Source organism: Lepus europaeus, chromosome 16 (genome assembly GCF_033115175.1).
Source record: "Lepus europaeus isolate LE1 chromosome 16, mLepTim1.pri, whole genome shotgun sequence".
NCBI classification, from domain to species: domain Eukaryota; kingdom Metazoa; phylum Chordata; class Mammalia; order Lagomorpha; family Leporidae; genus Lepus; species Lepus europaeus.
This window is the reverse complement of record NC_084842.1, coordinates 46,883,257-47,857,550: the sequence shown is the minus strand read 5'-3', so window position 1 is coordinate 47,857,550 and position 974,294 is coordinate 46,883,257. Positions and strand designations below refer to the sequence as shown.

Below are 974,294 nucleotides of genomic sequence, written 5' to 3'. Positions count from 1 at the left end.
TCCTGGAGGAGGTAGAACAGCAGAGTTTGCAGAGCCTGCTCTCAGACTGCACACATGCCCAGTCAGGCTCTACCTACCACCCCTTTACAACACAGTTACTGGATACTAGGGGGAGAGAGCTCATTCTTCCTTGGAAGGCTAGAGGAGACCTCTGGGAGACTGTAAAGTTTCAGCTGAGTGTCAAAGAGTAGGCAAGAACACACAGGATAGATACAGGGGCAAGGCCACCCTATTTAATGGCAACAAGTACAAGTGCAAAGTACAAAAAAGCAAGGCCTATTTGGGGACCTGCAAGTAACTCAGGATAGCCAGAAAAGACTTCGCGAATGGCAAATGATGAAAGTTACAGCTGGAAAGGTAGGCAAGAACCTGCTCAAGGGATGCTCAAGGGATGGGCCTTCTAAGAGAGCAATGACATAATCATTCACCCTGGAAGCAGGATTGACATTAGGATGCACATTAGTCACCTTATCATCACTAGCAAACACCTGAGAGAATCCACTTAAGAAGGAGGCAAGATTTATTTCAGATTATGGTGGGTTTTTGAGGTATACAGTTCAAGATCAGATGGCCCCATTAGGCTGGTATCTGATGAGGGCAATGGATGGTGGAACAAGTGTACAGAAAGGATCCCATGGCAAGCCAGGAAGCAGAAAGAAACAAATGGAGTGAACTCAGCTTATATAACCAACCCTCTCCCAAGAACTACCTCCTCAGGCCACACCCTCAGTGATGTAAAGACCTCTAGGCCACCTCCCAGAGACTATAACTGCACTAAGCCTCCACCCTTAACCTATCAACTGTTAACATTAATCCATTAACTTTTTTTAAGATTTTTTTTTAATTTAACTTTTATTTAATGAATATAAATTTCCAAAGTACAGCTCATGGGTTACAATGGCTTCCCCCTCCCAAAACTTCCCTCCCACCCACAACCCTCCCCTTTCCCGCTCCCTCTCCCCTTCCAATCACATCATGATTCATTTTCAATTCTCTTTATATACAGAAGATCAGTTTAGTATATATTAGGTAACGATTTCAACAGTTTGCCCCCATATAGCAACACAAAGTGAAAAAAATACTGTTGGAGTACTAGTTATAGCATTAAATAAGAGTGTACAGCACATTAAAGACAGAGATCCTACATAATATTTTTTTAGTTAATTAATTTTCTATGCCATTTCCAATTTAACACCAGTTTTTTTTTTCATTTCCAGTTATCTTTATATACAGAAGATCTATATTTATCTTAAAGCAGCATTACAGAGAAAGGATGGGAGAGAAAGAAAAAGAAAAAGAGATCTTGTATCTGCTGGTTCACTCCCCAGATGGCTGCAATGGCCAGGGCTGAACCAGGCCGAAGTCAGGAGCCAGGAGCCTCTTCCATGTCTCCCACATGGGTGCAGGGACCCAAGAACTTGGGCTGTCCTCCAGTGTTTCCCAGGCACATTAGCAGGGAACTGGATCAGAAGATGAGCATCCAGGACTTGAATCAGCACCCATATGGGATGCTGGCTTCGCAGGCAGAGGCTCAACCTGCTGCACCACAGTGCCAGCTTCAATCCATTAACATTTTTTATTAAAGATTTATTTATTTATTTGAAAGTCAGAGTTACACAGAGAGATGAAAGAGAGAGAGAGAGAGAGAGAGAGAGAGAGAGAGAGAGAGATCTGCCATCTGCTGGTTCACGCCCCAATTGGCCTTTATGGCCGTAGCTGTGCCGATCCAAAGCCAGGAGCCAGGAGCTTCTTCCAGGTCTCCCATGTGGGTGCAGGGGCCAAAGGACTTGGGCCATCTTCTACTGCTTTCCCAGGCCACAACAGAGAGCTGGATAGGAATTGGAGCAGCCGAGACTCAAACTGGCGCCCATATGGGATGCTGGCACTTCAGGTCAGGGCGTTAACCCACTGCGCCATAGCACCGGCCCCTCAGTCCATTAACTTTTAACATAATATTTTGGGGTTTAAACATCTGTATGAATGGGAGAGCCAAATCATGTCCAAATCACAGCAACTGAAAGGTTCACAATGATAACTAGAAAGCCAGTTAAGCAGCCATGGGTAGATTCCAGGCAAGACATTATGAGGGTTTCTGGATGAAGCTAATGACAATAAAGATTCAGAAGTATGCTGAAGATTCGAGAAAGAGTGAGCAGGAACAATAAACAGGTCTTTATGACTTGAATATAAGAGTTCATATAGGGGCTGGTGCTGTGGCACAGCAGGTTAATGCCCTGGCCTGCAGTGCCGGCATCCCATATGGGTGCAGGTTCTAGTCCCGGTTACTCCTCTTCCAGTCCAGCTCTCTGCTATGGCCTAGGAAAGCAGTAGAAGATGACCCAAGTACTTGGGCCCCTGCACCCGCGTGGGAGACCCGGAAGAAGCTCCTGACTCCTTGCTTCAGATTGGTGCAGTTCCAGCCATTGCGGCCAAGTGGGGAGTGAACCATTGTATGGAAGACCTCTCTCTCTCTCTCTCTCTCTCTCTCTCTGCCTGTCCTCTCTGTGTAACTCTGACTTTCAAATAAACAAACAAATCTTTAAAAAAAAAAAAAAAGAGTTCAGGCCGGCGCCACGGCTCACTTGGCTAATCCTCCGCCCACGGCGCCGGCACCTCAGGTTCTAGTCCCAGTTGGGGCGCCGGATTCTGTCCCGGTTGCTCCTCTTCCAGTCCAGCTCTCTGCTGTGGCCTGGGAAGGCAGTGGAGGATGGCCCAGGTCCTTGGGCCCTGCACCCGCGTGGGAGACCAGGAGGAAGCACCTGGCCCCTGGCTTCGGATCGGTGCAGCGCGCCGGCCGTAGTGACCGCTGGAGGGGTGAACCAACGGAAGGAAGACCTTTCTCTGTCTCTCTCTTACTCTCACTGTCTAACTCTGCCTGTGAAAGAAAGAAAGAAAGAAAGAAAGAAAGAAAGAAAGAAAGAAAGAAAGAAAGAAAGAAAGAAAGAAAGAAAGAAAGAAAGAAAGGAAGGAAGGAAGAAAGGAAGAAAGGAAGAAAAGAGAAAGAGTTCATATAGAGGAGTTTAGGATGATTCTCAGATTTCTGCTTTATCAACCTGGATATAGAGAGGGTAGGATTTCACTAAGATTCAGTATCTTTCACTAAGGGAGACAAGAAAAAAGCAGGTTAGAAAGCAGCGAGCATAGTAAGTTTGGCTTGAGAAGTGTTTGTGTTAAGGTTCCTGTGGGATGACACTGATGTCCATAAGCAGTGCCTCTGAAATCTGGTGGGAGGTCAGGGCAGAAGATGTTAAATTGGAACTGATACAGGAAAGGAAGAGATCATTCCTAACCAAGATGTTACAATATCCATACTCAGAAAAGAAGAAGTGCTAAGTTAATCTCAAAGGAATAAATATGCATTCTTATATACCTAGGTATATACAGATAACCTGACAAAATGCATGGAAAGAACCCAAGCCCAGCATTTATTTTCTACAGAGTTTGGAAATGAGATTGAGGTGAGGTGGGTGGGAGGCATGCATAAACAGGGTGAAGATACGGTATCAAAAAGATATTATGGGTAGTTCTAAAAATAAGTATTTCCACCAAGTATGTGTCTTCCTGCATTAATATGCTATATCTGAAGTGAAAACGCTAGATCATCCTTGCCCAGGGCTGGCTGTCATTCCTTATATTCAGCCCTGATGGGTGCACTGAGCCCTGGACCCAACCAGTACTATGGGATGGAACATGAGGAAGGACAAGGGAACCTGCAGATGTGGAGCTATGAAAAATGGGCCTCTGTATTTTCTCAGCTATCTCAAGCTGGGTGGAAATTCCAATCAAAGTCACCTTGGGGAAACACCAACATTATTCATTGGCTGGAACTTTAAATTAAAAGGCCACCTAATTCTTTGGGGGGAGGATTGTTTCCCCTCCTATCAATAAGTCAATTTTTCCCCTCTCATCTTCCATCTTATTATATTTTAGAAGAAATTCATTCCTGTTAATATGAAAATGAGAAGCCAGAAATTATGAAGGATGCTTATGGAAACATGCCTAGTGATTTACTGAGTCTGTCTGTTATTCTAGTTATCAATAATACACTTATTTTGCTGTCATTTAAATGCTCTCAGTATCCATCTGCTCCTGGAACTAATCTTAACATTCTACCATTATAAGGAATGCACTAATGGAAAGACACTGAGCTCCCTTATTAATATTAAAAGTTCCATGTCACTTCAGAGAAGCAGTAAGGACCATCCTAAAGGATGATATGATGCCCGTACAAGAATAGTACTAGAGTGAACCTGACCCCTGGGGGGAAAGAAAAAAATCTCAGCCCAATCAGAAGTCAGCTATGGTCTACTTTTCCTTATTGAAATGTCAACAGTAAGAAACATATAACTATTGTATTACTTTGCTGCTCAAATGTTGAGTAATGTCTTTTTTTTCCATTTTATTTGAAAGGCAGACAGAGACCGACAGACATATGGACAGAGGTCTTCCATCTTTCATTCAGTTTACTTCCCAAATGTCTACAATAGCCAGGGCTGGGCCAGGCTGAAGCCAGGAACCTGGAACTCAATCAAGGTCTCCCTCATGAGTGGCAGGCACCCAAGTACTTGAGCCATCAGCTGCGACCTTCTAGGGTACACATTAGGAGAGAGCTGTGTCAGAAGCAGGGTAGCCAGGATTCAAACTGGACACTCTAGTATGGAATGCGGGCAACTCAAGTGACAGCTTAACATTTACACCAAATGCCCACCCCTTATTATTCTCCTTATCTAACCCAAGTTGTAGGATAAACAAAAAGAAAATACATTTCCCAAATGAGACTATTTAAAATGTTTTGACTCTTAATAAAAAGTAATAATTCCTTTGCTGATACTTTTTCAAAATTATTTTAGTTCTCTGGTCATTCTTGTTGATAGGTTTTGAGTGAATTTGTCAATTTCCCAAAATAATCCCTTGGGATGTGAATGGAATCATTTTGTGCTTATGTCATAAAGAGGAGAAAGCATATTTCGTCTCTGTGATATGTCTCCAACTTAAGGTTTTTTTCTGCCTCATTGAACTTTAGCATTTTTGTTATGTAGGTGTACATATTTCTTAAGTTCATTCATTGTTATTTTATAACAGCTTCCTACACTCAAAATATATATGCATGTGCAAGCCAGAGAGTCATATTTCCCAAGATACTTATGGAATAAAAATATTTCTATTATTGTATTTTAAGAAATCACTGAAAATGTAGGTGTTGTCTTTTGTTATTTAGAAATGGCTCGCTCATCTCATGAATTGTATTTTTGTTGCTTTATGGAAACACCTAGAAAATCACATTGTGACCATAGCAAACGTAACTTTTTTTTTTAAGAGCACAGCCTGTCAAATCAATCTAATTTCCTTTTAGAATAGGGTAGCTGGCTTTTAGATAAGGGCAATGAATTATATATGAAATACCTGGATTTCAGGAAGTCTTTCTTCTAATGAATGTGATTCTGCCACAAAGCATGTAGTAAAGACAAACTGGTACTGGCTGCACTGTTGGTGGAGAAGTTGTACTTGAAACGAGACGGTCTTTGCAACTCCATGTTTGTTTTTATCAAATTAAAAGAAAAGCAGCCTTTTATGGCAGACGTTCATCTTACATGAGAACTCAAATAGGTTGCTGTAAACATGCTACTTAAATTAAAAGTAATTTAATTCTCTTGGTCTATTAGCTTGGGAAACATTTGCCTAAATTCCCAACATACAGCTACAGATAGCAGACAAAATGATGCTGCTGCTTGAGAACAAAGACCACAACTGTGCGACTCCATGATTTTGTGAATGCAGGTATCCCTGTGCCAACAGTTTATTCAGTCTCTTATGAACACATGGAAGCCAAAATCTAAAGGAAGATGAGGAAGGGTGTGGGGGAGAGGGGCTGCTTACAGATAAGCAGTATGAGCCTGATAACAGACTCCTTCTTCCTCTAGTTTCAAAGGTTTGAGGAGATGGCCAGAGTAAAAAGCCACAGAAACTGATGAGGCTATAGAGCTACTGCCAACTCTTGAACATGACTGTTGTGGATGCAACATAACAGCAACTTTGGAAGAGTTTGCAAGTATAGTCATGCTTTGGTCGATAGCAGACTACTTGTACAATGTGGTCCCCTAAGATTATAATGGAGGTGAAAAATTCCTATTACCTCATGATATAAGAGCCATCGTGTTGTTATAACACAGTGCATTACTCAAGTATTTGTGGTGATGCTTATATAAACAAACCAGTGCATTGCCAAGCACATACAATTATGTATAGTATCTAATACTTGACAACGATAATAAATGACTGTAAGTGGTTCATGTATTTACTATGTAATCCTTTTCATCATTATTTTAGAGTGTACTCCTTTTACATATTAAAATTAAGTTTACTATATGGGACCAGCACTGTCAAGTAGTGGGTAAAGCCACCACCTCCAATGCGAGAATTCCATATGGGTGCAGGTTCGAGTTCCAGCTGCTTCATTTCTGATCAGACCCTATTGATGGTCTGGAAAACACAGCAGAAGAGGTCCAAGTGCTTGGGCCCCTGACACACACATGGGAGACCCAGAAGATCTTGAGTCTTGGCTTTGGATAGGCCCAGCTATGGCAGTTGCAACCATCTGGGGAGTGAACCAACAGATGGAAGATCTCTGTCTCTCCCTCTCTTACTGTAACTCTGACTTTCAAATAAATAAATAAATAAATCTTTTTTTTTTAAAAAAAGTAAGTTTACAATGAAACAGCATGCCCTGTTTTACAGTAAGCAGCAGCCTCATATGTCTCATGTTTCAATGTGTCTTGATAATATCAAGAAGCCATGTCAAGTACCTGGCCCATACCATCAACATACGTGTGGGCACTCTATGTTTGTTGCACAACAATGAAATCTCCTAAAGATACATTCCTCAGAACATATCCCTGTCATCAAGTGATATATGACTGTATAACAATAAACATACATTTAACAAGCAATCCAACAATTCCATTCCTAGGCATTTGACCAGGACTGGCCACATAATTTGTGTGCTCATGATAGTGTGCAAAACGAAAATGAGGACCCCTTATTTTAAAATTATGAAGAATCTCCAGACGGCAATATTAAATAAGGAGTAAGACTCTTTGGACTGCAGGAATTTGCACTACTGCAAACAGCACACTCATGAAGTGAGTCCAATATTCACCCAACAGAAGTGAAAATACCTGCTATACAAAGATGTACACAACATGAATATATGATATGGCCTAATGTTTGTGTCCTCCTGAACCTCAGATGTTGAAATCTTAACCCCCAAGATGATGATTTAGAAGAAGGAACTGTGGGAGGTGATTAGGTTGTGAGAGCAGAACCCTCATGATGAGATTAGTGCCTTTATAAAAGAGACTCAGAGTGCTGGCTTGCCCCCTTCCACCGAGAGAGGACACAGCAGGAAGTTGCCATCATGAACCATAAAGTGGCTCCTCATCAGACAACAACTCTGCCAGCACTTTGATCTTGGACTTCCCAGCCTCCAACTGTGAGAAATCAATCTCTGTGGTTTATAAGTCACCAGGCTATGGCATTTTGTTATAGCAACCTAAATGGACTATGACAGAAAATTGGTACTGAGAAATGAGAATGGTGCTGCAACAAGCACCCAAAATTCTGCAAGCAGCCTTGAAACTGGGTAGTGGATAGAGGCTAGGGCTGTTTGGGGGGACATGATAGGGAAAGCCTACGTTACCATGAATAGACTTTGGCAGCGATGCAAGTGAGGGCTCAGAGAGAAAAAGGGAGAGCTCTAGAGAAAGCATCCATCTTCTTAGAGAATACCCGAATGACCCCTGAACAGAATGTCATCAGAAATGTGGGCAGGAAAGGCTGTTCTGACTAGGGCTCAGTGGACATGAAGAACACGCTATTGGAAACTTGAGGGAAGGTAATCCTATCATCAGGTGCCAAAAAGCTTGGCTGAATTGTGTCTGTGGCCTGGTGTTTTATGGCAGACAGAACCGTCAAGTGATAGGATTGGCTATTTGACTCAGGAAATTTCTAATAAAAATTTTGAGCCAGCGCCGCGGATCACTAGGCTAATCCTCCACCTTGCGGCGCCGGCACACTGGGTTCTAGTCCCGGTCGGGGCACCGATCCTGTCCCGGTTACCCCTCTTCCAGGCCAGCTCTCTGCTGTGGCCAGGGAGTGCAGTGGAGGATGGCCCAAGTCCTTGGGCCCTGCACCCCATGGGAGACCAGGAGAAGCACCTGGCTCCTGCCATCGGATCAGCGCGGTGCGCCGGCCGCAGCACACTACCGGGGCGGCCATTGGAGGGTGAACCAACGGCAAAAGGAAGACCTTTCTCTCTGTCTCTCTCTCACTGTCCACTCTGCCTGTCAAAAAAAATTTTTTTTGAAAAGTCTTAAATGCTTATAGTAAAATGTGAGAACAGAGAAGCAAATTAAAGAATGAATTTTTAATGAAAAGAAAAGCCACACAAAATTTTGGAAAATTCTCACCCTATCTATATTGTAAGCAATGAAAAAGCATGTTCAGGAGAGAATAGAGATGTGGCTAACTGATTCTTTCTTTTTTTTTTTTTTAAGATTTATTTATTTTATTTGAGATCATTTGTTTTGATAAGGAGATTGGTAAGGACCTTCCATCTCCACAGAGCCCGCTATCTTCAAGACAATGGAAAAACAACTCTGAAGGCATTTTGGAAATTTGTGAGACTGTTCTTCCCATCACAGGCCCAGAAAGCAAAGGCCATCAATTTCACATCCCACATTCTGACACAGTGGACACTCCCTTGAAAGGTAGGCTGTCGTCAGTGCATTGCCATCCCTGCTGAGCACAGAGTGCACAAGCCACGTGGGTGCTGAGCCCCAAGAACCTAATCCATCTTCCACTGCTTTCCTAGCCCACAGCAGGGAGCTGAATTGGAAATGGAGCAGCCAGGACTCGAACCGATGCCCATATGGGATGCCGGCACTGCAGGCTGGGGCTTTACCCACCACACCACAGCGCTGGCTCCAGTACTCTTCTTAATAATTGTCTCCCCCTGCTTTTCTGCAACCACAGTTAGTATCAATGGTGAGAACTTTTCTCCTACTAGGAACAGGATTTGGCTCCTGCACAGAGTGCTCCCAAATTGCCCTAAACTGAAGTTCTTTCTGCCCCTCCCCTAGGCCTTGCTCCTACCTGAGATGTCCATAAGAAGCACTGCTCTCCATTTCCTGTCCGTGGTGTACACAGGCTTGGGACAGCAGACACGTGTATGGAAGCCCAAGTAACTGAGAAGCTGTGACAACGCCCTGCAGCTGGTTCCCAGGTGCGTGACCATTCAACGAATCTCAACCCTAACCAAGGAAATGTCAGGCATGGGCAAGGCAACATCTGCTGCCCCTTCTGAAGGAGTGAGCTTTACATCTGAGGGCCATTGTAGGAAGAGTGATTAGACCCCCTTGTTTGCCTCTCACTGTGTGTAGATACATCCCATGTGGGAATTTAATGTGACTCCTTAATCAATAATTAAGCCTGTTAGCTATTACCAGCTGTTCTTTGATTTTCAATCTGATTGATAATTACACATAATCCATTCAGTGTTAAGCCTGACTCAAAGCATGGCTCATCCTGTAAGAAAATTTTAAGATGGCAGTGTAGGGAGGGCGCTTACTGCCCTAGTCCAGGAAAAGATAGTTTCTTTAGAAAAGTGGAGAGATTGCAGTCTCAGGGAAGAGTTAGTGAGAAAACAGCAGAAGAAACTCTATGCAAATTAGAGGGACACAGTGGACCTATGTGGAGGGCATGGATGTCCACAACTCAGGACCCCAGCAACGGAGAGATTCTGCAGCAGAATCAGAGTGAGGTGAGACCAGACTGCAGCAGCCCAAGCCACTGGTGATAAAGCTACAGGAAGAGCCCAGAGGGAATCCAGCTTGGAGCCTCATGGGAGATAGTATACCTGCCAAACTAAAGGAGAAAAAAAAAGGAGACACACATTTCTCACTCCCCATCACATTACAATGGCACCCTGTAACAAGCCAATAGAGAGGGTGCCATTTTGGACATACATAATAGCTGTGCCAGCTCCTGTCCATGCCCAGCAACCAGCTGAGCAGAGACTCCTGGCTCTGGTGGGGAGAACTAACAGGTGGCTGGGTGCTAATGACTATGGAAGGCTTGTGTGCCAGGGCTGTGAAAAAAAACTGAGGCATGGGGCCGGTGCTGTGGCATAGAGGGCAAAGCTGCTGCCTGCAGTGCCGGCATCCCATATGGGCACCAGTTCAAGACCCAGCTACACCATTTCTGATCCAGCTCTCTGCTGTGGCCTGGGAAAGCACTGGAAAATGGCCCAAGTCCTTGGGCCCCTTCACCTGTGTGGGAGACCCAGAGGAAGCTCCTGGCTTTGGATCGGTACAGCTCCAGCCATTGCGGACAGTTGGGGAGTGAACCAGCAAATGGAAGATCTCTCTCTGCCTCTCCTTCCCTCTCTCCTAACTCCGACTTTCAAATAAATAAATCTTCAGAAGATTTATCTATCAATGCATCTCAAGGATCTAGAAAATCAATAGCAAACCAAATCCAAAACTAGTAGGAGAAAAGAAATAATTAAAGAAATCAAGAAAATTGAACCCCCCAAAAAAAAAAAAACAAAACAAAATATCAGCAAAACGAAGAGCTGGTTTTTTTAAAAAAAAAAAAATTGATACAACATTGGCCCAACTAACCAAAAAACGAAAAGGCCCAAATCAAATTAGAGATGAAAAAGGAAATGTAACAACAGACACCACAGAGATAAAAAGAATCATCAGAAATTACTACAAAGAGCTGTATGCCAACAAACTGGGAAACCTAGAAGAGATGGATAGATTCCTAGACACATACAACCTACCTAAATTGAGTCATGAAAACACAGAAAACCTAAGAGGACCCATAACCAAGACAGAAATTGTATCAGTAATAAAGACCTTCCAAACCAAAAAAAGGCATCACTCCTGAATTCTACCACATTTAAAGAACTACAATTTTCAAGTTATTCAAAACAATCTAAAAGGGAGGGAATCCTCCCAAATTCTTCCTATGAAGCTAGCATCACCTTAATTCCTTAACCTGAAAACGATGCAACAGAGAAAGAGAACTACAGACCAATTTCCCTGATGAACATAGACACAAAAATTCTCAACAAAATTCTGGCCAATCAAATCCAACAACACATCAGAAAGATCATTCACCTGGACCAAGTGGGAATTATCCCAGGTACGCATGGATGGTTCAACATTTTCAAATCAATCAATGTGATACATCACATTAACAAATTGAAGAAGAAAAACCATATTATTCTCTCAATAGATGCCAAGAAAGCATTTGATAAAATACAACACCCTTTCATGATGAAAACTCTAAGCAAATTGGGTACAGAAGGAACATTCCTCAACACAATCAAGGCAATTTGTGACAAACCCATTTCTACTGAATAGGGTAAAGCTGGAAGCATTCTCACTGAGATCCAGTACCAGACAAGGATGCCACTCCCACCATTGCTATTCAATATAGTACTGAAGTTTTAGCCAGAGCCACTGGGCAAGAAAAAGACATCAGATAAATATAAATTGGGAAGGAGGAAGTCAAACTATCCCTGTTTGCAGATGACATGATTCTATATATAGGGAATCCAAAAGACTCCAGCAAGAGACTATTGGAACTCATAGAACAGTATGGTAAAGTCACAAGATATAAAATCAATACATAAAAATCAACAGTCGTTATATACAACAGACAATACCAAGGCTGAGATTGAGCTTCAAAGATCTATACCATTCACAATAGCTATAAAAAATATCAAATACCTCAGAATAAATTTAACCAAGGATGTCAAAGATCTCTACTATGACAATTACAAAACATTAAAGAGAGAAACAGAAAAAGATACAAAAACAAATGGAAAATCTTCCATGTTCATGGATTGAAAGAATCAATATCATCAAAATGTCCATTCTTTCAAAAGCAATTTACAGATTAAATGCAATAATAAACAAAATACCAAAGACATTCTTCTAGATCTAGAAAAAAATGTGGCTGAAATTCATACAGATACACAGGAGACCTCAAATAGCTGAAGCAATCTTATACAACAAAAACAAAGCTGGAGACATCACAATACCAGATTTCAAGGCATACTACACGGGCCAGCACTGTGGCATAGCAAGTAAAGCCACTGCCTGCAGTTCTGGCATCCTATATGGATGCCGTTCCAGTCCCAGCTGCCCCACTTCTGATCCAGCTCTCTGCTATGGCCTGGGAAAGCAGTAGAAGATGGCAAAAGTCCTTGGGGCCCTGCACCCATGTAGGAGACCTGGAGGAAGCTCCTGGCTCCTGGCTTTGGATCGGCTCAGCTACGGCTGTTGTGTACAGTTGGGGAGTGAACCAGCGGATGGAAGATCTCTCTCTCTCTCTCTCTCTCTCTCTCTCTCTCTCTCTCTCTCTGGCTCTCCTTCTCTCTCTGTGTAACTGACTTTCCAATAGATAAATACATCTTTAAAAAAAAAAAAACATACTACTAGGGGTCAGTGCTGTGGTGTAGCGGGTAAAGCTGCCGCCTACAGTGCCGGCATCCCATATGTTCACCGGTTTGAGTCCCGGCTGCACCACTGCCAATGCAGCTCTCTGCTCTGGCCTGGGAAAGAAGTAGAGAATGGCCCAAGTCTTTGGGCCCCTTCAACTGCATGGGAAGCTCCTGGCTCCTGATGCCAGACTGGCGCAGCTCTACCCATTGCAGCCAATTGGGGAGTGAACCAGCAGATAGAAAACCTCTCTCTATATATGCCTCTCTCTGTGTGTGTAATTCTGACTTTCAAATAAATACTTTTAAAAATCTTAAAAAAATATATACTACAAGGCAGTTATAATAAAAACAGCCTAGTATTGGTACAAAAACAGATGGATAGACCAATGGAACAAAATAGAAATGCTAACAATCAATCTAAGCATCTACAATCGACTTATATTTGACCAAGGAGCTAAAACCAATCCCTGGAGCAAGGACAGCCTCTTCAACAAATGGTGCTGGGAAAACTGGATTTCCACATGCAGAAGCATGAAGCAGGACCCCTACCTTACACCTTACACAAAAATCCACTGAAAATGGTTAAAGATATAAATCCATGACCTGACATCATCAAATTATTAGAGAACATTGGGGAAACCCTGAAAGACATTGGCAAAGGCAAAGAGTTCTTGGAAAAGACCCCAGAGGCACAGGCAGTCAAAGCCAACATTAACAAATGGGATTACATTAAATTGAGAAGTTTCTGTACTGCAAAAGAAACACTCAGGAAAGTGAAGAGGCAACTGACAGAATGGGAAAAAATTATCTGCAAACTATGCAACTGATAAAGGATTAATACCAGAATATACAAAGACATCAAGAAACTCCACAACAACAAAACTAACAACCCAGTTAAAAGATGGGCAAAGGACTTCAACAGACATTTTTCAAAAGGGGACATCCAAATGGCCTACAGACACATGAAAAAATGTTCAGGATCAGTAGCCGGAACATCAGGGAAATGAAAATCAAAACTGCAATGAGTTTCCACATCACTTCAGTTAGAATGGCTTTCATACATGAATCAACAAACAACAAATGCTGTCAAGGATGTGTGAAAAAGGCATCCTAATCCACTGTTGGTGGGAATGTAAACTGGGCCAGCCGCTGTGCAAGACAGTATGGAGATACCTCAGAAATCTGAATACAGACTTATCATATGACCAAGCCATCCCACTCCTAAGAATTTATGCAAGGGAAATAAAATCAGCATATGAAAGAGTTATGTGTACCCCCACGTTCATTGCAGCATAATTCACAACAGCTAAGATATGGAATCAACCCAAATGCCCATCAGCTGAAAACTGGATAAAGAAATTAGGGGATATGTACAGCATGGAATACTACACAACAGTAAAATAAAATGAAATCCAGTCATTTGCAACAAAATGGATTCATCTGGAAAACATCATACTTAGTGAAATAAGCCAGTCCCAAATGGGCAAATATCATATGCTCTCTCTAATCTGTGAGAACTAATATAGCACCTAAAATAAAATATGTAGAAGTGAAATTGATACTTCAAGAAGGGATGACTTGAGCTGCCCTTGTGTTGACTGTCGAGGAATAGTTATGGTTTTTTGTATTGTTTTGTTTTGTTTTCTTCATGCTATTTGTTGAACTCTTTATTTAACACAGAATTAATCATATAAAGTCAATGAGCATGGATCTCAGTAAAAAATAAGAGTGGAAATAAGAGATGGAGGCAGAAATTTGTAACTGTAAAGCTGTATAGCTCTGAACACATTCCTCTGGACTTACTTTTTTTTTTTTTTTTGACAGAGTTAGACAGTGAGAGAAAGACAGAGATAAAGGTCTTCCTTATATTGGTTCACTCCCCAAATGGCTGCTATGGCCAGAGCTACGCCGATCCAAAGCCAGGAGCCAAGTGCCTCCTCCTGTTCTCCCATGCGGGTGCAGGGGCCCAAGCACTTGGGCCATTCTCCACTGCCTTCCCCAGGCCACAGCAGAGAGCTGGACTGGAAGAGGAGCAACCGGGACTAGAACCCAGCACCCATATGGGATGCCAGCACTGCAGGTGGAGGATTAACCAAGTGAGCCACCCACCGGCCCCCGGACTTACTTCTAAGGGTACAGTTTAAAAACTTGTCATGGGACCCCAAATCCTATTAAGCTGCTGGTAAAAATGCCATCTTAATTGTTAAAGTGATCATATTGAGTGTTAAAGTGAACTTATATATAGGATTAAGTGTTAAAGTCATCATATAAATATTGACAAATGTCCAGTGATAATAATAGATAGAATTAAAAAAGAGAGAATGTTCCAACATGGGAAGCAGTCCACACTGCAGACTCATAGAATGACAATCGCTTTAAGTAACACTCTGACCTCAGAATCAGCCCTTAAGTCTTCCTGGTTGGGCTGAAAAGCCCATGAGAGCATTTCAGGCATGGAAAGCCAAGACACTGTGGCAAAAAAATGTTCTACATGAAGGATCTCTGTGAATGAGACCTTGATGGAAAAAAGTGGCCATCAAAGAAGGATTTACTTTCTCTAAAGGGAGTAGAGAACTTCTACTTTGCTTATGGCCTTGTCCAAATACTGACAGAGTTTGTGGATTCAAAAGGCTTCCATATCCTAGGCAACTCATGTCAAGAGCCTCAGGTAGTCACTGATGTCATACACAAGAATGTTAATTGTTAAATTAACAACAGGAGTCACTGTGAACTAACTCCCCATGCAGGACCTTTGTCTTCAATGAGTTGTATTATGAGAGTTAACTGCAAAATTAGTTCTCAGGGTTTTTTTGTGTGTGTTATGTGTGCAAATTGTTGAAATCTTTAGTTAGTATAGAGTTGGTCTTCTGTGTACAAAGTTAATTTAAAATGAATCTTAATGGAGAATGGGACTGGGAAGGGGAGAGGGAGGAGAAGGATGGGTAAAAGTGTGGGTAGGAGAGTGAGTATGGTGGGAAGAATAAGTATATTCCTAAAGTTGTACTTAAGAAATTTGTATTCCCTAAAAAAAATTAATTAATTTTAAAAAAAGAAAATTTTAAAACCTATAACTAAACTTAGGCTTGAAAAACAGCCAACTCAGGTAACTGACTGGTTTCCAAGATTAAATCCTGAGTTTGACTAGCTGAATAAATTTTAACTTTGGTTTTTCAACCAGACTCTGATTTTTTTGGTTAACACTTGAGACCAACAGGCAGCATGGGTGGCCTCCCTAGACACCGCAGGCACCATTATCTAGCTTCCGTGGCACAGGAAAGGGGCAACATCACCAGAAAAGGTTCTGACTGCATTCCTGAAATTAGAGCACCTAAAGACATGGAAATAAAACATATCTTCACTTGAGCTCAGACAGGAACGGGCACTGGGACAAAAGTGACTTTGGAGGCAAAGGGCTGCCCAGGTACTCCAAGCCCAAGTAAGATGGGCTCTGGGCCAGAGAGCATAGCACTTGCTCCCCCACCAGCAGGTTTATTGGCTCCAGGTCATCAAAGACATAGGTTCCTATCCATAGGAATCAGAGTGGATAGAGAACACTTGCTATGGTTTGAATGTTTGCCCTACAATGAAGAGAGGAAAATCCCTATCAAGCCCCTTATAGCATTATCTTTGGATTCTCGTACTTGAGCCCTGGAACTGCACCAAGAGAGGTTACTGGAAATTCTCGGTGGCTGCTATGGTTTGGATGTGGTTCGTTCCCCCAAGGGTCCATGTGTTGGAGGTCCCCAGGGTGGTAATACTGGAAGTTATACGAACTTTAAGAGGTGGGGCTGAATGGGAAGCACTTAGGTCACTGGGGCATGCTGCCTTCAGAAGAGATGAGATATTTTCTTCATTCCTGATTAGTCCTCAAGAGAGGGTTATTTCAAAAGCCTGAGCATGGTCCCTCCCAGCTCTCTGGCTTCTAGTATCAAGATGTGATCATCTGGGGCCAGTGCTGTGGTATACAAGGTTAAGCCTCTGCCTGTGGTACTGACATCCCATATGGGTGCAGGTTCAAGCCCTGGCTGCTCCACTTACAATCCAGCTCTCTGCTTATGGCCTGGGAAAGCAGCAGAGGATGGCCTCTCTCTGTAACTCTGTCTTTCAAATAAATAAAGTAAATCTTAAAAAAAATTATTTATTTACTTATTTGAAAGGGAGTTACAGAGAGGCCAAGGCAGAGCTAGATGGAGAGAGAGAGAGGGGTAACTTGCTACACCACAGAGAAAGGGAGAGGTCTTCCATCCTCTGGCTCACTCAAGCTGCCACAATAGCTGGAGCTGAGTCAGTCCAAAGCCAGGAACCAGGAGCTTCTTCCGGGTCTCCCATGAGGATGCAGGGGCCCAAGGACTTGGGCCATCTTCTACTGCCTTTCCAGGCCACAGCAGAGAGTTGGATAAGAAGAGGAGCAGCCAGGACTAGAACCAGCGCCCACAGGGCTTTAACCCGTTACACCACAGTGCCGGCCCCATGAATAAATCTTTAAAAATAAATAAAATCTTCAAAAAATATATTTAAAAAGGGTGTGATCATTTGCTCCCAAGCATGCTCCCACCATGCCATCTGCCATGATGTGACACAGCTCTGAGGAATTCACCAAAACTGAGTCAATGAGGTGCCATGTCCTTGAACCTCAAAAATCATGAGCTAAATAAACATCTATTCATAAATTAGTCCACCTCAAGTATTTCATTATAGCAACAAGAAAATGACTAACATGGCAGCTCACCAAAACTCTAGGGCATAAGGATGTTGTGATAATCCTCTGCTGAAAACCCCACACCCCCCTCCTCCAACTACCAAAAGAAGGAGAAATGCAACCAGCATTTGTTGAGCACCTATCATGTGCCAGAGGTCTGTACACATGTTTTTCTCATCATGCCCACCCAGCAGCTGTCTCCCAATTCCTCCATTCAAATAAGTTCGTTCTCACCCTCCGCCAGAGCCCCTCTGCATGTTGTCTGGCCTTGCTCCTTTCTGCCTAGTATTCAGCATTTGTTCTCACAGGTCTGGTGCCCCAGAGGCAGCCCCCAAGATGAGGATTACAGGTGCAACTGGCTGGTGAAGAAAGAGAATGGGGGACAGGACGGGAAAGGTCGGAGTAAGGGTATAATTTCAGGCCAAGTGCCAACCTCAGCCCCGTTCCCAGGGGGCTTTGTAGTCTATACCTGAGTATGTTCCTCTTGGGGCAGAGACTTCCCGGCTGCTGCCGTTGGGGAATCAACTCCCAGGCAGGATGCTCTACAAAAGCTGGGAAGGAGGCACAGATTGTGGAGGTGATGGCCCTAGCGAAGACCTCCCATCTGTACGTGTGTCTGAGCTCCCTGTTAGGGCTTGGATTGTCTTCCAAAAGGATATATGGAATTCCTACCCTCCAGTGCCTTAGACTGTGACTTTGGTAATAGGGTTGTCACAGACACAACTTAGTTAAGATGAGATCATGCTGGAGTAGGATGGGCCTTTCAACTGCCATCCCCGGAGGCCTTGTAGGAAGCTGATGTGAACACATGAATGCCACATGGTGACAGAGGCAAAGACAAGATCATGCAGCTGCATGCCAAGGAGTGCTTAGGACTGCCAGCCACCAGCTGAAGTAGGAGAGGGGCAAGTAGGAGTCCAGTGAAGTCTCACAGGAAGTACAGCCCTCCTCAAACCATGACTTGGGACTCCCAGCCTCTAGAAGTCTGTAGAATCCATTTCTGTGATTTTTAAGAAGCATTTATATTTATTTATTTGAAAGGCAAAGTAACAGAGAGAGAGAGAGACAGAGAGAGAGAGATAAAGGAGAGACAGAGAGATATTTCATTCCCTGTATACTCCCCAAATGGACATAGGCTGAAGCCAGGAGCCAGGAGCCAGGAGCTTCATCCAGGTCTTCCATGTGGGTAGAAGGAGCCCAACTACTTGGGCCATCTTCCACTGCTTTCCCAGGCACATTAGCAAGGAGCTGGATCAGAAGTGGAGCAGGAAAGACGCGGACTGATGCTCACATGGAATGCTGGCATCTTAGGCAAGGGCTTAACCCTTGCACCACAATGCTGGCCCCCAGCTCTATGATTTTAAGTCACTCAACTTGAGGTGATGTTCACTCCTCTAGACGTAAGCATCCGGAAGACAGAGGCCACTCTTGCTCATTCTCCCTATGCATGACTGTCTCCCAGTGCACTGGGCTAGAGGAAGGTGGCATTGTGATAGCAGAGCAACCTCTCTGACACACAGAAGCGAGGAGTGGAAAACGGGGCCAACTCTCCAGGGAAGTGAGGAGCCTTCCGCTCCCCATGCTGACTGCATGATATGCTTGAAGCCCCCCTGGGAGCTTTGCTGTTGCTGTTGATATCCCCAGCGTCTGTCAGCTCTGCTCTTCTCTGTGGGAATCAGCCGAATAGCCCTAGTCTGGTCTCCTGCAGCACCCCGGGCACTCTACCCTGGCCCTGCCACAGACTATTAGAGTGAACTTCTTGTGCTTATGTCATCTCCCATGACCAAGAACTCAGACAAGGTGAGGGTGGGGAGCTTATTTGTGCCTTATTTATTTCTAAAGCCCCAGTGCCCTGTGCCTGGCACATGTGCAAGTGCAAAACTGCACAGCCCTGGCTATTATAAGGTTCAGCTCAAGAAAATTTCTGAAAAGTCCTTGACATTCCATTTCTCAGCCAGAGCAGCAGAGAGGCTCAAAGAAGATGCTACCAGTGCGTTATGCATTTTATAGGCACACAGCTCTAATAGAGAGGTTGGAAAGCTTGCCCCGCTCATTTCTTCATAGTTTATTATGCGGAAAAACATAAGCCTTCTGCTTCCCTGGGTTGTTAACCTGGCACCTCATTTCATGTATAGAACTTGCATTAAGAGACACTACCTCTGTGAGTTAATCAGCCATTTAAAGAGCAAAACTGCTTTCCAGTCTGAGGAACTCTTGGGGCTCATCCTCTGTGAAGAATGACTTGATGGGCCAGGTGAGGAGAGAGACAGGGGCTTAGCACCTGCTCAGTTCGTCTTCATGAGGACTTAGTGAAGCTGGTGTAAGATCTACCTCAGGGGGCTCGTGCTGTGGCGCAGCAGGTTAAGCCGCCACCCGCAGTGCCTGCAGGTTTGAGTCCCGGATGCTCCATTTCCAATTCAGCTCCCTAAAATGCACCTGGGAAAGCAGCAGAGGATGTCTCAAGTCCTTGGGTTCCTGCACCTAACTGGGCGATTAGGATGAGGCTCCTGGCTCCTGGCTTCAGCCTGACTCAGCCCCAGCCATTGCAGCCATCTGGGGAGTGAACCAGAGGACAGAAGTTCTCTCTCTCTCCCCTTCTCTTGGTAACTCTGCCTTTCAAATAAATAAGTAAAAATCTTTTATAAAACAAAAAGATCCGGGCTGGTGCTGTGGCGTAGTGGGTAAAGTTACCGCCTGCAGTGCCAGCATCCCACATGGGTGCTGGTTCAAGTCCCAGCTGCTCTACTTCCGATCCAGCTCTCTGCTATGGACTGGGAAAGCAGTAGGGGATGGCCCAAGTCTTTGGGCCCCTGCACTCACATGGGAGACCTGGAAGAAGCTCCTGGCTCCTGGCTTCAGATCAGCACAGCTCCGGCCATTGTGGCCAATTAGGGACCTCTCTCTCTCTCTCTCTCTCTCTCTCTGCCTATCCTTCCCTCTCTGAGTAACTCTGACTTCAAATAAATAAATAAATCTTAAAAAATAAAAAAAAAAGATCCAATTTAGAGAGGGCAAATTTGAGACTCAAAAAGATGAAGTGACAAGTTTAAGGTCACATAGTTAATAAGGGACAGATTCTAATATCCTTGATTCAAAGCAGGGAATTTTTTTTCTCCATAACTTATTTGACAAATAAAAGTCATTATATTTATCATGTGCAACATGTTTTGAAATATATATGTGTTGTATAATGCTAATGTCAAGCTAATTAACATATATGTTATTTCACACACATACTTTTTTTTTGCAGTGAGAAATCTTTAAAAAGCCAAGGATTTTTTTTTTCTTTTTTAACAGTTTTACTTTGTATTTATTTGAAGGCAGAGTTACAAAGCAAGGAACAGACACACAGAAGGAAAGAGAGAAAAGCTCTTCCATCTATTGGCTCACTCCCCCAATGCTCACAATAGGCAGGTGTAAACGAGGCTGAACCCAGGAGACAGGGAACCCCATCAGGATCTCCCACGTGAGCGACAAGAACACAAATACTTGGGCCATCAACTATTACCTCCCAGGTGCATTAGCAGGAAGCTGGACAGAAAGAAGAGGCGGGACTCAATTCTAGGCACTCCAGTATGGGAAGTGGAAGTCCCACGCAGCAGGGGCCTGACGCACCTCAATCCCCGCCCCAAGCAAGAAATATGTAAAGAATTTCATTCAGGGGGCCTGAGCCATGGTGTAGCTGGTAAAGGCGCTGCCTGCACCACCAGCATCCCATATAGGTGTGGGTTGGTGACCCAGCTACTCCACTTCTGATCCAGCTCTCTGCAAATGACCTGGGAAAGCAGAGGCCTCTGCACCCAGGTGGGAGATTTAGAAGAAGCTCCTGGCTCCTGGCTTTGGATCGGCCCAGCTCCGGCTATTGCAGCCATTTGGGGAGTGAACCAGCTGATGGAGGATCTCTCTCTCTCTCTCTCACTCTACCTCTCAAATAAACAAATAAATCTTAAAAAAAAAAAAAACTACATTCAGACCCTCAAAGTGATATAATCTTAAAACAAATAATGTATTTTTGTCCACAAAAAGACTTGGAATCACTTGTTCAAATGAGTGATGTTCTTCACAGCCATCCCTTGAAAGTTAAACAATGATTCTGATGAGGTCCTTCTGCTTGTTTCACTTTGGGACTGTTTCTTCAAAACTCAGGTCTTTAGAACCTGAAGAACATTCTCTGCAGTATTACCTCTGGTGGCAATTCTTCAACTCTGAATTCTTTCTGACCAAGTGTGAAGAGTAAAGCTGGTGATGAACCAGGCCCTAATGTGGTAGTTTAAAATCTATCCTGCTGTAAACATGCCAGACAGATTTTCGGCGTGGGTCTGGAGACAGCATGGCTGAGCTCCTGCGCTAGATTTAGAACCAGACAAAGGATCTAAAACCTGTTTTGTCACTTCTGGCTGACCTTGAGCAACTGGTTTGACCCCTCTGAGCCTATCTTCTTCTCTGTAAAATTAAACCATCACCTATCTCAGGGTGGTTATGAGGATTAAAATAAGACAACGCATGTAGAGAAGTCATATAGCCACACTAATTAACAAATGGCAGCCATATTATCAATAAATCATTCCCCAAGGTACTCTGGATGATAATATGATATCACTGATAGTGTAGCTTCAAGAACACTCATACAAATACTAAGCTCTGGTACCTGTGATACATATCCAATGATACAGCAGCAATTTAGAGTGGGTGTTTTGCTGCATTCCTTTGATTTGCAATTAGATTGGCTCTTAAAATAGTTGCAACAGGGCCAGGGTGCTGTGGCATAGCAGGTAAAGCTGCGGCCTATAGCGCTGGCATCCCATATGGGTGCCAGTTTGAGTTCCGGCTGCTCCACTTCTGAGCCAGCTCTCTGCTATGGCCTGGGAAAGCAGTAGAAGATGGCCCAAGTCCTTGGGCCCCTGAACCTGCATGGGAGAGCTGGAAGAAGCTCCAGGCTTCTGGCTTCAGATCGGCACAGCTCCGGTTGTTGCAGCCATCTGGAGAGTGAACTAGCGGATGGAAGTCTTCTCTCCCTCTCTCTACCTCTGCCTCTCAAATAAATAAATTTTTAAAAAAATTAGTTGCAACAATGAAATAATGTCATGTTCACGGTCTGATCATTTCTTATATGTTTATTACTGCTCTGTAGCACAAGTTACAAGAAAAAAGTAGCCTTCTATTAAAAAAGAAAAAAGCCTATCTTAAGAAAGATGGGCAAATAACTAAGTATGGCTTCCTTTCCCGAAGCCGAGCTGACTCTGTCTCGAATGATTGGTTAGATATTTATTGCAGACTGTTATGCTGGTTGGCTGGGATTCATATCCTAAGAGGATTTGTGTCTTACAACATATATTTCTTTTTCATTACATTAGAAATATATGTTCCTTGAAGAAAAACTAGAAATTGCTGACAAGCAGAAATATTTAAATCATACATAATTCCACCACCCAAAGATAAATACTGTTAATATTTTTGTTGAACATTCATCCAAATGTCACTGTATATTTATCTTCTTTTTCCCCAAATATGATCACATTATATGTGCAATATTATAACGTGGTTTATTAGCTACGCAATACCATGAACATCTCTCTATGTCAATAAATGTGCCCGTACAGTGCAGTTTTCATCAAATGACGCGTTGTATTCCATTTTTAAAATAATCCACACTTAAGAAATCCTGGATTGTGGAACCCTTAGGTTGTTTCATAATCACGTTTCTGCTAGTGGGAACAAAACCAGGACAAGGTCCCTCAGGAAGAATGGGTTTAGTGAGGACGAGCAGGAACACAGTGGCCCCAGGGACTAGGATAGGTCCCTTGGGATGAGAGGAAGCCCCAAGGAAGAAAGAGCAACAGGAGAACAGAAAGCAGAATGGTGGCTGCCAGGGGCTAGGGTCGGGGCAGCAGGGGATTGTTGTTCAATGGGCATAGAGTGTCAATCATGCAAGAGGACATGGTTCTAGAGACTCACTGCGCTAGACCCAACAACACTGGACTGTATGGTTAAAAACGGGTGAAGAGAGTAGAGCTCATGTTATGTGATTTTTGCCACAACAAAACATGCATAATCTCTGTTTGGGGTGGAGAAAAAGCAACCAGAGAAGAACTAAAACCAGGGAGGTAGGGAGTTAACAGAACTCAATGGAAAAAAGATTCACAAAGGAGGGAGGGGCTCCTGAATACCACAGCTCTGTTAGTCACCATGCCAGGAAGTAGTCATCCACGGGGTCAACAACATCCATAAATGGACTTCACAAAATTATTCCACAAAGCCCTTGGATTCACCCCCACCCACCCAAAATGCAGCCATCAGCGAGCCACTTTATCACCCCAGTGGAGTCAGTCCTCATGAGGTCAATTATACAGCCAGATGTTGCTTTCCGGACTCAGGCAATTACTGACCCCCTGGTCCATGTCAGCAAAAGCCGATGAGCAGCACTGTGCCTCTTAAGCAGCAGCATCCTCTTCTGGTGTTAGAGATGGGCTTGACTCCTAGAGACCTATGCCCTGCCCACCGCACACCTGCAAGGTCACCCAGCCTGACCAAAACCTTTACTGTCCCTTTTTTACTGGCTTCATTTTTTTCTCTAGGGAAGTTTTCATTTCTCCTGTGCTGTACTTTGTTACTCATTCAAAACCATTAAATGGTTTGGTTATATTGCCTATTAAATATTAGAAGATACAATCCAAAATTCCCTCCAAAATACACACACCTAATACTACCACTGTGAACTCAGGCTCCTTAAGCTAACGTACATCTTTAACACTGTCATTAATTCCATGTAAGATGGTGAAAAAGGTAAGAATCCATGCTCCAAAGGGTGAGGCTCTCTGGATTCCCCAGTTGGGACCCAGGACGGTGACTGTAAACATTTGGCTAGAGTCACCTGCTTACCCTTCAGTTTGCCCAGGGATCCCCTGGTTTTAGCACTGAAAGTCCTTCATTCTGGGGGCCCCTTCAGTCCTGAGCAACCAGGATGGTGGATCGGTCACCATGCATCAGACTTCTGTTAGTTCAAATAGTTCTATCTGCCAAACTCTACCTGGAGGCTTGCTTTTATTCTAGAGTTCAAAATTTGTTGATGGTACATGAATCCCCATCTCAGAAGGACTTACATGTAGTATGATAATTGTTAATATTTACAGAAATTATATAGATAATTTCTGTGGTAAAAAAACACATGAGATCCACCCACAACAAATGTTTGTACATTTATATATACATATATTACATACATATGTTATACATCAAATCATAAAGACGCATGTAACTCCCTGGGGTTCTGGCATGAGCCCCACTTCCCCTGAGTGATTGCTACAGTCCTTAATAGGAGTGACGGGGGGTTGTTTCTATTCTCAGTCCCACCCAAGTCTTCTCACTTCCACATGTTCGTGTCATGGCTGATCCCTATTCACTCATCCATTTAATGTATACACTAGTAGCTACTACATGCCTGGCAACATGTTGGGTCCTAGGATAGCAGAAAACAAGAGATACACCGTGCCTTTGTGGGATTTACACGATGGTGGAATGTACTGATGTTAATACAATAATCTCCCAGAGAATACCAACCGTGATGACTGCAAGGCAGAAGTCAGCCAACAAAATGGAGCATAGCTAGACAGAGTGGGAAACAGGTTCTCCAAGAAAGCATTTAAACCTAGCCATAAGGGATGAGACAAAATGCAAATTAAAACTACAATAAAATACCACTTAGGGGCCAGCGAAGTGGCACACTAGGTTAATCCTCTGCCTGCAGCGCTGGCATTCCATATGGGAGCCGGGTTCTAGTCCCGGTTGCTATTGTTCCAGTCCAGCTCTCTGCTGTGGCCCGGGAAGGCAGTGGAGGATGGCCCAAGTGCTTGGGCCCCTGCGCCTGCATGGGAGACCAGGAGGAAGCACCTGGCTCCTGGCTTCGGATCGGCACAGCGCGCTGGCCGTAGTGGCCATTTGGGGGGGTGGTGAACCAATGGAAGGAAGATGTTTCTCTCTGTCTCTCTCTCACACTGTCTGTAACTCTGTCAAATTAATTAATTAATTAATTTTAAAAATACCACTTAAATGCCACCAGATTCAAAAAGTTACAAGTCAGGGAGTGCGTGTTTAGCCTAGTGGGTAACATGTCCACCTTCCATCTTGAAATCAATTCTCAGCTCTAGCTCCTGAATCCATCTTCCAGCCCATGTAAACCCATGGAGGCAGCAGTGATGGTACAAGTAACGGGCTCCTGACACCCTTATTTGCATTCCCAGCTCCTGGCTCCACCCCAGCCCAGCCCTGGCCCTTGTGGATATGTGGGGAGTGAACCAGTAGATAGAAGTGTTTCTCTTTCTCTCTCTCCCTCCCTCCTCTCTCTCTCTCTCTCTCTCTCTCTCTCTCTCTCTCTCTCAGAGATGGATAAATAAAAGTTTCTTTAAGATTTTTTTAACTCAGACATACCAAGTGCTGGCAAAGATGGGTGCAGAGGGAAGTCCTGTTTACTGCTGGAGGGAGCGTGTGTTCATCGTCACATGATGTCTCTGAGTGCAACACCCTCCTTCCACACTCCACGCCTGCACTGCCAGGCTTTGAAGTCTGCAGAGCGCATGTCCCAGACACCCTTGCCGCTGGCTCCCTGTTAGGTTCTGCCAGTGGGAGGCAGTGGCAGAGATTAAAAGGCCGAGAGATGAGGGCAGCTATCTGCTTCTGCTTTGACCCTTGGTGGCAGTTACTGGTGGAGCTGGCAATTCAGCAGAGGGGAGCTGAGAGCCAGCAGCCCAGGCAGAGCAGCACCTCGTCCAGCAGTTCCTGCCCCTGCTAGAGGTGGAACGTCCTCAGTGGATCCACTGCAACAGTGTCTCACTGCAGCAAGCACATGCCTGCAGGCTGAGCTCAAGGGCGCTGACAACTTTTCATTTCTGGGGCGATTGCATCTTCCTCTCAGATCCTTCAGTCCAACTCCTTCCTTTTGCTCTTCTGCCCTTACCAATGCTTTTTTATTTTTATTTTTTATTTTTTGACAGGCAGAGTGGACAGTGAGAGAGAGAGACAGAGAGAAAGGTCTTCCTTTGCTATTGGTTCACCCTCCAATGGCCGCCGTGGCCGGCGCGCTGTGGCAGGCGCACTGTGGCAGGCGCACCGTGCTGATCTGAAGCCAGGAGCCAGGTGCCTCTCCTGGTCTCCCATGGGGTGCAGGGCCCAAGCACTTGGGCCATCCTCCATGGCACTCCCGGGCCACAGCAGAGAGCTGGCCTGGAAGAGGGGCAACCGGGACAGAATCCGGTGTGCCGGCGCCACAAGGCGGAGGACTAGCCTAGTGAGCCGCGGTGCCAGCCTTCCCAATGCTTTAAAACCAATTTCCTCTATTAAAATTCAACTGCATGAAATATCCAGAGTGGATTCCATTTCTCTAGCTAGTCCCTAAACTGGTGTGGCCACTTTTATACCTTGAAAATATTTTTGTCTTCTCTCTCTATCTCTCTCTATTCCTCTCTCCTCCAACCCAACCTGAAATATATACTATTTTGCTAAGCCACTTGAAAATTAACTGTAGAATCTTGGCATGTCATTCCTAAAAGTCTCAAGAAAGGATAAGAAAAGGAAATTTTCATACATAACTCCAATACCATTAATATTTTTTTAATTGTTAATAATTTCTTGGTATCAATCAACATTCATTCCATATTCAAATTTTCCCAATTGTTAAAAGTATGTCTTTTGTGGCCGGCACCACAGCTCACTAGGCTAATGCTCCACCTGCGGCACTGGCACCCCGGGTTCTAGTCCCGGTTGGGGCGCCAGATTCTATCGTGGTTGCTCCTCTTCCAGGCCAGCTCTCTGCTGTGGCCCGGGAAGGCAGTGGAGGATGGCCCAGGTCCTTGGGCCCTGCACCCACATGGGAGACCAGGAGGAAGCACCTGGCTCCTGGCTTTGGATCGGTGCAGCGCGCTGGCCGTAGCGCCATTTGGGGGGTGAACCAACGGAAGGAAGACCTTTCTCTCTGTCTCTTTTTCTCTAACTCTGCCTGTCAAAAAAAAAATGTCTTTAGTGAATTTCTATTTTCTAATTCAAGATTCATGCATTGTATCTGGTATTTTGATGGCTCAAACATTTTTTTAAAAAGATTTATGCATTTTGGGGTCGGCGCTATGGCACAGCGGGTTAACACCCTGGCCTGATGCACCGGCATCCCATATGGGTGCAGGATCTAGTCCCAGCTTCTCCTCTTCCAATCCGGCTCTCTGCGATGGCCTGGGATAGCAGTAGAGAATGGCCCAAGTCCTTGGGCCCCTGCACCTGTGTGGGAGACCCAGAGAAAGCTCCTGGCTCCTGGCTTTGGATTGGCACAGCTCCGGCCATTGCTGCCATCTGGGGAGTGAACCAACGGATAGAGGACCTCTCTCTCTCTCTCTGTCTCTGCCTCTCTTTGTAACTCCGTCTTTCAAATAAATAAAAATAAATCTTTTTAAAAATTTCATTCATTTTATTTGAAAGGCAGAGTTACAGAGAGGGAGAAGGAGGAGGGAGGAGGGAGAGAGTAGAGAGAGAGAAGAGAGGAGAGAAAGAGAGAGAGAGAGAGATCCTCCATGTGCCGGTTCATTCCCTAAATGGCCATGATGGCCAGAGCTGGGCCAGTCCAAAGCCAGGAACCAGGAGTTCCATCTGAGTCTCCCACATGGGTTCAGCAATCCAAGCACTTGGGCCATATTCCGTTGCTTTCCCAGGTGCATTATTAGCAGGAAGCTAGATCAGAAGTAGAGCACCTGGCTGGTGCTGCAGCTCAATAGGCTACTCCTCCGCCTGCGGCGCCAGCACACCGGGTTCTAGTCCCGGTAGGGGTGCCGAATTCTGTCCCGGTTGCTCCTCTTCCAGTCCAGCTCTCTGCTGTGGCCTAGGAGTGCAGTGGAGGATGGCCCAAGTCCTTGGGCCCCACACCCGCATGGGAGACCAGGAGAAGCACCTGGCTCCTAGCTTCAGATAAGCTCCTGGCTTCGGATAAGCACAGTGCACCAGCCACAGCGTGCCAGCCGCAGCGGCCATTGTGGGGTGAACCAACGAAAAAGGAAGACCTTTCTCTTTGTCTCTCTCTCTCACTGTCCACTCTGCCAGTTAAAAAAAAAAAAAAGAAGAAGTAGAGCACCTGGGAATTGAACCAGCAACTATATGGGATGCCAGTGTTGCAGATGGTGGCTTAACCTGCTATACTATAACACTGGCCCCTCAAACCCTGACAAAATGTTTTTACTCATTTATTTGAGATGCAGACAGAGAGCTCCCATCCACTAGTTCATTCCCCCCAATGCCCACAATAATCAGGGCTAGGCTGAGGCCAGAGTTGGGAACAGGGAACTCAAGCCAGTTCTCATTCACAGGTGGCAGGGACCCAACTACTCAAGCCATCCCCATGCCACTTCCCATGTCTGCATTGATGGGAAGATGGAATTGGGATCTGGAGCCAGAAATCAAATGCAGGAACTTTGATATGGGATGTAGGTGTCTTAACCATTAGCCCAAATGCTTTTATAGTAATCTGGCATTATCTCACAGAAAATCCTGTCTGTAGGCACCAGCAGAAATGTATAAAATGTCGATCACAGCTTCACTCTGAAGAGCAAAAACATGGAAACAGGCCATTTGGAGGGGAGGGAAGGAGATGGGAGGCATCGGGGACGGCCTCCCCCAGTCTGGCTTGGGCAGCTGCATGCACAGAGGCACTTTCACTGTGTAATTCCCCTGCATGGCCCGCCAGGGCCCATTTGCTTTCTGTTTAAAAGTGTTCCTGGGCACTCTCTGAAACTGCACAAAATTCACGCTGCTTTGTGCCTCAAAAACATTAAAAAAACATTTTTATTGCTCTGCTGATTTCTATCTCTGCGTTTTTGCAAAACCAAGAAATGTAGGGAAGACTGTGGAGGTAATTCCCTTGCAACACCAAAGGACTCCATTACTGGCCCTCATTCTGCACAGCCTCTGAGCGTCCTCAGATCGAGTAATGGCCTTTAATTCCCCCATCACACAGGAGCCATTTTTCCCTGATTATGTCCTGTCTCCCACTATGAAACTTCCCTCACTCCCCACCCCCACCCCTGCTGTACCGAGAGTTAAAAGCAGCCACCTGCTGCCCCATGGGGTTTGACTACTTTACTCCTTTGTGTCTTCTTACCTGTGTGGGTTACATATGCAGTGGTGAGGTATTTGCTCAGTACTTGGGTGTGTTGGCTTGTCAACAGCTACATGAGCCATCTACTATTGAATACTCCTGTTTATAATGTGTTACCTCCGCAGGTCATTTTGCTCTTCAGCTTGATGAAGCCCGAAGGACGAACAGGGAGGAAAAACATATTGAGGAATGCATCATGAGAAACTGCTTAAGGAAACTAAACCATACCCAAACCTTCCACATGGCTTCTCAGCCACTGCCTTGTAGGAGGTGATCTTACTGTCATTCTGGGAACAGTCCCCCATGATCCTGCTTGGGCTGTGTACTGCACATCTGGTAACAAATCTAATAAAGTCAGAAGCTGGCAGCTAAGCCAAGCACTCAGAAACTAACCCTTATAACTAAAATCGTACCAGTAGGACCCGGTAGACTGGTGTAATCTTTAACGAGCACTAACTGTTTCTTGAGGAGTTACACCAAAATCTTGGTCAAGACTGGTCCACAAGTTATTTTGCAGTCTTACTGTAAAAGTCTTTCAAGATTATCAGAGGGGCCGGCGCTGTGGCATAGAGGAAAAAGCCGCCGCCTGCAGTGCCGGCTGCTCCACTTCCAGTCCAGCTCTCTGCTATGGCCTGGGAAAGCAGTAGAAGATGGCCCAGGTCCTTGGGCCCCTGCACTCATGTGGGAGACCCGGAAGAAGCTCCTGGCTCCTGGCTTCAGGTTGGCACAGCTCCAGCCATTGTGGCCATTTGGGGAGTAAACCAGCAGATGAAAGACCTCTCTCTCTCTCTCTCTCTCTCTCTCTCTACCTCTTCTCTCTCTGTGTAACTCTGACTTTCAAGTAAATAAATAAATCTTTAGAAAAAAAGATTATCAGAGACTTTTTGCAGTGACTTAAAGTGCTGCTAGTCTCATCTCAAACCTTTGAAGGAAGCAGTCGACTCTTCTCTGGCCAGGAGAGAAGCACAGGTGGAGTCGTAAGCATTTCTGCAGATGTGATAGCATGGCGATGGCCTTCAAGTGCAAGCCCCTTGTTGATTCAAGTCTTCTCTTAGTAAAGAGGGAGGAAAGTCAAGGATCACCATCCTTTGAAAAGTGCAATTTTGTTTTCTTTAGTTTCCTGAGTTCCACATTGCTACGAAGTTACATCAACCTAAGGGTGATCAGTGACCACATTCACAAAAATATCCCTGCTTCTCTCTTACCCTCTACTATAAAACATCCAATACCTCTCAAAACTTCCTCAGTTTCTAGAAATGTCCAGAAAATGCCTCAGATATGCTAATGTATGAATTCTCCTTGCTGTGGTCTGAATGTTTGTGGACCCCTCTCCTCACTCCCCGCCAAATTCATATGTGAAAGATCTAACCCTCAATGGGATGGTATTAGCAGGTGAAGCTTTTAGAAGGATATTAGGGCCTGAGGGTAGTGCCCTCACAAATTGGGCTGCCCCCACTCCAATTCCATTTAAGAAAACTTCCCTTGGGCCAGCACTGTGGTATAGCAGGTAAAGCCGCCACCTGCAATGCCAGCATCCCATATGGGCACCAGTTCACGCCCTGTCTGTTCCACTTCCGATCTAGCTCCCTGCTAATGCGCCTGGGAAAGCAGTGGAAGATGGCCCAAGTGCTTGGGCCTCTGCATCCATGCGGGAGACCTGGAAGAAGGTCCTGGTTCCTGGCTTCGGCCTGGCACAACCCTGGATGTTGCGACCCTTTGGGGAGTGAACCAGCGGACAGAAGGTTTTGTGTGTGTGTGTGTTCCTCTCTCTCTGTAACTCTGACTTTTAAATAAATAAATATTTATAAACAAAATTTCCTGGATTTCTTGCTTCTTCTACCACATGGGTTCCAGTGAGAAGACAGTCATCTATAAGGAAGCAGGTCCTCACCAGATACCAAATCTGCAGGAGCCCTGATCTTTCTTCCCAGCATCCAAAACAGTAATAAATAAAATGCTTACATTTATAAGCCAGAGATCAAAGGCACTTTGTTAGAGCAGCTGAAACAGGCTAGGATACACCACCCATGGGATGCCTACCGTCTCTGATCCCAGAGGGCATCTGCTACTCACACATCCCCAGGAAATGAATGTCTCCCTACTGCCAGTCATCCCCAAGGCCTTCTAGGAAAGCATGAATGTTAATACTACGTGGACTGTCTCCTGATTCTCATAAAATGCCATCCTCACCTCTCCCATGGGTCCCACAGTTTTATAGAACTTCCTATGCCACAGGACTTCATGAGGACACTGCACTGGCATTCCTGCTCCAGGCCCTTCTCTCCCCAGATGGTGGAGACAGCAGGAGCTGCACAGAGGACCCCTCTGAAGAACAGGTTCACTCTGGACTCAGAAGCACCCAGCACTGTGCGTGCCCACACATGGTTCAAAGACCAATCCAAGGTGTCCTCCTTCCTTAGAAAGAGCTCCGTGGGGCAGGTATTTGGCACAGCAGTTACGATACTGCTTGGGATGCACACATCCCATATCGGAGTGCCTGAGTTTGAGTCCTGAATCTGCTCTCGCTTCCAGCTTCCTGCTAATGTGCGTCCTGGGAAACTGCACTTGATGGTTCAAGTATTGGGTTGCTGTCACCCACATGGGAGACCCACGTTGATTGCTGGGGTTCCTGGCTTCAGCCTGGCCCAGCCCTGGCTGTTGTGGGCATTTGGGGAGTGAGTCAGCAGAAGGAAGATATCTCTCTCTTTCTCTCTCTCTCTCTCTCTCTGTGAATACCTCTCTCTGTTACTCTCTTTCAAATAAATAAAATAAATCTTAAAAAATATATGTAATCTTTACTTACTTTAAAAAAAATATATATATATGGGGTCAGTGCTGTGGCACAGCAGTTTTAAAGCCCTAGCCTGCAGCACCGGCATCACATATGGTTCCTGGTTTAAGTCCCAGCTGCTCTACTTCCGATACAAATTGCAACCATTTGGGGAGTGAACCACTGGATGTAAGACCTCTCTCTCTGTCTCTACTTCTCTCTATAACTCTTTCAAATAAAAATAAAAGAAAAATATTTTTAAATATATTAAACTGACCTAAAATCTGATGGCAAAAAGTGATACTGACTTGAATAGCTTTTTTATTAATATAAAGAAAACAGATTTCATGTAGTTCATAGGTACAATTCTAAGAAGATAACCACACTTCCCTCCTTCCCTCAATCCCTCTCCTTCCTTTTTTCCTTTAATTTTTGAAAAAACATAATTTCAGCCCACTGTATAGTCACAGGTTTAATAGCAAAATCAAAGTCAGAAAAAGCAAATGAAAAAAATTGTATCATTTAAAATAGGAAATAAGGTCAAATGGACGAATCCTAGCATCGAACTTGGGCCATCGGCAGCTCCGTCCCAGGGACATTAGCAGGAAGCTGCATTGGAAGCACAAAGTAGCTGGACTTGAACAGGCAGGGTCCCAAGCTCAGCTTAACCCACTGCACCACACAGCCCTCTTTATTTGGTGCTAATAATCCTTTTTTTAGTATTTTCTGCGTCAAATATTTATATCAAATAAACATCACTTTTACACAACACTGAAATAATCTTCTCAAAATATATCAGTTAATACAAACAAGATATTTATTACTTGAGGCTGGCGCCGCGGCTCACTAGGCTAATCCTCTGCCTTGCAGCGCCGGCACACCGGGTTCTAGTCCCGGTTGGGGCACCGATCCTGTCCCGGTTGCCCCTCTTCCAGGCCAGCTCTCTGCTGTGGCCAGGGAGTGCAGTGGAGGATGGCCCAAGTGCTTGGGCCCTGCACCCCATGGGAGACCAGGAGAAGCACCTGGCTCCTGCCATCGGATCAGCGCGGTGCACCAGCCGCAGCGCGCCTACCGCGGCGGCCATTGGAGGGTGAACCAACGGCAAAAGGAAGACCTTTCTCTCTGTCTCTCTCTCACTGTCCACTCTGCCTGTCAAAAATTAAAAAAAAAAAAAGATATTTATTACTTGAGAGTTTTTTTCTGCACAGAAAACTTTTTTATAAGGCTATCACAGGTGTATTCACTATTTATTACTATGGTCATTCATCATTACTATAAATTCATAAAGTATGATACAACTACAGAATAAGTAAGGATTTAGGAAACTCCTAGGCATTCCCAGGGATGCTAATTTCTCACTCTTGAATCCTAAATATTAATATTGGCCAGGAATTTGGAAATACCATTTCCTGCCCATTTATTAATGCCACTCAATATAATAGAAATCTTGCAAAAAAGCCGAACTCATTAGCTCAATGAACTCCATTTGCATACCAGTAAATAAGTTGACCCTGGTCTTACTACGCACTGCATTTTGAAGAAATTCACTTAAATTGAGCAGTTATTTGCTGGAAACCAGAATTTGTAGACAATTCTTTCAAATAGCTAATTATTAGTGCCAATTAATAATTTTACAAAGTAATCAGACATTATATTTCAATATTTAATATTTTCAAAAAAGGTAATAGTTCCTAGTGAGTTTTTTTCTTAATAGTTCAAGGAGTTTTATTTATAGACATGCACCATTATGAGATGGTCTTACAAATAACAACATGGAATCTTCTAGAAGAATAGAACACATTCTTTGTGACAATTGTATGTGGTTTAGGAAGTAACCTTGGTTCTGACATTGTGGTGCAGTGAGTTAAAATGCTGCCTGTGACACCAGCATCCCATATTAGATGGGTTCAAGTTGCAGCTATTCCATTGCCAATCCAGCTCCCTGCTAATGTGCCTGAGAAAGCAGCAAAAGGTGGCCCAAGTGCTTGGGCCCTTTCTACCCATGTGAGAGATCCAGATGGAGTTCCAGGCTCCCGGCTTCAGCCTGGTCTAGCCCTGGCTGTTGTGACCATTTGGATAGTGAACCAACAGATGGAAGATCTCTTTCTCTCTCTCTCCCCCCATCTTACTCTAACTTCCAAATAAATAAATACATCTTTTATTTAAAAAAATAATAATCTTGTTCAACTCCCAAGCACATTTGCTTATAAAAAGTAAATTAAAACATCATTGAGGGGCCAGTGCTATGGCATAGTGGATAAAGCCACTGCCTGCAGTGCTGGCATCCCATATGGGCGTCGGTTCGAGTCCCAGCTGCTCCACTTCTGATCCAGCTGTCTGCTATGGCCTGGGAAAGCAGTAGAAGATGGCCCAGGTGTTTGGGCCCCTGCACCCACATGGGAGACCAGGAAGAAGCTCCTGGCTCCTGCCTTAGGATCGACAAAGCTCCAGCCACCACAGCCATCTGGAGAATGACCCAGCAGATGAAAGACTTCCCTCTCTCTCTGCCTATGCCTCTCTGTAGATCTACCTTTCAAATAAATAAGTAAATCTTTAAAAATAAATAAATAAAATAAAATAAATCATTGAACAATGCAGATGAGCCCGCGTGAGCCCGCATTAGTCCAGGGGTGCTACTAGGTCAATATCTGTCAGTGTTCACTGTAGCTTGTTGTAACTTTACTGTGCTCCTCCTCCTCGCTAGTAATAACTTGAGAAAATAAGTATTAAACAATAATGCTTATCTATGTGCTATTATTCAAATTTACTTCAACCTAATTAGGGCAAAGTTTCTTTTTTTTATTTTTATTTATTTTTTTTTATTTTTGACAGGCAGAGTGGACAGTGAGAGAGAGAGACAGAGAGAAAGGTCCTCCTTTTGCCGTTGGTTCACCCTCCAATGGCCGCCGCGGCTGGCGCACCGCACCAATCCAATGGCAGGAGCCAGGTGTTTATCCTGGTCTCCCACGTGGGTGCAGGGCCCAAGCACTTGGGCCATCCTCCACTGCACTCCCTGGCCACAGCAGAGAGCTGGCCTGGAAGAGAGGCAACCGCGATAGAATCCGGTGCCCCGACCGGGACTAGAACCCAGTATGCCGGCGCCGCAAGGCGGAGGATTAGCCTATTGAGCCGCGGCGCCGGCCAGGGCAAAGTTTCTAAAATGGATACAATACTGTCTTAGCCCATACTTCCCAGAAAGTACCATCGGAGGCAGAATTGAATCCTGACGCTTCCTGTGGCAGGTGCAGGCCCAGAACAGCTGGGAGTGAGAGGAAAGGGACATGAGGCCAGGAGGGGTGGGACTCTATGCCAGACACTGCATGCTATAGTGCTGACCATGCTTCACAACAAGCTCTGAAGACACAGGGCTGACTGTTCCTCAGAATCACCCGGGGCTACACATTGCTAGAAGGGTGGCTCTGAGACCAGCTGTCGGAGAAGGTAAGGAGTGGGAATTTATCTACCTGGTTCCTTCCTGTCTCCTATTGCCACACCTCAAAGTTTGCCCTGATAGAGACAAAACTCTGCATTTCTGGTTGCGTCCTCAGGCCCCTCTGGCTGCTGCTCTAGAAATGCGGTCTCACCCTGCACCATGCAGCTCCTTTTCCAAATCCTCAAGGAGGGGAAGAGCTGAAAGTGTGGGGCAGGAGCCTGAGTGCCTCCCAGCAGCAAGTGGAAGTGGAAGGCCAGAACAGAGAATTGTGGAAGGAGTGTGAGTTGTGCCCAATCCAAGTATGTCACGTCGGAGTGTTAAAAATTGCTTTGCCAGGGTGTTCTGGGCTGCACTGTGTGCCCTCTTGTTTATGTTGAAGCCCTAACCTCCAGTACCTCAGAGTATGACTGCATTGGGAGATGGAGCTTCTACAGAGCGAATTAAAGTTAGAAGAGGTTATTGGGATAGACCCTAATCCAGCATCACTGAGTCCCCTATAAGAAGATTTTAGGACCCACATCTAAACAGAGGGGGGACCATGTGAGGACACGGGGAGAAGATGGCATCTACAAGCCAAGGAGAGAGGCCTTGGGATAAAACAACCTGGTTGACAGCTTGTTCTGGGACTTTAAATCTCCAGAACTGTCAGAAAATAGTATCTATTGCTTAAACTAACCAAGCTGTGGCCCTTTGTTATGGCAGCCCTAGCAAAGTAATACACAGGGATAGACTGGAAATAAACCAAACCAAATCCTACCCACATTTCTTTCTCATTCTGTCATTCATCCACACTCCCTTGAGGTCAATTCCTAGAGCAGCCAAATTATTAACACTCTTAATCTACCAGAATGAATGAACCTTCTTAATTTTTTTAATCAAAATCAAAGTCTCCAATAAAGCACAAGATGCTTTTTGCTAGTAGAAAGCAATGATATATTCAAATAGGCACTATATGTTTTGATGAATAATTTATGTATTGCAATGGTATTAGCTCTGCAATTATCTTGGTACCACTTGCTGGGACCTAGCAACAATTATTAATATATTAGCACACTGATTATTGAGATTGCAGAGCAACTTCAATCAAGTCAATAAAAGAAATGAAAAAATAATAGAAGTTATAATGTATTCTACACAAAAAGCCAGAATACATAGAATCCAGAGTGAAGCCTGATATTAAAGAAACAGAAAGCAAAATTGGCTGAAATACCAAATATTTACATGGCTGTGATAAATGTCAACTTTATACAATCATTGGTTCATTTGGTTCAGTTGCTGCTTTGGGGATCAAAAATATCTTGCAAATTAAACAAAATATATTTACAATTACAAAGATGGGAACCAGAGGAAGTACCAAGTGAATAAGAAAAACAGCAAACCACAGCAAACCTGTTCTATGCACAGGTTTTATCAGACTTAATAGTGTCCTACAAATGCTATTTAGACTCATTTACATGATAGCAAGATAAATATTGTCTGTTATTTCTTCCCCCTTTCCCTGTCCTTTAGCCATCACTTCTACCTCTGCTTCATGTTTAGATCCTCTTCACTGCACTAGATTATTTCTCCACGTGAATAAGTGATTTTTGAATCAAATCAACATGCATTTGAGTGTCTTCAGTATGAGGTAGGAGTTGGTGGGGAGAGAGAGAGAATGAAAGCCAAGCCCTGGCCTCAAGATATTTCCTATCCAGAATGAACAATCTCTTAGAGGTTAGCGCCAAATCTGTTTTGCTTGCCTACGATTCCTGCTGAATTGTAGAACATTGGTGGGGGGTACAAAATGTGAAGTCATTTGACCACCTCCTCCCAGCGCCTTCTCCCTAGGCTCCTGCCAGGTCAAGCTGCCTTTCATGGTAAAATAGATAAATTGTAGGATATTCATAGAATACAAAATTCTAAAGAAATAAAAATGAAGAATCTGCAACTACACTCAATGACTCTCACACACACGATGTTGGAAGGAAAGAAGCAGGCATTAAAGGATGCAGCCTGTATAATTCATGTATGTAATGCACACAGTGAACAAAAGCAGGCAGAACTAAGCTTGCTGAACAGAAGTCAAAACAGTGATTACTTTGCAGGGTGAGGAGAGCAGTAACTGGTTAGGAGCATGAGATAGAAGGTCTTTGGGTACTGGCAACACTGTCCACTCAAGAACTGGTTTAAACAGGTATGGTCAATTTGTGAAAATGCACTGAACCATATGTTTACTCTATGTGCACTTTTCTCTTTACTTACACTTCAACATAGAGGTTTTTAGATGTTTTCAAAGTGTATCTAGCAATACAAAGTTCTTGTAACCTGGTTGATAATTGAGCTCTCTGTTTTCCTGATTTTCATAGAAACAGATAGAATAGTACTTCTTCATGACCAGTGTTGAAGAGGGGCATTACTCTGTTCAAAATGCTTAACAGGGTCTCCACAGCTAAGTCCCCTTCACATCTGGGATAAAAGAATCTGCATAATAAGTGATTTGTTTTTGTATCCCTCTTCCACTCCAAATGATAAGCTAAAGTCACCAGAAATTAGGTGAATACAACAACAAAAAAATAAGTTCATTTTTAAAGGTAGCTCACTAGCTCACAAGAACTCCGAATACGGTGAGTTGAATGAAGTAAATGTGTTTTTAAATTATTTCTGTTTGGTTGCGAAGAAAGATGCTCTTTCAAAAAAATCACTCACATCTATTCTTGTACCCATAAAACAAGAGCAATCTAATGGATGCACCACTAAGTAGCAAATGAACAACTTGCAAATCCAAAAAAAGGCAAGGAAGTGCCTCGTTAAACACAGTCCCACCAAAGAAATACACATGGAGTCAATTATGTCAAATGAGCATTTTTTTAAAAGTCCCTTTAAATAACAACACAACCAAAAGATAAATCAATTTAATTTTGCAAAATAGAAGAGCATGTTCTCTAGCTTAAGATCTATATTTAATTGGTAGCATTGCAAGTCTTTGCACTTTCCTTTCAAACATATACAGAGCATATTGTATTTAAAAATAATTCCAGGGGTTCAAGTTGCAAAACAGAAAAATGATAATAAGAATGATGTTGTATTATATTCACCAAAAGTAAGCATCTTAAAACCTGATTAGATATATACTAAATCACAAAATGACAGACATAAAATGAGTCCATGGTCTATCCCTGGTTTCAAATGAGGTCTTAGGAAAATGGTTCAGAATATAAAATTATGGAAAACATTACAGTACATCAAAGCAAAGCAAGTTTAATTAGGCTTAGTTTGATAATTGTGGAAAACAAAGAACCTGCCTCACAGCATGGCTGGTGTAAAAATCCCGCAGTAAGGCCAGTTGATCCAAATTAAAACCGCCCTATCTACCATCCCACATGAATCCTTTTATCTGAAGGCTACAGAGAACAAAGAATTACAATTCAGCCCAGAATTACAGTGCACTGGCCATTTTTTTCATCAGGGTTTGCTTTGGCTAACACCTGACTATGTATGTTCCATTTCTCTCTTCTAAAAATATTACATATAAAGACGTTAAGGTAAAATCCAAGAGAATAATCAATAGAAACAAAAACCAGCCATAGATCAGTGTGTCTTTGGCATATTTGGATTTATAGAATCCATCTTTACTTTTCTCCATAAAGGAAACACAGGGGAACAAAATTCAGTCTTGCAGCCGAATTCTTCCTTGGATTATTGATTTTTTTAGGAGGGAAATGGAGAAATTTAAATGGATTAGGACATCACCAGATTTATTGTGGCAAAGTGTTATTGCTATGCAAATTTAGGGAATCCGGAAGCCAGGAGGAAAGTCAGAGGAAATGCTGCCCCCTGCCCAGTGCAGGCTCTTATTATCTGTCACCAAGACTGGTGCCAAGGTCTCTTCTCTGGGGTTCCTAATATTTGTCCTTCCAGTAACCTGCTGTCAACATTCTTGCCTGAATTACAGTCCTAAAAAATAAATAAGATCATGTTGTCTTCCCACTTATAAAATTTCACTGAAAATTTTAAAATTCAATACTCATGTGAAAAACATTTAACATCACTTATAATAAAAATACTTACTAAAATGGCAATTAAGTATTATGTTTGCTTATCAAATGGACATAAATGTCAAACAAAAAATGATTAGTGATGAAAAGAGAGTTTTGAAAGAGGCACTTTGTAAATACTTTTAGCAAAAGCACTATTAGAATACCCTTGTTAAAAAGCAATCTGACCAGGCCCGCGCTGTGGCACATCGGGTTAAGCCACCAACTGCAGCACCACCAGCCCTTGTGGGCATTAGTTCCAGCGCTGGCTATTCCAATTCCAATCCAGCTCCCTGCTAATGTGCCAGGGAAAGCAGTAGAGGATGGTCCAAGTGCTTGGGCCCCTACACCCACATGGGAGACCCAGAAGAAGCTCCTGGCTTCAAGCTTTGGATCGGCCAAGCTCCAGCCCTTGCAGCTATTTGGGGAGTGAACCAGCGGATGGAAGACCTCTCTCTCTGACTCTTTCTCTCTCTCTAACTCTGCCTTTCAATTAAATAAAGAAATCTTTAAAAAAAGAAAATCAATCTGACCATATAAAATTAGGAGCATTAAGAAAAAGCTTAATACATTTTGATTTAAATACACTTTGACTTCACATCAAAGACTTTATCCTAAAAAACAATCGATGCTGTTAACAAAAATTTATGTAGAATTGTCATGGTCAGTTAAAACTGTCAACCTTAGCAGAATTGACATAAAAGCCCAACATTGAGAAAAAGTGGTCACAGTCCACCCAGAACAGAATGGACACCATACAGCAGGATCTCGAGCAATAACAAATTCTGTAGCTAGCACTGGCTGTGCATATACTGACTGACTAGTCTTCAGAGAAAGAAAGGACGTATAGCCGCCAGCGCCGCGGCTCACTAGGCTAATCCTCCGCCTGTGGCGCTGGCACACCGGGTTCTAGTCCTGGTCGGGGCACTGGATTCTGTCCCAGTTGCCCCTCTTCCAGGCCAGCTCTCTGCTGTGGCCCGGGAGTGCAGTGGAGGATGGCCCAAGTGCTTGGGCCCTGCACCCTGTTGGACCTCTCAGTTGCAGAGATGCCCACTTGCTCGGGAGGACGCCCAAAGATCCAGACTCCAGACCGGTTGATGCAAAAAGCACGAGGTTTTTATTGAACGTTTGCACAAACGGGCCCCCACCTCAGGCGGTGAGGAGCCCTGAGCGGCAGTTTCACACAGGTTATACAGGCAATGAATTAGCATATTCCTAATGCGTATGCGTAGGATTGGTCAGTTCAGAGGGACCATTAGCATATGGGAGAACGCTGGCGAAGAATGCTGGTGGAGAGTGCTGGTGGAGAATGCAGAGGTGGCACGGGATTGGCTAGTTCGGAGGGACAATTAGCATACCGGAAAATGCTGAGGGAGAGTGCTGAGGTGTTACAGGATTGGCCGGTCGCAGTGACATCGTAAGTGCGCGCCTAGAGACTCTCTGAAGGGGAGGGGCAGCTCTGCTCTGGGCGTGCCTAGAGATTCTCTGAAGGGGATTGACTTTTCCTTCCCAGAGAATGTCCTGCCTGCTGGACTCTGGGGAACATCTAACCTCTTAAGAAGCCCCTGATATTTGCCCAGGCCTAGTTTCTTGTCCCTCCCCTCATAAGGGTCCTTCACATCCCATGGGAGACCAAAAGCACCTGGCTCCTGGCTTCGGATCAGCATGGTGTACCAGCCACAGCGTGGCAGTCGCAGCGGCCATTGGAGGGTGAACCAACGGCAAAGGAAGACTTTTCTCTCTGTCTCTCTCTCTCTCTCTCTCACTGTCCACTCTGCCTGTCAAAAAAAAATTAAAAAAAAAAAAAAACAAGAAAGGACGTATAGCCAACAGCTAAGACCATGCCTACGAAAAGAGATGGGAAGGAGCAAGTTGTCCTGATTTGCAATATCCTGCAAAGTTGCTGACACCATATTCAAAATAATATATTGAGTTTTTAATACATATCCATAGTAAAGAAGTCAAGTAATATAGCAAACACAAAAGAAAGTTAAATTTTAGCCCCCATGCCACCACATGACATAAATCATTGTTAATTTTAAAGTTTATGTGATTTCAGGCAGTTTTTCATGCATACAGTCTAGAGAAATATTTTTATAAAAATTGAGTGAAGCTAAAGGAATTATTGAAGTCTAGATAAATATTTTTTCCACACTAGAGAGAATATTTTATAAAATATCCTTCTAAGGTTAAGGAAAAAAGAAGTTGGAATCATTTAGTCTCAGATCTATAAATCCTTTAACTTTAGATAATAATCTGTAATGAAAAATAAATAGTACTCCTATATTTCTTATTTTTATAAGCAATATAATTATTTTAATTGGAAATTTATATAATAATATTTATATTCTGTTTGGTACCCATAATTCTCACATTGTTCGGTCTTGGTTCTACATTTGATTCAGAGAAGTGTATATATGTGTTAAAACTTATTTTAAAGATTTACTTATTTATTTATTTGAAAGGCAGAATGACAGAGAGAGAGGGAGAGAGTGTGAGAGAGAATCTTCCATCCATTGGCTCAGTCCTCAAATGACTACAACTGCTAGGCTGGGCCAAGCCTAAGCCAGGAGCTAAGAACTCCATCTGGGTCTCCCATGTGGGTGGCAGGGTCCAAGCATTTGAACCATCTTCAGCTGCCTTCCCAGATGCATTAGCAGGAATACTGGATCAGAGGTAGAGCAGCCAAGACTTGAATCTGGGGTCCAGTATGGGATGGTAGCATTGCAAAAATCAGCTTAACCAACCATGCCACGAAGTTGGCCACATGATAAAAAAAATTTTTTAAACATTCATTTATTTACTTGAAAGTCAGAGTTATAGAGAGGCAGAGACAAAGAGAAAGAGAGAGATATCTTCCATCCAGGGGTTCACTCCCCAAATGGCCACAACGGCAGGAGCTGGACCAATCCAGAGCCAGGAACCAAGAGCTTCTTCCGGGTCTTCCATAGGGTGCAGGGGCCCAAGGACTTGGACCATCTTCTGCAGCCTTCCCAGGTGCATTAGCAGGGAGCTAGATCAGAAGTGGAGCAGCCAGGACTCAAACTGGCACCCAAATAGGATGCTGGCTCTACTGGCGGATGCTTAACCTGCCACAGCACCAGCCCCATGGTAAAATTTTTTTAAGAAGCAAGAGAATACTAAGCACAAGAGTCAAGAGAGTTGTGTCTTTTGAGGGTGCATGGTTACAAGACAGAGAAAGACAGATTACTCCAAGCGTGGTGCATGGTGTATTCACAATTATTCATGTGCTTTCTTCCAATCCGTGTTTATACACACATTTATCAAATGGGAATTGTGGCATACTCAGAGTGTGAGTCTACTGATGTCTTCAAAGTGCAGAGAAATAACTGTCAACTGAAAACAATATGCCCAGAAAAACTTTCAAGAATGAGAATGAAATAAAGCCATTATTAAACAAACAAAAAGGAAACATTTTATTGCATCAGTTCCCTACTAATGGAACTACTAAATTATATATTTTGGGGAGCAGGAAAATGACCTTTGAAGGAAGGTCTGAGATACAAGAAAATAAAGACTAAAGAACTGAGAAACACAGAGGTAAATCTAAACTCATAACTTATGTTGAAAATGAGAACACACCTCCCTGCTTATTCTTTTTTTTTTTTTTTTTGACAGGCAGAGTGGATAGTGAGAGAGAGAGACAGAGAGAAAGGTCTTCCTTTTCCCTTGGTTCACCCTCCAATGGCCGCCGCAGTAGCGCGCTGCGGCCGGCGCACTGCGCTGATCCGATGGCAGGAGCCAGGTGCTTCTCCTGGTCTCCCATGGGGTGCAGGGCCCAAGCACTTGGGCCATCCTCCACTGCACTCCCTGGCCACAGCAGAGAGCTGGCCTGGAAGAGGGGCAACCGGGACAGGATCGGTGCCCCGACCGGGACTAGAACCTGGTGTGCCGGCGCCGCAAGGCGGAGGATTAGCCTAGTGAGCCGCAGCGCCGGCCTCCCTGCTTATTCTACAAAAGCTGGTTTGACCTTGATATCTAGTGTCAGATGAGCAAAATATTGAAAAGAAAATTATATCCCTATCAAAAACCCAATGATATTTTTTGCAGAAACATTAAAACCCATTCTAAAAGTCATACAGAATCTCAATTGACCTCAAATAACCAAAACAATTTTGAAAAAATAAAGTTGGAGGTCTTACACTTCCTGATTTCAAGCATTACAAACTCCAGTAATCAAAACAACGTGACACTGGCATACAGACAGACATAGAGACCAAGGGAACAGCATAGAGCACCTGAAGTAAGTTCTCACATATATAGTTAAGTGATCTTTAACAGGTGTGCCAAGGCCATTCAGTGGGGGAAAAAATGTTTCTTCATTAAGTAATATTGAGAACACTGCATACCCACATGCATATACCTTACACCATGCACAAAATTAACTCAAGATAGACTAAAGACCTAAAAGTAAGACCTAAAATTACAAAACTCCTAGGGGAAATCCTCAGAACACTGGATTTGGCAATGATTTCCCGAATAGGATACCAAAAGCATAGGCAATAAAAAAAAATACAGACAAATAGGACTATCTCAAATTTTAAAACATCTGTGCATCGAAGGAAATAATTGATAGAGGGAATAGGCAATATCCAGAATGAGAGAAAATATTTTCATATCCATATCTGATAAGGAAATTTACAAATGAACAATAAAGAATTTTTAAAACCTACTTTAAATATGCAAAGGGGCCAGGCCTTTGTGACACTCACAGCCCATACTATAGTGTCTGGGTTTGAGTCCCGGCTCTGCTCCCAAATCCAGCTTCCTGCTAATGCTTACCCTGGGAGACAGCAGGTGATGGCCCAAGTAAGCCAATCCCTCCCATCCACGTAGGAGACCCAGATTTATTCCTAACTCCTGGCTGCAGCCTGGCTATTGTAGGCATTTTTTGAGGGGTGAATCAGCAAAAAGGAACTCTGTTTTTCTGTGGCTCTCTTTTAACTAATTTCTTAAAAAATTAAAATGTATGTGTGTATATGTACATAATAACAAAGGACTTGAATATAAATAAATAGTCAGTGAGCATATGGAAATATGCAAAACATCACCAGTCCATATGGGATGCCGTGTTGCAAACAGTGGCTTAACCCACTACACCACAACACCTGGCCCCATGAATCATCCTTTAATTTCACTTTTTCTGTGAGCTTTGTGAAGTGTCCTCATATAAAGAATTTCTACAAGTTTAGAAAAACACAAAGAATCCTATAGACAAACTGCCAAAATACAGAAACTAAAATTTCTTTTGTAGAAAAAAAATTTTTATTTCATTTGTTTTGTTTGAAAGGCAGAGTTAGAGAGAAAGACAGAGAGAGAACTGGTTTACTCCCCAAATGTCTACAACCAGGATACAGGAGTTTCTGCTGGGTCTCCCACATGGGTGCAGGAGCCCAAGTACTTGGACCATTTTCTGCTACTTTCCCAGGTGCATTAGCAGGGAGCTGTATTGGAAATAGAACAACCAGGACTTGAACTGGCGCTCAGATGGGATATGGTGACACAGGTGGTGGCTTAACCCGCTATGCCATAATGCCAGCCCCAGAAACTAAAATGTCATAGAAGTGGAAACAAAAGGCCAATAAACAATAAAAGATGTTCAGCTTAATTAGTAATCAGAGAAATGCACAGTAAGACCATAAGATACCACTTTCAGCTTTAGGAATGGCAAAGATTAAGAAACTCAGTGTTACCCAGTGCTGATGAAGACACATAACAAAAGCAACTGCTACATATTATCAACAGGAGTTATAAATTGGAACAACCATTTTGGAAAAAGATCAGCATTATCTTATACAGTTGAATATATTCATATCCTATGACCCAGCAACTTCACTCCTAGGCATATATCCTAGAAAAAACTCCTGTGTGTTTTTTCCCATCACTGTTTATAACAGCAAAAATCAGACCAGCTCAGATGCCGACCAACAAAGAATAGATAAATGAATTAGAGTGCAATCAGTGCCTTAATCCATTTTGTTCTACTTCAACAGAATACCACAGACTGGATACTTTATAATGAACATAAATGTATTGGCTCATAGCTCTGGAGACCAGGAAGTTAGGGACAAGGCACCAGGATCCAGCAAGGACCTTCCCGCCATGTCATCCTATATGATGGAGGGACAAGGAGAGGGTGAGGGAGAAAGAGGGAGGGCCCAAACGTACCCTTTTACAGGGAACAAGGAACACACCCACTTCCATGGTTGTAGAAGTGACCCCGTGACCCTGACACCTCCCATTCTGCCCTCCCCCCCACCCCCACTGCTGCCCTGGGAATCAAGTTTTTACACATGAACTTTGGAGGACATATTTGAACCAGTCATACAACAAAATAGTATTTCCTTCTAAAAATAAGGCCCCCAAATAGTTCAGATTCACTAACAGAGTTAAATTTTTCTTGCGTTATAGCTTTGAAGACTTTTTTTATTTGTTGCACTTGTGGAATCACCAATTATGCTTTCCAAAAGTGTCTTTGTCCTCTATTATCTTCTCTGTAATTGCCTTAACTTCCAACTTTTTCTATTGCCTGCATTGTTTACCTTAGTTATTTCAACTTTTAGCAAGCCTCTCCTGTGTGTTAGTTTTGCTTGTTATGATTCTTCCTTACTCATCACTTTGTGTTCTCAGTTCTTGTAATCTTCTTCCTCACCTCCTTCTTTTGTTCCCACCCTCCCTTGAGCTCTTCTTCTTTTTGAAGTCATGGTTTTAAATTCTTCTATGGTGGAAAGTATTCTGGAAAATTTTATTTCCATTCTTTGAGTTTTCTTAGTTATATTTTCTTCAACTATAATATTTTCTCACACTACATTCTTCTCCTCTTTAGTGTGTTTACATGGAGTCCATGGCATTTCTTTCTCATTAACAAAAACCTATCCAAACCTTCTATTTTCTCTAGATAGTATAGTTTTACCTGTATCTTTACCTGTAAATATTGGTATCTTCTATCACCCACAGTGCAAGGGCTATGTATTTGGCAATCCACTGACATTTCCACAGCCTGAGAGTGAGGTTGACAGAGAGGCAGGGCTCAGCTGAGCATCTCTATTCTAGGAAATCTTGAATGTATCCCTCCTCTGCCTATGTGGGGATAAATCCTCTGAACTTTGTCCTCCAAGCCTATGCAAAAGAGCCACTGAGGCTTCCTTCTAATAAAGTTAACTCCAGTTGCTCACTTCCTCCCTATCTCCTCCCTGATCCCAGCATAAGACAGGAAGTCTCAAGACATCCAATTAGATTTGTCTCCAGATTTAGACACATTTAAATTTATAGCAACTCCTTCAGATAGGTGTAATAGGGTCAGGGTTAAGTACTATACCAGAATCTTCTTTGTTAGCTGTAATGTTTTGACATTTATGGTATTCAGTGGTACCTTTTTCTGCTTAAATGCTGCCGGCAGCTTGAACATTTTTGTTGCCATTGCTTGATTTGTTTTTCCTTTTTAAATATTGTTCATTTCATTAGTTATCATGGGAGGGTGATTCTGTGATCTGATTTCACTGTGCTTTCTTTACCTAGCTGTCTCCCATTGCTGTAAGATTAAAATTTTAATGTTGGGTCACATAGCTCCAGACTGTGCTAATACTGATTAGTGTTTCTAACTCAAGAAACTCATTAAGGGTAAATTCAAGCACATTTGTCTGTCACTCTCTGAGAACAAAACAGGATCAGAGTGAGACCTACCCTTAACAATAACAATAATGTAGGCTTCTCAATATATAAAGCAGTAAATGTTGCCTGTGGAGCTTTCCTGGGTAGTCTACACAATCCTTTTTTTTTTTTTTTTTTTTTACAGGCAGAGTGGACAGTGAGAGAGAGAGACAGAGAGAAAGGTCTTCCGTTGCTGTTGGTTCACCCTCCAATGGCCACCATGGCCGGCGCGCTGTGGCTGGCGCACTGCGCTGATCCGAAGGCAGGAGCCAGGTGCTTCTCCTGGTCTCCCATGTGGGTGCAGGGCCCAAGCACTTGGGCCATCCTCCACTGCACTCCCGGGCCACAGCAGAGAGCTGGCCTGGAAGAGGGGCAACGGGGACAGAATCCGGCTCCCCGACCGGGACTAAAACCCGGTGTGCCGGTGCCACAGGCAGAGGATTAGCCTATTGAGCCACGGCGCCGGCCTACACTATCCATTTTATAATGACTTTTAAGGACCATGATTTAGAGTCCTCTGCAGATCTGACCCAACTTTAAGTGTCCTTGTATGGTAAGCATCTAGAGTTATAAGATCTTGAACTAATCAATCAAAATGTTTATTGAGTACCTACTATGTGCTCAATGCTGTACTTAGTGCTTTAGGCAACTAAGGAAAAGCATTAAACACTCTGACCTTACAGAACTCACCAGTCACAAAGATAAGATGCATTTATCCCAAACAGTGGCAAGATAGTCCAAAACAGGAGGTAAGTGTTCCTCTCTGGGCTCAGATTCAGTCTAAAGGTTTGATTAGGCTGATTAAATCCACATTGGGAAGGCCCTGAGAGGTCATTCTTACATTGGAGCACTCATCATAAATGCCTATTTGTTGAGCAGCCATTGCTGGCTGTTAACTGATAACTGTAACCAACACTTTAAAAATGGGAAATTACCGAGCTCTTTGTTGTAAAAGGTTTTTGAACTACCTATTACTCAACTCAGTTTTCCCTCAGAAGCACATAAAACTGTCATTTCTGAGCCACACGGAGTCAGCCGCAGCTCTTCCAATGCTACCTTAATGAGGTGGGGGCGGAGGGGGGCAGGGCGGGGAGGTCAAAAATTCATTTATGTTGAACAAGAGGCTGGGTGCATCCAGCTCCACTCCTGTTCTAGTCTCCCTGCAACTTAACGTGGACCTCCTATCCTTGAATCAAAGTCAGAGTTTTAAACATAAATGTAAGCTTGGCTGACAATCCAATATGAAAGAAATTATAGGGGCCGGCGTTGTGGCACAGTGGATGAAGCCACTGCCTGTGATGTCAGCATCTAATATGGGCACCAGTTCAAGGTCTGGCTGCTCCACTCTCTGATCCAAGTCCCTGCTAATGCACCTGGGAAGGCAGCAGAAGAAAGCTCAAGTGCTTGGGCTCACTCCCACCACCCAAGTAAGTGGGAGACCAGCGCTGAGTTCCTGATTCCTGCCTCAGCCGGGTGCAGACCTAGCTGTTGCAGCCATTTGGGGAGTAAACTAGCAGATGGAAGATCAGTCTCTCTCTCTCCCTCTCCCTCTTTTTGTTGCTCTGCATTTCAAATAAATAAATAGATCTTTAAAAAAAAAAAACTTTGCTTATATAATCAACTCTCTTTTGAGAACTACCTTCCAAAGGCACACCCCTGATGACCTAAAGGAACTCTCCCTAGGTCCACTTCCCAGATGTTGTCATTGGATCAAGTTCCACCCTTAATCCATCAACCATTAATGTTAATCTACTAACCACTAACATAAAACCCTGAGGTTTAAATGTCCATATGAGTTGGGGAGCTAAACAATGTTCAAACTATAGCAGAGAACATAGGACAATAGGCCATATTGGTTCTGTCACTCTGGAGAATCCTGACTGAAATATACAAACACTTAGTATATATATTAGAAAGAGAGAGATACCCAGAGAGAGATTTATTATAAGGAGTTGGCTCATGTGGTTATAGAGGGTGAGAAGCCCCACATTTACTGTCTGTAAGCTGGAGACCCAGGGAAGCCCATGGTGCAGTTTAAAGATCCAAGAGACAAAGAGTTGATGGTGCAGATTCCACTCTTAGTCTACGAACTGAAAACCAAGAATGCTAGTGGCAGGGAAAAATGAGTGTCAAAGGATCGGCACCAGTTCAAGGCCTGCAGCATCGGCATCCCATATGGACTCCAGTTCGTGTCCTGGCTGCTCCTCTTCCAATCCAGCTCCCTGCTAATGGCCTGGGAAAGCAGTAGAGTCCAAGTGCTTGGGCCCCTGCACCAACATGGGAGACCTGGAAGAAGCTCCTCGCTCCTGGATTTAGATTGGCCCAGCAGCTCTGGCCGCTGCGGCCATCTGTGGAGTGAACCAGCAGATGGAAGACCTCTCTGTCTCTCCCTCTTTCTGTAACTCTTCCTCAGAAATAAACAAATAAAATATATGTATATATATATATTTTTTAAATGGGCGGCATAGCTCAGGCAGGCAGGCAGAGAGTAAATTTCACCTTTCTCCACCTTGTTGTTGTTTTGTTCAGGCCTTCAACAGAGGATGTAGTTCACCCACATGGGAGAAGGCCATCTGCTTTACGCAGCCTGCCACCCTCACAGACACAACCAGACACAATGTTGAACCAGAGATCTAGGCATCCTCTTGTCAGGCAGGAAGTTAGAAATTGGCCTATGTGGGGGACAGGGGCCTTAGGACACCAAAGCAGCCTCTAGCAGCCTCAGAAGCACCTTGGGAGCAGGTCATGCCCATACCCCCAGTAACGTTACAGGTGGTCCCAGCCTTCTGCCAAGGCAGGCACCCTAGGAGAAGCCTCTCTGCCCAGTGCAAAGAGGGCTACCCAGTCAGATAAGACTGTGAAATAAAATCTGGGGAGGAACTTTATCTATGTCACACTCAGCAAGCCCTTTGTCCAGGATAAGAGGGAGGAGGGGAAGGAGAAACAGCAGAAGAACTGGACCCTGGTCACTTAGAGCACCAGTCTGAACACAGACCGCATGCTGAGTCTCTCCTGAGATGCTCGGGCAGCCGAGCAGTGTTTCTCTCAGCTCAGCTCTCAGCTGTTTTCTGAGATGCCCACCTGGCCTGTCAGGTGTATTCTCACCATTAAACCACCTAACTTTGCTTTCCCCAGTCTGAATGGCTGGGCGCTCTCTCTCTCTCTCAGATTCTGTCAGGAGCGGTGCTAATCCGTTCTGATAGAAACCCAACCGCATTAAACCTTGCTCCTTGCTTACCACTACTCTCCGTCTCACGTCTGAATTCTTTCTTGTGGAAAGACAAGAACCTCTATTCTTCCCATGTCCAACACTATGGCTCAGCCAAGTTAACACAGAAAACTAACCACATAAGGCATATTAGAAGGACTGGAAACCCAGACACGCAAGTCTTTAATTTTTGCTATCGACAATTAGAAGCCATTGAAAAGTCCAGGGAAATAGTAGTTGGCTATTCTGTCCTCTTAACAGAATTATAAATACACTGGCCAACCATGAGTTGGTATATCATTTATCAATGATTCGTCAGTCAATAGTAAGATATAGTTTCTGTTAACCCATTCACAGCAACTGAATGCAATAGCTAATTCCTACACTGCATCCAATATCAGTAGAAAAAAAGAAAAAGAAACGCTTTATAAAGGACATTGTTGAGTTGACTGAAAAAACTGGAATAAGGATGAAAATATTCTATCCATGTTAAATTTAAGCATCTTAGTTGCTTTCTGCTGCTATAACAGAACACTCGACAGATAATGTGTACAGAAAAGAGGCTTATCTCGGTTCACAGTTTTTAAGGCTAGAAAGTCCAACATCAGGCAGCCACATCTGGTGAGGGCCACATACTGCTTTAGTTCATAGTAGAAAACGGAAGGGAGGGCAAGCAGGTGCACAGGGAGGCTGGAGAGGAGACAAAGGCGGCCAGATACTTCACTACAGCCCACTCTCATGGCAACTGATCTAGCCTCCAAGAGTGAGAACTCAGTCCTTCCTCTGTTCAGAGGTCTCCACCCATTCCCACCAGTCCCCACCTCCCAACGCTGCTGCAGGGAAAAATTAACTCTTGAGAGCTTTGGTGAAGACAAATGCTGTTCAAACCAGAGGAAAATGGGAAGAGAAGATCCTTATTTTTAGGAAAGACTGAAATATGAAAGTATAAATCTGGGCTGTATGCCACTCACACTCAAATGGCTCAGAAAAAAATTTAAAATATGCAAATCCTGGAGTTGGGAAGAATCCAGTCTTTTAAAATATTAACTATATGTGAATCTAGACAACATATAATCAGTTTTTCTTTGTACTGGTCCTATACTTGTAATTTCTCTGCAGATTTCTCAGTTATTTAATATGTTTTAAAAAGAATTATATGGTATTTGTGGTCACTTTTTATTCTCAAGATTTGAAATTAGTGCTTTGATCAAATACTTAAAATGTACAGATAAAGTATTTCTGGAAATAAAAATCTAGTATAACACTTTTTCCTTTTAAAAATCAATATAAAGGCCGGCACTGTGGCTCACTTGGCTAATCCTCCGCCTGTGGTGCCAGCACCCCGGGTTCTAGTCCCAGTTGGGGCACCGGATTCTGTCCCGGTTGCTCCTCTTCCAGGCCAGCTCTCTGCTGTGGCCCACGAAGGCAGTGGAGGATGGCCCAAGTGCTTGGGCCCTGTACCTGTATGGAAGACCAGGAGGAAGCACCTGGCTCCTGGCTTCGGATCGGCACAGCGCGCCAGCCATAACAGCCATTTGGGGGGTGAACCAACGGAAAAAGGAAGACCTTTCTCTCTCTCTCACTGTCTAACTCTGCCTGTCCAAAAAACATATATATATATAAAATGCAGGAATAAAAAAGAGAATTTAATGAGCACCTAATGTGTTCCTAGGTCCTTTACAAATTTTCTCTTTTAGAGGAAGAGGGAGGAAGACTGGGAGCATGGGCAGGAAGGAGGATAGGACAGCAAGTGTCACTATGTTCCTAATCCTGTGTATATGAAATACATGACATTTGTATACCTTAAATAAAATTTTAAAAAGAAAAAATTTCCTCATTTAATTTTAAAATAAGCCTTCAAAATGGGTTTAATTCTCATTTTTCACATTATGAAACCAGCCTCAAAGAACTCAAAGTTTCTAAGTGAAAGGGGAGAAACAGGATTTGAATGCAGGTGTATTTAATAGTTATAGTATCCAACCAAACATAAGTATTTATAATATCATAATCATCTCATTATTTACATGTAAAATAAAAATGCATTCATATAAAACATATTACATTTGATTTTAGGAAATGTTGGCTAATGGCTACCCTTCTCCTGGATCATTCTAAAATTATAGTTATAATATCTGTCATGAAATGCACTGTCCTACACAAGTGTCTTAAGTGCTGAGGAGTGAAGTGAACCACCAACTAAAGAAACTCAAGACAAGACAAAAGGAACTGTAGTGGCGCCCACCACTGTGATGGCGTAGCAGGTAAAGCTGCTGCCTGAGACACTGGCATCCCAATGGGGCGTCCCAGCTGCTCCACTTTCAATCTAGCTCCCTGCTAGTGGGCTGAGAAAAAGCAGCAGAAGATGGCTCAAATGTTGGGGCCCCTACCCCCCATGTGGGAGATCTGGATGGAGCTCCTGGCTTTGGCCTGCCCCAGTCCTAGCCGTTAAGGCCAACTAGAGAGTGAACAAGCAGATGAAAGATCTCTCCCCCTCCTGCTCTATAATTCTGAATTTCAGATAAAATAAAAACAAATTTTTTTAAAAAAAATAAGAAAAAAAGAAGGATCTGTAGCAGAAACTTCTGAGCAGAATTTCACTTGACCTCAGCTGTGCACCTGAGCCATTATCACTCTGCATGTACACACCTATATATGTCTATAACACACATACATGCACACACGCATGTATGCCCATAAGCACACATGCACATACACACCACACAAGTAACTGCACGAAGTCCCTGCATCAGTCAGTTTCCACCAACGAAACAGAACCAGTAGACTCCACAGAAGGAGATGTGTTATGAGGGCCTGGCTCACATGGTTTGGAGGCCAAGTGCTCCCAGAGTTTTCTATCTGCTGCCGGAACCCCAAGAAACCAGTGATATAATTCCACTCTAAACCCAAAGGCTGAGAATCAAGGAAGCTGACAGTGAAAGTTGCATTTGGAATCCAAAGAAAGGAGACCCAGGAGCACTGATGTCCTAGGGCAGAGTAAGATGGATGCCCCAGCCGAAGGGCAGAGAACAAATGTGTCGTTCTTCTACCTTTTTTTTTTCCATTCAGGCCCTCTAGAAACTGGATGATGCCTTCCCCAACCCCCAGCTATTGATGATAGTGGATCTTCTTTACTCTATCAATTCCAGTGTTAATCTATCCCAGAAACACCCTGACAGCACATCCAGAAATAATGCGTTACCTGGGCATCCCTTGATCCAGCTAAATCGATATAAAATTAATCATCATACTCACTACCCACCCAAACCTACACACTCACGGTGTGGGACATATCCTTCCCACCCCCGTCAGCACCTGTTATCAGAGTCCCATCTCCACAGGTCATTTCATCCAACAATGCACTTCACTGATTCAATTTCTTTTGTCACATTCTCTATTGTGATTCCAAGCCGACTTAAATGATGTTAAACCAGGCTAAGAGTGTGTTTGGAGATCATATGGAATAGAATTGAATGTGAGAAGAGGTGTCAATTATCATAGACTTGAGTTCATCTTTTCCCTGCCACAGCAGCATTTGAAATTTTTCTGTTACTCATTTAGATTCCAATCTCTGAGCTCCTTCTCCTTTCTTCCAGCTTCTAAGTCAAACAGATTTTTCTCAGTAAAATAACCCTTCAGTTACTACCAGGGACAGACTGGTACGTGGGCTACAACAGATGTACAAGACAAGCTCTACAGGCATTTTAAAGGGTTCAATGTCAAGATAAAATTTATCTAATGCAGCATTTCCTCTCAAGTGCAATTTATCATCCCTTAGATGTTGAACCCCTTATAAATATTAGATTTCCTTTTTTCACAAACCCTGTTTGTTATTTTACCCTTGGCTCAAGACAGGCTTTGAAATTAGATTGACTCATTTCATTTCTACTTGTCAATTCACTTTCTTTACTCCCAATTCTGTTTTTTTTCCCCCTTTGCCTTGAAATTCAATGTATATTCTAACACTCTGGAAAACAACTACAATTTGACATTTTTGTGGAAACTGTTGTTCCTAAATGATTTTAGCACATTCACATTAATGAAGTACCTCTTGGTAGAACCAAAAAAAACTGATAGTGATTGGCCAGCACCGCAGCTCGCTAGGCTAATCCTCCGCCTGCGGCGCTGGCACCCCAGGTTCTAGTCCTGGTCGGGGCACCGGATTCTGTCCCGGTTGCCCCTCTTCCAGGCCAGCTCTCTGCTGTGGCCCGGGAGTGCAGTGGAGGATGGCCCAAGTCCTTGGGCCCTGCACCCACATGGGAGACCAGGAGAAACACCCGCCTCCTGGCTTCGGATCAGTGCAGTGCACTGGCCACAGCGCGCCGGCTGCAGTGGCCATTGGAGGGTGAACCAACGGCAAAGGAAGACCTTTCTCTCTGTCTCTCTCTCTCTCTCACTCTCTACTCTGCCTATTAAAAAAAAAAAAAAAACTGATGGTGACTACAAAGTCACCCGTGCATGACCCAGGTGTGACAGTGTCTCTGACGTCATGAGCACTTTGCTGTGACTGAGCAATGAGACCTCACTGCCTCTGAAGCCATGAAGCCTGATGACAATGGACTATTGGGACTCAAGGCTATCATCCGTGCCGGCTGATGCTGTGGTGGCAAGACTGGGGTGAAGAGCACATCCCAGGAAAGGTCCTGACTCACAGAAGACATCTGGTCACGTCACCGTAGCATCTCCAAACAGGATGACAAAGCCAAGGCCCCCTGAGTAAGAGTCAGGAATACCTAATTAATATTGAACATATGAGTAGATGTCAGAAGTCAGAGAAGATGCAGTGGATCAGAAGCGCAAGCTGGACACTGGATGAGATGAACGCTGTAAATGAACCAATGTCCTCTACTGGTGCCATTTCTCTTATCGGGCTTGGAAGGGGAAGAATCCAGAGACCTTCCAGGCCGATACCTGTGCTGAACAGGGCCCAGCAGCCAGCTCCTTGTGAGGCAGGTGGTGGTTTCCCCAACTGAAATTAAGCACTCATTCCCAACACTCCCACAGCACTTCGTTACACTTACTTACAGCCCTTGAACAATGGATGTGGAGGTGCTTTGTAAACTGAAAAGCACTGTACAAATATCAGATGTTGGGGGGTTGGCAGGGGAGCAATAGATAATGCATCTCTTCCGTTTTTGAGTCAGGAACCAATGGAGAGAGAGAGAGAGACAGGGGAGTCAGCCAGACAGAGAGCAACAAACCTACTGCAAAAACAGCTGGCTCAGCTGACGGCCACCATCAACTCCCTCCTACTTCGCCCCAGCTGGAGCTGGCTGACAAAGCAGCCCAAGCCATTGAGAGGAGTCATTCTTCCTCCTTTGGAAAGGACTGAATGAAGAGGCAGAGTGAGGCCAGAAGTGTTACTGTGAGGCCCTCCGTGTAGAAACACAAAGCGAGCGAAACTTTGAGGGAAACAGAAAGTCCGTTCTCACAGAGGACTCTCTATGCTTCATGATGCGGTCGGGTATAACACTTCGCAGGCTCGGGATTGGATGGTGGAAACACAGAGAGAGATGAGATCACAGTGAGCTTCTAATCTAGTAGGAACTATCACCATCCCAAATGTGATGAGCTCACAAGCATTGGGAAGGGTAGGGTTCACGGGGCCCAGATGAGCTAGGGAAGGATTCACACAGCAAGATAATTGAGCTGGCTCTTGCAGTAGGCATAGAAGCTCACCAGAGGGAGGGAAGAAAGGGGATTATTCCCTGTAAAGAAAGCAGCGGCACAAAGTCAGGAAATGCAAACCTTTTATGGAATGAAATGTGATACAAATAAACATACACACAAAGGCATTTAAGAATACAAAGCTGTATACTGTCATGTTTTACTTTTCTGTACACCAAGGTTGAAGGTCAAATTCAGATTAACAACCATGATTATCTAAAGATAAACAGTATCTGGGGCTGGCATTGTGGTGTAGCGGATAAAGCCACCACCTGGGCACTGGTTCTTGTCATGGCTCCCTCACTTCCAATCCAGTTCCCTGCTAAGGGCCTGGGAAAATCAGAAGATGGCCTGAGTGCTTGGGTCCCTGCTACCTAAGTGGGAGACCTGGAAGAAGCTCTTGGCTCCTGGTTTCTGCCTGTCCCAGCCCCATCCATTGCAGCCATCTAGGAAATGAACCAGCAAATGAAAGATCTGTTCTCTCTCTCTCTTTCTCCCTCCCTCCCTTCCTCTCTCTCTGTTTCTCCCTCTATCTCTGTAATTCTTTCAAATAAATAAAAGAAAAAAGAAAAAAACAATATTTTTCCTTTCTAATCCTATTTACCATACATAATGAAAACTTTTGGAGTTTGTTTCTCTTTCTTTTTTAAAAAAAATAAGACTAGTGGCCAGTGCTGTGGGGTAGTAGACTAAGCCTCCACCTGCAGCACTGGCATCCCATATGGGCACCGATTTGTGTCCTGGCTGCTCCTCTTCTGATACAGCTCTCTGCTGATGGCCTGGGAAAACAGCAAAAGATGGCCCAAGTGTTTGGGCCCCTGTACCCATGGCAAGGGACCCAGTTGAAGCTCCTGGTTCCTGGCTTCAGATCAGCTCAGCCATTTGCAGCCATTTGGGGAGTGAACCAGTGGATGGAATACCTTTCTGTCTCTCTCTCTCTCTCTCTCTCTCTCTCTCTCTCTGTAGCTTGCCTCTTAAATAAATAAAAATATTTAAAAAAATAAGTCCGGGGCCAGCACTGTGGCCTAACGGTTGGAGCTGCCACCTGTGGTGCTGTCATCCCTTATGGGCACCAGTTTGAGTCCTGGTTTCTCCACTTCTAATCCAGCTCTTGGCTGTGCCCTGGGAAAGCAGTGGAGGATGGCCCAAGTCCTTGGGCCCCTGCACCCATATGGGAGACCTGAAGGAGGCTCCTGGATCCTGGCTTCAGATCAGCCCAGCTGCGGCCATTGTGGCCATTTGGGGAGTGAACCGGTGGATGGAAGACCTCTCTCTCTCTCTCTCTCTCTCTCCGCCTCTGCCTCTGCCTCTCTGTAGCTCTGCCTTTCAAATGAATAAATAAATAAAAAATAATAAGTCTATAAAACTAACCTGAAATATATACAATCTTTTTAAACTCAGAGACATAAGGGTTTCAGTCTTGGAGTTCTGTAACACATAGACAACAGAAAACACAAAGGCCTATCATTACTTACTCATGTTTCTTGACACATTAAGGGAAATTTACAGTCTACAACAATCCTTAATAAAAATTCCACTTCTTATTCAATGCACTTCTCTCATATCCAAATATACACAGGACCCTTCCCCTCAACCACCCCCTCCAAAGAAAAGTAAAACCTTCTTCAGGTGGAAGAACTGAACACCCCCACCTTAATCACTTACAGCCCAACTTAGATATTTGCTATACACATGAGCCATGTGACGTATGTGAGCTATTTAGGTGAGAATATAAATTTGCAGGCCATATGTAGAGAATTTGATTCCTCAAGAACAAAACCTATATCCAAACACATTTCCCTCTGTTCCCCATACATTGAAAAGCAAAATACTCTGCTTCCTCCAAGTTTCAATCTTTAGGATCCTTTTACATGCATTGGCCAGAACTATGTTTTTGAGCCGCTTCCTCCATCCTAGGGGACGGAACTGCATCCATCTGTTATCTGAACTTTTTTCAAATAAGCTTTCCCAAAGTCTGAGGACAGTCCTTGTCTACAAACTGTAAGAAGTCAGAGTCACTTTCTCTAACAGTTCCCATCACATCCATTTCACCTGCCACTTTTCTCAATTCTAAAGAAGCCCCAAGGCTCATGCCCTTCACCAGCCTCTCTGTCCCCACCTGGCCTTGCTCACTGCTCATGGGTTATCTGTTAAACCTCATGACTCAGCGGGCTTCACACCAGCATCCTCAATAAACAAACACCAATTGGAACTCTTGACCAGAATATTTCTAAATGTCAGCTTGTCCTCACCCTCCACATGGCTACTGCTTCTGTTTCCAGGAGCCCATTGTTCTGGCATGATTATGACTCAGAGTGCTGAATTACTCAAGAAAAAAAATCTATCAGTAACAAAATAGCAGAGAGTTGATTTACTTAATATAGTAAACCATAATATCAAAAAAAAAAACCACGACAGACCCTCAATTGATAAGTGGAAAACAAGCCATTCACCAAAATTAAACATAAATGATTAACAAATTCTGGTGAATTTTTCATCCTCTCAAGTAATCAAAACAATACAAATGGAAACAATGATGAGATAAAATTTAATAACAAAGATATTTAAAAGATAATATCCAATGCTGTCAAGGTGTAGGAAAGCAGATATTCTCACACACTCGTGGTAAATTGGTCTAATCTTTGATGAAAGTAGTTTCAGAGTATATTCTTCCAACTTGAAGATTGTATCACATGGATAAAATGGGAACTAAAATATATAATAAGGGTACTCATTATTATTTGTGTTATTCATCCTTACTTGTGTTAGCACCAAAAAATAGTAGTAGGCTAATATCTACTTTTAGATAAATGGCCAAATAAATTCCATAATACTGATAAAGATTTTAATGCCTAAGAAAATATATTTTATATTCATGGATGTGTAGTATAATTAAGGAAATATAGGTCAGTATGTAGATATGCATAGGAATAAGGAATGAAAGGAAATACACTAAAACATTAACAAGATTGGGTGTTAAGTAGTAGAATTACATGGCTGATTATGTCACCTTAACTTTCTTATGTCATTCAAATTTTCTATATTTAATTGAAATGTAGAGTGCTAGAAACAGAGAGAAAGAGGGAGAGAGATCTATCCATTGGTTCACACCTTAAATGCCCACACCAACCTGGGCTGGGCCAGACAAAAGCCAGAAGCCAAGAACATCATCTAGCTCTCCCACATCGGTAGCAGGGATCCAAGCACTTGGGCTATCATCTGCCGCCTCTCAAGGTATACATTAGCAAGAAGCTGGAGCCAGAATGGAGCAGGGACTTGAACCCAGGTACTTAGATAAGGGATTCAGGTAACCCAAGAGGCAGCTTAATCTGCTGTGCCACAACACTTATCCTTCAAATTTTCTTTAATGAGAATGTGTCCCATCTATGGTAAGGAGGGAATGCTTGTAAACAATATTTGAATTGAGAATCAAGAGTCCTGGCTTCTGTTCCAAGTTCTGCCATTAAAAGAATTATCACAGGGCGAGCATTTTGCACCGTAGTGAAGCCACCACTTGGGATGCCACATCTTATATCATAATGCCTGGGTTCTAGTCCCTGCTTTTCTAATTCCAGCTTCCTGATAATGCACACCCTGAGAGGCAACAGTGATGGCTCAAGTACTTGGGTCCCTGCCACCCACATGGGAGACCTGGGTTGAATTCCAGGCTCCTAGCTTTGGACTGGCCCAGCCCTAGCCTGTTGCGGGTATCTGGGAGTGAATCATTGGATAAGAGCTAGCTCTCTTGCTCCATCTCTCATCTCTCTCCTTCTCTCTCTCTCTCTCTCTCTCTCTCTCTCTCTCTCTCTTCAAATAAAGTAAAACTAAGGTGTTAAAAATTATCAAAGGATGATCAAGCTCGGGTAACTTATGTCATCTCTATGAGCCTGTGGTATCTATTCTGAAAACTTTATCAGACAGAACTGGTTCCTAACATTCCTTTCCTGTAATACCAGCTGGGTCCCAGAACTGGGAGGGTAGAAATAAAGCTGCAATCATGTTGTTCTTATGCTCAGCGGGACTGTGCAGGGGACCAGGCAGCTCACGCCCATCGTCACTTACCTGCTGGTTCAGGGGGCTGCAGTGAGGCAGCGGTCAGGCCTGATGCTGCTCCACCTTCTCCTGGGATCTTTATTCCATCTCTCCAATCCTGCCTCAGGTGTAAACTCATCTCTGTGAGAAAGGGCACTGGCTTCTTCTGCAAGTTACCACACCATCAAGATCAAAAGCAACAAAAGCTGACACCAGCTCATGCTTCTGAGTTCCATCTTCTCCTAACTCTCCTGCTTGACAGTAGTTGTCCCTGCCCACTCTGCACAATCCAAACCCCAGAATCAAAGACAAGAGCCACAGAGACACATTTTAATAACTTCCCAGGATTGTGTATGGCCAAACCCCTATAGTAGATAAATACATGTATGCCTAATGGCTATGTGTTTCTGCTAACAAAAGAAAGAGATGAAATCTAGTTATAAAAGTCCACGTTTCTGGGGCTAGTGTTGTGGTGTCGCAGGCTGTTTCCACCTGCAGCAACTGCATCCCATATGGGCGCCAGTTCATGTCCCAACTTCTCCACTTCGAATTCAGCTCTCTGCTATGCCCTGGGAAATCAGTGGAGAACGGTCCAAGTGCTTGGACTCCTGAACCCACATGAGAGACCCAGAAGAAGCTTCTGGCTCCTAGCTTCAGATCGGCCCAGCTCCGACTGTTGTGGCCATTTGTCAAGTGAACCAGCAAATGAAAGACCTCTCTCTGTCTCTTCCTCTCTCTGTAAATCTTTCTCTGAAATAAATAAATAAAATCTAAAAAAAAAAAAAGTCCATGTTTCCATCCAGTCCTTAAACAAGATGTGAGTTTTATTTATTAAAGTCTACCTTTCCTTCCAGACCTAAACTAGAAGATTTCCAAGTAAACCAAAGTCTGTACATTCATACCCATGGGAAACCCAGTCATCTATTCTATCCAAAACAAACACCATTGCTGATTGGACAGTCCAAGGGAAGGTAGCAAGCATGCACAGATCTCCCCTCTTCCCCCAAGAGCTTATGAAAAAGATGATAGAACAAATTTAAAAGGTAAGCTCACAAGAGCCAACAGAATGGGAGGACAGGGGCCGGCACTGTGGCACAGCAGGTTAATGCCCTGGCCTGAAGTGCTGGCATCCCATATGGGCGCAGGTTCAAGACCTGGCTGCCCCACTTCCAATCCAGCTCTCTGCTATGGCCTGGGAAAGCAGTAGAAGATGGCCCAACTCCTTGGGCCCCTGTACCCCATGAGAGACCTGGAAGAAGCTCCTGGCTCCTGGCTTCTGATCAGCGCAGCTCTGGCCATTGTGGCCAATTGGGGGTAAACCAGCGGATGGAAGACCTCTCTCTCTCCCTCTCTCTCTGCCACTCCTCTCTCTGTGTAACTCTGACTTTCAAATAAGTCTTTAAAAAAAAAAGAATGGGAGGACAGCCAACAGTATCTAAAGAATTTTAGTAAATTGCCAAAAAGAGATGGGAGAAATGGAAGCTAGTGAAGGGAAACAAAGAATTTGCCTAGAGTAATGAAGAGATCTTCAGGACCTGAAAAAACTCTATCCTCTGAGATGGCAGGTGGCATGCGGCACAGGTGTGATATGGTGCCCAGAACATAAGGAGTGACTGAAGGCCTGTGTGTTGGACATACCGACGATCCAACCCCAGCTCTTCCATACCACTGTGAGCAGATGGGCCACAACCAGAAACTTCTTCCTGGCCGAGGACTAAGGAGAGGGGTTGAGTTCTAGTTTATGTTTTGTTTTGCTTTGTTTTCATATTTTCTTACTGTGGCAAAAAATGTACCATTTTAAGTGTACAATTTGATGTTTTTAAGTACATTTAGAGTATTGCTGCAATCATCACCAACATCCGTCTCTGTAACTTTTGCTGCCTTGTAAGACCTGCACACTGAACAATTACTCCCCATTCCTCCCTCCTCCCAGCCCCTGGCAAACCACCGGGAGAGTCTATGATTTTGACTGCTTTATAAGAGGAATCACACTGTATTTGTATTTTTGTGACTGGTTTCGTTCACTTAGCATAACACCCTCAAGGTTCACTCATGTAGCAAATCAGAATTTCCTTCCTCTTTAAGGCTGAATGATTATTACATAGTTGGCAATTTGTAACAGTTCAACTTGTGTCTGATCTTGCAGAAGTGATACACGATCAGAAGAAACTGTACTTGGAATTCTGAACATGGATCTTTTCCTGGGCTAGCAACACACAGTACAGTACTCTCAAAACATAGGAGAACAGCAGCATACCACAGTTCCCAGTCGGCAACGTCATCATAAGGGGCGCCAACAGATACTCTACAGCATGCTGCATTGCTAAACTACAACATAGGTTAGGGGTATTAAACCATTTCAATAATGAGAGTGTGTTTATTGGGATACAATCAAATGTAAGTCAAGGACATCAGTATATACCACATTTTATTATCGATTCATTCAACAGACACTTGGGTTGCTTCTACATTTTAGCTATTATGAATAATGCTGGTACAAACATAAGCACATAACTCTTCAAGATCCTGCTTTCAACTGGGTATATAGCCAGAAGTAGAGTGGCTGGATCATAAGGTAATTCTAGTTTTTGAAGAACCACCACATTAGGTTCCAGAGTGGCTATACCATTTCATATTCCCTCCAACAAGGATTCCAGTTTTTCCACATCCTCACCAACACTTATTATTTTTCTACTTTTCCAAGAACAGCCATCCTAATGAAAAGAGTTCTTCTTAGTAAAAAATCAAAATAAATATAAATTTTAAAAATAAAAAGAATCCTCAGCTTTAAAAGCCATGTGGGAAAAAGCAGAGCACCTAGTGGGCAGTATCACTACAGAGTTCAGTCCTCCACTTAATCTCATGTGGAGGTGCCCCAGCATGACAGCCTGTTCCTCACCTTCTCTATTTCAAAGTTTAACACCAACTCTAAGTCTACACACAGAGCTGCCAATTCAGATTTTGTATTCTTTTGGTATTAAGTATAAGCAAAGCACCTAATATTTGCATTCTAAATTTAAAGATGAAGTAGAATAATTAATCCCAGAAGAATAAACATGATTTAGAATACAGAACTATAAAACAGAAGCAAAACAAAATATATAAAACCAAGAACAAGGGTCAGTGCTGTGGTGTAGCTGGTAAAGCTGCCGCTTGCAGTGCCGGCATCCCATATGGGTGCTGGTTTGAGTCCCAGCTGTTCTACTTTTGATCCAGCTCTCTGCTATGGCCTGGGAAAGCAGTAGAAGATGGCCCAAGTGCTTGGGTCCCTGCATGGGAGACCCAGAAGAAGCTCCTGGCTCCTGGCTCCTGGCTTTGGACTTGCCCAGCTCCAGCCATTTGTGGCCATCTGGGGAGTAAACCTGCGGATGGAAGACCTCTCTCTCTTTCTCTATCTCTGCCTCTCTATAACTCTGTCTTTCAAACAAATAAATCTTTAAAAAATAAAAATAATTTTTATGAATAAATGAGTAATAAAAGAATGAGTTCTTAAAATTCAAAAATCTGACATATAATTGCATAAATTTGAAAAAGGTACAATGGAAGTATTGAAATACAAATTTGAGAGTATCTCTTAAGAGTATAAGAAAAAAATGGAAAACATGAGAGTAAAGTTAGAAGCAAGAGATCACTTCTTGAAGTCCAACATCAGATTAACCCATATTCTGGAAAGAGATAAAGAAAGTGGGTAGAAAGAAAATATCAAGGAAATAGCACAAGAAAATCTACCAGAGTTGAAGTGTTTTAGATTAAAAAGAAAATCCCCAAGGCCGGCGCCGTGGCTCACTAGGCTAATCCTCCGCCTTGCGGCGCTGGCACACCGGGTTCTAGTCCCGGTCGGGGCACCGATCCTGTCCCGGTTGCCCCTCTTCCAGGCCAGCTCTCTGCTGTGGCCAGGGAGTGCAGTGGAGGATGGCCCTGCACCCCATGGGAGACCAGGAGAAGCACCTGGCTCCTGCCATCGGATCAGTGCGGTGCGCCGGCCACAGCGTGCCTTCCGCGGCGGCCATTGGAGGGTGAACCAACGGCAAAAGGAAGACCTTTCTCTCTGTCTCTCTCTCACTGTCCACTCTGCCTGTCAAAAAAAAAAAAAAAGTCCCCAAATAAAGGGTCAAAGGATGAAGAAAGACCCATATCTAGAGATGGCATTGTGCAATTTCAGAAGACTGATGATAAAGAGACTATAAAGGTGTTAAATTAAAAAAAAAAAGTGACCTAAAAAGGAGCAGAAGTCATCTTGGCATCAGATTTACCAGCACCACTGACTCAGGGCTGCAGTAGAGCAAGCTCCAAAGGAAAATTAACCCTAAATCCAGGGTGAAAGCACAGTGGATCTCTAAAGTAGGCAAGGAGCCCAAAAGCTACCTTTTGTAATTTCTATCTTGGGAAGTGACTTGAAAATGGAACCCATAAAAAAAAAAAAAAAAGTAAGGGTATAAACTTAGAAATAGGCATGAATTCACAGTGTGTTTTGTGCTGTTATAACAAAATTTCTGAGACTGGGGAATTAACAAAGCATAGAGATTTATTTTGGCTCACTGTTATAGAGGCTGGAAAGTTCAAAGGCATCGTAGCCATATCTGGTGAGGGCCACATTCTGCTTCGCCTCATGATGGAGACGCAATAGAAAGGCATGCAGGGTGCATAAAGGAGCATAGGTGTGAGAGACTGAGCAGAGGCGCCAGGTTCATTTTATGACAACCCACCAAGATAACTAACTATTCTTTTTTAGGATTTATTTATTTATATTTATTTTTATTTATTTGAAAGACAGAGTTACAGAGAGAGGTAAAGACAGAGAGAGGTCTTCCATCCACTGGTTCACTCCCCAAATGGCTGCAATGGCCGGAGCTGAGCCAATCTGAAATCAGGAGCCAGGAGCTTCCTCTGAGTCTCCCATGCAGGTGCAGGGGCCCAAGAACTTGGGCCATCTTCTACTGCTTTCCCAGGCCACAGCAGAGAGCTGGATCAGAAGTAGAGCAGCCAGGACTCAAACCAGCGCCCATATGGGATGCCAGCACTTCAGGCCAGGGCTATAACCCGATGTGCCACAGTGCTGGCCCCAGCTAACCACTCTTACAGGAACTACATTAATCCCTTCATGAGGGTGGATACACAGGACCCAGCTACTTCTCAACACCACTGTATTTGGGACCAAGGCACCAACACACACATGTGGGGTGATAAACCATATTCAAACCATAGCACCAACCGGCTCTCCCAGGAAAGCAGGGAGTAGAAATCCAGGTTAGGGGGCCGATGACGAGGCTTATTAGGTTAATCCTCTGGCTGCGGCGCCGGCATCCCATATGGGCACTGGTCCTAGTCCCAGTTGCTCCTCTTCCAGTCCAGCTCTCTGCTGTGGCCTTGGAAAGCAGTGGAGAATGGCCCAAGTGCTTGGGCCCTGCACCCGCACAGGAGACTGGCTTCGGATGGGTGCAGCTCCAGCTGTTGCGGCCACTTGGGGAGTGAACCAACGGAAGGAAGACCTCTCTCTCTGTCTCTCTGTCTTTCTCTCTCACTCTCTCACACTCTCTGTAACTCTTCCTGCCAAATAAATAAATTTTATATATATATATATATATATATATATATATATATATATATATATAAAGAAATCGAGGTTAGGTAGAAGGAGGGAGTGTTCTAGAAATTAACAACAAGATGACAACAATATCGGGCCAGTGCCGAGGTGCAGCAGGTTAAGCTCCTGCTTGTGATGTGTGTCCCAAATCAGAGCACTGGTTCCAATCTCAACTTCTCCATTTCTGATCCAGCTCCCTGCCAATATGCACCCTGGAAAAGCAGCAGAAGATGGCCAAGGTCCTTGAGCTGCTGCCACACACATGGCAGACACTGACAGAGTTCTAGTCTCCTGGCTTCAGCCTGGCCCACCCTCCAGCCATTGTGGCCATCTAGGGAGTGGAACAGTGGATGGAAGTTCCCTTACTTGCTCTCTGTCAATCCCTCTCTCTGTAACTCTGTCCTCCAAATAAATAAAACCAAATAAGAGCAACAATAACAACAAATGAAGTATGATTTATAGTTTGCTAAAGTTGAGGATAGGATAAAGGCAAGTAAGTGGAGGCTGAAAGAAGATTCTATTTGAATTAAACATTAAGCACAATCTCCAGTGAATAGAAGTGAGGACATTGAATCCACAGAGTTTAAATTCAAGTGTGGTACCTTGCACATCAGTGAACAATATTTACATGAACATATTACTATACATGGCGCTTTTTCACTTTAAGCTTGTAGAATCATAATATAAAGAAATCATAGGAAAACCCCCAAAGAGCACAAAACAGAACTCTCAACCTTGAGGGGAAGAGAGAGAGGAGAGGCAAAAGGAAGGAGAGGAACAGGGGTTCCCTGTCTGACAAACTGGATCCTTAGGCTACAGTGGATGGGTAAGAAATGCAGTGTATGTGAGTTGTTTTAAGCTGCACACAGCAGGGCCAGTAAAGCTGCTGCCTGCAACAAAGGCATCCCATATAGGCGCTTGTTCATGTCCTGGCTGCTCCACTTCCCAACCAGCTCCCTGCTAATGTGCCTGGGAAAGCAGAGGAAGATGGCCCAAGTACTTGGGTCTATGCACCCACGTGGGAGACCCAGATGAAGCTCCTGGCTCCTGGCTTCAGCCTGACCTAGCACTGACTTCTGGGGAGGGAACCAGCAGATACAAGATCTCTGTCTCTCCCTCCCTAACTCTGACTTTTTTTTTTTTTTTTTTTTGACAGGCAGAGTGGATAGTGAGAGAGAGAGAGACAGAGAGAAAGGTCTTCCTTTTTGCAGTTGGTTCACCCTCCAATGGCCGCTGCGGCTGGCGCATCTCGCCGATCCGAAGCCAGGGGCCAGGTGCTTCCTCCTGGTCTCCCATGTGGGTGCAGAGCCCAAGGACCTGGGCCATCCTCCACTGCCTTCCCGGGCCATAGCAGAGAGCTGGCCTGGAAGAGGGACAACCGGGATAGAATCCGGCGCCCCGACCGGGACTAGAACCCGGTGTGCCGGCGCCACAAGGTGGAGGATTAGCCTGTTAAGCCACGGCGCCGGCCCCTAACTCTGACTTTCAAAATTAATAAATCTGAAAGAAAAGAAAAAAAAAAGCTGCACAAGGGACCAGACAAGAAGAAACAAAACATTGTGCTAGAACTCCACTGTGCTGGAGTGTGGAAGACCCACTCCTCCCCCATCGTGGAAAGAAATTGATACTGACAAGTCCGGAAGCAAGGCTAGAAGCTTGTTTCTATTATTATATCAGTATCCAGTTTAGAGACTGCGAAAGTGGAGCCAAAAAATCCAAAACAGCAATGACTGGAAAACAGTGGCTGCCTTTGGAGAGTGAGGACAGCCGCAGCCCAGCACTGCCCAGGGTACCTGAGAGGAGGGGCCAGCAGGGACACCAGGACCCAGAGACAGAGAATAAGACACCCGAAGATACTGTTAGAGACCCCTGGGAAAGCCGAGTGTGGACCTGAGTTTTTCACTATGTAAGCTGTTAAAACTGCCCAGTGTACACCAACACCTTCCCACCTCCACGTGTGGTCTTTGCCCTCCCATCTTTTTTTTTTTTTTTTTTTTTTTTTTTTTTTTTTTTTTTTGACAGGCAGAGTTAGACAGTGAGAGAGAGAGAGACAGAGAGAAAGGTTTTTCTTCCATTGGTTCACCCCCCCAAGCGGCCGCTATGGCTGGCGCATTGCGGCCAGCGCATCTCACCGATCCGAAACCAGGAGCCAGGTGCCTCCTCCTGGTCTCTATGCAAGTGCAAGGCCCAAGGACCTGGGCCATCCTCCACTGCACTCCCGGGCCACAGCAGAGAGCTGGACTGGAAGCAACTGGGACAGAATCCAGCGCCCCGACCGGGACTAGAACCCGGGGTGCTGGCGCCACAGGCGGAGGATTAGCCTAGTGAGCCACGACACTGGCCTTTGCCCTCCCATCTTGATGAGCCTGAACTGTCATGGAGAGCAGCTCCCCTCCCATCTGCAGAAGACACGTTCCAAGACCACAAATGGGTGCCTCAAACCTCAAATACTACCAAACCCTGCATATACTATGGTTTTTTTCCTACATATACATATCCATGATAAAGTTTAACTTATAAATGAGGCACAGTAAGAGAATAGCAATAACTAATAATAAAATAGAACTATAACAATATACTGTATTAAAAGTCATTTATATCATGGGGAAAAAAAAAAAGACCTAAATGAATGATCTCTGTGAGTGAGATCCCAGTGGAAAGAACGGGGCCATCAAAGAAGGAGGTACCCTTCTCCGAAGGGGGGAGAGAACCTCCACTTTGAGTATGACCCTATCGGAATAAGATCAAAGTCAGCGAACTCTAAAGGCTTCCATAGCCCTGGCAACTCATGACTAGAGCCTAGGGAGATTACTGACGCCATGAACAGGAGTGTCAAATTGTTAAGTCAGCAACAGGAGTCACTGTGTACTTACACCCCATGTGGGATCTGTCCCTAATGTGTCGTCTAAAGCCAAGTGATGTTATGACTGGTACTGAAACAGTATTTTTATACTTTGCATTTCTGTGAGGGCGCAGACTGATGAGGTCTTTGCTAATTATATACTGAAGTGATCTTTTGTATAGAAAGAGAATTGGAAATGAAAAAAAAAAAAAACAACCTGGTGTTAAAATGGAAATGGCATAGAAAATTAATTAATTTGAAAAAAAATTATGTAGGATCTCTGTCTTTAATGTGCTGTACATTGCTATTTAATGCTATAATTAGTAATCCAATGGTAGTTTTTTCACTTGATGTTGCTTTATGGGCAAAATGTTGAAATCTTTACCTAATATACACTAAACTGATCTTCTGTATACAAAGAGAATTGAAAATGAATCTTTACATGAATGGAAGGGGAAAGGGAGTGGGAAAGGGGAGAATTGTGGGCGGGAGGGAAGTTATGGGAGGGGGGAAGCCATTGTAACCCATAAGCTATATTTTGGAAATTTATATTCATTAAATAAAAGTTAAAAAAAAAGAAAGAAATTACAGAATGAGATGAATTTGCAATCACCAAAAAAAAAAAATCTTATGAATTGTTTACTGTGTTTCTAGAATTTTCCATTTGATATTTTCAGACTTTGGTTTGACTTTGGTAACTGATCTTGGAAAGTAGAACTGCAAACAAGAAATCTCTCTCTGTAATTCTGCCTTTCAAATAAATAAATAAATATTTTTTTAAAAAGTTTTTTAAACTTTTATTTAATGAACATAAATTTCCAAAGTACACCTTATGGATTACAATGGCTTCCCCCCCATAACTTCCCTCCCACCTGCAACCCTCCCCTCTCCTACTCCCTCTCCCATTCCATTCACATCAAGATTCATTTTCAATTATCTTTATATACAGAAGATCAATTTAGTATATATTAAGTAAAGATTTCAACAGTTTACACCCACACAGAAACACAAAGTGTAAAATACTGTTTGAGTACTAGTTACAGCATTAAATCACAATGTACAGCACATTAAGGACAGAGATCCTACATGAGGAGTAAGTGCACAGTGACTCCTGTTGTTGACTTAACAAATTGACACTCTTGTTTATGGCATCAGTAATCACCCTAGGCTCTTGTCATGAGTTGCCAAGGCTATGGAAGCCTTTTGAGTTCGCCGACTCTGATCTTATTTAGACAAGGTCATAGTCAAAGTGGAAGTTCTCTCCTCCCTTCAGAGAAAGGTACCTCCTTCTTTGATGACCTGTTCTAAAAAGAAAAGTTTTACAGACAAGAAGGAATGAGTGTATTTGCATAAAAAAGGTAAAAGTTCCTAGTCACGTGAATTAATAGAACAATTATTGAACTGACAAGTTTATCTATCAATACTTAAAAAATAAGGAAAGGGTCTGGTGTTTGGCACTGAAGTTAAGCCACTGCTTGCGATGACACTCACATCCCGGATCAGAGCACCTGGATTCCAGCTCCACCTTCCCTTCCGATTTCAGCTTCCTGCTAATGCGCACCTGAGAGGGAGGTGCTCGGGTGATGAGAGGGTGATGGCTCGATATTTGGGTCCCACCAGTCTCATGGGAGACTCAGAATGAGTTCCAGCCTTGCCCAGGCCCAGATGTTGCAGGCATTTGGAAAATGAACCAAATGGATACAAGAGTGCTCGCTCTCTCTCTCTCTCTCTCTCTCTCTCTCTCGGCAGACAGAGGGAGAGACAGAGAGGTCTTCCATCTGCCAGTTCACTCCCCAAATGGCTGCAACAGCCAGAGCTGGGCCAATCCAACACCAGGAGCCTGGAACTTCTTCCAGGTCTCCCACGTGGGTGCAGGGATCTGAGCACTTAGGCCATCCTCTACTGCTTTCCCAGGCCATAGCAAAGAGCTTGATTGGAAGTGGAGCAGCCGGGACTTGAACTGGCGATATGGGATGCTGGTACTGCAGGCAGCGACTTTACCTGCTATGCCGCAATGCCAGCTATATATATATATTTTTTAAATAAATTTTAATAAATAAAGTAAATGTTTTTAAAAAAAAAAAAAGATACTGCTGAAATCAGATTGGGCTCCTAAGTTGGGTTCCTAAGCTAAGTTTGGGGTCCTCCTGCTAGGCACAAACATTTTTTTAAAGTTTTTTGTTTACTTAGAAGGCAGAAAAACAGAAACAGACAAAGACCTTCTACTTCATGGCTCATTCTCCAAATGCCTTCAGAAGCCAGTTCTGGGCAGGGCCAAAACTGGGAGCCAGGAGCTCAATCCAAGTCTCCCACATGGGTAGCAAGGACACATCTAATTCATCCACCGCCTGCTGTCTTCCAGGAAGCTGTAACCAGGACTCAAACCAGGCGCTCTGACATGGGATGTGGGAGCCTCAGTCTTACATCTTAACTGCTGCGCAAACACCAGCCTCAAGATTCTTAGATTGAGCCCCAAAGCACTGCCCAATGGACAAAACGCATGGCCCTCTTTCTTCTTTCTTAGATCACAGAATCGTGGAGCACAAGAAATGAACAGGGCCCGAGAGAGCACCTGCTCCAACATCCCCGACTTGCTGTGTGAGAAGCAGATCCCAGGAGGGTGCACAGTCTGCTCAGGGGACACACAGAGGGTCAGTAGCAGAACTGAGACTGGTATCTGGGCTTTCCCAGGCTCACTGTCCCTTTCTCTTTGTGTTAAACCTCTGGGGAGAGAGAAGGGAGATGATAGCAAATGGCAACATAAAGACTGTAGAGTCAAATAGGGAGTATTAACAGGGATTCAAAGATATCTTGGATGCCAATGACTGGCTGAGAAACCTCCCAAGATTTTCCTAGTCTGGGTAGAGTCCTAGGGAGTTCTGGGCTCTTCTGAAGCTAAGGTTCTGGATCTGGGAGGCTGCAACACCTGCAGCTGGCAAATCCTTTCTACATCTCCTCAGCGTGTGGATCAAGTTCAAGGACACCCCTCAAGCCAACTGATCAAGGCCAGCAGCATCTTGACGTGGGCCAGAGATCTCTGGGTCATTCTGTGGTTTTTTTAAGCTCTTTTCAATCATAGGAACGCAATAGTTTTACAGACTTAATCTATGGTAGGGTATAGTCTTTTTTTTTTTTAAGATTTATTTTATTTATTTGAAAGACGGAGTTACAGAGAGAGGTAGAGTCAGACAGAGAGGTCTTCCATCCGCTGGTTCACTCCCCAGATGGCCACAATGGTCGGAGTTGTGCCAAACCAAAGCCAGGATCCAGGAGCCTCCTCCGGGTCTCCCACACAGGTGCAGGGGCCCCAGGACTTGGGCCATCTTCTACTGCTTTCCTGGGCCATAACAGAGAGCTGGATTGGAAGAGGAGCAGCCAATACTAGAATCGGCGACCATATGGGATGCCGGCACTCCAGGCCAGGGCCTCAACCCGCTGCACCACAGCACTGGCGCCAGGGTATAGTCTTGTAGAAGGTGAGATCATTGCATGAAAGGAACACCCAAAGGAGATAAAAGAACTACCCTCATTCTCACCGCACTCACACAGCCAACTTCCGCTCTGCTGCTTCTCTTCTGGCTTTTGTCCATGTGCACGCATAATTTTGCTTGGTTGTAATCAGAAGCAGCATACAATTTTGTATTAAAGCAATAAAGCTTTAATGATATATAGATGCACAAGGCAAATGGCTATAAAGCAAAATTTATGCAGGTTTGTAGGGGAAAGATCCATTTTAAAGGGGAGAGTGTGGGATTATAGCACATATTAGAGCAGTACATTGGGGATGGTGCTTATAAAGATTTTAATAAAATTCCCTCTCTTTTCTTTTTATATTATCCTTTAACCAAGTCATGATGAAATTAATGTTATATATGCTCAGCCTATATTTGTACCATTTGATTTTTTTAAACAACTACAGTGCTTACAGAGGCAAAAAATAGATCTTGGTGCTAGAAGAAATCTTAGAGATATACATTCAACACAATGAGGGGAAAACTGTCCCTAATGTTTGGAATTATTTCAATGAGGCTCCATTTTTGTGCCCCTCTTTTTTCTCATGCAAATTCAGGTGACCTTAGCAATAAGTCAATAAACATTCATCTACCATTTACCATGAGTCAAGTGCTAGATATTCTGAGGTTCACAAAATTAGGGCAAACCTGCATTAAACTGTCAGTGAGTTGACCTAACACATGCTATATATAATCTTCATTTTGTTTTCTGTCTATAATTCCCTTATATTATGAAAAACACTTCTGGAGGCTGGCAAGTTCAAGGTCAAGGTGCTGGAAGACCCACTGTCTGCTGAGGGCTGCTTCTTGGCTTTGAAGGCAGCTGCTTTCTCAGTGTGTCCCCACATGGGGGTGGGGGAGGAACAAGAAAATAGAAAGAAACTTGGCCTCTTCATCCTCATAAAGGCACCAATCCCATCATGGAGCTCCTAATGTTTCCATCTGCAACATCACATTGGGAATTGGTAACTAGGGTCTCAACACAGAAATCTGGGAAAAATATGATTCAATGCAAAGCCCCCTTCCACAGTGCCTCACCGTCATGGCTCTCAGCATGTCGGCCAACTCCTGTTTTCTACTGCAGTCACCCGACAGCCTTCTAGCAGCCTTCTTGGTGCCTCTCCCAGTTGAAGCTATAAGCTAACTGGCCTTGTCCTTCTCTGCCTTCAAATAACATGACTCAGATTTGATTGTTTGAGAAGGCAGCAGTATTTGTACCTCTTGCAACTCTTCCACGTGGGTACAGGGATGAGAGGGCTAACCGACACCCATGAACCATACTCCTCCTGGCTCCCCTAAAATCCAGGCATGAACAGCACCTGTCTCTGGGATGGTGTATTGTTCAGAGTAAGTCATAAAGAACACTATCCACTTTTGCTGATTTGAGCAGAGGACATTTACAACAAGGAATCCCAAGCATGGCTCATGATAGCAAAGACAGCCTGCGGGGGTGGGCGTTTGGCACAGTGGTTACGTCTCCCTTGGGAGGCCCATATCTTATATCAGTATCTGGTTGCAGTACCAGCTACTCTACTTCCTATCCAGCCTTCTGCTAATAAGCTTCCTGGGAGGCAATAGATGATAGCTCAAGTATTTGGGTCCCTACCACTCACATGGGAGATCTACTACTGAGTGAACTACTGGGTGGAACAGAGATTCTCTCTCTCTCTCTCTCTCTCTCTCTCTTTCACTCTCTACGTTTCAAATAAAATAAAAATAAATAAAGACAGACTCTGCATCGAGCTTCCAACAAGTTCCAAAGTCACATCACAGAATTGGACTGCCAAGTTTCCTGCCACTTTCAGGAAACTCCTGGTTGAATCAGGAAGCTGCCACTACATCCTATAAATCCAAAACCACACCACGTCTGCTGTGAGCCAGTCCTCTGCGCTCTTTAGCTCCAAATCCGAGGCTCCCTGCTGCAGCTGATTGATAGCAGCTAAATCACAGCTAGAAGCATGGCTGTGAGGGAGTCCGGGGAATATCATTCTCGACCTCCCAGCAGGGGCAATAATAGGCACCTGGAGGGACAGGGGTTGCAGTCGAGGCTGAGGGATCCCAGCCACACGATCTTCCACACTGAGCAACCGGGAAATGTGTTCTCGTTCTCCTCATTTTAGTTAGAGCAATGAATCCTCTTAGCCAGCACTTACTGAGCCTCTAACTATGAGCCAGGCTCTGTGCTTGGGACCCAGAACATCAAGATGACCGCAGCACTGGGCTGCCTCTAGGAGACAAGCGGTCTATAGAGGGAAAACCAGTGCTGACGGCACTCAAAGAGATCTGCACTGACGGCTGAGGGAGCCCACAGGAAGCCCTGCACGCTCCCAGTTCCTCTCCTTGGAGAATAAACCAGATTTCGACTGCTTCCTTTGATGGCTTGCCTGTTTTCCCAGAGTGCTTTCTCGGAATGAGCTCTGCTGGCAAAGTGGGGGCAGTCCAAGCCAGACATCTCTTGGAATCTGGCTGAGTGTCTCCAAGTGCATTTGTTGCTGCTGTTGTCTCAACAAAGCACTGAAATGAATCTCCTGAACCGAAACACCTTTATTAATTAATACAGCTTTTTGGATGCATATGTTGGTGCGTGTACTGATGTGGTTTTGCTTCTATCTAAATGAAAGCATCACATGAATACATCTGTAACCATGATTTATATACATCGGTACCCGAGAATGTTGTAAGGAGATATATATATGCACACGCTGTCACTCCACATAAGTACTTGTGTGTCGTTCATTAACTCATTTGTTGTTTGTAAAAACGCACATGGGTAGATGGTTTTGATGAAGGTCAAATATGAACAAATATATTCAAGGAGACATCAAGGAAGAGAAAATGGATGTGCGTAGAATCATCCGTAAGTGGTTCTCACGCTGGATGGTGTGAATGGCTTTGTTCCACTTCCAGACTGTTCTCTCGCATTATTTCCATGTAAAGGGGCCCTCAAGTACCCGATTAGTTTCCCAAAAGGACCCAGCCACTTGCCAACCTCTTCCCCTCCATACTGAGAGTTGCCAGAGGACATACACTGCACCCGTTTCCCCTCTGATCCACAGGGCACAATGTCTGACACAAGAGACATGCTCAGGAAACCAACAAGGAGCGAGGGAAGGAGGGAGGGACGGAGGGCTGACGAGCGGAGATCGGCCATATTCGTCTTGAGCAGCCAGTTAGCACAAATCACAGACCTGAGCTAACCAACTGCCAGACAAGACAGCAGATCTGATCATGGAGCAAAGGACTGCACTACCTCCGCTCTGCCCCCACCTTTGGGTCTGAGCAAGCTTCCCCCCGAGCCTGACCGTGGGCTCTCAGCCCTTGAGGAGAGAGGGGTGACCTTGACCGGGCCTCCACGGAGCCCTTTGTCAACACAGACTCTGGATCTGTGGAAACAAGAACACCAGCCCGTGAGCTGTGAGACCTGCGGGTTCTCCCGGAGGCTCTGTTTATCTGAAGGACTTTGGGAAAATCACTTAAACCCTCTGGCCTCCCCTGTAAACTGACACACTGTGTGATTTCTGAGCCTCCTTCCTGCCTGGAACCCCATGACGCCGCATGCCCTACTGTGCGGTGCCAGCAAGCCCCGCCCCCACTGTCATCCTGAGGCTCTGGGCTCTGACTCAGCCCTTGGGAAAGTGATCTTCCCCTCCCCTTTTAGGGCTGGTTCCCAGTTCTCAACCCGCACCCAGGCCAGCTTTCAGAAGAAAGCAGCAGCTACCTCACCATGCAGACAGGATCAATAGACAGGGTCAGATAATTCATTTCAAGTTCAGGCAAGCCTTGACTCCCAGACTGGAAGCAGAGGTCGGCTCTGGAGGCTGCTCTTGCAAGGCTTTGCACAATCTTATTAAATCCACCAACCCCAGGCCCAGTCCTTTCGTAGTCAAGGGTACGTCCAGCTCTGCAAATCCTTGCCCAGCTATCTGAGTACCCCAGGCACTGAAATGAATTTCCTAAATCAAAACACCTTTAGGCCAGTATTAATACAGCTTTTTTGATACAGCAATAGCATGTGTGTTGATGTGGTTCTGGGTATGTCTGAGTGTAAGTATCAATTAATGACATCTGTAGCCATGATGTATATACAGAGATACCCGAGAATGTTGTAGGGGGATAAAAACTGGCCCAGGGCTGTCACTGAGGCAGTCCTGTCCTCATCACAGCACTTTTCTCCACTCTGTCCTAGTTCTCCCAACCCTGGGCCCTGGTTTCCCCCATCCTGTTCCATAAACTAACAAGAGCATAAAGGCCCTGCTCCAGGGAGGCAAGGAACCCTCTTGTATTTATCCATCACCAGGACACATTATCTACCAGTGGCTATAGTAAGTTCTAGGTCCACTCACGTCTTCAACTCCCAAGAACCAAGGAGAATAGAAAAGAGAAGGTTTGCCACTTCATCTAAGAGCGGGAGAGGAGACAAGGTGAATATGGACAAGTATTTTCCATGGGGAAGGAGGAGGGCAGGAAATCAACTAATACTAATGTTCACAGGTGGATTCTGAGAGGGTCCCTGCAATGCATGTATCTCATCCCTCTGCTAGAGGACTTCTCTGTCTAGTGAGGGAGACAGGTGCATGAGATATAACTGGTAATTTGCATGAAGCCTCCTGGAAAAAAATGCCTAATGCAGCATTAGGCAAAGGAGTGCCAAGGAAATAGTCATTGATTCTGTCTGGGGAGAATCAAGATAGACATTCAAGAGGAGGTTACATTTGCAGGCTTTGGAGGCTTTTCAGCTTTATTAAACAGTGCTAATAATGCTTTAGGTCTCTGCTATGCATTATAGTTTGCAAAGTACCTTACAGCCATATTCCATTCAATTCTATTTGTTCATGTCTGTTCACCAATAGTGTGAGCCTACCATGTGCCAGGCACAGCCATGTTTCCAGAGATTTAAAAAAAAAAAAAAAGCATAGCCCCACCCTGCAAAGAGTTTTGTCCTTCTAAAAGGACAAAAAAGGCAGGCAGATTGATAGCTACAAGGCAAAGTGTGAATCCCAACGTGGAGCATGAAGCTGCTGGATGGTAGAGCTTAAGCTCCAGATCTTAAGCCAGGGTCAGGACAGGCAAAAAGTTCAGGAACATAATGAAGAATAGACTGCTCCAGTGAATGGAGGGTGACAGCAAGGCAAGATGAGAACTTTCCAGAACAAAAGAAACAAAGAGAATGAGCATAGTCCATAAAATGGGGGAGAGGGGACGTGAGCATTTGGTGCAGTGGGCATGATTCTTCTTGTGACACCTGCAGCCCACATTAGAGAGTCTGGGTTGGAGTCTCAGCACCACTTCTGACTTCAGCTTCCTGCTAGTGCTCATCCTGGGAGGCAGCAGGTGGAGGCTCAAGTGCTTGAGTTCCTGCCACCACTCAGGACATCTGAGTTCACAGCTCCTGGCTTCAGCCTGGCCCAGCCCTGGCTGTTGTAAGCATTTGAGGAGCGAACTAAAGGATGGAATATTTTTCTGTGTGTCTGTTTCTCTCTCTCTCTCTCTCGCTCTCGCTCTCTCTCTCTCATTCTTTTTCTTTTTCTCTCTGCCTTTCAAATAAAATGAAAACAAATAAATATAAATTTGAGGGCCTGGCACTGTGTAGTAGCGTAGGGTAAAGCTGCTGCCTGCAGTGCCAGCATCCCATATGGGCTCTGGTTCGAGTCCAGCTCCTCCACTTCCGATCCAGCTTGCTGCTACGGTCTAGGAAAGCAGTAGAAGATGACCCAGGTCCTTGGGCTCCTGCACCCACGTGGGAGACCCAGAAGAAGCTCCTGGCTCCTGACTTCGGATCAGCACAGCTCTGGACATTGCAGCCAACTGGTGAGTGAACCAGTGATGGAAGACCTCTGTCCCTGACTCTTTCTCTCTCTCTCTCTCAGCCTCTCTAAATAAATCTTACATATATATACATATATATACATATATATACATATATATACATATATATACATATATATATATATATATATAGGGAGGATGGAGAGCAGAAGTACAAGCAGATGTGGGTCACATCAGGATGACTGGAAGAGCTTCTTCAAAACACACATCCCCACAATCCCATCACCCTGGTCCCCAGATCCTAGTATTCCCAAGAGGGAGAATGCTTGCTTTTCAGTGGTCTCATAAACTCCTTTTGAAAACAAGAAAGGGCACCATGGCTCACTTGGCTAATCCTCCACCTGCAGCGCCGGTACCCTGGGTTCTAGTCCCGGTTGGGGCGCCAAATTCTGTCCAGTTGCTCCTCTTCTGGTCCAGCTCTCTGCTGTGGCCCGGGAAGGCAGTGGAGGATGGTCCAAGTCCTTGGGCCGTGCACCCGCTTAGGAGACCAGGAGGAAGCACCTGGCTCCTGGCTTCGGATCGGTGCAGCGCTGGCCGTGGCAGCCATTAGGGGGGTGAACCAACGGAAAAGGAAGACCTTTCTCTCTGTCTCTGTCTCTCTCTCTCTCTCTGTCTAACTCTGCCTGTCAAAAAAAAAAAGAAAAGAAAGAAAGAAAGAAAGAAAGAACATTTAACACTTGTCCTCCACGCAATTCTGAACCCTTCTGACATCTCTGCCACACTCCTCTTCACGCCAGGGTTATGAGGACTGCTGAAATGAACCTCAGCCTCTTTCCATCATTCACTAAATACAACGTAGGGTTCTCTCCCTGGCTCCTGGCTTAATTAAAAGTGCAGGACTCTTCACATGCAGACTAAAGCTTTGGGATCTGCCCTCCCTGTGTCTACCACTCAGCAGCACCATTAACCGGACCACTGTTGAGCCATCTCCCTAGACGCCAGTGGAGACCCTGACCCCCAGCCCATCTGGGTCTGTGATGTCACCCAAGCCTGTGTACACCTCCATCCATCAGTCTATGCCACCTGACTCTAGGACTGGAGCTGGCTTCTCCACATCCCGGGTTGTGGCCATGCTTGTGTATTGGGTCACCTGTCCCAGTATGTCAGATAGACTGCAGTCTCGGTTTCCAATGAGACCACAGGATAAGTGACAATCTTCCATTAGAAAAGGGAGGGACTTCGTCCCAAACATAAGAATTAGAATATACAAAGGCATAGTAAACACACCATTTCCTAAAAGGGTATGTGGAACTCAAGAAACTGTAAGAAGCATTCAGAGAGAAGTAGGGAGGGCAAGGTGGGGAAACTAGAGTGGCACAAACCATTAAAGGGCCTTATTCACATGGAATAGAAGATATTCCCCTCATTTGATCACACTGGGACTCATGAGCTTTCTTATCTCTGAATTCTTAGACCTCTGAATTCGTATAAAGTTTGCTCATTCTAAAAGTGTTGTAACTAAGATAGTGACTGTCCAGCGAACTATCAAGTAACACTTGGGAGAGTAGAAGGAGGCTGTATTTGAAACAGATTTAGAGGCCGGCACTGTGGCACAGCAGGTTAAAGCCCCAGCCTGCAGCGCCAGCATCCCATATGGGCACCGGTTCTAGTCCCGGCTGCTCCTCTTCCGATCCAGCTCTCTGCTATGGCCTGGCAAAGCGGTAGAAGACGGCCCAAGTCTTGGGTCCCTGCACCTATGTGGGAGACCTGGAGAAAGCTCTTGGCTCCTGGCTTTGGATCATCTCAGCTCTTGTCATCTCGGGAGTAAATCAGCAGATGGAAGACTCTCTGGCTCTATCTTTCTCTGTAACTCTTTGAAATAAATAAAATGAATCTTTTAAAATATTTTAAAAATTTTTTAAAAAGAAACATATTTAAAGCAACAAAATCCATAGGAAGCAGTGAATGGTTGGACGGGATATGTTGGCTCTAGATACTTTTGATTGCCAGACCTTCCACCCAAACTGGCATAAACAATAAAGGAAACTGGTTTGCTCATGTAATTTGAGGAGTCCAGCAGGAGTGTGGACTTCAGATGTGAGTCCCTGAGAGAGACCCTGGGATTTGACTCCCTTGCTCTATGATTTGCATGGCTGCGCTCTCCTGGCGATGGGATTGCCTTCAGGTGGCTTACTTCTTGGTAGTAAAATGAGCTCTGCTGGTCCAGACCTCATAATTTCAGTATTTTAGAAAGTTTTCTTGCTTCTAGTCATTCTCTCAGCCAATCTCTGTGACAAGAGAGATGGAATCATGCTAATAGTCTTTAATTAACCAGGGCCCACCACTTGGGGGTAGAGGTATGTTAAATTCTGTCCCCAGCCACATAACAAATATCTGGAAGGAAAGTAATTCCCTGGGGGCTGGCGCCGTGGCTCACTTGGTTAATCCTCCACCTGCGGTGCTGGCATCCTAGATGGACGTCGGGTTCTAGTCCCAGTTGCTCCTCTTCCAGGCCAGCTCTCTGCTGTGGCCCGGGAAGATAGTGGAGGATGGCCCAGTGCTTGGGTCCCTGAACCCGTGTGGGAGACTAGGAGAAAGCACCTGGTTCCTGGCTTCGGGTTGGCGAAGTGCGCTGGCCGTAACAGCCATTTGGGGGGTGAACCAACAGAAGGAAGGCCTTTATCTCTGTCTCTCTCTCTCACTGTCTAACCCTGCCTGTCAAAAAAAAAAAAAAAAAAAAAAAAAGGAAAGAAATTCCCCAAACTGAAATCTGCAATCTGTGAAGAACAGGAATGGATATCAGGTAAGCAACCAACTTTGTCCACACTAGAGGGTGAAGAAGAGAGACCAGCCCCCATGTTTGTGGCTCTGATGGCTTATAGCTGTCAACATCCTTAGCAATGACTGAAATACAAGACAGGAAGCACATCTGGAGGATGGGCAGAGAGGTGATGAGGACACAATGAACTGAGCTTGGAGGGACTAAAAGACATATAAGTAGAGATGCTTGGTGGTCAGTTCTGGATCTTTCCGGTAACCTAACACAAGGGAAACCACAACTAAGTGGTCCTCCTGTTTTTCACCATCCTGTGCTGGGTCTCTCAAGAGTGGTGAAATACCCCCACAGGTATTGATTAGCCATTAGTGATTCCCTCTGTCCCTGCATAAGTATTTCCTCTTCCTCTTTAGTACACCAGCCTACAAATAACTGGAAATGGGACTGAGCAGGTGCAGATCTGAAGACAAAACATTCCTCTTAATGTGAGAAATTAATCTGTGGCTCTAATTGCCTCAAACTACAAACGAAAAAAAAAAATCTCCATTCTCTCAGCATTCAAAATAGAACACAGGCTTTATCTGAATAAAGAAAATAATCTGTCGGGGGAAAAAAAGGACTTATGCTGCTAAAATGTCAATCTTACCACATTGTCAAGGAAAAACAAGTTTAATTACATTCAAATCTACATAGAATCATTTCTGAATGGTGCACGCAGGAGCCTACAGGTCTAAGATTTCAGACTGACAAGATCTGTTAAACAAAAGCAATGGGAAAGTGCAAAATATAATGTGGGATGAGGGGGGGTGGGGAGCGGGGCATGATCTGGACCAGAGTTCTGTCATACGTAATGGAAGGTACTGACATGGAAATGTTCTCCAGTTGCCTTTTGCCTCTATGAAAATGTCATAGAAAATCGAGTCCACACTGCTTCCCCAAATACTTATGTTATTTTATAGAACTCAACCTTATTTGGCTGTTCTATATCTCTGAACATGATACATGGGGAAAGGACCTGGAATTTTCCAATTCACAGATGTCAAAACAGAGGCTCAGGGAAAAGGTCCATCTGAAGTGATCCAAAAAACCAACAGTGACTCAGAACTTTCATGAACTACAGCCATATTGCATCCCAGAAGCCAGGCCCTTGAGCAATCAGCTAAAAATAAAAGGCAGTTAGCTCTAACTCCATGGAAAACAACCCTACCCTTATGTATACTCCCTCTCCCCAGTCCTTTCCTCTGCATGGGGAACAATAGAATTTGGGGAAAATTATCTGAAGTCTCTTCATATATCAAAGCCCCGGAGGCACCTGCCACCTTTATATGAGCAGATGCTGTGCAAACAGACATTAGGAGGGAAGATTGAGACAACCCTAAAAGCTATGTGCTTTAATAAGGGACGGATGGTTAGCCTGGTGGCTAAGATGCTGGTTAAGGAGCTCACGTACCATGTCAGAGCGCCTGAGTTTGATACCTGGCACCAGCTCCTGACTCCAGTTTCTTGCTGATGCAGACCCTGGGAGGCAACAGTGATGGTTCAAATAGTTGGGTTCCTGCCACTCATGGAAGAGACCTGGATTGACCCAGCACAGCCCCAGTCACTGTGGATATTTGAGCAATGAACCAGTAGAGGGTTCTCACTGTCTGTCTCTATCTCTCCTTCTCAAATAACTAAACTTTTTAAAAGAAATTCAATGTGTTAGTAAGCTTTAAGGGAGGTACCTGCTGACCTGTAGCTCACAGCAGAGTCCTTGGGCCCTGTGTCCAGGCTGCTCTGCATGATCATTGCCAACAGCCTCTACCTTGCTCCCAACAGTAGTCTGCTAATGACTAGCCCAGCTCCCTTTGCAAAGACCTGTTTGTCTTCTCTCGTTTTCCTTTCCTTCTCTTTCTACTCAAAGTGAAGCCACTTGATAGACTCAGTTCAGTGTAATGTCTGACATCTTTAAGAGCATCAAGAAGAGCTAGCAGAAGGAAAGAAAAAATGTGCTAGAACACAGAAATACAGTGAGGCAGTAAATGGAGGCAAAATCATCAACTCCATAAGCGACAACTGGATAATAAGCAGCACATGCAAACAGCAATACTCCAGGCTAGCACCAATTCTGTAAGTACAGCGTCGGGACCAGATTGTTGCCTACAGAGTGAAAAGGTTGCAGCTGGCTCACAAGGACCCCTGCAGAAGCTCTCTAACTCTCAGCATTATAAAGACAACATATAGACTGCTTACAAAGCAATAACGGCATTGTGGAATAACAACTACTTACCCCTCATTACAGCAGTCCTCCTCACTTACCCACAGTCAACCACACTCTGAAAAAATGAAATGGAGGGAGCCGGCGCTGTGGTGCAGTGGGTTAACTCCCTGGCCCGAAGCGCCAGCATCCCGTATGGGCGCTGGTTTGAATCCAGGCTGCTCCTCTTCCGATCCAGCTCTCTGCTATGGCCTGGGAAAGCAGTAGAAGATGGCCCAAGTCCTTGGGCCCCTGCACCCACGTGGGAGACCTGGAAGAAGCTCCTGGCTTCTGGCTTCAGATCGGCGCAGCTCTGGCCGTTGCGGCCATCTGGGGAGTGAACCAGCAGATGGAAGACCTCTCTCTCTCTGCCTCTCCTCTCTCAGTGGAACTCTGACTTTCAAATAAATAAAAAAATCTTTTAAAAAATGAAATGGAAAGTTCCAGAAATAAACAATTTTAACTTTTAAATTATGCATCATTCCAGGTGGCATGACGACATCCCATGGCCTCCTACTCCATCCCGTCCACTTTGTGAATCACCCTTTTGTCCACACACGGTGTGCGCGAACCTCTTGCTCGTCGCCTAGCAGCCATCTTGGTTGTCAGAACAACTGCAGAGTGTTGCAGCGCTTGGGTTCAAGTAACTTAAGTGACTTACTAAGGGCTCCAAAGCACAAGAGTAGTGACACTGGCAATTTTATTACTGTATATTGTTATACTTGTTCCATTTTATTAGTAGCTTGTTAATCTCTTAACAGCTATAGGTCTGTATATATAAGAAAAATCATAGCGTATGTACGGTTTACTACCATCCACGGTTTCAGGCATCTACTGGTGGTCTCTGCACAGAAGGGAGGGCTACTGTAGAAAGTTAAATTAATCACAATTATTCAAACAGCCACAATAAGAAATACACAGCACAGTGCTGATACTAACTTCCAGTCTTCCTTCATTAGGGGCCTGGTGAAAACCCTTAGTCCGATGTGACGAGGAGTTGCCTTTGTCTGGTCCTGTGGGGATTTATCTTCATCTCACATTATCCAGGCTCAGCTGATGTCTGCGTTGCAGGCTGTTCTTGTTCCATGCCATTCTGTGCCGGAATGGTTACTTCCCGATATCACAGTCATTACAATTAATTTCAGAAAATCTCTGTCTCTTGGCCTCCGAGCTGAAATAGAGTCTGCATTTCTTGCAGCTAAAGAAGAGCATATGCTTTCCTTACTAGTGCCCGGTCACCTATCATTTCTCACCTATAGACTTGCTGTTTCCCCCCACCCCCCACCCCGTGGCTGTAGCTTTCTGTGTCTCTCCCTATAAATCCCTCTGCCTGCAATCTCTATGTAAGGCCGGGAACATATCATCTTGCTCTTTTAGACAGAAATAGTAATTTGCAAATCCAAATAGAAATTGTTTCCCTTCCCCACCATGGCAAAAAATATTGACCTTGCTACCTCTGACCCCTGTTGCCCACCCACAGTGGCCCTGGGACTGCCTATGTGACCATTTCACATACTCTGTTGTGTTAGAACAAACTTGCCAAATTTGCCCCTGACCCAAGTGAGTTTTCCTTGCACTCTGACTCCAGTAAAACAGGGTAATTGTAACAAATTCTAAATTAAGACCATGAAAGTTTCAAGGCTACATGATCCTAGATCATGAATCTTGTTTTTGCTTTAATATACCTTTCACTTTCTAGGGATTTGTCAATGGTTGGGTACTTTAGGCAAAACTTATAATTGCCAATCTAATGTATCCACATGACAGAATCTACATTAACAGAATATTTTGCCCCTCATTTGGTTTAGATTTGGCCATGAAATCTAGATATGAAAAACCTGATTATGATCCTATAAGGAACAACTGGATCCAGGATCTACAAAGCAGCATTGTTATCAAAACATATATGATGGCCCCAAATGCAAACAGTTGTCTCCATTGAATCAACAATCAATATTTGTTCTTGGCTAAAACATTGTTTTAAAATCCATTTCCAGGTTTAGGCAACCCAAGTGTCCATCTAATTGGGTAATTATTGAATGAATAGATAACAGAATGTGGTATACAATGTAGTATTCTTCAGTCTTTAAAAGGTATGAAATTCTGACACATACTATAACAGTAGTGAGCCTGGAAGATGTATTATCGCAAGTGAAATAAGCCAGCCACAAAAGGACAAATGCTGTCTGATTCCTCTTATACAAGGTGCCTAGAAGAGCCAAATATGTAGAGACAAAAAGTAGATTGTGGGCTGCCAGGAGCTCAGGGGAGGGCGGGACGGCGAGTTGTTCAATGGGTGTAGTTTCAGTTTGGGAAGATGATAAAGAAGTGGAGATGAGTGGCAGTGATGGCTGTACAACAATGTGAAATGCACTTAATACCACTGAATGGCATGGTTAAAAATGGCACATTTTATGTGATCTCTCTTTTATCACAGTTTCTTTAAACATGATATAAAAATTTCATTTCCAAGTGAGGATTTTTTGTATCCCCCCTCCAAAAAAAAAAAAAAAAAATCTGACTCTGTGGTTGGAATGTTTCCAAATGACCCAATTAGTTGCCCTGTGATCCCCACAAGGCATTTGGAACACCTAAGCACCACAATTACAAGAAAGTGATGACATCCAGCTACAAGGATTTCAAAGTTCAGGGCAACAAATCATTGCAACTTTTTCTTGACTTTCTGTACCACCTTCCTAAAAGGCTTTTCTATTCTTCAAAATTCAAGAAGACACTTCTTGTAGCTCCACTTGTGAAGGGAAGACAGACTCACAGCAGGGAATCTCCGACAAATCACCAGGAGCACTACCCTTTACCTTGTCATTGCAGTCAATGACCCCAGCAGCTGTGCTGTTTGCCAGTCTGCTTCTCCTACCTCAGTCTGCCTGGCGCTCCCAGGACCCTGTCCACTGCTCTACCAGTCTGGGTAAGTCCCACTCACTGAACTAATTTGATGTAAACAAATCCTGTTCTATCAATGGTCAATCATTCAAAAAAATCATGTGTGTGTGTGTGTGTATCTCTAAGTATTTTCATTTTTAAAGAGCGCTCTACCCATTTTATGACAACTGTTGACCTCAAATAGTCACCAGCACAAGGAAGCTGAAATGAAAAATCCTAATTTGACTCCTCATGAGTCTTTAAAATAACACTTTTTTTCAGTAACTTTGAAGGTGACTCTGAGTAGAATCCCTATACTTCTGATTCTGTTTTGAGAAGAAATGTGATGTAGCAAAAAAAAGGAGAGGATGGGCTTTAAACCCAGAGAGATGGATCCCATTCTTGGCCCTGCAATGGACCAACTGTTTAGCTCTGGCTCTCTTTGGAACCCCAGCTGTCTGTCTTCAAAATAGGGATGATAATAATACAGGCAGCTATACTGCAAGTTTGTAGCAAGAAATTGAACTTACATATGAACAGCATTTGAAGCAGAATGTGGCACATAGTAGGTGCTCAGTAAGCTATATCAATGATCCTGTTGTCTGCATTCCAAACACAGAGGCATACAGCACACAGCAACACCCTCACATGGCTCCAATATCATCACACCTCTGTCCTCAGCAATATGGGTTCTGCTCAGAGTCACAGGGAAATAGCACCTTGAAGCTTGCCCAGATCCTTTCTCCACGCCCTGTCGCCAGTTTTATTAGTGTAGAATTTCTTCATCAATAAAATCTACATCAGAAATGTGAGCCTGAAATCTGACCTAATGTTATTTATCTTTCTTGGTCAAATTACCTGCTCATTCTCTAGAGCCAAGGCCCACGCCAGAGGGCTGCTTGATACTTTTTCCTCACTGCCACAGTTCCTCACTGTTGGGGTTCTATTTCTCCTACACAACTCCCACTATTCTTTTCTTTTCTGTGGAATATATCACCTGAAATATGAACATTAAAGATTTAGAACAGAAGTAAATTTTTTTAAGTACAAGTCATGCTTTGCCATAGGCAATGACTGTACCTATTCATAGGGCATCTAACATGTATGCTGTGCTTTGTTGTCCAACTTCGGCATCTTCATCTCTCAGCATTGGTATAGACAAGGGACCCTAATGCATGCTTCTAGCAAGTACCTTAGTCAATTTGTCTTCCAGCCTTGCCTTGCCCTTCCTCAAAGAATCTTGGCCCAATGTTCCTGCTGAATACCCAGTGATAAGTGACCTCATCCCCTCAGCCATAGCTGAATGGACCAGAGGCGATCATCTGACCCGTGCTGGGCCAACCAACTTTTCTCTTCCAAGAAGTAATCATTAAAAATAAAATTCCAGCTGGCCTCCTTTGAGTATCTAACTGAAACATAATCAAGACTGAACAGGAGACTGGCATTGTAGCATAACAAGTTAAGTAACATCATGCAACACCAGCATCCCATATGGGCACCAGTTCAAGTCTTAGCTGCTCCACTTCCAATCCAGTTCCATGCTAATGTGCCTGGGAAAGCAGCAGAAGATGGCCCAAGAGCTTGGGTCCCTGCACCCACCCGGGAGACCTGGATGAAGCACCTGGCTCCTGGTTTTGGCCTGCCCCAACACCAGCCTTTGCGCCATTTGGTGAATGAACTAGCAGATGGAAGATCAATCTCTTTCTTTCTCTTTATCTCTCTCTCCCTCTCTCTCTTTCTCTCCCTCGGTAACTCTGCCTTTCAAATAAATAAAATAGAAGACTAAGCAGGCAGTTGGCCTCTATGGAAGTAGAACTGAGAAACGTGAAAATCAGAGAGGAAAAAATGAAGCAGATAACCAGAGAAGCAGAATGAGAATATGCATAGGATAGAGAAGAGCGTGGCAAAGGATGGAGAGAGGAGAGAGGAGAGAGGAGGGCTTTCCAGCTGCTGGTTTCAGCCCCTTCTGTCCTCGGGTTCTTCGAGAGATACCTGTTTCCTTCTGATGACCTTCTTTTTGCTTAAGCCAACTTAAATGGGTTTCATCACTTGAAAGCAAAGGGTCTTCTCATCTTAGCCACTCACTCAACTGGGTGATGTCCATCACCACTGCCATCAGCAACCACAATGGAAATCACTCCCCATGAATGTAGGGAATTGGGGGCCAGCACCCCAAATGCCAAAAGCACATAACACCAGCTTGTAGTACCATCTGTCAGCTCAGCAGCGTGCTAAGTGTCTAATAACCAGCTCCCCAAGGTAGTGGAGGCAGTGGGCAGTAGGGGGAATTGGGGGCGGGGTTCTGAGTTTGAAGCATTTGCCAGTATCTGTGGTATAAACAGTCCCACCGTTGCTGCTTCCAAGTTAATATCGCTAAACACAGTTTGGAAAAGATATTCCCACTGACTCTAAGGAGTTGGGCCAAGCAGCTGGCTGGCCCACATATTCTGGTTCATGAATGCTGTCTGACTCCCTTTTATCACTTGGTTCTCCTAACTTTGCTGTTGGGTGCATGGCTTGGAGTGTTGTTGGCTCTATGTTTTTTGTTCTAAACCTCCTTTGGAGAAGGCATAGTAAAGTCATTTTGAAAACACAGACTACTCTTCTCTGAGATGCACAGTGTCATGCTTTCTCTCAAACACGAGAATTATCAATAGCACCTCAAATGGAAAATTCCAGTATCTCAGCTCAACGTCAGGCTCTACGGCAAGCATGGGCTTTGTCAACACAATGACCTGCCCTGAATCCTTGCATCAAGGGTGCATGTGGTCAGTGTTGGCTCTCCTCTCTTTCACATACGCTCATTTTTCCAAGAGTCCACACAGGCTGAGTGCTGGTCTTGCACACCACAACAAAAATCAGTAAAGACTTCCAGACAAAGGCACCACTTTCCTGAGGTTTATTTGTCTGTTTTTCAAAGGCGAGTATACCCCCCATCCAAGGCTGGCAGCAGTGCACCCTTGACCCCAGCTTTGGAAAACAGCACGTCCTCCATATCAGAGACGAGAGAGAAAGCTGGACAACAAAGGGCTCGTTTCTTGTGTTCTGTACGAGCTGAGCTTTCGTCATCATTGGTTTTACTTGTAAAACACAAATGAGACAAGAACTAATAAGAAATCATCTCCCTTTGTAGATCTGCAAACCAGCACATCAGTCTACCAACAGCAGAAGAAATGCCCTTCACTGTTGTGCACGGTGGTAGGGCGTGTCTCGAAATGATTTTCCTGTTAGTTTTCAGCCTCAAATTATTTCCATGAGGCCAGCACTGTGGCATAGCAGGTAAAGCCGCCGCCTACAGTGCCGGCATCCCACATGGGCACCGGTTCCAGTCCCAGCTGCTCCATTTCCAATCCAGCTCTCTTGTATGGCCTGGGAAATCAGTAGAAGATGGCCCACGTCCCTGAGCCCCTGCCCCCACATGGGAGACCTAGAGGAAGCTCCTGGCTCCTGGTTTCAGATCGGCTCAGCTCTGGTCCTTGCAGCCATTTGGGGAGTGAACCAGCGAATGAAAGACATTTCTCTCTGTGTCTCTACATCTCTCTGTAACTCTGTCTTTCAAATAAATAAAATTAATCTTTAAAAAGAAAAAATATAAGGAAATAATCAATTTGATTGGGGGCATGCCTACATTTTCTTTGCTATAGCTTAGCTTCTCATTTTGAAACATCCTGGGAGCACTTGCCCATCCCAGAGAGAGGAGGTGACTTCCCATAGATTCCCATAGTAAACTAAGAGCAAGCAATGACCCCCACTGCGTCTTTTGGACAAACATCAGAGACACAGCACAAAAATGTAGACTAGTTATAAGGAAAGAGTGGACCAGAGACCCTGAAGTCTCCTCACCCCGGTGTCATTGGTAAGTGGCCAAGATGATTCTTCCAAATAGAAAATGATGTCCTTCTCCAGGCTCAGCCCTTCTGAGGATGCAGGCGGGCAGCACTGCTGCAGGCTGGGATGCTGTCAGATCAGATAGCTGACGAATGTTTACTGAGGACCTACTATGGTGGAGCGAGCTGAGAGAGATGAAATGACTAACTCCCCTCAGGATTCAGCCAGCTCAAGCACACAGATGGGGCCACCCAGACCACTGTCTGTTCTCCAGAGTGAGTTCATTTGTTTGTCTCTGAGTGATCCACAAACGGTGGCTTCCTGCAGTTACGACCAGGACGCTCTGTGCTCCATGAACCCAGGTTGGATGCACTTGGCTGTCACAGTTAGAAAGCTGCCACAGAAAGATCTCCCAGTGCCAATCTTCTTTCTCCCTCTGTTTGCCACTGGATCACCCGAGAAGGCAGATGGTGCATGGCAAACACATCCCTAAACCAGGCAAATGTGAATCCTGTTGATAATAGCAATCCAACACTGAGCACGCCATCAGCAGGGACTGCCTACTGCAGGGGGACTGCTGGGGGGAAATGGGACACGAACTTCAGCTCAACTCAAGGAAGGAGGTCCTCAGCTGTTAAGAACACAGCCCTCAGAGTCCACTGGCCTGGTTCGGAGTCCCTCTTCCACCAGTTAGCAGTGTGAAATCCCTCTGGGCCTTAATTCCCACATCTTTAAGAGGGCATGATGAGTAATCCTTCCTAAGCTGCTATCAGATGGAGAGAGAGACGCCACAAGGAGACCTTAGCATCTACTGTCACATACCCAATAAATGCTGCTTTTAAATCCCATTTCATGAAGGAATGGTCACCCAGGGGTAAATGATGCCCTATCACATGATTTTTCACTCAGGATTTGAACCCCTTTGTCAACAATAACACAGAGGGGCTCCAGCATGGGTGGAGGGTGGATTCTGTTCTGCTGCCTCTAAAGCCACTGTCACTGCTGAGACACGGAAAAGAAATGCGGCTGCTCCATTTCTTCATGGGCATCTACATCACCCCATCCCCTCTGCCGACCTCCCCAGGACACCTGTCATTCCGAAATACCGGGCACCCAAGTACCAGCAGTGCAGAATTTTAGCCTCAAAGACCGCGCAAGCCTATACACACCTAGTCTCTGTGGCCGTGGCTTGAAAGACCCCAGGCAGGGGACACAGAGCAGGCTATGTGTACCAATGAAACGAGAATTCGCTTCTATTTCTGCCTTTCGGATTATGTACGGGATGGCAGCTGCTTGACCACTGCAGAGGCAGGAACTGCTCCAGAAAACACCCTGCCAAGCAGAATGCTGTGTTTCAAAAGAAGGGTTTTTAAAAAATCTTTTCTTCCAGTTTCCACTCTATTTCCTAATAGAGAAATGCATAATTTCAGGACAAAATCAGCTCTGATTTCTCTCCCCCATCTCTCTGTCTGTCTCCCTCCCTGTCTCCCTCTGCCTCCTTCTGTCTCCCTCAGTCTCCTTCTCTCCCTCCCCTCTTCCCCTGCCTCCCCACCCCCTCCAGCTTTTATCATTTTAAACTGTATGCAATGCCATTCTTCAGGGAATTAAAGTCAAATTTAGTCTTCTGCAATTGTTATTACCTACCCCGTGGCTTATGAGATGCATTTGCCTGCATTTGTAATGCATCAATAACTTCCACTCTCCTCCACTTGTAAACAATGCATTATATTAAATAGCCTGTGTCTAGCCTTGTATTGAAACAGACGATAAATTAGGACTTCCACTTCTTGGTTTTTACTGATTCCGAAACCTGCCAGTTACATGCCTGTCCGCCCCACTGAACATTCTCTCTGAAGCTAAGAAAGCACAAAGCCCTTGTTCACCGTTCCTCCTGTCTCCATCACTGCTGCCGGCTGTCAGTTTCACACCACCAAGCAGATTGTAATTGGCAGGATGAGGTGCAGAAATAGGGAATGGTTTGAATATGTGGTTCTCACCACACACACACACACACACACGCACACACACGCACACACACAGGAACAGTCTTTCTGGCTTACAACATTCTATACATTTAGGGACCTGGTACATGAAGCTTCTAATCAGAATCCACAAAGGCTGCCCACAGTTTCTAGCCCACAGAATGGAGTCAGAGCAAGGAAACACAATGCAATCAACACCCAGTACTGTCTTGATCCAGCCCAGGGCCTGCCAGTCCCCAGACGGGAACGGCTTTGGGAATGTGCACTGCTAAGAGCCAGCAATGGAGCTTTGTCAGGAGGCTTCCCTGGCTCTGAGAGCTGCAAGCTTCCCTTAAGAGTCACTGTCATCCGCTCAACCTTGAGTGAGCTCCAGGAGCCAGGAACAGAACCCCAGAAAGAGGAATGTAGCCCACAGAATCTCGGGCATTTTTAGGGACACTTCCCTTCAGAGAAACCAAACTTCCCCATCCATCTCACCACCTGTGTACCCCAACATCCACGATCCTTTCACAAATTCAAACCTTACTTAATTGGGTCACTCAGAGCACGGTTCTCAACCTGGGCACTTCTGACTTTTAAACCGGATCATTCTTCACTGTGAGGTCTGCCCTGTGCGTTGCAGGATGCTGAGGCACCCCTGGCTTCTCCCCACTAAATGCCAGCAGCACCTCCCCTCAAGTCACGACAATCAAAAGCATCTCTAGACATTGACAAATGGCCCCTGCAAGGCAAAATCATCCTGGTTGAGAACTGCAATAACAGTTATATTCAGCCTTGATGTCTGCCCACAGCAGCAGGATTTTGGGCCTAATAAGAACCTAGGCCTGTGGTTCTCAAAGTGTGGCCCCCAGCTCAAAAGCTCTAGCAGTGGCATCTTGGAACTTATTAACAATGCAGATTATGGAGTCTCCTTCCTCCCAGACTGAATCAGAAACTCTGGGGGGTGCAGCCTAGCAATCTATGCTTTAAGAAGCCGTCTAGATGATCTGCAGCAAGCTCAAGGTCAAAACCACTGAGCCATTCCAATCCTTTCCTTTTTACAGATAGAAAAACCCAAACCTAGAGAGGTGGTCACTGCCCGGATCAGGAGAATTCCGCTTGCCGCTGTTCTGACTTGCACCACTTTTTGTGCTTGCTGCCCTGATCTTTCACCCCTTTTGAGATTCCACCAATTAGGCTGAGATTGCATTCAACAGTCTCTCTGTGTACGCTCCCTTCTAGGTGGTAGCGAGGTGTGTGGCAGTGTATACAGCATGAGTGTGGGTCTGTGTGGGTGTTTTGCAGGTGATCTCTGTGTCTACGTATGTGTGTTTCTGTGATGGTAGCTCTATGTGTGCATCTAAGCATGTGTGCTAGGGCCACCATACAAAATGCCACAGCCTGCCTGTCCTGGAGGCTGAAGTCCAAAGTCAAAATGCTGACAAGTTTGGTTTCCTGGGGCCGCTCTTAGTTTGCAGAGGGCTCCCTCTTGTCTCTTCACATGTTTTTCCTCCTGTCCAGGTATGCCCTGGGCTCTCTTCTTACTTTTAAGACTTATTTATTTGAAATGCAGAATGACAGAGAGTTAGAGAGAGAGAGAGAGAGAGAGAGAGAGAGCGCTTCCACCCACTGCTACACTCTCTAAACACCTGCAACAGTCATGGAGGGGCAAGGCCAAAGCCAAGAGCCTGGAATTCCGTTCAAGCCTCCCACGTGGGTGGCAGGGACCAAGTACTTGGGCCATCATCTACTGCCTCCCAGGATGTGCATTAGCAGGGAGCTGGATCAGAAGCAGGTTAGCCAAGACTCAAAACGCACTCCAGTAACAGATGTGGGGGTCCCAGGTGGCAGCTTAACCTGCTGGGCCACACTTGTGAGGACACCAGTCACCCTGGATGAGGGCCTCACCCTAATGACCTCCTTTTAACTTAATCGCCTCTTTAAAGTCCTTATCTCCAAAGAGAGTCCCATTCCGAGTTACTGGGAGCTGGGAATTGAACAGGAGAATTTCAGGGGGACACAAGTCAGCCCCTCACAGAGCATATGAAGGAGACAGAGAAGAGAGAAGTACAAGTTATTCCCCTCGAGAGGCCACATCCTCCTCTCCGAGGCCCAAACCTCCACACGCAGGATCAGTCACCTGTGACAGCCTCTGGCAGCCTGTCGCTCAGTCTGAGGGCAGTGGCAGGCACAGATCTTGCAAGGCAGATTTCAGGCAGCTGGAACTGACATGTGCCTTCTTTCCAATGGAATGGCTATAAACACTCATCTCATGGGGTTTTCCAGAAAATACACTTTAAAATTTTTATTTATTTATGTGAAAGGCAGAGTTACAGAGAAGCAGAGGCAGAGAGAGACAGAGAGATCTTGCATCTGCTGGTTCACTCCCCAAATGGCCACAATGACCAGAGCTGGACCAATCCAAAGCCAGGAGCCAGGAGCTTCTTCTAGGTCTCCGACGGAGGTGCAGGGGCCCAAGCACTTGGGCCATCTTCTACTGCTTTGCCAGGCCATAGCAGAGAGCTGGATCAGAAGTGGAGCAGCCAGGACTCAAATTGGCACCAATATGGGATGCTGGCATTATGGGTGGCGACTTTACCCACTATGCCACTGCGCCGGCTCCACACTTTTTTTTTTAATTTGAAAGAGAGAGAGAAACAGAGATCGATCTTCCATCCACTGGCTCACTTACCAAATTGCCACAACAGCCAGGGATTGGTTGACCAGGACAAAGCCAGAAGCCTGGAACGCATTCCCAGTTTCTCACATAGGTAACAGACTAACTACTTGAGCCATCACCTGCCACTTCCCAGGGTGCATATTAGTGGGAAGCTGGAATCAGAAGCAGAGCGGAGACTGAAATCCAGGCACTCAAATATGGGTTGATAAGCAGCATCTTAACCACTGTACCAAAACCACACATTTTAATCCTGGGTCACTGGATTGACTATTTTTGACTAAAATTTAAGCAGAATTTGTGATTTTACCCCCACAGTTAAAATTAAAAATAGTAATTTTCCCACAACGTAGACAAAGTGTGAATTTCAGTCTTGTAAGAACATTAATGGCTTAAAAATAAAGAGTAAAGTGAACAGATTTCCAGCTCAAAAGACACTCTAAACTAATATCTGATTTAAATCTTGATTTTAGGGGCCAGCACTGTGGCATAGTAGGTTTAGCCTCCACTTGCGGAGCTAGCATCCCATATGGGTGCTGGTTCGAGTTCTGGCTACACCGCTTCCAATCAGGAGAACAGACTTCTAATTTTCTGAGTCTTGAGTTGGATTGTGAACTCTTTGAAGCTTTATGTCTCCTGCTCCCCCTTCTCTCTCTTACTGTGCTTTGGGTCTGGCAGACTTCAAAGGTGCTCACAAGATAACCATAGAGACATCAATGAAAGCTATGAGTTGAACCATACCAACTTGCCAACATTCTACCTATTTTTAAAAAAAGGCAATTTCACATAGTTCAGTCTACTATTTAGATTTCTGGGTTTGAGCCATTTTTTTTATCAGGTGCAGGGGCCCAAGTACTTGAGCCATCTTCCACTGCTTTTCCAGGCCATAGCAGAGAGCTGGATTAGAAGTGGAGCAGCCTGGACTCAAACAGGTGCCCATATGGGATGCTGGCACCGCAGGCGGAGGATTAACCTATTGTACCACAGTTAACCACATTTTATAAAATGATCAGTTCACAATGGATCAGGAATTTTTTAAAAGATTTATTTATTTGTTTGAAAGGCAGAGTTACAGAGAAGCAGAGAAAGAGAGAGAGAGAGAGAGAGAGAGAGAGAGATGAAATGAGAGATCTTCCACCTATTGGTTCACTCCTCAAATTGCCTAATCAGCCAGAGCTGAGCCAGTCCAAAGCCAGGAGCCAGGAGCTTCTTCCAGATCTCCTGAGTGGGTGCAAGGGTTCAAGGATTTGGGCCATCTTCTATTGATTTCCCAGGCCATAGCAGAGAGCTGGATAGGAAGTGGAGCAGCTGGGACTCGAACCAGCGCCCATAGGGGATGCCAGCACTGCAGGCGGCGGCTTTACCTGTTACGCCACAGCGCCAGCCCCAGCTTTGCTCTTGAATCCATGTTAGTAACATTTACCATGAGACTTCTACAATGAAATATGAAACAACACAGGAGAGCAGCCAGCAGCGACAAAATGGGGAGAGGGGGATTCAGCGCCCTCCAGCCTCTTACTCACTTCCAAAAGGGGAGTGGTTACCGATAGTCTGATTGACAGGTGGGTAGATACAGGTGAGATCACACAGGGATAAAGGGGTGTGGCCTCCAGCTCATGGGCCTAATCCTACCTCCCTGACTAGTTTCATATCAGAAGGTCTCTCTCTCTCTCCCTCTGTCTCTGTAACTCTGACTTTCAAGTAAATAAATAAATCTTCTTTTAAAAAAAAAAATCAAGGGATGGATGATTCACACCAAATCTCCACAAGGAAGCACCCATGGGAGGAAAGGAGCAGGATATGTAACATGGGAGATGCACACGCCCAGCTTCAAAGATCTGATTATTTTCTATGCCTTAGCCTGGTAACAAGTATTAACGGGTTTCCATCCTATTATTCTCCAGCTATGCACACACCACACACATTCTTCTATGTGTATGATACTTGTCATAGCTGAAACATTTTTCTGGAATGAATACCGAGCTTTCAAAACAATGGCACCCACTGTCCCTGGAGAGGGTGAGCGCCCCCTAATGGACCAGACAAATACAGCCATTCTCCTCCATCAGATGGAAGGACCTCCAAGTTTCCTTCTATTGTTTAGAGTCTCAGATTCTCCTTTAAATCACATTCCAGAACTCACAGAAAGGAAGAAACTCACATTACCTGAAATTTTGAACCAATACCTTTTTAAAGTAATGCACAATTAACATTTAAGATGGATAGAAACATCCAAGAGCTCAACTCAGTGCTAGACAGCATGGAGAAATTCCTTGGTATATTATGAGTGCTTTCACTGCGTGTGGCTGACACAGCAATACCCATGGCGGTGATACAGACCCACTCTGGGAAGCAAGTGAGGCCACTTCTTCAGAAGAAACTTCAGGGAAACCTGTGTTTGTGCTGTACATAAACTCTCTTTTTGATGTGCAGAGGGCTGATGGTGCTGAGACAAGTCTGGGCTGGGAAGATCTGAACCACTGTGGGGGTGTTTCAACAACAACTGTGGGAGATGAGGGCCTAGACAGCTACTGACCAAGAAAACTGGGCTAGTGTGTGAGGCATATTCCTGAGAAGCTGAAGATTCCAGGATCCCACACCAAACCAAGTGATTCACAATCTCTTGAGAACACAACCCAGAAATCTTCATTCTACAGTTGGCATCCTGCACCCTATGATTCTGAAGGAGGCTACTTGGGACCACATTAAGCCAACCAGGTGAAATAAGAACAAAGATTTGGGGGCTGGCACTATTGGAGTCCCGGCTACTCCACTTCCGGTCCAGCTCCCTAGCGATCTGGCCTGGGAAAGCAGTACAGCATGGCCCAAGTGCTGGGCCCCTGCTCCCCACGTGGGAAAGCCACATGAAGCTCCCGGTTCCTGGCTCTGGCCTGGCCCCGCCCCAGCCATTGTGGCCATCTGGGGAGTGAACCAGTGAATGAAAGATTTCTCTGTCTCTCCCTCTCTCTGTAACCCTGACTCTTAAATAAATCTTTTTAAAAAATTTTTAAAAGATTTTATAATCACACAAACCTGGTTTGAACCTCACTTCAGCACTTACTAGTTATATAAGAGTACTTCAGAAAGCTCATGGAACATGTATTTTAAAAGATGTTTATTTTGATGCAAAAAAATTGAAATCCATGTATATGAGAGGTCTTTAAAACGTCTGTAGAAAATGTTTATTATGAAAACAGTATTATGTTTTACATTTTTTGTAACAAAATACACTTACTTTTTAATTCCATTTTCCACAAACTTTTGAAGTACCTTTGTATGACCTTTAACAAGTTATTGAGCCCAGCATTCCTACCTATAAAACTGAACAATGATATTACTTATCTCTCAGAGTTGCTGGGGAGATTTAAAATCAGAGTGTATAGAAAGTCCTTGGCTATCCCAAGCATTCAAAATATTTAGCTATATTTGTGTACTATCATTTATGAGTATCCATAATATATAACACGACGTGGGGAAAAAGTACAAGGAAGAATACAAAATCTGGGGCCAGCATTGTGGCACAACAGGTTTAAGCCACCACCTGCGACTCCAGCATCCTACACTGGAGCACCAGTTTGAGTCTTCTGACTGCTCTTCTTCTTTTCCAGCTCCTTGCTAATGGGGGAAAGCCACAGATGACAGCCCAAGTACTTGGGCTCCTGCCACCTACAGGGAGACCCCGGGTGGAGTTCTTGGCTTCTGGCTTCAGCCTGGCCCAGCTCCAGCTGTTGCAGCCATTTAGGAAGTGAATCAGCAGATAGAAGCTCTCTCCCTCTCTGTCTCTCCCTTCTTCTCTGTCACTCTGCCTTTCAAATAAATAAATAAATCTTTTTAAGAAACACCAAAGTGAACAGAATAGTCCCTGCCTTCAGGAAAATTATATCCAGTGGAGCTGCTTTTAAAGCTTTCCTATAAACCTACCAGGAAAAAAAAAATTCTCAACTTTTTTCTAGGGTTATCAAAGCATTATTGGTCCGAGTCAAAACCACTTTAAAACTCTTGGTCTCTTTCAGGAGACGCTTCTTATAAGTTGCAGGTGGGGGATCTACCAGGAACGTTTATGAGCCAAAAAGCAACACTCTTTAGAACCAGACTAAGGATTATGAGTGATTTTAAATGATCCATTGACCAAAAGTTCACGTGCCTAAGCCCCATTGCTCCCACTGAGCCATTTGAACCAATGGCTTTGATGTTAGAAAGCATCGCAGCCCTAGGGGACACTGCACTATGCTGTTGGCCACCACTGATGACTCTCCTTCACATTCCCCTCTAGGAGATAGTGGCTCCCGGACCCTGTTGGCCTGTGTCTGCCCTGAGGAGGGAGCAGGAAGGGAACATTCCCAGTCTCCTGTGACATGGCAGCACCAAGTTCCTGCAAATCCCACCCTTTCTGGAGGGAAAACAGGCCCTCCATGAAAGCACCGTGGATTCTCTAAGGTTCTGTGTGGAAAGATTATGTGAGTACTATTGTCAGTTCTCTATGTCAAGGGAGGAATAGCCACAGAAACTTTATTTCACCATGATAGTGAATCCAGAAATCACATCCAGGACCTCTAAGACTGCACAACACTTCAAAGAAATTACTCCGTCAGAATTGACCCAGGGAAAGCTAAAAAGCTGTACACCTGCTCCAAGCTGAACTCCACCCACACCTGTATCCCTTTTGGAGCTAAGAAGCAAACAGCCCCAGGGTAAATGGAAAGCAATCCAAAGCTGATTCTCCCTCTCTCTGATTAGAATCTGGTTGGGGCTGATAAGAAAGGATTTTAATTCAAAAGAACTCTTAGTAAAATTATAGACTGCACAGAAGCATAACTGAAAATGAGAGTGAGTGAAGAAGTTGAAGTGAGAATTTTATCAAGAATTATGTTAATTATGTCAAGACATTTACATCAGATTTTCCAAGAAGGAACAATGGTTGGATAATCCATCATCAGAAAAGTGGCAACTGATTATTAGGAAAGAGTTATGACTGCTAGCTATGATGCTTACCTGGCTATGGTGCATCTCAATGGATTCTCTGGGTAGTTCTTTTAAAATATTGACACCAGGAATTGCTAAGGGTAGGGCCCAAGTGTCAGTATTTTGTAAAATATCTCCAAAATGGGCAGCATGGGTTGAAAACTGTTGCCCTAGTTAACAGAGCTCACTTACCTGAAGAAGTAAATGCCGCTTTGAAAGCAGGTTGATTTTTTTCCCTTGAGTACCAAAAAATCGTGTTGATTAATTAACATTTTCCAAACAACAGCAATGAATTAACTGCTGCTAATGCTCAGGCCATGGAATTAGACACGACTCCTGTACATCAGACTCATCTCCCTAGATAGAAGTTTGAGTGTGGATTTCTGAGAACGAGGGCTTGGCAAACAACAATCAGATTGTTGACCTCAGCTGAGCAAGCGCTGTGTTGGGAGCAAACAGACAAGACCTAGATCTCATTTCCACATTCACTCAAGTGTTTACTAAGTGTGCCAGGCACTGTGCTAGGAGCTGGCGATTCTGAGATTAAAAGAGTATGACTGATGCCCCCACAGCAACTAACCATCTAATGGGGAGAAGGGAATGTAAACAAAACGCACTAGTCTTGCAATGTATAATTGTAGTACAAAAGGTAGGTATTTCAGGAGCCTAGGGAGGAAGCACGGTGGCCTCAGGATAACAGGGGAGGATTCCTGAAGAAGCCAACACATGAGCTGAGTGTGGAAGGGGGAATGAGATTCTCTTGAGTCAGTGGGGACTGAAGCCTGGTAAAGGCAGGCAGAAGCACGGCCAGTTCTGGGTGGCACTGTAAAGGTGGACAGGAGGCTGAGCAGAAAGACTCTTGTCTGCCATCTACAGGATTTTGATTTAACCTTGGAGGTGATGGGGTTCACTGGTGGATTTCTAGGAGGCACGTGGCATGATCAGAGTCACATTTCAAGCGATCATTCTAACAGTAAGCAGGGCCTTGCTACTCAAAGTGTGGTACACTGCACTGTCAGCATCTTCCAGCAGCTTGTTGGAAATTCAAAAAAACCTCTGCATCCCAAGTGGACCAAATCAGAATCTACATTCCAGAAAGTTCCCCAGATAACCACACGCATAGTAAAGTTTGAGACATGCAATTAAAGAGGAGAGATTTTTGTGAGAAAGAGGTAGAAATTTAAGAAGACTATTCAGCAGAACATGGCAATAAACTGGTAAACCTTCCCTTAAAACAGTTCACTAACATCCGTTTATGGATAACTGACTCCATGCATGGACCCATCTCCAAAACTCTCAGTGGATCAGTGAAGGAATCAACAACAGCACTTGTACAGCTAAGGTGTGTTTTCTCCTAATCTTAACTCCATTTCCCACCAGAGTAGCCAGAATTCTGTAGGTGTCACCAGGGCATGAGAGCCACAGGTCATGTGCACTAGAATACGCAGTGATGAGTATTGTGGGCTTTCAGATACAGCGTCAGCCAGAAGGAAGAGAGGGCCCTTCATCTGGTTGGTGATGAGCACAGGTAACGAGACACAGTCTTTCCCCCTGTTCTCTCAAAGTCTCGAGTGACATGAGCACTGTCTTAAAAGTGGGAGCCAGAGACCCAGATAAGACCGGGTGTGAGCTTTATTATTGCTGATTGGGTATACTGAGAGAAAGAAAGAGGGAGGGAGGCAGAGAGAGAGAGATGAAAAGAGTCTTCGGTGGGCAAATTCCTCCCTTGACCTGAGCAGTAGCGATGAGAGGACCAAACTGGGGATACTCCAGGGGCAGAACTGGGGGCACTTGTTTTCATCAGAAAGCAAACAGCCTTCTCCCAGAAGTGAATCTTGAAGAACTTGAAAGAAGGAGTATGTTCTTCTAGGTAAGAAGTATGGGGTTTAAAGGGACAAACAAGCAATTAGTCTATAAATAAGCACAAGTGCACCTCATCTTTAACAATCACTGTGTTATTGAACAGGGTGTACAAATTGAACTGGGGTTAAATTAAAACTATTTTAAGCCCATTCTGGAAATTTGCTATTTAAAAGAATCCTTTGTAGGGTGGATAATCACCCACTAATGAAGCTTTTGTTAAACTTGTAGTTCTACAAAGCTGAAGTTCCCAAACCAACTGTGCTGGGAAGATCACCCCACAGATATCTGGCAGAGTGCAACTTGTCTGTGTGCCAGAGAACTGGGTTCAGTAAGAAAAGGCCAGTGGTTAGGGGATTAGGGAACCAGCCTTCAAAATAAAACAGATAGAGTCCTGCCCTTGGGGAAAGTGGAGAGAAAAAAGAACTTGAAGAGGAGAAAAGAATGGAAGGCCAGGGGTCAAGTATAGGAAGATCAGATAGATTTGTTACTAGCACCTAGGAGGTGGACAGAAGCAAGTGAGTGACCACAAAGGACAGGGATATTGTTCTTAAGTCATGACTGAAGTCTCTTTACTTGTCCCTAACCTCAGGATTACTAGTGCTAGTATCCAGAATGTTTCAAAATAGTTAATTCAATTACCAATGAGGCATCTGTGAGTTTTTAACTAACTAGAGAGATACTCTGGTTGGGAGCAATGTAATATACAAGTAATTTAGTGTTAATCAAGTGACCTTGCATATCTTGACTCTAAGTACTCCAAAAGGAGACAGCCTTCTGTGCTGGAATTCCTGGAATGCCTTCACAGGAAAAAATGGAGTTTAAATGGGAAATGGAAATAGGAACAAAGTGAGGTGATTTAGAAAGGAAGGAAGGAAAAGGCAATCAGAGTTCAACCCAGAGGTATGGGTATGGAAAACTTTCTTTCTTTAAATGACAAGCACAAGTCATGAACTCCCAAATAAAAAGACCTATGCAGCCATGAGCCTAGGGTGAGACTCCAAGAAAGGGCCTAGGGTGAGGAATGGAAGACCAAGCAAATCCCACGTGCCAGCAGCCATCAGCCTTCAAGGATCATCACACCTCTCAGCTACTCACCCCTGCCTATAGTGCAGTGGATGAGAAGGAACTTTTTCATTCATCCAACCAATACTTATTGTTGGAGTGGGAGATGTGAGGGTTACTCCTTTGCCTTTATAAAGTGTTTGCATGGAGTGGGAAGATAGAGAGAAATGCTAAAAATAGTTTAATGGGTCAAAAAGCATCTAAATGTGAGGAAGGAGGTCTCAATTTAACTAAGTTGGATGTTAGGGGGAAAAAAGCGATCTGATCCTAGGACTAGTAAACACTGCAATGGTTCCTTATGGGATGATGTGAGATTTGCAGGTACAGGAGAACCCTACTGGAGGCCTTTGTCTTAGCTGTCGGTTGCACAGCCCTACTGCTACATCCATCCCCATTCCTCTCTACCAGGTCCGATGGAAGAGAGGCCTGGAAGGTCTTAGAAAGGTGAGAGAGAGGGCCCGCACTGTGGTTCACTACTCGGTTAATCCTCTGCCGGCAGCACTGGCATCCCATGTGGGCGCCAGGTTCTGGTCCCAGTTGCTCCTCTTCCAGTCCAGCTCTATGCTGTGGCCCAGGAAGGCAGTGGAGGATGGCCCAAGTGCTGGGGCTCCTGCACCCACATGGAAGACCAGGAGGAAGCACCTGGCTCCTGGCTTTGGATCAGCACAGCTCTGGCCATAGCAGCCATTTGGGGGGTGAACGAACGGAAGGAAGACCTTTCTCTCTCTCTCTCACTGTCTAACTCTATCTGTCAAAATATATTTAAAAAAAAAGAAAGAAAGAAAGAAATGTGGGAGATACAGAAACACAAGCCCAGTAAATCCAATGAGAAATCAAGGAATGAAAGAAAATTCAATAGATGGACCCGTGAAAGGGTCAGAAAGAGGTTACATAGAGCCAAAAGGACTTCTATTGAGATTTCAGCCAAGATCAGCGCCAGCCATTTCTCAAAAGCTTTTAGGAGTTCATGTAACTTAGCAACTGATCTGTTTGTTTTCTGTTTTTGTTTTTACCCATGTCAGTTTCTCAGTAGTTGCAATCAAGAAAAAAAAAAAACCTTAGGATTGTGCATTTCCTGAGAGATGGAAAGCAAAGCACAAAATTATGTGCTATGTCCTATTTGACAAGATTGTAAGAAGGCAACACAGCCAAAAAGACAAGCAAAAGGTCCAACCTTCAGGGTCTTCAGGAGAAAAGTAAGGCCGCAGGCTGTCCTTGAGGTCCAGAAGCGCTCTCAGAAAAGTGTGTTCCAGAAGAAGGCCCCTGTAAGACATTTGAGATGGTTCAGGAAAAGAGCACTTGCAGATTTTATTCTTTGTTTCCCTGAACTATCAGTGCCAAACCAGGTCATTCATCTTCCTAGATCACCTTTTTGTAGCCAACATCTCCCTACTCAACCCTCACCCAGGACCAAAGAGCTGGAAAATCATTCAGACTCTTTCACAGATGTCTCTCCTCCCCCAACAAGAAGCCCCATCAGACGCCACTCTCACTTCTTAGTCACCTTTTTGTAGCCAACATCTCCCTACTCAACCCTCACCCAGGACCAAAGAGCTGGAAAATCATTCAGACTCTTTCACAGATGTCTCTCCTCCCCCAACAAGAAGCCCCATCAGACGCCACTCTCACTTCTTAGTCATACATGTGCACTTCCCCAGTTATCAGGGCTCACTCTCCCTGGATCGAAATAGTCACGCTCCATCCTGAGAATAACATACGTGTGTACACATGCACATAATCCCCTTGACTCCTTGCTGCTGTCAGGGAGTTAGGCAGCAGGAATTTGCTGTGACAGCTACAGGGACTGCTCCCAGATTTCTCCACAGCTAGGCAGCATCATGTGCATATCAGCACCACCCTGGTGGACAGCTCACAGCAGGGCCATCTGTAGACCTCCTTCCTAAAGATTTGTTCAAAACTAAGAATGCACACCCTGGGAGGCAGCAAGTGATGGCTCAAATACTTCAGGACCAAGTTTGAGAGTTAAACTAAGTTCCAGGCCCCTGCTTCAGTCTGGCCCAGCATGGCTGCTGCAGCAGGTGGGGAATGAACCAGGTGATGGAATGACGGAAGATTCTCTCTCTCTCTCTCTCTCTCTCTCTCTCTCTCTATCTCTCTCTCGTGTGTGTCTGTGTCTGTCTGTCTGTCTTCAAATAAAAAATGAAAATACAAATAAAAAAAAAACTTGAAGTCCTGTAAGGAAAGCAAACTTCCTAATTGTCAACCCAGTCTCCCCTTCCACTATGCTTTAAGACATAGCATAGAAGTCCTGTGACCCTCTTCTCCTCAGAAAATGCACATAGATTTTCATTTTAGAGAGCTAGGGGCCTGGAGGTAGGTGGTTATTCGTACTGATTTAGCCTTCAGTGATATTACCAGGAATTTCAAGGCTTTCTACATTTCAATTCTGCATTCTTAGCTCATTGGATTTTGTCGTCTATTGGTCTCAGGCTGGCTACTCCTGCTCTAGATATCATAGCCATGTTGAAAAACAGAAGGGAAAAGGGACCTGACTCCAACAGCAACTGTCCATTTTATCAGAAAAGCAAAGGCTTTCCCCAGAACACCCAGAGATTACCAATGAGGTCTCATTGGCCAGTATTGTTAGGCGACCACTTCTATCTGCAAAGGAGGCTGGGAAAGTATCTAGCTTTCCTAACTTTTGTAGTTAAAGGGGAAAGAGAAGGTTAGCAGAATCACCCAATGTGTCTGCCATAAACAAAAGACAAGTGCTGTGAGGTTACTCCCTTACATATAAAATGGAATGACTCTGGCACCTACTTCACAGGGAGAATGTGAAACTATATGGCATGGCTCCCATGGGACATGGGACACACAGGCACATCAGATCCCAAGGCAAGCACTATATTGTCCATAGTCACTACAGGAGACTTTGCCAAACAAAACTCTGGTTTGTAATGTAGTGGTAAACTCTACAAAGAATTTTTGAGGCTAGAAAGGTTCACATTAATATAAAAGTTATATTTTGAATATTCAGGCAAGAAGCAGGTCTGAGCAGGGCACCTTAGTGGAAAGAATGTTAGAATTTTGCTTATCCACTAGGTATTACAAAGTCTGTAAGTGGAATATGGGACCAATATGTGAGGGAGCTGATGGAGGTGGAAGATGGTGGGTGCAGGGAATTGCTATCAACACTATGTGAGAAACTCAGGAGGGGTTGGTTCACGCTGCATCTCCCAATGGGGGTGAAAATAGCAGGTCCTTGTTTTTCCAGACATGCAGACCAAATCACACATGTGGGGATTTGGGGGGCCACAGTGCCATTTCCTGGCAAAAAGTGCTCTTACCTGAGAATTATTTCCAAACAACCTGCTTGCTACTATGTCCAAAAGAATGAAGCTATATTATTAAGTTAACAGATTGAATCCACATCAACTTCATGTTAGGTCCTGTGGGAGATACAAAGAAGCCTTGCAGAAGAGATGTATATAGAAGTTCTTTAAAGATATATGTATTTATTTTAAAGGCAGAGTGACAGAGAAAGAGAAGGAGATAAAGAAAAGAGATCTTCTATCTGTTGATTCACATTCCAAATGGTCACAATGGCCAGGGCTGGGCCAGACTGAAAACAGGAGCCACAAACTCCATCCAGGTCTCCCACATGGGTGGCAGGAACCCAAGCACTTGGCCATCACCCACTGCCTCCCAAGTTCATTAGCAGGAAACTGAATCAGAAGCACAGGAGCCAAAACTCAAACATAAACTCTGATATGGGCTACCAGCATCCCAAGCACCAGCTTAATCTGCTACACCACAAGGCCTGCCCATAAATTTCCATTGAACAATAATTCCAGGCCAAGTCCACATTTTTTACCCCTTTAGATTTCAGAGGTTCCTATCACTAAGCAAAAAGCATTAATTGCCATGATAAATTCAGGTGATGCTGATGCTGATAAAAATCACAGCAGCTAACATATCTTGAGTGTTTGCTGTGTACCAGGTACTGCTGTAAGCATGTTTCCTGTATCATCTCCTCATGACAATGTGCTCTGGAGAGATCTCAGGTTTTCCCTCTTCCTTTCTTAGTTGTCCCCTGATCATCCCAGCTTCAATTTCCTGACTATGCTTCCTGCTGCTTGGGGCCTCTGAGCCTGTCTTTGGGCTCTCTGCATAAAGTGATTCTGGGAAAGCAAAGAGGTTGGTGGAACTTAAGCCAAGATCCCCCCAGGGTGGTGTGGGTCAGTGTCTTGACCCAAATGGAGTCATCTGCAGAGAAGAGGAGGGAAGAGCAGTTCCCTGGAGAATAGAGAACAGAGGCATTAAAGAAGGGGCATCCCCTAGGAAGTGATCCATCACTCAGGACATTTAAAATGCAGGTGGCAAGAGTCAAAAGTCAGAGACAGACAGGAAGGAGCTCCCTGACTAATGCTCAGAAAAATGAAATCGGATGAGCTCCTACAGTTCTCCTCTCTCCGACTCCTCATCTTCCACCCACATACTCAGAGGCTGCTCCCAGGAACTGGTGCTGAGCTCAGCCAAGTTCAAGGAAAGGATTCCAAGTTTTAAGCCCAATTAGACTCTCCATTTGTAGACTGACCCTTGATCTCTTAAGTAGTGTCTATACAATCCCCAAACTATCTTATCAGTTGAATCAGAAAATTCAGCCAGTCATTTACCTACAGGTCTGGGCTCCAGATCTTTGGGCCAGTTTGCAAGGATGCTTTTATGGGATTGATTAAATTGACCAGATGTTTTCCTTTCATTTTGGCATGGCCTCAGGTCCATATCTGGTTACAGCACCAGAGCCTGAGGGTAGGAACGAATGAGGAGTAAATAAGCATCTTATAAGCCCAGGGTTCTGCTCATTGCACTTTGCTTTCACAAATTAGAGTGAAGCCCACTGGGTTTCTGTGAACAAAATCTATGGAAACAGACTCCTTCCAACTGATGACTCTTCTTTAATTACAACTCATTTCATGGGCACTTGACAGTTTATAAGGCACTGCCACCTTCATTGCTTCATTGAAACTGAATACAAAATAAGCTATTTTCTCATTTTGCTATCAAGAATTATTGTCTTTTGCCCCTAAAGATCATCCCTCTCTGATATAATCTAAAGAAAAGATCAGCTTTTGTGTGTCTTCCTTAAGCTCAGCTCTTGGGATTGGAGGTTTGAGACAATTCACACTCAAAAGAAATCTGGCTCCATACAACACCTTCCAAAAACTTACTGTCAAAATGACACAGTACGTTCAGACTGCAGTGTGCCTCTCTGCTCCAACACACAGCAATGATTGACACGTCTTTAAGGAGGAAGGGATTGTGGCACAGCGGGTTAAGCCACCACTTGTGATGCCAGAGTGCTGGTTTGAGTTCCGGATACTCCACTTCTGATCTACTTCCCTGCTAATTCACCTGGTTAGGGAATGAAAGATGGCCTAAGTACTTGGTCCCCTGCCACCCATGTGAAAGACCTGGGTGGAGTTCCATGCTCATGGCTTTGGCTTGGCCTAGTCCCAACTGTTACAGCCATTTGGAGAATGAATCAATGGATAGAAGGTCCCTTGCTTGTTTGCTTGCTCCCTTGCTTTCTTCCTTCCTTTCTCTGTCTATCCTTTTCTCTTTGTCACTCTGCCTTTTGAATAAATGAACTAAATCTTAAAAGAGGAGGAGGGGTAGCAGGCAGTGTTGTGGCACAGTGGGTTAAACTGGTTCAAGTCCCAGCTGTTCCACTTCTGATCCACCTCCCTGTTAATGTGTCTGGAAAAGCAGTGGAAGATGGCCCAAATACCAAGTACAGTGGACGATGGGCCCCTGCACTCATGTGGGAGACCTAAATGAAAATCCAGGCTACTGACTTCAGCCTAGCCCAGCCTCAGCTACTACAGGTATTTGGGGAGTGAGCCAACGGATGGAAGATTCTCTCTCTCTCTCTCTCTCTCTTTCTTCCAAATAAATAAGCTTTTTAAAAGAGCATTTAAACATGGATAGCTTGACTCAAAGCCCAGATAAGCTTTCCATGTGCTATAAATGACACAGAAAAAACAAACTGACAAGAGTGAGCAGGGTTGAAGCCAGGCTGCTAGGTCCTGGGTGCACTGGCAGCTGGAACTCAGCTCCCACAGATGGTGGGCACTCCAAGGATTCTTGCTGAGAGTAAGGATCATGTCTAGGTTTTCCCCTAAAGCCACAAGCATGGTGCTGCCTCTCTACTTCACCAACCCCTCTGCTCTGCTCTTTGACAAAGTTTAAAAACTGCTGCTGAACAGAGGGTTTGGTGGAAGTGAGACTATGCTGTTAATATTATAATGGTAGATATGCCATTATACATGTGTCTGAATCTATAGAATGCAACACCAAGAGTGGACCCTAATGTAAACAATGGGCCCTGGGTGACAATGAGGTTCAGCGTAGGTTCAAATGCATTGTAACAAGTGCATGCCTCTGGTGGGCAATGCAAACAAAAGGGAAGGCTGTGCATGTGCAGGGCCAGGGGAATTATGGGAGAACTCTATCTTCCACTTAATTTTATTGTGAATCTAAAATTCCTCTAAAAAATAAGATTCTTTAAAAAAAAAATAAGTAACTGCTGCTGGCTACTCCCTGAGACTGTTTACTCTGAACTGGGGGCTTGGGGGCACTGAGACTGCAGGAGGACCCAGATGCAGTTTCACAACCAGGGTCTAACCCAGCCAATCACTGACCTGGCTGGATCAAACGTTGCCTAGCGACCAACATGATGAGGTGACCCTGACCCTGTCTTCTTTGCTGGCTCCTGCACCTCCTCCCAGTCACCGAATACTGGCAGCCCTTCAGCCCCTTTGGGCTCTACCTATATTCACTCTCCTATAATACTTCCATAGCTTGAGGCTTCACATATATGCTTGTAGTGTTGATGCCCTGAGCTATAGGCACATATAAATAGATGCTATGGGGGCAGGAACACTGTCTTAATTCTGTGTATACCCACGCCCCATACTGATCAGATCAATGCTTTACACGTGGCAGCGTCCAGTGAAAGATGCAGCGTTACACCTCTGCCCGCTCCTGATCACAGAGGCAGACTCCCATTCATCTCTCAGGCCCTTACTTTCACTCCCAGGGTGCTCCAGAGGGACCTGTCCTCCTGCCATTCCAGGAGAGCACATCTGCCTTGCTCCCACATAAATGCCACTCGGCTCCCAGCATTGAAAAAAATACCATCACTCACAACATTAGGAGGTTTGGGATTTTCATATTCGGAACAACTGAAAACAATTATTTAGCTGAATAATTTCTGGAGTAGATACAAGAGAACTATGGAATAAAACTCGAGAGGGATTTTTCCAAGACTAAGCAGCGACTGTTGGCATTAACTACAACTGGAACAATATTCCAATTGTGGTGGGCAGCCTCTAAAATAGCCTGGAATCATCCTGGCCTCCTGGTGTTCACACCCTTGTGTAATCCCCTCCCCTGGAGTGTGGGCTGGATTTATTGACTCACTTCTAAAGAATAGAACATGGCAGAAGAGATGGTATGTCACTTCCAAGACTTGGTTATAAAAAGACTGAGCGTTCCTTTTGGGGCTCGCTCCTGCTTTCTCTAGAGGAACGCAAGGGACCATGTCACAGGCATGCGGAGAGGCCCATGAGCCAACAGGCCCTGAGAGCAAGCATGAAGGCAGAGCCAGCCCCAGTTGGGTTTTGAGCCTCCACCCTCTGACTGACAACCTGAGGGACTTGGGAGCCAGTATCACAAGCTAAGCTGCTCTTGGATTCCTGATCCACTCAGAAACTGTGAGATAGGGACCGGCATTGTGGCAAAGGGGTGCTGAGCCACTCCCCGCAATACCCACATCCTGGCTGCTCCACTTCCCATCCAGCTGTCTGCTACCGGCCTGGGAAAGCAGCAGAAGATGGCCCAAGTGCTTGGGTCCCTGAACCCACGTGAGAGATGCAGAAGAAACTCCTAGCTCCTGGCTTCAGCCTGGGTTAGCCCCAGCTGTTGCAGCCATTTGGAGAGTGAACCAGCAGATGGAAGATCTCCCTCTGTCTCTCCCTCTCTGTCTGTAACTCTGCCTTTCAAATAAATAAATCTTTTTAAAAAAAGAAAGAAATTGTGAGGTCACAGGTTTTTATTTTTCAGCTGCTAAAGTCTGGGCTAATTTATAACGCAGCCATAGAGAAGTAATACACCCACTTCAACATGTATCAACCATACAGCCCTAATCATCAATTTGTACGTTTGCCACATTTGTTCAGATGTTAACACACATACATCCACACAGCAACAGAACTACATGTATATCAGCATTTCTTACATATTTGGATGCTAACACCGTACTCAACCATTAAATATCACTTAAGTGTACACAAAGGCTCTCGGATACTGTCTTACCCCCAGGTTCCTCAGAAACAGCCTAAAGAAAATCTTACATGCAGTGACACAACCTCAGGGCCACAACAGTGAGGAAGGAAGAGGAAGTGAGGCAGGGAAGGCCAGAAAGAGAAATACATGATGGTCTAACACTGAGCTGGCGGTAGCTTCCCCCAAAATACAACCAGCTGCTTGGTCACGCAGAAGTCTCCAGATGTACTTCACTATGGTGCAAATGTCTGTGTCCCCCTAAAATGCATGTGTTGGGGTGGTAACCTTTAAAATGATGGTGTTGGGAGGTGAGGCCTTTAGTCATGAGGGTGGAGCCCTCATGCATGTGGTTAGTGCCTCTGCAAAGGAAGTCCCTGAGAGCACATTCAGCTCTTCTGCCACATCAGGATGCAGGGAGAAGCCAGGAAGAGGGCCCTCACCGGATACTGACTTTGCTAAAGCCTTGACCTTGAATGTTCCAGGCTTCAGAACCATGAGAAATAAACTTTGGTCATTTGTGAACCATTCTGTCTATTTTATTTTGTTATTGCAGCTTGAACAGACTAAGACAGACCACATGGAGCCATTGTACCTTGGGTAGCTCATGAAGGAGAGGCAAACTGAGTCGCTGGTTTGTTGACTCCTTCCTGTCTCCTGTCTATTGTTGGTCAAAGCTTCCCACCCCCCTACCCAGGATGCTAGTACTCCCGATGCTTTCAGGTTATGTTGTCCAGCTCCTCCAGGCAGCCACTGGGGAGACCAAGTCCTGTGCCCCATGGCATGTGGTCAGGTCACCGACATGCACTGGAGCTGCTGTGGCTACCACCATAGCAGACTGTCCAGCAGGCCTGGCCAGTGTCTGACTCTCACTGAGGAGAAGCTGAAACAGATGGCAATGTTAGGAGGCGAGGTGGCAGAAGAAGCAGCCGGGGCCCTTCATGGACCAGACAGCCAAGAACCAGAGGGTAGGTGAGACTGAGCAAATTGGGGAGAGTAGAAAAAAATCTGAGAAAGATGAACACTTACTCTCTGGGATGCTACTTCGATATTTAACTGTGGATATATATGCATTTGGGTATGTCTCAGACTTTCTTGTCTGTCCCTTGAATTCAGGATGAAGCCACCTTGTGCAGGATGTTTAAGGAGGGGCTCTGTAGCTCTTAGTTGCTGTGTTTCATGGCGACACCCTTATTCCTTAGGGGAATTCTACTTTCCTGGAAACTTAATAATGCTTAATTCCATTGTCTGGTTTCATATCATGAGGTCACTAAGAAAACAGGAAGATGGGCGCTGACTCAGGATGCAGACAGAAAGGAGACCTGAGCCAATCCTACAGGAGCTCTAGGACTGGGATGCCCCTTCAGAGCTGTTCCAAAATTGTGCCTTTGTACTCCTGCATCAGTCTTTGGCATGCCACCCCAAGAGGGATGAGAGGGATGGAGCCTTGATGAAGCAGCTCCCTGCTGCCCAGAGCAAACACCAGCAGCTCCAGGCCATTCACAGCAAAATCCCTGCTAGCTGTGGGTTGGCTGCCTCCGCACAGGAAAGGGGACCCAGTGGGGCGCCACAGTATCCACTTCAGGCAGCCACCATCTTGACTAAACTCCTGTTGAGACTGCGTTTTAATCTAACTCTGGTTTCCCTGCAACACTAACCTCACTGATTCACTCTAGATTTATCCCCAAAGTCAAAAAAGGCTTCCAATCACACACCATGGAAGATTCCCAGGAGCACTTAGAATGATCACATGATGCTTCTTAGGGGCTCTGTGGATTTCCTGATTCACAAAAGTGACAGGGACAAGAGCCAGGCCACTGTTAACCCCAAATGCCAGAGGCCTTTTCCTTTGCAAATACTGCGAAATACAGGTTCAGCTTTCATAACCACCTTGCCAGGTCTGGATTGTCCCTCCCGAAGCAAACGGGAAAACCCAGTTGCTACAGGCCAAGAGAACTGTTCCTCATCCTTTCCTAGATTTAAAGAAACTATGCAAGGGGCCTGCGCTGTAGTGAAGCAGGTAAACCCATCGCCTGCAGTGCCAGCATCCCATTTTGGCACTGGTTCAAGTCCCTGCTGCTCAACTTCCTATCCAGCATCTCTACTGATGGCCTGGGAAAGCAGCAAAAGATGGCCCAAGTCGTTGGGGCCCTGCACTCGCATGGGAGACCTGGAAGAAGCTCCTGCTTTGGATCGGCCCAGCTCTAGCCATGCAGCCATTTGGGGAGCGAACCTGTAGATAGAAGGTATCTCTCCCCCCACCCACCTCTGCCTCTCTGTACAGAGAGTTCTCCACCTAATTGTGCGTAAGACCCAGAGATTCTAAGTCCCTGTGCTGGAGATGGGGCCCAGGGACATGCTTTCTTAGCAGGTACTTAGGCCTTATTTGTTCCTATGTTGACTGCCAGAATGGCGCCACCTAATGCACAGTGAGCATTCGATAAATGTTGGTAACGAGGCTATATTTCTCAGTAAGCACCTGTCAATCACCCTTGTTAGTTACCTTGAGAGACACCAACCTGCCATACAGGGACTTGCAGTCTAATTCAGGAGATGCAAGATGTACAAAAATAACTGTAGTTCCAGGAGAGACAGGAAAGGTCATAGGACTGTGCATAGAAACAATTACCATTTAGGGAACAACCAGGAATTCCCATCTGACAAATAATAGAACTAAGACATGGAATGGTTACCTCACTTACCCACAATCACATAGATGGATTTCCAAGACCAACTTCTCTAACTGCAAATCCTGAACTCTTAAACCAAACACCAAGGTATCTTTAAGAAGTTTGTGAAAAATACATATTTGGAGAAAACTGTGCATGGACTTCAACAACTTTTTTCACCAAAGTAAATCACTTTTATTTCCATTTTTTCCATGAACTGTTTGAAGTTCTCTGATACATAGAGTTCTAACTCCACCAATAGACCAACATTCCTCAGTATTAACCTCACCAAACCAAATCAGTCTTCATTGTATGTGCTAAATAGTCTCTAATTTAATTAATCATTTGGTTATCTGGCAGGTATACTAGTACATTTTTTTTTTTTTTGACAGGCAGAGTGGATAGTGAGAGACAGAGAGAAAGGTCTTCCTTTTGCCGTTGGTTCACCCTCCAATGGCCGCTGAGGCCAGCGCATCGTGCTGATCCGAAGCCAGGAGCCAGGCGCTTCTCCCGGTCTCCCATGCGGGTGCAGGGCCCAAGCACTTGAGCCATCCTCCACTGCCTTCCCGGGCCATAGCAGAGAGCTGGCCTGGAAGAGGGGCAACCGGGATAGAATCCGGCGCCCCAACCGGGACTAGAACCCGGTGTGCCGGCACCACAAGGCAGAGGATTAGCCTGTTAAGCCACGGCGCCGGCCTACTAGTACATTATTGAGCTACCACCTGAAGTGCTGGCATCCCATATGGGCATCAGTTTGAGTCCTGGCTGCTACACTCCTGATCCATCTCCCTGCAGATAGTCTGGGAAAGCAGCAGCAGATGGCCCAAGTGCTTGGGCTCCTGCACCCACATAGAAGAAGCTCCTGGCTCCTGGTTTCAGACTAGCCTAGCTCTAGCCAATGCAGCCATTTGGGGAGTGAACCAGCAGATGGATGATCACTCTCGCTGCCTCTGCCTTTCTCTCTCTCTCTCTCTCTCTCTAATTCCATCTTTCAAATAAATAAATCTTAAAAGGAAAGTAAGTTAAAGGGAGTCCCGTGGGATGGACTGAACCTCTGACTGGATTGTTCCCAGCACAGCTGGGGCATCCGATCACAGGGGCATGGCAAGGGGTGCTCAAGAGCAGACCCAGCTTCCTGCCAAAGAAGCACTGAGGGTGAGGCCTTCGCAAATGGCTATCTCGCTGGCTGCTTGTGGGGCAAGTAGACCCCAAGGGTCTGGTTGAGGGGCCAGCCCCTACCCCTGAGTCCCTGGGTTCCCTGCTGCCTGCTTGGGGCAAGGCCATGGGTGCGAATGTCGTGCTCTCCTGACCTCCTCCTTGCTACCCTCTATAGGCTTGGATTCAGGGTTTGTTCCTAGTGTCCAAGACATTGATAAAAAAGCTTACAGACTGATGTTTACCTGCAAATCTTGATAGAACAATTAAAGCTTATTGATGACAAGCTTCAAAGCTGCAAAGAAAACTGAAACTCTCAAAGAGACAACAAATAACATGGTGGAATCAATTAAACGCCTCACTGTGTTGCTGCAGATTGCTAAAAGTACTGTTAATCCTGTAGATACAATGTACCAGCCTAGTCCCTTGGAGCCATGATCAGCACAATGCCTTCCCAGACTGTCTTACCTCCATAATCTGCTCAGGTGTGTAAGTCAGAGCAGCATCCATCTCCCCCACCAGTTGGATCTGCATTAGCTACTTTGGGACATCGTCAGACTCCAGCACCAAATAGTACAGGCAATGGGCATTCAGCACCCAGTAGCTGTCAAACTTCTCCAAGCCATGTCAATTTGTCTCTAAATACAGTCCCAAACTTCTGTTATTCTAGCACTGAAGATGAATTTTATGATGCTGATGAAACTGGCTCATCCCCAAAGCTCTTCATAGATTCTTCTGGCTCTGCCTCCATCTTGACACAAGGCAGCTTGTGTCTGAAACATCCAGATACCACAGAATCACTTAATTCCTTCATGTCCAACGGGACAAGTGATGCTGACCTTTTAGAGTCACATGGAAACAGAGATGATGAGGGAGAGGCAGGGTCAGTGGAGGAGCACAGAGTATTATGTCACCGGTCAGGCTTGGAATGGATCTAACTAAGGTAGTCCTTCCAACTTCCAACACTAGTCTTGAAAGAAAACCTCTTCTCCGAACCTGTGTGTGAGCACTGGTGACCAGAAGGATCCCAGGGAGCCCATGGCTCAGGTTGTGAAATGGTACCTCTCAGCCTCTCGTGCAGGAAGGAAAGGATCGGTTGCCAAAAAGCCATACAACCTCGTCCTGGCCGAGATCTTTCAATGCCCCGGGACGCTACCAAATGATCCTGAAGAGAATGCAGAGTAGTTTTGGGAGGCCCAGTTCCCTAGGTTTCCAAAAACAGTGTAACGTTCATGGCTGAACAGTTTTCTCATCATCCACCCATTTCAGTTTCTATGCTGAGTGTTTGAACAAGAAGATACAGTTCAGTGCTCATACCTGGACTGAATCAACTCCTTAGGATGTCAATTGGCGTAGCCAACATAGGGCAGAGCTGTGTCTCATGTCTAGTCTATGATGAACATTACATTCTCACATTTCCCAATTGCTATGGAAGGTCTATCCTCACGGTATCTAGGGTGGAATTAATTAGGAGAATGCAATATCAATTGTTCCAAAATGGGCTAAAGCACAAATATCGTCTTCCACACTAAACCTTTCTATAGGAACAAGGAATAGAGAATTACTGCTGAGATTTTTTTCTCCAAATGACAAGACTTTTTGCTCCATTGAAGGGGAGTGGAATGGTGTAATGCATGCAAAACACACAAGGGAAGGGGGTGGGGAATACAATTTTTGTAGATACAAAGACGTTGCCTATAATCAAGAAGAAAGTGAGGAAGTCAGAAGATCATAATGAATATGAGTCTTGCTGTCTTTGGAAAGATGTCACTTTTCATTAAAAAAAAAATCAGACATTGACACAGCCACAGAAGCAAAGCACAGATTTGAAGAAAAAGAGTGGAAGCCCAAGCCAGGAAGGAGAAGGAAATTCAATGGGAGACAAAGTTATTTCATGAAGATGGAGCACATTGGGTTTATGATGAACCATTATTGAAACATCTTGGTGCCGCAAGCATTGGGTCAGGAAATCCAGAGCTTACCCCTGCTGACTCAAGCAGTGAGTGTTATCAGGCAACAGTCCTTCTATGGGAGAACCTCATCACTCCCTGCATGTCGCTGTGGCTCTTATCTCAAGGATACTGCACTTGCCAACACAGATGAGCAATTTCAGCAAGAAAAGCCCCCCTTTCTTCCTCTGTGGCATTACAATTTTGACTTCAGTCTTGAGAAAAACTTCAGGTTCTGAAAACAAGATGCCTGCCTGTTTTCTAAACCCCATGCTCTGAAAAGCATTTATAAAACCAGGTGTGAAGCTCTGCACTCTAGTATTGCTACTAAGATATACAAATCGCTTCCCAGTTCAGGTAATCTTGAATTCTATATAAATACACACACAAATATACTTGAGATTTTTTCATATATAAAAAAAGAAGTCAATAATACCTAATTAATACCTATTAATACCAACAACAGTAACATCAAGAGACTAAGTGGTATGGGCGCCGGGTTCTAGTCCTGGTTGCTCCTCTTCCAGTCCAGCTCTCTGCTGTGGCCCGAAATGGCAGTGGAGGATGGCCCAAGCCCTTGGGCCCTGCACCCATGTGGGAGACCAGCAGGAAGCACCTGGCTCCTGGCTTTGTATCGGAGCAGCATGCTGGCTGTGGTGGCCATTTGGGGGGTGAACCAACGGAAGGAAGACCTTTGTCTCTGTCTCTCTCTTTCTGACTCTTTCTCTTTCTAACTCTACCTGTCAAATAAAAAAAAAAAAAAGACTAAATGGTTCACAGGGTCAATCCAATTCCTTGATACCTACAACAATGCCTGAAATATAGTATGTTATTAATAAATATTTTTTGTTAATAAATATTTTTGAGTAAATAAACTTATCCCTGTTTTATACTCCATTTTCTTGCTTAATTTTCTTAAGATTATTTTATTAAAAAGCTGAGTTAGACAGAAAGAGAAGTGGAAAGAGATCTTCCATCTGCTAATGGCCTCAATCACCAGGACCAGGCCAGGCTGAAGCCAGGAACCAGGAACTCCATCCAGGTCTTCCACATGGGTACAGGGGCCCAAGCACTTGGACCATCTTCCTCTGTTTTCCCACATGCATTAGCAGGAAGCTGGATCTGCAATGGAGCATCCAGGACTCAAACTGGCACTCACATGGGATGCTGGTGTTGCAGGCAATGGCTTAACCCACTGTGCCACAATGCTGGCCTTTATACTCCATTTTCATGGTCAACTTTCTTTACCAATTGCATTATCAGTATTTTTGTGTCTTTAGGTGCTGGACCTCATAAGAACTACAAATTCTCTAATACTGAAGGGACATCTGCCCTTTGCTAACCCTCTCATCAGCTAAAGAAATCCAAGGATCACAAGAAGAGTTTTATTTGTTGTGCAACTCTACCAGAGGCCTCGGAAAACACCTATACCAAGGGGAATTATGGGAAGACCTTGGCTGGGTCAGGGTCAGGGGTGAGGAGTAAGCTGATGGACTCTGAAAAGAACAAAAATTCTACAACAAAGAACATTTCATCAGCCTAATTAAGAAAAGTGAACCGGGAATTAGAGATAGAGCCACCTGTCAAAAGATAAATTAGAACAAGCCAAAACCACTGACCCACTTTTCTTATGCTAAAATCAAAGTAGCCATAATGCAACTTATGTTCCTTTCAGCTGATACACAGCAGGGAGAAACCATAACAATCTGACTCTAAAATATGGCCTGGCTGCCCCTAACCTGTAGGAAGGGTCAAATCTACAAAACACAGCGGACTGGGGCCAGTATTGTGGCACAGTGGATTAAGCCACCACTGCTTATCCTCTTGGAACACTGCTTCTGATCCAGCTCCCTGCTAATGTGCCTGGGAAAGCAGAGGAAGACGGTCCAAGTACGAGGGACCCCTGACACCCATGTGGGAGACCCAGACAGGGGAGATTCAGTCTCCTGGTTGAGCAGTTAGAAGATTTTTCTTTCTCTCCCTTTCTTTCTGTTGCTCTTTCTCTACTACATAAGTAAATCTTTACAGGAAGCCTGGTAAGAGAGATGATAAGAGACTATTGATAAAGGCAGCAGCAGGCCTAAAAGAAACTGACAAGGGATGGTGGGGTGCCCCAGGGCTAGCAATATAGTGAGCACATGACCACTCCTGTATTGGCTGCCAGGACTTGGAGAAAGGAGCTGAGTGGGGGAGGGGGCTGCTCCTTAATAGGTGCTGTGGCCTTTGTTCTCTCCATACAGGCTGCAGCAAGGAGGGAGCAGGGAATAAACTCACTGCCCCTCCTCCTGGTTGTGCCTTCCACTGGTGAGCGCTAAGCAGAAGCCAGAGGGCAAGGGTGACCCTGAAGCACAAAGCAGGGTGAGGGAGGAAGAATGGATCAGGATGGGGATGGTGGCAATCTTCACCTCCCAGATGTCTTCTCGCCCTTCACTACCCTGCTTTCCACCGGTCTGATTCACATCCAGGGTCCCTATGGTCCCTGGTTTCTAGCTGGGTTTGGCCAGTGGCATTTGTTTTACTGATTATCTCTAGCTTGCTGTGCGCCTTAACCAAGGGAGCCTGACTCTACATAACTCTCCATTCAGGTCCCAGGAACCACTCCCTCCCTGAGTCCTTTCAGATTATCATACAATGACTTTTATAAGGTCCTATTTTTCTGCAGTAACATATCTCCAATTTTCAGTGAAAGTTAATGGGAAACTAGAATTTTCTTACCAGAAATTCATTTTGACATTTTCCAAATTATACTGAATATAGGCATTCCATTATATAGAAATGTCCCTAGGCAAGGGGCACTCGATGATAAGATATGCTTTTGATATTACACAAAGTGGGTGGGGAGAATGTGAGCCAGAGAGGAGCTGCCTTGTCCCAAGACCTTAGGACCTGCCACAGGCTGACTCCTAGCTTCAAGCTTAAGTACAGGTCTCACAGAGCAACCACAGGAGAGCAAACTGGTCCTGCAGTAAATACGGATGGGGAAGATGGTAACCTGAACAGCACTGGAATTCTTATTTTCTGCCTTAAGAAGAAAATTGTTCATGACTCCCCTTTGTGTATTGAGGAAAACAAAGTCCTAGCATAAACTCCGGAGCCTCCTGCGATCCAGCTTCAACCTTCTCTCTGTCCTCTTGCCCTCTAAGTGAATGCCCTATCCTCTACCCTCCTAGAATACAACGCTATTCCGTATCCATACCCAGGTCTTCACCTTGTCTGGCCATGGACTACCTCTGTCTGAAATATCCTTCCATCTCTTTGAAAATCCTACTTGACATCCAAAAACATAAACACAAAGATTCACAGCAGCTCATTACTTATTAGTCACAAACTGTAAACAAATCCAATGCCCTTTAACAAGTGAACAAATTGTGGAGTGTCCATACACTGAAATTCTAGTCAGCAACAAAGGACACACTGTTGACACAGGCAACCACATGGATGAAACTCAAAATCATCGTGCTGAATGGAAGAAGTCAGATAAGGAAAAGGGTACACACTGCATAATTTCGTTTATATAAAATTCTATTGGCTGGCATTATGACATAGCAGGTTAAAATCCACCTGCAATGCTGGCATTCCATATGGGCACTGATTCGAGAACTGGTTCCACTTGTGATCCAGTTCCCTGCTAACACGCCTGGGAAAGCAGCAGAAGATGGCCCAAGTGCTTGTCCCTCTGCACCCATGTGGGAGACCCAGGAGAAGCTCCAGGGTCCTGGCTTCAGCCTGATGCACCCCTAGTCACTGCAGCCATTTGGGAGTGAACCAGTGGACAGAGGTCAACATCTCTATCTCTCTCTGCCTCTCAAATAAAAAATAATAATAAATAAGTAAATAAAATTCTAGAAAATGGAAACTAACTCAGGGTGGCAGAAGGGCGATCTGAAGATAAAAATAGAGAAAGGGAGGGATCACCCAGAGGCTCAAACACCCTTGGGAGAAGATGAAAATGATGCTATTCTAATTGGGATGATGATTTCTCAGGTGTATACATAGTCCAAAACTCATAGAACTAAACACTTCCAGTATGTGTGTCTTATTGTACCCCAATAAAGTTGTAAAAAAATACTATACACAAAGTAAGACAAACCACAAACTAGAAAAACCAGCAGCACACCAATAAAAAGATATTACCCATAAGATAATTAGGGCCCCCAAGAAACCAATAAAAATACAAATAAAGCAATAGAAATGAGTATAAAACACATACCCCGCATCCCAGCCACACACCCCCACATCCTAGGTGCCATCAGGCATCTGAGACCACCAAGTTCTACATGTAATCCTAAGCCTCATCCAACGTGGACACATGTCCTCCAACCGTGTCTCTTCAGCCCAGTGGTTACGAGGATCGTTAGACCATCCCAGTCAGTTACAGGGAAGGGGCCGTGACTAATGCCCAGGCAGCAGAGTGCAGGGTGATGGTGTCCTGCCGACGTGAGTGGCACACGCTCCTGTCCCTCCCACCCTCCCCCCCACCACCACCACCAATTCGGGAACAAATTCCTGGAGGCCCAGGGGCCCATGTGTCCTTCCTTGAATATCCGGCCCGAATCACGCCTAGAACTCCCCGTCCTGCATCCAGAATAACATGCCTAATATTGTCGTGGCTCTTCCACCCTCACCAGGACGCTGGGCTAGCACCGTGGTTATGGCTCTCATCACTCTCCCTCCTCGCTGGAGGGAGCAGAGGCTTGCGGCTGGGCAGATGCTCGAGGTTAATGGTGGGGAATGTGAACCTCCGGCACCACCACGCCGCAAGGGCGGCTCACGGCTGCAGCAGAGGCCGGGATGGGCGACGCGGGATGCACCCGCCGAGCGCTCCGACCCACCGCGGCCGCGGTTTTCCCCACGTGTCCGCTCTGCCTGGCGGTTCCACGCCGCTGGCCCGCAGTCGACTGAAACTGACAGGCCGTCAGGGGAGCAGGGGCCGAGCGAGGTGCGGGAGGAGGCTGGCGGGGCCGGGCACAAATAAGGCGAGAAGAGGAAGCCGGGAGGCACAAAATGTGCATAAAGCCTTTATGAAAGGAGAAATTAAAGGACAGGCGATTGCTCATTTATTAATTACTGACAAACAAGAGGCACTAATGAATAGCATCATTAAGAGCATTAGGCAAATATTAATGCGTATTTCTATCCTAAACACGGACTCTGTTCTCCCTTTGACCATCTTTGATCAAACGCCCCTATGTTAATGGCAGCCCCCTCCCCTGCACTCCAGCAGCCCCACTGTCACCACCTTGCCTGTCTCTCCCCGTCCCTGTCGCCTCCTGACACTTCCAGGAGACACCAGGACTTCCCCCACTTCTTTTCTTGTCTGTCTGCCTGCACCAGAGGATGTACTTCACAAAGACATGGATCCTAGGGTGCGCTGATGGGGACAAGGACCTGACACACCATGGGTGGCAATGTTGAAAACATATGATAATCCTGCACACGGAAGAGCCAGGGGTTCCAGCCCACCCACCATCACCCACTTTCAGTCCCCTCTGCAGCCAGCACCTTTCTCACCAAGTTCTTGCAAGAAGAGCAAAGGGAACTTCAATGCAGCCACGAGCATCCCCCTGAGCAGGTCCCCACCACAGAGCTCCTGGCAGCTCCTGCCCCTGGCACTCGGCAACCCTGGCAGCAACCTCCCCCTTGGGCTCATAAAGCGTTTCAGAGTGGAAAGTTCAACGCTTGCATTTCACAGCTGCAGACTTTGGGACCCCATGAGAGGCAACAGCCTCCTCCACTGAGTATGCTGAGCTCCTGGGCCTCTCCCTCCCTCCCTCTCTGATGCACAGAGACTTTGGGGCTAGGTGGCCCATGGTGCGACCCCCGGCAGAATGCTGGAAGCTGGAGGCTGTATCGGGGTCCGCAGTCTTGGCTTTCCCTCCCCCCGCCGCACAGGCCTTTTCCTCTCACCTTCCCAGAGCCCTGACTGCTCAGCATTCAGGCCCTGCCTGCACTTGGCCCGGCAGATAATCAGGATTTGGATGACTCTGGGAGGAGGCACTGGCAGGAAGCTGGGTAGAAAGACATTTTCAAACGAGGATGACCTTGTCCAAACTCTAATACCTGCTTTTTCAGAAGAACTTTCAACCTTTTTAAAACCATAGGAGGGAGCAAAAACCCAAAGCCAATGGGAAGAAACAAATGGCTCGGGGTCTCTCTGCAGGAATCCAGGTTTTCTGGTTCCTGGCTCTCCACCTGCAAGTTTTTTCTTCCCTCCACTATATTACATCTTGAACACAGAAGAGCTACACAGTGAGGAAACTCTCAGACAGATTTCCCCTGGATCTTCCCAGATCTAAGTAAGTGCGACATCTGGGAATCTGTTCTCAGTCACTCTTACAAATACATCGGCATGGTTATCAGAGGCTGCCTATGACAAACATGGAGCAAGGCTGAAAACAAGTCACAGTGACTTCTGTTTGTTGAGCATCTAATATGTGCCAAACTTTTTCAGATATTCACCGTCTGATTCATGTGCACGACAACCTGCAATGGAGGCTCAGAGAGGTTATTACAGGAGCTTGCCAAGAATCACACAGCCAGGAAGTCTGGAGCCCTAATTCAGAAGGAGCAGTGCATGACACCAGAGCCCTGGTTCTGCTCCGTAAAACCCTTCAGGTGCGAGGACAGGAAAGGGAAAGGACTTTCAGGAGGATGGCTCTCTCGTCCCTCAGAAGCTGCCTGCTCCCTGGAGTCCTTTTCCCACCCTGTCTTTCAGGGTTAGGTTTTCCACAGCTCCTGTTGCCATGGCATTAGGGGCTCTTGTCACCATTTGAAAACTCAGAAGTGGAAAATAAGAGGATTCAGCTCTTTGATTCAAGAGCTAACCAGTTCTTTTGAAAGATAAACTCAATCTGGTCCTTGAGTCAGGATTAGAAATTGGAGACAGATAATGGCTCTTGTAGGCCTTGGAATAATTTAGCTTCTTGCTCTGAGAAGTTCAGTTCACTTTTCAGACATGATCTCATTCTTCTCCATGAGATGTGGACAGGACACCAGAGAAGAGACAGGGACAATTCTCCTCAGGGTCAGACCTGGAGTGAGACTCACAGCCCCCACCCCTGTGTCTGAATTCTCTCTCTCTTCTCTCTCCTCCTGCCTGGCATGACAAATAAGATGTCACACTACTGACACTATTACCTGCAACTGGGAATTTACTTGAGGGCCTTGGCTTGCCCTGTCCGGTTTAAAAGATCAGGAAATAAATGCTGCAAAGTCTACAGACTGTTAGAGCTGAGAGGGACATCACTGCTCCTGGTCCTATCCCCAGCACAGCTCATCCTCCAGAGAAGCAAACAGAAGCCTGGACACATCGCATGAACAGAAGAGCGGGTTTATTACCTTCTTTCAAAATAGCTTCTAGGTAATGGGGCCACCTCTCCTGCTGCCAGAAAGGAATCTTTTCATGCCCCTGTACGATAATCATTACTCACTGTCTTGGGTCTTTCATCCATGCTATGGTCTGAATGTTAGCGTACTTCCAAAAATCCATGTGTTAAAATCCTAACCCCTAGGGCAGGTGTTGTGGTACAGTGCGTTGAGCCACCACTTGGGATCTTGGGATGCCCACATCTCATATTAGAGAACCTGGGTTTGAGTCCCGCCTCTGATTCCAATCCAGCCTCTAGCTAATGCACACCCAGAGAGGCAACAGGTGATGGCTCACGTACCTGGGTCCCTGCCACCCATGTGGGAGACCTTGATGGAGCTCCTGGCTTCTGGCTTTGGCCTGGCCTAACCCTGGCTATTCTGAGCATCTGGGGAGTAAATTGGTAGTTGGAATCTGTCTCTCTCTCTCTCTCTCTCTCTCACACACACACACACACACATTTTTCTTTCACTCTGGTTCCCACTCTCCTTTTCAAAGAAATAAATGAACTTTTAGAAAACATATCTAATGCCAAAGTGATGGTATTAGGAGCTGGAGCTCTGGGAGCTGATTAGGCTCTCAGAATGGGATTAGTGTCCTAATAAGAGTGACCCCAGGCAGCTTGTTCACCCCTTCCACTGCATGAGGACACAACCAGAAGGCACCATCTATGCAGCAGGAAGTAGCTATAATAAGACACCCAGTCTACTGGCACTGGAAACTGAGACTTCCAGCCTCCAGACTGTAGGAAATAAGTCAGTATTGTTTTTGAGTCACCCAGAGTATGGTATTTTGTCATGACGTCCAAAATGGACCAGGACGCTCCAGGACTCCACTTGCTCTCCGACATGGTACAGTGGAAAGAATATGCCCTCTGAAACCAGGCAGACTTGTTCCCAAAGCTTAGCTCTTCCTCCACTAACTAGGTGTGGGATTTTAGGCAAGTTACTTGATATTCTCTCAATCTCGGGGCTTTTACAGAAAATAAGGTTCTGGAAGATTCCTAGTCCTTGCTTTATACTTCTATATTCTAGTGCTTGCATTTTGAACCTTATTAACATTCCACTTTGAATTGCACAGTCTCAAATTCACCAAGTTTCTATACTTAGTTGAAGTTTTGTTGACCAGCTCTCAATACAGAGGAATCTGTTGGGAGTTCTATAACTGGAACTCATACCAATTTCCAGCTTGGCTCAACCACTCAATGATGAAAAGAGAAAAGACAGCTCTCGCTTTTGTAGCATGCAATTTGGTAACCAACTTCCCAATTTGGAGGTGAGGCCAAGGATGTTAAGCAGTGTTTGTTTAGTCATCTGTGAATCAGCACTCCCCGCTCTCTGCCCAAACTGCACAGGAAATTTTATTCGAAATTGCCAACAGCCCCAGCCTTGGGCAGCATACAAACACAGAAGAGAGAAATGGCCTGGGAGAATACTTCCAGAACTACATAGCTCAGCCAATAAACCCAAAAAATGAGCACAATGGATAATATTGAATAAGAATGCATCCAGAAATTCTCCCACATCTTTAGACTGAACTATCTACTTACCTGTCTTGTCAGACTCAGTCACCAAGTCAGCAGGGCTCGTGGAGCTAAGTAATACTCCCATAAATCAGCTATAAATTTTACACTCAACAAATCCTTCAGTACCAAACAAGCTTCATAAAATCCCTAAGTAGAAGTCTTGGGGATTTGGGGAGAACTGGATTTGGAGAGAGGGGTGATGAAAATGTTCCAAATTAATAGTGGTAATGGTTGTTCAACTTGATTAATATGCCAAAAACCACTGGATTTTGTACTTTAAGTGGATGATTTGTATGATCTGTGAATTGTCTCAGTAAAGCTGTTATTAAAAGTCATAGCAATCTAATTCTCAGTTTCACTATTATAAAATGCGCATAATGCCTCACAATGCTACTATGGAGACTAAGCAACTGTAGTTCAGCACCCAGCACCAGTCTTACAGTGGACACTCAGTTAACGGACTCTGTTATTGTCAGGATAACAGTAATAACAACGGTGATGAGGACAGTGATGACAGTGAAATTAGCCCCGTATCCTCCATAAAGTTTCTTAGTTCTTATAGCCTCAAATTTCCATTCTTTCCTAGATTCATGTCTTGTAGAGTTAATTTAAAAGTTTGAAATTAATGAAATAGTATTTTGTGATAGCGCTTCTATTTTGTTCAAAACAATGACTCATAGATTCTATTTAACTATTTGTATAGTTTGTTTGTATCATCTTTCAACTAGGCTATGAACTCTTCCCACCCCAAGCACAGGGAAGCTATCTCAGTGCCTCTCCCACAAAAACTTGCTCTTGGAAAGTGCTCAATATGACTTCTTTTTAAAAAAATTAAAAACATTTATTTGTTTGGGGGGAAAAAGAGAGAGAGAGAGGTAGATCAGATCTTTCATCCACTGGTTCATTCCCCAAATGGTCACTAGGCCAAAGTCAGGAGCCTGTAACTCCTTCTCAGTCTGCTATATAGGCGACAGGAGCCTAAGTACTTGAGTTATCCTATGCTGCTTTGCCAGGTGCATTGGCAGGGAGCTGGATCAGAAGTGAAGCAGCCAGGACTCAAAGTGCTGCTGTGATATGGGATGCCAGCATTGCATGCGACCTGCTGCACCCCCACAGTGACCCCTCGATTTGATTTCTTAGCTGGATTTTATTATTATTTCAAACTCTGGGTAGTATGAAATTAATCTTCTTACAGCTTATTTTATTCGTCAGTTCTCCGATCTGTCCTTTCCTTTCTAATTTCCATCTAGTAGCTTATCAATCACATATCTACAAGTGTGAAGAATCGAGCAGTCTCAAAATATGGCTTCCTCCACGTTCCTCCACTCCTGTCAGGCAGACAACACACCAGAGCCAAGAGGTGGAAATTACTGTTCCAGTTGAGAGATTATCAGCTGCAGAGTCCTTCATAGAAGGGTTGACTTGACACCCTGTCAATATGTTCCTTAGCGGAAGATTAATAAATGCAGTTCCCAAATAACCAGAATCTTGGACTCCACAACTGGCTTCCACAGAGCAAAAGGGTCCTTCTACTTCAATGACCTCTTCCTTGCTAAGACCCCTGTTCTATGTTACTAAAGGGCATCCTTCCTTCCAAAACAAAGAAAAATCCACAAGTAAAGCAATTAAGATAACTTGCAAATGAGGCTTGGCACCTGGAGGAAATAGAACAAGCTATGATTAAAATGAATCTGAACACCTAACAAAATAGAATCTACAAACTGGCAGACTGTGTCTTCTAACTGTTGCCACCTAATGTCATCTGACATGTGTGGCTAAGAATAGCAAGTGGTGAAAGTGCTGTTGATTTAAGGAGCTCAGTAGATTATTTTGGGGGTAATACTTTTGGGACCCAATAGTAGGTCAGGTTTGCAGTTGTACTTTTGATAAATGTCCCAGACTTTTCTCTCTTGACCAGCAACTAAATGCATTTGAATGCTTTAGTTGCCAGTCAGAGTAAACTTCTATTTAATCAGTAACAAATTCTATTATGTCACATAATAGGAAGGCCAGGGGTAATGCACATCTGGGAAGGGATTAACTTAGTGACTTGGTAGTGTCAGCAAGGACCTAGATTCTTTTCATCTCTCAGTCCTGTCATCCTCAATGTTGGCTCTATATCAGACTGGCATCAACAATTCTCATCATCTTGTTCAGACCCTTCACCATCCTTATGATGAACAAAGCCTTTTCCAGAGACCTCACAGCAACCTCCAACAAAGGTGGAAGGATACCCTTCTCCCCAGTAGGAGACACTCTGGACCTGGGCATGAGGTCAGCTTTCCATGTAAGGTATGGAAGATGCTTGCACAAAACTGGGGTTCTATCAGGAAAGAAGAAGGGGAAAATGGATTTATTGTTACAGAAACCATGCTCAGACATAACAGGATGACTGGCAGGGGGTGAAATGCCTGAATGAGCATACTGACAGGCATCACATTGCCCGTAGACTGAACACTGATGGAGCTTACCCTCTCTTAGTGGTAATATAAAGCAATATTCGTAAGAACCTAAAGAAAGTTCAAATCATCCAAAAGATGTGGCCGTGGGTGAGTAGAAGTGACGTGAAGTTAGCTGGGGGATGGGTGGAAACAGAGGGCAATTACACAAACCCACAGGCTTCTGCAAGGTTCTGAGTTGTCTGGCTGTGAGGGGCGAATGCAGCCAAGGGATGTGTCACTAACTGTTCCCAGCAGCTCTGTGGCTGCCTGATAAACCAGGGGTGTCAGTGTGAGTGTCCCTGGCTTATTAAGTTAATGGAAGAAAAGGAACTTTTTTCAGATACAGAGGAACCAAAGTCAAGGTTCACAGGCAACAGGCAACTTAAAGCAGGATGACAAGTTTCCCGCTGAATTGGCCTGGCATCACTGTCCGCACACTATCTGTGATGGTCATGACTCGACATTTTCATAGCCTTCAGTGATTAGGAAACCAGAAATGCCAATTCCTTCCCATCACAGACTTTGTGGGGACTGTTATTAATAATTATTGTGTCTTACTCTACAGTTAACAAAATAATTTTCCATAAATAATTCCATTAGGCCTATATAGCATAGCAATTTGTTGCTGTCCCCTTTACAGCTGAAGAACCTGAAGCTCCAGTATGTTAAGTGATGTGCTCAAGATCACACAGGGGTAAAAATAGACTTTCATGTACATAGAACATCCATGTGTCTTTATTGCATAATCCTTAATTTCCCTGAGGCCCTGAAGAACCTTAGAGACTGTGTTCCACCTTGATCTCAAATCAAGCTTGAAATTCCTACCAGTGGACATATCGCATTGAGCTAAGGCATCATGTCTCAAAAGATCCCTGCGAGAAGATCTGTGTACTTCCTGGAAATGGAATATAAATTGCAATCCAATTCTCTGACAATTATCCTTCAGTGTCCATCCATGCTTTCCTCAAAATGCAGGGCTATTTAACCAGCTTTTGCATGGAAATCAAAGAGCCTGGAGTCCCTGGAAAAAAAGATCATACCTATACCCAAAGGAATGACACTAAATTCTGGAGAGGAGAAAAATGATGCCAAAGACTTTATTCTCTTTCTGGTCGAAAGGCCTAACAAGTGCCTCGGGCAGCCTGAAAAAGAAAAGGGAATCTTGAATCCCAAAGAATCGATTTATGGGGTCAGTGCTGTGGCTTAATAGGTTAAGCCTCCACCTAAACACTGGCATCCCATGTGGGCGCTGGTTCCAGTCCCAACTGCTCCACTTCTGAACCAACTACCTGCTAGTTGCCTGGGAAAGCAGTGGAAGATGGCCCAAATGCTTGAGCCCCTGCACCCATATGCACCACCTGGACCCTGGCTTTTTTTTTTTTTTTTTTTTTTACAGGCAGAGTGGACAGTGAGAGAGAGAGAGAGAAAGGTCTTCCTTTGCCGTTGGTTCACCTCCTAGTGGCCGCTGTGGCCAGCGCACCACGCTGATCCGAAGCCAGGAGCCAGGTGCTTCTCCTGGTCTCCCATGCGGGTGCAAGGCCCAAGCACTTGGGCCATCCTCCACTGCACTCCCGGGCCACAGCAGAGAGCTGGACAGGAAGAGGAGCGACCGGGACAGAATCCAGTGCCCCGACCGGGACTAAAACCTGGTGTGCCGGCGCCGCAGGCGGAGGATTAGCCTAGTGAGCCATGGCACCCTGGCTTTTGATCAGCCCACCTCCAATCACTGCAGCCATCTGGAGAGTGAACCAGCAGATGGAAGACCTCTCTCTCTCTCTCTCTCTCTCTCTCTCTCTCTCTCTGTCTCTCCCTCTGTCTGTAACTCTGCCTCTCAAATAAATAAACAAATAAATCTCTTTTTTTTTCTTTTTTCTTTTTTTTTTATAGCAGGCAGAGTGGATAGTGAGAGAGAGAAAGAGAGAGAGAGAGAAAGGTCTTCCTTTTTGCCGTTGGTTCACCCTCCAATGGCCGCTGCGGCCAGCGCATCTCGCTGATCCGAAGCCAAGAGCCAGGTGCTTCTTTTGGTCTCCCATGCGGGTGCAGGGCCCAAGGACTTGGGCCATCCTCCACTGCCTTCCCAGGCCACAGCAGAGAGCTGGCCTGGAAGAGGGGCAACTGGGATAGAATCCAGCGCCCCAACCGGGACTAGAACCCGGTGTGCCGGCGCCGCAAGGCAGAGGATTAGCCTGTTGAGCCACAGCGCCGGCCAAATAAATCTTTTTTTAAAAAAATAGACTTATAATGGAATTGGTACTGAAGCTGGAAGAAAAAGCCAAGGAATTTGAGTTAAACCCCTGGATGTTGAGCCTTCCTGAGATCCCAGTTTCCAACTTTAAGCACAGCTTTCCAAGTACACTGAATCAGAAATTCAGAACTCCCCAATGTAAACAGCGACAGGCAGAGGTCCCAGCTCAGTCTCTCAGGAGTCCTCCAGGCGCTGTCTTTGGTGCTGAAGTAGCACAGCCCGGGTGCCCAGCACACGCAGTGGCAGCAAAGACATTCTGTGCAGCTCCATGCTCCATTTCTGAGTGAGTCTTAAAGTCATGGCAGTCTGCAACCCTGGAATTCAGCTGCTTGTGTTTCAGAATTAGGAAAAAGTACCTAAAATAGCCACGTCTACCTTTTTGTTAACACTCACACCAGTTCCTTGAAGGCAAGGGATTTTTGAAGCATCAAAAACTACACCAAACTGCCAGTTCAGATCATTTACCAATAATAGCCCAAGAATTCACTTTAGTATCCCATTTCCCCTCTCAGTGGCTCCTCTTCCCCCATCTTAAGTGCAGCTCTCTCCTACTGATTCTCTCTCCACAACTCATTTCCCAAGCTCACTCTTGAATATGAATATGGTCTGGGAGAAGTCTTTTATAAACCAGAGGGAATTTAAGATAATGCAGTGTTCCATCTGAAACCTTACATGCCATGGAATGAAAAGTTATACCATCATTTGCGAAAGATATTTGGGAGGCAATAAAGAGGAAGAACGCTTATCATGGTGTATGACATCACACTCTTGGATGACTTCCTGTTGTCCCAGCATATGTATGGCCAGGGCTAGTTACTGTCTTCACACAAAATGAAAGATTTTAGTATTGTGGGGCAAAACATATTTAACACTGTTCTAAATCAGTAATATTTAGTCATTCAAGTGAAACACAAGGATGACCAACACCAGTGCTCTGTTCTCACAAGATTCCCAATCCAGCTGGGAGAGTGAATCGTGTACTACAAACTAACAATCTGTATACCAAGGCTTGAACCAAATTTCACAGGAGCCAAAGACCTGCCTAGAAAACATAGTCTGGGTTCCTGAAAAGGACTTTATTAATGTGGTGGCGCTGTGGTGCAGGTTAAGCTGGGAACACCTGTATCCCATATCAGAGTGCCTGCATCAAGTCCCCTCTTTCAATCTATATTCTTGCTTACGTACATCCTGGAAGGCAGCAGATGATGGTTCAAGTACTTGTCTCCCCGCCACCCACATGAGAGACCCAGATGGAGTTCCAGGATCCTGGCTTCAGCTTAGCACCATCCTTGGATGGTGTGGACATTTGGGGAGTGAACCAGCAGATGGAAGATTCTCTCTCTTTCTCTCTCTCAAATAAATAAAAATAAAATAAAGATTTAAAAAAATAAAAGCAATTTATTAGGTTAACAAAAGAGAAAGGAAAAAAACACAGGTTTTGAGGTTCCAAACCTAACTCTATCCACTATGGTACAAACATAGTACAATAATTTTCACTCCTCTTTGTTCACCTGTGAAATGAGAAAACTAGGAGCTGGTGTTGTGGCAGAGTGGGTAAAGCCACTGACTGCAACTCCAACATCCCATATGGTACCAGTTCAAGTCCTGGCTGCTCCACTTCCCCTTCAACTCCCTGCTAATGCTCCTAGGAAAGTAACAGAAGATGGCTCAAGTGCTTGAGCCCCTGCACCCATGTGGGAGACCCAGATGAAGCTCCTGGCTTTGGCTTGGCCCAGCCCCAACAGTTGCAGCCATTTCAGGAGTGAATTAGTAGATGGAAGACTTCTCTCTGTGTCTCTCTTTCTATCTCTCTGTAACTCTGCCTTTCAAATAAAATAAATATTTTTAAATGAGATAATAGTGCCAGACATAATGAGTTATTTTAGAGATAAATTGGGATAACATAGAAAATATTTTATTAACTGAAAAAGCATGATTAAATAAAAAGTTTATCACTTTCTGATTGCTCGAGTGATAATGTAAGTACCATGAAGGCAGGCTGGGTCCTTCCAGCTAGTTACAGTGCTGAACACAGCACCACGTGCCCAGAGACAGATATCAAGAGCATTCTGATTCCGAAAGAGCCTTGACTTGGGGAAGAAAAAGTACACTGTTTGTCCTCAGTGGCCAATTCTGCCCAAGCCATCCCTGGAGTGTGGGGCTGAGAGGTGCAACAGAAAAAGATGGCCTTCACAGGGGGAGTTGGCTCAAGGCATTAGCTCCAGATGGAACTTCAGCTGGAGGCACACAGCCACAGCTGAGCTCAAAGGAATGACCGAGGTTTTCTGGACCTATTCTCTGGCTGGTGGATGAGATGCATCAGAGACAAATGGAAGACAGGTGGTGCTGGCAGAAGGGAAAGGAGATGGGATGAACAGAAGCAAAGGAGAGGTCATGACGTAGAGTCACATTCCAAATCTTTTGCTTGGGTGGAAATTTTCAGCTAATCCAACTGCCGCTGGATATCAGTACATTTTCATGAAGAGATCCTTTTTAGAACAAAGATAAACAAGGATTAATAAAGTTGCAAGAGAATTTATTTTTTAAGATTTATTTATTTATTTGAAAGGCATAGTTATAGAGAGAGAGAGAAAGAGAGAGAGAGGCACAGAGAAAAAGAAAGAGGCGGGGAGAGTAGAGAGAGAGATCATCCATCTATTGGTTCACTCCCCAAATGGCCACAACAGCTGGAGATGGGCCGACTCAAAGCCAGGAGCCAGGAACTTCTTCCAGATCTCCCACGTGGGTGCAGAGGCCCAAGGACTTGGGCCATCTTCTGCTGCTTCCCCAGGCACATTAGCAGGGAGCTGGATAGGAAGCAGAGTAGCCAAGACTTGAACCAGCACCCATATGAGATGCCAGCATCGCAGGTGGAGGCTTTACCCACTACACCACAGTGCCGACCCCTGGATGAGAACTTTATAACAAGCTAATCTAACATCTTCACTTAATAAATACAATTAAGATCAAGAGAAATGAAGTTTAACATCAAAAAATAAATTTCTTCGGGGCCAGAATGGTGGCGCTGTGGGTGAAAGCCAGCGCCTTCAACATCAGCATCTGATATCAGAATGGCAGTTCAGGTCTCAGCTCCTCCACTTCTGATGCAGCTTCCCCTCCTCCCATATTCATTTAACAGTCACAGTGAAGAGTGGTCTGCTCGATTGGACTCTAGGAAATGGACTGATAAGAAAACCTGATGCCAAGGTCTTCTGAGGAGTACTTTCTAGAAGACTGGGCAGAAAGATTGCTACAGTTGCAACGGAAGTTTCAGTCAATAGCATAGGATGTTCCACTGTCCCTTTACATTTGTCCTAGATTGATGTATAGGAACCAGGCCTCCAGGCATAGCTCAGACCAATCACTGGATGTGGACTGTCCCTGAGGAAGGGGGTGGAACTTCAGATGAGGCCATTATCCATGGCCAAGTGCAATCCCTATGAAAGGACTCCAGTGTTAACCATCAGCAGCCAATGCTCCCAGAAGCTGAGAAAATGAGTGTCTCAGGACTAAAGCAGGAGACCTGGGCAGCTCCACAGCATCCAGTACAATGGTCTGGGTTTAGGGTCAGGGGTAGGACAGCCTTGCTTTGCCTGGTTGTTCAGGGATCTAGTCACTGTTCCACCATCCCATAAAGAATCATCATTGTCCACGTGTCCAAAGCTGGGTCATCATGATGTCCTGAGTTTATCTCACGAGAAAGAGAAGGAGAGCATGTTGGAAATATAGCAACACCTTAATAAACAGCATTGGAATTGACCAGAACTTAGTCATAAAGCAACACTTAACAGCAGGGGAACCTGGGAACTGTGATCTTTCTGTACAATGTGGAGCCAGTTTCAATCCTGCTCGTGTAAGAGAATATGTTAAGAAAGGAAACTCCAGGCTGGCGCCATGGCTCAACAGGCTAATCCTCTGCCTTGCGGCGCCGGCACACCGGGTTCTAGTCCTGGTCGGGGCGCTGGATTCTATCCCGGTTGCCCCTCTTCCAGGCCAGCTCTCTGCTATGGCCCGGGAAGGCAGTGGAGGATGGCCCAAGTCCTTGGGCCCTGCACCCACATGGGAGACCAGGAGAAGCACCTGGCTCCTGGCTTCGGATCAGTGAGATGCGCCGGCCACAGCAGCCATTGGAGGGTGAACCAACGGCAAAAAGGAAGACCTTTCTCTCTGTCTCTCTCTCTCTCTCACTATCCACTCTGCCTGTCAAAGAAAGAAAGAAACAAAGGAAACTCCAAAGTAGCATGTACCTTTTACTGCATATATACATTTAAAATGACCTCCTGGTATTTTATCCCTCCCTGCAGAGCTGGATAACACATGGTCTTTGAGCCTGTTCTACCTTATTATTCTTCTTGATGCCAAATTTGCTCAAAAGAGAATAACTCCCTTCTTTATTGGTTAAACCAGACAGCTCTAGGTCTTTCTCACCTGCATGAGGAGTAACCCAGAAAATTATCTAACAGACTTTCAGGGACTATCACTCTGTTCTAGAGAAAGCCCGAGTTCTAGACTTTTCCCATGCCCAGGGAAATCTGCATGGCACAATGACTCAGAGTCCCTGTGTGCCATCCCAGGATGAGCTATGGAGACCCGCCCCATGAACCTTGGTCTGAGATATAATGTGTGAATATTCTGTCTTTCCCCCAGTCGGCCTGGTCAGCAGCAGCATCTTTTCTGTCTCAACACCCAAAATGACCTGATGATATGTATTCCATATCAGAATGCTGTAACTTCAGTGCCACTGAAGAAAAAACTAAAGCTCTTATGACTCAGGGAGGGACTTCCAAGTATTGTGCTGCAGATCCTAGAACTGCTCTGACAGTTTTGGGTCTCTGCAGCTCAGATGCGAGCCACCAGCAGCCAAAGCCTTATAAAGCCACAATGCAAGAGCACTTTCACTCTTCCCATTTATTACCTGTAACCACAAATAAACCCACAGAAGGCATCCTTCCCTTGGGCCTCCAATCTGGAGAACAAGGAATCAGGGTCTATGCTTAAGGTATTCCTAACAGTCATGCAGGGGACATTACTCAGGTGAGAAAAACCTAGCAATGACCATGTGACCAGCCTACCTCACCCAGGATTCCAAACACAAACTGGGACTAGACAGGACTGCTCTTATGGTAAGCACCATTGAGATGGATCCCTCTTGGGAAAATGTTCAGAGCTCCTTGGGGCTTTAGTCGAGTGCAACTGTATACATGAAGAAGTTCTCTTAATCAGCATCCTCACTTTTGCTGAGTCAGTTGTTTGCAGCATACAAAGCACATTTACATCTATTAACTCTGTGTTTTCCAAAGCAGGGAGCAGGCAGCTGCACCAGGGGATAGGCAAAAATCATCCATGGAAGTACAGGAAATAAAATAGCATAGCCTCTACTTTATCTTAAATATCAGAAAAAATGAAGTTTTATCAATCTCTAATCCATGGGTTGGGGTTGTCACTAACGCCTTCATTTTTGTCCATATGTCAGAAGCAGAGATGCCACGTATAGGAAGCATATTATCCTAAGAGAAGAGCAAGTGTTCCACAAAGTGGAAGGGTTGAGTGGAGTTCCAGATTACGCGATTTAGTTTTAACTAAACTAATCCCCCATAAAGTGTGCATGGCTCAGAAAGACTCCTGTAAAGAAATCCCAAATGGAAGTGCTTACAACAGAAGAGAAGGAAGAGCTGACACATCCCCTCCTAGCAAGAGCTCTTGGTGACAACATTATAATGATGACTTATTCAGATCCAATACGAAGCTGGCCAAAAATCTTGGCAATTATCACCACTATTTTAAAAATGATGTAACATCCCCTATCATTAGCAATGAACCTTACCCTAAGTATAAATTACAACTTGAGAAAGTTGCTAATGGTGTGTGTTATATAATTTACAAATACATTAATATATGAACATTGGGAGTGAACACACGAATAAATTTTTACCAGTGAGGAACATACACAAAAAGATTTCAAGATCGTTGTCATAAGTCAGCTAAATGATTCTTTATGAACACCCTATGCGTGCCATTATTCCCCAGATTAGAAAATGGAAACTCACAGTGGCAAAAATGCCCAGGAACCATCAGCTGTAGGTTTTACGTGGAAGCCATAACTGACCACCAATAAAACTGTCACTCAAGAGCTGAGTGAGCAATCCAGGGAGACATCTGTGGAAATTAAAAAAGCAAACTCCACCCCCATAGCTAATGAGGCCTAGGCTCGGCTGCTATTCCCAGTAGGTTATTCCAGGAAAGCCAGGATCACAAAGAATAGCTCATCCCATCAGGCTGACTGATGTCGTCCGGGACACTGTTACGTCTGCAGCCACATCGTCCTTTAAGAAAGAAGTCAGGCATTTGCCTTGGGATGCTTTAAAGACCCTGGCACCACTGCCATCAACAAACACTTACAAATGTCACCTTTGTGTCTAGGTCTGCAGGAAGAAGCAAGATCACAACCCCAGATGAGTACATGTGACTGCACAAAGGGGGCCTGATCTTGGCAAAAGCCAAGGTTTCTCACATTCATTCCCTCGGGAGTTGCAATGTTTAAAAGTAAATTTGCCCTCACCACTAAGACTGGCTGGGTGTAACCAGTCATTAGAAGAATGGAGACCCAGTTCCGCCTGCAGCAATCCGGTCTGCCTCCCAAAGCTCAGAAATGTGCTGGACTCAGCATTTCTGTGCTGATGCAGCATCCATGGTAGAAAAGGCAGGGGCGGCCGCAGCAGCCGCAGCAGCAGTTGCTCTAGGGGGTGGGAATCAGATTGCACCATTTCTACCTCATTTGGCAGCAGGAGCACAGTCACAAGGAGGATGAGGTTGTAGTCCAGAAGCTGCTGGGCTATGTCATTCTCAAGGTGGTGAGTAAAATGCTATTCACTGGGATGTCAGGTGTGCATGCTATTTTCCTGAGTGAAAATTTTGGTCTGGCAGGGTGTGTGTGTGTGTGTGTGTTAGAGAGAGAGAGAGAGATCATACACATGCATGGGCACTTCAACGTTCACTGAGCAACAATGCTTGCAGAGCTGTGAGCACAATAAATAAATAGAACATAGTGTTTTCGAGTCAGTGGGGGAGGAGGTTAGATAAATCATGCATTTCAAAGAAGAGGATTCTGAGGTTCAGAGAGTTGAAGTCCTGAGCTCACAGAGCTGGTTAAATGGTCAGGTCTAGAACGCAGGGTCTTGATTCCTAGCGTGAGATTCTTCCCACTGCTCTCTCTACAGGGGCATGTGGTGTTTGCCTCTACACCAAGTGACCTGAGCCAGAAATCTGCAGCCACAGCATTAGTGTCGCTGAGGCGCATCTCGATGGTTCCAGTAAACCTGGGAGGCCATTTCTGCCTAACTGCAACCTGGGGCACAACAGCCAAACAGCAGCACATGTTTGCCATGAATCGCTGCAGCCCTAACGGCTACCTCCTCCCCTGATGCTGTTCCCTGGGTCACACTGCCAAGTACAGACAGCACCAGCAAGTCTTCCCAGCAGAGTCACGTGGGCCACAGATAGAGCCGAAGAGTTTGCTTCATCAGTGACATCCCTGTTTTTCTTAGAAAAATATTTGCTGAATGCTCTTGCTGAATGCTATTCAAATGCCAGGCATCATGCAAACCACCATCACATTTTTTAATCTCACTCAATGCTCACCACAGCTTCTTGCAGCATTAATAGTCACACCTGACAAGGAAAGAGACTGAGGCCAAGATTAAAAAGTACAAGTTATTCTGAGTCTTTTAAAAATTCCTAGCTTCCCCAAGAATCATAGCTTTAAAAAGAGTTATTTTCTATAATCCTCCATACTAGAATAATCATTGCTCCTAAAATGGAAGGAAATCTCTCTTCAATGAAGAGCATGCATCTGCAACACTCTGGACCAAATGCGAAATCCAAGCAAGTAAAATGCCTTTGAACATTCATAGACCTTGACTCTCAATTAGGCATTGCATGGGTCTTTGGAGTTTTTTCAAAATTTTCTCCTCTTTTCCTGGTTCTGTTTTATGTTAAGATCACACCTCTTCCACTGTGGCCTTTTATACCAGCTCCACCCCTAAGTGGGTGGTCTTGAATAAGTCACTCTATTTCTTTGGGTCTCAGTCCTTTCATTGAGAAACTGACGATCAGTATTCTTCCTGTGAGCAGTGAAATGTTTATGTATGTATCTGTTCCCTGCCTCAAGCATTTGCTGCATTCCCATGGCACGCTGGTGCTGCAGGGAATTTTAGAGATAACCTCATCTTTCTCTACACCTTGCAGACCTGGAGAGGTCATTTGCCAAGCCAGAGACGGTTGAGCATGCTTTCCAGGAACGAATCATGAATTCAAAACATTTAGAGCGAGGGGGCGTGGGGGGGGGGGCAGACACTTAGTCTGTGTTCCTCTCTGGCTGTAAATGATTTGAATTTTTTTCCTCTTTTCTGTAATTACATTTATTGAGTGCAATACTCAGTAAACCACAGTGCCAGGGATCATGCTAAGCAGTTTCCCTGCATTCCATTCACAATCTGGACAATAATCCTATTCAGTAAATAATATGATTAGCCCCAACATACAGACGAAGAAACTGGGAACTCGACTTTGTGATTCTGTTTGGGATGATTTAAAAAAAAAAAAAGTCTGGAAATGGATAGTGGTGGTGGTCACATAACACTGTGAACATATTTAATACCACTGAATGATACAATTTAATAAGATAAATTTTGTATTGTGTGTATCTTAACAAATAACAGTAAGAAAAGTAGTGGGAAACTTCAACCCAGGTAGGATCCAATTCCAAAACCACTTACCCTAACCATTTCTCCTTCAATGCAACCACAAACAGTGCTCAGAAACAGAGGAGGAGACTTTATAGAGGCCAGGCCTGAAGACTGTGGTCCCTCTCAACCTTTTTTTTTTTTAGGGTCTTAGCCACAAAATCATGGCCCACAGCTCGGGAAAGCTCCTCTTTGTATTGAAGGCCACCAGTGGACCATGTTGAACAATTACCAGATTCCCAAGGTTGGAAGAGTGGGAAATCACTTCCATCTTCCTTCTCCCTTTTCTCTCGCTGCCTCTAAGCAGAAGTTCTGTCCACAAATTCAATTCCACTTTACACATAGGTGGATTTCAGGTCCTGACTTACATGTTGTAGGGCACCAGAGACAAGAAAGACTACACTCTAGCAAAAAGGCAAAATACACAAATGACTATGGAAGAAGAAAATCTATTCAATAAAATCACTGGGGGCTTGGTTAGAAGAGAAGGTTTCAAGGATGAATGAATGAATGAATGAATGTCGCCTGCTGTGAGGATAACACGGATTCAGGGAGAGGGGCCTTCAGAGGAGACTGCTGAGAGGGACAGCTAGTGACAGTGGAGAGAGAGTCTCGTCATTGAAACGGCCGTGGTTCGTCCCAGGTCAACTGAGCATCTACATCTTGCGGTCCTTTTCTTTCCTGCTCCCTTTATATTTTTCCTTCTCCTTTCTTTCATCTTTCCCTGTTTTCCTCTTTTAACTTCTCTATTGGAAGCTGAGATTTTTAACCTTTCTTCTTCAAATAATGTAAACATTTTAAGGCTATTAGTTCTCCTCTAAGTATTACTATAGCTGCATGGCACAAAGTTTTGACAGGCAATATTTTGCTTAATTAACAATTTACAATGCAATTTGTTTTTTGGGGGGTAGAGCTAATGAGTTATTTATCACCCTCCAGATATATGAGAGAAATGTATGATCTTGTTGTTGTTGTTGCAGGTGGTTATTAACTAAATTATATTGTAGTCAAATAACACAGCCTGTATGGCATCATTAATATAGTATTTGTCGAGACTTCTTTTATGAGCTAAGGTATAAGATCAAGTTTCATAAATATCCCATGTATGCTCTAAAAGTGATTTTTCTCAGTAGTGATAAAAGACTTCCCAAATTTTCCAGTAGAGTGAGCTTAACTGTCCTGTTGTCCAATCTTCTATAGCCTTTTCAAAATCTTTAAGAATCACCAGGAGAGGGATATTAAAATTCTTACTAAATTTTGCATGTTCTTCCTAAAGCTGCTTCATTGTTTGCTTTTGTATTTTGAAGCTCTGTTTCTAGGGGCATACAAGTTTAGAATTGTTCTTCTATGCAGATGTTCCTTTTCCTTTGTTCAATAAGTTCAGATCATCTTTAAAACCACAAATGTGATTTGTCTTCCAGTCTCTTTTATCCAACATCAACAAACAACACTTTCTTTTTGTTAGTGTTCTCCTGCCCTTACTTTTTCCCATCCTTTTTGTTTCATGTTTTGGATGTTTCACTTGTGAACAGATTTTATGTCTGGTCCAGCTACATTTATTTCCTTCAATATCTACTATGTAATTAAAGGATTTATATATCTTACCTAAAATTTTTAGATATTAACTTCCAAGAAGCTTTCAGGTTTATTTTTGCCAGGAATGAAGATTCTTGGACTTTGTTATTTAAAAACTTTTATGAAGATGTTTTTCACATTCTCTCCCATAGGGTGTTAAAAAAATGGATCTTCCTTTCACTCAGTCTGTGTTGTTTTTATCACATCAAACAAATTCTTAATTTCATCTCATTTCTACCAGACATCTCCAAAGAATTTCACACCCACAGCTAATTTTTTTCAGTTTCTCTTCTTGAAATGATCCATGCTAATAGACTATATCAACAATGAAATGATGACCAAGGAGATACATTAGGGTGTCCTCCTTGCCAACAGACCTATCTTTAAGGCTCAGTTCTCCAGAAGGAAGAGAGCTCCTTTGATCCTTAGAAACTATCAGCCTCTTCTGCCAAACCACAAAACACTGGGACTTCTCTGGCTTTTGTCACAAGCAAAGCCTTTTCCTTTCCTTCTTCTTCTTTTTTCTTTCTTTCTTTTTTTTTTTTTTGTTTTGTTTTGTTTTTAGGTAAAAATGTCTTTAGGTAAGTTATTGAGCATTTACTATAACACATTAGTGATTTTTTAAAGCATTGTCTCATCTAATCCTGATAACACTTATAATAGATATAAAACTATAATAGGTCTAACTATTAGCCTTCTAAAAGAAACCCTTAAGAGTTTGGGGTCCTAGCAGGACTGGGCTGAGGCCTATCAAGAAAGCATGTCAACAAGTGCCCCCAACATAAAATTCTTCTACTTCTCACCTGGTCTCTTCTCTGGTTTCCCACGTGACTGTACAGCCCTGACTTTGTTTTCCAGCCATCTAAAGCATAACTCTGTGGCCTTGGGCAAGGAAGGGCCTCAATTTCCTTATCTCTCAGTTCTAACATTCCCTCTGTGACCACCCCACGCAATGGGACAAGACTGCAGTCAGCGAGGGAGGCAGTGTCTCTCCACCTGTTCAGCATGCATCCATCTCTGAAGAAGTTTCTAAAACCCTCAGGACTCAAAACCTTTCCCCCTGCCAAATTCAGGCAGAGTTGATAGCTCTATGTCTCCCATTATCCTTACGTGTTATTTTTACAGAGCTTGTTTGATCAGGCTGTAGGTCTTCTACACAATACATCATGGCATAATCCCTCTCTGGCTCTGGCTCTGCTCTCTGGAGCAACCTGGTTCACCCTTTTCCTGGAGCAGGAGAGGAGATGACAGGAACAACTGTCCTCAGGGTGCATTCTGCCCATCGTTAAGAGAGGAGACAGAAAGGTAGAGAAGCACAAAACTGGCATTCACGGGTTCTCTTTCAGTAAACAGCAGTCCTGTGACGTCAGCATGGTCATTGTCTCCCTGTGGCTCATGGGGAACTAGCCCAAAATCACCCCATAGGCAGACGATGGGATTGGAGACCTCTGTCTCTGCTCCAAGGACCACGCTTGTTCTCCTGGAGAATGCACCCTGTATGGGTAGAAGTCGATAAGGAGTGGGCAGGGGTGACCAGCACCATTTCACCAGGAATGCGTCCTCTGTCCCCCTCAACACCCATCAGTCACCTACTAGGGGGTTCCCAAGCTATAGCTCACTGATGTTAAGGCCTTCCTTAATGCCCCTTAAGAGAATAAACACAGTGAGGTGCCAGTGGCTTAGGTGAGAGCTTGCCCTGCATTCGGATTTGATGGGGAATCAGGAGGGAGCCGCATGAAGGGGGAGCAGAGAACAGAACAAAGAGAAAGGCTGCCTGCTCAGGAAAGGGAAAGAATCCTCTGCCCTCCGTGCCCTGGGAGGCAGGTGCTAGGAAGGTGACTTGTCCCAGGGCACTGCATTCAGCTAAAACTCGGGCCCCTGCCTCGCTCACCAGTAGTCTTTGACCACACAGCATTTTGCTGGCATTCGGGCTCTTTTATCCCACAGGGAACTCTCTGGGTCATACTGTAGTTGTTGATTCCTCGGGAATCTGAGATTAAATAATTTCCTGTCCTAGAGCAGCTCAGGAATTTTAAAATATTTGTGAAGCGGAGAAACAAATCGCGTAAAAACAAAATTCCCATCTACCTTTTTTTTTTTATCTCCTCCTACCTTTTCTGGTACTTGCTGCAGTACATCATCTCACTTCATGCCGTGTAGTATCAGCTTAGGATATTGACCATGCACTTCACACACACACACACACACACACAGAATGCACCTGCCAAGCAGGGGGCCTTGCCTTATCCATGCTGCCTTAGGATAGACAGGCGGCAAGAGATCACCCAGAAAGAAATGGAAATACATTCACCTTGATTTATGGCCTAGGACCCCCAGAATTTCCCTGGGCTTTCTGCCCCCAAATGGGCCACTAGTCCTCAATTTCCAGACAACCTCCCCTCCCCACCCCAGGTGGCCAAACGCAGTGACTGCTAAGATGCTGTTTAAATGCAGAATGTTATTATCACTATATATCATTCCAATCGGCTTTCTAGGTCGTACTGAGGATGGCAGAATGATGCAAGCCAACAGTTTTATTATTTAGGATACAGTATACTAAGTTTATGTTGATTACCCTGAGTATCATCTTTGAAAGATAACTAGCATTAAAGTGTTGATAATGTTCCACTCTTGCAATCATATTTGCATAGTGTACAACAGGGTTTAGCAGAAAAAATGATCTTAAGTGGCGTTTTTCATCTGCGCTGTCAGCCTCCCCCTGCTTGTTTCAATTGGGTGCATGACGCAGGACAAACACTTTCCCTTTTTTAATATCAGGTTTGCGTTATATAATGTTATTCCTTGTTTCTTCTGGAAGCCTGCAGCATGCAGTTATAACGGAAAAAACAGGGTCTTTGGGTCCAGCAATACCTGGATTCCAATTCTAGCTCATGCACTTGAGAAAGTAATTTCACCGCCCAACAAAGCAGTCACCTCTGTACCATGGGGTTAGCATGGCTGTAAGACCATAGATGATACAAGAAAAACAGCCAACTAGCGCTGTGCCTGGCATGGAGCTGCTATGCAGTGGCCTCCTTTGTTTTAAAAGGTTCGGTGTTTTGAAATGTCTACTCACCGCATTTTGAAATTAATGATGGAAAGGAAGCCACGGACCCCCAGCCTGCACTTCCAGCCCACGATCCTTGGCCTCCCAGCAGTGTTATATATGCAGATAATCTGTTTGATGCTGCTGAACACAGAAGGGACACTGATTTTATTTTATGAACAATAGTTAAATGTCTCCTGAGTGTCGGCTAGTGGGAAATAGATATTCTAGATTTCATCTATTCATTCACTCATCACAAACAAGCTATTCTCCGAACAGCCCCCTCCTTTTTCCTTTTCCCCTTTCCTTTTTTATTTTATTTTTTTTTATTTTTTACAATTGCCCAGGCCTTCTACAGTCTTTTTGCCCAACTGGATGCTATTTTTCATTTTCATCTTGTCACCACCTAATGTCCAAATTTATTTAAATCATTCTCAGACACAATCCTTCAAGATATGAATCACATTTGAGGTTTTTTTTTTTCCCCTTCCCTTCTGACTTGTCAGCTGTCTCCTTTATGATTGACAAGATTTCCATTTCGATCATTTTTACTAATTCTGCTTCAAATCTGTATATTTAATGAACATATCATTTGGCACCTCATTATCAGTCAGGGCCACTTGTTCAAATGCAGTGCACTTATTTTATCATTTACAGTACATGGGAGCTACATGGAATTCAAAGAAAGCCCTGTCCAGTTTGTATTAAAACATACGTGGCATCTGAATGCAAGCATTAGATCAGCTCTATAGTCTCTTTCTGTATAACATGAACACTGTTTTCACGTACCCGTCAGACTCTTACACACAAACAAGGCTTTTCTCTTTGTAAAGGTATGCTGAATTGTATTATCTCTGCACAAAGACGAAAAGAAAAACAGATACTTTGCCTGCACCAAAAAACAGTCCCAGTTCTCCAATGCAAACACAATCTGACACATGCTAAAAATTGCCTGAAGCACTGGTGAGTTACAGTTCTTCTCCCTGGGGCAGATCATTCATTAGGAAATAGCCTGATGCCCTGTGCAGCAATTGAACAAAAATATTTACTTGTGGCAATATCAGATGATAAGGGTAACAGGGTTTCTTTCTGAACAAGGGTGGGGGGAGCCTGCAGTAGATGCCCATCATAAGCATTGCAAATGAATCATTAGCCTTCATCCTGCAATCTAGGTCAGGATGGAGCTGAAGGGGAGGGCTTTGAAATCTGCCACGCCGCTCAGGTTGAATCTGCTTATGTGAAGGCGCTGGAGGCAGGCGGTTATACTGAGCTGGGACATTCTAAGGGGAATACGAAAATGCTTTCACCTGATATAGGGACCTTTCCCTGACCCAGAGAGTTAGCAAAATAAAGAGGGTTATACTTTCAGATGAATGCCATTGAAACACACACACACACACACACACTCACATACACACATACACACTACTTTCTTCTGCGCTTTCTGTATTCAACTTTCCCGGCTCTGAACAGTGCCTGCCAGCTAGATTTTAAAAGGGAGACAATGTCTTCCAGACTCAGGAACATGTGGATTCTTTCTTAAAAACAACAGCATCATCCACTTTTTGCGCTGAGAGGGACCTCAGAAAATCATCTACTGGTGTCGATGAAGAGGATAGGAAACAAGCAAGTGCCTTCGTTGCTCAAGGTCATGTAAGCGTCCTGCCACGATTTATTTTTCTTTTGATTTTTGTTGTTAAGACCCCTTTTTTGCGCCACATGAATAATTTATTAAATAACATCGAAACAAAACAAATTGACGTGGTGGCTGCCACCGATAAACCCAATTTGTATCAGAGACGCTTGTCACATCCTTCCCCCAAAATGCTGGTGAAAGGACACTGCTTCCCACAGCTCAGTGTTGGGGGAACAGAAGTCCTTCCTTAGGCCCTCTTGTCCTATCTTCCATGTGACGATTTTCCAGACCTGCTTCGATATGTAATTCACTCAGTCAAGGGCTCTGACACTTCCACGTAGCTCTTGCCCTAACACTCTCTGGCCACAGGAGGCTGGCTGAATGTGTTTGCTTAACTATCTGCTGAAACTAGAGAAATTTAAATAGGGAATTTTGAATTTCCAAATGCAACTCAAGCTATCTGGGTGCACTGGGGTAGGTGCCTTCTTTTATTTACCAAGATCACAAGGAAACCTTTACATTTTAAAAATGAGAAAAAATATACAGGCAAGAAATGAAGAGAACCAGGTTTTATTCTTAACTTTGTCACGGCATTTGTTGCAAAGCATTCGTGAGACATTGCAAAGCACTTCTTCCATCTCTCTGGGCCTTGCTTTCCTCTTTTACACAAAGAAGAGGGAGACCAAATGGCCTCCAAGCCTGCATCATCAGCTTTGCTGTCCAGATAATACCTCCAAAATGGCTTCGTTCTTTTTTTTTTTTTTTTTTGAAAGACACAGTAACTGCAGAACTATCTGTAGCTATTTTCAAAGAGTTGAACTAACATTAAAGGAACACAGGAACACTTCAGTACCATCTAAATCTATATAAAGCTTTCAAATGAGGTAGTTTCACTATGGAAATAATTTTCCAAAACAATGTTGACTGCCTTTGACTAAGAGCTTTTGTATCTAACAATATAACCAGCCTTCTTCCTTTACTTCACTTTCCAGATTGATTTGTGAGGGTCTTCTCTCTCTCTCGCTCTCTCTCTCTCGCTCTCGCTCTCTCCTATTTTTGAAGCATTTGTCAAGGCCTGATGAGCACTACCAGTGAGCATGCATATGCACAGACAGATAAATAAGAACAAGCTGGCACTTCTGTGCCTGAACATCTCACTAGAACAGACTTCCATACCCCCAATTTTCCATGCACCAAAACTAGAAGGTTACAGAATCTTCTATCTCAGGACACCTTTTTAAAACGAGGTGCCCGTTTAAAAGTACTAGAGGATGCTATTTTGATTTTTGCCACAGGATGAATCACTCCTCCCGAATGCAAACACCAGCAAAGAATGCGTTAGAGGATCCGCCATCATATTAAAAATTAAATCCGGCTGCATTTTATAATGGGCTTTCCTTTTTCAAGCACGGTTTCGTCTTCTCACCATGGCAATTGCGCTCCGATGCTGTTCTTTATGGTTAACACTAAGGCATCGGCTGAGGTCAGAAACCTGCTTCTCTGAACAGGGAACCACAAATGTCACTGACACATGGTATGCTTGGCAAATAATGTATTTCTTTCCCATCTCCCGTGTCTTCAGTTTGCCTAACATCATCTTCATGGCAAGCCGAAGAGAGTTTATTCCGTGGGTCTTCCTCCCTGCCGTTGGCGGGACCAGCAGGAGAGATGCAATTTGCAATGAATTCAAAAGTACACCTCTTTTGATTTTTGTTGTTGTCTTTATTTTAACCTCTAAGACGAGAGAGATTTAACTCAGTCTTCACCTCGGGCTAAGCTAATACTTAGGTCATGTCTGAGCTCTCTGGGGAACCCCTGCTTTATGCCATCCGAGGGGCAATGGTGTCTTTTCACGTGGAGCAGCACAGCTGTCCAGCCATATGGGCCCCAAACAGCCTAGTCAATCGGATTTGGGGAGGTTTTACAATGTAATTTCTTAACGTGTTAGTATTTGGGGTGAGTTTGATCGGGAGCACGGACAGCACTTAAGCCCAAGGGTTTAGGTTTTAAGAAGCCATCACAAATGTCCCAGCATCGGATCAGACTGGTTAAAAACAGATATGAAGTCTGTGACTGGGGGGAGGGAAAGGACCCGTGGCCCCTGGTTGGAGAAAGCCTCAGGGGCATGCTCTAACTATTAATTCAGCATCAGCTGCTTTCTCTCCCCTCCTGCTTTTTTTTTTTTTTTTTTTTTTTTTTTTGTAACCCGGGGCTCATCATTTCAGGCGTTCCCACTCAGGCCTGCAGAGCCTGTTACAAAACCATCGCTTTGCTCCCCTCCCCCCATGCCGCAAGATGAGAGAGCAAATATCCTGCATTGCAGCTACAGCGCAGGAGGGACTGCATTGAAACCGTCCCCGAGCCAAACAAAACCAGGCCTCGAAGAAACAGCCCGGGCCGGGCGGCCGCGGCCGAGCGGAACCCGCGCCGCAGCCCCAGCGCTCCCTTGTAGGTGGAGCTCGGCAGCTATTTCCTGAAGGAATTCCTGGTGAACAGAAAACAAATAGTCCTGAATCTAAAACCCTGATCAAAATGGTGTGAAGTCTGTAGCCCAGCTATGGCCAATATAGTTGTTCTGCCAGAAAAGTCTTTTAGCTCGAGGGGAATGGTCCCAGAATGGCACGTTTCCCCCCAGAAAGACAGCCTGGCTGATAGCTTTTTCCATCTAGCTACACGCCTCAGAAATGAAAGCTCTACTGGAGAGACGTGTTCTATCTCTTCCTCCTCCTTCTCTTTCTTCTCGCCTTTTCTCTCTCTTTCAACCCAAAGATTTCGGTTTCTAATAATTGATAAAAACTGCTTATTTGCTAAGAGCTGCTAGCGGGTACATTGTTGGAAGCAAAAAGCCAGCGCTGTGTGGTGTTGAGATCGGGCCTCCGTGGATGGGGGCAAACACCCAGTCACTGGCAGGGACCCGCATGGCCTCGGGGAGGGGAGGGCAGCGCCCTGGTCATCCCCCGCTGGGCCCATCCTCTCGGGGGACGCTTCGGCCGGGACGCACGCTGGAGCACTGGCGGCCACAGGGCTCGGCCTGTGCGATTTGGGGACGGGTTGTCTGCTTATAGCTGGCAGGGCTCGTTCTCCCTGTCTCTCGCTACCCTGAATCCGGGCTGCCCAAGAAACACTTGGATTTTTTTTTTTTTTTTTTTTTTTTTTTAATTCAAGTCGTCCAAGAAGAAAAGCCGGCGCTGGGGCAGCAGATGGGCCCTGCGTGCGCGCAGATCGCCCGGGTTGCGGCTGCTGCCCTGACCCTTCAGGAAGACGGAAGACGTCTCCTTGCAGGCTCCGGGCTTTGTGGAGGGGTCAGCCGCGGGGGAGGGGCGTTTTGGGGTTCCGCTCTATTGGGGGGTGGGGGGTTTTGAGTTTCATTATGAGTCCTTCCTTCAGGCCAACCTGACCCCGTGCTCTCGGAACAAACTAACATCACTGCAAGCCCCACAACAAAAGGCGCCTCCCCGAAGTGAGTCTCAACGTCCGCGGGACAGGGACGGCCTGACCAGAGCCGCACTTTTGTGCAGCTCTAATCTCGGGCGTCCATCTGGCCCGGCGGGCGCGGGCAGGCGGGAGGGCGCGCGGAGGGCGGGGCGCGCGCGCACCCGGGACACGCGAGCGCGCGCGCCCGCTCTCCTTCACGTTCACCTTGACTGCAGGGGGCGGGGGATGGGACCGTCGCCCCCTCCCCGGCGCTCTGCTCCTCTCCCCGTGCGCGGTCCTGCCCAGACGCGGCTTTGGGGCGGGTAGGGGAGGCTGCGCCCGCGCCCGCCCGGGTCTCCGCAGCGGCCTGGCCGCCGCGCTCTCTCCGCAATGATGTCAACTGCATCCGCCGCAGCACCCCCTCCACTCGGCCCGGCCTCCCCCCGCCGCGGGCCTCGGGATCCCCAGTTCCGCGCTTCCAGCCTGGGGCGAGGAACCGGGGCTGCGCCGCCGCCCTGGGCCCCCCACTGCGTCCGCCCCGAGCGAGAGAGACTTGGAGCGCAGGAGCGGCCGTGCGGCGGCCAAGGGGGCAGAGGAAGGGGATCCGGCGAGGGGAGGGCGCGGCACCGGCAGGTGTAGCCTTGACGCCCCTCCGCCGAGAACACAGTGCCCGGGACTGCTGGCGTTAAGGGGGCGCGGGGCGCGGACCGCTGCCGATGCGGCCCGTGTGGGCGCAGCGAACGCGCCCCCTGCTCCCGGGATAGAAGCGGATAAACGGAAGCGCGGCGGGGCGGTGCGAATCGCCACCTCCGGCCTTGGCTTTCCCGCTCTTCCGAGCGCTCCCACTTCTCACTTTCCCCAAATCCGCATTTTCCTTGGCACAGCTCTCCCCAGGCACGGAGGGGAGGGAGGTGCCGGGGGCAGTGAGGATGACGTGTGCTGGTGCAGAGCGGGAGGGGGCTGCGGGCCGGGAGCTGTGGACGGGCTCCTAATCCTCTTGTTTTCGGAACCGTCAGCAGATGTGGCTTCTTTTAGCTGAATAATCCGTTAAAGGAATAATAATTTTTCAAAAAGGAGAGCGACCTCACCGAAAGAGGACTGTGAACGGGATCAGGGCTTGGTAAGGATAAATTAAAAGGCTCCAAATTCTCGCTGTCCCTCTCTGCCTTCCTCTCCACCCCTCCCCCTCCTCCCCCGCGCCTCCCCTCCCCTCCCCCCTGCTTCCCCATCCCCTGCAATCCGCACTCGACGCGAGTTCACGCTAAGGGCTGGATTTCCAGGCTGCACCGCGACTTCGCTGCGCGTTATTATTATTCATCGGAGGTGCAGCCTTCACAACCTCTGCCTCCTGCGCTCCGCTCCTTCCCCGGGACGCCGCCGCCAGCAGCGCAGTCCCTCCTGCACGCACGCTCTGGTTCACCAAAGGGAGATTCTGAATTTTTTCTTTTTTAATATCATGTTCATGACCATCATCATGATGCTCCTTGTCACGGTTATCATTTCCTCCTGCCAGGTGGAGCGACCACCAGCGCCTTCTCACCGCCCGCCCCTTCCGTTCCCCGGCGAGGGAAGCAGCTCGGGCTTGGCCCCGGCGGCCGCTCCCCGGACTTCGCCTCTCCGCATCCCTCCCTCATCCATCTGCTTGTGCATTCTCTCGCTCCCTTTTATTCCAGTAGATCTACTGCGTCTGCTTGGGTTGGCTGGAATGCTGCGGACCACGACTAGTCCCCCTTTAAAAGGAGAAGCAAAAGCCGAAGACCTTGCGTGGACGTCAGGACAAAGCACCTGGCGCTCGGAGACAAGGGGAGTGCGAGAGCGCTGGCCCTGGGACGCCGACGGGCTCCGCCACCTAAGGGCTCCCGCCCGGCGCGACCACCTCTGAGGGTACTCGGATTCAATTCTGCCTGTCCTTTTGGCATGCTTTAACCGTGTGGTGCTGGGGAGCGGCTGGAGTGGGTTATTTTTGTTTCCCCCGGGAGGGGTGGCTGAATCGAGGGAAACCCTGCTGCGTTTCAGCGAGCTCCCTCGTTCCCTGGCCTCGCCTTGCCGAGATACGGATGTCGAGGAGACTGGGGACCAAGGCTTGGAGAAGCAGCCGATGCGGCTGGAGGGCTGAGGGAGTTAGAGGGCGAGGCGGAGGGGAGCGGGGCGAGCCAGCCGCTGGAGGAGTGCGGAGGAGAGGGGTCTCGCCCGCCGCGGGCCGCTGCTTGAGTTTGGTGGTGCCTGCGGATGGGAGCTCAGGGAAATTGACAGGTCCGTGTGCGCGCACTCGGCGGCGGCTGGATCTGTGTGTAAACAAAGTGGAGGAGGTCGGAGGGTCAGAGCTTAAAAGAATGTCTTATTGTCCCCCTTGGCTTCGGGGACCCGCGTCCTCTGTCTTCTCTCCCCATTTTTGACCCGGGGATGCAGCCGCATTATATACGGATGACCTTTAAAATCTACGCCCACCCATTACCTGGTGCAGCCCGTTGACAGTTGGGGGTGGGGTGGGGCGGGGAGTGGAGGGGTGTTTCTCTCTCTCTCTTCCTTTCTCTCTCCCTCTCCCCCACCAGCTCCCCCTCCTTCACCCCCTCCACTCCATCTCCTCCTCCCACCTCCCTTGCTCCCTCCCTCCCTGCTGCATTTTGCATGAGCTATCTAGGTCATTAGCATTTTAGCGTATGCAAGACTTGACAAAGCTGATGAGGGGCCAGATGGGCCTCGCTCTTATGGTTTTTTTTTTTTTTTCCTTTTTTTTTTTTTTTTTTTCCTCTTTTGCTTTTTCCCCTCCACCACTTGGGACCCGAGCGAGAGGACTGCAGCAGGCGAGTTCCGGAAGGCTGATTCCCCAGACCCTGGCCCCTACCGCGGTTGTTCGCCCCAGCGGCACGCCCGGCCCGGCTGCGCCCGCACTCGCCAAGCGAGGTAAAGGCGGCGGCCACGCGTCCTGCCCCGGCAGTCGCCGCCAAGTCCCGGCTGCCCACCCCCGTTCCTTGCCCTCGTCAGTTTCCTAGGCAAAGCAGAGAGCGAAGTGGGTGGGTTTGCAGCGCTGGGGCGAGGTGGGGTTGCTGCTGTGTTTTCATTGTCTGGAGCTGCAGGGGGAGCAAGGCGCGGGGAGCTGGGCTAAGGGAGCCGGGGTAATTAACACGGGGGAGGCACCCCTCGGGCTCCCGCTTCCACCCACACCCCCTCCGCTTTGCAGGAAAACGCCTGGATACGGAAGGATGGGGGACAACAAAGACCCTCTGGAAGCCGGCGCTGCTGCCTCATTGTCTGAGCCGGGAGAGCTGCGGTAGGGAGGACGCCGCGGCCCCTGCCTCCCGCGCTCCCCGCCCATCCCTCTCCCCGCGCCCGGCGCGCACGCACACGCGCCGCGCTTGCTTTCTTTCTCTTCGCTTTCTCGTCCCGTCACCCCCTCCCTTTCTTCCACCTTTCCTCCCTTCCGTCCTTCCGGCTTTCCTTCCTCAGGAGAAAGGCCTCTCTCTCCGTGTTCACAGCGGACCTTGATTTAAATGTCCATACAATTAAGGCACGCGGTGAATGCCAAGAATGGGGCTGGCTGAGCACCACGGGTCCGCGAGGGCCCGCCGAGAACCGAGCCTGGAGCCACCCAGCCGCGGCTTCGGGCGCAACGGGAGGGTCGCGGGCTCCTGCCTTGGAGGGTGCTCCGCACCGAAGCCCTTGGGGTGGGGAGGTGTGCGGCCGCTGACGGACTGGGGCGTGGAGCTGCGCACAGACCCCGGGAGCCAAGCTGAAGCTGATGCGTGGCGGCAACGTAGAGCCGCTCGAGCACGGATGGGTGGGGGCGCCTGTACCGCGGATGGCTTCTGTGGGCTTCTTTTTCTCTGGGCTTGGGATGCGTTGTACGTGGGTCGTCACCTTTCCCCGTGACTGTGTTTTTGTTCGGGGCTTAGGTTTGGGTTTGCCCTTTAAAAATCCTAAAATCTGACAATCGCAGGCTGGGCCGGCTGGGCCTGGGCTGCGGATAGATTGTGTTGTGCCTGAGGTGGGGGGAGGGGGAGGGGGCCGCCCTTTGCTGTGGAGCTGTGGGGGCTATGAGCACATGAAGGAAGGAGCCCCTTCAGGGGCACTCAGGAGCCCTTGGCCCTCCTGGCTGTTGCTATTGCAAATTCAGGCAGAGGGCCAGGAGCTGCGAGAGGGGGGGGTGGCGGGGGGGGGAGGTACAGCAACCTGCATAGACAGAGGAAAGGGGTGGGATCCTTTTAAAAATCTTGGAACAGGAGGAAGCCCTGTGTGGACAGGTGGGACGCTAAGGAAAGACTGTTGGGGACTGGAAAGGACTCAGCATCCCCCTCTTGAAGAACCAGCTTCCCAAAGCAGGCCTCCTCCCCATCACTGTACCCCAAGCAGCAGCTGCTCCTGCAGGGTCCTTCCCCCTACCCCCTCCCCAAATGCTAGGCTGTCAGCGCCCCATCCCATCTCCAGCTCTGTGTTAACCACGGAGCTGCAGGGACCGGTAGCAGGACCTAAACTCATTAACTTCCAAGTGGAGAAAATGGAGGAGGGACAGGTCACTGCAGTAGAGGGAGGAGCAGAAAAAGGAGGTCAAGGGCTGGGTCTCCCTCCTTAGGAAGCCTGCGGCATCCCTTCCTTCCCATGGCAAAGGTCTCGCCCTGCAAGGCCAGGGCCTGCAGGGCCGTAGGGATGCTTGGGAGAATAGCTGGATTCCTGACTCGATCATCAAGGCCTAGGAGAGTCAGCTGAAGCTTACTGAAGGCCACCTTAACCCATTAAATAAATAAATAAATTAGCCTATCTCGCCCATAAGGTATTTGAGTACCTGCAATGTGCCAGTTGTGCACTTAGGATACATTAGGTTCCCCCATTTGCCCTCCTAAGGGAGCATTTGGAGTAAGACAGGCTGAGATTCAATGTACCGCACCCCAGCTTGATGCTTCCAGAACCTTCTCTGGGTCTGCAGAATTGAGCCATCTCCTGCTCACCCTGCAGAGAGGAAGCTGCTGTGCACACCATGCAGACGGCGGGTGCTGTGCTGTCCTGCCAGTCTCAGAAGGAAAGCTGGAATACAGGACAGCTTCTCTGACTCCTGGGCCCCAGCAGGGGGCTGTCCTTAGAAGCATGCATAGCCATTGCTTTCAGAATATACCTCCCCTGAAACTAGTGCCCTCCTGATCCTGGTGTCCCCACTGCCCCCTTTTTGAATGGGTTGAATGGTCTTCCTCCTGTCTCTGCTCACTAAGAAGGCTGCTCTACATTTGCCCCACAAACATCCACATGAGCAAGTCCCTTCTCAGTGAGTGCTTCCCTGTAATTCCTGTAGATGTTTCCTTCCCTGCTGTGCCCTCTGCTGAAATCTGAAGATGCCCTGTGCCTCCCCAAGTAATGCCCTTTTAGGTGGAAACCTAACACGCATCTCCCTGAGAGCTTCAACCGCAGGCCCCGCGGACAAGCCTTCCAGGTTTCTGCTGCAGAGACTCTGTGATGGGAGGGCGTATTTTTCAGTTTCTGCCTTACGTAAACACCTGTTCCAGAAAGCTTTAATGTGTGTGGGAGTGTTCCAGACTGGTGTGGTCTGTGTGCATCCGTGTGGGTTTTTGCCTGTGTTCACCCAGGTCTCGTTACAAAGTGTGTTTTTCATGTGGGGCTCTGCTGGCTGAAAATGGCACAGGTAAAAGGAGCGCTCTGCCCCGTGTGTAATTGCAAGGCCCGCTGTGTGTTCACCAAACGAGGTAGCAGAGCAAAGGTCAACCTGAGCATCCTCTTGTCCTCTGAATTTGGGACCTATCTAAGGCATTTCTCTAAGGCTCAACATCATCTTCATCCCTACCTGTCTATTCGAACCCCTCTAATTGCATCCTGCGGCTTCAGCGAAGGAGAAAATATGTGATTGTTAAAATGTAGGACACAGTTGAGGCGGTCTGTCACCAATAGGCTAAGAAGGTGCCCTCGGTTCTGTCCGCCACCATCACAGAACCTCATCATGACGCCGGCTACCATATTTCTCAAGGTAACGATACCAAGATACTTGAAGAATGCCGTGAGAATGTTCCAATTGAGTATATGGCACTACTCTTTCCCCTAACAAAGACAGCCCAGGTCCCTGTTTGAACAGAAAAGAATCTGACCCTTTGAACAGAGGCAAAGGTAAACTCTGAATTACTTCTATTGGCAAAGGAGAGTGGGGGCAGCTTTTTAAAAACATAAGGAGCTCCAGCCAGATAAATATTCAGGGGAAGACTAGGCAGTAGGCAGATACTGATACACGCACACATACACTTTTTCCCATAACCATATTCCTTGCTAATGTTTGTAAGAAGTTATTTAACCATGGAAAAATCCATCCATCTATACCATCTCCGCAGGGAAAATGTCTGTTTCCCTCTCCTGAACTTACATAATATTCCCACTCCACCTCCCATTCCAGCCTTAGAATGGAATCCTCTGGGGGCAGCTGCCAAGTGTTCTCGCTAGGACAGATGGAGCCTCCCCTTCCTCATCTACTCTGTGGGTGGCTTGTGAGCCTCATGAGTCAACAGGGCCTGACTGAGCAGAGCTGTGCTGGTGGATGTGTTTGAGGCTTGCCTAGCTGATTCACACTGTCAATAATAACAACGGTGAAAATGATGGTACCTAATAAAAGATGTTTTTCCTTCCAAGTCCTATCTACAATTCTTTCATTGAGTGCTTTTGCTAAGTGTTGGATTTTTTTCTTAAGTAATACCTAACTGCATCTCAAATGTAGACAGAACAAGAAAAAAGACTTCAGATGGGATTTATAGGAGACAGTGTGCCCTGCTCTGCGGAATGTGGCTGTGAGGAGGCCTGCAATGAGAGCTGGGAGCTCCAAATTTAGATGGCCTCTGGGAACAGAAGAAAACACAGGCCTATTGAGAACAAGGAACGTTCTAGGTCAGGAAGAATCAGCAGTTCTCACCAGGGTCACCTTTTCGTGTTCCCATCCTTCCTTTTGTCTTAAAATAGAAAAGTTACCAAGAAAAAAGGTCAGGGTCATGGTTGCAGAAGCCCGGAAAATAAGCCCCCAGCATCACTAGGGGCCTTTGCTCCCAAAATTGAAGTGCAGGGGTCCATTATAAATTCGAATCCAGTCGACCTGCCGCTTACACGTATCCAGTACCACATACTGAGGCCGAGGCCACCCGGGTGACGTCACCGCGTTCTGCACCGCGAGCTCCCGCGCGCGTCCCGCCCAGAGGCCGCGTTCCACAGCGCGGTGCCGGCTCCAAGCCCGGGGCCTGCCCGTGACCGGCTTTCGAACGCACACGGACCTTTTTCTGACATTTACGTTGGGTAAGGCGAACGGAGGCTGGGGTCCCTTTTACGCGCCCGTTTTCCTGGTTATGTTTCTTTCCCGCGTGATGCCTACCTGCAAAGTGGGTCCTCCACGCCTTCCAGAGCTTTAGCGTGATCCCCGGTGCAGGGCGACACGGGCTCCAGGAGGCAGGCGTGCCGGGAGCGCCCGTATTTTCCACCCACCTCCATTCCCCCCATCTTCCCACTGGCGCCAGACGTGAGAGACGACTACGGAGGCGGTGGGCGGGTCAAAGCGGGGGTCAGCTCTGAAGACCGGGCGGTGCCAAACCCAAGGCCGAGGCCGGAAGAAAACCCCCGCGCCTCCCAGCCGCAGGCCTGGGCCTAACGCCGCGCACCCAGCGCCCGTCGGCCCCGCTCCCCTCGCCCTCCACCTGCGGGCTCCTAGACCCCATCCCGCACCCGGAAAACCCTCCCCGCAGAGGTTCAGACCGTGTGAGAACCTGGGGCCGGCGGGTGGAGCCTGAAGGTGGGGGCACGGAGACGCCAAGGTTGGGAGGGGCCGCCTCACAGAAAGTGACTTTGTCGCTTGCCCTGGAGCTCCGGGGTGGGAAGCGCCTTGCGGGCTCAAGGCCGGGCCAGGGGCCCCTAATGGGCTGCCACACTTAGTCCCCAGCCTCCGTCCCTGACACCCACGGGGACCAGGCCGAGGCGCCAGCGGCTCCCTCCAGGACTCGTCCTCACCATCCCCATAGAGGTCCCCAAGAAAGCTCCAACAACAAAAAGCCTAGACCTACAAGGAAAAAGAGCACGTTCGCCTGCAGCCTTGCAAATCCCAGGTCCTACACCAGAGGGGTTGAAGCCGACGCGGAAGTCGAAGAGGCTCCGAAGGCTCCTTCAGTCTTCCCGAACCGCTGGCAAAGGCACCCTGGGCAGGACGCGGCCTCTGCTTTTCTAAGAACTAAATTCCTGCCATGTCCCCGTCTGTGAGACTCACCGGGGTGCAGAGTCAGTGACACAAGGCTAGTCTGGGTTTACAGGACGGTGCCCTTGAGATAACCTTGTCTCAAGGTCAGGGGCAGGTTGGCTCTAGGGGCCACAGGAAGGTGCACTGGGCTACACAGGGGGCGTCCCTTCAGCACACACACACACGTACACACACACACACGTACACAGATTAACGTGGTAATATTTATTCCCATTTAATTGAGACACTGGTTTAATTTCAGATTGCTACAGCTTAAGGCCCAGTGGGGTTTTCTGCAACTCTCCCCCACCCCCACCCCGCTAGTGCCTCTACAGAAACTAATTGCTGTTAATATCCAATTTTGGCTTTATTATTCGGTAGCCAATTATGCATCCCATGGCCCAGGCCCCTGGTTGGGCCCTGCCTCTGCTGGAATCCACTGCCCTGCCTGGCTGTGCCTGTGCCTTGGCCCCGGTTCAAACTCTGCCCTCCCAAGATGACTTCCTCATCAGTCATTTTGTGTATTTGCCCCAACACACACTGTTGGGGGGTTTTCTTGCATTGTCCCCCCTTTGAGAGAAATTTCTTCTGTGCAGTTAGAGTAAAAATTTCCCATTTTTTCGAAAGGAAATTTTAAGTTTTTTCACATTGTCTACACTATTTCCCGGAGCCATTTTTGAAGTACCGGTTTTTCTATAAAGAGAAAGCAAGGTGCTCCACCTGGGAACGTGGGTCCTCCCTGCCGCCACCATCTTCCTCCCCCTACCCCCAACCTCCCAAAGTTGTCTTAAAGGGGCCACATGTGTACAATACCAGATTCAAACAGAAGGCTCAGAGCACAGGGGGAACTTGAACAAGCAGTTTGGGAAAGGCATTATTTTCAGAAATGAGGAAGGGAGCTTTGTCACCTCCTCCCTCTCAGAATCCTGGAAGCCGCCCCTGCCGCCCCTGACAGGATCCTGCCTTGTGGACCCGATACACCTGGGGGCAAGAGCCTCTCTTTTTCAAAGGGCTCTTTCCCTGGTGCCCCGAGCTCCTCGAAGCTCTTCCCACTGCTGGTGCTGTGGAAACTGGGGGGGGGAGGGGGGGATGAAAATCTTAAGGCAGCAGACCCTTCTTTGTCTGCCGCCCCCTTCTTCCCCCATTTGGAAATAAGCTTTCAATGCTATAATGTGCCTTTACATCTAAATTGCGCAGTTCTAAAGCAACCCGTGTAGTATCAGCATCAGAATGGGATCTAAAGAAAACAAAATGTCAGAGCAGCTGGCTTTGGCTGCAGCCTCTCTCCCTTGGCCACCTGGAGCCTCCGCTCCTTGCGCTGCAGCCAGCCGGAGACAGGAGGCTTCCCTCCTGGCCTGGAAATCCTCTGGTCAGATTTTTCGTAGGGGGGAAGTGGGTGGTGAGTGTTGTGGAGAGCCGGGACATTGTTAAGAAGGTGCCTTACACATAAGGCTCAATAAATACCACCCAAATTGGATGGAATTAAATTAGCAGCAGCTGTCCTTCTGCTTTTCCTGCAGAAAAGCTACAATTATGCAGCCTCCTGGGCACAGGCTAGATAGAGAGGCATCCTAGGAAAGGAAAAGCTAAAAAAATGCTTCGGGTTCAGCTCCTGCCCTCAGCCAGGCTTGACTTCTCAAGGTGTGTGGGGTTTGATCTTCAAATTGGGCAGGTGCGATAAAGAGGCTGCAGACCACGTCCAGCTCCAGACAATTTCTAAGAAAAAACTCTTTTTGGTTCTGTATGGATATGCAACAATTCACAATTTTTATTTTTTCTTCCTGTCTTTATTATTGTTACCCTCTTTAGAACTCTTACATATTTCTTTAGAGCAATGACCCTTATTTCCAAAGCTCTCTCTCATCACCATCCCTAATTCTTAGCTCACCCAGGGCCCTCCCCACTGTTTGTGCCTGCTACAAATGGAAGGAGGAGGATGAGGAGGAAAAGAGGGAGGTGGGGAGGAGGAGGAGGAGGCAGAGAAGAAGGTGAGGAGGAGGAGGGGCTTCTGTTTCCTTCTGCCCGCCTCTCCCCAGCACCCTGAGAGCATCTATATTCTCAGTGTTCCAGAGATGGCAGGAGAAAAGCAGCATGGTTGAGCCATTTCACACCAATATGTGAACTGCTTAAATAGTATCTTAACTTTCCCAGAGATATTTTGCATTTTAGAAGAGGCCCTTTCATAGCTAGTGAAATCTAATGGAAGGAGTTTCTCTCGAAGGCATCCAGAAGAGTAGGAAGACGGAGCTGGGATTCTGGAGGGCCGCATCCTCTCCCCTCTGCCCCAGACGCACCCATGCCTTTCCTTCCAAACACATGTGCTTGGCGTGCTTCATAAGAAAACACACTGGAAGAAAGGGAAGTGACTCTTCGTGGCTCGGTCTGCCCCCCTTCCCGGAGCTCTGCTATGCTAGTACTGCATCCTGGGCCTCTAACAGAGCACCTGCGACTTTGGCCTGCTAGATGCTATCAGGCTAGGTTATGGCTACTGTGTCTTAGTACATTTGAAGACGGCCCTTTCATGTTACTCTTTTTTGTAATTGGGAGCTCTGATTTTGCTCTTCCTGTGAATCCTGTTTAATTACCTATTTGATTAGTGACATAGTGAGCCCGCTTCACTCCACCTCCTGAAAGCAGCTCCAGGCAAGACAGGAGCTGGGTAAAATTTGACTGTGGCACTTTGCAGTGTTGTCTCTGTTCACTGTCCGCTCTTCAGTCAGCCCCTCCCCTTGTTTATTCAGAGATCCCTCCCTGACTCTCAGAGCAAGGCTGACCTGTCCTGTGTCCCATCCTCACAGTACATCTGTGTTTTAAACAGTGGCCAAAGCCAGCACTGGGGGACAAGTTCTTCAGATCAAGAAGTAGTTGTATTAGAACTCTTTTTTTGACAGGCAGAGTGAGAGTGAGACAGAGAGAGAGTTATAGATAGAGAGAGAGAGAGACGGAGAGAAAGGTATTCCGTTGGTTCACTCCCCTAATGGCCACCATGGCTGGTGCTGCGCCGATCCGAAGCAGGAGCCCGGTGCTCCCTCCCACGCAAGTGCAGGAACCCAAACACTTGGGCCATCCTCCACTGCCCTGCTGGGCCACAGCGGAGAGCTGGATTGGAAGAGGAGCAACCGGGATTAGTACCCGGCGCCCCAACTGGGACTAGAACCCAGGGTGCCGGCGCTGCAGGTAGAGGATTAGCCAAGTGAGCCACAGTGCCAGCCTAGAACTTTTTTAGTGATAGTGAGAGCCCAGCAAATAAATACAGCAACTGCCTTCCCAACTCCCCACCAGCCTCTTAGTAAACTTGGCCTTGGGAAATGTCAAATGTTTCTCCCCTCTTTCTACCTTCCCTTCTACCTCAGCATCTTGCCGCCTTCATGTGGACAATTAATCAATAGCAACAGCCTAGCATGAAGGGTGAGTACTATGGTCTCGCTGCCAGCCCATACTGAACCCCTATTGTGTTAAACCTGTCTTACCCAATTCCTGAATCACTCATCACGCTATTGATTAAAAATCATCCAAGACAGCATGTAGGGGCAGCTAGGAAAATTATTTAATGTGATCCCAGGGCCTCTCACAAGCCTAGAGGGACTTGGGCTCCATTCTTTGAGAGTCCCAGGATATTAAGAATTTTAAAAATGTCAAAGCAGTCCTGAAAAAATTGCTTTGCATTTTATAATCTCTTCCTTCAATTCTGTTAAGAAGCCTAGAATGTGTGTATAACATTTTCCAAAAATATCCCCAAAAGGTCTTTTAAAGGAGGCCCTTTGTCACTTTGACATCCTTTCTGATTCCAGCAAAAGCTGTGTGTTTGTGGTCTCAGCGCCTGGAGAGGACACAGCATGTTATGACTGCTAGCTCTGCCTCTGCTAGATCGTGGCTCTGCTGCTGGGGTACGTACCTTTGGGCAACTTACTAACCCTCGCTGAGCCTCCTCTGTCCAACAGTGATGATAATAATAGTGGCTATTTCATAGAATTGTCACCAGAAATGAAGTGAAATGAAATGCACGTGAAAGTGTTTAGCATGGCTCACAGTACTGGACAATAGAAATACAGTGTCAACCATATAAGGAATTTCAATTTTCTAGTAAGTCTTAGTCCATGCAGGCTGCTATTAACAAAATACCCTAGCTGGGTGGCTTATAAACAACAGGACTTTATGTCTCACAGTTCTGGAGACTGAGAAGCCCAAGATCAAGGTGCCAGCAGATTTGGGGTCTGATGAGGACAGCTTCTTACTGTGTTCTCACATGGTGGAAGGAGCCAGTGAGCTCCCTTGGGCCTCTTCTACAAGGGTGCTAATCACCTCTCAAATGCCTCACTGCATAGTACCATCATCTTGACGGTTAGGATTTCAATATACAAACTGGGTGAGAGACACAAACAGTCAGACCATAGCAGGATACAATTTCACTGAAACCAAAATGGCCATTTGCCAGGAACATCTTGACTTTCCTTGCTGTGGTTGTAGGAAGACTTCTGGAATCTCCAGGATTATCTTGCTATGTGTATGTGTGTGAGGTATGGGAAGAACAAGGCTTTGAGGAGGATTTTTCTTAGAAACAATAACTCAGTACATCTGTGCAGCAGGAGTGGCAAGACTAACACGGTCACACCAGTGACTGATGTTTGTTCCTCTTCACAGACCAAAATGTATATGGGAGAAAATAGACATGACTGTGGGACATGTTCCTAAATTTAATTCTGGGATCATTTCTCATACTGTAATAAAAGATCTTCTAGCCACCCCCTATTCATCTTTTTCAACCATTTTAATAGAAATTGTGCTGTGTATCAAACCCTGATGTGAGCTAGAAGGAAAGTGTGGATAAATAAGACTACTGCCATTCTTCCCTTGGTGAGCACGTGGTCCAGTGGAAAAGATAAAGACATAAGCAAGACAAAGCAAACAAGAGCAGGGTCATATGTAAGACACAGGAAAATGCCTGGAGAGTTCAAATGAAAGATGTTTTCCAACAAGTGGATCAGGGGATTCAGATTTGGAAAGAGCACCCTACATAGTAAGATTAGCATGAGTCATGTCCAAAAGGCGAGGAAGGTGTGAAGAACGAAGCATAGATAAGTATGATGACAATATATCCCACATTGCAGGTGGGAATCTCTGGATCATATGGTAATTCTCCATCTTTTTAAGTAAAGTTGCTTTTTTAAAATTTATTTAGGAAATAGAGCAAAACACACAGAGCTCCCATCATGCCCCAGATGACCATAATGGCCAGGACGGGGCCATTGGACAGGGCTGGGCTGAACAGGGAGAGGCCAGCAGCCCAACAGCTAATCCAGGTCTCCCACATGTATGGCAAGAACTGAATCACTTGAGCCATCACCACTGCTTCCTAAGGTCTGCATTGGCAGGAAGCTGGAGTTAGGAGCCAGAACCAGCAATCAAACCCAGGGGCTTGAATATAGGACACAGGCATCTTAACTGCTAGGCTAACTGCCCACTCTTTTTTTTTTTTTTAAATTTTTTTTTCCTTTTTGACAGGCAGAGTGGATAGTGAGAGAGAGAGAGACAGAGAGAAAGGTCTTCCTTTGCCGTTGGTTCACCCTCCAATGGCCGCCGCGGCCGGTGTGCTGTGGCCGGCACACCACGCTGATCCGAAGCCAGGAGCCAGGTGCTTCTCCTGGTCTCCCATGGGGTGCAGGGCCCAAGCACTTGGGCCATCCTCCACTGCCTTCCCGGGCCACAGCAGAGAGCTGGCCTGGAAGAGGGGCAACCGGGACAGAATCCAGTGCCCCGACCGAGACTAGAACCCAGAGTGCCGGCGCCACAAGGCGGAGGATTAGCCTGTTAAGCCATGGCTCTGGCTACTGCCCACTCTTATTAATTCTAATTTCCCTTTTTTGAAAAAGTGTCATTCAGTTTTCCACAGTAGCTGCACATTTTTCCACATCCTTGCCAAAACTCGTGTGTGTGTGTGCACACACACGCACATTTATAGTAGCCATACTGAAAGGGTGTGAAATGATCTGATTGTGGTTTTGATTTGCATTTTCCCAAAAGTTAGTGATATTGAGCAACTTTTTATGTGCTTATCAGCTATTTGTATATTTTCTTTGGAGAAATATCAATTCAAATTCTTTGCCCATTTTTAAAAAGTTATTTATTTGAAAAGCTGGATGATAAAGATAGAAAGACAGAGTTTTCATCCACTGGTTTACCCACCAGATGCCCACAACAGCCAGGGCTGGGCCAGACTGAAGCCAGGTACCAGGGACCCCATCCAGGTCTACCACATGGTAGCAGGAACCCAAATACTTGGGCCATCAAATGCTGCCTCCTATGTACATTAGCAAGAAGCTGGATTGGAAGTGGAGGTACAACTCAGTCCCAGACAGACCAACATGGGATGCAGGCATCCCAGGCAGTAGCTTAACCTTCTTGGGTGGATCTCTGGAACTCTTCCCGCCCCTTGCCTGCTTCCACTTCCTGAGAGCTACGTGTAACCTCTTGAAGGGACGATTGCTTTAAGGACTTCATGGGATTTGGCATAGAGCAAGAAGCAGGAAGAGTTTCAGAGATCCATCCAAGGAGGAACGTTTGGGAATTAGCAAATAAACCAGGTGACAGGGAGGCACGTGGTGATGACATGGGATGGCAAGAGTTCATTCAATGAGTAAGCAATTGATGACTCTACTCTGTTTGTCAAAACTGCCTAGGAATTTGCCGAAGAAATAATTGTTATAACAACAACAAAAATCCCAAATCTCAAACAATGGCCCAGCTTAAATACTAAGGGGGATTTATTGTCTCATGGACACTATTCAAGGATCCAGTTGTGCCTCAGCAACAGCAGGAAACATCAACCCAGACATCTTTCTCTGAGTCCCTTCATCTCAGCTCCTCTCTGCAGACACCTAATTGTTTTGTTGTTGTTGTTGTTGTTGTTTTGGGGGGAGGGGTCTTCCAACTGGCCTCTGCTTCCCAGGTCCACGGAGCAAGAAATAGGCCATTGGCACTTCCCAGACTTTGCATTTTAGAGACCAACTTAGGTCAGGTGCCCAGCCCTGGGCCAGTCAACCTGACTAAAGGGATAGAAGAATGCACATGATGAAGTTGGAGTTAGGTGTATGCCAGGCATACCCATAGCAACTGTCGATGGGATGAAATGGTAGCCACCTAGAAAAAGGTGCTGGCCAGGTAATATCACAGAGATTCACTACTACCACTGATGCCCTGGGAACAAAGCCTCCGAGCTGGTGCTGGACACCAACCCCCCAATGCTGGTCCTGAGGGAACATCCTCTTTCTGGACTCAAACCCATCCGATCAGCATCTGCCTCCTGCATCCGCCTTCCTCAAAAGACTTTAACACCCGAGTCCATCATACCCCCCAGAGACCTGTGGTTTGAAGTGCTGACCGTTTTTCCTAACCCTGGAGCCAAGTTCCCAGCATGCCTCAACATTGAAGTTTAATTGTATGGCAAAATCTGATTGCAGAGGCCACAAATTATTACTATTTTTTTAAACCAATTGCTTCTGTCTTCTTATGCTGCTTCTCTCCTCCCTGAACAAAGAGAGCAGCAGGTACTGCCTGGACCCTCCTGTCTGAGGGGTTCCTTGACAAAGGGCAGTTTGGGCACTGAAGAGAAGGTGCTGGGGAAGGCCTTGTCGGAACTAAAGGACTGGATTCTCCCCTGTGAGCCAGGCACTGAATTGCTGCCCCCACACCTTCCAGTTTCCATTGTCTCATCTAATAAAGGCTCTGGATCTGAAAGTTCGAGACCCTAACCCTAATCCAATTAAACCCTGCAAAAGCAACGATCCTGGGAAAGACAAAAGGTGAGGAGGTTAATAGCAGACAGAACCTCCTCTGACAGCTAAATTAGCCTGGCCCACCTCGGGAGAAATGTTAAAAGTATATTACCGAGGCTGCTACTGGTGATTAACATTTGCTCAAAATTCTAAGTAGCTGATTTTTTTTTTCTCTCCAAGTTAAATGTTAACCTGCGGAAAGAGGGACAGTTTGCTGTAGGGAGAGGAGCAGGAAGAAGGAAACAGGAGCACGAGCTGCCACGTGGAGGACCTGTTCTCACCGTCCTTGGACCAGGACTACTGAGGAGCACTGCTCCATCCAGCCACATTTGCTTTTCTTTCCAGGTGGGAAAGATGGAGAAGTTCAACTTTGCTGTTTCAGCGGGGAAGCTGGATTCCAGGTGAAGACAGAGGGAGGGAGGCAGAGGGCAGACCTGGGGGGCCTGGCTGGAAGCTACTGGAGGCCTTCTGGTTCGATATCCTTGGTGACTTTGTGGAGATCTGTTCTGGGGCCATCAGCAGCTAACACTGGAAAAGCACATGCACCCCACATTCTGGGTGCTTTGATACATTGGGGTGATATTTTTGGCACAGACTTCTGAATTTTCCTTGATGTCCTTTGGCAAGGGCTTTATTTACCATGATAAAGAGTAGAAAGTGTTTGTGAATGGTGTATGTGCTGGCTGGCGTGTGACTCTAAGTTGGATACTGTTAGGAAGATATCAGTGTGGAAAGCAATCCAGCCCTTCCACAACACTGGGCACACCTGAGTGCTCCGGTTTAAGTCCCGGCTTCTCTGCTTGTTAATGCACCTAGAAAAGCAACAGAGAATGGCCCAAGTACATGAGCCTCTACCCACCCATGTGGGATACCTACCACCCATGTGGGTTCCTGGCTTTGGCCTGGCCCAGGCCTGACCATTGCTACCATTCAAAGAGTGAACCATCAAAAAGAAGATAACTCTCTCTCATACCCATCCCCTGTCACTCTGCCTGTAAAATAAATAAGTGAATCTATACATTAAAAAAAAAAAAAAAGCAGCAGTGCACACAACATTAAAGCACAGGTCTAGACATCTGGGAGGAGACAAAAACACGACATGGATCTTGCCTTTTTGGAATTTGGCGTACATGGAAGAAGAGGCTAGAGCACACTGAGAAGTAGTAACTAACGCAGAGCGCTATTAAAAGGCCATGTGGTGGCCGGTGCAGTGGCTCAATAGGCTAATCCTCTGTGGCGCCAGCACAGCGGGTTCTAGTCCCGGTCCGGGCGCTGGATTCTGTCCCTGTTGCCCCTCTTCCAGGCCAGCTCTCTGCTGTGGCTCGGGAGGGCAGTGGAGGATGGCCCAAGTGCTTGGGCCCTGCACCCCATGGGAGACCAGGAGAAGCACCTGGCTCCTGCCATCGGATCAGCGCGGTGCGCCGGCCGCAGCGCGCCAGCCACGGCGGCCATTGGAGGGTGAACCAACGGCAAAAGGAAGACCTTTCTCTCTGTCTCTCTCTCACTGTCCACTCTGCCTGTCAAAAAAAAAAAAAAAAAACAACGGCCATGTGGTGTCAGGAATGTTAAATGGGGCAGCTGCAGTGGAAACAAGTATGGTAGCTCCTCAGAAATTTGAACATAGGGGTGGGCATTTGGCCTGGTGATTAAGACATCACTTGGGACACGTATCCCATATCAAAGTGCCTGAGTTCAAGTCCCAGCTCAGCTTCTAGTTACAGCTTCCTGCCAATGTGCATCCTCGGAGGCAGCCTCTCCTGTCTCTGTGTGACTCTGACTTTCAAATAAATGAATAAATCTTAAAAAAAAAAGCAACTTCTGACACATATGATATGGATGAACCTTGATGACATTATGCTAAGGGACATAAGCCAGTCACAGGAAGACAAATATTAGTAGGAGAAGCTGGGTGTGAGACACATGGAACTTCTTGTACTACTTCACAGTTTTTGTTTGACAAATTTAAGACCATTCTGTAGTTTGAGGTTTTTTTTTTTTTTAAAAAGATTTGTTTATTTATTTGATAGGCAAAGTTATAGAAAGGCAGAGGCAAGAAAGAGAGGTCTTATATCCGCCTGGTTCACGCTCCAAATGGCTGCAATGGCTGGAACTGAGCCAATCTGAAGGCAGGAGCCAGGAGCTTCTTCCGGGTCTCCCACATGGGTGCAGGGACCCAAGGACTTGGGCCATCTTCCATTGCTTTCCCAGGCCATAGCGGAGAGCTGGATCAGAAGTGGAGCAGCCAGGATTTGAACCAGCACCCATAGGGGATACTGGCACCACAGGCAGTGGCTTTACTCACAACACCACAGCACCGGCTCCTGAGGTTTATTTTTTTAAAAGACACATGCTACATGATTTTGCTCACTTCATGCACCTAGGATTCTCAAAGTCAAAGACAGAAAGAGTAATAGTAGTCACCAGTATCTGGGAGAAGACTATGGAGTTAGCATTTAATGGGTACAAAGCCTCAGTTTTGCAAAATGCGAAGAGTTTCTGCAGGTGGATGGTGGTGATGGTGGTGCAATGTCTGTGTCCTTGATGACTCCATACTGTACACTTAAAAATGGCTAAGAGGGTAAATTTTAACGTCACATGGTTTCAGAAGATATAGTCTTGAGCTGGGCCTAAAATGACAGATGAATTTCAGTGTTAAAAAGAAGGATATTAGGGGCCGGCATTGTGATACAGGGGGTTAACGCCCTGGCCTGAAGCGCCAGCATCCTATATGGGTGCCGGTTCGAGACCCAGCTGCTCCACTTCCAATCCAGCTCTCTGCTATGACCTGGGAAATCAGTGGAGGATGGCCTAAGTCCTTGGGCCCCTGCACCCTTGTGGGAGACCTGGAAGAAACTCCTGGCTCCTGACTTTGGATTGGTGCAGTTCCAGCCATTGCAGCCATCTGGAGAGTGAACCAGCAGATGGAAGACCTCTCTTTCTCTCTCTGCCTCTTCCTCTCTGTAACTCTGCCTTGCAAATAAATAAACAAATCCTTAAAAAAAAAAGAAGGAGAAGGAGAAGGAGAAGGAGAAGGAGAAGGATTTTAGACATGGAGAAGCCCATGGAAAGACCGAAAGCATTGAACCATCCAGCAGTAGGCTCTGTGAGTAGCTTAACAAAGAGTTTGGGGAGGAAAACAAGGGTAGACAGCTGTTGAGGCCAAGCCAAGGGTGGGCCTGGCACACTGGAGTAAGGAGTTAGGGTTTCATCTTCTAAGCCAGCACACCTAGCACATCCACAGCATTCCATAGAACACCATTTCCATGAGATGCTCTGGAAAAACAGGAGGAAGAAGCCATAGTCAAATAAGGTTGAGAAATGCTGCCTGGCCCCATGGGCAATTTGATGTGCACATGAGCTTATCAGTGCTAAGTACTGAGATTTAAAAACCTGCTCCATTTTGTTTTAATGTTGCCCAAACTTATCTAGTAATGCTAACCTTGGCTTCTTACAGATCTTTTAACATTCTCCAAAAGGGTTCCATGCATTCAAAGAAACATTCCCCTAGGATGAGAGAGTTGTTGGAGATTCTTTTTAAAAGATTTATGTACTTATTTGCTTACAGGCAGAAAGAGAGAGAGAGAGAGAGAGAGAGAGAGAGAGAGAGAGAAATAGATTGAGAGAGATCTTCTATCCACTGATTCACTCCCCCAAAAGGCCCCAACAGCCAGGGCTGGGCCAGGCTGAAGCCAGAAACCAGGGACTTCAACCATGCCTCCACAGGGGATCTACATACTTGGACCATCATCTGCTGTCTCCCAGGACATTAGCAGAAAACTAGATGAGAAATGGAAGCCGGACTTGATTCTAGACACTTTGATAAGGGATATAGACATCCTAAGCAGCAGCTTAACCCACGGTGCCACTACACCTTCCCCTGCTGGAGAGTCTTGAGCAGAGGTGTTTACAGTGGTCAGAGTTTTGCTTTAGGAAGGTTAATTAAACAAAAGGCTGATGAAATTACTGAAGGAGGTAGGGAGAAATTTCTAGAATTATGGATGCTATGTGCTATGGGGCACATATGAGATTTTTCTAGGTTCTTGTCATTGTCCAAAACATCAACGAGACACTTCAAGCACAGAGATGTCATCTTCCTGAGGTCACTGGTTTATAACCAGTGTATCCATCCCTGTCCTCCAAATCAGGATGTATCCCACCCTACCTTCCACAAATCCACCCACCTGTGTTGGTCCACAGGCCCTCAGCCCCCAGAGGCAGATGAAGTGGTATTGGGGTGGCTTGGACCATCTCCTGTGAGCTATTTAGGAATCTTGCAAGAAGCAGTGGTAGAGGCTGCCAATGCTATAAATGAGGGCTTCTGTTTTTGGAGATTCCATTTACCTGCCCATTGCTGAGCAGGTGCCAAGACAGGATTAAATGTGTTAGGGATTATGTCAGGGAAAACGTTTGTAGGAGGGAAAAGTTGGAAATGAGGTGAGGAAATGGGAGAGCAAATCAGACAGCAAAGCTGGGAAGGGAAGCGAGGGAAGGGGAGAGGGAAAGGAAGTTGGGTGGAAGCCTTGCAGACTGTGTACCATCTTGGGAAGTCTCAGTAAGACTGTTGGGTGTTCTTGAGCCAAAATCAGCTGTCAGGGGATATCGCCCAGAATCCTGCTGTCCTAGATCTCAGCAATGCTGTCACATACAGGGAGAGACCCCCAGGAGGTATAGCTGTAGCACAAATGCAGCAATGGATTTCCGGGCCCTTGGTCATTTATGCTCCCTCCCTGGAAGTGTTGGTCTATGAGGCACTTTCTTATTACTGCCATGGTCCACCCCTTGCAGCACCTAGAACTTCTTCTCCATGCAGGAAAATTCAACACATCCAAGGTTCCATGGGTCCTTCTTCCTGAGGGATAAATCATAGCTCTTTTCACTTCAGTTGAAATTGGAACTGCAGCTGGAGCGTCCTCATTCCTGCCCCATTCTTCATTGAAATCCCCCTCACCCTTAGCTATCAAGTCAGCAGGTGCTGGTGACTTATCTGTTGTATGACTCAGATTCCTGAAGAGTCCCTCCTCAGTTTGGAGTGGGTACCTATGTCTACCCACACCCCAGAGAAGCAAGGGAGTATCAGGAAACACCCAAGTGGATCCCCTGGGGTCTACACATTTTCTTCCCTGTCTCTGTTGGTTAAAAACACTCATATCTCTTCCTGCTGAATAAGATCAATGACCTCGTCAACATGATGACCCCTCTTTTTACCTGCTAATCCCTGGGTACAAGAAGTCCAAAGTGTCCAGGTGGCAACTTTACCTGGAAACTCAAGGGGACATTCACTGTGTCTCCTGGCACAGGAATGTCATCTTTTGGGTCCAGGACTTCCAACTCTGCAGAGCCCAGAGTTCCAGAGCAGGAGGCACAAAATCCCTCAGTGGGTCATTGAGAATTGCAGTGAGTGAAGTCACTTTTGCTTCTGTCCCTTGGTATCTCAACTCACGCATCCTTCCTTTTGAGGACACAGAGCTATATATAAGTCTTTGCGTACCGAAGGATAGCACCTCTTCCTTTCAAGATGTTTCCTCTGAGCTGGCACTTTAGTTGCTACTTTAGAAGTTGCCTCCAGGGTTCTGTGAGACCTCTGGGGGATGTGGTGTAAGACACAATTATGGAATCCGTGTCATGAGCTACGAGCTGTGTCCCTTAGTGGGATTCCATGCTCATCAACTGGCCATGCAATAAGCTTCCAGATAGCAATGCTGGCTGAAAGTAATGTGGTCGGGAAAGGCAGATCCATCCCCAGAATAAGTGTTTATGCTCGTGAAGATGAAGCCTCTCGGGCTAGTGTCCTTGAGGAGCAGCGCTCTATCAGGAGCAGCGTGTGTGACATTCAAGGGCAGCAGTAGCTAGACTGGCCTTGGTGGGAGGGAGTCCATGCTGTTGTACCCAAATAGAGCCTCCACACCTGCTGCTTCAGCCATTCTGTTCATGTGCTTATCCTGCCCATTCTAGGGTGGACAGTGACAGCCAACATCACGGGGCAATTCATCTTGTGTAATGGATTGTCCAGAGCATCTTCCATGGTCAGTGCCTCTGGGAAGACATTAAATTGTACAACAAAATCCTTCACATTTTGTACTCCCTCTCAGAGATTCCTCCACATTCTTGTAGCCCAGACTTCCTTAACCACATCCAGGATTTTCACAAATTCTCACCTAGAGCCACTTTTTTCATTCATACAAACTGGATGACCAGTTAGAGTTCACAGCTCTATGCACTGGGAAGATTTTCTCTCTATGCTGAATTTCAGGGCCCCCTCTGAATGTGACTGTCATCCATTTTTGGTTTGCTTCCACATATCAAGTCAACCATTTGTAAACCAACCTTGGGCTTCTGCTCCTGGGTCAGCAGGTTGTAGAAGATCCGACATACAGCCAGAGATCCAAGTCAGAGTGCACTGATGATGACAGCTGTGAGAGGCAACACGGAGTCTGGGCTCCTGCTCATGCGGCTGACTCATGCCCTCTGTTCCAGCTCAGACTCCATCTAGAAGGGGCCCTTTCAATGTGGCAATGGACTGCAGCTGTCCATTTACAATGTCCAACTTACCATTTTGTAGGTCAGACAGGACAAGTTCACCATAGGCAGTGTGGTCCCCATGGTCAAATGTCCCATCTCCACCAGTTACAGGCTGAAAAGCTGATTCTCAAAGAGCATCTCAGTCTCTGAATACAGTGGCCTGGCTCTCCTTCCACATCACAGGGGCTTATATTGTGATACTCCTACTGGTTCATAAGCCATAAGCTCTCCATTGCATCTTTTTGCCACTGCTAACACCTCCAGCCAGAATAGGATCTGCCAGAATGTATGGCCCAGACACCAGAGCCATTGCAGTGCAACCAGAATTTACTGCTTGGGGCCTCACTCAAAGCTGGCCACAGCAGTATTGGTAGGTATGGCATGTTTGCTTCTACAACCCAGAGATGCCCACTACGATCTGGGCTTCCTTCACTGGGGCAGAGGATGCAAGACATACAATACGTTTTCACTTTGGAGGCTCCTGACCACCAGACTCCATAAACTTCATTGTAATGGCCACTCCCGCATCTTCACAGGGCTTACTCACCAGCCCCTGGAGTGCGTGTCTCACCCAGGCCTCCAGCACACCAGCCACCTCTTCCTCCTCCTCCCCAGTCAGCAGGATGGCATCAAGATAACAAGGTTACTCACGCCTCTTTGGGTTATGTTATGATCAAGGACAAAAGAGCTAATACAGATTTGAGGTAAAACTGTAAATGAATATTGTTGTTGATCCCACAAGGATACAAACTCTTTCTGATCCTCTTTTCTAATTACGGGGTTGGGGGGTGGGGAAGAATGCATTCATTAAATCAATGGCCACTCACCATTTACCCGAGGCTTGGTTAATAATATCCTGAGAAGGATACTGTGTTTCATGAGTAACCTAAATCAAGACCACTACTTGGTGTAGGTCTGGAGTGGTTTGAGGTCATATTCCAGCATTTCAACCAGCTTCCACAGTGCCCAGCCTGGTAAATTAAATGAACATCATCACTATGTTCTGGAGTGTTTTTTTAAATAAAGATTTATTTATTTACTTGAAAGGCAGAGTTACGGGGTTGGGGGGCAGAGAGAGAGAGACAGAGAGAGAGAGAGAGATCTTCCATCTGTTGCTTCACTCCCCAGTGGTTACAATGGCCAGAACTGGTCCGGTCCAAAGCCAGGAGCCAGGAAATTCATCCAGATCTCCCACGTGGGTGCAGGGGTCCAAGCACTTGGCCATCTTCTGCTGCTTTCCCAAGTGCATTAGCAGGGAGCTGGATCAGAAGTGGAACAGCTGGGACTTGAACTCATGCCCATATGGAATGCTGGCATTGTAGGCAGCAGATTCACCCACTACCCCACAGCACCAGTCCCTGCTCTTGAGTTTTTTAACAGTAGATCTGATCTTCCTTCTCCCCTCCTCCTATCAGGAAATTATACTGGTTTTTATTTATTTTCTATGCCTTGTTGGGAGGAATACCACAGATGGGTAATTTCTGAACAACAGAGGTTTGCCTATCTCCAGCTCTGGAGACTGAGAAGTCCAAGGTGAAGTGGCCAGCATGGCGAGGGCCTTTGCATTGCATCATCCCACTGTGGAGGGGCAAAAAGGCAAGAGAGTTGTGTGCATGAGGAGCTGACTCACTTTATAAAAAAAAAAAAAAAAAAAAAAAAAACCACCATCTTTGGTGATCATTAACCTAGTCTCCAGATAGCAACATTAATCCATTCATGAGAGTCACTCTTATGACCAAACAGCTTCTTAGAGGGCCACCTCAAGTATCATCATTAATAACTTAATGGCAGTTAGGTTTCAACATGAGTTGGCAAGGAACATTTAAGCCATAGCAGTCAGTCTCTGAGATTTTACTCTTGTCTGGTCTCTCATTGAGGAAGCTTTAACCTGCAGACCAGAGCCTGTTGTGGAGGTTACTGCAACCGCCGACTGTATCCATTCCACTGTGCACTTCAGGCCGTGGAAATGACCCGGATGGGTCTGCAGACCCAGGGAGTCCACATGAGCTGGAATTTACTCAGAGCTCTGTTCACCTGGCCCTCCCAGGCCTCCACGCTTACAAGAGGATTTGAGAACACCTTAGGTCTCCAGGAATCAATGTCATCTCAGACCCTGGGTCCGCTCATCCTCAAATTGTCTGGTTATTTTTCCCATCCCTAGTGCACAGTCTCACCTAAGCAAATGAAAAAGGTCCCTTTGGGGAAGGATTTAGGGAATTATCACAATATCTACTTGTGATGATATTGTGGGTTCTCTCTCTTCGGCACAATCTCTTCAGTCAATGAGTTTCTTTTTAAAAATTTTATGTATTTATTTGAGAGGGAGAGGGAGAGAGAGAGGGAGAGGGCTTTCATCCACTGGTTCACTCCCCAAATGCTCAGCCTTTGGCCAGGACTAAGATGGGCAAAAGCCAGGAGTCAGGAACTCAACCCAAGTCTTTCACATGGAAGGCAAGAATCCAGTTATTGGAGTCATTGCTGCTGCCTCCATGGTCTGCATTAGCAGGAAGCTGGAGTCAAGAGCCAGAGTTGAGCATTAAACCCAGGTACTCGGATTTGGGGTGCAGGTGTCCTAACCACTAGGCCAAATGCCCACTGATTAATGGGTTTCTGATCTGAAAATTGGTATTCTTCTCGAGGAGAGGTTTCTACAGTACCCTGCAGCACAACAGAAGTGCTGGCTCTTACTAGGGAAGGGCAGAATACTTCTGCAAGAGGTCTGAGGTGGTTCTAGAGTCAACATCCATCTAGATGTTCCCATCTCTTTTTTTTTTTTTTGACAGGCAGAGTGGACAGTGAGAGAGAGAGACAGAGAGAAAGGTCTTCCTTTGCCATTGGTTCACCCTCCAATGGCCGCCGCTGCCAGCGCACTGCGGCCAGTGCACCACGCTGATCCAAAGCTGGGAGCCAGGCACCTGGTCTCCCATGGGGTGCAGGACCCAAGCACTTGGGCCATCCTCCACTGCATTCCCAGGCCACAGCAAAGAGCTGGCCTGGAAGAGGGGCAACCGGGACAGAATCTGGCGCCCAGACCAGGACTAGAACCCAGGGTGCCTGTGCCACAGGCAGAGGATTAGCCTATTGAGCCGTGGTGCCGGCTCATCTCTTCTTTCTTTCTTTCTTTTTTTTTTTTTGACAGGCAGAGTTAGACAATGAGAGGGATAGACAGAGAGAAAGGTCTTCCTTTTATGTTGGTTCACCCCCAAAATGGTTGCTACGGCCGGTGTGCTGTGCTGACCCAAAGCCAGGAGCCAGGTGCTTCCTCCTGGACTCCCATGCAGGTGCAGGGCCCAAGCACTTGGGCCATCCTCCACTGCTTTCCCAGGCCACAGCAGAGAGCTGGACTGGAAGAGGAGCAACCAGGACAGAATCCAGTGCCCCAGCCAGGATTAGCACCCAGAGTGCCGGCACCACAGGTGGAGGATTAGCCTAGTGAGCCACGGCGCCTGCCCCCATCTCTTATTTCAAGGTCTCAGGTTGTCTTAGCTCAGACTACTGTAACAAAACACTATAGACTGCATGGTTTGAATAACAGACATTCATTCCCTCATGGTTCTGGAGGCTAGGGAATCTAAGATCAAAGTGCTAGGCAATTCTGTTTCTGATAAGGGTTCTCTTCCTGGTTTGCGGGTGGCTGCCTTCTCATTGTGTCCTCACATGGCATGGAGAGAAAGAGAGAAACTGGCCCTTGGTGTAGAAGACCTGGTACAACTTGGCAGTAACCAACTAACTCTGTCTTTGCAGGCATTGCCCTCCCTATAATTTTTTTTCGAATTCCTGCATCATCACACCTGCCATGTTTTTTCCTTCCCTAAGGACATTATCCTCCCAGGTCACCACCAGTGTAATCTTCAGCACTTGAGCCACCCCTTTGTACAAGAGACTAACCATGTCCCACCTAACCAAGACTATAATCCTCTTCTTATCCTCATCAGCACAGAATAGTGGGAGATGCAAACTGAATTCCAGGTTGTTGGCTTCAGCTTGGCACAGCCCTGACTATTGTGGGCATTTGGGGAGTGAACCAAATGGATGGACTGAAGTCTCTCTCTCTCTCTCTCTCTCTCTCTCTCTCTCTCTCTCTCATTCTGCTTTTCAAGTAGATGGAAATAAGTAAACATTTAAGAAATAAATAACACTATTGCCAATAAATTGCACAGATCAACTTACTTGTCATTGCCTAGTAACAATCTTATATAAAGGCATTTGTTATATTTTTCCTTCAGATTAAAGGTAAAATGACAACTGATGGCAGTAAAAGAGGTGGAAGATGCTAAAGGCTTTCTTCACTTTTGGTACCACATCTCTTCAATAATTTTCTTGATGGGAAGCTCTCCACCAAGAAGTTTCCTTAATGCTTTACCATTCGTTAATGCTTTGCCATTACCACTGGATGTGTGTGTTTTTTATAAAGATGTATTGATTTTATATGAAAGGCAGAGTTACAGAGAGAGGGACACACACACACACACACACATGCAGAGAGAGAGAGAGAGAGAGAGAGAGAGAGAGAGAGTCCTCCATCCTCTGGTCTACTCCCCAAATGGCCACAACAGCCAAGGCTGGGCCAGGTCAAAGCTAGGAGCCTGGAACTCTATCCAAGTCTCCTATATGTGTGCAGGGGCCAAAGCACTCAGGCCATCTTCTGCTGATTTCCCAGACACATTAGCAGGAAGCTGGATCAGAAGTAGAGCAGCTGGGACTTGGACAGGTGCTCATATGGGATGCTGGCATCACAGCGGGTGGCTTACCCTGCTACACCACAACACCAGCCCCTTGATGGTTTTCAGTTAGGTTCCAAGGTTAGGCTGATGTTTGCCGTGAACGCTGAATGGCCAGTAAAGGTGCATCTTCACATTACTTCTGGAAGGAAAGGTTCACTCACTCACTCAGCAGAATCACATTCCTTTACTCAGGGAAGAAGCTCAAGTCCATGGTGAAGAGGCCACTTCCAGCCTGCGCTGCTCGTCAGTCCTGTGCCAATGGCTTTTTACATTGGTGCTGTTCTCTTTTCTTTCTTTTCTGTCCCATCCCAGCTCCTGCTGACCCTCGTCAAAATCAATTTCCAGTTATCAGCGGCAGAGCCCCATAAACTCCTTCTGGCCTAAACTTGTATGAAATAAGAGTATAGAGATCTTCCAGCTTGTCAGTTCAGCATTTGCTTATTGAGCTCCTGCTGCATACCAAGCACACCCTGTTAAGTCCTGGGATACAGAGATAATAAGATATCAGCCCTACTTTCTAAAATCTCCCAATCAGCTCTTTCACAGTCCTCACACTCTCACTGCATTCGGAGCGCTAGTGACTAAATTATTCACAGAGGATAAAATGGTCTATTTCGGGGTAATTCCTATCACACTTCATGGTGACTGCTTCCATTTTTAAAATAGCCTCAAGTGTGACTATTAATCAGGATATCATTAAAAATAATATCTGTCAGGATGGCATTCATTTCTAGTCCACAAATAATGTCACCAGCCCTGAATTCCTGAACAATGGCACGTTTACCAGCTTCAGAAGCACTCCAGGTAATGAGCTCGCAGAGGGCAGGATTGTGTCCCTTGCTTTTTTTTAAAAAAAAAATAAGGATTTTATTTATTTATTTGAAGGCAGAGTTACAGAGAGGAAGAGGCAGAGAGGGAAAGTTAAAGAGGTTTTCCATCCACTGGTTCACTCCCCAGATGGCTGCAACTCCCAGAGCTATGCCGATCTGAAGCCAGGAACCAGGCGCTTCCTCTGGGTCTCCCACATGGGTACAGAGGCCCAAGGATTTGGGCCATCTTCCTCTGCCTTCACAGGCAATAGCAGAAAGCTGGACAGGAAGTGGAGCAGCTGGGACTCGAACTGGTGCCCAAATGGGATGCCGGCACTGCAGGTGGCAGCTTTACTCACTATGTCACAGCGCCACCACCACTCCCTTACTTTCCTAACACTGAATGCCTAGGTAAGTGCCTGACACTTAGTAGAAATTCAGCAAATGTTCATGGAATTCATTTTAAACTATACACATTCCCATGTGTGCCCCTGTTGCGGGAGTATGTGGCTCCTTTTGTTTGCAGAACATCTTTTTTTTTTTTTAAAGATTTATTTATTTGAGAGGCAGAGTTACAGACAGAGATAGCGAGAGACACAGAGCAAGGTCTTCCATCCACTGGTTCACTCCCAAAATGGCTGCAATGGCCAGAGGTGGGCGAATCCAAAGCCAAGAGTCAGGGAGCTGGATTGGAAGTGGAGCAACTGGGACTCAAACTGGTGCTCATGTGGGATGCCGGTGTCCTAGACAGCAGCTTAGCTTGCTGCAGCACAACACCAGCCCCAGAAACATCTTAATCTGTGTTGGAAGGCTGGCGCCATGGCTCAATAGGCTAATCCTCCGCCTGCGGCGCCGGCACACTGGGGTCTAGTCCCAGTCGGGGCGCTGGATTCTGTCCCAGTTGCCCCTCTTCCAGTCCAGCTCTCTGCTATGGCCTGGGAAGGCAGTGGAGGATGGCGCAAGTGCTTGGGTCCTGCACCCCATGGGAGACCAGGAGAAGCACCTGGCTCCTGCCTTCGGATCAGCGCAGTGCGCCAGCTGCGGCGGCCATTGGAGGGTGAACCAATGGCAAAGGAAGACCTTTCTCTCTGTCTCTCTCTCTCTCTCTGTCCACTCTGCCCGTCAAAAAAAAAAAAAAAAAAAATCTGTGTTGGAGACTATTACTGCCTTTGAAAACTATTCCACATCTCCATATATGAAGTATTGACATCTTTATCCTGTTGCATTTCTTAAGCTAATACTTTTTAAGTTCATTACTGGAAGTGCAAAAAGGTACACAGTTTCCATTGGTTTTCTTTTTTTTTCCCCCATTGGTTTTCAATCTGCTTCTATTGAAGGTTAAAAGCTGCCCCTTTTGAATGGGCTAAAAATCAATGTCAGTGTTGCTGGTCCATTTTTACTTTTCTCTAGCATTTACAGTCTAGCTTACTTGATTTTTTAAATTAAATTTTGAGAAAATTATAAATCTACATTCAGAAATAATACAGAGTGGGGCCGGAGCTGTGACATAGTAGGTTAAGCCTCTGCCTGAAATGTCAGCATCCCATAAGGGCGTCTGTTAGAGACCCAGCTGCTCCACTTCCTATTCAGTTCCCTCTCTGCTAATGTACCTGGGAAAGCAGCAGAGGATGGCCAAAGGGCTTAGGCCCCTGGACCCACATGGGAGACCTGAAAGAAGTTCCTGGCTCCTGGCTTTGGTCTGACCCAGCCCTGGCCATTGCGTCCATTTGCGGAGTAAACCAGCAGATGGACAACCTGTCTGTCTGTCTGTCTCTCTCTCTCTCTCTGTAATTCTGTCTTCCAAATAAAAAAAAATAAATCTTTACAAAAGGACATTGGGTTGTTTCCAGTTTGAAGCTAGATCTATTTGATTTTATAAAAATAAAAACATCGGGCATGTCCTTCATCAGTTTTACAATATTAGAAAGCCCAAATACAGGTGAGTAGAGTGGGTTAAGCTGCCACCTGGGACACCCACATCCCATTTTGGAGTGCCTGGGTTCTAGTCCTGCCTCTGCTTCCAAGCCAGCTTCCTGCTAATGTGCATCCCGGGTGGCAGCAGGTGATGGCCCTAATACTTGGGTTCCTGCCACCCACATGGGAGATCATGCAGAGTTCCAGGCTCCTGGGTTTGGCCTGGTCCTGCCCCAGCTGTTGTGGCCATTTGGAGAATGAACCAACAGATAGAATATCAACTGATCTCCCTCCTCCTTTCTATCACTCTGCCTTTCAAATAAATGAAAAATTTTAAAATGTACTTTAAAATCTCAAATGCTTTTAGTTTCCTTCCTTATCCCCACCATTGCCTGTTCCTTTTACTTTTAAAGCACCCTTCTCCAGTCCTAGCAAAGGTTTTTGAGATTTGTTGACCAAAGCATCACATAGTATTCAGACTCAACAGTGCAATGCTTTTATATGGTGATCCAGTGCCATGGTATTTTCTCTAACACCTTTCTTGATAAGTCCCAATGTTTAGTCAACTTTTTTGGCTACTTGGAGCTGGTAAACTCACAACAGTCTAATAGTCTATATAAGCATATGTAGAGCCCCAGGAGCTATAAGTGTAGTCTAGATTATTTTTCTCAATATCTGTTCTTTCAACTACCTGTGCTGAAACCTGTCCGCCACTTCTCTGTAGCTCAGAGAATCTGCAAAGAACTTCATCCGTCTTAAGTCTTTTCTTGTGTCCTCACTAGTGACCAGTCCTGCGCTACCTACAAACTCAGAAATCACACCCTGCAATCACCCTTCTTACTCTTGTATTCAGGCCCAGAGCTTCAGGCCAGCTTTTCTCAATATCCTGTTTTTTCTATCTCTTGCAAATGAGAGCTTTATCTAAGACAGCGGCTTCCTGTTCATCAGAAGGAAGGGATTCATTGAGTTTCCAAAATCCCCGAACCAGTTTTCTGAGCTGTAAGAAACCTGCCTCATCCCTATTGTAGAACAAAGAAGAAACAGACTTGGTAAGAAGCAGCACTAGGGCATCCTGTGCCTGCCTGCATGTCATAGCCACGTCCCATCTCACACATCATACAAACGTAGGGTATGAGCATTTTTGAAAAGCCCCAGGATTCAAATGTCTGGCAGTAAATGCAGGCACTGAAATGCTGCATGACCATAGCAGTGACTGAGGAGGGGGTGTGCATTCGGTCTAGTGGTTAAGATGCCAGTTCTCCTGTTTCAGAGTACCTGGGTTACATGCCTGGCTCCAGCTCCTGATCCAACTTCCTACGAATATCGGCCCCAAAGGGCCCAAATTATTGGTTTTCTGCCACTAATGTAGGAGACCTGGATTGAGTTTCCAGATCGTAGGCTCAGCCCTGGTCTACTTCTGGCCATTGCAGGCCTCTGTCGGGTAAGCCAGCAGAGTGGAGCACTGACTGTCTCTCTATGTCTTTCTCTGCATATCTCTATCTCTCAAGTAAGTAAATACGTATACAAACATTTTAAAAGAAAAATAATTAGCAAAATTAAAACAAAAGTGATGCTTGTGTGCAATCAGGATTGAAAAACATTGTGCCTCCTGGTTACAACCCAATGAGGAAAACTACAAGGTCAATTACAAGTTTCTTGGGCTAGCTATTTATTTTGGAAAATGTTAAAAATTCTCTTCTAGAAGCCACTTTCCCTTTCTAAAATGAAGGTATAACGTAAATAGAAAAAATGTACAACGAGTACACATCTTGATAACTCCACACATATGTACACCTGCAAAATCACCTTTCAGAGCAATAAACAGTAATTTCTAGCATTCTAGAAAGCTCTGCACAGCCCCTGTCAATCATCAACCACCCTCCAGAGGTAACCACTCTTCTGACCAATTTCACAGAAATGGAATGCAGTGTATATTGTTTTGTGTCTGACTTCTTTCATTCAACTTGATACCTGAGAGAGAGACCCAGGCTGTTGCCTATGGGAGTGGGTCTTTGTTGTGGTTTTGCATGTGGTCTCACAATATATGAATGCCACAATTTATCCATTCTTCTATTGATGGACATTTGGGTTATTTGCAGTTTTTAGACATTAAACAGAACCATATGAGCATCCTTGTAGCTGCTTTTCACACACAGGTACTTATTTCTCTTGGGCATCCTCGTGTCTTCTTAACGTTCCTTAATTGTGTGAGTAATTACTCAACGTCAACATCCCTGAAGGATCCTAAGCTTTATGATGGTAGGGCAGGATCTGCGACTGGTCATTGAAGCATCTCTTGAATCAAAAGGAAAATGTCTATGACCTATCACCTTCCTCCTCTATTCTAGCCTGGAAGGAAAACCTGATGCCTGGAGATCTAGCAGCCATCTTCTGATAATGAGGGCAAAAGCAAAAGGAAGGCAGAGCGGCAAGCTCTGTGGGATTGGGGTTTGTCGCACCAGCCCTAGACTTCCAACCTTCAGAGTGGTCTGTAGGGAGAGAGAAGAAAACAGAAATAGATACACAGGGTAGGGCAGAGACGAAGGACAGGAAAGGCCCGGTGGGCTTGAATGCAAGCCCCAGCTCATTCCCGAGACCTAGCTGCCTCCTGCCCTCCTGCCTTGTCACACACCCTGTTTCCTGTGTGCTTCAGAAAGCATTGCTTGGTTCTGTGACTTCAACCAATGATCCCACCTAAGTCAGTACTTCTGAACTAGGTTAGCACTGAAGTTCATAATTCTGTCTCTAACTCATCAAGAAAAAGCTCAAAATGTACTTGCTAGTCTCTCATTTGTAGAAAGGAACATAGGCAGGGCTGGCATTGTGGCACAGTGAGCTAAGCTGCTGCCTGCAATGCCAGCATCCCATATTAGATTGCTGGTTGGAGTCCTGGCTGCTCCACTTCTGATCCCGCTCCTTGCTAATATGCCTGGAAAAGCAGCAGAGAATGGCCCAAATGCTTGGGCCTCTGCTAACCATGTGGGAGACCCAGATGGAATGAAACAATGGATGGAAGACCTCCCTGCTCTCTCTTCCCCATCACTCTCTCTTTCAAATAAATAAATCTTAGAAGGGGGTCGGGGAAGGAAGAGAGGCATCACAATGTGGTAGCAATGGCATGGGCTTTGGAGCCAGACAAGAATGGGTTCAAATTCTGGCAGCTGTCATGTGGCACAGTGGGTTAAGCTGTCGTCCGCAACACCAGCATCCCATATGAGTGCTGGTTCAACTCCCAACTGTTCCGCTCCTGACCCAGCTCCATGCAATGTTCCTGGAAAGCAGCAGAAGATGGCCCAAGTGCTGGGGCTCCTGCCACCCGTGTGAGAGACCTGGATAGAGTTCCAGGCTCACTTTCAGCTTGGCCCACCTCGGCTGCTATAGACATTTGGCAAGTTAAGCAGCAGATAAAATGTATCTTTCTCTCTGCCCCTCTCTTTGTCACTCTGCCTTTCAAAAGAAAAAATATATATATCTTTAAAAAATCCAACTGGCACTCTTCCAATGTGTGATTGTGGCCAAGTTGTGTAAGTTCCCTGGGCCACTATTTTCTTGACTGGCTACATAGTGACAGTTACACCTACTTGGCAGTGTTGCTAAGGGCTAAATACAATAATGTGTGCATAAGGCTAGCATATAATCAATATTAAAGATAGCAATTTATTTTATTTATTATTATTATTTTTTACTTATTTAAAAGGCAAAGAGAGAAAGCCAGAATGAGAGAGCATTCTTAGCCACTGTTCGCTCCCAAAAGGCCTACAACAGCTGGGGCTTGGCCAGGGCTGAATGCAGGAGCAAGGAACACAACCCACATTTTCCACATGGGAAGCAGGAACCCATCACTGCTTGAGCCATCACTGCTGCCTGCCACTATCCACATCAGCAGGAAGCTGGGGTTAGGAATCAAACACAAGTTTTCAGATGTGAGACACAAGCATCTTTTTTTTTTTCAAAGATTTATTCATTTATTTGAGAGACAGAGTTACAGACAGAGCAAGAGACAGAGAGAAAGGTCTCCCGTCCACTGGTTCACTCCCCAGAGAGCTGGAACCACTGGAGCTGGGCTGATCTGAAGCCAGGAGCCAGGAGTTTTTTTCTTGGCATCCCACATGGGTGCAGGGATCCAAGCACCTGGGCCATCCTCCACTGCTTTCCCAGGCCAAACAGGGAGCTGTATTGGAAGTGGAGCAGCCGGGACTCAAACCAGTGCTCATTTGGGATGCTGGCACTGCAGGCAGAGGCTTAACCACATCGCCAGTCCCAGGACACAAGCATCTTAACCACTAAGCTAAATGCTTGCTCCCAGGAATTTTTTGGAAAGGCAGAGAAGTATGTACTACACATATATTAGAAAGATGTACCTTGAAAGAATCTTTACAGAGTGAGAATTATCTTATTTCCTAATGGCGGCAGATGGTAGATTATCAACATACACTATCCAAACTTGGAGGATTAAATCATTATTTTTGAGTGTCAGTAAACTATCAGAAAAAAATTATATGTTAGCTACATGATATCCTCAAAGTAAGATTTTCCAAATTTATGAGCACTGTGTGAAGAGACTCGCAGCCCCAGGCTGCTCTGAGCTTTCCTTGCCAGAGCCTGGGGACACATAGGGTGTCTCAGAACACCAGATGACTCCACAGACCGCACGCCTCCTGTGTGTGTTTACACCCTAGGGGCCTTGTGCAATCTCTGGGCTAGAAAACCACATCCACAGGTCTGCTCTTGGTCACGGACGCCCATAACTTTAAACATAAGACAGCACTTTATGATCAAACACATCCAGATGGACAGCTCTCCCCAAGCCAAATCTATACCCAGGACACAGATTTCTAGAGGAAAATGCAGCCAAGGCAGATACAAAAACAACCCAGGGAACAAAGAGTCCCAGTCACTATCAAGCCATCCATCGCTTTGCTGCTTGGAGTTGAGCACCTCGTGAGCGGCATGATGGCAGGCACTGCGGGCCAGGGAGGACCACGCACCAGCCACCAAGGCCCAGGAAGTATGCAGGGTGGGTGGAGCTCAGCGGAAGACAGCAAGGACAGTGGCGAGGACATGGGCACCCCGAGTCACATACTGCATTCTTCCTCTCTTGTTTTTGCAAGTGCCAAGGCCTGGACTCACAGACAACAGGCATAGGGCGCTGTAGTAGAGATCACCCTTCCCTGATGTGATGCATCGAGGAGATGGACCTATCTTGGGCACTCACTCTGCCCCAAGACATGGCTGCAGCTTCTCTACTCACCACCAGCCTGTCAGTATGGAGACTCAGAGAGGAAATGATCCCAGGGCCACCCCCTCCAGCAGAGGCCAAAATCTATGCATGCTTAGTATTTGTATATAACCTCCACACATCCCCCCATATGCTGTAAATCATCTCTATACTACTGATGATACCTGATACAAAGTAAATGGATGCAAGTTGTTGCTGCCCTACATGGTTTAGGAAATAATAAGTTTAAAAGTATGTATATTTCAGCACACTGGAATTTTTTTCCAAAATATTTTCTATAACTAGGTCACTCCATAGATATAGAAACCAGAGATACACAGTGTGAAGAGAGTGACAGAGGAGCTGGCATTGTGGTGCAGCTGGTCAAGCTGCTTCCTGTAATGCCGGCAGCCCGTATCGGCATGCCACCTCGAGTCTCAGTAGCCCTGCTTCCAATCCAGGTCCCTGCTAATGCACCTGGGAGGAAGGACCAAGTACTTGGGGCCCTGCCACCCATCGTGGGAGACCTGGATAGTGCTCCAGGCTTCTGACTTCAGCCTGGCCCAGCGCAAGCCATCATGGTCATTTGGAGAGTAAACCAACAGATGGAAGATCTCTTCTCTCTCTGTCTCTCCCACTCTGTCACTCTACCTTTCAAATAAATACATCTTTTTTAAAAAGAGATAATGGAGTTATCTCTGTAGCATAACAGGTAAAACCACTGCCTGAGATGCCAGAATCCCTTTTGGGTGCCGGTTCATGTCCTGGCTGCTCCACTTTTGATCCGGCTCCCTGCTAATGGCCTGAGGAAAGGAACAGGAGATAGCCCATGTGTTTGGGCCCCTGCCACCCAAGTGGGAGACCCAGACGAAGCTCCTGGCTCCTGGTTTAGGCCTAGCTCAGCCCTGGCTGTTGCATCCATCTGAGGAGTGAAACCTGTGGGTAGATTTTACATACTCTCTCTCTGTGTCCCTCCCTCTCTCTCTTTGTAACTGACTTTCAAATAAAAAATCTTAAAACAGAGAGAGTAGTAGCCCAAAGATACCCTGTGTCCCCATCTCTGGCCCATTCTCTTCAAGTCAAGTCTTTGAGGCTGAACTATCAGATAAACTGTTCACGAATAATGCATGGTCAAGGACGGTCTGTTTCTTTCCTACTAGCAATAATAGTTACCCATATATTGGATCATTTTTATGTGTCAGCCATTTTTAAGTGTTTTACATATGTGATCTCATTTAATCCTCAACCCTATGCAAAGAGTATGGCATTTTTAAAATGTATTTATATTCATTTTATAGGAAAGGCAGAGACACAGAGAGAGAAAGATCTTACATCTGCTAGTTCACTCCCTAAATACCCAAAAGAGCCTTGGCTGGGCCAGGCCAAAGGCAGAAGCCTAGAACTGAATTCCAGTCTCCCATATGGGTGTCATCTGTCTCCCAAGGTGTGCATTAGCAGGAAGCTGGATCAGAAGTGGAATAGCTGGGATTCCAACCAGGCTACCCAGTCAGGATGAGGAGTCCCAAGTGGTGATTTACCGTCTGTGCCAGATACCCAGCCTGGGCATGGTATTATAGATTAAGGAACGGGGGCTCAGGGTGATCAGTAAGTACTAACTCTCCCAGGCTGGAGTTAGTGTGAAGCGTGTTTATTAGGATGACCCTGAGGAAGGGAGGAGAAAGGAGCAGAAGGGCACAGGGGAAGTAGAGCTGGGACACAACCCACCAGCAGCCTCCGCCAACTCACAAGGAGCGGAGCTAGAATGGCCCTTCAGGGCTGTCTCAAGGTGGGCTTGAATCGCCAGTGCTTTCTACTTCCTGTCAATGAGCCACTGGATGTGGAGCCCTTGGGAAGCGCATGACCGTGGGCGAGGCAGCTCTGCAGCCGAAACAGATGGTGGAGGGGCTGACCACTTCACTGTCATGAGAACTGGGCAATGCAGCGCCACATCTGGAGTGCTAAGAAGGACCCATATCCGGTAGGTGGCAGGGGCAGGCTTGGAATGGAAGCCGCTCTGATCCCAGCCCATTCTGCTGAACCACCTTACTCCAGTTCCTCCCACGGGCCTTCATACCATGCCTTTCTTTTCAAAAGGTGCTCTTCTTCTTGTATTTGCTTGCCCTGCAGATAGGTCTCATCATCCCAGGTGGTGGGCCCCTTGGGCACATTGATGATCCTTGCTCAGAGAAGGATGACCCTCTGCCCTGCTCCAGAAGAACGGTGACAGGTCAGCAGTGCCAGCATCCTGGGCCCTGAGCAAGGAGCAGCATGAAAACTCATTTGTCCTGCCCATAACATGCTCAGTGGTCAATTTGGAGCCTCAAGGCCAGACACATGCACCCACAGAATAAAACCCAGCAGCCCCACTTCATTCTACCACTGTAGAACAATGTCCATCCATTCCCTCTTTAAAAATTAACTCTTGGGGCCAGCTCTGTGGCATAGCAGGTAAAGCCACAGCCTGTGACACTGGCATCCCATATGGGTGCCGGTTTGTGTCCTGGTAGCTCCACTTTCAATCCAGCTGTCTGCTAATGTGCCTGGGAAAGCAGTGGTAGATAATCCAAAGTGCTTGGGACCTTACTACCCATGTGGGAGACCTAGAGGAGGCTCCTGGATCCTGGCTTCAGCCTGGCCCAGCCCCGGCCATTGCAGCCATCTGAGGAGTGCACCAGAGAATAGAAGATCTCTTTGTCTCTCCCTCTCTCTAACTCTGACTTTCAAATAAATAAATCTTTAAAAAAACAAAAAACCTCTTGAGAGCTTACTTAATTTGCCCTTTGCTATCAAAGCTCTTAAACAAAGAATGCATCAGTGTTACGAGTCACAGATCAATTTTATAAAATGATGCTTCAGCTCTCTGAAAACTTCAAACCACATATTCTTAAAATCACTTAAAATGATCATCACCCAAAGGTAAGCACTATTAATATTTTGAGTGCATCCTTCCAGAAACGTCTGTGCATGTGTACACATGAAAATTCCTGTCTTCAGTCTTACATATGTGAGAGTCTGTTGTACATGCTGTCCATGGAACCAGCTCCTTCCCTGCCTGGTGTGCCAGGGCACCTTTCCGTGCCCTCAGAAGCTCATGCTGGACCTCAGGAGGTGCTGCACTTGACCCCAGAGATACAGGTGGAATGGAGCAGAAGACACAGGCTGTGACAAAGCCTCTGGACCGGGGCCTTATCCAGTTACCAGAAGACATAGAAGGATTGCAAAATTCCATTTATTTGTTAGGAGGCATATTCTAACTACTGTTTGTGACAATGAGGGTTTGTTGCCATTGTTCAATCAAAGTCTAAATGATGTTTCAGTGGCATTCAGCCTCAGACAGAGAGGCAAATTCAGCAGGCTGCACTCAACCAAGGCTACACAGACGCTTCTTCGCCTCAGATTTATTAGTTATCAGGGACAGAGCCATCAATGTAAGGGGCTCCCCATCTTCATAAAACATATCAGCCTGCTTTCCAGAAATAATAAATGTTCATGGTTGAAAACACAGAGAATTTTTCATAGAAGAAAACAACACACTTGTAATTTCACCTCCCAGAGAGAACCACTGATTGTTACCATGTTAATTTCTACTCTGCCTGTCTTTTTTCTAGGAAAGCTTTTTTCCTTACAAATAAGAACATTCATATTGCAAAAACTCTTTTATATTTTGAACATTATCCTAAATCATTATTCTCCAATAATATCATTTTCAATAGCCACTTAGTACCCATCATGTGATATCATTTGTCAAAATGGTCCCAAGTGATGTCAGTTTGTTTCTAATTATTTGCTATAAACCACACTATGATGAACATCCTTGTAGGAAGATATTTGCACGAACTGCATTTTAAGATTTCATAGACACTCTGTTCTTACTTTGAGAACCTTTACCCTACTTCATATCAAGTATTGTAAAATGCACCTTCAGCTTACATTAAGTATAATTGTTTTTGCTATAAAAAATTAAAAGCATTTGGGGCAGTCATTTGACCTAGCACTAAAATACTGATGCAGATACCTGCGTCCTGCAGTGGAGTGCTGGGTTCCAGACCTGGCTCTGCTCCCAATCCAGCTTCCTGCCAATACATCTCCTGAGAGGTAGCAATGATGGCCCAAATGGTTGGGTTCCTGCCATCCACACAGGAGACCTAGAAAGCTCCCAGCTTACGGCTTTGGCCTCACTGGGGGCCCCTTGCAGTTGTTCAGGGAATCAGCCAGTGGACTGGAGATGTCTCTCCCAATAGCTGTCTCTCTGACTCTCAAATAAATACATTTTTAAATATTAAAAGGATTTTTATAATTTGGTTTTTGAAATTATTTGGTTCTCAGTAACACATTTAATTTTGAATTTGGCTGCGACTTCTCAGCAGTCATTTAGGTATATACCAGAATGCTCATGAACTGAGAAAATCAAACCTACAGTTTTCAGATATAATGAAATGTTATGAACACAAAATTGAATCATTCATAAAATTGATACAAAATTACATTTCATAAACATTTAGGGTAATATTCATAGATCTTTTTCTTCTATTTTTATTTTGGAGCCATACATTTTCTTTTTCTAGATCTCAAACACTTTTCTCAGGCTCCTTAAAAGCTAATAGATAGGTGGCATCACTATAGATAGTGATAAAATGACATTGCAAATATTCCTAGAAGGGCCCTGTAATAACCTGTTTTTCATTACCTTAAGATACCTGAGAAGTAATTCTTTGGAAGAGAGATTTATTTCAGCTTACAGGTGGAGGTCACAGGACGGGGCAGCCCTGTGGTCTAGTGGAGGCTGCTCATGACCAATGCCACGGTAGTGGTTACATCATGAGCCAGGAAGGAAGCAGAGAGCCTAGGCGATGGTTGAAACTGAAACACTCACACCTGTCGCCAGAACCACCCTCCTAGGGCACGCCCCCACTGACTCAAGGGCCTCCTAGAAGCTCCACCTCTCAGAAACCATCATTAGATCCAGTCTCCACCTTCCATCCATCAGACATCAACACTAAGACATCAGCGTTTAAACAGCTGCGTGAGTTTTGAGGAGACAAATCCTACCCAACCCATAATAGGGTCAATAATAATAGAAAGATTTTAAAATAAAGCGTGGTCACTTCCACTCTTTATAAAGTACTTCTGCCTCCCTGCCTCTCCTGCTGTCCCCCTCTGCGGGTGAGCCCAACACTGACTACCTGAAGGTCACGGGTGTCTCTGGGAGAGACAGGAGCTAGGAAGGCTTGCTTTTACATAACGACCTGCCTTCTAGTTTTGGTTCGGAGGTCATGTGGGTCAGCCCACACACTGGCTTACGGACTTATTCTTCACAAACGAGTCTGCTGTGATGGACGTGCCAATGTTTTTGCATGGATCCATGCCAATAGGGCTCTGAAGATAGGACAGCAGGGGAGGCACAAGTCAACCAGAAAAGCCATGCAATGGGGTCCCCATAGGCTCCACTCTAGCAGCCTTGACTTTCTTTTTTTTTTTTTTTTTGACAGGCAGAGTTAGAGAGAGAGAGAGAGTCAGGTCTTCCTTTCCCATTGGTTCACCCCCATTGGTTCACCCCCCAAGTGGCCGCAATGGCTAGTGTGTTGCGGCTGGCACGCTGCGTTGATCCGAAGCCAGGAGCCAGGTGCTTCCTCCTGGACTCCCATGCAGGTGCAGGGCCCAAGCACTTGGGCCATCCTCCACTGCCTTCCTGGGGCCACAACAGAGAGCTGGACTGGAAGAGGAGCAACTGGGACAGACTCCAACACTCCAACCAGGACTAGAACCCAGGGTGCCCGCACCGCAGGCAGAGGATTAGCCTAGTGAGCCGTGACGCCCGCCCAGCCTAGCCTTTCTACAGCCAATAAAGCTCATTTCCCTCTCGCATTCTTTTGAGACCAAAGGATCCTCATTTGAAAGCCCTTGTTAGGGCAGAAGACTAGAGGAAAGAATCCCAGCCCCTTGCCGCCATCTGGGAGCAGGCAGCGGCAGCAGCAGCCCCCACCTACACTACGGCAGGATTTCTCAAACCATCTCCAAATGTCAAGTGCAGGAATGAATTACTGCTCATCAATAGATGCTTTTTGTTTGGAGAGACATTCTAGGAAGAAGAAAAGGTCATGCCTGCCCCATCCTTAGCTTTTCACGCATTTTTTTTTTCCAATCCTTTCCTTCCTTCCTCTGGGTTTGTCTTTTAAAGCCCCCGAGCTCCTTCGTCCTCCAGAAACACCTCTCTTGATGTCACACTGAGTGTTACTTTGCCTTCAGCCCTCTTCACTGGCATGGAATCTCTGGCCTTCTTTGTAGGTCTTTACTGCAGCCTAATTTTTTTCTACAAAAAAAAAAAAATCCCCTCTTTATTCTCTTTATTAACAGTGCATTTTCTCCATATTGAATTGTATTGACTACTATAAACGTAGTAAAATGAACCGAGCATGTCTTGATATTCAGCTATTACCAAATCCTCCAACCACCATTACCCCACCCCACTGCCACCATCAATCATTCATCAATAAATACTTGCCAGATTCCTCACTATGTTCTAGGAACCATACTAGGAATCACATAACGTAAGAGGAATGGGTTTAAATTGGAGAATTTGTGTAATAACTACTTATGACTTAGCCAACTTTTTCACAAGGAGAATACATTTACTTCTAACTACAATGCTGGGAAGTGGACACAGGTGTTGTCCATCCTTAGGACCACAGAACTGGTTAGTAGATACCAAATATCTTGTTTGTCCCTGGAGTTCCAACCCCACCTTTCCCCATTCTTCCTTTCACAGAAACCTGGCCTTCATGAATGAACAGTGGGCTCCCACACCCTCTAACTTCTCTTGATTTTATTTATTGATATAGATCTGTGGAAATCTTAAAAATTCATGTGTTACAGGGCCGGTGTGACACTGGCAACCCCTATGGGCACTGGTTCAAGTCCCAGCTGCTCCAATTCTGATCCAGAAAGTGCTTGGGCCCCTGCATCTCTGTGGGAGACCTCGAAGAGGCTTCTGGATCCTGACTTTGTCCTGACACAGCCCTTGCCATTGCGGCCACCTGAGAAGTGAACCAGCAGATTAAAGATCAATCTCTCTTGCTGTGCCTCTTCCTCTCTCTGTGTAACTCTGACTTTCAAATAAATAAATAAATCTTTTAAAAATGTTCATGGAAAATGCATATTATGAAAAAATCATTTATAATTTTTTTGCACCAAAATAAACATCTTTTAATTCCATTTCAAAAAATTTTTTGCAAAAAAAGATTTATTTATTTATTTGAAAGAGTTACAGAGAGAGATGGAGAGACATACAGAGAGAGAGAGATCTCCCATCCACTGATTCACTCCCCAGATGGCCATAGTGCCCAAGGCTAGGCCAGGCTGATGCCAGGAGCTTATTCTGGGTCTCCCACATGGGTGCAGGGGCCCAAACACTTGGGGCATCTTCTGCTGCTTTTCCCAGGCTGTTACCAGAAAGCTGGATCAGGAACCAGTGCCCATATAGGATGCCCGTGTCGCAGGCAGCAGCTTTACCACTGTACCACAGTGCTGGCCCCTGTCTACAAGCTTTTTGAAGTACTCTCATATCTGAAAGAATTGAAAATAGCGTCTCAAAGAGATATTTGCATAGCAACGTTCATAGCAGCACCATTCAAAATAATTAAGAAGTAGAAGCAACTCAAATGTCTACTAACACCAATGAAAATGGTATATACACAATGGAATATTAGGCCTAAAAAGGGAAAAAATCCTGTCACATCCTACGACATGGACATTATGCTAGGTGAAATAAACCAGTCACAAAAAGACAAATACCATATGGTTCCCCTTGTGTGAGGTATCTAAAGCATTAAAATTCATAGAAACTGAAAGTAGGACAATCATCACCAGGACTGAAGGGAGAGAGGAAAGGGGAGTTATTTAACGGCTTGGATTTTAGTTTGCAAAATGAAAACATTCTGGAGATCTGTTTCACAATAGTCTAAATGCACTTGATTTTTTAAAAAAGATTTATTTATTTATTTGAAAGGCAGAGATACGGAGAGGCAGAGTGAAAGGAGAGAGAATCTTCCATCTGCTGGTTCACTCCCTAGATGGCCGCAATGGCCAGGGCTGAGCCAGGATGAAGCCAGGAGCCAGGAGCTTCTTGCAGATCTCACATGTGAGTGCAGGGGCCCAAGGACCTGGGCCATCTGCTGCTGCTTTTCTCAGGTGCTTTAGCAGGGAGTTGAGCTCGATGGGATGCCTTGCTGCAGGCCGTGGTTTTAACCCACTGTACCGCAGTGCCAGCCCCTAAATGCACTGAACCAAATGCTTATAATGGTTAAGATAGTATATGTAAGATTATATTTACCACAATAAAAACATCAATGTGCCTTTTATTTATTTATTTGCTTGAGAGACAGATACCAACTAAAAAAGGGAGAGTGCCCCTCTCTGCTGGTTCACTCCCCAGCTGTGAGCAGCAGCCGGGGCTTTATCCAAAGCTGAGAGCCAGGAGCTCCATCCAGGTCTTGCATATGAGCGGCAGGGATTCAGTCACTTGAGTCATCACCACTGTCTGCCCAAGGGTGCATTAGCAGGAAGCTGGCATCAGAGCAGCAGGAAATCAAACCCAGACACCCTGACATGGGGCGTGGGCATCTTACCATGAAGCTAAACGCCCACTTGCCCTTGCTATTTCTGATGCTCAAATTATCCCAAATGTGAGCAACAGGAGCCCCTTGAGGTTAGTCCCTGTGTTCTTTTCATCTTACCCTAACAGTCTCTAATCTCGTCCTTGCTTTCTAGCTACGATACCAAATTTAAGCCTCATGTTTGCCCTATGTATTGCATGGGCACATTATTCCCATGTCTCAGATGCAAAAACTGAGGCCAAGAGTTTGTGTATACTAGCATAGACACAGACAGTTTCTGGAAGACTGTTCAGGAAACTGATAGTAGTGTGTGTGTCTGCCAATGGGGTCTGCGGTTCAGATATCCAGTGGGACCCTAACTGGCAGGTTTCTCCAGCCTCAGAAACAGTGTCTTTGCCCAGGACAGCTTCAGGCCGGCCTTCAGTTACTCAGCCCTAACACCAGCCATGGCAAAGGATGAGCAGCATCTACCCCAATGTGAGGATGCCTGCACCATGGATTTGTCTTCTTTTTTTTCTCAATTTTTAAAAGAATTTTTTATTTGAAAGGAAGATTGACAAGAGAAAGATGCACTGATTCACTCCCCGAAATGCCTGCAATAGCCAGGGCTGGGCAAGGTCAAAGTCAGGTGCCAAGAACTCCACCTAGGCCACCCACGTGGGTGGCAGGCACCCAACAGATGTGGTATAACTAATTAAAGTTTAGGTGAGCTGAAATTCTTGTAAACCTGGAAAATAATGCTGTTTCTCTCTCTCTTTCCCTCTCCCTCTCCCTCTCTCTCTCAAGCTATTAAAACTTTATCTTGGGGCTGCACAGTGGGTGGGTGGGTATAGCCACCTCCTGCAGTGTTGGCATCCCATATGGCCGCCAGTTTGAGTTCTGGCTGCTCCACTTCCAATCCAGCTCTCTGCTATGGCCTGGGAAAGTGGTGGAGGATGGGCCAAGCCCTTGGACCCCTGCACCTGCGTGGGAGACCAGGAAGAAGCTCCTGGCTCCTGGCTTCCAATAAGCAGAGCTCTGGCCATTGAGACCATTTGGGGAATGAACCAGCAGATGGAAGACCTCTCTCTCTCTCTCTCTCTCTCTCTCTCTCTCTCTCTGCCTCGGCCTCACTGTAACCCTGCCTTTCAAATAAAATAAATAAATCTTAAAAAAAAAAAACCAACCCACTATCTTTTCTGTACCTAAAGCATAACTAACGAGTTAAAAAACTAAGTGCCAAGGGGTTGGCTCTGTGGCAAAGTAGGCTAAGCCTCTGCCTGAGAACACCAGCAACCCATTTGGGCACCAGTTCCTGCTCCTCTTCTCATCCAGATCTCTGCTAAGGCCTGGGAGGGTGGTGGAAGGCAGCGCAAGTGCTTGAGCCCCTACACCCATGTAGGAGATCTGGAAGAAGTTCCTGTGTCCTGGCTTTGGATCAGCATAGCTCCGGCCATTGTGGCCATTTGGGGAGTGAACCAGCAGTTTCTGCCTCTCTTTGTCTGTAACTCTCTCAAATAAAGAAATAAACATATGTTTTTTAAAAAAAAAAAAAACTGACAAAGAAAAGGCCAGAAAAGAATGAGGTGTGCAGGGCCAGTGCTGTTGCACAGCAGGTTAAAATCCCCACCTGAAGTGCTGGCATCCCATATGGGTGTCGGTTGGAGTCCTGGCTGCTCCACTTCTGATCCAGCTCCCTGCTAATGCATGTGGGAAAGCAGTGGAAGATGGCCCAAGTGTTTGGGCCCCTGCACCCACGTGGGAGACCTGGAAGAAACTCCTGGATTCTGGCTTCTGATCAGCTCTGCTCTGGCCATTGTGGTCATTTGGGGAGTGAACCAGCGGATGGAAGATCTTTCTGTCTCTACCTCTCTCTGTAACTCTTTCAAATAAATAAAATAAATCTTAAAAAAAAAAAAACAAAACAAAACAAGAAAGCAGTTAGCTTTTTAAAAAATGAGGTGTGTGAAACTCTACAAAACATATGATACATACATATTTTTCAGTGTACCCATCTTTGGATAAACAACTAATACCAATAAAAATTGGGGTATAATGAATTACAAAAAGGAAGAACAGTACAGTAAGAATTACCTTGCAGTTAAAGATACCTAAGGGTAAGGAAACATATAAAAGGATATTTAATTTCAATAGTTAAGACGGAAATGAAATTTAAAATTACAATGATGTGTCAGTAACGCTGTCTCTTTAACCATCGGCTTGATATCCCCACCTTCCCAGGATGCACTGTGACAGCCAGGATCAGGGCGCATGCTCACACCCCGGCCTGGCTGTGTGTCCGATTGGGCGACACTGCTTCCTTATGAAAGGGGATGGAAGGCGATGGAAGGAGAAAAGAACCCCTTATCCCCCGCAGAAAGCACTGGGTCTTCGTGTTCTCGTCCGAGCAGAGCGCACGTGTCTCAGACAGACGTCTCCCGCTCGCTTAGAGGTACCGTTTCCCGTTTTTTCTCTCCCTCGGTTACAGGCAACCCTTGGGCCTGCTCATGTTGGGCATTTCTCCGTATGGGGGCGGGGGCACACATGCGCGTCAATGTGTTTATTCCCTCACTGATAGAGAGATTCTCTTTCTTTCTTTGACAGGCAGAGTTAGTGAGAGAGAGACAGAGACAAAAGTCTTCCTTCCGTTGGTTCACCCCCCAAATGGCCGCTGTGGCCGGCGCACCGCACTGATCCGAAGCCAGGAGCCAGGTGCTTCTCCTGGTCTCCCATGGGGTGCAGGGCCCAAGCACTTGGGCCATCCTCCACTGCACTCCCTGGCCACAGCAGAGAGCTGGACTGGAAGAGGAGCAACCGGGACAGAATCTGGGCCCCAACCGGGACTAGAACCTGGGGTGCCGGCGCCGCAGGCGGAGGATTAGCCTATTGAGCCGTGGCGCCAACGGAGAGTCTGTTTCTATTTGTACACAGTGTAGGCCTCCATTTAGTGTGTCTGTCTCTGCGGGAGACAAGAGCCTGGATTGGAAATCATTTGTATTCACCTGGGCCATCACCTGCTGCCCCCCCCCCCCCCCCCAGGGTACACATTGGCAGGAAGCTGGGATCAGAAATCAAGGCAGGAGCCCAACCTAGGCTCCACAGGATGCCTCCAGGCCACGCTCCCACCCCAGCTTTTCTTCTTTCTCTTCCTCCATTGATCTAAGTTCTCCACTTCCACAGCTGACGCTAGAAGTGATCAGTTTGGCTAGGTTAAATAGTACTATTTTTTTTTTTCCTTTTTTTTTTTTGACAGGCAGAGTGGACAGTGAGAGAGAGAGACAGAGAGAAAGAACTTCCTTTGCCGTTGGTTCACCCTCCAATGGCCGCCGCGGTTGGCGCGCTGCGGCCAGCACACCGCGCTGATCCGATGGCAGGAGCCAGGTGTCTATCCTGGTCTCCCATGGGGTGCAGAGCCCAAGCACTTGGGCCATCCTCCACTGCACTCCCGGGCCACAGCAGAGAGCTGGCCTGGAAGAGGGGCAACCGGGACAGAATCCGGCGCCCCGACCGGGACTAGAACCCAGTGTGCCGGCGCCGCAAGGCGGAGGATTAGCCTAGTGAGCCACGGCGCTGGCCAAATAGTACTATTTTTAAAAACACTTATTTATTTATAAGGCAGAGAGAGGTGGAGAGACAGATCTTCCATGTGCTGGTTCCATCCGAAAATAAATGCAAAGGTGGGGAGGGTGAGGGAGGCTGGGCCAGGCGAAGCCAGGAGCCCAGAACTCCATCTGGGTCTCCTATGTTGGTGGCAGGGACCCAAATAGTTGGACCATCTTCCTGTGCTGTCCCAGGTGCATAAGCAGGGAGCTGGATCAGAAGTGGAGCACCCAGACTTCCACTCCAGCTCTCTGCTATGGCCTGGGAAAGCAGTAGAAGATGGCCCAAGTCCTTGTGCCCTGCACCATGTGGGAGACCCAGGAGAAGCTTCTGGCTCCTGGCTTTGGATTGGTGCAGCTCCGGCTGTTGAGGCCGTCTGGGGAGTGAACCAGTGGACGGAAGACCTCTCTCTCTGCCTCTGCCTTTGCCTTTCTGTAACTCTGCCTTTCAAAAAAAAAAAATATAAATCTTGGGAAAAAAAAAAAGAAAAAAGAAGCAGAAGAAGTAGAGCAGCCGGGACTGGAACTGGCCTTCTACTATGAGACGTTGGTGTTGCAAACAGCACCTCAGACCCCGGCGCCGCAATGCCAGCCCTAATAACACCATTTTTATTTCCTGGTTTGCTATTTGTGTCTACGCAATAGCACAATAACAAACACATTCTTCACTACTGTGGGTCTCATTACCTGGCCTGCATGGGTAACACAGCACAGCTGCCTACCCACACCTGCAACGCTTTGAAGGAGCTCTGTGTGTAAAAACTCGAGTTCCCGCTCCCACAGTGCTCACCAACATAATAACAGGCACCACAGATAGCACCTGCCGAGCAGTAGTCTCACCAGACGCCATGCTAAGCTGGCCACGCACTTCACATCCTTTATGTGTCATTAAAACCCAAGGACGTAGGCGTTAGGCTCACTCCCATTTTACACAGTAGCAACGTGAGACAGAACACTGGAGATTAGATGGCCTTTGAGTGGCAAAGCCAGGCAGTGCAACTCCAGAGGGGAGCCCTGGCCAGGGAAGGCATTTGATGGAGTCCTTTCACATCTGTTGTAGGGAGAGGTCAGGTCGCTGTCAGTAAGAGAGCATGGTTGCCTGAAATTGAAGGGGCAGCTTAGACCCACAACAGGTGGACATGAATATCATTTATCTCCTCACCAGATTGTAAGCTCTCTGGTGGCAGGGACCCTGTCATACATACCTTGTATCCCAGCACTGCCTAACAGTTACAGCTGCTCTGAAAATAATGCCAGATTCAATTGATGCCCCTAACTCAATCCCACGGACATGACCTTGTCCCTCACCCCATAACCCCATAACCCCACCCATCTATATTCTGACCACCCAATTTGGCTCAGTCCTACCACTGAACACTTCTCCAGCCCATCCCCAGTGCCCTGCCGATGCCCCAGCAGATCTGAATTGGCACTTGCCTGCCTTAGGGCATCACTCCCCTCTTGGCCTTGGAAACTGACAGCTTCTCCAGAACCCTTCCTTCCCGGCCCTGCACTGTTCCTCACACTTCTCTCAGTAGGGTCTGTCCGTTGCACTGTCATTACCTATACATACCATCACCGTCACAGCGAGACGGGGATTCTTCCAGCAAAGCTGCAATGTCTTTTTTTTTTTTTTCATTTTCATCCCTTCTGTCTACTGCAGAATCTTTGACACAACAAATGTCAGTAACTATTTGCTAAATTCATCTCCTTAAGACCTTTATAAAAATGTTTTTAAGGAGTGGGTTTTATGGCATGGTAGATGCAACCACCACTTGGGACACCCGCGTTTCGTATCTGCCTGCCTGATTCAAGACCCAGCTCTTTCATGCTCCCAATCCAGCTTTCTGGTAATATACTGGGGAAGAGCGGATGACAGTCCAAGTACTTGGGTTCTTTCCACCCACATGGGAGGCCTGGATAGAATTCCTGACTCCTGGTCCAGGCTGGCCTCATCCTGACTGTTGCAGGAATTTGGGGAATAAACCAACAAATGGAAGATTGATTATCTTTTTCTCTATATATAGCTTCCTTTTGTTGTACTCAGCTGGGAAATATTTCCTATGGAATTTGTCTCACTGTTTTAAACAGCTACATAGTATTCCATTATACGTACATTTGTGTAACTTGTCCCATTCCCTGGACATTTGGGTAATTTTAAGTTTTTTGCTATAATGATGTTCCAATAAACTTAACTTGGAGTCTCCTTTTTACATAAAAAAAAAAAACCACCGCATTTACATGATTCAATACTCAAATGTGGAGGGTGGGCAAGACATAAAATGTCTCACCCTCTTTCCAATCCCCAATCCATCTCTCCTGTGTTGCTCCCAGCCACCCATCTCCCCTCCAGGGAAGCAATTAATGTCACTAGTTTCCTCTCTATCTCGACACCAGCATACTTTTAAGTGAGTTTTCCTCTGAGAATGAAATTCAACTAGTTTTCAAATTGTATGTATTTTTTAGTTGATACTGCCCACTTGGTCTTCAAAAAGGTTGTACTAATGTAATTAGCAGTGCTAAATAGGAATTAATAAATGCTAGCTTACATTCCTACCAGCAGTGAGCCTTATTTATTTCTTCATACCCTCTGTAAATATTTGCCAACCTGATAGATGATAAGGAAAACCTTATTGCTTTGATCTACAATTCTTGCTTTGAAGTGAAGCTGAGCAGCTTTTCTTATGCTTATTGCTGTTTGAATTTCTTTTCCTGTGAACTACCTATTCAGGTCCTTTGTCCATTTTTCTGTTGTTTATATTTTCCTTTATTGCTTTGTAAATTTCCCTGGCATAATACCTGCCAATATTTTCTCTGCTAATACATTTAAACTTAACACCATAGAATCCAAAATGTAAATCATCTCGTCATGGATGTCACTTTTGTCTTCCCAATCAGATTGTAAATTCTTTGAAAGCAGGGATGGAGAATCTGCTCAAATGCTCAGAGGCAGGGTAAACACAGGTTGAACAGCCTTGTCCTCCGTCCTGAGCACCTGACATGGACTGCAGTCCTCTGGGGAAGAATTGTGTCTTCTGTAGTTACTGGAGAAGATGAGATTTGCCTTCCTAGGTCAGCCCCTCCATCGATCCAGTCCGGCTCTCTCTCTGACAGCAAGAACAAGAAGCATATTGAGGAGAATCCAATTACCCTCTTTGACATCCGCTTCAAAAGGTTAGGAATTTATCCTATGTAGCGCCATTTGAGATCTGTCCTCCATTAATTCCTGAACCTACTTGCATTTCAATGTATGTTCCCATTGCAAGGTACTACAGGTAATGAGTTCTTTTGTTTATAATACAATACATCAACTCCTGGGTCAGGAGAGCAGTATTACATGCGAGCCTATGGAATTCTTCCCATTTCACTCTTAATATTTGTGAATAATACATTTTAACTAGGTTTAAAATATTAACACAATGTTCCCTTTATTAACCCCAAGTCTTTTTTTCCAACTTTTCCTTAAGCTTTTTAAATGTATCTTATTATATATAAGAAAAGACAAAAATAAATAAATACACAGTTTAAGGAATCATTTTAAGGGAGGTAGCATTATACTCACACCAGGTCAAGGTCTTAAGAGCATTGCCAAGGTTCTAAAATCCCCTCTAGGCTGCTGCTTGGTGCAGTGGTTAAGGGCCAGGAACACCTGCAGCCCGTATCAGAGTGCCTGGGTTAAACCTCAGCTCTACTTCCTGGAGTTCATTTTCTTTCTCCATAGTCCTCTGTAATGTGACTGTACTGCAATTTACACATGATGCCAATGATAGACGTTTAGGTTGTCTGCATTTTGCAGTTATTTCAAGTAATGCTGCTATTTTTGAAAATGTATCTTTCTACACATGATTACAAGGTTCCCTAGAGGATATATTCAGGAGTGAAATTGCTGAGTCATAGGGCTGCGTATCTTCAACTACAAGATACTGCCAAACCTATTTCCAAAGTGGTTATGCTAATTTCCATTGCCACCAGCACCGCTTGAGAGTACCCGCTGTTCCATACTCTCCTTAATGGTGTACGTGTCAGGTGTTTTTTAAATTATTTATTTAAGAGATGGAGAGACAGAGAGAGGGAGAGAGAGGGAGATCTGCCTTCTACTGGTTCACTCCCAAAATGCCTGCAATGGCCAGGGCTGAGCCAGGACAAAGTTGGCAGCTGCAAGCCCAAATCAAGTCTACCACGTGGTTGGCAGGTGTTCTGGCCATTGCCTTCCAGATCCTGCATTAGCAGGAAGTTGTACTCGGAAGCTGGAGCCAAGCATCAAACCCAGGCACTCCAACATAGGATACAGTGTGTCCCAAGTGGTCAAACCCTATTGTTGCCATGGCTTCATTCTGAGAGGAGGAGTGTGGTGGGAGCAAGAGGCATGGAGTCACCACACAGACCCTGGGAGTCGGGTGAAAGCGGGTCAGAGGCGAGCAGCCTGCAGACTCATTCATTTCAGTTGGTACAGCAGCTTATATAGCCAAGGCAACCAATCCAGTCAAGGGGTGGTTTATGCCCTAACCAATCACAGCCTGTTGCCAGGCAGGCTCCGTTGCCAGGTGAGTTTCAAAGCCATTGCTGAGTAACTGAGGCTTGCTTGCCAGCACCATCTTGGCACGGCTTTCTCATTCCACCACACCCTATCCCAGACTTTTTATTTTTATTTTTTTAGCAGTTTTTTTGAGATATGCTATGGTTTGGATATGGTGTCCCCTGCAGTTCATGTGCTGTAGGCCATACTGAGAGGTGGTAGAACCTTTGGAGGTAGAGCTTCATAGAAGGTAGATTGGTCATCGAGGCCACTGCTCTTAGAAAAGATTAATGTAGTTTTTGAGGGACCCTAATTAATTCTTATGAAAGTGGCTGGGTTTGTTTTTTTAATCAGAAAAGCAATCTTTTCACTGCGCATACCTAGGTTTGAGGTAGGGAATGTCTACAGGAGAGAGGGTGTTGTAATGAAGGAGACCATCATGTGTACTTGGCCCCTTCCACACATGGATGGCTATTTCCCTTTTGCATCTCTGCCATGTTGTGATGCAGGCAAGGGGTCACGCAACAGAGACCAAATGATGCAGCAACGAGAGCCAGGATTTCCAGCTTCCAAAACTGATCTAGATAGACCTCTTTAAAATTTTTTATTTATTTGAAAGTCAGAGTTACAAAAGGGGGGTGGGGAGAGAAAGAGAAAGAAAACAGATGTTGGCCGGCGCTGTGGCTCAACAGGCTAATCCTCCGCCTTGCGGCGCTGGCACACCGGGTTCTAGTCCCGGTTGGGGCACCGATCCTGTCCCGGTTGCCCCTCTTCCAGGCCAGCTCTCTGCTGTGGCTAGGGAGTGCAGTGGAGGATGGCCCACGTGGTTGGGTCCTGCACCCCATGGGAGACCAGGAGAAGCACCTGGCTCCTGCCTTCAGATCAGCACGGTGTGCTGGCCGCAGCGCGCCAGCCACGGCGGCCATTGGAGGGTGAACCAACGGCAAACGGAAGACCTTTCTCTCTGTCTCTCTCTCTCACTGTCCACTCTGCCTGTCAAAAAAAAAAAAAAAAAAAAAGAAAGAAAGAAAACAGATGTTCCATCCACTGGTTCACTCCCCAAATGGCCATAAAGACCAGGGCTGGGCCAGGCCAAAGCCAGGAGTCAGGAGCTTATTTCAGGTCTCCCACGTGGATGGCAGAGGTCCAAACAGTTGGGCCATCTTCTGCTTTTCCAAGCCCATTTACAGGAAGCTGAATAGGGAATGGAACAGTTGGGACTCACTCAAACCTGCACCCACATGGGATGCCAGTGTCACGGAAGGTGGCTTTACTGCTATGCCAAAATGCCAGCCCCTTCTTTTCTTTATAAAGTACCCAGCCCTAGGTATTTTGTTACAGCAACAAGAAATAACTCACAGCATGCAATTCACCCATCAAAGTGTTCAAACCAATGGTTTTTATTTTTAAAATGTATTTATTTGAAAGACAGAGATCAACATAGAAAGAGAGGAAGAGACAGACAGAGATCTCCCATCTGCTGATTCATTTCCTAAATAGCCACAACAGCCAAGTTGGGCCAGGCTGCAGCCAGGAGCCAGGAACTCCAACCAGGTCTCCCACATTGATGGCTGGGGCCGAAGCACTTGGACTGTCATGCGCTGCCTCCTAGGATATATAAGCAGGGAGCTGGATTGGAAGCAGAGGAGCTGGGATTTGAACTGGCACTCCAGTATGGGAAGCTGGCATGGCAAATGGTAGCTTAACCCCCTGCACAGCAACACCTACCCCTCTTCTTTATTATCAGGTTGAAAGAGTTCTTTTTGTATTATAGATATAAGTCTCTTGTCAGTTACGATTTGTAAAAACTCTGCTCCCCTGCTGGGTTTGCCTTTTTTTCACTCCCTTGCCCATATTCATTGAAGCACAAAACTTCAACATTCTTGTGATGTTCAATTTATCTCTATTTTCTTCCGTTGTTTGTGCTTTTACTGTCATATCTAAGAAGCCGTTGTCTAAGCTAAGGTTACACAGATTAGCACCTATGTTTTCTTCTGAGTTTTATGGTTTTAGCTTTGTACTTTAGCTTTTGATTCACTTTTTAATTTTTTAAAATTGTGAGAGATGTGAATCCAACTTCATTCCATATAGTTTAAGATTTATTTTATGTATTTGAAAGAGTTACAGAGAGAGAGAGAGAGAGAGAGGAGAGGGAGAGGGAGGGAAAATCTTTCATATGTTGGTTAACCCCTCAAATGGCCACAGAAGTTGGGGCTAGGCCAGACTGAAGCCAGGATCCTGGAACTCCATTTGGTTCTCCCACAAGTGTGCAGGGGGCCAAGTACTTGGGTCATCTTCAGATGCTTTTCCAGGTTCATTAACAAGGAGCTGAATCAGAAGTGGAGCAATGGGATTTAATCCTGCACCCATATGGAATTCCAACATTGTAGGCAGAGACTTAACCTGTGGTACTGCAACAGCAGCCCCTCCACGTGGATTTCTATCTGTTAGGAAAATGGCACAGATTTATCTATGGCGCAATCTACACCCTGATTTACATCCTAGGCCCTAGCCCCCGCCGCCATTGCTGAAAGCCAGGTAGCCACATGGCCCAACCACCGGTGTCAAGCTCCACTCCCATCCTAATGGGATTCGCTACTCCTGCTTCCCTGCCCGCCCTCCAGCAAAGTTTTAAAAGGACCTGTTCCTGAACATGTGGCTCTCTAGCCTCCTCTTCTCTCACTCCCCTCTCTCCTCTCCTCTCTCCTCTTTCTCTTACTCTCCTTTTCCCTCTTTGCCCTTTCCCTCTGGTCTACTGGGTTTTCCACAATAAACCCTTTTCCTTACTCCAGTGTTTGGTGTTCTCCAAAAAAAACACTTCTATACTAGATTGTGAAGATGATGAGACTGAAGAAATGCCAGAAATGGAATTCAAAACATTGATCATAGGACTACTTAGAAGTAATCAGAAACTTCCAGTTGCCTTAGTTCCTCTGCAGATGGTCCCTACGTCTGCTGCTGCTGGTTCTGCTCCAGGTATTTCTCCTGAAGGAAAGGTATTAACTCATATGCTTCAAGAATGGCTCTTCCTATCATTGTAAAATGGAGTGTACAGGAATATTCCATGACTACACTTTCAGAAGATGATACTGTACTAGACCTCAAGCAGTTTCTCAAGACCCTTAGTGGGTGCTGCCAGAATGCCAGAAGTTGCTGGGACTAAAGTTAAAGGCAAACCTGCAGAAAATGATGTTAAGCTTGGAGCTTTCAAACTGAAACCAAATACTAAAATCATGATGATGGGAACTCGTGAGGAGAGCTTGGAAGATGTCTTGGGTTCACCCCCCTGACAATGATGATGATGTCAATGATTTTGATATTGAAGATGAAGTTGTTGAAGTAGAAAATAGGGAAGAAAACCTACTAAAAATTTCTCAGAGTGAAAAAGTACAAAGTGGAAATTCTGAATCCTCCTAGGGAAGGGAAAAAGCTTTTGGTACTAGATGTTGATTATACATTATTTGACCATAGGTCTTGTGCTGAGACTGGGATAGAATTAATGAGGCCATATCCTCATGAATTCCTCACATCTGCATATGAAGATTATGACATTGTTATTTGGTCTGCAACAAATATGAAGTGGATTGAAGCTAAAATGAAATAGCTAGAAGTGAGCACAAACACAAATTATAAGATTACCTTCATGTTAGACAGTGCTGCTATGATAACAGTGCATACTCCCAGGAGAGGATTGATAGATGTAAAGCCTCTAGGTATTATATGGGGAAAGTTTTCAGAATTTTACAGCAAGAAAAATACCATTATGTTTGATGACATAGGAAGGAATTTACTGATGAACCCACAGAATGGACTAAAGATAAGGCCCTTTATGAAAGCACACCTAAATCGAGATAAAGACAAAGAACTTTTAAAATTAACTCAGTACCTCAAGGAAATAGCAAAATTTAGATGACTTTTTGGAGTTAAATCACAAATATTGGGAAAAGTATCTCTCAAAGAAGCAAGAACAATAGTTAGAAGTTATGCTGATAGTTATTGAAGATACTGAGATCCATGAACTTTCTGCTTTTATGCTAGAAATCATTATAATAGTGCTTGTCACTGAAGCAAAGACCAGACTGCTTATACTTGGTCTTCCAGTTTTTTGTAAATTTAATTTTATATTTTTTGAAGATCATAGCAGTCTGCTCAAAAAATTCCTTTAACCCCATGTGAATATATTGCTACTCTTGAAAAAGATTTTCTCCAGCATTGATTACTCACTGTTTTTTTTTTTTTGTAGAAAGAAAGAAAAGTGGAGAAAAATGTATGCTCAAAGTCATTTTGTGACACAGATGTCATTTTTTGACACAAAAACCATTTTGTGATTTTGTCTCATTATCTAAGACCGAATCTATCTAGTGCTTTTCCCTTTAAAACCAAAAGAAAAAAATTTTTTGGATAAAGAACATAGTTTGTTTTGCTTAAAATTACCAAGAATTTTTTATTCCTTTGTCATGGACACACTTCTGTACCATATTGGTTGCATCTCTAAATCCTGAGCTGCATCACTTAGGTCTGTGTGTGCATCTGTGTACTTAAAGTAAAACTGGAAAGCATTAGTTGCAGTACAGCTGTGTTCTAGTATGAGAAATAGAAAACCTAAGGCTAAGGAATAAAACTAAAGCACCAGAATATGTGTCTCTTTGATAGCTAAGTACAAGCACTTCTACCTAAACCATTGCCATAAAAGCATTAAAAGGCAGTAAATTTTAAAATGGGACATACCACCAGTTCTAGAAAGCATGAACAAAAAGGTTTTGTTCTGTTGAGTTATATCTTGTCTGAGTGCCAATACAGTTCAGTGAAAATATCTAGCCATACTATTAAAAAATATATATTATTTGCAATGCTTAAGCCTGCAGATATGTAATGTGACCACTGTTTTGTGTTAATAGTATTGCTTTATACAATTCCTGTATTTAAAAGGAGTTGATTCTTTTAAATAATCATGGTGTATATTGTTCTTTTGGGACTATTTCAGTGGTGTAAATAATAAATATTATTTATTTAAAAAAATCAGAAGCAAATGCATGAACTAATGAAATCCACACGTGACATGAAAGAAAATTTCTCCCATAAAATTGACATCTTAAAGAGAAATCAAAATGAAATCTTGGAAATTAAGAATTCAATAGAACAAATTAAAAACACATTAGAAAGCCTTAACAACAGATTCAGTGAAGCAAAAGAAATAATATCTGACTTAGAAGACAAAGCACAGAAAATCATACAGTCAGACAAAACACAAGAAGAAGAAATTAGAAAACTGAAAAACGCTGTTGGAATCTACAGGATACTATCAAATGACCCAGCATATAGGTTCTAGGGGTTCCTGAAGGTGTGGAAAGAGAGAAAGGATTAGAAGGCCTTTTCAGTGAAATAATAACAGAAAATTCCCCCAATTTGGAGAAGGAAAGGGACATCCAAGTACAGGAAGCACACAGAACTCCTAATAGACATGACCAGAAAAGATCTTCACCATGACACATTGTAATCAAACTCTTTACAGTAAAACATAAAGAAAAGATTCTAAAATGTGTACAAGAGAAACAGCAGATTACTTTCAGATGATCTCCAATTAGACTCATAGTGGACTTCTCATTAGAAACTATAGGCTAGGAGAGAATGGCAAGATACAATCCAAGTATTAAGAGAAAAAAACTGTCAACCCAGAATACTATACCTTGTAAGCTCTCATTTATGAACAAAGGTGAAATAAAGACCTTCCATAGCAAACAGAAGTTGAAAGGATTTGTTACCATTTGTCCAGCCCTACAAAAGATGCTCAAGGATGTGCTAAACACAGAAACACAGAAACATGGTCATCACTACAAAAGAAGATAGAGAAAAAAAATCTCCCAGTAAAAGTTGAGAGGAAATGCAAAGGAAAAAATAGGAATATTTTTGCAAAAATAGCAGGGCACAGTCATTACTTATCAATAGTCACCTTGAATGTAAATGGCCTCAACTCTCCAGTTAAAAGACACGGACTGGCTGAATGGATTAAAAAACAAAACCCAAGTATTTGCTGCCTACAAGAAAAACATCTCACCAACAAAGATGCACATAGACTGAAAGTAAAAGGATGGAAAAAGATATTCCATGCCAACAGAAACCAAAAAAGAGCTGGTGCAGCCATCCTAATATCAGACAAAATAGATTTTAACACAAAAATGTTAAAATAGACAAAGACATTACATAATGATTAAGGGATCAATTTCAACAAGAAGGTGTAACTATTCTAAATGTATATGCACCTATTTACAGGGCACCTGGCTAGTAAAAAGAAATGTTAAGGGATCTAAAGGGAGACGTAGACTCCAGTACAATAGTAATAGGGGACTTCAGTACCCCACTTTCAGCAATGGACATATCAACCAGACAGAAAATCAGCAAGGAAACAGCAGAGTTGACACTATAGATCAAATAAACCTAACAGATACCTACAGAACTTTCCATCCTACAGCTACAGAATACACATTCTTCTCAGCAGTGCATGGAACCTTCTCTAAGATTGACCACATGTTAGGCCATAAAGCAAGTCTCAGCAAATTCAAAAAAATCCATGCATCTTTTTGGACCATAATGGAATGAAGCTAGAAATCAGCAACTCAGGAATCTCTAGAACATCTGCAAACACATGGAGATTGAACAACATGCTCCTGAATTAACAGTGGGTCATAGAAGAGATCAAAAAATTTCTGGAAACAACTGAAGACAATAATACAGCATATCAAAACTTATGGGATACAGCAAAAGCAGTGTTAAGAGGAAAGTTTATAGCAATTGGTGCCTACAGTAAGAAATTGGAAAAGCACCAAATAGAAGCTGTCAGTGCATCTCAAGGATCTAGAAAAACAACAGCAAACCAAAACCAAAACTAGTAAGAGAAAAGAAATAATTAAAATTAGAGAAGAAATCAACAAAATTGAAACAAAAAATACAAAAGATCAGCAAAATGAAGAGCTGGTTTTTTAAAAAAATAAAATTGACACACCATTGACCTAACTAACCAAAAAAAAGGGGGAGAGAAAACCCAAATCAATAAAATTAGAGATGAAAAGGGAAATGTAACAACAGACACCACAGAAATAAAAAGAATCATCAGAAATTACCACAAAGAGCTCTATGCCAACAAACTGGGAAACCTAGAAGAAATGGATAGGTTCTTTGACACATAACCTACCTAAATTGAGCCAGGAAGACGTAGAAAACCTAAATATACCCATAACCAAGATGGAAATTGAATCAGTAATAAAGGCCCTCCCCACAAAGAAAAGCTCAGGACTGGATGGCTTTACTGCTGAATTCTACAAGATATTTAAAGAACAACTAATTCCAATTCTTAAGTTATTCAAAAGGGAGGGAATATTCCAAATTTTTCTATGAAGTCAGCATCATCATAATTCCTAAACTAGGAAAAGATGCAACAGAGAAAGAGAACCACAGGCCAGTTTCCCTGATGAACACGGACACAACAATCCTCAACAAAAGTATGGTCAATTGAATCTAATAGCACATCAGAAATATTATTCACCGAGACCAAGTGGGATTTATCCTTGGTATGCAAGCATGGTTCAACATTTGCAATCAATCAATGTGATACATCACGTTAAGAAACTGAGGAACAAAAACCATATGATTATCTCAGTAGATGCACAGAAATCATTTGATAAAATACAACACCATTTCATGATGAAAACTCTAAGCAAATTGAGTATGGAAGGAATATTCCTCAACACAATCAAGGCAATTTATTGCAAACCCATGGCCAGCATCCTATTGAATGTGGAAAATTTGGAAGCATTCTCATTGAGATCTGGAACCAGACAAAGATGTCCACTCTCGCCATTGCTATTAAATATAGCCCTGGAAGTTTTAGCCAGAGCCATTAGGCAAGAAAAAGAAACCCAAGGGATTCAAATTGGGAAAGAGGAATTCAAACTATCCCTATTTGCAGATGACATGATTCTATATGTAGGGTATCCAAAAGACTCCAGCAAGAGACTATTGGAACTTATAGAAGAGTTTGGTGAAGTAGCAGAATATAAAATCCATACACAAAAATCAACAGCCTTTGTAAACATAGACAATGCCACAGCTGAGAATGAAATTATAAGACCAATCCAATTCACAATAGCTATCAAGAAAATGAAATACTTTGGAATAAATTTAACCAAGGATGTCAAAGATCTCTATGATAAGAATTACAAAACATTAAAGAAAGAGAAGATACAAAAAAATGGAAAAATCTTTCGTGTTCATGGACTGAAAGAATCAATATCATCAAAATGTCCATTCTTCCAAAAGAAATTTACAGATTCAATGTGATATCAATCAAAATACCAAATATATTCTTCTTAGATCTAAAAAAAATGATGCTGAAATTCATATGGAAATGCAGGAGACCTCGAATAGCTAAGGCAATCTTATACAATAAAAACAAAGCTGGTGGCTTTCAAGACATACTGTAAGGCAGTTATAATAAAAACAGATTGGTATTGGTACAAAAACAGATGCATAGACCAATGGAACACAGTAGAAATGCCAGAAATCAATCCAAGCATCTATAACCAACTTAAATTTGACAAAGGAGCTAAAACCAATCCCTGGATCAAGGGCAGTCTCTTCAACAAATGGTTCTGGGAAAAATGGATGTCCACATGCAGAAGTATGAAGCAGGACTCCTACCTTACACTTTACGTAAAAATCCATTTAAAATGGATTAAAGACCTAAATCTACAACCTGATACCATCAAATTACTAGAGAACATTGGGGGAATCCTGTAAGACATTGGCACAAACAAAGAGTTCTTGGAAAATACCCTAGAGGCACAGACAATCAAAGCCAAAATTAACAAATGGGATTACAACAAATTGATAAGCTTATATACTGCAAAAGAAACACTCAGGAAAGTAAAGAGGCAACTGACAGAATGGGAGAAGTTATTTGCAAACAATGCAACTGATAAAAGATTAATAACCAGAATATTTAAAGAGATCAAGAAACTTCATAACAACAAAACAAACAACCCAGTGAAGAAATGGGAAAAGGACTGAAACACATTTTTCAAAAGAGGAAATCCAAATGGCCAACAGAGACATGAAAAAATGTTCAGGATCACTAGCCATTAGGGTAATGCAAATCAAAACTACAGTGAGGTTCCACGTCACCCCAGTTAGAATGTCTTCCATACAGAAATCAACAAAAAGATACCCTAATCCACTGTTGGTGGGAATGTAAACTGGATCAGCCACTGTGGAAGACAGTATGGAGATACTTCAGAAATCTGAATATAGATCTACCATATGACCCAGCCATCCCACTCCTGGAAATTTATGCAAGGGAAATAAATCAGCAAATAAAAGAGTTATCTGTACACCCGTGTCTATTGCAGCTCAATTCACAATAGCTAAGACCTGGAATCAACCTGAATGCCCATCAGCTGAAGAGTGGATAAAGAAATTATGGGATATGTACACCATGAAATACTACACAGTGGTAAAAAAAAATGAAATCCAGTCATTTGCAACAACATGGATGAATCTGGAAAACATCACACTGAGTGAAATAAGCCAGTCCCAAGGGGACAAATACCATATGTTCTCCCTGATCTGTGATAACTAATAGAGCACCTAAAAGGAAATTTTAGAAGTGAAATTGACATTTTGAGAAGCGATGACTTAAACAGCCCTTGTCTTGACTGTTGAGGAACTTTTTTTTTAAAGGAGAATGGGACTGGGAATGGGAGAGGGAGGAGGAGATGAGATGGGAGTGAGGGTGGAAGGGCGGGTGTGGTAGGAAGAATCACTATATTCCTAAAGTTGTACTTAGGAAATTTTTGCTCATTAAATAAAAGGTTTCTTTGGGAAAAAAATAAAAAATAAAATTTATTTTATATGAATGAAATTAAAATCAACTGACTGTAAATATCAAAGCTTTTTTCTAGACTTTCAATTCTCTATCTGAAACGTCATATGTCTCTTCTTTTTTAAGATTATTTGTTTATTTGTTTGAAAGGAAGAGTTTCAGAGAGAGAGGCAGAGATAGTCTTCCATCCGCTGGTTCACTCTCCAAATGGCCAGAATGGCCAGAGCTGGGCCAGTCCAAAGTCAGAAGCCAAGAGTTTCTTCCAGGTCTCCCATATGGGTGTAGGGGCCCATGAATTTGGGCTGTCTTTCAGTGCTTTCCCAGACACATTGGCAGGGAGCTAGATTGGAAGTGGAGTAGCTGGGACTTGATCCAGCACCCATATGGGATGCCGGCACTGCAGGTAGTGGCTTTTCCTGCTATGCCACAGCACCGGCCCCGATCACATCTTGATTACCACAGTTTTGTTTTTTTTTTTTTTAAAGATTTATTTATTTTATTTGAAAGTCAGAGTTACAGAGAGGTTGAGGCACAGAGAGAGAGAGAGAAAGAGGTCTTCCATCCACTGGTTCACTCTCCAGATGGCTGCAAAGGCTGGAACTGCACCAATCAGGAGCCAGGAGCTTCTTCCAGGTCTCCACGTGGGTGCAGAGGCCCAAGAACTTGGGCCATCTTCCACTGCTTTCCCAGGCCATAGAAGAGAGCTGGATCAGAAGTGGAGCAGCCAGGTCTGGAACCTGTGCCCATATCGGGTGCTGACACTGCAGACAGTGGCTTTACCCACTACACCATAGCGCTGGCCCTGATTACCACAGTTTTTTAGTAAGTGTTGCATTCAGGAAATGCAAGTCCTCCAGCTTTTTTTTCTCAAAATTGTTTTGCCTCTTCTGAGTCCCTTGCATTTCCCCATGAATTTTCAGATCAGCTTGTCAATTTCTGCAAAGAAGTCAGCTGGGATTGTGATAGTGATTGCATTAAATATGTATATGAATTTGGCAAGTACTGCCATCTTAATGATATTAACTCAGTTCATTCATGAAAATAGCATGGCTTTCCATTTGTTTAGATCCACTTCAACTTCTTTCAATGATATTTCATAATTTTTCAGTTTATAAATCTAACATTGCTTTGTATTTTATTCCTACATTTTATTCCCTTTGTACTATTATAAAAAGAGCTATTTTTATAATTTCATTCTTAATGTGCTACCATATAGAAAGACAATTGATTTCTGGATATCAATCTTATATTCTACAACCTGGCAAAATGCATTTATCACTCCTAACAGATTTTTAGTGAGTTCCCTAGGATTTTTTTTTTTTTTAAATTTTTGACAGGCAGAGTGGACAGTGAGAGAGAGAGAGAGAGAGAAAGGTCTTCCTTTTTGCCGTTGGTTCACCCTCCAATGGCCGCCGCGGTTGGTGCGTTGCAGCCGGCGCACTGCGCTGATCGATGGCAGGAGCCAGGTGCTTCTCCTGGTCTCCCATGGGGTGCAGGGCCCAAGCACTTGGGCCATCCTCCACTGCACTCCCGGGCCACAGCAGAGAGCTGGCCTGGAAGAGGGGCATCCGGGACAGGATTGGTGCCCCGACCGGGACTAGAACCCAGTGTGCCGGCGCCGCAAGGCGGAGGATTAGCCTAGTGAGCCGCGGCGCCGGCCCCTAGGATTTTCTACATAGAAGATCACGTTGTCCGCATGAAGAGACAGTTTAATGTCACTTTCTTGCCTAAACACCCTGGCTGCAGCCTCTACTGCCATGCTAATGAAGTGAGGAGAGCAGGTATTCTCTTGTTCCTGATCTTATGGTGATAGTATTCCATCTCCCACCATCAAGTATGTTGGGGGGAGGGGGTATTTCATAGATACCTTTATCAGATTGAGGAAGTTCCCCCTCCTATTCCTAGTTTGTTTTTTGGGGAGGTGTTTATATTGTGGTGGGGATTGGATTTTGTCAAATACTTTTACAGCATCTACTAAAATTATCATGTGACTTTTGTCTTTTATTCTACAAATGTTTTACATTCATTGATTTAGGTTTGTTAAACCAATGTGCATCCCTGGGATGAATCCTAGCTGTTCATGATATATAATCTTTCTATATATCGCTGGGCTTTGGTTTGCTAGTACTTTGTTGAGGATTTTTACATCTATATTCATAAGTTTTCTTTCCTTGCAATGCATTTGTCTGGCTTGAGTATTGGGTAATACTGACCTCATAGGATCCCTGTCATCACACAGGAGACCTGGATGGAGTTCCTGGCTCCTGACTTCAGCCTGGCCCAGTCTTGGCTGTTGTGGGCATTGGGGAATTAACTAGCAGATATAAAATCTCTCCCTCTCTCTCTCTCTGCCTCTCCCTCTTTCTCTGTCACCCTGCCTTTCAAATAAACAAAATACTTTTTTTAAAAAAGCTCTCATTATCATAGGAATAATAAATAGTTCTGTGGAAGGAAATGTTAACTACCCTGATGTGATCATTAGACATTATAACATTAGGGCCGGCGCTGTGGCACGATAGGTTAATCATCCACCTGTGGCGCCGGCATCCCATATGGGTGCTGGTTCTAGTCCTGGCTGCTCCTCTTCCAATCCAGCTCTCTGCTGTGGTCTGGGGAAGCAGTGGAAGATGGCCCAAGTCCTTGGGCCCCTGCACCCACATGAAAGACCAGGAAGAAGCACCTGGCTCCTGGCTTTGGATCAACGCACTGGCTGTTGCGGCCATCTGGGGAATGAACCAGCAGATGGAAGACCTTTCTCTCTGTCTCTCCCTCTCATTGTCTGTAACTCTACCTCTCAAATAAATAAAATCTTTAAAAAAAAACATTATAACATTGCATATGTATATTGCACAGTACTCCATAAATACATATCCAGGCTTATGAAGGGCCTTCAAAAAGTTTATAGAAGATGCATATGATAAAAATAATATTTTTGGGCCGGCGCCGTGGCTCAACAGGCTAATCCTCCGCCTTGCGGCGCCAGCACACCGGGTTCTAGTCCCGGTCGGGGCACCGATCCTGTCCCGGTTGCCCCTCTTCCAGGCCAGCTCTCTGCTGTGGCCAGGGAGTGCAGTGGAGGATAGCCCAAGTGTTTGGGCTCTGCACCCCATGGGAGACCAGGAGAAGCACCTGGCTCCTGCCATCGGAACAGCGCGGTGCGCCGGCCGCAGCGCGCTACCGCGGCGGCCATTGGAGGGTGAACCAACGGCAAAAGGAAGACCTTTCTCTCTATCTCTCTCTCTCACTGTCCACTCTGCCTGTCAAAAAAAAAAAATATATTTTTGGATTTCAAAAATGTTTTACCAAAATAAACTTATTTTTAAATTCCATTTTACATGAACTTTTTGAAGTACCCTCATATATACAAGCATTATGTCAATTAAAAAGTAAATACAATGACAATTTATCAAAGAAAGTAAGGATTTAATTATTTATTTGAAAGGCAGAGTTACAGAGAGAGAGAGAGAGAGAGAGAGAGCGAGAGAGCGAGAGCGCTTCCATCTGCTAGTTTACTCCCCAGATGGCTGCAATGAAGTCAGGAGCCAGTAACTCCATCCAGGTCTCCCAAATGGGTGGCACAGGCAAAAGTACTTGCCCCATTATCTGCTGTTTTCCCAGGCACATTAGCAGGGAGCTGGATCAGAAGTGGAACAGCCAGGACTCAAACCAGCAGCCATAGGGGGTGCTGGTGTTGCAGGTGGTGGCTTAACCTACTATACCATAAAGGCCAACCCCTATGAAAGATAATAAAGAGCCCCTTCTATTCTTGTTTGTCTATGGGTTTTTATCATAGTGGACATTGGATTTAATCCAGTGTTCTTTCCCCATCATCTGAAAAGCCGATCTCATTTTATTCTCTTTTAATCTGTTACTGTGGTGATTGACATGACCTGTTTTTCTGATGTTAAACCAATCCTAGTTTCCCAGAATAAATCAATTTGGTAATGATGTATTATCTTTTTATATGTTGCTGGTTCTATTTGCTGGTATTTTGTTTAGAATTTTTGTATCTCTGTGAGACTGGCTTGTAATTTTTTTTCTTGTACTGTCCTTGTCTGATTTTGTTAGCAAGGTAGTGACAACCAGAAGTGAGCCCTTTTTCTATTTTCTGAAAAAGTCTGTACAAGCCTGGAATTATTTGTTCCTGGAATATTGGACTGGACTTTTCAGTGAACCTTCCTAGACCTAATTTATGGGAATATTTTTAATTAGTAATTTAATTTGTACAATGTTTATCACTTCTTTCTTAAGTCAGTTTTCATTTTAAACTTTATTGAGGTGTCACATAGCATGAAATTCATATATATATATAATTAGCACATTCACTGAGTTGTACAACCATAACCACATCCTGTTTCAGTGGCCACATTTGGTTTTATTAAGCTATTTTTTCCCCAGCAGTTTGTCCATCACTGCCTCCTGCCTTCCAGGGTCTGCATTAGCAGGAAGCTGGAGTCAGGAGCCAGAGCTGGGAATCGAGCCCAGCGCTCCCATGTGGGATGTGAGGATCTTCACCAGGAGGCTGACTACTCACCCCCACATTCTGAACTTTTTACCGCAGGGTGTTTTCCCATCTGTGGCCCCTCACAGATGTCCACACCCTAGTCCCCAGAACCTGTGAGTATCGCAGGATAATTGGCGACAGGGAATTCAAGTTGACTGAGTGATTAGGCTTGCGTTCTCCTGGGTTAACCAGGTGGGCTCAAGGTAACCAGAAGGGTCCTTCAAAGTTAGAGATAGTGCAAGAGGAGGTTAGGTCAGAGTGAGCGTGAGGAGGGTGGAGCCCACTCTTACTGGCATTGGAGATCGGGAAAGGGAACCATCAGTCAAGGAATTCAACTAGAAGCTTCTAAAAGCACAAAAAGGCCTAGGAAATGGATTAATGGATTCCTTTTTTTTTTTTTAAGATTTATTTATTTAATTTGAAAGAATTACAGAGAAGCAGAGGCAGAGAGAGAGAGAGAGAGAGAGAGAGAGAGAGAGAGAGAGGTCTTCAGTACTCTGGTTCACTTCCCAAATGGCTGCAATGGCCAGAGCTGGGCCGATCCAAAGCCAGGAGCCAGGAGCTTCCTCCAGGTCTACCATGGATGCAGGGGCCCAAGCACTTGGGCCGTCTTCCACTGCTTTCCCAGGCCATAGCAGAGAGCTGGATCAGAAGTGGAGCAGCCGGGACTCAAACTGGTGCTCATATGGGATGCTGGCACTGCCAGCGGTAGCTTTACCCGCTACACCACAGCGCCAACCCCAGGAAGTGGATTCTTATCAAAGATGCCAAAAAATTATAGACCTAGGGTAGGCATTTGGTATAGCAGTTAAGCCACTGCTTGGTATGCCACATCCCTTACTTGAGTGCCTGGGTCTGCATTCCATTTTCTGTTTCTTGCTAATGTGCACCATGGAGGCAGCTGATGGCCCAGGTTGTTGGGTCCTTGACATCCACACTGGCAACCCAGCCTCTGGCTTTGTTCTGGCGCAGCGCTGATTGTTGTGAGCATTTGGGGAGTGAACCAGCAAATGGGAGCTCTCTCTCTCTCTCTCACTCTCCCTGACAAATCATTAAAACTAAACCATTAAAAAAAAAAAAAAAGGAGGGACCATCATAGCACAGCAGATTAAGCTGCCATGTGCAATACCAGCATCCCATGTAAGCAGCAGTTCGAGTCCCCAGCACTCCCCTTACCATCCAGCTCCCTGCTATGGCCTGGGAAAGCAGCGGAAGATGGCCCAAGTGCTTGGGCTCCTGCACCCATGTAGGAGACCCAAATGGAGATCTAGACTCCTCACTTCAGCCTGGCCCAGCCAGCAAACCCTCAGTAACCACTAAATTTCTTTCCTGGTGGCTTAAATATTTTGTTATTTTGATTCGTATCTATAAGGATAAAATAAGTTGTCATGTTTCTGTTTGTGGCTATTCCTGTGAGGGCTCAAGGGGTCTTTGGGGGAGCAGCCTGGGTCAGTGTCTTCTCCAGTGGTCTTTACGGAAGGCCGTCCATGGGGAATGCACAGTGCCAGGGCAATCTGCCCTCATTCCTACCTCACACCTTGGGGAGGCAGAGTCATCCCCGTACGACAGTGGAAGGAACTGAGGCAGAAGGACATTCGCCACTTCTTTATTTATTTATTTATTTTAGATTTATGTATTTATTTGAAAGGCAGAGTACAGAGAGAGAGAGAGAGGCAGAGGCAGAAAGAGAGAGAGAGGTCTTCCATGTGGTGGTTCACTCCCCAAATGGCCACAATGGCTGGAGCTGGGCCAATCCGAAGTCAGGAGCCAGGAGCTTCTTCTGGGTCTCCCATGCAGATGAAGGGCCCAAGCACTTGGGCCATCTTACATTGGCTTCCCAGGTTCATTAGCAGGGAGCTGGATGAGAAGAGTAGCAGCTGGGACTCAAACCAGTGCCCATATGGGGTGCTAGCACCCTAGGCAGAGGCTTAACCTGGTATGCCACAGTGCTGGCCCCAGGACATTTGCTTCTAAAGGCTTCCACAGATCCCTGCCTCCTGCAGCTCCCACCACAGCCTTCCTAGGATAACCCGTCCACTAGGGCACCTGACAGCAGGTGCACCTCACATCTGTGCAACAGAATCCAGTGGAAGTGACGGGAGGTTCCCACACTGCAGACCCTGGAAGGCAGTAATGATGGCCCAGGTAGCTGGGTTTCTGCCACCCGCAGGAGAGACCTGGAATGAGCTCCTGGATCTTGGCTTCAGCTCCGGCTCATCACTTGCCATCGTGGGCGTGTGGGGAGTAAACCAGCAGGTTGGAGTCTCTTAGTCTGTCTTCTCAAGAAGCCAGGAGATCCAGCTAAGTCGTAGCCAGGTTCCTTACCCATAGCTGCTGTGAGATAGTAAGCGTTGCTGTTTTAAGTTAGGCTCTGTGTTACGCAACAACTGGTGGCTAATGTACACCTTGCGTGAGGCAGTCTGAGGTGTGACAGGTGTATCTGAGACCACACCGCCTGGCCACCGGCATTCACCAACAGATCGGTCACCAGCTCCTCAAGGGAGACACCTTTCTCGCTGGAAATTTCAAGAAGAACCCAGACAGTGCCAGTCACACGAAAGCAGAGCTAAACTTGTCCTCAAAGCTCATATAGTTCAACTCTCATTTGATAGGTGAGGAAACACAGGGATTGAGGGAGATCGCAGTGCCCTGTGGCCACGATAAGAGCCTTGTTTGTTACGCTGCCTCGTGCTGACGCCCCCCAGTGGTGTAAGACAGGAAAAATATCCTCTTGGGTTTTGCTCGCTGTGTTGTGCATACATGGTGCCCGTGTGCCATTTCACTTGCTGCGAGGGGTAGGGCACAGGGACCCTGCGTCCTGACTTTTCACAGTGAAGAATGGCTCGGGCCCCTCCGCTCCCTGTGACCTCCCCTCCAGCCCCTCCAGCCCGAGTGGAATCAGTAGGTGCCCTGGATGACGGACCCCCCAGGCTACCTCCTGGATGGGAAGCAGGGGTGCTGGGAGAGCCCGCATCAGGCCGGGGGGCACACAAGAATCCAGAAGCTAGTGTGAGAGCTAAATTGGGTAAGTTACCAGACGGAGAGTTGCAGACGTTTCGTGGCTCTTGGGATGGGGCGGGTAAGGCAGCCACTAAAGGAGAAATTTGCAGGCTCCAAGGGATCTTCAAAAGAAGCAAGCAGAGCATTCCAGGCAGAATGCAATCCGCAGCTGCTGCTGACCGAGCCACTGCTCCTCGGGGCGCAGGCTGCAGTGCTGCACACGTCCACAAGAGGGCAGACGTGCCTGTAGCTAACGAGGAGTTCCGCCGTTTTTTGTCTGAAGAACGCCGCTCCTGGGGATAATTTTGTCTGCCCAGCGAACAGAATGTATGAGGAAACAGTCAACTCGGGCTTCGGGTTTTTATTTATAGAAGACCAATACTAGCCAGCGTACGTTTTCGAGCACTCTGAGATAACCACTGTTAGGTAATGTCCATGTTCTGCACCCTACCTTTTGTAAGCTGGAGTTCTCTTGGGCAGATCTGTCTAAAAGGTCCACCAGTGTCTGGAAAGGCTGAGCTTTCAGAAAGAAGGGAAGCGGGGCTGGTGCTGCGGCGCAGTGGGTTAAGCCACCGCCTGGGAGTCAGCATCCCATGTGGGCACCAGTTCAGGTCCCGGCTGCTCCACTTCTGATCCAGCGCCCTGCTGATGTGTCTGAGAATGCAGCAGCGGTGGCCCCAGTGTTTGGGCCCCTGCACCCTGATGGAAAACCCACAGGAAGCTCCCGGCTTCCGACTGGCCCAGCCTGCGCCATTGCAGCCTTTTGGGGAGTGAACCAGTGGATGGAAGGCTTCTCCCTGTCCCTCCCTCCCTCTCTGTTTCCTTCCGCCTTTCTAATAAATAAATCCTTTAAAAAAAAAAAAAAAGGAAGAAAGGAGGGAAAGGTCTGTCTCCTTAGGGACGAGTGGCTCTGCTCTCCCCCTCGGAGTAGGCAGTGCTGTGGCACTGGACCGGGCGCTGCACCTGCTCGCGGCCGCAGGGTCGCGCATGCGTTGCAGAAGCGTCCGCGGTGGGGACAGCCGCTCTGGGGTTTAACGTTCACCCGAGAGTCGGCGTCCGCCCACACGGGGGCGCTGCAAGCGTCTGGGGGAGGCGATGCGGTGCCAGCGGGGAGCAGGGTGACAGCGACTCGATCCGATCGCCTGGACAAGGTCGCGAACTGTTCGAAGTCAGGGACCACGTGGCGTGCGTCATTTCCTCCCTCTGGTGTCACTACAGCACGTGGCAAGCCGGGCACACGAGTTGGTGACGATGGGTTACAAACCACGAGGGTGACCAGCCCGCTGAGGACGAGAGGGTGCAGGGCCCCCAGAGCCGTGCAGGGACGGGCCCGTGTGCTGCGTGTCCGCTGCGTGTCCGCTGCGTGGCTACACGGTCCGCATCGAACCCACACGCCGAGATTGCTCGAAATGTATTTATTTGCGGGGGCAAGAGAGAGAAGAGAGACTACACACTCCCCCATCTGTTCACTCCCGAATCCCAGCAACAGCCAGGGCTGGGCCGCAGCTGAAGACAGGAGCCAGGAGCCCAGCCCAGGTCTCTCACGTGTGGGTGGCAGGAGCCCAATCTCTTAGGCCATCCCTGCTCCCTCCCAGGGTCCCCATTAGCCGGAAGCTGGAGTCAGGAGTCAGAGCTGGAAACCGAGCCCAGACACTTTGCAGTGGGACACAGGTGTCTTAACCATATACTAGATGCTCACTCCTCTGGTTCAGATTGCATCAGCTCACGGAACTCGGAGGATTTGAGAGAAAGGACTGTGTAGACTCCATGCATGGCCTTTGAAAAGGGCCCGTGCGGGCGCACGCTGGTTGCAGTAAATATGTTGGTCACAAGGTGGCGCTGTTGGCCTAGAGTCAGAATTTCCATTCGGCCTGAGTCCGAGAGGTGAGGCTGAGCCATCCGCTGACCTGCTGTAGGTAATAAATCTGTACAGTGAACACAAAACAAAACAAAATGATGGCAGAAAAATCACGGCACAGCCAGCCTCACCCCCTTTAGGTGTATGGGATACTCACTTGGATGCTAACAGAGGAGAAAGAGAGACAGAAGCGAACTGCAGAGCTGGTCCCTGCTTTCTGACAGCACAGCCCACTGGAAGGTTAGGTGTACTGCGCCTGGGAGCTGTCCCCTGCCATCAGCGAGACACAGACAAGCTCTTACTCTGTGGGGAGACGAGATCAGGAAGAGGGCTGAGTACTGGTACTTTAGCAAGTTCCTGGGGAAATGGAATTGAAAGATAAGCTTGTTTTGGTGCAAAAAAAATTCAATATCCATGCAAGACTTCTGCATAACACACATAATTCCCTGAGCTTGTTGAAGAGTGGGGAGAGAGCTGTCACCAGGGAGGGTTCCAGAGGTGAAAGACTGCCTCACTTGCCCCTTCTCATGTTGTCAAATAGCACGCCGCCGAGGAGGTTATCAGACACTTTCACCAGGATTCCACTCGACCAAACAAGCAGCAGTAGCTGGCTGAATGCAGCGAGAGAGGTCAGCTGCAGTGCGGTGGGGTGCTGCGGGGCAGTGGTTAGCACTCAGCGCGGCTCGCCTGCACGCCCATCCCAGCACCTGGCTCTGCATCCTGCCTCTGCTTCTGGTCCAGCGGATTCCTGCTGATGCACCCGGGAGACAGCAGGCAATGCTGCAAGTGTGCCTCACACCCAGGAGACCTGGATGGAGTTCCAGGCTCCTGGCTTCAGTCTGGCCCAGCTGGGGCTTTGGGGGCATTTGGGGAGTGAACCAGCTCATAGAAAATCTCTCTCATTCTGTCTCTCTCTTTCAAATTAAAAAAAAAAAGCTGCAATAAGTGTAAAATGTCAAACCAGTTCCCCATAAATGTCCGTGCTCACTTTGGCTGAGTGGCTGGGACCACCACCCTCTGAACACACAGCCATGCTGTGATGACATCAGCCCAATTGCGACTCTGCTGGCTCCAGGATGCTTGCTTGGCATCTCTGTTCCGGTACTTCCAAGCTATGCAAACTGGAGTGAGTTTCTCAGCCACTCTGTGCCTCAGTGTCCCCATCTGCCAGGCAGAATCATGGGAGTGGCTGTCGTAGGGCCATTGTGAGTCTTACGTGAATGGTACACCCGTAAAGCACCTTGCATTGCCCTGAGCACATTGTGAAAGCTGCTGAAGCTTAGCCATTATTGGCAAAAATAAAAAACTGCATGGCTTGCAATTATTCCTTCTTTTATTTTTTTGTTTGCAATTGTAAGCAGATGGATGGCAGTAGCCAAATTCTTTGCAAAAATAAAGTCAGAGAAAACTGTAAAGCAGCCAGACCTTTTTTAAATACTAGCACTACTTCAATGTCTACTCTTTTTTTTTAAAAAAAAAAAGATTTTATTTATTCACTTGAGAGTAGAGTTACAGACACAGAGAGGGAGAGACAGAGAGAGAGAGGTCTTCCATCTGCTGGTTCAGTCCCCAAATAGCTGCAGTGGCCAGAAATGGGCTGATCCAAAGCCAGGAGCCAAGTGCCAGGAGCTTCTTCCAGGTCTCCCATGTGGGTGCAGGGGCCCAAGGACGTGGGCCATCTTCCATTGCTTTCCCAGGCCACAGCAGGGAGCTGGGTCAGAAGAGGAGCAGCCAGGACTCAAACCAGTGCCCATATGGGATGCTGGTGCTGCAGGCAGAGGCTCAGCCTACTATGACACACCACTGGCCCCTCCCCTCAGGCAAACTTAAAAAAATTTAATCGAGGCCGGTGCCATGGCTCACTTGGTTAATCCTCCGCCTGCGGCGCCAGCATCCCATATGGGCGCTGGGTTCTAGTCCTGGTTGCTCCTCTTCCAGGCCAGCTCTCTGCTGTGGCCCGGGAGGGCAGTGGAGGATGGCCCAAGTACTTGGGCCCTGCACCCACGTGGGAGATCGGGAGGAGGCACCTGGCTCCTGGCTTCAGATCAGCGTAGCTTCGGCCATAGTGGCCATTTGGGGCAGGGGGGTGTGAACCAATGGAAGGAAGACCTTTCTCTCAGTCTCTCTCTCTCTCTCTCTCTCACTGTCTAACTCTATCTGTTAAATAAGTTTAAAAAAAAAATAATCTCCTTTTCTTTGCATGAATCGGGATGAATCTATCCAATGAAACAGTTGACCCAGACTTTGATGTGATTTTTAAAAGTTTTTATTCCTTTGTTTTTATTTGAAAGGCAGAGAGACAGACATCTTCCATCCACTGATTCTCTCCCCCAGATGCCCATGACAGCCACGGTTGGGCCCGGGACCCAAGTACTTGAGCCATCTCTGCAGGATTCCAGGGTGCACGTTAGCAGGGAGCTGAAATTAGAAACAGAACCGGGACTGAAACCCAGGCGGCAGTACTGGGGATGAGGGGATCCCAAGCTGTGGCTGAATGCCTGCACCCAGTGCCCACCCCCCTGATGTGGCTTTAACAAAGGCTGTTTCATTGGGCCTGGGAGATAGCGGGTATCTTGAGTGCCTCCCTCCTGCACCCCGCTCTGCTCAGCTATAGCAAGAGTGACCTAGCTGTCCACACCACACACACACACACACACACACACACCCCAGCCCTGCAGGTTACAAACGGGAAGGCAGCTTGCAGGGTGAGGCGGGGAGAGTGCTTAATTCTGTCCAAAACTGCCAGGGAAGGCTTTCCGGAGGAGGGGACATTTCAGTGAGATCCTGGGTAGATAGGAAAGGGAAGAGAACGCAAACCAGAGAGAACTCAGTGAGGAAGGGAGAGCAGGCAGGCATGACTGCAGGGGAGGCTGTGACGGTGAGTGGCTGGGGGTGCGGTGGGGGGTGGCTCCCAGGGTGTCTGGCGCTGCTGGTGTGGACTGCAGTATGCAGGGCTGGCAAGCAGACCCTGCGGAGGACAGGAGCTAAGCATTTAGGGCTCTGCACAGCCGTGGTCTCGGATGAGCGAGCGTGGCTACGCCCCATTTAAACTTTATTTACAGAAACATGTAGTGAGCAGAGGGGGCCAGTGTGGCACAGCGGGTTAAGCTGCAGCCTGCAAGAACTGCATCCCATGTGAGCATCAGTTTGAATCCCGGCTGCTCCACTTCTGTTCCAGCTCCCTGCTAATGCACCTGGGAAAGCAGCAGAGGATGGCCCAAGTGCTTGGGCCCCTTCATACACATGGGAGGCCTGGATTGAATTCCAGGCTCCTGGCTTTTGCCTGGGCCATCCCTGGCCATTGTAGCCTTTTAGGGTAGAAGATTCTCTCTCTCTCTCTCTCTCTCTCTCTCTCTCTCTCTCTCTCTCTCTCTCTCTCTCTCTCCTTTCTTCCCTCTCCTCTCTTCTCTCTTCTCTCTTCTCTCCTCTCTCTCTCCCTTCTCTCTCCTCTCTCTGTGTCTCTGTATCTCCCTCTCTGTCACTCTGCCTTTCAAATAACTAAATTACAACTTTAAAAAAAAGAAAAACACATGCAGGGCGAATGTGGCTGAGCCCTGTGCAGCACCACGGTCACTTCGGGATGGTGACTCAGGCTGCCAGGAGGAGGACGTGAGGGGAGCAAGGGCACTCGGGTGTCCGGAGCAGGAGAGATCCGCCATCGTCTCACAGGGTGGCAGTGGCCAGAGAGACTGCAGCCGGCCTCGCCACACCCATGACCAGGTCACGTGTCAGTTGCCAGCAGTGATGGGTCCTGAGAAGTGGGGCACCACGCAGTTCATCACGGGGAGTAAGCTGAGGGTGACAGCCACCCACCCCCAGCCTCAGCACCTCAAACAAACCACAGCAGCACCCTCTGAACTGTAGTCAGCACAGGGTAGGGTCGGGGCAGGTGAGGGTTCCCAGGAAGACCTGTGGTGGCACAGGTCGGGGGAGGGGGCCCATGGGAGGAGGTAAGGGTGTGTATGCAGCTCGCCACCCTGGTAACAGGCCTTTGATTAAAGAAGGGCATTTTTATAGAAGTCCTTTCTAGACTCGAGTAATTTAATTAAGAATCCAGTAGGGTGAGTACCACTGCCATCCACAGACACAGTCCGCTGGCCACGGCTGGTAGGTGGAACTGTGGGAAAGCGAGGGGTGAGTGACATCAGAGCGGAAGACAGTTCCGGAGGTGTGTGCTGGGCCACACTGCGCCTCATGTTGGTGAACTCAGACTCCTCGGAGGGGCGAGCATTTGGTGCTGCGGTTAAGACACTGCTTGGGACATCACCATCCCTCACCAGACAGGGCACCTGGGTTCGCGTCTCAGCTCTGCTTCCTCCCAGCGTGCATCTGGGGAAGCAGCAGGCGATGGCCCAAGTACTTGAGTCCCTGCCACCCACATGGGAGACCAGGGTTCTCAACTCCTGGGTTCAGCCGCGGCATCTGGGGAATGGACCAGCAGATGAGCTATGTCTGTCTCTGTCTTTCTCCCCGCCTCCTCCTCCTCCCTCCTTCTCTCTGCCTTTCAAATGAACACACATTTTATATATATATATATGTTTGAAATATATATTTATATATATTTATACATATAAATATATATTTATATATATATATAAAGTTGAAATATATATGATTGTTTTTCTCTGCCAAATTCTTTCTAGTATGTCTTTCTAGAAAACAGCATCCACACATTCCATTTTTAACTTTCTTTTGTATAGAAAAAGTATACATTCTGTCCCATGTCCCCTTAAAAAGAGTTGTTTGTTTCTGTTTTTTGCTTTGTTTTCTGACCCAGAAGAGGAAAGAAGGCAGCAAGGAAAGGGCACGAGCAGTGACTGACACGGCCAGGCCACCTGGTTCCACTGGGTTTATCCTAACCCAGTCCCCTCCCTACACCCCTCGAGCAGTTAACAATGTCAGCATGCTCACACGAAAGCAACACCAGCAACCTCGAGGCTCGTCCACCCCCCAGGGAAGGGAAAGCTCCTGGCAGATTGCGTTTAAATGGCCGCTGGCTGTTGCCCCCCCCCCCCCCCGGCCTCATTGGTGACCCCCTGAGAGAAGGAAGCACCTTGGATCCCATTGTTCACATCTGCATGGCCAAAGTTTCCAGAAGACATTTTCAGGTGTGCTTTGGGCTTGAACATCCTGCCAGCCTTCATCACGCTCTCCGCATCATCCCGTCTTTCTGAGAGTAACTTTACTGGCATGAAAGTCCTCCACCGTCTGCTGGTTCACTCCCCAAATTGCCACAACAGCCAGGGCTGGGCCTCAAAGAAGCCAAGAGCCTGGAATTCCATCCAGGTCCCCCAGTGGGGGCAGGGGCCCAAGCATCTTCCGCTGCCTTTCCAGGCACAATAGCCGGGAGCTGGATCAGAGTGGAGCAACCGGGACCGGAACCTGCACTCCCACAGGAGGCCGGCACCGCAGGCGGACGCTTAACCTGCTGCACCACAGCGCTGGCCCCTGGCTGAGTCTTCTCAAGGTTGGAGGACCTTCATTCCCCAAAAGGCTAAGCCAGGATCCTGACACCTCACTTCCTCCTTAGGTACTTTGTGCCTTGAACTTAACCCTTGGCCTTCTCAGGGATTGGTTTCTTCTAAACAGAATCACTTTAAAAAAAAAAAAAAAAAAACTGATGTTTCTCACTGACCAGGTGTGATTCTGCCAGTGAACAGTGCCAGGCTCAGAGCTGATGCTCAGAAAATGCTTGCTTCTTCCTTCCATGGAGTCCATATGCAGCTCAGAAAATCAGGTGACTTGCAAAGTCCTTAAGCTACTTCTGTATCCTGAACTTGGTTAGATTGCGGGAGCAATTAAGAAATGATTTATAATTATGAGCTAATTATAGGAAACACTCAGTGGCATTACAACAGGATGCTGAACAATTTGTGCTCCATTTTCCAGGACTCACTTTTAAGCTGTGGAGAAACACTGTGTGCACAACCGCCTGTCTTTTGAGGATGCATGTATGATGCTGTTTCTCTTGGGGCAGAACCTGGCACTTCTGCTCTTGCCCCTGAGTAATCTGTGGGTGCACGGCATGTGTTCTTGTGATTCCCAAGTCAACACCACAGCCTTGATTACAGTCCTGAGGTCTGCTTGGGTTCCGCATGCACATGGCGTGTTTCCACTTTGACGTCCTGCTATTATCTCACTCTGGTGACCTAAGAACAAATAGCTCATCTCACAACAACCTACCCCTGCTTCGACTTCCTCCAGAGGCCAGTGTTATCCTCTGGGGAACCTAAGCCTGACATCTCAGAGTATCTTGGATCTCGAGCATCTCCTTCTAGCATTGCCCTCTCCAGGTATCACGAGGACCAGGACCAGGTGCTGAGTGAGGCACCAAGGATGTGGGGCGTCCCCTGAGAGGGGCTGTCTCCTTGCATTCTGCAGCCCCCAGACCTTCCTGGCCTCACCTTGCTCCTACCTTTTGATCCTTTCCATTCCCGGAGCCACAGTGCAGGCTCCCGAGCTAACTACGATGACCTTTCCACTCTTGTTTGCTCCTCCAAGTCCAAGGTCAGCTCCAAGTCCAAGTCCCAGCATCATCCTCCCCGGCAGCATCACGCCTCTGTGTTCCCAGAGCACCACAAAGGTGCCTCACACCCAGGATTGTGGCTATTTCTGGAGACATTTGTCCCTCTCTTGAAGGAAGGGCTGTGACCATCCGTCGTTGTGTCCCCGTGGGTTACTCAGGAGGGAGGCACCATTATTCAGTAAGTGAGAGGCAGGCAGCAAGGTGCTTATGACTGGAGTTCTGGAGTCAGCCTGTCTGGGTTCAAGTCCTGACTCTGTTCTTTACTCACCTGTGACCTTGGGCAAGTCACTTCTCCCTCACCCTTAGGTCACAATGCTTATCTTACGGAACTGCTGCAGGATTAAGACTGTCAAGTGTTTGCCTGGCTAAATGCTATTATTAGCTATTATTAATAACGCTGACTGAACTAAACTGAATGTCAGTGTCTGATCACTCTTCCTACATGACCTCTTTGGTTCTCTGACTCCGCGGATCCAAATCCTACAAGGTCTTGCCAGTTTGCGGCCAGTCCTCACTCCTCAGCTTGAGTAGGACTTTCATTCTGTCTCCATTTAAGCAGTACATTTGTAGTTGTTTAAAGTATTTACTAGTTTTACAGAGCTGGCAGTAACTAGCTGGTCACAAGAAAAGAATCTATCAGAATGAACCTTCTAGGGAGCAGCTCTGAGACCCTACCTATCACTTCGTGGTTTGCAGTCCTGGCTGCGTTAAAATCACCTGGGCCCAGCCTCCCGACATTGCAGTGTCATGGGTGCCGGGTGTGGCTGAACATAGGCTGTTTTCTAAAGCCCTGCAGATGAACCTCATACTCAGACAGTGGTGAGTGACACTGTTGTCACCTCTGCTTCCTCACACCTGGGAGCGCCGTGGTGCTGATGCACATGCAGCCACTGTCCCTGCTCCCAGTTTGTCTGGTGTGGGTCCATTCCCCCAGTTCGTGCCCTGAAGGATTTAGAAAGAAGTACTTTGCCAGGCAAACAAGGCTTGTCTTCAAATCAGGCCACAGACACACCTTGACTCACCCTCATAACTTCCTGGATTCTTGATCTTGTTTATGGTGTGCTGATAAGATCCTGGATGGAGAACCAGTTTTGGATTTGCGATGACCTAGTCACCCCTCATCTGCAGCTGGAATTTCATGTTCTCTTGGATCCTCCATGGTCCCAGACTGGCAGTAAATCGATCTCCTCTTTGGCTCTGGTGTTTTGCTCCTGGCTGTTGCCTTGACAGGTTCCAGCCCTCTGAACTTTGGTACCCTTTGGCTTCCTTCACGCAGTTCTAAGTCCCTGATCCCCAAACTATGCCCCTGGTGCCTCAGGGGTTATTGGTTTCTGTTTACCCTTCTGATAAAGAACTGGATCATAAAGAGAACATTGAACAGTAATAAAGAGAGACTCGTGCAGTTAAGTTAATCCAGGGCTACTCCGACACAGTTTATTTTCCTGGGAAGCTGAGGACCGTGCACGGTGTATTCTAGTAGACAGTGCAAAAAATTGCAGTCCTTCCTGTTTCAATACCATAGTTTCTGTTCCTCATCTATTTCCTCCTCTTGCTTTGCTTCCCCCTTTAATCACCCATGGCATATGGGGCAAATAGCGAACCAGAATTACTCGTACGGTTGGAGCAAAACTGAGACTTCAGAATTCAATCAACTGGGGCCTGCATGTTGGTGCAGAGGGCCATGCCACTGCTTGCAACCCTGGTCCCATATTAGAGTGGTGCTGATTTGAGTCCCGGCTACTCTGCTTCCTGCTAATGAGCCTGGGAAAGCAGCAGATGATGGCCCAAACTCTTGGTCCCCTACCACCCTCATGGGAGACCAGGATAGAGTTCTTGGCCCCTGGCTTCATCTTGGCCCAGTCCTAGCTATTGTAGCCATTTAGGGAGCAGATGGAACACTTCTCTCTCTCTCTCCCTTCCTCCCTCCCTCCCTCTCTCCCTCCTTCCCTCCTTCTCTCTCTCTTCCTCTTTACCACTCTGCCTTTCAAATAAATTTTTATTAAAAAAAAAACCCCAATCAGTTACATTGGCCTATGAAGTCTATGTTGCACTATGAAGTGACAAGAAAGTTACAGGTGATACAGATTCAACATTATGTCAGTCCCGAATAGAATTTTTGCATCACTAATCTGGGAGGGCCTTGCCGTGGGCCTTGGTTTCAGCATGGAAGTTCCACACTCTAGGAGTCACCTCCTCAGGACACTGAGAAGTCCCAGTTTTCAGTAGTGGATGTGGAAGCTTGAAGGATGAGTAGGAACTTCATATGGTGGCCAAAAAATAGGGGCTGAGCACAACACTGTTTTCAGGGTCAAATGGATAGCAAGAGTGTCCATCTGTATGGTCACTGACAGCTTTGCGTTTTCCAATAGCAGATCACACACCTTGCTGTTGCTGGGCGAGGTATGACTTAAGGGCACACCTCAGATGCCTTGCAACTGTAGTGTTAACAGTCTGCCTTTGACTTTGTGAGCCAGCTTGTTGGGTTTTGTTTGTATTGAGATAGTGCTGGTTTAATTTTTAACAGTGACTATTATGATTGGGTTTTCTACAGGTTCAGATTACAATACCAACGCCAGCATGACCCAGTCATCATGGGAAAAGAAGGCTAAGGGACTGTGTTACCTTCTTGACAGATGGAAAGACACAGGTACCCAGCTAGGGAGGCAAATAACCGAGACAGAGCACACTATGCCGGTACAGGAAACCATCTGGGTTGGCCATAGCAGAGAAGGGGAAGGGAAAACCAAGGGTGAGACTGAATCTCACAAGGCCTGGAGGAAAATGCTAAGTATTTCAAGATCAATGGAAAGTGTTTTTCTTTCTCAAAAGAGTGCCAGTGCTGGCTGGCGCAGTGGCTCAACAGGCTAATTGGAGGGTGAACCAACGGCAAAAAGGAAGACCTTTCTCTCTCTCTCTCTCTCTCTCTCACTATCCACTCTGCCTGTCCAAAAAAAAAAAAAAAAAAGAAAAGAAAAAGAAAAAAAAAGTGCCAGTGCTAAGTAGAAAGCAGTGGCCACTAAACTGGCCTGAGCGCAGCAATCTGAGACTGTTCCCTTCCTTGTGTGATGCAACCCAGTCAAGCTGCATTTCTCAGCTCAGAGGCTAGCAGTGAAGTGTCCCGTGAGGGGAAAGGAGAAGGGGGAATTTTGAGAGCACATGGGCTGGGCCCTCCCAGGTAGAGCTGACCTGTGAGACCTCGCCAGTGCACCCAGGGAGGAGTCACATGGCATCAACCAACAGCAACACACGAAATGGGATCAGAACACGCTGCCCCCAGAGATGCCACTTTGGCATTTTGCTTCTTTGGAGCCAAAGGCGAATGAGAGACAGCAGATGCAAAGGAACTCTGTCCTCCCTCATTCGTCTAAAAGCAGGCAGGGGGCTATTTGGTGCACTTGGGATGCCCATACTCCCTATCAGAGTGCTGGGGTTGGAGTCCCGGCTCTGCTTCTGATTCCAGCTTCCTGCGGATGTGCACCCTGTGGGGCAGTAGGTGATGTCCCAAATATGTGGGTCCCTGCCACCCACATGGGAAACCCAGATGGAGTTCTAGGCTCCTGGCTTTGGCCTGGCCCAGCCTTGGCTGTTGCAGGCATTTGGAGAATGAACCACCGGATGAAAGGTTGCACTCTCTCTCTCTCTCTCTCCCCCCTCCCTTTCTGTTAACCAAATAAATATATTTGCTGCTAAGCACAGAAAATATTGTTTTGAAAGTTACATTTTCAGGCTGGCGCTGCAGTTCACTTGGCTAATCCTCTGCCTGTGGCACCGGCACCCCAGGTTCTAGTCCAGGTTGGGGCGCTGGATTCTGTCCCAGTTGCTCCTCTTCCAGTCCAGCTCTCTGCTGTGGCCTGGGAAGGCAGTGGAGGGTGGTCCAAGTGCTTGGGCCCTGCACCTGCATGGGAGACCAGGAGGAAGCTCCTGGCTTCAGATTGGTGTAGCGCGCCCACTGTAGTGGCCATTTGGGGGGTGAACCAACGGAAGGAAGACCTTTCTCTCTGTCTCTCTCTCATTGTCTAACTCTGCCTGTCAAAAAAAAAAAAAAAAAGTTACATTTTCAAAATATGAGGTCAGAAGAGCATCCTTCTCTAACTTGAAAATACACTGACAATAAGAACGGAAAAAATATTACAGCACAACAGAAGTGTATGCCATTTCTCCACAACTGATGATCTTTGAAGAGGCCACAAAGAGCCTGGGGGGGGATGAACCATTGCCACTTGAGTTGTTTGAAATTTTGTATAGTTTGTGACAAAAATTCATGGTTTTTTTTTTTTTAATCACACACACACACACACACACACACCACTTTTCATCTGCTGGTTCCAGGAGCTGGGACACAACCCGAGTCTCCCACATGGGTGGCAGGGACCCAACTGCTTGAGCCATCACCGGCTGCCCTTTGAGTCCACAGCAGCAAGCAGCTGGCATCCAGGGCAGAGTCGGGACTTGAGCCCAGGCACTCTGATGCAGGATGTGCGTGTCCCAAGCAGAAGTTTAACTGTGAGGCCAAGTGCCTGCCTCTGTGTAGTAGCTTTTGGAAATAAACTTTTTTTTTTTAATTTTTTTTATTTTTTGACAGGCAGAGTGGACAGTGAGAGAGAGACAGAGACAAAGGTCTTCCTTTGCCGTTGGTTCACCCTCCAATGGCCGCCGCGGTAGGCGTGCTGCGGCCGGCGCACCGTGCCGATCCGATGGCAGGAGCCAGGTGCTTCTCCTGGTCTCCCATGGGGTGCAGGGCCCAAGCACTTGGGCCATCCTCCACTGCACTCCCTGGCCACAGCAGAGAGCTGGCCTGGAAGAGGTGCAACCGGGACAGGATTGGTGCCCCGACTGGGACTAGAACCCAGTGTGCCGGCGCCGCAAGGCGGAGGATTAGCCTAGTGAGCTGCGGCACTGGCCTTTCAGAACTTTTTAAAAAAAAATGTCACCAGAAAAGAGCAGTCAAGTTGAACAGGACATTCTCCTTTCTTTACTAAAACTGAAACTTATTCGGAATCCAATTTTGATTTCAAGAGTTCAGATTACAGCTGTTCTTTAAAACCATTTCCCCTGAGCGAGATTTAACTCCCGATGGCATCCACTGTCACTTGGAGTGCTTAAGAATGATGGATATTTTAGACATGGATAGCATGCTTGATGAATTTATAGATGCAAAGATCTGACTGACAAACAGCTGGTCTACCAACACAAGCCTCAACTACAAAGTGAATGGACATTCTGGAGAGCAGAAAACTAATTCTCAGCAGTCTAACATGCTGCTGTTACTAGGAAGCAAAATCCTGGGTATTCCATAGGCAAATGTGGCTGTTGAGAGGATATTCGGTTTGATGTCATCCCGTTGGATTGACACCGGGAATTAGTGTAATGTGGGCCTAATCTGAGCAGAGCTGCAGGTCAAACTGAATTTCACGTTGATTATATTCAGTTTGCCACTACTTAAAAGGAAGAGAAGGATATTCTAAAGGCCGCAGGCATTTCAGAGAAATATTATTGGAAAAGGAAACACTAAAAATATCCTCCAGTGTCATGGGATAGATAGAAATATATCAATGTCATTTTTTATTGAATATGGGTCAATATTTGTTTAATTAGTACTATGGTGTATATGCTGTCCTTTTAAAAAGTATGATATTTGCGATCTTGGGAAAAATGATAAAATAGCCTATGCTGTGTCTTTATTTGATTTATTTAATAATGGATGGTTCCCAGGCTCTTTTTTAAGTTTTTATTTATTTATTTGAAAAGCAGGCAAAGAGGGAGAGGGAGAGGGAGAGAGAGAGAAAGAGAGAGAGAGAGAAACCTTTCATTTGCTGGTTCACTCCCCAAATGCCTACAATAACCAGAGCCTAGAACTCCTTATGGGACTCGCACATGTGTGACAGGTGCACAATCACTTGAGCCATCATCTGCTGCCTCCCGGGGTGCACAGCAACAGAAAGTAGATTGCAAGCAGAAGCAGGACTCAAACCCGGGAACTCTGATGTGAGATCCAAGCATCCCAAGCTCCATCTTAACCACCCCAGCCTCCAGAACTTAAATATCAATTGAGAGTTTTTTAAATTGCTATATCAGAAAAGCCAAAGAAGCCTTATAAAAATACTTTTTTCTGTGCACATTATTCTTTAATTAGCCCTATCATTAATTACTAATAATTGCCCCTGTTAATTAGTCTTATATCATTTTGTTTATTTATTTTTATTTTATTTTTTTGACAGGCAGAGTGGACAGTGAGAGAGAGAGAGAGAGAGACAGAGAGAAAGGTCTTCCTTTGCCGTTGGTTCACCCTCCAATGGCTGCCACACGGCCGGCACGCTGTGGCCAGCACGCTGTGGCCAGCACGCTGTGGCCGGCACACCGCTCTGATCCGATGGCAGGAACCAGGTGCTTATTCTGGTCTCCCATGTGGGTGCAGGGCCCAAGGACTCGGGCCATCCTCCACTGCACTCCCAGGCCACAGCAGAGAGCTGGCCTGGAAGAGGGGCAACCGGGACAGATCCGGTGCCCTGACCGGGACTAGAACCCGGTGTGCTGGCACCGCAGGCGGAGGATTAGCCTGTTGAGCCGCGGTGCCGGCCTAACATTTTGTTTAAATAATAGCATTTATGTGACAGAAAAGTAATGCAGAATAATACCTAATTAAAATAAACAACTATTTTATATTTTAAAATGACATGTGTAAGTGTAATTAATTATATATTATGCTATTATCTTTTTTTTTTTTTTTTTGGTCTGGCACGAGGATATTCCAGTTGACTCTCCAAAAAGTTGGTCACCTTACCTGCACCAAAAATCAGACATTTAACTTTTAAAGGTCCGGATCGGGGCTGGGGCAATGGTGCAGCGAGTTAAGCCATCGCTTTGGTGCTGGCATCCCATCTCGAGTCCTGGCTGCTCAGCTTTTGATCCAGCTCCCTGCTAGTGCACGTGGGTGAACAGCAGAAGATGGCTCAACCACCTGGGCCCCTGCCACCCACATGCGAGACCCAGATGGAATTCCAGGCCTCTGACTTCAGCCTGGCCCAACCTTGGCTGTTACGGTCACTTAGGGAATGAACCTGTGGGTGTTTCAGTCCCCTTCTCTCTGTAACTCTGCCTTTCTAATAAAGCTTTAAAAAAAAAAAAAAACTTGATAAGTTGTTGGATTAAAAAATATTTAGTTTTTCAGGTTTTGACCTGCAAGTATTTCGTTGGTGCAGGATGGGTAAAACATTCTGTGTTTCCAAGGAGCCCAGAGTGCTTCCTCCCAGCGGAGATGCAGGCGTGTGAGACACGGCAGCTGTCCTCTGGGTTCTGGGTTGGGCTCAGCTGCCTCTGAGTCACTGGGAGGCTTTTACAGTGCCTGGCTTTCTGGAGGGTCACACAGCTTCCAGATGGGGGCCCGGCTGACACGTCTCCCTTCGTGGCATAGAAAAATGAACCCCAAGACATTTTCTGTGTGTGGCGATTACACAGCTCCCTGGCCACAGCTGTCTGGGTGTTTCTCTATAATGGCTTTGTGCCCCTTAGCTAGAAGATTGTAGCTTGCAAGGCATGTGTCCTCCCCTGGGACTGTTTTTTCTGTCCTTCTCTGCCCTCCAGCATCAGGTCTTTGGCACCCCCACCCTCATGCCTCCTGTGATCTAGGTCTGGGGAGACTCAAAGAGGTCCTTCTTTCTCCTCTCCTAGCCTCACTGCCACCCACCTGCAGCTGCAAAACATGACACTGTCACTGAGAAAACGGTGTGGATGATGTGCTCGTGGCAAAGCAGGAATGCTGTGGACATTCACTTCTGTCTGCGCAGCAGAATTATCTTCACATTTGAGCCTTCTAGAAAAGTAGGGTGTGTCACACTCGCTTGGTGATTCCTAGTTGGCAAATTGTGCAATCCCATCTTGATGGGATTGAGTTGTATTTGATGAAAAGTATCAATGGTGAATAAATGGAGGAGAATGTCTTGGACTGCAGGGACTCAGGGACTTTTCCCAGGCCTATTTCTGCCAGGTTTAATATTTTTTTAAGATTTTAAAAATTTATTCTGAAAGAGTTACAGAGAGAAAGAGAGTGAGAGAGGAGAGAAAGAGAGATCTTCTATCTGTTGGTTCATTCCCTAGTTGGCCTCAGTGACCAGGGCTGGGCCAAGCTGAAGCCAGGAACTTCATCCAGGTCTCCCTCATGGGTGTCAGGGTCCCAAACACTTGCGCCATCTTCCATTGCTTTTCCCAGGCCATTAGCAGGGAGTTGGATCAGAAATGGAGCAGTCGGGACATAAACTGGCGCCATATGGGACTCCTGCATTGTGGGCGGCAGTTTTACCCACTATGCCACAATGCTGGCCCCTCTTTAATTTTCTTTTAAAGATGCATTTACTTATTTTTAAAGGCAGAACAATAGAATGGAAGAGACAGAATCTTCCTTCTATCTGCTGGGTCACTCCCCAAACGGCCACAATGGCTGGGGTTGGCCAGGTAGAAGCCAGGAGCCCAAAATGACATCCGTGTCTCCCATATGGATTAGGCTCCCAAGTGGTTGGACCATCCTCTGCTGCCTTCCTGGGTGCATTAGCAGGGAGTTGGAGCAAAAGCAGAGAAGCTAAAACTCAAACCAGTGTTCTGCTACGGGATGCTGATATCACAAGTTTGGCCTAAACCACTCTGCCATGACAGCAGACCCAGATTTCTTTAAAAATGTTTTTTAAGCAAACTTATTTGACAGGCAGAAATAGAGGGAGAGACAAAGACAGATAGACAAAGATCTTTCCTTCATTGGTTCACTCCCCCATAATGGCCAGGGCTGTATTAGATGGAAGCCAGGAGCCCAAAACTCAGTCCAGGTCTCGGACATGAATGGCAGGAACCCAGGTACTTGAGCCGTCCGTCACCTGCTGCTCTCAGGATGCGGATCAGAGCAAGCTGGAACAGGGAGTGGATCTAGGGCTTGAACCAAGGAACTCCCCCTTTGGGATTTGGGCTTCCCAACAGTGTTTTAATTGTTGGTTCAAATGCTCCCTCCTCAGCCTGATTTCTTTTCTTCCAACTCTACCTTTATCTGTGATTTCCCAAAGGAAGTTTTGTTCCTTCTCGAAATTGCCCTCCTTGGGGGAGAAAAGTCTGTTGCTTCTCCTTGGCTAAGAGCGCAGCCTTTCTCCTGTGTTTTCAATAAATCCTTGTGAATCCTCAATCAGACCCATGGATGAGGTACGGCAACGGCTGAGTTTGAGGGCGTGCATTGCAACCACAGGTGCTTCTGCCTCGTGAATCCCTCAGGCACGGGTCCCCAGGCTGGCAGTGCGCTTGCACCACAGCCTATGAATATTTTATGGACGTCCTTTTGTGTGCACTAATGGGGCCTGAACTGTACAATCTGCCTTGAATAATACCAAAAGGATACCCTCTCCTGACCTCTGTCCCTGAATGATTGATGGAGATGGACTAGGCCCATCAGAGACCCATTATTGATGTTGTTCTGTAGAGACTTTTTCAACAAAGGGGAAAGCAACTTGATGTTCATCCAGACAGCAAGACTTAGGGGGAGATTAGTGAGAATCTGTGTTTCGGAGGGGCTTTTAAATTTCTGACTACAGTAGCGTTGTAGCTGTTTGGGAACTGGAAGAGACTTAAAGTTCCTCAATAAAGAGAGCAAAGGAATATTCTAAAGAGCACTTCTTCTATGATCCAGGTTTACTTCATGCCTCTAATTTCTTGTCACTCTAGAATAGCCATTAAAATAATTAACTTAAAGCTGTTCCTTCCCGCTTGGCTTTTGACCTCTTTGCCTTTTTACTGGAGCATCACAATTCAGCCGCCTGGGATTGATCAAGTCAGCTGTGTGCTCTTCACTTGACTGATGTGACACCAAAGAAGGGAGGACCTTATTCCTGCGATAGAGAAGTTTTCAGTCTAATTGGAAAAGGCAAGACCTACATACATTATTTAAGTCTGCCTGCAACCAAATGCTAATATGGGACAGTGCTAGACGAGTTTCCAGAAAGGAAACACTAACCAATGGAAGATGAGTAAAGCATGACTTTCTGGAAACGACGGGCGGGGGTGGGACTCACCTCCTTAGGTGTTGATGGCAGAGGAAAGCAGAAGCTTGGGAAGGAGTACCCGAAGCAAGGATCTGGGATAGCAGAGATGACATCGGTTGGAAGAGGGGAGGTAAGTGGTGAGGGGAGTGGAAAGCAGTTCCCCCTGCATAACAACGAGAAACCCAGAGCTACATAATCAGTACTAAGAGCGTTCTCCTGGGGCAGAACCCAGGGATCTCAACTCCATGGCTCTGATGTGACCTGTGCTGTGGTCTCTCCCAACCCCTAGTACCTTCACCACACTGGCCTCACAGGTTAGACGCCTTCTCTTTTAAACCTCCATCCCACACGCAGACAAAAATCCCTTCCTTTACTTCCCCTTAGGCATAGGTCAAACAAACATTAAATTTAAGAAAAATCTATTAAACACAGGGAGAACCAAAAGGAAGCCAACACATCAATGAACTAGTTTACAAGGTGCACCTTGCTCTCTGAGGCTCATAAGCCCTGGTTAATTGCAAATGCTATCCCAGAGAAAGAGGGCATTGCCTGGGTCCTTCCCACCCAGGGGACGTCTCTAACCTCCAACACCCCAGAGAACCTTTGTAAACACCCAAATCCTCTGAAAGCCAAGCCGATTGATTTCAGCCTACTAAATCCACAGGGTTATGACTTTTCCCTTTCAAAGAAAAAGAAGCCAGTAATCCCAAAGCAAAGGCCACACACAAGAAGATACCTTCTGCCCAGGCATATCTATGGAGGAGGAATTCTGCAGGAGCTTTGAAAGCAGAACCTGCGGCAGGCGTAGAATAGCGTGGTGGCTTGGGGATAAGATGGACAGAAACGGAGAGGCAGTCACCTGAGCTTCTTGCAAGTGACATTCCTGATGCAGACAAGAGTTTCTTTCTTCTGTCCCCTTTCTTTCTTGCCTATGTTGTCTCTTGGCTTTCTCCTCATCGGCTCCTGAATGGGATGGAATATTATGAGCTTTCTTCGCCTTCCATGCCATCTCCCAGGCCAGCTCTTCTGAACCTCATCCTTTTTGAGGGCATTGCCTTTAGAGTGGATGCCCACATAGCACTGAACAACGAAGAGGCAGCAGAATAGCTTGAAGAAGTTACAAAATTTCCCGAAATCTGACCAAACCTCCTGGTCCTTAAGGACAGTGACTGAGACATTTTTTCCAATTACTGTATCCCAGGCCCCTGGCATAATATCAATCATATGGTAGGGAAGTAGGTTGACTAAACTAATAAACTAGCCAAAACAAGGAACGGCATGATCTTGGTTTTTTTTTATTCCATTCTTTTTTTCTTTCTTTCTTAGATGAAACAGGAGAGAGAGTAGAAAGTGGGGGGAGAATGGGTGGAAGGGCAGGAACAGTGGGAAGAATTACTATGTTCATAATGTATTTATGAGAAATATACAAATTAAAAAATTTTATAAAAAAGAAAGAAACCAGGGCCGGGGCCATGGTGCAGTAGGTTAATCCTCTGCCTGCAGTGCCGGCATCCCATATAGGCACCGGTTCTAGTCCTGGCTGTTCCTCTTCCCATCCAGCTCTCTGCTATGGCCTGGGAAAGCAGTGGAAGATGGCCCAAGTCCTTGGGCCCCTGCACCTGCATTGGAGACAGGGAAGAAGCACCTGGCTCCTGGCTTCAGATCGGCACAGCTCTGGCCACTGCGGTCACTGGGGAGTGAACCAATAGATGGAAGACCTTTCTCTCTGTCTCTCCCTCTCACTGTAATTCTACCTCTCAAATAAATAAATAAATAAATCTTAAAAAAAAAGAAACCAAGGAAAACAAGCTTCTAGAAGCGGGTGGTCTATGACAGCAAATACTGTAGAAAAGTCAATTAAAGTGCAGACCAAAAGCTACCCTAATGGATTTGCAATGAGAAGTCCAATGGTACACTTTGCCAGGATTTTTATTGGAGGGATGAGGGTGGTGAAAACATGGTTAAATTAATAGTTGGTTGACTAATGACAGGTGAGGAGTGGAAGACAGTGAGTGCGTACTATTATTTGGGGGCAGCTTGGCTGTGGAGGAGGCAGGGAGGCTGGCACCTAGCAGAAACTCGGGGTTGCAGGAAATTGCTTTTGTATTTTCTTCAAGTGTTATTGTTTGCTCTTGTTTTTCCCTAAGAGATTTTTCAGCTGAGGGGGAGTTGCTTATGTAGAAGGAGAGGCTGAACTGGTGAGACAGGGAATGACTACCAGAATGACACTGCATGGTAGTGAGAGGCGGGGGGAGGGAGAGAGAGAGAATAGAAGCCATAGCACTGAGCGAAGACATCGCCTACTTCTGCCACTAAAGAAGGAAGTTTGTGCTGGATACAGCCAGAGAGGAAACTGGGCATGAGAAGTTTAGATTGGGGCTTGTGCTGTGGTGTAGCAGATTCAGACTCCACCTGTGGCGCCGGCATCCCATATGGGTGCCAGTTCTAGTCTCGGCTGCTCCATTTCTGATCCAGCTCCCTGCTAATGCACCTGGGAAGACAGTGGCGCAACTCCTTGGGCCCCTACATCCACGTGGGAGACCCATAAGAAGCTCCCTGCTCCTGGCTTTGGATCGGCCCAGGTCTGGCTGTTGAAGCCATTTGGGGAGTGAATCTGTGGATGGAAGACCTCTCTCTCTTCCTTTCCCTCTCTCGGTCTGTAACTCTGCCTGTCAAATAAATAAGCCTTTTCAAAACAGGAAATTTAGGAAAATTTTACCTGAGAGCTCTAATCTTTACAGAGTTATGGGAGCAAGTGATCTAGCAGAGAGGATGGCCTTGTTAGGTTAGAGCTTGAAGACAGCTGGGGAGATGGAAAAGGCTCTGGAGGAACACAGGAGCTGAGACGGTAAAAGGGTCCTGAGGGTGACCGAGGGCCATGCTGGGTTTGAAGATCAGGTATGCCAGGGCATCAAACTGCATGAATAATGTGACTTCTTCCAGCTGGGTTCCTGGCCCACTCGTGGAACCTGGGTGAATGAATTTTAACCTAGTTTTAGGGGTTCACAATGTGGTATTGACAACACACTCAAGAGGAAGACTGAGGCTGGAGATGTAAGAGAATGAGAACAGGGGTCACTAGAGAAACAGAGCCTTAGGAAGAGTGCCTTGGAAGTGGGAGAGTGAGCTGGGTGGAGGAGGATGAGAGCTACTGTGGTTCATTTCCTAGGCGGAGCAGTTTTAAGTCTGGCCAGATGCAGGTGTGGCCCTGCAAGTGGGTGGTTGGAGAGAGTATCAGCAAAGGCTGCAGGAGCCAGCAGGGCACCAGATACTGCAAGGAGAGGCAGGGTGGAACAGTGGGGATGGTCTGACAGCTTGCAAAAAAGGCACATGGGGACCCTGGGTTTGCACTCAGGTCCCTCTAACTTGGGTCTGTGTGCATGACATCAGTTTCCTACTTGCCAAAGGCTACAATGATAGTACTAACCTGTGGGCTGGATGATGTTTGTGAAGTGCTGAGCAGGATGCTTGGCTCCTCATCAGGCCTGAGAGGGAACAGCTAGAAAGCGATGATTTCTGGTGTCATCAGTGACTGGCAGAGTGAAGAACTGCAGCCCAGAGAGACGAGAGAAGGGACAGCTAAGCAAAGTTGATTCAAGCATGTTCCAAGAGAGAAACAGGCCAAGTGAGGAAACATAGCATCCTTTCTTCCCAGTTTGGGGCTTTCATCCTTAAGCTTCAGGGTGTAGACTGGTGAAGTGGCTGTGACACTCACGATTGGCATTTGTGATTGACGCCTGGGAGTTGCATACCTTTGGACTCTGCTCATGTGGCCATAAATTAGACATCTCTGGTTTGGCAGAGCTCCCATTTTATCAGGATACTTTAACCACCAGTTAAACTGCAAAGTGGGAGGTCTTAGGTGGCCCCTGGTGGAGAGCAGGGACCTTGGTTTCACCCTAGGAGGGAGGTCTTGTGGCCACTCCCAGTCCCTCATGTCTAATTCTCTGCCTGATACTGTTGTTGAGATCTAGGCTTCCACTAGGAATTCACAACACAGGAAAGACAGCGCAAAGTTGAAAACTAGGTAAGAAGACACCCAAGGACAGCTTCCTTTGTGGAAAGAGGTAGATTTCTGGACTCAAACAAAATTTTGTGTTTGCATTTGAACCCTGCCATTTACTAAATGAATGAGTTGAAGAAAATCATTTAATCAGGCTGAGGTCAATGACAGTGCTCTGTTGTAATAGTCTCATTCCCCAAAATCTATTGTCTGCTGAATACTAGGCACTGTACTGGGTTGGAGATAGAGAGACTTAGACTCTTCTAGACTCTTCCCCTATGTGCTCAAGAACTCCGAGTGCAGTTAGGGGACAGATGAAGAGACAACTGTAACTGGAAAACTAAGCAGTGTGACAGAGGGAGGAAGGCCAATCCTGCTTTAGGCTGAGAGATGCAGTTTGCCTTAAGGGAGTGATTTGCTCAATACCTTGCCTTCCTTTTTAAAGAACTTAGTACAAGTTTCCATTTTTAGCAGTGGGGTTCTGGAAACTATTTTGGAAAAACTAATGGTGAAAAGTAGGTCATTTGAACGCCTGTGGACTGAACAATCTGCACGAGCACATTTCCAAAATACAGGATTAAGGTGCAATGGTTGAGACGCTGGGATGCCTGCATCTCATGTCAGAGTGCCTGTGATCCAGTCCTGGCTCCTCCACTTCTGATCCAGCTTCCTGACAATGTGCACCCGGGGAGGCAGCAGGTGATGGCTCAAGTGGTTGGGTTCCTGCCACCCACGTGGGAGACCTGGATGGATTCAGGCATTTTGGCTTAAGCTTAGCCCACGATGTTGCATGCATTTGGGGAGTGAACCAGAAGGTCTCACTCTGTCTCTGCCCTTCAGATAATTGAAAAATCAATCAATCAATAACTTTTTAAAAAGGAGATTATCTTATTTATTTATTTATTTATTTTTGACAGGCAGAGTGGACAGTGAGAGAGAGAGACAGAGAGAAAGGTCTTCCTTTGCCGTTGGTTCACCCTTCAATGGCCGCCGCGGCCAGCGTGCTGCGGCTGGCACACCACGCTGATCCGAAGCCAGGAGCCAGGTGCTTCTCCTGGTCTCCCGTGGGGTGCAGGGCCCAAGAACTTGGGCCATCCTCCACTGCACTCCTGGGCCACAGCAGAGAGCTGGACTGGGAGAGGGGCAACTGGGACAGAATCCGGTGCCCCAACCGGGACTATAACCCGGTGTGCCGGCGCCACAAGGCAGAGGATTAGCCTATAGGAGATTATCTTAAAACACACATACTTAAAACCAGGGCAAAATGTTTTTCTCAGTCTGTGCTGGGACCACTAGAAACTGTTGAATGGGTTGCAAAGCAACAAAGAGTAAACTAGAAACTAGTTTTGGAACGAGTACATTTGCAAAATTTTGGGCAGAAGAAATGAGAAATTCCTCATAGCTACAGCTGAAATTCAACATTAAACACTATACATGTTTATTGGTTTCTTTTTTTCTAAACATTTATTTATTTATTTGAAAGGCAGAGTTATAGAGAGAGGGAGAGACAGAGAGGTTTCCATCCACTGGTCACTCCCCAAATGGCCCAAATGGCTAGGGTGGGGCTGGTCCAAAGCCAGGAGCTTCTTCTTCCCACGTGGGTGCAGGGCCCCAAGGACTTGGGCCATGTTCCGCTGCTTTCCCAGGCCATTAGCAGGGAGCTGGATTGGAAGTGGAGCAGCTGGGACCTGAACCTGCACCCATATGAGATATTGGTGTTGCAGGCTTTGGCTTAACTCACTATGCCACATGCCTGATTTCTTAAGTGCATGTTTTGCAAAGGTCTAGGGGGAGGGCTTGCTTCCTAGTTCTTTCCCCTTTTCCTCTCATAGTTGCAGACAGACAAAGCAGGCCTCTCCAGCCTTGCAGCAGCCTGTGCAGTCCCCGGCATGTGAACTGCAGGCACTTCTCCCTTTTCACTTGTGGGGAAGCCTTCCAGGTCTGCAGGTTCTAACTCTCATTTCAGCCCTTTCGTTCTCACCTGTCACAGGAAGCTTTTCCAGGAGAAGATAAAGTCTAGGCTTGGGCTCCCTTCTCCAGGAATCCTGTTTTTCCCTGTGCTGCAGACATCTAGGGAGAGAGATAAGTCAAAGACCAGAAGTCAAAAGGGAGAGGAGTCCATAGGGGTTTTCCCTGCTGTCCCTAGGGCAGCTACTGTAATTTTCCTCCAATCAGATGTTTCCAGAACAATGTGAATGGTTTTGGAACTTTAGAGAAAGTCCTCACCTCTTTCCTCCCTTCCCCCAGCCCCTTAGGGGCTTTTTCCTCCCATGTTCTAGGTTAAATTTAAGTACAGTGTTTCCTTAGACACAACATCATCCTGTTTTTGCTTGCTTTGCTTCTGTTTAAAAAGCTGTATTTAAGCTAGCATCAGGACATGCACTTTAAAAACAAATTTTATGGGGTTAAAGATCAATATAGTTAAAATTAAAAAAAAAAATTATTCACACGAGAGGAGAGTGAGACCAATCTTCTAGCCTCTTGGCCCACTCCCCAAATGGCTGCAACAGCTGGGACTGGAAAAGGCCAATGCTGTGTGTCAGGAACCAGGGACCCAATCTAGGTCTCCCACGTGGGCAGCAGGGCTCCAAGCATGTAAGTCAGCATGCACTGCCTCCTGGGTGCACATCAGCAAAAGCCGGGCCAGGACTGGGACTTAGGGGATGTGGGTGCGCCAACCACCAGGCAAAATACCCGCTCCACACAACTGCAGCCGTTAAACACTAATTCCCCCTCTGCCCTCGCGCCAGCCCCTTAGACTACTCACCTGTGTGGTGCTGACTACCCTACGGACCCTCACTTAGTGAAAACATTTGTTCTTTTGTGTCTTGCTTATTTCGTAACATAATGTCTTCAATGCTTCATCCACGATGCTGCGAGTGCCAGCACTCCCTTACCTTCAAAGGCATTTTAAAACTTTTTGGACAACACCGCTTGCATTAGACATACGGTGGTTGGTAGAAGTACAAGACGTGACAGCTTTCTATGTTTATTCACCCGTAAAATGGTTCTGCATTCTGCACTGTCATTTAAAAGTTACTTTTCACTGTACTCAACGGTACAGATTAACTTTTATCCACTGCTTCGCTCCCCAAATGCCTGTCACAGCCCCGGGTTGGGTCGGGCCAAGGCCAGGAGGAGCCAGGGCTAGGAGCTGGGTCTCCCTGGTTTGTGGCAGCTGCCTCCGGGGTGCACGCTAGCAGGAAGCTGGAACTGGGAGCCCAGCAACACCAGAACCCTGGGACTGTGGCGTCTGACCCGCTCCGCCAAATGCCTGCCCCGGAAGTGACTTTTAACTTGTCTTGAAGGACAAGTTCAGAACACAAGGCCGGGAGGGTCATCCAGCAGAGGACATCACTTGAGCCAAGCGCTCAACCACTAAGCTCGGTTGGCAGGGAACAAGCATGAGCGGTAGCAGGGGCCCCTCCACAGTTACGTCTCCATACTAATCGCGAGAGTAAGAAAGTTGTAGAAAAAAGGCATTTTCAAAAGCCCCAGCCGCTGACTCCAAGTTCCAGGGAGCGGCGCACGCCGGGAGTTTTCCCGCCGGAGCCCCTCGGCCGCCGCTCCGCCCACGCCGGCCCTCAGCGACTACAAATCCCGTCAGGTAGCGCGGTGCGCCCCAACCTCGCGTCTGCCCCGCCCCGGCTCCAGGCCCCGCCCCCCGTGCACGCCCCTCCGCCCGCGGCCCCCTCCCGCCGGGTCAGCCCCGAAGAGTTGCCCGGTGGCCGCGGCAGACGGAAGCCGAGCGAGAGGTTCGGCGGCGGCAGCAGCATGGGAGACTCCAAAGTGAAAGTGGCGGTGCGGGTCCGGCCCATGAACCGACGAGGTGAGAGCGCAGCCCGCCGGGCCGCGCGGCGGAGGTGGCAGGTGCCTGGCGCTCCGGTCCCTCGGCCGCCGTGGGGGGTCCGTCCGGCCCCGCCCCTGGAGTCGGCGGCGGGGCGCCCCGAGGCGTCGCGCCTGCGCCCCCCCCCCCGCCGGCCGGTCCCGGGGGGCCGCGGGCCCCGCTCCTGGGCCGCCCCGCTCCCCGCTGCCCTTCCGCCGGCCGCCCCGCTCCGCCCCGCCTGGCGCCCTTTAGCCCCCGTCGCGTCCCTGCCCGCCCGGGAGGGCGCCCCCGACGCGCTTCCTCGTTTCTGCTCGGATCCCGCCCGGCTTCCCCGTGCCCTCTCCCTCGGCTGGTCCCTCGCCAGGTCCCCCGCCAGCTGTCACCGCGGCCCGGGCCCCTCTCGTGCCTGCCCCGGGACCCCGCGTCTCTGCCCGGCCCCGCACTTCGGTGTCCCGCCGCAGGGAAAATGGCAGGGAGTGGGGCTGACCGCTCCGGAGGAGGCACTCGAGTACAGTCTTCCTCTTGTTTTTTTTTTTTTTTTTTTCCTTCTTCTTTTTTTTCCACTTTGTATTGCTTTAACCTGGACGGACTTAAAGAGTTGGGAAGTTAATACTGCGCTTTGATGAGGCTCAGGTGTAAAAGGATGCCTTTTTGGCATGGACTGTTGAGAAACTTTTGTCTTTGCTTGAAGTCGTATTCGTCATCTCGCAACAATAAATAGTTTAGGTGCCAAGATTCTTGTGAAATTGTATCTCTCAGACATTCTCTTAAGTCTTTAGGGAGGGTAGAGAAAGCAGATAAGCCGAGGACATTTAAATCATCTTTCGAGAGTCAAATGGAGTGTCGAGGAGGTGGGCTGGGTCTTGGTTTGGATACTTGGCTGGAGGGTGGCGGGGCGAGTTACTCTGAGATAATACATTAGAAGGCACTTTCCCTTCAAGGTCATGTCATTGGGGGAATCCCTGGTGTAGGCCCAGGAGGCGACTTTGCAGTGCATCGGAATCGGTTGTAGATATCCGAGTCATTTTCCAAGCTGTCTTTTTGTTTTGCAACTTCTCTGTTCAAAATCAAGTGTTAATTTTATGTAGAAGCGACAGGTTTTCCTTTTTCTTTGCTCTCTTGTGTGTATATTGAGCTATACAAGTTGACAGATGCGTGGCTGGGCTGACTTGTGGAAGTTGGTTTCTTTCTTGGAGCTGTCTCCTGTCTTAGGTTTTTCCACCTGTTCCTGCTACAGTTGCTGAAGGCCGTCAGGGGAGTTTTTTCCTAAGCACTTAATTACTTTAAGTCGTCAGCTAGGCAAGATTGGGGTCTTCAGCTTTTGCCTCACTGCTTCCACACTCTGACAAAATGAAGCCATTTAAATGGATCCTTGGAAGTTTTCGGAAGCTTCAGGTTTTACCTGAAGCAGGTATCTTTGTTCACTTCGGATTTCTTCCATCTCGGTGATTTGTTTAAGAAAAAAAACCCAGAGGATGACAAACAACATATCTGGGAATTGATTCTGAAAGGATGGTTTCAGCACATTCTTAGAATTTTCTTTTCACAACAAATCTTGGAAATGTCAGTGCTAAAAAGAGGCAGCGCCAACCAACCAGCACACAAAGAGCCGGATTCCAGACTTCAGAGCCCTTCCCCTTCCCCTCTCGTTTTCCCCATCAGTTTCATTTTTGGAGGGAAATGACCGCACTTGTAAGTTGCCGCTGATAAGAGGGTAACAGCCGTTAGCCTCTCAGAGGTGTGCAGAGAATAGTTTCAGCTGGGCAGTGGAGAGTAGCCGTGGCTTGGGTTGAAGTCAGCTTAAAACCCGTGTTCACGTGCGACTTCATTCTTCTGTAAGTAGAAGTACATCGTTTGTGGTAAATTGCGCCTCCGTGTTCTTGGTGGCCCTCACCTGGGCCTCACACACCCTGACACGCACAGGATTCCTTCTTTCTGTGATTAACGTGCATAATTAAAATGGGCTCTTCTGGTTGGTCGTGAAGTGGTGTTGATGTCGGTGTAGATGTTGTTATGGGAGACAGAGTAGTGACCTTCTGGAGCCAGTGACTTTTGGGTTAGTCTGTAGTTTGTACCAAAAACCTGAAACAGAACCACTTTCCTTTCTGGGAATTTTGACAAGATCAATTACTTTGGACAGTTATTACTTCTGGGGAAATCAATATAGTAAGTCGTAGCATATAATTATGGCACATAATGAATTTTGGGCCTAATTGTTGCTACCATAGCCCGTAAATGCAGGAAGCAACCTTGGAAATGACTCTTCACAGATGAGAGGGGTTGTGAGCATGGGTTACTGTGATGTATAGTTTTGCTGTGTAGATTCTAGTATTTGGAATCGCATTATCCATCTTTTGAGGAAAGTCTGACATTTCCCAGCAACCTCTGCTGTATCCCTAAGTTTTTCATGGCATTCTGTGTCTGATTGAATTTAGGTCTGAGTTTTATGCTGGTTGATTGGCTTGCTATTTACCATTTATCATGAAAGTAAGAGTGCTTCAGCCTTTTTGTTAAACTGTACTTGTGCTTGGGGAACTTAGTTATTTGAGCATTAATTGTTAGCCCAAATTCAATAATATTGAATTTAATTATAAGGGTTATATTGGGGGCTGGTGCTGTGGCACAGTAGGTAAAGCTGCTGCCTGCAAGGCTGGCATTCCATATGGGTGCTGGTTCCAGTCCCAGCTGCTGCTGCTCTCTCTCTTTCTTTCTTTCTTTCTTTTTTTTTTTTGACAGGCAGAGTTAGACAGTGACAGAGAGAGACAGAGAATGGTTTTCCTTTTTCTGTTGGTTCACCCCCCAATGGCCGCCACAGCCGGCGTGCAGTGGTCAGCGCACCGCACTGATCCGAAGCCAGGAGCCAGGTGTTTCTCCTGGTCTCCCATGAGGGTGCAGGGCCCAAGCACTTGGGCCATCCTCCACTGCACTCCCGGGCCACAGCAGAGAGCTGGACAGGAAGAGGAGCAACCGGGACAGAATCCAGCACCCCTACCGGGACTAGAACCCTGGGTGCCGGCGCCGCAAGGCGGAGGATTAGCCTAGTGAGCCACGGCACCGGCCTCAGCTGCTTCTCTTCAGATACAGCTCTCTGCTATGGCCTAGGAAAGCAGTAGAATATGGGCCAAGTCCTCCGGCACCTGCACCCGTGTGGGAGACCCAGGAGAAGCTCCTGGCTCCTGACTTCGGATTGGCGCAGCTCTGGCCATTGCGGCCATCTGGGGAGTGAATCAGCAGATGGAAGACCTCTCTCTCTCTCTTTCTCTCTCTCTCTGCATCTGCCTCTCTGTAACTGTGCCTTTCAAATAAGTAAATAAATCTTTTAAAAAAATTATAATGGCTAGTTTTTCAGGAATATGTTTCTAGTTATACATTTTGACATACTATCAAAGCAGAAAATAAAAGGAAAAAATCCTCCTACATCCTTCCATTCTCACAGCTTTTCTAATTTCCATCCCAGTTTGCTGACATGCATGTGTAGTTTCACATGCTTATAATATTACAACCTTTATTGTTGTCTTCATCTGAAATGATAAGCTAAACAGCCAGAGGAGTAAAAACCTCCTTTGTCACGAGATCTTGGAAGTTGTATTTGCAGATACTGTTTGCCTTTTCCTATCGCTGGGGCAGCTGTGTGTTGCTGTGTCCCGGACAGAACGCGCTTCTCATGCATTATTAACCCATGTCATCATTAATTGAGCTGCAAGTTTTACAAGCATCATTGATGCTAATAGTCAGATCAGTGACACTCTCCTTTTCAGGAGTTTGTTCTATAACTTTAGGTGGTTTAGAAAATATTTATTAGGTAAGTGAGCATTTTTATGGAATGCCTGCCAGCCGTCCAGCTTATCGTCAGTAGGAGATTTTATTGTCTTTCCTCAAGGGACTGCCCGCGTTTAAGTCTATTATATTAATTTAGAGAGTAAGTAAGCTGTATAAAAGTGGGAAAATATCTTTGTTACCTATCTGGCCTAAAGGGATGGAACCAGAAAATTACACCAGAAGTTGGATTAGCAAGAGACGGTGAATAGGTTATGTCATTTATTAGGAAGCACAGCCCATACATTTATTTCGGCAGGCATTTCTCAATAGTTTAGTCTGCATTTTATCATACTGGATGCAGTGAAAGACACAAAGACTTATGCAATAGTGTCTGAGTCAATAAATCATGGGCAGTGTATGTCAGTGTAGGAGGGACTATTATATAGCCATTAAAAAGGATGACTCTCAAAATCATGTAGCACCAAAGACGACTTTGCTGCGTTAGTGGAAAAAGCCGATTGTGAAACTGAACGTGTGACGGTGGTTGACTCTGCTAGTATGATTCTAACGCTGTGAAAATGTATACAGAATCATGAAAACGATTATTGGGAGGGTTTTTATTTCCTGAAAACCTCCTGCATGTTGCCTGGTATTTGTTCAGGTTTTCTAAGTGTGCTGTGGGGCTCAGGCCATGAGGAAATGAGCTTCCTGTGCAGAGATAAGATGAAGAGGTAAACAAGCACAGCAAACTGCAGGTTACAAAGTGCCAGTGGAGTGCCAGTGCAGTGACCGGAAGTACAGGAATTCAGAGCCAGAGATACCTAGAGGCCTGGGGATTAGGCAGGACTCCGGGAAGGCATCTTCTGATTTGAAGGAATGGGTGTTGGGAGGGGAGGGGAGGGGAGAACACTGCTTCTATGAGGAGGAAGTATGGCCTGAGAGCAAAGACACGGAGATAAGGAACAAGCAAGGCAAGTTTAGGCAACAGCACAAGGTTGGCCTGCCAGAAAGGAATATTCTGTGCGATTGACAAGAGAAGGATGGCAGGAGAAAGGTCAGGCACATTGCAGGGCACCCTCGCCGATAGCTGGGCCGGGAGTCTGGACTTAGGGCGGCTCCGTGTGGCGCTCTGTGTAGGCCTGACACACACAAAGGACAGATGGGCAGGTCTCTGAACAGGATCGGAAACCTAGGTGGGTGACAGATTCCAGGCAGAGCCAGGCAAGAATTCAAGCTTATAGTGACAATGCGGCTAAGAAGCCTGAGGAGGCTGGTCGGAGTCAATCAGCAGGGAAGGAAATTCAAGGTAGAACAGAGCACGGGGGAGGAAGCTTGCGAACCCGGCCGCCAGTGGAAAGTAGTGATCCTTAGGAAGTGAAGGGGCTGGGAGGGCGAGGTGCCCTGGGGCTCTCGGGGATTCTCCAGCCTTCTCAGAAATCACTGACGGATGTGGAGCTCTGGGTGAGGAAGGATGGACATTTCTGACAGCATTTGGTAAGACAGAAGATACTTGTTTGACCAGCTTCTGCATGATCTGCTGGGGCAGTGAGGCACACATGTGCTGCAGTGCTGTTTTGTTTCTATTGCCAACCCAGTGGCTGAAGTTGGGATTCATACACGGAGGGCCAGAGGTGCAGGTTCATAACACAAAATACAGTTCTGTTGAATCGCTAGTAACTTGCCCTCTCGGCTCCAGAAGCTGATGACTAGTGTGTGACTTCTCCACTTTTTAAGTTTTGAAGATGGGAGAAGCCACGGACAAAGCTATTACTTAAAGAGAAATTGAGTGGACGTGGATTTATTGATCTCCATGCTTGGTGATTCGATTTCCTTGTCTTTGGCAGAGTGGGCTCTTGAGGAAGACTTGGCGAAGATGAGCAGTGTGCTCTGGCAGTGCAGTGGGGAAGTCTGTGAGACTCGGCCCCGAACGCAGCTCCGTAGCCCAGCTGTGCTGAGCTTTCACTCTGGGGTCGGAGGTGCCTGTACAAAATGCCATTCATTTGTCCATTCAGTTCGATAGTGTTGACTAAAGAAAAAAATCATTTTTTGAGAGCTTTGTGCTGTGTGCTACAGAGCTCAGTGCTTTGTATACATTATCTTATTCTTCAGATTCAACTTTGAAAGGTAGTTGAAAATTTCCATTGAGTGGCATCTAAGGAAGGTTGTGGTCCCAGAATGACATAGCCAGGATGAACCTGGACTCTGAATGGCATGTGTGCTTTTACTGCTGTGTTGGGCATGGTGGTTCTCAAAGGCATCTTGCAGTCTTGACATAAAAGTACATAACTTTCAGGGTTTGCATTTTAGATTTTCAGAATAACTAGAAGCTTGTCGTGATCTTTGACCAAGGGAACTTGGAGTTTTGTTGGTAATGAGATGCACAGGTGTGAATTTATAAGAACAGACTACACAGTGACAGTGAATTATGAATTGAGGACACGAGGGTGGTTGAGCAGGTATTTGGTGCAGCGGTTAAGCCACTGCTTGGGACATTTGCATCCCATATTGCACTGCTGGGTTCCAGTCCTGGCTCTGCTCTTCATTCCAGCTTCCTGCAAATGTGCACCCTGGGAGGCAACAGATGATAGCTCAAGGCCACCCATGTGGGAGACTGGGATTGAATTTTTGCCTCCTGACTTTAGCCTGTCTCTGTCTTGGCTGTTGTGGGCATCTGAGGAGCAAACCAATGAATGGGAGATCTGTCTGTGTGTATACCTGTGTTTCAAGTCCATGAAGAAAAGTTGAAAGGAAATTTAACAAGGGAAAGGTGAGAAGAAGGGGTGGGACTTGAGGGTGACATGACAAGCAGCAGGAGCAGCTCTCCTGGTCTCCGCATCATCCCATGGGGTGGCGTGGGGAGTCCAGATGGATGCCCCACAAACTCGGGGGTTTTGTGTTGCATTTAAGGAATACTGAGCTCAGACAGTCCACTGCAGTTTCTGAGTTAGATGATGATATGAGTGCTGGTGTCATTAATTAACTGAGATCAGAGCAGGTTTTGGGGTGGAAGTCTGGGAAAAGAGGAGTTCTACTCTTGCGTGCTCAGCAGTTTTCAGTCTGCGCTCATCACGTGCCTTGTACTGCGTCTGCAAGTGTGAACAAGACCCAGCGCGTGGCTGGAAGGAGCTCGGCAGAGCTGGTGAGTTTGAGGTGTCTGAATGGAGCCCAGGAGGCTGTTTTGCATAGGCATCTGAAACAAAGGGCCTCGAGATGCCTAGAGATTTAGGAATCATTCCCACAGGTCGAAGATAGAGCTTGAAATGAAGCGGTGTGTGAAGGAGACAGTTGCAGAGGCCAAGGAGGGAGAAGGAGAATTGGGCAATGTTTGGTAAGCCCTGGGAGGAAGAATGTGTCCAGGAATGAAGGGCAGCAGTCAGCTGTCACAGCAGTGGCCAGCATGGCTAGTGCTGACAGGGCCCAGGCATTCGGCACCATGCGAGTCTGTGGTCATTTTCAGAGCTGTTTCAGTGAAATGAGTCCATTCGTGTAGGGGTGTTAGTAGTGGCCAGGGTCGAAGGTGTGTGGGGTCACTGTGTCTCCGTGAGCATCCCTTAAGGTAGCTGTGTGTGGAAGGGAAGGGTGAAGAGTGTGTCTGGAGGCCTAGGGTCAGGCCTCCAGACCTTCTGCCCTTTCTCCTCCAAAGTCTAGGGGATGTTTGAGGCCTGTTGGAGAGGGAGGTTTGGAGACATGGAAGAGGATACGTACACAGTGGGAAGACCCGTACACAATGGGAAGACCCGGAGGACTTAGTGTGCTTGCTGAGGTAGATTGGGAGGTACTGGGAAGTGAGAAGAGCTGGGGTGAGCTGGGATTTTCCAGGCAGTGTTTGGAAAGGTAGTTGAAGGACTCTTGAGTGTATTTCACAGTTATTGAAGGTAGCGGGATTATTCCTTCCACATTTTTTTCTTTTTTTTAGATGTAATTCCTATACAAAAATGTACCCATCCAGTGGCTTTTAACAGGGATGTGCAGCCACCACTGCTGTCCAGTTCCAGAACATTTTCGTCCCTCCAGAGAGAAACCCTGCACCTTCAGCAGCCACACTCTTCCCTCCTGCCTCAGGTCTTGGCAACTGCTAATCTGCTTTGGGTCTCTCTGGATTTGCTTAGTGGGTGTTTCTTCTAAATGGAATCATATAATCTGTAGGCTTTTCTGTCAGGCTTCCTTCACTTTACATAATCAGGGTTTGTCCATGTTGTAGTATGCATCAATACCTTATCCTCCTTACAGCTGAATAATATTCAGTTATGTGGATGAGCCACACGTGTTCATCTGTTCAGCAGTTGATGGGCATTTGACTTCCATTTTGTGGCTATTGTGAACATCGATGTGCAAGATTTTGGACAATATTTTCATTTTACATGGGTATGCATATACATAGTGAAATTGCTGGGCGATATAGTAACGCTAACTATTGAAAAATTGGCTACTTTAAAAGTTTACTTAATTGAGAGGTGAAGCGAGACCAAGAACTCCCACCCACTGATTCAGTCCCCAAATGTCTGCAACATCCTGGGCTGGGTCAGGCAAAAGCCAGGTTTCTCATGTGGGTGGCAGAGACAGTTGAGTCATCTGCTGCCACCAAGGTACAGGTTAGCAGGAAGTTAGAACTGGGAGTGGAGCCAGGCTTGAACCCAGGCACTCCGATATGGGGTGCAGGCATTCCAACTTTGAGGATCTGTACTGGTTTACATTCCCATTTGCAATATGTGATTTCTCCAATACTTGTTGTTTATTTCTCTGTTTTACTATTGCCATCCTAGGGAGTATAAGTCAGTAGAATCTCATTGTTGTGATTCACATTTCTCTGAAGGATAAAGTTGAGCACCTTTCATCTCCATTTTGGTTATTTGTATATGTTTGGAGAGATCTTTATTCAAATCCTTTTGTTTTTTGTTGTTAGAAATAATTGCTCCACTTGGCATTAATTATTTTAAATGTTTATTTTCATCTGCTTGAAACAGAGTGGCAGAGAGATTGACTGATCTTCATCTGTTAGTTCATTCCCCAAATGCCTGTAATGACCAAGGCTGGAGCAGGAGCCTGCAACTCCATCTGGGTCTCCCATGTGGGAAGCAGGGACTCAAACACTTGAACTTTCATCTACTGCTTCCCAAGATGCATTAATAGGAACCTGAATCAGATAGAGGCCCAAACCAGTACTCATGGAATGTGAGTGTTGTGAGCAAAAGCTTAGCCTGCTGGGGCACAAAGCCCTGGCATTTATTTTTGAATGTGGTGGGTAGTAGGGATGCAGCTTCATTCTTTTGTAGGAGGATATCCTGGTTGTCCCTGCACCATTTGTTAAAATGTTTCCCCCCCAAACAATTGTCTTGACATCCTTGTCAGCTATCAGTTAGCCATAGGCTTAATAATGTATATCTGGGCTCTGAATTCTATTGCATTGATCTATGTATTGTGTTCTATTGGTCTGTATTTTTATCTTTCTATACTTTGTGCCATATTCTTTTGTAATTGTAGCTTTGTAGTAAGTTTTGAAAATGGGGAGTGTAAGTCCTCCAACATTTTTTTTTTTTTTTGAAGATTTATTTATTTGAAAGGCAGAGTTACACAGAGAGGAAGGCATACACACGTACACACACGTACACGCACACACATGCACACACACATACACACATACACACATGCACACACATGCACACACATGCACACACATACATACACACAGAGAGAGAGATCAAGATCGAGATCTGTTGATTCACTCCCTGGATAGCCACAATGACTGGGGCTGGGCCAGGCTGAAACCAGGGTCCAGGAGCCTCCTCTGGGTCTCCATGTAGGTGCCGGGGCCCAGGGACTTGGACCATCTTCCACTGCTTTCCCAGGCGCATTAACAGGGAGTTGGATCAAAGTGGAGCAGGCAGGTCACAAACTGGTGCCCATATGAGATGCTGGCATCGCAGGCAGTGGCTTTACCCGCTATGCCACAGTGTTGGCTCCTGTAACTTTTTCTATTTAAGATTGTTTTGCCTGGCTGTCGCCGTGGCTCACTAGGCTAATCTTCCGCCTGCAGTGCGGGTGCTCCGGGTTCTAGTCCCGGTTCGGGTGCCGGATTCTGTCCCGGTTGCTCCTCCTCCAGTCCAGCTCTCTGCTGTGGCCCAGTGGAGGATGGCCCAGGTCCTTGGGCCCTGCACCCACATGGGAGACCAGGAGAAGCACCTGGCTCCTGGCTTTGGATCAGCGCAGCACGCCAGCCGCAACACGCCGGTCATAGCGGCCACTTGAGGGGTGAACCAACAGAAAAAGGAAGACCTTTCTCTCTGTCTCTCTCTCTGTCTAACTCTGCCTGTCAAAAAAAAATGTTTTGGCTATTCTAGTTGTGCCTTACAAGTTTTTGTTTTTTTAAAAAGTATATATTTTTCCAAAAAGGCCAGTGATTTTAATTTTTGAGACAGATGTGAGGTGGGGGAGAATGTGCTCCCAAGTAGTGGTTCACTCTCCAAAGGCCCCCAATAGCCAGGATTTGGCTGGGACTGGAACTAGAAGGTGGGGACTCAATCTAGGTCACCTGTGGGAGTGGCCAGAACCTAGTTTCTTGAGCCATCTCCACTGCTGCTTCCCAGAGTGTGCTTTGACAGGCAGCGCTGGGACGCAAACCCAGGCACTCTGATAGGAGATCCCGGAGTCTTAGCATCTTGACCGCTAGGGTAAAGGCCCATTCCTGCCTTAGGAGTTTTTTTCTTTAAAAATTTTAAAAAACATTTATTTGAGAGGTAGAGTTACAGAGAGAGAGAGAGAGAGAGAGAGAGAGAGAGAGATCTTCATCTTCCATTCACTGGTTCACTCCCCAAATGGCTGCAATGGCCGGAGCTGAGCTGAACTGAAGCTGGAAGCCAGGAGCTTCTTCTGGGTTTATCATGTGAGTCCAGGGGCCTAAGGACTTGGGCCATCTTCTACTGCTTTCCCAGGCCATAGGCAGAGAGATGGATCTGAAGAAGAGCAGCCAGGACATGAACTGGCACTGCAGGTGGAGGCTTAGCCTACGTATGCCACAGCGCTGGCCACCTCACAGGTTTTTGAATACCTATTTGCTAGTCTGCTGAAGTTGGTTAGTTTCTTGAGTATGCACATTTTTAAGTCATAAGATAATTTTTGATTATTTTCACATTGTGATATCACTTTCTCTTCTGATACCCATCTTCTGTATTCTTTTATTCCTTCAGTCTTTAGCCACATTAGAACTGAGTTATATTTTTCTACTTATTTACTAGGTTTTTGTGTTTACTGGTAAAAGTAAAAGTAGTGATTATGAAATTTGGCATATTTTTCTAGAAAGGAAAAGATTAACTTGACTTGACTTACATTACTTGTTTTTCTTCCGGGGTTGGCATACCTCAATAAAAAACAGAGATCTGAAGCAACTTATAAGCAAAAAAGTATGAGCTGTTTTCTCTGTGCCGAAAAGAATCTTACATTCCAATTGGGAAAACAAGTCTTTGGTACATGAAATATTAGTGATGCATATTTGATTTTTATGAACATACATGGACATGTATGTGACAGAAATTAGTTGGAAATAGGACCATGTATAATGTGCAAGTTCCACAATTTAATTAGAAAGTAAATCACACAAATAATTTCTTTCTTTTAAAAATAGACTTTAGGGGCTGGTGTCATAGTGGAGTGGGTTAAGCTGCTGCCTGCGATGCCGGCATCCTGAATGGGTGCAGGCTGAGTGCTGGCTGCTCCACTCCACTTCGATCCAGCTCCCTGCTAATGCATGTGGGAAAGCAGCAGAAGATAGTCCACATGTTTGGGCCCCTGCACCCATGTGGGAGATCCAAATGAAGTTCTAGACTCTTGGCTTTGGCCTGGCCAGCCCTGGCCATTGTAGCCATTTGGGGAGTGAACCAGCAGATGGAAGATCGATTTCTCCCTCTCTCTGTAAGAGACTTTCAAAGAAATAAATCTTAAAAAAAAAAAAAAATAGACGCCAGTGAATGTAAGAGTAAGTTATAGTTAGCTTTTTTAGGAAAGTGATTGGTAGGTAAAGGAAGGTACATCTGTGATTCCGATTAGCAGATCTGGTTTGGAAATTAACTTTTGAGAGAATTAGAAAAGCAGATTACTAAATGGACACCTCAGATTTGTTTTGTTTTCACAGGGATGATGCACTTCCCAGATGGAACATGAGTTATATAAAGGGAGTCTACCAGGCCCTGCCCGTGTTTTCTATGATGTCACTGGGGTGAGAGCCATAGCTGATTTGTACATTGAAGAAAGACTTGTTTCAAATTACTGCTCACTTTACAAGCTGACTAATAGGGTGGCTGAATAAGCCAATTTATCAGCTGTTGATATTTTAATTTTCATCATGAGGAATTTGACCTGGAAATGGATCCTGTTTGGGAAATACTTGTAATAGGGATCTTTAATGTTATTGGAGTAAATTTCTTCTTATCCTCTTTTTTCTTAAAGACTCATGGATACATCAAAGCATTTGTTGTTTTGGGTATTGTGAGGCTTGATTAGTCATCATATAAACTTAAAGTTCACTTTAAGATCACTCTGGTTTTTAATTTGTTTTTACACATAGTACTAATTAAGTCATTATTTTAGGCTTCACTAGGAATAAATTGTGTTATCTGTTATGATATATATTTAGTGTTTTTTAAAATTGTGCTGAAATACACACACTTATGATTTTTAACTTTTGGAAGTACATAGTTCCATAGCATTTTCTTTTTGGACAGACAGAGTGGACAGTGAGAGAGACAGACAGACAGAAAGGTCTTCCTTTTTTCTGTTAGTTCACCCCCCAATGGCCGCCGTGGCCGGTGTGCTGCGGCTGGCGCACCGCGCCGATCCAAAGCCAGGAGCCAGGTGTTTCTCCTGGTCTCTCATGCGGGTGCAGGGCCCAAGCACTTGGGCTATCCTCCACTGCACTCCCGGGCCACAGCAGAGAGCTGGCCTGGAAGAGGAGCAACCGGGACTAGAACCTGGTATGCTGGTGCCACAGGTGGAGGATTAGCCTATTGAGCCGCGGTGCCAGCCATTCATAGCTTTTTTTTTTTTTTTTTTTGACAGGCAGAGTGGACAGTGAGAGACAGAGAGAAAGGTCTTCCTTTTGCCGTTGGTTCACCCTCCAATGGCCGCCGCGGTAGGCGCGCTGCAGCCAGCGCACCGCGCTGATCCGAAGGCAGGAGCCAGGTGCTTCTCCTGGGTGCAGGGCCCAAGCACTTGGGCCATCCTCCACTGCACTCCCGGGCCACAGCAGAGAGCTGGCCTGGAAGAGGGGCAACCGGGACAGGATTGGTGCCCCGACCGGGACTAGAACCCGGTGTGCCGGCACCGCAAGGCAGAGGATTAGCCTAGTGAGCCGCGGCGCCGGCCCATCCATAGCATTTTTAAAATATGTTCACATTGGTGTGTCACTGTCACTGTCAGCCATATTGAGGACACTTTTCATATTGCAGGGTTGACACTCCATTACTGAGTGATAACTTCTCCATTGCCTCTTCCCCTGATCCGTGGTAACCAGCACTCCTGACTGACCACTGGAAGTATAATTGTGCGGTATTTGTCCTTTGGTTACTGGCTTGTTTTCAAGGTTTATCCGTATTGTAGCAGGCACCGGAACTTCTTTTCAAGACAGAATAATGTTTCCGTGTGTGCGTGTGCCACATTCTGTTTATCCATTCCTTTGTCCACGGACGCTTGGGCTGCTTCCTGCTTTGGCTGTTGCGAACATGGGTTTACTTTAGTGCTGTTTTTACAGAGGCAGTGGGAACAACTAGGTCCTTACCTTTTAGTCTCAGAGTTGTTCCAAGTTAAGAGGAAGATGTTTATTTTTTAGATCTTTATTTTTATTTTTAAGAGATTTATTTTATTTGGAAGGCAGAGTGACAGAGTCAGAGAAGGTGAGCTTCCATCCGCTGGTTCACTCCCCAGATGGCTGCAACAGCAGGGTCTGCACCAAGTGAAAGCCAGGAACGTGGAACTCCATCCGGGTCTCCCAAGTGGGTGCAAGGGCCCAAACACTTGAGCTGTCTTCTGCTGCCTTCCCAGGCATGTTAGCAGGGAGCTGGATTGAGAACAGAGCAGGGATACTTTACTTTTTTTTTGTAAGATTTATTTACTTGAAAGAATTCTGCAGAAAGGGAGAGAGGAGAGAGCTGTCTTTCATTCTCTGCTTCACTCCCCAGATGGCCACAAGGGCTGGGCCAGGCTGAAGCCAGGAACTTGGAACTCCATCCAGGTCTCCCACATGGGTGGCAGGGGCCCAAGGACTTGGGCCATCTTTCGCTGCTTTTCCCAGATGCATCAGCAGAGAGCTGATGTGGAGCAGCCGAGACTCGAACTGATGCCGGTGTTGTAGGCAGTGGCTTAACCCGCTATGCCACAATGCTGGTCTCAGAGTATGGGCTCTTAACTGATGTTCCAATATGGAATGCTGGCATTGCAGGTGGAGGCTCAACCTGATGTGCTACAGTAGTGGGAAGTTTTTAAGTTTTTTCAGATTAAACTTTTTTAAATAACAGCTTTTTCAAAAGTTATTTATTTGAAAGAGTTCCAGAGAGAGGTAGAGACAGAGAGGTTTTCCATATGCTGGTTCATTCCCCAGGTGGCCACAATGGCTGGAGCTGAGCTGATCTGGGTCCCCCACGTGGATGCAGGGGCCCAAGGATTTGGGCCATTCTCTGCTGCTTTCCCAGATGCATCAGTTGGGAGCTGGATCAGAAGAGGAGCAGCCAGGACTCGAACCTGCACCCACATGGGATGCTGGCGCTGCAGGCCAGGGTTTTAACCTGCTGCACCACAGCGCCAGCCCCCAGATTAAATTGAAGACCTAAATTTGTACTGTTTTGCTTCCTAAGCATTATAGTGTAAGAAGTTTTCAGTGGAAAGTGTTATATTTAGGATTTTGTAACAATATTATTGAATTCAACCAACTGATAATATTTCAGAGTATGTTAGCTGTAGCATTTTTTATTAAAAATTTTAAAGTTTATTTAAAAGCAGAGAGAGGGACAGAGACACAGATCTTCCAGCTGCTGTTGGTTCACTCCCCAAATGCCTACAGCAGCTGGGGCTGGGCCAGGCAGAAGCCATGAGCCGAAGTCCAAGTCCAGGTTTCTCACATTGGTGGCAAGGAGGAAACTACTTGAGCCATCACCTTCTTTCTCCTAGAATGCATATTACCAGGAAGCTGTAATCTGTGGTGCAGTCAGGCAACTCCAGTAGGGGATGCCACTAGGCCATAGCATTTTTATTTGTTATGATTTATTTATTTGAAAGTCAAAGTTTTTTATTTTTTTATTTTTTTTTTATTTTTTTTATTTTTGACAGGCAGAGTGGACAGTGAGAGAGAGAGAGAGAGACAGAGAGAAAGGTCTTCCTTTGCCGTTGGTTCACCCTCTAATGGCCGCCGCGGTAGCGCGCTGCGGCCGGCGCACCGCGCTGTTCCGATGGCAGGAGCCAGGTGCTTATCCTGGTCTCCCATGGGGTGCAGGGCCCAAACACTTGGGCCATCCTCCACTGCACTCCCTGGCCACAGCAGAGAGCTGGCCTGGAAGAGGGGCAACCGGGACAGGATCGGTGCCCCGACCGGGACTAGAACCCGGTGTGCCGGCGCCGCAAGGCGGAGGATTAGCCTGTTGAGCCACGGCGCCGGCGAAAGTCAAAGTTACACATAGAAGTAGAGGCAAAGAGAGAGAGGAGAGAGAGGTCTTCCATATGCTGGTTCACTCCTCAGTTGGCTGCAACGGCCAGAGCTGTGCTGATCCGAAGCCAGGAGCTTCTTCCATGTCTCCCACACAGGTGCAGGAGCTCAAGAACTTGGGCCATCTTCCATTGCTTTCCCAGGCCACAGAGAGCTGGATCCGAAGTGGAGCAGCCAGGACTTCAACCGGTGCCCATATGGGATGCCGGCACCACAGGCAGCAGCTTAACCTGCTATGCCACAGCGCTGGCCCAGGCCATAGCATTTTGTATGAAAATGCTTTTCAGGGGCCGGTGCTGTGGTGCTGCAGGTTAACGTCCTGGCCTGAAGCACCGGCATCCCATGTGGGTGCCAATTCTAGTCCCAGCTGCTCCTCTTCCTATTCAGCTCTCTGCTATGGCCTGGGATAGCAGTAGAAGATGGCCCAAGTCCTTGGGCCCCTGAACCCGCGTCGGAGACCTGGAAGAAGCTCCTGGCTCCTGGCTTCAGATCGGCATAGCTCCGGCCATTGTGGCCATCTGGGGAGTGAACCAGTGGATGGAAGACCCCTCTCTTTGTCTCTACCTCTCTCTTTAATTCTGTTTTTCAAATAAATAAATCTTTAAAAAAAATGCTTTACATATATCTGACCCTTGTTTTTTAAGATTTTATTTATTTATTTGAGAGGTAGTTACAGACAGGAGAGGGAGAGACAACGAGAAAGGTCTTTCATTCACTGGTTCACTCCCCAAATGGCGAGAGCTGCATTGATCCGAAGCCAGGAGCCATTTGCTTCTTCCTGGTCTCCCACGTGGGTGCACTTTCCCAGGCCATAGCAGAGAGTGGGATTGGAAGAGGAGCAGCTGGGACTAGAACCAGTGCCCTTATGGGATGCTGGCGCCACAGACGGAGGATTAACCTACTGCGCCACAGCACCGGCCCCACCTTTAAGTCTTTAAATCTATTTTTTTTTTTCCTTGAGTGTGTGTGTTTTAGATTTATTTAAAAAATATTCTTTGTTATCTTTTTTTCTTTAAGATTCATTTATTTGAAAGGCAGAGTTACAGAGAGGGAGATGGAGAGAGAGAGAGAGAGAGAGAGGTCTTCCATCCACTGGTTCATTCCCCAGATGACCAAAACAGCTGAAGCTGTGCCAATCTGAAGCCAGGAGCCAGGATTCTTCTGGGTCTCCCAGTCAGGTGCAGGGGCCCAAGAACTTGGGCCGTCTTCTGCTTTCCCAGGCCATAGCAGAGAGCTGGATTGGAAGTGGAGCAGCCGGGACTCAGACCAGTGCCCATATGGGATGACAGCACTGCAGGTGCCTGTTTTATCAGCTACGCCACAGCGTTGGCCCCCTCCTAGTCGTTTTGCCCATACATATTTTAAACAGTTTTGGAGAAAGCCTTCTCTTAGTATCTATGGATCAATCAGCAGAGTTAGATTGGAAATTCTGTTTGATAAATGTTGACCTGATAAAAGAATTGAAAGAATGAGGGGAGTTGTTTGCTTACTAACCACCATTTTTTTTTTTTTTTTGTAGCGATTTAGTTATTGGGGCTGGCACTTGGTGCAGTGGGTTAAAACCCCGGCCTGCAGTGCTGGCATCCCATAAGGGTGCTGGTTCAAGGGTGCTGCTCCTCTTCCCATCCAGCTCTCTGCTGTGACCTGGGAAAGCGGTAGAAGATGGCCTAACTGCTTTGGCCCCTGCACCCGCATGAGATATCTGGAAGAAGCTTCTGGCTTTGGATCAGCTCAGCTATAGCCGTTGCGGCCATTTGGGGAGTGAACCAGAAGACCTCTCTCTCTTTCTCTGGCTTTACCTCTCTTTGTAACTCTGTCTTTGAAATAAATAAATCTTTAAAAAATATTATTTATTCGAAAAGCAGAGTGACAGAGAGGGAGAGCGAGTGAGCCAGTGAAAGATCTTCCGTTTGCTGGCTTATTCCCTGGATGGTCGCAATAGCTGAGTCTGGGCCAGGAGGATGCTAGGAACCAGGATCTCCATCCTGGTGTCTTTGAGGGTGGCAGGGGCCCAAGTACTCGGTCCCTGTTCTGCTGCCTTCCCAGGTACATTAGTAGGGAGCTGGATTGGAAGTGGAGCAGCCAGGACTTGAAACGGCACTCTGTCATGGGCTGCTGGTATCGCAAGTGGCAGTTGAATACACTCTGCTGCAATGGCGGCCCCTAAACACATCTTTGATTAGTGTTAGTGGTAAGGAATATTTTTAAGTGTTGCCGTATTTAGGACAAGATGACTTTAGGTTAGGTGTATTCATCGTTAGGTGATTCTTGGTATTGTATAGGATTTTTCAGAGATTGAGTTTGTAATCATACCACTTAATGCATCCAGGTTATTGCTGGTATTTGATGATGCACATGGGGTAGGTGATAGAGAAGCTGTTAAGAGAATAAAGAAGGAACATACAAATATTGAAGGAAAATGTTTGTCTTCCTTCATTGAAGATAATTTAAAATGAAGGTCATTGTAGGGCGAAGTTGTTGACTGACACCTGGCTTTTCAGGCATGCATTCTAGAAGCATGTAGTGCTAACTGCAGGTGCAGCTCCTCTGCTCAGACTAAATGTTCTTGCAAGAAAGCTACTTTGTGGTGAGTGGTAAGAGTGGATTCTGAGTCACAGTGGAATTTCCGGAGAGTTGCTAATGCATTTGTATAGATAGTATACAAATGTATAGTAGTATAGATCTGACTGTAAGGGGCCAGCCAATATGATATGGTCAGATACCGTTAAGCAGGAGTACTAACAAGTGATGATGATTGCACACTTTCTTGATCGCTGGGCCTAAGGAAGTGGAGAAGTAAAACTGAAAAGAGTTGCCATGTGCTGCTGCAGGTTTCTGTGATAGTCAATTTAAACACAAAGTATTAGAGGCTTTAATGCTAGTTTACCATGGTGGAACGTGTTTGCCCTCTATATCTAGGTAAAACATAGCTCTAAAGCTTTGGTTTGATTCTCTTGAAAAATCTCAACTGAAGTTCGTGGCCTTGTGTTGTGGCTAGAAAAACATGTGGATTTTATTTCAAAATAAAATAGATGAGCATTTGTAATTATCTTTCCATTGTGAAGATAAACTAATATTTTATTTTTAAGAAAGAAAAATATCTCAACTAAAAGACCACTAGCTTCTTTGTACTTCTCAAATACATCTTTGAGAAGGAAAGTAGAATACTTGATAGAAGAAGAGTTGTGGACAGTGCAGAAAGGAAAGGTTTTGTTTTGCTTTTGAGCATTTGTCTTGGATAACTAAGACAAGAAGAAGAAAAAAAACCTGCCTTTCCTAGTAGTGAAAATACTCTTAGGATGCATATGACACTGACATTTGACCAAGGTTCTTTTGGGAAACAAAGTGATTCTAGCCTAGGACAGCTCCTTTCCTTAGAGCTTTATTTGTAGCAGAAATAAGGTCAACAGGATCAAGAAAATATAATAGGAGAACATAATCGCGATGTGCCCTGTACTTTAACAGCTACATTGAGATAAAATTACATCCCAGCCAATTCAGTGGTTTGTAGTATGCTTGCAGTTGTACAATCATCAGCACAATGAATTTTTGAAAAATTTCTTCATATTCAAAAGAAAAACCACACCCATTAGCAGTCACTCCTTGGCCTCAGGCAACCATTAATCTAGTTTCTGCCCTGTGGATGTCCTTATTGTGGACATTTCAAGTGAGGGGAATCACATACAGTCTTAGCTTTTTTTTTTTTTTTTTTTTTTTTTTAAGATCATTTATTTGAAAGGCGGTTAGAGAGGCGGAGGGGGAGGGAGGGAGGGAGAAATTTATTTGCTTAGAAGGCAGTGTAACAGGGAAGATTGCGGAAGTGAGCAAGAGACAGAGCTTCTGTCCACTGGTTCACTCCCCAGATGGCTTCAACAGCCAGGTCTGGACCAGGCTGATGACAGCAGTCAGGAACTCCATCTTGGTTTCCCACATGGGTGGCAGGGGACCAAATGCATGGACCATCATCTTCTGCCTTTGTAGGTGAATTATCAGGAAGCTGGGTTGGAAACGGAGCAGCCAAGACTGGAATTTGCACTCCAGTATGGAATTCCTGTGTCTTAACCTGCTGCACCGCAGTGCTGGCCCCCTTCATTACTTTTAATTGCCAAATAATGTTTGTTTCTGAGGATGTGCTGCATTTATGCATTCATTACTTGATGGATGTCTGGATTGTACTTCTTAACTGTTAAGGATATCCGACTCGTGTTGCCGTGAACATTTGTGTACAAGTCTTTGCATGGTTGTCATTTTTCTTGGGTATATATCTAGCAGTGGAACTGCCAGGTAAGTGGTAGCTGTGTTTAACCTTGGAACTGCCGGCTGTCTTCCAGAGTGATTGTTTAATTTTACATTTCTATTTGTAATGTATTAGGCTTCTGATTTCTGCACATCTTGCCAATAATTTTTTAGAACTTTTATTTAATGAATGCAAATTTCGTAGGTACAACTTTAGGAATATAGTGGTTGTTTCCCCCATAGCTGTTCTCCCATCTCCACTCTGGTCCCACCTCCTATTCCCTCTCCCATCCCATTCTTCATTGATGTTCATTTTTAGTTTAACTTTATATACAGAGGACCAATCCCATGCTAAGTAAAGATTTCAACAGTTTGCACCCACATATACACACAATGTATAAAGTACAGTTTAAGAACAAGTTTTGCAGTTAATTCTCATAGTATAACTCATTAAGGACAGAGGTCCTATATGGGGAGTAACCGGTGTCCATATGGGATACTGGCATTGGAGGCGGTGGTTTTACCTGCTACACTACAGCACTGGCCCCAGAAGAGTACATCCTTCTTTGATGGCCCCTGCTTTCCACTGGGGTCTCACTCACAGAGATCCTTCATGTAGGATATTTTTTGCCACAGTGTCTTGGCTTTCCATGCCTGAAATGCTCTCACAAGCCTTTCAGCCAGACCAGGAAGCCTTAAGGGTTGACTCTGAGGTCAGAGTGTTATTTTATTTACAGCGATTATCATTCTAGGAGTCTGCTGTGTGGACTGCTTTCCATGTTGGATATCCCCTCCTTTTAAATTCTATTATTATTACCAGGCACTTGATGTTATTTATATGATTTCTTTTACACTTAATCTTATATATATGTTGACTTTAACACTTAACATGATCACTTTTACAATTACTATGGTATTTTTACCACCAATTTTAATGGGATTGGAGTCCCATGACAAGTTTTCAAGCCATACCTTTAGAAGTAAGTCCATAGGACTGTATGCAGAACTATACAGCTTTATAGTTACAAACTTCCTCCTCCCTCTCATATTCCCCCTCTTATTTTTTACTGGGATCTATTTTCAGTTGTCTTTATATACATATGATTAACTCTATGTTAAGTGAGGAGTTCAACATATAGTATGAAGAAAAGAGGGAAAAATAAAAAAAAAATCAAAATAAAAGACTGTTCCTTGACAGTCAAGATGAGGGTTACTCAAGTCATTGTTTCTCAAAGTGTCAATTTGACTTCCACAGCTTTCCCATTTTAGGTGTGCTATTAATTCTCACAGATCAGGGAGAACATATAGAATTTGTCCCTTTGGGACTTGCTTATTTCACTAAGTATGAAGTTTTCCAGATTGATCCAATTTGTTGCAAATGACAGGATTTCATTTTGTTCTGCTGTGTAGTATTTCATAGTGTACATATCCCATAATTTCTTTATCTAGTCCTCAGCTGATGGACATTTAGGTTGATTCCATGTCTTAGCTATTGTGAATTCAGTGGTAATAAACATGGAAGTGCAGATAGCTCTTCTGTTTACTGATTTCATTTCCCTCGGGTAAATTCCCAGGAGTGGGGTGGCTGGGTCATATGGTCTATATTCAGATTTTTGAGGTATCTCCATGCTGTCTTCCATAGTGGCTTTACCAGTCTACATTCCCACCAACAGTGGGTTAGTGTGCCCTTTTCCCCACATCCTTGCCAGCATTTGCTGTTTTTTGATTTCTGTTATGAGAGCCATTCTAACTGAGGTGAGCTGAAATCTCATTTTGATTTGCATTTGCCTGAGAGATAGTGATCCTGAACATTTTTTCATGTGTCTGTTGGCCATTTGGATTTCCTCTTTTGAAAAATGTCAAAGTCCTTGGTCCATCTCTTTTTTTTTTTTTTTAAGATTTTTTAAAAAAATTTATTTGACAGAGTTACAGAGAGACAGACAGAAAGGTCTTCCTCCATTGGTTCTCCCCCCAAATGGCCACTACGGACGGCACTGTGCCGATGCAAAGCCAGGAGCCAGGTGCTTCCTCCTGGTCTCCCATGCGGGTGCAGGGGCCCAACCACTTGGGCCATCCTCCACTGCCCTCCTGGGCCACAGCAGAGAGCTGGACTGGAAGAGGAGCATCTGGGACTAGAACCGGCACCCATATGGGATGCTGCCGCTGCGGGTAGAGGATTAGCCAAGTGAGCCACGGCGCCGGGCCCAGTCCATCTCTTAACTGGATTTTTTGTTGTTGTTGTTGTAGAGTTTCTTGATCTCTTTATAGATCAAGTTATCAAGATCTGGCTATTAATGCTTTATCAGTTGTGTAGTTTGCAAATAATTTCTCCCATTCTGTTGGTTGCCTCTTCACTTTCCTTACTGTTTCTTTTGCTTTATAGAAGCTTCTGAGTTTGATGTAATCCCATTTGTTCATTTTGGCTTTGACTGCCTGTGCCTCTGGGGTCTTTTCCAGGAATTCTTTGCCTGTGCTAATGTCTTGCAGGGTTTCCTCAATGTTCTTGATTAATTTGATGGTTATGGGTTGTAGGTTAAATATTTAATGCATGTTGAAAGGATTTTTGTGTAAGGTAGGGGTCGTGCTTCATACTTCTGCATGTGGACATCCAGTTTTCCCAGCACCATTTGTTGAAGAGACTGTCCTTGCTCCAGGAATTGGTTTTAGCTCCTTGGTCAAAGATAAGTTGGTTGTAGATGTTTGGATTGATGTCTGGTGATTCCATTCTGTTCCATTGGTCTATCTATCTGTTTTTGCACCAGTACCAGGCTGTTTTGATTACAACCTCCTTGTAGTATGTCTTGAAATCTGGTATTGTGATGCCTCTGGCTTTATTTTTGTTGTATAAGGTTGCTTTAGCTATTTGAGGTCTCCTGTGCCTCCCTATGAATGTCAGCATCATTTTTTCTAGATCTGAGAAAAATGTCTTTGGTATTTTGGTATAGCATTAAATCTGTAAATTTCTTTTGGAAGAATGGACATTTTGATGATGCCGTTTTTTTTTTAAAAGATTTACTTACTTGAAAGGCAGAGTTGGGGAGAAAGAGACAGAGAGATAGACACACCTTCCTTCTGATTTATTTCTCAAATGGCAGTTGATAATTGTCTTTTAAAGTTTTATTTATTTTATTTGAAAGGCCGAGTTATGGGGAGGGTAGAAAGAGATCTTCCATCTGCTGGCTCACTATAAAAAACTTTACATTTCTTTTAAGTATGCTTCTAAGTATTCTAATGTTTTTAAAAATTTTTTTTTGAGTTATAGGGCATGAGTGTGAATGTGAGAGCGTGCCCTTCTATTCTGATTCTCCCCCTGGTTGTGCTAGAGACCTATGCCAGACCTAGAGCTCCATCCAGGTCTCTCATATGGGTGGCTGGATCCCAGTTACTTTAATTTTACTGTTACCATTCAGGGTCCATGTAAGCAGGAAACTGGAGTCAGGAGCTGGAGCTGGGTGTTGAACCCAGGTTTGCCAATATGAGGAATGGTGTCTTTTTTGTTTTGTTTTGTTTAAGATTTTATTTATTTGAGAGGTAGAGAGAGAGAGAGTCAGAGGTAGAGAGAAAGTCAGAGACTCAGAGTCAGGGGGACGGAGGGAGAGAGAGAGTCATGAGGCGGTGGGGGGTGGGGTGGGGGTGCGGCGCCGCACACCGGGTTCTAGTCCCCGTCGGGGCGCCGGATTCTGTGCCGGTTTCCCCTCTTCCAGGCCAGCTCTCTGCTATGGCCTGGGAGTGCAGTGGAGGATGGCCCAAGTGCTGGGGCCCTGCACCCCATGGGAGACCAGGAGAAGCACCTGGCTCCTGGCTTCAGATCAGCGAGATGCGCCGGCTGCGGCGGCCATTGGAGGGTGAACCAACGGTAAAGGAAGACCTTTCTCTCTGTCTCTCTCTCTCACTGTCCACTCTGCCTGTCAAAAAAAGAGTCGGGGAGGGAGGGGAGGGAGAGAGTGAGTCAGGGGGAGGGAGGGAGAGAGTCACAGAGAGAAAGATCTTTCATCCATTGGTTCACTCTGCGAACGGCTGCAGTGGCTGGAGCTGAGCCTATCTGGAGTCAGGAGCTTTTTTTTTTTTCTCCTAGTCTCCCATGGAGTGCAGGGCCTCAGAAGCTTCTTAAAAGTCTCCCACTCACATGCAAGGGCCCAAGCACTTGAGCCATCTTCCACTGCTTTCCCAGGCCATAAGCAGAGAGCTGGATTGGAAGAGGAGCAGCTGAGACTCAAACTGGTGCAGTTGTGGGATGCTGGTACCACAGGTGTAGGATTAACCTACCATGCCACAGCTGGCCCCAGGAAATTGGTATTTTGACCACTTGTTTCAGCACCAGTCCCTTGTTATTTTTGAGGCTATTATAGTAAAATTGTTTTAATTTCATTTACAGGCTTTTTCATTGGGGTGTACGGAAAAATAACCGACTATTATATATTATTGTATTTTATAACCTCGCAGAACTTGCTTATTCTATTAGGATTTTTAAACTGGATTCTGTAAGATTTTTAATGTGTTTTGCAGATCATATAATCTGCAGTTTTATTTCTACCTTTGTAGTCCAAATGCCTTTTGTTTTTCTTGCCTAACTGCCCTGACTACAATCTCTAGTACTCTGTTGAATAGAAATTGAGTAGTAGAGATCCTTTTCTTCTTCTGGATGTTGGAAGTTAAGCTCTTCAGTCCTTAACATTAACTCTGATATTAGCTGTAGGGGTTTTAACAGATTTTGTGTATTCATTTGTTTTCACTTTGTTTGAAAGGCAAAGAGAGACAGAGATAGGGAGAGATCTTCTATCTGCTGGTTCATTCCCCAAATGCTTATAACAGCCATGGCTGGGCTAGGCAGAAAGCAGAAGCCCAAAACTTAACCAAGGCAGGGACCAAGGCATTTGTGCCATCACCATCTGCTGCCAGGGTGTGTGTTAGCAGGAAGCTAAATTGGAAGCTCAAACCAAGCATGCGGATAAGGGATGTGAGTGTTGGAAGTGTGCACCAGCTGCCTGCCCTTAGCCATGGTGGTTTTTTTTTTTTTTTTTTTTTTTTTTTTTATGCCCTTAATTTGACTGAAAAATTTTCATTCTGTTTCTGGTTTGTTGAGTGTTTTTTTTTTATCGTGGATGAATGTTGAATTTTTGTCAAATGCTTTTTGTAAAATTAAAACTTTTTCTTGTTTCTTATTTGCAGAAATTGACTTGCATACCAAATGTGTGGTGGATGTTGATGCAAACAAGGTCATCCTCAATCCTGTAAACACAAATCTTTCCAAAGGAGAGGCTCGGTAAGTTAAGAAAGAGTGTTTATGTTCAACAGATTTTACATGACTGAAAACAGTGTTGGCTGTCGAATTGAGTAGTTGAACAAACATTGACTGCTTGTTCTGCAGAGACATTTCTGGCTTCTGTGAGGCTCAGGTTGATGAGATAAGGCCTATAATATAGAATGACGAAGTGTCAGAGTGAGGGTTATGTGTAGTAATTATGTTAGAAGCTCAGGAGAGTGTTAGATTGTGAAGTAATTGAGGAAAGGTTCTTGAAGGCAATGGTGCTGGCTAGTGGACTGCGCAAGATGTGACTAGGAAGAAGGGGTGGAAAGGAAGGCTTTTAGGCTGGTCCTTAGAGTGGGTGGCTTTGATTTCTGTCAACTCAAAGCCTATCTGTCAGTCAGAGCCCATTTCAGGGGTCATCTTTGTGGAGGCACTCTTGCGGTCCTCAGTGGTTCCCCTCCTGTGTGTACCTGTCAGCGGTAGTCTGTACTATGGACTTCATTATTGTTGGTGGTTTGCATTGTTGTTGTTGTTGTTTTTTTTTTGACAGGCAGAGTGGATAGTGAGAGACAGAGAGAAAGGTCTTCCTTTTTGCCATTGGTTCACCCTCCAATGGCCGCTGTGGCCGGTGCACCGTGCTGATCCGAAGCCAGGAGCCAGGTGCTTCTCCTGGTCTCCCATGCGGATGCAGGGCCCAAGCACTTGGGCCATCCTCCACTGCCTACCTGGGCCATAGCAGAGAGCTGGCCTGGAAGAGGGGCAACCGGGATAGAATCCGGCGCCCCAACCGGGACTGGAACCCGGTGTGCCAGCGCCGCAAGGCGGAGGATTAGCCTGTTAAGCCACGGCGCCAGCCGGTTTGCATTGTTAATTCCAGCTCTGCAGTAGATTTTAAGGTCTTTGAGGAAAGAGACTGCCAGGGGCTGAGGATGAATGTGGAGTGCCGCTTCCGATTTGGGTGATAGCATGAACAAAAGGCAGGCCAAGAAAGTGAATTAGGGAAGAATGAAGAGATTAATTTGGGTTTTCTCAGCAAATGGAGGGCAATTAATTTGATCAACTTAACTGGGATTAGATTACAGGAAATCTGGAAAGCAGATGAGGAAATTAGGCATTTTTGTCAGTAAGCCATTGTTTTCAACAGTTTTTGAGTATTACGATTGAGGAAGTGGTAGTTTTTTCACTTTGTGTTGCTATATGGGCAAAATGTTGAAATCTTTACCTAATATATACTAAACTGATCTTCTGTATACAAAGAGAATTGAAAATGAATCTTTACATGAATGGAAGGGGAAAGGGAGCGGGAAAGGGGAGGGTTGCGGGCGGGAGGGAAGTTATGGGAGGGGGGAAGCCATTGTAACCCATAAGCTATACTTTGGAAATTTATATTCATTAAATAAAAGTTTAATAAAAACAAAAAGAGGAAGTGGATCAGGAAAAATTGTCATTTGACAATGTAGAGGGTGGGTCAGACAGACTTGTAGATGAGCTGTCAGAGAGGTTTTTGTACTGTCCCTGGAAGTGATGAGGGCAGATGGGAGAGATGTGTCTGTCCTCACACTTTGCACAAAGTGATATGTGGTAAGTACTCGCAAATACAGTGTTGTACACAGTGCTCTGTAAATGTTCTTTCGAGTAAAGTAGAAATAGAAAATGGCACTAGACTTTTGATCAGAAACTCTGAAATTGAATTCTTAACTGTGTTATAGCTAGTTTTAACTTCCTTGAACTTGATCTGCATGATATTTGCCGTATCTGATAGTTTTTTCCCCCAAGAATCAAATGAATTAGTGATGGCTACAGTGCTTTGTAAAGGTGTTCTGTCAGTGTTCGAGTTCATAGTCACCAATGCAGAGATACTGCCTAATTAACTCCAGTTACGAGAACTATAGGATGTATGTCGCTCGGTGTGAAGGGTGTTCGTGGGTCAGAAATGGTGTGGTGATTTTGATCTGCTAATGGAATGGACTGTTACCTTTAGTATTAATTGAAAATACTACGTTTAGGGCCATCTAATGCTCTTAGGACTTTTAGCCTGGAGACTTGCTTTAGTTGGAAATATGAACAACTGTAAACAAATTGGGAGATTGCATCCTGTGGTAGAAAGACCGTGGAATGTCTGTGCCCATTTAGACTGACCTGACTGGGAGCCTTACTTGCTGGCATAGTCACCTGTGGTCCCTACTTACAAAGTGTTTATTGCTGCCTAACAAATAACCTCCAAATGCAGTAGCTTGAGTGGACAATAGTCATTTATTACCTTTTGGTTTCTGTGGGTCGGGAGTTCATTCAGGGTTCAGCAGGGGGGTAGCTGGTCCTAGCTCCACGCTGCCTGGCGTCTGACTGGAAGAATTGAAGGCTGTGGTTAGAATCGTGGGGAGAAGGTTTGGTCCCCCAGGCCTGGTGTTGATGTTGCCTGTTGGCTGGAGGCGTCGCTGGGGCGGTGTGGAATACCCACTCACGGGTAGTGACAGGTTCTAAGGACAAGCATCCTGAGAGAGAAAGCAAGTCAGAGGGGAGCAGTATTGCCTCTTGTGGTACAGCCTGAGGAGTCCTGCACCACGCTTAGTCCTGCACCACATTTTCTTCTTGCTCAGGGCAGGTACAGAGCTCTGCACAGTTTAAAAGGGGAAGGGGCGGGCTGCTGCTTGGGACACACCAGTGTGCCATATCAGAGTTCCAGCTACTCCCTTCCAATCCAGCTTCCTACAGATGCATCCTGGGAGGCAGAAGATGATGGCTCAAGTACTTGAGTCCCTGCGCCCCATGTGAGAGACCTAGGTGGAGTGCCGGGCTGCTGGCTTTGGCCTGGCCCAGCCCTAGCTGGCATTCGAGGAGTGATGAAGCCGTGGGTGAGAGCTGTCTTTGTCTTTCTGTCCTTCCCTCTCTGTCTCTGCCTTTACAAATAAATAAGATTGAAATTGAAAGGAATTGAAGTTTTTGAAGCCCTTCATATTTATTAAAATTGATTGAAAACATGATTAAATCAATAGGTAAAACCATTTCTAGTTTAATGGCTTATTCACAGAGACTTGGAAAACGTTTTTTGTACTACATATGGGATTTCTGAACTCTTAAAAAGTAAAAATTTTAAATTTGAAAAAATTGGTACTGCAAGGTCAACAAGAAATTATGAGCATTGGCTCTGGAGCCAAGGCACCATGCTTAGCATGTCAGCTCTGTCCCCTATCATCCGTGACTCTGGGCAAGTTATTTAATTCTCCTCTGCCTCGGTTTACTCATCTGTAGAGATGATGCTAGTACCTGCCTATAGGTGTTGTTGTTGTTGGTTTTTTTTTTTTTTTTTTTTAATGAGGATTAAATGAGTTAAAATACATCAGATAGTAGACTGGTACACAGTAAACCCTACAGAAATGTTAGCTATTGCTTGTGGTATTACTGTTACTGTTAACAGCTGTGGTCAAGTTGTAGCCCATGGATCTTCAGTGATCCTATATGTACATAAAGGTAGTAAGGTAGTAAGCTTTTCTTTTTTTTAAAAGGGAATATTCAATATTTGAGGATACACGCCCAACAGAAAACTACCTAGTTCTATAAAAATTTCAGCTTTGCAAGATGAGAAGCTTTACTAAAGTTTGCCTAATGCTAATTGGCCTCTTAGGGGCTAACAAGCCATCTCTCATTGAGACAGACCTCTTGTTTTTTAAACTTAGTAATAGAAAATATTAATTTCAGGGATAGTGCTGTGATGTGTTGAGTTAAGCTTTTGCCTGCAGTGCTGGCATTCCATATAGGCGCTGGTTTGATCCCTGGCTTTTCCACTTCCAATTCAGCTCCCTGCTAATGTGCCTGGGAAAGCAGTGGAGGATGGCCTAAGTGGGCTCCTGCACCCATGTGGAAGACCTGGTAGAGGCTGCTGGCTTTGGCTTGGCCCAACCCTGGCTGTTGCAGCCTTTTGGACAGTGAAGCAGAAGATGGAAAATCTTTATCTTTTCTGCTCTCTCTGTAACTCTGCCTTTCAAATAAATAAAATAAAAATATGTACAGTTCAGGCTTTTCCTTTAGTATCAACTAACTTGAGAAATCAAGCTGAGACATTGCTTGTGAAAATAGAATAAGAACAAAGGGATATTATCAAAAAGAAAGATTAATGATGAACTCTTATTTTACAGCACTCTACTTCGAACACTCAAGTGAATGGAATAGCTGTGTCTGCTAGGTCTGTCTTTTTTTTTTTTTTTTAAAGATTTATTTATTCGAAAAGTAGAGTGAGAGTAAGAGAGAGAGGTCTTCCATCTGCTGGTTCATTCCCCAAATGGCTGCAAAGGCCAGAGCTGTGCTGATCTGAAGCCAAGAGCCAGGAGCTTCTTTGGGATCTCCCACGTGGATGCAGGGCCCAAGGACTTGGGCCATCTTCCACTGCTTTCCCAGACCATCAGCCGGGAGCTGGATCAGAAGTGGAGCAGCCAGGACTCGAACCAGTGACCATGTGGAATGCCGGCACTACAGGCAGCAGCTTTAACTGCCATACCACAGTGCTGGCCCCACCAGATCTTTTTCTTACTTGAATAGTACTGATGTACATTGATGCATTTGATCTGTGTATTCTCTGATGCAGAGCCACACTGCCTATATTACAAGTAAAGAACTTGGAATCATCTAGCCCTGAATTAACTTAATTTTCTGAATTGATTCTAGGGTTTTCCAACTCTTAATTTGCAACATAATTATGAATAATTTTTAGGGCAAATAGATGACTAATTCACTATCTCCTCAGATTTTTATAAGATTCTTAATGTGTAAATCTTAGCATTTTGGAGCACATTATAAATCCCATATGATGTGGCTAGTTAACATCGTACCATGATGTAATAGCTAATAGATCTTTAAGCTGTGTTTTATTTGGATTATATATTAGAGCTTATTAAAATTTTTTCTTACAATCCAATGTTAATTCTGGTGCCTGTCTCCACGATAGGGCAGGGTGGTTTCTCAGACTTTCATCTTCTGCCTTTTGCTGCTTTCCCTCCTCTGCCCACCAGCAGGCCTTTCCTGTGGACAGACCGATTGTTCTCCTAAACGTGATCAAGTTGTGTTTTCTCTGGGAGAATGGCAGAACCAGTGTCCATATGAGATGCCAGCATCATTGGCGGCTGCTGTATGCCATGGTGCCAGACCCTGTTTGTTGTTGTTTTAAAAATTTATTTATTTATTTGAAAGAGTTACATAGAGAGGGGAAGGGAGAGAGAGCGAGAGATTGCGAGAAACTTCCATCTGCTGGTTCACTCCCCAGGTGGCAGCAACAGCTGGGCCAGGCTAAAGTCAGGGGCCAGGAGCTTCTTCTGGGTCTCCCACATGGGCCCTCTTTTGCTGCCTTCCCCAGGTCATTAGCAGGGAGTTGGATCAGAAGTACAGCATCTGGGATACCAACCAGCTCCCATAGAGAATGCTGGCATCACAGGTGCAGCTTTACTCACTGTGCATGCTCCTGGGTGGTTTATTTGTGAACAGCTTTGTTGAGTTACATACACACACATACAATTCATCCCTTTAAATTGAACAATTCAATGCTTTACTGTATTTACCAACTTGTGCAAGTAGCACTATTATCTCCTTTTATATCATTTTTCTTACCTTTGTGTATATATTTGAATTTTCTGTTTCAGACATTTCCTATAAATGAAGTCACACACTGAGATCTTTGGCAACTGGCTTGTTTTACTTAGCATAATGTTTTTGAGGTTTATCCATGCTGTAGCATTTATCATTACTTTGTTTCTTTTATGGTAGGATAATGTTCCATTTTGTTTATCCCTTCATCTGTTGATGGACATTTGGGTTCATCCCACTTTTTTGGCTTTGTGAATGCTGTTTGTGTACAAGTCTTTTTGTGGACATATGTTTCATTTCTCTTGGGTATATATCTCAGCATGGACTTGCCAGGTCACTACGCTTACCTTTTGAGAACTGCCAAAGTATTTTCCAAAGCCCCTGCACCATTTTACATTCCCACCAGTAATGTATGTGGGTTCCAATGTCTTTGGCTTGTTTTTTTTAAAGAACTGTCATTTCCAGTAAGGAAAATGGGGGTACCTCTGGCTAATTGGAGAGCGCATATCCTGCCTGGAGGCATTCAAATTACAAGGAGAAAGCAAAACAAAACATTGGGTTTTCCAAACAAAGCCTGCCTGGCCAGATCAGCCTTTGGCTACTGGTTTGGAACCCCAGCTTCTGATAAACTAGATTCTGGGTATTTTTCTATTAAGAGACTTCCTTGTAAAGTCTAAAAACTTGAGGCAAAATTTAAAAAAAGTTCTAAAGAATAAAATACAGGCCGTAGATGCGACTCCTGGGCTCCTGGGCTGATCCTCCGCCTGCGGTGCCAGTACCCCGGCTTTAGTCCCGGTTGGGGTGCTGGATTCTGTCCTGGTTGCTTCTCTTCCAGTCCAGCTCTCTGCTGTGGCCCGGGAGTGCAGTGGAGGGTGGGCCCAGGGGCTTGGGCCCTGCACCCATACGGGAGACCAGGAGAAGCACCTGGCTCGGCCATTTGGAGGGTGAACCAACAGAAGGAGGACCTTTCTCTCTGTCTCTCTTGCTCACTGTCCAACTCTGCCTATCAAAAAAAAAAAAAAAAAAAAGAATAAAATACATTTATATGCCCATCATCTTAACAAATCATTAACAACATAACATAAACCTGTTTGTGCCACCCAGTTTGAACTCCTTCCCTGTCCGCCACAGTTAACTGCTTTCTTGACTTTGGTTGTAATTTTTCTTTTGTATTTGTTTATACTTACACTATGTATATTTGTAAATTGCACATTATTGTAGGCACATGATTGCCTTTTGCTAATAAAAAGCCAAGGAGGTGACCCAAAAACAAAAAAAAAAGGGTGAGGGGATGGTTTGTAAGATTAGGAGAGCAAGAAAGAGAGGCAGAACATGGACTCCAGCCGTAGCAGGTTTATTTAGAGATAAACCTGAGAGGGGCTCACTCATGGTGAACCCGCTGCAGAGAGGAGGCTTTTGTCCTTGTGCCATCACAAGTATACTGCATGATGTAGAAGCATCCTAATCTTGGGGAGGAAAGCTAACTCTTGGTGTTTATCAGATCCCCTGTTCTTCCTCCCCCCTCCTCCCTGAAAAGTCCCAAATGGGCTGATGTTGTGTAACGGGGAAGAGCTGCTGCCTGCCATGCCGGCAGCCATATGGGCACTGGTTCGAGTCCCAGCTGTTCCACTTCAGATCTAGCTCCTTGCTAACACGCTTAGAAAAGCAGCGGAGAATGGCCCAAGTGCTTGGGCCTCTGAACCCATGTGGGAGACCTGGACGAAGCTCTTGGCTTTGGATCGGCCCAGCTCCAGCCATTGTGGCCATTTGGGTAGTGAACCAGCCGAAGGAAGACTTCTCTCCATCTCTCCCTGTCTGCCTGTAACTCTGCCTTTCAAATAAATCTGTAAAAATTTCTTTTTGTTCTTTCAGATTTCCTACTAGACTTAGTTTAATCAAGTTTATTAGCTACTTAATGAGTCTCTAATAGGAGCAAAGCACACCCAGCCCTTCTCTGGAGGTTCAGAGTACTCATCCTGGGAGACACACAGATTGAAGCTCTTAAAATAATGCAGAGTTAAGTGAGGTTGACTCATGTGCTCCATTTCTCTTGCAAAGTATATAGTTAGTGGTACTGAGGAAAGGGCCCTGTGCCAGTAATTTCTTTGAAATATACGAAATCATTTTCTGACTAATTCCTTGTTAGTAGAGGGCATCATTAGGTCATATTAGATAATGACTTTTTAAATTTCTCTACTGCTATGTGGATGCTAATTTAAATTAAGATTTTAATTGAGGGAAGTCATGCATAATGTAATTATGGTATGCACAATAGACCTGTTTGTTCTCTCTGCTGTGAAATGACTTGAGTGAGGCTAATAATTCTGCCCAAATAGAATCTGCTCCTCAGGAGAATAGTGTGTGGTATGTTTGAATTTCATAAACATGCTCTTCCTCAGGGAGCCTGTCTGCCCTAATTATGTCAGAGCGTGGTGGGCAGAGCTTTGTTTTACATGTGCAGTTGTATATGTTGAAGAAATATCTACCTTTAAAAATACACTGTATCATTGAATGTATAAGTATTTAGTTTCTGAATGTAGTAAGAATAAATCAGACTGTTAAAAGCTAAAAAGGCAAGAAAATATGTGGTTGAATGCATATTATTTCCCAGTTATAGAAGCGTGCAATCAAATTTCAGTAAATATGAAGTTTGTGAAGTTTAGTTGATAAAGTCTAGCAACATGTTAAGATACCCTCATAGATTATTGGTAAACCTGTTGGAGCTGAATTACAATGGACAGCCACTATAGAATTTATGATGTTTAACATCGTCATTAGATGTATGATCTGTGTTCTTCATGCTTTCACTATTTTTATTGGTGCAACAGTTAGAAGGAATAAACACAATTTTTTTTCCTAAGTGCAAGGAAAAATCTGTACACCTTGCTTGAAATACTCCTTGGATATGAACATTTGATGTAAGGAGGACTAAGGATTATGTTACTGTATCTAGAGCAAGTAAGTTATAGCTAATAGGAGTTACATGTGGTGAATTTCCACAATTCTGGATTCAGCAAAATGTTATATGTAGTATATATAAAATATGTATAGATGATAAAACATGTAATTATGAATTTAAAAAAAAATTAGGCAACAGCCAAGTCCTTCTGTTGAAGATTTGTTTGTTTTGCTCTGTTCTTTGGCCATAATCTGTGAGGTAAAGCTGTTACTAATATGCATATAGTCTGCATAAGAATCTGGATTTCTTTTAAAGATGGAGGTAGCAATACTCTCTGGAAAGATGGCAGGAGAAACCCATCCATGTCTCAGTTGCTGTCTCACAATACCACTGGCGTTTTTTCTGACCTGCTCAGCATTTGAACATCAGCAGTGTGCCAATTATCAGGCTGAGTTAGGACAGTCTTTAATAATCCTTAGTGCCTTTGAATTAGGATCATCATATTTTTACACAGTGTACCTACCAGCATTCTGGTAAAACAAAAAGCAAACCAGAAGTCTGGGAAGTTGAAAGGGAAGTTGATCTGTTCTCTTGTAGATTTTCTAAGGCTAGATTTTGTGGACTCAGATTTGAAATGATTATATTGTTAATTTTGACCATTGCACAATTTCTTATTAGAAATTTTCTTTGCAAATAATAATTTAGAGTTCTGGAGTTTCTGAAGCTTTACTCAGAGTTTTTAAAAAGCAGTGGTTATTCACTTTGCATCACTTATCAATATATGTAAGTATATAAAATCTTTTATCATGTTTTGACCTAGGTATAAAATAAGTCAATCATTTTGTCCTACTTTTGGAAAAACTCAGCTGGAATTTACATAAAAACTATTGATTAACATAAAGTTGTATTTAACATTTTAAGTTTTAAAACTTTCTGTTACGGTACATTTAAAAGATGTAGCAGTGTGGGAAGAATCATATAATGTGCTTATCACTTACCCCCAGACCATTAACCCAGGGCTAGTACTCTCCTGTCTACATTTTCATCCCTTTTCTCTTTCCTGTGTTATTTTGAAGGCAATTCCATCTTACCCCCAAATATTTTAATGTCATGTCTTATTTTTAAGCAAAACCACAATACCATTATTATTCCTAAACAATTAACAAGTTGAATATCCCTAATCGAAGAAGCCAAAGCTCTAAATGCTTGAGAATCTAATCCTCAAAAGAGCATTGACTTGACTCCACAAGTGGAAAATTCCACACCTGACCTCTTGTGACAGATTGCAGTCAAAACACAGTCATACCTAAAATGTTATATTTATTACATTTAGACTGTATAAGATGTGTATGAAATATAAATGAGTTTTGTGTTTAGACTTGGATCCCATCCCAAACATGCCTCATTATGTATTTGCAAGTATTCCAGAATATGAAGGAAATCTGAAGCAATTATAGTTCCAGACATTTTGGATAAGAGATACTCATCTGTAGCACCAAATTTTCTGTCTGTATCAAATGTCCAATCTTCTCACAGTTTGTCTCCCAAAATTTTTGAATTAGGGTCTCAATGTGGTGTATACATTGTGGTTTGGTAAGGTTTCTTTTTTTCTGTTCTGATCATTTTAATTATTTTTTTATATTGAGTTTTTTTGCCCACTTTTCCTCATTGTTTTTGAAAGACTGATTTTAAAATTCCCAGCCAAGGTTTAGACCTTGTCTATTTCTTGCTCTTGTTCTGTTAAATTTTGCTTAATGTAAAGATCTGATATAGATGTATACATACATAGTATTTTGTTATCTTGAAGAATAAACCCTTTTATAATTATCAGATGACTCCCTTATTCCTGATAATACTCCATGTCTTAACATTTGCTTTGTCTCATCACAATATAGCCTCATCAGCTTATTTTGCTTCCTGGGCACATGTCCCTTTTTTCCATATTTTTTAATTGCTAGGAATCTTATTTTTGATATAAAATTTTTAAATTAATATTGTACGTGTTTTGGACTGCAGTGTGATATTTCGATATGTGTGTTCAGTGTGTACTGATCAAAGCAGCATGATCAGCATTTACCATTCTTTGACATTACTTTAGGATTGGAGGCTTGGTGCTTTCTCCTGTTCATACAATATGGACAGGTTATTATGAACTGCTCTCTCCCTGCAGTAGCAACTTATGCCTTTGATCTAATGGTGATTTGGTACCCACTGTCCAGATTCCCTCCAGCTCCCCTAGTCCCTCCAGGCCTCTAGGAATCACCATTCTGTTTTCAGATTGAAGTGGGTTTTTTTTTGTTTGTTTTTAATTTTTTAATGCTTTCAGCTCCCACATGTGGGAGAAAATGTGATGTTTGTCTTCCTTTGTCTGGCTTATTTTACTTAAAATGATGTCCTCCAGTTTGATTTGCTTTGCTGTAAATGTGAGGGTTTCATTCTCTTTTTGTGACTGAATAGTAACCTCTGTGTGTATGTGTATCACATTTTTCTTGTCCATCTGATGATGGACATTTTAGTTGATTTCATATCTTGGCTATTGTAAACTGGTGTAGCAAACATGGTGGGGCAGGTATTTCATAAAATGATTTCATGTCTTTTGGGTATATACCTAGTAGAATTGCTGAATCATATGGCAGTTCAATTTTTAGCTCTTTTTTCTTTTAATAGAGATTTATTTTATTTATTTTAAAGAGTTAGAGAGGTACAGACAGAGAGCAAGGTCTTCCCATCTATTGATTCGCTCTACAAATGGCCGCAACAGCTGAAGCTGAGACCATCTGAAGCCAGGAGCTTCTTCTGGGTCTCCCACGTGGGTGCAGGGACCCAAGCACTTGAGCCATCTTACACTGCTTTCCCAGGTGTACTAGTAGGGAACTGGATAGGAAGTGGAGCAGTCGGGACTTGAACTGGTGTTTGTATGGGATGCCGGTACCGCAGGCAGTGGCTTTAACCCGATGCACCACAGCACTGGCCCCTATTTATAGTTCTTTTAAGATATCTTCATATTTTTCATAGTGGCTGCACCAATTGTGCTATATCTTCAGCATTTGTTACTTTCTGTCTTTGTGGTAATAACATGCTGGCTGGGGCTGGGGCTGTGGTATAGCAGGTAAAGCTGCCGCCTGCAGTGCCAGCATCCTATGTGGCACCAGTTTGACCCTGGCTGCTCCACTTCTGATCCAGCTCTCTGCTACGGCCTGGGAAAGCAGTAGAAGATGTCCCAAGTCCTTGGGCCCCTGTACCCATGTGGGAGACTCAGAAGAAGCTCCTGGCTTCTGGCTTTGAGTGGGCTTATCTCTGGCAATTGTGGCCAATTGGGGAGTGAACCAGAGGATGGAAGACCTCTCTCTGTCTCTGCCTCTCCTTCTCTGTGTAACTCTGCTTTTCAAATAAATAAATAAATAAATCTTAAAACATGCTAACAGGGGTGAGGTGATACTTCATTGTGGTTTTGATTTGCATTTCCTTGAAAGCTAGTGAAATTCAGCATTTTTTTTTTGTTGTTGGCCATTTGTATTTCTTCTTTTTTTTTTTTTTTTACGTTTTAAGCTTTTATTTAGTGAGAAAGATGCATAGGAGAGTGAGAGTTTTATTTAAGAGAGAGGTAAATAGGGGTTCATACCGAGCACCAGGAACCAGCCATGTGGAAGAGCATCTAGGCCAGGAAGCCTAGAGCACATGGCCCGAAGGCCATGCGCCCTAGAGGCGCGGGGCTACAGGAAGCCCCTTCCTAGCAAGAGGCCAGGGTAAAAGAGCCTCTTCTTTTTTTTTAAAAAAATATTTTTACTTAATTATTTGACAGGTAGAGTTATAGACAGTGAGAGAGAGAGACAGAGAGAAAGGAAAGGTCTTCCTTCCGTTGGTTCGCTCCCCAAAATGGCCACAACGGCCAGAGCTACGCTGATCCCAAGCCAGGAGCCAGGTGCTTCCTCCTGGTCTCCCATGTGGGTTTAGGGGCCCAAGGACTTGGGCCATCATCCACTGCCCTCCTGGGCCACAGCAGAGAGCTGGACTGGAAGAGGAACAGCTGGGACTAGAACCCTGCGCCCATATGGGATGCAGGCACCACAGGTGGAGGGATTAACCAAGTGAGCCATGGCGCCAGCCCCTGTATTTCTTCTTTTGAAAACTATTTTGGTTAGATCCTTTGTGCATTTATTCACTGGATTGGCTTTTTTCTGTTGAGATTTTGGAGTTCAGTCTGGATTTTAATCCTTTGTCAGATAAGTAGCTTGCAAATATTTCCTTCCGTTCTGCTGGATCTCTTCACTCTAATGTATGTGTGGTGGAGAAGCTTCCGAGTTTGCTATATTGGATTCTTTCTATGAAATTCAGAACACCAACTTGTGAAGATAAATTCCGTTTGTTAGAGCAAAATCAGATTGCAGCTAGCCCTTGAGCTGAGGAACAGGCTTGATTTTTTTAGTAATATTTGTGAGTCCACACTTTTTGTTCAACCTTGCACTGTTCCGTAATCTCATTTCTTTTTTTTTTTCTTTGTAGAAGATCTCACCTTCCTGGTATGGGGGCTTCTGCAGCTTCTTCTTTTTTTAAAAAAATATTTATTTTATTTATTTGTAAGAGTTATGGAGAGAGGTAGAGACAGAATGAGGTCTTCCATCCGCTGGTTCACTCCCCAAATGGCCGCAACAGCTTGAGCTGAGCAGATCCAAAGACAGGAGCTTCCTCCAGGTCTCCTGCGTGGTGCAGGGGCCCAGGCACTTGGGCCATCCTTCTGCTGCTTTCTCAGGTGCATTAGTAAGGAGCTGGATTGGAAGTGGAGCAGCAGGGACTCGAACCGGTGCCCATATGGGATGCCGGTGCTGCAGGCTGGTGCTCTAACCTGCTGTGCCACAGCGCAGGCCCCAAACTGCTGCTGCTTCAAATAAGTATCAGATGTTTTGGGATTTTCAAATTGCTGATATCAATTTTTTTTAGAGTTGGCAGAGACAGATTTCTAGTATGTTGTATGCAGAGGAAACCAACTGAGGGAAAGGGGTCCAGTTACAAGGAGCAGGCCACTGCTCAGCTGCTGTGGGAAGACCACCCTCTTGCTGCTGTGGTGCCCAGTGAGGAAGCAGATGGTCCTGGGGCCATGCTGGCCCACAGTCTCCTCACGGGCTGATGAAGGGCTTCTTGCTGTGGCCCAGTAGCTTCCAAGGCACATCTTGAGTGGGACACTATTTAGGCATTTTGCCAGGCTTCACCACCCTGATGCCACCGTTCTTGTCACCACCAACTGGTTTTGTGACAGCAAGAAACTTCTTTTTGATTCTGGATTTGAAAGGCCAGTACTTCCTCTTGTACAAGACTTTTCTGAAATACATGACAGACCACGAGGATCTGCCAGTCCCTCACGTGAGGACAGCAGTGGGATTTCCCCTTCTTGGGCTTTTTGTTCTTTTTAACTTTGCCGCTGCGTTGCTCGCGTTCTTGGTTGGGCATTTCTTAGTGTCGGGCTTCAGAGCTGGAACTTCGTCACTCACTGTGTACCTTGCAAGATGGGGAAGAAGTATTGCTTTTTTCTAATTCTTTAAAGAATGCCATTGGTATTTTGGTAGAGATTACATTGATTCTGTAGATTTGTTTTAGGTAATAAGGACTTTTTTTTTTTTTTTTTTTTTTTTTTTTTTAAATTTTTGACAGGCAGAGTGGACAGTGAGAGAGAGAGACAGAGAGAAAGGTCTTCCTTTGCCATTGGTTCACCCTCCAATGGCCGCTGCGGTAGCGCGCTGCGGCCAGCACACCGCGCTGATCCGATGGCAGGAGCCAGGGGCTTATCCTGGTCTCCCATGGGGTGCAGGGCCCAAGGACTTGGGCCATCCTCCACTGCACTCCCTGGCCACAGCAGAGAGCTGGCCTGGAAGAGGGGCAACTGGGACAGGATCGGTGCCCCGACCGGGACTAGAACCCGGTGTGCCGGCGCCGCAAGGCGGAGGATTAGCCTAGTGAGCCGCGGCGCCGGCAGGACTTTTTAAAAGATTAATTTATTTGAGAGAGTGACAGCGAGAGATCTTTTTCCATCCAGTGGTTCACTCCCCAGATGGCTACAATGGCCAGGGCTGTGCCAGGCCAAAGCCAGCAGCCAGGAGCTCCAGCCAGCATCCTGGGCTGTCTTCTGCTGCTTTTCCAGGCACCTTTATTTATTTATTTTATTATTTGAAAGGCAGAGTGACAAGGAGAGAAAGAATGTGGACATTTGCATGATACTGATCCTTCCAGTCCATGAACAAGGAGCATCTTTGCTTCTTTGTTTCCTGATGATTCCATTCATCAGTGTTCTATAGTTTTCATTGTAGAACCTTTCTGTTTGGGTAAATACTCCTTAATACTTAATTCCATTCACAATAGTTATTTAAAAATTTTTTTTCTTGGTTTCTCTTAGCAAGATCATTATTAGTGTTTAAAAATGCTACTTTTGTGTGTGTGTTGATTTTGCGTCCTGTGACTTTACTGAATTGGTTATTGTTGGAGTATTTAGGTTTATTCATGTGCAAAATAATGTAATCTGCAAACATGGATATTTTGACTTCCTCCTTTGATTTTGTAATTTATTGGTTCCTCGGTTGAAGGAACTAGGTCATTTGTTCAGTAGATGTACTTATTACAGGAGATAGATTATCCTTATTTAGTCAGATAACAAACCTTGTTGATTTTCCTTGTAAATATTTTTAAACTGCGTTCCTTACCATTCTTTCTGACGTTGTCCTAGTAAAAGACTTTATTGCCTTATGTTTACGTTACAACATAGCCTTTCTAACTGGTTTCTGGAACCCACTATAACAGTACTGATCTTCAAGCTTGCTCCTGCTTCCTGTAATCTGTCTTTGGACTTCAGAGTATTTATTAGCTCTGCTGATTTATGAATGTCACAGCCTAGGTAACATCTCTTACATACTTGTCCTGCATTACATTCTGATGATTCTAATATTTTGCTTTTTTCTATGCATTTGGAAATTCCCTTCTCTTCTAGCTACAGGAAACCTGGGACCACTTCTTATCCTTCTGTCTCTTAGCTGTCTTTGTAGCTGGCTGTTTCTGGATTGATTTTGTTGTTCTGTTTGTGCTAGTGTTCTCAGAAGCTCCTGGTCCTGTACTACTCCAGATTAGAAGTCTGAAAGGTGATCTGTGAGTCCAGGATTTGGATTTTCTATGGAACGTTTCGAGAACGGAAAATCCACTCTACTATGTAGGATGCAGCTTTCCAGTAATGGAAATCTTGTCCACTAGAGATGTCTTCTGTTTGGATGGTGAAAAGGGTTACGTTTTTGTTGTTGTCATCTTCCTAGACTTCTGTAGCTTCACAGCTTTTGTTTTGCTTTTGTCTTTCTGACAGCAATGCTTTGTTTCCTTGCCTTTTCATTGGTTATATTTAAGTTTGCTGCTTCCTAGTGATTTAATATTAGGATCATATGGTAGGATAAATTTTCCTTTTAGAGGACCAGAGCTATGGTGCAGCAGGTTAAAGCCCTAGCCTGCAGTGCTGGGATCCCATATGGGTGCCAGTTTGAGTCTCGGCTGCAATGGCCAGAGCTGGGCCAATCCGAAGCCAGGAGCCAGGAGCTTCTTCTGAAACTCCCAAGTGGGTGTAGGGGCCCAAGGATTTGAGTCATAGTACAGAGTTGGATTAGAAGTGGAGCAGCCGGGACTCAAAGACCCTGGAATCACCACTCCACTTTCTGTCCATATGATTTTTCATTGGTCGGGGTCCTCCTATAAGTGGAATTCTACAGTACATGTCTTTTTTTTTTTTTTTTTTTTAAGAGATTTACTTATTCAATTGTTTGAAAGAGTTGGAGAAACAGAAAGAGACAGATCTTCCTCCCACTGGTTTACTCCCTGAAATGGCTGCAATGGCCCAGGCTGAGCCAGGCTGACGTCGGGAGCCAGGAATTCCATATGAGTCTCCCATATGGGTGGCAGGGGTCTGTGTACTTAGACCATCCTCTGCTGCCTTCCCAGGTGCATCAGCAGGGAGCTGGATTAGAAGTGGAGCAGCTGGAACTAGGACCAGTGCTCACATAGGATGCCAGCATTACAGGCATTGGCTTAACCTGCTGGTACCACAACAGCTACCACTAGTTATATCTTTTATGACTGACTTATTTCACTTAGTTAGCAAGGCTCATCCATGTTGCAGTCTATGTCAGAATTTCCTTCCTTTTTAAAAGTTGAGTATTATTCCATGTTATATGCCATTTAAAAAAATCCTTTTATTCATTGCTAGACAATTTCCATTGTTCTCACACTTTAGCTATTGTAATAATATACTGCTGTGAACATCTCTTGAAGACACTGTGTTCACTTCTTTGGGGTATATGTCCAGGAGTACAATTGCTGGAGCTTTTCTTCCTCCCTCCCTCCCTCTTTCAATGTTTGATTGAAAGGCAGGGTTACAGGGCTGGGAGGAGAGGGAGAGAGAGAGATACTTTGCATCTGCTGGTTCATTCCCCAAATGGTTGCACCAGCCAGGACTGCACTGGGCTAAAGCCAGGAGCTTCTTCCAGGTCTCCCACGTACATAGCAGGGGCCCAAGCACTTGGACCATCTTCTGCCGTTTTTCCAGGCACATCAGCAGGAGCTGGATCATAAGTGGAGTAGCTGGGACATGAACTGGTGCCCATTTGGGATGGTGGCACTGCAGGTGGCGGCTTAACCCCCTCCCCACGATCCCTTATATTACTTCTTGGGACTATCAGCCTCTGCACTCTGAATATGATGTGTTCTCAGTTTTTCTTTAGCTTATTAAGATGTTTAGCCCTGTGAATTCCATAATTGTTGACATGACCTTATTTAAGTGTTTTGAAATAGTGTTCAGATTACTACATTATTTTGCTAAAATGTAAGCAGTGCTACTCTTTTCATGAAGTATATATCTTTTTTGTTTTGAAATTTTTTTTCCTTAATGTGTTCATATTAATGTCATGACTTATTTTTAAGTGAATTCATAAAACCAGTTATACACTTTCTCATTTTAATTTCTGATTCAAAAATGCTATAACACAAATGAAAGTTCTGTATGTGCCTTACTGCATTTGAGAGTTAAAGGGGTTTTGATACCACAAAGTTTGAGGATTTCTGACCAAGTTAATTGTTTGGGGTACTCACCACAATTTTAGCACAATAAGCATTTTTTTTTTTGTTAATAATCAGTGCCACTTAACTGTCACTTAAATGTCATGTAAACATGTTAGTCACTTCTATGACAAAGGTTTATTTACCTGTGGTGTTTATGAAGGGTATAGCACTATGAACTAAAACATTTTCCACAAATAATTCTGTGAATTCAGAGTTCAAACTTAGAATGCCCAGAAATTTACCTGTGTCTCCTTTTTGGGGTGGGGGTAAGGTTTCCTGTTGCTGAGCCTTCTGGTTGTTCACTTGCTCTTGGCAGAGGGGGTAGTGAGGTACACAGCAGGCAGATGGAATTTTGACGTGAAATAAGGCTTTTTAGGGGCTTTAAGTGAGATTCAGGTGCTGGATAGGCGAGAGAATGGGCAGGTTGTGTGTGTTACATAGTCTCTATGTCTGCCAGGATATCAAGGAAGTAGAGAAAGCAGAAACTCGGTGTTACATTTTAATTTTCATTTTTTTAAAAAGATTTTTATTTATTTGAAAGGTAGAGTTAGAAAGATCTTACATCCACTGGTTCACCCCCCTCTCAGATGGCAGCAAGGACTGGAGCTGAGCCGATCCGAAGCCAGGAGCTTCTTCCAGGTCTCCCACATGGTGCAGCAGCTCAGGCACTTGGGCCATCTTTCACTGCTTTCCTAGGCCATAACAGAAAGCTGGATCAGAAGAGGAGCAGCTGGGACTTGAATTGGTACCCATATGGGATGCTGGTGCCACAGGTGGAGACTTAGCCTACTACACCACTGCACTAGCCCCTTTTATTTATTTTAGACAGGAGAGATGGGGTGGGCAGAAATACCTTCCATCTGCTGGTTCATTCCCCAAATACCCACTACAGCTGGGGCTGGGCCAGGCTGAAGCCAGGAGTCCAAAACTGAATCGAGGTCTTCCACATGGGTGGCAGGGACTCAATTACTTGAGCCATCATTTGTTGACTCTGAGGGTCTGTGTTAACAGAAAGCTGAAATTGGAGCCAGGACTTGATCCCTGATAAGTGATGGTGATGTCTTAACCACTGTGCAAATGCTTGTCCCTTATTCCTGTTTATACTTCCAAGTAAAAATTCAATCTTCAGGGTATCTATTAGTTTTTTATATTTGAAAACTTAAACTCTTTAAGAAAGCTTTTTTTGGGGGTCTGGCTGTTTGGCATAGTGGGTAAAGCCACCACCTGTGATGTTGGCATCCCGTATGGATGCTGGTTTGAGTCTGGCCTGCTCTGCTTCCAATACAGCTCCCTGCTAATGGCCTGGGAAACCAGCAGAAGGTGGCTCAAATGCCTGGGCCTCCACACCCATGTGGGAGATCCTGAAGAAGCTCCTATCCCAGTCTTAGCTGTTGGGGTCATTTGCATAGTAAACCAATGAATGGAAGATCTTTCTCTATTGGTCTCTCCCTTTCTCTCTGTAACTCTGCCTTTCAAATAAAAAAGGCAGAGTTACAGAGAGGCAGAGGTGGGGAGAGAGAAGTCTTTCCACTGGTTTACTCCCCAAATGGCTGCAACTGCTGGAGCTGAGCTGATTTGGAGTCAGGAGCTTCTTCCTGATCTCCCACATGGATATGGGGACCCAAGAACTTGGGCCATCTTCTACTACTTTCCCAGGCCATAGCAGGGAGGTGGATTGGAAGTGGAGCAGTTGAGACTCAAACTGGCGCTCATAGGAGATGCTGGCGCTGCAGGCTGGGGCTTTACCCACCATGCCATGGCATGAGCCCCTCAAATCTTTAAAAACATTTTTTTTCCTCTTTGAAAGTTGATTTTTGGCCGGCGCCGTGGCTCAACAGGCTAATCCTCCACCTTGTGGCGCCGGCACACCGGGTTCTAATCCCATTTGGGGTGCCGGATTCTGTCCCGGTTACCCCTCTTTCAGGCCAGCTCTCTGCTGTGGCCCGGGAGTGCAGTGGAGGATGGCCCAAGTGCTTGGGTCCTGCACCCCATGGGAGACCAGGAGAAGCACCTGGTTCTTGCCTTAGGATCAGCGCGGTGCGCCGGCTGCAGTGCCCCAGCCGCGGTGGCCATTGGAGGGTGGACCAAAGGCAAAGGAAGACCTTTCTCTCTGTCTCTCTCTCTCACTGTCCACTCTGCCTGTCAAAAATTAAGAAAAAAAAGTTGATTTTTGTCATGTCTGAAAAGTTTTGGTTGGAGTTCTTTGTTTTGCAAAGTGAAATTTTTATAGCAGTTTTATGCAATAATACATATACATGCAAGTCTTCACAAAGCACATTTTTTTCCTTTTTAGAGAATATAAACATCTGGGAAATTATAATTTTCAAAGCTATTTTACCCTATAAAATAAAAACCATTGTAGGAATCTGCTTAGTAATTGTGCTTTTTAATTTTGTTGGACTTAACATGTTCTTCTGCCTGGAAAATCAGCTGCCTTGGTGTTTTGGTCACATGCTGGTGAGAAGTAAACTGTCTTGCTCAACTTCATTCTTACTCAGTGTTGGCACAGCAGAAACCCCATGTGTAAGCAGAACCTCTGCCTGTTCAGTTTACGACTCTTAGTCACTGGTCGGTCACAGCCGTTCTTGCCGTCTGCCGTCTTTCTTGGGGCAGGTATAAAGTACTGTGCTGGGAAGAGCCATTTTGCACACTTCAGGTAGTATTTGATGCCAGTCATCCACATTCAGTTACATGAGTCCTATAGAAAAACCTGTGGTTTGAAAATCCCTACTCCGGAGGTAGCTTTATTGGTCTGAAGCCCCGATGTTAGCTTTCATCTATTTGGGAAGGATGCTTTAAAGTGGTTTATTGGAACAGAGACTAGTTCAAGGTTAAGCCATACCCTGGCATTGAACTAAGACTTTGTGCCACTTCAGAAGCTTCCCTTGAGTTTTCTGACTCTGGTTTCATCCTTATCCTCTGTATCAGATACCTCCCCTGTGCCACTGCAGATCCTCTGGGCCTCACTTCTCACTGGAGCCTTTGATCATGTTCAGACCTGGGCTGTTGCTGGCTCAGCCTGGACTCTGTCCCCTCCTCACCAGGCGTGATCTGACTTCATCCTTTCCCCTCTTCCCTGGGATGTACTGCTTTCTGAGGAATCCATGCTGAGACATCTAGTCTATTTGCCCTTGTCCATCTACCAGTGGGTTCTCTGGCTTCCCTGTTACCTGGTTCTCTGAGCCGACTTATCCTGATGAGGCTTGCCTTCTCCCTCTGCCATCTGGTACTCGGTATTGATAATAAAGGCCTGAGCTGAAAAATTAGGTCATACATTGGCCTGTTCTTAGAGTGCATTGATTTTTAATTTATCAACCTCGTAAGCATTAGAAAGGATCTCCAGTTGAGGTTCTGCCAGTGGAGTATAACCATTGTGGCTTGTGGAGATAGGAAACCCACAAGTTGGTCCACAGAAGATGTTTCTTAGTCTTGGGCTTGAGTTCTGGCTGTACCATGTGCCATGTTGTGTAAATGTAGAAGTTCACACCACCTCCCTGAGCTTCAGTTTGTTTTTCTGTGAGATGAAGATGATAACACTAAAATATGTATTTTGAAGGATTGAGTTATTTATGTAAAATGCCTGGCACATGATAGGCACTTAGTAGATAGTGGCTGCTATTATGCCTTGATTTATTCTGATCAACTTCATAAAAGTTTTATTCATAGAAATATGTCATTTTAAGTAATATCCTTTTCAAGCCAACACTGGCATGTGTTGGTATTCGGTACTTACTGGCTGAGTTAGGCCTGTAGCAAACTGTAGCAGCAAGTTTCTCATCACAGGTGTGGCCTTTTGCTTGTAGTTGACAATGATCACAGGAGACTTTAACTGTAGATCTGAGTATACATTCTTCCAGATAGCAGCTACAAGATGTTTATTTCAGGGCCTGTGGTTTCCTGTGCAGAGTATCAATTTGCATAATATTGCTCAAAATTATTTTCCTTGTTCTGAGCAGGATCTATTATTATCATAGTAAAAAGGAACTCGGTGGTCAAGGTCTTTGAACACTCGCGTGTTGATAGTACAGAGACAGTGTGCAGTTCTTAGAAATACAGGTGAATAGAGACATTAGCTTTTGAATCCTCTCATGATGACAAGTAGCATTTATTTGTTGGCATTATTTATATGGTTTTGAATTTTTAAAAAAATTTTAAAATTTCATTTATTTATTTGAGAGAGAGAGTTACAGAGAGAGGGAGGGATGGAGAAAAGTCTTCCATCTTTTGGTCTGGTTCACTTCCCAGATGGCCACAATGGGCAAAACTGGGCCTATCCAAAGCCAGGTGCTTCCTCTGGGTCTCCCACATGCATGCAGAGGCCTAAGTACTTGGACCATCTTCTATTGCTTTCCCAGGCTATAAGCAGAGAGCTGGATTGGAAGAGGAGCAGCTGGGAAATGAACCAGCACCCATATGGGATGCCTATGCCACAGGCAGAAGCTTAGCCTACTATGCTACAGTACTAGCCCCAAAGACTTTTTTTTTTTTTTTTTTTTGGAAGGTAGAGTTACAGAGAAAGGGAGAGAGATCTATCTACTGGTTTACTTCCTAAATGGTTGTGATGGCCAGGGATGGATGAGAGGGACCAGCGTTGTAGTGTAGCGGGTAAAGCAACTGCTTGCAACACCAGCATCCCATATGGGCACTGGTTTGGGTCCTGGATGCTCCACTTCTGATCCAGCTCCCTGCTGATGGCCTGGGAAAGCAGGGGAAGGTGGCCCAAGTGCTTGGACTCCTGAACCCATTTGAGAGACTTGGAGGAAGCTCCTGGCTTCACCCTGGCTGTTGTGGACATTTGGGGAGTGAACCGGTGGATGGAAGATTCTCTCTCTGAAACTGCATTTCAAATAAATAAAATAAATCCTAATAAAATAAAAATGATGGGTAAGGCTAAAGCCAGGAGTATAGAATTCCATCCGCAGCTCCCATGTGGGTGTAGGGGCCCAAGAACTTGGGCTATCTTCTGCTACCTTCCTAGGTGTATTAGCAGAGAGCGTAATTGGAAGTGGAGCAACTGGGACTTGAACTGGTGCTCACATGGGATGGCAGAAGCTTAACCCGCTGCTCTACAACATTGGTTTCTGTTTTGACTCTTTTGCAAGGCATGAGTTCTTATGAAGTCATCACAAAAAAATATATAGGCACATTGTTATCTCAAAATTTTCAAAAGAGCAGTGAGACTCAAGCATTAGAGGGCTTCTTAGGAGTTCATGATTAATAAGTGACAGAACTGGGATTTGAACTCGGGTCTGCTTGAGTACATGGCTCCAAAGCCAGATGAACTCATTGCTTCTCACTAATTTCTGAGATTTTATGGAAGTTTCTTCTTGGTATTTAAACATTGGTAAAGTACAGTTGGCTAATTCAGATAAAGGCAAAACTGTAGGCATTGAAGTTGTTATTGATTGGTATCTGATATATGCAACTTTGGTAAGGCAAAGATGGATACATATTTTTAAGGAAATTCAAACTGTAATTGGGGAAACCCATACACAGGTAAATGTATTAAATTCATGATTTCATTCAGCATCTACTTACTGAGTGCGCGTTGTGTGTCGGGACAGTGTCACACCTAAGAAAACAGGGGTGATTGCAAGGGAATCTGATCGCAGACTTCATGTTGCAGAGGTGTTACGAGGGATCCAAGCCATTTTAGTAATTTCCCGTGAGTTACCAGTCACCTCATTATGATTAGAGCTAGGTGAGAGATTATAGGCCATCTCTTGCACAGCCACACCACCAGAAAGTGTGTTACTCTAAAACCCTGGCTGAATTCTGCCATCTATTCATTACCCAGCAACCACAGTATTAGTCATCAGCTTATTCCTAAAAGCTTAGAGAAGTCACAGCTGTCAGATAAGCTCCTCGCTTGAAAGTTTCACTGTGCAAATGTGGCAGGATTCAAGATTATGTGAGAGGACCTGAGTTCAGGTCTAGATCAAACCCCAGCCAGGACATGACTCTAAGCAAACAGGAAGCTGGATTTGCTCTCCCAGGGATGGAGGCACCAACAGATTTCTAGTCGGTCTGCATGGTTTGAACTCTGCTTTTTGCCAGTGAAAAATGATTTCTGACATCCTTTTTGCTGCTGATGGGAAGATAACTGAAAGTATGCTAAAGCTGCTTCTAGAGCAGAAATTCTTACCTTTCTTTTTTTATGCCTTGAATCTTTTTGGCCATCTCCTAAGGCCTGTAGACTCCTTCTCAGAATATTCCTTCATAAGCATAAAAGGCTCAGATGATAGAGAAAACCAGATGTTTACTAAAATATAGTTATGAGGAATATCTTAAAAGATGGGGTTAATAATATGTACTTATTAATAACTGTTAACACGATCTAGTGTTGGGAATACTGGTTTCAACTTCAAATTAGTATTGAATGTAGTTAATATTTCAAGATAGTTGTAATAATTAGAATATATGAAAATAGCTGTGATATTCATTGGTGACAGTCACAGGCACTGCCAATAATGTAATTTGTTACTTATATCACTGCCCCCTTTTCTCCCTGAAGTGTTCGTCCTTGATTGTAGCTTTTCTTTGGCTGCCTGATCAACCCTGGGGTGTACATTTACATTTAAGATAACAGATGTTAACTCATTATCCCTGTGTGTGGATTAAAACTTTTATTGCTTCTTTGTGTACAATTCAGTAGAGAGATGAGACTTCTATGTAAAATATACACTGTGAGGACATGGGAGGAGTCCCACAGAGGGAGCTATGACGTACTTGGGATTATGGGGGAGGGGAGTTTAAGATAAAGATAAAGACTGGGAGTGCAGGGATGGTTGAAGCACACACACTCACAACCCCCAGATGATGAGGGCGTTGTTGCCTGTAATTCAGAAGTCAACAGCCAGATGGGAGCGGGAGGCAGTGGAGCCACATCTGAAGGGTGGGAAGGCTAAGAAGCCTTTTCCACATGTGAGAGACACAGTAAGCCCTTCACAGTTATGAGCACTTTACACGTATTCACTTATTTAATCCTTACAACACCCCTGTTGTTATTTGGATTTTACAGATGGAGAAGCATGGAAAAGAGATTAAGTAACTTGTCCAGAGCCTAAAATTAGGCCCATCTGGCTCCACCAGACCCTAAACTACTCCATACGAGACGGCTGTGGGGACAGATGAGGCGGGAGCGTGACAGGAGATAGGAAACTGGGTCAGAGGCTGCTGGCGTGATACTGGCGAGGGACACACAGGTGCCTGACACTGAGCGTTAAGAACACGTGAGGAGGATTTGCCAGCCTGCAAATGTGCGCTGTTCTGTTTTCAGCATCCACGAAATGGGAAGCAAGAAGTCCAGAGTTTGTGAGTGGAGATTTTGTACCAGCAGTTTTAAATTTCGCTCTGCTTGGCTGGATCCACTTCTGTACTACAAGTGGGACCGTATTTTCTGGTCATCTCCAGCTACTGTTTACACTAGGACCCCAAATGTGGGTTCTGTAGTGACGAAGCCTCTAGTCCTAAGACGTCCGCCCATCTTGCAGCCAAGCAAACACGTTCCCTGGCTGTCAGTTTGAGAGAACTCAGTAGAGGCCGGCGCCGCGGCTCACTAGGCTAATCCTCCACCTTGCGGCGCTGGCACACCGGGTTCTAGTCCCGGTCAGGGTGCCGGATTCTGTTCCGGTTGCCCCTCTTCCAGGCCAGCTCTCTGCTGTGGCCCGGGAAGGCAGTGGAGGATGGCCCAAGTCCTTGGGCCCTGCACCCCATGGGCGACCAGGATGAGCACCTGGCTCCTGGCTTTGGATCAGCGCGGTGCGCCAGCCGCAACGCGCCGGCTGTGGCAGCCATTGGAGGGTGAACCAACGGCAAAGGACTCTGCCTGTCAAAAAAAAAAAAAAAAAAGAGAGAACTCAGAAGTAGGAGGGAAAGCTTTAGGCCGAGGGCAAACAGTGCATGCAGATCTAGAGCCGGATTGATTGATCTTTGTTGTAAAATGCAGCGGATACCCCAGTAAGGGCAACCCAGGAAACTTGGTGAGCTCTCTAGTGAGCAGATTTGAGAGGCCCTAGAAGTAACTTGAACTTGCGTGACTGCCTGCAGAGAAGTAGCTGATGTCCGAAGCTCTTCCCACTATAGGTAGAATTTAAGATGATTGGAACCCATGGGAGTTGTTGAAAACAACCCTCCTGAGCCCACTTTCCACATTGATAGAAGTGAGCCAGCTGGTGCCTGCCTGGCTGCAGTGCTTCTTAGTGGCCGAGTCCACACTCGTCTCCTGGCCTGTGGTGACACTGTGTGAGATCCCTCACTTCACAGCCATGTCTTAGGAGTTGCTCGGTGGGTGTTTTGGGAAGCCCATGGGTGTCTTTTCCCTATACCGTCACCCACACAGTCCTTGCAACTCTGGCTCACTTTCCTAGGCCCTGGAGATTTGTGTCTTGATCTCAAACAACCTGAGATTTCTGATCAGAATGCATGGCTAATTGGTTTTGTTTTTACTCTGTCATAAAGCAGTGAGGATTTTCAGATTGGTCAAGACTGAATGTTCTCCTTTTTACCCTCCTGGTCCCCCAGCTGTGTTCTCCTCTGCCTTTTCATGTTTCACTTTCATAGTTGAGTTTTTCACTTTTTTAAAAAAGGATATATTTATTTGAAAGGCAGAGTTACAGAGAGGCAGAGGCAGAGAGAGAGAGGTCTAATATCCACTGGCTCACTCCCCAGATGGCCACAGTGACTGGAGCTGGGAAGATCTGAAGCCAGGAGCAAAGAGCTTCTTCCAGATCTCCCATGTGGGTGCAGGGTCCCAAGGACTGTACCATCTTCTACTTCTTTCTCAGGCCATAACAGGGAGATGGATCGGAAGTGGAGCACCTGGAACATGAACCAGTGCCCATCTGGAATGCCAGCACTGCAGGTGGCAGCTTTACCTGCTGTGTCACAGCACTGGCCCCTTGAGTGTTTCATTTTCATGCTGCCAGACAAATGACCTAATCTATCTATATTTTTTAATAAATTGCTTCCATTTATGTTCAGTTATCAAATTGTAGATCTCTAGGCTGGAACACAGAAGCACTTCATTTGTTAATACTCAACCGTAGGACAGGTCATTAATGGGAAGGCAAAGCACTTTAAAGCAGGCAAAGCAGAAAAGCTGGAATTATTCTTTTAGGATGCATTGAATAAATACATTGATAATTTTTTTAATGATGCATTTATTTATAAGGTAGGGTAACAGAGAAAGAGGTCTCCCATCCACTGGTTCATTCCACAGTTGGCTGCAGTGACTGGTGCCACGCTGAGCCAAAGCCAGAAGCCTGGAGCCCCATCTTGGGCCATCTCCTACTGCCTTCCCATGTTCATTAGCAGAGCGCTGGATCAGAAAGAGAGTAGATGGGACTTGACCTGGCACTCCAGTATGGGATACCAGGCTTGCAAGCAGTAGCTTAACCTTTTGTGCCACAATGCTGGCCCCATGGATAAAATTGTTTTTAAAAGGTTTATTATTTGGTGGCTGGTGCTGTGACATAGGGGATAAAGCAGCCGCCTGCAGTGCCTAGCTAGTTCAAGTCCTGGCTGCTCCACTTCAGATCCAGCTCCCTGCTAATGCACCTGGGGAAGCAGCAGAGGATGGGCCAAGTATTTGGGCCCATGCATCCATGTGGAAGACCCAGATGAAGCTCCTGGCTCCTCTTGCTGCCATTTGGGGAGTGAACCAGTGGATGGAAGATCTCGTTCTCTCGCTCTCTTGCTCTCTCGCGTTTGCCTCTCCCTCTCTGTAATTCTTTTTTTTTTTTTTTAAGATTTATTTATTTATTTGAAAGGCAGAGAGAGAGAGATCGATCTTCCATCTGCTGGTTCACTCCCCAAATGGCTGCAACAGCTGGAGCTGGGCTGATTTGAAGCCAGGAGCTTCTTCCAGTTCTCCCATGCAGGTGCAGGGGCCCAAGATCTTGGTCATCTTCTACTGCTTTCCCAGGCCATAGCAGAGAGCTGGATTGGAAGTGGAGCAGCTGGAATTTGAACTGGCACCCATATGGGATACTGGCTCTGCAGGCTGGAGCTTTAACCCACTGCGCCACAGTGCTGGCCACTCTATGTAACTCTTTCAATAAATAAATCTTAAAAAAAAAAAAAAAGATGTCTTATTCGAAAGGCAGTTAGAGAGAGATATTGATCTTTCATACCCAAATGGCCATATTGGCCAGAGCTGGGCTAGGGTGCAGCCAGGAGCCCAGAACTTGATTTGGGTATCCTATGTTAGTGCAGGGGCCCAAGCACTTGGGTCATTTTTCACTGCTTTCCCATGTGTGTTAGCAGGGATCTGGATTGAAAGTGGAGCAACTGGGTCTCAAACTGGTACCCATGTGGGATGCTGGCATTGCAGGTGGAAGCTTCACCTGCTATTCCACAATGCCAGCCCCATACCATTTCTTTGAGATTTTTTTTTTTGCTTTGTTTTTTTTTTTTTGTTTTTGTTTTTGACAGGCAGTTAGACAGAGACACAGAGAGAAAGGTCTTCCTTCCACTGGTTCATCCCCCAAATGGCCGCTACAGCCGGCACGCTACGCCGATCGGAAGCCAGGAGCCTGGCGCTTCTTCCTGGTCTCCCATGCAGGTGCAGGACCCAAGCACTTGGGCCATCCTCCACTGCACTCCCAGGCCACAGCAGAGAGCTGGCCTGGAAGAGGGACAACCGGGACAGAATCCGGCACCCCGACCGGGACTAGAACCTGGTGTGCCAGCGCCGCAGGCAGAGGATTAGTCTATTGAGCCGCAGCGCCGTCCCAAAAAGATTTATTTATTTATTTGGAAGGCAAAGTTGGAGGCAGAGGCAGAGAGGGAGAGAGATCTTCCATACACTGGTTCACTCCCCAAATGGCCACAACTGCTGGAGCTGTGCTGATCTGAAGCCAGGAGCTTCTTCTGGGTCTCCCACGTGGGTGCAGGGGCCCAAGGACTAGAGCCATCGTCCACTGCTTTCCTAGGCACATTAACAGGGAGTTGAATTGAAAGTGGAGGAGCTGGGACTCGAACTGGTACCCATATGGGATGGCAGGATTGCAGGCGGCAGCTTTACCTGCTATGCCACAGTTCTGGCCCTGATAATTTTTTAGTAATCTATTTTACAAAGTGTGTCTTAAAATATATATATATTTCTCCTTGAAATGGGTGTTGATCTTGTATTTGAATTTAAAGATGAGGTCAGTTTTTTACAGAAATTATGTTTGATTTAGCTGATTATTTTGATTAAGATAATCAAGACTTGATAAGGTATGAGAAAGGTTTTATAATAAAGCCATCTTTTCACAGACTATAAGGCACGCTTCCATAAATTGAGTCTGCTAAATGTACTATTTCAACAGCTTAAAGAAAATATAAAGCAGTATTGTAACCTGAAATCATTTTGTCCATATTATTTTGTCAAAGGTATAATGAAGCTAAGAATACTTGGTTTTTTCAAGTCTTTTGGAGTATAAGAGGTTATGTAAAGTGCCACTGAGTGAAATTATCTTTGTGTGATTATCTGTAGCATATGTCCAAGGAAAAGAATGAATCTTAACACCTGGGTCACTTCTTTTGCAAATTAATTTCCAATGTTTTGCCTTCAGGACACCTAACTGATTCATTAGCTAATAGGCCATTAACAACAGTGTTTGATACTAGGTCACTGTACTTCTTGGCTTGTACTATGGCAGACAGGCAAAGATTTGAGTGATGATTACAAACTTCGTTTACTTCCTGTTCCCTTTTACATAGGAACATGGTTTTCAATGCTTTACTTCTTTGCAAAGGAAAATAAGAACAGAATTAATACTCACTGCTGTCTCATCTTAATAGTAAAATGTCATTGTCCTATAGATTTTTTATTAAAAAATGCTTTTCCAATATAGTTTTTACTTTTTTGTTTGTTCTAGCACATTTATTTTGTTCTGTACTACTAGAAGTTAAAATGAGAGTGTAATACAGAAGAAAAGTAACCAGAAAGATTTAAAATTTTAGTTTATACATTTTCTAGAAAATGACAGTAGTTAATAAAAGGATATTTATGATAATAGGATAAAATTCTCTGGGGAACGAGGGATGGACATATGAGATCATGTGGAAAAAAATTAGATGTAAAACTATTAAAGATTTTTCATTAAAAGATAATTAGTATCAAATAAAACATAATACCCAAATACCAATGATTATTATGCTATTTATGCTATATTGATACCAAGGAAGGTATTTAAAGGACTTTTATTCTAAAATCCAGCATTTCACACATTAATATTCTTTGGAGCTATCTTTAAACTTGCTTTTGAAACACTTTGGACATGAACTTAGAAAGGTATGATAGGCTATAAAGTTGTAGAAAATTCTGGGATATTGGCCTGCGCCGTGGCTCAACAGGCTAATCCTCCGCCTTGCGGCGCCGGCACACCGGGTTCTAGGCCCATTCGGGGTGCCGGATTCTGTCCCGGTTGCCCCTCTTCCAGGCCAGCTCTCTGCTGTGGCCCGGGAGTGCAGTGGAGGATGGCCCAAGTGCTTGGGCCCTGCACCCCATGGGAGACCAGGAGAAGCACCTGGCTCCTGTCTTTGGATCAGTGTGGTGCGCTGGCCGCAGGCACCAGCTGCGGCGCACCGGCCGCGGCGGCCATTGGAGGGTGAACCAATGGCAAAGGAAGACCTTTCTCTCTGTCTCTGTCTCTCACTGTCCACTCTGCCTGTCAAAAAAAAAAAAAAAAAAATTCTGGGATACACAAGTGTAAAATCATAAAGATTACTCTAGGGATGTGCGTGTGCCTTGCTTTATTAATGTTAGATGCATATTTGTTGACTCCCTGAAGATTTAGCTCATATGTACAAAACTTTTTACCTGTTCTTTGGTTTTCATATTTTTAGTTCTCTATGATTTAAAAATTTTTTTTAATTTGAAAGAGCGACAGAGACAAAGATCTTCCATCCATTGGTTCAGCCAGGCCAGGGCCAGACGAAAGGCAGGAGCCCTGAAATCAAACCAGGTCTCTCAACTGGATGGTGGGATCTCAGTGCTTGAGCCATCCCCTGCTGCCTTCCAGCGTGTGCATTAGCTGGAGCCTGGATGCAGAAGCAGAGCCGGGATTTGAACTCAGGCACTTTGGTATGGGATACAAGCCTCCCAAGTGGACTCTGAATCTCTGCCAAATGGCTGCTCCCAGTGTGATGCTTCTGTACAACAAATTGAAGCCTGTATTTCTTGTTGAATGAATTTTGAACGTTATCTCTTCACTCTGGTGAAGATGAGGACCCTGGCCTTCCCCTGCCTGTATGCTCTTTCTCAGCTCACCTTGCTTTATTCACGAGTCCCATTACTTTGTCTCCCTCTGTCACCCTCACTGAGAGTGCTAGACCAGAGTATATTAAACATGTTTGAGAATTACTTGTCCTCTGTGGGCTTATTAGTGTAACCCACAGGCTATTTGCTGGAGACTGTTCTAGTAGGAAGTTTTTTGTTAAAATATTGTGTTTATTTAAAAGTATCCAGAATGTTAGCGAAGCCTCTATGATGAACTTGTTCTTTCAATTTAGAGTGGTAGTTAGCAGACAACAGTTATTTCACGTAAGCTGCATTAGAGGCACCTGAAGATGACAAAACCTGCAGCCCTGCCTGTGTAACTCATTGTGCCTTGTGCCAGCCAGAACCTGCTTTAAACTTCCACACCGATTTACAGCTCCCATATTGTGTCAGGCAAGGAAGATGCCAGAGGACATGCTATCTAATGAAATAACTTGTTTGTTAACTGTACAAGAACAAAAAGACTGATAAAACAAACCTTACAGAGCCTTACATCTCAGGCTTTTTTTTTTTTTTTTTCTTTAAAAGGAGTGAGCTGTGTGTGTGTTTGGGATGGGGGTAGGGAGTGGGCAGGACAGGGATGTAAAAGATGTTAATGCTTTATATATGGACAAGAAAAAAAACTGCTTTAGAACCAACTGACTTATCATTGCCTTCTTCATCCTTTTCTTAAAGCTTTTTTGTTAATTAACTTATTGTTTAAGGAATACAGATTTCAAAAGTACAACCTTAGGAATATAGTTATTCTTCCCACTGTACCCACCTTGCTACCCGCAGAGTTATAGAGAGAAGGAGAGACAGATCTCCTAACTGATGCTTAGCTCCCTAAATGGCTTCAGGGACCATTTATGGTAGCACGGGCCCAAGCACTTGGGCCATCTATCCTCTGCTGCTTTCTCAGGCCATTAGCAGAGAGCCGGATCTAGGTGGAGCACCCATATGGGCCTAGCCTGCCTTTGCCAGGACTTGAAACTTCCCTTTCTCTTTAGCGGACTCACTTCTCCACCTGCCCAGCACTGCTTAGCCAGTGCTGGGCAGGTGACTGCAGCATCCGGGTGCTTCTCCTGTGCACCTTCTGGCTCCACAGCACCCAGATTGCACGTGAGGACGTTTTTGCCTCACCTCCACTCGCACTTTTCCCCAGGGAGGTGTGCAGCTTCCTGGTCCAGCTCCCACTTGGCCCCCTCTGCTGTTGTGGAGCTTGGTGGGCCGCAGAAGTCCGTACGTAGTGTGAAGTTTAAGTGTGTTCTCTTAAATTCCATCAACCACATCATGTGGTGCCGCATTTTTGTTTGCTTTATATTTGGACTGGGACTCTTGAGTAGCTCTTTCTTTTTCTTACAATTTTATCTTAGGCTTTTTGTTCTATCTTTAGCATGTTCTTAAATATTTTCCTCTCGATTCTTAGTCACACCATTCTTTTAATCTCCCCCAAAGATCTCTGTGTCAGAATCTCCTGTCTTCTGGCTGCTCTCTAGTCCTGCTGCTAGGGCCAGCACTGTGGCGTAGCGGGTTAAGCCACAGCCTGCAGTGCTGGCATCCCACATGAGTACCAGTTTGAGTCTGGGCTATTCCAGTTCTAATCCAGCTCCCTGCTAATGTGCCTAGGAAAGCAACAGAAGATGGTCCAAGTACTAAGGCTGTTACACCCATGTGGGAGACCTGAGTGAAGTGCCTGGCCATTGCTTCTCAGCTCTGGCCATTGTGGCCATTTGGGGGATTGAACCATCAGATGGAAGATCAAGCTCTCTGTCTCTCTCTCCTTCTCTCCTTGTAACTTTCTTCAAATGAATAAAATAAATCTTTAATAAAAATAGACCTGCTATATATCTGTCTGTAATTTGAAATTAGTATTTTAGGTCTTGGTTTCTTAAGGAAATTGGTAGATTAAGGTCCTACATATAACAATCTGGCAAGGACAAAATACTGACAGAATATGCTTAGGAAAAGTGGTTATTTTTATTTTTATTTTAGACAGGATGTATTCATGGTTAGCCTAACTCCTAGTCTCTGACTTCAGTAAACATTCACTGAATACCTGCAATTTGGCAGGCCCTGGGCTAAATTTAGGTGATGAGGCTTTCAGATGAAGGAGCTGGTGTGGAGGTAGCAGGCACCAGGATCCCTTGTAAGCAGTTGGTACAGTGTAATGATACATGTTACAAAGAAATGTGTTCAAGGTATTGTGGGAACCTTATATTTTCTTTCTCTATCTTTTCTTTTTCTTTCTTTTTTTTTTTTTTTTAAAGATTTTATTTATTTGAGAGAGAGTTACAGACTTTGAGAGGGAGAGACAGGCAGAAAGGTCTTCCATACACTGGTTTACTCCCCAGATGGCCGCGAGGGCTGGAGCTGCGCCTATCCAAAGGCAGAAGCCAGGAGCTTCTTCCAGGTCTTCCACACGGGTGTAGGGCCCAAGCACTTGGGCCATTTTGTACTGCCTTCCCAGGCCACAGCAGAGAGCTGGATTGGAAGAGGAGCAGCCGGGACTAGAACCAGCACCCATATGGGATGCTGGCACCACAGGTGGAAGATTAACCTACTGAGCCATGGTGCCAACCCCTTATATTTTCTTTTCTTTTTTTTTTTTTTTTAAGATTTATTTATTTGAAAGGCAGAATTACAGAGAGTCAGAGGCAGAGAGAGTGAGGTCTTCCATCTGCTCTTTCACTCCCCAAATGACTGCAATGGCCAGAGCTGAGCTGATCTGAAGCTAGGAGCTTCTTCTGGGTCTCCCATGCAGGTGCAGGGGCCCAAGGATTTGGGCTATCTTCTACTGCCTTCCCAGGCCATAGCAGAGAGCTGGATCAGAAGTGGAGCAGCCAGGACTCAAACCGGCACCCATATGGGATGCCAGCACAGCAGGCAGCAGCTTTACCTACTATGGCACAGCACTGGTCCCGGAAACCTTATATTTTCACCCCCAATTGCTGTAGTTCTCTTTTCCCAGCCAATAAGAACTGTGAAACTGTACTCATAATGTCCCAGGACACATAAGAAATGGGTTTTTAAGAAACTCGGGGAGAATCACTCGCTACCCTTGATAAATTAGTAGAGGGTGGAGATGATTTTAGGGAAACCCACCAAACCTAGGTTACATATTAATGAGTGGTAGGTCTTATTAATACAGCAAATTATGATAAGCCATCAATCATACCTTTTCAAATAAATTTCTGGTTGGTGGAAGATAGCTGGGGGGAATTGAACTTGCTACCTTTGTTGCCTTGTTGGACCAGCTCTTATTCTGGAGTTTTCCCCATACTAGTTCACCAGAGGGTAAAGGAAGACATTTGCATCATTTTATCGTGGCCAAAGGCAGTCTTTCTCTTGCCTTTGGAAGTTCTCTCTGTCGGGACTGGAGGCAGCGTGAGTGCAACACTCCTTATGTCTGTTTCCCAATTCTGAACTGACCAAGACACAAGGCTCAGGAAGGGAGAGGAAATAAATAACCAATCAGAAAAAGCTGCGTGCTCTGTGGGTGCCAGTCACTGTTTTCATCCTGATGGCCATCTCATGAAATGGGCGGTCCTAGCTACGTTTGCTGGAGAAGGAAGTAGGAGCTGGAGAGTTGGGCCGGATACCCCAGGGCCTGTGGTAAGTGGTGGGTCGGGCTCCAGGGCCTGGTCTTTGCCCCTGTGTTTTCCTGCATCTTGTTGTACCTCGGTTACTGCCAGAGCTGGGGGAGAAAACGGCTTAGGGTGTGTTGGCCACATGGGCTTGCTGATGCCTCACCATGATTGAGTGACTTGGCTGGGCACGGGCATGCTGGGCCATCACAGGCCTTCCCCTGGGCACCCAGGACCTGCTGTAGAACACCGATTTGATAATTATTTAGGCTTCTCTTTGGAGGCCAGAGTGAGGTGGCCTAGGACATGAGGGACCTGTTCACTGTTATTCCATGTATTAATGTTAATTTAATACAACCACGGCTCTCTTCCCAGTGCTTACAGTTCATTCCTGACCAAGTCTGTCTTGGGAGTGAGGGCAGGTTAGTGTAGACAGGTAGCAGATGGAGGGCGCCGGCTTCCCTGAAACGAGGTTTGAACTGAAGCATCTGGAATTTGCATGGCTTCAACCGCATGCCCAGGGGTGCCCTTATACACACAGGTGCCCCCAGTGCCCAGCCCACTTCTTTTGCTGCCTGCTTTGACAGCCTGGGAAAAAGGCACAAACACATCCAAATCAGATCCTGTTAAGTGAGCTTCCTCCTTGTCTTTCTGCGGCAGCCGGTTTTGTTCTCCAGCATCGTGTATGTGAGAGACGGCGGCACAGAATGTTAAAGTAGAAAGAGCCTGCGTTTCAAATGAGAACGCTGGGTTCGAATTTCAGTGTAGTCAGAGAACAGGTTGTTGAGTCTCTCTGTGGTGGTTGTTGCTTACTCCTCTATAAAATGGGTTGGTCTGTGAGAGCTAACTTCTACCAAGTCTTTGACGCACAGCAGTAATGAAAGGAAGCCTCTATGATTAAAGAAATAAAAGACTTAAATGTAAAAAATAATTTAACAATTTTACATAGCAGCTGAACAGTTTCTTAGGCAAATTTCCACTTATCACTGCAGAGAACACAGAATTCTGGTTAGCACTGGAATGTTTTGTCTCTCTGTGTACATACTCAAAACTAATTTGCAAATCTATCCTATCCTTGCATGCTGGTTACCTGTATGCTGTCTGCAGTTGAGGTTATTTTTTTCTTTTTTTAAAGATTTTCTACTTATTTGAGAGGCAAAGTTACAGAGAGGGAGAGACAAAGAGAAAGGTTTACTATCCACTGGTTCAATGGCCAAAGGGCCACAATGGTCGGAGCCAGGCAGATCTGAAGCCAGGAGCCAGGAGCTTCTTCTTGATGGGTGCAGGGGCCCAAGGGCTTGGGCCATCTTCTACCACTTTCCCAGTCCATAGTAGAGAGCTGGATCGGAAGTGGAGCAGTGGAGACATAAACTGGTGCCCAAGTGGGTTGCCTGAGCTGCAGGTGGAGGCTTAACCTACTGTGCTGGCCCCATGCAGTTGAGTGTTTAAGATTTATTTATTTACTTGGACGTCAGAGTTAGAAGGAAAGGCGGGGGGGGGGGGGGAGGGCAGGGAGGGAGAGTGAAAGAGAGGTCTTCCATCAGCTGGTTCACTCCCTAGTTGGCCACAACGGCTGGAGCTGCGCCGACCCGAAGCCAAGAACCAGGAGTTTCTTCCTGGTCTCCCACGTGGGTACAGGGGCCCAAGGACTTGGGCCATTTTCTCCTGTTTCCCAGGCTACAGCAGAGAGCTGGATTGGAAGTAGAGCAGCTGGGACTTGAACTGGTACCCATATGGGATGCCGGCACTGCAGGCAGTGGCTTTACCTGCTATGCCATAGCACTGGCCCCGCAGTTTTAAAGTTAGAATTCATAGCCTCATTTACTTTGTATTTCCAAGATTTTAAATTTGCTTCACAAGCTTTAAATGCTTTTTGTCCTTCACACTAATGCATTCAAATATTGCTGTTGCTGTCGTCAAAACATTTTTTGCTTCTTTGAAGAAAATGGTTAGGTTGACTAGCTCGTGGGACATGAAATAATTAGAGGATTTAGTGTTTCTGTTTTTTTTTTTTTTTTTTTTTTTCCCTTTGGGACATTTCCCATGCTTTCCTCCTATGCCAGGAATTTCACAAAAACTGCTGGTTTTTGCTTGGTTGTTAGGTACATTGGGAAAGTCTTCCTCCCTGTGCCCTCGCCCCCTCCCTGCTTCCCCACGTGCCTGTTTCTCCACTTAATAGTCAGTGCACATTTCCTCTAGGGTGTTTGCTGCTCAGGAGATGGGGCCTCACAAGGAGGGCGGGGGATGAAGCAGCACACCAAAGCTCACATGGGGAGTGCAGAGTCCAGTGCACAGCTTGCTGGAGCGACATGGTCCTGGAGAGAAATGCAGTGTTGATGATGTCCTATCGACTCCCTCCTCCAGGTTTGATCTTGTCCCTCCAACAGTCTTGTTGAGAGGAGAGGCTCTCCTCCTCTCATTTGGACCCCCAGCCTACTCTTCAGTGGTTGACCTTGTGACTTAATCCTTGGAGCTGCAGTTCTCATTTATAAACTGAGGATGATAATAGGATATATCCTGAAGGATTATTGTGGGAATTATATATGGCTTGGGTGCCCTAAGAGCATAAGCATTTATTGAACGTAGACTGGAACTCAAGTCTGCCTGACTTTCAAGCTGTGTTTTTTTCCATTACATCGCACACAGCAGGGAAGAAGGTTAGGTAGGTAGTAACGCTACTTATTGCTGCTGTACCAGAGAGGTTCAATGAGGTGAAGTGACTACCTAGTATCATCAAGCCAACGCAAGACCAAACATAAACTGAATGAAGGGTTACTAACTAACTAGTGGTCCAGACTCCTTTTCTTTAAGTGTCGTGCCATGAGCACCATATAATATCTTTAATTATCTAATTATTTCTTGTTTCATCAACTAGATTGCTATAAGCTTCTCCAGGACTCCAGTTGTTAAGTCCATGGTTCTGTCTGAAGACATTTGAGACTTCATGGAATAATGCTTAGTGAAGTGTAACCCTTCAGGTGCATATATATTATCTAGTGTGAATGTTAGTACTCCAACGTAATTTACTAAAAGTGACACATATTGAGGGTGCAGACATTTAGCCTAGCACTTAAGACAGTGGTTAAGATGCTTGCATCCCACATCAGAACACCTGAGTTCGATTCCTGAATTGGGTTCCTGACTCTGGCTAATACAGACCTTGGGAGGAAGCAGCGATGGCTCAAGTGATTGAATTCTAAAATTCATGCGAGAGACCTGGATTGCATTCCTGGCTGCTGGCTTTGGTCCCAGCTCTAGCTGTGGTAGACATTTGGGAAATGAACTAGTGGTTGTAAGCTTTCCCTGTTTGTGCTTCACAAATAAAAATAAATTAAAGTGCATACTGAGCCTAGTCTGGAAAAGGTTGACCTGGATTTCAAATGGACAGTTTTACTCATCTGAACCATAAAACAAACACTAAATGTGAAGTTTGTAAATACATACTCACCATGTGAACCAGCAGATTGTCTAGTTACTCAAGGGAATAAAAAGGAATGTCTACACAAAGACTCCAAATTAATTAATGAGGTGAATGAAATGAATAGATACAGAATAGTGAAGTCAGTGAGAATAAGGAAGTTTGGGTTTAGATAGGAATAAGTTAATCCCTTTTAATTTTTTTAAAATTTATTTTTATTTAATTGAAAAGCAGAATGATCGATCTATATCTTTCGTCCACTGGTTCCCCTCCCTGAATACCTGCAATAGCCAGGGCTGGGGCAGGCTGGATGAAGCCAGGAGCCAGGAACTCAATCTGAGTCTCCCATGTGGGTGTAGGGAACCAGGCACCTGAACCATCATCTGCTGCCTCCCACGGTGTGTCTGTGAGGAAGCTGGATAAGACGTGGAGGTGCGACTCAATGCCAGGTATGGGATGTGGACCCCTCAAGCAGTGACTTAGCCTGCTGGGCCACAATGCCTGCCCCTGCTTAATCGTTATAATAGTCTGATGCGAATAGAAACTAAATTGTGAAAATGTTTCTGTTCTCTAAAATGAAATACAACACATCTTTAGAAGACTGTCAACATCATTGATCATTAGAGAAGTGCAAGTTAAAGCTGCAGTTCTTTTTTTTTTTTTTTTTTTACTTTTTGACAGGCAGAGTGGACAGTGAGAGAGAGAGACAGAGAGAAAGGTCTTCCTTTGCCGTTGGTTCACCCTCCAATGGCCGGCGCGGTAGACGCGCTGCGGCCGGCGCACCGCGCTGTTCCGATGGCAGGAGCCAGGTGCTTCTCCTGGTCTCCCATGGGGTGCAGGGCCCAAGCACTTGGGCCATCCTCCACTGCTCTGCTGGGCCACAGCAGAGAGCTGGATTGGGAGAGGAGCAACCGGGACTAGAACCTGGTACCTATATGGGATGCTGGCGCCACAGGCAGAGGATTAACTAAGTGAACCACGGCACTGGCCCCTAAACAATTTTTTTAAAAAGAATTATTTTATTTATTTGAAAGAGTTACAGAGAAAGGTAGAGCCAGAGAGAGAGAGAGAGAGAGAGATCTTCCATTTCACTGGTTCACTTCCCAGATGACCAGAACAGCCAGAGCTGAGCTGATCCGAAGCCAGGAGATTCTTCCAGGTCTCCCACATGGGTGCAGGGGCCCAAGGACTTGGGCTGTCTTCTCCTGCTTTCCCAGGCCATAGCAGAGAGCTGGATTGGAAGAGGAGCAGCCGGGACTTGAACTGGCGCCCTTATGGGTTGCAGGCACTGCAGGCTGGGGCCACAGCGCCAGCCCCAACAATTTTTTTTTTTTAAAGAAAAAAAATACACACAGTACTAAGTGTTGACAAAGATATGAAGCAGTTTTGTTAAATATTTATTTAAAAGGCAGAATAACAGGGAGGAGTGCTAGGGTCAGGAACTCCATCTGAGTCACCCATAAGGACCTGGGCTATCCACCTGTTGCCTCCCAGGCTCCTCAGCAAGAATCTGGATCAGAAGCTCGGAGTATCTGGGACTTGGACTAGGCACCCTAGTGTGGGATATCCCAAGTGGTGATGTAATCTTTCGCATTTGATGCCCACAGATATGGAGCATTTGTAACTTTCCTATCTTGCTGACGGGAATGTAGACTGGTACCAACACTTTAGAAAACAATTTGACGAGCCGGCGCTGTGGCTCAACAGGCTAATCCTCCGCCTAGCGGCGCCGACACACCGGGTTCTAGTCCCGGTCGGGGAGCCGGATTCTGTCCCGGTTGCCCCTCTTCCAGGCCAGCTCTCTGCTGTGGCCCGGGAGTGCAGTGGAGGATGGCCCAGGTGCTTGGGCCCTGCACCCCATGGGAGACCAGGATAAGTATCTGGCTCCTGCCTTCAGATCAGCGCAGTGTGCCGGCCGCAGCGGCCATTGGAGGATGAACCAACGGCAAAAGGAAGACCTTTCTCTCTGTCTCTCTCTCTCAAAAAAGAAAAAAAGAAAAAAAAAACTTATTCTTGAATGTTCATAGCATGCTATGAATAATAGCCCCCAAACTGAAAATACAAATGGAAAAACCAAATACCATGTTGCAGTTAAAAAAAAGGAGCAGTGTACTAAAAATATGACTTGCATGAATGAAGCCTCAAAAACATGCTAAGTGAAAGATGCCAGGTACAGAAGACCTCATGTTATGATTCTGTTTGCGTGAAATGTCTGGAAAAGACAGAAGACAGAAAGCAGGTCAGAGGTGGCCTGTGACTGGGCCCACGACCTTGGATGTGCTGCTGTCGGGCATGAGGGAGCTTTTGGGGTGACAGAAACTTTCTACACCTGCACTTCGGCAGTGGTTGCACAAGTCTGTATGTCTACTGAAAGCCACTGAATCATACGCTTACTGTGATGGAATTTGTGGTATATAAAGTAAGACTTCAACAAAACTGTTAAATACCACATAATGATATATGTCTCATACCTTTAAAACGTGTTTTCTGAGACAGGAGAGGTGCCACTGTTAACAAAACTGAGGTTTTTAAAATTTTTTATTTTTTATTTGACAGAGTCATAGATAGAGAGAAAGGTCTTCCTTCCATTGGTTCACTCCCCAAATGACTGCTATGGCCGGCACTGCGCCAATCCGAAGCCAGGAGCCAGGAGCTTGCTCCTCCTGGTCTTCCGTGCGGGTGCAGGGCCCAAGCACTTGGGCCATCCTCCACTGCCCTCCCAGGCCACTGCAGAGAGCTGGACTGGAAGAGGAGCAACCAGGACTAGAACCAGTGCCCCATATAGGATGCCACTGCTGCAGGCAGAGGATTAACCAAGTGAGCCATGGGGCCGGCCCCCAAACTGAGGTTTAAAAGGATACCCTCCTCAGGGGTTTAGCGCATGACTTCCCTGCTACTGCAGCAGTGAATCATTGGCTGATTCACACAGTGTAAGGAAGCGTGGGTGCTCTGAGCAGGTGGTGTCGTTTCAAGAATCCTTTTGCATCTAATGTAGAGATTTCCTTGATTTGGGATTCTGTGTAGCTCTTATTGGTTCAGGCCTTTTTGATTTCCAAAATTTATTTCTAAAGCTTTGCCTTTTTTTAAAAAAAAAAATTTATTTGAAAGTTACAGAGATAAGAAGAGACAGAGAGGAAGAGGCAGAGAGAGAGAGAGAGATCTTCCATCCACTAGTTCACTCTCCAGGTGGCTGCAATGGCCAGGGCCCGGGCAAGCCAAAACCAGGAGCCAGGAGCTTCATCTGGGTTCCTACATGGGTGCATCTGCTGCTTTTCCCAAGCCATTAGCAGGAAGCTGGATCAGACGTGGAGCAGCTGGGACTTGAACTGGCGCCCACATGGGATGCTGGCATTGTAGGCAGAGGCTTAACCTGCTGCGCCACAGTGCTGACCTCAAATATTTGCTTTTATTAGCCTTTAAAATATTGCCACTTTCTGATGATAACCTCAATTAAATCCTTAATCCTTTTTCCTCTTTCTGTATCTTCACTCTTTTCTTCCTTTCCCAGTGACCAAGGCATTTATTTATTAACCTTTCTGCCATTCTTTTGCCTACTGAAATTAGTGTTGACAAACGTGGAAATGGTGAAAACATAGTGTGTATGGGCATAACTATTCAATGAGGGCCAAGTGTCTTTTTCTTTTTTCTTTAAATTTCAGCCTTCACTTTAGGCCAATCATAGAATGTTTGGGTCTGTGCACTTAGCAAATAAATCCAAGTCCGTTTTTGGGGACAAGGGAGGATATTAATAATGTAGTTAAAATTAATTTAAAAGTTTTATTTGGAGTTTTATAGTGAACATATCTTGTTCATCTTGTCATTTATCTTTGTAAAGCTTTCTAAATTTTTTTCAAATCTTATTTCTAAGATGCTTGTTTGTTCTTGGACACATTTCGCATTATTATATTTTATGGTTTTTCTTAACATATTCCTGCCTATGTACATGAATCTACAGCTCAGATTATGGAATTCTTTTAATGAAGAGCAAGGGTGTGTGATCTATGAGTGATTTTCACCATGAGCTTGAAGTGAGGGACGTGGCTGTATGAGTGCCCTGTATTTGCTACATTTTAATAGCACCCAGCATTTGAGTATATGCTTCAGATCAGGCAGATACCAGTTTGAATCTTAATTCCACCCCCACCAACTGTGTTACTTTCTGAGTGCTAATTAGCTCAGGTACCAAATGAGGATAAAACCTCTTAGGGTAAGTATGTTAGGGGTGATGAATGTAAAGTATTTAATGTGGTGCTTGGTGCTCAGTTATTATTCCATAAGAATAATTGTGTATTAAACTTATGTCTAGATTCTAAATGAGAATAGTCTATATCGAATGAACTGTCGGCCTACCTTTCCTTGGTGTAAATGAGACATCGGAAACTCCTCTTGGGTAATGTACCTGGGGATCAGCATGGATTTGACTTGTTGTTGAGCTTTGTTTAGACTCTCACATTTTTTAAAAAGATTTATTTTATTTGAAAGAATTGGAGGGAGGGAGGGAGAGAGATCTTCCATCTCCTGGTTTACTCCCCAGACAGCCACAGTGGCTGGGGCCTGGGCCAGGCTGAAGCCAGGGCTTCTTCCCTGTCTCCCACGTGAGTGCAGGGGCCCAAGCACTTGGGCCATCTTTGGGTTGCTTTCCCAGGCACATTAGCAGGGAGCTGGATTGGAAGTAGAGCAACCAGGACACTAACTGGCGTCCATAAGGGATGCCAGTGTTGTAAGTTCCAGCCCCTGGCCTCGGTATTTACCTGCCAGAGACCAAGAGGAATTTGTAGAGATTCCTGCAGCTCCTTCCACTGTGTCCTTCTCCCTGGCGAGAGAATGCCTGCCGACTCCGTATCTTTAGATTGCCAGCCTCGGTCAGCTCTGCTCAGGCCCCCTGGCTCTGGCTTGAGCTCCTCCTTGCTGTGCCGTGGCCTGGAAAGTGATGTTAGACAAGGAAGCCGGGCAACTCTAGGATCCGTGTAGCGTGTTTTCCTCACCTGTGGGATCATTGCTTTATACTGCTTGTTACTCACCGGCAGGAGACATTTGCCTTGTGTCTTGCCTTTTCTTCTTGTTTGTGACAAGAGAGCTAGAACTGGTTCCTCTGTCATGGCTGTTTTTTGTTCCTTTTTACTCATGTTAGATGCCTTGTTGAATGTTGATAAGTGGTGGTGCTCTTGGCAAAGTAAAGGAAGGTGAGCTCTCTGGCCTAACCAATTAGGAAAAGCTGCCCTTGTGAAGTGTCAGTCTGATGAGCAGAAAATGGTCCCGTCGTCTTTGAATGCTTTCCTTGGCTCTGACCCTTTGCCGCTTGACCGTGTGACAGGGGGTGTCCTTTAGTGCCCGCCTGGCCCGGTGCCTCGCTGAAGGACGTTAACCAGATCACCGTATCCCAAGGCCTTGTGGCCTTGCTTTACCTGGTTTATGTTTTCCTCCAGCAGCATGTGTGTCAATTGCTGAAAGGGAAGTGACTATCTTGGAACACCCACTTGTACTCTGCTTGTGCCTCATAAGTTGATGAAAACTTACTGAAAAATATTTTTTAAATTTATTTGAAAGGCAAAAGTTAGAGAGATGGGGAGAGACAGAGATTTTCCATCAGTTGGTTCACTTCCCAGATGCCCACAATGCCTGGGGCTGGGTCAGGCTGAAGCCAGGAGCTTCATCTGGGTCTCCCACTTGGGTGCAGGGGCCCAAAGGCCTGGGCCATTGTCCATGGCTCTCCCAAGTGCATTAGCAGGGAGCTGGATTGGAAGTGGAGCATCCGGACTCCAACTGGCACCCATATCGGATGCTGGCATTGTAGGTGGCAGCTTAACCCATTATGCCACAATGCTGGCCCTGTAAAAATATTTTCTTCTATATTCCTGTTTGAAAGAGGGGATCAGTAAATTTGGCAAAAAGGAAAAAGACAGAGAAAGGTCATTCACCTTATTTTATTTTGAAAAGAAAAAATGTCTCAGGATCTCATTATTATAAATATCTTAAGACCGATATTTCTTCATGGATTCGCATTACTTTGAAACAGATGTTATCTGCCACACACTTTTTGTTTCTATCAAACTAAACAAAATAGAGTCCTATATCTTGGGAAGAGGATGTTTTCTTGAGGTCATTATTTGCGCTGGTAAACCTGGAAGGAAGTGGTATTTGGTATGACCTCACCTGAAAGAACATCAAAATGCATTCTTGTTGCTGTCCCCAGATGGCTGGTTCTTCATCTTCATTCAAATCATTGCCAGCAACATTGAAGCCCATAGCCCTCTTTTTAAAAAATATTAATTAATATTTTTGTTAACATAAATAGTACAGATTTCATGTATTCATAGGTACAATCCTTTAAAAATTTTTTTAAAATTTATTTGACAGGTAGAGTTATAGACAGTGAGAGAGACAGAGAAAGGTCTTCCTTCCATTGGTTCACCCCCCAAATGGCCGCTATGGCTGGCGCTGCGCCAATCCGAAGCCAGGAGCCAGGTGCTTCCTCCTAGTCTCCCATGCAGATGCAGGGGCCCAAGCACCTGGGCCATCCTCCTCTGCCCTCCCAGGCCACAGCAGAGAGCTAGACTGGAAGAGGAGCATCTGGGACTAGAACCAGGTGCCCATATGGGATGCTGGCACAGCAAGGCAGAGAATTAACCAAGGGAGCCACGGTGCCAGCCCCTTAAAAAATTTATTTGTAAGACTTACACAGAGAGGGGAAGAGACAGAGACAGACATACAGAGACACCTTCCATCCTCTGGTTCACATCCCAAATGGCTACAATGGCTGGGGCTGGACCAGCCCAAAGCCAGGAGCTTCTTCCTGGCCTCTCACTTGGGTACAGGGGCCCAAGCACCCCAGCCATTTTCTGCATTGACAGTCTCATTAGCAGACAGCTGGATTGGAAGTGGAGCAGCTGGGACTTGAACCCTCTCCCATGTGGGATGCCGTTGTTGTAGGTGGCAGGTTTACCTGCTGTGCCATGGTGCTAGCCCCTCATACATACAGTTGTAAGAAGGTAACTATTACTCCCTCCTTCTTTCCCTCAATCCCCCTTCCTTTCTTCCTTCCTTTTATTTTTGCAATAACATTCTTTGAATTTACTTTATGGTTAGCAGTACATTACATCTATGATTATAATGTTCAGCAAGTAAAAAGGAGAAAGACCACTGTTGCACAGAAATATAGACAAGGGCTATAAAATAATAGTCCTAAGATGTCAATTTGATTCTTAAGCTTTTTTTGTGTATTTTAAATTGACTACCACATGGGGCTGGCACTAGTGTAGTGGGCTAAGCCTCTGCCTGTGGTGCCGGCATCCTATATAGGTGCTGTTTGAGTCCTGACTGTTCCACTTTCAATCTAGCTCCCTGCTAATGTGCCTGAGAAAGCAGTGGAAGATGTTTTAAATCCCTGGGCCCCTACACCCATGTGGGAGACCTGGAACAAGCTCCTGGCTTCCAATTGGCTCAGCTCTGGCCATCGTAGCTGTTTGGGGAGTACACCAGCGGGTGGAAGACCTTTCTCTCTATTTCCCTCTCTCTGTAACTTATGCCTCTCAAATAAATAAAAAAAAATTGCTATATATCAGAGAAAACATGATAATTGTCTTTTGGGGATTGGCTTGTTTCACTTGCATCCTTGCATCACTTGTTGCAAGAGATAGGATTTCATTCCTTTTTATGGATGAGTAGTAGTCCATTGTGTATATATACCACAATTTCTTTATCTAGTCATCAGTTGAGGGACATCTGGGTTAATTGCACATCTTAGCTATTTTAGCTATTGTAAGTACTCCTCTTTGGTTTTTTTTTTTTTTTAGATTTTATTTTTTATTTATTTGAAAGATAGTTACAGAGAGAGGGAGATCCAGAGAGAGAGAGAGAGAGAGAGAGAGAGAGAGAGAGAGAGGAGAGAGGTCTTCCCTCTGCTGGTTCACTCCCCAAATGACTGTAACAGCCAGAGCTGAGCTGATCTGAAGCCAGGAGCTTCTTCTGGGTCTCCCACGCAGGTGCAGGGGCCCAAGGATTTGGGCCGTCTTCCGCTAGTTTCCCAGGCCATAGCAGAGAGCTGGATCAGAAGTGGAGCAGCCAGGACTTGAACCGGCGCCCATATGGTATGCAGGCACTGCAGGCTGCAGCTTTAACCTGCTGCACCACAGTGCGGGTCCCTGTAAATAGCCCTCTTTGTAGAGCAGTGTTGGGGAATGTCTGGCCTGTGGGCCTTAAGGCCTGCCAAATCATTTGGTCTGGTTCTGTCGAGGCAGCATTGGGCAGGATTTGAAATCCCGTAAATCTGCAGCAGGCTAATTTGTACCTTGATAATTTTGTATGGCCCATGGATGATGCTATAAATATCCAGATGGCCTTTGGCAGTAAAAAGGTTGATCAGGACTAGAATGTTCTCTGGGAGGCTGTTTGTGATTTACTTGATGAGGGCCACTTATAAAGAAGGCAAGCTCAATGACTGACACTCCTGTGAACTTTTACCGTCTTATTTGAGGTAACTTTTTCTTTTACTTAGGTGACTTTAGATTCTACTCCCTCTCATCCCTTATCCCTGTCTCAATTACACTTCCCATTCCTTCCTTGGTCCTTGGTGGTCTGACTGCTGCTGCCACCACTTCCCTGCTCCCACAGGATGGATCCGTGATCCTGTAGCTGGGAACCCTGGATTCTCCTCTGCCCTAGCTGCTGGTTCAGAGTGGACTTGATGCTTGCTGTTTAGCTACCTGCGCAGAGTTGGGCTGCTTCTCATGGTTTAGCTTTACAGTGCAGAAGCAATGTAAGGGGCCTGTGGGACAGACGTCACACTTCATCATAGTCTGCCTGGAGAGGGGACTCAGAGAGTGACCCTCTTGTGGAATCATGAAGTAGAGGGACTGAAGGAGTGCAGTGAAAGTGGCTCTTGAGTGGGGTTTGAGAGCTAGTTTGCCAGCCACTTAGCCTACACCCTCTTGTCCAGTTGGTCCCTGTGGAAGTTTTCAGCCAAGCTTCTTCCCAACATGTTTAAAATGTCAACCCCTCTCACACTGCACACCCCAACCACCACACCTGCTTGATTTTTGTCTGTAGCACTTACTACACTCATTCCATTGTAACAGAATTTAAACTCTTACGGACCAAGCTTTTTGTCTGATTGTTCAAGACAGTATCCCTGGGGCTTAGATTAGTATCTGACGCATGGTAGACACTCAGTGAATATTTGCGGAGCAAATGGCTGTAAGGAAAAAAAGGGGGGAGATAGTGTTGAGAAACAGTTCCAGCGTGAAAACTACCTCTCGGGAAAGGGATGAACACAGGAATCTTTAGTTAGTTAGCTAAGAGTTTATTCTGTTGTAAGTAGTGAAGTAGGTAGCTGGGGGAAACACTTGGAAATCAAATTTCTATTCAAGGAAGCTGAGGAAATCATTGCTAAGCAGTGTATTTGGGGAGTAATTATAGTAATGTGGTAAAAGTTCAGTTTTTCTCAGCCTGCTAGCTGACTTAAGATCCAGACAACCTTGCTTCATGAAGCAAAATCATAATACAGATGATAGCTAACATTAATCGAATATCCATGGAAATCTGTGCAGGTGCACTTTGCTTTTTCTTTGAAGCCCCTAGGCTTTCTACCTTATGTCTTAGACCTACTCTTGCTTATAGTGCAGACAACTGCCCTACCTTTTTGTTGTTGTTGTTGTTGTTGTTGTTGTTAGAGATTCCTTTTATTTGAACATTGGAGAGAGAGAGAGAAAGATACCTTCTATCCATTGGTTACTGGTTCACTCCCTAAATGGAGTGTGGGTGGCAGCGGCCAAAGTACTTGTGCCATCTTCTGCTGCTTTCCCAGGCACCTTAGCAAAGAGCTAAATTGGAAGTGGAACAATTGGAACTTGAGCCGGTTCTCATGTGGGATGCTGGTGTGGCTTAACCCCCTACACCACAACACCAGCCCCTACAACCCTGGCTTTAACTTGGTTTCATAGCTACTAATTCTGATGACATGATTGCTGCTAGTGACAGTTTTGTTTAGGATTCCTTGTTTAGAATTTGGCAGCCAAGAGCAGGTGTTGGAATTTCAAAGCGGAGTTATTATTCAGTTGGATAGGCCGACTCTTAGTTTAGCCCTCATAGGGTTGTGATAGATCTCTCTTAGATTCTTGGGGCTAGGATTTGGAAATGGTCACTTTATTGGTGAGAATTTGAGAGAGTGTATGTTTTCTTTAGGTCCGAAGAAAAGAAAATACTTTCCTGCCTTCTCTCTCAATAGCAGGAATTTGAAACTCCCCTGCCTGCTGGGCCTGGTAGGAGACAGTAGCCGCAGATGGAGCCATTGTTGTCAAATGGGCAGACAACAGATCTTCTGAATTTTCAAGAGAATTTGGAAAAGTTTTTATTTTGAAAGGTAGAGAGACACAATGCATACACACACACATAAACATGAGATATCTATCTTCCTTCCTAGCTACCTACCTACCTACCTGCTGGTTCACTCCTCAGATGTCCATAACAGCTGGGACTTGGCCGGACTAGAGCCAGGAGCCTGTAACCCCATCTGGGTCTTTCATTTGGGTGGCATGGACTCGGGCACTTGGGCCATGATTTGCTGCTTTCTCAGGCACATGAACAGGAAACTTGATAAGAAGCAGAGGAGTTGGGACTCGAACCTGCACTCTGTTGTGGTATGCAGGCATCCAGAGCAACAGCTTAACCCCCTACAACAAGCCATCTTCCCCTGGTTTTTCTTATAATAATGAGATATCCGACTTCTGTTAACTTTCTCTAGTGGGTCCTATTGAATGCAGCTCTCTGAAGAGGCCTGGGATAAGTTTGCTCCTCCCTGGCAAGTGTGAGACCTCTTGGCTCTCAAGCTGGGCAGTCATGGCTTCAGGCTGCCTATCTTCAGTTCTTTGATTTATGTTTTCACAGCTAGTTTTCAAACTCCTTTACGTATTGAGTGCTGTTCTTCAAACCTAATCTTCTTTATCAGTGATGCTATTAAAATTTATTCTTCAAAATTGAAGGGAATCTTCCAGATGTTGAGGAAACAGTGAATGGGGCTTGTAATGAATGCTATTTGTGTTTCATACAGAGAGTTGGCTGGATAAGCAAAGATTGAGAAGCTTCCATTTTTAGTCAGATCAGCTCTTTTTTCTTTTTTGTGGAAAGCACACTGGGGGAGGGGTGACAAAGATAAAATAATGATCACCACACAGATTGTTGTTTGGTTGCTGGTACTGCCAGCTAAGTCCGAGAAAGCAACAATATCATTACGTAGTATGGCTGCGGCAGAATGAGCTCTTTGTGATGTGTACATCCGTTATAAAGCTGTCCAGAGTGAGATCTCATTAAAACAGATCCCAAGTATTTCTAGTCATAAAGATTTCAGCAAGCTCAATAAATCTTTAGAATTAGAAGAGGTGATGATATTTGGGTTAATGTTTGATTTTGGTAGTTGACAGCGATAATTGATTTATAAGTCTTCACTCTGGACATTGTTACATGTTTTATACACAAATGATACTTTGTGGTTTAATTTTGGACCCATTATCTGTTTTATTCTTTGTTATGGTTAGAAATAGTAATCAAGTTTCCAAAGATGATCACCGTATATAAAATCTTCACTAAACTTCTTCATATTTTGGCATTCTATAGGTTAGGAATATAATTTGATTTATTTTTATAGTGTGGTTTATCGTTTAAGGGAAAAGGAAACACATAGCTCCTGGCTCCTGGCTTCGGACTGGCGCAGCTCCGGCCATTGTGGCCAGTTGGGAAGTGAATCAGTGGATGGAAGACCTCTCTCTGTCTCTCTTTCTCTTTCTCTTTCTCTTTCTCTTTCTCTTTCTCTCTTTTTCTCTTTTTCTCTTTCTCTTTCTCTCTTTTTCTCTTTCTCTTTCTCTTTCTCTCTCTGTCTCTGTCTCTGTCTCTCTGTCTCTCCCCTCTCTGTGTAACTCTGACTTCCAAATAAATAAATCTTTAAAAGAAAAATATGACGAGGAAGAGGGTGTTCACGTAGTTTCAGGGACTCTCCTGAATGCTTGTTCGTGACCAAGAGAAAGCAGAAGTGTAGAAGTGTGATAGTGGGGCATCCTGGTGGACACCACCCTAATCAAGTGATGGGAATTAGCCCCATCAGCACTGAGACCAGTGCTGGGAGGATGCCCTGAGAAGAAGCGAGCATTACTTCCAGGTGATGCTTGCCAAAATGCACTGCCTTAATCTAGTCATGAAGGCAGGGCATTGGGCAAATCTGGGTTGAGATTATAAAATAAGTGGCCAGTACTCTTCAAGTGTCAGGGGACACAAAATGTCTCATATTGGAGGAGGCGTGACGACTATATGCAACATATCATCTTGCACCCCAGGGAGAATATTTGTGGATTCTGTTGACTAAGGTAGGATAATGTTGACTGTAGATTATTCGATAGATGCATGGTTGACGGATAATTTCCCACCCCCACCCCCCCTTTTAAAAATATTTATTTGAAAGGCAGAGTGACAGAGAGGGAGAGGGTTCAACACTGAGATTCTCCATTTGCTAGCTCACCATTTAAATGACCACAGCAGCCAGGGCTAAGCCAGGCCGAAACCAGAAACCCAGAAGTCCATCTAGGTGTCTCATGTACAAGGCAGGAACCCAAGTACTTGCACCATCATCCACTGACTCCCAGGTGCATTAGCAGGAAGCTGGATTAGAAGCACAGAGTAGCTGGGACTCCAATCAGGTATGATAAGAGATGTGGGCATCCCAGGCAGCAGTTTGACCTGCTGCGCCATGAAACCTGCCTCCTGGTTTTGATCATGGTGAGGGTGGTTGTGTAAGATGTTAACATTTGGGGGAGCTTGGTGAAGGGTATACAGGCATTCTTTGTGCTGTTTTTTCGTTTTGTTTGTAAGCCTTTGTATTTTTCTTTTAATTTATTTGACAGATAGTTAGACAGTGAGAGAGACAGAGAGAGAGAGAGAGAGAAAGGTCTTCCTTCCGTTGGTTCACTCCCCAGATGGCCGCCATGGCTGGAGCTTTGCCGATCTGAAGCCAGGAGCCAGGTGCTTCGACCTGGTCTTCCATGCGGGTGCAGGGGCCCAAGCCCTTGGGCCATCCTCCACTGCCCTCCCGGGCCACAGCAGAGAGCTGGACTGGAAGAGGAGCAACGGGGACTAGAACCTGGCGCCCATATGGGATGTGGCGCCTCAAGTGGAGGGTTAACCAAGTGAGCCACGGCGCCGGCCCAAGCCTTTGTATTCTTAAGGGAAGTTAATCAGCAACAGTATCAATAACAAAAAATAACTCAGCTGAAAAATTAAGACTTTAGTGCTTGTGCTTTGAGTTGTGTCTTGGTTAGTCAGGAGCTGATTTTCTTTGCTTCTTGAATCTCCACCGATGTGGATAGCTGAGGTTTCTAAGTGGGTTCTCGGGACAAGTGAGGCATGACTGTATTGAGTTGCAGCTACATTTTGAAAAGGTTTTGTTTAACTAACTTACTTATTTATTCCTGTACAGAGCTGTAATTACATCTGTGAGTGTCCCCTGGCTGTGCAGGTTATTTGAGCTTTACTGTTGTGGCCAACAGAATCCCTAGCTGGAAAGTTAGCTCAGTAATTAATTCTTTGGTTTGTTTCTGATTTTATTATGATATCCGAATTCAGGTTAGTCTCCTGAATTCTTCTGCTATGTGTCATATATTTTTGAACTTCGTGTTTGTGGGTGGTTTCTTAGGAAGAGCTGTGGTTTTGTAATAAAAATTCTTAAACTTAAAATACTATTTTTCTCCTAGAAGTGGAGTTTTTATAAACACAGTGAATAGTGAACATACATCAGCATAAGCACCAAGTGGTAATTTTTCTTAATTGGTTAATAATTAGGACAGAGGAAATCAGTGCATGTGGAAATATTGTTAGCAGGAGTGTTTGTTAATGTGTGACTCAGGTTCTTGCGTCGAGACTGTTTTGGACAGTGTGGGAGGGAAATGATCAGGGATTTGGAGTGACAAGTCCTGGTTTTGAAACCCAGATTGTGACCATTTATCACGGTGTTGGGCAGTTCCTTTAGTTTTTCTGAGCCTTAAAGCTGGAATCACAACAGCATCTGGCAAGATAGCATATTGTGAGAACTGAATTAACCATCATGCCATGTACCTGGGCTACTGCGGCATTTCCTGCATGCTTGCTCTCTTCTTGCCTCCAGCTGAGTTTATAGCTAAGCCATCTGCATCGAGGAGACTCTGCTTTGCCTGGAAAGGATGAAAGGATGACGGCTGTGTCAGGAACCCCATCAGGATTTCATGAGTCTTTTTGCCAGGGATATGTTTTCATATCTTATTCTAGAGAAATGATTTTCCCTCACATGTTATCCACATTGGATAGTAGTCCAAAATCTATTAGATTGGTATCACTCATTTGCTAGACTGTTTGAGGCATTTTAGTGTTCTTACCTGAAATAATTTTTTAAAAAGATTTATTTATTTAAAAGGCAGAGTTGCAGAGAGGAGGAGTGAATGAAGGAGATCTTCTGTTCTCTGGTTCACTCCTCAGATGGCTGCAATGGCCAGGGATGGGCCAGATCGAAGCCAAGAGCTTCATCTGGGTCTCTCACATGCGTACAGGCTCCCAAGCACCTGAGTCATCTTCTGCTACTTTCCTAGGCACATTAGCAGGGAGCTGGATTGAAAATGGAGCAGCTGGGATACAAACCAGCACCCATAAGGGGTGCCAGTGTCACAGGTGGCAGCTTTTCCTGTTACACCACAATGCTGGCCCCCAAAATAATTTTTTAAAAAGTCTTACATTTTCAAAAGGCAGGGAGAGAGACAGATCTTCCATCCACTAGTTCACTCCCCATTGGCCACAATAGCCAGGGCTGGGCCAGGCAAAGCCAGGAACCAGGAACTCCATTTGGGTCTCCCACATGGGACTCTTGGATGGCAGAGACTCAAGCACCTGGGCCATCTTCCTCTGCCTTCCCAGGCACATCAGCTGGGAGCTGGATCAGAAGCAGAGCAATTGGAACTTGAACTGGTGTTTCCAATATGGGATGCCAGTGTTGTGAACAGCAGCCTAACCTGCTGCACCACTACACCGGCCCTCATCTAAAATAATTCAATATAAATAAATATTAAATTTCTTTTAGAAGAAAATCTCATGAGACAGAGGGACCAGAAGATGAGCATTTTCCAGTACCATTTAAAATTTTAGGTTGAAATTGGAGTTTTGAACCTCTGAGAAAGAAGGACCAATTATTGTTACTATTTCACTTGGGTTTTGAAAGTACTTTGCTGCTGCTGCTCCCCCCCCCCCCCCATCGGTTTAAAGATCTATTTATTCAAAAAGTAGACAAAGGGAGAGGGAGGAGAAACAGATGTCGTCTTTCTGCTGGTTCACTTCAAACGGCTGGGCCAGGCTAAAGCCAGAACCTCAGAACTCCATCTAGGTCTCCCATGTAGGTGTTGGTGACCCAAGCAACTTGGACCATCTTGAGCTGCCTGTCCAGGTGCATTAGCAGGGAGCCGGATCAGAAGTGAGACAGCCAGGACTTGAAGGGATACTCCAGTATGGGATGCCAGCATTGCAGGATGTGGTTTAACATGCTGCACTACAACACTGGCCCCTCTTTTGTTGTTCTTGTCCTTGTCCTTGTCCTTCTTCCTTTTTTCTTCCTCTTTTGGGTTGTTTGTTTGCTTTTTTGTTTGTTTTTGGAAGACAGAGTTACAGGGATGAGCGGCAGGGGAGGTTTTCCGTTTGCTGGTTCACTCCCCAAATGGCTCTAACAGCTGGAGCTGGGCCAGGAGAAAGCCAGGGACGGGGCGCAAGCACTTGGGCCATCTCCTGTCTTCCCAGGCACATCAGCAGGGAGCTGGATGAGAAGTGGAGCAGCTGCTCTTAGGGGATGCCAGCATCATAGGTGGTAGCCTAATCCACTCTGCCACGTTGCTGGCTCCTCCTTTGTTCTCCCATTGTCTGGTTTTGATACTGCACTGTGATTATGTAAGTGAACATCATTGTTCTTAGGAATTATATCCTGAAATGTTTAGGGCTTAAGGGGCATGTTTGCAAGGTACCATGAAATGGTTGAGAAAAAAGCAATACGTGTGCGTGTGTGTGTGTGTGTGTATAAAGATAGATGGGGCAGGAGCCAGGAGAGTGAAAGCAATCCTGGAAAAGTTAACAGTGGCGAATTTGAACTGAAGGTCTGTGGCAGTTCTTGGTACTTCCTGTTTTTCTCCAAGTTTGGAAGTACCTCCAAATTGTACTGGATATGCACACTGAGTTAAATTTCTGTGCCTTGAAGAGATGAATCTGCAGGAGTTTCAGGGGCGGGGAGAGCAGTGCCTGAGTGAGCGCAGGGACATGAGCAGTGAGTAACGCAGGAAGTGGCAGCTCACTGGCAAGAACTCGGTTGTTCCTCTAGTTTAACCTTTTTTCTTAGAACTCAATTCATTTTTTGCAGAAGGGCTGGCCTGTACAGATTAAGAGAGTACACTGCAGCTTCACTAAGACAGAAAACTACTTAAAGTGAAATCACATGATAAAAATTTTTGAAAGCAATATTAATAGACATATATAAGGATGAATAAAATGAATAAAGCAAAACTATTAGGACTTTTGAAATTATCCAGTGCTCAGATAGTTTTCGTTCCACCAGACAGACACAAGTTAGTTTTCTATAATTAGTACCCTACCTAACTAGTTAATGACATGAATTTATCCTTTACGTGACTGTTTGGTTTCAAAGATAATATTTTTGTTTTGTTGCAAATGTTCATGTTTACCTTTTGAAAAGAATTTTCTAAACTAACTTTGTTTTTCTTTTCTTTTTAAAACCCTTCTCTCTTTTCTTTCATGTGAATGGTGACATCTCTTTTGGGAACTCAGGGCCCAGCCGAAGGTAAGAGACTTGGTTTATTATCTGCTACTTGTAAAGATCTTACATGCACATTGTTGAAATATGGATAGTTTTCTTCTAAAAGATGGAAGTATTTTCTCTCTGTCAGTTTTGTAAAAGTAACAAAGGCTGTCAGCCTGCTCACAGATCCGAAGATGGTTGTTGGCATAGGAGGGCCTGGAGGTTTATGGAAAAGCTGTCTTTGCACTTTGACCAATTCTGGCCAGTCTCCTAGCAACTAAACACAGATTCCTTTTGTGCCACGGACTGGCGCAGAACTGGTAGTCCCAAACTGTGGTCAGAGCTGCCCGGCCCGCTCATCCTCCTCATCCCGAGACAGCTGGGAATGCACTCCCAGGCCGCCAGAAACCCCTGCCGGCCACGCTTCCTCCCGAGAATGTGCTCTGATCTCAGATTTGAACCCAGATTCTGAAGAAATGTGGGTGGAGTGGGTCAGTTCTGTCTCGGGAATTTTAGGGGTGCTGAAATTGGCACAAGTGCTGTATTTTTTTAATTGACCGGTATCTGAATTTATTTGAAATTTCCAGGAAGTTGAGTTTTGTCCACACTCTTGAGGTTTTGTTCTTGTTTTAGACACTGTGGTTGCATTGTAATTTCATTCTCTATTATTTTTGCTAAAATATATGTAGACATGGCTGTTTTAAACTCCGAGTGACTTTTTTTTCCAAAAACTAATTGGATGTGACACTAACTTCTTTGTGTAAAACTTTCAATGTAAAAAGTGCTTTTTTTTCCTTCCATTTTTGTACTTTGTGTAGAGCAGAGGCTGGAGATGGCATTAAAGATGTGAGGAAATCATCATATGACTATTTAAAAACTGTCCGTGTGTTTAGAGAAAATGTTGTGTTAGCTAAAATATACAGAAAGATAAATGCCACATCTTCACATAGTGCTTACTTCTAGGGAGACGTGTGCTTGTGCAGGGGAGAGCTTGGATTTTTCACTTTATGCTTCTGTGTTGTCTGAATTTGCTACAATGAATGTACAGTTCTTCTCTGTTGAAGGTTTTGTTTTACAATTTAAAGTAATGTTTATTTAGAAGGCTTGCCTGCTGTATGAAAATCTTTGGCTGGAGGAGATGTGTAGTAATTTCCCAAATTGCTGAAACGTCCGCAGATCTGTTTAGTATTGTTAGTAGGTGAGAACCCAGTGCTTCATAGCCCCCGGCTTTGTACTTTCCATGTACTTGGAGTAGAGCTAGTCTAGCCCAGTGTCACAGAGCTTGGACTTTGGAGCTGGATAATTTGCTCAACAGCTGGGTTGAAGATCTCAGCTCCTCAACTTGTGAGCTGCGAGATTCCCACTGTTGTACTACCCGTTTCCTTCGAACATGGCCTAGCCCAGTGGTTTTAGCCATTGTTATGGGTACTTTAGGGGTAGCTTCTCTGATGGAATTGGCAATAAGAAATGTAGTTGTTAAAGAAATCCCTAAGATACAGAAGTGGAATGCCACTTAGAACCTGATTGCTGATAGACACATACGCTGATGGGACTTTTGAAGTGAGACCTAAGCTCCCAGAAAAAGAAACAAGATGGTTTCTGCTTTGCCTTGTTAAGAACTGAATTAAATAAAATAAGAAGAGGCGAAATCTGAGCGTCACATTTCTTTAAGCTTAGCTTGCAGTAATTATTCTCCCTGTGGGTGACGAATGGAGTTTGGAAAGGCGCCCCCACCTGACATTTTGACACACGTTCCTCTGGGACCTTCTTTGAGCTCCAGTCTTCATCTGCTCCCCTTGCTCTCTGAGGGTTCCTAACACCATAGCTGCTAGTACCGATAGGCACATGCAGGCTTTGGAAAGCTGTGAACCGTAGGCAGTGTACACCGCCTCACTGGAGCGGAGTGGGCAACTCGGGGGCTTGGTGGGCTCCTGCTTTGCCTCCCTTCCAGCCTCCCTACTAGTGCTCCGTGCAGGGGGCGGTCGCCTCCCCAGCCTGCTGTTGTTAAGAAGACCTGGGTGTTCTGATCCTTACCTGGTCAAAGTGTCCGTCTTTGTTCCTGTCAGAATCCACTCCTGCCTCCGTAGCTGGCCTGGTGAGGTGCTGGAACTCTTGTTTTCTTGCAGCCTCCTCCAGCATTTTGCCTGGTGGTCTCCCTGCAGCCGCCCTTACCCTCTGTTTCACACCAGCTGTTTGTCAGGAATTTCTCTATTCTGAGCCAGGGACAGGCAAGCAATCTTGCTTTCAAAGCGTTCCTTCCCTCCTCTCCTCCCTTCTCCTGTTTGGGCCCTTTGCCTGTCACCTGCACCCACCCATTTTGAGTTAATTTTGGGTGGGAAGAGAATATCAGCATGTATACTTAATTTGCCATTTTCATCTAATTCTGTTTCTTAAGAAAATTAAGTTTTATACTGTGGTCCGGATAGCCTTCTGAGTTCACACAGAAATGTTCTTGTGCTAACTCCTAGCAGGGACAGATGAAATATTTTAAAATACTAAAGTCATGTTGTCATACTCAAAACAACATATAACTTGAGGGACCAGCAGTGAGCTAGGCTGAAGCAGTGTGTTCATTGGCCTTAGAGTCGAGGTTCTCGGAGGTGACTGAAATTCAACTCTTAAGAAATACCAGTATGTCCCATCATCCTATATGTAAGACTGAAGTGATATATTTCATTGTTCAGCTTATGGCAACTTTGATGTAAAAATTATGTTGTTGAAATGTTATCAGAATTGGGCCGGCGCCGTGGCTCAACAGGCTAATCCTCCGCCTTGCGGCACCGGCACACCGGGTTCTAGTCCTGGTTGGGGCACCGGATTCTATCCTGGTTGCCCCTCTTCCAGGCCAGCTCTCTGCTATGGCCTGGGAGTGCAGTGGAGGATGGCCCAAGTGCTTGGGCCCTGCACCCGCATGGGAGACCAGGAGAAGCACCTGGCTCCTGGCTTCAGATCAGCGCGGTGCGCCGGCCGCAGCGGCCATTGGAGGGTGAACCAATGGCAAAGGAAGACCTTTCTCTGTCTTTCTCTCTCACTATCCACTCTGCCTGTCAAAAAAAAAAAAAAAAAATGTTATCAGAATTGAAAACCTGGGACTCAGTGGGAACTCTGATGGACGGTTGAGGACTGGAGCTAGGCACACACTACGTGAACGCTGATTTGAGTGAGGCTTCTCCATGAACGAAAGCTTTAAGAGGCTGAAAAAGTGGCCACCAGCACTGAGCTGATATCTATGTTAACATGAAGACCTTAGTGATGGAAATAACCACATACATTAGGCATGTGAAGGGAGCCACTGGAGAGGAAAAAACCAGCAGCCATGTGAAAACTGTGGCGTAAACACTCCCAGTTAAGGTGCCCTGCAGACTAACATTTAAAGGCATGGAGGAAAACCTTCACCATGAAGCGTAGCAGCATCCCCCAGAGTGGGCACGCTCAATGAAATGTAAAACAGTTGTACTCAAAAACTTACAAAACAGAAACAAGTAAATATAATGCTACTAGAAATCCAAAAAAATAAGAAAATCAGTGAAAAAATGCAGTAGTGATAAGGTGAAACATCCAAATAGAAATCATTTGTAAGAGCCAACAAGTTAGCATTAAAGAAAAGCCACATTTATTTGTTTATATGAGAGAGAGACAGAGACAGGTCTTATATCCACAGGTTCACTCCCTAGATGCCCACAACAGTCAGGGATAGGCTGGGCCAAAGGAGCCAAGAACTCCATCTGCGTCTCCCACATGAGTGATGAGACCATAAGTACTGGACCATTTTCCACTGCCTTCCCAGGCACATTAGTGGGAACTGGATCACAAGCAGAGCAGCCAGGACTGGAACTGGCACTCAGATACGGTGTGTCAGTGTTGCAAGTGGTAATTTAACCTGCTGCATTGTAACAGCAGCCTCGATATGGGATCTAGGAATCTTTTTATTTATTTATTTAATTTGACAGGTAGAGTTATAGACAGTGAGAGAGAGACAGAGAGAAGGGTCTTCCATTGGTTCACTCCCCAAATGGCCACCACGGTCGGCACTGTGCCAATCCAAAGCCAGGAGCCAGATGCTTCTTTCTGGTCTCCCATGCAGGTGCAGGGCCCAAGCACTTGGGCCATCCTCCACTGCCCTCCCGGGCCATAGCAGAGAGCTGGACTGGAAGAGGAGCAGCCGGGACTAGAACCCGGTGCCCATATGGGATGCCGGCGCCGCAGGCGAAGGATTAGCCAAGTGAGCCACAGTGCCAGCCCCATGGGATCTGGGAGTCTTAACCAGCATTTTAACTGTTAGGCCAAATACTTGTCCTGAAGTATCATTTTTAATGTGTATGTAATTTTTTTCTACTTTGTATGTATGTAGTTTTTTGTACAAATATGGTATCAGAATTTTATAACTTTTTCATTAACATGTTAGTTTTAGTCATTATGTCTCTGTACCCTTGAATCTATGAGAGATTACATGTGGATGCGCTACAATTTAAACAGTCTGTTTTATAGCTGTTTTCAACCTGCTGTGGTGAACATCTTTAATGAAGTATTTAAAAATACAGTTGTCTCTCAGTATACATGAGAGATTGGTTCCAGAACCTCTGAGGATACCAAAATCCTCAAATGCTCAAGTCCTATAAAGTGGCCTACTATTTGCAGATTTCTTCTGCATATTCTCTTGTATTCTTTAAATCATCTCTGGATTATTTACAATGCTTAAAACAGTGTAAATTCTGTGTTGTCAATAATCATTACACTGTATTGTTTAGGGAATAGTGGTAAAAAAGTCTGAACACTTCAGTACAAATGCAGTTTTTTTCCCCCAAATATTTTTAATCATGAGTAGTTGAATCTGTGGATGCAGAATCCACAGTATGAATGGCCAACTGCATCTTTTTATTCTCTATAAAAGTGCATAAAATATATAAAATCATAAAGTAGAAAAAAAGATGACTAATCTAAACATGCAAAAATAAAATATATGGTTGGGTGTGTATAATCATATTGCAAGTTCTGTTTTATAACCTTGTTTCCTCCCACTTAGCATTGTGAATAGTTTTCCATGTAAAATAGTGATGTATATCACCCACAGGTTATTGTTAGTGTAGGGCTGTAAATACCCTAATTTCCACTGCATTACAGCAAGTTGTTTTTATTTCATTAATTTGAATAATTCTGTTAACATTAGGACATTATTGTAACATAAGTAATAATAGGGTTTTGTTCTTAATATATTCTCTAATGTTCCTTTTTAACAGGTGTTTGCTTATGATCATTGTTTCTGGTCCATGGATGAATCTGTGAGAGAAAAGTATGCAGGTAATGACCTGTCAACTATGATGTCAAAAAAAATTTTTTTTAAGATTTATTTTTATTTGAAAGTCAAGAGTTACAGAGAGAGGGGGAGAGACATAGAGAGCGAGCTTCCATCTACTGGTTCACTCCCCAGATGGCCATAACAGCCAGGGCTGGGCCAGGCTGAAGCCAGGCGTTGGGAGCTTCTTACCAATATCCCATGTGGGTAGCAGGGGCCCAAACATTGCATTGCACTGTGTGCTTGTTGCCATGAGATGATGTTATGAATAGGTGCACAATGGCAGTTCTTGCTCTATCTCTCTTGCAGACACACACACACACACACACACACGTCCGTCTGTCCATCCGTCCATCCGTCTGTCCGTCCGTCCAGGAGCACACAGACGGTAGGGATTTAGATTCCCCACGATAACTGTGATGGATCTAGAGAGGCCGTGGTGCGAGGAAGGAAGAGTGCCAGCCAGGAGAAAAAGAAGCCTGGGCTGGAATCCTCACCACCCCTGCTCCTCACTGTAAATCATCGCACCTGTCAGAACGTCAGCTTCCTCTCTGTAGTGGAGAGGCATACACCATGTTTTCTCTAAATGTTCCGTTTGCTCTCGAAGTCTATCCCATTATTCTCCTCAAAGGTAACTCTGAAGCCCCATCTCACCAAAAATTGAGGATTGAGGACTGCAGTGACAGCCTTTTCTTTCCTTTATCTCTAGCTGCTTAAGTTGTCTGTTTCTAAGCAAACACTTCTGTTTATTTTTTTGACATTTTAAAAAATATTTATTTGAAAGCATTACACACAGAAGAAGAGGCACGGCACTGGGCGGGTGGTCTTCCATCCACTGGTTCACTCCCCAGTTGGCTGCAATGGCTGGAGCTGCCTGATCTGAAGTCAGGAGCCAGGAGCTTCTTCTGGATCTCCCTTGTGGGTGCAGGGGCCCAAGGACTTGGCCCGTCTTCTCCTGCTTTCCCAGGCCATAGCAGAGAGCTGGATTGGAAGAGGAGCAGCCGGGACTTGAACTGGCGCCCTTATGGGTTGCAGGCACTGCAGGTGGCAGCTTTACCTGCTATGCCACAGCACTGACCCCTATTATGACATTTTTGCAAAAAGATTTATTAGTTTTATTTGAAAGGCAGAGTTGCAGATTGAGAGAGGGAGAGACAGAGAGACAGATCTTTCATCTGCTGGTTCAGTCCCCAAATGACTGCAGTGGCCCGAGCGTTAACCTGCTGCGCCACAGCGCCAGCCCCAATTTTTTGTTTTAAAGATTTATTTTATTTGAGGGACAGAGTGACGGAGGGAGAATCAAGGAGATCTTCCACTTGTTGATTCACTCCTCAAATGTCTGTAACATCCAGGGCTGGGCTAGCCCAAAGCCAAGAGCTAGGAAATCAATCTGTGTCTCCCACATGGGTAACAGGGGCCCCAGTAGTTGGGTCATCATTTGCTGCCTTCCCAGGTATACTGGTAGGAAGCTAGAAAACTGAATTGAAAGCAGAGTTGTCAGAATTCAGATTGGTATTCTGATATGGGATGTGAGTGTCCCAAGTAGTGACTTAACCTGCTGTGCTATTAGGTCTACTCCAAGAATCATTTTATTTAATTTTTAAAGATATATTTATTAATCTAAAAAGCAGAGAGGGAGGGAGGGGGGGGAGAGAGGGGGGGGGGGGAGAGGGAGAGGGCTTCCATCCCCTGGTTCACTCCCCAGATGGCCACAATGGCCAGAGCTGCACCTATCCGAAGCCAGGAGCCAGGAGTTTCTTCTGGGTCTCCCTTGTGGGTAGAGGGGTCCAAGGACTTGGGCCATCTTCCACCGCTTTCTCAGGCCATAACAGAGAACTAGATTGGAAGTGGAGCAGCCGGGACTCGAACTGGTGCCCATGTGGGTTGTCAGCGCTGCAGGCAGCAGCTTCATGTGCTATGCCATTGCACTGGCCCCAAGAATCTATGTTTTAAAAAATTTATTTATTTGGAAGGCAGAGAAACATACAAGATCTCTTGCCCATTGGTTTACTGCCCAAATGCCAGTAGCTGGGCCTGGGCCAGGCTGAAGCCAGCAGCTGGGAATTCAACTCAGATCTCACGTGTGGGTGACGGGGACCTAAAAACTTAAGCCATCACTCGCTGCCTCCCTGAATGCACCTTAGCAGGAGGTTGGAGTCAGGAGTGGAGCTTGGAGGCTGGCGGGTGCCCCAATCATGTCTTAACAGCTGAGTCAAACTTCCACCCATAAGCAATCCCTTTGAAATATTGAACTTCATATTGTACTGGCTTTTGTTCTGACAAAGAGCCATACTACGGCTGTTGGAAAAGTTAGTTTATTTGGTCTGGCTGGCCCAGGGATGACTTTATAAATCATTATAGTATCAAAAGTATGGTTAATTAACTAGGAACTGAGACAAAGTGGAATGCCATTGCCAAAATGCAGCGCCCTCCTTCCATACCTTATTTGAAACTGAGTGAGGTTCACATGTAATTATTGACTGATGATGATGTATTTTATTTGGCCTGGAGCCAAAAAACTTAGCCCTGTTACTGATGTTCATGATTAAAAGCTGAAGGAAGGAAGGGGCTGGTATTGTGGCGTAGTGGGTAAAGCCACCACCTGCAATGTTGACATCCCATATAGGTACTGGTTTGAGTCCCGAATGCTCCACTTCTGATCTAGCCCCCTGCTAATGACCTGGGAAAAAACAGTGGAAGAAGGCCCAAATGCTTGGGCCCTTGCTACCATGTGGGAGACCCAGATGAAGCTCCTGGCTTTGGCCTGTCCCAACTCCAGCCATTGCGGCCATCTGGGGAGTAAACCTGCAGATGGAAGGTCTCTCTATATAACTCACTCAAATAAAAAAATTTTTTTTTTAAAAAGGAAGGTTCCAGGTTGTTACTTCCTGTCCTAACTGGTATATATTGTAGATGTGATTGTTCTGAACTCTGGTACTCATTGAATAAAAACATATACTGAGTGGAATATAAAAAAGTCAGGTACACCAGGGTCCCAAGTGTAAATCTAGATGTTTTAATCTGTGGTTATAGAATAGGTGGCTCATTGGCCTTCTGTGTTGCAGTGCTGATGTAATAAAGTATGTGTTGTAAGAAAATTCTTACTGATCGTCCCCCATGTGCTAATGAAGGGCATAAGCCTTTGGGAGCATTTATCAAGCTTAAAAAATTTTGTGTGGAGTTAAGCTGATTGCATATTGCTGAAATTTTTTTAATTGTTCATATGTAGTTTTGGCTTACAGCATTCTCTGTCTCTCAGGTCAAGATGATGTTTTCAAGTGCCTGGGGGAGAACATCCTTCAGAATGCTTTCGATGGCTACAATGCCTGCATCTTTGCCTATGGACAGACAGGTAATGTTAAATCATATGAAATCACACAAGCACACAGCTCGCAGTCAAAGATGAAATTGTCATGTTTACCAAGCAGCATGTTGCTGATTTATTCTGATTTGCCTTGTCAGGAAGCACTATAGGGTTTTTTTTTTTTTTTTTAAAAATGGGAGTAATGAAATTAGGCTTAGGATTCTTTTCTTTCCTGATCTTCTCATAAGACAATGGTAGAGTTGTATCTTTTGAAATATATTACAGAGCTATGACTGTTGAACTTTACTATTAGCCATGCCTGTATATCCTGCTTTTGATGGCTTTAAGGATCATAATGGGGAAATATGGACCTAAAAGAACATATTTGTTAATTTGTTTTTGGTTACAATTGATAAGGAGCTTTTCAGCTTCTGCATCCCTGTGGTCAGGGAAAGAATGCCTATTAAAAGTGAACCAGTTGCTTTTATGATTATATCTTATGCTGTGTAGCTTGTCCAACTGGAAACTGCTCTTCACCAAAAACACTACTTATGATGTTTTCAAGCAGCATCGTTTGTAGTGGTTAAAAGAGCAGCAACCTTGAGCAGACTGTGCCCCAGTCCTGCTCTTGCTACTCACCAGCTGGGAAATACGGGCAGATGATCCAGCAGCTCTTCTCCCCAGTGTCCTTTCCTGTCAGATATTGCTAATTCATAGACTTGCCTGTTGCGGTTGTCATAATAAGCCACATGTCAAGAGAGACCTGCGCAGTGGGAGGTGGTTTGTGAGTTTTAGGGTGAAGTGGCAAGTGACCAGAGTAACACTGTGTGTGGTTAAAAGCATGTTTGAGAAATCACTGCTACTAAAAAAAAGAATTATTAAGTGTCAATGGTTAATGTTTGGGAATAATAGGACTATGATCATTTAATTTTCCTTTATATTCCTATGTTTTAAAATTTTTTAAATGAATATGAATTTCTATTACAATGGAGAAAATGGTTTTATCATAGAAAAAGATTGTTCTTTGGTTTCCACACTGTTGCCAAAGGGCAGTAAGTTAATTTGCTCTGGGGATCACAGTGAGAACCCATATTTTTTGTGCTATGATTAGTGAGTGGGAGCAGAGATAACAATATTAGTCATATGGATCTTCCCAGTTTGGTTTTTTTTTAAAGATTTATTTGTTTATTTGCAAGTCAGAGTTACACAGAGAGAGAGGAGAGAGAGAAAGAGGGGTCTTCCATCCGATGGATCACTCCCCAGTTGGCCACAATGGCCGGAGCTGTGCCAATCCAAAGCCAGAAGCCAGGAGCTTCTTCTGGGTCTGCCACACAGGTGAAGGGGCCCAAGGACTTGGGCCATCTTCTACTGCTTTCCCAGGCCATAGCAGAGAGCTGGATTGGAAGTGGAGCAGCCGGGTCTCGAACCGGTGCCCATATGGGATGCCAGCGCTTCAGGCCAGGGTGTTAACCCACTGCACTACAGCGCTGCCCCCACCCACCCACCCAGTTTATGTTTTAGGCATTTTTTTAGCATACATGTAATTAAGGACAGTAAATTTTCTAAGGGACATTTTCTGATGACTTTCATGTATGTCATATGGACACTTCTGTATATTATGTTTGAGTATATTTCTTTAAGTATTTTGGGCATTTTACTCAGTGCTAGTAATTTGTTATAAGCAACAGGGAGAGAGTTATGTATTTAATCATCTCAAAGAGACAGTAATAACTCTGATTTTCATTTTTTAGGGTCTGGAAAATCTTATACCATGATGGGCACAGCTGACCAACCTGGATTAATCCCACGACTTTGCAGTAGCCTCTTTGAACGAACCCAGAAAGAGGAGAATGAAGAGCAGAGTTTTAAAGTAGAAGTGTCCTACATGGAAATTTATAATGAGAAAGTTAGAGATCTCCTGGATCCCAAAGGGTAAAATAACTTGAGCCTTCAGCGTTACAGTGTCATGGACTAGTGCAGACTTAATAAATGGGCTTAAGGGAAGTTTTTACATTGAATTCTATTAGAGAATCATCTAGTAACTATCTTTGTGATTTAGTTTGAATTATGTTGAATAACTTCCTGCAAGCAGCCAGGTTTGGGCTTTTCAACTTAGGGCTGCATGAAGAGAGGAATTTAGGGGCAGAGAAGAGTGGTTGAACAGACATGTACAAAGGTGTTTGAGAAAGTTTGTGGACATGGGGCAGGTGTTGGTGTACTGGTTAAGAAGCTGTGCGGGATGCCTGCATCCTATATTGGAGTGTCTGGGTTCAAGTCCTGGCTCAGTTTCCAAATCCAGCTTCCTGCTTATATGTACCCTGGAAGGCAGCCAGTGATTGCTCAAGCGCTTGAGTTCCTGTCCCATATGGGAGACCTGGATAGAGTTCTGGGTTCCTGACTCAGCCTTGCCCAGCCCCAGTAATTGTGGGCATTTGGGGAATGAATATAAGATGGAAAGTCTCTTTTTATCTGTCTCTTTCAAATAAATAAATAAAAATTTGTAGGCAATATAATGAAAAGATAATTTTGGTGCAAAAATTTCTGAAATTCACAGATTTTTATAGTAGGTATTTTACCTAACTTTATGAAGACCTCCCTGTATGCATGGGTCTCAAAAATTTTTTTGCACAAAAGGAAACTTAGCTTTCAACTCCATGTTTGCACAAACTTCTTGAGGTGCCCTCATTTTTGTCATACTGCCTTTCTCAGATTCATTCACAGCCACAGACAAAAAATAGCTGGTGAAAATTTGTCATTTAGCCTAACTGGTAGGTTTAAACCACTCTTAAACCAAGAAATTTCAGGTGGAATTCAGCTGTCTATAGGCTGTGAGATGGAGGAGAGGTATAATCAGATAGGAAACCTGGTCTTGAGAATGGTTAAAGATTTCCCGGGGAGAAAGTGCCCATGATTTCATGGCATAGACTTCAGAAGAGAGGTGGCCCAGAAGTAGCAGAAGCTGCTCTTGTGACTCCGTAGGCACAGCTGAACTGAATGAGGAAAGTGGGAGGCAGGTGAGGACAGCCTTTCCGTGCAGAGTTCTAAGGAACTGCAACAGTGGGGTGACCGCCTGCAGCTTGCTGTTGTCAAAGTAGCATGAGGAAGGCTGAAGAGCCAGCTGAGCTGAGGCTTAAAGGGCATGGGACAACGGGAGGCATTTAATTACATTTCGATGAGGAAGATGATCCAGGGAAGATGATCTTAGAGGCAGTGATTCAGTGATGCTTGATCAAGGGGAAACCACCTCTGTGCTCTCCAGTGCCGTGTGTGTCTGTGTACACGTAGGTAATGACCTTTAGGCTTTCACAGGGTGACTGAATTGGTACTTACTGTTTCTTCACAAAGTTTACTTAACAAACATTTATTGAGTGATTCTTATATGCCTGGCAGCATGCAAATTGATAGAGGAAAGTCTTAACTCTTTGGACAGAATGAAAGTTTTGTAGACAAATAATTGTAATGTACTACAGTCTGCTTATAACTTGTAGGGAAGCTGATAGAATAGAGAGAGCAAAGAGAGCGATTGTGGCTGGAGAAGGGACGCGTCCACAGAGGGGACTTTATGAGTTTTGTGCCGAGTAGACATTTGTCCACTGAGAGATTAGCTGACAACTGTTCAGGCATGGGAAAAAGCCTGTAGTAATGCATGGAGAAGCAAAGAAATGACCTATTTGGGGAGCGATCTGTCAGTTCAGTGTAGTTGGAGAGAGAGTTCGTGGAAGTCAGATGGAGCACAAGGATGGAGGTGGGTGGAGGATAGCCCAGGCGTGCACATCTTGCTTCCTCTCATTTCCCTGTACGTTTTATTGCTCTGCCTTGAATACTTTCTCTTGCACTCTAACCTCTGTGAAGATTTTTGAGGTCCAGCCCAGACTTACTCATTCCAGAAATTCTTAACTGATTGACTGCATACCTGTTTGTTCTTTTGTTTTGTATTCCACAGTGCTTGTGTGGAATTGCTTGGACTTCACTATCTACAGTTATTCATAACCTTTAGTATTTATTATGAGCTTGTCTTGTGTGTAGGTTAGTAATACATAGGGTGGATTTTGGAGTCATGTAGCTGTGTGTCCAGGTCTTCTTGTCACATATCTTACAAATTCCTTATGCTTCCCAGGGCTAACTTATATGGAGGAGAATGCTGTTATTATACAGTATCTCATTGGGCTGCTGTGGAGACAGCCTGGGATGATACAGCTGAGGTCTTAGGACATTTACTGACATATAGCAAGTGCTCAGTAAGTGGTAGCCATTGTTTTCCTCCCATGAAAAGCCCTTGGGGAAGTTGAAGAATAATGGATCGATACCTTCAAATGTGATCTTGTTTTAGCTATACAGTATTTGGGAGAACTTGGCCTTTTTATTCAAGTACTAATTTTATTAATTCAACATCTACTTTGTACAGTATCATGATTACATTGTTTTACTCAGGAAAAATATAGTAGGCACTATCTTTAAGAAAAAAGAAAAAGGAATAAAATAATGGAATATGTCCAAACACTTGTTCTACACATACTGCATTTTGTATTTATTTGAAAGAGACAGACACAGATCTTTGCTCCTCCACTGGCTCACTCACCAGATGGCCACAACGGCCAGGGCTAGGCCAGGCCAAAACCAGGAGCTCCTTCCAGTTTTCCCACATGAGTGGCAGGGGCCTAAGCTCTTGGGCCATCTTCCACTACTTTTCTCAGGCCATTAGCAGGGAGCTGGATTGGAAGTGGAGCAGCTGTGATATGAACTGGCACCCAAGTAAGATGCTGGCATTGCAGGTGGTGGCTTTACTCGTTAAGCACACTACCAGCCTCCTGTTCTGTATATATTTCATCTACAGTTATATAGTGATGGTTTCAATGCTTGATCCTACATTCTCTAAGATTGCTAATCATGAGAAAATATCATGATGGTGTACTGGAGGACAGTAAACAGTTTAGATTTGAAAGTCACTTCCCTGTTCCCTAACTTTGCTGCTTTCATGAAAGGCCATTCTACAGCTCTTCCTGACCCCCTATGACTTGTGGATGAAGGTGGTGGGCTGGTCTCTGACTGTAGGTGAAGGTGGTGGGCTGGTCTCTGACTGTAGGTGAAGGTGGTGGGCTGGTGTCTGACCGTAGGTGAAGGCAGTAGGCTGGTGTCTGTAGGGGAAGGAGGTAGACTAATCTTTGACTGTAGGTGGAGGTGAGTTGGATTCTGACTGTAGGTGAAGGAGGTGGGCTGGTCTCTGTAGGTAAGGTTGGTGGGGTGGTCTCTGTAGGTGAGGGTGGTGGGCTGGCCTCTGACTGTAGGTGAGGTTGGTGGGGTGGTCTCTGTAGGTGAGGGCGGTGGGCTGGTCTCTGGCTGTAGGTGAGGTTCCTGGGCTGTCCTCTAACTGTAGATGAAGGTGCTAGGCTGGCCTCTGTCTGTAGATGAGGGTGCCAGGCTGGCCTCTGTAGGTGAGGGTGGTGGGCTGGCCTCTGTCTGTAGGTGAGGGTGCCGGGCTGGCCTCTGTCTGTAGGTGAGGGTGCCAGGCTGGCCTCTGTCTGTAGGTGAGGGTGGTGGACTGGCCTCTGCCTGTAGGTGAGGGTGCCAGGCTGGCCTCTGTCTGTAGGTGAGGGTGGTGGGCTGGCCTCTGTCTGTAGGTGAGGGTGGTGGACTGGCCTCTGTCTGTAGGTGAGGGTGGTGGACTGGCCTCTGTCTGTAGGTGAGGGTGCCGGGCTGGCCTCTGTCTGTAGGTGAGGGTGCCGGGCTGGCCTCTGTCTGTAGGTGAGGGTGGTGGGCTGGCCTCTGTCTGTAGGTGAGGGTGGTGGGCTGGCCTCTGTCTGTAGGTGAGGGTGCCGGGCTGGCCTCTGTCTGTAGGTGAGGGTGCCGGGCTGGCCTCTGTCTGTAGGAGAGGGTGGTGGGCTGGCCTCTGTCTGTAGGTGAGGGTGCCGGGCTGGCCTCTGTCTGTAGGTGAGGGTGGTGGGCTGGCCTCTGTCTGTAGGTGAGGGTGGTGGGCTGGCCTCTGTCTGTAGGTGAGGGTGCCGGGCTGGCCTCTGTCTGTAGGTGAGGGTGCCGGGCTGGCCTCTGTCTGTAGGTGAGGGTGGTGGACTGGCCTCTGTCTGTAGGTGAGGGTGGTGGACTGGCCTCTGTCTGTAGGTGAGGGTGGTGGACTGGCCTCTGACCGTAGGTGAAGGTGGTGGGCTGGTGTATGGCTGTTGGTGAAGGTGGTGGGCTGGTGTCTGACTGTAGGTAAAGGTGGTGGGCTAGTCTCTATAGGTGAAGGTGGTGGACTGGATTCTGACTGTAGGTGAGCATGGTGGGCTGGTCTCTGACCATAGGTGAAGGAGGTGAACTGGTCTCTGACTATAGGTGAAGGTGGTAGGCTGGTGTCTGACTAGGTGAAGGCAGTAGGCTGGTGTCTGTAGGTGAAGGAGGTAGACTAATCTTTGATTGTAGGTGAAGGAGGTGGGCTGGTCTCTGTAGGTAAGGTTGGTGGGGTGGTCTCTGTAGGTGAGGGTGGTGGGCTGGCCTCTGACTGTAGGTGAGGTTGGTGGGGTGGTCTCTGTAGGTGAGGGCGGTGGGCTGGTCTCTGGCTGTAGGTGAGGTTCCTGGGCTGTCCTCTAACTGTAGATGAAGGTGCCAGGCTGGCCTCTGTCTGTAGATGAGGGTGCCAGGCTGGCCTCTGTAGGTGAGGGTGGTGGACTGGCCTCTGTCTGTAGGTGAGGGTGCCGGGCTGGCCTCTGTAGGTGAGGGTGCCAGGCTGGCCTCTGTCTGTAGGTGAGGGTGGTGGACTGGCCTCTGTCTGTAGGTGAGGGTGCCAGGCTGGCCTCTGTCTGTAGGTGAGGGTGGTGGGCTGGCCTCTGTCTGTAGGTGAGGGTGGTGGGCTGGCCTCTGTAGGTGAGGGTGCCGGGCTGGCCTCTGTCTGTAGGTGAGGGTGCCAGGCTGGCCTCTGTCTGTAGGTGAGGGTGCCGGGCTGGCCTCTGTCTGTAGGTGAGGGTGGTGGACTGGCCTCTGTCTGTAGGTGAGGGTGGTGGACTGGCCTCTGTCTGTAGGTGAGGGTGGTGGACTGGCCTCTGTCTGTAGGTGAGGGTGGTGGGCTGGCCTCTGTCTGTAGGTGAGGGTGCCGGGCTGGCCTCTGTCTGTAGGTGAGGGTGCCGGGCTGGCCTCTGTCTGTAGGTGAGGGTGCCGGGCTGGCCTCTGTCTGTAGGTGAGGGTGGTGGACTGGCCTCTGTCTGTAGGTGAGGGTGCCGGGCTGGCCTCTGTCTGTAGGTGAGGGTGCCGGGCTGGCCTCTGTCTGTAGGTGAGGGTGGTGGGCTGGCCTCTGACTGTAGGAGAGGGTGGTGGGCTGGCCTCTGACTGTAGGAGAGGGTGGTGGGCTGGCCTCTGACTGTAGGTGAGGGTGGTGGGCTGGCCTCTGTCTGTAGGTGAGGGTGGTGGGCTGGTTGCGGTGTCTGTGCTCATTGCTCGTGTTGCGCATTCTTGACCATTTCTTCCTTTCCACTCTGCGCTTTTGTGTTACTAGCACTTTCTCTCTACATCTTGTAAGCCAGCAGTTTGGGAGTCCTCTTTATCACCATTTATTCACTGAGTGACTCTTTTTTTTTTTTTTTTTTTTTTTTTTTTTTTTGAGAGGCAGAGTGGATAGTGAGAGAGAGAGACAGAGAGAAAGGTCTTCCTTTTTGCCGTTGGTTCACCCTCCAATGGCCGTTGCGGCCAGCGCATCTCGCTGATCCAAAGCCAGGAGCCAGGTGCTTCTCCTGGTCTCCCATGCGGGTGCAGGGACCAAGCACTTGGGCCATCCTCCACTGCCTTCCCGGGCCATAGCAGAGAGCTGGCCTGGAAGAGGGGCAACCGGGATAGAATCTGGCTCCCCGAGCGGGACTAGAATCCGGTGTGCCGGCGCCGCAAGGCGGAGGATTAGCCTGTTAAGCCACGGTGCCAGCCCTGAATGACTCTTAGGTGCCAGAATTTTACTAGAAACTGTATCAGCTCGGTTGTCCAGGCATTGTTCTGGCTCTGCTGGAGTCCATAGTGTGTTTAAGAATGGAAACATAACAATGAATTCTGGCAAGATGATGAGGATGAGAAAGTGAGACAAGAGAAGTGGGTACGAGCAGGTTAGAAAGGAGCTTGCCTATCGGGCTGAGGAATGGGGTCTTTATTTCTTAGCAATTGATGAACTGCCAAACAAGTTTAAGCATTATAATCCATTACTTATTTTTTAAAAAACAAGATTTTATATAGTTTAGAATGAGTACACGTTTATGGTGGAAAATATGGACAAACAAAATAAGAATCACTTGTAATCTCACTGTCGAGGTATTCTATTTTATAAAAGAATTATTTTTAATTGGCAAATAAAAATCGTGTATATTTATAGGGTACAATATGATGTTTCGATCTATGGAAACATTGTCGAATGATCAAATCAAACTAAATAACATAGCCGCAAGTATTTACATTTTTGTGGTCAACATTTAAAAACCTATTCTCAGCAGTTTGGATACATGCATTATATTATTGTTGACTGTGGTCAGTATTCTGTGCAATAGATCTCAAGAACTTCTGACTAGAATTTTGTGCCCTTTGGCCAGCAGGCACCTGGCTGCTTCTTGTTCTGTCACATGAAGTATGCTGTGGTGCTCTGTGTTCTTAGTGGATGCAGTTTTCTGAGTTACCAGTTCCTTGTTTGCCAAGAGACTACTTTAAAAAAAAAACGAGTATTCATTTTTAATTTTTATTGACTCCATGTTCATGCGTTTATTAAAATGATCACACATATCCCCTCCCCCTGCCCCATTAGTCTGTCAGTGTGATTAAGTGCAGGATCTTTCTTTGTAATGTTAAAGCAGCCTAACAGCCCTGGGGTAGCCCAATTTTGTGTTTTCAGTTATTAGATTCAGTTTGTTGTCTTTTGTTTTTCCCTATTCATGGTTGAGATTGGTCTGTAGTTTTCCTTCCTTGCATAGCTAACATTTATTGAGTTTCCGCCCTCTGTACCACATTCTGTGAAATGACAAGTAGACTGTTCATATTTATTTGACTCTGCATTCTTTGTGTAGTAAATAGACATCCCACGGTGTACCCTTTGGAAGGATGTGATATTTTGCCACATTATGAAGGTTTTCTTCCCAGTGAGGATTTTAAAGTTCGCTTTAAATTCTTCTGGGATCAAATCAGTTGGTTTTATTTATTTGGGGGGTCTCTTTTGAATTCAGCATATATGTTTATGGAGCACAGCTGAGTCTTAAAAAAAAACCAGATTATTGTTAAAAATAAATTCTTTGCCTTTTATGAACAGAAGCCGCCAAACGTTGAAAGTCAGAGAGCATAGTGTATTGGGACCCTATGTGGATGGACTTTCTAAACTGGCTGTCACAGGCTACAAGGTAACAGCATCCTTTATGTCAACTACTGGAACTGAGGGACATACAGTGTTCTTGTTTGTTTAATTTGTTATTTTCAAAAATGAATCTTACAATACAATCACTTAATCACTTTTTGTGAAAATCTTAAAAATGAGATAGCAGATTAGAGACCAGCAAATAAATGTAGGCTAAAGAGGAAGAAGCTCTTAAATTAAGCCTCAGGATTGTCAGACTTAATGGGTTTGGAATGGACCTAGATGATTGTAAATTTTACCTGTTGTCCTTTATCTGTTCTGGTGCCTACTTTTACCCCTTGCCCCACTCAACCCCTCCCCTCCAATCCCATTAATTTTTTTTTTTTTTTTACTTTGAGCCTTTTATTATGTTGAATTTTTCAAGAAATAACATTTTTATATTTATACAGCAAAACATGAGACTGTATATATGTATCAGGATTATGTTCAGCTGCAGATAACATAAAAACTGTATAGGGTTTCAGTTTTTTGAAGTGTGGATTATTGTCTCTTGTGTTCCTTATGTATCCTCAATGTCTAGAGAGTACCTGGCATGTGGTAGGTGCTTAGTATACATTTGAATAAGTGAATGAATGGTGATTTACACAGACTTTTCACCTGAAAGAAGTCTAGGGGTTAAGGGTGAATGTTCCAGTGGTGGTGGTAGGTTTCTTTCAGAATGCCATATAGAGAGATGCAGCCATGCCCCTGTTTTCATGGTTCAAGCAGTCTCTTAGGACCAAGATGTGGTAGTACACCTACATTCTTTAAGGAGAGTTCCCAGATGGCCTGTGTTATACAGTCCATCTTATGCATCATGTGGCCAGACTGAGCTGCAAGGGTGGTTGGGAGAGGCAGTCTCTTAGCTCTGCTGTGATATGCTGAGCTAAAAGCTGGGTTCTTTTATTGGAAAGAAGAGGAGACTGGATAATAGGAGGCGACTTATTATCTTTCATGTAGTCTTTTCTTTTTCCTTATTAAAATCCTTGTAAAGTAGATGTTCCTACAGCTTTGTAGTCTTTCATTAGTCTTACTAATGAAACTGAAGTTCAGATTACTAAGTGACTATTTTAGAACTTGCAGCATTTTACAAAATGAAAATCCATGGTCTTTATTATATTCTGTCTGCCCCTCCCTCCCTCCTTCTTTCTTTTCCCTGCTTTCCTCCCCCTCCTTTGTCCTTCCCTCCTCCCTCCTCCTCTCTTTCATCAGTACTAGCAAGCATGTGGTAAATCTATATAGAAAATTAGTCTTTAAGTATTCTCATTTTACAAATGGCTTTGGGGTGGGCATTTGTATAGTGGCTAACACACTGCTAGGATACCTGCATGATGAAGTGCCTGGTCTGAGTCCTGGCTCCACTCCTGATTCCAGCTTCCTGCTAATGCACACCTTGGCAGACAGCAATGAGAGCTGGAATAGCTGGGTCTCTGTTACCCATGTGGGAGACCTGGATTTGGCTGGTGCAGCTCTGGCTGTTGTGGGCATTTTAGGAGTGACCCAGTGGATGGAAGGTGTGTCTGTCTGTCTGTCTCTCTCTCTCTGACTTTTGAACAAATATGTACAAATATAGATACTCAAAACAGATCTGGTAAGATATACAAAGGTGGTAGCTGGTGATATACATTGAGTGAAGAAGTTACAAGTTATTTGTTGGCTGCTTATTTGTGTATAATTTGTTTGAACAGTAAAGTTGTGGGGGTGGGGGCGATGGTGCTGTGGCGTAGTTAAAAAAAAAAAAAAGCTGCTGCTTGCAGTACTGGCATCTCGTATGGGCTCTGGTTCGAGTTCTGGCTGCTCCACTTCCATCTAACTCACTGCTAATGTGCCTGGGAAAGCAACGGAAGATGGCCCAAGTGCTTGGGTCACAGCACTCACATGGGAGACCTGGAAGAAGCTCCTGGCTTCAGGCTGGCCCAGCTCTGGCCATTGTGGCCATTTGGTGAGTGAACCAGTGGATGGAAGGTCTCTGTCTCTCTCTTTCTTTCTCAAATTTTGCCTTTCAAATAAATGAAATGAACAAATTAAAAAAAAAAAAAAAAGTATAAGCAGTAAAGTTGTATTGAATCAATGATTAAAAATCTAAGTTTTAAAAATTTTCAAATTAGGTGAGGTTAGCATGACAGATGCATCCATCTGTGTGATTCAAAAGGATAGCTTCTAAAGTTGTTGTTTTTTTTTTTTTTTTTTTTTTAGGATTTGTTTCTTTATTTTGAAAGTCAGAGTTCGGGAGAGGCAGAAAGAGATCTTTCATCCTCCGGTTCACTCCCCAGAATGCCAGAATGGCCAGCACTGGCCCAGGCAGGAGCCAGGAGCTTTATCTGGGTCTCCACCTGAGTAGCAGGGACTCAAACACTTGGGTATCTCTGCCCAGGCCATTAACAGGAAGCTGGATCTGAAGTGGAACAGCTGAGATATGAACTGGCACCCATGTGGGATGCTGGCCTCAGGCAGTGGTTTTAACTGCTATACTACAGTGCTGGTCCTGGTTCTAAATTTTTCTGATTTTTAAATGCAGCTTGCCTCTTTGGTCTGTGCCTGCAGAAAATAATGGGCTTTGAGTTTTCAGAGACAGTATTAGCTGTTGTGCTCTGTGGGGTTCACTGTTCGTTGTTGACTAAGTAATGAAATTTGTACTGCATTCCGTGTGGGTAGCAGAGTTTTCATATTTACTACACGGATGATAAGATGTGTGTCTGACTTATCTCCGCCTAGGATATTGAGTCTTTGATGTCTGAGGGTAACAAATCTCGCACAGTCGCTGCAACCAACATGAATGAGGAGAGCAGCCGGTCCCATGCAGTCTTCAAAATCACCCTCACGCATACGCTGTACGACGTGAAGTCTGGGGTAGGTGTCCAGTGCGTTACCTTTGTGTTGACTTTCTGGAGTAGATCATGGCTTGTCTTTTTCTCTTCAGGTTATTTGATGAATAAAATTCCTAGGCACACTCATGTGTCAGGTAGGACTTGGACAAGCAGGTGAGCAGACAGGGCTGGACTGTGAACAGTGAGGTGACTACAGAGATGTTGCCACAACCTAAGGAGGAGTTGGTTCCAGGTGGAATCTTGGGGAATAACCTCCAGAACCTGCAAGGACGCCTCGAAAGCTAGGAGTTCAAGGCACAGCCTGTGACCATGGTCAGGAAGCAGAACTAAAGACGTTGCTTTTGTCCTTGCAGCTACCCTGTAGCTCCCTGGAAGGCAGAGACTGCTGGAATCTTCCAGCAGAAAGCATCACATTTCCATGACCCGCTTGCCACGAAAAACACACACAGGGAAGCAGGGCCGTGGCCTCTGCTTTACATGTGCTTTCCACATCTTTAGCAAGAGGATCTGGTTGATGGACCCTGTGTCACATAGGGAACCCTGGCTGAAGGGTGTCTGACAGAGGCAGAGGTTAGCTCCCCAGCCTCCAGCTAAGGGAGGGTGGCTCAGAAGGTAGGCAAGCTGGCGACCCACGGTTTCTGAGCTTTCGAGTGGTGGCGACTGCAGGAGCCAAGACTGACACTGCAGCTGATTGAGTGCATTTTGTTTGTTTGTCTTTACAGTGTCGCCTTCTGCTAAGTGGCTAGTGTTGGAAGGACTGACTTGCTCTCGGGAGATTGTACTATAAAGTTACTAGATCTTGTTGAGTAATTCTTGAGTTTCGGTTGGGGATCTTGTGAGGGATAAATGGAGTCATATTTATACTTTTGCCACATTGGCAGTGTCTCTGTTGACTGACGCATGTGTTTTCCTCTTTTGTGTGAGGTTTTGTATAGTTTATTATGTATTAATTTCAAATACCAGGAGTTAAAATAATCACCCTGCAAAGTGCTATGTTTGGCAGGATTTTCATTTGCTGAAAGCCTATTTTTCTTGTTTTACCATCACAGCAAGACTAGTGTTAAACAACAAAAAGTTCTTTGTTTCCTATTTCCTTTTCAGCATAAAACAAAAAACATTGAAGGCCTTTTCTTTTTATTAAACCAAAAGTGCTCTTAATTTGGGAAACCAAGTATCCTTTTGTTAGTCACATGTTTATTTTATGGAAATACATACTCCTGTGTATTTTAAAGGAAAGTCTTAAAAGGATCCAACTGGCATTGGTTTCTTTTATTCTTGCACTGTTGCTGAAGAGTAAAATATTTGTTACATGTATATATATGAATTTTGAAAAAGAAAATGCTATATACATGTATATATAATATCTTAACTAGAAAAAGATGTAACTCTGATACCTGCAGTTGTGAAATAGGAAGGAATTATTAAATATGAGTAAGATGGAAGACTTCAGAACATGTTTTGAGGAATTTTTATTGTATAAAAGTCAGATTAGTGTTTTTTAGAGCAGTACGAATTGCAAGTATTTTGCCTCAGAATTATTGGTAAATAAATATTCATGAAGTTTTATTTTTTATTTTTTTATTTTTTGACAGACAGAGTGGACAGTGAGAGACAGAGACAGAGAGAAAGGTCTTCCTTTTTGCCGTTGGTTCACCCTCCGATGGCCGGCGCTGTAGGCGCGCTGCTGCCGGCGCACCGCGCTGATCCGATGGCAGGAGCCAGGTGCTTCTCCTGGTCTCCCATGGGGTGCAGGGCCCAAGCACTTGGGCCATCCTCCACTGCACTCCCTGGCCACAGCAGAGAGCTGGCCTGGAAGAGGGGCAACCGGGACAGGATCGGTGCCCCGAGCGGGACTAGAACCCGGTGTGCCGGCGCCGCAAGGCGGAGGATTAGCCTATTGAGCTGCAGCACCGGCCCATGAAGTTTTAAGTATAGTTTCAAATCATGATAAAAATCAAAAATAGTTCAGAGAAATACACAAAATACTTTGGCTGTCTTCAGAGTGTGTCATTTCAGGGCGCTGTGTCTCAGATAATGAACTCTCAGGCTTTTTGGGTGAGTGGAGCTCTGTAGCTGCTGTGTGAATTTACCAACCAGAGTATGCAGTTTCAGTATTGCATACCAGTACACAATGATTTTGAAATAACAGTAAATAACTGCAGTGAAGGATTTAGACAAACTCAACGTAGACAGTCTGATTTCTGTGTTCTTTAACTATGTACTGGTGTTTATCAATTTTTCGGTAGACATCTGGTGAGAAAGTGGGCAAACTGAGCTTGGTGGACTTAGCCGGTAGTGAACGAGCAACAAAAACTGGAGCTGCAGGTGACAGGCTGAAGGAAGGGAGCAACATTAACAAGTAAGTTTTCCAGAAGCTTTTTTTTTTTTTAACTGATTTATTGATTTAATAGCCAAATAGGTGAACCTCTGTGGTTATTAAAATAATAAGATTCTGGAGAGATTAAGGCTGTCATGGATGGTTCAGAACTTTTTTTTTTTTTTTTTTTTTTTGTATTTTTAATGGGCCTGAGCTCACTTTATGTTGTGTAATGCCTGATGAGTCAGAGGAGCCCCAGTTAAGTTGATGTTTCAACAGTGGCCCTATTGACATTTTGGGTAATTCTTTGTCCTGGAAGAGGAGGAGTGATCTTGTGCATTGTAGGATGTTTTGCAGCATCCTTGGCATCTGCCCACTAGATGGCAGTAGCACTTGCTGCCTCTCCCCTCACATGCAGTGGTACAACCCAGACTCTCAGCATGGCTATCTATTTGCTAGCGGTGCACGGTGTGTCCCTCCCTGCCCCCCCACCCCCCAGGTTGAGAATCATTGGTCTCAGCTATATTAAAGAACAAAGGTAATTGGTCTCTCTGATTTTTAACTGTAGACCTTGACCCATGTGTTGCTCTCTGAGCAAACAGCATGTGTACTAGGTGTATCCTAACTGCTGCTGTGTTGTCCAAGTGCGAGAAGCTAGGGCCTTATGAGATAAAAATCTGTTTGCTTTTTCCTTCATGTGGTTACAGTTTCCTCCTCAAGCTAAACTTTTAGGTCCTTGTGGGTGGGGGTCTTTTCTATCCTCATGGCTCCTGGAAGGGCGCATAGCAAGCCATTAGTCACCAGTTGGAGATAATGGGACACTGCCACCCACATGTTGTCTGTTATTAAAACATACATGGTTTTTGCCTCATAAATGTTTTTGTTGTGTTTGTGGTTCCTTTCTTGAAGAGCTATTTGTATCTTTATCTTCACCTGAAGATTTACAGCTTACATTTTCATCTACCCAAATGAAATAAGCAATCAGGCTAAGCATTTTCATTGCTTAATGTATTCTTAGAGGGACAACAGCTACTTAGAATTTGTGTTTTTCTAAACTGAGCAGCAAAATGTTGACAGTGCTGCTCACATGTAGGAACAAAGCATCTTGATTTTCAGTCTTTGTGCTAAAATGTGACAGTTGTGTAATTGTTACCCCTTTTGTGTAATTGTTACGGTTTGTTGTACTGTGCAGGTCCCTCACAACCCTCGGTCTGGTTATCTCTGCCCTGGCAGATCAGAGTGCTGGCAAAAACAAGAATAAATTTGTTCCATATCGTGATTCCGTTCTCACATGGCTGCTCAAAGTAAGTTTTTTCCTTCTTGTTTTTTTTCCCATCCTGGCATACTGTAGGTGGTTTGTGAAAGAAAGGTGGCAAGAGTGCACTGTTAATCTCCAGTTACCATTTCTTGTATCAGCGTCCAAATGTGTACTTATTGGGCCCTTACAAAATAATTGATAAATTCATCATAGACCCACAGCAATTTTAGTGAATTGAGCATAAATTTCTTCTTAGTAATTAACATCCCAGTCCCCCAGAACCTGGATGGAGTTGGATTGTTGGGCGCCCCCTTCTCACACAATTTAGCCTGGGGCTTTGGGGAAACAGAAGAAGGACCCACTGCTAATGTGACAGCCGAGTGAGTCATGGGAAAGGATCTTCCACTGTGTGACACACACTGCTGGGTGGCTCTATGTTTTGAGAGTCCTTGTGTTTGACATTTTGGACCTTGTTTTCTGTTTTACTTAACTCATGATCATTTTAGTTTGCTTAAGCTTCTTTTAAATGAGAGTTAGTTATTTGCAAGGCAGAGAGAGAAAGAAATCCATCTTCAGCTACTGGTTTACTTCCTAAGTTCTTGGAACAGCTGGAGTAGGGCTAGACCAAAACCAGGAACCAGGAACTCTATCTGGGTCTCCTGAATGGATGGCAGATCATCTGATGCCTCTCAGGTGCAATAACAGGAAGTTAGATGGGAAGCAGAGTAGCTGAGACTTGTATCAGGTACTCTGATATAGGATACAGGCAAACCAAGCTATGGCTTAACCTGCTTCCACTTCTTTGAGGTTTTTATTAAAGAATACAGAGCAGAGTACACATTCCGTGCTTAATTGATTCAGTATGACTGAGAGCAATGGAAATGAGAAAGAAAACCTGTATGAAGGGCTGTGAGGAGACTGTATGGCGTCGTAAGCCACTCCCTGCCCTTGATGGCTCAGCACCTAGGAAGGGAACTTCAGTGTGTGCTCAGACAATTAGAATGTGAATTTGTGGTGGACTCCGTGACAGCACAGTACGGGCACATAGTCAGAGTCTGATGAAACAGAAAACTATGGTGGTGTTCCAGGTTCCCTCTGTCTATGTGGAGGGGTGTGCTGAGTGGGAGATAGACTGGGTATTAGAGGATATAGTTCTAGTGACAGTTTAACTTTTTACAGAGGGTGTCAACCCTGAGCAAAATTCTTTGCCTAATACTTTTTTTCCCTTATTTTTTTAAAATGGAGAAATAATTTTGTGTGTCATGTTTAGTTTTGTGAGCATTCATTGTCTCATTGATCAAGAATATATTCACTGGGAACCAGCATTTTGGCATAGCAGGTAGATCTACCACGTGGAGTACCAGCATCCCTTATTGACACTGGTTCATGTCCCAGCTGCTCCACTTCCCATCCAGCTCCCTGCTAGTGGCCTGGGAAAAGCAGTGGAGGATGGTCCAGGTGCTTGAGCCCCTGATACCCACGTGGGAGACCTGGAGGAAGCTCCTGGGTATGGTCTGGCCCAGCCCTGGCTGATGAGGCTGCCTGGGGATTGAATCAGCAGATGAAAGATCTTTCGATCTCTTAATCTCTTTGTCTTTCTCTCTCTCCCTGTCATTCTGACTTTCAAATAAATAAATCTTAAAAAAAAAAAAAAAACAAAACTGTGTTGACCACCTGTCTCTGTTAGGGTTGAGAACAGAGGTCACAGTTACTGACTTAGCTTACGGCAGGTTTAGAGGGCAGCCCTTGTGAAGGGAAGTCAGATCTAACGCTTTCTGCACCCCTTGAAAGATTTCCCAATATTCCATTTTGTAAACAGCTCACCATCTGAACAGGCTTTGTCAAGTGAAAACATTCTTTCCATCAGTGTCACTAAGTTCTGCTTAAATGAAATTTGCTGCAGTGGAAAATCTGATAGATTAAACACTTTGGCCAAAATGCAATAAAATTAGAAGTTTGAAACAAAAGGGTAAACAAATTTTGATAATTAAAAAAATCTCATAAAGGGTTATTACAAAACATTTTACTACCAAGGAATGTGTCAATGATTCATCTTAAAAATCTCACACATTTTCTCCGGAAGAGAGCTGGATGAGATCCTTTCTTCTTCCTCGAACTTTCCACAGAAACACTTCCTTGACGCGCCTGATTTGAAAGAGGGAATATTATTGTCCTTGTTGTATGATGTTTGCTACTTCATCCCACCTCAAACAATAGGAAATAACTGCTGTCAATGTGACCAGCATGGATAAAATGTCCCAGGTAACTGGAACCCATGGCAGTAGAAGCAGAGGCCACGTGTGTTCTCTCGTTTGCCTCTTAGCAGGTCAGGTAGGCTGCAGGGAAGGTGCACAGAACAGTGGCAGGATCAAGACTGGAGTCCAAGGCTGTCCTCACTGCCTAACTTTTCTCGCCTGGCCTGTGCTCTTCAGAAAGGTTGCTTTTCATCTGGAGGCTCACTTTACCAATCTTTGGTAGACAATGATGAAAAACAAAATATTTGAGCTTGAAGAATACTTGTAAAAACAAAACTTTTTGAAAAAGCTCACTTCATATTTTGTTTACATTACGTTATAAGTGTTGTAGATCAAATGTTAGCCCAGGTTTTGTAGTTTTCCTTAAAAGCTTATGTGACCTTCCTTGTATCTTGTTTGACTTCAGCAGCAAGTTCATAAACAGGATTGCTTTTTAAAAATGTGTTCCAGAGCTTGCAGTGTTCCCAGGGACCACTCCAAATCTGGTGGTACACAGTTCATTTTTCTTTGAAGTGCCTTTTAGGTCCCTGTTGCTTTTTCCTTCTCTATCTATTCCCCTTCATCCTCACTTGACATTGGGGTGGTTTGCATACTTTCCAATACAACTTCCATTGAACTCAGAAAATTACTTATCTGAGATAAGATTTGCAGTTTATTTTTCAGTTTTTTTCCCCATTGCATTTGAATTATAATTGTGTTCTTGCGGTATAAAGCTCCTTTTTTCCCTCTTTAATATTTGTTTATTTGAAAGGCAGGTTGAGAAAGAGAGCACGTTCACACTCCCCTGTTCACTGGTTCTCCTGATGCCCACACATGCTGCGGCTGGCCCGGGCTGAGGCTGAAAGCTGGGAACTCAATCCAGGTCTCCTGCCTGGATGACAGGAACCCCCAGTGACTTGAGCCATCACTGCTGCCCCCAAGTCTGCATCAGCAGGAAGCTGGAGTCAGCAGCCAGAGGCAGGTGTGAAACCTAGGCACTGCCATGTAGAATGGAGGTGGCCTAACCAGGGTCTTCACCACCAGGCCAAGCACCTGCCCTGTGGTGTTGGCAGTCTTTAAATGAGGGCTTCTGAGCACCAAGCAACTTCTTGTAGAGAATGAGTGCCTGGATTATCTCTGGCATCCACCGTGCTGTTTGATCCTTAGTGCTGCTTCCCTAATGAAGGCCACTTTCACTGCCAGTGTTTCCAGGTTTCCCGCCCAGTCTGTGCTCTTCAGCTAGGACCACAGCACTCACAGCAGCTTTCTAGATTAATGCTCTTAACCTGTTCCTCTTTGGGATCTTGGTATTCTAAGTTCTAGCGAAGTGGCGAGTGCTGTCTCGCTTCCAGGGCTGCATTCTTACTCCCTTTGGCGCGTTCTCTGCCACTCTTGCATCGCCCCTGCCATGCCCCCTGCTTCTCTTTACCTGAGTGATGCTGATTGAAATTTAGGTCTCAAAGGTCCCTTTGTCTGGAAGGCTCCCCCTGCCTGTCTGCTCTTTGTTTTGCCACACCACATTGTGTTTACCCTGGCTTAGTTCTTACAGTGTTGCTTAGGGGCGTGATGAGCTGAGTGAGCGGGCAATTTCAGCTCTGCTCTGAGCTAGCATTGGGATCCACGATAAATCGGCCAGTCTTCCTGGCTTTCAATTTCTTGTCTGTAAAATGCAGCAATTTGATTAGATGACTTGAAAGAGTTCTTTCAGCTTTTAAAAAAATTTTGCTTTCCAAAATTAAATTTGTATCCCATGAACACTTAATTTGAAACAAAGCGAGTCTAGTTTGCCTAATTAAACAGCTAAGGAGTCAGCAAGAAGCTTTATTCTTTCTCCTTGAGCCAGTGCCAGATCTTTTGTTACCATTTCCTTCTCACCAATGGCAGGAGGCCACTTTACTGTAAGCACATTGTTGCTCCCCGAATGAGGGCTTTAAAAATACCAACCACTTGTTGCCCAGTTTCCTTTTTGCAGCATAAATAATGGCATAGTCTGTGCGCGCTTCTCCTCTGGTAGCCATTGGCACAGCTGCCCTTTGCCCAGTAGCACCTGTGGTTCATGTGGCTGACGGTGTGGTGCTACTGGCGAGCTGAAATGCAACGTGGAATTTAATCCCTGTCTGCTCTTCATGTCCCATTTGAATCTCGTCGGTGTGCGTGGCAGTCTTCGTGACATTTTTCTGGAAGTTGCCAAATCTCAGGCACCACCAGTGTGAAATGAGTGTTTATTAGCGAAAAGTGAAACAAGCAATGATAGATTTGAAATCCCAAATTAGTTGTATTTCCTGCCTTTTCATGCATTAAAGTGTATTTTCTCTGACAATATAACTATGTTTTCTGTGGAAAAACAAATTCTTAGTACTGGATAAATAGATATCTTGTCTGTGACTGTATTGAATTGTTGTCAGTAGTTCAGGTATTATGTTGTTGATACTAAGATAAAATAATTTGGAGAGGGGTCAAATCTGTCTTAATCCTTAGATCTGAACTGTGTATTACCACGTATACATTGGGAAGTCCTTTTGGACTTGAAAACAGAATCTAGCTTGGCTAGAATATTTTTTACCTTACTAGTTCTGGGTTTTTTGGGCAGATTATTTAACCTCCTCTATCAGAATAAATGTTTTCCCATCAGTAAAATGGGGGTGCCAATCATCAGCTTTAGAAGTCTGAGAACTAAGTACATATGCAAATATTGTCTATGTAACAAATTTTAAACATATTGGAATTGGAAAAAAGTTACGTTTTCAGTAGTAATAATTTTCTGTAAGTATTGTCCAAAAATACAGTTTTCTTATGTGCTAGTGATTTCTATGTTACTGGCCTTTTGGAGATTCTCTCTAATGTTGATTACTCAGGGAGGGCACTGAATCTTATCTGGATAATTCTTCTCAGCTTGGCGTGGTTTAGCGGTGTGTGAGTAGTTTATCTATGGTTCTGTAAATGATTACTCCCCAAACTTAACAGCTGGAAGCAGCAATCAGCCTGTCTGGTTTTGGCCAAGGTCTGTCACGTAGCGGTGGTGGGGTCTGCTTTCTGTGGTTGCTGGGCAGACTTTCGTAGGTCTGCTTCCAGACTCGCTCTGTGGGGTCTATTCATGGGGTCTTCTCTGCTCATGGTAACTGGTTTCCCCCAGAGCAGGAGCATGTGCCCAAGCAGAACCACCTTGTGTTGATCTCAGAAGTGACTTGCCAGACCGGCGCCATGGCTCACTTGGCTAATCCTCCGCCCGTGGCGCCGGCACCCCAAGTTCTAGTCCCAGTTGGGGTGCCGGATTCTGTCCCAGTTGCCCCTCTTCCAGTCCAGCTCTCTGCTGTGGCCCAGGAGGGCAGTGGAAGATGGCCCAAGTGCTTGGCCCTGCACCCGCGTGGGAGACAGGAAGAAGCTCCTGGCTTTGGATCGGCGCAGCGCACCAGCCTTAGCAACCATTTGGGGGGTGAACCAATGGAAGGAAGACCTTTCTCTCTGTCTCTCTCATTGTCTAACTCTGCCTGTCGGAAAAAAAAAAAAAAAAAAAAAAAAAAAAAAAAAAAGGTGACTTGCTGTCACTTCTGCTGTATTCTGTTCATCAGACGCTCAACAGAAAGTTCTGCTGTCCAGGGCTGGGGATGAACACCAGGAGGTGAGGATACTGGGAGCCACTTTTGGCGCTGTCCACCACAGGTGGATTCCATTCAGCCTTGTTTGGTCCATCAGAGTGAGGCAGATGTGATGTCCCAAATCTAGTTTTGTGATTGAGTTGTATCTTGTTACTTCTAATATCCTCAAATACAAAGTCGTTTTTTCTGTATGTTGGGAGACAGTTCCAAAGCCCATTTCACTGTGCCTGCCAATTGCAGTATAATGAACAGGACAAGCCTTGTCCGAACTGCGGAGGCTTTTGTATAGAACCAGAAACCTGTTCTGTTAGTTTTCGAAGGGTTATCACAGAAGAAAATGAAGCTCTATAATGTGTCTTTGGTTTCATAAGACTATAATTTTATGTTTTGGAAACTTTACGAGGTATTTGATAGCTTGTAGCCACAACTTTGTACATCATTATTTAGGCTTCCTAGAGCTTCCCAAGTAAGTAGCACAACCATCAGATGTGAGCTCATTACTACATTTGTTCAGTTCTTCTAGGGAAGATTTTGCTGGCATTTAAGCCATCTTTTCTTCGTTCTGAGTTTTCTGCTCACTTAGGCGATTCTGTTGCCTGTAAAATAGGACAAATGTTTGTTATCAACAATGTCCACTTTCTGGTAGCAAATTCTTCATCATTTGAGATGTAAATCAAAATTTCAAACTCAAATTTTTTTGCTATTAGAGGATGACTGGGTGAACAAAGAAAGCCTCCATGGAGGGAATTTGAGTTTGATTCAGCGACTCAACCATGTCATCCTTAACATCTCTCTTGTGCTTACCATTGAGTCAGTTTCACCCTAAAGCAGGTTGTAGTTCATGGTTTTGAGTTGACTACCAACAACTTCCAAAGACCCATGTTTCTTTGACCAACATCAAGATAGGAGGATGGGATTGGAAAATTCACTAAAAAAAATGAGGAGATACAAATCCAGAAATTCTTGGAAAACATCATCTTCACATTTCATTGACCCAAATGGGACCCTGTGCTGAGGCTGAACCAATCACAATGGCTGGGAAATGGGGTTTTACTCATAAAAGTATCCCTGGCCTGAACTTCTGGACATGACTTTGAAAGTGTCTCTTTTCCAATCCCTGAGCTGTGTATAAGGGTTCTGTCTTCTTCCCACAATGCTCCTGGATTTGACTAGGAGAGGTGTTGATCTGAATAAAAATTAGGGCTTTTGTAAGAGTGAATGTTGAGGAGACAACCACCATTTCCACTACAATGAAGAAGATGATGATAAAAAAAAAAATAGGACAAATGGACTTAGAATTAATTTTTGTGAAACTGAAATAAATGCAGGCTTCATATTTCTTCCCTGTCTCTTCTCAAAAGTCAAAGTTCCTCCCTTTTTGAGAACAAACAACATAGGATTTGAGTCAGTATACCTGCTTTTAGCTCTAGTTTTGTCATTAAATATGTGTTTCACTTTGAACTTACTTCACCGTGTCTGACTTCAAGTTCCCTAAAATGCACCTTCTTTTCTTCCCCCTCCTGCAGGACAGCCTGGGGGGCAATAGCAAGACAGCAATGGTGGCCACTGTGAGTCCGGCAGCCGATAACTATGATGAAACGCTTTCCACACTGCGGTATGCAGATCGCGCCAAGCACATTGTGAACCACGCTGTGGTGAACGAGGATCCGAACGCACGGATTATCCGAGATCTCCGGGAGGAAGTTGAGAAACTGCGAGAGCAGCTCACAAAAGCAGAGGTATGAGGCACCGCCGGGCAGTGCCCTGTGCATCCAGGGAAGGCTCTTCAAGCCAGAGCTCGGGGTTTCTTCCCTTGGCCTCCGGTGATGAGTCCTCTGCTGGGAGTTTTTGAATTTCCTCTAGGATGAGAAGTTGGAACTGAGAAGTAAAGAAAGGTTGTCACACTTGAAATTGAGAGTTTTCATAGGTGTTAAAAGGTTTGAAGAAGAGAGAACACAGAGAACTGAGAAAATACTTCTTGTCATGTGTAGCCAGGCAGCAGACGAGAGCGAAGAGATATTATAGCATAGGGGAGAGCAAGGGAGCGACCAGAAACCAACCATACGTGATTCAGCTTAGTGCCAGAAATGAGTGGGCATGGATTGATTGGACGAGGAATCCAACAGATGTTTTTAATCTTATTCATTAAGTGATGGAATTCAGAATGGAAATCTTGAGGTCTTTCACACCTTAATGACCCAACCTTTCCATGATGGGGATTAATTATGTTTGTAGGGAAACAGCTCTAGCTAAAGTACCCATCTATTTACTGTCCTCAATTTCTTCAGCCTTCTGTGTAGTCTACAAGGCATTCTCTGACTCTGATCCCCTCATGAAATGATGTCTTTGTTACTGAATTTGAGAACCTACATAATTCTCATACATTCATACATTGAAGCATCCCTTGAAATGCAGAGTGAAATACCAGATTAAGGGTTCCTACTGTAGCGAGCATTTCTGCACTGCAGTCATTTTGCACTAGGGGATCTGTTCCTGGCGCTGGCACCACAGCCCTTTTCTTCTTCCGAACCCTATTCTGGGAGTAAATAAGGAAAACACAGTTAGGACAGCTACCTTGAGCATGTCATTGCCTGTTGAATTTTATCCTATTTTTATAATTTTACAGGTCAGGGTTCTTGGGAAGTTACAAGCAAACTTAGTATTGGCACCATCCACTTTGCAGCTGCACACATTAGTCTGTATATATTTGAGTAAATTCCTAAGTCATCCGTAAAGACTCAGTGGAATCCTGTGTATGAGGCTGGATACTTTACCTATTAGAATTTAAAAAGGAATGAGATCTTCACAGCAGGTTGGAGGAAAAGGAAGAATTAGTCTTCCTTTTATTTTATTTTTTTAAGATTCTGTTTATTTGAGAGGTAGAGTTTAGACAGTGAGAGGGAGAAACAGAGAGAAAGGTCTTCCATCCACTGATTCACTCCCCAAATGACCACAATGGCTGTAGCTGGGGCGATCTGAAGCCAGGAACCAAAGGCTTCTTCCTCATCTCCCACATGAGTGCAGGGGCCCAAGCTCTTGGGCCGTCTTCTACTGCTTTCCCAGGCCATCGCAGAGAGCTGGATCAGAAGAGGAGCAGCCGGGACATGAACTGGTGCCCATATTGGATGCCAGCACCGCAGGTGGAGGCTTAGCCCACTGTGCCACAGCGCTGGTCCCTAGTCTTCCTTTTAAATGTACCTTCGATAGTTTGAGTTTCTAGTCTTCACCGTGGCCCGGGTAGTGGGATCAGTGATGGCCCATTACTATATTTGCAGTAGATAGGGACTTGAGCAGGCTGCACAGCTGACCGGAGACAGATGGTCACATAGGTCCTTGCAGAGTAGGCAACTTCTTTTTCTAGGGCTTCGTCCAGACGTTTCATGAAGTAAACATTCTGCTTGTAGGCAATGAAATCTCCAGAATTGAAAGACCGGCTGGAAGAATCCGAGAAGCTAATCCAGGAAATGACTGTGACCTGGGAGGAAAAATTAAGGAAAACCGAGGAGATCGCACAGGTTTGTGTTTCTTAATTTTGTAGCAGTTTATACAGTGGACTCAACTGGCATTTCTGGCCCCTCTGCCAGTGACAAGTCTGCCACTGTTAGTAGGAATCTAGATCTAAAAGCGTCTGTAGTTTACCAAATTAATTTGGAGGATAAAGTGCTATAATTTCAATAGATTATTATGTAAGAAATAATTAACTCTTCAGTGTTAGTAATCTTGAAGGTTTTTTAAAAATGAAATAACTACTTTGTAGTCTCTGACTCTGATCCCCTCATTAAATGATTTTCAGAACTAAGGAACTTAATGGAATTATAACATCACTAGTAATAGATTTTGGATTATGAGCTTCTTGCTTCCATGTGACAGCTCAGGGAAAGTAATATGAAATGCCCAAGCCTGAGGTGACTATCCTTTTTTGGTAAGAAAACTTAATAAAGAGTTGTGTAATCTTAGGGTGGGAATGTTGGCATTAGTCTAGGAAGAGCTAGTCAAGTTTAGCATTGGGAGAAAACATTAAAAGGTCTATGTTCTAAATAAAACCCTTACTTCATGGCTTTTCTGCTACATGGTTATGCATCCTTTGTTTTAGAAATGTGTGCATGGTGATTCAGAGCTCAGTACCCAATCTAGTGGTCTTTTCATGGTTGAACAACTCAGATAGTAGCTGGCTAATTGAAATCTTCTGTCATTTCTTCCCCTCCGACCTAGCTTGTTTTTCTTCTAAGAGTGGAAGTGTCCCACCTATATGTGGTAACTCATGGTGACAGTGACAGTCAACATTTATTGGGTACCCTTAGGAATTGGTCCTTTTGCCTAGCACTTTTAACTATGTGGTCTTCTGTAGTCTTCTCAGTAGTCCTGCAACATAGGGACTGTTGCCACCCAATTCATGTGTTCAGCTCGCTTAAGTCTTACCTTGGCCTCTTCCCCTTCCTTCTCTAAGTTAAATATCCCAAAAGCTTTTGACCATTCTTCTATTAGAGAGCATTGAGAACTTGCAGCATCTTTTGTCACCCCATAGTCTCCATCTTTAAACATGCTGTCTAAAATTGTGCATTAGGTGATGTAAGACAGTGGTACTGTTAGCTTGCAGTGAATGTTATGTATGTATAGCTATATCTTGGTACAGACTAGGATATAATTCCATTTTAAAGCTTGTTTATTATAGATATTTTCAAAATAGATACAAATGAGAGAATATTATACTAAATCCACAGGTGTTCTGTCAGTTTCATCAAAGAGAAACATGTGTGGCCAGTCTTGTTTTGGTTCCCTGCTTGCATTGAGTTACCTTAAAACATATTCCCATACTCCCCAAGTGGTAGAGAGGAGAACACACAAGTGTTTAAAATACTTCTTACCTATTTTTCATAAATTGTCATTCTAGTAATTGTCCATTGTGGACTATGTGGTGTGAGCCTTTTGAGCTGTTCCCAAAGTAAAGCATTGACTTTTTTTAAAAAATAAGCTTTGGGCTTTTTATTAAGGTTTTTTTTTTTTAATTTACTTGAGAGGGTTACAGAAAGAGGGGAAGACAGAGAGAAAGGTCTTCTTTCCACTGGTTCATTCCCCAAATGTCTGCAGTGGCTGGAACTGGGCCTAACTGAAGCCAAGAGCTTCTTCCAGGTCTCCTATGTAGGTATAGGGGCCCAAGCACTTGGGCCATCTTCCACTGCCTTTCCAGGCCATAGCAGGGAGCTGAATCAGAAGAGAAGCAGCCGAGACTAGAACTGGCATCCATAGGGGATGCCAGCGCCACAAGCAGAGGCTTAGCCTGCTGCGCCAAAGCACCAGCCCCAAAGCATTGATGTTTTTAAAAATAAAACTATTGCCTTTAATATCATTTTCTTGACAAGCAAAATCGCCAATTTCCTTAATGTTGTATTAAACATGAACAATACTCGTTTAATTTAGAGGAAATATATGCCAATATCAGTTCCTAACAACAAAAATAAGGAAGCTAAAGCCCTACAGTTTAATTTAGGACAGGTAATCATGGAAACAAAAGAATATTAAAATTTTATTATGCACACTGAAGGAAAGCATAATAGACAGCAGAGTTCTTTCCCACCATGAAATTATTTACACCTGTTTGTTTAGCTAGAAACACTAGCTTGAGGGGTACTGATACATCCCATTTGTGATAATTTCTTTATGGCCATCAACTGTCTTACATTTGAAGACAAAAATGTAAATGAAAAGTCTTTTTTTTTCCCCTTTGGTGTCTCCATCACTAAGACTTCTAGGTACTTTGGTAGAATCTGGGATGTCCTGGTGTGTGCATTAAAGGGAAGCAGTGTGTATGTGTTCTGAAAATACTTTTAAGTCTATACAGTGGTACTCGGGATGCACAGCTCAGATTTCTCCTGCTGCTACTATGACATCTGATGAACAATTGTTAGGAAAGTTCCACCCCAATTTTGTTTTTTGCTTTTTCCTTCGCTGCTGTGCCTCCTTTTCCACTTTCTTCCTTTGTTGTTCTGCTCCCTTTTGTCTGTCTGTTTTCCGCTGCCTCCGAACTCTGTCTTTTGTTTGTCACACTTCTTCCCCAAAGCGCTGACTTTGATGTGCCCTTGTGCTGACACAAACCAGGGCGAGTCTGAGTGAGCGTGTGCAAGGCAAGCTTGTCTTTGACATCTGTGCGCCTTGCTCCCAGGAGCCCTGTGTCTTATCTAGCACCTCCTTCCACCCCAGTCTCTCCAAGCCTGGAGGCGCTAGTGCTGCTGGCCCTCCCACCCTCTCATTGAGAAAGCCTGGTGTGCAGATGGTCTGTCTCTTCCCAGTCAAGATTGGCATTTCCCAAAATGTATTTTTGACAGGATAGCACAGAATATGGGTGAGTCGTCTGTTTTTTTAATATTTATTTATTTATTTGAAAGTCATCAGAGTTACAGAGAAGGAGAGGCAGAGAGAGAGGTCTTCCATCTGCTGGTTCACTCCCCAAATAGTCACAATGGCTGGAGCTGTGCTGATCTGAAGCCAGGAGCTTCTTTTGGGTCTCCCACGTGGGTGCAGAGGCCCAAGGACTTGGGCCATCTTCTGCTGCTTTCCCAGGCCACAGCAGAGAGCTGGATGGGAAGTTGAGCAGCCGAGATTGAAACTGGTGCCCATATGGGATGCTGGCACTGCAGGCAGCGGCTTTACCCGCTACACCACGGTGCCGGCCCCCATTAATGAGTGCATGGTCACCAGGTAAATTTGGGAAATTCTAGGTAGACTCGATTGAGTGGATTTCTTTTCTCAAAGATTTTGCATATCATCTTTGGGGCTGTTGCCAGTCAGCCAGGCTCTTGCTATGACCCCTGTGGTCTAGTGTGCCAGCTCCAGACATGACCCCTGCTGTAGAATTCCCAGGTAGCCTGTAGGCGCCTTTTGACCCCTAAATATGCACTGCTTTACAGTTTAATTGTCCATGTAAAGTTTTATCCCCTAATGAGTTTGTAAGGTTCTCAAGGAAAAGGAAGTCTTAGTGTTTATAAGGGTATTTTTTTTTTTTTAAGATTTACATATCTTAAAGGCAGTGAGAGACAGATCGAGATCTTTTATCTGCTGTTCTTTCCCCAAATGGCCTCAACAGCCAGGACTGGACCAGACCAAAGGCAGGAGCTTCCTCTGGATCTCCCACTTGGGTGGTGGGGCCCAAGCACCTGGGCCGTCTTCTGCTGCTTTCCCAGGCACATTAGCAGGGAGCTGGATCAGAAGTGGAGCAGGCAGGACGTGAGCAGGTGACCATACAGGATGCTGGCGTCACAGATGGCAGCTTAACCCACTGTAGCACAGCACCAGCCCCTCAATAATGCTTTTGAGTAAACAGAACTCAACATGACTGTTTTCTAGTTTGGGTACTCTGTCTACCAGGCCAGATTTTCTCTCATTTCCATCTTTACGTTCCCATTAAAAATGCACACTTGGGCTGCTATAATCCAAAAGTTGTACTTTCGAAATTTATATTTATTAAATAAAAGTTAAAAAAAATACACACTTGGGGCCAGCATTATGGCTTAATGGGTTAAGCTGCTGCCTGCATGGTGGCGTTCCGTATGGGTGCTGGTTTGAATCCTGGCTGCTCGACTCCAGTCCCGCTTCCTGCTAATGCACCTCGGAAAGCAGCAGACAATGGACCAAGTCCCTGGGCCCTGCACCCATGGGGAGACCTGGATGAAGCTCCTGGCTTTAACCTGGCCCACCCCCAGCCGTTGCGGCCATTTGGGGAGTGAACCAGCAGATGAAAGACCTTTTTTTCTCTCTCTCTCTCTCTCTCTCTCTCTCTCTCTCTGTAACTGTGCATTTCAAATAAATAAAATAAATCGTTAAAAAACAAAAACCAAATATACACTTAAGTGATATCAAAACCTTGAGGTTGGTCAGGGTTTGGCAGACTGCTCATGGATGGAACCTGGCCTGCCACTCGTGTTTGTGTTTGTGTTGGAGCACAGCGGAGCTCATTTGATTTTTGTGTTCTGTTTGGTTCAGCTAGCAGAGCTGAGTAGTTGTGACATGGACATGTGGCCCACCAAGACTGAAATACCTACCACCTGACATTTCATAGAGCAAGTTGGTCAACCCCGATACCAGAAGCAAGATTTCATGACATCTCTACATAACTGTATTTTATCATATAATGTTTTTTATGAGCTCGTTCCTAGGTGTTGCAAGCATTTGTTAATTTTGAGATGATTAAAAACTTAAATTTTTGGCAGGAAATGTAATAACAAATGGACAGTTTTCCACCATTGTTCCTGTTTTTCATTTACCCAAAAATTTTATGGTATTTTACTGTTATATAATCTCAAGCAACAGAAAAATGTATAGGAAGGTAGAATAAAACAGCAGTTTGCTAATTGTGATAATTTTGAAAGAATATATAGTTGGATTCCTTATTTTATGTATTTTTTTTTTTTTAAATAGAGGTTGATAAGTTGTACTTCTTTATTTGAGCGAGAGGGAGAGACATTGAGAAAGGTCTTCCATTTGCTGGTTCACTCCCCAAATGGCTGCAGTGGCCCGAGATGGGCCTATCTGAAGCCAGGAGCTTCTTCCAGGTCTTCCATGTGGGTGCTAGGGCCCAAGTGCTTGGGCCATCTTCTGTTTTCCCAGGCCATAGCAGAACGCTAGATCAGGAAGAGGAGCTTCCGGGATTAGAACTGGCACTCAAACGGGATGCAGGCATTGCAGGCGGAGGATTAACCTGCACCACAGCACTGGCCCCATGTACATGGTTGTTTATCAACAATAATCACTTGTTGGCATTGTGTGCTGAAACTCTGTCGAGTGTTAAACTCTCCCAGACTTCTGAAAGAACCTTGTAGTTCTTTTTGTTAGAAGAGATAGTTAAGCATCAGTGATCATATAAATTAGGGTGGTGTGCCTAGAAATAGCAAAATTTTGGGGCAGGCATTTGGCCTTTGGGTTAGGGTACTGGTTAAGATGCTCACATCCCATATTGAAATACCTGGCTTCCACAGCCACCTTGGTTCCTAGCTCTAGCTTCCTGCCAGTGCAGGCTCTGGAGGCAGGGGGGATTGTTCAAGTAACTGAGTTTCTGTCACCCAAGTGGAGGACCTGGGTTGAGTTTCAGCACTCAGTTATGGGCATTTGGAAAGTGCACCAGCAGATGAACCATCTTTCTGTCTTCTATCTGTCTCACCTTCTCAAGTAAATGCATAAACAAAAAGATAAGACTTTATAAAATGGAAAGAAATAGCAAAATTATGATGCTTTATTTTAATTATGCTGCAGGCTGAACCGTGTGGCCCTAGTTAAAAGACTTAGTTTGGTGCTGCCCCCAGAATAAAAGGTCCTAGGTGCTTGTGACTTCTCACTGCTTGCTGTTTATCCATTGTCGTAGATGACCTTACCCTGCCACAGTTCCACTTAATCATAGGGCAGCCAGTTGTGTAATGGATGTGTATCCTCTTAAGTGCATACTTCCCTATATTATATGGCTCAGAACTAGACAGGCACACACAAAGGCTCATGTTATGCAAATAGTGCTTGATTGTTAAATTAATAACAGGAGTCACTGTGCACTAACTTCCCATGCAGGACCTCTGTCCTCAAAGAGTTGTGTTTTGAGAGTTAATAATAAAACTTGTTCTCAAATATTTATTTTGTTTTAGTGTATTTAAGTGGTGGATAGTCTTAAGTCTCATAAGTTTTAGTTATACCTAAGTGTCCAACTCCATTGCTTGTTTTCTTAGGTGTTTCCTTAATTAATGATAAAACTTGTTCTCAAGGACTTAACTTTCTTTTAATGTGTTAAGTGGAGGATATTCTTATGTCTTACAGTTATGTCTAAATGCTCGCAAAAGATGTATCTTTCTTTGTGCTTATTCAAAGTTAATTAAGTTTCTAAAAAAAAAAAAGTAAAATTAACTTTGAGATGCAATGACTTTGAATAGCCCTTGTCTCGACTGTTGAGGAACAGTGTTTTTTTCTTTTTTTGTGCAGATTGTTGAATTCTTTACTTAGTATGGAGTTGGTCTTCTGTGTATAAAGTTAATTGAAAATGGATCTTAAGGGAGAATGGGAATGGGAGAGGGGGGAGGAGGAGGAGGGATGAAGTGTGGGAGGGACGGTGGGTATGGTGGGAAGAATCGCTGTGTTCCTAAGTTGTACTTACGAAATGCATGAAGTTTGTAGTCCTTAAAGAAAAACAGTGCCTTAAAAAAAAAAAAAAAGAAAACAGTGCTTGAGTGCTTATGCAGGGTTTTATCTACTTATTTAAAATTTTGCACTGATAACATGAAAATTATATGTATATATGTATATTTATATTTTAAAACGATTTTTTAGAATACATTCATGGCACGGCAGCTTTGAGTGCTCATGATGTGCCTGCCCTCTGCTAGATGCTGGGAACTCAGCAGTTGGCATTCATTCCCACACAGCTTACGGGCTGATGTGGGAGGAACGATCATGTACACAGATGGGAAGCCAGTCTGAGGGCAAGTCTGCTCCAGGTAAGAGGAACAGGTGTAAAATACCTGAAGCTGACGCGAGAAGAGAGCGTTCTTGGCACTCGCAGGGCCCTGAAACGTATTCCATGTAATGTGGTGCAGAGTCTGAAAGCAGGAGTGAGCAAGAACGAAGGAGAGGGAATGGGCCAGGACGAAGGGCCCTGGATCTGTAGTGAGGGACTTTGGTCCTTGTCCTCGCCTGGGAGTCACTGAAGAGGTCAAGCAGGAGAGTGCTGTGACTGCTTGGCTCCTGAGAAGGGCTTGGGTTGAGTAAGATGCGCTCATGGGCTTATTCATGCAGAATAATACAAGAGAATGTATGAGTTCTAGTTGTTAGAAATGTTTAAGAAGGGAAATCCAGAACTCAGTAGAATACGTCGTTGCTATTTGTAACGAACTTTTTAAAAAAAATAAAAAATTTACTTAGTAAAATGACTATAATTTGGAAAGAGAAATGCACTGATATGTAATGTCATATCTGAAGATAGAATATTTGAATTAGAATTATACTGAATTATTAATTTGCTATTATGAGATCGTTTATATAGAATTTGTATTTCTTTGATACATTTGCAGGAGCGACAGAAACAGCTTGAGAGTCTTGGAATATCTCTGCAGTCTTCAGGAATCAAAGTTGGGGATGATAAATGTTTCCTAGTTAACTTGAATGCGGACCCTGCTCTGAATGAACTTCTGGTCTACTATCTAAAGGTGAGTTCCTGTGCTTTGTTCTATTTTGTGGCAGGAAGCTAGCAACAATCGTTCTTGGTCCTTTTTTTAAAACTGGGGAACCATGATTATTCAGATTAGCAAATTGTTTTTAGAACAACCCTGGGTTTTTGGGATCAATTTCCCTTTTTAGTCTTTGATGTTCAACGACATCAATATAAAAATGATATTTTGGGCCGGCGCCGCGGCTCACTAGGCTAATCCTCCGCCTTGCGGCGCCGGCACACCGGGTTCTAGTGCCGGTCGGGGCACCGATCCTGTCCCAGTTGCCCCTCTTCCAGGCCAGCTCTCTGCTGTGGCCAGGGAGTGCTGTGGAGGATGGCCCAAGTGCTTGGGCCCTGCACCCCATGGGAGACCAGGAGAAGCACCTGGCTCCTGCCATCGGATCAGCGCGGTGCACCAGCCGCAGCGCGCCTACCGCGGCGGCCATTGGAGGGTGAACCAACGGCAAAGGAAGACCTTTCTCTCTGTCTCTCTCTCACTGTCCACTCTGCCTGTAAAAAAAAAAAAATATATATATATATATATATATATATATATTGATCATTATTTCTAAAAAGTTAAATGACTAATCTGCAAATGTTAAATGTGACTTATGCCAGGAAATTAAGGAGGTAAGTTTAAAACTTAAGGGATGACTTTTAAGACTAAATGATTGGCTTGGTTAGTAGACTCAAGATTTTGTTGTTTGTGTGTAGCCTGTTTGTCCATGAGTAATTCGTTAAGAGGAAATCCTTAAAGTTTTTAGTACTACTTGGTGTGAAGTTTATGTTTTCAGTAACTCTTAGGAAAATAAATTTGGATTATCAACTTAGAACAAAGGGAAGAGTAGAGACTGAGAGGGTCAGAGTATGGAACAACAACAAAAAAAAGACAAATATTTGCACTGAAATCTGGAACTCATGAGATATAACGGGCAGATAGGAGACTGCTTTAAAATCAGCGTGAACCTGAAGCACCCCTGCTGTTCTGAGGCGCATGCCAACACCACCTTGGTCAAGGCCAGGGCGTAAACTGTGGTGGCCTGGAGAGCTCAGCATGGTGTTATACATGTTAAGACGCAGTCTTTCAGCCCCTCATGTAGATTTCACTAACCTACCAGAAAAATAAAGCTGTAGTGAGCTGATTAAGTTGGAAACAGTTTTAACATGAATGTAATGCTTTAATTTCTAGAAAGACTAAAGAATTCTGACAGTATAGTTTCCCAGTTTTTATCAGAGATATCCTGGGATAATTGCTTTGTATTATTTTGATAAGACCCTTTGGTTAGGAATCTTACACCATGTTTTGTTCCCTTCCGAGTTGCACTGAGTCTGTACACATCTCGGGTATCGTGGTTTAGTGGAGTCGTGCTGTAGTAGGAGGGAGGTATTCTGTGTTTCCAGTCCGTGGCAAAGTCTTTGCCCTCTCTAGGCTGCAGATTCTTCCTTTGTAAATGGGTAGAAGTTACTTCTGCCCACCTTGCAAGGTTCCTGTAGAGTTGGATACATAGGGGCTCTTTATTTTTATTTTTATTTTTTTACTTTTTTTTATTTAGTAAATGTAAATTTACAAAGTGCAACTTTTGTATTGTTGTGGCTTTTTCCCCCATAACCTCCCTCCCACCCACAGCCATCCCATATCCCACTCCCTCTCCCATCCCACTCTTCATCAAGATTCATTTTCAATTATCTTTATATACAGAAGATCAACTTAGTATATACTAAGTAGCAGAGATTTCAACAGACTGCACCCACACAACCGCCCAAGATATAGAGTACTGGTCCACTAGTAGTTTTACCGTTAATCCTCATAGTAAAACACATTAGGGACAGAGATCCTACGTCACTGTGCACTTGCTCCCCACTCCTGTTGTTGATTTAACAATTGACACTCTTATTTATGACATCAGTAATCACCCGAGGCTCTAGCTGTGAGCTGTCAAGGCTATGGAAGCCCCTAGAGTTCACAAACTCTGAACTTAGTCAAGGCCATATCACAGTGGAGGTTCCTTCCTCCCTTCAGAGAAAGGTGCCTCCTTCTTTGATGGCCCATTCTTTCTGCTGGGATCTTGTTTACAGAGATCTTTCATTCGGGTCATTTTTGCCACAGTGTCTTGGCTTTCATAGGGGCTCTTTATACACAGAAACATTATACAAAATCAAAATATTCCATGTTCCACTTTCTCATGCAGGAGTATAAAGCCTTTTTTCTGCCAAGGGCAAAATTTGGATTTTTATAATATCATTTGCAAGCCATACAAAATTATCAACTTAAAAATAAGCCTGCTACAGATTTGTTAATTTTGAGTCCCGCCTGTAGTTACCCTAGCAGTTCCAGATCGGATGATTTCATGGGCCTTATTTGGCCCAAGGGGCAGATGTTCCCCACTCCCACATGTGGGACTTTATATGCATACTATGCTTATCTATTAAAAATGATGCATCATGACATCACTTTGTACTTGCAAACGAATGGTGGTAGCAGGTTGAGCTAGAACCACAGCATGCTTTGGAAGAGGTGCACTCTGAGATCAGGACTCAAATGCTCTGCCCTTTTAATTTCTCAGAACTAGGAATTCTTTGTGATATGATGAGGTTCAAATTGGAACGCCCCCCCCCCCCCCCCCCAGGAAGAACCCTGGTTCAGATCTGTTCCATAACTGAAAAGTCAAACAAAGAGACTGTTCACAGAATTTTGGAGAGCAGTCAAAATATTTCTGGTCCTCTTGTGTGGAGGTGTTTGGGTTCTGTTTTAGACTGTGTGGTCAAGCCTGTTTGGGTGAAGTTTGAGGCCGTGCTGTTTCTTGGGTGCCCGGGCTAACCCCATGTCAAGAATATCTATATGCATGACAAAGCACATTCAGAAGGGCAGTTTCAGTCCAAGAACAGTTTTTTCTTCAGTAAAGAGATACCATGATGTGGGGCGGAGGAATCTGGAGGCCTCGCCTTTTTAAAATATCATTGCCTTCGCATTCTCGAGTCAGTGTAGGAGCTGGGCAGATGACTTCACGTCTCTGGTTGCTTTCAGCCACCCATCTGTAAAGGAAGGCGCTGGATTAAAACTCCTCTAAAGTTCTTTCTGATTCCAAGTTGTGTGGTTTTCTCACACTTTAGAGCAGAATTCTCCATTTATTCTAGTTTACGTGATACTAGCTTTCGTTAGAGTCATTAATGAGACTGATTTGCTATCATTGGGTAGCTTTACGAAGGTCTTTGAATGTTCATGGAAATGACGCTCTCCCTTCCATTTTCTGTGAGCTTTCCAAAGTGCCCTAATATCTGATTGCGATTTTCTTGTACTTTCACAGCATTTAGGGACTCCCTAGATAGTCTTCTATAGCACCTCTGGTGCCTGTGTTGTTCCTCATTGGCATTTTCATTGCTGTGCTTATAGTGCAATAAGAAGAGTTTATAAAGCTAATTGACTAACTTAAACATCAGATAGCAAGGCTTAGGCAGAGGCGAGCTTTTAGAACTTATTTCAGATTCTAGTGCATCATCAATCCCATTAGGTTAAATTATAACCTGAAGTGAGATTTCCACTGTCATGTATACCGTGATCTTTTTGGTTAGGACTTTGTCTCTTGTGTGCTCAGTGTCCAGCTCATAATGGTTATGACTATGGTATTTTTTGGAAAAAATGAAATTGTCCTTTGACAACTAGGATTAGACCTTTGCATATTTGAGTTAGTGTCTTCTGTCTCTGATAATTTATAATTTATTCCACTGAGAGATACTTAGCATACACTCTGTATTGCATGTTATGCTGATTGTTGTAAAAGATCAAAGTCCTATATAAGTTGCTATCTATACAAAGTGGAGAAACTTCTTGTGAACTAGTAAATCATAATACTGTATGGGTCTTAAGTGTAACCAGGGTTCAGAGAATGGAGAATTCGGTGTATAGTGGTAGAAGTAGGTATTGAAAGATGACTTCGTATAGAGGTGAAGGAAGAGAGCATTTCTGGCCAGGAGAAGCTGAATCAGGGCAGGGATGTGTGCATGAACTGCTGCACAGGCTGGGAGTGTGGTGGAGTTGCTTCCACACTCTCTGAGACTCCAGCGTAGGGTTGAGTCTGGGCTTTTCCACCTCTGTCCCCAAAGGATAGAAAGGATTCCCAAGCAAAGTATGCCTGGGGGCTGCAGTTCTCATGGGAGGCGGAAAGGGATGCTGCACAGAACTGGCCCAAGGCAAACGCTTGGGGATTTTTCATCTTCTTTAGGTGATCTTGGGCCCTTCTCTCTCTAGACTCTTGTTTCCCTCCTGGGCTTCCTCTCCACCTTGCTGTTGGTGATAGGGAAGACAGAGGAGAAAGATAGGGGTAAGGGGAGGGTGGAGGCAGGCATAGAGTAGAATTTTTAGGCATACTTAGCTTCACAAATACGTTACCTCCCATTTACACCCAGTCCAGTTGTTCTCTGGGTTAAGAAACTATAGGATTGGCCAGGAATTCGAGCTAACAGTGAGGAGTAGGTATGTGCCTTGAATGTCCTGGATTGTATGCACACCCTGAGGATCTAACAGGTTAGTACAAGGCAGTTCTGCATGCCAGCTCCTTGTTACCTTGCAAATACCACTGCAGTGTGATCCAGAGAAGAAACCCCAGGACAGAGAAGTGGAAAATACTACTGAAGAAGAGGCCTTTTCGTGAGTTTGGAATTCCAGAAGGGGTGGGAATATGTGACGTGCTGAATGTGTTGAGAAGGGCAGTCTGTGAAGAACTGGAGAGAATTGTCTCCTGTTGGGTCTGAGGAAAGGCCAAGGGAGGCGACTGCTCATTTATCTTTCAATTTTTGTTTAATGCCTAAGAGCCAGGCCTGTGTTCAGTGCTTGGAATACAGTGGGGAGTGAGGCTGTCCTGTGCTCGCAGAGTTTTCCATGCTAGCTGTGGAGGTGGATGTAAACCCATGAGCAGCCAGGGTCCTGGAAGGAATTAAAATTGGGCGGTGTGACAGAGAATGGGTGGCTGTTGCCAGCTGTGAGTTCAGGAAACACCTCCCTGAGGATGTGATGTTAAAAGCTGAGGCAGAAATGGTAGAAAATAACCACTGTTGAGCTCAAGGGAAGAACATTTCAGACAGGGGAAACAGCCAGTACCAGTTGGTGGATGGAGATCAGCTCGGTGCACCGAAAGAACCGAGAAAAGCCCATATGCTTGGCTCACACACCCAGGGTGCAGAGGGTTAGGAGCAAAGGATAAGAAAAGCAGGCATTCTGTGCACCTGCTTGAGAATTTGGACTTTAGTAGAAATTCAGAGAGAAGCCAACAAAAGTTTTCAAAGAGGGGAATCACACAATTAACTGCTGTGGTGGGAGTGTTGGGAGTGGTATAGGAGTGGAGACATAGTTGGGAGGTTCCTGCATTCACCTGGGCAAGAGATCCTGGAGGCAGGGAAAAATGAGCTGATTAGTCAATGTGTTTTGGAGGTAGAATCTAAGGATTCCTTGACTGACATGGGGTAGGCTGATCAGGGAATGAGAAAAGATTGAGGATAATGTCTAAACATGGTAGTCCACTAGCTGGGTGGTGGTAATGCCATTATTATTGGAGAAGGGAGTAGATTGATTGGAGAGATGAGAGTGAGAGTTGTGCTTTGGTCCTGATTCACTTAAATATGTCTTTGGACATCAAATAGGCAAAGAATAATGGTGCCTTGAACTAGGAGAATGGTCATGGAGATGGGGAAGAACAGAACTGAAGTCTAATTTTTGGTTGTCGACATGGGCTTAGTTTAAGTGTAGACAGTATTTAAAGCCAAGGAGTGGATGATGTCACATAAATCAGGTGGCAGACTGCTTCCCATGCACCAAATCCAGATACTTCCTGTTGTGTATCACCCGGGAGCTGAGAATTGTCTTTACATTTTTAAATGATTGAAGAATGACCTGTGAAAGTATATGAAATTCATATTTTAGTGTTTATAAATAAAATTGCCATACTTAGTCATTTACTTGCTATTTGTTTGTTTTTGCCTTTTAAGGACAGAGTTGAATAGTTGTGTGTGAGTTGCTAAAAGTAAAGCATTCCAAACTTACCCCTGATCTGGGTGTGTGTAGAAAGAGAATGGGGCATAGAAACTCATCTCAGGACCTTCCAACATTTAACCACATATGGGCAGAGGTTGAAGTTTGAGGGAACTTAACGGTTATGTCAGTTTTCTCCATCAAGGATGAATGAGTTAACTTTCAAAAAGTAGGACTTAGAGAGCTGAGTAGTTGGATCTTAAGAACACATCTATTGCATCATTTATGAGATGAGGGAGACCATAATATTCATAAAATAATTTGTCTTTCAAACTCTTGTGTTAGCTTTTATATTTATAGTTGACAAATTTTGATTGAGAACAGGTAAGTGTTGTACAAGTTAACTATAGCTGGAAGATCAGTGTTGTTGGTAGACCAGTGGCAGATGGCTCCTCTAAGCATGCATTGGAGTACTGTAAAATATGTGAAATCAAAGTTGTGGTAGAAGATGATGAATTATAGTATAGACACAAATATAAAATTACAATAATTTTAAAGATTTATTTATTTGAAAGAGTGATATCAAGAAAGGGAGAGAGAGAGAGAAAGAAGAGAGAGAGATCAATCTTCTATCAACTGGTTTACTTCCTAAATGGCTGCAATGGCAGGGGCTGGGCCAGGCTGAAGACAGGAGCCTGGAACTCCATTTGGGTCTCCCAAGTGGATGGCAGGGGCTCATGTAATTAGGCCATCATCCCAAAGCTCATTAACAGGGAACTGGATAGGAAGTAGAGCAGCTAGGACTTGAATCAGTTGTTCCATATGGGATACTGGCATCACAAACAATAGCTTAACTCATTGTGCCACAATGCTGACTTCTAGTTTATGTTTAAAGGATGTAATTCAACTTTGTATGTTATTCCTTATAAGAAAATATAAATGAGTTGAATTTCAGACAAAGCCAGGAGTTCCTCCTACCATTATATTTGCTTTAACATTTTTTAGCTGAGATAATAGGTTGATGTAAGAGGACTCAGTAGATGACTGCAGTTTGGGTACGTGTAAGAATGCAGTATTGATGAGTGAATTTGATTCTTTCTTAGGAACACACATTGATAGGGTCGGCAAATTCCCAAGATATCCAACTGTGTGGAATGGGCATTCTTCCCGAACATTGTATTATAGACATTACACCAGAAGGCCAGGTTATGCTGACTCCTCAAAAGAACACCAGGTAATGTATTGAATTAGTGTTAATGTCAAAATAATCTTTGCAATTTGTTTATTTGATTTATTTGAAAGGCAGAGAGACAGAGAGAGATCTTCCATCCACTGGTTCTCTCCCCAAAATGCCTACAATAGGCAAGGATAGGCTAGGCTGAAGCCAAAGATTGGAAATTCAGTCTATTTTTCCAAAGTATGCCTTAGCAGGAAGCTGGAATTGGGAGCAGAACATGGATTCAAACCAGGCACTGTGATACGGGATGCCTGTGTTCCAAGTAACATCTTGACTTCTATGCCAAATACTTGACTCTGTTGCCATAACTTTTAATGGGAAGAAACTATTCTAGTAGTGGGTGGTCTAAGGGAGGTTTTGCCTTCATTTGCTTTTATTTTTAAGTTCATTTAAGATATCCAGTTGATTAACAGTCCCTTTATGTTTAGCATTTTAGCATCTCCCATGCATATCCCTCCCTTCTGTATTATCTAACATGACCTTATTTAGGCCTGCATCAAGTCTTTTTTTTTAAGATTTATTTATTTATTTGAAAGAGTTAAACAGAGAGAGAAGGCCAGGCCACAGCAGAGAGCTGGATTGGAAGTGGAGCAGCTGGGACACGAACCGTTGTCCATATGGGATACTAGTACTATAGGCGGCGGCTTTACCCACTATGCCATAGCACTGGCCCCTGCAGCAAGTCTTGATTAGAATTCCTGTCAATGGACCAGCCTTGTGGTGTAGTAGGTTAATCCTCCGCCTGTGGCACCTACATCCCATATGGGTGCTGTTTCTAGTCCAGGCTGCTCCGCTTCTGATCCAGCTCTCTGCTGTGGCTGGGAAAGCAGTGGAAGATGGCCCAAGTGCTTCGGCTCCTGCACCTGTGTAGGAGACAAAGAATCTCCTGGCTCCTGGCTGTGGATCGGCTTAGCTTCAGCCATTGTGGCCATTGTAAATCAGATGGTAGACCTTTCTCTCTGTTTCTCCCTCTCACTGTCTGTAACTCTACCTCTCAAATAAATAAAATCTTAAAAAAAAAAAGAAAAAGACGTTCAAAACTGTAAGCTTCCTCCAGGTTCTGCTCACTGTACTGCTAGAAGGCTTTCTTTTGCGTTTGGTAGAAAACCCCTTATTCTGCTGCTGTTCCTCTGTGTCTGCCATTCCTGTGGCCTGCTAACTCCTCTTTGACCTTCCAAGTTAGACTCCGTCCTTATCTGCTTTGGAGAGTTCCTTGTTTAGTGTACACTGAATGCCCTTCCCTGTGGCCTTTACGCTTCCTGCTGTGTCAACGCCTATTTTGTGTTCTTCTGAGCTATTGACCTTTATTACGCATTGCACTGTAAGCCCCTTGAGGATAAGGGCCTTTCTTGTTTGATTCTCTGTCCCTTGCATAAGACTAAGTGTTTTATAAATTAGATGTTTGTCAGTATGTTTCCTTCATCTATGAAATTGTTAACACTGTGTTATAGAACAGGACATACATGTCTGTAACTGTTATAGATAATGGTTAACTGAATTATTTTGGTCCTCCAAATGTCGACTGTTTCATTCTGTGATACAAAAAGCAAATTGTTAAAACCATCACTGGTTTCATCTATCAAGTTTTTTTCTACGTGGGGAAGCCATCAGGTACCTGGTGAAGGATATAGTCAGGAACCAAAAAGGGCAGCAGATGTCCTGACCCTCACATCAAGGTCTTGCTGCTCTTCTGTTGGGTGTGAATAATTGCACCTAGCGCCAGCCTCAGGCGGAGTTATTCTGAGACTGTGATAAAAGGAGACAGAGCAGGCCACAGCATGTCATCCTCTAAGCACAGAGGGAGACAGTCCCTGTGCCACCCATACAATATCAGTATTCCCTTTTTTGGCCAACACTATGTACTGCTGTTTGACCAATGACAACAGTATCCTTGTTCTGGCATCCCCTCCCTTATAGATAAGGTGTTTTGAAATACTCAATCCTAGGATGACTTCCATTTTCTGATCATGTTCAGTGTATACGGAGCTCCTGCTTCCTTAAACCCTCTCTGAAGTTGTCCAACAAAGCCCACGTCTTTCTTACTCAGCCTCTCTCATTGAGATGCCCTCAGACTCCGCGTGTTGTATCTTCTTCAGCTTGTTCAACCACAGGTGTATTCCTGGTGGTGTTTGGTGGAGGATATTGACACAGGTTTTCAAAATTCTTATTTTCATTGTAAAGGCTGGAATCTGTCACTGATAACAAACACTGCCAGTTGTTTTCCTCGAAGTGACAGATTTCACTTTGTTCATTTTTGAATACACAAGTCTGAAGTCTGAAGTTTGTGTGGGTCAGACGCTTCATGCCTTGGGATGTGTTAAAAGCCTGGCTGCTGCTCTTCCAGTGCAGCTCTCTGCTGTGGCCCGGGAGTGCAGTGGAGGATGGCCCAAGTGCTTGGGCCACTGCACTTGCATGGGAGACCAGGAGGAAGCTCCTGGCTTCGGATCGGCACAGTTCCAGCCGTAGTGGTCATTTTGGGGGGTGACCCAATGGAAGGAAGACCTTTCTCTCTGTCTTCTCTCTCACTGTCTATAACTCTGCCTGTCAAATAAATAAAAAAGTGCTTTCTGTGTTCTTCTCATTTTGTCATCTGAAATACTAAAGTTGAATACTCAGGGTCAAGATTTAATAAGTTTTACAATTAAGCAAGTTTTACTGCTTAATTGATGACATTCTCAAATGAAACATTTGATTTTTTTAAATTGTGAATATATGGCAGTGAATATTCTGGCTACTACCAGTAATGTTTGGTACCACTACTTTGCTTTGAAGTAAAGCATTAATAGTTTAACTCATGGTCTGCACAGATATCAACACAGTGGAAAGGAGCATTTAACTAAAGTTTAATGTTACTATGAAAATAATTTTCATCTTGGGGACCCCATGTGTATTACACTGTAACTGATGTGTATTCATTATCTATGTAGTATGTATGTACTAAACATAGCTTAATTGCTATGGCTCTTTAAGTATGTTTATGTTTTTTTGCCATTAAACTCCTCCTTGAATTTGAGAAATTTGTGTCATAAAGACTAAAATCTTGTAATTTCAGTCAGTCCCCTCCTATCATAACTATATGAATATAGTTTTTGTAAGGGATTTGAATAATGAGATGATGTCCGTATGGTGAGTCAAAGCTAGATAGGAAGTAAGATTCGGTGTGGGTGTGTATGTATACACATAAAAATCATGAAGTGCGTAAAACCACCTGAGTACTTTCTAGCTTTATTGAAAAAGCTTTATTTACTTAAAGTAAGATACTGTATGCGGAGGTGATCAGCATTCTTTACTGAGGAAATGAGAAGCAAACTGGACTTGGATTGCTGATTAAGATTTGGGACTATGGAAAGGAATCGGAACCTTTTCTAGTCTCTTGGGCTGGTATGAGTCGAGATTTAGGGGACAAGGTTATCATGTTTGGCAAACAGAAAATAACCCTCCCACCCCTGAAATTGGGACTTAACTAGAACAGGGAAGGGTGAAGGTGAACACGCTTTTCCTGTACAGGGCCGCGATATCCTGTATCTTAGTGAAGGAATTCAGCAGAAGGAAAGCATGATGGCACTGGTATCCCAGTAAGACCAGTCTGACGGTTACAGGCATAATCTCATGTTTATTTCCTGTCCTCCCAGATTCTTCCCTTCATCTCATCCTACCCACTATTTTTGTTCCTGAAGTTCATCTTTCAGATAAGCAGTCCTGTGGAGCTATAAATCTTATATCTACTGATAGGCTATGACAGAATAATTTAATCTAGGTTTCGATCTATAGATATTCTTGAGTCCAGTCGGTTGATTGACTCTTATCCATATAGATGGGACATATTTGCTTCAGTTGTGTGTATACTACTGCCATCTTTGGTTTATTGGCTGTAGTGGTTCCATATTTATGCCTTAATGTATGAGGGTACTTCAAAAAGTTCATGGGAAATGGAATGAAAAGATAAGCTTATTTTGGTTCAAAATTTATTTGAAATCCATGCATAGTTTGTTCATAGTATACGTTTTCCGGGAACTCTTTGGAGATCCCCTCATACAACACAAGAAATTTAAAACTTTGAACAATGGAGGATATTGATCTCTACTGCATAATACAGACATGTTGAATGTAAGTTATAAAATAGGTAGCAGTTTGAAAAATGGAAGATAATCTATTATACCTACTATAAGCATTTTGGATCAGTCAACAAAGAAGTAAATGCAAATACTAAAATTTTCAAGGGCAGGTTTTATTTTGGAGCATTGTTTCGTTGTCTGTAACGATTAGACCTCTGTATAATACTGGAACATTAAATCGGAAAACAAGATGCTTGTTCCTCACAGTTAACCTCCTCTCTCCATAGAACATGTGTGAACGGCTCTTCTGTCTCCAGTCCGATACAGCTGCACCATGGGGACAGGATATTATGGGGAAACAACCATTTCTTCAGGTAGGAAGACCTTGAAAAGGGGATGTTTTTGAAGATTAGCTCTGAAGTAGGAGAATATATATTGTAAAGCTTCATAAAAATTACACATTCTGCGTTTATTTGTGTCATAAGTTTGCTCACTGTACATGTGTGGTGTACATCCTAGGGGCATAGGAACTGTACACTTCCGACACATACTGGGTTTACTTAGGTATTTTTTCCTTTTTAGTTCCAAATGGAAGATACTTGTTTAGCCTTCGGGTCATAAGAATTCATGAATTCTTTTCTGACAGGTTTATCTTTTTAATTTACTTTTTTACTGAAAAATAGTTGTGCTTTTAGTTTCGTTATCTATAACGTAAAGTGGTTATTTCTTCTAGGGGTACTTTCAGTTGCACGTGGTGACAGACCTGACTATCATGGGTTAAACAGATGATTTTCTTTTCCTACAGAACAGGAAACCCAAAGAAAGATGGTGGTTAGCTTTGGCTAAGATTCTCAAAAATGCTATGGCTGAAAGCTTGTCAGAATCTAGGCATGTCTGTGTGGTCTTACAGTGGCCATGCCACTCAAGTAATCAACACAGCACGCAGGCACATGACAGAGAATGCTGGCAGTCCCCACTGCCCACTAGGAGAGAAAAGGAAGATGTGTTCCCAGAGTGCCCAGCAATTTTGCACTTAACTTACATCCCTTTTGCTAGAATTTGCCTCCTGGCTGCAAAGGAGACTGAGAGAAAAAGTCTTTTGTGAGGCTGCACACATCATTTCCCAGACAAAATGTGGGAATTTGTTGTGTTGGCAGGGACAGGCAGGCTGGAGACTGTGTAAGATCTAAGTCCTGTTCCTCTTCCTGACAGCGCTCAATGTGCCTGCCTCGCTAAGCTGTCTTAGAGACAGCACAGGTCTTGGCTTGAAGGCCGGTCGCTATTCTGAGGGTTGAGAATAGGGCAGATGAGTGCCAAGAGCATGGAGAATTCTTCCATTTTTTTTTCCCTTTCCAAACTAAAACAGATATAAATTGCATGGCCTAGTACCCAAAACCTTCATAGTCTGGGTTAACTTGATCTTCCCAGCTTTGTCTCTCAGTGGATGCTATGCAGATGCTGTGTAGTCTTCTCCGGAGACTCTGAACGTTGCCGTCTGCATGTTTTCTCAAGCTGTTCCTTCTGTCCTGTGTCTCCGTTAGGACTCAGATTATTTCCTATTCCTTTATCGCTGGGGTCTGAAATGGTTCTCAACTTCTCTTTAGCCCTAAGATTGTGATGGCTGCATGGCCTGCGGCATACTTGCTGTTGTAATTATTTGTACACGTGCATCTCATTTCTGCTACTAGGATGTAAAGCTCCTGAGTCACAGCAGTTGCCTTGCACTTAGGTGATTTCTTTGGCATCTAGCAAATGCCAGGATCCAATGAATGGATTGAATAAATGCCTATCTTGGTTTCAAAAATACTCCTTTATCCCCCCACCAAGACTCAATTTGCCTAAAAAGAAAAAGAAAGCAGAGCGAGAGGATGAGGAACAGGACGCCTCCCTGAAGAATGACAACAGTTCGGAACAGCTGGATGTGGATGGAGACTCCTCCAGTGAGGTCTCCAGTGAGATTAACTTCAATTTTGAATATGCACAGATGGAGGTCACCATGAAGGCCTTGGGCAGTAATGGTGAGCAAATCTTCAGTGCATTGTTGAATCTTCAACTTGGTAAAATGTCAAAAATGCTTATAATTGAGACCTTTTAAACATTAGCAAAAACAATGTTAATGTCTTAATGTTGGCTCCTGTACTCTATTTTTTGTGTGTCTTTGGCTTTGATAATTTATAGAAAGTTTCATTCTGCCTTTATGATCAAATCATTGCAAACTTTATCATCATTGATAGAATTTGTCAGGTTTGAAAATTGACTACCACTGGCTTTATTATTAATGTGTTTCTGTAGCATCAAGGTAGGTAGTGTGGAATATATTCAACTTAGATAACACAAGTAATTGGAAATAAGAAAGTTGAGTTTATTCCAAATTAATGGTATTAATTAGGTGATATACTTATGATAAACAGCAGCATGGAACATTTGTTGATAACATTTTAAAAAATGTGTTTAGATCCAATGCAGTCCATATTAAACAGCCTGGAGCAGCAGCACGAAGAAGAAAAGCGTTCTGCCCTCGAGCGCCAGAGGCTGATGTACGAACAGGAACTGGAGCAGCTCCGGAGAAGGCTGTCCCCCGAGAAGCAGAACTGCCGAAGCATGGACAGGCTCTCTCTGCACTCGCCCAGCGCTCAGCAGCGCCTAAAGCAGTGGTCTGAGGAGAGGTAGGCGGGTCATGGGGGTCTGCTCGCCACCTTTAACCCACCAGAGGAAGGTAGCAAACAGGAACATGTAGGTGTGACTCACAAAAGAACTGCAGTAAAAGAGTGTTACAGCCAAGAAGCATTTTGCATTCTTATTTTTTCATTTTTGGAAAGCTGGGAGTTGCCAATTTATATTGATTTATTGAAAAATTTCCATGCTGGGTGCATTCCAATTTTTGGTTTGTATGGCTTTTGGATTTAAATAAAGAAGTATTTCTTACCATTGTATTATGCTTTAGGTTTTGAAGCTTGGGTAGTTGGTTTTTTAAGAAAAGAAAAAAAAAAAAAGAGTCGGTTATCTGGACTGATTAGCCCAGGTAGGTAAAGCATGGTGCTAATGAGATGCAGATTGTTCTGCATAATGAAATAAGATGCAAGTTTGTTCTCTCTTGGGTTAATTAGCATTGCACTAAAATGGGATTCTATGGTTGCAGACTGTACTTCACTAACCCCTGGTGCTGTTTAAAAGGTTGGGCTGCAGCCAGGCAGCATCCTTATCACCTGAAGATTGTTGGAATGCAGAATTTCAGGCCCCTATGCCAGATCTACTGGGTTAAAATCTTGAGTTTATCAAGATTCCCCAGGTGATTTGCATATACAGTCAAGTTTGCAAAGCCCTGCCCTGAGCTGTGGCCAGCTTGTTACACAGTGTGTCAGTGCTAATGGTGTAGGCCCAAAAAAAGCGTGTGCATGGGTCAGTGTCAATGGGTCAATGTCAGTGGTGTAGTCCCTTTGTGCAGAAGGACATGGCCAAGCTTGAGTCCTGCTTCAGTAGTAACAGATTGTTACTGTATCAGTTTCTGCTGTGCTGCTCTATGTGTTCCCCACCTCTGCCTCCCCACCCCACCTTGTCTTTTTCTTTTCTTTAAAGAGAAGCAACCTTGAATAATAGCCTGATGAGGCTGAGGGAGCAAATTGTTAAAGCCAATTTATTGGTGAGAGAAGCCAGTTACATTGCAGAGGAACTGGATAAAAGAACAGAATATAAAGTTACCCTACAGATTCCAGCCTCCAGCCTGGATGCCAACAGGAAGGTGAGACTGCCATTAATTGACAAAATGCAGATATTGTTGGGTACCATTGCTTTATGTCTCCACAGTGTGATTGAAGTGCCAGTGGGTTTGCTCTACATTTTGTCTAGACCCCTTAGTCTGTATCATTTTGTACTTGTCCTTTTTCTCTCAAGTAGAATTCACTTCCTTTTAATCCTCTGTCTTTGTGCATATACAAGAGAATTTTTAAAAGTTCATGGAAAATGCAAGTGAAAGATAAGTTTATTTTGGTGTCAAAGTTTTGAAATGTGTGCATAGTTTTTTATAATATGCATTTTCATTTTCACAAACTTTTTGTAGCACCCTTGTACATATTTAATCCATTAGAATGTGCTTTCTGTCTCCGTGACCCTTCCCAGTTCACTCAACTCTTTGTTCAGACCAGTTTAGATTATTGCTGAGAAGTCTTTTCTGATTAATCGTCCCAAAGTTCTTTTTCCCCTTTGTTCTGTTACTGTGTCACAGCCCCTTCCCACCCTCTTCCAGTGTGCACAGGGGCCAAGTCGCACATGCTGTACCGGCGCTGGTTATTGCCAAGCTCAGCATTCTCCAGAAAAGCTGCCACCACAGATTCCTGGTGGGATTTTGGTATTCACTCACTAGCTGGCTGAAGATAGGGTAGAAGTGCCTTTACATTTCCGAAGAGTTGTGATTTTTTTTTTTTTTTACCTTAGAAGTTCTCAATTGAATATATATCACTGTGCAGATTTTGTTTCTTAGAAAACAATCCTAGGTCACTTGTTAAGAGAACTGTGAAATACACCAATGTTTCATTAAGTTCCGAGTAGACATTTTAGAACAGTTGATCAAGTAAGCCAGTAAATCTAAAGTGATTAGATAACTGATAGGTATCCTTCTTTTTGGGGGAGATGTATGGGCCATTTTTTTTTCTATTTGATGCTTAAAAAGTTTTTAAAAATTACGTACATTGAAAACAGGTTGCGGCCGGTGCCGTGGCTCACTAGGCTAATCCTTCACCTTGCAGCGCTGGCACACTAGGTTCTAGTCCCAGTCGGGGCACCAGATTCTGTCCCGGTTGCCCCTCTTCCAGGCCAGCTCTCTGCTGTGGCCCGGGAGTGCAGTGGAGGATGGCCCAAGTGCTTGGGCCCTGCACCCCATGGGAGACCAGGAGAAGCACCTGGCTCCTGCCTTCGGATCAGCGCGGTGCGCCCGCCGCAGTGGCCATTGGAGGGTGAACCAACGGCAAAGGTAGACCTTTCTCTCTGTCTCTCTCTCTCACTGTCCACTCTGCCTGTCAAAAAAAAAAAAAAAAAAAAAAAAAAAAAGCAACCTGTTTTCTTTATCAGGTAGAAAAAGTTGAATGAATGCTGTTTGTGTTTCAGTGACTTTACTAGGTAAACGAGCCAGTGGTGTTTAGCACATTTAATTGTTGTGCAGCCACCCCTGTCTTTCTAGCTCTCTATGATTTCAACCTATTCAGGCTGTGTGTGTTTGGAAACTGGTGTCAGACCACTCACAGTCCATGCTTATAAGCATTTTGTGTTTTATACTGCATGAATATAACACTTGTATAAAAAAAAAAAAAAGGAAAATTTCTGTTCCTGCTTCTGTAGGGTCACATACAGCAACATGGCCTTTTGTTTCCCCTGGCCCTTGGTACTTAGGACTTTTCTGTCTCCCCAGTGATAATCTGTGGTTGTGTGATGGCCTTTATCAGATAGTTTTTGAAAAATTTGTTTTTAAAATGTTTTGATTAACATGTAATGCTTGTGCATTTTCGTAAGTGCAGTGCGGTCTTTCACCTCTTGCATGCAGGGTAAACTGATCACACCAGGCACTAAGCCTTTCTACCTCCTTACCTTTTCTTGGGTTTGGAATCTACCAGCTCTGAATGAAACATTTTTATTTCAACTTAATATTCTAATATTTTATGTTTTAAATTTGTATCCAGTTGCTATAAAGATGTGTGTGAGTTTATACATAGATGTTGAATGTTGATAAGAGTTAGCTAACACAGCATCATGTTGAAGCCTATGAGATGTCTGGGAAGCTTTGCCATGGAAGGAGAAAGGACGCAGGATGTGCAGCTGCCTCATGGTGCAGTGGGGCGGTGGGTGTGGAATGTGCAGCTGCAACTCCCCGGGGCAGCTTCCTGCTCCACTCAGGCGCTCTCCCTGTCTTTGCAGCCAGGCTCTCTGCTCAGTGAGCCTGCCATCCAGGTGAGAAGAAAAGGAAAAGGAAAGCAGATCTGGTCTTTGGAAAAACTGGACAACCGGTTGTTGGATATGCGAGACCTTTATCAGGAGTGGAAGGAATGTGAAGAAGATACTCCTGTAAGTTACTTTAGAAAAATTCCTGAGCTGGCACTCAGAGGAGGAACCAGGCTGGCACAAGCACTCACTCTAAGGGGAGAGAGTTCATTTTTCCAAGTTGCAATCCTGCTTCTACAGTGAAATTAATTTAAATTCTTTAGATTGTTTGGCAAATTAAGACCTTTAATAACTGGTTTTCTGGCACGTGCTCTCCTTGTTTCTGATCTGTAGTTCTAGCAGAAGTGTCTGCTTTTCATGCTGCCCTCTGCTGGTGCGCGTGTGTGCGTGCGTGTGTGTGTGTGTGTGTTCCCCCATGCTGTGAAAGGACATTTTCCCTGCTTCTCAGCACATTGAATCTTGCAAATGATAAACCTACAGCATGCGTTTTTAAAATTGAACACCAGTGTTACCTTAATATTTTCACAGTTGGAATCAGTTTTTGAAGGCGTTTGATCTTAAAGTAGGTGCCATCGTTCTGTATGCTGGTATTGTTTTCTCACGTTGCAGTGTGTCATTTAGGTCAGCCGTGTACTTGGCATATTTCAAACAGAAATGTGTTTTGAGTCCTGCTGGCCTGTTTCTGCATACATGTGGACTACTTTAGCTTCTTGTTTCATAAGAAGGTGTCTTTTTCCAGATGACCATCAATGACGGTGACTTCTGATAGGTGACGTGTTTGCTTAAAATGATTTTTGTTCTCTTCTGTATTCCTCTGCCGTTTCAGCTTATAAACAAAACAGCCATAGTAACAAATGCAAAGAAGCATCCACTCTCCCCCAGGGGTCACCCCTCATTTGCAGCAGTAGCAGTGTGTCTAGTGATTGAGTAGCAGGAAATGGGACAGACATGAGAGGGCCCTCTTCCCTCAAAGGAAGTGTGGTCCACTCTGCTTTTTTTTTCTAGCCGATATCTGCCTCACTGTTTTTGAGGCAAGATTTCCACGTAAAGGAGCAGTGTAAATCGGTCACACGTCATTGGGACTGCCCTCGAGTAGGTGAAGGATGCTGACCACCTTCCTGAGTGGGAGTGAGGAAGTGTGTGTGTGCGCCAGTGCAAATGAAGAATACGGAGCTGTTCTCTAGTATTATTGTTTCTAGATTTATTTACTTACTTTGAAAGCCAGAGTTAGAGGAAGAGAAAGAGATCTTCCAGCCACTGATTCTCTTCCCAGGTGACTGCAGCAGGCCAGGAGCTTTATCTAGGTCTCCCACATGGGTGGCAGGGGCCCAGACACTTGGGGCATCTTCCACTGCTTATCCCAGGCCGTCAGCAGGGATCTGGATTGGAAGTGGAGCAGCCGGCTTTGTCCTCTGTGCCACAGTGCTGGCTCCAGTGCTGTACTTTAGCTACAAGTTGATTTACTCTAAAGACTACAAGAGTTGGGGCTGGCATTGTGGCTTGGTGGGTTAAGCCACTACCTGCGATGCCGACGTCTCATGCACACCAGTTTGAGTCTCAGCTGCTCCACTTCTGCTGCCATGCCTATGGGAGAACTGGATGAAGCTCCTGGCTTGTGGCCATTTAGGGAGTAAACCAGTGGGTGGAAATTGTCTCTCTGTGTCTCTTCCTGTCTCTCCAAGCTTCTGACTTTCAAATAAACAAATCTGAGAATCTGAGTTAGGATCTAGTGATGAAAGTGACGTCTGCTGACTAAAACTGGAGTGTGTCCAAAAAGCAACAGCTTGAATTCCTTTACTTTAAGTGACTCTTCTAAAGTCGTATGTTCCAAATCTCTACAGGTAATACGCTCTTACTTCAAGCGTGCTGATCCGTTCTATGATGAGCAGGAAAATCACAGCCTCATCGGGGTGGCCAATGTTTTCCTAGAGTCCCTTTTCTATGATGTGAAGTTACAATACGCTGTGCCAATTGTCAACCAGAAAGGAGAGGTGAGTTTTCTCTTCAGACCTTGTTTTCTTGTTCAGGAAACAATAGGGTGCTTATGGTATGTTGTTACATTGTTTCAGTAATGGCAAATGATATGTGAAGTGTATTATTCGTACCTTGTATTTCCATAGGGCTTTGAGGGGAGAGTAACCATTAGGTTTCTAAATTCTCCTTTTAGTTGTCCATCTTTATCCTTGGGAAGCAGGTTCCATGACCCTTAACGGATGCCTGAAATTGCAGTTAGCACTCACTGAACCCTACATAAATATGTATACCTTACGATACAGTTTAATATGTAAATTTGGCATTGCAAGAGATTAACAATGAGAACTAATAAAATAGTGTAACAATATAGTAAACATTAAGTGAATGTGGTCTCTCTCAAAACATGTTGTTTACTTTCACCTTTTGAAGCACTTTGTGGCTTCTCTAGCATATCTGAATTGCCAGCCTCAGTACTCTGGTGCTTTGGAGCCATTGTTAAGTAAAAGAAGGGCTCCTTGAACACAAGCACTGTGGTACCACAGCAGTGGAATTGGTAGCTAGATATGTACTGAGTGACTAGTGGATGGGTAGCATATATGGTGTGGTTATGTAGGACAAAAGGGTGATTTGCATCCAGGGTAGGATGGCGCAGGATGGTGCAAGATGTCATCACACAACTTAAAACGATATGCAGTTTGAAACTTAGAAATTGTTTCTTGAATTTTCCATTTAGTATTGTTGAACCTCAATTGATTGGATAACTAGAACCACTGGGTTCTAGTTCAGTTGATTGGAAACTAGAGGACCACTGTACTGTTAACATAATGACTTTAAAACAGAAATCATCTTACAGAAGGAACCAGATCTGGAAGAGCTGTGTTTTCCCTGTTGCTGCAGGTGGCAGGACGGCTGCACGTAGAGGTGATGCGGATCAGTGGTGAAATTGGGGAGAGAATTGCAGGCGGTGAAGATGCCACAGACGCATCCTTTGAGAAGGAGGCCCAGGAGAACAAGCTGGTGTGCATGGTGAGTCACAGTGGTATTTTGGAATGGTTGAAACTGAGGGTTCTAGGTATTTATGTTATAAATATTGAGTTCTTACCTGGAGTTTGAAAGTATTTGTAAACACATCTTTAATTTTCTAGAAACCATGTCTTGTCCGTGTATCCTGAAGCAGTGGTGTGGTGGCGTCGAGTCCATGACTCTGACGCTGTGGACAAGTCACCCCTTCTGTAATGTGGGTCTGTAGATTCGCGTTTCTCTGTGGAGAAGCCCAGATCCTCACACCACTCTCCTCTTCATCCTGGGCGCTCTTAGTTCCTCCTGAAGCTGGAGATTTATCCCAGCACTCACCCTGTTCCTAAGCCACTGTCATTCGATTCGTCACTCCTCACGGCTTCACCACACAAATACCTTTCCTTACGCTGTTCCCTGTGTTGTTCCCGCATGGCTCGATGCCAGACCCTTTTAGTTCTGCTGTTCCCATGCATTCCAGTTGTGAAATGTTTGTTTCCTATGAGCTCTCCCATACCAGAGGCAAACAGCTGTACCTGAGCTCCTAGTACTGTGTGGTAGAGCTGGGGACCAGACGCCATGACTTCAGATAGCAGGCTTTGAGGAAGATTTCCGGGAAGAACTCTGTAGCTGCAATAGGTTTTCATGGGTGATTGCTAGGGAGGCTGTGGCATTTCTGGCACTCCCCACTCATTGTGGCAGTGCCAAAATCTACATTTCCAAATATCCCCTGTGGACAGCACTGCCACTAGTTGACAATTCCTGTGGAAAGCATTAAAAAGGGCTTTGAGGGTAAGAAGTCAACCAGGGGCGCGGGAAAAAATGCGGAAGTTAGGAGGAGGCCATTAAAGGGCCAAGGGAAGAAAGCGTGAACTCAGCTCCTTTTCTTTAAAAAAAAAAAAAGACTTAGTTGTTTGAGAGGGAGGGAGGGAGAGGGAGACAGAGACAGAGACAGAGGATGTTATCTTCCATCTGCTGGTTTACTCCCCAGATGTCTGCCACAGGCAGGTCTGGGCCAGACTGAAGCCAGGAACTCCATTCAGGTCTCCCACATGGATGACTGAGGCCCAAGCACATGAGTCCTCTTCCACTGCTTTGCCAGGCATATTAGCAGGGAGCTGGATTGGAAGTGGAGCAGCCAGGACTTGAACAGATGCTCTGATATGGATTGCCAGTATTGTAAGCATCTTAACCTGTTGAGCTGGAACATTGCTTCCCTAAACTTTATTTATTTAAGATTTCATTGATTTGAAAGGCAGAGTTAGAGAGAGGGAAGGAGAGACAGAGAGAGCTTCCATCTGCATGTTCACTCCCTAAAAGGCTGCAATGGCCAAGGCTGAAGCTAGGAGCTTCTTCTGGGTCTCTCACATGGGTGCAGGGGCCCAAGGACCCGGGCCGTCCTCCGCTGTTTTCCTGGGCACATTAGCAGGGAACTGGATTGGAAGTGAAACAGACGGGACTTGAACTGGCACCTTTATGAGATACCAGCCCTTTACGCCACAGTGCTGGCCCCAAACCTAATTCTTAATGCATAATGTATTACGTTCAGTGTTCTTCATGAGTGTTTGTAGAATTGAAGTTGATGATGAAAGGAAGAAGTTACGCATTAGCTGCCAAGTAGGAGGAAGGTAGAGTTGGGTTCATTTCTGCAGCCTTTGCAAAAATTAAGGAAGGTATCACATGTTTAAGTCAGTTACTTCAGGGTGATGGGGAATGATCTTAATTCACCATCTTTATTGTCTGTACTGGATTTTAGAATATCTCCTTTGAGGTTCTATGATTATCAAATGGAGCCATAGGCTTGACTCTATGAGGGCCATTTGAAAGGTGATGGGCTTTAGTAAATACAACTCTGAAAACCAGCTTTTATTAACAGACAAGAGTACTCTCTCTTCAGAAATTTATTTTTGCCACTGGAAAACACAAGAATATATTCTGGGTTACATGGACTTTTATAAAAAAGAATTTAAAATAAAGATTTTTTAAATGGAAAATACCAAACATATTAAAGTAGTAAAAAAAAAAAAAGAAAGGCTGGGGGGGGGGGGTTTGCTCCCTGCCCCCTCCCTGTTGTGTGCTCCACAGTGATCAACTTCTGACCAGTTTTACTTTAGTTGTGCCATGTACTTGAGCCACGTCCATGATGCCCCTCCCTTAGGATCATTTGAAGCAGTCACAGTGGTGTCTCCAAAAGATGAATACTTTGAAAAAACCCAATATGATTGTAGTATCATTATCACACATGAATAATTTCGTAGTATCCTTAAAGGTCTAGATTGATGTGTCTCTTAGGTCTTAGGCTCTGTTTGGTCCTGAGGCTCTGGCTCCTGTGTGCCCGTGCTCTCCTGCTCATCGTATCTTTTTTCTTTCTTTTCCCTGCAGTTCATTTCCTGCAGAAAGTGGGCCATTGCCTGTAGTTTCTCATAGTCTGGATTCTGCTTGGATTGCTTACCATGTTAAGATGTGATTGCTTGGGCTGGCCTGTGGCATAGCGGGTAAAGCTGCCGCCTGTAGTGCCAGCATCCCATATAGGTGCCAATTCAAGTCCTGGCTGCTCAATTCCAGTCAGCTCTCTGTTACGGCCTGGGAAATGGTAGAAGATTCCCCAGGTCCTTGGGCCCCTGCACCTGCATGGGAGATCCAGAAGAAGCTCCTGGGTTTGGATTGGCCCAGTTTTGGCCATTGCGGTCATTTGTGAAGCGAACCAGCAGATAGAAGACTATTCTCTGTCTCTCCATAACTCTGACTTTGAAGCAAATTAATAAATCTTTAAAAAAGAAAAAAAAAAAGGTGATTGCTCTAAGTTGGTGGTTAGGTGCAAACTGTTAGGTGGAATGGGTGGTCAAGGTTGCTGCATAGGTGGGTGTCTTCTTCCATCACCAGGCACACAACGTCTGGCTGTTGCTCTTTGGAGGATGTTAGCAGCCATTGAGGCTTATTACCCAGATGCGTCGTTTCTTTCTGTTGTCATTTCACTTATGAGCTAGAACCTGTATACAGAGACCCATCCACTTAACAGCTAATTTGCTCATCAGAGAGAGTTTACATAGAAAATGCAGGGTAGGCCGGCGCCATGGCTCACTTGGCTAATCCTTCGCCTGCGGTGCTAGCACCCTGGGTTCTAGTCCCAGCTGGGGCTCCGGGTTCTAGTCTCGGTTGCTCCTCTTCCAGTCTGGCTCTCTGCTGTGGCCCGGGAGGGCAGCGGAGGATGGCCCAAGCACCTGCACTTGCATGGGAGACTGGGAGGAAGTACCTGGTTCCTGGCTTTGGATCAGCGCAGTGCTGGCCGTGGTGGCCATTGTGGGAGTGAACCAACGGAAGGAAGACCTTTCTCTCTCTCTCACTGTCTATAACTCTCTCTCTGTCTCTCTCACTGTCTAACTCTGCCTGGCCAAAAAAAAAAAAAAAAAAAAAAAAATGCAGGATAAATGCTCCAATCTCTTATTTACCAATTTTAGTTACCTTTTATTTACCAATTTTCAAAATGCTGAATTGACTTTCCAAAAAGTAACCAGCCATTTTTTTTGTTCTTAATATCATTCTGAACTCTTTTGGACTTAATATATGGATGTGTTTTTCAATCCTTCATATCAGTTACCTGTATTGATGCTCACACAATCCCATCTTTGGCTAGTGGGAGCCACTCAACTTGGCTCAGCCCTGTTGACAGGGCTGTCTTCTCTGTGGCTGCTTGCTTTCTGGTCTGACGATCACTCTGGTTTTATCTTGCCTACCTCCTGTCGGAGAGCTGTAATCAGCCATTTCTCCAAGGAACTTGATTTCTTTGAGTAGGAAGTGATTTTTTAGAGGCCATACTCTGGCATGTGATGGCCTTTTATATAGAAAAATGAGGACAGGTAAACTGTGTGACAGTAAACAAAATACTGGTGGAAAAAAACCAGAAGAAACCAGCTTGGAAATTAAGATATCATAAGTGATGACTATCACTGGCCCACAAAAAGTCTGTATTTTTCCATGATGAGAAATGCACATATGAGTGTGATTTGGTGGAAAGAAGGGGCCATCAAAGAATGAGTTATCTTCTTCTGAAGGGAGGAGAGAACTTCCACTTTGATTATGGCCTTGTCTAAATAAGGTCAGAGGCTTCCATAGCCTTGGCAGCTCATGACAAGAGCCTTGGAGACTACTAACGTCATAAATAAGAGTGTCAGTTGTTAAATCAACAACAGGAATCACTGTGCACTTGCTCCCCATGTAGGACCTCTGCCCTTAATCTGTTGTACTATGAGAATTAACAGTAAAAACAGTACTTTATACTTTGTGTGTCTGTGTGGGTGCAAACTGTTGAAATCTTTACTTAGTATAGAGTTAATCTTCTGTATATAAAGATAATTGAAAATGAATCTTGGCCGGCGCCGCGGCTCACTAGGCTAATCCTCCGCCTTGCGGCGCCGGCACACCGGGTTCTAGTCCGGTCGGGGCACCGATCCTGTCCCGGTTGCCCCTCTTCCAGGCCAGCTCTCTGCTGTGGCCAGGGAGTGCAGTGGAGGATGGCCCAAGTGTTTGGGCTCTGCACCCCATGGGAGACCAGGAAAAGCACCTGGCTCCTGCCATCGGATCAGCGCGGTGCGCCGGCCGCAGCGCGCTACCGCGGCGGCCATTGGAGGGTGAACCAACGGCAAAAGGAAGACCTTTCTCTCTGTCTCTCTCTCTCTCACTGTCCACTCTGCCTGTCAAAAATAAAAAAATAAATAAAAAAAAAAAAGAAAATGAATCTTAATGAAGAATGGGATGGGAGAGGGAGTAGGAGGTGGGATGGTTTGGGGGTGAAAAGGTGGGTATTGGGGGGGAAGAACCGCTATAATCCAAAAGTTGTACTAATGAAATTTATTTAATAAAAGCTTTCTTTTAAAAAAGAAAAATGCACATACACATTTTCAGTGGTACTAAGTAAAGTTAGCATATTCTGAAACCCCAGCCAGGCCAGTGCCTGCTGACATTCCTCGGCTGCTGGATCGTTGGCAGCTTAGAGTTGAAGTCTGTGGTATTGTGACATCTTGTGGTGGTTTGCGTGTACGGATGCAAAAGCTTAAAACACAAACAGCCTGTGTTCTAGATACTTAGAAATGCCTCATTCCTGCTGTTCTTTATTCATGAGAACTTGTCTATATAAAGGAGAGAACAGCATGTTAACTCTTATTCCTTTTTTATGTCAACTTTGAAAGTGAGATTAAATTCCATCGGAAAAAATAACTTTCAGGTGGAATTCAGTCACAAAGAAGTATGTACTATCTATCTGCTTAAAACATTAGTCACACCCAACATAACAGGTAGTTTTTAATCTTTATTTTTTCTTTAATTTATATAGACATTATAGTTATTAATATTCTCATTTTGTCTAGGAAGAAAGTAAACCTAAGAAAACTAAGAATTTAAGTAATTTGCACCTGCACACAAGCTGATAAATGGCAGCGATTTCTATTTAGATCTGCAAGAAGTCTTGAATATACGTATTATGAGAAAACTATGTTTTGGCAGCAAAATAATCGTAACTTTCCATTCATTTTCAGTGAGCATTTCAAGTACCCTCTATGTAATTCCAGAATCTTGTAATCTTCCAAAATATCACAATGTGTCATCTGTTTATTTTATTTTGGGATTTATTTAAATAGATAAATAAAGAGTTGCAGCGAGAGAGGGAGGCAGGGAGAGAAAGAGAGATTCGTCTATCTTCTATCCATGGTTCACTCCCCAGATGGCTGCAATGGCTTGAAGCCAGGAGCTTCTTCCAGGTCTCCCATGCTAGTGCTGGGGCCCAAGCACTTGGGCCATCCTCTGCTGCTTTTCCCAGGCTGTTAGCAATGAGCTGAATCAGAAGTGGAGCAGCCAGGACTCAGACCCGCGCCCATATGGAATGCCGGCATCACAGGTGGCGGCTTTATCTCTGCACCACAACACCAGCCCCAGCACATTGCTTTATCTTAAAGAATATAATAAACATTTTTAAGCATTAATAAAAAAGATAGTTTTTATAATGTCATGAAAAATTAGTTGCAGAATACTGAACTGCTTGATTTGGTTTGAAGGAGCATGTCAAGAAGTTGCTATCTAGATGTTTCAAACTCTGGTTGACATCACAGAAAAAAGTGAATTATAAGGAGGGTTCCCATTTGATGTTCACTCATTATGTGCCTGGTATGGAAGAAAACAAAGTCATCTGCTTGGCGTGATTGTCTGTGTCATCACTAATGCTTCCTGAAATGCTAAGCTTATATTTGTGGTTGGTGAGCTGCATAAACTGATGCCACATGTTCCAATTTATTTTCATGAAATTTAAAATTTCATTACATTTGCTGCAGGTGGATTAACTCATACACCATGCAGAAAGTGACCAGGTGAATATAACATACGATCAGCACTCAGTCATGTGGAAATGGGCTTGATTACAAAATCTGAATTTAGTATCACTTAATTAGCTAGAGCTTTGGTTTTCTTCAGAGTTGGAGTAGTTTTAAGGTTACCACAGAAATCCCCAAATTAAAAATCATACTGGGGCCGGCGCTGTGGTGCAGAGGGCTAAAGCCCTGGCCTGAAGCGCCAGAATCCCATATGGGTGCTGGTTCTAGTCCCGGCTGCTCTTCTTGCGATCCAGCTCCCTGTTATGGCCTGGGAAAGCAGTAGAAGATGGCCCAAGTCCTTGGGCTCCTGCACCCACGTGGGAGACCCGGAAGAGGCTCCTGGCTTCGGATCGGCCATTATGGCCATCTGGGGAGTGAACCAGTGGATGGAAGACCTCTCTGTCTCTACCTCTCTCTGTCTTTCAAATAAATAAAAGTCTTTTTTTAAAAAAAGTCATACTGATGCTGCCTTGCAAAACAAATATTAAGAATATTTGGGTGCTCTGAGATCTGATTCAGGCATTTCTTCTGAGTCTGAATAGGTACATATTTCCAATTGCATTATGGCCTTTTATTTATTTATTTATTTATTTATTTTACAGCCAGAGTGGACAGTGAGAGAGAGAGACAGAGAGAAGGGTCTTCCTTTGCCGTTGGTTCACCCTCCAATGGCCGGCGCACTGCACTGATCCGAAGGCAGGAGCCAGGTGCTTCTCCTGGTCTCCCATTGGGTGCAGGGCCCAAGCACTTGGGCCATCCTCCACTGCACTCCCGGGCCATGGCAGAGAGCTGGCCTGGAAGAGGGGCAACCGGGATAGAATCCGGCGCCCTGACCTGGACTAGAACCCGGTGTGCTGGCACCGCTAGGTGGAGGATTAGCCTGTTGAGCCACAGCGCCGGCCTGCATTATGTTTTGATAATATCATTTGTACCCTTGATCTGCATTCAGGAATCGTAGGCGCAGAGGATGGTAAACACTCGCCATCCTCACTTCCCTGCATTCTCCTCTCTGGATCTTCAACTTACACACATTCCCAGAGCCATTGAAGTTGTCTGCGAAATGCGGCTGTAGCATGTATCATTGCTACATGTGTTGTCAGTTCTTTATACTTTAAAACATCACATACATGTTTTGCTCCTTCCTAAATACTTGTTTATAGTCACATACACTGACTTGGTTCTTCATCCGTAGTTGTTGTGTTCATATGTGTCAGTGGTGTTGACAGAATTGTTTTCATCTGAATTGATTATATATATTCCTACTATTTTGTGATACACAAGCAGATGTTAAGTGCTGTTCTTCAGCCTCTAGAATGTTACAATAGCCATCTTTGTCATCAAGGTCATTGTTGCTGTATTAGGCCTTTCACTAGATATGGCAGTTGTTAGCCCCGTTTCACACATACTAAAACACAGTCCCAGCATGAATGGGATTTTGCTAGCATAAACCAACAGTGAGTGGTGACATAGTCAGAACCTGAACTGATACCTCTGATTCAAACTGCTTCTTGGAACATTCTGATTTAAAAAACAAACTGAGCTTGCTTTCCCTTACAGGTTAAGATACTTCAAGCCACTGGGCTGCCACAGCACCTGTCCCACTTTGTGTTCTGCAAATACAGCTTCTGGGATCAGCAGGAGCCAGTCATGGTCGCACCTGAAGTGGACGCCTCCTCCTCTGCTGCCAGCAAGGAACCTCACTGCATGGTTGTTTTTGATCATTGCAATGTGAGTTTGTTTTTCCAAACCAGGTGAACATTTAAATTAGTCATGTACAGACCAAACACAACTCTGAACCTTACTCTGCGGAATAATTGTGCCAAGAGATAGTCTCAGAACAGAGGTTCTTTTTTCTTTTAAAGATTTATTTATTCAAAAGTCAGTTACACAGAGAGAGGAGAGACAGATCTTCTGTCTACTGGTTCACTCCTCAGATGGCTGCAATGGCTGACGCTGGAACCAGGAGCCAGGAGCTTCTTTCAGGTCTCCCACTTGGGTGCAGGGCACCAGCACCTTGAGCCATGCTCTGCTGCTTTCCCAAGCCATTAGCAGGGAACTGGATCGGAAGTGGAGCAGCCAGGACTCAAACCCTGCGCCCATATGCAATGCCAGCTCTGCAGACAGTGAGAATAGGGATGCAGTCAGAAAGTATCGATGCATTTAACTGCTCCCAAGTTCAAAGTTAACACATGTGTGTGGGGAAAATATATGTGTGTATATAGATTTATATGTGATTATTTCAGGTTGTGGTACTTCTAAAAGCTTGTGGAAAAATGAAATGAGAAGTTAAGTGTATTTTCATAAAAAAATTTTGAATTCCATGCATATAAGGAATCTTCAGAAAGTTCATGAAAAATACATGCTATTGAAAACCTGCTGCCGGCGCCACGGCTCAATAGACTAATCCTCCGCCTGCGGCGCCGGCACACCAGGTTCTAGTCCCAGTCGGAGCGCCAGATTCTGTCCCGGTTGCCCCTCTTCCAGGCCAGCTCTCTGCTATGGCCAGGGAGTGCAGTGGAGGATGGCCACTGCAGCGCGCTGGTCGCAGCGGCCATTGGAGGGTGAGCCAATGACAAAGGAAGACCTTTCTTTCTGTCTTACTCTACCTGACAAAAAAAAAAAAAAAAAAAAAAAAAAAACCCTGCGTGGACTTCAAAATTTTTTTTGCCCCAAGTAAACTTATCTTTTCCCATTTTCATGAACTTTTTGAAGTATCCTCATATATGTATACTCTGCTTCAAAGGGAATCCGTGTTTTGTGTTAGATTATTGGAGAAATGACCTTAGAGAAAGAAGACACATAGCAGACAAGAACTTTATTAAACATCTGATGCTCTGCCTAACATGTTACTGTTTTCTTTGGTCCTTGCTGCGTTTGGGTGTCACGATACTGCTCATTTTGCAAGGAAACCAGCTCAGAGGGCGTAGTTTGCCTGTGGGTAGTGACATGGACCGCCAGGTTCTGGGCTGCTTTCTGCTAACATACCAGATTTGATCCATTTCATTGTTTTCAAGAAATAGATCTCTTTCTGATTTGTTTACAACAGAGATGTACCTTTTGCCCATTAATGAGTGAGTGAGTGAAATAATGGGAGACTATGCTGTTTTACGAAAATGGACAAGTTGAGAGACTTTTTAAAAATTAGGTGATGTTTTTACTCTATGTGATCGTTATTTTCATTCTCTCCTGTTTATTAGCGTTAACTTCCTAAAGACTGGGAAAAACTTTTCGTAGCATGATACTACCTTGTTTCATTCTAGTAATTTCTATATCAAGACATTATAGATCATTGTTGTAATACTTAACATAACTATATAAATATTAAGAGAACTGTGTGGCCGGCACCGCGGCTTAATAGGCTAATCCTCCGCCTTGCGGCGCCGGCACACCAGGTTCTAGTCCCAGTCGGAGCGCCAGATTCTGTCCCGGTTGCCCCTCTTCCAGGCCAGCTCTCTGCTGTGGCCAGGGAGTGCAGTGGAGGATGGCCCAGGTGCTTGGGCCCTGCACCCCATGGGAGACCAGGAGAAGCACCTGGCTCCTGCCATCGGATCAGCGTGGTGCGCCAGCCGCAGCGCGCCTACCACGGTGGCCATTGGAGGGTGAACCAACAGCAAAAAGGAAGACCTTTCTCTCTGTCTCTCTCTCACTGTCCACTCTGCCTGTCAAAAAAAAAAAAGAGAGAGAGAGAGAACTGTGTAAGTATATTAAAAATAGCTCCAAAGGTATTCTTGACACTAGAATAATATGATACTGGTCTTACATACTAGACTTTCCAGATGAAAAGTGCTTAAATGTTGAGTTACACTTATTTTAAAGAACTTCAGGGGTTGGCCCTGTGGTGTAGCGGGTAAAGCTGCTGCCTGCATTGCCAGCATCCCATATGGACACCAGTTCGAGTCCCAGCTGCTCCACTTCTAATCCAGCTCTCTGCTGTGGCCTGGGAAAGCAGTGGAAGATGGCCCAAGTTCTTGGGCTCCTGCACCCGCATGGGAGACCCGGCAGAAGCACCTGGCTTCGGATTGGCACAGCTTCAGCTGTTGCCATCTGGGGAGTGAACCAGCGAATGCAGGACCCACCCCCACACCCCGCAGCCCCATGTGTCTCCTTCTCTGTCTGTGTAACTGACTTTTACATAAATAAATAGATCTTTAAAAAAAAAAAAAAAGAACTTTAGGCACTCCGAGCATCATTCTGGGGGTTAAAGGACAGTTCTGTTCTCTAACTAAAACATGTTTCCGTTTTCACCATGGTACGATTGAGTATATATGATATATTTATATCATATTTATATTGTAAATGTGATACTTATACATGATATATCATGTCTGATATAAATAATCATTGAATTACCAAGAAGTGTTTGCTTCTTTGAAATGAACGATTGTGTTTCAGGAATTTTCTGTTAACATCACTGAAGACTTCATTGAGCACCTTTCGGAAGGGGCGTTGGCAATTGAAGTATATGGACATAAAATGAATGATCCTCGGAGAAATCCAGCCCTGTGGGACTTGGGAATCATCCAAGCAAAAACACGTAGTCTTCGAGACAGGTGAACTTTAGAAACCTATTGGTCTCTATTATAATTTTAAGAAATGACTAGAGATTAGTACTGTCACTTACAAAGGATACTAATTCTTGAGCATCACCAGTATTCCAGGGATAGACGACGTTGTCTGCAGGTTATTAATCATGTAGCTCCTTAAGGAAGTGAGCCTTGGGGAGTGATGGGGAAAAAAAGCAGCTTTATAAAGCAAGAGTAAAATGAATTTTGGGAGAATGGTCACTTATCACTGTGAATTATTTCTAAGTAGCTGTTGAGAGGCTGGATCAAGGTCCATTGTAGCACTGATGTTTACTTTGTGCTTTCACAGAGTTCTTTTAAGTGACATCAGTGATGGAGGGAGGTAGACTTGTTTGGTAACTTAAATGGAAGAATTAAGAGGGAAGGAACCATATTTTCTTTTTTTGCGTTTAGAAAATTTTAGCAGTTACTAAATTAGAAGGTGAGATTTTTTTTCTCGTGATTTTTTTACTTTACTGAAAAAAAAAAGCTTGCCACTGAGGCATAATGATGCCACCTTTATTTCTCTCTGAAAGTTTATCCCTGAACTTGCTTCTGTATGTCTGATTAGAATGTACTGGGTGTAAGTCACCATTTTGAAATAGGTTTTTTTATTATCATATCTCTTTGAACAAAACAAGGGAGCCCTTTCTAGCTCCGATGCCAAGTCAGTTTAACCTTCTCTTTCATAATCTGCACTGTATGTTACTCACTGAAGTATGCAGTGAGCATTCTTCTGAATTACTTAGTTGGAGGTCCTGGTTAATTCTCATGGGTAGGATCCTAAGCTGCCTAACTGTTTCTTAGATGGAGTGAAGTCACCAGAAAATTGGAATTCTGGGTCCAAATCTTAGAACAGAATGAGAATGGTGAATACTGCCCTGTAGAAGTGATTTCCGCAAGGGACGTCCCAACAGGAGGAATCTTCCAACTCCGGCAGGTAACAAGATGGTGAATGTTCATATTACAATATTTGGCACCAGGAAACTTAATCCTGGGTTCTTTTTAGAAGAACTGTTTGATACTGGAATCTAGATAGGCCAAGTTCATTTCTTTTATTAAAATTATCTCCTTCATGTGTATTTTGTTTCCTTGTCACAGTATTGCTATTTATATTTTAAAATCACCTTCTATTAGCATTAAGTAAGACAAAGATAAGCTGTAATGAAAAACTTAGAATTGAATGGCAGATTTAGAACATTCCTGAAGACAAGGAGCTGTGCGACGTGGCATTCAAGTGTAACGTGCAAGGCTCCGTCCCGGCTCTGCTGTGTCATAGTCACATGTCTGAGCAACTCTCAAAGCCTCTCTACTTCATCTGTCACGGTGGAGATGATAATGCCGACTTCACAGGATTTCTGTGTGGATACAGAGACATGGTGTATAAAGCACAGTGCTTGACACATGGGAGGTGTTAAATAAATGCAGCTGGCAAGACAGGAATTGGAGCCAAAACCCATACCACAGAGGCTTATGGAGGCTGTGGGAAGGGATGGGTACTTAACCCTAGGCACCTCATGAACTGTCAGCACAGCCAACTACTAGTGAGTGGAAATCTCGGTATCATTTGCATGTACCATTTGTAATACTCCTTTTCGATGTGCTTTACATTAATTCAGCATTTGATAGGCTGTTGTAATCTATGAGACTTTCCATATTGTAAAAAAAAAAAAAAGTAGTGGGCCGGCGCCGTGGCTTAACAGGCTAATCCTCCACCTTGTGGCGCCGGCACACCGGGTTCTAGTCCCGGTTGGGGCGCCGGATTCTATCCCAGTTGCCCCTCTTCCAGGCCAGCTCTCTGCTATGGCCCGGGAGTGCAGTGGAGGATGGCCCAAGTGCTTGGGCCCTGCACCCGCATGGGAGACCAGGAGAAGCACCTGGCTCCTGGCTTCGGATCAGCGAGATGCGCCGGCCGCAGTGGCCATTGGAGGGTGAACCAACGGCAAAAAGGAAGACCTTTCTCTCTGTGTCTCTCTCTCTCACTATCCACTCTGCCTGTCAAAAAAAAAAAAAAAGTAGTAAAATAGTAAATATTAGAATAATGCAGAAAGCATTCAAAGCTCAATGTAAGAAAAAGTTAAAGGAAGGAGAAATGCTTGCTGAGATATTTATGTTTCAGAAGAAAGACAGGGAAAAGCACTAGTTCTCTGACGGCAGCACATGAGTTTTAGCAAGTGTATTTGTACACGAGCAAGTAACAGCAGAAGGAGATGAGTTTGAGTTAAAGCATGAGACTTGCTTGTATATACAAAATAGAAGTCTTAAAGGTGTGAAGAACATATTTTTTCTGGGCATCTGTTAGAATATGTATAGATCTTTTCCTGACTGCCTTAGAACTTTGTCTGCTGGAAGACAACACCAATTTTCCATTGCTTAATTTGAACTGAATATTTAAGTTTTTGTCATGCTTGTGACATCCTTTACTGAAAGCATTCAAAGATAGGTTGAGTTTATGAGGACAGGCTCTTTTAGAGGATGTGTGTTTTCACTTGGACACTAAAACAGTCCTGCAAGGTCTGGAGAGGTTGGATCCTATATATGTGGCAAGAATAAAAACAGGCTGCCGTTAGTCCCCTTTGGGGAGAAATCTCATGTAGGAAGAGCTGGAAAGCGAAAAAGGAGGAGGCCACAGCAGCGTGGCTGCCGGTGCAGAGTGCCTGGGTGCTAGGCTGACTTCAGGTTAATCTGTTTGAAAATCTGTTATTCTTGAACAGGAAAGTGGCAGAGCACGACTGTTGAGGTTAAAATTGCTGGTTTTTTTAGGTAGTGCGGTTACATATCAGATTACAAGCGTTCCGGTCCAGTAGTGTCCGCGGACATCTCGGAGCATTTCTGTGGAATCGGGAGTCATTCCAGTCCTCCTTTCCCTCCCCCATCCTTATCCTGACTCTTCTCTGGAGGAACAGGCTTCACACTCGGGCACACCTTCAGAATCTGTCGCTTTCTGGCTCAAGCAGAATATACAAATGTAGCTAGTAGGAAATAAACATATTTTAGGCAATTACGATGTCTTCTGAGGTACTTTTCCCACAACATACCTGATGCATGATCCTTGGAAAACATCAAATCAGAAGACGTCTGTATCCTATCCATTCGGATGTAGCTTGATAGGCCCAATGATTGCTTAAGTTGATTTTCCTGATTATGCAGAGCTTGGGAACAACAATCTGATGGAAGAGGGCAAGAATATCGACTTGAAATTGAATATTTAAATTCCATTTTCAAATGCTGCTTTCCCATCCTAAAATGTATAAACCAAGTTTGAAGTCAGTAATTTGCAAATGCTGGGAATGCTGTTGTAAATATACAGTCACTTAGTATTTATCCTGAAAACGTGCGTAGGGATCGGCTTCTTACCAGCTCTTCAGTGTGCAGTTTAAAAATTACTTTTATTTGGGGATCAGGACTATGATTTCATGATAGCAGCAGTCTTTATTTCTAACTCAAGTGGCTTATTTTTTTTAAATAGGTCATATGATGTATGCTGATCTTGGTAATCTAATTTACTATGTCTTGTATGTTTTTATATTGCAATATACTAATGACTGTATACTATTGCATTATATACAGCATAGTTGATTTAGCACCTTTTCAGTGTTACACTCTTTCAGATTCTGTATAGATGTGTGATTATTTAACCTTAGAACAGATTCCTGGAGACTTGAATTGTGGGTTACATGATGCTTACATTTTTAAGTCAGTTTGCTGTGAAGAAAGCTTGTGCCAATTTAATTTCCCGCCTACCAGCTAGGAAGTTTCCTGTTTCATAAACATCAGGCAGTATTGTAAATTGCAAAGTTACAAACAATAAGTGTTTAGAAAGTGAAAATAAAGGTGTATTATGCTTATTGTAACTTGTCTTTATTTGATTATCAATGGAACACTTTTATTGGCCACCTGTTTGCTGTTAAGATGTCATCTTTTAATATTTCTTTTCTTTGAAAAATATGTAAGCTACATTTTTATTCTGTGTGTATTTACTCAAGAGGGAGATAATTTTTCCTAATTAGTTTTAAAATTTCTATTTTAGTAGTTAACATGTAAAAGATGGGATAAGATAGCATCTTCAAGGCTGAGCATTTTTCTCAACATCAGCCTGTAGGGGTCTCTCTAAACCAAAATTTCAGAAGTCAAGAAACTTAATCTAAAACTGCAAATGATCTGTGTGTGACCCAGGGCCAGTCGCGGCGAGTGCAAGTTGAAGTGAAGTCTGTGCAGGAGTCTGGGACTTTACCACTGATGGAAGAATGTATACTGTCTGTTGGCATTGGCTGTGTGAAAGTTAGGCCGCCCAGAGCCCCTAAAGCTCACGAGACCATCCATGTAAGTTCTGTGCCTGTTCCCTGCTTGTGGAATATGGAAGCTGTCAGAAAGCAGCTTCCTGTCATCAGTTCATTCCGTCTGTCTCTCTGCTTTCCTTTGATGTCTTCTTAAGTGTGATGCCTGGTTTTTAAAATATATCACCTTTGCATGAAATCACTGCCCCAGACTCCTAGGCTTTGCCCCCCCCCCCCCCCCCCCGTACTTGGCGAGCTGAGGGTTAAAAATTCTGATCCTGCCCAAACTGCCTAATCACCTCCTCCACACCTCCTTTGCGAGCCCCCCCACTGTCTGGGAAAGACTGCTTGCCAGCAGGTGTTTGATTTCTCCCAGTGAGCGGGACTATAAACCCAGCAGGGAGAGTATTGTACTGGGTCCTGAAAAGGTCAGAAGCCTGTTCTTCACTTTCCTGTGATAAGCTCCAGGTTTTCCTCCAGCTTCCTGACAACTCTGAAGCTCCCCGTGAGGGGGTGGGAGATGACATAGTCTGTCAATTAAATTAGAAAATATAAACTGTGGGGAATGATTCAGGTTGCTCAGTGCAGCCAGTTTCTCAGATAAGCAGTTTATAACGTGTGTTTGCTTTTTAGGAGGAAGAGGAAGACATGGACAGCTACCAGGTAATTTAGCATCTGTTGGCCTCATCAAATCAGCTTGATTAAAGTACGTAATTACACATTCCTGGATCTCGCTGTCGTGTTAATAATTAAACAATTAATTTTGATTCAAATACTGCTTTTTCTGAGATTAAAACAGAGTAAGTTGTTTTGTAGAACATGAAGCAAACTATGTTAACAGCAGAAAATCATTTGTCACTGTTATCCCTTTCCAACCCTGGGGTTCCCCAGTCTCTTTCTCCAGCTGCTTTTCCCCGGACTTGTTCTGTTTGTGAGGGCACTTGCCAGCCTTTGCCCCTAGTGCAGTCCTCTCACCCGAGCATGGGTCCTGCCCTAGCCAGTTTCTATATTTTAAACTGGGTCTCTCTTCCTTACTTCCTGAAGTCATTCAGGGTTTCTGGGCGCTCCTCCCCCTTCATTTCTAATCTTCTGCAAGATTTTGTTTGTCTGTGGACTTTCATCTTGTTAGTCATCATTTAGGACTGTCAGAGCTCTTTGGAGCCTGATTATGTCATCCAGTATAGTCACTCTCCTGGAGTTGCATCATTCTAATTTGATAGAAGTGTCTGTCTTCCTATAAGTCACAGATAAAAACGTTGAGTCAGATAGGGTTAAAGACAGAGTCCCATGGCACCACAATGGAGGCTTCTTTTAAGCTGACTTTATTCCATCAATCACAATTCTTTGGATGTGATATTTGGTTCCTCTGTGATTTCACTCAAGTAGATGCACTTCACGTTCCTCCATCTTGTCCACAAGAATGTCATAGGCTATTTGGTTAAGTGCCCTAGTGAAAGCCAGATACTCGCCATCTGCAGCATTCCACTGACCTACCCAGTCCTGTAACCTTATTACAAGAGGAAATGAAGTAAGACTGGCGTGTATGCAGGTGTTGACTGGTAGGCTGTTATTCTGTTGATAACAAGCCTAGTCCTTTCTCTCTCCACTCTTACCCCCAAAATGCACAAAAACAAGAGTAGCATTTCCTTGTTGTCTGCAGGAGGCTGATGAGACCGGTCACAAATTTTGAAGCATTCTTCTACTGTTTCTCAGGTCTATAAATCTGAAAATTATTGAATGATACACGTTCTGCCTGGCCAAAAAAAAAAAAATTGCCTTTTAGATCTTTATTTCAAGTGATATTCTTTTGGACCATGAAAAATCAAACTTGTTCTGGATACCAGAGCCTGCCCTTTCAGAAATAGTCTCACTCTAGGAAAGAACACTTTAAATTCTAAAAGCCTGTGTTCTGAAACATGAATGGAGTGCATTGGTGGTGGTAATAAAGAAATATGTATATTACTTGATGTTTCTGAAGCCTGTGAGGGTGCATCACAAAGTTTATAGGAAAGTAGAATTAAAAGGTAAGCCTGTTTGATGCAAAAAAAAAAAAATTGAAATCTATGCTTAGTTTTTAGATTTTTTAAATTTTGGGTAATGCACATTTTCTGTGGACACTTTGAAGACCCCTTATATAAGAGTAAGGTAAGATAGAGCATCAGGTTGAGATACATTGTCTTGACATGACATTGAAGATGATTTCTCTTGTTTTCTTCCAGGATCGCGATTTAGAGAGACTACGTAGAAAATGGCTAAATGCTTTAACAAAACGTCAGGAGTACTTGGATCAGCAACTCCAAAAGCTTGTCAGTAAACATGGTAGGAAAAGCAAGTTCAGTATTTCCCTGTCCACCAAGTCAGTGCACAGTGAGTCCCTGTCGGTAGCCACATAAACTAGGTGCCCAGTGAACAAGTCAGTCATGAGGATGGCAGGAACGTGAGTTTGTGTGCCATCCTTTCAGACGAGCATTTACCCAGCTGTAGTGATGCTGCCATAGGTCCTCCGACCCCACCCCTTAACAAACAAAGAAGAAATGCAGCCTGCGAAACAAGTATCATCCCTCCAAGATAACTTAAAGGCAGCAGCTAGCGTTTCTTGTCTGAAGTGCCCAGGTCTTTGCACCCTGGACCATCTCACCCATGGGCTGTTCCACAGAGGGCCTTCCGTGAGCTGGGGGCAGCCTCTGCCAGAGCCCAGCTGACCTCTCCAGCTTAGTTTTCTGTCACTAAGAAGCGCTAGCAACCAGTAACTGCAATACAGGTAAATCTGGTCTGAGCACAAAAGTTGAGGTTGTGCCTGAGATTTCTACATTTAGTCTGCCTTCCTGGTATTGTAGATAAAACAGAGGATGACGCTGACCGCGAGGCACAACTCCTGGAGATGCGGCTGACCCTCACCGAGGAGAGGAACGCCGTGATGGTGCCCTCTGCTGGCAGTGGGATCCCGGGGGCCCCGGCAGAATGGTATGAGCCTGCAGGATGTCTCAGGAAGCTGTAGATACTCACTAGGCTGCCTGTTGGCAGTGTGGATGTTTGGATGAGTGGTGAAATTAATGGAACATTCATTATCGTTTAAGGGGACAAAGCTGTTTGAAGTAAGAGAACTGTTAAATTATTTTCATGAGTGAAATGACTATGGCCTAAAACTGTTTTATTAAATAATATTGTTATTGGCCAAAGTAATGAAGATTTCTGAGAATCAAAATCAATATTTAGTACCACTATGCTCAGCATTTAAAAAAGTTAACATGTTAATTACTTGGGTCATTCCATTAAAAGACTGAGTCGTAAGAAGATCGCATCCTCACAGATTGGGGTTTTGGTGCTGGCTTAGACTGCAGTCAGCAAGCGTTGTATGCCTCTTTATTGGAGTTAAAAACAGTCAGTTGAGCCACATGGAGTCCTTACTAGTGTGCTTTTATAAGAAAGCAAGTGTAAATAAGGGAACTTGACTATAAGCAGGGGTGTTTGTGTGTCTTACAAGACTCAAGTTCTTGTATGAGAGCATGAGAAGCATGCTCTGATGTCTCTGATGTTAAATTACAGTATAGCCGATGCCTGAGGTTGTTCCTGCCTTGACCATAGTGGCTCTGAATGTGTATTAAGGTTGTGTCCCGAGTTTGTGTTTCTGGGGAAATCTGCTTTATTTGAGGTACTGTTTACTTTTCGTGTTTCAGGACTCCAGTGCCAGGGATGGAAACCCACATTCCTGTTATATTCCTGGACTTAAACGGTAAGCTCAGAGGTGTTTTATGAAGACAGACTCCTGGCAAATTAGTGCTAAATAACACTTAGAGGCTAACCAAGTGTATCTTTAGGCCGCTCTTTGATCTTTAGGTTAGAGTCAGTTTTGCGTGTGCCCACAACTCTGGTGCTGGCCAAAGACGGGATTGTCCGAGTGCAGTCTTCCTAGCAGCAATAGATCTGCTTCACCATGATGCTTGCTCGTGGCGCCTGGCTGCACCCCACAGTGCTGTGCCTATGCTCTTGTGGCACCACTTGCGGATGGGAATAATGTTCTTCTGCATTTAAGATATTGCCTTCTTTAATTCACAGGGAAGGACATGTTTGTGGAAAAGACTAGTAACTACTGATGCGTACACAGCGTGTTTTCTTAGCCTATCCAATACATCTCCCTCTTTTGGCGATTCCTGCGTTGCCTATTTGTTTTGAGCATAGCTGTCATTTTTTCTGACACCCTGTTGCCCATGTTCTCTGGCTAGGTGTGGGGCAGTAGAAAATGCAAAGGTCGATTAGGGAACCAAAAATAAAAGCCAGCAATTAAACTTCTAACACATTGCAGAAGAACTATGTGTTAAAATGAACTCACCTAAATAGACAACTTGGATGTCCTTGGTAGTTTTCTTTGCGCTGAAGGTGAGTTATGACATTGGAGGTATTTAGCACCTCATGCCTCCTAGCCCATTTTTATGGACACCTCCTATTTAGGTTAATACTGAGCCACTCCCTTTGTCCAACTAATGAGGTGGCCTTTGTTCTCAATGTGTTCCCACAAGGCTCTATGCTGCCTTGTTTTCTTGAACCCTGAAGATGAGAGTGACTCTGGCCTATGCTTATGTCAGGCTTTTGGGATAGGCGAGGTGCCTGTGTGTCTGTGTGTGGTTGGGGATGAGTATTTCATAAAAAGTAGGAAGAGAGAGCAAAGAAGACTTGTAAATCTGGATGTTGGAAGATTCGGTCAGGACCTGTTCACATTGTGTACGTTCCAAGCCCACCTACCACTGATGTCCACTCACTAGGTTAAGATGGTGGGGAGCTGGGAGGACAAGGCTGGGAGCCGAATAACCACAGGGCTGTGGTGTGACCCTTAAGTTTCCTGCTCCTGTAGCCAATTGATCTTTTTCTTGAACTTAACTGTCAGATAACTGGAACTCTGCCACTTACGTATCACTTCTCCAGCACACTAAAATGTAGAGAATTGAGGTATAAGCCTATCATTAGCGTTTATGCACAGATCCTGGGTAACCTCTTTGGTATCCTCATTTCATTCGTCTTCCAGGTAAAATAAGGCATGAAGATAGCAGATTGGATAAGATGATTTCTTGAGGTACTTTCTCTGTAAGATCTGTGAGCTATTGAATAGTCGTCATCAAGGTTGTGTAAGATTTCAGAGCAAAAAGCACATGAAATTTGAAGCAGAAGAATTTTAATAATAAGCACATTGAAATTTAGCTGGTAGGGGTTATCCTTTAAAATGATCTCAGTATTTAATGGAATGTCTTTGCTTTTAGCTGATGATTTCAGCTCTCAGGATAATCTTGATGACCCAGAAGCTGGTGGATGGGATGCTACCTTGACCGGGGAAGAAGAGGAAGAGTTTTTTGAACTTCAGATTGTAAAACAGTATGATGGGGAGGTAAGAAAAACAGAACTTGGGAAGATCAGGTAAAAAGTAGTTCCCTTAGCCTTTCCATGAGCCTTTTAAAATCATCAGCAAGATGATAATTTGAGTGCGTACATTTCTCAAAATACATAAAACCTTTCATTATGACTTCCAAAAAGAATGGAACTTAAACGTCAGATTGTGTCCATTCACTGTTCTGCTTCCTGTCTTGGTAAAGGATCTGAGTGGGATGAGTAGTTCAGATCTCAGGGATCAGGAGCTGGATTCTGTGATCCTTAATCCCCGAGATGGAAGTGGATACCGCCAGAGTACGCAATGCCTGGGATTTGCTTTGGAATTCTTGATCATAAAGACTGGTTAAAAAAAAACTCGAGTAGGTGAAAGCAAGGTTGTGATTTTAGTGGTTGATTCTGAGTGTTGGATCTTGTGGATTCATTCTCTAATTTTGATTATGTTTGGAAAATTAAGCCACAAAACGTATTCTGGAAGGAAAGCTGACGTGATGCTTTGCAGGTATGTCGTCACTTAGAGCTATTCCTACCTTAGATCTAAAACTTGAATCTAATAATGAGTTAGGCACACGCAGTGAGGTGCCTTTACCCTTCCCCTTTGTCAGCGTTTCAAGATTGACAGAGAAAGGCTGAAGAACTGTTGGAAATTAAGCTGGAAGGTCATGACAAGCAAATGCAGTTTGTTTTTCTTGGAAAAATTGAGACACTCAAGAGTGAACTCTAATAAGTAATAGTGTTGTTGTGTATATTCAGGTTCCTGGAGGTGATAGTTGTCCGTCCTCTCCTGAAAGTGGTTCAGGAATAATAGGTGCGCATGCGCCGGGAGAAAGAAGCCAAAGTGACCAAGTGCTACAAGTTGATGAATCTTTATGAAAGCTATACAGGAACCCACTGGGATAGAATTTTGCAACTTTTCTTGATGTTTGAGCATTTTTTTTTTTTGAGAGTGGACAGTGAGAGAGATAGAGAGAAAGGTCTTCCTTTTCCGTTGGTTTACCCCCCAATGGCCGCTGTGGCTGGCGTGCTGTGGCCGGCGTGCTGCGGCCGGCGCACTGCGCTGATCCAAAGCCAGGAGCCAGGTGCTTCTCCTGGTCTCCCATGCGGGTGCAGGGCCCAAACACTTGGGCCATCCTCCATTGTACTCCTGGGCTATAGCAGAGAGCTGGCCTGCAAGAGGAGCAACTGGGACAGAGTCTGGCGCCCTGACCGGGACTAGAACCCGGTGTGCCGGCACCACAGGTAGAGGATTAGCCTATTGAGCCGCGGCGTCTGCCAGGCATTTTTAAAAGTAGAATAATTTTGCAGACCAGCCAGGTAGCAAGAACGTCATTCTGTGCGCTACCTAGACAGAGGTGTATAAGGCTCACACCCTGTCGTCTTTCTCAGGGCAGTTCTTATGAGACAGCCTTACTTGTGCCCCTCAGCCAAAGCCACAATGGATTCCTTGGGAGAGTTTTGCCTCGTTGGAGAAGGAGAACATGTTTCCTGTTTGTCTTCTCCGTAGGTGAGAGCAGAAGCCTCCTGGGACTCGGCAGTGCACAGCTGCCCCCAGCTCAGTAAGGGCACCCCTGGGGACGAGCGAGTGTTCCTGATCGTGCGCGTGACCGTCCAGCTCAGCCATCCTGCCGACATGCAGCTGGTGCTACGCAAAAGGATTTGTGTCAACGTGCACGGCCGACAGGTGAGGCTTTAATCCTAGTTGATGACATGACTTTACCCACAGGCCTGACACAGGGCAGGGCCTTGGAGAGATGGCACTGCCTCGGTCCAAGCAGGGTCCATGAAGCCCTGGGCTTCGCTTTCCCAGCTGCCTGTTACTCTCCTGTAATCCAACTGCATCTTCCCAGCTTCCCCTAGGCTGCATTAACATTTTAGGCTGAATTTCTCTTTGGGCAGATTCGTAAGTCGTGGTGGTTCTTATGGGTGCCACGGAAACCTGTCAGAGTCCAGTGGTTGTGTTGTTGCCAGGCAGTTCCTGGCAGGTCAGCTGTCAGTTAATAGTGTGGGGCTGCCTTCCAGTCTCTGCTTCTCACATTTGGCTTTGGGATACAGAGGTCACTGAAGAATAGGCCCGGTCCTTCCCAGGTCTGCGGGCAAGCATGCGTCCCAGGCAGGCCCCTGCTCTGTGTCGCGATGGGTGCTGTGGTGCAGGCACTCACCGCGCGTGTGGGAGACGACGGTTGAGGGAATGAAGGATTCAGACCGCCGAGGCTTCAGGGAGGAGGAGAGGAGCACAGTGCAGAGGTGGCGTGGAAGGAAGGGTGGGGCAGGCCTGGCACCAGGGGCAGCGCGGTGTGACAGGACACGCGCTGTTTGCCAAGGAACGTGGCTGTCAGTGTCATTGCAGCTGGATTATGAAGGACCCTGTGCCACATAAAGTGGTTTAGTGGAAAACTTCGGGGTGAGAATTTAAACTCTTTCCTGGCAAATAGCAGGATTTGGGAGATTGATTCTGGGGATCCCTTTTCACTGTCTGGCCCTCCCCTTTTTTGAGGCATTCTCAACACACTGACTAAAGCCAGGGCAGATAAAAGTAAATCTTTTCATTTAAAAGAGCACAGTCATGGTTGACGGACTGCTAGATGTAATCACCACCCCAAAAAATTAATCTTCGTTCTAAATGTCACACTGATATCAATCTTTGAAATGAAGACTGGCGGTAATGCTGTTAAAATTGCAGCTCTTTAGCGTGGCAATCCAACATCAATAAAGTCCAGGTCACAGGGTTAGCCATAGATGTATATGGGGTGTCTCCCATTTGCTGTCTGTCTCCCTTTTCTCGTAAGTCTGTAAGGGATTGAAAGAGGCTGCTCCTGAAAACTTGGGGAGCATTTTGGAGAATGCTTTTCCATTTCTTCCAGGCCCTGAGATGCGCAGCACAACCCCAGCCCTCCAGGGTGCTCAACAGTGGAGCCGTCGGGCTACCAAGCTTTTGCTCCTTGGGCTTTTTTCCTTTCAGGGACAAGTTGCCACTTTGTTACCCTGGTTGAAATGACTTGGAAGTATTTGTAGGCCTGCCATTTTCCCTCTCAGTTTTATTCTTCTTTATGGCAAGGTAAAGGGCTTTCCACATGACCCCAACGGAGGCTAATCAGCTTCATTATTTTTTATTTATTTTTATTTTTATTTTTGACAGAGTGGACAGTGAGAGAGAGAGACAGAAAGGTCTTCTTTTTCCGTTGGTTCACCCCACAATGGCCGCTGCGGCTGGCGCACCGCGCTGATCCGAAGCCAGGAGCCAGGTGCTTCTCCTGGTCTCCCATGCGGGTGCAGGGCCCAAGCACTTGAGCCATCCTCCACTGCCTTCCCAGGCCACAGCAGAGAGCTGGCCTGCAAGAGGAGCAACCGGGACAGAATCCGGCGCCCCAACCAGGACTAGAACCCGGTGTGCCGGCGCCACAGGCTTCATTATTTCCACTCAAATATGAAACAAAAATTAAGCTGGCAGTAGCCTCCATGCTGCCCTTCACTGCTCGTGAGAAAACCATAGCTCTGCCCTACCAGTGTAACTGACCTTGGCTCTGCACCGTGGGGCTAATATGGAGAGAGCAAAGGAGTGAAATCAGTCATCTCTTTGCACTGTGAGATTTTAACATATTTGTAAATATTAACTGAAGATCATTGAATATGAAATAAATTATTAGGTTTATGAAAATATGTGTTTTTAAAGCCAAAATTTTTAATACTTTTTTCTTTTTTTTAAAGAGTTGTTTATTTAAAAGGCAGAGTTACAGAGACAAGGAGAGACAGATCTTCTAACCACTGGTTCACAACCCAAATGGCCACAACAGCCAGGGATGGGCCAAGCCAAAGCCAGGAGTTGAGAACTCCATCTGGGTGTCACAAGGGTGGCAGGGACCCAAGTACATGGACCATCTTCTGCTGCCTTCCCAAGCACATTGCAGGAAGCTGGATTAGAGGTGGAGCAGCTGGGTCTTATACCAGCACCCATGTATGGGATGCCAGTGTTACAAGCCTAACCCATGCCATAACACTGGCCCAGAGGCCAAATTTTTAAGAACTCTTTTGAGTGTTTAAACAATAAATGGGTAATGTATATTTTCAATATGTAATACATATTTTTCTCTTAGGCAGTTTTCAAATATTTCTGCTTTGTTTTTTGGATGAGAAAAAGGCTAGTACCCGTGTTCTCTTCTCCCTTTTCCTTATCTTTATTCACCAGTTGTATTCCACCCTCATCGCTGCTCTTTTCAACCTCCATAGGATGTTCAGTCTTAGCAGCATCTTCAAATGAGTCATCTCTGCATTAATTCAGCAGTTCAATTCTTAACTGTGCAAAGAGCGCAGTCAGCATAAACAATGACCAGGCACTCTTAAATCATTCTTCATAATGATCCTGCTTTGGTCAAGAATTTAATGCCTGAACTTGTCAATATTCATGGTACAAGATGTCCATCGTGCTGAGGGGAAAAAAGTGAGCGTCACCACTGCTTGCTTGCATCCTAGTTAGAGGTCATTTTACTGTGTGGAAGTCAACAGTCTTATTTCTGTAGCGTGCAGGCAGAGCTGAGCCAAATGCCCGGTGCCAGTTCCTAGACTCGAGTCTGTGCTTATTACGAGCCGAGGTTAGGACATGGCATACAATGTGGGTCTCCAGAGTGGTTTTGTGCCCCAGGACGAAGCTAGGAAATTGTATTGGGTGGTTTGGATTTCAGTTTCCTCTGTTGGAAATCGGCTGTTTTCTTTTGGTTAGAATGAATGCCGCATCCTTTTTGCTGTCCCTTTGTTACTGTAAGCTCAGTAAAGGCAGGAAACCAAATCTTCTATTTTTTTTCCTCCTCTAGGGTTTTGCTCAGAGTCTCCTAAAAAAGATGTCTCATCGAAGTTCTATTCCTGGCTGTGGAGTGACTTTTGAAATTGTCTCCAATATTCCAGAGGTGAGGGATCATATGCAACTTGATTTACCAAAAATAAACCCTTAAAAAAGATCTAGCTCCCTGAAAAGTCACCTACCCAAGAAATATGTATTAAAAGAGAATGTATATTTAGGGAAATGCTATCGACTTTTACAGGAATTTCCAATGGTAATTTATAGTAAAATGTACTTGTGGCTTTAAAAGTTTTGGTGAAGAAGAACTCGTCTTTTGAAAAGCTTATCAACACCTTTTTACCGAGAGAAGACGACAGGCGGTAACAATATTGTATTTACTTGAAAGACAGAGTGTCAGGGAGAGAGGGAGGGAGAGACAGAAAGTGAGAGGTCCGTCTACTGGTTCACTCCCCAAATGGCTGGAGCAGCCAGAGCTGGGCCAGGCCAAAGCCAGGAGCCAGAAACTCCATCCCAGTCTCCAATGTGGCCCAAACACTTGGGCCGTCATCCACTTCCAGGCACGTTAGTAAGAAGCTGGATCAGAAGCGGAGCAGCCAGGACTTGAACCAGCACTCTGATAGGGGATGGGGGCCTCCCAAGCTGCAGCCTAACCCGCCCCTGTTCTAGGTGACTTCACTCACTTCATTCATTGTTGTTTCAAGGCTTAAAACAGAAGTATGTGTTTCTAGCGATTTAGTGTTTGCTCTCTGGGTCTGCACAGTCTGTATGATGTTGCACATTTGATGTCTGAGTGGCTTCAAGTTGAGAAACAGCGACTGCTGTTTACCTTCTTTCCTCATCTCCCTCCACCTCTCCTTCTGTCCCACTTGCAGTTTTGTTTTCTCTTTTACAAGTACTTTATTTTGAGATGATAGTGTGTTAAATGGGAAAAGATGTGGGGGAATCAGCTTAAAGATAAACATATCCTCCTATGATTGGGACATTTATTAATCAGCTAAGCCTGTAAGTTGACAAATAATTGTTTTTGCATGAGCAGATCCCGATGAGAAAGAAAAGGGAAAAGAGAAATGTAAAGCTTACTGTGTAAGACCAGACTTAATAACGTAGACACTCCCTTCAGCAGCCAGGCTTCGTCACAAAAGCCCTGAGAGTTCCTTGTGTGCTCATACCGCAGAAGCCAGGAGGGAAGTGGCAAAGGGACCCAGTCTTAGGCCAGGGCAGCAAGAGGCCGTTTATGTGTGTCTCCTTACAAAATCAGGATAACGTGTGTTCCCTCCAGACACTAGAGTGTTCTGTGCTGTGCGGTGAGAAGAGTTCTCTGCCAGGAGCAGGGAGACCTGCGTTCTCTTGTTCTCTCTTGCTTCCTTTGTTAATCCTGTGCCCTCCTTCCTTGGTCATCTCAGAAGTGAGAATGCTGCTTTTCTTCCACGGGTATTGCAAGACTCAAATGAATTACTATAGGAGACAAAAATTTTTGAAACTTTAAGCCATCTTGTAAATCCTCTCATATTTTATCTATTCTAAGATTGAGTTAAAAATTTGTAAGTATGTTTCAAGTCGGAATGTGTCTATAATGAATGGTATCTTCAAATTAACTGGCCGTTATTTTTTCCCTTATAAATTTGTTTTGTCTTATATATTCGATGGCATTTAAGATGCACTGGCATATGGATGTGTTTTGCAATTTTTCTATTTTTATAAGAATTTCACTGGTAAATAAAGAATCTGCCTTTCCCTGAGAAGAATAAATTGTTAATCTGCTTGAAATAATTAAATACATCAATAAAATCCCTCCCTGCCTTGTGAGTATCCCATTTATATATGGGCCAGCTCATGATGGAAGGAACAGGGAAGAGCCGTACAAGACACACAGGGGATGAGAGCTGACCCCGTACTTCTCGTTTGGCTCCAGAGCTGCGGCTCGAGAGCAGTGGTGGACGCTGTCTCATTCTGAAAACGGAAGCCTCGGGAGGCTGCTGAGTAGCAAGGGCTGAAGCCTAGCCCTTCTTCCCTCTGTGCTTTCCGTCCTGAGTCTGCTTCCTGCTAGGGTGTTGGGATCCCACCCCCGTGAAGCTGCTAACCCAGCTTCTCTGCCCTCCCTCTTGCTTCTCAGGAGTCCCCGGGGGTGATAGGTTCCTAAAACATTGCTGTCCCAGGGTTATAGTTTTGGCTAGCCTACAAAATCCTTTCTAGCCAGTAATTGTTTCTTTTTCATGTTGGTTTGGTTTTAGTTTGCAATGGAAATACATGGATTTTGAGTTCCAAAAGCTGACTTTAAAATGAAACTGTGGAATCCATTCTATTTGTTGAGAACTCTGTGTGTGTGTGTGTGTGTGTGTAGACTCAGAAGCTTTTATGGTGTTTTCTTCTGCAGAGTGCTTTGTTTTCATATACAACTTTCCATTCTTCAGGATGCGCAGGGAGTGGAGGAGCGAGAAGCGCTGGCCAGGATGGCAGCTAACGTTGAAAACCCTGCCTCCGCGGACTCGGAGGCATATATTGAAAAATATCTCAGAAGCGTGCTGGCTGTGGAGAACCTCCTGACTTTAGATCGTCTTCGCCAGGTCAGCCAAGAGCAAATAGAGTGGGTAGTAGTCGTCCTGAGCCAGCCTGATCTGTGTCTGACTTCTGCAGTTCACGATATTGTTGCATCTGAACTTCCAAAGCAGGGGTGGGGAGCCTTTTTTCTGCCAAGGGCCATTTGGGTATTTGTGATGTCATCCAGGGGCGTGCAAAATTATCAACTTAAAAAATGAGGCTGCTATAGACATACTGAATTTCAAGTCCCGCCTGTGGTTGCCTTGGCAGGGCCAAGCCGAATGATTTGGCAGACCTTAAATGGCCTGTGGGCTGGATGTTCTTCATCCTTGTTCAGGAGGGTGGACTGTAATTAACTTTGAGTAATCCAGAGTGACTTGGGCCATTTGTTCATCTATTAGTGGGAGATCACAGCTTCCTTGAGATAGGGTTGCCTTTGGGATGTGTCTCTTACATGTGTTTTCTGATGCACAGGAAGTTGCAGTCAAGGAGCAGTTAACAGGAAAAGGGAAGTTGAATAGGAGGAGTATTAGTTCTCCAAATGTGAACAGAGTGAGTACATGGACTCCCCTTTCTACACTGTGCCCCACAATAGCCTTTCACTGCTCTATCCTTGGATCATGCATGCCCTGTACCCTTTAAATCTTACCTCAGCCATCACTTCCTTCCCTGCACTGATTTAAGTGGCCTGTTCATACCCCGCAGCATCTGTGCATACCTCTGCTGCTGCCCCTGACAGTACCAGGGAAGCATCACTAAGTAACTTCGAGATCTTTCTCATTTGTCTTCCTATCACCACTACCTAGCACAAACTGTAGGTGTTCGGTGAAAGCTTGTGGGACTGAACCAAAGCCAGGCAGGTGTTTTCTGGACTTAAATGGTTATGTTTCAGTTGAGAAGTCTGGACTAGGTTTAGAAATTCATTGCTTATAGGCCATCAGGGGAGTACGAATTAATTAAATGTTAGATTTGTATCATAATGGTGGCTTAAAGTGTGTTGTTTTCTTAAAACATAGATGTAATTCATGTGCGTATTAAATATGAGATGGATTCTTTGCAAAAGTGCTCATGGCCCCTTGGTTTATCTCTTCTTTCCTCATTTTTGATAGAGTTGTCAATATGAAATTACTGCATTTATGTTAACTCCATACCAAGAAAAGACACAACACAAGGATGTGTATCAAAGAGCAGCTCCATTAGCCTTAGCGCTCAAGGGGAGAGTGACAGGAAGGGTTTTTCCCTGATAGCCCATATAGTCCCAAATCACTGTTGAATGACCTTACTAGTGGCCTCACATTGGATGACTGGGACCATTCCCAGATACTCAGAAATACCACTTTAATTCAAGGTAAATATCTTCTCATTCCTTTAGAAAATAACATTTTAAAATATACCGATAGGGGCAGGCACCGTGGCTCACTTGGCTAATCCTCCACCTGTGGTGCCGGCATCCCACATGGGCACCGAATTCTAGTCCCGGTTGCCCCTCTTCCAGTCCAGCTCTCCACTGTGGCCCGGGAAGGCAGTGGAGGATGGCCCCTGCCCCCGCTTGGGAGACCAGGAGGAGACACCTGGCTCCTGGCTTTGTGCCAGCGCGGTGCCAGCCGTAGTGGCCATTGTGGGAGTGAACCAATGGAAGGAAGACCTTTCTCTCTGTTTTTCTCTCTCACTGTCTATAACTCTACCTGTCAAAAATAAAAAAATAATTAAAATAAAATAATATACCAATAAATGTAGAGACTTGGTATTTGGGAACCTATAATTTAAATATATTGCAGATTTATATTTGCTGTAATACTCAGAGATAGGAGACATAAGTTCAGGCCATGGTAGGATAACCAGTAACCTGGTGTCCTTTAAACAGAAGGGGATCAACAGATGGACCATCTCTAATTCCAGCCGGTTCTTGGCTCGGTGTAGACAGGCTATCCAGATCTGATACAAACCCCAGTACAGTGTTTTTAATTTAACAAAGGCCGCTGGTCTACAGCCTCAGTCTTGACAACCTCTCTGCTGCTGTGCAACTTTAACTTCTGCTGATTTGGTTTTCAAAACCTTGTACTTCCTGGGCCATATGTGTATGCGCTTTTATATGTAAAGCACTGATCTCCCTCTGTTTCTCTTCCAGCTTTCTGGAAGTCGACAAGAACTTATTCCATCATACAGTCTAGGCAGCAACAAGGTAAGTTTGTACCTGTTTATGTCAGTTTTAAACCACTTTCCCTTTCAGCTTTAATTTCTCAAGTGTCACGTGATTCTGCACACCAGAATTTCTCATACTTATTGATACCAGTGAAAATGATTGGAAAGGGCTTAGAGTTATTCTTTTGATCTATCTACCAGTTAAAATAAGGTTTATTAGATCCTGTTATTACTGGGGTTACAAAACAACTTTTTTTTGGCTAACATCCATATTTCTATCTAAACATTTTCTTTGTATTTCTATCAGAAAAAGAACTTAAGATCAGATTAGTAGTGAATTATTGATGCACTGATTGGAAATTTATAATGAATAAGGACATTATACCTAAAAGTTACTAGTATTTGTTAGAGGAAAGAAAAGTAAGAGAAGATACATTTTGTTGCCTGGGATTTATTGTTAACACAGCTTTTCCCATTTAACAGAATTTTAAGGACAGTTTTATTTTCCCACATCTGTAGATCCAGGCCACCTGCAGTGGGAAATACTTGGAAAAAAAAAAGTCTTGCAAATGTACTAAACATGTTTAGACTTTTTTCCTTGTCATTATTGCCTACACAATATAAAAACTCTTTACATAGCATTTATATCCTATGAGGTGTTATAAGTCATCCAAGGGATGTTGGAAAGTATATGAGCAGATGTACAGAACTGATATGCAAATACTGTGCCGTTTAGGTGAGGGTCTCGAGCGCCTGAAGGTTTTGGAGCGCTGTTGCAGGGGGCAAAGGTCCTGGAACTAGTCCTCTGCAAACAGCAAGGAGTGATTCTAAATGACTCAGTATTATTACCTTTAATGTTTTTAGTGATGATTGTGCATTTTACTGACTACAGTGTGATTTTCAATACGTGTACGTGGTGTAAAACAGGATACTCAGCATTTCCCCTTCTTTGACACTCCTTTATGATTGGAGGCTTGGAGCTTCTTTCATTTGTTCCTGCAATATAGACCAGGTTTTTGTGCACTGCAGTGTCCTCGCTGTGCTGTGTAACACCAGCAACTTCCTCCTTCCATCTCAGATTTGGTCCCCAGTGTCCCAGCTCCCTCCATCCCTCCATCCCCCAATCCCTCAACCCTTCCCAGACCCTAGTTGTCACTATTCTGTGTTCAGAGTGAGTTTTTTTTTTTTTTAAACTCCTACTTATGGGAGAACTTGGAGGTTTTTCTTGCTGAGTCTGGCTTATTTCACTTAACATGATGTCTTCCAGTTCCATACATTTTGTTGCAAATGACAGAATATCACTCTTTTAACGACTGAGTGGTATTCCATTATGTGAATGTACCACTTTTTCTTTATCCATTAATCTGATGATGGACACTTTGGTTGGTTCCATATCTTGGGTACTGTGAACAGTGTGCAATAAACATGCTTTTGAGTACCCAGCAGTGAGATTGCTGGACCATATGGCAGTTCTATTTCTAGTTTTTTGAGAACTATGTTGTTTTCTATAGTGGCTGTACTAATTTGCATTCCCACTAGCTGTGTAGAAGAGTTCCCCTTTTCCACATCCTCACCAGCATCTGTTACTGTCTTTGATAAAGGCCATTCTAACAGGAGTGAAAAGGTGTCTCATTGTGGTTTTGATTTACATTTCCTTGAAGGCTAGTGATAGTGAAATTGTTTTAAATGTATCTGTACTTCTTTTGAGAACTGTTTATCCAGGTCTTTTGTCCATATTTTAACTGGGTTGGTTGCTTTTAGTTGAGTTTTTTGAGTTTCTGATATATTCTGGATATTAATCCTTTGTAGATAGATTGGTGCCATTTTCTCCCATTTTGTCAGGGATCTCTTCTCTCTGTTGCTCGTGTTCTTTGCTGTACAGAAACTTGGGTTGGATGTGATCCCTCTTACCTAGCTTGCCTTTGTTGCTGTGCTTTTGGCATTTTCTCCAAAAAAGTAAAAAAGCACTGCCCTCACCAGAGCCTCAGACTGCTGCTCCCATGTTTTCATCTCGTTGTTTCATAGTTTTGGGTCTTACCAGCTTCCGCTGTTTTCCCAAGCACATTAGTATGGAGCTGGATTAGAAGTGGAGCAGCCAGGACTCAAACCAATGGCCATATGGGATCCTGGCATTATAGACAGTGACTTAACCCTCTACCCAACAATGTCATACCCTGATCATATGGATTTTTTAAATCATTCTATTGATGTGATTTATGACATAATTGATTTGTGAATGTTGAACCACCTTTCATCGCAGTGTTAAATCCCACTTAATTGTAATGCATGATCTTTTTTATGGAGTGTTGGGTTAATTTTGCTAGTATTTTGTTGAAGATTTTTGCATCTGTTCATCAAGGATATTGATCTGTGGTTCTCTTTTTGTGTTGTGACTTTGATTTTGTTATCACAGTAATGTTAGCTCAAAAAAATTGGCAGAATTCCATCCTTTTCATCATTTTGGAATAGTTTGGAAAATATTGGAGTTGGTTCTTCTTTGAAAGTTTTGTTAAGGCCCGCGCCGCAGCTCACTAGGCTAATCTTCCGCCTTGCGGCGCCGGCACACCGGGTTCTAGTCCCAGTCGGGGCACCGGATTCTGTCCCGGTTGCCCCTCTTCCAGGCCAGCTCTCTGCTATGGCCCGGGAGTGCAGAGGAGGATGGCCCAGGTGCTTGGGCCCTGCACCCGCATGGGAGACCAGGAGAAGCACCTGGCTCCTGCCTTCAGATTAGAGCGGTGCGCCGGCCGCGGCGGCCATTGGAGGGTGAACCAACAGCAAAAGGAAGACCTTTCTTTCTGTCTGTCTCTCACTGTCCACTCTGCCTGTCAAAAAATAAAATAAAATAAAAATAAAAAAGAAAGTTTTGTTAAGCTATCAGGTCCTGGACATTTCTTTGATGTAAGACTTTTTTAAAAAGATTTATTTATTTGAAAGAGTTACACAGAGAAGGAGAGGCAGGGGGGCGGGGGTCCTTCCATCCACTGGTTCACTCCCCAATTGGCCACAACAGCTGGAGCTGCGCTGACCTGAAGCCAGGAGCCTGGAGCTTCCTCCGGATCTCTCATGAGGGTGCAGGGGCCCGAGGACTTGGGCCATATTCTACTGCTTTCCTAGGCCATAGCAGAGACCTGGATTGGACGTGGAGCAGTTGGTGCTCCAACTGGCACCCATATAGGATGCCGGCACTACAGGTGGCAGCTTTACCCTCTATGCCACAGTGCTGGCCCCGATGAAAGACTTTTAATTACTGGTTCAAGCTCAATGCTTGTTATAAGCCTGTGTAGATTTTCTGTGTATTTAATCTTGGTGGGTTGTATGTATCCAGGAATTTATCCATTTCTTTGAGGTTTTCCAAATTGTTAATATATAGTGTTCATAGTAATTTCTTATGATCCTTTGTATTTCTGTGGAATTGGCTGTAATGTCTCCTGTTTCACCTCTAATTTTGAGTTTTCCTTTTTTTGTTAGTGTGGCTAAAGATTGGTCTATTTTTGTTCCTTGTCCAAAAACTACCTTTTCATTTGTTGATCTGTTTTTTTTTTTTTTTTTTTTTCAATTCCATTGATTTCTGCTTTGATCGTCATTTCTTGCCACCTGCTAATTTGGGATTGGGTTTTGTTTGTTTTGTTTTGTTTTTGAAAGGCAGAGTCACAGAGAGAAGGGGAAAAGATGGAGATCTTCCATCCACTGGTTCACTCCCCAAATGACCACACTGGCCAGGGCTGAGCCACGCTGAAGCCAGGAGCTTCATTTGGATCTCCTGTGTTGGGTGGGAAGGACCTAAGGGCTCCAGCCATCTGCTGCTGCTTTCCTAAACTATTAGCAGGGAGCTGGATCAGAAGTGAAGCAACTAGGACACAAACCAGCCCTCAAATAGGGTGCTGGTGTTGCAGGCTGTAGCTTAACTCACTAAGCCACAATGCTTGCCCTAGGTTGGTCTTTTCTAAATCCTTGAGATATATGGTTACATTGTTTGAGATATTTCTGTATTTTAATGCATGTACTTACTGCTATAAACTTTAATACTACTGTTCCAGATTTCGATATATTGTATTATTACCATTTTCATTTGTTTCAAGACATTTTGCGAGTTCATTTTTAATTTCTTCAGTGATCCATTGGTTATTCAGGAACATGTCACTTTTCTTGTGTTTCTAAGTTTTCTTTTGTTCATTTCTAGTTTTATTCCTTTATGGTCTTAAAAGATACATAGTTAAGATTTCAATTTCTTTTTAATCCACTGAGACCTGATTTGTGGCCTAATACAAGATCTCTTCTAGAAAATGTTCCTTGTGCCATTGAGAAGAACGTATATTCTGTAGCTTAGATGAAATGTCCTGTTATTGTTGTTAGGTCCAGGGAACATCCTGCTGTTAAAAGTCCTGTGAAATCATTTGGTCTAGTCCTGCCGAGGCCACAACAGGCAGAACTTGAAATTCAGTAAACCTATAGCAGGCTAATTTTAAGTTGATAATTTTGTGTGGCCCATGAATAATGTAAAAAATATCCACATGGTTATTGGCAGAAAAAAGATTCCCCACTCTTGGTATGGTTCAACTCTGATTTAACTGTTGATTTTGTGTCAGGACGAAGTGTCCATTGATACTTTTATTGTATTGGAATCTTTCTCTGCCTATAGGTCTAATAATATCTGATTTGTATATTTGGCTGCTCTTGTGTTGGTTGCATGTATATTTGTGACTGTTACATCTTGCTGAATCAATTCTTCAATCAATATATAATGCCCTTCTTTGTCTCTCTCTGTCTTTTTAAAGATTTATTTACTTATTTGAAAGAGTTGGACAGAGAGAGAGAGAAAATGCGCACTAGCTTCCATGCACTGGTTCATTCCACAGAGAGCCACACCAGCCAGGGCTGGGCCAGGCTGAAGCCAGGAACCAGGAGCTTCTTCCCAGTCTCCCACATGGGTGACAGGGATCCAGACACTTGGGCCATCTGCTGCTGCTTTCCCTAGGCACGTTAGCAAGGAGCTAGAGCAGAAGTGGAGCTGTTGGGACTCAAGCTGACACAGGATGCCGGCATCACAGCTGGCAGCTTCATTCACTGAACCACAATGCCAGCCCCTTCTTTGTCTCCTTTTTTTTTTTTTTTTTAAATTTAAAGTCTTTTTTAACTGATATGAGCATAACTACTGCTGCTCAGTTTTGATTTCCATTTCCATAAAATGTATTTTTTTCTAATTTTTCACTTTTAGCCAATGTGTGTCTTTACCTCTGTGTTGAGTTTCTTTCTTTCCTCTCTCCCCTCCCCTCCCCTCTCCTCCCCTATTTATTTATTTATTTGAAAGGCAGAGTAACTTAGAGGCAGAAGCAGAGAAAGAGATTTTCTATCTGCTTGTTCACTCCCCAAATGGCTACAATGGCCAGAGCTGGTCTGATCTGAAGCCAGGAGCCTGGAGCTTCTTCCTGGTCTTCCATGTGGGTGCAGGGGGCTCAAGTACTTGAGCCATCTTTCACTGCTTTCCCAGGCCATAGTAGAGAGCTGGATTGGAAGTGGAGCAGCCAGGACTAGAACCAGCGCCCATATGGGTTGCTGGTACTGCAGGTGGTGGCTTTACTCACTATGCAAAGGCGTTGGCCCCTGTATTAAGTTTCTTATAGGCAACATGTAGTTAGGTTAAATCCATTCTGCTGACCTATTTCTTTTTTCTGGGGTATTTAATACATTTACATTTTCAAGATCAATAATAATAATGATAGCTATTGTCCTTTTATTGGTTGCTAACTGTTTTATACCTTCTGTTTCTTTCTGCCTCTCATAATTCATTTTTGTGTTTTGGTACCTTTCTATCATGATAAGGTTGATTTATCTTTCTGTTTTGTGTATCTGTTCTGTTAGTTTTCTGTTGTGTGTTTTCATGATGGTTATTTCCAATGTAGGAATCACTTTAGGATTTTTTGTAGTGGTGATCTGGTAGTGATGAATTCTCTAAGTTTTTGCTTGTGTGCAAAATACTTTATTTCTTCTTAATTTCTAAAGAATAGCTTCTCTGGATAATATCCTTAGTTGCAAGATTTTTTTTAAGACTTTGAATGTATTATCCCACTGTCTTCTTGCCTATGGGCTTTCTTCTAAGAAGTCTGCTGTTAGTCTAATGGGTTTTCCTTTGTACATAATTTGACATTTTTCTCTGTCTTTAGGATTTTCTCCTTGTCCTTAACTATAAAATGCCTTGGAGAAGGTCTTTTTTGGTTGACTCTGGTTGGGATCCTTTGAGCTTCCTGTATCTGGATATCCATATCTCTTTCAAGACATGGGAATTTTTCAACTGTTCTGTGTTCTCAATGCCCCTTTCCTTCAGGTATGCCTATAATGTGAATATGTGTTTGCTTACTGTCCCATTAGTCTTATAGGCTTCCTCACTTCTTTTTGTCTGCCTGTGTTGTTTTAGAAGTCCTCAAGATCAGGAATTCTTTGACTTTGTTCTGTTCTGTTGTTGCAGCTCTCAGTCGTATTTTTATTTCATTGAAATTTTCAGTTTGAAAATTTTTGGTTCTTTTTAATGAATTTGAATTTCTCATTCTTATTGTGAATTGTGTCTCTGTATTCTCTTGTATCTCATTGAGTTTCCTTAGTGTCATTGTTAATTCTGTTTCAGGCATTTCATAGGTTGTTTCAAATCAAGATTTAATTCTTGAGAGCTGTTTTGTTTTTGTTTTTGTTTTTGTTTTGGGGATGTTATGCTTCCTTTGTTCTTTATTTTTACTCTGTCCCTACATTGATGTCTGCATATCTGGCATAACAGTTCCTTCTTCATGGAGTGCCTTTCATTGGATTTTCAGATGGAATGCAGGGTATGAGTAGAGCACAGAAGTGTAACCTCTGATTCCTCTTTTTTAAAAAAACTCTTTTTAAAGATTTATTTTATTTAGTTGAAAGAGTTACAGAGAGAGGCAGAGTCAGAGACAGAAATCTTCCATCCACTGGTTCACTCCCCAGATGGCCTCAACGGCCTGAGCTGCGCCGATCCGAAGGCAGGATCTGGGAGCTTCTTCTGGGTCTCCCATGCGGGTGCAGGGGCCCAAGGACTTGGGCCACCTTCCACTGCTTTCCCAGGCCATAGCAGAGAGCCAGATGGGAAGAGGAGTAGCCGGGACACGAACTGGTCAGGCCAGGGCTTTAACCCGCTGTGCCGCAGCGCCGGCCCCAGCCTCTGATTTCTTCAATGCAGTCAGTGTCAGCAGTGTCCATAAGTGCTACAGGTGTCAAATCCAGCAGTTTATGCAGGTGGATGTGTGACTTTGAAATGGATGTAGGCTTCCAAAGCTGTGTGCACTCAGTCCCTAGAGTTGGGTGTCAGTCACATCAGATTTTGTGATGGCTATAGCCATGTCCTTTGACCTAGAATGAGCTGTCCCCTTATCCTGCCAGTCAGACACCAACAGCTGTGGCCCTGGAATTGTGTGTGATGCATATCAACCTTCTGCAAGTCCTGCTGGGAGGATAGGATCAGAGTGATGCTGGGACTTGGAGCACCAGAAGCCCTAGTGCCAGCAAGGGAGAGTGTGAACTGGATTTTGCTGTGGCCTCATGGATTGAATACAGGTTTTGTAGGGGATTGTGAATTGGAAGGCATGGGTCTGGATCCAATGGAATGCAAATAGGGTCCACTCCAGGTAGTGAGAAGCATCCTCACTATGTTCTTGACTTGAAACCTAAATGTGTTATAAGCACTACCTGTAATAGTGTTCCTTAGGATTGAGTAGTGTTTCAACTGATATACAGGTGTTCCAAATCCTGTTACATCCTTACCATGATAATGCTAACCCACAGGAAATGATAATGAAGCAATCCCACTTTTCCTTGAACTTTTTGAAGCAGCTTCCCCCTCCCAACTCAGTGTACAAGGGTTTCACTGCAGCATTGTTTATACTGGCAGGGGATTGGGTGCAAACTAAATGTCTGTCATTGTGGTCTTATTAATACATTTCACACAAGTGTGCATACACACACCCACAAAGATGTACATGGAATACTATACAATTGTAAACATGGTGGGAACCCCTCCAGGTCCTAAAATGGAAATGTTGACCATATAAATGTAGGAATTAAAGTGCAGAGCAGTCTGCTGCTGCTTGTATGTTAGGAGGAGGGAACGAGGGAAGTGAGACTGTGCTTACATCTATAGGCTAGGGAAGAAGCAGGTGCCACTGGTCAGTTAGAGGTTGGAGGGGAGGGAGCGAGAGTAGGGTGGACACCCAGGGGAACTCCTCACTGGATACCTTTTCTATTCTTCTGCTTTTGTACCATGCTGACGGATTACCTGTTTAACACTGAAACGCTTATTTAACCATTTAGAATACTTTGTTTGAAGTTTATGTTCATTTATAATTCGTGTATTGAGAAGGTTTCTAGTTGATTTATTGTGAACAATTTGTGTAAAATCCTAAAGGAGTGATGACTAAAGAAACTGCTGTTTCAGAAATCTCAAAAAGACTCATGTTTGTTTATTTTTTCTTTTCTTTTGGGAACTTCGTGCAATCCTCAGTTTTCAGAGATCCAGGGAGAGGTAATTCATCCATTAGGTTTTCCTAATGAGTGGGATACAACTGGTATCCTACTACCTAAAACTTGTCATACTTGCTATAACCTGTAGAATATGAATTCATTGTTAAGTGAAATTTTTATAAATTGACTAAACTGCATATGTACCAACTCTTGAACTTTTGTAAAAATAATTTTAGTAGTCAGTATATATGATTATTTGCAAATGTTCCTTGTTGCCTGGGTCTAAGGCTATTTGTAAAGGTATCTGTCAAAAATGACCAGCAATTAAGGTGTCTTGGTAAACTTAACATACTCTGGAACATAAGTTGGAATTGACACATATTAGATAAATATACCAGTAAATATTTGGGGATCCATAAACTATGGGTAAGGGTAGGTAGAGCACAAAATGAAAGAAAATAAAGGCAGACATGCTCTGGGCATTCTTTGGACTCTGGCTTTTTGCTTAGACCATCTTGATTTTTGCCTTGTGTGAAATTATTTAATGTCCAGGAGCACTGAGTTGGAATTAGAATTTTATCCTGGATGTGATGATGCTGAAAATGATAGAAAGTACATATTGAAATAAATGAAATTCCTAATTACATTAACTACATCTGCCTTCCTGACTCGTGGGGCTGATTCTGTGCTCTCTGTTTCCATTAGTGCCTGTGTCTACCTCTCTGTCAGGGATTTCAAACTAGGATTTTAGATTTCAGCATCTGAGGGGCTGTGTCTTCTACATCATGTCACATCCGTGTGACATTCTGCTTCATGTCGAGAAGCAGGGAGTCCACTGGATTGTTCTGGTTTCCCTTTCTATCTTGTTAATTTCACAGAGACTCATCCATCGGGGAGGAGGGTGGCAGGGAGTTGGGAGCAGACTGGTCTGATAGGATCAGGGCTACTGAGGGTGTTGGAGGAAGTAGCAGTGTTCCTAAAATGAGCTCATGGTTTGGACTGATAACACTTTGAATTAGGCCAGCCTTGACCTGCATTCCCCTTAGTTATTGGTGCTTCCTGCATCTTAAAGACTGAACTCCTCCGAGATGGAACTAATAAATGAATACCTCTTCAAAAACATAGAATTTTAAATTCACTTTTGAGCCTAACATCAATCTTGGGATGTCTTTCAATTAAAAATATAAACTATGACCCCTAATTGAAGTGATGTTGCTATTTACTGTTACTGGATGTGTCATCATTATGGTAAGGCCTTTTTTGGGTAGGTATAATAAAAACAGCAGGCTTTTTATGGCCATCTACCAACTGATATTTAGGTGTAGAATTAATTCCATTGTATTGTCCGTCTTTCCACCTTAACATTGCCTGTATGTTGAGATCTTTTGCAATGTAAGAAATGCTGTCAACAGAAATATTGTTACTTTGAAAACCATTTTAGAGGAAGTTATATTTTTAATAAGTTGATAAAGTAGGGCATTTTTCATTTTCTGATAGGAGTTTTTCATGAAATTAAAATTAGTCAATAGCTTGAATGAATATTCTGTTAACAGAATTGTGTATTTTGGCTACATCACCTTCCTGAAAACTATAATTATTTAGTGTAGCACTGCTCCAGACTGATGCCAACCATGAGTCACTTCTTCTTTAGATGCATTAGAAGCTACCTTTGGACCTGAAATGTCACTGGCACTTCTCTTTATTTGCCTCTTTGTCACTTTCCTGATCAAAACCAGACCCTTTTATGGAAAACCCAAAGAATTTGTCTCTGGCAGAGGAGCAGAAACAGGAAAACTAGGTACCCACAGGGACCAAGTCACATCCTCAAGTTGGCTAAGAGCCTTGTATGCTGTTGCCTCTAAGCACGGTACGCACTGCAGATGATTGATGTATCAACTCGAACTGTCTTTGAACTCCCCCTAATAGGACAAATAATCCTTGATAAGTGTAAGGCTAACTTGGAGATCCAAACAAGGCTGGAACCTTGCCTTTTTGTCCTCCTTGTGACTGATCGTGACGATTGGTAGACATGCAGAATGTTAGAAACTGAGCTTTTGAGATTCCAGGTGGTGTAGGGTGTAGATTGCTGTGGTGGAGGTAACGAAATACTGCACTCAGTCATTTTTAGATCTTAACTATTTATGAGAGCTAAATGTTCCCCTGTCTTGCTGCTCACAATCCTGAGTTCATCTTCCTTTGAACTACTGGGTTGCCTCATTTGTTTTCCCCAACATGTCAGTAAAGGGAGGATAGGCTGAGGTCAGCCATGCATATAAAAGTTACTGGAAAGACAGTAATTGCCTTATCCTAAGGGACAGAGCGTGTAGCCAGACCCTGGACAACAGGCAGCGCAGGAGAGAAAGAACGGAGGGCAGGGTTTCAGTGGAGTGTTCCCTGGAGCTGGGCATCAGAGGAGGGACGAGTGTCGTACTGCCCGATCATCCTTGGAAGCAGAGCCCATTGCGTCCCTTTGAGACCCCCGTCACAGGGCAGTCAGACCTCGGAACAGGTAGCAGGTGAGATTTCTCCAGGCTGCCAGGACTGTGACTGTGGCTGGTGGAGGTGCTGCGTGTCCCAAGTACTGTACAGTCCTTTCAGGTGCTGTCATTTGCAGTGTGGGAGTGTCTGTGGCTGGAAGCACTGCTTCCTTCTTGATACGGCAGTGACGTGGGTAGCTGGTGGAGCCCCGAGTGTGCCTTGGGGAAGAGGTAACACCTGCTCGATTTGTCGCTGGATAACTCAGTATCACACGGCCTAGGTGATTACTCTGGATCAGCTACTCATTGTCCTAAAGGACAGAGAGCAACTATGTCAGCCACCCAACAAGGAAGAAAATCTCAAATGAGAAAAGAAATATATTCTCAAATTAAGTTGTCTTTGGAGCAGCCTTGTATGAGGCTGACATAGCAAACAGCCTGGGTCTTGTCATCCTCCGAGATGCTCCAAAGATTATTGACCTCAGTGTTCAGTCACCTGATTGTGATATCCAGGGTACACAAAGCTGCAGTTTCCCAGACAGATAATTAAATTTAAATGCAGAAAACATTAGCAAAGCATTAAAGCATGTAAATCAGCATGAAGTCCATAGTAACACAAGTGCTCCTACAGTGAAGGATTGCAGACCTCATGTTCTCCCCATCACGTGCTCCTGTCTGTTTTGTTTTCTGTGCTTCCTAATGAAGGCAGAACATCAAACCGGTTTTTAAGATGATGTCAAGTGCTGAGAGAGTTCCTAGGGAAAAGTGGCATTCTCCGAGGCAAACAGGATCCAGATCACTTAGGGCTGATTGATTTTATGATCAGTGCTTAGGTTGCTGCTAAAAGCAGATAGGTTTCCAATACATATCTGAAACCCTGAAACCTAAGAGGGCTTTCCAGCTCCATCCATCTTCACGAGCAGCACAGAACTCACTGTTTCCATTCTGATTTCCAGGCGGTTGTAAAGAAAACTGGAGTTAACTGTCGAGGGCACTCGTTAGGCGCATGCTGGCTTAAAGTCGTATTAAATTACCACAGTGAAACTGTAGTAGGAACCATCAGTGATTATCAGAGGATCAGAGGGAACTTAAAGCATTTAAAAGATTTGCATCTCTTAGTGGCTTGTTTTTTTATTTTTTGTACAAGAAATGTGTGCTTGGGGTTTCGTTCTTTCCATAGGACTGATGTTAGCAGTATCTCAGTGACATCACCATTGTGATGGCTTATCCCAGGTTTCCCGATGCTCATTTATTCCATCACCTGACTGGCATTGTTCTTCTTTATTTTTATTTGAGAGGCAGAGTTAGATTTTCCGTCCATTGGTTCACTCCCCAAATGGCTGCAATGGCCAGGGCTGGACCAGGCTGGAGCTAGGTGCTTCTTCTGGATTTCCCACACGGGTTCAGTGGCCCAAGCACTTGGACCATCTTCCACTGCTTTCCCAGGCTCATTAGCAGGGAGCTGGATCAGAAGTGGAGCCGTCGGGACTCAAACTGGTGCCTATATGGGATGTCAGCTCTGCAGGCAGCAGCTTAACCTGCTACACCACAGCGCCAGCCACCTGGCATTTTTCTTGTACTGCACAGTGAATTCTTTTTCATGGGAACTTAGAAAATAAGTTGAGACTACAGTAAAAGTTGTTAATTCACAGGCTTCCATAATTGAGAACTTGTGATTATTTGACTTGGGTTTAACTGGAATTTTCCTTGAATATCTATGAAAACGGAGACACTTGGTAACAGGCTAAGCATTCTCACTGCAGGGCCCTGTGTGAGTGGGTGGAATGCCCACTCTGGACCTGTCTCTCCTGGAGCGTGTGCTTCCGCCTGCTCCTCCCTGGCAATAATAGCCTTGTGTTCCGATTTCAGTGGAGAAGCAGAAGTGAGAAAAATGTCCTGAGGCACAAGAGCGGACGAGTCCTCAAACAGAACTTAGGGGAGAATTTATTTCCAAAGATATGCCTTCACGTACCCACCCTTTGTGGGGAGGCACGTGAGGTAGTAGAAGAAGCCTTAGGGGGGCTGGCGCTGTGGCATAGCTAGTAAAGCCACCGCCTGCAGTGCCGACATCCCATGTTGGCACTAGTTCGAACCCTGGCTGCTCCACTCCCAATCCAGCTCCATGCTATAGCCTGGGAAAGCAGTAGAAGATGGCCCAAGTGCTTGGGCTCCTGCAGCTGTGTGGGATATGCGGAAGAAGCTCCTGGCTTCGGATCAGTCCAGCTCCAGCCATTGTGGACATCTGGGGAGTGAACCAGCGGATGGAAGACCTCTCTCTTTGTGTCTCTCTCTCTCTGCCTCTACCTTTCTATAACTCTGCCTTTCAAATGAATAAATAAATATTTTTTTTAAAAAAGATTTGATTCATCAAAAGAAAAACGTTAGGATGGAACTCACTTGGGAGGTCATAACTTACAAAGTGGAAGGGTGATCCGAATGCACGGTGGTCGTATTATTAAGGCATTGAGCATTATGAGCGAGTATAAGAAGAAAACCACTTACATAATCAGATTTATCATGTCCTATAAGGAGAATAAAGCTTCAGTAATCTGTAAGTTCTTAGTTCTTTTCCTGAATATCTTTTTTTTTTTTTTTTTGGAAAGGCAGAGTTAGACAGTGAGAAAGAGAAAAGTCTTCCTTCCATTGGTTCACTCCCGAAATGGCCGCTACAGCCGGTGCACTGCGCCAAAGCAAAGCCAGGAGCCAGGTGCTTCCTCTTGGTCTCCCATGCGGGTGCAGGGCCCAAGCACTTGGGCCATCCTCCACTGCCTTCCCAGGCCACAGCAGAAAGCTGGACTGGAAGAGGAGCAACTGGGACAGAACCGGTGCCCCAACTAGGACTAGAACTTGGGTGCTGGTGCCACAGGCGGAGGATTAGCCTAGTGAACCGCGGCACCGGCCTTCCTGAATATCTTTAAGCCATTTGCTGATTGATTAATTTGAAACAAAATAATGGTTTTTGTCCTTACTAGGGCCGGTGGGAAAGTCAACAGGATGTATCCCAAACAGCAGTTTCCAGAGGAATGGCTCCAGTCCCCCCAGCCCTCCCTGTGTGTCCCCCAAATAACCATTCCCCAGAACCAGGTGAGTTGTCTTTTCATTTGTCAATCACTGTCATGAAAATTGATTTCCTGCCGGGTAACCACTATTTTATTAATGTCCATATGGGTTTTTCTCCCTCTTGTCTTAACATGTTGAACTACACAGATTTTGGTTTGTTAAATTTATCTTGTGTTCCTTCTTGTACATTGTTGTCCCATAAGCCAAGTTCTTGTACAAAAAGACTTCTTATGTATTCGTATTCCCATGAGGTTTTTGAAACACAAAGCTCACCCTGTGTTTCTTGTAAAGTGGTGGTTAGATCCACAGCCTTGACCAGATGCAGGTGAATCTGAGCGTGTGCGTAGAGAAGGGCCTGAAGACACGAATGCCTGTCTCTTTTTTGGTGATGTGTGAAGCCATTGATTATCGTCCAGCTTTTTATTAAGGATCATCTTCACTGTAGAATGTTAGCTGAACTTGTTAGAAAGTTCTAGATTGTCCAGTTTTTTCCTCAGCACTAAGATGATTATATTCTTCTGACCCTGTATTCTTCCTAAGTATTGTATATTTATCATCCTCTTTGATCTCCCTTCCCTGTTGTCTTCTTGTGAATTATTTGACTTTTCTGAACTAAATTGTAATGTATTCACATTAAAGCTCTCTCTTTGCTTTATTTTTTTTAGTGATGACTTTCGTGATTCAATATATTTTCTTCTCCAGCCTACTTAAAGTTGCTATTTTACTGTTTTATGTAAAATGGAGAAGCCTCTCAGTGGTACGGGTCTGTTTACCAGTTGTATGGCCAGTGCATGTGGAGACCTTTCGGGGGTTATGTGGAGTAGAGCTTTAGGAGGGAAGTGCACTTCTGTGCAAGCAGAACGTGAATGTTCCTATGGTTCTTTGCTGACCTTCTTAAAGAGGGAATGTGGATACAGCTTTTTACCACCTGTGACTTGGATTAGGTCTTCCTGTAAACTAATAAGGGGGCAGAAATGTTGCATCATAGGTATTGTCTGCACCTCTGAGCCCAGCCTTTCGTAATTAACCATCGATAAGACTATAGTTAATTCAGGACATCTCTCCCTGTCTTATGAAAACAATGCAAATACCTCCCTTTTCCCAAAATACCACTTTTATCATCTTCCTTCACTAAATAGTTACCAAAAATTAGAGTTCAGTATGACTTATTTCTGGACTTCAAAGACTCATAGTCTACATGGAGAGCTACACGTGTGTGTTATCGGCTGTGTGACTTGAAAATCCAGTCCCGTTTTGTTCTATGTCAGAAGTCGGTGCTTGCACCACTTGGTGACTAGGAGGCGGGTGGATTACCCTGCAGATTCCAATAGGAACACTGCAGACTACAACATTTTGGAAGCAGCACAGTTACTGCCATTAAGTTGGAAAAGGAAACACCATTGTGTTTCAGGGTAACTACATTAATATGTTTTTCTTATATATTTTTAGAAGATTGATTTATTTATTTGAAAGGCATAGAGACAGATCGATCGATCAATCTTCCATCCGCTGGTTTACTCCTCCAAATGGCTGCAGCAGCCAGGCTGGGCCAGGCAAAAGCCAGGAGCCACAGGCTGCATTCGGGTCTCCCACATGGATGACGGAGACACATGTATTTGAGCCATCTTCCACTACTTTCCCAGTGCATTAGCAGGGAGCTGGGTCAGAAGTCGAGTAGCCAAGACTTAGTTGGCAGTCTGACATGGAATACCGGCATTGCAAGTGGCAGCTTAGCCTGGCGTACTACAACACCAGTCCCTGATGATAATTATTAAAGGAATTAAAAAGAATTATATTGTTAGATTTGCTTACAAATAATATTTGGAAAATTCGCAGGAAAAGATTCTGTGTCATTGTTTATATCTTTTTCTCCCTTTCAATATTGTTGACAGGACTTGGTAGCTTTGCAGCCTCCTACTTGAATCCGGTAAAATCCTTTGTGCCGCAGATGCCAAAGCTGCTGAAGTCTCTCTTTCCCGTCCGCGATGAAAAGAGGGGCAAACAGCTCCCACCCCTGACACATCAGGTACAGAGCACCAGGAAGGCAGCGGTGCATATTTGTAAAATAAATTGCTGGTGGCGATGCTGTTGTGCTGAAGCCAGAGGGAGAAGGGTAGTGGCTGTGAGGGCTTTGAGACCGAGTAAAAGCTTGTGATAATTTCTCTTCCACTCTCTTCAGAGATAACAGAGCTGTTTAAACTTATTGACACACTCCATCCTTTTTGCTTTTAAAATTGCCAAGTACGCTACTAATGTGATTTATGGTAATATCACTTAGAGCAACAATAGTAAAATTTATGAAGTGCACTTAGTGTTGTTTGTGTACTGCCAAGTAGAAAATGTAATTCTATTTTTAATTCTTGATTTCATTTCATTTTTTCAAACAATTTTATATCATGACTGTCCTTCCCTCTCAACCTCTGTTTCCTGGGCTGTGGATAAACCTGTGCTTGGACTGAAAAGTGATCGCTTGTCTTATTTCCTTTTTGCTCAAAACTCTCAGCCCCAGGATAAATGTTAGAGAAAATGCTTTCACAGTTTTCCAGACAATCAGGAAGCTGCTATTGGGCAGTGGCGAATGGAAACCCTGTTGGAAATGCAGTTTCTAGCCTTATGTAGGTGTTAACTCAGCAGAAAATGATAAATGAGGATTTATTTATACTCATTCAAAAACACATACCGTGCAAGTTCAGTTGTTGAAGTAGGTCTTTTGACATCAGGTTCTTTGAAACATTCAAATTGCAGAAGTGCAGTTGAGTAGTAGACCTAACTGTTGAAAGGATTCTCTGAAGTCTATGAGTATGCATTTTCAAGGGAGATGGAATTTGTTTTATTCGACTGCTGTGTGGATATAAAGTTGTTCCAATCTAGCATCACACAAGCATACACATAAACACGGTAGATGAGAAACATGACTCATCGAGACTTAGGAAACGTTTAGACACAGAGTGTCCTTGACGGCCATCGAAGTGAATCTGTGACTGTGGAAACTGAGTCACAGGGACTGAGTAGGCAGAACTGGCTTTTACCAGTGTTTGTTATGTCTGTTATTCTGTCCTACGTTGCTTCACAAAGGATGATTCCTCAGCTGTCAGAATCACCAAGGTAGCTTTTAAAAAACAACAGTTTTCAACCTGCCTTGGTAAACCATAGATAGCCTACCTTGGGATAACTTATAATCTACATTTATAAGCACCCAAGGAGATTCTTATTCACATTAAGATTTGATAAATTTTGTTTTTCCATTGCTGTTTGCTAAAGGCTAAGCTGTCCAGAAAATTACAATAGTGTTGAAAAAATACCCCACTGTATTTACAACTATGATTTTTAAAGCTATTTTCAGTTTTTTAAAAATACAAGGGGGCGAGAGAGAGATGTCTTCCATCTGTTTGCTCACTTCCCAAATGGCTGCAATGGCCAGGTCTAGGCCAGGCAAACCTGGAATTCCATCCACATCTCACCCACACAGATGGCAGGGAACCAGACACTTTGGCCACCTTCTGCCACTTTCCCAGGCACACAAGCAGGGAGCTGGATCAGAAGTGGAGCAGCCAGGACTCTGACCAGTGATGCCATTGTTGCAGGCAGTGCCTTAACCTCCTATACCACAACGCTAGCCCCTGTTTTCAGGTTTTTTAAAAATTATTTTTATTATTTTTATTTTTTGGACAGGCAGAGTGGACAGTGAGAGAGAGAGAGAGAGAAAGGTCTTCCTTTGCCATTGGTTCACCCTCCAATGGCCGCCGTGGCCAGCGCACCACGCTGATCCGAAGGCAGGAGCCAGGTACTTCTCCTGGTCTCCCATGGGGTGCAGGGCCCAAGCACTTGGGCCATCCTCCACTGTACTCCCTGGCCACAGCAGAGAGCTGGCCTGGAAGAGGAGCAACCGGGACAGAATCCGGCGCCCCAACCGGGACTATTTCATTATTTTTTTAAAATCTTCATAATAATGGAGTCCCATTTACTAGAGTAGTAGAGGTTCTGACTTAGAAAAAACAAAAAAACCTCTGCTTCTCTTCCTTGTGGTGTCTCCAGGGAAAAGGTATCTTTTTTTTTTCTTTATATATTTTAACTTTTATTTAATAAATATAAACTTCCAAAGTACAACTTTTGGATTATAGCGGCTTTTTCCCCCCATAACCACCCTGCCACCCACAACCATCCCATCTCCCACTTCCTCTCCCATCCCATTCTTCATCAGGATTCGTTTTCAATTCTCTTTATATACAGAAGATCAATTTAGTATATACTAAGTAAAGTTTTCAACAGTTTGCACCCACATAGCAACACAAAGTGTAAAGTACTGTTTGAGTATTAGTTATACCATTAATTCTCATAGTACGGCACATTAAGGACAGAGATCGTTCATGGGGAGCAAGTGCACAGTGACTCCTGTTGTTGATTTAACAATTGACGCTCTTACTTATGACGTCAGTTGTCACCCGAGGCTCTTGTTATGAGCTGCCAAGGCTATGGGAGCCTCTTGAGTTCACCAACTCCAATTTTGTTTAGACAAGGCCATAGTCAAAATGGAAGTTCTCTCCTCCCATCAGAGAAAGGATACCTTCTTTGAAGGTATCTTTTTTTCAGACCAGTGTTCACTTTCCAGTTCTCTCTGCTTCTTTCGGGGGGGGGGGGGGGGGAGAAGGTAGTCCATCATGCTTAGACCACCGCCAGTCTTAACAGCCTGAGGGTATTCAGCTGGGCCTCATCCCAGCACTGCCCCTGCTTCTCCAGTTGTCTTGCTGGGGTCCTACCTTAAGGGGAACCCAGAGTGGGGTGAGAGACCTGGCTGGCAAATGGCACAACTGTTGTCTTCTTCATTTAACTAGCAGACTCTCTCCAGGTAGCATCTGGCTGCACTTGCGTTTTGAAAGGCAGTGTTAGCTCATTTCCTTCATCAGTGAGCAGCATGTTATCTAACTACCTAGATGAGGAACTTCAGATACATTTCCGAAATTCTTCATCTTGACTCTGTTACAACACTCCTAGGATAACAAGATTGTTTAGGGGAATTTTTTAAAATGCATATGTTCTAGCTGACATCTAGACACTTGTGAAAGTTACTGTCTGTGTTCATTTGAGCCACAGAGGGAGCATTGAACATTATATGGCCTAAGGCAGAGCCCTGTCACCTGCAAGTAGAGGTTGCTCCTCAAGCCAGACAAATCCACACATTTTAGCTCTCTTTGCCCAGTGACTGCCATCTCCACTCCACTTTTGTCCCCCTTTCTACCAAAGAGAGTATGAGAGACTTTGTGAGATTGGTTACAGAAATTCAGTGGCTTCTGTGTCCATGGCTTTCTCTGTCTGAAACAAAGCCAATGCTGTTGCCCATTGCTAGACAACCCTGTGTGCAGACTGGCTTTGCCATCACTTCGTGGAAGCCTCTAATGGTGCAGCTTAGCAGCGGCTTCAGTACCCATTCCACTCCTTTTCCAGTCTGTCTGTTTTTTACTGCTAGTCTCTGTTAGGGCACCAATTCCCGTGAACTATTCAAATGATCATTAAATAAGCACTGTTGGATGTTTAGATATTTAGAATAACATCAAAGATAGAATCCAGAGAAAGACAAATCAGTGCATATGTCTAAAAGGAATCTGGATCAATTCTGTATGGGGGAAGTAAATACTGATAGTAATATTGCATAAGATGTACTTGTTGAATATTATGGGTAGTGGTGAAATAAGCCTGTGAATATAGAGTGGATTGAGTGCCTATCCTTGTACAAATTAAAGAAAATAAGGAAGAAGGGGCTTAGGGGAAGAAAGGGAAGCATAGTTACCTTCTCAGAACTGTACCTATGAACTGCCTGAAATCTGTTCTCCTTATATTAATTAAAAAAGATGTGCAGATGTTAAACAGTAGTAATGTTGCTTCAAGTTTGTAATGTGAAGCAGCTTGAAAAACTAGACGAAATCCCCCAGTTGTCCTGGGGTCCTGTGGGGAGAGTATGTGGCATCCGTACAGCCCGTATTTAAGAACAGATTGTACTTCTACTCCACTCCTGCTTTTTCCTCTCATCATTTACAAAATGGTTTTGCTGCCCCTTTCCTACAATTACACTGGGACCGATATTAAAACTTCCACGTTTAGGTTTTTGTCCCAGTTGAGTTCAGAGGCCTGAACCTCCTTCTCTGAAGCAGACATAACAGTGAGAGGGTTCACAGCACTCCAGCTAGGCTTCCCACCCTGCCGGGAATCCTCAGACAACACCGGTTACTGCTTTCGGCTCTGGATTTATAACAACTAGAAGTGCAGTGGCCAGGTGGAGTTCTTTCAGAATATAACATCAGCGGTGACTTAAGAGGCAGGATTACAGGAGTTATTTATAGCTTGAGCTAACAGTGACTCAGAGCTAGCTGTCGAGGCATTCACGGGCTAGCAGTACTGAGAGGTGAAGATCTGCTTAAGGATGATGTTGCTGGAGCAATGAGATGAAAGTATGGGTAGTAAAAATGCAATTAAGAAAGCGAATGGTAACAACTGAGAAGTAAAATGATAGCAAGGTATTCTGTTACACCAAAACAACTGAAATTTCTGTTCTATTTTTCTGAATAACAGGAAATTTTTGAGACCATCAAATTATCCAGGTAAGGACTGAGGACTAGGGACAGGTTTTTTTTTTTTTTTTTTTTTTTTTAAGATTAATTTATTTATTTGCAAGTCGGAGTTACACAGAAAGAGGAGAGGAAGAGAGAGAGATGTCTTCCATCCGATGGTTCACTCCCCAATTGGCTACAGCAGCCGGAGCTGTGCCGATCTGAAGCCAGGAGCCAGGAGCTTCTTCTGGATCTCCCACGTGGGTGCAGGGGCCCAAGGACTTGGGTCATCTTCTGCTTTCCCAGGCCACAGCAGAGAGCTGGATTGGAAGTGGAGCAGCTGGGTCTCGAACTGGCGCCCTTATGGGATGCCGGCGCATCAGGCCAGGGCATTAACCTGCTGTGCCACAGCACCGGCCTGGGACAGGTTCTGTTTGTTGCAGTCATTCCTCCTGTTTCCACTGGTTGAGTAGGTGGAATTGAGGCACGTGTTATGTAATGAAAGAATGATGATCGCGGAAGTGCTTACAGGGACTGGTGTTGGAGTGCAGCAGCTGCCCCACTTCCCCTCCAGCTCCTGCTAATAATGTGTGTAGGAAAGCAGCCTAGGCCCCTGCTACCGTGTGGGAGACCTGGATGGGGTTCCAGGGTCTTGGCTTTGACCTGGCCATTGTGGCCATTCTAGAGAGTGAACCAACAGATGGAAAAATCTCTCTCTCCCTCCCTTCCTCTCTCACTGTAATTCTTTCTTTCAAGTAAAATAAATCTTTTTAAGAAGAAACCTCTTAATCAGAGTGTCCTTGATCTATTCAGACAAGAATGTTCAGTTCCCTCCCTCCTGCAAAGATGCGGAGATACATAACCACAGAGAAATGGAGTGCAAAGATTGTTTATTAACTAGATCTTTGGAATCAGCAGGTTCTCGGGTCAAGGTGCTGTTAGTTTCTTGGTCTTATACTTTAGTATTATGTATAAGATAGGTTAGGAAGTGTTTGTGGATGTTCGTATAAAATGGGAGTTAATGGTTTTTTCTTCTAAAAGTCTCTTAATTTACAAAATCTTTAGGCTTGAACATACTCATAAAGACTTACATTTCTCGTTTTTATGGAGATTTGTTTCTGTTTGTAATCAGTTTCTGTCTGCCTTCCAGAAGTGCAGGGATACCGTACGCACTGAAAGAGGTGGCAGCTGACAAAATTACTGTCTTTGACCTTCTGATGCACGTTTAGTAACGAATCTGGAAAATAATGAACTGCAATTAATGAAATCTGTACTCATATTCAAGTGTGTTTCTCAGACAGCACATAAAATAATTGAAAGAACTTCCTGCTCTCTAATTAGTTAGATTGAATTAATTTGGCATAATAGCTTTTTTCATGTATCTAGAAGTTTGTGTTCAGATGAAGCTATATTTATGCACTGCAGAGTTAGGGACTGTAAATGACATGTTTGATTAATCTAGGGAATTAAAGAGTTAATGGTCAGACTTAATTTCCACAGTCAAAAGTACAGTCACATGTCCAGCCTATCTCTGTTAGTGTCTGCCACCTTTGGTTAGCGATGCTTTATCAATCCCAGGGGTATTTTTCCTAATATCAGCATAGCTTCAAGAGTGGTGGGTGTATGAAGCTTTGAGTACACAGAGCAATACCCTGCAAATCTCTGGTACTGATTGAAAGATGCTTGGATAATTACCCATCTTTCATTAGTGATTCTTCTGTATATAAAACGTGGAATGAGCACAAGCAATACTTCTTCCATTTTACACAAGGATGCTGTTTTAGGCTAATCATACTTAGACTACCCTGGTAAAAGAAACTTGTGTCTTGAATAAGAGCTCACCATCCTAACTATGAAAGCCTAAGAAAGCCTATCTATACCTTGTTTTCTTTTTCTTTTTTTTTTTTTTTTTTTTTTTTGACAGGCAGAGTGGACAGTGAGAGACAGAGAGAAAGGTCTTCCTTTTGCCGTTGGTTCACCTTCCAATGGCCGCCGCGGTAGCGCGCTGCGGCCGGCGCACCGCACTGATCCGATGGCAGGAGCCAGGTACTTATCCTGGTCTCCCATGGGGTGCAGGGCCCAAGGACTTGGGCCATCCTCTATACCTTGTTTTCTAGCCGTCAGTTTTTCTTAGCCATTTGGGCTATCTAGAAAAACAGTACATATGACTGTTTTCTCTACAATTTAATACCACCCATGATAAATGTACATGGACACGGTATGCTGCATCCACTAAGTTCTGGAATAAACAAAGGGAAATTTGCCCAGGCCTTGTGACCTTGTAGAGCAGACTTGGTTTTTTTTGTTTGTTTGTTTAATTCAAAGCATCTGATTTCCATTCAGGTGCTTTGGTTGATGGATTCTTATTTAGCTGTTGTTTGGAGACTCTTATCTCTGTTTTTTCAAAAATTGTTTATTTTGAGAGGCAGGGAAACAGCTCCCATCTGCTAGTTCACTCCCCAAATGTCTGCAGCTGCTGGGACTGCGCCAGGTTGGAGCCAGGAGTAAGTCAGTCTGAGTCTCCCATGAGGGTAGTAGGGACCCAACCAATAGAGCCATCACTGTACCTCCCCAGGGTCTGCATTAGCAGTGGAGTCAGGAGTTGGAGTTAAGGATGAAACCCAGGTACTATGATTAAACCCCTGGGCCAAAATGCCCCTACTTTCATCTCAGCTTTTGTTTTGACCCAGAAATTTATTAAGTCCCAGCTGCTCGACTTCTGATCCAGCTCCCTGCTATTGCCCCTGGGAAAGCAGTGGAGTCCTTGGGCCAATGTACCCATGTGGGAGACCTGGAAGAAGCTCCTGGCTTTGGCTTGGCCCAGCTCCAGCTATTGTGGCCATTTTTTTTTTTGGGGGGGGGGGTGAACCAACGGATGGAAGATCTCTCCCTCCCTCCCTCTCTCTCTCTAGCTCTGCCTTTCAGATAAAATAAATCTTACACAAAAAACTAGTTGAAGAGGCCTGTGTGCTGGTCATTTTTGGGAATGGGCATTGTGTATTTTTTAAATCCAGAGTTGGCAAGTGTTTTGTGTTAAAGGCCATATAGTAAATTTTTTAGGTTTCTGAACAGCCAGTTGGCAAACATAACTAGGTTTTACGGTCACGTTGTCTGTCAAAACTAATCATAGATGATATTAAACAAGTCTAGTTTTGTTCCCATAAAACTTTATTTATAACCTAGGATTTGAATTTTACATAACTTTTGCATCATAAAGCAATCTTTTGATTTATATCAACCATTAAGAATATAAAAGCAATTTCTTAGCTCACAGGGCATAATGACAGACTGGATTTAAACCTTTTTTTTTTTTTTTAAAGTTTTTAGATAAACAAACTTTCCTTAACAAACTTTCTATGATTTAAGTTATTGCATCATTTTGGATGAAGTACATAATAGCCTTTTTCAAAGTATATTAATTTTTTTTTCATGTAAAATATTTAAGTTAGTTTTAACAATGATCATGTAGGTTTGGTTTTGTTTTTTAAGATTTATTTATTTGGGCTGGTGATGTGGTATAGTGAGCTAGAATCCTATATGGGTACCAGTTCGTGTCCCAGCTGCTCCTCTTCCGATCCAGCTCTCTGCTGTGGCCTGGGAAAGCAGTGGAAGATGGCCCAAGTGCCTAGGCCCCTGCACCCACATGGGAGACCCAGAGGAAGCTCCTGGTTCCTGGCTTCAGATCATCTCCACTCTGGCTATTGCAGCCATTTGGGGAGTGAACCAGTGGATAGAAGACCTTTTTTCTGTCTCCTCCTCTCTCTCTGTCTGTAATTCTGCCTCTCAAATAAATAAATAAAATCTTAAAAATTTCATTTGAAAAGCAGAGTGACAGAGGAGTGGTCGTGGGGGATCCCCTATCTGCTGGTTTACTCCCCAAATGCCCACTAAAGCTAGGGCTGGGCCAGGCTGGAGCCAGGAGCTCCATCCAGATCTCCCATGTGAGTGGCAGGAACCCAGGTACTTGAGCCACCCTCTGTCTGCCCCAGGATGGAAGTTTTTAACATAAACTATCTATTCTCAATAAGAAGCTGTATATTTTCTGGCAACTCCAGAAATGTTAATATTTAAAATTCTGTTTATGTAATATTTAATGATAAATTAGACTAACATATGTAATACAGCGAATTAAGTCTATATGGTAGTTTTTTCCTTGAATCAAGTGATAAAATATTGATGAGAAATGGGCCTTTTGTTTTATGTAATTGAAGTTAATAGGAATATTGGGCCTTAGACCCCACATTCGTATTTTTGATGAGCATAGAGACTGTGGGTCATGCTATGTCCCCAGCTTCTTGCACATCCTTAGAATATGGGGCCAGTGCCGTGGCTTAACAGGCTAATCCTCCGCCTTGCGGCACTGGCACACTGGGTTCTAGTCCCGGTTGGGGTGCCGGATTCTATCCCGGTTGCCCCTCTTCCAGGCCAGCTCTCTGCTATGGCCCGGGAGTACAGTGGAGGATGGCCCAAGTGCTTGGGCCCTGCACCCGCATGGGAGACCAGGAGAAGCACCTGGCTCCTGGCTTTGGATCAGCGAGATGCGCCGGCCGCGGCGGCCATTGGAGGGTGAACCAACGGCAAAAAGGAAGACCTTTCTCTCTGTCCCTCTCTCTCACTATCCACTCTGCCTGTCAAAAAAAAAAAAAAAAAAGAAAAAGAAAAAGAAAAAGATTCTCTAGAATATGGTAGGTACCTGGTACATACTTGTAAGTTAATAAAGCCTCAATTTCTTTGAAAGAAAATAGAGTAATTTTGCATCCTAAATTAATTTTGAGGGTACTAATGAACACAATTAGAAAGTTTGAATTTTTAGATCAAATATGCTGAGTGATTGTTTTAAAATGTACTTAGGGTATGCCAACTCAAAAATCTTTGAAGACAACATGCAGATTTCCTGGATTATGGTAACTGTGATAGTCACCAGTGTACTTAAGAGTGTCTTGTGTGCCTGGCTCCACGCCAAGGACTTGGTGTGCATTGTCTCAACAGCAGTGCTGGGTTGACCAGCCGTGTTCAGCAGAAACAGAATGCAAGCCGTGTAATTTAAAAGTTTCTAATAGTCATATGTAAGAAATTAAAAATTAAAAAAATACAGTTTATGTAACCTAGTCTGTTCAAACATTGTTACATCAATCCTGTAATCAATAGGAAAAACTGTGGGGATACTCACCAATAGTGTAGATGCCTCAAAATCAGCTGTCTCTTTACATTTCTAGCACATCCTAATTCACTGAGAATAGTCTGCATTTAGAGTATACACAATTTAAAGTTGAAAAAGTAGATCCACATGTCCAGGCTGAGGATCCCACATATACTTAAACGCACTTCAGTTTTTTAAGTTCCATTAATTAAAATTCAGCGAAGTGAAAAATGGCTTCCTCGGTCACATGAGCCACATTTTAAGTGCCCGGTGGCCACATGTAGCAGTGGCTGCGTGTCTGATGAGAGCACCCTTGCTGAGGGGACCTGAGGTAAGGTTAAGTGCCTTGCCTAAGGTTACAGAGCTGGTGAGTGGCAGAACTGAGCCATATATTCAGAAAACAAAATGAAATGTACAAATGTGATTGTAAGAGATTTCAGCTAAATTTGATTAATAATATCCAGGTAATAATGTTTGTTGAATGAATAAATAAATCGGTAAGGGGTTTGAAGGAGTGGCCCAGCCCAGCCATGGAAATACACTGAACAGGACCTGTCCACAGTTTCTCCTCTTCCCCATTCCTTACTGAAAAGCTTGGGTGTGGTGGGAGTCCTTGACAGCCTTGGAAACAGGGACATCTTCAAGTTTGTATTTCAGAAAGCTCCCTCGGGCTATAGCCTGGAAGATTGATTTGCGGAGAACAAAATTGGAAGACTGTTAAAGTGCATCTGAAAATCTCACGAGGGATTTTAATATTGGTCACAAATCTGTGCTTGATATGCTGGTACTGTGATGCGCTCGTTGACGGGGGCACATGGCGGGTAGGGTAGCAGTGTCTGTGGGAGGACCAGCTGGTGTCTTGTCTGCCCCCTAGATGCTGCTGCTTAGCTCATGTGAAAGATGGGTGGGTGACGTCTTCCGAATGCACAACTCCGGAGGCAACACCAACAAAGTTCTTCTGTATCAGTTAGAAGGCAGTTAGGAAGCACGACTGCCAGGTGGACAGAAACACTGCCCTCACCCTGGCATGTTGGAGCTGGAAGTTGTAGGCCGTGTGGCGGGGCGGGGCAGCTGCAGGGGTGGGCCAGGGCCTGGTGTGCTCTGCCAGCCACCTCCCAACTCCTCTGCCCACTCTTCTGGGCAAACCACCCCTCCCCTGATTAGCATAACCTTTAAAAAAAGATGTTTCTATTGAGGAGGTTATTGCTGAGCCTGGATCTTTAGATAATTAGGCATGGCTGATTCTAATTCCAGGTGGGGTGACTTTTATCAGAACCTTCTGAAGATGAAGAAGTGCTAGGTTGTGGGCTGCACCTCTGCTTGCCTCATTTGCTTATGTTTTCTCCCACTGTAGCAGAAGGAAAGTGAAAGATTGGTCCTTGCTTAGTTGCAGTAAAAACTAAACCTCATTTCTCCTGTTGTATATTCCCTTAAAAATCATTTCCTGTACTGGAATTTAAATCATTAGTCTAGCGGGAGAAGAAGATGTACAGGATTGTATTAATGTAGCCAACATGTGAAGAATTACATTGAAGCATCTTTTGAACTCTGAGCAAGGGGTGATTATCAGGAAAGATTTCCTTTCAAACAAGAAAGCAACTCACTAGAAAACTCAATGTTGGTAAAGTTTAAAAAATTATTTCCTGGCCGGCGCCGTGGCTCAACAGGCTAATCCTCCGCCTTGCGGCGCCGGCACACCGGGTTCTAGTCCTGGTCGGGGCACCGATCCTGTCCCGGTTGCCCCTCTTCCAGGCCAGCTCTCTGCTGTGGCCAGGGAGTGCAGTGGAGGATGGCCCAAGTGCTTGGGCCCTGCACCCCATGGGAGACCAGGAGAAGCACCTGGCTCCTGCCATCGGAACAGCGTGGTGCGCCGGCCGCAGCGCGCTACCGCGGCGGCCATTGGAGGGTGAACCAACGGCAAAAGGAAGACCTTTCTCTCTGTCTCTCTCACTGTCCACTCTGCCTGTCAAAAAATAAAAATAAAAAAAAGAAAAAAAGAAAAAGAAAAAAAAATTATTTCCTGCCTCTGCTACCTCCTCTCCCACATCTCTACCCTTACACCTGAATTTCCAAGTGTTTGTTCTTTTCCAGTTTCTATATAACCATACAGTTCTGTCTTCTGTCATTTCTTAGGTAACTCATGAATTGATGTATTTATCCATTCACCAGACTGTAGGTTACTGTTCTGTGTAAGGAAACAGACGAAGGATACTTAACTCCCTCTCCTTTAAGAGCTTGTTTAGAGACGCTCCTTTAGAGCCACGGGAACAGGTGACGGCACAAGTACAGGCCAGTGCTGTAGATGCTGTAATGTGTGCGTGTCTTGGTGACAGTTTTGGGAAGATTAGGTCATGCTGGAACTGAGACTTCAGAATGAGTAGGTATTCCCAGGGTGGAATATGCTTCCCTAGGAGAAGGTAGAGCATGAAGAAGGGTCTGGAAAAGCAGAGCGTACAGGGAGTTCAGAGTAAAATGAGCAAGTCAAGGGGCAGCCTTGTGGGGGAATTTCTGTGTCATGCCAAGCACTTCGGAGTTTATTCTTCTGGGCAGACAGATCTCCAAAATAGCTTTGATGTCAAGCTGTGAAATTGCAAGTCTTTCTTCTCTATGTGACAATTAAAAGCAGAATTTAAAAAACGGCAATCTCTAGGGTGAGCATTTGGCACAGTAGTTAAGACATGGCAAGGGATGCCCACATCCCCTATCAGATTACCTGGGTTTGACTCTCAGCTCCACTTCCAATTGCAACCCCCTGCTAATATGCACCCTGGGAGGCAGCAAATGATAGCTTTAGGAGGTGGGTCCATGCCACCCACGTGGAGGACCTGGATTGAGTTCCCGGCTCTGGCTTCAGCCCAGCAAGGGGTGGTTGTAGGCATTTCAGGAATTTTCTAGCCTATGAAAGATCTTGCCCTTGCCATCCCCTCCATCTCCCCCTCTCCCTCTCCAATAAGTCAGTTTTAAAGAACAGCAGGATCAGATCTGAAAAGTGGCCACCACAATTTCCCTGAGCTATGTTGTTGCCTAGAACCTACTCATGTTAGGTTTCAGCTATGCCTGGTAGGTGGCATGACTGCAGGTTCACCTGGCTTGAAAGAGCTTAGTCCTTTTCTGTCCCTGTCACTAACTTGCAGAGCAACCTGAATGCATTTAACTCTTCAGTAAATGCTGTCTGAGCTTCGGATTCCGCTGTGTGAAATGTCGATAATTATACTTATATTCGCTTGCCTCATGGGACTTCTCCTTAATATTTATAGCTGCAAAATACTTTGCAGTCATTTTTATTAATAGTTACCAGATGTGTCGTAAGTATTAATGAACTTATGATCTGAAATGTTTTGAGCTCCTGAAATAGGAGGCAACTGCTTGCACAGGGGATATGCAAACGAGCATTAAAATGCAAACAATACACATTTGGAAATTTGAGCTATTATGTATGAAGGACAAATGGCACAGTTAAGATTTCAATAGGCTTTGTAGATTTATTTGGTACCCTTAAAAAGGTTGCTGGATTCATCACATGCCATTGCCAAATATAGAAGGCTCAGGACCCCCAGCCCCCCTGCAGATGCGGGCACACACACATACACTCGCATTCCCTAGCACACACACACACATACACTTGCATTCCCTTCTCCAAATCATCCAACTTCCTGGGCATCATCTTCCGCTTCCCCAGTCTCCACAGACATCTGTTGCCAAATCGTCTCCTTTATGTCTCTGAACTTCCCTCCCTTTTTCTCTTAGCATCCAAATTCGGGCTCTTAGTAGCTCTCTTCGTGGAACAACTAAAGTAATCTCTCTCTTTAAAAATTTTTTTGGGAAGGGAGAGAAACAGATTTGAAATGCCCACAGTAGCAAAACTGGGAGCTAGAAACTTGATCCAGGTCTCCCACATGGGTGGCAGGGCCCCGACTATTTCAGCCATCACCTGCTGCCTTGGAAGCTAGAACTGGGAGTGGAACTAAGGCTCCAACCCAGGCATTGCCATACAGATTGTGGGCATCCAAGGCAGCAGCTTAATTGCTACACCAAAGGCCCTGGAATTTCTTAGTTGATTATGCTAATGTTAGTATCTCCTCTGGATAAGGATTAGACCTCTCAAAACATAGTTCTCTCATGGCTTCAGTCAGAAACCTATGGTGAGCAAACAAGGCCACCTCCATCTGGCCCTAACCCTTCTCTCTGCTGGTTAGTCTAGAGAGATCTCCATTTTCCAAGACCTGGAAAACTTAGTTGCTTTTCCAGGGTTAGAGGGACCACTCGGCACACAGTGTGGCCCCTCTGCCATCATACCTTTGTCACGTTGCTCAAGGCCAGCCTCGTCATAAAATTGCCCCATGAAGTTTTTCAAGACCCATTTTATTTAGGGCCCCTTGCTCCTCTGAAATCCTTTGCATTGGAAACTTTGATTGTGATCCCTGTCCCATATTGGACTTTTCGGTTATGTGCTTGTGCATTCTTCCCCCAGAGTAGCTTGTCAGTAGGTTGGGAGCAGACTCTGTACCCATGGGCAGCACTTGACATGGTGCCCTGTGCATTGTAAGCCCTGGTACAGACTCTTGAGCGGAATTGACATCAACAGAAACAGTGTTGGATTGCATATATTCCTTAAATGTGTTCCCACAAATATTTTTAAGCACCTGCTGAATTTTTCTAATCACATTGAGTCATTAAAAAAAAAAAGTGTAAATTATATTTGTGCTCTAATTGAGTCATTAAAAAAGTTTCATCCTAGGCCGGCGCCATGGCTCAACAAGCTAATCCTCCGCCTAGCGGCGCCGGCACACTGGGTTCCAGTCCCGGTCGAGGTGCCAGATTCTGTCCCAGTTGCCCCTCTTCCAGGCCAGCTCTCTGCTATGGTCCGGGAGTGCAGTGGAGGATGGCCCAAGTGCTTGGGCTCTGCTCCCCATGGCAGACCAGGAGAAGCACCTGGCTCCTGCCTTCGGATCAGTGCGGTGTGCCGGCCGTGGCGGCCATTGGAGGGTGAACCAACGGCAAAGGAAGACCTTTCTCTCTGTCTCTCTCTCACTGTCCATTCTGCCTGTAAAAATAAAAAATAAAATAAAATAAAAGTTTCATCCCACACAGTTACCCTTACATTCGTGGTAGGTTGTTACATTTTTGTTTTATTTATTTTTGTTTGTTTTTTACTTCTTCCACTAAGCAGAGGAGATGATTTATTGTACACATGTCCTGCTTGGCCACAACTGAGAACAGAACTGGTCCAAAATGTCCCAGGCCTGGGACAAAGGGCATCAGGGACTGTTCTGCTGTCAGCAGAGTGGATCTCATAGGTGGTTTCAGTGATCCACTGACGATGGAAGTTCCAAATCTTTCGAGACAAGTTGTAGATGGCAGCAAGCAGTCCAACAGCTTGTAGCAGTGTCCTGTGGTCTGGCACTTCTTCTCCTTCGGCCATCACAGTGCACAGACCAGCAGTGTGCTTGGACCTCTGTCTCATCGTTCTGCGCTTCAGCCTGCGCGTTCGCTTCTTCCTCCACTTGGCTCTCGCCGTGCAGCCGTCTCCAAGAAGAGGCGCTAACGCCGAGAGCTGTATTTCTAAGTTTTGAAAGGGTAAACTCTACCTTAGTGGAAATAGTTATTCCCGTCTTGGTTGTGAATAAGATCTGAGAAATGTGAGTACTTTGGGGTTGGAGCTTGACAAACTTCTGTCTGGCTTCGCCAAGAAATATACTTTGAACACCTTCCCATGTCAGGGCCCGAGGGTGGGGTGGGGGTGGGGGGCGCTTTAGGTACTACAGAAAGGAAGTGAAAACAAAGGCAGCAGCCCCTGCACTCAGGCCTGGCTGGGAGCAGGGGGGATGCAGGCTGGAAGATGACTTGGTTCTCAGGGACTTGGCAGAGAGCCGTGGAGAATTTGGGAGGTGGGAGGAGTGGGAGTTGTTGTGGGATTTGAGGGGATCCTGGCTCCCGGTCAGGGAATTGAGGTGGGAGCTGGAGGGTCTTGTGGTTCAGGCCCTTATCACATGCAGTGCGCTGCCCCCAGGGTGTCCTCCCTCGGACACACCTCCCACCCTAGCCCTGCCTGCCCAGGGTTTGCAGGGTGAAGTGTGTGTTCCTTCACTTGGTGGCTTTGCACCTTCCATCTTTATCTGTTACGGCTGCCTGCTCAGTCCGCTCCCTGTACCTCTTCTCAGGTCCTGTCACTGGTCCCTTCTAGCACAATCCTCTGTTTTCTTCCAGAAGCAGTCCCCAGGCGTAAGTGGTTATAATACTGCGCTTTGCTAAAAACGAGATACTCCATGCTTGTGCTTTCAGGTTAACAAGCAGCCGAGTGGGCTCTTCTCCCTCGTTCCGGAGCGTGGGCTCCCTGGGAGAAGTGAAGACTTCAGCAGTGCAGACTTAGCGTGCCGGCTCTGTCTAGAAAGTCCTAGCTGTGGCCGACGCCATGGCTTAACAGGCTAATCCTCCGCCTTGCGGCGCCGGCACACCGGGTTCTAGTCCCGGTTGGGGCGCCGGATTCTATCCCGGTTGCCCCTCTTCCAGGCCAGCTCTCTGCTATGGCCCGGGAGTGCAGTGGAGGATGGCCCAAGTGCTTGGGCCCTGCACCCACATGGGAGACCAGGAGAAGCACTTGGCTCCTGGCCTCGGATCAGCGAGATGCGCCGGCCACAGCGGCCATTGGAGGGTGATCCAAAGGCAAAAAGGAAGACCTTTCTCTCTGTCTCTCTCTCACTATCCACTCTGCTTGTCCAAAAAAAAAAAAAAAGTCCTAGCTGCATAGAAGCCTCAGCGCCCAGCTGCACATAGGGACCAAAAGCAACTGGATTACTTGGGACCAGAAGAAAGGAAGCTTGAAGATGTGGAATCTCTGTCTATAGGCAGTTTAAATTCTGGATTAGGGCAGCGGCCAACTGTTGTTGCCTCCGGACCCAGCAAGAAAAGGAAAGCCAGTCCTAGGCCTGTTCTGCCAGGACGAGCCCTCTCTGGAGCCGGGCACGCAGAGGCTCCGTGCAGAGCCTCGCATCAGAGAAGGGAGACCTGGGTTGGACAGAGGCGGCCAGGAGGCTGAAGGTAGAAAGGGCAGCCCCCTGGTGTCTTGCAGAGACGACCACGTCTGCACACCTGCTTTTATGTCCCTCTGCCATTGTTAGCTCTGCAGCTACAAAATGACTTTTTGGTGCCTTCTGCTCCTCCTGCCGTTTCCTTATCGTGGCTCTCATTATTATTATTATTATCATTGCTGCTTTTTAAAAAACGTTCTTTGAATGATATGTCTACAAGTAACAAAGTCCTTTCCTGTGATGTTGCTCATGTCCATTAATTCAGGCTCTTATCACCTCACACCTGCTCTGTTGGTGGAATCTCATTACTAACTTGCCTCCTTGGACTTTAAATATTTCTTCAATCAACTTGCATCCCACTGCCAGATGAGTTTCTCCAATCTTCAGCCATCTTCTGCTTTGTGTGCTTAGGAATGGGTAGAGAGCCCTTGTTATTACCTAATTAGGTTGGTTTCACACACCCCAGGACCCCAGATGTGCTCACCTGCTCTATTCTGTGCTCTGGGTTTGTGTTCCAGCCAGATTGGCTTCCTTCCTGTTCACTTCCTGTGCCATCACGTTGCCGTGGGTTCTTCCTGGCCATCAGGGCTTGGTTTGGCTTCCGCATTGTGCCTAAAATCTTTACAGATCTTTCCTATTCTAGCCACTTCTCCATGCGAAGTCTTCTAACACTGGTCTGCATAGCCCTTGAGGAAAGAGAGGGCATGTGGGGGTGCACAAGTGCACTGTGCGCTGTTGTCTTCAGTGTGTGTCTTGCGTCCCTGCTGGGGAGTAAGCCCTGCCCCGGGCTCCTTTTTGTATGAGGCGGCGCCCCTAGCACACGTGGGCCTGCTTGGCGGCTACTTATTGGAGTTCTGTAGCATTGTGAGAGTTCGCCCTGGGTGAATGCTGCTTGCTCTCTGCTTTGTCCGGTGAAAACCTCCCCCAGGGGTCCCTGTTCTGCCCCTCTGGGTCCCTCACCCGTGCCCTTGTCTCCTCAGCCCGTGCCCCGAATCATGGTGCAGTCTGCTCTCCCAGATGTCCGGGCAGCCAGGACGGAGGAGGTGAGTCAGCCGGGGGCCCCTGCACAGTGGGTGGCCCTGATGCCAAAACTGTTTGCTGCACACCCCAGGTTTTTTTCTTTCAGCATTCCCATTTGGATAATTAACTATAATATAGGTCACTTTCTTCTCCCCCTATATTTTCCTTGTTACACTTTTCTATTTTCAACTTGTTAATCATATGATTGCTAAACTTTTAGGTGCTTGACTGCTAATGTCGTCTGCTGCTTTAATAGCCCACTGCTAGGCAGAGGAGATTTCTATAAACAGAACAATCTCCTTCTTCTAAGTGTTTGCTTAATTCTCAGTTTTACATTTCATTCCGATTCATGATATCAGCGTGAAAAGACTAATGCTAAGCTGGGGAGAAAATAGTCTCTTATGATCTCCCACAGATCAACAGCACTTCTCATCTTATGAATAGCAAATCTGTTTTCCCCAACTGTGCTTTCATTCTCTTAGGAATGCTCCATCTTTATGGGAAATTTTATTTATTAAAACAACAGCAAAAACGGCCCCGCAGTTTGACAGAGAATTCAGACCTCTGTGAGTTCCTCATTTCTCAAAGGCATTTTCACTCCAGCTCTTGGGCCTTTCCGTAGACAGCATCCTGGTGCCCCCGCCCTGGTGCCTGTCATTCTGTGAGGCAGGTTAGAGCCCCTGGGCAGGACGGAGGCTCATAGCAGGGCCCATGCTGCTGGAGGTGCCCTAGCTGCCCGAGGGTCTGCAGCTCACCTTCGCCATCTCCTCAAGTCTGGCCTTTTGCACAAATGTCTGCAAATGTCTCTCTCAGGGCTTAATCCAAGGGTGGCAGCCAGGTTGCAACTCACGGATCAGCTCCAGTCAAGTGGAGCCGCTGCCCGGAGTGCTGGGGCCTGTGGGGTTCCGCAGCTGCGCTCAGTCGCCCCCTTCTGCCGGTTTGCAGGTCTCCCCGTTGTTGCTGCTACAGCAGACCTGACCCCTAGGCTGCCCTTTCACTTACTGGGAGCCTCCAGGATGACTGAGATAACAGTTGTTGCCTGTGCCCTACCAGTGATTCCTGCAGACAGATTGGCTAATGCCTGCGACCCCAAGGCAGTCCCTGGGGACAGCCCTCAGGGCTCCTTCCTGTCCCTTTTGCAGCCAGTCCGCCAGCTCCTGAGGACTCAGTCTCACGTGGTGGCGAGAAGGAAACAGGAGCATTGCAGGCCCACAGCTGCTGCTGGGAGCGGAGTTCTTGTGTTGCTTGTGTATTCTTCCCTGCGTGGCCAGTGATTTGAAAACGAAAATAGAAAAGAATAAATAAAACACGTACAAGTTGCAAAAGAAAAATGATTGAAGGATTGCCTAATCTTTTAGAGTATTTATGCTGGTGACAGTTATTGATCTATTGGATTGAGTAAATTTCGCAGCCCGAGATCCATCACAAAAATGGGCTGTTAATCTCAAGAGGTGCCGTTAATTTCATCCCCTGAAAGTGTGCCTTGTGGGGAAAAAGGGCCTCTGGAAACAGGAATATCAATGACAGTTCACAGGAAAATGCATGATTTATCAACGTGCTGAGTTAAGCCAAGTAACTGTAAGAGACTTATAGATCTCAGCTGTTTCCCAGTTCAAATAAATCCTGTGTTTCAAATGGAAAATGACCATTCCTGTAATATAAATAATTTTTCCGTAAATATTGGAAAGCATATTTCTTTCTCTGAGTATCGCCCCTCGCCAGCCCACCCACCTCGTTGCCCATTCCTGCCTTCCCTGTCCCTGTGAAGAGGGAGTAGAAGATGCCCGCCCGCCAGCCTCTGCCGGCTTAGGATATAAACTAAAGGGCACCTCGGTGTGCCTCAGAAACACCAGGATTTGGACAAGCGGCCGCTGTCCTCATTTCCCATGAGACGGGGCCGGGTGTGACATGAGAGGCCTCGGCCAGCACAGGTGCTGCGGGCCGGCCTCAGTCAGTGGTTCCTCCTGGCTGCCTCTCGAGGTCAGAGGCCCCCTGACCCGGAAGAGAAAGGGCTGGGGCTTGCGGGGAGCCTCTGTCTCTTCCTCTTCTTCTGACTGCCAGCCAGGGGCACCCTGCCGGGTGCAGTCTCCGGGGCCTTTCTTGGTGCCCAGGCTGCTAAAGCACTTCAAATCCTCCGATGAGATCATCCTTTCGATTCTGCTGGAGAAAAGTGCTCTTCTGGCCTCCTGAGCAACCGGTTCTGTCTCCTTGCGAGGTCGGAGCAGGCAGAGGATGCGTTTCCAAGGGAGCAGAGTTGGCAGTCTGTGCGGGGGTGCAGGGGGTGCACACCTCCCGTGTGTGCACCGTGCCGCTGGGGAGTGGGGGCAGGTGGCAGAATCTTACTTTATGTAAGAGACGTGGAAGGGACAGGGGTGTGGCTCGGTGGACCCTCAGTGTGGCCACATGCAGGGCCAAGGTCACGCGGACTGAGGTGCTAAGGGCACTGCAGCCAGTCGGTCCTGCCCCCAGCAGAGCTGTGGCCTTTCACACCCACACACTGCTTTTGGATTCTGCTGGGCGTGAACACCCCGTTTTGTGTTCTCAGCCCCGTGCTTCGCCCTTTTCCCCCTGCAGGCGCACCGAGAAAGCCTGGGACCTGGCGTGTCTGCCGAGGTGACGGTGCCCACGGTGGCCCCCGCGGTCAGGATCTGTGACATACCTGCTAAGGGTGCCTCATCGCCACCCGCTGCCGCCGCCATCACCACCCAGGCCCCGGAAGGGCAGGATGGGCCTCCCAGCCCCGTGAGCGAGGCCTCCAGCGGGTACTTCTCCCACAGCGTCTCCACCGCTACGCTGTCGGATGCACTGGGCCTGGGCCTCGACGCTGGGAGCCCAGCCAGTGGTCACACACCAGGCTCCCCGCCCATGCCCCTCTGTGCCGCCAGCCTGGAGCCCGAGCTCACACCACTCCCGGATGCTCCCTGTGACCCCCAGTTGCGGCCAGGCGCCGCGGGGCCCAGTGCGCAGCCCCGCTCGGGAGCCGCCCCTGACCCTCCGGCCAGCCAGCAGCCAGCAAGACGCGAGGCCCAGGCCGAGGCCGCCCCCAGCTGTGAGCTCCAGGCCGCCAGACCTCAGCTACCTCCTGACCTCGCGCCCCAGGCGCCCTCCTCCCCCTTCCGAATCCACAAGGTGCGGACCTCAGAGCTGAAGTCCTTCACGCGCATGCTTGGCGGCGACTCCGGGGGCTCCTCCAGTGCCGAGGAGGACCCGCTGGCTGCGGGAGCAGCGGGGGCAGTGGCACAGGCCCTTGCCAAGCCGGACGTGGCCTCCGATTCTGAGGACGCCAGTGAAGTCCCTGAGTGGCTCAGGGAGGGAGAGTATGTCACTGTGGGCACCAACAAAATGGGCGTCGTGCGGTACGTTGGGCCAACCGACTTCCAGGAGGGCACGTGGATTGGTGTGGAGCTGGACCTGCCGTCAGGTGAGTGGGGCCAGGCCATAGCGGCCACTCCACTGCCTCCTTTGGTTTGGTGGGAGGCTGCCCTCTGCATAGGCTGGGGGTCTCTGTTCTCTCTGAACTTTTTCAACATTTGCAGTTTCCCCAAATTTCTCAGAAACCCACGATAGTCATTGAAAGCTACTCTACATTTGGGAATTTAGTACCCTTTAATTCACAGAAGCGTCTGCATTTGAAATAGGACAGTAGTGCTGTCTGACTTGTTTGCCTGGGTTACACGCGTGCCGGTCATTTCCAGCTGCAGTTCCTGTAAGTTCTACCTAAGACATCCAGGCTTCTCTGCACCTGGGCTGAGTCTCCCCAGAAGAGGTGAAAGAACTGTGGCACGGTCTTCAGGCTCATTACAGAAGGATCCGAAAAACTGAGGGGCAGGACTGAAGGAAGAAATTTGTCTTTTGGAAGGATTCCCCCCACCCCTGGCAAAAAGCAGCGAGAAATCTTCCATTCACTGGTTCACTCCCCAGATGGCCTCAACAGCCGGGGCTGGACCAAGCTGCAGCCAGAAGCTTGGCCCTCCATCTGGGTCTCACGGGAATGGTAGGGGACAGAGACATTTGAGCCATCATTTGCTGCCTTCTAGGATGTATTAGCAGGGAGCTGGCTCAAAAGTGGAGCAGCCAGGACTCAAAACTGGCACCCATTTGGGATGCCAGTGTCACAGGCTGTGGCTTTACCTGCTACACCTCAGTGCCAGCCCTATTACTGGTTTTTTAAATAGCTTAATTGCCATGTAATTTATACACCATAAAATCTACCCATTGCTGTCAAGTAGTATTTAGTACAGAGTGTGCAGCCTTTACCATAACCGGATTTTGGAACATTTATCACCCCAGAAAGCCTCCACCTGCCCTTAGCAGCCACTCCCCTCCCCCAGCCTCGATTACTAACCTGCTTTTTGTCTCTCAATATACATGAACTGTCATAATGTGGACTCCATGTCAGTGGGTACAGGCATTGTGTGGCCTTCTGTGTCTGGTTCCTTTCCCTCAGCATGGTGTTGCCTTGTTGAGGCCTTGTCGACACTGCATTACTTTTTTTTTTTTTTTTTTTTTGACAGGCAGAGTGGACAGTGAGAGAGAGAGACAGAAAAGTCTTCCTTTTCCATTGGTTCACCCCCCAATGACCACTGCGGCCAGTGTACCGCACTGATTCGAAGCCAGGAGCCAGGTGCTTCCTTCTGATCTCCCATGCAGGTGCAGGGCCCAAGCACTTGGGCCATCCTCCACTGCACTCCTGGGCCACAGCAGGACTGGAAGAGGAGCAACTGGGACAGAATCTGGCGCCCCAGCCGGGACTAGAACCCAGTGTGCCGGCGCCGCAGGCAGAGGATTAGCCTAGTGAGCTGCGGCGCTGGCCTGCATTACTTTTTAAGACTGAGTAATACTCCACGTATGGACAGACCATATTTTGTTCAGCCATTTGCCCATGATGGATAGTTAGTTTGCTCATTTCCACTGTTCGGTGGAGATTTTGCTGTGGACATGGTCTCATTTCTCTTCAGTTGCTACCTGGGCAGTAGCTCAGCATGTGGCTACCGTGGTGAGCAGAAGCAAAGCAGCTACGCTGTGCACTCATTCCCCTAACAGCAGATGAGGGTCAGAACAGCCCCTCCCCAGGTGAGGCTGGCAGGTGGAGCTGTTGAGGGATGAGAAGACAGCAGTCAGGGCTGACGGGGAGCTCTGCCTCTGGTCAGAAGAGGGAGGGAGGGAGGGACAGTGCTGTGTGATGTCTACAGACCAGAGGCAGCTGGAGGCTGCCTGGATGCCGTGCAAGTTCCAGATCGCAGCCGTCCCAAGAGTGAGTCCACATGTGCCCTGTTCGACGTGATTACGAGGGGTCTGTGGTGTGATATAGTGGGCTAGCCCACCCTCTGCAACCCCGACATCCCGTTGGGGCGCCAGTTTGAGTCCTAGCTGCAATACTTCTAATCCAGCTCCTGCCAGAGGCCCAGGAAAACAGCAGAAGATGGCCCAAGTGTGTGGGCCCCTGCCACCCTGGTGGGAGACCTGGATGGAGTTCCTGGCTTTGGCTTGGCTCAGCCCTGGCTGCACAGATATTTGGGGAGTGAACCAGTGGACGGACAATCTCTCCCTCTGTTCCTTTCTAATAAATGAATACATATTTAAAAAAAATAAAAATAAGTGAGTATGATTGACCACCACCGCACATGAAATTCCTTCAGTCACTTTCTGGACACTGAGTCTCCTGAGCTGCTCGCTGGATGGGGTGAGGCTGGCTTCTGTCCAAGCCCAGCCATGGGGTCTGAACCTTGCAAACCCAAGGCAGCTCTGGACAGCTGCACAGGCCCATCTCTTGCTGTACAGACCATGCTGACAACGTCACCTTTGTGTCTGGGCCTGTGAGCTTTGCTGTGAAGTCCTCTGTGTTTTTACAAATAATCTGGCAGAGAATAGCTTGAATTGGAAGTGATTCTAGAAGCTTTTGAATCAGAGGCTGAGAAATATTTTTAAACCTGTTTCTCCTGAAATGCAGAGGAGAATTCAGGAGTTTGTATTTGCAGTTGGATTTAAGAATTAAGAGGGGCTTAGTGGCCGGCGCTGTGGCTTAACAGGCTAATCCTCCGCCTTGCGGCGCCAGCACACCGGGTTCTAGTCCTGGTTGGGGCGCCAGATTCTATCCCGATTGCTCCTTTTCCAGGCCAGCTCTCTGCTGTGGCCTGGGAAGGCAGTGGAGGATGGCCCAAGTCCTTGGGCCCTGCACCCGCATGGGAGACCAGGAGAAGCTCCTGGCTTTGGATCGGCGTGATGCACCGGCCGCGGCAGCCATTGGAGGGTGAACCAACGGCAAAAAGGAAGACCTTTCTCTCTGTCTCTCTCTCTCTCACTATCCACTCTGCCTATCCAAAAAAAAAAAAAAAAAAAAGGGCTTAGCAAATAATTTAATTCATCCAATAAACACTAATGAAGCACCTACTGTATTCTAGGCACTATTCTAGGTTCGAAATATATCTTAGTGGTGGAGATCAAGTCCCTAAATTTTATTTATCTTATTTTAGAGGGGAAAAAGTACTAAAGAAACAAATAAAACTTTGATAGTAATAAATGGTATGAAGAAAGTAAATTAAGGTTAGGGTTTAGAAGATGGTAGGTGTTCCTTATAATGTCCCAGTACACAAAGGCAGGAATGACATGAAGGAGAAACTGGGGAAGGCGATGGGGTTGGGCCCAGGGTCAGGCGGGCAGCCTCCCAGGCCCAGGGCTCCTCAGGGGTCGAGCCGAGGCAGGGCGGGCTTGCCGCATTTGACAGCGGAAAGGTAGGCCATGAGGCCCCAGGTCCATGGTGGCTGTTCCAGCCTGAACTGCTGGGGGCTCACCCTTGTGGCAGTGGAGGTGGTGAGCAGGGTGGCCGTGTTGCCAAGGAGGTGGGGAGGCCCCCGGGCAGCGTGTGTGCGCGCTCTCAGGTGAATCTGAGGTGCAGGTCCATGTGCTAGTGGAGACAGGAGACACACGTGAGGGCCACGTGGGGGCCACATGGGGCTGTTGGTGGAGCTGCCAGGCCTGTCAGGAGGGAGGCGGAGAAGCAGGGAGGTTGGTAGGGGGTTTGCCTGTGTAGAAGACCCCGAGCTGAGCCTGCTCCCCGTCTCCCAGTGGCCGTGGTGTCAGGTGGTCCCTTTGTTAGTCCCGGTGTGCCACCCTCCCGGTGACCTCCGGAGTTCCTGTGTGCATTTACAAGGGGTGCTCAGGCCAGCCTAGCGCCTGACTCGCTGTCCTGGGCCGGTTTGGCTGGTTTCCCCTGAGTAGTCTCAGGGAAAAGAATCATTCCACCAAGGCCACCCTGCCTAGATGGCAGTTTGATCATTTGGGTGGAAAACGGTCTGTGCCCACTGGATGGGGCGAGGCGCCAGCTGTGCTTCGGTCTGTCTCTCCCCGGGGCAGGACCTTCCAACACCTTGTCACAGGGCCAGGGGGCGTCCATCCCTGGTGACCACTGCCTGCTGCCCTGGGTGACAGTCACCCTGTGCTTGGCCCAGGAGCTGCCTGGACGGGACCTTTAATGGGGCAGTGGCACAGAGGCGGCAGTGTGGGGGCCGTGGTATCTTCAGGGAGGAGGTGATAGGTCAGAGGCGCGGGACACCCCTCCACATTTCCTCCCTCTTCCTCTGCAGGAAAGAACGATGGCTCCATTGGAGGGAAGCAGTACTTCAAGTGCAACCCTGGCTACGGTCTGCTGGTGAGGCCCAGCCGGGTCCGCAGGGTCCCAAGCACCGGGCGGCGGCGCAGTGCAGGGCTCCGGCCGCAGGGTGCCCCCGAGACCCGCCGAAGCGCCACCCTCTCGGGCTCTGCCACCAACCTGGCCTCTCTGACGGCGGCCTTGGCCAAGGCCGACAGGAGCCACAAGAACCCCGAGAACCGGAAATCCTGGGCTAGCTGAGCTGTGGCCTCCCTGTGAACAGGAGCTGGGGAGCCGGCCCCTGGAGCCCTTGTGGTGATGGCCCGCTGGGGAGGTGGGGGCTGGCTGGGGCCGCAGGGTGGGGGAGGCTTTTTGCACATGCAGGGCTGGTGACCTCCCCAGCCTCTCTGGAGCTCTCCAGTGTCTTTCCTCCTGCACTTGGAAGATGAGGCACTGCAGCTTGCGCCTCTTCAGGTATATGTGGAAGGTTCTGGGAGCCCCAGGGGATTGTGGGCCTATGGGCTGAGGTCCTAGGGGACACACAGGCCCTGCTGGGCCATCTCCCTGCCTGCCTGTACCTGGGGCTTCCCCACTGGGGCTTTTGTGCCCCTTGCTTTTTTGGAGTCTGGTGACCCCATTCATGTCTTAATTTAAGCAATAATCCGAACTAGTGCCCTTCCTGTCCTGTCCTCTGGCTGGAGGGCTGGCGCCAACACCCCCACCCGTGGCTGCCCTTGTCCTGTAAGCCCCCCAGGCCCCCCAGCCCAGAAGTGCCTCTGCTTGGCCCCCAAGGCTCCTTCCAAGGGCCCAGTGTGCTCCAGGCAGGGCTGTGGCCAGAGCCCGCCTTGTTGTCCCGTTTGTCAATAGGGTGCCTTGGGTTTCTTTGTGGGTTTCAGTGTGTCTACACCTGGAAAGTCTTTTCTGTTTGCCGTTTAGTCCCTTAACAGAATGCTTGGAACATATTTATTTCTATTTATTTTCACCCGACCCGAACTCCTTCGCGAGCCACAATCGGCAGGGGCCCAGGTGCGGCCGCCTGGGGCCTGCCTCCGCCTCGCTGGCTGCTCTGTGCCTTTGGGAGCTGGCAGCCTCCTGCCTTGGCAGGGGCCCCTTCCCAGTGCCCCTGCACGGCGGCTTCACCGTGGCCCTTCTCCGATGAAGAGGACGACAGACTTCTTGCAGAATTACATTCGTGCTTCTGTGGGCACTGACTGGACTGGGTGGGGAGTTGCTGCCGTATCGGCTGCACTTGTGGTTTCTGAGGGGGTCCTTAGGCCAGTTGGCTGGTCCTGTGCCATGCGGGTCAGTGGCCCTTGCTGGGACACTGTTATTCCTGGAGCCTTGGGGCCAGGTTTGGGGGCCAGGGCCGTGTTGGCGAGATGGTGGGCTGGTCAAGTGCAAGGCAGAGGATGCACCCCAGGTAGCCCCGGGCTGCTGTGGCCTCACAGCTCTGGGGTCGCGGTGTGCCTTGGGCTCCGTGGGCGGGCAGCCTGTCGTTCGCGCTCGCCCCAGACTCGAACACCGGGAGCGTTCATGGGGGACTCTGTGGGGCTCAGAATGCCACAGCTGCCGCAGCTCTGGAGGCAGGGATGCCCTGCTTGGTTTCAGTCATGAACCCAGTGCTCCAAGATGGCCAGCTCCAGGGGGAGGCTGGCCCGCAGTGGCTGAAGGACAGAGTGGTCTCTGGCAGGGGCTCCAGGCCGCCCTGCCCTGGGCCTGCATGGTACCCCTGGCCTGGGGGCAGGTGTCAGGAGACCCTGCCTGCTGCTGGGGGGCCGCCTGGAGGCAGGCGCTCTGCAGCTGGCCCTGGGGGAGACACCTGCTGGGCATTCAGTGCTGAATGAAGCGCGTCATTGCTGCTCTGCTTCTTCTAAAGCTTCTGCTCGGCAGGGAAGTGTTCCGCACTTGTGCTTCGGGTGGGGTTTTGTCCACGTCCGCCAGCGTCAGCGTGTCCACTGGGGCAGGGTCCTGTGCCATCCCTGTCTCAGGAGGTGAGCGCTGCTGGCCGCCCAGAGCCTGAGGGCCCCCCCTTGGGACTGAGGGCCGTGAGGTTGTGGCCTGCTGTTGCAGCCGTCTTCCCAGGGCCGTGATGCCCATGGCCTTCCGGGGGGTCTGCTGGGAGAGTCGGGTGGGGATGAGGGGCCCCGGGTAGCATTGGTGTTGCTTTAAGACAGAACGGGATAGAGTGGGGCTATTGACTGAACAGGTTCCCGAGCTCCAGGAGCAGTGGAAGAGCCTGGAACTGTTCTGCTCAGGCCAGCCCTTTGTTGCGTGGCAAGGTTTCAGCGCCTCGGCTCCCGAGCTGACGGCCCCGGCCCTACTTCCTCCTGTCCGTGTGCTGACGCCGGGGCGCCTCTGCTCCGACCCGGGGCCTGTGCCTGCTGTGTGCTAGGCTCGCTGCCCCACAGAGAGGTCCCTCTGCTGCCAGGCGCAGTGCCCTGCCTGGCCAGGGCGCTCCTGGACGTGAGGCCTCGGCCTCGTTCGTGGCTGTTAGGAGAAGCCCGTGGCCTGCCCTGGGTCACGCAAGGCCCATCTGGCCACCCTGGTGTCCCTGGGAGATCTGACCACACAGCATCCCTGAGATCTGTCAGCCCTGTCCCAGGAAGGCCCTGAGCGCCTCTGTGACTGGAACCAGGCCGAAGTGGGTGGGTTCAGTGCCCCTGCCCCGCTGCCCTGCACAGCCCCTTCGGACTGGAGAGAGGAAGCTGCTCACAGCGTCACTGCTGCTGTCTGCTCCGCCTTTGATTCCTTGCTCTTGCTTTTTGGTGCAGACTGACACGGCAAAGCAATGACGTGGTCACCCTTGCCCTCAGTCCCCCAGCCCCAGGGCCCAGCGTTTCCTGGGGAGGTGCGGCAGGAGGTGAGGCGGGCGGCTCTGGGCCCTCAGTCTGCCCATCACCTCACTGGGCAGACCGATGGAAAGCAGCAGCTTTGGGCTTCTGGGCGCCGCTCCTAGCAGGTCCCAGGCTCTGCTCAGGCAGATGTGTGGTCAGTGTGTGCCTGCCAGTAGGGCCACCTAGGTTAGGACAGGTCACAGCCAACCAGCCAGGCCTCTGCCTTCCACTGTGCACACCCTGGGCTGGCAGCACCCCTTGTGGCCCCTCCCACATGGCTGCAGGCCATGCCCACCCTTGGCAGTGAAGGGTGGGCGGTGGGTGTGTCAGCAGCTTAGCTGGAGGGCCTGGGGGAAGAGGGAGGGGCATTTCTGGGCCCACCAGTAGAGCCCTGTGTGCCTAGTGAGAGAATTGGGCCAAGAACATGAGCACTCGAGGCAGGATGGCTTAGAAGGGTTTTAGATCCCCATGTGAATCCCCGCATTTTCTCCCCTGGGCTTCACAAAGACGAGAAGTTCCTGGGTATGTGTGTTCCTTGCTGAGACTCGCCCTGCTTGCCTGCGGCCGGCCTGTGTGCACATGTGAGGAAGTGGCGGGGGTGCCCACAGCGGGTGAGAGCCCACGGTGGCGGTCACGCCTCCCCTTGACGCAGGACACTTGACGCAGATGGACCCAAAAGCACCTTTCTCAGAACAGTCCCTGGTGCCTTCCTGTTGGGCTGCAGACACTAATGGTGTTGGGAGAGTCTTGGATCATCCTGTGTGTGTGTGGGTGTTTGTAAATATGACAGGTTCACATGTTAACAGATGACTGATTTGGGGATTATGTTGATTTGGTACACAAATGGGAGTTAAAAAATCCAAAGACTCTATGATGAATTGTAAAGAAAGATTTGTATCATATAATGAACTAAACCAGTGTAATTTTGTACTATACTTGCCTTCCCATCAAATGACCAACAGCTTCTAAATAAATTCCGATGATTTCTTGCCTATGTCTGTGGTTGGTCTCGTTTCTCCCTTCCCGGTGCCTGGGGTCTTGAACTCACTGCAGACGGCTGCCTGGTAATGGCACAGCCTTGTTCTTGGTGGTGGTGGTGGGACTCCTCCAGATGAGAATGGAAAGAGGTAGGTTCGGGTCTCGGCAGCGGGCCCCAGGGCCCTCGCCTCGCAGCCTTGCCCACGAAGTGCTTGGCTGTTCAGGATTTGGACGGAGAACCCAGAGAGGCCTGCTGGTTCCTTGAGCATTGTTCCCTTCTTTAGAACTCAGCTCCCTGCAGAAGCCAGGGATCAGTAGAGACTTGGCGGGGGCCTTGAACAAGGTAACGGGAACTTCTGGGCTAGCCAGGGGAAGGTGGCCTGAGAAGGACCATCCCAGCTCCATTGTCCACCTGGACTTGTCCTTCCCTACAACTGGGAGTGGAGAACTTCTTCCATTACCTTAAAGGTGGGTGGACCCTGGCAGGCTTTGGGGCAAGGTGTTTTGAGAGGGAGGATTGGGGCTGTGGCGGGCTGGCCAGGCCGGGCTGAATTTGGGTAAACTTGTACTTCACTACATGTTCTGATTTCAGTAGGGTTTGTCTTCTGGACTCCTGTGACCCCAAAGTCATAAGTTAATGGTGTACAGAGGTGGAAATTAATACCATTGTGATGAAGTGGAGCCTAGTGGAGAGGGCCTGAAGTCATTGGGGTATCCTGCTGGAAGGTAGTTCTGGCAAGAGGGTTGGTCCTGGAGGCGGGAGGCGGGCCCAGCCACTCTGCTTCCTGGCTCACCCTGTTATCTTTCCTCTACACCTGTTCTGCCAATGCCATTCTCAGGCCTCACCAGAAAGACACTCAGCCAATGGAACTGCCGGATTCTGGAATGGAGCCTCCAAAACCCATGAGTTAAGTCAACCTGTGTTCCTAAGTAGTTTCCTTCTGGGACTTCATGATTGTATTGTGATAAAAGCTGATAATATCCTGAGCCCTGCTTGCCAGGGATGCCAGCTTACTGCAGACATCCTGTCCAGCTCTGTGCCCAGCATGGGTCTGCAACACTGGTGTAGATGGTGGAGCTGGGCTCTGAGCAGGGGAAGACCAGGCCCCCTTTGATAGCCAGCAAGGGACGTGATGGACGTGATAGAGAATATTCTCAGCAGTGTATGGCCACAGCCATGCGGAGGTCTGATCAGAGGTGGCCGGCATTCAGAGCACAGCTCAGCAGGACTTGTTTATATTCATAAGTGCAGAAGAATTGTTCTCGGAGATGAGCACTGCCAAGTAATGACAGAAATCTGGCAGCCAGAGCTGCCCTGCTCTGACTGAGGCAGGAATCTGAATGTAGAATTGATCTAGCTCTGAGGATAAATCCTACTTTTCAAGCTGCTGCTACTCTTGCAGCTCAATGAGGAGGCCTTTCTGTAGCTCAGACCCTGAAATGGGCTTGAGTTCGTTCATTCGAGTCCCTCAACAAACCATTTGTGCCTGTCTTGTGCCTGGCCTTGTGGAGCATAGTCTAGAAGAAACAAACTTTCCTGCTGGGATCCACGCAGGGGGACCCTGGAGTGCAGGCTGCAGTCAAGGGAGATAGCAGGCCGTGAGGTGCCTAAGCAGAAACGGCAGTTTGGGGCCAGATCCTAGAAGAGCACTGGGTTGGGGAACGGTCCTCAGTATTGGCCTCTGCCCCCATCTCCACTCCTGTTCACCTCCATGTGGCAACATCAAAACAGTTCAAGAGCAGCTTAATATTTTGTGGTCATTTCTAACTATGTATACTGAGAGAAAACAGATCTTTTACTTTGGTTTTCTCAGGGGAGGGGGGCAAGTCAGTGGATTCCAGGGTCTACTGACATGAGAGGGAAGCCTCAGCACTTGGTCCTTGAATCTTACAGATTTGATCCCAAGCCTTCCGAGCATTTGCCCTGGCATTCAAGACACCTGCATCCCCTATTAGATGCCTGGGTTTGGGTCCTGGCTGTTTTCCCAAGTCCAGCTTCCCGCTAATGTGTACCTGGGAGGTAAGTGGTGATGGCTTTAGTCGTTGGGTCCCTGCCCCCGAAGTGGGACACCAGGATTGAGTTCCTGCTCCAGCTGTTGTGGGATCATGGGAACGAACCCATGCATGGGAGATCTCTGTTTCTCAAATAAGAATTTAAAGCCAAAAAAACTTCAACTTTTAAAAAAATTGTTTTCTATTGTTATAGGCAAAGCCCCAGGAGACCACACTCTTTTAAGATGAGGCTGAGGGTGCAGCTACAGTGGTAAAGTACAGGCACACAGAACTACCTACCCAGCAGACAATGTCAAAAGGCTGTATGTATTCCAAATGGGTGGGGATGCTGTTAGGATCCTAACAATTTAGGGGATGCCTGATCTTCATGTGATAGTAGAGAGGGAAGATGGGAGCTAGGGCTGGCTATAAAGGAAGGCTGGGGAGGCTTGTGCTACAGCAAGGGAAGGTATAGTTTGGGGTCTTGAGAGCTCCCACAGCCTGTCATGGTGTTGGAAGGCTCATCAGGTGGACACACACAGCACAGGTTGGAGGGCTGGGAAGTGAATGAGTGAAGGAGGCTTTCGTGAGCTCAGAATTCCCTCTCTTAACCAGTCATGCTTAATTGTCAGCATCATACTTTTTAGGCTCCTTGGGTCTCTGGGCTCCGCAGTCCTTTTGAAAAACCAAAGGGACTGATGTTGAGAGAATGCTTCCATGGCGGACCATTTGGCGTAGCCACTGGGGATGCCTGCATCCCATATAGGAGTGCTTGGGTTCTAGTACTGGCTCAGCTTCTGATTCTGGCTTCCTGCTATTGCCACCCTGGGAGGCAGCAGGGTACTGAAGAATTTGGGTTCCTGCCACTCTTGGCATTAGCTGGCCCAGCTCTGGCTGTTGCAGGCTTTTGGGGAGTGAACCAGTGGATAGAAGATCTCTGTCTGTCTGTCTCTCTCTTACTGTCTCAACCTTTCTAATCAAATGAAACTAAAATTTAAAACGACCCACTCCCTTTCAGGCCTTCCTTTGTCAGTGGTTAGGCACTTCCAAGTGACTGTTCTGATCCAAAGAAATCCCAGTCAGCCTTTGTTCAGTTATACATTTTATTCTCTAATAGGTACAATACTAAAATAAACACAAATTAAAAAAAAGTTTTATTAAAACAAAACTGTACAAAAAAGCAGTATACTACATTTTTAATTACAGAACAGTCTACTGTCCAAAAGGCACTAATCCAGAATAGGAGATACAATGATACAGGACTCATTTGAACTATTTTAATCAATACAATAGAGCACTTGTTTCTTTGACCACTTACATCTAGAAACAAGAGCTTTTTGCTACAGTCATTACACATTGTTATAAATATGAGTCCTACAGGTGAAGGTGCAGTATCCCTCTCCCTAGAAAAGGTTCACATCAAGAGGGACCATTAGTGGGGCTGAGAGGTGGATGGGCAGCACTGGGGCAAGGCTGTTGGCCACTGGGCACCTGGAGCTCGTCTTTCAGCCTGGCCTCTGATGGTTGGTTTCAGCCATTACTGGCAGCCATTTTAACCCCCTCATGTGTTTTAGCACCAGCAAAATGGGTTCTGAGATGCTCCAGGTATCTGGGGCTGGAGGTCTGGGTGAGGAAGCATCAGCAGCTCAGCAGAGGGGAGGCATTTTGGTAACCTGATCTGGGGGAAAAAAAAAAAAAAAGGCAGCAACTACTCTCAAGAGGGAGCCAGAACCTAGGACAGCCAATCAACTGGAGCCTACAGCCAGGGAGATCCACTTGCTGCTTTCTGGGTAGACTTTGGACCTAGAAATATGAGGGTCCTATTCCCAAGTTCAGAGACACCTTTCCTGTATTCCCTCTGGACCCAGTGGAGAGTCTGCAATTGAGGGATCTGATAATCTTTTGTTTTTGAAGGTGATTTCTGGAAGTGAGAAGAGTCAGAATGCAACAAGTGGCCCGGAGTAGGTAATTTGCTGTCTCTGGTCCCAGCTCGGAACTGTGAGCAGCTCCCGGTTCAGCCATGTGGCCTGGCGAGAGCGGAGCTCTGCTCACGTACCCCTGCTGGGTGGACAAGTTAGCCCTCTAGACCCCGGATTTCATTCTTTAATGGCCTCTGGACCTAAGGAAGAGAGATACTGCAGCTTTCCAAACAGTGTCAAACACATGTAAGACGAAGACAGGCATCTGATGTTAACAAAAATAAGTAACAAAGAAATAGGATTAAACCAAATCTCTTCTCACAGCATCCTATACTACATCCTCCTTCTGCTTAGCAGAAAATTGTACGTACACAAAAATACAAATACACAATTTTGTAGAACAGTCTGATTTTAATATATTTATATATATTTATATTTATACGAGTGGCAGGTTAGTTCATTATATAGAGCTTTTTGCACTTTTGGCTCATATGCAACAAGGCTTATAAATTCAGCTTTAGCTTTCATTCAGGTTTTTATAGCTTTTGAACAATTGTTTTCACATTTAAAGCAGCATCCAATTTGCACTAGGAGTTTGTGGTGATTACAGGAAAGATGGGGTCAGGAGGTTATTGGGGGTGGGGCAGAGGAAGATCTACATTCCAGTGTGTGTGGCAATGTAAGAAGGATTCCATGTGGACAGAGTTCACCATGATGACCCCTTGAGGTAGACTGAACACCTTACAGCAGACTCAGACACAGGTGTGACTCACCCTCAGGGACACATGGTGCACAAGATGGGGACAGACCAGAGGAGACGCCAAAGGAAAAGACAAAGACTGAGACACACAATGGCCAAGACAGGGAGGGGGGTTCTGCCCCACTCCTGCTCCCCCCAATCTGGCAGGGATCCCGCACAGCCCATCTTAGCTACTCGACTATTTGGTGGATGCTAAATACTTCTAGGCAATCCCCAGGCATCTGGTCCATGTATCTGATCAAATTACGCCTGTTAAACATGCTTCGTAACTTGCTGTGCCAGCTTGTTCCCACCCCTATAATGGACAGTAAAACAAAGCTGCACATTGTTTGGAAGTGGAAATCACTCCCCAGCACTCTGCTTTTGCTAGAGTGTTCAAGTCCAGCTAAGTGAAAAGAAGCTGGGATTCTCCTGCTGCCTCTAATTGCATTTCACTGCTGTCCTCCCCGGCTCGTTGCACTCTCACTTACATTCACCGTTCTCAGTTACAGCCAGGGTAACTGACGAGCACTCGGTAGAACCTGTGAAAAACAGCATCTGGAGGACTGAGTGACAGCACACCGCCAGAGCCCAGTTTGGTTTATCTGCTCCAGAAAAGCCTTATTTTCATTCTTGCCACAGCAATATTTTCCCATTCGATCACCTTCATCAACCACCTTCTCTTCTCTATCCCAGTCAGAATTCCACTAGCAAATGTGCCTACACATGTCCAGCGTGAATGCCCAGTGCTTGGCTTATTACATTGTCTGAACAAAAACGCTAGATTATTAGTGAAAATAAAGTGCCTGGGCATGGATTGTTCCATTTTACAAAACCTTTTAATGTACTGGCAAATCTGAATGCTATTTGGTGATGAGATCTGAACAGAGTGCAGTTTCAAAATAAACCTGTTATACACCCACCACACAGGAAAGGCCCCATATTTAGGTCAGACTTAAATTACTTTTAAAAAGAAGCAAACAATCTCACACTCATCTTCAAAGAAGCATGTTTGTTCTTGCTCTCCCAATGGCAGCCTTTCCAAGTCATTGTGAGTGGACACCCTGATCCCTCTAACCTAGGAAGAGGACACGAGGCAGCCAGAGTCCAGTGACTCATCATAAATGAGTCAGCAGGTTTATCAACTATGATTATTTGACACTTTGCCTTTTGCCTGTTACAGACACAGAATTCTACTGAGCTCTTGTTCTCCTGTCATCTTCACTCAGACTGAGACTTTGCTAAGCAGACTCCTTCAATTCCCTATGAACCCAGACTATGACCATACCAACAGAAACACCCCTAGAAACACAAGAAACAGTGACAAAGCCAGCCTTATGTGGCCATGAAGAGATCTCTCCCACTTGCTTGCCCTTGAAGTTGTTCTGCCTGCAGAACGCCAGGGACACTGGAGAGGGGCAGCCACCCTGTGCTCATCCCCAGTGCCAAGTGCAGGGTGGGGAAGGACAGGGGACAGGGCACAGGCCGATCTCTGGTGGATTCCAGAGGTCTTAACTTGCTTAGGCACTTAAACATAAATAAGAATTTATCCTGGAAAGGTACTGCATACCCAACATGACCATGGTGTGGAAGGGTGAGCCCAAGGGGAAATCAAGAGAAGGCTGTGGGCTCTTCCAGGGGAGGCAACTACAATGCTCTTGGCATCTTCTGGCAGGGAGGGCAGCCTACTTCGCAGCCAGGGTACGTGTGAAGCCAGTGCTGTATGTGATAAATCAGGGTGCAGGGACCCTGGCTCAGCTAAGCCTCTCCACGTCCATGCTGAAGCCATGGAAGAGATGGCCTGGGCCAGTGAAGGTTGGGGAAGCCGCTCGGGCTGCTCTGGGTGCCTGCCACAGGGCCTGGGAAGGCTCAGGCCACACTGAATTGCTCTCTAGGATCAATGTCAAGAAACCAGTAGGAAGAAAGGCCCTTCTGAGGGTGGGGGTCTGGCAAAACCAAAGGACATGAGGACAAGGCCTGCCAGAGCTTCCCATGCTTGGAAAGAAAAAGCATTACCACCCCATCCTGAAGGACTCTGGTTTTGGTTTTGCGGTGCCAATTTTCAGAGAAACAATTAAGGAATTCAGGGATTCTAATGTAGTGAAATGTGGTTTCAAGGCAAAGAACAGTAATGCTTCTCGAAAGCAGTGCGCACAGGAGCTCTCGCTCACCTTCATTCAGCCCGCGCTACTGATGTGTGCACTTGCTCCTGCCCCCCGGAATCCGGCATAAACACAAAAGAGTTCAATGTAACAGCACCAGAGTGGCTGCTGTTTACATGAATACAGCACTAATATTTTGTTTTCCAGTTTAATAGCTTCAGTGAATGATGAAGTGAAAAATGATCCTTCACAAGTTTATGCTAGGTTCTTAGTTCCAGTAAAGCGCAAAAAAAAAAAAAAAAAAAAAAAATTTCCATGCTTATAGGAAGCCACAAAACAAGACTGAAATTTAGACTTGACTCCAAAGTGATGGGATGTTGAAAATGTACTGAAGGAAGTAACAAACCATGAAACACTAGTTCTGAGACTGTCTCTGCCACAATACCAGTGTGTGACATTCTTCCTTCCTAAGGAGGAATCAGACAGTATCCACGTTCCACATTTCGGTGGTACTCCAATCGCCACCAGAGATGCAAAATATGGACTATTACCAAAGTGGAAGGCACACATACATTTTCTCCTTCAAATAGGTGGTTCTTTTATGGGAGGGGGTTAGATAATAAAAACTCTGTTAGCCAGCAAATATACAATGTGTTGTTATGGGGACCATCAACCCAAACAGTCAACCTGACACTCAACCACTCTACAGCTGTAATCTGTTCTGAGGTGTTTTTCATCCTCTTGGGCTTCAAGGATGCCTATGACATGACAGCAGATCAGGAGAGACAGACAATGATGGACCTGACTTCTAGAGACCTATTTTTGAGGGAAAGAGCTAGAAAGTGGGGAAGGGGAGAAACACAGAACTTTAGTTAGCTAGCTGAGTCCTCAGGGCCACTTGTAGCTGGTGTCCCTTGTTCAGCATCCCCAAGCAACCATCACTGAGCCTCCACATGAACCATGGCAGGACAGGAAACAGGTCTGTATCCCAAGAGAGCTCGCCCCTTTGCTGGATTCTTGGCCTGAGCTCTAACCTGGACTTGTCTCCATGCAACTGCTACTTGCCAGTTAAAGCTCACGGGGAGCTAGGGAGTGCCTGAGGCAGTGCAGACGCTAGGACGATATGAAGAAACGGTGATTTCTACAATGCCTGTGCCCTCTGAATGTGGCTGTGGTAGAGGGAAGGGCAGGATGCATGGGCTGGCTGAGCACACCTCTAAACACAGCAGGATGCCTAGTAGTAACAGGCTCTAAGGAAGTGCTACAAGAGCCAGAGGGAAGATGGCAAGTGTGAGCGATGTTCAGATTCTGTCTTCACTAACTACCCACAAATCCCAGCTCCCTGTGGCACTCAGAGATAAGACAGCCACATATATTTTTTCCACTTCCCAACACAGCTACAGAGACTGTTTCTGTCACCATTGCTGACCATGAAAGAAGACCTAAGGGCAGTGCTATGGAAGAAGTCCAGGTTGTGGTGTCTAGGTCCTCATCATAGTTTGTCCAGTTTCAGTGGGAATTCAGGTCACTGAGATGACGGCAACGCGACAGTGTATCTGTGGGGTTATCCAGTGCCATCCCTTGAGAAAATAAAACCGGTTACTAGTCGGTGACTTTGGCCTCGTGTGGCCTGTGCTCGGATTAACATCCTCGTAAGATGAAAGCAGCCGCCAGTGTGCTGCAGCTGAAGTGGCGCTGTTCAGGGGAGGGCTCGTGCACGGTGCCCAGCGGGGTACAAGCTTCATAAATGTCACCTGCGACCTTAGGCTCGGAGAGCTCCAGAGGGCTGTGTGTGTGTGTCTCTTGCAGCACGACTGAACGCTGGTATCTTTGCTTCAGATTCTTTCAGGAGTGATTGACTGCTGCTGTTTTCTTCCGAAAGTATTTCTTAAGTACTACCTATAACTTCACTACTTTTGGTAAGTAGGTTTTCGGTTTTGTTTTTTAGTTAGGTTAGGGATTTTTGAAATCAAAGTGGTCTCTGTAAACATTCAGAGAAGAAATGCCTGTCCAGCTTCACTTTGTCAGTAGCCTGGCCCCTACGACAGCAAAGCCACTACTGTGATCCCTGCGCTAGCAGATTATGTTAGAAGGCTTTAACTACAGTGCTAGTTCTGTTTTCTTTTAATGTGGGCAGATAATCAGAATCTTCTGTTGGCTATTTAATGCATGTCTCACAAATCACAGAATTAGACTCATGTACTCAGTTCTCTGAAATTCTAATCTTAACCATCTTCCTTAGAATTTGTCTTATCTTTCAGCAGCTGAGAAAATAAGAGGAGTGCTTTACTATTCAGGTCATAAATTCAGGGTCATTGCAGTTGTTATAAAGACTGATAGGATCCCAAAGGAAGCAGTTTCAGTGGCGGTAGGAGTACAAGGAGTGGGTGAACATGAGGTTGATTTTAGTTCTTACAGGAGGCAAAGCACCCAGTACAAACCTCTTATAGGATTTTTTTTTTTTCCTGAACGAGCCAAACCACTACCATACATTTCAATGTAGGCATTGTGGAAGGAACACAAATAAAACAAAGAATCCTAAGGCAGTAGAACCTTATGGTAAATTCTGTGTGTATCTGGGGTAAGGGGAGAAGACAATTGTAAACAAGCAGCCAACCTCAGTGTTCTCAGGAGACTGAACTGTACCGAGGACTTCATCTAGGTTAGGAGTACTTCTGATATGTGGGGATTTCTTTAAGAGGAAGCAGCAAAATACAAAGAAGAAAAACAGACCTGTATTATCTTTAGTGGCTACTAACCAATCCTGAAGTATCCTGGCCTGAGGAGGGGGTGGGGGAAGTGCTCAAGGATGTAGGCATACTGGGCATAGCCATGAGGCTCATGGGCATGGCACAGCTGTGAAAGGCCGCTTGGCAGCTGTGTTGGGTGCTAATATTCTTGCAGAGTCACTCCTGACCACAAAGCTAAATTAAAACTCTACTAGTGATGGGGTGAAAACAGATAACCAAACAGTCATATCCAGAAGGAGGCTAGTGATTCAGCAGCTCTTATGCAATATGATAAGGATAAGAAGATACGCTGGATGAGAGGGGTCAGAAACCATGTGGAGTCTCAAAGCCACATGACAGCCAATGGCACAGGGTCACAGAAGTGAAGGGGGGAAATAGGGAAGGGAGAGAACAACTTAGGAGGTTCTGACACAGCAGAACATGGCAAAATCAGGGCTAGGAAAAGAAGATAGCTGATGTGAAGAGGTTGGTAATTGCTCTGTAAGAGTGATGTGAGAAAAGTTAAGGCAGACTCATATGTGTGTCCTATTGCTCCAGTAACTTTAGAACAGTGCAGAATAGAGTTTTCCATTCATGTCACAGAGGTATTGAGAGCCTGTGTGCTCCTGTCACATTGTCTGCTCTGGATCTTACAGTTTAATGAGGAACACCCTATTCAACTCTTAGTAAACTGCTGCTTGGTCAATAATTTCTGATGATGATGGCAATGGACATATCAAGTAACCCAGTAAAAATATGGAAACTCAAGGGAGCTCAGTAAGCAGCAAATGTCTGCGAGTTGGGCCAACCACACACCCTCACTGACTGGCAAGTCAGATGGAGTGATCTGGAAGTCTTGTCAGAGGTTGACTCTGGAATTCTGAATTGGTTCCTGCCAAAGGTGGAGCAGGCTGAAATTAAGGTTTCCAAAAATTTAGAAGTCAGATGGGAAGCAATAATCTAAGGCTTCCATTTTGAAGCTGAAATAACTCTAAATCCTTTTCTTGCACTCAGGGAAGAACATGAATACCATGTCATTATTTTAGTTTACTGAGTTGCTGTTCCAAATGTTCTTGGGAGCATTAGTGCTAAAAGGGAACAGGGGACGGGAGTGCTGCTATTTTCAATCACATAAAGGACAGAAATCCTTTTAATTATGACCATGCCAATCCACATCCTGCTAAAACAGCTAATTACATGTCAGGAGGACACTCAGTCATTCAGAACAATTGCCATTATATTTTTATATATTCATTCTATGCCACCCCCCTCAATTACCATGGTTACAATTTGAAAAGATTCAGCCAAACCTTCATTTGATCACAGCACACCAATGTGAATTTGAGAGTTAATTATGGCTGTATTGAGCCACTCTTATTTAAAAGAGATAGAATATGAAAATGGAGTCAAGAGAGCTGGCATTCCAAGATTGGAGTGTGTGCTGAGCTGAGTGCTACCCACACACTGGCTATACAGAGGTGCTCAGGCACCAACTGGAGGGCAGCTAAATAAGTTCAGATACTGCTGTCCAGACTGGAGCAAACCAACCTGAAAACTTGTCATGTAAAAATGGTATCAGGAGAGTGGCCACATTCCCTTAAAGATGTGTGTTAAGAGAGTGGCTAGTGAGATGAGGGATGTGGCACGTGCATGGTAAACCATCTAATGGTATAAAAGCACTTAGCAGATTTCACTTGAATGGAATAAATTAGAATTTGGTCTGCCCAAAATATCGTACTAAGAATGATGAAAAAGAGGTTCAGGGATACCCACATTTGTAATCCAAGGCATCTACTATGTCAAAGAAGATAAACAGGGCGTAGCCCAATTTTCTCACATTATCTTCTCTGCTGTATCTTTTTCTCCCAATTACAAAAAGAACGCATTGTTACAAGAACCTGGATTTCTTAGATCCTTAGATTCCTTTTTGCTATTTCTCATTGCTATCAAGTGGGAGAAATGAAACTAACATGGAAACTTCCCAACTTACAAACTACCAATGTTTGTACATAGATACAAACAAAATTGCAGTTCAGAGATATGTGAGCTAACCATCAGCCCTGAAAGATGTCAAGAACAGTAGCTTATCACTGTCAACTTACAAGTAAAGAGAATATGAATAGCCTTTCAAAACCTAACCTGTTTATGAGAGAAGAGTTTCTGTGATATAAAACTGACTTGTTGGTTTCATGTATCTAAAAAGACTCTCTTACCTCTTTAGCATGTCAGTTCTCTTGAGAGTGATTAGGAATCTTTTTTTCTTTCATAGTCATCATTGAAACCAAGAGTGTGTAATAACAAAGGAAACCACATTACAAAAAAAAAAGGGGGGGGAGTGCCTCTGCTTTGACAGCATGCTACCATGAAATCCTCAGAGATAACCAGGCCATTCTTAGTTGCCTCCCTGGGAGAGTCTTCCACCCTCATTAGGGTGCAATACCTTTACACTGGATAACTAGATAACTCAGGAATTCCTAGGTACTGTTAGACAACATGGAAATGAAGAAACAGTAGGAGGGTTTTCAGGGCATGCAGCTCTGTTTGCCAAATTCAATATGGCTGACAACTGATCCCCAAATCCTGAGTAAACATCTTTGCTATTTAAAGAGCACATAAAACAAGGAATGCTTTATATGTATAATTCCCACCCCTGCCCCAGTGCATCCTCCCACCCCTTTCCCTCAAAAGATACCACCAGTGGGAGCTGGTCAACATGCCCAACTTTCACTTGGGAAATCTTGACAAGTAAATCTGGCTCAGTAAAGCTATTAATGAATTTGGCTGGTCTCAATGCAGCCCCAATGAATACAGTAGTTAAACATTACCAATAATCATAAAAACAAAAACATGACAAAATATCACCACTCGTAAGATTTAAATCACAAAGATTAACACAGAAACCAGCATACAATGTAGAAGGTCAGTACTAATCAACATAGACTGAGCACAAGCTCGTCAATGATAAGAAAAATTATTGCCTAAGAATCTTTTGAGACTCCTGGGGAAAAATACTGTGGTTGTTCTCCATACAATGAAAGATAAAAGCAATCGTAGAAGGCAGAGCCGTGAATGGGAAGACTGCTTCTTAAGACCAGAGAGAGTAAGGACTTGCAGTTCACATTTTTAGGATGGGGTGGGAGATCATTTGTGGAAAGCTGATTTTTTTCCTACTGCTTTGGGCAGACATAATGTAAGTGATCAGTGGAATATGAAGCTGGTCAACACAGGATGGATTGTGTTCAGAGATGGGACTATACCACCTGCTTTGCCTGCTGTCAGAAGATAAAAAATCACAGCAAACAAATTAACTCTAGATCGGAACTTAGTGGTGGATCAGAGAGGAAAGTGGAAGAGGGATTGTTCATAGATAGAAAGGATGTGACTAGAGATTTCTGATTAAATAAGAGTCCATGTTTGCTGCAATTTTGTTTGATGATTGTATGCAAGAGGGAAATTTCTAACATCAGTATCTCCTAAAGACATAGGCTAAATACGAAAAACTATCAGTGATCTCTTCATGAGTTATCATTTGAGGTAAAAATATATCTGGATATCTGGTTGTAACATAAGTGGTGTTGAATCATAACTATCAGGAGCTAGAGTACCTGGATAGGCATACTTCAGTACTAATGCGCTGCTTCCTCACTCATGGCATTTTAGGGGGTCACCACTATTAAGCTGGGGTATAAAGTGCCTTAAAGGGAGCTCTATGCCTTCCTATTTCTGTGAAGATACACTTAAAAGACGAGACGGTGAAGACAATTCCTTATGTGGTACTCTAATATTATAAGGTTTGATGAAATTACAATGTCTGTTTGGTACTGAATGGTACTAGAATGTCTCAGAGTGTATTGTGTGCCATCCCCTGGCTTTCATCTGATGTGAAAGTTATCAACAGGTAGGCAGAAATCTCATTAAGATGATCCATTTTAAAAGATCCCTATGTAAGGTATTTTAAGAAGGGTGGGAGGGGTACCCGTCTAACCACAGTAATTCTGTTAAAGTGTCTTTTAAAAAATAACAAATTACAGGAATACTTGTTGGCAAGGTTGCCCCCACCCTATATTTTTCCGTCTTTAAGCCCTTAAAGGAGTCCTCTGGGGCCTGAAAAAGCATATGAGGTGAGAGAAGAGGGACAGAGCAACCAAACAGCACAGAGCACATTTTTTTTTTTTTAAAAGCTGCCTATTCTCCTCCCCAGGAATAGACCAGCTTAGAGTATCTGTTGTCAATACCACCTCTAAAACCTGAAACAGTCTGAGAGATTTGCCGTCCAAAGATATTAGAAGTCAATCAGTGGCAGCTCTATATGCCCTTATGACAGCAAAGAAAGTCTGGACAAGATAGTAGCATTGAACCTGGTGAAAAACAGGAAACTGATGGTAGATTTATATCTTGATCCCAAGGAAGTAAATTCTCTTCCTTGATGAAAAAGTCAAGTTCTTTGTAAGGCAGTGGGGCCTTAAGAGCAGGCCAGCCATTTTCTCCAATTACAAGGAGAATTATGGGTGAAAAGATTCTGTCCTCCTATTTCTACTGAACTCAATATGATGCTATTCTTCATGATTGTAGCAGTATCCTTTCAGGTTTATTTCATTGCCAGGGAGGGCCTGGTACTGCCCCCAAGGATGCCAACTCCCCTTCATTCTCTGAAGCCTATTTTGTTCTGTAAAGGTCTTAAAACAACAAAACCTTTTAGCTTTTCTGTGGCAATCATTATATTTCTTTAGAAACTGCAGCTGTCTCAACAGTTTGAGTCTGTTCCTTTAAAAAAACCAGCAAGAACAAATGATACTAGCAATCCCATCATAAAGAAGCTATCAATTATAATAATCTCTTTACAATAAATCATGGATGTGGCTTGTCACAGAGTATATTTTTTTCTCTCCTTTTTTTCTTCCTGATTCAACTGAGAATAAGCAGACAAAATTCCACCAAAATGGAGAGATCAGTATGTTAAACTTCTTAGCAAAATAAAAGGAAACAACACAATTTTGTAAGTGAAGTAAAAAGTCAAATGAAACAAGAAATGATATGAATGGGGGTGGGAGAGAATCATTCCTGAGATTAACAAATGCTACTCATGAATTTGTTGGTTCAAGCAATACAGTAAAGTAAGAGAAGACTGCCCCATTTTACTTCAAATCTTGGAAGCTACAGAAAGTACATTTCTACTCCCTGTGCCCCCCACCCCCATCCCTGACGTCTGTGGGCAAAAGCAGGACAGGCAGTGGCAATGGCTCTGTAAAGTCCCAGACACAGACAAGTGCTCCTATGCCCTCCCAAAGGTTCTTCCTCACACTTACATAAGCAGGACTTACACCTTAGATGATCCTAGTCATTGTGTGCCTTAAGTGGGATAAGACCAGCTAAAAACTGGAGGGTATTCAGTATTTCCTGAATGAGGGGGAAAATGCAGAAGATGTCATTAAGTCTCTTTCGCTCAATAGTTTTAGGCTGAATACATTTGGTGAGGGAGAAGGGGTGAAGAGGTAAGGAAATAGCATCTTCCTTTTATCTTAGAAATTCTTGTCGGGTAATGGACAAAAAGACAGAAGCCCTGCCCTATGTTCCACTTTAAGCAAGGCTTCATTATACATATAAAGGAGAGATGGAATGAGGCAGAAAATATACAGATGCACCCAATGCTGCTACATTGAAGGCTGTTTCCCCTTACCCACAGTGACAGGGTGTCATTTAATCAGGATGCCAAGAGATCATTTTCATACAAGGCCAGCAGATGTAATTTTCTTTGATGCATGAATAGTTCATCATTTTGCTACTAGATGACAAGGTGATCACAGGGTGACTTTATAACGCAAGTTCACTGTTTGGTATTTTTGAGTTCTCAAAATGAAAAAAAGATTTATCAAATATAAATATCTTTAAAAAGTAACAAAAGTGCTACATATGTGATCAAGGAAAAAAATTCCATTACTTACTGCCGCTTAAAGTAGATTAAACTTTACAAATATTACCACATCCATTATCAATATGGCTTCCAATTATTAAATAAATTGCCTGTAGCAATATAGCTTTTCACATCTCTACAAGGACAGAGTAAAAGAGAACACCAAAGCAGTCACATTCCCCTAGTATCTCGCACCCCCTACTTTTCTTCTGCTCCTATATAGCCAAATGTTTACATCTGTGATAGTATAATTCCACTACAAAGCCCTCTATCAACCTCTTAGATTAAGGGAGCTTCAGTTAATGGATACAAAAACCATGTTCTTTTACTGTTTTGACCTTCGCTCCATGCTTGAAAGACTTTTTTGGTGGCAGGGAAAGGGGACACTGACAGGAGGCCAAGCAAGGTCCATGATAACCTCCAGCACTTTTCCAGGCAGGCACTGATAACTGTGCTGCGGAATGTACAGTGGTTCTGAGAACTGGGCATATATTAAAACATTCAGCTCGGATGTTTTCCCAATGTTCTCAAGCTGAGTTTTTCCTTTAAATGACTTTGTTTTTTGTCTTTTGTTTTTAATCATGGTCCCTAAAGGCAGAAGGCAGTATTTTATCTACTAAGTCACACAGCTTGTGAGAGGAAAGGATGTCTGTGTCAGGCATGTTAACATCAACCAGAATCTGAGACTGATTTTTTTCGTTGACATTCTTAGCACAGCACCCAAAGTATAATCTAGCCACGGTGTGACTATAATGAGGCACGGCTTATCGCAGCTGGAAATCAATGATTCTCGTGCTGAGGTGGAGATTCTAGTGTTCTTTTTACTCTGTGGATACTCCCGAAAGGTGTCTGTCAATCCTGTGCCACTACCTCAGCTTACATCCTATCAGTCTTGGGGAAGGAAAAGGTGGTATGGGAATAGTGTTACATGAATCTAAAGGTACCCAAGATTTTACACACAGCCTAATAGTTGAGAACTGAGGGCTATCTAAATACCTGGAAGCACTTTTTTGGAATGCTAAGACGGAGCAGCAAGATTTTCTAGCCTTGGGGGCAGGGAGAGGGAAGTTTGGTTGGTTGGTAGTTATTATTTATTGGGATTTAATACTGAGAGAGTATATGCAAAGGCTGAGGGCACCATGCCATCTTCACAGAACAAGACCCTAACGGCTACCTGACATACAAGAAACTGCAAGTTATACTGTAAGAACACATGTTAAGGACCGAGGAAAGTCTGCTAAGGTGCTACGTCTAAACTAAGTTTACTTGGCGTGTTTAACCTTCCCTGATCAGTCATCATCCAGGGCCTCTGTCTTGATTTCGTTGGCTCCTTGTCGGGCCAATGCCAAGATAGTGTGGTTGACTGCTGCCATTTCCACAGCTAATGAGATGGGGTCTTGGTGGTCACTATGGCTCGTGCTGTCATCCTGGATGTGCAGAAATAAGAAATGACTGTTATTACTAGATTGGTAAAATACTTCAGCTCACAGAAAGGCATGCTGGGACAAAGGGGAGCAGAACATTCATGGGAGGAAATGGTGAGGGAGGGTCTCATGATAGGCAGAGGTGAACTGTATTTAAGTAGACACTGAATGGATATAGGTCCAGAGACTCCTAGTTGACATTTTTATGATTCAAGAAATAAAAAGCACTAAAAATGTTTTTTTTTTCTAAGAATCTTATTTATTCCATCAGAAAGATTGCTTGTGATAATGATCAAACCTGGAGTGACTGAAAAAAAAAAATAACACGAATGTTTGGATCTTTCTGTTTGCAACAAATATAGCACTAATCATTGAAGACCATTCTAGTGAGTCATTAAATTTCAGATTGCTACTCTAACAAAACAGATTATTAGAATTTATAGTATCTCTAATGAACTGAGGAAACTAGACAAAAACAAAAACTATAGGCATCAACATCTTGCAGATAAAAACGCAATTTTGTAAAGGGGAAAAAAAAATTCTCAGTTTCAACAAGTGTCATTGCCAGAAATGGCTATGAGAGAAAGGTGAGGAGCTCTCCTTCTGTGTAAGGGGGTTGGCAGGTGCCTTACTTAGAGGGAGTGTGAAGTTCTCCTCCCTTGAAAGGATGTGTTAAAACAATAAAGCTGTGAAGGAAACTTGCATTGCAGGATGTATGTCAGGCACTGAAGACAGTGTTACAAATAAGGGGTACATTTCTCACCTGTCACATCTTCAGGGGAACTCTGTATCAAAGAGCTTTGGAAAGGGTAAGTCCCTTGGGGAAAAAAGCATGGGATGTGCTGCCCTCAGGGCATCTGTAAAAAAAGATGGAAATGTTCCATCTATATTGGTAGACTGAAAAATAACAGGAATGTTTCCAACTAGAAAGACTTACAGAACATTCTCTTGAGTAAAAGGTGGGGCTATGGTATAGTTTGGAGTCTTGGAAAGTGTGGGTGTTATTTCATTCCAGTTTTCACGGAAGAATCTTTACAGTTTTAAAGGGCTCGGTTTCATATCACACACACTCTCGGAGTGGCTGTACCCAGCCAGCAGACAGGCTGTAAAGCTGTTAGGAGGCAGATACACACGGTGGACTACGGGGATGAACTACTGGGGGACAAGGAAAACTTGTAGGGAAGAGCAGACGTTTTTTGTTGGGACCATACATTCTTTGGATATTAAAAATGGAAAGGAAATGAAATCCTATAAAAATTTTAAGGAACTCTTAAATGGCAGGGGGAGGCTCCCACAGTCTGTCTTACTGAATTATTCCATGCAGTGGCTACAATTAAATACATTTTTCCCCAAGCAATGCAGAATAAATCAGGGCTAGGTGAGAAGACATGCAGGTATTATACTTATGAGAGGATGCATGTGTCAATGTGCCAGAGAGACTCTGGAAGAACCACTCCTGTGGGTGAGAGCTCCCCACTGCAGTGAGGCCTTCCATGGTGCCCTGCATCGGTCCATGTTTAGGCATGGGTCACAGCTGCCCAGTTGCCCCTAGTATTTCTCAAACACTGAGTGTGTGTGGTGATGGTGCAACTTGCTTGTTTGGATCAGATCCTCCTCTCTTCTTCTACCTTCTCTGCTTCTCTGCCTCCCTCTGAACTTCTTCCCTCCTCCTCCTCCCCATTGCGTACTTGCCAAGTATCCTGTTGTATGACAATAAATCCATGTGGGTGAGTAACGATTTCTCACAAATTCAACAGGACAACTGAATCTTACCACATTCCTTTCAAATTACATGAAAAACTAACTAGACACATGAGCAGAGTGGAGGGACACCCACCTCCCCTCCCCCACCCCGTATAACCACACCCAAGGAACTGAGTTGTCACACTATCCCACTGCTCAGCAACCAAGTCCCTCTGTCCAGCTGCTTGGCTGCTTACCTGTTCAGAGTAGTCATTCCCATCAACATCATCACTGTTGGAATGGCCTCCTGGACTCTGTACATCGATCCCATGACTCTCCAGGATTGCTGCTTCTTCGAAAAAAGCAAATAGATCCCTAAATTATCTGTTACTTCATCCTAATGACTGAAACACGGAATGAACTTCTGTGTTGGGAAACTCGAATATAATTCAACAAGAACATATTTCTTCTAGATTTTGTTTCCTTTCAACTGCAGATGGATAAAATTCAATTGCATGTATGTAAGGGAGGGTCCCATTTGCCATTCTGGAGTCCCTACTGCTATGCCTAGATAAGTTTGAGAGCTGTTAAATACTTCATAGAAGTTGCTAATTAAATAGCTCTCCTGTTTCAGGCTTCTGTGAAGTGTTTGAGAATTAAAATGAAGAACAAGAAGTATCTTTTCAACAAAATGCAATTTTAGAAGTTCAAAACCAGTGTTTCTCTAAAATCAGTACAAATCCCATAAATTCTTTTTTTGGGGGGCAGTTTTAAATTAGGAAGCAGAATCCTTTATTCCTTTTTTAGTTGTATTCACAGTTCTCTTTATGGCAGTTTTGGCATTTTCTTTCCTCACTCCAGCATTTACAAGGTATAACTGACAAATATAAATATTTATAGTATACAATGTGATGTTTTGATCCATGCATACATCCTAGAATGATGAAATCAAGAATTCTAATTAACTGGGTGCTGTTTATCTCTGCCTTTGGCTGTTCCTTGTCTATTAAACCTCTTTCATTCAAATTCTATTAATAAGGTATTTCCTAAGTTACAGCCACATAACAAAGCAACTTGGGTATCAGATTTCCTTTCTCAAGACAAAGTATCCTTAATATGTACTACAGGAGTAATCAAATGCTGGGGGAGGGGAATGTCAAACTGCACATTCTAGAATATTGAGAACAGTGAGTTTAACAGATTACAATGTCATTACAACAAAAATAACAAACAGTACTAACTTTGTGTTATTAAAAATACAATGAAGAAAAACAGAAGGGCAACTTTTTTGTTAGTGTTAAAAGTTAGGATCATTTGGATCCTGTAGTTTTTAAACTGAAGTCACTCTTGAAATAAACATGATGTTCATAAGTGCTTGAAAGGAGAAAGCAGCCCCTCTAATACATTACCGATATTGGCTCTCCTCTTGATTTCCTTCCGCCTGTTAGCAAACCAATTATATACTTTCAGGGAGGTAACTCTTTCCAGATCTGACAGCTTTTTGCCTGTGAATGCATACAATAAAATTCAGATAATCTCCATCTGGGATACAAGAATGAACTAGTTTTAAGGATTACTAGTTTTCTTTTTTAAAAGTTGCTTTTGCTTGCCTTTATTGTCAAAGTAACAGATGCAGAGTGAATTTTTTCAGCATTACTTAGTATTATGTCTATTACTAAATGAACACATAAATATACAACTAGCAACTAATAACACAATATTCTTCAATTCATAAAGCTACATACAGTATTCAAGAATTTGACAAAGTCAGTCTACCAGATGGAAGTTCACATGATATTACCTGGAAGCTTCTCTTAATTAGCATCATTCTAGAGAAATAAGTTATTAACAAGTTTCCATAAAGTGGACATATATTAATAGGTTTCCTGCTATCTTAAGACAGAGGGTATTATACATATTTTCTTGAAGACTAAAGGTCACTATGTCCATCCATTATTTGAACTATGCTGGAATACACATCACCATCCAGGTTGCATTTGTGATTTACTATCTTATTTATGCTGTCAAATGTGATTTCTTACAGATAGCTCCAAGCTTGCCAATAAGAATCTACCTGTACCATTCCCTTCTCTCTCCCATCCTTTTCTGTTTTTCAGTTTTCAATCCACAGTGGATGGAGAAACCAGAAAACAGGCTGGTTAGGGCCTTGATGGAGGGCGAAGTGTCTTCCAGGGAGAGTTCAAGTTCCTGCACACTTTTGGCTTGTTGAAACAGGATATAGCTGGCTCTCACTTATGTGTTGTTGGAGCTGAGTTTTCAGGGTTGAGATTGCTAGGAGTCTGATTTCTAGGTATTGGAGAATAAATTACTGTTTGTTATAGAACACTGATACTTCTGTATAAGCTGATCAAAACATCTGACCAAATATGTCAACTGGATCATCTTAACTGAGAATGGTTTCTGGTAAAAGATGAAAAATGTGGAATAGTATTCTAGGATGGGTAAGAAAATACCTATTATTTTGCAATTTATATATTCATACTAAGTTTTTGGAAAAATAATACATTAAAAACCAATAATTCTGGGGCCGGCGCTGTGGCGTAGCCATATGGGTACTGGTTGGAGTCCTGGATGCTCCACTTTCAATCGAGCTCTCTGCTATGGCCTGGGAAAGCAGTAGAAGATGGCCCAAGTCCTTGGGCCTCTGTACCCACGTGGGAGACCTGGAAGAAGTTCCTGGCTTAGATCGGCGCAGCTCTGGCCATTGCAGCTAATTGGGGAGTGAACCAGCAGATGGAAGACCTTTCTCTTTCTCTTTCTCTGCCTCTCCTTCTCTCTTTCTGTAACTCTTTCAAATAAATAAATTTAAAAAAATAAATAATAATCCTAAGGTCTCATCTCTTATGCAGGGTCACTCCCCTGAAAGTCTCCAATGGGAGCCTTTGATTTTGAAAAACTGAACAACATCCTTCGGAAGTACTGTGTGGGCAGGAGAGGGCGGTGACCTCCAGAAGAATGGCACGGACTGAGCTGACAGCACCACGTTGGGATGAGCATGAAATTTAGTGTCCTAGATGCTGGTCTGTGACTAAGGACTGTATCACGTGTCACAGAGCAGAGCTGTACTTACCTGGCTTCTGTATAACTGCATTGCAAGCATTTGCAATTTCTTCTCTCTTTGCTTCATCTGGGTATTGATTCTCATTGAAGTAACTGCAGAGGCAACCAATAGAAACACAAGGTTTTCACTTTTAAAGTGCCCTCATTAAAACCCTAACTCATTGAAAATATGTTACTTAAGACCTAACATCCACATGTACACTCCAAGCTGTCCAAGAGAAAATTCCATGAGGACAGAAAGGGTCTCTTCTCGTGTTGTCCAATATGGTAGCCACTACTCACATGGCTACTGAACCCTTAAAATGAGGCTGGTGTAAGGAATGTAAATTATATTTAATTTAAATAGCCACATGTGACTAGTGCCTGTTGTATGGGACATACTGTTACACATTGCTGTGCTTCATTAAAAGATGCTATTAACATAAAAGTTATTTTTGATATATTTGATGAAAGTCACACTTACTGACATAACAATAGAGCTTTTCTGTTTTTAGTCATATTGTTTGTAGCAACAAAAATTGGAAATTACCCAACTGTTCACCAACAGGAGAATGGCAGAACAAATTTTGGGACATCAGTATTTATACACAGCTATTTAAAAACAACTAAAGAATAAAAGTTTTGTCCATTGACCTGGAGGGATGTTTATGACATGTTTCTAAAGAAGAATCTGAAGAATAATTGGCACACAAAATTATCATTTATAAAATTTAAAAATTCCTGTCTATGTGTACCTAAGTTTGCATGGAAAAAAGTACACATCAGGCTGTAAATACTGATTACTCATTGCAGGGGAAAGGGCTTAGTGGCAAGAGACAAACAATTTATCTTTGTTATTTTTCATATGTTAAAAAGTTACTTTTTTTTTTTTTTTTTTGGACAGGCAGAGTGGACAGTGAGAGAGAGAGAGACAGAGAGAAAGGTCTTCCTTTGCCGTTGGTTCACCCTCTAATGGCCGCCGCGGTAGCGCGCTGCGGCCGGCGCACCGCGCTGTTCTGATGGCAGGAGCCAGGTGCTTCTCCTGGTCTCCGATGGGGTGCAGAGCCCAAACACTTGGGCCATCCTCCACTGCACTCCCTGGCCACAGCAGAGAGCTGGCCTGGAAGAGGGGCAACTGGGACAGGATCGGTGCCCCGACCGGGACTAGAACCCGGTGTGCCGGCGCCGCAAGGCGGAGGATTAGCCTGTTGAGCCATGGCGCCGGCCCACATATTCTTTTTATATAACAGTACTTTAAAAGAAAATCAGGTTTACTAAGCTTATCCTTAGAATTATCAGACCTGTGAGACTGTATTTAGGAACAGAATGCTTAATACTGTTACTTCTTCTGTCATCTATGAGTTTAATAAAAATATAATTTTCATGCTTTGAACCTACAAACTTAAGATACAGAAATGATCTCTCATCAAATTCTTGTACCTGTCATTTCTTCAGGGGTTTCTCTTCCCTGTAATCCAGTTCTCTTCCCTATAATGCAATTCCTTCACCACTCCTATCTGCAATTGTGGAAATGCTAACACATACTAGAGGTTCCTGCCCCTTCCCAAGAACCTCCTGAAATTGTCATCATCCCTTCTCTTGTCACAATCTCTTCCATGAAGGGCACACCTTTTCTGCAGTCTCAACAGGAGCTACCCCCACCTACCCACTTTTCTAAAACATGAGTCCCATAAGTGAATCTTTCCAGTCTTGTCAACACTCACCCTCCACTATCCTGCTTTAATTCATGATTTAAGCAACTCTTCCTATATGATTTTCTGTTATAATTTATGGAGCTAAAGTATTTACACTGAAGATTTTTCCATGTCACTATCCACATAAATTTCTTTTTTTAATGAGATACACAAAGAGTACATGGAAAAGATCTTCCATCTGAGGATTCACATCCAAAATGCCCTATACTAGGACTGGACTGGGCTGAAGCCTAGAACTCAATTCAGTTCTCCCATGTGGTGGTAGGAACCCAATTATTTGAGCCATCATTACTGTCTGCCATGGTATCTCTTGGCTAAAAGGTAGAGTCAGGAGCTAGAGACACTCTGAAGTGGGTATCTTTGTCAGGCTAAATGCCCACTCCACTTGCACATTTCTAATGGTCTTTGTCTTTGCTCCACTTCTGCTATTTTCTTGGGCAAAGATACTGTGGATTAGCTCCATGAACTAGCAGGATGGGTATTAAAAAGGCAGAATCTTAAACCCATCTCAGAATCCAATCAGAATCCAAATTTTAATTGTCAGGTGACCTGAACGCATAGCGACATCTGTGATGTACTAGATTAGTACATCAAAACAACAGTGATAAGTGGTTATTAAGTATGTAAAATGTGCTTGGCACTATAAATAAAGAATTAGCTTTTGACTTCAAGGAGTTCAAAATCTACTGGAGACAGGTATCAATAAATATAATCGTGGTAAAATGTTACAGGATGTACAGACAGTACTGTGAGAGGACAGATGAAGGTTTGCTCAGTGTTGTGGGCAGGAGCCTGGTAAGACACTGTAGACGAGTACCTGTCAAGTGAGTTAGGGATGGGCAGGAGGCTGCAAAGCTGAAGAGAAGAAAAAGCATTTCATTCAAGAGAACAGCATGTACAAAGGCAAAACGGTAGATAAAAGTCAGAATTCTGGGCATGCAGAAAAGTTCATTGTGGTTAGAATGTGAGATTCCTAAAAACAATAGAAATTAGCCTGAAGAGAGAGGATGGGGTCAGCTTATGATGTGGTTTGTCAGTTTTATAAGACGTGAGGACTTTATGTCCTGAAATAAATGTAGGGCCTGAGGTTTAAGCCATGAAGAGATATACACCCATATGTTTGTCAGAAAGACAACACATCTTCATGACTCCATCTTCAGAATTCTACCTTCATGATCTTAATTCTCAAGTCCCTTAGTCTCTGAAATTTTCCCGCCCCCACCAACTAAATGTTTACATCTAATTCCTCATCTGGCCTCACCTGTCACTTCTTAGCCTGAACTCCTGGGTAAGCCAAATCAACAATATCCCTTAAGAAAAAAAAAAAAAAAAGACTACTGAGCTTTCAATGATTAACACAACTCTGTAAACCATGTTTGGAAAGTGTATTTGGATCACCTGAGAAACATAAGGATTGTAACTATGTTCTAGTGATCAAGAGAATAAAGCCACACTACTTTTGGGAGACATTAGAATTTGCAATTATTGATGGTATGTGAGCTTTTCACACTGAGTTAAAAGTTTTAGAATTTGGAGCCAGTGTTGTGGTATAGTGGGTAAAGCTGCTACCTGAGATGCCAGCATCCCATATGGGTAATGGTTCCTGTCCCAGCTGCTCCACTTCCAATCCAGCTCTCTGCTAATGTGCCTTAGAAAGCAGAAGATGGCCCAAGTGCTTGGGCCCCTGCCAGACATGGGAGACCCAGAAGATCTCGGCTTCTTAGTTTGGACCCACCTAGCTCCAGTTGTTGTGATCATTTCAGGAGTGAACCAGTAGATGGAAGGCCTCTGTCTCTCCCTCCCTCTATATAAATTCTGCCTAAAAATAAGTAAATTTTTAAAAAAAGTTTTAAAATTCATCTTTAATCTGTATTGTTAGGATCTCACAATATAAAATAAAGACTATGAGGGTGAAATGAAAAAATCAGCAGCTTTTTCCAAATCAAAGGCTCAAGGAAATAAGAGTTCATTCCTTCCGTAGTTTCAAATTTTTAAGCTTGGCAACTAATTAATCCTTTCTTCTCTGTAAAAGACGTATTTTTATAATGAAGAACATTAATTTTCATTAAAATATGCTACTAAAGCTGGAGGTGTGTACAAAGGACTGTTAGTTCTACCTTTTTCTATGTCTGAAATAATTCAACATTTAAAAACAATTCAAGATACATAGTATAAAAACTGATAAACATATATAAGATAGCTTATGTTAAATATTTAAGTTCAAAGCTCTTAAAACCTTTCTTTGTGGGGACACACAACACTGATATAAGTGGAAGAGTTTTTAGGAAAGATATTAAGTAGATCAGGAAATACAATAGTCAGCACATATATATTACCTAACTATGACTAAGGCACTGTATTTGATGAGTATGTTTAGGTTCAGATCAGGAGTCCTGATTTTAAGAATCTATGATTCAGTTTAGGAGAAAGATTATGAAAACATCAATAAAAGGAGTTAAAACAACAGTCAACATAATGTAACTGTGATAAGCCAAAATGCAGATAGCTGCTAAGTAAGTATATCAACATGTTAAATTCAGAATAGAGATTAACTCTACAGACTGGACAGATCTGAGAATGCTCACTCAACTGGCCATCTGAGGGATGCACAGGCTCTGCAAGGGGCAATGTGAACAGTAAGGATAAACTACAAATGCATAAAAATGTAACATGTATTTGGAAAATGGAAGGCAACCAGTGATCTGTGATCTGATTAGACTTTAAGGGTTATACAGAGGGTTCCCACACATCCTGGTTTGCCTGGGATAGTATTGTTGGATTATTAATACTTGCCCCTACCCCTACTCCTACCCCAATCCCTCTCCCAAAGTATCCCATTTGGAATATTGATTTATCTGAATTTAATGTCAGTTAAAATCTCCTCTTTTTCATGTCTGCTCTACAAAAAAGGATGTAATTGCTCAGAAAAAAAGAAAGCATAAGGAGAACAAAGGCATGGGCCCCTGACACTCATGTGGAAGACCTGGATGAAGTTCAAGGCTCCTGATTTCAGCCTTGCCCAGCCCCAGCCGTTGTGGCCATTTGGGGAATGATCAGTGTATAGAAGATTTCTTTCTCTTCCTCCCTCCCTCTCTCTCTTGCTTTTGCTCTAGCTGTCTCTCCCTCCTCTCTCACTTGGGGAATGAATCTATTTCAGGAAGATTTCTTTCTCTCTTTCCCTTCCTCCCTCCTTCTATGTTAGTCTTTCAAATAAGTAATCTTTTTTTTAAACAATAGGAAGATAACTACATTTTCTATCTAACTACTTACAAAGGAACTATCAGAGTTCAAGGAATTTGGTTGGAATATAATAAACAATAAATATCTGCATATTCAGTGGTTTTAGCCCAAGAAATAGTTGAAAACAATTACATTAGTATAGTGTTTACTTTTGAACTATTTATAATGAAAATGGACTATCAATCTGGGAAACAGGTCTAGCAACTTTGCTTGTGTATTTTCTTTTTTTTTAAGATTTATTTGAGGCCCAGTGCTGTAGCACAGCATATGGGTGCCTTTTCAAGTCCTGGCTGCTCCACTTCCAATCTAGCGCCCTGCTAATGTGCCTGAGAAGGCAGTAGTAGAAGGTGGCCCAAGTGCTTGGACCCCTGCACGCAGGTAAGAAACCAGGAAGAAGCTCCTGGCTCCTGGCTCCAGAACTGCCGAGCTCTGGCCATTTTGGATGTTTGGGGAGTAAACCTGCAGATGGATGATCTCTCTCTTCTCTCTCTGTAACTCTGCATTTCAAATAAATAAATAAATCTATGAAAGCCAGAGTTATCGAGAGACAGAGGCAGACAGAGAGATCTCCCACGCACTGGTTCAACTCCCCATATGGCTGCAACGGCCGGAACTGGGCCAATCCAAGCCAGGAGCTAGGAGCTCCATCTGGGTCTCCCTTGAGGGTACATGGGCCCAACGACTTGGACCACATTGCACTGCTTTCCCAGGCACACTAGCAAGGAGCTGGATCAGAAGTGGAGTTGCTGGGACTTGAACTGGCATCCATATGGGATGCTGGCATTTGCAGGCAGTGGTTTTACCCACTATGCCACAGCGCAGTCCCCAATAAAGTCTAAAAAAAAAAAAATCTGACAGAGCAATAGAGAAGGAGAGAGAGGCTGAGAAGGAAAGAAAGAGATCTTCTATCCCCTGGTTCACTCCCACAATAGGTCTAACAGTTGGGGGCTGAACCAGGCTAAAGTCAGGATCAAGGAATTCCACCCTGCTCTCCCACAGGAGTGGCAGGGGCCCAAGCACCTGGACCATCTTCTGCTACCTTCCCAGGCAGGAAGCAGGAAGCAGAATTGGTGGTGGAGTAGCTAGGATCTGATATGGTAAGCTAGAGCCCTGGAGTTGTAAGCGGGAGCTTAAACCCACTGTGCCACAATGCCAGCCATAACTTTAATTTTGAACAAAAGTAATCATTCATTGAATCAGCTAAAAATGTTGGGTCCTATCTTGTATTAGGCAAATGGCTAAATGGTGGCAAAGAAGAACCAGACAAAACTTCCCAGTATGGTCACCAGGAGATACAAGTCTGCAAAGAAATACAGTATAAAAAGAACTATATCAGTTATATGAATACTGTATTATGGTAGCAAAGAGAGGTCAGTATTTGTGCAGGATCCTAAAGAAAGAGCAAGGGTGTTCATAGCAGGGAGGATGGATACAGTGAAATCATATGAGGCAGAGGGAACAAGTACACAGGAAAGGAGTCATGAAAGAGCTCAGAGTGCTCTGAGAACATGGTAAGAAGTGCAGTGTGGCTAGAATATAGGGTTTCTAAACTCATGCAAATTATTTTGCTGCTTTTCATCTCAATTCTTTGCCATTAATGTCTCGTGATAATCTGGTTTCTCTATATGAAGATATTCATTGATAACTCAGCTGGGTAGTTGGGGATTAAACTAGAGAAAATGGCTGGGTCTAGGTTTTAAAGGAGATAGAGTTAACTGGTAACTGAGAGCCAGGTTTAAAGCAGGAATATTCCATGATCAAATTTCTTTTTCCAGGGTAGTATCTCTGGTGATACTAGCGGTAGAAACTAGTTAGGAAGCTGTGGCAGTAGCTTGGAAGGCTTGAGATGGGTTGAGGCAAGGAGATAGAGAAAGTAAGATTCAAAGGATAGTTTGGAAAAGTAATTAAAAGCATTCAAGACAACCCTAAGGACTATATACACTGTTATCATTTATCTTCCAATATTTTAACCTCTAGGTTATTATGAAGTAGATATTTCTACTATTGCTAGGTGTACAAATTATAGGAGAACTTAGCTAAAAAGAACTTGTTTCTGAAGCTCTGCAGCTCAAAACATACTTCTGTTCCACACAAAAATGTTGATAGCCCTAGATAGTTTTCTAAGATGAAAATGGAAAGAAAGGTAAACAGAAATATAAAGGTAGCAATAAAAAAGTGATAAAATAAATCCTAAAGGCACTACAGTTTTATAGACAAAGGACAATGTCAGCTGAATGATCAGTGAATATCTTCACAGACAGAAGCCAAATGATCACTTTGCCAGAAAATGACAGCAAAGAATTAAAATGAAAAGTGGCAAAATAATTTACATGAGATGAGAAACCATAAGCTAGTAACAAATGGAAATGTCCTTGAAGTACTTTCATTTCAATAACATACAAGTTTATATAAATTGCAACCAGAGAATTTCTCCTTTTGTATCTTGGGAGCATATAGAAATGATAGAGACTAACTCTATGCAAGGGATACTGCCCCCTAAATGAACATTTTCCTTTGTGTCTTTATGCAAACTAGCTCTGCTGAGTTATTTAACCTCACTGTTTTAGTTATTCCACATAAGATTTTCGGATTGGCAGATATCTCTGATTACCTCCATACAATTTAGTGTGTAGTTCTTCATCATCTAGTAAAATTACCAGAAAAAAAGAAAGAGGGTAACATTAAACTAACATACGCTAGAACCTATTTTCCCATTTGAGAACATCTATGTGCTAAGTAATCTTCAGTAGGAAAACAATTTTTTTTTTTTTGCCTTGGATTGTAAGGCACATCTTACTTCACATGTGAGTGAGGGAGAAAAAATATGAAGTTAATTTTTAGACACTACCAATTATAAAATGTACCCTGATTTCAGATATCTCAATAATGGAGAAATATGTGTCATGAAGTCATTGAAATAGGATCATTGCATGGATACAGGGAAAATGGGATGAGATCAAAGATAAAAGTGGAGGTTTACTTTGAAGAGGAGAGTGTTCTGTCAGGACACAAGCAAATGAGTAATGGCTTAGAGAAGTTTGCAAGTTGAGAAGCTAAAAAGTAAGCAAGCTCATATGAAATAAACTCCGCCTTGGGAAAAGAAAAGGCAATGTCTTTGCAATGTGTGGCAGTGGTGGCTTTGAGTATTTGAGACTTCAGAGTGAAAAGGTTCCTGCCACTCATGTGGGAGATCCAGATGGAGTTCCTGGCTCCTATTGTATTAGGAGGGAATCAGTGCATGGAAAATATCAGTGGATGGAAGATACTGATATCTAAACATCTATACCTATATCTATCTATCTTTGTCTCTGACACCGCACCCTCCTCCTCTCTTCGTCTCTCCCTAGCTTTTATACTGCCTTTTGGATCAATCAATCAATCAATCTTAAAAAGAGATGAACACACAAACAGATGTATCTGTTAAGCCAAAGAACACTAAAGATTGCTAGCAATTGTCAGAAGCTGGAGGACAGACATGGGAGGTTTTCTCCCTAAGAGTCTCCAGAAGGAAATGTCCTACTGACACTTCAATTTCAGATTTCTGGCCAAAATAAACTTCTGTTGTTTTGCCTTATTGAATTTGTCCTAGGAAACTAATTTTCTGGGTAACGGCAGCTAGTACAAAAAGAATAGGGAGGACTTAAGAGACAATGCAATAAAACCATCATAGCTTGATGGATTTTATTTCACCACAGAAATACACCTGGCAAGTAGACTGGAATAGCAGATATTTCTGTGCGTAAGTATTCTTTCAGCTAAATAAGGCAAGCTGTTCCCTAGAAAGTCTGCTTAAATTCTGAGAAGTTCTAACTTCATGCTTTCTATTTCTGTAATCCAAGTTGAACTGCTACACTTCTTTTGATGCTTCACATTGTTCTTTGTGCAAGATTGCATGACAAGGTGTTTCAAAACTGCACTGAAATACTCTAGTTGGCTACTAGACAACAAATAAAGCTAAGGGATTTTTTTATTCAGCAATTAGTACAGTACAATCAGTGCACTAAAATAAAATTATCGCAGTGCTGATTTTAAAAATTTTTGTTAAATACAGATGGATATTTCTATAACATATCAAAAATAACAGACATTAAAATATCTGACAGTATGGGCCAGCGCTACTGTCATAGTGGGTAAAACCGCCGCCTGCAGTGTCAGCATCACATATGGGTACTGGTTTAAGACCTGGCTGTTCCACTTCTGATCCAGCTCTCTGGTATGGCCTGGGAAAGCAATAGAAGATGGCCTACGTGCTTGGGTCCCTGACCTGAGGGGAGATCTGGAGGAAGCTGCTTCCTGTAATCTGGCTTTGGATTGGCTCAGTTCTGGGCATTGCTGCCATTTGGAGAGTGAAACAGCAGATAGACAGTCTCTCTCTCTGCCTCTGCCTCTCTGTAACTCTGCCTTTCAAATAAATAAATTTTTTTTTTTTTGAAGAAAGCTTTATCTTCAAAAAAAAAAAAAAATCTGACAGGAGATGTACACAAGTCTAAAACAAGTCTAGTAGGGGCCGGCGCTGTGGCGTATGGGGTAAAGCCGCCACCTGCAGCGCCAGCATCCCATATGGGAGCCGGTTCGAGTCCTGGCTGCTCCACTTCTAATCCAGCTCTCTGCGATGGCCTGGGAAAGCAGCAGAAGATGGCCTAAGCCCATGGGCCCCTGTACCCCTACGGGAGACCTGGAAGAAGCTCCTGGCTTTGGATGGGTGCAGCTCCGGCCGTTGTGGCCATCTGGGGAGTGAACCAGTGGATAGAAGACCTCTCTCTCTCTCTGCCTCTCTTCTTATGTGTAACTCTTTCAAGTAAATAAATTAATCTTTAAAAAAAAGTATAGTAAAATGTTATTGGCAGAATCTAGGCAGCTGCCATAAAGACAAATGTAAAATTCAATTTTTCTGTATGATGATTTTTATAATACATTGGGGAAAATAATATTAATAATACAATTAAGAAATCCACATAGGTATAACCTATAAAACTCTTTCAACTTTGCTCTGTGCCTGAAATTTTTTTCACAATAAAAGATTGGGAACTGATAACATTAATAGTAAAATGATAAAATCTATTTTATATAATAATCATGTGCTAATGTTATAATTTTTAAAAAGGAACATTTGGAAATAAAATTCACCATCTCAAATATGGGGTCTTCTGCCCTGTTTCATTAGCTCATGGTCTAGAGATACAGGGATAGGTTATCTGTGCAGAATAAAACTCTTGGCAAAGCATTTATTTGAGGATGGGGAAAACTTTTAATCATCCTCAAAAACATCATGATGGTTTCTCTTTCAGTTATTTCTGTTTGACCAAAAAGGAACTAGGAAGTACAAACTGCCAATTTTAAAATGCATTTGGGACAGTTCATCTTCTTACTGGCTATGAGAAATGGATGAGGATAACTTTACCTGTCAATAAGTGGCAAAGTTTTGTTGTTTTTTTCCTCAAATAGTCTAATGGATTAAAATGAGGTCATGTCCAGACTCCTGCTGTGTCATATAAATGTTAAGAACTTCCTTCTATTTGCAGATACAGGAGGTAGTTCATTATGTTTCACTCAAGTCATTCCACAAGGATATGAAAGAGGATAAATTCTTGTTAAGACTTTACTGCCAATTCCAAAACTCACAATATATTCTCCCAGCATTGTCTATCCATAACAGCAACAGCATCATAAGAGAGGGAAAAGAAGAACAGCATGTTAGGAGCTGCAGCGATGGCAAAACAACCAAAGGGAGGAAACAGTACACATATTTTAGGTCCTTATTTATTATAGAGCAGGACAAACACTGCATTTTTCTTTTTAAGGGTGAGTTTATTGGAGAAAACCCAACAGATTGGAAGGAAGGGGCGAAGAGGGAAAAAGAGGAAGAAGGAGAGCATAAGAGAGAGAGACAGAGATCAGGAGACTTGGAGAGGAAGAGAGAGACATGTGTTCAGGAACAGGTCTCTTTAAAACTTTGTGTGTGGGGAGGGCGGGCAGGGAAGTGGAAGCAGTGAATCCCACTAGGATGGGGGTGGGGCTGACACTGGTGTTTGGGCCTGAACACTGTATTTTAAGAATTGACTATACTCCCACTTAATGGTTTTTATGGATGAAAAGTAATACAACAGCACAAATGCAAAACAATATTGAAGCATGTCAAAGTACTTTTTGTTTTCGAGTCATTTTGATTAGATCACTTTAAATCTTTTAATTACTATTTAACTTTTAATTGAAGGGTGTAAAGCTTTAACAAAATTACAAAATACTGTATAACTCTATGTCCCCCCAGTCTACTATGTCTGGTGGAGGAGAGAGGATAGCCTTTTTCTAATTTTGTTAAAGTTGTAGGTATTCTTAAATAATTCAGTCAAGTTTAAACAACACTTGAATTAACAATATTTAGCAGTTTACTAGAGTATAGGTTGGCTGAGTATAACCACATCCTATCCCAAAGGCTATATAAGCTATACCACTAGCAATATCAGGTAAATTTTACTTAGCAGATGGCAAAACAATACAATTTGGCAAATATATTGCCTAAGGTGAACCAAATATATTGCCTGACAATGAACCTCTATAATAAAAGTCAGCAGGAAAACTAGATTTTATAACTTTTATAATATACTTTTGTAATACAAGTCAGCAGGAAAGAAGAAGCAAAAGGCTTTTTAAAAAACTGAAAATAGCTGGAATTTCAAGACATTTTCTTGAACAAGTAGAAAAGAGAGTTCTATTTTAAGGTTTTTATTAATTTTTTTTAAAAAAGATTTGCAAGGTAGAGTGAGAGAGCAAGAGCGAGAACTCTTCCATCCAGTGGTCACTCCTTAACTAGCCTCAATGGCTGGGGCTGGACCAAGCTGAAGCCAGGAGCCAGGAACTTCATCCAGTTCTCCCACGTGGCTGGCAGAAACTTAAGTACTCGAGCCATCATTTACCCCTTCCCAGGTGCATTAGCAGGGAACTGGATTGGAAGTAGAGTACCCGGAATCAAACTGTCACTCTGATATAGGATGCAGGTATCCCAAGTGACAGTTTAATCAGCTGTGCTACAATGCCCACCCTACTTTTAAGCTTTTAAAAAGAAAGCCTGGGGGTTGGCACTGTGGCGCAGAGGGTAAAGCTGCCACCTGCAGTGCTGGTATCCCATATGGGCACCGGTTCAAGACCTACCTGCTTCACTTCTGATCCAGCTCCCTGCTAATGCATCCGGGAAAGCAGTGGAAGATGGCCCAAGCCCTTGGGCCCCTGTACCCATCTGGGAGACTCAGAGAAACTCCTAGCTTTCGACCGGCCCAGCTCCGTCTGTTGTGGCCATTTGGGGAATGAACCAGTGGATGGAAAAGCTCTCTGTTCCTTCTTCTCTTTCTCTCTGTAACTCTGCCCTTCAAATAAATAAATCTTTTTTTTTTTTTTAAGAAAGAATCTAAAGACTGTTTTTCAAACCAGCTTCAATTTTTTAATTCATGACACGTTATACAAATATTATTCAAAATCCACCCCCCACTCCCAAAATAATTTGAGTAACTTGGTCCATTATCTGCTGCCTCCCAGAGTGCGCATTAACAAGAAGCAGGAACTGAAAGTGGAGCAAACAGGTATCCCAAGCGGTGGCTTAAGCACTGTAACAAATGCCACCCCTAGAACCTTATGTTTCAACTGTGTAGGCTGTTTGGCACACAAAAGATGAATGGTTTCCTTCTGAATAAAGAAATGCCAAGATGACTTTCTCTTATTTGCATTCAAGAGGCATAAAGGTGGGGGATGCTCCCATATGCTAGTTCACATGGCTGGGGTGGGGGCTGGGCCAGGCCAAAGCCAATAACCTGGTACTCAAACCAAGTCTCTCAATGGGTGGCAGGAGCTCAATTACTTGAGCTATTACTGCTGCCTTATAGGATCTGCATTAGCAGGAAGCTGTAGTCAGGTGCCAGAGCTAGGTATCTGAGCCAGAGCTGGGTATTGAACCCAGGTACTGTGATGTGGAATATGGGAGTCCTCAGTATCTTAACTGCCAGGCTAATTCCTGTTCTCTTGCTTGATACGCTGCTACTGACTAGTAGGAGGAGGAACGTATCTACTAAATATGTCATATACCATGCTAAACATCTAGTCACTGTCATTTAGTACAAAATAACAGCACTCCTATAATGTAGGTACAATTATCATCCTATTATATAGCAAGCAATTTGCTTTAGGATGCATGGCTAGTGAATAAGAAAGAGACTGGAGCCTCCATCATTCTATTAAGTATGTATTCTTAATCACTATGTCATTAGAAATAAACAAAAAAGATAAGAAGTAACAGAATCGCACAAACTATTCAACATTTAAAGCAAATAATTCATGTAAGTTTTACTGCCTCTTTCAATCTTTGTCTATGTATGCATTTTAAGTTACTATAATTATACAATTTGCTTCATTTTTTAGGATTTCATTTAAATATTTCCTCAAATTTACACAGGCCACACTGTCATTTTACCACTTCACTTAACCAATTTATCATCAATGACTTGGTAACTTGCTAAAAAGCTACCATACTTAAATGTAAAGAAGTTGAAAATATTGACTGCATTTCCTATCCAAACAAAATCACTGTCTTGGTCATACAAATGGCCTCTTTGATTCCAGGTGTGGAGAAGATATTGTCTTCAGTTATTTCACTCAGGTCAGCATAAAAAAGAAAAGAAAATGTAAGTTTCTTTGTAACTGTAAAGCACTGAAGAAAGTTTTAGAGATGAACTGAAAAATAAAAAATAAGGGAAGTCAACTTCTAAGAAGAACATGAGTGTTTAGTTTTTTCATTTTATAAGAAAGAAAGAAGTAATTCTACCTACCTAGGCTGATAAAAAGGTAGGTAAACAAAGATTTCTTTGCATTTTCACAAGCTACTACCCTCATGGTATCTCATTACCATAATATACAAACATAGAAATCGAGGGGATCAGAATTCAAGCTGATTGCTCAAAAAAGTACTATGATAGACTATGAGGCTATGAATAAAAATACAGTCCTTCAGAACTGGTCTTCTGACAGAACTTAGTTTTATCATGAAGGTGACTGAATTCTTTGAAATAAGTTTATTCAACATGCCATTCTGGTAGGCAACAACAATTTTTTTTTTCTTTGACAGGCAGAGTGGACAGTGAGAGAGAGACAGAGAGAAAGGTCTTCCTTTACCGTTGGTTCACCCTCCAATGGCCACCACGGTTGGCGCACTGCGGCCGGCGCACCGCGCTGATCCGAAGGCAGGAGCCAGGTGCTTCTCCTGGTCTCCCATGGGGTGCAGGGCCCAAGCACTTGGGCCATCCTCCACTGCACTCCCGGGCCACAGCAGAGAGCTGGCCTGGAAGAGGGGCAACCGGGACAGAATCTGGTGCCCCGACCGGGACTAGAACCTGGTGTGCCGGTGCCGCTAGGCGGAGGATTAGCCTGTTGAGCCACGGCGCCAGCCATCAGCAATTATTTTTCAAAGTTTTAATTCTTGAGTGTGAAATGTTTAACTATCAAAGCCATGGAATATCAAATGGCAACACAAGACAAATTATTTAGAATCATAGAGTAATGGAATTTTAAGAACTTGAAAGATCCTTAGAAATTATACAGTATTTACTAATTGCTTTCAAAAGTATGTATTGACCAATTTAGTTCTTAAAACAGAAACATAATACCTTCTTCAATCAGTATTCAATACTTTATTAATAACAGTTTATTCACTAAAGCAGTTTTATTATGATAACAAAGAAGCAAGTAAGAAGAGAGGTGGCTACTAGCAGTTGCGCTTTGAAGAAAAGAAAGAGTATAAGGGGAAAGAAGAAATAATGTTTGAAGGTTTCCTGACAAACTAAAGAACAGAAGGTGAGAAGGAAGACATGGAAAAGAGCCTGTGAAATAAGAGATGAATAAAAAAAACCACAAAAATTAAGTTCAATGAAGTAAGAACTGTCCTAAAACTCACCTTTGTATCCTAATTTTTAGCATAAAGCTTAGCAGGTAGCCAATACTCAATAAATGTTTACCAAATAAGAACTAAGAAACGGCTGAGAAGCTCAATGAATACACTTCTCAAAAATCACATTTTATGGTTATATGACTATGGTTTCAAAATAAGCAACTTAATTTTATTTCTTCTGTGAATTTAGCCAAGTTAATTAACCTCTTTGAATTATAGATTCTTTGTATAAAAAACAACCTGAACTAGGTGTCTGCAGGGTCCTTCCTTATTCTCTTCAGTAATGGTGATCAAATATAAGTAAATGAAACCCAAGGTTCCTATCTTAAATGCAGTAAGTGGTCAATAGATATAATTTCTATTTTTTTAATAACAAAGGAAAATCAAAGAGGAATCAGATTTCCATATACTATGATACCAATACTGGAACACTGTTATCACAATTATGTGGTGGAATGAGAAGGTAAAAAGCTCATGCCAACAACTATACTAGTGTAACCAGTATAACAAATCAAGAATCCATAATACTAACACACCAAAGATACTACTAAGGAAGGAAAAGGTGATTATTTCTGTATTTTACAAAGTAACAAGATTCTCTTCAAGAAGTAAAAAAAAAAAAACTTTAGGAGACTAAATCTTTCTAGAATTACTAGAAATTACAGTAGTGATTTCTCCATTTTTCCTAGTAACTAAGAAAGTCGAAAATAAAGCAAAGAAGAAAAGTATATTTAAAAATGTAGCTTCAAGAAATGAGAGCAGAGGACTTTCCATGCTAAAAATTTTCTGTTTAACCTCACAGTGTTAAAAGTAGTAAAAGAGTAATGGGAAGTGGCACCAAGAAAATAGTTTACTATGATCCATAGATTGTTATAAATAAAAAACATAGAAGAAACTGATCTTCTAATGTTACTTCAAGCTTAAATCTATAAGACTTTGTTTTTTATTTTATTTCATTTATGCAAGTCAAAGTATTTACATAGAACATTAACTATCACAATTCAGTGTATTTCAGTGTTCCGAGATGAGGAAAAGGAATTCTCCCTGCAGGTCAGGGTTTTGATGACCAGCAAACAGTAGGGAAGCTTACACTGCAGTTGTCTGAACCACACCCAGTCTGCAGTTAAATATAGAATTTAGTTTCTGGAACCATTGGCTTTCTTAACCTTCACAGTTTAAGTATCAGTGAAAAAATTAAAAGTAAAAACGAGAATGGAAAGAAACTGAAACCAAAGTCCAAGTACTAATAAACTGTCCTGGGAAGAATTCCAAAATGCAGTAAAGACCAAAAGAATTAAATTACAGAAACCTCAAGCAACATTATACAAATATGCTTGGCAAGCTGATTTGTCTCTTCCATGTTAATTTTTCTAGAATGTTTAACACTCGTGTATAAAATGTATTTGTATACTGGATATGTTTCTAACTCTAAATGATATACGTGTCAGATTAACAGCAGTGACACAAAATTACAGGTATGATTTAATTTTGGTTATAGTATTGCGGTCGTGATGCTATTTTTACTCATGGAGACACACTTTTATTCTGAGATCCTATTTACAGATGTTTAAATTTTTGGGGAAAAACATTCTCAAGCTAAAATTTTTAATGCTGATTCCTTGCATAGGGAAAATATTTTGAATTAATTTTTAAAGTTATTTTGGAGGCTGATAAAGGTTAAAACAACAAAACCAAAATGTTTTCTTTATAGTTTCACAGTGTTTGTGCCCTAATTAATAATTTTGTTTTATATCACTCACTGATGATGAACATGAGAAGACTTTAAGATGAACAAAAAAATGTATAACAGGTATACTGTTTCCATGAGAAAAAAATAAAACATTTAATGGTTTCAATTACAAACACACAGGTACTCATTTGCCTTTTCTTGAAAACACTCACATAGGAGTCATGATTCACCCAGTTTGATTAATAATAGCAGAGAAGGTGGTTAGTGCAGTTGTGAACAGTCTGCAGTGAATGCCCACACCCTCTATATTGGAGTGTCTGGGTTTGAGTCCTGGTTCAGCTCCTGATTCCAGGTTCTTGTAAAGAGCATCTTGGGAGACAGCAGCTGATAGCTCAAATAGCTGTGTTCTTGACACCCACGCGGCAGACACAGATGAAGTCCTAGGCTCCTGGCTTGGCCAGGCTGTTGTGGGTATTAAGAGAGTTAATCAGCAGACAGAAGATGCCTTTCAAATAAATCAAATCTTAAAAGACTAACTATAAGTTATCTTTCAATACAAATCTGTTAAAAACACTATATTTAATTGCTTCTACCTGTCACTACTGAGGTATTCTCACATTTATTGCTATATCCAGTGAAAACTTTCTTCCAAATTCTTCCTTCTCTTTCCCATCTTGCTTAACTGATTTGAACAACCTGCAAGGAAGATTGGGAGGTTCTTTTACCTTCCTCCTCTGAGATTTGAACGGGTGCAATTGCCAGGTCTCACTTTGATGTCTTAGTCAGATATCCTAAAATTCCAGACATGTCAGTTTCCAATGATAAAGGAATACCCAGCCCACACTGTTGAAAGACTAACATGGAAAGAATATGTTAGAAGCCATAGGGTTTCAAAACTTCTAATATAAACTAACTTTCATAATTCCTTCTTCACTTTCACCCTAATATGTGTCTATTCTCTGCATCCCAAGGTACTTTGCCTCAAAGCTAGTAAGTACTTCATTGAATGAATGAACAAATGGATAGATTGGTTGAGTCTCATATTATGGAATATGTAGATATACAATAAAAATGATTTTCCTCATGAATATGTGAACTACTTGAAGTATGTCTACCTTAATGTTACTACACAGCAAATGCTTTATAAATAAATGATTAAATGATGAGACTGGCACTGTGGCACAGCGGGTAAAGTTGCTGCCTAAAGTGCCGGCATTCCACATGGGTGCCAGTTCGAGTCTCGGCTGCTCCACTTCTGATCCAGCTCTCTGCTATGCCCTGGGAAAGCAGTGGAGGATGGCCCAAGTCCTTGGGCCCCTGCACACATGTGGGAGACCCAGAGGAAGCTTTGGGCTCCTGGCTTCAGATCGGTGCAGCTCTGGCCATTGTGGCCAATTAGGGAGTGAACCAGTAGATGGAAGATCTCTCTCTCTCTTTCTCTGCCTCTTCTTCTCTGTGTAACTATGACTTTCAAATAAATAAATACATCTTTAAAAAATGATTAAATGAATAAATATTAGTCAATTAATTAATTCTATTTTATCTGTTGAATCTAGGTCTTCTTTAAAGAATAACAACAAAAATCTCTTTAAGTATGAAAAATTTCAAGCTTACAATGATATAATAATCCCATGATCATTCACAATGCTATTATCTAGCTTTAACAATTATCAATTGTTTGTCATTCTTTGTTTCATTTTTTCCCCATTATAATCCCCCAATGTTCTTCAACAGATGGAAGGTTGCAATATATGTTAATTGAGTGGCATCAGACTTTTATCCAAATGAAAATTAAATTCTTCTTAGTCAATAAAGAGAACTCAAAACTATGATTCCATTGTCTGAAGATTTTCATGTGGCTGGGCTACTAACAGATTTGTGGCCCTGGGGAGTTATTCAACCACTTTAAGTCTTGACTACCTCACAAGGAAAAGGACAAACCAGGACAGCCATAAGGAGGGTAAATATGTGAAGCTCTGAACAGTGCACTGAATAAATGTTTTTTGTTTTTAAAGCAGCTTCGTACCAAAAAAATCACCCATTTAAAGGATACAATAGCTTTTAGTATACTTATAAAGCGATGCAGCATTGCCACAAATTTATAAATTTTTATCGTCCTCCCCTCAAATGACATATCCTTATAGCTATCACTCCCACAATACCTCTATCTTCACCAGCTGTAGGCAGCCACTAATCTACTTTTTGTCTCAATAGATTTGCCTCTTCTATTTCATATAAATACAATCATTATAGTGTTTTTTGTGACAATTAATGTTTTTGGAACTGATTATTTCAAAACTCAAATGTGTGGAAAAGACAATGTAATGAGGTCAGAGAATGGGAAAAGGCAAATTTTATATACAAAACATTTAATAGTACATATATATTGTTTTATGCATCATGTATACAATGATTATTATTTTCTATGAGCCCAGCACCATAATATGTGCTGGGGAGTATATGTACCACTGAGGTGCTCAGGTAAGGTCAGAAGAAGGAGAACAGTATGTATATGTGCATGCTAGCAGGTAGACAGTTTGTGGACATTCTCCTCTTAGTATTTTATTTTCCTCACTTTAATAAGAAAGCAAGGTCATCATGAGGGAATAAGAGTGGGGAGGCTTGTGGAGAGAACTAAGTGTGAAATAATAATTTAGGAGAGTAGGAAAGAAAGAATCAGGAAGGTACAGTATGATTGTCTGGCAATATTAAATTCCCAGTTGAGGTTCATGGTCATGAATTGAAAATGAGTTTAGTCAGCAGGGTTTTAAGTCTTTGCTTCAGCCACATTTAGTTGTAAAAATACAGAAATTAAATGGATATATTCAACCAGTGTTCATTCACATTCACGGACTGAACTGTACCTAATATATTGATGATTCCCAAATTTCCATTCTATTGCCACTGAAATCTCTTGACAGAAATCTTGAGGTAACTTCATATTTAAAGCTCTAAAATGGAAGGAATTAAGGTAAAAGAACACTAGTTCAAAACTGGTTATGAGGAAGTTACATTGTTTTATACATATTGTCTCAAATCTCACAATTATTCTCATAATAACTATCTTCACTTTACAGAAACTTGAAGTTCCCAAAAATTATCATAAGGTGGGGGCCAGTGTTGTGCGTAGTGGCATAGCAGGTAAAGCCGCCACTGCCTGCAACACAGACATCCCAGCTCTCTGTGGCCATCTAGGGAGATGGAACCTCCATCTGCGAATGGAAGATCTCTCTCTGTCTCTGTCCTTCTCTCTGTAACTACGACTTTCAAATATTTCAATAAATCTTTAAGCTGGATATTATCATTAAAAAAATTACCATAAGCTAAAGCTGAGATTAAAACCGTAAGTCTGCTTGACTCTGAAGCCCATCCTCTTTTCATTTTATCATGATATTTAACTCCTATTTTTACAGACATGGCAATTAGGGTCTCGAGATGGTAACAAATTTGCCCAAGGTCAGATCATGTTCTTGTGGTTATAGATACTATCTCCAAGATGAATGCTCTTTGCCCATCATCTTGCTAGTCTCTCTTCTATACTTTCTGCTCTATTACTCCTACAATCAATCTATAACTAGGTTAGGCTGTTTTTTTCTTCAGATTTTTTTCTGATACCATTACCCTCTAACCAGTTTATTATATAATATTATAAAAGAAACCATAAAATAAGTTATTACATACTGGTTTATTATATAAACTGTAAGTAATAAAATAGCCACAGTATAGAATTGTCAGGATCAATTTCAACTAATTATCAATATGACCAGTAGTTATCTATACATTAAAATCTTATATAAATAATTACTGCCTTAAGATTTGTGAAGACAGATACTACAACTTAAATATGTTTTACATTTATTTCCTTTTGGCTGTATGTGGCATGTATTTAAATACTTAATTGATTGATTTCCTCTCAAAAGGCCAATCTAATCAGCTACAATCCCCAACATGATAGTGCTTGAATGCCAAAACTTCTGGTGTAATTGAGTATAAAACTTGTTCGATCATAGCATGCTTACTATAACCAAAACCTGCCTATTAGATGCAGAGATACACTTGATGAAAAACCCTATATTGGGCATAAAAAACCTCCTGGTAATCTCCTAACATAATATTCTTTGTGTGTTTCTGTCATCAGAATGTGAATGTCTATCCACCATCTAGTAAAAATGCAGCCTAAATGCCAAATAGTCATCTTCTCCCCTATACTTGCTTCCATCTTATGCACACATAATCTTACTCATCTTCATAATAATGTTTACTTCTCAGATTCATAATTATTTACAAGGTAGTTCATCTCCCTCCACCAAGTTGGTGGGGAAGTATATTTCAGGGTAACCTAAAGGTTGATGAAGGAAAGTACTTTATAGAAGAATTCCTGCTAATCAATATAGAAAAAAATCTTAAAAATTTGAATATAACCCTTTTGCAAGCCTTCATGAAAAAAATCACTAGGAAGCAATTACCAATGGATAACAAAACAATGGTTCTCAGTCCACTTTTGAATCACTTGACAACTTTTGCAATTTACCTTTGTCCAGGCCCCAAACCCAGAGATTATGATTAAGTTGGTCAGGAGTTAAGTCCCTAGGTGGTACTAATATGCAGCCAAGGCTAACAATCACTGCTGTAAAGGTCAATGGTTGATGGAGAACTTCCTAATAAGTGGAGCAGGATGACAGCACTAAATTCATTGATCAATTTTATGGTTACTGAAAATGGAACAATCAAACAATATGTGACATGATAGGAAGGACAAAGCACCAGTTATGTGCACTGCTGCTCAAAGAACTGAACTGAAATGTAATCAAAATTCTGGATCCAACTATCAGTCTATAGGAACTACAGGGATCATGTTAAGTGATACTAAGAAGATATAATCAGACAAACCTAAAATGCGCGAAAGTCAATACAACAAACATTTTATCTCTTCAACAAATAAATATCAAGAAAAAGTGTGTGTGAGTAAGGGACTGTTACAAGTTAAAAGACTCAAGAGACAGAGTGGCCACAAATACTATGTAAAAATAAATATTTGATCAAAAGGTGAATGCATTAATTAATGAACCAATGAATGCCAATTAGATGGGAAAAACAGTCATTATTAACGATGAATTGTTAAATTCTTACACTTTGAAAAGCAGGGTCAGATATGAGTAAGAATTCAGAAGCATAATAATTTTGATATGTGAATTAATGGAAATATTCATCTGTTTCTGTCATGGTAATAAAGAAAAATATCTAAAATATTCCAGTAGAATTGTTATTTATTTTCTAATTCATATTTCTATTTGCTTAAGATTTTGACTGAATACAAAATCCAAATTATTCTGGGCTAAATACAACCAAATTTATTTTCTACTTGGGATGATACAGTTGTTTTTTATCATTGCTGCCCAAAGAATTTTCTGGGATGACAGAAATGTTCCATATCCATATCTGTAATAAAACTATAGCAACGGGCCAGCGCGTGCCTCACTTGGTTAATCCTCTGCCTGCAGCACCAGCATCCCATATGGGCGCCAGGTTCTAGTCCCGGCTGTTTCTCTTCTGGTCCAGCTCTCTGCTGTGGCCCAGGGGGACAGTGGAGGATGGACCAAGTGCTTGAGCTCCTGCACCCGCATGGGAGACCAGGAAGAAGCACCTGGCTCCTGGCTTCATTTGGATCAGTGTAGCTCTGGCCGTGGTGGCCACTTTGGGGGTGAACCAATGGAAAAGGAAGACCTTTCTCTCTGTCTCTCTCTCACTGTCTAACTCTGCCTGTCAAAAAAAAATAAAAATAAATTTATTATTTTTTATTTATTTGAAAGAGCTGCGGTGGGGGGGAGGGGAGGGAGGAGGAAAAGAGGGAGGGAGAGGGAGAATGAGAGGGAGAAAGAGACAGTGTTAGAGTTCTTCCATCTGCTGGTTCACTCCACAAATGGCTGCAGTGGCAGGACCTATCTGAAGCCAGGAGCTACATCCTAGTCTCCCAAGTGTGTGCAGGGGCCCAAGGACTAGGGCCATCCTCCACTGCTTTCCCAGGCGTATTAGCAGGGAGCTGGATCAGAAGTGGGAACTGGCGCATATATGGGATTCCAGCACTGCAGGCCAGGGCTTTAACCCAATGTGCCACAGCACTGGCCCCAGATGCTCTGTTTCTGATCCAGCTTCCGACCAGTGTGTCTGGGAAGGCAGTGAAAAATGGTCCCTGCCACCCAAGTAAGAGACCCAGATGGAGCTCCAGCCTTCACTCTGGCCCAAACTTGGAGGGCCACTGCAGCCAGCTGGGGAGGAAACCAGTGATTGGATTCTCTCTCAGTGATTGGCTCACTCGCGCTCTCTCTCTCTTTCAAATAAATAATCTTAAAAAAAAAAAAAAGTCTCATAGCACTATGTATATACCTTTCCTTTCATACACATATTAGTTATAATTTTATTTTTGTGTGATTATTTATTATCTGTCTCTCCTGCCTGATTACAAACTCCAAGAGAACAGAAATTATTTATACCTACTGTATTGCTGGGGCCTACTACAGTGACACTGAAATAATGAAGTAAACATTACTGTTAGATAACACTGTGTTGTTAATTTTTTGTGATACATGAGAATGTTTCATTTCTCATAGTTCCACTTGACTTTTTTTTTTGACAGGCAGAGTTAGACAGTGAGAGAGAGAGAGAGAGAGACAGAGAGAAAGGTGTTCCTTCAATCTGAAGCCAGGAGCTAGGTGCTTCCTCCTGGTCTCCCATGCAGGTTCAGGGCCCAAGCACTTGGGCCATCCTCCACTGTCTTCCTGGGCCACAGCAGAGAGCCGGACTGGAAGAGGAGCAACCAGGACAGAATCCGACGCCCCAACCGGGACTAGAACCTGGGGTGCTGGTGCCGCAGGCGGAGGATTAGCTAAGTAAGCCACAGTGCCAGCCTGTTCCACTTGATTCTGATATAAAATTTAGACTCTTTTAACACAAAATATATATTGAAGCAGGAAAAACTGCTTCGATGATGAATTCTAGGTAAACATCAAACTTCAGAAATCATCAACTTATTGACACCAATCTTGTTTTATCCATACCTCTGCCCATGCTTTCTGTCCTTTGTTATTATAAAGTATATCTTCACATGGTATCTTTTCATCTTATCATTAGACGTTTCAGTATGTTTCTGAAAGAACTCTAATTTTTGTGAATGCAGCACTTTTTTACATAGAAGAAACCACTACCATAGCTGAAATAAGAATTACCACTTATGCAGTGTCAAATTATCTGTTAACTAACAGACTCTTTAAAAACATTCAGGTTTAATCAATCAGACTCCTATTAAAGTCTACAAGGCAACTGGTCGATGTGTCTGTTGAAGTTTTTTTTCATCTCTAGGCCCTTTCATACTTCATTTTAACCCGCTGCAAATATTAATGCAGAAACTAAGTTATTGCCCTTGAGAGAAGCTCACATTATGGATTCTGTTGATTGAATCTGACTGGTGCCATTTAACAGAACTTTGTTCCATATTTTCTACAAACTTGAAGTTAGATCTAGAAACTTGATTTCACTCAGATTCATTCTGTTGGAAAGACTGGTAGGTAGTGTTGTGTACATCTTTAAGAGGCATATGATGACTGGTTGTCTGTATTACTAAACGTTAGTGGGTATTAATGTTCATTGCCAGATATATTATTTCATTAAGAATTTATAGAATGATATCATAATTACATATGATTCCTTTTTCATTTATTAGTCTTCATCAGAGAAAAACTTTTGAGTTAACCTGAGATCAAGTTCATATATGAAAGGCAGGTAAAATGCTCAATTCTTTTCTTTTTACCTCTTTCCCAAATAGTAAGTTGGTTCTCTAACATTATACAGTTGTGATCAATAAGCTCTTCTTTTGGTATCATTGTAACACATGGATTTTTAACATTTAATATGCTTCAATTTATTACAATTGGTATTGTTACTGACTTTCAAATAATCTCCTTCTTTGGGCAGTAAGAGCTTTTTCAAGTTTGCTCCCGAGTCCTTTTGATGTAAGCTATATACTGTTAATAGATTTCTTACTTTAAAAGGATGTCTAGTCCCATAATGAATATTTCCTGTACCACACTGGAAATCGGGTGAGTAGGAAATGGTTTTTATGACCACAACTTTGGCCCCAGGAATGTTAATTCACTAAAGGCCATCTTAGTAGAGCTGGGAAATTTCTCTTTTTTGGAGATGAGAAAGACAAGAGAAAATATAACACGAAATCAGATTATTTATCATTCATACTCAAGATTTTAAGATTTTCCTATTAAAATTATACTTAGTTTCTTTGCAAAAAATGACCAGTGGATTCTTAAAATTCATAAGAAAATGTAACATTTCTCAACTACAAATTTTACTATAATGCTACAGTAACCAGGACAACTTGTTATGTCACAAAGATAGACATGCATTTGTAGACCAATGGAAGAGAATTAAAAATCCAGAAATAAACCCTCACATTTACAGTCAAATGATTTTTGACAAGTGTGTCAAGACTAATCAATGGGAAAATGACACTTTGCTCAACAGTATTGGGACAACTGCATATCCACATGCAAAAAAAAAAAAATGTTGCTGGATCCCTAACTTCATATCATATACAAAAATTAACTGAAAATGTATCATAGACCTAAATGTTAGAGATAAAAGTATACAACTCTTAGAAGAAAACTCAAAAATAAATCTTGGTTTCCTAGTTTGTTTGTTTTTTTTTTTTAAGATTTTTATTTATTTGAAAGACAGAGTTACAGAGAGAGGGAGAGGGAGAGAGAGAAAGAGAGAGAGAGAGGTCTTCCATCCACTGGTTCACTCCCCATTTGGCCGCAATGGCCAGAGCTGCGCCAATCCAAAGCCAGGAGATTCTTCTGGGTCTCCCACATGAGTGCAGGGGCCCAAGGACTTGGGCCATCTTCTATTGCTATCCCAGGCCATAGCACAGAGCTGGATTGGAAAAGGAGTGGCCAGGACCAGAACTGGAGCCCATATGGGATGCCGGTGCTTCAGGCCAGGGCGTTAACCCATTGTGCCACGGCACTGGCCCTGGTTTCCTAGTTTTTTTTTTTTTTTTTAAAGTTAGTGAGAGAGAGAGAGAAACTGAGAGAAAGGTCCTCCCTCCGCTGGTTCACTCCCCAAATGGCCACCACGGCCAGCGTCCAAAGCCAGGAGCCAGGTGCCTCCTCCTGGTCTCCCATGTGGGCGCAGGGGCCCAAGCACCCGGGCCATCCTCCACTGCCCTCCTGGGCCACAGCAGAGAGCTAGACTGGAAGAGGAGCAACCGGGACTAGAACCCGGCACCCATTTGGGATGCCAGCACTGCAGGCGGAGGATTAGCCAAATGAGCCATGGCACACCCCTTCCCGCTCCCCCCCCCCCCCCGTTTCCTAGTTTTTTAGGCAAAGACTTCTTAGATATGACAAAAACAAAAGCAACAAAAGGAAAAAAAAATAAACTGTGCTTTAATTAAAAATTTTGTGTTCCAAAAAAATATAATCCATAATGTGAAAACTCACAGAATGGGAGAAAATATTTGCAACCATATCATAAGGAACTTTTACTTAGAATATATAAGGAACTCTTGCAATTCATTTAAAAAAGATCCATGGGACCGGCGCTGTGGTACAGTAGGCTAAGGCTCCCCCTGCAGCACCTGCATCCCATAAGGGCACAGGTTTGTGTCCTGGATGCTCCTCTTCCAATCCAGTTCCCTGTTAATGGCCTGGGAAAAGCAGCAGAAGATGGCCCAAGTGTTTGGGCCTCTGCCACCCACGTGGGATACTTGGAAGAGGCTTTTGGTATCAGGCTGACCCAGCCCAGGCCCTTGTGGCCTTCTGGGGAGTGAACCAGTGGATGGAAGAGCTCTCTCTGTTTCCCCCTCTCTTTGTAACTCTGATTTTCATACAAATAAACAAATATTAAAAAAAAAAAGACAAGACTTTTAAAAAAAAGGACCTGAAGAGATATTTCTCAAACAAGATATAACATACAAATTTTTGACCAAATTTGACAAATAAAGACAATGAAAGATATTCAATATCATTTGTCAGGGAAAAACAAATTAAAAGTGCAGTAAGATACCATTTCATATTAAGATGGCTACAACTCAAAGGACAGACAATAATAACAGTTGGTGAGAAACTAGAACTAACCATGGTGTGTGGAATGTAAAATGGTGTTGTTTCTTTAGAAAACAGTATGGCAGTTCTCCAAAATGTTAAATACAGTTTCCACTAGTACACAAATTCTGTACAGCAGCATTAACATAATAGCCAAAAAATGGAAACAATTCCAAATGTCTACCCACTGATGAGTGGGTAAATAAAATGTGGCAGGTTACTACAGCTGAACATTATTTGGGAATAAAATGTATATCAACAGTACATGGATGGACCTTGAAAATATGATATATGAAAGAAATGAGTCAACAAAAGAACACAGATGCAGGTGTTTGGCCTTAGCAGTTGGGATATCTGCATCCCATACTGGAGTGCCTGGTTTGAGTCTGTGTTCCACTTCCAATTCTAGCTTTCTGCTAACATATATTCTAGGAGGCAGCAGGTGATGGCTGAAGAAACTGTGTTCCTGCCACTCATGTGGGAGACCTAGATTGCAGATGGATGCAACAGCCATGGCTGGGCCAAGTTGAATTGGGAGCCAAGAGTTTCACCTGGGTCTCCCAAGGGACCCAGGCCATCTTGTGCTTCCTTTCCCAGGCTGTTAGCAGGGAACTGGATGGGAAGTAGAGCAGTCAGGACCTGAACTGGTGCCCATAAGGGATGCTAGCAGCGCAGGTGGTGGCTTTACCTGCTCCATCACAACACGGGCCCCATAGATTCACTTTTTAAATTCATTTGTAATTTACGTTAGTGTATGGTATGAGCAGTGGAATAATTTCTGACTTTCATTTTGTCCTACAATACTTGAGCAAAGCCTGCTTTTATGATTTTAGTCTGTGCATATATATTTATTGATTCATTCATTTTAATACAAATTATGCAATACTGTAAGGTTAGGGGATGTTTTATTGCATTTTAGAAAATAAAAAATTCCATTCTGACAGAATGAAAATCATACTGTGACCTTCTGTATTACTACCATTAAGTACTCTCAAAGACTTTCTGCATTTTTCCAACTACTGGAATAAACTACATCCTATCTTTTTAGTTGCGCCAAGAAAAATAAAATTAAACCATAGATAGCTAGCTTGTGGGTTAAATATGTTTATTAATTAAAGTTAGAGTTAAAGAGAATGAATTAAGACAAAATGGGGCCTTACACTGGATAAGCACTCAACATCTTTTTTAACTGAAATATAACTGGCATGATTCTTTGGCTAGTTCTTGTTGCTTTGGAAAAGCAAAAGGAATCGCAGTCTCTGAAGTTCAATTCTGAAAATGCATCAGTATTATAATCTAATGATTTTATCAAGTTTAAATGAATTCTTTCTCACACTGACATTATGTGATAAGTGTGTTCTGGTATCTTCAGGAAAAAATTAAATGACTGAATCAGTAGCACAGCTAGAACCTATACCAGCCAGAAACTAATACCAAAGCTTACTGTATTACCTAGAGGAAAACAGTTATGCAAATAATTTAAGTGTTATTTTAATTCTCATCTACTATGTAGTAAGTTCTAAAGAAATTTTCAAAAACACTAAAAGTTTCAAAATGAGAAAAAGCGGCAGATTGTAAATATCATGTCTCTAGAATTATAAATCTCATTTTTTTTAATCACTCAAGCATATGAAGATTCATTATTCAATAAATGGCTTCCACTCTTATCTGTAATAAAGAGAGTAAGGAAAGAAGTAGATAATAACATCAATGGAAAACCTATGGTCTCAATTTGGCTACTGGATCCAAACTTCTCTTTAAGCAAGCCTATTAATATTACCAATATCACAAGAACAAAAACATGGTCTGAATTTTAGTGTTTTAAATCTCCTTTTCTTTCAGGTAGTGATGTTAATAAGCTGAGAAATAATCATAAAGTGGGCAGAAGGAAAGATGCAAAAATCCAAATTGGCTATGGAAAAACTTCATCTCAGAGATGAGGAAGTTACAGCTCAGAGTCCATGACATGAACAAGCTAATCAGGTATCAGTTCTTCTGAAACTTCTCCTGGCTAGAATAAATACTGGGAAAAGTGTACAGCTAGGATTTATTATCTTACTGCAAATAAAACTCTCCTTCAAGATAAAATTCTGTATATATCACTTACAAGTAGGTGAGTAAAAAGATAATTCTACTATAGGATCTGTACTAAATATGGTGAACATTTCTTAATTATGTATTTAAATCTCTATAGTAGGAAAACTGAAAGTAAGGTCAAATTCAGGTTAAAAATATTGAGTATCTATCATGAATCACATACTATTGCTGGAGAGACTTTCATTTTGTCCTACAATACCTGAGCAAAGCCTGCTTTTATGATTTTAGTCTGCATATATATTTATTGATTCATTCACTTTAATAAAAATTATGCAATACTGTAAGGTTAGGGGATGTTTTATTGCATTTTAGAAAACAAAAAATTCCATTCTGACAGAATGAAAATCATACTGTGACCATACTTACCATACTTGTGAGTCAAAAACAAGTATTTTCTAATCTCTGTGACTAAGCTCACTGAGGCTTCACTCCTAATCAAAGAAGGTAAATTTCAGTGGCTCTAAGAGAATTACAAAATATAATAAATCTAAACTCAAGCTAACTCTAACTTTATGAACTCTCAGTGCTAAGATCACTTTATTTCAATAATCCAGCATTTATAACTTGCCAAACTCCTGACATAGAATGTAGATCCCAAATTACTCATTTGAAATGAAAACTATTCCAATTTATCCAAAGTTTATCTCTTTCCTAAATTTGGGGACTTTCTCATAGGAAAAGGAGACATGTACCTTTCCATGACAGCCAGGCACTCCTTTCTCCAGGTAAATCGACTCCCTCGTCGTAGTCGGAAAGTACCAGAAGTGGCAGAGACTGGGGGAGGAGTTTGTCTCCATTCAGGGTCCTCTATTGGAATGGGGGCTGGTCTCATACTGAGTGTAGCCCCTGAAATAAACAAGATACTTTTAGCAAATATCTTAAAATTTACTCAAACCAATATGGTAAACATATCATGAAAACAAGAGCAATAAACTTTTGAGAATTTGTTCCTCCACTGAAACTTGCAAGCCAATATATTTGATATTACTTAACAAACACATACACCACACACACACACACACACACACACTTTGACAGAAACATAAATTTAGAGAGGCAGGTCCCACGGTGTGGTGTAGCGGGTAAAGCCACCTCTTGCAGTGCTGGCATCCCATTTGGGTGCTGGTTCAAGTCCTGGCTGCTCCACTTCCGATCCAGCTCTCTGATATGGCCTGGGAAAGTAGTAGAAGATGGCCCAAGTCCTTGGGGCCCTGCACCGGCATGGGAGACCTGGAAGAAGCTTCAGGCTCCTGGCTTCAGATCAGCCCAGCTCCAGCCATTGTGACAATTTTGGAGAGTAAAATAGCAGATGGAAGACCTTTCTCTCTCTCTCTCTCTCTCTCTCTGCCTCTGCCTCTTTGTAACTCTGCCTTTCAAATAAAATAAATGTTTAAACAAATAATAAATAAATAAATCTAGAGAGGCAAAAAGTTTTCCTTGAAAAATCCATCATAATTATTTTAAATTGTCATTTTTTTCTCCCAGTGAGTCATTTGTCTATTAACTTCTTTTATAGCATTTTCTAAAACAAAGCACAAAATCTACCCCCTTATTGGAATGGGAAAGTATGATCTTTGGCTTTGTGACAACTTATACAGGGTAGCTTACTCTGAAAAATCTCTTGTGAAATTTCTACTCTTTAGCATAATTTTTTGATCAATATAGCCTAGATGTTCAGAATCTTTCACTAGTATTCAAAGTACTGGGAAATCCTTAAATAATATACACAGGTAGGATATAAGTTTAAAATTACCCAAATTGTTGTAAACTCTTTTTAAAAAGTATCAGATACAACATCAAAGAAGATAAGGTATTTGATAATGCTTGTAGTTTACTAATAAATCAAGTCTCTATAGGTCTCCTGTCTGTTGAAACTACACTAAGTTATCTTCCCTCTAAAGAAAAAAAAAAATTCAATGAAAAAGCTATCATTGAGATATCTTAATTACTCAGAGTAGTCTTTCCTGAATAGTTGAACTGGTAATGACACATTTACTTGTTTATTCAGTCATCATTTATCAGATCCCTTTCAGGTTGCTTGCTCTAGGATAGAGGTTAAGAACAAAACCAGGAAAGCAACATTGTCTCTGACCTCTATGGATTTATCCCACAGAATTTAACAGAACTTGGTATGCATTCATGGAGTTCAGTTCTTTACTCACCCACTCTTTTCTCACTCTTTACACTGTTGAATTCATTTTCAGAAAGTATAATTATGATCACATCACTCTGGTCAAAAACCATCGAGAAGTCCCAACCATCAAGAAGTCCCCTCTGCCTTTTCAATTCCAACTTTTAAGACAGCCTGAGAAAGAAGTAGTTTATATTCTCTTATACTGATTCCCAATATTTTAACCAATCTTGATTTTCATTTCCAAATTTCTTGTTCTGCAGTTTTCCCCATTACCGTAAATAGATCCTCATTCTTCAAACTGCTCAGCTCAAAAAGCTCAATTCATGTTTGACTTCTCTATTTCTTCCATATATCACATACTGAATTCATAGGCAAATTCTATTGATTTTATCTTTACTTTTTTAAAGTTTATTTTTACTTATTTGAAAGGCAGACCATGTGCAAGAGAGCACGAGAGTAAGATTTCTTGTATCTGCTCGTCCACTAGCTAAATGTTTAGAAAAACTGAGGCTGGAACTATATCTGGGTCTGCCAAGTGAATGCCTGAGACCCAACTAACTGAGCTATCATCTGCTGCTTCTCAGGGCGTGCATTAGCAGGAAGCTGGATTAGAAGCAGAAGTGTGTGTGTTGGGGGCGGCATGCAGTGTTCTGGCATAGCAGGTAAAGGCGCCACCTGCAATGCTGGCATTCCATATGGGCACCAGTTCATGTCCCTGCTGCTCCACATCCAATCCAGTTTCCTGCTAATGGCCTGGGAAAAGCAGTGAAAGATGGCCCAAGTAATTGGGGCCTCTGCCACCCATGTGGAGGATCTGGATGAAGCTCCTTGCTCTTGGCTTAAGCCTGGTCCAATACAGGCCATTGTGGCCATTTGGGGAGTGAACCCATGGATGGAAGATCTCTCTCTCTCTCTAACTCTTTCAAACAAATAAACCTTAAAAAAAAAATAGCAGAGGTAGGACTTGAACTAGGCATTGGGATACAGGTATCCCAAGTGGTGACTTAATTTGATGTACCACAATGCCTACCCCTTATTTTATCTTTATAACATGTCAGTATCACATCAAATTTTATTACCTGTACTACTAACACCTTAAAACACATTAGCATCATCTCTCAAAATTTTAACTTCCTGGGATAAGTTCTAAAGATGGCCCTTCACAGTATATCTTAACCTCCTGGTAAGTTTGGCCTTAAATCGAGGCTAGAACTGTGACATGGTGTTAATGAAGAACACAGAAAATGTTTGAGGTTAGATCACAAGAAGCTTTGCAGCTTTTACAGCCTATGTCTCCTGGAATGCTGGCTCTGGGAATAGCCGGTTGCCACATAAGAAGTCTAACATGAGACCATGATAAAAGAAGCCCATATTAGGCACATGGAAAAAAAGATGCCCAGTCGGTTTGCAGGTGCTCCTGCCAACTCCACCCAGGGAAAAAGTCATCTTGGACACTGCAGCCTCAGGAGACCTCAAATCCCCAATCCCAAAATAGCCATGAGTCTGTCTTCAAGGAACTGAGGGATCCCTTGCTTCCTGGTATTCACACCTTTGTGTAGTTGTTTCCCATACTGTACCATGACTAATCTGTTTGACCAACAGTATGTGGCAGTGATGGTATGTCACTTCCAGGATTAAAATAGAGACACTTTGGCTGGCGCCGTGGCTCACTTGGTTAATCCTCCGCCTGTGGCACCGGCATCCCAAATGGGTGCCGGGTTCTAGACCCAGTTCCTCCTCTTCTAGTCCAGCTCTCTGCTGTGGCGTGGGAGGGCAGTGGAGGATGGCTTGGGTGCTTGGGCACCTGCACCTGCATGGGAGACCCAGAGAAAGCTCCTGGCTCCCGGCTTCGGATCGGCACAGCGCCAGCCGTAGCAGCCATTTGGGGGGTGAACCAACGGAGGGAAGACCTTTCTCTCTGTCTCTCTCTCTCTCTGCCTAACTCTGTCAAATAAATTAAATTAAAAAAATTAGACACTGATTTATCTGTTTTGATTGTTCCCCTTCTCTTGGTTCATTTGCTCAAAGTCAAACTAGCTGCTATGTACGGGGACACTTAGGCAGTAGAGGGTGAGGACCGTATTATGAAGAACTGTTGTCCTTGGTCAACAGGCAGTAAGGAATGGCCTGCTAATATCCATGTGAATGACATTGCAAGTGGTCTGTTCAATCCCACTAACTGCAGCACTGGTTGACAGCTCAATGGCACCAGCTAAACCTCTGCTAGACTCCTGATCCACAGAAACATTCACTGTGTTAAGTTGCTAAATTGTGAGATTTATAACTATAGATAACTAATGCAAATTATCACAGCCATCTCCAGTGTTTATCTTGCCATATCCCCTAGCACAATTTAGCAGCAAAAAATTTTGCTTTAATACCAAGATTTCACTGTCAGGAAGAGTAAGTACTTTTTCTCTTTATTGATCATTATATATCTTTTCTTGTGATTTCCTATCTTTTCCCCCTTTTTCTTTTGGGTTATTCATCTTACTGGTATACAAAAACATCAACTGTTATATAGATTGCAATTATTTTTTCCAGTGAGTCATTTATCTTTTTTTTTTTTAATAAATGTTAAGCCATTTTTTCAGGTGCTTATTGGCCATTCAACTTATCTTCTCAGTTCACTCTTTTAGCCTTTTCTTTTCTTCAAGATCTATTTATTTGAAAGTCAGAGTTAGAGTTAGAGAGAGAAGAAGAGAGAGAGAGAGATTTTCCATTCACTGGCTCATTCCCACCACAACGGCCAGGGCTGGGCCAGGCCGAAGTCAGGAGCCAGGAGCTTCTTCTGGGTCTCCCACAGGGGTGCAAGGGCCCAAGTACTTGGACCATCCTCCACTGCTTTCCCAGGCACATTAGCAAGGAGCTGGATCGCAAGTGGAGCAAATGAGACTTGAACTGTTACCCGTATAGGATGACGTTGTCACAGAAAGCAGCTTTACCTGCCACACCACAATGCCAGCGCTGATCATTTATCTTTTGTGTGTGTGTGTGTGCATGTGTGTTTAAATCACAATACATTTTTGGTTTTAGCTGCAGCATCACTTCAGGTTAGCAAACAAACCTACAGTTTTTTTTTTTTTTTTGGGGGGGACAGGCAGAGTGGACAGTGAGAGAGAGAGGGAGAGAGAGAGAGAAAGGTCTTCCTTTTCTGTTGGTGCACCTCCCTGATGGCTGCTGCGGCCGGTGTACCACACTGATCCGAAGCCAGGAGCCAGGTGCTTCTCCTGGTCTCCCATGCGGGTGTAGGGCCCAAGGAATTGGTCCATCCTCCACTGCACTCCCGGGCCACAGCAGAGACCTGGACTGGAAGAGGGGCAACCGGGACAGAATCCAGCGCCCTGACTGGGACTAGAACCCAGGGTGCCGGCGCTGCAGGCAGAGGATTAGCCTAGTGAGCCGCGGCGCCGGCCTATGGTGTGTTTTTGATCCCTCATTTTTATGTAGTCAAATCTTTCTCTTTTTTTATTTGTTAAAGATTTATTTATTTATTTGAAAGTCAGAGTTACACGGAGAGAGAAGAGGCAGAGAGAGAGGTCTTCCATCCGATGCTTCACCCCTACTAATTGGCCACAACAGCCAGAGCTGCACCAATCCGAAACCAGGAGCCAGGAGCTTCCTCCGGGTCTCCTACGTGGGTGCAGGGGCCCAAGGACTTGGACCATCTTCCACTGCTTTCCCAGGCCATAGCAGAGAATTGGATCGGAAGTGGAGCAACCGGGTCTCGAACAAGCACCATATGGGATGCCGGTGCTTCAGGCCAGGGTGTTAACACGCTGCGCTAAAGCACCGGCCCCTGTAGTCAAATCTTTCAATCTTTCCATATGGCCAAAGGTTTCCAAATAGTTTGAGTATCATTCAGAATATTTTTATAGTGTTCATGTTGTTTTAGTCGTTAAAACATAGGTAATTTCTTACAGTGTAGGATGTAAATATTTTCTTCCTCAAATTAGCAAGTATGCCATCATATAATTCTTTAGAAACTTATAGCTTAGAACAGTCTGTAAACTACGGTCTGTTGCCTATTTCTGTAAATAAAGTTTTACTGGAATATGGTCATGCTCATTCATTTACATATTGTCTATGGCTGCTTTTACACTATACTAGCAGAACTGAGTAGCTGTGACCGAAATCACATAGCCCACAAAACCTAAAACTTTTATAATCTAGCCCTTTTCAGGAAGTGTTTTCAGACTCCCGGCTTAAAAATATTCCTGGCAGGGGCCAGCATTGTGGCTCAGCAAGTAAAGCCACTGCCTACAACAAGGGCATCCCATATCTGTGCCAGTCTGTGTTCCAGTTTCTCCATTTCCAATGCAGCTCTCTGCTAACGACCTGGAAAGGCAGTAGAAGATGGCCCAAGTATTTGGGTCTCGGCTACCCACATGGAAGATCAGGAAGAAGCTCCTGGATCCCAGCTTTGGCCTGGTTCAGTTTATTGTGGCTATCTGGAAAGTGAACTAGCAGATAGAAAATCTCTCTGTGTGTCTCTGCTTCCCTCTGTAACTCTGACTTTAATAAGTAAATAAACTTAAAAAAAAAATTCCTGGCCTATGTACTATGGAACCCTAAAACTAAAATCCTTTTTCAGCAACTGAAGAAACTGTTCCGGGTGCGATGCTGTGGTATAGCAGGTAAAGTAACTGCCTGCAGTGCCAGCATTCCATATGGGCACTGGTTCCTGGTTGCTTCTCTTCTGATCCAGCTCTCAGCTATGGCCTGGGAAAGCAGTAGAAAATGGCCCAAGTGCTTGGGCCCCTGTACCTCTCCGTGGGAGACCCAGAAGAAGCTTTTGGCTTCTGGCTTCGGATCAGCCCAGCTCTGGCCGTTGTAGCCATTTGGGAAGTGAACAAGCAGATGGAAGACCTCTCTCTTTCTGTAACTCTTTCAAATAAATAAATAAATCTATAAAAAAAAATAGGACAAGAAATTGTTCCACTGTGCAAAATAAGCAGGAAATTTGATCTGGGCCTAATTAAAAGCTAACAAAGTTTAGATATAAACAGAAATTTGGAGCTACAGGTTTTAAGAGTCTTTGTTTTAGTACTTTTCTAAAAGTATACAGAGGGTACAGAAATACAAAAATGCTGGAATCTACCTAGTTAAGACTGTAGAAATTCTGTTCTACAGCTAGGGTGAAAGTTCCAAAACAGAGCCACGCTGCCATCATGGCTGATCAACACAAAAGTGGAAACAGACTGAGTAAGGAATGGCTCTGGTAAAGTAACAGAGTTCTAGGGTGGAGCAGGAAACAGGTCATTGAATTCCAACTAGTCCACCACATTAAATGTGAGATACTCTCTTGGTTAAGTTGAATGATAAATAGGTACAAACAGAACAGCGAATTCGAAGAGGTTGAAGAAAAATAAGCCAAGTGATAATAATGGTTCTTTCTTGGAGTTTATGAATGTTATTATTATAAAGTCTTTTTTAATAATATTCTGTATTGTCTAGATTTTCTATAGGAAGGAAATTTATATAAAATTAAAGCTGATAGAGAAAGTGAAGAGGAGGAAAAAAGACATAGAAGCAACAGCCTGGTTATGTAGAAAGAAATCAGGTCAGAAGATGTGAATTTTACAAGTTTCCCCAGTATATCTGGGCTCCCATTAAAACAAAATTTTGTACTTTCAGCTAGCAAATCAAAACCCAAAAAAGAAAAAAAATGAAACTTTTTCATAATTCTCTAAAACATTTTAAAATTTAAAAAACATTCTGTACATATGTCAATTTTTTGACTATCAGTATTACATATGTGTGAGCCTTTATCAATATGCTAAGAACAAGCGGCCGGCACTATGGCTCACTTGGTTAATCCTCTGCCTGCGGTGTTGGCATCCCATATGGGCACCAGGTTCTAGTCCTGGTTGCTCCTCTTCCAGTCTAGCTCTCTGCTGTGGCCCGGGAAGGCAGTGGAGGATGGCCCAAGTGCTTGGGTGCCTGCAGCCCGCGTCGAAGACCGAGAAGAAGTACCTGGCTCCTGGCTTTGAATCGGCATAGCTCCGGCCATGATGGCCATTTGGGGGGTGAACCAAAGGAGGGAAGACCTTTCTATCTCTCTCTCTCTCTGTCACAAAAACAAAAAAAACAAAAAACAAAACAAAACAAAAAAAAACAAGTACAAGCATATTATTACCATCCCACCCCTAGAAATCAGCTTCTCCGAAAGTACTTTCTCATCTTCTCCCACTTGCTCTTATATTTTCCAAGTGATAAAGTGAGCATTTCCTCTGATTATTGTATTAACTTCATGGGGTTGCTGTAAAGCCTCCTGGCAAACTTTTTCTATTTAACTTTAGAAGTATGCAAACCTTGGCCGGTGCCGTGGCTCAACAGGCTAATCCTCTGCCTTGCGGTGCCAGCACCCCGGGTTCTAGTCCCGGTCAGGGCACTGGATTCTGTCCCGGTTGCCCCTCTTCCAGGCCAGCTCTCTGCTGTGGCCAGGGAGTGCAGATGGAGGATGGCCCAAGTCCTTGGGCCCTGCACCCCATGGGAGACCAGGAGAAGCACCTGGCTCCTGCCATCAGATCAGGGCGGTGCACCGGCCGTGGCGGCCATTGGAGGGTGAACCAACGGCAAAGGAAGACCTTTCTATCTGTCTCTCTCTCTCACTGTCCACTCTGTCAAAAGAAAAAAAAAAAAAGTATGCAAACCTTGCCTACTTGAGTAATGTTTAATTTAGACAAGGGAAAAAGACTGTTGAGCTTACTTTGATTACATAAAGGGCTTTTGATATCAACCACACTGAATTTAGCATCAACTTCTTCTACAAAGTAAGCTTTTGCTTATACATATTTTCATAAGATAAAATGTATTTTTTATTAATTGCCATCAGCCTATTTTATTTATATGTCTTGCCATACTTCGCTTATGCTAGGAAATTCTGATCATGAGCCTCTTTATAAGAGAACTTCAATATATGTTTGTTATCAGTAAAAATAACATAAATAACCATTCTATCCTTTTGCTGATTCCACTTAAACATAAATTTGAAAAACATAAAGAAAAAAACCTATAAGCCCTGACCATATCCAATGGATCCAGAGAGAAGAGGTTGCAGAAAGAGAACTCAATCAAGGTTTACAAGAAAGAAATGCTCTGACCCCAAAAATAGAGACACAGAATATACAAATATTGGTGCTAGAGTGTGACGTAGTAGGCTAAGCTTTTGCCTGTGGCACTGGCATCCAATATGGGTGCTGGTTCATGTCCTGGCTTGGCTGTTCCTCTTCTGATCCAGCCCCCTGCTTATGGCCTGGGAAAGCAGTGGAAGATGGCCCAAGTGCTTGGGCCCCTACACCCATGTGGGAGACCCAAACTCCTGGCTCCTGGCTTCAAATCGGCCCAACTTGGCAAGTTGCAGCCATCAGGGGAGTGAATTAGGGATGGAAGACCTTTCTATCTCCTTTTCTCCCTCTGTCTGTCTGTATTCTGTCTCTCAAATCAATCAATCAATCAATCAATCAATAAAATCTTTTTAAAAATACGCAAATTTTTCCTAAGTACTTAAATTTACAGAAGAAAAAGTAGTTTTTCATTTTGTAATTTTCCTCAATTTTTTTTCTCAAAATATGCAAAATGATTATATTTACATTTCTCTAATGAGCTGCCTGTCCTGGAAAGAGAAATTTTAATGATATAAAATAATTACCTATTAATAAAAATCACTGAGGCGGGCATTTAAGCCTAAAGGTTAAGATGCCTGCATCCCCTTTCTGAGTGCTGGGGTTTGATGCCTGGGTCCAGCTCCTGATTTCCGTTTCCTGCTAATGCAAACTCTGGGGGGCAGTGCTGATGGCTCAATGGGTTTCCTGCCCACCCATGTAGGAGACTTGGATTGAGTTGTTGGCTCTAGGCTTTGGCCCCAGCCAAAGGCCATTACAGGCATTTATGGTGTCAAACAGCAGAAGGGAGCTCTCTCTCTTTTCTCATATAAATAATCATTTAAAAAGAACCACTTCTATCTTAGGTACCTTCTACCTAATTGCCTCTTAAAAGCAGCTGATCAAGACCATATAAGCCAACGTTCTTTTTTAAAAAAAATTTTGGACTGAGGTTTTCCCTTCCTCACTGCCTTCCTTTTCTCTCTCTCTTTTTTCCATTACACTTTATACTTAACGCACTTTGCAAATACACAAAGATTCAAAAAGTTCACGGAAAATGCATATGATGAATTCAATTATGCACAGATTTAAAAAATTTACACCAAAATAAGCTTAACTTTTAATTCCATTTTCTATGAACTTTTTAAAGTATATGGTAAGAAGAAAAATTTAGAAAGACACAGAAAGTTATACAATTAAAAAAGCAGCTAATCATAAGCTCAAGGAATGCTGTTAGGAATTTGCCACCTTCCCTTCTTAATGCCCTGTGTTCTTCCTTCATCTGATTTCTCAATGGTGGGTTAGCCTACTTTTGGTTCCAAGAGAAAATGAAATGGGAAATAAGATGAAAACAAGGTTAAAAAAAACAAAAACAACTTTAGAAGAACATTACCAGCCCAGTGTTGAAACTGTACTCCTAAAGTATAGTATTCTCAGGTTAGTGGTGCTACCAGATTGGTTGCAACAACATTGTTCCTTGTTCTCTTTGCTATGTCAGTGAACCAACTGTCGCAGTATCTTAGTTTCTGCCTAGTGCCTGTCCTCCAAGTTCTTCACTGCTCTGCCCCACAAATGTTGGAGCACTATGACATCCCTCTGGTAACCTTCTGGGTGGTCAACAATCCTTAATGGTCCCAATAGCTTATCTGGAATGTAATCAGCTTTATGATCCCCTGGGAAGAGATCTGTTTACCTACCTAGTTATCAGTTGAGTTGCTCTATTAAGCAGACTATGTACCAAGTTTTTGTCCCTCCCGACTTGATTTGCCCTGTTGTAACTCATGTGAAGAGAGATGTGTATGGAAAGACGACTCAGTGCTGAGTCTGAAGTGTTGCTTCAACTGTATCTTTAACTGTGCTATGTCATATAATAGTCACCAGTGCCATGTATCTTTTGAGTACTTAAAACATAGCTGCTTGAAAATACGTGCTTTAAGTGTAAATTACACATTGGATTTCAAAGAATCAGGGCGAGAGAGAAATCTCAAGATCTAAACAATTTTTAAATTGAAGTGATAATATACATTCATGAAATAAAATATATTATTAAACTTAATTCCATTAATTTCTTTTCACATTTTAAAATGGGGTTACTAGAAAGTTTATAATTATACATGCCATTACATTATATTTCTTCTAGATTGTGCTGCCTTAGAACATTTAACTAAGGCCAGCGCCATGGCTCACTAAGCTAATCATCCGCCTGCAGCACTGGCACCCCAAGTTCTAGTCCTGGTTGGGGTGCTGGATTCTGTCCCGGTTGCTCCTCTTCCAGTCTAGCTCTCTGCTGTGGCCCAGGAAGGCAGTGGAGGATGGCCCAAGTGCTTGGGCCCTGCACCTGCATGGGAGACCAGGAGGAAGCACCTGGCTCCTGGCTTCAGATCGGTGCAGTGCGCCAGCTGCAGCAGCCATTTGGGGGGTGAACCAACGGAAGGAAGACCTTTCTCTCTCTCTCTCTTTCTCTCTCTCTCTCTCACTGTCTAATTCTGCCTGTCAAAAATAAATAAAGAAAGAAAGAACATTTAACTAACAGCAGTGACAACAAAGACATTCTCTTGAGAAGTTTGCTTTTATATCCAGATAACACTAGAAAATATCTACAAAATGAAGATTCTTCTTTGCAGAAAAACTTCCAGCTAATAAACACTGAAGGAACAACACAGATTATCTTCTTTCACAAATGCAACTGGAATAATTGATTCAAACAATAGCGCAGGCCCCGACCACCTGATATTTTACTGCACCTATTTTATCACATCTCTATTCATTAATCTATTTTGATTCATTTCAAAGTAGATTGCAACCATCAGCACATGCCTCCCCAATAACCTATGAAATATTCATGCCCAAAATATTCTGAATAAAATGAAGCCTTTAGCCTAATTTCCATTTTATAAAATATAGCAGATAAACAAGAAGTTATTTAACAATAATTATTTAACAATAAAGTACATAGAAAAATCCAGAACATGGCTCATTCTGTAAAATTACATCATTAAAATGTTAAAATTGCCAACCTAAAATAGGAACTACAAAAAAATAGTCACAAAAGATTTTTTCAAAGACTTATTTATTTATTTGAAAGGCACAGCACAGTGACAGAGATAGAGAGCTTCTGTCCGCTGGTTCACTCTTTATGATGCCCACAACAGCCAAGGAAGAGTCAGGCCAAAGTCAAAAAGGAACTCCATCCAGGTCTCTCCAAGTACTTAAGCCATCATCCACTGCATCCCAGATGCATGTTAGCAGGAAGACGGGTTAGCAGCAGAGTAGTGAGGACTTAGTTGAGCACTCTGATATGGGATATGCGAGTCTCAAGCAGTGGCTTAATGCGTTGCACCACAATTTCTTCCCCAACAAAAAGACATTCTTCCAACAACTGGAAAAATGTGACTGTCCACTGAGAATAAATGCTATGGAATTATTAACATTTTTAGGTGTGATAAAATGGGGACTGTGGGGGCTGGCGCTATGGTCCAGTGGGTTAAATCCCTGGCCTGAAGCGGGGGCATCCCATATGGGCACCGGGTACTAGTCCCGGTTGCTCCTCTTCCAGTCCAGCTCTCTGCTGTGGCCCGGGAAGGCAGTGGAGGATGGCCCAAGTGCTTGGGTCCCTGCACCCGCATGGGAGACCAGGAAGAAGCACGTGGCTCCTGGCTTTGGATCGGCGTAGCACTGGCCGTAGCGGCCATTAGAGGAGTGAACCAACGGAAGGAAGACCTTTCTCTGTGTCTCTCTCTTACTGTCTAACTCTGCCTGGCAATACACACACACATGCACATACACACACATATAATTAATTAAAACAAGTTTGCAAAAAAAAAAAAGACATGGAGTCTTATTTGTTTACCTACAGTTGAGAAAAAGAAAATCAGCCATATTCATGACCCTTCTTTGAATCCGTGGCTTAGAAATATGTAATGTGGAGCAAAGAGGTATCTTTAGCAGAAGTAGTGAACATAACTAGATATTATTATAGTATTAGCAATAAACTAAATTATCACAATCAGGTTTTACAGTCAAAAGACATTTCTAAAAAATTTTTTCAAAAAGGAACACCAGAAAAGAATGAAACAACCTTACTGAATAAGATAGCACATTTATTCAATAAAGTAATTAATAACATTTATCTTGTTTCAGGAGCATCAAAGCAAAGAACATGATATTTACCAGGGTTTGTCTTCTCCAGCTGATACCATCGGTAAAATGCTCTTTTCTTTTGTTCACTCAGGTCTGATCCTTGCTGCAACAGCCAATGAGAGATCCGGCTCTGACTGATACCTATGCAGAAAGACAAATAGCTTTTGTGGTGGTGGGGGCATGGATTATAGTGAAGTTAATGATGGTTCTGTTGGTTATAAGTTACTGGGAACTTTCTATTCTCTGTCTCACTCTATGCGAAAGTTGCAACTTGAAAGATCCCTTAATATTGGACTGATTGCCATAGACAGGATATATGAGTATGTAGAAAGTATCTCCTAGAAATCAAAGCATGTATTAACCAAGACTTTACAGTGGCCTCTAAAACTTATCTCCAAATCACATTCATACATTTGAGATAAATTTCTAAGTAACAGTTATTAGTCATATGTTGATTATACTTTTGCTCCTTCTATTACCTGTGCCTTCTACCCCATTCTGGTTGAGAACGTTCAAACTTTTAACAGATATTGAGAAACAAAAAAAAAAAAATCAAGCCAGCAAGTTTTGCTACTCATTATTGATACCGATAAAAAGATTTAGGGCTAGGAATGGAAATATCATTGGAAATACTGCCTTTAATAAAGCTTATGGATTATTAATCCTTTTAGGCATTTTTAGACTCATTACTATTAGTATAGAGAAGTATAAATTGGCAGACTTTTAAAGTTATGCTACAATATGATCTCTTAAGAAATCAACAACTAAAGATGTTCTTCCAATGCATGCACATTGCAAAAAACTGAATAAAATATAAAGCATTAGTTTTCTACTAAGTTCTTGACAGCGATTACTTAGAAATGTGATGAATCTCCATATCTGAAAGTAGAAGAGTATGTCTAAAATTTACAAGAATGAGAATCATATGCTCATTCTCATTATTATGCTATTCCAAAAAAATAGCCAAAGGCAAGGAATAAGAAAGACAAAACTGTCTTATGGAGTCCAAAAGGCACTTTCCAAAAGACGATTCGCCTATCATAGAGGGTTCTCCATATCTAGACTCACCCAAGAATTTATTTATTCTAACTGGATATTACTGAATATCATCTGTGCCAACAGCTATTTAAAGTTATAATGCTCAACAGGAAGAGTGGCCATCATGAAGCAATCACACTCCTCAACACAAGAAAAAGCAGGAGGTCTGGTGATCACATCTAACTCACTAAAGACAAGCCCCTAGAGTTTCACACATTTAGAAACCTATGTTAAAAGAAAATTTGAGAAAACGAGGAAGCAGAGTGTTAAGGGAAAGACTTGTGAAGCAAGGTTCTCTGATTGGAAACATCTCTCACCTTCAAAGGGCAACATTCAGTTTTCCAAAACCAAGTGATTACATTCTTAAGTAATTCACACAGCAGTATTGCAATGGATTGAAGACCTATGTGATGCAGATGCTGGCAACTAGCACTACATCCTTGTTCTAAGAAAATGCACATTATTCTGGATAATTAAATGGGATGTGTTTAGCAATAATTTCACCAAAAGTCTAGCTTCAGACATTATAGTATTTTTTTTTTTTACCTACTTTGTAAAGAAAACAACCATTTACCACTGCAAAATCAAAATCGATTTTCTTGTCAAACCAAACTATTTTACTTTGGTTCTTCATGTCGGTACTATATTATTAAAAAACAGGGAAGTTCAGGAAAATTTGATAAGAAAATATATCAGTTCTATTAGTGTTATTTAAAAGATTTACTTACTTATTTGAAAGGCAGACTGATACAGAGGAAAAGACAGATATCTTTCATCTGCTGTTTCACTCCCAAATGGCCACAAAGGCCGGGACAGGGGCAAGCCAAAGCCAGGAGCTCAGAATGTCCTGAGTTCTCTAATATGGGACGCTGGCTTTGCAGGCACCAGCTTAACCTGCTGTGCCACAATGCCAGCCCTAGTTCTGATAGTTTATTCTAATACAAATGTTCCCCACATGGATCACACACACAGCAAACCATGGAGTCCACTAGACATTAGAGCTGTTCAATTATGCTAGAATGGAGGAAGAGGGCAAAAAAGAACATTAATTAAATTATAGTATATTTACATAATAAAATGCAGGCAGACTTTTAACATTAATTTTCAAAAAAAAAAATTAAGAAAAGCCAACCAACTAACCACTCCAAATTCTTCTATACCAACCTGTTGACAAGGGCATGGTGTATACAAAGCTCTTATTCTGCTGATGGAAAATAAAATGCCAGGCCCACTTTGCGAAACAGTTGGACAGTATCTACTAAAGCTGAACATGTATATACACTACAACCTAGCAATTTTTTTTACTAAGCAGACAGCCTAAAGTGTACATATTCAATATAAATATGTTCAAAAGATATGTTACAAGAAGCTCATATACCTTCATATATATTATTTTCTGAATATTTTTAGAACTATGTATTAATTTAATTTAGTTTAATTTTTAGCTTTTGCCAAAAATACTACATACTTATGTGTTGCTTTATAAACACTGTAATTAAATTAAAGACTTGTAAAAAGAAATTAATTTCTGCTTTCCCTTTCCAAATCTACTCCCTGAGGTAAGCAGTGTTAACTTTTTATGTATGTGTTGTTCTACAATTTCCTCTTTGTGCAATTATGAATTTAATTAAAACAAAAGGAGAGGAAGATAATACTGAATATCATCCTATCTCATCTTTTGTGTGAAGACCTTCTTGCCAATAAATTTAAGTTCGGTTTCACAGAAACTGTAGAAAACAAAATAATAAAGCAGGCAGGTTTTCCAGAAGAACCACTGTAAAAAGTGAGTATGTAAAATGACACATTTCACAATGATTTTTCTTAGCAGCTGGTTGATAGTTAAGGTTCCCGTAATTCAGCCTTTGGGGGCTGGTATAGAACTTTGGTTGTGTTTGGTGTAAAAGCCTTTCTAGTTTTTCTTTTCTGTCAGCTTTGATACTTCTCTTTAGCAGAAAATTTGCCCAATTTGTACCCTCGTTCCCAGAGCTGAAGAAATGTTATTTTCCACCAGTTTTAGCTTCTCAAAACCTCTTCACTGGCCAGAAGAAAAATTTCCATATACCTTCATGCATTACTAGACTAAACTATCCCTTGATTAACTTCTTTCGAATAAGGAAGTAATCATATGTTATTCAAAGGAAGAAAAAGTCTTTATGCCAGTTTCATTCACATTATTGAGCTCCTCCTTCTAGTTCCACAAATACCATGCTCCCTTCCACTAGAGGGCTCTCCACCATAATCCATTCTTGTCTAAGTCTAAAACTGCAAATTGCTACGCCCACAGCTGTTGTGACACCTGCGTAGCAAAATGTTGTGGCGTTGGGGGTCTACGGCTGCAGGGTCGAGGTTAGAGCTCCGTGGAGTGGGGCCTCGGGCAGTTCCTGTGCAGCCAACGGTCATAAAGACCCTCGGCTCACGTAATGGAAGTGGAAGACATGTTTGCTGCTGGTTAATGAAGCAATGTATCCCAGCATTGACAATGATTTTTATTATGCATGATTTACTTGCTTTATTTGTACTTAGTAGTTATGCCGCGTAGTGCGTCAGGACAAGTGCACCATGATCAGAAACAAGGGAATCAAATAGTGCCAATAAACATTTCACAAGAATTAACAAAAAACATTTTAGACTTTGGCCCACCAGTCATTAGGGCTATTTACGAGGAGGCATTAAACATTGACAAAAAACAGCACACCCTAGACAAGGTAAAACAAAGGGAGCTGATGTGTGATTTAGATTCCGGGTTAACAGAAGGTTTAGGCAACATGGGGATGGGAAAGCTACATTCAATCTTACTTAGGTGATATATGGGACTTGGGCCAACAAGCAGCACCATCTGATAACTCCCCTGTCCCCGGTTCTCATAATAAAAGGTTAACTAGTAACCCGACCTTTACCTTTTCTGTTCTTAAAAGTAGGTCTGCGAACCATCACCACAATGTCTCCCTGCGTTCCTTGTAAAGTTAATCATGTAACCCCATTAACCTTACCAAGTTTTTGTCTTCAGCAATGTAGGCTTCCCTATATAAACTCTGGTTTCCTCGCTAATAAATCGCAGCAGCATACTCACAACGTGTGTGTCTGTCTGTCATTTCCCCACCGATTCCTGATTCTCCTCGAGCCTTCGCCCTAGTTCTCCCTCGGTCTGTGTCTCCACGAGAGCCGGTCCGCGGCAGCAAATGTAACCACTTCCTGTATAGTGTGACACTACTGACCACACATCTTTCAGTTGGCCTCAGGGTCTGGTTTGCTGCTCCTTACATATTAGTAGTCCCCAGGGTTCCATCTTTAAGCATCTTCTCTTACGCTATACACTTCCTTGGTCATTTCATTTACCAACAACCATGATTTCAAATGTCACCTAAATGTCAAAGACTTCCAAGGCACCATTATGTTCTTTCAAAACATCTGCCAGATAGCTTCAATGAGAGTTTCCCATAGGTCCTCAACTTAATTCATTATCTTCATCCTTACATCTGCTCTTCTTTCAGTGTCTCTCAGATCTACTTCACCTTTCACTTTACTCTTCCCCCAACTCTCTCATGCTCTGAAGCCCCTCACTTTCTCTTCCTAAAAATTCTCATTTTCTCCCCATAGCTCATTCTTAAAGTTAGAATCTCAGCCTGTTTTGCCTGGACAATTGCCCTAACTTTGACGAAAAGAACATTACATCTAAGACACAGTACAAAATCCTCATGATTAGCTCTTTTCAAATTTCCCAGTTGAAAAAGTGAAACATCCTACTTCAAGTAATCTTCTACTTGAGAACTGGCATCATTTCTATAATTCACCTTCCACAGTGCAACTAAGGTCATTTAAAAAGTTCAAGTTAAAACACCTGACTATATTCTTTACAAAATGTCAAGCAAGTAAAAAACAAGCAGAGGAAAAAAAGTCTTTCCTCTATTTCTACCGCTCCTCTCATTCCACATCCTAGACATATTCTGATTATCAGGTAAGAATCCACTAACACTTTCCCTTATGCATTTAAATAAACATAGGCACATATTTCTGAGAAGGTACTTCAAAAGTTTTTGTGGAAAATGGACTTAGAAGATTAGTTTACTGTGGGGCAAATTTTTTTGAAATCCATGAAGGAGGTCTTCAAAAAAGTTTATGGAAATGTGTTTGTATTATGCATGATTTCCAAACATTTTTTGGGCCAATATAAACTTATCTTTTAAATCCACCTTTCTTTTTTTTTTTAACTTTTATTTAATGAATATAAATTTCCAAAGTACAGCTTATGGACTACAATGGCTTCCCTCCCCATAACTTCCCTCCCACCCGCAACCCTCCCCCTCTCCCGCACCCTCTTCCCTTCCATTCACATCAAGATTCATTTTCAATTCTCTTTATATACAGAAGATCAGTTTAGCATATATTAAGTAAAGATTTAAATCCATCTTTCAACACATTTTTTGAAGTGCGCTTGTGAGGGTGGAGAGAGAGGTTTTTTTTTTTAACATATATTTGGGATTACTCTACACATAATAAATGGTCTACTTTCTCACATAGTATCTTGAATTTTCTCATGTACTATATTATAAATACTCCTCATTCTAATGGTTATATGGCATTCTATACTATAATTCATTAAAATATGCATCTATTATTGAATTACAGTTTTTGCTAATTTTTATTATTATAAATGATGATGCAATGACACCCTGTATATCTTTGTGCACATGAATATTTCTTATGGGTGAATTCACAGGAATGGAATGTTTGATTCATAGTGTATGAACAGCATTTAAGGTTTTAATAGATATAACCAAATTATTCCTTACAGAACAATAGTCATGAGACTGTGTCCCTACATTCTCAACATTACTAAACATTATGAAACTTTTTTGAAGTTTAATTTTCTTTTTGCAAATGTATGTCATTTTAAAAATCCTAAGCAATTCAGAGGAAAGGAAGAAAATAAAAGTGAATATGAAACACACAAACTGAAATTCTCACCACTTAGAAATAATGACTCGCACTCTAAGATCATGCCAAGCACAAAGTGTAAGCAGAAATAATTACTAAAATGAGATCATTCTACAGATAGAATTTTAAAATGTAAAAGCATTAAATTCAGTTTGATTTCAACATGAGAGAAATTTTTTAAAAGCTCAGGTGAAAAAAATGAGACATTCTGAGAATTACTAAATGCTTCTATAGAAGAAATGATATTTCTAAGAGTCCATTAAAGCAGAGGAAAAGAAGCATACAAAAACATTGGATAATTAGAATATGTTATCACTATTTTTTTGAAGTTTTATTTATTTATTTATTTGAAAGTCAGAGTTACACAGAGAGAGAAAGAGAGGCAGAGAGAAAGAAAGAGAGGTCTTTCATCTGCTGGTTCACTCCCCAATTGGCTGCAACAGTAAGAGCTGTGCCAATCCAAAGCCAGGAGCCTAGAGCTTCTTCTGGGTCTCCCATGCAGGTGCAGGGGCCCAAGCACCTGGGCCATCTTCCACTACTTTCCCAGGCCAGAGCAGAGAGCTGGATTGGAAGAAGAGCAGCCGGGACCAGAACTGGCACCCATATGGGATGCCGGCACTGCAGGAGGTGGCTTTACCTGCTATGCCATAGCACTGGCCCCAGAATATGTTATCATTATTATTATTCAACTTCTTGGCAGTATCTCACAGTTCCTGGCTAAAAAACCTGGAAAAATTCTAGATTGTAGTAGATAGCCTCCAAGAAGACCCCTGAGGATGTACCTGGTTTTACTACTTTTATGTCATCTCCTCCAATACTTCATCAAGGTTATATGTGTATCCAATAGATATGGCAGAAATGATTATATATCACTTCTGAGGCTAGGTTATGAAAGACATTTCAACTTCTGATTTGCTCTGTCTCTCGCAGATAGTTCATTATAGTGGAAGCTGGCCGCCATGTACTGAGAATATTCAGGCACCCTGTGGGGAGAGAGGAGAGAGGAGAGAAAGGAGAGAGGAGAGAGGAGAAGGGAGAGAGAGGAGAGAGGAGAGAGGGAAGAGAGAGGAGAGGAGAGAAAGGAAAGAGAGGAGTGAGGGGAGAGGGAGGAGAGAGAGGAGAGAGGAGAGAGATCCATGTGGCTAAGAACAGAGGCATTCTGCTAATATACCACTGAATCATCTTGGACACAGGTCCTTTAAATTCATTTAAGCCTCTGGATGCCTGCAATCTGATGAGACACCCTTAACCAAAAACACCTATCAAAGCTGCCCCCAAATTCCTGAAACAAAAAACTGAATGAGATACCAGTAATAAAGTTTTATGTTTCAAGATGCTATGTTCTAAGTTTTTATGTAACAATAGATAACATGTTCATCCTAGCATTTACATTTAATTCCTGATACTTAGAAGATACATATTTTCAAAGATTTATTTGTTGAAAGGCAGAGTTGGAGGGAGAGAGAGAGGGAGAGGAAGGGAGAGAGAGAGAAGGAGAGGGAAAAGAGGGGTGGAGTATGAATGTATCTTCTTTCTGTTGGTTCACTCTCCAAATATCCACAAGGGGCCAGGGCTGGGCCAGGCAAATGCCAGGAGTCAAGAGCTTCATCGGTTGCCCACATGGGTGCAGGGGTCCAAGTACTTGGGCCATCTTCCACTGTTTTTCCAAGTGCATTAGTAGGGAGCTGGATGGGAAGTAGAGCAGCTGGGACTCAAACTGGCATCCAAATGATGCCAGTGACCCAGGTGGCAACTTAACCCTCTCCACAACAATGCCAGGCCAGAGAAGATATTTTTACATACTCAGCATTTACATTCCACTTTAGAGTCACAATTCCCAGAGGTGTTTACTCACAGTCTAGGTTTAAACGGATTCAAGATTTACCACAGAGTTTCCCAATTTTTCTGTTCCTAAGTATTTTTGTTTTTATTTGAGGCATATTTGAGGTATCATGTTCATATTTTATAAACAGTAAACTCTTAAGTGTATAGTTCATTGAATTTTGATAAATGTATGTGTATGTGATCACTGCTCAAACCAAGGTATAGATTATTTTTATGCCCACTAAAAGTCATTCTTTCTCCTTTCCAGTCAATACCTAAGTTTCATGTTTATAAATTAATTCTTGGGTGGGTAAAATTTCTTTATGGAATAATTTTTAACAGTACAGGTTACTGGTAATGTATTCTTCAGTCTTTGTATGCTTGTATATTTGTCTCTCATTTTTGTATCTGAGGATAACCCTTTTTGGGAAAACCAGACATCAACTTTCCTTCAAAACTGGTTAAATTAGGGTGATTACTGCAGGAATGGCAGCGAAGGGAAGAAAACATTCCTTTATAAAAGCCACAAGAGCAAAAGATGAAGTACCACAAAGGCACTGACAAAAACTGTCAGAATCAAGTTTTTCAGAACCCTGGAAATTATCAAAGGGTTGCAACAACCCAGGGGAATTTTTTCAAGAAAAACAATGAATTGGTAAAAACAATTACGTGACATTTTAAGTTGACTTCCTACCATGCACATCATACTAGCATCACATTGGAATTGAAAATCAACTTTCTTATAATCATAGTGAAAACTACGTGCTGTCCAGTAGCCTCTGGAGAGGATCAAACAGCTTTGGAATTCCTTAAAACGCCACTCTGAAAGAACTATTGATGTTAACCTGGGCCAGAATGTTATATTAAGATGTTAACAGTAATCTCCAGGGCAATGACTAGGAAAATAACAATAAATAAATAAACAAATGACAAGGTATACACACTCACACATTAGAAATACTGATTTAATACAAAACAGGAACTAATCAAGTACCAGTATTGTGACTTAAGAAGCTAAGTTGCTGCCTGCAATGCCAGGATCCTATATCGTAGCACCAGATGCAGTTCTGGCTTCTTTGCTTCTGATCCAGCTCCCTACAAATGTGCCTGGGAAAGCAGCAGAGGATGGCCTAAGTACTTGGGCCCCTGTCACAAGAGGGAAACAGGTGGAGTCCTGGGCTCCTGGCTTCAGCCTGACCTAGCCCTGGCCATTGCAGTCATTAGGGGAGTGAACCAATAGATGGAAAATCTCTTTCTATAATCAAATAAATAATTCATAAAAAAAGAGGAACTAATCAAACAACATACACATATTGTAAATTCTAGAAGACACAAAAGTGAATATTTTGAAAAACTGATGATAGAAAACTTGTCAAATTTGATGAAAAATAAGATTCACAAGTGAATATATCACAAACTGCTGAAAACCAAAGACAAACAGAAAATCTGAAAGTAGTAAGTGGGAAGTGACTGCTTACATACAAGGAATGCTCAGTAAGATTAACAGCTGATCTCTCATCAGAAGCCATAGGAGGAAACACTATGACATTACCAGAAAAACAACACTGGAAATAATCTTTTGTAACAGACCTGTCCTACAGGAAATACTAAAAGCAGTTTTTCAGGCTGAAATGATAGGGCATTAAATAGTAACTCAAATATACATGAAGAAATAAAGATTGATAGTAAAGGTAACTACAGAGTTACACATAACAGACACTATAAATTATACTTTGAAGTTATAATTCCTTTCCTCTTTATTTTACTTAAAAGAAAACTGCATAACATAATAATTATAAATCTTAAGTTCATGAGCACACAATGTATAAACATATAATGTGAATATAATAACAGCATAAAGGAATGGGAAGGAAATGATTTAATAGAAGAATAATGTTTTCCTATATTTCTGTTCTATTGGAACTGAATTGGTATCATTCTGGATCAGACTGTTATAAATTAAGATATCAATGGCAAGTCCCAGGGCAACAAATGAAAAAAAATAAATAAATGACAAGAAATTTAAATCTAAACACTAAAAAAAATATGTAACACAAAAGAGGAACTGATCAAAGGATGAACAAAAGTGACACAAGATATATAGACAACAAATGACAAAACAGCATATGTAAATCTTATCACAATTACATTAAATTTAAGTAAATTACTTTGGAACAAAAATTTTGAAATCTAAACGCAGACTTTTCATAATACACATTTTCCATGAACTTTTGGAGACTCCTCCTATGCATGGATTTCAAAAATTTCTGTACTAAAATAAACTTGTTGTAAATTTCATTTTTTCCATAAACTTTAAAAAAAATACCTCTGTAAAAAATTAACCAATGTAAAACCGTATTGATAAGTGACAAAATCCACATGATTATTTGGACACAGAAATAGCATTTGACAAAATCAAATATGCCTTCATGATATAGAACACTCAAAAAATTAGAAACAGAAGCAAACTTCCTTACCCTAAAACAGGGCATCCATGAAAAACTCACAGCTGACATCATATTTAAAGGAGAAAGACTGAAAGCTTTACCCCTAAGATTAGAAACAAGACAGGGATGTTAACTCTTGTTACCTCTACTCAACATTGTATTGGATTGTTCTAGCCATGACAATAAGACAAGAAAAGAAATAATGGGTAACCAGATTGGAAAGGAAGAAGTAAAATTATCTCAGTTTGTAGATAACACATCTGGTATATCAAAAACCCAAAGGAATACACACACATACGTGCATGCATACACACTTATTAGGATTAACATACAAGTTAAGTAAGATTGCAGAATACAAGATCAACAATTAAAACCACGAACAATCTAAAAATGAAATTCAGAACAGCAATTCCAACTATAGTACTATCTAAAAGAATAAATAAAATACTTTGGAATTAATCTAACAAAAGTAGTACAAGCTTTGTAAAAATAAGACTATAAAACATCACTGAAAGATATTAAAGAATGACAAAACAAATGAAAGGATGCCTCAATAATAGGCCAAAATTAATATTATTAAAAATGCTCTCCAAACTGATCTACAGATATAATATACTTCCTATGAAAATCCCAGTTATTTGTAGAAACTGAGAAAGTGTTCCTAAAATGCATATTGAAATAGAAGAGGCACAATTCCCAAAACAATCTTTATAAAGTCAGAAGATTCACATTTCCTCATTTTAAAACTTACTATCATGCCACAGGAATCAATATTGCATGCCACTTCCATCAGGATAAATAGAGAGATCAACAGATTAGAATAGAGATAGAAGAAATAAACTACTGCACTTATGGGCAATTGATGTTTGACAATAGTGCCAAGAAAATTTAATAAATTTAACAAATGGTATCAGGACAACTGGATATCCACATGTAAAAGAATGATTCTGGAATTCGCGTTCATATCATATACAAAAATTAACTAAAAGTGGATCAAAGACATAAATATAAGAACTAAAAGTATAAAATTTTTGGAAGAAACATAAATGTTAGCAACATCCCCTTTTATAACTAAGATAGTTTCACGGAAATTTATTTCCTTCTCCAGGTTGGAGAAACAGGGGCAGTGTTAAAATTCCTGCACTTTGGCTGGAGCAACGGCTCAATAGGCTAATCCTCCACCTAGCGGTGCCGGCACCCCGGGTTCTAGTCCCGGTCGAGGCGCCGGATTCTGTCCTGGTTGCCCCTCTTCCAGGCCAGCTCTCTGCTGTGGCCTGGAAGTGCAGTGGAGGATGGCCCAAGTCCTTGGGCCCTGCACCCACATGGGAGACCAGGAGGAAGCACCTGGCTCTTGGCTTCAGATCAGCGCGGTGCGCCAGCCGCAGCGGCCATCGGATGGTGATCTAACGGTAAAGGAAGACCTTTCTCTCTCTGTCTCTCTCACTGTCCATTCTGCCTGTCCAAAAAAAAACAAAACAAAACAAAAACAAAAATTCCTGCATTTTGATCTAGAATTTGGTATACAATTATGTTTTAAGTTCTAACTGCTGCATTATTGAAGACAGTTTTTCTCCTATTTTTGTTTATTTTTATTGTTTTTGTTGAGTTTTGGAGGACAGAAATGGACTAATAGTATATTTCAGTTTTCTAAAGTTTGCTAATCTGATGAGCAAAAGAACTCCCAATATCTCACAATTAAATAACTCTTATTGGGGATGGGTGTGATTAAGTCACCACTTGACCACCTTCATCCCATGTGCCTGGTTGGAGTCTCGGCTACTTTGCTTCAGATCCAGGTTCCTGCTGATGCACAGCCTGGGAGGCAGAAGGTGATGGCTCGGATACTTGGGTTCCTTTCACTCACATGTGGGACCCAGACTGAATTTGGGGATCCTGGGTTTGACTCAGCCCTAGCTGTTGCAGGCATTTGGGCAATGAATCAGGAAACAGAAGATCTGTCTCTTTCTGCATTTCAAATAAAATGGGGGGGAGGGGGAAGTTTGTGGAGAATGCAATTAAAGGATAAGTTTACTTTAAAAATACTACTAATAAGTTATTATTTAGGGGGCCGACGTTGTGGCGTAGCAAGTAAAGCCACTGGCATCACATATAGCTACTGGTTCAAGTCCCAGCCATTCCATTTCTGATCCAGCTCCCTGCTAATGGCCTGGGAAAGTTGCAGAGAGTGGCCCAAGTGCTTGGGCCTCTGCCACACTCACATGGGAGACTCAGAAGTTCCTGGATCTTCGCTTCAGCTTGGCTCAGTCCCAACCGCTACAGGCATCTGGGGAGTGAACCAGCGGATCAAAGATACCTCTGTCTCTCCCTCTCTCACTGTTAACTCTGACTTTCAAATAAATAATTAAATCCTTAAAAATAATTTATTATTTAATTTTCAAGAGGATTTAATTTTTTCTTATGTTTACTGACCATTTATATTTTGTCTAAGTTACACACTGATATTCTTCATGAATTTTTTCATTTAGGTTGTATAAGCTACAGATTTTTTCAATTTGCTTTATATGATGTAAATACCTTTCAGTGCAGCTTTTGTTTATGGTGTCTCATTGGATATATGCTTTAAAATTTCCTATAGTTAAATCTTCCCAAATCTATCTTTTCAGTTTTATGTATTGCTTAGTAAAGTCTCTTTCAGTCTTCTTAGTAGGTAACATTTTTTTTGTTTGTTTGTTTACTTGTTATTATTCTAAGTATTTGAAAGGAAGAGAGAGAGAGGGAGAGAGACAGAGAGAGAATGAAAGACAGAAATGGTGATTGACAGAGACCTCCCATCTGTTAGTTTACTCCCCAAATGCCTGCAACAGCCAGGACTGGGCTAGGAGCTGGGAATTCAGTCCACATCTGCCTCACAGGTGGCAGGGACCCAATAACTGGAACCATCACCTGCTGCCTCTGAAGGTGCTCATTAGCAGGAAGCGAAAATGGGTTTACAAAGCCAGGACTTGAACCTAGGCACCCTGATATGGGATATGAGTATCTCAAGTGGTATCTTAACCCTATGCCAAATGCTCACCCCAAGACTGTGTATATTTTAAATAATAATAATATAACTATTATAACATTTAAATATCACCTAGATCTTTATTGAAATACACTTAATTTATTAAAACTATCTAATGCCTCCTGTATGTAACATAAAGGCAAAAATTACTTGAAATGTTACTTAATAACTAAATGTTAATAGTTAGTTAAAAAAATTATCTAGAAGATGACATACTATGCATCTTTTAAAAAAGAGTCATGGGGCCAGCACTGTGGCATTGCAGGTAAAGCAGCCACCTACAATGCTGGCATTCTATAGGGGACCCAGTTCAATTCTTGGCTGCTCCACTTCCGGTCCAGCTTTCTGCAATGGTGTGAGAAAGCAGCAGAAGATGGCCAAGTGTTTGGGCCCCTGAACCCACATGGGAGACCCTGAAGAAGCTCTTGGCTTCTGGCTTTGGATCAGTGCAGCTCTGGCTGTTGTGGCCATCTGGGAAATGAGCCAGTTGTTGGAAGACCTCTGCCTCTGCCTCTATGTAACTCTTCCTTTCAAATAAATAAATAGATTTTTTTTTTAAAAAGTCATAACATTCCTTAAATAATTATATAGGATAATTTCCAACTTAAAAAAGTTAGGTGTAGAACAGTATATATAGAATATCACCTGTTTGGCACAAAAGGACTATGGAAGTATTTATTTGCTTACATAAGGGAACTTCAAATAATATAGGAAAATTATATTGAAAGATAGTTATTTTTGGTGCGGAAGTATTGTGAAATCCATGCATACTCATAAATGCATAAGATATCTCAGAAGGAAGGTTTAGTATTTTTGTCTTCCGGGAAGAAGGACATATTTTAGAGAAGATTTAATACTGTACACCCTTCTGAAGCTACATCTGAAGTCTGAAACACATAAATACATCTTCTAATACAAAAAGTAAATTTATTTATTTTTCTTAAGATCATGTAGTGGCACAAAACTATAAAAATTTTGATTACTGTTAGTCTCAAGAAGGTTAGCTTCAGGAAGGTCAATTTGGAGAGAAATGCATGGGAAAAAATGAAGCAGCTACAAAACTTCTGTGAGGTTTATTATATGCCATTTGAAACTTCTGTGGGGTTTATTATATGCCATTTGAAACTTTACCTAAATTCATTTAATCTACTCAAGAACCTTTTAGGTAGGTATTAGTACTCTTACTTTCTAGAAAAGGAAAACTAGGCTAAAGATGTTCAATAACTTGCCCCAAGTTATATACCTAATAAGGTGTGAAAATCAAATTTTGTTTCCAGGCAGTCTACCACCAAAGTCATGCTTTTAATCACTGTACTACACTTTCTTCTATGTAGTAACTGAGCTGCTGTACTGAAAACAGTGGCTTTACAGCAAAATAAACAACAATCAGTTGCATGACTATGAACAAATGAGTCAATTTCCTCTAACATCATCTGTAACTGAGGAGGTTAACACCTGCCTCTCAAATATATAAGGCAGTTAGCACAGCATCTAGCACTTGGTAAGTGTCAAATAAATTACAGCTAAATATAAAACCCTCCAGAGAAGGAGGTTTAATGGGGAGGGCACTTGGCCTAGGGAATAGGAGGTTGGTTAGCTGAGACACCCTCATGCCATATCAAAGTGCCTGGGTTTGATTCCCAGCTCTGCATTCATCAATGCAGACCCTGCAAGGCAGCAAGGGATAGCTCAATTAGTTGTATTCTTGCCACTCATGTGGGAGAGACCTGGGCTGTATTTCAGGGTAATGGCTTTGTTTGGTCCAGGCCATGACTCAGTCATTACAAACATTTGGGCGATAAGCCAGTGGACAGAAACTTTGTCTCAGTTTCTCAAATGGGGGGGAAGGTGTGAGGAAGAGGTTTGGCTAAGAACACACATGCTAGTGAAACACAGAGCACTGGCTAACCATAACTCACTTAGATGGTTCTGTGCTGTCCTGTTAGGGATTCAGCGTAATGATAAAGCTGTGCTAAAGACTGGGGAAAAACGTGGTCACACAATGGTTAAATATAACTATGCATGAAAATAATAGGCCTCACCCAAGTCCTTGGGCCCTGCACCCGCATGGGAGACCAGGAGAAGCACCTGGCTCCTGGCTTCGGATCAGCACAACGTGCCTGCCGCAGCGGCCATTGGAGGGTGAACCAATGGCAAAGGAAGACCTTTCTCTGTCTCTCTCTCTCACTATCCACTCTGCCTGGCTGGCTTCAGACATGGTCCAGACATATCCGTTACAATCCTTTGGTGAGTGAACAAGCACATGGAAGCATGCTCTGTCTCTCTCACTATCTTTCTCAGTGTGTATGTGATGGGGCAAGTGTTTGGTACAGCAGCTTGTTACTGAGTGGGATACTCACATCCAATATCAGAGTGTCTCGTTTGGGAGTCCTGGCTACCCCACTTCCAGTCCAGCTTCCTGCTAATGCACTCTGGTAAGCAGCAGATGATGGCTCAAATACTTGCGGCTCTGATACACACATGGAATACTCAGATGGAGTTCTGTACTGCTGTCTTCAGCCTGATCCAGCCTTGGCTGTTGCAGGCATTTAAGGGGTGAATTAGCAAGTTAAAGATTTCTCTCTGTCTCCATCTACTGCCTTTGTCTCTCTGTCTTTTGAATAAATGAAAAGAAATTTTTTAAAAATTAAAATAATGCACAGAAGATTTGACAGACATGTCACCTAAGAGGATACATGAATAGCAAATTATCATAAAAGAAATAATCAGTCATTAGGAAAAGTGCAAAATAAAACTAAAAATAACATTACATATGCATTAGAATGACTAAACTAAAGAGAAGCCACAAACACTAAGTACTGAATAGAGTGCCTAAGCAATTAGAACCTTTATCTACCACTGATGGGAATGCAAAAGTGGGTATGTTACTTTGGAAAACAGTTTGACAGCTCCTTAAAAAGTTAAACATACAAACAACTCCACAATCCCACTTCTAAGTGAATGAAAAACAAACACAAAACTTGTAGACAAATGTTCATGACAGCCTAATTCACAGCAGTCAAACCCTGACTAATAGATGAACTAATTTTGTTCTTACTATTCAGTGGAATATGTAGCATTTAGAAGAACTACTGATATATATCACAACACTAATCAATCTGAAAAGCATCATGTTATATGGTAAAAGCCAGAGATATGTATTGTATGATTCTATTTACATGAAATTCTAGAGAAGGCAAAACAAAAATAATTGAACGCAATGAATGTCAGTGAATATTTGACTGCAAAAAGATACCAGAGAACTTACTGAAATACTGAAAATATTCTAGATCTTGATGTGGTATCGATCATATTAACATATAAATTTGACACAACACAGAAACCTGTACTGTCAGTTTATTCTGTGAATATCAATTAGCATAGCCAAATTTAGCTACATTTGACACATTAGACAAAAGCATTTGAACAACTGTTTCAAAATTTTATAGGCTTTCCACATACCAAGGCCCTCAGTTGTCATTTATTTCAAGCTACAGTTTCTTACCTAGATTTAGTAACTACACATTATTCAACCTAGGTACATCTTCCTGACAAAGAAATTACTATAACAACTGATGCTGAATTATTTGATTTAAAGTCTATCTCAGAGTAAAACTTTAAGAGTTAACAGGGTGATTCCTTAATGACAAAAGGACCGTATCTATAGTCTACAATTAGAAGCATTTATTCTGTTCAGAGCCTTCTGCAGAATGTTATTTATAAAATTGTCAGGACCCACATGGACTATTGCTGAACTTCAGGTTTTCCTATTTTATCACATGTAGATATCTTTTGACTTTATTACTAGAGTATCACTTCCTGCTTCAGTCATTTACTCCTGTTGGGTTTATTTTTTAAAATATAAAAAAAATTGGCCGGCGCCGTGGCTTCTAGTCCCAGTTGGGGTGCTGGATTCTGTCCTGGTTGCTCTTCTTCCAGTCCAGCTCTCTGCTGTGGCCTGGGAAGGCAGTGGAAGATGGCCCAAGTGCTTGGGCCCTGCACCCGCATGGGAGACCAGGAGAAGCACCTGGCTCCTGGCTTCGGATCGGTGCAGTGCGCCGGCTGCAGCGCACCGGCTGTAGTGGCCATTTGGGGGGTGAACCAAAGGAAAAGGAAGACCTTTCTCTCTCTCTCTCTCTCTCTCACTGTCTAACTCTGCCAGTCAAAAAAAAAAAAAATATATATATATATATATATATATAAATTAAACTGTCAGGTAAGAAATAGTTCACTCAAGACTTAAAGGAACATTATCCCTCAGAATGGCTCTTTTCTACAATCTTAGGAAATAAGAATTGGGAAGACAGGGCTAGTGTCAATCTAGCTCCCTGCTAATGTATTTGGGAAAGCAGTGGAAGACGGCCCAAGCACTTGGGCATCTGACACCCACATAGGAAAACCCTGATACAGTTCCAGGCTCCTGGCTTTGGCATGGAACAGCCCTGACTATTGCGGTTGTTTAGGGAGTGAATCAGAGAATGAAATATCTTTCTGTCACTCTGCATTTCAAATAAATAATTCCTTAACAAACATTTAGGAGAAACAAAAATGAAAATTACTGAATTGAAGAAACCCATGTATCACAGAATAATTTTTTTAAAAATACAGTTTGAGGATTACCAAAATGGCTGAGTGGAGAAAAGATGTGATTTTGATAATGGGAAAATACCAGAAAAACAGGAGTATCTATGTTTATGGGAGATAACTGGAGAGGCTTTGTAGTAAAAATCTATCTGCAGTAAGAAGAGAGACTCTGTAGAGCAGCAAGGACTGTACAGACATGCAACAGCTCCCAGGTGATCACCAGGGTGGGGAGGCCATTTTCCTAGAGTGAGCTGAGAGGACTCTGCAGAAGCTTGAGTTCCACTGTTGATCTTGCCTGGAGAAGACTCATGGTTCCCATTGATTTGATTCCAGGTGGATGAGTTGGCAAAAGGCAGGGTGCCCATTTAACTCTGTGAATAGAGGGCACATCGCTCTCTCTCCCATCAGCAGGAAAGCTGCATAAGGCGAGAGGAGGCTACAGCAGCCTGTGTGCCTCTGGTTGATTTTGTCAGAGGGAGAAACCATGGTCCACACTGACTTTAAGTCCAGGTGGGCAAGTTGGAAGGGGGTAGGGTGCCCACCTAACTCTGAACAGAGGGCACATTGCTCCCTCCCCCCACCAGCGAAGAAAGTGCCATCTTCCTAGAATAAGGCTAGTGGAGGCTTCAGTGCCATGTGTACCCCTGGGGGTTTTTGTCAAAGGGAGAAATCCATAGTGCCTACTGACTCTGAGTCAAAGGGCAGGTGGAGGAGCTAGCTGGGAGGAGGGGAGCAGGGTGCCCACTTAACTTGGTGAAGGGATGGCATATTGCCTTCTTCCCCTATACCCACCAAGGTGCCCAGCTCAGGGACAGAATGGCTCTCTCTTTGGACAGAGTGGCTCCCATATAGCTGCAGTGACTATGGGAACCCTGCATCTAGTGACTGTGAGAATCCCGGGACTGTGCTATAAGCCAGGAGGACAGCATGCTCACACTATGCAGCCATAGATTTTCTTGTAGTTCATGCACCTGAGGTGGCGGAGGGGTGTGCAGGCACAGAGATTCACTTTGGTACAAATAGTAGAGGTAGTGATCATGCCAGCCAGGGTGATCATCCCCACTCCCTACTGACTAGAGAGCTACCAAACATACTTCAGGTCTTACACTAGATTTCTGAGCCACCCATAAGCTCAGGCCAGAGCTCTCTGGCCCCATTCAGCACACACCTCTGGATATCCCGTGAAGGTGCAAATATCCTACTATGCCTAAGGACACATTCCCAAGAACAAAGACTTCAGAGGAGATATCAACAACTGTTTCTCCAGATGTGTAAAAATCTTAGAAAGACAAAAAAATATGAAAAATAAAGACAATAGGAATCCCCAAAAGGAATACCATAATGCTTCAATATTAGACTGTGATCATCAGAATATTGATAAAATACCTGAAAAGGAATTCAAAAGATTGATTCTAAGATTACTCAAAAACACAGAGGAACAATTATATGAGTTAAAGAAATTGATGAATGACACGGATGAGAAATCTGGCTAGGAAATAGAAATCTTAAAGAATAATCAAATTAAAATATTTTAAATGAAGAATTCAATATGTCAAATAAAAAAAATACAGTGTAAAGCCTGAAGAAGACAAAGCTTTTGAAATATCAAGTCAGACAAAAAAAAAAGGAAGAAGAAGAAAAATCATAAAAAAAATGAAAATAGTGTTCAGGATCTATGGGATATCAACAAATGACAAAATATACGTTAGGCATTCCTGAAGGAGTAGAAAAGCAGAATGACTTAGAAAAGTTAGTTAAATAACAGCAGAAAATTCCCCAAATTTGGACAAAAATATGGACATCCAAGTACAGGAAGCACATAGAACCCCAATTAGACACAATCAGAGAAGATCTCCACCCTGACACATTATATTCAAACTTTCAAAAGTAAAACACAAAGAAAATATTATAAAAGGTACAACAGAGAAATGCCAATTATCTTTAAAGGCTCTTTAGTCAGATTTCTCATCAGAAATCCCACAGGCAAGGAGAAAATGGAGAAGTACAGTCCAAGTACTTAAGGAAAAAAAATTGTCAGCCTGGAATACAATACTCAGCAAAACTATCATCTACAAATGAAGTGAAATAAAGACTTTCCAAAACAAACAAAAATTGAAAGAATTTGTCACCACCTGGCCAGCCTTACAAATGATACTTAAGGATGTAATATATACAGAGATAGAAAGATAATCAGCATCATAAAAGAATGTGAAGATAGAAAACCTACTAATAATAGTACAGAAGAGATCCAAAACAAACAATAGGAATATTTACAGAACTATGGCAAGACCAAGTCATTACTTATCAATAATAACTTTGAATGTAAATGGACTAAACTCTCCAATTAAAAGGTTTCAGACTGGCTGAATGATTTAAAAGCAAGACTTCTCTATATGCTGCTTATAAGAAACATCTTACCAACAAAAATACACACAAAGAGAAACAATAGAAAAAGATATTCCGTGCAAATAGAAATAAAAAATGAGCAGGAGTGGCGTCTAATATCAGACCTCTCACCCTCTAAAAAAGACTTTAAGACAAAAACCGTCTAAAGAGACAAAGGTCATTAAGTAATGATTAAGGAATCAACTCAACAGGAAGATAAGACTATAGTAAATGTATGTACACCTATACTAGAGCACCCAGTTATTTAAAACAAATTTTAATGGATCCAAAGGGAGACACAGGCTCCAATACAATAATAACAATGCAGGACTGCAACACCCCACTTTCATCAACTAGACAAAACAACAACAACAACAACAAACAACAGAGCTAATCTACCCTATGGACCAAATGGACCTTGTTGATATCTACAGACATTTCGTTCCTCAGGTGCAGAATATACATTTCTTTTCATCAGTTCATGGAACTTTCTCTAGGATAGACTATATGCTAGGCCATAAAGCAAGTCTCAACAAATTTACAAAAAAAAACTGAAATAATACTATGTACATTTTCTGACCACAATGGAATGAAGCTGGAAAACAACATAAGAAATTCTAGAAAATACCCAAACACACGCAGACTGTTAGGCATGCTCTTGAATGAACGGTGGGTCATAAAAGAAATCAGGCAAAATAAAAAAATTCCTAGAAATGAATGAAGGTGACAACACAATGTATTAAAACTTATGGGATACAGCAAAAGCAATGTTAAGAGGAAAGTTTATAGCATCTAAATCAAGAAATTGGAAAGTTATTTAACAATGTGTCTCAAAAACCTAGAAAAACAAGAAAAAATCAAACCCAAAGTTAGTAGGAGGAAAGAGAAAAATAGATAATAAACAAAATTGGAACCCCAAAAATGAGACAAAAAAATCAGTGAAATAAAGAGCTGGTTTTTTGAAAATTAACATTGATATACCACTGATCCAATTAACCAAGAAAAAAAGGAGAAGATCTAAATAAGTAAAATCAGCCGGCGCCACGGCTCACGAGGCCAATCTCCACCTGTGGTGCCAGCACCCCGGGTTCTAGTCCTGGTTGGGGCACCGGATTCTCTCCCAGTTGCTCCTCTTCCAGTCTAGCTCTCTGCTGTGGCCATGGAAGGCAGTGGAGGATGGCCCAAGTGATTGGGCCCTGAACCCGCATGGGAAACTGGGAGGAAGCACATGGCTCCTGGCTTCGGATTGGTACAGCGCGCCAGTCATAGCAGCCATTTGGGGGGTGAACCAATGGAAGGAAGACCTTTCTCTCTGTCTCTCTCTCTCACTGTAACTCTGTCTGTCAAAATAAATAAATAAATGAATAAGGAAAATCAGAGATGAAAAAGATGATGTTACAACAGATATCACAGAAGTTAAAAAATAATCATCAGGAATTACTATAAACAGCTATATGCCAACAAATTGGAAAACCTAGAAGAAACAGATTTCTGGACACATACAATCTATCAAAATTGAGTCATGAAGACACAGAAAACCTAAATAAATAAATATACAAGATGGAGATTGAATCAATAATAAAGACCCTCCCAAAAAAGAAAACCCCAGGTGCAACCAGCTTCATTGCTGAATTTTACCAAACTTCTAATGAACTAACTTCAATTGTTCTCAAACTATTCAGAACAACTTAAAGGGAGGGAATCCTCCCGAAACCCTTCAACGAGACCAGCATCACCTTAATTCCAAAACTGGAACACGATACAACAAAGAAAGAGAACTATAATCAGTATCCCTGATGAACATAGATGTAAAAATTCTCAACTACCTAATTAAATACAACAACACATCGCCTAGACCAAGTGGGATTTATTCCTGGTATACAGGGATGGTTCAACATATGCAAATCAATAAATGTGATATATCACATTAACAGAAGAACAAAACCATATAATTATCTCATTAGATGCCATGAAACCAATCGAATCCAACAACACATTGGAAACATCATTCACCCAGACCATGTGGTATGCCTGGTATGCAGGGATGGCTCAACATTCACAAACCAATCAATGTGACATGTCATATTAACAAATTGAAGGATAAAAACCACACTATTATCTCAATAGATAGAGAAAGCACTTGATAAAATACAGCACCCCTTCATGATAAAAGCCTTAAGTAAACTTGTACAGAAGGAACATTCTTCAATATAATCAAGGCAATATATGACAACCCCAGGCCAGTATCGCGTTGACTGAGAAGTTGGAAGCACTTCCACTAAGATCCAGAATGAGATAAGAGTGCCCACTTTTACCACTGCTATTCAATATAGCTTGGAAATTTTAGCCAGAGACATTAGGCAAGAAAAAGAAATCAAAGGGATAAAACTGGAAAGAAGGAAGTCAAATTATCCCTGTTTGCAGATGACATGATTCTATATACAGGAAAACCAAAAGTCTCCATTAAGAGACTACTGGAACTCATAAGCTAGTTTAGTAAAGTTGCAGGATATAAAATCAACAAACAAAAATCAATACCCTTGTATACACAAACAATGCTATGGTTGGAAACCAACTTTTAAGATCAGTACTATTTACAACAGCTACAAAAATGTAAATACCTTAGAATAAATTTAACCAAGGCTATAAAAGACCTCAATAATGAAAATTACAAAATATTAAAGAAAGAAACATAAGACACAAAAAAATGAAAAATCTTCCATGTCTGTGGATTGGAAAAACTAATACAATCAAAATGTCCATACTACCAAAAGCAATTTATAGATCAATGCAATCCTAATAAAAATATCAGATTCTTCTCAGATCCAGAAAATAATAATGCTACAATTCATATAGAAACATGAGACTCCAAATAGCTAAAGCAATCTTAAACCTTAAACAACAAAAAGAAAGCCAGAGGTATCACACTACTGGATTTCAAGACATATTTACATGTTTCAAGACATACTACAAAATAGCCTGGTACTGGCACAAAAATAGACATGTAGAACAAATGGAACAAGGCAGAAACCCCAGGAATTAATCCATGCAGCTACAACCAACTAATCTTTGACAAAGGAGCTAAAACCAATCCCTAGAAAAAAGATAATCTCTTAAACAAATGACATTGCAAAACTGGATCTACATGTGCAGAAGTATGAAACAAAACCCCTACCTTATACCTTATACAAAAATCAGCTCACAAAGGATCAAGGATCTAAATCTACAACCTGATACCATCAAATTATTAGAGGAAAATATCTGGGAGACTGTAAGACATTGACACAGGTAAAGACTTCTTGGGTAAGAAACCAGAAGCACAGGCAATTCAAGCAAAAATAGACAAATGAGGTTAAATCAAGGTAAGAAACTTCTGAACCGTAAGGGAAACACTCAACAAGGTGAATAGCCAACAGACAGAATGGGAGAAAATATTTGCAAACTATGCAACTGATTAAGGATTACTATCCACAATCTCTAAAAAGCTGAAGAAACTCAACAACAAAACAATCCAGTTAAGCAGTCGGAAAAGGAAATGAACAGGCATTTTTCAAAGGATGAAATGCAAATGGTCAACTGACACAAGAAAAAATGTTCAGGATCACTAACCATTAGGGAAATGTAAATATAAACCACAATGAGGTTTTATCTAACTCCAGTTAGAATGGCTGTCATCCAAAAATTGATGACAATATAGGGAAAAAGGTGTCCTACTACACCACCGGTGGGAATGTAAACTTGTACAACCATTATGGAAGACAATATGGAAATTCCTCAGAAATTTGAAAACAGATCTACCATATGACCTAGCTATCCCAGTCCTGGGAATTTACCCATATAAAAGGAAATCAGCATAGAAATGAATTATTTGTACTCCCATGTTTACTGTAGCACAATAGCTAAGCTATGGAATCAACCCAAATGTCCATCAACCAATGACTTGATCAAGAAAATGTGGTATATATACACTACGGAATACTACACAGCCATAAAAAAGAATGAAATCCTGTCTTTTGTAACAAAATGGATGCAATTGGAAACCATTATGCTTAATGAAATAAGCCAGTCCCATAAAGAGAAATATCATATGTAGTAGCTAATGTAGAATAGAAAAAATGTATAAGAATGAAACAGACATCTTGTGATTTGATTGTTGTTTTTGGCTCATTTATACTCCTGTGGAACTTTGCTCTTTCTACATTTTACTTGTTGAATATTTTGCTTAGTAGTGCATTAAGCTTTTATAGAGTGGATTGAAATTATGTTTTTGCAAAACTTTTAAAAAAAACAAAAGACAAAGGAAAGATTGAGGGAGGGAGAGAAGGAAGAGAGAAATACAACTATCTTCTTAGAATTGTACCTATGAAATACATGAAATTTGTTCCCTTTAATAAAAATTTTTAAAAAATACAGTTTGGAGGCCAGCATTGTGTCACAATGGGTAAAGCTACAGTCTGCAATGTCAGCACCACATATGGGTGCCAATTCATATCTTAGCTGCTTCATTTCCTATTCAGCTCCCTGCTTACAGCTAGGGAAGAGCAACAGAGGATGACCCCTGCCACACACATGGCAAACATGTATGAAGCTTCTGGCTCCTGGCTTTGGCTTGGCCCAGTGCTGACCTTTGCAGCCATCTGGGAAGTGAATCAGTGAATGGAAGATCTCTCTCTCTGTTTCCCTCTCTCTCTGTAATTCTTTCAAAATAAATAAATCTTAAAAAAAAATAAAGAAAAAGTAAAAATAAAGTTTGTACTTTTTTTTAACTTTTATTTAATGAATACAAATTTCCAAAGTACAGCTTATGGATTACAATGGCTCCCTCCCCCCCCATAACTTCCCTCCCACCTGCAACCCTCCCCTTTCCCGCTCCCTTTTCCCTTCCATTCACATCAAGATTCATTTTCAATTTTCTTTATATACAGAAGATCAGTTTAGTATATATTAAGTAAAGATTTCAATAGTTTGCACCCACATAGAAACACAAAGTGAAAAATACTGTTTGAGTACTAGTTATAGCATTAAATCACAATGTATAGTACATTAAGGACAGAGATCCTACATGAGGAGTAAGTGCACAGTGACTCCTGTTGTTGATTTAACAAATTGACACTCTTGTTTATGGCATCAGTAATCACCCTAGGCTCTCGTTATGAGTTGCCAAGGCTATGGAAGCCTTTTGAGTTCACTGACTCTGATCATATTTAGACAAGATCATAGTCAAGTACTCTGAAGTTTGTACTTTTAATGCTGGTGGTACAGAGTTCTTGCTTTACAGTTGATAATCAACCTTCCTAACTTTGTTAAAAATGTACCGCTCTATGTTCTGCATTTCTGATGACAAAAGCCATAGCAGCACAATAAATCTCAGTGATTGTAAAGAACTGACTTTCTAACAACAAAGAGTATCTTCCAGTTTTATTTTCACTCCAATTTTTCATTTAGCTTTCTCCAAAGTTAAGAAAATATAGGCATTTAGATATGGAAGGGACTGGCTTTTTCCCTATAGGGGAAAAAATATAACCTTATATGTTGTGTTTAGAAGAAAACAGTTTGCCAATAAACTGAAGATAGAAGAAAATGAGATAAAAAGTAAGAATAAGAATTTTTGAACCACAAGACACCTGTCCAGAGATTATAAAACAAGAGAAAAATCCCAAAATGCACTTGGTAAAACATTGATAACATTTGTAATAAAGTCCATTCAAAGAAGATATGAAAAAGTTTCTCCTATCAGAAACCAAAACTCTAAATCTTTTCAATTTGGAGACAGAATCTTATTTCACATTTAGAAACCTCTTCTGTAGTGACATCATAGCCTTCAATTTAGAAATCTCCATAATATTGGTAAAATTCATTAGGTAAGAATTGATAAAATCTTGTTCAATGAGCAAGATAATGATATTTGGTTGTACTATAATAGAATAATTCCACTGTCTGTGATTTCATGCTCTATTGACATTGCTCTTCTATTGTAGATATAAATTATAATTGTTTACAGCAACTTTATTTATAATTACATGAACTTGGAAGCAACAACTATGCATTCCAGTAGTTGAACAGGTACAACCAGACAATGCAGTATTTAGCGCTAATAGAAAATGATCTGTTCATCTACAGAAAGATACAGAGAAACCTTAAATGCATTATTACAAAGTATAAGAAGTCAAGTTAAAGCTACATACTGTATGATTCCAACTATATGACATCCTGGAAAAAGTAAATCCATGTGGCCTGTAAAAAGATCAGTGGTTGCTAAGGATTAGAGAGAAGGAAAGGTTGAAGAGGCAGATAACAGAGCACTTTCAGAGCAGTGAAACTATTCTGTGTGACACTATAATGGTGCATTATACATTTGTCCCAATCTTAAAGAATATGCAACACCAAGAAGGAACATAAATTACAGTAAAAGATAATTGCAGGCAGAGCATGGGGCCTATGGAAACTTTCTGTTGAATTTTGCAGCAAACTTAAAACTGCTCTAGAAATGAAGTTTTAAGTTTTATTTATAAAGTATATTAACATTTTAAATAATTTTTAAATTTAGGATATTTTAAATATTTAGAATATTTTAAATTCAGAATATCTCTGATTTGGGAAAGGATCAATATATATTCTTTTTATCCTTCATTTTAAAAGATGAGAAATGGAAGTGATTTGAGTACAGTTGGAACATTTCTTTTTGTTTGCTTGTTGTTATAAAGATTTACTTATTTGAAAGGTAGAGTGACAGAGAGGCAGACAGAGAACTTCCATCCACTGGTTCACTCTCAAAATGGCCTCAATAGCTGGGTGGGGGTCACAATGAGGCCAAAAACTCCATCCTGGTCTCCCACATGGGTGGCAGGAGCCCAGGTAGTTGGGCCATCTTCCAATGCTTTCCCAGGCACATTAACAGGGAGCTGAATAGGAAGCAGAGCAGTTGGGACTCAAACCAGCAGAAGGGTTGCAGGGGGTGACTTAACCCACTGCACCACATGCCAGCCCCAGCTGGAACACTTCTAAAACCAATTCAGAACTTGTATTTTGGGATTGCAAATCACCAAATACAGGTAAGATATATAGTTGTTAAATGCAGTTACAGTTTTAAAAAAGAACTGACCACTAGAAAAAAATACTTAAAAACTACTATAATCTGAATGTTTATGTATACCCCTCCCCCAATTCCTATGTTGAAATCCTCACTCCCAAGGTGATGATATAAGGGGACAGGGCATTGGGAAGTGATAGGTCATGTGGCTAGAACTTTCATGTATGGAATTAGTGCCCTAATAAAAGAGGCCAAATAGAGTGCCCTCATTCTTTTCACCTTGTGAAAACACAAGAAAGTACCATCTATCAGAAAAGGGACTTCTCACTAGATACTGAATCAATTTTGATTTTCATTTATAAGCTATTTTAGTTTTTAGTATTATGTTATAGTTTTCAGTAGTATGTTATAGCAGACAGCCTGAATGGACTAAGACAGAAATTATTTGGTAAAAGCCCTTTATCTCATAAACAAGGAACATGAGTTTCTGGGTCATGAGGGCAATTAAACGGCAGAAAGATTAGAACCCTGATATTCTGTTTTGTTTTTTCTATTATATTATTACAATCCAAGAAAGCAAAATTGTGATACATTTCTTAAAATTCAGAGAGTCTAAACCAGGAGTTGAGAATGTTCACCCTACGGGCAGTGTAAGGCCCACAAAGTCATTTGGTCTGACTCCGCCAAGGCAACCGCAAGCAGGTCTTGAAATTCAATAAATATATAGCAGGCTAATTTTTAAGTTGATAATTATGTGTAGTCCACAAATGATGTTCTAAATATCCAAATGTCCCTTGGCAGGAAAAGGTTCCCCACTCCTGTATCTAAATGTTTCCTCTTCTTCCATGTACTTATTTTTTCAGATGACATGAATTTAATTAGTAAATTTCTTTGGCTGATAAGCACTCAGCAAACACTCCCATTTATTCAGTGTGCTTGATTTTTCCAAGAGGTCATTATAAAAAAAGTTTTAAGAATTCTTAAATAGCCTATGAAAACATTTAACCCTGAAAGTGAACACAAAATACATGTGTTTTTTACTAAAGCAAAGGCTATACTTACTACCCCACTATTGTTAGTGAGAATTTAGAATCTTGGCCGACCTCTTCCAGAGGTAAAAATCCCCCTGTTGGAAGCAGCTGTGACTATGAAAGAAGCTACAAATAACATGCTGGGAATTCAGCAGGCACGGTTATTATATCCTGTTTATACTGTCATTTTTCCTATCAGTAGGATATTATTTATACAGACCCCACCCATGCACTTCTTGTTTATCTTATTATAGAAATCCTCCAAATCTATAAAAAGAAACTGTATTTGTTTCTGGAACAAGCACATGTTTTATAATTTTGCACCTCACCACATTTTTTAATTTAGCATTTTCTTGTGTTATGCACAACTTGTTCTCATTTTTTTTTCAAGGTTGATTTATTTCACATATTAAGAGTTGAATTTAACTGACTTTAAAAGCATCTGTTAAAGAATAAGATTCTAGAGCAGCATGTCCTAAACTGTATTTTGGGGTAGATTTCATCAAGTAGGTATTCTGCTAAGATATAATTTGTTTAAAAACAGAAAAGTGTGGGGCTGGTGCCATGGCACATAGGTTAATCCTCCACCTGTGGTGCTGGTATCCCATAAGGGCGCCGGTTCTAGTCCTGGCCGCCCCTCTTCCAATCCAGCTCTCTGATATGGCCTGGGAAAGCAATAGAAGATGGCCCAAGTGCTTGGGCCCCTGCACCTGCATGGGAGACCAGTAAGAAGCACCTGGCTCCTGGCTTCGGATCGGCACAGCTCCGGCCATTGCGGCCATCTGGGGAGTAAATCAACAGAAGGAAAACCTTTCTCTCTGTCTCTCCCTCTCACTGCCTGTAACTCTACCTCTCAAATAAATAAATAAAATCTTAAAAAAAAAAAAAGTATACCTATAACTGACCAGATATGCCTACGACCAGGTGTCCTAGGGAGTAAGCTCTGAGTGACTAGAAGTCTTATTTCCCAGCCCATTCTGTCCTAGGTAGACCAATTATGAGAGCCAGGCTTTACTCGTATTCTCACTGTTTTCTAGTTGGCTCTCTTCTCTGCAAAAAGAAGCACTGCCCCCAAGTTTACCTTGAGACCTGGATAAACTAAGTGAAAAACAGGACACTAATAATACACAAGAAACCGAGAACTCAATAAATTGCACAATAGGACAATGAATCAATCTGGTTATCAGTCACCTTCATTCTCCTACCAGATACAGGTAAATGAAATAGAGAAAAGAAAAATGTAAGTTTTTCTTTTCATGTTTTTAAAGATTTATTTATTTTAAAGGCAGAGTAACAAAGAGAGGGAGAGACAGAAAAACATGTTCCATCTGTTCCACAAATGGCCGTGATAGCTGGGCTTGGATAGGCTGAAGCCAGGAACTCAACCACATCTCCTACATGCAGGGATCCAAGTAACTGGAACATCTGCTGCTGCTTTCCCAGCATATCAGCTGGGAGCTGGCTCAGAAGTGGAGCAACGGGGACTCAAACCTGTGCTCCGATACAAAATGTAGCATTACAGGCAGTGGCTTAACTTGCTGCACCAGAACGTCAACCCAGTTCAAGTTTCTTAATGGCAAAAAAGCATGCAGCATAAGTGGAGAAAATTATTTCTCTGCAGAAGTCAAAGTAGGCAATTTTTCACAGGTATAGTTTGTATAAGCATCACCGATACTCTCTTTACACAAGGGAATTAGGTAAAAATGAACTGTTCAGAGTTCATGTATAATGCAGAGTATTAAACTGAGAGGTGGTGAATTAATTTCAGGGACAAAAAGCCAGATACCTAATGGGCTCAAAGAAGTCAAAGAAGTCAAACAGAGAGAGGGTGAGTAACAGCTCAGATAATCTTGATAAGTAAAAACTGGTAAGACTGAGATGAGGAGGTGAAAGGCATCTAAGGCACAACAACGAAGCAGCCAAATGAGCAGCATATAGAAATGCTACGTAGTTGAATTCAGTTTGGGTTATATTGAAAAGATAGCAATAAAAAGGCAGGTTGGTATCACATTATATGAACTTTCATTTTTTAGATAATGGTGAACCATCAAATACATCTTGATCAAGGGTGATAAACCTGACCTTAGGGGAGAAATAAAGAAGAAGAAAAACAAGGTTGGGTAAAGTTGAAATGGGGAAAAAAGTTCTTAACATTACCAAAATCTCATAATTAGGGTAACAAAGGGAAGTTTATGCAGTAAAACAGATAAGAAATGTGTAAATATTGCTTTGAAAACTTTCAAAAACAAGAGATGGCACAGTACTAAGTGAGGCAATGTCAAACAGTGCTGATTCACTGAAGTTAATATTATGGCAGTGTACCAGTCTCATAGAATAGTAGTTTTCAAATATAAATCCCTTGAGGATCTGTTTAATGTAAATTCTGTTTTACCAGGTTTAGGGTGGTACTCTGTATTTTTACATTTCTAACAAGCTCCCAGGTGATGTCAGTACTGCTGTTCTATTAACTATATTTTGAATAGCATGATGTAAAGACATATCTTCTAGCTTCTCTTTGCAAAACAATAATATCTGATAAATCATGTTGCATCTAATGCTTTTACATATGCCTAAGAAATGCTTTTAAAAGTGCTTTTATTTTTATTTGAATGGATAGGTTTAAAGCTACTATTTTGGAAGTCTAAGATGATTGAGGGTATTCAACATTGTCAGAAATCAACTTTGTAATTCTGTTCTATAACACTACAATTTTGTCTTCTTCTATTTTTTAAGGCTGGCAAACTAGAAGATTCTGTTGCTTCTAGTCAAGGGAGATAGAGTAAAAGATCAAAGACAATCTTCATCTTTTCATTGGACACCAATGCATTTCATTAAAAGCTGCTTAATTAGTCTTTATATTGCCTTAAGTACTGTTACTTAGTCCTTGAAGATAAAGGCAAAGAATTTATTTTAAATATTCTATTGGTAAACACCTAAAGACTCAAATAATTAAATAAGGGCAGGCATTGTGGTACAGGTGGTTGAGCCCCCAGTTAGGATGCCTATATCCCATATCAGAGTGACAGGTCAAGTCCCAGCTGCTCTGCTTCCAATCCAGATCTACACTGATTCGCTGGGAAGTAGATGACAGCTCAGATACTTCAGTTTCTGCCACCCATGTGTGAGACTGGCATGGAATTCCTGGCTCCTGTTTCAGTGTGGCCCAGTACCAGCTATTTTGGCCATTTGAGAACTGAATCAGAAGATGGAGGATTGATCAATTGATCAATCTTTCTCCCGCTCTGTGTTTGAAACAAACAAATCTTAACAACAACAACAACAAAAACCAACAACAATGCATATACTTTCCTTTAGTTTAAAACTTCTATATGAAAGAGCATCTCTTTAATTAAAGTCTTTTACCATGAACAGAGAAATCATTTATTAAAAAATTACTACTGTAATATATAACGTACATGAATTATAAAAAAACTGGCCAAATCTTAAAGACATGAAGATGAAAATGAGATGAAAATCAGGACTTCTGAAATATGAAATTTCATTTTTCACCAAATTATAACCTTTTAGGTATAAGCTTCAGTATGTATCAATGTCTTTAGAGCAGAAATACCTTAAAATATAGCAAAGTACAGCTGAGGATCAGATCCAAGCTTTTTTTTTTTTTTTAAGATTTACTTATTTATGTTTTTGAAAGGTAGAGTAACAGAGTGAGCTTCTGTCTGCTGATTCATTCCCCAAATGGCCACAAAAGCTGGAGTTGGGCCAAGTCAAAGCCAGGAGACAGGAACCCCATCCTTGTCTCCCACATGGACGGCAGGGGCTAATAAGCACTTGGGCTATCATCAGCTGCTTTCCCGGGCACAGTAGCCGGGAGCTGGATTAGAAGTAGAGCAGTTGGAACTCAATTCAGCATTGATGTGTGGTGTATGGGTTGCAAGCAGCAGCTTAACATGCTGTACCATAATGATGAGCCCAGATTCAGTATTTCATTATAGATGTAAGAAAATTAAAGCACAAAAGCTGAAATATCCAAAGTCACAGAGGTTACTAGTAGCATGCTAAAACAAAAATGAGGAGATAAGTTAATTTTAATAAGTTAATTTTTATATCTACCAATGTACAGAGCATAACCATGTGTGTAGTAACTACTAACGTAGTTAAAGGGTTTCTGATTCCCCTAATGACTAAAGTACAGTGAATTTTTAGGGTCTTAATAATCATTAAGATTGAAGAAAGGAAGACCACACACCAACAATGAAAAGACATGTTACCCGCCAAACTTAATAGCCTCATAAAAATGGAATTTGAATAGAGAATGACACATATATACCACATACTAGGGATGACCTTGGGGAAGGCAGGGAGAGGATAAAGGAATGGTTATCCCAGAAGACAATGGTATCTATTATCTTCTCATTAATGGGTTGAGGAAAGCTTTCATATAGAGAAAAGTAGTTTAAAAAACAGTCTTATTTACCCTCAGGAATCATTTTTTAACTGGGAAAATTAGGGATTGGGTTGAAGGACTTGTTAAGCTTTCAAAAATGTGAAATGTAGATAGCAGTTGGATGTGCATATGTCATAAACTCTGCTAGATTAGAAGAGAAATAGAGAAATCCTTTTATAGTCATAAAATTGGGAATTCTGTTCATAAAACAAATGCTATAAAACTTACTAGCACAAGTTTAAAAAAAAAAAAAACTGGAGAAGTTCCACGTTATTGGAGACAATGGGTTTTAAATCACAGGCATACATTATTATGCCTAAGTTGACAGGTCTGCACTGCAATGCAGATACGCAAGCAACATTCCAATATCTGCACCAGAACACAGAGATTAGACATGATTCCAGAACTTACCTGTTACCTGTGCAACAACTGCTTGGGAAATCCTCCGATTGGCAAGAAAGGCTTTGATTTCCTCTTTTATCACACTGCTGTCCCTCCTAACAAAAACAGAAGACAAGATCAACAATGTAGGTTGAAAGTAGAAATCCTCATCTTTGCTAAAAGACAGGTGAATCAGAGAAGCAGGGAGAATACAGAAAGTAAGGATATACACACACAAAAAAGCAAACAGATCAAACTTGTTTGAAAATATGAAATTATAACAAATTAAGAACATTAAATATTCAAGACCTAAAACATGACACGATCAGACACATTAGTGAATGCCACAGTAGATATAAGTCTTATACCAGAGGATGATTAATTGCATGGTGTGTATAATTCATATTAGGAACAAGGCTGTCACATGGTATATCAAAGTTTCACTACTGGGTAATGAGTAAGTATATCTTACACAAACATAAATCCTAGCAAAATAAAAAGCAACAACAATAAAAATTAGTCATGAGTATATTGTGGGTTTATATGTAAATTACACAACTGCATAAATAATGTTCATTTTAAAACCTTAAAATGGTTAAGGGAATTCAGCTTCATTCTCACAACTACAAAAATTCTAGTTATTTTCAGAAAGTCTTTGCTCTTTAACTTGCCTTTTTTCTGTATAAAAAAAAATTAAGGTGGGAATGGATTGAATATTAAATCTTATTAAAAAGGCATTTATTCATTTCCTATTATAATAAACAGAATACTAAATAATGAAAAGTACATACATTCTGTGTTCTTGGATTACATATTAGAGATCTCATTTTTCCTCCACTAAAATGCTTGTCACAAATTTTTTTATTTAAAAACTCAGCGAATTCTCAAAATGAAAGTGAATGGCAAGACTGTGCTTCCCCACCAGAATACACAGGATGCTGAAACAAAAATTAAACTTAAATCCTTAAAACGAAGCAATTTCTCTGAATGTGTTTTTTCTTCAGAAGGATTACATAAGTATAGCACTCAAAGTAATACACAACAGTGGTAACTTATTATCTAATGCAGGGGGTTAGAAAATTATGGCCCATAGGCTAAATCTGGCTGCATTTGTTTTTGTACAACATATGAGCTAAGAATCATTTTCACAGATGGACATCTATAATCAATTTGATGACAGAGAAGGCCAACATTGAAAAAAATTAAGCAAAACATCATCTTCCTCCTGGTTTTTTCCATTCTTATTAGTAGGCCTATATTTAAAAAATTATACTCAATCATTATTCTTCTATATTGAATTTTGTCAGAAATAATTTGTGGCCTTTTTTTTCCTTCATAAGTATTTAAACTGTATCCTCATTTTTCCTTTTGGCTACAAAGTCTAAAATATTATCTAGCTTTTTATAAAGTCCATCTAATAGGATCATAAAACTTTTAAAAATTATTTTGTAAATGAAACACAAACTACAGGGGCTAAAGTCTCGAGATAATTTGGAGAAACTTTTTTTTTTTTTTTAAAGATTTACTTTATTTATTTGAAAGACGGAGTTACAGAGAGAGGTAGAGACAGAGAGAGAGGTCCTCTATCAGCTGGTTCACTCTCCAGATGGCCGGAGCTGGGTCCATCCGAAGCCAGGAGCCAGGAGCCAGGAGCCAGGAGCTTCTTCCAGGTCTCCCATGTGGGTGCAGGGGCCCATGCACTTGGGCCATCCTCTACCGCTTTCCCAGGCCATGGCAGAGAGCTGGACTGAAAGAGGAGCAGCCGGGACCAGAACTGACACCCACATGGGATGCCAGCACCCTAGGCCAGGGAATTAGCCCGCTGCACCACAGCCCTGCCCCTGGAGAAACTATTCTATCCAAAACAATCAGTTATGTTTTAATATAAAACAGGAATTTATGAACAGGAATTCTAGCCCCTTGATAAGAAGTTACACATGTTGTTGGTTGGTCTCCATGTTCCCTTTTGGAAATTCTCGAAAAGAGCATAAAGGTGATGGTGATGACAGCTTCCAATCTGTAGCTCTACAATATATTCTTGATTATGGATTGGAACTCTGAATCAAAAAGAGTTTTAAAGGAAGAAAATAAAGAATCAAGCTGCCTACTGCAATATTTAAAAAAATTCTTCCTAATCTAGATTCTGATGTATAAACTAGCTAGACTCTTTCCAAAACACTTGTCTGTATATTAATAATCAGTCCACTAAGTGATAACTCTAGAAGTATCCATTTCATGGGCTTGCTAAATATTGAATAAAACAATCAAATCATCATTTGGCTTATGATACAACGACCAAATTGCTCTGAAAAAAGTTGAAATATTTCATTTCACCATATAGAATGACCTAGGAAATAAAACTAAGTACTGTTATGGGGGAAAATGATAAAATGTCATTTTCTTGACTACTGATTTAAACTGGGTTTTAAATCAGTCTATTTTAAATCAAATTCACCTAGAGTAGACATTAAATCATACAGAAGAGACAAAACTCAATTATTCCAATTGGGAATATTCAGTTTGTGAATTATTCACAGCCTTGCAGTATATTATCAAAGACTGAAAAAAGCAGAAGGAAACCCAAAAGCTACAAAACAGAAGTAACTTACATACCCTCTCATGGACCACATTTTTAGAGATTTTGCAAGTTTCTAATTATACATAATGAGTTAAGAAATTAAAAACTCTTTACTGATTTTCCAGAAAGAAACTTTCTTGAAAGAAAAATATAAAATGTTGGCCGGCGCCGCGGCTCACTTGGCTAGTCCTCCACCTATGGCGCCGGCACCCCGGGGTTCTAGTCCCAGTTGAGGCGCCGGATTCTATCCCGGTTGCTCCTCTTCCAGTCCAGCTCTCTGTTGTGGCACGGGAAGGCAGTGGAGGATGGCCCAGGTCCTTGGGCCCTGCACCTGCGTGGGAGACCAGGAGGAAGCACCTGGCTCCTGGCTTCAGATTGGCGCAGCGCGCCGGCTGCAACACACCAGCCGTGGCGGCCATTTGGGGGGTGAACCAACGGCAAAGGAAGACCTTTCTCTCTCTCTCTCTCTCTCTCTGTCTAACTCTGCCTGTCCAAAAAAAGGAAAATTTTAAATGTGAAAGGTAACTGTATGCGTGAACAAGAACATTTTAAAAAGCTGGAGCCTGGTATATCATCTAGTAAAATGAGAACATTAATACTTCCCCCTTCACAAGTTGTATGCTATCAAATGTGCACACAAATGTGTGATATATGATTCTTCAATACAAAAGTTTTTTTAAAATTGTAAAAGCACTACATAAACATCATCTTATAAAACCTAAGAAATGATCCCAGGAAAAGAACAAACAATCACTATAACCATGTGAGATTAAAGTAAACATCTGTAGCAGACCCTTTACCTATCACGGAAAGAGCTCTATAAAAGTCAAGTTAGGCACAAGCAGTGAATTGTTATTTAATTGGTTTTACTAGGTACTTTCAAAATAGTAAAAGCATTAAATTTTGTGTCCTGTGGGTGATTCCACGAGGCTGCCTGTCTAGCCCATGCAGTTAGCCTGACTGCTGGCAGGTGGCAGGAGCCCCAGTCACATTTCTCTCCAACCCTGCCTTCTGCTAATCAGGTAAACTGCTCTGGGGTGTGGCCCAGGCCCACCTGGAAAGCTATCCTAGCTACCTGATCTTCAAGCTGATTGGAAAGGTATATTGGCACCAGTGTTGGTTCTGTCCTATAGTATTGGTGCTGCCTTGAATTAGTTATACCCCTTCTACCTGCCCTTTAAAAGTATAGGTGGCGGTGAACACAGACAGACATTTTCTTTTTTTTTTTTCCAAGCAGAGTGGATAGTGAGAGAGAGACAGAGAGAAAGGTCTTCCTTTTTGCCATTGGTTCACCCTCCAATGGCCGCTGTGGCCGGCGCATCGCGCTGATCCAAAGCCAGGAGCCAGGTGCTTCTCCTGGTCTTCCATGGGGTGCAGGGCCCAAGCACTTGGGCCATCCTCCACTGCATTCCCAGGCCATAGCAGAGAGCTGGCCTGGAAGAGGGGCAACCGGGATAGAATCCGGCGCCCCAACCGGGACTAGAACCCGGTGTGCCGGCGCCACAAGGCGTAGGATTAGCCTGTTAAGCCACGGCACCAGCCTGGACAGACATTTTCAATGAAGCCTGTCCGTGGTGCTTCTTATGGGAAGGGCACCGTTGCCCTACTCTCCCCAACAGTGCGGCTTTGCAAGACAAGCCATAGTGTCCAATTCTTTTACATATTTCAAAGAGTTCAGTCATACCAGGCTAGGGTTTGCTCGTTAACTTTAACATATTCTCCTTCATCTCCCCTCATTCATCTTTCTTTAACTGCTTGCCTCTCCTACATTTTTCACTGTACCCTGTGAAACCACCAGTTTGTTAGTGTGAAAATTTGATTTACTCCAAATCTAATTCTCTCATCTCCTTCTCCTTCCTTCCTCTCTTCATCTTAAATTTGACATACTCCTTAAAAAGAATTACCCTTCCTTCTCTTACCCCATAATCCCTACCCTAAGACTTTTACTCCTGTTATTATCGAATTAAAGTCAGGAGTAGACTGCTCTTTTCTTTGATTTCATGGCTTACCTCCAAGATAAGCTACCACTTGATCTGTACCTAACCATTTGTCTATTTAATTTCTTCCTAAATTTTCAAGTCATGAACATGCTACATTCATCTGAATGATTTCCACAGTAAAATGAAATTATTCTTCTCCACCTTCTGCTTCCATCACTCATATAGCTTGCTAAACTTATCAACTGTTACCAGTAGACCTTTCTTAATATCTGGATGAATCCAACAGTTTGGCACTTTGGGTAGTAACTGTCAGCTATTCAGAGTTATTCCTGATCATCACAACTGAAAAAAGATCTCTTCTTCCATGTCTAATTTTAACAAATGATACTACTCCCAAGCTAACATATTACAGGCCATTCTGATATAGTTGTTCCTAATATTGTCTTATCTTTCCCACTAGCCTGTAAAGTTCTTTAGCACAAAGATTGTGTTTTATTCACCTCAGGGTCTGCATAAAATAGAGCTCCATTTATTCAAGAGAACGAAGAAATCTGTGATAGGACAACAAAGATTATAAAATGGAAAACCTGATCTAGATAATCTTAAAAATAGCTTTAAATTCTTATTCTTAAATATGTTTAAGCTTCTCAAATAAGAATGTAAAAGAGTTATTTGTGGCAGTTCAAAAAATTGCTTTAATGGGGCTGGCATTGTGACATAGTAGATTAAGCTGCTGCCTGCAGTGTCAACATGCTATATGGGTTCAAGTCCTGGCTGCTCCACTTCCTTTTTTATTTTTGACAGGCAGAGTTAGACAGTGAGAGAGAGAGAGAGAGAGAGAGAGAGAGTCTTCCTTCCATTGGTTCACCCCCCAAATGTCCACTACGGCTGGCGCGCTGTGCCAATCAGAAGCCAGGAGCCAGGTGCTTCCTCCTGGTCTCCCATGCGGGTGCAGGGCCCAAGGACTTGGGCCATCCTCCACTGCCTTCCCGGGCCACAGCAGAGAGCTGGACTGGAAGAAGAGCAACCAGGACAGAACTGGCGCCCCAACTGGGACTAGAACTTGGGGTACCGGCGCCACAGGTAGAGGATTAGCCTAGTGAGCTGCGGTGCCGGCCTGCTCCACTTCTGATCCAGCTCCCTGCTAATGTGCCTGGGAAAGCAGCAGAGGATACTCCAAGTGCTTGGGTTTCTGCACCACATGGAGACCCAGAGGAAACTCCAGGCTCTAGGCTTCAGCCTGGCCCAATCCTGGACATTGAGGCCATTTGGAGAACAAACAAATGGATGGAAGATCTCTCCGTCTTTCCCTTTCTCTCTGTAACTCTGCCTTTCAAATAATAAAATGAATCTTTTAAAAAAAGATGAATGGATTAAAAAAATCCATCTATTTGCTGCCTACAATAAACACATCTCACCAACAAAGATACATGCAGACTGAAAGTGAAAGGATGGAAAAAAATATTCCACGCTAACAGAAACAAAGAGCTGGTGCAGCCATCCTATTATCAGACAAAATAGATTGTAACATAATAACTGTTACAAGAGACAAAGAATGGCACTATATAATGATTAAGGGATCAACTCCATAGGAAGATGTGAAAATAATATAAACACACATGCACCTAATTACAGGACACCTGGTTATTTAAAAGAAATGTTAATGGATCTAAAGAGAGAAATGGACTCCAACACAATAGTAATGGGGGATTTCAATATCCTGCTTTCAGCAATGGACAGATCAACCAGACAGAAAATCAACAAGGAAACAACAGAGTTAACTGACATTATAGACTAAATGGACCGAACAGATATCTACAGAACTTTTCACCCTACAGTGGCAGAATACATACTCTTCTTGCCAGTGCATGGAACTTTCTCTAGGACAGACCACATGCTAGGCCACAAAGTCTCAGCAAACTCAAAAAAATCAAAATCATATCATGCATCTTCTCAGACCACAATAGAATGAAGCTGGACATCAACAACTCAAGAATCTCTAGGGGGCCGACGCCGTGGCTCACTTGGTTAATCCTCTGCCTGTGGCGCCGGCACAGAATGGAAAAGGTTTATCAAGGGGCTGGCACTGTGGTGCAGTGGGTTAAAGCCCTAGCCTGCAGCTCTGACATCCCATTTGGGAGCCAGTACCCCATATGGACGCCAGTTCAAGTCCTGGTTGCTCCATTTCTGACCCAGCTCCCTGATAATTGTGCCTAGGAAAGCAGCGGGGAATGGCCCAAGTCCAAGAAGAAGCTCCTGGCTCCTGGCTTCAGATCAGGTCAGCTTAGCTCTGGCCGCTGTAGCTATCAGGGGAGTGAACCAGCACATGGAAGATGTCTACCTTTCTCTAACTCTTTCAAACAAAGGAAAATGAACTTTTTTTTTTTTTTTAAAGGGCTTATCAGCTAGCAAAGAGAAAGAGATGAAGTAGAGAAAATCTGAAATAAAAACATAAAATTTTGGGTCTGGCGCTATGGCGGAGCAGGTAAGGCCATTGCCTGCAGTGCCGGCATCTCAAATGGGCGCTGATTCAGGTCCTATCTGCTCCACTTCCTATCCAGTTCTCTGCTATGGCCTGGGAAAGCAGTGGAGGATGACCCAACTCCTTGGGCCCCTGTACCCATGTAGGAGACTGGAAAGAAGCTCCTGGATCCTGGCTTCGAATTTTCTCAGCTCTGGCTGCTGCAGCCAATTGGGGAGTGAACCAGCAAATAGAAGACCTCTCTCCCTCCCTCCCTCTCTCCTAACCTCCATCTTTCTCTCTCTCTCTCTCTGTAGCTCTCCTTCTCCCTTTGTGTAACTCTGACTTTCAAATAAATAAATCTCTAAAATGAAAACACAAAATTTTGGCCAGCGCCGTGGCTCACTTGGCTAATCTTCTGCCTGCGGCGCCGGCACCCCGGCTTCTAGTCCCGGTTGGGGCGTGGGGTACTAGTCCCAGTTGCTCCTCTTCCAGTCCAGCTCTCTGCTGTGGCCTGGGAGGGCAGCGGAGGATGACCCAGGTGCTTGGGTCCCTGAACCTGCATGGGAGACCGGGAGGAAGTACCCGGCTCCTGGCTTTGGATCGGCGCAGCGCTAGCCGTAGCAGCCATTAGGGGAGTGAACCAACGGGAGGAAGACCTTTCTCTCTGTCTCTCTCCCACTGTCTATAACTCTACCTATCAAAAAAAAAAACAAAAAAAAACAAACAAAAAAAAAACAAAACCACAAAATTTTAAGAAATATTTTTCATCTCAAAAGAAGGGCAGGAAAAAAAATCACAAGTCTTACAGCTAAGTAACTTAAATATAGCTTATTACTTAACAACAATCTAAGAACACAGACATTTTTAGGGGTCTCAACAAGCAAAGTGACTTACCTCATTAACTCCTCTACTTTATCATCTACATCTAGGTCCTCTTCTGAGGCTTCAAAACTGTATGACCTCTGACCCATGCTGTTTGCATGGTAGCGAGTTGGTGACATCTTTCCATTGGATGTGGACAATCGCTCATTATTCTCCCTCCCATTTTGATTGGTAGTACAAGGCTGAGGGGAGGTATCATAACTGTTGCTGGGTGAAGGGGACATTCCCGAATGCTGAGTCTGTGTGGAAGCTGTAGCTGTAGAAGAAGATGCTGGAACGTTGTTGGTACTGTTGCCATATGTACTTCCTCCATAGCTGGACCTTCTTCCAAACTTGTCACTATGCTCTTGATCAAGACGGTCTAAAGTTTCCAAAGCATGGAGAATTTCATGTTTAGTCATTCCAGTACGCCGAAGGCGCTGAAGCAGATCTATCTGCTCTATGGTAAATCTGGGTTCATCTGTATAGTGAGACATGGTTTCCAGCAAACTAAAAAAAAAGAAAGAAAAATAAGAATCTTTATCAACAATATCTATCAAGGCATATGTCATTATGAAGAATGCAGTATTTCTACATCAACTTGTTTTCTTTTCTACATCAACTTCTTAATTAAAAGCAGCAAAACATGGGGCCAGAGTTGTACATTATGGTGTAGCAGGTAAAGCTGCCACCTGTGACACCAGCAACCCATATGGGCACTGGTTCATGTCTCAGCTGCTCTACTTCCAAACCAGCTCCCTGTTTATGCCCTGGGAAAGGCAGCAGAAGATGGCCCAACTGCTAGGGCCCCTGCCACCCACATGGGAGACCCAGGAGAAGCTCCTGACTCCTGTCCTGGCTGTTGTAGCCATCTGTGGAGTGAACCAGCAGATGGAAGATCTCTCTCTTTCTCTCTGCGCCCTGCCCCCCCAACCCTCTCTCTTTGACTTTCAAATAAATAAATCAATATTTTTAAAAAACAAGTTGTAAAGGGCCAGTGCTGGGATACAGTGGGCTGAGGCCCTAGCTTGCAGGGCTGGCATTCCATATGGGCGCCAAATGGCTGCTCCATTTCTGATCCAGCCCCTTGCTAGTGCGCCTGGGAAAACAGCAGAGGATGGCCCACGCCCTTGGGCCTGTGCACCCATGTGGGAAAACTAGAAGAAGCTCCTGGCTTTGGATTGGCTCAGCTCCAGCCACTGTGGCAATTTGGGGAGTGAAGCAGTAGATGAAAGACCTCTCTCTCTCTCTCTCTCTCTTTCTCTAATGCTGTCTTTCAAATAAGTGAAATAAAGCTTTAAAAATAAAATAGTAAGATATGTCCCACATCAGAATGTTTTTGCCATGGCAAATGGATTGTTACAGGTATTGAATTGATTAGCAGGTGAATATCAAAAATAACATAAAACTCAATTTTTTTCTTTTTTTTTTTTAAAAGATTTATTTATTTTACTTGAAAGTCAGAGTTACACACAGAGAGAAGAAAGGCAGAGAGAGAGGTGTCTTCCATCCGCTGGTTCACTCCCCGAATGGCCTCAAGGGCCGGAGCTGCACTGATCCGAAGCCAGGAGTCACGAGCTTTGTCCGGGTCTCCCATGCAGGTGCAGGGGCCCAAGTACTTGGGCCATCTTCTGCTTTCCCAGGACACAGTAGAGAGCTGGATAGGAAGTGGAGTGGACAGGACTCAAACCAGCGCCCATATGGGATGCTGGCACTGCAGGCAGCAGCATCACCTGCTAGGCCACAGCGCTGGCCCCAAAACTCAATTTCATATGGCATGCAATATACATTTTCCTCAATTCTGGTAAGTATTCTGAACAAAATTTTAGTTACGACAATAATACCAAACAATAGATGTAGATTAAGTACATATAGATCATTAAGCCCAGGCTATGTGATAACTGACAACTCTTTGTTTTTTTCCATTTTCAATGTGTTATTTTTCATTACAGTATTAATGAAAAGTTGCTGACCAAATATCTGCAAAGCAAAACTGAGAACTCTATGTATAACTCACTTAGTGAAAACAAATGATTGGCTAAGCTAAATGCAAGCAAATACTTATAAGCGGTAAAAATATTTAAGTGGAAAATAAAAGAGGTATATAAAAAAACTTATTAAGTACGATTCATCCACTACTTAGCAATTTCATCAGTTTTTCATCTCTGTAATGCATTCTCTCTTAATCCTGAAAAATGGATCTTCTACGGTAGCAGCCAAACCAAGCCATTTATTTTTCTTAAGAAATTGGTTCTACGTTTTCTCTACTTATGACAAGATATTGCAGCACACCAGAAAATATTTTCTTAGAGTGAATAACAAACATATTAAGAGTTGTCAAGTATCATAAAAATTGTCACTAGTTGAATTCTTTTCTATAAAATCTGATTTTTTTTTATTCAAGATATTTGAAAGTGGTAATCTCTTCTATTTTAATTTTTATTGTTCTAGCGCCAAACATGACGGATGGCATGCAGTAGCATATTAAGTGTTTGCTGATGGAGACACATGTCAAGGAATTTTCTATTCTTTTACAGGTAACTGTCAATTTTGGGCCAGTTCCTGTAAGCTATTGCAGACCTCACTGTCCACTGTCTCTTTAGCCCTCTTCAGGGGGTGGGAAATGTCTGGCGCACAGGTTGTATACGGCTTGGGAAATCATTTGTTCTGGCCCTGCCAAGGAAACTGCAGGAGAAACTCAAAGCTCAGTAATTTCTGTAATTACTATAATTACAGTAAATCTATAGCAGGCTAATTTTTAGGTTCATAACTTTATATGGCCCATGAATGATACTGTAAATATCCAAATGACCCCTTGGCAGAAAAAAAAGATTCCTTATGCTTATATACTGTACTAAAAATTTACTGAACTTTGACTTCTAGGGAAGAACTTGATAAAGAGTTTCTTAAAATGTAATCTCATCTAATTCTAATAGCAACCCTCTGTGGTAGCTATTATTTATTTTATTTCCTTTCATATTGATAGGTAGATTAACTGCTAAAGAAACATAGGCTCAGGCGCTGGCGCCATGGCTCAATAGGCTAATCTTCCACTTGTGGCACTAGCACACCGGGTTCTAGTCCCGGTCACTCCTCTTCCTGTCCAGCTCTCTGCTATGGCCTGGGAATGCAGTGGAGGATGGCTCAAGTCCTTGGGCCCTGCACCCCATGGGAGACCAGGAGAAGCACCTGGCTCCTGGCTTCGGATCAGCGTGGTGCGCCGGCCGAGGCGGCCATTGGAAGGTGAACCAATGGCAAAGGAAGACCTTTCTCTCTGTCTCTCTCTCTCACTGTCCACTCTGCCTGTCAACAAAAAAAAAAAAAAAGAAGAAGAAGAAAAGAAACATAGGCTCAGAATAGTTATGTCCTTGCAAAAAGTCTAAGAAATAGAAAAAAAAAGATTTAAGCCTAGATTTTATTGACTCCTAAAGCTTACATCATTCTGCTTTCCAATATTGTGGGAATTACCGGAATCATGAGATCTGGACATAGGCTGTTATATTCCTTTAAAGGAGTTTCCAGTTAATGTAATTTAGTTGAAACAACTAGTAGTAGTAACATCTTTGTTCCATCTACATTTTATATTTACTTATTTGTATGAAAGGATTTGGGCTTTATTTCATTCTAAACAGAGAGTTAGGTGTCCAAAACATTTTAATGAATAATGTATTGCTTCTCCTTTGATATGAAAAGTCTTTTTTTTTTAAAGATTTATTTTAGTTATTTGAAAGACAGAGTTACAGAGAGAAGTAGAGACAGAGAGAGAGGTCCTCCATCCACTCGTTCACTCCCCAGATGGCCACAACGGCCAGAGCTGTGCTGATCCGAAGCCAGGAGCCAGGAGCTTCCTCCGGGTCCCCCACATGGGTGCAGGGGCCCAAGGACTTGGGCCATCCTTCACTGCTATCCCAGGCCATAGCAGAGAGCTGGATTGGAAGAGGAGCAGCTGGAACTAGAACCAGCGCCCATATGGGATGCCGGCACTTCAGGCCAGGGCCTTAACCCGCTGCGCCATAATATGCAAAATTTCCATATGAACCTGTTATCTACCTTTGGAGTCTCTTTTTTATTCTACTAATTGGTTTGTCGTTCAAATCCTTTTAAAACTTAGTTGGCAGAGGATGTGCTGTAGCATAGTAGGTTGCGGCCTCTGCCTGTGGCACTGGCATCCCATATGGGCACTGGTTCATGTCCCTACAGCTCCTCCTTTGATCCAGCTCTCTGCTATATCCTGGGAAGGCAGTAGAAGAAGGTTTAGGTACTTGAGCCCCTGCACCCACATGAGAGACCCAGAGGAAATTCCTGGCTCCTGGCTTCAGATCAGTCCATCTCCGGCCACTGAGGCCATTTGGGGAGTGAACCAGAGTATGGAAGACCTTTCTCTCTATCTCTCCCTCGGTCTGTCTGTAAATCTGCCTCTCAAATAAATAAATAAAAATCTTTAAAAAGAAAAGCTTAGTTGGCAGAAATATAGAATTTTATGTGAAATCTCACTAGCTTTAAAAACCGGTTCACTAAAAACAAAACAAAAAACATTTTGCGGACTCAAACTTATATGATGTAGGTCCATAGGTACAATATCTATCCTACACCTATGTGTATTATGGTCTGCATTTTTTCAAATATTCAATTATGACAAACTACCTACCTATTATATATGATAAATGAAAGATCTATTTTCATGATTACTAGACTCTTTATTGCCTTGGTTCTCTCTCTCCTAAATTTTATAATGAAAAATTTTATTAACAACAACAAAAAAAATTACAGTGAATACTCACCCATATACTAACAACTTAGATTTTTATCATTCACTTTTTAGGACATACTATTACATACAAAGGGTCTCATAAAGTCCAAAGAAACTGTGTATTATCTTTTAAATACATTTTCCCACAAACTTTTTGAGTTCCTGCATATCTATCCATTCTCTTTTCCAACCATTCCTAATTTATCACACTATTTGGAAGAATTTGAAAATCAGTTATAAACATCTGACACTTCTCCCTAAAAGCTTCAGTATGCATATCATTAACTCGTGCTGCTCAATATTCACTCAGCTTTTTTTCTTTATGGAGGCAAAATTGGCATAACAGAAAGTGTGCAAGTCTCATGATTACCATTCTAAGGGTGTTGATAAATACAAACACTTTTGAAGTTCAAATCCGCATTGAACATACAGAATATCTTCATCAAGGGCCAGCGTTGTGTAGTGGGTTAAGTCACTACTTATAATGCTGGCGTCCCATATGAGTGCCAGTTTGTGTCCCAGCTGCTCCACTTCTAATCTAGCTCCCTGCTAATGTGCCTGGGAAAAGCAGGAGAAGATGGCCCAAGTGCTTGGGTCCATATACTCATCTGGGAAACCTAGATGAAGCTCTTGGCTCCTGGCTTTCACCTGGCCCAGACCAGGTCATTAGGACAGTGAACCAATGGATTCAAGATTTCTGTCTCTCCCTTTCTCTCTGTAACTCTACCTCTAAGTAAAATAAATCTTAACAAACGTATCCCTCCTGAGAGACACTGTTAAAAAAAACAAACAAAAAAAAGAATATCACCCATCAACTCAGGAAGTTGCCTTAGACACCTTCCTCATCAATTTCTATCCCCTTCCTTCAGAAGCAATCACTGTTCAGATTACGTTTCCTACCACCTATTTATACAACTTTATATCTACTCTCTACTTATTCTTTTGTATAAAGCTTCTTTCACTAAACTCAAATTTTTTTGAAATTCACTTCTTGTTATAGCAGTTTGTTCCTTTTTATTGCCAAGTAGTGTTTCATTCTAGAACTAGACCACAGGTTTGTTTATCCATTCTACTGATAGACATTTCTATTATTTCTTTTTTGAATTTTTTTTTTTTGACAGGCAGAGTGGACAGTAGAGGGAGACAGAGAGAAAGGTCTTCCTTTGCTGCCACTGGTTCACCCTCCAATGGCCGCCGCGGTAGGCGTGCTGCGGCCGGCGCACCGCGCTGATCCGAAGCCAGGAGCCAGGTGCTTCTCCTGGTCTCCCATGGGGTGCAGGGCCCAAGCACTTGGGCCATCCTCCACTGCACTCCCTGGCCACAGCAGAGAGCTGGCCTGGAAGAGGGGCAACCGGGACAGGATCGGTGCCCTGACCGGGACTAGAACCCGCTGTGCCGGCGCCGCAAGGTGGAGGATTAGCCTACTGAGCCGCGGCGCCGGCCGACATTTCTATTATTTCTAATTATTGGCTATTTTAAATGCCTTTGCTTTTTACATTAGTACTCTACTAAATCTTTTGGTAGTTTTCTCCCAAACAGCATGAGGGTGTACATTTGTGAATAAATGGAATCAAAAGGTAAGTTTATTTTGGTGCAAAAATTTTGAAATCCATGCATATGAGGGGTCTGCAAAAAGTTCAAAATGTATATTATGAATAAAGTGTCCATGGACCTCTTATCCTTATGTATAATCACCCAGTCAGAAGAAAAGAGAAAACTTTTGACCAGGGGGACTAATTTCTTTTCTTTCCTGAACAATTACAAAAGATCTATTCACCTTATATAACACAGATGATCTATTTTAAGATGTTATATAGTTGGGGCCAGCGCTATGGCACAGCAGGTTAACACCCTGGCCTGAAGCGCCAGCATCCCATATAGGCACTGGATATAGTCCCGGCTGCTCCTCTTCTGAGCCAGCTCTCTGCTATGGCCTGGGAAAGCAGTAGAATATGGCCCAAGTGCTTGGGTCCTTGCTCCCATGTGGGAGACCCGGAGGAAGCTCCTGGCTCCTGGCTTTGGATTGGCACAGCTCTGGCTGTTTCGGCCATCTGGGGAGTGAACCAGCAGATGGAAGACCTCTCTCTCTCTCTCTGTCTCTACCTCTCTCTGTAACTCCGTCTTTCAAATAAATAAAATAAATCTTAAAAAAAAAAAAAGATGTTATATAGTCTTGGAAGAGTTCTATGTCTTAATCTAAGTGACTATTAAATTATACAGCTACATTCACTTTGGAAATTCATCAAGTTGGTCAATATTGGTCTGTGGACTTCAGTAGGATACTTGTATTATACTTCAGTGAAAAATTTATTTAAAAAGCTATGTGAGCATTTTTCTAATGGCTTATAAGAGACACTGAAAAATTTAGCTTCTGTTTGTCTATTCTATAATGCACACCCTGGCAGGTAGCAGGTAATGGATTAAGTACTTGGGTCTTTGGGCTTTGGCCTGGTCCAGTCCCAGCTGTTACAAGTATTTGAGGAGTAAACCAGTGGAGGACAGATCTGTTTCTGTCATTCTCTCAAATAAATTGTTTTAAAATTAGAATAATATTAAGGGAAATAATTGTCAGAACTAAAGATTTCACAGTATATGAAACAATGTAAGATTTTCAGATTCCTTGACTATTGGAAACCACTTTTATTCTAAAAGTCATAAAAGGAGGAACAGTAGCTATGTGTTGTTTTGTCTGCCTAGAATGTTTCATAGATTTTGAGGTTGTCACTCACAGTATTCCAATTTCTGGTCAATGAAATGGGCATACAAGGAAGCCATGCCTTTCTCTCCTTAACACACTCTGGTTGGATCAAGGGGGAGATAGAGTATCACTGTCAGTGTGCTCAGTTACAGGAAGATGTTAGTCTGACAAATTTCTCATTATGCTGAAGAGGCCAGTTTGTGGGAAAATAAAATGGACATACCAGGATATGCAGAGTAGAGCAACAGACAAAACTCTATACTATTCATATCCCTTGTTCCCTTGTTCAAGTAATTCTTTTTTCAAAAAAAGATCTATTTATTTATTTGAAAGGCATAATTACAGAGAGGGGAGACAGAGAGAGAGAGATCTTCCATCTGCTGGTTCACTCCCCAAATGGCCACAATGGCCAGGACTGGGCCAGATGGAAACCAGAAGCTTCATCTGGGTCTCCCATGTGGGTGCAGGAGCTCAAACAGTTGGGCCATTCTCTGATGATTTCCTAGGCACATTAGTAGGGAGTTGGATCAGAAGTGGAGCAGCTGAGACTCAAACCAGCACCCATATGGTATGCTGGCACTGTAGACGGTGGATTAACCCACTACACCACAGTGCCGGCCCCTGTATGTTTTACCTTGTTTAAATTAGCTATCTCTAACTTGCAGCAAGAGAAGACCCCAATGCAAAAGATATAACCTAAAGTAAAAATATCCAAAAGAGCTGGAATAGAATTTATGATCACCATAGGGCACAGGTTCGAATCATGTAAATGATACTGAAGATACTGTATTTTTCTGAAAAAGGATAGCGATCAGAAGCTCTCTTAGATCTCTGATAATAATATTACAGTTTACTAACATAAAACAAGGTATACACCGTGGTACTTCCAAATTTATTTTTTCTTGATTTTACCTACTTTAAGCATATACTCAGGAAATTACGGCATTTGAGTGACCTATAAAGGTTATCTCAGTAAATGATATCTGTGATTCTTTTCTAACAGTAAAAGGAAACATGTAAGAGTGGAATTAATTTTCTTATGCACAAGGATTATTCGCAGGATAAGGAACATTTTTCACTTTAAATTACTAATCTGAAGGCAGACTTGGGCCAACAATAATTGAAAATGATGTGAGAAGAATTTCAGCATTGTAATATCTCAGACAATGTTTAAAGCATAAAAGAACAATTACATTCAAAAATTATGGCTCAGTTCATAAACTTACAATCTAAGAAAAGACTATCCCATGAGACTACAATAGTAAATATATTTTACAATGAATTTTTTCGATACTTGAGGATATACCTAAACCCTTCTTGGATAAGTCACGAGGCGTAAAATTTATCATAAACTAAATTTGACAAAAAAATGAGGTTAAAGCATTCACAGAAGATTACTCTTGAAACCTCACAGGCAAAAAGGACATTGCTACCTTTCTTGCAAAGCATCAGCATTAAAAAGGTTTTACTAGATAACAAGGCTTTGTCTTCAGCTCTGGGCTGTTATCTTTAAAGATCATTTTATCTAGAGTGATTAAACAAAATAAGCTATTCTTTTGCATATATGGTATTTATCAGATGATGATTTAACATACTCTAGAGTCGACTATAATATTCATTGACTCAGGCCCTTTAAAGTATTTATGTGACACTATCCTCTTTCTCAGTAATTACAACCATTAAAGGATACCATCTTAAAATAAGAAAATGACAAGTAAGAAATGAAGTTTTACTGGGGACTGAGCTTGAGAGTATAGTGAACATGATTCAATATAATTCAAACCAATAGGAGAAAGATTGAAGTCTAAGAACAGAAGCTGTGACTACAGATACAGTATTAAAATTTTTTATAAAAGGATGTTGCTAAAAGTAAGATTATATCATATCAGTCACATTTTATATTTTTAAAGATTTATTTATTTATTTGATAGAGTTACAGATAGAAAGGGAGAGACAGAGAGAGATCTTCCATCCACTATTTCACTCCCTAGATGGCCACAATGGCCATAGCTGGGCCAGGCCGAAACCAGGAGCCAGGAGCTTCCTCCAGGAGGTCTCCCAAGTGGATAGCAAGGGTCCAAGCATTTGGTCCATCTTCTGCTGCTTTTCCCAGGCCATTAGCAGGGAGCTGGATCAGAATTGGAGCAGCCCGGACACAAACTTGCCCCATAAGGGATGCCGGCATTGCAGGCAGTAGCTTTACCCCACTACACTAGAATGCAGGCCCCATCAATCTCATTTTAATAGTTTTTAAGTTACACTGATTAAGATAGAGGTTTCTTTTTTTTTAACTTTTATTTAATAAATTTAATTTCCAAAGTACAGCTTTTGGATTACAGTGGCTTTTTCCCCCCCATAACTTCACTCCCACCCCCAACCCTCCCATCTCCCACTCCCTCTTCCATTCCATTCACATCAAGATTCATTTTCACTATCTTTTATAAAGAAGATCAGTTTAGTATATATTAAGCAAAGATTTCAACAGTTTGCACCCACATAGAAACACAAAGTGTAAAGTACTGTTTGAGTACTAGTTATAACATTAATTTACATTGTACAACACATTAAGGACAGAGATCCTACATGGGAAGTAAGTGCACAGTGACTCCTGTTGTTGACTTAATAATTGACACTCTTGTTTATGGCATCAGTAATCACCCCAGGCTCTTGTTATGAGTTGCCAAGGCTATGGAAGCCTTTTGAGTCAGTTCACTAACTCCAATATTATTTAGATAAGGCCATAATCAAAGTGGAAGTTCTCTCCTCCCTTCGGAGAAAGGTACCTAAGATGGAGGTTTCTTATTACAGTCACTTTTTACACGTTGGGGGAAAAGATCTGTTTTGTTGCTTTGAAATAATTGCAAGCACATGCATAGTGTGCTACATAGATGATAGATAGTATGTTTTAGTGTAATAAGAAGTTGTAGTGTATTCTTTCCCTTCCTACCACAGTATGCTGTTTTAAGAAATCCCCTGTATCAGAAGTTGGGAGGTACTTCCACTCCCCTTTAGAATGTTAATTCTTGTCATACCTTCATGTGAGAATTTGTTGTCAATTTCCTCTTCCTTTGGCAAAGTCATATCAGACCTTATCAGACTCCCTATGTGAGTTACTGACCTCAGCTACTAGACTTCAAAATACATCAAGAGTTTGAAAGACACTTTGAGAGATCAGGCTATCACAGGCCGTGGAGCTCTGAAACCTTGCCTGCTAAAATGGGTACCAGGCTCTAACATGAAGGAATAGTATGTCTCTCTGGATCAACACTGTGGTGGTCAGGCTAAGAACTATTCCTATGAAGGAATATTTTGATCTGTAACTAAATGTTGGTTTTTTCATAAACTTACTTCAATACTAAGTCAACAACTAGACTTTAATAATTTTAGAATTCATTATTGTAGTTAATCAAATTTTTCTACTGTGTGTTTTCTTCATGTCATTCTCTTCTTTAAGCATGTGAGTCCAAGAAAATATTCCCTTTATATGGTAATAAATTACAGGGTTTGTGAAATCATACTTTGATCATCCCCTTTCTAAATACTATTACTAAATACAATGAAAAACAAGTAAAGACATGAAATTTTAAAGAAGGAGATTTAAACGGTATGGTATTAGAGAAGTGGAGACCAGTCAAGAGATGAAGACCATCTGGCTCCAGGGCCATGTAAGGCTTGTGAAATCATCTGGTTTGGTCCTGTCATGGGAACCACAGGTTGGGCGCAGAATTCAGTAAATCGGGGCCAGTGCTATGGCGTGGCAGGTAGCCGCCACCTGCAGTGCCGGCATCCCATTTGGGCCCCGGTTCAAGTCCTAGCTGTTCCACTTCCGATCCAGCTCTCTGCTATGGCCTTGGAGGACAGTAGAATATGGCCCAAGTCCTTGGGCCCCTGCTCCCACATGGGAGATCCGTGGGAAGCTCCTGGCTCCTGACTCCAGATCAGCGCAGCTCTGGCCATTGTGGCCAATTGGGGAGTGAACCAGTGGATGGAAGACCTCTCTCTCTGCCTCTGCTTTTCTATGTAATTCTGACTTTCAAATAAAAAAACCTTTTAAAAATTCAATAAATTTATAGCATGCTAATTTTTAAGTTGATAATTTTGTATGGCCTATGAATGATGTTATAAATATCTAAATGACCCCTGGTAGAAAAAAGGTTTCCTATCCCTGATTTAGAAAAAAATCATTCACTCAACTAAAATTTACTGAGTGTCCATTATGTGTCAAGTAACATAGGAAGCAAAAAGGATCAAGAAGGAACAAATCAGGCAAAAATTCCTGGCCTCAAGATGCTTACATTCTAATGGCTATTGAGAATAGTCATTCCTTTAGTTAGTAAATAGATAAAAAGGACGGGGGGTGTACGTGAAACTAAGACTCAAAGAGATTAACTGCTTCACCAAGAACATGGTTACTTAGCTGAAACTCAGGCTGGCATTAATAAGCCTATTCTAGAGACTTTCCATTGTATCATAGAATCAATGAAAGCAGGAAGATGGAACTTATGAAAAACCTAAATAACCAGGAAAACCTATTTTATCATCTCCTTATTGGATTGTAGAACTGTCAACCAAAACGGAAGGAATTTAAGTGAAACACAGACACTACCAAATTTTAGAAAATACTTATGCTAAAGGCATTTTGCATTAGACTCTAAAGATGCACTTAATGAGCTAATAGATACTTTATCTTCTCTAATATGTGAAATTCCCGGAATACTTTCATCCAGAGGCCTATTTAATATGAACTGGTGGTTACAGTTCATATCCTAGCACAAAAACACTCTCAACATAATACCATCATCTCAATTTGTATGTTTTGCCTGACTCCAAAGAAAGGCTAGCAACTACATTAGCTAACAGGCTTAACTACATTATCATTTCCAACAGCTAAAGGGAAATGGCTGGCTATGGTGTTAGGAGTTTGCATACAAAAGGAAACATTAAGATGACATGCTTCAATATTCTGTTTGTCACAAGGAATCTAACAGTGGTTTTATCAACTTGTTAATCATCTTACAAGTACCTTGTCTATAAAGCAATTGAAAATAAGTAATTTTATATTCTGCTGAAAATTAATGTCAAAATCGAAGCTGGCAACAGAAATGGTAACAGAGAATATGAAAATTTATGCTTCACCACATGACTATATTTGTTTACTTTAATGCCAAACAGGTATACTACCATTTGATTCCTTTTCTAAAAGTCTTTCAACTGTAAAAATATCTGCTCTTAAATGTGAATCATAATAATAATTTCTTAAATGTATTAAATGATAAAAATTGAGAAAGACTGAATACTTACACCACCGGAAAAGAACTGAGCATACTTCACATGAGGCGGATCAATATCCTTTCCAGAGATGATCAATGTGATTTTTCATTCTGCAGAATAAAGACAAAAAAATTGAAACATATTTGTTACACAATGTTGAATAAAATTTTTCATTATATAACTTAAGAATATTAAGAGAGTTAACTTTTGCTAAACACATTTTTAAAACTTATTTTGCAATTTTGAAATGAAACACTGGTTTGAAGTAAAATTATGGAAAAAAATGCACTGGCAGTTTCCAAATACATTTGGAACAAATAATGATAATCATGTAATCTGTTACGAAGAATCAACCAGAGAAACAGATTTAAACATGCAATAAAATACATATGGGGCAGGCACTGTGGCATGGCAGGTAAGGCCACTGGGCGCCGGTTCGAGTCATGGCTGCTCCACTTCCAATCTAGCTCTCTACTATGGCCTGGGAAAGCAGTAGAAGATGGCCCAAGTCATTGGGCCCCTGCACCTGCGTGGGAGACCTGGAAGAGGCTCCTGGCTCCTAGCTTTGGATTGGCGCAGCTCTGGCTGTTCCGGCCATCTAGGGAGTGAACCAGCTGATGGAAGACCTCTCTCTCTCTCTCTGCCTCTGCCTCTCTGTAACTCTGTCTTTCAAATAAATAAATAAATCTTAAAAAAATGAATATATATAACAAAGTGGCATTCAAAGTAATTATTTTGATAATACCATAAGGGTATTTATATAAAATCCTATAAACAAAAAACACCCCCCAGCATGACTGTCACTAAATGTCTTAACTGAAGCAGAAATTCTTGGTATTAATTATTTTACCGCTAACATAATCTTTAAAGACTTAGTTTTCTAAGTAAAAATTTTTGCAACTGTTAATAAGCAAGCATAAAGGATAACTACTTCAAAGAGCTACTGAAGAAGTAAAAACAATTTGTTAAGGGAGGTGATGAAGCATTTCCACAAACTATCAGATGGTAATGGCAACTACAACCAGTTTAAAGAGATGAGTACCAATGTTGCGTTACTGAACAGAGTATAAGTTAATAATGGAGTGAGCCCAGTACTTTTATCTTCTGATTTGTATTCCACTGCTTTAGGCACCAGATACTTTGACCCCTTTCAATACAGACATAGATCTTCACAAAAAATGAAATCTTTTCACAGTTTAGGAGCTAAAGATCACAAAGACTGAACTTATTAGCAGCCTCAAACCATAATCTATAGAGACAACTATTTCCATTAACTCTAAGTTAAGATATAAATTAGGCAAAAGTTAAAAATGTTGATGTCAAAAACTCTCATATTAAAACACACATTTAGCAATGAATTACATTAGGCAATACCAAAGTGCCTAACAGTGACTAATGATATATGTGAAATGTACAGGGTGAAGTTAGAAACCTTTCACAATTGCATATCCTAAATTGTAGCACTAAATGAAGTTTCTGTTTAAGTTAATTTTCCTTGTGACTTAAAATAAAAATCTGTGGACCAGTGCTGTGGCACATCGGGTTAAAGTTCCAGCCTGTAGCACTGGCATCCCAAGTGGGCGCCAGTTCGAGTTCTGGCTATTCTATTTCAGATCCAGCTCTCTGGGAAAGCAGTAGAAAATAGTCTGAAAGCAGTAGAAGATGGTCCAAGTCCTTGGGCCCCTGAACCCGCGTGGGAGATCTGGAAGAAACTCCTGGCTCCTGGCTTCAGTCTGGCCCAATCCTGGCTGTTGTGGCTATTTTGGGGAATGAACCAGCAGATGGAAAATTTCTCTCTGTCTCTTTCCTTTTCTCTCTGTATTTCTGACTTTCAAGCCTTTCAAATAAACAAATAAATCTTTAAAAAAAAAATCTGTCTGAAGAAAGAAGATATAAAGTACAAAGAAAATCTACTGTATTCTTTATATTCAAAATAAAAATTAAAAAACATAAAAAGATAGGCATAAAAGTTTCAGATTTCCTACAATAAAAACCATAAACTAATGAGCTAATCAATTAAATTGGGAAAATATTGGATATGAGGAGAAAGGGCAGATCTAAGGTATAAAGACTATAAAAATACTAAAACATAATAGAAGTAAAAAAATAATTAATTTAATAATGGGATATCTGTTCAGCAAAAACTAAGCAGATTAATATATTTTCAAAAAGATATTATTATAGTTCATTGGTCTAAATGTGAATTATGACATCCTGTTGGGAAGAAATCTGGCATACATAAGAAAATACCAGAATTTTTACTGTCACCTTTTTTCCAATAGTTTATCTTTACAAAAAGTTCTTTCAATAAATATAGAAATGTTCAAATAAATTAAAAAATATTTTTATCAATAAACACAATGTTATCATTAAGAACACATGAGGGTTTTATTTGGTAACTTAGTGGGATATATACAACGCAGTGTTGACTAAGAAAAGCAAAAAGCAATAAAAGGAGTATAACATAATCAAACAAAAAAACTACAACCAAAAATTCTTTTATGTGTGCTCATGTCAGTATATATATCTATATACATACACACACATAGATCTATGGGCTTAAGCACAGGAGAAAAAGCAAGTGATCAACAAGTAACAGAATTGAGGGTGAAAAGAGTAGCTCTGAGTGTGTGTGTGTGTGTGTGTGTGTGAGTGTGGAATACGGGTAAAAAAGGATATGTGAATCACTTGGGGAGTCAAGGGACAAAGGAAGTAAAGAAAAGAATGGAGGGGCAGGCACTGTGGCATAGTGGGCTAAGCATCCTCCAGTGGTTTCTGCATCACATATGGGCACTTGTTCATGTCCCAGCTGCTCCTCTTCTGATCTGGCTCTCTGCTATGGCCTGGGAAAGCAGGGGAGGATACTCCAAGTGCTTGGGTCCCTGTACCCAACATGGGAGACCAGGAAGAAGCTCTTAGCACCTGGCTTTGGATCGGCTCAGCTATGGCTGTTGTGTCCATTTGGGGAGTGAACCAGTGGATGGAGGACCTTTCTCTCTGTCTCTCCTTCTGCCTGTAACTCTACCACTCAAATAAACAAAAAAAACTTACAAATAAAAGAATTGAGAAGAAAAAACAAAATTACACTTGAAAACATATATGTACATTTACATAAAATTATGTTTGGGCAAATGTAGAATACACATATTCAATACAATTATAAAAATCCCTACCATTAGAAATGAACTCTTAATAATCAAAAGATCAGGTAGAATTATCAAAATATTATATAAAGTCATGTTGAGTAAAGAAAAGGCTTATTGTCAGCATTACTGACCTCTGAAGAAAAACATAAATCAAGAAATTCATTAGGGGAGCCAGTATTGTGGAGGAGCCGGTTGAGCCACTGCTTCAGATAATAACATCCCATGTCGGAATACTGGTTTGGGCAGTGGCTGATTTATTTCTGATCCAACTCCCTAATGCACCTAGAGAGTAGTGGAGGATGGTTCAAGTGTGTGTGCCCCTGCCACACACATGGGAGACCCCAATGGAGTTCTGGGCTTCTGGGTTCCTGGCTTCAGCCTGGCCCAGTTCTGGCCGTTGCAGTCATTTGGCAAGTGAATTGGTGGAAGAAGGATCTCTCCATGTCTCTCCCTCTAACTGTAACTCTGCCTTTTAAGTAAAATAAAAAATTCACTAGGAATAACAATCTATGGATATGATGTTACCAATAGGTAAATAAGAACTCAAGCCCCACAGTAGATACCCTGCTAGAGTGGGCTTTTTTTTTTTTTTTTTTTTTTTTTGACAGGTAGAGATATAGACAGTGAGAGAAAGAGAGACAGAAAGGTCTTCCCTCTGCTGGTTCACTCCCCAAAATGGCCACCACAGCCGGTGCTGCGTCGATCCAAAGGCAGGGGCCAGGTGCTTCTCCTGGTCTCCCATGCAGGTGCAGAAGCCCAAGCACTTGAGCCATCCTCCACTGCCCTCCCAGGCCACAGTAGAGAGCTGGCCTGGAAGAGGAGCAACCGGGAACTAGATTCCAGTGCACACATGGGATGCCGGCACCGCAGGCGGAGGATTAACCAAGTGAGCCATGGCGCCGGCCCGCGAGTGGATATTTTCAAGTAAGCTCCAGACATTTCATCATTTTAACATATAATTTTTAGCAAGCTTTAATATCTGGTTTCCAAACGTAGAACAGATTAGACAATAGTTGGTTGAGAGGATAGAAAAAGGCTTAAACACACACACACACACACACACACGATAGCTACCTGGAAAGAGAAAAGTAAAATAAATGAAAACAGCTATTTAATTAGATATACAAAAGAACAGTGACTCATCAAAAAGAGCAAAGTTTAAGATTTTTGCTTTAGAAAGGCAGGAAACTATGATACTCTTTTTTTTTTAAAGAGATGGTTAAAGGGAAGGTTTACATTTTAGAATGCCAATCTTGTAAACCATTTTTCCTCTTGAAAAATACCAGATTAGCAAGGATTTATTACATTTGGCTGTGATTTGAGAGGCCAATGGAGAGTTTAGGATGAAAATAATACGTGACATATGAGGAAAGCACAGAACTACAAATATCAGAACTAAGAACTCATCAAGATTAGAATGCTAAAAATCTCCCAGGTCACTTTGTGGCACAGAAGGTTCAGCCATCACCTGCAGCAGTTTGAGTCCCGGCTGCTCCACTTTTGTTCTAGCTCCCTGCTAGCAGGCCGGGGAAAGCAACAAAAGGTGACCCAAATCTCTGGGAACCTGAAACCCATGTGAGTGACCTGGAAGATGCTCCTAGCTTTGGCCTGGATCAGCCTCAGCTGTTGTTGTGTTTGAAGAGTGAGCCAGCAGATAGAAGACTTCTCCCTCTCTTTTTAACTCTGCCTTTCAAATAAATAAATTAAATAAAAAAGAATACTAATCTCTGAAACAATGTCTTTAGATGGTTTAAAACTGTAAATACTAATAAAATTTATGCCCCTATAGATAATCATTGGGTCAGTGCTTTACACAGAATAGTTCATTTAATCTCACAACACCCTATGGTATGTAATTAAGACAAAATACTACATGCCCAAGGTCAACCTGCTAATGAATTTTTCTTTTCTTATTTGAATTGTGGTTGAAATACTGTGTTAGGCCTCACCTTTCTCCAAAATATAAGATTAGGGATTTTGTTTATAATTTCTCTGGAACAAATGTATAATTTTGATAGCAACAAGTTGAACATGATTTATGATTAATGCTAAGTATGTCACACACCATGGAGACTTTTATTCCAAAAGAATTCTTACATATACTAGCATACTTGTCAAATTTTAAACTCACATATATATATATCATATATATATATTATATTCACAAATACACACACACACACACACACATATATATATAGCTCTTCCTGCATTTCCAGGGACAGAAAAGCTTAATGGAGAGTTTTACTGATAAAGACCTTCCTGTTATGGATTCTAAAACTGTTTCTTGTAACTTCAACCCACTCATCTGCCTGAATCAATAAAGACTAGATTTTTTTCTTTCCTTCTCCACAAGGCAACCTCTCAAATATCAGCATAATTTTTGCAAATAGTCTCTTTGCTAAAATCCCTAGTCTTTTTTTTAAATTTTTTTTTTTTTGACAGGTAGAGGTATAGACAGTGAGAGAGACAGAGAGAAAGGTCTTCCTTCCGTTGGTTCACTCCCCAAATGGCTGCTATGGCTGGCACTGCGTCGATCCGAAGCCAGGAGCCAGGTGTTTCCTCCTGGTCTCCCATGCGGGTACAGGGGCCCAAGCACTTGGGCTATCCTCCACTGCCCTCCCGGGCCACAGCAGAGAGCTGGGTGGGAAGAGGAGCAACCGGGACTAGAACCCGATGCCCATATGGGATACCGGCGCCGCAGGCGGAGGATTAACCAAGTGAGCCATGGTGCCAACCCTATATCCCTAATCTTGATTCCAATTGAACAAGATTTTCTCATTTGTTATTGCTTTTTTTCAGATATGCTTGTTAATCTTTCTCTTAAAAAGTAGCTCCCTGAGGCTGGTGTTGTGGTGTAGCATGCACCTTGGGTGCCTTTTTTGGGTCCCAGCTGCTCCATTTTCAATCCAGCTCCCTGCTCTGTGTGCCTGAGAAAACAGCTGAGGATGGACCAGTGTTTGGGCCCCTGCACCCAAGTGGGAGACCCAGAACAAACTCCTGGCTCCTGGCTTTGGCCTAACCCAGTCCCAGCCATCGAGGCCATTTGGGGTGTGAGGTAGCAGATGGAAGACCTCTTTGCCTCTCTCTTCCTCTCTCTGTAACTCTGCCTTTCAAATAAGCAAATCTTAAAAAAAAAAAGGCTGGGGGGAGGTGAGTTGGGGGACCAAGTACTATGGAAGACCCAGAGGAAGCTCTTGGCTTTGGATTGGCCCATCTCTGGCCATTGAGGCCATTTGGGGAGTGAAGCAATGGATGTAAGACCTCTCTCTCTGCTTCTGAAATAGATAAATAAAAAAAAAAAAATTAGATCCCTAAATGCATTAAATGAAGCATGCTCAGTCTAGCCACAGCAGAATGCAAACAAACAATGGGTTTGTTTGTCCTGGACTTAAAATTATATTAGATACTTGTTCCCATCATCAAGGGATTTGTTGTATACTAAACTTACAGATAATACAGCTTTCTCACCTTCAGTCAAGAAGCATTTGTTAAACATCTATGTATGATACAAATGACTCATCTCTTTTTTCAGGGCTTCCATTTCCTAAAAGCTTTTTAAAAAGCAACATAGTTTCAATTTCATTTTCTTTTTAGCATGTATTAATATTTGACACATTATATATTTTTATTTGTCTAGCACCTATATTGCTAGTGTCTATCATCTATATCTGCTCCTAAAGTAGTACCTAGCCCATAACAAGTTATACAACATTTGCTGAACTCAAGAATAGATAGAACAGGATAAAACATGCATATTCTTTATAGCTTCTGGAAAGGAGTTTTCAAGCTTGTTAACTGTCTCTTACAGTACTTGTATCACACTACTAGATGATCTTGGAGTTTTATCCATAAACAGAATGAGTCAGAAGAGCCACAGTTCTGTCACATATTTGCCAGAATCTACTATAATAATCTAATACAGGAAATGATTACTTTCAAATGTGGTGGGTTTTGCTGTTACTCTTGAATATATTCTCTATTTTTTCCATTCTAAAATAATTATATAGCTGGAAAATAAAATATAGATTTCTCTACTATTAATAGTGGGTAACTGGTAAATTAAATTGAACTATGCCATAAAATGTCACAGAGTACTAACTTAGCCCTAGATCATAGCTGAGGCACCATGTCAGTCTTCAAATGTGTGTGTGATCTACTGATTTCAATCATGAGTACCATCGTATCATAGTAAGTTTAGATGTCACTTACCTTATTATTTCATTGTTTCTAAGAGTTGTAGCTGTGTGCTCTGTAGTTTTATTTCAGACTCATTAGTGTTCAAAACAAACCTATGCAGCAACTACTGTTTATAATATACTACTTAGTATTCTCTTCTATGGAAGTCTCCATTCCCAGGAGGGCACTCCACTCCCAGGAGGGTTCTTACAGTTAAGTTTCACATGAACCTACTCCATGCTTATTGAATTACAGTACAAATACATTAGAGCAGATAGAACTTTCTCTCCATATCAATTGAGGGCAGTTATTCTCAAATCCTGCTGTCAACCAGTATTATGTGAAACTCTTCCACAAACAGAATCCTACCAGCCAACTCAGTCTACTGAATCTACCCTAAGGTAGGGGTCCAAGAATATTTTTAAACAGCTCATGAGAATTCCTCATGGAAACTACTTATTTAGTGGCAAGAAAAACTCCAATAGAGCAATGTCATACCTCTTGGGTAAAATATGATGTGTAAGCATAAAAAAATTTTGAACACAATATTATTATCAAAAATCTTGGCCGGCGCTGCGGCTCACTAGGCTAATCCTCCGCCTTGCGGCGCCGGCACACCAGGTTCTAGTCCCGGTCGGGGCACCAATCCTGTCCAGGTTGCCCCTCTTCCAGGCCAGCTCTCTGCTGTGGCCAGGGAGTGCAGTGGAGGATGGCCCAAGCGCTTGGGCCCTGCACCCACATGGGAGACCAGGATAGGCACCTGGCTCCTGCCATCGGATCAGCGTGGTGCGCCGGCCGCAGCTCGCCTACCGCGGCAGCCATTGGAGGGTGAACCAACGGCAACAAAGGAAGACCTTTCTCTCTGTCTCTCTCTCACTGTCCACTCTGCCTGTCAAAACAAAAAACAAAACAAAAACAAAAACAAAAAAAAAAAACAACCAACTTAGCTACCCATACCAATATTCCAAGTTGAATAACAAAATACATTTCATTACTCATAGTTGATGATGATAAATTTGATAGGACTTAATATGTCTACTTCAAAGGAATTCATATAAGATATTGGTAAATTCATAAGTATTCTAGAACTAGTCTCTTTAACCTCTACTCCTCATCTCACATAGTAAATACTTGCTTAGCCCTTCTAAAATGGAATGCCTTCCTTCTCTATCAGTTTCTGTGAACTTTACAACACAGCAAATATCCTTTGTAAAGTGTTATAAAACTCTGCTAGTCCAGAACAAGGATATTTCTACTATCCCATATTAAAATAATTCAAATGTATGTATGAGGGTACTTCAAAAAGTTCACGGGAAAATGGAATTAAAAGATAAAGGTATTATGGTGCAAATCATTTTTGCAGTCTGCATAACTTTTGATAATATGCATTTTTTCATGAACTGTTTGAAGACTCTTCATATGCATGGTTCACAAAACTTTTTTTGTACCAAAATAAAGTTATCTTTTAATTTAGTTTTTCCACAGACTTTTGAGGCACTTCAATGTCTCTTTCCTCACTAGATTTGTGAGCTTAAAGTCAGGGAATGTTGATGCAGTCTGTTACTACCAATGTGCTACCCACATCAGAAGCAATAAACAAATAAATCTTTGCTTACTGAAGAAATTAAATAAATGCTTATTTTCTAGCCTCATTCAAGCAAGATAACCAAAAGGGTTAGGAACCTAAAACTTAGTATCACGAGATCCTATGCGACTAAATTTTTAAAAATGTAACTGGAATTATTATCTAAGACATATAATAAGCATTTATTAAGTATCCACTATAAGCTAAGTGTAAAGGATACAAATATAAATGAGATTTGCTCTGAAACTTATATAAGTAATGTATATTTGCAGAAACAAAGAGGTATACTACCCTGTAACTGATTTGCAGTCTACATTCACAGTGCCTTTAAAGCAAAACTATTTAGATAGTAGAGGCTCCCTGAAATAGCTGTACGTACTGAGAATTCAACAATTCAAGTGGAATAGCTGGGACTTGAACCAGCGCCCATATGGGATGCCAGCACTGAAGGCAGCGGCCCCACCTGCTATGCCACAGCACCAGCCCCTATCTGAAGTATTTTGATGTTAAAATATAATACTTCATTCGTAGACCTAATTCATATTTTTTGCTTATCCACGTGGCTTTGAAATCTCTGTATTGCAGGCAGATTATCATACACTGACAAACAATGACCAGAGTAAAACTGTGTGGTCCTGTTATTTTCAGAAGTTCTAATGTCTTCCTCCTCATTTTACATTTTCCTTAGACCAGCAGCTTTCCAATGCTTAATAAAATATATCATTATACAGCTAGATTAAGAGATTTCATTAAGGTATAATAAGGTAAATCATAGAATATTAAGATAGAACTGAGATTAAGAATCTTGTTTTCCTTGGCTGGAGGCGCGGCTCATTAGGCTATCCTCTGCCTGCGGCGCCGGCACACCGGGTTCTAGTCCCGGTTGGGGCACCAGATGCTGTCCCGCTTGCCCCTCTTCCAGGCCAGCTCTCTGCTGTGGCCAGGGAGTGCAGAGGAGGATGGCCCAAGTGCTTGGGCCCTGTACCCCATGGGAGATCAGGAGAAGCACCTGGTTCCTGCTTTCGGATCAGCGCGGTGCGCCAGTCGCAGTGTGCCGGCCGCGGCGGCCATTGGAGGGTGAACCAACGGCAACAAAGGAAGACCTTTCTCTCTGTCTCTCTCACTGTCCACTCTGCCTGTCAAAACAAACAAACAAACAAACAAAAAAAAACAGGCACCAAGCTGATCTGAAGGCAGGAGTCCCTGGTGTGCAGGCGCCGCAGGCCGCCGGCCACTCTGCCTGTTAAAAAAATTAAAAAAAGAATCTTGTTTTCCAATCACCTCAGTTATAGGTGAAAAAAATTCTAACACTAGAAACTAGAAATACTGATCCTGGAGATAGAGCTTATAATAATATACATAATAATAAATATCAGATTTTAGAAACTTAAGGTCTGTTTAAATGCATGTCATTTGAAAGTTTTGTCATGAACTGAAAAACATTATAAATGTGCAAAAAAGAAGCCTTCCATAGTTGGTCTTAGGCAAGGATTTCCAGAGGGAGAAAGCAATACAATTTATTTTCAGAAAGACCACTTTAACAAAAAGTATACAATGGAATAACTGAAATTCCTTTTCCCAATATGTAATTCTTTTATAATTCAATCTTACAGAACCAGGTGTTTCATTTATTTATACATTCAAAAACAATAATTGAATATCCATTATTTCCAGGTATTGGTTAATAAGCAATGTACAAAACAAAATCCCAGTCACATGCAGCTTGTATTATTGTGGTAAAAGACAAAAAAAAGTCAAACATAATATTCAAATCATGTTGAGTACAACGGAAAAAAATAAAGTAATAAAGAAGATAGGTAGGATTTTAAACAAGGGTGCTCTAAGCAAGCCTAACTTGAGCAAGACAAATGTCAAAGAAGATTTGCAAACCATATAGAATAGAAGCCATTAAAGATCAAGACCTTAAGGCAGAAACAGCCTATCAGGTTCAAAGAAAAGTACTGAGGAAAATATGGTTAGAGTTACATGAAGAGGATGATGTACTAGAACATGAAATCAGAAAAGGGATGATTCCTGGGAGGGTCCAATCAAAGAAGAATTGGAATTATTCTATTTAAAAATATAAAATATTATTTTAGCTAACAGGGGTTAAATCAATAGTCCTACTAGAAATTACTCAATTTAACAGGAAACTTATTTATAAATTGGTAATGGTAGAAATTCTGATAATGTCAACAGATTATTTTTGTTCATTCCCAGCATCCATTAAGTTGTACTTCAGAAAGCACCATCAACAACTTATTTTTTTTTTCTTTTTAAAGATTTATCAGAGTTACACAGAGAGAAAAGGAGAGGCAGAGGTTCACTCCCCAATTGGCCACAATGGCTGGAGATGCACTGATCTGAAGCCAGGAGACAGGAGCTTATTCTAGGTCTCCCAAGTATATGCAGGGGCCCAAGATCTCAGGCCATCTTCTGCTGCTTTCCTAGGCCATAGCAGAGAGCTGGATAGGAAGTAGAGTAGCCAGGAACTTGAACAGCTGCCCATATGGGATACCAGCATGGCAGGCAGTGATTTTACCCAATTAGCCACAGTGCTGGTCTCTCATCAACAACTTAGGATTAGTCTCAGCATCCTCAGTCAATTTACTAGAAGGTGATCACTGAAAGGAAGACAAGGAAGCATAAGACGAGGGAATTCATATACTTTCCATCAGAAGAGAACTGCAATAGTTTTTTACCTCCCACATCTCAGGAGGACATGCCAATATATAATTCAAAATAGGAATGCTGTCATTCAGACAATATTTCACAACTAAAAGGTGAAGTCAAGCAATTATTTACCCAATATTCTAATAGTTTATTTCCTCTGCATTCCTCAGAGTTTACCTATCAAAGTTACTTTAGATTTTATATCACCTGACTGAACAGACATAAAAAGTATCTCAAGTAATAAGAAAAGGTTCTCCATTTGAGTTGTATTTAAAATCCTGGGGCTGGGGCAAGTTTTGCAGTGCAGCAGATTAAGCTGTCACTTAGGAAGCCCACATACCACATCAGAGAGACTGGTTCCAGTGCTGGTTACTCCCTGCTTTTGACCCAGCTTCCTGCTAATTTACCTGGGAGGCAGTGAGTGATGGTCTAGGTACTTGGGTTCCTGTCACCCATGTGGGAGATCAGATGTCTTGACTCCTGGCTTAGCCCCAAGCTGCTGCGGGAATTTGAGAGTCAATCCGTGAATGGAGGGAAGATCCTTCTGTCTTTCCCTCTCTCTCTGATACTCTGCCTTCCAAATAAATAAAATTTAAAATAAAAAAATTAAAACTTGGGGCCACAGACATGTATCATCTTTTCTCTGTTTCTCATGTTCCTCCATATTCCCCATCACCTGGTTATTCCCAACAAGATCATGATTCTACTCCAGAATGATAAGGACTTACCTCAATTTTATCTGCTAAAGTCTCCATATATTTCTATTTATATTCAATATATAGTTTACATTTTTAATTATTTCCCATGGTTGACAAGCTCATGGGTTCTCAAAACAATGACAGTTATAAACTATAATAACTACACAAATGAACAGTATAAATATTTTTATTTTTGGTATGCAAGCAATTTTAACCAGTTCTCAATATCTAATTATAGGGGGAGGAATCTTCTTAGATCTTTGAATAACTTTCAGACTCAAAAAAGATTTCAAGTCCTTTATATTACTTCTAACCAGCATTTAAAAATGTGCTAAGTCTACATTCCATTAACTGAATTGTATACTTTAGGAAGGGAACTGTATGGCACATGAATTATATATATATATATTTTTTTTGATAGGCAGAGTGGACAGTGAGAGAGAGAGACAGAGAGAAAGGTCTTCCTTTGTTGCCGTTGGTTCACCCTCCAATGGCTGCCGCGGTAGGCGCGCTGCGGCCGGCGCACCACGCTGATCCGATGGCAGGAGCCAGGTGCCTATCCTGGTCTCCCATTGGGTGCAGGGCCCAAGCGCTTGGGCCATCCTCCACTGCACTCCCTGGCCACAGCAGAGAGCTGGCCTGGAAGAGGGGCAGCTGGGACAGGATCAGCACCCCGACCGGGACTAGAACCCGGTGTGCCGGCGTCGCAAGGCGGAGGATTAGCCTAGTGAGCCGCGGCGCCGGCCATGAATTATATTTTATTAAGGTTATTTCAAAGTGAATATATATATACATATATATATTTCACTCCATATCCAAAAACAGTAAGTATTATTCAGGGCATAATTTCAAAACATAATTGACAGGTCATCATTTTAAACTAAAGTTCACAGAAAAATTTATTGTACATATAGTGAACTAAAAATATTTTCTGTTGTACTAATCCATTGATTTCCAATTTTCTTCTTATTTTCAGTTCTTATTCTTTTTACATTTAGTCAACAAAGTAATTTTTTAAAGATATAAAACAGAGTGGTATGAAGTAATACAAAGAATAAGAAATCTGGAACAAGATGTTTTATGAAAACATCAGGTATGAATGTTATGTATACATATACATCAGGTATGTATGAAACCTCAGGTCCTACCTACCACTTTTTAGAAGTTTAATCTTTTTTTTTTTTTAATTAATTAATTTATTATTTGAAAGGCAGAGTCACAGAGAGGCAGAGGCAGAAAGAGAGAGGTCTTCCATCCACTGGTTAACTCCCCAAATGGCCGCAATGGCCAGAGCCAGGCCAATCTGAAGCCTGGAGCTAGGAGTTTCTTCCAGGTCTCCCACATGAGCGTAGGGGCCAAAGCACTTGTGCCATCTTCTACTGCTTTGCCAGGCCATAGCAGAGAGCTGGATTTAAAGTGGAGCAGCCAGGAATCAAACCTGTGCCCATATGAGATGCCAGCACTGCAGGTGGCAGCTTTACCTGCTACGCCACAGTGCAGGCCCCATAGCAGTTTAATCTTATAAAATTTCTTAAACATGCTCAGCCCTAGTTTCCTCTTCTGTGCATTATCTACACCTTAAGGAGTCACTGTAAGGACTAAGTAAGATAGGGTTTAAAAAGGCTCTTTAAAGTAGGTACCCAGAAACATTAGCTCCCTTTCCCTCTTATAAATGTGAATCACCAATTTTTCTAAAAACTTAACACATACTAGGAAAAAACCGATTCCAAAAGTTTAAAAAATAGTAACAATGTAATGGTTTATATTAAAAATGCTTGATTACTAATGGGAGAGTTATTTTTGGAGAGTCAGATTATAATGAGAAAAAGTTGTCTCGTGAATATGCAGAAATCCAGAGCTAGGCAGGTATCTTTCAGCCAAGAACTGCTTGGATAAGGCTTTAGTTCCCCCAGCAACTGTGAGAACTCATTGCCTTAAGTTTCTTTTCAAAATTATGTTTTTTTATGGTACTTCTATCCTTTAATTGCTGTAAGTATGGATAAATGACTATCCGAGAAAAAAAGCATTAAAGGCAGTAGTTTCTACTCATTTAGAAGGAATTACTTTTTTCTGTCCCAAATTGTGTAAATTAACTTTGATGGACTAGGGATAGGAGTCTCTGACAAGAAACAGAGAAGAGATGACACTGAAAACAGTATACCCTCTCTGGTGAAATTTCTGAAGAATGGAATAAAGACAAGGGCAGAAGTGGAGATCCATTAGGTACCAGTTTTTCTTCCAATGGTAATCATAATCCAAGGTTTGGAGACTTTTGGTTCAAGTTATTAATTCTTCTTCCAAGAGCTCACAGGAAAAACCCCAGAGAATGCCATGAATATCTTTGGACAGAAAAACTTTCCTTCCTAAGTTTTATTTTAATATTTACTTATTATCCATGATCATGTCTCTCCTGACCTTTCAAATAATGACCAGAATCTAGAAAGAATATTGGTAGAAGTGGAAAGAACAAAATGATTATTAATATTTTCTGCTCCTAGTTGCTAAAGTCTAACATCCCACAACTCAGAAAAAAAAAATGCTTTTTAGAATCATAAGATACAGTGACTAAGTTAACAGAAATGTAATGTGAATCTCATCATTCTCTATACATTGTGACTAAAAAAAATCAAAGCAAAGGGAACTTCAAATGTTCAAGTAGTAGACAATGACCACAGGCACAATTATTTTAACAATCAATGAAACATTTACAAGCAACATGCAGCTGACAAGAGGTGGTGAGGAACTAGAATGAAAATACAGGGAGTCAGAGCCACAGAACTAGACCAAGGAGCTGCCTCTTTATGTACAAGTGTAAACTGGAGGATTAGGGGTGTTAAATAAAAATTACAGGAGGCCATTGATCGGTACCAAGCTCATTAGTAAATAGTCCCCAACAGACCAAACAACAAATCAAAATAGAGGGATTCACGCTAAAATTCCAGGTCATCAAGCTGAAACTAAGTTGTTTATCTGGATTAGAAAGAATAACAAACAGATTTCCCAAACAAGCCAGTTTCAACTGGCATGATAATTAAGTTCTCTCTACCTTAATTCTTGCACAAAGGACGTACCTGAAGTAATCTGATAGTAGAAATCAGTTATTTTTCTATTGTTCTGTCTCCCTGTCCCTGCCTTGTAAAGAAAGTAACCTTGAAATGATCATCTACTCTTTTCGTTTCTACTTTCTCCAGCCCTTAAATTGTCCATAAAACCAACTTTATCTGCTCTGTTCATTGGAACACTTACTGTATTTTATGGAGTGAAGTAGTCCAATTCCAGCATTGAAATAAAGCCAACTAAGATCTTCGGGCTAAATTGTTGTAATTTTGTCCTTTGATGGGGAATGGATCAATACTGTCAATGTATGTTGTTTGATCTACACAGTATTCAAAAGTTGGGAGACCGTATATAAATATTGAGGCTTTTGTTTTTTTAGAAAATGACAGCATCTATCACTACTGACTCTGTGGTTCCTCATATAACTCCTGCACACAGGGCATGTACTCTCCAGTTCATCACAGGGCAGGGTGAGAAGAGTCACTCTATGACTTCTAGATACCAACTCTGGCCACCCTTTATCACATAGTTTATATTGTAGTTTGTCCTGATGTAGGCAGGGAAGTATCAATTGTAGTGAGAAGCTGAGGTTTGCCAGATCCAGCCTACCTACCAGACAATCCCGGCTTATCTGTGTGGCAATACTGGTTGGTATGCACTGCCAATACCACCCCCTTGTATGTACCATCCAAATCCCTTTTCTCTGCATTGCCCAAACCACTTTTCATGCACCACCCAAATCCCTCTTGCTTTCCATGTAGCAAAAGACCACAGGTTCAGTGATATTACAAACTCAGAACCAGTGCCAGCTAGAAATATGGCTGCAGGCTGCATCTTCACAATGACATTTAGTCATTATAATGTTATCACAGTAAAATTACTGTGGTCAATATTCTCAGTCCCATCATGCACACTATACCATGCCATTTCCAACATTTCAAAAAACAAATGGCAGGGAAATGGGTGGTATTCAAGCCCTGCCCCAAATTCTACCCCTTTGAGTACTCAATTAAACCGCACCCCAGGTTAAACCCTCTATGGCTCCATATATATAAATGCCTGGCCCCAGAACCTTGTTGACTATGGCAACTCTTGAGTTTGCTTGTACTTGTTCCTTAAGAGTGTACTTTTGGCTTAAATAAATCTTGCTTCTTTTCTTTCCTTGATCTAAGTCTTTTCCTTGAATTCTTTCTCATGTGGAAACAAGAACCTGGACCAAACCTAGCCAGGGGTCACTCCACAACAGTTTCACAATAGAGAAATAATTCTTTATATTTATGTCTCTATGGGAAATGTTGATTGAATTTAGAGTATGCCAACCCCAAATATGCCTCTTTGGCATATTAATTATTTTGAGTTAAAGGCACCTGAAAAGAGCAGATATAAGAAGGGCATGCTGACCTTCCTTTTCTTTCTGAAAGGAGGAAATAAAACTCTCATGTGAAAGGTACCTTCCCTATACCAAGAAGGAAGGAAGATATTCTTATCAACAGAGACAGGGAGTTGAGGAAGACACAAATTTGTACAAATAAATCTTGTTAAATTAACCCTTATCTGCTTAGTCACTTTTCCAAGATTAAAACTGTCCTAGTCCAAACTCTTTTGTGTTGTCACATATTCCTAATTCACTACTCTTTGTCCTAATTTCTTCTTTGGGTCTTCATTTTCCCAGTGAGGACTCCAATGCACATTGAAACTTACTAAATAAAATGTGTATGCTTTTCTCCTGTTAATCTGTCTTATGTCAGTTTAATTCTGAGCACTAGCTGTAAGCTCTAAGATAGAGGAGAAATTCTAGGTTCACTAAAGTGTAATGCAAAACAACCTATTTTTTTCTTTTCGTATAGCTGTCTACTTACTTATATTGTCTGGACACTGCCTGAGCAATCATCAAATAAAATCAGATGGCGAGGAAGCAAAGTCACCAAAAGGAGTCCAGAGCATAAGCTAGAAATAAAGAAAAAACTGTCAGAGTCTAGTATTTGAAAAGGTACTAACTAAACTACAATGCACGTAACTTTCAACCTATCCATTACAGATATGAAGATTTAGCCTACAGATATAATCATGTAGGAGCAAAATAACTGCAGCATTATTTGTAACAGCAAAAGATCAGAAACAAGGTAAATAGCCACCATTAGCAGATGACTTAAATAAATCATAGTATAACCATGCAATGCAGCCATAAAAATAAGGAAATTCATTATGTGTTAATATGAAACAGACTCCAAGAGAAAAAAGAACAAGGAAGAACATAGTGTATATATTATGTCAGTTGTGAAGAAGTAGGGTAGGGAAGAATATATAAATAAGAATATATAGATTTTTTTTCTCATGCATAAAATATTTCTGGAAAGGTACTGAAGAAATTGGTAATACTAATTCTCTCAGGAACGGGAACTTGATAAATGAGGAATGGAAATAATAAAGCAATTTTCTCCTGTACACATTTTTGTACCTTTTGAATTCTGTAGCAAGTAATGGAAACCTATTCAAAAATTATTTTTCAAAAAGGTAACAAGTTGTTCGAGCAATCCCAAGTATGACTAAGAATTCAACAACTTTTTTTTTTTCTGTCCTTAATGTGTTGTCCAATGTGAAGTGATGCTATAACTAGTACTAAAACAGTATTTTTACACTTTGTGTTTCTGTGTGGGTGCAAACTGATGAAATCTTTACTTAGTATATACTGAATCGATCTTCTGTATATAAAGATAATTGAAAATGAAAAAAAAAAAACCTGGTGTTAAATTGGAAATTGCATAGAAAATTAATTTTTAAAAAATATCATGTCGGATCTCTGTCTTTAATGTGCTGTACACTGTTATTTAATGCTATAACTAGTACTCAAACAGTATTTTTTCACTTTGTGTTGCTATGTGGGGGCAAACTGTTGAAATCTTTACTTAATATATACTAAACTGATCTTCTGTATATAAAGAGAATTGAAAATGAATCTTGATGTGAATGGAAGGGGAGAGGGAGTGGGAAAGGGGAGGGTTACGGGTGGGAGGGAAGTTATGGGGGGGAATCCATTGTAATCCATAAGCTGTACTTTGGAAATTTATATTCATTAAATAAAAGTTAAAAAAAAAAAAGAATTCAACAACTGTCAGAACTAGTGCAGCAATGACTCCTTTGCTTCCCATGTGTGGTAGGTTGTTTTGCAATTCAAGGATGTTGGAGATTTTAGTAGGAATATAGGGGAGTAGAAGAGTAAGCAGATAAAGAGCAAGATGAAATAAGGACAATGGAAGAAACAGTGTGGTGTCTTTTTTCATTTAGCTCTTTGAACTGGTTGTGAGACTAGAAGGAGTAAAAGAGTAGATCTAAAAGATAAGAAACATTTTCTACAGAGACTATGAAACTGTGAACACAAATTCTACCACTTTGGTACTTAGGGACAAAATGTGGCAGGGAGAGATGAAAAAAGGTAGCTCTTTAATTCAGTTCTGTACCTCCCGGGCACCTTGAAGACTGGCAGCTCTGATGCACTACAGATAGCATTCCCAGCTCTGTTACCATCCCTCACAGAGGACCTATATAGTACTGGAGCCCATAAGGCACACTGTTGTGGCCTATGGGAAAATGGACTTCCCAAGGAGACTGCAAGAAAGAATATTAACTTCTGTTTCTGAATACATGTTTCTCTTCCAGGACTCCCAGAAATACCTAACAGGTCTCTGAAGGGGCTATAAGCAAGAGAGAACTTTATATTCCATCTCTATCTACCCATGATGAAGCCTAGAAACAATTATGCTACAAAAAGATAAAAGTACTATATAGAGAGTGAAAGAACAGAAAACAATACTCCAGCAAGACAGCCAAAAGGAAACTCCTGCTGGATTTTTTTAAAACTCAAGCTACTGCTCACTGAACAAGAAGTGCAAGAGAAAAAACCATGAGGATGGCTGGAAAGAGGTTACTCAAGGCTCTGCTGGGAACCAACACACTTAGTTATGCAGCACCTACTTTCCAAAGTGAAATCTTTCAACTGCTTTAAAATGTTTCTTTTCTAAGCCATTGAAAGCAATGAGATCATGTTTTTGATTAAGTGCCAGGGCTTTTTTTCCCTCAGCAACCCAGATAGTTGAAGTTAAATGAAGAAAAACTGGAAGAATGAAACAGGGTGAAGGTAAGAAGAATCGGGAAGAGACAGGAGAGAGGAAGAAAACATAAATGTATTTTAACAAGCTAACAGTAGTAAATTATGGAATAACCAAATAGTTATTTTGTTTTCTAAATTGAGGATATTTTGCCTTACTCAAAAATATGGCAAGAAGGTATTTATTTCAATTCAATCTATTTAACTGATGTCTTCCTATTCAACTTTATCCATAGTTAAAGTAATATACACAAACCCTTTATGCCCCACAGCACAAAAGTAACAGCTGTAAACACACAAATAAGCCATCTTAAAAAGATGCAGTTTGCAGTAAAACCATAAGTCTTGTTGGACCATAAAAAATGAACAAATATGAAAGGAAATCTTAGGTAATGTGGATTCATGTTTTTCATAAGAGGGAATAAATAATATTCAATATCCTAAACAATGGATAAATGAGAGATGTGACTTCTAAAATTAGAAAGAAGATAAATGCACAAGAAAGAGAGATTAAACATCTCCAAATACAAATTTTATGGCTCAGAAAAAATAACCATAACACTGTCCAAGTATTATTATACTTCAAATCCATCACAGGGCCTTCCATCTACATTAGGTATTAATTGCAACTGTATATTTGGATAACATCTATATACTTTTCTTTCTTTCTTTTTTTTTTGACAGGCAGAGTAGACAGTGAGAGAAAGACAGAGAAAGGTCTTTCTTTTCCGTTGGTTCACCCCTCAATGGCCGCATCGGCCAGTGCACCGCTGCTCTGAAGGCAGGAGCCAGGTGCTTCCTCCTGGTCTCTTTCTTTCTTTCTTTTTTTTTTTTTGACAGGCAGAGTGGACAGTGCAAGACAGAGACAGAGAGAAAGGTCTTCCTTTGCCGTTGATTCACCCTCCAATGGCCACCGCGGCCGGTGCGTTGTGGCCGGCACACTGTGCTGATCCAAAGCCAGGAGACAGGTGCTTATCCTGGTCTCCCATGCGGGTTTAGGGCCCAAGGACCTGGGCCATCCTCCACTGCATTCCCGGGCCACAGCAGAGAGCTGGACTGGAAGAGGAGCAACTGGGACAGAATCCAGCGCCCCGACCGGGACTAGAACCTAGGGTGCCAGGGCCGCAGGTGGAGGATTAGCCTACTGAGCTGTGGCGCCGGCCACATCTTTATACTTTTCAAGGTACCTTTACATTTCTCATTTGATGTTCACAGTGTCTTTTGAGGTAGGTAGGACAGGTTTCATTGAGTTTTGCAGATACCAAAACAGAAGAGATAAATTACAAGTCAACAAACAATGGCAAGGCAGAGCCACCAGAAATATATACCTGGTTTTCATGACAAATGTGGTAATGCTATATTAGCTAATGGGGACACTTTCAATATTGTTTTATGTACATATACAAAAACACAAATGGAAATAGAATGAAATTTGTCCCCTGTTGGCACAGTCCCCAGAAAGGAATGAAGAAATCACTAATCATCTCAGCTAGTCCAATAATAAATGGTTTCAGAATCAACTCATGATTGGATTTTAAAGAGTGTATATATACATGATGGAATACTACTTAGCCATAAAAAAGAATAAAATTCTGACATTCAAAACAAAATGGATAGAACTGGAGAGCATTATACCAAGTAAAATAAGTCAGACCCAGAAAGACAAATGTCACATATTTTCTTTTATTTCTGGAAGTTAACAAATAGAGTACAAAAATTATGTGGGGCCATACTATTTGGTATTTTTTTAATGATTTATTTGAAAGGCAGAGTACAGCGAGGCAGAGGTAGAGACAGAGAAAGAGAGAGAATGAGAGAGACAGAAAGAGAGAGAGGTTTTCCATCCACTGGTTCACTCCCCAAATGGCCACAATAGTTAGAGCTGCGCTGATCTGAAGCCAGGAGCCAGGAGCTTCTTCTGGGTCTGCCACATGGGTGCAGGGGCATAAGCACTTGGGCCATCTTCTACAACTTTTCCAGGCCACAGCAGAGAGCTGGGTCAGAAGTGGAGCAGCTGGGACTCAAACCAGTGCCCATATGGGATGCTGGCACTGCAGACTGGGACTTTAACCTGCAGTGCCACAGTGCCGGCCCCTCTATTTGGTATTTAACTATAAAGTTGCTTCACTGAATCATACCATGTAAAAGACAATATGGTCTTCTTTCCCCACATTATGATCACTGTCATGAATCCCTTTGAAATTAATGTTTTCAAGAAAAAAGAGTATATATGTGTATGTATATAATGTCTACATTTGAAGTAAATGTGCAAGTGTTAAAAAATCATAAAACAAAACAAAACCCACATAACTCATAATTGATAACAAGTAAGAATAGTGAGTACCTTTTAAAAACATGCCATTACTGGAAACATACAGTACACTGGAAACCTTCACAGACATGCATACACAGAGATGTTTGTGGATCATTATTCATCAACCTACTCAGTATGTATTAAACAATGACTGTATTCCAGGAACTCATCAGCATATGACTTTACTAGATATGAAGAACACAGTTTCTATCCCTATGAAGCTTTCAGCTTAGGATGAATATTTGTTTATTTTACTTGATACATAGTATTTGTACATGTTTATTGGCTACAATGTGGGAGAAGTATTAAATATCACACATATAAATTCAAAGCTGCACTTGTACTGAATGCCATGAGAACATGTCATATGGAAGAACTGGCCTTGTTAGAGAGGCTAGGAAAGGATTCTGACTAAGCTCAGATCTGAAGGGTAGGCACATTATAGACAAAAGAAAGAAAGGAAGTACCACATCCCAGGTGAAGGGAGCATCATGCGCAAAAGATTTATTCTGGGAAGGGCTGGGTAAAATGACAGATAAAAGAGCTTTATGACTGACACAATTGACCAGATTCAGAGTATCCAAAGGTGAGGTCAGAGCTGGTGTTTTCTTAACAAGCTCTCCATGTAATATTAGATACCTTAAGGTTTGAGTAACCTTATCAGCATTCTAATGACTATTTGTTTTTTAAGATTTTATTTATTTATTTTAAAAGCAGAGTTAGAGAGAAAGGAAAGACAGTTATCTTTCATCCACTGGTTCGCTTCCCAAACAACCACAACAGTCAGAGAAGGGCCAGACCAAAGCCAGGAGCCAGGAGCTTCTTCCAGGTCTCCTATGTGGATGCAGGGGCCCCAAGACTTCGGCCATCTTCCACTGCTTTCTCAAGCCTATTAGCATGGAGCTGGATAGGAAGTAGAGCAGCCAGGACTCCAGCACCCATATGAGATGCTGGCACTGCAGATGGAGGCTTAACCCCTGCACCACAGCACTTGCCTAATAATTAAAGATTCCTAGTATCTACATGCTTCATCTGGGAAATGCGGTGGACTAAAAACAATATAAGGGGCTGGCATTGTGGCAAAGTGGGTTAAAGCCCCAGTCTGCAGTACTGGCATCCCATATGGGCACCGGTTCAAGTCCCGGCTCCTCAACTTTCAATCCAGCTCTCTGCTGTGGCCTGGAAAAGCAGTAGAAGGTGGCCCAAGTCCTTACGCCCCTGCACCCACATAGTTGACCTGGAAGAAGGTCCTGGCTACATGGCTTCGGGCTGGCCCAGTTCTGACCATTGTGGCCATTTGGGGAGTGAACCGGTGGATGGAAGACCTCTATTTCTCTGTCTCTGTCTCTCTATAATTCTGCCTTTCAAATTAATAAATAAATCTTTAAAAAAATGCAAAAACTTTATCCATTCCATGTTGATAAATTACATGCATTCCGGGGCACTTGAAAAGTCATATGATTTATTAATTAATTTTTCATTTTTATTTGAGAGAAAGAGAGAAATATCTTCCAGCTATTGGTTCACTCTGAAAATACCCATAATAGCCTGAGTCCAAAACTTAATCCATGTCTCCCATGTGGGTGGAAATGGCACAAGTACTTTCACTATAATGTGCTGTTCCCCTAGTGTGAATTAGCAGGAATACTGAACTGGAAACAGAGCCACAACTCAAACCCAGGCAACATAACATGGTATGCAGCATCCCAAGTTGAATCTTTTTCTTCTTTTAAGATTTATATTATTTATTTGAAAGAATGAGAGAGAGAGAGAGACAGAATGAGAGAGAGAACACTATAGAGAGATCCACTGGTTCTCTCCCCATGGCTGGGCCAGGAGCCAGGAACTCCATCCAGGTCTCCTATGTGGGTGGCAAGGATCTGAATACATGGGGCTTCTTCCACTGCTTTCCCAGGCATATATAAAGGGAGCTGGATCAGAAGCAGAGCAGCCAGGAGGTGAACTGGCACTGCAATATGAGATGCTGACGTTGCAAGTGGTGGCTTACCTTGTTGTGCCATAACACCAGTCCCACAAAACACTGTCCTGAATAGAACTCATTTAGGTGGTGATATTTGCCCTAGGTGTTTAGAGGAAGGCTGAATTTCCATAAAGAGGCTACTCCAAAGAAATAAATGAATCGGTCTGAAAGATATCCTTGCTGCTTCATGGGAATGTGAATATTTCATTTTACTACAGTCCTTCCTAAGTGGTATTTAGGTCTTGTAGATTACAGAGATTTACTTAATATTATATTCACAACAAATTCTATTTGGCAGCAACCATAGGGCCAATTTTAAAGATAAAGAAAGGCATTTGAGGGAGGCTGACTTGTGCATGATCACATTTCAATACTGCTCTCTGGTTGTAACATAGATTCCTACCCATTATGATATAGAACAGATATCAAAGTTTGCTATCTGAAATATAAGGAAGTGAGGAGGTCTGGAATACTAGATATGTGGATAATTTGAGTTATCCTGGCTCTAAATGAATGTAATGGGCCAGAAGTCTTCTCAGACATTGAGAAAGAGACAATGACAGAGCTGGAAATCTGATGAGGTATTCTTGACGACTTCCAATAACTGAGATACTAAAAAAAGTAATGGGGGAGCCAGCACTGTGGCACAGCAGGTTAAAGCCCAGACTGCCATACCAGCATCCCATATGGGCACTGGTTCGAGTCCTGGCTGTTCTACTTCTGATACAGCTCTCTACTAATGTGTCTGGAAAAGCAGAGGAGGATGATCCAAGTCCTTGGGCCGCTGTACCCACATGGGAGACCTGGAAGAAGCTCCTGGCTCCTGGCTTTGGATCGGCTCAGTGCCAGCTGTTGTGGCCACTTGGGACGAAATCTCTCTTTTTCTTTGTCTCTACTTTCTTTCTAAGTCTTTCAAATAAATAAGATAAATCTTAAAAAAAAAAAAAAAAGCAATTGTGGCTAAGGCAGGAAAAACATTTAAAAAAACATGTAGAGCAATATACTGAGGGGCAAAGATGAAAAGGAAAGGGAACACACACTGCATCTTGAAAGAGCACACGCTAATGTTTCAAAGTGGTTTTTTAGTTTTCTCTCAGAAGCTGCCTCCAGGAAAACTCAGATGATCATGCTTTCTAAATCTGTGCTGTGCTATGCCATTAAGAACATCAATTCTTCTATTCCTTTTCTAACACGGGGGACTCCAAATGATGCTTTAAACAGCAGTCTTCTTTTTAAAATAAAAAATAAGCATCTACTTTGTGCAAAATATCACAGAAGATAAAAAGACTAGATCTCCAGTTTCAAGGATTATATTTTGGCACTATGACTATTTTATATGATTGCTATTTCATATGAAATGCTGTTGGGAGGTAGGTGTTTGCTGCACTGGTTAACTCTATGCTTAGGATGCCAACATTCCATATTAGAGTGCCTGGTTTGAGTCTGAGTCTGAGTGTGGGTTATGCCATTTCTGATATAGCTTCCTGCTAATGTCCACCTGGGAGGAGAAGGGGAGAGCAGTAGATGATGGCTCAAGAACTTGCGTTCCTACCACCCACATGGTAGATCTAGATTAAGTTCTAGGCTCCTGGCTTTGGCATAGCCCACACCTGGCTGTAGTGGGCATTTAGGAAGTGAATCAGCAGACAGAAGATCTCTCTCCTTTTTTTGTTTTTAAAGATGTATTTGTTTATTTGTAAGTCAGAGTTGCACAGAGAGAGAAAGAGAGGCAGAGAGAGAGAGAGAGAGAGGTCTTCCATTTGCTGGTTCACTTCCCAACTGACCACAAAGGCCAGAGCTGTGCTGATCCAAAGCCAGGGGCCAACAGCTTCTTTCGGGGTTCACAGTTGCAGGGTCACAAGGATTTGGGCCATCTTCTACCGCTTTCCTAGGCCATAGCAGAGGGCTGAATCAGAAGTGGAGCAGCCAGGACTCAAAATGGCACTCATACAAGATGCTGACACTATAGGCGGCAGCTTCACCTGCTACACCACAGTGCAGGCCGCGTGTGTCTCTTTTTTATCTCTTTCTCCCACTCTGTCTCAAACAATATAAAAATAAACATAAATAGGGGGCGGAGCCAAGATGGCAGAATAGTGACGGCGTGCACTGACAGTCCGGGAAAAGATAGTTTAATAAAAGTAGAGTTACTGTAGCCTCAGGAAAAGGCTCAGGAAAAAATTGCAGAGGAAACTCTTCTGGATCTAGTGGATGTGACACGGAGGGCCTATGGGGAGAGCAAGGTCGCCCACCGCATGGAAGCCCAGCCGCAGAGTGTGTGCGCCAGTGCTGGAAGGGGAGGTGAGACAAAAACCTCGGTTACCTGAGACATTGGCGGGGAAAGGCAGAAAGAGCCTAGCAGGAATGAGGCCTGAAGCCCCACTGGGGAAAGTTCACCAGGCTGACTGGAGGAGAGAAAAAAATGAATAAATAAGGGGAACCGGCATGGACACTAGCCTCTCTCTCCACTCACCTTACAAAACCAAGCAAGACAAAGAGCAGGCGCAATTTTACGTATGTAAAGTGGCGCCCACCATCACCCAAGCAGAAAAACCTGACTCTGGTGGGGAGAAATAACAGGAGGTTAGGACCTAGTGAAAGTGTGGAGCTAATGAACTGAGACTGAAAATCTGAGGGGAGGGGGGGCGAGAGAACTCACCGAGTACACAAACTTGGTAACCTTGTGAGAGACTGCGGAGAAATCTGAGACCACACTGAGGGCTCCATAAACTCTCTGTGTGGTCCCAGGGTAAATCAGAAGAATACCCACAGGGGCCAGATTTCATACATCAACTACTCTCAATTTCACTCAGCTGTGCGGAATTACTTCCCAACTGAGTCAAAAAGAGAGAGAGAGAGAGAGAACAATCTGGGTAAGTCACCTTTGGCACACCCTTAACGCTGAAGAACCAAACAGAGCTCTCTGGCCACATCCATCACAGCCTCTAAGGATCCATCAAAAGCAGACAATCCACTTAATCTAGAGTCATAGTATTACGAGAAAAAGCACCACAGCGAAGAAAAGATGAGGAAATTAGAAATCAAAAAATATTGTCAGGAATCTAAAGGAAACTATTAAAAAACCCAACATTCGGGTTCTAGGAGTTCCTGAAGGCATGGAGAGAGAGAAAGGATTAGAAGGCCTTTTTAGTGAGATACTAGCAGAAAATCTCCCAGGTTTGGAGAAGGAAGGAGACATCCAAGTACAGGAAGCTCATAGACCCCTAGTAAGCATGACCAAAAGAGATCCTCACCACAACACATTGTAATTAAACTCACCACAATGAAACATAAAGAAAAGATCCTAAAAGGTGCAAGAGAGAAACATCAGATTACTCTCAGAGGATCTCCAATTAGACTCACAGCTGACTTCTCATCAGAAACCCTACAAGCTAGGAGGGAATGGTGAGACATAGCCCATGTGCTAAGAGAGAAAAACTGCCAGCCCAGAATATTATATCCTGCAAAGCTCTCATTTGTGAATGAAGGTGAAATAAAGACCTTTCACAGCAAACAGAAACTGAAAGAATTTGTCGCCACTCGTCCAGCCCTGCAAAAGATGCTTAAAGATGTGTTACACACAGAAACACAGAAACACGGTCATCAATATGAAAGAAGGTAAAGGAAGGAAACCTCACAGCAAAAGATCATAAGAAGTTCAAAATATATATTAGAAAATATCTTTGGCAAATGGCAGGGCAAAGTTACTCCTTCTCAATAGTCACATTGAACGTTAATGGCCTGAACTGTCCAGTTAAAAGACACAGATTGGCTGATTGGGTTAAGGAACAAAACCCATCTATTTGCTGCTTACAAGAAACACATCTTTCCAACAATGATGCATACAGACTGAAAGTGAAAGGCTGGAAAAAGATATACCATGCCTACAGAAATGAAAAAAGAGCAGGCATAGCCATCTTAATATCAGACAACATAAACTTTAACACAAAAACTGTTAAGAGAGACAAAGAGGGGCATTATATAATGATTAAGGGATCCATTCAACAGGAAGATATAACGATTATCAATGTATATGCACCTAATTACAGGGCACCGGTTTATTTAAAAGATTTGTTAAGGGATCTAAAGGGAGAATTAGACCCCAATACAATAGTACTGGGGGACTTCAATACTCCACTCTCAGAAATAGACAGATCAATAGGACAGATCAACAAGGAGACAGTAGATTTAAATGACACTATAGCCCAAATGGATCTAACAGATATCTACAGAACTTTTCATCCTACACATAAAGCATTTACATTCTTCTCAGCAGTACATGGAACCTTCTCTAAGATTGACCACATACTAGGCCATAAAGCAAGTCTCAGCAAATTCAAATTCAAAAGAATTAGAATCATACCATGCAGCTTCTCAGACCATAAAGGAATGAAGTTGGATATTAGCAACTCAGGAATCCCTAGAGCATATGCAAACACATGGAGATTGAACAACATGCTGCTGAATGAACAATGGGTCATAGAAGAAAGCAAAAGAGAAATTAAAAATTTTCTGGAAGTAAATGAGGATAACAGCAGAACATATCCAAACTTATGGGATACTGTAAAAGCAGTGTTCAAAGGAAAGTTTATAGCATAGGTCCCTACATCAAGAAATTGGAAAGGTACCAAATAAATGAGCTTTCAACGCATCTCAGGGATCTAGAAAATCTGCAGCAAACCAGACCCAAATCTAGTAGGAGAAGAGAAATAATTAAAATCAGAGAAGAAATCAACAGGATTGAATCCAAAACAACATTACAAAAAATCAGCCAAACGAGGAGCTGGTTTTTTGAAAAATAAACAAAATTGACACACCATGGGGCCAACAAACTAAAAAAAGATAAGACCCAAATCAATAAAATCAGAGATGAAAAAGGAAATGTAACAGACACCACAGAAATAAAAAAGAATCATCAGAAATTACTACAAGGACTTGTATGCCAGCAAACAGGGAAATCTATCAGAAATGGACAGATTCCTGGACACATGCAACCTACCTAAATTGAACCAGAAAGACATGGAAAACCTAAACAGACCCATAACTGACACAGAAATTGAAACAGTAATAAAGGCCCTCCCAACAAAGAAAAGCCCAGGACCAGATGGATTCACTGCTGAATTCTACCAGATATTTAAAGAAGAACTAACTCCAATTCTTCTCAAACTATTCAGAACAACTGAAAAAGAGGGAATCCTCCCAAATTCTTTCTATAAAGCCAGCATCACCTTAATTCCTAAGCTGGAAAAAGATGCAGCATTGAAAGAGAATTACAGACCAATATCCCTGATGAACATAGATGCAAAAATACTCAATAAAATTCTGGCCAATAGAATGCAACAACACATCAGAAAGATCATCCACCCAGACCAAGTGGGATTTATCCCTGGTATGCAGGGATGGTTCAATGTTCACAAATCAATCAATGAGATACACCACATTAACAGACTGCAGAAGAAAAACCATATGATTCTCTCAATAGACGCAGAGAAAGCATTTGATAAAATACAACACCCTTTCATGATGAAAACTCTAAGCAAACTGGGTATGGAAGGAACATCCCTCAATACAATCAAAGCAATTTATGAAAAACCCATGGCCAACATCCTAATAAATGGGGAAAAGTTGGAAGCATTTCCACTGAGATCTGGTACCAGACAGGGATGCCCACTCTCACCACTGCTATTCAATATAGTTCTGGAAGTTTTAGCCAGAGCCATTAGGCAAGAAAAAGAAATTAAAGGGATACAAATTGGGAAGGAAGAACTCAAACTATCCCTCTTTGCAGATGATAGGATTCTTTATTTAGGGGATCCAAAGAACTCTACTAAGAGACTATTGGAACTCATCGAAGAGTTTGGCAAAGTAGCAGGATATAAAACCAATGCACAAAAATCAACAGCCTTTGTACACACAGGCAATGCCACGGCTGAAGAAGAACTTCTAAGATCAATCCCATTCGCAATAGCTACAAAAACAATCAAAAACCTTGGAATAAACTTAACCAAGGACGTTAAAGATCTCTACGATGAAAATTACAAAACCTTAAAGAAAGAAATAGAAGAGGATACCGAAAAATGGAAAAATCTTCCATGCTCATGGATCGGAAGAATCAATATCATCAAAATGTCCATTCTCCCAAAAGCAATTTATACATTCAATGCAATACCAATCAAGATACCAAAGACATTCTTCTCAGATCTGGAAAAAATGATGCTGCAATTCATGTGGAGACACAGGAGGCCTCGAATAGCTAAAGCAATCTTGTACAACAAAAACTAAGCTGGAGGCATCACAATACCAGATTTCAGGACATACTACAGGGTAGTTGTTATCAAAATAGCATGGTACTGGTACAGAAACAGATGGATAGACCAATGGAACAGAATAGAAACACCAGAAATCAATCCAAACATCTACAGCCAACTTATATTTGATCAAGGATCCAAAACCAATCCCTGGAGTAAGGACAGTCTATTCAATAAATGGTGCTAGAAAAATTGGATTTCCATGTGCAGAATCATAAAGCAAGACCCTTACCTTACACCTTACACAAAAATTCACTCAACATGGATTAAAGACTTAAATCTACGACCCGACACCATCAAATTATTAGAGAGCATTGGAGAAACCCTGTAAGATATAGGTACAGGCAAACACTTCTTGGAAAAGACCCCAAAAGCACAGGCAGTCAAAGCCAAAATTAACATTTGGGATTGCATCCAATTGAGGAGTTTCTGTACTTCAAAAGATACAGTCAGGAAAGTGAAGAGGCAACCGACAGAATGGGAAAAAAATATTTGCAAACTATGCAACAGATAAAGGGTTGATAATCAGAATCTACAAAGAAATCAAGAAACTCCACAACATCAAAACAAACAACCCACTTAAGAGATGGGCCAAGGACCTCAATAGACATTTTTCAGAAGAGGAAATCCAAATGGCCAACAGACACATGAAAAAGTGTTCAAGATCACTAGCAATCAGGGAAATGCAAATCAAAACCACAATGAGGTTTCACCTCACCCCAGTGAGAATGGCTCACATTCAGAAATCTACCAATAGATGCTGGCAAGGATGTGGGGAAAAAGGGACACTAACCCACTGCTGGTGGGAATGCAAACTGGTTAAGCCACGATGGAAGTCAGTCTGGAGATTCCTCAGAAACCTGAATATAACCCTACCATACAACCCAGCCATCCCACTCCTTGGAATTTACCCAAAGGAAATTAAATTGGCAAACAAAAAAGCCGTCTGCACATTAATGTTTATTGCAGCTCAATTCACAATAGCTAAGACCTGGAACCAACCCAAATGCGCCATCAACAGTAGACTGGATAAAGAAATTATGGGACATGTACTCTACAGAATACTATACAGAAGTCAAAAACAATGAAACCAAGTCATTTGAAACAAGATGGAGGAATCTAGAAAACATTATGCTGAGTGAAATAAGCCAGTCCCAAAGGGACAAATATCATATGTTCTCCCTGATCAGCAACAACTGAGCACCAAAGGGGAAACCTGTTGAAGTGAATTGGACAGTATGAGAAACAGTGACTTCATCAGCTCTTGTCCTGTTGATGTACAATGCAATATTTTATCCATTATAGTATTTTTTTTTTGTTCTAGTACTATTGTTTGAACTCTGTAATTAACACACAATTATTCTTAGGTGTTTAAATTTTAAACAAAAAGTGATCCCTGTTAAATATAAGAGTGGGAAAAAGAGAGGGAGGAGATGTACAATTTGGGACATGCTCAATCAGACTTGCCCCAAATGGTGGAGTTAGAAACGTGCCAGGGGATTCCAATACAATCCCATCAAGGTGGCATGTACCAATGCCATCTCACTAGTCCAAGTGATCAATTTCAGTTCACAATTGATCACACTGATAGGTCTAAGAGTCAAAGGGATCACACAAACAGGTCGGCGAACCCAAAAGGCTTCCATAGCCTTGGCAACTCATGACTAGAGCCTAGGGAGATTATTGACGACATAAACAAGAGTGTCAAATTGTTAAGTCAGCAATAGGAGTCACTGTGCACTTGCTCTCCATGTATGATCTCTGTCCTTAATGTGTTGTCCAATGTGAAGTAATGCTATAACTAGTACTGAAACAGTATTTTTACACTTTGTGTTTCTGTGTGGCTGCAAACTGAGGAAATTATTACTTAGTATATACTGAATCGATCTTCTGTATATAAAGATAATTGAAAATGAAAAAAAAAACTTGGTTTTAAATTGGAAATTGCATAGAAAATCAATTTTTAAAAAAATCATGTAGGATCTCTGTCCTTAATGTGCTGTACATTGTGATTTAATGCTATAACTAGTACTCAAACAGTATTTTTCACTTTATGTTGCTATGTGGGTGTAAACTGTTGAAATCCTTACTTAATATATACTAAACTGATCTTCTGTATATAAAGAGAATTGAAAATGAATCTTGATGTGAATGGAAGGGGAGAGGGAGTGGGAAAGGGGAGGGTTACGGGTGGGAGGGAAGTTATGGGGGGGGGGAGGGGAAAGCCATTGTAATCCATAAGCTGTACTTTGGAAATTTATATACATTAAATAAAAGTTTAAAAAAAATGCCACATCTTGAAAGGCTGAAAAAAAATCATAAAGAAATAAATAAGAAAATCTGTTGGGCTATACTCAAATGTCAGGAATAGAATGATTTTTTATCTATGCAAGAACTTCAAAACTACCAGTAAGAGAATTCCCTGTTATGTAGAAGCTAATGAAAGAAACTGAGTGCCTCTGACTCAAGAATCTATCTGACCTACAGCAACTACTCTAGGAGGTAGTAATATTGTACACATTTTACGAATTTTTCTTAAAGGTAGGAAAGATCAGAGGTTACAAATAATAACTACCTGCCAACAAGAAAAAAAGAATTTCAATGAAGAAGGATAACAAACAATAATAACTTACTACCACAACTTAAAGGATTGATGGTTTCTTATTCTGTGAAAGGCACTTCAAAAATTCATGGACGGATCAGCATTGTGGCCCAGATGATGAAGCCACTGCTTGCAACACTGGCATCTTGTATCAATGTCAGTTTGAGTCCCAATTATCCCACTCCCAATCCAGGTTCCAGCTACTGAGCCTGGGCAGGCAGTGAAAAATGGCCCAAGTACTTGGGCCCTGTCATCATTCACATCTGGATGGAGTTCCTGGCTCCTGGTCGTGGCCTGTCCCAGCCCTGGTTATTGTGATCATTTGTGCAATAAACCAGTAGATGGAAGATATTCTCTCTCTCTCTCTCTGTCACAATGCCTTTCAATAAATAAAATCATTTAAGAACTTCATGAAAAATGAAATTGAAAGAGGTTTATTTTGATGCAACATGTGTTAATTATAATTTTTCATAATATGCATTTCCATGAATTTTTTGAAGATTCCTTTTACAGAATTACTGATATTCATGTCAAAAACTCCAGAACCATTTTATAAATCTTTTTTTTTAAATATTTTTTTGAAAGAGTTATAAGAGGCAGAGAGAAAGAGAGAGAAAGAGCGAGAGAGAGAGAGGAGTCTTCCATTCGCTGGTTCGCACTCCAAATGGCTGCAACGGCTGGAGCTGAACCAATCTGAATCTTGGAGCCAGGAGTTTCTTCTGGGTATCCCACGTGGGTACAGGGGCCCAAGGACTTGGACTATCTTCTATGGCTTTCCCAGGCCATTAAGCAGAGAGCTGGATCGGAAGTGGAGCAGGTGGGACTCAAACTGGCGCTCATATGGGATGCTGGCACTGCAGGCAAAGCTTTACCTGCCATATCACAGAGTCAGCCCCTTATAAATTTTTTCTATCCCAACCGTATATCTGACTACCAATCTTACATCATCCCTCTTGTCTGGTTAACTGAAAAATGTGGTGTACCAGCATCTTAAAAAAGAAGTACAAAGGTAAGATGACAGGCTAGTTTTTCTCTTAATTTTTTTTTTTTTTTGACAGGCAGAGTGGACAGTGAGAGAGAGACAGAGAGAAAGGTCTTCCTTTCCCGTTGGTTCACCCTTCAATGGCTGCTGCAGCCTGCACACCGCGCTGATCTGAAGCCAGGAGCCAGGTGCTTCTCCTGGTCTCCCATGGGGTGCAGGGCCCAAGCACTTGGGCCATCCTCCACTGCACTCCCTGGCCATAGCAGAGAGCTGGACTGGAAGAGGAGCGGCTGGGACAGAATCCGGTGCCCCGACCGGGACTGGAACCCGGGGTCCCGGCGCTGCAGACGGAGGATTAGCCCAGTGAGCCGCGGCACCGGCCCAAGGACAATTTCTTCATAAAATGGTGTTAGGAAAACTAGACAGCCACATGTTTAAGATTTAAGCTTCACACAAATCTCTCACCCTATGAAAAAAATTAACTCAAAATGGGTCAAATAAAATCAACTCAAAATGGGACAAGGACCCAAATTTTAAGACCTCAAATGAAACTTAGGGGAAACACTTTAAGAAGAAAACATAGGGGAAACATTTTAAGACACAGTACAGGCAATGTTTGTGGGTTTTTGTAAGACCCCCAAAAGCACAAGAAACAAAATCAAAACTAGACAACCAGGATTATATAAAACTATGAAGATTCTGCACAGCAAAGGACACAATCAAGAAAATGAAGAAATAATTGACAGAATGGGAGAAAATATTTACAAACTATTCATCTGATAGAGGATTAATATCCAGAATATGTAAATAACTCAGAACACTCAACAACAAATGATAAACAATCCAGTAAAGAAATGTATAAAAGATCTGAATAATCATTTCTCTAGAATACATAAATATGAACAGCCAACAAATTATGAAAAAAATGCTGAATATCACTAATCATCAGGGAAATGTCAATCAAAACCAAAATAAGGTATCCTCTCACTCCAGTTAGCTTGGTTATTATCAAAAAGGCAATAATACTGGCAAGGATGTGGAGAAAGGGAACTCTTACACATTTGTTGACAGGAACATACATTAGTATAGCCATTGTTGAGAATGGTATGGAGGTTCCTCAAAAAACTAAAACTAGATTTACCATATGACTCAGATATCCTGCTTTTGGGTATATATCCAAAGGCAACATCAGCTTATAAAAGAAATATTTGCATTCCCATGTTCACTGCAGCATTACTAAAAATAATGAAGAAACACAATCAACCTAGGTGTCCCAATGATGAATGAACATTTAAAGAAAACATAGTATATATACACAATGAGATGTTATTCAGCCACACAACAGAAGGAAATCCTCTTATTTGCAGTGAAATGTATAGAACCTACCAGAGGTCATTATATTAACTGAAATAAGTCAGGCACAAAAAGAAAAGTATCACATGTTCTTTTCTCATATGTGGAAGTAAAACAAAACAAAACAAAACAAAACAAAAAACAACCAGTTGATCCAGCTGGCGTTGAGGCATAGAAGTCAAGCTAACACCAGCATCCCATGTGGGTGCCAGTAGAGACCTAGCTGTTCCACTTCTGATCTGGCTCCCTGCTAGTGCACCTGTGAAAGCAGTGGAAGATGGCCCAAGTACTAGGAGACCTAGACAGTTTCAGGCTCCTGACTTCATGGCCTGGCCCAGCTCCAGCCATTGTAGTCTTTGTTGAATGCACTGATGGAAAATCTCTCCTTCTCTCTGTCTCTCTCACACCCACTCACTGCAACTCTGCCTTTCAAAGAAACAAATCTTTAAAAAAAAAATGTTCATCTGAACTTAGAACAGTGATCCCTATAGGTTAGGAAGGGGGGGGAGGGGCATACAGGGAGGTTGGATAACAGATACCAAAACATTGTTTGAAAGACTGAAAAGTAATAGGGTCTAGTGTTCAGCAGCACAAGTAGGGATTATATTTGCAATAATGTATTATATATTGTATGAAGAACTTGAATAAGAGGTGGTAGGATCCAAAGACAAAAGGAAGCTGAAATGATAATTGCATGCTTTGATTCATACATGTGTTGAAATATTGCACTGTACCCCATAAAAATCACAAGTATTATATGTTAATCAAAAATTAGATAAATAAAAATTACAAAAATATATAAAGTTTATAATGGATGAATCTCTATCATAATTTAACTCTCAGCTATTAAAAAGATCATTTTCTTTGTGCTAAAGACAAGTGGATTTGTGAAGTTATTGAGTCTGTCTCATTTGACATGAAATCATTCTCTTTTTAACGCAAAGTGCCTAATCTGTTCTTGGGATCCACTTAACTATCATTTCTCAAAGAGGATAATTACACATTTTAGAGTACAGCTAAATTTCACTGTAACTACAAAAGTACATGGAGAATGTTTCCAGGCAAAAAGTATACTGTTACTCATTATTATTATTATTATTATTATTATTCTAATAGTTTAAATATATAATACATAGTATATGTTTATAATGATATAATATTAATTTGTATGGTAATAAATGATATGATTGCTACGTATTTACATATTCCCATTTTCAATTTTTTACAAAATAAATGCTGGTAAAAAGGACTGGCACAGCATAAAACTATAGTACATACACAAAAGTGTTAGCATTTTTCTCCTTAAGAAAAAGTGAAAACCATGCAACTATACCTGCTTTTGATTTCTACAACAATCAGAATGTGAATCAGGAGTTTTACACATTTATTAAAGCATTAAGTATTTTTAGACTCTCTGTAAGAGATAATATAATTGGCAAAGTAATGTAGTTGGTTCCTATCGTTTTTCAAAGGCAGAAACTACTAAGGGTCAATCAACTATGAAGAAAGATACATTAAATAAAAATAGCATATTTTTATCTATTTATTCATTCAATCTCCACTGCAATCCCATAGAGTAGACATTAGTATTACAATTGCACAAAAAAGAAAACCCAGGCTCAGAGAACACTAAGTAATTTAGCAAATAGTATCTTGACAAGTGTGAAAGTTCAGATTACATGAGGGGTAAGCCTAGCACTCTCTTTTCTATACTTTTGTGGAGTGATGGATTGTAAACTAAAGTTACACATCACACTGATCTCAAGATACATGTCCATGGGGCTGGCGCTCTGGCGCAGTGGGTTAATGCCCTGGCCTGAAGCACCGGCAACCCATATGGGAGCTGGTTTGGGACTCGGCTGCTCCACTTCTGATACTGCTCTCTGCTATGGCCTGGGAGAGCAGTGGAGGATGGTTGAAGTCCTTGGGCCCCTGCACCCACGTGGGAGACCTGGAGGAAGCTCCTGTTTCCTGGTTTCGTATCGGCATAGCTCTGGCCACTGCAGCCAATCGGGGAGTGAACCATCGGATGGAAGACCCCTCTCTCTCTCTCTGCCTCTTCTCTCTCTGTGTAACTCTGACTTTCAAATAAATGAATAAATCTTTCAAAAAAAGGGATACATGTCCATTTTTAATGTGACCGTGTTACTTTTTAATCTTGTCTTTACACTGTGGCAAAAAATGACCAAAATGAAAGATCTCTGTGAGTGAGATCCCAGTGGAAAGAACAGGCCAACAAAGAAGGAGGTACCTTTCTCTGAAGGCAGGAGAGAACTTCCACTTTGATTATGGCCTTGTCTAAATAAGATTGGAGTTAGCAGACTCAAAAGGCTTCCATAGCCTTGGCAGCTCAGGACAAGAGCCTCGGGTGATTACTGACATCATAAATAAGAATGTCAATTGTTAAATCAACAACAGCAGTCGCGGTGCACTTACCCCCCATGTAGGATCTCTGTCGTTCATGTGTTGTACTATGCGAATTAATGGTAAAACTAATATTCTAACAGTAGTTTATATTTTGTGTGTCTGTGTGGGTGCAATCTGTTGAAATCTTTACTTAGTATATACTAAATTGATCTTCTGTATATAAAGATAATTAAAAATGACTCTTAATGAAGAATGGGATGGGAGAGGGAGCAGGAGTTGGGATGGTTTGTGGGTGTGAGGGTGATTATGGGGGGGAAAAACCCACTATAATCCAAAAGTTGTACTTTAGAATTTATATTAAATAAAAGTTTTCTAAAAAAAATCATGTCTTTAGAACATAAGTTTTTAAGTTGATGAAATGGAATTTACCAGTACTCTTTTTATTTTTAAAAACATTTATTTTATTTCTTTATTTGAAAGATAGAGTTACAGAGAGAGGTAGAGACAGAGAGAGAGGCCCTCCAACCACTGGTTCACTCCCTAGATGGCCACAATGGCCGGAACTGTGCCGATCTGAAGCCTGAAGCCAGGAGCCAGAAGCCAGGAGCTTCTTCTGGGTCTCCGATGTGGGCTCAGGGGCCCAAGGAGCTGGGCAATCTTCTACTGCTTTCCCAGGCCATACCAGAAAGCTGGATCAGAAGAGGAGCAGCCGGGATGAGATCTGGTGACCATATGGGATGCTAGTACTTCAGGCCAGGGCTTTAATCCACTGTGCCACAGTGCTGGCCTCCAGTATTCTCTTATTGTTCAGGCTTTTTGATTCCTCTCTAAGAAACTTGGCCTTGGGGCCAGCATGTGTAATAGTGGTTAAAGCTTCTGCCTGTGGCTCCAGCATCCTATATGGGCACCAGTTCAAGTCCCGACTACTCTACTTCCAATCCAGCTCCCTTCTAATATGCTTAGGAAAGCAGCAGAGGACAGCCCAAGTACTTGGGCCCCTGTACCCACGTGGGAGACCCGGAAGACACTGTCAATGTCTGCTTATCCCTGTGCCCTTTAGAAAACAGAATTTGCAACTCATTCTCAATACAGAATTAACTTTTTTTTTTTATTTGATAGGTAGAGTTATAGACAGTGAGAGAGACAGAGAAAGGTCTTCCTTTCATTGGTTCACTCCCCAGATGGCTGCTATGGCCGGCGCTGTGCCGATCCGAAGCCAGAGCCAGGTGCTTCTTCCTGGTCTCCCACGCAGGTGCAGGGGCCCAAGCACTTGGGCCATCCTCCACTGCCCTCCCGGGCCACAGCAAAGAGCTGGACTGGAAGAGGAGCAACTGGGACTAGAACCAGCACCCGTATGGGATATAGGTGCCACAGGCAGAGGATTAACCAAGTGAGCCATAGCACCCAGAATTAACTTTTAAAACAGTAACTCAAGGCAAGTCATGTCCCTACTTAAAATCCTGCAGTTGGGCCAGTGCTGTGGCATAGCAGTTAAGCTGCCACTGTGAAACCATCATCAAGTATCAGAGTACCAGTTTGAGTATGGGTCACTCTGTTTCTGATCCAGTTCCTTACTAAAGCACCTGGGAAAGCAGCAAAAGGCAGCCCAAGGACGTGGGTCCCTGCAAAAAACGTGCGAGATTCAGTTATGGGTCCAGGCTTCTGGCTTTGGTGTGGCTCAGCCCTGGTCATTCTGGCCATTTAGGGAGTGAGCCAGCAGATGGAAAACCTCTTTCTTTCTTTGTCTCCCTCTCTCTGTAACTCTGCCTCTCAAATAAATATATCTTTAAAAAAAATTCTGCAGTAGTTTCCCATTTTACATAAAATAAAATTTAAATTTCATATCAAGATCTCTTGCCTTACAGATTTGGCCTCTACTCTTCACTCATCATGCCTTCCTTTTGATATTTCAAGCTCATGTTTATTTTAGTAACTTCTGCCTAAAATATTCTTTCCACAGCTGGTTACTTCTTATTATTCAGGTGCTAATTCAAATATCACCTCAAGGAGACCTTTCTTGACTATCCAATTAAAAAAAATACTATCATAGGGCAGGCTTTGTGGCATAGCAGGTAGAACCACTGCCTGCGATGCCAGAATACCCTCATAGGTGCCAGTTTGAGACCCAGCTGCTCCACTTATGATCTAGCTCCCTGGTAATCTGCCTGGTAATCTTGCACCAAAGGCATGCCAATTACTTGTCTCTCTGTCCTCCCAGCAATATCAAAGCAGAGATTATCAGGATAGTTCACCATTACATCCCTAGGACCTTACACAATGCCTGGCACATAGGAGGAGCCACAGGCACTCATTCCCTGCACCCCACTCCCACCAAAGAAATCTTTTATTTAATTAGCACAAATTTCATAAGTACAACTTTAGGAATATAGTGATTTTTTTCCTGCCATACTCGTCCTCCCACCCTCAATCCCACCCCACGTCCTCCTCCATTTCCCATTCCCATTCTCCATTAAGGAAAAAGAACAACAACAAAAAAAAGCTGTTTCTAGACAGTTGAGACAAGCACTATTCAAGTCATTGCTTCACAAAGTGTCAATTTCACTTCTACAGATGACCTTTTAGGTGCTCTATTAATTATCACATATCAGGGAGAACATATGATATTTGTCTCTTTGGAACTGGCTTATTTCATTAAGTATGATATTTTCCAAATTCACTTATTTTGTTGCGAATGACTGGATTTCATTTATTTTTAACAATGTGTAGTATTTCATGGTGTACATATCCCATAATTTCTTTATCCAGTCTTCAGTTGACTGGCATTTAGGTTGATTTCATGTCTTAGCTATTGTGAAGTGAGCCACAATTAACATGGGGGTGCAGATAACTCCTTTTTTTTTTTAAAGATTTATTTCATTTATTGGAAAAACAGAGTTACAGAGAGAGGTAGAGACAGAGAGGTCTTCCACTCGCTGGTTCACTACCCAGATGGCCACAATGGCTGGAGCTGCGCTGATCCAAAGCCAGAAGCCAGGAGTTTCTTCTGGGTCGCCCACTTAGGTGCTGGGGCCCAAGGACTTGGGCCATCCTCCACTGCTTTCCCAGCCATAGCAGAGAGCTGGGTGGGAAGAGGAGCAGCCGGGACTAGAACCGGTGCACATATGGGATCCAGGCACTTCAGACCAGGGATTTAACCTGCTGAACCACAACAACACCCCGAGATAACTCTTTTAATGAAGATTTCATTTCCCTTGGGTAAATTCCCAGGAGTGGGATGGCTGGGTCAAATGGTAGGTCTATATTCAGATTTCTGAAGTATTTCCAAACTGATTTCCATAGTGGTTTAGCAGTTTACATTCCAACCAAAGGTAGATTATGGTACCTTTTCCTGCACATCCTGGCCAGCATTTGTTGTTTGTTGATTTCTGTATGAAAGCTTTTCTAACTAGGATGAGGTGGAACCTCATTTTGATTTTGATTTGCATTTCCCTGATGGCTAGCTATCCTGAATATTTTTTCATGTGTCTGTTGGCCTTTTGGATTTCCTCTTTTCAAAAATGTCTGCTTAAGTCCTTTGCCCATGTCATCACTGGATTGCCTGTTTTGTTGTTGTGGAGTTTCTTGATCTCTTTGTAGATTCTGGTTATTAATTCTTTATCAGTTGCATAGCTTGCAAATAAATTCTCCCATTCTGTCCGTTGGCTCTTCACTTTTCTGTTTTACATTACAGAAGCTTCTCAATATGATGTAATCCCATTTGTTAATTTCAGCTTTGATTGTCTGTGCCTCTGAGGTCTATTCCAAGAACTCTTTGCCTGTGCCAATGTATTGCAGGATTTTCCCAATGTTCTCTAATAATTTGATGCTATCCAGTTGTGGATTTAGATATTTAATAATGTTGAGTGGATTTTTGTGTAAGGTGTAATGTAGGGGTCTGGCATACTTTTGCACGTGGAAATCCAATTTTCCCAGCACCCTTTGTTGAAGAGACACCTTGCTCCAGGGATTGGTTTTAGTTCCTTGGTCAAATATAAGTTGGTTATAGGTATTTGGATTGATTTCTAGATTTTCTGTTCTGGTCCATTGGTCTATCCATCTGTTTTTGTATCAGTACCAGACTGTTTTGATTATAACTGCCTTATAGTATGTCTTGAAAACTGGTATCGTGATGCCTCCGGCTTTGTTTTGTTGGTAAAGATTGTTTTAGCTATTTGAGGTCTCCTGTGTTTCCATATGAATTTCAGCATCTTTTTTTTTTTTTTTTTTAGATCTGAGAATATCTTTGGTATTTTGATTGGTATCACGTTGAATTTGTAAATTTCCTTTGGAAGAATGGACTTTTTTTTTTTTTTTGACAGGCAGAGTGGACAGTGAGAGAGAGACAGAGAGAAAGGTCTTCCTTTCCCGTTGGTTCACCCTTCAATGGCTGCTGCAGCCTGCACACCGCGCTGATCCGAAGCCAGGAGCCAGGTACTTCTCCTGGTCTCCCATGGGGTGCAGGGCCCAAGGACTTGGGCCATCCTCCACTGCACTCCCTGGCCACAGCAGAGAGCTGGCCTGGAAGAGGGGCAACCGGGACAGGATCGGTGCCCCGACCGGGACTAGAACCCGGTGTGCCGGCGCTGCAAGGCGGAGGATTAGCCTAGTGAGCCGCAGCGCCGGCAGAATGGACATTTTGATGATATTGATTCTTCCAATCCATGAACAAGGAAGATTTTTAGATTTTTTTGTATTTTCTTCTATTTCTTTCTCTAATGTTTTGTAATTCTCATTGTAGAGATTTTGACATCCTTGGCTAAATTTATTCCAAGGTATTTAATTTTTTTTTATAGCTACTGTGAAAGGGATTCATCTTAGAAGTTCTTTTTCAGCCATGTGGCATTGTCTGTGTTTACAGTATGGATTTTATATCCTGCTACTTTACCAAACTCTTCTATGAGTTTCAATAGTCTCTTGGTGGACTCTTCTGGAACCCCATATATAGAATCATGTCATCTGCAAATACAGATAGTTTGACTTCCTCTTTCCCAATCTGAATCCATTTGATTTCTTTTTCTTGCCTAATGGCTCTGGATAAAACTTCCAAGATTATACTGGATAGCAATGGCAAGAGTGGGCATGCTTGTCTGGTTCTGGATCTCAGTGGGAATGCTTCCAACTTTTCCCATTCAATAGGAAGCTGGCCATGGGTTTGTTAAAAATTGCCTTTATTGTGTTGAGAAATGTTCCTTCCAAAACCATTTTTTTTAGAGTTTTCATCATGAAAGGGTATTGTATTTTATCAAAAGCTTTCTCTGCATCTACTGAGATAATTATATGACTCTGGTTCTTCAATTTGTTAGCATGATGTATCACATTGATTGATTTACGAATGTTCAACCATCTATACATACAAGGGATAAATCCCACTTGGTCTGGGTGAATGAGCTTTCTGATAATGTTGGATTCAATTGGCCAGAATTTCTTGAGGATTTTTGCATCTATGTTCATTCAGGAAATTGGTTTGTAGTTCTCTATGTTCCATCTTTTCTGGGTTTAGGAACTAAGGTGATGCTAACTTCTTAGAAAGAATTTGGGAGGATTCCCTCCATTTCAATTGTTTTGAATAACTTGAAAAAAAGTGGAGTTAGCTCTTCTTTAAATTGGTAGTAGAATTCAGCAGTGAAGCCATCTGGTCCTGGGCTTTTCTTTATAGGAGGCTCTTTATTACTGATTCAATTTTCATGTCTTCATGGCTCAATTTAGGTAGATTCCTGGACACATACAACCTATCAGTTTCTTCTAGGTTTCCCAGTTTCTTGGCTATAGCTCTTTGTAGTAATTCTGATGATTCTTTTTATATATGTGGTGATTATTGTTACATTTCCTTTTTCATCTGTAATTTTATTGATCTGGGCCTTCTCCCTACTTTTTTTGGTTAGTTGAACCAATGGTGTGTTAATTTTATATTTTTCAAAAACCAGCTCTTGGTTTTTGCTGCTCTTTGGTATTTTCTTAATTTTTTTTTTGTTTTTGGTTTCAATTTTGTTGATTTCTTCTCTAATTTTAATTATTTCTTTTCTCCTACTAGTTATGGGTTTGGTTTGCTGTTGTTTTTCTAGATCCTTGAGATGCACTGATAGCTCATTTATTTGGTGCCTTTCCAATTTCTTGATGTAGGCACCAATTGTAATAAATTTTCCTTTTTTTTAAAAAAAAAGATTTATTTATTTATTTATTTATTTATTTGAAAGTCAGAGTTACACAGAGAAGGAGAGGCAGAGAGAAAGAGGGAGAGAGGTATTTCATCTGCTGGTTCACTCCCCAGATGATGGCAATGGCCGGAGCTACACCAATCCGAAGCCAGGAGCCAGGAGCCTCCTCCGGGTCTTCCCTCATGGGTGCAGGGGCCCAAGGACTCGAGCCACCTTCTACTGCTTTCCCAGGCCATAGCAGAGAGCTGGATCAGAAGTGGAGCAGCCAGGTCTCAAACCGGCGGCCATATGGGATGCCAGCACTGCAGGCGGAAGCTTTACCCACTACACCACAGGACCAGCCAAAACTTTCCTCTTAACACTGCTTTCACTGTATCCTGTAAGTTTTGATATATTGTATTATTGCCTTCATTTGTTTCCAGAAATTTTTTGATTTCTCTTTTGATTTCTTCGGATTCACTATTCATTCAGGAGCATGTTGTTCAGTCTTGATGTGTTTGCATATGTCCTAGATTTCTGCATTGCTATTTCCAGCTTCATTACACTGTGTTCCCAGAAGTTACATGGTATGATTTCAATTTTTCTGAATTTGCTAAGTCTTGTTTTATGGCCCAGCATGAGGTCAATCTTAGAGAAGGTTCCATGCACTGGTGAGAATGTGTACTCTGCAACTGTAGGATGAAAAGTTCTGTAGATATCTGTTAGGTCCATTTGGTCTATAGTGTCAATCAACTGCTGTTTCCTTGCTAATTTTCTGTGTGGTCGATCTGTCTATTGCTGAAAGTGGGGTATTGAAGTCTCCCATCACTATTGTATTGGAGTCTATGTCTCCCTTTGGATCCATTAACATTTCTTTTTAAGAGCCACGTGCCCTATAATTAGGTGCATATTTGTTTATAATAGTTACATCTTCCTGTTGAATTTATCCCTTAATCATTAAATAATGTCCTTCATTGTCTCTTTTAACAATTTTTGTGTTAAAGTCTATTTTGTCTGATATCAAGATGGCTACACCAGCTCTTTTTTGGTTTCTATTGGCATGGAATATTTTTTTCCATCCTTTCACTTTCAGTCTGCATGCATCTTTGTTGGTGAGATGTGTTTCTTGTAGGCAGCAAATAGATGGGTTTTATTTTTTAATCCATTCAGCTAGTTTGTGTCTTTCAATTGGAGAGTTCAGGCCATTTACGTTCAAGGTGGCTATTGGTAAGTAGTGACTTTGCCCTGCCTTTTTTCATAAATATTCTCATTTTTTACTTTGGATTTCCTTTGTACTTTTCCTGGGAGATTTCCCTTCTTGTTTCTTGAATTGGTGTGTTTGTTATTTGGTAACTGTGAAGATACTCATTGGTTTTTTCTTCGTTTTTTCAATGTGGTGGCTTTATCTTTCCACTAGATTTGAATAAATTAGTGGAGTGTCTGCTTTCAGAGAATAACTAGAGGTGTGTGGTGTGTGTGGCCAGGGAACTCTGTTCAGTGCTCCAGATTGCAAGGCGTGTCTGAGGTGACACATCCAGGTTTGTCTTGGTAAATCTCCTTTTTTTTTTTTTTTTCCCAATCAGAGAGGAGGTTTCTTCTTGTCTGTTCACATAGACTCAGCTAAGCTCCTCTCCTCAAAGGAGACCAGTGCCTGGACATTATCCCCAGTGAGTATATTATTTGTCCACTCTGCCACAAGGACCACATAAAGGTTCTGTGCAGTCCTCAGTGTAAGCTAAGATTCCACAGAATGTCCCTTGCTAGGTAGCCAGGAAGCCCTGATCGTGTGGAGCCTCCCACAGTGACTGCCCAATGTCCCAGCCACACCCGGAGTCCTCCCACGTAGCCTCAGTGTTTTCATAGTCCCAAAAACACAGCCCCCGTCTATTCTCCCTACCAGACTTGGGAGTTTCTGCTTGGCAGGTTGTTGGGTGCAAACACTTACTGGCACAGCTTTTATGTATGTCCAAAATGGTACCTGCTCTCTGTCAGCTTGTTACATGATGCCTTTCCAGGGTGATCAGTAGAGAGAAAACATTCCCCCCACTTTGTTTTTTCTTCTCTAGTTTGGCAGGTACACTATACCCCATGGTGCTTCAAGCCAGATTCCCTCTATGCTCTTCTTGCAGCTTTTTCACCAGTGGCTTCTGCTAGTCTGGTCTCACCTCTTTCCAATGCTGGTGTGTAGGCTGCTGAGGTCTTAAGTTCTGTACGTCCTTGCCCTCTGTGTAGGTCCACTGTGTTCCTCCAATTTGTGTAGTTTCCTCTGCTGTTTTCTCCCTAACTATTCTCAAAGACTGCACTCTTTCCACTTTTCTTAAACTATCTTCTCGTAGAATTGAGCAGCAAGCTCCCTCCCTACTCCACCATCTTAATCCAATCTGACACCCATTTTCTTAATAACTAAATTATATAAATATAAGGTTTTACATTTAAACTCTCTTCCTGCCCTCACCAATGAAGAAGCTGGAAAAGATCAAGATCCACATTAAGGGAGAACTAAGATTTTGAAAGGTACAAGAAAAATATTACATTTTCTAATAAACTGCAACCCTTAACTAAATGGAATGTGTGCTAGCACAACTCTTATACTTCATGCTGAAGATCAGGACTATACATGAGTAGAGGAAATTAAACTTGTGTTTCCTAATTAGTTTTTAAGGTCAGAGTTTAGGATATATTCACTTATTTGAAAGACAGTTACAGAGACGGAGAGACACAAAGAGATCTTCCATCTGCTGGTTCACTATCCGAATGGCTGCAATGGCTGGAGCTGGGATGATCCAAAGCCAGGAAACAGGAGCTTCTTCCAGGTCTCCCACATGGATGCAGAAGCCTAAGCACTTGTGACATCTTCTGCTATGGTCCCAGGCACATTAGCAGGGAAGCTGAATTGGAAGTGGAGCAGATGGGACCTGAACTGGCACCCATGTGGGATGCCATGGCCCACTATGCCACAGTGCCAGCCCAAACACCGAGTTTAGACTATTGCTTTCTTCAGAGAAAAACTGAAACCCAATCTAAACCTGAACGTCAAGATTTATACTTATCTAGTGAGGTAAAACAGTCAGATGCCTCTAACAGTCTTAAGGGGCTCTTTAAGACTGAGATAATCACTTTTATTGAACACAGATATAGACTGACAATGTAACTTTCCCCTTTTTGGTGGAAGGCAGAAGAAACTTATGTATGTCCACCAGTCTTACTAATCCTTGAATACATTTTCGCTTTTTCTTATATAATTTATTCCACTGAAGTGTTATATGTAAGAGTTTTAATTTATCAAAACAAGTTAAACTTCTCAAAGTTTTACCAATATGCTTTCTGGAACGAGTAATAGAAAATGGCACTCAAAATGGCTTAAATTACAAGGACATTTGTTATTTCATATATCAAGTCAGGAAGATAAGGCAGCTTTGGAATAATCTGAGAACAGCAATGATCTTATCAAAGAACCCAATCCTTTCCATTTTTCTATTCTGCTATTCCAATAGAGAAACAATGACTTAGTGTTTCTGGTATGCCAAAGGGGTCATGTGTGGGTACACCAACCTGTATAATAATAAAATCTAGACTGTAATAGTAGGGAAAAAGAAGGAACCATCAATTAGGCAACCAACAATACTTACTAATAAAGTTCAAATCAAATATTGGAAGAGGAGCAACCGGGACAGAATCCAGCACCCCGACCAGGAATAGAACCCGGGGTGCCGGCGCTGCAGGCTGAGGATTAGCCTAGTGAGCTGAGGCGCCAGCTTAGTTCTCCCTTTCAGTTGCTTACCTGTTTGCAATCTTCCTTCCTTTCCTGCTTCTGGTTTCTCTTTCGTTTGGATTTTGCAGAAACTCAGTTGAATTATCAGAAAATTATCTTAAATTCTAAACCTCAGTCAGGGAACCTAACATAAAACTGAAACTTCTGTTCTTCTCCCATCTTACCCACTATGACCCTGTTATTTGGAACAATACTGCTTAATGGGAACTTTCAATTATTTGAGATCTAGTAAAGATTCACTACATTCTGTGTACTGGAATTTTCCATGACTGAACTCAAACCAATTTCCTGAAGCAATTCATGGAGCAGTGTCAACTTAACATGACAAACAAAACTGTTATGGCACTTTTACCTAAGAAAAAGAGAAATTCATGTTTTAGACACATGTCAGATTTCAAAGATGCTCATTTCTAAAAAGTTGTTAAAACTTCTGAGAATAAATATTTATAGACTGTCTGGCAGGAATTCAACACACATGATCTTTCTTATATTTCAATTAAATTTGCCAAGTCACTTACATAAGAAATACAAATTTGAAGGCCATTGTTATTTCCTCTATTGATGTCACAGTGGACATGAACTTTAAAGTAATTAAAAGCACAATTATAGGAATATGTATTATTATCTTCATCCTAGCCAAATCTCAATAGACTGAACAATATGGAATACTTAAACTCTGGTACAGGAACCCAATGCAATACTTTGCAAACAGAAGAAAGAATGAGGAAGTTCTCTATGTATTGATATGAAAAGAATTGTCATTAAACAAGGTTTGCAAAATCATATATGCTACTTTTGTCTAAAAAGGAAGAGAAAATAATATTCAATTTCCTATAGAAATTCTGGGAGAATATACAACAATCTAAAAACAGCATTATTATATAAAAAAGAATGTAGCAAGGGACTTGGTGGTTGACAAAGAGAGACTTTTCATAGTCACTATATAACTTTCTATATTCCTTATTTTTAATAATATGGAATATATCAAGTATTTAAAAACAATCTAGCTTTAAATATCCTCACCTGAAATGAGATGTATAAATTAATATCACATCCAATGCAAAAGAAAAAAAAAAGGCACTTAATTTCCAGTTAAAAGTCCATGCTGAAAATCAACACACTAACGAAAAACAACCAAAAAAGGGAGGCTGGGAAGAAAGGGTAATGAAATATTTCTGAAAAAGATTTCTGGTGACCCTCTTAGCACCATATTATTTCATAACCTTAAACCATTTACCTATCATTTATATTCAAAATACTAAGCCAGGTACTGGGTGACAAGTTCTCTATCCTCAAAAGTTTCCCAATCTAAATGTCATGATAAGAAAGACACAGCTGAAAAACAGAAATAGACTAAATGCCACGTAATATATGTTATAAATGATTCAAAGAAGCCACGACCACTGACAAACTAAACTAAGATTTCAAAAAGGCTACAGGAACTACAGAAAGGAAAAAGAACAGTTCAAGGAAGTGGAATTGCTGTAACAAAGAAGCCAAAAGTGGGGAAAAAACATCAAGTATGCTCAAGGATATCGAACAGACCACTTTGACTGAAATCTGAGGCTGAAAGGATGAAGCCTAAAAATTACCGTAATTACTTGGTATTACACAATATTTCACTCATCTTGTTTGATCATCAAAACAGTGTGACAAAAGGTGCATTGTAGAGGGTCTTGAGTGTCAGGGTATAAATGCCTAGCTAAATATCTGAGTATTTATGACAGACTACTCTGTCATTAGAACATCGTGCTGGCCACGGCGGCCATTGGAGGGTGAACCAACAGCAAAGGAAGACCTTTCTCTCTGTCTCTCTCTCTCTCTCACTATCCACTCTACTAGTCAAAAAAAAAAAAAAAAAAAAAGAAACAAAAGACAGGGAGACTAGTTACAAAGGTTCAGGCTTAAGCTAGTAAGGTTGAAGCCATAGCAGTGGGAATTGAAGACTGTAGTGATAACTGTTGAAGGAGGTAAAAGGCTACCAGGGCTTGGACCTCAGTTTCCAAGATAATTATGGTATAATTAAAATATGTAAATCCAGATGGGGAATAGCTATTTTTAGTATAAAAGAGTTTGGTTCCAGAAACATGTCAATTTGAAGCAACAGCAGCACATCCAGGTTATAGAGCCTCTATCACTCATTCCAAGGACTCAATGACCCATCATTATCCTAATCAAGAAAGACATCCTGACATCAGGTGTAATACATATTATTCTCAAAAAGCCTGCTAACAGGAGGGAGGAATGGAGAATGACTGCTTAATGAATACAGGGTCTTTTTTGGGAGTAATGAAAACATTTTGGAATTAAGAGGTAACAGTTATATAACACTGTGAACACACTCAATGCAACTGAATCGCACACTTGATAAAATGGTGTTTGTTATGTGAATTTCATTTTAATTGTTAAAAAAGGGAAAAATCAAAAACAGTTGGCTGAAACTAAGACCATAATGCATTTTATCCTGTTGTTAAAGGTCCAGGACCAGAATTCCCTGTACCTTTTGTTAATTCATTCTATATACTCCTTGCCATCTTCCAAACCATTCCAATGAGACATTATCTTCAGCAATAACCAGGAAATTACATATTCCAACCTTTCTCTGAAGTCTTTCTCCTTACTTTAAAACAAAGTTGACCCTTTGCTGAATACAATACTTCCTTTCAGCCCATTGAAATGGTGATGGCTTTCTGTGTGTGTTCTTTTTCATTGTTTTTCTCATGTGGTGGTTACCCCAAAGTCATGAGGAGAAAACTGGTTTACCTGGGTATGTGACTTCCAGAAATTACTATTTCATCATAGTTTTAAAAATAAACAAATATTCTATTGCTGCTGTCAGATGATGGATGTGAATTCTTGGGTCTAAACATCTATATAGCTATCATCTCCATAAGTTCTCATTGAACATTAATGTTTCTAGATATTTTCCACCAAAGAATTGCTCACCAAACTAATCAGAGAAATTCTGCATTAATTATTTTTAAATTGAGAAAATGGTATTGTTAGGCAAAATTTTTATATTGTCATATTTTAATATGTTCACTCTTATCCCATATTGATTTTCCTCCACTGTGAACCTTTCCATAAATGGTTTCCTTTTAGACAAGTTGGAAATTTTTATAATTAAACAGAATTTTGTTAATTTAAAACAACAGCAACAACAAAAAATAAACCAACCCATTTCTATAATGCTCAGGTTTTCTTAGTGATATTACGATCTCCCTTCTCACTGCTGTAATTTCCTAACCACAGTCATTATCTCCTCATGTGCCGATGCCTTTTACACCCAACTCACAGCCGCCTTTCCCCTAGGCCTTGCCATCATATTAAATAACTTTCAGATTCAGAGAATCACTTTCCCAAAAGTATGGCCCCAGGATGTTAACAATGATACTCTCCTTCATGCTATTTTTTCATCCATTGTTAAGGTAAAATAAAAGGTTGGCTTTGATCATCACTCAAAACCTTGCATTTCTATCAAATTTGCATTTCTACCAAAATTAATAATTTAGATACTGAGTTATTATATACATTTTCTCCAAGCATGGTTTTTAACCTGAGAAGTCAGGCATCTTCTAGACAAAGTTCTCACAAGAGCAAGTTGGTTCCATTACTAACTCATCAGATTAGATCTCAACTGGGCACTTTTCAAAAGATAACAGTCCTACATTTCTCTAGTTTATTAATCCTTTCACACTCTACCATGGCAGTTGCGAATTTTCTCCATTCTTCTCAAATCTCTGATATTCCTCTCTTGCTATGAGATGAAGACTTTGTCTCCAACCTTACAGTGAAAATAACTAGCATTCAAAAACTCCTACATCTTTTCAACAAGAAGTGCAAAAACAACTGCATCCATCCAATTCTTTATTCCTAGCTCTTAAAAATAATGAAATATCTATCTTCCTGTGCTAAGCTAAACCTTACACTCCCTATCTCACTTCATTCATTCAGTATTTACTGAAGGCTTACTAAGGCACTGCTCTCCACAAAGAATACAATGAAAAGACAAAATCCCTGCTCTCCTACAGTTTACTGACTGGGACTTGGGGGTGGGGAGCTGAGAAGGGATATAAACAAAATACAATAAAAATTGTCAGTAAGTAAATAAAATAGTCAAGAATGGGCCCCACACATTTATTTCTCCACTTCAGATATTTCTTTTGAGTTCCAGTCATGAAAATCCATCTGCTGAACAAATTTAATAGGTCCATGAATGCTTCTTCCTGCTTGATCTCCCTATTTCAAATAAAAACAACTGTCCTAGTATAATAAATGGCAACATCTTCTATGAATACTTAAAAAGCTAGGCTATGAAGTTATTCTTGGGGCCAGCGTTGTGGCACAGCGAGTAAAACCTCTACCTGTGACAGAAGCATGACATATGGGTGCTGGTTGTATCCCGGATGTAACATTTTCAATTGAGCTCCCTGCTAATGGCATGGGAAAAAACAGTGGAAGATCACTCAAGTGCATTGGGCCTCTGCTGCCCATGTGGGAGAGAGGCTGAAGCTACTGATTTTGGCATGGCCCAGCCCTGACAGTTGCAACCATCTGGGGAGTGAACCAGACGATGGAAGATCCTTCTTTGTCTTTTTGAAAAGAAAAAAAAAAAAAAAAAGAAGTTATTCTTGATGCCATACACTCTCATTGCCTATATCCAATTTAAAGACTTAATAATTTGACTTCCTAAATATTTCTAGCATCTGTCACTTGTCTCCATCAATAGCCATCATCACCAATACTACCATATCAGTACTGGCTACCATTACCTCTACTTAATTTGTCTTTATTCATCCTGCTTTTTTACTTGCCTTCTCACAATGATTCTTTACAGATAACCAAAGTGAGATTTTAAAAACTTACCCTTCGGTCTACATAAAACACTTCGCATTCTTTCAATGCTGTTCGGATAATGACCAATTTCTTTAAAACACATTACAAAACATGGGTAATCTGAGCCCACTCTACCCTCCTTTAGCGTCATTTTATACCAAACTTCTCAGATTACTTACTTTTAAAATTGGTAACATTGTATAATTTCTATATGTATAAATTTGTAATTTTTTTTTTTTTTTTTTGACAGGCAGAGTGGACAGTGAGAGAGAGAGAGAAACAGAGAGAAAGGTCTTCCTTTGCCATTGGTTCACGCTGTGGCCGGCGCATTGCACAGATCCGAAGCCAGGAACCAGGTGCTTCTCCTGGTCTCCCATGGGGTGCAGGACCCAAGCACTTGGGCCATCCTCCACTGCACTCCCGGGCCATAGCAGAGAGCTGGCCTGGAAGAGGGGCAACCGCGACAGAATCTGGCGCCCCGACCGGGACTAGAACCTGGTGTGCTGGCGCCGCAGGCGGAGGATTAGCCTATTGAGCCATGGCGCTGGCAATCTTTTTTTTTTTTTTTTTTAAGATTTACTTATTTAATGGGGCCGGCAGCGCTGTGGTGCAGCAGGTTAATGCCCTGGCCTGAAAGCACTGGCATCCCATATGGGTGCCGGTTCTAGTCCCAGCTGCTCCACTTCTGATCCGGCTCTCTGCTGTGGCCCGGGAAAGCAGAAGATGGCCTAAGTCCTTGGGCTCCTGCACCCACATGGGAGACCCGGAGGAAGCTCCTGGCTCCAGATTGGCGCAGCTCCAACTGTTGTGGCCACCTGGCTAGTGAACCACTGGATGGAAGACCTCTCTCTGTCTCTCCTTCTCTCTCTGTGTAACTCTGACTTCCAAATAAGAGAAGGACACAGAGATAGAGAGAAAGATCTTTCATCTGCTTGTTCACTTCCCAAATAGCCTCAACAGCTAGACCTGGACTGGTTTGAAGCCAGGAGCCAGAAGCTTCTTCTGGGTCCCCAACGTGGGTGCAGAGGCCCAAGAATTTGGGCCATCTTCTGCTGCTTTCACAGGTACATCAGAAGGGAGATGGATCAGAAGTGGAGCAGCCACGACTTGAATTGGCACCCGTATGGGATGCTGGCTCTGGATGCAGCTGCTTTACCCACTATGCCACAACACTGGTCCCCCCAGATTACTTTTTTATTTTTCAGCTTACTGAGGTGTAACAGAGAAATAACAACTATATATACTTAAGGTATATACTCTGATACATACACACACACACACACACACACTCAGTGAAACAATTACCACAGTTAAGCCACTTAGCATATCCATCAACTCACATAGCTACCAATTCTTTGTGTGTGGTAAGAATATTTACAATCTCTCTCAGCAAATTTAAGTACAGAATATCTTATTAACTATAGTCTTCACACTACACATTAGGTTTCGACAATTCATTCAACTGATTACTTTATATCATATGACATTTCTTCCCCCTCCAGGCTCTCTACACCACCAACAACTTTTGCTAACTAGCCTTAATTCCATTTCTATGGATTTCAATTCCACAGTTTCCACACAGAAGTGGGATCATGTGATATTTGTCTTTTTGTTCCTGGCTTATTTAACTTAGCATGCTGTCCTCCAGATCTGTACTGATCTATTTTTAGTTACTATAATGAACTTCATGAAAAAGATTTAATGAAGGTGCAAGAGCATGATGGCAATAACAATATCACTCTAGTGAGACCTTCATGGTAGATGGTAAATGGGAGAGCAAGAGACCACAAGACAAGAAGTCAGAAAGTATTCAAGGGGTTGGGCTTGCTCATAAGATAATTTGTCTCCTTAGAACTAATTCAGGTACCCACAAGAACTACATTAATTCCTCCCCAAGGCATGCACTCAGTGACTTAAGGACCTCCCATTTGGTCTCACCTCTTAATATCAACGTATTGGGGATATACTTGCAAACCACAGCAAGGTCTATCATGTTGTCACAAACAACAGAATCTCCTTTTTTAAGGCTGAATAATATCCACTGTACATATCCACGTTTCCTTTATCCATTTATCTGTCGATGGACACTAAGGTTGTTTCTGTATCTTGGCTGCTGTGAGTGCTGAAATGAACACAAGAATACAGGTCTTTTTTGGGGGAAGGATAGTGACTTTATTTTCTTTGGATGTATACCCAGAAGTGAGATTGCTAGATAATATGGTAGTTTTATTTTAATTTTTTGAGGAACTCTCAGACTGTTCTCTGTAATGGTTGGACAAATTCAGATCCCAAACATACCTCAGATATTTTTTAAGTCTAACCATATCAGCCGATCCTTATACATGTAAAACTAGCTTACTACTGGGCTTCTTTCTTAGTCTGGTTAGCTTCTATTCATCCTTCAGAACTCAATTCAAGGACTTCCCAGAATAAGTCAAATTGGCATGCATTGCACTTTGCATCTTTTCTTTAGTGAAGTGGTTTATGATAGTAACAGTTCTTTAGAGTAGTTCTTTCAGTAGTAATATTTTACTTTTCGAACATATTATATGGTTCAAGATTATCTCTACCTCACAAAAATTGCTATAAAAATTAAAATAGCCTGTTGAATTCATAGTAATAAGGCTTTATCTTACAAAGCCTAGTCCAGTAAATCAAAAATTAAACTTAACTATACCACCTGATAGATCTAGAGTAAGTCCTAAGGTTTCTAGGAGCATATAATTTTTCTCATACAGGTACAATTCAAACATCAGAAGACATTTGATATATATTATTCTAACAACCTTTTTAGTATGAATCTTTTAAAGATATACTATATATATACATATATATATATTTCTGACATGCAAATATGTCTGTATGTCCAATAAGGTCACAAAATTCTTTCATATATAAATACAAATTGTTTTAAGTGTTTTACCAGAGAGAGAGAGAGTGCACTCCTATCTTCTTGCTCACTCAAATGTCCATAATGGCCGGAACTGGGCAAGGCTAAAGCTGGGAACTCAATTCAGATCTCCCACGTGGGTGACAGGTACCCAACTACTTCAACCATCATCACCTGCTGCCTCACAGGATCTGCAATGACAGGAATCGAACCCAAGGACTCCAATATGGGATGCTGGAGACTTAAACCAGTGTCTTAATTGCTGTGCTAAAGAACAATTTGATTGACCAAAATTATTAGAAGGCAAGTAGCAAACTCAGATTCATTTCACTGTAACAAGTTACTATCAAAATCCCAAAGCTGATGTAATGTTTGTTTCATTTGAGTAAATAAATATCATTGTTCTATCAGCACATCAGGCTTGAACTGCTACCAACCTTTTACTTATCCTAAGTATCTAAAAGTAGTAGGCTGAAGGTGACAAAAATAACAGGCTGAGAGAAGCCATTAATTATATTTAGTTTATTTTAAAAAATATTGTTTTTAAAATATAGAAAACATGCCCTTATAAGTATCAAATTTAAAAATCTTTCAAATTAAAGCAGTCTCATTAAGAGGACAAAACCAGAGCATCATAATGAGGAAGAAACAAATATATTATTCAGGCCTGTAAAATAATGAGAGGGATTTTCATTGTTAGAGTCAAACTCCCAAGGCTGAGTCAATATTTCTGACAGGGTCAAGGTTCTTTACCTGCAGTACTTTACTAAGAAACAACATATTTTATTTTTATCTACATGTTTTTAAAACATTTTTCCCATCAGCACCACAAAACTAACAGCAAGTAACAATCAATGTACTGTTTGCCAATAAATAAATAAAAGAAAGAATTAAACATTAAGTGTTTGATCTCGATTAGAAAGAACAAACTAAGACTAAGAATACCCCAAAGAAAAAACAGATCTTCTCTTCACTTTGATCAGACACAAATCTTGTTTTCTTCAATCTGCTTTCTTATTCAGGGGCTAAGTTTTTAGTTACTGATGCAAAACACCTGTTGTACTCTGAAGGCACAGACATTACATAAACAAATGAATGCTCCTGTACTCTACTAAAATTAATAGAAAATTTCAACAACAAAATTTTCATGCCACAAAAATTTAGTTGTTTTATTATTAGCTAGAAAGATGCTTAATGACATTGGATATTGAGGAAACAAAACCACAATGAGATGCTACCTTATACTATACAGGATATAAGAATTTGGAACCCTTTTAACATTCCTGGTAGCAACATAAAATGGTGCGGCCACTGTGGAAAAATTTGGTAGTTCCTCAAGAAGTTAAACACTGAGTTATGATATGACGTAGAAATTCCCTATCTAGATATAAAACTCAAAGGATTGAAAACAGGTCTTCAAATAAAAATCTGTAGTATACAAACATTCATGGCAACATTCTTTACAACAGAAAAAAATAGAGACAACCTAAATGTACACCAATTGTGACAGGATGGATGGATAAACAAAATGTGGCATATCCCTAAAATGGAATGTTATTCAACTATAAAAGGAATTAAATAATGAGTCATGACACAAGGATGAACACTGAAAATACTATGCCATGTGAAATAAGCCAGACAGAAAATGTCATATTGTTAGGTAGGAAGTCAGTTATGAGCTTATGTGTGTGTGATAGGCCTAAGGAGAAGACATCTATGTCCAGCATATGCATCTACATCTCAAAGTCACCCTGACAATGTTTCAGGGGCAGCCCAGAGTTCGCATCCAGCCCTGCCCCCTTCTACCTGATAACCTGCCAGGTGGAGGCCCCCACCCCTCCTGCCTCCAGCCTGACAATCTTCCACAATCTCCCAGGTGCAGCCCAGTATCTGCATCTCAAACACCCTGCTGCCTTCCTCCTGACCTATAACATTTGCATCCATAAAGTCCTTTGTTTCAGACCTTCCACAGGAAGAAGTTTCTTAACATTTACATCCATTAAGTCTTTCTTTCCAGGAGGAAGCATGTGAAGACAAAGACCCACTTCTTTAAAAACCCCAGCCTAAATGTAGACTGGGCACTCTATCTCAGGTCCTGTCTGGAGAGGTGCCCACTTTTATCTCCCACTACTCTCTGTCTCACGCCTGAATTCTTTCTTGCTCGAAGACAAGAACCCTGCAATTTCTCCGGTAACAATATTATAGCATGATTCCATTTACAACTGTCAGAATGGGAACAGTTGCTTAATGCATATAGTTTCCTTCTGAAATGATGAAAAAGTTGTCAACTAGGTAGTGTTGGATGATTGAACAATATTATGAATGTATTCACAATATTTAAATGGTCAATTTTATGTTATGTGTATTCACACAGTAAAAAATTGTTTTAAAAAGCTAAAGGATCTGGGATAGCAGTAGAAGATGGCCCAAATCCTTGGGCCCCTGCACCTGCGTGGGAGACCTGGAAGAGGCTCCTGGCTCCTAGCTTTGGATTGGCGCAGCTCCAGCCATTCTGGCCATCTAGGGAGTGAACCAGCTGATGGAAGACCTCTCTCTCTAGTCTACCTCTCTCTCTCTGTAACTCTGTCTTTCAAATAAAAAAAAAAAAAAGCTAAAGGATAAAAAAGTAAAAAGGAAACCATGTCTTTTCTCAAGGCTAAGTTCAGGTGATTGAGATCCCTTCCTAAAGCAACGGCCGGAGCTGTGCCAATCTGAAGCCAGAAGCCAGGAGCCAGGAGCTTCTTCCTGGTCTCCCGTGCGGGTACAGAGGCCCAAGCACTTGGGCCATCTTCCACTGCTTTCTCAGGCCACAGCAGAGAGCTGGATTGGAAGAGGAGCAGCTGGGATTAGAACTTGCGCCCATATGGGATGCTGGCACCACAGGCGGAGGATTAACCTACTGTGCCATGGCGTCGGCCCCATAAATTCCTTTTTTTTAAAAGATTAATTTTTATTTATTTGAAAGTCAGAGTTACACAGAGGAGGAGAGGCAGAGAGAGAGAGCTCTTCCATCTACTGGTTCACTTCCCAATTGGCCACAACGGCCAGAGCTGTGCCGATTCGATGCCAGGAGCTTTTTTCCAAGTCTCCCACACGTGTGTAGGGGCCCAAGGACTTGGGCCATCTTCTACTGCTTTCCTAGGCCACAGCAGAGAGCTGGCCAGGAAGTGAAGCAGCAGGGATTCGAACCAGCACCCATATGGTATGCCAGCACTGCGGGCAGCTGCTTTATCCAGTACACCACAGTTTTAAAATAAGATTTTTGTTTTACCTTTGCTTGTTCTCCTTCAGAGATCTGCAACAAAATTAATTTTTTTAAGTTTTAAAAATTTACTTATTTTTATTTTGAAAGGCATAACAACATATAATAAGAGAGAGAGCTATTTTGCATTTGCTGGTTTACTTCCTAAATATTTACAAGAGCCAAGGTTGGGGCTGGCGTGGTTAAGCCGGTTAAGCCACTGCCTGCAATGCCAGCATCCCATACAGGCTCCAGTTCAAGGCCTTAATGCTCTTCTTCCAATCCAGCTCCCTGCTAATAGCCTGGGAAAGCAGCACAGGAGGGCCCAAGTGTTTGGGCCCCTGCACCCATGTGGGAGACTCAGAAGAGATTCCTGGCTCCTGGCTTTGGCCTGATCCAGCCCAGGCTGTTGCAGCCATTTGAGGAGTGAACCCACAGATGGAAGGTATCTCTCTGTATCATAAAAATAAATCTTTAAAAAAAGAAAAGAAAAGGACCAAGGTCGGGTCAGGCTAAAGCCAGGTGGCAGGAACACTAACTGAGTCTCCCTTGTGGGTGACAGGGACCCAAGTACTTGAGCTATCATCTGCTACCTGCCAAGGTGTACATTAACAGGAAGCTGGATCTAAAGCAGAGACAGAACTCAAACCCAGACAATCCAACATAGGATGCAGGTATCTTAATGACTGCACCAAATGCCTACTTTCATAAAGAGATTTAAAAATTTTCAAATTATATGCTATTTTTCAAAGAAATACATTTTGCCAAAAGAAAGATAAAAGGATATGTGAGTTATGTGTGTACAATATTTTGACATCCAAAATTATATTCAGGCTGTGTACATCCTATTTTTTTTTTTTTCTTTTTTTGCCTTTAGCTGCAGCCAAGGTTAATCTTTCACCATTAAAGTTGGCTACGATATGAACATGGCCAACATTCTGTCTCCCTCCTCTTCACTGGCACTTTGGCCAAGAAAAATAATGCCCTAATTTTTCAATGTAAAGTTGATAATATAGGAGCCAGTGTTGTGGCATAGCCAGTAAAGCTGCCGACTGTGATTCCAGCATCCCATATGGGTAGAGTTCAAATCCCGCCTGTTCTAGTTCCTACCCCATTCCCTGTTAATGCACCTGAGAAGGCAGCAGAGGATGGCTCAAATTCTTTCGTCACTGTACCCACACAGGAGACCCTGAAGCTCCTGGGTCCTGGCTTTGGACCAGCCCAGCTCCGGCTGTTGCAGCCATTTAGGGAGTGAACCAGAAGTTGGAAGATCTCTCGCTCTGTCTCCCTCTCTCTCTAACTTCGCTTTTGCTTTTCAAATAGATAATAATAAACCTTAAAAAAAAAAAAAGATTTGAGGCTCCAGTGCTGTGGCTTGGTGGGTAAAGCTGCTACCTGAGGTGCAGGCATTGTCATATGGGTGCCAATTTGAGTACTAGCTGCTCCACTTCTGATCTAGCTCCCTGCTAATGAGCCTGCATCCATATGGGAGACCCAGAAGAAGCTCCTGGCTCCAGCTGTGGCTGTTGAGGCCATTTGGAGCGTGAATCAGCAGATGGACGATCTCACTCTTTCTCTCTCAATCTCTCTCTCTCTGTAACTCTGCCTTTCAAATAATTAAATAAATCTTTAATAACAACAAAAAGATCTGACAATAGAAAAATGCCTTAAAAGATGCTACGGTGTTTGGATAATGTTTTCAGAATAAGCTCCTATTTAAAATTGGATTATGACTTTAATTGTAGTTCTGAACTTTAATAACATTATCAAATACATGAGATCTCTTTTTGTTGTTGTTATTTGAGAGACAGAGAGAAAGACAGAGTAAGTTCCCATCTGCTGGTTCATGACCCAAATTGTGGCAATAGCTAGGACTGGGACTGGAACTAGAGGCCAGGACCTAAATCCAAGTCTACTACATGGGTTGCAGCAACACAATCACTTGTGCCACCTGCTGCCTCCTCGAGTCTACATTGGCAGAAAGTTGGAATCAGAAGCTATAGCCAGTAATCAAATCCAGGCACTCCGATATGAAATGCAGGAGTTTAAGCACTAGACCAAATTTCTGACACAGACTTTTTTTTTAATTTGTTCACTCATGTTTCAACAAAATGACTTATTTTGAAAGGGCTTGATATAATACTTATAGACATTTATGTTAAATGAAAGGTTTGGTATGCAAATGGAAAAATGATATTTAATACTCAATATGTGAAACACAAACAATTCATTTATTTTGATAATGAAATAAGGGATATTACTAGAGACCCTATAGAGATTAAAAGTACTGGGTACTAGTATAAACAATTCTACATCCATATATTCAGGAACTTAGATGAAATGGATCAACTCTTTGAATATATCAACCACCAAAAGAAACACCCTCACTAATCAAATAACTAATAAAGAAATTGAGTTAATAGTTTTAAAATATCCCAACAAAGAAAAAGCCAAACCTGAATGGTTTCACTGGCCAATTTGACCAAATATTCACGGAAGAAATAATGTCAACTCTACTCAATCTCTACCAGAAAATATGCGAAAAGATTTTCCAAATTATTTTATGAGGTCAATTAGCTTAATATAAAAGCCAGAGAGTTAAATTACACCAAAAGGAAACTATGCATTGACATCCCTCATGAAAATAGATGGAAAAATCCTCAAGAAAACAGTAGCCAACTGGCTAGCACCATGGCTCACTAGGCTAATCCTCTGCCTGTGGCGCAGGTACCCCAGGTTCTAGTCCCGGTTGGGGCGCTGGATTCTGTCCCAGTTGCTCCTCTTCCAGTCCAGCTCTCTGCTGTGGCCCGGGAAGGCAGCAGAGGATGGCCCAAGTGCTTGGGCCCTACAACCAGATGGGAGACCAGGAGGAAGCACCTGGCTCCTGGCTTCGGATCGGTGCAGTGTGCCGGCTGTAGTGGACATTTGGGGGGTGAACCAACGGAAGGAAGACCTTTCTCTCTGTCTCTCTCTCTCACTGCCTAACTCTGCCTGTCAAAAAAAAAAAAAAGTAACCAACTGAACACTATATTAAAAGGATAATATATCATGCAAGTTTTATTCAGTATTCAAAAATCAATCAATGCAATTCACCATATTAACAGACCAAGAAGGAGTCATAATAGATGCAGAGAAAACATCTGATAAAGGTTTACATCTTATTCATGACCAAAATTTGAAACTAGGATAAAAGAGAACTTCCTTATACTGATAAATGACATCATATTTCATAATGAAAGATGAGAAAGGGGAAGGCATTGTGGTTTAGCAGGTTAAGCTGACATTTGGGATGCCCAAATCCCACATGGAAGTGCAGGTTCATGTCCAGGCTACTCCACTTTGAAACAGCACCTTACAAATGTGACTGCGAAGCAGCAAACTAAAGTTCAAGTAGTTGAGTTCCTGCCGACCACTAAACAAGGCAAATTTATTCACTCTACCTACTACTATCTATCAACACTGGACCAGAAGCCTTAGCCAGTACAATAAGGACAAAACAAAACAAAACAAAACAAAACAAAAAAACAGTATAGAGACTGGAAAAGAAGAAGTAAAACTACTGCTCTCTGGATGATGTGGTTGTTATATATAAAATCTCAAGGTTTCATTCTTCAATATAATATGCCTATTTAGCATGATACAAGGTGAGCACATAAAGATCAACTACATTTCTACAAACTAACAATGAACTGGAAATCCAAACTTTCAAAAACAGGTATCATTTACATTACATTATCACCTAAAATATGAAATGTTTAGGTATAAATCGAACAAAATAGAAGTAAAACCTGTATGCTGAAAGTATACAGAAATCCGAGAGAAAGAAATTAAGTAGAGAGACATATAGCATTCTTGGACAAGAAAACTAAATATTGCTAAGAAGACAATTCTCCCCAAATTGCCCTAACAGTCAAGATAATCCCAATTAAAATTTCAAGATAACTTCTGGAAAATATTGACTAGCTAATCCTAAAATCGGATTGGAAAGACAAAGGAATGAGAATAACTAAAAACAATTTTCAGAAAGAATAAAGTTGGAAGATTCGGGGCTGGCATCGTGGCACAGTAGGTTAATCCTCCACCTGCAGCACTGGCATCCCATATGGGCACTCGTTCTAGTACCAGCTTCTCTTCTTCCAATCCAGCTCTCTGCTGTGGCCTGGGAAAGCAGCAGAAGATGGCCCAAGTCCTTGGACCCCTACACCCATGGGCGAGACCGGGAAGAAGTACCTGGCTCCTGGCTTCCAACTGGCACAGCTCCAGCCATTGCAGCCATTTAGGGAGTGAACCAGTGGACGGAAAACCTTTCTCTCTGTCTCTCCCTCTCACTGTCTGTAACTCTACCTCTCAAATAAGTAAGATCTTTGAAAAAAAAAAGTTGGAATATTCACACTATATGATTTTAAAGCTTACTATAAAGATATACTAATGAAGATAGTGTATTATTAGAGAAAGAACAAATCAACATAACAGAAAAGAAAGTCCAAAAACTGACCCACACAAATATAGCCAAATAATATTTGACAAAGGTGCAAAGGTAATTCAGTAGAGAAAGGATAAATTGAGCTAGAATACATGGAAATCCTCATGTAAAAAACCATCCTCATCTCAAAAATTAAAAATTAACTCAAAATGGATGACAGATAGGTATGGTGGGAAGAATCACTATATTCCTAAAGTTGTACCTATGAAATGTATGAAGTTTGTATTCCTTAAATAAAAGGCTTCTTTTTTGGGGGGGAGAGGAATATAAAACTTCTAGAATAAAGCATAGGAAAAAAATCTGTGTACTCCTAGGTTAAATCCTGAAGCATGGGCCCTGTTTTTCTGGGACCATTCCATGCCTCTTGTCTTCCTTGTGACATTGACAGGGCCCACGAATTTAACAATGAAACTCATGGTAAGTTATGCTGAGGGCTTTTAAGAAAGAAATTTTCCCTTAATTAGAAGGAAGCTGCTGAAAATATGCTGTCTTCTCTCCTAAAGATATGAACACAGAAACACATAAATCCTGTGACTCATGTGGCCAATTTGAGAAAATGAGAACTAGCTTTAAAAAGGCAGAAACAAAAATTGTGCTGTTCAGTATAGTAGCCATCGGCCACATGTGGTTACCGAGCTTTGGAAATGTGGCTAGTATGAATTGAGATGTGGTATTAAGATAAAATACCAACTTTAAAGACAGCATGAAAAAAGAAAATAGAATATCTCAATAATTTTTATAAGGATTACATGCTGAAATGGTAATATTTTGAACATAATGAGTTAAATGAAAGTATTATTAACCTTAATTTTGTTTTTTACTTTTTTTTTTTTTTTACAGATAGATCAGACAGTGAGAGAGACAGAGAGAAAGGTCTTCCTTCTGTTGGCTCACCCCCCAAATGACCACTACAGCTGGAGCTATGCCAATCCAAAGCCAGGAGCCAGGTGCTTCCTCCTGGTCTCCCATGCAGGTGCAGGGCTCAAGCACTTGGGCCATCCTCCACTGCCTTCCTGGGCCACAGCAGAGAGCTGGACTGGAAGAGGAGCAACTGGGACTAGAACCCAGCGCCCATATGGGATGCTGGCACCGCAGGCAGAGGATTAACCAAGTGAGCCATGGCGCCGGTCCCTCTTTTTACTTTTTAAAATAAGGTTTACTTATTTGAAAGTCAGAGTTACTGAGAGAGACGCAGAAACAGAGAGAGAGAGATCCCTGATAATAGGGAAAGCTGCAGAACATAGCAGAAGTACCTGGGTCCCTGTTACCTATGTAGGAGACCAGGATGGAGTTCTGGACTGGCCCAGACCTAGTTGTTTAGCTGTTGAGGCATGAGGCATTGGGAGGGAACCATCAGATAGACGATCTCTTTCTCTCTGTCTCCAGTTCACTCTCTCCCTATTTTGGTCAACTCTTCCTTTTGAATAAACAGACACTCTTTAAATAAATAAATATAATGTCTAAGTTTGGGTTTGGGTTTTTTTTTTTTTTTTTTTTTTTTTTTTTTTTTTTGTAATTTATTTGAAAGGCAGAGAGAAGGGAAGAGAGAGACAAGACAGAGTTATCTTTCTATCTTCTGGTTTATTCTCCAAATTGTGGCAACAGGCAACGGTGGATTAGGCCACAGGTGTCGGTGGCTCAAGTATTTGGGCCCCTTCCATGGCATGTTAGCAAGTAGCTGGAATTGGAAATGGAACTGGAACTTAACCCCAGGCACTCCAATATGGGATACAGGCATCTCAAGCAATGTTTCAACCACTGCACCAAATGCTTGCCCTTAAGCATTTTTAAAGTACTTTTAAATAGATCAATCTAGGTATAGGACACTGAATTCACTTATCTCAACTGTCCCTACTTCTTTAAAAAAAAAAAGGCTAGCTCACTTTAAAACAGATCAGAGTCTCTTATTCATTTAACACAGATACCGAGCATTTATCGTGGATGGGCAGATAGACACAAAAGTTTCTAAACATGGTTCTTGCCTTTGTGCAATTCATAGTCCAATAGGAAGAAAAACAATTACAATAAATTGTAATTAGTATTATAGGGAAACTATAGAGTATTCCAGAAGCAAGTAAAAGAATGATCTAATTGAAACATGAAGAATTAATGTAATGGGAATGCTGGGTTGAGAAGTGAAGATATGGGACCAAGTGGAGGTGAAAGGGTGAAGTCTCCAACTTAGGGAGAACAGCATGTGGGATAACTAAGGCAGGAAGAAGTGTGCCCAGCTGAGAACCCGAAAGAAGTTCAGTTCAGCTGGAATATCAAATGTAAGATTTCCAGTAAGAAGCAATACTAGAAGCACAGATAATCTGAGCATGATTTTGAAGGGCCACTGAGATAACGAAGAAGAAATGTCTAGCTGGGTACAAAGTTCTCTCAAGGGTACTCTGCAAGCAGAAACTAAGGCAACAGGAAACGAGTTTGTTTATGGAGTGTGTATAGGTAAAAAAAACAGCGTCTTCAGCACACCTCTGAGGAACTGGAGGAACCTGGGAGATAAGAAGAAGCCTCCAAAAGACTAGGAAAAAAAAAAAATGAAAGACAGGTATCAAAGAAGACAAGGAAGGGTTTCAGAAAGGAAGGATGATCATGACAAAAACTGCTGAGATGTTATTGAATCTGTCCATGAACTTCAGTGATACTGTAGAAAATTTTTGAGGATTATTGAGATCATACCAGATTCTAGTAAACTGAGGAGGACATCAGAAAACAGAAGGTAAGAGAAGTTGATATTGTCTGTAGAGGGGAGAAGAGAAATATAGCAGAATCTGGATGAGAAAGTAAGTTTGAGGGAACTTGTGCTTTCATTTTTAAGACAGTAAACACCTGAACTTCTTTTAACACTAAAAAGAGGTAGACTATACCTCTCATTATGACATCTGAAATTTCCAGATATTCCTAACTCAGTTTCTTTTAGAAATAGAAGACAGGCAGGGGCTGGCCGTCATTGTGGCATAGTGGGTAAAGCCACTGCCTGCAAGGCTGGCATCCCACATGGACTCCAGTTTGTATCCCAGCTGTTTCACTTCCAACCCAGCTCCCTGTATAAGGGACTGGGAAAAGCAACAGAAGATGGCCCAAATGTCTGGGTCACTGCAACCAACGTGGCAGACCTGGAAGAAGTTTCTGGCTTTGGCCTGGCCCAACCCTGACCATTGTAGCCATCTGAGGAGTGAACCAGCCAATGGAAGATCATTGTCTCTTTGCCTCTCCCTTTAACTCTTTCAAATAAAACAAATAAATCTTAAAAAGAAAAGAAAAGAAAAAAGAAAAGAAAAGGAAAAGAGGACAAATGTACCTACCTTGGAGTCTCTGAGTTGAAAATTGCTGCCACAAACAACCAGAAAGAACTCTCACAGACTAAGTTTCAGGCGCAGTGGCAATAAAATTCAAGCAGCAGCAGCTTCAATTCAGTGTCAGCAATAGCAAGCAAGCAACAGTACTACCGTCCCCATCAGACTGCATCTGTGTGTTTTTCTGGCTACAGTGTCTGTCAGGGAATAACTTCCCAAAGTTCCTCCACTGTACAAGCCTGGTTCTGTAGTCTGCCTAGTAATTCTGAGAGCTTCCTTATACTCATTTAATAAAGTTATTTCTAGCTTAAATAAGCAGTCAGCTTTTGCCAGTTCTCACCCAAATGCATGAGGATCTACAAATAATACTTCAGTCGATGGTACAGTAGCAAAATGGCTCTCCAACACACAAACTAGGGTATCAGGTGTAAAATAGTGACATAGTCATTTAGCATCATGAAGAAAGCAAACTGTAAAATTACATAAGTACATTCTAAAATAGTTCTAAAGAACAGTATAGCCTGTCATTAGTTTCCCATTTCATTAGTCCCAGTAATTCTTTAAAATGACAATCAATTTTATCAAGAGTTGAAAGCCTCCCACTGCAAAACTTATCAGTAAGACAAAGACAAGCCAAAGATGAAGAAAAAATATCTGCAAATCAAATATCTGACAAAAGACATGTATCGAGAATGTATAAAGAGTTCTTAACAATTCAGTAACACAAAGACAACACAGCTATAAGATGGGCAAACACCTGAATAAATATATCATCAAACAAGATATATTAATGGCCAATAAGAACTGAAAAGATGCTCAACATCACTAGTCATTAGGGAAATGAAACTATCATCACTCTGATTATAATGGCTAAAACAAAAAGTATTAAATGTTGACAAGGACGCAGAGAAATTACAATCCTAATATATTACTGGTGGGAGAGTAAAACAGTTATTAGCACTTTCTTCAAACATTAAACAAATGTACCATGCAAGCCAACACTTCCACTCCTAAGCATCTATTCAAGAGAAAGGAGGAGCAGGTACTTTACCAGGTGGTAAAAATGTGGGTTAGGAAGCCTGTGTCCCTAGATTCAATACCCAACTCCTCTCCTGACTGCAGCTTCCCACTAACGCAGACCCTGGGAAGCAGTAGTGATGACTCAAGTGACTGGATTCCTGCCAACAACATAGGAAACCTGGATTGAGTTCTCAGTTTAAAGCTTCAGTCTGGCCCAGTCCTGCCCACTATGGTCATTTAAGGAGTGAACCTGCAGACAGTAGCTCTATTTGTCTCATTGTTTCTCAAATAAAATTTTAAAAATAAAGAGAAATGGATACATGCTTACACAAAAAGCTGCATGCAAATGCCAGGTAAGCATTATTTGTGTTTTCTTCCATTCTGGGAACAACCCAAATACCTATCAGCTGGTGAGAAAACAAAATGCGGTTATTTCCAAACCATGGAATACTATACAGCAAAAAAAAAAAAAAAAAAAAAAGGAAACAACATTGGCAGATGGTAAAATGTGAGTGAACTTCAAAACACTACGTTAACTCAAAGACACCAGACACACACACACAAAAATCACATACTGTCTAATTACATTTACAAAAACATCCAGAAAGGGCAAATCTATAAACACAGAAGGTAGAATGCTGGTTGATTGGGGCTGGGGCTGGGGCTGGGACTGGGAATAAAGCATAAAAGAGCAGAAAAGATCTTGCTGTAAGATGTAAATGTTCTAAAATTGGATTATGGTGATGTTTCACTCAAGTTGGAAATTTTACTGAAAGTTATAACTGTATATTTAATGCAGGTGAATTCTTTTTGAAATTTATTTATTTAGCTGAAAGGAAGAATAAGAGGGGGAGAGGGGGGGGGAGAGAGAGAGAGAGAGAGAGAGAGAGAAAGTTTATCTTACATCAGCTGGTTCACTCCCCAAATGGCCTGCAACAGCTAGGTCTAATCCAGGCCAAAGACAGGAGCCAGAAATTCCATCCAGGTCTCCCCCGTAGGTGGCAGGGGCCCAAGTACTTGGGCCATAATGAGATGTCTCATCCCATGTGCATTAACAAGACACTGGGTGCAGAGGAGCAAGGAATTGAATCAGTGCTGCCCATTTAATTTTTAGCCATTCATTTTTATAGTATTTTACAAAAGAATCGGTCAGTCAATGAGATTTTTAAAACTCTGTTTTTCAAACTACCTGTTTCCAACATGGTTGTTCTACCACCCTACAAACTGGCCATCACATGGACTAATATGTTACCAATCTAATTTTAAAATGTGTTTTCAAATGCCCTAACTACTTTGGTGTATACTTATTAATGATAAATTTTTTAAGAATGTATTTTACTATTTGAATGGTAGAGTTACAGAGAGAGAGGGAGAGATGGAGAGATCTTCCATCCAGTGGTTCATTACCCAAATACTGCAATGCCCAGGGCTGGGCTAGAGAAAGTTCAAAGCCAGGAGCCAGAAGTGTCATCCAGATCTCCTATGTAGGTACAGGGGCCAAAGCACTTGAACTATCCTCCACTGCTTTCCAAGGCTCATTAACAGGGAGCTGGATTGTAAGTGGGGCAGCTGGGATGTGAACCTGTTATGTCAAAATGCCAGCCCCTGTCTATGCTAAATTTTAAGACCATCTGAATAACTCAGATTTTTTACTTTTTTTTTTTTTTTTGACAGGCAGAGTGGATAGTGAGAGAGAGACAGAGAGAAAGGTCTTCCTTTTTGCCGTTGGTTCACCCTCCAATGGCCGCCGCGGTAGCGCGCTGCGGCCGGCGCACCACGCTGATCCGATGACAGGAGCCAGGTGCTTCTCCTGGTCTCCCATGGGGTGTAGGGCCCAAGGACTTGGGCCATCCTCCACTGCACTACCTGGACACAGCAGAGAGCTGGCCTGGAAGAGGGGCAACCGGGACAGGATCGGTGCCCCAACCGGGACTAGAACCCGGTGTGCCGGCGCCGCAAGGCGGAGGATTAGCCTAGTGAGCCGCGGCGCCGGCCCGAATAACTCAGATTTTAATATATGTTCTAAATTTTTGTTTTTATAAACAGATTTTCAAATTTTTAATTAAAAGACAAAAATTCAAATTATATATAATTAATGTCAATTTTCTTCCCTTTTCCTCAACTAAAGAAGTAGATTTGATTTTAAAGAAAAACAGTCCTTAAACTCAAATAAATGATGATTCTAGGAAAGACTGGGTAAACCAAAAGAAAGGAAGCCAACTATATTTTCATTTAAAAACACCAATAAACATCAAATAACATGTTCTCATGTTCATCTGAAAATTAATGCTAAATATGTTATTTAAATCAGTTTAAAACAGATAGCTACATGTTAAACAACAAAATGACTCAAATGTATGTCAAAGAATTAAGTAGAGCAATATGATAACAAATCATACATGCATTACTCTTAGTGTTTCAAAAAAGTACTTCATAATTCATTGTTCAACAAATGCCTAGAAGCCTCGGTACAAAAGTAGAAGAGAAACTGCCTAAAATCCCAGAAAGAAACTGAACAGTCTGAGGGCCTCCTACATACAGCTGCAGAGGCAAATAACCGATCATTTTCTGTATAAATCATTTTTATACTGTTGGGATCAGATTGTTTAGATAATACACACTATATAATAAAGAAACAAAACTAAATAGAGAGGCCGGCGCCGTGTCTCACTTGGTTAATCCTCCACCTGCGGCGCCAGCATCCCATATGGGCGCCTGGTTCTAGCCCCGGTTGCTCCTCTTCCAGTCCAGCTCTCTGCTGTGGCCCCGGGGGGTCAGCGGAGGATGGCCCAAGTGCTTGGACCCCTGCACCCGCATGGGAGGCCAGGGGGAGGTAACTGGCTCCTGGCTTCAGATCGGCGTAGCTCTGGCCATAGCGGCCATTTAGGGGGTGAACCAACGGAGGGAAGACCTTTCTCTCTGTCTCTCTCTCTCTCTCTAACTCTATGAAAAAAAAAAAAAAACAAAACACCTAAATAGAGATAAACTGAATTAGTGTTAAAATCAAGAATGATCTATAAAAAGGAAGGTATTCAAATACTTTAAGTGTCCATTAAATTTGCAGAAATTGAGAACAATGCATTAAAAAGTTTCAGCTGCCTTTGGTAACAGGTAGTACAATGGAGAGTGCAAATCAAGGAAACAGGTGCCATGAGTTTTGCTCTGGCAATGAGATTTTAGTCAAGAATATCTTTCTTTCTTCATTTTCTTATTGAATGTAAGTGATAAAATAGATTTCTGGTTCCTTCCTTTCAAGGATTTTACATTTCAGCTTATTGATTTAAGCACCAAAAATGCAAAATACTACCACCACACACATGAATAAACTGCCTTACAATGATATTGTGCCTTTTCTAAATTGAACCCCATGTATAAGATTCATTTGGAAAATAATCTTTCATTTACATATTTAAAATAAACCAATTCTCACAAAAGTTTTAATTATTTTCCAAATAAATTTTTTAATGATCTGATTATTGAGGCCAGTGCTGTGGCATAGTGGGTAAAACCGCTGCCTGCAGTGCCGGCATCCTATATGGGCACCAGTTCAAGTCCCGGGTGCTCCACTTCCGACCAGCTCTCTGCTATGGCCTGGGAAGGCAGCTGAAGATGGCCCAAGTCCTTGGACCCCTGCACCCATGTTGGAGACCCGGAAGAAGCTCCTGCTTCGGACTGGCACAGTTCCACCCGTTGCAACCAATTGGGGAGTGAACCAGTGGATGGAAGACCTCTGTCTCTCTCTCTGCCTCTTCTTCTCTGTGTAACTTTGACTTTCAAATAAATAAATAAATCTTTAAAAAAAAAAAAAAGGTCTGATTATTTATCTGAAAGAGAGACTGACTGAGAGACAAAGAGAGAGAGATACAGAGACGGATCTTATATCTTTTGGTTCATTCCCAAAAAGGCTGCCAACAGCCAGGGCTAATCCAGACCAAAGCCTGTAGTCTCCTATCGAGGTGGCAGGGGCCCAAGACTTGAACAATCTTCTCTGCTTTCCCTTGTGCATTAGCAGGGAGCCGGATCAGAAGCAGGTCAGCCAGAAATAGAACTAGCGTTCAGTTTCATAAGATGCCAGCGTCTCAAGCAGCGGCTTAACCCATTACACCATAATGCTGGTACTAAATAATTTGGATAATACTTTAAATGCTTATTTTTTAAAAAAATTTTCATCTACCTGCAAGACAGAGAGGGGCAGGAGGAAGGTGCAGAGGGAGGGAAGGAGAGAGAGGGAGTAAGGGAGAGAGAGAAAGAGATTTCCCATCTACTAGTTTACTCCCCAAATGTCTGCAACCTCCAGGGCTGGGCCAGGATGAAATCAGAAGCTGGGAATTAGATCTGGGTCTCTCTCACAGGTGACAGGGGCCCAAGCACTTGAATTATGCTGCTTCCCAGTATGCATTACAGGAAGCTGGATTGGAAGCAGAGGAACCAAGACTTGAACCAATACTCAGATACTGGGTGCAGGGATTGCAAATAGCAGTTTAACGCTCTGCACCACAATGCCTGCCCCAATGACACTTTAAATTACTTATTTGGCTAACAATTTATTATCTTGATCAGCTTGGAATTATTATTTGATAACCCATTCAAAACCATCATTTTTGAAGTTGGACATTTGGCCTAATGATTAAGCCACTGGTTGTGCCTGTCACATCCCATAATGGAACACCTGTGTTTAAGTTCCAGCTCTGTTGTCCACTCGTTTCCTGGTTTTTTGTTTTGTTTTGATTTGTTTTATTTTTTAAGATTTTATTTATTTATTTGAAAGGCAGAGTTACAGAGAGAGAGAGATGGAGACAGAGATAGAGACAGAGATTAGAGATAGAAATACAGAGAGAGATCTTCCATCCGCTGGTTCACTCCCCAAATGCTACAATGGTTGGGGCTGGGCCAGGCAGAAGCCAGGAGATAGGAGCCCCCTTGGAGTCTCCCACATGCAAGGAGGGGCCCAAGGACCTTGAACATCCTCTGCTGCTTTCCCAGGCACATTAGCAGGGAACTAGATTGGAAATGGACCAGCAGGGACTTGAACCAGTGATCATATAGGATGCTGGCACTGCAGGTGGTGGTTTAACCTTGTGCCACAGCTCCTGGCCCTCAACTTCCTCTTAATGAGTACTTTGTGAGGCAGCTGTTAGCTCAAGTAGTCAGGTCCCTACCATTCACACAGCAAACCCAGGATGAGCTCCCTACTCTCATTTTTGGCCTGGCCCATCCCTAGCCACCACAGGCATCTGAGGAACAAACCAGCTGAAGGCAGCTGTCTGTCTGTCTGTCACTCTCTTTCTCTGTTCCTCAAATAAATAAAAAATAATTAAATTTCTTTGAAAAAAACATCATTTTCTTTTTCTTTTTAAAGATTTGTTTATTTGAAAGTTATGGAAAGAGGAAAACCAGAGAGAGAGAGAGAGAGAGAGAGAGAATTTTCCATCTGCTGGTTCACTCCCTAAATGGCCGCAACACATGGGCTGAGCCAGACAGAAGCCAGGAGGCAAGAGCTTCTTCGGGGTCTTCCATATGGGTAACAAGGGCCCAAAGACTCAGACCATCCTCTGCTCCTTACCCAGGAGCATTAGCAGGGAGCTGCATCGGAAGTGGAACAGCAAGTACTTGAACCAGTATCCATACAGGATGCCAGCACTGCAGGAGGTGGCTTAACTTGCTGCATCATTGTGCTGGCCCCAAAAAACATCATTTATGAAATGTTATCATAAGAATCTCTACATATGCCATTATACTAAAAAAGCGAGTAGAAATAGATATACAAGTTTAATGTATATTCAAATATTAAGTATTTTATAGATACAGTCTATCTTATAAATGTGCCATAAGACAACTTCACAAGTACATTTATAAAATGATTTTATACAGTGAATTTTGTTTTAATGTAAGCCTGAGTGGAAAGAATAATTATGTTTTGTAAATTTCATTAACTAAAAGTTAACTTAGTCACAATGCTCTAAATGATCTCTTATCCTCCTATAGTTTCTCTAGATAATGAAATCACCATTATTAACAGAAGGTTCAGGGAAGTTAACTAACATTTTCACCACCAATTATAAAACAACTATTAACAGCTTGAACAATCTATGCTAATTCAGCTTAATCCTTGAGATCTGAGAAGAGTCACCATCTTCTTGGGTTAGATTTTCCACTGGGTGTAGGTTAGTTCGTAATTCACTAGAATATCTAAAATACCAGTTTCTGGACTTCTCTGATTAATCTCTGATTAAACTCTAAATAACACCACTTTTATTAGGCATCGATTCAGCCCGCATAAATTCATCTAGCCAAAATTATGCATATATTCTGAAAGTGCAAATAATCAAAGCTGAGAAAATGTGCTAGTAACACAAAGATTGGAAATGTATTGAATTAAGTCTTTAAGTAGTGAAATTGATATGCTATTACCTTTTTTTAAGTATTAGAAAGTTTAAGTAAAGGCAGGAGACTGATAGGGTTTCATATGAACAGGTCTAGAGGAAGGTATTGCAAGAACACAGAGAGGGCATCATGGGAAATTAGCCTGGTTAAGCTCATGTGCACACACACACACACAAATATAATTAAACCTATCTTCTGAAAGAACTGGAACTTAGAAAAATAATTTAATATGCAGGTTTCTTGGTTTTCCCAAGCTAACAAAGATTTCTGAAATTCCTATCACCGAAGCATCTAAATCAAGAGTGAAGCTCATTATTCTTTTCAAAGCCACAACATCCACTGCTGTCTTTTCTCCTCTCTGATGCCCTCACAAATCCTACCAATTTGCGGCAAGGCAAAATTCAACTGTAACAAAATCATCTTAAGCTTGTTGGGTGTTTTGTTTGTTTCTGCTTTTCTGTGTGTGTGTATTTGGGATTATTCAGCAAAGAAGAAGCTGACAGTGAACTTACTTTGAGTGCAATTCTCTGCAACAATAACAACAACAACAAATCCTTCAGTCCCTTATTGCTCAGAGAGAAAGTCCCAGGCAAGCTCCACATAACCAAACAATGCACTCTAGATTCCCCTTCTAAAACAAACTGATACTGGATGCTAATTAGGCTCCCACCTCATGTACTCCACTGCTTGCCAACCAAGGTTTGTTCCCAGCCTGTTGATACCACTTATCCATGCAATTGTGGAATTTTAATATGTGCTATCTAAACTAAAAAATAAAAATAAAAAAATAAGGATGTGAAGAGCTGTTTCTATATAAAGTCAGTCACAAAAAAAATAGGTTAAATGTTTTGGTACAACTTAAGATGATTTACTAAAAAAAAAAGTACATGGGTAAAACTACTATAAAAGTCCTGAGGGAGGCCGGCGCCACAGCTCAATAGGCTAATCCTCCGCCTTGTGGTGCCAGCACACCGTGTTCTAGTCCCGGTTGGGGCGCCGGATTCTTTCCCGGTTGCCCCTCTTCCAGGCCAGCTCTCTGCTATGGCCCGGGAAGGCAGTGGAGGATGGCCCAAGTGTTTGGGCCCTGCACCCAGATGGGAGACCAGGAGAAGCACCTGGCTCCTGGCTTCGGATCAGCGCAGTGCGCAGGCCGCAGCGCACCGGCCACAGCGGCCATTGGAGGGTGAACCAACGATAAAGGAAGACCTTTCTCCCTGTCTCTCTCACTGTCCACTCTGCTTGTCCAAAAAAAAAGTCCTGAGGGAAAGTAAAATATTAAGATCTTACAGATTTTAAGTGTCTTTAATTCCTCTGGTTTGTAAGGAAATCAAAACTTGAAATAATGTTACACTGCTGATATAAACATACTGTTTTATAGAAGAGAACCTGACAACCTGATAGTGTTAATCCACGGATTCAAACACCAAGAAAAGGATATCCTCCTAGATCAGAGTTTCTCATCCTCAGAACTGCCGACGTTACAGACAGGAGAATTCTTTGCCAGTGAGGAGCAAAAACACTTAAGTAATCAGTTTTTAATGATTTTTTTACTATAACCAACTTTTTAAAAAATCAATTGGTCAGCTAGTACTTCAAATTAAGTCATTTCCACACCTAGGAAGACAGAAAATAATTCTTCAACTGGTAAAATGCCAAGATAGCTGAACTTTGTATATGATGGTATTACCATCTCTTCCATTTCTTTTTCTATGATCAAAACAGAAGCAAAGGATCATTGAGTAGGTCAGAACAGAGAGAGAAGAAAGCAGCAAAGAGGAAAAAGGAAGATATAAGAAACAAACCCCAGATGAATGGAAGAAGGACACAGAGGAAGCTTATTATCTCTTATCCATTTAGTCCCATTCACAGCAAGGTTTACTGCAGGTTCATCCAACACCAATCATATTAGGTTCCTACAAATTAATACCATAAGTTTAAATATTCACTACTAGGGTGAATGACTCAATTATGGTTCATTCCTTTATGATGTTAAAAAAAAATGAGGTGTGAAGGGGCGGTTGCAAGATGGCCAGAGTAGGGAGGGAGCTTACTGCTCTAGCCCAGGAGAAGATAGTTTATGTGGAAGGCGTGAGTGTCCACGGCTCAGGACTCCAACATCCAAGAGCCTTCACACCAGCGCTGAAAAGTGAAGGGGCCAGTGCTGTGGCCTGGTGGGTTAAGCCACTGCCTGCGGTGCTGGCATCCCATGTGGGCACAGGTTCTTGGCTGCTACACTTCCGATCCAGCTCTCTGCTGTGGTCTGGGAGGGCAGTGGAGGATGGCCCAAGTCCTTGGGCCCCTGCACCTATGTGGGAGACCTGGAAGAAGCTCCTGGCTTCAGATAGGCCCAGCTCCGGCCATTGGGGCTGTCTAGGGAGTGGATCAGCGGATGGAAGACCTCTCTCTTTCTGTCTCTCCTTCTCTGTGTAACTGTTTCAAATAAATAAATCTTTAAAAACTACTTAAAAAAATGAGGTGTGTTTTTAGGTATTGACACCATTATATGAGTTTATTGTAAAGTAAAAATAAATGAATAAATTGCAGGGATAGGTGTTTGGCCCCGTGGTTAAGATCTCTACATCTCACATAGCATGCTTGGGTTTGATATCCACCCATATCTGGCTCCTGACTCCTATTTCCTGCTAATGCAAACTCTAGGAGACAATAGTGATGGTTCAAGTAATTGGGTTCCAGCCACCCACCCATCTGGGAGACCTGGACTGAATTCCCATCTCCTGGATTCAGCTTTGGCCCAGCCTGGCAATCTTCAGCATTTAATAAGTGAACCAGCAGATGAAATTTCTCTCTCAGCACTCAAATAAAATTTAAAAATAAATAAATAAATTGTAGCATGATATCATTATCAGGAAAGCATTAGAGACTATGATTCACATATGCAAAGAAAAATATCTGGAATATATAATTATATATTATAAATTATATAAAATAATTATAAATTATATAATGTAATTATAATTATAAATAATATTTCTCTTTGTTGTGGCATGTTGCACTTTTTTTTTTTTTTTTTTTTGACAGGCAGAGTGGACAGTGAGAGACAGAGACAGAGAGAAAGGTCTTCCTTTTGCCGTTGGTTCACCCTCCAATGGCCGCCGCGGTAGCGCGCTGCGGCCAGCGCACCGCGCTGATCCGATGGCAGGAGCCAGGTGTTTATCCTGGTCTCCCATGGGGTGCAGGGCCCAAGGGCTTGGGCCATCCTCCACTGCACTCCCTGGCCACAGCAGAGAGCTGGCCTGGAAGAGGGGCAACCGGGACAGGATCGGTGCCCCGACCGGGACTAGAACCCGGTGTGCCGGCGCCGCTAGGCGGAGGATTAGCCTATTGAGCCGCGGCGCCGGCCGCATGTTGCACTTTCTACAAGTGCTACAATAATTCAAAAACCCTGCCATTCCCTCAATAAAGAGATGGTGTCTATGTTTCCTGCTCATGAACCCCATAAGCAGACCTACATGATAGCCTAGAGAAGCTGAATGCTACGGAAGTTTAATGTTGCAGTGTCTGAGGCTACATCCTAAAAAGCAGCATATCTGTCTTTCTTTATCTTTTGGGACACCTGCCGTTAGAGCCCTGAGGTATAAGAAGTTCAACTTCCTGGAGCCCCCATGGTGGAGAGATCACCCAGAGACAGAGAGATGCCTATGAAGACTCAGCTGGCGCAACCCTCTGCTAGTTGAGTTCTCCCTATCTAAGCACTGCCAGGCATATGACTGAGTTAGCTCAGAGGACTATAGCCTCAGCATTGTCAGACTACGACTGCAGGAGAGATTCTAAGTGAGAACCATATAACTAGGCCTCATGAACTTCCAGAAACCTCAAAAAGAATAATCGAATGATTACTGTTATTTGAAATCGCTAAGTTTTGGGGCAGATTGTTTTGAGCAATGATGGAAACATCTAATGTGTTGGGGAAAGGAGTGGACAACATTTGCTATTTCTACATATTTCTTTATACTGCTTGTATTCTTTTCAAGTAATGTTTATAAGTATAATTTTTAAAAATTCTCTTATCTTTAAAGATTATTTCATTTGAAAGGCAGAGTAACAGAGAGAGAGAAGACAGAAGGGAGAGAGGGGGAAAGGGAGAGGGAGAGAGAGAAAGAGAAAGAGATTGATTGAGGGAGAGGAAGAGAAAGATATCTTTCATTCACTGGTTTTTTCCTCAAATTCCTGCAGCAGCCAGGGCTAGGCCAACCTGAAGCCAGGAGTCTGGAACTTCATCTGGATCTCCCATATGGGTAGCAGGGGCCCAAGCATGTTAGCCATCATCCTCTGTCTCCCAAGATTTTTGGAATGCAATGTTAGGAAGCTGGATTGCAGGCAGAGTAGCTGGAACTCAAACTACCACCCCAATTTGGGACATGGGCATCTCAATGATGCCTTAACACTGTGCCACAATGCCTGCCCCTGCTGCCCTAGTAAACTGGGTATGGAGAATTGAGTTTATCCTCAGCAAATGTTGACCTAACATTTCTACCTCACTGCTACTTATCTAGCATAATCATTCCTAATCAGTCTAACTGGTACCAACATTCTACATCCAAAAATATTTTTCAAGAAGGTAGACTCGGGCCGGCGCCATGGTTTAACAGGCTAATCCTCCGCCTAGCGGTGCCGGCACACTGGGTTCTAGTCCTGGTCGGGGCGCCAGATTCTGTCCCAGTTGCCCCTCTTCCAGGCCAGCTCTCTGCTGTGGCCCGGGAGTGCAGTGGAGGAGGGCCAAGTGCTTGGGTCCTGCACCCGAATGGGAGACCAGGATAAGTACCTGGCTCCTGCCTTCAGATCAGCACGGTGCCCCGGCCGCAGCTCACTGGCCGTGGCGGCCATTGGAGGGTGAACCAACGGCAAAAAGGAAGACCTTTCTCTCTGTCTCTCTCTCTCACTGTCCACTCTGCCTGTCAAAAAAAAAAAAAAAAAAAGAAGGTAGACTCAGCAATCTACCTAGCACTGAGGGTAATGGATCAGAGAAATTACCAAAGCAAGAATAATCAAGTACAGTAGAATGATCTGTGTCTCATAGTTTGAATCCTCTTTGTGATCCTATTAAAACCAAACTGAACTTACTTCTTACAACTCATGAAATATGTGAAATAACATATTCAATACTGGCTGGGTGATTGAACTATAAAAATGAAAAGGGGGAGGGAAAGAACACAGAAATGGCAAGTCAACAGGATATTCAAAGAGCTAACACTTCACACAGGAATTCTACTCATATGCGTGATATGAAAACTGGAATATTAACATATTACTATTAAATATAAAAATTTAAAGTAGTAACTGAGTATATTAAGTACAGATGACATGGAGCAAATGAGTTCAAGAGTATCATGGTTCATTGGAAGAAGTCTTCTCAGATAGAAGTATTTTAACAGGGCTGTTATTTTGTTTGCTTCTTTAAATGTGAGAGCAAAACAGATACACAGACAGAAAGAGCTCTCATCTGCTGGCTCATTCCCCAAAAACCCACAAGGGTCAGAACTGGGCCAAGTGACAGGAACTCAATCCAGGTCTCTCATATGGGTGGGCAAGGACTCAACTACATGAGCCATCAGCTGCTATTTCCCAGGGTGTGCAATGAAAGAAGGTTGGAATTGGATGCCACAGAAAGAACCAAATCTAGGCACTCCCAGATGGGACTCAGGCAACTTAATCAGTGTCTTATCGGCTATGCTAAATGCTGATCCCTTAACTGGGCTTTGAGAATAAAGTTTGAATTGGCAAGATAAGGATATTACAAGCATATTAAGTGGATACAGTAGCAAATATGAAGAAATATATTAAAAATATACAGCACAGGGCCAGCACTGTGGCGCAGCAGGTAAAGCTACCGCCTGCAATGCCGGCATCCCATATGGACACAGGTTCGAGACCTGGTTGCTCCACTTCTAATCCAGCTCTCTGCTATGGCCTGGGAAAGCAGTAGATGACCCAAGTCCTTGGGCCCCTGGACCCATGGGGGAGACCTGGAAGAAGCTCCTGGCTCTTGGCTTCGGATAGGCCCATTGTGGCCATCTGGAGAGTGAACCAGCAGATGGAAGACCTCTCTCCCTCTCTATAATTCTACCTTTCAAATAAATAAATAAATTCTTAAAAAATATATACAGCAAGAGAAAAAGTAATTTACTTGGAAGCACTACAGAAAACACCTGAATAAGAACCGGCACTGTGGCACCGCCTGAAATGCTGGTATCCCATTTGGGCGCTGATTCATGTCCTGGCTGCTCTATTTACCATTCAGCTCCCTACTAATGTGCCTGGGAAAGCAGCTGAAAATGGTTGAAGTGCTTGGGCCACTGCCACTCACGTTGAAGACCTGGAACAACCTACTGGCTTCAGCCTGGCCAGACTCAGGCTGTTAAGGCCATTTGGGGAATGAACCGGCAGATAGAAGATCTCTTTCTCAGTCTCCCCTTCTCTAACTCTGCTTTTCAAATAAATAAATCTTTTAAAAAAAAAAATATGCTAGTAAGGAGGGGAAGAAAATGCTAAAGAACTTCTACAAAACAAAATCATTGAAAACTGGCATATAGCAAAATGTGAATTAAGGGCTGTGGCATAATAGGTTAAACATTTGCCTGTGGTGCCGGCATCCCATATGGGCTCTGGGTCAAGGCCTCGCTGCTCCACTTTCGATCTAGCTCCCTGCCAATGGTCTGCAAAAGTAGCAGATGGTTCAGGTGCATGGGTCCCTGCATCGGCATGGGAGATCCAGAGAAAGTTCCTGGGTCCTGGTTTCCGATTGGTCTAGCTCCGGCTGTTGTGGCGATTTGCACCAGTGCACCTTTTGCACCAGTGGATGGAAGACCTCTCTCTCTGTCTCTTCTTCTTTCTGTCTGTAACTCTGCCTCTTGAGTAAGTAAATAAAATCATTAAAAAAAAAAAAAAACACAGTGATGAAGTGATGAGGATGGTTACTATAGTTGTGAAAGGAAGAGAATAAAGTAAGAGATGTGAATGGCAGGGACTCAACTATTTGGGAAAAAAGTATAAAAGATAGGCCAGCGCCATGGCTTAACAGGCTAATCCTCCACCTTGCGGCGCCGGCACACCGGGTTCCAGTCCCGGTTGGGGCGCCGGATTCTATCCCGGTTGCCCCTCTTCCAGGCCAGCTCTCTGCTGTGGCCCAGTAAGGCAGTGAAGGATGGCCCAAGGGCTTGGGCCCTGCACCCGCATGGGAGACCAGGAGAACCACCTGGCTCCCGGCTTCGGATCAGCGCAGTGCGCCGGCCGCAGCGGCCATTGGAGGGTGAACCAACGGCAAAAAGGAAGACCTTTCTCTCTGTTTCTCTCACTATCCACTCTGCCTGTCAAAAAAAAAAAAAAAAAAGTATAAAAGATAAAGGACTAAAGAGTGATTTAAAGATTTTAAATCGGTCCAGCGCTGTGGCACAGTAAGTTAATCCTCCACCTGCGGCGCCTGCATCCCATATGGGCGCCACTTCTAGTCCCGGCTGCTCCTCTTCCAATCCAGCTCTCTGCTGTGGCCTGGGAAAGCAGAAGATGGCCCAAGTCCTTGGACCCCTACACCCATCTGGGAGACCGGGAAGAAGCACCTGGCTCCTGGCTTCCAATTGGCGCAAAACAGCTCCAGCTGTTGCGGCCATTTAGGGAGTGAACCAGTGGACGGAAGACCTTTCTATCTGTCTCTCACTCTCACTGTCTGTAACTCTACCTCTCAAATAAATAAATAAATAATCTTAAAAAAAATTTTTTTAAATCTAGGAACCAAGACCAGAGGTAATTTTAACAAGATTGTTAAAAGGATGCTGAAGGAAAAGAATGAGTTTTAACTAACAGGGAAAGATATTTACATACTCAACTAAGATCTATCAAAGAAAAACTGAAAATACACAAAGAAAAAATGAATTAGTTAGGAAGAAATTATTTATAACATAGGAGAATTCTAGAAGTAAGAAGAGAAAATACCTTGGAAACAGAGCACAGGAAAACTATTAACAAGGTAACAAGGTGTTTCCTACTCCATGACAAATACTATTGTAAGCACACTGCAAAAGCTGCCTTATATACTCACAGAAATCCTATTACATGGATACTATCACTCACCCCAGTTTATAGATGGATAAACTGAGACACATTGAGCTTTAGCCTAAATTACAAACTAGTGGAGATCAGATATGCAGCTAGATAATCTGGCTCCAAAGTCCAGGTCACTAACCAGCTCAACATTCCAGAAGTAATTAAGAATGAGAAGAATCATGATATAAAAAAAGAAAAGAAAAAAGTGAAAAATTAAACTGCAAGGGTAAAAGTTCAAGAGATGGTTAATATTCCAAAGGTAATACAGCCAGAAATTAGAATAAATATGAACATATTGACAAAAGCAGGAGTAAAAAAGGATTGCCTTAGAGTTCATACATGAAAATACAAAATTTAAGTAACATAACTATCAAGATTAAATGTTTGGAGAATACTGCTAAATGTTATATCTAGAAAATTAACCATGCTTACCCAAAACACAGCTCATGTCACATTTTGGCAGCATAAGCAAGAAATCCTGCAAATTACAACCAAATATTTGAACTTACAGAATCAGGCACACACTGTAGTAGGTTCCCAGTAGGTATTATGGCATCTATGTGTATTTCTGAAGTGTTCCTAGGACTATACCAATTAAAACTACCTAGTATGCCACTTTACAAAGACACATATACCTGGGCCTATCTCAGATTTTAGGAATCTAGCGATAAAACTCAAGAAACTAAAATTTTAAAACTTTTTCCAGTCAATTCTGCTCAAAAGTTGAAATCCACTGTCTTCCACTTTTGTAGTCTAGTGGTTTAGAACTCTGTAACACCCCCACTATTAGTCTCTGTGGCTTTGTAACCTATTTCTTCTAGGTTTAGTTGCCCATCCTTGACTTGTGGTTATGTTTAAAAATCTGAGCCCTGGATTGGTAACATAATCAAGACTCGGCTTTGGAGTTTTTAGCTCTGAAATCCATAGCAATACCAATATTAACATAGAAAAAAAATCCAGTTCCTTTCCCTGACATCATGGTAGTTCTATTCAACATATAACATATGGTGTTGACTGGACACTAGACTGACCCAATAAATCAGTTCTTATAATTCCAGATCTCTGTAGAACAAGATGCTATCTACTGCCTACAAAGTAAGAAGACACAAATCTACTGTCTTTGTCTTGACCTACCACAAAAGCTTGTCAAGACTGAAAGACATTTTCTAACAGAACAGATGTTAGCATATGGAGAATGCCAAAGAGAATATTCCACTTCCTAGAACAATGAAGAAATGAGTCCTAAGATGTCCCTTGACCCCAACAATGGGACTCTGTCTACTTGGTATCAGGTAGAGTTGAAAAGGCCAGACTGGGGCAAGTATTTGACATAGCAGTTAAGAAACCATTTGGGATGCTCATTCTCCACTATGAGTTTGAGTCCTGGCTCCACTACTAATTCCAGCTTCCTGTTAATGTACATCTTAGGAGGCAGCAGGTTATGGCTTAAGTAGTTAAGACCCTGCCACTTACTTTAGAAACCCACATCCAGTTCCTAGCTCTTAGCTTCAGCCCAGTCTGGCTAGCTCTGCTTGTTGGAGACATTTGGAAATATAAAACATCAAATGGGAGAGCTCCGCCTTTCAATAAATAAAAATTAAAAGAAAAAAGAAAGATGACTCTCTTCAGCAAAGGATGTTTCTTGATAGCAGTAACAAGGACCCTTAAAGAATGGACTCTAGATACTGGTATGTTTTATTAGATCTGTGATCTAAATTGTAGGGACAGTACATCCATGTCTACAGTGTCAACTCTCTTCTGCCTTAATCCTGGCTAGTTTTATAGTTCTATTTTGTCATCTTTCTAGTTTGTCTAAAGTGCCTGGTATAAAAAGCTAAGGGTAAGTTACAGTGGGGGATGTTCTGCGATTTCCTTTAAATTGTTTGATTCTTGATTAAATCTAACTCATTTTCGCATTCCACAGAGTACCTCAATATGCACTGCTACACTTATCCTGTTTAACAGAGTGTCCTATTCAAGCCTCACAAGAAAATGCTTCTCATATAGAACACCTTAGAGCATTAGTGGAAGATGGCCCAAGCATTTGGGATCCTGACACCTATATGGGAGAACTGGATGAAGCTCCTGGTTCTGGCTCCAGCCTGGCCCAGCGCCTACTATTGTGGCCAGGGAGTGAACCAGTAAATGGAAGCTCTCGCTCTCTGTGTCTCTGGTCTAACTCTGGCTTTGAAATAAAATAAATAAATCTTTTAAAAAAAATTCTAAGGACTTATTTGAAAGTCTCACAATAACCCAATGAAGTAAGTACTATTTTTATCTCCATTTTATAGATGGAGGAAATAAGGTACAGATATTTTAAATAACTTGTCCAAGGTCACAAAGCTAGTAAGTAGTAGAGTCAGGATTTAGAAACAGGTGGAATGACTCTACAGTTAACGGAAAGGCTGGGGAGCCATTGAATGATTATAGGCAAAATATGGCTGACAATCAAAGTCACATTTTGGCAAGATCCCTAAGCAGGAATGTAGAATGACTCACACACACACAAAAAAATCAAAGTCGAAAGATTAGTTAAGAGACTCACATAAAAAGCTAGAAATGATGAAGGCCTGAATTACAGGAACAGTAATAGAATAAAAACAGTAATAGGATAAAAGTAAATATATACAAAGAGTGCAAAATCAGATTGACTTCATGACTGGATGGGAAGAGAGAATGATTCCAAGGCTTGACTGAATAGGCCCAAGCCAATACTCTCACATCTTAACAATGCTACCATCTTATCAAAATTTTAAGCAAATGGGTTCAGTACAAAGTCATCCTCATTTCATCCACAGCATTTGACTTTCCTGCTATAAAAACTATGACTACTGGGGCTGGCACTGTGGTGCAGCGGGTTAACAGCCTGGACTGAAGTGCCAGCATCCCATATGGGTGCCAGTTCAAGGCTGGCTGCTCCACTTCTGATCCAGCTCTCTGCTGTGTCCTGGGAAAGCAGTGGAAGATGGCCCAAGTCCTTGGACCCCAGCACCCACGTGGGAGACCCAAATCCTGACTCCTGGCTTCGGATTAGCAAAGCTCCGGCCGTTGTGGCCAACTGGGGAGTGAACCATCAGATGGAAGACCTCTCTCTCTTCCTCTCTCTCTCTGTAACTCTTTCAAATAAATAAATAAATCTTTAAAAAATTGTGACTATATACATTAAAGTCACTGCTGCTTGGCAACCCCACAGTTAATATGCATTTGGTAGTAAGAGCTATAAACTGTTTTGATATTCCGCATGTAGACTCACTGAATGTAAGATGGGCAAAGGAAGCTACAGAGAATATATTCAGTATGTGTAGGTAGAAAACATTTTCATCATAATCAGCACTCTAAATTTAAGAAAAACCTAAATGCCCTTTGAGTAGATTAAAATCATTTTATCACCTAAAAAGGAGTATGGTGACAAAAGTTTTTAATAGTCAAGAAAAAATTAAAATAACTGGTCATTTCTTCAAATCTAAAGCCAGACATTGTTACTTTTTCCCTCATGTTTGCAAATGTTAGGGAGAAAAAAACACTGTTATCCTTATGTCCTAAGAACCTATAAAACATTGCACAAAGATTGCAATAACTATTGGAAAAAGTTATGGTAATTTCAACCTTATTTCCACTGTAAGGGTAAAACTCTGCCAATGCCAGAGCCTTCCAATAACCAAATGCTTTTGGAAAGTGTCCAAAACAATGTTAAAGTAAATTTCCAACTTGTCTAAGGTCACAGAAAACAAGTTATGTAAAGCACTGGATTGTGTTTAAATAGACGCTCAAAAGTTTTACATGAAATAATCACTCAGAAAATTTTTTACTCTGCACCTCCAATAGAGTCCTAAGCCCAGTAAAGGACATCTGGGGAACGGCTGCACTGAAGATTCTAAATCACATATTAAGTACTTAGTACTATTTTAAGGAAAATTTCAATACTGACACTTTCATTTTCATAAAATATTCCTTGGCAAAACATGTTAAAATAATGGTTTGAATGACACTGGAAATCTCCAAAGCTTCTACTATACAGGCAACATGTGACTGAGCCAATGTTCAGTCTCCTGATATTTGTGGTTCAGATCTGCCCTATGGACTATATGTCTCATAGCTATACAAAGGGACTTCCAAAACTACATGGAAAATAGTTATTTATTTTAGTGGAAAAAATATTGAAAATCAACTAGCTTTTTCATAATACACATTTTCCATGAACTTTCTGAAGATCCCTCAATGCTCATATGCATGCATGGATTTCAAAGTTTTGCACTAAAATAAAATTATCTTTTTTAAAAAAGATTGATTTATTTTTATTCAAAAGGAGAAGTTAGAGAGAAGGAGAGAAAGAAAGGCCCTCTATTAGCTGGTTCACTCCCCAAATGACTGCAGTAGCCAAGGCTGAGCCAGGCAGATGCCAGGAGCCAGGAGCTTCTTCAGGGTCCCCCACATGGGTGCAGGGGCCCAAGCACTTGAGTCATCTTTCACTGTTTTGTCAGGAACATTAGCAAGGAACTGGATCAGAAATGGAGCAGCCAGGACTTGAACCAGTGCCCATATGGGATGCCAGTGCTGCAGATAGCTACTTAACTTGCTGTGCTACAGTTCCGGCCCCTAGACTTATCCTTTAATTTCAACTTCTTAAATTTTCTGATATATCTTCATATACCAGTTTTATAAATAAATAAAGATTATTTGAATATGTGTGAGTGTGTGTGTGGATATACTGAGACAAGTTGTGCTTTTTACTCAACTATTTTTTATAAAGTTTTACTAAGTTACATATATATAGTTACAGTTAACAAAAAAAATCAATCCCCCAAAAAACATGCAATGTGGTACCTGTGTGAAACATTACAGTTGGGATGGACTGAATGTGAGGTACAGGAGACTCCAAATGAACAAAGTAAGCACAAGTATTTGCAGTGTATTCAACATATACTGAAACTAAGCAACAGAATCCTGATCAATACTTGCCACAAAAATTGCCATAAACAGGTTAACTCTATTTTTTAATTATGAAACAATCAGAGATTTGTTGCAGTACATTTGATAACTTAGCAATACTGAGCTATTAGTTTCTATGAGTAATACTATGTATAGAGCAGTGAAAATGAAATCTTACTGAAGGTATTCAACATAAAGCTCCATGGGCTCCTTCCTTTGATGCATATTTGTGACCATAAGTAGTGTTTGCTATATGCAGTACACTAAACTAGCAACAGATTGGTTAATAACACTTTAGAATTTCAACTTCCCACATATGTTCACATTTTTAGAAGCAATCACAATAAAATAAATATGTTTTTCACATAAATGTGTCTTTCCCAATTACAGGATGCAATGTTAAACTGGACAGGCACCAGTGCTCCGGTTTTCTACCTTTTTCATAAACCATACGACTTCCACACACTGAGAATGTTTTATGCTTTAACCTGCAGCAAGGCTTTACATCATTTTAATGTCCAGTGCTTAAAATGCCACAGAATTACCGCCAATTAATGCAAGGAATATATGTGGTTTATATATAATGATTTTGACCCCATTATCAGTCAGAAAAAGTTTAATGAAAGCTTTTCCCAGTAAGTAATTTTGTATTTCCATAGATGAAGACAAACAAAAAGAAAATGTGAGGTAAAGGTCGGCGAAAGAGAAAACATTCATATTTTTCCAACTCTTAAACATTATAGCTTTAAAATTCTAAAAGAAGCACTAAACATTTTTAAACTATGACCATCAGAATGCTTCAGAAAAACAAAACAAAATATAAACTCCATTATGTAGTTACATAAAATTTTTCTTCAGTTTTGCAAAGTAATATTTTAGGTTCAGATATAAGCTAAAATGAGTAACTAAAAAACCTGGTCCACAACAAACTGAAAGCTCAGCTTTGCATCAACATATTCGATATCTGAGATGTAGAAGACACATCAATTTTTTTTTCTGTTCAGGCGAACCTAAGATATATGCTACCTCATGCTTCCAGTCCCCTTATCTGTGTGAACAGCGGAGAGCAGAAATTTCAAATCAAAGGTTGTAAAACATACCATAAAACTACATAGTACATCACAGTGACTTTCAGTTCTTACAGAATCTAAAGGTCCCTTAGTGATAGATGGTGCATTCAAGAATTAAGTTTGGGGCCAAATACACACACACATTATATTCAACAATCCAAACAGAAATTATGCCAATTCCCTTAGTTATTTAAAAGCCCATTACAGTTAAAAAACAAAGCAAAACAAGTGTCACAGGAAAAGGGGTTACTGAAGTACTAATTACGTGATCTTAAATCCTCCTGGTGTAATGTTATTAAATATTAAAGGCTGTGAGAAGCAAAAAATGTTGCAATCCCCTTCCCTTTTTAACTCTAATTGGAAATTGAAAAAAAAAAGAACTCAAATTTTCCAAATTTGACTTATAAACATAATTCAATGAGATCTAACAAGTTAGTTGTGCAATTTTTAAATAAGTTTAATGTAAAAACACTGCAATCTTGATGTGGTAATTACCTGTGGCATAAATGCAAAATAAAAACAACTGCAGATCCCTTTCATCTAAGGATGCATTTTACAGCAAAACCACAAAGAGCACAACTGTATTAGCACAAACTAAATTAAAAAGGCACAGGAGGTATTACAGCCATCAGGAAGAGAAATGTACTCTGTCAAGAAAGCAAGCACGGATTGAAGGAAGGAAGGAGAGTGAGGGGAAGCCAGGAAGAGAGGGAGAAGGCATCGGGTTCTATACCTGCAGGCTCCCGGAGACACCGTCACATCACTCTACCCTGTTTTATACATGAGGTTTTAATAAAGCTTCACACTAAATGGAAAACAGCAAGCACATTACACCATTCAACTTTACACAGTGTTGGATCTTTACTGCCAACTGCATTCTTGCCTTCATTCACCCAACGCTTCCTCACTCTTTCATACCAGCTTCCAGGCAAATGAGAGACAGAACAGGGTGGGGTAGAAGGGAAACACAAGCAGCGCCTTTCAACGCACCGTCTCCCCCCTCCCCGCCCCGCAAATAATTTCCAGCAGTTTTTCCTACTACGAAAATAAGTCGCCCTATCTCAAGATACACATCAGACATCCTGCCCCTTTAGAAGCGAACACAATCCCGCACTCCAGTTCCCCCACTCCACGCCCCCGAAGCTCAAGTTAAATAACAATCTAGGTTAACACGAAGACCACAGGATACCTCTACCTACTGTTTCGGGGGCGAAGGTGGGTGGAGGACGCCTTTCAAAGTAGCCCCAACAGTGTAACCAAAACACGGTTCCGGAATAAAATATTAAGAAACACTTTTCCTTTCCCACCTATCTCCCGACTTGAGGATGCGAAGATCCATCTTCACACCACATCATCTCCACAATTCTCCTTCCCGGAGTTTGGGGTGGAGATTTATACCAGGGGAGGGGACGGGAGGCGGGTGGCGGAATGTGAGCGGGCAATGGGACACAACCGACTTGCTGAGTCCAGCAACCCCGCACCACGTCGCCAGCCCAAACGTCCAGCACCAGGACCTCAACGCACGCTTCTCAGCCCAGGCCCAGGACGAGCTATGACTCTAGCGATCTAACTTCCTATCTATAGACATTTCTTCAAGACGAGCGCAGCACTGAAGTACACGTCACACAGTTTAAAACACAGTTCTACACACCGACACACCTCAAAATCACCTCGCAGTTTCCCAAACTCCAAGCAGGAGACCCCCACCTCCAACCTTCCGCCCATAGTAGAGGAAGAAACCAGGAGAAAAGAGTTGGGGAGCAGTCGACGCCTTTCAATTCCTGTCCCTCGCAAACTGCCCCACCCCACACCCCGTGTCCCGGTCACTCACTCGGAAGCCCCCTGCTTCCTCCCTCCTCTCAATCCGGCCGCTTAGGAGACCCTTCCCCAGCGTCCGCTCACTTTCTCCCCAGACCCCTCCCCCCCACACCAAATTTTCTTAAGTGAAGAGAAAGAAGTAAAGAGACACACTTAAGGTAGTCCGGCTTCAAATCCGCTCGACTCACCTCAGAATCCTTGCTGAGTTCTCTCCGCCCGGCACAGCCCCCTCCCCAACGTCCCAGTACGAAGGGCTGAGGTAGGGAGGAGGGAAAGCGGGAGGGGGAGGGGTGTCTTCCGCGTGGGGCGCCCGTCGGGAGGGGACTGGGGAGGGGTGGAGGCCGGCGCAGGAAGAGGAGAAGGGGGAGGGGAGGCCCCTATCTCCCAGTCTCCCCCTCAAAACCTCCCTTGTCTCAATCACATCAGACTGACTGTCTTTGTCTGGCTGACAACCGCCATATTGATATCAACAGCCCCGCTCCCACCTGCTGCAGCCAGGCATCCCTGGGAGTTGTAGTTCTTGCCTCCCCTGAGTAAAAGCACCGAGTTCGGCGTCTGGAGGCCCCAGGGAACTACAGCTCCCGGCAAGTCTCGCGCCCATCCGCCTTCCCACAGGGAGGCGGGGAAAGCGGAGACGAGGCCGTCGGGACTACACATCCCAGAATACCATGGGTCCCAGGCCCATACAGGGGACATGATATCATGCTGGGGTGGAGAGGGAGGATGAATTGGCGGCGGGGATGAATTTGAGCCGACGGAAGGAGGCGTTCGGCTAGTAAAGGGAGGAAAAGGAAAGACGACCACAGTTCCCATGATGCCCAGAAGGAAGACTACATTTCCCATGATGTTCCGGGAAGGGGGCGTGAGGAAGAAAGACTGCAAGTCCCGCGATGCTCTCGGCGGGCCAGAGAAGGAGCTTGAACCGGAAGACACATGCTGGGGTTGAGGAGTCCTGAGACTGATACTGAAAAACCTAAAGTCCATTATGAAACTGGTGAGTCTTCGTTCCTAGGTCGGAGGGCAAAAGTGATGCCGTGCCATTTTGGATATGGGCAAGGAACAGTCACGGAGAAGGGAACTGGAAAGGGGGGTGGGTGGAGGAGAGCTGCTTTTGTTGTAGAGAAGGTTTGAATTCCCTCTCCTGACCGCTGGCCCCCCTAACCCACAACATAAATCTGCCAGGTTTTATTCACTTTGCGAGGCAAGAGGTTGACCGTAATATTCACCTGTGAGCTAAGATTGGGTCCTATGAGCTAGGTTTGGGCTTGCTTCTCAGCTTCCCAGTGTTAGGATGGATTAACAACCTCTTTCCATTCAGTTGGCTCTTGATTAGCGTCTCCCTGCCGTCGTTGGGAAGGCTGATCAGATTCGAACAGAGTAGAAAATGTTGGGCAGAACGTAGTCACTCATTAAGTCTCTTGTTACCAACTACTAACAGCCCTTCAAATCCAAAGAAGAACGAGGTCAGGGCGTGATGTGGGAGGATTTGAGTCAAACACTGCCTAGGATCTGTATGGGCAGAGAGGAAGTGTCAAGGCATTCCAGTCTGAGGTTGTAGGGACTGCAAGAGCCAAAGCTTGATGCAGCTGCCATTCTACCTGGGGAAATCTTTGCATTTTCTTCAATGCTTGGCTCACAGGAAAGCTTCTCAGACCTTTGTTTTGAGCCATTTTATTGTCATTGTGTGCACAGATCCAAAAAGTTAGCTTATTCCAGCTGTTTCAGATTAGTAATAGCGTAATTAGGAGAGAAGAAAAACAGGTGTGAAATGCTGTTTCTCAACACTTTAAAAATCTGTGTTCCTGCAGCCAAATGATTGTCCAGCTTTTCTTTCTGTAATTGTTATATATATAAAAACAAAATTTCTTTTTCCCATTTCTGTAATTATTTGAATAGGCTTTCCCAAGCCACACAGCCCACACACTCTCATCTGATAACCACCAGCTGTTTTCTGTGAGGAAAGTATTAAAAGTAGATTCAGCTCCCAAACTGTCTCCCTTTCAGGGGTGGGGAACCTTTTTTCTGCCAAGGGCCATTTGGATGTTTAGAACATCATTCTTGGGCCACACAAAAGTATCAACTTAAAAATGAGCCTGCTATAGATATATTGAATTTCAAGTCCGTCCCACCTGCGGATGATTTGGCCATCAGGGCCAGACCAAATGACTTTCCTGGGTTGGGCCTGACCTTCCCCACCCCTGAAGCATGCCTGAAGGGGTCACAGTGCGGGTCAGTAAACTTTGTGAGCGCATCAGTTTGCCTCGGGGTTAGTGTGCCAGGCATTTAGGGGTACAGAATTGAAAATCACAGCCCTTGCCCTAAAAAGGCATGCGGCCTAAAGAAGATAGAAAAGTAAGCCAAAATTATCTGTAATTCACTGTGTTCACACTAAAATAAAAGCATGTTCTGTGTTTTGGGAACTAAGTTGACTGGTGATTGGGGGTGGGAGGTAAGGACCATTTTCAGAAAGATGACTCTTTTTTTGAGGTATCAGATAATTTTTAAGAAGATGTATATTGTTTGAAAGATGGGGATGGGGAGGAAGCACCTGGCTCCTGGCTTTGGATTGGCACAGCGCGCCGGCCACTTGAGGGGTGAACAAACGGTAAAAGGAAGACCTTTCTCTCTTACTGTCTAACTCTGCCTGTCAAAAAAAAAAAAAAAAATATGGAACAACAGAGAGAAATCGATCTTCCATCAACCAGTTCACTGTGCAAGTTGGTACAGCAGCCAGATCCAGGCTAGGCCAAAGCCAGAAGACATAAACTCTATCCTGGTTTCCTACTTAGGTGTCAGGGGCCCAAGTACTTGGCCATCTTCCTCTGCCTTCCCAGCCATATTAGCAAGAAACTGTATCAGAAGCGGGAATCAAGTTGGCACTCTAGTGTGGGATGCAGGCATTGCAAGTGGCAGCTTAACCTGCTGTGCAACACTACCCATCCCGGAAAGGTGGCTCTTGAACTGATGAGAAGGAAAAGTAGGCCAAAGCATTCCATGAAAAGAGTTTTGTCTATAGGGCAAAAGAGCTTGTCACCTTAACAGTTGGAACGCAGACCCTGTGTCCTCAGTAAAGGATAGAGTGTATTTGATAGGCTTTGTTTTAGAAGGCAGAGAAGTACCAAACAGTTTTCTCCATAACAGTTCATTTTTGAAGGTGCCAGAGAACCAGGATTCACTTAACATGTAACTTGATTTGCCCATAAAATCCTCCTTCATAATTTATTTTAAAATGTGAAAACATGGAAAAGAGTAGAAAATTGATTTTTCCTTTAAAAAGCAAAAGATGGCCTCAGAGAAAAAGGAAGTATGATCAATAGTCCCTCCATCTTTTAAACCATGCATTACCTACTCAAACACATTTGGTAGGAGATAGATAGAGGATCTGTAATGCAGAATTCCTGTCAACATACAGAGATGTTTTCAGAAACATTGTTGCTGAGTAAGGATTGGAATAAGTCTCCAGTAGTTAAAATGTTTTAACTTTGTATACTGCTCCAGGACTATGTCCTCATCTGTAGTGTCAATTTGTGTGGGAATGGGCCTTGGCCTGGCACTTAAGATGCTTGTGTTCCTTATTGGATGCCTGGGTTCAGTGCTCTGCTCTTGTTCCTGATTCTAGCCTCCTGCTAATCCAGACCCTGGAAGGCAGCGGGGATGGCCCTTCCTATTTGCAATCCTGCTACCCACTTGGGAGACCTGGGTTGAGTTCCTGGTTCCCATCTTGGGCATTTGGGGAGTAAAAAGTGAATGGGAGCTCCTTTGTTCTATTTCTTTGTCTTGCAAATAAATAAATAGGCCGGCACCCATGGCTCAGTAGGCTAATCCTCCACCTGCGGTGCTGGCACTCTGGGTCCTAGTCCCGGTTGGGGCGCCAGATTCTATCCCGGTTGCCCCTCTTCCAGGCCAGCTCTCTGCTATGGCCCGGGAGGGCAGTGGAGGATGGCACAAGTGCTTGGGCCCTGCACCCGCATGGGAGACCAGGAGAAGTGCCTGGCTTCTGGCTTTGGATCGGTGCAGCGTGCTGGCTGTAGCAGCCATTTTGGGGGTGAACCAACGGAAGGAAGTCCTTTCTGTCTCTCTCTCTCACCATCTCACTCTGCCGTCAAAAAAATAGATAAATAAATAAATAATGTTAAAAACATTTTATTTGTATCCTGAAAGACATTTTACTGAGCACATTCTTGTTTTTGAGAGTATAACCTTCCAAAGTGCCCTTCCCAGCCACAACCTATGAGCACATCTTGTTTATTCTACTTCCTAAATGAGAGTTTCTTGAATAGGTCTGTTTGTCTTCAGTCTGCTAATACTGTCTTTGTATTCAATCTTAACCCTTCAGCTCCACTCTATACTTTCCTTCCCTGTTTTAAATTACAGAGATCCATTAAACCCTTCTGGTAGTGTCTGTTGCCTTTAAAATAAAGTCTAAATTTGGTTGACTTGGCCTTCAGGAATATGGTGCTACCTCTTCAGACTCTTGCGTAGGCCTCTTCTCCTTGCTCTTTTTGAACTAATCATATCAAACATTTTCTAGTTCCTTGAACTCAGCCTGCTCTCTTTTGCCTCTGGGACTTTGAATATATTTCATTGCCTTCCACACTTTTTTTGGGGGGGAGGGCTAGCTAATTTCTTCATATTCTTGTATGTCAGGTGTCTGTTTAAGTAATGCTACTGCAAGGTTTCCTTGAATCTGTCCTCACTCATATAGACTCCATGTATTCCCAGAATTTGATACATAGTATGACCAACCCCACCAAATAGTTGAATAAATTATTCTGAAGGCCAATCAAGTTATGTGAGTACTAATGAGAAAAGATTAAGGGGAGAGGTTAGCAAGATTACAATAAGCAATAACCATTGCAGTTAAAAAGAATAATTGCTACCTTTTATTTAGCAATCAGTGTGCTCCAGAGAGTATGCTTGGTTCTTGCTAAGTAGTGTCCTATTTAAACGTTTAGTCCAGGTGATAGTATTCCAGTTCTACAGATAAAAAAATGTGAGCTTTGAAGAGGTGAAATAAGGGGCTCCATAGAACCAAGATCTGAAACCAAGTCTACTGCATGATGAGGACTGGGACTCTAGCATCCTGAACAGTGACTGACACCATATGAAGTTTTCTCTTAAAAAAAGATAGAATGGAGACAGAGAAATTGTATTCAAGGCAATTTTTAAAATTAGATTTTGTGGATCCAGTGATGTAGAGTAAAGCTGCTACCTGTGACGGCAGTGTCCCATATGGGCACTGGTTAGTGTCCTGGCTGCTCCACTTCTGATCTAGGTCCCTGCTAATGGCCTGGGAAAGAAGCTGAAGATGGCCCAAGTGTAAAGGTCCTGCCACCCACCTGGGAGACCTGGAAGAAGCTCCTGGCTCCGGCCTGGCCCAGCTGTGGGCTTTTGCAGCCATCTGGGGAAGTGAACCAGAGGATAGAAGATCTGTCTCTGTCTCTCCCTCTCTCTGTGTAAAACTGACTTTCAAAAAAATAAATATTTAAAAAAAAAACAAAAACTAGATTTCCTGGGCCAGTGGTGTGACGCAACAGGTTAAGCTGTTACCTGCAACACCAGCATCCTATATGAGTGTCAGTTGGAGTCCTGGCTGTTCTGCTTCTGATCCAGCTCCCTGCCTGGGAAAACAATAGAAAATGGCCCAAATACTTGGACCCATACCACCCACAAGGGAGACCTTGATGAAGTTCTAGGCTCCTGGCCATCTAGGGAGTAACCAGCAGATGGAAGATCTCTCTCCTCTCCCTCTGTCATGCTGCCTGTCAAATAAGTACATAAATCTTTAAAATAAAATTAGCTTTCAATGCAAGTTTGGTTGAAGTAAGATCTTTAAAAAGTTTATTGGTAAATCAACTTTGGAAACTCTTGATAATCCAAAGAACCTTACATCAGAGTACACCTCAAGTGCTAAAGTTAGTGGTTTTTATATTATATATTTTATACTGTCTATAGTTAGCTTGTCTGACACCATGTAGAGTTCTCTAACTTTGCACATCACACTCTAGGTGGTTTGTCACACACTCACATGAAGACAATGAATCCTATTATAACATAATACTTGGATATGTCCTTAGATAACTGACTCAAGAAAATTCATTGGTATTTTCAGTTAACCAGAATCATTTTAGAAAGTACAAGAAAATTTAAAAGGTCTTCTCAATTTAACACATTTTAGACAGTTTTCTTAGTATAGATTGAGTCTAATGGGGTTCACCCAATTCAGCTAAGGGTAGAAACTAGAATTCACCAGAGTCCTTAACAAATGACCATCAAACAAAAAGTACTGAGTATATTGACAGCACTTGATTTTGAAACCTCATGGCCAGGAATTAAGTCATTCAAATATATGAAGATTATAGTGAATAGAATTGTAAGAAGTAGCTCAAGAATGCAGCTTGTGTATGTACTTCCTATAAATAGTTCAGAGATGGAGAGAATCATCTAGCTTATTCATTTGAGATTTATTATAAAAGCACTGTGTACTTTTGGCATTCAGAGTTTTAACACTTTGCATTATAACTATTACCTCTGACACCAAAGATCTATGACATGGAATCGTTTATAATTTTGCTGTGCTAGACATTTGAATGTGACTTTAAGATAAATGATAACCCTTTGTGAATGAGCCTGATTGCTTCAGAATCTATGGCTCACTGCAGAGTTACTGTTACTTTCTTGTTAAAGGTCTAAGAGATCATTTAAATGCTTCTTACACTATATTTATTGAATTTGGTAGAGGAAATTTTATGCCGTAGTTAGTTGTGTTTGCAGATTTTAAAACTTGAGAAGGTCATGAAATGCATTCTGTGGTCTGTGCTCCTTTGTGCAAAATACTGTTTTATCTCTATGGCCTCAAACTTTTAACTCTCTGTTTCTCCTGGGAAAACAGATGGAGCAAAGAAATGAATTCATGGCCTGCTCCCAGTGGAAGAAAAGTAAAACTTCAAGGGCAGTTGTAGATTATATAGAAGATCTTTGCTTGAAAGGGGCAAATTCTGCCCCAAGGTCAGTGTAACAAATCATTAGAGTTTTGGTTAATCCTCACCTTGGGTCTGAAAGTGTTAGACTCTTTTCTTTCCAGTTTCCAGTTGCAGAATCCTTTTGACTTCTTAGAATTTGAATCAAGAACTGTCTATTGCTATATATTTCAAGCATTCAGAATTTCACCATTGTCTGAGGCACCTATTGCGTGAGATTGTTAAATTGTTAACCTGAATTCACTTTTTCCCTTGTTTCTCCTTGCTGGTTGATTAGAGTGCCCTCATGTGTCTTTATGATGTAATCTCATTTCAGGCTTTTGAAAGGTCATATTTTATCACAGCCTCACTATGATAAGTTCTTCCCTTTTCTGATTTCCTTAAACTCTGAAAAGCTATGTGTGATATAAAGCCAAGTTACATACCTTATTCAGTAGTGTTCTGCAGTAAAGATGGATATTTTACTCTTGAGCATGTCAGAGTCCTAAATCGCTTCTTATTTATTAGAAAGGCAGAGAGACCTAGAGAGGTCGCCCACCTTCTGTCCACAACAGCCAGGATTGGGCCAGGCTGAAGCCAAGAGCCAGGAACAACTTAAACTGGGTTGCAGTGAGTTGCAGTGGCCTGACTGCTTGGGCCGTCACTGCTGCCTTCCATGGTGCACATTAACAAAACTGGAATGGAGAGCAGAGCCTGGACTTGAACCCAAGGATTCCTAGGTAGTGGCTTAACCCTTGCACCAAATACCTACCTAAATTGTTGTTCTGAAAATTATTTTATTTACCACGGTAAAAAAATGTATCTTAATGACAGATTTTTGGCCGGCGCCGTGGCTTAACAGGCTAATCCTCTGCCTTGCGGCGCCGGCACACCGGGTTCTAGTCTCGGTTGGGGCGCCGGATTCTATCCCTGTTGCCCCTCTTCCAGGCCAGCTCTCCGCTGTGGCCCGGGAAGGCAGTGGAGGATGGCCCAAGTGCTTGGGCCCTGCACCCACATGGAGACCAGGAGAAGCACCTGGCTCCTGGCTTCGGATCAGCGCAGTGCGCAGGCCGCAGTGCGCCGGCCGCAGCGGCCATTGGAGGATGAACCAACAGCAAAAAGGAAGACCTTTCTCTCTGTCTCTCTCTCTCTCTCACTATCCACTCTACCTGTCAAAAAAAAAAAATTAAAAAAAAAAAAAAGACAGATTTTTTTTTTTTTCCGATGATAATAGTTGAATGGGAAAAACAAAAAACAAATCTGGGTTACCTGTAGTTAATCAGCAAAGCCAGAATGCTATTCTACTACTGCTACAAGCGTGGCAAAGTTACTTTTCCTTTAACAAAAGAAGCATATTTCTTGTGTGACTGGTTTGTTCTGAATATTCAGATAATTTTGCTGTTTGTTCAGATGATTGGCGGTATGTATTTGACAGCAGCTTACAGGGGCTGAGGCTGTAGCATAGTCACTAAACTTGGTAATAACGTAGACAACCTAAATGGAAATTTGGTTCCTCACTTGCTCAGCGTCCACAGAGGTCCAGACAAACTAAACGAACCTTCAGATCTTCATCATTTGTGTATTCAATAAAAAAATCTGTCTGAACACCTCATCTGTGCTAGGCAGTGCTCGGTATACTAGGTATACTGCAGAGTACAAAACAGATCTGTTCTTTTGCCTGTGTGGAACGTCAAGCCTGGTAGGCTTACTGTATGATTCAAACAGTATTATGGTCAGTGTCCTGATAGATATGGTTGGATACTGCCTCAAATATTTTTATAATGCTGTAGTCAAAATGTATTATGTCCAACAATATGCTTCTTAAAATTTTAACAGATAAGGCCAAATTGCCCACTGGTTTTTCCTTGTACCAGTAGTATATAGAAATACGTGTCCTCTACCCTGCAAACTCTTACTATTTGTCTTACTAATGCAAATTTCTTCTTTCATCTATCCTCACACTCTCTCCATTTATTCAAGAGTTTAGCCATATTTAGTGAAATGTCCCTACGGTGGTGATTATGGATGTGGGAAGATATACCAGAAATAGGAGCACATTTCATCAGATAAAAATGTGCCAAAAGAAATTTGTAAAAGATCTCTGGCAGTGCTTTGAAAATGCTGTTGCCTGGATATAAGTATTAAGATGATGATATTGTGGAATCAAGGAGATCGGAGGGGCACCTGGGCCAGTAAGGTTAACGGTAGAAGAGGTCTCCTGCACCCCCTGGGAAAGGGGTGGCCAGCCAGTGTGATTAAGCTTGGAATTGACATACCAGGCAGGACCAAAACAGGGAAACATGCCTGAATTTGCAGAGATCATAAGAGGAGGAAGGAATGGGAACTGAAAGGACAGGAAGGGGAAATGGGAAAAATTGCAGGAGAAAGGAGTTAGTTTGAAAGCCTCAGGGTGCTCATTGACCAAGATTAAGAACTATGTGGTGGGAACTTCACTGTGATAAAAACAAGTTTAGGCTGGCGCCGTGGCTCACTTGGCTAATTCTCCGCCTGCGGCGCCGGCACCCCGGGTTCTAGTCTCCGTTGCTCCTCTTCCAGTCCAGCTCTCTGCTATGGCCCGGGAAGGCAGTGGAGGATGGCCCAAGTGCTTGGGCCCTGCACCCACATGGGAGACCAGGAGAAAGCACCTGGCTCCTGGCTTCGGATCAGTGCAGCCCGCCAGCTGTGGCGGCCATTTGGGGGTTGAACCAATGGAAAGAAGATCTTTCCCTCTCTCTCTCTCTCACTGTCTAACTCTGCCTGTCAAAAAAAAAAAAAAAAGCATAACAAAAAAAACAAGAAGTTTAAATTGTTCCTGATTGACCATATATCTGAAGAAAATATCTTGAAGACCCATATTTTGTTAAAGCACAACTGACTTAAATTTAGTTCTCTGAAAGACACATGATGGTCAAGAAAATGATTATTTAATAGGTATTGTATTTTTTGCCCTAACGTAAGTTTATTTTTCATCACTCATATTTGTGACAGTTGAGGGGAGTGGATAATAAAATACCTTGCATAATCCATTTCTCAGATTTACGGCTTAAACAGAGATTATCTTTTCTAAATACAGTATTTCTGAATTTTTCTGATCCATGAAAATAAATGAAGCACTAGTTAGATGTTCTAGTTTAAGCCTTCATTTTCATATTTTTCCAGCATATGGAAATATGGATAAAAAACCATAGATTGAATAATGTAAAGGATATTATTGTTAAAATGATTACTTTTTTAATATTAAACACCTTTATTAAATATAATACCATAAAATTTAAGTATACATACCATAAAATTTAAAACAGAGTAGCTTTCAGTAAATTTACAGAGTTGAGCAACAGTCAGCACAGTCCAGTTTTAGAAAATTTCCATCACTCTTAAAAAGATCCCTTGTACCTATTAACTGTCAATTCCCATTACTGCTTCCAAGCCCAAGCATCTGGTCTACTTTTTGCCTCTGTAGATGTTCTCTTTCTGGTCATTTCATATAAATTAACTTGTACAGTACATGATCTTTTGTGTCTGACTCTTTGACTTAGAATAATGTTTCTGATATTCAGCCATGTATCCATGTAGCATATATAAATAGTTCATTCTTTTTTATTGCTCCATAATATTCCATGATATGCATAAGCCGTTTTGTTCATTCATCTACCAAATGATGAACATCTGGATTGTTCCCACCTCTTTGTTATTATGATTGTGTTGGACATAAGCTTTCTTTTTTTTTTTTTTTTTTAATTTTTTGACAGGCAGAGTGGACAGTGAGAGAGAGACAGAGAGAAAGGTCTTCGTTTGCCGTTGGTTCACCCTCCAATGGCCGCCGTGGCTGGCGCGCTGCGGCTGGCGCACTGCACTGATCCAAAGCCAGGAGCCAGATGTTTATCCTGGTCTCCCATGGGGTGCAGGGCCCAAGCACTTGGGCCATCCTCCACTGCACTTCCTGGCCACAGCAGAGAGCTGGCCTGGAAGAGGGGCAACCGGGACAGAATCCAGCGCCCCGACCGGGACTAGAACCCGGTGTGCCGTCGCCGCAAGGCAGAGGATTAGAGCCTAGTGAGCCGCAGCACCGGCCCATAAGCTTTCATTTTTAATTTCTCTTGATTTCACTTCTTTCTTTTGGATGATTGCACTGACTAGAACCTCCAACACAATGTTGAATAAAAGTGGTGTATCAGATATCCTTTATTTGTATCCTTTATAATGCTCCATTGTATGTGCATACTTAGGGGGAATACCTTCAGTTTTTTACTACTAAATATGATACAAACTGTATATATTTGTGGGTACTCTTTATTAGGTTGACATATTCCCTTCTGCTAGTCTGTTCAGTGTTTTTTTATGGATGGGTCTTGGATTTCACCAGTACTTTTCCTTCATCTGTTGAGATGATCATATGGGTTTTTTTTTTCTTTCAGTAATGTGTTCATTGTTTAGTTGAATTTTCAATTTCAAACCAATCTTACATTCCTGGGATAAGTCTCTTTTGGTCATAGTTTTCATTTAAAAAAAAAAAAAACCTTTGTATATGTTGCTAGATTTGTTTGCTAATATTTTATAGAGGATTTTCACATATATATTCCATGAGGGATATTTGTTTATGAGTTTCTTCTTGTGTCTTTGTCTGACATTGGTATCATGGTAATATTGTTCTCATCGAATGATTTGGGAAATGTTCTCTCCACTATATTCTGAAAGAATATTTGAAGAACTAGTATTATTTTTACCTTCAGCATTTGATATAACTCATCATTGAAGGCATCCGAGCCTAGGCTTTTCTTCGTGAGATTTTTAATTTTCTTTACTTGCTATAGGTCTTTCAGATTCTTTGTGCATTACTTCTTAAATTATGGGAAAATATATACAACATAAAATTTACCATTTAACCATTTGTAAGTGAACAGTTCAGTGGCATTAAGTACATCACATTTTTATGGAATAATCACCATCCATCTATAGAGTGTTTTCATCTTCCTGGACTGTATTCATTAAACACTTATGTCCCACTTCCCACCCTGCAGTCCCTAACAACCATCATTCTGCTTTCTGTCTCTGAATCTGAGTATTCTAAGTACCTCATAAATGTGGAATCATGTAGTATTTGTCCTTTGTGGCTGGCTTTATTTTGCCACATGTCTTCAGGGTTCGTCTGTGTTGCTGAACATGTCAAAATACCCTTCTTTTTTTAGATTGAATAATGTGCCATTGTATATATATTAGCTGTTCATCTGTTGTTGGGTACTTGGATTGCTTCCACCTTTTTTGCTGCTAGGGACATGGATGTACAAATAATCTGTTCAAGTGCTTACTTTTAATTTCTTGGGCAGATTTACCAAGAAGTGGGATTTATGTTGTTTGAGGACCTCCATACTATTTTCACTGGCTTTACCTGCACAATTTGTAATCTCACCAGGATGCACAGGGATTCTGATTTCTCCACATTCTCACCAAAATTTGTCTTTTTCTGCTTTATTGGGTTTGTTTTAACAGTAGCCACCCTAGTGCATATACAGTGGTATTTGGTTGTTTTGATTTGCATTTCCATAATGATTAGTAATATATAGCATCTTTTTATATGTTTAAAATTTGATTTTTTTAAAGATTATTTATTTGAGAGACAAAGTTACAGAGAGAGAGGACTTCCATCCGCTGGTTTATTCCACAGATGGCTGCAAATGCTAGAGCTGGCTCATCCAAAAGCAGGAGCTTCTCTGGGTCTCCCAGGCAGGTGCAGGGGCCCAAGCACTACTGCTTTTCTAGGCCATCAGCAGGGAACTGGATTGGAAGTGGAACAGCCGGAACACGAACCAGTGCCCAGGTGGCGCCAGCCCCCTTTTTTTAATATTTCTTTTTACTTGAAAGAATAACAGAGAAGGAAGAGAATCTTCCATTCACTGGTTCATTCATTCTCTAATCTCCAAACGCCCACAACAGCCCTGGCTTGGACAGGCTGAAGCCAGGAATTCTATCCAATTATCCCACATGGGTGGCAGGGACCCAAGTAGTTGAGCCATCATCTGCTGCCTTCTCAGCATATGCATCTGCAGGGAGCTGGATTGGAAGCAGAGGCAGGACTCAAACCCAGACACTGCACTGTGGGACATGGATGTCCCAAGTGATAGTTAAACATCACACCCCAATTCCCACCCTTGTTTGCATTTTATTTGGAGACAGAGAGACAGACAAGAAACTTTCCTTCTGCTAGTTCACTCTCCAAATATCTGCAGCAGCTGGAGGTGGGCCGGGCCAAAGCCAGGAGCTCAGAACTCAGGTCCAAGTCTCCCACAAGGGTGGCAGGAGCTCCAGTACTTGAGCCATCATTTGCTCCCTCCCAGGGTGGACGTTAGGAAGGTGGTTCAGAAGTAGAGCTGGGACCTGAAACCAGGTACTTCAGAATGGAATATGGGTGACCCCAAGCAACATCTAAAACACCCCATCTTTTTTTTTTTTTGGACAGGCAGAGTAGATAGAGAGAGAGACAGAGAGAAAGGTCTTCCTTTTTGCCGTTGGTTCACCCTCCAATGGCCACTGCGGCCGGCGCATCTCGCCAATCCGAAGCCAGGAGCCAGGTGCTTCTCCTAGTCTCCCATGGGTAAAACACCCCATCTTTTTATAATTTTTTAGTTAGTACATTCACATTGATTAAAAAAAAAAAAACACTGCACAACAAATTAAAAAAAGTGAAAAGTTTGCCTCCATTCCTCATCCTCCTCTCTAGGAACAATCTCTTTTCAGTTCTGTGTTTCCTTCAGAGATATTCTGTAGGTTCATGTGCGTATGTATTATTTTTCCTAAGTCAAAAATACATCCTACAGATGTATAAGAAAGCCCATGTGGCTATACCAGAGAATCCAGTATATGAGAAGAAGCCCAAGAAAATTTAAAAAGAAGAGGTGGAGCCGTCCCAAAGTGTCCCTTGCCCAGGTCAAGTAGCTCAAAAGAAAGCAAGCCTTCCTCAGAACTCAGGAGCGGGGCTGCTGAGCTAAACCAAACAATTTTCTATGAAGAGATATGAACTTATTGACCAAGCCCCAACAAATGTATCCTACAGATCATTCTATAGCAATATCTAAGAAACTGCTTCATCTTATAAAACTGCATACCCACGCTGAATGAATTCAGCTCTGTGTTTAATAAGATCTCAGCTCTTTATTCTTCACTTTCATTCTGAACAGTGAAATGTTTTCAATACTCCTTTCAAATGTTTTTTTTTTTAATTTTTCTCATAGTCATTTTGTATTTCCATTGCCTGAAGGGACAGTATAGAATTGTGTTAGCCTAGAATATACAGTTGTCACTTGCAACACCTCTCCTCCCAAATATTTTGAAAATTATTCATTGTTACCTAAAGTTTAGGGCTTGGTTTTTGTAAAACATAATTTATGAATCTTGCATCACTGTATCTCAAAAATAAACTCATTCCTAGAAAAAACTATTGGGCCGGTGCCACGGCTCAATAGGCCAATTCTCTGCCTGTGGTGCCGGCACACCGGGTTCTAGTCCCGGTCGGGGTGCCGGATTCTGTCCCGGTTGCCCCTCTTCCAGGCCAGCTCTCTGTTGTGGCCCGGGAAGGCAGTGGAGGATGGCACAAGTCCTTGGGCCCTGAACCCCATGGGAGACCAGGAGAAGCACTTGGCTCCTGCCTTCGGATCAGCACAGTGCGCCGACCGCAGCACGCTGGCCAAGGCGGCCATTGGAGGGTGAACCAACGGCAAAAGGAAGACCTTTCTCTCTCTCTGTCTCTCTCACTATCCACTTTGCCTGTCAAAAAAAAAAAAAGAAAGAAAGAAAAAACTGTTGGTTCTGCAGTACTCTTTTGTTTAAATACATACCCAGTAGATCTAACTACTCTTGCATCTGTGAACAGCCAGTTGTGCCGGTTTCTGCAGACACAGTGTTTGCAGATTGTCTCCTTCATGAGCATCTCTGGAAGTGTATCTGTGGGATACATTTCTAGTAGTGAAATTGATGACTCAAAGGGGATGTCCATTTTTTATTTAATTTTATTGCCAAAATACCCCCATAGAGATTTACCAGAATACACTGTTGCCAGTAGTATATCATAGTGCTCATGGCAGTGTGTGTTCTCATCATTTTTTTCTTACTGAAACGTGAAAAAAAAAAAAAAAAAAACAAGTGATATGCTGTTTCTGTTTTGATTTTTCCCTCATTATGTGTGAGATGTGGAACATCTTTTTATGTGTGTTTATAAAAGTATTTGTATTTCTACTTCCTTCCCAGTTTTCTTCTGTTTTCTTTAGCTATTTCTATTCCAGCACCTTATGTACCTTTAGAGCATTTATTAATACCTTGTAGTATTTGTTTTTGCTCATTGTTCTTCATATCACAATTTTCCAGATTGTTCTCAGGTTTTATGTTTCATGTGAAATTTAGACTTTTAGATTTCATATAAATTTAGAACTATTAATTCTCAGTAAAATCCTTGTATTTTTATTTGGATCAGGTTAAATTCACAAGAATTTAAGGAGAGAATTGACTGATTTCTTTCATTGAGTCTAAGAACAAGAAATATCTTTTCTTTATTCAAGCCTTAATTTAAAATGTCTTTTCATAGCATTTTAAGGCTTTATTTTTTTATTACCACCAAATTAGAATTTTGCCCTATATAATTTACATATAAGAAGGCTGTTTATTTCTTATATTGTCTATACAGCCTCTTGTTAATTTTTTTCTTTTTTTAGATTTATTTATTTGAGAGGTAGAGTTACAGAGAGAGGGAGAGACAGAGAGAAAGGTCTTCTATCCACTGGTTCAGTCCCCAAATGGTCGCAACGGTCAAAGCTGGGCCAGTCTGAAACCAAGAACCAGGAACTTCTTCTGAGTCTCCCATGTGGGTGCAGGGGCCCAAGTACTTGGGCCATCTTCTACTGTTTTCTCAGGCCATAGCAGAGAGCTGGATCGGAAGAGGAGCAGCCGGGACTAGATCAGGCTCCTCAGGGTTAGTCCACTAGCCACAGCGCCAGCCCCTGAATTTCTTATTTGAATGTTTAGAAGTTTTTCCTGTTGATTCTTGTGACTTTTCCAGATATATAACTTTGCATGTGATTTTTAAACTTCACTTCTTTCTATGTTTTATTGCACATACTTATGTGTGTAAAATAGTTTGGGGTTGGAGTGGTGGTGGAAGGCGTTTCTGTTCTATTTCTAGTGTGAGTGGACATGCTTGTTTAACTTAAAACATCACTCTGATAATGATGATGGCTTAACTTTTATATAATTTACATGCTATAACTGGCTGCTTTCTTGCTCCAAATTTTTCTCTGTATTAGTAAGGTAAGATTCTTTTACGTAGTTCAACAATACATTGTTTTCTAGGGAGAAGATCTATTTATGTTTTATTGTTTCTCTCAGGCAGTTAATTATATCTTGTAAGCCACTTCCAGACTTTTGAGTAAACAATAGGTTTTATAACTTAGTCTTGGGTGGTACATAGCAGACTCATAGAAGTAATAGACATCTATGACCTTAAAAGAAAATTGCAGGGTTTCCTTGGAAAATAGAGCAGCCAGAAATAGTATCTCTGTACTTCAGTGGTGGGCCTGATAAAGCCAAAAAATGTAAACAAATCAGTTTTTTAAAATAAACATAATTACCACACACCCCCCAAAAAACTCTGTAGACATTTAAAAAGGGGGGGGGGGGAGAGCTCTAGCTAGTGGCTTATTTATTTTAAATAGTATTTGATTTGAACTATGTAGATCCAATAGAAAGAAACTGTTGATTAAAAAACTGAATGATAGTTTTAACAGGAGAAATAATAACAATTTCATTGTTTGGCTATACAGTTACTTGAATGTTATCAAATGGTTGTCTTGCACAAAACACCCTCTATGCTGTGGGACGTACTAAATGTGAATATGACACATACCCAACCTGTCAGTTAACTCTTTAACAAACTGTTCATACAACATAGTATGTATGTTCCATATATATGATTGTGTGTTATTTTGGTGATAGACTGATAAAGGCATAGTGAGCCTGTGCAAGATTAGAATTTAAAGATGAATTCCAACTGGAAAATCAGTTTTCCCAAGAAGTAAAAATCTAAGCTGGCCTTGGAAAGTACTTTGGCTGACAAATATGTCTGAGAAGGAGGATTATATCTTCTTCCAGGCAAAAGGAATAGTTAAAGAAAAAAGGATTTGGAGAAGTGAGCCATGCTCTTTCCCCAGTGTTAGGCATGTACAATTTACTGTGTATTCCTTGCTTCGTAGTGCTCCTGTGCAGTGTGTACAGAAGTAGACACATTATTGTATACTAATGTCCTCCCAATTCATTAAGAAAGTTAAAAATCGCTTTATGTATATGTTGTTTACATCTGAAACATTTTTATTTTTGGTTGAAACACTAGATGTCTAGGTATAGCAAAGGCAAACTTGTGAAATGCATTGGAAAGAAAAACTGGAAAGGCAGGTTGAAGTCATAGTATGGTAGACTATATTACAAGACTTAGTGGTTTGGACAGTAATAAAATTAGAATTTTTTTCAGGAAGAGTTTAAGGATTATTAATAGTTTAATTATTTTTAAACTTGTTGAGCCTTTAAATTCATTGCCTTGGAAATATAGGACAAAAAAAAGTTAGAAGAATATACAATTCAAAAAAATGGGTATCAAATGACTTTGTTGTATTTTTAGAAAATATATTGAAGAGTGATATACAATCAAAACAAGAATCAGGGAGCTTAGCAAATGCATCAAAGCACATATGAAGTCCAAATGACCTACCTAGGGCACAGAATTTTTCTAAGGACTTTATAGAGGACCTCATAAGCAGTAATAGAATTCACAAACACATCAGAAGACAAAAGGCACCAAGAGAATTAGTAAGACCATTTGACGACTATAGCATGAGAAGAATGTCCAGGTGTTAAAAAGGAAAGAACAGAGAAACTAATGGGTTCTTGACTTTCATCTTTATCAAGAAAGGGTAGGGGGAGGATCCTATTGCTCCAGCACTGCTAAATGCACAGAATACTTGCAGTAATGTCATCACATTGAATATAAATAAATCACTAGGAAGAGAAAATTTATTTTTAGGTATAATTTTCACGTAGTAAAAGTAGCACAAATTTCAAGCATACATGCAGCTTGATGCATGCTTACTCATTTAAGGTCACAGAAGTCTATCCTGGGTTTGTCATGTAACACCTCTAAGACTTTAAGTTATAAAACCTGTTTACTTAAAAGTCTGGAACTGGCTTTCAGGAATTTTTATTTATGTATACACTTTTGTATTCACGATACAGATTAAGACACAGACCTTTTCAACCTTATCCCTTTCCCAGTCAATAATCTCTGGTGCAGCTAATCATTATTATGATATATATTACCATTTCTTAGATTCGCCTGTTTTTAAACTTTGTTTAAATTGGAACTAGGCTTGTACCATACATCTCATTTGTGTCTGGCTTCTTTAGCTCAACATAATGCTGACCAGAAAGCTTTAAAGAATGAAACTGTTGAATGGTTGAGTGACAGAAAGCCTAAGTCACCTTTTGCAAACTGCAACTCAGTAGAGAACTGGCAAACTGCCATGGTGAGTACCAGCTTTATGTAGGGCTCCTGAGGGGACCCTGAAAAATTGGGAAAACCTGTTTCTGTTCTGGGCCAGCTACTGAGGTTCAGTGGGATTTGTCAGGCAAAGACACAGTGGTTTCTTTGTAAAAGAAATCTTTGTGACTCAAATATTAGAGTCCTGAGTAACTAAAGAAAACTTAGCATATTAACACATCATTTTTGGAAAGTTCTTCTCTAACAGTAACTCTGTTATAGAATCAGTATGTACTCTTTGTAAGGAAAAGTTTTTCCTAAATATTAAGAAATAATAAAGCAGGAAACAAAAATCACCTGTAATCTCACCATCTTGAATAATCACTGTGTAGCATCATGATGTGTCAACTGCCAGAGGGGGTATGTGTGCTGATGTCCTTCTGTGAGAGTCACCCTAAAGCTTTCAAGTCAATTAGGATTAGATTGAACTGTGAGTGACAGAAAGCCTGAAGTAGTGTTGGCATAAGCAGGATAGATGTTTACATGTCCCTTGTGTATATGAAGTGTGGAGGGAAAGAGTTCAGGGCTGAGGTGAAAGGTCCGGGCTCCTGTCCTAGCTTGTTGCTCTCCCACCAGCAGTTAAGTGGCTGCCTTTTCAAGTCCAGTGTGACTAGCAGCTCAGGTCATCGCATGCCTATTCTAGGAAGGAGAAAGACACAAAGGCATGTTCTTTCTTTCCCAATGATCTTTTGGTCAAAGTCGCATCCACAACTTGATCTATCTTTTATTGGCCCAAAAGTGACATAGCTACTACATCTAGTAGGTGAGACTAGCAACTACCATTTTTATTCCAGGTGACCTTATTTAGAACTGAGATCTGAAGTTCTAGCATAAAAGAGCAAAGGAGAATACAAATAATGAAAGACAACTGCCCCGTCATAAACTTTTTCATTTTGAATATTTGTATGATTTATTTGGAACATTTTTACAGTATAATGTTATTAATATTTTATAAATTCATTCTACTGGTGATTTTTATTTTTTAATTTTTTTTGAGATAGAGAGAGTGCCCCCATCTGCTGGTTTACTCCCCAGATTCTTGCAATAGTCAGTTCTGGACCAGGCTGAAGCCAGGAGCCAGAAACTCCATCCATGTCCCCGACATGGGTGGCAGAGGCCCAACTACTTGAGCCACTGCCTACTGCCTCTTAGGTTGCACATTAGTGGGTAGCAATGACAGAGCTGGAATTCAAACCCAGGCGCTCTAGTATGGAACACTAGCATCAAAAGTGGCATCTTTTTTTTTTTTTGACAGGCAGAGTGGAAAGTGAGAGAGACAGACAGAGAGAAAGGTCGTCTTTTTTCCGTTGGTTCACCCCTTAATGGCTGCTGCGGCCAGCGCACCGCGCTGATCCGAAGCCAGAAGCCAGGTGCCTCTCCTGGTCTCCCATGCAGGTGCAGGGCCCAAGGACCTGAGCCATCCTCCACTGTACTCCCAGGCTCCAGCAGAGAGCTGGCCTGGAAGAGGGGCAGCCAGGACAGAATCTGGTGCCCCCACTGGGACTAGAACCCGGGGTGCCGGTGCTGCAGGCAGAGGATTAGCCTATTGAACTGCGGCGCCGGCCAAAAGTGGCATCTTAACCACTGTACCAGGTGCCCTCCTCTACTGATGATTATTTTGCTTTCCATTTTCTACTGTCCTACAAAATGCAGAACATAGCATACTATATACTTGGATTTTTTTATGCCCATTTAGTTGTTTGCTTAGTGTAAATTCCTAAGCAGGATTCTAGTCCAAAGACTAAGTAGAATTCATTTTTAATTTCAATTTTATATTTTGATTCAGTATTGCTATTGAAGCACTTTTATTTTCAACTACAAAGAGAGCCCATTTTCCCCACATTTTCCTCTATTTCCCTATACTCTCATGATTAGTTTCTGTATTCTTTCCAGTATATGCACTGAGCATTTTATCATAGCATGGTTTTAACTTGTATTTTTATTTCTGCTGGATTTCTGTTCTATTTTTTTCCTTTAACTTTTATTTTTATTTATTTGAGGAAATTTATTTATATAAAGGGCACAGATTTCATGTATTTCATAAATACAGTTTTAAGAACATGGTGATACTTCCTACCATACCCTCCCTCCCTCTCTCACTCCCATCTCCCTACTCTTTATTCTTTTATTTTTATTTTAATTTTTAATTACAGTCAGAAGCCTAATCCTCCACTAAATAAAGAATTCAACAAGTAGTAGAAAAACCACTGTTCTCCAGGAGTATAGACGAGAGCTGTAAACAATAATGAAATCTCAAAATGTTAATTTCACTCATGTACATTACTTTTCTTGTACTCTATATATTAGTTACCATAAATCAGAGAAAATTTGATATTTCTCTTTTTGGGACTGGCTTATTTCACTTAAGATAATGGTCTCCAATTGCATTCAGTGCATATGGTTTTTGCTGCTTTATTTTCCATGAATTACCTTTTTGTATTTTTTGCTCATTTTTGTTTTAGAATCTTTGTCTTTCTTACTCATTTTAGAGCTCTCTCTATATTTTGAATATTAAGGAGGGTTTTTTTTTTGTCTTGGGTTTATAAATATTTTTCTATTATCTTTTGCCTTGTTTGAAATAGTTTTTTGCCATATAAACCTTTAGCATAAAAGATCACTTCTATTGGTGTTTTATTTCAGGATCTTAGCTTTAAGATTCTGTATTTATTTATTTATTTATATATTTTTTTGACAGGCAGAGTGGATAGTGAGAGAGAGACAGAGAGAAAGGTCTTCCTTTTTGCTGTTGGTTCACCCTCCAATGGCCGCTGTGGCCGGCGCATCTCGCTGATCCGAAGCCAGGAGCCAGGTGCTTCTCCTGGTCTCCCACGCGGGTGCAGGGCCCAAGCACTTGGACCATCCTCCACTGCCTTCCCGGGCCACAGCAGAGAGCTGGCCTGGAAGAGGGGCAACCGGGATAGAATCCAGCGCCCCAACCAGGACTAGAACCCGGTGTGCCGGCGCTGCAAGGCGGAGGATTAGCCTGTTAAGCCACGGCGCTGGCCGTAAGATTCTGTTTTTAAAAGACATTTCCTACCCTAGGATTATATAAAATAGTTTCCTAATGTTTTATTGTTTCTTTGCTTGTATTCCATAACAAAGATTTTCATTCAAGTACTTCTTTTTTTATTATGGGCAAGGCATATTGAAAGTCAAAATCTAACTAGTTCCTCTAATAAATATGACTATCTCCACTGCCTTTTTTTTGTGATTTGTTTATTTGGAAGACAGAGTGCCAGAGAGCAAGGGAGAATCAGAGAAAGATTTATATCCAGACAGACAGACAAAGATCTCCTCAAATGGTCACAACAGCCAGGGCTGGGCTAGGCCAAAGACAGAAGCTAAGAATTCTATTTGGGTCTCCCACATGGGTGGCAGGGGCACAAATAGTAGGCCATCTTTCACTGCCTTTCTAGGTACATTAGCAGAGAGCTGGACTGGAGGCAGGACAGCCTGGACTTGAACCAGAACTATCATTGCAAGCTATAAATTAACCCATTATTGATGGAACAAGAACATAGCCTCAGTCATTTTAGGTTCTTGTTACCCCTGCCTTCTTTTATGAGACCAGTTCAGTTCAGTGTCACACCTATATTGTTCTCCCACCCCACCCCTGTATTCTCCCCTAGGTTTGGCCAGTGGGCCAAACTTGAAGAACAAGTATGGAGAAGCTTACCTCCACCTATTGCCCCCCACACCTAGCCCCCATAAAATATGAAAAGGCCTAGGGGCCTGCTGTAGCAAAGCCAATAAAGCTGCTGCATATGGTGCAGGCATCCCATATGGGCGCTGGTTTGAGACCCGGCTGCTCCACTTCTGATTCAGCTCTGCTGTGGAGGATGGCCCAGGTGCTTGGGCCCCGCACTCACATGGGAGACCCAGATGAAGCTCCTGGCTCCCAGCCTCAGATTGGCTCAGCTCTGGCCATTGCGGCCATTTGGGGAGTGAACCAGCTGATGGAAGACTCCCTCCCTCCCTCCCTCCCTCTCTCTCTCTCTAGCTCTGCCTTTCAAATAAAAAATAAATCTTAAAAAAAAAAAAAAAAGTCCCAGCCTGCTGGGATCAGGGCCTTCTGCCATGTATTTCTTTGAATAGATTTGGTCTGGCTGTGAGTTCATATTCTGTCTCCTCTCTAATCTGCGCCCCTTTCCTTACATTTGGTGCCGCGTGTGAGGAGGCACCAATCTGTGCCCTTCCTGCTGGTTTTCCATTGAGCCAGCATTAAGTAGTGAAGAAGCTGCTGCTTCATGTCTCTACCAAGTAGTGGAGGCAAGTAAGGTCTCTCCTTACTCTGCCTTGTTACTAGTGTGACTAGCAAGACCTTTTTCAGTTAAAAGCTGTAGACTCCGTAACATTGCCCGTAGGCCTGGTTTTTATGCATAGATAAATGCATGTGAAGAACTCAGCGTGAATTAGGTGTTCAATAAATTTTGTTTTTAGAAATTTATTTAATCAAAAGCTGTTTGTAAATCCATTTCCTTGAAAATCTGAAGTGTATAAAGGGTTAAGAGGTTCTCCCCTCCCCGCATCTACCCAGAAGTTCAAAGGTTGAAATTAGCTGCAAAGGTTGAATATTCTTTTCCCTACATTATAACAAGCATCTGTCCCCTAAATAGAACACTTCCCTATAGTGAAAATCTCTTAGATAACCTTCTTCCTGCTTATCTCTAGGAGTGTGACCAGGAACTCCATAGTAACCATGGTGTTCCTGCCCTGTGCTTTATGGTTGACTTTGATATTCAGGAACTGTGGCTAGTGAGGGGAATAAAGCACATTTCTAACATGACTAGAATAAATTCCTTCCTTTCTCTTGAATTAGTGTTAGACTAGTAAGTTTCCTTTGTTGATGCTGATCCTCTATCCACTTACAAGTTTTACCATTTTGTTAACTGACTTTCTTTTTGTTGTCATTGCTGTACATTTTCAGCAATTAGAATGGATTCCATTATTATTAAAAACTCGGAGGCTGGTGCCTTGGCTCAACAGGCTAATCCTCCGCCTAGCAGCGCTGGCACACCGGGTTCTAGTCCCTGTCAGGGCACCAGATTCTGTCCCGGTTGCCCCTCTTCCATTCCAGCTCTCTGCTGTGGCCTGGGAAGGCAGTGGAGGATGGCCCAAGTGCTTGGGCCTTGCACCTGCATGGGAGACCAGGAGAAGCACCTGGCTCCTGGCTTCGGATCAGCGCGGTGCGCCGGCCGCAGCGGCCATTGGAGGGTGAACCAACAGCAAAGGAAGACCTTTCTCTGTCTCTCTCTCTCACTGTCCACTCTGCCTGTCCAAAAAAAAAAAAAAAAGATTTATTGGGGCGCCGGATTCTATCCCAGTTGCCCCTCTTCCAGGCCAGCTCTCTGCTATGGCCTGGGAAGGCAGTGGAGGATGGCCCAAGTGCTTGGGCCCTGCACCCCATGGGAGACCAGGAGAAGCACCTGGCTCCTGGCTTCGGATCAGCGAGATGTGCCGGCCACAGCGGCCATTGGAGGGTGAACCAACGGCAAAAAGGAAGACCTTTCTCTCTGTCTCTCTCTCTCACTATCCACTCTGCCTGTTAAAAAAAAAAAAAAAACCTCCGGTGCCCATAGAAACCTCTGTGGCATGACTCTTTTCCAAAAGTTAGGGGGAAAAAAAGTATGCTTCTTTAAAAAAAAATTCTAGTTAATTTTGAAAAGAAGTAATCAAGAGTAGAGAAGTATCTGAAGTGGAAAGAGAATTCCAGTAAGTCAGCCACCTTCTCCACCGCGGTAGCCACATTGATGAGTTTATTTTTTAAACTCACAGGAGCAGGTTAGGCTGCTGCCTACAATGCTAGTATCCCATATAAGCACCAGTCCTAATCCCAGGTGCTTCTCTTCCAATTTAGTTCCCTGCTAATGTACCTGGGAAAGCAGTGGAAGATGGCCTGAGGGCTTGGACTCCTGTGACCCAGGTGGGAGTCTCAAATGGAGTTTCAGGCTTCTGGCTTTGGCCTGGCCCAGCCACAGTCATCAGGGTCATTTGGGGAGTGAACCAGCAGATGGAAGATTTCTCTGTGTCCCTCTCCTTGTCTGTCTGTAGCTCTGCCTTTCAAATAAAAAACAAAATACCTACAAGTATACATATAAGAGTTCTTCAAAAGGTTTATGGAAAATGCATATTATAAAGAAACTGTACATGGATTTCAAATTTTTAAAGTTTTTTAAAAATTTATTTGGCGGAGCAAGAGAGATCTTCCACCCACTGGTTCACTCCCCAACAGCCTGCAACAGCCAGCAACAGCCAGAGCTGGGCCACACCAAAGCCAGGAGCTAGGAACTCAATTTGGGTCTCACATGGGTAACAGGGACCTGGGTACTTGAACCATCATTTGTGCAATAGCAAGAAGCTGAATTGGAAGCAGAGGCATGACTAGATCTCAGGCACTCCAAGATGGCATTTGAGATTCCCAAGCAGCTTAACCCACTGCGTCACAACTGCATCTTTGTTTACATTTCTCTTGACGGCGAATGTCACCATGTATAGTCTGTATGCATTTGCATGTTTTCTATGGGTATGCATGTTTTAATAAATGTTAACTTTTGTGATAGATTTGTATATATTTTATTTTTTTTCATTCAATAGTTTTTTTTTTATTAAACTTTTATTTAATGAATATAAATTTCCAAAGTACAGCTTATGGGTTACAATGGCTTCCCCCTCCCAAAACTTCCCTCCCACCCACAACCCTCCCCTTTCCCGCTCCCTCTCCCCTTCCAATCACATCATGATTCATTTTCAATTCTCTTTATATACAAAAGATCAGTTTAGTATATATTAGGTAACAATTTCAACAGTTTGCCCCCATATAGCAACACAAAGTGAAAAAAAAAAAATACTGTTGGAGTACTAGTTATAGCATTAAATAAGAGTGAACAGCACATTAAAGGCAGAGATCCTACATAATATTTTTTTAAAAAATTAATTAATTTTCTATGCCATTTCCAATTTAACACCAGTTTTTTTTTCATATCCAATTATCTTTATATACTGAAGATCGATTCAGTATATAATTAGTAAAGATCTCATCAGTTTGTACCCACGCAGAAACACAAAGTGTAAAAATACTGTTTCTGTACTAGTTATAGCATCACTGCACATTAGACAACACATTAAGGACAGATCCCACATGGGATGTAAGTACACAGTGACTCCTGTTGCTGACTTAACAATTTGACACTCCTGTTCATGGCGTCAGTAATCTCCCTAGGCTCTAGTCATGAGTTGCCAGGGCTATGGAAGCCTTTAGGGTTCGCTGACTTTGATCTTATTCCGATAGGGTCACAGTCAAAGTGGAAGTTCTCTCCTCCCTTCAGAGAAAGGTACCTCCTTCTTTGATGGCCCCGTTCTTTCCACTGGGATCTCACTGACAGAGATCTTTCATTTAGGTCTTCTTCTTTTTTTCTTTTCCATGGTATCTTGGCTTTCCATGCCTACAATACTCTCATGGGCTCTTGAGCCAGATCCGAATGCCTGAAGGGCTGATTCTGAGGCCAGAGTGTTGTTTAGGACATCTGCCATTCTATGAGTCTGCTGTGTATCTCACTTCCCATGCTGGATCTTTCTCTCCCTTTTTGATTCTATCAGTTAGTATTAGCAGACACTTGTCTTGTTTGTGTGATCCCTTTGTTTCTTAGACCTATCCAAGCCATCGAATGTGAACTGAAATTGATCACTTGGACTAGTGAGATGGCATTGGTACATGCCACCTTGATGGGATTGTATTGGAATCCCCTGGCACATTTCTAACTCCATCATTTGGGGCAAGACTGATTGTGCATGTCCCAAATTGTGCATCTCCTCCCTCTCTTTTTCCACTCTGAAATTTAACAGGGATCACTTTTCAGTTAAAATTTAAACACCTAAGAATAATTGTGTGTTAATTACAGAGTTCAACCACTAGTACTAGAACAACAATAACAACAACAAATACTAAAAAGGATAAAGTATTACATTGTACATCTAGAGTCAGGACAAAAGCTGATCAGGTCATTGTTTCTTATAGTGTCCATTTCACTTCAACAGGTTTCCCCTTTGGTGCTCAGTTGTCACCGATCAGGGAAAACAAATGATATTTGTCTCTTTGGGACTGGCTTAATTCAGTCAGCATGATGCTTTCCAGATTCCTCCATCTTGTTGCAAATGACTGGGTTTCATTGTTCCTTACTGCTGTATAGTATTCTATGGAGTACATGTCCCATAATTTCTTTATCCAGTCTGCTGTTGATGGGCATTTGGGTTGGTTCCAGGTCTTAGCTATTGTGAATTGAGCTGCAATAAACATTAATGTGCAGATGGCTTTTTTATTTGCCAATTTAATTTCCTTTGGGTAAATTCCAAGGAGTGGGATGGCTGGGTTGTATGGTAGGGTTATGTTCAGGTTTCTGAGGAATCTCCAGACTGACTTCCATCGTGGCTTAACCAGTTTGCATTCCCACCAACAGTGGGTTAGTGTCCCTTTTTCCCCACATCCTCTCCAGCATCTATTGTTGGTAGATTTCTGGATGTGAGCCATTCTCACCGGGGTGAGGTGAAACCTCATTGTGGTTTTGATTTGCATTTCTCTGATTGCTAGTGATCTTGAACATTTTTTCATGTGTCTGTTGGCCATTTGGATTTCCTCTTTTGAAAAATGTCTATTGAGGTCCTTGGCCCATCTCTTCAGTGGGTTGTTTGTTCTGTTGTTGTGGATTTTCTTGATTTCTTTGTAGATTCTGGTTATCAACCCTTTATCTGTAGTATAGTTTGCAAATATTTTTTCCCATTCTGTCGGTTGCCTCTTCACTTTCCTGACTGTTTCTTTTGAAGTACAGAAACTTCTCAATTTGATGCAATCCCAAATGTTAATTTTGGTTTTGATTGCCTGTGCTCCTGGGGTCTTTTCCAAGAAGTCTTTGCCTGTACCTATATCTTGCAGGGTTTCTCCAATGCTCTCTAATAATTTGATGGTTTCGGGTCGTAGATTTAAGTCTTTAATCCACGTTGAGTGAATTTTTGTGTAAGGTGAAAGGTATGGGTCTTGCTTCAAGCTTCTGCACATGGAAATCCAATTTTCCCAGCACCATTTATTGAATAGGCTGTCCTATTCCAGGGATTAGTTTTGGATCTTTGATCAAATATAAGTTGGCTGTAGATGTTTGGATTGATTTCTGGTGTTTCTATTCTGTTCCATTGGTCTATCCATCTGTTTCTGTACCAGTACCATGCTGGTTTGATAACAACTGCCCTGTAGTATGCCCTGAAATCTGGTATTGTGATGCCTCCTGCTTTGTTTTTGTTGTACAAGATTGCTTTGGCTATTCGAGGTCTTCTGTGTCTCCATATGAATTTCAGCATTATTTTTTCCAGATCTGAGAAGAATGTCTTCGGTATCTTGATTGGTATTGCGTTGAATGTATAAATTGCTTTTGGGAGAATAGACATTTTGATGATATTGATTCTTCCAGTCCATGAGCATGGAAGATTTCTCCATTTTTTGGTATCCTCTTCTATTTCTTTCTTTAAGGTTTTGTAGTTTTCATCGTAGAGATCTTTAACGTCCTTGGTTAAGTTTATTCCAAGGTATTTGATTGTTTTTGTAGCTATTGTGAATGGGATTGATCTTAGGAGTTCTTCCTCAGCTGTGGCATTGCCTGTGTATACAAAGGCTGTTGATTTTTGTGCATTGATTTTATATCCTGCTACTTTGCCAAACTCTTCGATGAGTTCCAGTAGTCTCTTAGTAGAGTTCTTTGGGTCCCCTAAATAAAGAATCATATCATCTGCAAAGAGGGATAGTTTGAGTTCTTCCTTCCCGATTTGTATCCCTTTAATTTCTTTTTCTTGCCTAATGGCTCTGGCTAAAACTTCCGGAACTATATTGAATAGCAGTGGTGAGAGTGGGCATCCCTGTCTGGTACCAGATCTCAGCAGAAATGCTTCCAACTTTTCCCCATTCAATAGGATGTTGGCCGTGGGTTTTTCATATATTACTTTGATTGTATTGAGGAATGTTCCTTCCATACCCAGTTTGCTTAGAGTTTTCATCATGAAAGGGTGTTATATTTTATCAAATGCTTTCTCTGCGTCTATTGAGAGAATCATATGGTTTTTCTTCTGCAGTCTGTTAATGTAGTGTATTATGTTGATTGTTTTGCGGATGTTGAACCATCCTTGCATACCAGGGATAAATCCCACTTGGTCTGGGTGGATGATCTTTCTGATGTGTTGTTGCATTCTATTGGCCAGAATTTTATTGAGTATTTTTGCATCTATGTTCATCAGGGATATTGGTCTGTAATTCTCTTTCAATGCTGCATCTTTTTCCGGCTTAGGAATTAAGGTGATGGTGGTTTCATAGAAAGAATTTGGGAGGATTCCCTCTTTTTCGATTGTTCTGAATAGTTTGAGAAGAATTGGAGTTAGTTCTTCTCTAAATGTCTGGTAGAACTGAGCAGTGAATCCATCTGGTCCTGGGCTTTTCTTTGTTGGGAGGGCCTTTATATTACTGTTTCAATTTCTGTGTCAGTTATGGGTCTGTTTAGGTTTTCTATGTCTTCCTGGCTCAATTTAGGCAGGTTGTATGTGTCCAAGAATCTGTCCATTTCTGATAGATTTCCCTGTTTGCTGGCATACAAGTCCTTGTAGTAATTTCTGATGATTCTTTTTATTTCTGTGGTGTCTGTTGTTATGTTTCCTTTTTCATCTCTGATCCTATTGATTTGGGTCTTTTCTTTTTTTAGTTAGTTGGGCCAATGGGGTGTCAATTTTGTTTATTTTTTCAAAAAACCAGCTCCTCGTTTGGCTGATTTTTTGTAATGTTTTTTTGGATTCAATCCTGTTGATTTCTTCTTTGATTTTAATTATTTCCCTTCTTCTACTGGGTTTGGGTTTGGTTTGCTGCAGATTTTCTAGATCCTTGAGATGACTTGAAAGCTCATCTATTTGGTGCCTCGCCAATTTCTTGATGTAGGCACCTATTGATATAAATTTTCCTCTTAACACTGCTTTTGTTGTATCCCATAGGTTTTGGTATGTTGTGCTGTTATCCTCATTTACTTCCAGAAAATTTTTGATTTCTCTTTTAATTTCTTCTATGACCCATTGTTCATTCAGGAGCATGTTGTTCAATCTCCATGTGTTTGCACGTGCTCTGGGGATTCCCGAGTTGCTAATTTCCAATTTCATTCCTTTGTGGTCTGAGAAGTTGCATGGTATGATTCTAATTCTCTTGAATTTGCTGAGACTTGCTTTATGGCCTAGTATGTGGTCAATCCTAGAGAAGGTTCCATGTACTGCTGAGAAGAATGTAAAGTCCTTAGATGTAGAATGAAATGTTCTGTAGATATCTGTTAGATCCATTTGGGCTATAGTGTCATTTAAATCTGCTGTCTCCTTGTTGATCTTCTTTCCTGTTGATCTGTCTATCTCTGCGAGTGGAGTATTGAAGTCCCCCAGTACTATTGTATTGGGGTCTAAGTCTCCCTTTAAGTCCCTTAACAAGTGTTTTATATAAGTTGGTGCCCTGTGATTAGGTGCATATACATTGATAATCATTATATCTTCCTGTTGAATGGATCCCTTAATCATTAAATAGTGCCCCTCTTTGTCTCTCCTGACAGTTTTTGTGGTAAAGTTTATGTTGTCCGATATTAAGATGGCTACGCCCGCTCTTTTTTCATTTCTGTTGGCATGGTATATCTTTTTCCAGCCTTTCACTTTCAGTCTGTATGGATCATTGTTGGAAAGATGAGTTTCTTGTAAGCAGCAAAAAGATGGGTTTTGTTCCTTAACCCAATCCGCCAATCGGTGTCTTTTAACTGGACAGTTCAAGCCATTAACATTCAATGTGACTATTGAGAAGGAGTAACTTTGCCCTGCCATTTGCCAAAGATATTTTCTAATATCTGGTTTGAGATTCCTGTGATCTTTTGCTGTGAGGTTTCCTTCCTTTACCTTCTTTCATATTGGTGACCGTGTTTCTGTGTTTCTGTATGTAACACATCTTTAAGCATCTTTTGCAGGGCTGTACGAGTGGCGACAAATTCTTTCAATTTCTGTTTGCTGTGAAAGGTCTTTATTTCACCTTCATTCACAAATGAGAGCTTTGCAGGATATAATATTCTGGGCTGGCAGTTTTTCTCTCTTAGTACCTGGGCTATATCTCGCCATTCTCTCCTGGCTTGTAGGGTTTCTGATGAGAAGTCAGCTGTAAGTCTAATTGGAGATCCTCTGAGAGTAATCTGGCATTTGTCTCTTGCACATTTTAGGATCTTTTCTTTGTGTTTCACTGTGGTGAGTTTGATTACAACGTGTCGTGGTGAGGATCTCTTTTGATCATGTTTATTAGGGGTTCTATGAGCTTCCTGTACTAGGATGTCTCTGTCCTTCTCCAAACCTGGGAAATTTTCTGCTAGTATCTCACTAAAAAGGCCTTCTAATCCTTTCTCCCTTTCCATGCCTTCAGGAACTCCTAGATCCTGAATGTTGGGTTTTTTAATAGTATCCTGTAGATTCCTGACAGTATTTTTTAGATTTCTGATTTCTTCTTCTTTTCTTGGATTTGACTGTTTCCTTTCCTGTTCTCTGTCGTCTAATGCCAATATTCTCTCTTCTGCTTCACCCATTCTGTTTTTAAGGCTCTCTAATGTGTTTGCCATTTTATCTATTGAGTTCTTCATTTCATTGTGGTTTTTTGTCACTATCTCAGTTTCCTGTTCTACTAGTTGTTTCATTTCATTTTGATTCCTCCTTAATATTTCATTTTCATGGGAGATATTTTCTATCTTGTCCATTAAGGATTTCTGTAGTTCAAGAATTTGTTTTTGAGAACTTCTTAATGTTCTTATCAATTTTTTGAGATCTGCTTCTTGCATTTCCTCTATCTCTTCATCTTCATAATCTTGCATTGGCGTGTCTTGTTCACTTGGGGGCGTCATAGTGTCTTCCTTGCTCTTGTTACCTCGGCTTCTATGTTTGTTGTTTGGCATGTTGGAGATAATTTATGGTGTTTTTGTTTTTGTTTTTTTTTTTGCTGTGGTGTTTTTTTTCTCGTTATACAATGCCTCTAAGTGAGCTGTCTGCTTTGTTGGATCCTTAGGGGCTGTGATGGGTGTGGCCAGAGAGCTATGCTTGATTCTTCAGGTTTAAGGCTGTGCAAAGAGCGACTCTCCCAGATTGCTCACTCCCTTGCTCCTTGCTGGATCGCTCTCTCTTTTTTTTTTATGACTCAGTTGGGAGTGGAGTTGAGGGTAGTTGAAATCTGGCCTCTGTGAGTATTCGTTTGATCTACCCCTGGGACCACACAAAGAGTTTATGCAGCCCTCAATGTGTTCTCGAGTTTTGCTAAAGTTACTGAGTTTGGCTGCGCTTTACATATGTAAAATCGCGGTGCTCTTTGTTTTGCTTGGTGAGTGAAGGGAGAGGCCTCTGTTCCCTCCCCCCAATGTCTTACCCTCCTCCATTGGTTCCCGCGCTGGCGAGATTCTGTGGCTCTGGCTCGTCTCCCGCTGCTTGACTCGTCTCGGTTGGTTTTCCACGCGGTGGGCTCCCTGTAAGTCCTCTGTGTCACATCCACTAGATCCGGAAGTGTTTCCTCTGCAGTTTTTTTCTTGAGTCTTTTCCTGAGGCTACAGTAATTCCACTTTTATGAAACTTTATTTTCCCAAACTAAGGCGCACGTCCTCACTATCCGCCATCTTGGCTCCCTCCGATTTGTATATATTTTATTATAGTAAATGACAAAATAGACTATTACCTACATTTTACCTTTCTTTATTTTTTTTTATAAGATTTTTTTATCTATTTATTTGAGAGGTAGAGTTACAGAGAGATGCCAGCACCGCAAGCAGAGGCTTAGCCTACTAAGCCACAGGGCTGGCCCCAATTTTCTCTTTTTTTAAATTTATTTTTTTTACTTAGTTAAAAGGTGAAGACAGAGAGCATGTGTGCACTTCCATCTGCTGGTTCACTTTCCAAATGCCTGGAGCTGCCAGGTCAGGAGCCTGGAGTTTGATCTGGGTCTTCCACATGGCTAGCGGGGACCTAAGTGTTTGAGCCATCACCTGCTACCTCAAAGGGTATATGCATTATCAGGAAGCTGGAATTGGGAGAGACACTGGGACTTGAACCCAAGCACTCTGATACAGGATGTGGGCATCCCAGGGGTTGTCTTAACCATTATGCCCAGTATCTACCTCTTAATTGTTTACTATCAACATTCCCACGCTTCCTGAGAATCTGTTGGGGAAATTTTGGTTTTTATGACCTCTCTTTGCTCTTTTACTCATTTTCACAGAAAACTAAGACAGAAGATAGTATAAGAATGAGGGAGCAGCCCTTGGTGTTAGCTATTCAGCTGTTCAGCTGTGTGTAATATGTAGCTCCTCACCAGACACTGGCTTTTCTGTGTTCACCATGCTCACTACAGATTTTTTATGCAATGGAAAATTATCTCCTTCTTTTATCCATTTGTAGAGTCAGTTTGACAGGGGGTATGATTGACAAATTTGCAAAATAGAATCAAGATTCAAAATAGAAGAAAGTGCAAGATTACCAAAGAAAAATCAAATAGGTTTATAGCAGTCTCTGAATGTTGGAGGTCATGGCCGAAAATTTTTAGCAGAGATAATAGTTCCAAATCAGGCAAAATTGTCTCATTAGAGCCAAGATAGTGTGGCAAAAGGCAAAAATTATTGATATAATTTGCCATCATTTTTCTACCACACTAAGAATCTTGTATTTGTCAACTTTTTGTTACTGTAGCAAAATATCTAAGACAAGCTACTTATGAAGGAACAATTTTATTTTGGCTCACAGTTTTGGAGATTCATTGTCCAAGATTAGCCCACACGTTCAACCATCTGTAGAGGCCAGAGGATGGCAGAGGGAGGTAGAGCATGTGTGGAGGAATGATTACATGGTGAACTAGGAGAGCGAGCAGCCTTGTTGTCTCTGTGTGGTCTCTCCATACAAACCACCTTAATTCATCTATGGGGCTCCATCCAGCAACCCAGTCCAATTTGATCACTTTCCAAAGGCAGTATCTTTGGATGCCATAATTGTATTAAGTTTCCACCTTAATCCATTAACTATTAAATGGATTTGGGGTACCAGGCTTTTAACACATGAGCCTTTGGGGGGACACACAAGCTAATATCCAAGGCCAAACCATAGCAAAAACTGTATGTCCTATACACCCTGTTAGGGCATGAAGTGTTTCCCAGTGAGCCGTTGCTTAACACATTCAGTTGTGTTGAGGCAGAGAGAAGTTTATGGGTTACTTTTTTTTTTTATTTTTTTTTTATTTTAATTATTTGAGAGAGTTAGAGAGGGGTAGAGCCAGAGAGAGGGAGAGAGGTCTTCCATCCACTGGTCCATTCTGCAAATAACTGCAACAGCCAGAGTTGAGCCAATCCAAAGCCAGGAGCCAGGAGCTTCCTCCAGATCTCCCACATAAGTGCAGGGGCCCAAGGATCCAGGCCATCTTCCACTGCTCTCCCAGGTCACAGCAGAGAGCTGGATTAGAAGTGAAGCAGCCAGGACCCGAACTGGCACTCACATTGGATGCTGGCGCTGCAAGCTGGGGCCCCAACCCACTGCACCACAGTGCCGGCCCTGGGTTACTTCTTTTTAATTTTGACCCTTTCAGTAAGAGTGTGGTGGTATCTTAACGTGGTTTTATGTTTTCTAAGGATTATTGTTGAGCATCATTTCATTTGCCATCCATATGTCATCTTCAGTGAGTGCTTATTCAACTATTTTGCATACATTTATTGTTTGTGTTTTGTGTTCTTAGTGAGTTGTAAGGATCTTTTTAATATCCATATCCAAGTTCTTTATCAGATATGTGTCTTACAGATACTTCCAATCTGTGTGTTATCTTTCATTTTCTGAAGAATGTCTTTTAAAGAACAAATGTTTTATTTTTATTTTTTGTAAAGATTTTATTTATTCAGTCTAATTTATTAAATTTTCTTTTATGGTCCTGACTTATTGTGTCTAATCTAAGAAAAATTTTTTTCTTGACCAAAGCGCAAGGATTTTTCTCTGGTTTCCTCTAGCTACCTTATCTAATGTAGTATCCACTAGACAACATATGTAACTATTAAGCACTAATATGACTTAGGAACTAAATCTAAGTTTAGTTCATTTTAATTTAAGTTTAAATTGAAGGTCAGTACCAGATTCTGCTACTGAGAATATTTATTTTTTAACAATCATTAGTTTATTTGTTTAAATGTCAAAGAGACAGAAATTCCCCCTCTGCCTCTATTGGTCTACTTCCCAAATGCCTGCAACAGTTAGGACTGGGCTGGAGTCAAAGCCAGGAGCTGGGAGCACATTCTGGTTCTTCTACGTGGGTGATGGGGACCCAACTACTTAAGCCATCGCCCACTGCCTTCCAGGATGCCCATTTGCAGGATGCTGGAATCCAGAGTGGAACTGAGACTTGAACTTGGGCACTGGGATGTGGGATGCAGGCATCATAAATAGCTTCTCAACCACTGCACACCAAATACCTGCCCCAGTTAGTGAGAAAATATTGTGTTTGGAAGAACTTGGATAATTTGGTCTACTTTCTAGAATCTACTAAATACAGATCAAGGGGTTGGACATTGTGGCACAGAAGGTTAAGCTCCACTGCTTGCAACAGCAGCCTCCCATATCAGAGTGCCAATTAGAGTCTTGGCTATTCCACTTGGAACCCAGCTCCCTGCTAATACACCAGGGAAGCCCTGGATGATAGCTGAAGTACTTGAGTCACTGCCTCCTATGTGGGAGACCCAGATGGCATTCCTGGCTCCTGACTTCAGCCTTGTCCAGCCATGGCTATTGGTAGCCATCTGTGGAGTGAACCAGTGGATTAAATATTCTCTCTCTCTCCCCTCTATTGTCACTCTGCCTTTCAAATGAAATAAATCTTTATAAATAAATAAATAAAGATCAGGTATTTCAGATGAAACTTTTAGCATATGAAGTAAAATGCTTTGTAAGTAAAAAGTTTGCAACAACTCTGAAGCTTTAGCACAAAAAAAAATATTGGGGCATGTGTTGGGATGCTCATACCCATATCAGAGTGCCAAAGATCAAGTCTCAGCTCCAATCCCAGTTCCAGCTTTCTGCTGATGTGAGCCCTGGGAAATAGCAGGTGATGGCTCGTGTACCTGTGTCCCTGACACACATGTGGGAGACCCAGATTTCCAGGCTCCTGACTTTGGCCTGTTCCATCCCTGACTGTTTGCAGATATTTAGAGAGTGAGCCAGCAGATGGAAGATCTCTGTCTCTCCCTCTCTTTGTTTCTCTGCTTTTCCAAAAACAAGGTAATACAAAATGTCTCAATATTTTTATATTGCTTATATTCTGAAATGATACTATAAATATATTGGATTAAATGAAATACTAAAATTAATCTCACCCGTTCCTTTTTTACTTTTTAAATTTTATATGTCTGTACTTTTATTAGTTTATTTCTAGAAGTTTTAGTGTTTTAGCTCATATTTAGTCCTGTGGTTTGTTTTGAGTTCTAAAGCCCCTCTAGCCATTATATTACATAAAAATTTGTTCATAGACACAAAGTCTAATTAGTATAAGCAAGTTAGGAAAAAGACTAAGTTGAAAAGTTTTTGGATTTTATCATTAAATAGTACTACATTTTAAAAATGTTGATATGCTATGTACAACTTCCAGGGAAGTAGAAATGACTGTTTCAGTAATCTTAATTAACAAATATTCTGTGTCCAAAGTTCTCTATTCTGAGAGTATTCTGGTAGGGGCTAATTAGCAGTAAAACATGGAAATAATACTGAGGGAAGGGTTAGAATAGATGACTAGAAAAAACTATAGTTACTTTTATTTCTAAAATTTTCTGGATTTTTTTTCCTGAACCATCTTTAAATTAAATCTTTTGCTCTTCATATGGTATGAATCCAATGTTTTGCTTATTCCTGATATATGAGTGGAATAATTGAAAAGAAAACATTTAAAATTTCTGCTTCAAGTGCAAGTTCTTTATGTTATGTGATCTTCAGACTTTACGATTATGATAGCATAAATAACATTTACTTAATTCAGTTATTAGAGTGGATCAAATATAAGTAGGAAATATTTATCAATATAGTTAGTTTTATCTTCGTATCCATGGAAAATTGTTTCCATAGTTATCCACAGATACCTAAATCCAAGAATTCTCAATTCCTTATATAAATTGCATATAACCTACATACATCCTTTAAATCATCTCTAGATTAGTTGTAATACTTAATATAATGGAAATTGTTGTTATACTATATTGTTTAGGAAATGATGGCCAGAAAAAGCCTGTACGTGTTCAGTACAGACACAGTTTGTTTTTGATTTTTTTTTTTAATTATTTATTTGAAAGGCAGAGTTACAGAAATAGAGGGAAAGACAGAGATCTTCCATCTACTGGTTCACTCTCCAAATGGCTGCCACGTTCAGGGCTGGACTGGGCCAGACTGAAGCCAGGAGCCAGGAATTGCATCCGGGTCTTCCATGTGTATGCAGAGACCCAAGGACTTCAGCCATCTTCTGCTACTTTCCCAGGTGCATTAACAGGGAGCTGGATTTGAAGTAGAGCAGCTGAATCGGTGCCCATATGGGTTGCTGGTGTCGCAGACAGCAGCTTAACCCTCTGCACCAGAACACCAGCCCCTGGACACAATTCTTTTTTAAAAAAAATTTTAAGCCCATGGTTGATTGAGTTGAAGGATGCAGAACTTAGAGATATGAGGACCAACTATATTTAGTTAACATAATTTATGCAATGAAATTTTCAGCCCCCATTTCTTTCAAAGCTAGGGTCTACATTTATTTTTAGAATTCCTTTGTAAGTGTCAGTGTTGATATGTATTTTTATGAATATGCATATTTTATAAGTATAGCTATCATTAATATAACATTTCTAGTAATTAGATAATTTCCAATATCACTTATAATATGCTCATAAAATTACAAAGTTTTGCTGAATCTTATTAGAGAAGTATTTTGTCAAACTCAGTAAAACCAGGAACCATCAAAGAGTTCATTAAAGGTGCCAATATAATCTCCGTAATTTAAATATCTGAAAATTATCTGCTTATCTTTGTTTCTTTTTCCCCCTAAGGCTGTATCTTGTTGACCCATGCTTCTGTTCACTTTATTTCATTTCCATTGCCACATCAATAATTTTAAATTTTGTTCACTTTGCCTTAGGATAAGTATGATATCAAAATGAATATTATGGACAATTATCATTAAGCGTTGTTCCTTGAAAAAGTAACATGCACCTAGCAAATGCTGTGTTAATACTAAAAAAAAATTATGATGTCTTCAATTTTATTTTTGTGGCATGAGACTTTCATAACATAAGGAAAATAGCACTCCAAATGTTCATGGTAGTAGGAGAGATATGGTTATATAGTGCTGATGTTTGCTTAAGTGCCTTGTACAATACAGTAAAGACTCTTGAACTCATTATTAACATTAAAAATATGCTAATGTTTTGCTGTTTTTAAAAATCAAAACTCCTTCCTCTTCTTAAAAAACTTAGGTATGTCTAAAGCTAAGATCACCAGCCTTCACTTTATCTCCCTCTCTACAGATTACTACTTTCCCAAAATTGATATATACCCTATCCATATATGTTTTTATTATTTTAGCATACATTACAGTTTGTGTATATTCTCCATTATTGGATATTGCCAAATTATTACCAATTAACACTTCATTTTTACTATATTTTCTCTAATAATTGGTATCATAAGTGTTCAATTTTAGCCAATCTAGAGTTTGCTCATTATTGTTTTACTTTGTATTTGTCTGACTTAAATGAAATTGAACCTATTTTTGTGTCTTCACTTGTTTCCTCGTTTCTATTGGATTTTCAAAAATCTTTTCATGGTGATTTCTGTGAGTTCTTATACTAAATAGATTACCAATTGTTTTTAAAGGTTTATGTATTTATTTGAAAGTTAGAGTAGTGGAGAGGTAGAGAGAGCCCAAGACAGATTTTGCATCCACTGGTTCACTCCCTAAATGCCTACAACAGCCAGGGCTAGGTTAGGCCAAAGCCAGGAGCCGGAAACTCTTGAGTCTCCCCCATGGGTGGCAAGATTACAAGCATGTGGGCCATCGTCTGCTGCCTCCTGGGTGCACTAGCAGGTGGCTGGGTTGGGAAGCACAGAGTAACCAGAAATCTAACCAGGCACTCTGATACAGGATACAGGCCTCCCAAGGTGTGGCTCAGCTTGCTATGCCACAACTCCCATCCCAATTCTTTTTTAGTAATGTGTTTGAAATTACTTCTCCCAACGTATGTCTTGTGTTCTCACCATGTTAATGGTATCAGTCTTAGTCTGTTTGTGCTTATATAACACAATGCCTTAACCTGGGATTTTGTAAATAAAAATTGATTTCTCACAGTTCCAGAGGCTGGGAAATCCAGCATCAAGGAACTGGCAGGATCACTGAGTACTGAGGGCTGAGTTTCTCTGCTTCCAGCTGGCACTTTGTTGCTGTATGCTCTGGAGGAGAGCAATGTGACATCCTCCCTGGCAGGAGGTAGACAGATGAAAAAGGGAAGCGAAGGGCAGACTCTGTCAAGTCCTTTTATAAGGAAACCTGATCCGGTTCATGAAGGTAGAGCCCGCATGAGTCATGCCTCACAAGGGCCATATCTCTTGATATTCTTACATTGAGGGTTTAGGCGTTTTTGTTTTTGTTTGTTTGTTTGTTTTTTAAGATTTATTTATTTATTTGAAAGTCAGAGTTACACAAAGAGAGGAGAGGCAGAGAAAGAGAGAGAGAGAGAGAGAGGTCTTCCATCCGATGGTTCACTCCCCAATTGGCCGCAACAGCCAGAGCTGCACTGATCCAAAGCCAGGAGCTTCATCCGGGTCTCCTATGCGGGTGCAGGGCCCAAAAACTTGGGCCATTTTCTGCTGCTTTCCCAGGCCATAGCAGGGAACTGGGTCAGAAGTGGAGCAGCCGAGACGTGAACTGGGGCTTGTTTATCCACTACACCACAGCGCTTGCCGCATTACTTTGCTTCTAATGGAAAAGAAAACCTAACAAGAAAATAACTGTGTATTATGAATTTCAGAGTGATTAATGTGCTGAGACCTTGCTTTACATTGCATTAGTCAGCTAATTCTCTTTGTTCAGAATTAAATTATAAACTCAACTACATTGTTATAAAAATATGCCTCTTATTTAAAAAAAATGTATGGCATTCTTTAAAAAAAATAAGGCCTTTTATGCAGTAGTTAAGATGCCTTTTAGGATACCTGCACCCCATATTAGAGTCCATGGGTTCAAGTCCCACCTCTGCTTCCTATCCAACTTCATGTTAATGTGCACCCTAGGAGACATAAAGTGATGCCTCAATTATCTGGGTCTCTGTCACCTATGTGGGTGATGCAGAATAAGTTCCATTCTCCTGCTTCAATTTGGCCCGGTCCCAGCTTTTGTGGCCATCTGGGGACTGAAACAATGAATGGAAGATCTCTTTCCCTCCCTCCCTCTCTCTCTCTCTCTCTCTTTTTTCTCTTTTCTCTCTCCCTCCCATGTGTCTGCCTTTCAACTAAAAGTACATAAATAAGATTAAAGAAGAAACAGCAAAGTAAGGCATTTTAGAGCACGTTATGTCTGCCAAAAAAATTACAAATTATGTCTCCAACAATTCCTTTCTTTGTAGTTATCTGTTGTAACAACTGCATGTTGTAGACGTGTTGGTTAAGTGTGCTAACTCTGGAGCTCACTTTTTGGGGTTCAAGTCCTGACATTACTTCTTACAGTTATAGGACCATGTGCAAGCTTCATAATGTGTATCTATTTTTTTTCATCTGTAAAATTGAAAAAGTGGTTCTTACCTCTTTGTATTCATGGTCTTGTAGAGTGCTTGACACCTGATAAATGCCATATGAAAATAACTGTGTATGTATCTTCAATAGAATGAAAACATATATTGTTTAATCTATTGTTCTTTTTGCAAAGGAGAGACTTTGCAAAACCATTTCTCTTAAATTCAATTTGCCACACAACCAAATTTCTGAATTTTCTAATTTGTTAAGTATTTGCTTCTTTTTACAAGGTTCACAGTGTTTCATATTGCTTTTAAAGATTTCTGTGAGGTCAGCCTCGTTTCTCATTTTGTCTGCAAAACAGCTTGTTAAAGTATTAGATTTGCTGGAACCTAAGGTCATAATATGATTAAGTCTTGCTAGTAATAGGTGTCATGTTTAAAAGCACATATTTTAAAATCAGTAACCCAATGTCCTGAAGAGCTGTATACCTCATTGAAAGGTCAGAATACTGGAAAAAATTTCATTTGCTTGCTCATGGGGTCAATAATGAAGATTGCTTCTGAGAAACTTTGGCCAGTGAGTGCTGTGAGAGTGTTGAAAGTCTGATTGTAATAAAGAATAAAAACTAAAGATATAAAGAACACAAAGTAAATAGAAAAAAATAAAAAAAAAAAAAAGAAGGAAAGTCTGATTGTATACTGCCCTATATATTACAGATACTCAGGCTAAAGAGATGCTGACATTTCTTGGGGACCTGCCCCAACCCATTCTTCGTAGAATTCCCATAGGAAGATCCCCACTAAAGATGAGCTCACCATCCAAAATGTTAAAGCAACAGTAACAACTTCCACAATGGGTTTCAAAATTAGTATGTTAAAGGCATCTATCAGGGGCCAGCATTGTGGCATAGCAGGTAAAGCCTCTACCTGCAGTGCTGGCATCCCATGTGGGTGCCAGTTTGAGAACTAGCTGCCCTCTTCTGATACAACTCTCTGTTTTGGCCTGGGAAAGCAATAGAAGATGGCCCAAGTCCTTGGGCCCCTAAACTCATGTGGGAGGTCTGGAAGCTGTTCCAGGCTCCTGGCTTCGAATTGGCCCAACTCTGGCCATTACGGCCATTTGGGGAGTGAACCAGCAGGTGGAAGACGCCTTTCTCTCTGCCTCTCTATAACTCTGCCTTTCAAATAAATACATAAATCTTTTTTAAAAAAAAATAAAGCACATATGAAGGAATCACATCTATGATACAAACAATATGCTTTTTTTTTTTTTTTTTTTTTTTTTTACTATTTGACAGGTAGAGTTACAGACAATGAGAGAGAGAGACAGAGAGAAAGGTCTTCCTTCGGTTCACTCCCCAAATGGCCGCCACGGCCAGCACTGTGCCAATCCAAAGCCAGGAGCCAGTGCTTCTTCCTGGTCTCCCATGCGGGTGCAGGAACCCAAACACTTGGGCCATCCTCCGCTGCCCTCCAGGGCCACAGCAGAGAGCTGGAGTGGAAGAGGAACAACCAGGACTAGAACCTGGCGCCCACATGGGATGCCAGTGCGGCAGGCGGAGGATTAACCAAGTGAGCCATGGCGCCGGCCCCAAGATGCTGTCTTTCAAAATGAAAGAGAGCGGCTAGAGATAAAAAATACAGTCTTTGAGAATAATCTACTATCAGTTTTACCTGTTAGTTACATAGCAAATTTGACACTACTGAAGAAATAATTAGCAAAATGTAAGATAAATCTGAGGAAAATACCTGAAATGCAGTATTGGGAGCTAAAATTCAAACTATGAAATGGTAATATAATCATGAGGATGGGGAAGAAGAATAAAAAGTTACAACATATATTATTAGGGACTCCAGAAATCAGAACCAGAAAGAATAGGAGAGAGGCAATATTCAAAGTGATAATGGTTGACAGTTTGTGTTTCTTAGTCATTAAAGACTAAGTCGTGGTGGGGTAGAAGCAGAAATGTCACAGAGGGGGAAAAATAAAGAAGAAAATTGGACCTCATACTGTGAACACCTATGATTATAGATTGGACACCAACAGAGAAAAATAAAGAACAAAATTGGATCTCATACTATGAACACCTATGATTATAGATCAGACACCAACAGAGAAGGAGAAGATTTTATAGCAGTTTGTAATGGAACAGATTAGGCTTGCAGCACACTTCTTAACAGCAATAATAGTTGACAGAAAACTGTTGGACTAATACTTTCAGTGTTCTCAATTAATTGCTGCCTTATAATAGTTGAGAAGTGAAGTCAAAATTAAGAAAATTTCAGACCAATAAGAGTTAAGCCACGGCGCCGGCCCATGAAATTACTTTTTAAAAAAAATTTTTTTCAGCCGGCACCATGGCTTAACAGGCCAATCCTCCGCCTTGCGGCGCCGGCACACAGGGTTCTAGTCCCGGTTGGGGCGCCGGATTCTATCCCGGTTGCCCCTCTTCCAGGCCAGCTCTCTGCTGTGGCCCGGGAAGGCAGTGGAGGATGGCCCAAGTCCTTGGGCCCTGCACCCGCATGGGAGACCAGGAGAAGCACCTGGCTCCTGGCTTCGGATCAGCACGATGCGCCGGCCGCAGCGGCCATTGGAGGGTGAACCAACGGCAAAAAGGAAGACTTTTCTCTCTGTCTCTCTCTCTCACTATCCACTCTGCCTGTCCAAAAAAAAAAAAAAAAAAATTTTTTTTTCAAGACTTATTTATTTATTTGAAAGACAGAGCTACAGAGAGGCAGACTCAGAGAGAGGTCTTCCACCCGTTGGTTCACTCTCTAAATGGCCGGAACTGGGCTGATCTCAGGAACTTCTTCTGGGTCTCCCACATGCATTAGGTGCAAGGGCCCAAGGACTTGGGCCATCTTCTACTGCTTTTGCAGGTCATTAGAGAGCTGGATTGGAAGAGAAGCAGCCAGGACACAAACCAGCGCCCTTATGGGATGCTGGTGCCACAAGTGGAGGCTCAGCTTACTATACAATAGCACCAGCCCCGAATCAAAAATATCTTAATAGTTGTATACAGAGTTGATTGTATTTACCTTGGCTAAATCTCATATTCTCAATTGAGTCTTAGGTGAGTACTTGCCAATTTCTCTTTGTAATTTTGTCAAATTTTGCTTTATGTATTTCTACTGGGTACATAGGGTCAAGATTATTATATCTTAACAGTGAATTGTTTCTTTTATCATTGTTGTAATGAAAGATCATTTAAGTATGAGCTTTGCCTTAAAATCTATTTCTAGGTTTATTTCTAAATCATTCAACTATACCCATTTTTCTCTGAAAAACTGTTTCATGCTTTTTAAAAAGGAAACTTTTCATTATTTTTTAAGATTTTTAAAATTTATTTATTTCTTTTAAGAGGAAGACCTTTCTCTGTCTTTCCCTCTCTCTGTCTGTAACTGCCTCTCAAGTAAATAAATAAATCTTTAAAAATATGTATATGTGTGTGTGTATATATATATTTTCGCTTTTCAAACACACTGGGTCATTTGTGACTATAATGTACAGGGACACAAAGCAAGCTTCAACTAATATCCAGAATTACAGATTCTTATCCCACAATAAATTTAGAAACCAATGACCAAAAGATAGCTGTGACCAGTTGTGTATTGGGAAGTTAAGCCAAACACACATACACATTTATCAAGAAGAAATAGCGATGAGAGCTATTTATTATTTAGAGATGGATAAAATGAAAACACAATGTATCTAGCCTTGTGAAATGCATCCAGAACATCACTTAAAGGGTGTTGCCTTAATGCATATTTTAATCAGTATATATATATATATATATATATATATATATATATATATATATACCTGCAGAAGTAAGAAAATTATAGCAGGTGAAATTTAAGTAGAATAATAAAACAAATGTAAGGGAAATTGAAAAGTAAAGATGTATATTATAATGATAATTGAATAGTTCCTAATTAAAAGAATAAAACATTTAAAAATGCTGTAAGGGTAGAATATAAGAGTTAATAGATTAGAAAGCAGTAGATTGTTCCTAGCTCAGAGAAACATTATTGTGTAGTAAAGATGATGACATCCCCTAAATTAATACAGAGTAGTCTCCGTTTATCTGCGGAGGTGATAATCCAGGATGCCCAATTGGATGCCTGAATCCACAGATAGTTCAGAAACCCATAAATGCTATGTTTTTCCCTACATATATACCTATGATAAAGTTTAATTGATAAATTAAGCACAGTAAGAGGTCAACAATAGTAACATAGAAAAATGTTAACCGTATGTTCAATAATTAAAATTATGTGAATGTGTTCATTCTCTCAAGAGTCAAGACAGACAGTAATATTTTTGGATTGTGGTTGACTGATGATAACAAACCATAGAAAGTAAAACTTTGGGTAAGGGAGAGTGCTGTATAGATTAAATTAAGTCTCCATTTACTTTACACTGACGTTTTTGTTGCCCAATAATCTGGAGCAGTGTCCTGCCTTTGTCTTTTCTAAAATAACTATAAATTAATGGAATCTACAAAGAAGAAACTTTATGACTGTACTATATTTGGGAGCCTTTGTACAGCTAGGTAAAGTTACCATGATACAAAATATTTGGATTTTAAAATGTATCATTATAAGGAAGAAGGCATGGCATTATTCCATGTGCTTAAATGATAACTTGCTGATTGAGTTTCAAAAGAAAAAAATATGAAATGAATAATTGTCACTGTGTTAGATATAATGTGAAGTTGGCAAGTTGTATCATAAAGCTTAAATCTGTTTCTCAAATGAGAACCATAGTAGCTTAATTCTGCTTTGTATATACTGTAAGTGCTACAGATAGTTTCAGCACTGAACATGTATTGATACCTCTCAAATGATTGCAACGTTTGACGTAGGTGTTTTGATATGCCTCAGGAAGTAGCTGAGTGTCTGCAGATTTGTTAATCTGCTTGGTAATGAAGATAATTCCTGTTCTTTTTTGTTATTTTTCCATATTTTTATGTTTAAAGTTGAATTTTTACACTTTTACTACTGTTAAGTAATTTGTTCAATAGTTACTATGGGGTTGTCAGTGAAGAAAGAAAAACCGCTTCATTCATGTAACTGCTTAAGTAAATACATTTTGTGTTCTGTGTTCATACACTTTTTTTTAAGATTTATTTATTTTCTTAAAAGTCAGAGAAGGAGAGGCAGAGAGAGAGAGAGAGTCTTCCATCCACTGGTTCACTCCCCAATTGGCCGCAACAGCCAGAGCTGTGCCGATCCAAAGCCAGAGCCAGGAGCTTTCTCTGGGTCTCCCACGCGGGTGCAGGGGTCCAAGCACTTCGGCCATCTTCTTCTGCTTTCCCAAGCCATAGCAGAGAGCTGGATCGGAAGTAGAGCAGCCAGGACTTGAACTGGCACCCATATGGAATGCCAGCACTGCGGGTGGGGGCTTTACCCACTATGCCACAGCACTAGCCCTGTTCATACATTTTTAATGATCTGTATTTCTGTTTAAATAAGTGATGATGTTTAGGCCTTGTTTCTGTTTAATAAGGCTTTTTAGCATTGACTAAATGAAGGAATGTATCTTTTTGAAGAGATTTATATTCTGTAAATAAAAATTGGTTGAAACAATAAAAAGTATTTTCAGATACCAGATGAGTTTAACAATGTAATAGCTATTTTGTACAAGTATGTTGCTTTCAAAAGGAAAACATCAACAAAACAGGCAGAATGTAAGTGGTGGTTAAATCTTTGAGAGTTCATGGTACTGATTTATTTATTTAAAAGGCACAGTAACAGAGAGAGAGAGTGACACACGCAGAGGACGAGTTTCCATCCACTGGTTCCCCACATAGCTGCAACAGCCAGGGCTAGTCAGGCCAAAGCTGGGAGCCAGGAACTCCTTCCAAGTCTTTTACATGTTCCTCAGGGGCCCAAGTAATTGGGCCATCATTTGCTGCTTCTCATGCTAAGCAGGAAACTGGATTTGAAAAAGGGCAAGGGGCTGGGGTTGTGGCACAGTGGGCAAAGCTGCTGCCTGGAATGCCAGGGATGCTTGGGATACCAGCAACCCATAGGGGCCCCAGTTCATGTCCCAGCTGCTCTATTTCCTATCCAGCTCCCTGGAAAAAGCAGCAAACATGGCACAAATACCTGAGCACCTGCCCTCTAGTGGGAGACCTGGATGAAGCTCCTGACTTGGCTTGACCTACCTAGCCTCAGCCATTGTAGCCAAATGGCAGGAGTGTGTGTGTGTGTGAGAACCAGTAGATGTAAGATCTTTGTGTGTGTATGTGTGTGTCTCCCTCTTTCTATAACTCTGACTTTCAAGTAAGTAAATCTTAAAAAAAAAAAAAAAAAATGGAAGCAGGACTCTATCCTGAGCACTCTGAAATGTATGCGAACATCACTAACATTGCCTTTAACCCACTGTGCCACAACCCCCATCTCCAATTTTTTTTTTCAATAGATTCATTCACTAGTGGGTCTATCTTCCTGGGAAGCAACCTAGTAATGGGCAATATTTGTAAAATTGTCCATTGACTTTACCTTTTACTAAAGGACACACAGATATCTAAGACACATGGCATTATAGCGTATAAATCACTGTCACTAAACTCGAAGGCCATCATCTGCCGTCCTTCAGTTTGTACATTAGCAGATAGGTGGAATCAGGAATGGAGCTGAGACGCAAACCCAGGTACTTTGACATGGAATACAGGTGTCCTGAGTGGCATCTTAACAGCTGCACCAGACACCTCCCCAGTTGATAAAATTTGTATCCAAAAAAATACATATAATGTAACATTGGGCTGGCATGGTGGCATTGGAAGTTAAGCCAGCACTTGAGATGCTAGGATCCCATATCAGAATACCAGTTCTGGTTCCGACTGTTCTACTGTGATCCAGTTCCCTGTTAATGCACCTGGAAAGGCAATTGAAAATGCTCAAAAAGTTGGGCCTGTTCAGCAATAAGGGAATGACTCCCCAGTGGTAGACTCAAATGGAGTTCCAGGCTCCTGGCATCAGCTTGGATCAGCCCTGGCTGTTGCAGCCATCTGGGGAGTGAACCAGTGAAATGAAGATCTCTCTTCCTCTCTCTCTCTCTCTCTCTCTCTCTCTCTCTCTCTGTCCCTCTGCCTTTCAAACAAATAAATCTTTAAAAACCACATATGACCTTCAAGGTTGGATTCTATTCATTCAGTGAATAAAAGGCACACAAGGAAGTTCATAAATTGTCACACAGAAAAACTTAGTTTTTTTTAAAGCTTTATTATTTTTTTTTATTTGACAGAGTTAGACGGTGAGAGAGAGAGAGAGAAAGGTCTTCCTTCCATTGGTTCACTCCCCAAATGGCCACTATGGCTGGTGCTACGCCGATCTGAAGCCAGGAGCCAGGTGCTTCTTCCTGGTCTCCCATGCGGGTGCAGACGTCCAAGGACTTGGGCCATCCTCCACTGCCGTCCCGGGCCACAGAACCCGGTGCCCGTATGGGATTCCGGCACCGCAGGCGGAGGATTAATCTAGTGAGCCACGGCGCTGGCCCCTACAGTTTTTTAATTAAGTAGAAATAAAACTAACATGAGGGACTGGCCCTGTGTCTTGGCTGGTGAAGCCACTATCTGCAGTGCTATCATCCCATATGGGCAGCAGTTCAAGTCCCAGCTGCTCCACTTCTGATCCAGCTCCCTGCTAATGCACCTGGGAAAGCAGTGGCGGATGGCCCAAATGCTTGGACCCCTGCACCTACTTGGGAGATCCGGAAGAAACTTCTGCTTCCTGGCTTCAGCCTCGCCGAGCCCTGGCCATTGACACCATTTGGGAATGAACCAGCAGACAGACTTCTGTCTGTCTGTCTGTCTTTCTCTCTCTTGCTCTTGCTCTCTCTCTGTAATTCTGACTTTCAAATAAATAAATCAAAATCTTAAAAAAAGAAAAAAAAGAAAGCAGATATGAAAGCATCACTAAGAATGGGGTGGGAAAGGTAGTGGGAGATGGGATGGTTTGCCGGTGGGAGGGAGGTTATGGAGGGAAAAGCTGCTATAATCCAAAAGTTGAACTTTGGAAATTTATTAAATAAAAGTTGAAAAAGAAGGAAGCATCACTGTATGCTTGTTAAGCTAGAAAAATTAAAGCTGTAAAACCTTATATTGACTAGAATATTCATATCTATTCATTAGTGGATCTGGGGAACAAACTAATAGTCAATATTTATTAAATTTTTCATTGACTTTACTATTACCTAGTCTTAAGGGGTACACAGACATTTAAGACATATTCCACTACAGAATATAAATATATAAATTACTGGCCCCAACTTAGGTGACCACTTAATGATTCTGTAACTGTAGCACCTAAAAATGAGCACATGCTGTGTGCTGCACACTCTACCTACTGAGTGAGTCCTTGCAACAACTCTAGGAGGATAAATTCTGTTACTGTGTTTTACAGTGTAGAAACTTAAACACACACACACACACACACACCTGAGTCTTTATAAAGTTAGGCAACTTTCATAAAATCATGTATTAATGAGTACAGCATGATTTGAGCCCAGACAGTCTTACTTCAACCTTCCCTTATTATAATTTCACCCAAACTGCCTTTCAAAATTAGAGCCACTTATCAAATGGCTGACTCCTTGGTTAGGGTCATTTAATTACCTCTAGGTAACTACTGCTGAGGTTTTGGCTTCATTTTGGTACAGATTCCAGATTGTTTTGACAGTAACATATAAAGAGTAGAAAGATCTTCTGATGCCTCACCAACAGTGCTGTAAATAGGTACAATTTTTTAAATTTTTTTTTCTTTAATTGCTATTGTTTTTATTTTCATATTCAGTTGGCCACGTGGGGCTTAGGCACTTGACCTAACACCCAGCAGACCGGAGGGGTGGGGTAAAGAAGAGAAAAAAGAGAAGGAGAGTGTAAGAGACAAGAGAGGAGAGGAGGAGCTAGTGAGGAGAGAAGAGAGAGATGAGAGGAGAGAACGAGCAGTAGAGAGAGAGAAAAGAAAGGAGACCAGAGGAGGAGGCTAGCAATTTTTTTTTTTTTTTGAAAGCATTTTGGCAACATTTTTCAAAAGCCATAAAATGCTCATATTTTTTTGACCTAGTTAATGCCATTTCTGGGAATCCTCTGAAGAAATAGTCCAATATGGAAAAAGCCTGAAGCACTAAAGTGATCACCATAGCCATGTTTGTAATAGAATGAGTGGAAGCAACCCTAAATGTTCAACAATAAGGGAATGACTAAACAAACAATGGAATATCAGCTTGGCCAATAAAATAAGATGTGGTGCAACATAAACAAGGAAAACATAGACATGGTATTTTGAGTTTTAAAAGCAGCACATGTATGGTATGTACACAAAAATTAAAGATTTTACAAATATGAGGAAAGGGAATAATATAAACATGGTAATCAGACTGGAGTGTTTGTAGTACTTTTCTGTTATTTTTTATGCTATTTTTTTTTTAAAGATTATTTATTTTGGCCGGCACCTTGGCTCAATAGGCTAATCCTCCGCCTAGCGGCACCGGCACACCAGGTTCTAGTCCTGGTCAGGGCGCCAAATTCTGTCCCGGTTGCCCCTCTTCCAGGCCAGCTCTCTGCTATGGCCAGGGAGTGCAGTGGAGGATGGTCCAAGTGCTTGGGCCCTGCACCCGCATGGGAGATAAGTACCTGGCTTCTGCCTTTGGATCAGCGCGGTGCGCCGGCCGCAGCGCACTGACCGCGGCAGCCATTGGAGGATGAACCAATGGCAAAAGGAAGACCTTTCTCTCTCTCTCTCACTGTCCACTCTGCCTGTCAAAAATAAAAAAATAAAATAAAATAAAATAAATAAAAGATTATTTATTTCAAAGTCAAAGTTACCCAGAAAGAGGAGAGGCAGAGAGAAGTCTTCCATCCGCTGGTTCACTTCCCAAATGGCTGCAGCAGCTGGAGCTGAACCGATCCAAAGCCAGGAGCCAGCAGCTTCTTCTGGGTCTCCTATGTGAGTGCAGGGGCCCAAGGACTTGGACCGTCTTTCTTCTACTGCTTTCCCAGGGCATAGCAGAGAGCTGGATCAGAAGTGGAGCAGCCGGGACTCAAACTAGTGCCGGTATGGGATGCCGGCATTGCAGGTAGTGGCTTTACTTGCGACGCCACAGAACCAGCCCCTCAAGCTTTTTGTAGTGTCATATTTCTAGCTTTAACATTAAAGTCATATGATTGCTTCTTATTTTTGTATGTCAGTCTCCTAGCCCTTATTAAGTGATGAACTGATAATGAGAGAGAGCATATTAGAGACTTAGAGAAAGTGTCTCTGTGGGTAGTAAGCCCTTGGTAGTGGGCAAGTGCCTTCTTTACTGAGTTGTACAAACTTCAGCTGATTTTTTTTTTAACTTTTATTTAATAAATATAAATTTCCAAAGTACAACTTTTGGATTATAGCGGCTTTTCCTCCTATAACCACCCTCTCACCCCCAAGCATCCCATCTCCCACTCTCTCTCCCATCCCATTCACATCAAGATTCATTTTCAATTATCTTTATATACAGAAGATCAATTTAGTATATACTAAGTAAAGATTTCAACAGTTTGCACCCACACAGAAACACAAAGTATAAAGTACTTTTTGAGTACTAGTTATATCCTTAATTCACATTGTACAACACATTAAGGACAGAGATCCTACATGAGGAGTAAGTACACAGTGACTCCCATTGTTGATTTAACAATTGACACTTTTATTTATGATGTCCGTAATCACCTGAGGCTCTTGTCATCATGAGCTGCCAAGGCTATGGAAGCCTCTTGAGTTCACCAACTCCGATCTTATTTAGATAAAGCCATAGTCAAAGTGGAAGTTCTCTCCTCCCTTCAGAGAAGGGTACCTCCTTCTTTGATGGCCTGTTCTTTCCTCTGGGATCTCACTCACAGAGATCTTTCATTTAGGTGGTTGTTTTGTTTTGTTTTGTTTTGCCACAGTTTCTTGGCTTTCCATGCCTGAAATCCTCTCATGGGCTTTTTAGCCGGATCCGAATGCCTTAAGGGCTGATTCTGAGGCCAGAGTTCGGCTGATTTCTCAGGGTGAGCCATGCAGTCTTGGAGGCAAAGTAGGAGGACTACTTTGGTGTTAGAGGACCTCCCTGTTTGCCTTTGGCTCTTTCAGACAAGTTGTTCTAGCTATGAAGCTCCAGTTCCTCATCTAAACAAACAAATTCAGCAGATCAGGGTCTGGCACCATTAGCGGGTGCTCTGAAAGTGTTCCTTCCATTTGCTTATAGTCCTTATAAAGTATTCCTCTTCTTTGTTCTTTGTTGACAGTAACAAATTTGAGTCTTTCAGTTAATTTGCTAGAATCTTTTGATTGGTGTCAATCATTTATCTTATGGTATACCTTATTATCCATAATTTGGAGTTGAGAATGAAAATGAAAGATGTCATCCAGTATGACTGGCTACGTTTTCCATTTTGTTTTAATCATTTTTTTCTGATCATAAAAATGTAGTAAATACTTGTTGCCAAACTAAAAGAAAAATATTTCACTATAATCTTCCCTCCCAGAAATATAATTTATTACCTTCCAGGTTTTTCTGAATACCTGATTTTTTTTTGAAAGAAGAAATGCAAGAAAGCTCTCACTGGAACATTTGCTGTGTTTGGAGCAAGTTTTATGTGATATTTATATTTTTTAAAAGATTATTTACTTGAAAGAGAGAGGAGGAAAGAGGGTGGAGCAGAGATATTCCATCTACTGGTTCACTCCCCAAATGATCAGTACAGCCAGGTCTGGGCCAGGCTGAAGCCAAGAGCCAGGAACTGCATCCTGATCCCCAACAGGGGTAGCAGAAGCCAAAGACCTTGACATTAGCAGGAAGCTGTATTGGAAGCTGAGCAACTAGGGCTTGAACCAGTACTTTGATATTGGGCTGCCAATATTATAAGCAGCAGGTTAATATGATGTGCCACACAGTGGCCCCCTTGTATTCATTTTTAGATGGTCGATCTTTAACAGATAATTATTAAATCAGGTTAAAGATAAAGGCAGCCACAGAGAATCAGATAAAGGGTAGGGTAGTGGTAGCTATAGTAGGAAAAAAATTTTCTGTAGCTCTGATACCTATCAAAAAAGTAGCTTATAAATATATAATTGCCTAAATCACACATCCTGCCCTTAACAGGACAATTGGAATATTAGATAATTTTATTGTTTTTATCTTAAGTACCTTTGAACCTCTGTAGACTAAGTTATAAATTTTGGTAAAATTTAATCATCATATATAAACTTGGAATTATAAAGCAGCTTTCAGGGCCAGGTATTTGGCCCAGCAGATATGACACTGCTTGGGATGCCAGCATCCCATATTGGAATTCTTTGGTTCATGTCCTGCTTCTGCTTCCAATTCCAGCCTCCTGCTAATGCACACCCTGGAGGTGGCAAGATATGTATAGTTCAAGTATTTGGGTCCCTGTCACCCACATGGGAAACCAAGATTGAGTTCCAAGCTCCTGATATCAGCCTGGCTCAGCCCTAGCTATTGCAGGCTTTTGTGGAGTAAACCAGCAAATGGCAATGTGCTTGCTCTTTTTCTCTATTTTTGTCTCTCTGTCTCGTGTGTGTTTGTCTGCTTCTCAAATAAGTAAGATTAGTTTTTTAAAGAAGAAACAGCTTGGAAAATCCCCACCATATCTTGGCTGTCAGTCTTACCATTTTTAGAACATGCAGTTTCTTAAAAACCATTAGTTCCTATTATGTCCCCTGGGGAAAAGTAGAAAATTCATCCAGTGCACAGACAGAATGAATAGCAACAAATATCTGAAAGTTTTAGCCTATGAGATTGTAACTGTGGGGCTGGGCATTGATGGAAGAGTTCTCTGACTTGTTTGTGCTTCAGTTGAAAGAAAGTATGGACTTGTTGAGGAATTGATACCATTGATCCCTCCATTTTGGGGATGTTGCTGCTTATCAGAGGCTTCTGTAGAATGGCTTTTTAAGGGGAAGGAAAAGCTCTTTGCCTTTTCCTCCATTTTTTCAGAATGGCATAAGAATTATTAAAGGTTCTTTTAATACACCCTGTGGATTGTGCCCCCTTTAACTTCTGAGCTCTGCTGCTACCTGCAAAACACCTGATGGGTTGTGATTTGGTGCCCCACACTCCAACTTAATGTCTACACATCATGAAGTCTCTTTTCTTTTGAGTCATTTCTCCTGATGAGGCAGAGCTATAAACCTTACTGGTGCTTGGTAGTTAACTTTTCCAACCATTTCCTCTTTAAGGAAAGTCACTTGACTTTTTTTTTTCTTTTTAATTTTTTTTTTTTTTTTTTTTGACAGGCAGAGTGGACAGTGAGAGAGAGAGAGAAAGGTCTTCCTTTTGCCGTTGGTTCACCCTCCAATGGCCGCCGCTGTAGGTGCGCTGCGGCCGGCGCACTGCGCTGATCTGATGGCAGGAGCCAGGTACTTCTCCTGGTCTCCCATGGGGTGCAGGGCCCAAGCACTTGGGCCATCCTCCGCTGCACTCCCTGGCCACAGCAGAGAGCTGGCCTGGAAGAGGGGCAACCGGGACAGGATCGGTGCCCCGACCGGGACTAGAACCCGGTGTGCCGGTGCCGCAAGGCGGGGGATTAGCCTAGTGAGCCGCGGCACCGGCCGCATTTGACTTATTTTTAAGAGGAGAAAGCCAAACCTAATACAGCACACTTTGAGGATCCAGCTTTAATTTCATTTGCTTCCTCAGCTCTAGGCAATACCTACGTGAAGGTTTCGGCATACAAGATAATATATGGAAACTATCATGTGAGAGTGGAGCAGATAACCATAGCCTTGAAACCTCTCATAGTTTGAATAACTGTGATCCCTGCAAAATTATGCCTGCCTGAAATATACCTTGGTAACCTAAAAGAAAAGTATAATCTAAGATTTGAATATTTTGCTAAAGTAACTAGTGTTTGAATAATAAAAAGGAGAGAGTCACTTAGAAAGTTCACTGAATTTACATGTTCTTATGGGAGAAGATCATCAGTGTTACTTAATTCACTTTACTTGATAGACTTTTTCTGTAAATGATTATTGGTAAAAAATAAATAAATAAATAAAATAATTTTTTTTTCAGTACTGCCTGTCAGGACACCCAACCTTACCATGCAATGTGCTCAAATTCAAGTCAACCACCATTATGCTGGACTGTGGACTGGACATGACTTCCACACTCAACTTCTTGCCTTTGCCGCTTGTTCAAAGGTATGTGCTAATGCATCCTGAAACAAAATAAGCTTTAGCTTCCTGAAAAATGGTACCCATTAGTACAAAGATTATCAGTACCTTGTGTGTTGTCATAAGTTTGCTTTATTCCCTTAAAAATCTTCTTTATCAAAATAGCTTTCTCTGGCTATCTTGGTGGAAAGTGTTCTATTGAATTATTGATTGACTTCTTTATTATGGCTTCTGTAAGATGTTCCTGCAACTACTTGGTGTAACTGCAGTCATGTCTATTACATCTTTCTTGCTAATTCATATAAGAATTGATAAATGGTCAAATGATGAGCCCAAGAATTCAATTTTAGGATCATTTAATTGCCTTTGTATTCACTTGACGTCATAGAGTGTAACACTTCTTTTTAATAGATATCTGCACATTATTTTTAGACTAGTCAACTTTAGATATAATAGAACTATGTATGTTGCCTAAGTCTTTATCTTTAATCACATAGATTGCCTCAGGCCTACTGTCAGCACCATTTATACTGTTTTACTAAGACCTCATCTTGGGAAATGGGCTTTCCTAGCCTGCTATTATTTAAAAACAGCAGTTTGTAAGAAAAGTAGCTAACTTTTAGAAGCAGATATTTTTGGGGCCAGTACTGTGGCGTAGCAGGTAAAGCTGCTGCCTGCAGTGCCAGCATCCCATGTGATCACCGTTTTGAGTCTTGGCTGCTCTACTTCTGATTCAGCTTTCTGCTAGGCCAGGGAAAGCAGTGGAGAATGTCCCAAGTCCTTGAGCCCCTGCTCCCACATAGGAAACCCAGAAGAAGACTCTGACTCCTGGCTTCGGATCGGCTCAGCTCCAGCCATTGCGGCCATCTGGGGAGTGAACCAGCAGCTGGAAGATCGATTTCTCTTTCTCTCTCTGCCTCTGCCTCTGCCTCTGCTTCTGCCTCTCTGTAACTCTGCCTTTCAAATAAATAAATCTTTTTTTTTTTTTTAAAAAAAAGCAGATATTCTCATAGTAGCAAAATGTGATACTACAAACGAGAGGAGACAGAAAAGCTCTCTAAAGCAGATAGAAGAGCTCAAAAGCATAGCAAACTGGGAAAACCATCTAATTGTATCTCAGCCATTCCTGAAGACATCAGCAAGTACAGTGATTATTCACAATAATAATCCTATGAACCATCTAGAAAAATTATAATTACTCATTGATTTCTTTGATATAAGAAATAAAATAAGGTATTCTGGGGAAGACGTCAGATAATTCCAGATAACATTACATTTAATGCAGAGCCAGTGAGATTTGGTTATAATTATTACCAGCACTTGGAAAAGCATTTACTAACTGCTAATACTGTCTAAAAAAGAGGAGGAAATGTTTCCATCATCAATAAGTTATTTCTTTTTTTTAAAAAAGATTTAGTTTATTTATTTGAAGGACAGACTTACAGAGAGAGAGAGAGAGAGAGGTCTTCCATCTGATGGTTCACTCCCCAAATGACCGCAATGGCCAGAGCTGAGCTGATCTGAAGCCAGTAGTCAGGAGCCTCCTTCAGGTCTCCCATGTGGGTTCAGGGGCCCAAGGACTTGGGCCATCTTGTACTGCTTTCCCAGGCCATAGCAGAGAGCCGGATTGGAAGTGGAGCAGCTGGTACTCGAACCGGCGCCCATATGGGATGCCGGCACTTAAGACCGTGGCTTTAACCCACTGTGCCACAGCACCAGCCCCAGTGAGTTATTTCTTATTAAAATAGCCTGATATTATTGTCTGTTTAAACAAAGCGTTTGTTAATTTGGTGTTTCTTAAGAATCTGTACATGTCTGGATACAGACATGAACAATATAACTTTCTTTCCCTCTTCGAATTTACAATCTGTCAAGTGACACAGGCACTACAGTTGAAGATTTAAATGTACTTGAAAAAAAACAGCCATATACCTGTAATAATTACTTTAAAAAGTAAAATACAAAATTTTTTTTTTTATTTGACAGATGGAGTTAGACAGTGAGAGAGAGAGAGAGAGATAGAGAAAGGTCTTCCTTCCGTTGGTTCACCCCACAAATGACCGCCACGGCCGGCGCTGTGCCAATCCGAAGCCAGGAGCCAAGTGCTTCCTCCTGGTCTCCCACACGGGTGCAGACGCCCAAGTACTTGGGCCATCCTCCCCTGCCTTCCCAGGCCACAGCAGAGAGCTGGGGTGGAAGAGGAGCAACCAGGACTAGAACCCGGCGCCCATATGGGATGCCAGCACCACAGGCGGAAGGTTAACCAAGTGAGCCACAGCACTGGCCCCAAAATACAAGCTATTATTGAGGGTTCCCAAAGGCGAGCCTAACCTGTTCTGTAGGATCATGAATTTTGTAGGTAATGAAAACCTAGGAATTAGGCAGATAACCTCAGCTGTGGTTTTCCCTTCTTGTTCATGCTCATCTTTATTTTAAAAAAGATTTATTTTATTCACTGGAAAGGCAGAGTTACAGAAGGAGAGACAGAAAGAGAGAGATCTTCCATCTGCTGGTTCATTCCCCAGATGGTTACAATGGCCAGCGCTAGGCCAGCCCAAAACCAGGAGCCAGGACTTTCTTCTGCATCTCTTGGGCCATCTCCCACTGCTTTCCCAGGCACATTATCAGGGTGCTGATTCAGAAGTGGAGCAGCCAGAACTTGAACCGGCACCCATATAGGAGGCTGGTGTTGCAGGCAGCGGCTTTAGCTACTGAGCCACAATACTAGTCCCTCATGCTTATCTCTGCCTTATTCTTTTTGCACATTCATTGAATCCACTTCTACTTTCTCTTCTGCTTGCCATTCTTTCACTCTCAGAGGGAAGGTATATTAGTACAACGGTTAGCAATCTATATGGTTCCTTAACAAAAAATGTTTCCTTTTGCTCAGGACAGGAACTTTGGAGAAACACTTGATTATAATGCTCACAGTGTTGCTGGCCCTCCTTGTCTCTCATCTTGCTTTATTTGTCTTCATAGCATGTATCACTACCTTATAGGTACATATTTGCTTTGTTTCCTGCCTTTCTTTTCCACCTAAATATAACTGTCAGTCAGGAATTTTGTTTGTTTTCTAATACCCCCAGTACCTTCAACAGGTTTTGGCATGTAATGACTATTCAATATGTATTTGTTGTGTGAAAAAGTCAGTTGATCTTCTCTGTTTCCCATTCCTTCTCATATTTTCAGATTCTTTTCACTTTTTTTTTTAAGATTGATTTATGTGAAAGAGTTACAAGAAGTGGAGGCAGAGGCAGAGTTGGGGGTAGGTCTTCCATCCACTGGTTCCCTCCCCAAATGGTCCCAATAATTGGAGCTGGGCCAATCAGGAGCCAGGAGCTTCTTCCAGGTCTCCCATGCAGGTGCAGGGACCCAAGCACTTGGGCCATTTTCTACTGCTTTCCCAGGCCATAGCAGAGAGCTGGATTGGAAATAGAGCAACCCAGACTTGAACTAGCACCATATGGGATGCTGGCACAGCAGTTGGCGGTTTTACCTGCTATGCCACAGCACCAGTCCCTCCTTTCACAATTATAATTAATGAATTAATTATTATATTTTTCCTTATTTGGAGCTTTCCATCTTGACTCCTTGCTATTTAATTATGTTGAGTCACTTTTAGCTTAGAATTTAAAAGAAACTTTGTAAAAAATCTGCTCAACTCTACTTTCCCCTTCATCTTTCCAATCTTTACCCACACTATGGTAATGGAACAGCTCTCAGTAAGATTACAAATGACTTCTATGTCATTAGATACGGTAAGCATTTGTCAGCTCTCATCTTATTTGACCAGCAGCACTGGCCTCCATTTTATGCATTCCTGGTTTTCCTCTGACTCTTCATTTTCTAACTCAGCATTACTAACTCAGCATCATGTATTGGAATTCATCATTGTTGAGTACTTGGCTGTCATAGTATCTATAAAAAATTTTAATAAGTGCTCAGGGCCTTGATAACTTCCAAACAATAAATTAACAATGTGTATCTTTAGTTAATAATTTTCTGAGTTACATATTCATGTGTTCAAAATACCTATTCAGTTTCTCTCCTTGAATGTATCTTTGATATCACCTTCAAACTTAACATTCTCTAAAATTAATTCATGATCAGATTTGATCCAGAAGAAGAAATCATACCTTCCTAGACATGGTTTTCCCTCAGGTCTGCTATCTTAGTGATTGACATTCTGTTATTAAAGCCAGAAAAATGGAAGTTGGCCTAGTACACCCCTCTCTAGCTCCCCAAATCTGTCGTGTCATTTTTGCCTTCTAAGAGTTCTGTAATCCAGTCACTTCTCTCAAGTACTGCTGTAGTCATTTTCATATATCAGATTTTTTAAAAAGATTTATTTGTTTATCTGAAAGGCAGAGTTACAGAGAGGTAGTAGCAGAGAGAGAGGTCTTCCATCCGCTGGTTCACTCCCCAGATGGCTACAACAGCCAGAGCTGCGCTGACCCAAACCCAGGAGCCAGGAGCTTCTTCCAGGTCTCCCACATGGCTGCAGGGGCCTGGGCCCAAGGACTTGGGCTATCTTTCACTGCTTTCCCAGGCCATAGCAGAGAGCTGGATCAAAAGTGGAGCAGCTGGGACTTGAACTGGCACCTATATGGGATGCTGACCCTGCAGGCAGCAGCTTTACCCACCATGCCACAATGCCTGCCCCCACAGGTATTACTACCAAAGCCTCCTAACCAGTTTCTTCAGTTCTGATCTTGCCCCTATCTGAATCCAGTCATCTTTTTTTTAACTTTTAATTTGGAAATTCTCCAAATTTATAGAAAAGCTGTGCAAGAGTAGTCCAAACAATTTCCAATTACTTTTAACAATTGTTGGCATTTTAACACATTTGCTTTATCATTTTCTCTTTATATGTATGCACATGATTTTTTTTTTTCTGAGCTCTTTGAGAGTAAATTGCAGCCCTGATCCTTAACCCCCAATACTTGAGTGTAAATTTTCAGATAACAGGGATATTCTCTTATAATCACAGTTCAGAAATCAAAATCAGAAAATTTATATTGATGCTGTACGGTATCTAATCTGTATGTCTTATCCATATTTCCCCAGTTTACGAATTCATATTTTACTATAAAAACCCTGATAGCAAGAAAGAAATATAATAATTTCTGATCCAGGATCCCATCCGGACCACACATTTAGTTGTCATGTCTTTAATATCCTCTAATCTGGAAGACTTTCTGGGTCTTTTATGACCTTGATATTTTAAGAGTAAAGGGCAATTAGTTTATATAATTTGGGTATGTCTGGTGTTTCTTCACAATTAGGATTGCCATAGGTTGAAATACCACACCAATAATGGCATATATTACCAGAAGATACACAATTTCATTTTCTTCAGAATGGAGAAATATAAGTCTAATCTTTTACTTTTTAAAAACCTTACAGTAGGGGAAGGTATTTGGTATAGCAGTTAAGTTGCCTCTTGGGATGGCCATATCCCATATCAGGGTGTCTGGTTCAAGTGTTGCCTATTCCTCTTTTGGTGCAGTTTCCTACTAATGCATACCGTGTAACGCAGCAGATGATGGCTCAGTGGCTTGAATACCTGGATCCCTGCCACCCATGTGGGAGACCTGGATGGAGTTCTGGCCTTCTGGCTTTGGCCTGATCTAGCTCTAGCTGTTGTGGCCATTTAGGGAGTGAACCAGTGGATGGAAGATGTCTCCATATGTCTCTCTGTCTTTATGCCTTTCAAATAAAATTTTAAAATTTAGGAAAAAATTAATAATAAATAAAACCTTTCAGTGGGTTTTCAAGTACTCTTAGGATAAATGCCAAACTTATGTTGCTATTTAGGCTCTGGTAATTTCTTTATAGTCTATCTCTTGCTCTTGTTTCCTTTCAGAGTTTCAAGGACCTCTTGCCATCTCCTGCCTTAGAGCAGCCACACACATTGTTCCTTCAATCTGGAAGGTTCTCTTTCCTTCTCCCATTTCACCTTTCCTCAGCCTCCTTAGTAGGAGCTCTTCTCTCAGATAATTTGTGAGTGTACTTTCTAGGTAGAAAAGACACAGAGATGGCATTCCAGTCGGATCAGCAGCCAACAGGGGGTGTATGGGACTGTATGAGACTCTTGCAATTTTGTTTGAATAACCTTTGATATAAGATGTCCATGAGGAAAGCTGGTGAGGATGACAGGAAGTAATTACTGTGCCTGGTGACTGTCATCTTCATGTGTTTCCTCCAGATCCTGCCCCTTAACCACATTTCTCCTTGACTCTGGTGCTATCCAGATCTCGCTCAGCCCACTCATCATAACCCCAGGGAAGTTTTTTGATGGTGTCTAGACTGGTCTCTTGTTAGGAAACTTCTCCGGTACTTTGTACTACTTTAGTGCTTCATCATTTTTAACAGCTCATTCTCTGTTTATCTGTGTGATTACTTAATCTGTCTGCCTTCCTTTCCTCCTCAGAAGAGTGATGTTTTGCTCACAGTCATCTACCACCAGCACTTAGCTGAGTGCTTGACACATAAAGATTCGTGAATTAATGAGTAAAGATGAGCACTTCCGTCTCCTGTATTATATCAGATGATGAGGTGCTTCTCTGTTTTTATTTTTGTTTTGAACAGACCGCCTCCATCTTCATCTCCTGATTCCTATTCCCTACCTGCTACTTCTCTGCAAACTCTCAAAAGTGGGAACCCATAGTGCCTTCTGTTTACCTGTCATAGTTCTTATTTTGTTCTGTTGTAGCTGCTGCTTGCACTCTCCGTATAGTAGATTGCAAACTTCTCAAACACAGAGCTGTTTTATATACTGTCATTCCAGAATTTTGGTTAGAGTAATAAGCTGTTATAAATATTTTTGAATGGATGAATGTACTTGTGCTTCTTTCATTATTTTCTGTTTATAAAAGTAATGTATTTTAGAGTAGGAATTTGTAAAAAGAAAAATATAAACAAAAAATAAATTACTCATGTGTTCAGTCTACATTTTCATATTTTTTCTAGGCAGTAGATTATAGTACTCAGTCATCTATTTGCTTGTAAGAATAATTTACCTACATTTCCTAAATAGTCACTAAAATATAGATTTTGTTTACAAGTTTTTTCCTTGACTAAGTAATTTTGAAATATTCATTGCTTTCTAAGAAATTATTATAAAATAGTGGATGTAAAGATGTATGTATCTATAATCACTTTTCTAACATCTTCACATATTTTCTTTTATTTATTTATTTATTTTGGACAGGCAGAGCAGACAGTGAGAGAGACAGGGAGAAAGGTCTTCCTTTTCCATTGGTTCACCCTCCAATGGCCGCTGCGGCCGGCGCACCGCGCTGATCCGAAGCCAGGAGCCAGGTGCTTCTCCTGTTCTCCCATGCGGGTGCAGAGCCCAAGCACTTGGGCCATCCTCCGCTGCACTCCCTGGCCACAGCAGAGAGCTGGACTGCAAGAGGAGCAACCGGGATAGAATCCGGCACCCCGACCAGGACTAGAACCCAGTGTGCCAGCACCATAGGTGGAGGATTAGCCTAGTGAGTCGCAGCCGGCCTCACATATTTTCTTAAAGTATATTTCTGTGGAGAGATCTCTATTTCCTTCTTTACAGAATTTACAAAGTTCATGATCATTAAAAGCGAAGTAATAGGAACGGTTCTGTGGTGTAGCAGGGAAAGCCGCTGCTTATGATGCCAGCATCCCATATGAGTGCTGGTTTGAATCCCGGCTGCTTCACTTCCCGTCCAGCTCCCTGATAATGCGCCTGGGAAAGCAGTGAAGGATGGCCCAAGTGCTTGAACTCCTGCACCCACATGAGAGAACCAAAGAAGCTCCTTGCTTCTGGCTTCAGCTGTCCTGACTCCAGCCATTGCAGCTACTTGGGGAGTGAACCAGAGGAAAGAAGATATCTCTCTCTCTCTCTCCCTCTCTCTGTAACTCTGCATTTCAAATAAAATGAATAAATCATTTTTTAAAAAGTAAAATAATAACTGCCTTTCCCTTTGATAGTTTAAAGTTTAATAAGTCTTTATAATTTATTCATTAACTCATTCACATGCAGTGTTATCTTTCCATTTCTGTGATGAGGAGCATCCCTTTGCCCGGTGGCATTCTTTGTGACTGTTTATCTTTGGCACCACAGGTTGAACATCCCTAATACAAAAGGATCCAAAATCCACCAAAAAGTTCAGATTTCAGATTTTCAGATTAGGAAAGGCTACCAGTAAAGTCTAAGTATTCTTAAAAAGTGCAAGTATTCCAAAAATCCAGAAAACTCAACAATTTAGACTCTCTGGTCCCAAGCATTTAAGATAAAAGATATTCAGCCAGTGTTAGAGCACAGTCATGCTTTCCTTTGATCATTCAGTCCCTTCTACTAGTGATGTCTCAGACTATGAGGACTTAGTAGAAGGCTTTAATGTCACAATGTGTCAAAAATTCAAGCTCCAGCCTCTAAAAATTGTGCTTTAGAAAAGATGCATTGTTTTCTGATAAGCCACATGCTATTTCTAATCATTTGTTGAGGACAACTAGCTGCAGCAGTCATCTGAGTTTTGAGTATCTGATGGAGAACAAAGTGCTTGTCTTTTGGTCTAGTTCTCTTTGTAAAGGGAAGTGGATATTTACAACCTTGTTTAGTGAGTTAGCATGCGTGGGATGAGAACAGTGTCCATGTTGTCTCGTCATTACACTTTTATTATAATACTTGTAGTTTTTTTTTTTTTTTTTTGACAGGCAGAGTGGACAGTGAGAGAGAGAGAGAGACAGAGAGAAAGGTCTTCCTTTGCCGTTGGTTCACCCTCCAATGGCCGCTGCGGCCAGCGCATCTCGCTGATCCGAAGCCAGGAGCCAGGTGCTTCTCCTGGTCTCCCATGCGGGTGCAGAGCCCAAGTACTTGGGCCATCCTCCACTGCACTCCCGGGCCACAGCAGAGAGCTGGCCTGGAAGAGGGGCAACCGGAATAGAATCCAGCGCCCCAACTGGGACTAGAACCTGGTGTGCCGGTGCCGCAAGGCGGAGGATTAGCCTGTTGAGCCACGACGCCGGCCAATACTTGTTTTTTTAAATCTGATCTGATCCTAGATAAATTTTTTAGGGAGCAGGATAAACATGTGACTGTGAAATGAGATGTGATTAAAACAGCTAGCAGTAATAAAAATGTTTTTCTGAGAAGTTAAAGCAGAAAACTTCCAAGGTTTTAAAACAAAAAAAGTTGATCAGGTATAATTTATACCAACCAAATTTGATTGTGCCAATAGTGATTTCCATTCTCAAGTATGAAATACAAAGCTCTCAAATAGTTAATAAATTTTAGTGGAGAGTATATGGAGGTTTATTATACTTACATTCTTGTACCTTTTTTATACGTTTAGGATTAATGTCAAAAACTACTCCCCTTTCTTACTTTTTCCCCCTAGAAATTAGATACATCTATATTTCATTCAGGTTTTTAACCCTTCTTAGAAGACTGACAAATATTTATGTTTCTATTTGACTTTTGTTTACTGTCACCTAATTAGAAAGTCAGAATCTACTTTGAGCAGAGGGTGAGGGACTGTACAGCTTCTTGATTTCTTGAGATAGTATTTTTTAATGCCATGCCTTTACTTTGCCCTTAATTTTACTTCACAGACTTTAATTTTGTGGTAAAAACTGAAATCTTTTTGCCATCAAACGTATACACTTGATGTGCTTTTTCTTTACACAGCTTCTTGGTCTTTAAGTTTTTCAGTTTACCAACATACTATTTTTGGCATTCTCAATTTCCAATGTAATGCTTCTGGTCAACTAGTAATTAGTGCACAGTTAAATCCTGAGATAACTAGAAGTGAATGATTTTTGAAAAAGTCTGTTTAATGTATCATATATATGAAATTGACCTTGTTTAGAAATTATTCACTTAGGGGCTGGCATTATGACGTAGCAGCTTAAGCCTCAGACTGTGGCACCAGCATCCCATATGGGTACCAGTTTGAGTCCCAGCTGCTCCATTTCCAATCCAGCTCTCTGTTAATGGCCTGGGAAAGCAGTGGAAGATGGCCCAAGTACTTGGCCTCCTGCACCCACATGGGAGACCCAGAAGAAGATCCTGGCTCCTGGTTTCAGGTATGCCCAGCTCCAGCCATTGCAGCCATTTGAGGAGTGAACCAGAGGATGGGAGACTTCCCTCCCTTTCTCTCTCTCTCTCTCTCTCTCCCCCCCCCTTCCTCCTTCCCTTCCTCCCTCCCTCTCACTGTAACTCTCACTGTAACTCTGCCTCTTGAATAAATAATAAATAATTTTAAAATATTTTAGATTCATTTAGATATGGTATCTTTTTAGAACACTAGAGAAAATAATCTTTATTTTCCAGTGTAGGAAACTCAAGCCACAGGTGACAAATTACTACTATACTTGTTAACAGAGAATCCAGAATATGGATTTTACTAGAATTTGGGTCTTCTTAGTCAAAGTAAATTCTGACTGGTAGGTAGTGAGCCTCCTGGAAGGTATGTCCTAACCAAAGATCATTTTCTCTTCTACATGTTACCTATTATGCTCTCCTCTCAGGATTGTTCTCAGACACTTTAAAAAAAAAAAAAACAAAACTAAAACAAAACATAAATTAGAGGCATTGATTAGGAAACTCTGAAAGGCTCTAGTGTCTCAGTTGTCTTTTTTTTTAATTATTCTGCATAACATTCTTTTAATTTTTCAGTTTTGTGCTAAATGATTTGACCTTATAATATTCCATTACCACATAGTTCTTAAACTTGTTACAACATGACTATTTCTCATCTTTTTGATTGGTATTTTGGGTGAGTATTGTTGCTAGCAATTTAAAACTGTTTTTAACTTTATGGAGACAGAATAGTCATCATGAAATCACTGAGGATTATAATCTGTTTAGAGTAATCTTTTTTTTTTTTTTTTTTCAGTCCCAGGCTGTCTAATCTTCCTTGCTGGTCCCTGAAGGATGGAAATGCTTTCTTAGACAAGGTATTGTCCAAGACAGAAAACTGAAAAGTATCTATTCTCAGCAGAAATCCGTCTTGTCATACCAGTGCCACCCTGTAGTAATGTCACTTACGGGCTTATCTTTTTGTTTGTTTCCCATATGTATTCTCCCTTAAAACCCCTCCAGGATCCATGCTAGTCTTCTGTATTTGGTAATTATTGGTTTCATGCTCTTACAGGGAATCTCATTGTTCAGTTCAGATCCATTGTTCTCATGTTCAAAAATCTATGTACTTCTGCTGCAAATACTGTTAGCACCACAAAATGAGAACTGTTATTTCTAGAATTGTGAATTTCAAATGTGATACTTATTAAAGAATTTCATCCAATTCATTTTAAGGGTGTATTGACTGGAAGGAATAAGACATTTCTTCACAGAAAACTCTAAAATTCTCAATTATGAGAGTTATTTTATTGTTGTCATTTTTTTTTTTTTTTTTTAATTAGAGAGGGAGAGAATTTCCACTTGCTGGTTTACTCTCCAAATGCCCACAACAGGTGAGCATGGGCTGGGCCAAATACAGGAGCCAGGAACTCAATCTAAGTTTCCACATTGGTGGCAGGACCCAACTACATGAGCCTTCCTCTGCTATCTGTCAGAATGCTCGCTATCTGGAAGCTGGAACTGGGAGCAAAGCTGGAACTTGAACTCCAGTACTCCAATGTGGTGTCTTTACTGCTCAGCCTAATGCTTGCCCTAAATATGCTTTTCTACTGCTTGTGTCACAGGTCACTCAGCTAAGGCTTATAAAACGTTTGAGTCTTCAGGTGTTGAGAGGCCACAGAAGATTGTGGAAAAATGGTGTCATCATCAAAGTGGATGTCTCTGGCCACTGTGTGGAGAATATTCTGAGGAGCAGGGTATTAATTTTCCCAGAAAAGGTTTCTTCAAGGGACAGGAGGGGGTGACTTCAGGTAGAGGGCCTTCCACACTAATTTGTGATCCTATTCCAACCTTTCCTAATAGCCCAGAATGGACAATCTTATAGATTGTGAAGAAAAAGCAGAAACACAGGCATGGTCCTAAGAATCTAGGATATGGAGTTGTGTTATGGCTTTAATCACTGACTGAATAGGCCTGAAGTAAATCCCTTAAATTATTTTTTTCCTAGGCAATTAAAGTTTTGATGTTAGGTTATCTTTTCAATAATTCCTTCACTAGAACAATTTTTAGACAGTTAACTTATTGAATGACAGTCAAGACTATAAAAAATATTAAAATTATAATCTAGTGACACTTTGAACTTAAAAAAATATTTGAAGAAGCAGGAATTTGACCTAGGAAGTTTGCATCCCACATTGGAGTGCCTGGCTTTGATTCCTGGCTCTGATCTTGACTCCAGCTTCTTACTGCTGCACATCCTATGAGACAGTGGTGATAACTCAAGTAGTTGGATTGCTGCCACCCATGTGAAAGATTTGGATTGAGTTCTTGGCTCCCAGCTTCAGCATCAGCCAAGCTCCAGCCATGGCAGGTATCTGGGGGAGAGAATGGCCAGATAAGAATCTCTGCCTCTCAATCAGAGATATGGAAAGGTTAAAAACTATAAAGCTCCTCCAGCCACTTCTTAGACCTCCAAATCTTTCTTCTTTATTTCACAATTGAAAAACCAAATAATCTGAATAAGACATTGTTTTCTTGTACAGATATTATTAATGAGGTACACTTTTTTGCAGAATTAGTTTCTGTAACTGCACCCCAACCTCCGTTACAAGCCAAATGCATAATCTAAAGCCAAATTTCGTTTATAGTTGACTGAAAAATTATGTGACATTCAGGAACCTGTGTACCTGATTTCAGCCCGAGTCTCCTGCTGGCTATAAATCATGTTGCCTGAGAGAGGCTCAGAAGCATCCCATTACCAGTGCATTGTGAGTGAAATGACTTGCGTGTGTATGTGGGAGTATTTCATTAGAAGGGAGTGGTGAATAAAATACAGTGACATTGTAAGTGTTTGGAATGCCAAATATGCTTCTGTACACCAGAAAGGGTAAGAGCCTCCGAGGAGACTTTATCATATGACCTGTCCTGACATGTAGCATTATGAAGAAGGAGATTGCATAGCCTATTTAATACTAGGGAAAGCTTTGAAACTTCCCATGGTTTGTCTTTAATCAGATTTATCCTCATCCTAAGGGAGTTGGAGTCTTCTTATGTGAAAACATACTTGGCTTATTTTTAGCTGGCAGGTACGTTGTAATTAAGAAATATTTTCAGTTTCTTTTTGGCTTAGCCTATAACTGGTTAAACAATACACATAAAAGGAGTGGAACCAGAATGTATAGTGGAAGGTGAGGAAATAATCCTGTTGAGAATCTTCTGTGTGAAACCTAAAAAATCAAAAGGAAAATAACATATTGTTGATGTGCTCTTTTTAGATAGAGTAAAATCATTCAGACTCTGCCTGCATAAATATAAATACATGCATATAGAAATACATGTTCAATGACTACTTGAAACACAATAGAACAAAATTATAACAATGTGTTTCCCTTCCTGGAAAAAGCAAAGAAAACTGTTGACCAAATTCTGCCTTTTACTGGTTGTGCCACAATATCTTCGGTAGCTCTGACTTTGCTATTACAAAAAATCCACCGTGGACTTTAGTTTAAAATATCCTTGAGAGAAGGAAACAGTTCCAGTGGCCTTCTGGAGGCAATGTTCATAGCCTCCATTTGTGGTTCACTCATATCTTCTGGGACTTTCTGTTTCACTATGCTATGTCGGTTCCAGGTGCTAGTACCTATATGGCTGGCTTGGCCTGAGAATTTTTTCTTCAAGTTGCACAAACTGCAGTAGTTGGCCTGTAGATTTTCCAGATCCCATGCTCCTCAGTAGGATAACTCTGAGGTATATGTTCTGTACCATGTCTCAGAGTTTCCCCGTGGGAATAAGTTTAAGGTGCCCAAAGTAGTAAGTAGCTCAGTAATATGTCCATCATGAGCTACCTTTCTTTCCACTTATCACTTCCTCATCACTTCTCTTGTGTTTTTTTTTTTTTCCCCTAGCACCTCCCACATAAAATACTTGCTGTCAAACCCTTTTTTTGGGTTCAGTCTGTGGAGGAGTCCAAATTTAGATAGGCACATTAGATAAGTCATAGACTAAGGAGTTGTACTATATGCAATTTCTTTATACATGTACTTTTTAATAAATTTACTTGGATTATAATCTCATGTTAATTGTATGTCCTCCAGAAATAAGCATTACATTCATTATAGGGGTAGTGGTGGGTGTTTAATCCCTATCCCCTGCTCTTGATCCTTCCTTCTTAGCTTGCCTCTCCCTCTAGCTCCCCAACTCTTAGCAGGTAAAGAAAGAGGTTCTAGATAATTTGTCCAAGTCCATGGCTCCTCACTTGATTGCATAACAGAATCAACTCCAGTTTGCATTTGTAACAAGTCTGTCCCAAGTTTCTGTTCCCTTAGGTAGGGCCTGGGGATCTTTAGTTTTTTTCAGTGTTCTCAGGTAATTCTATTGTTGTTAGTATGGCCTACATATAACTTACTTGGAATCCACTGGATGATGGATTATGGAAGTAGTCTGTGTCCGTGCATAGTTTTCTGGAACAGGCACCAAGAAATGTGGATACAAGGCTTGAATCTATTACAAACCAGTATTTTTACCCTTAGTAAGAATCTTGACCTACCTGAACCTAAGCAAGGAACAGTTAGCCTAAATAACCTCCCAGCTTCTCTTCAACACTAGCAGCCTGTGACTCTTCATGAAAAATTTGGCTTAAAGATTCTATTTCTTTGGTGTTACAGCTATTGAATATATCTTCCTAGTATTTTTCTTTTTAATTTGTTTTAGGAGCTGAAGGAGTGCTCAGGTCATGTGTTTGTGGACTCTGTGCCTGAATTCTGTTTACCAGAGGTAAGATTAAAGTGAATCTTATTGCAGAAACAAAGCAAAGCATACTCTATTAATCTCTCAAGATGAAGTCTTGTATAATCTCAAAATGAAGTCAAGAAATAATTTTAAAGAGCTTAACTTCCACTTTTCAAATTGAAATTAATCTGTTATTCCAGCCACATTGTTGTGCAGCTAAAATATGACTATTTAGGAGCACTGTTTATTGTCTATAAATCATTTAATTCACTCTCTTCCTATTTTTAGTTATTTCTGTAATCCCTACTAATACTTCTTCTAGGGTCTGATTTTGAGCAAGTAAGGAAATAATACTTTCAGTTTTGTAATTATAATGCCTTTGTGCTTAGAATAGCCATACTTTTTCTAGTCTTCCTTACATTGGGTAATTGCAAATTACTATTATTCTGCCAATGTGAGTAAACTGCAAAAATTCATGCTGACTTGAAATACCATATTGAATATTACTTGAAATTCATGGGTTCTGAGCTGTGTCATTGATTATCTGTTGCTTATATATTATTATCACAGTGAGACTTGTTAGGATTTGGGGCCAGTTTCACTGAGATCACTTTCTGTTAGTTACAAAGGCAGCTAATCTAATGTCAGGGATAATCCTCAGAGCAGTCTAGCTGGGGTTTTCAATAGACATATGAAGTATAGGAAAGCCAGTGGTACCCAGGGTTCCTATGGAAATCAGCGCTCAGTGAATTACACTACTTTCACAACTCAGAGCCAAAAATGAAAGAAAACTTGGAGTGCAGTTTCTGCCATCATTGTCATCTCTTCCTCCTTTTTTTTTTTTTTTTTCCCCTTCACCTGCTGCCTCCCAGGTACACTAGCAGGAAGCTGGAAGCTAACTGTGGAGTAACCAAGTCTCTGATTAGGCACTTTGATATGGAATACGGACATCCTAAGTGGCAGTTTATTTTTTTTTAAAGGTTTATTTATTTTTTTGAAATTCAGAGTAACACAGAAAGAAGAGAGGCAGACAGAGAGAGATAGAGGTCTTCCTTCCATTGGTTTACTCCCCAGTTGGCCGCAATGGCCGGAGCTGCGCCGATCTGTAGCCAGGAGCTAGGAGCTAGGAGCTTCTTTCGGGTCTCCCACACGGGTGCAGGGGCCCAAGGACTTGGGCCATCTTCCACTACTTTCCCAGGCCATATCAGAGAGCTGGATGGAAAGTGGAGCGCCGGGTCTCGAACCGGCGCACATATGGGATGCCGGCGCTTCAGGCCATGGCTTTAACCCATTGCGCCACAACGCTGGCCCCTCTTCCCCCTTGTCTGTCCATTTCTACACTTTGTTTGATACCCTGTAGATAAACTTTTATCACTCTCTTTTAAATATGTTTATGTGCCCTTTGAGAGGGTTCCAGAGTAAAAGAGAGGAAGAAAAAAACAGAGAAGGATATGGTAATTGAGTTGCAGAAAAGGAAGAGTTTGAGATATAGTAGTAAAAATAAAGGTGAAGGAGAATTACCACGAATCCTGAGCTCTCTCCCATTGCTTTTTCTTTTTTTTAAAGATTTTATTTTATTTATTTGGAAGTCAGAGTTACAGAGAGAGGTAGAGACAGAGAGAGAGGTCTTCCATCCACTGGTTCACTCTCCAGATGGCCACAATGCCTGGAGCTGCACCAATCCGAAGTCAGGAGCCAGGAGCATCTCCCAGGTCTCCCATGTGGGTGCAGGGGCCCAAGGACTTGGGCCATCTTCTACTGCCTTCCCAGGCCATAGCAGAGAGCTGGATGGGAAGCAGAGCAGCTGGGACTAGAACTGGCACCCAGATGGCACTGCAGGTGGAGAATTAACCTATTGCACCACAGTGCCAGCCCCTGCAGCCTGATTTTTAAAAGAGAGATTTTAAATTGTATTGCCTAGTGTCTATACACATGAGGCAAAGTGATGTTTTTGAGCTTTATTGTTGTTTCAACTGTCATTTCCTCCGCCCCGCCCCCTCCCCCCCAACCGGATCTGTCCCTCTATTACTCTTACTTTCCTTATTTGTTTAAAAATGTTTCTGGAGAGTAGGATAGGCAGATTATTACATGGTCCTTTATTACAAGGATATTATCTTGCAAGCACGGTGCACACTATGGAGTTAAGGGTGGTAGAAGTTGGCTCTTAACTGTCATTAGGCATGTTATTCACATAGATGCCATTGCCCTAGCAGTGAGGAGTTTATGACCTCTACTCACATGCTGTTCTCGGGAGCTGATGCTGCCTCGGCAGCTTTATTATTTCATGAGTAAAGTTATTCAACCAGAAAATAGCCACAGCCAAGATGACATTTGCTTATGTCACAGACATCTTTGTTACTTCCTCTCTGTGGGGGACGTGTTAGGTCAACAACCCATCCTAGCCAAAACATTTCTTTGACTTAGCCTATACTTCTCCTTAGCATACTACACAGCTTCCCAGGGTCGAATCCTCCATGAGAGAGAGTTCAGTGAGTTGATAGGATGTCTCTGAACCAGTGTCGCACCCCACAGGACGTCCTGCTTATAAAGCTGTATTCCTTTGACGTTGCACACCCAGGCCTGTCCTGCACACGTACTGGTTACCTCAGAAGGGAGAGATGGAGAACAAAAGGTTCCTCAGAGGGCCTGTTTTACAGAGTGCTAACCCTCTTAAGAGGAACAGTCAAAGAATTATGGGAGGTCGGGCGGGGCTGGAGTGGGTTCCTTCATCTGAGTAAATCACGAAGAAGAGTTGAGCCTTAACAGATAGGACAAACTTCTGGGAGAAAATTCCCTTGTACTACACTTTCATAAAATTTACTAAACTTGAATAGTATTTTCCCTCACCAGCTAATCTGTTTTTTTCCATTTCACTTGACCTTAACATTGACTGAAAGGGAAAATTTGAGATTAAAATTAGATGAGAGTATAATTTCTTTATATGACTCTGCCACTGCTGTTGTGTGTATGTGTGTTTTGGGATTTTTTGGTTTGTTTTGCTTTGTTTTCTATCCAGCAGTGATGGTCAAAAGCTGCCTCAAAGAATGAAAACCAGCTGCCTGTGTGTTTGACTTTTGAGGAGCTGGCTTCTGCGTGCTGTTGGCCCTGTTTTCAGGTCCTCAGGAACAGTGGTACATTGCATTCTGTAGGCTTGCAGTCTGCTCACTCTGCTTCGAGTTACCTGGTCTTAAACACCAGGACACTACAGTGTCCTATTGTCATTTGCCCCTACATGTCTAACTCGGAAGAACTGTTTCAGTAAAACACAGAGTAGTGCTGGTGGACCAGCTGCCTTTGTGTTAGCTATCCAGTCCTGATACTTAATGTCAGTATTAAAAAACATCTAAAAATTAGAGGACGGAAAGGTTGGAGCCACAGCATCATTATTCTGTTGTACAAAAACTACTGCTCTGCATTCTGACACCATCATTTTTCAGTCGCATCATGTTGATCTGTGTGCCCTGAACAGATTCGTATCACTCTTTGCAGACTGAGCTAATAGACCTGTCTACGGTAGATGTGATTCTCATCTCTAACTATCACTGCATGATGGCGCTGCCCTACATCACTGAGCACACTGGATTCACAGGCACAGTGTACGCCACAGAGCCCACTGTTCAGATTGGCCGGTAAGAGTGCTTATCCCACTGGGATGTGGCTGCAGAGCTCCTCCTTCAGTTGGTAACTGTGGAGCAGAATATTATTCCAGTAGTCATTGTTCTTTATTTCTGAGCTACTAACCTGAAGAATAGGCAGGAGTACAGAAGTATTCATGTAGATAAAGGAATAGTCATTGAAAATGCCAAGAGGTTGATGCTGCTAGTAGTCTTACTGTGTGTGTGTTTTTTTTCCCCTGTAAACTGAAATGTATTCTCAGAGACAGCTCCCCTGTGTGGATGATACTATTTAGGAGAGGTAATATTTAGGAAGGTGCCACAAAGACACAAGGCAAAGAACGTCAGGGGAAAACAACAAAGCATATTGAAATAAAAAGGAATATTACTTTGCTTTCAAAACTTCCCCCTTTTTATGGTTCACTGCAGACTCTAAATAGAAACAGTTTGAAAAGAAACAAGATCTATAATTAATTAGAGATTAAGTTGTCTGCTGTTTTTTAAAATAATGATTCTGCATTGGGAAAGGGAGAGAGATTTTCTGCGCTTATATTTATTTTTTCCATTTGTTTTTTTTTTTTAAGGTTTATTTTGCTCAGTCTGCCTGATTTTTTTTTTTTTTTTAAGATTTTATTTATTCACTTGAGAGGTAGAGTTACAGAGAGAGAGAAGGAGAGACAGAGAGAAAAAAAGGTCTTCCATCTGCTGGTTCACTGCCCAAATGGCTGCAATGGCCAGAGCTGAGCCAATCTGAAGCCAGAAGCCAGGAGCTTCTTCTGGATCTCCCATGCCAGTGCAAAGGCCCAAGGACTTGGGCCATCTACTACTGCTTTCTCAGGCCGTTGCAGGGAGCTGGATTGAAAGAGGAACAGCTGGGTCATGAACTGATGCCCATATGGGATGCCAGCACCACAGGCAAAGGCTTAGCCTACTATGCCACTGCGCTGGCCCCATTTATTTTTTCCACGTGAAAGAAATTTAACAGACATAAAAATTGTACATATTTATGGGGTATTACATGGTGTTTTGCGAAATGTATATGTTGTGTATTGTCTTATCATGGTAAATACATTTTAATTCTTCAAAGCATTTAATATTTCTTTGTAGTAAAAATATCCAAAAATCCTATCTTCCAGTATTTTTATAGAGAAGTATACAGTAAATTCACATCTCTGTTCACCCTACTATACAATAGAATCCCCAAACATCTTACTTCTATCTCACTATAACCTGGTGTTTCCACATTTTAAACAAATTTACTTTAATGGCAGAGAGAGACAAAAACAGATATCTAATCTACTGTTTCATTCCCCAAATGCCCTCAACAGCCAGGGCTGGGCCAGGTCAAAGCCAAGAGCTCATAACTCAATCCCAGTCTACCTTATGGGTAGCAGGAACCCAAGTACTCAGACTATCACTTACAGCCTCCCAGAGTGTGCATTAGCAGGAAGTTGGAATTAGAAGCAGTCAGGACTCAAACCCAGGCACTCTGACATGGGATGTGGGCATCCCAAACAGTGTCTTTTTTTTTTTTTGACAGGCAGAGTTAGACAGAGAGAAAGGTCTTCATTCCATTGGTTCACCCCCTAAATGGCTGCTACGGCCAGCGCGCTGCACCGACCCGAAGCCAGGAGCTAGGTGCTTCCTCCTGGTCTCTCATGCGGGTGCAGGGCCCAAGCACTTAGGCCATCCTCCCCTGCCTTCCCAGGCCACAGCAGAGAGCTGGAGTGGAATAGGAGCAACCGGGACAGAATCCGGCACCCCAACTGGGACTAGAACCCAGGGTACCGGCGCCGCAGGCGGAGGACTAGCCAAGTGAGCTGCGGCGCGGGCCCCAAACAGTGTTTTAACTGCTGTGCTGAACATCCAACTTGGCTTTAATATTGACAGAGTGAAACTCAGCATGCTAAATTTAAAACTATGTAGTCCAGGGGCGGTGCTGTGGTGTAGCAGGTAAAGCTGCTGCCAGAAGTGCTGGCATCCCATATGGGCGACGGGTCAAGTCCCAGCTGCTCCACTTCTGATCCAGCTCTCTGCTATGGCCTGGGAAAGCAGTAGATGGCCCAAGTCCTTGGGCCCCTGCACCCTTGTGAGAAACCTGGAAGAAGCCCCTGGCTCCTGGCTTCAGATCAGCATAGCTCCAGCCGTTGCAGCCATCAGGGGAGTGAACCAGCAAATAGAAGGCTCTCTTTCTCTCTCCCTCTCTCTCTCTCATGCTTGTTCTGCCTCTGCCTCTCTGTAACTCCTTCAAATAAATAAATAAATTTTTAAAAAGAAAAAACTACATAGTCTTCCTTTGATTCTGAGAAGGCTCTGCCATCCCTTTCTTTGCACCCTACCAAGCCTTCATGATCTATGTCAGAGGTAGGGAATCTTTTTTCTGCCAAAGGCCATTTGGATATTTATAATGTCATTCATGGGCCATGCAAAATTATCGAATTAAAGATTAGCCAACTATAAATACTAAATTTTGAGTCCTGCCTGCAGTTGCCTTGACAGGGTCAGACCAAATGATTTTCTGGGCCTTATATGGACCATGGACCAGACATTCACCACCCCTGTTATAAGTGGTTACTGTAAATAACCATAACCTCAGTTATGTGAAGAAAATTACCCCAGATAAAAATTTTCTTAATTCAGTGTTTTGAAATACCTTAAATGTGATTGGAATTGAAACTATTAGGCTGGCACCATGGCTCACTTGGTTAATCCTCCACCTGTGGTGCTGGCATCCCCTATGGGTGACGGATTCTAGTCCTGGTTACTCCTCTTCCACTCCAGCTCTCTGCTGTGGCCTGGGAAGGCAGTGGAGGATGGCCCAAGTGCTTGGGCCCTGCACCCACATAGGAGACCAGGAGGAGGCACCTGGCTCCTGGCTTCGGATTGGCGTAGTTCCGGCTGTAGCAGCCATTTGGGGGTGAACCAACAGAAGGATGACCTTTCTCTCTGCCTCTCTCTCACTGGCTAACTCTGTAAAAAAAAAAAAAAAAGCTATTAGGACTCAAAATATGGGATCTAGCAGTTGATTTCAGCTGTTAGGTTTGATGCTGGTATCCTACAGATATCCAACAAGATGGCATTACTAGAGGTGAAACAGTATTTTCTTGTTTTTTTGTCAAACCATGTTGTAATGTATACAGATAACCATAAGGAATCTGAGGAAGAGCCATTATAGAACATTTAAAACAAAGCAGTCAGTTTCAGTGAGACAAAAAGCTGAAAATATTATAATGTAATCTAAAAAATTAAAGCTTAAGATGGGATGCACAAGACTATTCATAGCTAGAATGATAGGAACCTGTATCCCAGATCTTGGGGATGCTATAACTAGTACTGGAAGATAGGAGGGTGAGATGGTATTTGTATTACATATATAAATAGATGTAGAATTAAGTTTTCAGCTTTCAAATGCTTGCCATTAGCTATATGATCATATTTTCCCTCCCTCACCATCCACAGTCTTGCTTTCTTTGTTTTCAGTTACCTGTGGTCAATTATAGTCCAAAAATATTAAGTAGAAAATTATGAAAATAAATTGTACACTATTCTGAGTAGCATGATGCAATCTCACGCCATCTGACCCAAGACGTTAATCATCCCTTTGTCCAGCATATCCATGCTGTATGCACTACCTGCTCTTGAGTCACAATGTAGCTTTCTCAGTTACCAGCTCCACCGTATCCGTACCACAGCACTTGTGCTCAAGTAACCCTTACTTTACTTAAGAATGGCTCCAAAATATGAGAGTAGTGATGCTTGTGACTCAGATATGCCAAAAGAGAAGCTGCAAAATGCTTCCTTTAGCAGAAAAGGTGGAAGTTCTCAACTTACAGAAAGAAAACTCTGTGCTGAGGTTGCTAAAGTCCGTGATAAGAACAGATTTATCTGTGAAATTGTGAAGAAGGAAAAAGAAATTTATGCTAGTTTTACTGTCACACCTCAAACTGTAAAAGTTACAGCCATAGTGTGTGATAAGTGTTTAGTTAAGATGGAAACGGTATTAAATGATGAGTTCAGTAGTACCCACAGTTTTTCAAGCATCCCCTGGGGTTTCAGAACCTATGCCTCTCAGATAAAGAGGACTATTATATATTGATTTGGAGGAGATTTAAATCAATATGAATCATCTACATTACATTAAGAAAGGGCATTCAAGATGTTGAAGATCAATTTCTAGCTTTTTGGTCAACCTCTAGCCATCAAGAGAGCAAGTGTTCCCTTGATGCAACTGAGTGTGGCATTTCTTAGATGCCCTGGACCTTGGTATTCCATCTCATGGTCTCAGAGAGATCTATTTTTTTTTTTTTTTTTTTTTTTTGACAGGCAGAGTTAGACAGTGAGAGAGACAGAGAGAAAGGTCTTCCTTTTTCCATTGATTCACCCCCTAAGTGGCCGCTATGGCCGGTGCGCTGCGCGGACCCAAAGCCAGGAGCCAGGTGCTTCCTCCTGGTCTCCCATGCAGGTGCAGGGTCCAAGGACTTGGGCCATCCTCCACCGCACTCCTGGTCCACAGCAGAGAGCTGAACTGGAAGAGGGAGCAACCGGGACAGAATCTGGTACCCCAACCGGGACTAGAACACAGGGTGCCAGTGCCGCAGGCGAAGAATTAGCCTAGTGAGGCTGCAGCGCCGGCCGAGAGATCTATCCTTTAGCAGGGCCTTTAGTTAAAGCTTTAGGATTAGTCATTGGAGTATTCTTCCATATAGAATTTCGCTAATTTCTAAAACACACATCAAGAAAACTTCTTTTGTCAGTTTAGTATGTCTTATAATAGTGTCACTTAAAAAACAACAGTCCTGCTCCTGTCACCACCACAATCAGATACTTTAGTCATTTAACTCGTTAGTTTAAATAACACAACATAAAGACAGATATTTGAGAGTTAAATATATGATTAATTCAGTGTTTGAGATAAGAAGCACAAACTTAATGTCAAGAGAAGCCAAACTTATTTTGAGGGTGAATTAAATCCCTTCAGTTCAGAATTTTTAAGGTGAAAATTCATTGAGAAGGCTATTTTTAACTTTATGTAAAGTATTGCTCAAGTTTGTATCAGAGAGGAAGATGACGAGCGATGGGGTGGAAGCAGGCAATTTCATTTCTCCTGTACAGTGTTTGAGCATGCTGTTTTTCTTTTTTTGTGTGTGTGCGTATTTATCACTTTCTTTTGAATGCAGACTTCTCATGGAAGAGCTGGTGAATTTCATTGAAAGAGTGCCAAAGGCTCAGTCTGCCTCCTTGTGGAAGAATAAGGATATACAGCGGTGAGAAACAGCCCCCTCTGCCCCAGTGTTAACTGTAGTACCACATGCTTTGCAAAACATTCTCATGTAACTTCCTACTTTATGCTTAAACATCAATTTTGTTAGAATTAAAGATTTTGTCATCAGTGTGATAGAAAAGGATTATGTTTGATTGAGCCAACAGGGTACTGTGCTAGATATCAAAGATTAAGGACAATTTGCTCTATCTTTGAGATACTTGAGGTTTTATGGAAAGTCAGACAGTTCAACAGGTCAGCTGTAGTCTTGCCTTCCTTACAAGAATTGTTTGATTATATTGCTGTAGGCTCTCACAAAAGAAAGAACTTTTCTGGCTAAAGAAGTTGAGGAAGATATTCTTGGGTCTGGAGAGAGAAATGGCTTTTCTTGATTTAAAAAAAAAAAAAAAAAAAAAAAAGAGGAGGGTTCCAGACACAGTGTCATGAGACAAAATGTATTCAAGGAACAGTGAAAACTTCAAAGTAGATTATGATGGGTGGAGTAGAGAAGTAAAAGTTAAAAATTGTCAGCCAAGTGCATTGTTGTACAAAGTGAACCATGGGGAGTATTTAGGGAACCCAGAGACCATGACAAAGCCTGAGCAAGGCAGTAGCAGTGGCCATGAAAAGGAAAATTCTAGCTTCAAAAAGAAGGACTTGTCAGTGGTCTCAGGTGCTGCAAAATTATCAAGCAAAATGGAGATGAAGCCCTTGGCTATAGAAATTGGGAAGTCATTGACAACCCCAGAGAGGTTACTTGCAGTGAAGTGCTAGGACTGGAAACCCCTCCCCCCCCCACTTTTTGAGGTGAAGCAATTAGAAATATAAGGGAAGCAAGGCTGTCTTTCTTAAATTAGCAACCAGATACCAGTCTTAACATACTTTCTTTGACCCTATCAACTGCTACCTTCACCACCCTCCCTGTACCACAGCAGAGCCTGCCTTCTGTTCCTAGCATTGAGAATCTGCAGTGAAAACCAGTCTTTTGACTTTTTAGGTAGTTAATGTTCCACACCCTTGCCTGAGTCCACTTTTCTCCAGTTATCTTACCACTGATTTCTCTTTCCCTGTAGGTCAGTGATAGGTTAACCATCTGCTTATCTCAAGTTTACAATGTCTTAGATTTTGTGAAATCTTCTTTCTCCAAGAACATTATATGTACATAGAAAGATATCCTTTGTTTTTGTATTGTGATTGTTTCAGAGTGAGTCTTCTCTATACATTCCCTTGTTATGTATTTATTTCTCTTATTTAACTTCTGTAGCATTTGATGTATGCAAGATGCTATTCTAAATGTGTTGTTTATTTCCTCTCTTAGTAACTTCAAGAGGTGAGCAGTGGTGTTATTACCATTTTACTGGAGATAAATCTGGCATAGTGAGGTTAAGTAACTTACCCAAGGTCATCCCACTAGTGGCACAATCTAGATTCTAACCCCTTTGGCAGGTAATCTGGCTGCTCCTAACCCTTCTGCTGGGCTACCTTGTTTTGTACACACCTGTTTCTGTTCTTGTGTGTGAACCCTTTCTCCTGTAAGAGGGAGAGGAAGTATGTTTATCTGTGTGCATTTTCTCCTCCATTTTGTGGATCTTTTGTATGCTGGTTTTGTTGTTTGGAGATCTGATGTACATGCACCTTCATACTAAGAAGCATTTCCTGGGTGTACACATGTCAATTTTCCATGCTTCTGTGGTTGTCTTTTTTGATCTGACTACTCCCCTAATGTTGTTCTAGGTCCCCTCCCTTCCTCATGTTGCATTCTCATCCTCCATTCCTTTTTCTCTTGCCCCTTGCTACCACTTTCCCTCTTTTCTTGCACTCTGTCATGTGCCCACTGGACCTGTAGGACCCCATTTCCCACATCTCTCTCCGTTGAAACCTCAGGACTTTATTTTCTTTCCCCATAGAACACACGTATGCTTTGGCTTCCCTTACTTCCTCCTTTTAAATTGATACCCGTTATAGCATTCTGCCGCAGATAATTTTGGCATACTGGAAATGTCGATATTTCCTTACTTCCCAAACCCTAGGCCAAGTCTTAGGAAGTCTCAAGTCCTTATTTTGTCTTTTCTACTGTGACCTTGGTCAGAATCTTTGGCAGTTTTCCTTTGCCTCCCATTCTCTGTAAAATACAACAAAATAGCTGGCTCACAAAAGAAATCCCATTGTTTATTAGGGAGAATGTGAATGGAACTCGAAGGAGAAGGCTAGGAAGTAGGCCTGGATGTTATCTCAGAAGATGTTTAAATCTCCTTTCCACTTTGCCACCTAGGAGGCAACAATCAGAAAATGAAAGCTAATTGCTACAAGAACAGAGAGAAGAGAATGCATGCACTATTAGAAAAGACTGTCTTTCATTCTGACCCTGTTCAAATATCATGTTTTGACTTTTAAGCATGAGATGTCAATAGGAGACTTTTTAAAACTTATTTATTATTATTTATTTGAAAGGCAAAAAAGAAAGTCTGAGAGACAGATCTGTCATCCAGTGGTTCAGTTCCCAGATACCCACAACAACCAAGGCCAGGCCAGGTCAAAGCCAGGAGCTGGGAATTCAGTCCCAACCTCCCACATGGGTGGTAGGTAGTCAACTACTCGAACCAAGGCACTCTGATGTGGGATGCAGGCTTCCCAATTGGCAGCTTAACCACTGCACAAAACACTGCTTCAAGCCATAGTTATTGCAGAGAAAGGGGAGAGTCCAAAATGGAAATAACATGCTGAGGCATTAGACATACCAAAAAAGCTATGTCCTCTTTTTCTCCTGGATAAACTGTTAATTCTGTAATTGACCTTAGACAAGAGTTCTCTGGAAACATCCATGTAGTATTTAACCCTGGGCCATAATACCAAAGTGCTTCATTTGGACAAGGTTTGTGCCGAAGGATTTACATCACCTTTAGATTTGTCTCTATCATGAGCCAGTTGATACCTAGTATCTGAAAGCACTGCAACAGACCACATTGATTTTTTTAGTAGAAAACTTTTATTTTATAAATATAAATTTCTAAAGTACAACTTTTGAATTATAGCGGTTCTTTCCCCCATAACCACCCTCCCACCCGCAAACCATCCCATCACTTACTCCCTCTCCCATCCCATTCTTCATTAAGATTCATTTTTAATTATCTTTATATACAGCTGATCAGTTTTATACTAAGTAAAGATTTCAACAGTTTGCACCCACACAGACACACAAAGTATAAAATATTATTTGAAGACTAGTTTTATTGTTAATTCACATAGTACAACACATGAAGGACAGAGATCCTACATAGGGAGCAAGTGCACAGTGACTCCTGTTGTTGATTTAACAATTGACACTCTTATTTATGATGTCCGTAATCACCTGAGGCTCTTGTCATGAACTGCCAAGGCTATGGAAGCCTCTTTAGTTCACAAACTTTGACCTTATTTAGACAAGGCTATAGTCAAAGTGGAAGTTCTCTCCTGCCTTCAAAGAAAGATACCTCCTTCTTTGAAGGCCTGTTCTTTCCACTGGGATCTCACTCACAGATATCTTTCATTTGGGTTATTTTTTCCCACAGTGTCTTGGCTTTCCATTCCTGAGAAACTCTCCTGGATGCCTTAAGGGCTGATTCTGAGGCCAGAATGCTGTTTAGGGCATTTGTCATTCTGAGTCTGCTGTGTATCCCGCTTCCCATGTTGGATCATTCTCTCCTTTTTAATTCTATCAATTATTATTAGCAGACACTGGTCTTATTTATGTGATCCCTTTGATACTTAATCCTATCTTTATGATCAGTTATGAACTTAAACTGATCATTTTAACTAGTAAATTGGCATTGGTACCTGCCAACTTAATGCAATTTGGAGTCCCATGGCACGTTCCTAGACTTACCCTTAGGAGTAAGTCCAAGGGAGTGTGTGCTGAACTGTACATCTCCTGCTCTTATTCCCACTCTTATTTTTTTTAATTGCTTTTATTTATTTATTTGACAGATAGAGTTAGTGAGAGAGACAAAGAGAAAGGTCTTCCTTCCGTTGGTTCACCCCCCCCCCCCACCAATGGCTGCTACGGCCGGAGCTACACCAATCTGAAGCCAGGAGCCAGGTGCCTCCTCCTGGTCTCCCATGCGGGTGCAGGAGCCCAAACACTTGGGCCATCCTCCACTGCCCTCCCTGGCCACAGCAGAGAGCTGGAGTGGAAGAGGAGCAACCGGGACTAGAACCTGGAGCCCATATGGGATGCCAACGCCACAGGCAGAAGATTAACTAAGTGAGCCACGGCGCTGGCACCTCCCACTCTTATTTTTAACAGGGATCAGTTTTCAGTTGGATTTAAACACCTAAGAATAATTCTCTGTTAATTAAAGAGTTCAACCAATGGTGTTAAGTAGAAAAATAAAATACTAAAAAGAATAAAATAGTAAGCTGTTCCTTGACAGTCTTGACAAGGGCTGAGCAAATCATTGCTTCTCATAGTGTCAGTTTCACTTCTACAGGTTTCCTCTTAGGTGCTCAGTTGTCACAGATCAGGGAGAAGATAGGATATTTGTCCCTTTGAGACTGGCTTATTTCACTCAGCATGATATTTTCCAGATTCCTCCATTTGCAACATACTACATTGAAAAACACTGTGTTTTGTTGTCTAGTTCATTCAAATGTTTCCCAAGTGATACAGGTTGTGTCTTTTTTTTTTTTTTTTTTCCAGTCTTTCCTCCAGCTTAATTCCTGAACTTTGCCTATCCAGTTCCTCTAAAGTAGAGACCACAGATTCACATATCTACAGGGCTAGGGAAGGTAAATAATAGTAATGAGGTCAGCTGGTGGGGGCTGTGGACTGGCCACCGTACCCCTCTAATGGCTGCTGACTTGCAACTTCAGCAGATTATAGACATGTGACAGTGTGTGCCTATGGCTGCCAAATCTTTTTCTTTTTTTTTGGAACTCAAAATCTGGATGTCTTAAATGTGATTTTAAAAAAGCACTTGGTCACATATTAAAATATAATCCTGTATGGTCCAAGCAAAATGCCTCTGTGACCTGGATTACAGACTCAAGTCTTTAATTTTTTACTTACCCTTAAACCTTACATAGGCAGGCTCAAAGTAGATCTTGGTTAGGTGCCTACAATTAATGCATCTTTGTAGCTAGTAGTTACTAATAAGACTGTCAACTAAAGAAGCAATAAATTAAGAGTTTTCAAATTCATTTGTCTGACAAATTCCTTAAATCATTTGAAGTTGGTTTGAACTAGCATTTGATTTATTATTAATATGTGTACCCAAAAAAAAACTGTTACTCTTGCTTTTTGACAGCTGTATGACTTCCTACCTCAGTTGATACTACTCCATGAGATTTATTTGAAAGAAGTTAGTCCTCCTTCATCCTGTTTTGACATTGCAATTTACTCTTCTTGAAAAAGAGATGGCTTTTTGATGGGAAGGAAAAGAAGACTTTTAGAATATAATTTTATATCAAAAAATACACACTTCAAAGTTTAGGTTTTTAATGAGAATATTGAAAGCAAAATATTCCACTTAAGAGAATAACTCAGTCTCTAGTATTTTTAATATTTTTATTTGTTTTTATATGTTTGAAAGAGAGATGGAGATCTTTTTTTTTTTTTGCTAACTCATTTATTATACTGCAATAGACAGTAGAACGAAAGATTGTAGTTGTTTTGCCACTTCCTTGCCTGTCGTTTTATACCTATCTCCTCATTTAAATGATCATTTGGTTCTCAAGCAAAATTCATTCCAAATAAAATCATGAGCTTTGCTTTTTTTATATATAAGGAATAGAAACTTCATGCATTTCATATATACAAATTTGGGAACATGGTGATTCTTCCCATCCAAACTCCCACCGTTATTCCTCCTCCCTTTCCCATTCTTACTTTTCACAAAGATCTATTTTCAGTTAATTTTATACTCATAATATTAACCCTACATGAAGTAGAAAGTTTACCTAATAGTATGAAGAAAAAAGAACAAAAACAAACAAAAAAAATTTGTTCCTCATCATTCAAGACAAGGACTGTTCAAAATCATCCCATCTCAAAGTGTCAGTTTCACTCCTATGTATTACCTTTTAGGTACTCTATTAATTACCACAGATCAGAGAGACCATATGGTATTTTTCTTTTTGTGACTCATTTATTTCACTAAGTATTTCACCATTATTTCCAGTTGCATCCAGTTTGTTGGAAATGACAAGATTTCATTTTTTTAAACACTGTGTAGTATTTCATAGTGTATGTATATCATAATTTCTTTATCCAGTCTGTAGCTGATGGACATCTGGGTTGATTCCATATCTTAATTATTGTAAATTAAGCTGCAATAAACATGAGGGTACAGATCACTTTCATATGCTGATTTCACTTATTTTGGGTAAATTCACAGGAGGTGATGGCTAGGTTATGATAGGTCTGTATTCAGCTTTCTGAGGTATGTCCACACTGTCTTCCACAGTGGCTACACCAGTTTACATTCCCACCAACAGTGGATTAGGGTACCCTTTTCCCCACATCCTAACCAACTTTTGTTGCTTGTTGATTTCTGTATGAGAACCATTCTAACTGGGGTACAGTGAAACCTTTTTGTGGTTTTGATTTGCATTTCCCTGATGACTAGTGATCCTGAGCACTTTTTCATGTGTCTTGTCCATTTGAATTTCCTCTCATGAAAAATTTCTTTTTTTTTTTTTTGACAGGCAGAGTGGATAGTGAGAGAGAGAGACAGAGAGAAAGGTCTTCCTTTTTGCCGCTGGTTCACCCTCCAGTGGCCGCCACGGCCGGCGCATCTCGCTGATCTGAAGCCAGGAGCCAGGTGCTTCTCCTGGTCTCCCATGGGGTGCAGGGCCCAAGCACTTGGGCCATCCTCCACTACCTTCCCGGGCCATAGCAGAGAGCTGGCCTGGAAGAGGGGCAACTGGGATAGAATCCGGCGCCCCGACCAGGACTAGAACCTGGTGTGCCGGTGCCGCAAGGCGGAGGATTAGCCTGTTAAGCCACTGCACCGGCCCTCATGAAAAATTTCTGTTCAGGTCCTTTGCCCACTTCTTAACTAGATTATTTGTTCTATTGTTGTTGAATTTCTTGAGCTCTTTATAGATTCTGGATATTAATCCTTTATCAGTTGTATAGTTTGCAACTACTTTCTCCCATTCTGTTGGATGCCTCTTCACTTTGCTAACTGTTTGTTTTGTAGTGTAGAATCTTCTCAGTTTGATTTGTCAATTTTTATTTTGATTGCCTGTGTTTCTGGGGTCTTTTCCAAGAACTCTATCCCTATGCCAGTCTCTTACAGGGTTTCCCCAATGTTCTCTATTAATTTGATGGTATCGGGTCTTTAATTTATGTCTCGGATCCATTTTTAGTGTATTTTTGTGTAAGGTGTAAGGTAGGGGTCTTGTTTCATATTTTTGCATGCAGAGATCCAGTTTTCCCAGCACCATTTGTTGAAGAGACTGTCTTTGCTCCAGGGATTGATTTTTGCTCCTTTGTCAAAGATAAGTTGATTGTGGAAGTGTGGATTGATTTCTGAGTTTCAAAAATGTTCCATTGGTCTACATGTCTGTTTTTGTGCCAATATGAGGCTGTTTTGATTATATCTGCCCTGTAGTATGTCTTGAAGTCTGATATTGTATTGCCTCCAATTTTATTTTTGTTGTTTAAGATTATTTTAGCTATTCACAATTTCTTGTGTTTCCAAATGAATTTTAGCATTTTTTCTAAATCTGAGAAGAATGTTGTTGGTATTTTGATTGGGATTGCAATGAATCTGTAAATTGCTTTCAGGAGTATAGACATTTTGATGATATTGATTCTTCCAATCCATGAACATGGAAGTTTTTTTCACCTTTTTATGTCTTCTTCTTTTCTTTAATGTTTTGTAATTTTCATTGTAGCAATCTTTGACATCCTTGGTTAGATGTTTTCCAAGATATTTAAAAATTTTTTGTAGCTATTGTGAATGGGAGTCATTTTAGAAGTTCTTACTCAACTATGTCATTGTTTGTATACAAAGGCTATTGATTTTTGTATGTTGATTTTATATCCTGCTACTTTACCAAACTCTTGTGAATTATAATAGTCTTGGTAGAGTCTTTTGGATCCCCTATGTATAGAATCATGTCATCTGCAAATAGGGATAGTTTGACTTCCTACTTCCAAGTTTGTATCCCTTTGATTTATTTTTCTTGCCTAATTGCTCTGGCTAAAACTTCTAGGATTATATTTAATAGCAGTGGTGAGAGTGGGCATCCTTGTCTGGTTCTGGACTGTAGTGGGAATGTCTCCATTTTTTCCCTGTTCACTAAGATACCAGCCATGGGTTTGTCATAAATTGCCTGGATTATGTTGAGGAATGTTCTTTCTATCCACAAGTTGCTTAAGGTTTTCATCATAAAAGGATGTAGAATTTTATCAAGAGGTTTTTTTTTTTTTTTTACATCTATTGAGATAATCATACCATTTTTGTTCTTCTGTTTGTTAATGTCATTTATCACATTCATTGGTTTTCAGATGTTAAACCACCCCTGTATACCAGGGATAAATCCAAGTTGGATCCAGATGAATGCTCTTTCTGATGTATTATTGGATTCAGTTGGCTAGTATTTTGTTGAGAATTTTTGCATCCGTGTTCATCAGGGAAACTGGTCTATAATTTCCTTTTCTGTTGTTTCTTTTTCTGGTTTAGGAATTAAGGTAATGCTGGCTTCATAGAAGGAGTTTGAGAGGATGCTTTCCCTTTCAATTGTTTTGGATAGCTTGAGAATTGGAATTAGTTCTTTATATGTCTGGTAGAATTAAGCAGTGAAGCCATCAAAACCTGGGCTTTTCTTTGTTGGGAGGGTCTTTATTACTGATTCAATTTCTGTCTTGGTTATTGGTCTATTTAGGTGTTCTATGTCTTTGTAACTTAATTTTGGTAGATTTTATGTGTCCAGGAATCTCTTCATTTCTCTAGGTTTTCCGATTTATTGGTATATGGCTCTTTGTAGTAATTCCTGATGATTCTTTTTATTCATGTGGTATCTGTTGTTACATTTCCTTTTTCATCTCTGATTTTATTGATTTGTGACTTATCTCTCTCTTTTTTTTTTTTTTTTTTTTTTGGTTAGTTGGGCCAATGTTGTCAATTTTGTTTATTTTTTCAAAAAAATAGCTCTTCATTTCATTTATCTTTTTTTTTTGTTTCAATATTTTTATTCTCTAATTTTAATTTTTCTTTTCCCCTGTTAATTTGAGGTTTGGTTTGTTGTTCTTCTAGGTCCTTGAGATGTAGTGATAGCTCATTTATTTGGTGACTTTCCAATTTCTTGATATAGGCACCAATTGCTCTAAGCTTCCCTCTTAATACTGCTTTTGCTGTATCTCATAAGTTTTGATATCATGTATTGTCTTTATTCATTTCCAGGAAATTTTTTATTTCTCTTTTGATTTCTTCTATGACCCACTGTTCATTCAGGAGCATGTTGTTCAGTCTCCATATGTTTGAACATGTTCTAGAGATTCTTGAGTTGTTGATTTCCAGCTTTAGTCCATTGTGATCAGAGAAAATGCATGATATGATTTTGATTTTTTTAATTTACTGAGACTTGCTTTATGGCCTAGTTTATGGTCTATCCTAGAGAAAATTCCATGTGCTGATGAGAAGAATGTGTGTTCTGCAACTGTGGGGTGAAAAGTTCTATAAATATTGGTTAGGTCCTTATGGTCTATAGTTTCAATTAAGATTAACTCTTGTTTATTTGTTGATTTTCTGTCTAGTTGATCTATCCATTGATGAAAGTAGGGTGTTGAAGTCCCCTGTTACTATTGTATTGTAGTCTATGTATCCCTTTACATCTGTTGACAGTTATTTTAAATAGTCAGGTGTCCTGTAGTTGGGTGCATATACATTTATAATAGTTATGTCTTCCTCTTGAATTGATTCCCTTAATCATTACATAGTGCATTTCCTTGTCCCTTTTAACAGTTTTTGTGTTAAAGTCTATTTCGTCTGATATTAGAATGGCTACAGCTGCCCTTTTTTGTTTCCATTAGCATGGCATATCTTTTTCCATCCTTTCATTTTCAGTCTATATTTTTCGTTGTTGGTGAGACATGTTTCTTGTAGGCAGCAAATAGATGAGTTTTGCTTTTTAAGCCATTCCAGCAGTCTCTATCTTTTAACTGAAGAGTTGAGGCCATTTACATTCAAAGGGACTATTGAGAAGTAATGACTTGGCCCTACCATTTTTCCAAGAATATTCCTATTGTTTATTTGGATTTCTTTTACTGGGGGATTTTTAGCCTTCACACTCTTTCATGATAATGGCTTTTTTTTTCTTGTGTAGCACATCCTTTAGTATCTTTTATAAGGTTGGATGGGTGGCGACAAATCCTTTCAGTTTCTGTTTGTTATGGAAAGTCTTTATTTCACCTTCACTCATAAATGAGAGCTTTGCTGGGTTGACAGTCTTTTTCTCTTAAGACTTGGACTATGTCTTGTCATTATCTTCTATAGGGTTTCTGATGAAAAGTCAGTCAGCTTTTAGTCTAATTGGAGATCCTCTGAAAGTAATCTGGCATTTCTCTCGTGTATGTTTTAGGTGTTTTCATTATGCTTTACTGTGCAAAGTATCGTGATAAAGATCTTTTCTGGTCGTGTCTATTAGGAGTTCTGTGTGTTTCCTGTACTTAGACATCCTTTTCTTTCTCCAAATTAAGGAAGTTTTCTGTAACTTTTTTTTTTTTTTTTTTTTTTTGACAGGCAGAGTGGACAGTGAGAGAGACAGAGAGAAAGGTCTTTCTTTGCCGTTGGTTCACCCTCCAATGGCCGCCGCAGCCGGTGCACTGCGGCCGGTGCACCGCACTGATCCGAAGGCAGGAGCCAGGGGCTTATCCTGGTCTCCCATGGGGTGCAGGGCCCAAGCAGTTGGGCTATCCTCCTCTGCACTCCCGGCCCACAGTAGAGAACTGGCCTGGAAGGGGGACAACTGGGACAGAATCCGGCGCCCTGACCGGGACTAGAACCCGGTGTGCCAGCGCCGCAAGTCGGAGGATTAGCCTATTGAGCCATGGCGCCGGCCCTTCTGTAACTATTTCAACAAATAGGTTTTGTAGTCCATCCTCTCTCTCCACACTTTCAGGAACTCCTAAGACCTGTATGTTGGTGGAAAGCCAAGACACTGGCAAAAAATGTACTAAATGAAGGACCTTGGTAGGTGAAACCCCAGTGGGAAGAAGTGGTCATCAAAGAAGGAGGTATTTTTCTCTTAAGGGAGGAGAGAACTTACACTTTACTTATGGCCTTGTCTCTAAATACTGATGTAGTTTGTGGACTTAAAAGCCTTCCATAGCTTAGGCAGCTCATGTCAAGAGCCTCAGATGATCACTGACATTATACATGAGAATGTTAATTGTTAAATTAACAACAGGAGTCACTGTGTGCTAACTTTCCATGAAGGACCTCTGTCCTCAGAGTTGTATTATAGTTACGTCTAAGTGCTCCCAAAAGATGTATCATTCTTGGGTGCATCTTAAAAGTTAATTAAGTTTCTAAAAAAAAAAAAAAAGGCTGGCACCATGGCTCAATAGGCTAATCCTCTGCTTGTGGCGCCGGCACCCCGGTTCTAGTCCCGGTCGGGCGCCAGATTCTGTCCCTGTTGCTCCTCTTGCAGTCCAGGTCTCTGCTGTGGCCCGGAAAGGCAGTGGAGGATGGCCCAAGTCCTTGGGCCCTGCACCCGCATGGGAGACCAGGAGAAGCACCTGGCTCCTGGCTTTAGATCAGCACGGTGCGCCGGCTGCAGCACGCCGGCTGCTGCAGCCATTGGAGGGTGAACCAATGGTAAAGAAAGACCTTTCTCTCTGTCTCTCTCACTGTCCACTCTGCCTGTCAAAAATAATAATAATAAAAAAAAAAGTGAAACGAACTTCAAGATACAGTGACTTTGAACAGCCCTTGTCTTGACTGTTGAGGAACAGTTTTTTGTTTTGTTTTTCTTGCAAATTGTTGAACTCTTTACTTAGTATAGAGTTGGTCTTCTGTGTAGATCTGGCTGATTTTCAGAGATTTGTCTTTTAGCTTGGATATTCTTTTTTCTGCCTCACCAAGTCTGTTGTTAAGGCTTTCCACTGTGTTTTTTATTTAATCTGTTGAATTCTTCATTTCTTTTTTTCTTTTTTTTAAGCATTCATTTATTTATTTGAAAGTCAGAGTTACACAGAGAGAGGAGAGGCAGAGAGAGAGAGGTCTTCCATCTGCTGGTTCACTCCCCAGATTGCCACAACAGCCAGAAGTGCACCGATCCAAAGCCAGGATCCAGGAGCTTCTTCCAGGTCTCCCATGCAGGTGCAGGAACCCAAGGACTTGGGCCATTTTCTACTGCTTTCCCAGGCCATACCAGAGAGCTGGATCGGAAGTGGAACAGCTGGGACTTGAACCGGCATGCCCGTATGGGATGCCAGTACTGTAGGCGGTGGCTTTACCCACTATGCTACAGTGCTGACTCCAAATTCTTCATTTTGGATTCTCTTTAAAATCTCAATGTCATGGGAACATTTTTCATTCATATCATATATAGTTTTCTTTTTTTGTGGATTTGCTTCTGATTGCTTTTGAGTGATCCTATGATTAATTTTTTGAACTGTTTCTGGCATTTTATCAGTCTCTTCATCTTCACATTCTAATATTAAATTGTTCTATTCCTTGGGCTGGGGTGGGGTCATGGTGTCTTCCTTATTCTTTTTTCTTGAATTTCTGCATTTATTTTTAGGCATTTGTAGAATTTCTTTTTCCCTCTGATGGCTTTTATCTTTGAGCTGTGCCTCTGTAGCTTAATGCAATGTCTGCACTTTCAGTGAATCCCGCAAGGTGTTTGGTAGGTGTTGCCTTGGAACTCTGGTCATTGCTTCAGGTGGCGTGAGTATCCAGTGTAACATCCAGGTTTGTTCTGGTAGCTCTCCTCTGGTTAACAGGATGGAGGGCAATGGTCCCTTCTGTTGGTGCAATCACCTTCTCACCTCCTTTCCTGCAAGCTGAGCTATGCCTGGATGTTAGCCCCCAGTGTGTTCAACACTCATCCACACCACAGTACAAACTGCACAAATGATCTGCACAGTACTCACTTTGAGCACGGTCCCACTGCAACGAGCTGTTCTATGCAACCAAGGAGCTCCAAGAGTGTGCAGCAGCACCCAGTAATTGCCCAGAAGCCCAGCCATGCCCTGCCTCAACTTGTGCAGTCCTAGTGTTTTCTGTCTTAGCACCCAGGGCTTCCATTGTCAAGGAGTACAAGAGGGACCACTCTAGCCCGCTAGCCTGTCCCCTCCACAGAGAGACTGAGGGGTTCCCAGGGCCGCGGCCCGTGTGCATTCTGCCTCAGCGGATTGAGCCTGATCCTCCAAGCCAGGCTCAAAGTCAGTGGGGAACATGGGTTTTTTTCCTCTGGTAAAATCGTTGGATCACACATGTGTACAATGTCTGCAGGCCGTAGCCCCGCTCACTTCACAATTGTACTGGGTACATATAAGAGTCCCCGCAGGCAGCACTTCCCTTCCGTTGAGATGGCTCCCTCTCCCCATCTGTTGCCTGGTAGGTGCAGCTGGCAAGGTGAAGACTGTCCCTGCCAGTTGCTCTTGAACTGCTGTGGTTGCCCCTGCCGACTGAGTAGAGAGTGTCCCCGCTAGTTGCTGGGTATGTGCACAAAAACTGGAGCAGCTGCTACCTGCTTATGTGCAAAAATGGCGCCAGCCCTCCCATAGCTGGGCACGGGTCACTGTTGGTGGGTAATGGGGGAGATGGAGAGAGAGAAAGACACCTGCCTTTTTTATTTCCTCTGCTCTTATTGAGTGGTCACCCTTTCCCCTTCAAGTTTCTGGGCCTGACTCAAAGAATACACTCAACTAGGCTCTCTCCAGCTGTATCAACTGTGGCGCAGACAAGTGCAGTCTGACCTCACCTTGCTTGCCAAAGCAGACACTTTTTCCAGGTTCAAGCTGCTGGATCCTTTGTTGTGTCATTGCTTATTGCTGTGCCTCTGCACGTTCCACACAGGTCTGAGCCATTTCCACTGCTTCTGCAGGACCTTCCATTGCAGTTTCTCCTGCAGCTTTACCCTGAGAGTGCACTTTCTCCATTTTGTTTCTACTAATTTCACTTAGCCTAAATCAGACTGTTCTGTTACTATTCCACCATCTTGGAAACTGGCCCTCTTCCCCAAGATAGAGATCTTATATTTGCTAGTTCACTCTCCAAATGCCTGCAAAAGCCTAGGCTGGTCCAGGCTGAATCCAGGAGCCTGGAGCTCTATTCACGTCTCCCACATGGGTGGCAGGGTTCCAGGATCTTGTATCGGCACCCACTGCCTCCAGGATGCACATTAGCTTGGAGCTGGTATCCAAAGCAGGGGCAGGACTAGAACCCAGGCATTCTGATTTGGGATTCAGGCATCCCAAATTGTGTCAACTACTGCATCAAATGCATGCCCTCTAATATTTTTTATGTAAGGCTACTATTTATAAAATTAGAAATCTATAGTTATAATTGGAGATAAATCATTACAAGATACTGTCATAATCCTCTCACAAGCACTAAGGAATTAAGTGTTGATATGCCTGAGTTGTTACAGAGATTGTTAGTACACAACTTAAAATGTGAGTTCATTCTTTATAGAATACTTTTTTTAAAAAAATGCATATCAAAGTTGAAGTTCTGCTCTGACACTCTTTGGCAATTTGTAGAGGTGTTTATCAGGTCAAACTGTAAAATTGGAAGACAATTTTAAAGTATGGACTTTGCAGATCAAGTAGACTAGGCTCTGTCTCCTCATTTATAAAACAGGAATGTGTTAGCTTCATAGGGCTGTCATGAGGACTAAGCAAGTAATATAAGTAAATTCCATAAGACAGTGCCAGGCACACAGTAGGTAGTTAGTAAATGCCAGGATCCCTATCCTGTTAACTGATACATGTGGCTTACACAACCACCTTTTGGTAACCAGAACACATCTACCTTCCGTGGCCTAATTTGTCTTCAGATACTGCCTTTCCTGATGAAAGCAAGGTAGTCAAGTGGACAGAAGGAAAACTGTTTTCTAATCCCACTGTTGCCTCTACTTAGCACTGTCATTCAGGCTCTTTGAGACTCAATCTCCTTTTCTGTAAAATAAGAGAACTGAATTAAATTATCTCTAAGTCCACTTATGTTATAGTTTTAGAAGATGCCCAAAGGAGAGGCTGCTTAAGCAGGTTCTCTCAGAGTGGCAGTACTTTAATGGAGTCATCACATCTTGTTCAGCTTTGTGATTCCAGATACCTCATTTCATTTCACTCAGTTGATTAGCTTCTCAGAGACTGATTCATGCTAACCAAATTCCCAAGATGTTGACTGACAAACAAATATCCCACTTAATTACTTTAAACTGAGACACCTGCCTGACTCCAGCACTCGCGTGTTTCATCTATCTAGGACACTCTGTTCTAGTGAGCAAGTCCACTTAAGAAATCAAATTATAGATAAGAGTTTTTTCAATGACTGTAGAATTAAATAAAAGATAGTTTAGATACTCTAAAGAGTTATTCCCAGGATGCTATGGTAGACTGAGCAATTGCCTGTGTCCTTTCTTGAGATAATTTGTTCTAAAACAAAACTCAGAGCTTATCATTTAGTTAATACTATATAATCTAGGTGAATAGTGAGAAGCGCCTAATTTTTGAGACTTCACTTTTGGGAAACTCCATATAGATCATTACCCTGTAACACATCCACTCCACCCCTCCCAAAGACATGTTAATTACTCTGCTCTGATGAGAGGGGAAAAAAAAATCTTGCCTGTTCCTTATATTCTTTGTATTCTGCTTTCATGTTAATTTTGTTCATTCATTCAACAAACACTTAGAAAAAGCCTAATCAGTATTTTACTTCCCAGCTTTTATGTTGTCCCTGCCAACTTCAAAGTCTTAACTCTTTAACAAAAACACGTGATGCTATACCATTGGTTGTGCTGATGGGATGTAGGAAGAGGCAACAGAGCTCTGGCATGATGTCAAAGCCCTGGGAAAGAAGTTTATTAGGCACTCAAGTGTGATAAGAACAGAACAAAACAATGAAATCTTTTAGAAAGTACTTAGGAAACATTTAGATCCTGAGAACTTGACTTTGATAAATTAGAAAGCCAGAGAAAAAAAAATAAAACAGAACTAGTTCCTTCTGGATTTCCTTATCCTACATCAGCCAATAATTCTAATGACTAAATGGCTCTATAAGTGCCTGTGTATAATTATCCTCAAGTAAGTGCAAGAAGAGTTTTAGGGAAAGCTGACTTGTACAGGATGTTTAGAGATAGAAGGAAATAATGACAGAGTGACCCCATATCTAGGAAGAGCAAAGAACAGTGGCAGTTAAAGGAGTTTTTAGGTATGAATATAGATTCAGAGGACCTCATACTTGTTTGTTGAGTCATTACGAAGTGTCTGGCATTATGAAAAATTTGTAGGAAAATTAAGTCCCTGTATTCAGGGAGCTTTTTGAGTGAAGATTAGGTACTGAGTGTGAAGACATGTGTTGGATTTGGCAGGATAAATAGTGTTTGAAGGAGAGAAAAAAGAGACCTTTTCAAGACAAGCCAACAGCATGAGCAAAAGCATGGCAATGTGGAATGATTGAGTGATGCTTGGTTAAAATCAGCCAGAGCACCCCAGAAAGGAGAAAAAAGATTGGAAAGTTAAGCTTTACCATTAACAAAAAAAAAAAAAAAAAACAATGAAACTTTGTTCTTTTGAAAAAGCTGACAAACCGTTTGACTAATGCCTCATTTTCTTATTTGCTTTTCAAGATTTATTTATTTGAAAGGCAGAATTACAGAGAGAGGGAGACAGAGAAAGTGATATCTTCTATTGCTAGTTTACTCTCCTAAATAGCTGCAATGGCTGGGCCAAGCAAAAGGCAGGAGCCAGGAACTGCATTTGGGTCTCCTACATGGGTAGCATGGGACCAAGTAGTTGAACCATCTCCTGCTGCTTTCCCAGGCATATTAGCAGGGAGCTGAATTGGAAGTAGAATAGTCAGGACTCGAACTAGTAGTCATATGGGACACCAGCATTGTAGCCAGCAGCTTAACCCACTGCACCACAATGCCAGCCCCTGGTTTCTCATTTAAATCTTCTTTTTAGCTGTTAAAAATACTCCTCTATACACAATGGAATATTACCACAACAGATGAAGTTCCGTCACTTGCAGAGAGTTGGTTAGAACAGGAGGACATTGTATTAAGACAAATATCCACGTTCTCATATGTGGAAGCTGAAAGTTGACTTCACAGAAGCAAAGAATAGAATTGTGGTTATCAGGGCCTGGGCAGGGCGTGGGGGAAAGGAGATGGAAAGAGGATGGTAAATGGGTGCAGGGTGCCACTGGAGAGGAGGAATAGCTTTCTTTGCTCTGTAGTACTGCAGTTGGGTAACTGTCATTGACAACTAGTGGGACATTTCAAAATAGCTAGGAGATAGGATTCTAGTGCTTCCAACACAAAGAAAGGATAAGGATACCTGAAGTGACCGATATGCCAGTTGCTCTGATCTCATCATTTTGTAAATGTACTGAAATGTTACACTGTACCCTGTAAATATGTACAGTTACTGTGTGTCAATTAAAAATAAAATCAACATATTTTCTAAAAACTTATTCATATTACTTAGTTGTAAACTAAAACTTGACTATTTTCAAAATAGATCAAAGACAAATAATTAGTCTTAGATCTGGTAGATATCATTAACATAGTCATAAAAGGTACACCTTTGGAATGTCACATCAGGCACTCTGCTTAGTGTTGAGAATACATAAATGAAAAAGATGTTACTGTGTGAATAATGTAATGGGATAAAAAGATACATGTTACTGTCCCCGTGGATATTAATAAGGTAAACAGGAGGCATATTAACAAGACTGCTGTTCTTACAACAGTACATTACTGAACTGCTTGTGGATGATCATCTGTGGTGAATGTTTTTATATAAACAAATGCTGTCTTTGGTTTCTCTAAAGTGAGTTTATGATTTCTGTGCCATTTACCCTGAATGTGGGGAAAGAACCAAGCTGAAATATTCCTCCCTTTCCACAGTTTTTTGTTTGTTTCCCCACCTGAAACTCCATTAATTTCCCAAGAAACAGGTTCTGGACTATTGGGGATCAATGTAGTAGATGTTTTCCATCTTCATGCTTGCTACTTTCCCATTCTAGCTTACTTTGTAGACTAATTATAAAAGTTACATCTCCAGTTGAGAGAGGAAACACTATGACTAAATGCCTCATATTGAGAAAGACTATTCCAAATTTTAATCTTCCTGATTTTCACAGGACATTATGCTAGATGGGAAGGGGAGAGAATATGGGAAAGGACCATCGAGATAGAGTAGAGCCCACATGCTATGGGTAATCGCAGTACTGGTTGTCAAGTGATGGGTAAAGAAAAAGGTATAATGTTATCCTAAAATAATATGGCTTTCTGGTCAACCTCTAAGAGGGAAAAAATTCAGTGGTAGGGCCCTGGCTCTATAAATGCCTATGTATAATTAAGACCTCAAGTAAGTGCAAGGAGAGTTTTAGGGAAAGCTAACTTGCACAGGATGTTCAGAGATAGCAGGAAATAATGACAGAGTGACCCCATATCTAGGGACCTACATAAGGCTGGTAGGGAGAAGGGCTTCTTCAGTTTATGCCAGGGCTCCACATCTGGCACAGAAATGGCTAACAGTCGGGAGGAAGATGATTAATACTTCCAGCTCAACCACATCTCTCAATTCCATTGTTTCTGTGTGTGTGTATGCATGCATGTGTATCATTAGATTCCCATTTTTACCATACAAAGATACTTCAGAAAGTTTATGGAAAATAGAATTATATTTATTTTGGTGCAGAAATTTTTGAAATCCAATCCATGTCTATTTTTTTTTTCATAATACACATTTTCTGTGAGCTTTTTGAAGATCACTCAAATCATCTTGGCCCTTCTATGAGGGAAGGCAAGCATAGAGGCAAGGCCATCTCCAGGATAATGACTTTTGACATCCCTTTTGTTGCCTTGTACTGATAAATTTTTCTTAGACTTAAATTCTTTGTGACTGCAGATTTTATGTTGTGCCCATTGTATCTCTTATGAGACTTTAATGCTACAACTGTAGATAGTGCTAAGTAAGTGTATATTGAATAATTGTTGGAAAACCTAAAACAGTTCAATATACATAAGATGGATAAGTGAAATAGAGAGTTTTCATGTATCTTTTTATGCAAAAAATAAAAGGATTATAGATATTTTGTTGCTAAAAAAAACATGAAGCAAATTGAACAACTTGATCCCTGTGCTACTTTGGCTTAATCCTTGTTCAGTGTTTACATGATTAATGGCTGTATAAATGCAGTTCACTGGCAATATAACATGGATACAGTTATGTTTTGTTTCTCATATAACTTTTTGTTTTCCCTGGAATTGACAATTACCTTGTTTTTCTTATTTGCCTACTTTTCGATGTACTTATTACTAACTTATATCCCCAAATTATATGTATATTTTCTCAGTATGTTTGTATGAAATTTGAAATTTCTTCTCTACGACTCTTAGAGTCTCTGGCTGCATCCAAGATTAAACTGATGTAAGGAGGAAAGCGTACACTTTTATAAAATTTTACTTACACTTAGAGTTACCACAGAGAGTAGGGCCAGTGTTGTGGTGCTTCTAAGTTAAACCACAACCTGAAATGCCCACATCCCATCCCTGCTGCTCCACTTCTGATCTAGCTCCTTGCTATTAGGCCTGTGAAAGCAGTGAAGACAGCTCGAAGCTTCAGTTTGGCCCAGCCCAGGTTGTTGGGGCCATTTGGGGAGTGAACCAGCAGATGGAAGGTCGATCAGTCAGTCTCTCTCTCCCTGTGTAACTGCTTTTCAAGTAAAAAAAAAAAAAAAAAAACCAGTTGAACACTTTTTTGCTGAATTGGGCAAAGGGTAGATTATAAACATCTGACTAGGCACAAGGGCTTGGTCTAGGGGAGTTAGTTGGGTAGAAGTAAGCAGGAAGATAAGGGTTGCTTTTTTTTTCTTTAAGATTTATTTATTTGAGAGGCGGGGGGGGGGGGAGAGAGAGAGAGAGAGAGAGAGAGAGAGAGAAAGGTTTTTCATCTGCTGGTTCACTCTCCAAATGGCCAATGGCCACAACAGCTGGAGCTGTGCCAATCCGAAGCCAGAAGCCAGGAGTTTATTCTCTGTCTCCCACGCGGTGCAGGGGCCTAGAGACTTGGGTCTTCTGCTGCTGCTTTCCCAGGCCAGAGCAGGGAGCTGGAATTTTGTCTCCTTTTAGACAGAAAAGGGGAAGTTAGAGTGTTGTTCTTGCCCCTGCTATTTTCAAGTGCCTTAGGTAGGTGTTCTGACAGTTTTTATCTTCTTGAAAAATCTTCTTCCACAGAGAAAAATCATTTTCCAGGATTCTGCTTTCAGCTGCTCTTGGGAGGATTTTCTTCACCATTATCCTGAAGATTTCTCTGCTCCTCATTCTTCTGTTCGGAGCTGTATTTCTTGATCTTCCATTTCCTTGTTCGCTCCTTCATTTTTCTTGTTTTTTTTTTTTTTTTCTTTTTTTTTTTTTTTTTTTTTTTGACAGGCAGAGTGGACAGTGAGAGAGAGACAGAGAGAAAGGTCTTCCTTTGCCGTTGGTTCACCCTCCAATGGCCGCTGTGGCTGGTGCGCTGCGGCCGGTGTACCACGCTGATCCGAAGCTAGGAGCCAGGTGCTTCTCCTGGTCTCCCATGCGGGTGCAGGGCCCAAGCACTTGGGCCATCCTCCACTGCACTCCCTGGCCACAGCAGAGAGCTGGCCTGGAAGAGGGGCAACCGGGACAGAATCCGGCGCCCCGACCGGGACTAGAACCCGGTGTGCTGGCGCCGCAAGGCGGAGGATTAGCCTGTTGAGCCACAGTGCCGGCCTCGCTCCTTCATTTTTCAACATACATCCTCCGGTAACTTCCTGAGAAGATGTACATGGGAAATAAATTTTTTGAAATATTGCACACACCTTGGTCCTGTCTTTATACTGTATTTGATGGAAATCTATATATGATTTTCTGCTAGATTTTTGAAATTGTTGCTCTATTTTCTTCTAGTTTCCAAAGATGCTATTGAAAAGTCTAACTCTATTCTATGTCTAGAACATTTTTCTCCTATGGTAACTGTTAGAATCTTGTTTGTTCCTTGAGTTCATTATGATGCATCTACAAAGGATAGTTTTCACTCATGTGCTGATACTTGAGCAGCCCTTTCATTTCAGGACAGGAGTAGCAAGTACAGCCAATCCTCTTTTGCAGACCAAATCCAGTTCACCACAGTTTTTATAAAGCTTTGTCAGAACAGAGCCAATCTCATCTATTTACATATATTATAGTATATGCATATTGATTAGTTACAATAAAGATTGTATGTATATGTGATCCACAAACTTAAAATATCTGAGGAAATTTATAGAAAATGTTTACCAACTCCTGATCTAGAAAATCCAGAATTTCAAGTCTGACTGAAAACTTTTTTTTATTTTTAAAGTTTCCTTCCTCCATCTTCTATGTTCTCTCTTTCTGGAACTCTTGCTATTTAGTTGCCAAACCTTCTGGACTAACATTCAAATGTTTTCTCTCCTCTTTTCCATCTGTTTTTGTTTATTCTTCAGGGAAACAACCAACCCTTCAATGACATTTTCATTTATGCTATCATATTTCTTATTTTGGCATAAATTTTGTTTTTTTTTTCAAATTAATCATTTTATTACAGTATAAAGGTATCACTACACATATGATTAATATATTGGTTAATAAATTATTATTTATCAATCACCCTTATTATAATCACTACCAGGGTCAAAAGAGGAGAAAACTTCCAGCAACTCAAAAGTCCTCTCCATTCCCCAGTCTGATCACAGCTCACTCAGAAACATATTTATGCATTTCAGTTCATTGCAGGTTTGTTTTTATGTAGCTCAGATTGTCCCATCTTTGGAAAGTGTAAGCCATTCACCTGTCCTGTGAGTCCTATTATTTTGACCCTTTTAGTCTCAGGTTCCTTGCCACCTGGTGACACAAGATGTTAAAGAGATTCCTTTTGGGCTGGCGCCGCGGCTCACTAGGCTAATCCTCCGCCTATGGCGCCAGCACCCTGGGTTCTAGTCCCAGTCGGGGCGCCAGATTCTGTCCCGGTTGCTCCTCTTCCAGTTCAGCTCTCTGCTGTGGCCCGGGAAGGCAGTGGAGGATGGCCCAAGTGCTTGGGCCCTGCACCTGCATGGGAGACCAGGAGAAAACACCTGGCTCCTGGCTTCGGATCGGCGCAGCGCACCACACCAGCCGTGGTGGCCATTTGGGGAGTGAACCAGCGGAAAAAGGAAGACCTATCTCTCTGTCTCTCTCTCTCACTGTCTAAATCTGCCTGTCCAAAAAAAAAAAAAAAAAGATTCCTTTTATACATCCCTTTTCCAAATCTGAAATCACCCGCTTATTCAAGAAACCCTTGTTTTTGCAGAGGCAAATGGGATTTTGAGATCCTATTCTGGATGCTAGCAATCCTCCCTGCTACTAGAAGGGTCATTGCTTCTCAGCCTTCACAGAGGTTGGACTTCATATAATGTAAACTTTTCCTCATTGTTTTTTATACTTTTAATGTCAGTGCACTGACTGTATAGCCAATATACTGTCCTGTCTTCCTTTTTAGCCTTCATTTACTATTCTACAAGTTAATGTTGTCAACCCATTTATTGATGCTTCTATCTTTTGATTGTCTGGAACTCATTCTTCAGTAGATTTCTCAGGATAGAATCATGAGAATAATATTCCCTGAATTCCTGCCAGTTAACCATTGTATATCTGTGCTCTTTGGCCTCGAAAGTCAGTTTAACCAAACATATAACCCTTGGCATACATTTTCTTTAATTATCTTAAATGTATTATTCTGTTTTCTTCTAGCATAAAGAATTGCTGTTGAAAACTCTGATATAATCTAGTTTATTTGTAAATCACTTACTGTTTTTGCCTAAAAGACCAAAGGTTTATTTGTAGTCTAAATATTTTCCCAGAATCTGTCTGGTGGTTATTTGTTTTGGGTCAGTATTCTCAGATATGCCATGTGTTCTTTCAAGGTATAGTTCCAAGTCTCTTTACTTTAGCAATTGTGGTTTTTAATATTTGTCTTATTCTTGTAAGGTGTCCGGCACGTAACAGATCTTCCCAGCCAGATGAATCAATATACAGGCTTTTATTGGGATTCCACTCCCAGGCAAGGTTCCCTGGTCCCAGCAGGACAGGGGCCTGGGAAGTCGCCAGAGTTTGGGAGGGCTCCTTTTATAGATGTAGGACAAGGGGATTAAAGGTTGAGGCAGGTCTGATCCTCATTGGTTGACCTTTTGGCTCCCGCAGGGACCATGACAAAGACTTTTCCTTCCCAGAAGTGCAGGTAAGGACTCTCCATTCCCAGAAGTGTAGGCCTTCTCTCCTTGTGGATCCCAAAGCTACCAATTCTCTTGCTTGATTTCCATTAGAGACTCCTATGATCTATATGAGGAATCTTCCTTACATGTCTTTAATATTTGCTACTTCCCTTTGAGTTTATTTTATTTTATTTTTGCTATGTTTTTTTTTTTTTTACCATTTTTCTTGTGTTATTATTCTGTATCCATTCTGTGGTTCTAATTCTTTAGTCTTCATTTCCAAAATAATACATTACTTCTAATTCTTTTTTGAATTCTATTACCTTATTTATAAGCTTTCTTATTTTTCATGTATGTGGTTCTTTTATGTTTGTATAACTTTTAGATATACTTATTTTGAAATTCTGATTTTTTGACATGCTTTCATTATTTATATGGTATCATTTTTAATTCCCAAGAAGTTTTGTTTTTTTTATTCTGTTAATACTCCCTTATGTTTAGTAGCAATCCATTCTCATTTCTTAGCTTTTTTTTTTCTTTTTATTTATTTGAACGGCAGAGTTACAGAGGGAAAGAAGCAGAGGCAGAGAAAGTCAGGAGCCAGTAGCTTCATGCAGGTGCAAAAGCCCAAGCACTTGTGCCATCTTCCACTGCTTTCCCAGGAGCATTAACAGGGAGCTGGATGGGATGTGGAGCAGCCAGGACTCAAACTGGCACCCATATGGGATGCCAGCACTGCAGGTAGCAACTTAACCCTCTATGCCATGGCACCAGCCCCTTCGCTGCTGCTGACACTTAAGGATAGAAATGAAAAGGGATTGTTTTTTCTTTGTCCTCTAATTTCCCTGCCTGCTTCCTTCCCCCAGTCACTTCCCCCACTATTTTCCTTTATTATTTTAGAAGTTTTCCTAAAATGTAAGATAATCCTTGGTAATAAACTCATATTTAAGAGGTAGGTGACAAAAAAAAACTGATTAGAAAGTGCACATGCTACGAGTAGATCTTGTGGAATTACAGACTTTGCCATAAAGTAATCTGGTTGTCCTTTTCTTTGTGCAGTCCCCTGTATCTTTTAGTTAATTGCAGGGGGGGGCGGGGGGCGGGGGTCGCTGATCATATTCTTCAGGGAAGCTTCTTCCAGCCTCCTATCCTAAATAACTTAAGCCTGCTGGTGGTGTTCTCTGTGGCATATTAACAGAAAGTTACTTCTTTCTGTGTATATTTTTTGTTTTAAAATAAGACTGCCCAAATGTTGATGGCTTCCCCTAGTCCAGCTTCTTATTTTTGCTTTCTCCAGAAAGTAACCTGTAATACCATGCCTGAGAGACGAAGGGGCAATTGCTCAGCTATTTGGAATAAGTGAGGAGATTCTATAAGGTTCTAAGTATTTATTTACCCCTTTTTCATTTTTAGACCTACCTTCAACTTCACGTACATGTTCTCTTTAGTAGCCAAACTTTTTATGAGTTCTGTAGTAGAAATTAAATACTTGAACTTCACTGGACCTGTTAAGTCAATCATAATTTGTCTTTCCACTTTCTAAAGTGCTATTCCTATTGTCATTTCTCTTCTCTTTGTCCTAAGGGTGTTTTGTGTGTGTGTGTGTGTGTGTGAGAAAATTCCTGCTGGTGTACATTGTATTTTGGGAGAGAAAAGTTAGGGCATGCATTCAATTAATGAGAAAGACTTTGACCTCTATTGTACGGTGAATCTCAGGAAAGTCACTCTTCTAGGTTTTTTCCTGATTCTTCTAGAGCAAATGATAAAATGGTTTTTTCTAATGACATACTTCTGTTTGTCTATTTAAAGGGGTGTTTCTGATACTGGCCTTAAATAGCACAAATCATCTTTTATTGTCCTCTTTTATGCCAAGCTCCCCATCTATGTTGAGCCTAGTCCTTTTTGATAATTTTGTAGGCCCATGAGTAAAGTTTATCTTTTGTGAATAGTGAAAAGAATTGAGATGCCATATTGAAATATCCTAAAGTAAAAATATATATAAGTAATAAGTAAACACCAGAATACCTACTAAAGAAATAACTCAAAAAAAAGTGAAAAAACCTGAAAGAAATTAAGAGGTTACATCATAAAATAGTCATACAAAAGGAAGCAGTGAAGAAGGAATAAAGGAATAAAGGGGCAAGCATTGTGGCATTGTGGGTAAAGCCACGCCTGTCTCCAGCATCCCATGTGAGTATTGATTCATGTTCCAGCTGCTCCACTTGTAATCCAGCTCCCTACTAATAGCCTGGAAAAAGCAGCAGAAGATGGCCCAAGTGCTTGGGCCCCTGCCACCCACATTGGAGACCCAAATGAAGCTCCTGGCTCATGGATTCTGGCTTTGTCTTGACCTAGCCATGGCCATTACAGCCATCTGGGGAGTGAACAGCAGTTGGAAGTTCTGTCTTTCCCTCTCGCTTTGTAATTCTGACTTTCAAATAAAGGCAGAGTTACAGAGAGAGAGGGAGAAACAGAGAGATCTTTCATCCGATGGTTCACTCCCCAGATGGCCACAATGGCCAGAGCAGGGCCATCCGAAGCCAGGTGCCAGGAGTTTCTGGGTCTACAATGCGGGTGGCAGAGACCTGAGTATTTGGGCCATCTTCTGCTGTTTCCCCAGGTGTATTAGCAGAGAGCTGGATCAGAAGTGGAGCAATCGGGATTTGAACTGCTGTTCCACAGCACCAGCCCCAAAAAATAAATCTTGGAAAAAAACAAAAAAAAGAAAAAGAAGAAGGAATAGAGCAATACCAACAAACATGAGACATGTAAAAAACAAAAAATTAAACTGGCTATGATTTACTGTGTCGGTACTCAAATCAAATGTGACTGCATTGAATAATCTAATCAAACAGGGATTGTCAAACTGATTTTTTTAAAAAAAGATCCAGCTATATGCTGGATAAGCCAAATAAAGAACAGAAAGACAATAGGGAAAACTCATTAAAATAAAAAGGTAGTTTTAAAAAAATAGTGAAATTGGGCCGGCACCGTAGCTCACTTGGCTAGTCCTCCGCCTGCGGCACCAGCACCCCGGGTTCTATTCCCAGTTGGGGCACCGGATTCTGTCCTAGTTGGTCCTCTTCCAGTCCAGCTCTCTGCTGTGGCCCAGGAAGGCAGTGGAGGATGGCCCAAGTGTTTGGGCCCTGCATCCTCATGGGAAACCAAGAGGAAGCACCTGGCTCCTGGCTTCGGATCAGCGCAGCGCACAAGCCGTTGCAGCCATTTGGGGAGTGAACCAATGGAAGGAAGACCTATCTCTCTGTCTCTCTCTCACTGTCTAACTCTGCTTGTCAAAGAAAAAAAAAGTGAAATTGACCTTTAGTTAGATTGACCAAGAAAAAGAAGAAAGAAAATTCAAGTTACTAGAATCAGAAACAAAACAGATAATACTACCAACCTTACAGAATTAAAAATGATTTAAAAAGAATCCTATGAAAAATCATATACCAATAAATTGGACAATGTAGGTGAAGTAACAAATGACTAGGAAGGAATGCTGTATAACATGAAGAAATGTTCATCTAATAATTGACAGTGCGATGCATTTATAGGCTGCTGCCTTCTCCTCTCAAGGACGCAGTGGAAGTATCAACCTGGAGAAGATGCTACACAATGCAAGAGGTGAACTCTGCTCTTAGTAAAATCCAGCTGGTGGGATATTCTCAGAAAATTGTAAGTGTTGATATCAATTTAAAGTGATTTTCTAAGATTTTCAATTCATATTGTTCTTTGCAAGAATCATTTTGTTTTCTATTTAAAGCCGTTCAGCTGCTGAAAATCTTTTACTAGTACAGGTGAAAAGACAGAGCATCTGTAGTTCTTCTCTATACTTCCAGGTTTTTGTTGGTACTCTTTCCTAACTCACACATTCCCCATCACTAGCTAGCATTCCATTGGCCAGAATGTAATGAAATGGAAGAGAGGAATCTCATTCTCACTTTAGAACCTTACATAAACAAGTGAAATAGAGAAACAATTTGGAAATACAACTTTTGAGCACTGACCTAAAGGATTAGGGTTCCCATTTCTTCTAACTTGTCTCCAGAGGCATGCAGTAGAGGACAACCAAAAGCCTAAAACCTAACCTAAAGTGAAAAAGGATAATGCTGGCATTGCAATATAGCAGGTAAAGCCACTACCTGCGATGCCAGTATCCCTTAGGGGCTCCCATTCGAGTCCCACCTGGTCCACTTCCCATCCCGCTCCCTGCTGATGTGCCTAGGAAGGTAACAGAAGATGACCCAAGTGCTTGGGCTCCTGCTACCATGTGGGAGAGCCAGATGAAGCTCCTGGCTTTGGCCTGACCCAGCCTCTGTCATTGTGGCCATTTGGAGAATGAGCCAGTAGATAAAGACCTCTGTCTCTGACTCTCTCTCTCTCTCTCTTTCTCTCTCTAACGCTGCCTTTCAAATAAATATTCCAAAAGAGAAAGGATAATCAAAGTATTTGATTCTTTGGTCTTTTTGGTAATTAATATATATATTATCTTTACCTTTTAATGAGTGGGTCTTGAGTACCTGATGACCTGGAGATGGATCAAAACTCTCAGGTGCCGAGGGAAGGCTATTGGATTGCTTTCTGTCTTTACTGTGGTCTATTGTGCATTTTACTTTTAACTTTCTCATTTGTTTTTAAATGATTTTGGCTTCTAAACTGAGTAGGATATTTCTGCTGTTTTTTCCTGCATATTTATCTGGTATGACTGCATTACTGAAAGTTCATCATGCATTCTTACTTTGGTTCTTTCTAGGAGCTTTTTGGTGCAGTCCAGGTGACTCCTCTAAGCTCTGGCTATGCACTTGGAAGCTCCAATTGGATTATCCAGTCCCATTATGAGAAAGTATCTTACGTCTCTGGATCCTCCTTACTTACCACACACCCCCAGGTAATTATAAATTTTTTTTTAACAACTTAACTTTTTCATTATTTAACTTAAAATCGGAATGTACCCAGAGTACCATCAGCCATTTTAAAATCTGTATAATTTTAATCTCTATAAATACACTTTTAAAAAATTAGACTATCAAAGCCCAGCATTTAGAATTGTATGTTCCTCTGAAATAATCTTGGTGTTAGGGGCAACTCTAGTATTCTCAGATTCCCTAATTCCTCCAGGGACTGTAGTATGATTTGCGACATGTAGAGTTACTTGTTTTTTTTGTTTTGTTTTGTTTTGTTTTGTTTTTAAGATCTATTTATTTATTTGAAAGTCAGAGTTACACAGAGAGAGGAGAGGCAGAGAGAGAGAAAGGTCTTCCATCCATTGGTTCACTCCCCAATTGACTGCAGTGGCTGGAGCTGCACCAATCCGAAGCCAGGAGCCAGGAGTTTCTTCCAGGTCTCCCACATGAGTGCAGGGGCCCAAGGACTTGTGCCATCTTCTACAGCTTTCCCAGGCCATAGCAGAAAGCTGGATCAGAAGTGGAGCAGCCAGATCTCAAACCGGCGCCCATATGGGATGCTGGCACTTCAGGCCAGCGCGTTAACCTGCTGCGCCACAGCACTGGCCCCGAATTATTTGTTTATACAGCAAGTATTACCCATTCAGTACTTACCAAAGGTCAAGTGTCAGGCATTCCTCTAAGTTTTAGAGACTAAGTGGTTGCCAGCAGGCAAATTCCCTGTTAATGGATCTTATGTTCAGTTGATATAGGAAGAGGATAGTATAGAAAAAATAGACAAATATAATAATTTTCCCCATAACAATGGTTCAGTCAATGATGGCACATAAACTCCTACAATGGTAGTTCCATAAGATTATTATGTGGCTGAAAAATTCCTATTGCCTGATGAAGTCATAGCCTGAGTAATATCATAGTACAGCACATTGCTCACTCATTTGTGATGATACTGATCTAAACAAACCTGTGTAGCAAGTCATATAAATATGTAACTCATACAATTGTGCATAATACATAATACTTGATAATAAGCAACTGTTGCTATTTTATGTACCAGAAACCTTTAAACAGTTAAAAAAATACATACATTATGTGAAAATTATGCATAGATTTCAAGGATTCTTTGCACCAAAGTTAACTTACCCTATAATTCCATTTTCCACAGACTTTTTGAAGTGCCTTCCTATTTACTGCATTATACTTTTTATTGTTATTTTAGAGTAATTCTGCTTATAAAAAGAAAGGTTATGGTAAAACAGTATGCCATGTTATTCTGGCAGCAGCCTCATGCATCTCATGTTTACCATGTCTCTTGATTGTACCAACAAACCAGGTTGAGATTGATCTGTAGCATCTAGTGTACACTGGGATGATCACACGATGATGAAATCCCCCAGGGACTTATTTCTCAGGACATATCCCCATCATGAAGTGACACATTGCTCACTGAACATAAATGAGCAAGGTCATTTTACATTGTGACACAAGTGCTGAAACAACAAATCAAGGTCCTTTGTAGATTGGATGGCCTGGGAAAACCTCTGGAAAGATCTGTCTGACCTGAGACCTAAAGACCTGAGCTGTAAAGGCAAAGTATTACAAAGATATGGCAGGTGAAAGGCCCCTATAGCAAGAATCCGAGGGCCACGTTTGAAGAGCAGAGAAGCCCATTGTGATTGCAGCGTACGGTATATACTGAGCAGTGAGGCCCAGGAGGAACACAGAGGCCAAATCACGTAGGACTTTGTAGGCCACGATGAGGAATTTTGGTTTTATTTAAGTGTACAGGGGGAATTGTTGGAAAGTTTTAAGTTATTCATTGTAGCTGTATCAAGAAGGTATGCACATCAACATTGTTATGCATGTCCTATTTATTCCTTTTTAGGTACTTGTAAAGACTGTGTTTTCATAAATCTTGGTTCTTTCCAAGTTGTAAAGGGGTTAAGAAGTTAACTGGTGAAAGAGTATGTAAATATATAGATAAATTGTGGATATCCATATCACATTTCATTTATTCATTTATGTATATATTTTTTAACATAAACTTAAGATTTTACTGTCTTCATGATAAAACTAAAGGTGTACCTTAGAACTAGATCTTTGACCATTTCTCTTCTCTTTTCCCAGTTTAAAATGTTTGTATCTTCTGAGTCAGTTTTCTCTTAGATCTGCAGTAGGGCTCAGCATACTTGATCTTTGTAGTGTTAACATTTTTCCGGAAGATTTTCTCAATGTACCCTCATTCCTGTCAGAGCACCGCTTTCCCTGGCCATAAAAGAATTCTTGACTTACTTGTATTGTGCCATTTTGGGGGTTCATACTTGCCACACTTAGAAGGTCTGGCAGGTTTTACGCATGTTCATCATGTTTTCAGGAGAGCTATCATTTTAGAAAGGAAGAAGCTATTTATTTATTAATTGACAAAACTTGTTTGTATTTATGGTTTATAACATGATGTTTTGATATTTGTATACATTGTGGAATGGCTTAATGGAGCTAATTCACAAACCCAATTTAATGTAGGGAAAGGAACACTTTGTTCTAGGACAATAGGATACCTCTGAGCTGCTGTTTTGCATTGTTTTTTCATACCTTCTTCTTAACCAAGTTTCATCTCAAGGTCTGTCAGGGACAAGTTGCTATTTTTTCCTGTAGCTAGCAAAATTCTGGGCCCTTCCCGCTTATTGAAATCAAAAGCCCATCAATGTCATCATAATCTGCTTCATTGAATCAAAATTTTTTATTGGCAGCTTATATCATTCCTGATGCATTCTTCCATAAAAGATAGAAAGATGACTTGGCTGCCAACTCTTCCGATTTATCCTGCTTAGATCAAAGCCTTTACAGTACTATTGATGTAATTTCCAGTAAATTATTCTTACAAGGTCCATAAATTTAAAGGGAAAATAAGGTCTTGAAAGTAATGAGCAACATGCTTAAGTAATTAATTTTAATTTCTAGCTGGCAACCTATGTTATGTGTCTAAAAGAAAAAAAAAATAGATTTCACTTAACCCACACAGTTGGATTCTATATTGAATTAGCAAGATTAAGAAAAGTTTTGGTTTGAAAAAAATGTGATAGCCAACTCCAGAGGTCAGCAGACTATGGCCTGAGAACCAATCTTGAGCTGCCACCTATGTTTGGAAATAACATTGTGTTGAAATACAGCCATACCCACCCATTTGTTCATGGCTTGTTTATGGTCCTGTTGGCTCTATAATGGCAGAGGTTCACTTCAAAGTTAAATTTTGAAGGAAAAGGTTTACTAACCCCTGATCTCCTTGAGTGGAACCTTTACTACCTAGGTAGAACACCACAGGCTGCTATCGTGCTCTAATAAACTTGGGGGAAGGACAGAAGAAGTCTGTGGATTAAGCCTGAGGCAGTAAGAATGGAGAAACAAGTTAAAGAAAATACTGACAGGTATTTAATTCAAGAAACATTTATTGAATACCCACGAAACAAAAATAAAGATTTTATGCCTGAATGACATTGAGAATGGTGATAATGACACTAATCCAGTTGACAGGGGTTGGCAGAGGGATCGTTAGTTTCAGAAGGGAGTGGTGGGTGTGATGGAATATGAATTTAAAAGAACATTAGACAGATGAAAATACAGGCTTAGAACTTGGATATGAAGACAGGTCTGGAGACAGATTGGAGAGGCATCACACTTTTAAAAGTACATGTATATAAATAAAAGGCTGGGACTGAAGATTGAACTGAAGAAACTTTTACCGACAGTGGAAGGACAAGTAATTTTGTATTAAAGTGGTTGAAGAGTTAGAGGAGAATTGAGGCAGAAAAATATAGCTGCATTCCAGACAGAAAAGGAAAATAGCCTTACTGAGCACAAAGTCTCAGTACTAATTTTTTATTATTATTTTTTATCTATTTGAGAGGCAGACAAACATGGAGAGCTCCCATCCAGTGGTTCCCTCCCCAGATGCTAAGAACAGCAAGGACTGGGCCAGACTGATGCAAGAGCTGGGAACCCTATCCAGGTCTCCATAACTAGCGGGAATCCAATTGCTTGAGCCATTACTCCCGCCTCTTAGGGCCTGCTGGAGCCAGGCATCTTGAGCCCCAGGAATCCTAATGTGGGTCGAGGTTATATGTTTCATTTATTTATTTACTTATTTGAAAGTCAGAGTTACAGAGAGAGGGAGGGACACAAATAGAGATCTTCCATCTACTGATTCACTCCTACAAGTAGCTATAACAGGGCAGAGCCAGTCTGAAGCCAGGAATTATATTGTATAAATGTAAACAAAATACTGACCAGCTGACTTCAGGAAGGCATTTTAAAAAGGATTGTGATTATGAAAGATGTACCCCAGGAATACAAGGATGTTTATATGTGAGAAAAACTAACACTGCATTCATTACATTAACAGTCTAAAGCAGAAAAATCATAGACTCAGAAAAAGCATTTGCTAAGGTGCAACATATAAAAAAATAAGAAAGCATATAAGAAGAGAAATTCCTTACTTTGACAAATGAAGATATATAGTGAGCATCATATTTAATGAAGTTATAAAACCATACTTTTTGAAATCTAATTTAGGACAAAGGTGTCCACTACCATCAGTCTGTTTAAGGTGGTACTAGAGAGCTCAGTTATGGGAGGAAAAAAAGAAATTCAAGATACAAGGGTTGAAATTGTTACTTCTTTGTAGATAATATCATCATCAATAGATCAATGATAGAACTAATATTAATTCAGTGTAATTGCTGAATATAAAATAAATTAAAAAATGAATATGGGGGCATGTACTTAGCCTAGGAATTAAGATGTCCTCATCCTGGGTTAGTATTGTGGTGTAGCAGGTAAAGCTGCCACCTGCAATGCTGACATCCCATACGAGTACCAGTTCATGTCTCAGCTGCTCCACTTCCAATCCAGCTCCCTGCTAAAGGCCTGGGAAAAGCAGTGGTAGATGGCCCAACTGCTTGGGCCCCTGCGACCCATGTGAGAGAACCAGAAGAAGCTCCTGGCACACGCATCACATATGATTGATAGATAGATAGATAGATAGATAGATCACAGTTTCTTTATCCAGTCATCAGTTGATGGACATCTGGATTGATTCCATATCTTAGCTATAAACACAGGGGTACAGATAACTCTTTCATATGCTGATTTCATTTCCTTCCGGTAAATTCCCAGGAGTGGAATAACTGGGTCATATGATAGATCTGTTTTCAATTCTGTGAGGAATCTCCATATTGTCTTCCACAGTGGTTATACTAGGTTACATTCCTACCAACAACAGTGTATTAGGGTACCTTTTTCCCCACATCCTTGCCAGCATTTGTTATTTTTTGATTTTTTGATGATATCCATTCTAACTGGGGTGAGGTAAAACCTCATTATGGTTTTTATTTGCATTTCCCTAATGGCTAGTGATCCTGAGCATCTTTTTATGTATCTCTTGGTTATTTGTATTTCATCCTTTGAAAAATGCGTGTTCATGTCCTTTGTCTTAACTGGACTGTTTTGCTGTTGGGTTTCTTGAGCTTCTTATACATCCTGGATGTTAATCCTTTATCAGATATATAGTTTGCCAATATTTTCTCCCATTCTGTCAGTTGCTTATTTGTTGATGTTTCTTTTACTGGGCAGAAGCGTCTTGGCTTAATATAATCCCATTTGTCTATTTTTGCCTTTATTACCTATGCTTCTGGGGTCTTAGCCTATGCTTCTGGGGTCTTATCCAATAAGTCTTTGCCTATGCCAGTGTCTTGCATTGTTTTTCCCTAGTGATTCGATGGTTTCAGGTCTTAGATTTAGATCTCAGATCCATTGTGAATCAATTTTTGTTTAGGGTATAAGATGGAGGTCTTGTTTCATAATTCTTCATGCAGAGATCCAATTTTCCCAACACCATTTGTTGAAGAGATTATTGTCTTATTGTCCTTTTCTCACAGAGTGATTTTAGCTCTTTTGTCAAAGATAAGTTGGTTACAGATGTGTGGATTGATTTCTGGGTGCTCTAATTCGTTCTATTGGTCCACATATCCATTCTCATGTGAGTACCAGACTGTTTTGATTATAACTGCCCTATAATAACATCTCTATTTTTGTTGAAGGTACCCAGCAGATCCCCATATACATCATACTTCCACTGTTTTATCTTTTACTTTGAGAGTAAATCTACTGAGCAATCCCCAAATCGCTTGCAACTTGGCAACACTGGACTCCTTGCCTCCTTAGTCTTTTAAATCATTTTACTTTCGACATTTCTTTTAGACTACATCTGTGACTTCAGATTTAGAAGTCCCCTAGCAGAGTTGGAGAACATCTGGCCTGTGGGCCATGTAAGGTGCGAAATCATTTGGTCTTTCCCTGCCAGGGCAACCTCAGGCAGGACTCAAAATAAATCTGTAGCAGGCTGATTTTTAAGTTAATAATTTTGTATGGCCCTCAGATGATGTTAAATACTCAAATGGCATTTCACAGAAAAAAATTACCCACCCCTGCTTAAAGGTTTTTTTCGTTTGTTTCAGTTTTACCCTCGGTACTTTTTGTTGTTGAAAGGCAGTGTCAGAGAGGGAGGGAGGGACAAAGAGATCTTCCATCTGCCTGTTTACTCCCAGGTTACCACAAAAGCCAGGGCTAGGCCAGCCAAAGCTAGGAGCCAAGAACTCCATCCGGGTCTCCTGCATGGTGGCAGAGACCCAACTACTTGGGCCATCTTCCTCTGCTTGCCTAGGCACATTAGTGGGGAGCTGGATTGGAAGCAGAACAGCCAGGACTCCAAACCTCACTCTGTTATGTGATGCTTGTGCCATGAGCGGTGACTTAACCTGCTGTGCCACAATGCCACCCCCTTCAACATCTTATGATGTCCATTGTCTTGAGTATCTAGTCTAATCTCAGCTGTCTACTTCTTCCATTTCCTCAATTGCCATGAAATTATAATTTCTTCCCTTTGTGTTTGGGTTGCCATAAGCAAGCATTGTGCTAGACAGCGGGGAAAGAAATCCTAATATTCAAGGAGCTTCATAGACCTGTGTGAGACACAGAGAAATAAATAGGCAATCACAATTCAGTGGGTTTAGTGCCGAGTTACAAAGGACTGGATGTTCTGGGGACACATGCAGGAGGGGACATTTTGGTAGAGAAGAAAGAAGGGATGTCACAGAGATGTTCCAGTAGCTCACATTGAATCTTAAGTTTCTTAGCCAAAGAAGAAAACAAGAATTAAAACTTCATCTGCCAAAAAGCCATCTACTACCAACCTCACTTGACCTGGTGCAGCTCTCCAGCCTGCTTGCCTCCTGGCATTTATACTCTGAGGAACTCGTAAACATTGTGTTATATTTTCTGTGGATTTTAGAAAAATTTTTGTTTTTCATTATACATTAATGCTGTCTCTTTGATTATATTGTAAAAGCTTCTAGAAATAGGGACTTTTTCTCAGGCCTTAAGTAAAGTGTTCCATAAAATAGCATCTAAGGACCAACACCATAGCCAGAGCACACCTGGGCCTAGGGGCTTCCACAGTTTTTATTCCATAAGCTTGTTAGTGACTTTCAGCTCAGGGAGGTGTATTTATTTGATCATTAGACAAGGTGGATTTTGCTTTGAGTGTATGTGCATGTGAACAAAGTTCTCCCATTTGAAACACTGAGTAAGTGGCCATGACACTAGTAATTTATACATTTGCCCTTTGATGGGGAAATGGAGATGTCTGAGGTGTCACCTTGGTTTGGAGAGTGTCACTAAAAGCCTTTTAAGCTTGGCTTTTTTACTGGAGCCCTGGGAGTTGACAACAATGTCTCTAAGTTATAGGCTCAGATTGAGCGTGCAGTCTGACCTGATTGTGAAGCCTCTTGTGACTGTTCTTACTCGGAGTGTTCACATTATAGGTACGCCTCAGTCTGTGGGCATTTAATTTTCAAAAGAAGAATACGCTGGTGTCTGAGGTTCAGAGATAATGTTTTCAGGGCCAGAGTTTGTTCCCCATTATATGTTTTCATCTGGATTGGTAGTTCTTAACCTTTTAGGAGTCCTGGCCCATAATGCAGCTCAGTAAAATCTGTGGGGAAATGTACACAGGCATACAAAGAATTGCATAGTCCATTTCAGGGGGTTCCTGGACTCTGAAGTCCCCCATCAGCCCTGGGGATTATTATTGGCTTCTTCTAACAAGGTTCATATCAAATTGTTGCTTTTTTAAACTAATTATGTTATCCAATATGATTCTTTGTCACGTTTGTTATCATTTTGGTTTCATCTGGTTGGTACCTGCACATAGGATACAATTCCAGCCTCATTACACATCTAACTGCTAAAAATCTTTTGCACTTTCCTTCCTTCCTTCCTTCCTTCCTTCCTTCCTTCCAGGAAAACAATAAATGTTTCTCTATTTGTTGGAGAAGACCAAATCCATAGATCATTTCTGCAGATAAAAGGCTTTTTTTTTTTTCTTTTTTAAGATTTATTTTATTTTATTTTTTTGACAGGCAGAGTGGACAGTGAGAGAGAGACAGGGAGAAAGGTCTTCCTTTTGCCGTTGGTTCACCCTCCAATGGCCGCCGCGGTAGCGCGCTGCGGCCGGCGCACCACGCTGTTCCGATGGCAGGAGCCAGGTGCTTCTCCTGGTCTCCCATGGGGTGCAGGGCCCAAGCACTTGGGCCATCCTCCACTGCACTCCCGGGCCACAGCAGAGAGCTGGCCTGGAAGAGGGGCAACCGGGACAGGATCGGTGCCCTGACCGGGACTAGAACCCGGTGTGCCGGCGCCGCAAGGCGGAGGATTAGCCTGTTGAGCCACGGCGCCGGCCTAGATTTATTTATTTGATAGGCAGAGAGACAGAGACATCCTCTGTTTCATTCCTTAAATGGCTGCAACAGCCAGGACTGAGCCAGAAAGGAATTACATACAGTTGTCACATTCACACTGGACTTTTATATGCCCACATTAAAGAAATATTTTTCAGATTATAAAACAGCTTATAATATATGACCACAATGATGTTACTTAAAAACTAATGAAGACCATGTATCTGAGCTTATATAAAACACTGAGGGAAAATACCTTGAAAGGCACATTCCTCAGAGAATAACAGTGTCCAGATGGTAGGACTTTGCTGGGCTACTAGTCAGACTTTTATTTCTTTACTGGGAAATTTACTCAGAGAAAGGAGACATGAGACTTCCTAGTACTTTCTGTTACTAGCTCTTCTTTTCTCCTAACATTCCAGTGAGGATTTTAAGTGGAGAAGAGGAAAAGATGTGTCACAAATGAAAACATGCAGCATCACAATCTATGAACCTCCTTCTTGGTTCCAGTTGGAGTCCTGATTTATTTAGAAAAGACAGTAATTTTTGGAAATGGTATATAAGCAATCAAAATGAAATTCAAACTGTACTGGGTAAAGACAAAACACAACATCCTAAGTTCCATCTCATCCTATGCTAAAGGACTTCCACGTCTACAACAAAGATGGTAACTCATGAGATTCACACAAGTTTCCTAGGGAAAATAAGTGAAGGTAGCTCTGTTTCTTAAGAAACCCAATCAAGAGCCATGGCAAATCACTGCAGTATAGTCACGGAATTAGGAGTAGGCATAGGTTTCTAATTCCTAATCCAGTGTTCTTCGGCCTCCTCTGCCACTAGGACATCGTGTAAATTACCTCATCTCTTCCAGTCCCAGCTCCATATTCCCAATAATGTACACTTATTTCCTGTACTTCCCAGAGTTATTTTGAGAATCAAATTATGCAGTATGCTAGTTCTTAAAGTGTGATTCCCAGAGCAGCACCAGGAGCAGCTCCTTAGAACTTGTTAGAAGTGTAGATTCTCAGCTCCAACTCAGATCTGAATCAAAAACTCTGGGATTGGGCCCAACAATCCATGTTTAACAAACCCTCACACAGGGTAAGGTTAGAGACTCACCATGTGAGATGGCATCATAGAGAGTAAAGTGTGTTACAGAAATATGAGATACTGGGGCCGGCATTATGGCATAATGAGTTAAGCCGATGCCTGCAATGCTGGCATCCCATAAGGGCTGCTCTGCTTCTAATCCAGCACCCTGCTTTTGCACCTGGGAAAGCAGTGGAAGATGGCACAAGTCCTTGGGCCCCTGTATCCATGAAGGAGACCCAGATGGAGCTCTTGGCTTTGACCTGGCGCAGCCCCTGCCATTGCAGCCATCGGGGGAGTGAACCAGTGGATGGACGTTCTCTCTCTGTCTTTCCCCTTGCTCTCTTTGTAACTCTGCCTTTCAGATAAATAAAATAAATATTTAAAAAGAAATATGAGATGCTTTAACTTAAAATTTGTATAGTGAAACATAATGATCTTCAATTTCCGATTCTATGAATTTTTATACCATGTAATCAGCACCCTCAAGGATAGAATTCTTTCATCCCTCCATGGAGTTTCTTGTGCTTTCTCCTGTTGCCCTGCCCTTTGGCAACTGCTGTTCAGTGACAGGCTTTTTTCATGAGCAGGGATACAGAACTTGCTGATGGAATGGACACACAAAGAGTGATACTTTATTCTCCTGCTCATTTACTGTTGGTGGATAACAATTCCTTTTTAAATTACTAAGCATAGTTCTCTGTTGTTTTTCAGCCCATGGATCAAACTTCTCTCAAAAACAGCGATGTTCTTGTTCTGACAGGGCTTACCCAGATTCCCACTGCAAACCCGGATGGCATGGTGGGAGAGTTCTGTAGCAACCTAGGTAAGCGGCTGTCGCAGATCTGCCCTTCACACAGACATCTTGAACTTACTTTTTTTTTTTTTTTTTTTTTGACAGGCAGAGTGGATAGTGAGAGAGAGAGAGACAGAGGGAAAGGTCTTCCTTTTTGCCGTTGGTTCACCCTCCAATGGCTGCTGCGGCCGGCACATCGTGCTGATCCGAAGCCAGGAGCCAGGTGCTTCTCCTGGTCTCCCGTGTGGGTGCAGGGCCCAAGGACTTGGGCCATCCTCCACTGCCTTCCCGGGCCACAGCAGAGAGCTGGCCTGGAAGAGGGGCAACCGGGACAGAATCCGGCGCCCCACCTGGGACTAGAACCCCGTGTGCCGGCGCCGCAAGGCAGAGGATTAGCCTATTGATCCACGGTGCTGGCCCTCCTTGCCCCTTTTATAAAACATTTTTTTTTTTTTAGATTTGAGACAAAAATACAAATAGAGGAAGAATAGAACTCTAAACTTCAAGAAACTTTATTTGCATCCTTTGTTTCTCAGAGTGGGTTTGCTAACTACTTGCTTTAAGATCAACAAGACTAATTATTAAAAATTCAAATTTGAGGGGCAATTGCTGTGGCGTAGTACGTTAAGCTTCTGCCTACAGTGCCAGCATTTTTAATTCCATTTTCCATGAACTTTTTATTTCCTGTTACAAAGTGATTTTATTAAATTGATTTTGGGGGCTGGCATTGTGGTGTAGTTGATAAAACACCACCTGCTGTGCTGGCATTCCCATATGGATGCTGGTTCAAGTCCCAGGTACTCCACTTCTGATCCAGCTCTCTGCTATGGCCTGGGAAAGCAGTAGAAGATGGCCCAAGTCCTTAGGCCCCAACACCCACGTGGAAGGCCTGGGAGAAACTCCTAGCTCCTGGCTTTGGATCAGCCTGGCTCCAGACTTTCTGCCATTTAGGGAGTGAACCAACAAATGAAGACCTCTCTGTCTCTCCCTCTCTGTTTAACTCTGTAACTCTGCCTCTCAAATAAATAATCTTTTTTTTTTCTTTTTTTCACATGCAGAGTGGATAGTGAGAGAGAGACAGAGAGAAAGGTCTTCCTTTTTGCTGTTGGTTCACCCTCCAATGGCCGCTGCGGCCAGCGCATCATGCTGATCCTAAGCCAGGAGCCAGGTGCTTCTCCTGGTCTCCCATGCGGGTGCAGGGCCCAAGGACTTGGGCCATCCTCCACTGCACTCCCGGGCCAACAGCAGAGAGCTGGCCTGGAAGAGGGGCAACCGGGATAGAATCCGGCGCCCCAACCAGGACTAGAACCTGGTGTGCCAGCGCCGCAAGGCGGAGGATTAGCCTGTTAAGCCACGGCGCCGGCCAATAAATTTTTTTTAAAAAATGCAAATTTGAGGAACCTATCAACAAACCTGATAAGTCAGAATCTCTGCGGGAAGAGAGACACAAGAGAAAAGCTGCATTTTTAAAATACATATCCTGACAGTTTTCAGTCAAACTAAAGCTTAAGAATCACTGATCTCATTCATTCCCCTCATTTAAATGATGGAGAAATTGAGGTCCAGCAAGGTTTTTAGGGCTCACCTGTAGTCCTATAGCTTGGGACCAAGGCAGGACTAAAGCTAGGCTTTTGAGCCATGACCACAAAAGTTGATTTTTTTGCCATTGTACCATACTCTGATAATGACCAATTATATCAGTACTCAAGTTATAGCATCTAGGTGAACCTATACATCAGATTTGAGAAGAGAGAAGGATATGAGGCATTAAAGACTTAATGTTCTGTATCCAGTAGCCATATGCATCAATCAGTTTGTCTTGGAAACTAAGCAAAAAACAAGCATGAGTAGATACTTTTTTTAAAGTAAATTATGGAGAATTTTTTTTAGAGATTTATTTTATTTATTTGAAAGAAGATACAGACAGAGAGATAGAGAGATCGTCCATCTGATGGTTCACTCCCCAAATGGCCTCAATGGCCAGGGCTGGGCCAGACAGAAGCCAGGAGCTTCTTCCAGGTCTCTCAAGGGGCCTAAGCACTGGGCCATCTTCTGCTGCTTTTCCAGGCACATTAGCAGGGAGCTGGATCAGAACTGGAGCAACCATGACACAGACTGGTGCCCAAATGAGATCACAGGCAGTGTCACCACAATACTGCTACACCACAATGCTGGCCCCGAGAATTTTTTTTTTTTAATAGACAAACCCTATTGAAGGAAAACACTGATATGAGTTAAGTGGAATAAATTGGGCCTGATTCCTTATAGGTCATTAAGCTATGCTCGGTCACTGAACAGAGACAAATCCAGCAAATGTTTGAATGGGATCTAAAAAGAGAAGGAGCTTAGAGTTTCTATCCTGAAACTCAGCTGCTATTGGTAACTTTAAAGCCCAAGCCTTGGGGCTGGCATTTGCCCTGCTGGTTTAGATGCCCATGTTTCATGTCAGAGTGCCGTGGTCTGAGTCCTGACTCCACTCCCAAACCTACCTTCCTGATTGTGCACCCTGGGAGGGAGCAGATGATGGCTCAAGTAGTTGGGCCCCTGCCGCCCACAGGGGAGACTTCGGTTAAGTTCCCAGCTCCCGGCTTCAGTCCCTCTTGCCAGCAGTTGGTGGATGAACCAGCAAATGGAAGCTCTCTGTCTGTCCCTGTTTCCCTACCTGTCATATAAATACATAAAATTAAAAAAAAAAAAAAAAAACACAAGACCTTAAATGTATACTTTATTCTTGAAGGCTTAGACTATGATAAAAAAAATCAGCTGTCAGCACAGAGATTGCTTTGCTTTGCTGCTGTTCTTGAAATGAGCAGGTTATTATTCGTGTGAGTCACTTACAAGAATAGAAAAAACGAAAACAAATGCAAATACTATTTTCAAAGTTACAGTCTACTTTTACAACATTCTACCTTTTGATACTAGTTTTTGTTTTTTTGTGTTTTTTTTTTTCCTCTCCTCTGTCTTCTACTTTCCTAGCTCTGACAGTCCGAAATGGAGGAAACGTGTTGGTTCCCTGCTACCCTTCTGGAGTGATCTATGACCTCCTCGAGTGCCTGTATCAATACATTGACTCTGCTGGACTCTCCAATATCCCCTTCTACTTCATCTCCCCAGTGGCTAATAGCTCGCTTGAGTTTTCCCAGATTTTTGCCGAGTGGTATGTCAGTGTTCTCTGTGAATTCTATTTGCTTGAGTATATTCAAGGACTAAGAAAAATATCCCACTTTTTTTCATATTACTCTGAAGCTTTTATTTTGTTGTTTTTCCATGCCTGTGATGAGAAAATTGTATTACTAAAAGCCACATATGTTATACATTGATAGAGTTTAGAAAGGCAGTTATCAAGGAGGGAGGGATGACTCGGCCAACACTTTCAGCATCAGTCACACAAATATTACATATTTACCATTTTACATGCTACCCTCTGCCTGATACAAAGTGAAGTGACATTTTGAAAGTTAAAAAAATTTTCACGTCCAAGCTCACGTTGCCTAAAATGTGTGAGACCAAGTTTGATAAGACAAACTAGAGTTTGTCTATTTCATTAACATGGTGTTTGACAAAATTGTATTTTTATTACAGCAGGAAATTGATCAAACCTTAGAATCAGCAAATTTTCAAACATTATAAAGGTTATGAATCTTTTTAGGATTATTTAGGTGCATGTTTGGTTTAATTCCCTTGGCCAAGGAAAGGAGGCAGAGAAGTAAAGTAATTTACAGTATATCTGATAGTGCCTCAGCACGGTCCTTCTCAGCGTTCTCGGCTACAGCACACACCAGGTACAGCGCACGTTTGATCCCTTTCGGTAGTGCACTAGCCAACTGGACACAGCATTTACTAGTGTCTAATTTAAAAGTAACATGTACATTGTGTATTGTAACAAATTCAGATGTTATGTTGCCCGTTTCTGCTTCTTTTAAGTACATTTTCTCTCTTTTTGTGGCTTTTTCTTCCCTGTATTTACACTTAAGCTTCTCCATCCCATGTGCGTTTTCTTGATCTTTGTCGGTAGAACTGTCACTTATTGGTACCCACTGAGTTTTACTTAGACATAGGAATTTTTTCCCCCAACATAGGAAGGCAATCTTGAATAATTAATAGTCTACCCTAAGTGCCACTTGCAGGTTCAATCAGCATGTAGAGAATTTCTCCATCCAAATCCTCAGTAAAAATATGGGAAAAAAGTATCCCCAGGGCCAGCCTGTGAGTCCTGGGCACTGTGTCCCATCTAGGTGTGTGTGCTTCAAGTCCATGTTTCACCTATCGTGTTTCATGTTGTCAGAAAATCTCATTAGATAGAATTCAGGACTAATAAAATGAGAGCACTGCAGGTTGTTTTTGCATTTCTGATTTTTAGAGATTACAAGCAATACATGTTTACTCTGAGGGGAAAAAAGCTACAGAAAACAGTAAAGACGCTGAACCATAATTCTTTCTACATGGGAATCATGCTGAATATTAATTTTTGAATCCTTTTTAAAAATTATTAAAGCTTTAAAAAATCTTTGAGAACAAAATTTCTGCATAACTGCATTATTACATCATTTGTGCATCATTTGTATATGGCTTAATTTAGCTAAGTATTTTCTCAGTATTGGACAGAAAGGCTTTTCCCAATTTTTTTGCTTTTAGTAATAAATCTTCCATTAATACCATTCTATTTCTATATGACAATATCTTCTGCTTTAGGTAAATTACTAAAAGTGGGATTACTGGAACAAAGGGTATAATTTTTCTTTAATGTTCATTATCTAAATCTAAATTGCTTTCCAGAAAAATTTTTATGTAAATTGTTCCCTTTTTATCCATTTTCTTAGTAGAGGTTTTCCATTTCTCTTACTTATTTGAGCTTTTTATATATATATATATTAAAGACATAAACCTTTTTTTGTATTTCTGTAGAATTTTTTCCCTATTTTGACACATATATTTGAATTTTGCTTTTGATCTTTTTTCTAGTTTTTGAGTAATAATGCTTTGGAATAATTTTAAATATAGAGAAAAGTAAAAATATTGTACAGAGAGTTCTAATATATCTTTTACTCAGTTTCCTCTAATGTTAATCTTTCATCTGATCATATATATCCGTCAAAGGTAAGAAATTAACAGTAACAAACTAGTATTAACTCCAATCTTTGTTCTACTCCTATGAGTTTTTTTCATTAAAATATCTTTTTATTTTCCAGGATCCACTCCAAGATACCGCAATGCATTTGGATCTTTGATTTTTTATGTGTTTTTTTTTTTTTGAAAAAAGCTTTTTGCCTTTAGATATTGATAGTTTTAGTCTCTTTCACTATTTCTTCTATTGATAATTATGTTTAGAAAATTTTTTCTCTGTAAGTGTACATTATTAAGCATAATTTCTTTCAGTTTTGTTGTAATTTCTTGTCCCTTTTTTGCTTATCCTCCCAACTGTTTATCTGGATAATACAAAAAGAAGTATTAACTTAGTTTGTTCTTTTTCCAAAAATTTTTTTCCAAAAAATTGCATGTCTAAGTATTATTAATTGAATAATTTTAACTTTTTCAACAGATTTATATTAATTTTTTGTGTTAAACTTTTATATGTACTAAGTCTTATTTCTGAACTATCCTAATTTGTTTATTCTTTGGCCAATTTGATACTAATATGTTTTGCTAACTAGCATCATTTATAATTGTACACTGTAGTAAAAAACATTTCTCCCTTAATTATTTTCTTAATCACAATTCACTGAACTGTTCTTGCTTGAGAACTGAACATCACTTTCCAGAATATCTTTTTGAGTACCTTGAACTCTATAAATTACAAATTAACATCTTTATAGTAGTCTTCCTATGCCAAGACACAAGATGTATCTCTCAAGCTTTTTTTAAATTAATGAATTAATTTATTTTTTAAGGAATACGAATTTCATAAGTACAACTTTAGGAATATAGTTATTCTTTCCACCATACCCACCCTCTCCCCTTCCCAGTCCCATTCTCCATTAAATTCATTTTCAATTAACTTTGTACACAGAAGACTAACTCTCTACTAAGTAAAGATTTCAACAATTTGCACACATGCGCACACACACAAAAAACCTGAGAACTAGTTTTATAGTTAACTCTCATAATACAACTCATTAAGGACAGAGGTCCTGCATGGGGAGTTAGTGCACAGTGACTCCTGTTATTAATTTAACAATTAACACTCATGTATGACATCAGTGATCACCCTAGGCTCTTGACATGAGCTGCCTAGGCTATGGAAGCCTTTTAAATCCAAAAACTCTGTCAGTATTTGGACAAGGCCATAGTCAAAGTGAAAGTTCTCTCCTCCCTTCAGAGAAAAGTATATCCTTCTTTGATGGCCACTTCTTTCCACTGGAGTCTCACTCACAGATCCTTCATGTAGAACATTTTTTTGCCACAGTGTCTTGGCTTTCCATGCCTGAAATGCTCTCATGGACTTTTCAGCCAGACCAGGAAGCCTTAAGGCTGATTCTGAGGTTAGAGTATTACTTAAAGCGACTGTCATTCTATGAGCCTGCTGTGTTGACTGCTTCCCATGTTGGAACATTCTCTCCTTTTTAATTCTATTATTACCAGATACTTGATCCTATTTATATGATCACTTTAACACTTAATCCTATCTATTTGTTCACTTTAACACTTAATATGATCACTTTAACACTTAAGGTGGCATTTTTACCACTGAGCTTAATGGGATTTGGGGTCCCATGACAAGTTTTTTTTTTTTTTTGACAGGCAGAGTGGACAGTAGAGGGAGACAGAGAGAAAGGTCTTCCTTTTGCCGTTGGTTCACCCTCCAATGGCCGCCGCAGTAGCGCGCTGCGGCCGGCGCACCCCGCTGTTCCGATGGCAGGAGCCAGGTGCTTCTCCTGGTCTCCCATGCGGGTGCAGGGCCCAAGGACTTGGGCCATCCTCCACTGCACTCCTTAGCCACAGCAGAGAGCTGGCCTGGAAGAGGGGCAACCGGGACAGGATCGGTGCCCCGACCGGGACTAGAACCCGGTGTGCTGGCGCCGCAAGGCGGAGGATTAGCCTGTTGAGCCATGGCGCCGGCCCCCATGACAAGTTTTTAAACTGTACCCTTAGAAGTAAGTCCATAGGAATGTATGCAGAACTATACAGCTTTGTAGTTAGAAACTTCTTCCTCCCTCTCTTATTCCCACTCTTGTTCTTACTGAGATACATCCTCAGTTGACTTTATACATATATGATTAACTCTATGTTAAGAGTTCAACAAATAGTGTGAAGCAAAAAACAAAAAAACACGAAACTTTCTCGACATTCAAGACAAGGGCAGCTCAAGTCATCCCTTCTCAAAGTGTCAATTTCACTTCTACAGATTTTGTTTTAGGTACCCTATTAGTTCTCACAGATCAGGGAGAACATATGCTTTTTGTCCCTTTGGGACTGGCTTATTTCACTAAGTATTTATTTATCACCAGTATTTATTTATTCAGTATTAAGTATTTATTCATTCACCAGATTTATCCATTTTGTTGCAGATGGCCAGATTTCATTTTTTAAGCGCTGTGAAGTATTCCATAATGTGCATATCCCATAATTGCTTTATGCAACCTTCAGTTGACAAGCACTTAGATTGGTTCCATGTGTTAGCTATTATGAGTTGAGCTGCAATAAACATGGAAATGCAGATAACTCTTTTATTTACTGATTGCATTTCCCTTGGATAAATTCCCAGGCAAGATTGTGATGGCTGGGACCTATGATAGGTCTATATTCAGATTTCTGAGGTATCTCCATACCATCCTCCATAGTGGCTTTACCAGTTTACATTCCCACCAACAGTGTGTTAGGGTACCTGTTTCCCCACATTCTCACCAGCATTTGTTGTTTGTTGATTTCTGCATGAAGGCCTTTCTAACTGGGGTGAGGTAAAACCTCATGATGGTTTTGATTTGCATTTCCCCGACAGCTAGTAATCCTGGACATTTTTTGATGTGTCTGTTGGATTTGGATTTCCTCTTTTGAAAAATGACTGTTTAAGTCCTTTGCCCAACTCTTAACTCAGTTGTTTATTTTGTTGTTGTGGAGTTTCTTGATCTCTGTATATATTCTGTTTATTAATCCTTTATTGGTTGCATAGTTTGCAAATAATTTCTCCCATTCCATTGGTTGCCTCTTCACTCTCCTGGGTGTTTCTTTTGCAGTACGGAAACCTCTCAATTCTCTCAAGCTTCTTTAATGTCCATCACTGAAATCTTAAACATAGTGATCATATAATTACTTCTGCCTGTTTCTGTGTATAGTTCTATGTCATTCCATCCATAAACCTTTGTTAAGTGCCACCACGTTTTAAGCACTCAAGGTAACAAAAGGGTCTCTGACCTTGAGGAATCTATCATTAAGGAAGAGGCAGTTGTATAAACCTCTTACCACTTTGAAATAATCTGATACAGATACATGTACACATCAAAGAGTTAATGGGAGGTGAAAATAAAAAGATAAGTCTATTTTGGTGCAAAAAGTTTTGAAATCCATGCATATGAGAGAGATCTTCAGAAAGTTCATGGAAAGCACATATTGTGAAAAAAACTATGCATGGATTTCCGTTCGTTTTGCACCCAAATAAATTTATCCAGTTTTAATGCCAGCCAGGGCTGGACCAAGCTGAAGCCAGGAACCACAACTCCATCTAGGTCTCCATGTTGGTGCAGGGGCCCAAGCACTCAGACCATCCTCCACTGCCTTCCCAGGCTCATTAGGAGGGAGTTGGGTCAGAAGCAGAGTGGCCAGGTCTTGAACCCGCACCCTGATATGGGATGCCTGCATCACAGGTAGCAGCTTAACCCACTGTGGCACAACATGGGCTCACAAGGGTAGCAGAGTTGCTGATTGGGATTAGGGAAACCTCAGCCAGGCCATCCCAGTGAGTGCTGGTGGGCAGGGGGATTCCTTTTATGAAACAAGGTTCACAGCTCACTGATTCAGCACTCTTCCCTGTTTCACCTTGTTCTCCTTTCTTATGCAACTTGCCTGTAAAGCGCTCTTTCTCCCTACATAAAGAGCTCAGTTACTGAAGTGGACAGATGCTCCAGATTTGCATTAACTTTACAAGTAGTCACTGTGGACCTAGGTGAGGCCTGGCTCCCCAACTCAGGACCACCACAGCCTACTCTGAAGTTTTGCTCCCTCTCCTCTTTATTGCTCTGAGAGTTGCTCTGGGCTTTCAGCATCCAACCCAGCTGCTCACCTAGGTCTGATCCAAGCCACTGTGGCTCCCAGGCCGCATGGCTCCTGTTCTCAAGGGTTCTACTCTGACCTTTGTGTGGCTCTGCTTTGACACCTGCAGAAACCCACCTCTCGGCTATCCTGATGTCATGTCCAGTTCTAAGCTAAAAGCACATTTACTTACTGCCTTGTTTGGGTGTTCTGTCTTCACAGAGGGTGGAGGTAAGAAGGAATGGCTCCTGAAGGGCTCTGATCTTTTGAAGAGTAAGCATTATCCTGAAGAGCATGTACATTGTCAGGCCTGGCTGTCGAAGAGTAAGAGGGTCTCTCAGACTCCTAGTTAGAGACTATTCTGGAAGCATTGCTTGTTCCTCATTTTTCCTATTAATGTTGTAGTTTGGGTATAGTTTGATATGAGTGTCTGCAGGGCTTCTTGTGTTGAAATTTACTCCCAATTGTGAGGTGTTAAGAGAGTAGAAACTTAATCGGACTGTAATGTTTAGAATAGGGGCCTTTGGAAAGGGCTACATCAGGTTGTTAGGGTAGAGACCCATGATTGAAGACTCATGACTCTTAGAAAAGGGCAGAGGTTAGACAGACACCCAGTCAGACACACGCATTTCCTGTCTCTTGCCATTTGATGCTTTGTACTATGTTGGGACCCTGCTAGCAAAAAGGCTGTCACCAGATGTGTGCCCTTAACCTTGCACTTCTAGGATCATGAGCCAAAGTAAACTTTTTTTTTTTTTTTTTTTTTTGTTATAAGGTTACCCAGCCTCAAGAATGTTATTATGATGATGAAAAACTAATACACCTAGTAAACACAGGTCTCCCTTCTAACTCCAGCAGCTACAACCAGAAGATAAACACTCTTATTGGCTCCTCGACTCCTTTCAGAAAGGCTGGGGCGGGGGTGGGGGGTCTCTGTTACACTTCTGTGGGGACTCTGGAACAGAGATATGGAGGGGCTGTTAGCAGAACTGGCTCCAGATACTTGGAAGCAGGTAGACTTTAGAACCTCTCAGTAGATTATAATTTTCTCTGCATCTCTATCTCTAATCTCTCCTCCTAAGGAATGTAGCATAATTTTCTTAGCAACAATCCAAATAGCTTTTGAACTAAGCTGTTATATTTACTTCTCTTTTGGCATTTGAAATAAAGACAGAACCAGTGTCTTTTTCGATAACTCTGCAAAAGTATCTTGCTTCCATATTTATATCTTCTTACAAAATGGATATAAAATGATATTTTTGAAGTCAAGGTTAAAGCTAACTAGAGGTAGGGAAAAAATAGATATCTTGTATTAAGTTAATGCAAAATCCAAGCCTTGAAGACCTGAATTCCCCTCAAAATAGCATCCACTGGAATTGTTTAAATGCTCTCATGATATTTTGTTAGAATTCTTAAAAGTAGGTTCTAACAAACTACATCACTGTATATGCATTTTTTCTGATTCTTCAAAGTCATATTTGTATAAAACTCATATACGTTGATTTCTAAGTTGCAGGCTTTTTTGCCACGTTTCTTTTGTCTAGACTTCTATATATTGTAGACCTGTATCTGACTAGGAAAAAATCATAGATTACCTGAAACAGTTGCTGTAGTTAGAGTTGGCAGCTGTGCTGTTAATGAAACAGTGCATGTGCACATAAAGCCATGTCTCTGAAAAAGGTAAAGGTTTTCCCCCTCAAAACTGATCACGGGGCCAGCCCTTTGGTGTATCGAGTGAAGCCACCACCTGCAGTGCCAACATCTCATGTGGGTACCATTTCGAGTCCCAGCTGTTCCACTTCCAGTCCATCCCTGCTATGGCCTGGGAAAGCAGTAGAGGATAGCCCAGGTCCTTGGGTCCCTGTACCCGCATGGGAGACCTGGAGGAAGTTCCTGGCTCCTGGCTTTGGACCCATGCAGCTCCAGCCATCGTGGCCATCTGGGGAGTGAACCAGCAGATGGAAGACTTCTTTCTCTGTCTCTGCCTCTCTCTGTGATTCTACCTCTCAAATAAATAAATAAATCTTAAAAAAAAAAAAAAACTGATAGCAACAGTATTCAATATAGCATCTTGGATTGGACCCTGGAATAGTAAAAAAAAAAAAAAAAAAAAAAAAGACATGTGTGGAAACACTGGTGAAATCGGAATAAAGTTTGGAATTTAGTTAAGTGTAATATACTAATGTTAATTTCTTAACTTTATGCATAACAAGTTTATTTTTTAAAAAAAGGAAATGTGTTGGGAATTTTAAAGGTTAAAAAATTGCACACAAAGCCGGCGCCGCGGCTCACTAGGCTAATCCTCCGCCTTGCGGCGCAGGCACACCGGGTTCTAGTCCTGGTCGGGGCACCGATCCTGTCCCGGTTGCTCCTCTTCCAGGCCAGCTCTCTGCTGTGGCCCGGGAGTGCAGTGGAGGATGGCCCAAGTCCTTGGGCCCTGCACCCGCATGGGAGACCAGGAGAAGCACCTGGCTCCTGCCATCGGGACAGCGCGGTGCGCCGGCCACAGCGCGCCTACCGCGGCGGCCATTGGAGGGTGAACCAACTGCAAAAGGAAGACCTTTCTCTCTGTCTCCTTCTACTGTCCACTCTGCCTGTCAAAAAAAAAAAAAAATTGCACACAAAAACCTTGTGTCCTGAGTGCTGGGTAGGTACTGGTTTTTAATTGACAGTGAGTTTCACTGGCTGAAAATGTTTAAATAAACTGTGTTATTTGTGCTGCTGCCATTAGGTGGCACCAAATGCCACAGTATGGCCTTCCTAATGTGCTTCTCTGTTTTTCCTCTTTAAAAGGCTTTGTCACAACAAACAGAGTAAGGTGTATCTCCCAGAACCACCTTTTCCTCATGCAGAGGTAAGAAATAGAATTATTGGGTCGGGTGGAAAGGAAGTGCATATAACTCAGTGTGCATGGGGACAGTGGGTCTGTAAATGAAAAATACTCCTATGCAAGTTTATGCATCCATTGCTTCCCAGGTAAGGTACAGTAAAATACTCTGACTAAAGCATCATTTATCCTTCTGTTAGTATGATAGTACTGTGATGTCTACACAGTCTGTAACCTCCCTCTGTTCTAGGGACTGAGTGAGAAACTTTATTCTAATATCTACTGCTAGCTTTTTGGAGTAATACATTAACCTATCGTCAAAGTTTTTTTCCAGTTAGTTATATAATCATATATATAAGTGTTTCTTGACAAATTTTTAAAGATGAAAGCATTCTTTCTGTTTAAAAGAAAGAAAAAAAATTCCTCTCCCCTCAGAGAACTGGGTTTTTTGGTTTGGTTGTTTTGTTTTTTAAATATTTTTTTATTTATATAAGGTGACCAAATTTCATGTATTTCATATGTACAGAGTTAGGAGCATAGTGATACTTCCCAGTGTACCCTCCATCCCGCCCATGCTCCTACACTCTCTCCTCCTCCTTTTCTTACTCTTTTATTTTTTACAATGACATGTTTTCAGTTTATTTTATAACCATAAGTTTAACCCTCCACCAAGTTAAGAGTTCAACAAATAGTAAGAAGAAGAAAAAAAACAACTACTCCTCAACAGTAGAGACAAGGACTCTAAACAATAATCAGATCTCAAAATGTTGATTTCACTCATCTACATTACATTTTTTTTACTGTATTAGTTATCACAGATGAGGGAAAATATGATATTTGTCTTTTGGGGACTGGCTTATTTCACTAGGCATTATACTTAGTGATATAAGTTTTTATGTAGCTGAATGTCCAGGCTTGTTTCCATTTGGTTTTTTAACCAAATGGTGTATCATGGATACTTTTCTTTGTGATTCATATTATTATTTCTGCTGCCTAATATTCCATAGCATAATATGAACATACTGTAATGGACTTAATGTTATCAGAAAATGGAGTTACTCCCTAATTTTTGTTGTACTTTTAATAAAAATTGTGTCTGATTTGGACACTTCAGAAGTCTGGCAATGTCTGCCAAAGCTATATGGTATACTCAGTGCCTCAGCAGTTTTGTTCCTAAAGGTATATACTGAACAGAAGTGCACAGCCATCATGGAGTTCTTGGTAATAATATGAATACATGCCCAAATGCTGCTCAGCAGTGGGACAGACTTTGTAGTACATCCTCACAGTGGAATACCTTACATCAGTGAGAATAACTATGAATAGAAGTATTACACAGAGAAAAACAAAAACTGAAGGTGGGCAATGAGAATAAACAAACCCCAATGCAACAGTGTAGATGAAGTTCACAAACAGTGTGAATGGACAAAGCCAGATATAAAAGAATATATATGGTGTGATATTATTTATGTAAAAATTTAAAAACATGAAACATAAGAAGCCAGGATAATATTTATCCTTACGTGAGGGTGGGATAGTAATGATTAGGAGGAAACACAGTTTCTAAAGCGCTAGTAATGCTTTTGTTTCTTGATGTGTGAATAGGTTTGTTCATTATAAAAAATGTTTATGGGGGCCAGCATTAAGGGTTAACGGGTTAAACCACCACCTAATGCGCTAGCGTCCCATATGAGCTCCAGTTTGAGTCCTGGCTGCTCCACTTCCTATCCAGTTCACTGCTAATGCACCTGGAAAAGCAGCAGAGGAAGGCCTATCTCTTTGGGCCCTTTTACCCACACGGGAAGCCTGGGAGAGGCTCCTGGCTCCTGGCTTCAGTCTGGCTCAGTCCTGGCTGCTGTGGCCATATGGGGAGTGAACCAGTGGATGGAAGATTTCTCTATCTCTCCCTTTCTCCCTGTAATTCTGCCTTTCAATAAATAGAATAAATCTAAAAAAAAAAAAAAAAAGTAACAAGAGATAAAGAGAGTTAATGATACGGAAAGAGTTAATCCTGTGGTGTTGGATTATATTGAATTGGTTGTATTGGTATGAACTCAGGTTTTAAATTTGTGTAGGTGGACACAGAAAGAAATGTAGTTGTGTGTGTATTTGTACACAAATACACATATAAGTTCATATATATCTTTTCCTGTCTGTGTCCACCAAGAGACTCTGAAGCATTAACACTCCACTAGCCAATGAGCACATCTAGCATGTGGATCTTTGTAAATATCATTCTCTACTAAAAGGAACCAGGCCTCTTTAGAAAATATAAAATGAGGCTCAGAAAACAATGGGAGCATGTCAAACAGCCATAAATGAATATCAGAATAACTATGACTATGACCCATAGAATAACAAACTCTTGAGTCCATAGTGATATAAACAGGTAAATGAGAGAGAAGGAGAAGCTCTTTATTCACTAGAATGCTACATAATTAACACAGAAAAGACTCATAGAGGGACCAGTGCTGTGGTGTAGTAGGCTAAGCCTTTGCCTACGACACCAGCATCCCATATGGGTGCCAGTTTGTCCTGGCTGCTCCTCTTCCTTCCTACCAGCTCTCTGCTTATGGCCTGGGAAAGCAGTGGAAGATGGCCCAAGTGTTCAGGCCCCTGCACTCATGTGGGAGACCCAGAAGAAGCTCCTGACTTCAGATTGGCCCAGCTCTGGCTGTTATAGCCATATGGTAGTCAACCAGTAAATGGAAGACCCTTCTGTCTCTCCCTTTCTCTGTCTGTAACACTACCTTCCAATAAATAATTTAATTTTCAAAAAGAGAAAACCATCATTTAGCAGTCATCACAGTAAGAATTTATTCCTGCAAGAATCACCAGTGGGTGCTAAAACCAGCAGATGAACATTTTAAACAGAACTTGGTATGTAGTCTCAAGGTATGCCCCCACAAAATTCTTATTACAGGAAAGAAATAGTCCCCTTAGTTTGGACAAACCTGATACACCTGTGATCAAAATCAACATCACCAATAATTGGACTAATCAACATGTGCCTCTTATATGAATTTTTGAGAAAGCACAGCATAATTTCTGATAATTTTGCTAACTATGTCACCTAAATGAGAAGACAGCAATCAGACTGAAGTTCAGGGACCTTCTACAAAGTAACTGACCCTGAACTCTTCAAAAATGTCAAAGACTAAGAGGACAAGGGAAGACTAAGGACCTGCTAAGAGAATGAAGAGGTGTGACAGTTAGATTCACCCTGTGACTGTGGGCTGGGTCTAGGGACAGAAGAAGAAAAGCTTTTTGTTTGCTTGTTTGCTGGTAAAGGCAGTGATTAAGCTGGTCAAGTTGGAATGGGGTACACCAGTGAGCTGCAGAACAGTTGTCCTCCTGTATCACTGGGTTCTGTGATTCAACTAACTGGATTAAAAATATACAGGAAAAGAATTTTTGTATGTACTGAATATTTATATTCCCTTAAAGACACCTGTGTACTCTGTCAGAGTGTCAGGGATTGAAACACTTTTCTGGCTCCTGACTGCAGATTCCTGCTGATGTACACTCAGGGAGACAGTGATGATAACTCAAGTAATTGGGTTCCTGCCACTCTCATGGGAGTTCCAGATTCCCAGCTTCCACCTGGCCCAGTCCTCACCGTTGCAATAATATGGGAAATGAGCCAGCAGACTGGAGCTCTGTCCATCAGATAACAATCAGTGACCACTAATCAATACAATATAGTATAGCAACTATTTCCATAGCATTTATATTTTATTAGGTATTATAAGTAATCTGGAGATGATATAAAGTATAGGGGAGGATGTGCATAGGCTCTGTGCAAATACCACACCATTTTATGTAAGGGACTTGAACATCTCCAATTTTGATAACTGCAGAGTGATCTTAGAACCATTCCCTTTCAGATACTGAGGAATAACTCTTTTATCAGTGTTAATTTCTTGATTTTAATGGTCACACTATTTTATAATATAACCATGTTGACTGACTATCTCACTCATGCACTAAGTTCTGTGAAAGTCTGATTTGTATCTCTTCATCAGGTGGAGCCTCGTTCACTGAGATCATGTCTGCAGATGTGTATATTTAGGGATTTACTGGTTTTGTTTGTTTCACAATTAACTGGCACAGAGTAAATTGCAACAGAATGTCCTGCTAATTATTTTAACTGCTGTTTTCCTCCTCTGAAGGACAAGTCTTTTGCAAACCAGAATACCGGATGGAAAGTTATGAAGAAGGTTGTTTTCCGTCCTCATATTCAATAATACTATAGCAGCCAGAATTTTGTAAGCTATGTCATTACCACAGTAAAATTAATGTCACACAATGAATGTGACAAACATATTTTTTGTGGACTTTGCATTAAAAGTCTGTTTTCCTCTCCTGTAATAACAGCTAGGCTTTCGTTAGAACTTGTTTTCTAAGAGTGTTACCATATGCTTGCACACACACGCATACTGTATGTCATAGATGACCTTGTCCATTTATGGTTAGGAATACGAATACACCATAGTGGTACCATCAGGGTTACTGAAATACACTTGTCATTATTAAGGTAGACCTTCAGGCCGGCACCACGGCTCAATAGGCTAATCCTCCATCTGCTGCACCGGCACACCAGGTTCTAGTCCCGGTTGGGGCGCCGGATTCTGTCCCGGTTGCCCCTCTTCCAGGCCAGCTCTCTGCTATGACCCGGGAGTGCAGTGGAGGATGGCCCAAGTGCTTGGGCCCTGCACCCACATGGAGTCCAGGAGAAGCACCTGGCACCTGGCTCCTGGCTTCAGATCAGCGCAGTGCGCCGGCCGCAGCGGCCATTGGAGGGTGAACCAACGGTAAAAGGAAGACCTTTCTCTCTGTCTGTCTCTCTCTCACTGTCCACTCTGCCTGTCCAAAAAAAAAAAGGAAGACCTTCAGTATAGTTAACAGTGTCCATGAGAAAATATGGTTTGCCCTTAGCACTGATTACAAATTACCATACAGAATTCCTGCCCTACAGCGTCATTTCCAGTGGTCAAGTGTAGTTAAATCAGCCAGAAAAAGTAGAGCCGGTTCGAAAAAAATATGAATTATCTTAGTTTCAATGCATTGATCAGTAGAGCTACAGAAACGATTGGTAGTGCCTATAAAAGGGACTTGAGTGTACAAAGGCCTGCTGCTATTGTTAGAATCCCATTCATCTTCTTGACATCTGTGGGTACAGTAGACTTACTCCTGTAGACAGCCTCTTGCCATTTAATTGGGGTGACTAATGAGTTTGGCCACATAGGTTAAAAAAAAAAAAGTTTATGGAAAATTTGAATTAGAAAATGTTTATTTGGGTGTAAAATTTTTTTAATTCCATGCATAAATTTTTCTCTACTGCACATTTTCCATGAACTTCATAAAGACTGCAGTACATCTGGGAAAGAAAGTGGAATCCACTGTTCACCGCCCAAGTTTACTATTAATATCCCACCCAAGCATGTAACAGCTGATTAAAATCTCCAGGGTAGTACTTCCATCTTCCTGATAAACTCAGGTCTCTCTAACTAAAGACAAAATTCTAAAATGAATAGAATTTGCCTTCTATTGGGGGCTCACCCACTCTAGCCATATCCTCACTATTGGGATGACTTTATTTGAACTTGAAGTTGCTGACTGGTCCCCCTGCGTTGCTAACAGGATTAAGCCATGTCACAGACCATTTCTTTACCCATTAAATAGGGCAGTGCTGCTTCGACCTCATTGATATGTAGGGTCTATGAAGTCTGATGTTTTCCATCTGACTTTTTGCTGCTGAAGTGAGGAGGCAGGGACAGGGTTTATGCCAGAAGGCAGTTTCTGAGCAGCGTCACAAGATGCCATCTGTGGTTATAACTGTTTATGGCGTTATCAGGACACTGGGAGTGTGTCACCTAGCATTGATCAAAACTCTTTTGGTTAAAAACATGCTTTAGAGGCCGGCGCCGCGGCTCAGTAGGCTAATCCTCTGCCTTGCGGCGCCGGCACACCGGGTTCTAGTCCCGGTCGGGGCACTGATCCTGTCCTGGTTGCCTCTCTTCCAGGCCAGCTCTCTGCTGTGGCCAGGGAGGATGGCCCAAGTTCTTGGGCCCTGCACCCCGTGGGAGACCAGGATAAGCACCTGGCTCCTGCCATCGGATCAGCGCGGTGCGCGGGGGGCCGCAGCGCGCCTACTGCGGCGGCCATTGGAGGGTGAACCAACGGCAAAGGAAGACCTTTCTCTCTGTCTCCCTCTACTGTCCACTCTGCCTGTCCAAAAAAAAAAGAAGAAAAAAAAAAAACATGCTTTAGACGAGGTGAGCACGTATCTTAGTGGTTAAGCTGCTGGTTGGGATGCCTATATCCCTTATCGGAGTGCCTGTGTTCAAGTCCCAGCTCCACTCCTGATTCTAGCTTCCTGCTGATGCTCACCCTGGGAAGAAGTGAAGTCCTTGCCACCCATGTGGAAGACGTGGGTTGAGTTCCTAGCTTCAGCCTACACCAGCCCCAGCCATCCACAGACATTTGGGGAATGAACCAGAGGATAAGATATTCATTCATTCATTCTCTCTCTCTCTCTCTCTCTCTCTCTCTTTCCCACTCTCCCCACTCTCCTTCCTTTCCTGCCTCCCTCCACTCCCCATCTATATCTCTGTCTGAAATAAACATATAAGTAAATTAAAAAATACACACCCTAGAGACAAATCGAGATTGTGTTTGGCCTACTTCTTAATACCGCTCTCTGTGTCCTGAGGAAAAAAATCTCCCAACTTTCTCTGAAAGCCAGTGTGGTCTTTGTCTTTACTAAGTTGCCATAGTAACTTAACACAGCTCTGACTTCTCAGGAGGATTTCCTGTACTAGTCAACAGTGAGGAATTATTTTATTGTTGCCAGGACCTGGTGATTCGCAAATGTTGGGAAAGTTAATTGTATTCTAAACAATACGTGATACTGAGGACTTCAGGCCAAGCTGGGAGTGTCAGGAAGCTATGAATACAAGTTTCTTGAAGTGTGTTAATATTAAAAGGACTTGCCTTTCTCATCTATTCCAAAGTCACATTGTTAAATGAAAACTTTGGCTAACTTGAATGATTGTGATGGTCCACCTTAGATATTTTGAATTTGCAGTGGTTGTGATATTCAGTAGAAAGCATACTTTGAGTTTTGATCTTTTCCTGAGCTAGCAAAATGCAGTAAAATACCATCTGGCCATGCCAGGGCAGCAGTGAGCCTGTAGCTCCCAAATGGTCTGTATCTCATGTATTGTGCTTCTGTGCTGGGATGTTTGGGAGGTTTGGTGTATTAAGTGTGTTTGTGACATAAAGATAGGTTTTCAGGATATAACTCCATTGAATGTCAAGGAATATCTGTTGTGGCCTTTGTTTTTTAGGGCAGTTTTAGGTTCACTGCAAAAATGAGCAGAAAGTACACAGAGTTCCTGTATACGACCTTCTTGCACACACAGAGCCTCCTCCAGAATCCACAACCATGCCAGGTGGTACTTTTATTACACTGGTGAACTTTGACAATACACCCATAAGTCTCACAGTTTGCATTAGCGTTCACTCGGGTGTTGTGCATTCTGTGGGTTTGGCAAATGTATAATGACATGGATTCATCATAATAGCACGCAGATAGGCTGGCGCCACGGCTCACTAGCCTAATCCTCCACCTGCGGCGCCGGCACCCCCGGGTTCTAGTCCCAGTTGGGGTGCCGGTTCTGTCCCAGTTGCTCCTTTTCCAGTCCAGGTCTCTGCTGTGGCCCGGGAAGGCAGTGGAGGACGGCCCAGGTCCTTGGGGCCCCTGTACCCACATGGGAGACCAGAAGGAGGCACCTGGCTCCTGGCTTGGATCGGCACAGCACTCCGGCTGTAGCAGCCATTTGGGGAGTGAACCAACGGAAGGAAGACCTTTGTCTCTCTCTCTCTCTCACTGTCTAATTGTGCCTGTCAAAAAAATAAATAAATAAAAAATAAAAATAGCATACAGATAGATTCCCCAGCCTGAAATCCTTTGTGCTCTGCCTAATCATCCCTCCCCTGCCCAGCCCCTGGCAACCACTGGCCTCTTTACTGTCTCCATGGTTCTGCCTTTTCCAAAAGGTCATTTCACTGAAGTTTTATTAGTATTGTAGCCTTCTCAGATTTCATCTTTCATTTAGTAATAGGTTCTTCTGTATATTTTATAGCTTGATAGCCATCGCCTTGTACTTCTGAATAATATTCCATTGCTTTGGTGTACCACAGTGTATCTGTTCACCTGCTAAATGGCATCTTGATTGTTTCCAAGTTTGTGCAGTTAATGGATAAAGCTGCTGGAAATGTCTGTGCAGATGTTGTAGTGAACATAAGTTTTTAATTTCCTTGGGTAAGTACCAAGTAGTAGTATACGTGGAGTATATGAAAAAGCATGTTTAGTTCTGTAAGAAACCACCATACTGTTTTCTAAAGTAGCCATACCATTTTGCATTCCCACGAACAATAAGCGAGGGTTCTTGCTTTTCCACATCCTCACCACCATCAGTTGTGTTGGTGTTTGGATTTTGGTCATGTGATTAAGTGATTAGTAGCATCTATCTCATTGTTTTAATTTGCATATCCCTAGTGATGTATGATGCTGGTTTGCAACTACATATCTTCTTTGATGAGGTGTCTATTCAGGCCTTTTGCCTATTTTTAAATTAAATTCTTTGCTTTCTTGCTGAGTTGAAGAGTTTTGTAAACTTTGAGTGATGATCCTCTCTGAGATGTGTCTGTTGCAGATTACTGTCTCTCATCCTCTGGCTTCTGTTTCTGTTGATGTGTTTAATTCAGCTGTACATACCCCCTTGGGCTTTGGTTCTTCCTTTAGGCAGACTAACATCTCTTCTTCTTTTCTTATGTCTTCTAGCTCATTCAGACCAACAAGCTGAAGCACTACCCCCAGCATCCACGGAGACTTCAGCAATGATTTCAGGCAGCCGTGTGTGGTGTTCACCGGGCACCCTTCCCTCCGGTTTGGGGACGTGGTCCATTTCATGGAGCTCTGGGGAAAATCTAGTCTCAATACTGTTATATTCACAGGTAAATTTCAAAAATAACCAAACCCTGCTTTTTCTTTCCACTGGGACCATGGTGAATATGCCTACAAGGTAGAGACCCATCATAATCTGAGGCATAAATATGAACCTGATTCTGTTGTATGCACCAAAGAATGAGAAACCTGTAAGAGAAAGAGAATAAAGCAGCGTGACCTGTTAGATAACTGTGTATTGACACAGCTTTTATTTCTGTGGGTTTTTGTTTGTTTCTTTGTTTTTCTGAAAGAGTGACAGAGAGAAAGGGAGATCTTTCATCCATTGGTTCATTACCCAAATGGCCTCAACAACCATGGCTGGATCAGGCCAAAGCCAGGAGCCAAGAACTCCATCCTGGGCTTCCACACAAGTGGCAGGAGCCCAAGTACCTGGGCCATGATCTGCTGCCTTCCCAGGCACACTAATAGGAGGCTGGTTCATTAGGCAGAGCAGCTGAGGCTCAAACTGGCACTCCAGAATGGGATGCTATTATTGCAAGCAGCAGCTTACCCTGCTGCACCTCAACATAGGCTCCTATTTCTGCTTTTGAAGATTTTTCCCTGAGATGGAATTCTGCTGAACAGCTTTTTGATAGGATTTCATGAGTCATTTCAAGTACTACTAAAATTCCAGTAATCAGACTTGTTTTAACCTTTTGAAACTGTTTATCCACATGGTCTTTGTCTTTCTCTGTCTTGCAGTTATTTTCCTTGGAGACAAACCACTCAGGACAAACAAATCCTTTAATAAGGTCAAGTAGGGATGTTCTTTAATCACTATTACATTTTAGCAATGTAAAGTCTTCAGACAGCATTGATTTTCAAAGTCTTAACAAGTAAAAAAAATTCAACCCCGGCTGGCGCCGCGGCTCAATAGGCTAATCCTCTGCCTTGCGGCACCGGCACACTGGGTTCTAGTCCTGGTCGGGGTGCCGGATTCTGTCCTGGTTGCCCCTCTTCCAGGCCAGCTCTCTGCTGTGGCCCGGGAGTGCAGTGGAGGATGCCCAAGTCCTGGGCCCTGCACCCCATGGGAGACCAGGAGAAGTACCTGGCTCCTGCCTTCGGATAAGTGCGGTGCACCGGCCGCGGCGGCCACTGGAGGGTGAACCAACGGCAAAAAGGAAGACCTTTCTCTCTGTCTCTCTCTCTCACTATCCACTCTGCCTGTCCAAAAAAAAAAAAAATTATAATCTTGAATGAGTTGTGACTGTACCTGACAGTGGCTACAGTACAATAAGAGGGGTTGACTTCAGTGTTAATTTTTCTGTAGTAAATTTTTCTTTAGAAATCAAGGATTATAAAATCATTTGTGACAAAACTCTGGGTAATGAACTTACATTTAAACTGGTTTGTTAGGCTTCCAGACCAGGAGCTTTGTCACTCCTGACATCCAATAGTGTGAGAGAGAAAGAAGTTTCAAGCCACCTTTTCTGTTTGTACTATGTTGACTGTACATAAGAAAAGGGAGCCAGTTGTGGGTGGCCTGTTCTTGCCTCATTGTGGGGAGGAGGGGTGGAGGTGGTTCTGGGTATTTTAAGGAAATATCTACCGGAGGTGGGAACCCCAGTGTCTGGAGGTTCTGTCAGGTGTTCTGCAGACACTGGAGAAGTTACTGTGCTGGGCTTGCAGGAGGAATGGAATAGTCTTAGCCGGAGCCTGTGTTATGTGGGCTCAAAGTCTAGTCTGTTGCCTCTTAGGTGTGTCCTGTCAAGCAGGGGGCCATGATGCTGATTTATCTCACATCTGAGTGTTGACTTTGGGCACATGACATGATGTGAGTCACGTGGTCTGTGCCAGGCCTCCACACTGTGAAGTCATTGTCTTTCTTTGTATTTAAGCAGTATTTTGTGGGGAACACTTTGAGAATGTAAATATTCTCTTGTTCCTCAAATTTTTATCTACATTTTTAGTATTTATTGATGATTCTCATCTGAATAAATTATTAGTGTGATGATTGACAAGTGGGATTTTTTTGAAAGTCATCATTTGTTTTATATTTAGTTGTTGTACATAAGAGCTTTGCCTTCTCCTCCATGTACTTGTGTATCCCCTCATTCATCTACTTCTCCAGGGTGGAAATTTTGAGCCCATACATGCAGGTCCATCCCACCTCTCTCCTGATTTGGAACTCTTTTCCTCCCGTCACTGCACAGGACTCACTGACTTACTCACTGTGCTGCCTTCATCAGCCTTGCTTGCATTTTGAAATTCCTTTTTGTACTTTGCTTAGAACCGGACTTCTCCTACCTGGAAGCACTGGCTCCCTACCAGCCCTTGGCCATGAAATGCATATACTGCCCCATCGATACACGGCTGAATTTCATCCAGGTGTCTAAATTGCTTAAAGAAGTGCAGGTAATGAAGGAAACTGCTTGTGTGTGTGTGTGGTTTAGTCACTGCGGAGTGTGTGCTTCTGTGGTGTGAGTGGACGGGTGTCTAGCTGCACTCAGGTTCTTGTCTCCCTCTTCTCTCAGATGTCTACAGAATGCTGGGACGTGTACTCATTACTCTTCAAACTTAAAAGTCACCTACTGACCTTTACACCCTGAAGAAAATTTCCATTCAAAAGAAATCAAAAAGGAAAGGGAAAGAAAGCATAAAGAGTCTATTATTTTTGTTGAGGACCATCTTTGTCCACTAAAAAAAAACCAAAAAACTATCCATCTTCCTTCCATTCCTCAAAAAAGTCATTCTGGAAACATGTTTCACTGAGCTGACAGGCAGTATAGTGTAGCAAGGTCTAGCACCACATGTTGGTTTTTGTTTTTGTTTTTGTTTTTTTTCCAGTTTGAGTTTTGTTGTTGTTCTTGGCTCGTTTTGCACCTTCTTCCATACAGAAAGGGGGGAAGTAGTTGGGGTGAAGTAGTAGATAAAAGGAAGGAAAGGAAGGATCTCTGCACAGAAAGAGAAAGCCGGAGTGGGGGAGACAAAGGCACTGCAGCAGGCCAGTTACTCCTCACCTGGTGAGCTTCCCAGTGACTGGGAGTGGGCAGGCATGGGAATCAGCAAGGAAGCCAGCTGAGAACAGAGAGGAGAATTTCTGGTTTTCCGTAACCTCATTGTTTCCAGGGATGCCCTGGTGCTACCTCTTGCCTCCTCACCTAGTCATTCAGTTAGGCGTGATGGTCTCCTTCCATTTTTTGGCCTAGATGAGAAGTTCTCTTTCCTCCTCTTCGCAGAATTTTGACCCCAAGACAAGAGGCCCTTATATAAAATAAGGTAACTAAAAATAGCTGAAAAGCTAAGGAGCCTGAGGAAGGTGGGGAGGATGGATTCTGGTAATCACTAATTGCTTGCTGTACAGGGAAGAATATTTTTCTGTAGCCTGCTTTTGGCCTAGGTGGAGTGATTTTACACCCCACTGTGTGCTCATCACTGTACTGGGAGAAATAATTTATAGCTTGTTTTCATTACTCAGTAACTTCATATCCCAGTCAATAAACTAGCCGGATGCTCTTCCCACCCCTCTGGTCCTGTGCTAACATTCGAACCTGGAGGCCATCTGGTCTCCGCTTTAGGAGCAGAAACCCTGGAAGAAGTTGTTAGGCCACGATTGTGGAGGGAGAAGACTGAAACAACAGCCGAGTCAGGAAGACAAGCAAAAGGCGGTTGGAAGAAGAGATGTCTGAGTCCTAAGGAGCAAGTGCTATTTTATATCCAGCCAGCTTAACCTGGTGGAAAACCTTACTCTTTAAGGACCTCGTGGCTTGGTTCAAACTCTTAAGTAATAAACTCAGGAACAATGCAGTGACCTGTGGACTTCCAACATTAGTTTTCAGTTGTGTGGTATTTTTCTGAAGTAAACATTGGTTTACTAATTTTTTTTCTTTGAAGATGACAAAAAAGACATTTTGTCTAAAATTTCCTAACTGATTCATTGTCATGCAGTGCTGAGCATGGGACATAACCAGTGCCTACCGCCTAATACCAACTGACCTAATTCCAGAAGAAACTTTAAACCAGAACTACACACTAGCACAAAGAGCTCCAACCCTTGCTAGCAGCCAGGAGCATCCAACAGTTGTGCCCTAAAGGAGCCTAGAGACAGACCAGCCAAGAGTAAACACATGGAAGTTACCATGGAAATTACTTTGTAGAGTAGAAAAAATAAAAGCAAACTGAGACAGTAAACCCTTCACTCATCAGTATGACTGGCAGTTCAGGGGATTTCCTTGAAGTTTTTATTCTGCTCCCCTCATATACACACATACACACACACATCTGTCTGCTCACTGGTTGGTTGGGTTTGAGAGGACGAGAGTTCGAGGTGGCATGAAAATGCTGTGTCTGAGCCATCAGGAAGCCAGAGTGAGAGAGGAACCAGCCCTCTGACCTGGCTGCTCCGCACTGCGGCCTCCTCTGCTTCCCTGCCTTTGGCCGTGACCCTGTTCTGCTGTTTCTTCAGCCCCTGCACGTGGTCTGTCCTGAGCAGTACACCCAGCCACCCCCAGCCCAGTCCCACAGGATGGACCTCATGATCGACTGCCAGCCCCCAGCCATGTCCTACCGGCGGGCCGAGGTCCTTGCCCTGCCCTTCAAACGTCGGTACGAGAAGATTGAAATCATGCCAGAGGTGAGCTGTCTCTCAGGTTTAACTTGAGTTTTGTGCTTGAATCTCTTGATGAAAATGACCAAGAGGTCGCTTTCTTTTGGGTTTGTGTCAAATATGAATGAACCAAAGACCCACAAGCAAGTAACTGGGACGAGGAGTGGCCATCCCAGGGCTTTCTGATTTTTCAGATAAGGAAATAACAGCTGTGAAAACTCAGGGCCTCGCCCAGGTCAGCGTGCAGCAGTGTGAGCCACGAGGCCGGGCCTCACGCCAGAGCCTTGACTCGGGAAACACGGATGCCAGCTCTGGCCTTAGCTGCCTCAGGACAGTGGTTTTCCTCGTCTTTGCAGGACCTCACGAGTGAGTCAAATATCACTGAGTTCAGAGAGGAGAATAACTGTAGATGGTATTTATATCCACTTTAGTACAACTTACAGGTTTTGTTCCGTCAAAGTATTTTGTAGTTATGTAAAATCTCAGCTTCTGCGTGAGTAGAGACAAAGTAAAAGGCACATGGGGGACACGCCGGACAGGGAAGGTCTCTGAGCTCAAGTGACTTGTCTGGGGTAAGGAAGGTGAGCAAGCTCTCCTGAGATGAGGACAGGGTAGAAGACAGTAGGAGGCTCCTCTGGCTTCCTTTTGCCTCTTGAGACAACTTGAACATGTTTTGAACAGACACAAAATAAAAAAGATAATGTATTGTTATAATCAATGTGCCCCAAATTCTTTTTGGAGTTTGAGATTCAGAGGGCAGTCAGACCCTGGATCTATGGTCTAACCTCATGAATGATACTCTTTTAGTGGCCCCACCAAAGGCCCCTGGAGAACCCTGGTGCTGTCAGTAGGAACCCATTTTTTAGTACTCCTAGTCCTTTCCAGAATTAACGAGAAAAGCAATAGATAAAGGAGATCCAAACCAACACCAGGAATTAATTTATGTAAAACTGAGCCACCAAACCAACAGATGTTTTTTAAATGCAAGGAAACCTGATTTTTATAATGGCAAATAAAAGTAGATAATTTATAACCATTCTTGTCTTGTTCCTGGTTCCTTGGAAGGGAACTCTCCCATATGACTGCTGTCGGTAACCAGTGTATAGGGAGACCGAGTGAGTGCAGGCTGGAGGGCTGCAGGTGTGGGGGAAACAGGCACGAACAAGGCCCAGTGGCCTGCAGGGGAGCTTCCTGGATGCACTGGCAGAGACGTCCAGCGACCTCTGCAGAGTCTGAAAGCACCTTCTGCACACAGTCACTTGTGGTTAGTCTTCTTCCTTCAAGGGGGAATTCAGCTGTTAAAAAGGTATTTGTAGCTTAGTCACTGGCTTATACCAAATTATAATTTCAAAGCAAAGATAGTAATTCTAATTTATTTCAATTTAAGCTTTATTAATTGGTTATAATTTTTTTTCTGAAAGAGTTAAGGAGCTGGCATTGTGGCTCAGCAAGTTAAGCTGCCGCCTGCAATGTGGACATCCCATATGTGTGCCAGTTTGAGTTCTGGCTGCTGTGCTCCAATCTAGCTCCCTGTGATGTGCCTGGGAAAGCACTGAAAGATGGTCAAATATTTGGGTCTCTGCCACCCATGTGGGAAACCCAGAAAAAGCTCCTGGCTTCATCCTGGTCCAGCCCGAGCTGTTGTGGTCATTTGGGGAGTAAACCAGTGGATGGAAGACCTCTCTGTCTTTTCCTCTATCTCTATAACTCTGCCTTTCAAATAAATATATAAATTTTTTTATAAAAAAGATTTTTTTAAAGTCAAAGCAGGTTAGGCAGTAAACTAGAAGAAAGATATGTGTAGCTTCTCAAGTTGACTTCTTTGAAGATCATTTGGATGTTTATGGTCTTAAAATTTTTTTTAAAGTTTTTAAGCTTTTTATTCAATGAGAGAAATGCACAGGAAAGTGAGAGCTTTATTTAGGGGAGAAAGAGGTCTAGAAGCTAAGTTGGATCCACACCAGGCAGAGAGCAGGCCAGGAGCGAGCCACAGGGAGCAAGCATGCAGGCTGGAAAGCAGAGAGCGGGCGGCCCGAAGGCCATAGGGCAACAAGGGTGCGCAACCAAAAGAAGGGAGGTCTTGTAATTCTTTAAAAGGGAAAAATACTAATTGCTAGTTGGAGCTTGGGGATTCAGCCTCTCACGTTCTGTTGTTTTGGCTGCACACCTGGCTTCTGTTTCTCTCAGCACAGCTGCAGTGCAGCCAAGTCTCCCTTCCGATGTCCTCCAAAGCCTCGTGCAAGAACTGAAATGGTGCCTCTCTGCTGTAGCTTTCGAGTTGGCCCATCCATCAGGTTAATGTGGCCTACACTGGAGTGCTTCTGTTTTGTTTCAGTCATTTGGCCTTGTTAACAAAAACTATTTTGGATGAATGAAAGATGAAAATTGGTTTCACACTCCAAGGAGGATGAGGTTCTGTTTTTGTTTTTGAAACAAGTGGAGCTAACCATCCCCAGTTCTAACTTTACGGTTATTTCATTTGTTTTTCATAACTTGGATTTTCATTTTCTCCATGCTTTGCTTATCTTAATGTGAAAGGCACTGACTGACGCAGTGCCTCTAGATCACTTCTGTCTGGTATTTGATCCTGGTGTTTTATTGGCCCCTTCTGTCTGGTATTTGATCCTGGTGTTTTATTGGCCCCTTCTGTCTGGTGTTTTCCAGCGGCTGGGATTGAAGGCCTAGGTTTAGGTATCTAAACTCAAGGACAGCAGTTCTCAAATGTTTTGGTCTTAGGACTCCCTAAAAACCTTAAGGAGCTTTTGTGTATGTGGGTTATATCTGTTGGTTTATTAGAAATTAAAACCAGGAGTTTTAAAATATTAACATTTTAAAATAATAATATAAAGCCATTATATGCAGGTAATATAAAGACAAAAGCAGAAATGAGTTCCAGTTCCAATACCAGAGATAACTATTGATAAAATGTTGGTGTATTACCTTGTCTGTTCACTTGTGTGTGTGTGTGCATGCTGTGGAACTATGCCTCATATACCGTTTTCACGTAACAGTACATATATTGTATCACTAAAGAGATTTTAGAATCTCCAGTTTTGTTTTGTTTTCAAGGATTTATATATTTATTTATGTGTTTGAAAGTCAAAGTTACAGAGAGATGGAGAGACAGGAAGATCTTGCATATGCTGGTTCATTCTCCAGACGATTGCAATGGCCAGGGATGGGCCAGGTAGGAGATGGGAGTTTCATCTGAGTCTCCCATGTGGGTGGCAGGGGCCCAAACACTTTGGGCCATCTTCCACTACTTTTCCCCAGCCATTAGCAGGGAGCTGGATCCAAAGTGGAGCAACTGGGACGTGAACGGGCACCCGTATGGGATGCTGGCATTGCAGGTGACAGTTTTACCCAGTACACTACAATGCTGGCCCCTAGACTCCTTACTTTTAACAGATGCATGTAATGGTCAATCATAAGTGTATTTATGTAATTTATTTAATTAACTATTATTTATTATTTAGGTAATTTATTGAATTATTCCTTTACTGGTGAATATTTATTACTTCTGGCTTTTTTGTATTATATGTTAATACTTACAAGAACAGCCTTTTGGCCGGCGCCGTGGCTTTAACAGGCTAATCCTCCGCCTTGGGGTGCCGGATTCTATCCCGGTTGCCCCTCTTCCAGGCCAGCTCTCTGCTATGGCCCGGGAAGGCAGTGGAGGATGGCCCCAAGTGCTTGGGCCCTGCACCCGCATGGGAGACCAGGAGAAGCACCTGGCTCCTGGCTTCGGATCAGCGCGGTGTGCCGGCCGCAGCAGCCATTGGAGGGTGAACCAATGGCAAAAAGGAAGACCTTTCTCTCTGTCTCTCTCTCTCTCACACTATCCACTCTGCCTGTCAAAAACAAAAACAAAAACAAAACAGCCTTTCATAAAAATCTTTGTCCATAGGAAAACATTATGCAGTTGGAATTTCTGGGTCAAGGATTATGAATATTTGAGTATTTGTGGCTATAAGTTATATATGCCAGCTTGTTCCCCCAGAAAGACGGCAATGGTTTATACCCCCACATCAGAGCTGGGGACAGTTCTCTTTTCTGCTTCCTGCTAACATCAGATGGTATCCCTTTGTTGTTCTGTTTCTAACTTTATTCAACTCTTTTCTGATTGTATAAGTATACATAGATATCTCCTATTTCTTTGTTTAATAATGGGCAGAAGTGTTTCAATTGAATTTGCTACAGTGTTTTTTTTTTAACCTTTAAAGTAGACATGAGGAAGAAACTTCATAATCACCTTTAAATTTAACCCTTTTATCCAGTCAATCTATAAGAAGATATAACACCCTAATGTTTCTTGAGTTAATGATTAATTTTAAAAAGTTCCTTAGGGAAAAATCAAAGTGCTGTTCCTAGACAGAACATCAGGCTTTAGTTGTTCCATGTGGGTCATTTTTTTACAAAGTCCACCAACCATCTCTGTGAGAAATACTTGTGTTTTACATAAAGTCATCTAGAGCAGAGAAACCACCTCTGAAGCCCGTGCACAGGCTCCTTCTGAGGACTCTGTGTGATGCCAAGTCCCCAACTCTGGTAGAAAGTGGCCTGTGAGCTGGGGGAGGTCTTCAGCTTCCTTATGTCTCTCTGTGTTCTTCGGGGGAACACCCAGACTGTCCACTTGGCAAGTGCTGGTGGCTCCAGCTTGTCACAGGTTTGGGTGCCCTCCTGGTAACTCAGAGCAGAAACGGGAACACATACTGCTGTAGTTTAAATCCACTTGCCCCAGCTCCTCTCTCAGCAAGGAATGGAAACAGCTGGTCACCATCGTCCCCCTGAACAATGACAGATCTTAGGCCACAACGACAGCCACAGATGAAGGCCTTTCCTCCAAACTACTGAGCTTCACGTGTTGCTGTTCTTGCAGTTCTTCCCTTTTGCTTCCAGGAAAGGCCCCGTTCCTCAGATGGGGTTCCAGAGGGAGAGGATTCTAAAAGAAGGACCTTGGACATAAAACTGAAAAGGGAAAGCACAGCTCTTTATTTGAAAGGCAGGCAGAGCCACAGAGACAGGTCTCCCATCTGCTAGTTCACCGTGCACTTGGTCACAACACTAGGGCTGGACCAGGCCAAAGCCAGAAAACAGGAACTTGATGCAGGTCTCCCACGTGGGTGGCAGGGACCCAAGTAGTTGAGCCATCACCTGCTGCCTCCCAGGATGCACGATAGCAGGAAGCTGGGATTGGGAGCAAAGTTGGGACTCAAGCCCAGGCACTCTGACATGGGACGTGGGTGACCCAAGCGGCATCTTAACTGTAGCACCAAATGCTTGCCTGAGCGTAACTCTTCAGGGTTAGAAAGAATGTGATTGTCCTCAGAGATCAGGACCAACCAGCGGGGTAAGTGCTCTGTGGTTCTTGGTATTCCAGGGTATACAGAGACAGATGGGACCCACCACTGAGAGCCCTGCCCAGAAAGGAAACATGGGCACTGTGGGAGTCTAGCTGGACTTGAACCTGCTGCCCAGAGACCTCTGATAATCAAGGTGTGGCCAGCCCCCAACAAAGCAATTTTTATAAAAATGTATTTATTTAAAAGGAAGACTTTTACAGAGAGGGAGAGACAGAGAGTTATCTCCCATCCTCTGGTTCACTCCCTGAATGCATGGAATAGCCAGGGCTGGGCCAGGCCAAAGCTAGGAGTCTGGAACTCCATCTGGGTCTCCAAAGTGGATAGCAGGGACCCAAGTACTTAGTCCAGGACTTGAACCGGTGCTCTGATATGGATGCCAGCATCGCAGGCAGCAGTTTAACCCATTTGCCACAATGTCAGCCCCCCCAAAAAAATGCTATTGTAGGACTGGTTTTCAAACACATTTGAATATCTTTCTGGATTTGAATAAATGGCTTTTCCCTTAGGGAACCTAATCAGTTCCAAGAAACAGCATATGGAGGATCAGTGAGGAAGCTCTCAGACTTCCTTTTATCTGGTAATAATATTAGTTGCCTGTGTCATCCTCCACCCTTCCTCCTCCACAGCCTTCCACAGCTGCCAGGCAGCGAACTAAAACTGAGCTCCACAGTTTTGGCCCTCCCACAACTACATTTTCCTCTGATTGCTCTCTGTTGATTCCCCATTATGGGAAGTTAGAGAATGATTGTCCTCATTCTCAAAGGACAACGCAGGGATGGGTTTGGCCTAGATGTTAAGATAACCAGTTAGCTGACACCCCAGGTTCTGTCCCAGTTGCTTCTCTTCCAGTCCAGCTCTCTGCTGTGGCCCGGGAGTGCAGTGGAGGATGGCCCAAGTGCTTGGGCCCTGCACCCGCATGGGAGACCAGGAGAAGCTCCTGGCTCCTGGCTTCAGATCAGTGCGGTGCGCCAGCCGCAGCGGCCATTGAGGGGTGAACCAATGGAAAAGGAAGACCTTTCTCTGTCTCTCTCACTATCCACTCTGCCTGTCAAAAAAATTAATTAATTAAACAAACAGATAACCAGTTGGGATACTCACAAGCCATATCCGAGTGCCTGGGTTCAAGTTCAGTCTGTCCACATGCAAAGTAGGAGATCTGAGATGCCAGGCCTCATGGGCCTTGTGATGAGAAATTCTCCCAGGATGGCCAGTCAGTGCCCCTCCCTCCCAGAGGACCTGAGCTGACCTGTGTTGTTCTGGGCTCTGGGCTGATTGCCCTTCTGGCAGAACTGCCAGCTGACAGTTTGCCCACCTTCAGAGTCTTCTTGGAAAGTGTTCCTGGCTGCCCAGGGAGAGCGTCTCAGCTACTTGGTTCCTGTAATGCCATCCCCAGACCTCCCATGCCAGCCTGACCTGTGAAAGGAGTGGTGGTAGGACAGAGGGGAAGGGGGGGTGGGGCAGAGGCACAGCCCGGCACCTGCCCTCCCAGGAAGGAGCACTTCCCACTTACTCCGCGTGTGCTTTCCTGCTTCATAAAAGTCCTCAAGCACAACTCGCCAGTCTGTTTCAGTGTCCAGACAGCATCATCTACCCTGTGATGCTGATCACTATGTTTGCTTAGTGACACCTTGTATGTTATTGCTGTTCTTAAGTGAAGTCGGTAGAGGTCTGTAAGAACCACATTCAGCTGTCCCAGGAGGCAGGGCTGCTGGGAAGGTTCCAGCTCACCGCAGTGCCAGGAAAAAAGGTACACGCCTGGCTCAAGTAGTGGGAAAGACAGCCTCACATGCACAGGCTGTGTGTTCCATCACCGGGAAACTGAGCTCCTCAATCCCAGTGCCTCTGTCTCTGCTTTCCACCTGGCAGTAGTCATCTGGAGGGCAGATGAAGATGAGCTAGAGGCCAGAAGGAATGAAAACTCTGCACGTGGTGCATATCTTGAGTGAGGGAAAGCTCTGATAGGTTTTTAAGAGACACTGTGAAAGGGCTTTTGTTTTCATTTTGGATTAACATGAAGACTTGTACAGTTTTATGGCACTCAGTGTAGTATTTTCAGATTTATTTTATTTATTTGAAAGAGCTACAGAGAAAGGAAGAGCCAGAGAGAGAGAGAGAGAGAGAGGTCTTCCATTCGCTGGTTCACTGCCCAAATGACCATAATGGCCAGAGCTGAGCTAATCTGAAGCCAGGAACTTCTTCTGGGTCTCCCATGCCGGTACAGGGCCCCAAAGACTTGGGCTACCTTCTGCTTTCCCAGGTCATAGCAGAGAGCTGGATTGAAAGTGGAGCAGCTGAGACTCGAACCAGCACCCATATGGGATGCTAGCGCTGCAGGCCCAGGCTTTAACCTGCTGCGCCACAGCGCCAGCCTCTCAGTGCAATATTTTATGACAGGCATAGCATAAACCAATCATACTGGGAAATTAACTTTGATTTCACTTATTGCAAACTGTAGTTACCCTATGGTTCTGTGGAACACTGGAACCCAGTATCCTCACCCAGCTGTGTTTTGGTGCTCGTTATCCAATTCCTCCCAAACTCCCACCCTTCCCTGTCTCCTGCATCCAGTAGTCAGTATCTTAGATTTTTATATTGACCACATTTATATATTTAAACTTACATATACAAGCGAAAACAGGTGTCTGTGTCTGGTTTATTTCACTTAGCATAGGAACTCCAGTTCCAGCCATTTTGCTGCAAATGGCAAGGTTTCATTCTTTCTTATGGCTGAGCAATGTTCCATTGTGTGTTTACGTTCTTTATCCATGCAGCCACTGAATTCCGTATCTTGGCTGCTGTGAATAACACCGTAATAAACATGGGAGGCAGGCATTTCCTCCCTATGCTGATGTCCTTTCCTTCAGATACATCCCTGGCCATATGGTAAATCTACGTTTAGTGTGGTCAGGAACCGCCATACTGTTCTCCATTTGCCTGTACTAGCATTCTCACCAGCGGAGTATCAGGTTCCTTTTCTCCACTTCCTTGTTAGCATTTGTTATTTTTTGCCTTTTTGACAACAGCCATTCTAACTGGAGTGACATCTCACTTGTAAAAGGGTTTGGAGAGTTGGCTGGAAGCCTCCTGAAAGATGGCAGCGTGGCTCTGGCCGTTCAGGAGGTGTCATTTTTAAGGTAACTAACAAAAAGGAGATGGAGAGGGCTCATCGCCCTAGGGTCTAGCTTGCAGTGGCACAAGGCTGCCTGGGTGGTCTCTGCTCCAAGCTCAGGAAAAGCTCCCAGAAGATGGATGGTCACTGGGAAGACGGGTCAGCTAGGTTGGTTTCTCCCTTTCCAGCCTAGTTTGGCCACCACTCTAGCTCCTTTTTAAAGAAAAAAAAAAAAAAGATTTATGTATGTATTTGAGAGTCAGTTACTGAGGAAGCGGGAGAGACAGAGAGGTCTTCCATCCTCTGGTTCACTCCCCGGATGGCCACAACAGCCAGGGATGAGTCAGGCTGACGTGAAGAGCCAGGAGCTTCCTCCAGGTCTCCCATGTGGGTGCAGGGGCCCAAGGACTTGGGCCATCCTCACTGCTTTCCCAGGTGCATTAGCAGGGAGCTAGACAGAAAATAGAGCAGCCGGGACATGAACCTGCACCCATACGGGATGCTGGTGTTGCGGGCAGTAGCACAGTGCTGGCTCCTTCCCTCCTGTTTTGATTGACTGATAGAGGGACTGTGTGTGTTTGATGTGTTTTTTATTTAAAATTTTAACTTTTTTAAAATTTCAAACTAAAAGAAAATGGACTATGGTAATCATGAAAGACTTGGCGTCCTCAGTAGTCGGTACTTTCCCAGGGGGCTGGGCAGGCACAAGCTGCTGTGAGAATGGGGGGCCCTGGGGCCCACTGTTGCCATCCTGGATCTCCACTATGAAGGGCGGGGCTCATGCCCCAGGTGGCCTCATACACTACTGGCCCGCAGCTCAGCACCTCCTGCCCTCCCCCTGCCTGCGAGCCCGCCTCAAACCCCACTATTTGCTTTCAGCTCGCAGACTCCCTGGTGCCCATGGAGATCAAGCCTGGCATTTCCTTGGCAACCGTCTCAGCCGTGCTGCACACTAAAGATAACAAGCACATTCTCCAGGTACCAAGCAGGTGCTGCAGGGTGGGAGCCGAGAGGGATGGGAGAGCTGGAACACCCCCCGCCCCCAGAAAGATCCTGGCATCCCAGCTGCTCCCAGGACGTCACTTCCCAAACCAGGAGACCCTGCAGACTGAGGCGCTCGATTATGTTTGACAGACAGGGGGTGCTTCGTGTGAGGCCTTTACTGCTTCTCTGGCCACAGGCCTCAGAGAGAAGAGCAGAGAGGGTCACTCCTGGCGATGCAGCTGCAGCTCGCCCTACGCACTGTTTGCAGCTCTGGGAGCACGAGCATCGCCCCAGCCTCTGTGGGCGCGTTCCGAGAGGGGCATTTCTCAGGCTCCCACACGCGCGCTGCCACTCGAGCTGGATGCTCAGGGCGGGGGTGGGGGGGGGACATGAAAAGTGACAGATGCTGCCCGCCCCCAACACAAGCAGAGACGCATGAAGGCCTGAGAGCCTGGCGCAGGTGACCCACACACGCGCCCGCAGCACTGCACGCCCCACTGCCCCAGCACTTACACGCAGTGCAGATGTGGGCCCTTGACCCTGCAGGAGAGTTCTCAGGTGTGGACTGTTAGACGTGTGGCCCTGAGAAACAGGCTGACAAATGGCAGACACTGGACAGGTCCTTAACATGCACAAGATTCTCTTCCAATAGGCAGCGTCTTTGACCTTCGGTTTCTTGACAAAAGTACTAAAACTAGGATTTTTTCCCATCAGTCTGCCCCAAAAGTTTATTAAAACAATGACACAGAAAATACTGACTTGAATCCAAATATGGCTCTTGATAAAAGGCAGGGAGCCTAGCCCCAGAAGATAGCATTTGATGTGAGTAGTTTTGTGTGTGGTGTTGGTTGGACTCCAGGTGGAGCCCCCAGCTGATGGTGAACCTGAACTCAGGTTCCAGCCGGTTTTCCACACCAGATAACTGCGCTGCCTGGGGCGCTGGCAGCTTCTGGTTCCGAGAGGCACTCACGGGACAGGGTAGTCTGCTGCAGGTTCCCAGTGCCCAGCCTGGCCGCCGCCCCCTCACAGAACCATGCTTTCATCCTGCTCCAGCCCCCTCCCAGGCCTGCGCAGCCCACCAGTGGTAAGAAGAGAAAGCGGGTCACTGAGGACGTGCCGGACTGCAAAGCTTTGAAGCCTTTGTTGAGCGGCTCTATCCCCGTGGAGCAGTTTGTGCAGATGCTGGAGAAGGTGAGCGTGCACCGCTACACTGAGTGAAGTCCTTTATCTTCTTCATTGTCTCCTCCTGGCTTCAAGGAACATATGTTGCTGCTTTTCATGGAGTCCCCACTGTCCAAGCTGCTGTCTGGCGTATGCTTGGTCCAGGGTCCTGTAGGGAGAGGCTTAGAGAGCCTTGAGCTGAGAATGCTGTCCCTCTCCAGTGGCTCCCCCGTTGATTCTACCAGCCCATCCTTGCATCCTGTCCTAGGCAGTAGGAAAGGCCAGGATACTCCGTCCCCGTGGGCCGCACCTTCCTAGACCCCTTGCTGTCACTGAAGAACTAACTTTTGGGGGAAACTGTCTTGCTAGGTCCCTAGGAATTTGGGAAAAGGTTCCTGCAGTTCACTGATGGTTTGGAAGACTGGTAAGAAGGGGATTACCTGGGAGGACACTTGTTCTTCCCTCTGTGTCAGTGGTTGCTTCTCTTGACTGCGACTAAATTGTAAACACCCAACCTTAAAGGTCTGTGTGATTCTGCTTCAGCAGGACTTCAGCAGTCACAATTTTAGCATTAGGATTAGAGAATCCAGGACAGGAAGGAGGAACTGGCTAGCGAGGTACTACCATTAATGTTTTGTTTTGGAAGGGCTGCAACTAACAAATGATTACAAGATCATCTGCTACTCACCTATTAATAAGCACCTTTTGTCCAAGCTAAGTATCTCACCAACTTCTTTCACATTTTAAAGGCTTTCTCTTTGTTGGGCTTGGTTTTCTCCATTCATCTGATGACTCCCCCAAAGGGCAGGCCTTGGCCAGGGTGTACAGGTCTCCTCCACCTTCCCACCACAGTGATCTTGTACCAGGGTCCTGAACAGGTGATTACGGCCCTGCTTTCCTTGTGACCTGACAGGGCTCCTGGGCCCTATTAATGGACCTCAAGTTGGACTTATTTTTGAAAAACTTTGAACAACTTGCTTTCCCAGAAAGACCTTTATTTAGTTCTTCTGCTTGGCTCATCCAAGGCGTTGGTCTCTAGGTCCTGACTTTGGATATGCCTCCTCTCACTGCAGCAAGAATGTCAGTACCTGTCCAAAACCACATGAGAACTTTCCCTAACTGAGAGGGGACAACCTCCCTACATCAAGGCTTTGTACCTGTTTCGTGTCCCTTTCAGGCAACTTTTTTCCACTTCTTTTTCACCTTAAGAAAATTGTGCAATCAGCATTAGAGATAGAGACGTGTTTGCTGTGATGCCTTATCCCCTCCCCCCGAGAGGGGTTTGCCCCGTCCCCACATCACTGGGATCTTTATGTGAGAAATGGCATTTTCATGGGAGCTCAGAGCAGCTGAGACTTGGGATGGCGCTTTCATCCCAGGAACGTGAGCTTTGTGCCGAGGAGGGGAACTGCCCTCTCGTCCCAGATTCCTGAACACTGGTACCTGGGTGTATTCCTCAGATAATTCACAGCAGGTTGGGGAAATTCTGCTAGTGTTTTGTATGAGCTCTTGCATGTTTGGGGACACTTTTTAAAGTGTATGAATGATGGTTGAATTGTATTGCTGTAGTAGGCCATGTTTCTAGTACCACGAGTTTTTGAGGAGGGTCAAGTGTGCCAGTTTCTACAATATTGAGTGTAGAAGCGCCATTTTCAGAAGCCACAGTTGGGTCATCTGATCATGCCTTTCCCATCAGCCCCTCCTCTTGCTCTCTCTCGGTGCAGCATGGCTTCAGTGATATCAAGGTGGAAGACACAGCCAAGGGCCATATTGTCCTGCTGCAGGAAGCTGAGACGCTCATCCAGATTGAAGAAGATTCAACCCATATCATCTGTGACAACGATGAGATGCTCAGGGTGCGGCTGAGGGACCTTGTCCTCAAGTTCTTACAGAAGTTCTGAGCGGGACACCTGAGCCACTTATACTTCCCCGAACTCCTCCAGCCCTTCATGGTGACTGCCCAGCCCACACCACCAGAGGAAAGGCGTGAAAGGCTGTTGGCCCTCTTTACAGTGTCATCAAGGAACAAAGAGGTAACGCTCAACAAAATCATCTGGAATGAGGGCCTGGATCTGGGCAGCCTTCCTAGCTCTGTGTCAGCAAGAACAGCCCCTCTAAACTTTAGATTTGCTTGCTTCTCAGCTCCCACATTCTTGAGGATTCCAGTAGTTGACAAGCTGCTCCCCGCGATGCTAGGGGTGGGTGGGGAAGCAGAAAGATGCTGTCTGATGTGGCTGTATCTTCATGGCTCACTGGCTTCATACAGGGAAACCAATCTTTGATGATGTTCTCCTTACCTGCCTACAGTGCTCTACCCAATAAGAAAGAATCCCCCAAAAAGCAGCAATTTGAACTTTCAACTGCCTTTTATACTGTGGCCCATTTTGTTAATAAAACTTATTTTTATAGAAGCATGCATGCTCTATTGAACCTATAATCTGTGTAGCGATTTGGAAGCTGAAAAATATGAAAGTACAAACAGAATATCATAATCCTAGAAAACATCACAGCCAATCCAATTGTAGCCTAATGTGAACATTAAGTCATGTAACTCAGCTTTTTTTTTTTTTTTTTTTTTTTGGAGATAAACAGATAAAGCTCCCATCATGGGTTCATTCCCTAAATGCCCACAACAGCCAGGGTCAAAGCTGGGAGCTCAGTCTGTGTCTCCCACATGAGTGGCAGGGACCCAACTACTTGACCCATCACTGTGCCTCCCAGGGTGTACACACACTGGCAGGAAGCAGGAGCCAGGAATCAAACCCAGGAACAGTGATGTGGAACATGGCCATCTTAACCACTAAACTAAATGCCAGCTCTTGAAACAGCACTGTTTACCAAAAATACAGATAGATTTTTTTTCTTCCATAGATTGAAAAGGTACTTAACTTTAGGCTCTGACTGACACCAATAGAAAACACCAGCCTTGAACCTTCCAAGGAGGTCCTAACCAAGCAGCTCAGGCTCCCATGGCCAGCTGCTGCCATCACTGCCTTTGTCACAGATAAAGAACCTCTGCTTTATTTATTTATTTATTTAAGAGGCAGAGAGAGAGAGAGAGATCTTCCATCTGCTGGTTCACTCCCCAGTTGGCCTCAACAGCAGGAGCTGCACCATTCTGAAGCCAGGAGCTTCCTCTGGGTCTCCCACGCGGGTACAGGAACCCAAGTACTTGAGCCATCTTCCATTGCTTTCCCAGGCCACAGCAGAGAGCTAGATCAGAAGTGGAGCAGCTGGGACTCGAACCAGCGCCCATATGGGACGCTGGCACTGTAGGTGGCAGCTTTACCCGGTATCGCACAGCACCGGTCCCAGGGACCTCTGCATCACACTGAGTGCTAAACACAGGAAGACTAAGCTTCACAGGAAAGTAACCTCTTGCAAAGGATCACTACATTTGAATCACTGCTTCTTAATTGTTTAAAACTCCTATTTGTTTGCCAGTGCTGTGGAGTAGCAGGTAAAGCCTTCCACAGTGCCGGCATCCCATGTGGGCACCAGTTGCTGCTCTTCTTCCAGTCCAGCTCTCTGCTGTGGCCTGGGGAAGCAGTAGAAGATGGTCCAAGTCCTTGGGCCCCTACACCCACATTGGAGACCTGGAGGAGGCTCCTGGCTTCAGATCAGCACAGCTCCAGCCGTTGCAGCCAATTGGGGGGCAAACCAGTGGATGGAAGATTCTCTGCCTCTCCTTCTCTTTCAAATAAACAAATAAATCTTAAAAAAAAAAAAAAAAAGTTGGTATCTGCCCAACTACATCTGATGTAAGATAATATCACAGAAACCTATACTGCAGGTAGTCGGCCACTGTGCAGCTGCAGAACGAACCACCCTGGGATTGGAAGTACACAACCTGGAAACCGCAGAAGATGGTCCAAATGTTAGGGCCTCTGCCACCCAGGTGGGAGACCTGGAAGAAGCGCCTGGCCCAGCCCCTGGTCTGGCCATCTAGGGAGTGAACCAACAAATGGAAGATAACTCTCTTTCAAATAAATTTTTTAAAAAAATTAAAAACCTACTGAAAAATTGAAATGCACTGTAATAACAGCGCTCGAAAGAAAACAAAAGTTATTTAAATACTTGCCCCCTGCAGGAATGATTTGGGATTTGTCAAAACCTGACTTCTGTTAAAGGGTGTGGTCAGAGAACCCAAGGTGTCACGCCCTTGAGGGATAGTTACTAAAGAGACAAACAGATGGAAGGACAAATGAGTCAGCAAACACCTCATGGCGGGATTTTAATCAAGTCATCACCACCCACTCAGTGGTGGGAAAAAGTCCTTCCTTGAAGCAGAGAGAAGTTGTAAGCTGGCTTTCCCTAGTACTGGGGGAGAGCAGTTCTGATTAACTCTAAAGTTCAGATGTTTAGGCCGGCGCCGCAGCTCACTAGGCTAATCCTCCGCCTTGCGGCGCAGGCACACCGGGTTCTAGCCCCGGTCGGGGCGCCAGAGTCTGTCCCGGTTGCCCCTCTTCCAGGCCAGCTCTCTGCTGTGGCCAGGGAGTGCAGTGGAGGATGGCCCAAGTCCTTGGGCCCTGCACCCCATGGGAGACCAGGAGAAGCACCTGGCTCCTGCCATCGGATAAGTGCGCTGTGCCGGCCACAGTGCGCCAGCCGCGGCGGCCATTGGAGGGTGAACCAACGGCAAAGGAAGACCTTTCTCTCTGTCTCTCTCTCACTGTCCACTCTGCCTGTCAAAAATAAAAATAAAAAATAATAAAAAAATAAAATAAAATAAAAAATAAAGTTCAGATGTTTGTATACCAAGCCCAGCTGGCTCGAAGACGCAAAAGAAACGGCAGCAGCTGCTGGGAAGGCTGGCATCACCTCGCTGGCAGGTGGCTCTGTCACTTGGACAGGCAGCCGACTGGTGAGGAATCTGACGTCTAGAGATACTGCTACTCAGACCTGGTGCAATCACGATGAAATGGGAATTGGAAGCATTTAAAAATAGTGGAGGGACCACATCTTGTCACTTCTGTGAGTCTGTTCTAGAAGTCCTAACAGGGAGGGCACTGACGAGCCAGCTGTGGTGCCTCAGGGCCCACGCTGCTCCCACACAGCGCACTCACCCACACTCTTCATTCTGAGCACTGCCCAGGTCTCCGCTCGGATGAACTCCATTCCACTGTCGAGAACAAGTCTTCTACAGAGTGATGAGATATTCGGTACCTATTGTTTGGTAACAAATTACCCCCAGATTTGGTGGCTTAAAACAACAGACGTTTTTTACCTCACCAGTTAGGAAACTGGTGTAGCTTAGCTGGGTGCCCCTGGCTCAGAGTCCCCTCCCCACCCTGCAGTCAAGGTGTTGGATAAGGAAACTGAGTTACAGAGCTTAAGTAACTTTGCCTAAAACAGACAGCAAGTGGCTTTAGCCTTACCACGTTGTGTGTCGTATCAGGGGACAGGCACTGCCCAAGCAAAGTCCATTTCTTTTCAAGTAGACACCACTCCCGTCCTGCTTGAAGCTGCCGGCGCTCACCCTGGTCCTATAAAGGCAGGAACTGGCTGCTCTAAGCTACAGTGAGAAATCAACAGAATAAGAATGAAGAAACAACCAACACTGATGATATTCTAACATGAACAGCCAGACCTTGGCAGGGAGAGGGGATACTTCCCCCGGTGGCCCCCAATCCAGTTTTCTCCTCCAGCCAGGAGGAGAACTGAGCGCCTCACTGTTTCACTTCACTGACAGCAGAGTAGACGACACATGAAGTCTTACAAGCTGCCATGCCAGGATCATGCATAGGTCGTACCACTGCTCTCCGCTGAAGCTGAGGCAGGGTGGAACTGATCGACTACAATTCTGGAGAAAGTTGCAGCTGATTCCTGGAGACAGGCAGTAGAGGACCAGGCAGAGAGGTCTGCGCTTGCTGGCCGCCAGAGCCTGCAGCAGTCTTAAGTATATTTTCTGAAGTTCAAGTACCTGTCTCCACTGTCCCTGTATCTCAGCTGTTTTAATCACATCATAAAAACAGTATTTTATATCTACCTTTCGAGTCCTAGGAGCACAGATCTTTGGTGTTGACCCCACCCCTTGTCATTAGGCACACAGACTCCTTTTTTTTCTTACATTGGTGTTGGAAAGCACTGGAAAAAATGGAAATCTAGCACCTACGTAACCATTCCTAGGTTAGCAAGAATGACCTTCACTCTTCTTTAGGATAAACTACAGTAGCAGTTCCTAACCCATTAACTCTTTGTATAACAACTATGAAATCAAAATACACATAAAAGTAACAATTCTTGGCCAGCGCCGTGGCTCAACAGGCTAATCCTCCGCCTAGCGGCGCCGGTACACCGGGTTCTAGTCCCGGTTGGGGCGCCGGATTCTATCCCGGTTGCCCCTCTTCCAGGCCAGCTCTCTGCTATGGCCCAGGAAGGCAGTGGAGGATGGCCCAAGTCCTTGGGCCCTGCACCCGCATGGGAGACCAGGAGAGGTGCCTGGCTCCTGGCTTTGGATCAGCGAGATGCGCTGGCCACAGCGGCCATTGGAGGGTGAACCAATGGCAAAAAGGAAGACCTTTCTCTCTGTCTCTCTCACTATCCACCCACATGGGAGACCCAGATGGAGTGCCTGGCTTCAGCCTAGCCCAGCGGTGGCTTTCTCAGTCATTTTTTTATTTAAGATTTATTTATTTATTTGAAAGAGTTAGAGAGGCAGAGAAAGCAATCTTCCACCTGCTTGTTCACTCCCAAAATGGCCACAGTAGCTGGCCAGGGCTGAGCCAGGCTGGAGCGAGGAGATTTTTCCTGGTCTCCCATATGGGTAGCAGGGGCCCCAGCACTTGGACCACCTTCCACTGCTTTCCTAGGCACATTAACAGGGAGGTGGGTCAGAAGTGGAGTAATCAGGACTCGAACCAGTGTCCACATGGGATGCCGACACTGCAGGCAGAAGCTTAACCTTCTATGCCATAAGGCCAGCCCCTCTGCCTTTGAAATAAATGTTTTTAAAAAAATTTTTAAAGTGGCTAACTTCCCAGTAAAAAACAAAACAAGATAACTGATTTTTACAAAACTTTTCTCCCTCACTAGTAAGCACCTTCCAGTCATCCCTGAGCATCTGTTAAACATACTACTGTTCTGTGCAGGGTGCTTTCTCATTATAACAGACAAAATAAAAGTTTCCCCCAAACCTCTCAGGAGTGTAGATGAGCATTTCCAGGAGCCGGCGTGACTTGCGACAGGGTGTCGCTTCACCTTGTGCCCAGCAGGAGGCTTAGCAGAAGAGAAGAACATCAGGGGAGCGTTTCACAAATGCTTGCAGTCCTGGTAGTCAAAACGTCCAACTGCAGTTTTCAAAACATGAGAACTTGGGCAAGGAAGTGCCAGACGCCTGTCACGCAGCGCATGCTCTGAAGCCGCTAGTTCACCAGCGGCGTCCCGGCGAGGCGGCTCGGATGCTGGCAGCCACAGCCTGCGCAGCAGTTCTGGCCTGGAACCTGAGACGATGTGACAGAAGCCACGTGGCCCGCAGAGCCTGAAATATGAACCGTCGGGCCCTTTATAGAGAATGTGTATCGATCCTGCTCAAGTGTTGTGTACAGCCGAAACATTTTTCTAATACTTGATCCTAGTGAAGTTAGTTACATAGCAGAACAGCCATGAAGTAGTTCCCATCAGGCCCAACCCGCTTACAGTTAATCCTGTAAACTCCAGTGCCTGGTTCCTGCCCCAGCTCTTCTGCTGCCCTACAGCTTCCAGGCAAGGGGCACCCTGGGACGCAGCAGGTGTTGCCTCAATTACGTGGGTCCCTGCCACCCACAAGGAAAACCAGGATTGAGATCCAGGCTCCTGATTTTGGCCTGGCCCTGCCTTAGCTGTTAACATTTGTAGACTAAACCAGTGGATGGAAGATGTGTGTGTACCACTCTTTAAAAAAAAAAAAAAATCCAGACATACAAAGGCAGATAGGTAGGTAAGAAGATAGACGGGGTGGGGTCTGTGGCACAGTGGGGTAAGCTGCTGCTTGGGATGTCTGGAGGCCATGTCAGAGTGCCTGGTTTGAGTCCCAGCTGCTTCGCTTGCCACCAAGTTTCCTGCTAATGCATCCTACAAGAAGATGATGGTCCATGTACTTGGGCCCCTGCCACCTACGTAGGGGACAGACAGATGGAGTTCCCAGCACCTTGCTTCAGCTTAGCCAAGCCCACCTTTTTTTTTTTTTTTTAAATCTATTAGGCAGGGTGACAGAGAGGAACAGAGAGATCTTTAATCTACTTGTTCACTCCCCAGATGGCCATAGTGGCCGGGGCTGGGCCAGGCTGAAGCTAGGAGCCTGGAACTCATCTGGGTTTCCCACAGAGCTGGCAGGGGTCCCAGCACTTGGGCCATCTTCCACTGCTTTCCCAGGCACATTAACAAGGAGCTGGATTGGAAGTAGAGCAGCGGGAACACAAACCAGCACTCATATATGGGAGGCCAGTGTTGCAGGCAGCATGTTAACTTTCTGTGGCACAGCGCCAGTCTCTGTCCTGGCTCTTATGGGCAGTGATGCAGCTATATTAATACCACATAAAATAGACTCTGATAAAGAATGCTACCAGGTAGAGAGAGGATAGCATTTCAGATGATGAAAGGGGCAATTCATCAAGGAGACATTAGTCAAAACTGCATATCTACTAACTTCAAAATAAATGAAGCAGAAGTCAGCAGTATTAGAGAGACGAAAAAATCCATTAACAGAGCTTTTTGTTGACCTTCTGTTAGTATTTAAGACCCCTCCCCCAAAAATGAGTTAATTCACAGATGGTCTAAAGAAAATTGTCAGTGACCTTGACCTAACTGATAATTCACAGAGCACTGTGCCCTACAGCTGCAGAGCAAATGTTTTCCCAAATGTGTGTGGTATGTTTACTATGAAAACAGACAGAACTGGTCTTCCTACATTTTAAAGTACTGAAATCATATAGAAAATGTTCTCTTACCACAGTAGGTCTAAATTAGAACTCCATAAAATACCATAAAATGCAAATATTTACAAATTAAACACATTTCTAAAGATGTCACAAAACAGAAAATACTTTTAACTGGGTGACAGTAACAATACACATCAAAATTTGTAGGATACTACTAAAATGGTACTTAAGAAGAAAACTTACACCTTTAAATGCTTGTGGAGAAAAAAAGGCCTAAGATTGACCTAAATTTCCACCTTAAGAAACTAAAAAGAACAACATCAACCAAAAGAAAGGAATACTCCAGGCCCTCATCTTTCCTGGGAAATTCTGTCAAACATTTAAGGAAGAATGACACCAATGGCACACAACTGCCATCAAAAACTAAATCAGAGAAAGACTACCTCCGAAGTCCTTCTAGGAGCCAGCATAACTACAGCACCAAAACTTTATAAAGTCATCGTCCCAAGGCTAGCACTGTGGCATAGCAGGTAAAGCCACCACCTGCAACACCAGCATCCCACATGGGCACTGGTTCAAGTCCCAGCTGCTCCACTGCCGATCAAGCTCCCTGACAGTGAGTGCGCTTGGGAAAGCAGCAGAGGATGGCCCTTGTGGGAGACCTGGAGGAAGCTCCTGGCTCCTGGCTCCTGGCTTTGGCCTGGCCCATTCCCAACCATTGCAGCCATTTGGGGAGTGAGCCAGCAGATAGAAGATCTCTCTCTGTGCCTTTCAAATAAACAAATCCTCAAAAAAATAAAGTCATTGCCCCTCAAAAATTAGCAGGAATTATCCTCATGAACATGTATGCAAAATTCTTAAAATTTAGTAGCCTGAACTCAGCACTTCATCAGAAGGAAAATATGTCATAACCAAATAGCCATTATCCCTGGGATGCAAGGAGCATTCAATATTTTAAATCTAATCAGTCTAACCCACTGTAGGGGAATAAAGAAAGTCCATATGATCATTTCAGTAGGTGCAGGAAAAAGCATTTGACAAAAATTGTCTAAAGACTCTCAACTAGGAATAGAAGGGAAACTCCGTGATGTGACGTGGCCCTGGTCATCTACAAAAGCATACGACGAGATAAAACCCGAACACTTCTCCCCAGGGACTGAAAACAAGGCAGGATGCTTTCCACACAACTCCTGTTCAGTATTGTACTAGCACTCGTGGTCACTGCGGTAAGGCCAGAGGGGGAAAATGGAGAGAGATGGGGACAGAGGGAAAAAATGAAAGAGGAAGGAGGAAGTAATGGGCTCAGAAAGACAAAAAGGAAACGAGTAAAACTGTATGGCAAGATTTTCTTAAAAAACAACTTACTTATTTGCAAAACAGAGTGACAGATCTTCCATTGGCTGGTTCACTCCCCAAATGCCCACAATAGCTGGGGCTGGTCCAGGCTGAAGCCAGGAGCCTGAAACTATCCCGCCACGTAGGTGGCAGGGGTCCAAATACTTGGGCCATCTTCTGCGGCCTTCCCAGGCACATAACAGGAAGCTGGATGGGAAGTGGAGCAGCTGGGGACTTAACCCAGCACTTCCATAAGGGATGCAGGCATCACAGGCAGCAGCTCAGCCCACTGCACTGCAACACCTACCCCTATGACAGATTTTTTACATAGAGAATCCTAAAATATGTACAAAACTACTACTGGAATTAAAAAGTGAAGTCACAGGACCAACTGTATTTTCTATTTAATCATAAATAATGGAAAATGAATTTTTTAAAAACCTACTTATAATAGTGTAGAAAAACATTTAAGAATAAGCATAAGCTTTTAAGAATACATGCAAAATACACTAAATGCTTCAAAATTTTGCTGAGAGAAATTTAAGAAAATCTGCATAAATGGGGGGGGGGAACATATACCATACTTATAGATTAGAAAACTCAGTATTATTAACCTTTCAGTTCTACCTATTAATGTATATAGATGTGATACAAATAGCCATCAAAATGCCAGATAACAACTCAGTTTTTAACATTGGCAAAGAACTTGAATAGACATTTCTCCAAAGAAGATTTACTGATGGCCCATAATTTTATGAAAAGTTTCCAACATTATTATTCATTAGGGAAATGCAATTCAAACCCACAGTAGTTACACACCTTCTGGGGCATTTTTAATAAAACTTCATTTGAACAGTACGTGCTGGCAAGAATGTGGAGAACCTGGAACCCTCACACACTGCTGGTGGGAGGTAAAATGCTACAGCTGCCCACAGTTTGGCAGTTCCTGGAAAAGCTTAACAGCACTAAGCTGCTCTCCAGCGGTTCCACGCCGAGGGAGACACTGGACCTGAAGCCGGGACTCCAGCAGCAAAGCGCGCACCTGTGCTCACAGCAGCATCGTCCACGGTGAATGCGACCCAGACGCCCATCAGCGAGTGCATGAAGAAACCAAGTGTGCTCTCGTAGATAAACCATGCAGTACCAGCCTCCCGCCAAAGAGGAGTGGAGCTCTAACACATGCTACAGCGTAGATGCACCTTGGGAACCCTGCTAAGGGAAATAAACAGACGCAAAACAGCACAGATTGTATGCTCCAATTTATGTGAAATGTCTGGAATAGACGAATCCATGGAGACAGAATACGGCTGGGAGAATGAGAAGTTCTTGTCTAATGGATATAGGGTTTCTGCTTGGGAAGATGAAAAAAGTTCTGGAACTTCACAGTGGTGCTGCGGACACAACGCTGTGGATGTACTTAATGGCACTGAACTGTACATTTAAAATGGCTAATTTGGCAAATTTTATGTTCTACTTTGTCAGAATTCCTAACAATTGGAATCCCAGCGGGTTTTTAAAAAGAAACTGACAAACTAATTCTACCATTTATATAGAGAAATCCAGTGACTATAATATCCAAAGCAATCTTGAGGTAGATAAACAAAATTGGAGACTTTAACACTACTTTCTTCAAGATCAGAGAGTTACCTTGACCCAGGCAGGATGTTAGTGGCACCAAGGGCTGACGATCAGCAAAGACGGCTCCGAAGGCCTCGCATGTTTACACAGTGACTGTGCCCTCAGCAAAGACTGCCTATGCAAGCCAACGGAGCGGAGAAACATCTTTTTAATGAAGGGTGCTGGCATGACTAGACAGCAGTATAAAAAAAAAAATCAGAAACTTGAGCTGGATCAAACCTAATTTTAAGAGCTACACCATAGAGGGCCAGTGCAGGGGCGTAGCGGGTAAAGCCGCCACCTGCAGTGACGCCGGCATCCCATATGGGCGCTGGTTTGAGTCCCGGCTGCTCCTCTTCTGATCCAGTTCTCTGCTATGGCCTGGGAAAGCAGTAGAAGATGGCCCAAGTCCTTGGACCCCTGCACCCGTGTGGGAGACCCCGAGGATGCTCCTGGCTTCAGATCAGCACAGCTCTAGCCATCACAGCCATTTGAGGAGTGAACCAGCAGATGGAAGACTTCTCTCTCTTTCTGCCTCTGCCTCTCTGTAACTCTTTCAAGTAAAAAAATAAATATTAAAGAAAAAAAAAAGAGCTATACCATAAAGCTTTTAGCAGAAAACATCTTTATGGTTTGGGTTGGCCAAGATTTCCAGGATCACAGAAAGCAAAAACAAAAAAGAAAATAAGTTATATATCTCCTCAAAACTAAAACTGTTCATCATAAAACTGATAAGCAAGCCACAAATTGGACTCGTAAGACATACTGAAATGGACTAGTGGTATCCAGGATAAAGAATTCATATTCAACAATAAAAAGATGAATGATACCTTCATACAATAGAATATTATTCAGCACTGAAAAAAGATGAGCTATCAAGCCAAGAAGAGACATGGAGGGAACTTACAGGCATATCACGAAATAGAAGGAACCAGTGTGAAAAGGTTGCATACTGTACGATTCCCACCATGTGACATTCTGAAAAGTCAAAACCATGGAAAATAGACAGCGATGGTTGTCAGGGGTGGTGGCGGGGGAGTACAGGGAGGTTTTAGGCAGTGGTGATACTGTACACAGACACATGTCAGCACGTGTCTGCCCACACCTACCGCACAGACGAGAGTGGGCCGTACAGTAACCTAGCCGCTGGCTCACACTGCGTCAGCACTGGCCATCAGTTACAAATGTGTCACGCTCGTGTAGGATGCTAACAGGAAAGGAAGGAGCAGGATGGAAGCAGAGGGCACTCTGCTGTCTGCTGAGGAATACCACAAAACACCTCCAAACTGCTTGAGTTAAAGTCTCCATTTATTTTTGGGTTTTTTTGTTTTAATACAAAAATCCAACATAAGACCATTGTGCTCATGATTGGATGGCGTTGGGCTGGCTGGGCACGGCATGGACATCACGGAGCTTCCCCCTTCAAAATACCACCCTCAGCCCGGCAGCTCCCCATGCATACTCCCAGGCAGCTACTGCAAAGACTGCTCCCCACATCTGGCCACGACCCCACCAGTCAGGGAGCCCTGGCGTGAGTACAGAGCAGAGAAGCCCCGCCAGGGGGCGAAACCCAGCATGAGGGGCATCCTGGGGAGGCTGTCACCTAGGGGAATGGCCTTCACAGTGAAGGGCGCACTGGCCAATCCTAGGCCCTGGATGCTGAGAGCAGTAATGAGATGTGACCTACAGAGAGCCAAGCAGACCCTGGGGCCTGCACAGCTGCCTTCCTGTGTTGGGGAGTCCCTGCTCGGGGGGTGCACACAGTGAGCAGCATGGAAGGCATGGCCCTGGGACTCTCCATCGCACCCTGCAGACTGGCAGCTGCTCTCAGGAGCACCTACCCCCACAGTGTGCCACGCCACCCCTGCCTCGCACTTGGGAGCAGCACATGGAGTCCACCGGCGCCTGTTGCTGCGAGTCCTTCAGGTTTAGTGTCTCCTCCTGGGTCCGGAGGGTGCTGGCCTCATCTGACACTCTGGCGTCACGGCCTTCACTGCAGCACCTCCCCGTGCTGTCCGTAACCTCAGACCACTCAGCTGTTTGTGGGTGGGCCAGCAACATCCGGGGACCCAAGAATCTGGCTCCACAAAGAGGGTCCTACCACAGACCGCACCCCGTCTCTCCAGGTGCCAGGAAGTTTACACGTGCCTCACTATAAAAAGGAACAATAGCAGCCACATATATAGCTCAAAACACCACTCTTTGGCTCCCCCTGAGGGAAGGCTACTGCTAAAAAGAATCCGCGCGAAGTCGGGAAAGGATCACCAGATGAAGGGCAGGGCGCCCGGCCCCTTTAGCTGGCTGCCGAGCAGCACAGTCGCATTTCCCAGGCAGTTGCCTCCGGGGGAGCATCTGGAGAGACAGCCCTGGGAGCAGCCCTGGCTCTGCCTGCCCAGGAGCAGCGCTCCCGTAGGCTGGGCCAGCCCCACAGCTGGGCAGTATCCACAGCAAAGAGCCTCGCCTCAAAACGGGCGCTCCAAGAGCAGCCCCGTGGCTGAGGCAGGTCAGAGCAGAAAAAGCAGCACAGGGTGCCAAGGTCTGGGAAGACGACTGGCTTAAGGCATGTGCACGACCAGGACAGACCTGAGCTTCTCTTCAGCTGCTGGAAACCTTCTGTACTCAGCTCCACCGCAGCAGCGTGGGCTCAGGAAACCAGAAGTCACGGTTCATCCCTGACCGAGGCCACCACCACGCACCTCATTCCCCCACGACCACCCCACACATCGAGTTTCCTTGGTTCAGTTTTAACCAGGGAACCGCAGTTGGAATAAGGAGCAGACGGTGATAACGTGGGTGTGAGCGTCCAATTCCAAGACTGGACTTGACCTTCCATAGCGCATCACAGCCTCTCATTTTACTGGCACATCCCAAACCTTGAGGGGACCTAAGGCCAACCTGGCATCAGGGGTCCAAAAACCATAGGTCACACAGGCTGGAGGTCTAGACAAAGGTGGGGGGGAAGGTGAATTTCACCAAGGGGTTTACGTCTCCCACGGCAGCTGCCCTGCTGCAAGACTTCCCGGCCAGCCGGGTGGGATCCTCAGGGCCACTTGTTCTCCGCTGAAGGGAGCCTAAGCTAAGCCCTGCAGACCACACGGAGGCGCAGCCTGCCACAGCCCCTGTTCTGACTCAGGAGATAGTACTGGAGGAAAGCCCAGAGCCCAAAGCACAACATGTGTTCTAACAGGAGTGCAGGACAAGACGCCATTTGGGAGTGCCGTCTTCAGGCTTCCACAACCTTCTCTCTCCAATAAGAGAGCCAACGGGAGAGCTGGCACCAACAGTAGGACAAGCTTGGCCTCGAAAACCACTGAACCCAGCCCAAGGCAGCGCCACCATCCCTGTGGTGCCATCTCCCCAGGACTTACAGCACAAGGGCGTGGGGGTTCCAGGTGGCCACAGGCCCAGGAGAAGGCCAAGGGAAGAGCCCGAAGGCCTTATCTTCTCCAGGGTCCCCTCCCCACAGATGGCCATGTTCATCCTTTCTTGTTTCTTGCACAGATTCTCTTGGTGACGAGGGAACTGACCTTTACCCATAAGCCAGGTAACAACACCAGGATCCATGGCCACCAAAATACAGAGTGTAAGGAGCCTGGTGGGTGCCACACTGAGACGGGGAAAAATTTAGGACTCCCCTTACCAAATAGATATGTATGTGAGTGTGTGTGCATGTAAACACACACACGTACGTATACACACTCACACACAGAAGTAAACCTTGAGTGGCAATCTGAAACTTTCTCTTTAAATAATGAAAGTTGTTACTGAATCTAAAAACCACAAAGCAGCTGTCCTGGGCTTATGAACTACACGACTCCCCAGAGTCGCCATGGTCCTCAGTGTAAGCTATCGTCAGTGCCCCGTGTGGGACCCCAGGGCTGCTGCCTGGGGGCCCAGGCCCAGTGTGGCTGACTTCAACATAAAGGCAGCTACTTCCTCTCCATTCTTCCCGCTGCCTCTTGCAACACAGGACTGGGCCACCTACCCAGCAGATGTGCCCAAGGTCCTTCCATGCCTGGGAACCTTAGGAACCATCTCCTCACTCTGCCCATCTTCTCCGCAGAACCTGCCACGCCCCTAGATGAACTTGAAGCACTTGGTCTTGTCGTGGGGCAGGCGGGTCTTGAAGAGCACAGAGTCCACCCTGAACTGGGTGTACAGCAGGGGCATGTAACCATACACCTTGACGAAAAAGTTGATACACTTGTGCCGCTCATGAAAGTGGGAGTCATCATGTGACAGGGCCTGGGGGCATCCCGGGCAGCGGAAAGTCCACCGCGAGGTCACCTGGGAACAGGGAAGAAAAGACAGGGTGAGAACTGGGGTGGTAAGGCCAAGCCACAGAGACCCTGCCACTTAGCCCATCCCCGCTCCCATTTCCAAGGCGGAGCTGCTGAGCCCCCAGGGGCTGCGTTCACAGGGGAAAGACCCCGAACCACCATGGCTATGCTCACCGAGAGCCAGGGGCCAGGGACCCGCCCAGGGCCCTCCTACCACACATGTGTCCAAAACCATGGGGGTGGGGGCATTCTGCCCAAGTGCCCTGACCTTTATAGCAAAGCCTTGAAATGTTTAACGTGTCTCAGTAACTCTACTCATATGTATCCTGGCTGCACTACGAGATGTAGGGACAAAGTTGCTCCTCTTATCAGTGTTTTTCATAGAAAAATACAGGGAAATTTCCAAACAGGAACTAGTTAAGTAATCACAACGATGCTTAATAAAAATAATGTATTTAAAGACAAAGGAAGGGCTTATACTATAGTCTTGCTGTATTTTTACTAGGAAATTGCGAGCAACTGGCAAAGCAGGAATTATAACAACGTCGTTACAAACCATGGGGCAGAGCAAACAGTATGAAACCGCCCTCGGTACCGAATACCTGAAAATGCAGGATGAAATGGAAGAACTATCTCCTTAGCCATACGGCTGAGCTTCTAGTGAGAACTGAAACCCTCGGAGTCCAGGAGCTCTTGTTCTCACCGGGCTGGGAGGCCACAGGGGCCGTCAGCCTGCAGCCTTGGGAAACACTGAGACCCGGTGGAAGGTGCATGGGGCGCTGGGAGCGCACAGAGAAAGACAGTGATGTTTCCTTCTCAATCTCGGCTCTGGGTGGAGGAGGGAAAGTCACCCCCAAGAGTATCTAAACCCAGCCCTGGTCTCACCCAAGGCTTAGGCAGGAATTTCTGTTACCTGGGCGTCTCGCAAAGGCCCCAGGGCCCACCACAGCTTTAAGAGGCAGAGAAGCAAATCTAAGTCCTCTCAGGATTAAGTTCAGAAATTCAGGCTCAAAGAACTGCCTTAAGTAAAACCTCAAAGAATGACATCTCAAGCAGAACCCACAAGAAGGGAATCCCCTACATTAGGGCACATCAGCAGAAACAAGCAAGAGACTCAGATCGCAAAACACTGCAGACCCAGAGAACTGTCAGAGCGTGAATGCGACAGTCTGGCTGGGGCCCCAGACTGTGGTGCGTTAGGAACCCCCTGCCCAGAGCCACGTGGTAATGGCGTCTGGGAAGTGCGAGCTTAGGCAGGTGATCCGCCAGTGATGGGGGGAGTGGGTCTGTCACCCAGGCGAGCTCTCCCTAGCACGCCTGCTGCCTCACCACTCGGCACTCTGCAGAGTCCCCACCAGCAAGAAGGCCCTCACCAGGTGCAGCCCCTCGCCCCTGCACTTCCCGGCCTCCGGCACTGTAAGAAATGATGTTCTTGTCTTCATACGTTACCCTGTCTCGGGCACTCTGTCACAGCAACAGAAAAGAGAACAACTACAGCAATAAATGCATATAACATGTACAACAGAACCTTGAAGGTAATGCAGGTTCCAACAAAAGACAAAGTCCTAATGGGCACAGAAAAGAACTAAACAGAATGTGTATTAAATTAGACTCTCGATGATGAGCATGAAGACAAAGTCCCTGAAGAAAAAGTATACCTAAGATATTACCCAGGACAGAAAATATTGACAAGAAGGCAGAAAACCATGAAAGCAAGATGAAGAGGCATGGAAAAGAAAGTACCATATGATGCCATTTACCTAAAGTTTCAAACAGGCAAAACTGAGCCTGCAACAGAACAAGGACATGGGTGAAAACAAAGGAAGCCTGAGGAAGGCCAGACGTTGGTAAAATGCTGCTCGATCCTGCTCCCCCAGTTGGACAACTGTACAGCACTACAACAAGTGCTGGTCCCGGGAAACCTGAAGGAGGGGTGCCACAACCTTTTCAACTTCTCTGTCAGTGTAAGCCTTCACCTATTCTTTTTTTTTTTTCCAAACAGCATTTTTTTAAACTTTTACTTAGTAAATATAAATTTCCAAAGTACAGTTTATGGATTACAATGGCTTCTTCCCCCCCATAACTTCCCTCCCACCCGCACCCCTCCCATCTCCTGCTCCCTCTCCCATTCCATTCACATCAAGATTCATTTTCAACTATCTTAATATATACTAAATCGATCTTCTATATATAAAGTAAAGATTTCATCAGTTTGCACTCACACAGAACATAAATTGTGAAATACTGTTTGAGTACTAGTTATAGCATTAATTCTACATTGGACAACACATTAAGGACAGAGATCCTACATGAGGAGCAAGTGCACAATGACTCCTGTTGTTGACTTAACAATTCGACACTCTTGTTTATGGCGTCAGTCATCTCCCTAGGCTCTTGTCATGAGTTGCCAAGGCTATGGAAGCCTTTTTGGGTTCGCCGACTCACCCTATTTAGACAAGGTCATAGTCAAAGTGGAAGTTCTCTCCTCCCTTCAGAGAATGGTACCTCCTTCTTTGATGGCCTGTTCTTTCTACTGGGATCTCACTCACAAAGATCTTTCATTTAGGTCAATTTTTAACCTCCCTAAGAGTTTTTTTCTCCCCTTGGTTCCCGCGCTGGGGAGATTCTGAGGCTCGTCTCCCGCGGTTGAGTTTCCATGCGGTGGGCTCCCTGTAGGTCCTCTGTGTCACATCCACTAGATCTGGAAGCGTTTCCTCTGCAGTTTTTTTCTTGAATCTTTTCCTGAGGCTACAGTAATTCCACTTTTATGAAACTTTATTTTCCCAAACTACGGTGTACGTCCTCACTATCTATCCGCCATCTTGGCTCCGCCCTCTTTTTTTTTTTTTTTAACATTTATTTATTTATTTGAAAGGTAGAGCTACAGAGAAGCAGAGAGAGAGCAAGAGGTCTTCCATCCACGGGTTCACTCCTCAGATGGCCGCAACAACAGCCAGAGCTGGGCCGATTAGAACTCAGGAGCCAGGAACCTCTTCCCAGTCTCCCACGCAGGTGCAAGGGTCCAAGGACTTGGGCCATCTTCTGCTTTCCCAGGCCATAGCAGAGAGCTGGATTGGAAGAGAAGCAGCCAGGACTCGAACCAGTGCCCATATGGGATGCCAGCACTTCAGGCCAGGGCTACGCCACAGCACCAGCCCCAACTATTCTTTTTAAAATAAATCTTAGATGAAAAGATTTGAAAATGTAAGCTATAGTGTTTTAAGTTCTTAGGTGATAAAAATATAAAGGAAAACAATGAAATGAATAGCAGACATGACAGTGACTCTTGTGAGGGTCTTGTGGCTGCCCTAAGAAACTGCCACAAACTCAGTGGTTCAAATGACAGTTATTCCAGAAGCCAGAAGCCTAAGTCAGAGGCAGCAGATGGATCCTCCCTCTGAGGGCTCCTGGTGGGATTCTGCTCCATGCCTCTCCCAGCTCCAGGTGTCGCTGCCATCCTTGGTGTTCCTTGGCTCAGGGACACTCCCTGTAGTCTCTGACTCTGTCGGCTCATGGCGCCCTCCCTCAGTGCACAGTCTGTCTTTTCTTCTTAGAAGAACAGCAGTCATCGACTCCGTATGACTTCATCTTAACCTGATGGTGTGTGTAAAGACCCTGTTTCCAAATCAGGTCACATTCACAAGTGCTAGGGATTAGGTTTAAATCACTTCAGGGGACCATTCAACCCTGTCTGCCCTCCAGTGCCTCAAATTCCACATCCTTCCACATGTAAGATACATTTACTGCATCCCCAACATCAACCTTAAGCCCAAATTCATATCCAAATGTAACCAAAATCTCATCTTCTAAATGATGGGAACTGGATCAGTTCCGCCCTGGCACAGAACACCTCTCCATCTGTGGGCCTGTGAAACCTGCAGGGTACCAGGACACATCAACTACTTCAAAGGACAGTGGTGAGACAGGCACACAGTAGACACCATATGCCAAAATGGAGAAGTAGCAAGGAAAAAAGGGAGTTCTGGGTCTCAAACAAGTCCACACCCAGCAGAGCAGATTCCATTAGATTTCAAGGCCTGAGAATCAGCCTCTATGGCTCAACCATCTGCCTTCTGAGACAAAGGGGCAGCAGTACTGAGGAAGTGGCCCTGTGCTGCGGAACCCCGCAGGCTCCCCGCCCAGGCCTGAGTGGGCCTGAGACACGGGCAGTGTCTGTCTGCTTCTCGGCTGAAGCAGTCAAGCAGGCTGTCGGCCCTCCTGGCTGTAGGCGCGAAGAAGTCTGCAGCCCTCCGTCATTCCTTGCTGGCTCGCTCCTCTTCCCTGTAAACGCAGTGCTTCTGAGGTCAAAAGGCCAGAAATCAGAGATCAAGGTGTCGGCAGGTCCATCCTCTTCCTGAAGGCTGTGGGGAAAATCAGCTCCACACCTCTCTGCTTTCGGTGCTGCAGGCACTTTTGGCTCAAGCACACATCGATCTCTGCCTCCACTGTCCGCGCTCTTCCTGCATTTGTGTTCCTGTGTCTCCTCTTCTTAGACAGGCATCTGTCATATTGAATCGAGGGTCCATCTGACTCCAGTATGACTTTAATTTAACTTATTGACATCTGCAAAGACCCTATTTCCAAACAGGAACATATTCACAGGTGCACATTCCAATATTAAAAAAATTTCCCAGGGGCCAGCGCTGTGGCACAGTAAGTTAATCCTCCGCCTGCAGCACTGGCATCCCACATGGGTGCAGGTTCTAGTCCTAGCTGCTGCTCTTCTGATCCAGCTCTCTGCTATGGTCTGGGAAACATGGCACAAGCACTTGGGCCCCTGCACCCATATGGGAGGCCTGGAAGAAACTCCTGGCTCCTGGCTTCAGAATGGCTCAGCTCCAGCTGTTGTGGCCACCTGGGGAATGAACCAGCAGATCGAAGACCTTTCTCTCTGTCTCTTCCTCTGTCTGTAACTCTACCTCTCAAATAAATAACAAAGGAAAAATACAGGCCCACTTTACTTAGAAATAGCATTTCAAGCATCAGAAATAAAATACTAGAAAGTAGGGGCCAGCACTGTGGCTCAGTTAATCCGCTGCCTGCGACACCGGCATCCCATATGGGTGCTGGGTTCTAGTCCCAGTTGCTCCTCTTCCAGTACAGTGGCGGCCATTTGGGAGGTGAACCGGCAGAAGGAAGACTTTTCTCTCTGTCTCTCTCACTCTCACTGTTTTTTTTTTTCCCCCCACAGTTTTTTTTTTTTTTTATTTGACAGATAGATATAAAAAATAAATCTTCCATGTCAAATAAAAAAATACTAGAAAGCAAAATCCAGAAATTTATTTTTATTTATTTTTATTTTTTTAATTTTTTTTGACAGGCAGAGTGGATAGTGAGAGAGAGAGAGACAGAGGGAAAGGTCTTCCTTTTTGCCATTGGTTCACCCTCCAATGGCCGCTGCGGCCGGCGCATCGCGCTGATCCGAAGCCAGGAGCCAGGCGCCTCTCCTGGTCTCCCATGCGGGTGCAGGGCCCAAGCACTTGGGCCATCCTCCACTGCACTCCCGGGCCATAGCAGAGAGCTGGACTGGAAGAGGGGCAACCGGGATAGAATCCGGCACCCCAACTGGGACTAGAACCCGGTGTGCCGGCGCTGCAAGGCGGAGGATTAGCCTGTTAAGCCATGGCGCCGGCCCAGAAATTTATTTTTAAAAATGTGATAATGTATAATGATTTAAATACTGGCAGAAAAAAATTCAGAAGAATACAGAGGAGAATATAAAGGTACTTAAACATTGGGTCACAGGACAGTGGAAATTAGTGAGCTACAGCTTCAAGCATCAACACTGATTAGGCTCACAAACATATCACCAGTTGTTAAAAAAAGCAAAAATGCAATGGGCCGGCGCCGTGGCTTAACAGGCTAATCCTCCGCCTTGCGGCGCCGGCACACCGGGTTCTAGTCCCGGTCGGGGCACCGATCCTGTCCCGGTTGCCCCTCTTCCAGGCCAGCTCTCTGCTGTGGCCAGGGAGTGCAATGGAGGATGGCCCAAGTGCTTGGGCCCTGCACCCCATGGGAGACCAGGAGAAGCACCTGGCTCCTGCCATCGGAACCGCGCGGTGCGCCGGCCGCGGCGGCCATTGGAGGGTGAACCAATGGCAAAAAGGAAGACCTTTCTCTCTGTCTCCCTCTACTGTCCACTCTGCCTGTCCAAAAAAAAAAAAAAAAAAGCAAAAATGCAGTTTCATCTTATTTACATATTTTATTTACTCCATCCCCAACATTTAAAATGACACTTAAGAGATTATATGTTAAAAGTATACTTTTCAAAAAGGGTAAAGGAGGAGGACAGAGACAGAAATCTTTTAAATTTAAAAAATTTTAGAAATAACTGGTCAAGACAGACATGCCACGGCTCACTAGGCTAATCCTCCGCCTGCGGCGCCGGGACTCCAGGTTCTAGTCCCTGTTGGGGCGCCGGTTTTGACCAGGTTGCCCCTCTTCCAGGCCAGCTCTCTGCTGTGGCCCAGGAAGACAGTGGAGGATGGCCCAAGTCCTTGGGCCCTGCAGCCACGTGGGAGACCAGGAGTAAGCACCTGGCTCCTGGCTTCGGATTGGCACAGCTCCAGCCGTAGCGGTCATTTAGGGGGTGTACCAACGGAAGGAAGACCTTTCTCTCTCTCTCTCTCACTGTCTAACTCTGCCTGTCAAAAAAAAAAACAAAACAACAACAACAAAAAACAAAACAAAAAAAACCACTGTGGAAGGAAAGAGTGATTATGGGGGCCCACACGCAAAGGCTGGGTATTGCTCATGGTTCATTTTCTTATTGTCTGATTATACAGTGCTTAATTTAGACAGGATATATATTGAAGAACTATAAAATAAAATATACATATGTAAACAATGAATCTTTTAAATACTTGTTACTACCGGTTGAAAAACATATGAATAAAGTAAGGTTTTTAAAAAGGGAAGATGGGTGGGCCTTTAGCCTAGCAATAAGGACGCTCCTGTCTCACACTGCAGTACCTAGGTCCAGTATCAGACTCTGGCTCTACCTCACACCATTGTTCTATCTGTCTAACCCCAATGCCAATATCAGATTGTTTTAACTATGTAATTATATTACCATTTATAATTTCTGATAAGGTAAATCCATATCCTCTTATCACTGGTATTTTGTATATTCTGGTCCTTCACACTTTGATATAAATTTGAGGATTTGCTTTTCAAGTTCCACAGCAAACCTAACTAAATCACACAAATACCCACTGAGCCACTGGATGGAAGATCTCCACTCCTACCCCCCATCATTCTGCCTTTCAAATAAATAAATAAATCCTTAAAAATAAACAAAAAACCTTTCGGGTCATCCCAGATACCAGTATCCAATTTCAGGAGAAAAGCCCTTCCAAATGTTTGAATCATGTAACCCATCAATTAAAAAAAAATCGTTGAGACTGTTCTCTAGTGTATCTATAAATACATATATGTAGTTATATTACATAATAAAACACAGAAGAAAATGAAAAAGAAGGAAGTAACAATTGTAATATTAACTTAAGTCCAGACATTTACTTGCCCATAACTGTAGATTATATTTTATGTAGGAACATTCTAGGTAACTCAGCCCGAGAGAAATATTAGTGCTAGGCTTAGCTACAGGAAGTAAAATTCCTACTAGAGCTGAGAACCTGTATCAGCAGGGAACCAGATGTGAGCTTGCCATCTCCACAACACCTGAGCTATCCATCTTTCTCAGTGCTTCCTATGTGACTGTTTAATAATTTATTCTGAATGAAGCCTATTTACCTTCTGGATCTTTCTTCTTACAAAAACAGTACACTATTCAAAGCAGTAATATGACATTACCTCTCTGTTCTCTAGTCAGAATTGTTAAAATAGCAACATTATTAAAAGACTACTGATAAGGGGCCACTGCTGTGGTGCAGTGGATTAATGCCCTTGCCTGAAGCGCCGGCATCCCACATGGGCACGAGTTCAAGTCCCAGCTGCTCCACTTCCTATCCAGCTCTCTGCTATGGCCTGGGAAAGCAGTGAAGATGGCTCAAGTCCTTGGGCCCCTGCACCCACGTGGGAGACCCAGAAGAAGCTCCTGGCCCCTGGCTTTGGATCAGCGCAGCTCCAACCGTTGTGGCCAATTGTGGAGTGAATCAACAGATGAAAGACCTCTCTCTCTCTGTGTGTAACTCTGACTTTCAAATAAATAAATAAATCTAAAGAAAGAAAAGACTACTGATAAAATAGTTAAACCTTCCTTATTCAAATAAGAACAGTTTGACAGTAAATATTAGAGATATTTAAAGGAAAAATAAAATCACTATTTCCATATATAAGATAGTATATATACGTATTATTAAAATTAAATACATGAGTGGATATTTAGTTCAAACTGGATTTATAACATGAATAACTAGACTCAGAATTTGAAACAAAATTCACAAGTTGAAAACCTATTCTTAATTTACTGAATCTTTGATTTTAAGAAGTCATCCCTATCTTGAACTGAATTATTACTTTCTATGAAGACTGAGCAAATTCACACAGAATATTTAGAACCAAACATACCATGTCCAAGCACACTGTTTCCATCCCACTCTCTACACGGAATAGTTTAGCTAATCAAACACAGGCATAATAATGCGGCAGACAAGCACATCTTAATGAAGATGAAAAACATCATGCCAGTAAGTGCTCAGAGTGACTAATGCTATTATTAGCTACGTATTCACTCAAATATGTTACATTTTCATAGATAACATCAAGTGACCTATTAGTTAAATATACATCTTCATCTTCAGAGGAAAGGATTAAGTAGAAAATTGTACCAATCATCAATTTTTTAAAGATTTCTTTATTGATTTACTTACTTATTTAAAAGGCAGAGTTAGAGAGTGAGATACAGAAAGAGAGATCTTTCATCCTCTGGTTCACTCCCCAAATGGATAGGATGACTAGGGCTGGGCCAGGCTGAAGCCAGGAGCCTAGAACTAGATCCGGGTCTCCCACATGGGTAGCAGGAGCCCAAGCACTCGAGTCATCCTCTGCTGCCTTCCCAGGCACACTGACACGGAGTTGGGTTGGAAGTGCAACAGCAGGGACTCCAACTAGCACTCACTGGGATGCTGGCATTGCAGGCAGCAGCTTAACCCACTGTGCCACAACGCCAGCCTCAGTCATTAATTTCTTCCTAAGACCTTTCCCTCCCTATCTTAAAATTCATTCGTTGTCTCTCTCTCTCTCTCTCACACACACACACATACACACACACAAATGCTTTTCATTGTTTAACAGATCTACTACTATTTGGGGCCTGTGCTATGGCTTGGGAAAGCAGTAGAAGATGGCCCAACTCCTTGGCCCCTGTCCCCACTTGGGGAACCCAGAGAAAGCTCCTGGCTTCGGATCGGCACAGCTCTGGCTGTTGTAGCCATTTGCTTTTACCTCTCTGTAACTCTGCCTTTCAAATAAATAAATATTTATTATTATTATTTTTTTTTTTGGCAGGCAGAGTGGAAAGTGAGAGAGAGACAGAGAGGAAGGTCTTCCTTTTTCAGTTGGTTCACCCCTCAATGGCCGCTGCGGCCGGCACACCGCGCTGATCCGATGGCAGGAGCCAGGTGCTTCTCCTGGTCTCCCATGAGGGTGCAGGGCCCAAGCACTTGGGCCATCCTCCACTGCACTCCTGGGCCACAGCAGAGAGCTGGACTGGAAGAGGAGCAACCGGGACAGAATCCGGCGCCCCGACCGGGACTAGTACCCGGTGTGCCGGCACCACAGGCAGAGGATTAGCCTATCGAGCTGCGGCGCCGGCCTAAAGTAAATAATTCTTAAAAAAAAAAAAAAGAAAGAAAGAAAAAAGATACTTCATGTAAAAAGTTGTGACTATTATCATTCTTGGTTTAAAAATAAATTTGATATATTATTTTACAGATTACTATTATTTTTATATGCTTTGGCAAAAATCTCAGCAGTAGAAGAAACCATGGAGGAAATCAGGAACTAAGTTGTAGCTCATACTTAGGAAACAGTTTGATTTTTAGGTCTAAGTGGATATATAAAGCCCCAAATGCATTTCTCTCTCTCTCTCTCTTTGCCATGCTTTTTTTGCTTAGAACCAGCATTCTGTGGTTACCACTATGTTTACCACTAAAGATAAGTAAAAATTATTTATTTGAGAGACAGCGAGAGAGAGAGGGATGGGGCAGGGGAGAGAAAATGAGAATGAACTCCTATCTGCTGGTTTACTGTCCAAATGCCGAAATGCCCACTATGGCCAGGGTTGGGGCAAAGCCAGGAACACAATCCATCTCTCCTGTGGGAGTGGCAGGAACCCAATTACCTGAGCCACCATGGCTGCCTCCTGAAGTCTATATTAGGAGGAAGCTGGAGTGAGGAGCTAAGCAGAAGAGTGAACCCAGGTACTCTGATATGAGAAGCAGAAGTCTTAACCACCAGGCTAAATACCAGCTCCCTAGAGATATTTGATTATTGCTGCTAGTATATAATGGATACTTAGTGGTAGATAGTCTAGAATTTACCTTCAAAATTTAAGAAGAATGAAATATGCACACAATAATTATTCACTCATGAAAGCAAAGTTAGTATTTTATCAAATTAAATAATATGTTCCTTTTTGACAGTAATGAAAGTAAGACCTTAATAAGTTTGTTGATCTTTTCATGGATGATGTCTTATGATCTACTAGTCAACTCACCCCATAATAAAAGATAAGAACAGAAAATCTCCAAGAACGTGTCAATCCATGATATAAATATCATTCACTTGAATTGACAGATTCTAAGCATTATCACTGAAAGGCCCTTACCAGGCCTAGTAGCACCTGCTTCTGTAAGGCCCAACAAGATCCTGTGACCAGCTGCTCTAAGTTGCAGCCTGGGACTACAATAATGGCAGAAAGGGTGATGGAACTGGGTTCTGTGTGTGCCAAATAGGAAACAGGTTTATTCTGGCCCAAATGTATTCAGCAACTTAAAGACAAAGAACAAAAATTTCCAGCATTCTGAGAGTACACTTGTTTTTAAGCAAATTAACATATTAAAAGAAGACTTATTAGGTGCCAGCACTACTCTTAGAACTTTACCTACATATTAAATATATAAAAATTCTCAAGTTGTTTGATGCACATTCCTTCCCTACCTCCAGTTTAGCAGTCTGGTAAAGCCTATGGAGTTTGTTAAGTACAAAATATAAAATACATGGTTTTACACAGCAAACAAGTTCTGTTGAAATACAGTAATGTATGTGCCCTCTTATTAATGCATAAGAGGGAAAAGGTTAATAACTACCATAAGTTCAAAGCAGTGATGAGCAGAAACAATATTCTGATAGATGACAACAAATGCAATGTGATATGAAAAATACCTGTGATTTCTAATGTAACAAGACACTGTTACTACAAATATTCTTAAGAATTACAAGCTGTTTTGTAACTGAAGGCAACACTAAATCCTAGTTTCTGATGAATAAAGATGGCAAATCTTTCCCACTCAAGTTCCAAACCCTTTGAATTCTGTTCACTGGCCTTAGGACTAAAGAGGCCCTGTATTAACAACTCATTCAACCCTACAAACAGTCCCAGCAGGTAGTGTGCATCATCATCCCTACTGTACAGATGAGGTCTCAGGGCCTGTCATGGTTATATGCTGTGAAAGTCAGTGAATTAGCATGCATGCATCCACAGGCCTGTAGGAGCGAGCCCTCACCTTGATAGGGGGTTTCCGAGTGATGTGGGAGACAAGGAAGTTCATGGCAATGTCCTCACAGTTGATGTATTCATCCACCATATCTCGAATGGCCTGGGGCATCACATAAGAATACAGGTAGGCATAATACTGTCAGGGTAAGAAAAAGAACCCATATGTAGTTAGAGGCCACAATTCTTTGGCTTTCAGCAAAACACAAAAAACATGCATGTCTGGGGCTGTTTGGAAGTCAGGGAGTGGGGAGAGTAATAGGAAGCACTAGCAGCATTTAAGCAGTTGAAGCCAGGTATGCTGAACATCCTGCAACACAGCTCTTCTGCAATGAAGAGTTCTCCCACTCAAATTACCTTTATCAGCCAGAGAAACAGAATTTCATGTAATCTCCTTGACATATCAACAATGTTGAAACTAATACAAAGATCTGTTAAACTAGGTCAGACAATGGTTCAGTAGAACAATATAACCAGAACTCCATCCTGGTCTCTCACATGAGTAGCAGGGGCCCAAGGATTTGAGCTATCTTCTACTGCTTTCCCAGGCCATAGCAGAGAGCTAGATCAGAAGAAGAGCAGCTGGGGCCAGCACTGTGGCATCCCATGTGGGCACTGGTTTGAGTCCCGGTGGCTCTACTTCCAATCCAACTCTCTGCTATGGCCTGGGAAAGCAGTGGAAGATGGCCCAAATCCTTGGGCCCCTGCACCGTGTGGGAGACCTGGAGGAGGTTCCTGGCTCCTGGCTTCAGACTGGCATAGCTCCAGCAGTTGTGGCCAATTGGGGAGTGAACTAGTGAATGGAAGATCTGTCTCTCTTCTCTGCCTCCCCTTCTCTCTCTGTGTAACTCTTTCAAATAAATAAATCAATCTTTAAAAAAGAAAAAACAATTAACACTCTTATGTATGAGGCCGTGATCACCGAGGCAGTAGTCAGAATACCTGAATCAGAGTTTGAAAAGCTTAGAGCTTGAGAATGCAGATTTTTCAGCAGACAAGCGAATTACCAAGCTATGAATGGACACTGCTAGCAACAGTGGCTTCTTCTGAGCGGAACAAATGTGAAAATAAGTTGACTCCTAGTTAGACATGGTTTCTTCTCCAGCTTCTAACTAACATTCAGCTCCTCCTAGTCGACTTGTAATCCTAAAACCAATCAAGGCCCCCTCCCCCAGTTTGGAAAGTAAGCACTAGGATGAAGTTCAAAAATGAGTGGATATATCAGTTTTACACACAAAGTTTTAAAAGAAATAAGCAACCTAAAAATTTAAGATTTCTTAGGCTTGTTCTGAATGTCCCTAATACAATGACCTTTGGGTTCTATTTGAAGTGACTCGCAAAGATGCTACCATCTGAGATATGAAATATATGAGGGGGAAGGTTTGAAGGAGTCGGGGAGAAATATTAAATTTTCCATGAAAAGTTCAGTTTGAAGTATCTGAGGGACACAAAGGAAATATCCTAGAACAACTGAATGTAAAAGCTTATGAAAGGGCCGGCGCTGTGGCGTAAGGGGTAAAGCCACCATCTGCAGTGCCAGCATCCCATGTGGGAGCTGGTTCAAGTCCCAGCTACTCCATTTCTGAGCCAGCTCTCTGCTGTGGCCCAGGAAAGCAGTAGAAAATGGCCCAAGGCCTTGGGCCCCTGCACCCATGTGGGAGACCCAGAAGAAACTCCTGACTCTTGGCCCAGCTCCAGCTGTTGTGGCCACTCGGGAAGTGAACCAGCAGACGGAAGATGGTGTACTCTCGCTCTTGCGCTCGCTCGCTCACTCACTCTCTCTCTCTGCCATTCCATAACTGTGCTTTTCAAATAAATAAAAAATAAGTCTTTAAAAAAACTTATGAAAAACCAAGACAGGAATATATACATAAAAATCATCAGCTTCAGATGCCATAAAACCTCGGGGGTATGAGAGCAGCATGCCTGGGGAAACACAAAGTCAGGGGAAGAGCAGAGGCTAAAGCCTAGGAAACCTCCCCGTGCACAGGAAAGACTGGATGCATGTCTCCCGTGAAGACACTGCGGTGCCCAGGATGACACAGCCAGGTGCCTGTGCCTTTAACATGAAGGAATAACGAGGAGGCTAGTGGATGGCAGTGACAAGTTCTGAGGAAACAAGCTGAACTGGCAGTCACCGCAGAGCTCGAGGATGGGCCTGGCACAGCGGGCGTCTGTCTGAGTCAGAGAAGCCCAAGTTCAGCCTTGTGTCGGCTGCACCATGACTGGAATGGCAGTGCTGACTCGGGAAGTATCTGAAGCTTTTCAGCTCAATGCCACCAGTTTTGCAGAGGCAAATACTCGGAAAGATACACTGGCATTCCTGATGGCATCCTAGCAGTTGTACAGGCAGTCCTCTTATCCAGACATTTTGTTCTAGACAGAGTTGTTCTAAGAATCTTAGTCATTTTTTTAAAAGATCTTCTATTGCTGATTCATTCACCAAATTGCTCCAACAACTCTGAAGCCAGGAGCCAGAACTCCATTCGGGTCTCCCACAGGGGAAGCAGGGGCCCAAGCACCTGGGTCATATTCTGCTGCCTTCCCAGGTGCATTAGCAGGGAGCTGGATCAGAAGCCTGGCAGCAAGGACTGGAACCAGCACACCCAACACTGGGTGCTGGTGTAGCAGGTGGTGGCTTAACCTGCTGCATCACAATGCCAGCTCCTGATCATTGTCCTTAAAAGTAGAAACAGCTTCCTTCTTGCATAAAAGGGGCTACAAAAAGCAGAAGAGCTAACCAGAGGGCATCATGTCACTACTACAAGAAGACTCAGTTCTTATCAAGTTGATGCCATTCTTGACCTATGTCTCACCTTGTGAAAGAAGGCAGCACCTGTCAGCACCATGGACAGCTCACAGGAGTAGTTGGAGTTGTACAGCCAGGACTGGTGAGGGATGTCCCAAGCGTGGTATCGGCCAGGAAAGCCCACGATGCGGTCACGAGCTTCTCTCCAAACCCTCAAAAATACAAGCACACACATACACACCTGAGTACCAAGTACTAAGATGATCAAAATGTTTAAAATTACTATCTATCCTGCACGTTTTTCCTTTTTTTCCTCTGATTTTTAAATATCAAAATCTACCACACACCACATAAACTGTGTCACGTACACCTTCCTTAGTAAGCACCTGCCCATTTTATTATCTGGCAGCCAATATCTCTCCAGCCTTGAGGCAAAGAGTAAAAGGACATAAAATGGGTTATATACAACAATCTACTGCAAAAGCAGGACATACATAATTTGTGTATATTCTACACACTGAGCTTTCATTGAGAGGGCATACAATGAAAAACATTTAGAGACCATTGGGATTGTTTATTGATTTGAAAGACAGGAGACAGGGGCCAGCGCTGTGGCGCAGCAGGTTAACATCCTGGCCTGAAGCGCTGGCATCCCATATGGGCACTGGTTCTAGTCCTAGTCCCAGCTGCTCCTCTCCCGATCCAGCTCTCTGCTATGGCCTGGGAAAGCAGTAGAGGATGGCCCAAGTCCTTGGGCCCTTGCACCCACGTGTTTAAAAAAAAAAAAAGACAGGAGACAGACACAGAGACAGACAGAGAGATGTCCCATCCGCTCATTTTCTCCTCAAATGCTGACAACAGCTGGGGCTGGGTTCAGCCAGGAGCTAAACTCAATCTGGGTCTCCACCACATGGGTGATAGGGACCCAAGTACTTGAGTCATCATGGAATGCCTCCCAAGGTGTGCATCAGCATTAACCAGGAATAAGAAGGGGAACCAGGACTTGAACCCAGGCACTTTGATGGTAGGGTGTGGATATCCCAACCAATGTCCTAATCACTATGCCAAACATCCACCCGAAGACCACTTGTTTAACCACAGGAGACTACGCCTAGAATAAAAAGTACCAGACCTAATATCTAATTTGAACAAAGCTGAGGGAGAAATCTGTATCATGAAAAATGGTCTACAAATGAAAGCTTTCATTAAATCCAAGGAACTGAGAATTCAATATGTTTCAGGGTAAACTTTTATGTCATTTCCAAATTTACAGGCAAGGTAGAACAAATAAAATCAGTCTCCAGTTCTAGCAGCTAAAATTGAAAAGCTGAAATCACTTAAGAGTTCCACAGGCCCCAGCAGTCCTGCAGAAAGACTTTAAACTGCCTGAGAGATTCCCCTGCCATTTACAGGGAACTTCAATTCCCAGAACATAGAAGATTTCATTTCAAAAACATTCTTTTCCTAATAAGTTTGAAAGCAGCTAACCCAGTCCAGTAGATGACAAATCACAACCTCTATCACAATACAATACCCTTCTAGGGGGCAGTTTTTAGACAACTGATAGGTGTTTAAAAAAAAAAAATGGTAAGAAATATATCTGTGCTGTTGTGCAACCATCACCACCACCCATCTCCAGAACTTTATCACCTTTCCCAACTTAATCTCTGTACCCACAAGGCACTAACTCCCCATTCCCCTCCCACTTTCCCCAGCCCATAGAATCCACCACTGCCCTATGAAGTTAACTACTCTTAAGTACCTTATCTAGTAGAATCACACAAAGTATAAAGGGTCTTCAAAGTTTCAACAAAAATGCATGAAAAAAAAAACTATACATGAATTTCAAGTTTTTTTGTACTGAAATAAATTTATCCTTTAATTCCCTTTTCTATAAACTTTTCAGAGCCCCCTCTTCTTTATCCTTTTTGGTGTTTCCACTACTGACTATTATAAACAATGCTGCACAACTATTCTTGTAGTCTCTGTGTGGACATGTTTTCCATTTTCTTGGGTGTCTCCTTTCTCTCTCCTATCAGTAAGAACTTGTTTGCCTCTTTCTTAGTAAGTTGAAGGTAATCAAACTCAATCTCTTGTCAGAGGGAGGAATTCTTATATTTACCCTCTCCATTTGAATCTAGGTCTGTTTTACTCCCTCTCAGGTGAAATAAGTAAATTGGAGAGATTAGTAAGAGGAAGATTTTAGCTCAAAGGATGCCCAAATGAGCAAAGAAGATGAGAAAAAGTTAGGATGCACAGGTAGATTCACCAGCTCCATTTCTAGAGGTCAAACCTCGAATTTTGAATAGTTGCTAAGAAACACTTTAAAAGACTTCCCAGTGTCCTGTCACCACCTGGAAATCTGTTGAGAAATGGTATAGAGAAGGTCAAAGTCTTCCTCAGTCAGGAGCCATAGAAGATCACAAACACCATCTATTTTAATAAACTTCAAATTCATCAAAGCTAGGTATTCTTATCTAAATCATTCCTGTTAACACCCAAGATTCTGTGCACAGCTCCTAGTCCTGCTGGATACGCTAAACCGTGTCACGTGGTACCAGAAGTACACTCCCCCTTCCCACCACCAACATATGCAATGGTAAAGGCCATTCCTGGAGTCATTACATAGCTTTCTTCCTTTCATAAAAACAGGTGGAGAGAGCTGGTTATTTTATTATCATGTACAAAGGAACATACCCCAGTTTAGAAGGACTGTTTTAAATTGTATCTTTTCATTTTTAAAGACTCATTTATTTACATATTTGAAAGGCAGAGTAACAGAGAAGAGCAAAAGATCAATTGATCAATCTTCCATCTATTGATCCGGTCACAACAGCTAGGGCTGGGCCAGGCTGAACATTGCAGGAAGCAACTGATTGAGGCCGGTGTCACAGTGGTGAAATAATTCACCAGAGCAGTCAGGGTTACATTTACTGAACACACTGCAAGGGAGCAGTGGACAGGGCAGCCAGAGGCTGTCTGCTGTCAATATATTTTCTTTATAATTTACTTAATTATTTGAAAGGAAGAGTTAGAGGAAGAGACAGAGCAAGGGAGAAATCTTCCATCTGCTGGTTCACTCCCCAAACAGCCACAACAGCCTAGGCTGGGCCAGGTCAAAACCAGAAGCCTGGAACTCCATTCAGGTCTGCTATGTGGGTGGCAGGGGCCCAGGCATTTGGGCCACGTTCTGCTGCTTTCCCAGGCGCATTAGCAGGGAGCCAGATTGGAAGTAGCCAGGACTCCAATTGGCGCTCATATGGGATGCCAGCATCACAGGCAGCAGCTAACATGATGCACTACATTGCCAGCCCCGATTTTTGTTTTTTAATCACAGCAAGGCAACAGACCTACTTCAATAATATACCAGGAGGAAGTCAAAGGAAATGTGAGCAGTTGGGATGGGGAGGGGAAGAAGTGATATTCTAACTTTTAAGAAATGTATCCTGGGCCAGTGCTGTGATATAGCGGGTAAAGCCATTGCCTGCAGTTCTGGCATCCCATATGGGTGCTGGTTCGAGTCCTGGCAGCTCCATTTCCAATCCAGCTCTCTGCGATGGCCTGGGAAAGCAGTGGAAGATGGCCCAAGTCCTTGGGCCCCTGTGCCCATATGGGACACCTGAAATAAGCTCCTGGCTTCGGATCAGCTCAGCTCTGGCCATTGTGGCCATTTGGGGAATGAACCAGCAGATGGAAGACCTTTCTCTCTGTCTCTCCCTCTCTCTGTTTGTAACTCTGCCTCTCAAATAAATAAATATTTAAAAAATAAATGTGTCAAATCTCTCCTTACTTATAAACACAAAGAAAAGGAAGCCTAGACAGGACAGGCTGGCATTCACTGAACACAAGAGGAATACAGAAAAGAAGTCACAGAGCCGGCATTGTGGCTTAGTGGGTTGAGCCACTGCTTGCATATGCCAGCATCCATATGGGCACCAGTTCAAGTGGCGGCTGCTCCACTTCTTATCCAGCTCCCTGCTAATGTGCCTGAGAAAACAGTGGAAGATGGCCCAAGTGCTTGGGCCCTGCCACCCATGTAGGAGACCTGGACAAAGCCTAGCCCTGGCCATTGTGGCCATTTGTGGAGTGAACCAGCAGATCTAAGATCTGTCTCCCTCCCTTTTCTCTCTAACTCTGCTGGGACACAAACCCATGCCCATATGGGATGCTGGTTAAGCCACAGGCAGTGGCTTACCCCGCTATGCCACAATGTGCATGATTTCTTGTCTAAGAAACCAAAAGCACAATCAAAGAAAAAATAAATAAATGAGAGTACATCAAAATGTAAAAATTTGCTCTAAGAACACCATCAAGAAAATGAAAAGACAATCCACAGAATGGGAGAAAATATTTGCAACTCATTCTGATGAGGGGCTTGCATCCAGAATATATGGATATGAAGAATTCTTACAATAATAAAAAGACCACCTAAACAAAAGTAGACCAAGAAGATATATAAATGGCCAATCCAGTCCTTCCACTCCTAGATGTATAGAAAAAAAAATGCTCATATAAAAACTGGTTTCGGATCAGCCCAGCTCCAGCTGCTGCAGCCAGATGGGGAGCGAACCAGCAGGTGGAAGATCAATCGAACTCTCTTTCTCTCTCTCTCTCTGCCCCTGTAACTCTGCCTTTCAAATAAATATTAAAAAAAAAAAAAAATGTTGGTGCAGGAGAGGGCAATCTACAGACACTGGCGGCTGCAGAGAACCCTGAGGGGCTGGAACAAAATGGGGAGGTAGGGAGGCACTGCTAAAGGGCAGGGGACTTCTTTTGGTGGTGCTGAGAAGTTCTAAACTTGACCATGGTGACAGCTGCACAACTCTCTGAATACGCAGTCCTCTGACACTACCCAGTGAACTGTATACTTACATGTGTGAACTGTAGAGTATATAAATTATATTCAATAAATGACACCCAAAAAATGAGCTGTACAAAAAAATGATCACACACTTCGGTGTCACAGAAAATGTCAAACTGCTTTAAAAGTTTCTAAAGGCTTACTCTGACGTTTTGAACTTTCCTCGCTGTGACACACAGCAAACTGTCCCTGGATCCACATCCCAGTCCATGACTCAGTTTGAGTGGCCCTGATCTACTCCATCCTCTTTCCTGCAGTGTGCCCTCAGTGGGATGCTTAATATCTAATAGCAACTTTGAAGATTCAAGAAAGCAGCACAATTAAGTGGCTGAATGGAAGCTCTGGAGTTAGGCAGACATGCATTTGTGTCCTAGCTCTGTCTGCCACTGACTTACTTTCTGCATAGCTTTGTTCATTTGGATCTCAATTATTTCTACATACATGGAAACAACTACAACTTGATGGAGGATCATGGAGATAAACTGGATACAGTACTCAGCTAGTCCCTGACACGCAGCACAGGGTCAACAAATGTTAAGCAGCAGCAGTGGCAACACCATCAGCACCTCCTCCTTTTTGCTCTTGGAGCTCTGCTTCAAACCCATCTATCTTGAAATCATTTTGGATCCAGTACTCTGGCCATATCCCACTGTCACAATGTATCATACAGCAGTATGCTGCTTCTAGCTGCCAGGGAATCACTTCCCAGTGCTCTAACAAAAACCTACAATTTTGCTTTGAGAACTAGCCCTTGCCTCCAGTCACAGCCTGAGGTTTGGATCTGAGGATGGTATGTGAGAGTACTTCAGAAAGCTTGTGGATATTCAGAATTCAAAGATAAATTTTGGTACAAAGAAATTTTTGAAAAGTCTAACTTTTTAATAATATGCATTCTTTTCATGAACTTTTTGAAGAACTCTCAGACACATGAATTCTAAAGTTTTCTACACCAAAATAAACTAACTCCATTTTCCATGAATTTCTAAAGTCTCCTTATACTTGTAGTTCTAAGAGCAGGCAGCAACCCTGGTCCGACCGACCAAAGAATTCCATCCCCCTGGCCACAGAGGAAGAGCCTGTCCAAGGGCACAACAGAGCCTAGAGAGCAAGAGAAACGAAATCCTCCAAAACCAACTGAGACTCTGGATCCAGCCATGTCCTACATCACCCCTTTCTACCTCTAAGAAAGGGGCAGAAATTCATTTTGCTGCCTAATCCAGGTCTGAGTTGGTTTCTGCCACTTGCAAAGTCAAGTGTTGCCTTCTTGCAAAGCAGTGCCTCACCGAAATCCAAACATGATTTCATCGTGGCGAAGGTGAGCATCATCGTCAATAGACAGGATAGCCTCTGTCTCAATTTCATTCCAGGGCAAGAATCGGTTGTTCAAACTGTTCTTCTCAGTTCGGACCACCTGAAAGAGAAAGAACGCACACTAAAAATCATGCTGCATTATAGAAGGCAAAATCAAAACTTCAGCTCAAAGGAGACTGTGGCTATGTTCAGTGAATAATTTTGCCTGATCACCTATCAGTTGTAAAATCTAGCATATGCCTTTCAGAAGTAACTGTCTTACAATTCAACAAATGTATAATGATTTCACACTGTAAGCTTTATTTATTTGCCTCATAAATTATCCTGTGAAACAAGCTAAAGCTAAGGACTCTTTAACATACGTGATATACCAATCACAGACATTAAAAATAACTTTCCCAAGAGAACACAAGGTGGCAGAGTGGAGCTGAGATGTCGGTTCCCAGCACTGGAATCTCCTAGCTGGCTCATAAACTTTAAATCCAAATTCAAAATTCCCTTGTGTGTATGTTATTTCTGACCTCCAATTTTAAGGCATTTTTGGGGAGTGAAAGCAAAACAAACACCCACAGATCACTGTATTGAGATGAATTACTTCACCTTTGCAATTCCTATCTACAATGCTCACTATTCAGTGCATATATAGAGATTTTAAATTTAGTTTTTAAATTTATTTTTATTTAAAAGACAGAGAAAGATCTCAGCATCTACTGGTTTGCACCTAAAATGCTCACAACAGCCAAGGCTGGGCCAGGTCTAACCCAGAAGCCTGGAACTCCATATGGGTCTCCCATGTGTGTGGGACACACCTAGGTACTTAAGTTATCACCTGATACTTCTCAGAGTACACAGCAACAGGGAGCTGGATCAGAAGCTGAGGAGCTGGGACTCAAACCAGGCATTCCAATATTGTCCCCAGCAGCATCTTAACTGCTGTGCCGAAAGTCTGCTGACTGCCTTCTTTAAATTTTATCTATGTAGTTAAATAGCTCCTGTGTCTTCAGCAAATTCAAACTACATCTATTCAAAGTGATCCAAACATGCAAAGTAGTGGGTTTTTTTTTTCCATAAAACAGCTGCTTGTGTCTTAAACAGAATTAGATATAACAAAAAATTTTATTTTAAGCTATATCTCAGGTAAGTAGTTTACCTACAACGTAGCCGGTAGCTTGCTATCTAAAATAAGGGTACTTCAAAAAGTGTGTGGAGGGGTGGGAGTTTGGCCTAGTGGGTACAAGGTCAGTTAGCAGGCTTGCATCCCTTTTCAAAGTGCCTGGGTTTAATGCTCCAGCTCGTGACCCCAGCTCCCTGCTAATGCAGTCACTGGGAGTACCAAGTGATGGCTCCAGGAACTGGGTTCCGGCCATCCACATGGGAGCCTTGGATTGAGTTCGTGGGCCCAGGCTAGGCAATTGCAGGCATTTGGAGAGTGAACCAGCAGAAGGGCACAGGATCTCTGTTTTTCGGTTTGTGAGAAAAAAAGTTTGTGGCAAATGGAATTAAAAGATAAGTTTAGGTGCCCGCATGGCTTAGCAAGCAAATCTGCTGCCTGTAACACCCCATCTCATATCAGTGCCCATTCACACCCTGGCTCCTCTACTTCTGATCTAGTTCCCCGCTGGTGGCCTAGGAAAACAGGGGAAGGTGGCCCAAGTGTTTAGACCCCTGCACTCACTTGGGAGGTCCAGATGAAGCTGCTGGCTCCTGGCTTCAGCCCGGTCCAGGGCTGGCCATTGCAGCTATCTGAGGAATGAACCAAATGGTGGAAGACCTCTCTCTTTCTGTCTCCCTCTTTCTCTGTTAACTCTCATTTTTAAAATAAATAATCTCTTTAAAAAATTGTAAAGAGGGTAGAAGTTTATTTTGGTGCAAAAAAACCCACTTAAATCCATGTTTATGAAAGGTCTCCTGAAAGTTCATGAAAACTATATACTATAAAAAACTAGGCATTTATTTCAAAAAAAGTGTGCCAAAATAAACTTATCTTTTGATTTAATTTTCTACCTTATTAAATTATCTTTTTTTTTTTTTTTTTTAAACAGGCAGAGTGGGTAGTGAGAGAGAGAGAGACAGAGAGAAAGGTCTTCCTTTTTGCCGTTGGTTCACTCCCCTAATGGCCGCCACGGCCGGCACTGCGCTGATCCGAAGCCAGGAGCCAGGTGCTTCTCCTGGTCTCCCATGGGGTGTAGGGCCCAAGCACTTGGGCCATCCTCCACTGCCTTCCCGGGCCATAGCAGAGAGCTGGCCTGGAAGAGGGGCAACTGGGATAGAATCCAGCGCCCCAACCGGGACTAGAACCCGGTGTGTCGGCGCCGCAAGGCGGAGGATTAGCCTGTTAAGCCACGGCGCCGGCCTAAATTATCTTCTGTCAATAAGTGATTACAAGTCAGTGCTTTGAAAGTTCATTTTTATATTAACTTTATCTAATTAATCCAATTAATAAGAAACAACCATTTAATTCTCAAAAACCAAACACACCTTGTAAGTAATCGTCTTTTTAGAAAGCCAGAGTCATTTTACCTTTGACAGACCATTTTCCTTATACCGAGGATACCTCTACCTAACATGATGAATTAATTTTCTCCAAGGTCTAAAAGTTTATGAAAGGTTTCAAAGGTACTCCCATGACCACACTAGCATTGTCTCTCCAGTTTAAAATACCTTTCCCTCAGTCTTCCATCAAATCTATCCTCCCCATGGAGACTCAGATCAGAAGCCTCCTGCTGCATCTCCTTATCAGAAAGAATCACTTCGGCCGGGGCTGCGGCCTGCGGGTGAAGCCACTGCCTGCAGTACCAGCATCCCATATAGGGCCTGGCTTCAGATCAGCACAGCTCCAGCAGTTGCAGCCAACTGGGGAGTGAACTTGCGAATGGAAGACCTCTCTCTCCCTCTCTCTCTCTCCGCCTCTGTATAACTCTGCCTTTCAGATAAATAAATAAATAATAAATCTTTAAAAAAAAATAGGGAGGAGGGTGTATGTTTAGATTTTGTCTCAGCCTCAAGAGTTAAAGCTCAACTCAGAACAAAATAAGATCTGTTGCAGATATGCAACTGCAGATACCAGAAACTTTTTTTTTTTTTTTAAGATTTTGTTTATTTATTTGAGAGGTAGAGTTTCAGACAGTGAGAGGAAGAGACAGGAGACAGAGAAAGGTCTTCCTTCCGTTGGTTCACTCCCCAAATGGCCATGACAGCTGGAGCTGCGCCGATCTGAAGCCAGGAGCCAAGGTGCAGGGGCCCAGGCATTTGGGCTATCTTCTACTGCTTTCCCAGGCTATAGCAGAGAGCTGGATTGGAAGAGGAGCAGCTGGGACTAGAACTGGTGCCCATATGGGATACCAGCGCTGTAGGCGGAGGATTAACCTACTACGCCACGGTGCCGGCCCCACCAGAAACTCTTTGAATTACCCTTGCATTAAATAGGTGATGATCACAGTCAGCAACAAACAGAAATCCATCCTGCCCACAGTATGTCAGACCCGTATAAAATGCCCAAGTCTGCAGCTGATGGTCTAAGCTCAGATTCAGCTGCAACAGAGCGAAGGAACTGAGGCATGTGTCAGGAAAAATAAGAGTGGCAGGAAGAGGACAACGCAATGTACGCACCTCAGCAGCTGCTGGGCTCCATTCCCCATGGAGCAGAAGAGGGCCAGCCAGAAGTGGCGTGAGTCAAATGGCCAGCTCAGCAATGGCAAAATGCCATCTACTGCAAGATGCATCCCCATCTCACAGATGCTCCAGTGTAAAACAATGTGCACCTTACCAGTAAGTGAAGGGATACAGCAGCCATCTACTCAGACTCTCACCAAACCCTCTACAACATTCATTTTCCTTTCCTAACATACCTCGCCTTCATGTAACACAGAACTGACTCTGCCAGTTCAGTGGAACAAAGCCCCTCCTCAATTCAGCGGTGATTACACAGAGCTCAAAGTGAAAACACTGAGAAATTCAATTTGTGGACATTAACTTGCAGATTATCAACTTTGTGATTTAACCTCCATGAGGGTTATCTATAGCAAAATTAGTAACGCCAGAACACAATACAGATCATGAATAACCAAGATGTGGCCTGAAGACCAGAGGCACAGACTCCACCTGAGACTGTCAGAAATACGGAATTGGTACAGCTAATAGTCTAACAGCGAGGATGCCTGGGTTTGATACCCTGCTCTGGCTACCAACTCCAGCTTCCCGCCACTGCAGACCCTGGGAGGCAAGCAGGTGACGGCTCCAGTAGCTGGTTCTTGTCACGCATATGGGAGACCTGAACTGAATTCCTACACGGGGTTTCTAGCTCCCAGCTTGGCCCTGGCCTAGCCCTGACCATTGTGAGCATTTAGAGAATGAACATCAGGTGGGAGCTGTGTCAAATAAATAAATAAAAAGAAATTGAGAAATGCAGAACTGCAGTAACCCACACCCCATCTCAGCCCTGTGACTGCGTCAATCCCCAGGTGATTCCTTCGCACATTAAATTTTGAGAAGCACTGGGACAGAAGGAAAAAAACATGGCATTGGAGTCGATCAAAAAAGCTTGGTCTCAAATTCCAATTCCTCCACTCACTACATGTGTGAGCATAAGCAGCCTCTGCTAGATCAACACAGCTCCATGTTGTCTGCAAAAACTGAAGTGACTATGAGCCAAACTTGATGGTCCCATAAACAAGCTAACTCCAAAAATAAGAAAAACTAACATCATCGTGATTTGAAACCTAGAGCTCATGCGATTATTTGTCCAGTTAACAAACTGAATCAAATCAGGAGAACTTCACTCATTCTTTAGAAGACTTCGGTGGGGTCACAGAGGAGGTTTAACAGCAAACCTCCTTGGTTTGCTGGGCTTTGACTTGCTTGTGCTTGGGCTTAGACTGCACAGCCAGTTTTTTGAAGTTTATTCAAGTCCATTACTTGGCTAAGAAATGGCAAGAAGAGAACTGCTACTAGGGCTTCTAGGAACACACTGCACCTACCACCTCCACTCCTCTCGCTGGGCCCCTCCGGCCTGGCTCACAGCAACGTGTTAAGGATGTTCAGTAGCACTCTGCTACTGAATCTCATAAGGCACAGGGCTCCCTTTCTCAATAAAAACTTATCTGACCCTAGACATCACTGGTGCCACTGTGAAGACTCTATTTAAAGTCAACCTGCAGAAGCCAGTAAAGCTAATGGTACTTTGAAGAATAACTGTAGTTCCTTATCTAAGGACAATCACCTTTTCCCCATAACCGCAAGAACATTTCAGCCCTTAAAAGCTTTCCAAATACAAACTAAAATTGTGGAGTGAGAGGTAAAGGCTTTCTTTCAATACTTTTGCTTCAAAGCTATAATACTTAAAGCTAGACAAAGGCTCAGAAAATCAACCATTATCAGTGCTGGTGCCAAAAGCTGAAGGACAAGACTCAAAATTCTTTTTTTTTTTTTTCTTTGACAGGCAGAGTGGACAGTGAGAGAGACAGAGAGAAAGGTCTTCCTTTTGCCACTGGTTCACCCTCCAACGGCCGCCGCGGCTGGCGCGCTGCGGCCGGCGCACCGCGCTGATCCGATGGCAGGAGCCAGGTGCTTCTCCTGGTCTCCCATGGGGTGCAGGGCCCAAGGACTTAGGCCATCCTCCACTGCACTCCCTGGCCACAGCAGAGAGCTGGCCTGGAAGAGGGGCAACCGGGACAGAATCCGGTGCCCTGACTGGGACTAGAACCTGGTGTGCCGGCGCCGCAAGGCGGAGGATTAGCCTAGTGAGCCGCGGTGCCAGCCCAAGACTCAAAATTCTTAAGTGTAGACATGCAGATCACCACAGGCATCTAAGAATTTAGGGAAGATTCATGAGATGAGCATTTGTAACATACCACTTGGGATGGTATCACAGTGCCTGGGTTCAAGTCCCAGTTGCACTCCCAATTTCAGCTTCCTAGAAATGAGCACCCTAGGAAGCTACAAGCTCCTAGGTACAAGTACTTGGATCACTGTCTCCAACACAGGAGGCCTAGGTTGAGTTCCCAGCTCCGAGCTTCAGTCTGGCCAAGCCCCCACTGCTGCAAGCATCTAGGAATGAAGTGGCAGATGGGAGATCTCTGTGTCATCCTCCCCCCCCCCTTTTTTTTTCAAATAAATAATTTTTCAATTAAAAAAGAAAAAGAGAAATATTCTCATTTTTATGTTGTTTTGCTTTAAAATAAAATAACACACTCAGGGCAGGCATTTGGCCTAGAAGTTAAGATGTTCGTTTAAGACTGCCCACATCCCATATTTGAGTACCTAGGCTCAAAACCTACCTTTGTCTCCTGATTCATTTCTTGCTAATGCAGACTGAGAGGCAGTGGTGATAGGTCAGGTAGATGGGTCCCTGGGAGACTTGACTTGAGTTCCTGGCTCCCCGCTTCAATGAGGCCCAGCCTCAGCTCCAGCCACTGAATCAATCAGTTGATGTGAGTGCTCTTGCTCTCCCTCTTCCCCAGTCTTTTCTATCTCTCAAACGAGCAAACACTGCCCGCCATAACACTGGCTATTTCTCCATGCTTGTATACTGCATTGTTATTAGACACTTTATGATTACTTTAGTAACTTGTGAAGACTTTCAAATTATTGCTTTAATTACTAGTATGACACTGACCAGATGAACAGAGAATAGTGCCTGACATACAGATGTTCTCCAAAGATTTCATAAACAATGAATTAGACAAAAATGAAACATAACTTAGTCCTGTCATTCTATTCGCAGAATATGGAATAAAGACTTGGGAAGTTTACAGATCAGAGCCACATTTAAACATTCAATATATTTTATATTAAAAAAATGATAACTAGAAAGTAATCAGGAAAGTTCTTAGTGTGTAATGTAGTTTTTGATAGCAAAAAGTCCACCAACCTCTAACAATCAAGTGAGGAGCTCACTACCATTCATTTTTCCTATTTCACATACAGTGCTCCCTTACAATAATACCGCACTAGTTTTTCTGTTTTACCATCACACATCAAAGTGTTGACTTCTCTCATCAAACCTTTCTTCTCATCACAATGGAACAGGACAGCAAAGGCCTAGGATCCCATCACCACTAAATTTAGCAACTTAAACACACTTAAATGTCCTTTTTCTCTTTTAGATTGCACTTGGCCCAGCCAAGCCCAACAACCTTCAGCCTCCAACAATATGTACACATGCATGATGTACATCTGTCATGAATCCATACCTGAAAATGAATGTACAGCAAGCCTATGTCATACAGGCCAGAAAGGGAAATGACAACTAACTTTAGTCTCCCATCACCTCCCCTCCTCTAACTCAGAACTTGGAAATCAAGAAAAGGAAGTACCAGACGAGGCACACAGTCATGTGTCCCTCCGTCAAAAGTGAGACAACGCTTGAGGTGAGTGGGTGAAGAGGTGAGCGGCAGAGGGGACACTGGAAAAAAGCAGCAGCATTTCAACTTCTAGGTTATTCTATGGATTCTTGGTCATTCAATAAACATCAAGTGGTAGGGGCAAAAACCAGAAAACACCAAGGAGGAATGGAAAGGAATAAGAAAGTAAGATGGTGAATCAAGTTTTCCATTTTTAACTCCAAATATGGGCCTACTGCAGTATTTTAAAAATGGTGTATGCTTTAACTTTTGAGACAGTCTGTTTTAATTTATAAAAGTTGCCACTGATCTCTATGAAACTACAGGTAAAATAGCATAATTAGAGTCAGCATCAAGGCACATGAAAACCATATACAGCACATTGAAAATGCTCAGAAATTGTTGCCATTATCATATGAGATTAGCACAGCCCCTTCCTAGTTTGTGATATGTTTTACATATATATTTATACATACATTTTAATTTTTACATATTTAGTCATATCTAAATATATCATTTATTATTTAGAAACAAGCTTGTGCCTTTCCAAGAATTTCTGACTTGGTAAAAAAGAAATAAACACTGAATTATGGTCAAAAGTCCTGAAACCCAGTTATAGTTAGATATTAATGAGCCACATGACCTGAAATTCTTACAGCCCCAGATTCTTCACTTAGAAGTAGTCAAGAGTTTATCAGAAGGGCCCACATTTTGGCACACTGGGTTAAGCCGCTGCTGGCATCCCGTATCAGAGCACCAGTTCGAGTCCCAGGTGCTCCACTTCCAGCTCTCTGCCAATACACCTGGGAAAGCAGAAGATGGCTCAAGTACTTGAGCCCCTGCCATCCTCATGGGACACCCAGATGGAGCTCCTGGCTCCTGGCTTTGGCCTGGCCCAGCCCTGGCTGTTGGCAGTCACTTGGGGAATGAGCCAGGAGATGGAAGATCTCTGTCTCTCCATATCACTCCTCCTTTCAAATTAATAAAAATAAACCTTTAAAAAAAAGAGAGAGAGAGAGAGACAGGGAGATATAACTTAAAGAACTGATGTGACGGGGCCAGCATTGTGGCAATAGTGGCTTAAGCCACAGCTGTGATCCCAGCATCCCACGTGGGCACTGCTTCAAGTTCAGCTGCTCCACTTCCGATCCAGCTACTTGCTAATGCACCAAGGAAAGCAGTGGAAGATGGCCCAAGTGCTTAAGCACCCATACCGATGTGGGAGACCTAGAAGCAGCTCTGGGCTCTTGGATTCAGCCTGGCCCAGGCCCAGCCATTGCAGCCATCTGGGGAGTGAACCCACAGACGGATCTCTTGATCTCTCAATATCTCTCGCTCTCTCCCTAGCTCTCTAACTTTCCCTTTCAAATGAGTTTTAAAAAAAGAATTGATGTACCACAATTAGTAAATTACTTGCGTAACATAACGTTTTTGCAATTCCTTTAAATTTCTATCATTTTTGCTACTGATTTCTGATTTTTTTTTTTTTTTTTTGAGAGGCAGAGTGGACAGTGAGAGAGAGACAGAGAGAAAGGTCTTCCTTTTGCCACTGGTTCACCCTCCAATGGCCGCCGCGGTAGGTGCACTGCGGCAAGCGCACCGCACTGATCCGATGGCAGGAGCCAGGGGCTTATCCTGGTCTCCCATGGGGTGCAGGACCCAAGCACTTGGGCCATCCTCCACTGCACTCCCTGGCCACAGCAGAGAGCTGGCCTGGAAGAGGGGCAACCGGGACAGGATCGGTGCCCCGACCGGCACTAGAACCCGGTGTGCCAGCGCCGCAAGGCGGAGGATTAGCCTAGTGAGCCGCGGCGCCGGCCTGATTTTTTTTTTTTTTTGACAGGCAGAGTGGACAGTGAGAGTGAGAGAGAGAGACAAAGAGAGAGAGAGACAGAGACAGAGAGAAAGGTCTTCTTTTTCCATTGGTTCACCCCCCCCAATGGCCGCTGCGGCTGGCGCACCGCGCTGATCCAAAGCCAGGAGCCAGGTGCTTCTCCTGGTCTCCCATGCGGGTGCAGGGCCCAAGGACCTGGGCCATCCTCCACTGCACTCCCAGGCCACAGCAGAGAGCTGGACTGGAAGAGGGGCAACTGGGACAGAATCCGGCACCCTGACCGGGACTAGAACCCGGTGTGCCGGTGCCGCAGGCAGAGGATTAACCTATTGAGCCGCAGCGCTGGCCATCTGATTTTTTATAGCTTTGTTTTATATAATTTTCCTTTGCAACCTCGCAGTCCATTCACAAACAGAAAGAGAAAACCACGGTGATAGCCACCAAGTTACTAAGTAAATACTGTCAAAAAGTCCAAATCACCCAGATACACCAATACCTAGCAAAGCCTGTCAGATTTTGCTTGGTCTTGGACTTCAGAAGCTGGACAAGGTTTTTCCTGTTAGCTTTACCTAGAATTCACAACTTTATGAAATCATCATCTGAAGGATGATAGAAAGATTAGGGACTGGCATTATGGCAAGGGTGGGTAAAGCCGCCACCTATGACACTGGTATCCCATAATGGGTGCCAGTTATGTTCCAGCTGTTCCATTTCTCATCCAGCTCCCTGCTAATGGCCTGGGAAAGGCAGTAGAGGATAGCCCAAGTATTTGGGCCCCTGCCCCCATGTAGGAGACCCAGAAGAAGCTCCTGGCTCCTGGCTTTGACTTGGCTCAGCCCTGGCCATTGTGGCCATTTGGGGAGTGAACCAGTGAATGGAAGTTTGCACACTCGTGCTCTCTTGCTCTCTCTCCCGCTCTCCTCCCCACCCCCTTGGGAAACTCTTTCAAATAAAATAAAGGTATGGATTTTAAAAACCAAGCTTATCAACTTCACTTTTTTTAAAGATGTATTTATTTGAAAGGCAGAATTACAGAGAAAGGAAGAGACAGCCATCTTCCATGCACTGGTTCTCCCCAGATGACCACAACCACAAAGGCTGTGCCAGGCCACAGCCAGGAACCTGAAACTCTATCCAGGTCTCCCAAGTAGGTAGCAGGATCCCAAGTAGTTGGGCCATCTTCTGCTGCTTTCCCAGGTGTATTAGCAGGGGACTGGACCAGAAGTGGAGCAGCCTGGACTCAAACCAGCACTCATATAGGATGCCAGCAGCTTAACCCACTATACCGTAACACAGGTCCCAACTTACCAACTTTCTGAGGAGTAGGACTTTAGAATGATCTCTCCTCTGCCCAAGGTCAAGTCTTCCAACAGTCTGAAAGGCAGAGTCCCAAGCTGGAAAGTTCATGATGTCATGAGCAGACTACCAAGGCAGCTTCCCATCTGTGTTCTCTCCTTTTCCCTAACAGACTACTGGGAAAACACTATTAAAATTACATTTAAGGGCCGGCGCCATTAATGCCCTGGCCTACAGTGCCAGCATCCCAAATGGGCACCGGTTCAAGACCCGGCTGCTCCTCTTCCGATCTGGCTCTTTGCTATGGCCTGGGAAAGCAGTAGAAGATGGCCCAAGTCCTTGGGCCCCTGCACCCACTTGGTAGACCTGGAAGAAGCTCCTGGCTCCTGATCGGCACAGCTCCGGCCATTGTGGCCAATTGGGAAAGTGAACCATTGGATGGAGGACCTCTCTCTCTCTCTCTCTCTCTCTGTCTCTGTCTCCCTGCCTCTCCTCTCTCTGTGTAACTCTGACTTTCAAGTAAAACAAAATCTTTAAAAAATTACATTTAAGTAATCTAATTTTACTTAAAAGTTTATAAAAAAAAAAGTGTGACATTTAAGTTTCCAAAACAGAACTTTCTTATTCAATTTTAATATCAAGGTTGGAATGGAGAGAAAGGGGCAGTAAAAAATAATCTCCTAGCTCCAGAGTTTTCATTTGGAAAAAATGGTGCATTCTGGCCCTTCCTTCCCACTCCCACGGAGACCCTGGCATCCACCAGGAACATGTTATATGCTTATCTCTGAAATCTCCATCTCCATCACCACTGCCCATTCCAAGCCACCATCATCCTTCACCTAGGCTACATACCCCTTTCCCCACAGGACCACATATCATGTGATGCCCCTGCTCAGGACCCCACAATGACCTCTGAACATACAGAGGAGAAAACCTAGACCCTCCACCACGGTGTCTACAGTCCTGCGTGCTTGGACCCTGGCTGCTTTCCTTTCAAACTCTCCCCATCAACTCCTCTACTAGATGCACTGGGTGCTGCTGCTCGAACTTGCTGTTCCCTCTATATTCCTCAGAAGTTAGACGGTCCATTCTCTCACTTGAAGCAAGTTTCTGCTCAAAAGTCACCTCTTCAAAGAGCCCTTCCAGGCACCCTGTGTAAATTAGCTGTACCCTTTATGGAGAAGAGAATGTAAAATTAAGACTCCAAGAGTAGATGTCAAAAGACTGAGAAATGAGTACGCAGGATGAGGCTGAGCACTGTTTTGAGCTAAACTACACTGTTAACAACTCAAAGATGTCCTTTTCTTAACAGCCCAAGTATTAAAACTCAAAAAGGATAAATATTGCATTATCATTTCCACAAAATGCTCCAAAAAGGTCCTACTTATTACTACAAGGGGGCTTCAAAGTATCTATGGAAATGCATGTTATGTATTCATTACATTTTCCATGAACTTTTTTTTTTTTCTTTTTGACAGGCAGATTGGATAGTGAGAGAGAGAGAGAAAGGTCTTCCTTTTTGCCGTTGGCTCACCCTCCAATGGCCACTGCGGCCAGCGCATCGCGCTGATCCAAAGCCAGGAGCCAGGTGCTTCTCCTGGTCTCCCATGCAGGTGCAGGGCCCAAGGACTTGGGCCATCCTCCACTGCCTTCCCGGGCGATAGCAGAGAGTTGGCCTGGAAGAGGGGCAACCAGGATAGAATCCGGCGCCCCAACCGGGACTAGAACCCGGTGTGCCAGCACCGCAAGGCGGAGGATTAGCCTGTTAAGCCACGGCGCCGGCCTCATTTTCCATGAACTTTTCAAAATGCCCTCATATCGGGCCGCCGCTGCGGCTCACTAAACTAATCCTCCACCTGCAGCGCCAGCACACCGGGTTCTAGTCCCAGTTAGGGTGCCGGATTCTGTCCCGGTTGCTCCTCTTCCAGTCCAGCTCTCTGCTGTGGCCCGGGAGTGCAGTGGAGGATGGCCCAAGTGCTTGGGCCCTGCACCCACATGGGAGACCAGGAGGAAGCACCTGGCTCCTGGCTTCAGATTGGCACAGCGCGCCGGCTGCAACATGCTGGCTGTAGCGGCCACTTGGGTTGTGAACCAATGGAAAAAGGAAGACCTTTCTCTGTCTCTAACTCTGCCTGTTAAAAAAAAAAAAAAAAAAAAAAGCAGCCCTCCTATTATCCCAAATATAAAGCACAAATAAGGAAGATAAGTAAACTGGTCAGAATAAAGCAGTAACACAAATCTAATTTTTTGTGGGTCTCTGTATCAAAAAGGGACAGCTTGGAGGTTTCTGCTTCCAGGAGGGCTGAGTCAGCACCTACCAGACTCAGTTCTCCTGCAGACGATGAGCAATTCTGGACAAAAATTAAAATAATAAATAAATAAAAGTACAGGGAGAGAATTACTGCTGCAGGAAGAGTTTCTTGTGCTTTTACCCTGGAGAGCAGGCCAGAACTGGCACGCAGAAGAACGGCTGAAATTCTCATATAAAACCCAGTCTTTCTGGCCTGGAGAATAAGAGTAAAGTGTTTGGAGCAACCCTTCCTCTGGAAAGGAGGAGGGAAATTCCAGACAGGAGAGAGCCAGAAGAGGGGAGCTCCAGATTTTATGTGTAAACTGCCCAGTCTCTGGCTCACTCCTAAAACATGCATGTTTGGTGTCGTCTGTCAGCAAACTAGCTAAATACAAAACAACCCAACAACATTCGTGTTGTCATTTCAGAGACAGAACCTTCAGTTCGAGTGCAACCAAAGTAACTGGCTACTAAAACAAAAATCAAAGAAAATTATGCCAAGGCATATACTAGACAAACTACTGAAAAACAAATATAAAGAAAAAACCTTGCAAGCAGCCAAAGAAAATCACACATTTCATATACGAAAGCAAAAATCTGAAGAAAAAAACCAAACAACAACAAAAACATACCATCAGAAACCATAGAGGTCTGGAAACAATGGAACATCTTTAAACTGTCATGACAAGTGTGGGCTCCAACCTAGGGGGCTAGTTTTCCAAAACACCAGACCACAAATCCCTTGGCACTTCCATTAGTTATCTTTGTAGTTATGCTCCAGGAGCTAAAGACACAGACTCAACTGTTAATAAAAAAGGGAAGAAACAGAGAAAGAGAGAAAATCTCTCTGTTCGGTAGTCCTACAGCTTTGAGAGAGCTCACTTTAACTGGTGGAGCCTCTCCCACCTCTGAAGGCCCTGTTTCCTTGCCAGCAACTACCCTAGCCAAGCTGAAATTCCCTCCACACAGAGCACAGGACTTACCTAAGGAAAATCCCAATAAATACCACCTTCACTCTAAGCCAGATCCCTTAGTTATGCAAATAATTATTAGAAAGCAATGATAGGCCGGCGCCACGGCTCAATAGGCTAATCCTCCGCCTGCAGCGCCAGCACACCGGGTTCTAGTACAGGTCAGGGCGCCGGATTCTGTCCCAGTTGCTCCTCTTCCAGTCCAGCTCTCTGCTGTGGCCCGGGAGTGCAGTGGAGGATGGCCTAAGTGCTTGGGCCCTGCACCCGCCATGGGAGACCAGGAGAAGCACCTGGCTCCTGGCTTTGGATCAGCGCGGTGCACCAGCGCGCTGCCGGCCACAGCGTCCATTGGAGGGTGAACCAATGGCAAAGGAAGACCTTTCCCTCTGTCTCACTGTCCACTCTGCCTGTCAAAAAAAAAAAAAAAAAAAAAAAAGCAATAATAAAATTTAATATGTGAGTTCTATCAGGTACCCCTAACACAATGCTTCTCCACCTAAATGGCTCAGGCTCACCAGATTTCACAGCCCACAGATATTCAGCATTTACAACTACTGCTTATCTGAGAACCTGAGCATAAGCACAAACAGGCCAGCATTGTCTGAAATGGCAGAGAGGCTCCTGAGTTGATTCATTTAGCTAATAAGCTGATTTCAAGTCATTTTCCCTGAGGGACTGGAATCTGGGAGTTTGCTTGCTGCTCATTTTGTAAAGACCTGTTAACCATAACATAATAGGGGATGTCTGAATTTAATTGGGAAAACTACTCTGAGCTGTATTATAATTAGTGCCATTTTCCTATAAGGCAGGTCAAAGAAGCTAAGTAGCCAATCGAAGATGGCAAAATGACTACTTTACCCCAGGACTATATCTGTTCAAAATCACTTTTTCTATCACATCATGCTGCTACTTAGAAGATATTGCAAATGAAGTAATTCTGCAATGAAATAAATTTTTTGGAACTGAGTAGCTGTAACATTCCCCTTCCAGACAAACTTTCCCTACAAACTACTAATTTTCTTTCTTTCTTTCTTTCTTTTTTTTTTTTTTTTTGGACAGGCAGAGTGGACAGTGAGAGAGAGAGACAGAGAGGAAGGTCTTCCTTTGCCGTTGGTTCATCCACCAATGGCCGCCACGGCCAGCGTGCTGTGGCCGGCGCACCACACTGATCCGAAGCCAGGAGCCAGGTGCTTCACCTGGTCGCCCATGAGGGTGCAGGGCCCAAGAACCAGGGCCATCCTCCACTGCACTCCCGGGCCACAGCAGAGAGCTAGCCTGGAAGAGGGGCAACCGGGACAGAATCCGGCGCCCCAACTGGGACTAGAACCCGGTGTGCCGGCACTGCAGGCAGAAGATTAGCCTATTGAGCTGTGGCGCCGGCCTACTACTAATTTTCTTAAGCAATCTTCCAGCAATGCACTGAAAACTACCTATACTGCAGGTTAAGTAGTTGGCAATTTGCTTAAGACTTGCTTTAAAGCCTCACGTTTAAGAGAGATGGCTGCCATCTTTCTTCTAGAGTGCCAAGTTTAAGTCAGCAGGTGGATACACAAAGTCCTCAGAAGGAAATGTCCTATCCTGTATTTTTAGTTATTGTTGTTCCTGTAAAATATTTCACTTAACCATGACAGATATAATAAAAAATGAGAAGAACCTGCAAGACAATCTAGAAAAGAAAGTTCAGAATCTCCAACTCCCAATTATCAAACCCCAATTCTAGTCTTCAAAAAAAGCTTCTATAATATCCAAGTATAGGACACAGGTCTTCTCAAATCCTTTGGGGGAATGATTAAAACTCCAGCTCTTGGAATCAGACCTACTAAAGCTCAGCTCCTCCATTACTTACCGTGACCTGGAGCAAATCAATTAACCTTTCTAAGCCTCAGTTTCTACAGATATAAAGTGAAGAAACAGTGATAATAAGTCACATAATGCTAGTAACAGTGCCTAAATCATAAACTAGCTTTTTCATCACTTATCATCATCATCTTTGTTAGGACTTGGATGAAAACTGAAAGGGTTCTGTAAACTCTCAAGAGTCCAGTTTTAGTGGATCTCAGGAGACCAACAAAAGGAGCAGCAGCAATGGAACGGACAAGGCCTGAAAAAACAGCAAGCAGAAACCTCATGGAGAAAAGGTTTAGAAAATAGTTTAAGCAAATTCCTTTCTACTAAAAGAAGAGCTAAGTAAAGAAAGAGGGAAAGGAATTAAGAGTAAAATACTGTTCCATGCAGTAAAGCACATTCTTTTATTACCATGATGGGGACGCCAATGTCAGGCCACAGAAGGTCCTCTGATGGCAGCTTGGGAGAATTCCACACCACCACTACCTTGTTCAGGTAAGGAAGGCCATTGAGTCTCTCTAAGGAGTTCATAAGCACTTCCTCTCGCTCATAAGTCAACATCACTACCGTGAACTGCTCTCGTGGCACATTGCCTCCAAGCGCTGCCTGAAACTCCTTGCCAGAACCCCCAGCTCCACCACCAATAGGCCGAAATCCAGTCCCTGAGCCCAAGAATTTGGCCTCTGAGGGCAACACAGGGTCAAAGGGAGTGTGGGGGAAAAGATGGAAAGGCCCTGGAGCAGAGTTCCAGCTGCGGTAAAAGTCAGTGACAGTCAAAGTGAAGTTGCGGAGGTATTTGGGTGAGGCATAAGGTGGCTCCGTTTCTACCGGCCCCAGGTCCAGGTCCCCATTGTCAGCCATGTTGGGGTCAGTTCCAGCAGCTTTGCCTGAACGGTGGGGAATCTCAGCTGCTACCTCTTCCCGGATAGGAGCAGCTGGGATCTGTATGCGAGTCCGAATCATAGCCAGCACAGTGTTAAAAATACTGTCAGCAGTGGAGAAGTAAGTCTCCCAGAGAAACCGGCCTTGGCGCCTCATAGCCAGTAAATCACTATCAGAGAGACTTCGTAACAGGAAGTGAACCTCAGTCACCCGTGGCTTGGGCACCACCAGGGCCGCCTCATTCCACTGCAGCATGTCTTGGTAAGGAAGCTGTACCTGCTCCCCCAGCACAACCGGGACAGCACCGACCTCCAGGGCTTCAAAGAGCCGTATTGCACACCCAGATGAAATAACCAAGCGAGGGTCCCCAGGAGTAATGATGAGGGCAAAGGTGGAGAGCTTCAGTAATTCTAAGCGGTCCTCCCGCTCCCCACACAGTGCCCACTCAGTAGGCAGACTGGGCTTGGGCTGGTTTTTGCAGGTAAATTCCACAAGGACCTGATCTAGCTTACTGTCCTGGACCGCCTTTAGCGTGGCTATGATCCGATCATCATAGTCAGCTGGAGGGTCACCCTCCATTTCTTCTTCAAACGAGCGAGCCTCCTGAAGGCTGGATCTCAGGGACTCAATCTTCTCACCCTGGAAAGTGAAGAGATATTTCCGCTTGACGGGCACCTGTGGTGGGATTTCCATGAAGTTGGGTTCTGACATGGCATGGACTAGTGGTGATACTACCAAGTCAAAGCCAGGTCTGTACTGGGCAGCATAAAAGGTGGACTGGGCCACCATGGCACGGCCTGTGCTGATGTTATACAGTAAATTCTGCGTGTCTGATTTCCGTGACAGACTAATGATGACATGATTGTGTCCATCTGTCCGCCAATGCGGAAGAGAATACAACTGCTTCTCAAGGTCAGCAGGCTGCAGGACTACAGGCTCCTGCATTTCTCCCACCAATATCACATATAGGCAGGCAATGTCTGCATTTTCTGTAACATATACGTTGGTTCGTGCTGTAGCCTGAAAAGCCTGCTTGACTAAAGGATCCAGGTAGCTGCCAAAGGCAAACTGGTCACTGTCATACACATACACTGGGAAACCAGAGGTGAGAGGGCAACGAGAATAATCAAAACAGTTGTGCAGCCGACACCCTCGCGTGACCTTTGGAGGGGGAAGGCCGGTATCATCCTTCTCTGGCAGCAATCGGATGGGCAGAGAAAGCTTGGGCTGGTTTTGGGCCATCAGCTCCTTGTAGGAATGTTCGGTCTGGCTAATGACGTTCTTGAGCTGCAGCAGGTCCTGCTTGGCATTCTCAATACTCTTCTTACAGGCCTCAATCTTCAGGTTCAGCTTGGCGATTTCACTGTTCAGCTCTTGCCGCTTGGCTTCCAGCTGTAAGAGCTCTTCACTCACAGACTCGCGGATGCGACAGAGATCCAGCACATGCTTCACCTCGCAGAGCTCATTACCAGCCCGCGGGCCAAAAATCCTCTTGCCTGCTTCATCAGCCTCATCCAGTGTGGTGAGATAATAGTGAGCGATGAGGGGGAAGAAAACCAGGATGATGAAGAGCGTAAAACTGAGCCACGTGAGGCGGATACGGTTGGACCAGCGCAGCATACAGGTCTGACCTCCGTTCCCCACGCCCCCATTCCGCAACATGGTATAGCCCGTCATGAGTTCCTCTGCGGCTCTTGCCACCTCTGATCACGTTGGGTCACTCGCCATAACCATGAGTGTTTATTCCACAAAACTCAATCTCTTTGTCCACTTACACGTTGCTACAAGAGTTGGTGCTCTCCCCTGTGCAAGGCATCAAATAAAACGGAAACTTCATTTTCCTCAGCTGCAACTGAAATGGTCTCTGACCCTCTTCCAGCAGATTTTACGTTCTGGTTGTTGGCCAAAGAACATGTCTTTAATCTTTATCAAATGGTAAAAGGTGCCACCTTGTTGCCGAGATGGAAGGCAGAAAGTCCCTGATGATGAAACCTGGAAAAAATACCCTGAAATCAGATAGACTTTTTCAAATGCCATAGCTCTTGTTCCTTGGTTTTGCTGACCAACAAATATGCATCGCTTCTATTCACAGTTATGTAGTAGTTGATTAGAACAGAAATAAATGCCAGCCTTTTATCCATGTCATTGCCAACAAACAGGCCTGCAAAAGAAAGAGAACCATATCAGTCTTGGAAAGACCCCGTTCAACAACCCTCCTGGCCTTAGCACATTTCTTGGAAATGCTTCAATCTTGTTACAATGAAACAAGGTAACACACTGGGGTAAGTCTTACAGAGCAGTGTAAGATCAGTTTAGAGCCCTTTTTTTGGTATGAGTACTTTAATAAAAAAAAATATGGGTAAGGACATGCCCTAAACAGTTTTCATTTACATTGCCCCCACCCCCTTCCTATTTAACTAGATCTAGAGCAGCACTAGAGCCTTAAAAATTCCTTATCTAGACCTCATCTGTAAATGAGAAATGCTTCCAATCCAACCATATTCATTCTTAATATAAAAGTCTCTTTTTTAACTACTTAACCAAAAAACAAACAAAAATAAAAACCTCTGAGGAGCTCAATTTGTTAAATTTAGAGTTGAAGAGAACTCTTTTGATCTTTACCCAGTAGTAGATGTAGTAATCCAGAGACAAAAAGGTACTTTTCCTAGTTTGCTTCTCATTTATCTGCCATTAGCAGGCATCATGTGCTTCTTCTTAAAATATAAATAGTAACTTGGTCTTTTAGAAAGAACAGCACACTTACAAGTAAGAGGCATTACTTCTTGTTCTTTGCGGTAGAAGTACTATAAGACACCATCCCTCAGTTTCCTACTCTTCTAAAATGGAGACAAGTGCATGTTGCTACGAAAACAAAGCACAGAGCAAAGGGTATTTCATGCTAATCAATCTTGAAACAACAATCCCAGTCCTCTTGTCTTCCCTAACTTTACACCAACAGCTACAGCAGCTTTCCACTTGCTCTTCCCTCAAACACAACATATCTGGAAGTAACACATAATATGCTATGCCAAGGAATAGTCCCAAATTAGTTCATCATTTCTTCCAAAGAATAATCACCATACTCTTAACATATCTCAGACATGCTGGGTGTTACTCTGGGAGAATCCAGAATCCCTGACCTATCCTAATCCTTAAACTCAAGAAACTTCCTTAAACCTAAGAGATAAGAAGGAAACAAACAGCAAAGGTGCCACAGCTAGGCAGTAAAAATACTTTAAACTTCACAGGGACATAATCACTCAAATCGCCAGTTTCCACCTTTATTAAAGACGCACAACTGGGGCTGACACTACTGGGTAAAGCCATGAGTCTCAGCAGCTCCACTTCCGGTCCAGCTCCCTGCTACTGGCCTGGGAAAGCAGCAGAAAATGGCCTAGGTACTTGGGCCTTGGCAACTATGTGTGAGATCCAGAAGAAGGCCCAGGCTCCTGGCTTTGGATCAGCCAGCTCTGGCCATTGCGCCCATTTGGGAAGTAAACTAGCAAATGAAAGACCGCTCTCTCTCTCTGCCTCTGACTCTCTGTAACTCTTCCCTTCAAATAAATAAATAAATACAAAAAAAAAAAAAATTGCACATCTATCAAAGGTTTGATAGTCTTCCATCCCTCTAAAAACAAAAAAGTTGGTGTTACTAAAAGGTTTAAGAGCAATTGATAAAGGCAACAAAAAGTAATAAAAATCTATCATGATAAAGACTAAATTTGATAATCTCAACTTCTATAACTAATGGTTAACCAAATATCCCAAAGAACATAGATCAGTGTTTCTAAAGTATTCATATTAACCTTTTGATTCATATGTTTAAACCTGTCTTTTTGCTTTCAAAAGAATATTCTCTGCAATTCTGCTCAAATCATAAGAATGGAATGGAGGGGGGAAAAAAGGCAGGCATAATCAAGAGAATTCGGCAGATTCCTTCCTTCCTTACCATACATTGCAGGGTCCTTCCTTTCTCTGACTTAAGAGGCATTTTACTCCGGTCTATAACTTCTTGAAATTATGAAACCAGGGGTTGCTTTCCTGATTTAAAAGAAAATAGAAAAATGATAGACTATTAGAATACCAGAAGTGCTACTAATGCATTTATTTACACATGCCTTATGAAAGCACTTTTTTCACATTTATGGGGTGCCCATATAACTTACTGTCTAAATACAGACATGTTTTGAAATACACTAGGACAGTAGGTGTGTAAACTGAGACTTTCACATGTAAACCATCCAGACATGGTACCTATTTGGCGTTCTATGAGGGGATAAAATGAAACATCAAAACATGGAAAAGCCTTTACCTTTTTGAAGTATTTACCTAGATACCTATGGATGAAATAAATGATGTACCCAGAATCTGCCCCAAAATAAGCAGAATGTGGGGGATGAGGAATATCTTAAGTACAAATGAACCAAAATCAGCCATAAACTGATGCTGACATTGAATGATGGTTATACATGGCGATTCATGCTCTCTGATTTTGCCTTTATTTGAAATCTCTCCAACTGAAAAAAAAAATCACACATATTATGAAAAAAATATTTTTAAAATTCATTTGGGGTGGGGTGGTGCTGTGGTGTAGCAGGTAAAGCCACTGCCTCCAGTGCCGGCATCCCATATGGGTGCCAGTTCTAGTCCCAGCTGCTCCACTTCCGATCCAGCTCTCTGCTATGGCCTGGGAAAGCAGTAGAACATGGCCCACGTCCTTGGGCCCCTGCACCCACCTAGGACACCTAGAAGAAGCTCCTGGCTCCAGCCATTGTGGCCATATGGAGTGAACCAACCATATGGGAAATGAACCAGTGGATGGAAGATCTTCTCTCCCTCTCTCTCTCTGCCTCTGCCTTTCTGTAACTCTGCCTTTCAAATAAATAAATAAGTCTTAAAAAAAAAAAAAAAAAGAAGTCATTTGGCATTGCAGTGTAGTAGGTAAGGCCAACACAGGCTGCACCATCATCCCAAAAGGGCACAGATTCAAGTCCCAGCTGCTCCACTTCCAATCCCGCTCCCTGCTGGTAGCCTGGGAAAGCAGTAGAAGATGGTCCAAGTATTTGGACCCCTGCACCCGCATGGGAGACCTGGAGGAAGCTCCTGGCTCCCGGCTTCGGATCAGCCAAGCTCCAGCCACTGCAACCACGTGGGGAGTGAACTGTCAGATGGCAGATCTCGCGTGCTCTCTCTCTCTGTAACTCTGCCTCGCAAATAAATACGTCTTTAAAAAAAAAAAAAAGTCATTTGGTGGTTGACCATACTTAGTCTAGTACATCCAGCACTAACCACATATATTAGCAGACATAGCAACAAAAACAAAGGTTTTCGTGGACACCAACAATTCAACAATGATTCATAAGAAAAGTCCACCAAAGATCTTTTACTGGAATAAGACAAAACTGTCAAAATCTCTTCCATTATTCTCTAGAAAATGACAATGAGTATTAGGATTTAGAAATAAATGCCATTAAAATACTGATAAGATGCAATCTCCAAAGAGTTTTACTCCAAATATATTATACATCATATTTTTCATTAACCACAATAGCATTTAAAGTATAACTTGTCAGCCTGCTTCTGTTCCTGCCTCTACCACACATTCCATACACAGCAGTCCAGAACATCTTGTTAAAAACACAAATGATTGCATCTCCCCACCAGGCCCTCCTAACTAGCCCTAACAACCCGTCTTCTCTCACTTGCAACCACTGCTCCCCTGGCTGGTGAAACTTTAGTTGTGCTGGCTTCCTTTCAACTCCTTACCCACACCAAGCTCTTCACTGCCTTGGAAGCTTCATAGCAGCTTTTCTGTTGTGTGAAATGTTCTTCCCCAGGCTTTTTCCAGATTGATTGTTTTGTACCCTTGGGGTCTTCCTTTTTTGACATACCCATTTGAAGTAGCCTTTCTCACCCCAATGCTTTCTGACATTAGACCTAGTGATTTCCTACATTACATCTTTCCATTTGTTAATTATTATCTACCTTCTCCAACAAAACCTAACCCTCCAGGGCAGGCACCTTATCTGGATCATAGCTTTATCATGGTCACCCAACACATCTAGCATACTTTGAGTACTCTACAAATATTTATCAATTAAATGAATTATATCATGTCACTGATCCCTTCTGCATCCTACAATTTTTCAGGTCTTCCCTTGGTTTCCATGAAACTAAAGTGTTTTGATGTTCTACCTATTTCTCTGACTCATTCTTTGTTTCTGCTTTGCAGGCACCCCATCTTCCTCCTACCTCATACAACAAAGGTTCCCCAAGACTCTCAAAATAATCTGTTGTTAATGGATCCAACCACTCGAAAGGCTTCAGCCATCACCCACCACTTGGCAACCCCCAAAGCTACTGCTCCAGTCTAGTAACCAAGTATCCCAACTCCTTCACAGATTATCTGTCCTACGATATATCATGGTCACCTCACACCTCCAAATACTTCTTTCCAATGACATATAGTTCTACTCATAGTAATGTGTTCTTCTTCTTCTTCTTCTTCTTTTTTTTTTTTGACAGGCAAAGCAGACAGTGAGAGAGAAACAGGGAGAAAGGTCTTCCTTTTTGCCGCTGGTTCACCCTCCAATGGCCGCTGCGGCCGGTGCACTGCGCTGATCCGAAGCCAGGAGCCAGGTGCTTCTCCTGGTCTCCCATGCAGGAGCAGGGCCCAAGCACTTGGGCCATCCTCCACTGCCTTCCCAGGCCATAGTCGAGAGCTGGACTGGAAGAGGAGCAACCAGGACAAAACCGGCACCCCGACGGGGACTAGAACCCGGTGTGCCGGCGCTGCAGGCGGAGGATTAGCCTATTGAGCCGCAGCGCCCGCCTATTCTTCCAGTCTTACAAGCTAGAAAAGTACAGCTTTCAGAGTTAGCCAGACCTGAATCAACTCCCACTTTGTTGGCTGCTAGATAATGGTCACTCTACCATTCTGAGATGGTTTTTCATCAGTACAAATATAACATTCCTGCCACGAACACTCATTTTTAAATTAAAATCATAGGGGGCCACGCCTGCAACTAGGGAGTGAGCATCCCATATAGGAGCCGGAGTCTCGGCTGTTCCTCTTCCAACCTAGCTCTCTGCTATGGCCTGGGAAGGAGGAAGAAGATGGCCAATTGCTTGGGCCCCTGCACCCACATGGGAAACCCAAAAGAAGGGCTCAGCTGTGGCCACTGCAAGCCATTTGGGGAGTGACACAGTGAATGGGAGGCCTTTCTCAGTCTTGCCTTCTCTCTGTAATTCTGCGTCTCAAATAAATAAATAAATCCTCAAAAAGATTAAAACCAAAGATGATGAATAAAAAATATACTGTGCAGTATCTGGCATAAATTAGGCTATTATTATAAGCCTTGGAGTTATTTCTAATTCCTCCATCTACATCCACCTGCATCTGATTTCCTGCTAAGCCTTACCAACTCCTTTCTGAAAAATAATTACAGTAATAATGTACTTATTTTTTTAAATTTATTTGACAGACAGAGTTAGACAGTGAGAGACAGAGAGAAAGGTCTTCCTTCTGTTGTTCACTCCCCAAATGGCTGCCACGGCCGACACTGCGCTGATCCAAAGCCAGGAGCCAGGTGCTTCCTCCTGGTCTCCCATGCAGGTGCAGGGCCCAAGCACTTGGGCCTCCTCCACTGCCTTCCTGGGCCACAGCAGAGAGCTGGACTGGAAGAGGAGCAACTGGGACTAGAACCCAGCGCCCATATGGGATGCCGGCGCTGCAGGCGGAAGATTAACCAAGTGAGCCACGGCGCTGGCCCCAGTAATAATGTACTTATAATAACATAGTTTATAATAATTTTTACATTTATCCCTTCCTTTCATTCTACTACCCTCACCCTAGTTCTGGCTCAAAGTAAACTACAGTGCTTAACCTTATGCTCCCCACTGATTTATCCTCTAAATCAATATTTGCATCTCATCTAATAGTGCTTCAGCTTCAGTGATTGCAACTGATTTGTCTTTCAGTTCACTGATCCATTCTCATGCCATATTCCTTCTACTGTTAATTCTACCCAATAAATTCTTAATTTGAGGTATTATATTTTTCAGAGCTAGAATGTCCATTACAGAAGATTCTACTTTGTAACTGAAATTCTATATCCATTTTTTCCCCATCTTCTTTAGTATACTAATAAGACTTAAATTTCTTATCTAACAACTGTACCACTTGTGGATTTGATTTTTTTTTTTTTCCTTGACTATGGTCATAACTTCCTACTTCTTCGCAATCTTATAATTTGATATTGTATGCTGGATATTGAGTTTAAAATAATCATAAAAACTGAAACAGATGTAATTTTCCTAAAGCAGGCACACTTTTTTTTTTTTTTTTTTTGACAGGTAGAGATGTAGACAGAGAGAGACAGAGAGAAAGCTCTTCCTTCCATTAGTTCACTCCCCAAATGGCCACTACCGCCGGTGCTGTGCCAATCTGAAGTCAGGAGTGAGGTGCTTCTTCCTGGTCTCCCATGCGGGTGCAGAGGCCATCCTCCACTGCCCTCCCGGGCCACAGCAGAGAACTGTACTGGAAGAGGAGCAACCACGATTAGAACCCAGAGCCCATATGGAATGCTGGCGCCACAAGTGGAGGATTAACCAAGTGAGCCATGGCGCCCGGTCCCTTGGCACACCTTTTTCTGTCAGTTTGAATAAATGCAATTATGCAGAGACCCTCACTTTCCCTATAAATACTTATACCTTAAAGTTTATTTTGATTGGGTATTGTTAACCACCAGCTTTTAAATTTTTTTGTGTGTTTTGTTAAAACACACTAGAACAACATTTGCCATTTTAAATTTTAAAAAAATCTTTAAAGATTTGTTTATTTAAAAGGCAGAGAGTTGAGATGGTGAGGAGAAGGGGGGAAGGGAGGGGAGGGTGGGTGACAGGGCACAAGGCAGTAGAACTTTTAATGGATGGAGCCTCACTGGAGGTCACTAGGGGTGTTGTTCTTGGAAGCAACTAAGGTAGCTCTTAGCTCTTAGGAATTAGCTCTCCCCAAAGGGAGGTTGTGGCCTGGCCCCTTCCCTTTCTTCCTGTCTTGCCATATGATCTCTTCTTCTCACTTGCACTCTGGTGATAATACCATCTGCCATGAGGTGACACAGCCAACAGGGTCATCATGAGAGCTGATGCTAGGCTTTTCAGATTTTCACCTAAAACTGGGTGAAATACATTTATATATTATTTATTTTCTACATTCTGTATACTACTAACAGAAAGACGAATGCAGTATTATAAGTTATCTAGAGATGATTTAAAGTACACAGAAGGGGCCGGCGCCGTGGCTTAACAGGCTAATCCTCCGCCTTGCGGCGCCGGCACACCAGGTTCTAGTCCCGGTTAGGGCACCGGATTCTATCTCGGTTGCCCCTCTTCCAGGCCAGCTCTCTGCTATGGCCCGGGAAGGCAGTGGAGGATGGCCCAAGTCCTTGGGCCCTGCACCCCATGGGAGACCAGGAGAAGCACCTGGCTCCTGGCTTCGGATCAGTGAGATGCGCCAGCCGCAGCGGCCATTGGAGGGTGAACCAACGGCAAAAAGGAAGACCTTTCTCTCTGTCTCTCTCTCTATCCACTCTGCCTGTCAAAAAAAAAAAAAAAAAAAAAAGTACACAGAAGGATGTGTGTAGGTTACATACCAACACTATGCCATTTTATAATAGACTTGACCATCTGTGGATGCTGGTATCCACGGGAGGAGAGGGGGATTTCAAAGCAATCCCTCCCCCAGACTCCGTCCACACAGATATCAAATGACAACTGTATTCAATATATCTTTGTTAGTGATTACCCTTAAAAGGTAGCATTCTTGACTTGTTTATTTAAATCTAGAGTTTAATAATATTTCTAGTATTTCCTCCCTTCCCTTGACTAATACTACTTATAGTAACCTATCTTGATTATATGTCATTATTACCTACTATTTTAGCTGCACCTTATTTTTATGCTCTCAATAACAGAATTCACGCATGTTTAGATTTATCCACACATTTAATAATTCCCTTGTTCATCATTCCATTCCTGTTTGCTTTTCATTCTTTCTTTCTGGTTGTTTCCTTGGTGGCAAATTCTGTCCTCATGTAAAAAACACTTTAATTTCACCCTAATTCTTGAATGATGATTTAGTTGAATATACAATGTTAGGTTTTCCTTTTCTGCCTACACTTTGAAGAATCCTCAGGATATCATCATTGCTATTGAAAAGTGAGATGTCAATCTAACTGTTGTACCTTGTGGATCCTCTCACTTTTCATTCTGGTTATTTCAAAGGTGTTATTTCAAAAGTGTCAACTCATGGAACTTTGTTTTTTGTTTTAGGCTCAGGACTCATTTAACTTTCCGAAACTTAAGATTTGTGTCTTCAGTTAATCTAGAAAATGCTCAGCCATTATCCTTTGAGTATTACCTTTCTGTTATTTTGATCTTCTTGAATTGTTATTAGATGACTAGCATAAGATCTCTCCCATTCTGCCTATCTTTTAACTTCTTTCATACGTTTTCTCTCCCTTTCTTCTTTGTGCTACCTTCTAGAAATTTCCTCATATCTAGTTTAGGGGTTGGAAAATTTTTTCATTAAAGGGTAAGAGAGTACATATTTTAGGTTGTGTGGGTCACATAAGGTCTCTGTGGCATATTTTTGTCTTTTTTTCTTTTTCTTTTTTTTTTTTTACAAACACCCTTAAAATATAAAAACCATTCTTACCTTGCAGGCTATAAAAGACAAGCCATAATTCAGATTTAGCCCACAAGGCATAGTTTGCTAACTCCTGATCTAGTTCATCAATTCTGCTTTCTGTATCTAAGCTCCTATTTATCCTATTCACTGGGTTGCCTTTTTTTTTTTTAATTTGAGTGACAAAGAAGGACAGGTAACTGGTCCATTCCCCAAATGCCCACAATGGCCAAGACTTGAACAAGTCAAAGCCAGGATCTGGGAACACACTCTAGGTCTCCCACATGGTTAGCAAGAGCTCAGCTACTCAGGCCACCACCATTTCCTCCTAGGATTTGCATTAGCAGGAAGCTAGAACTGGACATGAAATCCAGGTACTCTAGTATGGGACACAGATGTCTTAACTGCTAGGCATTTAGCCTAGCTTTTAATTTCAATACTGGCTTTTAATTTCAATACTACTTACATTTCAGAAGTTCTACTGGCTCTTCCTTTGTCTTTAATTTCATGACAGTACTATACTCTTCTCTCATGTACACTATCCTTCTCTCCATGGGTTTATTTTGTTCTTATCTGCTGATTCTTGTTTACAGAAGAATGGTAGAATGTTCCTCTTCTGCTCTGTAATTCTGTATTGAGTCCGTCTTTGATAGTACTGTTTCTGGGAAATCTATATGATCTAGGTTCAGAAAGCATCCCTCTAGAAGAGCTCCTAATTGGCAAATAAATCTATCATATTATCAACTTTAGACCCTTTTTATGTCAACTTCTCAGTCTAGAGATTTCCCTATCCCAGGGCCAGCATCATGGCACAAAGGTTAAGCCACTGCCTGTGATGCCAAAATCCCAAATGAGCACTGGTTCAAGTCCTGGCTGCTCCACTTCCAATCCAGCTCCCTGCTAATGTACCTGGGAAGGCAGAAGACGACGACCTAAGTGCTTGGTCCCCTGCCAACCACGTGGGAGACCCAGATGGAGTTCCTGGCTTTAGCCTAGCTTACATTTGGGGAGTAACCAGAAAACAGTTATGCCTTTCAAATAAATACACACACACAGAAAGAGAAAGAGAGAGAGAGAGAGAGAGAGAGAGAGAGTGTTTCATTGACTTCCCTATCCCACATACCTACTGTAAATATGAACACAAAATCTACATGAAGGGAAACCCAGTCATGAGTTCTCAGTGGACATTCCCTCTTTCCACCTATCCAGGGTCTAAGCTAGGAAAGACATGTCAGCAGTGTGCTCTTGAACAGGTTTTTTTCTAGTCTGTCTACTTTTACTTAATGTTCAGCCCTGTGACGATCCATACTCTTATGCTGTCTCAATTCTAATACAGACTCAAGGCTTTTCTCTCTCATCTCTGCAAAAACTAAAGCACAAGTTACTGAAACTGGCAAATACCCTGAGGTGATGTAGCATCAGACTGCTCACCAGATGCTTTGATTTTTCAGTTCCCACCCTCCCCCTAATAACCCACCTTTATTTTAATGAGGATGGACCTTCCTTTCTTGAGAGCGCAATATGCATTTAGTAGTAGAGGGGTTTATATTTATCTCTGCTATTTTGCCAAAAGCAGAGACATTCTCTAGTCTTTTTTCTATGTATATATGCTTACAAAAATGAAACATTGTGTATTCTTATAGACTCATTTTCCGCTTCTGCCAAGAACAGTCTGATGTCCCACATCATTAGACATTCCACATCATCAATAGCTGAATATTATCTCACAAGAAAGGCTATAATTTATTTAGCCAATCTCCTTTCGTTAGATCCTTAAACTGTTTCCAATTTTTCATTATTACAATCAACGTTATAATGAGTATTCCTGCAGCTATCTTTGCATACTTCTATAGAATTTAACAGTAAATTGCTGGGACAGAGAAAGAATATCTTACCCTTTTAAAAATTGTCTGCTAGAAAGATGATCATTTCTCCTCCCAGCAGCAATACAGACAGCATCCATTTACCAACAGTTTAACAATAACAGTGTGACAGAGATGGCTATTATTCCCAAGTATCCATTTGCTCCCCTACGTTTCCCATGCTGCCTCACAGTTTGGTTGGAGCTTTACGGGAATGTGAGCAGCAGCAAGGTGTCATTTGCAGTAATGGGCAATCAAAAACAGGTATGAATTCCCTCTCCTTCCACTTATCTGAGAAACTAAAAGCAAAAAGTTCCAAAATCATGGAGAAACACCAACTAAGGATAGCCACTTGACCTACATCAGACTGTGAAGTGAATGAAGTAAATGAGAAACTTCTGTTTCATTAAACCCTGAGATTTCAGAATCTGTTGCAGCAGTTAAGCATTAATTAAGCTGATCCAATGAAGTATCTTTTTAAAATCTGACAGTAGGTGAAAGGTCATTCCACTGCCTTCATTTACCTTTATTTTGGAAGTCAAACAACTGTTGTCCATTGTGTATGTGCATTTCTCTTTCCATGCACTGCTAGTTCATGTGTTCTGGCAATTTTTCTATTTTTCAGATTCAGTCCCCTGCTCACAATGATCACTCTTCTGTGTCGCTGGCAAGATCCTCCATAATCAGGGTGTGCTCTGGCTTGTTGCCCTATTTAAACTGCCCCATTCATGTTCACATCATTATCTTTCCAGCACTTTTCCAGTGTGAACACTGAGCCGGCTCGAGCTGTTCCCCAACAATCTCCACGGGAGCCAAGGTGAGCACAGCAAGCCTGGGCTTCTCTCCTTTCCCAAAGCCTATTCCCCTTTAGGGCCATTTTCAAGTCTTAACTCTGTCTTACCTCTTTCCTGCAGTTTTCTCCAACCTCAGTGGATTTCTAAGCTCTCTTAACTCCCACTGTACTCAACACCAGAGGATTTGGAACTTACTCAGTTGTTCATTAATTTCATTGAAGTAATTTATTGTTCTCTGGATGGATTAAAACTCCTCAAGGAAAAAACTATTTTTCTCACCACTTTTCCAGTTTTCCTACAGAATATCACACAGTATTAGATCCCTGTCCATTAAATGATACTAGTTCAAAGTCTTTATATTTTTATCCCCAATCAAGCTTGAAATTTGAAGCCTACAGGCCGGCACCATGGCTCACTAGGCTAATCCTCTGCCTGCGGCGCCGGTACCCGGGTTTAGTCTCGGTTGGGGCGCTGGTTCTGTCCCTGTTGCTCCTCTTCCAGTCCAGCTCTCTGCTGGGGCCCAGGAAGGCAGTGGAGGATGGCCCAAGTCCTTGGGCCCTGCACCCGCATGGGAGACCAGGAGGAGGCACCTGGTTCTTGGCTTTGGATAGGCGCAGTGCGCCGGCCGTAGCAGCCATTTGGGGGGTGAACCAACGGAAGGAAGACCTTTCTCTCTGTCTCTCTCTCACTGTCTAATTCTGCCTGTCAAAAAAAGAAAGGAAGACAGAAAGACAGAAAGAAAAGACAGAAAGGAAGGAAGGAAGGAAGGAAGGGAGGGAGAGAGGAAGAGAGGAAGAGAGGGAGGGAGGGAGGGAGGAAGGAAGAAAGAAAGAAAAAGAAATTTGAAGCCTATATATATATTATTGATTCAAAGCAAATAATATGCTGCAAAACAAAACATGTCAGAGCTAGGAGGCAACTGGAAAGCCTTCTAGACTTCTAGCAACACTGATTCAGGACTCAGAGAATTTGAGAATTAGGGGACACTACATAGTCTTTCTCAACCTATATTCTCCTTTGTCAAGTGACATTTAAAAATGCCCATGAAGGGATGGGCATTGTGGTGCAGCAAGTTAAGCTGCAGCTTGATACCCACATCCCATGTTAGAGTTGCCTAGGATTCAGTCCTGCCACAGCTCCCTACCCAACTTCCTGCACATGTGCCTGGGAAGGCAGCAGAGATAGTTGGAGTGCTTGGGCCCTGCACTCATGTGGGAGACACAGATGGAGCTCCTGGTACCTGTCTGTGGCATGGCCAACCCCTGGCTATTGTTAGCACTTAGACAGTAAACCAGCAGATGGAAAATAACTCTCTCCCCTTACCTCATCTTTCAAATAAAAATAAATAAATAATATCTCCGCATATCTCCAGGGTTACATTCACATTAAATAAGATATCACACTGAGACTCAGTTCAAGCAGCAAAACAGAAAAAACAAGAGGAAAATTTTGCATGAAACACATTATAAAAATTTTCAGACCAATAAATAACTTAAGCTTTACTTAAGAACCAGAAAAATAAACCCAAACACAAGCAAATGATAAACAGCAGCAATCAATGAAATCAAAAAGAGAAAAGAAATGTATGTCAAGAGGTTGACAAACCTGTAAAACTGACCAAAAAGAGAAGAAAAAAAAAAAAAAAGAGAGAGAGAGAAAAGACATAAATTACTAATACCGAGAATGAAACTGAGAATAACACTACAGTCCCTAAGGGCATCAATTATACACTGAAAGGAAATGAATCAACTTATTTATTTAAAAAAAAATTTTTTTTTTTCTTTTTGACAGGCAGAGTGGACAGTGAGAGAGAGACAGAGAGAAAGGTCTTCCTTTTGCCGTTGGTTCACCCTCCAATGGCCACCGCGGTAGGCGTGTTGCGGCCGGCGCACCGCGCTGATCCGATGAAATGAGCCAGGTGCTTCTCCTGGTCTCCCATGGGGTGCAGGGCCCAAGCACTTGGGCCATCCTCCACTGCACTCCCTGGCCACAGCAGAGAGCTGGCCTGGAAGAGGGGCAACCGGGACAAAATCTGGTGTCCCGACCGGGACTAGAACCCGGGGTGCCGGCGCAGCAAGGAGGAGGATTAGCCTGTTGAGCCACGGCGCCAGCCATGAATCAATTTAAAAAAAAAATATTTATTTATTTGAGAGGCAGAGTTATGGACAGTGGTAGAGTCAGAGAGAAAGGTCTTCCATCTGCTGTTTCACTCCCCAAATGGTTGCAACAGCTGGAACTGAACAGATCCAAAGCCAGGAGCCTCTTCCGGATCTCCCACGCTTCTGGATCTCCCACACCGGTACAGGGGCCCAAGCACTTGAGCCATCTTCTACTGCTTTCCCAGGCCACAAGAAGAGAGCTGATTGAAAGAGCAGCCAGGACTCAAACTGGTGCCCATATGGGATGCTGGTGCCACAGGAAGAGGCTCAGCCTACTATGCCACAGAGCCAGCCCCTTATTTTTTTAAGATTTTTTTTTTTAAGATTTATTTATTCATAAGGCAGACTGACAAAGAGAGATGGAAAGACAGAGACCTTCTATCCGCTGGTTCACTATCCAAATGGTCACAATAGTTGGGGCTGGGCCAGGTTGAAGCCAGGAGCCTTGAACTCCATCCAGATCTCCCATACTGGGTAGCAGGGACCAAGCCATCTTCTGCCGCCTTCCTAGGCACATTAGCAGCAAGCTGGAGCAAAATTCATGCTGGTGGGGCCGGCGCCATGGCTCACTTGGTTAATCCTCCACCTGCGGCGCCAGCATCCCATATGAGCACCGGGTTCTAGTCCCAGCTGCTCTTCTTCCAGGCAAGCTCTCTGCTGTGGCCCGGGAGGACAGTGGAGGATGGCCCAAGTGCTTGGGCCCCTGCACCCACATCGGAGAACAGGAAGAAACACCTGGCTCCTGGCTTCGGATCGGTGCAGCGCCGGCTGTAGCAGCCATTTGGGGAGTGAACCAACGGAAGGAAGATCTTTGTCTCTCTCTCTCTCTCTCACTGTCTATAACTCTACCTGTCAAATAAATTTTTTTAAAAAATTCATGCTGGTGTCACAGGCAGCAGCTTAACTCATTGTACCACAATGCCAGCCTGGGACCAATTTCTTAAAAGACACAAACTATTACAACTCACCCACTATAAAACAAATTGACTTCATAACTTAAAATCTTCCAAAAAAAATCTCCACCCTAGATGATTTTACTTGAGGATTATATTAAACATCTAAAGAAAAATAAAAACCTATTATACACAATTTCTTCCAAGGGGGGAAACACTTCCCAGTTCATTTTATAAACCTAGCTTGACACCAACAAAGACAGCACTAAAAAAAAAAAAAAAAAAAAAAAAAAAAAACCTGACAAATTTCTCTCATGAATATAGGCACAAAAATATTTAGCAAAATATTAGGGATGAGAATTCAGCAATATGTAAAAACTATTCTATCATATTGCATTCAGGAAGGGAAGTATTAATTTTTAAAGATTTATTTATTTGAAAGAGTGTCACAGAGAGGTAGAAACACAGGTGTCTTACATCCACTGCTTCGCTCCCCAAATGGCCTCAATGGCCAGAGCTATGCCAGGACAAAGTCAGGAGTCTGGAACTCCATCCAGGTCTCCCACATGAGTGGCAGGGCCCAAGTACTCAGGCCATCTTTCACTGCCTTCTCAGGCACATTAGCAGGGAGCTGGATCAGAAGCAGAACACTGGGACTCAAACTAGTGGTCTGATATGAGATGTCAGCAATGCAGGCAGCTCAACTAGCTGTGCCAAAACATAGGCCCCAGAAGTGTTATTTTAACTTTAATAGTTGATTTCATCCAGAAGCATAAAGATTGTCTCCATTTACTTATAGCTCCCATTATTTCTCCTATCAGAGTGTTCTGTTATTCTTACCCACACTCCATATCTTATTATCATATTAATTTGTGAGGATGATTCTCAAACTTACTTTTCCTCTTCACATCCCTCCAATATCCCTTTTCTAACAGGAAAGATATTAATACCTTAATTTTCCAATGGGAGCAAAAACACTTTGTCTATGAGTAAGCAGGTTAAGACAGTGTCTTCTCTCAGCAAAGATTCCAAATAGTTGCACTCAGAGACCATCATTCAGATCACAGACAATGTCCTACTTTTTCATCTTCCCCTCATCAAGAATTTTTGCTAACTGAAGAATCCCTACTCTGCTGGCCGCTCACTTGAGGCCTGACAAGCTGTGTTTCTGTAAAGCTAAACTCAATGCAAAAGCTCACAAGGAAACCTGGTATTTAGCCTGGTATCTAAGCTGCTCACATCCCACACTGGAATACATGGATTCCAGTTCCAGCTCCTGATTCCAGCTTCCTGCTAATCTGCACCCTGGGAAGCGCAATGATAGCTAAAGTAGCTGGGTCCTTGCCATCCTCATGGGAGACCCAAATTGTGTTCCCAGCTCCCAGCTTCAGCCCAGGCCATTGTGGCCATTTGAGAAGCAAATCAAAGGATTGGAGCGCACTGGCTTTCTTTCCCACTCCCCTCTCTTTCTGTATCTCTCATTCCCCCACCCCACCCCACCCCAGCCAAATATTCCTGGCTTTAGCCTGGCCCAGCCCTAGTCGTTGCAGCCATCTGGAGATCTCAGAAGGAACATCTCTCTCTGCAATCGACTTTTAAATAAATAAATAAATAAATAAATAAACAAATAAATCTCTCTAAAAAAAAAAAAACAACAACTTTAAACTCTGATACTGAAAATTCTTATCATGGATTTAGGATATTTCTCTACTTAGGTTCTCTTGGTATCTTGCAATAAAATTGTATAATTTTATTTAAAGATTTATTTATTTATTTGAAAGGCAGAGTTACAGAGGGGAAGAGACAGAGAGACAGAGGTAGAGATCTTCCACCCACTAGTTCACTCCCCAAACAGCTGCATCAGCAGGAGCTGAGCCAATCCGAAGTCAGGAGCCAGCCTCTTCCAGGTCTCCCACATGGGTGCAGGGGACCAAGTACTTGGGCCATCCTCCACTGCTGTCCCAGATGCATTAGCAGGGAGCTGGATCGGAACTGGAGCAACTGGTACTCAAACCGGCACCCATGTGGGATGCAGGTGCCACAGATAGCAGCTTTACCCGTTACACCACAACACCAGCCCCAAATTGTATAATTTTCTATATAAGAAATGGGAAAAGCAGAAGGGAGGGAAGAAAAGGAGTAGCTAGATCCATTCCAGCTGATATTACTCACTACCTCTGAAAGATACAAAGAGTGAAGGGAGAATGGGGCAAGAAACACACTAGACGGTTTCCAGATGTTCCCCCACTGAAACCTTCACAGACTTTAATATTTTCAATGATTACAATAATAACTAACATTCACTAACTGCTTGGTGTGAGCCAACCTGAATCTACTATAATCCTCAACATATTTTAACTTGAAAGAGCAAGCAAGACAGACAGACAGACACACACACACACGAGTTCTCATCCACTGGTTCATCCCTCAAATGCCTGCAACAGCCAGGCCTGAGCACGTGGAAGCCAGGAGCCTGGAACTCCATCTGTGTCTCCCACGTGGGTGGCAGGGGCCCAGCTACTTGCGCAAGTACAGCAAGGACTCAAACTGCAACAACCCTGATATGGAATGAGGACATCCTAACCAGTGAGCCAAATGTTCATCCCCCAAAATACTAACTTAATCCTCACAATAATCCTATGAGATACTACTGTTCTAGTCTTATACATGAGGAAACCAAAGCACAGAGGTTAGGTAATTTTCCCAAGATCATCCATTTTAAATGATAAAAGTTAAATTCAAACCAAAGCAACTGACTTGAAGACCCGTACTCTTACTGTCTTAACCACTGTGTTAAACTGTGACATTAATTCAAGGAATATAGTAATATAATGTGCATGCATACACACACAACATGCTAGTTTTATGTTCTCCATGATACTGCTCCACTGAAACAGCAAATGATGATTCATTATAATTGAAACACATGGTAATGCTATTCCAGAACCTAAGGTCTCAACACAATATTCACATTAAAGTACTTATCTGCTAATAAACAATATACTCAGAGCAAAACATTTGTGTCAGTGTACCTATGACCTATCTGTATATCTGGGTATGTAATACTATTTTATTTTTTCCATTTAAGTCAAAGTTGGCTCATCCCACCTCTCTACCTCTCAAATGGATAAATAAAAAAATTTAGGGGTAGACAGGCATTTGGTCTAATGATCAAGATGCTGGTTAAGATGCCTGAACCCGAGTCCTGGCTCCACTCTGATTCCAGCTTCTTACGAATGCGCACCCTGGGAGACAGCCCATGATGCCTCAAGTAGTTGGGTTCCTGCTACCCACAGGATTTGAGTTCCTCATTTCCAGCTTCAGGCTGGCCCAGCCCTGGCTGTTGTGGGCATTTGGGGAGTAAAACAGCAGATAGGAGATCTCTGCCTGAGTGCCTGTTTCTCTCCCTCTCTGTCTTACCGCCTTTCAAAAAATAAATTATTTTTAAAAATAAATCTTTTTTAAATTGGCCCATCAAACAAGCTGAATTCCTTTACAACCCAGGTGCAGGTTCTACAGAACTGTTTGTACACTGTTGTTATTGCCATTGCCACAAGCCGCAAATGAGGCAGATAGCTCTGTACAAGAAATCTTTTTGGTAAGGTGGTTGAAAGCTGTAGTTCAGATGTTTCGTTTTTAAATACGAACCTTGAAGAACATCATTTCCTGATTTCCTTAGTAGCACAGGCAAGGACAAACAGCCTGCACAGCAAAGTACCCAGCCCATGAAATCAGGAAATACATTAACAAGCACTAAACCTCACCTATACATATCACCGTTGCTAAAATTCTAACTTCTGGGACCACTAGCATTGTGGCGTAGCAGGTAAAGCCTCCACCTGCAATGCCAGCATCCCATTTGGGAGCCAGTTCGAGACCCAGGTGCTCTACTTACACTCCAACTCCCTGTTAATGCATCTAGGAAGGCAGCAGAGAATGGCCAAAGTCCTTGGCTTCCTAAAGTGCCCAGGTTATTTTAATGCAGAGCATACAACTCTAACTTCCAAAAGGAGAAGGCATCTGAATCAATGGAATTGCAGACAACTAAGAAAGACACCCAGCAATATAATTCAAGTAGCAGGCCCACAACTCTATCACACACCCCGGGGAAGATGGGGAGGGAGAGTTTTTCATAACTACTATTAGTTTATATTTACAATGTGCCAGGCACAGTACTCCGTCCAGGTAACTAACTTCACACATATTCTCTCGTTTCATCAACCACATGGGTAGGGATCGTTATTTCTACTTTACAGATGCAGTGACAAATCAAGAAGGTTAGGCAACTTGCTCAAGGCAACCCAGCAAGCAGGCTGGAGCCCACACACACACATAGGTACCCATTACCTAGAGCCCTGTACAATGCCTCTTGCTTGTCAGATGTTTGCTTATGCCACATTTTGTCTTAAGTCATTTTACAAAAAGCACATATTACTTTAGTAATTATGAAAAAATATTATCTTGTCATAGTCACGTGAAGGTACACTAAGCTAGATCTTTCAATAAATAATGTAACAATTACCCATTTGGAAAAAAATTAGTAAATCAGTTTCCTGCATGATACATCAAATCCAAAAAGTAGATTCCAGATGGATCTAAGAGCTAGCTCTAATAAATGAACCAGAAAAAGAAAAGGAAAATACATATAATTTCATCTCAAAGTACAACCACTTTGCTAGGAATCTAAGCAAAAGTGAAAACCATGAAAGAGGAGTACAAAAGATCTGACTACAAAAGAATACGAGGATTCCATATATATAAAAAGAAAAGCTTAGGTTTGACTAAGACTATGAGAAGCATTTCCAACATTGGTAGTTATAAGTAAAGGCACTGCAACAGTGATCCCACATAATATAAACAGGAAGCTACACAAAAAACAGAGGTCCAAATGAAAAATGTGTTGAAATGTTTAACCGTAGCAATCAAAGAAATGTACATTTCCAACAGGACACAGTAACATTTTCCACCTATAAATCAGCAAAGAGTTGTAAAACTGCAGTATCTGGTGCTAGCCAAGATCCGGGTAAACATTCTCACACTCTGTAGTGGAGAGAAAACTGGCACACCTTTAGGGAATACAATGTGAAAATACTGAAATCATGTGCCTCTGACCCTGCAATTCCACCTCCAGAAATTATTATTTTTTTGTTTTTAAATCTAAGTTTTGTCTTTTTTTCCCAGAAACCTTTTATTTAGAGTACACAAACTTCATGCATCTCATAAATACAAATTTAGGAACATAGGGATTCTTTCTACCCTACCCTCCCTCTCACCGTTCTTCCTCCTCCCTCTCATATTCCCATTCTTATAATTTTTTTTCTAAGATCTATTTTCAATTAACTTTATACACATAAGATTAACCCTACACCAAATACATGGTTCAATAAATAGTATGGAAAAAAAACTTCCTCAACAGTCAAGACAAGGGCTGTTCAAAGACATCAAAGAATCATGAATTAAAAAAAATTTAACTTCAACGATGTTCAGACAAAACGTTAAAGTTCATGAAATAGGGTCCACTGTTGAACTCTGCAGGCAGCCACAGTGTGACACGTATCCTTGTGTTGTGTTAGTAGGAAGATTAAAGTGGCAAGGAATTGGCCATTTATAACTAAAGTCTAAAATGTTCATATCTTTGAGTCAGGGATTTCACTTTCCAGGAATGTATTCTAGGTGAACAAAGATTTGCATAAAGATGTATTCACCTCAGCTTTCTTTATAATATATATAAAATGCAAACTAAATGTCCAAGACTGGGAGCAAGGTTAAAGTATAATAAACCTACGTCACAAATATGACCATTATGCTGCCAGTACACTTTCCAACTGTTTTAATAAAACAGAAAAGGTTCACAATAGAATTCAAAACTATATATCCAGGAGGAAATAAAATGTTTAAAATGAGTATGTATTGATTTTCGAATAGAAAAACAAACAGAAGCAAAAATAGCACAGGGGACCTTTCTGCATTCTTCCTATTTTTGGTAATTTCTGTGTTCTTCCTGTTTTTCTCTCCCTCTCGCCTAAAAACGAATGTGCATTATTTTCATAAGGGGAAGAGAGGTATAAAAACGTTTTTTTAAATAAGGCCTTCAGATGGATTTTGCTAACATATTTTCCCAGTCAACCTGATCTGCAAGCAAGTGCCTAGGGTATAAAGTGATCTAAGGCTACTGTTTCTCAAGAAAACGTGATTATTATTTTATGCTGTGGAAACACACAACTGATCTCATTGGTGCCCTGGCCTCCCTACGTGAGACGGAGAAACTGAAGCAAAAGCCTGCTAAGCCACACATAAACCGGCTCATGACTCAGGCACCTTACTTCAACCTTCATGGGTGAATTCAACTGCAGACTCAAGTTTTGCAGTCCCTTTATCATCACCATCTTTCTGACTCATCAGAGCCCCTATCTTCACAATTCCTTGTTTCTGATTCATAAACTCATCCTTTTTTAACTCATAAATTAAAGGATTAGATTATATGACCTCGAAGATCCTTTTAAATTCTAGAACGTAGACTTACAAGAGCCTTGCACTCAGAAAGCACATACATACTTGTTTTACTAGGGGAACTACTTCACCAATGTATCAACTCAAGGCAGCAAGGCTAGTCTACAGACCTCCTCTTATTTCACCTCCAAGATTTCAAGCACAACACTTTCCTTCAAGGTCCCCTTTAATTTCCCACTGAATTTATTAATAATGGTTTGGGGCCATATCAACTGTCCTCTAGATTCTAAGCCACAGTGCTTTAATATTTTACAGCTCTGCTTCAAAAATAAGGGGAGCCATGCTGGGAGGAACAAAGCAAGACTGGAAGAAAATTCAGAATATAAAAAAATGTTTAGCAGTCTGGAATATCTAAGCAGATGAAATGTAATAAGTTCAGGACTTAGACTGCAAAACTACATGGAAATGACTTAGTTTAATAGGAGTATACATGCACACTAAATTGTGATTTCAGCTGACTGATTTCAATGCGTCAAAAGTATGTGACTGCTTAGAAAGAAACACCTTGTTTTTAAATTTATTGTGTGTTTTTTAAAACAAAGTAGGGGTCAAAAATTAAAGAAGGAAGTTTGCTCTATCTTGAATCAACACAGTATTCCATGGTGAATGCTGCACTGAGCCATTAACAAACTAAAAGGAAGAAAGAAGACTAAGAAGTTGATGAGGGGGTTTCAAATTGGCAAGTAAAGAGCTGAAGGAAACTGGACACATTTAGCTCACAGAACAGACCACCTGGGAAAGGACTGCAATCTCTACAGCAGGGAGGGAGTTGGCAAAATGAAGCCTTTCTTGAGCATTTAATGGTGATTACTGGCATCAGAAATGTGAACACTGCAGCACCAAATCCTAAACTTTTTTCTCTAGAGAAGACAGAAATAGAGATTTTCATGTGAAATCTCCCCATTTCTAAAAGTTGGCTTCCAATTTAAGTTTCTACGTGAGTTGGGCAGGCCTTATTCATCTACGTACACCAGTCTGCAACTTATGTCACAGGGGATCATGAGGGCTATCTTCAAACATCTGGAAAAACTGCCCTGGGGAGTTAGTTTTTCTATGTGGCCTTAACAGGCAACACCTATAGGGAGGCAAAACACAGCTCATTCTAAAGAAAACCCCCTGGAACCTACTCTACAAACTGGAATGAGCGCTTAGGGAGGGTCATGTCAAGTAAGAACTTAGTTCCCAGGGGACAAATCAGGAAATATCATTGACCAATTCAAGATGTTCAAATAATTAAACGTCCCCAAGCCTCAGTTTTCTCTCCTATCTACCTTTCCCTTCAAGAAAAGGAATAGTGTAACATTTAGCTTCCTATAGCTCAGTGACTTTAAAGATCAGAATCTAAGGAAAAAACACATGAAAGTATCACATGATAGTAAGGAACTTAAATAGTTATTCAAGACTTTGATGCAATCTACCATCATGTTCATGTCTTCTCTCTCTTATAATACATATTAAGAGCATATTCCCAACCTAAATTATTCCTCCCTCAGAATGTCAAAACTTTGTTGAAAAAAAAATTTAAATAGAAATTGGAGAAAAGGGTTAAAATGACACTCGAAGAGCATAGGATAACAGAGAAAACAGTCAATAAAACAAACATTCAGGATGTTAATCATTAATATCATTAACTAGTCTAAAAGATATCAGACAAGTAAATTGGAAGAATATACAAAAGTAATGGCATGTGTGTTAGTGGTGATACTCCAGTGCAGGCACTGGCAAACACAGCCAGCTGCCTGGTTTTTAAATAAAGTTTCACTGGAACACAGCCTCGTTGGTTTGGTTATGGATCATATGGATGCGTAACTATTGTATTTTAGGTTTTGTCAGTTATACATATGCTGCTTTCTACCAGACTCTATAGTGCATCTTCCTGTGGCTCCATCCCCAAGATTTTAATGGTTCATTGTGGTTCTTGTCAACTATATCCCACACTGTTTCTGGTCTATGTGTAGGAGAGCTACGATACTAAATGAATCTCCACATTCCTCTTCTACTTTCAAGACTGCTTCTCTTCCACCTGGTAACATCACCCAAGACAGCAGAAAGGCTGAAAATGCAAAAGGAGTGTGTGACTGGTTCAGGGAGAATCATCAAGCTTAGATACAGGTGGGCCCAGCTCTATAGCTCTTGAGTTCTCCTACTCCACCTGCCTGGGTTTCCCTGTTTTCATGGACCCTACAAATTCGTGAAAAAAAATGTCTTGCCTCCTGGATTAGCAGTTCTAAAAGAAATTAAGAGGAAACAAAATAAAAGGGAAAGAGATGTGTTAACAGAAGTTTTCTGTGCCACCAGAAATTAGTGGGCAGTTTTAGGACTTTATGAAAGGGCCCTGGTTCCTATTCCTTACCTTTGCCCAGAGTAACTGCATGCTAAGGCACAAACCTCCAATGAGAGATCTGGTGCATTCTTCACTTTTCTCCTACTACCTGACCCGCCAACCATTCTCCAGAAAATGAGTTACTAGGTTCAGTTCAGACAGTGACCCTGCCACATACTGCTCTCCACCTCACTCCTGCACCCCTCCAATGATTTGTCACCCTACAGCCAGTCTAGTGCCCTGGGGGAAAGAGTACATCCTTATCTGACTACTGACATTATTCTGATGGCTTCAAACCATCTCTTGTACCTTTCCAAGTTCAAGCCTTTTCACTCATAGGTTAAAAACCAAGATGCCAAATCACGAAGACACTCCAACTACTTATGTGGCCCTTCTCTTCAAATATTTAATAACAATTTTTCCTCTAGAAAAGTGAGAAATGGAGTGAAGACACGTTTGTCAAGCTTCTTGTAGCATGCACAGCCCTCACGTGTTTGGCTATTAAACACGGTTCAAGTTTTCTGCACCCTGCACTCTCTAGTCCAGAGGCTCCCTCTCCACAGGTAGAAGGTCAAGGAATGCCCACGTGGGAAAGAAGTATTTTTTCCACACCAAGAAAGAGTTTAAGAAAACAGCTTTTCTTTCATCATGAAATGTTTTAAAGTCCCCCAGCTAAATAACTTGCCAGGAATGCTTGGCTTCACTCAAGACTCTCTCGGCCCCACAAGTTACCGCAGCAGGCACTCTGGACCTAAGTTATAGTCAGTGCAGGAGCGCGACAGGCTGTTGAGCAAATTACAAAAAGCCTGCAGTCTGCATGATTGCAACACACAAAGGCTTTTAAACACTAAAGAAAACACGGGGAGCCTCGCCTTCAAAAGGGGAGATACCCATATTGACAGAGTAGAAGAAATGCTAAAGACCCCTCTTAAGTAAAAATCATATATGGGGGGAGGAGGAGGAGGACACAGACATACGGGGTTCTGCATATCCTCCTCTACCAAAGGAGTCGAACCACGAGGACTTGAAGCTCGTGGAAATTATGAAAAGGGAAGAAAAACAGTACAGGTCGGGGGAGAGAAATCCAGCAGATCTAAGTCTCTTGAGAGTCAAAGATTAGCAAAGAGGAGCTGAGCCCCGGCTCACTGTGGGGAGGAAAGAACGCAGCACCCCATCTGCAGCCCAAGGGCTCCGGCCCGAGGCTGACCCGGGGTGCAGGGAGCAGGGCTAAATCCTCGGTGCTGCAGACAGGCACTCCGCAGCCCTGCTCCTACCCACGCAGCGCTAGGCCTGTGCCCCAGAGCCCCGGACACAGAGAGCGGCAGCACCTGGACTCTTGGACAGGAAGTGGCTATTCTGATCGTGGGCTCATCGTTAAAGAGGCGAGGCCAGCAAACAGAGTCACAGAAAGGGCGGCAGCGGCCGGAAGACTGTGTGGAGGCGGCGTGGGGCAGCTGCGCGAGTGTGTTCACTGGGGGCGTGGGGGGGTGGGGCAGTCCCGGGCTGGCCTGCGACAGAAGATGCTCCCCGCGAGCAGCTGCACAAACACCGCGGACGAAGAAGGGTGGAGGGTTTCAGGGAGGAGAGGCTGGACAGCTGAAGCCAAGGGTCCACATAAAGGGGTGGAGATGGGTCCACAGGCGCCAAAACTGGTGCTAGAAGGGGCGTGTGGGGGTGGGAAGGAGGTGCTTCCAGCCCCACGGAGACCCGTTAGCCCTGCTTGCCCGAGGTAAGGGCCTCGTGGTCCTCCGCCCAAGCTCCCGATTCGCTGGGCAGGCCTACTCCGCTCCGCGGCTGCACGCCTCCCGCCGCCCGGGCAGCAGCCTCACCCGGCACAGCCAGACCTGGTCCTGCCGCCGCGTTCCCAGCTCTCGAAGCCAGCCCCGGGTCGCCTCCCACGAGCCCCGCGGCGGGTGGCCCCGCTCCCCGAGCTCCCGCGGCGCCAGCAGTCCTACCGGCTTGCAGTTCAGGGACGACCTGCCGCAGCCTCCGCCGCCGCCTGAGCGAAACTGGAATTCCCAGAAGCTGCTCTGGCCGCTGGCCGCGCGCCTTCCAGGCCGCGCCGGATCTGCTGGATCCTTCGCTCCCCCTGCCGGCCAGCAGCCATTTCCGACAGGCGACTGCGGAACTTGCCGAAGGGCGCCGCGCCGGAAATAGCCGAACCCGGCGCTCGCGGGCGGGGCCAGGCGAGCGAGCGCACTCACTACTTTCCTGTCGGCGCCCAGGGCCGGCCGTTCGGACGCCGGGCCGGGCTCCTGGTGTCGGGGGCGCCGGGCCGACCGCCAGGGGTTGTGGGAAACGCGGGGCGCGCGCAGACAGGAACGGAGGCGGGACGCGCTCGCAGCCGACAGAGCCTGCAAGCCGCATCCCATCGGTGCCACCGCGCCTTTTCAGGAAAACCCACCCGTGCAGCGCGAGGAGAGGGCTCCCAGCAGGTCTGGAGCCCGCTCCGACTCCAGGGCCGCCCCCCGCCGCTGACCGCTAAGAGCAGGGCTCCTGAAATTCAAGCCTCTCAAGTCTAAAAATAAACCCGTCCTGGAGGAAAGGCCTTCCTAAATAAGGTGACCCATGCCCAGCCGTGGCCTGCAGTTTTGAAACACTTTGTTTAACAACAAAGACTAGACTAGACCAGGCGGCAGGGATGCTTAAGAAAAAAGCCTGGGACCTTGCAAAACCCACAGGGTGACCCAGTTGTGTGTGGAGGGTGATCCACTGCAACAACTTCGTTTTAAATACTGAAGAAGTTTAAATGCCGTTTCAAATAGTTAAGAGCCTACCTCTGTGAATATGCACATGCATATTCTGCAGTCTAAGGGCCCTTGACAGTTGCTGTTCACACCTGGAAATCAGGCCAAGACCTTTTGGATAACTGATACAAGTGACTGGGGGCCGCAGGGGAAGTAAGGTGGAGGAGGAGATAGCCCAATCCCAAAATGGACACCTGTTGTTAATTCGGGAATGCATTAAAAATCACCGTTTAAAATATGAAACTGCAGTATAAACTGAAATTTGCTTCAACTATACTTTATACAATTTGCTTAATGTTATAATCCCCAAAGAAATAGGCTGCTACTCCAGGGAACTCCAAACACACTAGGCCAGGAGAAAAAAGGGTGGGCCTGGCTGCCTTCCCTGTGCTTGGGTGGCCTGCTACTTTCAGAAGAACTGCACCCTGGAGACAGAGCTCACAGTTGCCCACCCACCTACTCACCCTTCCAGGTGGAGTCCAAGCCCAGTGCTGTCACTAAGAGGCTGCCCAAATGAAGACTGATTCCCACAGGGGAGAATTTGGGCTAAGGATTCCATTTACAAAACAAAACAAAAGGGTTGGGGGAGGCATCACTGTGGCCCATTCCATATAAGAGCATTGGTTCCAGCCTCCCTCTACTCCACTTCCCAACCAGCTTCCTGCTAAGGAGCCTGGGAAAACAGCGGAGGATGGCCCAAGTGCTTGGGTGCCTGTACCCACGTAGGAGACCTGGATGGAGTTCCAGACACCTGGCTTTCACCTGGCCCAGGCAGTTGTAGCCTTCTGAGGAGTGAATGAGAAAATGGAAGATTCTGACTCTGTCACTCTGCCTTTCGAATAAATCTTATTAAAAAGTCCTAGCAACCTGTTTTCTAGAGCACATCCTTCATCTGTCCGTTGCCAAACTTGCACCTCCTCATTCTGCCCCTCTTTTTCCTTTTGTGTTTTAACATTTTATTTTTAATGTTTATTTTCATCTACTTGAAAGGCAGAGAGACATCTTCCATCCACTGGTTTACTCCCCAAATAGCCATGGCAGCCAGGGCTGGGCCAGGAGGAAGCCAGGAACTCCATCCAGGTCTCTCACTCTGGTGGCAGGGACCCAAGCACTTGAGCCACCATCTGCTGCCTCCCAGGATGTAGGAGTGGGGAATTTTTTTTTTTTTGCCAAGGGCCATTTGGATATTTATAACATCATTTGTGGCCATACAAAATCATCAACTTACAAATTAGCCTGCTACAGGTTTACTGAATGTCAAGTCCCGCCTGCGGTTACCTTGGCAGGGCTAGACCAAATGATTCTGCAGGCCTTATACAGTCCAAGGGCCAGATGTTCCCCACCCCCACCAGGAAGCTGGCTCTGAAGCACAGTATCCAGGCCTCAGACTGGAACTTCAATATGGGATACAGGGGTCCCAAGTAGAGGCTTAACCCACCGCACAATACCTGCCACTCCTGACTTCTTTTTAGTCTCCCCTCAAGCCTCCTCCCTCTTCTCCTTTTCCCTTATCACTATAAGATAACACACACTTTCAAACTCCTAGCACCATCATACATACACAAAAACCAATTTTGCCAATTATGTTGAGGGAAAGCAAAGCTTGAAACCCACAAACTTTCCACAAAAATGTGCAAACTGTTGCTATGCATCATTATTTGTCTTTTTTTTTCTCCCCTACATTTCATCTGCATGGCTGTCCTCCGGAGGTGGGTGGCAGCAGCAGGCAGCATCCTGGCAGTGTGGGAGGAGACACAAGAGAAGACAGCAAAGAATTTTCAAGTGTTGGTTCATCCTATACTGGCAAGAGTGGACATGCAGATGCCTGCTACCCAGAGGAATTGGGCTTCTTATACATGTGAGTGACTTAACACATTGCTGCCTCTGACACTGATGTATTTGATTTTAATGATAACCAAGCTTTAAATCTGGTGTACCGACGACTCTGCTAGAATCTTGGCCCTGCTGAGTCCACACTCCCCTCCTTTGGATCTTGCGAGCCTGTAACTTCCAGCTCCTCCTTCCTCACAAATAGTTCTATCTCAGGATCCTCCTCAAGCTCCCATTCTGTCTCATTTCCCTAAAAGGTATGGCTTGCCAACATGCTGACTTGAACTACTCCCTTTTACCTCTCCACACCCTCTTGTATCATCTCCATCTGTATGCAGATCCTTTGCACAGCACTCCAGTCCCCATTTTCCAGTGACCCTCTAGACACGAATCATCATCATCCTATTAATACATATTTTATGAATACTTAATTACCAGGCAATAAGTGAAACCCTTTATATGTACTGCGGCATTTTCATCCTGACTAGGAGGTATCAACATGTAGATGGAACTGAGACTGCAAAAGGCTAAATAAATAAGGTGCCCACTTCCACAGAGTACTACAAATCACAGGTGGAATCCACATCTTCCTCTTAAGCCCTTATTCTCGACCAAAATAATCTGGTTGTCTCATCAGGTCCTTAAACTTAATACCTTGAACTCATCTTGATTCCTTCCGTCTTTGCTGTCCTTGAGTGTCCTTATTTAAAATAATGTTACCATTATCTTTCCTAACAAAGAAACACAAAATGTGACAACATCTTTGACTTCTCTCTTTAGCCCCCAGATTCCATTTCTAAGACTTTAAAGCCTTTCCCTGTAGGAACTGCACCATCCATCCTTTGCAATCTCACACCTACTTCTCTGGTTCAGGATCCATCACTCCTCTCTTGGACTGCTGTCTTAATAGCATAATTTCTGCCTTCGAAAATATCCACAGTAGGTCTCAAAACAGAAGCCAAGGGAAAAGTATGCCCAACGAAACTGGTCTTCACTGAGCTTGCCTTATTTTGACATTGTACAACATTTCTTTTCTCTTCTTTGTATTTGGGAACTTAATCCAAAATCATTTTGCATTGTTTAAGTCATACTTGGAGCTCTTCTGGCTGCATCAAGGAATGAGAGAAGAGCAGGATCCATTATGCCTGCAGGACCCAACAGCAAGAGCCTGTGGATTTTCTAAGAGCACAATCATAGGGACCCACCATCAACAATATCCAGTCTCCTTGAGGCTCCAAATTCTAAGAGGACTAATAATTGGCCTAGGGGCCAGCGCTGTGCCGCAGCAGGTTAAAGCCCCAGCCTGCAGTACTGGCATCCCATATGGGCACCGGTTCGAGTCCTGGCTGCTCTTCTTCTGATCCAGCTCTCTGCTGTGGCCTGGGAAAGCAGTGGAAGATGGCCCAAGTCCTTGGGCCCCTGTACCCGCATGGGAGACCTGGAGGAAGCTTCGGATCAATTCTGGCCGTTGCGATCATTTGGGGAGTGAACCAGTGGAATGGAAGACTTCTTTCTCTTTCTCTCTCTCTCTGGCTCTACATCTCTGTAACTCTGTCTTTTTTTTTTTTTTTTTTTTTGGAAGATTTACTTTATATATTTGAAAGACAGAGTTACAGTAAGAAGTAGAGACAGAGAGAAATCTTCTATCCGCTGGTTCACTCCCCAGATGGCCTCAACGGCCAGAGCTGCGCCGATCCGAAGCCAGGAGCCAGGAGTTTCTTCTAGGTCTCCCATGTGGTGCAGGAGCCCAAGGACTAGGGCCATCTTCTACTGCTATCCCAGGCCATAGCAGAGAGCTGGATAGGAGGTAGAGCAGCTGGGTCTCGAACTGGCACCCATATGGGATGCTGGCGCTTCAGGCTAGGGCTTTAACCCGCTGCACCGCAGCGCCAGCCCCTGTAACTCTGTCTTAAAAAAAAAAAAAATTGGCCTATCCTGGGTCATGATGAATCTCTTAATCAACCAACTTTGGCTAAGCAGTAAGTCAGCAGGCTTGTTCACATAAGAGGAACACATGCCAGTTATTCATTCATTTGATCAGCAAATAGTTGAGCACCTATCAAAACATAGGGAGTTCTTTTACGTTTGCAAAATGTTTAAAATGTGCTCTGCCCTCACACCATGAAAGTCACCACATAAAAAGAAGTCACCAGATAAAAAGTCAAACAACACTCACTCATCCATAAGAGACCATCAATTCAGTTACATGTGATGGAAGATAATTCACCTCACCTTTTATAATAAGCCTTTGGTAGTAAAAATAGTCGGCAGTAATGGGTATATGCTCAACAAAGTTTCACAACAGCACCATTAGGAATGGACAAAAATAGAAAACTACCCAAATGTCCTTCAGTGGTAGACCAGAGAAACAAGGTATGGTGTGCTCTCATAACAGAATACTTCACAGCAATGAGTTGGAATGCTCTATAACTTGAGGTCCGCACTGTGGCAAAGCAGGTAAAGCTGCAGCCATATGGCCGCTGGTTCAAGTCCCAGCTGCTCCACTTCTGATCCAGCTCTCTGCTATGGCTTGGGAAAACAGTGAAAGATGGCGGAAGATGGTCCAAGTCCTTGGGCCTGCATCCACGTGGAAGATCCAGAAGAAGCTCCTAGCTCCAGGCTTCAGTTCGGCTCTTCTCTGATCATTGCAGCCATTTGGGGAGTGAACCAGTGGATGGAAGATCTCTCTCTCTCTCTCTCTCTCTCTCTCTAGCTCACTAGCTCTCGCTCTCGCTCTGCCTCTGCCTCTCTGTAACTCTTCCTTTCAAATAAATAAATAAACCTTTTAAAAAAGAATATAGAATGCTCTGTAACTATGCACACTATTGCTGAATCTCACAGCGTCAAGCAGAAGAAGCCAGACACAAAAAAGTATATAGTGTATGATTCCATTGACATAAAAATAGGTAAAATTAATCATCTTTAATGTGTTTTGTAACTAGAGGGACCAAAAGGGGCTCCCTGAGAACTAATAATGGTGCTCTTGAGCTGGGCACTGCAGATATAGGTGTGCTATTTGTCAACATGCATCAAGCTGTACACTCAGTATATGTGTAGATGAGTCCTTTTCCATATGGATATCATCCTTCAATAAAAAATTTTTAGAGGCCAATGTTGTGACACAGTAGGTTAAGCCACCTCCTACAATGCCAGCATCAGATATGAGTGCATGTCTGAGTCCCAGCTGTTTTGCTTCTGATCAAGTTCCCTACTAATGCACCTGGAAAAGCAGGGGAAGATGACCCAAGTACTTGGGCTCTGCCATTCTCATGGGAGACCTGGATGAAGTTCCAGACTCTTGGATTCGGCCTGGCCCAGCCTTAACTATTGCAGGCATTTGGGGAGTGAACCAGTGGATGAAAGATCTCTTTCTCTTCTTGTCTCTACCTTTCTATCTCCCACTCTTTCAAATAGGTAAAAATAAATCTTAAAATAAATAAACTTTAAAAAATTGTAAATGAGTAATTGGTGCTCAAAGCTGGGTGTCCTTAAGTATCTTTCAACATCATCAGTATTATTATCCTAGAGTTGCGAATTACCATCAACCTAACCCCCTACCACTATGCCACCTTTTGAAGTTTTATTTATTTTTATTTACTTAAAAGGTAAAGCAACAGAGAGAGAAATCTTCCATCTGGTGGTTCATCCCCAAATGCCCACAGCATTCAGAGCTGTGCCAGCCCAAAGCCAGGAGTCAGGAACTCCATCCAGGTCTCCCCTGTGATGGTATTTGAGTCATCACCTGTTGCCTCCCAGGCTGTGCATTAGCAGAAAGCTAGAACAGACAGAGGTGGGCCTGCCCCCATACCACTTTCTTAGAGAACTTGAACATCAGAAGCCTCTGGAAGGAGCCACCTTATTTGCTGGCTGGCCTCATCTCCTTGGTCCCAGCTGACTGCAGTCCCCCTCACCTGGAAACTTGGAAGAAAGACACTGTGAAACTGAGTCACATATGGGAAAGTGCTCAATGTAATAACTTATAGGAGTATAGATTTTGGGGAAAGAGTTCTGGACATCCAAGTATGCACAGAGATATGCCAAGCAAACTGGTCTTTAGAAAACAGTCAATGCACAGAGGGAAGCAAACAAACCCAGGATAAATGGAGGGAGAAGTTCCAGTGGCTGTTGACTTCTTTTTTTTTTTAATAGAAAACTTTTAATTAATAAATATAAATTTCAAAAGTACAACTTTTGGATTATAGCAGTTCTTCCCCCCCATAACCATCCTCCTACCCACAAACCATCCTATCTCCTACTTCCTCTCCCATCCCGTTCTTCATTAAGATTCATTTTTAATTATGTTTATATACAGAAGATCAACTCTATACTGAGTAAAGATTTAATAGTTTGCACTCACACAGACACACAAAGTATAAAGTACTGTTTGAAGATTAGTTTTACCGTTAATTCTCATAGTACAACACATTAAGGACAGAGGTCCTACATGGGAAGCATGTCCTACATGCACAGAGACTCCTGTTGTTGTTTTAACAATTGACACTCTTATTTATGACATCAGTAGTCACCCAAGGCTCTAGTCATGAGCTGCCAAAGCTATGGAAGAGGCTATTGACTTCTAATGCTGCTATCCACCTGTCCCAGCTATCATTGGGTGGCCATGAGATTGCTTGTGTAGCCTTTCTACAGAAGCCCCTTACTTATGTAAGCTAATATGAAAAGGATGCTGTTCCTGACAACCAAACATGCCCTGTCTAAAGTTAATACTCTTCTCTGAAAATAACTGAGTGGTTATGATGTGCCAGACACCGCTCTAAGCACTTTTCATATATTATCTCATTTAGTCCTTTTAACAACATTACACAGCCAGTACCATGATCATGACCATTTCATGGATGAAAACACTGAAGCCTAGAAATGTTAACTTGCCCAAATTATACACTTGATAAGTGCTGATGCCAAGTTTTGGACCCAAGCAGACTGAAATCTTACCAGTCTGATCTGCAGTATGAGTCCAATGCCAACATGGCAATGTGAACTAAATGCTGCATTAATGGATTTAACTAGTGCATCTGATTTGTGAAATGAATTCAGATGTTGAAGTGATACAAAAGATTGGCTGTATGGACAAGTTGGTGAGCATTTATTTATTTCACAGGGAATTACAGTTTGAGTTGTAAAATTCAAAGAATGTGCCAAATTACACTAAACAAGACTATGTTCTTTTACTAAGAAAGCTTTATTTTACAGATTTCAGCAACATGCTCCATTTGGCGTCCCCTCTGATTACCTATTTTTTCCAAAATGTTTAATATCCACGTGAAGAAGGACTGAGTCCTATGGGACTTAGGGAGGGAGGCGCCAGTGGTCTCCTTCATGGTGATGGCTGCCAGACCCACAAGTCACTCAGCAAGGTTTCTAGATCAATCACAAACAAGTCATTGGTGACCTCTAGCAACCTTCAAAAGGTATGATTCAGGAATTATCAGTGAGTTCAAGTCAGATAAGAACTGGTTCTATCTGTAAAGCTTTAATTCCAAAATAAAGTGCTGACAGCTGCTATTCAAGATCTCTTCTATATATAAATGACTGGGCAAGTTTGTGGCTTATAATTAGAACAATGGAAGACAATTTCTAGGTTGGGGTTCCAAGGTTACTCTTCTCTTTGGTCTATCAGTGCCAAAAAAGACAAAAGGTCATCTCCTAAGGCTCCAAGGACAGCACTCCCTGCCCCAATAAATGGCTCCCTTGGAGAGTCTCGGCTTTTAGAAGTAGCTGTTTTTTGTCTGGCAAAAGGTAAGGTAGGTTTGATGGTTCATAGATAATTTGTGGCAAGAACACTGAGTTAAATCAGTTCCAAGTGCAAACACATTTTGTCAAAAGAGTATATAATCCATGACCCCATGTCATAGCTCACTCTGCCTTGCTATATGTCTGTGAAGAACACATTTTGGGGGTCAGCATCATGGTGCAGCAAGTAAAGCTGCCACCTGCAATGCACACATCCATATGGGCACTGTTTCATGTCCTGGTTGGTCTACTTCTGATCCAGCTCACTGCTAATGGCATGGAAAAAGCAGGCAGAAGATGGTCCAAGTGTTTGGGCCCCTGCACCCACATTGGAGACCCAGATGAAGCTCCTAGCTCCTGGCTTCAGTCTGGCCCAGGCTTGGATATTGCTGCCATCTGGAGAGTGAACCAGTAGATGGAAGGTCTCTTTCTCTGCCTCTCCCTCTCTCTGTAACTCTGCCTTTCATAGAAATAAAAAATAAATCTTTTGGAATACATTTTGCACTAGTTTCCCCTCGGGAAGCATAGCCTGATTCAAGCCCATTATCTACAAAAGACACCTAATCTATAATAACCAATTAAGATTCAAATTAGCAGTGACCAACAGTGGATACCAAAATGCCATCAACATTTTCTAAGCTTGCTCCTGGAACTTTCATATAATGATACAAATGTTCCCTAAGGCAAACACAGAGGCACCCAACATTTATCCTAAATTATGCCAATGAGTAACAAAAATGTACTCAGACACAACATGTCACAACATGGTCTGTCTGAAGGACTTAGCCTAATGAGAGCCATAACCAAAGGAAAGAAGTAAAACTAGGCAGAGTGTTGATGGCTGACTTCCAGCATCACATTTGTATGCAGCTCTGACTCCAGAATTGTCTTTACATCGAAAAAGTTATCCATGGATTCAAAACGGCAACTGTTCAATCCTTTCACTTAAAGGGGGCCGGCGCTGTGGCTGACTTGGTTAATCCTCCGCCTGCGGTGCCAGCATCCCATATGGGCGCCGGGTTCTAGTCCCGGTTGCTCCTCTTCCAGTCCAGCTCTCTGCTGAGGCCCGGGAAGGCAGAGGAGGATGGCCCAGGTGCTTGAGCCCCTGCATCCGCATGGGAGACCAGGAGGAAGCACCTGGCTCCTGGCTTAGGATCGGCGCAGCGCGGGCCGTAGAGGCCATTTGGGGGTGAACCAACGGAAGGAAGACCTTTCTCTCTGTCTCTCTCTGTCAAATAAATAAATAAAAACGGCAACTGTTCACTCCTTTCACTTAAAAAATGCCCTCTGTGAACAAGGCGTTTCCCTTAGAAACTGGCAAAATGTCACAGTGGTACTTAAAAAATATCAATTAATTTCTCAGTTAACCAGTTTGGCTGTAAAATCAAATGAATGTGCAATTTCCAAAAGTAATAAGGCTATGTAATTTGAAAACTTGTTATTAACATGTGGAGTTTACATATGGAGAAAAAAAAAAACAATAGTTTCTTTTTTTTTTTTTTATAATTTTTTTTTTGACAGGCAGAGTGGATAGTGAGAGAGACAGAGAGAAAGGTCTTCCTTTTTGCCGTTGGTTCACCCTCCAATGGCCGCTGCGGCCAGCGCATCGTGCTGATCCAAAGCCAGGAGCCAGGTGCTTCTCCTGGTCTCCCATGCGGGTGCAGGGCCCAAGCACTTGGGCCATCCTCCACTGCCTTCCCGAGCCATAGCAGAGAGCTGGCCTGGAAGAGGAGCAACCGGGATAGAATCCAGCGCCCCAACCGGGACTAGAACCCGGTGTGCCAGCGCCGCAAGGCGGAGGATTAGCCTGTTAAGCCAGGGCACCGGCCTAAAAAAAAAAAACAATAGTTCTACCAGCCAGATTTTCAAAAGAAAAATGTGTATGTTTTAAGCCGTTCATGAAGATTTGCAAGATTTTATTTAAAATAATGTTTTTCTCTATTCTACTTAATATTACTTAAAATTATTTCACAGTCTAAATGGTAACCGCACAATTCTAGTAGGATTCAAGTCAATTCCTGAAAAAATTCATCACTGATACCTTCTCCAGCTCAAACCTTGAAGGTCAAAAGGGAAATAAATGAAAAAGTGACATTTCTACAAATCTATGAAATCTGAACAAAAATAATCTGAAGCTCATCTGTAATGGGCAGCATATCAGGTATTTCATCCTCACGTAAAAAAATGCACATTATGGAGATTAGTAAACATATCTGTAAAGTGAAGAGATAATCATTTAGAAAAAGGATAGCTGACATAAATGATGCAAATAATCTAAAAAATATACAAGTTATATGTGAAATAGATAGGTAAATAAATGTCAAATACCACCTGCGCTGTGGCGTAGCCGATAAAGCTGCCGCCTGCAGTGCCGGCATCCCATATGGGCGCCAGCTGGAGACCTGGCTGCTCCACTTCCGATCCAGCTCTCTGCTATGACCTGGGAAAGCAGTAGAAGATGGACCCAAGTCCTTGGACTCCTGCACCTGCATGGGAGATCTGGAAGAAGCTCCTGGCTCCTGGCTTTAGATTGGCACAGCTCCAGCTGTTGCAGCCAATTGGGGAGTGAACCAGCAGATGGAAGACATCTCTCTCTCCCTCTCCCTCCCTCCCTCTCTCTATCTCTCCTTCTCTCTGTGTAACTGACTTTCAAATAAATAAATCTTTAAAAAAAAAAAAAAGGTCAAATACTACAATGCATTTGTATTACTTTTAAATATACTTAACTATGTTTTAATGATGTTCTATTTATTTTTATTTCATATTTAGATTGAATAGTAAATACTAAATATTAGTAAGAACACAAATAGCCAAAAAAAAATACAAAATGGGTGCATTAAACATTTGCCATCTCTCTGGCTTTCTCCCATATCATGAGCATAATTTTATAAAATTACTACATCCATGTAGTAATCCATTTCAAGCTCTTTGTTTTTTTCACTGTAAATGGACTACACTATTCCCACAGTCATCTCTAACGGTGCTAGTGCACTCCTTACTCCAGCTCAGTGGTTCCCAAGTATCAATTTAGGGATCAAGATAAGATGAAGTTTTCATCAGCTCAAAGAAGAATAAGAAAAACATGGAGGGGCTGGCGCCATGGCTCACTTGGTTAATCCTCCGCCTGCGGTGCTAGCATCCCATAAGGGCGCTGGGTTCTAGTCCTGGTTGCTCCTCTTCCAGTCCAGCTCTCTGCTGTGGCCTGGTTGGGCAGTGGAGGATGGCCCAAGTGCTTGGGCCCTGTACCCGCATGGGAGACCAGGAGAAGCACCTGGCTCCTGGCTTTGGATCAGCATGAAGCACTGGCCGCAGTGGCCATTGGAGGGTGAACCAACAGCAAAAAGGAAGACCTTTCTCTCTGTCTCTCTCTCACTATCCACTCTGCCTGTCCAAAATAAATAAATAAATAAATAAAGCACTTTCTCTTTTTTTAAGATTTATTTATTTGGAAGGCAGAATTACAGAGAGGCAGAGGTAGAGGGGGTAAGAGAGAGAGAATGAGTGAATATCTTCCACCCACTGATTCACTCCCCAAATGACCACAATGGATGAAGCTGTGCTGATCCAAAGCCAGGAGCAAGGAGCTTCATACGGGTGCAAGGGCCCAAGGATCTGAGCCATCTTCTATTGCCTTCCCAGGCCATAGCAGAGAGCTGAATTGGAAGTAGAGCAGCCAGGACTCAAACCGGCGCCCATATGGGATGCCGGCACTGCAGGCAGTAGCTTCACCTGCTACACCACAGTGCCGGCCCTATAAAGCATTTTTAAAAAGACTTCTCATGTGCATTGATTAAACATTTTTTGCATCAAAATAAGCATCTTTAAATTCTACTTTCCATGAGTTTTTTATTTCCTGTTATAAAGTGATTTTATTAAATTGATTTTGGGGGGCTGGCTCTGTAGCATAGCAGGTAAAGCTACCGCCTGCTGTGCCGGCATCCCATATGGGCGCCGGTTTGAGTCCCAGCTGCTCCACTTCCAATCTAGCTCTCTGCTATGGCCTGGGAAAGCACTGGAAGATGGTCTCAAGTTCTTGGGCCCCTGCACCCACATAGGAGACCCAGAAGTTGTTCCTGGCTCCTGGCTCCAGCCGTTGCTGGGGAGTAACCAGCAGATAGAAGACTTCTCTCCCTCTGCCTCTATATCTCTATAACTCTGCCTTTCAAATAAATAATAAATCTTTAAAAAAATAAATTGATTTGGATATAACTGTAGGTCAAATAATATTTTCTGATGATAACAATTATGGACTTCAAAGCTCAACATAAAATTAGTTGCTTCCCAAGTGTTAGTCGTACTCCCCAGCAATGGTACAATAAAATAATTCAACTATGTATAAATACAGAACTCTAGGACTAGCTGAAAATTCCAAAATTGTGGAGCCTACATGATCATTGTGTGAGGAAACTTAAACCCAAAGATTCAGTGATTCACCCAAGCTCACATACCTAACTGTAATAAAGCTAGAAATCAAACCCATCTTTTCCTAAAACTAAAATGCTATCAATGGTATTTTTAGCGGGTTGTCAACTAAAAGTCTAGGCTTCTCTCGAATGTTCCACACTTCTGAGACATGAAAGGGGTCAGATGCTGTGGTAGACCGTGGCTGTGGAACTCGGGCTTGGAAGGAGCTTCAGCTGATCCCTAAACCAGCCCTCTCTGTACCAGGGACCGCTGGGTAGGGAGTAGCCGGGGCTTGGCAGCAGGCACACCTGAATGAGGATCCAGACAACAACATACTGGCCCCCCATTTCTTGGTCCACCCAATCATGTGCTCCTTCTAAATCTCCTTTGTGTGTTGAGGTTTTAGTTATACAAAAATCTCTTCCAGTTCAACAGAAATTAATTCAAATACGGAGAGAAAATCCAGCTTTGTATGAGTATGTCCATGACTGAGCACTCTCCACCTCCCTGTCACCCACTCAGAGCTGCAAAGATCCTCCATGTCCCCAAGGACTTCCTGAGTAAAAGAACTTAGTGTGAGAAATCAGCGGCAGCAGAATGAGAAGGAAACAATGTCAAACACAGGATATTTTTTGTTCCTGTCATTTGGGACTTTGGTCCTCAGAAAATCCATGAATAACTCCGACATGACCAACATCAACCCAGCAAAACCCACCACCAAACAAAACAGGCCGACAAAGCCAGGACTGAGTCACTCAGCGTCTCTTCCCTCCCTGCTGTCACCAACCCCAGTACCTGGCCTTCTTCCTGTTCCTAAACTCAGAGCATATCCCAGGCAAGTGGCATGTGCGCACCTGTCCTCCAGCGAGCCCCGACAAGGACTTCCCTGACCACTAGCTAATGTAGCCCCACCCCCACCCCACTCCCACCTCTCCATATCATCACCCTGGTTTATTTTCTTCACAGCACTTAATCACTATCTCAAACTGTGTTAGGTACTTGCCTGTCACCTGTCTCCTGTGCCAGAATTAGACTCTACAAGAACAGAAACTTTACTGTCTTACTCAGTGGCGTTCCCAGCACCCACCACAGTGCCTGGCACACAGGTGTTCAATAAATAAGTGTTGAGTGAATGCAAAAAGCAAAGAACGGTAGATTAACAAGAGACATCCATGCCTAAGAAGGAACCGGTCCATAACCCTGGTGAGGAGTTCAGAGGAACCCTGCACACATGTGACTAACCCGAGATCACCCATGTGGGATGAAATGCTCCTAGAGACCCTCCCCTCCCACCTCTCAGCAGGGTTTCCCTGCCAGTAGCACAGGGGCTGGGGAGGGGAGAGTGTTCTAGATGTAAAAAATCCACCCTTTCCCTGCTTCTTACTCTCTACATTCAGCTGGTTTGGAAAATTTCAAGTTAAAAATGTGATGCAGCCACAGGAAAATAAGTCTTAGTGACAGGGACAAATGATTAGCAGAGCCACAAAACCAAAACAAAGTTCAGGGCACACCCACCTGCCAGTGATTTCTTTGGCATGCCAGTGAACAGGTTATGAGTCACCTAAAAACTAAAAAATGAAACTCCATGCCATCCAGCAAGGGGTGTGTATTGCCGGGTATTTTGGGGACATACAGACAACATGAGTTCAGAAGTACTGGGAGATATGGAAGCTATGCAGCTGAATCAGTAGAAACCTCCGAAGCATCAGGGATCCATTCTCAATGGCAATAACCAGGAGGCTTGAGTGAAGAGGAAGGAAAAGGGACAACCTGGGAACCCTTTGGGTGGAGCACAGAGAAAGTGAATCCCACGTATGTCCCTGACCAGGACCCGGCACCTGTGCTGGGTGGTCAACAACAGAGACCCCATGGTCAAAGCCTAGGCATGAAACATACTTGGCATGAACCCAGAAAGCAACCCAACACATGCCTCCTCAAAAAGGATGCTCTGCCAGAACTGCTGTAAATATTTCTTGGGACCATGTAGGTATTTACAGCAGTTCCTTCCAAGTGGCATTTATGGGTTTTAAGATTTTTAACTCTCAGCAAACTGTCTCACGTAACTGCTATCTTGAGATGGTTTCTCTCCTTGCTGTGAACACTCTGGTGGATGCACAGGCTTGTGCTCTGGCTAAAGGCCTTCCCATTTGAAAGGTTTCTCTCCTGTGTGGACGCTCTAGTGGATGGGGAGGCTGCAACTCAGGCTGGAGGCCTTCCCACACACACATCTCTAGGGCTTCTCTCTGGTGTGGACCCTCTGGTGGATGCGCAGGCTGGAACTCTGAAGGCCTTCTTACACTTGTAACATTCACAGGGCTTCCTTCTGGTGTGTACTCTGATGCATGTGGAGGCTGCAAGTGTGCCTAAAGGCCTTACCACACTCTTCACATTTCAAGGGCTTCTCTCCCACAGGCACTCTCTGATGCAGGCATACCAAAGCCACTTCCACACTCACTACAAACACAGGGCATCTCCCCTGTATGACCTCTCCTATGAATTTGGAGACTCCAACTGAAAGGCTTGCCATGCTCATTTATAGGGGCCTCTCCATGGGGTGGATTTTCTTATGCCCATTAAGCTCTATTGTAGTGCTAAAGCCCTTCCCACAATGACCACATTTGCACATCTTCTCTCCTGTCTGGTCTCTCCCAGGAATGTGAAGCTCCGGTATGTGGAAGAAACCCTCATCACACTTGTCACACTTTGTCACACTTGTGGGGCTTCTTCACTTTGTGGATTTTCTGATGCATAAAGAGATTGGCTCTCTCAGAGAAGAACTCCCTGCATCCATGAACTTTTTGAAGTATTCCCATACTCTTTATTTTAAGGAATGCAGCTCCCTCCCAACACATACACACAAATACACACATATACACAATGTTTTTGGAAAGAACCCTGTGGTAGCCAGCCTCGGAAATGGGTCCCAGTAATCCCTACCCCCAGGGTTCATGCACCTGTGCAGTCCCTGCTGACACTGTAACTAACATTGGTCTGTGTGACCAACAGATACAGCAGAAGTAATGATATGTCACACCTCAGATTAAGAGATACAGGCGTTTCAGCTTCCATCCTGGTTTTCTCTATCTTACATCATTCACTCACGACAACACCAGGGAGAAGCTCAGTGATGGGGAATTGAGGCTTCTTGTTAACAAAGGCATGACTAAGATTGGGAGCAGATTCCCCAGCCCTGATCACACCTGCAGATGACTGGAGCCTCATGGAAGATCCTGAATCAGACCATCCAGCTAGCCATTCCTAAATTCCTAGCATACAGGAAATATGAAATTAAAAATATTTATATTTTAAACCACCAAGTTTGAGATAATTTGTCAGAGAGCAAGAGATGATTAATAGAACTTCTTTATCCTGTTCTAGCTGCAAGACAAACATCCCACTCACCCCAGCAGTGCAAAGCAGAAGCTGCCTGACATGTATTTATGCCTTTGTGGGGGGAAAGAAAGGATCAGCAAAGACTCTAACTTCAGTACCCTGGCTCTAGTTTACTTACTCTGACTTTTCACTTCTCCATTGCTTTTTCTCATATTGACTACAGCACTCAGTAAACTGAATAATCCATCTCTAGCAAGGAATTTGATTCTACACATTTGTAGGCTTTGTTAAAGGAATCATTCTATGTAAATATGGTATTTTATGAAATCTGAGAACCCTGATAAACGTGTATTGACAGAATGCCTAACCCCAGCTGTCCAAATCTTTACCAGATACATCTTTTCTCACAAGGGAGCATATCTCACATCTCACTGATAAAATAAAAGACAATAAACATGATAACTTTTAAATACCTCCTTCCACATTTAAGCCTATCTATAATTACTGAGGTGAATAAAAATACTATTTTAAAAGATGCCACAGTTCCTTTCAGTAATGCAAAATGCCTTGCTTAAGAACCTATCTTGATATGATGCTCAAAGGATGACAGAAGAGGGCATGGCTTAGAAATAAAACTATGAAACAAAGAGACAGCTGAACAAATCTATACTTTTTAAGTTCAAGGATATGTGGACTGGAAGAGAGAAGTCAGAGATGGGGAAGGAGAGTTGGGCTCAAATAACAATGTGGGAGGTTGGAGTTTGAAGACAGAGTTCTCAGTGAGCGGAAGAATGATTAAAATAGAAATCTCTATTATTGGACTTTATCTGTGTTGCTAAGAACATAAAAGCCCCTAAGCCTTCAGTAATATCTGTCACACACATACAAATATCTTACGTTAGTGACTTGAGGGAAATCAATGAGAAAGGAGGAGAGGGGGTGATGAACTGAGTTCCACAATTGTCAGCAAAAAACCAAGGAGTGAAAACAGCCATGGGAGTTGAGTCACAAGCGAAATGAAGAAGTTAAGGGAAGAAGAACCCAAAGCCAAAAAAATAAGAAGATAAGTTCCCAGGAATTCACAGAAATCTTGGACTGTGAACTTCCCAGTGGTTGGCAAATGGGGACTTAAGCCAATGTTATTCAAATCTCAAGAGCATTACCTAGCAAACATCTAGGTGTATATTCCTCCATTCTTTCATCTGTTCTGCCTTTGACAAAAAGATGTCCCTAACTCCCCAAAGCCAGGTGCTCCATTTTTTTTAATGTGATCTAATATTCTTCAGACCTTACTCCATCTATTACTCTCTCCTTGATACATATATGAGGGTACTCTAAAAAGTTCATGGAAAATGTAATTAAAAGATAAGTTTATTTGCAGGCAAACAAGTTTTTGAAATCCATGCATGGTTTTTTCATAGTATACATTTTCCATGAACTTTTTCAAGTTCCTGAAGCTATTCAAGTCCTCCACAGCATGGAATTTTCCTTCTTCTGCTAATAAACAGGCTCAGGCCTGAGCTACTGCCATCTTACAACATGGGCTGTGAACCTAGAAAGATTCAGATTTGAAATCTGCTCCACTATTTATTAGTAGTACAACTGGACATATATCACTTACCCTCTCTATATTCTCTCAGCTACAATTTCCTCATCAAAAAATGCAGAAAATAATGGTACATATTCTGTAGCAGTTTTGTAAGCATTATCCTGGATAATACATGCAAATTGTTAGCTCAGTGCCTGGTATACACTAAGTCCTCAGTCATATTAACTCATGTCATCATCATCATCATCATCAACTAAAATTCTTAAAACAATAATCTCCACTCTGTGTCTACCTCCCTTCCACCATTCACTTTTTTTTTTTTTTAAGATTTATTTATTTGAAAGGTAGAGTGACACAGAGGCAGAGACAGAGACAGAGAGAGAAGTCTTCCATCTGCTGGTTCACTCCCCAGATGGCGCAACAGCAGGAGCTGCACCGATCTGAAGCTGGGAGCCAGGAGCTTCTTCTGGGTCTCCCACGTGGGTAGAGGGGCCCAACACCTTGGGCCATTTCCCACTGGTTTCCCAGGCCATAGCAGAGAGCTGGATCAGAAGAGGAGCAGCCGAGACTGGAACTGGCATCCATATGGGATGCCAGCACTGCAGGCGGTGGCTTTACCTGCTATGCCACAGCGCTGGCCCCCATCATTCACTCTTTGCCTCTTGGAAGGCTGGCCTTGCCACTCTACTGAAATTGCTCTCATTAAGGTAACCAGTAACTTCTCAATTTATTAATTGCAATGAATCTTCCCAGGCTTCTTTTGGGAGCTCTTCTGCAGAATTTGACAGACCTAATTAGTCACTTGCCTTCCTGAAATGATCTAGTCTTTGCTTTTCATGATAATCACCTTGTCAACATTCTCTTTTCTTTCATTGAGTCTTAATTCTCCACCATCCTTAATTATGAGTGGGTCCAGGACCCCACCAAACCATCTTTTAATTTAGCACTCACTAGGCAAACACATCCACGACTCAGCGGCCAAATTTTTCTTTTTTAGCCCAGACCTCTCTCCTGGGCTCTTGAGCCAAACTTCCCACCAGATAGCTTATCTTGGGCTTTCACAAACACAGTCATCTGAATCAAAGTTATAGAGACCTTTTACAAAATCATTAATTTCTTTAACTTCTCCAGGTCTCTCCCTTTTCTGGTGATCATTTTCTAAATTGAGAATGTCACAATGGGGGCCAGTGTTGTGGCACAGTAGGTTAAGCTGACAGATACCTGTGATGGATGCAGGCATTCCAGATGAGTGCCAGTTTGAGTCCTGGCTGCTCCACTTCCAATTCAGCTCACTACTAATGCAACCGAGAAAGCAGCATATAGGTGGGAGACCAGGATGGGGTTCCAGGTCCTAGCTTTGGTCTGGCCCAATCCAGGCTGTTGTGGGCACTGGGGAGTGAACCAGCAGATGGGAGATCTTTCTCTCCCTCTCCCTCTCTGTAACAATGCCTTTCAAGTAAATAATAATAATAATAATAATAATAAAAGTCCCTTGCCAGTGGCCCCAACTTGAGCATCAGCTGTTGTTAGCTTTCCCATCTCCTTTACGATGTCCAGCTATCAGAGCTTGACAGTGTTATCTCTAGAATCTGTTTCCCCCTTCATGATGCTGGATCCTACATGACCCCACTGTATTTCAGAGTGGGCAGACCTGGATTCAAATATTAACCATGTTGTAACCTTACTAAGACAGTGACTGGCCAAGTTACTTAACCTCTCTGGCCTCAGGCTTCTGTAATGATCAAATGAGATATCATATGCAAAGTGACTAGCACCTAGTAGGCAGGCATTCAACAAACATTCTGTTTCCTCTTCCTTTGGGTCTCCTTCACGACACGGTATAATATAAGAGCCACCTCTTGCCCTTTCTCCTCCAAATTGCTCTAGAGTTAATTTTTCTGGAAAATAAATCTAGTACAGGGGCCAGCACTGTGGCGCAGCGGGTTAAAGCCCTAGCCTGAAGCACCGGCATCCCATATGGGCGCCAGTTCTAGTCCTGGCTGCTCCTCTTCCAATCCAGCTCTCCACTATGGCCTGAAAAAGCAGTAGAAGATGGCCCAAGTCCTTGGGCCCCTGCACCCACATGGGAGACCCGGAGGAAGCTCCCAGCTCCTGGCTGCAGATCACCACAGCTCCGGCCGTTGCAGCCATCTGGGGAGTGAATCAGCGGATGGAAGACCTCTCTCTCTGTCTCTACTTCTCTCTGTAACTCCTTCAAATAAATAAAAGAAATCTTTTAAAAAAAGAAAAGAAATCGGGTACAATTACCTCCTTTCTTTAAAATTGTCATTTTTGGGCCCGGCGCTGTGGCTCACTAGGCTAATCCTCCACCTGCAGCACCAGCATCCCATATGGGCGCCAGATTCTAGTCTCAGTTGCTCCTCTTCCAGTCCAGCTCTCTGCTGTAGCTTGGGAAAGCAGTGGAAGATGGCCCAGGTGCTTGGGCCCTGCACCTGCATGGGAGACCAGGAAGAAGCACCTGGCTTCTGGCTTCAGATCGAAGCAGCGTCGGCTGTTGCAGCCATTTGGGGGGTGAACCAACAGAAGGAAGACCTTTCTCTCTGTCTCTCTCACTGTCTGTAATTCTACCTGCCAAATAAAATAAAATAAAATCATCATTGTTTTCTTTATTCCTAGGGAACAAAGTCACAATTTCTTTCTTTTTTTTTTTTTTTTTGGACAGGCAGAGTTAGTGAGAGAGACAGACAGAGAGAAAGGTCTTCCTTCCATTGGTTCACCCCCCAAATGGCCACTACGGCTGGCGCACTGCAGCCAACGCACTGTGCTGATCAGAAGCCAGGAGGCAGGTGCTTCCTCCTGGTCTCCCATGCAGGTGCAGAGCCCAAGCACTTGGGCCATCCTCCATTGCCTTCCCGGGCCACAGCAGAGAGCTGGAATGCAAGAGGGGCAACTGGGACAGAATCCGGCACCCCAACCAGGACTAGAACCCGGGGTACCAGTGCCGCAGGCAGAGGATTAGCCTAGTGAGCTGCGGCGCCGGGCCAAAGTCCCAATTTCTTAACACAGCTGCCTTCCTGATTCCTTCTACCCTAGCCCAGTTACTCAATTAGTTTACCAGTCAGTTAATGTACATATTGGTTTAATTACTGGAGCACAAGCTGATCCCTCTGGTTGCAATCTTCTTCCCCACGCCCAAGTTCTGAACAACTGGCAAGTATCTTTATCCTTCAAGCCTCATATCAAAAGCTGTCACTTGAAGTACAATATCCTTAATTGATCTGAATATATATATACTGTCCATACACACATACACAAAGGGAGAGAGAGAGAAAGGAAGGAGAGAGAGGGAGAATGATAAACCAAACACAGACACAATAAAATGTTAAAAACGGGTAAAGATACTTACAAACTTACAAAAACGTTGCTACATAATTCTGGCAACCTTTCTGTAAGTCTGAAGCTATTTCAAACAAACAAACAAAAAAAATCATGGGGTAATCTACTCATGAAGAAACAAACCAATCCACAGAGAAACATTTTTACCAAACAACTTAAAATGTCACTGTCATGAAAATAAAGGGAAGAAGGGAGGAAGCATGGAGGGAGGGGGCAGAACTGAACTAAAGGCAATGTGTGATCCTGGACTGGATATTAACTGGGGGGAAACTGCTCTACAACACATTAGTGGAACAAGTGGTAAAATTTCAAAACAGATTATTACATAATAGCATTACAGTAATATTAAATTTCCAGATTTTAAAAACTACACTGTAGTTAGGTAAAAGATTGTCCTTGCACTGAATAAATTCATTCCAAAATATTTAAAGGCAAAGGATCATGATATCAGCAACTTTAAAATGTTTCAGCCAAATTAATTAATTAATTAATGTGTTTATGTCTAGAGAAAGAAAAGTACAGCAAAATGCTAACAACTACTGAATCTGTATTAACATTTACCACTCTTATAATTTTTCTGTAAGTCATAAGTTTTTTAAAATAAAAAACAGTAGTTATCTTTTGTGTGGAACCCTTTCCCCATTCTCTGACATTCTTCTGAAAATTATAAAACATCATTGAAAGAAATTGAAGACAATATAAGTAAATAGAAAGACATCTCAAGTTCACGTGTGGAAGAATTAATATTGTTAAAACGTCCAGGGGCCAGCACTGTGGAGCAGTAGGTTAATCTTCCGCTTGCAGTACCAGCATCCCATATGAGAGACAGTTCTAGTCCCAGCTGTTCCTCTTCTGATCCAGCTCTCTGTTATGGCCTGGGAAAGCAGTGGAAGATAGCCCAAGTCCTCGTGCCCCTGCACCTGCATGGGAGACGTGGAAGAAGCTCCTGGCTTTGGATCAGCGCAACTCTGGGTGTTGTGGTCATTTGGGGAGTGAACCAGTGGATGGAAGACCTTTTCTGTCTCTCCTCACTGTCTGTAACTCTATCTCTCAAATAAATAAATAAAATCTTTTTTAAAAAAATAAACAATAAACAAATAATAAATAATAAACAAATAAAATGTCCATACTACTCATAGTGATCTCCTGATTCAATGCAATCCCTATCAAAGTTTCCAATGACATCTTTCACAGAAACAACAATCTTGAAATTCATATGGAACCACACACCCGCACGTGCACACACACACATACACACAAAACCCCAATAGCCAAAGCATTGTTGAGCAAAAAAAAAAAAAAAAAAAAAAAAAAAAAAAAAAAAAAAAAAAAAACAACAACCACAAAGCTGGAATCATTACACCACCAGATTTCAAATTACACTACAAAGCTAGAGGAATCATAATATTATGGCATAAAAATAGACACTGAGACCATCAGAACAGAAAAAGTACATAGAAATAAATCCATCTTTGACAAAGGTGCCAAGATCACACAATGCCTGACATTAGGAAAACTGGATACCCACATGCAGGTGAATGTAACTAGACTCTTCTCTCACATCATATGAAAAAAATCAACTCGGGGCCGGCGCTGTGGATCACTTGGTTAATCCTCCGCCTGTGGCGCCGGTATCCCATATGGGCACTGGGTTCTAGTCCCAACTGCTCCTCTTCCAGGCCAGCGCTCTGCTGTGGCCCAGGAGTGCAGTGGAGGATGGCCTAAGTGCTTGGGCCCTGAACCCCATGGGAGACCAGGAGAAGCACCTGGCTCCTGGCTTCGGATCGGCACAGTACCAGCTGTGGAGGCCATTAGGGGAGTGAACCAACGGAGGGAAAACCTCTGTCTCTCTCCCTCACTGTCTATAACTCTACCTGTCAAATAAATTTTTTAAAAAATCAATTCAAAATGAACTAAAGAGGGGCCAGCGTTGTTGTGTAGTGGATTAAGTTACCACCTATGACACTAGCATCCCACATGGGTGCAGGTTCAAGTCCTGGCAGCTCCACTTCTGATCCAGTTCCCTGCTAACACACCCAAGAAAGCAGCAGAATATGACCCAAGTACTGGGATCCCTGTACTCATATTGGAGACCCAGAAGAAGCTCCTGGATCCTGGCTTCGGTTTGACCCAGCCTTGGTTGTTGCAGTCATTTGGGGAGTGAACTACCAAATAGAAGAGCTCTCTGTGTCTTTCTCTCTCCCTCTGTAACTCTGTCTTTCAAATAAATAAATGAATCTTGAAAAAAAAATGGGTTAAATATTTAGGGATGGGGCTGGCATTCCGGCACAGGAGGTTAAGCTCCAGCCTGCAATGCCAAGATCCCATTTGGGCACCAGTTCCTGTCCCAGCTGCTCCACTTCCAATTCAGCTCCTTGTTAATGGCTAATGGAAAAAGCAGCAGAAGACAGCCCAAGTGCTTGGGTCCTTGCCACCCATATAGTAAACAAGGATAAAGCCCCTGGTTCCTGGCTTCAGCCTGGCCAGTCCTAGCCATTGTGGCCATCTGGGGAGTGAACCAATGGATGGAAGATTTCTCTGTTTATTCCTCTTTCTCTCTCTGTAATTATTTCAAATAAATAAATCTTTAAAAAACATATTTAGGGGGTTGGTGCTGTGGTGTAGTGGGTAAAACCACTGCCTGCAGTGCCAGCATCCCATATGGGCACTGGTTCCAGACCCAGCTGCTCCACTTCCAATCTACCTCTCTGCTATGGCCTGGGAAGGCAGTAGAAGATGGCCTAAGTCCTTGGTCCCCTGCACCCACATGGGAGACCCGGAAGAAACTCCTGGCTCTTGATCGGTGCAGCTCTGGCCATTGTGGCCAACAGGGGAGTGAACCAGCAGATGGAAAACCTCCCTCCCTCCCTCCCTCTCTCTCTCTCTCTCCTTCTCTCTCTGTGTAACTCTTTCAAATAAATAAATAAATCTTTAAAAAAAATATTTAGACATAAAACCTAAAACTGTAAAACTACTCGAAGAAAATAGAAGCAAAAAGCTTCTTTTAAAGTTTTTTATTCACTTATTTTTTAAGATTTATTTCTTGAAAGAGTTAAATACAGAAAGAGGAAGACACAGAGAGAGAGAGAGAGAGAATCTTCCATCCTCTGGTTCACTCCCCAAATGGCTGCAACAGCCAGAGCTGGGACACGCCAAAGCCAGGAGCCAGGAGCTTCTTCCTGATCTCCCACATGGGTACAGGGGCCCAAACATTTGGGCCATCTTCCACGCTTTCCCAGGCTCATTAGCAGGGAGCTGGATCAGAAGTGAAGCAGCCGGGTCTTGAACTGGCACCCATATGGGATGCCCACATTGCAAGCAGTGGCTTCACCCACTACACCACAACACTGGCTCCCAAAATTTTATTTACTTGAAAGTCAGAGAGAAAGATCTTTCATTCACTGGTTCACTCCCCAAATGTTTGCAATGGCCAGAGTTGGGCCAGACCAAAGCCAGGAGCTTTACTCAGGACTCCCACATGGGTGGCAGGGGCCCAAACATTTGGGCCATCTTCCACTTTTTCCAGGCCATTAGCAGGGAGCTGGATTGGAAGTGGAGTAGCTGGGATACAAACTGGTGCCCATATGGGATGCTGGCACTGCAGGCAGAGGTTTAACCCACCATGCTACAGTACCAGCCCCACATAAAACTTCTTGACATTGGTCTGAGAAATGATTTTTAGGATATGACCTGAAAGCATAAGCAACAAGAGCAGAAAACAAATAGGGTCTCATCAAACTGGAAAGCTTCTATGTACATAGCAAAGGAAACAATCTGCATGAAAGACAACAGAAAGTTTGGGAGAAAATATCTGCAAACCATATATCTGATAAAGGCTTAATATCCAAAATATACAAAGAACACAAAGACTTCAATGGCAAGAAAACAAATAACCTAATTTAAAAATGGGATCTCGGGGCCGGCACTGTGGCGCAGTGGGTTAATGCCCTTGCCTGAAGTGCTGGCATCCCATATGGGCGCTGGTTCAAGACCCAGCTGCTCCACTTCCAATTCAGCTCTCTGCTACGGCCTGGGAAAGCAGTAGAAGATGGCCCAAGTCCTTGGGCTCCTGTATCCATGTGGGAGACCCAGAGAAAGCTCCTGGCTCCTGGTTTCAGATCAGCACAGCTCTGGCCGTTGTAGCCATCTGGGGAGTGAATCATCGGATGGAAGACCTCTCTCTCTCTTTCTCTCTCTCTGCTTCTTCTCTTTCTGTGCAACTCTGACTTTCAAATAAACAAATACATAAAAAAAAAAGGGATCTCATCATACATTTTTCTAAAAAGATATACAACAAAAGGCCAACATGTATATGACATCATGTTCACATCACTAATCAGAGAAATGTAAATTACAACTGCAATGAGATGTAACTTTTGTGAACAGTATTCCATGTACTCTTAACCCAAAACCAAAAAAAGACAAATAGTAAATTCTAGCTTGCTTTTCAAAAAATAAATAATGCTGCCTTATCTAAGCTGCTAAAAATGTTTTTATTTTTACTATAAAATCCTCAGATTGGGTTGTAATTATTGATTTAAACATTTGTCTTACCCTTGTAGACTGTGAACCTCTTGAGACAAGAACTAAATTTGTCTTTTGGAATTGAACAATGGGAAGAGTATTCTAATTAAGAGCAATTTTATGTTGCTGGCGTAGTGTTACTGGAGTACTTTCATGCTATAATTTGGGCTTAGTGTAAAACACGGCTGGACATTCTTGAGGAGAAAACTAGAAAAGAAAACAAACCTTTGGTCTGGAGGAGTAGCATAGCATTGGTGTTAACTGAATCAATATACTGTTCTGTCCTTGTCTGGAAACTTTTGCAGGCAAAGCTGAAAAGCCCACTTCCAGTTCCAGGGAGATACACAAAAGAGCTGTAGAGTAGTTCCCCCTTATCTGCACCGGATACATTTCAAGACCCCCAGGGGAAGCCTGAAATGGTAGATAGTATTGAACTCTATATATACTATTTTTACTAAACATACATTCCTATGATATGGTTTAATTTATAAATTAGGTACAGCCAAAGGTTAATAACTAATAATAAAATACAGCAATCATAATATTATACTGCAATAAAAGTTATTTAATGTGCTCTCTATCAAAATATCTTACTGTACTGTAATCACCCTTATTCTCACAATAATGGTCAAGATGATAAAATACATATATAATGAAATGAAGTGAGGTGAATGACAGAGGCTTAGTGACATGGAATTAGGCCACCACATAAGGATTATTTAAACACAAGCACTGCAATTCTGCACTAATCAATCAAAACGTCTAAGTGACTAATTAGCAGGTAGTACATATAGCATGGATACACTGGAAAAAGGGTTGACTCACGTCCAGGGTAAGACAGAGCAAGACACAGCAGGACAGAGCAAGATTTCACCATGTTACTCAGAATAGTATGCAACTTAAAACTTAGGAATTGGAAACTTAGGAATTCTGGAACTTTCCATGTAACAGCTCACTGTAGATAACTGAAGTTATGGAAAGTGAAGCCACAAAAAAGTTGGTTCTACCGTAGTTGGTGTAAGACAATGGTCTCATTAAAGACAAACTGCCCTTGCTACCTGGGATCCAACCCTCTGATATTTTGGTCTGTTCATTTCCAACAAACATTCTGCAGAGGGAAGCCCCATCCTCATTAACCAGAGGTTTGAATATAAAACCCATGGGTTAAGAGGTCAAATGGTCGAGAACATAGAAGAAATCATGTTCTTCCTTTGCCCATGATTGCTTTGATCAAGAACCTAGGAAACCTTCTCTTCTTTACCATATTGAAGAAAGAGCTACCACCCTTCTCTCTGCCTCCTTGCTCTTCCTTATGGGAGAGCATAAGTATGACTGACAAGACTAGGGAAAAGGTTGCTGCATGCTCACTGCTCAGGCTCCCTTTGAATTCCCCTGCTGGAGATGTCTGTCCCAAAGGCCACGCCAAAGTGGGTATAGCAGCTGCCAAAGACTCTGTCCATGTCGTGGGGGAGGGGGGGGTTCAACTCACAGAGAAAGAAACAAGAAGACTATTTTGGCATGAGGTCCAAGTCACTTTCTCCAGGCCAGCATTAGCATTGATAAAGCTTGTGTGTTAATCCCAGTCTGACTCCTCTGACTATACCATTTGGGTCAGGACTCAGAAAAGAATGAGACATGAAGGAGTCCTCATACTCGCAGCAGTATTTTTCTCATCTTCAAATCACAGTGCCCCTCACGGTGCTTGTTCTATTTAACCAACCCTCAAAACAGCTTTGCTGTCTTGAACTCAGAGTGTATGGCACACAGGCATACAGCTGTTCACAGCTCTTATCAGGGTTGTTGTTGTTTTGTGACCACACAGAGATTTTTGAAGCTTCTCTAGTTTGTCCAAGGGCTCTGAGGCCACCAGGAAGCGGGCTTTAGTTCGCAGAGGAGAGAGCGCTGTGTCTTTGTGCTTCATGATGACTGCGCTGCCAGGGAGTGATGTCCCAGGGAAGCCATCCTAGCAAGTTGGTGGCAGGAACACAATTTTAGCAGAATGATCAAACATCTTTTGAAAATTTCCTTTATCCTTGTGTTGCTGAAACTCTATTCACTACTGCTCATTCTTCTGTAGCATGTCATCTCTTTATGTATCTGCACATGGACTTAACAGCTCTGCGAGGGTTTTGGCAGAAGGATTAAAGCTCCTAGGCACAGTGAGAGAGTCCAAAAGGTACGCGTAAACAGCCGCTCCAAGAAGTTTTTTAAAAATAATAAGAAAAGGAAAGGAAGGAACAAAAAAATCATCTTATCCAAAGAGACTTTGGATTTAAATTAGACATCATAGCCTTTGGATATTTGTACCAGGACCATCTCTGGTGCCTCTGTCTTCTTTTACACCATTATTCTCTTTCCCATGAATTTCCTTCTTAATCATCCCTTTTCTCTATATGATACTCAATTTCTCCCTTCTCTACTGTTTTAACCATGGTCTAAAAATGTGCACAAGTTTCTTATATCACCAGAAATTTCTAACTGTCCTTGAATGGCTGCTCTCTTGCCTTTTCTTCACAGGGGAGTGAAGAGCCTCTTCCAATGCTCCCTGAAGTGTGTTCTACAGAGCAGCAGCAGGACACAGAACGCACCTGAAATGTGGTCCTCCGGCCCACTCAGGCTGATGGAATCCAGATCTCTGGGGCAAGGGTCCAAGACTGTGCTTCACACATTCTCCAGGTGACTCTTAGGAGCACTGTTTTCTCAAAAGAGCTACCGTTACTTCATATCTCTGCTCCATCACCACTTGAGTTGTCTTCCTCTGGTCCTTTTTCAACTAAAAAAATTATTTATTTTGTATTCATTTGAAAGGCAAAGAAGTAGAGAGACAGACAGACAGACATGTTTTATCTGCTGGCTGACTCCCCAAATGCCTGCAATAGTCAAGAGTGGATCAGGCAGAAGCCAGGAGGCTGGATCTCAATCCAGTTCTCCCATATTGGTGGCAAGGACCCAAGTCCTGTGCCATCATCTGCTGCCTTCCAGGGCGTACATTAGTAGGAAGCTAGAACTGGGAGCAGAGCTGGGACTTTAAGCCAGGCACGATGATATGGGGTGTGGACATCCAAATGCTTGACCCTTCCTCTGGCTCTATCCAGGGTTTCAATTTCTTGGGTCATCTCAGATCCAAAGGCTGACTTGGTCATTTATTTTGACACAGGAATATTACAGTGATTCCCAAATTTATGTCTGTAATTCCCAAATTTGTGTTTTCTTCTTTGAGCCCTCCGAAAAACGCCCCCCCAGCCAAATGTTCAGTTGCTTTCTGGCAAAATCGTGTACAGTTTTCTAAACTTGGTATGTCTAAAATGAACTCATTATTTCCTAACCCCATCCTGCATCTATACTAACAATTTAGATTGTGTAGTAGCACTGCCAGCCACTTGGCTCTTGCCATTGCCACCCTGGGATCTAATTACTGCCATTCATTTAGGTTTTCCAACTCAGTGACTGCAGATCCCACTGTAAGGTCTGGCTTACAGATAAGAGCCATCATAGAGCTCTTCAAGAATTCTGGGCTTTCCCTCACAAATTTACACATATTTCTCACAGTACTGGAGAAAGGTGTTCTTTTGGACACTCCCAGTGTGGGTGAGGGTAGGTCTCAAATCCTCTCTAACATTTCAATTTCAATAAGCCCTTGAATATCTTTCCCTAAATTAAACCAAGGCATGTTTGGCATTTCCAGTTTGCTCAAGATAGGTCATCTTTTGGTCTATGTTTCAGCCATGTTGCCCTTTCTAATCCCCTGAGCCACAACCTCAAATGCAGAATCTCTGCTTAGTGAGTCTGTCAACAAATTTGGCCTCATCCAAACTTGTTTTTTCTCCCATCATCACCATCATACATGTACCAAGAAAGCCAGTAGTAAAAGTCAGTCTACATCAAAAGGCCCAACAGCCAGGGGGCCAATGATGTGAATCCTAGTCTGAAAGCCAGAAAAGACCAAGGCGAGACATCCCATTTCAGACAGGCAAGAAGCAAAAAGGGGGCAAATTCCTCCTTCTTCTGCCTTTAGTTCCACTCAGGCCCTTAAAGAATTGGATGATGCCTACTCACTTTGGGAACAGAATTCTATTTTATTTAATCTTCTGATTCAAATGCTAATCTCATCCAGAGGCACATCAAGAAATAATGTTTAATCTAAGCACCCCATGGCATTCAACCTGACAGATAAAATTAACCATCACAAAGACATATGACTAAACAGAGCAAGGCTTAGATTCACAATTGTGATGAAATGCCTGCTGAAAGAAAGGCTGTTATCTGTACAGCTTTGAAATTCTCTTGGATTATATAGCATGTCACCTTTCTGGCTCCTAGATCCATTTCAAGATACATGTTTTACCACCAAACAACTTAACTGCAAATATTTTAAATCTGTGGATCTCAAATTTGAGCATCAGAAACACCTGGAAGGCTTATTATAATACAGATTTCTGGGTCCCACCTAAGAGTTTCTGACTTAGTAGGTTCAGGGTGGGCCTTGGCATTTTCTAGTTCCAACAAATTCCCAGGTGATGCTGATGTTACTGAGTGAGGGACTATACTTTAAGAACTAGTAAATTCTAGTATAATTGCTATGCCTGACAATCTTTACCACCAAGAGAGAATAATCTGATCTGCTGTAAGAAAATCAAACTGTAAGAAAAGCAGATAATCATTGCAATTTCACACTTGAACAACCTCTACCGCCTCCATTCTACTTCAGGGAGGAAAACATCAGCTGCAGGTGTCAACGCTCAAAGTTGGGAAAGCACGAGGAACACAGATCTTCACACTCTAAATTCTGTTCAGCTCTGAAAAATCACTGCCACAGAGGCAGAGTACATGGGACAATAAAGGAATCAACCCCTAACCTCCCTCTCCTGGGGCTCCCTCCTCCTCCTCCTCACAGAGCAAGGCTGGGAAAAGGGGCACTTTAGTAACTGTTCCTTTTTCCTAGTTCAGTGACTATAATGTGTTAACAGAGGGTGAGTTTGAAGAAAGGGTCTTACCAACATTACAGGACCACTTATAGCAGGAGCAGTAGTGCTATTAGGAAAAGAATTAAAGATTTGCTCTCAGGGGACTGGCGCTGTGGCACAGTGGGCTAAGCCTCGCCTGCAGCACTGGCATCCCATATGGGTCTGGTTCATGTCTCAGATGCTCCTCTTCTGATCCAGCTCTCTGCTTACAGCCTGAGAAAGCAGTGAAAGATGACCCAAGTGCTTGGGCACCTGAACCAGTGTGGGAGATCCGGAGGAAGCTCCTGGCTCCTGGCTTCGGATCAGCTCAGCTCTTGCAGTTGCAGCCATTTGGGGAGCGAACCAGCAGACGAAAGATCTTGCTCTCTGTCTGTAACTCTACCTTTCAACCTCTCAAATGAAGAAAAAAAAAAAAAAAAAAGACTGGCTGTCAGTCTAATCTCCTCTTTCTGTCTAAAAGTTGAAGGGACGAGGGGCAGAGTTGTTGCGTAAAGGGTTAAGCTGCCAGCCGCAGTGCTGACATCCCATATAAGCGCCAGCTGCCAGTTTGAGTCCTGGTGGCTCTACTTTCAATCTAGCTCTCTGCTAATGTGCCTAGGAAAGTAGCAGAAGATGGCCCAGGTCCTTGGGCCCCTGGCACCAACATGGGAAACTTGGATAAAGCTCTTGGCTCTGACTTGGCCCAGCTCAGTCACTGTGGCCATTTGGGAAGTGGACCAATGAATGGAAGTTCGTTCTCTCTCTCCCTCTCTCTCCTTCTAACTCTGCCTTTCAAATAAATAAAATAAATCTTAAAAAAGATACTAAAAGCCGGCGCCGCAGCTCACTAGGCTAATCCTCCACCTTGCGGCGCCGGCACACCAGGTTCTAGTCCCGGTCAGGGCACCGATCCTGTCCCGGTTGCCCTCTTCCAGGCCAGCTCTCTGCTGTGGCCAGGGAGTGCAGTGGAGGATGGCCCAAGTGCTTGGGCCCTGCACCCCATGGGAGACCAGGAGAAGCACCTGGCTCCTGGCTTCGGATCAGCGCGGTGCGCCGGCCGCAGCGCACCTACCACAGCGGCCATTGGAGGGTGAACCAACGGCAAAAGGAAGACCTTTCTCTCTCTCTCTCTCTCACTGTCCACTCTGCCTGTCAAAAAAAAAAAAAAGAAAGAAAGAAAAGAAAAGAAAAGATACTAAAATAATACACAGAGGAGGCATTTTATGAAGGTTAATTTTATGTGTCAATTTGATTTAGCCAAAGGGTACCCAGGCATTTCATCAAACATCTGGGATGCTTCTGAAAGGGTGTTTCTGGAGGGACAAACATGAATCAGCAAACAGAGAAGGCAGACTGCGTTCCCTCACTGTGTGGGCCTTGCTTAATCAACTGAAGACCTGACTACAACAAAAAGGCTTGAGTAAAGGAAACTTCTCCTGCCTGAACTGAGACATGGGCTTTTTCTGCCTGCAGACTGGGGTAGAAACACAGGTCCTTCTTGAGTCTCAAGCCCACTAACTTTCACTATTGGCTCTCCTGGGTCTCCTTGGGAGTCACCAGCCTCCATTACCAAAGGAACCAGTTCCTTATCATGAACCTGTTCACACACACACACACACAGCTGCGAAAGCATACTCCTACATGCATGCACCTTACTGACTCTAGTTCTCTATCGCATTAGAACTCTTATAGAACCACAGAGAAGCACTTCTTAATTACCTATTTTCTGCTTTCATTTCTACTGCACTAAAAATTAGAACCATTCCTAGCAGTCTCACCCAAAGTCCTTTTAAGGAAGGGGACGTATGCAACTTGGCATCTCAGTAAAGGTGATTCAGATTCAATGACTCAGTGGTGACTTCAGCCCTGTGGTGCTGTTAGTCTGCAAGTGAGGTCAGGGTTGAGACATGCTGGAAGTGGAACCTGTATTCTGTTACCTGGGAATAAAGTGAGAGACAATATCAAAAGCAGAACAATGTTTGTCTTCTCCTTAATTTGTGAGAAGCCTGTTCCATTTCTTTCCTTCGTCTTGAATCTTCTTTGTATGCTACAAAAATGACAGTGTTTTCTCCTCTTTATATCTCCACAATTTTGTACAACACACACACCCCTTCTCAAATGTCTGAAAGCTCTCAGATATACTTTTGAAAGTAAAGAAGCTTGGGGCTGGCACTGTAGCGCAGCAAGTTAAAGCCCTAGCCTGAGGCGCCGGCATCCCATATGGGCGCCGGTTCTGGTCCTGGCTGCTCCACTTCTGATCCAGCTCTCTGCTATGGCCTGGGAAAGCAGTAGAAGATGGCCCAAGTCCTTGGGACCCTGTACCCACGTGGGAGACCCAGAAGAAGCTCCTGGCTCCTGGCTATGGATCGGCGCAGCTCCGGCCATTGTGGCCATCTGGGGAGTGAACACTCAGATGGAAGACCTCTCTGTCTGTCTCTACCTCTCTCTGTAACTCTTTCAAATAAATAAAATAAATCTTAAAAAAAAAAAAGTAAAGAAGCTAGAGAGGACATATCAATCAGTCTAATAAGAGTCATTACAGAATGCAAGAGAGGGTAAGCTGAAGAGAAGCATCTGATAGGCATGGATGAGTGGATAAGCTGTGTAACATTAATACTCCATACCACTTTATGTACTGATGTAGCTAATTGCTCTAATAATTATGCCATAAAAAAGGAGTGCTTCAATGGCTTTGATGCATGCCAATATTGGAATAAAGTTAGAGCATTTTCCTTATAGTTAGTTTCAGAACAAGAGAGCTACCATGGGGGACCTCAGAGATTTTGTTTCCATCAAAGGAAACAGGATGGCACTATTTATAATGAAACTGATTAGATCTTTGCCAATGTGCCAAGTCCAGGTAAACTTGTATAATACCAGCCATGATTCAGGAATGGATTGGAGCCGAGTTCAGATGATGTGAATCTGGGTCAAAATAATGTTAATATTAATGATATCTTCCATTTAATGAGCAATGATAATTACATTAACAACTCTGTGGAAAAGGTATTTTTAAGTGCCCTGCCCTAAGTACTAAAGTTAATAAGTAGCAGTAATAGCTCTGACTCCAAGTACATTTAATTCCAAAGCCTGTGTTCTTAGCCACGCTCCAATCCTGCCTCCCAACATGTTGAGAATGACTGGTATTTAAGAAAATGTCACCAATCAGGACTATGCAAAATAGAAAGATATCACAAGCCAGAATTATCCACCCAGTGAGGATGGCAGTCACTAAGCCAGGAATCCTGGTATTGAACAGAAATATTCGCAGTACCTTGTAAAATAAAGAGTAAAAATTTGGGGCCAGCGCTGTGGCATAGCAGGTGAAGCTGCCACCTGCAGAGCCAGCATCCCATATGGGCTCCGGTTCGAGTCCAGGCTGCTCCACTTCCAATCCAGCTCTCTGCTATGGCCTGGGAAAGTACTGGAAGATTGGCCCAAGTGTTTGGGCCCCTGAACCCACATGGGAGACCTAGAAGAAACTCCTGGCTCCTGGCTTAGCATGTCAGCACAGCTCCATCTGTTGCGGCCAACTGGGGAGTGAACCAGTGGATGGAAGCCCTCCACCCCCCGTCTCTCTGTCTCTCCTTCTCTCTCTGTGCAACTCGGACTTTCAAATAAATAAATAAATCTTAAAAAAAAGTAAAAATTCAAAAACATAGAAATAAGAGGGGAAAAGATAAGGCTTATGGATTCCAAAAGGTGAAAAAAGAAATAAGGAAGGTGAGGAAATGGTCAAATGTATAGAGAAAATGTCCCTGAGTCAAGAAACAAGTCCTCAAAGTGACAAACTGATTCCTGTACAGAGTGAATGGAGAAAAGTCCAGCACAATTCCATTCTTGTGAAATTTTAGAACTCCAAGACTTTTTTTTTTTTTTTGGACAGGCAAAGTTAGAGAGAGAGAGAGAGAGAAAGGTCTTCCTTCCGTTGGTTCACCCGCCAAATGGCTGCTACTGCTGGCGCACTGCGGCCAATCCGAAGCCAGGAGCCAGGTGCTTCCTCCTGGTCTCCCACGCAGGTGCAGAGCCCAAGCACTTGGGCCATCCTCCACTGCCTCCCTGGGCCAGAGCATAGAGCTGGACTGGAAGAGGAGCAACCGGGACAGAATCCGGCGCCCCAACCAGGACTAGAACCCGGGGTGCCAGCACCGCAGGCAGAGGATTAGCCAAGTGAGCCGCGGCGCCAGCCAGAACTCCAAGAAATTTTGAAAGCTTCCAGCAAAGGGGAGAAAATCTACATAGAAAAGAGAATTAAACTGACATCACACATTATCTACAACACTGGCTGCTAGAAGACAACAGAACATTATGTTCTTAATACAGACGGAAAAGATATTTTGAATTCTGAATTCTACAGCTAAAGAATTATTCAAAATATAATTTGGGGGCCTGTAAAACCTCAGCTTACTACTCTCATTTTATATGGAAAAATTTCCTCAGGTAGCTGCACCCTAAAAAACAAAAATAACAAAGATGCTGGCATGGATCATATCCAACCATGCAGGTGATTTTATAAATGACACCCACTTTTCTTCTATGGATCTTTTCCCTCTTTCTGTGTGATATTGACAGATCAGTTTCCAAAATCAAACTCAGATTTGGGGCTTATTCCTTTTCCTTTATCACTTAAAACCTATACAGATGTTTCCTTCTCTGTCATACTTCTGGGTCTGGTGTACAATAAAACCTTATTTATCCAGGGAGCACTACAAAAAAACTGAGCTCTTCTTGCTAGTTCCTTAAAGCCCTTGATTATTTATTTTTTTAAAAAGAATTATTTATTTATTTATTTGAAAGAATGATTCAAAGGCAGACAGACAACAATCTTCCATCCACTGGTTCACTCCCCAAATATACCCAACATCCAGAGCTGGGCTATACAGGTCTCCCACATGGGTGGCAGGGACTCAAATACTTGAGTCATCTTCCCCTGCTTTCCCAGGCACATTGGCAGAGAGCTGGATCAGAAGTGAAATAGTCGGGACTCAAACCAGCACTTGGATATGGGACATGGGAGTCCCAAGCAGTGGCTTAACCTGCTGTATCACAACACCTGCCCTCTTGCTTATTTTTCAATGTTTACTATTTTTAAAATATCTTTAATATGTTAGTTTCAACTTTGTCAGAGTAAACAACATAGGAAACAAATACATATATTTTTTTCTGAACTCGGATTCATGTTTTACCATAGCTGAGGGTCACCATTTCCCCATAATCACAAATGCTTGCCCTGATACCCAGAAAGATAAGCGATGTGTCCCTCGGAGCAGAGCTACTTAGTAGCAGAGTTGGGGTTAGAATCCCTATATCTTGGCTCTCAGTGTTATGGACTGAATTGTGTCTCAAACCTCCCCTCTCCTCCTGCAAGCACTGTCTTACCCACTGTACAAAACACCAACCACCCAATGTGTATTTTTTTTTAAATTTTTATTTATTTATCTGAGAGGCAGAGCTGCAGACAGAGATGGAAAGACAGAGAGAAAGGTCTTCCATCTACTGGTTCACTCCCCAAATGGCCACAACTACCAGAGCTGGGCCAATCTGAAGCCAGGAGCTTCTTCTGGGTCTCCCACGTGGGTGCAGAGGCCCAAGCACTTGGGCCACCTTCTACTGCCCACCCAAGATATAGCAGAGAGCTGGATAGGAAGAGGAGCAGTAGGGACTAGAACTGGCATCAATATGGGATGCCGGCGCCTACTACCCCACAGCGCTGGGCCCTCCTCTTATCTTTATAAATACAAATGGGGGTAGGGGGCAGTGCTTGCAGCAGTAGCACAGTGGGCTAAGCCTCCACCTGCAGTGCCAGCATACCATTTGGATGCTAGTTGGAGTGCTGGCTGCTCCTCTTCTAATTCTGCTCTCTGCTATGGCCTGGGAGGGCAGTAGAAGATGGGCCAAGTGCTTGGGCCCCTGAACCACATGGGAGACCAGAAGAAGCTCTTGGCTCCTGGGTTGATTGGCCCAGCTCTCACCATTGCAGCCATATGGGGAGTGAACCAATGGATGGAAGACCTTTCTCTCTCTCTCTCTCTAACTCTGCCTTTCAAGTAAATAAATAAAATCTTAAAAAAAAAAAAAAAAAGATAAGGAGGTAGCAATATTTTCTCACTTGCTTCCTCTTTTCCCAAGAGTCTATTCACTAACTCATGTCAACTGGGCAGCAAACTCCGGAGTCTGCGTGTTGAGGTTAAGGGAGGTCAGTCTCCCAGTGCTGCTGCCAGGCTGCTGCAGCAGTTCCTTCAGCTTATGCAGGGGAAGGGGCTGGCCGGAGCTTCTGCCTCAAACTGTTCCACTGTAGGGCAGCTTGAGAACACAGCCTTTTAAGGTGCAAGAGACTGGGGATTTCAAAGAATAGTAGTCTTCAAAAGGGGGTATATGGATATTTTCTACTCAGCAAGGGCACCAGCAGTTTTTAAAATATTTTACTTAGTTCATTTTAGAGGAAAAGACAGAGAGCTCCCATCCACTGGTTCACTCCCCAAATGCTTACAAGAGCCAGGACTGAGCCAGGCCAAAGTAAGGAGTTAGGAACTCAGTCCAAGTCTCCCACATGTATAGCAGGAATCCAGTGACTTTAAACCTCGCCTGCTGCATCCCAGGCTGTGCATTAGCAGGAAGCTGGAATCAGGAGCAGAGCTGAAGCTCAAACTTGAATCCAGGCACTCAATAGGATGTGGCCATCCCAAGCGGGATCTTTTTTTTTTTTTTTTTTTTGACAGGCAGAGTGGACAGTGAGAGAGAGACAGAGAGAAAGGTCTTCCTTTTTGCCATTGGTTCACCCTCCAATGGCCGCCGCGGTAGGCGCGCTGCGGCCGGCGCACCGTGCTGATCCGATGGCAGGAGCCAGGTACTTCTCCTGGTCTCCCATGGGGTGCAGGGCCCAAGCACTTGGGCCATCCTCCACTGCACTCCCTGGCCACAGCAGAGAGCTGGCCTGGAAGAGGGGCAACCGGGACAGGATCGGTGCCCCGACCGGGACTAGAACCCGATGTGCCGGTGCTGCAAGGCGAAGGATTAGCCTAGTGAGCCGCGGCACCGGCAACGGGATCTTTTTTTAAAAAAAGATTTTTTTAAAAGATTTATTTCAAAGTCAGAGTTACAGAAAGAAGGGGGGGAGGGAAGGAGGGAAGGGGAAAGGAAGAGGGAGGAGAGGAGGGGAGGAAGAAGGGGGGAGAAGAAGGGGGGAGGGGGACAAAGTTACAAAAAGAAGGGGGAGGGAAAGATAAAGGAGAGGGGAGGGAAAGAAGGATGGGGAGGGAGAGGGAGAGTTACAGAAAGAAGGAGAGAGGGAAAGGGATTGGGAGGGAAGAATAGAGGGGGAGAAGATGGAGGGGGAGAAGAGGGAGGGAAAGGAGGAGGAAGGAGGGGAAGAGGGAGAGGGAGGGAGAGGAGGGAGAGGGGAGGAGGAAAGGACAAAGGGAGGAGGAGGGAACAGAGAAAGGGAGAGGGGAGGGGGAGCGGGAGGAGGGGAAGGGGGAGGGGATGAGGAATGGGGTGGGGGAGAGGGAGAGAGAGAGGGAAACAGAGGTCTTCCATCTGCTGGTTCACTCCCCAGTTGGCCGCAATGGCCGGAGCTGTGCCAATCTGAAGCCAGGAGCCAGGAGCTTCCTCTGGGTCTTCTCATGCGGGTGCAGGGGCCCAAGGACTTGGGCCATCCTCCACTGCCTTCCCAGGCCACAGCGGAGAGCTGGATTGGAAGTGGAGCAGCCAGGACTCAAACTGGCACCCATATGGGATGCCAACACTGCAGGCAGTGGCTTTACCTGCTTTGCCACAGTGCTGGCCCCCCAGGTGGTATCTTAACCATTAGGCCAAATGCCTACCCCAACATCAATGGTTCAGAAGGAATCAATTTCCAGATATTTAACATGGCCTCTTTCTTACAATTGATCTGCCTGAGATTCTGCCTGTAACAGAGGGACAGGTTCTTCCTTTCCCTAACAGTCCTTCTTCAACCTTATAAAAGAAAAACACATCCCATCACCCACCCTAATATTATCATGGTACATTTGTGTGGGCACCAAACCTATTCCCAGAGTGGGTGCTGAGGCAACAAGTGACTGTAAGGAATGAGCAAAACACACTTTTGTGACTCAGGGGGTTCCAATGCTTCGTTTTCACCAAAATTGAAATAGGCCAAGTACAGCTGCAAGCTAAAGGCAAAGTAATTTTTATTTTATTTTATTTATTTGAAAGACAGAATTATAGAGAGAGGTAGAGACAGAGAGAGTCTTCCATCCAATGGTTCACTCCCCAGATGGCTGCAACGGCTGGAGCTGTGCCAATCCAAAGTCAGGAGCCAGGAGCTTATTCCGGGTCTCCCACGCGGGTGCAGGGACCCAAGGACTTGCGCCATCTTCTACTGCTTTCCCAGGCCATAGCAGAGAGCTGGATAGGAAGAGGAGCAGCCAGGGCTAGAACCGGCGCCCATATGGGATGCTGGCACTTCAGGCCATGGCTTTAACCCACTGCACCATAGCGTCAGCCCCCAAAGTAATTTATTTATACACTTTTTTAAAAGATTTATTTATTTAAAAGTCAGAGTTACATAGAGAGAAGGAGAGGCAGAGAGAGGAGAAAGAGAGAGAGAGATGTCTTCCATCTGCTGGTTCACTCCCCACATCGCCACAACAGCAGGAGCTAGGTTGATCCAAAGCCAGGAGCCAGGAGCCAAGAGCTTCTTCCAGGTCTCCCATGAAGGTGCAGGGGCCAAGGACTTGGATCATTTTCTACTGTTTTCCCAGGCCATAGCAGAGAGCTGGACAGGAAGTAGAGCAGCTGGGTCTTGAACCGGTGTCCATACGGGATGCCGGCACTGCAGATGACGGCTTAACCCCTTACGCCACAGCGCTGGCCTGCAAAGTAATTTTTGATAATCAATCTGTACTGGACTTTTTGATTCAGAATGAGTCCAAAGAATTAACTACTCTAATAAAATTCTTTTCATTCCAGTCTTAGTCCATTTTTTCTGAGGTTGAGCAGTGAATTTAAAAAAAAAAAAAAAAAAAGAAGAAGAAGAAGATTTATTGGGGCTGGTGCTATGGCGCAATGGGTTAAAGTCCTGGCCTGCCACATAGGCATCCAGTTTAGGCACTGTTTGAGTCTTGGCTGCTTCTCTTCTGATCCAGCTCCCTGCTAATGATCCTGGGAAAGCAGCAGAAGATAGTCCAAGTCCTTGGGCCCCTGTACCCATGTGGGAGACCCAGAAGAAGCTCCTGGCTCCTGGCTTTGGATAGTCTCAGCTCTGGCCATTGTAGCCGTTTGGGAAATGAACCAGAGGATGGAAGACCTCTGTGTGTGTGTGTGTGTGTGTGTTTCTACCTCTATCTGCAGCTCTTTGAAATAAATTTTAAAAATCTTTAAAAAGAGAGAGATTAATTTAGTTCACAGGTTTGGATGCTAAATACGCACATAATTATTTTTTAGAGTTAACACTGACAATATTCCAGAAAATATACCCTTTACAACTGTTTAAAAACTTAGAAGAAAACTTTTGATACGAAATGTAAATGTGTGAGAGGGCATGCAATTTTGCAAAATTCTCTTAGGAGACATGCAAGCCCAGAGGTGTAAAGACCACTGATCCCTGTGAAGGACTGCTCCATGGGCAGATGCAACAGAGTAGAAACTGGGACAACAAGGAAATAATCAGTACATTTTGCAACTAGGATACAGGCAAACTAAACTGCAGTGATGTAATGTTTGCATATATGGTAGACACAAAAAGTTTAAATCAGTTTTTTGTTCTCCTGCTGACTTTGGGACAGGTGCTGGCACTTGTTGAAGAAAATAAGTTACAGGACAGAAATGCAATTAGACCTCTTGTTGAAACCCAGGCAGCCTGGAATGAGTCTGGTAAACCATAGTCATATCCAGGATAGAAACTGACACTTAAGATAAGTACATGAATCTGCTACAGTCCCAGATGAAGACACCTCATCATAAAGTTTGCATCTGTACTTGAAACAAGGCCTCAGAATAACTTGATTTGGTAGGGGAATTGCAAGAGGGTCCTACAATTTGGATGTTCAATGTCTCCCAGAGGCTCATGTGCTAAAGGTTTGGTCTTCAAAGTCTTATGTTAATGATACTAACTGTGAAAACTTAATTACAATGTTTTGAGGTAGCATCTTTGAGAGGTGATTGGATTAGACTGGGTCATTAGGGTAAAGCCCTTGCTACTCAGGGCAGTGCCTGCTCGCCTAGTAAAGTTTCCATCCCAACCCTAACCATTGCATTAACCATGCAGACAACAGTTTCCCCTTAGGCTAACTGGCCAGGACCATGTTGATACAATATGGTTGCCTGAACAACCTTCAGAAGACCTCAAACTTCATAGTGATCTAGCTGCATATTAAATGACACTCCTACCAGTGTCTTGACATTGACAATCATGACAACCACCAGAGGAGATCACAAAAGCACAAAAAAGATGGCTCTTCAATTCTACCATCCTTTTCCCAGAAAATATATGAATATTCCTCCCACTAATTAGCATATTCCTCCTCCTCATTCCTGTTGCTCTTATCTATGACTCCTCACTCCCCAGCAGGTTGAGAAACTACAATTTACATGCTAAGTTCCCATTTCTCCATTCTTTGGTCACTGAATAAAGGTTGTGCTGTTGATGGCCAGCTTTGGTTTCGTTATTGGCTTCATGACACCAATTGGACAACGAACCTGATTTTGCCCTCCCCACATGACTGGAGCTCCCCAAATGGGGTAACACTCTCATAATTAAATCCTAGTGGATTTATAGGAGCCTACATAGATACAGACATAGACACATATGCTCCCTCTTACCACGTGATACTCTGAGCCATCTTGAGACTCTGCTAGCAAGAATGCCTTATCAGAGGCCAAACCAATGGAAGCCACCCAGTCTGGACTTCCAACCCCCAGAATTAAATAAACCCTTTCTCTTTTTTTTTTTTTTTTTGACAGGTAGAGTGGATAGTGAGAGAAAGAGACAGAGAGAAAAGATCTTCCTTTTTGCCGTTGGTTTACCCTCCAATGGCCACTGCGGCCAGCGCATCATGCTGATCCGAAGGCAGGAGCCAGGTGCTTCTCCTGGTCTCCCATGCGGGTGCAGGGCCCAAGCACTTGGGCCATCCTCCACTGCACTCCTGGGCCATAGCAGAGAGCTGGCCTGGAAGAGGGGCAACCGGAATAGAATCCGGCACCCTAACCGGGACTAGAACCCGATGTGCCGGTGCCGCAAGGAGGAGGATTAGCCTGTTAAGCCACGGCGCCGGCCCTTTCTCTTTACTATATTAGTTGTCTCAGGTATTTCACTATAGCAATGAAAACCTGATAAATATGGGGGCAGAAGGGATCAGTTCAGTTGAACCCTAACCAAGTATAAGGATTCTCTTCTCATTAAGGCTTAATTGACTTAATATACTAAATAATACTAAAAACAAAATATTTATTGTACTCCTAGGATATAGTCTTATATTACTTATAAATGCAAACAATTTAAAAGCAGTAAAATGGGGGCCGGTGCTGTAGCATGGTAGGTTAAGCCACAGCCTGCAGCACTGGAGTCCCATATGTAGGCACTGGTTCAAGTCCCACCTGCTTCACTTTCAAGCCAGCTCTCTGCTAATATACCTGGGAAAGCAGCAGAAGATCCAAGTCCTTGGGCCCCTGCACTCACATGGGAGACCTGAAAAAAACTCCTGGCTCCTGGCTTCAGCCTGGCCCAGCCTCAGTCATTGCCATTTGGGAAGTGAATCAGCAAATGAAGATCAATCTCTCTCTCCTTCTCTCTATAACTCTTTCAAATAAATTTTTTTAAAAAAGCAGTAAAATGTTTAGTCTTTGCTCTCAATAAACTTTCCTTCTTGTTTGGAGGGAAACATCCAAATATCCAAATGAAAATAACAGAAGAGTAATTCAAGGCAACATATAAGAAGTATATAATAATCCCCCAAGTAAAAAAAGTATTTTCATACTTTCCTGGCACAAGCATAAATTGGTCCAACCTCTTGTGGAAGAAATTCAGCCACAGAGCTCAAAGTTACAAATGAATATTTCCTTTGACCTGGTAATTATCTTCTTAGAATTTCTCCTTCAGCAATACTTAAGAGATAACATACATTCAATGTTAATCATTGCAGCTTTACTCAAAATAATAAGTGAATAAAAAGAATTCAAGTACCCTTGAATAGTGGACTGGTTAAAGACACCATATAATACTACATATATACAACTGAATACTGTGAAGATATAGAAATGAGTAAGTTTTCAATGTGCAGATATTTTTAAATTTCCAAGTTATATTGGAGAGGAAAAAAACCCAGCGAGGTTCAGAAAATGTATATAAGGCAATTCCTTTGTTTATAAGGAAGGAAAAACAAGAATATGCAATATATTTGTATTGCTATAATACTCATAAATAAAATCTATATGAACACACACACACACAGAAGTTTATTAACTGAAGTTAGTTGAGGCAGGGTCCTGGTGCATTGGTTTGAATATGATTAACTTTAAAAAATTCACGTTGAAATTTTTTTTAAATATTTACTTACTTATTAAGTCAGAGTTACAGAGAGAGAGGGAGAGACAGAGAGATCGTCCATTTACTGGTTCACTTCCTATATGGTCACAACTGCCAGAGCTGGGCCAGGCCAAAGCCAGGAGCCAGAAGCTACATCTAGGCCTCCCACACGGGAGGCAGAAACCCAAACACTTGGACCATCCTCAACTGCTTTTCCTAGGCCATTAGCAGGGAGCTGGATCAGAGGCAGAACAGCCAGGATGCAAATCAGTGTCCATGTGTAGGCTGCGATTTTACCCACTACACCACAACGCCAGCTCCTTCATGTTGAAATTTCATCCCCATTATGAAATATTAAGAGGCAGAACCAGGCCAGGCATTTGGTTCAGTGGTTAAGATGCCACTTGGGACACTCACATCCCATATCAAACTGCCTGGGTTTGAGCCCCAGATCTGTTCCCATTCCAGCTTCCTACTAATCTGCACTCTAAGAGGCAGCAGGTGATGGCTCAAGTGGTTGGCCACCTGCTACCCATATAGGAGACCCAGACTGAGATCCTGGCTCCTGGCTTCAGCCTGGCTCAGTTGGCTGTTGTCAGCATTTGGGGAGTGAACCAGTGGACAGAAGATCTCTCTGTTTCCCTGACTTTCAACTAAATAAATAAAACACATAGGAAACACTAAAATTGATTTATTAAAAAAAAGTAAGACCAAGTGATACCTCTAAGAGATGAACAGGGCTCTACCCTTCTTAACAGATTATCTTGAACAGGAGTCTGCTATAAAAGCCAGTTTGGTTAAGTCTCCCCCCAAGCCCTGTCTCTCACCATGTGATGCCCTCCATGCCTTGGAATTCTGCCAGCAAAGAGGACATCACTTAGCTGGCCCCTTGACCTTGAACCAGAACCATGACCCAAAATAAACCTATTTTCTTCATAATGTACCCAAACCGTGGTATTTTGTTACTAGAAACAAAAAACAGACTAAGACAGTGGGTGAAAATGATGGACAGGCTAGATCAGCAGGGAGATTTGTGCTATATGAAATACAGAGCTATACTGGGAACACATAATTGTTGTCCTGTTCAAAACAACTCAGTTAAGAAGAGAATAATAGGGTGAGCTTTTGGCATAGTGGTTAAGACACCCAAATCCCATATTGCAGTGCCTGGGTTCAAGTCTCAGCTCTGCCCCTAATTCAAGCTTCCTGCTCATGTTCATCCTGGTAGGTAGCAGGTGATGGCTCAAGCAGTTGAATCTCTGACACACAAAAGACTTGGACTGAATTCCTGTCTCCCAGCTTCCACCCTGGCCCAGTCCCAGCCATTATGGGCCTTTGAGGAGTTAACCAGAGAATAGGAGCTTGTTTGTTTTCTCTTTCTCTCTCTCCCTCCCCTCTCTTTGTCTGTTAAATCTCTCTCTCTCTCTCTCTCTCTCTCTCTCTCTTCTCTCTCTCTCTCTCTCTCTCTCTGCCTGTTAAATTAAATGAATACATACAACAAATAAAATTTTTTAAAAAATAACAAAAAACCTGTTCCCTACTAAGGCCTGGCACAGTGTGGAAGCTGGGACTCTTGTTTGCAAAATGTCAAGCATGTGCATTAGGCTTTGGTTCACTTTGTGAAAAGCAGGGAAACTGAAGAGAGCTCATCACTTCTGAGCTAGAAGTTCTGAGCTATTTCCACCAATGCCATCAGTCCTGAGCCTCCTGCATCCTGGCCCCTGCCCAACCGATGGGCTTTCCTGCCAGTTGCTTCTGCTTCAGCCAGGATCCAGAGCCTATTCCTCCCAGCTACCTCTTACCAGGAGGTTCAAGATTAGCTAACCTCACCAGTCACCAATACTCTCCAGCAGCAGGCTTTAATTCTTATTATCTGAGAGCAGAAATGTTAGGAGAGAGGTCAATTATGCAACTTCTATTAAAAGGAGAGTGAGGCATTGCAGGTCAAAAACCCTGGCACAGATGCATGGCTGGCTGCCAAGTCAAGCTTGGATAACTCCCCAAAGATACCAGAGAAATATGCCCAAATGTCAGTGCTACTCGCATCTAGTGGCATAATAATGGGTTGTGGGGTTTTTTTTCTGGTATATATGCTTTAATGTCCTTTCCATTTTTTAAAATGAGTACAGTTGACTCTTATAGGCCAAAAAAAAAGCATAAAATGTGAAAAATGTATATACATTAAAACAAAAACCACCATTATTATTCAGCCCAGAAACCTTGAAGGATAAAGAAAGCAAGCTCAGATGGGCAGCATAAGAATTTTACAGCTCTAAACAGTAAGAAAAAAAATTAAGATTTAAAAAATTTTTTTTCACAGTGCTGAAAATGTCACTGGACTGCAGGTCAGTGCGACTCATATAGTTAGGTAGTGCAGAGTGGAACTGTCCATGGTGCCAAGAAAAGACAAGGCAGTCAAAGGAGATACTATTAGCTGGTGTGCACTCCAGGCAATAGTCAGACCTACTCCAGTTTTTCCTCACACCAGGTTGAAACTTGGTATCAGCACTTCAAACCACTGTTCTCCAGCCCCTCTCTAAACCCAAATGATGATGATGTGCACACTCAACTCACAAATTTAATAAATAATTTCTGAATCTTCCCATTCTTTTTACTCATCTCCTTACTGATTTTGAGAAAAGTTAAGTTATATCCAGGGGCTAGCATTGTGGGTCAGCAGGTTAAGTCACTGCCTGCAAGCAGGCATCCCATCTGAGTGCCAGTTCAAGTCCTGGCTGCTCCACTTCCAATCCAGCTCCCTGACCATGCACCTGGGAAGGCAGTGGAAGATGGCCCAAGTGCTTGGGTCTCTGCTACCCTTGTGGAGATGTGGATGAAGCTTTGGACACCTGGCTGTTGCAGCCATTTGGGGAGTGAATTAGCAGATGGAAGATCAATCTCTCCCTCTCGCTAACTCCACTTTTTTAAGAAAATATCTATTTATTTGAAAGGTAGAGTTACAAAGAGGCAGAGAGGGAGAGGGGGAGTGGAAGAGGGAGAGGGGGAGGGGGAGAGGGGGAGGGGGAGGGGGAGAATGAGACGGGGAGGGAGAGGAGAGGGAGAGGGAGAGGAGAGGGGGAGGGAGAGGGGGAGGGAGAGGAGGAGAGGTAGAGGGAGAGGGGGAAGGGGGAGGCGGGGGAGAGAGAGAGAGAAAGAGAGATATATTCCATCTGCTGGTTCACTCCCCAGATGGTTGCAACAGACAGAGCTGTACCAATCTGAAGCCAGGAGCTTCTTCCAGGTCTCCCAAGCAGGTGTAGGGGCCCAAGGCCATAGCAGAGAGCTGGATCAGAAGTGGAGCATCCAGGAATCGAACCAGTGCCCATATGGGATGCTGGTATTGCAGGCGGCAGCTTTACTCACTATGCCACAGTGCCGGCCCCCAACTCTACCTTTTAAATAGTCAAACCTTAAGAAATATAAGAAACAATAAATAAGTTATATCCTAAAGTATTTGAGTAGGTTTGTGCATGTTGGAAGCTAACAATGTTTCCCATAATTGATGCTGGCTCTGAGTCAGGACCCTTTTGATTGTAAATGATGGAAACTCAAATGACAGAAAGGGGACTGTATTGGAGAATAGAAGTCAGATAAATGAACAATCAAACCTACGAAAAGACAGGAGTACAACAGGGTCCCATAAGAATAGCACTGGGACCCATATAGCATAGGATGCTCTCTCATATACGTTTTCTGTGTAACACTCAAGGCAGAGTCTTCTCCATGTGGCAAGAACTATGACTGTCAAGCAGTCAAAAGTTAACACTAGCAAGGAATTCTTCAAGCCATTTGTGGTTATAAGTTCAAAAGTCCTGAGAGGAGGGTGGGTGTTTGGCCCAGTGCTTAGGATACCTGCATCCCAACTCTGCCCCCAACTCCAGCTGCCTGCTATTGCACACTGAGAGGCAGGAGGTGATTGCTTAAGTACCTGGGTCCCTGCCACCCATGTGAGAGACCTGGATTGAGTTCTGGGCTCCTAACTCTGTCCTGGTCTGACCCTACCTGTTGCAGGCATTTGAGGAGTGAACCAGTGCATAGAAGATTGATTCTCCCATATATATATATATCTTTCCTACCCTCAAATAAACCAAATAAATTAGCAAACAACATTTTTTCAAATCCTGAGTCTTTGATTGGCCAGTTTGGGTTGGATGTCTACCATGAACCACTCAGTTCTAAGAACATGGCAGCTCTTGCCAGAGTCAAATGGAGCAGAGTCCTCTTGAAGAAATTTCTCAGGGAGTGAGCTCCTGCTCTTGCAAGAATGGGTTACGCTGAGTGTGAGCTGTTATAGAGCAAAGCTATCCCTCATGTGTGGTCTTTTTGGCCTACATCCCATTTTCCCTTTTGCTTTCTGCCCCAAGTTAAAGCTGCATGAGCTGCAGCTGCCCAGTAGTAAACTTCCCATACCTCAGAACCATGAGCCCAAATAAACCTGCTTTCTTTACAAATTACCCAGAATCAGGTATTCCAAAGAAACAGAAAAAGTAGTAAGAAGAATGCTGGAAAGCTGAAAACTGTTTATTGCACTTCCAACCTTTCTGTATGTCACTTTCTATGTAGCAAAATCACAGGGAGACCAAAGGGTTGGGCCTTTGCCTGGACTCTCTAAGAAGCAAGAACTTCCCTCCTATACTCTAGTCTCAGTACACACAGAATCTAAAAACCATTCACCCTAGCAAAATCCAAACTGCCACGTGTCACTGACCTTCCCAAAGCTCGCAGATGGTAAATTATAAATAACAAGGGCCTAGGATGCCTCAGAGAAAAGTATGTTTAATGGCAAGTACTTCTCTGATGTCTACGATCTTGTTAGCTAAATATCTGTGAAAATGAATGATGTTTAAAAGATTTGTTTTATACATTTGAAAGGCAGAGTGACAGAGAGAGGGAGAGAGAGAGAGATCTTCCATCCTCTAGTTCACTCTTCAAATAGCTGCAAAATCTGGGTTAGTCCAGGCTAAAGCCAGCAGCCTGGAATTCCATCCAGGTCTCCCACATGGGTAGCAGAAGCCCAAACACTCAGGCTATTATCTACTTTCTTAGGCATTTAGCTGGGAGTTATATCAGAAGCAAGGCAACCAGGACTTCAACTAGTGATCAAATATGGGCTTAGCCCCTGCCCATAAAGCCAGCCACAAAAACGAATGATTTTTAATACCACAGTATATTCATGAAGCCAAGACTAGGAAAATGACAAGTGTACATTTTGGAAATAGTTCTGACTTAAATCAAACTCTATTGATTATTCTCTGGATGACTATAGCAAATTATTCAATCCCTTGGAAACATACCTTGCCATAAAACAGATATAACAGCATTTGTCTTGCAGACTTACTATGAAGATGCAATCAGAGTTTAAAGTGCCCAGAATACAGAAGGACTCCTCAATATATGCTACTAATGATGAAGATCTCTTGCTTACATACCAAAGTTAATAAACAAATGCAAGAAATGGGTAGTATCGTGGTACAACTGTTTGGGACATCATCCATGTCCTATATCAGAGTGCCTGGTTTGAGTCTCGGCTACTCAACATCTGATCCAGCTTCCTGCTAATACTCCTGGGAGGCAGCAGATGACGGCCCAAGTACTTGGATTCCTGCCACCCACATGGAAGACCCAGATGGAGTTCTTGTTTCCTATCTTTGGCCTGGCCAAGCACAGCCCCACCTATTGTGGGCATTTGGAAGATCTGAATATATCTTTCTCTCTCTTCTCTCACTCTCTCTTTTCCTGTAACTCTACCTTTCAAATAAACAGATAAATCCTTTTTTAAGTGCAAGAGAAATGCAGAGGGTCGGAAAACAAAATCTGCGCCTCCTCTTCCCATCTGGTTTAGACTCCCAAAGAGATCTGCCAGTTTTTGTTCTCTAAACCTAAAGCTCTGAGTAAATAATAGTCCTCTATTTTCCTTGTTAAGCTGTGTTTTGATGAGGAACCATTATCTACAGAGAACCTTTTTGTAAATGGATACAGCCAGCCTCCATGTTTAAGATAGAAAAGTTGGAGAATGCTAATTTCTCATAAATGCTTTGTTAATACTTAAGTCACTTGAGGAAACTTCCCCGCATACTTCTTTTAAGAGAGAGAGAGAGTCTTCCATCTGCTGGTTCACTCCCCAACTGGCCTCAATAGCCAGAGCTGGGCTGATCTGAAGCCAGGAGCCAGGAGCTTCATCCGGGTCTCCCACATGGGTGCAAGAGCCCAGGGATTCAGGCCATCTTCTACTGCTTTCCCAGGCCATAGCAGAGAGCTGGATCAGAAGTAGAGCAGCTGGGACTTAACCGGTGCCCACATAGGATAGCAGCTTTACCTGCTATGACACGGTGCTCCCTCCTCTTCCTGTATACTTCTGAATTTGAAGAATTATGATTCAAAAGTGGATATGAGACAGAATATAGGGGCTTCAAAAAGTCAGAAACCTCAAGTATTTTGTCCTATATTATTATGATATAGACTATGATATGATTACTGTGATAGAAGATGGAATTAGAAAAGATACTGCAATACTGAACATAGATTCAACAATAAAATATTCCTGAAAGTTTGTTAGTTTGTCAAATTCAGCCCTAGGTAAATTAATCTCATTATGAATTGCTGAGCATGATATCAAGAAAATCCTGGAATCTGAAAACCAGGCAGTGTTCTATCATCTTTTACCTTATTCAAGAATCCAAGGAGGCTGGTGCTGTGGCACAGTAGGTTAAGCCACCACCTGTAATGCCAGCATCCCATATTAGTGCTGACTTGAGTCCCAGCTGCTTCACATCTGATCTAGCTAGCTGCTAATGCTCCTGGGAGAGCAAAGGAAGATAGCCAAGTACTTGGGCTCCTGCCACCCACATGAGAGACCAGGATGGAATTCCAGCTCTGGCTTTGGCCTGGCCCAGCTCTGGCCATTTGGGGGGGTGAACCAGCGATGGTAGATCTCTCTCTCTCTGTGTATGTGTATGGGTGTGTGTATGTGTGTGTAACTCTGCCTTTCAAATAAAAAAAAATTTTTTTTAAATCATAATATCCTGCCTAGAAAAAACAATTCTAGAACTAAAAATAAACATTGTGTTGCTTTCTCCCTTTACAGATATGAGACTCTCCATCTCAGAAAGAACCTCCAGTACTGTATTCTAGAGACATGCTATTATCTTCCTAAAGAGAATCGGCAAAATATATATATACATATATGAAACATTGCTGAAATAAATTAAAGATCTAAATTAATGGGAAAACATATGCATGAATTGAAATATTAATAAGATGACAATACTCTCCATGTATTCAATATAGCTCCTTTAAGAATCCAAAGGAAAGGCCGGCGCTGCGGCTCAATAGGCTAATCCTCCGCCTGTGGCGCACCGCGCTGATCCGAAGGCAGGAGCCAGGAGCTTCTCCCGGTCTCCCATGCGGGTGCAGGGCCCAAGGACTTGGGCCATCCTCCACTGCACTCCCGGGCCACAGCAGAGAGCTGGCCTGGAAGAGGGGCAACCGGGACAGAACCCGGTGCCCCAACCAGGACTAGAACCCTGGGTGCCAGCGCCGCAAGGCGGAGGATTAGCCTATTGAGCCACGGTGCCGGCCCTGATAAGGGTTTAACATTCAGATTATATTAAAAAGAATCCTAGAGGCAGGCATTGTGGCATAGCAGATTAAACCACCACCTGCAATGCCAGAGTCCAATATGGGCACTTGTTCGAGTCTCAGCTGCTCTACTTTCAATCCAGCTTCCTGCTAGTACACCTGGGAAAGCAGTGGAGGACGGCCCAAACGCTTGGTCTACTGCACCCATGTGGGAGACCCGGAAGAAGCTCCTGGCTTTGGCCTAGCCCAGCTTCAGCTGTTGGAGCCATTTGGGGAGTTAACCAGCAAATGGAAGATCTCAATCTATATATATATTTCTTTCTCTCTCTCACTCTGCCTTACAAGTAAATAAAATAAATCTTTTTTTTTTTTTTTTTGACAGGCAGAGTGGACAGTGAGAAAGAGACAGAGAGAAAGGTCTTCCTTTTCCGTTGATTCACCCCCGCAATGGCCGCTTACGGCTGGCGCGCTGTGGCTGGTGCACTGTGCTGATCCGAAGCCAGAAGCCAGGTGCTTCTCCTGGTCTCCCATGTGGGTGCAGGGCCCAAGCACTTGGGCCATCCTTCACTGCCTTCCTGGGCCACAGCAGAGAGCTGGACTGGAAGAGGAGCAACCGGGACAGAATCTGGCACCCCAACCGGGACTAGAACCTGATGTGCTGGCACCACAGGCGGAGGATTAGCCTAGTGAGCCGTGGTGCCGACCTAAAATAAATCTTAAAAAAGAAAAAAAAGAAATCCTATAACTCAACAACATAAAAATTATCCAATTTTAAGTGGTAATAGGAGGGGCCAGCATTGTGGTTCAGTGGATAAGCCTCCACCTGCAACACCAACACCCCATATGAGGGCCGGTTCAAGTCCTGGCTGCTCCACTTCTGATCCAGCTCCCTGCTAATGTGCCTAGGAAAGCAAAAGAAGATGGTCCAACTGCTTAGGTCCCTTCTACCCACATGGGAGACTTGCATGAAGTTCCCAGGCTCCTGGCTTTGACCTGGCCCAGTCCCAGCTGTTATAGCCATTTGGGGGAGTGAACTAGCAGATGGAAGATATTCTGTCTCTGTCCCTCCCTCTCTCTCTGTAACTCTGCCTTTCAAATAAACAAATAAATCTCTTTTTTTTTTTTTTTTTAATTCTCAAGTGGCACTGAGGGTGAGTCAGTTAAAATCTTTTAAAAATGATGAACATGGGGTCGGAGCTGTGGAGTAGTAGGGAAAGCCACTGTCTCCAGTGCCAGCATCCCATATGGGCACCAGTTCGAGACCCAGCTGCTCCACTTCCAATCCAGCTCTCTGCTATGGCCCAAAGATGGCCCAAGTCCTTGGGCCCCTGCACCCACGTGGAGACCCGGAAGAAGTTCCTGGCTCCTGACTTCAGATCAGCGCAGCCCCAGCCATTGTGGCCAATTGGAGAGTGAACCAGCAGATGAAAGACCTCTCTCTCTCTCTCTCTCTGCCTCTCCTGACTAGGACAGGATTGGGAACCAGAATACATAATAAACTACTTCAACCAATTATAAAAAATGACAACACAATAGAGAAAAAAGGAACATGAATGGATAATTCAACAAACAGGAGATGTAAATGGCCAATACACAATGAAGAGAGACTCAATTACATCAGTAATCAAAACATGCAACTATGGGACACTACTTCACATGTATCATATTGGCAAAAATGTTTCCAAGTCAGACAACGATGGAGGTACAGGAGAAACTGTCACACACTCACCACCAACTGGCATGGTGCAGAAAAATCTGGTCACAGCAGTGTGTACTCCCTAAGACCCAGCAATTGCAGGACTAGATAAGCAGCCTAGAAAAACAACCGCACCCAGGTACAATGTAATGGTACAAGAATGTGCCTTATGATCCATGTATACACACCTAGTCTGAAATGGGATGACAGCATGTATTGTTATCAATATATGTCTCCTTCAACTCAGTGGTAGCCTCCAGGAGGCAGAGAGGAGAGAAAAATTGGGAGAACACAGAGGCTTTCAGCTACAACTATATTTTTTAAAAGGATCTGGAACAAAAAGAAAGTAAAGACATCTTAAAGCTAAGTGGTGGGTATATGACACTACTTGCTATGGCTGGAATGTCTCCTCTAACAATCATGTTGAAATTTGCCATTTTACTGGTATTGAGAACTTTGGTATAGTGGAACTTTGAAGAAGTGATTAGGTCATGGGGTACTGCTCTCATGAACTGATTAATGTCACTCTTGGAGGACTGGGTTAATTCTTGCAGAAGTGACTGGACTCTCACCTTTGCAGGACTGGATGGGTTGCTGCAAAGCAGGTTGTCCCTTGCACTTTGTCTCTTCTGCCCATGCCTATTTGCTCTTCCATCATGTTAGGATGCAGCATGAGACCCTTGCCATGTGCTGCCACCTGATCTTGGGACTTCCCAGCTTCCAGAATCATGAACCAAATAAACATTTTCTTTTTAAATTACCTAGTCTTGGGTATCCTGTGATAGCAACAGAAAATGGATGAAAACATTTTTCTATTTTTCTAAATACTTGAAGTACTCCCTAATAATTTTTAGGAGGATTTATTCAACATTACCCCTGGAAGACATGAATGTTCCAAAAAGCTGGGCACCTAAAGAACAGCGGAAGGGGTGGAATTATTTGGAGCTGGAAGAGTCATATCTTCCCCAGAAACTCGATACAAGAAGTGAAAGATGATGCAACAGCGTGAGGTGTATTCAGAAAGCATCAGCTTGGCCAGCGCCATGGCTCAACAGGCTAATCCTCCGCCTAGCGGCGCCAGCACACCAGGTTCTAGTCCCGGTCGGGGCGCCAGATTCTGTCCCGGTTGCCCCTCTTCCAGGCCAGCTCTCTGCTATGGCCCAGGAGTGCAGTAGAGGATGGCCCAAGTGCTTGGGCCCTGCACCCCATGGGAGACCAGGAGAAGCACCTGGCTCCTGCCTTTGGATCAGCACGGTGCGCCGGCCTCAGTGGCCATTGGAAGGTGAACCAACGGCAGAGGAAGAACTTTCTCTCTGTTTCTCTCTCTCACTGTCCACTCTGTCAAAAATAAAAATAAATAAATAAAAAATAAAAATAAAAAAGAAAGCATCAGCTCTTTGAGCCCTTTACCTCAGCCTGGTAGGGTGACCAGCATCAAAAGACAGCACTGACAGTGTCCCCTATACCCGATCTAATGCCATTCTCAAGGCTGCATTCTGAATTCTTCTAAGTGAGATCTCTTTGCTACATACTGAGAAACTCAGCTGCAATTCCTAATGGAGTCAAATAAACATTTTAAGCAGAGCTGTCATTCAGTTCTTTTCTGATCATTTCCTGCAGAGATAATTAAGTATTTCAATATGAAAGAGTAAAACTAAAATTTTTTTCCCTCACAGCTCCTACTGCATAGCAAAAAGTGTTGGCAAAAATGTCAAGGGGTGCCAGTGCTGTGGCATAGTGGGTAAAGCCATTGCCTGCAACGATGGCATCCTATATGGGCACTGGTTCTGTCACAGCTGCTCCACTTCTGATCCAGTTCCCTGCTAATGTGCCTGAGAAAGCAGTGGAGGACAGCCTAAGTCCTTGAGCTGCTGCACCTACATGGGAGACCCAGAAGAAGCTCCTTATTTCAGCCTGGCCCAGCCCCAGCTGTTGTAGCCATTTGGGGAGTGAATCAGGGATGGAAAACCTCTCTCTCTGTGTCTCCCTCTCTGTAACTCTGCCTTTAAAATAAACAAAATAAATCTTTTATTAAAAAAAAAAGTCGGCCGGCGCCGTGGCTCAACAGGCTAATCCTCCGCCTTGCGGCGCCGGCACACCGGGTTCTAGTCCCGGTCGGGGCACCGATCCTGTCCCGGTTGCCCCTCTTCCAGGCCAGCTCTCTGCTGTGGCCAGGGAGTGCACTGGAGGATGGCCCAAGTCCTTGGGCCCTGCACCCCATGGGAGACCAGGAGAAGCACCTGGCTCCTGCCATCGGAACAGCGCGGTGCGCCGGCCGCAGCGCGCTACCGCGGCGGCCATTGGAGGGTGAACCAACGGCAAAAGGAAGACCTTTCTCTCTGTCTCTCTCTCACTGTCCACTCTGCCTGTCAAAAATTAAAAAAAAAAAAAAAAAAGTCAAGAAAGAACTGCAAGTAAAAAATTACAGCCTCAGGGGCCAGCGCTGTGGTGCAGTGGGTTAAAGCCTTAGCCTGAAGTGCCAGCATCCCATAGGAGCACCAGTTCTAGTCCCAGCTGCTCCTCTTCCAATCCAGCTCTCTGCTATGCCCTGGGAAAGTAGAAGAAGATAGCCCAAGTCCTTGGACCCCTGCACCCACGTGGGAGACCCGAAAGAAGCAACCGGCTCCTGCCTTCAGATAGGCTCAGCTCCGGCCGTTGCGGCCATCTGGGGAGTGAACCAACGGATGCAAGACCTCTCTCTCTCTCTCTCTACCTCTCTCTGTAATTCTTTCAAATAAATAAAAAATAAATCTTTAAAAAAAAAATTACAGCCTCAGGTCCAGTGTTGATGTAACAGGTTAAGCTACCACCTGCAACACTGGCATCCCATATGGGCACCGGTTCTAGCCCCAGCAACTCTATTTCCAATCTAGCTCCCTGCTAATGTGCCTGAGAAAGCAGCAGCAGATGGCCCAAGGCCTTGGACCCCTGCAACCATGTGGGAGACCTGGATGAAGCTCCTGACTCCTGGCTTCAGCCTCTTTCAAATTAATTAATTATTTAATAATTTTAAAATGACAGCCTCACAGAGGAGCTGAAAGCAAGACTCACCAAATGAAGGTAGGAATATGTACTGCTGAGGCCTGAGTCATAGTCAGACTTGAATACCAGCTCCTTCATTTATTTATTTTATTAAATGTTTGTGTATTTTTGTTGTTGTTTTGTTTTGTTTTGTTTTTTTGACAGGCAGAGTGGACAGTGAGAGAGAGAGAGAGAAAGGTCTTCCTTTACCGTTGGTTCACCCTCCAATGGCCGCCGCGGTAGGCGCGCTGCAGCCGGCGCACCGCGCTGATCTGAAGCCAGGAGCCAGGTGCTTCTCCTGGTCTCCCATGGGGTGCAGGGCCCAAGAACTTGGGCCATCCTCCACTGCACTCCCTGGCCACAGCAGAGAGCTGGACTGGAAGAGGGGCAACCGGGACAGGATCGGCGCCCCAACCGGGACTAGAACCCGGTGTGCCGGCGCCGCAAGGCAGAGGATTAGCCTAGTGAGCCGTGGCGCCGGCTGTGTATTTTTTTTATTTTAAAGGCACAATGACAGAGAGGTAGATACAAAGAGAGGGAGAGACAGAGAGAGAAGAAGAGATCTTCTTTCTGCTGGTTTGCTCTCACAAATGCCTGTATCAGCCTGGGCTAGGCTAGGCAGAAGCCAGGAGCCAGGAATTCCATCCTGGTCTCCCACAAGGATGACAGGAGCCTAAGCGCTTAGGCCATTACCCACTGCCTTCCCAGGCATCATTATCAGGGAGCTGGAACAGAAGTAGAGTGGCTGGGATTCAAACCCACACTCTGATAGGGGATGATGGCATTGCAAGTGGCAGCTTAACCTGCTGTGCCACAATGCCAGCCCCACTTATTTGCTTTCTTAATTTAGGGCACTGCTCTGATGCTCAGCTGCCATATTATCAAATTACAACAATAATACCTACCTAACAGAGTTAAAGAGAAAATAAGATTCCATGTGAAAAATGATACATGAAAATTAAATGTCCTGGCTCAGCAGCCAGTACATAATAAGTACTAAGTTAATAACAATTCTTATGATCAATAGCCATGGATAGGTCCGCATTTTACTTAATCTTTGTACCTGCCAATTGTGGTCCTGACAAATATGTTGTGTTCACTGAAGTAACCCAGGGACTTCAAATCCTGTGTCATCCAGAGGAAGCATTCAATAAACATCTGAATGAACGGAGTTTGTCTTAGCCTGTTTTGGGTTGCTATAACAAAATCCCTGAGGCTGAGTACTTTGTAAAGAAAAGAGATTTATTTAACTCACAGTGCTGGGGGTCCAAGAGCATGGCCCCAGCATCTTGTGATGACTACATCACCGCATGACAGAGAAACAGAAAGGGAATCTGCGGTGTGCAGAAGGGGCCAAGCATGTGGGGTGGCCTTGCTCTGTATCAACCCACTCTTGAAAGAACTCACTCACTCCTCAAGACCAGCGTTAGTCCTTTCTGGAGGCAGTACCTCCATTACCTAGTTACCTTCCATGGGACTCTACTTCTCAAAGATTCTACTAACTCAAATTCATCACACCAGGGACCAAGCTCCCAGAACATGAACCCGTGAGGGACACTGTCATACCAAATCCAAACCATAACACACTTGAATCCTTAGCACATATTAGGCATTTAATAGTCACTATTTATTGAGAGTATGCTGTGTCCTGACAATTACACATTTTATATCTTATTTAATCCTTACAACAATAGTGTATCATACTATCCAGTATATAAATAAGGTTCCGAGAAATTAACTGACTTACCCAACCTCACAAAGTCTAATAAAAGAACCAGGATTTGGATCTAGGTTGTCAGTTTTCAGATACTTGTTGTATTAATGAATAAGTGAAGCTCAGACTGAACTTGACAATGGAGTGAAAGGTTCACAGTAGCTACAAAGAGGGTTATGAGACAACCTGCAGGGTCACTATGGCTAGCTGGCACAGGCCATGTTTTGTTACAGGAGGGGAGTCTACTCCCCTCCATACCTCTGCTAAGGTAGCAGTAAGGAAGGTATTCTCCACATTTAACAGAGAGAATTACTGGACAAAGAGTTGAAAAATAAATATTCCACGATCATTTTATGATCAACAAGTTTTTGGACCATGTTGTCTTAGTCTCTCCCAAATTACAATGTAGTCTTGGAGAATACCTATCTTCAGAGAGATATGCTTCTCTGTTTGAATAGTGGTTTTGGTCTTTCTAATTAAAGGTATTTCCTACAGAATTATTCACTGTCCTTCACAAAGGAAAAGCCAAAACAAAAACAAACAAAAAAGCCCACGTGGGAATTTAGCCACTCTCAGCCTTCCCTGAGTTTTCACTTATCAGCCCTGTGTATACCTATGATTTCTAGGTTCTTCAGCTAGAGGGTTCCTTCCTCCTGGCTTGCCCAAGTACTCTGATGCTCTTTCTCAGCCTTCACACCTTCTAGGTGACCACGGCTCAGGAGCAGTGTGAGAAGCTAAGATTCAAAGAACCCATAGATAAGTGAACAATGTCTATGCAGAGTGAAAGATGCTGTGAGAACAGGCAGAATGGGGCAAAAAGGCAGCTGTGACCCTCTCTTCCAGGATGGGCAGAAAGACTGAGGGACGGCCTTGCCAAGGAAACAACACTTCAGCAGCATCTTGAAGGCTACTTTCTCTAGGTAGTAAAAGTGCAGAGAGGTGATATATTGGTCTGTTTTCTATTGCTAAAACAAATTATTTGAGGCTGGGTGATATACAAAGATAAGAGCTTTATGTAGCTCACAGTTGTGGAGGCTGAAAATCCAAGAGCACCACTGGTCCCACTTCCAGTGAGTTGGCACCACAATGAAGGCACCATGTGTGGAAGAAACCACACGGACAGACAGGAAGCCAGCGAGGGATGGAGGCCAGGTCTGCTCTGTCATAACACCTCGCTCTCCTAAGAACTAACTTGCTCCGCAAGACAAGCATTAATCTCTTCCAGAGGCAATAACCTCAATAATCTCTAGGCCTCACCTCATAAAAGATCCCATTGCCTCTCACATTGCCACACTAGGGACCCTGCTAACAGAGCACAAACTCTTGAGGGATACACTCAAACCACAGCAGGTGGGAAGCAGAGGAACAAGCAGAGAATAAACAAGCAAGAAGTACAGTCCAGGCTGACTGTTGATGCTGCAAGCTGCAGAGCGCAGGGTGTAAAGAGAGCTTGGAAAGGAGTCTGAACAAGTGAGAAGGGCTAGGCCAGGCACCATGTGGCCTAAGAACAGTTGAGAAGCTTGGACTTTAACCTGGCCAGGTGTGAATCAATCATTTGTTCTCTTGGCTCAGCTTAGATCAGGGTTTTTAAAAGATAATTTTTGCTAAAACGTAAAGAGAGAGTAAATAAATATACAACAAACAACAAATAAATGCAAGGGCATAAAAACAAAGAATACACAGATCCTGGATTTCTTGGCCTGCTTCACTCATTTCTAGCCCCAAACTGGCCTGGCTGGTAGAGTTTGTAGATGGTCCAGCCCAAGCCCTGTTCCTCTTTCCAATCCTGTCCATGCTGACACCTGAACATCCTAGCACACTCTTTGTCCACTGGCACAAACATGAGACTGGATGGGATGTGTGCTTCTTCTAGATCCCATCTCTTAAGAGTCACCCCAGGAAGTCTTGCTTACTCTTAGGTTGGCTGAGTTTCTATTCTGTAGCTGTCCCTGAAGCCCCAAGGACGTCTTGCTCTAGATCAGAGGTCAGCAAATATTTTCTGTAGAGGGTTACTTAGCAAATATTTTAATCTTTGCAGGCCATGGGTATTTCTGTTATAACCATTCAATTCTGCCACTGCAAATCAGAAGCAGACATGGACAGCATGTAGATCAAAGGCATGGATGTGTTCCCATGTAACTTATTTATAGATGGTAATATTTGAATTTAATATCATTTTAATGTGTCATGAGATATTATTCCTATCTTGTTTACCATGTAAAAATGTACACACTATGGGGCCAGCACTGTGGCGTAGTGGGCTAAAGTCTTCACCTGCAGCACCACCATCCCATATGGGTGCTGGTTCTACTCCCAGCTGCTCCTCTTCCAATCCAGTTCTCTGCTATGGCTTGGGAAAGCAGAAGATGGCCCAAATCCTTGGGCCTCTGCAACCCTGTGGGCCCGTGGGAAACCCGGAAAAAGCTCCTGGCTTATGGCTTTGGACCAGCCCAGCTCCGACCATTGTGACTATTTGGGGAGTGAACAGCAGATGGAAGATCTCTGTCTCTCCCTCTCTCTGTAACTCTGCCACTCAAATAAATAAATTAAAATCTTTTTTAAAAAATTACATACTATTCTTAGCTCATGGGTTTCAAAAACAAACAATGGGCCAGATTTAACATCTGTATTAATTATTTTTAACTTGATACTTCTAACATATGCTGTTTGTTGAGTATTCACTAGTTGCCAGGTAATATGTACTAAGGAGAGTTGCTATTAAGAATAAAATAACACAGGGGCTGGCATTGTGCCTTAATGGGTTAAGCCACCATCTGCAATGCCAGAATCCCATTTGGGAGCCTGTTCAAGTCCCAACTGCTCCAATTCTGATCCATCTCCCTGCTAGTGTGCCTGAGAAAGCAGCGGAAAATGGCCCAAGTGCTTGGGTCCTGTCATCCACATGGGAGACCCACATGAAGCTCCTGTCTCCTGGGGCTGGCCTAGCCCCAGCCATTGCAGCCATTTGGGGAATGAACCAAGAGACAGAAGCCCTTGATCTCTCTCTAACTCTGCCTTTCAAATAAATAAAATAAATCTTTTAAAAAAGAATAAAACAATGCATGCCAAGCACTTAACACACTGCCTGATCTGACCAAAGCCACCAATCATTGTTAGCTGTTATTATTACTGTTTATATATTTTATCTTTAATTTGTAAAATAACTACTATAAGGTGGATTTTAATATCCCACTGAGGATCTTAAAAATAATTTGTGAGGAGCTGGTGCTGTGGTGTAGTGGGTAAAGCCACTGCCTGCAATGCTAGCATCCCATGTTGGCACCAGTTCAAGTCTTGGTTGTTCCACTTCCAATCCAGATCTCTGCTATGGCCTGGGGAAGCAGTAGAAGATGGTCCAAGTCTCCTTAGGCCCTTGCACCCATGTGGGAGACCTGGAAGAAGCTCCTGGCTCCTGCCTTCGGATTGGCACAGCTCTGGCCATTAAGGCCATCTGGGGAGTGAACCAGCAATGGAATACCTCTCTTTCTCTCTGCCTCTGCCTTTCTGTAACTCTTTCAAATAAATAAACAAACCTTTAAAAAAAAAAAAAAAGAATTTGTGAAATCATACGGCTAGTAAGTATCAGAGCTGGGATTTGAACCAGATTTATCTATATCAAAGGACAAAATTACAATAATGTATTACAATGGTCTTAATTGGCTTTACTTTTGATTCTAGAATCAAGGGGCTCTTCATTTCATAAAATAAGTGCTCCAATGCCCTGGACAGAACAGGTAGGTATTGTAGTTAAAGAAGGCCTGAAAAGGATAGAAACAAAGCACAAAAACAGACTGGTCATTTCAAAGCCACTTTCCTTGTTAAGGTGGGGGTAGGGAGACAGAACTGCAGGAAGATGACTGATTAGCCAACATCAGGTTACTTCAGGTTACCTTTCCTGTGTAAGGATTAAGGCAGATGGAACTTCATTATGATGAAATCTGGCTGCTCTCTCTCAGGGCCTGATTTCTCAGAAACTCAGGTAAACAGTTTAGTTTCAACTTGCTGATAGGAAGCTTGAGTGTGGCTGATCCCATTCTGATTTTTTATCTAGTTCTTTGGGCTCCAGTGTAGGAACTTAGTCTAAACAATAGCTTCCCACAGTTTTTGTTTAACATCTGATCTAAAGTCCATGCCTTTTCTACTACCTATCTCCAGTCTGGTCCTCGTGAACCATATTCTCTAGCTGGTTGTTAATCCCTGGGCCACCCATCAGCATCAGTCACTATCATCCCTGAAGCTTATCTTGTATCAAGATTAGCACAGGAATTAGTCTATTCTTGTGGCAAAGTTTAAATGCCTGTTGGACCACTTAGCTCTTATTTCCTGTCTAGGGATTCCTCTCCTCCAGGTGGCCAGGAAAGATGACTGGGTTCAAGACAAAGAGACTTTGTCCCACTCATGTTTTCAATTCTGTCTGCTTTTCCAGGTTCTTCTATTGATTCAACCGCAGGCAGCTTCCTGAAAGCAGCTCTCCCAGAATCCTAGCACTCCAGAATTCTAACCGAAAAGCACTTCATACATTCAGCAATTGCTCCAAATAGTTTCCACCAAAGCTAAGAAGAGTGTCCTGGCATAAAAACCATTCATTTGCATTATATTTTCAGAGTCATCCACAAAATACTTTGAAGACACTGTCCATAGATTGGCCTCAAAATCATATTCAAGGGAGTCTATGTGATATACCTTTCCTTGACATTAGTTGCAGAATACAAAAAAACAGTCCTCTCTAAAGCTGAATCTGTGTACTTTATCTTGCCAGAATAAGAAACGATGGAACTCAACCTGTTTCTTTTTCTATCATGGCTGCCAGATCCTATGCCAAACGTTTCACCCCAGGTACCTACAAGACTTGGTCCTGCTTCACTGCACTATGTTTTATAATTCACTTTTACTTTTAATCATTTTTTTGAAGATTCTTTTTTTTTATTTGAAAGTCAGAGTTACAGAGACAGACAGACAGAAGAGAGATCTTCCACCTGCTGATTCATTCTCAAGGTGGTTGCCATGGCCAGAGTTGGGCCAGGCCGAAGCCAGGAGTCAGGAACTCTGCCCAGGTCTATGTGTGTGGCAGGGGTCCAAGCACTTGGGCCATCTTCCACTGTTTTCCCAGTCTCATTAGCAGGGAGCTGGATTGGATATGGAGCAGCTGGGACTTAAAACAAGCACTCATATGGGACGCCAGTGTTATAGGCAGTGGCTTACCCTGCTCTTTTGTGTTTCACAATTTTGAAAACAGCTAGCATATCCTCACACTGTATGTCTCCCAAATACCAGGGACATCTCCAGCAAAGCACTTTAACACTGTTACTCACTGTGAGTCCGCACGTCCATCTTCCTCTTCCCATTACAAGCCTTTCAAGGACAAGAACCACATCTGCCCCACTTTTTTCTCTCCTGCTCCTCACACAGTATTCCCGCTTAGTTGTCACTGAATAAATACAGTAACATTTCTAATTAAGGGTTTCTGATTCTGGCAATGACTGTCAGGTAGGAAGTTAGACGTTAACCCATGTGTGTGAGAGAAGCTGAAAGAACAAAAATGATAATTCTGTGCAGTGGAATGAGCAAAGAAACAGAAGCAAGACCAGTATTTGCATGTCAAAAGTCTTGCCCATGTCTGATAACCTCACTAGGTTGGTCTCAGTCCTTCTTCTGAGGGGACTCTTCCCTGCCTTGTGCCAGGGGAGGCTATTGGGCCAATAACACTGTGCTGATAAAGTCCCAGGAGGAATTTCATGAATTCCATATCCAGAAAGCCCTCTGTGCAGCAACATCCCAGCAGAGGGAGTGAAGAAGAGAAAAACTGCGGTCTGAATGCACTGGGCTCTCAGTTCTATGCTGAGATGCCCGCATGGCCTGTCAGGTGTATTTCATATTAAACTCGGCTAGCATGCTCATGCTACTCTTTCTCACATCCGAAACTCTTTTCTAGTGTGAAGACAAGGACCTCTGTGCTCTGGTAATAACTCTATGAAGTTACTACATTTACAGATGAGGCAGTGCAACACTCTGGTGAGTCAGGTAACTTTTCCATGGCCCTGGAGTTTAAGAAATGGTTTCAAACCCAGTGCTTGTTTTACTGAAGACTACTCCAGTGCCTCATTATTCAAGGTATGTTGTACCTCACATCCTACACCTCAGGTATCCGGGAAGTGGGCACATCCACATGTATGCATAGCTATGAGGAGTCAACCTGCTCTAGTGACCAGAAGATTGGGAAGCCATCCGATCAACTGGGGTCTTTCCTGATTGCACCTTCTTCCACATCTTTCTCTTTGCATTTTTGCTCACCTCCAAGTTTCACTCTCTTGTGTATCTTTTTGTATCTTGTGTATCTCTACTCCTCCACACAGGCTTTAAGACCTCCAGGTGGGTCTGGCACTGTGGCATAGTGGGTAAAGCTATCACCTACAGTGCCGGCATTCCATATGGGCGCTGGTTCTAGTCCCAGCTGCTCCTCTTCCGATCCAGCTCTCTGCTATAGCCTGGGAAAGCAGTAGCAGATGGCCCAAGTCCTTGGGCCCCTGCACCCATATGGGAGACCTGGAAGAAGCTTCTGACTCCTGCCTTCGGATCAGTGCAGCTCCATCTGTTGCGGCCAACTGGGGAGTGAACCAGCAGATGGAAGACCTCTCTCTCTGCCTCTGCCTCTCTGTAACTCTTCATTTTAAATAAATGCCTCCAGGCAGCCACTACACTTGGTCTGTGCAGGGGCAAGCTGTGTGAGTCAGGTTCCAATTCCTCTACATCTGCAATCCCTTAGCCACAAGTCCTAATTAGAATCTTGCAGTACTGGGGGCTGGCTCATTTGGATTACAACTCTCTTGGTACTTGTCGTTGGCCCCTTTCACCTCATATCATCCCCTCTAACTCTACATTTTCCCCTACTGACCCTTTCCATAAGTCAACAAGGGTTTCTGTGACTTGGGAGTTTATATCCAAAGGCAACTGGCAAACCATCTAGAATAAAGTTGGCAGACAATTTAAATAGAAAAGAAAAATTGAGGCCAGTGCCGCGGCTCACTAGGCTAATCCTCGGCTAATCCTCTGCCTGCGGTGCCGGCACACTGGGTTCTAGTCCCGGTCGGGGTGCCGGTTCTGTCCCGGTTGCCCCTCTTCCAGGCCAGCTCTCTGCTGTGGCCCGGGAAGGCAGTGGAGGATGGCCCAAGTGTTTGGGCCCTACACCCCATGGAGACCAGGAGGAAGCACCTGGCTCCTGGCTTCAGATCAGCACAGCACTGGCTGTAGTGGCCATTTGGGGGGTGAAACAATGGAAGGAAGACCTTTGTCTCTCTCTCTTGCTGTCTAACTTTGCCTATCAAAAAAAAAAAAATTGAAAATTAAGAATATTTGACACAGAGGTCCTCAAATATTTGATAATGAATGCATGAACTCTAATCATTTATTCCCAACCTTGATATCTAGACAGCCAGCACCCAAACTCCACGTGCTAAACACCTGAATCTCTTCAGATATTGTGTCTATGAATTTCCTGTAGCAACCTGATAAACTTAAAAAACTTATCGGTTTTTAGCCGACACTGTGGTGCAGCGGGTTAAGGAGCTGCCTAGAGCACCACCATCCCAGTTGGGGTGGGCCAAGTCCCAGCTGTTCCACTTCCGATCCAGCTCCCTGCTAATGTGCCTTGGGAAACCAGAGAAGGATGGCCCAAGTCACTGGGCCCCTGTAACCCACATGGGATACCTGGAGGAAGTTCCTGGCTTCAGCCTGGCCTACCTCTGGCCATGACAGCCATTTGGAGAGTGAATTTGTGGATGGAAGACCCTTCTCTCTCTCTCAAATAAATAAATAAATCTTTAAAGGAAGAAAAGCTGGTTTGCTTTCTGCCTAAAAGAAAGCCAGAGCACAGCTTTGCCTGTGAGCCCCAAAAGTCCTTGTCAGTACCAGGAACTAGGTGTCTGGCAGGAGAGGACACGTTCTGGCTTCACATTTTCCCTTTGCCTGAACTTGCTCGGTGACCCTGGGCAAGGCACTGGGTAACTCTGGGCCTCACTGTTCACCAGTGTGAACAAAAAGGGGTTGAACTAAACGATACCTCTTCTATCTTGCAGCTTCACACTTCTGCAATTTGTCATCAAGGAATCCAGCCAGCATTCTTTTCTTGGGCTGGATTCTATGACACATCTTTTTTATTTTTTTTGAATTACATTTACTAGCCACACATTTGTAACCAGCTCCTGGACCTTGGTAATCTGATCATAAAGTATGTGTGTAGTGAAACATATATAAATTTTGCCATGTACAGTTCGTGGCATTCACACTGTTGTACAGCCATCTCCACCTTCCATCTCCAGAGTTTCTTTATCTTTCCAAACTAAAACTCTATTCCCATTGAAACACTGCCCCACTCCCCTATCTTCCCACCCTGGCACACCTCATTCTACTTTCCGTCTCTACAAATTTGACCATTGTAGGTGTCTCAGACAAATGGAATCACACAGTACTTGTCCTTTTGCAACTGGCTCATTTCACTTAACCAAGTATCTTCAAAGTTCGTCCATGTTGCAGCCTGTGTTAGAATTTCCTCCCTTTTTATGGCTGAGTAATATTCCATTGTCCATATGGACCACACCTTGTTTATCAATCTATCTATCCATGCACATTTGGGCTGCTTCTACTTTTTGGCTGCTGTGAAAAAGGCTGCTATGAACATGGGAGAACATGTTTGAATCTCTGCTTTGAAGTCTTTGGATTTTGAGCCTAGAAGTGGAACTGCGGATCCCATGTAAATTCTGTGTTTAGTTCAAGGGAACTTGTAAATGCACAGAGAGTACTGCTTAAGAAGCCAGTGTTATGCTCTTACTGCTATGCTGACTCCAGAGGGGTGTTTCCAAGGGTGTATATTTGTCTAGAATGGTTTTCTTGTCTAAATCTCTGCAGAAGCCAGACCCACTTGCTATTCAGAAGACCTGCACTAGATAATGGGCCTGCTCTTCACATGGCCCTAGCATCAACTTCTGTTAAGCGAGCTTCATAATACTTAATTTGTCGGGTTTTAAAAGTATCAGAAATGATGTACATAAGGTACCTGGTAAGCACGTACAAAAGGAAGCTATTAATTTTAACCTGAGGACTGCAAAGGGTAGTTAGGAAAACCAAATGAAATCACCTATGAAGAGCGAGTGCTGGGGCCAGTGCTGTGGCACAGCAGGTTAAAGCCCCAGCCTGCGGCATCAGTATCCCACAAGGGTGCTGGTTTGAGTCCCCGCTGCTCCACTTCTGATCCAGTTCCCTGCTAATGCACCTGGGAAAGTAGCAGAGGACAGCCCAATGTGGGGGACCTGGAAAAAGCTCCTGGCTTCAGATTAGCTCAGCTCCAGCCATTGTGGCCATTTGGGGAGTGAATCAGTGGATAGAAGACCTTTTCTCCCTGTCTCTATCTCTCTAACTCTCTCAAATAAATAAAATAAAATAAAATAAAATAAAATAATGAAATGAAATAAAAATTTTAAATTTAAAAATAAAAGTAAATTAAAATAATTAAATAAAATAAAATAGCAGGTGTTGCGAATAGCAGGTTAAGTCATGAGATGCCTGTATCCCATGTCACAGTGCAGGTTCAAGTCCCAGCTACTCCAATCCAGCTTCTTGCTAATGCACCTGGGAGGTAGTGAGTAAAAGATAGCCCAAGTGCTTGGGTCCCTGCCAACCATGTGGGCGACCTAGATGGAGTTCCTGATTTTGGCTTATCCCAGCCCTGGCTGTAGCAGGCATTTGAGGAGTGAAGCCATGTATGGAAGAGATCTTTATCTCTCTCACTCTGCCTTTCAAATAAATAGATTTTTTTAATGGATTAGAACATTGCAAATGGTAAAGGATTCTGCAAGCACTAAGCCCTCAGCATTTCTTTCCTAATCAGTGCTGTAGCTTCCTAACAGTTCTTCCTCCCTCTCACCCTCTTAAATCTATCCTTCATCCAGGCTTCAGAGTGAGCTATCTGAACCAGATCTACCCCTGTCATTCTCCTACCACAGTCTTCAGTGGCTCCCCTCACCTTTTTAACAGAAAACTTTTATTTAATAAATTTTGAAAGTACAAGTTTTGGTTTATAGTGGATATTCCCTCGACAACCACCCTCCTACCCACAAACCATCCCATCTGCTACTCCCTCTCTCATCCCATTATTCACTAAGATTCATTTTTAATTATCTTTATATACAGAAGATCAACTCTATACTAAGTAAAGATTGCAAAAATATGGAAAGCTTCATGAATTTGCGTGTCATCCTTGCACAGGGGCCATGCTAATCATCTCTGTGTCGTTTCAATTTCAGTAATATGTGCTGCCAAATCGAGCACTCCCCTCACCATTACAGGGCCTCTAGGATCTGACCCCTCCCCTGCTCCCCAGTCTCATTCTTTATGTTTCTAGGCCTTATACTTTGTTGCTTTATTTCCATGATTGTCTCATACCTGAAGCACTCCCCCTCTCACTTCTGGTTATGTTAATCATTCTTTACTACTAATTTCAGGCATTTATTTTTCCAGAAGTTCTTTCCCTACCCCATCAGACTGGAACAGGGACACAAAGCACATGAGCAGATACCAATTCATAGTAAACCCATACTGACTCTGCATTGATTTCCCCCAACAAGAACCTGGTAAGCCCTTACAAAAGGAAGCTATTCATCTTAACTTAGAGACTGCAAGGGGCAGTTACTGACATCAGGGTGAAAGTATTCGTCTTCATATTTCTAATTCTAGCGCAGTGCTAAGATGTTTACAAATATATAAATCTGACTAAAAGGGTGCTTTTACTTACTGCAAAGCTGGGGATGATTCTCATGTGATTAACTCTTTCAAAACAACTGCTTCGATAGCCTCATAGTATATGACTCCTATGTAATAATTAGTATCAGTATATAATGAGTGTTCTATAAAAACTGTGACCACAAAGAGGAAGTCAAAGAGGATATGTTTAGAGGTACTGTCTCTAATTCTTCCTCCCTTCCAAATAAGTGGAGTATATATATATATATATATATATATATTGTAAGATTTGATTTATTTATTTGAGAGGTAGAGTTACAGAGGGAGAGCCAGAGAAAGAGGTCTTTCATTTGCTGGTTCACCCCCCCCATACAGCTGCAATGGCCAGAGCTGAGCTGATCCAAAATCAGAGGCCAGGAGCTTCTTCCAGTCTCCCACGCAGGTGCCGGGGCCCAAGCATTTGGGCCACCTTCCACGGCCTTCCCAGGCCATAGCAGAGAGCTTGATCGGAAGAGGAGCAGCTGGGACACGAATCTTTAAAATGAGCTACTAAGGTCTTAATGATTCTTACGAGGGATGCCTTTGCTTCACCAGTGTCTAAAAAGCAACCTGGGTTCCTACTTTGATGATCCTGACACAGTCCCTATTCATAGATCCTACCCACAGTACTTCCCACAGGATGAGGCTAAAGCAGTTAAGTCTAGACTTGCATGTAGTAGGTGCTTACAGAAACCTGCTGAAGGAATGAATAAATGCAGAATCACCCGTCGTCCTGTCAACTCTAATCTATGGTCACAGGTCAGTTTTAAAAATCTGCCACCAGATGCTGGCATTGTGATATAATAGGAAGAGCTGCTGCCTAGGATCCCAGCAGCCCGTATGGGCACCGGTTTGTGTCCCAGCAGCTCCACTTTGGATCCACCTTCCTGCTAGAAGCTTGGAAAAAGAAGCTGAAGATGGCCCAAGTGTTTGGGTCCTTGTACCCATGTGGGAGAACTGGATGAAGTTTCTGGCTCCTGGCTTTGGCCTGGTGCAGCCCTGGCCATTGTAGCCATCTGAGAAATAAACCAATGGGTAGAAGATTCTATCTCTTTCAAATAAATAAATCAATCTTTAAAAAAAAAAAAAAAAAGTAAAAATTTGCCTCCACGAGCCAGAACTGTGGGACTTTGGGCCTTTTTTTTTTTTTAAAGACGCAGTAAGGGCATTGGAAAGTTGCCAAAGTAGGGGTCAAGTGCTTCTTAACTTAAAGCACATGAATTTACAAGTGACATAAGAAACATCTGATCTGCTTATTTTAGTGAGCCATGAATTTGTAGTCAGATTTGTTAATGAGTGTGTCTTTCCATAAATCTCTCAAGGCTGTGGGCTTACAAATGCCTGCAACCTACTCTACAAACGTAACTTACTTTAACATGTCTTTAAACTGCTCCTTTTAAGTTTCAAGTGGTGCCCCTCCAGTTCTTGTGTATTAGTGACTCTGATTTTATCTTTTGGGTATGCTGTCACTTCCCGGGACCTCCTAACAGGAATCACTAGTATATACCAGCTGACTTTTTCCCCCCTAGTTTTTATTAACCTTTTAAGGATTTGTATCTTCTTTCTCACAAATACACAATGCTTTTAAATGAAGATAACTATTACATATGGAAAATATTTTCTAAGTAGAACTCATTGTACAAATCAGCAATTCATAACGTTATAGTTTGAAAGAGAACTATCATTCTAAAGGAAAAACACCCAGAGATGGGGTGGTCAATGATCATTGGGAATTTCTGGTTAACTAAAATGTTTAACTTACCACTTTCCTTGGACATAAGTGGTAACAGTTTAAAATTTTTTCTTATTTCTCATTATTGAGGCAAGCAGCACATCATTTAAACAAGGGAGTCTGCATCTATTCTTGGCATTTTAGATTTGGAGGGAACAGTTAGGATAACTTTAACAGTTCAACCCTCGCGGCGGCAGAAACATTTCAGAACTAAGCTGGCCTCACTTCCCTTCTACAGCCTTTTCACATGAGGTAATCTGTGAATTAGGATCTGTTCACCTGAAGGCTATCTTTTAGCTTGATTCCCAATTACAATCTCTATCACTAAAATAAGAAACTGCTTGCACTTCACGAATGTAATCAACCGACTGATACTTACAGAAATGGACCTACTACAGACTGAGGGTTTTAAAGAAATACACTCTTCTTAAAATATGAATTTTGTCACACAGGGGACAGGAATCAGAGGACCGAAGTGGGCAAAGGCGACGCCCCCTTAGCACTGCAGCCTGAAGAGGTGGACAGGACACTGCTACCTTGGGCAGCGCTGCGGTAAGAAGACGCGAGACAGAGCGGACCCCGCCAGGCGGTGCGACCCAGAAACTGGCCAAGGCGGGCCGACACCCAGGAGCCCAAGCCCTCCCGAACGCCCCGTGCGCCAGCGCCTCCCGCCTGCCAAACTTTACTTTTTGGAGAGCTCAAGTTGGCTGCCAGACGCAGGTTGGCCGCGCTGGGAGGGCCGGGGTGTGGCGCTGGGGACCGCCGGGGGGCGAGCAGGAGGAGGAGAGGCGGCTTCCCCGGCTGGGCCGGGCGTGCTCGGGGCAGCCCCCGGGGCCAGCAGCCTGCAGCAGGGACCTCGCGAGGCACAGGCCACTCGGGAGCACCCGCGGCGGCAGGGGGCAGGGCCCGCGGCCACGCTCGCCGGCGCCTCGCAGCTCCGGAGTTCCCACGCGTTCGCAGCCCACGCCCTGCCCGGTTCCTGCACACGCGGCCCCACCCTGGAGGTCACATCCGCACCCGCGCGGCAGGACGGGAGGACCCGGCCGCAAATGCCCCACGGCGGGCTGCGCGACGCGAGCGGCGCGAGGACGGGACCAGACAAAGAGTTTTAAATAGATCCCTCCCGGCGAACCCGGGCTCCGGCGACGAGTGGGAGACCCCCCGGCTCCGTGCGAGCAGCCCCGGGCCTGTCCGATTCGCACCACGAAGGGACTTCACACCCCCGGCAGGGATGACCCCGCGGGGGGACCCCCTTACCTTGCCACAGCTTCAGGTGCCGACGTCTGAGGCGGCCGGCGACAGCGGCAGCGACCGCGACCCGCGCGGCGGCTCCCGGCCCCGCCCCCTCCGGCACTGGCCCCGCCCCCTTCCCGAACAGCCCTCGCCCCGCCGCGGCGGTGCAGCTGGTCCGCGGCCGCCGCGAGGGCCCCGGAGCCCGGTGCATTGTGGGAGGCCGCAGCCCAACGCCGAGCCTGTGCTGACCCCTGGCGGGCACCGCTGAAACAACATTCGGAGCCGGGCTGTGCCGGCCTGGGGCCGCCCGCTTAGGGGCCACCTACCCCGCGTAGTGACATGAGTGACAACTAAAGCAGCTCTAAAACTTGGGAGAGCTTTTGAGGCTAGGGATAATCATTAAAAAATGACCAGATTGAACGACGTCCATACGATGGCGAAACCTGTGCAGACGGGCTTCATCTGTGAGAACGGTGGCAGCCTGTGTGGCGGGAACCACACAACTGTGTGATCCAGGACTTTCCTAGGTTCAGGCCCCAAAGCAATAGCTCACATGGAGTGACAAAGTCAGTCACCCAAAGATATCATAGTGAAAAAGTACGACGTTACAAGTGACTAATTAGAGGTGCAAGGCTCAATAATAGGTGATGCCCGGGTATTTGAGCGTCTGCTGCCTATGTGGGGGACCCGGCTGGAGCTCCGAGGTCCTGGCTTCCGCCTGGCCCAACCTTGGCTGTTGCAGCCTTGTGGGAAGTGGACCAGCAACAGAAGCTCGCTTGCTCGCTCGCGCGCTCTCTCTCTCTCTCTTTCTCTCTGACACTCTGCCTTTCAAATAAATCAAAATAAATCTTTTTAAGAAGAGAGAGGTGCATCCTTTCAGTGTGGTAGCACTTCCGTGCTGTCAGGCAGCTTTGGGGTGAAAGGGAGGCAACTAGAACTTTCTCAGACCCCCTAGGCTTCTCTGATGGACGCACAGGCAGACATCTAGTAAGAGCCGTCCGGCCTTCACCCAGATGATTATCACTGAGCTACTTCCCACGTGGGCCTTCCTCGCTTCGGCAGCTGAGCCCAGAGGAGGACACGCGTGGGCCCCTACGGGAGCAGGTGAAACTTGTGCTCAAGCAGGAAACAAGACGAAGAGAACTTGGTGGGTCTACTGTTACCTCCACTGGCTCTAGGGGCCCAGTGGGGTGCCAGCTAGTGAGCTGGAGCTGGTTGCTTCCTGCCTGGCCAAGTGCAGTGCTGTTCTCTCTGCTTTCGCTGTTGTTCTCCTGCTCCGTGTCCCCTCACTCCGTGCAGTGATTCTTCCCAGGCAAACCCGATCACACTTGCTTACTTCCTGCGGAGGGACCCTGCCTGGGCTTTCATGCCTCAGCACACGCCAGGCTTTCCTAATCGGATGTCTACTCAGTGCCCCGGCTCTATCTGCTGCCCTGTTCACGCTGCCATCGCCAAGGAAACTCTGTTCATGCTTGATTCTAGGCCTTGACATTTTACCTCCAAATTTTTACTTTACTCATGGCTCTATTGGTCTGTTTCCCTGCTAAGAATTGAATCACATTTATAGTTTTATTATTATTATATGCTTTTTAATATTTTATTGTGGTAAATATATGAGGGATCTTCAAAAAGTTTGTAGAAAATGAATATTCACAATAAACTGGGTGGGGCCGGCGCTGTGGTGCAACGGGTTAAAGCCCTGGCCTGAAGAGCCAGCATCCCATATGGGCACCGGTTCTAGCCCTGGCTGCTCCTCTTCCAATCCAGCTCTCTGCACCTGCATGGGAGACCCAGAAGAAACTCCCGGCTCCTGGCTTTGGATCGGCGCAGCTCCAGCTGTTGTGGCCATTTGGTGAGTGAACTAGCAGGTGGAAGACCTCTCTCTCTGTCTCTACCTCTCTCTGTCTCTATTTATCTCTGTAACTCTGTCTTTCAAATAAATAAAATAAATCTTTAAAAAAAAATAAACTGGGGCTGGCACCATGGCGCAGTAGGTTAATCCTCCACCTATGGCGCCAGCATCCCATATGGGTGCTGGTTCTAGTCCCAGCTGCCCCTCTTCCAATCCAGCTCTCTGCTATGGCCTGGGAAAACAGTAGAAGATGGCCCAAGTCCTTGGTCCCCTGCACCCGCATGGGAGACCAGGAGGAAGCATCTGGCTCCTGGCTTCGGGTTGGCATAGCTCTGGCCATAGTGGCCATCTGAGGAGTGAACCAATGGAAGGAAGACTTTTCTGTCTCTCCCTCTCTCTGCCTGTAACTCTGCTTCTCAAATAAATAAATAAAATCTTAAAAAAAAAAAGAATAAACTATGGGGCCAGCGCTGTGGCGCAGCAGGTTAAAGCCCTGGCCTGAAGTGCTGGCATCCCATATGGGTGCCAGTTCTAGTCCCGGCTGCTCCTCTTCCAATCCAGCTCTCTGCTATGGCCTGGGATAGCAGTAGAAGATGGCCTAAGTCCTTAGGCTTCTGTACCCACGTGGGAGACCCGGAAGAAGCTCCTGGCTCCTGGCTTCGGATCAGCGCAGCTCCGGCTGTTGTGGCCATCTGAGGAGTGGGCCAGTGGGTGGAAGACATCTCTCTCTGTCTCTGTCTCTCTCTGTAACTCTTTCAAATAAATAAAATAAATCTTTTAAAAAATAAACTATTTATGGATTTCGAAACATTTTTGTGCCAAAATAAAATTTTCATTACATTTTCCATGAAGTTTTGGAAGTGCTCTTACACAACCTAAAATTTCCCATTTTAACCATTAGATTCTTTATTCATTTGAGAGGCAGAGAGACACAGAGACAGACAGACCCCACCCCCCATTCACTGGTTCACTCCCCAAATATTCATGACAGTCAAGACTGAACCAGGCCAAAGCCAGGAGCCAGGAACTCAATCTTGGTCTCCAATATGGGTGGCAGGGACCCAACTAGTTGAACTATCACCTGTCACCTCCCAGGGTCTGCTTTAGCAGGAAGCTGGAAGCAGAAACAGAGCTGGGATTCAAACACAGGCACTCCAATATGGAATGCAGGAGTCCCAGCTGCTAAGCCAAATACCTGCTCTCATTGTAACCATTTTTAAGTGTAGATTCAGTAGCATTAGCTTCATTTATAACATCAAGCTATCATCGTCACTGTTTTCAAAATGTTCATCACACCAAACAGAAACTCTGTACTGACTAAAAAAGTAACACCCATTCCCCTCTTTGCCCTAGACCCTGCTAGCATCTAATTTTCTCTCTTTCTCTCTGACTTTGGCCGTGTTAGATATTTTTTCCCTTGGTGTTTGGTTTCTTTTGTTTAGCATAATGTTCTCAAGGCCCATCCACATTAGAGCATGTATCAGAACAGCTTTATGGTGCAGCCAGCTGCAGCACTGGCATCCCATGTGGACACTGGTGAGTCCCAACTGTTCCACTTCTGATCCATCTCCCTACAAATGCAC

At 43.4% G+C, this 974,294-nt stretch overlaps 4 protein-coding genes, 1 non-coding gene and 3 pseudogenes across 22 annotated transcripts; 4 read left to right on the top strand and 4 right to left on the bottom strand.

Moving 5' to 3' along the window:
• Positions 1-111,162: 111,162 nt before the first annotated feature.
• LOC133775076 (oxysterol-binding protein-related protein 9-like) lies at positions 111,163-121,132 on the top strand (annotated as a pseudogene).
• An 81,892-nt stretch (positions 121,133-203,024) lies between these two features.
• LOC133775223 (ubiquitin-like domain-containing CTD phosphatase 1) lies at positions 203,025-203,979 on the top strand (annotated as a pseudogene).
• A 39,498-nt stretch (positions 203,980-243,477) lies between these two features.
• Positions 243,478-456,371, top strand: KIF13B (kinesin family member 13B). The gene is made up of 40 exons (XM_062212673.1): positions 243,478-243,609; positions 268,454-268,547; positions 323,156-323,168; positions 328,364-328,424; positions 331,679-331,771; positions 333,475-333,655; positions 340,983-341,070; positions 343,779-343,913; positions 346,138-346,250; positions 347,401-347,512; positions 354,823-355,035; positions 356,701-356,811; positions 364,336-364,470; positions 371,538-371,668; positions 376,014-376,100; positions 377,554-377,744; positions 378,182-378,392; positions 379,303-379,465; positions 381,631-381,777; positions 383,496-383,645; positions 384,526-384,654; positions 392,559-392,729; positions 395,394-395,551; positions 396,371-396,503; positions 399,740-399,886; positions 400,474-400,503; positions 402,060-402,159; positions 402,678-402,804; positions 403,518-403,573; positions 405,093-405,217; positions 406,721-406,897; positions 410,022-410,114; positions 412,420-412,572; positions 413,021-413,098; positions 414,675-414,728; positions 428,607-428,718; positions 430,587-430,720; positions 448,385-448,447; positions 450,999-451,845; positions 456,008-456,371. The coding sequence occupies exons 1-40, from the start codon at positions 243,555-243,557 to the stop codon at positions 456,271-456,273; spliced, it is 5,637 nt and encodes a 1,878-aa protein (XP_062068657.1). The 5' UTR covers positions 243,478-243,554; the 3' UTR covers positions 456,274-456,371.
• LOC133775445 (large ribosomal subunit protein eL6-like) lies at positions 281,334-282,447 on the bottom strand (annotated as a pseudogene).
• Positions 456,372-462,917: 6,546 nt separating the features above from the next.
• HMBOX1 (homeobox containing 1) lies at positions 462,918-666,949 on the bottom strand. Of its 12 annotated transcripts, XM_062213591.1 has the most exons (12): positions 666,668-666,949; positions 632,211-632,368; positions 594,393-594,480; positions 577,226-577,305; positions 564,510-564,986; positions 556,664-556,749; positions 523,579-523,689; positions 510,861-511,014; positions 481,415-481,497; positions 479,733-479,828; positions 478,581-478,675; positions 462,918-476,643 (listed from the first exon to the last, which is right to left on the bottom strand). In XM_062213591.1, exons 4-12 carry the CDS (start codon positions 577,246-577,248, stop codon positions 476,506-476,508), a joined length of 1,263 nt encoding a protein of 420 aa, XP_062069575.1. In that variant the 5' UTR covers positions 577,249-577,305; positions 594,393-594,480; positions 632,211-632,368; positions 666,668-666,949; the 3' UTR covers positions 462,918-476,505. The 12 variants fall into 12 exon arrangements, 9 of the variants coding, with proteins under 9 accessions (XP_062069575.1, XP_062069577.1, XP_062069574.1 ...); XM_062213593.1 differs by lacking the exon at positions 594,393-594,480; XM_062213590.1 differs by lacking the exon at positions 632,211-632,368.
• Positions 666,950-667,219: 270 nt separating this feature from the next.
• INTS9 (integrator complex subunit 9) lies at positions 667,220-822,235 on the top strand. Its single transcript, XM_062212781.1, is given in 18 exon segments — positions 667,220-667,473; positions 720,861-720,988; positions 731,842-731,902; positions 735,735-735,797; positions 739,242-739,381; positions 744,544-744,630; positions 771,583-771,703; positions 772,782-772,916; positions 783,528-783,639; positions 786,586-786,766; positions 795,586-795,646; positions 804,471-804,500; positions 804,502-804,643; positions 806,866-806,990; positions 809,041-809,208; positions 818,533-818,631; positions 819,691-819,828; positions 821,523-822,235. Coding segments are annotated over 18 exon segments (1,977 nt in total). The 5' UTR covers positions 667,220-667,464; the 3' UTR covers positions 821,700-822,235.
• Positions 822,236-832,780: 10,545 nt separating this feature from the next.
• On the bottom strand, positions 832,781-970,961 carry EXTL3 (exostosin like glycosyltransferase 3). 7 transcript variants are annotated; one of them, XM_062212826.1, is made up of 8 exons: positions 970,884-970,961; positions 876,897-876,988; positions 875,712-875,809; positions 872,477-875,108; positions 856,462-856,589; positions 850,385-850,529; positions 847,579-847,707; positions 832,781-835,895 (listed from the first exon to the last, which is right to left on the bottom strand). In XM_062212826.1, exons 4-8 carry the CDS (start codon positions 874,622-874,624, stop codon positions 835,686-835,688), a joined length of 2,760 nt encoding a protein of 919 aa, XP_062068810.1. In that variant the 5' UTR covers positions 874,625-875,108; positions 875,712-875,809; positions 876,897-876,988; positions 970,884-970,961; the 3' UTR covers positions 832,781-835,685. The 7 variants fall into 7 exon arrangements, with proteins under 7 accessions (XP_062068810.1, XP_062068806.1, XP_062068807.1 ...); XM_062212822.1 differs by lacking the exon at positions 875,712-875,809; XM_062212823.1 differs by lacking the exons at positions 875,712-875,809; positions 970,884-970,961 and adding an exon at positions 900,131-900,219.
• LOC133775546 (U6 spliceosomal RNA) lies at positions 967,337-967,444 on the bottom strand. Its single transcript, XR_009868274.1, has one exon. It is a non-coding gene; the product is annotated as a U6 spliceosomal RNA (small nuclear RNA).
• Positions 970,962-974,294: the final 3,333 nt, after the last annotated feature.

Coding starts and splice junctions, on each gene's coding strand:
- KIF13B (XM_062212673.1), top strand. CDS start 243,555: ATGGGAGACTCCAAAGTGAAAGTGGCGGTGCGGGTCCGGCCCATGAAC. Junction 341,071..343,778: donor TGGCTGTCACAGGCTACAAG/GTAACAGCATCC, acceptor ATCTCCGCCTAG/GATATTGAGTCTTTGATGTC. Junction 376,101..377,553: donor GGAAACAACCATTTCTTCAG/GTAGGAAGACCT, acceptor CCCCCCACCAAG/ACTCAATTTGCCTAAAAAGA.
- EXTL3 (XM_062212826.1), bottom strand. CDS start 874,624: ATGACGGGCTATACCATGTTGCGGAATGGGGGCGTGGGGAACGGAGGT. Junction 856,590..872,476: donor ACATTGGCGTCCCCATCATG/GTAATAAAAGAA, acceptor TTTCTCTTTCAG/GTGGTCCGAACTGAGAAGAA. Junction 835,896..847,578: donor CTCGGAAACCCCCTATCAAG/GTGAGGGCTCGC, acceptor CCCTGTTCCCAG/GTGACCTCGCGGTGGACTTT.
- HMBOX1 (XM_062213598.1), bottom strand. CDS start 577,248: ATGCTCAGTTCTTTTCCGGTGGT. Junction 523,690..556,663: donor AGTTGTTGCACAGGTAACAG/GTAAGTTCTGGA, acceptor CTTTCTGCATAG/GTATCAGTCAGAGCCGGATC. Junction 511,015..523,578: donor GCTGGAGAAGACAAACCCTG/GTAAATATCATG, acceptor TGTTTATTTCAG/GGGCTACACTCAGTATGAGA.